This window comes from Heterodontus francisci, chromosome 2, assembly GCF_036365525.1.
Source record: "Heterodontus francisci isolate sHetFra1 chromosome 2, sHetFra1.hap1, whole genome shotgun sequence".
Taxonomy (NCBI): domain Eukaryota; kingdom Metazoa; phylum Chordata; class Chondrichthyes; order Heterodontiformes; family Heterodontidae; genus Heterodontus; species Heterodontus francisci.
Window position 1 is genome coordinate 76623031 of NC_090372.1, and position 1153433 is coordinate 77776463.

The 1153433-nt window shown below is 43.8% G+C and overlaps 4 protein-coding genes across 14 annotated transcripts in view; 2 read left to right on the forward strand and 2 right to left on the reverse strand.

Moving 5' to 3' along the window:
• The first annotated feature begins 52671 nt into the window (after positions 1 to 52671).
• Positions 52672 to 612138, forward strand: creb5b (cAMP responsive element binding protein 5b). 4 transcript variants are annotated; one of them, XM_068059425.1, is made up of 12 exons: positions 52672 to 52788; positions 115623 to 115694; positions 128338 to 128431; positions 151983 to 152104; positions 190748 to 190870; positions 191555 to 191727; positions 423970 to 424096; positions 464509 to 464619; positions 585852 to 586163; positions 590874 to 591101; positions 593741 to 593849; positions 604869 to 612138. In XM_068059425.1, exons 2-12 carry the CDS (start codon positions 115641 to 115643, stop codon positions 605030 to 605032), a joined length of 1617 nt encoding a protein of 538 aa, XP_067915526.1. In that variant the 5' UTR covers positions 52672 to 52788; positions 115623 to 115640; the 3' UTR covers positions 605033 to 612138. The 4 variants fall into 4 exon arrangements, with proteins under 4 accessions (XP_067915526.1, XP_067915517.1, XP_067915536.1 ...); XM_068059416.1 differs by lacking the exon at positions 52672 to 52788 and adding an exon at positions 54667 to 55628; XM_068059435.1 differs by lacking the exons at positions 52672 to 52788; positions 115623 to 115694 and adding an exon at positions 118655 to 118707.
• A 175360-nt stretch (positions 612139 to 787498) lies between these two features.
• On the reverse strand, positions 787499 to 797857 carry tril (TLR4 interactor with leucine-rich repeats). The gene is made up of 2 exons (XM_068050731.1): positions 797801 to 797857; positions 787499 to 790815 (listed from the first exon to the last, which is right to left on the reverse strand). Exon 2 carries the CDS (start codon positions 790281 to 790283, stop codon positions 787974 to 787976), a length of 2310 nt encoding a protein of 769 aa, XP_067906832.1. The 5' UTR covers positions 790284 to 790815; positions 797801 to 797857; the 3' UTR covers positions 787499 to 787973.
• A 7390-nt stretch (positions 797858 to 805247) lies between these two features.
• cpvl (carboxypeptidase vitellogenic like) lies at positions 805248 to 925782 on the reverse strand. 6 transcript variants are annotated; one of them, XM_068059468.1, is made up of 14 exons: positions 925651 to 925750; positions 923286 to 923346; positions 905676 to 905857; positions 903801 to 903919; positions 890294 to 890408; positions 889063 to 889121; positions 876836 to 876915; positions 875531 to 875597; positions 863857 to 863979; positions 863448 to 863579; positions 859686 to 859784; positions 845112 to 845285; positions 838730 to 838912; positions 805248 to 806143 (listed from the first exon to the last, which is right to left on the reverse strand). In XM_068059468.1, the coding sequence occupies exons 3-14, from the start codon at positions 905854 to 905856 to the stop codon at positions 806042 to 806044; spliced, it is 1434 nt and encodes a 477-aa protein (XP_067915569.1). In that variant the 5' UTR covers position 905857; positions 923286 to 923346; positions 925651 to 925750; the 3' UTR covers positions 805248 to 806041. The 6 variants fall into 6 exon arrangements, with proteins under 6 accessions (XP_067915569.1, XP_067915588.1, XP_067915579.1 ...); XM_068059487.1 differs by lacking the exon at positions 925651 to 925750 and adding an exon at positions 925580 to 925634; XM_068059478.1 differs by lacking the exon at positions 925651 to 925750 and adding an exon at positions 924714 to 924922.
• An 84324-nt stretch (positions 925783 to 1010106) lies between these two features.
• Positions 1010107 to 1153433, forward strand: part of chn2 (chimerin 2) — a 397580-nt gene continuing 254253 nt past the window's right edge. Inside the window, exons 1-2 of one of the 3 annotated variants that reach the window (XM_068059521.1) lie at positions 1010107 to 1010777; positions 1044692 to 1044844. In XM_068059521.1, the coding sequence (XP_067915622.1) occupies positions 1010732 to 1010777; positions 1044692 to 1044844 (199 nt within the window). In that variant the 5' untranslated portion in view covers positions 1010107 to 1010731. The remainder of the gene's footprint in view (positions 1010778 to 1044691; positions 1044845 to 1153433) is intronic. The other 2 variants (XM_068059512.1, XM_068059531.1) reach the window with 2 other exon arrangements.

The window sequence follows — 1153433 nt, forward strand, 5'->3', positions numbered from 1 at the left end:
ATTTTATAATGGCCAATTTACCTATCAACCTGCAAGTCTTTGGCATGTGGGAGGAAACCGGAGCACCCGGAGGAAACCCATGCAGACACAGGGAGAACTTGCAAACTCCACACAGGCAGTACCCAGAATTGAACCCGGGTCGCTGGAGCTGTGAGGCTGCGGTGCCAACCACTGCGCCACTGTGCCGCCCAGGGCGATATCTGCCCTGGAAGAAGGTGTTGGTGATACAGAGTTCATTCAGGGCACAAAGCTCAAGAAGGCGTTGTCCATTATCATTGATCCTGCCCACCTCATGACGACCAAGGCACATTGGCCATGAATCACTGTCTGCCCCAAAATGTGCATTGAAGTCACCAGGATGAATAGCCTCTCGTCATTTGGGATGTTCCTCAGAACTTCCGCTAGGGAGTGATTGAAATGCTTTATGCTGGTGTTCGGATTTGGTGCATAGTTGCATATGATGTTGACTGTGCCTCCCTCGGATGATAACCGCAGGGAGATGAGGTGCTCCAAGGTTGCTACTGGTGGCTCAATTGACTGTGTCAGCCGGTTGCTCACTGAAAAGCCTACACCATGCTCACAGCGATCTTTAGCACTCTTTTCATGCCAGTAGAATGCAATTAACCTTTTGAATAGAGCCTGTATTGGCTAATCTGGTTTCTTGTAGAGCGGCAATGTCGACACCAAGCTTATGTAGCTCATGCTCAATCAGGGCCGTCTTGCGTACACAAGCTGTGGAGTGTGGTTCATTGTTTATTCCAGGACACATAGTCCTCACATTGCAGCTTCTAAGCCAACAGGTTACCTTTCTTTATTTGCTGCATAGCCTAGGCATGGTTTTAGGAGGTGCAGTCTTGCCCAGCATCTGTACACCCTTCTCGACATCATAGACTGGTGTCCAGAGGAAAGATGAAAGCCTATACATCTGGGGTCTATTCGGTTGCAGGAGTTGTGGGAAGGTGCTAACTTGAGGGAAACACCAACTGCCTAATGGGACTCCAATCCTGATTTTGTCAAGTTTTTTCCTTTAGCCCTTAGCCCTTGATGTTAATGTTGAAGGCACCAACCAGCAGGGCCCACATCGCCACAAACATAGGTGTGATCTTGTCTTCTAGGTGTGCGAAAGAAACAGTTCCAGGTCACCATCTCCATCCCCCAAACCCTCCAGCTACTTCGCCCTCAGGTGGTCAATCTGAGATGACTGTAGGTCGCTTAGGAGTGAACTCAGCGCAGGAAAGTGATTTTCTGGTCAGGAACAGGATGCTGCTGAAAAACTAGTATAACAGGCTCAGCAGGAGATTAAAGTCTCTCAATCACAGCAGTGGTGGGGAAAGGGCAGTAAACTGATCAAGTTACTTTAAATATCACAACAGAGACAGAAGTGGGCCTTACGTTATAACCAGTGTAGTCCGGAACAAAAGTGTCTTCTTGATGTTGAGAGAAGTCCAGAAATTTGAAGCCAAATTTGAAAGAAGATCTAGGTCTAGATTTTTTCAGATTCACAGCTCACAGATCAGAATAAAAATGGCAGCAGATTATAGACGGAAGCAGAGTCTTACATTTTTTCCAATGTAGTTCAGCGCAGAATTGTGATCTTGCCCAGTGAAGCCAGGAATTTGAAGCCAGATTTAAGAGAAAAACCACATCCAGGTCTTATCCAGATCTTTACCAGAGCTCACAAGGTAAGGTCGAGGGATGGGGTTTGAACCATCAGGCAGAGGCCATTTAAACTAACAGTTAACCTGAAGTTTGGGCTAAAAATACACCCACTGTTAGAATCAGGGGAACTTAAACGGTAGAAACAAGGATAGTGGGGAGAAAGAGCAGCAGATGGCCACAGAAAGACATGAACAGTGAGGTACTGCCTAGGGAGCTGACTGCCCAGGAGCCATCTTTTTAATGACTGTACAATATAAAGAAAGTGAAAAAATGAATCAAAGTGCATAGAAGATAAAACTTGTCAAATTATGACTATTTTGCTAAATAAACCTATATATCAATCTCTAAATTTAGGAGATTAACTTGGACTGATGCAATTTTAAGTTTTCCAAAAGAACAAACCTAAAAATCTTGTGGCTCTGTCTTAGAAGTCTTGCCTTTGCAATGGACAAGATAGTTACAAAAGAAACAGAATATTTGAAAGTCTACTTTTACACAAATGGGTATACTTCAACTAATCTTGTATAATACTGTTGCGCAAATGCAAAGGCACTCAACTACATATGGCAAATGCAAAAACATTTGCAAACTATGGGAAAATGTCTCATGATCAATACTCCAGGAATACATCCAAAAAGAGTTGGCAACCCTACTCCGAAGTCCAGTATACTGTATCAGTGGCAATTCTGCCACTCACCAAATAATACAAATTATCTGACCCAAGGAAAAAAGGTGGCCAGAGTCCTGCCTCATTATACTTCCACTGACCTTACCACTGCTGTGAAAAAACCTGCCTCACACCTATCACCCAACAAAATAATAGGGAACCTAACATAAGCACTGCCACAACAGGTTTCAATTATCTAACGTGAATAATAACACCTAAACTCTTAACTTTAAAAATTGATCCATAAGACAGCTGCTTTACTGCCTCCAGGAATCTATCAGGTCAGCAATGGGAGTTTGGCAAGGGAATGTAGCTAGATGTGCCCCCTTTGTTGACAACACCATGGATGTTCAACTAGAAGAGGTGCAGCAGAGGAGGATTACCTTATTTAGGGTTGACAAGGATACTCCTCTCTGCCACAATGTTCAGCAAGCATTGCAGGTGTTGGTACAGAGTCAATGCTTTCTCTCATTTTCATAAGTCATAAAACAGTGAGGTAAAGGGTTGAGGGATTGGGTGTCATGAGAATTCCCTGCTCTTCACATCCACCTGAAGAGGCAGATGGGGTGTCAGTTTAATGGCTTACCGAACAGGTCCAACAGTGCTACACTCAACTATCAGCCTAGATTAATGCTGAAATAACAGAGTGTGGCTATGAACCCATGGCTTTCCAACACTGAACCAAGCTGGCATATTCCTTCAATAATTATACCAAAAATAAATGGAGCTCAAGAAAAAGGGATGGAGGTTGTGGAACTACCAGGGTAGCTGGAGAGTGGGAGATGGGAGGAAATTAGTAAATTAACTCATTGTTAGCAAGCTGGAATGAGATGCTTGTTGGAAAAGGGGGAATCAGGCAATCAAATTTGCTGTTCTGCGAAACTGTCCAAAGGGTACATCAAAAGATGCCTTAAAAAAAGACTTGCATTTATATAGCATTTTTCATGACCAAAGCACTTTACAGCCAATTAAATACTTTGAAAGTGTAATCACTGTTGTAATCTAGGAAGCAGTAATCTGTTTTAGTGAGGTTGATTGAGAGATAAACATTGGCCAGGACACTGGGATAACTCCTCTGCTCTTCGAAATAGTGCCATGGGATCTTTTAAGTCCACTGTCTAGATTGAACAGAGGGAGGTGTGGGCATGTCCAGAAGGACTGTAGCCTGGAATGGTGGGAGGAGAAGATGTCATCTTAAGGTAGTATCAAATGTGGAGGGTAATGAAGAGAAGTATGATACAACAGACAAAAAGTAAAAAGGGAAGTAGGATGGCAGATGAGGTGGCGAACACAGAGCCGGGGACATCAACAGGGGTAGGGTATCGGGTCTGGAGTAGCAGGCAGGATGCACACACGAGTACAAAGAAAGAAAAAACTTCCTTTTATATAGCACGTATCATGACCACAGGACATTGTAAAGCACTTTACAACCAATAAGTACTTTTGATGAGTAGTCACTGTGAAATACACAAACTGAAAATGCTGGAAATACTCAGCAGGTCAGGCAGCATTTATGGAGAGAAAAGCAGAGTTAACATTTCAAGTCAATGACTTCTCATCAGAACTCATCATAGGTCATTGTGGAAAATAAATGCTCATGGTGTAGGGGTAACATATTGGCATGGATAGAAGATTGGTGAACTAAAAGGAAACATAGAGTTGGCAGGAGTACATCTGGAGTACTGTGTACAGTATTGGTCTTCTTATTTAAGGAAGGATGTAAATGCATTGGAAGCAGTTCAGAGAAGGTTTACCAGACTAATACCTGGAATGGGCAGGTTGTCTTATGAGGAAAGGTTGGACAGGCTAGGCTTGTATCCACTGGAGTTTAGAAGAGTAAGAGGCAACTTGATTGAAACATGTAAGACCGTGAGATGTTTCCCCTTGTGGGAGAATATAGAACTAGGGTTCGCCATTTAAGACAGAGATGAGGAGAATTTTTTTCTCTCAGAGGTTCATGAGGCTTTGGAACTCTCTTCCTCAAAAGGTGGTGGAAGCAGAGTCTTTGAATATTTTTAAGGCAGAGGTAGATAGATTCTTGATAAGCAAGGGGGTGAAAGGTTATCAGGGGGTAGGTGGGAATGTGGAGTTGAGGTTACAATCAGATCAGCCATGATCTTATTGAATGGCAGAGCAGGCTCGAGGGGCTGATTGGCCTACTCCAGCTCCTAATTCATATGTTCATATGAGTATTTCCAGCATTTTCTGTTTGTGTTTCAGATTTCCAGCATCCACAGTATTTTGTTTTTGCATTAGCCACTGTTTAATGTTGGATGTGCAGCAGCCAGTTTGTACTCAGTAAGGTCCCACAAACAGCAATGTGATTATGACCAGATAATCTGTTTTTTAGTGATGTTAGTTGAGGGATAAATAGCCACTACAGGCGCTGCTCCACACACCACTGACCACCTCCAGGCACTTACCCATTGTCTCTCGAGATAAGGAGGCCAAAGATAGGGAAGAGAGTTGAGGGATAAATATTCGCCAGGACAATAGGGAGATCTCCCCTGCCCTTTTTGAAATAGTTCCTTGGGATCTTCTACTTCCACCTGAGAGTATAAATGGGGCCTCAATTTAATGTTTCATCCAAAAGACAATGAAGCACTCTCAGTACTGCATTGTGGTGTCAGTCCAGATTATGCACTACCTTCTAACTCAGTAGCAGGAGCACTACCAATGTGCTAGCTGACACTTAAGAATGTAAAAAGCAGAGGAAGGTTAGCACAAAAGGAGACTAAAACTTGCCTAAGCAAGTTCTTTCAGGTAAATGCTTAGAAAGAGTAGTTAAGGAGTCTGGTGGAATGGTGGAATGTCGAGATCTGACCAGTGGACCACAGTCAGTGTGGGAGTCAGGGTGGCAATCCAGTTTCTGGTTAAAAAGTAGGCCTTACTGAAGTCGTGGAGTCCTAGAACCGGTCAGTAGGTTGTTCAGTACATTACGGTACTTCAAAACTTTGCTGTTTTTATTCTACATCCACCCTGAAGTGATTTATATCTTGCATGCTGTTACGATTTACAAACAACTGAAATAAAAATAGCAAAATTATTGATAGCCCAGTTATACCTGATCAGTATATATGTACTACACGGCAAGTAAAAACAAAATTTATTTACCTTAATGTTGCTTGATTATTATGATAACAAACAATCAGTTATAGTTTAAGGAAACAGTGGTTGAAATGAGATTATAAACAAAATTAATCAAAGAAAATCTGACAGCTACAGCAGCAATGAAACAGAGGTTCCTTGTTTGTTTGAATGTCACTAATTATAAGAAAGGCCTTTATAAACATTAATTTTAAACATATGGAAGTATGTGTAACATACTGTAAAATTTAAGCACAACACAGAATGAATTCTGTCAACAAATGTAAATAGACTCCACTAGTTCCTTCTAGTCCAGATTGGATATGGAAAGGATGTTTCCCCTTGTGGGAGAATATAGAACTAGGGGTTGCTATTTAAAAATAAGCGGTTGCCCATTTAAGACAGAGATGAGGAGAAAATTTTTCTCTCAGAGGGTCATGAGTCTTTGGAACTCTCTTCCTCAAAAGGTTGTGGAAGCAGAGTCTTTAAATATTTTTAAGGCAGAGGTAGATAGATTCTTGATAAGCAAGGGGGTGAAAGGTTATCGGGTGTAGGTGGGAATGTGGAGTCGAGGTTACAATCAGATCAGCCTTGATCTTATTGAATGGTGGAGCAGGCTCGAGGGGCTGATTGGCCTACTCCAGCTGAAATGATTTGTGACAAACAACTGTTGTCTGCAATACATAATTTTTGTCTTTGAATTACATTACTAAATACTTCATATTTAGAACAGAACTGTAGTGAAAGTGGATTAATATACTTCCACTTTTAAAGCAAAACAAATACGGAAGAGGAAAAAGAACCTTTCATTTAATTATTTACTGCATTTTATACAATGCTCGGTACCTAACAGGAACTCAAATTGAATACAGTATGAACAAACGTGCTTTAAAGCAAAACATTCTCTGAATGGAACAATTGCATGCATATATTTATACTAAATCTCACAGCTGCCAGTTGCAACTTGATATTTTTGTTAAACTGTGTTTACTGCATGTTAAATTCAAAAGCGATGTTGGTTTGTTCCTTTTTTAAAAAAGTTTTCCTCACAGAAAGTGCAAGATGGAGGCTTACTCTCAGCCATCAATCAATGTGACTCCGTAACTAGTCATTAGTAAATGCATCAGAAAAGCATAGGTTTGGCCCATCAGTTTTGAGTTGTTTCTTCCCTCCACACTCTTCCTCCATTTAACAATTGCTACAGCCCAGATGGGAAATCCAGATCATCTAATTGTCATTCATTAGGTGCAATAATTGTTCATTTCATTTTAAATGTGACCTATTTTGCTGCACATCATTTTAAAAACTAAACTTGCCTCTATGAGGTAAATTTTACGACTTAGCATTCTCAGTACAGAACTTGCTTAGTTCAGGTTAACATGAAATACGCCTTTTATCTTAATGTAGCTGAAACTTGCTTGCACAGGTAAGCACACCAACTGTGCACTGCAATATGGCACTTAGCTATCATTGTCTGCTTTAGAGAATCAGGTTAAGTCCTTCGAGACAAATAAAACTCCCGGAAGCGATGGCTTACTGGTTGAGTTGCACTCGGCCCTGTGGGACAGGGTCGGCCCAGACCTGCTGGAAGTATACGAGAGTATGCTCCTGGCCGGCAGCATGTCAGAATCCATGAGGAAAGGCATCATCACCCTCATCTACAAGCGGAAGGGGGAGAGGGCAGAAATCAGAAATTGGCGGCCCATCTCACTGCTTAATGTTGACTACAAGATTCTGTCCAAAGTCATAGCCAGTCGAGTCAAGTCTGCTCTGGAGTTGGTGATCCACCCTGATCAGACCTGTATTATACCCGGCAGAAAGATCTCTGATAGTCTCGCGCTACTCAGGGATACGATCGCCTATGTACGGGACAGGAGGGTGGACACCTGCCTCATCAGCCTGGACCAGGAGAAGGCTTTTGACAGGATATCGTACACCTACATGATGGACGTGCTTTCCAAAATGGGGTTTGGGGAGGGAATCTGCAATTGGATCAAACAGCTCTACACAAACATCAGTAGCGCAGTCTCAATCAATGGGTGTGAATCAGAAAGTTTCCCAATCCAATCTGGAGTCAGACAGGGCTGTTCTTTCTCCCCTGTCTTGTTTGTTTGCTGTATTGAACCCTTTGCTGAGTCTATTAGGAAGGATGTGAGCATAAGAGGGGTGACAATCCCAGGCAGTGGAGGCACTCAGGTTAAAACCTCCCTGTACATGGATGACGTCGCCGTCTTCTGTTCGGATCCGCTGTCTGTGCGCAGACTGATGAGCATCTGCGACCAGTTCGAACTGGCCTCGGGAGCCAAACATAACCACGGCAAGAGCGAGGCCATGTTCTTTGGGAACTGGGCTGACCGATCCTTTGTCCTCTTCACCGTCAGGTCAGACTACCGGAAGGTGCTGGGGATATGGTTCGGAAGGGCTGGGATGTGCACCAAAACCTGGCAGGAGTGAGTAGCCAGGGTACAACACAAGCTGAGCATGTGGGAGCAGCGATCTCTCTCCATTGTGGGTAAGAACCTGGTCATCAGATGCGAGGCGCTCACGTTGTTGCTGTACGTGGCACAGGTCTGGCCCATACCCCACTCCTGCGCTGTGGCGGTCACCCGAGCCATTTTCTGCTTCATCTGGGGATCCAAAATGGACCGGATCCGGAGGGACATGATGTTCAAACATCTGGATAAGGGCGGGAAAAATGTACCCAACATCCAACTCATCCTGATGACTACCTTCGTGTGCGGCTGCATCAAGCTGTGTGTAGACCTCCAGTACGCAAACTCCAAGTGTCACTACGTGCTGAGGTTTTATCTGTCTCCGGTGTTGCGAAGGATGGGCCTGGTCACATTGTCGTGGAACACTCCATCCAGTTGGACTGTGCCGTACCACCTATCCTTCGTGGAACAGTTTCTGCGGAAAAACACCTTTGACCACTGATCCATCAGGCAGTGATCTGCACTGAATGTACTCAAGGCCCTACGGGAAAAGGAGATGGTGGATCCTGTCGGATGGTTCCCTGAGCAGACTGCCAAAGTCATTTGGCGGAATGCCCCATCAGCAGAACTTTCAAACAAGCACCAAGATGTAGCTTGGCTGGTGGTGAGAAGAGCCCTCCCCGTCAGATCCTTCCTGCACGCCCGAAGTCTCACCCCCTCCGCACAATGCTTTCGCGGTGGCTGTGATGGGGAAGAGACGGTTGCCCACCTCCTACTGGAATGTGTCTTTGCAAAGCAGGCGTGGAAAGAGATGCAGTGGTTTTTGTCGCGGTTCATCCCAAGCAGCTCTGTAACACAGGAGTCTGTGCTCTACAGGCTGTTCCCAGGGACGCACACCGAGATAAACATCAACTGCTGCTGGAGGACTATCAATTCGTTGAAAGACGCCCTTTGGTCTGCCCGAAACTTGCTGGTCTTCCAGCGCAAAGAGTTTTCCATGACCAAATGTTGCAGACTGGCACATTCCAAGGTCCAGGACTACGTGCTGAGGGACGCACTAAAGCTTGGGGCAGCCGCAGCAAAGGCTCAATGGGGAAAGACCACTGTGTAAGGTCCCCCCCCACCAAGGTGAACTGAGGGGCTGGATCCATGGGAAACCCCTCGAACTGTATCCGGAAAATATTTGTTTGCTGTAAAATGTACATGGCATGTAAAATGAAATGAAAGGGTTGTGAGGCAACTCACTCCTGTATTGAACGAAACTGATCTCCTTTGCACTCTTTGTATTGTTTGACTTTGTGCTTTTTGGAACTGTTTTGTAATGTATTTTTACAGTTTTTTATGAATAAAGTATATTTTGGAAATGTAAAAAAAGAATCAGGTTAAAGCCTCCCTGTACATGGACGATGTTGCTGTCTTCTGCTCAGATCCACTGTCCGTTTGCAGGCTGATGAGCATCTGTGACCAGTTTGAACTGGCACGGGAGCCAAAGTAAATCGCAGCAAGAGTGAGGTCATGTTCTTTGGGAACTGGGCTAACCGATCCTTTGTCCCCTTCACTGTCAGATCAGACGACCTGAAAGTGCTGGGGATATGGTTCAGAGGGGCTGGGTCATGTGCCAAAAACTCGAAGTAGTGAGTAGCCATGGTAAAACAGAAACTGGGCATGTGGGAGCAGCGTTCTCTCTCCATTGCGGGTAAGAACCTGGTCATCAGGTGCGAGGCGCAGGTCTGGCCCATACCCCACTCCTGGGCCATGGCGGTCAGCCAAGCCACCTTCTGCTTTATCTGGAGATCGAAAATGGACCGTGTCCGCAGGGACACAATGTTCAAACCTCTGGATAAAGGGGGCAAAAAGTACCCAATGTCGCTCTCATCCTGATGGCCAACTTTGTGTACGGCTGCATCAAGCTGTGCGTAGAACCCCAGTACACAAACACCAAGTGTCACCATGTGCTGAGGTTCTATCTGTCCCTGGTGTTGCGAAGGACGTGTCTGGTCTCATTGCTGTGGAATGCTCCATTCAGTTAGACCGTGCCGTGCCACCAATCCTTCGTGGAAACGTTTGTGCGGAAAACACCTTTGACCACAAATCCATCAGGCAGTGGTCCTCACGGAATGTTCAAAGCCCTACGGGAAAAGGAGATGGTGGATCCTGTCAGATGGTTCCCTGAGCAGACTGTCAAAGTCATTTGGCAGAATGCCTCATTGACAGAACTTTCAAACAAGCACCAAGACGTAGCTTGGCTGGTGGTGAGAAGGTTTTAGGAGGTGGGGACTTTAAAGGGATGGCTGCTGGTCAATCAGAGGGCTGGCAGCTCAGCAGCATTGGCAGCACCACCAATGTGGAGGGGAGGCCACTGCCGGTAATGCAGAGGCCTCAGACCCAGGCCTAGTGTTGCAAACCCAGAACAGAGGTAGGTGAGGCAGGGTCACCAGGACCAGTCCAGAAGGCCCTGGTGAGTGGGGGGTGGGGGAGGGGGTTAGTATTTCAGTCCAAGTGTAGGGGGTTCCTGGGGATTGAATTGGTTCCCGGTGGGTGTCCTTCATGGGCCACAAATTGCCCACGAAGGAGGGACTGCACCCCAAAGCCCACAGGGAGAGTGCCTCATTTTACAAGATCCCAACGGCAGCAGGAAGGTCTTTAATAGGCCACTTAAGGGCCTCAATTGGCCTCTGGGTGGGAAGATCGTCGTTGGGAAGATCACTGAGTGAGAGCGAGACCAAGTGGACCTGCGAGGAGACAGGCACCGATGAGCAGGAGTTCCAGCAGCTTAAAAGAGGCTGCGAGAGGCCAGAGACAGAGCGAGACTGAGTGGACCTGCGAGGAGATAGGCACCAGCGAGCGGGAGTTCCAGCAGTAAAAAGAGGCATACTCTCACACACTCTCACAGGGACAGCGAGAATTTTCCACAACTGACATCACAGTTCAGAAAGTGACGCGTTGCAAGGGGAGGCAGCTGATTGGTAAGTAGGAACAGGTGAGTATTTCTACCCTTTTTTACTACTTTCAATAGCCGAAGTAAAAGTAAAGGTAGGGAATTTAGATTGTAGTAGGTAGTGTTTAGAGTAGAATAAGGTCCCGAGCGTAATTAGTACTCTAACTTAAAGGGAGTAACTAAGGAGCTTAATCTAAGGCTAAGTCATGGCAGGAGAGCTCAGCCCTGTGACATGCTCCTCCTGCACTATGTGGGAAATCAGGGCCATTTCCAGTGTCGCTGGCGCCCATGTGTGCAGGAAGTGTGTCCAGTTGCAGCTACTAGCTGACCGCATTGCGCAGCTAGAGCTGCGGATGGACTCAATGTGGAGCATCCGCGATGCTGAGGACTTCGTGGATAGCACGTTTAGCGAGGTGGTCACACCGCAGTTAATGGCTGCAGAGGCAGAAAAGGGATAGGTGACCACCAGGAGGAGTAGTAGGCGCAGGCAGGTGGTGCAGGGGTTTCCTGTGACCATCACTCTCTCAAACAGATATACTGCTTTGGATACTGTTGTGGGGGGGGAATGGCCTCCCAGGGGAAAACAGCAACAGCCAAGTTCGTGGCACCACAGATGGCTCTGCTGCACAGGAGGGGGTGAAAAAAGTGGGAGAGCCATACTGATAGGGGATTCAATCGTAAGGGGAACAGACAGGCGTTTCTGTGGCTGCAAACGAGACTCCAGGATGGTATGTTGCCTCCCTGGTGCTAGGGTCAACATGTCACAGAGCGGCTGCAGGACATTCTGAAGGGAGAGGGTTAACAGTCAGAGGTCGTGGTACACATTGGTACCAACGACATACGTAGAAAGAGGGATGAGGTCCTGCAACAAGAATTTAGGGAGCTAGGTAGCAGATTAAAAGGCAGGACCTCAAAGATTGTAATCTCTGGATTACTCCTGGTGCCACGTGCTAGTGAGTATAGGAATAGGAGGATAGAGCAGATGAATGCGTGGCTGAGGAGGTGGTGCAGGAGGGAAGGCTTTAGTTTCCTGGATCACTGGGTCTGTTTCTGGCAAAGGTGGGACCTGTACAAGTTGGATGGGTTGCACCTGAACCGGAACGGCCCCAACATCCTGGCTGGGAGGTTTGTTAGTGCTGTTGGGGGGTGGGGGTTTTAAACTAATTTGGCAGGGGGATGGGATACAGAGTGGAGTTACCGTAGGGGGTGATGCACAGTCAAATATAGAAGAGAAACTGTGACAGTCTGGAAGGCAGAGAAAATATAGACCTGTTAAGGCACAAGTGAAAAATGCAAGGCTGGATTGCATCTATTTTAAAGCAAGGAGTCTTACTAGTAAGGCAGTTAAATTGAGGGCATTGATTAGCACACGGGAAAATGATATTATTGCTATCACAGAGACATGGTTGAGGGAGGGGCTGGACTGGCAGCTCAATATTCCAGGATATAGAATCTTCAGGCTTGAAAGGGGAAGGGGTAAAAGAGGAGGTGGCATTGCCCTGTTGATCAAGGAGTCAATTACTGCAGTAAGGAGGGATGATATCTTAGAACGTTCCTCAAATGAGGCCATAAGGGTAGAATTTAAAAACAAAGAGGGGACAATCACTTGGCTGGGAGTGTACTATAGGCCCCCAAACAGTCAGGGAGAGATAAAGGAGCAGATATGTAGGTAAATCTCAGATAGGTGTAAAAATAATAGGGTAATAATAGTAGGGGATTTCAACTTCCCCAATATCAACTGGGATAGTCTTAGTGCAAAAGGCTTAAAGGGGGCGGAATTCTTAAAATGCATACAGGAGAGCTTTTTGAGCCAGTACATAGATAGTCCTACAAGAGAAGGGGCAGTACTGGACATAATCCTAGGGAATGAAGCTGGACAAGTGGTAGAAGTGTCAGTGCGGGAACATTTTGAGGGTAGTAACCATAACTCTAAGATTTAAGGTAGTTGTGGAAAAGGACAAAAATGGACCGAAAATAAAGGTACAGAATTGGGGAAAGGCCAATTTTCAGATGATAAAACAGGATCTGGCCAAAGTGGACTGGGAGCAGCTACTTGCAGGAAAGTCTACATCAGATCAGTGGGAGTCATTCAAAGAGGAAATAGTGAGAGTAGAGCCAACATGTACCCGTTAAGGTGAAGGGTAGGACCAACAAGTCCAGGGAACCCTGGATGTCAAGGGATATAGAGGATCGGATCAGTGAGGAAAAGGAGGCTTATGGCAGATTCAGAGAGCTGAAAACAGCGGAGGCACTAGAGGAGTATAGAAAGTGTAGGGAGGTACTTAAAAATGTAATGACGAGAGCGAAGAGAGGACATGAAAAAACACTGGCGGGCAAGATAAAGGAAAATCCTCAGGCGTTTTATAAGTATATTAAGGGCAAGTGATTATCAGGGAAAGAGTAGCGCCCATTAGGGACCAAAGTGGCAATCTGTGTGTGGAGCCGGAGGACATAGGTGAGGTTTTAAATGAGTACTTTTCATCTGTGTTCACTTTGGAGAAGGACGATGTAGGTGTAGAGATCAGGGAGGGGGATTGTGATATACTTGAACATATTAGCATTGAAAGGGAGGAAGTATTAGCTGTTTTAGTGGGCTTAAAAGTGGATAAATCCCCAGGCCCAGATAAGATGTATCCCAGGCTGTTATGTGAGGCACAGGAGAGGTACCAGAGGATTGGAGGACAGCGAATGTAGTACCATTATTTAAGAAGGGTAGCAGGGATAAACCAGGGGTAATTACAGGCTGGTGAGTCTAACATCAGTGGTTGGGAAACCATTGGAAAAAATTCCAAGGGACAGGGATAATCTCCACTTGGAGAGGCTGGGATTAATCAGGGATAGTCAGCATGGCTTTGTCAGGGGGAGATCGTGTCTGACTAACTTGATGAAATTTTTTGAGGTGGTGACAAAATGTGTAGATGAGGGTAAAGCAGTTGATGTAGTCCATATGGACTTCAGTTAGGCTTTTGATAAGGTCCTGCATGGGAGATTGGTTAAGAAGGTAAGAGCCCATGGGATCCAGGGCAATTTGGCAAATTGGATCCAAAATTGGCTTAGTGGCAGGAGGCAGAGGGTAATGGTCAAGGGTTGTTTTTGCGAGTGGAAGCCTCTGACCAGTGGTGAACCGCAGGGATTGGTGCTGGGACCCTTGCTGTTTGGAGTGTACATAAATGATTTAGACGTGAATATAGAAGGTATGATCAGTAAGTTCGCAAATGACACGAAAAATGGTGGTGTCGTAAATAGTGAGGAAGAAAGCCTTAGATTACAGGGCGATATAGATGGGCTGGAAAGATGGGCGGAGCTGTGGCAAATGGAATTTAATCCTGAGAAGTGTGAAGTGATGCATTTTGGGAGGACCAACAAGGCAAGGGAATATACAATGGATGGTAGGACCATAGGAAGTACAGAGGGTCAGAGGGACTGTGGTGTACTTGTCCATAGATCACTGAAGGCAGCAGCACAGGTAGATAAGGTGATTAGGAAGGCATATGGGATACTTGCTTTTATTAGCAGAGGCATAGAATATAACAGCAGGGAGGTTATGATGGAGCTGTATAAAACGCTAGTTAGGCCACAGCTGGAGTACTGTGTACAGTTCTGGGCATCACACGATAGGAAGGATGTAATTGCACTGGAGAGGGTGCAGAGGAGATTCACCAGGATGTTACCTGGGCTGGAGCCTTTCAGCTATGAAGAGAGACTGAAAAGGCTGGGATTGTTTTCCTTAGAGCAGAGAAGGCTGAGGGGAGATATGATTGAGGTATACAAAATTATGAGAGGCATTGATAAGTTAGATAGGAAGAAACATTTTCCCTTAGCGGAGGGGTCAATAACGAGGGGGCATAGATTTAAGGTAAGGTGCAGGAGGTTTAGAATGGATTTGAGGAAAGATTTTTTCACCCAGAGGGTGGTTGGAATCTGGAACGCACTGCCTGAAGAGGTGATAGAGGCAGGAAGCTTCATAACATTTACGAAGTATTTAGATGAGCACTTGAAATGCCATAGCATACAAGGCTATGGGCCAAGTGCTGGAAAATGGGATTAGAATAGTTAGGTGCTTGATGGCCGGCACACACAGGATGGGCCAAAGGGCCTGTTTCTGTGCTGTATAACTCTATGACTTGATGACTGAGCGACGGGAAGGCGACGGCCCCCCGCCCCCCCCCCCCCACCCCGGCCATCCATCGTGATTCTCTGTGTCCCCCCTTCTCCAACCCCGCCCCGGGGGGCCCGTAAAATACCAGCCTATGATTTATAAGTGCCGAGTGCATGATCCATCTCGGCCTCCTCCTGAGGTCCCCAGCATCACAGATGCCAGTTTTCAGCCAATTCGATTCACTCCATGTGATATCAAGAAACGGCTGAAAGTGCTGGATACAACAAAATCTATGGGCCCTGATAATATTTCAGCTGTAATACTGAAGACTTGTGCTCCAGAAATAGCAGCGCGCCTAGCTAAGCTGTTCCAGTACAGCTACAACACTGGCATCTACCCTACAATGTACAAAATTGCCCAAGTATGTCCTGTCCACAAAAAGCAGGACAAATCCAATCCCGCCAATTACCTCCCCATCAGTCTACTCTCGATCATCAGCTAAGTGATGGAAGGGGTTGGCAACAGTGCTATTAAGCCGCACTTAAACAGCAATAACTTGCTTACCGATGCTCAGTTTGGGTTCCACCAGGGCTACTTGGTCCCAGATCTCATTGCAGCCTTGGTCCAAACATGGACAAAGGAGGTAAATACAAGAGGTGAGATGAGAGTGACAGCTCTGGACATGAAGGCAGCATTTGACCGAGTGTGGTATCAAGGAGCCCAAGCAAAACAGAAGTCAGTGGGAATCAGAGGGAAACCCCTCCACTGGTTGGAGTCATACCTCGCACAAAGGAAATGGTTGTGGTTGTTGGAAGTCAATCATCTCAGCTCCAGGAATATCACTGCAGGAGTTTCTCAGGGTAGTGTCCTAGGCCCAACCATCTTCAGCTGCTTCATCAATGACCTTCCCTCCATCATATGGTCAGAAGTGGGGATGCTCGCTGATGATTGCACAGTGTTCAGTATCATTCGTGACTCCTCAGATACTGAAGCAATCTGTGCGGTAAGACCTGGACAACACTCAGAGTGTGCTGATAAGTGGCAAGTAACATTCGCGCCACAGAAGTGCCAAGCAATGACCATCTCCAACAAGAGAGAACCTCACCATCTCCTTTTGACATTCAATAGCATTACCATTGTTGAATCCCCCAACATCAAATTCCTGGGGGTCAACATTGATCAGAAACTTAACTGGATCAGCCACATAAATACTGTGGCTATAAGAGCAAATTAGAGGCTGGGTATTCTGCGATGAATAACCCACCTCCTGATTTTCCAAAGCCTTTCCAGCATCTAAAAGGCACAAGTCAGGAGTGTGATGAAACACTCGCCACTTGCCTGGATGAATGCAGCTCCAACAACACTCAAGAAGCTTGACACCATCCAGGACAAAGCAGCCCGCTTGATTGGCCTCCAATCCACCACCTTGAGCATTCACTCTCTCCACCACTGGTGCACCATGGCTTCGGTGTGTACCATATATAAGACACATTGTGGCAACTCACCAAGGCTTCTTCAACTGCACCTTCCACATAGAGGAATAAGGGCAGTAAGTGCATGGAACACCACCATCTGTAAGTTTCCTTCCAAGTCACACACCATCCTGACTTGGAAATATATTGTTGTTCCTTCAGCGTCACTGGGTCAAAATCATGTAACTCCCTTGCTAACAGCACTGGTGGTGTACCGACACCACACAGACTGCAACGGTTCAAGAAGGCAGCTCACTATCACTTCAAGAGTAAATAGGGATGAGCAATAAATGCTGGCCTTGCCAGCAAAACCCACATCTGGTGAAAATAAATAAAAATAAGCTTTCACACAAGAATACAAGAAATAGGAGCAGGAATCGACCATGTGGCCCATCGAGCCTGCTCCGCCATTCAATCTGATCATGGCTGATCTTAGACTTCAACTCCACTTTCCCGCCGGCTCGCCATGTCCCTTGATTCCCTGAGAGACCAAAAATCCATCTATCCCAGCCTTAAATGTATTCAATGATGGAGCATCCACAAACCTCTGGGGTAGAGAATTCCAGATTCGCAGCCCTTTGAGTGAAGTAATTTCTCCTCATCTCAGTCCTAAATGATCAACCCCTTATCCTGAGACTGTGCCCCCATGTTTTAGAATCCCCTTTCAAAGGCAGCTCAGCATCAAATTTGCTTGGCTTCTCCTGCTGGCCTTGTTTTTCTTCTTGCTGTAGCTGGTTGTGATCATCCTTCAACTAGTTCATAGATGTGCCTTGTTTGATTCCAAAATTGTACAGCATGTACCAGACCAAAATGAACCTGGCAGCTTTTGCTGGCCTAGATTTTAAGATCTCTCCTGGCCTGACAAGGCATCTGAAGTGTTGCTTCAACATGTCTATGGTCTATTTGCTGAAGATTCTGCTCTCTATATGCGACTTGTGGTATCTAGAAGAAGTAGAAATAATAAGAAAAACATGTTGCCATCCTTTAAGTGTGCAACAGCCCTTTAAAAGCTTCAGCATTCCTGATTCTACAACTTCCAGGTAACTGAAAGTTCCCTGAGAAAATGGGTGGTGTTGGCAAGGCATTGACCTAGCTTGGGTATGCATGGAAGAGTTGGGATCATGATTCCTTTTTTGACTTGACTACAAAATTGGCCCTTAAAAGAATAAAAGGATATGCAAATGGATAAGATGGTGAAAAGTATGTGAAAAGCCCACACTGGAACAAGGCATAAAGATGGGAGTGATGGGAGAAAAAATGCAGGTTTGAAATGAAAATACAAAATACTGGAAATACACAATAGATCAGCCTGTTGTGAAAAAGAGAAAGATACCAGTTTAATGTATCGGGTGCAGAACCATTCTGATGAAAAATCGGCCTCTGTCACCTTACCTCTCCATCTCCCAGGCATCAACAGATCTACACCATATCCAGGGGACAGCAACGTGTCCGTACACGGATACCAGTGTCCGTGGTAAAAAAATTATGAGGTCCTGGTTTCCATCTGGCCTGCGAATCCTTTGTGACAGACAACGGTCTGCCGGTGGCTTGGCTTTGATTGATGACTCTCCTATTGAAGTATATGTCAGGCAGAGGCAGGACCTGCACCTGACAGACGGCGGACACCTGTCTATGATTGGTCACTGTCTGTGACTGACAGTAGGCTGCCTGGCTGGGATGAGCGCTGATGGCGGTATGTGGCGCAGGCACGCTGGGATTGGCAACCCCTGCAGTTTTCACATGGTACAGGGAATGAGCAGGAATGGCTGCTGCAGGGGAGACAGAGAGGGGCTGAGGGGGGGAGCCAGCGCACAGCCAGAGGCGCAACGCTGAGGGAGCATGCTGAGAGTCAGGCAGCCCTTTAACCAAGAACTGCCCCAGGGAGCAGAAAGAGAGAGGGATGGCAGAGAGAGAGGGACACAGGGAGAGAGAGGGAGAGAGAGACAGGGAAGGAGGAGAGAGACAGGGAGAGGGGAGAGAGATTGGGGGGGGGCAGAGACTGGGGGACAGAGAGACAGGGGAAGAGAGAGAAACAGGGAAGGGGGAGAGAGAGATGGGGGGTGGGTAAAGAGAGATAGCAGCAGGGGAGGGAGACAGAGAGAGGGGTGAGAGAGACAGGGAGGGGAAAAGAGAGAGACAGGGAGGGGGGAGAGAGATGGAGGAGGAGAGAGAGAGATGAAGGGGAGTGAGAGACGGAGGGGAGCTAGAGAGACCGGGAGGGGGGAGAGAGAGACATGGAGGGCGGAGAGAGGGGAGAGAAAATGTTCAAGATCACTCCAGACAGATGGACATCTGTCCAAATTCTCTGCATTGCTACATTGTGTGTGGGCAGACATTGACTACTTGTGCAAACAAAATCAATGCCAGGTATATCACTAAATAGGGAGAAATGTGTTTTAAATTGGACATTAGGTTGGCTATGCACTTTATATACAGATTAATTGTCCCCATATCCGTGGCTGAGTCAATAATTTTGCCAAATGTCCATGGTGCAACATGTTGCTGCCTATCCCTGACCACATCTCTTGCCTTAAGTAACTGAAGGAGGTTAAACAGGACAAGACGGTAAAAACGAAGATATATGAAAGTGGGAAGACAAAAAAAAAGGAAAAATGCCATATGAAAGAAATCACAATCAAAATGTATGCACTTTATTGTCTATAGAAAAAACCTACCCACTGACAATGACCTTGTCTGAAATCCCAGCATCAAGCCAATTTCTGAAGACTTGTGAATATAAGTCAGAGACATCTCAAAAAATTAACCTCATATTTAGAATACTATAAATAGTTTTGGGAACTATGGCTGGGACTTTCCTTGGAATTGTGTAATCAGAATTTCCACCGCCCTTCTGGGGATCTTACTGCAGCTTGGCAGCAGGAACACTGAGGAAATTCCTGGTCTGTAAATTCAAACCAGCATTGGTGATTTGAGTTTTGGAAAGGGATTTAACTGGTTTCCTTTTTATTTATTATTCATGGGGATATTTGAGTAAAATCCCGTTGTGCCTTTTTAAAATCCTATTCATCCATCTAGTCTGATGATTGCAGCTGAGAGGACAGATGCACAGCTTACTCACAAGCTTCCACCAATGCCCTCTGTAACTAAACATAACACTTTCTAGGCCTGACTAATCCCTGTGATTTCTATCCTTTCATTGAGACACATTACAGTTTGGGAAAGAGCAAAAAGAATGGATAGCTGGGTTTAATGCCAAACAACAAATTCTAAATTCAGCCATTTTGATTTGAGAAAATATTTTATGATTCAGCGCTCCACCACACAGCTTCATGCAAAAGGAATAGGGATGTGGGGTTCAGTGCACCTGATAAGTGAATTGCATGATTTTCTATTCATTAGTTTTAATGGAGGGGAGGGGGAAGTAATACAGACACAAATTGGGTGCAGAGGTCAATGCCCAAATTCTCAATATCTGCTTGGTACCAAGAGCCCTAATTTATAAAATTTACTCCTCCAATGGCTAGGTAGAAGTGAATGTATTTAGTTAAGCCCTGAGATATATGCCTAATGCTAGTTAGAATGATGTATAGTTTTCACAAGAGGTATGCCTTACAGTAATTTAAGGTGCCACTGCACTTAGAACAGAAGTATTTATTCGATTCTTGTAGCCTTGCTCAACTCCATGTAGGCCTGAAATACCCCACATTATCTGTCACTAAGATTGCTTCTGTCACAGGATAATACCAGCTGTTTTGCACATTTGTAGCATCCTGTAGGTTCACATAAATTATACACACAATGATAACACATTTTATCCAGTGCTGTTCAACATTCTATCTGAATTTAGTAGTGAGATCAGAGAATCATAGAAATTTACAGCATGGAAGGAGGCCATTCGGCCCATCGTGTCTGTGCCGGCTGACAAGTAGCTGTCCAACCTAATCCCACTTTCCAGTTCTTGGTCTATAGCCTTGTAAGTTACAGCACTTCAAGTGCGTATCCAAGTACTTTTTAAATGTTACGAAGATTTCTGCCTCTACCGCCCTGTCAGCCACTAAGTTCCAGATGTCCACTGCCTTCTGGGTGAAAACAATTCCCCTCGAATCCCCTTTAAACCTCTTATCTCTTACCGTGAATCTGTGCCTCCTGGTTATGGACCCCTCAACCTAGGGGAATAGGGCTTACCTATCTACTTTATCCAGAACATTCATAATTTTATACACTCAGTTAGGTCTGGCCTCAGCCTCCTCTGTTCCAAAGAAACCACCTTGGCCTATCCAATCTCTCAATACTGCAGAAAACCTATAGGAGTTAAAAAAAAGTGCAGGACAAAATTAAAAAGGAAATTAGGAAAGCAAAGAGAGAGCAAGAAAAAGTATTGGCAAGTGAAATCAAGGAAAACCCCCAAATTTTGGGGGCAAAATGGAGCACCTCACAGCCCATGAACACCCCTGTCATCCCATTTTACTCATACACAGGGGACCATGAGAAATGCCATTTGTGTAAGGAAACTGGTCAGCGTTGAATTCAGCAAATATTAAGATTTAATATTGTGGAAATTTTGGTGGATTTCCTTTCATGATCAGGGAGCTATTTTGTAGAAGTTTATGTTTCTGGAGGTTTGATATGTGGTTATTCATCCCGTAGGAAATTAAATACACAGTAGAGTCCATGGCAGGGCACGGTCTGTTGGAAAGAATGTACTTGAGGGTCTTGTTTTATCATTCCATATAGGTCATTGATATTAATATCTGTATTCAGAATGCAGTATTAAAATTCCAAGATCCAGAATTAAGTGTCCATTTGCACAGTTCTTCATCGATAGCACCTATCCAGATCACATCACTCCTGCCTGCAGCTTGCTGTGACTTGGCATCCAACCAATTTTTCAGCCGTGACTCATTCTATGTGTTTTTTTTAACTTGTTTTATCATTGTTATTATTTTCTGATGGTTTGCATCAGTCATGTGTGGGCTGAATGGATGTAATCTTAAAAGATAAGAACACTCTATGAGGTTTGTATGATTTCAAAAGTCTAACTTGAATGGTTTTGCCTTAAAAGGATGTGAGTGTTTTGAGTTTTAAGAAATTATTTCATTCATTTCCCTCTGTATGTATTTATTCAGGATAAAATTTACTCCCAAAGCCGCAATGTTGAAATGAATGACCCGGATTTCAACAGGAACAGTCAACCATTTGCAAGTTAGTAGCTTTCAACTTAACAAGTGTAACCAAAAGATTAAAGCTGCAGTGCCCCACAAATACGTTTCATGTTTTTGAAGTTTATCTTTGTAGTGTATTATTTGAAATATGATCCATTCAGGAGACTGCTTACATTTCTGCAGAGAATTCTGAGTTTCTAAGTGCTGTGCTTGTTCGCAAATAGCCTACTTTTTCTTAGTTCTTGACTCTATGATTGACAAAAACTAGTAGTAGAGCAGAGGACAGCAGCATTCATGCAAAAATCTACATGCTTGAAGATGCTGATCTCCTTTACAAAAATACAAAATGTGCCTGAATAGATCACAGCCCCAATTTTAACTCCAGAAGAGTCGATAGCTGGGTGAGTTCCAAATCCACCAGCTACCTCAGAAAACAGGACCAGAGTATTTTAACTCACAGGCCTTGTTAGAATTTTATGGTCGGGTTTCCCACCCAATATGCTAACCCACTGGAAAACTCGCCCATTTCTGCAACTTAATTTCTGGCAGGTTATCTTAAGGCATACTTAAAATGGCAATGCATCTCTTACTGTGTAGTTACATTGCTTTCAGGTTCCTGAGGCACAGTGTGGCTTCCGAGCAGAGAGATCCACTATTGACATGCTGTTCTCCCTTCGCCAGCTACAGGAGAAATGCCGCTAACAACAGATGCCCTCCATGTTGCTTTCATAGATCTCACCAAAGCCTTTGACCTCATCAGCAGACGTGGTCTCTTCAGACTACTAGCAAAGATTGGATGTCCACCAAAGATACGAAGTATCATCACCTCATTCCATGACAATATGAAAGGCACAATTCAGCATAGCAGTGCCTCATCAGACCCCTTTCCTATCCTGAGTGGCGTGAAACAGGGCTGTGTTCTCGCACCTACACTGTTTGGGATCTTCTTCTCACTGCTGCTCTCACATGCATTCAAGTCTTCAGAAGAAGGAATTTTCCTCCACACAAGATCAGATGGCAGGTTGTTCAACCTTGCCCGTCTTAGAGCGAATACCAAAGTATGGAAGGTCCTCATCAGGGAACTCCTCTTTGCTGACGATGCTGCATTAACATCCCACACATAAGAGTGTCTGCAGAGACTCATCGACTGGATTGCAGCTGCCTGCAACGAATTTGGCCTAACCATCAGCCTCAAGAAAACGAACATCATGGGACAGGACGTCAGAAATGCTCCATCCATCAATACTGGCGACCACACTCTGGAAATGGTTCAAGAGTTCACCTACCTAAGCTCAACTATCACCAGTAATCTGTCTTTCGATGCAGAAATCAACAAGCGCATGGGAAAGGCGTCCGCTGCTATGTCCAGACTGGCCAAGAGAGTGTGGGAAAATGGTGCACTGACACAGAACACAAAAGTCCGAGTGTATCAAGCCTGTGTCCTCAGTACCTTGCTCTGCGGCAGCGAGGCCTAGACAACGTATGTCAGCCAAGAGCGACGTCTCAATTCATTCCATCTTTGCTGCCTCTGGAGAATCCTTGGCATCAGGTGGCAGGACTGTATCTCCAACGCAGAAGTCCTCGAGGTGGCCAACATCCCCAGCATATACACCCTACTGAGCCAGCGGCACTTGAGATGGCTTGGTCCTGTGAGCCGCATGGAAGATGGCAGGATCCCCAAGGACGCATTATACAGCGAGCTCCTCACTGGTATCAGACCCACCGGCCAACCATGCCTCCACTTTAAAGACGTCTGCAAAAGCGACATGAAGTCCTGTGACATTGACCACAAGTCGTGGGAGTCAGTTGCCAGTGATAGCCAGAGCTGGTCGAAGAGACTTCGCTGTTGGCAGGAAAAAAGATAGAAGCGCAAGGAGAGAGCCAACTGTGTAACAGCCCCAAAAAACAATTTTATCTGCAGCACCTGTGGAAGAGTCTGTCACTCTAGAATTGGCCTTTATAGCCACTCCAGGTGCTGCTTCACAAACCACTGACCACCTCCAGGCACTTACCTATTGTTCCTCGAGACAAGGTGGCCAAAAAGAGGTTCCTGGATAATTATTTTTTGCACAGAGAAGAGGTACATCAGCAATGTCAATCAAACAAGCTCCCAGATTCGCTGAAGTCTCCATGGAAGTTCTGCTGGAAGAAGTCAGGACAAGGAGGAATCTTTCTCCAGCCAGTGGCAGGAAGATTTTTCTTATTCTTTCATGGGATGTGAGCATCGCTGGCAAGGCCAACATTTGTTTCACATCCCTAATTGCGCTTGAGAAGGCGATGGTGAGCTGCCTTCTTGAACTGCTGCAGTCCATCTAGTATAGGTATGTCCACAGTTCTATTAGGAAGGGAGTTTCAGGTTTTTGACCCAGTGACAGTGAAGGAACAGTGATCTAGGTCCAAGTCAGGATGATGTGTGACTTGGAGGGGTACTTGCAGATGGTGGTCTTCCCATGTGTTTGCTGCCCTCTAGGCAGTAGAGGTTGCGGGTTTGGAAGGTGCTGTTGAAGGAGGCTTGGTGAGTTGTTGCAGTGCATCTTGTATATGGTGTATACTGCTGCCACTGAACACCAGTGGTGGAGGGAGTGAATGTTTAAGGTGGTGGATGGTGTGCCGATCAAGCGGGCTGCTTTGTCCTGGATGGTGTCAAGCTTCTTGAGTGTTGTTGGAACTGTACTCATCAAGGCAAGTGGAGAGGATTCCATCACACTCCTGACATATGCCTTGTAGATGGTGGACAGGCTTTGGGGAGTCAGGAGATGAATTACTCTCTGCAGAAGATCACAAAACCAAGTTTGTCAGGCACGGAGAAACATTGCATGGATTTTCAGATCTAGGTTCTTCACCCCCTAGACCTGGACCCATTGCAAAAAGTGCTTCAATGACAGAGATTGTTACACTGGCTGGATTTGAGAGTAAGTTAGAGGGGTCTGCATTTGATGAAACACCCAGTACTAGTGAACACAAGCAGATATTTGTAGCTGGGACAGCCCAGGAGACAGCTTGCCAGCAGGAAAGGCCCTCTATCAGTGCTGCTGAGGAGAACAGAGATGGCTTGAAGAGGCATATGTCCACCTTGGAGACGCAAACATCCACCCTGGACTGATTGATGAAGCAAACAGGGGCTTTCAAGGCATCATTCATTTTCTGCAGTCTGCTCTTCCCAGATGAACCCTAGTCCCATGGGTCTGGCAGTGGCACAGCAGGAGAGACTCGTGTTGCCCTCTCTTATATGTCAGCATGTCTTCCTTGCCACCCCCAACCAGTTCCAACCTGTGCCAAAAGAACAGCTGGACTAGACTGCCCAGCAGCAGAAATGCTGCAATCTGTAGCCGATTTCTTGAAGGCTTGAACTCCCAGAAATTGCCAGACACCAGCATCTCAAGGGTTGGCACATGAGCAACAGCAACCTCCTACTTGCACTGCTGACGCCCCTCGTGAGGACCTCGGAGGAATAATGGAGTTAGTAAACCACCTTTTAAGAAAAGTACAGTGGGTCAATAATTTGGGTGGCAAAATAATTTACAATAATGTATTTGGAATGAAAATCAACGCCATTAGTACATTTGCAACTTTGTTCATCGGTTCTTTCTCATTACAGCTTTTTAAGGCTTTATTTTAATTTAAGCTGTCTGATGGGAATGGGGTGTGTTTGGGTGGAATGCCCATTTAGCATCCTGCCAAATTTTGTGCTCCATTTACTTCAATGGAGTATAAAATCGGGCAGGATGTAAAATGAGAATCTCACCTGAATCCGCTCCATTTCCATTATGTTGGTTCAGTTAAGATCAGGCCTTTAGATTGCATTGTCAGGAATTATTGATATAGAACTTGGCCGAATGGTTTCAGAGTCATTCAACATAGAATCAAGAGAATGGTGAATAGGTAACAAAGGGGATTAATCTCGAGGGCCTTTTTCTGACTTTTCAGGTAAGGGGATTGAGGAGGTCACTGAAAGTGCTGCTCTATCAACTGTTCCCTGACCTGTTTAGTGTAATTACATTCTGCTGGATCACCTTCTTGTGGTTCTCCCTTGACATTATCCAACTTTCCTTGTCTGATTATGCCACTTGTTGCTGTTCCTTTTCCAACTCCAGTCCTCTTTGTGTTGCAGCAAACTTCAGTGATGTGGCCCACTTTGCCTGGGCCATATTGTAGGGAGCCCCGAGAGTGATCAGATTGAGCAGGATTTTAGCGCATGCTTCGGGACCCCGATGTCGGGACGAAATAGGGGTCCTGAGCCCGGACTTGCCGGCAGCAGGACTGGCTCAGGAATTTTACTGGATCGGCCTCCTAATTGGCTGCCTCCAGACCTGCTGTCCAATTAAGGAGGTCAAGTGGACTCCCAATGCCGCCAGCCCAATCAGAGGGTCAGCAGCTCTAGAGCCTCAGTAGCCCCAGCAGGAAATGAGGGCGCTGCTGAGGCAAGTCAGAACTGTGAAGGCGCCTCAAATGGAGGCGCCTTCGGAAGGGTAAGTTAAAAAAAATGTTCTGAGGGGCCAAGGGTGGAAGGCCCCTCAGAACAGAGGGGAAAGCCTGCCAAGGGGAGTGTTTGGGCCACGAGGGCGCCCTTTATTTCATGCAGCCTTTTCAATGGGCCACGACGCCTCTGGTTCCAATGGCCCTACAGGCTGCCTTAAGGTGGCCGCCTCCATTAAGCTGGGTCCTCCCCATGTGGTGAGGGGGGGGCCACACCACCACTGGCAAAATGCCAGTGGCCCTGAAGAATCGACCCTAAGTGGGTCCTTAAATATTTAAATTGGCTGCCCTCCTCCATGGTGCGGGCAACCTATCTAGGTCCCAGCCTGCAGCTCGGAAACTTCCCAGATGGCGGGAATGCATCAGGGAGCTGTCCCGACATGGTTCCACACTATTTTGACACCCCCCCCCCACCCCCTTGCTTCCCTTCCAATGGAGACACGGTGCCCGTAAAATTCTGCCCTTTGATTCAAAATGCCAGTGGCATCCTCTGTTATGTTCATGGTGGTCCCATGGATCTCAATATACCTGTGTTGCTTGAGTGGGATGGAGTCAGTAGCTAAGGAACTGAGTTTGGAGGGGGGGACCTAGCCAATGGCTTCAGTCTTCCTAATATTTAATTGGAGGAAATTTCTGCTCATCCAGTACCGGGTCAAATAAGCAGTCTGATAATTTAGCAACAGTGGAGGAGTCGAGAAAGTTGGTAGTGAGGTAGAGCTGGGTGTCATCAGTGTACATATGAAAGCTAACAGTGTGTTTTCAGATGCTGTCGCTGAGGTGCAGCATGTAGATGAGAAATAGGAGGACGCCAAGGATAGATCCTTTGGGGACACCAGAGGTAATGGTGTGGGAGCAGGAAGAGAAGCTACTCTGGCTACAATTAGATTGTTAAGAATTGAACCAGGCAAGTGCAATCCCACCCAGCTGATCGACAGTGGAGAGGCGTTGGAGGAGGCTGGTGTGGTCTGTTGTAGCAGTTTAAGTAGATGGCATACCACCACCTTCTCATGGTATAATGGGGAGAACAATAAGTGCCAGTCCTTTCAGTGTTGCCCACATTCCAAGAATGAATAAAACATTGTTATGGACAGGTGGTAAGGAGTGTAAGTAGTTCCCACTGTTCACCACCCAACTGACTGCAATTGTGTTTTCTTTAACATGATGAGTTTGTCCCTGTGTGTTTTTAGGGTCAAATAAACAGACAAATGACAGGTTTTCTCATTGGTTAAAAAAAAAATATTTATTTTTATATAATTCCCAAAATGGGCACAACCTCGCCCAGGCACACATTCATTCACACGCGCAATCACAAGAATAGATAAATAAAGACGAGAAGGGTAAGTTGTTTAAAGTGAGGCAGGTGTTCATGGTTTATGGTAAACTTGTTGAATTTTCTCAGGAGGACAGTCTTTTTTAAAGGTGCAGGCCTGGGTGTTCGTAGTCTTGAACCTGTTGAAATGTTGTAGATTTTCTGGTGGTTAACACTTCAGACTGGAGGTGGTGATCACTTTCAGTTGAAATGCAGAATTAGCAGCAGGGCCTCTTCCTTTATTTGGCTGGATCTTTTTCCACAGCCTCTCACTGGACTGCTTTCTGTGATGTTGTTGTGATCTTCCCTCTCTCTTTAAGGTCAAAATCTATCACATTAGCATTTCTGTTAGTTGCCACATGGCCTTCTCCCCTGGTGAGACCATACCCTGGACCAGGATGTCACTCCTTCTTTGTTTCAGAGGAAACCCATTCAATTCAGGAATGTCTCTTGATGGTTTCAGGATGGGTATAGTTAACACCTCATAGTCTGCAATGTATCTTTTTATCGTTTTGAGACAGTAAGACAGTTTTTGAATACACAGGCCAAATCATCTGACCTTTGGTGGCCATCTTGGCAGCACATTGTCCACTTTTTTAAAGTCAATCACAAAGAGTCCACATTGAATAAAGTTCGTATTTTAAAAGTTAGAAATATATGTTTTTCCTGGGCATAACATGGAATCTTGATTAAATTTTTTTAAACATTGTTTTCAGGTTAAAGTAAGAGAAACATAAACACATGTTCTGCACTCATTCACACCTTAATCTTACAACTGTTATAGCTGGCATTGTCTAGAGTAGCCATTTCCTGTTCAAGTTTGAGTTTCTCATCACCTTTTTTGGATGAATCTCTTTTTGGACATTGAAGTTTGGCCCCAGGAAGGCTCTGGTTTAGAAAACCTGGTGCCTTCTATCTGTTTCCCATACTTAAATCCTAGTTATGTGGTTTCGAACGGTGTTAGATTTTCTCTATCACCTGCTGAATTTTAATAGCAACAGACTTGTGGCTTTTGGTGAGTTTTGGGCTAAGTGGAAGCTCGAGTTGGACTCTTGAGTGTTAACTTTATTGTCAAAGCTATATGTGAACACAGGAGCATCATGTGAAAAAATATTGCCCTCATGCTGTGATGATGCTTAATGTGCCTCTGTTTGCGTCTCCACTGCAGGTGCCCGCACTCGAGCGATGGAACACCGTGAGGCCCAAGCCTACGCCTCTGGAGAAGATGTCGCCAATGCCCCAGAGAGTGCACAGTCACCTGCCTCTTCTTCCACCTCTGCAAGAACGGATACATCCACACAGTCTGCGGGGTGGAGGGGGGGAGGGTGTTGGCATTCGAAGCAGGGTCACAATCTGCTGGGCAGGACACAGATATGTCCCAGCAGCTGAGGGAGCATGTGCCAGTTGGGACCCCTGACAATTGGAGGACTGCTGGGGACCAGATCCCTGCTCAGCCCCATGCTGATGATGATCCTCTGTTTGAGGCTTCAAGAAGTCTGCTGGAAGTGCAGCAAAATCATGGGGAAATCATGGATGTCTACCACATCCCAGGCATATGAGCATACGGCTTCCTCAGTAGAGAGTTTGGTGAGCTCCATGGTGAGTCTGGTTGAGTACTCGACCCATATGCTTTCTGACCCGTACTCCACCGCTGTAAACATGGGCTCTATGCAGCAGTGGCTAAGCGAGAGTGGGATGAGGAACCTGGACCTTCTTCCAGATGCCCTTTCCCCTCAAGGAGACAGGCAGGTCCCATCATGCACCCAGATGAAGGAGGAACGTGTGCCAGCTGCCCCGGGGCCTTCCTCTTACTCCCAAGGTAAGCGGAGTCTCATCTTCTCCCCTGACATTGACCCCTTTATCTCCAGCAGGCGAGCCCAAGGGGGATGTTCAAGCTGGAGGCCCCCAGTGGGATGGAGCCCTCAAAGTCTCATACCTCCAGAGGATTCCCGCCATGGTCATCCAATGCAACGGGGCAGCACAATGAGCAGACTGCCTCCACATCAACTGCTAATGTCGGGGTTGCACCTGGACGTAGTTGAAGGAAAGGGAAAATTAAGGAATTATTAGCATGAAGGTTGCATGGGTATTTAAAATAGTGTAACTGCAAATGGTAATATTTTTAAATTCATTTATTTTATTTAATCTTTGATACATTATCGTCTATCATTTGAAGTCGCCGAGCTGAAAAGGATAATGATTATTGGTGCCTTATGGCTGGCATGCGTCATGCTTACAAAGGATTTTTGGAAATGACCATTGTGTTGTGTTACAATCAGGTGAGGAGGGGTTAAAAGGCTCTCCTCTTGTCCCTTTCCTTGTACAACAGGATTTATTTCTTTTAAACAGTGGATGTACTTACCAATTCAGTGAATGTTTAACCCCTTTATGTGCTATGATCATAAAAGAACCAATCGGACAGCATTTCTTGGGTTTAAACAAGAAAGAGGTTAGTTTATTGTACTTAACATAAAACCCATAATAAAGTACGCTCCAACTTACACACACACACACACACACACACACACACACACACACACACACACACACACACACACACACACACACACACACACACACACACACACACACACACACACACACACATCATACACACACACATATAGGTGACAGAGTGAAGAAGAATAGATTGGTTGGATTAGAGTCCAGAACAAATAAAAGAACATACAGTCTGTGGATTCTGGTAATTCAGTTGTCTTCCAGCTGAATTTCTGGTCTTGTAGTTTCTGGCTGGTAGAGGTGGCCATCTGGCTCAGGGTCTTCTTGGAGACAGTGATATAAATGGATTTCTCCCCGGGATCTCTGTCTGCAGCAATGATAGACTTGGATGTTTTGCAGCCTGCAGGCAGGGTTCGAGCTTACAGCACTGCCTGGAGAGAGAGAGAGAGGGGGAGAGGGGTGGACGGACTCCCACTTGGGTCCTGCACTGGTCAAAAGCAGTTATTTGTCTGTTGTAGCCAAAAGAAACTGCAAGTTTTCACACAGATGGAGAGACTGTCACATGATGGTCTAGTGTATTCTCTCTTTTGCATCTTAATTAGTTCAAGTCTTAAGAATTCCAATCTCTCTCTCGGGTCCCATTGTTTACCCTTTGAGGTTCATCTCCACCAGTGTTAATGTTCCAAGATGGCTGTGAATGTCTTGTTAATGGAGGTAAAGCAGGTAGCTCATTCAAAATTAGCAAGACATTGTTCTGGTGAGAGATTAATGAGACATTCATTTCCACCTTGATACCTTGGAATATGAGGTATTTCAATGCAAATTGTGGTGGCCAGTTCAGTTGTTTTTCTTTTTAAAAGTTTAATTTATGTTTCGAACCGATGGATTAAAAAGATTGTTCGACATAGCAAGTTCATGACACCTGCACACTACATGGAATAAAATGTGACGACATGGGCATTTCATTATAAAGATGTAGGTAAAAAAAGAAACTGTACACACACATTCATCCCCAAACATTCACTTCTCAATCTCACACTGCCAAAGCTATGCTCTGGGTTAGTTTGTTTTTCTCTGGGATTGGGCACCAGCACAGCAGGGGAACTCCAGCTGCTCTGACTGGGCACAATCAGCTTGTGTTCCCACATATACTGAATTTCCTCCTGAATCTGCGTCAGTTTCCTGGGACTATGCGATAGGGGTTTTGTTTTATGGGAGGGGTCTCTCCTACATCCACATTGTGCAGGATTAGGGTTGTGCACCCTGCTTTGTCCCTGCAGATTTCTTTAAATGCTGTGAGTAGCCTTATTAGGGCCCCTCTCTGTTCTGCACTTAAATAGGCGAGTACAGTGTCTAATTTTCCTAACATTTCAGTTTTGGCTAGCCAGATAGTAGGGGGTTCAATTTGCAAATTCTCCAGACTTTCCTCTAACTCATCCTCACTCTCCTTTTCATCCTCCTCTTTCCTGACTGCCTGACAGATCTGGCCTTGTTGGTCCCCTTCCCAGCTGTGATAGTGCTTTAACATATTAATGTGCCACAGCTTTTGTTTTTCTATGGTTCAGGGTGTCAATTAAATTGTTCACCCTGCCAATTCTCTTTACTACTCTGTACGGGCCACTGAACCAGGCTTTCAGAGGTTCACCCTGTATTGGAAGTAATACTAGCACATGGTCGCTGGGATGAAATGTTCTGGCCTTGGCATGTTTATCTTCCTTCCTTTTCGTAGCTGTCTGGGAGGTTTTTAGGTGTTCCTGAGCCACTGCACAGGCTCTCGTGAGTCGCTTCTGGAACATGGAAATGTAGTCTAACAGGGTAGGCTCATCCCAGTGTCCCAAAATCCTCCTTGATTAGTTTAGGAGGACCTCTCACCACATGTCCGTAAACTAATTCAAAGGCTGAGCCCCTGGTGGCAAACAGGAAAAATCCCAGCCCTTTGTCCCAGTCATGGGAGTACTCATAGCAGTATGCTCTGATCATTGTCTTTAGGGTCTGGTGGTACCGTTCCAAAGCCTCTAGTGACTGTAGGTGGTAGGCTGAGGATTTTAGCTGGGTTGTGCCCAGATTACCCTTGACTTTTTGAAAGATTCCAGACATGAAATTCATGCCCTGATCCGACTGGATCTCGGCAGGCAGCCCATATCGCATGAAGAATTGGGTTAGCCCCTCCACCACTATGTTGGCAGAGATAGTTCTCAGGGGAATGGCTTCTTGGAATCGGGTAGCCACCTCCATAATGGTCAGAAGATACTGGTAGCCCCCTTTTGTTTTCGGCAGGGGTCCCACACAATCCACCAACACTGTGCTGAACGGTTAGGGGAATTGCTGGGAATTAGGGGTACAGGTTTTATTGCAGGTTGGGGCTTCCCCACAACCTGGCACGTGTGGCAAGTTTTACAGAACTTCACCACATCCTTGTGGGGTTTTGGCCCAAACGTAACAAAATCCCTGAAAGTTACCTGAGAAAAGTGACCCCATACCCTTGAGTGAGGCAAGCAAGCCTATAGTCATACTTAGGGATGCAGGGGCCACCCAATCCCTTCTGCTGGGAAAAGGCATGACCTGTTTTATGTGGGCTTCGGTTTTTCAGACACCGCCATGTCCAGCCATTGGAAGATCGTGGGCTATTCTTAGTATTACCTTACAGTACCTTGGCGGCACCACTATCTGGTGAACCACTGTCCACTCTTCCGCAGGTCTGTGAGGAGGTCTCCACTTCCTCATCAGCACCTCATTCTTTAAATAGTAGCACTCTGGGACGCCCTCACTTCCACTTCAGTTTGGACAGTCTGTGCTAACCTTTTTAACACTGGGTCGGCTTGCTGAGCCTCGGCCAAGGAAGACCCGTTTAACACATCCTTTGGGTTCTCTAACTTCCCAAAGAAAGTTTCGGATAACCAGACAGTAGGGTCATCTGTCTGCAGTGCCAGTTCAGCCTCCTCTGATGGAGCTTGTTTGGCCAAGGCCCGAGTCACCACACAGTCAGGAAAAATGCTGGGGACCTCCTCCTGCAACATTTCTGTCTCCCTGACCTTGTTCGGCCTCTCTAAAACCACGGGGGAAGCTACCACCTTTGCCCCGCCAGATCATTACCCAGGCACAGGTCGACCCTGTCCACTAGGTAAACTAGGGACAATTCCCATGGTTACCAGTCCTGAAACAAGGTTGCACTCTAGGTGCACCCGATATAAAAGTATGGGCATATACCGTCCTCTGATACTGTTTACTAGCACTCTAGCATTCAATGCACCTTTTCGGGAAAGGTCATTCTTTTTCCCAGCAGAAGGGATTGGGTAGCCCCTGTTTCCCTAGGTATGACTGTATGCTTGCTTACCTCACTCGAGGGTATAGGGCCACTTTTCTCAGGTAACTTTCAGGGATTTTGTTATGTTTTCTTGCACTCACAGTGGTATGTTTACTGGGTCTTACTGCTACAGTTAAAGCAACAGCTTGGTCTGTTGTGCTTTCCATCAGGGTCCCTTTTCCTGCACTGGGCTGGTGTACCCTGACTAATCCTATCAGTTTTCCCCGTAAGTTTCGGCTGTCAGCTCGAAGGTAACCAGCCTTGTTACAGTGGAAACACACAGGCTTTCGGAGGTCCCCCCTGCTCTCAGCGCCTTTCTTTCTGATTTGAGGAGGGCCCCCTGTGTGTCCAGCTTTCTCTTCTCAACCATGGCTATTCAGGCTCCTATCACCCTCCTAACTTTTATCCTTTTAGGGTTTTTGGAGGTGACTAGGGGTTTCCCCTGCGGTAAGGCCTTGTGGATTAATTTATCAGCCAAGGTTACTGCTTGCCTGGCTCTTGAAACCATTTGTTCCTCCACATGGGTTTTAATGGAAAGGGGAAGCGAGTTTTTGAACTCCTCGAGAAGGATCACCTCTCTGAGATTTTCATGTGTGGACTGTATCGTGAGTGCCCATATCCATTGGTCAAAAACAAGTTGCTTAAATCTTTCAAACCCGAGGTAAGGTTGTTCAGGCTGCTTTAGGAGGGTTAGGAATTTTTGGCGGAACGCCTTCGGTACCAGCTCATATTGTCACAAAAGGTTTTATTTTTTGTACTAAAATCTTGGACTTCTAAGTGTTTCAAAATAAACTGATAAAAGGATGTTGCTCAGTGAAAGACACACACAAAAATAATTGGAATTCCAGCAATGTTTTGAAAGGAAGTTCAGAACAAAGAGTTGAACTTTATGGGTGTTTTGAAAGGAGGTTAAACTTGTAAAAGGACAGGAAGGTCAGCAGTTTCAAGTAAATCACAGGGGTTTGACCTTTCGTCAGAGCACCTTGAATGACAAGGGGGAGACACTGTGTCTGGACATGTGACCATGCTCAGGCAGGTGTTTTTTTCACTTTGGACCCATTAAAAGCCTATGAATTGGACAAAGAGCGGGCATTGGAAATCTTTGCTTGACCTGCCTGGAGCCAGAGAGACAAGACCCAGAAAGGTGTTACCTCTCTCTGTAAAGGAGACTTGCATCTCTTGAAAAGGAATCCTGTATTTGAAAGGCAGCAGATTCCTGTTGCCTCTGGTCTTTTGAAGAATTTCTGCATCCAGTGAGATTCCTGCTGCCTCCTATGTTCTAAGAAAATCCTGAAATCTGAAGAAATCTTCTACTGCTAGACTGCTGCTTCAAATCCCAAGCAGGCATGTTGCTATACCCCTGATGGAAGACCTATGTCATGCCTACTGCAGTTAAATTGCCGTGAACACCTACCCATCACAGACTATTCATCAACCTCACCTAGAGAGACTTTGAGTGGCATCCGGCTATTCGACTCTGGGACACCTCACTGTACCGAAAACATCCCACCAGAACAAAACCTCAATTATTTTTTATTATTCCTTCTATTCCTAAGAAATAGTTATAACCCAAAACTCCCTTTTGAAACCGATTAACTATTTCTTTTTGAATATATATGTGTGTGCATGAGGGTTAAGGGAATAAGGGTGTTACCATGTATAGATTTATCTTGTTAGTAGTTAAAACCTATTATTTCTTTTCTAATAAATAGTTAATGTTGTTGTTGCTTAAAGAAACTTGGTTTGGTGTGTTTTATTCTGGGGGAAAATATAGTGTTTAATTTTGCTAGTCTTCGGTTGGTGGGAAACTTTATTTGATATGCTATGACCTGTGGAGTAGTGGGACTGAATTAACAGTGCATTACTCCCACCTTGGTCAGAAAAATGTGCACTCAGGATAGCATTTTTGGTCATCTCATAGTCTGATAAACTCTCATCAGACAACAGCGAATAAACCTCATGGGCTTTTCCTATCAGTTTGCTTTGCAATAGCAGGGTCCGTCTCTCTGCTGGTCACTTCAGCTGTTTTACAAGCTTTTCAAAAGAGATGAAAAATGCTTCCACATCCCCCTCAATAAACTTTGGTATCAACTGGGAGAACTTTAAGAGCTCAGTACTCAGTTCTGAGCTAGGGGTAGTTCCCTCACTAGCGGTGCCTTCGGTGGGTGCAATCAGACTTCTTCTAGTTAGTTCAAGCTGCCTTAACTCCCTTTGGAAAGCTCGTTTTCCCTTTCCTGATACTCTCTCTCCTCCTTCTCTCTCTGGAATTCTAATTCTAGTCTCCACTGTTCTGGATGTATCTTGGCTAATATTCCTCTGTTTGTTTCCGACTCTAAGCATGTCACCAATTCTTCAGTTTCAAGTGCAAAATGGTTGGCCTCAAGTTTTAGGATTTCAGGTTTCTGAGCTTTTGGACGGATAGTAATCCATAACTGCCCAGCTACATTCCTCAACTCTACAACAGATAGGGCTTTTAACCTGTCCCAAATTACTTCACTCTGGTCTAGGAAGATAATGGCCTCGAATGTGGACATTTTAGTACTCTCGCACTGAAAACCTCAAGAAAAGCTGGATTGAAGTTTTTACATTTTTGCCAGGAATCAATTTTGTTCCCCACTTTCAATTTCTTGTTTGTCTTTGGATTTCGATCCTGGACACGAGCCCCCAAATTTCTGTTATGGTCAGGTGAGGAGGGGTAAAAAGGCTCCCCTCTTGTCCCTCTACTTGTTTGACTGCAACATGGTTTATTTCTTTTAAACAGTGGGTGCTTACCAATTCAGTGAGTGTTTAACCCTTTTATGTCCTATGATCATAAAAGAACCAATCGGACAGGTTTTCTTGAGTTTAAAAAAGAAAGAGATTAGTTTATTGTACTTAAAACCAAAATCCGATCTAAGTAAAATAATAAAGTACGCTCCAAATTTCACACACACACACACACACACAAACACACAGATGCACACAAATAGGTTACAGAGTGACGAAGAATAGGTTGGTTGGCTTAGAGTCCTTCTTTTGGGCCTCCTTATCTCGAGAGACAATGGATACGCGCCTGGAGGTGGTCAGTGGTTTGTGAAGCAGCGCCTGGAGTGGCTATAAAGGCCAATTCTGGAGTAACAGGCTCTTCCACAGGTGCTGCAGAGAAATTTGTTTGTTGGGGCTGTTGCACAGTTGGCTCTCCCCTTGCGCCTCTGTCTTTTTTCCTGCCAACTACTAGAACAAATAAAAGAATATACAGTCTGTGGAGTCTGAGTGCAGCAGTAACCTTTAGGGCAACTGCCATGGGATTCCCACCAAAACTAGGTGGTTGCTGATCATGCTGCAGCATCCTACAAATTTCAGTTGTCTTCTGGCCAAACTCGTGGTCCTGTAGTTTCTGGCTGGTAGAGGTGGCCACCTGGTTCAGGGTCTTCTTGGAGACAGTGATGTGGATGGATTTCTCCACAGGGTCTGTGTTTGCAACAATGCTAGACTTGGATGTTTTGCAGCCCACAGGCAAGTTCCGAACCTATAGCGCTGCCTGGACAGAGAGAGCGACAGACCCACATTTGCATCCTCCAGTGGTCAAAAGCAGTTGTTTGTCTGTTGTAGCCAAAAAAAATTGCAAGTTTTCACACAGATGGAGAGACTGTCCAGTGTATTCTCTCTTTTGCATCTTAATTAGTTCAAGTATTAAGAATTCCAATCTCTCTCTCGGGTCCCATTGTTTCAGTATTTACCCTTTGAAGTTCGTCTCCACCAGTGTTAATGTTCCAAGATGGCTATGAATGTCTTGTTAATGGAGGTAAAGCAGGTAGCTCATTCAAAATTAGGTCAAGACATTGTTTTGGTGAGAGATTAACCAGACATTCGTCTCCATCTCCATACCTTGGAATGTGAGGTATTTCAATGCAAGTTGCGGTGGCTATTTTAGCTGCTTTCTTTTTAGAAGTTTAATTTATGTTTCCAACTGATGGATTAAAAAGATCATTCGGCATAGAAAAGTCATGACAGTTATTATTTTGAAATTTGAGCCTTCAATCTTCAATGACAGCTGCTTGTAGCTTGAAGATTTGTCACAGTATTCCGCAGCGATATGTCTTCCAATGCAAGTTCTGTAGGCCCTCCTTTATATGCCTTGTATAGGAGCTGTTGGAGCTCCATCGCAACCCAGATCTTTTTTGATGTGCCGGTCTAATCAAAGTGCTGTAACGGTGTAGCAGCTTATGTTCAAGGAGTAATGCCTGGATGCAAGACACTATTTCCTTGGAGATGCAGGTAGTTTAGAATGAAGTTTATAACAGACAAGGCTTTCAGCACATCTGCACTGCAGGTGCAATTGTTGATGGTAAACAAGGCCTGCTTTTAGATTACAGCAATGAACCAGCTCATGTGAACAATCCGTATGTGAACAATCCACGAAGTTAATTTTTTTCACGTTCGAGCTTTAACTCGGTAAGTGCCTCACTCTTGGCTGAAACATTCAAAGATAAGGTTCTCTCTGATGCCCCTTGTATGTCTCTCCATGGCCCTAACATCCATAAAATTCTCATTTACATTATTGGCCTCCTCCTCAGGCTCTTCATATTCATCCTCACCTGAGGAGTACTGCTACTCCTCCCGTTCCTCCTCATGCAAAATATGTCCATGTTGCATTGCCAGGTTGTGCAGTGCACAGCAGACAACGATTATACATAAGACCCTGTGTGGTGTGTACTGAAGAGCCTCTCCGGACTGGTCAAGGCAGTGGAAGTGCAATTTCAGCAAACCAGTGGTGTGTTCGATGATGGCTCTGGTGGATGCGTGAGCAGCATTGTACCTCTCTTCAGATGCTGCACTGGTGTCATTAACCATGTTTGAAAGGGTAACTCTTGTCACCAGGATCCAGCCATCTACTTCGGCTGGTGCTTCAAAAATTCCTGGCAGCTGTGAGTTAGCAAAATGTATGAGTCGTGACAACTCCTTGGGAAACGAGCACAGACCTGCATGATTTTTCACCTGTGGTTGCAAACCAGTTGAATGTTCAAAGACTCAAAGCCTTTGTGATTAACAAATGGAGCAGGCTGATCCCAGGGAGCTCTAATGGCCACATGAGTGCAACTGATCACCCCTTGCACTCTAGGGAAATGAGCAATGGAGCCAAAGGATGTTAGACCTCCCTGCCTAGCTGTCCTCGACTACTGGGAAATAGATGAAATCATTGGCACTACGGAATAAGGCATTGGTCACCTTTTTGATGCACCTATGAGTGGCAGCCTGTGAGATGCCACATATGTCGCCCATTGAGCCCTGGAAAGCACCGCTAGCAAAACTATTGAGTGCAACCTTGAGGGCAACTGACATGGGATTCTCACCAAAACCAGATGGTTGCTGGTCATGCTGCAGCATCCTATGAATTTCAGTGACCATCTCACATGACATCCTCAAACGTCTCTGGCATTGCCTCTCTGACATCTGAAGATAGTTTGTCTTTGCTCTTGTCCTGAGAATGTGCTGGCGCACCAGCGCCCCTCTTCTATATTACCTTCCCTTGATGGCATAGTTTTGAGCAGTCTCACCCGCTTGTGCTGCCTGCTGCTGGTGTTGCAGCATCAGTCGCTGAGCTGTAAGAGCCCTCCTCAGTCGCATCCTCTGCTCTTTGTCCAGTGACAGTAGAAAAATTGGGTGTATAAGACCCATGTCTTTGCAGCTTTGCAACTATTATAATGAGATCAGCATTAAAAATCACCCCTGTTTTGCCACGGAACTCTAAGATTGAAGTAATGAGAAGATAGTTTTTTTTTATGCCTAACATTGTACCCAGCCTGAAATCCACCCACCCATCCTTGGACTCCTTCCAATTGATTTGCAATCCTTGAATGGTCACGTGGCTTACAGTATCATTTGAAAAAACGGTGTGTGTTCCAATGGAGGCAAATTTCCCCACCTTCCACCCTCCTCCTGCCACCTTCCAACCTGCACCCATCACCCTTGACCCATTAAATGTTACCTTAAACCTTCCCTCTATGACCCTTGAACCTTCTACCATTAACTTGTACGTGCCATCTCTCCCCCCGTTCCTATACCCGTCGTCATCGATATGCCCGCTTTGACCCTTGCTCCTCCAGTTATCCACCTCAATGTAATTGCCGAGTCCTGTTCACCTCCCCATGATTCAATACCCAACTCTAAGTCTTGATCTTCCCCCCTACTGAATCCAACTGCCCCTGTTACTGTCACCGTTCCCTCCACTAGCCAATACCCTGAGTTTGCCCCACAGGACCCCTACGTGGACAGCACTGGCCCCTCCCTTTAAGCCTGTCATGACCATCACTTTAATCTTCTGCTCAAAACAACGCCCCTACCCCCAGCCAATTGCTGCAGCAACAAGACCTAGTACACACCCTGGATACCAGACTACTCCCTCCCCTGCACTTCCACCCACCCAAGACCCCAGCCTGTACAACCACCCCTCCCATGCCTTCCCCGCTTCCCCTGCAAATCAATCACACTTGCTGGTCCTGAGCCTGGAGCCAAACATCCATTCCAATGTTGGCCTTCCTTGTGCCAAAGAGTTCAAGAAAAAAAACACTGACTTCAGACACAACTGCACAAAGCCAACTGGTGCACACCACCTTTAAACGAACGTGAACCGGGTGCCATGTGATTCCTGTGTGCCGTTGATTTAATCTGGCAGGTAGGATTTAATTTGAAATAATTATAAGGTAATGAGTATTCATGCTATGCAAATGTATGGAAAGTTGGAACCTGCCACAGGAAGGGGTGAACCCTGAGCCACCACAAGCACACCGCTGACCTAATTAAAAAAAAACACCATCGGGAATGCAAAATATCAGCTCATGTCTAATTAAATCACCCCGCCCACCATGAAAGCTGCTCTTGCAGGCCCCATAAAATTCCTCCCATTATTAAGAGAGATTCAAGGAGCTGTTGGGTTCTGACTTGCTCTTGCGCTTCCAAGTCCACAATGGCAGAAAAGGAACATTTGTTAGAATGCTAACTTCATAAGACACTTTCAGACAAAATGTACATGGTTCAAATTGTCTCCTGTGATATGCAGCTCATGTGGCAGTGAATGTGAAGGAACACTCAGAACGTAGAGTAGGAGTGTACTAGCCCTAAACTTGAAGAGTATCACAGTTTCACTTTTTCTTACTGCCTCCACATTCTTATAAATAAGATATCCAAAGTGACCTCTCCAAATAGTCTGATTTCTGAGCCTTTCTCTAGTTTTGCTTTGTTCTCTTTGTATATTATAGGGACATTTTTTGACTTTTTGCTCTCAATAGATTCTCCTCCTGAGGGCTCAAAGTTGGGAAATTACCTGTTTTGTTGTGCAAGCAGAGAAATTCATGTGCACGGCAGTTGAGATATTGCAAGGAGCGAATACTCAGTGATACACATATGCATCAAGGGGTACAATTCTGCAAATAAATAAAGAGGTTACAACTTAACAAGGAGACATATGATAAAACTAGAACTAACAATACTAAAGAAAGTTATGAGCAATATAAAATGATGTAAAATGGAGATTCAAATATGTAATTTGGATAATGAAAAAGCTAGCAGATATCAAAGGAAAAAGGAGATTTATAAATGTATTAAAAGTAAGTTAATTATTAAAGAAAGTGTAAGAATGCTCACAGATGGAGGAAGAATCTGTTTGTGGAGAATGAAGCTGTGATGGAGAAATTAAATAAATATTTTGCATTGGTTTATACACATAATGGTAGGAGTCAAAGTATAGGTGTACAGGAGGAAAATGTGGAAATATTGTTAGAAAGAACTAGAAAAAGAATTGGCTCTGAAAAGAAATAGAACTCAAAGTAAGTAAGTCAATGGATCCTAATAGCATACACCCTAGACTGTTGAAAGAAGTTACAGAGGAGATAGCAGAGACTCTGACCACAATTTTTCAATCCTTAGAAGTGCAAATTGTGCCATGGAACTGAGCCAATGTAACATCTCCATTCAAGACAGATGAGAAGAATGAACAAGGTAACTATAGTAATAAAAACAGAAAATGCTGGAAATACTCAGCAGGTCTGTCAATATCTGTGGAGAGAGAAACAGAGCTTAAGTTTCAAGTCAGTGACCTTTCATCAGTGCTGCAAAAGGTTGGAGATGTAACCAGTTTTAGGCAAGTACAGAGGCATGAAAAGGTGGGGTGGGGGAAGGACACAGGAATAAAATTCTGTGATGGGGTGGAAGGCAGGAGAGATTGAACGACAAAAGGGATAACAGTGAAAGACAAAATGGGATGATAATGGGACTAGTAAAGAAATAAAAGATCAAATAAAGGAGGTAAATGGGATTGCAGAATCATCATCAACAGCTGCCATTCAAAAACAAAAAAAGGAGGGGCAGAGGTTATGATCTGAAATTGCTGAACTCAATGTTGAGTCTGTAAGGCTGTAACGTGTCCAATCGAAAGTTGAGGTGCTGTTCCTCGAACTTACATTGAGATTAATTGGAACAGTGTAGGAGGCCAAAAACAGAGAGGTCAGAGTAGGAGTGGAGCAGAGAATTAAAATGTTAGGTGACCAGAAGTTCAGGGTCACGCTTGCGGACTTAATGGAGGTGTTCCGTAAAGCCGTCACCCAATCTGCGTTTTGTCTCCCCAATGTAAAGGAGACTGAATCGTGAGCAGCGAATACAGCATTCTAAATGGAAAGAAACACAAGTCAATTGTTGTTTTACCTGGAAGGGGTGTTTGGGGCCCTGCATGGTGAGGACAGAGGAAGTAAAAGGCCAGATGTTGCATTTCCTGCATTTTATTTAGAGATACAGCACTGAAACAGGCCCTTCGACCCACCGAGTCTGTGCCGACCAACAACCACCCATTTATACTAACCCTACAGTAATCCCATATTCCCTATCACCTACCTACACTAGGGGCAATTTACAACGGCCAATTTACCTATCACCTGCAAGTCTTTTGGCTGTGGGAGGAACCGGAGCACCCGGGGAAAACCCATAGGCAGTACCCAGAATTGAACCCGGGGCCCTGGAGCTGTGAGGCTGCGGTGCTAACCACTGCGTCACTGTGCATGGGAAGGTGCCGTGGGAAGGGGACTGGGTGTTGGGGGTAATTGAGGAGTCGACCAGGGTGTCTCGGAGGCAATGGACTCTTCGGAAGGCTGAAAGGAGAGGTGAAGGGAAGATGTGTTTGGTGGTGGCATCACGTAGAAACATAGAAAATTTACAGCACAGAAAGAGGCCATTCAGCCAATCATGTCTGTGCCAACTGAATGTTGAGAAAGAGCTATCCAGCCTAATCCCATTGTCCAGCTCTTGGTTCGAGGCCCTGTAGGTTACAGCACTTCAAGTGTATATCCAAGTATTTGTTAAATGTGATGAGGGATTTTGCCTTTACCACCCTTTCAAGTAGTCAGTTCCAGACCCTGACCACCCTCTTGGCTGAAACATTTCTAATTCTTCTGCCAATTACTTTAATCTATACCCCTAGTTATTGACCTCTTTGCTAAGGGAAATAGGTCCGCTCTGTCTAGGCCCCTCATAACCGCTGCAGGTGGCAGAAATGGTGGAGGATGATATGTTGAATGTGGAGGCTGCTGGGGTGGAAGGTGAGGGAGGGTGACAGTAGAGATACAATTTATGTGGCAGTATCAACCTCTGGGGCCATCTTGTGAGCATTTGGGAAGGGTGGAGGAGTCCAGGGCCTAAGCTTTCCTTAAGTAAAGTAAAGAAAACCCACCTGTTTGGACCATTTCAGGCCCAGTATCAACTTCCTCTTATCTACATCTGGCAGGAAAGCCAACATGGCTTCCCCACTCAGGTCACTAGTTAAAATTCCAGTCAGGTCCCAATGACATCATTAGAACTGGAAAGTATCTATAACAAAGGGCCCCACTTTGTTTGGGTATGTGTCCTAGTCGCCTGCTCAGTAGAGTATGCTAAAATCCAAAATGGTGGGATCCTGGCGACTTTCTGTCCACTGGCTAACTTGGGCAATTTTGACTGTCTACTCACCCATTTTCTGTTAGGTGGGTAGGGTTAAAATCACCCCCAAAGTGACAATAGCTTCCTGGACGACCAGCAGATAAAACTTGTGAGTACAGTCGTTGAGTCATTTATGGCATAGAAGGAGGCATTCAACCCATTGAGTCAATACTGGCCCTCCATGGAGCAATCCAGCCAGTCCAACGCCCCCGCTCAATCGCCATAGCCCTACAAGTTTATTTCCTTAAAATGTCCATCCAATTTCCTTTTGAAATCATTGGTCGTCTCTGCTTCCACCACCCTCGTTGGCAGCAAGTTCCAGGTCATTACCACTCACTGCATAAAAAGTTCTTCCTCACATTTCCCCTGCATCTCTTGCGCAAAACCTTCAATCTGTGTCCCCTAGTCCTTGCACCACCAGTTAATGGGAAATTTTTCCCTGTCTAACTTATCTACGCCCATTATAATCTTGTACACCTCCATCAAATGTTCCCTGAATTTCCTTGGCTCCAGGGAGAACAACTCCAGCTATTCGAACATAACCTTGTAACTAAAATCCCCCATCCCTGGAACCATTCTGGTAAATCTCCTCTGCACCCTCTCAAGGACTCTTGCATCCTTCCTAAAGTTTGGTGACCAGAACTGAATGCAATACTCCAGTTGGGGTTTAACTTAAGTTTTATAAAGGTGTAAAGTATTTCGAGATGTTGGGATAATATAGGCCAATTCAACCAATCCAAGTCAACCTGTGCAGGAAAGTATATTTGCATTAAATCATACAGAGGGAGGCCATTCGGCCCATGCTTCTGCTGGGTCTTTGAAAGAGCTATCCAATTAGTTCCATTCCCCTCCCATTTTCGCATAGCACTGTACATTTTTTCTCATTAAGTATTTTTTAAAATTCCCTTTTGAAAGTTGTTATTTGATTGGCTTCCACCACCTTTTCAGCTAAAACATTTCAGATCATAACAACTTGCTGCATAAAAGAAGTTCTCCTCATCTCGTCTCTGGTTCTTTTGACAATTACCTTAAATCTGTGTCCTCTAGTTACCAGCCACTGGAAAGTTTCTCCATATTTACTCTATCAAGCTTTTCATGATTTTGAACAACTCTATTAAAATTTTTCCTTAACCTTGTCTGCTATAACAACAACCCCAGCTTCTCTCATCTCTATACTTAACTGAAGTCCCACATCCTTGGTACCATTCTAGTAACTCTCTGCGCCCTTTCTAAGGCCTTAACATCCTCCCTAAAGTGCAGTGCCCGAATTGGACACCATACTCCAGCTGGGGCCCAACTAGTTGTTTCTAAATGTTTAGCATAACTATTCTTCTTTTCAAGGGATGTAGGCAGTGCTGGCAAGGCCAGAATTTGTTGCCTATCCCTCATTGCCCTTGAGAAGGTGGTAGTGAGCTGCCTTCTTAAATGGCTGCAGTCCATCAGGTACACCCACAGTGCTGTTAGGGAGGGAGTTCCAGGATTTTGATCTAGCGACAATGAAGGAACAGCAATATATTTCCAGTCAGGATGGTGTGTGACTTGGAGGGGAACTTGCAGATGGTGGTATTCTCATGCATCTGCTGTCCTTGTCCTTCTAAGTGGATGAGGTGCAGGTTTGGAAGGTGCTGTTGAAGGACGCGTGGTGTGTTGTTGCAGTGCATCTTGTATATGATACACGCTGCTGCCACTGTGCACCGGTGGTGGTGGGAGTGAATGTTTAAGGTGGTGAACAGTGTGCTGATCAAGTGGGCTGCTTTGTCCTCGATGGTGTCGAGCTTCCTGAGTGTTGCTGGAGACGCACTCATCCAGGCAAGTGGAAACCATTCCATCACACTCCTGACTTGTGCCTTGTAGATGGAGGACAGGCTTTGGGGAGTCAGGAGGTGGGTTACTTGCCACAGAATTCCCAATCTCTGACCTGCTCTTGTAGCCACAATATTTATGCGGCTGCTCCAGTTCAGTTTCTGGTCAATGGTAACCTCCAGGATGTTGATAGTGAGCGATTCAGCAATGGTAATGTCATTGAACATCAAGGGGAGATGGTTAGATTCTCTCTTGTTTAAGATTGCTATTGCCTGGCACTTGTGTGGCGTGAATATAACTTGCTACTTATCAGCCCAAGCCTGAATTTTGTCCAGGTTTTGCTGCATATGGACATGGATTGCTTCAGTATCTGAGGAGTTGCAAATGGTACTGAACATCATACAATCATCAGCGAACATCCACTTCTGACCTTATGATGGAGGGAAGGTCATTGATGAAGCAGCTGAAGATGGTTGGGCCGAGGACACTACCCTGAGGAACTCCTGCAGCAATGTCCTGGGGCTGAGATGATTGACCTCCAACAACCACAACCATCTTCCTTTGTGTGAAGTATGACTCCAACCAGTGGAGATTTTTCCCCCTGATTCCCACTGACTTTATTTTGGCTAGGTCTCCTTGATGCCATACTCGGTCAAATGCTGCCTTGATATCCAGGGCAATCACTCTTACCTCACCTCTTGAGTCAACTCTTTGGTCCATATTTGGATCAAGGTTGTAATGAAGTCAGGAAGCAAGAGGCCATAGCATATCCCAAACTGAGCATTGGTGAGCAGGTTATTGCTGTTTAGGTGGTGCTTGATAACACTATCGATGACACCTTCCATCACTTTGCTGATGATTGAGAGTAGACTGATGGGGTGATAATTGGCTGGATTAGATTTGTCCTGCTTTTAGTGAATAGAACTTACCTGGGCAATTTTTCACATTGCCGGGTAATCGTCAGTGTTGTAGCTGTACTGGAACAGCTTGGCTAGGGGTGCGGCTAGTTCTGCAGCACAGGTTTTCAGTACTATTGCCGGGATGCCGTCAGGATTCATAGCCTTTGCAGTATCCTGTGCCTTCAGCCGTTTCTTGATACCACGTGGAGTGAATCGAATTGGCTGTAGATTGGCATCTATGATGCTGGGTCCTCAGGAGGAGGCTGAGATGAATCGTCCACACGGCACATCTGGCTGAAGATGGTTCCAAATGTTTCAGCCTTTTTTTTTGCATTGGTGTGCTGGGCTCCCCCTTCATTGAGGATAGAGATATTTGTGGAGCCCCCTTCTCCTGTTAGTTTTGTCATTGTCCACCACCATTCATGACTGGAGGTGGCTGGACTGCAGACCTTTGACCTGATCTGGTGGGTTGTTGCATGCTGCTTCTGCTGTTTGGCATGCAAGGAGTCCTATGTTGTAGCTTCACCGGGTTGACACCTCATTTTGAGGTATGCCTGGTGTTGCTCCTCGCATGCTCTCCTGTACTCCTCATTGAACCAAGGACTGATCCCCTGGCTTGATGGTAGAATGAGGGGTATGCCCGGCCATGAGGTTGCAAATTGTGGTTGAATACAATTCTGTTGCTGCTGATGGTCCACAGTGCTTCATGGATGTCCAGTTTTGAGTTGCTAGATCTGTTCTGCATCTATTCCATTTAGCATGGTGGTAATGCCATACAACACAATGGAGGGTGTCCTCAATGTTAAGTCGGGTCTTCATCTTCACAAGGACTGTGCGGTGATAACTCCTACCAATACTGTCATGGACAGATGCATCTGCGACAGGTAGATTGGGGAGGACAAGGTCTAGTACAGGGTTGTCCAACATACAGCCTGTGGGCCAGGATCCGGCCCGCCAAAGGTTTCTATACAGCCCGTGGGTGTAAACTGTACCCAGGGCTGTTACTCATCCTCGTAGGGCTCTGTGACTGGAGACGGGAAATTTCCCAATGTCTTCTTCTTGCAGAGCGGCCTTTTTAAAAACATCGTGCTGAGTTTCACAGCTGACAGCTGCTGAAGCAGGAACATGCTTCCCAATATCGAACAGATTTTAGGTTTTCTGACTTTTTTAAAAAGCCCACTGGAAAACCCCGAATCTGTCCGGTGTTGGTGAGTGCATTCCTGCTTCAGCAGCTGTCAGCTGTGAAACTCAGCGTGACGTTTTCAAACAAAATGGCCAACCACAAGCTGCTGTGCTGAGCATTCCTGCTCAGTGCAACTGTCAGAGAGAGAGAGAGAGAAAGAGAGAGGGAGGAAAGAGAGAGAGAGGGGGGACAGAAATGGGGGGTCGGTGGGGGGAGCACAGAGAGTGAGGATGACACAGAGCAGGGAAGGAATAACACAGAGGGGGGGAGCACAGAAAGCGAGAGAGAGAGAGAGAGAGAGACAGAGATCAAGATCACTCCTGACAGATGGATACCTATCCAGAATACTCTGCATTGCTACATCAAGTATGGGCAGAGATTGACTACTTTGCAAGCAAAAACAATGCCAAGTACGTCACTAAATCAGTCTTCAATATAGTGACGAGAAAGTAAGTCAATAAATTAGTCTTCTCATTTAAAGCTTCTTCACGAAAATGCACAATTTGTTGTTGTTTTTATTAGAGAGAAAATTTTTTAATGTCTTTATCTTTCAAAATTTGCTCACCAATCCCTGGGCTGAGCAAAAATCGTAATGCAGCCCTCCATCCGAAAAGGTTGGACAACGCTTGGCTGGTAGGTTTTTCCCTCTTGTTGGTTACCTCACCCCTTGCCGCAGGCTCTGTCTGGCAGATATGTCCTTCAGGATTCGGCTAGCTCGGTCAGTAGTGGTGCTACTGAGCCACTCTTGGTGATGGACATTGAAGTCCCCCATCCAGAGTACATTCTATGCCCTTGCCACTCTCAGTGCTTCTTCCAAGTGGTGTTCAACATGGAGGAGTACTGACTTATCAGCTGAGGGAGTGTGGTAGGCGGTAATCAGCAGGAGGTTTCCTTGCCCATGTTTGACTTGATGCCATGAGACTTCATAGGGTCCGGAGTCAATGTTGTAGACTCCGAGGGCAACTTCCTCTCGACTGTATACCACTGTGCGTCACCTCTGGTGGGACAGGACATACCAGGAATGGTGATGGTGGTGTGTGGGTCATTGGACGCAAGGTATGTTTCCGTATGACTCTTTCAGGCTCTTTCTTGTCTACTCTGTGGGACAGCTCTCTCAATTTTGGTACTAACCCCCAGATGTTCGTAAGAAGGATTTTACAGGGTTCACAGGGCTGGCTTTGCCATTGTCATATCCAGTGTCTAGTTTGATGCAGGGTGTTCTATCCAGTTTTAATCCTTTTCAACTTTTGTGTAGTGGTTTTGTACAACTGAATGGCTTGCTAGGCCATTTCAGAGGGCAGTTAAGAGTCAACCACATTGCTGTGAGTCTGGAATCAAATGTAGGCCAGACCAGGTAAGGATGGCAGATTTCCTTCCCTAAAGGACACTGGTGAACCAGATGGGATTTTACGACAATCAATAGTAGTTTAATGGTTGATAACTAGCTTTCAATTACATACTTCCATGAATTAATTAAATTTATTAATTCCATCAGCCATCGTGGTGCGATCTGAACCGTGTTTCCAGAGTATTAGTCTGGGCCTCTGAATTAATAGTCCAGTGACATTCTCACTACGCCACTGTCTTCCCTTAACAGCCTCTTTGTTTTTGTACTCCATGCCTCTTGTCACACACATCGAAAGTGTGATGATTCAAACTATGGATTATCTCTGAAGAGCTATGAAAAACTGACTTTGTCTTTGAAAGAAATTAACCTTTATTTTAAAAAGTGAACAGTGGTCTAAAATGGCTGCCAAAAGAAAAGCGACAGGCCTTTGTGTATTCAAACTGTCTGACAAAGACAAAGGACAAATCTTCAAAGCTAAGAGGTACCAATTACACCCCATCCTAAAACAGTCCAGATTGAATATCTTCTTCTGAAACAAAGGTGTGAAGTAGCCACATCCTGGGCCATTGTGTGATCACCATAGGGAAGAGATGAGAATGTTTCCTACCAGGAGGTGAGAAGTAACACAGCTTTACCTTAAAAAGACAGCCTAAAGCCAGAGAGAGAAAGAGGAACAGCATCTAGCAGCTTGTTTACAGCAAGCCAAAAGGCCCGTGTCATGCCATAATGGGGACACGGATTCAGATCTCACCATGACAGCTGGTGGAATTAATAAATTCAGAGATTAATAAAGCAGAAGTGTCCCACCATTTTCAACTGCATTTTCAATCAAGAGAGAAATCTACAGTCATCTCAGGCCTGCACCCATTGAGAACTTGATTATCAAGAGAATTCAACAGGTTTATTGTGACCTCCCCCTCCACTTCCCTTTTCCCTCTCTATCTGTCTCTTCTTGTGTTTTTGTGTGTGTTTGTGTGCGTGCGAGCAAATGCGTAAGTGGATGCGGTTGTGATGATTTTTGGATAAAGTGTATTAATCAATAAACTATTGATTTTCTGTTTTTTAAAACCTACAAGAAAACTTGCTGCTGTCTGTTTATTTGAAAAATAAAACACCAAGGGGTTAAACCCTAATAAAACACTTTTTGTAGTCAGGTTTAACAGTGGGAACCATCTACATCGCACCATTGCCGTAACACTCTGTTTATAAAGCCATGGATCCCAGTTTTTTTTTAATCTGCCTTCTCGACTTGTCTTGCAATCTTCCAAGATTTGTGTGCAGAAACCACTTTTTTTTAATTTCCAAAATATACTTTATTCATAAAAATCTGTAAAAATTACATTGCCAAACAGTTTCAAACAGCACCAAAAAATACAAACATTGCAAGGGAGATCAGTTTCCTTCAATACAATCATGAGTTGCCTCACAACCCTTCCATTTCATTTGTCATGCCATTAACATTTTTACATTTTACAGCAAATGAAAAATTTTTCCAACACAGTTCGAGGGGTTTCCCATGGATCCAGCCCCTCCATTCAGCTTGGTGGGGGGACCTTACACTGTGGTCTTTCCCCATTGAGCCTTTGCTGCGGCTGCCCCGAGCTTTAGTGCGTCCCTCAACACGTAGTCCTGGACCTTGGAATGTGCCAGTCTGCAACATTCGGTGGTGGACAACTCTTTGCGCTGGAAGACCAGCAAGTTTCGTGCAGCCCAAAGGGCGTCTTTCACCGAATTGATAGTCCTCCAGCAGCAGTTGATGTTTGTCTCGGTGTGCGTCCCTGGGAACAGCCCGTAGAGCACAGACTCCTGTGTTACAGAGCTGCTTGGGATGAACCTTGACAAAAACCACTGCATCTCTTTCCACACCTGCTTTACAAAGACACATTCCAGGAGGAGGTGGGCAACCGTCTCATCCCCACCACAGCCACCGTGGGGGCATTGCGCAGAGGGAGCGAGACTTCGGGCGTGCAGGAAGGATCTGACGGGGAGGGCCTTTCTCACCACCAGCCAAGCTACATCTTGGTGCTTGTTTGAAAGTTCTGGTGATGAGACATTCCGCCAAATGACTTTGGCAGTCTGCTCGGGGAACCATCCAACAGGATCCCCAGTCTCCTTTTCCCGTAGGGCCTTGAGGACATTCCGTGCAGACCACTGCCTGATGGATCGGTGGTCAAAGGTGTTTTCCCGCAGAAACTGCTCCACGAAGGATAGGTGGTATGGCACGGTGCAACTGCATGGAGCATTCCGCGGCAATGTGACCAGGCCCATCCTTCGCAACACCGGGGATAGATAGAACCTCAGCACATAGTGACACTTGGTGTTTGCGTACTGGGGCTCTACACACAGCTTGATGCAGCCGCACACGAAGGTGGTCATCAGGATGAGGGCGACGTTGGGTACATTTTTCCCGCCCTTATCCAGAGGTTTGAACATCGTGTCCCTCTGGACCCGGTCCATTTTGGATCCTCAGATGAAGCGGAAAATGGCTCGGGTGACTGCCACAGCGCAGGAGTGGGGTACGGGCCAGACCTGCGCCACGTACAGCAACAACGTGAGCGCCTCGCACCTGATGACCAGGTTCTTATCCACAATGGAGAGATCGCTGCCCCCACATGCTCAACTTGTGTTGTACCTTGGCTACTTGCTCCTGCCAGGTTTTGGTGCACGCCCCGGCCCTTCCGAACCATATCCCCAGCACCTTCAGGTAGTCTGACCTGACGGTGAAGGGGACAAAGGATCGGTCAGCCCAGTTCCCAAAGAACATGGCCTCGCTCTTGCCGTGGTTAACTTTGGCTACCGAGGCTAGTTCGAACTGGTTGCAGATGCTCATCGGTCTGCGCACAGACAGCGGATCCGAACAGAAGACGGCGACGTCATCCATGTACAGGGAGGTTTTAACCTCAGTGCCTCCACTGCCTGGGATTGGCACCCCTCTTATGCTCGCATCCTTCCTAATAGACTCAGCAAAGGGTTCAATACAGCAAACAAACAAGACCGGGGAGAGAGGACAGCCCTGTCTCACTCCAGATTGGATCGGGAAACTTTCCGATTCCCACCCGTTGATTGAGACTGCGCTACTGATGTTTGTGTAGTGCAGTTTGATCCAATTGCAGATTCCCTCCCCAAACCCCATTTTGGAAAGCACGTCCATCATGTAGGTGTGTGATATCCTGTCAAAAGCCTTTTCCTGGTCCAGGCTGATGAGGCAGGTGTCCACCCTCCTGTCCCGCACATAGGCGATCGTATCCCTGAGTAGCGCGAGACTATCAGAGATCTTCCTTCCGGGTACAGTACAGGTCTGATCAGGGTGAATCACCAACTCCAGAGCAGACTTGACTCGACTGGCTATGACTTTGGACAGAATCTTGTAGTCAACATTAAGCAGTGAGATGGGCCGCCAATTTCTGATTTCTGCCCTCTCCCCCTTCCGCTTGTAAATGAGGGTGATGATGCCTTTCCTCATGGATTCTGACATGCTGCCGGCCAGGAGCATACTCTCGTATACTTTCAGCAGGTCTGGGCTGACCCAGTCCCACAGGGCCGAGTACAACTCGACCGGTAAGCCGTCGCTTCCGGGAGTTTTACTCGTCTCGAAGGACTCAACGGCCTTTGTCAGCTCGTCCAGAGTTAGCAGCTTGTCCAGTCTCTCCCTCCTGCTGTCATCTAAGACCTCTGTGATAGATGACAGGAAGGACTGGGAGGCTCTGCTGTCAGTGGGCTTCGCGTCATACAGCCCAGCATAAAAGGATTTGCTGATCCTTAGTATGTCGGACTGCGAAGACGTCACTGAGCCACAACTATGTTCCTGCACACCTTTTAAATTGTACCATTTTGTTTATATTGCCCTTTCTAATTCCTCCTACCAAAATGATTCACTTCACAGTTCTCTATGTAAAATTGCATCTGCTACGTCTGTCCATTTCAAAAGTCTATGTCCTGCTGAAATCTGTTACTATCCTCCTGATTGTTTACTGTATTTCTGAGTTTTGTGTTATCTGCAAACTTCAAAATTATGCCCTTTGGATCGAAATTCAGTTCATTAACATATATCAAAAAGAGCAGTCATCCTCCTATCGATTCCTGGCGTCACTGCTTTACCCTTCCCACCAGTCTGATTAACTTCCGTTCACCTCAACTTTCTGCTTTCTGTCCCTTAGCCAATTTCGTATCCATGGTAAAATCAATAACATTTTTTAATTGCAAAACTGTTCTGTTGCCCACTACTTTCAGCTGTGGCTGAAACTTCAGTACAAATTCTCCATACATCAACCAGCTCCCTTACCACCCCTGCACAGTGTATCTTTCTGGATCATTAAGGAAACGCCTCCTTCCCCATCATATTGCCCCTTTGTTGCGTACCAGCGCCGTTTCCATTTACGTGCCGACGCCATTACGTTGAGCGCGTTCTCCGTTCTGTGGCTGTGGCTCGAGCGCCGCTCGCCTTGGGACTGCAATGATTTAGAAGTTCAGGAATCCCACGTGACGTCACCAGAGGGTGATGTAATGCTTCTCTAAATAGAATGTATTGTAATCTTCTCTCAGTCCAACGTGGTTCCTCACAGACCCGCTTCTTCTATTTGAGTTTCGGTAAGTTATTGGAAAATTACAAAAGGGCACAAGGACGACAACCTCTCAGGTATTTTGACCCTTTTGTGCACTTCCCCAACTGAGTTGTTTCTGTAAAACATTGTTAATTTGCATCTGTTTGCAAATTTTTCCTCTTTTTTTGCTGATGTTAAATAGTAAACAGTAACTGTATTGGTGCGGGCACTGGGGGGTGTGTTAAGGTTTCTAAACTGTTGCTAGTTGCTGCTAATAAGTTAAAAACTGTGAGGAACTGTCAGGTAAAATGAGCCCTTTTATGGAAAAAGTGTGCTTAAATGAAAGTTCTTGAGAATTGTTGTATGGAAAGTCATTAGTATTCTTGCGCTGTTTTTGTCTGGCATCCTGGCTTGTGACATCGTCTCCTTCACAGAACAGGGACGGCGAATGGGAATTTTCAGAAATGGTGAGGAAAAAAAAACTATGTGAAAACATAAGATGATGAAAATTGAAACTTTAGTTTCAAATTACTGCTGATCTTCAGTTTATAACAGTTTAATGTTAGTTTTTTGCTGTCAAGTCACTCTAAGTAAAGAACCTGTTATACGTTATAGGAATGAAGGTACTCTTGTTTGGATGCTTCCTAAATGAGTTTTGAATACAAAAAGTGTACATTTGATAATACTACATGGAGTTTTACACGTGTTCAGATTAGCAAAAGACTGTTCTAGAACTCTTAAGTTGCTGAATTTAGTTTTTCTGCGTCTATATTATAACATTTTTAAAATTCTGATTGACTATACCCTTTGTTGCTGCGGTCCATAGAGCACTATATATTTAGTTTTGTTCATTTCAAGTTGTTACCACTAAGTGTATTTTGTTAATTTATATGAGAACCGGGTTATAGTTGGCCATTACGTCATTCTGCAGCCTATTAAGTATGTTTGATTAACAGCCTGCGATATTGAGAGATCAGGGGGCCAGATCTGCTGACAAAGCGCTCTCCTTTTAAAGCCCATCCATTAAAAAATTTAAAGATTAAACGTTGTAATAACCTCAGCAAGTGTTTTTCCAAAGTTATTTTCATTTAAACTTATGTATAATTCTGTCTTTCCCCTACATCCTTCAATAGCTACTGTATTTGTTTGTAAAGCGATACATTCAGACTTGAAACGTATTCTCTATTATTGATGAACTGGTTTGTCTTGAATTTGCAGCACCCGTCACCACCACTGATAAATTTTTAAGCAACTTTCAGAGGCAAGAAATGGGGAAGTATGAATTTATACCATGCACGAGTGAATGGATTAAAGCTTCGTTTTACAACGTATATTTGTTTTACTCTAAGTGTAATTCTTTTGGTGTAATGTGAAAAAAATCCTGGCTTAAGCAGTCAGTTGGGTTTCCAGTGGTGGAGTTTGAGCATTCCTGCCGAGCTGTACAAAATCACACATAACAGCAGATCGACAGTACCAGTACTGTCGAACAACCAACTCCAAATATTGAACTTGTGAGACAGGCACTGTTGTTGCACTTGCAGTGTTGATTATTCACAACAGTTTCTGAATGCCAGATTGCCGAGGAATTCTTCAACATTACTGTTTCAGGTTGGCCACCTGGCCAAGCTCAGTTTTTGCAGTTGGAGAGTTTGGCGCGGCGCGTTCGGGAAACTCTCACCTCAGGCTCATTTCTGAGGAGAAAGTGGTGAAAAAGTTCGATTGCCCCATGCCAACTTCACAACATACAGGTGGGATTATTTATCCTGCGCCCTGCGAAAGTTGCAAATGAAAAGTTTAAAATGCATTAATAACTAGAACTATTGCATTGAAAGTAACCGAGTTCCTGTGTTAGGAGAACCATCGCTAGGGACCGCGCGCGCACTGTTGCAGAAAGTCTGACCGCCAAACACTTCCGTTCGTGCTGGCAGCAAGAGCGGCTCATAGACCAGGAAGAGTTCACTTCACAATCATTTAGGGTGAAATGTGAAGACCCCGAGAAAAGGGCAACTTTAATTAATTTATAAGATTTTATCGTTGAACGTTTCAAGAGACACCAGTGTATTCGCGACTTTGCATTCGACGAATCTTCAGAAACACCGTGCAGAGCTTTTTGAATCGAGAACAAATTGCACTAGCCGCCACTTATTAACTGCAAAACGTTTCACAGAATTAGTGTGGCATGCTAAGAGTTCCAGACACATGGATAAATACCTAAATTGAAGTTTGCAGCGTCTGCACTTACTGAACTGTTGATGAAGTCAGCGCGATCGAGAGAACTGGATGGCGCAGTGTTTACTATACACACAGGCCACTACTGTATTCAAGCTGGTGTTCTGCCGTACAGACCCCAGGAGGAACAAATTGTATATTAGTTGAGTTCATGGATCAAAAAGTACTGTGGCTCTCCCACTGAGCAGTAACTGTAGAGTACTAGATGAGTTGGGAAACCAAATGGTAGTCGGATCACAACCCTCTAACGTTTTTAGGTACAATTCAAAGAAAAATGGATGGTTATTTGCAATATGACATCCTTAGCTTGTATAATATATAGGTTGTAATATAGGTTTATATAAATATTCAAGGTTAGAGACATACGGTAGATTTCCATACGGGTATTAACCTTGAAATTCAATTCTACTTCATGAAGTACAAAGATAACAAACTCATTGCCCTTCAATTTATTAGATGAGCGAGACTTGACATCTATACCTGTATTCGGAGATTCATGGTCAGCTCTGCTTTAACGCAGCCTTTCAAAGTGAGAGTTCGTAAGCACAGTAGTGAGGGATTGTTGGAGGTGCCCTCCTACAGATACAGAACTGAGGTACTGTTCAAATGGATGTTAAAAATCCCATAGTCCAATTTGATGTCTTGCCGAGTAACAAGGTAACTAGTTATAATCTCATTATTGCTGTTTGTGGGTTCTGTGTGCAAATCATTGCAATTTGCCTGCACAACACTTCAAAAATAATTCATTGGCTGTGAAGCAGTTGTCCTGAGAATGTGAGAAAGTGCGATATATAAATGTAATCATTTTTTGTGCTGAGAACCTGAAGACTCAGCTTTTTGGGAGCTTGTTGCACATTACTTCCTGTTGAATACACTAAATAACAATACATTAAAGGGAAGATTTCCACACACATTTGTGCTACCAAACTGTTTAATGTGTGGCTAGGTCTGTATTCTATATGGTTCCTGGCTAATTTCAGTAGTGAAAAAACAGGTTTGGTAACTAAAATCTACAATATTAACAACTATTTCTTTTCCCAGTAGTGTGGCTTACAAGGTTGAGTTCTCCTGGGGAGGGACCTAGTGCATTCTGGGGATTGATATGTTTGCTTTTCTGAACCATAAAGCTGGGATGTCCTATGTATAATTCGCTCAGGGGTGAAGGGAGAGTGTGTTTACAAATTTATCTGGAGTACAGTAAGGCCTTTCTTCGCTTCTGTCTCCTTTGATTTTGTTTGCAGTGAATGATTTTGTTGCTATGGATTTGAAGCTGACTAAACCATCTCTGTTAGCATCTAAATACCTGACAGCACCTGCATTCTGGACACCAAGAGCATCTCTCCTTTTCCCCTACCAGTGCAACAGGATCTCTCTCCTCTGTTTTGCTCTCTGCTCCCTCTGCACTTTGTAACAGAGGCTCTGTCTCTTGTCTCTTCCACCTCTCTCAACAGAATCTGTTTCCCTCTCTCCCATACAAAAACAGGATCTATGCCCAGACAGGGCTTCTCACCCCTTTCACCTCAACAGTACCCTTATCCTCATTTTAGGAATATAATTTCACTCCATTTCGAACTTGGTGGGCCCAGAAGTTATAAAGTCCTGGACCTGGCTTGGTTGCAGTTAAACTGCAGGGCCTAGTTTAGGCCTACTCAGGCCAAGAGCAGAGCTGGAATATTCAAGCAAGACCAGCTAGACTTGGGGAGGAGAGGAGCACAGACAGGAGAGAGGCAGTCCAGGCATCAAGGCTGGGAGAGCAGCAGCCCTCTTTTTAAAACTTGGGTTTGAGTGGGGGACAAGAGGTTGGAGTTGCTGTGAAGAGGAAGTACCAAGTGGGTGAAGTGGGTGATTGGGAGAGGAGCACTCCCATCGCCGAATAGGAGACCAAAGGAACCTGCACCTCAGAACTACTTGGTCTCGGCTATAGTTTTTTTTAGCAAAAAACAATCAGAAAATGGTGCTCATGAATAACCAGAGCAGACAGTTTGTTGTCTAGACTAAATGTCATCTCAAAATGGGCAGTCACATAGTAACTCAATTTTATATATATATATAACGCATCATCATTGTATTCTAATGTCCACTTGTGGTTGCACCACAGTCAATTACATATCTCCAGCATTGATAACACTTGCTGAATTGATTCCTTCATCCAAGAGCCAAAGTTTTCCTTTTGTTATCATTCCTAGAATGATCAATTGCTGTGCTGTCCTATTTCTCCCACCCTATTCACTAAGAACCACTGTAGCTCAAAGAGTGTGGTGTGTGGATGGCAAATAAATTTAATGGTCTCTGATTGGCATGGACAGCAACAAAAATAGTTGGAAAGTCTGTTCCTAGTGTTTTTAGCTGTATTTAAAAAAAATATTTACATTCACTATAATAGCACTCTTTTTACTCCCTTTAGCTCATATAATCTGGGGCTTTTCAAATTGAGGAACATTAGCTTAGGGGAATTGAATAACTCTTCACTTTTGACAATGGGCAGAATTTTAACTGCCAAGAGGAGTCAGGTCTGGATGGGGGGTAAATCTCTGAAAAGTAGCATTGGGATCCTGACATAATCCTGCTCACTTCTGGGTTTAACCAGGGCGGGAATGCAGGCAAATGAGGAACCCCAACCCCTCCCGCCTCACGCAGCGGTTGGGTGAGGCATTACAATGTACAAACAGGCAATTAACTTTAAATTTAACCCAGCAATTTGACTTTAAAAGCTAGCATATGGGTTTCCTGTGCACTGTGCAACTTGCCAGGATCAACCAGGTGAGAGCACAGTGGGGAGTGCTTCTTCCGTGAAACGGACAGGCTGGGAAGCCTTCAAACAGTGGAACTGAATAGCTGCAGCCATGCGTAGGTGAGAGGCTGGGGCTCACAGCAGTTCTGATGAGAGTGTGTTCTTACTGCTTGACAGTGATTTCCAACTTCTTGACAGCACACACCTTGAGCTGCACGTCCCTGCTATCAACCTTCACTGTGGCATGGGAGCTCTACCTTGGAACTCTGATGAGGAACAAGAGGAGAAGGAGCAGCAGGAGTAGCACCAGCTGCCTTCTCCTGAGCCACATGCCACTCCACAGGACAGTGGGGATGGACACAGAGATCCAGCTCGAAGGAGGCGAGACCCCCATCATAGTGTCTACAGGCAGAGGATCAGCTCTCTTGACATGTGTGAGCAGTAGTGCCTCATGAGGCTCAGACTTTCACGGCAGGTCATTGCTGACATCTGTAGCCTCCTGGAACGACCTCCTTCCAGTGGATCAGGTGGGCATGCATTGCCAGTGGCCATCAAGATAGCCATCATTAGACAGCCCACCACCATCCCCCCATTGGTTCTCTGCCTCTCCCTGGAGTTCTGTGCTCTCTTCTGCAAGGAGAGAAAGCAGAGAGTTGCGAGTGTCAGAAATGGATTGTTTGGCGAGGAGGGAAGGACAACATTGTGGAGGATGACTGTAAGCCATATGTGTGAGATGGCACAAAGATGTCTGTTCAGATGGGGATGTGAGAAGGTGCCTGGAGAGAGAGGAATGAGTGCAGCTGTAAGGTGTCTTGGTCTGAGCAGTGTTGTGCAGGAGAATGTTGGGAAAGTCAGAGAGTTTGTGTTTGGCACCTGAAATTGTTACGCCACTCACCTTTCCTGCCCTCCTGACTTCCTTGAACCTCTTGAGGCATTGTCTCCAGCTTGGAAGGACCACATTCCTGCTGCTGACCTTGTTGGCCATTTCCATCCACGCCCGCTGGTTGGAGAGGCTGGTCTTTTTTTCCCGTCTTTGGCAAACATTACCTCAATTCAGTCCTATAGCTCCTGCAGCAGGATCTCCAGGTAAGAGTAAGAGAGCGGTGAGGGTGGGGGCAGTGGGGAGGGGGGCACGGTGGTGTGGTGGCTGGCAGCCTTCACAGGTCTCCTTTCCATTCCTGTGGTCGCTAAAGCCACAGGAATCGATCTACAGTTCAGCCATTCTGACCCTTACCAGGGTCCCTTTAACTAAAAATCCTTCATTTGACAAATTTGGTGCGTTATCCCATTCGCCCTCTCTGATTGGCACGGAAACGGGTTGCTAAGGCTGTGGATGAGTTAAAGAGCCACAGTAAAGCCCCCTAAAATTGCAAACGGTTTCCCAACCGGCTACTGGCCTCCCACTGTGAGAGGGTTTATTCAGTTGCGATTCTGCCCAATGTGTCAGTATCAAGCATTCCTACGTGAGATGTACCGGTACTTACAAAGTGAAGTTCCAAAGTCTGCCCCAGCAATGTTAAACCCAACCTCAGTGGAGTACCCTCTATTCATAGAATCACGTCATTTACAGTACAGAAGAAGTTGTGCTCATGCTGGTGCTAGATCTTCAACTGCAACTACCTACTGTAATAGCACCTCCCTTCCTTATCCTCATATTCTTAAATATTCTTGTTCAAATAATTATCCAATTGCATAATTGATTTATATAATTTGCAACACTAGCAATTCTTACTGCCTCAGAGTGCAATTTCTAACTCAGTGAAATCTGTACCAAAACATGGGCACCTTTGCACTGTGGGCCTATATTGACCATAGATTGGGTTGAGACTGCATAATCCCATTTCACTTAGAATCCTTATGGGTATCAGAAATTCATGTCTGTTTGGGCTGGATTCAGAAGTGAAAGGAAAGTATGCTTCATTCCAATTATTTAACAGTTTCTCCTCTTGATTCCAGTTTCTACTTCTAGTTGGTTCAGTGCTGAAATGTAATGTTTGCATGTATTGACATGCACTTTAAAAACTATTTTACCCAAATCATATATTAAATATTCTATTTTTCCAGGTATTCCTTGCAACATTCACTGTTTTTTTCCCCTTTCAACAACACACATGTTCACACATTGGCTTCATAATTAAGAATCCTCTGTTTAACCTAAGCCTGTTTCCCCTGCTTATAAAATAACTTTGAGATTTTTGTTTCAAAGAAATAACTTAAATTTGAGGGAAGTAGTATTGTTGCTGTGAATGTCAGTCCCAAAATTTACTTGGATGAAAATTCTGAGCTAATCAAAAAATAACAATTGCTTTGACACAGGCAGCACAGGTAGACAGGGTGGTGAAGAAGGCATATGGCATCCTTGCCTTCATCGGCCGAGCCATTGATATAAGAGTTGGGACGTCATGTTACGGTTGTACATAACGTTGGTTAGGCTGCACTTGGAGTACTGTGTACAGTTCAGGTTGCCGCACTACAGGAAAGATGTGATTAAGCTAGAGAGGGTGCAGAAAAGATTCACAAGGATGTTGCCTGGTTTGGAGGGCTTGAGTTATAAAGAGAGATTGGATAGGCTGGGTCTGTTTTCCCTGGAGTGAAGGAGGCTGAGAGGGGACATGATAGAGGTATATAAAATTATGAGAGGCATAGATAGGGTAGATAGCCAGAGTCTGTTTCCCACGGTAGGGATGACTAAAACCAGAGGGCATGTATTTAAGGTGAGAGGGAGGAGGTTTAAAGGGGATCAAAGGGGTAAATTTTTCATACAAAGAATAGTGGGTATCTGGAATGAGCTGCCAGAGGAGGTGGTGGAGGCAGGAACAGTAGAAACATTTAAGAGGCATCTGGACAGGTACTTGAATGAGAAAGGCATAGGGGGATATGGAATTAATGCAGGCAGGTGGGATTAGTATAGATAGGCATTATGGTCGGCATGGACGCGGTGGGCCGAAGGGCCTGTTTCTATGCTGTACGACTCTATGACTCTGTGACTCTTTGACTTCCTTTTCTACAGACTAAAGTTTATGGTTCCAATAACTCTATGATAGACCCAAGACTGAGTAACAAAGTGAAGGAAATAAATCATAGGGATACACATAAAAGTGGTGAATAATGTACACAAACAGCCCTGGATTAAGAGAAGAGCATTGTGGAGTTTTTTTTTTTGTCTGGTCCTTGCTCCATTATGATAAAAAAACTGCATGGATTTGGTGAGTTCTTCTTTAAAGTGATAGTATGTCATACCGCCTTGTACAATTTTACTTTAAGATCTGCTTACTGCAGTTTTCCAACTCAGTTTGAGCTCCAATAGAGGTTTACACCCTTGGTATCTTCAGTCTTCTGGTTTCCACATAGCAGCTTTTCTTAATGTCCTGCTTTCCCCCACTGTGGCAACTCATCTTGGCTGTATCCCTTACAATGTTTGCCTCCTTAAGTGCTCCTTTTCCCCCAAACCAAAAATAAAAATATCTCCGTACAACCTACTTTCTTTCATTAAATGTTGCTAGTTTGCTAAGTAGATACTCAACTATAGAACATTTCAAAGCATGCTTAAGACATTTTGTGGCAGTTAAAGGAAATTGTGAAAACATTTTATAATTGTTTTTTTAAAAATTGATGCCTGAAAATTAAGGATTGGATATTTAAAAGTTTTACACCAAATGTTTACTTTTGTGTTTTTATGCTTGTGTGTAGAACAGCTCTATACTTTTTATATTTGTGAATAATTTTCAGAATGTCAAATAATGCTAATGTAATCTATCTATAAATATTTTAGGCATCCCAAAATAAAAAAAAGAGGTATTCTAGCTTAAAATATGTGAACCTACACATTGAGGAATTTTCGTTATTTATCAGTTGCCATAGTTATCATAGAGTCATACAGCACTGAAACAGGCCCTTCGCGCCACCGAGTCTGTGCTGACCAACAACTACCCATTTATACTAATCCTATATTAATCCCATATTCCCTACCTCATCCCCACCATTCTCCTACCATCTACCAACACTAGGGGCAATTTACAATGGCCAATTTACCTATCAACCTGCAAGTCTTTGGCTGTGGGAGGAAACCGGAGTACCCGGCGGAAACCCACGCGGTTACAGGGAGAACTTGCAGACTCCGCACAGTCTGTACCCAGAATCGAACCCGGGTCGCTGGAGCTGTGAGGCTGCACTGATAACCACTGCACTTATGTAAAACTAAAAACATTTACAAAATATTTTAAGTAAGTGGCATTTCTCTTGGGGAAAACTTAGTACAGATGAGAAAAGATGAGATGGCCTAAAACTAATATAGTAAAATCTTACAGTAATTATAAAGCACGAACACATATCAAATTAATAGAATGAATATTTAACTATGTGCTAAAACATGAATTTGATACAGTATGCCTCATAGCAAAAATGTATTTCATTGCTTTTTATGACACAGATGCATTTTGCTGTAGAACAAATCTATTGGCGCATTACCCACTGTGCATTTGCTTTGAAATGCACATGAAGGAAATTGTGGAGTCAATATTAAGGTGGCACTGAGACACAGCAGAATAATATTCCAATTTTTTTCAGTTGGCAGCATTTGCGATGACCATCAGGCCATCCAGTATCCCTTAGACATGTGCGGTGCTGGAATTTATGCCAACTGTCAGCATTTTAACCCACGTCTTACCTTGTTATTATTTCAAAAGAAAAATTGACTTTTTCAGTGAGATTGGCAATTATCAGTACCAACCAATTGGATTGGTTGGAAGGAGAAACTTGAGTCTGCCAGTATCAATCAGATCTGTTAATTGGCAGCACTTGATCCCATTGGAGGAGAAATTCTTTCATGTAGCGCCACTTCTAGCAGCACTTTTTTTTAAAATTTCCAAAATATACTTTATTCATAAAAATCTGTAAAAATTACATTCCCAAACAGTTTAAAACAGCATCAAGTTAAAAAATACAAACAGTGCAAAGGTGATCAGTGTCCTTTAATACAATCATGAGTTGCCTCACAACCCTTCCATTTCATTGTCATGCCATATACATTTTTACATTTACAGCACACAAAATTTTCCCGATACAGTTCGAGGGGTTTCCCATGGATCCAGCCCCTCAGTTCAGCTTGGTGGGGGGACCTTACACTGTGGTCTTTCCCCATTGAGCCTTTGCTGCGGCTGCCCCAAGCTTTAGTGCGTCCCTCAGCACGTAGTCCTGGGCCTTGGAATGTGCCAGTCTGCAACATTCGGTGGTGGACAACTCTTTGCGCTGGAAGACCAGCAAGTTTCGGGCAGACCAAAGGGCGTCTTTCACCGAATTGATAGTCCTCCTCTAGCAGCACTACGCAGAACTGTGCTGATTCTCTGCAGATTGAAGAATGTTGTGCGAGCCATGTGTTTAGTGGTTTGCAGCACTGCCTGTCTTGGTGAATAGAGGTGAATCTGCATAGAGCTGCTAGAAGCAGTGCAAAATGAGCAAATTTCCTCCTCATTATGTTTCCCATTATTGGTTGGGCACAAACTTGAGGCAGAAAAGTTTGGAGATCATTATTTTTGACAGTCACAGTTATAGGTGTGTTTATTTAGTGGTTGTCTATGTTCCAAATATTCATCTTGACTTAGATACCTTCTCAGATTCAGTGGTGGCAGTGGTTCCCGTAAGTGGATCTCATGCTCCTCCATGCAAAGTTGATTCTCGCTACCCAATATCTATGTATATTTATATATGATATCATAAATCCTCAGGACTCACAAATATAACTGGACGCTAATCTTTGGCAGCCTCTTCGGTTCCATTGCACAGGGAACTGATCAGAACCTGCACTCAATCCAATAGAGAAAATACATTAAATCGTTTTATTGGTTAAAACAAAAAGAAATTCCTTTGTGCTTCGTGTTTGTAACAAAATGTCCTTTATGCTGCACCAACTGGGTTAATTTCATCTCCAACATACAATATAAATGTTTCAGTGCTGTATCTCTAAACTAAACTAAACTAAACTAAATAGGTAGAAATTGATGTACAGCCACTGCTTGAAAGAATGTTTTGTGTCACTGAATAAATTGGGCAAACGACCTTGAGCACTGTAATGTACTGAGCAGCCATGATGATCCGTGTTTCATTAAAACTTATCCCCACACTTTTGAGTACCCATCTAATACTTAACCAGAATGGTTTATAAGGAGTTATTTTTGGTTCCATTAGAAGTGTCATGTGATTTTTATTCAAACACTAGTCACAAATAACAAGTTTGAAAAAAAAAAGGGATGAATTTTCTTCTCATATTCATCATAAATATTCCTGCTGACTGCATTGTGTATTTTCTAGTATTGGCAGTTAACTACCAGATTAAAATGTGCAAGTGCCTGATTCTAGAAGAGTTGGGTTAAAATGTTTTGTTTTTCTTTTATGCTGGATTTTGGCCAGAAACATGACTTGCCTCAGTAGAAATGAGAAGATAGACATTGCTGTGCATTTTGCATGCTGACTGGGTGCAGAACAGGTGCCAGTAAGTCAAATTCTGCAGTGTGAAGTTCCATGCTGCAACAGCGCCAGAAGTGCGCACACTGCCATGTTGGTTTGAGCGCTTGCTAGGCATCCCTGGTGGTCCTCTGCAACATGCACAGGCATCATATAAATATGTTACTAAGGGGAGTGCGCCTGAATCAGGACCTTTTTCTTAAATCGGTGTCGGTGGCTGAAATGTCTCTTTAACCAATGTCTCTTTAACCTGCCAGCAAATCATGGCAGGAAACAATGACAAGCATTCTTCACAAATGATATTTAAAACGATCCTCGCATCCATTAAGATATGTCTCTGTTTAGTTGTTAGAGGCCTTTAGGGTGCTTTTCGACAGAACTTTGGCTGTTTTGGTAAGTGTTTTCTGTGAAATACTTGTGCAGCATGAGTTTATTGAGGGTCAGAACTGTTTCACAGGAGATGCTTGTTCACAGTTGTTGAACATGGGGAAGTTGCAGGGCTTATCCATGTGAATACTAAATCAGGAGGAGGAGCAACAGCAAAGAAGACAGAAACAAAAACAAGAAATGCTGGAATCACTCAGCAGGTCTGGCAGCATCTGTGGAAAGAGAAGCAGAGTTAACGTTTCGGGTCAGTGACCCGAAACGTTAACTCTGCTTCTCTTTCCACAGATGCTGCCAGACCTGCTGAGTGATTCCAGCATTTCTTGTTTTTGTTTCAGATTTCCAGCATCCGCAGTATTTTGCTTTTATTTTAGCAAAGAAGACAGTATAGACCTGTACAGGCTACAAGAAAGAAGAGGGTGAGAATGCCATTATAGGATGCAGTTATTCAGAAAGAGAACATCAAACCTAAACCTCACAGAGGTGCAGTGTGCAAGCCAGTTGCATTTCAACAGGGAGGCAGTCTCTTGCCTTTGCCAGCTGTAGGAGTGAGAATTAGAGCCCTACTCTCGGGCATACACTGTACTGCTTGTGGCAGTGATGGTTACAGTGGCTGTAAACTTCTATGCCTTTGGCTCCTTCCAAACTGCGTCTGATGCCACCAGCAATATCAGTGAGTTTTCTGTGCACAAAGTAATCCAGCAGGTCCATTTTGCACTGTTCATGAGCCATCAACAGTTATCAGCTTTCCCATGAAGGCTGACAAGCAGGAAGAAAGAGCACTGGGATTTGTCTACATTTCCAGATTCCTGCAGGTGTGAAGCATCATTGACTGCATGCATGTAGTCCTGTATGCTCCTGATCACAAACCAGAACTGTTTCTCATCAGGAAGGGCTTCCATTTGCTAATGTTCAACCTGTTTGTGAGCACAGGCAGTGAGTCATATAGGTCTGGTTTCCGGGCAGTAGGGATACATGTTCCGTGAGGTTCCAAAGCTCCCATCCATGTTTTCCTTCAGGCTTTGTAGGCCAGAGATGCTGCTGGACTGCAGAGCCAAGATGACATCAATCATATCTCCCACTGATGCTGTCAGAATCACCTTTACAAGCTCCATCGCTGTGGGTCCCCCTGAAGTGCTTATTGAGCTCACCAGTCATTCCATGGTTCACTGATGCCATGCACAAAGACAGAACAGAAGTTGGAGCTGGATGCCTTTACGCTGTCTGTCATTGTGCATAATCTTGATGGCAGGTGCTGCCAGTGTGCTTAGAAGCTCGATGTGGATTTTCATCAGTCTTCTGTATGGCGGACTGTTGATGTCTTCACTTGTACCATCTATAGCAGGGCTAGGATGCAAGCTCTCTCTCCATTGAGCTGCTTCTTGGGCCGTCCTATCCCTGTGTCTTTTCTGCTGGCAGATGCTGGGTGCATCTCGAAGTACAGACCCATCTAGACTACTCACTAAACTATGCAGGGTGCCAGTTTCTGAGCTGGTGTCTGCAAGTGTAAGGTTGACTGACACTTCCTCTTCTGCAGTTGTGCTCTCTGTTTCTTCCTCTTCTTGAGGGCTGTGTGTATTTTCTGGGCCTGAATGTAAGAAAGGCAGAAGAGCTAGAATTTAGTGGCCTGGGTAAGCAGAAACAAGACTTGCAGGTTGATAGGTAAATTGGCCATTGTAAATTGCCTCTAATGTAGGTAGGTGGTAGGAGAATGGTGGGGATGTGGTAGGGAATATGGGATTAATGTAGGATTAGTATAAATGGGTGGTTGTTGGTCGGCACAGACTCAGTGGGCCGAAGGGCCTGTTTCAGTGCTGTATCTCCCTATGATCTATAAACAGATGACCTTCTTCTGAAAGCAACTGCAATCTGTCATGCATCATATGTAAGGGTGAGATGTTTGAGGGGTAAGTGTGGGCTGAGTGACAACTTCTTCCTTGCAACTCCCCATGCTCCAAAGTCTGCAGTTGTGTAGGAGAAAATAGGCAGGATTTTTGGCGCAGGTTTCTGAACCCTACTGCCAGGCTGAAATGTGGGTCAGAAGTCCCCACTGTGTGGGGAATAGTCACTCATTGTGATTTGTGATTGTGAATTAGTGGCCAGAGGGCAGGCCCGCTATCCAATTAGGGACAGTTGGCAGGCTGTCAGAGCTGGAGGGCCAATCAGAGGCCTTCCAGCTTGAAAACAACAGCAGGATGCCATTGAAGGTAAGTGATGGAGAGGGCGCCCCAAAATGGAGGTGACCTCTCTCTATCTTTAAATAAAAAATGACATTTGCAGCTGGACCACTGGGGGATGAAGAGGTACGCCTCCACAAGGTGGCCTGCGGCTGCTGCTGCAACCAGGCAGGCAGAGGTTTCCTCTGAGCCTGCTTGGAGTGCTGGCCCCCCCCGTCTGCCACCAGGAAGTCACATCCAGGCAGTTGAACTGTCTCCCGCCACCTGCAGGGACCTGGAGGCCGAATGGAAAATCCCACCACTTGCGCCCGGGCCGCCCCCCTCTGTTCCTGCCCCCAGCAGGGGCTAAAAATCCTGCCCCAGGAGAGGGACAATTGTTGGGGGACAAACTCAGTAAAGAGCAATTACATTTTGTATCTAGTTGGCAAAGTCTTCCACTGAGCGCAATAAAATTAAAAATTGGGAGACAGTGAGAAATTCCATTCATTCACTGTCCCGAATACCTTATTCTCATACTTCTCAAAGTAAGACAATATCAGTAGCAGCACTGACATAGAGGCAAACTGGTTTTAATTGGCAGTAGTTAACTGGCAGTAGTTAACAGCCGGTATTCACAAATCAGACTACCATCGAGAGGAAAATTTCAGTTTCCATCCATAACTACATGATGCATTGTTTAATAATTATTTAGCAATGTAAAATATATTGAAATATTTAAGGTATGAAAAATTCTGAATGTAACTTTAAATTATCATTAAAATGTTTAAAAAGAATCAATTTCTGGATGCCAATCAATGTGCTTGGGCATTGTAAAATCTTTTGGAGGAGTGCATCTGTACCTTTATCTTATACCTTTTCTGGCTCAGTGCTACTTTTTAAAATTGATAAAACAGTGCAGTACAGATAAATACTGCATTTTACATTCTGTACATATTTTTACAAGAGGTAAATATTTTATTCTTTCATAGCGTATCCTTAGAGTGGCTATCACCAAGGGCTGTTCTAACGTTTCAACGCAATATAGTTTTTACGTTATATTTTTGTCCCCATTCAGATATTAGAAAAAGTAACTCTCCAATGTTAAAAGACATTTTAAAATATATTCTAAGCTCATAAAAATGTACCTGAGAGCAAGACAGTGAGAAAAACTAGAATATGGTGCAACTAAAGAATTTTTTTGTCAAATGCAGATTTGTTTTCGTATTGGCCTTTGGCTGAATGATTGTTGGTTCTAATACATCAGTGCTTATCATAAATAAACAAGCCAGCTCTAGCCTCTGTGATTTTTAGATAGCCTAAATTGAGACTTAGACGGAGTACAATACCTATGGCCATTTACATCACTCTGAGCCTGGAATTGCTTACTGTATGAAGAGAGATGATCAACAGAAAAATCATGGCTGGAGATGCAGTTGTAGCACTGAATAACAGAAAAACCCATTGACTTTTAAGAAGCTTCTAGTTATGTGAATGTGAAGTAATTGGTGGGAATCTAACTTATTGCTTTTAGTTAAATCAGCTATGTCACAAAAATTAACTCAATACTGTCACTTCTCAGGATCTAATTATAAATTACAGAACCTAAATATGAATCAAATTTTAAATTGAATCCAAGAAATTGATTCAATAAACTGTACTACTAAAATAACTCCAATTCTCCGCCGTCCCAAGTGCCAAAGTTGACACGTTTTAATTTAAAATATTTCTTTTCTTCTTTCCTAATTTATGCTGAAATGACCATTTTGTACTTAGTTATTTTGTGATTCAAAGCTAAGTCTCAAGCATGCATGCTAGAAATCTAAAAACATTAAGCCTGCTGCTATAGTTTTTGTTTTTTATACTTTTTGTTTCATTTTACACTTCCGAATCCTCAAATGGAAAGCATAATATTGGTTATCGGGGGCAGTGAATCAAATAAGGTAGTTTCTATTTAACACCATTACGCTTTACCCAGATTTTATTGGTGTTAATTGAGAGATGGCGAATATTCAACTTTATGCTAGTTACTTTTACCTACCAGAACAATGTTGCTTCTGCAACTTTTCAATTTTGATATGGCCTAAAACAGCCACTAACTGCTTTTATTTTTCATTCATTACATCATGATGAGTATAACAGCAACATGGTTTTCACTTTAGCATGATAAAACATCACACATTTATAGTAAATACTGGTAGGAGTGCTGGTGGTTTGGGGATTGCAGGGGGTGGGTGCAGGGTGGGATGGAAACAGAGATCATGGGCTCCAGAGTACTGTCTGACTCAATCATCTAAGGCACTGTTACTTATCACATGATAACTATCTCTTGAACATAGGAATTTAAGAATGGGTAGGATTGGAAAAGAAGATTACATTCCTTTGCCTAGTCCCAAAATTCAAAGAATAACATATGATACTCTCTTGTTCTCCTTAATTGTTTTTTTGCCAAAAACTATCCAGCTCACTCTTAAATTTGACAGCAATTTCCACCTCCACTGTAACTCCAGACAATCTGTTTTGCACATTCATTAACTTCTCTGTGAAGTAGTTAAAGCTAAACTGTGCATCTTTTTAAAAGTTTATGGATATCTCAAACAATTTCTTAGTTTATCTATACCCATTGAAATGTTCTCTAGCATAAATATTCCTACTTTATTTAGTTTCTCCTTGTAGTTCAGGTGTCTAATCCCTTGTATCAGTTAAGTTGTCCTCCTCTGTAGGTCTCCAAAACCAGGGCATCCTCACTGTAGTCCAGGCACTGGAATTTTATACAGTACTGAACTACTGCTCTATACAATGTCACTATTATCCGATATAATTTATGCTCTATATATCTGGCTATATACCCTCAGATCTTGTTTCCCTTTTTTACTGTTCTGCACTATAAAGGTTTCAATTACTATCTGTCAGTTTGCTCAGATCCTCTTCCTGTATTGGATCCTGTAGATTGCAAATTAGAATTAGAATTAGAACACTTTATATTCACTTTATATTCCTATTTCTTATTCCTTATCCCCAGTTTTGTCACCTTGCATTTGTCCACATTAAACAATATTGCCACTCGTTGGCTCAATCCCCCAATCTATTCAAATGGTTTCGTATTTGGTTTGCTGGCTCCCTGCTATATATACCTTGCCATTTTGTATTGTCAGCAAAGTCAATTTTGTTTTTGTACCCATTTGTAAATCATTTATCTACAAGGCCAGCAATAATGGCTCTCTCATTGACCCCTAAAGCACCCCTCTAATAATTTTCTTCCATTGTGAAGCAGTTCTATGTACCACTATGCTTTGCTTCCTGTGTACTAAGCCAGCTTTTGACCTGTGCTTTTCAGCTACAGGGGACTGAATGGTGCAGTGGATGAAAGACTGGTCACCTCTGAGACCTGGGTTCAAACACATAAGCAGTAATTTTACAAAGTTGCCCTCACATTATGGGGCTTTGCTTGTCAGGAGCACATATCAGGAATTCAGGCATGCAGGTCAGTGGGGCTTTAAGGATTTTCCATCCATTTGGACAGTCCACCAGGGACTGCTGACTTTCATGCCCAGATTCCAGATAAGCATTCTGCTGGTAACATGGATTCAGCAAATGGAATGAAAGCCTCCTTTCGTTGCTGGCTGTAATGATTTGATGTGAAACAAGTTTGGGCGGCTTCAATCCCATTCCGAGTGGATGAAACTGTCTCTGATTTGGCACTAAAATGTCAGTCTCATAAAGGGAGGCTAAAAGATGGCTACCTTTAAGATTGGAAATGTGCTCAGATTGGTGCAGTAGGTGTGTCTATCAAAGATTGAGCTTGAAGTACATTGTTAGGGTAGAACAGGGAATGCTTTATTTTGCATCTAACCATACCACACCTGCTCTTTATGCTCTCACTGGCTGCCCAAAATTAAAAGTTCTATTCCCCAGCAATAACCTCACAACTAAAAGAAATAAAATAAACTTTGTTCCGCCTGCTAATTTAAATGATTGTAGCTTGCAACCACTGCTAAGTTCATTGTTGAGTGGCTGAAAGGTTGAGTAGGGGGTGTAAAATCGTGAGAGACTAGAACATGTTCTAGCTGTCTGCACTACTTAAAGCCAGTCTGCACCGCTTAAAGTGGAGGTGCATTTTTGGTTGGAGCAGATGCTGAAAATTGTTCTATAACTGAATATGACCTGGGAAAGCCACACCAATGGCACAACATGGGAGAGAGTGGGCACCAAGATTTTCCGACATTGCACTAGAAGCCTTGGTGCAGGAGCTGGAGAGGAGGAGAGATGACATCTATCCACAGGGGGCCAGGAGGCCCTCCGGACAAACTTTGCAAAGGCAGTGTGATCAAATAGCCATGGCAAAGGCAAGCCGTGAGGACCTGGATGCAGTGCCACAAGAAGTTTAATGTCCTCACTCAAGTGGTAAAGATAAGTGAATGTTCCTTCAAATGCCATATCACACCAAGTCTCAGCAACTGCTCAATTCACCGCACCCCCATCACTCATTTACCAACAACCTCAATCAATCGTGACACATACCTAACATTCATTGTTTCACCTCATCCTCCCACACTTCACATAGCTGCAAGCCTCCGCCCACATCTCACAGCTTGCACACTGCCAGCATTTCAACCATGACAGCTATTTCACTGAAAGACATTGCACCACACTCACTTACACACTTTCCTGTCTCTTGTAGGGCAAAGTACTGCACAACTGGAGGCAATAGCAAATTACCAGCGGGGGACAAGCATGGCTGCATGTTCTTAACTGATGGAGGAGGTGGTGCTTGCCATTGCTGAGGCTGTTGCCAGCGGCAGGGTTGAAACCATCAGATGTGACAGTATCCTCATGCCTAATCCTCTTTCTCACATCCCTCTCCTCATCCCACAAATCTCTTCTGATTTACAAGCTGCAGAGGGTATACACATGCACCTCTTGCTTTCCCCTGCCTCCCCTCACTGCAACCCTACACTTGTGCCTTTCTCGTTCAGAATTTTTGATCATGGGTTGTGAGGGTTGCTGGCAAGACCAGCGTTTATTGCTCGCCCCTAATTGCCTTTGAGAAGGTGGTGGAAGCTCAAATCATTGAGCATGTTCAAGACAGAAATCAATAGATTTCTGGATACTAATGACATCAAGGGATATGGGGATAGTGGGGAAAATGGCGTAGAAGTAGATGATCAGCCATGATCTGTTTGAATGGCGGAGCAGGCTTGACGGGCCAAATGGTCTACTTCTGCTCCTATTTCCTATGTTCCTAACCGCTGCAGTCTGTGTGGTGTAGGTACACCCATAGTACTGTTAGGTAGGGAGGTACCTAAGAACTGCAACCTGAACAAGAGTGGTAGAAAGAGCAAGAAGTGGAAGAGCAGGAAAATAGAGATGAAGAAGAGACATCTGGGGTAGGATTTTCCCTGTATGGTTTGGAACCTCGCCATCATGGCCAATTGGGGGCCAGAAGCCTGCACTGTGTAGGGGTCACCCGGCTGACATTTTCTCCGAATTGGCCAATTAATTGCCATCCAATTAAGAATGTTGGGCGGGATCTGGAAGCTGGAGGGCCAATAGGAGGCCCTGAAGCACTGAGGAAGCAGCAGCCTGCCCATTCAGTTAAGTAAATGAGAGGCCACCTCAAGCTGGCTTCAGCAGATGGGTTGCCATCGTGGAGGGGGGGGGGGTGGTGGCGCGGGGGAATCCCTCCACAGGGTGGCCTGCAGCTGCAGCTATGACCTGTCAGGCAGGGAGGGCCTCTAAGCCTGCGTGAAGCACTGGCCCCCGGTATGCTGCCAGGACGCTGCCTCCAGGCAGCTACACTGTGCCCCGACACCTCCGTGGATCTGGAGGCCAGCTGGAAACCCATAACCTCTACCACCTAGAAGGACAAGGGCAGCAGATGCATGGGAACACCACCCTCCAAGTCACACACCATCCTGACTTGGAACTATATCGCCGTTCCTTCACTGTCGCTGGGTCAAAATCCTGGAACTCCCTTCCTAACAGCACTGTGGGTGTACCTATCCCACATGGACTGCAGCGGTTCAAGAAGGCAGCTCACCACCACCTTCTCAAGGGAAATTAGGGATGGGCAATAAATGCTGGAATAGCCAGCGACGCCCACATCCCATGAACGAATAAAAATAAAATTCCCTCCTCGTCCTTCTTGACTTGTCTGCAGCCTTTAACAAGGTTGACCACACCATCCTCCTCCAACAGCTCTCCACTGTTGACCAGCTGGGTGGGACCGCTCTCACCTGGTTCCATTCTTATCTACCTGATCATATGAACATACGAACAAGGAGCAGGAGTCAGCTATTCGGCTCCTCAAGCCTGCTCTGCCATTCTATAAGATTATGGCTGATCTGTTCTTCACTTCCCTGCCTACTCCTGATACCCTTTGACTCCCTTGTTTGTTGAGAATCTGTCTACCTTGCTACATTTCCCTGGATCTCATGGGATTTTTTCTTAACCAGTCTACCATGTGGGACCTTGTCAGAGGCCTTGCTAAGGTCCATGTAGACCACATCAACTGCACTACCCTCATCTATCTTCCTTGTTACTGCTTCATAAAATTTGATCAAGTTGGTCAAACAAGATCTTCCCTGAACAAATCCATGTTGACAATCCTTGATTAACCTGTGCCTTTTTAAGTGACAGTTTATCCTGTCTCTCAGAATAGATTCCAAAAATTTGCCCACTGAGGTTAGACTGACTGGCCTGTAGTTATTCAGTCCATCCTTCACTCCCTTTTTAAACAGAGGTACAATGTTAGCAATTCTCCAATCCTCCGGCACTACACCTGTATCCAGTGAGGACTGAAAATGATGGTCAGACCTTCTGCAATTTCTTCTCTTGCTGCTTTTAACAGACTGGGGTACATTTCATCTGGCCCTGGTGATTTATCAACTTTCAAGGATGCTAATCCCATTAATACTTCCTCTCTCCCAATGTTTATCACATCCAATACTTCACACTCCTCCTCCTTAACTACAAATAGGTGACCCCTTAATTTTAAAATGTGCCCCCTAGTTTTAATCTCTCCCACAAGGGGAAACATCCTTTCAACATCCACCCTGTCAAGTCCCCTCAGGATCTTATATGTTTCAATAAGATCACATCTCATCCTGTAACCTATTTATATCCTTTTGCAGACTCCTTATGTTCTCTTCACAACTTACTTTCCTATCTTTGTGTCATCAGCAAATTTAGCATCCATACATTCTGTCCCTTCATACAAGTCATTGATATAAATTGTAAAAAGTTGAGGCCCCAGCACTGATCCCTGTTGCACTCCACTAGTTACAGCTTGCCAACCTGAAAATGACCCATTTATGCCTACTCTCTGTTCCCTGTTAGCTAACCAATTCTCTATCCATGCTAATATTTTTTTATTTAGAGATACAGCACTGAAACAGGCCCTTCGGCCCACCGAGTCTGTGCCGACCAACAACCACCCATATTATACTAATCCTACATTAATCCCATATTCCCTACCACATCCCCACCATTTTCCTACAACCTACCGACACTTGGGGCAATTTATAATGGCCAATTTACCTATCAGCCTGCAAGTCTTTGGCTGTGGGAGGAAACCGGAGCACCTGGCGAAAACCCACGCAGTCACAGGGAGAACTTGCAAACTCCACACAGGCAGTACCCAGAACTGAACCCGGGTCGCTGGAGCTGTGAGACTGTGGTGCTAACCACTGCGCCGGCCCAAATATGTTATCCCCTCCCTGTAACATGGGCTCTTATTTTGTTTAGTAACCTTTGATGTGGCAGCTCGTGAAATGCCTTCCTGAAATCCAAGTGCACCACATCCACAGGCTCCCCTTTATTTGTTACTTCCTCAAAGAACTCTAATAAATTAGTCAAACACCATTTCCCTTTCACAAAACCATACTGGCTCTGCCTGATTGCATTGAGATTTTGTAAGTGGCATGATATGACTTCCTGAATAATAGATTTCAGCATTTTCCCTACGACAGATGTTAAACTAACTGGCCTTTAGTTTCCTGCTTTCCATCTACCTCCTTTCTTGAATAGTGGAGTTACATTCGCTATTTTACAATCTGATGGGACCTTTCCAGAATCTAATTTGAAAAATTAAAACCAACTTATCCACTATCTCAGCAGCCACTTCTTTTAAGACCCTAGGATGAAGTCCATCAGGACCTGAGGACTTGTTAACTTTAAGTTCTAATAATTTTCTCAGTACCCTTTCCCTGGTGATGGTAATTATTTCCAGTTCCTCCCTTCCTTTCAACTCTTGATTCACAATTATTTCTTGGATGTTATTTGTATCCTCTACAGTGAAGACAGATGCAAAAAATCTGTTCAGTTCCTCCGCCATTTCCTTATTTTCCATTATTACCTCCCTGGACTCACTCTTTAGAGGACCAACACTCACTTCTGTTTCGACCGAGGTGGGAGGAGTGCACTGTTTTTTCTCGTTCCAGTTCTCCACAAGTCATAACATATATATAAATCTTTACCCAGTTTCTGATACGGTCATTCATAGACTTCATTTTATCCCAGAATAAAATACAAAACCAGGTTACTTTAATAAAACAACAAAATTATCTGTTTATTATAAAACAAGACTTAATCAGTAACAAAGCAAAGCATTAACACACAAATTGAAATATTAAAGTTCCCTTTTACCTGAGCCCCCCACTCCCAACACACACACACACACACACACACACACACACACACACACACGTTAAAAGGAAAAAAAATAGTCATTTTCTATTTAGAGCTCTGTTACAAAAAAAACTCAAAGAATACTTTGGCTAAATACTTGTTAATTCTTAAAGAAAGAGGGGAAGATATGGAAAGATGTCAGTTGTCCCTACATGCGCCGTAGACACCATTTTGGAGGCAAAATGGCAGTTGTAGCGTCAAAATAATGGGTGCCACAGAGCCAAATCTCACGGCCCATATGTTATGAATTTGTTCCGCCCTGCCCCTTGTTGCATTTGGATCAATATACATGGCAATCAATAAGGTTAATCTTCTCTGTCTTCTGGGTTGGGAAGCGTAACCAAAACCCTCCAGGGTACAAGATTCGGTAGTTTAGGGATAGTGTTGCTCTACTTGCACTTACACTGCAGCTAATGAGCTGCAATACAAGCAAAAGAAGCTCAATCAGATTGTCTCACTATTGAAATGAATTTTGAGATGGGGATACAAAACCGTAGCATAAATGTTAATGTTAATAATTGAAAGCCCATTACTTACTGTAATTGTAATACTTACGGAATTTCTGCTAACAAGCAGGCTTGGCAGCATCTGTGGAGAGAGAAACAGAGTTAACATTTCAGGTCTGATGAAAGGTCACAGACATGAAACGTTAACTCTGTTTCTTACTCTACAAATGCTGCCAGACCTGTTGAGTATTTTCAGCACTTTCTGTTTTAATTTCAGATTTCCAGCATCCGCGGTATTATGCTTTTATTATTGTGCTAACAAGCATTTATCTTTAAATTAACAATAGTTCACCATAAAACCACAGTAGTGATAAGCTCTCTTAGTTCTTTTTTTAAGACCAGTGAGGCTCTTCATTCAACTATGAACTTTGATTTTTTTGGCATAAATGTTTCTCAAATCATTTAAATGTTCCTTATTGTTTGCGAACATTTATGTTAAGATGCACGATTGTCTTTGATCAACAGAGATTTATTCGGAAAAGGTATCAAGTGAAATGGATCAAAGGTGGGTAAATGGAATTGAGGTACAGATTGGCTCTGATCTAAATCAGTAGCAGAATGGGCTCAATGGGCTGGATGGCCTACTCCTTCCTATATTTGTTCCATAGAGGGTGAACAGTAAAAAAAAAATTTGTTACAAGCCTGTGCATACTTGGAGGGGTTAGGATGGTATTGTAACTTGCAAGAATGAAGCTCAAACAAAAGCAAAATACTGCAGGCACAGTAGTTTCCCAAATCCTGTGACTCATCTCATAAATGTTGGGAAATTCTGTCTGAGACATGGGGCTGGATTTTACCAGTCCTCTGGAGATGGACTGAGAGACAGGGGGGTCCTTAAAATGGAGCGGGAAGGTGGGAATTGGTGCGCCTATCATCTTCCTGCCGCTGTGCCATCTGGCCAGCACTGGGGAAGACAGCGGGTGGTTCTCCTTCCCAGAGGCCAATTAAGCCACCTAAGTGGCCAATTAAGGGCCTGTTCCCACCGCCGCAGGCTTTTTACCACCTATGGGTGGGGGACCCTCTGTCGCGTGTGAAGACCGCCAGGTAAACCCTGGCAGCCTCCCAACGGGCTTGGGGGGCACTGGGGGGTCTCTTATTCAGGCACTTTGTGGCCTCCCCCCCAGTGGCCATTGCTGCCCTCATGGCAATGGTGCCACCTTCCCTCACCAACCACTCCCACCTTCCCCTTGCTGGGGCCTGCCTGACTGGCCCCAGTGCCCTCAGACCCCACTTACCTGATTGTGAGGGCACCGTCCATCCATTGCGTTCTCCTCTTCCAGGTGCAGTCCCAGTGGTGGCCACTGCTCCGGTGGTGCTGCTGAGGCTGCTGAGCTGCTGGTCCTCCAATTGGCCAGCAGCTTCTGGGGAAGGGCTGTTGTCCTTAATTTGGCTGTTGCCGGCAAGATGTGGCCGGGGGTCTTGCAGACCGCTGAAGAGGGGTCGTCCCCCGTTTTTGGGTCCATTGGTGGGACCCCTGCTTCAATGACTAAATCCAGCCCATAGTGATATTAATACAGAATGGCCTGTATTTTGTGATCATCAGCAAAGGAACGTACAGCTCTTCACAAAATTTTCATTGACGTTTAATGGCAACCTACAGTTACTTGAGTTATTTTTCAGCATGGCACCCTGAGCAGGGAATCTGTAGCTTTGTGTGAGTAGGGCAAGGAACATTATGTTTCTTCAACCAATCAGATTGAAGAATCCTCATTGAGACACAGAGTCTAAACCAGGAAGTATAAATTAGAACTCAATGTAAAATGATGTACAGAAGGTAAAGTTAAGAAGGAAAAAAAGATAGGATTAAGAGCGAGGCATAAAAGAGACTAAAAGAGACTAAAAGAAAAAGTAAAAATTTATTTTGATTTTCAATATTTTAAAGATCACCAACAATAATTAAATTCTGAAGAATGAGACTCCAAATTTATAAAATTAAATTTTCGGGACCAGAGAGATTGTTTGGAGTTAGTTAAAACTTATCATGCTGTTAAAAATTTGCTTACACCTGAATGCACCAGTCCTAACTTTTATTGATATGTTTAGTGGGTATCTAGTGGATAATACTGCAACTTCATGCTGTTCATGTATTTTAATACCAAGTCTCTCAGCGAGGTATGGGTGTAGCACAGATTATGGGGGAGCAGGGGAAATTGGTCAGCAACTTATGTTTAACTGTGCTTGTGTGAACACCAGAAGTTGTCCGATTTACTCCATTATAACAATGAGCGCTGATAACATCACCATTATTCCTGTCGCAAAATCTGGGCCAATGTCTGTAATGGTATTTTCCTACAACATGCCTTTGGCAATTTCTAGATGGAGAGGACAACAGAAGAATGGGTTGCACGGAGCACTCCATGTTACTGACAATTCATGTGATACCTCGAGAGCCTGGATCTGAAAACAGTTTGTTCTTCCAAAGCTACTGGATTCTCCGCCAACAAATTAAACAAATGCAAAATACTGCAGACACTGGAAATCTGAAATAAAACAGAAAACGGTGGGAATACTCAACAGGTCAGGCAGCATCCGTGAAGAGAGAAACAGAGTTAAGGGGAGGTAATTTTAGCCCCCAAAAATGGATGGGTTTGGGTTGGGTGGAAAGTTAAAATGTTAAAAATTTCAAATCCAAACCCAAGCCGCCTCAAACCTGCACACTTTCTGTTTTAACACAAGCAGGACGAGGGATGGGTGACCAATCTGCTTTCAGGAAGCTTTCAGGAAGCAGATTGGTCATTGAAACCTTTTTAAGGAGGCTATGTGCCTCCATTTTAACAAGGTTTCTATTTTTAACCTATGTCAGCCAGGTTTCCCAGGCCTTGGGAAACCCCTCAGGTAAAGGGGGTAAGAAGGGCCAGATCCATATGGTAAGTGGCTTTACAGCACAGCATCTGAGCTAGGAGGAGTAGGAATGTTTCCTCCAGGCTGAACATGCTACCCCTGTAAACCCATCCGACACCGCCCCCCCTCCCAACTCCACGATCCCCCAGACCCCCCACAATCACTGAGGCACTGATCCCTCCCCACCAGGCGATCAACGACTCCCGCCAAACTCCATGATGTCCCAACTCCAGGATAACTGGGCTAACCCTGCTTTTCTCTCACCTTTGCAATCAAGTGGCATAATCAGCGGTTTTAAAGAGACTGCTGGACGCTGCTGAAAAGATGGGCAAATCAATTTCAAATTTTTAGTTTTGACAGGAGAAGCCCATTGCAGGCATCCCTCTTCCAGAATTCTATGCACCACCACGCTTCCCCGACTGCAGGCCCAATCGACTCATCATGGGAGCCAGATAATTTTCCACAATCAATGAACTGTCAAGCTGTAGCAGGGTGCCCCTTTGGAGCTTGAGGCATCCAATGGCATTTAGCTGTGGCCGATTCCAAAAATGGCTTGTGCCTCCCAATGCTGGCTTTGATTGGGTGGCATAGCTGCTCCACCAACTTTGCACCACTTTGGGTGATAGCTGAGGATTGCTCCCTTTGTAATGTGACAGGAAGAAGCAATGTTTTATCAAGTAAAAAGGGAAATTTCATGACAGTGCTGAGTTTGTGCTTGCAATATGGAGCCTTGTCTGCTCGGAGTGCACATTAGGAATTCCGGCAAGGGTCTTCCACACACATCATAGGGTAAAAGCTGGGAAAATGCACTTATAACTCTTGTATACACTTTTTTATATTTAACCTTTCAACTTTATTCAAATTAACAAACAAATCATTAAGTACTCAGCTGGGCAGGGCATTCTGCACAGAATGTGACCATATACTTAACTGCCAACCACCACTCAAAAATAAGTACCACTAGCCAAGTAAATCATGGAACCTTGTTTTTTTATTCCCTTTAATCCATTGCTTGTAATGAATGATTAATACCTAAATTTGTTAAAATAGTATGGTATAAATTCAGAAGCATAATGCAAATTTGGTAGTTCACAAAGTGTAAATCAAGAATTGGATTTCATAGTGTAATTCACTTGTTCTTTTAGATCCGTGTAATAAATAGCTGATATCAATCACTTTTTTTTGGTAAATTAATAAAACTTGTGATACTGAGTATCCTGCAGAGCTACTTTTTATTTATATTTCTGTATTGAACTCATGAACATGACATCATCATTCTCTGGCTAGAATTTATCAAGTTTTGGAGTACATGGGAACTGTATTATCATTAGCAATAACGAGAGTACTACCATCCTTTACCTGGACTGGGAAGAACTCCAGGAGGTTAAGAAGGATCAGATGCACAGCAGAGCAAAGAAAGAAGCAATAGGAATGAAGGATAAGTCTTGTAACAAGTAAGTTGTTTTGTATTCCGGCTTGATAACTGTTAGCAAGTAGAATTTTCCAGCTTTGTTTGGGTTGATATCACAATTGTATTATATTTAGTACTTCAGCAGTGTTACATCAGGTATTTTATTGTTACAACATGACACATTTTCTCTGTTTTGTGGAACTGTTCTAAAATTTCACAGATTGTTGTGTCTTTATAACCCACATGGCATTGAAATACTGTCATATGACTGTCAGATCAAATTAGGAGTGTAACAAAGCATTGGAGCTTTGAGATTTCATTGATTTTCTTGGTTTCAAGTTGAAAATTTAGTCTTGACGTCCCATATTTGGAGTCCATTTATCTTTTGCCTATCTTGGGGCCCGAGTTCGTACTGCAGATGGCAGTCCTGCTATTGGGACCGAAAGTGCGGAACGGCACTTCTGGGGCAGGTGCAGCCAGCCACACACAATCCAGCGGCGGCTGGCCAGTTAAGGACCTTGAAGCACAGGGGTCAACCAGTTACGTGGTCAGAGGCGGGGGCGGAGGCAGAGAGGCCGGAGTCAGCGTGGCAGGTGCTAGCACCATTTTTACAGGGCTGCCAGCCCTGCATTTAATCTTGCTGTCTGCAGGCCTTGGAAAGGCAGAGTTCAGAGAGGCTGCAGAGTGGTGTCAGAAAGTAGACCCTGGGTAGCCCCGCGTTTCAGTGATGCCTCCCTCCAGGTGCTCCTACAGGCGGCCAGGGAAAGGTGGTATCTACTACTCCCTAGGGACGGGAGGAGGAGACCTGGGAGTCTCACCAAGCAAGCCAGAAGATCGGCAGCCATGGGGCCATATCAAGGAACTGGATTCAGTGTCACAAGCGGCTCAATGACTTCAACCGGGCAGCAAAAGTGAGTATCTTTTAATGCCTTCACCTCTTGAGCCTTGCATCTGGCAAAGCAGGAGGGTGCATTGGGTGGAGAGGGAATGCCCACCCAAACATGGGAAAGGGTCGAGGATGCATGCAAACTGGCTGCGGCATGGCGAAATGGCCCCTAAAGGAGGCTGTTTGTCAATGCACATCCTCGCGAGGTCCCTGGAAAGGGCTGCATGCAGGAGGCATCTGTGTGCTCCCATTAGTAACAGCCTGACTATCACCAGCCTATGTCATGCGATTGTTCTCGCTGGGGGACCAACAGCTTCCACCCCTCTGTCTGCAGGAGAAGATTGTGCATAATCAGAGAGAGCGGGTCAAGACTGGTGGTGAACTGCTCATCTTCCATGTCCTGACCCCGAAGGAGGAGGAGGCCATGGAGCTGGCTGAGCCGCAGGATGGATGAAGCGTCGCGAATGGAGAGACAGGACACCTTCCCAAGACAGTTATTAGGGTCGCTATGGGGCTCAAGGGTGCATCAGCAATGAAGCCATGCTGCTCATCAGTCATGTGGTGCCTACAGGGATCTCCAAAGTCAGGGTGGGTGCTATGTCAGGAGGGGAGGCCCTTGACCCTTAAATGTCTCTGTTCTCTCATGCAGGTCACTTAGTGCCTACTGGAAGAGCCTCCAAGACTGTGGGAGAGCCTGCTACCTCTGAGGGGGAGGATGGAGCCTCAGAGGGTCCAGTGTCACCTCATACCCTTGCACACTCGACCAGCGCAGATACTTGCACGTCGGTGGGTCTGGGCTCACGGTTAGATTTGGGCATGCAAGCTGGTGAGCACATCACTGATGTGCCCAAGCAGCTGATGGAGGCTGTGACAGCCCAGGTCTCTGACATTCGGAGGACTGTGGCAGGCCAGGTCCATGCTGAGCCCCAGGCTCATGATGTGCCTCTGGTGTCGCCAGCATCATGGGAAATGTTGCAGCTGCAGTGAGAGGTCAGGCAACATCTGGCAGAGATGCCAGAGGCTATGCATGCCCAAGTGCGGATAATAGAGGAGTCCATCGAGGCCTTGAGTGCTGCACTGTCGAGGCCATCCAGGAGGATGTTACGTTGCTGCCTTATGCGCTTTCTCCACTCACTGCTCACCTTCATCTTGAAAGGCACCATGAAGTGAACACAGCAGATGAAGTGGCCATGGACCCCCCACTTCCCTCACCCCCTATCATTTTCCTATGCATTTCTACTTTCAGATAGTCGCAGGCAGAATGGTGAGAGGAAGACCACTGAGGAAGAAGCACCGTCACTTGACCTCACACTCGCAGCCACCAGCTCAGATACTGGCATTGCGCATACCTTAGAGGTCAGTTTAAAGTTGGAATCTGCACATGGTGAGTCACTGGGCACGAGTGGGCTGCAGCCAAGACAGGGGATCAGTCAGCTCATGTACAAGCTCCTCAGAGAGCGATTTCTGTGGCAGGGAACTCAGATGAGGACCTTGTTGGAGCAGACTACATGAAAATGCTTATGAGTATGCACTGCGAGATGCTTGGTGCATTGGCAGGCCTGCCAGACAGCCTACAGTCACTGGCTAGGAGCATGGAAGAGTCTGACTCCACAGTGGCACAGGGCATTGCACAGAGCTTGGAGCCCATCCTTTCCACCGTGAAAGTGGTGGGCACCTCCATGGCAGCACTGCCAGTCCAACTCATGATGGAGTGTCCTGCTGGCCACTGTCTCAGCTTCCATTGTAGCACAGGCAGAGGCATCCTGATGTATCAGTGCTGCAGTGGAAACTCAGACAGAAGTCATGAGATCCTGGTTGCTGGCATGCAGGCTCAGACGGCCACTGTCCAGGTACAGGCAGCTGTCATGTGGGTGTGGATCACTGTGCTCCACTGCTCTCATAGCAGTCCAGCACTCTGCTCCAGCAGATTACGAGGATTGCTGAGGTGTGATTGGGTGTGGCAGTGGCACCATGGTGCATGAACCTTTTGTCCTTTATCAGGATGACAGCATTTGTCCTCCCACCACTGCCAGTCCACCAGTGCCCTTGCTCTTGCCTCTCAGCCAGCTAAGCCAGACTGCTGCTACCCATGCTGAGGGGGTGCAGTCTGAAGCTGGGCCCTCGAGGCCCAGAGCTGCATCCTGCAAGGCCAACTGCAGTTTCCCCCAGTGAAAGCCAGCAGCCTTTCATCAGCTGTGCTGCAGACACGAGGGTTGCACTGTGTAGGAGCACTAGCTCAGGTAAGGGCACCGGCCAGAAAAGCACTGAGAGGATGCACAAGGGTGATTAATTCTTTTTGTATTGTTGATGTATTGTGGGATAAAGTTGTTGGCTGAAGGTTTTTGATGTCGGTCTTTAATGAGCAATGTAGGTCAAGGGGACTTTGTGATGGGGGTTCTGAAATGGATGTATTGTTGGGGAATAGAGGGGATGTTCAGTTCAACTGATGTGAAGCCCAACAATGTGCTCCCTCTCTTTCCATCCAGTTGCACATGTTGTATGTGGTCTCCTTCTTTCTTCTTCCTCCTCTTCTTCCTCTTCCTATTTCTCCTCCTCCTCCTGCAAGGCCACCACCACAAACACGGAAACCCGCTTTTGAATGTGCTGCAGAGATCCCCCTGAGCAAAATAAACAGATAGCTTGCTCCCCGGTGCTGCAGATGGCTCCATTGCTTCCATTGAAGGCCCTCTGACCTTGTGTTGTGGAATGGCGGAAGGGGCTCGTGAGTCATGTGTGGAGGGGGTAGCCTTTGCAGTCGAGTAGCCATTCTGCATTGCGTCTTGGAGGCACAGAGACAGTCGGACTGCTGCAGAATAAAAGCATTGTGAGTGCTGTCAGGATAGTGGAATTTGACCGAGATGAATTTTTTGGTATGGTCACTCGTTCACTGCACATTTACTGAGTGGTAGCCCTTGCGGTTGCGGTATCGTTCCCTGTTGATGTGCAGTGACCGCATAGCCATGTGTATGTGCAGTCGATGGCGGACTGTGCCATCGGGAAGCCTGCTATCCTAGCAAAGCCTGCGCGTCCTCAGGGAGAAGAGGATGAAGTCCTGTGTCCTTCTGTACAGTTCCTCTGTCACCTCTCTGATGCTTCTATGCACAGCGAACTGAGACACTTTGGTGATGTCACCTACTCCAGCCTGGAGGGATCCCATTGCATAGAATGTAAGAGCCTCAGTAATTGTCACAGCCACTGGGAGGGCTGCTCTTGACCTGGTTTGAGGTTCCAGGTCACCGTGAAGCAGGTGACACAACTCTGTCACCATCTACTTTGCGAAATGAAGCCTCCCGAGCCTACTGCTCCTGGCTCATTGCAACGCAGGACTGGTATTCCCAGAAGACCCTTTCTGGGTAGGACATGCTATGCTGATCCCTTCTTCTCCTCCCTCCTTGCAGAGATTCTCCTGCTTTGCATGTCCTGCTCATGTTGCAGAGCAAGTGGCACTGCAGCTACTGCCTATGCCTATACAAGGCAATGTCATTTTCTGCCTTCCCGTGGCCAGCAAAAACCTCCAAATTGCTCCAACAACTTGCCACAGTACTTCCACAAACATTGCCTGAGCACATGTAGAAGTACCTCAGCTGCAACTTGTTGAGTGGCGCTTTAAATAGCCTCAGAATAGGGCCCATCTTACTTCATAACGCTTTTTGTTTCAGGAGTGAATAAGAATGACATTGTCTGCACTTTTGTTGATCAATTTTGGAATTCTGGTGTTGCATTAGCATGTTGACGTAGCGACAGCACGATCACGCATTTTCAGTGTCTTTGGGTGCATGCTGCAGCACTCTCGTTCAGTTATGCCACCTGGGCTGTCTGGGAAGTGGCCAGTGACGCCTCTCGTGCTGCAAAGCATCAGGTAGGCCTTCGTAGCCATTACGCAAATGAATTTCATGCCTTTAGACTTTAGGACTGAATGAAAGATCACTGCATGGAGAAAGAATTTTAAAAATTGTGATGAGGCACATCATTGTCTTCTTTGTGCTTTGATGCTATTATGGATGAAAGTGACACACAAAGTGCTCCAATTGCTCAGAGGGGAAGACAATACAGTTTGCACTGCTGCATAACACACTTTAGTGCAGAATAATGCAAATACTTATGAGAAAATTATTTTCATATTAATTATAACATTGGTGCTAACATGTTCCAGGCAGTTCAATTTTTTTTTTAATGTGGCTGTTGGTGTTGCCAAAGCAATGAATTTATAGATGCATTTTACACTAGGGCTGATTTTTCACCCTGTCCGACCAGGTAGAATGCTTACTGTGTTGTTTCCGATGCATTCCTGCCCGCTGCCATGTAAACCACACAACTTTCTGAGTCGGTTGAAGTGCACGTCAGAAGCAGGCAGGGGCCTCATGTAAATGTAACTCAGCATCCTACAATGCAATTAGGACCTTAATGCTATTTTTATGTGAAATTGTGAAAGTCCTGCCAAGTGTCCAACCAGCCAGTAGAATCTAGTGGAATTAGCCTCAGAGACACTGAGATCGTATTGTCAAGAAAACACACTATGGCAAATGAGGAATTTTTAATTCATCGGTTGAAAACTTACATTCAACTTTTAGTGGGAAAACCCCTGCAGTTAGTTAACTTTTAAAAAAAACTGGCAGCCAAGATGGCCACCATAATTTGCATCTGAAACACCTTTTCATATTCCAAAAAATCCACCCAGATACAGAGGTTTGAGCAGCATGAACCCAGGACAATGGCTTGCTCTAAGTGATTGAATTACCTAAAATCGCTTCATTAGCATGACAGTCGAAGCAATCCTAACACCTTGACTTTGAAAGAGCAAACTCCCTCCAAGTGTAAATTGGCATCCTGGGGCCTGTGGAGCCAATTCCTAACCTTGAATTTCATTAGAAGATTCTAGAAAACCTGAAGCTGTCCTGCGACTGTCTGTCCCTCTTGGTGGAAGCTGTTTTTTTCCCCCTTGGACAAAGAGATATGCCAGTAACCGAGTGTTCAGCAGTAGAGACTGTGGACCCTTCAAGCTTACAGAATGCTACAGCCAGAGACCAGGGGAAGAGAGCCAACTATAATTCTGCCTTCAAGAAAATCCTAAAGAAAGCAGGACAACCACAAAGTGCACTTTGACCAGCCACCGACTTCAAGAATACAACGCCAGCCGGAAGACCACCGAATCATCCAACCTCAGACTGTGTAACTTTTATTTATTCTGGACTTTAATCAAACCAAAAAATCCTACTTTCCACTCTGTAATCTATTTGTGTGTGTGTGATCCTCGTGTGAATGTGTGCGTGAATGTGTAGCGTATTTTTTATTATTTTAGGGCAGGTTTATCTTGTTGAGTATAATAAACTTACTACTTTCTTGTTTAAACTCAAGAAAACCTGTCCGATTGGTTCTTTCATGATCACATTAAAGGTAAAACGTTCACTGAGGTGGTAAGCACAGCCACATCTACAGTACTGTTAGGGAGGAAGTTCCAGGAACTTGATCCAGTGACAGTGAAGGAACGGCGATATATTCCAAGTCAGTATGGTGTGTGACTTGGAGGGAAAGTTGCAGGTGGTGATGTTCCCATGCATCTGCTGCCCTTGTCCTTTTAGGTGGAAGAGGTTACGGGTTTGGAAGGTGCTGTCGAAGGAGGTGTGGTGAGTTGCTGCAATGCATCTTGTGTAAGATGCACGCTACTGGCTCTTGGCGTTGGTGGTGGAGGGAGTGAATGTTGAAGGTGGTGGATGGGGTGCCGATCAAGTGGGCTGCCTTGTCCTGGATGGTGAGTGTTGTTGGAGCCGCACTCATCCAGGCAAGTGGAGAGTATTATATCACACTCCTGACTTGTGCTTTGTTGATGGCTCTGGGGAGTCAGGAGGTGGATTACTCACCGTAGAATTCCCAGCCTTTGACCTGTTATTGTAACCACAGTATTTATGTGGCTGCTCCAGTTCAATCGCTAGTTAAAGGTAACCCCCAGGATGTTGATAGTGGGGGATTCAGCTATGGTAATGCCTTTGAATGTCAAGGTGAGATGGCTGGATTCTCTCTTATTGGAGATGGTTATTGCCTGGCACTTGTGTGGCATGAATTTTACTTGCCACTTTAGCCCAAGCCAGAGTGTTGTCCAGGTCTTGCTGCACATGGACACGGACTGCTTCAGTATCTGAGGAGTTGCGAATGGTGCTGAACATTGTGCAATCATCAGCGAACATCCCCACTTCTGACCTTATGATGGAGGAAAGGTCATTGATGAAGCGGCTGAAGATGGTTGGGCCTAGGACACTACCCTGAGGAACTCCTGCAGTGATATTCCTGGAGCTGAGATGATAGGCCTTCAACAACCACCACCATCTTCTTTTGTGCTTGTATTATTGTTGGTTTCATTTGGATGAAGAAATAATTGGAGGAAAAGGAGCAGCAGCAGCATCACAGCAACCTCAGTAACTGGTACCAGTAGCAGCTGAGCCTATTAAAAGACAGCAGATGAGTGGGAGTGGAGGGGTGGCACTGCTCATAGGAGGCCATACTCAGTGCACAAGGTTTTCAGACCTTGTATTCTATCTGAAGTATAGTTCTTCAGGAGGCTGCTCTCCCACAGACTGTTGCATACTCTGCAGGTGTTTGCCATGGCTCTGAGCTAACACTCTTACCTCTGACTGAAGGTTGTGAGTTCTGTTATATATTTGGTTCTTTATGCTGCTACCGTATAGAGTCTCGCCAAGAGGTTCTTAGACTGTATTGTTTAAACATTAATCTTTATTATATAGTAACTATATACGCTCCACACTAACCTGTGTGTCCCCTTCAAAAGCCACGCTGTAAATGTTCTTGAGTCTCTTCCACATGATCTCTTACCTCATCATGGTGGGAGGTAATCTTTACATTCTCTCAAGATTAACCCTTTGATACACCTATACTACATCTCTCCCCAAGTCTTTATCCCAATATATATTTACATACATTCACTTTTTTATTTACATGCTACCCCATCTCCCCCCAAGTCTGTGACTTCATAGATTCAACCTGGCTTCACAACTCTCCCTGATCTCGTTGTCAGATGTGGAAGATTGGTAGTCTTTCTCTGATCCCTTGTTTTTTGACTTGGACGTCCTTCGTTGAGGTTTGTAGTATTCGGTGCTTTTTGAATTTTCGGTTCATCATCTCAGTCGTCTAAGTGTATGACCGATTGACGTCTTTGATGTAAAGGAATAAGATTCCTTCTATTTCTCCGTATAGAACCTTATTGAGGTCATACTAGATAAGATCGCTGTTGACTCTCGTTTTTCTGGAGAATTACCCCTTCTGTATTTTGATCTCGTACCAATACCTTTTGACCTTCTGACAACTTTGGTAGGTATCTGTATTGTATCTTCTGTTATAATTATGGGTCTGTTTGTTTCAATATGCCTTTTCTTCGTCTTTGACTTTCTGATAATCCTTGCTTTGCAATTTGGAAGTAATTGCTTGGGTAGAATTGGAAGTTGTGTTCGAAGTTTCCTTCCTGTTAAAAGAGTTCTGATGGCGCTAATCTGCACAATAATGGAGTAGTTCTGTATGTCAGTAGTGCTAATTGGAAATCTTGATTTTTTTAATCAACATAGTTTTAATGGTTGTGACTGCTCGCTCAGCTTCTCCATTTGATTGTGGATACTTAGGGGAGCTTGTTCGGTGAACAAATCCACATTCTTCTGCAAAATGTGTGAAGTAATCATTTGCAAATTGTGGTCCATTATCAGATACCATCTGATCAGGTATACCATGTGTTGCAAAAACTTCTTGTAAAACTCTGATGACTGCTTCACTTGTTGTGTACAACCGCTTAACTTTGATCCATCTTGAGAAGTAATCAACTATAATTAGATAGGAGCTTCCCTCAAAGAAGAATAAATCCATGACCAACTGTTCCCACGGGAAGTGGGTTAAAATTAGAGGTTCTCTTTGATCTTGTCTGTATACCTGACAAATTTGTTGGACATGCTTCTTCTCAAGTGCTCTGTCCATATAGCACTCCTGTAGAAACTTTCTGCATTTCTCTTTCTTGCTCTGGTAGTCTTTGAGTGGCAAGGTGAGCTGTGCTGTGTTGTGCAGATTCACTCTCCATTGTGCAGGTTCTCTGGTGGAATCTGGACTCTCTGCAATGCTCAGATCAGGTTGGGGGACTCCCCCTCTGTCCTGGCTCCTGGATTCTTCTTGTTTATCTTCTTCAACTTTCTTTATAAGATGGAGGTCAATACAAGTTCTTCTACTCAAGAGTGAGAACTCCTGATTGCTTCGGACATACAGTGTTTCTGATATCTTCTTTCTCTTATATTGAAGCGTCACTTGTAACTTCCCCTTTACTTCAAGTACAACACCTCCTGGGCCATGTAACTGAGTTTCTATTGGTTGCAAAACGTGTGTGGAAAGCCACAGCTCTTCATCTGATTGGACCATCACACTTGCTCCAGTGACGAGTTTGAAATTAGTGATATGTCCTTTGACATATACGTCTGCTGACCAAAATGCTTGTTTTGGATCATTGATTTCGCCCAGAAAATATTTTGATTGGTCGGCTGCAGGAGGTTACGTATCTTCATTTACCTCTCTATTCTTTTCTACTTCAACCTCTAAAGGAAAAGTAGTTGAGATTTTATTTTGGCACATCTTACTGAAATGCCCTATTTTTCTGCAGCAAAAGCATTCCGCTGGTGCCTCTTGTTCAGTCCTCTGGTGAAGGAACTGAACTGTTACAGGAGGTTCCCTGAACCAAGGTCTTTCCTCACTTCGCAGAATTGGTCTGTTATTGCTGCGCAAATTGAAGTAGTAATCACAAGTGTTTAAGACTTTGTAGAATTTGGCTGACGTTTCATCAGTACGTTGTCTTGCTATTATATCATCAGCTACAGCACCAATTAAATAGAATAATGTATTCACTTGCTCTGTTTTATACTTGCTGTACAATTTTGATGCAATTCTGTATCTGAGGAACCGTTTCCTCCATAGTACTCAGTTTTGAATCTGATTGGATCCCTCGTGACTTTTGAAACTCTCTGGCACTCCACAATTTTGATCCTTTTAAAAAAAAACTGTATAGACTTTTCAGAGTGTTCCCCTTTCAGAACCTATTTTTTTCAGGCTAGCTTGCTTTGATGGAATGTAGCAGGTGTTTGACAATGTTCCCTGTTTGTTTTTTATAGGCTTCTGACAGGGTCTTCCCCTTTCAGCAGTTCACTGAAATGTTTCTGCAGCTGCCTATTGGAATTGACAAAGCTGTTCGATAGACAGTTCCAGTTGCCTTTTTTAGGTAGAGTTTATTCGTTTTGTTCAAGTTTGACTGCTTTAATTATTTTCTTTCTCTTTATCTTAGCTGTGTTAATGGAAACTCTGCTGTGTTTGGGGGTTTTCTGCACTTTTTTTTCACTATCGAACTTTTTTTTCAGTTTGCACGCTTTTCATGGTATTCCCGCTCTCCGCCCTCCCATTCAGCCCGAGTGAGGGTTTGGGTTTTCCCCTTTTTTTCCTTTCTCGCTCACACAGAGCCTTTAGAAAATTGATTTTTAAAGCTCTTCAAAGGCTGTTTTTTTAACCGGGATTTCTTGATCGTCAGCACAATGACTCACCCGATTGCTTGCTTTACAGCCACGCTTCCGTTCTTTGGAGCTTGTCTCCACCTTATATGGTATATAGTTGATTTTTCTCTTCAGGTACTTGTTTTAACGTCTCTTCTCTTCTGGCTGAAGGATGATTGTTGCTTCAAATTTTCTCTTCTGGGTATAGGATTTCAATTCAACTGCTGTTCACCATGTTATATATTTGGTTCTTTATGCTGCCACCATATAGAGTCTAGCCAAAGAGGTTCTTAGACTGTATTGTTTAAATATTAATCTTCATTGTGTAGTAACTATATACTCCACCCTAGTCTGTGTGTCTCTTTCAAAAGCCATGCTGTAACTGTTCTCGAGTCTCTCCCACATGATCTCTTACCTCATCACGGTGGGCGGTAATCTTTACAATCTCTCAAGATTAACCCTTTGATACCCTTATACTGCTAGTTCAAGTCCCATTCCAGGCAATCGAACATATAATCCAGGCTGACACTCCCAGTGCTGTACTGAAGGAGTGCTGCGCTGTTGGAGATGCTGTCATTCAGATGAGACATTAAATTGAGGCGCTTTCTGCTCTCTCAGGTGGACTTGCAAGATCTCATGATGCTATTTTGAAGATGAACAAGGATGCTCTCCCTGCTAATAAGACCCCCTCAGAAAAGCTAGGGTCAGCCCTCCAACTGATGGATGCCAGCAGAATTGTGTCCAAAGTGTTGGAATGCGATCTGGTTTCAGGGAATGGAATAGGCCTTGGGAGGCCCACCAGAAATTGCTTGCAGCAAGTGGCTGCCCATTTTCCAACATGATTGGCTGGACAGCCCATCAGTCATATTAAAACAAGAACAGAAGTGAAAAGTGGTCGGGCATCGCGCTGACGATGTAATGGGAGCTTCCCACTCACCCTGACCCCGGCCTAACCGATTTGCACCCCAAGGTAATATTTGGCCTTAAATATATGTTGCCAAAGTGAACGTCATATTTCCCTGTATTTCAAAGAAAAAGGAAAAGATTTGAAAGAGGCTTCCATTTTTATCCGGTATCAAATATAATTTTTGTATTTGTTTATAAAAAGCATATTTAAATACATGGACCCTTCCGAAGAAGGGTCACTGACCCGAAACGTTAACTCTGCTTCTCTTTCCACAGCTGCTGCCAGACCTGCTGAGTGATTCCAGCATTTCTTGTTTTTGTTTCAGATTTCCAGCATCCGCAGTATTTTGCTTTTATTTAAATACACGGGCCTTTCTGTGATCAATCTTCATCAGCAGACTCTCAAACAGTGTTGATTTGGTAGCACAAGCTGCAGTAATACATAAAACACTTGCAGCTTGAAGACACATGCACTCAAATACCCTATCTGTGCTTAGATGAAAACAAAGAATTTGCATGTGGACACCGCTCATATGACATGGCACAGAATTAAATTTGGCATTAGTATATTTTTTAGGCCTGTACAGTCTAAAGCGAAAAATCTGGAACCTAAAGTGAAAATCATTAACTGAAGTCTCATCTGAGTCAGTGCTGTGTTACGATAAAAATTTGGACTACTATATAACCACAGGCTAGAAATATGTATCCCCAAAATGTTGTACTCATATTAGAAGTCAGAACATATGAACATACAAACATACGAGTTAGGAGCAGGAGTAGGCCACTCGGCCCTTCGAGCCTGCGCCACCATTCAATAAGTTCATGGCTGAACTGATTACTTCACATTTCCACAAACCCCCGATAACTTAAATAAATAAATTAATTAAATTAAACTGAGTATGAACAGTCGAGCAGTAGATATGGATTTTACTATTAAAGTGCGATCTTTTGGCATCTCTTATGTTATATTTATAAACTGTTATTTAATATGAAACTGTGACTTTACAATAACTATATGTTTCTGCACAAAACGAATACTGATCTAAGGGCTCAGATATGATTGTTGACAACAGGAAGAGTCCAACTAATTAAACTGACTTATGAATCAAAAGAAATGCTGAGTGCTTTATTTAGTGATCTTAAAAAAATAAACTATTGGCCAGATTTTGCTGTGATTGATGAAATTAGACTTGTACCTGTCCATAGACTTTCTTTGGGCTTAATCAATCAGATTGACTAAGCAGCACAGGCTGGAATTTTACGGGGCCATTTTGAATGGGCTTGGACGTGGTGGCTGGGCTGGTGGGTGGGCATAAAATCCAACGTTTTTACGTTGTTTCTGTATTTTACCAACGGCGGTTGACATGGAGAGCGGACTTTGCACATCAACATGACGGGAGAGCAATTAAGGGATTTCAGAGACCAATTAACTGGACATTTCGGATTTTACTAATAGCACACGGAAACCACAGGGCTTCAGAGCCTCGTTTGGTTAAAAAAGGCAGTAAGCAAGTGGGAGGTCAGTACTAGTTTTTTCAGCCAGCCATTGAGGGAGCCAGAGTGCCATGCCAGGAGGGTGGTGCACAGAAGACAATGCTAAATTGTGGCAGAAGGGGGGAAAAAGATACCAGCACTGCGGGGATGTGCTGCCAGGCTACCATTGGCACAGTGGCACTTACTCCGAAGAAACGAATCAGGGAGAGCTGGTGGTTGGGGGGGCCATCTGGATGGAAGGCCTTGCACAAGGAGCGAGGCAACCTGCCATGGGCCTCATCCACCCAGCCTTTGGGCCCCCATAGAGGAGGAGGAGCAGCTAGGAGGGAGGGAAGTCCAGGCACCAGTGGAGGCACATCAGCAACCTCTAGACCAACAATAGGGCCAGCCTCGGACAGGGCACGCCAGAGAAGGACACAGAGGGGCATGCCAACAGCCTCCTGCCTGCATAAAAGGCTATCCCCAAGAGACAGTCTACCGTCTGAGGCTCAACTACCTCGAGATGTCTGAGCGGCAGTGTTGGCGAAGACTGCAACTCTCTAGGGAGTCCGTCACTGATCTGTGTGCCATGCTGCAGGACGAGCTGAGACCCTTGGGGGTTGGTGGACACTCAGTGCCAGTGGTGCTGAAGATCATCATGGCTGTCAACATCTATGCCTCCAGCTGTTTCCAGGGATCCACTGGGGACATGTGTGGGATCTTGCAGTCTGCGGCCCATCGGTGCATCAAGGAGGTAACCGATGCCCTGATCAAAATGCACTACCACACCGATCCAGACAGTCAGGCGGTGGGTATATTGGGTTCGGGGCCATCGCTGGATTCCCCCAGGTGCAAGGTGACATTGACTGCATACATGTGACCATCAAGGCTCCCACAGACCAGCCTTCATCAACAGAAAGGACTTCCACTGGTCTGCAACCACCAAAAGCAGATCCTTCAGGTGTGTGCATGGTTGCCGGGAAGCAGCTACGATGCCTGCCATACTTCAGCAGTCCCAGGTGCCATAGCTCCCCCACGCACCATCAGGGACGGATAGTGGGAGACAAGGGCTGCCCACTAAAGACATGGTTACTCGCCTGTGAGGAATCCACTACAGATGCATAGGAGAGGTACAGCACCTGCCATGGGGCAACCTGAGCGACCATCGAACAGGCCATAGGTCTCCAGAAGATGTAATTCAGGTGCCTAGATGGATCTGGTGGAGCCCTTCAGTATGGCCTAGTAAGGGTCTTGCTTTTCGTGGTGGTCTGCTATGCACTGTACAATGTGGCGCTGCAGAGGGGAGGGGACATTGAAGAATGAGGATATTATTAATCGCAATGCCTCCTCCAATGATGAGGATGTGGAAGAGGCTGCTGACCAGGCGATGCATGATGATGGACCCCATGGATCTCAGGCAAGGTGCAATGAGATATGCGCAAGGGAGGCGCTGGACGTACAATTACACAGATATTTCTTACAACCCTTATTACCTTTTAGAATCATTTGAATAAAGCCCTTTCTTTAAGCAGCCCTGCTGTTGCCTCCTTCATTTTGTACTCCATCGCCCAGTGCCCAGGTGCACATTGCACATTGGTAAATCTGAGGCGCTGATCAAACACAGCTTTGTCTATTGCTTCCAGTCCATTGAGGGAGCCAGACTGTGGATGAAGTCTCAATGGGCAGCAAGAATAGGAAGGAGATACAGCAATAATACAGGAACCCTTTATTACGCAGCACAGCAAACACGAGGCTTAACATCTACATAATGGTATCAACTGTGAATCTCAAGTGCAACTAGGTGCTGTTTGTAAATCTCTTATGCATGCTCCTACAAGGTGCTGCCTCTGCACTTGCAGCTGAGATGGAGGCAAGCTTCTGACCATGCTGCCCTGTGGCTTGGGGTGACCTTGGTGGCCTCTGGCCTGAAGAGCCCTAGCAGACTGAGGGGCTCATGCACAGGTGCAGGACCCTTCTCTGTCATCTCGGCTACTCGAGGCGCTGGTGGCACTGGTAGATGGGCTGAGGAGCTGCTGTTCACACCAGGAGAGCCCTGAGGAGCCCCCAGATACAGAAGACAGGCGCTCTGCCTTCCTTGCAAGGCACAATTGTACCTCCCTGCTGACCTGAGAAGGACGAGGATCTGGTGGAGACTCCAGCTGTCTTGACCCCCTCTTGCTTTGCCATTGCTGCATAGAGCTCATGGATGACTGATGGCATGCAGGTCTGCGCGCATCTCTGGCATCCACTGAGTGGTGTCCTGGATCAGGCTCTCCATGAGGATTGCCAGTCTCTCCATGGAGGTGGCCATGCACAGGGATGCCAGACATGGCAGCACTCATGGCCTGGATGGACTCCTCCATCCTCCACACATCGGTATGCATGGCCTCTGGAAGCTCTACTAGATGTTCCCATACCTCCTGCTGTTGCTGCAGCGTTTGTCATGTTGCGACAACTCCAGAGGCACATCGTCCGTCTGGGGCTCTGACTGTCAGTAGCCTCAGTTGTCACAGCCTCCATCAGTTGCTCAGGTGCATCCGTGCTGTGCTCACCTGGTTGTGATCCTGAATCTATGGGCGCACTGATACCCACTGACAAGAGTATCTGCACTGGTGGAGGGTACAGGAGGATCCCTTTCCCTCCTCAGGTAGCTGGCTGGCCCCCGATCCCTCCAGCTGTCGGTACTTCGGCATGACCCTGACCTGCATGAGCGTACAGATAGATTGAAGAGTTAAGGGTTTCCCATTGCATCATCCCGACTATCCCTGTTGTGGTTCTCCATGTGCCCAGTGGTAGACACATGAACATTATGCCTTCTGTGTGCCAGATGCACCCTTGTGCCCCTGCACTTGTTCACTCACCCTCTTGGGTGGGTACTCATGCTTCACTATCAGAGATAGAACGGATGCCCTGGCACACTGCCAGCTGTAACACTCCTCCTCCTTGGGGGTCAGGATGTGTAGATATGGCACCCCTCCACCAGTCTTCAGCCTTTCCTTAGTGTTATGTGCTGTCTTTTCCTGCACGCATGGAGATGAACACTGTTAAGTTTCCCCACGGAGACAAGCACAACACCTATGCTGGTGGCAGCCCAGTGGACCATGACAGGGGCACACCAATGCCTCCTGCATGCAGTCATTCTCAAAGAACCTTGTGGGGATCATCAATGACAGATGGGTGCCTCTTATGGAGATGCAGCCATGCCTTTGAGAGGATATGCTACTGCCTGACCCTATTGCCACTGACTGGGTAGTCACTCCCTCTCCACCAAGCACATCCTCTCGTGTTGCCATATGCAAGGCCCAAAGGGGAAGGAGGTATGAAGTACTCACTGTGGCAGACCGAATAAGGGCATTGGGATGCTTGCGGCATTGGATCCAGCTCCTTGGGGTCACCCCACGTCTGCTGACCTCCTCCGCAATCTCCGTCCAGGCTTGGTCAGCTGGGCTGGTCTCCTCCTCCCGTCCCTTGGGAAGAGGACCTCCTTGGCAGCCTGGAGGAGAACCTGCAGAGGGGCATCGCTGAACTGTGAGGCCACCTGGGGTCTTCCAACTGCCATTGTGGCTGCAGGCTTCTGTTGAGCTGCCTGAAGACAGGCAGGCAGTCAGAGGCTCCCTGAGGACAGACAGGCAGAAGCTCCCTGAGGACAGGCAGGCAGGCAGGCAGAAGCTCCCTGAGGACAGGCAGGCAGGCAGAGGCTCCCTGAGGACAGGCAGGCAGGCAGAGGCTCCCTGAGGACAGGCAGGCAGGCAGGCAGAGGCTCCCTGAGGACAGGCAGGCACGCAGAGGCTCCCTGAGGACAGGCAGGCAGGCAGGCAGAAGCTCCCTGAGGACAGGCAGGCAGGCAGAGGCTCCCTGAGGACAGGCAGGCAGGCAGAAGCTCCCTGAGGGCAGGCAGGCTGAGGCTCCTTGAAACCAGTCAGCAGTGAATACAGGGCTCGATGCCCTTTAAACTTGGCTCCAGCATCTGCTGCGACATCACCTGATGCTGCCTGTGCCTCCTTACTTCGCACCCCTGAGTGTAAGTGGATGGCCCCCTGCCTCCCCAGAGTTAATTGGCTGATCACTGAACGCCCGACCGGAAAAGGTGCACCCGCTTCTGGTGCTGATGTTGGGACCTGCGGCCTTGCTACAAAATTCAGCCCAGAGTTTGAACCAGAAAGGGCAGAATTTTACTGACCCTGGACTGGCAGCTGGGAAGCAGGGCGGGCCGATAAAATAGCAGGGAGCCGCATTGGGATGGCTCCCCGAAGCACTCCTGCTGCTGTAATGCCTGTAGTTACGGTGCTAGGGGTGTTTTGGGTGCAAAGTGTGTCCGTGCCACGTGAGCACACTTTCAGTGTTGGCCGTGTCAGACGTGAGTTTGTTGAGAGTTGTGGGGTGTGCTAGAAGTACGCAGATTAGGTAGATCGTGATGTCAGTCAGCGTGTAATGTTAATTTGATGCCAACGTCTGCTGCTTCCAACCTCAATGCTCCCAGCTAACACCCTCTCTTGAAAATGCACATATGAAGCTGTGTTCAGCAGCAGGGAGGACCCCAAGACCAGTGCTATTTAAAGGAATCATCAACGACTTTCAGGTTAATTTATTTTTTTTCTTCTTTTTGTTTCTGTTTTATAAGGTAACCTTTATATCCCAGGCCCCTTTTATTTTTCCTAAGGGGGGCCTTTATTCCCCAGGTCCCCTTTATATACATTTTAAATAAATAACTGTATATTAAAAACAGATAAATAAAAACAAAACTCAAATTAAAATGCCATTCTCGGCATCGATGATGCACTCCAGCCCCTGCGGTGCCCATCGGTCGCGGAAGACTTCACGCGTACCGGCAGCCACCGCATGCTCCTTCTCCAGGGACACCCGGGCGCGAACATAACCTCAGAAGAAGGGCAGGCAATCAGGGCGGATGAATCTCCGATGGCCTGCAGCCTGGACCTGTGAATTTCCACCTTGGCCAGGCCCAGGAGAAGACTGACGAGGAGATCCCCCTCCTGGCCCACCCCCTTCAGCACCGGGTGCCCAACGATCAGGAGCGTCGGGCTGAAGTGCAGCCAAAACTTGAGGAGCAACCCCTTTAAATACTCGAACAGGGACTGCAACCTCGCACATTCCATATATATATGGAACACAAACTCGTCCTGGCCGCAGAAATTACAGGTGGCCTGGGAGTCCGTGAACATACTTAAAAGTCGATTGCATGGGACTGCCCTGTGCAGCACCCTCCACCCCAGGTCCCCGATGTAAAGGGGGAGGACTCCCACGTAGAGACACCGCCACCGGGGTTTCTCCTCGCCGCCAGATGGAAACACGGACCGCCACGGCGTGTCTCGGCGGCTGACGAGGGCGAGGAAGTGGAGAGTGTGCAGAACCGGCACGTACAGGAAACCCCTCTGCGCCATGTGGAATGGAACAGAGGGCATTTTCGAGAGGCGGCTCAGGTTGTGTGGGACCACCTCCCGAGGAGTGTTTTGGGGCCTGGGTCCAATGAGCAGTTCCGGCCGAGCAGGGGTCAGCTCGGATGAGAGCGCTCAGCACTCCTGAGCCCCTTCGTCACCTGCAGTGAGGGGGCGACTCGGGGGCTTCAGCTACTCCTCCACCCTTCGGTCTGTCCCTGGAGCCGGCCGCCCGGACAGCCGAGGTGCTTTCCTCCGCCGATGGGGGAGTGTCCTGACTGGAGGTGACCCTTTCAGGTTAGTTTCTGATTGTTTTTTACTGAATGTTGCTCAGTATGTAGAAGTGCTTTGAGTTTTCTACTACTGTTTAAAGTTGGTGAAGTCGAGAGGGAGTGATGTGGCATCTGGTGAAGGCCTTGGTTCTCACTTCAAGGGTTCTGCACAGACCACTTGTTCCTAGTCATTTGTGCTGTAATTACTATCCCCTTGGCCTGCAGCATGAAAAGGAGGATTGAACAGAGGCAACACAGGGGAGGACAAGCTGCCCGCAGAGGAAGGAGGAGAGGGAGAAGGGTTCTCAGCAGGTAGCCATATCCATCCACCGTGTTCAGGGACCAATTCTTTTAAGTCAACCACAGAGAGGAACAGTGTGTGTGTCATCTGTGTTTTACAAAGGAGGTGCTCACTGAAATCTGCCAACTCTTGCAGGCAGACCTGCAGCCTCTGAGGAGGGCGAGGTCGGCACTGCCAGTGGCTGTGAAGGTGACCATGGCCATGAACGTCTTCACGTCGGGATCTTTCCAGGCTGGAGCAGGCAACATCTCCCAATTTACTGTCCACTACTGTGTAAGGGAGGGGTCACTGACGTTCTTTATGCCAGGAGTACATAGCATTCTCTCTGGCAAGAGAGAAGCAGGTGGAGTGTGCACATGTCTTTCCCAGGATGGCAAGCTTCCTTGTGGTGTTCCCTGGTGTGCATTGAATGCACACACGTAGCTTTGCAAGCGCCCCTTCTAAATGCAGAGATGTACTGCAACTGCAAAGGGTACTACTTCCTCAATGTGAATTTGGTGTACAACCATGTTCAGCACATCATGCAGGTGACTGCCGGTATCCTGGCAGCAGTCATGACACCTTTATTCTGTACCAATACCCTGTACCGTCAGTAATTGAGCCACCACATAAAATCACAGGGTGGCAACAAGGGCTATCTGCTGACCACCTGGCTCATGATTTTGGTGTACATCCCAAGCATATGTGGGCAGCATGCATATAACGAGAGCCATGCTGCCACATGAAATGTCACTGAGCAGACCATTGGGTGTTTAAGCAACTCCTCTGTTGCCTGGACTGCTCTAGAGGAGACTTGCAGTACTTGCCAGAGTGGCTGTCACAATTTGGCATGGTCTGCTGCATCCTGCACAACCTTGCCATCCTGAGGGCACAGCCTTTGCCACCAGGTGTACGGTGAGCAGCTGAGGAGGAGGAGGAAGAGAGGAGGCAACCAACACATCCTCTTTCTGGCCGGTTTGTCTGTGATCAGCTCATCCGACTGTGGTACCAATGAACACAACCCCAACTTCCCATTCAACAACAGTCCCATACCTTCCCTTCCCTCCATTACTGACTATCACAGAGCCCTCCACAATGCGAAAATAAAAACCAACACAAAATAAACATTCCAAACCAGCTTCATCAAATGATCCAGATTTGAACAACAACTTGTATTTGAAAAGCATCTTTAACATAATAAAATGTCCCAAGGCACTTCACAGGAGCGTTAAAACCCAAAATTTGCCACCAAGCCACAGGTGATGTTAGGACAAGTGGCCAAAAGCCTGGTCAAAGAGGTAGGTTTTAAGAAGCATCTTAAAGGAGGAAAGAAAGGTAGATACGCAGAGAGGTTTAGGGAGGGTATTCCAGAACTTAGGGCCCAGGCAGCTGAGGGTTTGGCCACCAATTGTGGAGCGATTAAAATCAGGATGCTCAAGAGGCCAGATCAGATGAGCACAGTTATCTTGGAGGGCTGTGAGGTTGGAGGAGATTGCAGAGGGAGGGAAGGGCGGGGCCAAGGAGGGATTTGAAAACAAGCCCATCCGTGCCTGTCCCCCACCAGTTAGGTGTTGCTGTGCCCAGTTATGCACCATCTTGTCCTGCATGAGAGATGAAAGTGTGCCAGTGAGTGTGGTGTAATGCATTTGTGTGAAGTGGCTGTCATGGTTGAGTAACTGGCAGCGTGTATAAGCTGTGAAGTGTGGTGTGAGGCTTGCAGTTAAGTGTGTGAGAGTGAGATGAAGCGATGAATGTTAGGTGTGAGTCGTGATGGATGGATATTGTTGGTCAGTTAATAATTGTGGGGGGAGGAGGTGGTGGGTTGGTGATGCATTCAACAATGTTTGAGTCTAATGGTTTAAGTATAAGGATATTGAATTTGAAGATGCATTCACTGACCTGACCACTCTTTTAAGGTTTGAATTTTTTGTAGCACTGCATCCAGGTACTCAGGGCTACACTGTTTGCATTGACCTCAATGGATATAAACTTCCATTTTCTTCTGAGAGTTTGTGTGGAGGGCTTCCTGTGATAGAGGACATCTCTCCAAGGCCTCCAGTGCTGCATCTGAGAACATTGAAGCACCCTTTCTCACGTGTTGCACCATTAGTCAGTCTTGTAGGTCATTCTCTTCCCCAGCCACTTTCAGCACCTGTTGCAGCCAGAATGCACCTCTCCTTAAGAACTGCATGCCCCCTTTAAGTGGTGCTAACCTCGTGATAACTTTGGCCCCTTGCTGAGGCATGTAACCACTCAACAGCATGTTTAGCGCTCGGCTGCACACAGCTATTCCGTACGTGAGCAGGCAGCATGAAGTTTGCATGCTGCCTGCCTTGGAACGAACAGACTTGGGTTAATCGTGTATCGCAATCCACAGCCTGTTTTCAGGCCTTATCCAATTTTTCCCCATATATTTTATTTTATTTTTTTAAAAAGTCCCAGCACTAATTAACAGCTGAAGGAATGAGACACCACACCTTGTGACAGTTCATTTTCACTGCCAGAAAGCTAATTTGGCAGTAGCCAACAAGAGGGAAAAACATACATGACCTCATCCTCACCAGTCTACCTGTCACATATACATCTGTCCATAACGGTATTGATAGGAGTGACCACCGCACAGTCCTTGTAGAGACGAAGTCCCATCTTCACATTGAGGATACCCTCCATCGTATTGTGTGGCACTACCATGCTAAATAGGATAGTTTTCAAACAGATCTAGCAACTCAAAATTAGATATCCATGAGGCTTTGTGGGCCATCAGCAGCAGCAGAATTGTATTCAACCACAATCTGTAACCTCATGACCGGGCATATCCCTCACTCAACCATTACCATCAAGCCGGGGGACCAATCCTCATTTAATGAAGAGTGCAGGAGGGCATGCCAGGAGCAGCAGCAGGAATACCTAAAAATGTGGTGTCAACCCGGTGAAGTTACAAACAGGGCTACATGTACGCCAAGCAGCGGAAGCATCATGAGATAGACAGAGCTATGTGATCCAACAACCAATGAATTAGATCTAAGCTCTTCAGTCCTGCCACATCCAGTTGTGAATAGTGGTGGGCAATTAAACAACTAACATTGGACATTATAAATTGCCCCTAGTATAGGTAGGTGGTAGGGAAATATAGGGACAGGTGGGGATGCGGTAGGAATATGGGATTAGTGTAGGATTAGTATAAATGGGTGGTTGATGGTCGGCACAGACTCGGTGGGCCGAAGGGCCTGTTTCAGTGCTGTATCTCTCTAAACTAAACTAAACTAACAGGAAGAAGAGGCTCCATAAATATCCCCATCCTCAATGATGGGGAAGCTCAGTGCAAAAGACAAGGCTGAAGCATTTGCAACCATCTTCAACCAGAAGTGCCGAGTGGATGATCCATCTCGGCCTCCTCCTGAGGTCCCAGCATCACAGATGCCAGTGGCGTATTGGTAATGTCTCTGGACTAGTAATCCAGAGGCACAGGCTAATTTCCTGGGGGTTACCATCTGCTAGAAACTGAACTGGACCAGCTACATAAATACTGTGGCTACAAGAGCATGTCAGAAGCTGGGAATTCTGCAGTGAGTAACTCACCTCCCAACCTCCCAAAGCCTGTCCACCATCTATAAGGCACAAGTCAGGAGTGTGATGGAATACTGTCCACTTGCTTGGATGAGTGCAGTTCCAATAACAGTCAAGAAGCTCGACACCATCCAGGACAAAGCAGCTCACTTGATTGGTACCCCATCCACCTCCTTCAACATTTACTCCCTCCACCACCGATGCATAGTGCACCAGTGTGTACCGTCTACAAGATGCACTGCAACAACTCACCAAGGCTCCTTCGACAGCACCTTCCAAACCCACGACCTCTACCATCTAGAAGGACAAGAGCAGCAGATGCATGGGAACACCACCATCTGCAAGTTCCCGTCCAAGTCGCACACCATCCTGACTTGGAAGTATATTGCTGTTCCTTCACTGTCGCTGGGTCAAAATCCTGGAACTCCCTTCCTAACAGCACTGTGGGTTTACCTACACCACATGGACTGCAGTGGTTCAAGAAGGCGGCTCACCACCACCATCTCAAGGGCAATTAGGGACATGAATAAATGCTGGCCTGGCCAGCGATGCCCACATTTCTTGAAAGAATAGAAAAAAATTACGACTTGCCATATCATGGAAAGGGTTCTAAGCCTAAAATCTATTCATTCATGGGATTTGGGCATTGCTGGGAAGGCCAGCATTTATTGCCCATCTCTAATTACCATTGAGAAAGTGGTAGTGAGCCACTTTCTTAAACCATTGTAGTCCATGTGGTGTCGGTACACCCACAATGATGTTAGGTAGGGAGTTCCAGGATTTTCCAGCAACCATGTAGGAACGGCGATATATTTCCAAGTCAAGGTGGTGTGTGACCTTTAGGCTAACTTGCACATGGTGGTATTTCCATGCATCTGTTTTCCTTGTCCTTCTAGGTGGTAGAGATCGCGAGTTTGGAAGGTGCTGTCAAAGAAGTCTTGGTAGTTTGTACCACTGCATCTTGTTGATGGTATACACTGCTGCCACAGTGCACCAGTGGTGGAGGGAGTGAATGGTGAAGGTGGTGGATGGGGTGCCAATCAAGTGGGCTAATTTGTCTTGGATGGTGTCAAACTTCTTGAGTGTTGTTGGAGCTGCACTCATCCAGGCAAGTGGCGAGTATTCCATCACACTCCTGGTTTGTGCTTTGTAGATGGTGGACAAGCTATTGGGAGTCAGGAGGCGAGTCACTCGCTGCAGAATACCCAGCCTCTGACCTGCTCTTGTAGCTGGTCCAGTTAGGTTTTTGGTTAATGTTGACCCTCAGGATGCTGATGGTGGGGGATTCAGCCATGATATTGTCGTTGATTGTCAAGGGATGGTGGTTATACTCTCTCTTGTTGAATATGGTTATTGTCTGGCATTTGTGTGGTGTGAGTGTTACTTGCCACTTATCAGCCCAAGCCTGAATGTTGTCCAGGTCTTTCTGCATGCAGGCATGGATGGCTTCATTATCTGAGGAGTTGCGAATTTTACTGAACACTGTGCAATCACTAGCAAGCATCCCCACTTCTGACCTTATGACAGAGGAAGATTATTGAATAAGCAGCTTAAAGATGGATGGGCCTAGGACACTGCCCTGAGGAACTCCTGCAGCGATGTCTTGGGGCTGAGATGATTGGCTTCCAACAACCACAACCATCTTCCTTTGTGCTAGATATGACTTCAACCAGTGGAGTGTTTTCCCCCTGATTCCCATTGACTTCAATTTTACTAGGGCTCCTTGATGCCACATTCAGTCAAATGCTGCCTTGATGTTAAGGGCGATCATTCTCACCTCATCTCTAAGAATTCAGCTCTTTTGCATGTTTGGACCAAGGCTATAATGAGATCTCTAACCGAGTGGTCCTGGCAGAACCCAAACTGAGCATTGGTGCACAGATTATTGGTAAGAGCCACTTAATAGCACTGTCGACGACGCCTTCTGTCACTTTGCTGATGATTGAAAGTAGATTGATGGGGCATAATTAGCTCGCTTTTTGTGGACAGGACATACCCGGAGAATTTTCCACTTTGTTGGATAGATGCCAGTTTGTAGCTGTACTGAAACAGCTTGGATAGAGGTGCACCTAATTCTGGAGTACAAGTCTTCAGCACTGCAGTATGGATGTTGTCGGGGCCCATATCCTTTGCTATATTCACTGCACTCAGCCATTTCTTAATATCGTGCAGAGTGAATCAAATTGGCTGAAGAGTGAAATGGATAAGCCCTAACATTTTGTGGCGAGTTTAGACCATATCTACATCAGAACAGAAACTCCTTGCTGCTGTTCAATATATTTGAATGGGGAGGGGGGGGGGTGTCAGACAGTGAGATGCTGTTTTCGTGCATCTTACGGAAGTGTGGCCCATCTTGGACAGCAACTTACTGACTTTTGCATTTAACTATGCATGTACACTCACATGAACTTGCTGTCTGGTTTGTGCTGTTTGCTTCACTATTATTTTCGCAGCAAAATTTGGCCCAATATGTACTAGTGCTGCTATATTGTAGCAATAGGAACAGGAAAAAGTATTTGTAGCAGTACATATTTAAGTTAATTATTTGCTGAACATTTTCAGCATATATTGTAACATTATTTTTAAAATTAATATTAAGATCCTTAGATTTTTTTTGCATGTATCTTAAAACTCACCAAGCATTGGCACAAACATTTATATACATAAATGCTACTATCCATTATTCTACACAAAGATGATCTTTGGTGATCACTGTAATTACCAACAAGAAAATCTATCAGTATTTCAGTATTTTCACAGCTCATATCTCTTTTTAAAAAAATACTTAAGTCTTTATTTTTGTTTCATGTCAACTTTACATTAGAGACCAGAAGTCCTCTTGCAGTAATTTTCAGTTAGTGCACAAGCTAACTTAGTTGTACATGTCAACCTTATTAAGACATCCAATAATAATACAATGGATGCTGAAATTGAGAGGAGCTTGTGCTTTTGCACCAAATTAGGTCACAAATATAGCTACTTTTGAAAAAGAGGCAGAAAAGCTGCGGAAAGACTGCTTCTCAGATCAGAAAGAGATGCCTGGCACCAGGAAGGAAAAATAATTATTTTTTCAAACTGAAGCAATTTTTCAAAAAAAAGTATAACAGCTTCTATATCTCCCTGTCTCTTAGAGCAGATCCTGGACAATTTGATTCCAGGCCTCTTGCAATGCCACTCTGCATGGACTCCTAGAAAATGCACAAGAGTTGCAGTTTGGGCTATTGTCCAATACTTTTATTTTGTGCTTATGCAGAAGGACGGTTCCCATATATAGACTGTGCATACTATGTGCTGTTGAGTACGATAGTGCACCATGGGATTAACAAATATCCCCTAGTTATGATATAGTGCATCCTGTCACTTTTGAAAGATAGGAAATATCACACTATCACATTGCATTTAGGTTAAGACTAGTAATTTTAAAAATTTTTATTCATTCATGGGATGTGGGCGACGCTGGCTAGGACAGCATTTATTGCCCATCCCTAATTGCCCTTGAGAAGGTGGTGGTGAGCTGCCTTCTTGAACCGCTGCAGTCTATTTGGGGTAGGTATACCCACAGTGCTGTTAGGAAGGGAGTTCCAGGATTTTGACCCAGCGACAGTGAAGGAATGGTGATATAGTTCCAAGTCAGGATGGTGTGTGACTTGGAGGGGAACTTGCAGGTGGTGGTGTTCCCATGTATTTGCTGCCCTTGTCCTTCTAGTTGGTAGAGGTCGCGGGTTTGGAAGATGCTGTTTAAGGAGCCTTGGTGCATTGCTGCAGTGCATCTTGTAGATGGTACACACTGCTGCCACTGTGCGTCGGTGATGGAGGGAGTGAATGTTTGTAGATGGGGTGCCTATGCACTATGCCTAGGCACCCACCCTGGCACATAAATTAGAAAATGTGCCCCAATATGTTTGCTTCAATGTGCTAAGCTACTACACAGCCCTCCCAATAAGCTGTTTTGTATTACTTTAACAGCAAATGAAATGACCTAAACCATGGCATAAATTCTACAAAATTAATGCCACACTGTAATTTAAAAGGCGAGACCAGGATTGTCAAAAGAAGAAGAATTATTCCTAAAGCAAGGTGAAAGACAATATTGCAGCATTAGCTGCACTCAGGTTAATCAGGCCTTCATGGGCCTTAAAGGGACCATCTGTGAGGCTGCAACCAACAAGCTAAGGTTTTTAAATATACTTACTGCTCAATAGCTCTGTGGCCTGCTCCATGTAGAGAGTGAGCTCCTTAATGCTGGGGATGCCTCCTCCTGTCCCCTGCCTCTTGTGGGCATTGGGGTAGAGTTTCCTATTTGCACACAATCAGGAAGCTAGGTGAAATTGTGCTGTTTTTCTGATGTGAAATTATGGGACCGGATTTTTGCTTTGGGGGCAGGAAACAAGAGTCTGGACTGTTCCTGGATCCTGAGCACCCCCCCCCCCGGCCAGGTTTCCCATCCAATTAAGAGTGGTAGGCAGGCTCTCTAAGTTGGAGGGCCAATCAAAGGCGTTCCAGATTGAGAGGCACACCAGGCTGCAGTAAAGGATATGTAACTGAGAGGGTGCTTCAACATGGAGGTGCCCTCTCACCAACTTTTTTAAAAGTTTAAATAAAAAACAGAAAAGGTAGCCAGACCAACATTGTTGGGGGAGGCGTTGGTGGGGGGGGGGGGGTGTGTGTGGGGGGGAAGGGTGTAAAATCCCTTTACAGGGTGGTCTTTAGCTGCACCCACACCCAGGCAGGTAGGGAGGGTCTCTTGGCCTGCCTGGAATGCTGGACCCCTGGCTGTTATGTTTTCGCCATGTTGCTGGATATTTGCTATATCTGTTTTATCTCAGAACAATGCAGATATGACACTTGTATTAAATCACCAACTGGTTTATTTACAGTATTTTAAAATATATCAGCATTTACAAGATTTCAGGACAATGTCTTTATCAGAACACTATTGTAGTTACTAGAACATTCCAGCCTGTCTTTTTTTAGTTTCAGTTTCATCAACTCTTAAATTCCACCCATAGGCTTAAGCAATCAAGCACAGTGAACACTGATCAGTGGACAGACCAATACAATCAAACCCAAATCAATCAAACACTACATTTTTCCCCTTTTGACTAAAGACATTTTTAATGAAAGTATTGTAAACATCAAAACTATATATATGATGTCATTTCTTAGTGTTTAACTTGTCTGTTTTCTCTAAGTACAGAAATTGTCTTTGAGCTTGGAAGGTCTGTTAGGTCTGCAATTAGATTTACGAATTTGAGGTTGTGGATCAGCTTGATGAGGCAGATTATTAACATCACTCATGAGAAAAGGAAATGTATCCTCATAACCACTATCCTCAAAATATTCTGGTCTGTTCCCTATCAAACGTCTTGCATTCCACTTGGTGTTGTCATCCAACAGATAAACATTGGTACCGAGCAAACATTTTATCTGCTTTGGACCTCATACTGATGGAACAGGTTTATGGTCGCAATTTGAACCAAATCTCCAACATTAAATTGTGGTTCCCTTGCTCCTGTACGTTTGTCAAAGTATGCTTTTGTTTTACCTTGTCGCTTTGCGATTTCATCTGCTTTCGCTCTGGTATTCTTGTTAACTGGTAGTGATGGCTTAAGAATGGTCAGTGGCATGCGAAAGTTACGACCTATCATAAGTTTGGCTGGTGTCTTTCCGATCAGAGTGTGTAGGCATTACTGCAGCTGCTGTCACTCTGTAACCTAGAAAGCCAATCTCAGGTGCCGCAAATGTGCATTTGTCCTTGTTTAGTGTCAAATTGTGCTTTACGAGTCAAGTAAGCACTGCTGATAATTGTTGATCATGTTCAGCTTTGTACCTTCCGTGGACAACAACGTCATCAAGTAGGTTGAGCGTTTCCTCAACATCGGACAAGTCTGAAGAAACTATCTTCTAGAATGCGCGAGGTGCTGAACTTAGTCCATATGGCATTCTGCATTAAAGGCCCGACAGAACCCCATCCGAGCCCGACGGGACCAGAGTCCTTCCATTTTTTTCCACGCCCAACCCGACCCGACCATCAGTTAACCTACCTTCCGTTTTTCACTTTGTTGCTTACCTGCACAAGCTTAAAATAACTGTAACAAAACCACCTTTCAAGTCTAAAAAGTAAATTAACATTAGAGTCACTTACCTGAGGTGGTGATAGAGCGTGTCCGATTCGGCCCGACTCGACTCGAGCCCGAATGCCGGGACCGAAAGTGCAACCCGACCCAACCCAAACCCAACACATGTCGTTGGGTCCTGTCGGGTTCGGGTCGGGTAGCAGGCCTTTATTCTGCATTACTGAAACATACCTTCATGAGTAACAAAAGCTGTAAGATATCGGTTTTGTTCTTGTAGAGCTATCTGAAGATAACTCCGTCGCATATCAAGCTTTGTGAAGACTGTGGAGTTATGAAATGATGTTGACAGTTCTTGAATTGTAGGAAGTGGATACTTGTCTGATATGATAGCTTTGTTGACTGCCTTTCGGTCAATGCAAAGTCTAAGTTTGTTGTTTTTTCGTCGTGCAATGACTAGATTTAATATCCAGGTTGATGAGTCGATTCGTTCAATGATACCCTCCTCTTCTAGTCATTTCAGCTCCTGTGACACTTCAGCACAGATTGCAAATGGCAACTGACTCAAATTTTGTGAAACTGGTCGAATTGATGTGTCAATGCGAGGAGCATGACAGTATCCCTTGATTTCCCCAAATCCAGTAAATATGGAAGGATACTGGCATGTATAATCTGCATTATCAATCCCATGAATGTGCATTCAGGTGGGGTCAGCAAGTTTGAATCCAAGCCTTCCGAAAAGGTTTCCGCCCATAAGGCTTCGGCCTTTGGCTACATAGAAAGTGAACCTGTCAAGGATGACATTTTTGTAGCATACTGGAACTGTGATCGTCCCCTAAACTGGAATGATAGAGTCATCATAAGCTTGAAGAGCGTCTGCTGCAGGAGTGAGAGAGAATTGTGAAAAATACCGATGGTAGAGATTGCCACTCAAAATAGATACTTTCGCACCAACATCGATAAGAAGTGACACTGAGATGCCTGCGATCACAACTGAGCCATCCTTAAAATGACCTGGTGCTTTACTTTTTGTGATGGTAAATACATGTCGTACCTCACTCTCAGGAAGAGACTCCCCACATGTCGAACCGATGAAGTTTTTTTCTTCACGATCTGCGCATCTTTGCAAAATGGTTCTACTTTAAACATGAGTTGCATGTTTTCCCTTGAGCTGGACATGGCATTGTGACTTGATGAGTATTTCCACAATTTTGGCACAGTTTTGAAGGTAACTGACCGTGATGGGGCACATTTTGATGAGGGTGATGACGTCTCCTTGTCCGTAACCCTTGCAATGAAGCTGGTTGGGCAAGCTGTGTCTGCAACCCTGAGTCTAAGGGTGCATGTGTGTAACCTCTTTGAACCTAACATGGCAGATTCCGTTTGGACTGCCAAGGTTATGGCTTTTTCCAAGGTTACATCATCATCCTCCATGAGGAGACATTCCCTGATTTGTGTAAATGAGGTCTTCTCAATTACTTGGTCACAAATTAGTTCGTTGGTTAGTGTGCCAAATTTACATGTAGATGCCAATTGCTGTATTGCTGCCACATATTGTTTAATAGGCTCACCATGTCCCTGAGGTCTCTTGTGGAATGCGTATCGCTCTATCATCACACTTTTCTTTGACCGGCGGTATTTTTCGAGAGCACTTACTGGTGTATCAAACGTAGACGTATCTTCTGTGAGCTGTTTGAATATACGCTGGCCTTCTGTTCTGAGACAATGTACTAGTATCGTTTTCTTGCAGTTCACAGCGACATCTGGGCTGTCCATCCCTGTAGTGAGCAAGTAGGTCTTGAACCCCAAAATCCATTGCTCCCAGCACAAGGGAGGATATCCTGGTGATGAAAGAAATGGTTCTGGAGCTGATAAAATCAAATTTTGCTGAACCATTCTCGTTGCCACTTTCTGTTATGTTTTCACCGGTTTGCTGAATATTTGATATATCTGTTTTATCTCAGAATAGTGGAGATATGACACTTGTATTAAATCACCAACTGGTTTATTTACAGTACTTTAAAATATCGCAGCACTTACAAGATTTCAGGACAATGTCTTTATCAGAACACTATTGTAGTTCCTAGAACATTCCAGCCTGTCTCTTTTTAGTTTCAGTTTCATCAACTCTTAAGCTCCACCCATAGGCTCAAACAATCAAGCGTTGGAATAGTCAAGTATTGCAACGCACTCCTGGCTGGTGTGCCACATTCTACTCACCATAAACTTGAGGTCATCCAAAAGTCTGCTGCCCATGTCCTTGCTCGCACCAAGTCACTGACACACTTTACTGTCTCTTGCAGGAGAAGGTGGCACACAACTGGAGACAGCAGGAACTAACGGAGGGGGAGAGGCGTGCATGAATGCTTTAACCTCAATGAATGAGATGATGTTGGCAATTATCGAACAGCCATTTCTGAGGCCATGGCCATCAATGGGGCTGCAATCATTGAAGATTTTGTATCCTCATACCTAATCATCCTTTTCATATCCCATTTCCCCCATATCCCTCAATTTCTTCTGACTCATAAACAAGCATGTACTTCTTACTTTCCCCCCTCCTTCTATCAACACGGCCACACCCTTGTGTCTCTTTCCTTTCAGATACCCAAGAAGTGCAACCTGGCCAGGCAGTTGGGAAACACCAAGAAGGGAGTGAGGATGAAGACATGCTTGACATCACACTCACAGCCCCCAGCTCAGATATTGTTACTATCTTAGAGGATAGATTAGAGGCGGGATTTATCCATGGTGCGACACTGGCACTAGTGTACTGCAGCCAGGGTAGGGGACAAGGATGTACACGGATTCTGCTGTAGGGGACTCAGATGAGGACTTTGATGGGCCAGCCTACAGAAGAACGTTGATCTATGTACACAATGAAATTGTGTATTGGGAAGCCTGCCGGAAAGCCTATGTTCAATACCGGGGAGCATGGAGGAGTCTGGAATCAACTTGATACAAGACTTTGCTCAGACCTTGGACCCCTTTTTTTCCAGCATGAAGTGATGGCCAACTCCATTAACACACTCGTGGACTCAACCATGAAGCGGCGCTTGATGGCCGACGTCTCAGCTTCCATTACAACACAGGCAGCTTCTACTAAAAGTCTGAGTGATGCAGTGGAAGCTCAGACCTCAATCATGTAATATCAACTTGCTGCCATGAAAGCTCAGATTTCTGCCATCGGGCAGGGTGGCACAACAGTCCAGCAATCTGTCCTCAAACAGATTACTAGGATTGCTCAGAAGCTGCCCCAGGGGACTGACAGTGGCTTCATGGAGCAGGAGCCTGCTGTCCCGTCTCAGGATGACAACATTCATCTCCCGACCCCTGCCACTCCATCAATGCCCTTGCTATTGTCTGTCAGCCAGCCAGCCTAAACTTCTATCACCCATGCTAAGGTGGTGCAGTCCGAAATAGGGCCTTCTAGGCCATGAGTTGCTTGAGGTCGTCCTTCAAGGCCATCTGCAGTCTCCTCCACTGAAACTCAGCAGCTTTCCACCAGCTATGCTGCAGCGATTGAGGTAGCACTACGTAGGAGCACGAGGACTGGCAAAGGCACACAGAAGACAGGCACTCAGGGAATGTGCAAGGGTGATTAGTTTACGTTTGTATGCAGTATTCATTTATAAGCTTGGCTTGAATGTTTATTTTGTGTTGGCTTTTATTTTTATTTTTGTCTTGTGGCCAAGTAGACAATGTGATGGTCAGTGACAAAGGTAAGATAAGGAATGTAGTATTGTTGGTGAATGGGTAATTGGGGTTGTAGTTACTGATATCGCACTTGACTCCTCTAGACTTGACTATTCCAACGCATTCTCAGCTGCTCTCCCACATTCTACTCTCTGTAAACATGAAATCATCTGAAACACTACTGCCTGTGTCTTAACTCACACCAAGTCCCGTCCACCTGTCACCCCTGTGCTCGCTGATGAAGCGGACAACGTGATGGTCAGTGACAGAGGGGGAGGGTAAGGAGTGTGGGACTGTTGGTAAATGGAAATTGGGATTGCATTGGTCTCGCACTCGAACATGTTCTTCATGTAAAGCTCCCTACTCGCTTACTCACTGCAACCATGCAGCAGTGCACATTAGTTTGTGTTACCATCGATTTTCCGTGTGACCCATTACCAGCATTCTAAATTATGCTCTTCTAGTGCCGAAGAGGAGGAAGGGCCAAAGTTCAATCTTCACACTGAATCAAGTATCTGTTCCTCATAAAATCTTGTGTCAGTCAGTTCTATGATAGCAAACTCAGCAGGTTCAGTTAGTATATTGTAGGAGAGAGTCACTGAGCATGAGAGAGGAAGAGCAAATGGAGATGACATTGGAGGAGCCCAACATTGCAGGGCCAACTTGAGAGCACCTACTGATGCTGAGCTCAGGAATGTGGACCTCACAGAGTCTGCCTGCAAATGCTGTTTGGATTTTCAGCATCAGCATTTCATTTGAATCATTTAAGACTGCCAACCAGACTGAGAAGTTTGAAAGTATCTATGGAAGAGTCTACAACTGCAACTGTGCAGTGGCGCAGGACTGCCTGACCAAATTGCAGCCCACTGTTGAAAGTGTGGCCACTCCAGCACCCTCTTGAACAAGGTCGTCAGCTCAGACCTAGCTTTCATAATAAATAATCCTTCATAAGTTACAGGCCCCGATCTTGACTGGTGGGTTGTGTAGGCTGGAGTGGGGGTGTGATGTTGGGGGCAGGTTTAGGGGGCATTTTGGAAATCCCAGTTTCCATGCATGTTGTGGAGTCAATCAGCCTGATTGATAGGTTTGGCTTCATTCAGGCGGGGCCGACTCTGGAGCAGGCTGCAGCCCTAGGTAGGGAGCTTGCAGCTGCTACTGGAAGCATGGGAGAGATTGAGCCCTGAGCCCGGTGGGGAGGGGGTGTGACCACCAACCCCCGCCGCCCCCCCCCCACCCCCCCCAAATCCCTGAGGGTTTTTGCACAGGTGCTGGGGTGGAGGGTTGTTCTGTTTTGGGTTATCTAATCCAAGGCAGAAGGGTATGGTTGCAGTGCTGGGGGGAAAACATTTGCTCCTCCAGGCCCATGATCAGTGTTGTAAAGGCACATTTTCTCCAAGTGGTCCTCACTTCCCTTCAGTTGCTGGGTTCCCTGAAGCCTGAGCTGTCAGCCTCATTATAACATGTCAACCTGTCTTCTGGGAGCAGTTTGGCTGCCCAACCTTTGTCCTGCCTCTGTTAAACCCAGAAGTGAGCAGGCTGGAGGTGGGTTGGGGTTGGTTTTGAGATTTTTAAAGTTTTAACATCTTGCCTGATCCTAGCCCACCTATTTTTGGGCGCTAAAATTCACCCAAATGTATCCATATCAAGATCTCTTGAACATGTCCAGTACAGTTCCCTTAGCCTGCATATGTGGATTGCGATATAAAACAACCAAATCTGTAGAAACAAAGGTGAAAATGTGCCATCTTGCATGCCTCCTCAGATTGCTCAGTTCCTCCTTCAAAACCTGCAGATAGTGCAGTGTACCTAATATGATACCCATAGGTGCTCAGAGACCACAGCCAATTTGAGTTTCCTTGGCAAAAACCCTCAGTGAGGAGATGGGGTAAGGAAGACGAGCTTGCTTCTGTGATGAAGCCAAAACAAAAGCAGCAGTAGCATACAAATCTCTGGGTAATGACTTGTAACAACTACCAGAAAGACTGCCCTTTAAGAAAAAGTGCCTAACATGGATGAATAGATCTGCCTCTGGGTGTCCATTTTATATGAGTACTGATTGACTGCGAAGCACTTTGACTGCATTCTCAGGCTAGCAGCTAATTTAAATATTTTTGTGGGTCTTCATGAGCTTAGTGGAAGTCAAGTGCACAGGCACTTTCCTGTCAACCACCACATTAGCACACCAACACCGCAGGAAGGAGTCAATGCCATAGAAGCAGGAGTGGAGGAAGAAGACTAGTGAGAAAGAGAAATGAATAGTGACTAAAGGGGTTATTTTTCAAATTTGTGCTCCTAGTGTAGACCTTTGCATGCTGGGAGCACGATGGGAATTTGCTGCATTCACTGTGATTTTCCAAACTGAATTCCTGATATGTTCTCCTGTTAGGCAAAGTTCCATTCTGAAATGCAAATTTCTAAAATTACCCCTTAATCCCTCTGGACCATCCAACTGTTAGCCTCTCACTGTTGTGGCAGGAAGTTACTGCCACCTGTGTCTGGAACAACATGGAAGGGTTTCTGTAATTGTAACCTGCCCAGCTAACGGTTTTGGCAAAAAGAAATTTGACACTTCATAGCCTACTATAAGTCAGTTTTCTAAGATTGTCTAGTAAAATGATTGTCAATTCCTGGAGCAAATTTTATGTGTTTCTTGGTCGACCATTGTATTTGTACCCAGTACCTTGCAGTAGTTTCATGCTCATCTCTTTGTTTACTTGATGCCGTAGAGAAAGGCTGCCCATCATGTGTCCAGATCAAAGTAGACTCACACCAGCTGGTAGGACGAGAGGTTAAATTTCACCTTAAACCTGACTTTTCAATGGCAGTGACAGCTATGTTGAATCCCACTCAATAAGGATAAAGGGGAATAGAGGCACTTTTCTCAAAGTTGAAATAAATTAGGCTTACCACTTCAATATTTGGTTGCTGCAAGTTGTACATGAACAAAGGATTAATAAACTTTGGAGACATGAGTGGTGTTGATTGCTATCTGCATCTGGGATTGATATATCAGACAATAGATCATTGGGCCAATTTCAAGAGTACTAGCTACTGCAGCACCTGACAGATATTCTCTGAAAATTTAAGATTGTGCAATTAGACACTGTCACTGCAGGTTTGTGCAGACTGAGGAAACCACAAGTGCAACCATTAAGTAGTGACCATTGTTACCTGGATTAAAATGAACAGATGTTTGCTTTTAAAAAAATGACTCCCCGTTGTCTTCAATATAATTCAATTAGGTTTAATTAGGGATTAAATGAAAAACTGAACTTGTATTTTGGAGCTGTGAATCCTCATGATGACTGTGATCAAAGAATTTAACTGCATTTCTTTATTAAATACAGGCTAAGTTGTACAAATGTTAATGCAGATGTCATTCATTTATTTGCTGTTGTGTATTTGGTTGTCAGATTAATTCAAAGACAGTTATGAATTTGGAGCAAGACCGACCATTCGTTTGCAATGCTCCAGGTTGTGCACAGGTGAGTATTACTGACTGATTAGCTAAGTATACTTGGAAACAATGTTTTATTACAACTAACTGATAAGCAGTAACATTGCTTGTACATAAAATAAAATTAAGATGTTTCTCTCTATTGCCTCATTTTCTAATTAGAATCATAGAAATTATAGCAGAGAGGCCATTCACTCCATTTATGCCTGTTCTGTTATTAGCTCTTCAACTGAAGCTGTCTACTCTAAGCCTATTTTCTATTCTTCCTCTTCTGCTCTCTGTCTTTGTCTCACAGGCGATCATTTGTTGGCATGTCTGTAAATCTTGCCTTTGCTCAGAGCTGCTGCTGCTTTGCCACTGTAACTTTGCCAGAAGTTAAATGCCTATTTATGCACAAAAATGGAGGTTCCATGTACTGCCAGTGACTTTATGGTGGCACAACAGGAGCAACTCTTAGCAAGTTCTTGGCTTCTGCTCACTCCTTGTCTGCATCTTCTTTAAGTTCTTACTCTCCGTTTTACACTCATTTTCTTCTTTCTGTAACTATGTTGGCCTGTTCAATTTATTGGTATGTGTTGCACTTCTGCTCTCACCTTAGATGGAGAGCTGGAGATGCTCCAAATCTTTGATAACTGCAGAATCTTTTTCTAAATTTCTGGGAGAGCAGGTTGTAAGGAAGTATATTACTTTTATGGAAGTGGCTATGGTTTGAATTGTGAGTGAACAGGGAGCTGGTGCGTGAGGACTGTTGAATAACTACGTGCTGAGGTCTCTGACTCTTACTGAGAGAGTAGGCAGATTTAAGTTAGAATAGCAGGGGCAGCTGGAGGGTGAGGGCTTGTCTGCAGAGTGATAGGCTGCAGTATCAGGTTTGGTTCCAGTAGTCATGTGAGGAATAATGCTCAACAAACACCAATCAGATTTATGCATTCCAATAGACAATTATGGACAAAACCTTTTTCTTTATATTGATACCAGATAGATGAATGATTCCAATATTGTAATTATTTTTTATCTAATAAATCAATAAGCATTTAAAACTATTATATTAAAACAGTGAGGGGTCTCAGGATGCTAAAGGTATTGCTCCAATAAGTGCCACTGTGACTATAAGATAATAGAGTAGAAGTTGATCTTGGTTGTGCCCTTTTTCCATTGGGAGGCCAAAAGCAGATGAGAGCCTCATTATGCCAGTGGAACCCAGTGAAATTTTAACTTGGATATGAGAGGGGAAACCGCTGCGACTTTCCCACTAGGCAGAAGCAGCTGGTCTGAAGACAGAAGAGGCCCTGCTGATGTCTACAAATTTCCTTTGTGGAGTCAGGAGCAGCAGTAGTGCTCCTCCAGGCCCACAAAGAAAGTTGCAGCCTCCTCTGTCCATGACACTTCACCCCCCTGCCCCCCCCCCTCTAATGAGACTGTCCTGAAACTCCCTTCCCACCACATACCTAGATGTTGGTGAATAGCTGCAGTGCATCCTCTTAATTTCTCGGTGAAAAGTGAGCTTTTACCATTTAAATAAGGTCGTGGAGTTTAAATAGCCCTTATCTGAAATTTGGGCAAGTGAGTGCATTGCCCACTTGACTTACTGTCCACCCAAAATCCAGTCCGGGTTAAAATTGACCTTAACTGTTTAACTTCTGTTATCCCTGATTCATTTATTTTCTGCCCTGCATCCTATTTCATATGAATATGACACATAGGGCTGGATTTTTAGCTCCCTCCGGGGCCGAAAATGGAGGTGGTCAACACGGAATTTTGCACCGCTGGCCTGCGTGCCGGTTCCCACTTCCATCCCACCCCCGGACCGTTTTACAGGAGGCAGGATGGGAGAGGTGGTCAATTGACCCAATTAAAGGCTTATTAATGCTTGTTACGGAGGCCAACTGAGATTTTTCAGTTGGCCTCCAGGTTCCTGGAGGTGTGAGGGACAGTTTAGCTGCCTGAAGGCAGCCTCCCAATGGCAGACCAGGGACCCAGCGCTCCAGGCAGGCGTAAAGGCCCTTGCAGCCTCCCTGGTGCAGCAGCAGCTGCAGTCTACCCTGTGGAGAGTCTCCCCTCCGCAATGCAGTCTACCCTGTGGAGAGTCTCCCCTCCGCAATGCTGGCCCGGCTGCAAAGGACATTTTTTATTTAAAATTTGGAGACAGGGCGCCTCCTTTTTGAAGCACCCTCTCTCTCACTTACCTGCCGTGGCATCCTGCTTCTGCTTTTAAGATGGAATGCCTGTGATTTGCTCTCCAGCTTCAAGAACCTGCCCAACATCCTTAAGTGGACGATGAGCCTGCCCTCTAGCAAGCAATTGGCTCCTCCGGGGAAAATCACAATGAGTGACTGTTTCCCACCAATTGCGGGCTTCTGACCCTAATTTGAGCCTGACGGTGGGGTTCAGAAGCTTGCAGGGAAAATCCTGCCCTATCTCTTTGAACTTGACTTCCCATGTACAATACAGAAATGCGCCTGTGCTATCACTCTGAAAGAGCTATCTATTTGTTCTCATTTCTCTGCCTTTCCCCATACCCATTTAAAATCTTATCTTTCAAATATTTATTTATTTCCTTTTAAAAGCTATATGGCACTGTTTCTAGTATGGTAATCCATATTGTAACAACCCTGTACAGAAAAACTATTCTTCTGACCTCTGCCTTTGCTCTTTTGGTGATGTTGTTAAATCTATGCCATCTAGTTTCTGACTTACCAATCAATGGAAATAGTTTTCTCTGTGATTGATTGCATAGGTTTTCTAACCCTTTAATTTTAACTCTCAACTGCTTCACCTATAGCAACCCTGGGCACTAAGGGAGAATTGTGACTTTGTGTGATAACGTATGTGTTCTCTTGTATTTGTTGTACAAGTTGAGTTTCAGCTTGGCAGACTGGACTGTGAAGTATCGAGAAAGTATGGATGAAATTATAATTTATTCAAAATCCATCCACTTCCACAGAGTTAAAATCGGACCTTATATGTATCCAAGTTCAGAGATGGTCACGAGGCTGTTGGGATGAGTTGAGGAAAAAGTTGTTGGAGGTGATAGGAAGATGGTATGTGCAAATTTATGGAGACCAAAAATCTGCAGCAGAATAAGTGCTGGGATGTGCTGACTTGGAACCTCTGCTGCTAACCCTGAAGAGGTTTGCATGGTCCCTTTATTTACGTAGCAATGGCAGGCGGCTGTGCAACTGTTGCTACATCTGGGGCATCTGCCTGCCAAAGATGCTCTATGTTGTGGTGCAGCTTACTGGTTCTGGGGGAAATGGGGGGAGGGGGTGAATATGGTGCCAGGTATCTCTAAGGAAAGAAGTTTGGTGTGCCCTCACTTTACCTTCGGGATCCCAGGATGGATTCTCAGTTAGGAACTGCATAAACTGATCAATAGTCTCCTACAGTTTGTTTCACCAAGCAACCAAGTGTTTCGTACATTACATCAGTGACTACACTTTCAAAAGTACTTCATTGGCTGTAAGGCACTTTGAGACGTCCGGTGATCATGGAAGTTGCTATATAAATGCAAGACTTTCTTTTCATATACAATGCCAATAATACAATGGTCCCTCTGAGAGAATGCCTGCCATTGGGAGTCCCTGGCACCGCTTCCTCCAATGCTGCTGGCCTTATAAGGGGCAGGTGTAAGCTTTTCCCCTTGCAAAGTCTGCGGAATCACTGATGTAAAACCAGGACCTTGAGTTAAGGTGCGAGAGCACTAGAAGAGCCACAGATTTTTGGGTCCATTATGTTTTTCTGTAATGTGGATTTTTAAAATCAGTTTGTTATATGATTAAATTTATTTTTAGGGGCGGATGAGAAAAGTTCATAGTGGTTGTATTTTGGAGAATTTTTTGATGCAGAGGAAATTGAACTTAAGGGGAAAGGTTTTGCATAAGGAGATTGTTGAATAATGAAAGTAGAAAACAACCAGACATGTAAATAGATGTAGTGCAAGACAACACAGGGAAGGTAAGGGGTACGCATTAAGAATTCATTGATGTAAGCATGTTTACCACTTATAGCCTGCTTCTCTTCACTGTTAAATGTTGGACTAGATTCCCATCAATGCTCAGGAGGTATCATGGCCCCTTTAACCCTCAGCCTTCAACTGCAAGTGTTCCTTCACTCAGAGGCAGCTTTGAATGACACCATGGTTAGAAATGCAGAATGCTTGAAACCTTTGCAGCCACTGGCAGTGCAGTGCCTACTTGAACATGGCCTTCAGGTTAGGTAGCAACATACAGGACAACTCACTTATGGCTTCCCTTGTGATGTGCTGCCTCCATAAGCACTGTTCTTGAGCCAAGTGGAGGTAGCAGAGCCTTGGTCTGTATGTTCTGGTGTGGAGTTTATTAATGGCAGTTGGTATAATGTGCTTCTTGTGATGCCTGACTCGCCTGATCTCAGGCTGTCACATTTAGATGCACCCACCGGACATAATTTTGGTGAGGACGTTGGCGGGGAGCGTCACTGGAAGTAATTAATGTCGGCAGATTGTTATGTCAATCAGTGGGTAACACTGACTTAACACCAGTGTTTCTGCTTGTGCTGCACTTGAAGGTGAGACATCAGCTACCAGATGCTGCATCATGGGTGGGTCAGCAAGTATGCTAATGGAGTTGGCCATGATTTCTATACTCGAAAGGATGGACTCCAAGCTCTGTGCAATGCCCTGTGAAAAGTTGGTGCCATGCTCCTCCATGCCCCTTGACATTGCACACAGGCTTTCTGGCAGGCCTGCAAATGCACCATGCATTTCATTCTGCATATCTATCAGCCTTTTTCTGTAGCCTGCCCCATCGAAGTGCTCATATGAGTACTCCGCATCGGAATATGTGTGCGACCTCGCCCCTGCCCTGGCTGCCCAGTGCTTCAGCCCATGCTGATCCTGCCTCTATGTTATCCTCTAAATCACTCGCAGTGTCAGTATCTGAGTTGCTGACCGTAAGTGTGAAATTGAGTGACATTACTTCTTCATGTCTATCTTCTTGCTCTTCCACCACTGACTGACCAAGTGGCAGTTCTTGGGTATCTGAAAGGAGAAAGGCACAAAGATAGGGTTGTGAGGTGGGGGGGAAATAAGAGGTGCATGCTTACACCATCTGCAGCTTGTAAATCAGAAGATATTGTCAGATAAGGGAGAACTGGGATTAGGTATGAGGATACCATCATATTCTATGGTTTCAGCCCGACATTGGCCATGGCCTCAGCAATGGGTGCACCATTGATGTCAAGCATGGGGTAAGGACATATTGTTGTACTTGTGCCCTGTTGGTTAAGTCCTGCTGCCTCTGGCTATGCACCACCTTGTTCTGCAAGAGAGAGGAAGGTATGTCAGTGAGTGTGGTGGCTATCATGATTGAATAGCTGGCAATGTGTGCAAGCTGTGTGATACGGGTGTTACAGCCATGTGGTGAAAGTGGGTGGTTCCCACTGTTCAACTCCCCACCTGACCGCAGCAAGTGTATTTTGTTATTAGGGTTTACCCACTTGGTATTTTATTTTTCAAATAAACAGACAGCGGCAGGTTTTCTTGTAGGTTTAAAAAACAAAAAAAAAGTTGTTTATTGATCAATACGCCTTATCCCGAAATTGTCGCAAACGTATCCTCTCATGCATTCGCTTGCGCATACATACACACACACACATACGCACACACAAAGAAGAGACAGCTAGGAAGGGAAAAAGGGGAAAGCAATTTTTTAATGGGGGGTGGGGGGGAGAAGAGATCGCGATAAACCTGTTGAATTTTCTTGGAAATCAAGTTCTCGATGGGTGCAGGCCTGAGATGATTGTAGATTTCTCTCTTGAATGAAAATTCAATTGAAGATGGTGGATCACTTCTAGTTCACTGCTATCTAGTGTAGATTCTACAGCAGGACACATTCCTTCTGGCTTGCTGTAAACAAGCTGCTGGATGTTGCTCTTTCTCTCTCTCTCTCTCTCTCTCTCTCTCTGGAGTCTCTCTCTATGCTGTCTTTTCTTTAAAATGGTAAAGTTGTGTTACTTCACACTTGGTGGGAGCCACTCTGGTCTCTTGCCCATGGTGATCGCACAATGGCTCAGGATGTGGCGCAATTCTGGAATGTTTTAGGATGGGTTCAACTGACACCTCATAGCTTTGAAAATTTGTCCATTGTCCTTATCAGACAGTTTTAATACACAAAGGCCAAGCTTTTTCCTTTGGCGGCCATTTTCAATGCACTGTTCACTTTGTAAAATAAAGGTTCATTTTTTTAAGACAAAGTTGTTTTTTATAACTCTTCAGAGTTTAGTCCATGATTGTTGTATCATCACACTTCTGATGTGCGTGACATGGGTGTGAGGATTGCAGCAGTGCTAAGTTTTTGAGAGTGAGGTGGAGCTATGAATGGTAGGTATGAGTCATGATTGTTAGAGATTGTTGATGGGTGAGTGTTGGCGGGTGGTGCATTTAGCAATGTATGACGCTAGTGTTGCAGTTGGTGGGATATGACATTTGAAGATACATTCACCGACCTGCACCACTTGGGTGAGGTCATTGAACTTTTGCAGCACTGCATCCAGGTCTACATTGCCCGCCAAGGCTATCTGGTCCCATTGCCTTCGTAATGTTTGTCTGGAAGGCCTCCTGGCCTGCTGTGGATAGATCACCACCTCCACCAAGGCATCCAGTGCAGCATTAGAGAAACTCAGAGCATGCTATCTCCCCTATGTGACATAATTCACTCTTCTTTCTCACAGTCTCTGCCACAAACATTTACAGCAGCTGCCCTAACCAGAATGCATCTCCCTTTTACGAGGTGCAGGCTGACTTTAAGTAGCGCAGGTTAGCTTTAATTAGTGCTAGCCTTGCATAAACCTGGGCCCCCTGCTGAGTCATGTAGTGACTCAACAGCGTGTTTAGCTCTGGCTGCAGGCAGCAACCATGCAAGTTAGTAGGCAACATGAAGTTGGTGTACTGCCTGCATTGGAAGCAATGGACCTGATTAATTGTGCATCGCGATCCCTGCACCCATTTTTGGGACCTATCGAATTTTGCTTCCTGTGTATCCGTCTGCATGGTTGAAGAGCCATGCTGTTTCTTGTCCTGCTCATAGACTCCACTGATCCCCTGTAGAGGGTGCTGAATGTGATCAGAAGCAAGTCTCTGCTCAAAACACTGTGAAAACTTTGTGGGCAGCTGTCAGCGCAGTGGACAGCGAGTGCCATTCCACCATCACTGACTGCAAAATCTTGGCCTTAGTTGCTAAGGGTATTAAATGGATATTCCATCTTGTGGAATCTAGACCATGTATGGCAGTAAATACTAAATTAATGAGGCTGGAAAGGGCTACATCTCAAGAACTGTTGCCTGTTACCTCACCTATAATCCTGACAAATTCATTTGGGACAGAGATCAATGAATGGCAAATTGTAAATTTGTAGAGTTTCCTTACTTATTCTTTTATTTACTTCAGTTATTGCCTTCCCACTTTGGTAAGCCAGAAATCAGCATGAATAGTGTAGAATAGATTGAGGGGTAGAAATTCATATGTGCTGTGCCTATTTCTTGGCTGTAAAATGGGCCCAATGATGACCAATTCAGCAGTGGGATGGCTCGAACCCAACCTGCACATATGAGCAGGCCACTGCTAAATTTGTCAGGTCCATTTTTCAAGAGTCCCTGGCAACGGTGGTGTAGTGGTAATGTCAATGGACTAGCAATCCAGAGGCCCTGGCTAATGCCCTAGGGACACGGATTCAAATCCCACAATGGGATTACTATCATCGATTGTCGTAAAAAACAATCTTGTTCACTAATGTCCTTTAGGGAAGGAAATCTGCTGTTCTTATCTGGTCTGACCTACATGTGACGCCAGACCCACAGCAATGTGGTTGACTCTTAACTGCCCTCTGAAATGGCCTAGCAAGCCACTCAGTTCAAGGGCAGTTGGGGATGGGCAACAAATGCTGGCCTAGCAGTGACAGCCACATCCCATGAAAGAATTTAAAAAGAACACTTCAAGTTGGTGTTAGTAGTCCTACATATGTAAGTTTAAGGATTCAAATTGGATTGAGGTAGAACGGGACCGTTCCTTAGAACAATACATTATGCAACCAAGCAGGGAACAGGCTATTTTAGACCTGGTAATGTGTAATGAGGCAAGATTAATTATTGATCTCATTGTAAAGGATCCTCTAGGGAAGAGTGATCAAAACATGATAGAATTTCACATTCAGTTTGAGGGTGAGAAACTTGGGTCTGAAACTAGTGTTTTAAACATCAATAAAGGCAACTACAAAGGTATGAAGACAGAGTTGGCTAAAGTAGGCTGGAAAAATAGGTTAAAAGGTAAGATGATAGATAAGCAGCAGCAGACATTTAAGGAGGTATTTCATAAATCTCAACAAAGATATATTCCATTGAGAAAGGAAGACACTACGAGAAGGATGAACGAACCATCCATGTCTGACTGTATAACTGAGGAAGTTAAGGATGGTATCAAATTGAAAGAAAAGACACACGATGCTGCGAAGATTAGTGGTAGGCCGGAAGATTGGGGAAATTTTAGAAGCCAGCCAAGGATGACTAAGAAAAGAGAGAAATTAGAACATGAGAGTAAACTAGCAAAAAATATAAAACAGATAAGTTCTATAAGTCTATAAAAAGGAAGGGAGTAGCTAAAGTAAATAAAAACAAGAAAAGCTGGAAACACTCAGCAGGTCTGGCAGCATCTGTGGAGAGAGAAACAGAGTTAACGTTTCAGGTCAGTGTCCCTTCTTCGGAACTGGGCAAATATTAGAAATGTAAAAGGTTATAAGCAAGTAAAGTGGGGGTGGGGTAAGAGATAACAAAGGAGAAGGTGTAGATAGGACAAGGTCACAGAATAGCTGACCAGAAGGTCATGGAGCAAAGATATGTTAATGGTGTGTTGAAAGACAAAGCTTTAGTACAGAAAGGGTGTTAACGGACTGAAAATTGAACAGCTGCTAGTACAAACATGCAAAAAACAGTGGGTAAGCAAACTAAGATGAAATAAAATAAACACAAAAAAGGAAAAAGAAAAAAAACAACTAAAAATCAAAGTAAAATGGGGGGCCCGTCATGCTCTGAAATTATTGAACTCACTGTTCAGTCCGGCAGGCTGTAGTGTGCCTAATCGGTAAATGAGATGCTGTTCCTTGAGCTTGCGTTGATGTTCACTGGAACACTGCAGCAATCCCAGGACAGAGATGTGAGCATGAGAGCAGGGGGGAGTGTTGAAATCGCAAGCAACCAGAAGCTCGGAGTCCTGCTTGCGGACTGAGCGGAGGTGTTCCGCAAAGCGGTCACCCAGTCTGCGTTTGGTCTCCCCAATGTAGAGGAGACTACATTGTGAGCAGCGAATACGGTATACTACATTGAAAGAAGTACAAGTAAATCGCTCCTTCACCTGAAAGGAGTGTTTGGGGCCTGGGATAGTGAGGAGAGAGGAGGTAAATGGGCAGGTATTACACCTCCTGCGATTGCAGGGGAAGGTGCTGTGAGAAGGGGATGAGATGGTGGGGGTAATGGAGGAGAGGACCAGGGTGTCCCGGAGGGAACGATCCCTTCGGAATGCTGACAGGGGAAGGGAGGGGAAGATGCATTTGGTAGTGATATCACGCTGGAGGTGGCGGAAATGGCGGAGGATGATCCTTTGGATATGGAGGCTAAAGTAAATGTTGGTCCCCTGGAGGATGAAACTGGGGCATTAATAATGGAAACAAGGAAATAGCAGAGACTTTGAAAAAGCATTTGGTATCTTTTTTCAAGGTAGAGGACACGAAAAGCATCCCAAGAATAGTAGAAAATCTGGGGGCAAAAGGGAGGGAGGAACCTAAAACAATCATTATTATTAGAGGAAAAAGTACTAGGAAAACTAATGGTACTAAAGGCTGACAAGTCCTCTGGACCTGATGGCCTGATTCCTAAGCTCTCAAAAGAACAGGCTGCAGAGATTGTGGATGCATTGGTTGTAATCTTCCAAAATTCCCTAGATTCTGGAAAGGTCCCAGCAGATTGGGGAAACCGCAAATATAACACCCCTACTTCAGAAAGGAGCGAGACAGAAAGCTGGAAACTAAAGGCCAGTTAGCCTAAGGTCTGTTATTGAGAAAATACTGGAATTGATTAGTATGGAGGTAGTAGCAAGACATTTAGAAAATCATATTACAATCAAGCAGAGTCAACATGGTTTTGTGAAAGGAAAATCGTATTTGACAAATTTATTAGAGCTCTTTGAGGATGTAACAAGTAGGGTGGATAAAGAGGAACCAGTAGATGTAGTGTACTTGGATTTCCAAAAGGCATTCGATAAGGTGCCACATTAAAGATTACTGCATGGTGTTGGGGGTAATATATTAGCATCGATAGAGGATTGGTTAACTGACAGGAAATAGAGAGTCAGGATAAATGGGTCATTTTCAGGTTGGCAAACTCTAACTAGTGGAGTGCCACAGGGATCAGTGCTGGGGCCTCAACTATTTATGATCTATATTAATGACTTGGATGAAGGGATGGAGTGTACTGTAGCCAGTTTTGCAGATGATACCAAGATAGGTCAGAAAGCAAGTTGTGAGGAGGACACAGTGTGTCTTAAAAGAGATATAGATAGGTTAGGCAAGTGGAGGAAAATATTGTAAGATGGGGTAAATTGTGGGAAATTGTGAGGTTATACACTTTGGCAGGAAGAATAGAAAAACAGAATATTATTCGTATGTTGAGAGATTACAGAATGCTGTGGTACAGAGGGATCTGGGTGTCCACATACATGAATCACAAAATGTTAGCATTGAGGTACAGCAATTAATTAGGAAGGCAAATGGAATGTTGGCCTTTATTGCAAGGGGATGAAGTATAAAAGTAGAGAAGTCTTGCTACAAATGTACAGGGCATTGGTGAGAACACACCTAGAGTACTGCGTCCAGTTTTGGTCTCTATTTAACGAGGGACATACTTGCATTGGAGGGTTCACTAGATTAATTCCTGGGATGAAGGGGTTGTCTTATGAGGAAGGTTGAGCAGGTTGGTACTATATTAATTGGAGTTTAGAAGAATGAGAGGTGATATTATTGAAACCAGAAAGATTCTTAGGGGCTTGACAGGGTAGATGCTGAGAAGATGTTTCTCCTTGTGGGGGAATCTAGGACTAGGGGGCACAGTTTCAGAATAAGGGCCCTCCCATTTAAGACAGAGATGAGGAGGAATTTCTTCTCTCAGAGGGTCATTAATCTTTGGAATTCTCTTCCCCAGAGGGCAGTGGAGGCTGGATCATTGAATATATTCAAGGCTGAGTTAGATGGATTTTTGATTGACAAGGAAGTCGAGGGTTATGGAGGGGCAGGCAGGAAAGTGGAGTTGAGGCCACAATCAGATCAGCCATGATCTTATTAAATGGTGGTGCAGGCTCGAGGGGCTGATTGACCTAGTCCTGCTCCTACGTCTTATGTTCTCAGGACTAAACAAGTGTTTTAGGTCCCCTTGCCACAATTGGTTGGCGATGAGCAAAGCAGAGGCAGCGGTGCTCTGCTTGGGGTTCTTCAGCAGTCCCTGCAGTTGCCAATGATACATAAGTTTATTTTGTTTTAAAAAAGTACCAAATTTGTTGCTGTGGAGCTAGGAGGAGCAAAGTGTTCCATAGACTCCACAGCACTTATGCTCACTTCCCCATCATTGCCTCTGCAGATCCCCCTCCCAGGACTTCATTTTTGGGCTGCTGCCAGTGAGGCAAGCAGCCTGACATTCATCTTTCAAAAAGGGGTAAGCTGCCTGTGGAGTTATGTCAGGTGGTGGAAACTCATCCAAATATCGATAATGAGGCTTGAGGACCAACTTTTGACTGGCAACAGGCCTCCTATTTGGGATATGTGCTGTTGGTGTGCTGCTAGTTCACACCCAAAACAGGCTAAACTGATTTCTACCCTCAAATAAAGTCATAGTCATAGAGAGATACAGCACTGAAACAGGCCCTTTGGCCCACCGAGTCTGTGCTTACCAACAACCACCCATTTATACTAAGCCTACATTAATGCCATATTCGCTACCACATCACCACACTAGGGGCAATTTACAATGGCCAATTTACCTATCAACCAGCAGGTCTTTGGCTGTGGGAGGAAACCAGATCACCCAGCAGAAACCCACGCAGTCACAGGGAGAACTTGCAAACTCTGCACAGGCAGTACCCAGAACTGAATCCGGGTAACTGGAGCTGTGAGGCAGCAGTGCTAGCCACTGTGCCACCCCCAAATCTTTGTGTTGCATTTGTCAACTGAACTAAAGAAGCAGCAGACTGGGGCTTTCTTAGTTGCTGTCCGAGCTAAAGAGAGTATTTGTGGATATATGTGGAAACGATAGTGGAAAAAATAAATTGGATTGTGGCAGGTGCAATTCAAATTTACCATAAACCAATACAATAATATGGATAGAAGACACCGTTTTATTTGCTTAGAAAACTTTAGTATTCACTCCAGAAATCATTCTTAGTTTTCAGGTTAAGTATGTTTAAGTTATTATATAAGGTGGCCAATGTCCACAATGCTTTTTCTAATAAATCCGTTTGTATGTTCAGTTCAAATGGAAAGTAATTCATTACTGATTGAAATAAAATGAACTGCTCAAATTTTTCTTACACTTAACGCTCAGATTTTTATTACACTTACTCAATGCCAGTAAATTAATATAAACTTTGTTTGTCTGACAGAGATTTCCAACTGAGGATCACCTCATGATTCATAGCCATAAACATGAAATGACTTTGAAGTTTCCAGCAATAAAAACAGATAATATTTTATCAGGTAAGAGCACAATACCCAATAATAACATTTACAGAAGGCTAAAGAGAAAAAAAACTGTTTCTCTCCTATGTGTGTAAAAGAGTGTATTAGAGTCTTTACAAAATGCACTGTGTTATAAAACATTTAATTAATTAAAAATATATAAATGATACTTTGTGTAGAAAAAATAACAGAGATAAAAATCCTCTGTGTAATGCCAAAAAGTAATTTCGACTGACATTTATGGGCTACGCAATCACTAATAGGTCCAAATTGGTTATGCCTTGTTTTAAGTACACTGGCAACACTGTGCAGTTGTGTCCCTCAACCAGCAGGTCTCAAGGATTGATCAGAATTGCGCTTGGAGCCTCATTGCTCAATTGGCTAGACGGCTAGTGTAAAATGCAGAAAGATACCAACAGCGCAGGTTCAATCCCTGTACCATATGCGGTAGTTCATGGAGGCCTGCCTCCTTGCCTTGCCCTATGCTTGAGGAGTGGTGACCCTCAAGCTATATATCACCAACTGTCTCTCTCTCTCTCTAATGGGGAGAGATGCCTCTGGTCCTTTGGGACTACGGCTAGAGCAATAGTATAAACAACCAGCAACAACATTTCTCAGTTGGAGTAGGAGCTTTAACAGATCTTTTAAAATCATATTTTCTAGTTAGACACTAATAGAGTTATTCTAATAAAAGTTACCCCCTTTCCCCTGAACTTCCTTTTCAATTTAAACACACACAATGGGGAAGCAGCAACTATTATTATTGTGGAAGATTGATTTCCTTTTGTGGCCAAACACTTTTTCCTCCAGAAGCTTCCTTTAAAGTCCAAATGTTGAAGTACTTCTCCCACACTCCTTGACAGGATACAAGCAAAAGCTTATTATCTGAGAGGAAATTCTTTTTTCGTCTCTGGTCTCCAACTCCCTCTCTCTCCCTCCATCATAACTTTTTTTTTTGTCGATTTCTGCTTAATCGTTTCTACAGTCAATACTAACTCCTCGGAACTTTCCTCAGCCCTGTGTAACCCTTCACCTGACCCTGTAACCACCCCATCCCACTAACTTTTGTACTGACAACTCATGGAAATTTTGGCTTTGAATAAACTTCATCTTGGGGGTAAAAATTCCTCTCTATGTTGTTATCTGTAGAAACTTTGTAAATTATTCCTGAAGTTTGTATTTCTATTGAAATCATAAATGTATTAAATTTGAATTTATAATTTAGCATTTATGATATCGTTACACCACGTGAAAAGAGAAAACCGTCATTGCTCATTAAGACTTGGAATGGCAACTGAACTGTTTTAACACCTCACTCCTCAACTCCCTCAGTTTTTTGTTCCTTCTACAATCTACTGACTTTCAAAACCCATGCTTGTATTATTTAGTCACTTCTTCTTGATTTATGCTGTCTCTTTTTGATCTTGGCGGTGTCCTGTACTCTCTACCTTGGCCCTGCCACTTGGTTTCTAAATTAAAAAAAACGTCAGTCATCACAGTGAGTCATGAGATTTCCTCCTTTTATTGTTTCTCATTAAGTATCCTCTATGATAATGATTAGTCTAATCTTATGTCTCAGTTATTTAATACTACAGTGCCTCACCCTTTGATGTTTCATTTTTAATGAACTATTCCTCATTTGGAAAGTATTTTGCCCTCGGTTTTAGATTGAAACATGCATACTATGCACCAATCTCAGATTGAAAGGTGGGTAGGCAGCCTTCTCCTAGACTTTGTCAATGCTGTCGTAAAATAGACATTAGAAGATATATGACAAGAATGTGTTTCCCCCGATTTTTGTTTTTTTTAAAAAAAAGGAATACAACCATTGCACTCTCCTCCACTTGACACTGTGACTAAGATTGGGAATTTACCTTGTTTGGAGATGCAGATTAATCTGCTTTTCAAATTCTTTCTTCCCATAGCCACTGGAGTAAGACTTAATGGGATAAATTTTAGTTGGGGTTGAGTCAAAAGTTAAAATTTCATAAACCTCAATCCCAACCCCAACCTACCTCCAATCCACCTTCTTCTGGTTTTACTGGAGGGGAGACAAGGGGTGGCCAGCCAATCTGCTCCCACGAGGTGAGTTGGCAATTTAAATATTTTAATGAGGCTGGCACCTCTGATGTAATCTGTTTTACAGGTTTAACTGTGGCTTGCTGGCTTTCCCAGGCCTCAGGAAACTTGGCAGCTGAAGGGAGGTGAGGACAGCTTCACCGAATATGTAAGTACCTATATATCTCAGCTTGTGGGCCAGGAGGAGCAGGAGTGTTTCTCCCTGGCCCCTTGAGTCTCCCCTTACAAAGACCTTGGGATTGGGGAATCAGACCATCTCCCTCAGATTGAACATCCTCCCCCACCTCCCCAACCGCCTTAGGGTCATGGATCAAACTTACCTGGTCCTGCAGCCTACTCCGGAGGTCCTCACCATATGACTGGATGCTAAGCCTGCCAATCAGGCTGACTTCTGGCAGAGAACCTGCCAAGAACGAAAGGCACATGGGGCAGATCTGGAGTTTCTGTGTAACAGTCTGCCCCCTGAGCCTGCGTAACCTGCCCCTGTTAATATTCAGGCCTATTGTCCTTTGGAAACTGTATCAAACTCTAGTCAATGTGAAATAACAAGTGTGGGAATGTACTGCTAGCTACTGACCCAATTGTTTTCTATGGGACATGTGCCATGGATATGTTAATTGCAATAATTAATTTGATCAGCAGTTGTACAGAAGTGTTCAACAAAGTAGTTTATTTAACAGGAAAATACTTCTACTTCACCTTCCCTCATTGTTAAGGAAAGCCTGTACAGATGGGTTGGCATTGCCTAGATTGGAGAGGCTATCATGTCCTAGTGGAAAGAGTAAATAGGAGCAGTGGGAAAAAAATTAAACTAGATAGGCATGTGAGAGGAGAAAGTCCAAACTGTGAGCTGAAGTTTTAGACCTCCTGGTTAGCATTAATTGTATGGTAGCAACACGAAATGGAGTGTTCAAACTTAATGCCTCTTTGCTGCTGTTGTGATGACTGCCGCTGTTTTGCTGGGGTCCTCTGAGCTCGTGGCCTGAGTGACCACCTGAACAGAGTGCGAAGATTACAAGATTTAACCAATAGGACTCCAATGCCACTTTGGGGCTGAGAGTGCACTGCATGCATCAGCTGGTGGCTGGGCAGAAGAGGATCGAAAGGTAAATACCTCTTTATTTTTTAAGGGACCAGGAAGAGCTTGTGTGCTCCTCCCAGCTCCACAAACCCAGTCTGGGCCACTGCTGCTCCACCTGCCCACTCTGCTGATTGGGTATCCTCTCTCCCAGGATCCTGCTTTCTCTGGCTTGAAAGTACAGATAAAGGGAACATTATCTGATTGGCAGATGCAACAAATGGTGTTTCCAGGGCTTATGCTTCGGTTGTACAGAGCTTTGCTCAGACGTCATGAGGAGTACTGTGTTCAGTATTAGGCGCCGCCCCTCAGAAAGGATATATTGGCTTTGGAGGGAGTTCAGTGCAAATTGACCAGAATGATACCAGGATTTCAAGGATAAAATTGTTTTGTGTTCCATGAAGTTTAAGATGGTAGATGGTCTAATCAAGGTGTTTTAAATGATAAAGTAATTCGATATGGTAGGTTCATGCAGAAATCAGTACAAGGGCACATAATCTTAAAAGTAGAACAAGGCCAGTTAGGAGTGAAATAATGAAGCATGTTTCATAGAGTGGAACCTGGAACTCTCTTTTCTAAAAGGCTATTGATGCTGGGTTAATTGAAATTTCCATGATTTAGACAGTCTGTTAGATCAGCACTTTTGTTACAGTCTGTGACATTGTAACCTGGCTGATTATACTTTTTAATTTCAAATGATGTTTGCGGTGAGCTAATAGACAATGAACAGGAAATAAACATCCAACTCTGAACCTGGTTGAGCTTAGCACACTACCTAGCCTGCCAAGTCTACCACTCACGGTACCATACAAGAGTCAGAAATGGCATGGAATGGTGTTATAACTGTGCATGATGGTATTTTATCTTTATGCCAGTGTTACTTTTCTCACCATTGTGTTTATTTTTGTGTGACATTGTTTTAAGGATTACAGATGGTACTTTGTACAGTACTTCCAGTGGAGGAAGAGAGTTAACGCTTGTAACTGAGTAGTGCTAAGCCTGGTATGGGTTTCAAAGAACTTGTATGAACAAAGCAATGTTGATTTAAAAAAAAATCCCACCAGCACCATTATTCCCCACATAAAAAGGGAGGGAGAGAAATTAAAGTCTAATTCTGCCCTGCAGGACACTTTCCAACAGTTCAAAAGATGAACGTTTAGAACAGGGTTGTCTAAACTTTTCATGTGGTGGGGGGGGGGCACATTACAATTTTTGTCTTACATAGGGGGCTGGTGAGACAATTTTGGAAAGATAAAGACATTAAAAAGTTATCTTACTATTAATCAAAACATTGACAAATGTGCATTTTTGTGAAGAAGCTTTAAATAAGATTATTTTATTGACTTACTTTCTCATCACTAAGTTGGACACTGATTTAGTGAGATACCTGGCATTTATTTGCTTACACAAGTAGTCATTGTTTGCCCACATAATTGCAGCGATGCAGAGTATTCCGGATAGATGTCATCTGTCAGGAGTGATCTTGAACACTCTCGCTCCTCTCTCTCTCTGTCCTCCCCTCTCTCTGTCTTCCCTCTCTCTCTCTCTCTCTCTCTGTTCCCCCCCCCTCTCTGTCTCTGTCCATCTCTCTCTCTCTCTGTGTTCCATCTCTCTCTACCACTGTTCCCCCCTCTATGTCTCTGTCTTCCTCTCGCTCGCTGTTCTCCCCTCTTTTTCCCATCTCGCTCTGACAATTGCAGAGAGTGGGAGCGCTCAGCACAGCAGCTTTGTGGTTGGTCAATTTTTTTCAAATAAAGTTGCGCTGTCAGTTTCACAGCTGACAGGTGCTGACATCAGGAACAGCGGTTTCCCAACTTAGGACAGATTCGCGGTTATAAAAAAAGTCGGATGCTGCCGGAAAACTCCAAATAGGTCCGAAGTTCGGAAACCACCATTCCCGATGTCAGCACCTATCAGCTATGAAACTGACAGCACAATTTTTAAAAAAAGCCAGTCTGAAAGAAGACAATGTAAAATTTCTCATCTCTGAAATACATCCATGGGCCAGATGCAAACCTTTGGCGGGCTGTATCATGGCCCGTGGGCCGTATATTGGACAACACTGGTTTAGAGGCATTGGTATGAGTCATCCAGTAGAGAATTCAAGGAGAAGAAATGCAATGAACCCAGATATAATAAATTAAAAGGAAAAAAAAAAATACACTCCCACCTATTAATGAAATTGGCTAAGGGCCAGAAAGCAGAGAGGAATGGTGAATAATTGTTTCTCAGATTGGAGAGAAATATACAGTAGTGTTCCCCAGGTGTCGGTATTAAGACCACTGCTCTTTGTGATACCACTGCCCTTTGTGATACATATATGACCTGGACTTGGGTATACACGACACAATTTCAAAGTTTTGAGATGACATGAAACTTGGAAATGTCGTAAACAATGAGGAGGATAGTAACAGATTTCAGGAAGCCAGAGATAGACTCCTGATATGGGTAGACCTATAGGAGATGAAGTTTAACGCAGGGAAGTGTGAAGTGATACATTTTGGTATGAAAAATGAGGAGCAGCAATATAAACTAAATTATGCAATTTTAAAGGGAGTGAAGGAACAGAGATCTAGTGTTGTAGGTGCACTAATCTTTGAAGGTGGCAGAACAAGTTGAGAAGGCTGTTTAAGAAAACACGTGATCCTTCGCTTTATTAGTAGAGATATCAGGCAGGATTTTAACTGCCAAGGGTGGGGTGGGGTGGGGGGGGGGGGGGGGTGTGCAGGTTGGGTTTGGGTTTGGAAGTGGGTGGGGGTTAAATCTCAAAAAAATGCCAGTGTGTCAGAAACCCAACATAATCCCGCCCACTTTCAGCTTTTATTAGGTTGAACGGGAAACCCTGGTGGAGCTGTCGGGTCAGTCATTTTAAAAAGTTTAATAACCAATTAATTGAGCCTTTAACCCAGGATTCTGGCTTCACAACAGCCAGTGCATGATTTTCCTGAGTTGTGTGGAACTCACCAGTGTCAACGTGAGATTACAGCGGGAACTCTTTGATCAATGCAGCTGACAGACTGGAATGCCTTTAAACTGCATAGTTGCCGCCGTGCTTATTTGAAAGGCTTGTGCTCATGTAACATCTGAGAGCGTGATTTCACTGTTTTAACTTTTTGGAAGTCATTTGACCTATCTTAGACTTTACTCACTTTGATCTGATCTTCCCTGCTATCAGCCTTCACTACAGCATGGGAGCATCTTATGCAGCTATTGCCTAGACCTCTGATAAGGAAAAAGAAGAGCTGTCATATCAACACCAGCACCAGGAGCAACACCACTAGCACTAGCAACACCAACAACAGCTGCCTTCTTCATAGCCACATTCCACACCACAGAGCAGACGAGATGGACATAGAGTTCCAGCCCAAAGGAGACGATACCCCAGCACAAGGTCTACAAGGATAAGCTTCCTTGATATGATGGAACAATAATTCTTCTGGAGGCTCGGACTTTCTTGGCACATCGTTGCTGACATCCGCAGCCTCCAGGAACAAGAGGGCCAGGTGGGCACACATTGCCAGTGGCCATAAAGGTCATCGCAGCCCTGAGTTTCTTTGCCTCTGGCTCCTTCCAGGGATCTGCTGGTGATATCTGCAGGATATCACAATCAGCTGCCCACAGGCGTATCTCCCAGGCGACCAATGCCATACTTGCCAATGCTGCCACTTATGTCCATTTTGACATCGATGAGGCCAGTCAGAGCCAGAGGGCTCTCACATTTGCTGCAGTGGCTAAATTCCCAAAGGTACAGGGAGTCATTGACTGCACACAAGTGACAATCAAGGTGCCCTGGAGTGTTTATCAATTGGAAGAGATTCCACTTCCTCAATGTTCAACTCCTATGTGACCACTGGAAGGTTTTCATGCATGTCTGTGCATGCTGTTCTGAAAGCTGCCATGATCAGTTCAGTCTGTGACAGCCACAGCACCCACGGGATTTTACACCTCCACATAAAGTGAGTGGGTGGCTTCTTGGAGACGAGGGCTGCCCTCAAAGGACCTGACTCATGATACTTGTGAGGAGCCCTAACACTGATGCAGAGGAAAGGTGCAATTGGAGCCACATGAGCACAAGGGCGATCACTGAGCAAGTCATTCGATTGCTGAAGATGCAATTTAGGTGCTGGACAGATCTGGTGGCCCTTCAGTATGCACCAGTAAGGGTCTCCAGAATGGTAGTGGTCTGTTTGCACAAGAAGGTGCTGCAGAGAGGACTGGAGCTGTAGAAGGAGAAAGGTGCAGACTGCTTGGCATCCTCCAACCAGGTGGAGGAGTTGGAAGACGAGGAGGAGGAGCAGGATGTGATCGGGGTGCCTGAAGCTGCTCACCTGACTGCCAGAGAAGCCTGTGATGAGATCATACAGGCATGGTTCAGGTTAACGGAATGCGTGAAGTCATATGGCTAAACCCTCTGCACCACCCGCCCACCCCCCCCAACATAAATCATTCCCATAGTCATAAATCCTTTCATCACATTCACACCAACTTTGAGCATACCATTCTCCTCAAGGCTAATGTAGTTTTGGAATTTGAGGTGCAACACTGGAGATGGCGGAACAATGGAGAGTTTAAATAAAGTGTTTGATTCCTTTAAATTTCCATAAACATAACAACATTGTTATATTCACCCAAGTGAATCCCCTTCTGCAATTAAGAGGACTTCATCTTCTGCTTTTTATTACTGCTACGTGGTGCTACCCTAGAGACAGGCTGCTTGTTCCCCTGCTCTGACAGCTGAGATGTCCATGGTGGATTTCTTCTGGGATCTGGAGCGCATGAGGGCCCTACCAATTTTTCTGCCCCACCTGTACTTGTGCAGGGGCAGACTCAGTCATCGAGGCAGGAGACAGCATGTGGAGCTTTGTCTGGCAGGGTGGGTGGGCAAGGTATGAGAAGTGGGAGTGCCTTGAGAAGTGTCCCCACTTCCATTAGCCCTCTCATGGCCCACCTGCATTTATCTGCTAGTCAAGAGCTGGAGAACACTTTTCTGCAGTTCAGGCACTGAATGGCCAAGGCGAGTCTTTCCTCCATCCTGTTTAAAGTGGCAGACTGACTGTGCTGGCCATTGGTGAGAGCAAGCATGCACTTGGTTTCCTGCCATATCTGCCTCTCCATGCAGGTGAACATCAGCGCAAATGCCTGAGACAACATGGCATGTATAGTAGAGACTGGATCCTCCAATCTCTTTCCAAGGTGTCCATTGCCTCTGGAAATGCAATGCCGATAGAACCACACACATTTCCTGTTGCTGCTTTGTGGATGACCCCTGAGGCTCAACATCTGCATCCAACTGAGCAGAACTTGGAGTGTCCTATGCCCTCCGACGGGGACTCTCCACTACTGTTCCTGTCTCCAGCTCCTGCTGCTGTGATGTGTGCCTCGCCATGTGACAACATAGTTACCTCTATTGTAATCTCCACCGAGGTGTCCTGTGACAGTATTCCCTCAGAGTGCGCATCCTCGTCTGAGGACTCCTCTGCTCCTCCTTGAAGAACTTGTGGGAGATGAAAGACATGAATTAGAATTGACATGGGGAAAGGGTTCAAAGACTACTTTGTGCAGATCTTGACATTTTAGTTTGTGGTGATAGCAGTCAACATGAGTGATTGTTATGTGCCATGTGGCAGTGTGATATCTAATTCTGTCACCAAGTATATGGGAGACCCCCATCTCTTCATCATCTACACCCATGGACAGTACCACCCTGCTGATATCTAACACCAGCTCCTCTGCAGCAGTCAGGGTGGCTATGACTGGGGTCAACCCCCAGCTCTCTGCTTATCACTGGAGTCTTGTGGGCTCTTCTCCTGCAATGAGAGAAAGCAGAGTTATGTGTGAGAATTGGAATGTGTGGAAAGGATGGAATGACAACAGTTGTGAAGGGTCACTGCGAAGGATGGGTGCAAGATGCCACTGAGATGAGGATGAATGTGAGTGTTGGGTGTCTAGATGGGGATTTCCGGAGGTGCCTCGAGTGGGAGAAATGAATGGAGCTGCATGGTGTGTTGTTCTGAGGCATGCTGTGCAGGAAAATGCTGGAGAAGTCAGAGAATGTGGGTTGGCACCTGAAAGTAGTATGCTACTCCCCTTTCTTGCCCTAATGAGGCCATTGAACCGCTTGCAGCACTGAATCAAGCTGCGAGGGACCATATGCCAGCTGCTGACCTCTTCAGAGATTTCCAGCCAAGCTTATTTACTTTGCATGGCTGACCTCTTTGTCCCTTCTGTGGGAAACAACACATCTCTTTGGACCCTCACCTCCTCCAGCATCATCTCCAGGGAAGAGTGGAAGATCCAGGGGGCAGCTTTCCCTTGTCTCGCTTCCATCCTTTATGCAGCCTTCAGCAACGATGTTGGATGCAGCTATTCTGATCCCTGCCAGGATCCCTTTAAATAGAGATCCTTCCATTGACAGGTGCAGATTATCATCTCACCCACACTCTATGACTCTTTGGGAAACCCGGAAGTGGGATGCAATGACATGGCTGACTAGTCCAGTGACAGACGGGTTCCCGACTAGTTGCCAGACTCACCATTGCGAGCAGTTCGGTTCCATTAAAATTTCACCCATAGAGTACGAAAGCAAGGAAATTATGGGCCAACCTTTATAAAACTCAATTTAGGCCTTGCTTGCTGAAGTATTGTGTTCAATTCTGCGCATCATATTTAGGAAGGATGTCAAGGCCATTGAGAGGTTGCCGAAGAGATTTACCACAGTTCTACCAGAGTTGAGGGACTTCGGTTATGTGGCGACACTGGAGAAGCTGGGATTGTTCTCTTTAGAGCAGAGAAGGTTAAGAGGCATTCAAAATCATGAATGATTTTGGTAGAGTAAATAAGAGGAAATTATTTCCAGTGGCAGAAGGTTCAGTAACCAGAGGACACAGATTTAAGGTGATTGGCAAAAGAACCAGAGACATGAGGTAACATTTTTATACAGTGAGTAGTTGTGATCTGGAATGTAGTGCTTGAAAGTGGTTGTCTTTCCCTCCTCTTGTGTTTTCAACACAAAAACAAAGCTCTTGTAACACAGTAGATCTTCCTGCTGAAATGTGGCACTCACAGAGCCACCTGTGTGCAGTCGATGTCTCCTTGCACCATTGGGAATCACGCTACCGTGGCAAAGCCACATGTCCGTTCCTCCTGCTTCTCTCTGCTTAGAGAGAAGACTATGAATTCCGCTTTCCTTGAGTACAGGGCCTTAGAATCATAGAAATTTTACAGCACAGAAAGAGGCCACTTGGCCCATCATGTCTGCGCCAGCTGAAAAACGAGCCACCCAGCCTAATTCCACTTCCCAGCATTTGTTCTGTAGCCCTGCAGGTTACAGCATTTGAGGTGTATATCCAGACACCTTTCAAATGCGTTGAATGTTTCTGCCTCTACTACCCTTTCAGCCAGTGGGTTCCAGACCTCTACCACCCTCTAGGTAAAATTATTTTCCTCATCTCCCCTCTAATCCTTCTACCAATCACTTTAAATCAATGTCCCCTAGTCACTCACCTATCTGCAGGTAAATAGGCCCTTCACATCCACTCTATCCAGGCCCCTCACAATTTTGTATATCTCAATCAAATCTCCCTTCAGCTTCTTCTATTCCAAGGAGAACAACCCCAGCCTATCCAATTTTTCCTCTTAGTTGCAATTTTCCAGTCCTGGCACCATCCTTGTAAATCTCCTCTGTACCCTTTTTCGTGCAATTGCATCCTTTCTGTGATGAGGTGACCTGAACTGCACATAGTACTCAAGTTGTGGCCTAACTGATGTTTTATATAGTTCCAGCATATCCTCCCTACTCTTATATTCTATACCTCGTCTAATAAAGGAAGGATTCCATATGCCTTCTTAACCATCTTATCGACCTGTCCTGCTACCTTCAGGGGTCTGTGGACATTCACTCCTCTATACCTCTCAGTATCCTCCCATTTATTGTTTATTCCTTTGCCTTGTTTGACCTCCCCAAATGCATCAGTTCACACTTCTCTGGGTTAAAATCCATTTGCCACTTTTCTGCTCACCTGACCAGTTCATTGATATCTTCCTGCAGTCTACAGCAATCCTCCTTGCTATTAAACACGTGACCAATTTTGCAAACTTCTTGATCATTCCCCCCTACATTTATGTCAAAATAGTTAATATATACCATAAAAAGCAGAGGACTTAGTACTGAGCCCTGCGGAACCCCATTGGAAACAGCCTTCCAGTTGCAAAAACACACATCAACAATTACCCTTTGTTTCCTGCCACTGAGCCAATTTTGTATCCAGCTTGCTACATTCCACTGGATCCCATGTGATTTTATTTTTTTAACGAGTCTGCCATGTGGGACCTTGTCAAAAGTCTCGCTAAAAACCCTGTAGACCATATCAACTGCACTAAATCCTTCTTGTTACATTCTCAAAAAATTCAATCAAGTTGGTCAGACAGACCTTCTCTTAATAAATCCATGCTGACTATCCTTGATTAATCCATGCCTTTCTAAGTGACAGTTTATCCTGTCTCAGAATTGATTCCAATAATTTTCCCACTACTGCAGTTAGTAATTATTTGGTCTATCCCTCGGTCCCGTTTTAAACAAAGGTACAAGGTTAGCACACTTCCAATCCTCTGGCACCACACCTGTATCTAATGAGGATTGGAAAATGATGGTCAGACCATCCGCTATTTCCTCCCTGACTTCTTTTAACAGCCTGGGGTACATTTCATCCGGCTCTGGTGATTTATCCACTTTCAAGGATGCTAATCTCCTTAATACTTCCTCTCGCTCTCTATGTTTGTCACATCCAGTACTTCACACTCCTCCTCCTTCACTACAATATCTGCATCATCCCCTCTTTTGTGAAGACTGACACAGTATTCATTAAGAACAAAGTCAATGGGAATCGGGGGAAAACTCTCCACTCGTTGGAGTCATACCGAGTGCAAAGGAAGATGGTTGGAGTTATTGGAGGCCAATCATCTCAGCCCCAGGATATCGCTGCAGGAGTTCTCAGGGGCCCAACCACCTTCAGCTGCTTCATCAATGACCTTCCCTCCAACATAAGGTCGGAAGTGGGGATATTCCCTGATGATTGCAGTGTTCAGTACCTTTCGCGACTCCGACAGTCCGTGCCTGCAAGCAGTAAGACATGAACAGCATTCAGGCTTGGGCTGATAAGTGGTAAGTAACATTCATACCACACAAGTGCCAGGCAATGACCATCTCCAACAAGAGAGAATCCAACTATCTCCCCTTGATATTCAATGGCATGAATCCCCCACTATCAACATCCTGAGGGGTTACCATTGACCAGAAACTGAACTGGAGTAGCCATATACGTACTGTGACTACAAGAAAAGGTCAGAGGCTGGGAATTCTGCGGCGAGTATCTCACCTCCTGACTCCCCAAAGCCTGTCCATCATCTACAAGGCACATGTCAAGAGTGTGATGGAATACTCTCCATTTGCCTGGATGGGTACAGCTCCAACAATACTTAAGAAACTCGAAACTATCCAGGACTAAGCAGCCCACATGATTGGCACCCTATTCACCACCTTCACCATTCACTCCCTCACCACTGATGCATGGTGGCAGCAGTGTGTACTATCTACAAGATGCATTGCAGCAACTCACCAAGGTTGCTTCGACAGCACCTTCCAAACCTGTGACCTCTACCACCCAGAAGGACAAGGGCAGCAGATGCATGGGAACACCACGAACTGAAAGTTCCCCTCCAAGCCACACACCACCTTGACTTGGAATTATATCCTTCGCTGTCACTGGGTCAAAATCCTGGAACTCCCTCCCTAACAGCACTGTGGGTGTACATATACTACATGGACTGCAGGGGTTCAAGAAGGCGGCTCACCACCACCTTCTCTCAGGAAATTAAGGATGGGCAATAAATGCTGGCCTAGCCAGTGATGCCCACATCCCATGGAAAAAAAAAATTAGTTTGCAGACCTGGGTGGCATCTTGCAGTCAGCAGCTCGTTAAGCCGCCAGGCAGGTCATTGATGCCATATTCCAGAGGGCGGGAGACTACATCCATTTTGATGTAACTAGGCCTGCACAGGTGCAGCGGCATTGGGGTTTGCTGTCAGTGATGGATTCTCTCAAGTCTAAGGGTCATCGATAGTACCCACGTGGCCATCTGACAGACCAGCCAGCTAGATTCCTGAACATAAAGGCTACCACTGATTGAATGTCCAGCTGGTCTGTGACCACAGTAAGCATATCTTGTAGGTTTGTGCTTGGTTCCCAGGCAACTGTCATGACTCCTGTATGTTTCAAGAGTCCCAGGTGCTGCACCTCTTCAGGTCCACGTCCAGACTCTGTGGGTGGCTGCTTGCAGCTAAGGGTTATTTCCAAAAGAGCTGGCTACTGACGACTGTCTGCTTCCCAGACATGGATAGAAAGAGTGGCTACAACTAGAGCCATCTGCTAGCATGTACCTGCATCAAACAGATCATTGGCATCTTGAAAAGGCACTTCCATTGCCTTGACCGATCGGGTGGTGCCCGCCAGCTCAAGCCAGCCAGAGTGTCTCGTATTGTGGTTGTCTCCTGTGCCCTGCACAACATGACAGTACAAAGAGGCCTGGAGCTGGATGAGGAGGTGGACCAGGAACCCCACTCTACCTCAGAATAGGACTGGGAGGAAGAAGAAGGGGAGGGAGAAGGGATCAATCCGGAGGTACCCGGTGCCCGACTTTGGAGCAAGACCGCTGATGCTGTCCCAGACCTCAGGGCAAACAGTAGGCTGGCATGACTGCAAAAGCCATGCTGATTCAGCAGCATTTCATCTGAACACCTCCGAACCCTTATGACAGATATCCCCATAACTCATCTTCCAGCATAGAGAGCAGTCATGCTGCACTGACCCATATCTGAGGAGTCCCATTGCCAATTATGACCATGGAGAATGAGGTTTCCACTGCCAACATCACAGAGCAGGGAATTACAGCAATCCTAGGCCTCCCCTGTCCCCACTACCTCCCTGTCCTGCCAAGACGCCATCTCCCTTTTTACGTGAAGCATCAATAACACATGTATTAGATTGATTACATAAACAATTAATATTGAAATGAAAACAGAAGAGTAGACTATTGTGGAAAACAGCACCCAGGTGACTCATTAAGTGAAATCAACAGTGTGGTGTCTTTCATTCCCTACCACATCTTGGATACAGTGGACAGTTCAAGTCTCCATATTATAAAATGATATAGAGGCACTGAGAAGATACAAAAAAGAGTTACTGAAATTATATCAGAACTGGGAGATAATATCTATCAGGAAAGATTGAACAAGCTGGGGCTGTTTCCCTAGAAAGAGAGGACTGATAGACGCCTTTAAAATTATGAAAGGGTTTGATAGGGCAGAGGTAGAAATGATTACGAACAAAACGGGCATGGCAAAACAACAAACTGACCCAGAGGACCACAAGGCCTGTGTCCTCAGCACATTGCTGTATGGCAGCAAAGCCTGCCAAGAAAAAGTCTCAATAACTTCCATCTCTGGTGTCTATGATGCATCCTTGGCATCACATTGGAAAGACAAAGTCACCAATGAAGCAGTCCTTTCTAGGATAAAGAAGCCAAGCATGCTATCGCTAATCAAGCAAAGAAGGCATCGCTGGCTTGAGCATGTGCACAGGATGGAAGATGGCTGCATCTCCAAGGATATGCCATATGGGGAGGTAACCCGTGCCAAGTGACCAGCAGGATGCCCAAAGCTCCAATTCCAGCGTGCAGTCAAAAGAGACATAAAAGTCCTCAACATCAATCACATCAAGTGGGAAACTCTAGCTTACAATTGACACAAATGGCGACACCAGCTGTGGACAGGATTTCACCACTACCACGACATGTGGTTTCAGAAGCTCCAAAGCAGATGCTAGCCCTGCAAACAAGGTGTCAGCAAAGATCATCCTGCAACACTGGTAAGGGACAACTTCATGTGTGGCACTTGTGGCATGCTTTGCCTTTCCTGAATTGGTTTGTTCAGCCATCAAAAGAATTGCAGCTGATGATCTCATCTGACCTCACCAAAGTCCTGAGGCTGCATTTCCATCATCTCTCGCACATAGAATGCTCATCGCCAATCACCAGAGATGATAGACTAAAAATTGGATTGCGCCGCTATTTGGGTGGGGGAGTCCAGATTCATGACTGGCTTGCACCGGTCACGGTGGAGGTGGGCAACGTGTAAATTTTGTGCTGCTTGCTCATTTAAGTGATTGCAATGTGCAGCCCAGTGTGACCTGCGCTGCTGACTAGCTGCACACAGAACAGGGGGACAAAGCATGTGAGGCCAGCTCATGTTCCAGCTAGCCTCCAGCTCTCAAAGGCAGCCTTTGCCTCTTAAAGGGGAACTGTACTAATAAACTGAGGGCTGCAAATAACAGTCAAAGTGAAGAAAAAAGGAATACCAGACCAGGGAGAGGGTTCCAAGATTTTCAAATGCCGCACTGGAGGCACATGTGTCAGACGTGGATTGCAGGAGATAGGCAATGTTTCTGCGGAGGGGTGGGGTGACAGGAGGTCCACACATCAGACCCTCCAAATGGAGTGAGAGCAGTGGTAAGGAAGGTCAATGCCTGGAGATTGGCCATAGGGACCTGGTAGCAGTGACAGAAAATGTTTAACGATCTCATGCATGGTTGTCAGTGATTGCATCTCACACCAACTGCTCCACCAACCTGTCACACTGTTCATTGCACTACATTCGCATCACTCATCCAGCAGCATTTAGGACCCACGCCTAACATTCTCGTACTCCACTTCATCCCCGCCTCCACATATCTCCAATTATACAGCTATGGCAGGCACATCACAACACAGTCAGTGACATTCTTACCCCTCTCTTGTATGACAAGGTTGCTCATTACAGGAGGGAGAAACAGAGAACCAGCTTGGGGAAGGTGGGGGGAGGCAGGACACCACAACTCCATGAGTCCATCCATTCAGCCTGACAGAGATGGTACTCCAAATCATGGGGCCAGCTGCAACAGAGCCCATGGCATCTGATGTCTCTGACATCATGTGAATAATCTGAAGTTACTGCCTTATGCCCCTTTTCAACATGTTCCTCAGGACATCCTGAGATCTTGCATGAAATGAAAGCTGCAGATGGTGTGATCATGGATCCACTGTTTTCCACACCATGCACCCCCTCCCCCCACACCACCCTGAAACCCAACCCTCTCCTATTTATTTTATTTAGAGATACAGCACTGAAACAGGCCCTTTGGCCCACCAAGTCTGTGCTGACCATCAACCACCCATTTATACTAATCCTAGATTAATCCCATATTCCTACCACATCCCCACCTTCCCCTACCTATACTAGGGGCAATTTACAATGGTTAATTTACCTATCAATCTGCAAGTCTTTGGCTGTGGGAGGAAACCGGAGCACCCAGCAAAAACCCATGCGGTCACAGGGAGAACTTGCAAACTCCACACAGGCAGTACCCAGAATTGAACCCGGGTCGCTGGAGTTGTGAGGCTGCGGTGCTAACCACTGCACCACTGTGCTTTCAGATACCCAAGAACTCCTGCTTGGCCAGCCACAGCACACCCATGAGGAAGAGAGCGAGCAACCCCACACTTGATCTGACACTTGCAGCCACCAGCTCAGATACTGGCCCTGCACATACCCTAGAGACTAGTATAGAGTTAGGATCTGCATGGGTGAGTCTCCAGGCATGAGTGGGCTGTAGCCAAGCAAGGGGGAAAGGCTAATTTGTGTGCCAGGAGGGCGAGGTTGCAGACAAGTTCTGCTGCAGGGGACTCAGATGAAAACTTCAATGGGTGGCACACAGAAGAAGGCTGATAAGCATGCACACTGAGATGATTGGGGCATTGGCAGGCCTGTCACAGAGCCACCTGTCACTGTCAAGGAGCATGGAGGAGTCTGGCTTTAATGTGGCACAGGGATTTTTGCAGAGTGTGGAGCCTATCTTTCCACCTTGGAAGTGGTGCCCAACTCCATGAGTGCACTGGCAGACCCAACTGTGATGGAACACCTGGTGGTTGATGTGTCAGCTTTCACTGCAGCACAGGCGGAAGTTATCTAACGTCTTAATGCTCAGAAGGAGGTCTTGGGATCCATACTTGTTTCCATGCAAGCCAACTTGGTGCCATGCCAGCTCAGACTGCTGCCATCCTGGCTGCAAATCTCAGGGGCATGCAGGATCTCACAGCTGTCCAGCAATATGTCCTCCAACAGATTACTAGGATTGCTGAGGTGTGCTGTCTCCAGTAGCGCTAATGATCCGAATTTCATGCCTGATGTTTCCACTTATGGGCGGGACCAGAACTAGGGGAAATAAATATAAGACAACCACTAATCAATCCAATAGGCATTTCAGGAGCAACTTCTTTACCTAGAGAGTGGTTAGAATGTGGAGCTCACTAACACCAGGAGTAGTTGAGGCGAATAGCATAGATGCATGTAAGGGGAAGTTAGATAAATACATGAGTGAGAAAGCAATAGAAGGATATATATATATATTTTTAGAGATACAGCACTGAAACAGGCCCTTCAGCCCACCGAGTCTGTGCTGACCATCAACCACCCATTTATACTAATCCTATACTAATTCCATATTCCTACCACATCCCCACCAGTCCCTATATTTCCCTACCACCTACCTATCCTAGGGGTAGTTTATAATGGCCAATTTACCTATCAACCTGCAAGTCTTTGGCATGTGGGAGGAAACCGGAGCACCCGGAGGAAACCCACGCAGACACAGGGAGAACTTGCAAACTCCACACAGGCAGTACCCGGAATTGAACCCGGGTCGCTGAAGCTGTGAGGCTGCGGTGCTAACCACTGCGCCACTGTGCCGCCCTATTAATGGGGTTAAATGAAGAAGGGTGGGAGGAAGCACATGTGGAGCATAATCAATGGCATGGACATGTTGGGCAGTTTTTGAAAGGCACAATTAGAAGCTGGCAATAATTATAGCATAATCTACCCATATGGGCAATAGGGTATTTCAAGTAGTTTTGGTGCAATTTTAAAAACATAGAAGCCAATCAGAAGCTAGGGTTCTGATGAAAGGTCACTGACCTGAAACATTGAGCTGGATTTTCTCATGGGCTTTGGGACCCCAACGTTGAGACCAAATGGCGGTCCTGATGCACTTGCCAGCAGCGAGACTAGCTCAGCAATCTTCTGGGAGGCGGCCTCCTAATTGGCCACCTCTGCGTTTGCTGTCCTATTAACGACAGCAGGTAAGCTTTCGATGCTGCAGGCCCAGTCAGAGGGTCGACAGTTCTGGAGCCTTGGCAGCCACACTGGGACAGGTGGGCGCTGCTGAGTCACGTTGGGGACCATGAGGGCATCTCAACATGGAGGTGCCCTCACTGGTCTGCAGATCAGTGAAGAAATAAACAAAATCTAGGCCAGCAGTGTTAAACTCCATAAAGTTTGTAATGGAAGAATAATGCTGGAGCCTACCTTTACTCAATTTCACATTTGTTGTACAGAATAAAAGGATGACAAACATCTAGCTCCTCACTCAGATCCTCCACCATTCTCAGTAAGTGGCTGTTTATAAGTGCTCAAGTAAGACGCCAATTAACACCCTTTACCTGTAGATAGGGGAGGCAGTGGTGTAGTGGTATCGTCACTCACCGAGTCACTTAAAAGCCAGTGTATTGCTCTGGCGACATGGGTTCGAATCCCATGACAGCAGAAGGTGGGAATATTAATTCAGTTCAGTTAATAAGTCTGGAATTAAACTAATGATGGCTATGAAATGATTGTTGTAAAAACCCATCCGGTTCACTAATGTCCTTTAGAGAAGGAAATCTGCTGTCCTTACCTGGTCTGGCCTACATGTGACTCCTGACCCACAGCAATGTGGTTAACTCAGTTGCATCAAACTGCTATAAAGTGTAAGAAAAGGAATGAAACGGGATAGACCACCTGGCATCGACCTAGGCACTGGAAATGTCAATGGCAAACCTAGCCCTGTCGACCCTGCAAAGTCCTCATTACTAACATCTGGGGGCCTGTGCCAAAGTGGGGAGAGCTGTCCCACAGACCAGTCAAGCAGCAGCCTGACATAGTCATATTCACCAAATCATGCCTTACAGACAGTATCCCAGACACCACCATCACCATCCCTGGTTAAGTCCTGACCCACCAGAGGTGGTGGCACAGTGGTATACAGTGGGAGGGAGTTGCCCTGGGACTCCTCAGCGTTGATTCTGGACGCCATGAAGTTTCATGGCATCAGGTCAAACGTGGGAAAGGAAACCTCCTGCTGTTCACCACCTACTGCCCCCACCCCTTCCCCTCCCCCCCCCAGCTGATGAATCAGTAAACCTCCATGTTGAACACCACTTGGAGGAAGCACTGAGGGTAGCAAGTGCACAGAATGTACTCTGGTTGGGGGACTTCAATGCCCATCACCAAGAGTGACTCGGTAGCAGCACTGCTGGCCGAGTCCTAAAGGACATAGCTGCTAGACTGGGTCTGCAGCAGGTGGTGAGGGAAAACCATACTTGATGTTGTCCTCACCAATCTGTCTGCCGCAGATGCATCTGTCCATGACAGTATTGATAGGAGTGACCACTGCACAGTCCCTGTGGAGACCAAGTCCCGCCTTCACATTGAGGATACCCTCCTTCGTGTTGTGTGGCACTACCACCATGCTAAATAGGATAGATTTCAAACAGATCTAGCAATGCAAAACTGGGCATCCATGAGGTGCTGTGGGTCACCAGCAGCAGCAGAATTGTATTCAAGTACAATCTGTAACATCATGGCCTGGCATATCCCCCATTGTACCATTACCATCAAGCCGGGGGACCAAACTTGGTTCAGTGAAGAGTGCAGGAGGGCATGCCAGGAGCAGCACCAGGCATTCCTCAAAATGAGTTGTCAACTTGGTGAGACTGCAACCCAGGCTTACTTGCATGCCAAACTGCAGAAGCAGCATGCGATAGAGCTAAGCAATCCCATGACCAACGGATCAGATCCAAGCTCTGCAGTCCTTCCACATCTAATTGTGACAGGAGGAGGTGGCTCCACAAATATCCCCATCCTCAATGATGGCGGAGCCCAGCACATCAGTGCAAAAGATAAGGCTGCGGAGTGGATGATCCATCTCAGCCTCCTCCTGAAGTCCCCAGTATCACAGATGCCATTCTTCAGCCAGTTTGATTCACTCCGCATGATATCAAGAAACGACTGAAGGCACTGGATACTGCAAAGGCTATGGGCCCTGATAACATTACTGCAATAGTACTGAGGATTGCTCCAGAACTAGCTGCGCCCCTAGCCAAGCTGTTCCAGTACAGCTACAACACTGGCATCTACCCGGCAATGTGGAAAATTGCCCAGGTATGTCTTGTACACAAAAAGCAGGGCAAATCCAACCTGGCCAATTACCGCGCCATCAATCTACTCTCAATCATCAGTAAAGTGATGGACGGTGTCGTTGACAGTGCTATCAAGCGGCACTTGCTTAGCAATACCCTGTTCAGTTTGGGTTCTGCCAGGGCCACTCAGCTCCTGACCTCATTGCAGCCTTGGTTCAAACATGAACAAAAGAGCAGAACTCGAAGTGAGGTGACAGTGACTGCCCTTAACATCAAGGCAGCATTTGACTGAGTATGGCATCAAGAAGCCCTAGCAAAAGTGGAGTCAATGGGAAGCAGGGAGAAAACTCTGTGCTAGATGAAGATGGTTGTGGTTGTTGGAGGTCAATCATCTCAGCTCCAGGACATCACTGCAGGAGTTCCTAAGGGTAGTGTCCTAGGCCCAGTCATCTTCAGCTGCTTCATCAATGATCTTCAATCATAAGGTCAGAAGTGGGGATGTTCGTTGATGATTGCACAGTGTTCAGCACCATTTGTGACTCCTCAGATACTGAAGCAGTCCGTGTAGAAAAGCAGCAAGACCTAGACAATATCCAGGCTTGGGCTGAAAAGTGGCAAGTAACATTTGTGCCACACAAGTGCCAGGCAATGACCATCTCAAACAAGAGAGAATCTAACCATCTCTCCTTGACATTCAATGGCATTATGATCATTGAATCCCCCACCATCAACATCATGAGGGGTTACCGTTGACCAGAAACTGAACTGGAGTAGCCATATAAATACCGTGGCTGCAAGAGAAGGCCAGAGACTAGGAATCCTGCGGCGAGTAACTCACCTCCTGACTCCCCAAAGCCTGTCCACCATCTGCAAGGCACAAAGTCAGGACCGTGATGGAATACCTTCCACTTGCCACAACAACACTCAAGAAGCTTGACACCATCCAGGCAAAGCAGCCCACTTAATTGGCACCCCATCCACAAACAATCACTCCCTTCACCACTGATGTACAGTGGCACCAGTGTGTACCATCTACAAGATGCACTGCAACAACGCACCAAGGCTCCTTCCGCAGCACCTTCCAAACATTCACTCCCTTCACCACTGATGTACAGTGGCACCAGTGTGTACCATCTACAAGATGCACTGCAACAACGCACCAAGGCTCCTTCGGCAGCACCTTCCAAACTCCTGACCTCTACCACCTAGAAGGACACGGGCAGCAGTTGCACAGGAACGCCACCACCTGCAAGTTCCCCTCCAAGCCACAAACCCCATCCTGACTTGGAGCTATATCGCCGTTCCTTCACTGTCACTGGGATAAAATCCTGGAACTCCCTTCCTAACAGCACTGTGGGTGTACCTACCCCACATGGACTGCAGCAGTTCAAAAAGGCAGCTCACCACCAGCTTCTCAAGGGCAATTAGCGATGGGCAATAAATGCTGGCCTTGTCAGCAACACCTATATCCCACAAATGAGTTAAAAAAAAAATCAAACAATTGATACACAATTAACAGATTAACAAGCAGTTCCACTGGGATAAAGGGGAAACCCCTCCACTGGATTGGGATTGGTCACGATTGCAGCCTTTCATGCTCACAGCCCTGTCAACAATCCGAGTCCCAGCCCACCTCTGGAAGAGTGCCCCTGTGGCAGGAATGCTTCGGGGAGGCTTCCCCACCTCCACATCCGGCATCACGGGGCAGGGAAAATTCAGCCCATTAACCCTTTCTCTTTCCACAAGTACTGACTGACCTGCTGAGTGGTTCCAGCATTTTCTGCTTGTATTTCAGGAGAGTAGGTGATAATTGGGCACCTAATGGAAAATCTAGACCAAAAAATTATGCTTTTAGTTTTTTTACATTCTGACATTAAATACTATTTTAAAAAATGGACACCTTATTATTCCATAACTTAGATGGAATAATACTTTTAATTTCACTTTCCCAATAAGAAGGACTATCTTACAAAGCTGAGGAAAATATCATGGGGGCTAAATTGGATATGGCAACCTATGCCATGGGGAAACCTGCAATCCTAGCAAAGCCATGTGCTCACTCCTCCTGCTTGTCTCTGACAAGAGAGAATGAAATGTAGTTAGCTCTCCTTGAATCGATAGCTTCAGTGACCTCCCTCATGTAACAGTGGACTGCAAACTGGGAGATGTTGCAAATATCTCCAGCTCTCATTTGGAAGGAGCTATACACATTGCCACAGTCACATTCACAGCCACTGGCAATGCAGTACTTGCTCTGCTCTGAGGTTGCAGTTGTGGCTGCAGCAGATGAAAGATTTCAGTGAAGGCATCCTTGCAGAAGTGCAGATGTCTCACACCTTGTTCCTCACTGTGATTCAGGTAGGAGAACTGCTGTCTGAACACTCTGGGCAAATGTGGCCTCCTGCTGAGAACCTTTTTACCCCTCCTCCTCTTCCAGCAGTTTGTCCTGAAGTGTGTTGTCTGTCTTCATTCTCCCTGTCATGCTATATTCCAAGGAGAATGCCTACTAGTGTGTCCATTCTGGGAGCAACTGGTTTGCAAACAAGCCTTGAAGTCAGCAAAAATTTCTTCAGCACCTGCCACACCACCCCCTGTAGACTTTAGCAACTTGAAACAAATAAAGAAAGCACCAAACACTTGTAGAATTACAGCAACTATCAGAAGAAATTAATCAGCAACTAACCTGAACGTAGTTGATCACTCCTTTAAATAGGGCTGGTGGGGTGTCTTTCCTGTTGCTGAACATGTGTTCAGCTGTCTGAGGTTAAGAGAGGTTAACTGGAGCGCTGAGCTCCAAAATGGCACCGCTGTCATCAAATCAGCATTAAACACTGATTGACATCATAGTCTGCCTGCCATGCATACTTTCGCTGGACATATGCTGTGGATGCCACTTTGGAGTTCTAAGGACACTTGTAGCACCTGAAAAATGGGTGCTAATGACTCCAATTTGTCACTCCACAGCGCTGAAGCCTATCTAAGTTGGAGTTCGATTGATATGAGGTAGCGACTAAGGAAGATATCATCTTTCATTTATTGAATAGGACTTTAATATAAACTGAACTAATAATTCTTACACATTTCTTTGTAGATCAGACTCCCACCCCTACTCGATTTCTGAAGAACTGTGAAGAAGTTGGACTCTTTAATGAACTTGCGTGTTCCTTAGAGCAGGAGTTTAGGAAAGCACAGGAAGAGGAAGACAATAAAAGGGTATGTGAATAGACTGCAATTGGTGTGCAATTTCCCTCTCCAGAATTTCCTAGTCTTTGAGAGGGACTGGTTTGGATTGTCTGATTAATGCTGTACTTCAACTTCATTACATGCCATTTAACAACAGCCTATTTATAGAAATATTTGTTTCAAGAGGAAGTTGGTGCTGGTATTGATTAATTTTGCCATTATTAATTTTTGGGTGCTTTGCTAACAGAAGCCACCAAACTGAGAAAGCATTACATAAGTGAATATTTGCGAGTCTCAATCAATAATGGACCAAACCTTAAGGTTTACCTCTCAGTGTTCTTTTACTTGTGGCAGAATTGATTCCAAACAGATGGATTGAAGTTTTCTCTTTCTCTGAAAGTATTTGAAGATCAGAAATTACATAGATATTTGCATAGAAATATTTAGAATATACAGCACAGAAATAGGCCATTCAGTCCAACTGTGCTGGTGTTTATGCTCTACATGAGTGTATTCCCATTCCATCTACCTCATCTCAGCCTTTCAGCACATCTTTGTATTCCCTTTTTGCTCATGTACTCGTTTAGTTTTCTTTGAAAGTATCTAAGCTATTGCCTCAATCTCTTCCTTTGGTAGCAAGTTCCACAATCTAACTCTCTCTGACTAAAGAAAAACCTCCTTATTTCACTACTGGATTGATTAGTAACTATATTTTATTTATTCCCCCTAGTTTTAGATTCTGCTGTAAGAGAAACATTCTCTCTATGTCAATTTTAAAAGATCTCTATCAGGTCACCTCTAAGTTTTCTCTTTTCTAAAGAAAAAAGCTCCAAACTGTGTTCAATCTTTCCCAATAGCTGTAATCTCTCATTTCTGGCAACCATTCTGTAAATATTCTTGCACTTTCTCCGGTGTTTCTATGTCCTTTTTTCAGTATGGAGACCAGAACTGTGCACAGTAGACTAAGTGTGGCTTGACCAAGGTCCTTCATGAGTTTAACATAAGCTAACTACTTTTGAAACTATACCCCAGAACTAAATCGCTGTGCTTTGTTAGCAGTTTTAATTGTTTTGCTCACCTGCAATGCTGCTTTTAATGATTTGTTCACCTGTATCACTAGATCTCTTTCTCCTTCTATCCCATTTAGTTTCTTACTTTCTATGGTGTAGGTGATGTTTCTGTTTTTCCTACCAAAGTGTACCACCTCACATTTATCTTAAAGTTGATTTGCGCAGTCTGCAAGTTTTCTAACGTCTTCATGTATTATGTTGCATTCTTCCTCAGAATTAGCTATACCCTCCAATTTGGTATCACTGGCAAATTTTGATATTGAGTTACTTGTTTCCAAGCCCAAATCATTAATGTAAATTGTGAATAGCAGTGGTCCCACTACTGATCCTTGTGGAACACTGCTTTCATCCTTTACCCCGACTTTATGCTTTTATTTTTTAGCCAATTTGCTATCCATTCAGCTATTTGTTGCCTGACTCCACATGCCCTAACCCTTATCATGAGGCAATTGTGTGGTACCTTACCAAAGACCTTATGAAAATCCAAATATATTATATTTGCTACATTACTCTTGTTGATTGTTGTAAAAACCCATTTGATTCACTAATGTCCTTTAGGAAAGGAAATCTGCCATCCTTACCTGACCTTGCTTACATGTGAATCCAGACCCAAAGCAATGTGGTTGACACTTAAATGCCCTCTGAAATGGCCTAGCAAGCCACTCAGTTGTATCAAACTGCTACAAAGTCTAATAAAAGGAATGAAAAGTGATGGACCACCCAGCATCGACCTTGGTAACGGAAACGACAATGGCAAACCCAGCCCTGTCGACCCTGCAAAGTCCTCATTACTAACATCTGGGGGCTTGTGCTGAAATTGGGAGAGCTGTCTCACAGACTAGTCAAGCAACAGCCTGACATAGTCATACTCACCAAATCATACCTTACAGACAATGTCCCAGACACCACCATCACCATCCCTGGGTATGCCCTGTCCCACCGGCAGGATGACCCACCAGAGGTGGCGGCACAGTGGTATACAGTCGGGAGGGAGTTGCCCTGGAAGTCCTCAACATTGACTCTGGACCCCATGAAGTTTCACGGCATCAGGTCAAACATAGGAAAGGAAACCTCCTGCTGATCACCACCTACCGCACCCCCCTCGGCCGATGAATCGGTATTTCTCCATGTTGAACACCACTTGGAAAAAGCACCGAGGGTAGCAAGGGCACCAGATATACTCTGGGTGAGGGACTTCAATGTCCATCACCAAGAGTGGCTCAGTAGCACCACTACTAACTGAGCTGGCCGAGTCCTAAAGGACATAGCTGCTAGACTGGGTCTGTGGCAGGTGGTGAGGGAACCAACAAGAGGGAAAAACCTACTCGACCTCGTCCTCACCAATCTACCTGTTGCAGATGCATCTGGCCATGACACTATTGGTAGGAGTGACCACTGCACAGCCCTTGTGAAGACAGAGTCCTGTCTTCACATTGAGGGTACCCTCCAATGTGTTGTGTGACATTACCACCGTGCTAATTGGAATAGATTTTGAACAAATCTAGCAACTCAAAATAGGGCATCCGTGAGGCACTGTGGGCCACCAGCAGCAGCAGAATTGGATTCAACCACAATCTGTAGCTTCACTCTACCATTACCATCAAACCGGGGGACCAACCCAGGTTCGATGAAGAGTGCAGGAGGGCATGCCAGGAGCAGCACCAGTCATATCTAAAAAAAAAAATGAGGCATCAGCCTGGTGAAACTACAACACAGCACTACTTGCATGCCAAACAGCAGAAGCAGCATGCAATGGACAGGAATAAGTGATCCCACAACCAACAGATCAGATCTAAACTCTGCAGTCCTGCTACATCCAGTCGTGAATGGTGGTGGATAATTAAACAACTGACAGGGGAAGAGGCTCCACTAGTATCCTGATCCTCAACGATGGGGGAGCCCAGCACATCAGTGCAAAAGACAAGGCTGAAGCATTTGCATCCATCTTCAGCCAGAAGTGCCAGATGGAAAGTGGAGTTAAGGCCACAGTCAGATCAGCTATGATCTTATTGAATGCAGGCTCGAGGGACCAAATGACCTACTCCTGCTCCTATTTCTTATGTGCTTATGCTTGGTGCATGCTATCCCGAGCTGGAATTTTATCTGCTTTTATTATTGCTAATTTGTCAATCGTTTTCTCCCTTTCCATCGCAGCTGTATTAATATGCTTTTTAAACTTATTTACAAATGGAGTCACTCTTGTTAGTGTCTAATAAGTTCTGTTAATGGATGTTAAATACTTAGTAGTTGAAGGTAATATGGTGAACGGGCGTTGGGTGTTGAAACACAAACAGGAAATGCTGGAAATACTCAGCAGGTCTGGCAGCATCTGTGGAGGGAGAAGCAGAGGTAATGTTTCAGGTCAGTGACCCTTCAGAACAGTTCTGATGAAGGGTCACTGACCTGAAACGTTTACTTTGCTTCTCTCTCCACAGATGCTGCCAGACCTGCTGAGTATTTCCAGCATTTCTTGTTTGTGTTTCAGATTTCCAGCATCTGCAGTACTTTGCTTTTGTTTTAGTGTTGGGTGTTGATTAGGTACTCAGATGTATTTGTAAAGAAGAGCCAGCCAGCACTGGCTGGGTGTTGTTAGGAGTGGAGAAGTAAGCTCTGTGGCAAGCAATAAACAGGCTCCACCAAAGCATCCTAGTCTCAGTGTCTTCTTCACAAACAGGCTTGGAAGTTTCTCTAACATTGGTAGCAGAGGACAGTTCCTTGAAAGTGAAGATTAGAGACTAAGAAGGGTCCGAAGAAGGGTCACTGACCCGAAATGTTAACTCTGCTTCTCTTTCCACAGATGCTGCCAGACCTGCTGAGTGGTTCCAGCATTTCTTGTTTTTATTATTAGAAACTAAGATTTGTTTTCAGACAGGAGGTTAGAATTGGAGTTTTTTTTGAGAAAGCTGTGGAGATTTTTTTGAAGAAAGATGACAGAAACCAGATGTAAGGTGTCAGGGATGTGATTTTGCAACGCTGCTTTGTGAAGCTGAACCTTACGATCAATGGAAGAATGAAGTTGATCTATGGACACAGAATACGTCTTTACCAAAAAGGAAGCAAGGAAATAGCCCTTGCGCTTTCACTTCCCACCAGAAGCAAGATCAGGGGCAAAGTGTTCTCGGAGCTAGCGGCTCATCATTTGGACAATGAGAAAGGTTCGGATAATCTCTTAAAATTTATGGATAAAATTTATGTGAGAGATGACTTATTGAATGCCTATGAGGTGTGGTTGGACTTTGATAAATTTAGAAAAATGGGTGGTTCTTCCATCGAAGAATATATTATGGCGTTTAACTGACTATATGCAAGATTGCAGCAATTCTACTTGGAAATACCTAAATAGTACTTGCCTTCAAATTGTTGGATTATGATAGGATATCGAACATAGATAGGCTTTTGGTATTAACAGGAGTTAGATTCAAAAGAAGAGATATGCTTTTTGATCAGATGTCTGACGCCCTGAAAAAAATTTTTGAGGAAAGGTTCCTTTCCGGTCGCTTTCATGACGCAAATGGGCTCTTCAGCGGTGACACCAAAGGTGTATGATAGAATGCTAGCATTATTTCGAGGCCATTCAAATATGGGGGCCCAAACGTCAGTACGAAAGGAGAATCACACACAAAACGTATGAGCATAGACACTCTTTTGGCGGCTATAACAGACGGCCGAAAGTGGGCAATTATGGCAGAAAGATGAATCCCAGGAATAACCAAGGGGTGGTCAACAGGTGTTTCCGATGTGACTCAAAGTATTATTATGCGTTGCATTGTCCAAAAAGGAATAACAGGGTTTCTGAGATGGCACATGACGTGGAAGGTTCAGGAGGCGAGGATGATGCTACTGATCATTCAGAAGGAATTGTACTGGTCATGAGAAGCTTTAGTCCGGTAATGACTATCCTAGTCGCAGATTCGTTCAGTTGCGCAGTACTAGACAGTGGGTGTACGCCCACAGTATGTGGAGTGGACTGGTTAAGGTGTTACATGGATTCTTTAAGTAAACAAGACCGAAGTAAGGTCCAAGAATATGACTGTTCTACCTGTTTCAGGTTAGGGGATGATAACACATTGAAATCACTAAAAAGAGTTGTAATTCCATGTAAAATAGCAGGGGTAAACCATTTTATTAGTATGGATGTAGTGTCCAGTGAAATACCTTTGCTGTTAAGTAAACTGCCGATGAAAAAGGCTCAGATGAAATTGGAATTGGAACATGGTAAGGCGATTGTCTTTGGGAAATCTGTAGCTTTGCAGTTTACACAGTCGGGACATTATTGTATTCTTTTAGTGAGACCTAATCTCTCTAAGCAGGATGTTGAAGAGGTATTAATGGCATCCGGAATGGGGATTTAAAGGAGACAAGACAAATTATTTCAAAACTACATCGACATTTTGCACATCCATCTTGTCATAGGTTGAAGATTCTGTTAAAAGGTGCAGGGGTAGTACATGATGACTACACTAAACTTGTCAAAGATATCAGTGAAAAACGTGGTATCTATATAAAAAAAAGGAGGGCGCAATAGTGACCCATAGTGAGTCTCCCATTAGCAAGGGACTTTAATGAAACCGTAGCGATGGGCTTGAAGGTATGGGATAAAGACAAAAACATTTTTCTTCTACACTTTATAGATGTAGCGACTAGATTCAGTCTGTCAATGGTAATTAAGTGTAAAGACAAAAAAGTATTTGTGGACAAGATAATGGAAAGGTGGATAGGAATGGGACTGGGAGCACAAGCTAGATTTCTGACTGACAATGGAGGAGAATTTGCCAATGATGAGTTCAGGAGTATGTGTGAAAAAATGAATATTGTAGCAATGCGCAAGGCAGCAGAAAGTCCTTTTTAGGAATGGGATTTGTGAAAGCAATCACACTGTGATTGAAGAAATGCTCTGAAAAATTTTAGCTGACCAACCAAATTGTAAATTGAAGACAGCTCTGGCGTGGGCAGTACATGCGAAAAACACGCTTCAAATGGTTGGCGACAATTAGTGTATGGCAGGAATCCAAAAATACCTTCGGTAATGTGGGATCATCCTCCGGCTTTAGAGGGGACTACAATTAGATCAATTTTTGCAGAACGTTTGAATGCCATCCATGCAGGGAGAAGAGCATTTATTAAGATGGAGGTTTCAGAAAAAATCAGAAGAGCTTTGAGGTATTGGATCAGGCCATCAGAAAAGAATTTTAATACCGGGGACATGGTGTATTACAAAAGAGAAGGGCAGAAAGAATGGAGAGGCACTGATGGCAAAACAGTAATTTTGCAATTGGCAACCAAACTGGTAGAGTACATTCCTCGTGGCTTATTGGCACTGATTATACATTGACAGAATCTGAACAAATGATGGACACTGATGATGCACCATGTACTTTGCATGAACATATGTTGGACCTTTACGAGCAACAGATTGTGGACTAACTGACAGTGGACCAAGTGCTAGTGAAGATTATTTATCCCAAAGGACAACTACCGAAAGTTGGGAAGAGAGTGACATATATGCCAGAAGGGCCTAGTGAATGGAGAGAAGGCACCATTATAGGAAGGGCAGGAAAGCCCACAGCTAAATACAAACATTGGCTGAATGTGCAAGACAAGGTACAGGATATCAGACCTATAGATTGGCAGAAGGAAGTGAAAATGTGGAAGGCCGGAAAACAGTATAAGTTCTGACAGTGGGCCTGAAGATCATCATAGTCCAACGAAAAGGTCACAAGCTTGTGAAAGGAAGTCTGGTATTAGGAGGGACCAGTCGAGTAGTAGCAGTCCAGAAAGGGTTAGGAGTTCTAGTAGGGGACATGGTTTCACAAGAGCAAGGACCAGAGAGCAGGTAAGGAGCAACACAAGAAGTAGGAGCCCTATAATAGAGAATGTCTAGTGGCTACACAAGTTGGATGATAAGTTGATGAAGAAGGCAAAACAAAAAGAGCCTGACAGTTGGAGAGAGTTTGGCAGAGACGCAGAGGTGCCAGATAGAGGACAACCAGCATTGTCCCAAAGATGGATCTGTACAGAGAAAGTACTTCCCGATGGTACGTAAAAAGCTAAGGCCGAACTTGTAGCTCGGGGATTTGAGGCACTAGGCGACCAAGAAGTTAGAGTAGACTCCCCAACAGCAGGAAAAGCAAGTTTGAGGATTTTCCTAACCCTTTTAATGAGACACTCATGGGAATGTAAGTCCATTGACTTCAAAGCAGCATCTTTTCAAGTGGAGTATTTTTAAAGCCACCAAAAGAAGCTGGAGATATAGAGGGGAAATTATGGAAGCTAAACAAGTGTGTTTATGGGATAAATAATGTATCCATGGTGTGGTATTTTTCAGTTAGGTCCGTTCTATTAAAAGCTGGTTGTATTCAACTGAAAGTGGATCTGCCAATGTTTTATTGGTACTATGAAGAAAAACTAGCAGGCATTTTCTTGAAGCACGTGTATGATTTTCTGTGGGGAGGATCTGCAGCATTTGAGAAATGTGGTAGATAAAGTTCAACAGGAATTTAAAATTGGAAGTCGGGCTTCCGGGGCTTGTAAGTATACATGATTGAATATTAGGCAGGCTAAGTTGGGGGTAACCCTAAATCAACAGCCTCACCTAGAGAACGTTCATAGGATCCCAATAAGCTGGACCAGATTCTCACAAAAGGAAGACTCTGCAACCAAGGAAGAAGCAGACCAGTTAGGAAGCTTAATCGGGCGATTAAACTGGTTGTGCACACAAACTAGGCCGGATGCTTGCTACGATGTATTAGAATTGAGCACCATGCTGAAACATGCTACTGTTGGGGAAGTACTGAAAGCAAATAAGACGTTGAAGAAAATGAGTTCAGACAAATGTACACAAGTTTCCAGCATTGGGTGACCCAGAAGAAATGAAATTAGTCATTTTTAATGACGCCCGATGATTATTCGAACACAGCAGTTCATTATATTTTTGGTGGGAAGAAATGATAAATGTTGTCCATTAGCCTGGGAATTGAAGAAAAGAAAGAGGATTGTTAAAAGCACCTTAGCTGCTGAGACACTTGCACTGATAGATGTGGGTATGTATTTTTTGTGTATTTTAAAGGAACTCTTATATAAGGGGCAATCGGAGAAAAATTTTCCGATAGAATCCTTTTCCTTTTTGGCCTCCTTGTCTCGAGAGACAATGGGTAAGCGCCTAGAACTGGTCAGTGGTTTGTGGAGCAGCGCCTGGAGTGGCTATAAAGTCCAATTCTAGAGTGACAGACTCTTCCACAGGCGCTGCAGGTGAAGTTGGTTGTCGGGGATGTTACACAGCTGCCTCTCTCCTTACACTTCTGTCTCTTTTCCTGCCAACTGCTGAGTCTCTTCGACTCGCCTCTCTTCAGCCCCACCTTTATAGCTGTCCGCCAGCTCTGGCGATTGCTGGCAACTGGCTCTCACGACTCGTGGTCAATGTTGCAGGACTTCATGTCACGTTTGCAAGCGTCTTAAAAGCGGAGACATGGACGGCCAGTGGGTCTGATACCAGTGATGAGCTCGCTGTACAATACGTCCTTGAGGATCCTGCCATCTTCTATGCGGCTCACATGGCCAAGCCATTTCAAGCGCCACTGGCTAAGTAGGGCGTACATGCTGGGAATGTTGGCTGCCTCGAGGACTTCTGCGTTGGAGATACGGTCCTGCCACCTGATGCCAAGGATTCTCCGGAGGCAGCGAAGATGGAATGCGTTGAGACATGGCTCTTGGCTGACATACATTGTCCAGGCCTCGCTGCCATAGAGTAAGGCACTGAGGACACAGGCTTGAAACACTCGGACTTTTGTGTTCCGTGTCAGTGCGCCATTTTCCCACACCCTCTTGGCCAATCCGGACATAGCAGCAGATTCCTTTCCCATGCGCTTGTTGATTTCTGCATTGAGAGATAGGTTACTGGTGATGGTTGAGCCTAGGACCACTTCCATGGCCACCGATATTGATGGATGGAGCATTTCTGATGTCCTGTCCCATGATATTCACTTTCTTGAAACTGATGGTTAGGCCAAATCTGTTGCAGGCAGCCACAAGCCTGTAGATGAGTCTCTTCAGACACTCTTATGTGTGGGATGTTAATGCAGCATCGTCAGCAAAGAGGAGTTCCCTGATGAGGACTTTCCGTACTTTGGTCTTCGCTCTAAGACGGGCAAGGTTGAACAACCTGCCATCTGATCTTGTGTGGAAGAAAGTTCCTTCTTCTGAAGACTTAAACGAATGTGAGAGCAGCAGGGAGAAGAAGATCCCAAACAGTGTAGGTGCAAGAACACAGCCCTGTTTCACGCCACTCAGGATGGGAAGGGAGTCTGATGGTGCATCGCTATGCTGAATTGTGCCTTTCATATTGCCATGGAATGAGGTGATGATACTTGGTAGCTTTGGTGGACATCCGATCTTTGCTAGTAGTCTGAAGTGACCACGTCTGCTGGTGAGATCTATGAAATCAATGTAGAGGGGCATCTGTTGTTCACGGCATTTCTCCTGTAGCTGGCGAAGGGAGAACAGCATGTCAATGGTGGATCTTTCTGCTTGAAAGCCGCACTGTGCCTCAGGGTAGGCACGCTCTGCCAGCTTCTGGAGTCTGTTTAAAATGACTCTAGCAAAGGCTTTCCCCACTTTGCTGAGCAGGGAGATTCCATGGTAGTTGTTGCAGTCACTGCGGTCACCCTTGTTCTTATAGAGGGTGATGATGTTGGCATCGCGCATGTCCTGTGGTACTGCTCCCTCATCCCAGCACAGGCAAAGCAGTTCATGGAGTGCTGAGAATATAGCGGGCTTGGCACACTTGATTATTTTAGGGTAATGCCGTCCTTTCCAGGGGCTTTTCCGCTGGCTAGAGAATCGATGGCATTACTGAGCTCCGATTTTGTTGGCTGTTCGTCCAGCTCATCCATGACTGGCAGAGACTGGGCTGCATTGAGGGCAGTATCAGTGACATCATTTTCCCTGGAGTACAGTTCGAGATAGTGCTCCACACAGCGGTCCATTTGCTTGCGTTGGTCAGTGATCATTTCCCCTGATTTAGACTTAAGTGGGGGGCGATCTTCTTGACGGTTGGCCTAAAGGCTCTCTTAATGCTGTCATACATTCCTCTGATAGTTCTGATGTCAGAGGCCAGCTGAATACGACTGCATAGGTGTTGCCAGTAGTCGTTTGCACAGCGCCTAGCTGTTCTTTACGTGGTGCTTCTGGCGGCTTTAAGTGCTAAGGATGTTAACTCGCTGGGGGCTTTCTTGTAGTTCAGCAGTGCAATGCGCTCGGCAGCTATGACTGGTTCCATCTTCTCAAAGTGAGATTGATACCAGTCTGCATTCTGCTTCTCACGTTTGCCAAAGATAGTCATTACTGAGTCATAGATGGTGCCTCTGATGTGGACCCACTTGGTCTCTGCATCTCCTGCAGGAGTGTTTTGAAGGGCTTTTCCAAGCGAATTGAGAAACTTTTGTGACAACTGTGGGTAAGAAATTCTGTTAGTGTTAATGCGCGGGCAGTCATTCTGCTTGAAGTGATGTAACTTCTTTGGTTTGAGTCTAACTTTGCTGCACACCAGGGAGTGGTTGGTGTCGTAGTCTGCACTGTGAAAGCTGCGTGTGATTTGAACACTGTTTATGGAGGCTTGCCTTGTGACGCTGAGGTCCAGCTGGTGCCAACGATGTGATCTTGGGTGTCTCCGTGAAACCTGGTGACAGGGTTTAGTTTGAAAGAAGGAGTTGGTGATGCAGAGGTTGTGGTAGGTACACAACTCCAGCAGTCTCTGTCCATTCTCATTCAGCCTTCCAATGCCATAGCACCTGAGGCAAGAGAGCCATGAATCATGGTCAGCCAAACCCTGGCGTTAAAGTCCCCCAGCAGGAACAAATGTTCAGTTTTAGGAATGCTACTAGTGATATTATGGAGCTCCTTGTGGAACTGGTCTTTAACTTCAGGTGGGGCGCAGAGTGTTGGAGCATAGATGCTGTGTAGGTGTACCGAACCAGAGGTGGTGAGCAGTCGGGTGGACAATATGCGTTCTGAGCCATTTGTAAGTGGCTCTATCATGCTGAGCAAAGAATGCTGTATAGATAACCATTCTCTCTGGGACAATGTCCATTTGACAAGAAGTGTCACAGAAAAGAGTTTAAGGATTGGTCTCGCGAATATAAAGGAAATGTTGGAAAGAACAGAAATTTCGAAAATATAATGGGTCGACATAAGTCGTCAATTGTCCGATTGTTTTACGAAGAGAGGTGCTTGTTTAAAGAAATATTTGGATGTCCTTGAAGAGGGCCGTCTTGCGTTATGATGAGTTAGGAAAGCGTGGATTTTTTAATGTTAAGATCGCTTTATAATTCTTTGAACCAGTTTTTTTTGTTGTTTATAAAAGGGGGGAATATTCAGTTTGTTAATAGTTGGTGCTGTTGAAGGTTGATGGTGTAATAATGTAAGATAAAGAAAAATGTATCATTATTTTGTCTCTTTTTCATTATACATGTATGTATTTAATTTCAAGAAAAGAGGGGAATCTGTTAGTGTCTAATAAGTTCTGTTAATGGATGTTAAATATCTAGTAGTTGAAGGTAATATGGTGTACAGGTGTTGGGTGTTGATTAGCTAATTGTACTGAGACGTATGTATAATGGCGAGCTAGCCAGCACTGGCTGGGTGTTATTAGGAGTGGAGAAGTAAGCTCTGTAGTAAGCAATAAACAGTCTCCACCAAAGTATCCTAGTCTCAGTGTCTTCACAAACAGGCTTGGAAGTTTGTCTAAAACTCTGAGTGGAAAGTGAGGCAGGTAGGTGCATGTTTTTTTCTTTGCTGAATTCCCAACAATCAGTTACTGAATTCCTTTCTCCCACCCATTCCCTCCATCCACCAATAAACAGGTACCTGCTTTTTATTTTTGGTCAAAGGCATGAGGTTTAAGCGTGGATATCTTACCCAAATCAGAAATCAGCACTGAAGGAACTTGGGCTGGTAATTAAGATTTTTTTCCCTATAATTTAAGACTTGAGTGAAATGAGTAAGCAGAGTCTGATTCATGCAAAAATGTTGCAGGAGTTCAGGCTAACACTATCCATATATTAAGTTAGTCAGTTAGACACAGAGGGTTGGTACTTGGGATATGTGTGGAGTGAGATTTCTGGGCCATCATGTATCCTCAGTGTATTTGCACTATGCTTCAGGAACTGAGATTCTAGGGCAGGAGATTTCTACATTTGGGGAGCAGTTGACCACATCTGCAGCACGAGGATGAGAGGTTACTAGATTGTACCTTCCAGAATGTGGTCATTCAAGAGACAATGCTAGTCAATTTAGGAACAGTGTCAAAAGTGAGAAATAGGTGACCATTCACAAAAACCTAAAAAAAAGACAGGAGAGTGGAAAGGGATCCCAATTATGACCACGTAGGGAAAAATCTAAATTTGACACTATGGTCCATTTATATCAAGCAGCCACTACATAACAGAAGTTAAGATTACAACATTAATTTTAGCATGCTTCATGGTTAGATAAATTTCGAATGTGTAAAGTGTTCAAGCTGTGCATCTTTTTGTTTCAATAATGGACATCCTTGGAGACTACCCAATGTTATGTGGTTCCGACCAGACTATTCAAGCAATGCACCTTTGCTGATGACTCAAAGCCCAAAGCAGCAAGCTAGAAATACGTATTTACTTGTGCTGTCAAGGATCTATTCAAACCATTTTATCTGAGAATATTGCCAAGTAAAAAGATAGTTGTTACGACCAGGTGAGGAAGGGATCTCAGGCTCCCCTTTTGCCTCTTCTCTGGTTTGACTGCAACAGGGTTTATCCTTTTAACACAGTGATTTAACTTACCAACTCATTGAGCACTTGCTCCTGTTACTCTAATATATACTTGCAAATGAACCAATCAGACAGGTTTTCTTGAGTTTAAACAAGAAAGATCTAAGTTTATTAACCTTATCACTCGAAACTGGTTAAAATTTACTAAAATATGCGAAGCATCCACGCTCTCATTCATATGAGAGGCACACACACACACATAGATACAGAGGGGAAGAAACAAAGTTGGGAGGTTGGAGTAGAGTCGTTAATACAAATGGAATTTAAATACAGAAGTGTAGTCCCAGTGTCCTTAGTTGAAATTGAGGACTTGTAGTCCTCGCTGGGCCGTGTGCACAATTCGGGCTTGCTTCTCTGGTTCCGGAAGGCCGAAGAGAGACTTTATCCGTCCTCCTTGTTGATGACTGTGAGGATCTGTAAATTTGAGGCTTAGCTGCAGCTGAGGCTTTCCTGGGACTTTGCTGCAGAGGGAGCGAGGAGAGATGTTCCTTCTTGGAGTTCAGTTACTGTCTGCTTTCAGAGGCACAATTCACAAACTCTCAGTCACACAGGCAGTCATGTCATGTGATCACCTCTTTGTTTGAAACAGAAGTTTCTGGAAGTTTTTTTTGAAATTCAGAGTTCTCTCAAGCTGTGCAAACATACTTGGGGGCGGTGGGGGGGGGGAGGTTGGCTCTTTCAAAGTCAATGGGTGTCGATGGCTTTTGACGACCAACATTGACAAAACCATTCTAGGTGATTGCATCAGAGCGCACCACTATTGTTCTGGCTAGACTGGGTAATCATCTCTGTCTCTCATATGCAAATTATGCGTGGCCATCTTTAGCTGTTCTGTTCTGCTTTTTAAAAGTTATTTGTAATGTCCAGTAAAAAAGTCTCAGGCAGAGTTCCATATGACAAAATTAATATTTTCCATTTGGCATGTGGGTTTTCCATCACATAGTAGAGAAATAACCTGTTGCACAACAATCCAACTTGTAGGAATTGGGTAAAATTGGTTCTCATTAAATTCAATTGATGTCAACCCCTTTGTATTTTATCTGTTTGGGAGTATTCTGATTCCTTTCACTTACCTTCCAGGGTAACCTTTCTGCATCTGAGCTGCTGGCATAAAGCATTAGTATGTCAGGAAATTGTGCAGTTGCAGCTCTTGATTTTCCAATCCTGAATGTTACTGGACAGAATATCATAGGCACAACTTTTTTTGAGAGAGGGGCTTTGTGCTGAAGTGGAGAATTTCACCTCATTTCCATGAAGGTTGTTATGAGAGGCGTCTTTTTTTTAAAGTATGTTTTTAAGGACTCCTATTTAAATTGTGGAAATTGATTCATTTGGAAGCCGGAAGAAATGCTGGACTTTTTTTTCACTGGGGTCATTGAAAGAACACTTGTCTGAAAACGCTTACTGGAAGAATCAAGGAATGCTAAAACAACCTTTGCTGGAGATCACCTGCCTTAAGATAAATAAACAACAGGACTAAGGGGAGATGTTTACAGAGAAGCCACATGTTAAGGTTTATGGAGGTCAAGAGGTTGACTTGCTGTTTGGGGTTTGGATTGTTTTCCATTCAGTTGGGGTGTGAACTGTTTTGAAGATAGTTGGTGTGTTTTGCCTGTTCAGGAAAAAGGTGAGACCGGCAGAGTTTAAAAGTGCAGTGGCAGCGCGCCTGAGTTTTGAAAAAAAAAAGCCAACAGTGACATTACAGGAGAGCTGCAAGGTGATTGGTTGGTGAGTCACTGCTGTTAGGGAATAGCTCTAAATAGCTGGGTAAGTATCTCGGGTAAGAAAAGTTTAAAAGTTTAAAGTTTATTTCAGATATAGTAAGTAGTGTTTTTTTTAAGGGAGTTCTGTAGTAACGAGGACCAGGGAAGAAGGGCCCTAGAGTAACTGATATTATTGGACATTAAGATCTTCCAGAAGGTTTAATTTAATTTAATTTAAAGGGTTAAGTCATGGCAGGAGAGCTCAAAGCCGTGGTGTGCTCCTTGTGCTCCATGTCGGAAGCCGGGAACATTCCCAGTGCCTGGGACCGGAATGTGTGCAGGAAATGTATCCAGCTGCAGCTCCTGGAAGCCCGGGTTTTGGAGCTGGAGCGGCAGCTGGGGACACTGTGGAGCATCCATGAGGTGGAGAGTATTGTGGATAGCACTTATAGAGAGGTGGTCACACGCAGGCTCAGACCCCACAGGAAGGAGGGGAATGGGTGACCACCAGGCAGAGCAAGAGGACTAGGCAGGCAGTTCAGGAATCTCCTGTGGCTATTCCCCTGCAAAACAGGTATACTGCTTTGGATACTGTTGGGGGGAATGGCCTCTCACGGGAAAGCAGCAACAGCCCAATTCGTTGCACCACAGTTGGCTCTGCTGCACAGGGGAGGAGTAAAAAGTGTGGGAATGCAATAGTTATAGGGGATTCAATTGTAAGGGGAATAGATTGCGTTTCTGTGGCCACAAAAGAGACTCCAGGATGATATGTTGCCTCCCTGGTGCTAGGGTCAAGGATGTCTCAGAGCAGTCACAGGACGTTCTGAAGGGGGAGGGTGAACAGCCAGTGGTCGTGGTAAACATTGGTACAAACGACATAGGTTAAAAAAAAGGATGACGTCCTAAAAGCAGAACATAGGGAGCTAGGAAGTAAGTTGAAAAGTAGGATCTCAGGATTACTACCAGTGCCACGTGCTAGTCAGAGTAGAAATAGCAGGATATATTGGATGAATACGTGGCTGAAGAGATGGTGTGAGGGAGAGGGTTTTAGATTCCTGTGGCATTGGGACTGGTTCTGGGGGAGGTGGGACCAGTACAAACTGGACGGGTTACACTTGGGCAGGACTGGGACTGATGTCCTCAGGGGAGTATTTGCTAGAGTGGTTGGGGAGGGTTTAAACTAAAATGGCAGGGGGACGGGAACCTTTGCAAGGAGTCAGAGGAGGGGGGAATCAAAGACAAGAACAAAAGACAGTAACGGAAATAAGAAAAGTGATAGGCAGAGAAATCAAGGGCCAGAATCAAACAGGGACACAGTGAAAAATAGTGGGAAGGGGACAAGTAATGTTAAAAAGACAAGCCTTAAGGCTTTGTGCCTTAACGCGCGGAGCATTCGCAATAAAGTGGATGAACTAATCGCGCAAATAGATGTAAACGGGTCTGATAAAGTTGGGATTACGGAGACTTGGCTGCAAGGTGACCAGGAATGGGAAATGAACATCCAGGGATATTCAGTATTTAGGAAGGACAGACAAAAAGCAAAAGGCGGTGGAGTTGCATTGCTGGTTAAAGAGGAAATTAACGCAATAGTGAGGAAGATATTAGCTCTGATGATGTGGAATCTGTATGGGTAGAGCTAAGAAACACTAAGGGGCAAAAAACATTAGTGGGGGTTGTATATAGACCCCTAAACTATAGTGGTGATGTTGGGAATGGCATTAAACAGGAAATTAGAGATGCATGCGATAAAGGAACATCTGTAATTATGGTTGACTTTAAGCTGCATATAGATTGGGCAAATCAAATTAATCACAATACCGGAGAGGGGGAATTCTTGGAGTGTATACGGGATGGTTTTCTGGGCCAATACGTTGAGGAACCAACTAGAGAACAGGCCATCCTAGACTGGGTATTGTGTAATGAGAGAGGAATAATTGACAATCTAGTGGTGCGAGACCCCTTGGGGACGAGCAACCATAATATGATAGAATTCTTCATCAAGATGGAGAGTGACATAGTTGATTCTGAGACAAGGGTCCTGAATCTTAGTAAAGGAAACTATGAAGGTATGACGCTCGAGTTGACCATGACGGATTGGGAAACGTTACTGAAGGGGATGACGGTGGATAGGCAATGGCAAACATTTAAAGAGCGCATGGATGAACTGCAACAATTGTTTATCCCTGTCTGGCGCAAAAGTAAAACGGGAAAGGTAGCCAAACCATGGCTTTCAAGGGAAGTTAGAGATAGCATTAGATCCAAGGAAGAGGCATATAAATTTGCCAGGAAAAACAACAGACCTGAGGATTGGGAGCAGTTTAGAATTCAGCAACGGAGGACCAAGGAGTTGATTTAAGAAGGGGAAAATAGAGTATGAGAGCAAGCTTGCGGGGAACATAAAAACTGACTGTAAAAGTTTCTATAGATATGTGAAGAGAAAAAGATTGGTGAAGACAAATGTAGGTCCCTTACAGTCAGAAACAGGGAATTTATTATGGGGAAAAAGAAATGGCTGATCAACTAAATGCATACTTTGGTACTGTCTTCACAAAGGAGGACACAGTATCATACCAGAAATGTTGGGGCACACAGGGCTCAGTGAGAGAGGAACTGAAAGAAATCAGTATTAGTAGAGAAATGGTGTTGGGGAAATTGATGGGATTGAAGGCCGATAAATCCCCAGGGCCTGATGGTATGCATCCCAGAGTACTTAAGGAAGTGGCCCTAGAAATAGTGGATGCATTGGTGGTCATCTTCCAAGATTCTATAGACTCCAGAACAGTTCCTACAGATTGGAGGGTAGCTAATGTCACCCCCCTATTTATAAAGGGAGGTAGAGAGAAAGCAGGGAATTATAGACCAGTCAGCCTGACATCAGTAGTGGGGAAAATTCTAGAATCCATTATCAAAGATTTTATCGCAGAACACTTAGAGAACAGTGGTAGAATCGGGCAGAGTCAGCATGGATTTATGAAAGGAAAATCATGCTTGACAAATCTACTAGAATTCTTCGAGGATGTAACTAGTTGAGTTGATGAGGGGGAGCCAGTGGATGTGGTTTATTTGGACTTTCAGAAGGCTTTCGACAAAGTCCCACATAAGAGATTAGCATGTAAAGTTAAAGCGCATGGGATTGGGGGTAGAGTATTGCGATGGATAGAAAATTGGTTGGCGGACAGGAAACAAAGAGTAGGGATAAATGGGTCTTTTTCTGAATGGCAGGCAGTGACTAGTGGGTTACCGCAGGGATCGGTGCTAGGACCCCAGCTATTCACAATATACATTAATGATTTAGATGAAGGAACTCCAAATTTGCAGATGACACAAAACTGGGTGGGAGGGTGAGTTGCGAGGAGGATGCAGAAAGGCTTCAGGGTGATTTGGACAAGTTGAGTGAGTGGGCTAATGCATTGCAGATGCAGTATAATGTGGATAAATGTGAGGTTATCCACTTTGGTAGCAAAAACAGGAAGGCAGATTATTATCTGAACGGCTATAAACTGAGAGAGGGGAATATGCAGCGAGAACCTGGGTGTCCTCGTACCCAGTCGCTGAAGGTAAGCATGCAGGTGCAACAGGTGGTAAAAAAGGCACATGGTATGTTGGCCTTCATAGCGAGAGGATTCGAGTATAGGAGCAGGGATGTCTTGCTGCAATTATACTGGGCCTTGGTGAGGGCACACCTGGAATATTGTGTGCAGTTTTGGCCTCCTTATCTGAGGAAAGATGTTCTTGCTATAGAGGAAGTACAGCGAAGGTTTACCAGACTGATTCTTGGGATGGCGGGACTGACGTATGAGGAGAGGTTGAGTCGGTTAGGATTATATTCACTGGAGTTCAGAAGAGTGAGGGGGGGATCTCATAGAAACCTATAAAATTCTAACAGGACTTGACAGGATAGATGCAGGAAGGATGTTCCTGATGGTGGGGAAGTCCAGAACCAAGGGTCATAGTCGAAAGGTAAACCTTTCAGGACTGAGATGAGGAGAAATTTCTTCACCCAGAGAGTGTTGAGCCTGTGGAATTCGCTACCACAGAAAGCAGTTCAGGCCAAATCATTGTATGTTTTCAAGAAGGAGTTAGATATAGCTCTTGGGTCTAAAGGGATCAAAGGGTATGGGGCAAAAGCTACTGAGTTGGATGATCAGCCATGATCATAATGAATGGCGAAGCAGGCTCGAAGGGCTGAATGGCCTACTCCTGCTCCTATTTTCTATGTTTCTATGTAAACCCCCAGCTCATTTTTCCAGCACCTAAGAGACCCTGAGAGGCCCAGTGTGCCAGCTCCTCTTTCCTCCTGTTTTTGGAAAAACCCTGTGATTCAAGTGTGAGCTGGCTGAAACCCCTGATGTCACATTTCACCTGGAAAAACCTGGCAGATTACTTCTCAATGCTGCCTGAAAAGAACTGCAGCAGAAAAGATGCCAGTGACCCATCATCGTATGCCCGGAAGCCAGACCAAAAGGTACAACTGACATCCTTCCAGAATTTTTTTCTTCTTCAAGTATTAGCAAATGTTTGGCCAAGGTTTTTTTTTGTCTTTTTCTTATAACAGACCTCTGCAGAGAGAATTTCTGCATTTTTTTCAGTGTGTGTGAGTATGTGTATGGGGGATTTTAAAAGGGATCTTTCATATTTCAAACTGTGTTAATGCTTTGCTTTGTTACGAGATAAATCTTGTTTTATAATAAACTGATAATTTTGTTTTTTCTGAAAGAAACTTGGTTGGTGTAGTTAATTTTGGGGTAAAGAGTAGAGCATATGATTGACCGCATCAGTAACTGGGAAAATATTTAGATATATGTTGTGACCTGTGGAGAAGTGGAACTAGAAAAAACAGTGCACTCCTCCCACCTTGGTCGTAACAAGTTAACACTTGCAGATTACTGGTAAGACCAGAAAACACCTTGACAGTAAAGGACAACTTTTAAAACGAACAGAAAATTCTGGGAGTATTCAGCAGTGCAGTCAGCATCCGTGGAGGGAGGAAAGATAAGTTAGCATTTCAGGTGTGGACCCTTCATCAAAATAGAACTTTTTATTTGTGATTACAAAAGTGCTTTTAAATTTACAGATCCTGCACTGGAAAACTAACTTAAAAGCAAAATACTGCAGATTCTGGAAAACTGAAATGAAAACAGAGTGCTGGAAATACTCAGCAAGTCTGTTCATTGACCTGAAACGTTAACTCTGTTTCTGTCTTCACAGATGCTGCCAGACCTGCTATTTGCAGCACTTTCTGTTTTTATTTCAGGAAAACTAACCGTAGTGTAAGTTATGAAATAAACAAACATGATGTGGTAGCCTCCTGCTGGTGCCAATGTGTTGGTTTACAAACCTGCTTCATCTTGAAATGATGGCTACGAACATACGAATTAGGAGCAGGAGTAGACCACTCGGTCCTTTGAGCTGCTCCGTCATTCAATTAGTTCATGGCTGAACTGATTACTCCACATTTCCACCTACCTCCGATAGTCTTTCATCCTCTTGCTTATCAAGAATCTTTCTACCTTTGCCTTAAAAATATTCAAAGACTCTGCTTCCACCGCCTTTTGAGGAAGAGAATTCCAAAGACTCACGACCCTCAGAGAAAAAATTTCTCCTCATCTCTGTCTTAAATGGGTGACCCCTTATTTTTAAACAGTGACCTCTAGTTCGAGATTCTCCCATGAGGGGTAACATCCTTTCCACATCCCCCTATCAAGACCCCTCAGGATCTTATATGTTTCAATCAAGTTGTCTCTTACTCTTCTAAATTCCAGCGATACAAGCCTAGCCTGTCCAATCTTTCCTCGTAAGACAGCCTGCCCATTCCAGGTGCTAGTCTAGTAAACCCTCTCTGTACTGCTTCCAAGCCACTACATCCTTCCTTAAATAAGAAGACCAGTACTGTACACAGTAATCCAGATGTGGTCTCACCAATGCCCTGTATAGCTGAAGCATAACCTCTCTATTTTTGTATTCAATTCCCTTAGCGATAAACGATATCATTCTATTAAATTTCCTAATTACATGCTGTACCTGCATATTAACCTTTGCGATTCACGCACTAGGACACCCAAATCCCTCTGCATCTCAGAGCTCTGCAGTCTCTCACCATTTCTTCTTGCCAAAGTGGACAATTTCCCACTTTCCCACATTATACTCCATTTTCCAGGTCTTTGCCCTGGCTCGTACAACAAAATTAAAGCATTTCATATTGACAAAAGTATCTGAATTTCTACGTATGGTGGTGGCTAGAGTTCTCAAATGTAGACCTGGCCTCTCAGGGGTGGGGGGTGAATGGTGGGGAGAATGTAAAAGTGCGAAGTAGAGGTATTAAGCTGGCCCTGAAGGAAAGAGGAAATAAAATAAAGGGGCATTCCACTATCATTACAACTGTTGCTTTTTACTGAGCAGGATTATGGAAGGGGGAGAATGGGGCATGGCAAATTCATTGATTGGGGATAGATAGTGGACTGAATTTTGTGAGACCATTTAAGGCGTATCTGGTAGTGTGTGGGGGCGGGGGGGGCGGGGTGTGGGGGGGATGGAGAATCGCAGTGGAGTCGTCCGGCCTGAAATCCAGCATCATTTCCATAGTTACCCAATTTTGTCAGAGGCAGGGAAGTACTATGGCAGAATTGACGCTCCAACGTGATGGAAATCGATTTTAAATTGCTGAAATGCTGGTTAACATGAATTTGAATGTAATTATCCCCAATTTAATGACTGTGAATGGCATGCAGCATTCACGTGTCTTCAGCTTTGCCACCTTAAAAGCTGGCAGTACTGAGGTGAGAGGCCTCAGTGGTGCGACGGGGAGGTATGCTGTCCATTGCAGCACAGAGGAAGTGTGGGTTCTGAGGCCATTGTCGCTTTGCTGATGTTGGCTCTGCGAGGGGGTTTTGTATATTAGGGGCTCTGCAAGGGTTTAGATTGGGTTTAGGTGGACATTAGATGGTCTCATAACTGCTGTGTTACTGTTGTTACGACCAGATGAGGAAGAGGTCTAGGGCTCCCCTCTCAGCCTTTTCCTGATTTGGCTGTAACAGGTTTAACTTTTAAAACAGTGTTTTTAGCTTCCCCACAGTGAGTCCTTGCTCACTGCTCTCTTAATTGTAATTGCAAAGAAATCAACCAGTTGGGTTTAAACAAGAAAGGTGTAAGTGTATTAACCTTAAAAACGCTAAATCAGTTAAAACTACTAAAAATATGTGGCATGACCACGCCAGCATGCATGCGCGATAAACACACATGCAAATAGAACGGAGGAGGAGAAAGAATTCAAGGGGAAAGGTTTGAAGTAATAGATTGAGTTCAGATACTGGTTTGGGATTGGATGTAAAGTCTTTGATTGAAGTTAAGTCTTGCAGTTCTCATTGGGGCCCAGTGCACACTTTCAAACTTGTTTCGCTGATCTTCTGTCTTTAGCCTTAAGTTACTTCCGTGGGTCCCTGGAACTTTGCAAGAGAGAGAGAGAGAGAGACAGAGATAGAGAGAGGGAGTGCTCTCCTAGAAGTTCAATTGCAGTCTCTTCCAAAAACTGTTCTATGAGCACAATTCAATTAACTCCAGGTTGGCCAGCAGGTTAGTCAAGTGACTAGCTCCTTGTTTGGAACAGCCTCGCCTGCGAGGTTTGTGGATTCCTCCAAGCTTACCAGACACTTGGGGGTTGTGGGGGATGGTGGGTGGTGGTGGGTGGAATGCTGGTTCTTACACATTCAATGACTCTCGATGTCTCTTGATCATCACTATTGACAACACCCAACTGGCTAATTGAATTGGAGTACACCCATTTTCTCTCCATGCAACTGTCTTTTAGAATGCAAATGTGCAACCATGTTTTCAGCCACTGTTCTGTGGTCTTTTTAAAACAAGTTGTGTTCAATGTCCAGTAAGTGTTCAAATAATGTTCCATATGATGAAATTAATATATTTCCATCTGGCAGGTGTGGTTTCCATCACAACTCCACATCTGGCTGATTGAAATACGACATTAGGGGAGCATTTTATTATTAAAATAGAAAGAAGAGAATAGAAAGAGGAAAACATACATTCATTTCTCTCATTCATTCTCATGTATTTAGATATCTTAAAAATTGTTACAGTCTGTCTTTCGTTAGTAGCAGTGCTGCTTTATACTTCCCCTTTTCCCTTGAGGTGGGTCTGAGATAGTTATGTGTTGCCCAAGGAGTTGAAAGTTTCTTCACTATCAGCCTGCATTGCGTTGGGAATGGGCATCCCAATAAACAAGTGATTTTTGGGGAGCTTTGCATCTTGCACATTTCCATGATTGTCTAGGGTGCCTTTCTTCCTGTTGAGGTCTGCAGGCGGAGGGTTAGATTTAATTATCCCTAGTTTGGAGTTCTGATCATGGGAGTCGGCAGTGGGAGGATCCACTCTGATCTCTCTTTCAGTGCTCTGAGTCATGCAAGTGCTTTTAACTTTAGGGGATAGTTGTCTCCCTTTTCTCTTGACTGTGGGGGAGGATTCTTTGCTAATCTTCCCTTTGTCCTCTGGGACATTCCTGCTTGAGGTATTTGTCTAGGTTCTGCTGCACTCCCCCACGACACTTCGACTAGGTGAGGCATCACCCTCCCAATTTCTCTGCCCTCTTGAGGACTTTCTTTGTCCCTGCAGGTTTCTCTAAATGCTGTTAGCAACTCTGGTGGGGTGCTTCTATTGTCTGCATTTACATAGGAGGATGTGGGGTCTAATTCCCTCAACATTGCGGGGTTGGCTGACCAGACAGTAGGGGTTTGTTTCCCATTTCCCATCTGGGAATCCTCTCGGATCTCCTTTAACCTGCCCTCTTTGTCCCAGTTTCCCCTTTCCTCTCTAACTTCTTGCCAGCCCTGCGCCTGTCTGTCCCCTTTTGTTCTCGGCAGTGGTCCCTTACAATTGTCCAGTCTTCTGCTGGAGGGTCCTCCAAACACTGATACAAGACTTAGGAGTGCAGATTTCACTGTGGGTTGGGGTTTCCCCTCAACCTGGAATATGTAGTAATGCCTACAGTACTCCACCACATCTTTGTGAAATTTTGGCCAGTCGAACTGCTGTCTTATGTGGGTTTGGTTTTTCATATACCAACATGTACAGCCATTGTAATCTCATGGGCTATGCTTAATATTTTTCTCCGGTACCTCTGAAGCACCACTAACTAGTGAACCACTGTCACTCCTTGCTCTCAGGTCTGTGAGGAGAACTCCGCTTCCTCATCAGTACCTCATTCTTTAAAGAATAGCAATCAGGGACACCCTCTGCTTCAATTTCAGTCTGGGCGGCCTGTGCTAACTCTCTCAGTACTGGGCCGGTTCGCTGAGCCTCAACTGGGGAAGATCCATTTAATCCATTCTCTGGGTCCTCTAACTTTCCAAAGAAAGTTTCAGACAGACAGACCTCATGGTCATCGGCCTGCAGTGCCAATTCAGTCTCCTTTGGGGGTGCCGGTTTGGTCATGGCCCGATTCACTACCCATTCAGGGGAACTGCAGGGGACCGTCTCCTACCACTGCCCTGTCTCTCTGACCTCCTGCGGTTTCTTTTTCACTACTGGGGAGGCTACCACCTTCATCCCCGCCAGATCATCGACTAGGAGCACTCCCCCACCTGCCATGAATGAGGCATATTAATTTTATCACAGGAACATTGATTTTAAACTGGCTGGGAAGAAGAGAAGGTCTGTTACAAGGGCTGCCAGACACTTAGCTGAAAAACATTTGCATGCTAACAGACAGTGCTTGTGAGACAAAAGGACCATTCCCTGACACATTCAACCCACAATGGATTTTGATCACCAGACATTGAAGGTGTAAGGAAGAGCATTCCAGAGAGTGCTAAGGTGATACAATCCACAAAAGCCAGGACTGGTTAAACCAGCTGGTCACGTGACCAACTGGCTGGTCCAGGGTTTATTGAACTAGCCGCAGAGTTTTTGAACTCAAAGATTGTTTGCTCCTCGAGTGAGAAGACCTCTCCTGTCTGCGCCCATCTCTTTCTCACAAGCCTCTGGACCCACTGAGGACACATGAGCCGCAAGAGAGAAAAGTCTCCTACATCGAACAAGGTTTAAGAAGAATACTGGGTCCCAATGAAAAGCAAGACTTTACACCGAGCTCGAAGAACAGTAACCAAAACCATCTTCCACTATTACCTCAAACCTTTCCACTTTATTTCTTCTGCTCTTTTCTGTCTCTATCTGCATGTGTGTATCGCGTATGCATGTGAGCATGCATATCCATAGGCGTTAACTGAATTAGAGTTTAAGCTTAATAAAGTTCAACATTTTTTCTTTAAACCTAAGAAAACCTGTTCGGCTAGTTTCCTTGCCATATAATTGGAGAGCAGTGAACAAAGATTCACTAAGGGGGAGCAAAAACAAAACGGTGTGTTTAAAATTAAAGCCTGTTACGGTAAGACCAGGTGAAGGCTGAGAGGGAACACTAGACCCCTTTCTCACCTGGTCGTAACACCCATCCACAGGCAAACTGGGAACAATCCCTAAGGTCACTGGTCCCGAAACTAGGTCGCACTCCTAGTGCACCTGATGTAAAGCTCGGGCGTACACTGCCCTCCAATACCATTTACCACCAATCTGGTGTTTACTGCAGTCTCTAGGGGAAAGATCAGGCCTTTTCCCAGTAAAAGGGATCTAGTGACCCCTGTGTCCCTGAGGATTACTATGGGCTTTCTTGCCCCACTGGAGGGGTCTGGGGTTATTCTCCCTTCAGACACAAAATCCTGATAACCTTCAGGAATCCTATTACATTTTCCTGCACTCACAGCAGTATGTTTTCTGGGGTTCACTACTGCTGCAGTTAAAGCCACAGCTTGTTCAGCTGTGCTTTCCATCAGGGTCCCTTCTCTTGTACTGAGTGGGTGTGCCCTGATTAATCCTACGGGTTTTCCCCATAGTTTCCAGCAGTCAGCTCTCCGATGACCTGCCTTATTACAATGGAAGCACACAGGTCTCCGGGTCTCACTCCTATTTACAGCACCTTCCTTTTGGGCAGGCAGAGGGCCCCCGTGTCTCCTGCTTTTCTTTCTCTCCCAGGACTGCTTGGGCTGCTATCACCTTCCCACCTTTTGTCCTTTTCGGATTTGTGTGGGTGCCTAGGAAAAGTTTTCCCCTGGGGAACCGAATTGTATGTTCGAACTCATCAGCCAGAACTGCTGCTTGCCTTGCCCTATGCACTTTTTGTTTCTCTACATGTGTCTTTATGGAGAGTGGGAGAGTATTTTAAAATTCTTCTAGCAAAATTACTTTGCTGAGATTTTCATAGTGAGCTGCACTTTATGAGCCCTCAACCACTGGTCAAAAGCCATCTGATTACTTCTCTCAAACTCCAAGTAAGTTTTGATCAGCTTGCTTCCTGAGGGTTCAAAACTTCTGGCGGTTGGCTTCCGGTACTAGCTCATATGCCCCGAGGATTTTTTTGTCAGTTCATAATTTGATGAACTCTCATCTGGCAACAGGGAATAAACCTCGTGGGCTTTTTCTGTTAGCTTACTTTGTACCAGAAGAGTCCAGCTCTCAGACGGCCATTTTAACTGCCTTGCCAGTTTCTCAAAAGATACAAAAAATGCTTCCATGTCTCCCTCATTGAATTTTGGAATCAATTGGGAAAATTTAAAAAATTCCATACACAGCCCCACACTTGTATTTTCCATGCTTTCACAGGGGTTACTCTGTCCTTCTGGAAATTTCTTTCTCTTTCTCTCTCCTCTCTCTTTCTTTCTCCTGTCTCTCCCTTTCTCTCTTTCCCTGTCTTCTAATTTTCAAGTTTCCTCTGTTCCAATTGTATCTTTGCTAACAATACTCTGTCCGAGTCTATTTCTAACCCTGACTCTGCTTCTGCAGATTTGAGGGAAAAATGGTTGGCCACTCGTCTTAGGAGTTCTGATTTTCTAGCCTTGGCATGGAAAGTGATCCCACATTGCTCAACCATATTTCTCAACTCCTCCATAGATAGTACCTTTAAGTTATCCCAAGTTACTTCACCCTGACTTGGAAATGTACTGGCTTTGGTTGCAGACATGTTAGTATTCTAGCACAAACAGCCACAAGAAACCTGTTATGAAATCTTTTCTTTTTGATTGGGATCAATTTGACTTCCCACTTCCAATTTCTCGCTTGTCTATGGGTCCAATCTGGGATGGTAGCCCCCAGATTGCTTCTATGACCAGGTGAGGAAGGGGTCTAGGGCTCCCCTCTCAGCCTTTTCCTGGTTTGTCCATAACTGGGTTTAACTTTTAAAAGTGTTTTTTAGCTTCCCCACAGTGAGTCCTTGCTCACTGCTCTCTAATTGTAATTGCAAAGAAATCAACCAGACAGGTTTTCTCAGATTTAAACAAGAAATGTGTAAGTTTATTAACCTTAAAACTGTGATCCTTAAAACTGTGATTCAGTTAAAACTACTAAAAATACGTGACCCAACCACACTAGTATGCATACGCGATAAACACACATGCAAATAGAGACAGAGGAGGAGAAAGAATTTAAGGGGAAAGGTTTGAAGTAATAGATAGAGTTCAGTTACTGGTTTGGGGTTGGATGTAAAGTCTTTGATTGAAGTTAGGTCTTGCAGTTCTCATTGGGGCCCAGTGCACACTTTCAAACTTGTTTCGCTGATCTTCTGCCTTTAGCCTTAAGTTACTTCCGTGGGTCCCTGGAACTTTGCAAGAGAGAGAGAGAGACAGAGACAGAGAAAGGGAGTGCTCTCTTCTAGAAGTTCAATTGCAGTCTCTTCCAAAAACTGTTCTGTGAACACAGTTCAATTAACTCCAGGTTGGCCAGCAGGTTAGTCAAGTGACTAGCTCCTTGTTTGGAACAGCCTCGCCTGCGAGGTTTGTGGATTCCTCCAAGCTTACCAGACACTTGGGGGTTGGTGGCGGGGTGGGGTGCGCAGAATGCTGGTTCTTACACATTCAATGACTCTTGATCATCACTGTTTACAAAACCCATCTGGCTAATTGAATCGGGAAGTACTCCCATTTTCTCTCCATGCAATTGTCTTTTAGAATGCAAATGTGCAGCCATGTTTTCAGCCACTGTTCTGTGGTCTTTTTAAAACAAGTTGTGTTCAATGTCCAGTAAGCGTTCAAATAATGTTCCATGTGATGAAATTAATATATTTCTATCTGGCAGGTGTGGTTTCCGTCACACTGTGGTGGCTGACACTGCTGGAAAAGATGGTGGCCCATCAGTAAGTTTGAGTTGTGAGGTACATCATGCATTCTGCCGAGCATATAGTGATAAGCATAGTTGCCAAGGCAGGGGCGCCTCTACACCTGAAGCAATCTGACGGTACCAGGACACCTGCCATGGGTCTCATATACCCTGTGTTTTTGGATCCCCTTGGCATGTTATTGCGCCTCCAATGGAGGCAGACCCAAGAGGCAGCTGCGCCTGACCCTGAAGCTCCATGATGAGAGCAGCAGCAGCCGGCCAGGCTAAGAAGGACCCACGTATGCCAGAGAGTCAACATAACTCACATCACCTACCTCCAAATGTTCAGGCGATGCTGTCGGTGAAGACTATGACTCTCCAGGGAGGCCACCATTGACTTGTATGGCCTTCTGCAGGATGATTTGTGACTTCTGGGATTTGGGGGGTCACCCTATGCCAGTGGCCTTGAAGATCACTATGGTACTATACTTTTATGTATCTGGATCGTTCTAGGGATCCACCGGGTATATGTGTAGTCTTCCAGGCCACAGTCCGCCACTGCAAGAGGGAGCTGATCAATGCCATGTTCAAGAGGACCAGTTACTATATGCGCTACTGGATTGACCCTGACAGGCCGAGAGGGCCATCGGTTTCGGGGCCACAGTTGGATTCCCACAGTTTAAAGGTGTAATACATTGCATGCATGTGGCCATCAAGGCTCCCACGGACCAGCCACCCACCTTCATCAACAGGAAGGATTTCCATTCAATCGACATTCAATGATCTGCGATCACTGAAAGCATTTTCTGCAGGTGTGTACCTGTTTCCCGGGAAGCAGCTGCAATGCCTACATGCTTTGGCAGTTCCAGGTGCCTCAGCTGTTCATTTCCCCCCACGCCCCTGCTCACCTTCAGGGATGGATTCTTGGGGACAAGGGCTACCCATTGAAGACATGACTTCTGAGACCTGTGAGGAACCCTTGCAATGCCGCAGAGGAGAGGAGAGGTACAACACTTGCCACGGCTCCATACGAGTGACCATCGAGGAGGCCATTGGCTGCTGAAGATGAGGTTCCAGTGACTTGATTTGATCTGGTGGCGCCCTGCAGTATGCCCCAGCAAGTCTCTCGCATATTGTGGTGGTCTGCTGTGCTCTGTACAATCTAGCACTACAGAGAGGGGAGGCCTTACATGCGGAAGCTATGCCTGAGCGACAATCTTCCTCCGAAAAGGAGAATGCAGAGGAGAGATGGGGGCAAGCAGCAATGGGTGATGAGAACATGGTGATAGAGGCCAAACATGTCGAGCGATGCGCAAAGGAGGCAAGAGAGAACCTCCTAATGACCTGCTTTCAGCCACCCTGATGTCCACTCACTGAGAATCCAATAAAGACTCGCTTTCATGCATGTAGTCTGCCATTTTCTTTGCAACTGTGTTCCCTAAATGCCGACCAGCTGAAATGTGCACTGGTGCCCATGTTAATGAGATCTGCAGTCACATTGCCATGGTAATGAGGGCTATGGTTACATTGGCACTGCACTAAGGGGTAGGGTGGAAGTTAGAAGCTCACAACTAAGGCATGATGGGACATGGGTTTCACCCAATGATGGCTATTTATTGGCACAAAAGAACATTTAATTAAATTCCAAAGAACATATTTGCAACACCTGTGAATACCCAAGTGTGGCTAGGTGCTTTTCTTTATAGATTTGTGGGTGCTTCGATGCGGTGTGACCCCTGAGCTAGCAGCTGGAGGTAGGCTGCTGATCAGGGCGCCCTTAGCCTGTTCTGTGGGTGCTGAGGCCTGGAGTGCCTTGGCTGCCTGAGGGTTTTTGCACTGGTGAAGGTCTCTCCTCAGGATTTGTGACTGCTGGAGCTGGGCTCACTGGCGGAGGGGCTGCGGAGCCAATATCCACACTTGGAATGCACTGAGGGGAGCCCCAGATGTGGAGGGCAACCTCTCCTCCTCCCTTTCAAGGCTTGCTGGAACCTCCCTGCTTACTGGAGAAGGAGTGGGAGATGACTCCAGGCACCCCATCCTTTTCTCGCCTTCCCACTGAGTTGAGCTCATGGCCAAGGCAATGGTGTGCAGGTCCTCGCATTTCTGTGGTTTCTGGCTGTCTATGAGGATCGCCAACCTTTCAGTGGAGGAAGCCATATGCTCACATGCCTGAGATATGCAGCAGGCATGTCATGGATGGACTCCTCAATCGTCTGCTCATGGCTGTGCCTAGCCTCTGGCATCTGACATCAAAATCCTGGAACTCCCTTCCTAACAGCACTGTGGGTATACCTACCCCAAATGGACTGCAGCAGTTCAAGAAGGCAGCTCACCACCACCTTTTCAAGGGCAATTAGGGATGGGCAATAAATGCTGGCCTGGCCAGCGACGCCCACATCCCATGAATGAATTAAAAAAAATCTCCGTCAGTTGTTGCCTTAGATCTCTCTGCAACTCCAGCATGCCTTGTGCTGTCAACAGCAAAGGCTCTTCATCAGCCTGGGGCTCAGCATGGGCCTGGCCACCCACAGTCTTCTGACTGTTGGAGACCTTGGCTGTCTCAGTCTTAGCCAGCTCTGGCATTTGTGCAGTGCTGTCACCAGCTGGTGACCCTAGAATTCAGCTCTTTTGCCCATGTTTGGACCAAGGCCGTAATGCAGTCTGGAGCTGAGTGGCCCTGGAGGAACCCAAACTGAGGATCGGTGAGTAGGTTATTGGTGAGTTAGTGCCACTTGAAAGCACTTTTGACGACACCTTCCACCACTTTGCTGGTCATTGAGAGTAGGTTGATGGGACAGTAATTAGTCGGATTGGATTTGTCCTGGTTTTTGTGGGCAGGGCATACCTGTCCAATTTTCCACATTGTCAAGTAGTTGCCAATGTTGTAGCTGCACTGGAGCAGCTTGGTTAAGGGCACAGCTAGTTTTGGAGCACAAGTCTTCAGTACTAAAGCCAGGATATTGTCAGGGCCCATAGCCTTAGCTGTATCCAGTGCCTTCAGCCGTTTCTTGATATCACGTGGAGTGAATCAAATTTCCTGAATACTGGCATCTATGATGGTGGTGGCCGCAGGAAAAGGCTGAGGTGGATCATTTACTTGTCACTTCTGGCTGAAGATGGTTGCAAATGCTTCAGCCTTGTCTTTTGCACTGACATGTTGGGCACACCCATCACTGAGGATGGGAATGCTTTTGGAGCCTCCTCCTCCGAACAGTTGTTTAATTGTCCACCACTATTCACAACTGGATGTGGCAGGACTGCAGAGTTTTGAACTGATCCATTGGTTGTTGGATCACTTCGCTTTGTCTACAGCATGCTGTTTCCACTGTTGAGCATGCATGTAGTCCTGTGTTGTATCTTCACCAGGTTGGCACCTCATTTTTAAGTATGCCTGGTGCTGAAGGAGTTTTTCCTTCAAGCATTCAGCATGACCACTTTCTGCCAGACATGGGTGCAGTAGTAGGCAATCCCCTTGGACTACAACATGACAAGGAGAATAAGCAGAAGCAAGAGGGAAGAGGAAGGGGAGATGAGCTCTCAGCAGGAGGCCATATCTGTCCGGGAGGTTCAGGGATCAATTCTCCGACCTGAACCTCAATGAGGAACTATGTCGGACATCTGCACTTCACTAAGAATGTCCGCACCAAAACCTGCCACATGCTGCAGCTGCCACTGCAACCTCAAAGCAGGGTGAAGATGGCATTACCAGTGGCTGTGAACTTTTATACGTTGGGCTGCTTCCAGGCTGGAGCAGATGATATTTGCAATATCTCCCAGTTTGCCTGCTCCTGTTGCATAACGGAAGTCACTGAGGCTCTGTATTCCTGGAGAGCTGAATGCATTTCGTTGCCTTTTGCCAGAGAAAAGCAGGCAAAGTGAACACACAGCTTTCATGAGGATTGTAGGCTTCCCCGTAGTGTAGAGTGCCATTGACTGCTCACATATCACTTTGCAGGTCGCATATAAACTGAGATGTACCACAACCGAAAGGGGTTCCACTCCTTCAAGGTTCCATTTCTATGTGACCACAGGCAGTGTATCATACAGGCCAGTGCCTGGTATCTTGGCAGCTGTGATGATGCCTTCATTCTGCGGTAGTCCACGATGCCATCTGCATTTGAACTTCCATGACAAACCAGAGTCTGGGTACAGGGCGACACTGAGCACATGGCAATCTGCAACTTGCATGCCGCCACAAAAAGTGTGATGAGGAGTCCACTGGGGTGCTGAAACAATGCTTCCCCTGCCTGGACTACTCTTGACAGAGCACGTGTCAAGATTCATGGTGGACAGCAGCAACCTGCACAACCTCACCATTATGAGAGCATAACCCTTGCAATGAGCTATATGGTGACTAGCCAAGGAGCGGGAGGAGGCAGAGTAAGGGAGGAGGCAACCATCACAGTGTCAGCTTAGCCACAATGCAAAAATAAAAGCCAATGCAAAATTAACATTCCAAACCAAATTTATAAATGGATGGTGTAAATCTTAGTGACAGAGGTTCATGAGCTCCTTCCACTTGAAAGTGAGGGTGGAGGAAACCTGGAAGGTGGGGCCTAAGAAGATAAGCCAGGATAATAAAAGCAAAATTTTGCAGATGTGGAAAATTTGGAAATGTGAAACAAAATAAAAAGTGCTGGAAATACTCCGCAGTTCTGGCAGCATCTGTGGAGAGAGAAGCAGAGTTAACGTTTCAGGTCTGTGACTTTTCATCAGAACTGGCAACGGTTAGAAAAGAATTAGGTTTTAAGCAAGTGAAGGGGAGGGGAGTGGGGGAGAGAACAAAGGGGAAGATGTTTGATAGGGCAGAGGGAGATTAAATAACAAAACTGTCCTGGGACATAGGCACAGTGTGTGCTAATGCTTGTGGTGAAAGACGAAGCATTAGTCCAGAGAGAGTGTTAATAGTGGAATAACGAGCAGCTCTGACTACATGAAAAGCAGGCACATGGTTAAAAAATAAAATATTTTTAAAAAGGCCAGTCATACTCTGAAGTTATTGAACTCAATGTTCAGTCCGCAAGGCTGGAGAGTGCCTAATCGAAAGATCAGATGCTGCTCTTCGAGCTTGCGTTGATGTTCACTGGAACACTGGAGCAAGCCAAAGACAGAAATGTTAGCATGAGAGCAGGGGGGAGTGTTGAAATGGCCAGAAACCGGAAGCTCGGGGTCATGCTTTCAGACTGAGCGGAGGTGTTCAGCAAAGCAGTCACCCAATCTGCGTTTGGTCTCCCCATTGTTGAGGAGACTGCATTGAGGAGCGAATACAGTATACTAAATTGAAAGTACAAGTAAATCGCTGCTTCACCTGAAAGGAGTGTTTGGGGCCTTGGATAGTGAGGAGAGCGGAGGTAAAAGGGCAGGTATTACACCTCCTGCGGTTGCATGGGAAGGGGGTGAGGTGTCGGGGGTAATAGAAGAGTGGACCAGGGTGACGCGGAGGGAACAATCCCTTTGGAATGCTGACAAGATAGGGGAAGATGCGTCTGATGGTGGCATCACTCTGGAGGTGGCGGAAATGGCGGAGGATGATCCTCTGGATGTGGAGGCTGGTAGGGTGGAAAGTGAAGACAAGGGGAACCCTGTCGTGGTTCTGGGAGGGAGGGGAAGGCGTGAGGGCAGAAGTGCGGGAAATAGGCGGTTAGGGCCAGGAAACTGGACACGGTTGAAGGCCCTGTCAACCACATTGGGGAGGAATCCTCGGTTGACGAAAAAGGAAGACAGATCAGAGGCGCTGTTGTGGAAGGTTGCATCATCAGAGCAGATGCGTAGGAGATGGAGAAACTGGGAGAATGGAATGGAGTCCTTTACAAGAGCTAGGGTGTGAAGAAGTGTAGTCGAGGTAGCTGTGGGAGTCGGTGGGCTTATAATGAATATTAGTGGACAGCCTATCCCCAGATATAGAGACAGAGAAGTCGAGGAAGGAAAGGGAAGTGTTGGAGATAGACCATGTAAAGGGGAAAGAAGGGTGGAAATTAGAAGCAAAGTTGATAAAGTTTTCCAGTTCGGGGTGGGAACAGGAAATGGTACCGATACAATTATCAATCTACCGGAAAAAGAGTTGGGGGAGGGGGCCTGAGTAGGACTGGAACAAGGAATGTTCGACATATTCCACAAAAAGACAGGCATAACTCGGACCCATGCGGGTAACCGTAGCAACACCTTTTACTTGAAGGAAGTGAGTGGAGTTGAAGGAGAAGTTGTTCAATGTGAGAACAAGTTCAGCCAGGCAGAGGAGGGTGGTGGATGGGGACTGATTGGACCTCTGTTCAAGGAAGAAGTGGAGAGCCCACAAACTGTCCTGGTGGGGGATGGAGGTGTAGAGAGATTGGACATCATAGTGAAGAGGAGGCGGTTAGGGCCAGGAAACTGGAAATTGTCAAAATGACGTAGGGCGTCAGAAGAGTCACGGGGTCTGCATTGGGGAGATCAAACGCAGATTGGGTGACAGCTTTGCTGGACACCTCCGCTCAGTCTGAAAGCATGACCCCGAGCTTTGGGTTTCTGGCCATTTCAACACTACCCCCTGTTCTCATGCTAACATTTCCGTCTTTGGCCTGCTCCAGTGATCCAGTGAACATCAACGCAAGCGCGAGGAGCAGCACCTGATCTTTCTATTAGGCACTCTCCAGCCTTGCGGACTGAATATTGAGTTCAATAACTTCAGAGCATGACTGGCCTTTTAAAAAATATTTTATTTTTTAACCATGTGCCCGCTTTTCATGTAGTCAGAGCTGCTCATTATTCCACTATTAACACTCTCTCTGGACTAATGCTTCGTCTTTCACCACAAGCATTAGCACACACTTTGCCTATGTCCCAGGACAGCTTTGTTATTTAATCTCCCTCTGCCCTATCAAACACCTTCCCCTTTGTTCTCTCCCCCACTCCCCTCCCCTTCAGTTGCTTAAAACCTAATTCTTTTCTAACCTTTGCCAGTTCTGATGAAAAGTCACAGACCTGAAACATTAACTTTGCTTCTCTCTCTACAGATGCTGCCAGACCTGCTGAAGATAAATCAGGAATTATTTTTGCATTCCAGGATGATCCTGAAATAGTGAGCAGGTTTGGCAGAAGAGAGCAGGACCCGATAGTGCTTTATGTGGTCCAGAAAATCTGGTGATTGGCTAAACCAGTTGTCCTCCATAAGCATTCAAGTCTGCATCCCTTGGACTTCAGGGAGCAAAGATAAGGAATACCAGAGGGCAAAACAAAGATGAAAGAGAGTAATGGTTTTAATGGGGGCAAGGGCATCAACGGTGGAAGTGAGCTTGTGTTTGAACAGATCGATAGCTTAAGAAATGTAGTGGTGAATGAGGATCCAAAGGCTAGATGGTTGTGTTTAAAAGTGCCATTCTAACTAACTTGGGAGGTGTTTTTTTCCAGGAGCAGACACAGACGCAAGTGAGGTTGGCAGGGGAAAGGGCGATGTGGGTGGAGAGTGATATGAGGAAGTGATCAGGTATGAGCATCTCTGTGATTGACATGATGGAAGTAGAGAGGGCACTTGAGATTGCAAGGTCAAGGCTGTGGCGGTGAATATTTATAGAGTTTATATGGAGGGCGAGATTAAGGGAGAATAGGAGGGCAGTGAATTCAGGAGAGAGAACATGATAAGTGGAGATGGAGGTTGAAATCACAGAGGACGAGAAGTCACTTAATGCAGACGCTGAGGGAGGAAAGCAGTGAAGATATCTCTCAGAAACTTTGCATGGTACTTGGATGGGCAGTAGAGAATGAGGGTCTTAAATGAGAGGTGAGAGGGCTGGAATAAAATGAGATGCTAAAAGGAGGAGAGGGTGCCAGAGGAGTAGGGGACAGTTCAAGGTGTAATTTGATGATGAAGACCACACTGCTAGTGTGATATGAGAGCAGTGTTAACCTGCTAGCAGGGTTATTGCATAGTATTTTTTTTGCCTCTGGGAAATGGGACACGATCTAGTCCAGACAGACAGAATAAAAGTCTCCTTTCTCTGACGCCTGTTAATGACTCCAAGGCAAACAAGTTTGGGCATTTTCGATTCAGCTCCCAGCTGACACAAGTTGACAGCATTAAGCGGTCTTCATAATAAGCACTTTAAAACATTAAAGCTACAGTGTCTTAAGTTGTTTAACAATGTACATTCCTAATCTCTTTGGGGTGGTGCTAAGCAGATCTCAGGAGAGAGAGAAAGAAGTAAAACATGAGCTGCCCTGTATCACTCTGGTGCACCTCCTATTGGAAAATTGCAAAGTGACGTTGTTGAAACATGGGGTAAAAGAAGGGGCAGAGAGGCAGTTGGGAAGTTTAAAAAACTAGCTCAGCAGTGAGCTATGTGGAAAGTTGAAAGTTAGCTTAACATATCGAAGTTATACTGCACGATAATGTTTGTTCTAATTCGCTGTAATCAGCATTAATTATGAAACCTCCTTTATATGGTCCCCTATCTCGTTGCTCACAGGTCCTTGAGTTTTGTCCCACCTAAAATTGATCTTAGGTACACCAAAAGTATTTCCCACAATTTCAACAACAATAACAACTTCTTCAACAATAACAATTACTTCTGGCAAGAAAAGGAAGAGGAGCAGCAGCAGGAGGAAGCAGAAAACTGAGCTGCAGATATGGGGAGAGAAAATAAAAGGTGTTCTTGCAGGAATCCGTACCCCTTCAATGGAGATTATATGCCCAAGAAAACCTACCTATAGTTCTCAGGCATGCAGCGCATAAGGAGGCTGCATTTCTGTAGGGATGCTTTCTCAGAGTTGTATCACCTTGTGCAATAAGACCTGAAACCAACTACTACTGTTAGCATAGCATTACCTGTTTCAGTCAAGGTCACTGCTGCCCTGAACTTCTTTGCTTCCAGGTTGCCACCGAGGATATCGGTCTGCAGTTCATGCTTGCATTAAACAGGCAACTGATGTCCACATTTGATGGAGAAAATCTTCTCACCACTTTCTCTATGGACATCTGTAAGGAGCAGGATAAGGCTGTAGGGTTCACATAGATGATGGACTGGATTTTGTTCGCCCCCAGGCGTCGGGTTGCCTGGCGGGGGAGGTCTGAAGATGGCTCCGGATGAGGCCTGCCATGAATCTTGATGTCTGGAGGGGCTGGCCCTATCATCCCGGTGATGGCAAGGCTCTGTGGCGGCCCTCCTATCGCTAGGTGACGGGACCACAATTTAAATATGCAACTGAATTAAATTATTTAAATTAAAATAGACTTACCTGCGATCTTGACGGCCCACCACGATCTTTGGCGCAGTGGCCGGCGCTCAAGCTCCTTCAGATCCCTGCCTGGAGAAACACGCCGTCATGCTGGTGGGGAGGGGGGGTGGTGAGGAGGTAAGTCTGTCAGTTCGGGGCGTGGGGGAGAATGGGGTCAAATATGTGTAATGGGTGTAGAGGATGATGGGAAGGGTTGAGCCTTAAACTTTGTGCCATTTGGGAGGGGAAAGTCAGATGTAAAAGGTAAGTATTTTAGGATGGGGGAAAGGGCAAACAGTTATTGTAATTGTTATTGGGGGGGGTGGGAAAGGGGTGTTAGAAATTTATTTAATTTTGGGGGTAGGACTTTAAACATTTAAATTGGGCAGCAGGGCTGGCTGCCCTTTAAAAATGGCGCTTGTGCACAGGCAGCTGATGCCATTGCTGGGCGGACAGCCCGCCCTCTCCATGAGATTTGGGGGTGGGTGGTGGGCCGCCCCGGCTATTTAAATGAGCTACCGCGCTTGAGATTGTGGCAGCTCTTTGGCGTCCGACCTGCCCGCATTTTCTGAGCATGCTGCTGAGATTGGCAGTGGGATCTTAAAAATCCAACCCTACAGGCTTCTTCCAAATTCAAGGCATCATTGTCTGCACCCACCTGGCCTTACAGGCTCCTTCATATGAGCCCACTGTCCTTCATTAATGTGCAACTGATGTATGATCACCAGAAGCACATCATCAGGTCTGCCATGATGATTTTATATTGCAGCAGTGCTTTATCCTCCACTCTTTTCCCCTACATGACAAAGGCTAGCTTCTTGGGGACAAGGGCTAACCCCTGCACACTTGCCTCATAACTCCTCTGAGGAACCCATACTTGGCATGCACAATTGTGTGTGCACACATGGTGGGGTCAATTTTATCTTGGCAAAATTTACATTAACAGGGCGGTAACATCTTCAAAATAAGATTTGTAGGCTTACCACCTCATTATCTCCGATGCTCTGGCTGCTGCCATTTGACGGGCCTACCATTGGGTGGCTGGTGCCCATCTGTTTCAGGCGATGTTCTTCTTTTAATGTGCCAATTGGGGTCAATTGACACGTGTAAAATCCTGATTGAAAATTTAGGACAGGACTGATTGGAGTGTTTGGGTGTACTCTCCAACTAGGTTCACTGGTGATACTACCGAAAAGGCCTAGTAAAGGTAAATTTAAATTATTTTTGCAGGGCCAGGAGCACTATACCAGGTCCCACAGAAATAATCTGGATTGCTGCCACTCTGGGCACCCTTGCCCCACACATCCACAATGGTGAAACCCCCCACCTCCTGACTTACCTTACTGCCGGGGCCTGGAAGCCTCCGAGTGCTCAATATTGCACAGGCCTAATACTCCCGAACTGTATCAGAGTGCCCGTATGTGATGGGCCACTTGCCAGTTCTATTTAAGTGAGACCTGAGCCTCAAAATGACTCTGGCCTCTTTACTGCTAGAACAGGCAGCTGGCCCTTGTGGCCTCTGCCTGCCGCAGACTTAAAAGTCACACCGGCACCTGATTGACTCTAATATCATAGCTGTAAAAAAAAAAGCAAATGACTCAGGTGTTATTGTTTTAACTATTCTTTACCCAGTAAGGAACTATTTTATTTTAAACTTTTACGCATGATTATCAATCCCCAAGTTTAGAAATCACAGTGTAATAATTGAAGCTGTATTGTTATTTCTTCATAAATGCTTTAATTTCTTTTGCTTTTGTGTAGGCTTCAGTGGGGTTGAATATTTCCAATTTGACTGAGGTACAGGGCAAAGAGGCATCAGTTACTGACAGTCCAACACAAGTATCAACTCTACCCCGGACAGTCTCTGCAAACCGACCTGATAAGGTAAGCATGTAACAGAGCAGGTTATCAACTGAAGTATCAAACAGCCATTAACTATCCTGAAGGGTACTGCTTCAGGCAAATCATATGATTCTCCTTTGTAAGTCACCTCAAAGGGTCTGTTTCAATGACTTTATAAATGTACAATGAGCTAAAAGCAGAACTTGAATAAAACTTTTAATTTGTCAACAGATAATCATAACTCACCTTTGCTTTTAAAAGTAACAAGGAAAGCATAAAATGCTAGAAATAAACAGCAGGTTAGTATGCATCTGCTAAGAGAAAAGCCAGGCTGTGACACTTCTGGTACATTTTGTTCCATTTATCAGAAATGAGAATTGAAAGATAGAGAGGCAGTTTCGTAAGGTTGAAAAAAATAAGGCGATAATAAAAGTGATCAGTCACATTGGGCAGCTCCAACTTAGGTTTTGATGTCCAGTAACAGAGCATTATTAATAGAGATCAGGGAGCTAGTCACCTAACTGTCTTTTCAGTCATCTGTGGAAAGCAGAAGAACCAAAAGGGAGAGAAGGATATGTTAAAAACATTTTTCTTTAAAGTCCAGTAAGTAGGTAATTATTTGGCATTTTCTGGCATATTATACAACTTATATAGAATGTTAATCTTTTTTGTACTTTAAATTTCTATATTAAAGTTAACATATTTATTTTATTTCTTTTGCAAAAGAACTTAACAGTGCATGGGTCAGTGCAAGGGCCTATGTCAGGACCAGCACCTCATCAGCTGGCCCCCACTAGGATGTCAAACCATGACAGTGGTGTAGTAATTCAGCAAGCTATGCCTTCACCAACTTCCAGTTCAGTCATCACACAAGCACCTTCTACCAACAGGCAAATAGGGTAAGTAATTAGTTCAATTATTGCTGTCCAACCTATCACTTTCATTAGTATAAAAAGAGAATGTGACACTGGTATTATAGATATTAATCAAAACCAGAGCTGAAGTAGGATTTGGGTGTAGAAAGGTAAATTCAATATAACAATCTCATTTAGAACTATACATTTAATGGCTAACATTGGGCGGCACAGTGGCGCAGTGGTTAGCACCGCAGCCTCACAGCTCCAGCGACCCGGGTTCGATTCTGGGTACTGCCTGTGTGGAGTTTGCAAGTTCTCCCTGTGACTGCGTGGGTTTCCTCCGGTTTCCTCTCACCTCCAAAAGACTTGCAGGTTGATAGGTAAATTGGCCATTATAAATTGCCCCTGGTGTAGGTAGGTGGTAGGAGAATAGTGAGGATGTGGTAGAGAATATGGGGTTAGTGTAGGGTTAGTATAAACGGGTGGTTGTTGGTCGGCACAGACTCGGTGGGCCGAAGGGCCTGTTTCAGTGCTGTATCTCTAAATAATAAATAAATACATTTTGGCAGTTGTCCCCCTCTCAACATCCTTTTGACAACACCTCTATACAAATCACAGTAGATGCAGGCAGTCTTTCTGATGACATTAAGTATTACAGCATAGCCAGCAGAGTATGCTGTTGCATTCTTTCTTGTGGAGGTTCTGGGGTTTAATTAAAATAAAGAGGCATTTATTCATAGAATTTGCAAAATTTGTAAGGATCAATGTAGCTCGCCTATAATATTTGACATAATTAAAATACATGGGTATCCAAATAATCAAAATATACACTTTTTGTTAGAATGCTGGGAAGCCAAACAAAGTTGGTCTGAACTAGTTAAAAGTAGAATCATGACATGATTGGCTGTCAGGGAGGCACTTGTATTACTGGGAAGTACACAACTCAAATCTCATACATGAGACCATCTCTACTTCCCATAATTTTACACTAAACCAGTTCAGCACAGATCATACCTGATACATGGGGGTGGGGGTGGGCGATTGGATGGACAGAGCACAGAACAATTGCGTCATCAGGCTAATTGTTCCAGCGAGAGGTCTGAACCATTTACATCTAAATATTTTGGGTGAGCTGCCAGCACTCAGCGAGTGCATGAAGGTAGCTTGCCACTGTGGGAGAGGGGTGAAAGAGGGAATCCTTTGTGGAACTGAGCTGGAAAAATGGCCCAGGGTTGAGGGGGAAAGGCGGGAGGGAAAACTCAGTGGGGAGTACGGCACAGTGTTTGAACAGTAGACAGTGGACCTGAAGAAGTTGTTGGACCAAAAAGAGTATTTATGCTTCTGGTCACACAAAAATCATTGCTAAAGTTTTTGTGTCATTTTCTGAGTGGTCTCCAGCAGTCCCTTTGAGGGGGATTAAACTCTTGCACAATTGGATGAACTATGCATGGTGCATACTCCATCCACCAACACTTGAAAATTTCCGGTGGTACTACAAGCAGCGTAAGATGCAATTTAATCATTTCGTTGGAACCCCTGCCTGTTTTGGGTGGGATGCTAACCAGCAATTTCATGGTCCACTTGAAATTCAAGTTAGACAGGCATAGGGCAGCCAACCACCTAGCAACCCAAATCCCGATGTGAATGGGGCGGGGGTCAGTTCAAAATTACCCCCTTACTTTCAGAAATCCTTGAAAGATGTGTACACTATAGTATCCTCACTATAATATTTCAGTGGCTTTTGTTCAGTTCAGTTTAGGTTTACTTAAGTCTAATAAATAGGATGTCAATTTCTTTTTCCTTCACTTCTGAGAGAGACCATTTTTATTCACTTTTCCCTTCTATTATCCCTTCTACATATTGGTTTTAAAAATTGCCTCCAGGACTACATAACGTATAATGAGGTTTCCATTCCTACCTTTAATTGATGTACATTGACTAAATTCATTGTCTCTGTTCCGGTCAGTGAGTGAAGAACACATGAAGCCAGTTCAATAAAAACTTCACCAGAATAATTTATATCAAAAATGATTATATACCCATGCAAAAGTGCACTTCAAATACTGTACTGCTTGTATATAAAGAACATTGGGGGGGGGGGGGGGTGAAATTGGTCTATAACAGCAGTGTAAAACAGGTTTGTTAGTGAATTGGCAGCCAACTCGTCACTGCGCTCTATCTTTCCACCGATGTACACAGAACAATATTTCAAACTTTATTTGGAGACTCATTTCCTAGTCTTACTGTCACTTTTATTTGGTTTGAAATTAAAAATCTTGGGAATATTTTCCAAGTCAATGGAGAATATAAACTCCAGTGCTGTGAAAAATCGGCTTCTAATTCACTATGAGCCTGTTTCACGTTGCTGGTGTAGACCAATTTCACCCCCTTGAACGACAATGGATACGGTAGTAAAATACTTATTCATTTTTGTCAATATTGTTATACCTTAAACATAAGATCTGTCTAGGGTTTCTATTTATTTCTGGTATGAGAGCCACCTCATTGTCCAGTAGCCTTAGACACTGGGAGATTGTTTCCATTGGTCAAGGAATCTAAAACACGGGGGCGCAGTCTCATGGTAAGAGGCTGATCATTTAGGACTGAGATGGGGAGAAATTACTTCACTCAAAGGGTTGTGAATCTTTGAAATTCTCAATCCTGATGGTTTCTCAGTACTGTTCTCTGACATTTACATCCTAAATCCACCAATGAAGAAGCAGCACTAGGAAAGGACGTCAACAACAACAATTTCTATTTGTATAGTGTCTTTAAAGTATAAAACATTCCAAGGCACTTACAAATTGCTAGGACCATGAAATTCAAAAAGGTGAACTGAAGGACATTCAAAACACGAAAGCTGGAGAATAGTGATGTAGTGCATAATTTTTAGGGTATGAAAACTTCAGAAATTACCTTGAAATAATTGGCAAATAATATTATGAAAATATTAATCTGGTTGCTAACTTTATTGATATACTGTAAGATATGAGTAACTGTGGAACACAGTTTTGAATAAAATACATGAGATACCTGACCAAAATCACAGCTAGAAGTGTACCAAATCGAGGGAAAAAATTCATTCACATAGTGCCGCTTCAATGCAGACTACATTAATTCCCCATAGACCTGTAAGGCATTTCACAATGAGGGGTAATGATCCTGAGGGAATGTGCTGGCTTGTGGTTCCCCTCCCTCTTGTAAAAGGGGAGGAGAAGGTTTGCTTTATAAGATAGATAAAGGAAGTTCTCTGGAAAGAAAAAAGTGCAAAGCAAATGCAGTTACTAACATGTATCGTGATTACTGATTATTATTAAATACACTCTGGTCAATAGGAACAAGATGTTTGGAGCTTTGTTAAAGACTCTGGGCTGGATTTTCGTTTTTGGGTCGGAGCCCTGGCAACCGGAGCATTTCCGGGTCCTGATCCCACATGTGTCAGCGTTGCTGACATGGTGCTATTTTTAAATTAATTGGCCCGGGAGTAAGCCCGGCACCCAATTAGAGCTGCCGGAAGGGTTATGGAGGCAGGAATGGGGAATTGAATGTGATCTTTAAAGGCAAGCTGCAACCATCACCTGGGCTTGCTGTTGCCTATACAAATGAGTCACCAGGGATCTCAAAGGGCCTGTGTGGGCATGGGAATACGTCCCCAGGTGGCACCCCGCTTTATCCTGTCTGGTTTCCTGCCACTCTCCAGTATGACATTAAACCCTTGCAGCTGCAGCAATATCCACATCTGAAGCAACTAAACTTTATTTGCTGCCTTTGAATTAATTTAATCAGCTCTTCCCAAGCTCCTCATGGCCCTCCACACTGTTCACATCTTCACAACCCTGTCATGTTCCCCAATGGCATATTCCCCAGTCCCAGCCTTCAAAAATTGCACGCTGCTGCTGACAGGCCTGTTCATGAGCTCTTTAATGAGCTTAATAGGTACTTAATTGGGGGAGTGCACCTCACCCGTTCTCTCCCTGCCAGCAGGACCCATTGCCAACCTCCAAGAACGTTTTATTCAAATCGCTCTCACCGCCATTCCCGCGCTCAACGGGGTTTGAAAATCTAGCCCTCTGTTTTCTGATACTTACGGATCTTCACAAAGGACATCAAAGGAACCTAAATTTTGTTACTTAATATCAGTACAGATTATGGTGTCATGCCTTCAATTTAGTCCAACACAAAATAACTTTATCATACTGCATTATTTTCTTTGCATTACAATAATTCAAAAGGATGTTGATCAATATACACAAATACAGTATTTAGAAATGAGATTAATGAAGGCAACTTATCCCTTTAGAAAGGAGTACCATATAAAATGGAATAGCTTATTGCCAAAATAATTCACATATTTTCAAAAGGAACACTTTATAATAAATTAATATGAAGAAATTCCAAAAAGATGAGATGAAATGAATTAAGTAACATAAAAAAGATATAATTTTTAAAGTAAGTTTTTATAATAAGTGAAAGCTCCATGTTCTAAACTAAAGTATTTCTTGGATTTTATATTTTGCATTGTAAATGCTCATAGGTTAGAATTTACAGTCAGTTTTGTTATTGTGTAAATGTTTAAAAAGCTCTTATCAAATTCCTCTCCCCAATATTTTAAGAGACAAGTTAACACATTGTTACGGCCAGGTGAAGAGGGGGTCACAGGCTCCCCTTTTGTCCTTCCTCTTATTTGACCGCAACAGGGTTTATTCCTTCTTAAACAGTAGATGTGTTTACCACCTCAGTGAGTATTTTACCTTTTACCTTTGTTATGATGATGAAAGAACTAATCGGACAGGTTTTCTTGGGTTTAAACAAGAAAAGAGTGAGTTTATTATACTTAACAATCTAAACCTGATTGAAATAAAATAATAAAAAAACACATGTTCACGCACACACTCACATGAGTGAGAAGTAGATTTGTGGTTGGATTAGAGTCCAGAATAAATAAAAAATTAATACACCATCTGTGAGGTTGGATGATTCTGTGGTCTTCTGGCTGAAGTTGTATTCTTGAAGTCATTGGCTGGTTGAAGTACACTTTGCGGTTGGCCCACTTGACTCAGGGTTTTCTTGGAGGCAGACTTGTAGGTGATTGTCTTCCCCTGGTGTCTCTGTCAGTAGCATCTGTAGGCTTGGAGGATCCACAGTTGCAGATTGTTTTCAAGCTTGTGCTGTTATCTGGCGAGAGAGAGGGGGAGAGAGAGAGACACCCCTTCTGGCATCTGCACAGAATCAGTCATGGACTAATCTGTCTTTGTCCAAGGGAAGCTCCCAGCTTTCACAGAGATGGACAGATGGTCACATGACTGCCTCAGTGTATTCTTTGGAATCTTCTAATGAGCGTTAAGGTTAGGAGTTTACATCTCCTCAGACCTAAGGATGCCAATATTTACACTTGCAGGAGTTTTCTCTTTCAAAGTCAATGTGTCAGGACGGCCTTGAATGTCATGCTAATGAAAGCAATCTCCTGTGGTTCACTCAATACAGCAAACCATTGTTTTGGGTACAGGCTCATCAGACATGTGTCTCCTGTTGGAGGCTTTGGAATGTGTAAGGTATTCAAATGTAAATTGCGGTGTCCATCTTGACTGCCAGCTTTTTTAAATGTTCAATGTAGAATTTTTTTTTCCATTTAAAAGTTTAATGTAAGTTTCCAACCGATGAATTAAAATTCCTCATTTGGCATATCGTGTTTTATTGACAACATTTAAAATAGGATAATACACTAAAATCGTAGAGAGAGGAATTGATATGAATGTTTAAAGTTTATATGTGATAATGTCACTGACACTAATTTCCAGCCATATATGTGGCCTGTGGTGCTCCATGATGTGCAGCTAACTGGCTCACTAAGAGAAAAAATAATTGGTCACTCTGGTATAGAGCTGAACAACCATTACTTGCCAATCAAAATTATCTGTAAATACGTATTAGCTATACTCCTGTTCCTTTCCACATTTAAGGGCAGATTTAATGCATAGAAAGTCTGAGGCAGTATCCTTGTGATTTCCTGATATGCAAGGCCCGAGGGAGTGGCCCACCCCCTTGATAGTGCACATTCATAAAATGTTGCCCTTAAACTTTATTGGTCAGTGCAAAAGCTACAATTTTAGCATGGTTCTTTATTAGTCAAGCTATGTTCAACTTCCTTTTTTTTCTCATTGGACTGCAGCATCTGGTGTATCATGTTATAAAGTACTTAGCTGTTAAGCATAAAAGTGATAAATGCACCAAATTGCTTTATATTTACATGAATTGTACATATTCCAGTGTATGTTTAGTTTCTACTTTTTAACAGTTGCTGAAGCAGTTTTCACCCTGACTTTTAGTAGTATGTTTTTAGTATGAATTGTTACTGCAATCCAAAAGTAATTAATTAGGTGGAATTTTAACTCACCCCGTTCAGCAGAAACTAGATACACAGCCAGTTAAAATGCCCCCTGTGAAACATTCCCTCTGATCCCACTGCCTTCCTGCAATTACGATATTAACCCGCACTTTTGAGCTGAAGGCACTGGGGGCATGCTTTAAATATAACATCATCAGAGCTCGACTGCAATCTTAACTAAGCCAAAGCTCATGGGAAAAGGAACCGAGACTGAAAGAGGCCCACAAAGGCAAAGTTCTTTTAATGTCTTTGTTTTGTTGTGGGCCAGGAGGAGCATGAGAGACTTCTCCAAGACCCACAAGGAAACCTTGGGCCTCTCCTGCCACAGGCTTTTCTCCCCCTCCAAATGTACAACCTCCCCTCTTATCTTGGTGCTTGTGACCCTTCCTTTGGGTCCAAGACCATAGCTTCTTGCCACCCAAAATCCCACTCCCAACCTCTGATTTGGTGACATTTCCCTGCGGGTTTGGGCAGAAGACTGACAGCAAGCATGCAGATGAAGGTGCCTGGCAAAACTGATTGTGGCCTCCATTAAAATTGCTCGTTCTGTGAAGTGCTTTGAAATACTTCTACATGATACTATATAAGTGTGAATGTTATTACTGATGTTGCAATTGCAATGATCATTATCATCATTAGGGCTACAAATAAATATAGTTCAGAAAAAACAAAGAACCTGTTGTGAATAAAACTTGATAAATGGCCAACACTGGAGAAAAATACTGCAGATGCTGGAAATCTGAAATAAAGACAGAAAATGCTAGAAATATTCAGCAGGTCTGGCAGCATCTGTGAAGAGAGAAACAGTTAACGTTTCAGTTCGATGACCTTTCATGAACCTGAAACGTTGGGCTGAATTTTATTCTGGCTCTGCTGCCGATATTCTGCACGGGGGCTCATTTAAATAGAGGGGGTGGAGCGGGCGCACCGATGACTTGGGGAGGGCGGCCACCGCATCCTGGCAACGCGTCTGGCGCCACTGTGCAGGCGCCGGCGCCATTTTTAAAGGACTTTAAGCTCTTAAAACAGATTTAAATTTATAAAGGTACAGTAGTGCCGATTTTTATTAAATAAAGAATTTTGTTATGGAAGCCCTTCCCCAACACCCCCCATGGTCTTTTAATTGGCCCTCATTGACAAAAATCACTTTATTCCCTACTCGAACCTTCCCCCCACCCCCAACCTTCAATCATTTGCCCTTCAGCCCCTTCCCAACATACACACAACCAATTGTTTTCCCTGCTCCCCCACCCCTCCTACCCTGAGAATTTTATTCCTTCCCCCTCTCCCCACCAGGTTCTTGCCTCGGAACTCCATACGGAGTTCTGAAGGTGCGCGAAGGACCAATGGCAGCCGTAAAATCGGTGTCAAATGGCCGCCGCCTGCAGGTAAGTTAATTTACATCTTATTGTTCATTTGAATATTCAGATCAAGGGCCCACCGCTAGGCGGTGGGGGGGCTGCACCGAGGTCCCCCGCTGGCGGTAATATGCGGCAGGCCCTTCTCATCTTCGAGGGTCGAGGCGGGCCTCTCCCCGCAGAATTTTACTGGCCCTCCCCCCATAACCCACGACATTGAGGGGTTTGTAAAATTCAGCTCGTTAACTCTGTTTCTTTCTCCACAGATGCTGCCAGACCTATGGAGTATTTCCAGCATTTTCAGTCTTGATAAATGACCAACTAGATCCCAAGGCTAGGGTCTTTTGGACTTTGTTTCATATTTATTGTTTTGCATTAACATAGGCTTAAGTTATTAATCTGGCATACCGGAAAATATATTACTTCATGAATTCTAACATCTACTGAAAATAAGTTTATTTTTGAGAACATTGTGCTTTCTTAGACATGTTTCAAAATAACCAAGCAAATAAAAAGAGTTGGTTGGTGTGTAATAAATAGCCTGTTGTAGCTGTCAGAGATAAAATGTTAACTTTGGCATGAAATTAGAAAGAAAATCATCATAGTTCACTTGCAGGTTTCAAATGTATATTTGATCAAAAATTCTGCTGATTCTTCTATCAACGCAATTGAGGTTACTCTTCTGTGACTAGCCCAAAGGTTCTGGTGTGATCATGAGACCAAAAGATAATTACGGATGAGAAATGCTATTTGGCTCATCCATTCATCCAGAAAGATCCTAATGGAGTATACCTAAATTGTTTCTTTGACGATTCCAGGATTTTTGCCTCCACTACTTTACTCAGGATTCTGTTCCATAAATTGATCACTCTTTTTGTGAAGATGAATTTCTTTATACCAATACTAAATTTATGTTCAACTAGCTTAAATCTGTGTCCCATTGCATTTCTTTCCATTTCCTGAACTATTTTATATAATGCTATGCGATTTCCTTTCAGACATCTCCTTTCTGGGTTAGAAAAGTTCAGGTTTCTTTAATATTTTCTCATGAGTCAGGTTTCTGACATTAGGCATTAACTTTCTGACTCTTCTCTGCACTCCTCCAATGCCTCACCTCTATTTTCCAGCTGAATGGGACGGCCCTCACCTTGTTCCACTTACCTTACCCAGTCACTTAGAGAGGTATGAGTTAATTAAGCAGATCATACTTGACTAATCTAATTGAATTTTTTGATTAAGTAACAGAGATGGTTGATGAAGGGAATACAATGGATGTTGTCTATATGGATTTTAAGAAAGTGTTTGATGAAGTACCACATAAAAGGCTGGTTAACAAAACTGAGGCTCATGGAATAGGAGGGTCAGTGTCAGCTTGAATAAAACATTGACTTGAGGACAGAAAACAGCAAGTTGTGGTGAATGGTTGTTCTTCAGAATGGAAGATGGTAGACAGTGGTGTTCCTCAAGATTCAGTGTTAGGACCACTGCTTTTTTTGACTTGGATATTGGGAAACAGGGTAAAATTACTAAATTTGCCAATGATACCAAACTTGGAGGTGTGGCAAACAGTGAGGATGATGCAAACCGACTGCAACAGGACATAGCTAGACGAGCCGAATGGGCAGACAATTGGCAAGTAGAATTTAATACAGAGCAATGTGAGGTGATGCATTTTGGCAGAACGGATAGGGGGAGGCAATATAGACATAACAGGCTGGATTTTGTGCTCGGTTTGAAGACGGGTTCTATGGCGGGGGCCGGAGAATCAGTGCAGATTCGTCCCCCATGGAACCCGATGCTGTAATGCTAGTTTCCTATTTTCTCGGAGGTGGTGCAGTTCTCTGGCGGCACCTCTGCCGCTCTGTGATGGAATTGTACTTTAAATCAGTTAAATACAGTTTTGCATTAATTCAAATGTAATTCACTGCGATCCTACCAGCCGTTCATGTTCTGCATGACGTGCGGCGCTCACGTGCCTTCACTTTCCCATCTTTGAAAAGCTGGCGCCACCGAGGGGAGAGTCCTCGCTGCCTGCAAAGATTAGCTAAGTTATGCGTTGTTGTCCTGTTGAATTTGTTTTCACATCGGACATTGCCACTAAGGTCAATCTGCAGATGTGAGGGGAGGTTGGAACTCTGCAAGTGTATACTGTTGGGGGTGGGTAAGGGGGGTAACTCTGCAAGTGGATACTGTTGGGGGTTGGGTAGGGGGGTAACTCTGCAAGTGGATACTGTTGGGGGTGGGGAAGGGGGGTATCTCTGCAAGTGGATACTGTTGGGGGCGGGGAAGGGGGGTAACTCTGCAAGTGGATACTGTTGGGGGTGGGGAAGGGGGAACTCTGCAAATGGATACACTGTTTTAGTGGAGGGCGGAACTCGGAAACTGTATAGGTTGTTCTTTTTGGCGGTCTAGTGCAGGCAACTCAAATGGTATTGTGATAGTCATGATTGCTCTCGCACTTATTTAAAAGATGTGAGGGTAACATCAAGCCATACCATAGAGCACATGCCAGAATACAGCAGAACCAGAAACTAACACAAATCTCTGCCCAGATAGGTGTATCTATGGTTTCTTCTATTTGACCCTTTGAAGGATTCTGAAGGTACAAGGAGGATAGTGATTCACACTGTTTTCCTGGATTTCCTTGCTGTGATGAGGAATCTCTGCTGGAGACGGGCCCAAGAAGCAGCTGCAGCTCCTAGAAGCGAGCAGCGGCAGTCACCAAGGTGAGGAGGAGCCCAGATATGCTAGCGGGTCTTTAGGACTCAGATGACATACCTGCAGATTTATGAGTGCCAGTGCCAGAGACGATTGCAGTATCCAGGGAGGCTGTCTCACACTTCTGCGCACTGCTAAATGATTTGCAACCAATGGGTTTTGGTGGTCACCCTATGCCTGTGGCTCTAAAAATTACTGTGGCCCTAAACTTTTATATCTCTGGATCATTCCAGGGATCCAGCGGCGACATGTCTCAATCGCAATCAGACTGATGCTTTGCTTTGTTTAGGAGGGCCGGCAACTATGTCTGCTACAGCACAGACACTGAGAGTCAGGCCAAGAGGCCCATTGGATGTGGGGCCATTGCGGGATTCCCACAGGTCCAAGTTGCGATCAACTGCACGCTTGTGGCCATCAAGGATCCCATGGACCAATCAACTGCCTTCAAAAACAGAAAGGGGTTTCATTCAATCAATATTCAACTAGTGTGCGACCACAGAAAGCACTTCCTACAAATGTATACCCACTTCCCGGACAGCTGCCATGACTCGTACATACTTCGCCAGTCCCAGGTGCCACTGCTTTTCACTCCCCCAGCTCACCTTCAGAGGTGGATTCTTGGGGATAAGGGCTTCCCCTTGATGACATGGCTTCTGATGCCAGTGAGGGACCCTACCAATCATGCTGAAGAGGGTTACAATGCCTGCCACAGCTCCAACCAAGCGACCATCGAGCAGGCCATTGGTACGCTGAAGATGTGGTTCTGCTGCCTTGATAGAGCTGGTGGAGCCCTACAGTATGCACCAGACAGGGTTGCGCTGTGTTCTGTACAACATCCCACGACAGAGTGGGGGGAGGCCTTGCAAGATGAAGTACGGGAGCATGAGACATCCTCCAACGATGAGGACAACAGAGGGCACATAAGGACAAGCACGCGTGGAAAATCAGAGAGCAGTGATGGAGGCCAGACATGGTGAGCAGCGCACAAGGGAGGCAAGGCAGAGACTGATGATTGCACATTTCCACAATCCATAAAGCTCAATAAAAATGTTTGCTAACAAAACTCACCATCATGCATGTAGTCTGATGTCCTATGCCTCTATTACATCTGTCCAGCATGACTGGCAGGAATAAACTGAGCCCTTGCCCATGTGACATCATTCATGCAATTAAACATCATGCATATTGGTATGCCAATGATGTCAGTGGCACACTGGCAATACTCTAAGGCTTATGATATAATTGAAAGAAATTTAAGTACTCCATGGTGGAATGTGATTTGCAGACAATAAAGGCTGATGATTGGCAAGAAAACACATTTAATTAAAGTAACCATATCTGTCTCGCCCGTAAATATGTGTCAAGTTGTCTTTTTTTTACATTTTTGGGCGCTCCTTAGCGGTGTTACCTCTGTGCTAGCAGCTGGACTGGAGGCAGGCTGCTGATCAGGACACCCCTTAGCCTGGGATGACTTCGGCAGTCGTCCTCTGGGTGCCTGAAGCCTGCAGGGCCCCAACTGCTTGAAGGTTTCCTGCACCAGTGCAGGCATCATGGCTGCTAGAGCTGACCTTACTGGCGGAGGGGCTGAGAAGCCGGTTTCAGCACTTGAATCACCCTGATGGGAGACCGCAGATATGGAGTGCAGACTCTCCTCCTCCCTCTCAAGGTTTGTTGGATCCACACTGCTCTCCTGAGAAGGACTAGGAGCAGGCACACTCTCCATGTTCCTGGTCCTTCTGTCGCCCTGCCATTGCTGAATTCACATCATGGCCAAGGCAAGGGTTTGCAGGTCATGGCATATCTGTAGAATGTGGTTCTCCATGAGGGTCGCCAAACTCTGGAAGGAAGAAGCCATGTGCTCACATACCTGGGACATGGCAGCAGTCATGGCATGGATGGACCCCTCCATCATCCGTTCATGGCTGTGCATGGCCTCTGGCATCTCTGCCAGATGTTGCTTTACCTCTCCCTGTGCTGTCAACGCTTGGGGATCAGCATGGACACCCACATTTCTCCGACTGTCAGAGGCCTCAGCTGTCTGCAAGCATTTGCGAGTGCCGCCTTGCAAGATACAATGTGAAGAGCAGGCATTTAGGTGTTAAGGTACACATGTTGCAATGATAATAGCATTGCATTTCTACATAAAATATAGTTTCAGTTCATTCTATGTTTGTCAATAATCACTCTCTTCAATTGGGACCATGAGCTCGAGGTCCGATATGGCATGTGCTCCTTGGCTCCCATCTAACTCGAGCGCCTTCTCTTTGGCCTGAAACAGAGGCCTTAGGTCGAGCACTTTCCACCGGTCCGGGCCGCCTCCCTGCTGTTGTGGTCAGTCTTCTCCTAAAAGATCAAGGATGCAGTTACTGTTAAGTTCCAAACGTCTCCACAGTACATCAATGCTAACATGGGTCCCTCTTCTGCACCTGGGGGTTGTCACTGCTCTCATCCTGACTCTATCTGTCATGGGTTTCAATTTGAATACGATAGAAACAAGGGAGACTCGTCTCACTTATGCAGTCAGTCATCTGTTATCATTATGCTGTGGCCTTCCTGCCATTAGAATGGGTGTGTCAACCTTTACTCTTGTGGGCAAGCAGATTGCAGCAACCTATCTGGAACTGTGCAACTTATCTTGGCTGAGCCTAGGAGGTCATTGACCCTCTTCCTACACTGGACTCAGTTACAACAGGTGACCCCATGGCTGCTAACCTCTGCAATCTCCATCCAGGCTTGCTTGGTCAGGCGGGAGGACCTCTTCTTGCCATTCAGTGGGTGAATTCTATGTCAGAAAGAGAAATAAAGAAGGAAAGATTGGATTGTGAGAGAGAAAAAAAAGAGACAAAAAGGAAAAGTAAGAAAACAAATGTAAAATTTAAAACTCCACACTTACAATTGTTCACATTCTGGGCAAGGGAGGTTAATTGGCTGTCATTAACAATTATTACATTGTTAAAAGGGTAGTTGTGCTATTAATAACTGGATTTAACTTTCTATGGTGAATTTTATGGGCAATTAATGTGCAAATGCACCAACTTCATGCAATGCACAGGAGGTAAAGGGGCCATTTTTTCGAAGCTAACAGCGGAGCGGCGTAAATTGGATAGCAACTTATGACGAATGGAAACTGTGTATCTTTTCCTCACTGCAAGTTCTTTTCTGATTTGCACATTAATGTAACATGCTGTTATTTTTTCCACAAAAATCTGGGCCTACATTTAAATCAAATTTAAAAGGAATAGCAACTTTTAAAAGGGAGTATCACAAGGAATGGGAGAGCATCTCAGCCTATCAGTAACCTTTGCCAAGGCTGAAGAGGCATGGGATTAATAAGTGGCAGGCCATGACAAAGTAAAAGTAGATGCTGGCGTGCTGCCAAGGAGGATTTTCCTCTGTGTAACACTATAGCACCATTCCATTGGGCAGCATTTCACCATGCATGCAAGATGGTGCTGTCAAGTTTCAGGCCACTGCTGTCCATCATTGTACCTGGATGTAGTTGCTGGTATCCTTGCAGCAGACTCACTGAGGTTGGCATCTTTTCCTCTCCTGATCTAAACATTGAGAAGACAGGTTACCACAATTTATGCCAGGTACCTTTGCCAGGACCTGCAGAAATGTTAGTACCATCTTGACAGGTGCAGCCAAGCAGGTAACATTGGCTCATGATCACCCTAGCATGCCTTCCTTCATGCAATACCATATAAAGCATGACATGTCTTGATCGGAAGGCTTCTGAAGAACCTACCAGTGTAATAGTTAGTGAGGTATTCAGATCTGCTTGTGATCTCATTTGGAGATCTGCTGACACAGCCATCATTGCAGGAACATCTGTCAGTGTAAGGTTTAGTACCTCTTCCTGCAGATGCTGACGTTGGGGTTTGGAGTTGGGCAGGAGGGCCTGAAGCACTTCTCGAGCAGCATGGGCTGCCTGGCATTCTCCTGCTGATCCCTTGGGCTCCAAACCTGTCACTTCAAAGGATTCCTCGTAGCAAAGCGTTTGGGGCAAAGTAAGTAATTAAATTAATAACTGCACCTGACACTATGGTTCATGAAAACCTAATTCCCAACTGGAAACAAAAAAAACAACAAGAAGGCCTTTAAGAGACCTGAGGAGCGTACCTTGAAAATGTATGTGTCTTTAAAATGCCCTCCTGCCTGCAGGTCTGCCTGAGGTCTTGCCACCTGCCAGGCGTTACTTGTAATTCAGCACCGGCTAAAAATATTATGGAGTCCTTCCTTACCTCCTTTTTCATATCATAATGAAGCTCCTTGCTGTTTTACCCTGGAGTCCTGACACCTGTTCCAGACCAACTGAATTATCCAGCATGGGCATAACTGTGTGAAAAACCATCAGAACTGAGTTCTGACAGATTTCTGTTCCTCATCTGTCTCACTACCACCCCAAAATTGGTTTCACAACATGGTAGTGTTTTGAACATACTATTTGGATTGTCACTTGCTCAAACAGTTGAGAAGGCTGCTCAGGTATGATCTTCTTATTCTGCCGTTTACTAGGCTATTACTGTACAGATGATCCTCAAGTTTACTTCTGTAAATTGACTCAGTTGTTTACGTGGAATGGAAGTAAGAGCAATTAGTCAATAGCTACCTCTCCTTTTTGTTCCCGTTTTGAATATTGTACCATATTAGCCTGTTTCCAATCTATTGGTATCTCCTTAGCCCATTAGGTCCCTCATAATGATTATCAACGTTTCTTACACCTCCTCTCAATCTCTTTGCACTCCAGAAGAAATACCAGCTATTCCTGTTTTTTTTGAGTACTTTTGGTCTTTCAAGGGCTTCTGTCTCATTTATATTATGGTCATTTATTTTACTTGTTCTCTCTGTTGGGGAGGACACATTGCTCTCTGTCCCTTTATAAATATTTGAAGGAATTCATCATTTAGAATATTTACTGATACTCAGTTTTGTGCTTGTTTGCAGTTATTGGCCAAATTTTACAATGGTGAGACTATCAGCATTCACCGTTATTGTGAAGGAAATTGGATAACAACTTCCAGGACCCACTCATGCGGATTAAACATGGAAATCCGGAAGTTTTGTCCAATTTGCCTGTTCCTCCACAAGCTTTGCTCCACCAGTTCCTTGCTGATAGATTCAACATCAAAATGCATAAAGTCATGAAGCTGTGGTACTTATCCAAATGTTACCCATTACACACACACCAAAAAAAATTTAGGGCTTGTGTATTCAGGTGTAAGTGAATTTTTAACTGCGTAATAATTAATTACTGCCAAGAAACCTCTCTGGCACTAAAAATTTAATTTTACAAGTGTGTTACAATCCCGTTAGGAACTTTTAAAAAGAGAAAGTCGAATTCTCAGTTATTACTGAAAGAAGTGCCACAAGATTTAATGTTTTAAACAAATAACTATACTGTACAAGAGTTAAACAAAGCAAAACACTACTAACTTAAGATGACAATTTGGAAATATTTATACTTTCAACTTTAAGATCTTAACAGAACATGAAGGTGTATACTTTAAACTCTAAATCTCAACAAAACATTCCTGTTGGACTGTTACTTCCACCTCAAGAGTTTCCTTATATGTTACAGGATTGTGGCAGTTTGGTTCTCTTCTCCTGGGGCTAATCCAAAGTGTACCACAGCTCTTCGGAATTCACTTTGATTTTCCTTTAATTTCTCCGCTGTCTCCCAAGGTATGAGATCTCCTGGGGATTCTCCCTCTAGCTTTGCTAGGCAAATCCTCCAGTTCTCTTCCAAGACCTCCCAAATCTGGATTTCAGAGATTGAGCCCAGGCCTGCCTCAAAACAGAAACACCCCTGGTTCCCGATGGTCTCGTTGCTCCTGATACCCATATGAATAATTGATATTGCTAACAATGACCGAGCAATCTCTTCTAGACTTTCTGGATCCAACTCCCAACTGAAAAAGTCCACCTGCTGTTTCATGGCTCTTACTTCTCTAACTCTGTCTCAGGAAGAGCTCTTTGAACTTTAAATCTTGGGTGGTCTGCAACCTTTTGAAATTTTTACAGCTACACATTTAATTCCCCAAAACTAAAAGTGATCTCTAAAATATTAATACAGTGAATTAGATAATCGTAACAGTGTAGTCTCATTTCTTTAGAATTTAATTAATGGTGGAGATTTAAAAATATATATATTTAACTCTTTCCTTCTGTCACTTTTATATCTCTCTCTCTCCATCCCATCTTTCTTTCCTTCTCTATTTTACTTTCTGTACACAATTTTGCAATGAATGAAATATTCTAATTTATAATTCCTGGTTTAGACGCTGCATACAAATATTGGTTTCCCAAGGTGGGAGCAGGCTGAGGTGTGTGTGGGAAAGCCCCGGAAAATGACAGCATTTGGGGAACTTGACATGTTCCCGCTCTCTTCCACATTTAATGGGTGCATACAGAAGCAAGCAGGAACCCCATTTGAAGGTGTGGGATCAGATATTTAAATATATTAAATAGTAATTAAGTGACAATTTAACCTTCTATTCTGGCTTTAACAGCCAGCAAACATTTCCTGCGCACTGTGGATCTTGCCAGTATGCACCAGGCGAGAGTACAGTGGGAAGTCAAAACAGCTGCAGCTCTATGTTTGGGAAAGGCTTGCACTCTTAGCACTTGCCTTGAGAGAGTGATTTCCCTGATTTACAGGACAGGGGCAACTATTTGGAAGTCATTTGACTTACCTTGAACCTTATTTATCTTAAAATTATCTGCTCTCAGATTTTGCTGCAGAATGGGAGCAGCTTGTGCTGCCATTATATTGATCTCTGAAGAGAAACAGGAGAATGAGCAACATCAACACCAGCAGCAGCAGGAGAAACAATAACAGGTGCCTTCTCTGCACCTATATTCTGTTCCACAAAACAGAGGGGGGAAGGACACAAGGCTGCAGTTCAAAGGAGGTGATACCCCCCAAACAGCGTGTACAGACCGAGGATCAGTTTCCTCGACATTACTGATCAACAGCGCCTCAGGAGGCTTAGGCCCTCGCAGCTGCTTATTGCTAACATTTGCAGCCTCTTGGAACAAGAACTCCTTCCAAGAGGGCCAGGTGGGTATGTACTGCCAATGGCTGTCAAAGGCACCACAATTCTGAATTTCTTTGCCTCTGGCTGCTTTCAGGCTGGGGATATCTGCAGCATCGTACAGCCTGCAGCCCACAAGTCTGTCTCCCAATTCACAGGTGCCATGTATGCCAAGGCAGCCCACTATGTACACTTGGACACTGATGAGGCCAGTCAGATGCTGAGGGCTTTTGCCTTTGATGCAGTGGCTGGATTTCCACAGGCTCAGGCGATCATCAACTGCACACGTGACGATCAAGGCACCATCAGTTAATCCTGTGGTGTTCATCTGGAAGGGATTCCACTCCCTCAATGTGCAGATTGATTATGGTTACTGTAAGTTTATTATGCATGCCTGTGCAAGATTTCATGGAAGCTGCCATGAATCCTGCGCCAGTCAAGTCTACCACAGGTGTTTGCACCTCCGAGCAGAATGAGTGGGTGGCTTCTTGGAGACCCTCTGAGGACCTGGCTGTTGACACCTGTCGGGAGACCTGCCAATGATGCCGAGGAGAGGTATAACAGGAGCCACATTGCCACAAAGGCAATCATTGAGCAAACCTTTGAATTGCTGAAAATGAGATTCTGATGCCATGACTGATCTGGGGCCGCCCTTCAGTATGCATCAGCAAGGGTCTCCAGAATGGTTGTGGTCTGCTGTGCCTTGCACAACATGGGACTGCAGAGAGGAATGGAGCTGCAAGAGGAGAAAGCTGCATACCACTTGTCATCTTCCGTGAGAAGGAGGAAGTAGAGGAGGAAGAGGAGCAGGAGGAAAAGGGACATAATGTGGCCATGGTGGCTTCAGTTGCTCATCTAGCTGTCCAAGAAGTCTACGCTGGCCTCATAGAGGCACAGTTCAGATAATGAACAAGCCTAAAGCCATATCGGCCTTTAACCCTGAAAGTTCTGGGCCTCCTAAAGCCAGCACAAAGCATTCATACTGTCATAAGTTGCTCCATCACAAGCACACAGTTCGCATGGCCTTCACTCTGGGTGTGCCATTCTGATGAAGTCTTTTGTCCATTAGGGAATTGGAATGCTGTAATGAAGAGGGAAAAACATATAAAAAACTTTCCTCATTTACTATTGCTCAATTTAAGCAACATTTACATAGTTACAAACATCCAAGTGAATCCACTTGTGCAACTAGCCTTCCTAAATAAAAACTAAGTGCTGGAAATTTCAGTATTTTGCTTTTATTATGACGTTTTCTTCTTCCACTTCCTATCACTTCTAGGTAATGCGACCCTTGTGGCTTCAACAGAGCCAGAGGCAGGCTGCTCATTCCCTTTCTCTGACTGCTGATCTGCCCGTGGCAGACATTCTCTGGATTTTGGGAGCCTGTGGGTGTCCCACCAAACATTGCCCCATCTGTACCTGTGCGGGGGCAGACTTGGTCTTCGGGGCAGGAGAAAGCATGTCTGAGGGGGATCGGGCAAATGAGGAGAAGTGGGAGTGCCTTGAGAAGTGTCCCCACTTCCATGTGCTCTTTCTCCATCCTCCCTTTCATGGCCCAACTGCACTTCTCTGCTAGAAAGAGCTGGTGATGCTTTGTTCGATCCTCTGTAGACTGACAGCCAGAGCGTCTAGGCCATTGGTGTGGGCCATCATGCACTTGGTGGCCTGGTGCCTATGATACTCCATGAGTTTGGCCACACTTTCAATGGAGATGGTCATCAGCACAAATGCCTGAGACATCATGGAACTCATGCTAGAGATGAACTGCTCCATTTTCTGTGCAAGGGTGTGCACTGCCTCTGGAAGTGCTGAAAGTAGCACACACATTTCCCTTATTGCTCCAAAAGTACCTTTTTTATTGAAGATTCCCAAATCTCAGCATCTGTGTCCAGCTGAGCAGTGCTTGGAGAGTCCTGCGCCTTCCGACAGGGTGTCTCCACATCTGTCCCTGTCTCCAGCACCTGCTACTGCTCAGATGTGATGTGCTCCTCACCATGTGCCACCCTATTTATCCGTGATGCAAAGCTAATGCTGGAGTGGAGAAATTCAGACAGCAACTTTTGGATATCCTTGCCTTGGCCCCTTGCCTAAAGTTGCTGTGCCATTAGCAGATAAAGACAAGCTCCATTAGCTTAACCATTATTTTGTCAGCAAAATGTTGCCCAACAGTATTTCAGGTGATTGCGCAACTTTAAAAGCACACAGCAATGATGTTGTGCTAGTGACATGGCAATATGAATGCACCTTCAAATGCATAAAATTAAACACGTTATGAGGTATACGTCCTGGAGCACCCTGTCCCTCCAGCGCAGGCCTTGGAGAAAACCTGGGCAGTGCATTTAAATCATAAACTGAGCACAAGGCCACAGAGTTTCAGACCCCTTGTTGTTGGAGCACTCATTCTTCTTCAACTAACTTGTGCTCATGTCATCAAAATGCAATTTTTAGCCTCAGAGGAAAAATGTCTGTCTACCAGACTACAATTATGGCAAGGCAGAACCAAGTGAGTTCAGCTCTTTACATCAAGCAATGTGATATGCCTTTGGCTTTTTCCTGATGCAGGACCACTTCATGATTAACATTTAATAGAATAGAATGTTCACAAATGACTTTGCCAGCCTTATAAAAGCTGTACTAGTAAAATGTTTGTAATAACATTTGTCTTTTCTGATCAATGAAGTATTATTTTATCTTAACCTTTGGTGCAGACTATTTTGTGTTCCTCCTGCCAAAAACTAAAAATTACTCAAATACAATAATAATGATAGTAATAACAACAATCATAATAATGAAGTAAGGAAGAACAAAAGAGGGTTTTGGCATGGATATAAAATTCTTTGTTCAGATTATGGCAGATAATGACTATGTTCAGTCAAACATGAGACTTCCGAGCCCCCACTTACCACTTGGAAAAAGAGTAGTGGGCGAATTTATTTAAGTGAATCCTGTGTTGCATTGAAAAAGGTAAGAATATTTAAAAATCCACAGACACATCATTTATTTACTGCATTTCAAATAAACATACTGGTCCTGAAAGTTCATGGGCTATCTCTTTCTCCTGCTGTAACTTTGGCAGGAGAATGGCAGAAGCCCCAGAGAAACAGTATAAACAGCTGATCATGACATTTCTCTGGGGTTTCTTCTGGTCTCCTGCCAAAGTTAAAGTGACAAACTGGTGATAGCCCCCATGGAATTTCAGAGCCAGTATCTAATTTGAGATTTTGTAAATATTATTTTCTCTCTTGTTCGCTGTTTGTGCACCAGGAATGAGAATCCGGAATTCAGGTGTGGCTCCCAATGCAGGATTTCCCATTCATTAATTTTAAACTTGTGAAATCTGTAGAATCGACCCTGTAGAGTTGTGTCTATGGTTAGTTGTTATGTACAGTGATGTCAGACCATTTTCAATTTAAGAACATAAGAAAAGGAGCAGGCCGTTCGGCCCCTCAAGCCTGCTCCGTCATTCAATAAGATCATGGCTGATCTGACCGTGGCTTCAACTCCACTTTCCTGCCTGCCCTCCATAACCCTTCACTCCCTTGTCGATCAAAAATCTGTCTAACTCAGCCTTGAATATATTCAATGACCCAGCTTCCATTGCTCTCTGGGTACAGAATTCCAAAGATTAACGACCCTCTGCGAGATGAAATTCTTCCTCATCTCTGTCTTAAATGGGAGACCCTTTATTCTGAAATTGTGCCCCCTAGTTCTAGATTTCCCCCACAAGGGGAAACATCCTCTCAGCATCCACCCTGTCAAGCCCTCTCAAAATCTTATATGTTTCAATAAGGTCACCTCTCATTCTTCTAAACTCCAATGAGTATAGGCCCAACCTGCTCAAGCTTTCCTTATAAGACAACCCCTTCTTCCCAGAAATCAACCTGGTGAACCTTCTCTGAACTGCCTCCAGTGCAAGTATATCCCTCCTTAAATAAAGAGACCAAAATTGTACACCGTACATAAGGCGTGGTCTTACCAAAACCCTGTACAGTTGTAACAAGACTTCTCTACTATTACATAAATAGAAACATAGAAAATAGGAGCAGGAGTAGGCCATTCGGCCCTTCAAGCCTTCTGCTGCATTCATTATGATCATGGCTGATCATCCAACTCAGTAACCTGTTCCTGCTTTCTCCCCATACCCTTTGATCCCTTTAGGCCCAAGAGCTATATCTAACTCCTTCTTGAAAACATACAATGTTTTGGCCTCAACTGCTTTCAGTGGTAGCGAATTCCACAGGCGCACCACTCTCTGGGTGAAGAAATTTTTCCTCATCTCAGTCCTGAAAGGTTTACCCCGTATCCTTAGACTATGACCCCTGGTTCTGGACTCCCCCACCATCGGGAACATTCTTCCTGCATCTACCCTGTCAAGTCCTGTTAGAATTTTATAGGTTTCTATGAGATCCCCCCTCACTCTTCTGAATTCCAGCAAATATAATCCTAACCAACTCAATCTTTAGTTTAGTTTAGTTTAGAGATACAGCACTGAAACAGGCCCTTCGGCCCACCGAGTCTGTGCCGAACATCAACCACCCATTTATACTAATCCTACACTAATCCCATATTCCTACCAAACATCCCCACCTGTCCCTATATTTCCCTACCACCTACCTATACTAGTGACAATTTATAATGGCCAATTTACCTATCAACCTGCAAGTCTTTTGGCTTGTGGGAGGAAACCGGAGCACCCGGAGAAAACCCACGCAGACACAGGGAGAACTTGCAAACTCCACACAGGCAGTACCCAGAATCGAACCCGGGTCCCTGGAGCTGTGAGGCTGCAGTGCTAACCACTGCGCCACTGTGCCGCCCACTCTCCTCATACGTCAGTCCCGCCATCCCAGGAATCAGTCTGGTAAACCTTCGCTGCACTCCCTCGATAGCAAAACATCCTTCCTCAGATAAGGAGACCAAAACTGCACATAATATTCTAGGTATTACCAAGGCTCTGTATAATTGCAGCAAGATACCCCTGCTCCTGTACTCGAATCCTCTTGCTAGGAAGGCCAACATACCATTTGCCTTTTTTACTGCCTGTTGCACCTGCATGCTTACCTTCAGCGATTGGTGTACGAGAACACCCAGATCTCGCTGTATATTCTCCTCTCTTAGTTTATAGCCATTCAGATAATAATCTGCCTTCCTGTTTTTGCTACCAAAGTGGATAACCTCACATTTATCCACATTATACTGCATCTGCAATGCATTGGCCTACTCACTCAACTTGTTCAAATCACCCTGAAGCCTCTCTGCATCTTCCTCACAACTCACCCCCCCCACCCAGTTTTATGTCATCTGCAAATTTGGAGATATTACATTTAGTTCCCTCATCTAAATCATTAATATACATTGTGAATAGCTGGGGTCCTAGCACCGATCCCTGCGGTATCCCACTAGTCACTGCCTGCCATTCGGAAAAAGACCCATTTATCCCTACTCTTTGTTTCCTGTCTGCCAACCAATTTTCTATCCATCGCAATACACTACCCCCAATCCCATGCGCTTTAATTTTACACGCTAATCTCTTATGTGGGATTTTGTTGAAAGCCTTCTGAAAGTCCAAATAAACCACATCCACTGGCTCCCCCTCATCAACTCTACTAGTTACATTCTCGAAGAATTCTAGTAGATTTGTCAAGCATGATTTCCCTTTCATAAATCCATGCTATGTCCAATTCTACCACTGTTCTCTAAGTGCTCTGCTATAAAATCGTTGATAATGGACTCCAGAATTTTCCCCACTACCGACGTCAAGCTGACTGGTCTATAATTCCCTGCTTTCTCTCTACCTCCTTTTTTAAATAGTGGGGTGACATTTGCTACCCTCCAATCTGTAGGAACTGTTTCAGAGTCTATAGAAGCTTGGAAGATGACCACCAATGCATCCACTATTTCTAGGGCCACTTCCTTAAGTACTCTGGGATGCATACCATCAGGCCCTGGGGATTTATCGGCCTTCAATCCCATCAATTTCTCCAACACCATTTCTCTACTAATATTGATTTCCTTCAGTTCCTCTCTCTCACTAAGCCCTGTGTTTCCCAACATTTCTGGTATGATATTTGTGTCCTCCTTTGTGAAGACAGAACCAAAGTATGCATTTAGTAGGTGAGCCATTTCTTTATTCCCCATAATAAATTCCCCTATTTCTGGCTGTAAGGGACCTACAATTGTCTTTACCGATCTTTTTCTCTTCACATACTTTTACAGTCAGTTTTTATGTTCCCCTATTCTACTCCATCCCCTTTGCAATAAAGGCCAACAATCTATTTGTCTTCCTAATTACTTGCTGTACCCACATGCTAACTTTTTGTGATTCATGTACGAGGACACCCAAATCCCTCTGTACCGCAGCATTCTGTAGTGCCTCTCTATTTAAATAATAATCTGCTTTTCCATTCTTTCTACCAAAGTGGACCACCTCACATTTTCCCACATTATACTCCATCTACCAAATTTTTGCCCGTGCTCTTAACCTATCTATATCCCTTTGTCCTCTTCACAACTTGCTTTCCCACCTATATTTATATTGTCAGCAAATTTGGCTACAATACACTCAGTCCCTTCATCCAAGTCATTAATATAGATTGTAAGTATTTGAGACCCCAGCACTTTTGCCAACCTGCAAATGATCCATTTATCCCAACTCTCTTTCCTGTTAGTTAGCCAATCCTCTATCCATGCTAACATACTGCCCCCAACACCATGGGCTCTAATCTTGTGCAGTAACCTTTCATGTTGCACCTTTTCGAGTGTCTTTTGGAAATCCAAATACACTACATCTGTTAGCTCCCCTTTTCCACCCTGCTCGTTACATCCTCAAAGAGCTCAAATAAATTTGTCAAACACAATTTCCCCTTAATAAAACCATATCGATTCTGCTTGATTGTATTATGATTAAACGTCTTGCGACTACTTCCTTAATAATGGATTCCTGCATTTTCCCAATGACAGACGTTAGGCTAACTGGCCTATAGTTCTGTCTCTCTACTTTCTTGAATAGAGCTGTTACATTTGCAGTTATTCAAACTGCTAGGACCTTTCCAGATTCAAGGGAATTTTAGAAGATTACTATCAGTGCATCCAATGGGCTGAATTTTACGAGTGCACCGTTCTCCATAACCCTTCAACCCATTACTAATTAAAAATCTGTCAATCTCCTCCTTAAACTTACTCAATGTCCCGGCATCCACTGCACTAGAATTCCACAAGTGAATTCCACAGACTCACAACTCTTTGAGAGAAGTAATTTCTCCTCATCTCTTTTAAATCTGTTACCCCTTATCCTAAAACTATGACCTCTCTTTCTAGATTGCCCCACCAGAGGAAACATCCTCTCTACGTCTACTTTGTCAATCCCCTTAATCATCTTATATACCTCAACTAGATCTTCTCTCATTCTTCTAAACTCTGGAGAGTAAAGGCCTAAACTGCTCAATCTCTCTTCATAAGACAAACCCTTTATCTCTGGAATCAACCGAGTGAACCTCCTCTGAACTGCCTCCAAAGTGACTACATCCTTCCTCCAGTAACGGGACCAAAACTGTACGCAATACTCCAGATGCGGTCTCACTAATGCCTGGTACAGATGCAGCAACACTTCCCTACTTTTATACTCTATTCCATTTGCAATAAATGCCAAAATTCCAATTCCATAAATGCACCGTCCCTGAGCCTCCGCGATATTGCGTGCGGGAGCTCATTTAAATAGAGGGGGTGGAGCAGCTGATGACGTAAGGGGGCGGCCGCCATGTCACTGGCAACGGCGTCCGGCGCCACCGCGCAGGCACTGGTGTCATTTTTAAAGGTCTTTAAGCCCTTCAGTACAATTTCAATATTTAAAGTGGTAGCATTGGGAAAGTTTATCAAATAAAAATTTGTGTGATGGAGGCCCTTCCCCAATCCACCCAATGGTCATTTACGTGGCACCTAATGTCAGAAAACACTTTATTCCCTTCCCGAACTTTCCCCCCAACCTTTTGACATGTGGCCTCTAACCCCTTCCCACCATTCTCACAGCCAATGACATTTGTTTTCCCCACTCCCCCACCCTGAAAATTCTATTGCTTCCCCTCCCCACCAGGTCCTCGCCTCAGAACTCTATGCGGAGTTCTGAAGGCGCGCGGAGCACGAAAGGTGACCGTAATATCGGTGTGGGACAGATGCCGCCTGCAGGTAAGTTTATTTACATTAGTTCAATGTTAGTTTGCATATGCTGATGAAGGACCCCCCGGCAGGTGGCGGGCCGGGGGTGGGGCTGCACCGAGGTCCCCCCCCGCCGCCGGCAATATGCGACGGGCCCTTCGCGACGTCGCGGGTCGAGGCGGGCCTCTCTCTTCGCAGAATCTTACCAGCCCCCGCGCCACGACCCGCAGGCCATCAGGCCCAGGAGACTTGTCAGCCTTTAATACCATTAGTTTTCCTAGTCCTTTTTCTCTAATAATAGTGATTGTTTTAAATTCCTCCCTCCCTTTTGCCCTTTGATTTTCGACTGTTCTTGGGATGCTTTTAGTGTCTTCTACCTTGAAGGCAGGTAAAAAATACTTGTTCAAAGTCTCTGCCTTTCCTTGTTTCCCATTAATTCCCCAGTCTCGACCGCTAAGGGACCAACATTTACTTTAGCTACTCTCTTCCTTTTTTATAGACTTGTAGAAGCTCTTATTATCTATTTTTATATTTATTGATAGTTTACTCTCATGGGAGCCCCCTACCTGCAGCTGTCTAGGTCACTATCACCCTAAATTCTTATGCTTCTGAGTCATTCTGGGGATCAGCTGCAGACCTGGGTGGCATCTTGCAGTTGGCAGCTCATCACGCCATCAGGCAGGTCATGGATGCCCTATTCTGGAGAGCGGGGGAATACATTCATTTTGAAACAGATGGGCCAGCGCAGGCACAGAGGGCTTTGGGCTTTGCATCCACCGATGGATTTCTGCAGGTCCAGGGAGTCATCGATTGTAGCCATGTAGCCATCAAGGCACTGATAGACCAGCCAGCCAGACTCCTGAACAGAAAAGGCTCATACTCATTGAATATCGAGCTGGTCTGTGACCACCCAAAATGCATTTTGCAAGTCTGTGCTTGATTCTTGGGGAGTTGTCATGATTTCTTCATCCTGCAAGAGTCCCAGGTGCCACAGCTCTTTAGGCAACATCCAATCTCTGTGGGTGGCTGCTGGGGGATAAGGGTTATCCTCTGGGTTAGTGGCTTCTGATGACCGTCCAGTAGTTAGCCATGGATGCAGAGAGCCACTACAACCAGAGCCACCTTATAACACGAATCTGCATTGACCATCAGCATCTTGAAGATGTGCTTCCGTTGCTTTGGTGGTGCCCTCCTGTATGAGCCAGCCAGGGTGTCTCACATTGTGGTCATCTGCAGCATGCTGAACAACATGACTATACAAAGAGGATTGGAGCTGGATGAAGAAGAGGACCTAGTAGCCACTCTTCCTCGGAGGAGGATGGGGAGGAGAACACAAGAAATAGGAGCAGGGGTAGACCAAAGGATCCATTGAGCCTGCTCCGCCATTCAGTACAATCATGGCTGATCTTAGGCTTCAACTCCACTTTCCTGCCTGCTCGCCATATCACCTTGATTCCCCGGGAGACCAAAAATCTGTCTATCCCAGCCTTAAATGAATTCAACGATGGAGCACAACCCTCTGGGGTAGAGAATTCCAAAGATTCACAACCCTTTGAGTGAAGTAATTTCTCCTCATCTCAGTCATAAATGATCGGCCCCTTATCCTGAGACTGTGCCCCTGTGTTTTAGATTCCTCAACCAGTGGAAACAATCTCTGTGTCTACCCTATCCAGCCCTTCAGAATCTTGTATGTCTCAATGAGATCGCCTCTCACTCTTCTGAACTCCAGAGAATATAGACCCAATTCACTCAGCTTTTCAACATAGAACAACCCCCTCATCCCAGGGACCAATTTAGTGAACCTTCACTGTATCGCCTCCAATGCAAGTATATTCTTTCTTAAATGTGGAGAGCAAAATTGCACACAGTACTCTAGATGTGGTGTCACTGAAACCCTGTACAATTTTAGCAAGAGGAAGAAGAGGAGGACGGAGGTGGCACTGCAGAGGAGCCCACTGCCAAGACCATCCTAGGGCCCATGGTGACTGGCAAGGGCCTGTCCGCAAGGGCCATGCTAATTCAGCAATGTTTCACTGGGGCTCCTCTCAGCCTATGACAGATGACTCTGCAACTCATTTTCCATCAGAGAGAGAAATTATGCAGCGAGCGCACACATCTGAAGAATCCCATTTCCATCCAAAGACATTGAGAATGGGTTCTCCACCACCATTGTCCCACATCACAGACCATGCAAGCGCACTAAGCCCAGGGCTCCCCGCACCCCCCCCCCCCCCCACCCCTGCCACTCTTGAACTTCATTTCACGTTTCTCAACAAGCTTTAAAAACACACAAGTCTGATCGAGATCATCGAAAGTTTTCATTATAACAAGATGAATCAGATAAAACAAACAGAGAGAATTTCACCCCGGTGAGCCATCAAGAGCAACTAATGCCGTGGCGCCTTGCACTCACGCCCACTGCTACGAAATGCTCTCTCTGTGGCGGAGGATGAGGTGGAGCCAGCCTGCTCCATTGTATCTGCATCTGGCTGAGATGCCTGTGGCTTCCGTCTGCGTCATGGAAATGTTCGTGGGGGATCCTCCACTGGCTGCATCTTTGCAGGGGCAGCCTCTGTCACAGGGCCTTGCAGCATGGATGGTTGCTCAGTCAGAGGGGCCAAGGAGGCAATGGGTGATGCTGGTGCCCCCTGAGGGGTGCCACCCTCATCAGTCTCTTCAACTGCCCCAACCTTTTCATAGTGACCTTGCATGCTGGACGAGGCCACTGGCTGGGACGCAGCTGACATCCACGCCAAGCATCTCTGCGCCATCAGTGACAGTGAGCATTCCATGCATCACAGACCATGCAAGCGCACTAAGCCCTGTGCATTTCAGCATACTGTTCCTGCATCCACTTGGAGTGGTGCTGCATATGGCTGTTAAGAGGTTGTCCACTCTGTCAATGGAGGACAAACATTATTATGTCAATGGAGGAGCTCAGTGCTCAAATCCCTGAGCCATGATGGGGCACATGTGTTACATGAACTCCTCCATTGTCTGCCCATGGCTCCGCAATGCCTCAGGGATCTCTGAAATTTGATAACTCATCTGCCTCTAATGCTCCTTGTGCATGACGCCCGAGGACCAGCATCTTCACCTAGCGAAGCATGGCTGTGTCTGTTCTCTGTTCTCCCAGGGGGACTTCCCACAGCTGACTCTCCCTTACTCTCCTTCTTGTGTTCACTTGTGAGGTGCCAGTCACCCAGTGCTCCCCCTATTAATCTTGATTCAGGTCTCACCAAGGTGAGTGTGTCTGTGCTGGTGGATGGTGCAGAGGAGTGATGTGATGGTCCAGGCCCTGTGGAGTCTCCCCATCCTGAGGAGTCTGACGATGTCTGTGCCGAACCACTATGCTCCACCTCCACTGCCGGTCCTGTGGGAAACACAAGAAGGTGGTGATGAGCACCGAGGCAACTCAGCAGGTACATCAACACAACCAACTCCATAGATGGCAGCGATTGAAGAGCCACAGCGTGCATTGGGAAGGAGTTTCCTGCATGTCCTTTGACTGAAGATAGTGCACTCAAATGACCCTGCATTTCACAGCTTCCAATATCGCTATTGCCAACACCCTGCTACGATGACACCCGCTCAATATCATGCGCCACCCCCTCCATCTGTGTCAGGTGGTGAAGGTCAGAAACACCACCACCTGTCTGAGCCATCTCATGCCCGTTGTGCCCTCGCTTTTCCTGCATAATGAGGACACAAATATGTATAAGTACGCTGCCCATTCTCATCTATTCCAGCATGACATTGACATGATCTGTTGCGCTCTTCAGTGATGCCCCCTTCTCAATTGTGCCCCATGTGAGGGTGGCTGATGTCTCAGTGATGCAACTGGGCACTTGCTCTGACAATATTAGGGAGACCTATGGGAACTCAGTCTGCTCAGCTTGTGTGAATGCTGGTGCATACAGAGTTCGAGGCCTGTCACCCGGCTGTCGTTTGCCACTCACCTTCCCAGAATTACCAGGCCATTGTGACACTCGATCCATGTGCTCTGTGTCATGCCTCTACTGCAGACCTCCCAGGCAACCTCCATCCAGCCCTTTTGGTCTCCTAAGGCACTTTTCCTCTACCAGAATCCAGGAAGAGAATTTCTCTCCTCATGGCGACTGCCTTCATCAAAGCCTCAAGTGAGCCATAGGAAAATCTTGGCACTGACCATGGACACCTGCCCATGCCAGTGCCAGCCCTAGCCCGATCAGCACCCTCCTGTGACATGTCCTCAGCGAACGGCAAGCCCAGTCATGGATGACACTTGCCTTTTCATGTCCTGTCTTGAGGCCACACTCGGTGCCGCTGATTGTGCGCCGAACTCGCTCCCAGGCCAGTTACCTATTTTGCATTTTAACATTGTGTCACATCACTGACTCTGACGTGACAGAGGGTTGGGACATGGAAATTATTTGGGCGTCGGGTTCCCGACCCCCATTTGAAAATCCAACCACCTAAGTTCCCTTAACATCTTGACTCTTTGTCACCCATAGAAATCATTTTTTTTTTCCTGGGAGTGACAGACCAACTCATATGTCATTCTGTTGTTTTCTGTGTATCCCAGACAAATAGGGCTTGGCCTACTATTTACTCCCAGACCAGGAGTGCAATTGGAGAGGGTGGGGTTAGGAGTGAACAATTTTGGAGTGAATGATTATTTTCACTGTTTGGTGAATTAGTAAGAAGGAAACATAAGTTTAGGGTTGGTACTATATTTGTATTTAAACGTCTGTGATTCCTACATCCTTGTATACACAAGATATTCCATTTTGAGGAAACATGACATTAAATCACTGCAGTGGGCTCTGAGACCACCCAATTTCCCTGATGTGCCCAGGGCATATTTCATGGGGTCAACCTAATTTTCATAATGTTGCCAGCTTTGCAGTCTGTTTGCAGCCTATGCAGTAGAGAGGGCTCATTTCTAAGGAGGAGGGGCAGTTTTTTCTGAAAACCTTTTTGCAGGGTGCAGGAACATGATCAATCAGTCAGTGATCGACATCAGTGGTTCTCAAACTGGGGTCCGCAAAATAATGTGAAAGTGCCATGGTCAAGAGTAAGCAAATGAGTGGCAACCAGAGGCGAGCTCTGTTTTTCCCCCCATGCACCTGCTCTCACTATGCTCTTCTAGTGCTCTCTTCCCACTCAGCTGCCGTATGTTCCTGCTCTCCCATGCTCCGCTCTCTCTTTGTTCCTGCCAAGGATAGAAAGGCTTTGCAGAGAGAAGCAGGCACACCCATCTCGCAGATATCTGTAAGTAAATACCTTTTTTCTTAAAAGCATTATTTAAACTCTCCTTACATGCAGAACTTTCATATTATGAGCATTATATAGTATTATAATTTAGATGGGGGTTCCGAGATTACGAGTCCATTTGCAAAGGGTCCTTCAATCAGAAGGTTTGAGAACCACTGATCTACACACTTACTTCGGGAACCTTTTACTTTTAAAATCCAGGGCTAGATGTGTAGAACATGTTGGAGCCCCCAAAAGTTTTGTATCACATCAGTCCATTATTACAACCTACTTGGAGGATGCTTGCCTTGTTTTGGGCAGTTGTATTTGATGTTCACCATCACTTCCAGTGGGAAAACCAGAAAGTGATAGTGATTGGCTTTTCATTTAATTTCCCACTTTGCTGACTTCATATCTGCAGAAAGGGAGCAGAAAATTCTGCACTAAAATTTGAATATATTATGATAGATAAAGGAAAAGTATGCTAGCTATATGACAATGATTAAAAAACCTAATCAAGAAATTCAGATCACATGAGCCACGTAAATAAATATGGAGCTTTATACTTTCAGGTGAACGTGTGCATCAAAGTGATACACATCACTGCTGGGGAATTGAGACTGCTTCCATTTTTGGCACGTAAGGGGATAATTCTGAGTTTGTGCTGCCAGTGGAAATTTTGCCCATCAACAAGACATGAGGAAATTGCGGAGGTACTGCCCATGATTTTTTGATACATGCTGCTGGTGGACAAGGTTCCTGTTTGCAATGTGAATATGGAAATATAGCCTCTATTAGCCACCTCAAGTGCTCTTAGTTTCCATTTTGTGCCTGTACAGGTTCAAACTTGTTGCAAAACTAATGATGTCATTTTTCCTATCATTAAGCTGGTAAAGCCATTTTCTGGATCATATATAGCTAGGTTCACAGAAAATCTCCCACTATTCAACCCAATAATATATAACCCAACCCTTAGAGCAACACTATCATTTGCATTAATATGTTCTACTTCTCACATCTGTATGCCTTATGATCCCTGAGAGAGTTTGTCAATTTACTCGTGATGCTGTGGAGCCATTTCTGCTTGGAACCTGTTTGAAACAGCCCAAAGCTGCTTCTTGTAGGATTAGAGTCAATCCCAAATTCTAGAGATGAAAAGACAATATGCTGTTCACTTTGATGAAATGTTCAAAAATGGAAAACAAGTTAAAAATTAACATAAGAGAACAATTTTTACCCAAAGAATGATAAATAAGTGAACCAGGTTTTTGGGAGGTGGACAGTACAAGTGGGTTCAAGAGAGATTTCTGGAGAGATTGAATGACATTGTGAGATGTTTAAATGCGTGTAATCAACCAAAAAGGACAAGTTTTCCTTGTCCCTAAAACTCTTATGGGGTGAATTTCAGCAGAGTTTTCTCATGCTTGTTCTCTATATCTTCAGAGGAAGAGTTGCAGAAACTCTGGGAAAAATCACAGAAGTCACAGCAGCTGAGCAGGAGAACCCCTGTGGAAATTCACCTCCTTACATTCTTAGGTGCAGCACTGCAAATGCAATTCCTTGCTATTTTGATTTATAATCAGAATCTGAACACTGAATTTACCATACAGCCTTGAAATGGTTTCTCCATATCTATTATTTTTATTAAGCACAGAATCATTAGTTAATTACAGATGAGGAAGACAAGTCTTCTTTTCTGAATCCAGCCATCCAAGAAGACATTGAACAACAGATTGCAGCATTCAATGTTTCTCAAATAATTCAAGATCCTGTCTTTGTATTGTAGCCAAATTTGCTGACGATACAAAGATAGGTGGACTGGCAGGTGGTGGTGGTGTGGGGGGGTGGAGGCGAGGGTGAGGTTGGGGTGCGGTGTGGTGGGTGGGTGGGGCGGGCAGTAAAATCGCAGGGAGCCACGTTGGATTGGCTCCCCTACACTGTCCTGCTGCCAGAACATTTAACCGACAGTGGGACCAGAAGTGGAAAGGCTGCCGCTCCAAGGAGAAGGCAGGCAGCCATTTTCCCTAATTAAAGGCCCAAATAAAACTCAAACTGCCGATGGCAGGGCGACCCCTCACACATGGGGCGGCTGCTAGCCAAGTGGCTTAATTGGACAATGAGGAGATCGCCTGTGGTAAAATGGCCAAGCATGTCCCGCTGCTGGCAGGTGCGAGCTCGGGACCCACTTTTACCCCAACGTCAGGGTCCAGACAACCTTTGTAAAATTCAACCCAAAGAGTCTGCAAAGGGAAATAGATAGGTTAAGAGCATGGGCAAAAATTTGGCAGATGGAGTATAATATGGGAAAATGGTAGGAAGAATAGAAAAGGGAAATATTATTTAAATGGAGAGACTCCAGAATGCTGTAGTACAGAGGGATCTGGGTGTACTCCTACATAAAACCCAACACAGGTACAGCAATTAATTAGGAAGGCAAATAGAATGTTGGCCTTTATTGTAAGGGGAATGGAGTATAAAAGTAGGGAAGTCGTATTACAACCGTACAAGGTGTTGGTGAGACCACACCTAGAGTGCTGCATACAGTTTCGGTCTCCTTATTTAAAGAGGGATACACTTGCATTGGAGACTGTTCAGAAAAGGTTCACTAGGTTGATTTCTGGGAAGAAGGGGTTGTCTTATGAGGAAAGCTTGAGCAGTTGTGCCTATACTCATTGGAGTTTAGATGAATAAGAGGTGATCTTATTGAAACATATAAGGTTTTGAGGGGGCTTGACAAGGTAGATACTGAGAGGATGTTTCCCCTTGTGGGGGAATCTAGAACCAGGGGGCATAGTTTCAGAATAAGGGGTTTCCCATTTAAGACAGAGATGAAGAGGAATTTCTTCTCTCAGATGGTCGTTAATCTTTGGAATTCTGTACCTCAGAGAGCAACGGAGGCTTGGTAATTGAATATACTGAAGGCTGAGATAGACAGATTTTTGAATGATAGGGGAGCCAAGGGTTCTGGGGAACAGACAGGAAGGTGAAGTTGAAGCTATGATCAGATCAGCCATAATGTTATTGAATGGCAGAGCAGGCTTGAGGGGCCGTCTGACCTATTCCTGCTCCTATTTCCTATGTCCTTATGTTCTATCTGGAAGTCCATTTTATGTGTTGATCACTGTGTGAAGATGAATTTCCTGATATCAGTCATAAATTTGTTTTTTTTACTAAGTTGAACTTGTATCTCTTTGTTCTACTCATACAATTTAAAATAATATTTTGAATTTACCTTTGCCATACCTTTAACTATCTTGTATACCTCCTTGATATTGTATCCCAGAGGCCCCCTATCCAGGCTGAAAAGCCCTTTATTTTCCAGCCTTGCTTTATAACTCAGATCTCTGACAATAGGGATCAACCATGTGGTTCTTCCCTATACTGCCTCCAGTGCTTGGATGCCTCCCTTGTTCCTCAGCAAGCAGAATTGAACATTTCCAGGGTTTACTCAATCTCCCTAGCTTTGAGTTTGAATAATATATTCTGTATAAGACTTTGTCAAATGTCTTTTGGAAGTCCAGGTGCAATAGGTTGTAATCCATTATGATATTACTTCCTTGAAGAAGTTGAGGAAGTTGACCAGGCAAGATCTTCCCTTTCTGAGTCTACATTGGTTATGTGCTTCATATAATTGATACTTAGTGATGTTCACTCAAGACAACTAATGGTGGTTCCCTGCTCATCAAACTTTTCAAGGAGTAATTAGCAATTGATTATTAGGCAGTTAAATGTAAACAAATATTTCCCCATAGTAAATTGTTTCATGAAAACTATCAATGACAATTAGATATCTGAAAGAATTCTAATGAATCTCCTAATATTGTAGTTTATTTATTGTTGACTGCCTTTCTATACTGGGCTATTCAATTGTACATATAAATTGATCGTAAATATTTATTAGATTGTGTACAAAACAGGCAGTGTCTACTTCTAATTTTTAATGTATCCAGCCGTAAGGATGCCTGATTATAACAGTGCCTTATTACTTGTGGTTATGTCTCGAAATGGGAATCAGAGGGCAATTGTTTTTTAAAAATAAAAACAAGAAATGCTGGAATCACTCAGCAGGTCTGGCAGCATCTGTGGAAAGAGAAGCAGAGTTAACGTTTCGGGTCAGTGACCCTTCATCGGACCCTTCCGATGAAGGGTCACTGACCCGAAACGTTAACTCTGCTTCTCTTTCCACAGATGCTGCCAGACCTGCTGAGTGATTCCAGCATTTCTTGTTTTTATTTCAGATTTCCAGCATCCGCAGTATTTTGCTTTTATTTTAGCAATTTTTTTTTGTCTACTTTATAAATTTGTGCCCCTAGAGCTTTGTGCTCCAGGAATGAGAATCAGGAATTCAGGTATGGACCCCAACGCAGGATTTTCCATTCATTAATTTTAAACTCTTTAAATCTGTAGATTCTACCTTGTCGAGTTGTGTATGTGGATAACTGCCACGCTCTGTGATGTCAGACAATTTTCAATTTGGATCCTCTTCAAAGTTCACAACATTTGTGACTCTCAAAACCTATACAATGTTTGGCAATATTTCACATCATTATTTGGTGTGTATGTCTGTAGCTGTTGACAGTGCTTAAATTGTGATGAATGGTAACAAACCAAAAACTCTAACAAGTGGTACTTTACAAGAAAAGTCAGAACAGAGCACTTAACCTCAACCTCTCAAACAGCGCTCAGGCCTGTCAGTTGGAGAGATTTGTTTTCATAATCTCATTGTATTTCTGTCTGTTTGTATTTGTTTTAAGGTATGAGATCCTTTTTATAATTAATTTTAAAACATTTTTCAAATATTTTATTGCACAAATATTAATAGATTTTAAATGAGGGAGTTTGTTATGTCAACAGCCATATAAGTCATAGATGAATAATCATGCTGTAAATTCTTTTGGGCCTCCTTATCTCGAGAGACAATGGATACGCGCCTGGAGGTGGTCAGTGGTTTGTGAAGCAGCGCCTGGAGTGGCTATAAAAGCCAATTCTGGAGTGACAGGCTCTTCCACAGGTGCTGCAGAGAAATTTGTTTGTCGGGGCTGTTGCACAGTTGGCTCTCCCCTTGCGCCTCTGTCTTTTTTCCTGCCAACTACTAAGTCTCTTCGACTCGCCACAATTTAGCCCTGTCTTTATGGCTGCCCGCCAGCTCTGGCAAATGCTGGCAACTGACTCCCACGACTTGTGATCAATGTCACACGATTTCATGTCGCGTTTGCAGACGTCTTTATAGCGGAGACATGGACGGCCGGTGGGTCTGATACCAGTGGCGAGCTCGCTGTACAATGTGTCTTTGGGGATCCTGCCATCTTCCATGCGGCTCACATGGCCAAGCCATCTCAAGCGCCGCTGACTCAGTAGTGTGTATAAGCTGGGGGTGTTGGCCGCTTCAAGGACTTCTGTGTTGGAGATATAGTCCTGCCACCTGATGCCAAGTATTCTCCGAAGGCAGCGAAGATGGAATGAATTGAGACGTCGCTCTTGGCTGGCATACGTTGTCCAGGCCTCGCTGCCATAGAGCAAGGTACTGAGGACACAGGCCTGATACACTCGGACTTTTGTGTTCCGTGTCAGTGCGCCATTTTCCCACACTCTCTTGGCCAGTCTGGACATAGCAGTGGAAGCCTTACCCATGCGCTTGTTGATTTCTGCATCTAGAGACAGGTTACTGGTGATAGTTGAGCCTAGGTAGGTGAACTCTTGAACCACTTCCAGAGCGTGGTCGCCAATATTGATGGATGGAGCATTTCTGACGTCCTGCCCCATGATGTTCGTTTTCTTGAGGCTGATGGTTAGGCTAAATTCATTGCAGGCAGCCGCAAACCTGTCGATGAGACTCTGCAGGCACTCTTCAGTGTGAGATGTTAAAGCAGCATCGTCAGCAAAGAGGAGTTCTCTGATGAGGACTTTCCGTACTTTGGACTTCGCTCTTCGACGGGCAAGGTTGAACAACCTGCCCCCTGATCTTGTGTGGAGGAAAATTCCTTCTTCAGAGGATTTGAACGCATGTGAAAGCAGCAGGGAGAAGAAAATCCCAAAAAGTGTGGGTGCGAGAACACAGCCCTGTTTCACACCACTCAGGATAGGAAAGGGCTCTGATGAGGAGCCACCATGTTGAATTGTGCCTTTCATATTGCTGTAAATAAGATCAGTTATATCCGAGACATAAACATTTTTGCTAAATTGTTTCTTCAATAGGTGTATAATACAATGCTCACTGTTGATGACTGCTAAAAACACTATCCTTTGGCTTAGTTATAATAACTGTTATTTAATATAAATCTTTTAATCAAGAAAAGCAGAAGCTACATATTTTGGAAGTATCGTAGCATGATTTATATTTTCCTCAATGGTGTCATGTTATATAGGAGAGAAATTAGTTTGCTTAGCAGTGCTACGCAGATTATGTTGCTCCTCGGGGGCAGACAGCATCGCGGGCCACTACATGCGCAGTCCTTTTGGGGTTCCTCACTGATATCAATGAAGAAAGCTGTGCAGGTAGTGAGTGACCCATGGTGCTGCATACCTCCCAGAAATAGCAGTAAGTCTGCTAGGCGCCGCTGGAAGTGGCGCTACACTAATGAATTTCTCCTCCATAATGCTTTGAATCTCACATCATTTCTCCCCCATCTTTTACAAAATTGCCCATGATCAATTAATAAGGTCATTTAACTCATGGTACTTTGACAGTCACTCATGCTAAAGTACCCATAAATATTTTTCATTTCAGAACAAAATGTAGAACTAAGGGAATTTTGGGTATTATCAATCAACAAGTTGAGAAACTGTAACACTTAAAATCTTCAATCAATAACAAAACAATTGTGATGACAATAATGTAACCACAAACTACCAGGTTTGGTGTTTGTTTCATGTGTCATGTGCTAGGCCAGTGAAGGTGAGTACTCAAATGTTTCTTTCTGGGCAGATATATTGGGCTGGATTTTCATTATGGAAGCGGGAAACAGGAGTCACGTCTGATTTAGGGTCAGAAATCCATCTCCTGTAGGAAACTGATTCAGATTGCAATTTTCAAATGGGTAAGCTCTTCATTGGTAAGGAGACAGTTTTCCTGTCCTCTTAGAGTCACTGAGATTGAAAGTGGCAGTGGGTCAGATCAAGTGTGGGACTCATAGAGACTCCTCTGGCAGCTATCACTGAGGCTACTGGTTGTCTTGAGGGAGAGATCTGCTTGCCACAGCACCGGAGGGAAGTGAGATGTCACAGGGAAGCTGGAGAACTGGCAGTAGGGGCAGGGCAGACCCTGGCTTCATCAATGCCCATCTGGATCTAATACTGGAGGCTGTGAGGGAGAAGAAGGAGGCCATCTTCCCGGAGGGTGGCAGGAAGAGGTTATCTCGCCGTGCAGCAGGAGCACCTTGCTGTTCAGTGTTTTTCCTCCACCCCCTCTTCCTCCTCCTTTCATCTCCAGCTCCTCCCCCACTTAGCTGTCCCATTCCAAGATCTCACTGTCCTCAAAGTCCACACCTCTCTGGAGGGCCGTGTTATGGAGAACACTGCAGACCACCATAATGGGCACCAGCTGAACAATCCAGGCACTGGAATCGCATCTTCAGAAACACAATGGCCTGCTCAATGGCTGCTCAATTTGCTGAGCAGCTGGCATTGGTTGTTTTGCCTCTGTGCCTCTGTCTGGGGCTCCCATAGCGGGGTCAGTAGCCATCTCTTTAAAGGATTTCTCTTGTCCCCTTGGATCCATCCACACACTTTGGGGGATGGAGTGAAGTACCGAGGCAGCCTGGACTGGCAGAGGATGAAGGAGTCATGGCAGCTGCCAGGAAAGTGAGTACACACATAGAGGAAGCTCTTGTTATGGTTGCAGACCAGTTGGACGTTGAGGCAGTGGAATCCCTTCCGGTTGATGAAGACAGCAGGCTGGTCCATGGGTGCTTTGATTGTCACATGCAAGCAATCAATCACCCCCTGCACCTGGGAGAATCCAGTGATAACCCCGAATCTTATTGCCCTCTCAGCTTGACTGTTTGGATTGGTGAGAAAGGGTGCATTTTCGTTTGCTGTCCTGAACAGGACATTGGTGTCCTCCTTGATGCAGCAATGCATCGCAGTCTGGGAGATTCCGCACATATCTCCAGTGAACCCCTGGAATGATCCCCTGGAAAAGGGGTTCAGATCCATGGTGACTTTCAGTGCTACTGGCATCAGGCGTCTGCCAGGTCCCAGGGGCCTCAGCTCATAGAAACATAGAAAGTAGGAGCAGGAGTAGGCCATTCGGCCCTTCGAGCCTGCTCCGCCATTCATATGATCATGGCTGATCATCCTACTCAGTAACCTGTTCCCGCTTTCCCACCATATCCTTTGATCCCTTTTGCCCCAAGAGCTATATCTAACTCCTTCTTGAAAACATACAATGTTTTGGCCTCAACTGCTTTCTGTGGTAGCGAATTCCACAGGCTCACCGCTCTCTGGGTGAAGTAATTTCTCCTCATCTCAGTCCTGAAAGGTTTACCCCATATCCTTAGACGATGACCCCTGGTTCTGGACTCCCCCACCACGGGAACATCCTTCCTGCATCTACCCTGTCAAGTCCTGTTAGAATTTTATAGGTTTCTATGAGATCCCCCCCCTCACTCTTCTGAACTCCAGCGAATATAATCCTAACCGACTCAATCTCTCCTCATATGTCAGTCCCGCCATCCCAGGAATCAGTCTGGTAAATCTTCGCTGCAATCCCTCTGTAGCAAGAACATCCTTCCTCAGATAAGGAGACCAAATCATCCTGATCAGTGACGACCTCCCTGGAGAGTCGCAGTCTTTGGAGGCAGTGCTGCTTGGACATCTGCAGGTAGTTAAGACTTGGCTAGTATACCCTGTCTGGAGAGTAGCTTCTTATGTGTGCCAAGGGCCGTTGCCATGCCCCACTATAGCCTTCTCCAGTCTCGTGTGCCTGGAGCTGGCCCTCTTGTGGGCCCCCAATATGCTGTTGTTCCCCCGCCTGTCCCTGAAGCTCCCTTCCTCTCTGCTCCTGCTCCACCAGGAAGGCATTGAAGCCAAAGTGAATGAGGCCCATGAGAGGTTACCTCTCCCTGAGTGCAAGGCCTCCAGACCACATAGATGTTCCCAACTCCCTCCCACCCCAACATGTGCCCTTTAGGGAGGTGGCACAGTCCCGAAGCCATCCTGTTGTGGGTGCCCCGCAATGCTGACACCTTGATCCCCAACTCCTGACACTGTTCCCCAATACCGCATCCTCCCCCTCCTCTACCCTTCCTGGCAAGCACGGCTAGCTCACCTGATGGCTTCCCAGTGAAGCCAGCATTGTGCTCCCGCCTCCTTGTCACCCCCTTGCACCAGGCGAGGCCCTCAAGCCCCGTAGTTCCCGTTTGCCCTAAAGAAAATTCAGAACTGAGAATAAAATTGCTTGTTAACCACCCTTATTGGCTTCTCGCCTCGTGAATGTGTGAAGCCCACCTTCCATGTCGGCCACCCACGGGAAAATCTGGAAGGGACGTCATGATGTCGGACTTGCTGTCCAACATTTTCCATCCCAATTTTATGCCCCCCCCCCCCCGCACCTCTGTTGCCGTCTCAAACGGGGTCATAAAATTCATCCCATAGTAACTATTCTCAAGCATGTACTGTTTCCTATTTTTGTGTACAATTTGAAAGATACTTTCTCCCCTCATTGTAGCCCCCATGTCAAATTAAATGAGTTTAGCTGAACTACTTCTACGCATTTGAATCACTGTAGTTGGCAATCCAAGCAGTATGGATTGACTCATGTTCCAATTTTTGTTTGCTATTACCTATATTTTTCCATCTCTGTGGATACAGCCTCATCTCTGCTTTGTTCTTCTGGATAACCAGTTTGAAGATCAATATATTTTACCTCCCTCTGCCTGGTGGAAACAGCCCATTGGGAACTCCACTCAGTAAAGTCTAGTGGGCAAGAGGTGAATTTCCTTACAGGTAAGTGTAAAAATTATTTTTGTAAGGCTAGAAGGAGCAAGAGTGCTCCTCTGGCCCTCACAAAGAAAGTATGGGTCGCTGCTGCACCTCTCTTATGGATTTACCGAAGTGCAAGCTGGAATGAGATGAGCTGCCTCTGGACAGTTGTTTCAGCTGGGCATCTTGCTCTGTCCATGTTGATGAGGCCTGGCTGTTAAATGGATGACTGCCCTGGACAAAAAAATTCCCCCTCAAGTTATACATATCAATTATCTCAGTCCTCACCAGTTCCAGTGGCTCTCTGTGATCCTCATTTTCACATTCCTACATGACTGCACCCTATTTTGGATAATCTTCTCCAGTCAGGCACCCCGGGTCAGTGCAGAATTGTAAATTGGCTGGATCATTCAGTTCAGATATCACTAACAGTTATACACCAACATCTTACACCAACACTCTGTTATAGTAGGCTCCTTTATGTACCATGCATCCAGGCCTTATATTTTATTAACCACTAGGGAATTTCTGTTTTGATCTACTTTCAGACAGTGACAACTTACATTTATATAGTGCTTCTAAGAACAGGAATAGGTCATTTAGTCCTATGAGGATGTTCTGCTATTCAACTAGATTATGGTTTATCTGTGTCTTAACTTCATCACCAAGCCCCCCCTCACCCCCTCCAATTTGTTTCTGTAACCCTTAACACCCTTGCCTCACAAAAATCTATCTCAAGCAAAATACTGTAGATGCTGGAAATCTGAAATAAAAACTGAAAATGCTGGAAACATTTAGCAGGTCAGGCAGCATCTGGAGAGAAAAACTGTTAACATGCAGAATTTTAACTGGCAAGTTGGTTGGTTGCAGGCAGGTGGTTAAAATCCTGAAAAGTGCCGGCAGGTCGGAAATTCCACATGATCCCATCCACTTCCAAGTTTAACCGGCAAGTGGGAACCCCCTGTGGAGCCGTTGGGTAGATCATTTCAATATCTAAATAGTCAGTTAATTGTGACTATAACCCAGGATTCTGGCTTTAACAGCTAGCACACAGGGTTCCTGAGCTGTGTGAAACTTGCCTGGGTCAACAAGGCAAGAACACAGTGGGAAATATACTTTTTGGGAGTCATTTCACCTATCTTAGACTTTACTTACCTTGATCTGATCTTCCCTGTTGTCAGTCTTGACTGCAGCATGGGAGCAGCGTATGCAGCTCTACTTTGGAATTCTGATGATGAACAAGAGGAATAAGAGCAACACCAACAGTAACCGCCCCAGGAGCAGTAGGAGCAACACTAGCAGCAGCACCAGCTGCCTTCTCCTCAGCCACATGCCACTCCACAAGACAGAGGGAATGGGCACAGAGATCGAGCTCAAAGGAGGCAATAGCCCAAAACACATGCAGAGGATCAGCTTTACGACATGTGTGAGCACCAGTGCTGCAGGAGGCTCAGGCTTTCATTGCGGGTCATTGTTGATATCTGCAGCTTCCTGGAACAAGACCTCTTTCACTGTGGACCTGTGAGCATGCATTGTCAGTTGCCATCAAGGTGGTTATCACTGGAGGGCCACCCCTGGTTCTCTGCCTCTCCCTGAAGCTGTGCGAGAGGAGAGAAAGCAGAGTTATAAGTGTGAGAAATGGATTGTGTGGAGAGAATGGAATGACAACATTTGTAGATACTGTGAGGCATGGGTGTGAGATGTCATTAAAATGAGAGTGAGTGTGAGTGTGAGCTGTTGAAATGGGGATGTGAGGTGGTGCCTGGACAGAGAGGAATGAGTGGAGCTGCAAGGTGTGTTGGTATGTGAAGTGTATTGCAGGAGAATGCTGGGGAAGTTAGAGTGTCTAGGTTGGCAACTGAAAGTGTTATTATGCCATTTCCTGCCCTTATTAGGCCTTGTGCACTGTATCCAGGTTCAAAGGACCACAGTCCTGCTGCTAATTTCCTTGGCCACTTTCGTCCATGCCTGCTTGGTTTGAGCGGCTGGCCTGCCTCTCCCATCTGTGGGAAACAGCACTTCACTGCAGTCCCTGTTTTCTGTCCATTAACTAATCCTCAATGCATGCTAATATATTACTCCCAATCCCATGAGTCCTAATTTTGTGCAATAACCTCTTGTGTGGCATCTTATGGAATGCTTTTTGAAAATCCAAATACAATACATTCACTGACTTCACCTTATCCATCTTACTAGTTACATCTGCAAAGTGTCAAACATGATTTTCACTTTCATAAATTTGTGTTGGCTCTGCTTAATCATGTTTATCGAAGTGCCCTGTTACCACATCTGTAATAATAGATTCTAGCATTTGCCTACTACTGACATCAATTCAATCACTCCTAAATCTTCTGTAACTGAGGAAAAGAAAACCTAATCTATGCAAACTGTTCTCATTATCTAACCCTTTTAGCACTAGTATCATTCTGCTGAACGTGTACTGCACCCTTTCCAAGGCTAATATATCCTTCCTGAGGTACGATGCCCAGAACTGAAGGCAATACTCCAGATGAGGTCTAACCAGGGCTCTGTACAGCTGTAACATAACTTCCACCCATTTGTATTCCAGCCCTCTTGAGATAAGTGCCAACATTCCATTAGCCTGTTTAATTATTTTTTGTAATAAAAACAAAATTGTTGGAAATACTCAGCAGGTCTGGCAGCATCTGTGGAGAGAGAAGCAGAGTTAACTTTTCAGGTCAGTGAAAAGTTTCATTAGAACTGGCAAAGGTTAGAAATGTAATAGGTTTTAAGCAAATTAAGTGGGGGTGGGGCAAACGATAACACAAGGGAAGGTGTTGATAGGACAGAGGGTCACAGAGAATAACTGACAAGAAGGTCATGCAGCAAAGGGTATGTTAATGGTGTGGTGAAAGACAATGTGTTAGTGCGGAGAGGGTGTTAAATGACGGAATAATGAACACCCCTAGCCAAAAGCACAAACATGAAAAAAAAAACAGTGGGCAGGCACATGGTAAAAAAATGAATGATGAAACCAACTAAAATAAAATTTAAAAAAATAAAAAAGGGGGCCAGTCATGCTCTGAAATTATTGAACTCAATATTCAGTCCAGTAGGCTGTAGTGTGCCTAATCGTTAAATGAGATGCTGTTCCTCGAGCTTGCGTTGATATTCACTGGAACACTGCAGCAAGCCCAGGACAGAGATGTGGGCCTGAGAGCAGGGGGGAGTGTTGAAATGGCAAGTGACAGGAAGCTCAGGATCATGTTTTCGGACTGAGCGAAGGTGTTCCGCAAAGCGGTCACTCAATCTGCATTTGGTCTCCCCAATGTAGAGGACACTGCATTGTGAACAGCGAATACAGTATACTAAATTGAAAGAAGTACAAGTAAATTGCTGCTTCACCTGAAAGGAGTGTTTGGAACCTTGGATAGTGAGGAGAGAGGAGGTAAAGGGGCAGGTATTACACCTTCTGCGATTGCATGGGAAAGTGCCTTGGGAAGGGGACGAGGTGTTGGAGGTAATGGAGGAATGGACCAGGGTGTCGTGGAGGGAACGATTCCTTCGGAATGCTGACGGGAGGGGAGGGGAAGATGCGTTTGGTAGTGGCATCATGCTGGACGTGGCAGAAATGGCGGAGGATGATCCTTTGGATGTGGAGGCTGGTGGGGTGGAAAGTGAGGACAAGGGGAACCCTGTCGCGGTTCTGGGAAGGAGGGGAAGGAGTGAGAGCAGAGGTGCGGGAAATGAGCTGGACACGGTTGAGGGCCCTGTCAACCACATGGGAGGAGGGGGAATCCTCGGTTGAGGAAAAAGGAAGACATATCTGACATTTCTAACCTTTGCCAGTTCTGGTGAAAGTTCACTGACCTGAAACATTAACTCTGCTCTCTCTCCACAGATCCTGCCAGACCTGCTAAGTATTTCCAGCATTTTTTGTTTTTATTTCAGATTTCCAGCTTCTGCAGTATTTTGCTTTTAATTATTTTTTGTACCTGTCTACTCGTTGTTAGTAATTTCTGTACTCTGAATGCCAAATCATTATGTTCATCCACTGTTCCTAGTTTCCCAGCATTTAAAAAAATACTCTGATCTATCTTTCTTGGGTCCAAAGTGGGTGACTACACACTTTGCTGCATTGAACTCCATCTGCCACAGTTTTTGTCCAGTCACTTAATCTACCAGTTTTCCTTTACAACTTTCTTCTTCCATCTGCACTATTTACTGTGCCACCTAACATATGTCAACAGCAAACTTAGATATGCAGCTCTCTATTCCTTCATCCAAGTCATTCATAAATATAATAAAAATCTGACGCCCCAGTACAGATCCCTGGGGGACACCACTAGTCACATCCTACAAATTTGAGTACATAAATGTTATCTCTATTCTCTGTTTCCTGCCTCCTCAACAATTTCTATCCAAGCCAATACGCTGCCTACAATTCTCACAAAATATAATTTTTCAAAAGATTTTACAAGGAGGAGAGGTGGACACCTGCAAGAAAGAAAGGAATGTGGAAGGGGAACTAAAGGTATCATCAAAGAGATAGGCTTTTAGGAGGCCTTTGAAGAATAGAAGGAGAAATAGTAAAGCAGAGAGGTTTTTGGAAATGAGTTCAAGAAGCAGGGATGTTGTGGCTAATATAAAATAAAAGCAGAAAATGCTGGAAATACTCAGCAGGTCTGGCAGCATCTGTGGAAGGAGAATCAGAGTTAACATTTCAGGTCGGTAACGTTTCATTAAAACAGGTTGCAGACCTGAAAAGTTAACTCTTTCTCTCCATACATGCTGCCTGAGCAGCTGAGTATTTCCAGCATTTTCTGTTATTATTTCAGATTTCCAGCTTCTGCAGTATTTTGATTTTGTGTTGTGGCTAATAGATTGCCAACTGATGTTGGAGCAGAGGGAGTGGAGGATAAACAGCAATTTTGAGTCAGAAGAATGGAGGGTGTGTCTTGGCTGATTGTATGTGAGAAGACTTGCGCCAAAGAATCGTGGATTAGCTCTAGTTTCTGCAGGGTGGATTTCAGATAGAACTAACATCAGTCCCTATGTTGGAAAACTAGTAAGAAAACAGGATGTGAGGTAAGTGCTCACCAGTCAGATGTAGGAATACAGAATCAGAAGTTGGGTTTGTTTTTGAGGTTTTTGTGATGCCTAATTTGGATCCTGAATCATTGCACATAAACCAGCTGAATTAAAAAGATACGACTATGGATCAGTCACTAAAGGAACTAAGAGCAGTATGACTTCTACGTAGCCAAGGAAAACACAATTCTGAGTGCAGTCATCACAAACCGAACAGCAGTTCTTTTTTGGAGTTACATTTTTACAACCTAAGTTGGATTGAGCTTAACAAAGAATAACTGTAATATTCCCTTTTAGAGTTACAGTATGTGCTGAACATTATCGACCCATTTTAGTCTATATAGTAAAGCAACAGATAGCAATTATGCTTTTTCTGTTCAAGTCAATAGAGGTAATTTTTCAAATTTGTGCTCTGAATGAAGAGCTTTGCCTGCGGGGTGCAAATATTGGGAAATTGGCCCAATGATCAGTGGACTCTAAGCTGGTTCCGTCAAGCAGTCTGTGCCAAATGCACAAATTTGTCAAACTTACCCTTGTATCTTGGAGGACATCTAGCATAAAACATAAAGTTTGCTTCCATTGATGGTCACTGATAACAAGAGCACACTCTTTTCTTTCCAGACTGATGAATTTAAAATATAGTCGTATGATAGTGCTAAATGAGAACAGCTGAGACAGAAATTCAGGCAGGCATAGAAACAGATTCTTAAAATATACTGTGTTACAAGGTTTTTTTTGACTGAAAACTTAGAATTCTGAATTCAGAAACTGATAAAGGATTTTTCAATGGACATAGGCACCTGAAATTAGCTGAACATTTTGTAATGTTCTGAAAGGAAGTTCAAAACAAAAGTTGAGCTTTATGGGTGATTTGAAAGGAAGCTGAAATTGTGTACAAGGACAGGAAAGCAAGCAATTTCCAAGGAAACCAGCAAGGGGTTTGAACTCACCAGAGTAATTTTGAATGACAGGGGAGACTCTATGTCTGGACATGTGGTCTGCTCAAGAAGGTTTTGCTTTGACGTTGGACCCTTTTAAAAAAAACAGTGAGTTGGACGAAGAGCAGGCATTTTGAAATTTGGCTTTGACCTGCCTGGAGAAGAGAGGAAGACCCAGAAAAAGTGTTACCTCTCTCTGTAGAGGAAGTCTGCATCACTTGAGAAGAAACCCCTGCATGTCAGAGGTAGCAGGTTCCTACTGCCTCCAGTCTCTGAAAAATCCCTGCATCAAACGTGTTTCCTGTTGCCTCCTGTGTTTTAAGAAATCCTGAAATCTGAAGAAAGCTTCTATTGCTATACTGCTGCTGTAAGACTAAGCAGACCTGTTGCTACACCCCTGCTGAAAGACCTATGTGAAGCCTGCTGCAGTTGAATTGCCTTGACCGCCTACCCATCATCAGACTGTTCATCAACCTCGCCTGGAGAGACTTTGAGTGGCATCCAACTATTCAACTCTTGGACACCTCACCAAACCGAAGAATTTCCTACCAGAACGTGACAACCTGAGTTATTTTCTTATTCCTTCTATTCCTAAGAAACAGCTGTAAACCAAAAAAATCTTTTTCCACCGGTTAGCCGGTTTTTCTTTGAATGTATGTGTGTGTGCATGAGAGCTAGGGAAAAAAGGAGCTTTTCATATATACATTTATCCATTATTGGTTAAGACTTAGTTTATTAATAACTAGTTGATTTTGTTGTTAATTAAAGAAACCTGGTTGGTGTGCTTTATTCTGGGGGACAAATAGAGTATGGAATTGGCTGGTTTTCGGTAGGTGGGAACATTTATTGATATGCTATGACCCATGGAAAAGTGGGACTGAATGAACAGTGCACTCCTCCCGCCTTGGTCGAAACAACTGGGACAAAAATTCTGATTGTGCCCTAGGCAGAAATCAGGTGGATCACCTGACTGGAGAGTGGAAAGTAGGATTAAGTAAGACCCACAAAATTCCAAGAAGGGGGGGGAGATAGGTCTGCCCTTGCCCAGTAAGCCTTTGGTAGGCCTCAGTGGTGCTCTTGCCAGCTGTAAGTTAGCATGACCCCAGAAAAAGCTCCACAACACTTGAAGCCTGAGGCAATCATTTCCAGAGGGGATTTTTTTTTTTATTCTTTCATGGGATGTGGGTGTCGCTGGCAAGGCTAGTGTTTGTTGCCCATCCCTAATTGCCCTTGAGAAGGTGGTGGTGAGATGCCTTCTTGAACCGCTGCAGTCCATCTGATGCAGGTACGCCCACAGTGCTATTAGGGAGAGAGTTCCAGGATTTTAATCTAGCTTTCTTTGACCTCCTTATCTCGAGAGACAATGGGTAAGCGCCTGGAGGTTGTCAGTGGTGTGTGGAGCAGCGCCTGGAGTGGCTATAAAGGCCAATTCTAGAGTGACAGGCTCTTCTACAGGTGCTGCAGAAAAATTTGTTTGCCGGGGCTGTTACACAGTTGGCTCTCCCCTTGCGCTTTTGTCTTTTTTCCTGCCAACTGCTAAGTCTCTTTGACTCGCCACACTTTAGCCCCGCCTTTATGACTGCCCGCCAGCTCTGGCGAATGCTGGCAATTGACTCCCACGACTTGTGATCAATGTCACAGGACTTCATGTTGCGTTTGCAGACGTCTTTGAAGCGGAGACATGGATGGACGGTGGGTCTGATACCAGTGACGAGCTCGCTGTACAATGTGTCTTTGGGGATCCTGCCATCTTTCATGCGGCTCACATGGCGAAGCCATCTCAAGCGCCGCTGACTCAGTAGTGTGTATAAGCTGGGGAAGTTGGCCGCCTCGAGGACTTCTGTGTTGGAGATACGGTCCTGCCATCTGATGCCAAGTATTCTCCGGTGGCAGCGAAGATGGAATGAATTGAGACGTCACTCTTGGCTGCCATACGTTGTCCAGGCCTCGCTGCCATAGAGCAAGGTACTGAGGACACAGGCTTGATACACTCGGACTTTTGTGTTCCGTGTCAGTGCGCCATTTTCCCACACTCTCTTGGCCAGTCTGGACATAGCAGTGGAAGCCTTTCCCATGCGCTTGTTGATTTCTGCATCGAGAGACAGGTTACTGGTGATAGTTGAGCTTAGGTAGGTGAACTCTTGAACCACTTCCAGAGCGTGGTCGCCAATATTGATGGATGGAGCTGATGGTTAGGCCAAATCTTGAGGCTGATGGTTAGGCCAAATTCATTGCAGTCAGCCGCAAACCTGTCGATGAGACTCTGCAGGCACTCTTCAGTGAAGGAATGGTGATATATTTCCAAGTTAGGATGGTGTTTGGTTTCGAGGGAAATTTGCAGATGATGGTGCTCCCATGCATCTGTTGCCCTTGTCCTTCTAGGTGGAAGAGGTTGTGGGTTTGGAAGTTGCTGTCGAAGGAGGCGTGGTGAATTGCTGCAGTGAACCTTGTCTACGGTACACACTGCTGTTACTGCGTCGGTGGAGGGAGCGAATGTTTAAGGTGGGAGATAGGGTGCAGATCAAGCAGGCTGCTTTGTCCTGGATGGTGCCGAGCTTCCTGAGTGTTGTTGGAGCTGCACTGATCCAGGCAAGTGGAGAGTATTCCTTCACGCTCATGACTTGTGCCTTGTAGGTGGTGGACAGGCTTCGGGGAGTCAGGAGTGGGTTACTCCCTGTAGAATTCCCAGCCTCTGACCTGCTCTTGTCGCAACAGTGTTTATGTGGCTGCTCCAGTTCAGTTTCTGGTCAATGGCAACCCCCAGGATGTTGATAGTGGAGGATTTAGCAATGGTAATTCCCTTAAATGTCAAGGGGAGATGGTTAGATTCTCTCTTGTTTGAGATGGTCATTGCCTGGCACTTGTGTGGCATGAATGTTACTTGCCACTTATCAGCCCAAGCCTGGATGTTGTCCAAGTCTTGGACACGGACGGCTTAAGTATCTGAGGAGTTGCGAATGGTGCTGACCATCATGCAGTCATCAGCAAACATCCTCTCTCCTAACCTTATGATGGAGGAAGCTCATTGATGAAGCAACTGAAGAAAACACTTTTGCTTGTGGAGTACCCAATCAAAATTTTCTACTCATTGTGTTTAGGATATTAATTGAGACAGTTTGGGGCACCAAATGAAGTAGAAAATTGGCCTTATTTTGCATGCCTAAATAAATTGTGTAAATCAGAGACAACTGAATCATAAAAATGTACTGACTACCTGGTACTCTACATTTGGTATAAAAATATATCATGCAGTGGGAAACTTAGAGATTACAGTGGTCCAGCTGCAGACCTGATGGGTAGGATTTTTGTTTTGGGATCGGAACTCTGGTGTCGGGTCCATTTCCGTATCCTGACCCCACATTGTGTCGGTGCCTGAGGCCTGACACGATTTTTGAATAGCTGGCCAATCAGTGGCTTTGCTGCATGTTTGCCGTCCAATTAAGGATGCTGGCAGGCTCCCGAAGCTGTCGTGCCAATGGGAGTGGGAGCTGCTATTGTAGGTAAGAGAGAGGGGGCGCCTCAAGATGGAGGCACCTGTAATGATAAGCTGCCACCACGTAATGAGTTCTTTTTATGTTATCTGATGCAACATAAATGAATGCATGGAGTCCAGGTGGTTGAAGGTCTTAAACAGGTTTATGCCAGCTAACTTATTACGTACAGTACAGAGCAAACTATTTACAGAACCTTATTCTGGGTGTTACAGTTGCAGAGTGACTCTGGCTCTGAGTCACATGACTGTGGCCTGGTACTTGGCTCATTAGCATACTAAGGTCCAAAAGGGACATCACTCTTAAAGGCAATCGTTCAACATCCCCTTTCCAAATATAATTCTCGTATGCTAAAAGTAAAAACACATAAAATTAGATTACTTCAAAATTAGTTATACGGGATATAGACTATAACATTTACAGGTATAAGGATAGGAATTGTGAAATTTACAAGTATAGAGGCTCAAAGGTCCATACATCGTTTTGGTGGTTTGACAACTCATGCTCAGAGAAATTGTGTCTCCTCTGTCTCATCTATTGCTGTTCTTTCTGAAGTTCCTCCCTCTCTGCATTGAGTTTCTGTTGCTCTGCCTTCAGCCTTCTAACATACTCTGTTGCTTTTCTCAAGATGACCACTTTTGAGGCCTTGGAGAGTTCCGGAACCTCAACTCAAAGATCCAACAGACAATGCTTCAACTCATTCCTCCTCTGCCTCTTCAGGCCATTGTGTGTCTTTCATCTCTCCTCATCCTCCACGTTTGAAGGCCTGGGGCTCAAGGTCGAGGACTTGTTGGGGGAATAGCACTTGGTCTCATGGAGGTACCTGCCCATTCTGGTTCGTTGTGGTGCTGGCAGTTCTCTGGAGAGCAGAAGTGAAATCACGGCATGTTTGTGCAGCTGCTGGATTTCCAGACTGCGCCATTTAATGCTGGCCAACTCTGCGAGCGGGTTACAATCCTTGGAGATTTCCCCTTGGCAATGCTCTCATGGATAGTTATGATGTTGAGGTTCTTACACGCTGGTAGTCCTGCCACAGCTGGTCCGCTCGTGTCTACTAGATAGAACGTTTGTGGTTTCCATGCCGACTTGCCATAGCTGCATTGCATTGTCAGTGTGCCACTACAAGGGATGGGTTACCCATTATGTGCAGATAACTTGGCAGTTGTCAGTTGTATCTTTGATTTCCAGCGACTCCGGTACATATCTTTCAGGATTCAGACTGGTAGGGTATTTGCACTATCGCCGGTGTCAATCTTGACCCTGAGTGTATGTTTGCCATTTTTCTTTGGACACGTGATGTTAATAGTAGCGAAAGCTTCCAGTTGTTTGACTTCATCAACGTGATGTGTCAGGTTCACAATATGGAATGCCTGTTCATCTTCCAGCGGAGAATTACTCCTCTTTGAGACTTGTCTCAGGTTTGTTTCGCTGTGGACTTTGTGTATCGACTTGCATTTACGACTTGCAGTCTCTGGAGCTCTCCTTGCTGCTGTTGCCTGTTTGTTTGTGTCCGACCGTGACTTCTGGCTGCTTCCTGCATGGTCAGGTCCAGTGTCCTTTTGTACCGCACGCCTTACACAGGTCTTGAAATGCAGGACAACTTCGCAGGGAGTGGGACCAACCACACTTATACAGCTTGCTAGCTCTTTTCAACCTGGCTATTGTGCCGATATTGTTGGCTGCACCTCTCCAGCTGCAATGGCTTCATATTTCCTGCCATCTTCCAGCAGTGCATTAATGCTGTAAGCTTTCCTTTTCCCCAAGAGGTCCTTCTGAGATGCTTCAATGTATGTTGATAGAATCACCAACTCCATTATTCAGTCTGACGGCTTAGTTTCTGAAAAATCGCCTTTGTTGTCCTTGCTACGGCATCTACTGATGAACTGGTCTATTGATTCCTGTGACTGTTGCCTGGAGGACATCAATTCAAGGTGGTGAATTCTAAAATTCACTCTTAATCTGAGCTGATCTTGCAGCACTTTCCATATATTTGCGAGATCTTTCTGGTCCTCTTCAGATAATCCTGAGGCATTGATTCTGTGAAATTCCTCATTTCCAATTGCTGTCATTATTTTCACAGCCTGTTTTTATGTTTAGTTTAGTTTAGTTTAGAGATACAGCACTGAAACAGGCCCTTCAGCCCACCAAGTCTGTGCCGACCATCAACCACCCGTTTTATACTAATCCTACACGAATCCCATATTCCTACCACATCCCCACCTGTCCCTATATTTCCCTACCATCTACCTATACTAGTGGCAATTTATAATGGCCAATTTACCTACCAACCTGCAAGTCTTTTGGCTTGTGGGAGGAAACCGGAGCACCCGGAGAAAACCCACGCAGACACAGGGAGAACTTGCAAACTCCACACAGGCAGTACCCAGAATTGAACCTGGGTCGCTGGAGCTGTGAGGCTGCGGTGTTAACCACTGCACCACTGTGCTGCCCGATTATTTGGTCTGTAAAGCATAACTGCATTCTCGGTTTGAAAAGTTGGAACTTGGCCTTCCAGTTCATGCTGGGAAATTTGATATCCATCTTCCTGCTATTCTTTTGCTTAAAACTTGCTTTAAGACTTGGTTCTGTGACTGTACTGCTTTCCCTTTTTAAAAAAAGCTCTCTTGGTTGCTTTGATTGACAGGAGCAGGTGTATGCTCATGCTTGTCTGTTTATCTTGCTTCCAGCACTCAGTCTGTCTGTTTACACAGTTGTGCAATAGGCATTTCAAGTTTTTTTCTGTACTGGAGTTTGTTTATACAGCTGTTCAATAGGCAATTCTTCATATATAATAATATTAAAAGCAAAATACTGCGGATGCTGGAAATCTGAAATAAAAACAAGAAATGCTGGAAATACTCAGCAGGTCTGGCAGCATCCGTGGAGAGAGAAGCAGAGTTAATGTTTCAGGGTCAGTGACCCTTCTTTAGACCTGGCAATTCTTCATGCTTGACTGGTTTTGTGGGTTTTTCTAACTTTGGCTGAGTGAGTGAAAGCTCTTCATGCTCGAGTGTTTTGATGATTTTTTAAGCTTTTGATAATGTTTTTAAGCTTTAGCTGCTAGCTGCGTGAATGGAGGATTCCCAACCCTTTTGCTATCTGACACCTCCTGTAATGGCGCCACTTTGATCAGTCCATGAAAGGAGTTGGGTCTTCACCATCTTTTTCTTTACATGGAGCTCTTTGTTTTTTAAAAAAAGGATCAACTTTGCAAGCACTTCAGAGCTTTTTCTTTTTTAACTGGGGTTCCTCTACTGAAGGCACAATGACTCACCTGATCACAGTGATTGATTTGAAGCCTGTCGTTCAGTGCTCTGCCTTCTACAGCTGGAGGTAAGTGTTTTTTCTTTCTTTTTCACACTGTTTGGGCCAGTATTTCTTTTAACTTTCTGTCTTTTAGCTGTAGGGAGGGAAGTTTTAAAAACTGTTTTCCCTGTGGTCTTCAATCTTAGATTCTGTCTTCTCCCCACAGCTGCCACCATGTAATGAATTCTTTTTATGTTTTCTGATGCAAGATAAATGAAATGCGTGGAGTCCAGTTGGATGAATATCTCAAACAGGTTTATTAAAGCTAACTTATTATGTACAGTATAGAGCAAACTATTTACAGAACCTTACTCTGGGTGTTAGAGTTGCAGAGTGACTCTGGCTCTGCATCACATGACTGTGTTCTGGTATTTGGCTCATTAGTATACTAAGATCTTAAAGGGACATCACTCTTAAAAGCAATCATACAACAGCACCCCCTGAAAACTTTTTAATAAAGATTGTAGTTATACTGGCTGCAGCTGTCAGACTGCTACTTTGAAGGGGGAGTCCCTCAACAGGGTGGCCTGTGGCCACAGTTATGTCCAGCTAACAGATGTGGCCATGGGGGGTTGAGTGTTAATTGTGTATCAATTGCTTAATTATATGTAGGTGGCAGGTGTTAACTGGGGTCTTACTTGAGTACTTATAAGGAGACAGTTACAGACACTGGTGGAGGGTTTGAGTGAGGAGCTACCTGTTTTTAATCCTTTTTACTCTGTACATTAAATGTGAAACAGTATAAAGATAGGCTCCAGCATCATCCTTCCACAACAGGTTTTCTGGACTTTAACATGGTAGCAGAGGATGGTTGCCTAAAGCTGAAGGTCAGAAACGAAGAATTTACTTTTACATAGAAAACTAAAATCTCACTGGCTATTGTGGAAAATATGGCAGAATGCAAGTGTAAATTGTCAGGGTATGATTACCCTCTGATATTCTCTTGAGTCTGAACCATGTGACCAGTGAAAGAATGAAGTGGATATGCGAACACAGGTTATGTCCCTACCAAAGAGGAAAGAAGGTATGGCCAAAGTGTTGTCACTTCCTTCCAAATGTAAAAACAGAAGTAAAGTGTTTTATGAATTGGATGCTTTTCAGTTGGATACTGATGAAGGTTTGGATCTTCTGTTAGAATTCTCGGATCAAATTTACAAGAAAGATGACCTATTGAATGCGTATGAGGCATGGTAAGACTTTGATAGATTTTGGAAAACAGATGGTTATTCAGTGGAGGAGTAGATCATGGACTTTAACAGACTGTATAGAAGATTGAGGAAATTCAATTTGGAGATCCCTGGTTCAGTGCTAGGGTGTTGCATATGGACAGGTTCCTGGTTCTAACTGGGGTTCAGTTTAGTTTAGTGATACAGCACTGAAACAGGCCCTTCGGCCCACTGAGTCTGTGCCAACCATCAACCACCCATTTTATACTAATCCTACACTAATTCCATATTTCTACCACATCCCCACCTATCCCTATATTTCCCTACCACCTACCTATACTAGGGGCAATTTATAATGGCCAATTAACCTATCAACCTGCAAGTCTTTGGCATGTGGGAGGAAACCGGAGCACCCGGAGGAAACCCACGCAGACACAGGGAGAACTTGCAAACTCCACACAGACAGTACCCAGAATTGAACCCGGGTCGCTGGAGCTGTGAGGCTGCGGTGCTAACCACTGCGCCACTGTGCTGCCTTTGTTCTTGAACAAAGATGCCCTGTTCGATCAGATGTCTGCTGCCTTAAATAGATTCCTGGGGAAACAGTCATTTCCTGCAGCCCCGGTAGAACAAACAGGGCATTTTGTGGTGACATGAAGAATGGAGAACTCAATGTCTGCTAGATTTCGAAATGGTCCAGACACTGGACGCAGGCACAAGTACAATGGGAGAGTTAAAGACAGGAAGAATGAGGATGAAAGCACCTTTAGCAGGTCTGACTATTACAGTGGAAGACAGGATTGGAACAGCAATCACAGGCGCATGAATCCCATGAATGCCAAAGAACAGTTAATAGGTGCTTCAGGTGTGCCTTAAAGTATCATTATGCAATGAACTGCTCAAAGCAGAGGGGCAGAGTCCTCGAAATAACACATGACAGAGAATTCTGAGGCAGAAGAGGAAGATAGTGATGAATCTAAATTAATTGTACACGTCACAAGGAGTTTTAGTCCTCTAATGAATGTGTTAGTTGCAGATTTGTTCAACTGTGCTACATTAGATGGTGCTTATACATTGACAGTATGTGGAACAGATTGGTCACAATGTTATCTGGAGTACATTCTGTGCCCTTGCTACCCTTGATGCTTCTTCCAGTTGGTGTCAAATGTTACAAATGTTGTAACATTGCTTGGGATGCTAAGAAAATAAAAAGGGTTTTTAAAAGCTCTTTAGCTGCGGAAACACTGGGTCTTGTGGAGGAAGTGGATGTGGGGTTCTAAACAAGGGACATACTGAAGATACGATACCCATTGAATGTTATGTGGATAATTGTTCTTGAAGGGATAATGTACACTCTACAAAAAGTATGAGTGATAACGGACTACGCATTGACCTTGCTGGATTGAAACAGCTGCTGGAGAGAAAGGAAATCTCCGAACTTAAGCGGGTAGATACAAGTCATCAGCTATCTGATTGTTTCACAAAAAGAAATACTAGTGCAGAGAAATTGTTAGGGGTGCATGAGGAGGGGTGCCTCACAATGTAATGCATTTTACCTGATATGGAATTTATTTTGAATTGTTGTTTGAGCATGTTAATCTAAGTTTTATTATGAAAAAAAGAAGGGATCTATTAATTGTGTATCAGTTGTTTAATTATATGTTGGTCGAGGGTGTTAATTAGGGTCTTACTTGAGCACTTATAAGGAGACACTGACTGAGACTGGTGGAGGATTTGAGTGAGGAGCTACATGTTTGTATTCCTTTTCACTCTGTACAATAAATGTGAAACTGATCAAAGATCCAGCATCATCCTTCCACAACAAACTTTTTGGAATTTAACAGTGACTTTGAGCACTGCCCCTTTCCCTCCGCCCCCTGGTCTGCCACCGGTAGGCCGTCTCCATGTATTGGCCGGGATTTGACCGCCACAAGGGGCCCAACTGCCGATTGGAAAATTCCAGACAGCGTCTCCCAAGTATCCTTCATAGGCCCTTTAAGGGCCTTCATTGGCTTCCCGCTGCTTGCAGGTGGGTAGCTGTTACCCCCACAACCGTCCACTTCTATAATGGCCAGTTTTCCAGCCCTGCCACTTCTGCTCCCCCCCTCTGATGTGAATCAAAAATTCAGAAGCAACAGGATAATTTTCTGAATGACCCTTCAACAAACATTAGTCGAGTGATGTGTTATTAGAACCTGTCCTCATCTGATTTTGTGGGGCCAGATGTATTTACATAGTGTAGAGGTACTCCTGAACCATATTTGCCCTGGCATAGGGAGTTAACCAGGCCTAAAAATTTAATCGCACCTGAGGATTCAATTTGGCAGGCAATATGCACTTTTCTCATAACGTTGCCAATGCTACCACAACCTGGGCAACTAGAAGTACAGGAGGAGAAGAAGGAGGAGGAACAGCATGAGCATTAATCATTATTGCCCCTAGCTGTCAGAATTCTTACTCAGCAGCTCTGTTCATTCTCTAATATTAAGGATGTGGGAAAGAATTGTTGTGGTCAGTTATGTGCAGTAATTTTGTGAATTTAATCAAAATGAATGCACTAAAATGAGTTTGCTCAGTTTTTCAGGCATGGGGTTTGCGATTCGCAACCTGCTTGTGCCGGTTCCATTGGAGTTGGGCAGTACACAAATTTGGTGCTGCCACCTCATTACCAGGATTGTCGCAGAGGGCCGAGTGGCTCCCATGCTCCTGTCTGCCTCTATACAGTCACCACTCTACTCTTAAAGGCAGGTTGTTCCTCTTAAAGGAAAGCTGTACCAAATAACATTGCTGCAATTTAAAACTTAGAAAATGGAAAATGGGTAGAGACAGGTTTCCAGGGCGATCGATGTGGCACTGGGGGCCTTACTGGTGGAAGTGGACACCATGGTTCCTTGGGGGGGCCAGGAGGCCCTCTAGGAGCACCCTCAGAAGGGAGTGGGTGTAGGTGGCCAAGAAGGTCAGTTCCCAGCATCTGGCCTCAAGTACCTGGCAGCAGTACCCCAAGCAATAAAATAGCCTCATGCAAGTGGTCAAGGTCAGTGAATGCCTCTTACGAACATACGAATTAGGAGCAGAAGTAGGCCATTTGGCCCCTCGAGCCTGCTCTGCCATTCAATAAGATCATGGCTGATCTGTTTGTGTTTCTAATTCCACACTCCCATCTACCACCAATAACCTTTGATTCCCTTGCCTAACAAGAATCTAGCCACCCCCGCCTTAGAAATATTCAATGACCCTGCCTCCACCACATTCTGAGGCAGAAAGTTCCAAAGTTGCACAACCCTCTGAAAGAAAAAAATTCTCCTCATCTCTGTCCTAAAAGGGCGACCCCTAATTTTAAAACAGTACCCCCTAGTTCTGGACTCACTCACAAGAGGAAACATCCTTTCCACATCCACGTTGTCAAGACTGTTCAGGACCTTATATACTTCAATCAAGTCTCCCCTCACTCTTCTAAACTCCAGTGAAAACAAGCCCAGTCTGTCCAATCTTTCCTTATAAGACACCCTGCTCATTCCAGGTATCAATCTAGTAAACCTCTTCTGAACAGCCTCCAATGCATTTATTTCCTTCCTTAAATAAGGAGACCAAAACTGCACACAGTATTCGAGCTGTGGTCTCACCAATGCTCTGTATAACTAAAGCATAAAATGCTTACTTTTATTATCAATTTTTCTCATAATAAAGGATAGCATTCCATTAGCCTTTATTAATTGCTGTACCTGCATATTAATATTTTGTGACTCATGCACTAGAGCACTTAGATCCCTCTGCTCCTCGGAATTCTGCAGTCATTCTCCGTTTAAGTAATACTCTGCTTTTTTATTCTTCCTGCCAATGTGATCAATTTCACATTTTCCCATATTATACTCCATCTGCCAGATTTTTGCCCACTCACTCAACCTATCTATATCAGTCAGCAACCTCCTTATGTCCTCTTCACAACATACTTTCCTACCTATCTTTGTGTTTTCTGCAAATTTAGCTACCATGCCATCACTCCCCTCATCTAAGTCATTGATATAAATTGTAAAATGTTGAGGCCCAAGCATAGACCCCTGCAGGACTCCACTCGTCACATCTTGCCAGGCAGAAAAGGGCCCATTTATGCATATTCTCTGTTTTCTGCCAGCCAGCCAATCTTCTATCCATGCTAATATATTACCCCTACACCATGAGCTCCTACTTTGCGCAATAGTCTTTTATGTGGCACCTCTTCACATGATATCTCCTACCCACTGCTCCACCAACCTCTAATGCTGCTCAATGCACCACATGCCCATCACTCACCCATCAGCAGTATTTGACACTCAGGCCTCACACCTAATATCCAGATACTCGACCTCAACCTCATTCATACACCAATGCTGCCAGCCTCACACCCACCACTCGCTGCCTCCACATATCCCAGCAATTCAGTTATTGCAGGCACATTACCCAAACAGTGTGCTACAGAATCACCGACATTCCGCCCTCAAGACCAGCTGGCACTCAATAGAAGGGAGCAGAGCAGAACCGGTGTGGGACAAGGAGGCTTGCATCGCCTGAACCTTACGGAGGAGATGGTGTTAGTATCATGGAGCTGGCTGCAACAGAGCCCGTGTCATTCCACGATGGTGAGAACATTGAGGATAATGGTATGTTCCTGCCTTATGCCTCTTCTCAACATCCAGTTCACACCATACTGCTATCTGGAATGATGAGTAAGCTGCTGATGGCGTCACCATGGACCTTTTACGTACCAGCCCACACCCCTTCCCTCAAACCAACTTCTGATTTTCTGCTTTTAGACACCCAAGAACTGCCGCCTGCCCATCTGCAGCAGCCCCAAGAGGAAGAGAGAAAGTGACAATACAGCAGTGATGAAGAGGAGCTGTCAGTTGATCTGACATTCACACCTACCGGCTCAGAAACTGGCACTGCGCAGAGCTTGGAGGCAACTACAAAGCTGGGATCAGCAAGTGAGGAGTCACTGGCATGAGTGGGCTACAGCCCAGTTAGGAGGAAAGGATGGCTTGTTTGCCAGCTTACCGGAGGGTGAGGTCGCAGATGAGTTCTGCTGCAGAGGACTCAGATGAGAACTTCGATGGGATGGCAAACAGGAAAACACTGATTGGGGCATGCGCACCAAGATGTTGGGTGCATTGCTTGGCCTGCCAGACCGCCACCTGTCACTGTCAAGAGACTTTGAGGAGTCCGGCTTCAACTCGGCAGAGGGCATCGCGCAGAGGCTTGCCCTCTCTGTGGCCTCAGTCGTACTGCAAACCCAGAGGCACTGCAACTGCAGCCCCCACACTGCTGTAGCCTTTGTGTGGCCAGGTCACCTACTCCTCCACCCTTCCTTTGAGGATGCAGCAAAACTCCCTGCCAAATCCAGGAACTCACCACAAAACATTTAGAAACAATCCAGAGTACTTCCAGACACTTTGCAATCGCAGAATTTCTTCAAAATCAACTTACCTGCAAGTTGGGTGTCTGGCCTTTTAAGCAACACTAGTGCAGGCCCATCTTGCAACTCAATGCTTCTTTTTAGAGTGACGCACGAATTTGTCGTCTGGATCTGTGTGGTACAAATTAGCCCGGTATCACATCAGCTAGTAGGACTGTGTGACGTCAAGGTAGTGCCCCATCGCTTGCTTCTGCTGCAAGGAGGAGACCCCCATACAGACGCATCTTTCAAGAGGACGCATTGCGTGGGTTGTGCTCGAAGAAGCTGGTGGTGTAATGCGCCCCTCCAGGAGGATGCAAGGCTCACATAGCGCCACCTCTAGCAACGCTATGGAGATGAAGTTCGCAGCCAACATGTTTCGAATTTTGCTACACACATCTGCTCTTTATAGGATTATGATATAGGTAACTCTGTTGTATCTATATCTGGCAATATGATTTATATTTAACCCATCTGAAGCAATTTTATAGAAAAGATTCCACTGCATTTGTACAATTTATTACAAAAACAACCATTTTTTATGGCACCAAGGCTTTAGCATTTCTGCATTTTGTTTTCATTTGAGGATAAATGTCTGTGGTTGTAAATTGTATCTAGAGTGTCTATGGGCAGGTGAAAGGTCATAGTTAACGTTAACTCTGCTTCTCTCTCCACAGATGCTGCCAAACATGCTTAGTATTTCCAGCACTTTGTTTTTATTTCTGATTTCCAGCATCCGCAGTATCTTGCCTTTATTCAAGTATTTGCATGTTGGAATGATATACATAGTGCGTCAAAAAGTAATGTTAGCTTTATAAAGTGGGATAGATATTTTCAGGTTAAAATACATGTGAAAATAACCATAGTTTTAATATATGGTAAATTCCTTGGAGGTGGAGTAAAGCCTAGCTTGGGTATAAAATTAAAACCCCTGGGCCCACCCGACCATAGCCAACCCGAACCCTACCCGAGCCTGAGCCCTTTAATTTTTTTTCGCACCCGACCCAACACGAATCTTTCATCTGTTCCGGCAGCAGGCTATTCCTGCAGCTGGAGTTGTGGGGAATCATGGGTAAGCCTGATCCTGTGACTTCCCAGAAGCAGTGTTCAGCCCGACCTGACCTGACCCGAGCCCGAATGCTGGACTCGGAATTTAAACCCGACCCAACCCCGACACATAGTCGGGTCTAGTCAGGTAGCCAGGCTTTTTAAGGTGGAGTCCATTTTTGGTGGAATATGTTGATTACGGTTGGCTGATCGATTTATATGCTGTGCCAAAGCCTGTCGACAGTCTATATGCTTTAAGGCATTTCAGTCTACAGCTGTTACAGCAGCTACTGACAAAAGCTGTCTGATTTTGCTTTGCTGGTGTGGTAGTCCTCTGACTAAATAAACTTGCTGTAATTTCACTCGCCATGTCTCAGGGGCATTTAAAGTTGAAGTGTTATGACTGAAACAGGTTGGATGACAACTTGCAGACTGTTTTGCCTGAGAGTAAACTCCCAGTAAAGATATGAAAGAGACAGTCGAATCCTTATCTCCCTTTGCTTTTTCTCTTTTGCTATATTTTTCTTAGCCAGTTTCTTCCTTTTACTCGTGAAGGTGTTGATTCTGTGCTGGATTTGTTCCATGGCCACTAAGCCCTCCTGAACTTCATCCAGTTGGTCAAATGTGTGAGCCTTTCTAGTAAGTGTTGGAAGACTAGTTGACTGAAAGAGACATCAGAGTCCAATCCTGTCCTCACCAAACATCAAAACACACTCTTCTAGCAAGGGCCAGTGGATAGCAGGCAACAAAATAACCCTGATCAATTTTCGCAACTATAGTATCTGCACCGGTGCCTCAGCTGAGAACAGGTAACTTAGTACAGGCGATAGAATCTATATGGATCATTGTAAAAAGTTCACTCAACTACTGGGTGAGATTGTTCTTGTGTTTTTTCCGAAATAATTGGATGAAAGCTAAGCCAAATCCAAAATGATGAATTAAATTAAAAAGCATGCTTAAAAATAGAATCCAATGCAATTTTGAAAGAAATTAATTTGTGAATAATTCAATACGTTGCAGATGGGTTACTGTTGCTGGATTTAATCAGAATTCCATCTTTTAAAAAATGATATTGATTTAATTCTCTGCTGAGTTGAAAGGGGTTAAAATGAATAGGAAAATTGACAGTAATGCCTCTTGCATTGATTGAATAAGTGAAGACAAAGCACAATTGCTAAATAAATGTACGATTGGGTGAGTTTCAAAGAGTAGAAGTTTCAGTGCTTAAAAAGGAAGAAGCAAATTAATTAAATGTAAGAAGTTTGAGGCAAACAGATTGTTTCAATTTAAAAAATACAAATAATGAAATTGAGACATCAGTTAAAACTGACAGAAACTTGGTGAGAATATCAGAAATGTAATTCTTCCTATCGCAAGAGTTTTATTCTGAATAAAGATTAAAAGTAATAAGAAACATCTGTTTGTAATTAGTATCACTCATTTTCATTTATTTCAAACTTGGATTCATGAATATCCCCACTGGCAACATGACTTCTTTATCAAAACATTCCATTTTTAATAATTTGTACCAGCTATACTAGACCTGTTTTTAAATTTTAAACAGAAATCTGTACAAGGCTGTGAAATGGTTATATAAGTTGTACGCTAGAAGGATTTTGGATTTTGTGTGAGGAGAGAAAAAGGTTTTTGAAGCCATCTAAGAAAAAAATCTGCATACAGAAAAGAACGTTTTAGTGCCAATATTAGCAATTAGTGCCTGGTTGTTTTGAAGGAACCTGGACGAGTAAAATACACCTAATACACCTAGTATTCCAGATCTTAATTTATAATATAGTAGCAGTTGATATGGGGGACTGGGTAGCTCAATTGGCTAGATGGCAATTGTGTGGTTCAGAACAACGTCAACAGTGTGGGTTTAATTCCCGTCCTGGTCAAAGGAAGGCAACAGGAAACGGCCTCATATACCCACTTCCCTAGTCATGCTCATCTCTCCTGGGTGGAGAAAAAGAGCAGAGGACCTGCCCTTGGGCAGACCACCACCACAGCATGGTACCTGTTGATATACATTTTTTAATGTTCTTTCATGGGTTGTGAGCATTGCTGGCAAGGCCAGCATTTGTTGCTCATCCCTAATTGCCCTTGAGGAGGTGGTGGTGAACCACCTTCTTGAACTGCTTGTTCCAAGGCTTCCTGTAGTACTGGCAGTGGCCACTGCTCCCAGTGGCGCTGCTGATACTATTGAGCTGCCAGCCTTCTGATTGGCTGGCAGCTCTTGGAGGTGGGATCACCATCCGTAAAGGGTGGGGATCCCGGCGCCAGGCATTTAAGTGTCTGAGTGCCGTAGAATCGCACCGGGGGGACACCTAAAGGTTGAGGCGGGCTTTGTGCCAGGAGCCCTTCCAACACGACTAAATCCAGCTCGTGTGCAACTTCACTCTCCAGCGAACAAGCATCTATGCGACCCTTGCCGCCTGCCCTGGCTGCAGGCCACTCTCACCCGGGGGTAGGATTTTTAATTGATTGAGAGGGTGGGAGGGGGGCAGACAGGTGATTAAACCCACCCCTCATGCTGGCATGATGGTTTCCCGACGTGGAAGTGACACGTCCAAGTTTAAAAGTCTCCGCCGAGACCCAGAAGAGCCAACCTGCCCCACATCACTAAACGTTTAGTTAAGCCACTTAACAAGTTTGTTGCCAGCTCGTTAATGGCCAGTCTTGAATTTTCATTCGGAGGCATGGGATCCATGCAGAGTCCGAACCGTGGTAGGGAGGAGGAGGTGCAGACAAAATTGGGAAGCCACTCAGAATGGCGGGACAGCAGCAAGAGGCTCCATCAAAGAGGGAAAGCTTAGCAAAGGCCCTCAATCACAGGCAACCAGTTGCACAGAGTCATGAGAATTATCTGTCATTTCTCCTCACTGTTTACAAGGGCGTTTTGCAGGTAATGGCTTTGGTGTGGGGTGGGGGGTTGTTTGACAGGTCTCTCTGCTTATGGGCCTCATGGGTATATGAGAGCGAGGCTCAGGAAGACTGCACATTCCAGTAGAAAGGAAGGAAGGACGTAAGAGGAAACTGGAATAAGCTACTCCGAGATAGGGTCAACTAGCAATGAGGAGCAGCATCTCCAGGAGCAGAGGCAGACCCATGGACAATAGGGGCACAGGGGCCAGTAATGAGGGACAGGAAGGCAACGAATGTGAACCCCTCAGCAGAGGATCTACCATCAACAAAGAAGCTACCAGGACATGTCGGAACATCAGTGCTGCAGAAGGCTACGCCTGTCCAGGCAGATGGTTGCTGACTTGTGTACCCTCATTGAGGGCCATCCGAGGGTTAGAAGCAGCCGTTGCCATGATGAAATGAAAAGACACAAGTCTTCTTTAGTGCAACAACATGCCCAGTACTTTATCGAAGTACAGTGTGTTGTTATTCACAACAGACACACCCCAAGTGACCCACAAAGTGACATTACCAATGCGCAGGCTGCGCTCACAGCCATTCCTACAAGGTGCTCCCCCTGTGGCTGAGGATAAGGTGGAGGCAGACTGCTTGCTACTGCCTGTTTGGGCCTGAGATACCCAGCCTGAGGCGCTCGGCCTCTTAGTGGAGATGCTGGGGGAGGAGGGGGGCCCTCCAAAGGCTGCTGCACTGGCATCAGTGCAGGGGGCAGCCTCTGTCACAGGGTGTGACTTTACAAATGCTTCATCTGTCAGAGTGGGCATAGAGGCGGATGATGATAATGGAGCCCCATGAGGAGCGGCCCCTTAATCACCATCTGTCGCCACCTCAGCCCTGTCATGACGCCCTTGATCGCTAGAGGGAACCACCAGCTGGGGCAGAGCTGGCATCCACTGAATGCTTTGTTGCGATCTTTGCACCACTGACCAGTCAATGCTATAGACTTCAGCATGCATTCTGTGCATGTCAGTGTGCTGTTCCTGCATCCACTCTGAGTGATGCTGCACATAGCTCTCCATGAGGTTGGCAACTTTCTCAATGGGGAGCTCATGTGCTCAAAGCACTGAGACATTGTGGAGAACATGAGATGAATGGACTCCTCCATTCTCATCCCAAGCCTCTGCAGTGCCCCAAGTAACTCCAATATGTGGGCAAACATCCCATGTTGGTTCTCCAGGTAGAGGGTTGTGGCTCCTTAAGCTCTGCATCTCTGCCTTGCTGAGCAGTGCTGCCCCTGTCCTCCATCCTCCATGAGGGACAGGCCACAGCTACTCTGCCTCCCCTGTATCCACTTGCTCTGATGTGATGTGTGCTTCACCCTGTGTCACTCTCTCTAATAATGCGCTAATGGAGGGTCCACAAGAAAGATGAGACGGTGCAGTCTCCGAGGTGTCTTTCTCCACTGACTCCTTGGGATCTTGTTGACTCTGTGTGGGCTCCTGCTCCTCTTCAGCTGGCTCTGTGGCAGACATAAGAGAAAATGGTGATGAGAGATCGGGATAGTCAACAGATGCTCACGCTGCTAAAAATAATGACATGACAGTTTATGCTTTGACAGCTCGTTGCACAGGGAGCATTGGCATGCAGCCACTGAACCTGAAGATGTTGAGGTGTTTTCACCCTGTCTTCAGCGGACCCCTGTTTCTCTGTCCCCAGTGCCCCTGTGGCTTGGCAGTCTGGCCAAATCAAGCGCCAGCTCCTCAAAGGGCATCAGTGAACCGAGTTGTGGCACCCTACCTTCCAGATGTGCCCTCTTGTTCTTCCTGGTGTTCAACACCCATTTGGCCTGCAAGGTGAATAACGATGCAGTTAGGATAATGCCTCTCTCTGTCACCACTCGCAGGGGAGGTGGTGGAGTAGTGGTAATGTCACTGGACTAGTAATCCAGAGGCTAGGCTAATGCTCTGGGGTCATGGATTTGAATCCCACCATGGCAGATGGTGAAATTTGAATTTAGTTAATAAAAATCTGGAATTAAAAAGCTAGTCTAATGATGACCATGAAGCCATTGTCGATTTTTGTAAAAATCCATCTGGTTCACTAATGTCATTTAGGGAAGGAAATCTGCCATCCTTACCTGGTCTGGCCTACATGTGACTCCAGAGCAATGTGATTGGACTCTTAAAAATGCCCTTTGAAATGGCCTAGCAAGCCACTCAGTTCAAGGGCAATAGGGATGGGCAACAAATGCTGATCTAGCCAGCGACCCCCACATCCCACAAATGTATTTAAAAATTTGCATTTTCTGCTGCATTCTGCACTCCAGCCTCCTGTCCAACAGCACTAGGGTTCTGACCTGTGTTTATGGTTCATCAAGGCTGTTGAGCACACATCTCTTACATCGTCAGGAGAACTCTATGCACTCTAAGGATACCCCTCGCTTTTGTACTCTGGTGACTCGTGACCAGGAGGCATGCCATCTAGGCCTATCTTTGTACTCACCTTTCCAGACTTGACAAGGTCATTGAAATGCTTCTGGCACTACACCTAGTTCCTCCTCATCACTCCCCTGCTGCTGATGTCGTTAGCCACTTCCAACCATGCCCTCTTGGTACGCCTTGCAGGCTTTCTGTTGCCACTGGCAGGGAACAGGATGTTTCTGCACTCAGTCACCACCTCCAGCAGCACCTTCAGTGAGGCGTCAGAAAGACGGGGGGTGGGGAGGGGGTGGTGGGAGGGCTGCTCTGGCACAAGGGGCTTCCGTTCTTACTTCCTTTTGCTCCTTCTACGACCCCATGGACGAACGGCAACCACAGCAACAGCTGCCACCCACCCATTAAACAGGGCCCGCTGCTGTCTATATCCCGCCTCCTTCCCGCATCCACTGCCACAAATTGAGCGGTGAATTTTTCTTTTATTCATTCGTGAGATGTGGGCATCGCTGGCTAGGCCAGCATTTATTGCTCATCCCTAATTGCCCTTGAGAAGATGTTGGTGAGCTGCCTTCTTGAACCACTGCAGTCCTTGGGGTGTAGGTACACCAACAGTACTCTAAGGAAGGGAGTTCTAGGATTTTGACCCAGCAACAGTGAAGGAACAGTGATGTAGTTCCAAGTGAGGATGGTGTGTGGCTTGGAGGGGAACTTGCAGGTGGTGGTGTTCCCATGCATCTGCTGTCCTTGTCCTTCTAGGTGGTAGAGATTGCGGGTTTCGAAGCTGCTGTCGAAGGAGACTTGGTGAGTTGCTACAGTGCATCTTGTAGATGGTACACACTGCTGCCACTGTGTGTTGGTGTTGAAAGGAATGAATGTTGAAGGTGATAAATGGAGTGCCAGTCATGCGGGCTGCTTTGTCCTGAATGGTGTCTAGCTTCTTGAGTGCTGTTGGAGCTGCACCCATCCAGGCAAGTACAGAGTGTCCCATCACAATCCTGACTTGTGCCTTGTAGATGGTGGACAGGCATTGGGGAGTCAGAAGGTGAGTTACTTGCCGCAGAATTCCCAGCCTCTGTGCTGCTCTTGTTGCCACAGCATTTATGTGGCTGGTCCAATTCAGTTGCTGGTCAATGGGGACACCCAGGATGTTGATAGTGGGGGATTCATCGATGGTAATGCCTTTGAAGATCAAGGAGAGATGATTAGATTCTCTCTTGTTTGAGATGGTCATTGCCTGGCTCTTGTGTGGCGTAAAAGTTTCTTGCCACTTATCAGCCCAAGCCTGATTGCAACTCTAGGCTTCTTTACATATTGAAATTGCAGCGCATGCACGTTGCCAATGAGGTGCAGCGTTCGGGACCCGGAAGAGACCGCGACATCAGAGTTCTGACCCCAGAATGGAAATCCTGCCGTCATGTCTCAGCAAGTGGAGGTACTGCCTCTACGTTTCTGAGCTGGTGGCTGTGAATGTTAAGTCAAATGACGGTGTTTCTTCAGCATCATCATCAGTGCCTTGTTGCTCCTCCACCTATTGCTGTTCCACCACTGCCTGGTCAGGTGGAAGTTCTTCGGTATTTGAAAGGAGAAAGGCACAAGGGTAAGCTTGTGATGAGGGGAGGGGTGGAAAGCAATCTGTAGCTTGTAAGTCAGAAAAGATTGTGGGATGAGGGGAAAGTGGGATGTCAGAAGGAGGATTAGGCATAAGGGTATAGTCATCTTCTATCGTTTCAGTCCCAGCCTCAGCAATGGCCGCTCCAATGATGGAGAGTACCATCTTCTCCATAGTCACAAGCACATGCAGCTGCGCCTGTCCCTCACTGCTCAACACATACTGCTTCTGGTTATGTGTCAACTTTTCCCACAAGAAAGAGGGAAGTGTGTCAGTGAGTGTGGTGCAATCTGGGTGATGTGGCTGTCATGGTTGAATAGCTGCCAGTGTGTGTACACTATGAGATGTGGGTGTGAGGCTTGCAGCAGTGCTCAATGTATGAGGGTGAGATGAAGCTATAAATGTTGGGTATGAGTCCTGATTGATACTGATTGCAGAATCATATAATGTTTACAGCACAGAAGGAGGCCATTCAGCCTGTTGTGTCCAAGCCAGCTGTCTGTAAGAGCATCTCAGCTAGTCCCACTCCCCCATCTTCTCCCCATAATGCTGGAAATTTTTTCACTTCAGATAATTATTCAATTTCATTTTGAAAGCCACAATTGAATCTGCCACCGCAACAGTCTCAGGCAGTACATTCTGGATCCTAATTACTCTCTGCATAAAAAAGATCTTCCTCATGTCACCCCTGGTTCTCTTACCAGTCACTTAAATCGGTGACCTCTGCTTCTTGACTCTTCCGCCAATGGGAACAGTTTCTCCCTATCTAATCTGTCCAAACCCCTCAGGATTCTGAACATCTCTATCAAATCCCCACTAAATTTTCTGTTCTCTAAGGAGAACAGCCCCATCTTCGCCAATCCATCCATGTGACTGAAGTCTTGCATCCCAGGAATTATTCTTGTATATCTTTTCTGCACCCTCTCTCATGCCTTCACTTCTTTCCTAAAGTGCAGAATTGGATACAGTACTCCAGCTGAGGTCGAATCAGTGTTTTATAAAGGTTCACTATAACTTCCTTGCTTTTCTACTCTATGCCTCTATTTATGCCTTATTAACCTCTTTCTCAACCTGCAATCATATTAATTAGTAGGCAACATGAAATCGCATGCTGCATGCATTGGAAGCAACGGACGCGGATTAATCCTGCATCGTAATCCCACGCCCGTTTTCGGAGGTTATCACATTTAGCCCCCAATGTGTTTGGTATATTCAGATTGCTATATACTGTGAGGCATATGTGCCTTTTCTATTGTTGTTAACTTTTCCTTACTATTTAGTGTAATTTACAGCCCTGTTTTCGGGTGGGAGTGGAGCGGTAGTGGGCTAAAATGCATGGATCATTACTTAGAACACCATGCACACCAATGTCCAGACGCTGAGATTTTGGAGCAGACTGAGAAAGAGGCAAGTAGTACTTGCATCCAAAGCTGGTGGGAACCTACTTATATGCAAATCTGGATCACTGCAGTCTCATTATGAATGGCAAAAAAGGTGTCTCACTGATTTTTGTGAAGCCAGGAAGAGCATGGATGCTCCTTCTGGTTCCACAAAAATTATTCCACCCATTACTGGTTGTTCAGAGTTCACACCTCCCCTTAAGGCCATACTTAGGCTAGACACTTAAGTGGAGAAGCTGCAGGATTTCATTCTCTCCCGCACCCCACCCAAAGGGGAGGCTGCATGTCAGAGCTCGTTGGATGCTGGTAGCTTGCCTAAAATATTGTATTGAGGCCTGAACCATGAAAATTGTTTGGGCACCTCTCTGGTGCCAGCAGGCAGGCCACCCACTGCGATAACCCCACCCACTGACAACTTGATGTTCTAACAAACCAGAAACAGCCCCGTCAAATTTGTTACATTTTAACTCTTTCCTCAAGAAAGACTATTTGACCATAGTGGGACAAAATTCCAAAAAGGCAAACAATATACCTCAGATTTTTAAATGGTCTAAGTCAGGTTGCTGCAGATCTAGTAACATTCTGGATGCCTACCACCAACATTACAGTAATAGCAACTCCATTGTGATGCAGAAATATCTGACATGTATATTCAATGGGCATACCTACCCACTGGAGTGCAAAGCCAGCAAATTATCCTTCGCATGCAGGGCAGGCATCAAATCTTAAAATCAGTTTATTTGGTTATGTGTTTGAATTAGTGAACATTGCTCTTAGCATTAAATAGTTGTGCTGCATCATAATATAGAATAACATTATTACAAGATGAAAACTGATCATTAAGGTTGCCAACAAAGAATATTTGGCACTATACAGTGACGCATAAATGGTAACTTAATTTAAAGGAAGGTGCTACTCTGGAAACTAATCTGCTGTAAAGTCATTTTCTGCTTTAATTTTTAAAGCCCCTAATTTTGTTGTTATGGCCACAGATAGGTTCATTCTTTGTCAGTCATAAAATTATTCCTTGAGTCAATATAAGTCAACTAAACAGTAAAGCTAGGCAATAAAGTTTGTTTCCAAAATATGTTTGCAGTTAATGAGCATTCAAAGAAGCAAGTTTTTCCAAATGTAATTCTAGTGATTTCAGTCTGTTCAGTTTAAGTCATTTGGGATTTCAGATGGTTTGCGCTTAATGGACTAATTAGAGTGCAACTTGAGTTGTTTGAACATTGATGTTTCAGCTCAAAACTCCTAAAGCTACATTAGAAAAATAATCATGATGTAAGGGAATAAGAAACAGGACACAGACTCTTACCAAGATTCACCCAGTGATGCTTTGAAATGACACCAGGGGCTGTGTAAGAGCAGCATGGGTTGACTCCCATTTGGAATTTTCCTTTTCCCTGTTTCCCTCAGGAAGTGCCTTACCTATACTAAAAACCTTCTCTGATGAACATCAGGAGTCACTGGAATCTTGAGGGAGCTTGTAAAGTCATAAGTGTGAATTTTAACTCCTGGGTGGAAAGCAGGGGAGTGGATCATGACAGCTGCCCGCCCGGAATGGGTGTAAAGATGTTTCTGGCCACTACCTCTCCATGACAATCAGTCAACCTAGAAGCTCACATTCAGGTAAGCTGCAGGGCAGGCTGTGCTCTGGAGGGTTTCTCAAGTGAAGCCCAATGCAGTAAAGGCTTAAACATTCCTGTGAGGCCCAGAGAAGCATTCCTACTCATCCTGACTCCACAATGATAAGATGTGTACTGGCCTTTTGGGATCTCTGCTTCAGCTCCAGCATGTTTTATTGGTCAGAGTGTCTATGGCTGATGCTTCAGTTAGCAGGCTGATAAAATTACCTTGGGCCCCTACCTGAGTGAGGTTTTCATATATTGTCTCAGATGTATGCCTCAAATGTCTGGTGTTAAAACAGCTGTGGGATGATATCCAAGCAGCAAAAAAAAAAACTGCACAGTTTTAACCCCCATTCTACCCAGTTTCTGTCAGGTGGAGTTAAAATCTTGACTTTTGCAGCAGAGGACAGCAACAGGCCTATTACATCTGTGCCAGCTTTTCGAAAGATCTATCCAGTTATTTCCATTCTCCTACCCTTTAAATTGATCTTTTTCAAATATTTATTCACTTTGCTTTTAAAAGGTAACCACAGTTTCTTCCAGTTAAATGTTGGGAAGTCAAAAGCCATTATCTTTGGCCCCAATCACAAACTCTGTTCCCTCACCACCACTTCCATTCTCCCTCCCTGGCTACTGTCTCGGGTTGAATCATACTGACCACAGCTTTGCCGTTATTTGACACCCCCCTACCCCTTCCAGCTAAGCTTATGATCCCATGTCCACTTTCTTACAAAGACTTGCCAATTTCCACCTCTGTAACACCATCCATCTCCTTCCCCCCCACCTCAGCCTGCCTTCTGCTGAAACCCTCATCCATGCCTTTGTCATCTCTATACTTGACTATTCAATGCTGCCCCAACAGACCTCCTCTCCTTCACTCTCCATAAACGTTAGCTCATCCAAAACTCTGCTGCTCGTATCCTAAACTGCATCGTGCTATTCACCCATCGCCCTTGTGCTTGCTGACTAGCTTGGCTCCCAGTTCCCCAATGTTTCTGATTTAAAATTTTCATCCATGTGTTTAAATCCCGCTATGGCATTTTTCCTCCCTATCTCTGTAACCTTCTCCAGCCCTACAACCTTTCAGGAACTCTGCATTCCTTCAACAGTAGCCTCTGATGCAGCCCCTTACCTTCACCCACCACTGGTGTCTGTGCCTTCAGCCATTTAGGCTCTACGTTCTGGTATTCCTGCCCTAAACCTCCCTCCTTCTCAATCTCTCCCTCCTACTTTAAGACGCTGTTTAAACCCACCTCTTTGACTAAGCTTTTAGCCATTTCTCCTAATTTGTCCCTATTTTATGTCAGCTCTAAATTTTGATATTGTATGTCCTATACCAGAGACCAAGATCGTTTATATATTTTGAGGAGAACAGTGGTCCCAACACTGCCCCCTGGAGAACTCTTTCCATCCCTCCAGTCTGAAAAACAGCAATTAACCATTACTTACTGTTTACTGTCCTTTTGCCAACTTCCTATTAATGCTGCCATATTCTCCTTAATACTTTGTACCTTAATTTGATCAACAATGTCTATGTGACATTTTACCAAATGCCTTTTAAAGATCTATATTCACAGCATTCAGTATATTTCCTTTGTCAATATGTTTTATTGTTTCTTCAAAGAGCTCTGTTAAATTTGTCAGACATGACTTGCAGTGTACAAATTCATGTTAGATGTTCTTCATTAACCTATGTTTTTAAGTAACTATTGATTTTAACTCATATTATAGCCTCCAGGGATTTATCCACTGCTTGTGTAAGAGTGTCTTGTTTATAGTTTCCAGTTTGATCCCTTGTACCTCTTTTGAACAGAGAAGTTACATGTGGAATTTTCCAGTCCTCTCACATAATTTCCATTTACAAGAATGTTTAATAGATTGTGGTAGAACCAGAGTATTTCCTATCTGAGTTTGCTCAACATTTTGGGACACAAACCATCAGGGGATAGTGCCTTTTCCATTTTGAGTTCCATCAAACTATTCAGTTCTACTCCCCTAAAGTTATCTTGTCTAATTACTATACCTTCTTTGTACTTTTTTTCATTCCGACTATCACTTTCTTCAGTGAAAATTAACACAGGATACTCAATATTTGTTATTCCTTGAACCTTAATAGAAAGATTTCCTTTTTGGCCTGTATCAGTCCTACTCTTTCTTTAACTAATCTTTTACTTTCATGGTTTTACATTTGGCTTAGACTAGTTATGAAAAGGGACAAGAACAATCAAAGGTGAAATCAACTGGAAGAGGGTTAATTTCAGTGAGCTGAAAGCAATCTGGCTCAGGTGGATTTGAAACAAAGAGTAGCAGATATAATAGTAAATAAGCAAAGGGAAGCCTTCAAAGAGGAGATGGTTTGGTTACAGACTCGATACAGTCATATGAGGGCAAAATGAAGAGCATCCAAAACTAGAGAACTTGCTGGATGACTAAAGATATAGAGATTAAAATGAAAATCGGCGAAAAGAAGTTCACGGATGGTAGCTTATGATAAATGCTAGATACAGCAGAGAATCATCTGGAATACAGAGTGCAGAAGAGAACTGAAAAAGGAAATAAGAGGGGTAAAGAGTGTGTATAAGAACAGATTAGGGGTAACATAAAAGGGAAAACTACAGTCTTTTATAAGCATATAAATAGTAAAAGGATAGTCAAAGAAAGGGTGAGGCCAGTTAGGAACCAAAAAGATTTTCTTGTAGAGGCAGAAGGCTTGGCTGAAGCACTAAATTAGTATTTTGCAGTTGTCTTCACAAAATAAGAATTAATGCTGGGGAACTAATAATGGGGAATGAGGAAATGGCAGAGACTTTGAGCAAATATTTTGTATCTGTCTTCACGGTAGAGGACACTAAAAGCATCCCAATAATAGTAGAAAATCAAGGGGCAAAAGGGAGGGAAGAACATAATACAATTACTATCACCAAAGAAAAATTACTAGGAATTGTAAGGGGACTAAAGGCTGTCAAGTCCCCTCGACCCGATGGCCTGCATCCTAGGGACTTAAAGAAGTGGCTGCAGGGATAATGGATGCATTGATCGTAATCTTCCAAAATTCCCTAGATTCTGGAAAGGTCTCAGCGGATTGGAAAAACACAAATCTAATGCCCATTCAAGAAAGGAGGGAGACAGAAAGTAGGAAACTATAGGCCAGTTAGCCTAATGTCTGTCATCGGGAAATTGCTGGAATCCATTATTAAGAAAGTAGCAGCAGGAAATCATAATACAATGACACAATAACACACAAAGATACAAGAAAAACTCATCTGTGAACTTCTTTTCACCGATGACTGTGCTCTCCTGGTCCACAGTCAGTCAGACCTGCAATGTATAACAACACATTTTTCCGAGGCTGCACACTCTTCGGACTAAAAATCAGTTTAAAGAAAATTGAAGTCCAGCATCAACCTGCACCCCAAGAAGAATATAGACCACCAAGCATCGTCATTGAGTGAATCGAGCTGAATGCTGTCAAGCAATTTACTTATTTGGCGAATGTCATCTCATTTGATGCCACCATTGGCAAGGAAGTGGACAACAGGCTCTCAAAAGCAAACAGTACATTTGGCAAACTCTACAAATGAGTGTGGAGCAACCACAGCCTCAGAGCACAGACCAAACACAAAGTGTACAAAGCTGTAGTCCTCACCACCCTTCTGTATGGCGCTGAGTCATGGGTCCTATACCGGCATCATGTACGCCTTCTGGAGCGCTTCCATCTGTGCTGCCTCCGCAGCATCCTCGAGATCCGCTGGCAGGACCACATCAAAAACATTGAAGTGCTGGAAACAGCCAACATCACCAGCATCGAGGTCATGCTCCTGCAAAGCCAACTGTTTTGGGCGGGTCACGTTGCCTGGATGGATGACCCAAGATTGTGTTGTATGGAGAGCTCACCACGGGTAAAAGGAACAGAGGGGCCCATGCAAACGTTTCAAGGACTCCCTGAAGAAATCCCTCTCTGTGTGCTACATTGACCATCACCAGTGGGAAGTGCAGGCCGTAGATCGTGATGCCTGGAGATGCTACAGACACCTTTGAGACTGAGCGAAGAACATGCATGAAAGAGAAAAGGAGGAGAAGGATAGATCCATTTGCCCTTAGCAGTGACTACACCGTCCCTTGCACCTGCTGTGGGAGAATCTGCCAGTCACGGATAGGCATGACTAGCCACCAGTGGGCTTGCAACCGTTGAGTACAACCTTCCCAAATTGTTAAACTGCGAAGAAATGCCAAGAGTAGCAGGACTTTAGAAAATCATAATACAATCAAGCAGAGTCAACATGGTTTTATGAAAGGGAAATCGTGTTTGACAAATTATTAGAGTTCTTTGAGGATTTAACAAGCAGCGTGGATAAAGGGGAACCAGTAGATGTAGTGTATTTGGATTTCCAAAAAGCATTTAATAGGGTGCCACATGAAAGGTTACTGCACAAGATAAGAGCTCATGGTGTTGGGGTAATATATGAGCATTGATAGAGGATTGGCTAACTAACAGGAAACATGACCGAAATTTTACATCCCTCCCGGGAGTGGGCTGGGAGGCGTAAAATCGCGTGGGAGGTGGATGAGGGGGGGCATCGTTCCTGTCACCTACTTGCCCCCCACTGCTATTTTACCAACAGTGGGGGAGGTGGCAAACAGGCTAGTCTGTCCCAGGCCAATTGAGGCCCTTAAGTGGCCAATTAATTGTAGTATTTTACCAGCAGCGGATGGGCATTTCAGCACCTGAGGAGGCCGCCAAGTAAAATCTGGCAGCCTCCTTGAGAGCTTGTGGGGGGGTTGCCTCCTGATCGGGCACCCTGTACCCCACAGAAGGCCCCCCCTGCAGCACGAGCCACTTTTTGCTGAAACTATCACCCCAATTTCCTCTCCAACTCCCAACCCGCTAGCTGGGGCCCAGCCAATTGTCCCCAGCGAGGCCTGAACCCCACAAACCTTTTTGAAGGGCAACATCCATTGTCCTGTTGTTGCTGTGTGCAGTTCCAGCAGTGGCCACCACTGCTAGTGGTGTTGCTGGGACTGAGGAGCTGCCGGCCTTCTGATTGGCCGGCAACTCTTGGAGGCGGGACCTCTTGCTTCAGAGGGGCGGATGTCCCGACTGAGGCCAATTAAGGGCCTGGGCCTTGCTGCGTGGCTTCCACGCCCGGCAGAGGTGGGCTGTCCCATGACTTTTTAGCCAGTGGGTGGGGCCATCACCTCAATGTAAAATTCCAGCCAGAGAGTCGGGATAAATGGGACATTTTCAGGTTGGCAACCTGTAACTAATGGGGTGCTGCAGGGATCAGTCCTGGGACCTGAACTATTTACAATCTATATTAATGTCTTGGATGAAGGGCAGAGTGTGTTGTAGCCAAATTTACTGACAATACAAAGATCGCTGCGAAAGCAAGTTGTGAGAAGCAACGTGTATGTAAAGGGATATAGATAGGTTAAGTAAGTGGGCAAAAATTTGGCAAATGTGAGGTTATCCATTTTGGTAGGAAGAATAGAAAAGCACAATATTATTTAAATGGAGAGAGAATATAGAATGTTGCGGTACAGAGGGATCTGGGTGTCCTTGAATCACAAAACGTTAGCATGCTGGTTACAGCAAGTAATTAGGAAGGCAAATGCAATGTTGACGTTTATTGCAAGGGAGATGGAGTAACAAAGTAGGGAAGTCTTGCTACTATTGTTACAGGCTGTTGGTGAGGCCACACCGAGAGTACTGTGTAGAGTATTGGCCTTATTTAAGGAGATATACTTGCATTGGAGGCAGTTTAGAGAAGGTTCACTAGGTTGATTCCTAGGATGAAGGGTTTGTCTTATGAGGAAATACTGAGCAGGTTGGGCCTATCCTCATTGGAGTTTAGAAGAATGAGAGGTGACCTTATTGAAACAGATAAGATTCTGAGGGAGTTTGGCAGGGTAGAGGCTGAGAGGATATTTCCCCTCGTGGGGGAATGTAGAATTTGGGGCACAGTTTCAGAATAAGGGGTCTCCCTTTTAAGACGGAAATGAGGAGGAATTTCTTCTCTGAGAGGGTCGTTGATCTTTGGAATTTTCCACCCATGAGAGCACTGGAGACTGAGTCATTGAATACATCAAGGCTGTGTTCGATTTTTGATCTACAATTGAATCAAGGATTATGGAGAGCAGGCAGCTAAGTGGAGTTGAAGCCAAATTCAGATCAGCTAGGATCTTATTGAATGTCGTAAAAGGCTTGAGGGGCCGAATGGTCTACTCCTGCTCCTATTTTTTATGTTAAGATGCTGCTACCAATGTGAAAGTAAAGGAGGAGTTATTAGAGGAACTGGATAGGATAAAAATGGAAGCAGAAGAGCTACTTAAAAGTTAGCAACAGAGATAGTTGATAAGGGTAGTGCGGTTTATGTGTATCTAGATTTTCAAAAGGTGCTTGATTAAGTACCACATAATGGGCTTCAATTTTGCTAATAAGTCTATGACATTCAAGGGGCAGTGACAATGCGAATACAGTATAATATGATATATATATATAGTATAATACAGCTGGAGTATTGCGTACAGTTTTGGTCACCACATTACAGGAAGGACATAATTGCTCTGGAGACAGTACAGAGGAGATTTACAAGAATGTTGCCAAGTCTTCAAAGTTGCAGCTATGAGGAAAGATTGGATCGGCTAGGGTTGTTTTCCTTAGAACAGAGGAGGCTGAGGGGTGACTTAATTGAGATGTACAAAATTATGAGGGGCCTAGATAGAATAGACAGGAAGGACCTGTTTCCTCTAGCAAAGAGGTCAATTACCAGGGGGCACAGATTTAGGGTGATTGGTAGAAGGATTAGAGGGGACATGAGGAAAAACTTTTTCACTCAGAGGGTGGTGGGTGTTTGTAATTCACTGCCAGGAATGGTGGTGGAGGCAGAAATCCTCAACTCATTTTAAAAAGTACCTGGACATGCACCTGAAGTGCTGTAACCTGCAAGGCTATGGACCAGGTGCTGGAAGGTGGGATTAGATTGGGCGGCTAGATTTTTCGGCCAGCGCAGACACGATGGGCTGAATGGCCTTCTTCTGTGCCGTAATTTTTCTATGGTTCTACAGAATTGACTAATGGACAGAAAACAGAGAGTGGTGGTGAGCAGTTGTTTTTTTTTTGCACTGAAGGGAAGTGTGCAGTGCTGTCCTCCAGGGTTGGTGTTGGTACCGCTGCTTTTTTTGAAATATATTAATTTACCTCAGTGTACAGGACATAGTTGCAAACTTTGCAGGCAACTGAAACTCAGAACTGTAGTAAACAGTGCGGAAGATAGTAGTAGACGTCAGGAGGACATTGACTTCTGAAATGTGCAGACACTTAGCAGATGAAATTTAATGTAGAGAAGTGTGAAATAATACATGAGAGTTAGTAACCAGAGGAAATAGCTTTCAGATAATTGTCAAAAGAACCAGAGGTGAGATGATGATAATTTTTTTTTATGTAGCAAGTTGTTACGATCTGGGGGAGTGTACTACTTGAAAGGGTGATCGAAGCAATTCAATAGTAACTTTCAAAAGTGAATTGGATAAATACTTGAAAGGAAATTTTTGCAGGGCTATGAAGAAAGAACAGCAGGATTGGGACTAATTAGATAGCTCTTTCAAAGGGTGGAGGCATGATGGGTCGAATTGCCTCCTTCTGTGCTGTCAGATTCTATGTGTTTATAAAACCTTTTACTATTTGTCTTTGTTACCTGCCAATCTTTCCTCACACTCTTAGCCTTTGTGATTTACTTTTTGTCCTTGCCGTCGATATTTTCTTTTTTGTTTGATGCTCTTTTATGTCATTGGCTCAATATTTGTCATAAGCTCTTTTAAAGTCCATTTTCATCTATTTCAGAGGAAATTCAGTTTTTACTCTACCCCTTTGTTTCTTGTTTGAACATGTCTAGTTTGAACCTTAATTTTTGTCTAACTGAATCTTGTCCATTGTTTGCTATCTGCCAAGTGTTGTTTCCAGTTTATCTGGGTTAGTTTCCTTTTAATCTTGTTAAAATGTGCTTTTTCTAGTTTAGTTCCTTTATCTTTGAATGTGTTCTTTCCTCCTTATTTTTTTATAGAAGGTAGAAGGCCTAATTATGTTATGATCACACTAGATGTGGCCCAACCCATACATTACCTTTTTTCCCACTTCATTATCTAGAACTAGGTCTAGCTCTGTCTCCTTATTGGACTAAAAACATACTGATGTGGAAAATACTGAACATACTGTTGAAACCCCTTCCCATCTTGGCTTGGTGCATTACATTATTTACGGTCTAGCCTGTAGCTCAGGATTAGGTGAAGTTTAAATTACACCATGCCAATGTAAATAAACTCAAAATATCAATGCCTAAATTTATCTTGGAAATGTTAATCTACTTTGAACTATTACTGAGAAAGAAATAATATTCAGAAGATGATGTGTATGAACTGCTATATAGTCATAATTCAGTTCCTTACTTCAAAATATATAACTCAACACTTTAATACCAAATTTTCATTTACCGTAAATCATTGGACAATTTATAATCAAGCAGCAATAATTACTGATTATTGGAATAGACCTATATGATTTGTAACACAAACATCATTAGGAAACAAGAAAATGATTGAATCAAATGAAGGACTGTGTGCATTTTGGTGACTGAAATAAGTTGCACTATTCAAACTTGTAATAAATCAAACATGCATATCATTCCCAAAATCAGCTACCATTAAAATGCAAACACAAAAATGTCTAGTGTTGAAATCAAATTTTGGGGTGGCTGTTATGTTTCTAACAAATGCCAAAATATGTTCATAATTAGCCTGGAATCTCAAAAAATATATTTTAACATACTTACAAGGGGTAATTTTGGGTATGCACTGTGGTGGAAAACCTTGGATACCATCAGAGCATATTGGAAAACTGTGGGCATACTACCTGCAATTTTCCTATATGTTAGCATATGTTCCTTATCACTAAAGAATAATGGGAAAATTACCTCCCATTAAGTATCTATTCACATTTTCACAATAGAATACTATAGTTAGTTGGTATTTGCAGTTAGACAACTTAGTCCTAATTAAATTACTTTTGCTCCTTCTGTGTTACTTTTTCATGAAAATTGAGTTCCGAGGTAATCACAAAATTGAGCATTAGTATTTCTTATTCCATCTATTATAATCCATTCCCTTGCTTAGCTGTAGCACAAGGATCTCCCAGTTGTGGCACTGGAGTGCTTGACATTCCTATAATCTACATTTTAGTTGAACATGATTTATGTTATACGATGCTCTTCAATAACGTTTATTTCCTGCAGAGACTCTCAATTGCACGTGAGCTGTTAAGTACCCAGGGATGAGTTGTATTAGTCATATTTTAATACCTTTAGGCAGTTCTTGAATGTTTTGCTATAAATTTTGTGTATTCTGGCACAGCCCCATAATCGTTATGCATGTTGGCTTGGAGTTAAAATTAGTTTGGTCTGACATCAGCCCCAACCCATACAGCAGATTGCCAAAGCTTTTGCCAAATCCAGGAAGAGTTTGTAATACCCCAGGAATCTCTTTAAGTGACAGACAACATTCATTAGAAAGGCTAAAAGTCATCATTGTCCAGCATTTGTTTGGAAAAACTCCAAAAGTTCTTCAACCAGAACTTTCAAGTTTTTTCCTTCCTCATTAATTTTGAAAATGCTATAGCTCAGCCTGTCAACTACTGTATGCTGTCCCAGATGGCTTTCTAATAAGTTAAATGTGTATAATGTCTGTGAGTAACGTCTGCAGCAGAGTAAGTGTTAAATGTAAGAAGTTACCTTTTGTGAAATTCATTGCTATTGTCATATTATTTGTTTTAACAATTGGCTTGCCAGAATAGGACAATTGGCTGATATACACAAAGGGCATTGCTGGTAGTTAATTAGGTTGAAAACTCTGTGTGGCAAGGAGTTGGCAGAATATTATTCAAATTCATGGTACCTGCAAACCTTTTTGGTATATATTTGGTAAACTGTCTGCAGAAATCCAAAATGATGGAACCAAATATGGTGCTGAACAGATTTAGCAAGTGAATAAATTCATTTAAGTACCTATTTATTTTGTATAAAACAGAATTTAAAATTTGACCAAATGCTTGGTCTGTGTAAAATTACATTACTCTATTTTTCTCCTTTAAAAAAATTCTGTCAATTCTATGTTGCGGAAGTAGATAAATGCTATGGATAACTGCATGGTACTGAGTTGAGAAAAATCAAAGTTTTACGAATGATTTCAAATGACTATAATAGAGATAAATGAAAAGTATGAAAGGATTGCCAAGTGAGAGGGAAGTGCATATTCCTACTAAGCTTTTATTTGAAGCCTGTGTTTTTTTAAATTCGTTCCTGGGATGTGGGCGTCGTTGGCTAGGCCAGCATTTATTGCCCATCCATATTTGCCTTTGAGAAGGTGGTGGTGAGCTGCCTTCTTGAACCGCTGCAGTCCATGTGGGATAGGTACACCCACAGTGCTGTTAGGAAGGGAAGTCCAAGATTTTGACCCAGTGACAGTGAAGGAACAGCGATATAGTTCCAAGTCAGGATGGTGTGTGGCTTGTAGGGGAACTTGCAGGTGGTGGTGTTCCCATGCACCTGCTGCCCATGTCTTTCTAGGTGGTAGAGGTGGGTTTGGAAGGTGCTGTCTAAGGAGCCTTGGTGCGTTGCTGCAGTACATCTTGTAGATGGTACATACTACTGCCAATGTGCATCGGTGGTGGAGGGAGTGAATGTTTGTGGATGGGGTGCCAATCAAGCAGGTTGCTTTGTCCTGGATGGTGTCGAGCTTCTTGAGTGTTGTTGGAGCTGCACCGATCCAGGCAAGTGGAGAGTATTCCATCACACTCCTGACTTGTGCCTTGTAGATGGTGGACAGGCTTTGGGGAGTGAGGAGGTGAGGTACTCGCCGCAGGATTCCTAGCCTATGACCTGCTCTTGTAACCACGGTATTTTTATGGCTACTCCAGTTCAGTTTCTGGTCAAAGGTAACCCCCAGAATATTGATAGTGGGGGATTCAACGATCGTAATGCCATTGAACATCAAGGTGAGATGGTTAGATTCTCTCTTGTTGGAAATGGTCATTGCCTGGCGCTTGTGTGGTGCGAATGTTACTTACCACTTATCAGCCCAAGCCTGTTGTCCAGGTCTTGCTGCATTTCTGCATGGACTGCTTCAGTATCTGAGGAGTCGCGAATGGTGCTGAACATTGTGCAATCATCAGCGAACATCCCCACTTCTGACCTTATGATTGAAGGAAGGTCATTGATGAAGCAGCTGAAGATGGTTGTGCCAAGGACACTACCCTGAGGAACTCCTGCAGTGATGTCCTGGAGCTCAGATGATTGACCTCCAACAGCCACACCTTTGCGCTAGGTATGACTCCAACCAGCGGAGAGTTTTCCGCCTGATTCCCATTGACTCCAGTTTTGTTCGGGTTCCTTGATGCCATACTCAGTTATATGGTGCGTTGATGTCTAGGGCAGTCACTCTCACCTCACCTCTTGAGTTCAGCTCTTTTGTCCGTGTTTGAACCAAGACTGTAATGAGGTCAGGAGCTGAGTGGCCCCGGCAGAACCCAAACTGAGCGTCACTGAGCAGGATATTGCTAAGCAAGTGCTGCTTGACAGCACTGTCAATGACACCTTCCATCACTTTACTGATGATCGAGAGGAGACTGATGGGCCAATAATTGGCTGGGTTGGACTTGTCCTGCTTTTTGCGTACAGGACATACCTGAGCAATTTTCCACATTGCCGGGTAGATGCCAGTGTTGTAGCTGTACAAGAACAGCTTGGCTAGCGGTGCGGCCAGTTCTGGAGCACAGGTCTTCAGTACTATTGCTGGAATGTTGTCAGGGCCCATAACATCTGCAGTATCCAGTGCCTTCAGTCATTTCTTGATATCACGCTTAGTGAGTCAAATTGGCTGAAGACTGGCATCTGTAATGCTGGGGACTTCAGGAGGAGATCGAGATGGATCATCACTCGGCACATCTGGCTGAAGATTGTTGCAAATGCTTCAGCCTTATCTTTCGCACTGATGTGTTGGCCTCCCCCATCATTGAGGATGGGGATATTTGTGGAGCCACCTCCTCCAGTTAGTTGTTTAATTGTCCAACATCATTCACGACTGGATGTGGCAGGACTGCAGAGCTTTGATCTGATCCGTTGCTTATGGGATCGCTTAGCTCTGTCTGTCGTATGTTGCTTATGCTGTTTGGCACCCAAGTAGTCCTGTGTTGTAGCTTCACCAGGTTGTCGTCTCATTTTGAGGTATGCCTGGTGCTGCTCCTGGCATGCCCTCCTGCACTCTCCATTGAACCAGGGTTGTTCCCTCGGCTTGATGGTAATGATCAAGTCGAGAATATGCCGGGCCATGAGGTTACAGATTGTGGTTGAGTACAATTCTGCTGCTGCTGATGGCCTACAACGCCTCATGGATACCCAGTTTTGCATTGCTAGATCTGTTCGAAATCTATCCCATTTAGCACGGTGTTAGTGCCACACAACACGATGGAGGGTATCCTCAATGAAAAGATGGGACTTTGTCTCCACAAGGACTACGAGGTGGCCACTCCTACCAATACTGTCATGGACAGATGCATCTGCCGCAAGCAGATAGGTGAGGACGAGGTCAAGTATAGTTGTCCCTCTTGTTGGTTCTCTCACTATCTACCGCAGACCCAGTCTGGCAGCCATGTTCTTTAAGACTCGGCCAACTCGGTTACTGGTGGTGCCACCGAGCCACTCTTGGTAATGGAATTTGAAGTCCCTCGCCCAGAATACATTCTGCACCGTTGCTACACTCACTGCTTCCTGCAAGTGCTGTTCATCAGCTGAGGGAGGACCATAGGTGGTAATCAGCAGGAGATTTCCTTGCCCATGTTTGACCTGATGCCATGAGACTTCATGGGGTCTGGAATTGATTTTGAGGACTCCCAGGGCAACTCCCTCCCGACTGTATACCACTGTGCCGCCACCTCTGCTGGGTCTGTCCTGCCGGTGGGACAGGACATACCCGGGGATGGTGATGACGGTGTCTGGGACATTGTCTGTAAGATATGATTTCATGAGTATGACTATGTGTTTGGGCCATTACTGAGGTTGGGACCAGTGCTCCTACGTCTTTATTTTCTGATTTGAAGGTGCTATGCTGCAGTTATTAGCTTGAGATGGATATTTGCTTCGAGAAATATTCACAAATGAAGAATCATTTTGGTAAGGTACTAGGAGGCTGCGGGTGCACCCCAATGCAAATTGATGCCTTTAGGAGAAAGCAGAATAATGTTGGTGGGTGCGTGGTAGGGAGGTGAAAGAGAAATATTTTATCCTTGATATTGTTATGAGCAGGTGAGGAGGGGACAAAGGGCTCCCCTCTTGTCCCTCCTTGTTTGACCACAACAGGTTTATTTCTTTTTGAAGTGGATGTACTTGCCAATTCAGTGAGTGTTTAACTGTTTATGTGTTGTGATCATAAAAAGAACCAATCGGACAGGTTTTCTTGAGTTTAACCAAGAAAGAGGTTAATTTTATTGTACTTAAACAGATCCAAGTAATAATGTTAAATATGCTCCAACTTTCACACATAGAAATAAAGTTACAGAGTGGGGAACAATCGACTGGTCGAATTAGAGTCCAGAGAAACAAAAGGGGTATACAGTCTGTGGAAGTTGATGAGTCGACTGGCTTCAGGCTGAATTCGGTGGTCACACGACCTTCCTTCAGTGGTCCTGAGGCTTCCGGTTTGAAGTTGTGGACGCTGATTCGGTGGTTCACCAGGAGACAGCAATGCAGCTGATTTTCTTCGAGGGTCTCTGACTGTTCCTTCTGGAAACTTCTCTACTCTCAGTAGCTCGCCCATCAGGCTTAAGTCATTCAGTACAATGTGCATCAATCAGTGAACAGACTAGCAAAATTCAACACCGATCAATTAAACCACTGAACACTGCAGTCACTCAGCAGAGAATATGCCTTGGTGCTCACGGTCAGCAGACAGCATTCGAAGCTTGCAAGATTTGAGTGGTTTGTCTCCACCAGTTTGATATTCAGGTTTCCAGCTGGTGGAGTAAAGAAAATCATCATTCAACCTAGCACGTTTTCGTGGCACCTTCATACCACGTGAAATGAAATGCTACGATAGGAGCATTTAAATATAAGGTTGTAAATAAAAAACAGAAGCTGTATGCACACATTCAGCTCAAATACTGAGTTATCAATCTCACACTGCCATAACTGTGCTCTGGTCTAGTTTTCATCTGGGATGATTCTGTGCTGAGTTAAACTCTGGATAAAGCATCTGTTATCACATTGTTTTTCCCTGCAATGTGGTTAATCTTTAGGTGGTAAGGTTGCAAAAGCAGGCTCCATCAAAATAGCCTTGCATTCTGGGTTTTGAATTTTTCCACAAATATCAAAGGATTGTGGTTGGCATAAGCGACGGGCTCTCTCCATCCATTTTGGACATATACTTCAAAGTGCTTGAGAGCCAGTAACAGTCCCAGAGTTTCCTTCTCCACAGTAGAGTATCTCTTTTGTTGTCGGTTTAATTTTTTGGAGAAATACCCAGCTAGTCTCTCAATGCCTGACTCATCATCTTGGAGCAGGATGGCACCTAGCCCTAGGTCACTAGCATCAACTGCTACTTTAAATGGTTTATTAAAGTTTATTAAAGCTGTCAGCTGCAAGTTTGTTGGTTAAGATGGCTTTCAGCCTCTGAAAAGCAGTTTGGCACCTCCCTGACCACACTACCTTTGCTGTTTTCTGTAACAAGTCTATCAGTGGGGCGGCTATAGTGCTGAGGTTTGGGACGAACTTGCGGTAAAACCCACACATCCCCAAAAATTGCATTATTTCCCGTGTGGTCGTGGGGATGGGAAAATCCATCAATGCCTGTACCTTTGCTGCTCTGGGCAGCACCTGCCCTAGACCCACCACATGCCCTAGGAAAGTTACCTGAGCTTTAGCGAATTCGCTCTTTGTAAGATTTACAACTCAAGTCAGTGACTGTAACCTTTGGAAGAGGGCTTCTAACTGGTCTAGGTGTCCCGCTAGACTAACAGATCATCCAAATTCACTACACAGTTGGGTAGGCCAACCACTACCTGGTTCATCAACCTTTGAAAGGTGGCTGGGGCAAATCTTACTCTAAATGTCATCACCCGGCACTGGAATAAGCTGTCTGGAGTGACAAAAGCCGAAATCTCTTTAGCTCGGGTAGTTAAGGGAACCTGCCAGTATCCTTTTAACAAGTCTATCTTTGAGAATTGCTGAAAATAGAGACATGTTGTCGAAGCTTTTCGTCTTGCACTCATCAGGACAATATGCAAGAATAACCAATGTAAGGGAAAACAACAACTTATACTGCATGAGAAGAGAGTGCTGATTGGTTGGCAAGTGAACTCTGATTGGTAGAGGCATTGCCATGGAGAGTACACCAGTTTAGGGTGACTGACCAGTTTAGGGTGACTGACCAGTTAACTGCCAAGTTTTGTTTGAAATTTTAAACCAGTCAGCTTGACTCTGATTGGTCAAGGCATTGCCCTGAGGAATGAACCAGCAAATGGCTGTCATTTATTTTGTTCAGCTGAAACAGCCGCAATGTGTATATGTTCTTTCTGTCTGCAAAGAACAGCACCCTGTATATTTATATATGTAGCCTCCAGTATGTGCAATTGCACCACACTGTGAGCCCTGCTGACAATCTTAAATTGGTTGTCAGCGTAATTCTTAGCATACTATGGATTATTTCGCAAATGTTGTCCAATCGTGGAATCACATCTAATGATGGACACTGTGTTTTGAGTTTTTCAAGCACGGGCTGGTTGGGTACGGCCTGTACCTTGCCCATTGCAAACAGCGGAAGGGACATATTGTTTGATACGATCCGCCAACCTTTGGGACGTACGGCCTCTCTGCCTATCATCACACTGGCATTGAAATTCATATATCACATTACTCATTTGTGTGATAGGCAGAATGTCTTTTTGGCTTGACGGCAGCATCCTGTTAGTGGCGAACACCACACGTGTTGCTACTGCATAGTAGCAGCGTGAAACAGCTAGCTTTACCTGTTGCTCAAATTTTTGGGATATGTTACCCTTCCAGGGTAATTTGAGGTAGACTGGGCACTTTTCAGGGCTGCAAATGACAGCCTTAGGCTCGTTCATAAGTTTGTGCGATATAGAGCGAGAAATGATCTGATCAGGGTAGCCATTGTAATGCAGGATGTCTTTGATTTGCCCTATTTCAGCATTAAGCTTGCATGATGAGCAAATGGCTCGGGCTCTATTTACGAGGTTGCCGATAAGGCCAATCTTATAGCATGTGGAACTGTAAGAATCCCAACGCATGTATTGACCAGTGAAGGTAGGCTTGCAGTAGACAGTGGTAGAGAACCTCTTAACAGATTTCTCAACTAGTACGTCAAGTTAAAGGGAGCTCATTTGACTGCTCCATTTCAAAGGTGAATTTGAGCACAGGATGGATCCCATTAAGACGTGCCAGGAAATTATTGCGTGCAGCTGCGGATTCAAATATAGCAAACGTATCATCTACATATCGTAAATATGCAAGAGGTAGGAGGTTAGGTGACATTCCCTCAAAGATACGCCTATCTTTGTCATGTAGGTGGCGTTTCCTACTGTATCGATACAGCCTTCCTGGCGGGGAATTGGGTAGGAGTCAGCTCTGGTCGTTGCATTAACCTTCCTGTAGTCAATGCAGAGCATTGTTGAAATATCTAGCTTGGGCTCAAGCACAAGTGGAGAACTCCAACTGCTATGACTGGGCTCCATTAGCTTGTGCTCTAACATGTACTGAATTTCCTCCCAGGTCCTAGGCAATATGGATTTTGCTTTATGGGAGAGGTCTGTCCTAATTCCACATTGTGTAGGGCTAGGGCTGTGCACCCTGGTTTGTCCCTACAGATCTCTTTAAATGCTGTGAGCTGCTTTGTTAGGTCTTCTCTCTGTTCTGCATTTAAATTGGAGAGTACGGTGTCTAATCTCTGTAACATTTTGGTGTCAGCTAACCGGTAGGTAGGGGGCTGGATTTGGGAAACCTCCAGGCCCCTCTCTAACTTGTTCTCACTGTACCTTTCTCCCTCCTCTTTCCTGACTGCGAACAGACCTGTGCTTGTTTGTCCCCTTCCCGGCTGCGATACTGCTTTAACATATTGATATGGCACAGCCTTTGCTTTTTCCAATGGTCTGGGGTGTCAATTAAATAATTCACCTCGCTAATCCTCTTTACGACTCTGTAAGGGCTACTGAACTGGCCTTTCAGTGGTTCACCCATTGGTAGTAGGACTAACACATGGTCTCCGGACTAAAATGTTCTGGCCTTTTCATTGCTGTCTGGGAGGTTTTTAGGTGTTCCTGAGCCATCGCACAGGCTCTCGTGAGCCGCTCACAGAACATGGAGATGTAGTCTTACATGGAAGTTTCATCCCCGTGTCCTAAAAACATCTCCTTGCTTAGTTTAAGAAGACCTCTTAGCTCGAGTCCATAAACTAATCCAAAGGGACTAAAGCCAGTGGACTCATGGGGTGTGTTGCTGGTAGCAAACAGAAGAAATTCCAGACCTTTGTCCCAGTCATGGGGGTACTCATAGCAGTATGCCCTGATCATTGCCTTTTAGGGTGTGGTACTGCTCCAAAGCCCCTTGTGACTGTGGGTGGTAGGCTGAGGACTTTAGCTGGGTTATACCCAGATGGCCTATGACCTTTGAAAAATACTGGTCAGAAAATTCGTGCCCTGATCCAACTGGATCTCGGCAGGCAGCCCATATCGGGTGAAGAATTGGGTTAGTCCCTCCACTACTACCTTGGTAGAAATAGTTCTTAGGGGGATGGCCTCTGGGAATTGGGTAGCCACATCCATAACGATGAGAAGATACTGGTAGCCCCCTTTTGCTTTTGGCAGGGGCCCCACGCAATCTACCAGCTGAAGGTTTACCCAAAAGCCAGTATGGGAATTAGGGGTGCAGGCTTTATTGCAGGTTGGGGATTCCCCACAACCTGGCACATAAGACAAGTTTTACAGAAGTCCACCACATCCTTGTGGAGTTGTGGCCAGTGAAAATGCTGTCTTATGCAGACTTGGGGTCTTTGGATACCGCCATGTCTAACCATTTGAATTTCATGGGCTATCCTCTGCATTTCCCTATGGTACCTTGGGGGCACCACTACATGGTGGATCACTATCCACTCTTTGTCTGCAGGTCTGTGAGGAGGTCTCCATTTCCTCATCAACAACTCATTTTTTAAATAGTAGCACTCAAACTCGCTGTGCTTCAGCTTCAGTTTGGGCAGTCTGTGCTAACATTTTTAACACTAGGTCAGCTTGCTGAGATTCGACCAAGGAAGACCTGCTTAACACTTCCTTTGATTCTTCTGAATTCCCAAAGAAGGTTTTGGATAACCAGACAGCAGGGTCATCTGTCTGCATAGCCAGTTCAGCCTCCTCTGATGGAGCTTGTTTGACCATGGACCTGGTCACCACACAGTCAGGGAAAATGCCAGGGATCTTCTCCTGTAACTGCACTGTCTCCCTCACCTAGTTCGGCCTCTCTAAGACCACAGGGGAAGCTACCACCTTCGCCCCACCAGGTAATTATCAAGGAGCAGGTTGACCACATCCACAGGTGGACTAGGGACAATCCCCACAGTTACCAGTCCTTTAATACGGTAGCATTCCAGGTGCACCCGATAGAAAGGTATATCTTTCCCTGATACTGTTCACTAATACTTTAGCATTTAATGCACTCTTTTGGGGACAGGGTCATACCTTTTCCCGGCAGAATGGATTGGGTGGCCCCAGTAGCCCTAAGTATGACTATGGGCTTACTTGCCTCACTCGAGGAGTATGAGGTCTCTTTTCCTTTAAACACAAAATCCTGGTAACTCTCAGGAATTTTGTTAAGTTCTTCCGCATTCACAGCGGTACATTTACAGGGACCTACTGCCGCAGTTGCTTTCTGTCAGGGCCCCTTTTCCTGTGCTGGTCTGGTGTACCCTGACTAATCCTATGGGTTTTCCCCATAACTTCCAGCAGTCAGCTGAAAGGTGACCTGCGTTGCTGCAATAGAAACATACAGGCTTTCGAGCATCACTCCTTTTCTCAGCACTTTTCTTTTTGGCCTGAGGAGGGCCCACTGTTTTTCTAGCTCTCCCTTCTTACCCATGGCTACTCATCTTCTTGTCACCCTCCCACCTTTTATCCTTTTTCAAGTTTTTGGAGATCACTAGGGAAGGGTTTCTCTTGGGGAAAGGGCTTGTGGACAAGCTCATAATCATCAGCCAGGGTTGCTGCCTGGCTCTTGGAACTTTTTGTTCCTCCATGTGGATTTTAATGGAAAGGGGAAGCGAGTTTTTGAACTCCTTGAGGAGGATCACCTATCTTAGGTTTTCATAGGTGGGCTGTATCTTAAGTGCCCGTATCATTCGGTTGAAAGCGAGTTGCTTAACCCTTTCAAACTCAATGCAAGTTTGTTCAGGCCATTCAGGAACTTTTGGCGATACAACACTGGTACCAGCTCATATGTGCTCAGGATAGCATTTTTAGTCATCTCATAGTTTGATGAACTCTCATCGGACAATAGGGAATAAACCTCATAGGCTTTTCCTGTTAATTTGCTTTGCAGTAGCAGGGTCCAGCCCTCCTGTAGCCAATTCAACTGGTTTGCAAGATTTTTAAATGAGATGAAAATTGCTTCCAGATCCCCCTCATCGAAGTTTGTTATCAATTGGGAGAACTTTAAGAGCTCAGCACTTGGTCCTGAGATAGGGATAGTTCCCTCACTAGCAGTGCCTTCACTGGATGCAATGGGTCTTCCCCTATTCAATTCAAGCTGCCTTAACTCTCTTTTTTGCTTCTTTTGGAAAGCTCTTTCTTTCTCCCTTTCCTGGAATTTTCTCTCCTCTTTCCGTTCCTGGAATTCTCTCTCCCTTTCCTTTTCTTTTTCTCGGAATTCTAGTTCTAGTCTCCGCAGTTCCAGCTGTATCTTGGCTAATGCTATTCTGTCTTTTACAGACTCTATGCCTGCCTCCGGTTCTTCAGCTTCAATTTCAAAATGGTTGGCCAGCAGTTTTAGGATTTCGGGTTTCCTAGCTTTTGGACGGATATTTATCTCTAAATGCCTAGCTATACTCCTTAACTCATCAACTGATAGGACTTTTAAATTATCCCAAGTTACTTCACTCTGTTCTAGGGAGGTACTGGCCTCAAATGTGAACATTTTAGTACTCTAGCACTGAACCACAAAAAAACCTGTATTGAGGTTTATTTAAAAAATTACTAGGGATCACTGTGGTTTCCTGCTTCCAATTTTTCATTTGCCTTTGAGTTTGATCACTGATGTAGAGCCCCCAAATTTCTGTTATGATCAAGTGAAGAAGGGTCGTAGGGCTCCCCTCTTTTCCCTCTCAGTGTTTGACCACAACAGGTTTATTTCTTTCTGAAGTGGATATACTTGCCAATGCAGTGAGTGCTTAACTGTTTACATGACGTGATCATAAAAAGAACCAATCGGATAGGTTTTCTCAAGTTTAGCAAAGAAAGAGGTTAATTTTATTGTACTTAAACTGGTCTAAGTAAGAATAATAAAGCATGCTCCAACTTTCACACACACAGATAGGTTAGAATGGGGAAGGGTAGATTGGTTGAATTAGAGTTCAGAGAAATAAAGGGGTATACAGTCTGTGGAGGTTGGTGACTAGGCTGGCTTCAGGCTGAATTCGGTGGTTGTGCGATTTTCCTTTGATGGTCCTGAGGCTTCCGGTTTGAAGATGTGGATGCCGATTTGGTGGTTCTCCAAGAGACAGCAATGCGGCTGATTTTCTTCAAAGGTCTCTGCCTGTTCTTTCCGGAAACTCCTCTATGCTCAGTAGCTCCCCCATCACGCTTAAGTCATTAAGCACAGTGAGCATCGATCAGTGAACAGACTAATACAATCAAACACAGATTAATAAAAGCATTGAACACTACAGTTTGCAGCAGGGAATATGCCTCAGTGTTCCCAGTCAGCAGACAGTTTGAAGCTTGCAAGGTTTGAGTGGTTTGTCTCCACCAGTTTAATTTTCAGTTTTCCAGCACATTTTCATGACAATATTTTTTTTTGTTCCTTTGAGAATGCATTTGATATGAGAAGGTCAAGAGTTAAAGTCATTTACACCATTCTAATTTAGCTGCCCCTTCTCCAGAAACTGGAATCTAGCCATACATCTAAATGCTTCATGTAATCTATTTGTATTTTGTGATAACAGTTTTATGCTTTAATCCAGACAATTTATGTTGAAAGGAGGACTGTAAGGGTACCATTAGCTTAAGACTTCACAAGATATATTACTGTTAGCACTAAAAACCACAGAAATCAATCTGTATTGAAGTTACAGTAAGGAATACCCAGGGGCAATATAAAAATCCTAGTCAAAAAAGGGCTGGAATCTGCAGTTCTTAATGTGAGCAGTGTTGGTTGTGAGCTTGACATTCAATAAACAGCAACTTTCCTTAAGTGCTGAAAATAATAATTTTGATTCATTGTCATGGAACTCAGAAGCCTTTAACATTTTTGCACACGGTATTCCCTTTGTAACTTTGAAAGATATATGTTTTCTGTCACATATCATTGCTTACAAATGGCTTGATGCAAATTTGTAATTCTTAACCTTTAATCTGTTAAAACATTGAAAATACATGCCAGTTCAGAGTATACATTGTGTGCAAGTTTTGCTACTGTAAAATAATTACAGAAACACTATGAAACATTAATTATAGTAGTCTCAGAATTAACAAAAATAGTAAGAGCTTTAATTATAGGGACACAAATAAATGTTATTGCAATTGGGAATAAGAAAGGATTCAATGCTGGACTCATCCTGGGTTACAAAGCAGGAGAAGTAAACAACTGCAAGATGGGGGAACATAAAATTATGGAATTTTCACAGTGCAGAATGCGACCTGAAATAGTTATACATTTCATCCTATTTCCATGATCTTTTTCCTAAGTGTTTAAGCTTTCATTATTCATGTATTTATTGACTTCCCTCTTAAGAGTTATTATGGATTCTGCTTCACAGTTTTTTCTGGTAGGGCATTCCATGTATTAACAACCCTCTGCATGAAAAAAACTTAAAGCCTCTTCCTTTGTTCTTTTAATGATCTTAAATTTAGGCCACCTAGTTATCAACTAGTGGTAACAGTTATTTCCTATTTACCTTGTCAAAATATCTCAAATTTAAACTTTCTAATCATACTTTTCTTTTAACCTCTTCTCAAATGAAACAGTTCAAGTTTCTTTAGCCTGGCCTCATAACTAAAGCCTCTCTATCATTTAGTGAATCTCCGCTACATCCCTTTGATGGCCTAGACATTCTACCTGAAGTAAGGCCCTCAAAACTAGTCAGTAACCACCATGTGACCATGACCTCATTAGATTTACACTGCAAATAGATAAAGAAAAAGAGGAGTTTAAAATAAAGGTAGTGGATTGGAAATGAACTAATTTCACTGGGATGAAAGGGATCCTAGCCCAGGCTAATTGGTTAGAATAGAATGGCGTATCAAATAGTGTAGCATTGGGAAGTATTTAAATACAAATGTCAGGAACTTCCTGGGGCATTTCCCACACCACAGATACGTATTTGGTGGAGGTTCAGTGGAAACCCTGTTTATGCTCGTGAACAGGATTTCTGCTGAAGGTACAACAATGCAGTAGAAGAAACTCCAAGGAAATTCCCAGCGAAAATATATGAGGTGCAGGTTAAATACATACCTATTAGAAGGAAAATAAATTGTCAATTACTGTGATTACAAGGATGAACAAAGAGATTAGAGTAAAAATGAGGTTTTAAAAGCAGCGTATGTGGGATTATACAGAAGAGGAATATAACAAGAATAGAATGGAGGGAGGTTAGGAGGACTAGACAGGAGTATGAAACAAATACTGCAGTCAACATACAGGAAAATAATGTAATCAATTAAAACACTAAAGGATTGTTAAAGAAATGAAGAAAGCCATCTTGTAATTGATAAAGAGGGTAGTGTAAGTGCAACTACAGGAGTCAATCCTCTATCCATGCTAATATACTACCCCTAGCACCATGAACTCTTATCTTGTGCAGTAACGTTTTTATGTAACACTTTATTAAATGCTTTTTGGAAATCCAAATATACTACATCTACACTACACCTTTATCCACCCTGCTCATTACATCCTCAAAAAACTCTAATAAATATGTCAAACATGATTTCCCTTTCATAAAACCATGTTGGATCTGCTTGACTATTATGATTTTCTAAATGTCCTGCTACTATTTTGTTCATAATGGATTCCTGCATTTTCCAGTAACATATGTTAGGTTAACTATTAAAGACCTCATTACAGCCTTGGTTCAAACATGGACAAAAAAGCTGAACTTGAGGTGAGGTGAGGTGAGAATGACTACCCTTGACATCAAGGCAGCATTTGACCGAGTATGGCATCAAAGAGCCTTAGAAAAACTGAAGTCAATGGGAATCGGGGGGAAAGCTCTCCGCTAGTTGGAGTCATACCTAGGGCAAAGGAAGATGGTTGTGGTTGTTGGAGGTCAATCATCTCAGCTCCAGGACATCACTGCAGAAGTTCCTCAGGGTAGTGTCCTCGGCCCAACCATCTTCAGCTGCTTCCTCAATGACCTTCCTTCAATCATAAGGTCAGAAGTGGGGATGTTTGCTGATAATTGCACAATGTTCAGCAGCATTCGCGACTCCTCAGATACTGAAGCAGTCCGTGTAGAAATCCAGCAAGACCTGGACAATATCCAGGCTTGGGCTGTTAAGTGGCAAGTAACATTCGCGCCACACAAGTGCCAGGCAATGACCATCTCCAACAAGCGAGGATCTAACCATCTCCCCTTGACATTCAATGGCATTACGATTGCTGAATCCCCTACTATCAACATCCTAGTGGCGACCATTGACCAGAAACTGAACTGGAGTAGCCATATAAATACTGTGGCTACAAGAGCAGGTCAGAGGCTAGGAATCCTGCGGCAAGTAACTCACCTCCTGACTCCCCAAAGCCTGTCCACCATCTACAAGGCACAAGTCAGGAGTGTGATGGAATACTCTCCACTTGCCTCGATGGGCACAGCTCCAACAAAACTCAAGAAGCTCGACATCATCCAGGACAAAGCAGCCCGCTTGATTGGCACCCCATCCACAAACATTCACTCCCTCCACCACCAACGCATAGTGGCAGCAGTGTGTATCATCTACAAGATGCACTGCAGTAACGCACACAGGCTTGTTAGACAGCACCTTCCAAACCCGCGACCTCTACCAACTAGAAGGACAAGGGCAGCATATACATGGGAACACCACCACCTGCAAGTTCTCCCTCCAAGTCACACACCATCCTGACTTGGAACTATATCGCTGTTCCTTCACTGTTGCTGGGTCAAAATCCTGGAACTCCCTTCCTAACAGCACTGTGGGTGAACCTACCTCACATGGACTGCAGCGGTTCAAGAAGGCAGCTCACCACCACCTTCTCGAGGGCAATTAGGAATGGGCAATAAATGCTGTCCTAGCCAGCAATGCCCATATCCCATGAAAGAATAAAAAAAAAGGGTTTATAGTTTTCTGCTTTCTGTCTCCTTCCTTTCTTGAATAAGGACATTTGATTTGCAGTTTTCCAATCTGTTGAGACCTTTCCAGAATCTCGGGAATTTTGGAATGTTACAGCCAATGCATCCATTATCCCTTCAGCCATTCCTTTTAAGACCTTAGGATGCAGGCCGTCAGTCCAGAGGACTTGTCAGCCTTTAGTCTTATTAGGTTGCTGAGTACTTTTTCTCTAATGATAATGATTGTTTGGAGTTCCTCCCTCCTTCCCTCCCTTTTGCCCCCTGATCTTCTACTATTAATGGAATGCTTTTTGTGTCTTATATTGTGAAAACAGATACAAAATATTTGTTCAAGGTCTCTGCCATTTCCTTGTTTCCCATTGTTAATTCCCTAGTCTCATCCTCGAAGGAACCAATGTTTACTTTAGCTACTCTCTTCCTTTTTATATCCTTGTAGAAGCTCTTACTATCTGTTTTTTTATTTTTTGCTAGTTTACTCGCATAATCTGTTTTCTCCCTCTTTATTTTTTGTCATCCTTTGCTGGTTTCTAACATTTTCTCAATCTTCTGGCCTATCACTAACCTTTCAAGAATTGTATGCCTTTTCTTTTAATTTGATACCATCCTTAATTTCCTTAGTTAGCCATAGATTGTTCATCCTTCTCGTAGAATCTTTTTTTCTCGAGGAACTATATCTTTGTTGAGAATCATGAAATATCTCCTTAAAGGTCTGTCACTGCTTATCTACTGTCTTATCTTTTAATCTATTTTCCCAGTCCACTCTGTCTTCATACCTTTGTAATTGCTTTTGATTTAAGCTTAAAACATTAGTTTCAGACTCAAATTTCTCACTTTCAAACTGAATATGAAATTCTGTCATATTATGATCACTCTTCCCTAGAGGATCCTTTACTTTGAGATCATTGATTAATCCTGCTTCATTACACATTACCAAGTCTAAAAAGTCTGTTCCTGATTGGTTCCATAATGCATTGTTTTAAGAAACTGCCCCGAATACACTCTATGAACTCGTCCTCAGGACTACCTTTGCCAATTTGATTTGTCCAATCGATATGAAAATTAAAGTTACCCATGCTTATTTCAGTACCTTTCTTAGAAGCCCCCATTATTTCTTGATTTATACCCTGTCCTACAGTGCAGCTACTGTTAGGAGGCCTATAGACTACCTCTACCAGTGACTTCTTTCCCTTGCTATTTCTTATCTCTGCCCAAATTAATTCTAATCTTGATCTTCCGTGCCAAGCTCATTTCTCACTACTGTACTGATCTCATCCTTTATTAACAGAACCCACTTCCCTTTCCTTTCTGCCTATCCTTCTGAAATGTCAAATATCCCTGAATATTCAGTTCACAGCCTTGGTCAACTTTCAACCACATCTCTGTTATGGCTATCAGATCATACCCATTTATTTGTGCTATCGATCTTCTATCTTGCTGCATGCATTCAGATAAAGAGCCTTTAATTTAGTCTTTTTGCTATTTTTCCCTACTCTGACTCTATTTGTTGGTTACACTCTTATGTTTGTATGCTCTGCACCTTCCTGTCACACTCTGATTATATAATTACTGATATTGCTACCCTGTACTTTCTGTTTAACTTTCTAAATTGTCCTTCCTGTTTAACTTTCTAAATTGCCCCTCACTTGAATCCCCCTTCAACACCCCCCCTCCACCCCCACTATTTAGTTTTAAGTCCTATCTATAGCCCTAGTCATTCAATTCGCCAGGATACTGGTCCCAGCGTGGTTTAAGTGAAGCCCGTCCCAATGAAACAGCTCCCTCTTTCCCCAATACTGATGACCGTGCCCCATGAATGAAAGTCCATTTCTCCCATACTTATCTTTGAGCCAAGCATTCAACTCTCTGATTTTATTAATACTATGCCAATTTACTCATGGCTCAGGTAGTAATCCAGAGATTATTACCTTTGTGGATCTGCTTTTTAATTTAACCCCTAGCTGCTCATACTCCCTTAGCAGTATCTCTTTCTTAGTCCTATGTTAGTACCTACATGGACCACAGCAATTGGATCTTTCTCCTCCCCACTCCAAGTTCTTCTCCAACACTGAGGAGATGTCCTTAGCCCTGGCACTGGGCAGGCAACACAGCCTTCCATGCTCGTGCTCTCAACTATAGAGAACAGGATCTAACCCCCTAACTATACTGTCAACTACTACTACTACATTCCTTTTCACTCTCCCAACTTAACTGGCCCCCTGTACCATGGTGCTGTGGTCAGTTTGTTCATCCTACCTGCAGTCGCTGCTCTCGTCCACAGAGGCTGCAAGAACTTCATACCTGTTGGACAAGTGCAAGGGCTGAGGCTCCTCCAATGCTACCTTCTGAATCCCCATACCTACCTCACTCATTGTCACATCCTCCTGTGCCTAACCATGAACCAAATCTGAAGTACTTAACCTAAGTACTGTGACTAACCTAAGGTGTGACTGTCTCCTGGGACAAAGTGTCCAGGTACATTTCACCCTCCCTGATGTATCACAGTGTCCATGCTCGGACTCCAGCTCATCAACTCTGAGCTGAAGTTCCTCGAGCTGCAGACACTTACTGCAAGTGTGGGTATTGTGGATCACACTGGTGTCCACCAGCTCCCACATGCTACAGCTGCAGCACATCACCTGTCTTGCCATCTCTATTGTATTTTATTTAACTAATTAGATTTTCAACTTTTGAAATATCACTCAATTGTCTATTTATAGTTTTTAATCTATGTAATAATCTTCTTTAATGTATTAAATTTAGTTATATGTTTCAGGTCTTTACTGTAGCTTAGCTGTTTAAGAAAAGAGGGAGAGAGAAAATGGCATACTAGCCTGACATCAGTCGTAGGGAAAATGCTAGAATCTATTATAAAGGATGTGATAACTAGACACTTAGAAAATAATGGTAGGATTGGGCAGAGTCAACATGGATTTATGAAAGATAAATAATGTTTGACAAACCTTTTGGAGTTTTTTGAAGATGTAACTAGCAGAATAGAAGAGGAAACCAGTGGATGTGGTGTATTTGGATTTTCAGAAGGCTTTCGATAACACAAGAGGTTAGTAAACAAAATTAGAGCACATGGGATTGGGGGTAATATACTAGCGTGGATTGAGAATTGGTTAACGGACAGAAAACAGAATAGGAATAAACGGGACATGCTCAGGTTGGCAGGCTGTGACTAGTGGTGTACCGCAAGGATCAGTGCTTGGGGCCAGCTATTCACTATCTGTATAAATGATTTGGATATGAGGACCAAATGTAATATTTCCAAATTTGCTGATGGCACAAAACTGGGTGGGAATGTGAGTTGTGAGGAGGATGCAAAGAGGCTTCAAGAGGATTTAGACAGTCCAAGTGAATGGGCAAGAACAGGCAGATAGATTATAATATAGAAAAATGTGAAGTTATCCACTTTGGTAGGAAAAACAGAAAGTTAGATTATTTCTTAAAAGGTGAGAGATTGGGAAGTGCTGATGTTCAAAGGGACCTGGGTGTCCTTGTTCATGAGTCACTGAAAGTTAATATGCTGGTGTAGCAAGCAATTGGGAAGGCAAATGGTATGTTCGCCTTTATTGCAAGAGGATTTGCGTACAGGAGTAAAGAAGTCTTGCTGCAATTGTATAGGGCCTTGGTGAGACCGCACCTAGAGTATTGTGTCTAGTTTTGGTCTCCTTACCCACGGAAGGATATACTTGCCATAGATGGAATGCAAAGAAGGTTCAGCAGACTAATTCCTAGGATGGCGGGGTTGTCCTATGAGGAGAAATTGAGGAGACTGGGCCTGTATTCTCTAGAGTTTAGAAGAATGAGAGGTGATCTCATTGAATCATACAAAATTTCTTATAGGGCTCGACAGGGTAGATACAGGAAGGATGTTTCCCCTGGCTGGGGGTGGTCGCGAACCAGGCGACACAGTCTCAGAATAAGGGTTAGGCCATTTAGAACTGGAATAAGGAGGAATTTCTGCACTCAGAGGCTGGTGAATCTTTGGAATTCTCTACCCAGAGGGTGGTGGGAGGCATCATCGTTGAGTATGTTCAAGATAGAGGTTGATAGATTTCTAGATCTGTTGAACTCTGCACTCAGGTGAGGCTGCTCTGTGCTAATACTCTTACTATTAACTCTCTTACTGTTTTACTTATTGCGATTGCAGTTTTTAATTTCCCAGCTCTTATTTTAAACCAATGTCCTAGTTTAGAGAGAAAAAAAAAGAGAAATACTCACCTACCAATTACTTACCCGCTTTCCTGTGTCATTGCACTTGGATTATTTTCCCTGATTTTTCGAACTCTTGATTCGAAAGCGGTCTGTTCTCTTCCGGTGCTACTCCCAACTTGTTTAGAAGAATGAGAGGTGATCTTATTGAAACATGTAAGATTCTGAGGGGGCTTGACAGGGTAGATGCTGAAAGGATGTCTCCCCATGTAGGGGAATCTAGAACTAGGGGGCACAGTTTCAAAATAAGGGGAATAAAATCAAAATACTGCAGATGCTGGAAATCTGAAATAAAAACAAGAAATGCTGGAAATACTCAGCCAGTCTGGCAGCATCTGCGGAGAAAGAAGCAGCGTTCTCATGAAAGGTCACTGACCTGAAACGTTAACTCTGCTTCTCTCTCCACAGATGCTGCCAGACCTGCTGAGTATTTCCAGCATTTCTTCTTTTTATTTCAAAATAAGGGGTCTCCCTTATTGAGGAGGAATTTCTTCTCTCAGAGGGTCGTGAATCCTTGGAAGTCTCTACCAGAGAGCCTAGGAGCTGAGTCATTGAATAAAAGCAAAATACTGCAGATGCTGGAAATCTGAAATAAAAACCTTTTGTCATTTAATCTCTTCCGCCCGCCACCCTATCATAGATCGTCCCTTTTGTTCTTCTTTCTCCCCCTCCTCCCTTTCACTTGTTCAAAACCTATTACATTTCTAAGTTTTGCTAGTTCTGAGGAAAGGTCACAGACCTGAAATGTTAACTCTGTTTTTCTTTCCACAGAGACTGCCTGAGTGTTTCCAGCATTTTCTGTTCTTGTTTCAGATTTCCAGCATCCGCAGTATTTTGCTTTTGTACTGGGGATAACTCTCCTGCTCTTCTTTGAAATAGTGCCGTGAGGTCTTTTATGTCCACCTGAGGATGCAGATGGGGCCTCACTTTAGCGTTTCATCTGAGAGACGGCACCTCCAACAGTGCAACATTTCCTCTCTACTGCACTAAAATGTGAATCTTGATTTTTGTGCTCAAGTCCCGAAGTGGGACTTGCACCCAGAACCTTGTGACTTAAAGGCGCCAGTGCTACCAATTGAGCCATGGCTGAAGAAAGAGGAAAGGGATAATCTAAGAAATTATTGACAAGTTACTCTTACCTCAGTTGTGAATGAACTTCTAGAGTGAAAATACAGGATGAAATTAGTGAAAATTTAGGAATGCATGAGTTAATCAGGTATATTCAGTAGGAATTTGTAAGGCATTGATCATGCTTGACTATTTTACTTGAGTATCTCTGTAGTCTAGCTGCTGTTACTTGGTGCTATCTCAGTATTGTGAGAATGTGGGTTGAGTGACTGGTGCATTCCAGTAGGTGCCTTGCAAGATCAAAGTGGCACTTGTCCCCGGCTGTACCTGACACACGTCTCACCTCATGGTGTTGCAGATGTAGGTAGTAGACTTTTGCCGGTGATGGAAAATGCACGATAGTGGACAGTCCACCTGTTATACATCCTTCCCAACTTTCTTTTCCATTAAAGTCAATAGCAGCCAATCTACAACCGCCCATTTTCCTCCACAGACAATAGTTAAAATTAGCTTTATGATGCCAGAAATTTTGACCATGTTGTTATTAATAAATGTATGGGTGACGTGGGCATAAGGGACATGAAAAATTGAATGTTTGGGAACAATCTCCATCTGTGTTCTCTCCTCCTACATCTTAGTCTCCACTGCTTCTTCTGTATGCTTTCCCAGGAGTTCCATGGGCATCCTATTCGTATGGGGAATAAAGTCGTGTGAGCGTTGCTCCCTCCTCCAATGGCTGTTCTTTGCTGCTGGTTGACCATTTCCTTTAAAAAGAAATTCCGTAGTGACCCTACTTGCCATGATACAGATACCACCCAGGCGTCAGTAGACATTCAAAAATAAGAATGACTACAGGTGAACTTTTTGCCTTCATTGCATGGGTGATAATCTGATGGAGTGGATTGCCTGCCCTTTATCGAACCCGTCTGATTTTTACTCCATTGAATGAAAATATAAAGAGTGGCAAACTGCTCCAACAGGTTACTACCCAAGTGGTGAAGTCTCAGAAAAAACAACCAAAAGGTGCCAGGAAAGAGCTATTACATGCCCTAGGAAACTTTCACTGTGACCCTTCTTAGGTTGTGAGTGAAGGCACATTTTAAGAAAGTGAGTGAGGGGTTTTAATGGGAAGTCAGAAATATTTCAGCAAATTTGCCTTGGGTGCTCTTGAATGCAAGGAGCCTGAAAGTGAGAAACAATCTTCTTGCATTTATTGTTTCCAAGTGGGAACCTCCTCTTACTTCCACTATCCTGGTGAGGTCTTTGAATTGTTTCCAACACTGGATCACTGTGAGGGTGCAGTGGTGGTGGATGGTGGAAGTTACACTTACTGCCAAGTTGACATGTTTCATTGTGTCTCTGCTGCTGCTGCAAAGCAACAAATTGCACCTTATTGTCCTTATTTCATGAAGAAGTACTTCTGTGGACAGGTCATTAAATTTGGGGGCTTGAGACCTTACTGCTGCTCCCTCAAGCATGAAACTTTTAATTTTGAAATCCCTAATTCAAAAAATTGGTGGTTTAGTTTAGAGATACAGCACTGAAACAGGCCCTTCGGCCCACCGAGTCTGTGTCGACCATCAACCACCCATTTATACTAATCCTACACTAATCCCATATTCCTAGCACATCCCCACCAGTTCCTATATTTCCCTACCACCTACCTATACTAGGGGCAATTTGTAATGGCCAATTTACCTACCAACCTGCAAGTCTTTTGGCTTGTGGGAGGAAACCGGAGCACCCGGAGAAAACCCACACAGATACAGGGAGAACTTGCAAACTCCACACAGGCAGTACCCAGAATTGAACCCGGGTCGCTGGAGCTGTGAGGCTGCTGTGCTAACCACTGCGCCACTGTGCCACTTTAACCTATTGCTGCCCATGAAAAGCTGCAGGAGCACAGGATTTGCTTCCCACACAGTAAAAGGTTCCTATTGAGGACCATAGATAGTACTGAGAACCCACTTGCATACTTACTTGACCCTGGTAAAAGGGATGTCCAAGACCTGCATGCATAATGCCAAGGGAAATCTGCCCCATTTTGTTCAGCTTTATTTGGGAACTTACTTTAGGAATGATATCAAGGGTAAGAAGAGGATGAAAAAGATTAAGATGGTACCAGGGATGAGAGACTTTAGTTGTGAGGAACAGTGTAGAGAAACTAAGGCCTTTCATTGGAACATAGAGGTTGAGGGTGATCTGATAGAGGCTATCAGGATTTTGAGAGTGTAGATATTGAAAGACTGCTTTCATTGGTTGGCATATCAATAGCAGCAGGCAAAAAACTCTGAACAATTAGAAGAACAAAAGGAGAAATTAGAAGATTTTTTTAAACAGCTGGTTATTTATTATTAATTTGGAGAGTTGGTTTGCCGTCAAAGGGGCAAGAATTCCACCTGCCAGTGCCACCGACCTAGTATCCTTGCCCTGGCTAAGTATGTCAGGTCGACACCTGGTAGGATCCCCACCACTGACGGGGCACTACTGCTGATGACACAGAAGGAAACAATTTAAATAAGCAGAGGCTTCCCAAAGATGGAAATATTTTTTGCATGAATGCCTCAGACATCTAAAATATTTAACAAAGAGAGAGTTGGCCACCATTAGGCCCCATCCCTCCAATTAACGGAATAATGGGCCTTCTGTCTGCATGGATTACTGCTACTATTCTCCCAGCAGTGCATAAGGTTGACAGTAGCAGCAATGGAAGCAAGGAAAATCCAAAGTATTCCCAGACCTTGCCTCACCACCATCATTTACGTGTGGTGGCGTATTCTGGGTTCGGAATGTCTGTTTCCCTGCAACAGGGTAGGGAGGTTCTTGAACTCTTGTTTTGGGAGGCAAATTGACCAATTGTGTAGCAATGGCAGCACTCATGAAACATTCATCAAGTTGTTTAGGATTCCAGGAAAAGGAAGCTCACAACACAAGGGAGACATAAGCAACCAGCTGAGGCTCCCTGTCTATCTGAATCACCTAACCCATCTGGAGGAAATGACCCTGCAGATGATGGGTCCACACAACAGAGAGCCTATTGAAGCGGGTCATGCAGATGGCCAACCTGCATCTCCAGACTATTGTCCATCATTGTTGCTTTGTTCTCCCTCCGTGAATTTGTCTAACACTGAGACATTCCTTCAATAGGATACTTAGCAGGCAGAAAACATCAAAGCTTAGCATAATATCATAGAATGTTGCAGCACAAAAGGATAATATTCAGCCCATCGCGTCTGCCCCGGCTCTTTGGTTGAGCTATATAATTAGTCACACTCCACTTCTCTACCCTCATAGTCTTATAATTGTTTTTAATATTTGTTCATGGGATGTGGGCATCGCTGGCTAAGCCTACATTTATTGCCCATCCCTAATTGCCCTTGAGAAGGTGGTGGTGAGCCACCTTCTTGAACCGCTGCAGTCCTTGGGGTGTAGCTACACCAACAGTGCTGTTAGGAAGGGGGTTCCAGGTTTTTGACCCAGCGACAGTGAAGGAATGGCGATATAGTTCCAAGTCAGGATGGTGTGTGACATGGAGGGGAACTTGCAGGTGCTGGTGTTCCCATGCATCTGCTACCCTTGTCCTTCTAGTTGGTCGAGGTCACAGGTTTGGAAGGTGCCGTCGAAGGAGCCTTGGTGAGTTGCTGCAGTGCATCTTGTAGATCAGGGATGTCCAACATATGGCTCGTGGATGTAAACTGTACCTGGGGCCGTTCTGCAGCCTCACCGTGACTGGAAATGAGATATTTCCCTTTGTCGTCTTCTTACAAAGCGGCCTTTTTTAAAATATCGCGTTGTCAGTTTCCCTGCCGACCGCTGCTGATATCGGGAACAGCCATTTCGCAACAGACTCGGGGTTTTCCGGTGGGTAGCGACTTTTTTTTCAATTTCTCTCAGGTGACCATCCAACTTCCTCTTGATGTCATTGATCGTCTCCGCTTCCACCACCCTTGTGGGCAGCGAGTTTCGGGTCATTACCACCCGCTGTGTAAAAAAGTGCTCCCTACATTTATTGCACAAAACTTTCTATCTGTATCCCCTAGTCCTAGAGGGGAGGTGGGGGGGGGGGGCGGTGGAAGAGAGCGAACCACACATACACACAGCACGGGGAGAGGACAGGGAGAGAGTTCAAGGTCTCTCCTGAAAGATGGACATCTATCCAGAATACTCTACATCACTAGATCAAGTGCGTGGGCAGAGATTAACTGCTTATGCAAGCAAAAATAATGCCAGATATGTGACTAAATCAATTTTGAATATAGTGATGAGAATGTCAGTCAATAAATTAGCCTTCTCATTTAAGGCTTCTTCACAAAAATGCATATTTGTTGTTATTTTTATTGGTAAGATAAATTTTTAATGCCTTGATCTTTCGAAATTTGCTCACTGGCCTCCCGGGCTGAGCAAAAATCATAATGCAACCCTCCGCCCGAAAAAGTTGGACAATCCTGCTGAAGATGGTACATACTGCTGCCACTGTGCGCCAGTGGTGCAGGGAGTGAATGTTGAAGGTGATGGATGGGGTGCGAATCAAGTGGGCTGCTTTGTCCTGGATGGTGTTGAGCCTCCTGAGTGTTGTTGGAGCAGCACCCATCCAGGCAAGTGGAGAGTATTCCATCACACTCCTGACTTGTGCCTTGTAGATGGTGGACAGGCACTGGGAAGTCAGAAGGTGAGTTACTCGCCACAGAATTCCCAGCCTCTGACCTGCTCTTGTAGTCACAGCATTTATGTTGCTGGTCCAGTTCAGTTTGTGGTCAATGGGGACCCTAGGATTCAGCGATGGTAATGCCATTTCTTTTCTCTTCAAGTATTTAACAATTCCCTTTTGAAAGTTACTATTGAGTTTGCTTCCACCAATCTATTGAGGCACCGCATTCCAGACCATAACAACTTTTTTTCTGTCATGTTGCCTCTGGCTCTTTTGCCAGTTACCTTAAATCTGTGCCCCCTGGTTACCGTTACTGACGCTTCATGTGTTGGCAAGCAAACTTTGGTACAAGGACTATATTGCTGATTGTACCTAATGTTTGCTCCTATTGTATTGCCTTGTACCTATTGTGTTTCAAGGGTATTGTATTGCTCTCTTCCTCCCTGCTTTGTAAAGCCTCCTAAAAACCTATCTCTTTCACCGGAATTGTGGCCTTCCCCCCGCCCCTCCCAACCCCACTCCATAACTCCTGTGTTTTCCTGCTTGGTGCCTACCTCATCACCTTTTAAAGAGATCTGAAAAGTTTTTATGTGAGGAGTGCTATGTAAGTGCAATTTGTTGTTGCTGCTGTATAATCAGGTCCTACCAGAGAACTGAGTGAGAATCAGTGGATCATGGTGGAGAGGGGAAGGTTAGTAAGAAGTGTCAATATGCGTGTAACTAAAGTTAGCAAGGGGCATCATAGGGAATTCAGTGCAGAATACAGAAAATTATAGCGAGAATATCTACAGGAAAATGAAGCTTTTGGAAATGGTTGAGTGGATCTATTAGCCCAATTTTGAATTCTTAATCCACCTGGAGAAGTTTGTTCTCTGTCTGAGTTGAAGGAAGGCACGCTTACAATTGGATGACTCTCCCAACACATTGCTCCAGAACACCTTTAGCATATAGTTTTTTGCTCCTACTTGATAATAGGCATGTTTTGCAAATAAAGGCCAGAACTAGTTTAAAGTTGTAATTTGGATTAGTGAAAAAAGATGAAGTCACTCAGGTAAGATGGGCAGGAGGTGGGATGTCAACAAGACATTGCAAGTAATGTCCTACCTTTGCCACTCTGAGAAAATGTGTATCAATGTGCCCTTGAGGTAATATCACCACCAACATATGTCACTCACATGACATATATCCTGAGTCGCATAGGAGCTTGCTGAATGTAGCTTGAAATCTTCAGTTGAATTAATTCTACTTTGGCAGAGATAACCAATCTGATGTGTCGCATTGCAGATATTTTGTCAGTGTTGCTGACAGATATCTATGTAGGTGCCTTGTTCACAAAAGTGAAAAGTCTACAGGAGCATGATTTGTGACTCATCAAGAATATGTTGTAAAACTTAATCATAAATCGTCCATTGGTACTAAAAGCCTGGAGAAAGTGGGAAAGCTTACTAAGAGCAGGAGTAATTAGATCTTTCCCAAGGGGAAATTACAGGGTTGATTTAACTTGAAGATAATTAAAAGCACAGGTAACTGTAAAATGCTGCAGTTGTTGAAATATGCAGAATTGATTGTCCCAAAGCACAGATGTACTTTGTTTCAATCCATAACAACTAGGTTACAGGGTTTTGTCCAGAACAGACAAAAAGATTATTTTATAGAAAGAAACTGTGACACCCACCTTGATTCCAGCATTTAGCTTGCAAAATGCCGTTTTGCAATCCAGAATGCGAATCCCAATTGCAAGTTTTTAGGAGAAAATTTGCAAGTTTACTGTAAAGCCTTGACAAGGTTAGCCAGTTTGAACCATGGGAGCTAAGAGACTGGGAAAAGTATAGCCATTGCAGTAAGGAATTACATCCGCTATGCCAGACAGTTTTTCAAGGAATATGGGGAGATATCAGACGTGTTGTCTTTCAGATGAGATGTTAACCCGAGGCCCTATCTGCCTGCTTAGGTGAATGTAAAAGATCCCATGGCACTATTTTGAAAGAGAATTATCCATTGAGTCTTAGCTAATAGTTATCCCTCAATCAACATCAAAAAACAGATTATCTGGTCATTATCACATTGCTGCTTGTGGGAGTTTGCTGGGCACATACTGGCTTCTGTGCTTTCTGCATTACAACAATGACCACACTTCAAAAGTACTTCATCAGCTGTAAAGAGCTTTGAGATATTCAGTGGCCATGAAAAGCACTATATAAATGCAAGTCTTTCTTTTTTTAAAGAAAAGAGATATAACTAATGGGCAATGCTCACATGTGAGCACTTGTGAAAGGGTCGAGAATGAGAGGGCAAAAGAAGCAAAAGTGACACGAGGAAAAACTTTTTCACGTGATGAGTGGTTAGGATCCGGAATGCAGTGCCTGAGAATGAGGTGGAGGCAGGTTCAATCAAGGCACTCAAAAGGAAATTAGACTGTTATCTGAAAAGGAAGAACTTGCAAGGTTATGGGGAGAAGGCGAGGGAATGACAGTAGGTGAATTGCTCATTCGGAGAGCCGGTGTGGATACAATGGGGTGAATGGCCTCATTCTGCGCTGAACAGTTCTATGATTCTGTGATGTATCCAGGTACGTCATAAACAATGAGCATTTATCAGAAAATCACATGCTGCAAGTCCCAGGTATTTCATGAAACACTTGCAGGGTGTGAGGCACCCAGCCATGTTTGAGGACATGGAAATTCTACCCTCCAATTTCCTCCTAAAGGATTGCAGTTTATGATTAAAGGGAAAGTTGTGCTGGTGAGAGAAAAGCTGACTAATTGTTCACACTGATACTGTGGAGATATTTGTACTGTTACTTTTTGATGCCAAAGATTTGGAGGTTTTGCTGCAGGATGTGCATCAAAGGAGGTTAACACTATTTGGGACTGAAGCTAACCTCCTAATAAAAGAACAGGCGGAAGCTGAATGTCACTGATTGAATCAATGCAGTCACCTAGATCTGCAAATACTGCAGAAGTTGTTTTGTATTAGGAGGTATTCCTCAATTTTGTATATGTTTCTTGTGATGCTTACCAATCATGACATGAGCCCAAGTCAGCAATATCTGCTCCCACTAGGAAGTACCATTTGAAGCATTGTACACATTCATTGTGATTTTCATACACTTTTTCATTATGCTAAAGCTGCCAGACACACTTTTTAAAAAATGGAGCTAGTATCCAAGGAACAACAAGGCTGAGGTGCTCCTATGCTATTAGGAGGTACCTTCAACAGTCATGGATGCAAATCACAGCTATGGGATGATATGAAGAGCCCTGATGACCATATGAATGGCATCTACAAGGATTGAGGGATCTCAGGCACCCCCTTCCCCCCACCACCACCACCATCACCCTCCTGGTGAAAGCCTTGGTCTACTGATGCCTTAAATTTTTTTTTAGATACAGCACTGAAACAGGCCCTTCCGCCCACCGAGTCTGTGCTGACCAACAACCACCCATTTATACTAATCCTACATTAATCCCATATTCCCTACCACATCCCCACCATTCTCCTACCACCTCCCTACACTAGGGGCAATTTACAATGGCTAATTTACCTATCGACCTGCAAGTCTTTGGCTGTGGGAGGAAACCGGAGCACCCGGCGGAAACCCACGCGGTCACAGGGAGAACTTGCAAACTCCGTACAGGCAGTGTCCAGAACCAAACCCGGGTCGCTGGAGCTGTGAGGCTGCGGTGCTAACCACTGCGCCGCCCAAATTTAATTTAAGAAGGAAAGTTTTGTAAGTGTTACCCCTTGCAAATGTAGCATTTGTCACTGTGAACAGCAGATGTGCTGGGTATCCCCTGTGGAAATTTCTTTTTGTGTGTTCATTCTTACTTCTACAAAACAGCCAGCACATCTTGAGCAATCGCTTCTATTCCTGCACTCACCATTGCCTGGAGAGTCCTCAAAGTATCTGACCTTGTCCCCTGCCTCTTCCTTGTCTACATCTGCCCCTTGGTGACAATATCTACAGTCACAGAATCGGCTTCTATATGTATGTTGATGACATCCAGTTCTACTTTTCCACCATGTCTCTTAACATCTCACCACCTCCGTACTGTCAGACTCTGTTTGATATCAAGTAATGGATGAGTCATATTTTCTTCCAATTGCGCATTCCTGAGGATTGAAGATGTTGTTTTTGGATCCTGCTACAGACTCCAGCCACTGCCATTAACCCATGCCCCAACCACTCACTCAGGCTGAATTAGATCATGAAACCTTGGTTTCGTGTTCAATCCAGCACTGAGCTTTAAATACCACATCAATCCATCACCAAGGCCACTTATTTCTACCTCTGCAGCATATCCTGCCTCTGTACCTACCTCAGCCTTTTGTCACTGAAACCCTCATCCATATTTTTGATATCTCTAAGGTTGATTTCTCTAATTTCTCCTTGCTTGTGTCCCATCCTTCATATTTGTAAGTTCCAACTAGTTCTAAACTTAGCTGCCTGTACCCTCTCCCATATTAAGTCTGTTTGCCAATCACTCCTGTCTTTCGGGCGTAAATTGCCTCCCAGTGCCTTGTAGGTTAAATTTAAAGCCTTGTACTCATTTTCAAATCTCTTCATGGCCTCACCAACCTTATTTCTGCAAACTCCTTTGGCCTTATAGCCACACCCTTTGGTACTTTGACTCTGGACTTTGTCCATTTCCTTTTTTGTTCTCGCCCTACCATTGCTGGTTAGTTCTTCATCTGCATCAGCCCCATTCTGTGATCTCTGTCTTTAAACACCTCAAATATTCTTCTTCTCTCTCTAACTTTTAAAAACCTAAGAAAACATATTTTGATCAAGTTTTGCATATGCACCTGTTGCCTATTTCAAGCTGGCACTGTGGACACCTGGAAATCACCAGCTTCCAATTTGTCAGCTAGCAGTCTTCCAGAGGAGATTGGATGTGGAATATCGCAACACAAAATTTGTCGCCCCAACGCTGACTTTTCACTCAAAAAACTGGCAGAATTTTCTTCAACTCCTCCCCCATGGAATGCAATGATGTCATCATTCCAGGATCATAACAAATATGTTGGAAAAATAAAATCCTCTCATTTTTTTCAAAAACTTGTTGCATGATATAATGAATCCTTCTTATGCTGCAATGTGAGAGGAAGCTATCTCACAACTCTGTAGCCATTTGTTCCTAGTTACAGCAACATTTTGTCAGGAAGTAACCACGTTTTACTATGTAAATAACCTCAAACATAATTTCAAGCTGTTTTATTCTGTGGTTGCACTCGGCAACTCATCCCTTGGAATTGGAAGGAAGTGTAAAACTGAACAATTTGTGGCATTTTCTTGATACTGATTTCAGTGAACGAATGTAGTCATTCTGGTAATTTTAATTTTCAAGCTGGAGTTCGTTTTGATAAAAGCATGACATGCTGATTTGTCCAAGTATGGTGACTAACTCTAATTTTTCATTTGTCTAGCATTAATACCGAATTAGGGCGACATTTCCACCCATTCATAATCAACAATTGTTTTGCATTAGTCTCTTTTTTTTTTGCACTAAATTCTTTATTCCTCTGTTGGTAGCATTCAAGCCTGAACAATAAAGCTGCACTACTTTATGGGTTTTATAGGGGAACTGCTTCATAAAAAACTATTTGCCAAACCTTTTTGTTGATGTCAGAACACAATAACTTAAAATGAAATCAGTGAATGGAAAATCTTGGACACTGCACCCATGATTACCTGAAACATGCTGATGTGGGTGAGATACTTTGCGCCAATGTGTACTTGGAAAAATTTCCTCGATATGATATCATAAATTATGCCAAATTAGATCATGACATCACTTGCACTTCCACATGGTAGATAGTGGTGAAAGTGACACTGCTGTTCTGGCCTTTCTCCATTCTGAGACATTAAAAAAAGGTTTGCCAAGCATTTTCTGATGAAGATTGTGTCCTTCAAAGATGCATAGTATTTTAAATCACCACTCCCTGATTAATATTTCTCACTGAAGACTTTGGTTTGGCTGATCTCCATCGTTTAATATTTGTTTCTTCTCTGTGACTGAGGCTAATTCACATTACAATGATTGACATCCCTTGATTTGCATTTCAGAAATATTACTGTAATGGAAAGACACTTAAAATATCTTTAAAACCATACAAAATATAAATATACATGATAAACAGACTATAAAAACCTAAGGTTACTCTTTCCAGTGGGCTTCCAGCAGGATTAAGACCCAAATGAAATAATGAATGCAAACCAATGTGAGCTGTGTGAATTTAGATTTATTTTGAAAATTTTGCATTTTGACCCAATTGGGGTGATTTAGAGACTGGAAGAGTTTGCATTTTTATTTGACTATCTTGCATCTATGTCGAGCTATATCAAAAACATCCCTACTCTTTGTATCGCCAGTCAACTGCCAGAATGTTGTTTTGTTATTATTTTTACAATTATTTTGCATTGATGGCACTTTGTCCAGTCCATTTAATTTGCATGGTCCATTTCTATGCTGACAAGGGGGACCGTCAAAATTGATTGTCAATATTATTCCCTGAAGAATATCATTAGCTTCAGAGCAGTAAAGGACTGGTGCTAGAAAGCCATCATTCGTTCCTTATAGAAGTATATTAAAAATTAATACAGTATACATTTTAAAGTTTTCAGGCTGAAAATCAATGGGGATGGGGGAAGGTGGGTTTCACCGCGTAAAGAATGTGATGTACCTGCCGGAGACCTCCTTTGTTGATTCTGCAAATGTTCCTAGGGTTGGGAGGAGGTCCCTCGGCATGAGTTGCATGCATAGCACTGGGGAAAATGTAGGGCACTCACCACATGGAGAAGCTTTGATTGCAAGTTTCAGTGTTTGGAGGAGAGGTTGCTCCTCACTGAAAGGAGAGTGAAGTACTTTCTGAAACCACTTTAAAAAAAATTGCTTCTCAATCTTTGGGAGTCCAGGCCACGATCCTTAGGTGGAGCCTACTAGCACCATTTATTGGTCTACTACACCTGGTCTTATTAGGCGCACCATTTCCCTTTGAGGGCCTGAGATGTATCAGCTTCTATATAGTGAGTCTCAGCTGCTCATTCCACACCTTTCCTGAATTTGGTGCAGGCGGATTTTGTAGCTGTTCCGGCATGTTCCAGCCACTGTTAAAATGGGAGTATTCCAGAAAACAGCGGATTTCTGGGCCCTTTAGATACAAATCAAAAGCTGAGTGTACATTCTTGTAATGTTGTGTTTTGATGTGTAAGCCATTGATAGGCAAGACATCCAGAGTAAAAAAAGCATTTGGGTTCAAACTGCTCAATAAAAGGGGAAACAATAATAATATTGAAAGAAGAGCTCAATTTTTCTCAACCTCATTGAGCTCAGCTGAATTTTATATGCCCAGCTCTGCAGATACATTTGCCTCGATATTTACAGGCAGGGAACAGGGGCTGAGGTGTAGCAGTTGGGAAACCTGTAAATGCGGTTTCCTGGAAGTGCTGCTGAATTTAATGCAGGAACTCATTTAAATTTTTTACTCCATTTTGCAGCCAACAGCCAGTGAGATTGAGAGGCTGGCTGTTGGGCATGAAGGCTGGCACCAGGTAGTAACTGGGGAGCAGAGAGGATTGAGGAGGAAGGGAGAGGACATGAGTCGGGGTGGCCATATGGAGGTGGGATATGGGGCGAAGAGGAAATCGGCGGCACCAAAGAGTAAATCGAGAGGGCGGGGGGTCCTGGGGAGAGTGGTGAGGAGACTGCAGCCTATAAGTAGATCGGTGGTATATGATCGTGAGGGGGTGGGGGTGCTTGGTGGATCATGGGGAGGGAAACAGGTTAGCTTGTGGGGCTGTTAGCAAGCACTCCTGATCTTCCTGGCTCACAATCTGTGCTGGAAAGGCATTTAACTGGTGGATCCGGCCCTTCTGTCCTCTTTTTAGCTGCTGGGTTTCCCGAGCCCTGTGAAACCTGGCCCGCAGTTGTTAAAAGTAAAATGGTGGTTAAATTTGATGCAAGCAAATACGGGGTAGGTGGTGGCGCAGTGGTATTATCACTGGACTAGTAACCCAGAGACCCAGGGTATGCCTCTGGGGACATGGGTTCGAATCCCATCACAGCAGAAGGTGGAATTTAAATTTAATTCATAAATCTGGAATTAAAAGTTAGTCTAATGATGGCCATGAAACCATTGTCGATTGTTGTAAAAACTCATCTGGTTCACTAATGTCCTTTAGGGAAGGAAATCTGCTGTCCTTACCTGGTCTGGCTCCAGACCCACAGTAACGTGGTTAACTCTGACATGCCCTCTGAAATGGCCGAGCAAGCCACTCAGTTGTACCTAACCGCTACGAAGTCAATAAAAAGGAATGAAACCGGACGGACCTCCCGGCATCGACCTAGGCACTGGAAACGACAACGGCAAACCCAGCCCTGTCAACCCTGCAAAGTCCTCCTCACTAACATCTGGGGGCTTGTGCCAAAGTTGGGAGAGCTGTCCCACAGCCTAGTCAAGCAACAGCCTGACATAGTCATACTCACGGAATCATACCTAACAGACAATGCCCCAGAGACTTCCATCACCATCCCCGGGTATGTCCTGTCCCACCGGCAGGACAGACCCACCAGAGGTGGCGGGACAGTGGTATACAGTAGGGAGGGAGTTGCCCTGGGAGTCCTCAACATCGACTCCGGACCCCATGAAGTCTCATGGCACCAGGTCAAATATGGACAAGGTAACCTCCTATTGATTGCCACCTACCGCCCTCCCTCAGCTGATGACTCCGTACTCCACCATGTTGAACACCACTTGGAGGAAGCACTGAGGGTGGCAAGGGCACAAAATGTACTCTGGGTGAGGGACTTCAATGTCCATCATGGAGAGTGGCTCGGTAGCACCACTACTGACCGAGCTGGCCGAGTCCTAAAGGACATAGCTGCTAGACTGGGTCTGCGGCAGGTGGTGGGGGAACCAACACAAGGGAAAACCATACTTGACCTCGTCCTCACCAATCTGCCTGCCGCAGATGCTTCTGTCCATGACTGTATTGGTAGGAGTGACCACCGCACAGTCCTTGTGGAGACGAAGTCCTGCCTTCACATTGAGGATACCGTCGGTCATGTTGTGTGGCACTATCACCGTGCTAAATGGGATAGATTTCGAACAGATCTAGCCATGCAAAACTGGGCATCCATGAGGCGTTGTAGGCCATCAGCAGCAGCAGAATTGTACTCAACCACAATCTGTAACCTCATGGCCTGGCATATCCCCCACTCTACCATTACCATCAAGCCAGGAGACTAACCCTGGTTCAATGAAGAGTGCAGGAGGGCATGCCAGGAGCAGCACCAGGCATACCTCAGAATGAGGTGTCAACCTGGTGAAGCTACAACAGAGGACTACTTGCATGCCAAACTGCGTAAGCAGCATGCGATAGACAGAGCTAAGCGACCCCATAACCAACGGATCAGATCGAAGCTCTGCAGTCCTGCCACATCCAGCCATGAATGGTGGTGGACAATTAAACAACTAACTGGAGGAGGTGGCTCCACAAATATCCCCATCCTCAATGATGGGGGAGCCCAGTACATCAGTGCGAAAGATAAGGCTGAAGCATTTGCAACAATCTTCAGCCAGAAATGCCGAGTTGATGATCCATCTCGGCTCCTCCTGAAGTCCCCAGCATCACAGATGCCAGACATCAGCCAATTCGATTCACTCCGCGTGATATCAAGAAACGACTGAAGGCACTGGATACTGCAAAAGCTATGGGCCCTGACAATATTCCGGCAATAGTACTGAAGACCTGTGCTCCAGAACTTGCCGTGCCCCTAGCCAAGCTGTTCCAGTACAGCTACAACACTGGCATCTACCCAGTGGAAAATTGCCCAGGTATGTCCTGTACACAAAACGCAGGACAAGTCCAACCCGGCCAATTACCGCCCCATCAGCCTACTCTCAATCATCAGTAAAGTGATGGAAGGTGTCATCAACAGTGTCATCAAGCGGCACTTGCTTAGCAATAGCCTGCTCTGTGACGCTCAGTTTGGGTTCCGCCAGGGCCACTCAGCTCCTGACCTCATTACAGCCTTGGTTCAAACATGGACAAAAGAGCTGAACTCAAGAGGTGAGGTGAGAGTGAAATAAAAACAAGAAATGCTGGAATCACTCAGCAGGTCTAGCAGCATCTGTGGAAAGAGAAGCAGAGTTAACGTTTCGGGTCAGTGACCCTTCATTGGAACTCCAATGAAGGGTCACTGACCCGAAACGTTAACTCTGCTTCTCTTTCCACAGATGCTGCCAGACCTGCTGAGTGATTCCAGCATTTCTTGTTTTTATTTCAGATTTCCATCCGCAGTATTTTGCTTTTATTTTAGTGAGGTGAGAGTGACTGCCCTTGACATCAAGGCAGCATTTGACCGAGTATGGCATCAAGGAGCCCTCGCAAAACTGAAGTCAATGGGAATCAAGAGGAAAACCCTCCGCTGGCTGGAGTCATACCTCGCGCAAAGGAAGATGGCTGTGATTGTTGGAGGTCAATCATCTGAGCTCCAGGACATCACTGCAGGAGTTCCTCAGGGTAGTGTCCTGGGCCCAACCATCTTCAGCTGCTTCATCAATGACCTTCCTTCAATCATAAGGTCAGAAGTGGGGATGTTCGCTGATGATTGCACAACGTTCCGCACCATTCGTGACTCCTCAGATACTGAAGCAGTCTGTGTAGAAATGCAGCATGACCTGGACAATATCCAGGCATGGGCTGATAAGTTGCAAGTAACATTCGCACCACACAAGTGCCAGGCAATGACCATCTCCAACAAGAGAGAATCTAACCATCTCCCCTTGACATTCAATGGCATTACCATCGCTGAATCCCCCACTATCAACATCCTAGGGGCTACCATTAACCAGAAACTGAACTGGAGTAGCCATATAAATACCGTGGCTACAGGAGCGGTCAGAGGCTAGGAATCCTGAGGCGAGTACCTCACCTCCTGACTCCCCAAAGCCTGTCCACCATCTACAAGGCACAAGTCAGGAGTGTGATGGAATACTCTCCACTTGCCTGGATGGGTGCAGCTCCAACAACACTCAAGAAGCTTGACACCATCCAGGACAAAGCAGCCTGCTTGATTGGCACCCCATCTACAAACATTCACTCCCTCCACCACCAACGCACAGTGGCAGCAGTGTGTACCATCTACAAGATGCACTGAAGCAATGCACCAAGGCTCCTCAGACAGCACCTTCCAAACCCGCGACCTCTACCAACTAGAAGGACAAGGGCAGCAAATACATGGGAACACCACCACCTGCAAGTTCCCCTCCAAGTCACACACCATCCTGACTTGGAACTATATCGCCGTTCCTTCACTGTCACTGGGTCAAAATCCTGGAACTCCCTTCCTAACAGCACTGTGGTTGTACCTACCCCAAATGGACTGCAGCGGTTCAAGAAGGCAGCTCACCACCACCTTCCCAAGGGCAATTAGGGATGGGCAATAAATGCTGGCCTGGCCAGCGTCGCCCACATCCCATGAATGAATTTTTAAAAAGCAGCTTCATTAAAATATTTAAATGAAGGGTCAGGAGCTGGAGAGCAGGTTAATTGTCTGTCCCCCAACCCACCTCCATTAAAATCAGAAGTGGGTGTGTTGGAGGCAGGTTGAGGTCAGTTTCTACTTTTTGTGTTTTAAACTCCATCCTGGGGCTTAAATATTCCCACATATTGCTGAGACAGCTTCAGTATCGTATATTCTTCTGGGATAAATGCAAACATTTCTTGGAATACAGTTTGAACTGTATCTGTATTTGGTAAACCATCAATTATACACCCAAAAATGGATGTGATTTTTTTTTGGGCCATGGAAGTTCTAAATTCTCAAGAACTGTACAAATGCAGTTTGGCATCTTGTCAAACAACAGCAACCCTGTTGTAAATATACAATGTGGCTGAAAGTCCATGGCCCTTCTGGTACACTCCAGAACTTCCTCGGAAGTTTTTAGATGGCTTTTGGTGAGGATGAACCTCCACCTGTCCCAAACAAGGCTATTGATTGATGTTGGAAAGCATGAAGCCAGGGGTAGGGACACCCTACCTCAGGAATGCCCTCGTCTCTGGCCCTCAAAGGGACCTGTCAAAACATTGGTGAAAGTATGCCTGGTGAGATCAATTGTGCAGATCCACCGAATGGTAGTAACAGGCCCTACCTGGAGTCCTGGCCATAATTATGGCTTAGATCCCCAAGGATTGAGGAGCAATTTTTTTTCCAACAGCTCCCTTACAAGAACACCAAGAAAGCATGTGTAGCTCCATTCTGGGGTTATGTACTAGCAAACTCCTCAGACCTGGCAACTTACACTCGCATTCTTGACCTCTCCAACATGTTAGGTACCCTAAATGACCCTCAACTGGCACATGTAAGTGTCAAAGTCATGGTAATGAAGGCTGCTCCCTCTGAACCCTTAAACTTCGTCACAGTCAGCAGCAGTGGTTTTGGATAGTCACTGTGGATTTTTGACCTCAGTATATTAATCTTTTCGCACAATTAGTTTAACTGGGCTGGTCGAGTAGGTCACATACTTTCTGGACTCAATCAATAGCATATCCTAAGTTCTTCAATCCTCCAAATTCCAGCTCTTTGTCTCTCTCAACAGGGTGTACTGCCTCGCAAAATAGTTTTCCAAAAAAGTTTGTTTCCGTCAAGATCTTTCAAGATTGCTCCTGGTCAGTTGGCTCCCTAGGGAGCTCCTCACTATGTATGTCTATCTGTGGCCATCTACTGCCATCCGTTGCTCTTTCTCCCTCTAAACCACGTCTTCTGCTGTTTAAGTTCCCCTGATTCTAACAGTGGTGCATTTTAGCACAAGCTTCAAGTTAACTGTTAGTTTAAATGTCTTCTATAAGTTAGTTCAAATCCCATTCTCTAACCTTTCCTTCTAAAGATCTAGAAAAGAACTGGACCTGGATTTTCTCTCAAATCTGGCTTCAAATTCCTGGTCTTCTCTCGACATCAAGAAGATGCTTCTGCACTGGACAATACTGGCTGTACCATAAGACTCTGATGTGCTGCTCTTTTGTGATATTTAAAGTAACTTTGATCAGTTTACTGCCCTACCCCCAACACTGCTGTTATTGAGAGATTTTAATCTCCTGCTGAGCCTGTGATTGGCCACTGGTTCTCGCCCGGGCCGAAGAACAAACCTCTGCTGTTTCTGGATTTTATGGTCTCTGTAACTTTGCCATCATCTTTCTGATCCTGCAACTGACTCTGTGAACCTTCTGGATCTTCATTCCTATGAAAATACCACCATTAGTGCATCCTCCAACACTCTACCCTCAAATAGCTTCTGGACTTCACTCGCTTCATCTGTCTCCAAACTGGGACAACAATTCGTCAATGCTGCCTGCTGACTCCACCCTACATAAGTCATTGTTAACCCATTATGTAACCTCTGACTTTAATTCTGGACTCCTTCCTATTATCTCCTATCTATTGCCTATTTCCCATTTACTATTGATTTTTAGGTACACTAACTTTTGTATAACCAGACCTATTTAACTAACTTCCTCTGCGTCCATTTGTGTGCACATTTTGGCTGCCACTCCAGACCCGAGCCCATCACTCTATTTCCACTTTTGCTCTTTCTTTTTAACTTCTTTTCTCTTACTGCTCGTAGACTCCTGTATTCCATCGTTATGCCTCCTTTCACTTCTCCACTCTCAGGTACTCTGCCCTCCTAATTCCCTACCCCAGCCCTTCAGTACTTTCCTGCTCTCTGCTGCATTCCTAGGCTTGACTCCCTCTTAAATAAACCTACAGCTTCCCTCTGTGCCTCTCGTGGCATCTTCCAAAGAGCTCATCATGAGCAGCAACCCCAATTGCCCTATCCCACTCTCTTGTTGACCTTTCCACTCAGTGCGCTCACTGGGTTCTGATCTTGCTAATCTTCCTGTCCAACTCCCCCTTTCCACTGCTGACCCAGTGGACTCTGTCAGCAGATCAGCTCTCACAACCCTTCTATGGATCTCCCTCCAGAACATACATTCACTTATAAACAGGACTCTACCATCCGTGACTTATCGTGGATGATTGCATTGACATCATGGCTTTAACAGAAACCTGGCTGATGGGTGATGACACCTTTTCCTTTATTGAAGTCTCTTCGCCAGGCTATATCTTCCATCACTGTCGCAGTGGCAGTGCAGCACTTAACACTAGATCACACCTTGGCCTGACACTGTACTCCTCTGCCACTCACTCCCACTTTGAGCATCTCGCCTTGTTCCAACACTCTCACCTCTCATTTGAAATCATTGTTCTCTACTGCCCTCCAAAGTACAATAAAAGATTTCTCACCGAGATATCCTCACAGCTTTAATCCCTCAGCCTCTGCACTGAATGACTTCTCAATCTCAGCGATTTCAACCTCCATCTCAACTCATCATGCTCTCTCTCCACTGAGTTCACCACCCTCTTATCCTGCCTAAATCTCTCCCTCCATGTAAACTCCCCAATCTAAATTCACCGTCATCCCCTTGACCTTGCCATCTCATGTGGTCTTGCCGCTCCCATCGTATCAATCACAAATAAGTCCATCCCTGATCACTGTCTTGTACCACCCTCCATCCACTTCTCCCTTCTACACCCCAATTCTTCCTCCTTCTGTGTCCATCCCCGGAAAAATCTATCCCCCAATTTATTTACAACTGCACTTTCAAAATCCCAACTGTCTAACATTTGGCCCTCTGTTCACCACAGAATTTCTGCATCTACTGATTTGCTCAAATGCAGCCTCACCTCTACCTTTGATGCACTAGTTCCAAATACAACCATTACTCCCTCTCATCCTGGTCATTTCCCCAGGTACGGACCTCATCACCACTCCTTTAAGTCCGCGGGACGCAGACTTGTAAGGATATGGTGGACAACTGGTTTAGCCATCCACCGCCAGATCTGGCTGGACCTCATAAAGCGCGATTGGGTCCTGTTCTCATCTACTGAAACTGCTCACCATTCCAGGATCATCCTGGAATACAAAGATAACTCCTGGCTTCCCGACAAAGGAAACTATGAAGGTCTGAGAGGCAAGTTGGCTAAGGTGGATTGGGAAAATACACAAAAAGTTTTGAAGTAGACAGTCAATGGCTAGTATTTAAAGAAGTATTAAATGATCTACAACAAATATACATTCCTCTAAAACACAAAAACCCAATAGGAAAGATGTATCAACCATAGCTAACAAAAATTAAAGATGGCAACAGATCAAAGGAAGTGGCTTATAAGGATGCCAGAAAAAGTGGTAAGCCCGAGGATTGGGAACAATTTAGAATCCAGCAAAGGATGACCAAGAAACTGATAAAGAAAGGGAAAAGAGAATATGAATACAAGTTAGCAAGAAACATAAAGGCGGACTCTAAAAGGAAGGTATGTGAAAAGGAAAAGATTAGCAAGGGCAAATGTGGGTCCATTACAGGCAGCGACAGGAGAATTTATAATGCAGAATAGGGAAATGGAGGAGAAATGAAACAATTACTTTGTGTCACTCTTCACGGAGGAAGATGCAGAAAATCTCCCAGAAATACTAGGCAACCAAGGGACTTGTAAAAATGAGGAACTGAAAGAAATTAGTATTATTAAAGAGGTAGTACTCAAAAAATTAACTGGATTGAAGGTTGATACATTCCCTGTACCAAATGAGCAATATCCCAGAGTGTTGAAGGAGGTGGCTACAGAGATAGTGAATGCATTGGTGATTATCTTTCAAAATTCTATAGATTCTGGAGGTTCCCGTAGACAGCAAAGTAGCAAAGTAACCCCACTGTTTAAGAAAGGAGGGACAGAGAAAACAGGGAACTACAGACCTGTTAGTTTGATGTCAGTAGTAGGGAAAATGTTAAAATCTGTTATAAAGGATGTAATAACTAGGTACTTAAAAATAATGATATGATTGGGCGGAGTCAACATGGATTTTTAAGAGGGAAATCAGGTTTAACAAACCTGTTGGAGTTTTTTGAGGATGTTACTTGTAGCATAGATAAAGGAGAATCAGTGGATGTGGTGTATTTGGATTTCAGAAGGCTTTTGATATTGTCCCACACAAGAGGTTAGCAAACAAAATTAGAGCACATGGGATTGGGGGTAATATACTGGTATGGATTGAGAATTGGGCAACAGACAGAAAACAGAGAGTAGGAATAAACGTGTCATTCTCAGGATGGCAGGCTGTTACTAGTGGGGTACCGCAAGGATCAGTGCTGGGGCCACAGCTGTTCACAATCTATATAAATGATTTGGATGTGGGGACGAAATGTAATATTTCCAAATTGATGATGACATAAAATTTAAGTTGTGAAGAGGATGCAAGGAAGCTACAAGGGGACTTGGACAGTCTAAGTGAATGTGCAAGAACATGGCAGATGGAATATAATGTGAAGAAGTGTGAAGTTATCTGCTTTGGTAGAAAAAACAGAAAGGCAGAGTATGGTGTGAGGTTGGGAAGTGTTGATGTCCAAAGGGACCTGGGTGTTCTTGTTCTTGCAGGTGCAACAAGCCATTAGGAAGACAAATGGTATGTTGGCCTTCATCACAAGGGCTTTTGAGTACAGGAGTAAAGAAGTCTTAATGCAATTGTACAGAGCCATGGTGAGACCGCACCTGGAGTATTTTGTACAGTTTTGGTCTCCTCATCTAAAGAAGGATATACTTTCCATAGAGGGAGTGCAACGGCCATTCACCAGACTAACCCCTGGGATGGCGGGTTTGTCTTGTGAGGAGAGATTGAAAAAATTGGACCTGTATTCTCGACAGTTTTGAAGAATGAGAGGTGATCTCATTGAAACTTACAAAACTCTTACAGGGTGTGACAGGGTGGATATAGATAGGATGTTTCCCCTGGCTGGTGAGTCTAGAACCAGGGGACACAGTCTCAGAATAAAGGGTAGGCTATTTAAGACTAAGATGAAGAGGAATTTCTTCACTCAGAGGGTGAATTTTTGGAATTCTCTACCCCAGAGGGCTGTGGAAGCTCAGTCGTTAGCATGTTCAAGACAGAGATCGATAAGTATCTGGGTACTAATGACATCAAGGGATATGGGGATAGCGTAGAAAAGTGGCATTGAGGTAGATGATCTGAATGATCGAATTGAATGGCGGAGCAGGCTCGATGAGCTGAATGGCCTACTCCTGCTCCTATGTTCTCTACTGTAAACGGTCTTCTTAAACTCCTCTCCAATGTCCCCTCCACCTTCACCTCCAACAAAAAGTGCAAGGAGCTCAAAGATTTCTTTGTCACTAAGAGCGAGACTATCCGATCAGCTGCCTCTGCTACGTCCCTCCCATCCACGAACACACAGGGTCAAACTTCCTCTAAGCCTCCCCCCACCCTAGCCCTGAACTCACATCTTTCTCTCGTTTCTCTCCTGTCTTCCTTTATTCCCACTCCGCGCTCCTCTTGTCCATGAGACCCACCTCCTGCTTTCTCGACCTTATTCCCACTATAATGCTGACTACCTAACTTGCCCTAATGGTCCCTGTGTTAGCTGATATTGTTAATAGTTCTCTCTCTTCTGGTGTTGTCCCTCTCTCCTTTAAATCTGCCGTCATCACCCCTCTTCTCAAAAAAACCCTTGACTCCACTGTCCTTCAATACTACCGTCCCATTTCCAACTTCCCTTTCTTCTCCAAAGTCCTTGAGCATATCGGAAATCACAGACCTGAAACATTAACTCTGCTTCTCTCTCCACAGATGCTGCCTGACCTGCTGAGTATTTCTGGCACTTTCTGTTTTTATTTCAGATTTCCAGCATCTGCAGTATTTTGTACATATTGTTGCCTCCCAAATCCATGCCCATCTTTCTCAGAACTCCATGTTTGAATCCCTCCAATCAGGTTTCTGCCCCTGCCACAGTCCCGAAATAGCTCTTATCAAAGTCACAAATGTCATCCTATGTAACTGTGACAAATCTTGACCTGTCTGCAGCTTTTGACACAGTTGACCACACAATCCTCCTTCAATGCCTCTCCACTGTCGTCCATTGGGTGGGACTGCTCTCACCTGGTTCCATTCTTATCTATCCAGTCATATCCAGAGTATCACTTGCAAAGGCTTCTCTTCCTGCTCCTGCACCATTACCTCTGGTGTCCCCCAAGGGTCTATCCTTCGCCCTCTCCCATTTCTCATTTACGTTCTACCCTTTAGCTTCATCATCTGAAAGCATAGTGTTAGTTTTCCCACGCACGCTGACAACACCCAGCACTACCTCACCATCACTTCTCTCGACTCCTCCGCTATTGCTAAATTATCAGACTGCTTATCCACCGTCCAGTACTGGATGAGCAGAAATTTCCTCCAATTAAATATTGGGAAGACTGAAGCCACTGTTTTTGGTCCTCGCTCCAAAATCCATTCCCTAGCTGCAAACCCCACCCATCTCCCTGGCAAATGTCTGAGATTAAACCAGTCTGTGTGCAACCTTGGTGGCATTTTTGACCCAGAGATGAGCTTCCAATCACATATTCACGTCATCACTAAGACTGCCTACTTCTACCTCCTGTCTCAGCTCATCTGCTGCTGAAACCCTGATTCGTGCCTTTGTTATCTCTAGACTTGACTATTCCAATGTACTCCTGGCTAGTCTCACATGTTCTACTCTCCGTAGACTTGAGGTCATCCAAAAATCTGCTGCCTGTGTCTTAACTCACACCAAGTCCTATTCACCTATCACCCCTGTGCTCGCTGACCTACGTTGGCTCCTGGTCAAGCAACATCTTGATTTTAAAATTCTCATCCTTGTTTTCAAATCACTCCATGGCCTTGCCCCTCCCTATCTGTGTAATTTCCTCCAGTCCCACAAGCCTCCAAGATACCTGCGCTCATCTAATTCTGGCTTCTTGTGCATCCCCAATTTTAATCGTTCCACCATTGGTGGCCACGCCTTCAGCTGCCTAGGAATTCCTTAAAATCTGTAACTTTGACCAAGCTTTTGGTCATCTGACTTCATATCTCCTTATGTGGTTCGGTGTCATATTTTGTTTTATAAAGCTCCAGTGAAGCGCCTTGGGACACTTTATTATGTTAGAGGTGCTATATAAATAAAAGCTGCTCTTGTAACCAGCACATTTCTACCCTGATCATCCACAGAACCACAGAAAAATTACGGCACAGAAGGAGGCCATTCAGCCCGCCGTGTTCACGCCGGCCGAGAAGAAAAAAAAATAGAAACTAGCCGCCCAATCTAATCCCACCTTCCGGCACCTGGTCCATAGCCTTGTAGCTTGCAGCACTTCAGGTGCATATTCAGGTACCTTTTAAAAGAATTAAGGGTTTCTGCCTCCACCACCATTCCTGGCAGTGAATTCCAGACACCCACCACCCTCTGGGTGAAAATGTTTTTCCTCATGTCCCCTCTATTCCTTCTACTAATCACCTTAAATCTGTGCCCCCTGGTAATTGACCTCTCCGCCAGGGAAAACAGGTCCTTCCTGTCTACACTATCTAGGCCCCTCATAATTTTGTACAGCTCAATAAAGTCACCCCTCAGCCTGCTCTGTTCTAAGGAAAACAACCCTAGCCTATCGAATCTTTCTTCATAGCTGCAACTTTCGAACCCTGGCAACATTCTTGTAAATCTCCTCTGTACTCTCTCCAGAGCAATCCTTTCTGCAATGTGGTGACCAGAACTGTACAGAATATTCCAACTGTGGCCTAACCAGCTTTTTATACGGTTCCAGCATTATATCCCTGCTTTTGAATTCTATACCTCGGCCAATAAAGGAAAGCATTCTATATGCCTTCTTCACCACTCTATCTACCTGTCCTGCCACCCTCTGGGACCGGTGAACATACTATACTCCAAGGTCTCTCACGTCTTCTACCCCTCTCAACATCCTCCCATTTATTGTGTATTCCCTCGCTTTGTTTGCCCTCCCCAAATGCATTACCTCACACTTCTCTGGATTGAATTCCATTTGCCACTTTTCTGCCCACTCAACCAAACCATTGATATAATTCTAGAATCTACAACTATCCTCTTCACTATCGACTACATGACCAAATTTTGTGTCATCAGCAAATTTCCCAATCTTGCCTCCCACATTTAAGTCCAAATCATTAATATATACCACAAACAGCAAGGGACACAACACTGAGCCCTGTGGAACACGACTGGAAACCGCTTTCCATTCACAAAAACATCCGTCGACTACTACCCTTTGTTTCCTGTCACTGAGCCAATTTTGGATCCAACCTGCCACATTCCCCTGTATCCCATGAGCTTTCATTTTACTGACAAGTCTGCCATGTGGTACCTTGTCAGATGCCTTACTAAAGTCCATATAGACCACATCCACTGCACTACCCTCATCAATCCTTCTTGTTACTTCCTCAAAAAACTCAATTAAGTTCATAAGACATGACCTTCCCATAACAAATCCATGCTGACTATCCCTGATTAATCCATGCCTTTCTAAGTGGCAGTTTATCCTGCCCCTCAGAATAGATTCTAACAATTTATGCATCACCGAGGTTAGACTGACCGGCCTATAATTATTTGGCCTATCTCTTGTACCCTTTTTAAACAATGGTACGATATTCATGGACCTCCAATCGTCTGGTACCTCGCCTGTATCTAGTGGGGATTTGAAGATGATCCTCAGCGCATCCGCTATTTCCTCCCTGGCTTCCTTTAACAATCTGGGCCGCAATCCATCCGGCCCTGGCAATTTATCCACTTTCAAGGATGTCTGACCCTCTAGTACTTCCTCTCCCATTATGCTTATCATATCTAATATTTCACACTCTTCCTCTTTAACTACAATGTCTGCATCAACCCTCTCCTTTGTGAAGCCAGAGACAAAAAACTCCTTAAGAACCCTGCCCACGTCAGCTGCATCCACGCACAAGTTTCCTTGTACATTTCTGATAGGCCCTACCCTTTCCTTAGTTATCCTCTTGCTCTTAATGTACTGATAAAACCATCTTCGGGTTTTCCTTGATTTTACTTGCCAATAATTTTTCATGTCCTCTCTTTGCTTTTCTAATTTCCTTTTTTACTTCACCCCTGTACTTTCTATACTCCTCTAGGCTTTGTAAAGTATTACGATTTTTGTGATTGTCATAAGCTTTCTTTTTCTGCTTTAACTTACCCTGTGTGCTTCTAGATAACCAGCGGGGTCTAGATTTAGCAGTACTACCCTTTATCTTAGTGGGGACATGCCTACACTGTGCCTGTAGTATCTCGCTTTTGAATGTATCCCATTGGTTTGCCACTGATTTTCCCTCAAGTAGCTGTATCCAGTCCTCTTTCGCCAGGTATCCTCTCAGTTTCTTAAAATTCCCCTTCCCCCAATTTAAAACTTTTACTCCTGTTTCATCTTTGTCCTTTGTATTATGGTCACTATCTCCAAAATGGTCACCCACTGTTACTTCCTCCACTTGCCCAGCTTCATTACTGAAGACTAAATCTAGAATTGCGCCCCCTCTCGTAGGGCTTGTTACATGCTGGCTAAAAAAGTTCTCTTGAATGCAGTTCAAGAATTTGTCCCCTCTGTGCCCTTCACACTGTTTGCATCCCAGTTGATATTGGGGTAGTTGAAATCCCCAACTATTACCCCCCTATAGTTTTTACACTCAGAAATTTGCCTACATACCTAACTTCACTTACTGTCATTCTTACCCCTTGTTTTTGTTCGCCTTTTCCATTATTTGTCCCATGCTCTAACTCAACTTATTTGCTCCTATTTCACCTGAATATGCAAACTGTTGCTGCCCTGATCTGATATTCTCCTCTTCCTTACCTTCCTCCTTACCTTCCTCTTCCTTGGCTTGTTCTACTCTTCCTTACCTTCCTCCTTACCTTCCTCTTCCTTGGCTTGTTCTACTCTTTTCCTCCTGTCCTTTCTCTCAAATCTAATCTCAACCCTCACTGCAATCTCCCTTCAATTGAATGCTTCTTCCTCTTCACCTTCCCAGACACTTTCCCTCCCTGATGAGTTCACAGTTAGCTATAATTCCAGTTTGCACACCCGTCAGGACTGGAGTGATCCAAGAATTAAGCCCACCACCACCTTCTCATGGGCATCTAGAGTTAGGCAATATAGGCCAGTCTTGCCAGAGCCGCCCACATCCCGAGAATGAAGATTAAATCATTTTCTGCCACTCATATCCATAACCCTCTCCTCTCTTTTTAACTCCTTTACAAGTTTCACCATTCCCTCTGCTCCCTTGGGCAAATCACGTGACCCTCTTTCACTTTGCCCTTCAAAGTATCTGCTCCTGAAATGAAAGTCCTTTATTTTCCTCAGCATCAATATGGAAGAGCATGTTGACATCCTGGAGCCACCAAAAAGTCTGAAGATGGTTCAGGCCCTCCTCTGATTCCTTCAAAGTGCCCAAAGCCCACATCCCAATTTATGCTTCAGGTGAAATTTGTCCCTGCAGTCTCAACTGAAATTGCCATGAATTTTAGCAGAGCATTAGTGTATTAGAAAACAAAAAATTCTGAGAGTTTTTTTTATTTAAAAAGGTGCCTATATAAAGATATGAGTATTTTACTACATAATTATATGCAATAGTCAGGATAAAACATTGTGTGGTTACAATCCCTTTACAAACTTTCACAGAACTAGCAATGCACAGAATGCAAACATTTAAATGGTTATAAAAGTACAGCTTTAAACTGAGGTTCTAAAACCACATCTCATGTTTCTCAGTGTCCCAACTTAAGAGTTGGAACATGGACATCAATATATCCCCTTACACGGAGAGGCCACAGCAGTAACTTTTATATTAGTTTGGTTTCATGTTAATTGGTGCCACATGGCTTCAAGAACCTCTGATTTAAGAGCAGTAGTTAACATCAAATTTTCCTTTGGCAGACAGAGTTGATCTTATCACAACTATATTGTGTTATTCTGATGAAAGATAAAGATACAAAATACAAAGAACATTTTAAAGCTGTATTAATAAACCATTTCATAGAAATTGGTGGGGGGGAGGGGTGGGTGAGGGAAGGGCAGCAGTAATCTGTTTTGCTGGGATAGCATGGCAAGAGATTAGAGCAAAATCCATTTTCACTGGGTTTCTGCCCCTTCTGGCTCAGAAGAAAATTCCGCTCATAGTGTTAGCGGGGGAAGGGGGAGGAGGCAGTTGGGGAGAGGCAGACATTTATTCCACCTGCCTGCCCTTGTCCTGATGTCAGTTTTGAGGGCAGGACTGGTGAGATCCTATTAGAAGTCCTGCCAACTACACATCCTGTATGGTGAGTGGTAAATATGGCTGCATGAAGCTGGCAATATTGCTTTACGGGGCTATATATAGTTCCTACAATGTCAGATTTAAACAGCAGTTGATCAAAGACAGATTAATTGCCATTTGAATATCAAGCTCTCCAGTGGGGAAGCATCAGAGAAGAGACTGGAGTGCCTTAATTCTTTGGCCAGATTGGCCTATGGGCCACACGCTGTACCCTGGGAGTGACAAGGTGCAGTTCTGCAATTCTGCTTGCTCTAAGGGAAGGGAGGAGAGAACGCAGTGGCATTGTTAATGATATGGGCACCCATCCCTAATATTCAAATAACCTCATCCCTGGGATTTGGGATGGAATCGCAGTGACGTCAGATAGGTATACAGAAATCCCATATCACTGCATCCCCACCAATGCAATGGTTCCGCATAGACTGTTTTTCTGACTTTACCTAGATTCTGTTATTGTAAAGTGTTCCAGGATTTTTAAGGATAGACAACGATGAAAATATGAACACATTGAATTTCTGCAGGACAGATTAAAGAATGAACTTCTATCAGGGCTTGTTAGAGGCAAACCTTTCAGCCCTACTGTTTCTGGGCCAACTGCATATTTTCCTTGGCATGTACATCACATGTTAAGATTTTGAGTAGGTTATACTATGACGAGTTCATATGTTTGTCATTCTTCATATTAACTTGTAGAAAAAATCTTCAGATTTGTTTATGTTACATCACCAATCATGGCTTCACATTATAGTGGAAATCTACAATGTTCAGGATGACCAAAAATATCTGTACATAACCAGACTTTCAGGACAGGAAGGGAATGCAGCTAGACAGCAAGAGGCAGAGAGAAGGCAGAGGCAAGACAGGACAATGAGAGAGAATTGCTTTGGAGAAACAGTCAGCAAGTGGTTTTTTCATCTTCCTTAAAATTCATTTATAGAATCTAACACAAAAAATGAAATGCATCTTTTTAGCTGTACTGCAAAACAAATGTAGAAAGTCCATATGCAGTGCTTAATGCATTCATGCTATATTTCTGTATGTACTATTGTTACACAGGCATTAACCTATTTGTTTGAAATATATGAATGTACTTGTGTGAAAATAACACACACAGAAATATAGGCCTCAGTTTTATCCCAGCCTGATTGGTAAGAACAGGGCAGATGGGTAGTTAAAATGGTAGTCAGGGGTTTGCACCTTGTTACTGATGTATTCTAGCCAACGCTATTTTAAATCACAAAATAAAATATTTTGGAGGTCAGCTCGTCCTAAGCAGGCAGCACTATCCTTTATATGCAAATGTTGTGGTTCATTGATGTGATCAGCAACCCAAAGCGATTTTAACTCACTCAAATGGGAAACCTCACTAACTTGAAACCCGCAAGTAAAATGTGGCTAGATTGGTGGCTCACAGGTTGACTGATGCTGTATAAAAGCTGGACTACAGTGGGTCATTGGATCTTCGTGTCTAACTTGCCTGTGGGCCATGCTTTGCCAGTGGTTTTCAAAATTACTATATGCTCAATTTTTTCACCACTGATTGTTTCCAGTCTGCTCCAAGGGACATCACAACTAGACTAAACAGGCCGCCAAAATCCTCTTTGCCTTCCTCAATGACTTTTACAGTGAGCAGGAGAGAGCTCGGTGGTTTGCAGCAGTGACTAGCTGCACCTTCATGCAGGGCATTATTGTTTGCACACATATTGCCATCAGATCACCAGGCAACAGCATTTATCAATAGAAAAGGATACTTCTCCATCAAGGTCCAGCTAGTGCCTGATCACAGAAACAGGATCATGCAAGTCTTGCTCATGACGTCCTTGTACAACCCTACGATCTTGAGTGACACAAATATAACTACCAGGATTATAATTGAGCAACCTCTCCCACACTACCCCTTCTCCCCACCAAACTCCAATCTCTGGACCACTTTTTCTTGATTGCCACTTTCTTCACCCCCTTCATCAAACATATTCTCTGGCTCCCTCCCTCCTGATTGCTGGGGACCATCCTCAAGGATCCCTGACTCTGACCTTCTGCCACTGCTTTTTCTGCCTGGCAGCCAGACAGCCTGTCAATTCAGCTGTTGGTGGCGGCAAAATGGATGAAAAAAATTCTAAAAGGTCTACCATTAAATATAGCAGGACCAATTTTTCCATATCCTGGCCTAATTTGTGCCAGTTCAGATTTATGACTGAAGAGTTGCTGATTATCAGCCCCAATGTGTATATCCTGCGTGTCAGCCTTACTATATCTTATTCTGATTATTCATGGCCTATTTCTTACCCCAATAAAGAGTTCCTCATCAGTATCCAATTTTCATTTTATTATTTTTAGGATTAATTTCTTCTCTTAAAGTTCAGGAGCAGGTCGCAATGATTGAAATGTGAATCCAAAAAATGTGAATGAATCACATTGGTGAATTGCAAATGATTGTAAAGTGCTGAGTGACTTTTAAAATACTTTTTCCAGCACTGGAAAAAAGTCGCTAAGGCATCACTATGGCTCATTACTTTCTCACTACAGTTTGCATCTAAACTAGCCCCACCTTTGAGCATTTGAAAAAGTTGCATGATGTGGAAAGGTGAACAATAAGCTTAGATATATTGGCTTTTTGGCTAGTGAAGAGAAGGAACCTATACTTGTAACTTGATACTGATGTGTTTTGAAGCCATATAACACAGTTGTAACTTTCTTTTCCTTTGAGGTTATGCATTTACACTTAATCATCCCAAAAAATTCAAAGACAAAAATGCTTGGTTTAGAACGACATAGGTTGTAGGTCAGAGAACTAGGGCATTGAAAATACAGCTATGCTGCATAATAATAAACACCTAAACCATGAGGAAGGATTTTTTTTTAAGTTTTGGAGATTCCTATCAGAACTCTTAATGCAGAAGAGTACCTTGCTTGATTTGGTATTGTTGTTTAATAAAAAGGCTTCATTTTATATAATTAAAATAAATCTCAACACTATGATAGCAATAATATTTAAATCATTATATTAATTTCCAATATAAAAGGTATATTGAGCTCCATCTAACTTCATGCTGAAACTGTTAGAGTTGGCCAACTTTGTATACTAAACAACTATGAATTTTTTTTGCATAAATTCTCATGTAACAACTTTACCCTTGCTAGTCAGAAAATGCAACTAAAATGTTGGTGGTAGGCCAGAAAAATATCAGCCAGAAAGAAGCCAAAATAGAAAGAGGATACGACAAAAGAAAATCACTTTACTGATGTAGAGGATGAGCTAATGAGCTACTGAAGGTCGCAGCAGTTAAACAAAAACGAAAAGTATTCTAATTCATCTAAGAGAAAAGCTATGCTGGGAGCAACTGGGTGGTAGAATAATCTGTATCACATATATATGTGATAAGGTGGTAGTATATAAAAGGTGGTGAGTTACAGAAAACTGTGTGAAAGTCGACAGAAGAGATAAAACAAGAGGACCCAGAATATAATGAGGGTAAGGAAATCCTTAGTATCCATCCCACTTTATCACTACTGAAGAAAAAGCATCTGCAGCAAACTCCCTCTATGAGGAGGTGGGACAACCAACATGAGTTCTGATGATGAACACAAATAACTACCCAAGGATGGTTTATATTCTGGACATTGAATTTCTGGGGGCATTCTCCTGATCATCCCCCTTAACTATGGCAGGAGGTCTGCAGTAATTCCAGTGTTTCCCTGGGTTTCTACAGATCTCCTGCCAAAGTTGCAGGGCACAATCAGGTGATTGCAAGTGGAAATTCAATCCACTGGAGCTGTAGAACATGAGTTAGTTCTAGTTATAATGGGCATAAAACAGTTTATTTGTTATCTCAAGAATAACAAGGTTATTTTTGATAGTGAAGTTTTCTGTAACTCACCACCTTTTATATACTACCACCTTATCACATATGCAAATCATTGCATTTTGTTGTGATATAGAATGAATTGTGCATTGCAGTTTTAGCTGCAAGGACATCAAATGAAAGTTTTGTTTACTTAAAGTGCGTTTACAATACAATTTTAATATTGGTGTGAAGCACAGTCAATACTAAAGTTACAGTGTAAATCAGGAATCCAGAGAGAAGTGTGAAACTCCAAGGAAGGGGATATCTTACACCGCTTCCATTTGATTAGCTTTGACTGTAATTTCCACGCAATGTAGAAGGCTGGTTCTGGCAGAGGTTATTTACTGGTGAATCCCTCTGCTGTTGCTATCTTATACTGGGTTGCTGTATCTAGTGAACAGGCTGGCTTGGAACATTATTGTGGATAGCTAAATGTTGTTGTTCATTTTGATGCTTTGCACTGAATTTGTTTGCCCTTGGAGGCAGGCACGGAGGTGAAGAGGCAAACAAAATGGCAGCGGTGCCGTTCCCAATGTTGCCTGGAGCCTCCTGCCATTTTGTCCAGGACGGGGAAGGCCGTTTTCGGCCTTCCCACCCCAGGCCAATTGAAGCTCTTAAGTGGCCAATTAAGAGCCTCTTCTCACCTCCACCTCAATTTAGCTAAAGGTGGAGGGGCCTGCCGCTGCATGGAGATGCCGCCAGGTTAAGCCTGGCAACCTCCTAGCTGGGTTGGGAGTTGGGGGGGTGGGGAATCCATCCTTTGGGTGCAACCCATGGCTCCCGGATACCCCCCGTCCCCCGGCAGTGATTGCCGCCGCCTGGGAAGACTACCCCCACCCTCACCAACCCACCCCCCACCCTGTCACCGTGGCCTTCCTCAATGGCTCAGTCAACCCCAACCCCTCTTACTTCTCCCAGGGTCTTCTCCTCTCTTTGATACTCCCAATTGGCCGGCAGCTCTGGAAGCAGGGGCTCTCCCCTTACAGGGATGGCATCCCTGACAGTAGGCTGTTAATTGGCTACCCACCATCAAATAGCTACAGGGGTCCAATGGAGGGCAGAGGGGGGTATACCCCCACTGCCTTCCAGCCTGCCGCCGGGATAACATCCGGTCCTTTATTGACTGTTCTTACAAGACGCACTAATATTGATGTTGTTATAACCAGGTGAAAAAAGGGTCTAGGGTTCCCTCTCAGCCTTTGCCTGGTTTAACCATAACAGGGTTTAATTTTTAAAAGCACTGTGTTTTAGCTCCCCCCCTCAGTGAATCCTTGTTTACCTCTTTCCAAATGCAAGGCAAAGAAATCAATTAGACAGGTTTTCTTAGATTTAAACAAGAAACGTGAAAGTTTATTAATCTTAAAGTCTAATTCAGGTAACAGCTACGAATACGCAATGTGACCATGCTAGCATGCATAGGCGATAAACATACACGCAGGTAGAGACAGAAAAAGTAAAAAAGAATAAAGGGAAAATTTTTGAGGCAATAGATGGATTGTAGTTACAGTCCTTTGAGTTTTATGTGGAGTCTTTGATTGCCGGTAAGTCTTGCTGTTCATTGGGGCCCAGTGCACGCTTTAATTTGTTTCGATGTAGGAGTCTTTTCTCTTTTTAGGTACCTTCTGGCACCAGTCCACTTCACCACTATCTTGGTCTGGTGAAAAACTCACTGTGGTGCCTTGCTCAGGCCACTGAGTTAAAATTGAAGTTAGGTCCCAATTACATCATTGGGACCCTACATGCATATGTGAAAAAGAATCCACCGCCTTTGGTTGAGTGTGCTCAATTCAGCAGTATTTCAAGGCCAGGTGACTCATCTGGGCGATTTTAACTGTCCACTTGCCTGGTTTCTAGGGGATGGGGGTGAGGAGTATGGTTAATATTGACCCCCAGCTGTGAATAGGTTGTTTGACCATGGGTCTATCACAATCAAGCTGGAAGTTGATCTCGCCAGCAGCCACAGACACAGGCAGGGATTATTTTTTAATGATCAGAAGTGTAAAAATGTGATACCTTACATGCTGATGGCCTGGACCTCAGCTAAGGCCTTCTGTAGAGGACTTGGTCCAGTTGTCAGACCCTGTGACCTCTTTAAGGTGTCTTCGGGCCCTAATACTGCAGCAGTGATACCAGCATCTTCCTCAGGGTCACTGGCGAGCTACCACTTGTAGTTTGGAATCCTGCTTGGAGCCCACCAAGAATAGAAAACAACCCTTGACAAAGAAATTGTACCAGTGTCATGGCGGGATCTGGTTGTCAGGCATTAAGGCTCGTCCTGACCCTGCGTACTTGGGAGCAGGAAAATCCAGACCCTGGTCAATTACAACTACACTTTAAAGCTCCCTAGCCATTGGCACTCATTCTGTCAATCTACTCAACCACTCCAACCACTCCCTGGTCCCCTGTAAAAGACTCAGGGTGCGAAGTTGGGATTGGTAGCGCACATTGTTGGGCGATATGAGTTACTGTTTGGGAAAAATTGACGTCCTTGGACCACGTGTACACTTCTGAGGTGAATTGAATCAGATGCCATATTGGCACGCAAGCAATGAACGACTGCCAGAAGTATGCTGGGCAGGTACATCATGATGTCAATCAGCGTCCAAAGCACCAAGCACCAAACCTATCAGCATTCTTCTGTAGGTTGCCCATCAAAGTAGTCATCTGAGTTCTGTATAGTAGAACTTGTGTGCAGCCTCACCCTCTGGTGAGCTGGCACCTGTGCTGTCCTTGCCCCCTGCTCTGGCTGCAGGTCACTCGTGTCCAGCATATCACCATGTGCAGATTCCGCATCAATGCTCTGAATTACACGCAGTTTCAGTATCTGAACTGGTAGCTGGAGAATTTGATTGCAGAACTTAAAGTTATCTGTTGGTGATGCACATGACATAGCATTTTTTGGTGTGAATACCATCTCCCATTGGTCCTGCCATTTTTGCAATTCCAGAAGATAATCCTGCAATGATTTGATATGATCTTGAGTTTTCCCTGATACATAGACCATGCATTCATCTGCAAATAGTCACGCCCTGTTTTATAACTTGTTGGAAAGGGTGTTTATATATGTCAGGAAGAGTAAGAGTCCCAACAGCATTCCCCAGGACACTCTGCAGAGGATATCTCTAGGAGAGGATGATTCCCCATCAAACACAGAATCGTTACAGTGCAGAAGGAGGCCATTCGGCCCATTGTGTCCGCACTGGCTTTCTGAAAGAGCAATTCTTTCAGTTCCATTCCCCCGGCTTCTCGCCGTAATCCTGCACATTCTTCCTTTTCCTATAACTGTCTAATTCCCTTTTGAATGCATCAATTGAACCTGCCTCCACCATGTTCTCAGGCAGCGCATTCCAGACCTTAACCACTCGCTGTGTGAAAAGGTTTTTCCTCATGTCACTTTTGCTTCTCTTACCAAATACTTTAAGTCCATGCCGTCTCGTTCTCGATCTTTTCATGAGTGGGAACAATTTCTCTCTATCTATTCTGTCCAGACCCCTCGTGATCTTGAATACCCCTATCAAATCAATTCTCAGCCTTATCTTCTCCAAGGAAAACAGTCCTAACTTCTCCAGTCTATCTTCATAGCTGAAGTTCCTCATCCCTGGAACCATTTTCGTTAATCTTTTCTATTCTCTCTCCAATGCCCTCACGTCTTTTCTAAAGTGCGTCGCCCAGAATTGGACGCAATACTCCAGCTGAGGCCGAACTAGTGTCTTATACATAATTTCCTTGCTCTTGTACTGTATGACCTATTAATAAAGCCCAGGATACTGTAAGCTTTATTAACCACTCTCTCAACCTGTCCTGCCACCTTCAATGACGTATGCACAGATACCCCCAGGTCCCTCTGCTCTTGCAGCCTCTTTAGAATTGTACCCTTTCTTTTATATTGTTTCTCCATGTTCTTCCTACCAAAATGAATCACTTCACATTTCTCTGCATTGAACTTCATCTGCCACTTGTCTGCCCATTACACCAACTTGTCTATGTCCTTTTGAAGTTCTAAACTATCCTCCTCACAGTTTAATGCTCCCAAGTTTTGTATCATCTGCAAACTTTGAAATTATGCCCTGCACAGCAAGGTCTAGGTCATCAATATATATCAAGAAAAGCAAGAGTCTCAACTCTGATCCCTGGGGAACTCCACTACAAACCTTCCTCCAGCCCGAAAAACATCCATTCACCACTATTCTTTGTTTCCTGTCTCTCAGCCAATTTCGTATTCGTGTTGCTACCATCCCTTTTATTCCATGAGCTACAAGTTTGCTCACAAGTCTGTTGTGTGGCACTGTATCAAACGCCTTTTGAAAGTCCATGTACACCACATCAACAGCATTGCCCTCATCAACCCTCACTGTTACCTCCTCAAAAAACTCCAAGTTATTTAAACATGATTTTCCCTTAAGAAATCCATGCTGACTTTCTTTAATTAACTCGCATTTGTCCATATGACTATTGATTTTTTCCCCGAATTATTTTTCTAGAAATTTTCCCACCACCAAAGTTAAACTGACTGACCTGCCGTTACTGGGCTTATCTTTACACCTTTTTTGAGCAAGGGTGTAATGTTTGCAAATCTCCAGTCATCTGGCACCGCTCCCGAGTCTAAGGAAGACTGAAAAATTATAGCCAGTACCTCTGCGATTTCCACCCTCACTTCCCTCAGTATCCTTGGATGTATCTCATCTGGTCTTGGTGCTTTATCAACTTTAAGTACAGACAGCCTATCTAATACTTCCTCTTTATCAATTTTAAACCCCTCTAGCATCCTCTTTCAACATTACTGGGTTGCATCTTCTTCCTTGGTAAAGACGGATGCAAAGTATTCATTTAATATCTCAGCTATGCCCTCTGCCTCCATGTATACATCCCCTTTCTGGTCCCTAATTGGCTCCATTCCTCCTTTTACCACTCTTTTACTATTTATATGCCTATAGAAAACTTTGGGATTTCCTTTAATGCTAGCTTCCAGTCTCTTTTCATGCTGGCTTTTTGCTTCTCTTATTTGCTTTTTCACTTCCCCTCTGGACCTTCTATATTCAGCCTGGTTCTCAATGGTATTTTCTGCCTGACATCTGTCGTAAGCACACTTTTTCTTCTTTATCTTAATATCCACCTCTTTTGTCATCTAGGGAGCTCTAGATTTGTTTGCTCTACTTTTCTCCTTCAAGGGAACATATCTTGACTGTGCCCGGACTATCTCTTCCTTGAAGATAGCCCAGAGTTCATCTACCAGTTTCCTTGCTTGCTTTTGACTTCAATTTATTTGCCCCAGCTCCATTCTTACCCCATTGAAGTTAGCCTTCCTCCAGTTAATTATTCTTACTCTGGATTGCTCTTTGTCCTTTTCCATAGTCAGCCTAAACCTTATGATACAATGATCACTATCCTCTAAATGCTCCCCTACTGATACTTAACCACTTGGCCCACCTCATTCCCAAGAACCGGGTCTACCAGTGTTTCCTTTCTCATTGGATTCGCAACATATTGCTGTAGAAAACTTTCCTGAACACAATCGAGGAACTCTTGCCCCTCACTGTCCTTTACACTACTACTATGCCAGTCTATGTTTGGATGATTAAAGTCCTCCATTGTAACTACCTCATAATTTTTGCACCTCTCTGTAATTTCCTTGCAAATTTGTTCCTCCACATCCTTCCCACTAGCTGGTGGTCTATAGACAACACCGATCAATGTAACTGCACCTTTTTTGTTCCTTAGCTCTAGCCAAATTGATTCTGTCCTCGACCCCTCTGGGACATTCTTTTTCTCCAGCACTGCAATGCTCTCCTTAATCAATACTGCCACCTCTCCCCCTTTTTTTCTCTTTCCTAACTTTCCTGAACACCTTGTATGCAGGAATATTTAATGCCCAATCCTGCCCTACTTTGAGCCAGGGCTCTGTTATAGCTACAACATCATATTTCCACATGGCAATCTGTGCCTGCACTTCACCAGTTTTATTAATCACACTCCGTGCAGTCACATACTTGCACATTAATCCTGATTCAGACTTTATTACTTTCTCCCTTACTCTGACCCCACTCAATAACGTACTATTCCCTACTCTCGTGCTATCTATCTCCCCCAGTATTTTGTGCACCTTGGTATTCCTCTCTGATACTTGCTTCTGGTTCCCACACCCCAGACAAGTTATCAGTTTTGCTTCTCTCCAATCTGAGTTCCCTCTCAGGTTCCCATCCCCCTGACAATGTAGTTTAAACCCACCCCAACAGCCGTAGCAAATGTCCCGCGAGGATGTTAGTCCCAGTCCTGTAAGATGCAATCCATCCATCTTGTACAGGTCCCACCTGCCCCAGAACTGGTCCCAATGTCTCAGAAATCTAATGCCCTCCCTCCTGCACCTGTTCGCCAGCCATGTGTTCAATCGCTCAATTCTCCTATTCTTGTGCTTACTTGCACATGGGACTGGGAGTAATCCTGATATTACTGCTTTTGAGGCCCTGTTTTTTGATCTCCTTCCTAGCTCCCTACAATCTGCTTTCAGGACCTCATCCCCCTTCTTACCTTTGTCATCGGTACCAATGTTGTCCACAACCTCTGGCTGTTCACCCTCCCCCAGAAGAATGTCCTGCAGCCGCTCTGTGACATCCTTGACCCTGGCACCAGGGAGGCAACATACCATCCTGGAGTTACGTTTACTGCCGCAGAGACGCCTGTCTGATTCCCTGACTATCGAATCCCCTATCACTACTGCTGTTCCACTCTTCCTACCCCTTCTTTGTCTTCTGCTGGTTAGGAAGTGCTGGATCCAATTTAGTAATTGTGAAGTTTGATTAAGAGCTTTTCATAAGGAACTTTGTTGAAGGCTTTTGAGAAATCCAGTATTCCCATATGAGTAGTTTCATCTCTTTCGAGACTTGAAGTTAGGTCATCGACAGTTTGTAAAAGCTGTGTTTTTGTAGATTGTTTTGACCGAAAAGCATGCTATCGACCAGGATATTGCTATGGACAGCATTGAGAGAGAGAACTGAAACTCCAGTTCCTTTCCCTTTACTGTCTGTAATCAGTGTTTTTTTGTTGAAAAGGAAGATGGGTGTATTTCTTAACCCCTGAGTGTACGGCCAATTTGAATAACCAGCAGCACGCTTTTTGTGGGTTGAAATAAAGAGGATTATTTTTATTCACATGCTTACCCCGATAACTTAATGCTATGTCACTCACTTGCCACTTACACTCACACACTCTTGAGAAAGAAAGCCATTAAAGAGGATAGTGCTCTTTTACAAATTGCAAAGGAAGGAATAGTTTGTAAATCAGGTGATTTGGGTCGTCTGGGGGAAAAGGCAGGCATTGTGGGCCTGGCAAAGAAGGCATTTTCACTCTTGACGTGTAGTTAGGTGGATTCGATAGCCGGTGTCGTATAACAAAGTCGTTGCAGGATTCTCTCGAAGGGGAGGATTTTCAACAGGTCGCGAAGTTAGTTGCTTGCAGTCTTATTACTCGGAGGTCGGTGTTCTGTACTGATGGACTCAAAAAGGATCAGGCTCGGAGGCCATAAGGTGTGACAGTCTCTAGTTTTAAGGCATTGGTGTTTTATCTTTTCTGCTGTCTGTTTAGCAGTTGTTTGCAGACTGCCTAGTCTCTCCCTGGTGCTTGGAGTAATAAGATTCAATATCTGCTGATCAGTTTTGGTCTGATCAATTGACCTGATCATTACTTCGATTGTCCACCCAGAACAAAGTTCGAAGCCATTGCTACACAATGGGGAGTGGATGGTGGCATTTAACTGGTTTCTTACAGCTCTCTTTGTTAAGTTTCGAGCTTGGAAACAGTGAGTCTTGGTGTCCATAGATATTGAGTTTTGGGTAAGACCGCAACAGTGGGAGGTTGATTTCCACAAAGGGTTTCGTCTTGGTATGTCCATTCAAGGGAAGCACTCCACCTATGGTCATTTAATTAGGAACTTTCCGGAAGCTTGAGATACTTCCAAGTTTGGGCCAAAAGTGCAAAAATCACCTGACCCTCGGCAGCCATTTTAATGCCCATTGTGGTTCATTTAAAAAGAAAATTCAGCTCCAGAAGATTCTATACTGAATACAAAACATGTTTAAAGTTATTAATAGGACATGCCTTTACTGGGTGTGACAATATTGTGAGCTTCAAAGTGCTTCATGACATGAGAATGAACGATATGTTTAAGCAATTTGTAAATGACGCCAGTGAGAGATACTGGTCTGTAGTTTTCTCATTGACTTTTATCCCCTTTTTTGGATATGCCAAAGATGCTAGCTTGTCTCCACTGGTCTGGTAGGTAGCCAGTGTTGATTGACTCTTGAAAGAGACTGGTCAATATTGGGGCCAGTTCATCATCTGCTAACTTTAAGATCCAGGGAGGTAGTTCATCTGAACCCGGAGCTTTATTTGAATTTATTTCTTGCAATAATTTCAAAATACGCTTTTTGCTTATGATGAATTCCATTATGTCTGATAAGTGGTCACCATGCAAACTGGGTATGTGAGTTGAATCTTGTCTTGTAAATACACTGGAAAATTGATCGCTTAGTGCTTCTGCTTTACCTTTAGAATCACATATTGTTTATTTTGAGATCTGAAACGCCCACCTCTTTTTTGATTTTCTAAATGAATGACCAGAATTTCTTAGGATTCTCCTTAGTACAGGTTGTAAGATACTCAGAAACATAATCTTTCCCTGCTTTGTTGAGAGCTTTCTTTACTTTCCTCTGGCAGGTTTTGAATTCCCTCCAGTCCTCTTCGTTCCCGGGCTTCTTAGCCTTATTGTAAAGACGCTGTTTCTTTCTGCATAGCCTGTGATGTTCTCTACGGAACCATGGGAGGTTTCTCCTATTGAATGAGAACTTAGATGGTCTATATTTATCCATGGCTTCTGTCAAGGCATTCTGCAGTTTGTCTCATTTTTCTTGCACTGACAATGAAATTAAATTGATAAAGTAGCGATTACTAAAATTCTGAAGATGTTTTCTTAATCCTTCCTTGTTGCCTTATTTTCAAGTCAAGATTTTCCTCTTGGCCTTTTTCTTATATTTACATTAGAGTTGCAGGCCAATCATGATGACCGTGTTCAGTAATCCCTGGTTCTACAGATTCTCTTGTAACCAAGAGCACGAGGTCCAAGAGGTTATTCCCTCTGCTTGGTTCTTCAACCAGCAGTTCCATTCCACTATCAACAATCACGTCTAAGAGATCATTTTCAGTCTTGCCACAAACGTAGTGAATTGGGATAGTGTCTCCTGCACTCCAGTTAACATTAGGTTAGGTTAGGTGCTGCAAGAGAAAGGAAAGTGAGTCAGTGAGTATTGTGCAATCCCTTTGAATGATGTGGCTATCATAGTTAAATAGCTGACAGCGTGTGCACACTATGAGATGTGGGTGTGAGGCTTGCAACAGTGCTAAATATGTGAGAGTGTGTTGGAGCAGACTAATGTCAGGTTAGAGATGGGAATGTGGAGAATTGAGCAGTGTATGAGCCTCAGGTGCAGTTGGTGGAATGTCACATTTGAAGATGCATACACTGACCTTAACAGCACGTGAGATTTTGTGGCACTGCATTCAGGTGCTCAGGGCTTTGACCTCCATGGTTATCGACTCCCACTGCCTTCTGAGCTTATGCCTGGATAGCCTTCTAGCCCCATACAGATACAGAACATAGCTCCTCCTTTCCACCTCCTTCATCAAAGCATCCAGTGCAGCATATGTAAATCTTAGAGCCCACGCTGTCCCAAATTGTGCCATTTTTCAATGTTTCACAGCTCAGAATCACTCCAGCCACAATGCAAGTCCCCTTTAAGAGGTACAGGCTAGCTTTTAGCAGTGCAGGTTAACGTTACTTGGTGCTAGCCACTCATGATATTGGCTCTCTCCTCAGGCATCCATCCAATTAACAGCATAGTTAGCTCTATTGAATTTTACCCCTCACTGCATAGCTCCGTGGAGAGCTGGCATGGAGTCGATGGGGCCGAATGGTCTCCTTCTGTGCCGTAAATGACTTTATGACTCTCTCCCACCCTGGTTGTTCCCCATGGTACGGCCCCCATCTTTGCTCTCTCAAGCCAAGTGGTGCAGATTTGAGTGTACCTGATGCTCAACTGGTTTAGTCATCCATTGCCAGACATGACTGGACCACATTGAGCACTATCAGGCATTGCTGCCCTCTGCTAAAACCATTCGCTACTCCAGGATCTGTCTTCTTTTCTCTACTCACAGCCTCACAGCTCCAGCGACCCGGGTTCAATTCTGGTTGCTGCCTGTGTGGAGTTTGCAAGTTCTCCCTGTGTCTTCATGGATTTCCTCCGGGTGCTCCGGTTTCCTCCCACATACCAAAGACTTGCAGGTTGATAGGTTAATTGGCCATTATAAATTGCCCCTAGTATAGGTAGGTGGTAGGGAAATATAGGGACAGGTGGGACTGTGGTAGGAATATGGGATTAGTGTAGGATTAGTATAAATGGGTGGTTGATGGTCGGCACAGACTCGGTGGGCCGAAGGGCCTGTTTCAGTGCTGTATCTCTAAACTAAACTAAACTACTCCCACCTCCACTCTTAGGAAGTACAGGGTTTTCATGTACTTACTTGCCACCAAGATTGAGACCATCTGTTTGGTTACCTGTGCTGCAACTCGCCTTACCCTTGCCCATCAAACCAAATATCCTCAAAGGCTCTTGCTACCCTAGCCAAAATCCATATCTTTTTTGTAGTTTTACTTTCTCTGAGCTCACCCTGTGCATGAAATCCACCTCCCTCACCCCTGACCCCATTCCCATTAAACTGCTGACCACACAACTTCCTAGCCCCCATGCTAGCTGACATTGTAAATAATTCCCTCTTCTTAGATATTGCTCCTCCTCCCTTTTAGGGGAGAGTTCCAGATTTCCACTACCCTTTATGTGAAAAGGTGCTTCCTGATTTCACTCCTAAGAGGTCTAATTCTAATTTTAAGGTGATACCTCTTTGTTCTGGATTCACTCACCAGAGAAAATAGCTTCTCTATAGCTACCTTATTGAATCCATTTATCATTTTAAACACCTTGATTAGATCACCCCTCCACCTTCTAAAGTTATGGGAATAAAAACCCATTTCATGCAACCTGCCCTTGTAATTTAAGCCCCAGTACAATTCTGGTGAAACTGCCATATTCTTTCTATCACCTTCCACCTCTGTATGGGGAGAGGGGGAGATTTTATGCTTTCCCCAATGGTGGGTTTGGAGGGGGGTATAGGATTTCATCAGGTGGGATGGTGCCGGGGTCCCCCGCCACATTCCCGCCTCCACCCCAATTAAGTCTGTGGCGGGAAGGCCTGTGAATGGCCATCTTGCCCCACCACCAATTGAGGCCCTTAAGTGGGCAATTCATGCCCAATTGAGGGCCTCATCCCGCCTCCGCTGGTATTAGCCCAGTGGTGGGTGGGCCTGTCGCTGCACGGGGAGCATGCCAAGCAAAACTAAGTTGATTGCCAGCTCCGGGGGCGGGGGGTCCCTCTTTCCTTCGTTACAACGCACCTCATGCCTGATCAAGGGACCCGACATCGGGAAGGGGGGCTCCTGAGAGCTACCCCCTGCCCTTTCTGCCAACCCCCTAGACCCCCTTCCCCGTGACCCCCACCCTGCAAAGCCCTTCCTGCCCTGACTTACCTGTGGCCTCAGTCCCTCGGCGATCCACAGCTACTGTTAAAGAGCTGCTGGCCTCTGATTGGCTGGCACCTCCCAGCAGGCGGGACTTCTGTTGCCGGGCTCCTGCATCCCAGGGATGGCCAGCCACTGTCCACTTAAGTGCCTAATTGGCAGGTAATGCGGCGGGCCTTCCCCAGAGGGGCGAATGCGGGGCTCTCGCTGGTTCTTTTGCCAGTGGCCGAGATTCTTGTTGACTGAATAAAATCCCGGCCATTGTCGACTTTCTTCCCTGCCTCAGCCTATCTGTTGGTGTAACCCTCATCCCTGCATTTGTCAACTCCAGGCTCAACTAATTCCATTACTGTTGTGGCTGGCCTCCCATCTTCCACCTTCTGACCTACATTGCCTCCTAGTCCTCCAACACTTCAAATCCTCATCTTTGTCTTTAAATCCCTCACAGCCTTGTCCTTCCCTATCCCTGCAACCTTTGCAGCTCCACAACTCTGCATTCCTCTGATCTGGTCTCTTGAGCATCCCTCTATCCTTTTGCCCACAATTGTCAGCCTTGTCTTCAGCAGTCTGGGCTTTACGCTCTGGAATTTCCTCCTTAAACGCTTCCTCCTGTCCACTGCTCTCCCTTCCTTTAAGCTTCTCCTTAAAGCTCACCTCTATGACCAAGATTTTAGTCACCCACCTTAATGTCTCCTTCTATGTTGATTTTTGTCTGATTATGCTTCTGTGTCTTAGGATGTTTTCTACATTAAAGGTGTTATATAAGTGCATATTGTTGTTGTTGGTCTTTACTTTTTGAGTATTTGAATCTTTTAAAAATAATTTTTAGCCATGTGCATATTTTTGATCCTTACTGGGTCACTGCGGTCTTCGTCTTGTCATTTTACTTCTAGGGATATACCCCCTTTCCACATTTAAAAGTAACATGATAAAAGTAAAGGTTTCTTCTGTTTCCTAGTTCTGCTTCCTACTTAATAATCTCTACATTTTTTTCCCATAGCTCCAAAGTGTGCCCTAATTGAGGGGGACGGGGGGCGGGGTGGGGGGGGGGGTGGCGGTGGAACTCTATATGATGGATTTTTTTCTGATTGTGAGATGGCAACTGGAAACCGTTGTGCTGCATGGGTCAACATTAGGGCTTATTCATTGGGATGGAGGTTACACATCTTTAGTAACAATTTCTGACATTGTAATTAGGCTGCCAAAGTTGTCAGAAAATTCAATGAGGCTCATTAACAAGGAGGGATATCTAAATAAATGGGCCATATTTTAGTTTTTGAAAATTTGACGGGCCGACAGACCTGTCACATTTAATTTTGGAAGAAATGCTAAAGGGACAAAATCTTTATTGAGCCCGAAAACAATAAAGCAACATTCAAGTTTAACCTATGACAGCTCCTGTTATCCTTTCAGTTGAGGAGTGGGGTGGGGAATGATAACAATCTCGGTTATGGAAATCTCTCATGTAACTACAAATGTGCAGTGGGCGAGTTGGGGAATCAGGTGGAAAACCCATGTAATCACGTAGAGAGGTATAAGGTGGATGGGTGAAGGTCTGCTGAAAACAGGCAAGACCTGTGTTTTCACTGATACTCTGCTCCACATAGTGTAGCAGATGAAACAGTTGTTGCAGGGAGGCTCATTCTGCACTGACAGGAAGTCAGCATTTACAGGGATACTGGTGATTTTCTATAACTAAATGCTGAAACTGCTGTTTTAATGTATATTTTTGGCACTGATCATTTTGTCAGCTCTTTCTTTTCAAGGCTATATTTTGAAGGATTTGCTCAACCCTTTAGGTTGAGATATTTACGATTTGAAAATTCCAATTTCTCTGTGCTTTGGAGGGAGAAGGAGATCAGAAAGGAAGCATGCCATGCAAGTGATACACCTGAAGTGGATTGCCTGCACCTGTAATTATCTATGGACTCATATTTAAAGGCTTTGGTGTGGCTAAGGAAAATTATCTTTGCAGGCTGTGCTTTACTCGTGGCACTGACAAAGTTATGCCATCTTTTAGAAGCTGATCTGCAAGCAGCCTGTACTGCAGGAATTCTTTTTCTTCTTCCTAGGCAGTCCCTCAGGAACGAGGATGACTTTCTTCCACTCCAGGATTGTGGGTCCTTAGGTGACTGAATTGTTCAATTCAGAATCTACATACTCTGCCACAGGTGGGGAAGGTGGTGTTTGGTGAGGCGAGTGAATGGGATGCTCGAATTTCCGAACACTCCCTCTGCTGTTTTCACTTGGTCGGTGCCTGGGCATGTTGACGTTGTTCGAACTGGCTAGCACCATCGCAGATGCTTCTTCTCCATTTTGGGCGTTCTCTGGCAAGAGATTCCAATGAATCAGTGGAGATGTCACATTTTTTCAGGGAGGCTTTAAGGACATCCTTGTAGTGTTTCCTCAGCCCTCCTGGTAGCCTCTTGCCGTGACAGAGCTTGGAGTAGAAAGCTTGTTTTGGGAGTCTTGTGTCAGGCATGCGGACGATGTGGCCCACCCAACATAACTGACTAGTCATGACCAGTGTCTCGATACTGGGGATGTTGGCCTGAGAGAGGACAGTGATATTGGAGCGCCTGTCCTGCCACTGAATTTGCAGGATCTTGCGGAGACATCACTGGTGATCTCTCTCCAGGGCTTTGAGATGTCTGCTGTACAGTATCCATGTTTCCGACGCATATAGGAGGACAGGTAACATTGCAGCCCTGTAGCTTGGTGCCAGGTTTGAAGTCTGTTGTCAAGCACTCCTTTCCTCAGATGACGGAAGGCTGCGTTGGCACACTGGAGGCGATGCTGAGTTTCGTCATCGTGTCTGCCCTTGCTGAGAGGAGGCTCCCAAGTATGAGAAGTGATCCACATTGTCCAGTGGTTTTCCGTGGATCTTGATAGTTGGGGGGCAGTGTTGCGCTGTGGGAGCAGACTGGTAAAGGACCTTTGTCTTCTGGATGTTTAACTTAAAGCCCATTTTTTCATACGCCTCCATGAATGCATCGACGAGGATTTGAAGCTCGGCCTCTGAGTGTGCACATACGCTAGCATTGCAGGAATTGCACTTCTAGTGGCTGTCAAAGCTGCTACAATCCCAAAGTTTTACTTGTTTGGTTTATTTCTAGCTGCCACATGGATATCAGAAACATCCATCAATTACAATTCACAGACATATCAAGCAGATGACTAATGCATTCTGCACCAAGTGATGAGCAATCTCATCACTTTCTCCATGGTACAACCTGTAGCAAGAAGAAGAGAGTGCACTGCATTTTTTTTCTGCAAAGCAGGATTTATCAGAGTTCATTTTGTCACTAATGGCATTTATATAGCCCTATGACCAATCCCTCACTGGGAAGGTTGTGTGACCATCAAAATAGGCTAATGTTAGCAAATACCCACAATTCTGACAACAATCCTAATGCCTTAATTGTAAGCCAGTCCATAGAGGCATGTTTATTCAAGCTCCAAAATGAGTGCAAGAATACCATCCAGGAGACCAAGGCTATCCTCTTGAGCTCTAGCTATTGACACCTCTTAGAGAATCATGAACAGCACCACATTGCAAATATGTTGAGGTCCATACAGGCACCAGGATCGTAGCTGAACTGGACTGACTTGGGGGTGTTCTACAATACCAAGATCTCCAATATCATCCTTGTGTGCTGCATGCTTCACAGCCTTGTCACGCAAAAAGCCTAATAATGGAGTAGGCAGTGAAGTATGAGGTCATCCAAAACCAAGGGATAAGCAGGAGCATAAAAGGATTAATGTGAAAACATTTTTGCAGGGAACTGGGTCATATGGCAGGCTTTTATAGACCAGGGGCAAGATTTTCGCTGCGGGCTTCTGAACCTTGACGTCGGGTTGAAATGTGGACCTGTAGCCTGTTCTGTTTGTAAACAGTCACTCATTGTGATTTGCCTCGGGATGGCCAATTAATGGCCAGAGGGTAGGCGGTCTGTCCAATTAAGGGTGGCAGGTGGGCACCCAACGCTGGAAGGCCAATCAGAGGCCTTCCAGCTTGAAAGCAGCAGGATGCCATGGAAGGTAAGTAAGGGGAGGGTGCTTCAAAATGGGGGGGTCCTCTCTCCAACTCTTTAAAATTTAAGATACAAAATCAAAATGGCTTTTGCAGCCAGGCTACCAGTTTGGGGGGGGTGGGAGGGAGCCCCTCCACAGAGCAGCCTATGGTTGCTGTCACACCCAGGAAAACAGAGAGGGCTTCTAGACTTGCCCCCCCCCCCCCCCCCCAGTCTGCCATGGGAGGCCACTTCCAGGCAACTAAACTGGCCTCCGTCACCTGCAAGAACCTGGAGGCCAACTGAAAAACCCCAGTCAACCTCTTTTAATTGGTTTTAAATGGTCCTTAATCAGCCACCTGCTGCGTGCGGGCGGGTAGCCCTCCTACCCCCAAATCCCATCTCCACAAAAATGACCTGGAGGCGGGATGGAACTGGGGAACTGGCATGCTGGCCGGTGGGGCGATTTGTAGCACCCACCCACCTCTGTTCCTTGTCCTGGCGGGGGCTCAAAATCCTGCCGCAGGTCTTGCATTCCTCATCTGCCCAATGCCTTAACAGTTCTCTTCAGATCTGCACAATGCAGTGACCAAATGAACCTTTCCAACATTGGCCTGTGCACTAAATTCATCTACCATCGGTACCATTCCTTTCCTTGGAGATAATTGGTGAAAAATGATTTTTATTTTGAATATTACTAAAACTCAAGAAAGCAAATTTAGAAACTTCCTCTTAAAAAAAACTGCAATCCAGCTAAATAGCAACCTACCATTATATGCACGGTTTGCAGTCACCACTTTTATGGGGCTCAATATCAAACTTTCACTTAATCCCTAGATAGTTGGTTTTATTAAAATAAAGCTAAATTGAAGAACCTCGGGTAGAAATTCTAGAAGACTTCCTATACTGCCAGAAATACAGTGGGATGGGACTTTTATTTGCCAATTTGCCCCCAGCCTAACTCCATCCCAAATCTTGAGGGCAAGGTCATGTGAATAATAAGACACTGTTAACAGAGCGACTGGGAAGTCTTTCCTATGGTGGAAACCAGACTTTGAAACTGCTGGTGGGAAAAGGGGTTGGGGTGGATGCGGGATGGAGGACAGTCTGGTCTGAATCTTGAAGTGGTTCCATTTTACTGGAATAAAAGCAAAATTCTGCTGGATCCTTGCACTCTCTTTGATCTGCTGTTCTCCTAACAATGAAAGAAAGAAAGTGCATTTATATAGCACCTTTCATGAACTCAGGGCATCCCAAAGCGTTTTACAACCAACAAAGTACTTTTGAAGTATAGTGACTGTTGTAAGAATCAATCTGTCTTAGATAATTGGTATTTGCATACAGAATTATAGGGCTCACTGTGGCTGCTGTTTTATGCAGGTATACTTACCAGTAACCATATGCTAGGTGGTACAAATGGTATTGTGGTATTGGCATCCAGTCTACAAAAGTGACATCATGACATCATGGGTAGAAGAAGCACCATTCCACTCCTGTCAGAATTTTGGTATGAGTCTGGGAAAGGATAGAAACATAGAACAAATGAGCTCCTCCCTAAATTTCTCCCACTCAACCTAGATTACACAAATTTTGCACTAGAACTTAAAGGAACTTCAAGGCTCCCATGTTTATTTTTGTGGTTCCAGTCACTAGCTATTACAATGATGGTGGGATAAGAAACGTTATTGAAGATTATGTATAGGGGAATGGTTACAATTTTGTTTTTAGCAAACAAAGTCTTAGGGATAGATCTTGATAGTGAGTTGGCAGCCCATTTTACATCTCTGTTGACTTTTACATTAAAATCAAAGTTTTAAAAGCTCCCAAGGAACCTAATGGACTGCTGAGACTCTAAAATATGACCGGTGGGTTTCAAAGTGGTACAAGATAGCCTCATGGAAGCAATCTTGCACCACTTGGCTTTAGTGCACTTGGGCATCAGATCAGAACGCAATAGAAACATAGAAAATAGGAGCAGGAGTAGGCCATTCGGCCCTTCGAGCTTGCTCCGCCATTCATTATGATCATGGTTGATCATCCAACTCAGTAACCTGTTCCCGCTTTCGCTCCATACCCTTTGATCCCTTTAGACCCAAGAGCTATGTCTAACTCCTTCTTGAAAACATACAATGTTTTGGCCTCAACTGCTTTCTGTGGTCGCAAATTCCACAGGCTCACCACTCTCTGGGTGAAGAAATTTCTCCTCAGCTCAGCCCTGAAAGGTTTACCCCGTATCCTTAGACTATGGCCCCTGGTCAATACCTGAGTATACCACTATTTTAGTGTAATGCACACTTAAACTACTTTGCATCAATCCCAAAATGTAGCTACACCCCAAAGTTGGCTATATATTTTACTACCTACCTGCTCGCTTTTAGTTGGCAGTCAATATCAGTTTGGGTTTGTTTATTGGTTCTGCTATATACATCTAAATATGGGAATGTAGAAATGCGAAAGACCATTAAAACTCATCCTTCTCATTGCAGCATCCACATTCTGTTTAGGATCATATCAAGCGATTTTTCAATTTTATTTTGTAGCCCAAATTGACATTGCTGCCACTCTGCCGAATTAGAATTTAATCTATGAAATACTCAGCAGGTCTGACAACCTCTGTGGAGTTAGTGATCCTTTGTCAGAACTGCAAGAGCTTAGAGATATAACAATTTTTAAGCAAGGCAGGGAAAGTGGGGGCGGGGAAGAAAGACAAACTGGAAGCTCTGTGATAGGATGGAAGGCAGGAGAGATTAAATGACAAAAGGGATGATAGTGCAAGACAAAAAAAGATGGTAATGGGACAAGTAAAAAAAAAAAGTGTCTAAAGGAGTAAATGGCAATAGCAGAATTATCACCAACAGCTGCCATCCGAAAATAAAGGGGCAGAAGTTATGATCTGAAATTGTTGAACTCAATGCTGAATCCAGAAGGTAAAAAGCCTAGTTGAAAGATGAGGTGCTATTCCTTGAGCTTATGCCGAGCTTCATTAGAACAGTATAGGAGGGCGAGGACAGAAATTCAGTGTGGGAATGGAGCGGAGAATTAAAACGGATGCTTTGGGTCACACTTGCAGACTGAATGGAAGTGTTCTGCAAAGCAGGCAAACAATCTGCATTTGTTCTCCCCAGTGTGGAGGTGACCGTGTCATGAACAGCACATACAGTATACTAAATTGAAAGAAGTACAAGTAATATTTCAGATTTCTAGCATCCACAATACTTTGCTCCTGTTAAAATTAATACAATTCTCCAAATACAATGACAACTTGTATTTATGTAGCATCTTTGATATAGAAAAACATCACAAAGTGCTCCACAGAGGCGTGAGGGGAATACTGAGTCAAATAAAATGAGATTAGGAAGAGTGACCAAAAGCATGGTGAATGAGATGGGTTTTAAGGAGGGTCTTAACAGAGAAGAGGAAGCAGGAAACTTGGAGGCATTATGGTAAGGAATTCCAGAGTGAAATAAGTGGAATTTATTTAGGCTATTAAGCTGTAAACTCACTTACTGGCTGTGATTAGTGATACATATCTAATTTTGTTTCACCGAATGTATTTCTTAGTCCGTGCTGTGTGAAAGATGAAGATTATGAAATTTGTCTCCATAGTGCCTGTTTTTTTGGCACTACAAGTACCGTTTTGCCTCCTAAATGGTGCCTGTGGTCAGAATGCATACTTTTGCTGCTAGCCACACTGGACACCTTTTTGGGGAGGGCTCTAGTGTGCACGCAGAGAGTGTTCACTGGAAGTGTGCAGACTAGACAGAACGTGATGTTAATCAATGTGTAATGCTGATTTGACCCCAGTGCTGCCATTTTGGAGCTCAATGTTCCAGCTAATGCCCTCTCTTAACCTCGCACAACTTCAGGAAGGTCACTTCATCAGTGTTATTTAAAGGGATCATCAACTATTTTCAGGTTAGTTGCTGATTGATTTCTGTTGGCTGCTTTTTAAATTTGTTTCATGGGATGTGGGCATCGCTGCAATGCCAGCTTTTATTGCCCATCCCTAATTGCCCTTGAGAAGGTGTGGTGGACTGCCTTCTTGCACCGCTGCAGTTCACGTGGTACGGTACACCCACATTACTGTTTGGGAGTTCCAGGATTTTGACCCAGCGACAGCGAAGGAATGGTGATAAATTTCCAAGTCAGAATGGTGTGTGGCTTGGAGAGGAACTTGCAGATGGTGGTCTTCCTACATGTCTGCTGCCCTTGTCCTTCTAGGTGGAAGAGGTCGCGGGTTTGGAAAGTGCTGTCAAAGGAAGTGTGGTGCGTTGCTGCAGTGCATCTTGTATATGGTACACACTGCTGCCGCTGTGCGCCAGTGGTGAAGGGAGTGAATGTTTAAGGTTGTGGATGGAGCTTCCAGAGTGTTGTTGGAGCCGCACTTCTCCAGGCAAGTGGACAGTATGCCATTACGCTCCTGACTTGTGCCTTGCAGATGGTGGACAGGCTTTGGGGAGTCAGGAGGTGGGTTACTCGCTGCAGATTTCCCAGCCTCTGACCTGCTCTTGTAGCCACAGTGGTAATGTGGCTGCTCCAGTTCAGTTTCTGGTCAATGGTAAATCCCCAAGATGTTGATAGTGGGGGTTTCAGCAATGGTAATGCCCTTGAGTGTCAAGGGGAGATGGTTAGATTCTCTCTTGCTTGGAGGTCGTCATTGCCTGGCACTTGTGTGGCGTAAATGTTTCTTGCTACTTATCAGCCCAAGACTGAATGTTGTACAGGTCTTGCTGCATGTGGACACAAACTTCTGAGGAGTTGTGACTGGTACTGAACATTGTGCAATCATCAGCGATCGTCCCCACTTCTAACCTTATGATAGAGGGAAGATCATTGATGAAGCAGCTAAAGATGGTTGGGCCTAGGACACTACCCTGAGGAACTCCTGCACCGATATCCTGGGGCTGAGATGTTTGGCCTCCAAAAACCACAGCCAACTTCCTTTGTGTTAGGTGGGACACCAACCAGGGGAGAGCTTTCCTGCTGATTCCCATTGACTTCAGTTTTGCTAGGGGTCCTTGATGCCACAGTCAGTCAAATGCTGCCTTGATGTCAAAGGCAATTACTCTCACCACACCTCTTGAGTTTAGCTCTTTTGTCCATATTTGGACCAAGGCTGTAACGAGGTCAAGGGCCGAGTGGCCCTGGCGGAACCCAAGTTGAGCGTCACTGGCAGGTTATTGCTGCTTAAGTGCCGCTTGATAGCACTGTCGACGACCCCTTCCATCACTTTGCTGATGATCGCGAGATAATGGGGCAGTAATTGGCTGGGTTGGATTTGTCCTGCTTTTTGTGGACAGGACTTAGCCGGGCAACTTTCCACATTGTCAGGTAGATGCCAGTGTTGTCGCTGTACTGGAAGAGCATGGCTATGGACGAGACTAGTTCTGCAGCACAAGTCTGCAGTACTATAGCTGTGATGTTGTCAGGACCCATTGCCTTTGCAGTATCTAGTGCCTTCAGCCATTTCTTGATATCACATGGAGTGAATTGAATTGGCTGAAGACTGTCTTCTGTGATGCTGGGGACCTCAGGAGGAGGCTGAGATGTATCATCCATGGGTCACTTCTGGCCGAAGATGGATGCAAATGCTTCAGCCGTTTCTTCTGCACTAATGTGCTGGGCTCCCCCATCATTGAGGATGGGGATATTTGTGGAGCCTCCTCAACAACAGTTAGTTGTTTAATTTTCCACCACCATTCATGACTGAATGTGGCAGGACTGCAGAGCTTTGATCTGATCCATTGGTTGTGGGATTGTTTAGCACCGTCTATCGCATCCTGCTTCTGCTGTTTGGCATGCAAGTAGTCCTGTGTTGTAGTTTCACCAGGTCGACACCTCATTTTTAGATATGCCTGGTGCTGCTCCTAGTGTGATCACTTGCACTCTTCATTGAACCAGGGTTGATCCCGAGACTTGATGGTAATGGTAGAGGGATATGCCGAGTCATGAGGTTACAGATTGTGTTTGAATTCAATTCTGTTGCTGCTGATGGTCCACAACGCCTCATGGATGCCCAGCTTTGAGCTGCCAGATCTATTCTGAATCTATCCCATTTAGCACGGTGGTAGTACCACACAACACGATGGAGGGCGACCACAATGTGAAGACTGGACTTTGTTTTCATGAGGATTATGCAGAAGTCACTCCTAACAATGCTGTCATGAACAAATGCATCTGTAACAGGTAGATGGTGAGGACAAGGTCAAATAGATTTTTCCCTCTTGTTGGTTCCCTCACTGCCTGCAGCTGACCCAGTCTAGCAGCTATGTCGCTTAGGCCTCGGCCAGCTCAGTTAGTCATGGTGCTACCAATTCACTGTTGGTTGAGGGACATTGAAGTCCCCTACCCAAAGTGCATTCTATGCCCTTGTCACCCTCAGTGCTTCTTCCTAGTGGTGTTCAACATGTAGAAGCACTGATTCATCAGCTGAAGGATGGCGGTAGGTGGTAATCAGCATGAGGTTTCCTTGCCCACGTTTGACCTGATGCCATGAGACTTCATGGGGTCCAGTATCAATGTGAGGACTCCCAGGGCAACTTCCTCCCTACTGTATACCACTGTGCCGCCACCTCTGATGAGTTGTCCTGCCTGATGCTGCGATTGGAGAAGTGTTTGGTGATTTCTAGAGTTGCTTGAAGTTGGTGAAGGCTACAGGGAGAGTGTGGCACATGCTGAACAACTTTGTCCTGACTTCAAGGATTCTGCACAAACCATTTGCTCCCAGACATGGGTGCAGTAGTGTGCATCCTGCTTGAACTACAGAATGATGGGATGAATGAATAGAGATGACAAAGAGCAGGAGAAGCTGCTGGAAGAGGGAATGAGGAAGACGGCAAAAAGGGCTCTCAGCAGGAGGCCATATTCACTTGGGAGCAATTTTTGGTAACCTCAGTGAGGAACAGTTTCTCAGACATCTCTGCCTTCACTGAAATCTGCCACCTGCTGCAGCCACAGCTGTAGCCTCAGAGCAGGGCACGGATGGCATTGCCACTGGCTGTGAAGATGACCATGGCTATGAAATTTTCAGCATTGGACTCCTTCCAGGCTGAAGCTGGAGATATTTGTAACATCTCCAAGTTTGCTGTCCACTACTGCAGATGGGGGGTCACTGACGCTCTGTACTCCAAGAGAACTGGATATATTTTGTTCTCTGTAGAGAGAAGGTGGAGTGAGCATGTGGCTTCGAGAGGATAGCAGGCTTCCCCCTGGTGCAGGGTATCATTGGCTGCACACACATTGCTTTGTGGCCCCTCATGTCAATCTGCGATGTACCACAACTGAAAGGGATTCCACTCCTTCAAAATCCAGCTGGCGTATAACCATACACAGCGCATCATGCAGGTCAATGCCCAGTATCCTAGCAGCAGTCATGATGTCCTCATTCTACTGCAGTCTGCTGTGCCAGCTGCATTTCAGCCAGCACGACAAATCAGAGGCTGGCTACTGGGCGACAAGGACTATCCTTTGATGACATGGCTCATGACTCCGGTGCACAGCCCATACACAAGTGGGCAGCATGCATATAATGAAATTCATGCTGCCACACCAAATGTGATCGAGCAGGCCATTTAGAGTGCTTAACCAATGCTTACACTGGCTTGACCACTCTGGAGGAGCCAAACAGTACCCAGCAGAGTGCATTTCAAGATTCATGATGATCTACTGCATGTTGCTGAGCCTCACTATCATTTCCACTAGCTATACATCGACCACCTGAGAAGAAGCAAGAGGAGGAAGAAGAAGAAGAGAGGAGGCAATCATAACAGCCCCTTTCTGGCTGAGCTGTCCGTGATCGAATCATCTGACTATGATACCAATAAACACAACCGCAATTACCCATTCACCAACTGCCCCAAAACATACCTTGTCCTGTAAGTGTACCAGTCACTGTCATGTAATCTATTTGGGTGATGTGGCTGTCATGGTAGAATTGATGGCAGTGTTTGCAACCTGTGAGATGTGGATATGAGTCTTGCAGCTAAGTGTCTTGAGGTTGCAAAAGAACTTATGAATGTTAGGTATGAGTCCTATTGATAGAGATCAGTGGTAGACATGGGATGTGGATGTGGTGAATTGAGCAGTGACTGAGGCTAGTGGTGCAGTGTAGGATATGGCATTTGAAGATGTATTCACTGACCTTGACCACTCATGTGAGGTCACTCATCTTCTTGAGCATCGGAAAGTCTTGGAGCCCACTCTCTGCCCTGTTGCATCATTATTCAGTGTTCCCCAGGTGAAAATCACTTTTAGAATGCCTTCCAGCACGTGCTGCAGCTACAAAGCACCTTCCCTTTAAGGATGATAGACTGGCTTTATGTGTTGCAGGCTAACTTTAACTCATGCTAATCTCTCACATTTTTACACCCACTGCTCAGGCCTGTAGCCACTCAACAGCACACCCAGTGCTGGCTGCATGCTACAACTATTTAAATCAGCAGGCAGCATGAAGATTACGTGTTGCCTGCATCAGAAGCAGCAGACGGGAGTAATCCCCATCGTGACTCCCGCACTCATTTTCAGGCCCTGTCCCTTCGCAGCCATAATATTCAGTTCAGAACAGAAGAGGATCCTATTACCATGCCCCTGGGCTATGCTATTATATAATTAGATACGGGACAGTATAACCATGCTCCTGAATATTAGGTGCTTGGATTGCTTATGATGTTGACCAGCACTGCTCTACATGAGGGAATATCTGAGGTAGATCCAAAACTTACAATGCCTGGTTTTACAGAAAATACCTTTCTAAATCCACCAAACAATTCTCTTAATTGTTACGAGTTTTTTTGTATTAAAACTTAGGATTCTGTGTTTTTAAAAACTGAAAAAGGATTTCGGTGGACATTGAGACATCCGGAAATAGCTGAGTTTTTTGGATGTTTTGAAAGGAAGTTCAACAAAAGCTGAACTGGTAAACAAGGACTGGAATGCAGGTAATTTCAAGGAAACCAGCAGGGGATTGACCTCAGAGCTACCCTCTGTTATGACAAGAGAGAATTTATGACGTGATGTGTTTCAGGAAGGTTTTGGTTTCAGTTTGGAACTTTAAAAAGCCAGTGAGTTTGGACAAAAAGCAGGCATTTGAAATTTGATTTTGACCTGTCTGCAGGTCAGAAGAAGACCCAGATAATGTATTACCTCTCTAAAGGAATCCTGCATCTCTTGAGAAGAAACCTTGTATTTCAAATGTGGCAGATTCCTATTGCCTCCTATCTCTGAAGAATCCCTGCATCAAGTGTGGTTCCTGTTGCCTCCTGTGTTTTAGGAAATCCTGAAATTTGAAGAAACCTTCTACTGCTATACTGCTGCTGTAAGACCTAAGAAGACCTGTTGTAACACCCCTGATGGAAGACCTTATGTGAAGCCTTCTACTGTTAAAGTTTTTTGAACGCCATTACAGACTGCTCATCAACCTAGCCTAGAAAGACTTCGAGTGGCATCCAACTATTCGACTTTGGGACACCTCGCCAAACCGAATAACTTCCTTTCCAGATCATGACAATCTAAGTTTCTTTGATTCCTTTCATTCCTATGAAACAGCTGTAAACAAAAAATGATTTTTTTCAGATGTATGTGCGTGAGCATGAGGGCTAAGGAAAATAAGGAGCTTTAATATCTCAATTCGTATATAGATTTACTTCATTATAGGTTAAGACTTGGTTTTATAATAAACAGTTAAATTTTGTTGTTGATTAAAGAACCTGGTTGTTGTGCTTTATTCTGGGGACAAACAGAATATCTAATTGGCTGTTTCAGTAAGTGGGAAAATTTATTGATATGCTGTGACCTGTGGAGAAGTGGGACTGAAGTAACAGTGCATTCCTCCCGCCTCGGTCGTAACATAATTATTTTTATAACTTAAATGCATAGTTAGTGTGCACTTGTGGTCTCATTTACAATGTACTATTATTTATATCACCTCTTCCCTTTCTTCTATTTTTCTAAATTCTCCCCATTTCAACCTTCACAGCTTAAAATTAACTTTTCGGAAACCGTCAATTGTTTCTACTCACGTGACAGTGTAAACTCAAACAATATTGTAATCACTGGTACCAACTGGCTCATCAAACTTTAAATTTTCCTCAGGCTCATAACTAAAATACCAAATCAATATTTACTAATTATTAGTTTATTGCCCTTATTGCTAATTACTACTCAATGGGTGTGAAATTCAAGCTGCCTGATTTTTGGGTGTGGGGACTGCAGTTCGTGGTGAGCCTGTGCCCATTCAGGTCAAGGTGGGTAAGATACAAAATTGGCCTACGCACCTCATCTGAATGATCTCAGTGTAGGAATCTGGGCATCCAGATTCGCAACACTGCCAGCATAGTCTGTACACAACAGATGGTGCCGGCAACGTCGTTTCATGATCACGTGGTACAGGGTGCCTGCTTTTTCTCAAAGGAAGGCTGCCTCTTGAAGGCGAGATGGAAAAAAGATTGCCGCAGTGGAAATTCCTGAAAATGAGCGCAAGGACATGCAGAAGAAGCCAGACTGATGGATGCGGCCCTGGGGGCATTAGTGCTGCAGGTGGGCAGGAGGAGAGATGACTGGTCTCGCAGGAGTCCAGGGACCCACAAATACCATCCTCAGAATGGGTAGGAGCAGATGACCAGGAAGGTCAGCTGCTGCAGTCAGGATCTGAGGACTTGGCAGCAATGCCACAAGGAGTCTATTGACCTCACATGGCTGATGAATGTCAATGAATGCATCTTCACATGACATCTTCTCCCTATCACTTCACCAGTCTCTAATATTGCTCAATGCACCACACCCCATTGTTCACCCAGCTTCAGTCCCTGGCACTCAGGACTCAAATACTGCACCTTACCCTCACGCACCTACCACAGCCTCTCGGCGTCCACACATACCTTCAGCTATTCAGCTATGGCAGGCACATCACCCAGTGCTACACAAGCACTGATAATCTGTCCTCTCTCTTGCAAGGTGGCACACAATAGAAGGGAGCAGAGTAGAACTAGCATGGGACAAGGATGCCTGCATCTCCTGAGCCTTACAGAGGAGATGGTTCTCAGCATCATGGGGCTGGCTGCGATGGGACCTATAGCATTCAGCGTCATCAAGGATATTGGACATGTTCCTGCCTTATGTCCCTTCTCAACTCCCAGTACATCCTTAACCTGCTACCTGGAATGTTGAGCAAGCTGCAGATGGTGTGACCATGGACCTCTTGTTTCCCACCCCACCCTCTCCTTCCCTCACACCAACCTTCCCCTTCTGATTTCCTGCTTTTGGACACCCAAGAACTGCTACCTGCCCAGCCACAGTAGACCCAGGAGGAAGAAAGGGGGCAGCCATGCAGCACTGATGAAGAGGCCTGTCACTTGATCTGACACTTGCAGACACCAGCTCAGATACTGGCACTGCACATACCTTGGAGGTTAGTATAGAGTTGGGCTCAGCACATATTGAGTCATCCAGGCACGAGAAGGTTGCAGACAGGCCAGGGGAAAAGGATCTTTCATTTGCCAGCTCACTGGAGGGTGAGGTCACAGACTAGTTTTGCTGCATAGAACTCAGATGAGACCTTGATGGGGCAGCACACAGGAGAGCACTGAATGAGCATGCACACTGAGATGTTGAGTGCATTGGCTGGCCTGCCAGACAGCCTCCTGTCATTGTCAAGGAGCATGGAGGAGGCTGGTTCCAAGTTGGCAGAGGGCTTCTCACAGAATTTGCCCTCTCTGCAGCATTTGCTCCATCTCCCTGTGGTGTTACTGGCCCAGAGGCACTGTCACTGCTGCTATATCTGTTGGAGCCTTTGTGTGGACAGGTCACTTACTTCTTTGTCATCCCTGTGAGGATGCGGCAACACTCTCTGGCAAATACACCAAAATACCTCCAAAGATACTCCTGAGTACTCTCAGCCACTTTCCAGTACAAAAGGTTCAATAAATTTTCCTTACTTGCAATCAAGGTGCTACTGCAGGGCCCATCTTGCTTTCTCACACTTTTTTAAAGAGCAGACCAACACAAGCATTGCCAGGACTTACATTTTCCAATTTTGATATCCTGGCATTAGATCAGCCATTGGGCTGTGCGACATTAGGATAGCTCTGTTGTCACATGTTTGGGCGCACGCAGGAGATACAGCTGCACGTGCCCATATCAAATATGGACGCAAGCGGGCTGCACAGGCAGCAGCCTGTTGTGCTACCTGCCCCCAAAGAATGGAGGTAAGTAGCAATGCCAAGCAATTGAATTTCTTGACAATTTGTTTCTGCAATCTCAACAGCTGCTATGATATAGAACCTTTCAATAGCAGTTGTTTTCATAAATAATGCTGCTCTACTACCTTGTTCATTAATCTGCCTTTACAAAAAGGCCTTTGCCCTCTTAGCTCCAGCTGTTGTCAGTTTTCTACTCACAGCCTCTTTCTTTGATGTAAGGATTTTTACGAGCTTCGTATATGCCTAATTCCAAACGTTGAAGTGAAAAGAAAATCTGAGTTCCAGAAATCTGATAAAATAAAATATAAAATAAAAGCAATATGTAATGGTTCACTGGCATCAGAAAAAGTCGAGTTAACATGTTGGTTGGAATGGATCAGTTTCAATGAAGGGTCTACTTCTGAAATATTAACCTGTATTTTCTCTTTTTAGACACTGTGGGGGTAAAATTGTTCCATGCCAGTTACACAAAATAAAAAAAAAACTTGCTTTTATCTAGTGCCTTTCATGACCTCAAGACTTCTCAAAATATTTTACAGTCAATGCAGTACTTATGAGGTGTAGTCACTGTTGTAATGTAGGAAACACAGCACCCAGTTTGCACACAGCAAGACCCCACAAATAACAATGTGATAATGGCCAGATAATCTGTCTTTCATGCTGTTGATTAAGTGATAAATGCCTGGATACTGGGGTAACTTCCCTACTCTTCAAAATAATACCGAGATCTTTTATGTCCACCTGAGAGGGCAGATGTGGCCTTGCTTTAAGATCTCATCTGAAAAACAGCATCTCTGATAGTGCAGCAATCCCTCAGTACTGCGCTGGACTATCAGCCTTGATTTTCATGCTCAAGTCCTTCAGTGGACTTGAACCCACAACTTTCCTGACTCAGAGGCAAGAATGCTACCAACTGAGCCTCAGCTGATAGCAAGTTGGTTTTTCACTCTTTTACACTGCTGGTGAGTTCCTTTTCCACTAGAAGTCCATGGATGAGAAACTTGGATGCAGTTTCCTAGATTCTATCCTATAGCCCAGGGGAAAATATTCTCTTTCTGCACTCTTCTGTCTTTTTAATCTTCTCACTTCACTGTCTAACTTCTTCCTGTTTTCATTGCTCTCACGGTTTCTTTTTAAGAGCCAGACTCTGTCAGATTTAGTCAAAATTGACAACCTCCCATGAAGAGCAATCAGTCCATCTTGGCAGTGATCCCTGCTGAGACCAAATGACTAGGAGTGCTGTAGGGGCAATGAGGGTGAATGAATGGTTGGTGGAATGTCAAATTATCTATCAGTGCCTCCTAAAAGCTTGTTCAGATGCCCCATCTGAAACCTAATATATACTTTCCAGTCCTGTAAATTTAGTCACATGAGAGCTAAGTTTAATGACTTTTTAACATATATTGCACCAACAACTCCCACTCCCTCCCAACACTGTGGCAGCATAATCTAAAACTCCAGTATATGACACAGGCCTTTAACACAAAGACTAGCACTGAATGTGGATGCAGCATCATGATGCTCCCTGCTTTTTCACTGTGTCTTATTTGAAGCTACTAGTATCTGTAGACTGAAACCTCAATAAGAGATTGTGAAATGGTTTATAACTGACATATTGAGCTGGTTTCTTGTTCAGTGCCAGGCTCTTCTCATTTAAAAAAAACTTTTGGTTCCATTGCACTTGTTCTTTACTCCTCAATGTCTCCTCCTACACTGAACCTCTGTACCATATATTATTTTTCACCACCTCTCACACTGAGTTTGGAAATTGGATGGACAGTAGAGTGATGGGCTGCCGATTAACTTTGGCTCATCCTGAGTGATCATCAAATCCAGGCATCGACTGAGGTGTCCACCCATCCTCACCATTTCTGCACTATATGAGTTCCAAAACCAGTTCATTATATGGTTTTGAAGCCTGCTGTTGTATCTGGCTGAGTCCCAAGTTTAATCCCTGGTTGCTCTGAGTTAATACAACCTTAACCATGAAAGTTCAACATCTGGTCTCACTTTTCCTGGACAAGAAAAAGGGAAAATTATTCTGGTCATTATTTATTGACCCTGCCCCCCCCCCCCCCCTCACCACCCCCCACCCCCGCATTGGAAAGTGTGGTCAAGAAATTTGAGGGTGCAGTGTTTGTTTTACGGGCATAATGCAAGTACCTAAGTGTCCAATATGGCAGGCGGCATGCCCGCTTTAATCCACGTTAGAAGTGCACAGCTTCCATATTGGTAAAACCTCTACACAGGCATCCAGGACTCATACCTGAAGCGAACATTAGAACTTTTGCATATGCAAATAGGAGGCCGATTGGCTGTTTAATGCCTCCTTTGCAAAATTTGTTTATGACTGATGACAGGGTTTGCCGTGCATGCGTCAGTGTTCTCAAACGTTTTGAAGGTACATTTTAATTTTTTTACTTACCTTATTGTGGACCCGGGAGGAGCACACATTAGATTTGCAGGCTGCTGTTGGCCAGCAATCTTCCCATCCCCCAAAAATACCTTGAAATGTTTAAAAATGCAATGGATACTTATCTGAAAAGTGCAGATGCCGAAAAGACAGGGAACTGGGATTAAAAAGGCAGCACTGCCATGGGTAACAAAACGGTGGAGCTGACTTGATGTGCAAATATCCCACTTCTATGTCTTAATTAGAAAAGAGACATTTGCCTCTGCTCCTTTTTCCTGTTGTATACAACCTATCCTTTTTTTTCTCATTTCAATTTTATTTTTCATTTTCTGACAGTTGCTGTTTATCCTAGTTCTGTATTGACTTAAAATCTCAGCTTCCATTTGCCCTCCTGAATTGCCACCCTGTTTACTAGCTCAGGAGATGCGGGTTTGTGTACCCCACAATGTTATCAGTGTCATCAGGCCACTGGTCAGTGTGTGTCTCTTCATTCAGATTTGGTGCAATGAAGGTCCACATAACTGCCTTGTGGTCTTTTTATTTCTCTCTCTTTTCCCTAACTCTTTTGCTACACTAAGCATAACTAACAAAGTAGTATACATAACTGCATTACAACTTTTGTCTGCTAAGGACTGCCTTTAACTCCTTATTTCCTACTGTACAATTTCTTTAAATTTATTACAATGGTTTGAGTGCAGTTCTAATTATTTGATTAGTGCCTGGCAGATTTTTCATAGCCATTGAATCAGTTTAATCCTTTCTCTCTCCTGCACTAACTCTTCCTTCTGAAATTTCTGCATTTCTATTTCTTACACAGTTTGTAATTCTGTCTTTAAAGGTTTATGTTCTCTCTATAGGCAACTATTATGCTCTGTAGCTTTTTCTCTTTTGAAATCTTGATTATACTTTTAAATTGCACGTGGGCGGTGGTTACCTGATGGCTGCTGAGCTTGTGGAATTGGGGCAGAAGTAGCTCTCTGGCAGCAGCATCCATGGTGAGCAGTCCTTTTTAGGGTCCCCCATGCTCAACTCACTTGATGAAGGGGCTAGAAAAAGTGCCCCAAACATAGGTTGTCCCAAATTGCTCTAACCAGGAAATCGCCACCCTAGTGGTCGAAAACACACACCAGCAATAAAATGCATGAATTTCTGTACTTAGAATGTATGCACCCTTATGGACAATCAAAACAGTGAAAGCCCTGAAAGAAAAACTGCCATAATTTCTCGGGAGCTTGCGAGATATAACATCAATGTTGCAGCTGTCAATGAAACGCGACTCCCTGCGGAAGGCTAGCTTAGAGAGGAAGGAGGAGAATACACTTTCTTCTGGAAGGGGAAACCAGAGGAGGATTGTTGCATCCACAGAGTTGGGTTCGCCATCAAAAATAGAATCACAGATATATTTGTAGAACTTCCAACTGCCATTAATGAATGGCTCATGACCCTATGCCTTCAACTCAGTGGCAGCCAATGGGCCACAATCATCAGTGCTTATGCTCCCACACTCAATTTTACTGACGAAACCAAAGAGCTCTTTTATGCAAATCTGGATTCTGTATTGGCAGCCACCCCAATGCAAGACAAACTGATTCTACTGGGAGATTTTAATGTCAGAGTTGGACACAACTACATCATCTGGAAGGGCACCATCGGGAAAGAAGGAGTGGGAAATTCAATGTCAACGGTCTTCTCCTCCTCACCAAATGCATTGAACATGGGCTCACCATCACAAACACACTGTTTCGTCAGAATGATAAATCTAATGTGGAAATATCCCGATCCAAGCATCGGTACCTCCTGGACTACGTCATTCTCTACCCCTCTGGGGTAGGAAGTCTCAGCTCCGAGCTGCCAGCTAATCAGAGGGCTGGTAGCTCTCGAGTCCCAGCAGCACCACTGGCAGTGGTGGCCACTGCTGAGACTGCACCCAGCAAGAATAGGACGATGGACGTCGGCCTCCAAAAAGGTAAGTGGGGGTCGGGCCTCGCCGGGGACAATCGGGGCAGGGGGCGTTGTTTTAGCAGGGATGGCACGTCCTGCTGGGGGAGGCCCTCTGTAGGGCACTGAGTGTCTAATCAGGAGATACCCCAGCCTGCAAGGAGGCAGCCAGGTTTACTAGGCAGCCTCCTAAAGTGCCAAAGTGCCTGTCTGCCACTGGTAAAATAGTAACGGGGACAGTTAGGCAATGGGCATGGCACCCTTCCACCTGCCTCCTGATTTTATGCTCCCCCGCCTCCTAGCCTGCTGGCGGGTGGGGCAGTAATTTCCGGCCCTTAATTACTACCATAGCACACATTAGTAATTCCTGTACTATGAATATGATATTTGTATTTCTTAATTGCTAGCTTTCTTTGAAATCTTTATTTTAATAAATAATTTTCTCTTTTGGCTACTAAAATTAATTTTGAATGTACCATTTTACATTATTTAAAAACAAAACAAAACAAAAATATATTGCAACGTGTGGAGCACTGACAAAGATGATGGAAAACCTTTAACTTGTCACACATAAGAACTTGCATCGCCGGATGCTAAAATATAAGGCTGAACAGAGACTACAAAGACTTGCCTATGTACCAGGAATGAGAGTTCTAGTTACAGGAGTCAAACGCTTGCAAGTTTATTAAATGTTAAATGAATATACTCACAGACAATAACCCAGATCACACGCCAATGCTTCACTATAGAGCATCACACATTACAGTTGTTAAGCTCAACTTTCTAAATCATCTTCCTTCTGCTTACAATCTTGCCCTTTTTCATATCTTTCTAAGTGAATTACTTCATATACTTTGCACCAGCTCATAGTAGTCTTTATCAAGAGGTTCCAGGCTTCCTGAACATCTACCATCCATGGTCCCAAGGTCTGGCAGAAGTTGTTGGTGTTGAAGTTAACCAAAGCATGGAATTTACCATGGGTATACCATATGGGTATACCGTAGATGAGTTATTCCTTAAGCATGCATAAACTATGACAAAGTTCAGATGTGCCTGTACTGAGTGTGTTGTTTAACCTCAAAGTCTGGCTGTATGAAGACTGCCACTGTCAGCAAAGTTCTTAAGGTTTTTAACCTTAGGGATTTTTAACATAAATGGCATTCCTCATTTGCTGTTGATCCCTTAACTATGGACCCAATTTGAACTTCACTAAGGCAATCCATATTTTTGGGTTCAGTTGTTTTTCAAATTGTGGGCAAGTACTAAGCATTACTATCACCTCAGATTTAGTGCCCGCTCAAATGTGGGAGCTGAAAATTGTCCCTTAAAGGCCTGTGATGGTGGGGAAAGGGAGTTTGGCACTTGTGGATACTTTTTGTGGCATAAATGAAATCCCTTGATCCAAACAATGTAGCTCTACTGCAGCAAATGCATAATTTTAAAGAAGCAATGTCTGAAGAGCTAAGTAACTTAGAAGTTATTTAGTTGGCTACTCCTTTAACAATCCTCTGTTCTGCAGGTGTAGTCAGTTTACATGGACATACCTCCAATCAGAGGTCTACCCAGCTTAATGTAGGAAAATGATGCAAAGGCACTGTCGTACCATTTAAATTTTACTTAAATGCCTCTGCCTGTTTTTGTCAAAATGCACATCATGTGGAAAATGAACAGAGCTTTGCAGTATGATTCTTCATTCCTATTTCCTGTCTGTAACACCACACTGGTGCACATGGGGCATTATAACCATGAAACTGTGCCAATATAATTTACAAAAATAAAACTATGTCTTCATTTGCAATAAGTGTATAATTGTTGTGAAGGTACAATATTCATTTGGTGGATCCTATCAACTCTTTTTGTGTTAGTGCAGAGTGATAGCCACTCGAGCAATTGCAGCTGTCCGAATACTATATGCTATCAATGATATGGTATTTGTGGCCAAGTGGTTTAGCACTTTTCTGTGACATCAGAGCAGTAAAACATTAATTTGTGCTTAGTGTTGGCCATATAAGGTCCTGATCTGGGTCAAGTCTCAGGGAAGGAAAAATTGCAGGTAATATGGTTCCCTTCAGATGAGTAAAATTAGAGAGCAGATTAAGCTGGCCTGCTATTAAGCACTGTTACCAAGGAATTATTACTGCCATTAGACCAATCAGGAACCAGATGTATCAGCAATACAAGATTACTAAGATATTGCATTTCTGCTGTTAAGCTACCAAAGAATCAGCTGTTAGATTGCCTCAAATAATGCGCTCAAGAAGCAAGTGCATTAAAAAAGGGAGATTTATTTTTTTAGTTTTAGTTTTAGTTTTAGAGATACAGCACTGAAACAGGCCCTTCGGCCCACCGAGTCTGTGCCGACCATCAACCACCCATTTATACTAATCCTACACTTATTCCATATTCCTACCACATCCCCACCTGTCCCTATGTTTCCCTACCACCTACCTATTTTTAATGTATCATCCATTTTTAATGGATGTTATATTTAACATTGTTGGCAATCAAGTATACCAGGTGATGAAATGACACTGCTGGGATGCAGATGACACTAATAGGAAAACTGAATGTACACATCATAATCATCTGATTTGGATCAAAATTCTGATTGTTTATTGATGTATTCATTTGAACTTCTGCAGTTTTCCTAATTTGGACCAGTTTGGATTCGGCACTAATTCTTATTGTTAACAACTCAGACTTGGCAGAGTACCTTCTTTAAAGCAGAAACACAAATGCAATTTAATACTTTTGAAAAATATATTGGATGGCTATTGTATAACTAGATCTGAATCACTCATTCATTTATTATTTATTCTCTTATTCCACTTGTTGTCTCAAGTGTGTCTCTTTCTTTTAGTAACTCACCATCCAGAAGAAATCCAAGCACAAATATCCTCAAATACTAGGATTTTAAGCCAAGTCTCCTAGTTTGTGGCACATTGTATTCACAGATTACACCACCTGTTTCAACTACTTTCATTTGTAGTCAAAGATGTGATTGTAGAATTGTGATGAACATTTGGCTGTGTCAATTTATTTAGGCAATTTGTCATTCATAAATTATAACTATTAAATTTACTTGGAAAGAGCCAACCTTTTATGGGACCATACTGTAGATCCCAGAAGAAAATTGTATTGAGCTCGAAATGTGGTTTTAATATTGCCATGTTCTTTTTTACTTATTCAATGAAAGCTAATTGCTGAATTTCTAAAATTTGTTTCAGTTCAGTTATAATTTCATAACTGCTCAATTAACTTAAAAGGGATATAATGCAGGTTTGAAACTAAAATTTGGTCATTACGACTAAATGAAACAGTATGCTTTCTTCTTAAATAAATGATTTAAATCTAATCATAATAACTTTACTTATCTGAGATTTATCTCTTTAAAAGTCTCTTTAACTACTGATGACTGAGATTTGCAGTAATGTTGAATTTAACATCCTATAGTCAGTATATTCTACACAAATCAAACATAATGAAGGCTTGTTGACTTTCACTGTACAGAATGTGTGCACTGTGGGTGCACATGACCTGTAACAATGTGACCTTACAAAAGCACACTGAACCTTATGAGGTTCAATGGAGCATATAATCATTAACACCCGCCACATATTTTCTCTGCAGCACCCGACTCAGGATTTTGATTTTGTATTAAAACCATTTCAACATATGCAATGGGAAGATTCAGTTTACTACACAGGCTCTGGATGAAAAGGAGTTGAATGTCTTTTAGTGAAAAGTTCGGTTTAGTAAATTTTGAGCTATGTTAACATCACCTAGATAAACCCAAATTGGAAGGCTCATTGTTTTATTTAATATAATTTAACATAGTTTACTCTGCAAAATAACATTATGACATCAATTGATCACAATGATAAGTAATAATAAGTTTAGATAATGACCTAAATATGATTGCAAAGTGTGTAAAAAAAAATTCTGAATAGGGCAGCACAGAACTTTCACTTGAAGATTCAAATATTTGCTTTTTCTGGAAATGGAAATGATGGATGTGGCCTGCTTTTTCTGTTCTTGTGTAATGTTTGTTGTTTTGTAGAAGGAAAGTTTTCCTTGCCTCCAGTCCAACATCCCTATCTTGTAATTTTTAGCAGTCTGGATCAGAGATAATGGAATTCCACAAACTTTGATTGACTTATTTGTGAGACTCAGGCTAACAAGTTTCTGTGTGGGATTAGAGGACTTAAGTCACTCATTTTTCTCTGGTTTTCACAAGAACATGCAGCTATTCAAGATAATATTAGATGGATGAAGGAAAAGAGTATAAATGGACAAGGGAACAGGGTGGGAAAATGCAATTACGACCATTTGTTCACAGTGAAAGTAAAAGCCAACATGGACTGACTGGGCCTAACGACCTGTTTCCATGTCATAATTTTTACTTGTTTCTATGCACTGTAGTATTTTACACCCGGAGAACTGAACCAACATATTTACTGTCAGACGAAGCCTCACTGGCTTTGATAACATGTGATTTTGCCACACATTTATACCATTTTCATAAAAATTTGGTATTATCCTTGCTATGAATCAGGGGTTCCTAACTGCATGGGGTAGTTAAATTGCAAATACATAGAAAATGGCCTAACTTCGTAAATTGATTTCCAACTCCTGTCATAGTAAAAGAGTAGGTAGTTGAGATACTGGATGGGTTAAAATTGATAAAGAGGCATTAGAAATGTTGGCTGTATTTAAAGTTGAAAAGTCAGCAGGACCAGATGGGATGCATTCAAGGATGCTGAGGGAAGTAAGGGTGGAAATTGTGGAGGTACTGGCCACAATCTTCCAATCTTCCTTAGATACAGGTTGGTGTTAGAGGAATGGAGAACTGAAAATGTTACACCCTTGTTTAGAAAAGGGTGTAATGATAAACACAGTGACTACAGGCCAGGCAGTTTAACTTCAGTCATGGGAAAGCTTTTAGAGATGATAATTGGGGATAAAGTTAATAGTCACTTGAGCATATGATGATTAATTAGGGAATGCTAGCACAGATTTGTTAAAGGCAAATTTTGTTTAACTAACTTGATTGAGTTTTTTGATGTGGTAACAGAGAGAGTTGATGAGAGTAATGCTGATGTCGTGGTGTATATGGACTTCCAAAAGGCTTTTGATAAAGTACCACATAATAGATTTGCCAGCAAAGTTGAAACCCATGGAATAAAAGGGAAAGTGGCTTAGTGACAGGAAACAGGGTAGTGAATGTTTGTTTTTCGGACTGGAGGAAGTTATACAGTGGGGTTCCCTGGGGATGGCACTAGGACCACTGCTTTTCTTGATCTTTATTAATGACCTATACTTGGATATGCAGGGTACAATTTCAAAATTTGCAGATGACAGAAAACTTGCAAATATTGTGAACTGCGAGGAGGCTAGTGGTAGACTTCAAGAGGACATAGAAGACTCATTGAATGGATGGACACGTGGCAGATTAAATTAATGCAGAGAAGTGTGAATTGGTACGTTTTGGTAGCATGAATGCGGAGAGGAAATAAAATAAAAGGCACAATTCTAAAGGGGGTGCAGGAACTGAGAAACCTGGGGGGGTGTATGTGCACAAATTGTTGAAGGTGGCAGGGCAAGTTGAGAGACTGGTTAAATAGGCATTTGGGATCCTGGGCTTTATAAATAGAGGCATAGAGTACAAAAGCAAGGAAGTTATGATGAACCTTGATAAAACTCTGGTTTGGCCTCAGCTGGAGTATTGTGTCCAATTCTGGGCACTGCAATTTAGGAAGGATTTGAAGGCTCTAGAGAGAGTGCAGAAAAGATTTATGAGAAAGGTTTCAGGGATGAGGGACTTCAGATATGTGGATAGGTTGAAGAAGGTTTAGAAGAGGTTTGATAAGTGTTCAAAATCATGAGGGGTCTAGATAGAGAAGATAGAGAGAATTTGTTCCCATTGGCAGAAGGGTTGAGAACCAGAGGACCCTGATTTGAGGTGATTGGCAAAAAAAAACAGTGACCTGAGGAAAAACATTTTTACATGGCAAGTGGCTAGGATCTGGAATGCCGTACCTGAGAGTGTGGTGGATGCAAATACAATTGGGGCTTTCAAAAGGGAATTAGATAAGCACTTGTAAAGAAAAAAATTGCAGGGCTACGGGGAAAGGACGGGGGAGTGGGACTTGCTGTGTTACTCTTGCAGAGAGCCAGCATGGACATGATGGGCTGAATGGTCTCCTTTGTGCTGTAACCATTCTGTGATTCTATGAACCCTACTTGAGGATTTAGAGTCTCAGGGTCTAAAGCAGTACTTAGAGGGGAGCCCCAGAGTCCAGCAATACTGTAGAGCGGGGTCTTGAGAATTTGTGGCAAATCCTGTGATCTGGGATCGGTGGGAGAGAGATCTGAAGTTTTGGAGTATTAGCTGGTTCCTAGCTGGTATGTTTTGTGGTAAAAATGTTAGCTTCATCACATTTAATCACAAGCTCATCACATGGGCCCCACTATGAAAGTCATTGCTCAATGCAGTGTTTCAGTCAAAATAACTCAACCATTTCTCAAAAAGCACCAGTTATCTATGCCTGTTATGACCAGGTGAGATAGGTATCCCGGGGTCCCTCTCAGCCTTCACCTGGTCTTACCATAGCAGGGTTTAATTTTAAACACACCATGTTTTTAGCTCACCCTTGGTGAATCCTTGTTCATTGCTTTCCAATTATAAGGCAAAGAAACCAGCACAAATAGGTTTTCTTAGGTTTAAAGAAGAAAAGTTGAAATTTCTTAAACTTAAATTCTAATTCTGTTGACGCTTATGGATACACGACGTGCCCACCCTAGCATGCATGCGTGATACACACACGCAAATAGAGACAGAAAAGAGCAGGAGAAAAATAAAGTGGAAAAGTTTGAGGCAGTATCTGAAGAGTTTTTGTTACTGTTCTTCAAGCTCACTGTAGAGTCCTTGATTGTAGGTAGATCTTGCTTTTCGTTGGGGCCCAGTATTCTTCTTAAACCTTGTTCGCTGTAGGAGCCTTTTCTCTCTTGGGGTTCATGTGTCTTCAGTGGATTCAGAGGCTTGTGAGAAAGAGATGGGAGTGGACAGGAGAGATCTTCTCAGTCCAGGAACAGTTTTTCTGAGTTCAAACTCTCTGTGGCCAGTTCAAAATAAAACCCTGGAACAGCCAGTTAGTCATGTGACCAGCTGGTCTAACCAGTCCTGCCCCTTGTGGATTGTATCCTCCTTAGCATGCCCTGGAATGTGCCTCCTCACCTTCGATGTTTGTTTGTATGTAAATGTATTTTCCAGCCACGACTGATCTGTTTAACAAGTCATTTCCTCGCTCTAACAACAGTTAAAAATCAATGTTCATGACAAAATTGATGTGCCTCATTCTTGGCAGGTGGGGGCCTAGCATGACAATGCCTTTTTGTTACTTCCGTGAGTTACAGGCAGAATAGCAAAACATAAAACACTATTATTGATTTTTCACACTTTATATAGTAGATTTTTGTGAAAGAGGAAGAGGTAACTAAGGTAACAGATGTAATACAACAAAATTCTAGTACAAGAGTTCTGAAACAGTAAGCAAAAGAATGTTTCTCATGTTCTTTTGAAAAAATAACAATTATGGATTAATCCGAATACAAGTGGTCCAAAGCTGATTTGTTCTGCATCCTAACGAGCAGTTACAGTTGTAATAATTGATTTAACTATAGCTAAAATGTTTATCAGATATCAACAGATCTAATGTTGAGGGAACATTTCTGTGAAACATATACAGAACAATGTCTTAACAATAAATCAGCAAGTTCTCAACAGTGCTGTTAGATCTACCAGTTCATGGGGCAAATTTTACAAATTTGCCAGCCCTCTCCCCCCAGTGTGAAGCTTGACAATGGGAAGGCAGATCAATCAGGCACAGAGGACAGCATGCCCAATTTGCAACATTCACAATTTTCTAATTATTAATTTCAATTTTATTACCAAAACATCAGAAGGCCATGAATTGGGCATACCGATTGCCACATTTGATCATCTGATCTATCTTCCCTTTGGACGAGGATCCACTGCTGCAGAATGTCACTCCCAATTGCTAAAAGGCAAAGCCTATGTATAATAGCTTGATCACTTGAACTGTGACCTCACAGTTCTACCACATAATCTCAATTGTCTAAAATACTATGCAGCAACTATTGCAGCTGCATAACTATACTGAAGGACAATTACAGACAAAGCACGAAAACATGACAGAAAATCATAAACATCTCTGTACCTGCCTTAAGCATCTTTAATGCACATACATTTTCATAGCCAAATAAAATGTCCTCATAAAGCATTCAAAAGTTAATCATTTATACAGTTACCAAGATTTTATATAAAACATTACCTTAAGCCCCAAAAATGCTTCAAAATAAAAATATATTTGTTCTGAATTTTCAAGTCAAATAAATAGGGCAGCAGCCAATGGGGAAAAATGCAATAATTCAAATTGATCTGCCAGGTAGATTTAAATCATTTAGGGAAAAGAAACTGAGCTCTTCTCCAGCCTTTCCACTGAGAAAAACAATAGACAATCTTTATGTGCATTTCAACTTCAACAAAGAAACCGCAGGTGCACTTAATCACAAATATAGCTTAAGTGAGCTACAGCAGTTGTCAATATTTTAAATATGAAGCTTGCCTGATATAAAGCTTTGAGAATTCAATCTCCAATTTGTTTCAAAGTCCTTTGGAAAAGACAGGAGACTCACAAATCCACATAGGATAAGAGATCTTCTTTACTTCAACTTAAACACTTTTTGATGCATGCTGTGAAATTCTTCAAACTGCACATGTTCTGGTGTGGTTGGCAATTCACCAAAGTTCTCCAGTCAAAGCTAGGGTTTTAACACAGGTTATGGCCTTCAAGAAGAACTTTTAAATTGGCATTAATAGAGACTCACAAAATTTAATGAGTAAATTTAATCAAGTTAATTATGAAATATAGGATTTTTCGATTTGTTTAAAACCCTATTTTTGGACATTATAAATTTCAGTTACTGAGAAAAAGATCCAGACTTTATTTAAATGTGTTGACTGATGAAATTGATTTGCTTGAAATATTAATAGATTCTTCTGATTGGTCATTCAGAATCGGTTGTTTTCATAAATCTTCAATAGTTTCTAATTGGTAGTTTTCGAGCTTTTTACCTTGTTTTTGATTTGTATGTTCACTGGAGTTCTGATTTGCTATGGTTTTACTTTTAGCCAATCAGCAATGCGGTTTAATTCAGTCTGCTTTTTAAAGTGGTACCTTCTGTCATATCTATGTATAATTCTTTGATTTTATATCATTATTTTCAGTTAAATTGTAGAACTTAGAGCAATTTCGAAAGCAGAAGTAGATTTGTTTGTATCCCAGAAGTTGCTATGCAGTACAAGCTAAGGGTTGGAGAGGTGTAAAACTGAAATGCTGCACCATCACCTCTAGCAGGAGGGTGTAATTACAATGTGACAGCTTTATGTAAGTTTCCAATGTAAGCTTACATAGACCATTTCCATTATAAACATGTACATTGGAATATAGAATGGAAAAAGTTGCCACAAAAGTATGATAGCAAGAAGGCTTATTTCAGACAGGAAATGCATGCAGACTAAGATTATATTATAGAAATGACAATACTACACAATTAAAATGTTTAAGAGCAATTGCACTTAATTCATTTCTGTAACTGTTGCACTCTTCCCCAGGTTTTGGGGAGTTTTTTTTTCAAACAATATCTACAAGAAAGGAAAAATAATTGGACTCTGAAAAACCCATAAAATAAAGACAAAAAAAACAAAAATGTTTTTATTGAGTATTGCTGAAACTTTCATAAAGTTTCCATTCTAAATGTGACAGAAATTTACAGTGGAAAAGTTGACACAAAATGTGACATCAGGAACTGAAGATTATGTGACCCCCCCTCCCCCCACACCCTGGCCCCTGTTAGATTCCCAGTGCCTTCTGCAGTAAGCATCACGAGCCCTACAAAAATACTTAAGTGAGCTGACCTCACATGTTAATGACCTCACATGCTACTTGGGGTGCAGACGTATGCACTGACTGAAATCGGTCCCATTTTTAATGTATCACAATTTCTTTGTGCCTCTATTTATAAAACTCAAAATGCCTTTGACCTTTGTTATGGATTCATCTACTGGAACAAATTACAAGAATACATTAATAAACTTGAATTGGGCATATAATTGGCAAATAAATTTCAGCGCAGATAAGTGTGATGTATTAAATTTTGGTAAGAAAATAAGGAGGTCTCATATTACTTGGGAAATAAGAATCTAAGTGGGATAGAAGAACAAAGGGATCTGACAGTACAAATACACAAATCACTAAACGTTGTGATGCAGGCCAATAAGGCCATAATCAAAGCAAACCAGGACAGAATTGAAAAGTGGAGAAGTTATGCTAAACTTGTATCGAACCTTAGTTCGACTAAATGTGGAGTACCGTGTACAGCTTAGGTCACTCTATTATAAAAAGGATATAGAGGCGCTGGAGAGGATCCAAAAAACATGTATAAGGGTAATACCAGAACTGCAAGGTTGTACCTATCAGGAAAGGGTGAACAGGCTGGGACACTTTTTAAAAGAGAAGGCTGAGTTTGACTTCATAGAGGTCTTAAAATTATGAAAGGTTTTGGTAGAATAGACAAGCAAGACTGTTTCCACTTGTGGGGAAGAGCAAAATTAAAGGTCATCAAAATAAGATTGTCACCAAGAAATCAAATAGCGAATTCAGAAGAAACCTATTTATCCAGTGAGTGGTGAGTATGTGGAACTTGCTACCAAACGGAGTAGTTGAGGCAAATAGTATAGAAGCATTTAAGGGGAAGCTAGATACGCATGCGAGAAGTATAACAGGGAAAGCAGATGAACTTAGAGCTTGGATTAGTACTTGGAAATATGATGTTGTTGCTATTACAGAGACTTGGTTGAGGAAAGGGCAGGATTGGCAGCTAAATGTTCCAGACTTTAGAAGCTTCATGCGGGATAGAAGGGGATGTAAAAGGGGTGGGGGAGTTGCATTACTGGTTAAGGAGAATATCATAGCTGTACTGCGGGAGGACACCTCAGAGGGGTCATGCAGCGACGCAATATGTGTGGAGCTCAGGAATAGGAAGGGTGCAGTCACGATGTTGGGGGTTTACTACAGGCCTCCCAACAGCCAGCGGGAGGTAGAGGAGCAGATATGTAGACAGATTTTGGAAAGATGTAAAGGTAACAGGGTTGTGGTGGTGAGTGATTTTAACTTCCCTTATATTGACTGGGACTCACTTAGTGCTAGGGGCTTGGATGGGGCAGAATTTGTGAGGAGCATCCAGGAGGGCTTCTTGAAACAGTATGTAGATAGTCCAACGAGGGATGGGGCCATTCTGGACCTGGTATTGGGGAATGAGCCCGGCCAGGTGGTCGAAGTTTCAGTGGGGGAGCATTTCGGGAGCAGTGACCATAATTCCATAAATTTTAAGGTACTTGTGGATAAGGATAAGAGTAGTCCTCGGGTGAAGGTGCTAAATTGGGGGAAGGCTAATTATAACAATATTAGGCAGGAACTGAAGAATTTAGATTGGGGGCGGATGTTTGAGGGTAAATCAACATCTGACATGTGGGAGTCTTTCAAACGTCAGCTGATTAGAATCCAGGACCAGCATGTTCCTGTGAGGAAGAAAGACAAGTTTGGCAAGTTTCGGGAAGCTTGGATAACGCGGGATATTGTGAGCCTCGTCAAAAAGAGAAAGGAAGCATTTGTAAGGGCTGGAAGGCTAGGAACAGCCGAAGCACTTGAGGAATATATAGACAGTAGGAAGGAACTTAAGCAAGGAGTTAGGAGGGCTGAAAGTGGCCATGAAAAGTCATTGGCAAACAGGATTAAGGAAAATCCCAAGGCTTTTTATACGTATATAAAGAGCAAGAGGGTAACCAGGGAAAGGGTTGGCCCACTCAAGGACAGAGAAGGGAATCTATGTGTGGAGCCAGAGGAAATGGGCGAGGAGCGAAATGAGTACTTTGCATCAGTATTCACCAAAGAGAAGGACTTGGTGGATGATGAGCCTAGGGAAGGGAGTGCAGATAGTCTCAGTCATCTCATTATCAAAAAGGAGGAGGTGTTGGGTGTCTTGCAAAGCATTAAGGTAGATAAGTCCCCAGGGCCTGATGGGATCTACCCTAGAATACTGAGGGAGGCGAGGGAGGAAATTGCTGGGGCCTTGACAGAAATCTTTGCATCCTCATTGGCTACAGGTGAGGTCCCAGAGGACTGGAGAATAGCCAATGTTGTTCCTTTGTTTAAGAAGGGTGGCAAGGATAATCCAGGAAATTATAGGCCGGTGAGCCTTACGTCAGTTGTAGGGAAACTATTAGAGAGGATTATTCGGGACAGGATTTACTCCCATTTGGAAACAAACGAACTTATTAGCGAGAAACAGCATGGTTTTGTGAAGGGGAGGTCGTGTCTTACTAATTTGATTAAGTTTTTTGAGGAAGTGATGAAGATGATTGATGAAGGAAGGGCAGTGGATGTTATCTATATGGACTTTAGTAAAACCTTTGACAAGGTCCCACATGGCAGACTGGTACAAAAAAGGTGAAGTCACACGGGATCAGATGTGAGCTGGCAAGATGGATACAGAACTGGCTCAGTCATAGAAGACAGAGGGTATCAGTGAATGGGTGTTTTTCTGAATGGAGGGATGTGACTAGTGGTGTTCCGCAGGGATCAGTGCTGGGACCTTTGCTGTTTGTAGTATATATAAATGATTTGGAGGAAAATGTAGCTGGTCTGATTAGTAAGTTTGCGGACGCCACAAAGGTTGGTGGAGTTGCAGATAATGATGAGGATTGTCAGAGGATACAGCAGGATATAGATCGGTTGGAGACTTGGGCGGAGAAATGGCAGATGGAGTTTAATCCGGACAAATGTGAGGTAATGCATTTTGGAAGGTCCAATGCAGGTGGGAGGTATACAGTAAATGGCAGAACCCTTAGGAGTATTGACAGGCAGAGGGATCTGGACATACAGGTCCACAGGTCACTGAAAGTGGCAACGCAGGTGGATAAGGTAGTCAAGAAGGCATATGGCATGCTTGCCTTCATTGGTCGAGGCATAGAGTATAAAAATTGGCAAGTCATGTTGCAGCTTTACAGAACCTTAGTTAGGCCACACTTAGAATATTGCGTGCAATTCTGGTCGCCACACTATCAGAAGGACGTGGAGGCTTTGGAGAGGGTACAGAGGAGGTTTACCAGGATGTTGCCTAGTCTGGAGGGTATTAGCTATGAGGAGAGGTTGGAAAAACTCGGATTGTTTTCACTGAAACGACGGAGGTGGAGGGGCAACATGATAGAGGTTTACAAAGTTATGAGCGGCATGGACAGAGTGGATAGTCGGAAGCTTTTTCCCAGGGTGGAAGAGTCAGTTACTAGGGGACATAGGTTTCAGGTGAGAGGGGCAAAGTTTAGAGGGGATGTTCGAGGCAAGTTTTTTACACAGAGGGTGGTGAGTGCCTGGAACTTGCTGCCAGGGGAGGTGGTGGAAGCAGATACGATAGTGACGTTTAAGAGACATCTTGACAAATACATGAATCGGAAGGGAGTAGAGGGATATGGGCCCCGGAAGTGCAGAAGGTGTTAGTTTAGGCAGGCATCAAGATCGGCGCAGGCTTGGAGAGCCGAATGGCCTGTTCCTGTGCTGTACTGTTCTTTGTTCTTTGTTTTGCATATGAGAGTGAAGGGAATAGAGGATTATGCTGATAGAGTTAGATGAGGAAGGACAGGGGCAGAGGCTCAAGTGGAGCAGAAACACCAGCCTGACCTGGTTGGGCCTAATGGTCTGTTTCTGTGCTGTGCATTCTATGTAATGTAATCTTTAAAGGAGTTATGTGTTTGCATTTCTAGGTCTCTGTGTTCCTCCACACTGTTCAGCACTTTTGCTTTGATTGTGTACACCAAATCTTGTTTTTCCAGATGTGTCTTCAACTGTCTTAGGCCTATGCTCTGAAATTCCTTCCTTAAACAAGTCCACCTCTCTGTCCTCCTTTGAGATTCTCTTTAACCAAGTTGTCCTAATGTTTCTTCTTTCACTCGCTGCTAATCTTTGGCTGATTACACCGGCGACACTTTTACCAGAGGTCGAGATCCCAGTCACCTGGAAAAAAATCTCAGCCACAGTGTTGTAGCCTCAATTCCATGCTCCTTTTTGTGTCTAGTGACTCTCTGAATTGGTAGTAGAGTCTTGCAATTTTCCCCTTATAATTGTATTATTTCACAAAATCTAATTTATTTATGAACACATTTATATTCACAATGATAAGATGGTTCAGGACTGTAGGAGAGCTTAAAAGTATGGTATTTACATTGGATGACTAGATGTTACTGTTGCCAATATTAGTGGATAATCTTAAAGCATTTGTATGATACCTCTTTGTCCATGATTTTAACTGAGACATTAACCCATTTGTTTGAAGTGAGATATCATCTTGGTTAATTTAATAAACAGAGGGATGTCGCTAACACTGACAACAATAAATTTGAGCCAATTATTATTACATATTTATTACATGCTTAATTGAAAAAAATGGAAGTATGGATTGTAAACAGCATTTGAGAAGGCTGTATGCTTGACAGTAAGTTTATGGGCTGGATTTTATTATAAAAAGGATATAGAAGTGCTGGAGAGGATCCAAAAAACATGTATAAGGGTAATACCAGAACTGCAAGGTTGTACCTATCAGGAAAGGGTGAACAGGCTGGGACACTTTTTAAAAGAGAAGGCTAAGTTTGACTTCATAGAGGTCTTAAAATTATGAAAGGTTTTGGTAGAATAGACAAGCAAGACTGTTTCCACTTGTGGGGAAGAGCGGGTTGGAGGCGGTGGGAGTCCATAGAATCGCATGGGGGTGGTGAGGGCCCGTCTCCATGCCATTTTGCCGGGGGCGGGATAGGACGACAATGGCCTTCCTGCCCAGAGGCCAACTTAGGCCCTTAAGTGGCCTATTAACTGCCACTTAAGGGCATCTTGCCACCGCCGCTGAGATCCAACCAGCAGCGGGAGGGGGAGGTTGCCTCTTCCATGTGGGGAGGGTGCCTTGTAAAACGATGCACCTTCCCTGCGGGCTTAGGTGGGGGTGTCCCTCTCTCGTGGACAATCGGTGGCCCATGGAGGACCCCTGCCGGCAAAACCTACAATTCCATGGCTCCCCCTCCCTCTAGACTTCACGCCTACCCTTCCATCCCTCCTCGCCGGGGCCTTCTGGAGTGGCCCTGATGACCCTGCCTTGCTAACGTGAGGTCTGGTGTTCCAGTGCTGGGCCTGGGTCCAAGGCCTCTGCAGTACCAGCAGTGGCCACCGCTAGCAGTGACGCTGCTGATACTGCTAAACTGCTGGCTTTAAAGGGACAGAGATCCTGGCATGGGACACTTCAGCTTGAAATCAATGGAGGATTGCTCCCGGGGGCACGAAAAGGCCGAGGTGGGGTTCGCCCCGCCTTTTTGTCCCAGCGCTGGGAGCCACTCCTCCTCCACAAAATCCAGCTCTATGTAACTAAAAAGAACTCAGTTCAGTTCACTTTAAAAACTGAAACTGCTTGATCATTTTTGATGGGGCAACACACGAAAATTGCAGTTTTTTTTCCCCTAATGAATTGGTCAAATAATCATAATTTTCTTCTGTTAACTTTTCAATTGTGTAATGAATTCCACAGCGCAAAATCCAGCTTTATTTCATAACAAGAAACTTGATGCAACCAAACTCGCTACATACTATTTAACCTGAAACTGGCTGTTAAAGCCTGTCATGATTTATTTTATCTGATTTTTCTTGGAGTGAAGTCGAGGTACTTTTCTGCTCACTCTATCTTGATTCTGATTAAAACCAGTAAATCACTTACACTGCTCAAACTGTTTATCCTGAACTTTAAACAGCTGCTGCTTCTTTGAGGCGGCACTGTTTCTCTGTCTGTTTATCCTGTTTCCAATGGTAATAGCACCACCAAGTCTCTGTATGTCTGGAACTTGGCCTGGGGTTGTTTTGGTTACATTAAGTTTACTTCGGGCTTGCCAGATATAGTGGTGACTTCATAGTGCTGAGCTGGGGAGAGTGGCCAGTGCATTACATCATTGCCTGGCAGGGAGTCAGATGGGAAGGATATGACTCACACGGGCTAGTTAAGCTTTGGCTCTTATCCTTCATGTACACTGTTCTCTCATGTTCTGTACATCAGCAGGGAATTCAAGCTCAGTGATGTCCATGAGGTTTGTTATTAATTTTCAACTTTTATTTACTAGTTATTGATCAGGTTTTTAATCTTTACAAATATTATCTTTTGGATCATTTCATTTGGTGTTGTAACTTTGTCATGGTTATCCCAACATACCGAGTTGATTGTCTTGGTTTTGTCTTATTATTCTACTAAGTCAGTACCAGAGATTTGCCTGTGGATTGACAGAGTAAAGGTCCGGTGAGCAATATACGATGATGTAATTCATAAACTCCTAGTTAGCTCAGTAATCTGAGAGTAAAGGGCAGGGGTTACAAAATATTCACCTGGTCTCTAGAGGATTAGCCTGACACTTGTCTGTGGCTAACAGCTGGCTGTGACCAGTGACTTATGCAAGTCAGTCGATCTTTGGAGCTCTTTAGCTGTAAAGTGTTAATGCACATATCGAGGAGTTTGGCAGCCTCATTTGTAACAAAAGACCTTACAAACCGTAGTGTATTAAAAAATGTAAATTGATGAAAACTGATCTCTTTTGTTATACGGAGCCTCAAAATGGTTCAAGTTTTTTTTTCTCATTGAGTGCACATGTGGGATTAATTCGGTTCAAATGTTCACAGAAATTAAAATGCTTGTTCTGAAGTAGAACTGCCTAAAAAAGTAATAGTTATAAAGACTGGGAAACTGGGGCTGTGCAGTTTTCTCAACTTAGTGCGTACATAAATACACCTAAAGCAGACGCAATGCAAGTTCAGTTTACTGAATGAAAAACTTGTTGATTCCAGGTGGCTGGGAGCAATTCTGCAATAATTAAATTTGAGAACTGCCAAGATAAAGATCTGAGCCGCTCCATTTAAAAACAGTCTTAGTGGGGCAAGTCCAACAAGAAGTATAATTCTGTTTAAGCTATGGTCAGGCGTTATGAAACAAAGAAGCTTTTCAATGTTGCTGACCATTGCAGAGCATCTTTAACTGTTTTCTTTCTGTATTTTTGTTAATTTTTCTCTCTCATTATTTTCAGTTTTGCTCTGGAAATTATTAGAATTCAGTCAAAGTACAATATGCCATAACGTTGATTTGCTGTCATTTGCCTTAATCAAAATGCTATTGGCACTGTGCAGAAGATATTCCTTTTGCCACACATGTCCTATTATTGCAATGCTTTACCATTGGTTTAGAGTAAGTTCCAGGTGGTTGGAGCTATCCTACAACTCATGAATAATCATTTCACAATTTTGAAGTTCTTATTCTGTTTTCATTATGTTGACTATAATCAGGGATAATAACAACATAAGAAAGAAACTAAAATTTTAATTCCAAGATAAAAGGCAGCCTGTAATGGGATTAATCTTCTAGCTTCTATTGCTAGTTTCCAGTAAAACTAGGAGAAAACAGCCGTTTTTTGAGACCTCCAATTTGCAGTATATTTTGCAATTAAATTTTTAAATTAAATTTTGAAATGGCATCCATTCCATTCCTTAGTTGAGAAACAGACGGGCAGTTTGTAACTATACCTCTGCCAATGACACACTCTTAGCAGGTCCAAGTAAGTAGAATGACTTGCCCACCCACAATTTATTTTTGCTCCATGTGAAGAAATGCATGGCCTCCAATGTGCTTCATCCTGATCTACTGTGTAAATTGCCATGTAATGAATCTTAAGGGTGAACCTGTACCCTTCTCGATGTGGCTCAGAACTTTGGTGCACTAACTCAGTACATTGCAAACCATCTTTTCATCTTATCTCAACATCCTAACTTGCAGCTGGAGTGCCGTTAGTGGCTTCTAGCATTCATGTTATTTAAAATTAATTTGAAATATAGCTGTTCGAGTGATATCTGTGCTACTTTAGAAGCAGAAATTAGCAGACTATTGAGCACAAACAAAATCTAGCTTTGCATCTTTCAATAGGGAGTAAACTCAAAAGATGGATAGGAATAACTAAAAATTACTGTTTTTATTTTGACATACTCTAGGGGCAGGAGGTGAGATTTCAGTGTTTAAGGTACCTGTGAATTTACCAGTTATTGACTGGCAGCCGGTGATGTATCTGGACTTTGCTGCCACTGTGATCTGTTGCGTACTTTAATTGGTTCATTATCATGTGTACTTTTAGGTTGCTTTTTTTCCTTTCTACATTTTAATATATACTACATTTAACTGGAATTACCTGGTAAATGTTTCAAAATAACATTTGTTTAGAACAATGGAATGAAAATACAGATGATCACCAGAAATGAGAGCTACATCAGGACCAGCATCAGTCTCCCATAATTCTCAAAAACTGATATTACACACTGCACTGTTGCGATGATTTTTTAAATTCCCCTTTGCCTTTAGTAATGATGTTCTTACATAGAATCAACAGCACAACAATAGCCTATTTGTCCCAACTGGTCTATGCCAATGTTTATACTCCATATGAGCCACCTCCCACTTTAATTACATCTTCCCACCCTGCCACACATATTTCTGTTCTTTTCTCCATTATGTATGCATCAAGCCTCCTCTTATTTATGTCAATGCTATCTGCTTTAACCACTCAAGGTGGACGCGAGTTTTTTCTCTCTTCTCTCCTGAAATTTTTGACTTCTAGCTGGGTGTTACCTCTCCCAAGTTGCCATTCTTCTCATGTGAACCTGCACAGTGAGTGACTTGGGTGAAACAAATTCTGTCTGCATTCAAAGCTCTCAGGTGTACACTTCCAATGAAGGTCACTCCATAGCTATCAGGAGCGGGTGATTGTTTCAATTTTACCCTTCCTAATCCAGATTTGTTGTGGGTAATTATAATCCTTTAACTTCCATCCCTGCTGAGATCAGGGACTGGATTTTCAAATCGGGGTCAGGAACTGACATCAGGATAATTTCCAGGTCTGATCCAGCACCGCACCTCATCGCTCACATGACGCTATCTTTAAATGTAAATGCCCTAATTGGACTGGAGGCAAGGTCGGCGCCCATTTAGTGGCACTGACCGTCATCAGGAGGTGAGAGCTGCCTGCAGAGTGCGAGCTGCAAATACAGACAGCAGCCATGATGGGACCTGCTGCGGCCTTGCAGAAGAGAGCAGGCAGCTCCTTGGATGGCCAGCAGACTCCAGGAGCATAAAAGTGGCCAAACGGCCAAATGGAAGGTAAAATGCATGGTCCAGCGCAAGATCCCCCAGCTCTGGAAATTTTTCAAAATCAATAAAAAAAGTTTTAACCTCTGCCCACATTGTCCCCAACAGCTGTGCACTAACATGTACCGGACTGTTTGGGTTCAGCAATCTAAACTTTGAAAATTGTCCTCTCACCCTCTCCGGCCTGTTAACAGCTCCTCAAGGAGCTTAATGGGCCAGTAATTGGAGTCCAGCGGGTTTCTATTCACCCTCTCCCCCCACCCAGCCTCCTTTTGAAAGTTGTGCCACGTTCCAGAGGCAGCAGGATCCAGTGTTGCCCTCGGGAAGGCGATTTTCAAATCGCGCCCGCACCCCTTCCCAACCCCACCAGCAATTGAAAATTGTGGCCCAGATGTTGCAGCTGATATAGAGGATCAAACTTGGGACCTTCCTGCTCTGTGTGGCTCAACTGCTAACTAAATAAGCAGTTAAACCATTGAGATAGCATAATTTTTTTCAGTATTTTGCATTAATTTTTTTCTTGTGAATTTTTGGATGAGCAGAAAGACCTAGATACTTATTTAGATCAATTAGACCTATCTTTGCCCCATTAATAGGTGTGATTGGCAAAGATGTGGCTAAACTAAATTAAACCTGATTTTTTTCTTTCCCTCTTGGTAGCACAGGCAGAAATATGTACATAAAATAAAAGCAAAATACTGAAGAGGCTGGAAATCTGAAATAAAAACAAAGTGCTGGAAATACTCAGCGGGTTTGGCAGTATCTGTGGAGAGAGAAGCAGAGTTAATGTTTCAGGTCTGTGACCTTTCATCAGAACGGATGAAAGAAATATATACATGTTTTCTTTTGGATAGCAGAAATCAAGTTGATCAGACTTCACATTTTAAAAATGAGGGCTTGTTACCTTTGTGGTTGAAGTGCTTATGCCAATCTTAGCAGTAGGCTAGTGCACATTTACACAGACCATAGGGACTGGGAGCTAAGGAAACTGCTGGATTATGTAAGATCACAGACTTACTGAGGTAGATATATCAGGGGAAAAAAAATTCAGTCCTAGGATGATTTTTTAATTTTGGTTTAATCAATGGTGATATCTTTATAGACATTTAGAACAAACCCAAAATTAGGAGGATCTTTGCAAACAGGACAATTGAGAACAGCTAAACACTGAAAGTTGGGATGGCAAAGAATAAAAGATCTGCCTATTTAAATTCATCCTTTTTTCCATTTAACCATTCACCTTAGCTTAACTAAATTCATTAGCCAATTAAATCCAGCTGTTTCACAACTGATTGACCGACTGAATTTAATTTGTCTGAGCTGCAGGGCCCAGGGAAAACAACCTGAATCAATTGGAACTTGAATTACTTGACTATGTAGTTACTATGTAAAACTAGATCAAATTTGTTAAACCTTTGACATTGTTCAAACTGCATGGAACCAATACAGTCTTTCTTTTGAATTGCCAAGTGCATTTTAATTCAGTATTACTGGAAATACTGTAAAACAAAGATGCCTCACATTAGCTTACACACACCTAAACTGACTGAGTTGCTCTAATCACCTGGAATAGGAAATCTGCCTTAGGGGAGATTGTTGTTTCTGTAAAAGAGGTTCAGTCTTCCTTTTCTCATGAATCACTTGATTGCACTGCATGTCTGCACAGGACAGACACTGTTGGTTCTTTGTTTTAAGGCTCGTTGTGGGGTAGTGCCATTTTATGGTTGTCTCAGAAAAAAAAATTTGCTTTTGAGACAGTTAAAAGATACCGCCTTATTATTGCTGGAAAAGAAAACATGTAGGGAATCCCAGTTAAGAAGAAAAACTACTTCTAAACTATGGGACCATGGTAACACTCAATAAATATATATATATATATAAAATTGTTAGGTGATAAGAAAAATATTATGAGCTATAGTTGGTAACAGAAAAGAAATACTGTAAATAATTAGAAATATCATATTGAATATTACTTATTTAGACAGATTCATTTGCTTTGATTTAGGACCTTTAACATAAAAGACACCCTGCAGAATGGTGTAGGTGAGTCTTTTTCTTTAGGTAGACCGAAGGGCTGGATTTAGCCGTAAAAGGTGGTGGCCGGCACGCGCGACATTCACTCTGCGGAGCTGCTGCAATCTTAAACGCGGCGGCTTATTAACATGCCCGGGGCAGACCACTGTCCCCCTGCTCCCGATGACGTGGAGGGGGCGGGCGAGCCATCCCCGTCATTTGTATCCAGTGCCACTGCGCAGGTGCCGTGCCATTTTTAAAGGGCTAAGAGCCCTAAATGACAATTGACGTTTTTAAAGGAACAGTTAATTTACAATTATTAAAAATAATTTAAAAATCTTTCCAGGCCCTCTCCCAACCTCCCCCACCCCAAAATACTTACCTTGAATATATGACTTTCCCCCCACCCCGCAAAGTTCAGAACCTTTTACCTTTACCCTTTCCCATCAGCCCCTAGACCAATCAAGTAAGTTTGACCCAGCTCTCCCCCTCCCGCACTGATAAATTTACCTCCTCCCCCCTCCCCACAGGTGTCGCGCCTCGTTTCCCCGCATGGGGATTCGAAGGCACGGCAGTGCCGGCTGTCGGGATGAAGATCATGGCGGCACTTCAGGAGGCGACGGGAACTTCATTACCTAAGGTATGTAAATAAATTTGAATATTTAAATGGCGTTGCAGAGGGCCCTGTGTATTAATATATGTAGCTTTCAGTACGCGCAAGTGCGCCACACTGCAAGCCCGACTGACGATCTTAAATTGGTACACAGGGCCCTGTTCTTTGCAGACAGAAAGAACATGTACACATATTGCGCCTGTTTCAGCTAAACAAAATAAATGAAAGCCATTCGCTGGTTCATTCCTTAGGGCAATGCCTTGACCAGAGTCAAGCCGCCTGGTTTAAATTTCAAACAAAGCTTGGCAGTTAACTGTCAGTCACCATAAACTGGTGCAATCTCCATGGCAACGCCTCTACCAATCAGAGTCCACTTGCCAACCCATCAGCACTCTCTTCTCAAACAGTATAAATTTGTCACTTTCCCTTACATTGGTATTCTTGCGAACTGTCTTGATGAGTGCAAGACGAAAAGCTTCAACAAAATGTCTCTATTTTCAGCAATACTCAAATTCTGTACTACCAAACGACTACTACGAAGGGCAGCACAGTGGTGCAGTGGTTAGCATAGCAGCCTCACAGCTCCAGCAACCGGGTTCAATTCTGGGTACTGCCTGTGCGGAGTTTGCAAGTTCTTCCTGTGACTGTGTGGGTTTTTGCCAGGCGCTCCGGTTTCCTCCCACAGCCAAAGACTTGCAGGTTGATAGGTAAATTGGCCATTATAAATTGCCCCTAGTATAGGTAGGTGGTGTGGGGATGTGGTAGGAATATGGGATTAATGTAGGATTAGTATAAATGGGTGGTTGATGGCTGGCACAGACTCGGTGGGCCGAAGGGCCTGTTTCAGTGCTGTATCTCAAAATAAAAATAAATAAATACTCTAAATTTTGTTTTCTGCTTCCTCCCAGTGCATGGAAGTGGAATTTAAGGCACAATGTGACAAGCTTCATTTGTTACAAGCTAGAGAGAGGAATAATGCAAACTAAAACAAAGCTGTGTGATGGGTTCAGTTGGTATATGGCTGATGGGTCCTTTTTAAATTTGAGTGGCCAAATATTCAAAACTTTATTCTGGAATGCGAAAAGAGATGAGTGCTGGGTTTAAACGAAGAGCCACTTTGGGAAATCTCAAAAAGGAACTGGTCAGATTGAAACTCATGAATGAAAAAAATCAGTTAGAAATTACCAAGAAGCAGTTTTGACTAATATTGACTCCCACACAGACGGGGAGCTCTATAATAGGTAAAGCATCAGTCGTGATTTCAAATTTATTTATAATGGACTCAAGGTGCTTTTATATTTGGCATCTTTTTTTATTCAGTCCATTCAGAGGAATTAGATAACAGACTGTCCTGTGAATATAGATCTGGAGTATTGGGCCATGATGTGTTTACTCGTTCGTCTTTGCTAAATAAATTTGCTGAGTAGATTTAAATTTAAAACAAGCTGGAGTGGAATGTGAGGAACCAAAGGATAGGAGGGGGTGTGAGGTGGGAATGGGGGTCATGCAGATAATCTTCATTATTTTATATTCTGCCTTGAGGCCACACTCAGGGCGGAATTTTATCCTAACGGACCACCGTAGACAGTGGGAAACCATAAGAACATAAGAAATAGGAGCAGTAGTAGGCCATTCGGCCCCTTGAGCCTATTCCGCCATTCAATAAGATCATGGCTGATTTGATTTTGGCCTTATCTCCACTTTCCTGCCTTTACCCCATAACCCATGACCCCCTTGTCAATCAAAAATCTGTCTAACTCAGCGTTGAATATATTCAATGACCCAGCCTCCACTGCTCACTGGGGAAGAGAAATCGAAACACTAACAACCCTCTGAAAGAAGAAATTCATCCCCATCTTAGTATTAAATAGGAGACCCCTTAATTTGAAACTGTGCACCCTGGTTCTCGATTCGCCCACGAGGGGAGACATCCTCTCAGCAGGCTGAATTTTACCGGCCCCTTGACACCGCGGGTCATAGAGAGATACAGCACTGAATTAGGCCCTTCGGCTCACCGAGTCTGTGCCGACCATCAACCACCCATTTATACTAATCCTACATTAATCCCATATTCCTACCACATCCCCACCTTCCCTCAATTCTCCTAACACTTACCTACACTAGAGGCAATTTACAATGGCCAATTTACCTATTAACCTGCAAGTCTTTGGCAGTGGGAGGAAACCGGAGCACCACGGCAGGAACCCCCGCAGTCACAGGGAGAACTTGCAAACTCTGCACAGGCGGTACCCAGAATCGACCCCAGGTCGCTGGAGCTGTGAGGCTGCGGTGCTAACCACTGCGCCACTGTGCCGCGGCGTGGTGGCCAGTAAAATGCTGCAGGGAGAGGCCCGCCTCGATCCACCACATTGAGAAGAGCCTGCTGCATATTACCGGCGGCGGGGGGCCCTCAGTGTGGCCCCCTCCACCGCCTGGGGGCGGGCCCTTCATCTCCATATGTAAATTTACATTAATAATATTCAAATTAACTTACCTGCTGTCCCTCGCCGATTTTACGGTCTCTGATTGGCCTTCCTGCGCCTTTGGAACTCCGCATGGAGTTCCGAGGCGAGAACCTGTTGGGGAGGTGGGAGGAATAAAATTTTCAGGTTGGGAGGGATGGATGGAGGAGAGGGGAAAACAATTTTGATTGGATGTGGAGATGGTGGGAAGGAGTTGAAGGACAAATGTAAAGAGGTTGGGGGGAAGTGCAAGTTGGTAATAAAGTTTCATTTTCTGCTAATGTCCCATTAAAAAACATTGGGGGGGATGGGAAAGGGCGGGTTTGCAGACAGGAGATCATGTAATTGGGTGGGATGGTGGCCGGGGAGGGCGATGGGGGGGGTGCCCTGCCATCTTACTGCCTCTGCTGAAATTTAGTCTGGGGCAGGAAAGCCTGTGAATGGTCTTCCCACCTCGTCGCTAATTGAGGCCCTTAAATGGGCAATTAATGCCCAATTAAAGGCCTCATCCTGCCACCGCCACAATTAGCCAAGGGGCAGGTGGGCCTGTCACCGCACAGGGAGCATGGCAAGAAAAACTGTGCAGGTTGCTTGCCGGCTTCGGGGTAGGGAGGGCACTGAGAGCCACCACCCTGCCGTGCTGCTAACCCCTATGCAGCCCTCCTCCCCTGCGACCCCCACTCCACGAGTCCCCTCTGCCCTGACTTACTGTGGCCTGGGTCTAGTGCCACTCGTAGCCATCAGGTAGGTGTTGCACTGGCAGCAGCCACCACCTCCGCGGTGGTGCTACTCAGTTAAAGTGCTGCAGGCCTCAGATTGGCCGGCAGCTCTCCACGGGTGGGACTTCCGTTGCTGGCATCCTTGATCCTGTGGAAGGCTCGCCACTGTACAGCTAAATGCCTAAATGGCACTAGATTTGACGGGCCTCCCACAAAAGGGGTGAAGCAGGGTTCTCGGCTGCGCTTTTGCCAGAGATTGAGGCCCCGTTGCCCAAATAACATACAGGCCTTAGGGTGGGGAAGAACACATCCGGAGCGACGAAGGGTAGGTGTGGGTATAAAATCAACTTTACGCCTTCCACAAACTTGAGCTCACCCTAATTCGCACCATGTCCCAATCACCCATCATCCATTTCACTGACTTACATTGGCCACTGATCCAACAAAACCTCAATTTTAAAGACAAGAATGATTCTAAATTTAATGCATTGGGAATGTAAGTCAGTGAGCAGAGAAGTAATAGGTGATAGGAACTTAGTGCAGGACCGTGTAGCTGAGTTTGGACAAATCGGGCTTCACAGAGGCTGGTAGGCCAATGAGGAGATAATTGTCATAGTTGAGGTTGGAGGTGACAAAGGCATGTAAACATTTCAATATCGTTTAATGCAGTATTATGAATAACTGCTTTCTAGGTATCAAATAATAAGTAAGAATAATGTTTTCCTGTGATAAATATTGTATATTAATCTACACTTAATGTAGGAGCACATTATAGGATATACTTGTTTTTCTTTGGCCTCCTTGTCTCGAGAGACAATGGGTAAGCGCCTGGAGGTGGTCAGTGGTGTGTGGAGCAGCGCCTGGAGTGGCTATAAAGGCCAATTCTAGAGTGACAGACTCTTCCACAGGTGCTGCAGAAAGATTTGTTTGCCGGGGATGTTACACAGTTGGCTCTTCCATTGCGTCTCTGTCTTTTTTCCTGCCAACTGCTAAGTCTCTTCGACTCGCCACACTTTAGCCCCGCCTTTATGGCTGCCCTACTAAAACTACTGTTAATAGTCAAAGAAACAAATAACTGAAAGGATTGACTGAAAGCTGTAAAGTTATGCAGCACAAGGTAACACCAGTATTCTGTACCACAGACTAAAGGAAATAGGTTCAGCCTACTTAGAGCAGGAGCTGGCTGTTTAATGAAAACTGGGATGTAAACAATCCATGGCATAATTCATTAACGCTTTGGTGAGCTCTCTCAGAGTGATGCCATATAATTTTGGGATTTTTTAAAATGTTATTCAGTGTAGTAATTTATTAGCAATAAGTTCCATGATTAAAATAATATTGGCAGTTTACTGTTACTTAAATAGTGTATGTTGTTTGTGTAATTTCAGCTGTAGTGTAACACTGACAGTGGCTGGAATTTAAGGTTGAGCGGGAGGCCCAAAAAGTCGGTGGCAAGCCCACCTCCACTGGACCTAGGGAGCACGCCGGGATTTTTCGCTCTCCAGTCCCTGAATTGACCTTGGCATGGAAAATCCACCTCCTTGAGGCAGGAAGTTCTGCCTGATGGAGCTGCCAGCCAATCAGGCTGGCAGTTCTTAGTCCCAGCAGCGCCACCGGGAGCAGTGGCCACTGCTGGGACTACACCCAGCTTGAGGAGGAAGACGAAGGATGTCCCGGGTAAGGAAGTAAGTTTTTAGGGCTTCGCCGTGGTCAGTCGGCTGGGCCCCGGCAAGGCAAGGGAGTTTTGTTGCGGGGTAAGTTGTTCACCGGGGACGGTTGGACTTCGGGGGCGGCCCTATGTGGGACACAGGAGGGGCCCCTCTCCCCCAAGCCCGCAATAAGGCTGCCAGGTTTTACCTGGCAGTGTTCTTGGGGCATTTGTCATCCGCCGCCATGGTAAAATACCAGCGGCAGTGGGAGGAGGCCCTTAGGCAGCAGTTAATTGGCCACTTAAGGGCCTTGATTGGCCTGGGCGGGTGGGCCGTTTCTCACCACCGCCGCCCCATGTGAAATTGCAGCGGAGGTGGAAAGGTGTTGGGAACAGCACCCATCGTCTCCCACTCAATTTTTTGGCCCCCCCCGCCCCGCCACCAGCCACTCATTTGGGGCCGCAAAATGTCGGCCGTTGTGTTTGATTATAACTGAGAACTGCTCAGAAATATCAAATATGGATAATACATTCCAATCTTAGCTCTTTACACAGCTGTTACAACAGGTAGAGAATCACAGATATCAAACAGTACAATGCTAAGGATATTCATATTATATCTTACATTTGGAAAGCAATGCTTGAATCCTAAAATAGATTACAATCTTGAATTCACTTCCTGATATTTATTATTTCTGTATAATTTTGGGTAGCTTCATGTGTCTATGGTGCATGAGGGTGTTTATTCTGATTTGTATTAGCATCTATCAGCTATCACTGCATTTAATTTAGTTTATGTCTAATGAAATTCGTAAAGTTGTGGCTTAATTACAGGATCCTGGGCTTTTTAAATAGAGGCATAGAGTACAAAATTAAGGAAGTTTCAATAAGCCTTTATCAATCATTGGTTAGGCTTCAGTTAGAATAGGGTGTCCAATTCTGGCATCACACAATTGGGCATCACACAATCGGACGGCATTGGAGAGGGTGCAGAGGAGATCTGCCAGAATGATACCAGGGATGAGGGACTTCATTTATGTGGTTGAGGATAGAGAAGCTGGAATTGTTCTCCTTAGAGAACGAAGATTAAGGGGAGATTTGATAGAGGTGTTCAATATTACGAGGGGTTTTGTTAGAGTAGAGAGGGAGAAACTGTTTCCACTGGCAGGATGGTCAGTCACCAAAGGACACCAAGTTAAGATAATTGGCAAAAAGTCCAGGGGATTGGGACTGATTGGATAGCTCTTTCAAAGAGCCTGCACAGATCTGATGGGCAGAATGGCTTCCTTCTGTGCTGAATGAACTCACATCTTTCTCTTGTTTCTTTCCTATCCCCACTCCTGTCCTCTCAGAGCTCATCTTGATCACAATACCCACCTCCTGCTCCCTCCAACACTATTCCCACCAAACTTCACTTCCTGACCTCTATGTTAGCTGATATGGTTAACTGTTCCCTCTCCTCATTTATTGTAGCCCTCCCCTTCAAATCTGCTGTCACCAATCCCCTGCCCCCCTCAAAAAACCCACCCTTCACACCTGTGTCCTTGTAAACTACTGTCTTATCTGCAACTCCCTTTCCAAAGTTTGTAAAAGAGTTGTCGCATTCCAAATTCGTACCCATCTTTCTCACAACTCCATGTTTGATTTAAAAACAGAAAGTGCTGGAAAAACTCAACAGGTCTGGCAGCATCTTTGGAGAGAGATGCAGAGTTAACGTTTCGCGGACCTGAAACGTTAACTCTGTTTCTCTCTCCTCAGATGCTGCCAGACCTGCTGAGTTTTTCCAGCACTTTCTGTTTTTATTTCAGATTTCCAGCATCCAGAGTATTTTGCTTTTATTTCCATGTTTGATTTCCTCCAGTCAGGTTTCTGCCCTATCACAGCACTGAATTGGTCCTTATCATAGTCACAAATTGTATCCCTTGTGACTGTGACCAAGGTAAACTATTCCTCCTCATCGTGACCTGTCTCCAGTCTTTGACACAGTTGACCACGTTATTCTCCTCCAATGCCTCCCCTCCGTCATCCAGCTGGGTGGGACAGCCCTTGCCTGGTTCCATTCTTATCTATCCAATCATAGCCAAAGAATCACCTGCAATGGGTTCTCTTTCCACTCCTTTACCATTACCTCTGGGGTGCCCCAAGGATCTACAACCCTCCACGATCTGTGCGCTCTTCCAATTCCGGCCTCTTGCATCTTCCAGATTTTAATTGCTCTGCCATTGTGGCAATGCCTTCTGTTACCTGGGATTTGGAATTCCCTCCCTACGCCCCCTATCTCTCTCCACATTTAAGATACTCCTTAAAATCTACCACTCAGCTGTCCTAATAACCCCTTATGTGGCTTTGTTTGATAACACTCCTGTGAAGTGCCTTAGGATGTTTACTACATTAAAGGCACTATATAAATACAAGTTGTTATTGTGATTTTATGAATGACTGAAAGTTTATCAAGATGTAATCCATAGTTAATTGCAGATAAATTTTCCATCCAGCATATAATTGTATGTTTTAATAGTTTTTTTAAAGGGTTCATAAGATTATATTGTTTTGAATCCCTCTTTTGAATTGGATTAAAATGAAGACATGCTTTGTACTGCCATAATTTATTTCATCCTAACTGAGATAAATGAGAAAAGTTCAAACTCTCTGAGAGAGTTGATAGCTTGGTGAAATTCCATCATTTGAGTAACATCTGAATCTTTTTTGGCAGATGTTTCCTGAACTCTTTAATTTCATGAATAGTCAAAAATTGGTTCCTGGTTACTATAAAGGATTCATTAATAAATTTGTCTTAAATTAGGTAAAAAGATCAAATGACCCTTGTATATTTATATGCCTATTAAATGGAGGGCACTTAGTAGGAAACTTGAACATAATTTTTATTCCATAAATTCAATTTCTGGTATTGTTAGCAATACCAACATTTTTAACAACCATGAGCCGAATTTAGTCAGGCCATTAGGAGCGGGAATAGAGGCGTGGGGGGCTGGAGAATAGCGACAGATGCACCTGCCTAAAAATCCGATGCTGTGACATCAGTTCCAGTTGGCAGTGGGAAAGCTCCAAGGCGGCATTGCTGCCCCAATGTGATGGGACTGTATTTTGAATTTTTGAACAGGTCGTTGTAATACACTAGCATGGAATTGATTGTGATTTAAAGGGGGGTTTGGAATTAAGTGAACAGTGGGCAGGCTTCATGTGCCTTTAGATATCTGGCCGTTGAAAGATGGCGGCACTGAGGTGAAGGCAGGCATGAGGAGCAGTGGATAGGGGAAAGGGAGATTGGAGGCCATTGTCGGCCTGCAGTGCTGTGCACTCTGTACAGGTGGGCTTGGTCTCAGGTGGCAGCGCCGGGTGGAGTTGGTCTCGGGTGAGAGGTTCCGATGGCCATTGTACTGGGTGAGATGCTCCACTGGCCATAGTACTGGGTGAGAGGGTCAGGTGGCCTACTACTGGGTGAGAGGCTTGGGTGGCCATAATACTTAGTGCTGGGCTGGTTCTCAGAAAGGGTGGGAAGTGAGGATCATTAGCGTGTAAGGTGAGGGGAGTAGCAAAGGCAAAGATGCCAAGGCAAGTTCGTCTCTGTAAGGACAGCGCTCTGAATGCCTACTGATCAATTGGCATGGGTCTTATACACCCTGTCTTTGTGGACCCCCGTGGCATGAAGCAGTGCCTCCGACAGAGGGAGAGCCAGGAGGCAGCTGCGCCTGCCCATGAATCCCCACGACAAGAGCGACAACAGCCGGCCATGCCAAGAAGGGCCCACCTGTGCCAGAGAGTGTACCGGACTTGACTCAGCTACCTCCAAATGTCCGAGCTGCAGTGTCGGTGAGGACTGCGGCTCTCCCAGGAGGGTGTCGCTGACTTATGCGCCCTGCTGCAGGACGAGTTGCAACCCATGGGCTTCAGTGTTCACTCTATGCCGGTGACCCTGAAAGATCACCGTAGCACTCAACTTTTACGCATCTGGCTCTTTCCAGGGATCCACCAGGGACATGTGTGAGGTCTCCCAGGCAGCAGCCCACTACTGCATCAAGGAGTAGACCAATGCCCTGTCAAAAGGGCTGGTGACTATTTGCTCTATAGGACCGACCATGAAAGTCAAGCTGAGAGACCCATCGGCTTCGGGGCCATTGCTGCACTCCCCCAGGTGCAAGGTGTGATAGATTGCACACATGTGGCCAACAAGGCTCTAATGAACCAGCTAGCCGCCTTCATCAACAGGAAGGGCTTCCATTCCATCACCGTTGAACTGGTCTGTGACCACCGAAAGCATTTCCTGCAGGTGTGTGCCCATTTCCTAGGAAGCACCCACAATGCCCTACATACTTTGTCTCAGGTGCCAAAGCTTTTCAGGTTGCCCACTTGCCTTCAGGGATGTATTCTGGGGGACAAGGGCTACCCATTGAAGACATAGCTACTGACGCCTGTGAGGAACCTTTGCACTACAACAATTGTTACAGCTCTACCAGAGCAGGCTATTGGGCTGCCAAAGATGAGATTCCGATGCCTCAGTCAATCCACTGGAGCCCTGCAGTATGACCCAGCGAGTGTTTTGTGTATCGTGGTGGTCTGCTGTGCTCTGCACAATCTAGCAAGGCAGAGGGAGGAGGCCTTGCATGAAGAGGATATGATTGATTGAGGACTGATGATCAATGAGGAGGACATGGAGGAGGCTAATGAGCAGGCAGCACTGGATCTTGCACTGGAGGCCAGGCACATTGAGAGACAGGCAATGGAGGCAAGAGACAATCTCATACTTGCCCACTTCCAGCCACCATGATGGCCTCTGAAAGTGAACTCAATAAAGACTCACCTCAATGTATTCTATCGCCTCCTTTCTATCTGGATTCCATGCCTAGGGCTCAGTTTCACCACGTGCTTTGACATATCTGAGATGTTTACCAAAGGCAGCCTTTGCCTACAGTGGCAGCCCAATGAGTGAGCAAAAGTGAAGGCAGCAACTCACAATTAAGGCATGAAAGAATAAGCATTTTACAACAATGAATGTGAATTGTAACAACTACAGAACTTTATAAAACAATATAAATGGCAAATGTAAAACACCCTGTCATGTAGGCCCCCACCTGCCAAGAATGACGCACATGTATTTCACCATATAGCATCCATTTTAAAATTTAATGTCTGGGAAGAAAAGAAGACCTATTTCAAGGGGTTGCCAAGCCCCTGGCTGGAAAGACATTGTTTTCATACTAGCAGACAGTGTTGGAACAAAGGAACCAGTCCCTGCCCCAATACACAGAAGAGACCTGGTCAAACCAGTCGGTCATGTGACCACCTGCTGGCCAACTAGGGGAGTTTTAAATTGGAGAAACAGAATTTGAACTCAGAAAGCTGTTTGCTCCTGGATTGAAAAGACCTCTCTCCTGTCTGCTTCCGTCTCTTTCTCATGGAACTGAAGACGGAAGACACACGAACCCCGGGAGAGAAAAGTCTGCTAGAGTGAACAGGATTTAAGAATACTGGGCCCCAACGAAAAGCAAGATCTACCTACAAGCAAGGACTACAGCGAGCTCGAAGCACAGTAATAAAAACCCCTCTTCAGAGAGTGCCTCAAACCTCTCTACTTATTTTATTTCTTCTGCTCTTTTCTGTCTCTATTTGCATGTGCGTATCGCGTATGCATGCCAGCGTGGGGCACGGCATGTATCCGTAGGCGTTAACCGAATTAGAGTTTAAGTTTTAATAAATTTTACTTTTCTTCTTTAAACCTAAGAAAGCCTGTTTGTGCTCATTTCTTTGCCTTATAATTGGAAAGCAGTGAACAAGGATTCACCAAGGTGGAGCGCAAAATAGGGTGTGTTTAAAATTAAATCCTGTTACAGTAAGACCAGGTGAAGGCTGAAAGGGGCCCCTAGACACCTTTCTCACCTGGTTGTAACAACCCATGAAATCCCAAGTATCTCTAGCTGCTTTTCTTAATACATTTACAAGTGATTCTATGAGGTGTGACCCTTGCACTAGCAGCTGGGCTGGAGGCAGACTGTTGATCAGGCTGCCCCGTGGCCTGGGATGATTCCGACTTTGGCCAAGGGGCAGCCTGATCAGCTGCCTGAGGCCTGGAGGACCCCGGATGCCTGAGGTTTTCCTGCACAGGTGCCGGATTCTCCTCATGTGTTGCGGCTACTGGAGCCACCAACCGTCCACTCCTGCAGCTGCACACCTTCCAGAAACTCCTCCACCTCAAATGCTAGCATGGAGGACAGTAGCCTTACATTTGAATGTGCAGATGGAGATTCAAATCTGAGATCAGATTTGTAATTCCATATTTATAAAATCTAAATCAAATCCAAAGGTGGAATTTAGATTCAGATTTGGATTCCAATCAGTTTGCGTAAGCTGTTGGCCCTCAAGCTGCACTTACTACGAGCGCCATCAAAATCTAACTAGATCTAAATTGAACCAGTCGGGTTCAAAAACCACTTGAGTCTCTCTCCTAGTCAGTATTTATATATAGGCTCCAGTTTTGTGTGTATGCTATTACATTGATGGAAGTTGAATAAGAGAAAATCTCTAGTAAGACAGACAACATGTTTTATTGGGCTTGTAAAGAATTCTAGTTACTTCTGTTATAACACTGGTTACATGACAAACATGTAAGACCAGCAGATGTGAAAAAAGCGCTGTCAGTATTCTACATAATTACAAAAATAGTATCAGTTTCTGTCAATCTGCCTAGGTTGTAGGAGACACCCACAAGAATAATGAATGAACGTAGCAATACAGTTTATCAGCATTCACAATTTCACTCCATTCAAAGTGCTAATACTTTTGTGGTCACCAGGACTTGGCATCTTCAGGAATGTAATCTTTGTTATAAGACTTCCCCCCACAACAATACATTTTGCAATGATGTATTGTTGAATAGAACAAGCTGTTCTAATCTGGTGCCTCAATAGAATCTTTTCAAGAAATATCGTGCAGTTACTCAAAAAGTTAATTTGAAGCACAAAATCTTTAATTCTTTACAGATTGCACTTTGGAGATACTCTGGGGTTTGAAATTTATGCCACAGTTTTCAGAATTGCCAGAAAGCAGGATGGGCAATGGCAATTTGAATGTAACTGTCATTATGTGACAGTGTCCAGGACAAGCACAAATGCAAGAAATATCTCCAGATGGTCTTGCTCAAGGTCAAAATCAATGAGCTTGAGCAACAGCTTCAGATATGACATACATGAGAAGGAAGGACTTCCAGAAGGTGATCACAGTAATGCCAACCCCACCCTCTCAAAATCAGGAGACAAACTCTTGAAAATCAAGAGATTTGGTACAAAAACCACGAGTTGCTATTTTATTCAACTTAAACCAATGTAGATTTACAGTTGGTTTATAAACTTATAAAGTGGCTTATTTAATCCCAAAAAAGTCAGAGTTCTTAACAAAAACTATATTATTGCCTCATTTGGGTATAACAAGTCCTAATTCCAGGGACCAACATCCTGAGTCCCAAGGATGCCTGAAGAACATCTGAGCCATTTTCAGGCGTCCAGAGTGGCTTCCTCTAAGATGAGTGTTTAGCCCCTTGCATTGACTTCTGAGGGGCTGAATGCCTGATTTAGGACCCCTCGGGGAAACTGGAATGCCCAGACAATGGCCTGCTCCCACCAATGGGGGTCTTTCTTGGAAGACTTATTCTCTCCCCTACATAGGGATCTTCCTCCAGTGGGTTCTGGGGGTGGTGGAGGGGCAGGGAGTTCTCTCTTGGAATGCTCAGTAGTCTCCTTCAACCCACGCAGTCTGGGACTAAGAGCGGGGGTCTATCTGTGGGGCCTATGAGCGGCGCTTTCCCTCTCTTACCCTTGGTCTCTCTTCCTCCCCCCCCCCACATCCTGCCCAATCCTAGGCCTCGGAGTGGCACCTGGCTGTTCAGTACCAGGGATTTCCTGGCTCTTTGTGGGAACGAACCCAGGACTTCACATCCTTCATAAGAACATAATAAATAGGAGCAAGAGTAGGCCATATGGCCCCTCAAGCCTCTTCCATCGTTCAGTAAGATCATGACTAATCCTTGACCTCAGCTCCGCTTTACTGCCCGATCCCTACTTCCCTTAAGTTCCTTCAAGTCCAAGAATCTATCAATCTCAGCCTTGAGTATAAACAAAGAACAGCACAGGAACAGGCCATTCGGCCCTCCAAGCCTGCGCCAATCTTGATGCCTGCCTAAACTAAAACCTTCTGCACTTCCGGGGTCCGTATCCCTCTATTCCCATCCTATTCATATATTTGTCAAGATGCCTCTTAAATGTCTGTATGGTACCTGCTTCCACCACCTCCCCAGGCAACAAGTTCCAGGCGCTCACCATACTCTGTGTAAAGAACTTGCCTCGCACATCCCCTCTAAACTTTGCCCCTCTCACCTTAAACCTATGTCCCCTAGTAACTGACTCTCCCACCCTGGGAAAAAACTTCTGACTATCCACTCTGTCCATGCTGCTTATAACTTTGTAAACCTCTATCATGTCGCCCCTCCACCTCCGTCGTTCCAGTGAAAACAATCCGAGTTTATCCAACCTCTCCTCATGGCTAATGCCCTCCAGACCAGGCAACATCCTGGTAAATCTCTTCTGTACCCTCTCCAAAGCCTCCACGTCCTTCTGGTAGTGTGGCGACCAGAATTGCACGCAATATTCTAAGTGTGGCCTAACTAAAGTTCTGTACAGCTGCAGCATGACTTGCCTATTTTTATACTCTATGCCCCGACCAATGAAGGCAAGCATGCCATATGCCTTCTTGACTACCTTATCCACCTGCGTTGCCACTTTCAGTGACCTGTGGACCTGTACGCCCAGATCTCTCTGCCGGTCAATACTCCTAAGGGTTCTGCCATTTACTGTATACCTCCCACCTGCATTAGACCTTCCAAAATGCATTACCTCACATTTGTCCGGATTAAACTCCATCTGCCATTTCTCCGCCCAAGTCTCCAACCGATCTATATCCTGCTGTATCCTCTGACAATCCTCATCACTATCCGCAACTCCACCAACCTTTGTGTCGTCTGCAAACTTACTAATCAGACCAGCTACATTTTCCTCCAAATCATTTATATATACTACAAACAGCAAAGGTCCCAGCATTGATCCCTGTGGAACACCACTCGTCACATCCCTCCATTCAGAAAAGCACCCTTCCACTCCTACCCTCTGTCTTCTATGACCGAGCCAGTTCTGTATCCATCTTGCCAGCTCCCCTCTGATCCCATGTGACTTCACCTTTTGTATCAGTCTGCCATGAGGGACCTTGTCAAAGGCTTTACTGAAGTCCATATAGATAACATCCACTGCCCTTCCTTCATCATTCATCTTTGTCACTTCCTCAAAAAACTCAATCAAATTAGTGGGACATGACCTCCCCTTCACAAAACCATGCTGCCTCTTGCTAATAAGTCCATTTGTTTCCAAATGGGAGTAAATCCTGTCCCGAAGAATCCTCTCTAATAATTTCCCTACCACTGACGTAAGGCTCACCGGTCTATAATTTCCTGGATTATCCTTGCTACCCTTCTTAAACAAAGGAACAACATTGGCTATTCTCCAGTCCTCTGGGACCTCACCTGTAGCCAATGAGGATGCAAAGATTTCTGTCAAGGCCCCAGCAATTTCTTCCCTTGCCTCCCTCAGTATTCTGGGGTAGATCCCATCAGGCCCTGGGGACTTATCTATCTTAATGATTTGCAATACACCCAACACCTCCTCCTTTGTGATAATGAGATGACTCCCTTCCCTAGGCTCATCGTCCACCAAGTCCTTCTCCTTGGTGAATACTGATGCAAAGTACTTATTTAGTACCTCGCCCATTTCCTCTGGCTCCACACATAGATTCCCTTCTCTGTCCTTGAGTGGGCCAACCCTTTCCCTGGTTACCCTCTTGCTCTTTATATACGTATAAAAAGCCTTGGGATTTTCCTTAATCCTGTTTGCTAATGACTTCTCATGACCCCTTTTAGCCTTCCTGACTCCTTGCTTAAGTTTCTTCCTACTGTCTTTATATTCCTCAAGGGATTCGTCTGTTCCTAGCCTTCCAGCCCTTACGAATGCTTCCTTTTTCTTTTTGACGAGGCTCACAATATCCCGCGTTATCCAAGGTTCTCGAAACTTGCCAAACTTATCCTTCTTCCTCACAGGAACATGCTGGTCCTGGATTCTAATCAACTGACGTTTGAAAGACTCCCACATGTCAGATGTTGGTTTACCCTCAATGACTGAGTATCCATAGCCCTCGGGGACAGAGAATTCCACAGATTCATGACCCTCTGAGTGAAGAAATTTCTCCTCATCTCAGTCTGAAATGACTGTCCCCTTAGCTGAGTCTATGCTGCCTAGTTCTAGACTCTCCAGCCGGGGAAACAGCTCCTCAGCATCTAGCCTGTCAAGCCCTCCCAGAATCATACATATTTCAATGAGATCGCCTCTCGTTCTTTTAAACTCCAGCGAGTATAAGCCCATCCTACTCAATCTCTCCACATAGGACAAACCTCTCATCGCAGGAATCGATTTAATGAATCTTTGTTACACCACCCCACCCACACCCCCTACCCACCATCCCGCAAGGCAAGTATATCCTTCCTTAGGTAAAGAGACCAAAATTATACATAGTACTCCAGGTGTGGTCTCACAAAAACCCTGTACAATTACAAACAGACTCCTGTAAACTCCTTGCAATATCGGCCAACATACCATTTGTCTTCAAAATATCTTGCTGTATCTGCATGTTAACTTTCTGTGTTTCTTGTCCAAGGACACCCAAATTCCTCTGAACACTAACATGTAAGTTTCTCACCATTCAAAAATTATTGGGCGCAAAATTCGGATGTGTAGCACGGTTAGAGATGGCACGACAGAAGCTCCAGGCACCGCCCATGCAGCATACCATTTTGAGAACGGCACTTGCATTGGCATCCCTTGCTTATGCCAGAAGGAGCAGATGTGGTGCTATCATGACGTCACATGATGCCTGACTTTCAAATTGGGACCATGCAGATTCATTGGGTGAATTCGCTTGTCACTCACCAAAGAACAAGTGATCTGCTGCAAGAGGGGACCAGCACGAGTGTTACATAAAAGGTCAGGCACAGAACCTGCTGCTAAGGTAATTTAGAATAATTTCTGCTATTGCAGGGTCTCTGGAAGTACTTTGGAGTGTTGTTGTGGTGAGTGCCTGAGTTTGGCAGAGAGGGTTGCTGCATCCTCACAAGGGGTGCAGAGGATTTGGTGACCTGTCCACACAAAGGCTGCAATAGGTATCGGGGCAGCAATGGCAGTACCTCTGGGTCTGCAGCACAGCAGGGAGTTGGGGCAGAGGGGCTCTGCATGATGCCCTCTGCCAACTTGGAGCTGGACTCCGCCATGTTCCTTGACAGTGACAGGAAGCTCTCTGGCAGGCGAGCCAATGTACCCAGCATCTCTGTGTGTTTACCCATCCGTGTTCTCCTTTATGCCACCCCTCTGAAGTCCTCATCTGAGTCCCCTGTAGCAGAACTCGTCTGCAACCTCACCCTCCACAGTAAGTTGGCAAAGGAACCATCCTTTTCCCGTGGCCTGGCTGCAGTCCACCGGTGCCCGTGACTCTCCACATCCAGATTCTAATTCCATACTAGCCTCCAAGGTACAAGTTACATGGCCTGTTCATCAGTACTGTGCTGTTGCTCTCTCTTCTCCTCCTGAGGCTGCGGTGGCTGGGCAGGCAGCAACTCAGGTGTCTGAAAGCTGAAAATCAGAAGGTAAAGGTTGGGGTGAAGAAGGGGGTAAGGTGGAGAGAAAGAAAGTCCATGGTTACACCATCTGCAGTTTATTCATCATGCCAGATAGCAGGATGGGGGTGTACTGGGATTTGAGAAGTGGCGTAACGCAGGAACAATGTTCTCTAACGCCAGATGCCACAGACTCTGTCACTGCTGGCCCATGATGCTGACAACCATGCAGGTGTTCTTGTCCCCTGCTGGTTCTGCTCTGCTTTCTTTTATTGTGCCAACTTGTCCTGCAAGAGGGAGGAAATGAATGTCAGTGATTGTGTAGCACTTTGTTTTGGTGATGTGCCTGCCATAGCTGAATAGCTGGAGGCATGTGGAGGCAGAAAGAGGTGGGTGTGAGACTGGCAGCGTTGGTAGGTGTGTGAGGGTGAGGTAGAGTATCTGTATGTTGTGCATAAGTCCTGACTGCCAGGGACTGAAGCTGGGTGAGTGATGGGGATGTGCATTGAGGAGGCTGGTGGAGCGGTGAGTTGGAGATGTCATGTGAAGCTCCATTCACTGACTTTAACCATCAATGTTAGGTCATTACACTTCTTGTGGAACTGCTGCCTGGTCCTCGGAGTCAGACGCCAGGAATTGACCTCATTGACGAGCTAATGCCAATCCCTTCTGAGGGTGGTTCTTGAGAGCCTCCTAAAGCCCTTTGGAACCATGGTGTCTCTCCCCCTGTTCACCACCACCACTAATGCCTCCAACAATGCATTTGTGATCCTGGAGTCCTTTCACTGCCATGGTGTTCCATTTTCCTTGTTCACAGTTGCAGCCTCTTGGAATACAATGCAGCTTCCCATTAAGAGGGACAAAGTGCCTTTAAGAACAGAAGACTGCTGCACTACATGCTGTTAGCACACACTGCGCTGCTTCTTGCTGAGCACAGATACAGCCAGCAGCATGGATACACTCGGACCGACACTACAGTCAGGCAGCAAGAGATTTGTGTGCTACATACCTCCAACTCAACAGGCGCGGGCAAGTCGCAAATCATGTCCCTCATGCCCAAAAAAGAGTCCGGAACAATTTTTAGCTCATTCAGTTTTTGTGTTCTTCCTACCAAAGTGAATAACCTTACATTTCCCCACATTATACTCCACTTGCCACCTCCTTTCCTACTAACTTAACCTGTCTATATCCCTTTGCAGAGTCCTTGTGTCCTCCTTATTTTCCCATCTAGCTTTGTATTGGCAACAAACTTGGATATATTACTCTCAGTCCCTTCATCTAAGGCATTAACATAGGTTGTAAGTAGCTGAGGTTCACAACTAGTGCATCTACTACTTTTTAGAAACCTAGGATGCAGGTTGTCAAGTCCAAAGGATTTGTTGGCTTTCAGTCCCATTAATTTCTCCAATACTTTTTCTTTACTAATATTAATTATTTTAAGTTCCTCACTCTTATTAGACCCTTGGTTCCCCACTGTTTCAGGTATACATTTTGTCTCTTCTACTGTGAATATTTGTTTAATATCTGCCATTTCCTTATTCTCCAATAATTTCTCCTGTCTCTGTCTCTAAGAGACCATGTTTACTTTCTCTACTCTCTTCCTTTTCACATACTTGTAGAAGCTCTTATACCCTGTTTTTACATATCTGGCTAATTTACTCACATATACCATTTTCTCCATCTTTATCAATTTTTTTGGCCATCTTTTGCTGGTTTGTAAAACATTCCCAATCCTCAGGCAAAGTTCTTGGCAAAATTATAAGCCTCTTCTTTTAATGTAATACTATCCTTAACCTCTTCAATTAGCCATGGATGGATCTCTTTTTCCGTGGAGTTTTTATTTCTGAATGTTGAGAATTATGAGATATTTCAGTAAAGGTTCACCATTTTTCATGTATTGTCATACCTTTTAATCTAATTTCCCAATCTACCTTAGCTATCTCTCCCCTCATACCTAAGGAATTGGCTTTATTTAGATTCAATACCCCCCGGTTTTGTACTTATGTACGTCACTCTCAAACTCAATGTGAAATTCTATCATATTATGGTCACTCTCTCCCAGAGGATCTCTCACTAATTAACCCTGTCTCATTACAGAAATATTACCCTTCTTCTCGAGCTTCTTACCTGTTTTCTGTGACAGGACTGAGCGTCTCAAATCCACCAATAGATCCTCTCTCTCCGGCTCAAACACAAGCTTTGGGACCACACCCTACATCACCCTGTAACTCATCCAGATATGTCAGATCTACAGCCCTGAACCGGGTGCACATGCGCAGAAGGGCTATTGAAAATCCTAAGTTTTCATGGCCCTCTCGCAAGATCGTGAGTGAGGCTGAATTTGACTGAGAAATTGTGCCTCTTGTGATCAATTTACGTGTCTGTGATTACCCCAATTAGAAAGAAAGAGTGGGTTGATTGGGGTCCTATATGAACCTATCTTCCTCCGGCCCAGAGTCCAGCGTGGTTGCCTAATATTGTAGTGGTCCGGGATTCCCAGTTTCTGATCTCAACCCGTGAGCCGGGTGCAAGTGAGGCCCAGTTCTTAAAATGGACTAGACCTCCCGGGAGAGCATCCAGGTAGTGCGCTGTATCGGCCGGGCACCCAGATGCACTCTGTGGGGAAAATTGACTCCAGTGAAACCAAACAGGGTTAGCGGGTCACCATTCTTTAAGGAGAGAAGGGGAAATAGGAAGAGTAAGCAAAGGAATCTACTGTAAATCTAGAACTATCTAACAGGTATATAATATTGATATCTGCGATGGGGACAAGGTTGGTGAAGTAGAGGATGATAATTATGAGTAATACCATGATACAATAAAGGAAATAATTGCCAATGGGGGAAAGAGCAAAAGTTCTCAAAAGAACAGGCAAGTGATAGTTGTGGGTGGTCCCATGATTGGGGGAATAGTCAACTTTTTTTTTTAGCTGTGACTAGGAATGTTGAGTTGCCTTCAAGGTCCCAGGGTAAGGAATACAACAAAGCAGGTGGAAAGACTAATTGAAAGGCAGGGGTAACAGCTAGAAGCCAGGGTTCATCTGGGTACTAATTTAATTGGAAAATGTAGGATCAATGTCTTACGAAAGTAGTTTAATGAATTAAGAGCTATTAACGAGCAATCACTCAAGCATAGTAATCTCAGGATTAGTCTTGGTATCATGTGCTAAACCATTTAGTGAGGAGCAGATTAGACACAGTGATAAATGGCTCAGTGGGGTGGCACAGTGGTTAGCACTGCAGCCTCACAGCTCCAGGGACCTGGGTTCAATTCTGGGTACTGCCTGTGCGGAGTTTGCAAGTTCTCCCTGTGACCGCGTGGGTTTTACGCCGGGTGCTCTGGTTTCCTCCCACAGCCAAAGACTCGCAGATGATTGGTAAATTAGCCATTGTAGATTGCCCCTAGTGTAGGTAGTTGGTAGAGAATATGAGATTACTGTAGGGTTAGTATAAATGGGTGGTTGTTGGTCGGCACAGACTCGGTGGGCCGAAGGGCCTGTTTCAGTGCTGTATCTCTAAATAAAAAATAAAATAAATAAATAAAAAAGTGAGGAATTAAGATTTCCAGGGCATTAGTTCCTGTTAGATAGAATTATGTAAAATAACTAGAACAGAATCAGGCCATTCGGCTCAACTAGTCTATGCTGGTGTTTATACTTTACACAAGTCTCCTCCAAGTTCCCTGTTCTCAGCCTTTCAGAATATCTGTTTCTTCCCTTTTCTCTTGCATACTCATCTAGTTTGCTCTTGAAAGCATCTAAACATTTTGCCTCAACCATTTGCTGTGATAGTTCCACATTCTAATTGCTCTCTGAGTTAAGAAATTTCTCCTTGTTTACCTATTGGATTTGTTATTGACTATCTTGTATTTATGCCCCTTTGTTTTGGATTATCCCACGAGCAGAAACATTCTCTCCACATTTACCCCGTCCAACCCATTCATAATTTTAAAGACTTCTCGCAGGCCAGCTCTAGATCTTCTCTGTTCTAAAGAATATAGCCCAACATGTTCAATCTTTCCTGGTAGCTGTAATCCCTCAGTTCTGATACCATCCTTGAAGATCATCTTTGCATTTTTTCCAGTGCTTCTATGTCCTTTTTCTAGCATGGAGACCAGAACTGTGCACAGTACTTCGTGCATCCTGACCAGGGTCCGGTACAAATATAACATAACATCTTACTTATATAGAATAAAGCAAGGAAGATGAGGGTAAATTGGATGAGCCTATATTCATGGTATGGAGCCTCACTTGACAGAAGTGCGGATCACAGAACTGAGCCCAGAGAATTAATGACGATAAAATTGAGAAGGTGCAAACTGATCACACCTCTGCATCTGATTCTCTGGTCTCCACTCCCGTTGAGCAAGGCTGTATACAAGGATATACCACACTGTGGGAAGGATATATTCTCCTTGGAAAAAATATAGCAACAATTCCAAAATTATACCTGGATGATTGAACAAAGCTAAAATAAGAGACTGGATAAGTTTTGGTTACATTTCCGAAACATGAGGCAGTTAAGGGATGATCTAAATGACATTGTTCAAAAGAGAAAGGAAAGTTGACGGTTAGACAGAAAATGACTCCTGACTAATGTCAACTTACCGAAACTACTGCTCTTAGAAACTGAGGCAAGTCAGTTAAAAGTAAATCCAGGAAATACTTATTTCCACAAAGGTTTTTGAGAATGTGGAGCATCCTAGAAAACAATACTTGCAACATCCATTTAGTTGTTTAAGAGGAAAATAGATACTTGAGAAATAAAGGTATTAAGAATATGGAGAAAAGGCAGAAATTGGGATTAAAATAATAAACTGCTGTGGCAGACAAAATGGCGGAGCAGACTTGTTGGCTTTCACCTGTTCGTATTTATTGTATAATGTACACTTACTTGTAAAACTGTATTGATAGTCTAAGGAAAAAAGAATGTAATTCCAAATAAGTTCTGTAATTTTGAATATTTTTTCTGGCTTTTAGAAAAAGTATATTTTTCTTATATATATTAGAAAAGTTACAGCACAGAAAGAGGCCATTCAGCCTTTCATGTCTGCACTGGCTGAAATAAAATCTAGCCGCCTATTCTAATCCCACCTTCCAGCATCTGGTCCGTAACCTTGTAGGTTACAGCACTTCAGGTGCAGGTCCAGGTACCTTTTAAATGAGTTGAGGGTTTCTGCCTCCACTACCAATCCAGACAGTGAATTCCAGACACCCACCACCCTCTGGGTGAAAAAGTTTTTTCTCATGTCCCTTCTAATCCTTCTACCAATCACCTTAAATCTGTGCCCCCGGTAATTGACCTTTCCGCGAGGGAAAACAGGCCCTTCCTGTCTACTCTATCTAGGCCCTTCATAATTTTGTACAAAGCAATTAAGTCACCTCTCAACCTTCTCTGTTCTAAGGAAAACAATCCTAACCGATCCAATCTTTCCTCAAAGCTGCAATCTTCAAACCTTGGCAACATTCTTGTAAATCTCCTCGTATTCTCTCCAGAGCAATTATGTCCTTTCTGTAATGTGGTGACCAGAACTGTACGCAATACTCCAGCTGTGGCCTAACCAGCATTTTATACAGTTCCAGCATTATATCCCTGCTTTTGTATTCTATACCTCGGCCAATAAAGGAAAGCATTCCATATGCCTTCTTCACTTTATCTACCTGTCCTGCCACCTTCAGGGACCTGTGGACATGCACTCCAAGGTCTCTCACTTCCTCAACCCCACTCAATATCCTCCTGTTTATTGTGTATTCCCTTGCTTTGTTTGCCCTCCCCAAATGCATTGCCTCACACTTAGAATTGAATTCCATTTGCCACTTTTCTACCCACTCAACCAAACCATTGATATCATTCTGGAGTCTGCATCTATCCTTTTCACTATCAACTACACGGCCAATTTTTGTGTCATCAGCAAATTTCCCAATCATGCCTCCCACATTTAAATCCAAATCATTAATATATACCACAAACAGCAAGGGACCCAACACTGAGCCCTGTGGAACGCCACTGGAAACTGCTTTCCATTCGCAAAAACATCCGTCGACTATTACCCTTTGTTTCCTGTCCCTTAGCCAATTTTGGATCCAACTTGCCACACTCCCCTGAATCCCATGGGCTTTTACTTTTCTGACCAGTCTGCCATGCAGGACCTTGTCAAATGCCTTACTTAAATCCATGTAGACTCCATCCACTGCACAACCCTCATCAATCCTCCTTGTTACTTCCTCAAAAAATTCAATTAAGTTAGTAAGACATGACCTTCCCTTAACAAATCCATGCTGACTATCCCTGATTAATCTAATTGGCAGTTTATCCTATCTCTAAGAATTGATTCTAATAATTTGCCCACCACTGAAGTCAGCCTGACTGGCCTATAATTGTTTGGCCTATCCCTCACACCCTTTTTAAACAATGGTGCAACATTCGCAGACCTCCAATCCTCTGGTACTTGGCCCGTATCTAGTGAGAATTTGAAAATGATCCTCAGAACCTCCGCTCTTTCCTCCCTGGCTTCCTTTAACAACCTGGGATACAATCCATCCCGCCCTGGTGATTTATCCACTTACAAGGATATCTTGCCTTCTAGTACTTCCTCTCATTATTCTTATTGTATCTAATATTTCAGACGCCTCTTTAGCTACAATGTCTGCATCATCCCTCTCCTTTGTGAGATTAGAGACAAAGTACTCATTAAGAACCCTGCCCACATCTTCTGCATCCACGCATAAGTTACCTTGTACATCTCTGATAGGTCCTACCCTTTCCTTAGTTATCCTCTTGCTCTTAATGTACTGATTAAACATCTTTGGGTTTTCCTTGATTTTACCTGCCAATATTTTTTCATGTCCTCTCTTTGCTTTCCTAATTTCTTTTTTTTTACTTCACCCTGTACTTTCTATACTTCTCAAGGCTTTCTAAAGTATTAAGTTTTTTGTGACTGTTATAAGCTTTCTTTTTCTGCTTTATCTTGCCCGATGTGCTTCTAGATAACCAGGGGGCTCTAAATTTGGCAGTACCACCCTTTTTCTTTGTGGGGACATATCTACACTGTGCCTGTACAATCTCACTTTTGAATGCCTCCCATTGGTTTGCCACTGATTTTCCTTCAAGTACCTGTATCCAGATCACCTCTCAGCTTCGTAAAATTTGTCTTCCCCCAAATTAGAACCTTTACTTCTGTTCTATCTTTGTCCTTTTCCATAATAATGCTAAATCTAACTGTATTTATGGTCACTCACTGCTACTTCATCCATTTGCCCAGCTTCATTTCCTAAGACTAATTCTAGAATCTAGTTGTGACCTAACTAATGTTTTATATAGTTCCAGCATAAGCTCCCTGCTCTTATATTCTATACCTTGGCTAATAAATAAAAGGATTCCATATGCCTTCTTAACCACCTTATCGACCTGTTCTGCTACCTTCAGGGATCTATGGACATTCACTCCAAGGTCCCTCACTTCCTCTACACATCTCAGTGTTCTCAGTATTTTGATGGAGTAAATATAGAGAAACTGTTTCCAGTAACAGAACGGTCAGTAACCAACTGACATAGATTTAAGGTAACTGGCAAATGAACCAGAGGCATGTTGCTGTGATCTGGAATCTACTGCCTGAGAGGGTGGTGGAAGCGAATTGAGTCAGAACTTTAAAAAGGGAATTGGAGAAAATACTTGAATTTGATAAGTGCCTGCTCCAAGCACTGTTCCCTAGTTATAACTCCATCCCTCTCCCTGGCGACTGTCTTGAGATTAAGCCAGTCTGTTCACAACCTTGGTGTCACATTTGACCCCATGATGGGCTTCCAACCTCACATTTGCGCCATCAGTAAGTCTGCCTATTTCAACCTCCATAACATTGAGAACATACTTAAGAATAAAACATAAAAATGATCTTTACAAGTCTTTAGTTGTTTCTGTATGTGTGTTTTTTGTTGTGACTATCAAGTCATCGATTATTTTTTCCCCATTACTTTACTTTAGAGATACAGCACTGAAACAGGCCCTTCGGCCCACCGAGTCTGTGCTGACCATCAACCACCCATTTATACTAATCCTACACTAATCCCATATTCCTACCAAACATCCCCACCTGTCCCTATATTTCCCTACCACCTACCTATACTAGTGACAATTTATAATGGCCAATTTACCTACCAACCTGCAAGTCTTTTGGCTTGTGGGAGGAAACCGGAGCACCCGGAGAAAACCCACGCAGACACAGGGAGAACTTGCAAACTCCACACAGGCAGTACCCAGAATTGAACCCGGGTCCCTGGAGCTGTGAGGCTGCAGTGCTAACCACTGCGCCACTGTGCCGCCCAAGCATTAGTTTAATGCTTGTGTTTTATTTTTCCTAAGTGAACTTCTTTTCCTTTTGTCTCTTATCATTATTCACCAATCTTTTTACACAAAAAATTCCCAATTTCAATTTTCTCCCCAATCAGATTCCAGCAAAAAATATTGTTGAGTTACCCCTGACATAATAGTTTTTACCCGACCCCATTACATATGCCCTTTAAATGAAATTTGCTATGTAATAATTGCATAAATAATTCAGATAAACTTGCATTCAATTACTCTTCACTCCTCTTCCACAAAAGCACATCATGCCCCCTTCAGACTTCTGAACATTCTGGACCTTCCCAATGAAAGAGAGGAACAGGAATGAAGAAAGGAGAAACCATTTTGCTTGCATACCAATACCAGTGTCCTTATGAAAGGGGAAAGAAATACAGGAATATGGGAAGAAAGCAGAACAGTGGCATTAGTTTAGGATTGCTTTAGCAAAGAGTCAGTAAAGACGTCTTCTGTTCTGTCATAGTTTATGGTTCTGAGAGACAATGAAAAATTTTGGTGGAGGTCAGCCTGATAAAAATCAAAAAGTTGAGGCCCGGTCTAAAAATATTTGACAATTACTGATATAGAACATGATCGCGACAAGTGATTCCATCCTTGCTGAAAAACTACCAATAATTTTATTCCAAGATTCCCTGAGAAAAAAGGTTCTGTGCATGCTAGCAGGGGAAAGAGCGTTTCCTCGTTTGTTTTTAATTTGAATGCACTCACTTTGCACAGCTGATGAGTGAAAGATGGAAAGAGAGGGAGAGCAGCAGAACATTAATTACAGACAGATACTGAAGGGATGAAGAGACACAAGATATTTGCGGGGAGACTGTAACAGTCAGGGTACCTGGAAATGTGGTAAAACAGAGGTCTTGCTGAATTTAAAATAGAAGGAGGGAGAGAAAATGTAGAAACAACAGGTAGCATGCAGAAATCAGCGAGAAAATACAGTACTCATTTTTGTCATTTGATTATAATATTAAAAGCAAAAAATTAAAGAAGAAAATGCTGGAAATACCCAACAAAGCTGTCAACATATGTAAAGTGAAAAAATGGGTGCAAAATTGGTCTCGGTAGCAGCTGTAGTTTGGGCGCTATTGGTGTCATTCCAGAAACAAAATGGCATCCACTGTGCACACACACAGCTACCATGAATTGTGCTGGATGCCATCTTGGTGAAGGCTTTAGCAGGCATGCAGCTGACATCTACCAGAAGTATGCAGATCAGGCAGATCATGATGCCACGCTGACATTTTGGAGCTGCATGTTGCACCCAATGCTTTCTCATAAGCTTGTACAGCTGAACACGCATTAAGCAGCATGAAGGGCACCCCCACATCATCGCTTTTTAAAGGGATCATCAACTACTTACAGGTTATTTGCTGGTTGATTTCTTCTAGCTATTACTACAATTCTGTAAGTGGTTGTTTCAAACATACGAATTAGGAACAGGAGTAGGCCACTCGGCCCCTCGAACCTGCTCCCACCATTCCATAAGATCATGGCTGATTTGCTTGTAACCTCGACTCCACATTCCCACCTACCCTGATAACCTTTCACCCCCTTGCTTATCAAGAATCTATCTACCTCTGCCTTAAAAATATTTAAAGACTCTGCTTCCACCGCCTTTTCAGGAAGAGAGTTCCAAAGACTCATGCCCCTCTGAGAGAAAACAAATCTCCTCACCTCTGTCTTAAATGGACAACCCCTTATTTTTAAATAATGGTCCCTAGTTCTAGATTCTCCCACAAGGGGAAACATCCTTTCCACATCCATTCTGTCAAGACCCCTCAGGATCTTATATGTTTCAATCAAGTCGCTTCTTACTCTCCTAAACTCCAGCAGATCCAAGCCTAGCCTGACCAACCTTTCCTCATAAGACAACCTGCCCATTCCAGGTATTAGTCGAGTAAAGCTTCTCTGAACTGTATTTACATCCTTCCTTAAATAGACCAATACTGTATACAGTACTCCAGATGTGGTCTCACCAATGCCCTGTATAACTGAAGCATTACCTCCCTACTTTTGTATTCAATTCCCCTCGCAATAAACGATAACATTCCATGAACTTTCCTAATTACTTGCTGAACCTGCATACTAACCTTTTGGAATTCATGCACTAGGATACCTAGATCCCTCTGCATCTCAGAGCTCTGCAATCTCTCACCATTTAGCTAATATGCTTCTTTTTTTTACTTCCTGCCAAAATGGACAATTTCATATTTTCCCACATTATACTCCACTTGCCAGACCTTTGCCCACTCACTTAACCAATCTATATCCCTTTGTAGCCTCCTTATGTCCTTTTCACAACTTACTTTCCTACCTATCTTTGTGTCATCAGCAAATTTAGCAACTATACCTTTGGTCCCGTCATCCAAGTAATTTATATAAATTGTAAAAAGTTGCTTTCAATAGTTGTTTAAAGTTGCAAAATTCTACAGGGTTGGTGTGGCAGGTGTTGAAGGACATTTTGCTGATTTCAAGGAGTGGACTGTTGGCGAATTGGGAATTGAGATTGTGGTTACGGGTATCTCGCTCAAAATAGTTCTTCATGGACAGTCTGGGCAGAAAGGGGTTGTCTAGTTTACTGTCTCCCTTTCTCTTCCATCACCAGCAATGGCTGTTCCAGAAATGGCCAGAAATGGGGGATATGATGTGTCGGTGCGCCACTCCCCCTCTAGCTAGCTTCTGCTTCCTCTGATTGTGTACCACCTTGTCCTGCAGGAGAGAAGGAAGTGGGTCAGAGTGTCGTGGCACCTGTTTGGGTAATTATGCCCTCATGGTTAAATAGCTGGTAGTGTGTGCGACCTGTGAGATGTGGGTGTGAGGCTTGCAGCAATGCTAAATGTGTGAGGATGTGGTGGAGCACCTGAGTGTTAGGTATGAGGCCTGATTGATAGAGATTGTCGATAGGTGCATGATGGGTGTGCGGTGAATTGAGAAGTTTCTGAGGCTAGTGCTGCAGTTGGTATGATATGGCATTAAAAAGTACATTTACTGACCTTGAGGCCATTGAACTTCTTGCAGCACTACATCCAGGTCCTTGGGGATAGACTCTTGGCATTGACCTCACTGGCTCTCTGCTCCCACTGCCTTCTCGTCGTATGCCTGGTGGGATTCCTGGCCTCCGCAATACAGAACATCTCTCCTATTTTCCACCTCCTTTCCCAAGGCCTGCAGTTCAGTGTCTGCAAACCTTGGAGCTCACTGTCTGCGATGTTGTCCCATTCTTCACTGTTTCCCAGGTCAGATTCACTTCCTACATGATTCCCAGTTCCAGCCACAGAGCATTTTCCCTTTAAGAGGCACAAGCTAGCTTTAAGCATTGCTATCTGTCTTTAAGTGGTGCCAGGAAGTTATGATTTTGGGCCCGAGGCAGAATTTAATGTGGCCATGATATGGAGAATCGAGTTGGAACCGTCTGCCCATTTTCAAGGGCTATCCAATTTAATGTTTCAAGTCTGTGCTCTTCAGCAGAACTGATCCACCTCCCCAGTCTTGAGTGATGCATTATAATGAGGGCCGGTGGCACTGCACCTCCAAGTTTCCTGCTTTTATATTTGCAGTCTAGGTAAATTAGACTGAGAATTATAAGGTGCATGTCAACTAAAACAGATAGAACTGAGGAGTGTGTGTGCCTAAGGAATGTAAAGATTCTCAGTAGTGATTTCTGCAGCTGGATTTTTGGCAGCGATTTTTTTTTTTATTGGCACTTTGCCTACACAGACCTGGACTTGCTTCTTGCTGTTTCTAAGATTGTGAAGTCACCGGCGCTTCTTTCATGGGTTCCAGCTTCATGCCAATGCATTTGGTCACAGTTCCCTGTTGTAAGAATCAGATGATTCTTTGAAGTAAGTAATAAAATATATGTTGAGGTGAACCATACATGAAATAAAGGCAACCCCGTGAGACTCTTTGTACAACTATGTGTGATTATGCATTCACTTCCGAGGCTTCTACGTTGTGCTCCCCCTGCTCTTGGAGCTGATGTGGGAGCAGCCTGCTGGCCTTCCTGCTCTGGTGCATTAGATACCTGTGGCAGACAACCTCTGGTTTGCGGGGCCCTTGAGGGGCCTAGCAAAGGCTGGGCCATGTGCATCTGTGAAGGGGCACTCTCTGTCGTTGGTGCTGGAGGCAGCATTTATGTCACGGTCAGAGGGGCTGAGGGGCTGCTGTCAAAGCCTGAAGCGCCTTGAACAGAGCCCCCCATTGCCTTCAGCCATCCGTTCCTCGATCCTTTCATGGCCCACCACTTACCAGGAAAGGACTGCCACTGGCAAAGTGTCCATGTGTTTCTGAGCCATCAAGCCAATCCAGCGCTCAACACTGCTCACGGTTGACGCCATTCTGTGGAGGCAGGTGCCCGCCTGTTGCATCCACTGCCTGCTGCATGTGGCTCTCCATGAGGGTCCCCACTCCCTCAATGGAGGAGGCCTTGCGCTTCTAAGCCGGAGACATGACCCCACCCATGGCATGGATGAACTCCTCCATTATGCACACATGAGATCTGACAGATGTCCACCTATTTCCTGCTGCTGCTCTATAAGCACTCGCTTCGCTGATGATCTTTGAGGCCCAGCATCTGTGTGGAGCTGGGCTTTGCTAGGGTTGCCCTCACTCCTCCAATGGGTACTGGCTGCAACTGTTGCTGCCTCCATTGCCTACTCCTGCATATGTATGCCATGTTCACTAGCTGGTGACACCCATTCTGACCGCACATCATGCCCTACTGATGTGAGAGTATCTGTGCTGGTGGAGGGTGTGCTGGACTGATGTGATGGTGCATTCTCAGATGGTGCTTCCTCCTCTGAGGTTTCTGCTGGCTCCGATGCTCTCTGTTGGGCCTCCTCTGCCACTTGCCCTACAAGAAAGACAAGAGTGCAGTTAACAACATCCCTACATGCCCCCTTGGTCCTGCCTGTACATGCTCTTGTACTTCATATGGTAATCATGGATCACTGAGGCGGCACTGAAAAGGGAACTGAGAAGGATTCATATCCACAGTCATTGCATCTCTCACTCTCTCTGGGCTCTACACCCACCTCGCCCTCTGCGACAGCCTGGCCTGCTACCACCCTGCCAATCTCCATTATCTCCTCCTCCATCTATGTTATCATTACAAGGAAGGGCACACCACCACCCGTCCACCTCCACTCTCTTGCATTATGTGCTCTCTTCTCCTGCAACAACACCAAGATATACTGTTAAACTACACTGCTGCCTTTGCAATGTTCATAAGGCTTCGCCACTTTCAATAGCCATCATTGTGGCACTGGGAAGCTTGCTGCTTGGCACTTGATTGAGCACTAATGATTGGACATGGTGCTCTGTATGATGCTATCCTCTGTTTGATGCAAACATTGGCCCTTGTTGAGTTCCTGTGTTTGGGTCGTTCACATTGCTGAATATGACATGGCAGCCATATTATACATGCATGCCACTCACCTTGCCAGCCCTCACCGGGTATTGAAAGACTCTGGCCCTGCACCCATATTCATGCCACAAACTTGCAGCTGCCCACTTCGTCAGCCACCTCCAGCCAGCCCTTCTCTTTGAAGCTGACTGGCCTTCTCTTCCTGTCCTCTGGGAATAATTCCTCTCTCTTTTCCCACCACAGCTACAGGAGCACCTCCAGGGAGGCATCATTGAAGCGTGGAGCCACCCCTCCTCACACTCCAGCCATCCCTACACACACAGCATTCTGCTGCATCCCTTCTTCAGCCTTCTCTGTGTGCTGCCATTATGAAGGTTGAAGACCGGCCTTTAAAAATGGCACCCTCAAGCTCACTGCTGGCCCTAACTCCTGCCAACCAACATTATTGGTTGGCTCCCCCGCAGGCCTGCTGTTAATTGGTCACATTGCGCAAGATGCCTACAGAAGACCTGCCATCCGTGCATGCAGGTGCATGACCCAGAAATGACTCCAGCATCGGGATCTCGAGCTAGTCGGCAAATCAGCCCTATGTTTCTAGTTAGTTTACTCTCATATTCTCTTTTCTCTTTCTTTATCAGTTTCTTTTGTCATCCTTTACTGAATTTTAAAATCCTCCCAATCCTCAAGCTTGCTAATCTTTTTGGCAACATTATAAGCCTCTTGCTTTAATCTAATTCTTTTTTGAACTTCTCTTGTTAGCCACAATTTGACCACTCTTCCTGTGGGTTTTTTATTCCTTAAGGGAATGTATAATCATTGCAAATGTTTGCCATTGCCTATCTACCGTCATATCTTTAAATCTAGTTTCCCACTCTAACATAACCAGTTCGCCCCTCATACCTATGCAGTTTGCTTTGTTTAGACTTAAGACCTCAGTTTCAAATTTAAATCACTGAATATAAAATTCTATCATATCATTTCTCTACCCCAGAGGCTCCTTTACTACAGGGTTATTAATTAACCCTATCTCATTGCACAAAACTCGATCTAAAGTAGCCTGTTCCCTGGTTGCTTCCTTGACATACTGATCTCAAAGATTTTCTTGAATGCATTGATGAACTTGTCTAATACTGCAAATTTGGCTTACCCTGTCTATATGATGATTAAATTCCTCATGATTACTGAATTATCCTTGGTACACGTACCTCGAATTTCCTGATTTATACTCTGTTCAATACTACAATTGCTTGTAGTAAAACAACTCCCACCATTGTTTTCTGCCCCTCTTTTGTTTCTTAGCTCCACCTGAACTGAAGTGGAAAGGCGAGAATGGATATGAGAAAGGTGGTTAAAGAGGAAGCCACATGATAGTCATGATCATACTGTTGGCAGAATATGGATATTTGCCAAAGTGGTCACCTAGTTTGCCTTTGGTCCACCCAATTTAGGCGAGACCCTACTATAGCTGTGAATACAATATACTAGTTTGGAGGAAGTACTCATAAATTGCTGTCTCATGTAGAAGATGTCTTTCAGGCCATAATATTAGATAAAACTGTGTTGCAGAAACACTGCAGCACAGTGGCGCAGTGGTTAGCACCGCAGCCTCATAGCTCCAGCGACCCGGGTTCAATTCTGGGTACTGCCTGTGTGGAGTTTGCAAGTTCTCCCTGTGTCTGCGTGGGTTTTCTCCGGGTGCTCCGGTTTCTTCCCACAAGCCAAAAGACTTGCAGGTTGGTAGGTAAGTTGGCCATTATAAATTGCCCCTAGTATAGGTAGGTGGTAGGGAAATATAGGGAGAGATGGGGATGTGGTAGGAATATGGGATTAGTATAGGATTAGTATAAATGGGTGGTTGATGGTCGGCACAGACTCGGTGGGCCGAAGGGCCTGTTTCAGTGCTGTATCTCTAAACTAAACTAAACATTTCTTCTTTCATTTCAATTAATAAAATTAATATTTTATAAGGATTGAAATGGAAAATATTGGACCACTTTTTGGTTGTTTTCTGATGAAAATTGAAATATAAGCATTTTGAAAATCTCAACAGAGTTGCAACCAAGGAAACAGGGAGAGAAGAAAGAGACAGAGTTGGATGGTCTTGCAGAGGAGAGACAGGACTCTATCGAGGAGGGAGAATAAAGGGTCAGAAAGAGGAAGAGTGACTCTCTTGAGAGAGTAGAGGAACAGATGCATTTAAAGACAGAAACAAAGATTTATGTTTATTTAGCTCATTTCACAATCTCAGGATTCACAAAGCGCTTTACAGCCAGTGAAGTACATTTGAAGTATAATCTACTGTAATCTAATGTAGGAAACACTGCAGCCAATTTGTGCAAGCAAGCTGCCAAAAACAGCAATATGATAATGATCAGATAATCTGATTTTAGGTGTTGCTTGAGGGATAGATATTGGCGACCACCATTTCTCTCGACTCCTCCACTGCTGCTGAATTATCAGACTGCTTATCCAACATCCAGTATCGGATGAGCAGAACTTTCTCCCAATTAAATATTGGGAAGACTGAAGTCATTGTTTTCAGTCCCGGCTTCAAATTCCATTCCCTAGCTAACAACTCCATCCCTCTTCCTGGCAGCAGCCTGTTTGCAACCTTGGTGTCATATTTCACCACAAGATGAGCTTCCAACCTCATATTCATGCTATCACTAAGACCAGCTATTTTCACCTCTGTAATATCACCCAACTTCGCTCCTGTCTCAGCTCATCTGCTGCTGAAACCCTCATTCATGCCTTCATTACCTCTAGATTTGACTATTGCAATACACTCCTGGCTGGTCTCCCATTTCTACTCTCCGTAAACTTGAGGTAATCCAAAACTCTGCTGTTAGTGTCTTAACTCGCACCAAGTCCCATTCCCCAATCACCCTTGTGCTGACTGACCTACATTGGCTCCCAGTCAAGCAACATGTTGATTTTGAAATTCTCATCCTTGTTTTCAAATCACTCCATGGCCTCACCCCTTCCTATATCTGTAATCTCCTCCAGTCCCACAACCCTCCGAAATATCTGCGCTGCTCTAATTCTGGCTCTTGTGCATCCCTAATTTTATTTACTCCACCGCTGGTGGCCACACCTTCAGTTGCCTAGGCCCCAATCTCTGGAATACCTTCCCTACACCTCTCTGCCTCCCCACCTTGTTTTCCTCTTTTAAAACACTGCTTAAAATCTACCTCTTTGACCAAAATTTTGTTCATCTGACCTAATATCACCTTTTGTTGCTCAGTATCATACTTTGTTTTATAATGCTCCTGTAAAGGGCCTGGGGACATTTTATTAGGTTAAAGGTGCTATATAAATATAAGTTGTTGTTGTTGTTGTAGTACATTGGGAGAACTCCCCTACTTTTCTTCTCCCCTGATCTTTTACATCCACCTGAGAGGGCAGACAGGGCCTCAGTTTAACGTATCACCTGAAAGACAGCACCTGCCACAGTGCAACACTTCACAGTACTGCATTGAGTGCCAGTCTCAGTTTTGTGCTGTAGTCCTTGAAATGGGACTTTAACCCATAACCTCTGACTCAGAGGTGTATGTATTACGAGTGCACCACTGCTGAGAAGAGTATCACAGAATCACAGAATTGTTACCGCGCAGAAGGAGGCCATTTGGCCTTTCGTATCTACTCTCCGAATGGCACCAATTCCCCTGCCTTCTCCCTGGAACCCTGCACATTGTTCCTTTTCATATAACAGTCTAATTCCCTTTTGAATGTTTCAATTGAACCTGCCTCCACCACACTCAGGCAGTGCAATCCAGACCTTAACAGCTCACTGCGTGAAAAAGTTTTTCCTCATGTCACTTTTGATTTTTTTTACCAATTCTCGATCCTTTCATGAGTGGGAACAGTTTTGCTCGATCTACTCTGTCCAGACCCCTCATGATTTTGAATATCTCTATCAAATTAGCTCTCAGCCTTCTTTTCTCCAAGGAAAACAATCCTAACTTCTCCAGTCTGTCTTCATAACTGAAGTTCCACATCCCTGGAACCATTCTCGTGAATCTCTTGAGTACTTAAATGCAATGATCAGATCAGACTGCCATCCAATTTTATTTTTTAGAATTGAGAATGTCAATTCTAAACCCCAGGATTCTTGCAAACTATGGACACCAGTATGATGACATATACATAAATGATTCTTCCTCTATGCATCTACACCTCATGCAAAGCAATTTGGAAATCTTTCTGAATTTGTAGAGAAAATAGGGGATTTTGTTTTAAAGCAAAAGAACAGGGTCCCAACATTTACGGGGAGGTGGGAGAGTAAGGGTGAGGCCCAAAATGCCCAAAGGACTTGGCAAGGCCAGGGATGTGGCTGCCCTGATGATCTTAATGGCAGGAACCCATTCACATTTTGTAGGTTCATCTCTCACCTGGCAGCCAGCCAAATGGACAACCTGGCCAGGAGATGGAATGGAACACCAGTGTCAAGGGGGCAGCAGCCTAGGGGACGGCCCCCCAGCAATCATGAGATCAGAGACGCCCGTGGTCAGGATCAGGGCGAGGCCTGCGATCAGTGCTGGGGGGAGGTCAGCTATCAGGGCTGGGGCTGTGGTTGGCAATCAGCGCTGAGGGAGGAGGCCAAAGACTTCCTTGAGGGGCTGGCGGGATTACATTTCCTCAGGGTTGGTCCCACTGCAATGCTATAACTTCAGGAGACGTCCTGATGAAAGTGATTCGATCAATCAGAAACTAGGGTCTTAAATCTAAGCAAAGGAAACTGTGAAGGTATGAGGGGAAAATTGGCTATGGTGGATTGGGAAACTGCGTTAAAAGATATGATAGTAGACAGGCAATGGCTAACATTTATTCCTTTAGTGCACAAAACCCAACAAGGAAAGTGTTCCAACCGTGGCTAACGAAAGAAATCAAGGATTCTATTCGATCAAAGGAAAAGGCGTATAAAGTTGCCAAAAAAAGGGGATTGAGAGCATTTTAGAACTGTGCAAAGGAGGACCAAGAAAAGGATTAAGAAAGGGAAAATAGAATATGAGATTAAACTAGCGAGAAACATAAAAACGGACTGTAAAAGCTTCTTTGGTATGTAAAAAGGGAAAGATTAGCAAAAACAAATGTGGGCCCATTACAAGCGGAGTCAGGAGAATTTATAATGGGGAATAAGGAAATGGCAGAGTCTCTAAACAAATACTTCGTGTCTGTCTTCACAGAGGAAAATACTAAAAACCTCCCAGAAATAATGGAGAATCAAGGGACTAGTGTAACCGAGGAACTGCAAGATATTAATATTAGTAGATAAATAGTACCAGAGAAATTAATAGGACTTCGAGTAGATAAATCCCTGGACCTGAGGATCTACATCTCAGAGTGTTGAAAGAAGTGGCTGTAGAGATAGTAGATGCATTGCTGGCCATCTTTCAACATTTTATAGACTCTGGAATGGTTCCTACAATTGGAAAGCAGCAATTGTAACCCCACTATTTAAGAAAGGAGGGAGAGAGAAAACGGGGAACTTCAAACCTGTTAGTCTAACATCAGTCATATGGAAAATGCGAGAATCTAATAAAGGAGGTGATAACAGGACACTTAGAAAATAATGGTAGGATTGGGCAGAGTCAACATGGACTTATGAAAGAGAAGTCATGTTTAACAAACCTGTTGGAGTTTTTTGAGGATTAACTAGGAGGATAAGGGGGAACTGGCCAAGAGAGTGTGGGAAAATGGCGCACTGACACGGAACACAAAAGTCCGAGTGTATCAGGCCTGTGTCCTCAGTACCTTGCTCTACGGCAGCGAGGCCTGGACAACGTATGCCAGCCAAGAGCGACGTCTCAATTCATTCCATCTTCGCTGCCTTCGGAGAATACTTGGCATCAGGTGGCAGGACTATATCTCCAACACAGAAGTCCTTGAAGCGGCCAACATCCCCAGCTTATACACACTACTGAGTCAGCGGCGCTTGAGATGGCTTGGCCATGTGAGCCGCATGGAAGATGGCAGGATCCCCAAAGACACATTGTACAGCGAGCTCGCCACTGGTATCAGACCCACCGGCCGTCCATGTCTCCGTTATAAAGACGTCTGCAAACGCGACATGAAATCGTGTGACATTGATCACAAGTCGTGGGAGTCAGTTGCCAGCATTCGCCAGAGCTGGCGGGCAGCCATAAAGACAGGGCTAAATTGTGGCGAGTCGAAGAGACTTAGTAGTTGGCAGGAAAAAAGACAGAGGCGCAAGGGGAGAGCCAACTGTGCAACAGCCCCAACAAACAAATTTCTCTGCAGCACCTGTGGAAGAGCCTGTCACTCCAGAATTGGCCTTTATAGCCACTCCAGGCGCTGCTTCACAAACCACTGACCACCTCCAGGCGCGTATCCATTGTCTCTCGAGATAAGGAGGCCCAAAAGAAGGGGGAACTGGTAGATGTGGTATATTTAGATTTCAGAAAGCTTTTGATAAGGTCCCACACAAAAGGTTAGTAAACAAAATTAGAGCACATGGGATTGGGAGGAATATACTGGTATGGATTGAGAACTGGTTAATAGACAGAAAACCGAATAGGAATGAATAAGTCATTTTCAGGTTGGCAGGGTGTGACTAGTGGGATACCGCAAGGATCAGTGCTTGGGCCCAGCTTTTCACAATCTATATCAATGATTTGGATGTGGGAATTAAATGCAATATTTCCAAGTTTGCAGATGACACAAAACTAGGCGGAAGTGTGAGTTGTGAGGAGGATGCAAAGATGCTTTAAGGGGATTTGGAGAGGCTAAGCAAGTGGGCAGAAATTTGGAGATGGAATACAATGTGGAGAAATCTGAGGTTATCCACTTTGGGAGGAAAAACAGAAATACAGAGTATTTCATAAATGGTGAGTGGCTGGGAAGTGTTGAACTTCAAAGGGACTTGGATGTCCTTGTTCATGAGTCACTGAAAGCTGACATGCAGGTACAGCTAGCAAATAAGAAGGCAAATGGTATGATGGCCTTTATTGCAAGAGGATTTGAATACAGTAGTAAAGATGTCTTACTGCAATTATATAGAGCCTTGGTGAGACTGCACCTGGGGTATTGTGTGCAGTTTTGGTCTCCTTACCTAAGGAAGGATATACTGCCATAGAGAGTGCAACAAAGGTTCACCAAACTAATTCCTGGGGGGATGGCAGGTTTGTCCTGTGAGGAAAGATTAAATAGACTGGGCCTTTATTTTCTGGAGTTCTGAAGCATGAGGTGATCTCATTCAAAAATACAAAATTCTTACAGACCTCGACAGGGTTGCTGCAGGAAGGATGTTTCCCCTGGCTGTGGAGTTTAGAACAAGGGAACACAATCTCAGAATAAGAGATAGGCCATTTAAGACTGAGATGAGGAGGAATTTCTTCATTCAGAGGGTGGTGAATCTTTGGAATTCTCTGCCCTCGAGGGCTGTGGAGGCTGAGTTGTTGAGTATGTTCAAGACTGAGATCGATAAATTTCTACTTATTAAAAACGTTAAGGGATGTGGGGATAGTGTAGGAAAATGGTGTTAAAGTAGATCAGCCATGATCTCATTAAATGGCGGAGCAGGCTCGAAGGGCTGAATGGCTTATTCCTGTTCCTATTTCTTATGTTATTATGTTCTTATGTTCAACCCCTCTCTCTTTCACGCACACATATAGATAAATATATGTCGGTGGTTCTTTATAACCCTACATGTTTTCCATCTCTTTTTATTCATTCAGGGGATGTGGGCATCGCTGGCTAGGACAGCATTTATTGCCCATCCCTAATTGCGCTTGAGAAGGTGGTGGTGAGCTGCCTTCTTGAACCGCTGCAACCCATGTGGGGTAGGTACACCCACAGTGCTGTTAGAAAGGGAGTTCCAGGATTTTGACCCAGCGACAGTGAAGGAACGGCGATATAGTTCTAAGTCAGGATGGTGTGTGGCTTGGAGGGGAACTTGAAGGTGGTGGTGTTCCCATGCATCTGCTGCCCTTGTACTTCAAGGTGCTGTCGAAGGAGCCTTGGTGCATTGCTGCAGTGCATCTTGTAGATGGTACACATTGCTGCCATTGTGTGTCGATGGTGAAGGGAGCCAACGTTGAACATGGTGGATGGAGTGTCAATCAAGTGGGCTGCTTTGTCCTGCATGGTGTCGAGCTTCCTGGATGTTGTTGGAGCTGCACTCATCCAGGCATATGGAGAGTATTCCATCACACTCCTGACTTCTGCCTTGTAGATGGTGGACAGGCTATATTTTTTTATATCTGTAGTTCATTGTATATCAATAAGGTTGAAAGTTTCTCTGTATCTCTCTTTGTATATTGTCTCTGTCCCCTATGTATCTATACCTCTCACTCTAAGATGTGCCTGTGAGTCTACCTTGCATTATCTCCCTTTTTCTTTTTGCTCATGTCTGATTTTTCCTGTCTCTCTCTCTCTCTCATTGGGCTGAACTTTAACCTAAAAAAATTGGCGGGTCTGGGTCAGGTAGAGAGTTAAAGTCTCAAAAATCTGTTTACTAACTAAATCCGCCCCTAACCCACCTACTTTAACTGAGATTGGAAGTTGAGCAGAGAACCAACCTGCTCCAAGGAGGTGAGATGCACTAAAAATATGATGAGTCTGTGAGCCTTATTTAAAATTTAACTCTGGTCGGCTAGGTTTCCCAAGCCAGCTTCATCGAGGCGAGCATTTGGTGGATTCTTTACACCTACACACTGGATTGAGGTGCCTGTGTGAAGCCTCTGCGATCGTGCATCAACCACTCCTCCCTCCCCTCCTAAGACCTTCCCCTGAGGCCTCCGATTCCACCAGGGGGCCCCGATTCCCTTCAGCCCCACCTCAACAACTCCCTGATCTCCCCACCATCACCGGGCTCCGATTCCCTCCCCACAACGAGGTATCCAATCACCACCCCCCTCCAATCGACCCCCTTACTCCACCCTCCGATCATACACCTCGTCCCCAATGGAACCCCCATGATCAAACACCCCATCCCCCAATCCCACCTCCGATTGATCCCCCCCTGCCTGATAATCCCCCCTCTGATTAAAGCCCCCTCTCCTTGATACCCCTTCACTCGAACTCTCATCTTCCACTAATTTTCCATCCCCCCCAGTCGATCCCCCTGCCACTTGTCCCCAGTCACCACCCCTCCCTGCAACCCCACCCACCCCCCACCCCCCAATTCCTGGCGCGGACTTACCTGTTGCTGCAGCCCTCACTGAGTGGCTCCCTTCCCGACTGGAACCCCAGCCTGTCAATCAGGCTGGTCTCCGGGTGGGGTTAACCAATCAGTAACTTCATTGACACACCGTGGAGTTAAAGGTCCACAGCGTGTTGGGAATCCCAATTTGTAGATTCCCCACAACTTTCTGCCCAACCTGCTTCCTGTGTGTCAAGTTCAGTAAAAATGCTGCCCATTGTGCCTACAATTTTCTGCCTTTAATTCTCTGTACAACTTTCTCTTTCCCTTCAGCCTACTCCCCACCCTGTCCTTGCTCTACCCTCAGCCTATCTCTCTGCCCCATCAAAGTTCCTCTTTGTGGGTATTACCCCTGCACTCACTGGCTGTTCTTTGTTGCTGGGAAACCTGCTTTTCACCTTTTAAATTGTTCATCGTAATTACCTCAATTAAGTGAAAATTACTCAGCACACGTATTATATGCACTATAAACACTTTAAAAATTGAACAGTATGTTTTCCTACTGGCAAAGAACTGACAGTGAGCCCAGGGAGTGGCCATGATCACAGCCATGCAGTCTTATTATGGTAGGTGTTTTCAAGTCTGAGCCAATAATCTGGCAAAGATCAGCTAGAGGGCTTCCAAAATCTGAAGTCAGGGCACACCCCATGGGAGAGGGTGGGAATTCACTCCTATCCTACTGCTTCACAGTGGTTTAAGCTGTGGGAGGTGTTCCTGCACAGAAGAGGCAAATCACTGGAGGAGGAGTCAACCAGAGTTAGAAATGCGAACATACGAACAAGGAGCAAGCGAAGGCCACTCGGCCCCTCAAGCCTGCTCCGCCATTCAATAAGATCATGGCTGATCTGATTGTAATCTCGACTCCACATTCCCGCCTCCCCCGATAACCTTTCACCCCCTTGCTTATCAAGAATCTATCTACCTCTGCCTTAAAAATATTTAAAGACTCTGCTTCCACCGCCTTTTGAGGAAGAAAGTTCCAAAGACTCATGACCCTCTGAGAGAAAAAATTTCTCCTCATCTCTGTCTTAAATGGGTGACCATTTATTTTTAAATAGTGACCCCCTAGTTCTAGATTCTTCCACAAGGAAAATCATCCTTTCTACATCCACACTGTCAAGACCCCTCAGGATCGTATATGCTTCAATCAATGGTGTTCAAGGGACCACTGTATGAACGGATTGGACAGGAATCCAAAAAGTGAGTTATTCATTCCAAATGTGGAGAGTTGGTAACTTTGTTATGATCACAGGTGGACTCTCACTTTCATGATCTCTGACTTGCTATTAAGAATGCTTTTCCACAATGAATTCAGTGCATGAGTTACCAGGGCTAGATTTTGCTTGTCTCCTAATGATTGACAAAGCCCTCTTTCAAAGCCACCAGCTGCTTTTGGCACAATGGAGAAAAAAAAAATGAGAATTTGTTTTTCTTCATCTGGGGTAGTGGAGAGTGGGAAGAGGATACAAAAATCTGTTTAGAAAATTTGATCTAAAATGGAAGTTGCATGGAAACAGCTCAGGCCACTCAGACATTGTAGCAGAACCAGTAATGCACCATTTAGAGGCAAAAAAAAAATCTAAGGTGGTTTAGAGGGTTTGATGTGGTATTAGGTCATACAGACCATTAAGTGTTTGGTTTGATCGTTGCTCAGTAGAGAATTAGCTGATCTCATGTTTAATAGGCTGCTCAATTTGGCCTCAGAGTACTGCTTCTGGGTTACAGAAAATATTAGGAATTAGTTTGGTTGCAATTATCCCTCAACACGGATGAATAGCCTGCTGATATTCACTGTCCAGCCTCCTACGTCAGGAACGACCTTTTGGGTGAAGTACCAGAAGGCCACATTCCCTTGTAGACCTTCTCCCCAAGAGTAATTGCTTGTGGGGAAGGACAAAGAAAATTTGGAGGACAAAAAGATCAAGCATTAAATATGAAACCTTAATGAAGGAAAATAAGTGCCTGTTTTTTCAAAGGAAAAATAATAACTGTAAATATTTTGCCAGTAGAATTCTAAGTGCAAATGAAGCATGCTGTGCATAAGCACTTTCAAAAAAATCAAATTTTTCTCCCCAATTTTCTTCCCTTCTTTAGATGTTGACTTCCTCATTGAGGTTCAGTTCCACTGGCAGTGGTCATTCTCTGGGTCTTCACCCAAGTAGCCATTATCCATGTATGAACCATGACAGCAAATTGCAGAAGGCTACTTGAATGTTGAGGGATTATGTCTGTGCCTATCACCTACTGTCCACGTTTGTGACCTTCTAGCAGTGTTGATTGAACAGTGATCAACAGTGGAAACCCTGCCCAAGTTTCCATTTCCAAGCACAGGGCCACTGGACCCAAATGTTCTTCCCTTACTGCTGCCCCAGCTGAGACCAGTTGACTCAGCACAAAACAGAGAATGATTCTGAGACCTTCCTGATCTATTGTGCTCAGAAATGGAGGTCACAATAGGTGCAGAAGTTTAAGAATCATCCTCTTGTAACAATAGAAATAATTTTCACAGGTTTTCCCGTTATCCAAACCTGATCAAATGTCAATAGACAGATGAGTGTGTTACAGCCAAGGTGAGGAGTGGGGGGGGGGGGGGGGGGTGGGGGGGGGTTGGTCACAGTTGCCCCTCTTGCCCTTCCTCTTATTTGACCGCAACAGGGCTGTGCTTACCACCAAAGTGAGTGTTTGACCTTTTACCAGTAATATGATCGTGAAAGAACCAATCGGATAGATTTTCTTGAGTTTAAACAAGAAAGAAGTAAGTTTATTATACTCAACAAGCTAACCCCGATCTAAAATAATAAAAAATATGCTATACATTCACGCACACATTCACATAAGGATCACACACACACAAATAGATTACAAAGTGGAAAGTAGGTTTTTTGGTTTCATTAAAGTCCAGAATAAATAAAATTTAAATATACAGTCTGAGATTGGATGATTCGGTGGTCTTCCGGCTGGAGCTGTATTCTTGAAGTCTTTGGTAGGTCAAAGTGCACTTTGAGGTTTGCTCAGGATTTTCTTGGCGGCAGAATTGTAGGTGGCTCTCTTCTCCTGGTCTCTGGCTATAGCAGTCTGCAGGCTTGAAAGGTCCACAGTTGCAGACAGTTTTCAAACTTGATGTTTTCTGGAGAGAGAGAAAGGTAGGCACACAACCTTCTCTGCTGCTGCACACTCAGTTACTGCTTGTCTCTTTGTGTGTAACAAACCTCCCTGTCTTTCAGAGATGGACAGACATTCACATGACTGTCTCAGGGTATTCTCTGGAACCTTCTAATGAGATAAAAGGTTCAGAATTGGCTCCACAGGCCCCAGGGTGCCTGTATTTACACTCGGAGGGGTTTGCAAAAGTCAATGTGTCAGAATTTCCTTGGCTGCCGTGCTAATGAAGCAATCCTAGGTAATTCAAATATTTAGAGCAAGCCATTGTTCTGGGTCCAGGACTTCTCAGACTCCTGGCTCCAGTTGGGCCTTGGAATGTGCAAAGGTGTTTCAGATGCAAATTGCAGTGGCTATCTTGGCTGCCAGTTTTTTTAAAAGTTAACTGTAGGATTTTCTCCATTAAGAGTATAATCTAAGCTTCTAACTGATGAAAGGTCACTGACCTGAAATGTTAACTTTGCTGCTGTCTCCATGGATGCTGCCAGACCTGCTGAGTATTTCCAGCACTTTTTGGTTTAATTAATATTTCTAATTTGGCATAGTGTTTTCTTGACAAGTGCTTTTAAGTTTTTTTTCTCAATTGCTCTGCTGGAAAAGGGAGCTCGAAGCTATTTTGTTTATACAATGAAAAACATCTTGTCAAAATGATCTCAAACTGTGTTTGAATAAAAACCTAAAAATAAACCATCTACCTGGTACATACCTGGAATGACGAGTAGTTATCTGACAGCCAATTCAGAGTTACAAACAGAATCTAAAAACAAGTGAACCAAATTTAAAAAAAAATCTAAATATGAAAATTGAGCTCTATTTTGTTTTTTGTCAGTACTAACATTTGCAATATCAATGGCTTTGGGTGTGGATTAGGTTGGTTTTGGCTGTGGTTGAATAACATGTTAACATTCATTGTCAAGGTTCACATATTTAAGATGATCACTTGGGTGAAGTACTGGCAGGTGAATGGTACATGTGTAAAGTTATATTTTCCTAATATGCTGTATAACTGTACCCCAACAAGAAGTCAACATTTTCAGGACAGTCAGAAAAAATTAGCAAGACAGGTAAAATTAGATCAGGATTAAACAAGCACAGCAGTAGAAGATAAAGTATAAGGAAATAGTGTACATTTATGAGGGAGTGAAAGAAAGAGGTATTTGCAAATAAGCAATGAAGTCAAGAATTCACCTTCTTTGATTTACACATGATTTCCAGTTTTAAAATCATTCAGCTTTACAAATTGTAAATTATTGGTATGTGGTGCTTGCTCAGTTCCCTCTGGTGTATTGGGAAGCTGCTGTTGTGTTGTGATATGTACCCTTGATTACGTGATGAATAAAAGGTACTTTTTATTTCTGTAATTTTAACGCTGTTTTTTTCTTGGGTGGCTGAGGTACCCGCATAACTCAGGTGGTAAGCTAATAAATTTATTTTGGTAGGACACCAATCCAATTTTGACAAACTACTAAATGGAAGAAACTGTTTTGGACTCGCTGCTCAGTAAACCTACTGGGTGGGAAGTAGAGATCGTATAAGTGTTAAAGTTTCCTTTGTGGTGCCATGAAGAGTAGGCGTGTGCCTCTAGAGCCCACAAATAATGTTTGTCCACTGCCGCCCGGGTTCTCCCCACCATCTCACCTGTGAAGCCTGCTCTAAACTACCCGCACCCATGCCTTATCTGACTGGCGGCCTGGCTGCCTTTGGACCATCCGATGTTTGCGGGCTCAAAGCTGATGATGTGCCTCTGGACACCTGTTTCTAGTGGGAAGCTGGCGTGCAGGATGCAAATGAGGCTGTTAAAATAGACTAGGTCTTCCCTGAAGCTCCTGGACTGGTGATCTGTGCGCCCTGCTGGCTTGCCACCTGTGAGTTAAAAATTCCCCCATTAACCCCAATATTTATGGGGTGATGCTGGGGAGGCCAAAAATGTCTGAAGAACCTGGCAAGGCCGGGGCGCGAAATAATTTTTTTGTTCCGTTTCCTGTCTGGCTGGCGGCCAAACTGACAGCCTGACCGGCAGCCGGAAGGTAAAACAAGCAGCGGGAGGCCATGTTCAGGACCCTTGGGGACGATCCCTGGCAATCAGCAGGGGGCGGGGGGCAGGGTGGTGGTGGATGATTGGCAATTGTGGCTTAGGGAGGTTGTGGAAGTTGGGATGGTTGGCGTTTGCAGAAGGGTGGAGAGAGAGGTCATTGGGCTGGAGGGAGAGAAAAGCCATTGAGGCTGGAATGGGGAGGTCAGTGATCACACCGGGGTGGAGTGGGGTATGGTAGGTGGGTGAAAGTGTTGCCGCGATTGAAGGGGCGAGGCTGAGGCTTCCTTAATGAACCAAGAGGAGGGCTTCTCCTCCTCGCCCACAAGGACTGCTTAGAAAGGTATTTACTTTGTAGAGCCAGAAGCTCCCGCCTCCTTTCCGCTGCTGGTTTTCCTGACTCCTGGGAAACCTATACAGCAGCAGTGAATTTTAAATTGGGCTCCCTGTTGCACTGTGGGAGTCTTATTTAAATATGTCAATTAAGCTTCCCGCCTCTCCACAGCAGGATATTCTGAAGCCATGATATCCATCGTCATAAAACGGGTGGTGGGTGCGTATGCAGTGTGTCAGGCACTCATTCCCCAAATTACAACTTTAACCCTCTCCCCCTGCCAATCATTTCCCACCCTTGATGGAGGAGTTAATATTGAGGCCATTGTGTTTTTGTTAAGGTGTTTTGTGTTTTTCACCTGTCATTCTGTTCGTTAAAATTGTTTTCTGATGTCCTTCATCTCTTTTTGTTCCCTCAGGCCTATCCCAGGGTCTCTATCTTCATTACTGCATCTCCACAACAGACACAGGCAACCCATGCCAGGGTCCATGCCTGGCAACCTCCCCAATTCCACAATGCCAGTATCTTCTGCAGTATTGATGCCTGTAAGTGTTCATGATTTTTCAGACCTTAATATTGTATTTACCACCATCTTATTATTTAAATGAAAATTCAGGCCCATCCAGCATGGCATATAATCATCTTGTTACAAATTTGAGTCTGCCAAGATACCTTCTCAGATTCAGTGGCATCAGTTGCTCCTGTTAGTGGTGTGAGAATTTTAACTTTTATGGGAGTTCATCTTCTTTGCCTTGTACAGTAGTGTAACCGAGTGGGTTAACAGTACTATCTCCTTATGATCGAAATTAGATGTTCATGTTTTTTGCATTGGTGCCTCTACAATCTCTCTGAAGGTACACTGAACAAACACTTGGTGAGACGAGGCTTGTTACAAATCCTTAAGCTGTTTTATTTACAGTTATTGAACATACCAAGTAACAGTTCAGATTCATTTAGTTCAATCAGTGTTGTTGTGTAATAATACAAAATAATGAACATGCTATATTTCGTGACATCAGTGGGTTGACTTACTTAACTCAAACAAGATAATTTCTAAATAATCTCTCCTGCATTTCAACGTTCTTGTTGCATGATAAGCTCACCCGACAAGAGTTCAAATGAGGCCTGACTTAAAAATGCCTCCTGCTCGATGAAAGTGATTACTTCAAAATTGACCTTGTGGGTCTTTTATTAATTATTGAATCCCTTGATTTGGACAATTCCATCTGGCATTCTGGACTTTTTAAATGCATTTTCAATAGCAGACATTGACCAAGGATGGATTTGCAAAATTACTGTACTTAACTGTTGAAAAGTAATTAGAGCCTTTTTTTCCAATTTTTGCCTGCTGACTTTTCTTAAAACCCATTTTTTGAACATGTAGCCCCTGAAATTCCCTGGAGCTTCTCGTGATTTCCTGTTGTAACTTTGGCCGAAGATTGGTGAAATCCCTTAAGAAACAGCTGAAAATGACATCCAGCTTAACATACGGACTAGATCAACAAAATGTAAAATACAAACAAAATATTTTTAAAACAGAAATGAAAAACTGCAACTGCTGGAAATCTTAAATAAAAACAAAATGCTGGAAACATACAGCAGATTAATTAGCATCTATGAAGAACAAAGACAGGCTTTTACATTTTGAATGATTATTCATCAGAAATTTTTAAAATGCTTTCATGACAAATAGCTTAGTAACTGAAACACTGGAGGGTTGAAGTATCTAGGGATAATTTTCTGACTTTGTGTTCTCAACAGGAAGCCTCATTCGGTGATAGCACATGTCAGTAGTTCAGGTGTGAACTGTGAATAGTTTTCTATTTCCATTTAAATAGAAATTATTGGACAGCAAATTGTGCAAAGCGCATGTCCAAATTTTCAGTATTTACTGCTGGCAAGTGAGATTGCAGCTGGAAGATGACCTATTTTGAGCTTTAAATTCAGTTCCCTATTTGATTAACCTTGGCTGTCTCACTTCTGCTTAATGCAGTCTTCTGTTCATGGCTTCTTTCCCCTTCACACTACAGGATGTCTATACTGTCAAAAATGCCATTAGAGACAACTGTGATTGTTAAGGACCCGATATGAATTATAGAATCATAATATCATAGAATGGTTACACCACAGATGGCATTCAGCCCATCATATCCGTGGCTCTCTGCAAGAGCAACACACTGAGGCGCACTCCCCTGTCTTTTTCCTGTAGCCCTGCAAATTTTTTCTTTTCTGATAATTGTCCAAATCTCTTTTAAAAGCCTTGATTGAATCTGCCTCCACCACACTCTCAGGCAGTGCATGCCAGATCTGATCCACTCACTGCGTAAAAAAGGTTTTCCTCCTGTTGCTGGTGCTTCTTTTGCCAATCACCTTAAATCGGTGCCCTCTGGTTCTCGATCCTTCCACCAACGGGAACAGTTTCTCCCTATCTACTCTGTCCAGACCCTGTCCAGATTATTTTGAGCTCCTCTATCAAATCTCCACTTAATCCTCTCTTCTCCAAGGAGAACTGCCTCAGCTTCTCCAATCTATCCAATTGAAGTTCCTCATCTCAGGAACCATTCTCGTGAATCTTTTCCGCACCCTCTCTAATTCCTTAATATCCTTCCTAAATTGTGGTGCCCAGAACTGGACATATAACTCCATTTGAGGCCGAACCAGTGATATAGGTTTATTATGGGCGGCACAGTGGCGCAGTGGTTAGCACCGCAGCCTCACAGCTCCAGGGACCCGGGTTCAATTCTGGCTACTGCCTGTGCAGAGTTTGCAAGTTCTCCCTGTGACCATGTGGGTTTTCGCCAGGTGCTCCGGTTTCCTCCCACCGCCAAAGACTTGTAGGTGATAGGTAAATTGGCCATTGTAAATTGCCCCTAGTGTAGGTAGGTGGTAGGGAATATGGGATTACTGTAGGGTTAGTATAAATGGGTGGTTGTTGGTCGGCACAGATTCGGTGGGCCGAAGGGCCTGTTTCAGTGCTGTTTCTCTAAATAAAAAAAAATAAAAACAACTTCCTTGCTTTTGTAGTCAGTGCCCCTGCTTATAAAGCCCAGGATTCTGTATGCTTTATTAACCACTTTCTAAACCTGCCTTGGCACCATCAATAATTTGTGCACATATACTTTCAGGTACCTCTGCTCCTGCACCCCTTTAGAATTGCACCCTTTATTTTATAATGCCTCTCCTCATTCCTCCTACCAAAATGAATCACTTCACATTTCTCTGCATTAAATTTCATCTGCCACTTGTCCGCCCATTCCACCAGCCTGTCTATGTCCTTTAGAAGTTTATCACTATCATCCTCACAGTTCACAATACTTCCAAGTTTTGTGTAATCTGCAAATTTTGAAATTGTGGCCTGTACATCCAAGTCTAGGTCATTAATATATATCAGGAAAAGCAGGGGTCCTAACACTGAACCCTGGGGAACCCCACTGTATATCTTCCTCCAGTCCAAAAAACAGCCCTTCACTACTACACTCTGTTTCCTGTCGCTCAGCCAATTTCGTATCCATACTGCTACTACCCTTTTTATTCCATGGGCTCTAGTTTCGCCAACAAGCCTGTTTTGTGGCAGTTTATAAATGCCTTTTGGATGTCCATCAACCGCATTACCCTCATAAACCCTCTCTATTACCTCATCAAAAAAACTCAAGCAAGTTAGTTAAACACAGCATTTTTTGTTTTTATTTCAGATTTCCAGCATCCACAGTATTTTGCATTTATTTTATTTTAGTTAAACATGATTAGCCCTTAATAAATCTGTGCTGGCTTTCCTTAATTAATCCACATTTGTCCATGTGACTGTTAATTTTGTCCTGAATTATCATTTCTAAAAGCTTTCCCATCACCGAGGTTATACTGACTGGCCTGTAGTTGCTGGGCTGATCCTTACACCTTTTTTGAACAAGGGTGTAACATTTGTAATTTTCCAATCCTCGGGCACCACCCCTGTATTTAAGGAGATTGGGAAGATTATGGGCAGCGCCTCCACAATTTTCCCTCAGTATCCTTGGATGCATCTCATCCAGTGACATATCAACATTGCCATGCTGCTTCCAGACACGATCATGGAGTCGGCCATAGGCAGACTTGCTTTCAGGGTGTATGGATATCTTCATCAATAGTGGCATCCATAGCAAGCAGACTACCGAAGTATGAGAATTTTTCTATAGCCTTGAGACTGGCTATGTCTCCTGCGTGGATAATTATAAAATCCCCAAGAAGACTTTCAATAGGGAACTGTCTCAGGGCAAACAACAGCAAGGTGGTCAATAAAAATGATATAAGGGCAACCTAAAAAAGAGCCTTACAAACTTCTGCAATGCAGACCACCCCTCTTGGGAAAACACTGCAGCTGACCGGCCCATGTGGAGGCAAGCACTGAAATTTGGTTCAGCATGTTTTGAGAACCATCAATGCCAAACTCGCAACATCTGACTTGTCCAGAAGAAAGCCAAAGGCAGCGCGGCTGCAGACGTTCTCTCAATCACCAACAATGACAATATGAACTGCCAGTTTTGTTGAGGTCCATGCCAATCCCGCATCAGACTCTTCAGTCTTGAAAAGATGAGGAGTCTACCACGACATCAACTTTAAGTACATTCAGCCTATCTAATGTCTCCTCTTTATCAATTTTTAGCCTGTCCAGTGTCTCAATTACCTCCTTTTTCACTATGACATGGGCAACATCTTCTTCCTTTATAAAGACAGATGCAAAGTACTGATTTAGCATCTCAGGAATGCCCCCTGCCTCCATGTATAAATCCCTTTTTAGGTCCGTAATCAGCTCCTCTACTTTTATCATCTTTTACTATTTATATGCCTGTAGAAGACGTTTGGATCCCCTTTTACTTTAGCTACCTGTTGCTTATTTGTTTTTTCACTTCCCTTCTGAATCTTCTATATTCAGCCTGCTTCTCGCTTGTATTATCCACCTGACATCTGTCATTTGCATCCTTTTTCTGTTTCATCTTTCTCGCTATCTTTTCATCATCCAGGGAGCTCTGAATTTGTTTGACCTACTTTTCCCCCTTGTGGGAATATGTATATTAGATTCCCCCAAGTTTGGACTATGTATTCATGCACAAGATTTATGCATACATATTTGTTTTAGTCACATTTGTAATTGGAGGACCAGTGCACATTCAAATCTTGCACATGTGTTCTGTTATTGGTAAATCCTTCATACAGTATCAATGAAATGCTTAAGTGATTCAGCGCCAAAGAAAGCAAACTCAATTTCAATGAAAATAGCTCCATGATATAAAAGAGTATAAATTGCCCAAAAGGGAGATTGAAAAGAATTTGACAGTTTGATTATCTGGTTGTTAAATATCTTATAATTAATAAGGGGCCAGTAAGACAAGTTGAGGGTCAGAGGCTCAGGATGATGTTTTCAGAGAGTTTAAAGAAGTGTGTGGAATGAAAATCAGCGATAGAAAAGTGGCAGCCCATTGAAGTCAATGGAAAAGAAAATAAGGCAAGGTGTAAATGGGCTGCCAATTTGTTATCATCTGTTTTGTGCTACCATCAAAGACCAATTTCATCCCCTGTGCTTTGTATAGAAACCAGAAAAGTCCCAGGTTCAAACCCTGCTCTGTGCTCAGTTACTTGGTCTCGAGCAGAATTGGCAATAGGGACTCTACAATTGATTTCAGTGCCCTTGGAATAAGGAGGGCAAAAAAATGGCAAAAAAAAAGATCCTGATCAACTATCCAGTGACCCTTACTGCAGTGTGCATGTGTGGATTTTGGGTGAGGTAGACTATTTTTGGAACTGAACTCCAGTAAGAAGTCAATGCCTTAATAAAATGATTGGAAGTAATAAAACATTGGTATTACTATGAAAGCTTTTATTAACAATGGAGTTTTTAAAGTGTGTCACATATGTGAGTGGATCAATTTTTGGTTCAATCACTGGTTTTACTTTTCCTTATACTAACAACTAGTGAGATTATTAGAAACTGTAACTATATTCAAGCCACCTCCCACATTCTTGGCAGGACGCCATATGGATAGCAAGTTTCATGGAGCCAGTAATGCTGTTTACATCAACTCAAAGTAATTTTTCTGTAGAATTTTAGGGTGTAGGCAACATTGGACTCTAGCTTTGATCAATGCTGAATTTTCCATTTTGTTTTTCAATGCGTTAAAATGTGCAAATTTTGTACCAATTAATATACTTATTTGGGCACATTTCAGAGTTCTTTTACTGTACAAATGGTAATCACCTGCTATTAGTAAATCACACTTCACTGGCTACTAATTTCATAAAAGCAAACTAGTTAAGTAGATATTGGGAGCAATTCTGTCAATGTTTAGACAATGTGGCATAGAAATAAGAAAGTCAATAATATGTAATATTATCTGCACTGAGTGCTGCTGGTGGACACGGAGTGTGAAGAAGGGAGTTTGGTAAGTGAGGGGTTTATAAGGGTTAATCTCTCTAAAGTCTAGTTTTTGTTCTGTTTACATTTAGCAATTAACTAAATTACTGTTTAAGTTAAGAGGCAAGTTAAGTTTCTTGCAGTTTTAAACAGGGGTATACAAACTCTCAGTAGATGTAGCTAGATAATAAGGTGGCTAGCTTAAACTGGTTTCTGAGCTCTAGCAAAGCTGACACACCATTGTTTTTAGAGACTGTAAATTCAGCGGGCTGTCAGTGTTGCTTGTCTGCATTGAGTGCTGCTGGAGGGCACAGAGTGTGAAGAAGGGAGTTTGGTAAGTGAGGGAATTCAGTAAGGAGGACAACAATTAATTAAAAAAAATAAATGTAATTACATTAACACAATAAAGATGGCAGGACAGGTGATGTTTTGTGGCTGCAGTATGTGGGAGTTCCTGGGTGTCATGGCAACCACATCTGCACTAAATATCTGTGGCTTGAGGAGCTTCAGCTCAGGGTTTGTGAGCTGGAGGCTGAGCTGCAGACACTGTGATGCATCATGGAGGGAAAAGTTGCCTGGACACTTTGCTCCAGAAGGCAGTCACACCCCTTAGGATAGGGTCATCTGTTTTGATCAGTGGTCAGGACAGGAGGGTGTGACTGTGAGTCAGGCAGGTAAGGGGATCGAGAAGGTAGGAGTAGAGGAGCTTCAGCCCTTGCAATTGAGCAACAAGTTTGAGGTTCTTGTAGCTTGTATGGAAAGAGCGAGGGCTGTAGTGTGGACGAGCAGACTGATCATGGCACCATGGTACAGGAAGCCATTCAAGTAGGGGGAGAAAAAAGGAAAGTAGTGGTAGTAGGGGACAAAATAGTGAGGGGGATTGACACTGTACTCTGCAGCAAATCGCAAGAGACCAGAAGGCTCTGTTGCCTGCCTGCTGCAGGGTTCGGGACATCTGCTCAGGGCTGGAGAGGAATTTACAGTGGTGGGGGGGGAAATCCTGTTGTCGCGGTCCATGTAGGTACCAACGACATAGGCAGGACAAGGAAAGAGGTTCTGTATGGTCGGTATAAGGAGCTAGGCACCAAATTAAGAAGCAAACCTCAAAGGTAATAATCTCTGGATTATTACCTGAGCCACATGCAGATTGGAGTCAGGCAAATAAGATTAGAGAAATGAGTGGTTCAAAGACTGGTGTGGTAGAAGTGGGTTCCGGCTCATGGGACACTGGCACCAGTTCTGGGGAAAGTGGGGGCTGTATCGTTGGGACGGTCTACACCTGAACCTTGCTGGGACCAGTGTTCTCGTGAGCAGCATAACTAGCGAAGTAGAGAGGGTTTTTAACTAAATAGTGGTAAAGCAAAGAGTAGAGACTAGGTAAGAGAGAACGGTATTAATCTCAGAAAAGGTAAACAGACTGTGACAGGGAGGGACAGTGAGTACAAATCTAGGAGTAAATCAGCAGACAAGGCGAGAGGTTACAAAAATAATAAAAGGACAAAACTAAAGGCTCTGTATCTGAATGCATGTAGCATTCAAAATATAACAGATGAACTGATAGCGCAAATAGAAATAAATAAGTACGATCTGATAGCCATTACAGAGCCATGGCTGCAGGATGACATAGATTGGGACCTGAATATTGAAGGGTACATGATATTTAGGAATGACAGGAAGCTAGAAAATGGTGGAGGGGTGGCTCTGTTAATTAATGATGGTATTAGCACAATAGAGAGGGATGACCTAAGTTCAGGAAACGAGGATGTAGATGCAGTTTGGATCGAGATGAGAAATGATAAAGGCAAGAAGTCACTTATGGGAGTGATGTACAGGCCCCGTGACAGTAACCACATGGTAGGAGGGGATATAAAGGAAGAAATAATGGGAGCTTGTCGGAAAGGTACGGCGATAATCATGGGGGATTTTAATCTACATATAGACTGGAAAAATCAGATGAGCAAAGGTAGCCTAGATGAGGAGGTCATAGAATGTTTTTGGGATAGTTTCTTAGAACAGCACGTTCTGGAGCCAGCCAGAGAGTAGGCTATACTAGACCTGGTATTGTGCAAAGAGATAGGTTTAATTAATGATGTCATAGGGAAGGCGCCCCTAGACAGCAGCGATCATAATATGATTGAACTTTACATTCAGTTTGAGGGAAAGAAGAGTGGGTCTAAGACTGCTATTTTAAACTTAAATAAGGGAAATTATGAGGGCCTGAAAGCAGAGCTGGCAAAAGTGAACTGGCAAAGTAGGTTAAGGGATAGGTCAATCGAGATGTAGTGGCAGACATTTGAGAGGATATTTCAGAATACACAGAATAGATACATTCCTACGAGAAAGAAAAATTCCAAGGGGAGGATCCACTATCGGTGCTTAACTAAAAAAGTCAAAACTAGTATCAGACTTGAAGAAAAGGTATATAATTGCGCAAAGATGGGTGGCAGCTTGGAAGATTGGACAAAGGACTGAAATTTATACTCCTGCCGCCGAAATAGGCAGCGGGTGAAAACAGTGGCAGTCCGCCCATGCGGGCTGCATGTCGTAGATTGCGGTGGCTCATTTAAATAGCTGGGGCGGACCCCCTCCCCCGATGACGTGGGGGGGCTGCCTGTGCACAGGCTCTGATGCCATTTTTAAAGGGCTTTGAGCCCGGCCATTCAATTTAAATATTTAAAGATACTTTGATGTTAAAAAATTTAATGAATTTATCTTGCCCCTCTACCACCCCCCCAATAACCATAGAATTAATTACTTGTCCTCTCTCCCCCATCCAAAACACTTACTTTGTCCACCTGACCTCCCCCCTCCCCCAAAATGTGCATAAACGTTGCACAAAAGCCCTTCACATCATCCACTACACCAATGATATGATGATATGACTTTGACCCCGCTCCCCCCGACACCCCCCCCCGCCCTCCCCCCCCCCCCCCCCCACCCCAACCTGCACTGAGTAACTTGCGTCTTTCCCGCTCCCACCAGTGGTCAGCCTCCCTGGACGGGAATCCGAAGGCGTGGGAGTGCCGGCCAGTGACATGAAGATCGCACCAGGACAGACGGTGAGCATAAGGGTAATTAGGGCCGGGCTTTCCTGGCGTTGGGGTGCATGGCGACCCTCACCCAGAGGCATTTTCTGCCACCACCACCACCCCCCGCTACGACCCCTGATGTCGGGGGGAATTGTAAAATTCAGCCCAGAGTATAAAAAGCAGCAAAGAATGATTAAAAGATTAATAAGGAGAGAAAAATTAGAGTATGAGAGAAAGCTGGCTAGAAATATAAAAACAGATAGTAAAAGTTTCTATAGATATTTAAAAGAGAAAAGAGTTAACAAAGTGAGCGTTGGCCCTATAGAAAGTGAGTCTGGGAATTAATAAGGGAAAATAAAGAGATGGCAGATTAATTGAACAGGTATTTTGCATCTGTCTTTACCACAGAGGATACAAGAAGCATCCCAGAAATAGCTGTTAATCAGGAAATGGAAGGGAGGGAGGAACTTAAGAAAATTACAATCACCAGGGAAGTTGTACTGAACAAATTGTTGGAGCTCCGGGCTGACAAGTCCCCGGGTCCTGATGGACTTCATCCTAGGCTCTTAAAGGAAGTGACATAGTTCATGCGTTGGTTTTAATTTTCCAAAATTCTCTAGATTCAGGGAAGGTTCCATTAGATTGGAAAATAGCCAATGTAACTCCTTTATTCAAAAAGGGAGGGAGACAGAAAGCAAGAACCTACAAGCCAGTTAGCTTAACATCTGTCATAGGGAAAATGCTAGAAGCTATCATTAAAGACGTTATAGCAGGGCACTTAGAAAAATTCAAGGTAATCAGGCAGAGTCAACATGGTTTTGTGAAAGGGAAATCATGTTTAACAAATTTATTGGAGTTCTTTGAAGAAGTAACATGTGCTGTGAATAAAGGAGAACTGGTGGATGTACTATACTTAGATTTCCAGAAGGCATTTGATAAGCTGCTACATCAAAGGTTATTGCAGAAAATAAAAGGTAACATATTGGCATGGATATAGAAGATTGGCTAGCTAACGGGAAACAGAAAGTAGGCATAAGTGGGTCATTTTCTGGTTGGCAAGATATAACGAGTGGTGTGCCACAGGGTTCTGTGCTGGGGCCTCAACCTTTTACAATTTATATAAATGACTTGGATGAAGGGACTGAAGGTATGGTTGCTAAATTTGCTGATGACACAAAGATAGGTAGGAAAGTAAGTTGTGAAGAGGACATAAGGAGGCTACAAAGGGATATAGATAGGTTAAGTGAGTAGGCACAGATCTGGCAAATGGAGAACAATGTAGGAAAATGTGAAATTGTCTATTTTGGCAGAAATAATAAAAAAGAAACATATTATCTAAGTGTGAGAGATTGCAGAGCTCTGAGATGCAGAGGGATTTGGATGTCCTGGTACATGAATCGCAAAAGGTTAGTGTGCAGGTACAGCAAGTAATTAGGAAAGCTAATAGAATGTTATCACTTATTGTGAGGGGAATTGAATACAAAAATAGGGAGGTAATGCTTCAGTTATACAGGGCAGTGGTGAGACCACATCTGGAGTACTGTGTACAGTATTGGTCTCCTTATTTAAGGAAGGATGTAAATGCAATGGAAGCAGTTCAGAGAAGGTCCTCACAGCTCCAGCGACCCGGGTTCAATTCTGGGTACTGCCTGTGCGGAGTTTGCAAGTTCTCCCTGTGACCGCGTGGGTTTTCGCCGGGTGCTCCGGTTTCCTCCCACAGCCAAAGACTTGCAGGTTGATAGGTAAATTGGCCATTATAAATTGCCCCTAGTATAGGTAGGTGGTAGGGGAATATAGGGAAGGTGGGGATGTGGTAGGAATATGGGATTAGTGTAGGATTAGTATAAATGGGTGGTTGATGGTCGGCACAGACTCGGTGGGCCGAAGGGCCTGTTTCAGTGCTGTATCTCTAAATAAAATAAATAAATAAATAAAGGTTTACTTGACTAATATGTTGAATGTGCGGGTTGTCTTATGAGGAAAGGTTGGCTAGACTAGGCTTGTATCCGTTGGAGTTTAGAAGAGTAAGGGGTGACTTGATTGAAACATAAAAGATTCTGAGGGGTCTTGACAGGGTGGACGTAGAAAAGATGTTTCCCCTTGTAGGAGAATCTAGAACAAGGGGTCAGGTCACTGTTTAAAAATAAGGGGTCGCCCATTAAGACAGAGATGAAGAGAAATTTTTTCTCTCAGAGGGCTGTGAGTCTTTGGACGTTTCTTCCTCAAAAGGCAGTGGAAGCAGAGTCTTTGAATATCTTTAAGGCAGAGGTAGATAGGTTCTTGATAAGCAAGGGGGTGAAATGTTATTGGGGGTAGGTGGGAATGTGGAGTTGAGTTAACAATCAGATCAGCCATGATCATGTTGAATGGCAGAGCAGGCTCGAAGGGCCGAGTGGCCTACTCCTGCTTCTAGTTCGTATGTTCAGCCAGAATAGTGGAGTAAAGGTCTATGCTGAGGCTTCATTGTACGTTGAGTCAGAAAACACTTGGAATAATGTGTTTTTATGTGTAATAATGAAAGAACCACACCTTGCCCTGGAATCTTATAATGAACTGGGGGTTATATTTTTTGAAAATGTTTAACCACAGTAAATCAGTGAGACTGCAAATTTTCCTTATATTGGGCCTATGGTGAAAATAGATGGTGAAAACAGAATAGTTTTTGCGTGGAATTACTGACTAAGACATTTAGTTACCCTTTACGATTTGTGATCAGTGCAGTCAGGCCTTTACAATCCTTTAATAACATCTCACTTTCAATAGTCACCAACAACAACCTGCATTTATGTATGTCTTTAACATATAAAAAAAAAACAAGGAGCTTCATGAAGGCATAATGAGAAAAACGTGGATGCTAAGCCAAAGCAGGAACTATTAGAAGCTTGGTCAAAGAGATGGGTCTCAAGGAACGCCTTAAAGAAGCCGAGGGTGGTGGAGGCCGAGAGGTTTAGGGAAGGAATTCTAGAGTGTGCAGCCTGGGTTTGGGTGGTGGGGAGGGCAGTGTTGGGGGGTGCAGAAGGAAGTTTCTCAAATAGGTAGAACATAAAGAGATCTAAAAATGAGAATAAGCATTTTAAATTTGAGGTGTTGGAGGACCAGCAACTAATTCAGGTAAGCGAGGACAAAGTTGTGATCACAGTCACAAATAGTGTCATTCATGACTTTGGTGAAGGCCATTTTTGTTACCGTAGCAGGGATGGAAACTTAATTGGAGAAGTTCAAACAGAAAGCTGCAGAGAGCTGGCTGTAGATTTAGAAGGTAACAACGTGTTCAGTGACTTTAGAAAGGTAAGGAAGGTTGAAAATGATACAATAATTTGCTGAGACAGACAAATCGAGGGTAGGTTTTGTGAGGAGGAGGGTGATGATGGTGGTTTGGAAAGGGAAGGAAAAAATACCTGAGTGAAGGAAACCATTTGCGATGTCAGATAGCATGGGGACCAAGAAAGGAAGGTCATCAGTTTTTTTTGTAACAGAGTTAAAGGAGCAGGAGGTAGGTATCATGGATGAAAAGAGCTTAGAGAGGATCATCAGGAGAGATGGGAGAGAAGCTAGAGAGAAATACAGGTTGAGGGCTGCCGCATGGAGAAGCTTGGCGAGTGGTTTGATTTGGTAAGCAAAGAGAAAGGGAGAAAGCAGCAGAAGCAGCTGAATAGATAGTTTCAAACTTGGTGACAAAGAAGTCCATGAGTCCCTCAAGCTTGTTATTGGAGGCTAGAGGGAGAAGGGTTTAAGGAGATGGTTGACAGTGGCGAAAAGACTTTGGGGTTATCTTTGCTCTGGATCCTGGAGCAGTGGGTAGTTTTGGCAGAAGGAAATGAGGCCTAATGGTGCTTGTATGGCCCAGCCAGATTTGATGATGGGTGACTAAAGCAGTTGTGCACCAGATATGCTTGAGTCTGCACCTCATAGTCTTGAGGGACTGAAGGTAGGGTTCATGTCAGAGGGAACAACCAGGGAGAGAGTAAAGGTTTTGCTGAGCAAATTAATGGTTGAAGAAGAGCATGGAGATCAAAATGCTAGGCAGTAGAATAATGGTGACCCTGAAATGCTGCATAGGTTCTCTTGGCTTCCAGGTATAACTTCAGTGGGAGACTTGTGGAACCCCAAGGACAAAGATGTTACTGCGGGAGACCAGAAATGACTGCAAAATTCAGAGCCAGTATTTCCAACAGCCAATGTGGTTTGAAGCCAAAACATTGTAGCTCAGAATTGAGATTACTAGATGAGCTTGTTTGTCCTATTATAGGAACCAGTATTGGGTCATACAGTGCATTTCTCTACTGAGCCAGCTCACTACGGGATGCATTCGTAAAAGGGATTTTCCCCTGAATGTCACTTCCTGATTACATTTGTGTGAAAATTTCTCTCTATGCAAAGTATTCTGTGGCATTAAAACTGAACGGTAAGGGCTTCTAATTTACATTTATTTCTAGAGATTTTAGTGTATGGTTTATTCACGCAAAATGGTACCGGCATTATATGCACTAAAACAGAGGGATACTAATGACTTTTTTGACTCAAGTGCCACATTTGCACCAAGATTTGTGTTCTGGATCAGGAGCTTTCATTTGATGCTTCAAAAAGTTCAATTCCTTGAGCTTTTTTAACTTAAGTAAAAAAAAATCATTGGCCCTCTATTCTGTCACCCCCAAACTCGTGCTTAAATTCAATATTTTAATCAGTGATGTAAATTGAACTTTGCTTGGCACATAAGTAACACAGGCAGGACCTAATGATTAGGGAATCAGCCTTGGGTGAAACATGTAGATACTGGCAGTCTGATCTGGTTTTGAATTTGCCAACAAATATGAAGTTAACACTGTGAGCATGAGAGATATGTTTCAACAATGTTACTGAGAGTTATCACCATCAATGACAGTGCTGCATATGCATAAACAGATGTTTACCAATTTGCTAACCTCTCAGGAGTATCAACAACAGGCAGTCAGACTCATGGAAAGGATAAGGTTGAATTTGCACCAACTTAGCACCTCATTTTCCTTTTTCATGAACCAGGTGCATTTAGAAGCTGGTTTTATTCCTATCATGATGGATGACTTGTTCATTATGAGCTCTTTCTCTATTGATCTGGTTTAGAATGTTGCCCATGATGACACAGAATTTCAGCCATTTTCTTTTGAATAACCACCAAGCAAACACAACATAAAAACAAAGAGTCCTGATAGCTTTGGTGGGGCCTATTGGCTTGGTGTCCACACTAGGAATTAAGCCCGTAGGGATAATACTTAATTGTGCCTAAAACCATGTGAGGAAAATAACTAATTTGTCCAGTGGCGGACTTTTAGCCATCCGTATTCCCTTTGGTAAACCTTTGTCCAGTTTCAGATCGAGAATATTGCAGTATCCTTTTCTGTAGCAAAAGATCCAGAACAAGCTCATGGCCCACACACTTGGAAAAGAGCAAAACTTCCCCTCCAGCAGAAACATGTGACGTGATATACTAAACGTACTTCCCAAAAAGGTACTTTCTAAACATAAAAAATTTGGTTTCCTAGAAATATACTAGACTGGCAGCTTGCCAGTTTCTCAAGATACTCTGTAACTGAGGATAACCAGTGATATGTTCATTCCATCCTAACACTTAAAGCAATCTGTTGATCGTAATTATATCATTTTTTTTTTCAAAACTTCAAATGCCCCATAGCAGTGGAGATTTTCTGACTGGCAGATCACTACTGATGGGAGAATTTGGACCAGCAGAGATATGTAGATTTGGTAGCTAGTGCTTGTACCTGGCCGAAAACAGATCATTAGGTCATTTCCATTGGGCTATATCCACAATTTTTGAGAAAGAGCATCATTAATTATGCATTTCAGGTGCAAATTATGGGCCTAGAAACTCAATGCTGATGTGCCTGGTGTACAGACTTAAATTGGCCGCAAGAGCATCCACAGTGGCAGGCGAGTACATTCTGAGCTGGATGTGTGCCACCTACGATATTAGCTTAGGCATCAAAAGAGGCATTCAAGACCACTGGCTGTAACAGGTGTTACATGTAAATATTGAGCCCAACAATTGAGATCCTGTTTACTAATGGGCCGACTGTGTGGTCTACATGCAGCTGAAAGGTTCTGCTGGAGTTTTTAAAAGATACCTGAATATGGAGCCGAGAAGGTGCAGCATTACTCCTACTGGCTCCACACTAAAACCATGGACTGCTACCAGCCACCAATTATTCTCCCCCACCCTCTCCCAACTTCCCTCCCCATCAATGCCTTGCTCCCTCTCCTGGTCACCCCCTAGATTGCTAACCCTGCTCATGGTGTCCTGCCTCCCTCCCAATGGATTACTCCCACTCCCGATCACTCACTCACTCTCAATCATCCCTTTCCCTCACAAGTGCTAACCCCCTCCCACAGTTGTGATAATGATGTAATAGTCACATGGATATTAGGCTGAGAAGAAGCTAGAAGCAGCACAAGGTGTGTTGGGTAGACAGGCTTGTGGACAGTGTAAATAGTTATATCTGTATATAATAGTTATTCTTTAGCCCTGCAAGGAACCTGAGAACCCAAGATTTCTTTAGACAACACTCGATCTACGCTACAATATACAAGACTCAGCTCATAAAGGACTCGCAGCACCTGTTGCAGCCACAATGCATCTCCTCTATAAGAGGTGCTGGCTAGCTTTAAGCAGTGAAGGCAGGCTTTAAACAGTGCTAGGAAGTTCTGATTTTGGGCACACTGCTGATTCATGCACTTAGTCAACAGAAGTCATGAAAATGAGCAGTAGCCACAAAGATGGAATGTTGCCTACATTACATCAAACATGCGCAGGATAATGGCGCATTGTGATTCCTACAACCGTTTTCGGGGGCTATTCAATTAACCCCAGTGTTTCCACTTGTGTGGAAGAGCAAAACTTAGAGATCTTTAATAAAAGATATTCACTAGGAAATAAATAGGGAATTCAGAAGAAGATTAAAATATCAAGCTAGATTCTTAAGTATTTCAGGTTTCTTTGTTTTTCTTTGCTTGAAAATGACTCCCACCTGGGTAGCTAATGTTTTCAATTCTTCAATACTTAATTGATTTAATGTATCATGGGATATGTCTCCCTGCTCTACAAACTCATTAACATTAAATGTAGCCATGTATTTTTGTTTCTAGCACCATAGAGAAGAAAAGATTAATAGGAGAAAACTTGTTTGTTCAATTTTCCCAGTTTAAGAGGTCAATTTTCCTCCCATTTCCAAATCTCTTATTTAATCTGATTGTTCAGAATCCCAGCTTCGAGCCCCCAATTTATTACAGACCGGTGGTAAGTGGTGTGAGTGGCTTTCACTTTTCACCTCCCAACTGACTGCAGATAGTATTCTGTTAAAAATGGTACATTAGTCCCTGAGTGTTTTTAGGGTCAAAAGGAAGGTTACATTTTTATTCATACAGCAAAACCCGAATTGTTCGCAACCTTCACCCACTCACACATTCACACACACACACACGTGCGTACACAAGAATAGATTGATAGAGAGAAATAGGGAAGGATGCATTTAAAGTCCAAAGTGATGTTAAAGTTCATGGTTCACAGAAACCTGTTGAATCTTCTCGGGAAGAAAGTCTTTTCAAAGGTGCAAGCCTGGATTTTGTAATCATGAATTTGCTAAGGGGTTGTAGATTTCTGCTGGTTAAACTTCAGCCCAGAGGCAGTGGTCACCTTTTTAGTTCTCTGCAAGTGGAAGTATATTATAAGCAGCAGGGGTTTTCCTTAGCTGGACTGATCTCAAGCCTTTGGCTGAAATTGGCTTTCTGTGGTCTTTGCTTGATTTCCCCTCTCTCTCCAGAAGGCTACCTTTTAAGGTAAAAATCCATCACATTTGAGCCTCTGTCAGGTGACACAGGACCCTCTCTCCTGGTGTAACCACACAATGGTCCAGGATATGGAACCCATTGCTATCTGTCAACTGGATGGGGACCATTCTGTTACAATGGTGCTACTTCACACCTTTCATCTTAGTTTGAGCTGTTGAGTCATTCTGTCTTACAAAACATTTTGTTAGCTTATTCCTGTAGATAGGAGTCATCAACATGTAATGACCTCTTTCAATTTCAGTGGGTTTTCCCCAGAGCTAATTCAGACGCAGTTGATGAGTTTGGTCTTTGCACAGGCATGTTTATTGACAGTACAGGAGGGGTCACCTGACCTCTATTCCATTTTGTTTGTGGTACAAATGTACCCATTTTTTTATGGTTCAATTTGCCAGTTGATTTTTTTGTTTCATAAATTCTCCAGTCCATTATTTATTTCATCACGGCTCCTTCTGAGCATGACACTACATTCAGGTTCTGATCGCACACTAAGCTAGTTAAACATTCCTCCACAATACAAGCAAACCTCCATGATGATTTGGTTCCGGCCATGTTGACGTGCAACCCTTTTGCTTGCGTCGGCCCCGCCTCCCCCAGGACCGGTTCCAATGCCCCAGGAATCTAAGGCACTCTGTTCTGCATCATCTTTCCAGCCACACATTCATCTACACTATAATTCTTTTTCTGTACTCACTTGCTAGTGGAACGGGAGTAATCTGGAGAATCTACCTTTGAGGACCTGATTATTAATTTCTTTCCTAGCTCCCTAAAATCTGCCAGTAGGACCTCATCCCTCTTTCTACCTGTGGCATAGGTACTGATCTGGACCACAACCGTTGGCTGTTCACCCATCCCCCTCAGAATGTTATGCGGCCACCTAGTGACATCCTTGTCGCTGGCACCAGTGAGGCAGCATACCCTTCAGGAATCACATCTGAAACTGTCCCTTTTTTTCATTCATGGGATGTGGACATCAGTGACAAGGCCAGTATTAATTGCCCATTCCTAATTGTCCTTGTGAAGGTGCGGGTGAGTTGCCTTCTTGAACCACTGCAGTCCATGTGGTGCAGGTACTCCCACAGTGCTGTTAGGAATGGGGTTGCAAGAATTTGACCCAGTAATGATGAAGGAAGTAAGAAATATTTCCAAGTCCAGATGACGTGTTCCTTGAAGGGGGAATTGCAGGTGGTGGTATTTGCATACGCTTGGTGTCCTTGTCCTTCTAGGTGGTAGAGGTCACGACTTTGGAAGGTGCTGTTGAAGAAGTCTTGTTAAGTTGCTGCAGTGTATCTTGTAGATAGTGCACACTGTGGCCACTGTGCCCTGATAGTGGAGGGAGTGAATGTTTGAGATGGTGGTTGGGGTGCCAATCAAGTGGATTGCTTTGTCCTGGATGTTATTGAGCTTCTTGAGTGTTGTTGGGACTGCACGCATGTAGGCAAGTGGGGAGTATTCCATCACACTCCTGACTTGTGCCTTGTAGATGGAAAGGCTTTGGTGAGTCAGGAACTGAGTTACTCACTGCAGAATACCCAGCCTCTGACCTGCTCTTTTAGTCACAGTATTTGTGTGCTTGTCCAGTTAAGTTTCTGGTCAATGGTGACCTCCAGGATGTTGTTGGTGGGGGATTCAGCGATAGTAATTCTGTTGAATATCAAGGAGAGGGTCGCTGACCCGAAACGTTAACTCTGCTTCTCTTTCCACAGATGCTGCCAGACCTGCTGAGTGATTCCAGCATTTCTTGCTCTTGTTGGAGATGGTCATTACCTGGCACTTGTATGGCCCAAAGGTTCCCCTAACTGATTGTCAGCTGTGGTTCAGTTGGTAACACTCTTGCCTCTGACTCCAGAAGATTGTAGGTTCAAGTTCCACTCCAGGACCTGGGCACAAAAGTCTACGCTGCTACTCCAGTGCAGTACTAAGGGAGTGCTGCACTGTCTGATGTGCAATCTTTCAGATAAGATGTTAAACCAAGGCCCTGGCTGCCCTGTCAGGTGGACATATAAGGTCCCTCGCACTATTTTGAAGAGCAAGGGAGCTATCACCAGTGTCCTTGCCAATATCTATCCTTCAATCAACTTCACAAAAACAGATTATCTGGTCATTAGCACATTGTTGTTTGTGGGAATTTGCTGATTGCAAATTAGCTGCCACATTTTCTACATTACAACAGTGAATACGCTTCAAAAGTACTTCATTGGCTGTAAAGCACTTTGGGACATCTTATGATTGTGAAAGGCACTATCTCAATTATAGCCTTTTCTTTCTTTAGCTATTGAATCCCCTATCACTATTGCTTTTCTGACCTTCTTCCTCCCTCTCTATAAAACTGAGCCACCCATTGTGACCTGAAACGTTCACTCTATTTCTCTGTCCACAGATGCTGCCAGACCTGCTGAGTATTTCCAGCATTTTCTGTTTTAATATCATTGTGCCATGGACTTGGCTCTGGCTGTACTTCCCAGAGGAAATATTGTCCTCACCAGTATTAAAAACTGAATGGCCTACTCCTGCTCTTATTTCATTTGTTCTGAGAGAGGACAGCAGGCTTGTTCTCCACGGAGTCACTGCCACTCCCTGGGTGGGAAGGTTGATGGTGGTGGGGGGGGGGGGGGGGGGTGGCGCGAGGGGGGTACCTCAGCAATTCTAGTAATTTGTTGGAGGACAGATGTCTTGGACTGCTGTGACACTCTGCAAGCCTCTTGGAACATTGCTGTCTACAGCCAAGATGGCAGCTGTCCGAACTTGCGCGGTAGTAAGCAGACGTTGCATGACATCAGTCTGAGCTTCCACTGTAGCACTCAGACTTTTGGTGGAAGCTGCTTGTACTGCAATGGACACTGAGACATCAGTCATCAGGTGCTGCAGCATGATTGGGTCCACAAGTGGCCTCCATTTCCATGCTGGAAAGGATGTGCCCCAAGCACTGTACAAAGTCAGTTGGGCCAGTCTCCTCCATGCTCCTTGACATTTTTCTGGCTTTCTGGCAAGCTTCCCAATGCACCAAGCATTCTGTTTTGTTCACCAGCGAACCTTCATCTGTAGCTTGGCCCATCTGAATCCTCATCTGAGTGCTCTGCAGCAGAACCCATAGGCGATCTTGCCCTCTGGCAAGCTGGCATTTCCGCTATCCTTGCCCCTGCCCTGGCTGCAAAGCAGTTCACCACATGCAGATCCTGCCTCGATGCTTTCCTTTAGGAAACACACACTGCCAGTATCTGAGCTGGTGGCTGTAAGTGTTAAATCAAGTGATGGCGTATCTTCATCATCACTGTCTTCTTGGTCTCCCTCCACTGCCTGGCCAAGTTGCAGTTGAAAGGAAAAATGTACATGGATAAGGTTGTGGTGATGGGAAAGGTAAAGTAAGATGTGCCTGCTTACATTATCTGCAGCTTGTAAATCAGAAGGGATTGTGGAATGAATGGAAAATAGGATGTGAGAAGGAGAATTAGGTATGAGGATATGGTCAGCTTCAGTGGATTCAGACCCTCCACTGGCCGCAGGCGAGCCTCTCCCCTCCAGTTAGCTCCTGCTGCCTCTAGTTGTGTAGCTGCAAGAGAGAGGGACGTTTGGCAGTGAATGTTGTGCAATACGTTTGAATGATGTGACTGTCATGGTTGATTAGATGGCAGTGTGTGCAAACAGTGAGATGTGGGTGTGGGGCTTGCAACAGTGCTGTGTGTGTGAGGATGAAGTAAGCATATGAATGTTAGAACAAAGAACAGTACAGCACAGGAAGAGGCCATTCGGCCCTCCAAGCCTGCGCCGATCTTGATGCCTGCCTAAACTAAAACCTTCTGCACTTCTGGGGACCGTATCCCTCTATTCCCATCCTATTCATGTATTTGTCAAGATGCCTCTTAAACGTCTCTATGGTACCTGCTTCCACCACCTCCCCCGTCAGCAAGTTCCAGGCACTCACCACCCTCTGTGTAAAGAACTTGCCTCACACATCCCCTCTAAACTTTGCCCCTCGCTCCTTAAACCTATGTCCCCTAGTAACTGACTCTTCCACCCTGGGAAAAAGCTTCTGACTATCCACTCTGTCCATGCCGTTTATAACTTTGTAAACGTCTATCATGTCACCCCTCCACCTCCATCGTTCCAGTGAAAACAATCCAAGTTTATCCAACCTCTCCTCATAGCTAATGCCCTCCAGACCAGGCAACATCCTGGTAAACCTCTTCTGTACCCTCTCCAAAGCCTCCACGTCCTTCTGGTGGTGTGGCGACCAGAATTGCACGCAATATTCTAAGTATAGCCTAACTAATGTTCTGTACAGCTGCAGCATGACTTGCCAATTTTTATACTCTATGCCCCAACCGGTGAAGGCAAGCATGCCGTATGCCTTCTTGACTACCTTATCCACCTGCGTTGCCACTTTCAGTGACCTGTGAACCTGTACGCACAGATCTCTCTGCCTGTCAATACTCCTAAGGGTTCTGCCATTTACTGTATACTTCCCACCTGCATTAGACCTTCCAAAATGCATTATCTCACATTTGTCCGGATTAAACTCCATCTGCCATTTCTCCGCCCAAGTCTCAAACCGATCTATATCCTGTTGTATCCTCTGACGATCCTCATCACTATCCGCAACTCCACCAACCTTGGTGTCGTCCGCAAACTTACTAATCAGACCAGCTACATTTTCCTCCAAATCATTTATATATACTATAAACAGCAAAGGTCCCAGCACTGATCCCTGCGGAACACCACTAGTCACAGCCCTCCATTCAGAAAAGCACCCTTCCACTGCTACCCTCTGTCTTCTATGACCGAGCCAGTTCTGTATCCATCTTGCCAGCTCCCCTCTGATCCCATGTGACTTCACCTTTTGTACCAGTCTGCCATGAGGGACCTTGTCAAAGGCTTTACTGAAGTCCATATAGACAACATCCACTGCCCTTCCTTCATCAATCTCTTCGTCACTTCCTCAAAAAACTCAATCAAGTTAGTGAGACACGACCTACCCTTCACAAAACCATGCTGCCTCTCGCTAATAAGTTCGTTTGTTTCCAAATGGGAGTAAATCCTGTCCCGAAGAATCCTCTCTAATAATTTCCCTACCACTGACGTAAGGCTCACCGGTCTATAATTTCCTGGATTACTCTTGCTACCCTTCTTAAACAAAGGAACAACATTGGCTATTCTCCAGTCCTCTGGGATCTCACCTGTAGCCAATGAGGATACAAAGATTTCTGTCAAGGCCCCAGCAATTTCTTCCCTTGCCTCCCTCAGTATTCTGAGGTAGATCCCATCAGGCCCTGGGGACTTATCTACTTTAATGCTTTGCAAGACGCCCAACACCTCCTCCTTTTTGATAACGACATGACCCAGACTATCTACACTCCCTTCCCTAGACTCATCATCCACCAAGTCCTTCTCTTTGGTGAATACTGATGCAAAGTACTTATTTAGTTAGGTATAAGTCCTGATTGCTAGAGATTGTTGGTAGGTGAGTGAGATGAGTGTGGTGATTTGAGCAGTGACTGAGGATGAGGCTAGTGTTGCAGTTGGTGCGATATGGCATTTGAAGATACATTCACCGACCTTAATACTCATATGAGGTCATTGAACTTCTTGTGGAATATTCAGGTCCTTTTGACTAAATTCCTGGCATTGACCTGTATGACTATTTGCTCCCACTGCCTTTTCACATGTGTCTGAAGGACCTCCTGGTCCCCTGCAGATATAGGACGTCTCTCCTCCTTTCCACCTCCTCCACCAAGGCATCCACTGCAATGTTGGAAAACCTGGGTGCACAATCTCTCTCGTGTTCAGCCTTTTTTCTCTCTTTCACCGGTCAGACTTGTAGTATAAGGGCCTGAAAGGGTTACTGTTTGAGACAGTGAGAGTAAACTCTCTGTAGTGATGATGATGTAATAGTCATATGGGTATTAGGCTAAGAAGAAGCTAGACACAAGGTGTGCTGGTTAGACAGACTTGTGGAGAGTGTAAATAGTTATATCTGAATATAATAAAAGAGTTATACTTTAACCCTGTAAGTAATCTGAGACTTCTTTAGACAACACTCGATCGACGCTACAATACACAACATGGTGGTAGTGGTGGCATTGGTAAACAACCAAAGAATTTAAAGAAAAATACTTGCTGGTACAGTAGAGCCTGAAGACTGAAGAAAACTGCTTACCTGCAGAAGAGGCTGTGAAGTGCTCCATAGCTGCTCTGATATGGTCAGTCGGGGAGTCAGTGCACAGAAATGCAAGCTGCACCACAGAAGTGTGGTGGCCTGCTAGATGAATGCAGCGATCAGGCGAGTCACGGTAACAATTGTCGGGGATCGGGTAAGAGGCCTTTTGAAAGGTTGAAGTAATTTTCTAACGACATTGTGCACAGAAAGGAAAAAAAAGGCAAAAAAAAAATCCTGAACTTGGGCTGAATGCCAAGATAAAGAGCGGGAATTCCCCAAAAAGCGGGGAACTCCCGAAAAGAGTGGGTACACATCCATTAAAGCAAGCAAGCCTAAAAGAAAAAAACAACACTTTTTAAAGAAAGGGGAACACCCTGAATAAATTTAAAAAAGTCTAGCAAAGAATGGATTCGAGACATATGATGCCTGAAAGTTTCCAGAATTGGGAAGGACCCGGTCAAATACAGAATTGGTCAAAGTGGAGAATGAGATTTCTACTATTTAGAATAGCTTCTCAGCTACACACTTACTCAGAGGTTGAGCAAGTTAATACTCTTTTATACTCCGTGGGTGCCTTTGCTGATAATGTTATCGTGAGGCAAGGTATAAATGAAGCTTCAGACAAATTTGAAGTCGTGTTACAAGCATTCAACAAATATTTTAATTTGTGATGTAATAAGATCTTGGAAAGAGAAAAATTTAATTAGAGTCCAGAAGATAAGTGAATTCGTGAATGCTTTCATTAATGATTTGTACAGATTGGCTGAGGGATGCAAGTACAGAGAACTGAAGTCTGAGTTGTTCAGGGACTGAATGGTAATGGGAATAGCTGACAAGTCTTTGTCAGACCTCTTGCAGTCCAAAGATGACCTCACATTCGAGAAAGCAACAAAACAGAGCTACTCTGAGGCCTCAAGAGAGACCTTGGGTCAGAACAAATCCGATGTCGGTTCAGTTCCTGAAGCGCAGAATGGAAAAGCTATCTCCGGAGAAGAAGGTACACACAGGTTAAGTGGGTGCAAGACACTGGGAAACCATGCTAGTGATGTGGAGCCAGAAAGACTCACAGATGTGATCAGTGTCCTGCTAATAAAGCAGAATGCTTTAATTGCAAAAAGACAGGTCACTTCAGAAAGATGTGCCAGAGCAAGATCTCTCCTCCCAAATTTACAAAACAAAAAGCCTTCACACATTGAATGGTGAATGAGGTGGAACAACTTCCATGGAAGATAAACCTGGAGACTTCCTAGGAGAAATTAATGACCCCAATCAGGGATTTTGGACAGTAGACATCTTTGTCAATGGACATATTACTAATTTCAAATTGGACAGAGGTGGAAGTGTCACAGTTCTGTCAGACCAAGAGCCATGGTCTGACAGACCGCTTACAACCAGTGGACACACAGTTGCATGGTCCAGAGGGATCCAACTGAAGTTGAAGGTTAAGCTTCAAGCAACTCTCCAATATAGATGTAGACAGATTATGGAAACCCTAAAGGTTTTGAAAACCAAGAATTTTCCCTGTTAAGCAGAAAAGCGTGCTTAGACCTACATCTACTCAAAAAGGTGGATGAAGTCAAACTGCCAAAGACAAACAGTCGCTTGCAAGCAGCCTATCCCAAACTGTTTTTGCGTCTAGTAAGACTGAAGACAGAGGATAGAATTATGCTAAAAGAAGATGCCAGACCAGTATGTACCTATAATCCCAGAAAGATACCACACCCCGTTGATGAACCAAGTACAAAATCAGCTGGAGGAGATGACCAGAATGGGAGTAATTTCTCCTGTCACAAAATCAACAGAGTGGTGTTCACCTATGGTTCCAGTTCTGAAACCAAATGGTACTCTCTGTATCAGTGTGGATTTAACGCAGCTTAACAAAACAGTGAAAAGAGAAATTCGTCCTATGTCGTCGGTAGATGAAAGCCTAGCAAAGCTTTCCAAGTGCATAATGTTCACTAAACTCAACGCGAACAGTGGCTTTTGGCAGGTTCCTTTGGACAAGCAGTCAAACTGGGCAGCACAGTGGCGCAGTGGTTAGCGGCGCAGTGGTTAGCACCGCAGCCTCACAGCTCCAGCGACCCGGGTTCAATTCTGGGTACTGCCTGTGTGGAGTTTGCAAGTTCTCCCTGTGACTGTGTGGGTTTTCGCCGGGTGCTCCGGTTTCCTCCCACAGCCAAAGATTTGCGGGTTGATAGGTAAATTGGCCATTATAAATTGCCCCTAGTATAGGTAGGTGGGAGGGGATTTGATAGGAATATGGGATTAATGTAGGATTAGTATAAGTGGGTGGTTGATGATCGGCACAGACTTGGTGGGCCAAAGGGCCTGTTTCAGTGCTGTATCTCAAAATAAATAAATAAAAATTACTCAACATTTATCACACCATTTGAAAGATTTTGCTTCAATTGTCTTCCATTTAGGATAACTTCCATACCTGAAATCTTCCAAAGGACCATGACCAACAATCTGCAAGGCCTCAAAGTGGGGGGATATGTCAAATGAATGACATCCTGGTGCATGGAGCTTCCTTAGAAGAACATGACCAGAGAGTAAAAGCAGTTTTAAGTCGTCTTCAGGAAGAAGGGCTCACACTTATTGGCAAGTGTGAATTCTCCAAGACCATTTGTTTCTTGGGACACATCATAAGTAACAATGGCAAAATGGCTGACCCGCAAAAGACAAGAGCCATTAATGAGTTTCCAACTCCAATGTCTGTCCAACAGCTCCTAAGATTTTTTGAAATGGTGAATCAATTGTCCAAATTTTTACCACATCTAGCGCAGATAACTGAGCCATTAAGACAACTCTTGAAAAAACATCAAGCAGTTCACATCAAGAGCAGGCATACCAAAAGATTCAAGAAATGCTCAATTCGCCTGACATCTTAGCATGCTATAACCTACACTGCCAACAACGATCGCTGCAGACGACTCATCCATAGGGTTAAGGGCAGTCCTTTTCTAAGAACAGCCTGATGGTTGTCAAAGACCCAGCTCCCAAGCATCAAGAACTTTGTCCGAGATAGAGACCAGATATGCAGTAATTAAAAGAGAGCACTTGCAGTCACGTGGGCTTGCGAGATGTTCTCTGATTACATTATGGGATTAAAAGTCATCATTGAGACAGACCACAAACCGCTAGTTTCCTTATTCGATGAGAAGGAGATCGCAACAATGCCTCCAACAATTCAGAGGTTCCGGTTACGATTGATGTGATATGTGTACGAGACTGTATATGTTCAGGGAAAGATGCAAACTTCCGCTGATGCGCTATCAAGAGCAACAGTAGACCATCCGACTCAACAGGACATGAACTTTATGGATGCGATAGAGTCGTATTCACAGTATACTGCACAACAATGGCCAGCAAGTATACAGGACCTGCAAGAAATTCATCATGCCCAAAAGCAGGATGAAGAATGTACCCATTTCCGTCAATACTGCACACAGGGTTAGCCTCAAGAATGTCCTGGTTATAAGATCATGAAAACTTTCTACGAATTCAGAAAACACTTCGCTTTCATTGACGATTTGCTGGTGTATGATGACCAACTAGTCATTCCGAGTTCACTCAGATCGGATACCTTGGAACGTCTACATCAGGGCCACATGGGCACAACGCAGTGCAGAGCACGGGCTCAGTCATCAGGGTGGTGGCCAGAAGACATAGAAAACATGGTCCTGAATTGCCAATTATGTGCGACGCATAGACCAAAATAGAGAGAACCTCTGATTACAACAAAATTTCCAACCAGACCCTGGGAACGGCTAGGGATCGATTTATTTATGCACAACAGAAAATCCTATATAATTGTGATCGATTATTTCCCACGATGGATTGAAGTGAAAAGGTTGTACACAATAACCACGGAATCTGTTATCCGAAATTTGCAGGAGACCTTTACGACACATGGTATCCTTGACAAAGTCGTGTCAGACAGTGGGCCACAGTTTGCAAATGAATACTTCACACAATTTGCAAGAAAATGGGGATTTGAACATCTCACGAGTTCACCACGATATCCTCAGTCGAATGGTGAGGCAGAAAGAGGAGTAAGAACCATAAAGACATTGCTGAAGAAGAACAAAGATCTTCCAACCGTATTGAATAACTATCAATCTACTCTGTTGTTATGTGGACTGTCTCCTACTGAGCTGATGATAGGGAGGAAGATATAAACCCAATTTCCCTTTTTGCCTAGAAAACTACTTCTGGGGCTGGATGTCAAAGACTACCGAAAAGTCCAAGATAGAGAGATGTACTACAGGAATCAACAAGCTCACAATTACAACAAAGGATTTCATACCAGAAACTTACCTCCGCTAAAGGAAGGTGAGAAGGTATGGATACAATAACTAGAACATGAAAGTGTTGTCATCCAAAAAGATTAAAATTATCAGAGATCGTATCTAGTACGCATGGCAGACAGTACTATATGACAAAATAGAAGAAACATCAGCCCTATTTCACAGAAGCAACAATCAATCATTTATCTGGACAAACCAAATGATGAGCAAGAAACTCAGAGTCAACAGGATACTATAAACATTGGTCAAGGCCATCCAAGTCATCCAAAAAGACTTTCAAGCAAGACCACCGATCTTCCGAACCCAATAAGAACACAATCAGGGAGAGTTGTGAAGCCTGCTGATAGACTGAATGTGTGATGGACAGAGACTTGGGGGGAGATGGGGTCGTATGTAAAGTCAAAGTGAGTTAATGTGTATATATATATAGATATATAGATAAGGATAAAAACGTGGGGGAAAATGTAGTATAAGGGCCTGAAAGGATTAATGTTTGAGACAGTGAGAGTAAACCCTTCCGACAGTAGTGATGATGATGTAATAGTCACATGGATTATAGGCTGAGAAGAAGCTAGAAGCAGCACAAGGTGTGTTGGGTAGACAGGCTTGTGGAGCATGTAAATAATTATATCTGTATATAATAGTTACCCTTTAGCCCTGCAAGGAACCCAAGAACCCAAGATTTCTTTAGACAAAACTCGATCTACGCTATAGTACACAAAACTCAGCTCATAAAGGACTCGCAGCACCTGTCGTAGCCACAATGCATCTCCTCTATAAGAGGTGCTGGCTAGCTTTCAGCGGGGAAGGCGGCTTTAAACAGTGCTAGGAAGTTCTGATTTTGAGCACCCTGCTGATGCCTGCAGTTAATCAACAGCGCTGACTGCATGCAGAAGTCATGAAAATGAGCAGTAGGCACAAAGATGGAATGCTGCCTGCATTACATCAAACATGCGCAGGATAATTGCGCATTTATTTATTTATTTTATTTAGAGATACAGCACTGAAACAGGCCCTTCGGCCCACCGAGTCTGTGCCGACCAAGAACCACCCATTTATACTAACCCTACAGTAATCCCATATTCCCTGCCACCTACCTACACTAGGGGCAATTTACAATGGCCAATTTACCTATCACCTGCAAGTCTTTGGCGGTGGGAGGAAACCGGTGCACCCGGCGAAAACCCACACAGTCACAGGGAGAACTTTCAAACTCCGCACAGGCAGTACCCAGAATTGAACCCGGGTCCCTGGAGCTGTGAGGCAATCCCTGCACCCGTTTTCGGGGGCTATTCAATTAACCCCAGTGTTTCCGCTTGTGTGGAAGAGCAAAACTTAAAGGTTATCAATAAAAGCTATTCACTAGGAAATAAATAGGGAATTCAGAAGAAACTTCTTTTTACAGAGAGTGATGAGAATGTAGAACTCTCTACCACAGAGAGTAGTTGAGGCGAATAGTATTGATGCGTTTAAGAGGAAGCTCCATAAGTACATAAGGGAGAAGGAAATTGAGGGTTATGTTGATAGTTAGATAAGGAAGGACTGGAGGAGGATCGTGTGGAGCTTAAACAGTTGCATGGATTGGTTATGCCGAATTACCTGTTTCTCTGCTGTGTGATTCTATGTAAACTCATGCACCTCACCAACCACAAACAGGGATCCAGTGTCCACAGAATCACAGAATTGTTACAGTGCAGAAGGAGGCCCTTTGGCTCATCATGTCTGCACAGGATCTCTGAAGAGCAATTCCCTCAGTCCCATTCCCCTGCCTTCTCCCCATAACCCTGCACATTCCTCCTTTTCAGCTAACTGTCTTTTGAATGCTTCAATTGAACTTACCTCCATCACTTTCTCAGGCAGCACATTCCAGACTACATTGCCTGCTGCTACATAATTTTTGGTTCACACTGGTTTTTTGCAGCCAATGTTTTACCCCATACATCCTCTAAAAAAGATTATTTAAAAATGTACATGAACACTTAGGTTGAGGTGGCCACTTCCCATTAAATTCACCCTCAATCAATAGTCCCTGTAAAATTTTGTTGTTTTCAGCTGTTACAACCGACTGCTCCAGACAAAGCCCCCAATCAAAATATATGATTCTGATTGTGGTGGGAGAAACGCACTGTTAATTCAATCCCATTCCTCCACAGATCGTCTAACATATCATTTTAAACTTTCCAAATGAAAGAAAGACCCAGCCAAATTGTACCATCTATTAACCCCCGAATGAGGCTAACCAAACCAGGTGTCTTTTAATCAACAATTTAAATATTTAATTAAAAAAAACTAAATACTTAAACACTGTGAAGATATAAACAACATTTAAAATTGAAAAAATTAAGAGTCCTTGCAAATTTACAGTCCAATGTTGCTTGAAGTCCTCAAAGCCGTCTGATGGGGAAAAAAGGTTCCTCCACTGTTGAACAGTCCATAGTCTAATTCCGGCAGTAAGTGATGCTTTCCTTCTCCAGTGAATCTCAACAATTAACAACTTGCAAACACTTGCAATAGAATCAATCTGACTTGATAGTTTTTGAAGGATAAAAGATTGTCACAGTCTAACTTCCCTTCCTTCAGTTTAAATTACCAGAGATCTCTGTTTTGGCTTGACTTTTTTTTTAGAATTTTGAGAGATAATAATTAAACAGACTAAAATTCTCTTCCTTCAGTTTAAACGGCTGAGAGCTCTTTTTTCAGGAGCTAACACCATCTGTCTGTGTTCTGTTAGAACAGACTGTCTTCAACCAAAAAGCCATTTCAAAATTGAATTGTGACAAATGTATCGCATGATGCTCAATCCCAGTGGCTGTATCCATGGTAACGAGAATGCACCCTTTGAATCGCAGTCTCTGAATGGCTGTATCCAAGGCAATGAAAATGCACCTTCTCGGTAACTCAGGAGGCCTGCTGGTTCTTAAAGCAGTACTGATCTTTTGCAAGCCTTAAAGGTACACCACATATTCCCGGGAAAAAAAACTACAGGACCATGACACAGTGTGTTTTGCAATGCGCAGTACGTTTAAGTTTTTGCATGGCCACGCACACACTGTATTTAATACGGAACAGGACCTGGGCGGTACCTTCCAGGTTGCTGTGCGGCCACATACTTGCCCAGATTAGCATGAACAATGCCTATCCTTATGTTCCAAATTGCACTGCACTTCATGCTGTACCTGTACCTCCAAAACAACAAGTTTCACTGAGTCTGTAGATAGTTGGGACCGAATTTTCAAAGGGCTGCAGGGTCAGGTCAAGCACCAGTGCAAGCACGATTTCAAAATCGTGTTCCTAGAGGTCATCTCGAGATCCCGATGTCTCCAGGACAGATTATAATTTTCAAAGGGCCTGTGTGGGGAAGGGAATGGGAAACCCACTTGCTACCAATTAATGGACCCTTAGCCTCCTTAAGGAGCTTGTTAAGGGACCTGTGTGGCATAGAGTGGAATTTTTAATCTTTATTTCGGTGAACCCGAACAGTATGGTGCATTTTATTGCACTGCTGTTGGGTTTGCATTGGGGCCAAATAAAATTAATTGTCTTGAGACTGTTTTTTAATGTACCTTCTTGTGCCAGTGCTAGCGCTGGCCCTTCGTTTTTCTTTCGGGGCCACTTCCATCTTCGGGGATGCTGCTGGCCTGGTAAGGAGCTGCCTGTTCTCTTCAGCAAGGCAACGGCAGCCCCCAACGCGACTGCCACTTGCCTTTGCCATTGATGCCAGGCAGGCAGCTCCTGGCTCCTGGAGGTGCTTGGCGCCACTAGGTGGGTGCCATGTTTGCCCCTTGTCCAATTAGGGCATTTACATTAAAAATGGCTTCGCGAAAGCAATGCAGCTGAGGCGCAGAGCTGAACCCAGAATTCATCCGGATGTCAGGTTCCTGACTCCGATTTGAAAATCCATCCCTTGGTCTCCAATGGAGCTCCTCTAGGCCTCTACCTCAGATGAGTCAAAGGAAGCGACTAAAAATCTTATGATGCTCGTCTGGATATAGGGGCTGACTTTAACTTGGCCCACCTGGCAGAAATGGGGAGGTATCAGATTCAAAATAACTGTAGTGAACTTCCTGCCCTGCCGCTTAATTTATTGTGGTCCTCCACAGGGTGGCCCAAACACTTGCCTGAATCAGGTGGGAATCTCAATACTGTTTGCAAATCTGAGTTTTATGATGCAATTTTGAGGGACATCTGGGCAGAGCATGCATTGTGCATACTCTGCCCAGTGGACTGGGTGCTGAAGAGGATGAGATCCAAAAGGGAAAGTGAAAATTATTTTTGTGGGTCCTACAGGAGCTCCACAAGAATAATGCGGATGGCTTATGCCTTGGGCTCCCTCCCCCACCTCCACCAGCCTATCTTCCTGCTGGCCAGGTCAGCCTCTGTGCTGCTCAAATTTGTGGTGGTCTGCAGCCAAAGAGTTGTAGCAGGAAACTGTAATGTGCTTGCAGCTCACTGCTGGCACAATAATCAGGCCCAGCCTTTGAAACGGATTGGGAAGCCTGCCGGGAGGAAAGGCCTGGATGTTCCACTGACCAGTTGCCCAGAGTTAAAACCCACCATAATGCCTTGTAATAATACTCAAAATCTTAATCATTTCTGCTACTCAAGCAGATAAAATATTCCTGCTTTTGGTCACCATCCCAACCTTGTTCCCGCCACTTCTTGGTTCCGCTTATTTTTGTCTCTATGAAGTGGATTGGGATACTTTGTTGTGTTAAAAGTGTAATGTACGTAGATTGGTCAGGAACTAAAATAATGCTTATTGGAATTTTGAGTGGCATGAAACTTTGTGCAATTAAAGCAATCAAGTTTTGCCTTCTCTCACAACTGGAAACATTGCATATATTAGGATTTCAAGAGCATGAGGTAATTTCTGATGCAATTAACTTATGAATATGGGCAGCAATCAAACTGAGGAAACTAGCTAAATGAGATAATGCCCCTGTGCTCGTGAAGCTACAAATGTCTCCTTTGCTGTTTACTCCAGAAATCAAAACAAAAAATCTCTTTAAAAGTAATACAGTTTTCTGAAGCAAATCTTTAAATTAACTAGTCAGTCTCAGTCGCATCAACAAAAAGAATCTAATACAGAAATATTACATGATGGAGCTCTGCTTCCATTGCAACGTTAATCAAACTGGATTGTCCTGGATAGGTTGTACCCAGTGGTAAAGGCCAGCTCAAGCCGGATAGAACCACATCCGACCCCGAGTCCGACCCGGCCCGAGTTCTTTCATTTTTCCCTGCGCCCGACCTGGCCTGACCATCAGTGAACCTACCTTCCGTTTTTCACTTTGTTGCTTATCTGCACAAGCTTAAAAAAACTGTAACGAAACCACTGTTCAAGTCCAAAAAGTACATTAACATTGGAGCCACTGACTGGAGCTGGTGATAGAGCGTGTCTGACCCGGCCCAATACGACCCGAGCCCGAATGCCAGACCCGGAAGTGCGACCCGACCTCACCCAAACCCGACACATGTCATTGGGTCCCGTAGGGTTCGGGTCGGGTAGCCGTGTTATACGCAGTGGCTGTATAAAAGCTTTTGTTAGAGACCTTAGAATGTATCATCTTAACAAAGATACAGTTGAGAGGGGAATCTGGAAACTTGGCCTGTGAAATGATTGGTTGGTTTGAGAAAAGTGCAGCTCAGTAGAGAGCACATTCTGTTCCAGCTCAGTGAAACATATTTTTTTTTAGATTGATCATTTCTGGAATGCAGTTTGAGGAGAATTTAACAAGACAGTAGTTTTTTTTTTCTGCAGAACATTGTCTTGCTGGTGTTTGTTTCCAAGACTCTTCAGCTTTTGTTTGCAGTGCTTCCTCAGTGCTCCTGTGGTAACATTCATTTCACATTTAAATCTGCTAAATTTTTATTCCTGCAAGCAGTCTTAGCACCCAATCACATTGAAGAACAAGGCGTAACTTTTTCAGGGGTTTTTCCAGTGAGACTAATAGCATAAAAGTGGATCAGGGAATCACTGACAGCATCTTCAGAATTTCTACGTTTAACTGTGCATGTGCAGACACCAGAAGTTATTGTCACTTTCACAGTTGGAATGACGCCAAACATTGACAGTTTCACCATCATTACAACCACAAAATCTGGGCCTATACGATTGTAATCGAAAGATTTTTAACTGTAATTGTATGATGTTTAAAATGCCCAGAACTGCCCCAACCCTGTACTTTGAAATAAAGCACTCTGTACTTTTTGCAGGAGGCCCAGTGCTAACAGGTCATACATTCCTCTGGTGATTCCAGAAATTTGCATTTATTCTCAAAAAAATTGTGCAGGGGCTTACTGCTATTAACGGATGTGAAGTAGTCACAGTGAACATTTCCATTACCATACAGTTTCCTGCCTTAGATTCAGGATGACAAAGAGGAGAAGTTTTTCTTTCTTAAAAACAAGAGCTCTTTCTCAAATTCAGAGGCTTCTGATCTAGAATTTCGTTTTACTTGCTTTCTGAAATTAATCTTTTAAACACTAGTTTTTCTTGGAGTGAGGGGGTGGGTTTGATAATTCTGGTTACATTACAGGCTAAATATTTCTGAGTAAATTTTTCCCTCACCTCATGTTTTTGCTAAGCATTATGATTAATTGCTGCAAAGATTTGTAATCTAATCATTTTATTAAAGAAAGTTCTATATTCTGAAACATCTTTAAGGATTATTCTGCCAGCTGCTCTGCTTGTTTGATTGCCTTCACTTTTAAGCATCTCAGATCTGCTTTAAATGATTCCTTTACTGGAGAATATTGAAGGTTCTTAAACTCTTTTATTTAAAAAAGTGTTGTAAAATTGTTACTTTTATGCTCCAGTTTTTTTTCTGATTTTCGCCCCTCCTCTCCTGAATGTTGTGTGTTGGTTGTCTGGACTGATTCCCTAAAGTTTTGCTTGGGAACTGCCTCCTAGCAGGCAGTGTGCAATCAAGCAAATAGGTCTGAGTGATGGTGACACTCAGATTCCACAGCAGAAGAAATCAGATGTTTATTCAGCCCATGCTACTAAGCTTTATTATAGTCCAAAATTAATTTATTTGATGAATCCTCATTTCTTCTTTTGTAGGTCTACTATTTGTGTGTTGCTTGCCCATTTAAAGTGGATGCTTTGTGGTTTCCAGTCTGGCCCTCCTTAAACTTTGAGTCTGATTGGGCTGCAACAAATTGATGTTTGCTGATTTTTAAACTTGCTGTACAGATGTTTCTGCCTAATTGCTTGTGTACTAGTTAATAACGACCCCATGATAATTATGAATCATAAAGCTTTCATTCTGTAAACATATAGGTAGTGATGAATAATGCAGAGGAATGCATTAATGCAGGTGAATGTGTGGTACCCCAGGAGCATCCATGATAGCCTAATCTCATGCCAGCCCATGGTACCAATACTATTACATGTGCAGGCTGAGTGGTAGGTAGGCCCATGCCCCCCCATTGTTGCTGCTCAGCTGCTGCCATTTCCACTTGGTGATGGTTGGTGGTTCACTAGGTGCTTATTCCTGGTGAAAGAGACTGGGTTTGAGAGGGAAGGATTGAGAAGGCTGTTGGAATCAAATCAGGCTTCGCTGAAATAAATAGTAAAAAAAAAGCACACAAGAAAGAGGCATGCTGTAGCGTGAGTTAAAAACACTGTCGTAGAAAGGGGCCAAGGATTTTTTAAAAAGAGAAGGCTCGAAAAAATTGACATTCCAAAATTATTGGAGTCATAATTAAGTGGTAAAAATGTCAATGCACAAAGCACTCAGAACAAAATTGGAGGCTAGAAACAGTAATAATTATGGAGAAATATGATGTAGAAACTAACAGAGACTTGGCTTAGGTCTGGACAGGACTGCAGATTTAATGTCCAAGAGACATATAGAGGTAAAAAAGGGGATATGATGGCACCGTTTCTGACGGATTCTATAACAGTGCTAGAATGTAAGGTAATAAAACATGGTGTTACGACCAGGTGAGGAAGGGGTCTCAGGCTTCCCTCTCGCCCCTTCTCTGGTTTGGTCGTAATGGGGTTTATCTGTTTAAACACAGTAATTTTAGCTTATCATCTCAGTGAGCCCTTGCTCACTGTCCCTTGAATATAATTACAAATGAACCAATCAGACAGGTTTTCTTGGGTTAAACAAGAAAGATGTAAGTTTATTAACCTTATCACTCTAAACCGGTTAAAATTACTAAACTACGCGATGCATCCATGCTCACATGCATATGAGAGGCACACACACACACACAAATAGATACAGAGGGGAAGAAAGAATCAGGAAATTGAAGTAAAGTTGGTAATAAATGGAATGCAAATACTGGGTTGTAATGTCCTTAATTGAAGTTAAAGTCTTGGAGTCCTCGCTGGGGTCATGTGCACAATTTCAGGCTTGCTTCTCTGGTTCCAGAAGGCTGAAGGTAGGTTTCAACTGTTTCCTTGGTAGTCCCTGTAGTCTTGAAGTTTAAAAGCTGCCACCATGGTTTTCCTGGGATTTTGCTGGAGAGAGAGGCAGAGAGAGAGAGATCCTTTTTCCTTGAAGTCCAGTTGCCGTCTCTTTACCTTCTGAGGCACAATTCAAAAATCTCAGTCTTACCCCAGCAGGTGTGTCATGTGACCATTTCTTTGTTTGAAACAGCAGTTCTTGGAGGGTTGTTTGAATTTTAGAGTCTTCCAACATACCTGTTTGGGGGGAGGGGGGCGGGTGGTGATTTAGCTCTTACAAAGTCAAAGGGGTGTCAATGTCTTTTGATTACCCCTATTGACAAAACCAATCTTGCTAATTGAATCAGGGAGCACCCCCATTGTTCCAGCTAGACTGGTAATTTACTTCTGTCTCTCAGCCAGCCTTTGTCTTCTCAAAATGCAAATATGCTTGGCCATTTTTTTAACTGTTCAGTTCTGGTTTTAATAGTTATTTGCAATGTCCAGTAAAAGTTTCAAACAGTGTCCATTTGGGCATGTGTGATTTCCGTCACACCTCCACACCATGCCAGGTGAAATGCGATAATCGGGAGCATTTCAATATAAGTTTAAAAAGAGAAATTACAGGAAAACACACATGCATTTCTCTCATTCATTCTCATCCACTCAGAAATCTTAAAATTTGTTTCAGCCTGCCTTTTCTCTGCAATAGTGCTGCTTTAAACTGCCCTTTTCCCTTGAGGTGGGTCTGGGATGGTTAGGTGTTGCCCAGTGGTTTTGAAGTTTTTTTTAGTGTCAGCTTATAATAAGTTGGGAATGGTCATCCCAATAAACATGTGATTTTTGGGGAGGTTCGATATTTGTACATCTCCATAATTGTACAGGGTGCCTTTGTTCCTGTTGGGGTCAACGGGGAGATTGTTGGATTTAATTAGCTTTGGGCTTGAGCTCTGATCATGGGAGTTTGCAATGGGTGGATCCACTCTGACCTCACTTGCAGTGCTCTGGTGAGTGATCCAAGTGCTGCTCACTTTATAGCATTGTTGGTTCCCTTTTCTCTTGACTGTGGGGGAAAATTCTTTGCTAATCTCCCCTACGTACTCTGGGACATTCCTACTTCCAGGTATTTGTCCAGATTCCACTGTACTCCCCTACGGCACCTCGACTAGGTGAGGCATCACCCTCACTGTTTCTCTGCCCTTTTGGGGACTTTCTTTCTCCCTGCAAGTTTCTGAAAATGTGGTCAGCAGCCCTGGTAGGGTGCTCTTTTTGTCTACATTTACATATGAGGATGTGGGTTCTAATTCTTCCAATATTTCGGGGTTGGCTAACCAGACTGTAAGGGTTTTCATTTGGGAATCCTCCCGGACCTCCTTTAACCTGTATTCTTTGTCCCTTTTTCCCCTTTCTCCTCTAACTCTCTGCCAGACCTGTGCCTGTCCCCTTTTGCTCTCAGCAGGGGTCCCTCACAATTCACCAGCCTTCTGCTGGAGGGTTTCCTAAAAGCTGGTACAAGAATTAGGGGTGCAGATTTCACTATAGATTGAGGTTTCCCCTCAACCTGTCACATATGGCAAGTTCTACAGTACTTCACCACATCTTTGTGGAGTTTTGGCCAGTCAAACTGCTGTCTTATGCGGGCTTTGGTTTTTCGTATACCAACATGTACAGCCATTGTCAACTCATGGGCTATTATTAATATTTCTCTCCAGTACCTCTGCGGCACCACCAACTCATGAACCACTATCCACTGTTTGTCCTCTGGTCTGCAAGGAGAACTCCATTTCCTCATCAATACCTCATTCTTTAAATAGTAGCAATCAGGGACTCCCTCTACTTCACTTTAGGTTTGGCCAGCCTGTGCCAACTTTCTCAATATCTGGTCGGCTCGCTGAACCTCAGCTAGGGAAGATCCATTTAATCCATTCCCTGGGTCCTCTAACTTTCCAAACAAAGTTTCAGACAACCTTACAGCATGGTCATCTATCTACAGTGCCACTCCAGTCTCCTCTGGGGTAGCTGGTTTGGCCATGGCCCAAGTCACTACACATTCAGGAGAAATACAAGGGACCGTCTCCTGCCACTGCTCTGTCACTTTGACCTCCTGCGGTCTCTCTTCCACTACTGGGGAAGCTACCACCTTCACCCCACCAGATCAATACCTAGGAGCAGGTCAACCCTGTCCACAGGCGAACTAGGGACAATCCCTACGGTCACCGGTCCTGAAACTAGGTCGCACTCCAAGTGCACCTGGTGTACAGGTACAGGCATACACTGCCCTCCAATAACATTCATCACCATTCTGGTATGTACTGCACTCTCTGGGGGAAAGGCCATGCCTTTTCCCAGCAAAAGGGATCTAGTGGCCCCTGTATCCCTGAGCATTATGATGGGCTTGCTTGCCCCTCTAAGGTGTATGGGGTTACTTTCCCTTTGGATACTAAATCCTGATAACCTTCAGGGATCTTATTAAATTATCCTGCACCACAGCAGTATTTTTTCTGGGTCTTACTGCTGCTGCAGTTAAAGCCACAGACTGCTCTGCTGTGCTTTCCATCAGGGTCCCTTCTCCTGCACTGAGCGGGCGTGCCCTGATTAACCCTACAGGCTTTCCCCATAGTTTCCAGCAGTCAGCTCTGAGGTGACCTTCCTTATTACAGTGGAAGCACACAGGTCTCCAGGTCTCACTCCTGTTTAAACTGTTCAGTTCTGCTTTTTAACAGTTATTTGCAATGTCCAGTAAAAATTTCAAACAGTGTCCATATGACAAAATTAATACTTCCATTTGGGCATGTGTGATTTCTGTCACAATGACGTTTCATTAGTACTGGGAAAAGCTAGAAATGTAACAGGTTTTAAGCAACTGAAAGGGGGAAGGGTGGGAAAAAGAGAAAAGGGAATGTCTGTGATAGGATGGAAGGCAGGAGAGATTAAGTGACAAAAGGGTTGATGGTGCAAGGCCAAAGGGAGTAGTAATGGGACAAGTAAAGAAACAAAGGATGTGTCCAGAGGAGGTGTGGATAGCAGAAGGATGAACAACTGCCAAGAAACAGCAAAAAAAAAAGAAAAACAAGAAAGAATAACCAAAACCAGAAAAGGAAAAGGAACTAACATGGGGGCAGAGGTTACAATCTGAAATTGTTGAACACCATGTTGTGCCTGGAAAGCTGTAAAGTGCTTAATCAAAAGATGAGGTGCTGTTCCTCGAATGTAAGTGGTTGTTTTAAGACAGAATTCATTTGGATAAAGTTAAGAAATAGAAAACTAAATGGTACAATTCTTGGGGTGCATTGCAGGCCACCAATTAGTGGAAGAGGTAGAGATGGAGGTTTGCAGACAAGTTCAGCGAGATATGTAAGAACATCAGGACATTGAGCAGAGTGTGCTTTACTATCCCCTCCTCCTCTGACCTGCAACTGTCAGTGCATTCAATGCGCTCTGGTCTCTTGTCTTGTATGAGCCTTGACAGTGAGCGTCAACTGGCCATTCATCTAAGGGGCAACACAGATGAGTCTGAGCCTGTTCAAATTCAACGTCCACATATTCACACTTTGAGCAGCTATCACTGGATTGAGAATCTTGACCAATCTTCCTCTCTACACTCAGGCATATTATAGTGCTACAAAAGCAAAATACTGTTGGTACTAGAAATCTGAAAGAAAAACAGAAATACTGGAAATACTCAGCAGGTCAGACAGTATCTGTGGAGAGACAAACAGAGTTAACGGGCGGGATTTTCTGTTTTGGTTTGGGACCCTGACGTTGGGGTAAAATGCATGTCCTGACCCCACACCGCATTGGGAGCAGCCACCCAACATTAATTTTGGCTGGATTGGTCTGTGATAGGGTGGAAGACACGAGTGATTAAATGACAAAAGGGATGATGATGCATGGCAAATAAAGATGGTAATGGAGCAAGTAAAGAAACAAACGATGGATTTAGAGGATGTGTAAATTGGAATAGCAGAATCATCATCAACAGCTGCCTCTCAAAAAATGGGTGCAGAGATTATGGTCTGAAATTATTGAACTCAATGTTGAATCTGGAAGGCTGAAAAGGCCTAATCGAAAGAGGATGTGCTGTTCTTCAAACTCATGTTGAGCTTCAGTGGAACAGTGTGGGAGCCGAGGACAAAGAGACGAAAGTGGAGTGCGACAGACAAATAAAATGACAGGAGACTGGAAGCATGGGGTCACGCATGAGGATTGAACAGAGGTGTTCTGCAAAGTGGTCACCCAATCTGTGTTTGGTCTCCCCTGTTTAGAGCAGACCAAATTGTCAGCAGCGAATACAATATACTAAATTGAAAGAAGTACAGGAAATCATTTTTTCACCTGGAATGAGTGTTTGGAGCCCTCAATGCTGGGACACGTGGAGGTAAAAAGGGCAGGTATGGCACCTCCTGTGCTTGCATGGGAAGGTGCCATGGGAAGGGGAAGGTGTATTGGGAATATGGGAATAGTAGAAGCATTATTCAATATTCTAGTACTCTCTACCACTGCATCAAATGAAATCAGATTACACGGATAGACATTAAGGTAAATAAGAATATAATTTGTTTTTGTTAAAGCAGGCTAAAGGATTAGCAAATTATGCAATTCCCAAAATTAACAATTATTGCTGATTCTTCACTGATTATCACCAGCTGTTTAAGCACTTTGGTGGAGAAAATGTAAATAGTTAAGTGTCCCTAATTTAGGATGTTAGTTGATATTCAATGACAAATAAATGCAGCTCAGAAGAGATCTTTCAAAATCTGATTTTATTTATTTCAATCAACCATTAATCTGTTAAATGTCATTTTTAAAAATAAGTGTCTAAACATTTTTTCTTTTCCAAAGATGGATCGGCAATTATCCATGAGTCCTAATATCATGGGAATGCCAGGCCCTTCTCTAAATAATCCGTGCACTCCTCCTCAAGTCCAACAAATGCACTCAGAAGCCAAAATGGTAAGAAACAGCAAAACATTCTTGGTCTGCGTGAATGTGTATGTGGGTGGAAGGGTGGGGAATTATCTGTAATTTCCATGAACCTCATGGTTTTAAGTACATTTAACTCACTGTAAAATGTATGTATTACATGGTTTGTGAAGTTTTTTTAAGTTTGTATGTCTTTAAGTTTTTTTTTAAAGTTTGTATCACAAAATATGTTTCCAGCAAGGATCTATTGAACAACTTGTTTACCGTGCCCTCTGGGGCTCATTTAATGATTATTGCGTCTAATAATAATGGCTAAACTCTGGCAGTACTGCTCAGCTTCTAGGAATGTAAAAAAAAACAGAAGCATCTATAATGAGTGTTTTTTTTATACTATTCTACGAGAACTTGTTTAATATAATTGTTTAATGTCTGACTTGACAATAATGAGTGATTTCTGAATTTACCACTTATGAAATATGTAAATGCATAATATATTGGATGCTTCAGTTATTTAATGATCTATTGAGCTTTCAGTTCTTTGGTTTCTTTTGGACCTAGTGAATTTTTCAGAGTTTAGTTTTTGTATTTATGCTTTTAGAAAACTATATGAAAAGTGCAAAGGAGAACTTGAAAATTGACTCTGGATTCAGTAAAATTTAATTGGCTTAAAGTCAAAACTAAATACCAAGTACTAATCACTTGCTTTCTGACACACATCCTTGATAGTGTGCAATACAAGTGATGAAAGAATATGACTGCATTCATATGTTATCCAGTTACAAAACATTGCTTGCACAGTCTGAGATATTCAAATGTCTTTGTGCTGTATATTTCACAGCTCCAACGAAGAACATTCTCTTACAAGGTGTTAGTGTTCTTAGTCACATGTAAGTGGTTTGGTATAATCCTGATTAGTTTATTACTGCAGATAAATTCTGGTGCCTGCAGATAGCAGTTTATTTCTTTGAGCCCCAATATTTAAGGGGAGGGATTGGGAACGCATGTTTGCTGGAGGAATCCTGATAATACTGGGAAGGCAGTGGTCCTGCCGAATTTAACGGCAGGATGTCATTATCACTTTTTTAATCCGTTTTCTGCCGGCGGTGGCCAGATTGACAGGCTGACCAGGCGGAAAAGCCAACAGTAGAAGGCCCTAACTGGGATAGAATGAGGGTTGATGAGGGGGAGTGGGATAGGGCAATTGGGAGGGAGGGAGGATCAAGAAAGTGGGGGGGAGGGAGAAGGGACCGGGAGAGAGTATGGGGCAGAAGCAGGGGAGTAGCAGTAATCAGGATAGACCTGACACAAGTTAGGGATTGGAGAGCGGGAAGGGGTGGCCGAGTGCAGCAGAAAATTTGCATGAGGGGCTGGGGGAGCTCTCTTGTTTTTCCTGCTCCACAAGGAGTCTATTAAAAAGCATTTAGCTGCTTGATCCACTTGCTGCCACCTGCTTTTAGCTACCCTGTTTCCTGAGCTTTGGGAAATCCGACCCATAGCCATTTAACTTAAATCAGATTCCCAACTACACTGTGGGAGCCTGATTTAAATGTTAAAATGATGCATCCTACTTCTCGAGAGCAGGACACAAACACACCGCAAATCCACCACCGTAAAAATGGCGGTAGACGCCTATGCAGTGGGTTGGGGTCAGATTAACGGACTTTTATTGATAACCTACCCCAGTCCCTCTCCTAGCCATTGTTGAGGGTTAAAATTCTCCCCAGTGTCTTTGGTTTCCTTCTGAACTATATGAATAGATTTTAACTTTCGGACAGTCAAGTGGACAAGCCAGCTGCCTGTGCCAGGAGCAAAGATTCATTTTCAGGCCTGGGCCTCATTTAAATAGAACTGCAAAGTCCGGCATTAAATGAGCATCTCGATGCAGCTGGTTGAATCGGGTTGGCAAATAATTGAGCAGCCGGCAGGCTGCCTGCCTGGCAGCATGGCATGCCTTGGGTCTGGGGTTTGTGATCACGGTGGGCTGGTGGAGCCGAGGTCAGCAGCTGCCCAGGTTATTTTTTGTGTGGCATGGAGGAGCACGTCACCTTTTTGAGGTCTCTGCAGCAGTACTCCCCCTAAAACTGGGCAAAGATTGAAAACTGCTCACTCCACACAATTGAGTCTGAAAATAGCAGGTGGAGTCCTATGTATGTCATAGAGCCCTGATTCACATAGTAAAATGGCATACCACCTGAAACAGGCAGGCACTTCAGCAGCCCCTTTCAGGATGACAGCGATGAGAACATTAGCGTGAACAGGTGGTAAGTGCGGCACACATATCTTAACACTGCTACGGCCTCATTTACGGCATGTGACTCAAGTTAAAATTTCAATATCATAAGAGGATCAAAGACACTGCCTCCTTCCTGTTTTTCCTTTCCTCCCACCCAGGCACCAGGGGAGAATTTTAACCCTTGAAACCCTGTGGGTTTGGGTGGGTGGGATGTAAAACTGTTAAAATTAGGAAACTCAACCTCAACCCACCCACTTCCAGTTTTAACCAACCATTTTTAATTTCAACCCTGATTGAACTGGTGTCTCAGGCCTAAGGTAAATCAGTTAGCTAAAGGACTTATGGATCCAGGAGTAAATGCCTTTCCACTTACCTGCTGGATCTGGTTTACTTGCTTCGCCCACATCAGACACCCCCAAACCCTTCTGATTTCCTCACACAGAACCATCCACTTGCCCACATCACCCCTCCAGCCTGACTCTTCCAATCTCCCCTCTGCTTTGGACCCTGATCTTCACCCAATCCTGGCCTCTGATCACCCGTTGGCTTTGGACCCCTATCTTCCCTCAATCCTGGCCTCTGATCTCCCCTCTGGCCTCCAATCTTTTCCCCCCACCATCCACTTCCCCACCCACCCCTTCCAATCTCCCCTCTGCTCTGGACCCTGATCTTCACCCGATCTTTGCCTCTGATCTGCCCACTGGCCTCTGATCGCCTCTCTGGTTTGGACCTTGTCTTCCCCTGAACCTGGCCTCCAATCTTTTCTCTCCCACCATCCACTGCCCAACAGCACCCCCCCACCACAACTGCCCTCCCCTGTCTCTGACATTTCTGATCCTTCCTTCCCTCCTCTCCCCTCCCTAGCTGTGATGTGGTATCAGAGCCCTGCCTACTCGACAGCCAGCTAGCTTCCGAGTCTGGCTTGGTGTGGCCAGGAAATGGAGACACAAAATGGTAATCATGGCCTGCTGAATTTAACCCGTTCTTCTCAGTTTCCCAATCTCAAAATTTCTTCCGCTCTGTCCTCACCTCCGAAATAAGATTAGGGCCTTCGCCTCAGGAGCAAATGAATGCTTTTTCGGTGATACACAATTTTATAGGTAAATAACATCTTGCACTAAAAATGGCAGTAGCGGCAGGTCCCAGGTAATTCCAGGACCTTCTGGAATGGAACCTCTATCCTTCTCTGACAGGTCCAATGAAGTCAGGGGACTGTCCCAGAGATGGGAAGTCTCTACAAAAGGGGTTCTGCTTCTCTGACTCAATCAGAGTACGATGTAGGACTGCAAGCTGGGATACTGAGTGGTTGGGGAAATCAGAAAAACTAGGTTTCTTTTTAAAATTCACTTGGTCACCTTGCACGGGAGCACTATGGATTGCCGAAGGAAGGATCTGGGCAACTCCTCCTCAATGACAGGTAGGCACTGGAGATTAGCTGCACCTTAGAAGCCCTCCATTGACTCCACAAACTCTTATTGGATCAAGTGTCGTAGGGCACTGCTTGCGTAATCCCATGGATTTCGAGGTGTAGGTGACTTGTCTGTCTAGTGATATTTTGGAAATGTATTAATATTTTTCGCAAGGAAACACAAAAATTGTGCAAAACTCATTAAGAGGTAGTATTTTAATTATGGATTAAGTATTGAAATATCAAATAAAATGTAAACTTTGGTTTTAGTGTCTGCTCAACATTAGAGCGGTGCAATTTTTTTTCATTTTTAAATGGCAGTTTGTTATGATCAGCCTAGTAGCTACAACACTCGAATATTCTACTATCCAAAATTACCACTATTGTACAGGTTTGCTTAAAATCCAATGCCACACTGTTGTCTTCATTAGGCCAGCTCCAAAAGTGCAGTACAGTGCTATTGATGCCAGTTCAACTTCATATGCACTGATTTTCCAATCAGAGCAAAATAAAATGGCAGTAAATGAGATGATGTAAACTGTAATCCGTGTGGGTGTACTTAGTGATACTGCATGGAGCTCTAAAGTCTCATTTGTTGGTGCAAATGGTCAGTGTAAGTTGGCACTGCCAGTATTGTTCTATCTAAGCCATGGTACCAAGTTTAAAATGGAGTCAGTTGTTTCTGAAGGAATTTCTTTTTTATTAGCTTTGGATTTTAAGCAAACCTGTTTGGAGAATGGTGGTTTGCTCAATTGGAAAAGAAACCAAGAGAAGAAAGTTTTTTTTCAAAACGTGGAAGATAAGGGGGAAGATTTGAGTCTTCCCGTCAAACGGAAAATGGTTGGGAACGCCTTACTGCCTTGATACTGCTTACTATGTAGCTGTGAATTTTACTCCAGTTGTCATTTCAGGACTGAAGTGGGTGAGGGTGTACTGTGTACAGTCTGAGCATTTTCAGCTGGCAGTCCACCAGTATGGGGCCCAGAGGTAAGTTCTAATTCACTTTTGTTGGGTCAGGAGGAGCAGGACTACTTCCTTGGGCTCCACAAAAGTGATGTGGGCCACTGCCGCACCGAGTACCCACTTTTGAGAACAGACTCCTTCCCCACTCTCCCACTACCACGCCCTCGACCCTTCCACCCGGATGTACAACCTGATAACGTAGAAGCCCAGAGCCAGTGAACTGCACTGGGATGCTCATTTTCCACCAACAGCCCACCAGCCCTGTGCATGTGAGACCCAGCCCTCAAAATGGACTGGGCATCCTGCCAGAGCTATTGAGCAGCCAATGGCGTGCTCCATCAGCTGACTGCCTGAGCACCCAGACGTGCTTGTGGGGGGAGGGGCAGTGGAGGTGATGTCTACAATTTGTCTGAAAAGAAATCTAGCTACTTTATGGTCCAGATTTGTTTTATTTGCTCCCTCTTTTTCTGGTATTCTAAAAAAATGAACCAATATCTGAATAACATATAGGCTCAGATTTGCTGTGAGTGGTGAAGGAATGGATTTTGCCTTGCAGACTTTTAGTGGGATTGTCAGCATAGATTTCCAGTCTTCCAGAGGCAGTTTAAAATCAGTGCCTTCCACAAGGGATCTGTAGCATCTGTGAGCAGGGCAAGCAGCAGACAAGCTGTTCAACCACTCAGATTGAAGAAACGTCAGAGACAGCAAAGCATAAAGTAAAAAACAGGGAATATAAATCATTCCACAGGAAGCAAAATAAAGATTGGATTATACACATGGGATTAAACGCAAAAACTATATAAAATATTAATATTAATTTTTTTTAAATCTGCAACATTTAATTTTCTTCTTGGGGATTTTCAATTGCTGGTGGGGTTGGGAAAGGGTGTGGGTGTGATTTGAAAATTGCGTTTCCCAAGGGTGGCACTCGATCACACCGCCTCCGTAACGTCATGCAATTTTCATGGGGAGGGCAAGTGGTGGTGGGGGGAATGGTGGGAACGGGGAACCCGCTCGTCTCCAATTAACAGCCTCCTTGAGGAGCTTGTTAATGAGCTGGGGAGAGTGAGATGGCAATTTTCAAAGTTGAAATCGCCGAACCCGAACAGTTTAGTACACATTCATGCACATTTTCAGGTTCAAAGCGGACAGAAGGTAAAGATTTTTTCTTGATGTTCAAAAATGTTGAGAGCTGGGGGATCTTGCGCCGGACTGTATGCTTTATCCTCCAATTGTTCCGTTTGACCATTTTTATTTGCAGTGAGTTTGCTGGCCCTCCACTGTGCTGCCTGCTCTTTGCTGCAAGGCAGTGCCAGTGAGAGGGAAATCACACCTGCCAAATGGAAACATATTAATTTTGTTATATGGGACACTGCTTAAAACATTTTTACTGGACATTGCAAATAACTTGTTTGAAAAACAGAACTGAACAACTGAAACCATGGTTGCATTTTTGCATTCTGAGAAGACAAGGGCTGGCTGAGAGACAGATGAATAGAGACAATGGGGGTGCTCCTTGATTCAATTAGCAAGGTTGGTCTGGGCAATAATGGTGATCAACACCCTTTGACTTTTTAGGAGCCAAACTCCATCCCCCACCGAGTATGTCAGAAAGACTTTGAAATCCAACAACCCTCCAAGAAGTTGCTGTTTCAAACAAAGAGATGGTCAAATGACCTACCTGCTGGTAAGACTGAGGCTTTTGAATTGTGCCTGACAGAAAGGAAACGGACTGCAACTCTGAACCTCAGGAAGAAAATATCTCTCTCTGCCTCTAGCAAAGTCTCAGGAAGACCACGCTGGTAGCTTCTATGCTTCAGGACTACAGACAAAGCCTCTCTTCGATCTTCTGGTACCAGAGAAGCAAGCCTGGAATTGTGCACGTGGCCCCAGCGAGGACTCCAAGACCTTAACTTTAATTGAGGACATTGTACCAAGGGCATTAAGAACTGTATCTGTATTCCATTTATTACAAACTCTATTTCAGTCCCCCCAACTCTTTCTTCCCCTCTGTATCTATTTGTTTGTGTGTATGCCTCTCGTATGCTGCGAGCGTGGATGCGTCGTGTATTTTAGTAATTTTAACCAGGTTAGAGTGATAGGCTAATAAACTTACATCTTTCTTGTTTAAACCCAAGAAAACCTGTCTGGTTCATTTGCAATTGTAATTAGAGTGCTCACTGAGGTGGTAAGCTAAAATCACTGTGTTTAAAAAGATAAGCCCTGTTAAAGCCAAACCCGGAAAGGGGCAAGAGGGGAGCCTGAGACCCCTTCCTCACCCGCTTATAACAGGCAGGCTCCATCATGGCTGCTACCTGCCTTTGCCACTCACGCTCTGCAGGCATCTCCCGCCTCCTGGTTACGCTTGACGCCACTAGTTGAGTGCTGAGCTCGCCACCGGCCCAATTAGGGCATTTACATTTCTCGTTGTGTGAGCGATGCAGTTGTGGCACAGTGTCGGGACCTGGAAATTATACAGGTGTCGGGTTCCCAACCCCAATTTGAAAATCAAGCCAATATGTTAAATTAATTTTTCAGGGCCAGCGAGGATGGTTAGCAGTAATTATGACTTACTAGCTATGTACTGTCCACTAAAAGCAGGACAAATCTAGCCCGACCAAGTACCAACCCATTAGTCTCCTCTCAATCATCACCAAAGTGATGGAAGGTGTTGTTCACCGTGCTATCAAGCCGCACTTACTCAGCAATAAGCTGCTGACTGATGCTCAGTTTAGGTTCCGCAAGGGCCATTCAGCTACTGACCTCATTACAGCCTTGGTCCAAATATGGACAAAAGAGCTAAATTCCAGAGGTGAAATGGGACTGACTGCCCTTGACATCAAGGAGACCTAACAAAATTGAAGTCAGTGGAAATCAGGGGGAAAACTCTCCACTGGTTGGAGTCATACCTAGCACAAATGAAGATGGTTATGGCTATTGGAAGCCAATCATCTCAGCTCCAGGATATCGCTGCAAGAGTTTCTCAGGGCAGTGTCCTAGGCCCAAACATCTTCAGCTGCTTCATCAATGACCTTTCCTCCATTATAAAGTCAGAAGTGGGGATGTTCGTTGATGATTGCACAATGTTCAGTGCCGTTCATCACTCCTCAGATACTGAAGCAGTCCGTGCCCGCATGCAGCAAGACCTGGACAACATTCAGGCTTGGGCTGATAAGTGTCAAGTAACATTTGCACCATTCAAGTGTCAGAGAATGGCCATCTCCAGTAAGAGAGAATCTAACCATCTCCCCCTTAATGTTCAAGGGCATTACCATCACTGAATCTGCCACCATCAACACCCTAGGGGTTAATATTGACCAGAAACTTAACTGGACCAACCAATTACATACTGTGGCTACAAAAGCAGGTATGAGACTGGGAATTCTACAGAGAGTAACTCATTTCCTGACTCCCCAAAGTCTCTCCACCATCTACAAGTCAGGAGTGTGATGGAATACTCTCTACTTGCCTGGATGGGTGCAGCTCCAACAACACTCAAGAAGTTCGACACCATCCAGGACAAAGCAGCCCACTTGATCAGCACCTCTTCTGCCACCTTAAACATTCGCTATCTCCACATCGGCACACAGTGGCAGCTGTGTGTGCCATCTATAAATGCACTGCAGCAACCCACCAAGCCTCCTTCGACAGCACCTTCCAAACCCATGACCTCTACTACCTAGAAGGACAAGGGCAGCAGTCACATGGGAACACCACCACCTGCAAGTTCCCCTCCAAGTCGCACAGCATCCTGACTTCAACTGTATCACCGTTACTTCACTATCACTGGATCAAAAACCTGGAACTCCCTTCCAAACAGGTGTACCTACAACACATGGGCTGCAGCAGTTCAAGAAGGTGGCTCATTACCACCTTCTCAAGGACAATTGGGGATGGGCAATAAATGTCGACCTTGCCGGCGATGCTCACATCCCATAAAAGAATAAAAAAAACTATGCCATTAAACCTCAGTTAATCCTGATTAAACAAGTTCTTCATTGATCTTTATGCCATTACAATGATTTCTGTGCAGATTCCATTGGCAAACACTGCAACAGCGCACCCTGTGGAGGAGCAGGGTATTACTGATAACAACTTCCGGATTTCCATGTTTAACTGCAAGTGCAGACACCAGACGTTGCTGTCAGTTTTATACTGTAATAACGGCGAGTGCTGACAGCCTTGCTGTTATTAGTACAGCAAAATCTGGGCCATAATTTTTTTTTTATATTATATAGATGGAAATTTTCTTAACATAAATTATGCTTTGTAAACTATAAATGATAATAGCTGCAAAAGTGAGTTGGATGCTGTAATAGCTGCAAAAGTGTGCTGGATTCTGTTTTTCAACAGCCTGTATAATTCACCTGCATTGATATGACAATGCTGTGAAATCCCAGTCAAATTAGGTAACTAAATTAATACTTACACTGCAACATTTTGCCTCCAAATCACATTGTATCAGCTTCTATTCTAATACACCACTGAGGCATAGAACTCACTCTTATAATTTCCTCATAAAAGTAGTGAGGTGGCCCTCAACATCACAGTAATGCAGCATTGCCACAGATAAACCTCCTCAGAATGTCATTCAGTTATTGCTTTGAAAAAGCCCATTTACAAGGCTGCAGCTCATTGGATTTTTGCAGCACCTTAGCAGGTGTTCTGAACAGAGGCCACATGAAAAAGGTGAGAAGAAGGCTGATGCGACTTTGTTGTGGAGTAAAACATACCACTTCTTGGGTGAAGATTTGGCCTGCTGCATGGCAAATCTGTTTGATCATGACTGTGCAAAGTAGCTTAATATCACAGAGTCAAATTATTCAACTCACAACATTGTACAGTCATCTTTTGCCTGCTATTCATAATCTGGGCTCTGAGCTGACATCCTACCGACTATACACATCTGTGGCCCTTTATATCAAAGTATATCTAAGTACTTTTTAGTGTTTGTTAATTCACATAAGATTATCAATAATTTACAGCAGAAGGATTTTGTTTGCATCACCCTGATGCAAACTGAACCTACACCAGCCAAGTAAACAAGCTACAAGTGCTACAATGAGGTTTGCCAGCAAATTAACAAGGAATCTGTTTACTCCTGGCTCCCTTCATTACCAAATCCCCATCTGCAATCAATTACACTCCTTGAGGGAGTTCATCTTTTCAGCATCTGTGCATACAGAACACGTCTGCAAGGTAAAGAGAATTTAAATGTATTGAAAAATAAATCTCCTTCTCATTAAAATAATCAGTATATACAAGTGCACCCAAGCTAAAATAAAAGCAAAATACTGAAAATGCTGATGAAATCTGAAATAAGTAATGCTGGAAATGCTCAGCAGGTCTGGCAGCATCAGGTTTCAGGTTAGTGACCCTTCATCAGAACACTCAAATCAAATAGGGTGCTAATCAAGCGGGCTGCTTTGTCCTGGATGGTGTCGAGCTTCTTGAGTGTTGCACCTATGCTAATCCTGCCTACCTGTGGGAATGCATTCAAGTACCGGCTGGAATTTCCTGACTACTTTAGTAGCTGCACAATTTGCCAGTAATTTTCATTATGCTAACTGGTGAGTTAAATGCAAATACTTTTTAAAAATTCATTCATGGGATGTGGGTATCACTGGCTAGGCCCACATTTTTTGCCCATCCCTAATTGCCCTTGAGAAGGTGGTGATGAGCTGCCTTCTTGAACCGCTGCAGTCCATGTGGGGTAGGTACACCCACAGTGTTGTTAGGAAGGGCGTTCCAGGATTTTGAACAAGCAACAATGAAGGAACAGTGAGATAGTTCCAAGTCAGGATGGTGTGTGGCTTGGAGGGGAACTTTCAGGTGGCGGTGTTCCCATGCATTTGCTGCCCTTGTCCTTCTAGGTGGTAGAGGTCACGGTTTTGGAAGGTGCTGTCTAAGGAGCCTTGGTGCAATGCTGCAGTGCTTTGTCCTGGATGGTGTCGAGCTTCTTGAGTGTTGTTGGAGCTGTACCCATCCAGGCAAGTGGAGAATATTCCATCACACTCCTGATTTGTGGCTTATAGATGGTGGACACGCTTCGGGAAGTCAGGAGGTAAGTTACTGACCGCAGGAATCCTAGCCTCTGACCTGCTCTTGCAGCTATTGTATTTATATGGCTACTCCAGTTCAGTTTGTGGTCAATGGTAACCTCAAGATGTTTTGATAGTGGAGGATCCAGCGATCGTAATGCCATTGAATGTCAAAGGGAGATGGTTAGATTCTCTGTTGTTGGAGGTGGTCATTGCCTGGCACTTTTGTGGCACGAATGTTACTTGCCACTTATGAGCCCAAGCCTGGATATTGTCCAGGTCTTGCTGCATTTCTACACGGACTGCTTCAGTATCTGAGGAGTCACGAATGGTGCTGAACATTGTGCAATCATCAGCGAACATCCCCACTTCTGACCTTATGATTGAAGGAAGGTCATTGATGAAGCAGCTGAAGATGGTTGGGCCGAGGACACTACCCTGAGGAACTCCTGCAGTGATGTCCTGGAGCTCAGATGATTGATCTCCAACAACCACAACCATCTTCCTTTGCGCTAGGTATGACTCCAACCAATGAAGAGTTCTGCTTTTTGTGTACAGGGCATACCTGGGCAATTTTCCACATTGCCAGGTAGATGCCAGTGTTGTAGCTGTACTGGGACAGCCTGGCTAGGGGTGTGGCAAGTTCTGGAGCACAGGTCTTAATACTATTGCCGGACTGTTGTCAGGGCCTATAGCCTTTGCAGTATCCCATGCCTTCAGTCGTCTCTTGATATCACACAGAGTGAATCAAGTTGGCTGAAGACTGGCATCTGTGATGCTGGGGACTTCAGGAGGAGACTGAGATGGATCAACAACTCAGCACTTCTGGCTGAGGATTGTTGCAAATGCTTCAGCCTTATCTTTTGCACTGATATTCTGGGCTCCCCTGTCATTGAGGATGGGGATATTTGTGGAGCCACCTCCTCCAGTTAGTTGTTTAATTGTCCACCACCATTCATGACTGGATGTTGCAGGCCTGCAGAGCTTAGATCTGAGCTCCAGGACATCACTGCAGAGTTCCTGAGGGTAGTGCCCTACCATCTTCAGCGGCTTCATCAATGACCTTCCTTCAGTCATAAGGTCAGAAGTGGGGATGTCTGCTGATGATTGCACAATGAAGCAGTCTGTGTAGAAATGCAGCAAAACTTGGACAATATCCAGGCTTGGGCTGTTAAGTGGCAAGTAACATTCGCGCCACACAAGTGCCAGGCAATGACCATCTCCGACAAGAGAGAATCTAGCCATCTCCCTTGACAAAAACTGGCATTACCATTGCTGAATCCCCCACTATCAACATCCTAGGGGCTACCATTGACCAGAAGCTGAACTGGAGTAGCTATATAAATACTGTGGCTACAAAAGCAGGTCAGAGGCTAGGACACCATCCAGGAAAAAGCAGCCCACTTGATTGGCACCCCATCTACAAACATTCACTCCCTCCGCCACCAACGCGCAGTGGCATCAGTGTGTACCGTCTACAAGATGCACTGCAGCAACTCCCTTCCTAACAGCACTGTGGGTGTACCTACTCCACATTGACTGCAGTGGTTCAAGAAGACAGCTCACCACCACCTTCTCAAGGGCAATTAGGGATGGGCAATAAATGCTGGCCTGGCCAGCAATGCCCACATCCCATGAATGAATAAAAAAAAAGGTCTGATCTGTTGGTTATGGGATCGCTTAGCTCTGTCTATCGCATGCTGCTCACACAGTTTGGCATGCAAGTAGTCCTGTGTTGTAGCTTCACCAGGTTGACACCTCATTTGAGGTGTGCCTGATGCTGCTCCTGGCATGTCCTCCTGCACTCTTCATTGAACCAGGGTTAGTCTCCCGGCTTGATGGTAATGGTAGAGTGGGGGATATGCCGGACAATGAGGTTACTGATTGTGCTTGAGTACAATTCTGCTGCTGCTGATGGCCCACAGCGCCTCATGGATGCCCAGTTTTGCATTGCTAGATCTGTTCAAAATCTATCCCATTTAGCATGGTGGTAGTGCCACACAACACGATGGAGGATATCCTGAATGTGAAGAGGGACTGCGTCTCCACAACAACTGTGCGGTGGTCACTCCTATCAATACTGCCATGGACAGATGCATCTGCTTCAGGCAGATTGGTGAGGACAAGGTCAAGTATGTTTTTCCCTCTTGTTGGTTCCCTCACCACCTGCCGCAGACTTAGTCTAGCAGCTATGTTCTTTACTATTCGGCCAGCTCGGTCAGTAGTGGTGCTGCTGAGCCACTCTTGGTGATGGACATTGAAGTCCCCCTCCCAGAGTACATTCTGCGCCCTTGCCACACTCAGTGCTTCCTCCAAGTGGTGTTGAACATGCAGGAGTACTGATTCATCAGCTGAGGGAGGGCGGTAGGTGGTAACCAGCAGGAAGTTTCCTAGCCCATGTTTGACCTGATGCCATGAGACTTCATGGGGTCAGGAGTCGATGTTGAGGACTCCTAGGGTGACTCCCTCCCAACTGTATACCACTGTGTCACCACCTCTGCTGGGTCTGCCATGCCGGTGGGACAGGAAATACCTGGGGATTGTGATGACGGTGCCTGGGACATTGTAAGGTATGATTCCATGAGTATGACAGTGTCAGGCTGTTGCTTGACTAGTCTATACTAGTGAATTTGGTTTTGTTACATGGAGTTGTTACAGAAGATCCCATACAGTTTGTGTTATTAATTTGATATTAATCATAGAAATTACTGCTGTTTAGTATTCCCCCCAGCGGTCTTTATTACAATCGCATATGATATAAAAAGTTGTTGGGCACAGTGTTTGTAAATTCATACATTGAGGTTGCACAGTTCTGCAGTATAATGATCAATGAAGAATAAGCTGATCACTTTATTTGTTTTAAGTATGCATGTGCTCAGAAATCGGATGCATCAATGGTTGAGGTAGCCAAGTCTGTGTGCAGCATCTTCCCTTTTATTCTCAGCTTCACTAATGTACATTTTAATTTTTTTTCCAAGTCAGGATGATGTATGACTTGGAGGGGAACTTGCAGGTGGTGGTGTTCCCATGTGCGTGCTGCCCTTACGAACATAGGAGCAGGAGTAGGCCATTCAGCCCATCGAGCCTGCCCCGCCATTCAATATGATCATGGCTGATCATCCACTTCAATGCCTTTTTCCCACACTATCCTCATATCCTCTTATGTCATTTATATTTAGAAATCTGTCAATCTCTGCTTTAAACATTCTCAGTGACTGAGCTTCCACAGCCCTCTGGGGTAGAGAATTTCAAAAATTCACAACACTGAGTAAAGAAATTTCTCCTCATCTCTGTCCTAGGTGGCTTCCCCCTTATTTTGAAATTGTGCCTTCTGGTTCTAGACTCCCCAGCCAGGGGAAACATCTTACCTGCATCTACCCTATCTACCCCTTTAAGTATTTTGTAGGTATCAATGAGATCACTTCTCATTCTTCGAAACTCTAGAGAATACAGGCCCAGTTTCCCCAATCTGTCTTCATAGGACAGTCCCGCCATCCCAGGAACAAGTTTGCTGAACTTTCGTTACACTCCCACTATGGCAATAATATCCTTCCTAAGGTAAAGGGACCAAAACTACACACAGTACTCCAAGTGCAGTCTAACCAAGGTTCTATACAATTGAAGCAAGTCTTCACTACTCCTGTACTCAAATCCTCTTGCGATAAAGGCTAACATACCATTAGCCTTCCTAATTGCTTGCTGCACCTGCATGTTAGCTTTCAGCGACTTATTGACAAGGACACCCAGGTCCCTTTGTACATCTAAATTTTCTAAATTCTTACCATTTAAGAAATACTCTTCACATCTGTTCCTCCTACCAAAGTGGATAACCTCATCTTTTTCCACATTATATTCCATCTGCCACGTTCTTTCCCACTCACTAAGTCTGTCCAAATCCCCTTGAAGCCACTTTGCATCTTCCTTACAACACACATTCCCACTAGTTTGGTGTCATCCGTGAACTTGGAAAAATTACATTTGGTCCCCACATCCAAATCATTGATATATATTGTGAACAGCTGGGACCCAAGCACTGATCCCTGCAGTACCCCACTAGTCACAGCCTGCCAACGTGAGAATGACTCATTTATTCCTGCTCTCTGCTTTCTGCCTGTTAACCAATCCTTAATACATGCCAGTATATTACATCCTATCCCATGTGCTTTAATTTTGCTAACCAACCTCCTGTGGGGGACTTTATCAAAAGCGTTCTGAAAATCCACGTACATCACGTCTATCTTATCAATTCTGTTAGTAACATCCTCAAAAAACTCCAACAGGTTCGTCAAACATGATTTCTCATTCATAAATCCATGTTGACTATGCCCAATCAGATCATTATTATCCAAGTGTCCATTTATCACATCCTTTAGAATAGATTCTAGCATTTTTCCAACAACTGATGTAAGGCTAACATCAAATAGATGGTAGAGGCTGTGAGTTTGGAAGATGCTGTTGAAGAAACCTTGTGAGTTGCTGCAGTGCATCTTATGGATGGTACACACTGCAGCCACTGTGCACCATTGGTGGAGAGAGTGAATGTTTAATGTGGATGTCGTGCCAATTAAGAGGGCTGCTTTGTCCTGGATATTGTTGAGCATCTTGAGTGTTGTTGGAGTTGCACTCATCCAAGCAGGTGGAGAGTATTCCATCACACTCCTGATGACCTTGTACATGGTAGAAAGGCTTTGGTGAGTCAGAAGGTCAGTTTCTCCCTGCAGAATTCTGAGCCTCTGACCTGCTCTTGTAGCCACAGTATTTATATGGCTGGTTTCTGGTCAATGGTGAATCTCAGGATGTCAATGGTGGGGATTCAGCGATGGTAAGGTGAATGTCAAGGAGAGATGCTTAGAATCTTAGAACCTGACACTTGTATGGCGCGAATGTTACTTGCCACTTATCAGCCCAAGCCTGAATTCTGTCTAGGTCTTGCTGCAGGTGGGCAAGGACTGCTTCATTATCTGTGGAGTTGCAAATGGAACTGAACACTGTGCAATCATCAGCAAACATCCCCACTTCTAACCTTATGAAGGAGGGAAGGTCATTGATGAAGCAGCTGAAGATGGTTGGGCCTAGGACACTGCCCTGAGGAGCTCTTGTAGCGATGTCCTGAGGCAACATAGAATTAATGGCACAGTTTGAAAGAGTGTGGAGGGACTGAGGACCCTGGGGATTGATGTGCATAGATCTTTGAAGGTGACAAGGCATATTGAGAGAGGAGTTAACAAAGCATGTGGGATCTTTGGTTTCATAAATAGAGATTTCTAGTACAAAAGCAGAGATGTTATGCTGAACCTTTATAAGCTCTGGTTAGGCCACAACTAGAATATTGTGTTCAGTTCTGATCACCACATTTTAGGAAGAATGTGAAGGTCCTTGAGAGGGTGCAGAGGAAATTTACCAATGGTTCCAGGGCTGAGGGATTTTCACAGAATTCCAGAATTGTTACAGCACAGAGGAGGCCATTTGGCCCATCGTGTCCACACCGATTCTCCGAAAGAGCAATTCATTCAGTGTCATTCCCCCGCCTTCTCCCCATAACCCTGCACATTCTTCCTTTTCATATAACAGTCTAATTCCCTTTTGAATGCTTCAATTGAACCTGCCTCCACCAAACTCTCAGGCAGCGCACTCAAGACCTTAACCAATCGCTGCGTGAAAGTCTTTCCTCATTTTGCTTTTGCCTCTCTTACCCATTGCTTTAAATCTGTGCCATCTCATTCTCGATCCTTTCATGAGTCGGAACAGTTTCTCCCTATCTACTCTGTCCAGACCCCTCATGATTTTGAATACCTCTATCAAATCACCTCTTCTCCAAGGAAAATAGTCCTAACTTCTCCATTCTATCTTCATAACTGAAGTTCCTCATCCCTGAAACCATTCTCGTGAATCTTTTCCATACTGTCTCCAATGCCTTCACATCTTTCCTGAACTGCAGTGCCCAGAATTGGACGCAATACTCCAGCTAAGGCCGAACTAGTGTTTTGTATAAGTTCAACAAAACTTCTTTGCTCTTGTACTCTATGCGCCTATTAATAAAGTCCAGAATACTGCTATTTATTAACTGCTCTCTCAACCTGTCCTGCCATCTTCAATGACTTATGCACATATACAGCCACGTCCCTCTGCTTCTGCATCCCCTTTAGAACTGTACCCTTTATTTTATATTGTCTCTCCATGTCCTTCCTACCAGACTAAATCACTTCACTTTTCTCTGCATTGAACTTCATCTGCCAGCTATTCGTCCATTCCACTAACTTGTCTATGTCCTTTTGCAGTTCTACACTATCCTCATCACAGTTCACAATGCTTCCAAGTTTCGTATCATCTGCAAACTTTGAAATTGTGCCCTGTACACCAAGGTCTAGGTCATTGATATATATCAGGAAAAGCAAAGGTCTCAACACTGATTCCTGGGAAACTTCACTACAAACCTTCTGCCAGCTTGAAAAACATCTATTAACCACTACTCTTTGTTTCCTGTTACTCAGCCAATTCTGTATCCATGTTGCTACTATCCCTTTTATTCCATGAGCTATAACTTTGCTCACAAGTCTGTTGTGTGGCATTGTATCAAACGCCTTTTGAAAGTCCATGTACACCACATCAACAGCATTGCCCTCATCAACCCTCTCTGTTACCTCCTCAAAAAACTCCAGCAAGTTAGTTAAACATTATTTTCCCTTAAGAAATCCATGCTGGCACTCTTTAATTAACCCGCATTTGTCCATGTAACTATTAATTTTGTCCTGACTTATTCTTTCTAGAGGTTTCCCCACCACTGAAGTTAAACTGACTGACCTGCAGTTGCTGGGCTTATCTTTACACCCTTCTTTGAACAAGGGTGTAACGTTTGCAACTCTCCAGTCCTCTGGCACCACCCCCAACTCTAAGGAAGACTGAAAAGTTATGGCCAGTGCCTCTGCGATTTGCACCCTCACTGCCCTCAGTATCCTTGGATGCATCTCATCCTGTCCTGGTGCTTTATCCACTTTAAGTACAGACAGCCTATCTAATAATTCCTCCTTACCAATTTTAACCCCTTCCAGTGTCTGAATTACCTCCTCTTTCACCATTGCCTGGGTTGCATCTTCTTCCTTGGTAAAGTATTCATTTAATACCTCAGCTATGCCCTTTACCTCCAAGCATAAATCCTCTTTATGGTCCCAAATCAGCCCAATTCCTCCTTTTACCACCCTTTTCCAATTATATGTCTAAAGAAAACAAGGTTAGCCACAAGGTTAGGTTGGAGAAGCTGGAATTGTTCTCCTTGGAGCAAAGGAGATTGAGGGGAGATTTGATAGAGGTTTACAAGATTATGACAGATTTAGATAAAGTAGGCAAAGAGAAACTGTTTCCATTAGCTGATCGTACAAGGACTAGGGACACATTTAATGTTTTGGGCAAGAGTTGCAGGGGGAAAGCGAGGAAGAACTATTTTACGCAGCGAGTGGTAATGACCTGGAACTCGCAGCCTAGGAGGGTGGTGGAAGCGGAGATAGTCAATGGTTTCAAAAGGAAATTGGGCGGGTACCTGAGGGAAATAAACTTGCAGGGCTATGGGGATAGAGGGGGGGAATGGGACTGTCTGGATTGCTCTACAGAGAACTGGCATGGAAGCAATCGGCTGAATGGCCTCTTTCAGTGGCATAATGACTGTAATGACTCTATGGCCTGGATTTTACCAGCCCTCTAAGGATGGATTGGGAGATGGTTGTGGGGGGGGTGGTGGTGCTGGGGGGATGGCCTTGGCGGTCATAAAATGGTGAGGGAATGCGGGGAGGTGGAATGCCCATCACCTTCCCAATGCCATGGAATTTTACCAGGGATGGGGAAGGTCGAGAATCAATTGAAACCCTTGAGTAGCCAATTAAGGGCCTCGCCCCGTGACGCTATGTTACCGGTGGGGGGCCCTCTGCCACGTGGTGATGCAGCCCAGTAATAGCTGGCGGCCTCCCTGTGGGCTTGTTGGTGGGGGAGCCCTCCTGTTCAGGCATCTATAGCCCATGGAGGGCCCACCTGGCAGCACAAGCTGCCCCCATGGAAAGAACACCTCCATGCCCTCACTAATGACCCCCCCCCCCCCCCCCACCACATCCTCCCTCGCCTGAGCGGCTCTGCTGAGCCCAACCCCATTTACCTTAATTCCGAGGCTTCCTCCATGGCTACTGTCTGGGCCTTATGGAGTACCAGCAGTGGTCACTGCTCCTGGTGGCCCTGCTACGTTGCCAGTCTTCTGATTGGCCAGCAGCTGTTAGGGCGGGATCCTGTCCCTTCAAGGGGATGGCATCCCTGAAGGCGGGAAGTTAATAGCCCATCATTGAATTGTGCTGAGGGTTGACAAATGGCCGAGGTGGGGTCACCCCCCCCACCTTTCCAGCCCAATGCTGGGACCCCTACCAACAAAATTAAATTTATCCCTATGACTCTACTCGATAAAATGATAATAATTCAACAATCCTTTCTCTTTTAAAAAAACACATTTTAAAAGTCACCTCCGATGGAATAGAATGGAAAAAGAATGGTCCCTTCACTTGTCCGTAATTAAGGTCTTCATTCCTGCTGACTATTACTAATAAATGGCAGCTTTAACAACATTATGCAGCACCAATTGCATTGTCCTTTTGTTATCTCTGTTTTTAACTCTGAACTATGTCAGGTGAAAAAAAGAAACTAGTCTGATGATTTGTTACAAGAGCCAGCATGAAGATTTTAATAGTACACTGAAAATAACAGAAGTTGAAATATACATGACGTCCAGCCACACCTCAGGTCATTGTGCTGCAGAGTGTTGTTTATTGCTGGAAAGAATTGGATGATTGCATGCTGTTTGTATGTGCACCTTCAGTAGCTAATTAACTATTTCCATCCCATAGAGCTTGACATCTTTCAACTAAAATAACTGAACTGCATTTGGTATTATTCCCTCTCCTTTGTGCTGACTAAGCAAACATGTTGATGTCGACCACAATCTTCCACTTCTTTCTGACTCCATTGTGAAAGTATAAGATTTCACTAAAGCTAATATTCAAACTAAATGTCCTTCATTCTGTTTTGGCTATTCAATCAAAACTGCTCGACTAGAATAGTTACATGTACAGCCTTGGACCTTAATTTCTTCTTTAATAAAACATTGTTATGTACGATGTACTGTGATTTTAGCAAAGAATGTGCAAATTAGTCATTTTTTGAAAATTTGTTGTTGCAGGCATGCAAACAAAAGAAAAGTCTGTAAAAACTTCTACTTAAACTTTTAACTTGGGTACAGAGCTTTATGTATGTGTGGTCTGAATGGGAAGATTTTAATCATATTACCTGTGATAGTGTCCTAGGCAATAAAGGCGAGCGCATGTACAAAGAACAAAGAAAATTACAGCACAGGAACAGGCCCTTCGGCCTTCCAAGCCTGCGCCGATCCAGATCCTCTACCTAAACATGTTGCCTATTTTCTAAGGGTCTGTATCTCTTTGCTTCCTGCCCATTCATGTATCTGTCTAGATACATCTTAAAAGACGCTATCGTGTTCGCATCTACCACCTCCGCTGGCAACGCGTTCCAGGCAACCACCACCCTCTGCGTAAAGAACTTTCCACGCATATCCCCCCTAAACTTTTCCCCTCTCACTTTGAACTCGTGACCCCTAGTATTTGAATCCCCCACTCTGGGAAAAAGCTTCTTGCTATCCACCCTGTCTATACCTCTCATGATTTTGTACACCTCAATCAGGTCCCCCCTCAACCTCCGCCTTTCTAATGAAAATAATCCTAATCTACTCAATCTCTCTTCATAGCTAGCGCCCTCCATACCAGGCAACATCCTGGTGAACCTCCTCTGCACCCTCTGCAAAGCATCCACATCCTTTTGGTAATGTGGCGACCAGAACTGCACGCAGTATTCCAAATGTGGCCGAACCAAAGTCCAATACAACTGTAACATGACCTGCCAACTCTTGTACTCAATACCCCATCCGATGAAGGAAAGCATGCCGTATGCCTTCTTGACCACTCTATTTACCTGCGTTGCCACCTTCAGGGAACAATGGACCTGAACACCCAAATCTCTCTGTACATCAATTTTCCCCAGGACCTTTCCATTTACTGTATAGTTCACTCTTGAATTGGATCTTCCAAAATGCATCACCTCGCATTTACCCTGATTGAACTCCATCTGCCATTTCTCTGCCCAACTCTCCAATCTATCTATATTCTGCTGTATTCTCTGACAGTCCCCTTCACTATCTGCTACTCCACCAATCTTAGTGTCATCTGCAAACTTGCTAATCAGACCACCTATACTTTCCTCCAAATCATTTATATATATCACAAACAACAGTGGTCCCAGCACGGATCCCTGTGGAACACCACTGGTCACCCGTCTCCATTTTGAGAAACTCCCTTCCACTGCTACTCTCTGTCTCCTGTTGCCCAGCCAGTTCTTTATCCATCTAGCTAGTACACCCTGGACCCCATGCGACTTCACTTTCTCCATCAGCCTACCATGGGGAACCTTATCAAACGCCTTACTGAAGTCCATGTATATGACATCTACAGCCCTTCCCTCATCAATCAACTTTGTCACTTCCTCAAAGAATTCTATTAAGTTGGTAAGACATGACCTTCCCTGCACAAAACCATGTTGCCTATCACTGATAAGCCCATTTTCTTCCAAATGGGAATAGATCCTATCCCTCAGTATCTTCTCCTGCAGCTTCCCTACCACTGACATCAGGCTCACCGGTCTATAATTACCTGGATTATCCCTGCTACCCTTCTTAAACAAGGGGACAACATTAGCAATTCTCCAGTCCTCCGGGACCTCACCCGTGTTTAAGGATGCTGCAAAGATATCTGTTAAGGCCCCAGCTATTTCCTCTCTCGCTTCCCTCAGTAACCTGGGATAGATCCCATCCAGACCTGGGGACTTGTCCACCTTAATGCCTTTTAGAATACCCAACACTTCCTCCCTCCTTATGCCGACTTGACCTAGAGTAATCAAACATCTGTCCCTAACCTCAACATCCGTCATGTCCCTCTCCTCGGTGAATACCGATGCAAAGTACTCGTTTAGAATCTCACCCATTTTCTCTGACTCCACGCATAACTTTCCTCCTTTGTCCTTGAGTGGGCCAATCCTTTCTCTAGTTACCCTCTTGCTCCTTATATATGAATAAAAGGCTTTGGGATTTTCCTTAACCCTGTTTGCTAAAGATATTTCATGACCCGTTTTAGCCCTCCTAATTCCTCGTTTCAGATTGGTCCTACATTCCCGATATTCTTCCAAAGCTTCGTCTTTCTTCAGCCGCCTAGACCTTATGTATGCTTCCTTTTTCCTCCTAGCTAGTCTCACAATTTCACCTGTCATCCATGGTTCCCTAATCTTGCCATTTCTATCCCTCATTTTCACAGGAACATGTCTCTCCTGCACGCTAATCAACCTCTCTTTAAAAGCCTCTCACATATCAAATGTGGATTTACCTTCAAACAGCTGCTCCCAATCTACATTCCCCAGCTCCTGCTGAATTTTGGTATAGTTGGCCTTCCCCCAATTTAGCACTCTTCCTTTAGGACCACTCTCGTCTTTGTCCATGAGTATTCTAAAACTTACGGAATTGTGATCACTATTCCCAAAGTAGTCCCCTACTGAAACTTCAACCACCTGGCCGGGCTCATTCCCTAACACCAGGTCCAGTATGGCCCCTTCCCGAGTTGGACTATTTACATACTGCTCTAGAAAACCCTCCTGGATGCTCCTTACAAATTCTGCTCCATCTAGACCTCTAACACTAAGTGAATCCCAGTCAATGTTGGGAAAATTAAAATCTCCTATCACCACCACCCTGTTGCTCCTACATCTTTCCATAATCTGTTTACATATTTGTACCTCTATCTCACGCTCGCTGTTGGGAGGCCTGTAGTACAGCCCCAACATTGTTACCGCACCCTTCCTATTTCTGAGTTCTGCCCATATTGCCTCACAGCTCAAGTCCTCCATAGTGCCTTCCTTCAGCACAGCTGTGATATCCTCTTTGACCAGTAATGCAACTCCTCCACCCCTTTTACCTCCCTCTCTATCCCGCCTGAAGCATCGATATCCTGGGATATTTAGTTGCCAATCATGCCCTTCCCTTAACCAAGTCTCAGTAATAGCAATAACATCATACTCCCAGGTACTAATCCAATCCCTAAGTTCATCTGCCTTACCTACTACACTTCTTGCATTAAAACAAATGCACCTCAGACCACCAGTCCCTTTGCTTTCATCATCTGCTCCCTGCCTACTCTTTCCCTTAGTCACACTGACTTCATTATCTAGTTCCTTACAGGCTTTAATTACTACCTCCTTACTCTCCACTGACCTCATTTAGTTCCCATCCCCCTGCCACATTAGTTTAAACCCTCCCCAACAGCGTTAGCAAAAGCACCCCCAAGGACATTGGTTCCAGTCCGGCCCAGGTGTAGACCGTCCAATTTGTAATAGTCCCACCTCCCCCAGAACCGGTCCCAATGTCCCAAAAATCTGAACCCCTCCCTCCTGCACCATCTCTCAAGCCACGCATTCATCCTGACTATTCTTTCATTTCTACTCTGACTATCACGTGGCACTGGTAGCAATCCTGAGATTACTACCTCTGAGGTCCTACTTTTTAACTTGGCTCCTAACTCCCTAAATTCTGCTTGTAGGACCTCATCCCGTTTTTTACCTATATCATTGGTGCCTATGTGCACAACAACAACTGGCTGTTCACCCTCCCCCTTCAGAATGTTCTGCAGCCGATCTGAGACATCCCTGACCCATGCACCTGGGAGGCAACATACCATTCGGGAGTTTCGTTTTCGACCACAGAGCCGCCTATCTACTCCCCTTACAATCGAATCCCCTATGACGATAGCCCTTCCACTCTTTTTGCCACCCTTCTGAACAGCAGAGCCAGCCACGGTGCCATGAACCTGGCTACTGCTGCCTTCCCCTGGTAAGCCATCTCCCTCAACAGTATCCAAAACAGTATACCTGTTGTGGAGGGAGATGACCGCAGGGGACACCTGCGCTGCCTTCCTGCTCTTTCTCTGCCTTTTGGTCACCCATTCCCTTTTGGTCACCCATTCCCTTTCTCCCTCAGCAATCCTAATCTGCGGTGTGACCAATTCGCTAAACGTGCTATCCACGACTTTGTAAACTGTTGAAATGGGCTCTTTGCTTTTTACCAAGATTCATTGTCTTGTGTGCCCCTTGCCCAATCAGGCTATTTATTCCCATGGAAACAGACCAATCACGCCCTCATACTTTTTTAACTTCTACCACTTGGAGCTAAGCCAAAAAGTGAAACTTGTTTCCATTAAGCAATAATCCAAGGTTACAGTGTTGAAGAAGAACACAGCAATGCTGTGGTTAGTTACATTGTGTGGAAGTGTTCTGAACGTCTGTCTGCTTTTTTATCATTTTAATGACTATAAGATCTTTAATGAAAGTACGTTTTATATTACAGTATTAACGTAAGAGGCATTATTAGGCTGATTCAAACTCAGTATTTGATTTTCAAATTTGTCTTTTATGAAACTACCAGTATAAGTAAAATACAATGCTTGGTGCAGACTTGCAAGCTGTTATTCCTATTGTGCTTTAGAAGCTTAAGTTCAGAATAAAGAAGATTTAAGGGCTGTGTCAATCTGCCTGACAAACGTCATTGAATTTAAATTACAATATTGGTTAAAATTATGGGCCAATAATATGGCTTATGGCATCCGATGTGCATCTGAAATGCCCAGCACACACCAGTGTGAGCAGCAAGTTCACGGCTGACTGGAAGTTGCACACTAACTGTGTGCTAAATTCCTTAGGCTGCCAACTTTAATGTAAGTGATGTGGCTGCCCCAGAATGCACTTGCACAGCACCCAGTTGGAACAGGTGCTTTCAGAAGAGCTGCATTGTTTAAAAATATAGTTTTTGCCCACTGGCACCCCAGCCCCTAGCACCATATTATTGACCGTTATATTTACTGTCCTTGAATCTATTTTACTTGTTTTACTTTTATCCCCCAGCTTTGTTCCCTTTTCTTTTGCAGGCATTCACTCAGAAAGGGGTACGGTTCTGTGAACAATGCAGACCTCTGGTATCTTGTGCAAGTGGTCATTCCTCCTGTGTGACCCTTACTAATAAGTGTTGATAGGATATGCCTGCTTCCACAGGCATTTGTGTGCCTCGCATTGCTGAGCTACATGTCCTCTGATTGGGTCGGCGGCTCTTGGGGGCGGACTGCCGTCCTTAATTGGCCACTGCTGGCAAAATGCTGCCCGGGTCCCGCCACCAGCAAACAGAGTCTATTTAAACAGCACAAAACAGTAATCAATTGCATTGGGGTTATGTAGAATCTTTTTAAAAAGAATGTCTTTGAACTGCATCAAACAGAACTCATGACCAAAACTAAAGTAACGGGAGGGAATTTTAACAGGTATGAACGGGTGGGTTGGGAGTGGGTGAGTAGTTAAGTTTGGCAAAAAAATTATGACTGCAACCCAGCTCCAACTGCCAACTTCTAGGTTTCACTGAGGCGCATTTCCGTGTGAGCAACCTGCTCACCGGAGTTGATGCAATCATTAGAGCAGGCAGGTGAGCAATGAAGGCATCAGATAAGTTGATATTTGGAGGCAAAAGAGGGCCTTTTCACAGCACTCCAGCACTGATTTCCTGTGGCTTGGAAAACTGACCAATGAAAGGGAGGTGAGTTGTAAGTCCCCTTCACGTAGGTCTATCAAATTCATATAGTTTGAACTTAATGAAGGTTGACTTCTTACAGCTGCTTTGTGAGTTTTCTCTGGTAAACGTTTAGCAGACAGCTCTTGTCAGGTCACAGAGAGAGAAGCAGAGTTAACGCTTCAGGTCTGTGACCTTTCATCAGATGCTGCCTGACCTGCTGAGTATTTCCATCACTTTCTGTTTTTATTAGCTCTTGTCTCTATACAGGTATTGGAAAACAGCAGGCTGAGACACACCTTGGATGTTTTTAACAGCACATCAGAAGAGGAAGACCATCAGTATCCACAACAGCAATGATATGCTGTGGTGGGATCAGCAGCTGCACAGGAGAGGGCTCAAGCTTGCAGGACATAACTGTACCCACATAACAGGATATACAGGCAGAGGCTTAGCTTCTTTGACCTCTCAGAAGAGCAGTGCTTCCGTAGGAGGAATACCTGTTCTCTGCTGGACTGTTGGCTCCGCATTGTCAATATCTGTGAAAACAACCACATCTCGCAATTTCTTTGCTTGTGGCTCCTTCTAGGGCGTTACTTGAGATATCTTGAGGCTTTCGCAGTCCGCTGCACAAAAATGCCTAAGATAGGTAACAGATGGATTGTTTTCCAGGGCTGGGGGTGATGTAAAATTCCCCTTGTGATGACAATAGCCAGAATGAGTGGGCACTTGGATTTGTTTCTCTGGCTGGCTTCCCACAGGTACAGGGTGCCATTGATTGCACGCACATGGCAATCTGAGCATCACCACAGCACCAGGAGTTTTCATCAACCACAAGGGAAATTATTCCATCAATACGCAGCTGGTGTGCAACCACAAGAAGTGGTTCATCCAGGTGTGCGCCAGATTTCCTGGCCGCTGGTGTGATGCTTTCATATTGCAGCAGTCCCTTTCTTTCCAGGAGGCAGACTTAAAAACTGGCCTGTAGGAGACAAGAGATACCCCCTTCAAACTTGGCTCATGACACCTGTGAAGAACCCCACCAATATGGGCCAGAAATGCTACAACCAGAGCCACTTGACAACCAGGTGTGTCATAGAGCAAGCCTGGATAGGCCTGGAGGCACCCTTCAGTACTCACCAGCAAGGCTATCCAGATGAATGTTGGTGTACTGACTGCTGCACAGCATTGTGGTGCAGAGAAGATTACAGATGGAGGAGGAAGAAGGCACAGGAAACAACAAATTAAATCCTCTGGACTGTTCTCACATCAAGAACCACCACCCCACTCGTCCCCTCGCTTTTGCACTAAACAGTCTTACAATCACACATTCACCCATTGCACATCTGCCCAATGGGACTCGTCATGTATTCATCATTAAACAGGTGAAAGGGTAAGTTGACACTAAGGGTGCAATAATGGTCAAGTTGTGGAAGTGGTGCTGAGCAATAAATTTGTGCAATAAAAGTATCCTTCTAGCAAAAGGAAGCTTAGCAACATAAGGTTTTGCCAAATACCCATGTGCGTACCCTTCGTGAATTGCAATTTTTTCAACATACACTTTCAACTGCTTCATTAGAGGCAGGCTGGTCAGATCCCAGCCCTGAAATGCTTTTGGCTATGCTGGCTGGGTCTCAGAACCCCTAAGGACCTCACCTAAAGCTGCTGCACCTCACCTTTTGCAGGGGCATACTTGGCCATCAGGAGATGAGGCAGCATGTCAGGTACTGGCTGAGGCAGGGTAACGGATGAGAAGGGGGAAGCACTTTGACTGGAGTTCCCACTTCCATGTCCCCTATCGTCATCATCCCTCTCCTGAACTAGCAACGCACCATTCCCACCATGCTACTGCAGACCAGATTGGTGAAGATCAGTGACGCTTTGTAAGGCCATGGATAAGGTATCTGTCATCCTGTTTAAGGCAGCAGACATGCTGGCATCTAAAATCTGCATTGCTGTGATCATAGCCTGCATAGACTTATTTGACAGCTATGCTTGAAGTTCCATGGAGGTGGCCACCTTTTTCGTTGCAGGCATTTTCACAATCCTCTGTACCATCAATCCTACAAGGAGTGAAAAACAGACCTATGAGTGAATGAAGGTGAGGTATCCATCCAATGGATACAGTGCATTTGATGATGTTGGCAGTGTGACAGAAGCATCGCATTGCATCAGTATTGGGATGAGTGGTAACGGTGGATAGATAAATGGGGAAGGAATGCAGTGCATAGAAAGTGAAAGCTGATTGTTGCTACAATTTGAGTGGGTGTGAGGAGTGACGTGATGAATTACACTTGGCCAGACATAGTGAAAAGGTGGGGGTTGTGGCGGGTACTTATACACTGCAGGATGTAGATGAATCAGCAAATGCATTCACTTTTCTTGACCCAGTTAGGACATTAAACTGCTTACGAGAGTGCATCGAAGACCAAAGACAACGCTCCTGCTGCTCACCTCCTCAGCTACCTCCAACCATGCCTTCTTGGTGAAAGCCGCAGGTTTCTTTCTCCCATTGCTGGGGTTAAGTATCTCCTGCTTGCTCCTGACTGCTTCCAATGGTAATTCCACAGATGCATCATTAAATCCGGGTACTGCCTTTGGTCTCTGTGCATCCATTCTAAGCACCTCCAAATTCCATTTCTACACTGCTCCTTTAAATTGAGTTGAGATTGTGCCATGTGGGTGCGCATTACACCCATTGTGAAGCTTGGAGATGCAAAATCCCCAAGTCAAAATTTATTCTCTCAATCAAGCTGAAATCGGAGAATCCGATGCGCTGACTTGACTTCTGGGTTTTGTCCACACAATTCCAAACCCCCTACCCCAGAAATGATTTTCACCTTAATATAGAGCCAAGGTTTCCCATAAAAGCAAGATGATTTCTCCATCAAAATGCAGTGAGTGGAGGATAGTTATTTAATGCAAATTTATTAACTGTCTATCAAAATGCAGTGAGTAGAGGATAGTTATAGCCAAATAATATGCATAAAATCAGTCCCAGTCACTTATTCGAGGTGTGATTGATGGGAGAATTAGCCAATCATCTCCATTTTGGTCAGGAATAGTGGTGTCACTATGCAATTCAGCATCTCATCACTGTCCCAATTAGGAGGAGCTAATTCAACACAGTGCAAGGCTCAAACTTCTGAGCTTCTCTATGGCTCCATTTACTTGGGGAGACGTTTGTGGAGTCTCCCCACTTAGTTTAATTTTACTGAGCAGCAAACTGTGTTTCTTAATAAATGTACCAGGTACAATGTCCAATTCATTCTATACTGATAATATTACAAATTGAAGATTCCAGCATGGAACTTCACCTGCCAGAAGTAGATATCGGGAGTTCAGATGTGTATAACACCCACTGCCCCCCTCCCCCCGCCCTGCCTGTTCCAACCCCCCATTGATATTTGAAATTGTGGGAGTACATGTCTGAATTCTGGATTATGTCCTCCCAGCAGGTGAGCAGATAATGTGCATTTCTCTCCAAGAGGCAGATGTTTGGGGCAAAATCTGGATTGCCCCCATTTACCCCTTGTCAGAAATCCTGATTGGGGAGGAGAAACGGGCCCATCTTCCACCTGTCCACCTAATCCTAGTACCATGTCTAGGGACATTCCTGGGCTATCCACCTAGCTCATCTTCATTAGGCCCAGTTGAGTGCAGGCCTGGGCTCCCAATGGATCTAGTAAAGGCCCCAAAGATATGAAGGAACAAAAGGTAATTGATTTGAATTGATTACTTTTAGAGTATAGCACTTTCGCTCCCTGTGCAGAAAATCGGCAAAAGAAACAGCCAAATTTTTTGGTGAAAGGTGGAGGAGTAACATTTTCCACTTCCAATTAAAATGCCAATTATAAAATGCACTGGGGTGCAATCTGTTTTCTTCTATAGTTACTCTTTAAAGAAAACCCTTGTCACTCATATACTTTATGGATGTAAAATATGCATTGGTAGTGTGACTTATATTTGAAATTATGATATATATTATTCATTGAGTGCTTTTATTTTTCATCAACAGACGACTGAGAATAATGAAATATGTAGATATTAATTGGAGAGTATATATTTGCCCAAATAATTATAAATGAACAATCATTTTGTTAGTATGTGAAGCTTTTTTTGTGTGTGTATTATATTTGTCACCAGTACAATTGTTATTCGAGAAAATATTTCTGCCATTGAAGTCGATGGCAACCAAGTACAAGGTCCTGTAGGTCACCGTGTAACCCTTGGCTCGTGCAACATAAATGACCCATGTACAGCAAATGCTGCAATAGGGTATCCAGCACAATTATTCATGATGGGTATATAGTCAGATTGTGTTCTGTTAATACCATATGTCTTTGACTCAAACCAGATGTTTGTATTTTTAGTGACCTTTTTAGCTTTGGTTCCTATTGAAAACAAAAGTTCAGTTAAGATATGTTTTTAGTCCTCTGAGACTAAACCTAAAAGGTACATGGACGTATTTAAAAATTCACGTTTTTCTAAACATCAGATAAAAAGTAGTTTTCACAGGCCTTTTAAAAAAAAAGTAGAGAATTTTTATTAGAAAACATAGTAACTTGTAGTTCCTAGAAGAGAAAATTGGAGTAACTCTTTGAGGCTTTCAGTTACATTTCTGGCCAAAGTGTCCATCTTTTTTTGCAGTTTACACTCTATAGTATTGGCATTGAAAATACACCACAGCCAGGATTATTCGGAGGTGGCAGGGGTCCGACCCCGGAGCTGAAAGCAGGAGGCCACCCCATTTTGGCGGGAAATGGGACCCAGGGCTGCATTTTACAGGTGGCAGCCAATTAAGTGGCTGCCACCAGGGCTGCCGTCCAGTTAAGGACAGTGGCCTGTCCCAAGAGCCTCCGGCCCAATCAGAGAGCTGGCAGCTCAGCAGCTCCATCTGGAGCAGTAGTCACTGCTGAGTCTGCACCTGGAAGAAAAGCGTGCATCAATGGACATGCGCCCTCAAAGTAAAGTAAGTGGGATCTGGAAGCGCAGGGGCCAGCCAGGTATGCCCCAGCAAGAAGGAGGGGAAGGTCGCTGAGGCCAAATGGGGCCTTGCCATGGGGGTGGCCATTGCCACAGGGGGACCCCTTTGTGGACCAAAGAGTGACCCAAAAGGAGGGCCTCCCTCCCCCCAAGCTTGCTGGGAGGTCATTAGGATTTATCTGGCAGTCTCCCCATGCAGCAGAGGGGCCCCTCCCAAACTGCTGGTAAAATGCCAGTGGAGACAGGAAGAGGCCCTTAATTGGCCACTTAAGTGGCTCAATTGGGCTCTGGACAGGCAAGCTGTCTGCTGCCTTTCCCGCTGCTGGCAAAATGGCATAACAGCGGGAGGGCATCGGGTGTGCCACTCAATGTCTTCCCACGCCATTTTGCCAGCCTTCCCACCTCTGAGCCTGACCCCAAAGGCCCTGTAAAATTCTGGCACAATATGCTGGCATACGAATATTTCATGTGTTTGTCTGAAATCAATCTCTGCAATTTTAGTAAAGAAACTGAAGCATTTAAAACAAATGAGACAACTTCTCCATAAAATAGTGAAGAATTTTCAATGAGTATTCAGACATTAGTGCCCCAAAACAGAATTTTAGGGCCCACAATATCCACAACAACTTGTATTTATATAGTGCTTTTAACGGTATAAATTGTCCCAAGGTGCTTCACAGGAGCATTATCAAACAAAATATGACACCAAGCAGCAAAAGGAAATAATAGGGCAGATGACCAAAAGTTTGATCAAAGAGGTAGGTTTTGAGGAGTGCCTTAAAGGGGGAAAGTGAGGTGGGGAGGTGGAGAGATTTAGGGAGGAAATTCCAGAACTTAAGGCCCAGACTGATGAAAGCCAGTAATAGTTGAGCGGCTAAAATTGGGGGTGCTCAAGAGGCCAGAATAAGAGAAGCGCAGATATCTCGATGACTAGGGCATTGAAGGTGGAGGTGAGGGTCTGATTGAGCAGATCGGAAGCCACAGAAGATCGTTGTGAACTGAGGATCAAAGGCAAGACAGTTGGGATTTTGAAAGTGCAATTGTCAGTGAATTGGGAGAGAGTTTTTTCTATGGACGGACACAGAAGGAAGCAGGGTTGGGATGTGCAAGGGAGATGTGGGTGGAGAGTAATATAAGGAAGTGATCAGAGAAGGCCTATCTGATTGATATGATGTGAGTAGCGCGGCTACGTGAGATGGCAAGGTCAAGGGGGTGGTCATAAATATGGGTTGGGGAATTTACATGGAGGGAGAGATTAAGGGACAATAGGAGGGCACTGAATTCAGAGGAGGGAAAACATGATGAGCTAAGATGGAGTTTGAAATCACAGAGGATGAGAAACCACTCAGTGCAGAGGCTGAGGGAGGAAAGCAGTGAAGATAGTTCGGTGAGAAAAACGGCATGGTACTTGGGAGGGCAGTAGAGAACAAGGATTTTGAATGAGAGGTGAGAGGGGTGGAATAAGGTAAAATGCTCAAAGGAGGAGGAAATGCCAGAGGAGTAAGGGGACAAGTCAAGGTGGGATTTGGCGATAGGAATCACCCAATCACTGTGACGGTCTGGGCGGAGCAAGTGTTAAAAGATATAGCCAGGCATGGAGGTTTCATTTAGAGGGAAAGTGTCATCACCCCTCAGCCAGGTTTTCATCAAGGCCATGATGTCGAGGTAACCATCCACAATAAGTTCATGGATGGTAAGGTCTTTGTTCATGAATGAATGGGCATTCTGAATTGAAATGCAGAGAGGGGCAGTGATAACTAATCTGCTGGCTTAATCGCAGATTCAGCACTGGGAGCAGTGAGTTGGAAGGGGAGGAGGTTGGCAAGATTATCCCCCAGCGAGTGCACTGGGCGGGAAGGTCAACGAAAGAGTAGGACGGGTAAGTTGGGGTTGCTGCTCATAAGGCAGTGACAAGTGCATCGATGGGCTCTTAGGAGGATGCCAAGAGAGGCACAGAGGGAAGCTGCAGGCTTATATAAGAAGGAGCCAAGCCTAGAATGGCAACAAGAGAGCAGGAAAGCCAAAAAATGCTGAAGGGTTGGGTAGGGATTTGAGCAGGGCAGTGTACCTGAGAGGGGTGAGATGAAAGGAGAGATGATGGCAGGGGAGAGGGGTCTAGGAGGAACAAAGAGAAAAGAAGTAAAAAAAAGTAGAAATGGAAATGATAACCATTCACCCTACCCTCTGCTATCTGTACTTTAGCCAATTCTATATCTGTACTGTCGCTGTCCCTTTCATTCCATGGATTTTCATTTCGCTAACAAGTCTATTTTGTGATGCTTCGTCAAATGCCTTTTGAAAGTCCATTTATAAGATCACACTATCCTCAACTTTACTGCATCAAAGAACTCAATCAAGTTAGTCAATTTGCTTTTAACAAATACAAGCTGACTTTGGTTTATTAGACCACTTTTCCAAATGCCAATTAACTTTTCCCCAGATTACTGTCTCTAAAAGTTTCTGGACCTCAAATGTTAGGCTGCCTGGCCTGTAGTTACCAGGTTTATCCCTGTCCCCTTTTTCAAATGGGGTGTAGCATTTGCAACCCTCTAGTCCTTTGGCACCATATCCATATCTAAGGACGATTGGAAGATTATGGCCAGAACCTTTGCAATTTCCACCCTTAACTCCCTCAGTAACCTAGGGTGCATCCCATCCCATCAGTGAGACTTTTCTAATTTGAAAGCTGCCATCCTTTTTAAGTACCAACTCTATTTTTATCCTATCCAATATTGCTAATACTTCCTCCTTTACTGCTACATTGGCAGCATCCTCTTCTCTAGTGAAGACAGATGCAAAGTAGTCATTTAGTATCTTAGTCAATATCTCCTTTTTGGTCCCTAATCAGTCCCACTATTATTTTGACTGTCGTTTTACTATTTGGTCGTGAAATTGGACTCGGTAGCACAGCTGGTGCTGGCACTCTGGAAATCCCAAAGTGAAATGGTGCCAGCTGCATTCCAGCTGATTTGACACTTGTTTCAGTAACTTGGTCTGTGTGTGTGCATTATGCTAATCATTCACAGCTGAACATGAGGGACTCCCCGTGCGTTATTTAAAAGTGCCAGCCACCAACTTGCAGGTGAGGTGCTTTTGACTTACTTCTGCTTAGACAAAGTTAGTAGAAGTACTGTGGATTCTTTTTGGAGGTTTTTTGGAGAGCTGCTGCGTACATTCAGGGAGGCAACTGGATTGCCTGACCCAAATGTACCCGAGGTATGGGGGTTGTGATTGCAGTGCCTCTGGGTCTGTAACATGATCAGGAAATGAAGCGAAGGCTGCATGGAGGGGAAGTTCTGCGAAGAGGGAGGATGAGGAGAGCTTTCCACAGAAGGCCCTAACTGAATTTTCGAGAGCACTTCTCCTACCTTCACTTAACCCAGGAGCAATGCCTGAGGTGACTCAGGTTCAACAAGGAAGTGTTCACAGAACTGTGCCACCTCCTTCAACCTGACCTGGAGCCTTGCATTGGCCATGCTGCCAGTGGCTATAAAGGTCACTGAGCACTGAACCTTTATGCGTCCGGACCTTACCAGGCGGGAGTAGGTGACATTTCCAACATTTCCCAGTACACCATTCATTGATGCATTGGGGAAGTGGCATAGTCCATCTATGCCAAGAGAGCAGAATACATTGTTTTTCTCCCTCAGCAGGAAGAAGCAGGATGATAAGGGCACATTGCTTTGCGAGGATAGAGGGATTTCTGATGGTGCAGGGTGCTATCGACTGCACACACATGTCTCTACAGGCCAGCCACGCCCCCACCCCATTTAACAGGGAGAGGGATAGGAACAGCAAGGGCTAATATTCTATCAATGTGTTATTGGTGTGCAACCATGCACAATACATCAACAACTTGTGTTTATATGGCACCTTTAACGTAATAAATGCCCAAGGCGCTTCATAAGAATGTTTTATAGCAAAATCCAACACTGAGCCATAAAAGGTGATGTTGAGGCAGGATAGCCAAAAGCTTGACTAAACAGGTAGGTTTCAGGGAGTATCTTGAAGGAGGATAGAGAGGGAGAGAGGTTTAGGGAAGGAATTCCAGAGCTTAGGGCCTAGGCAGCTGAAGGCACAGCCACCAGTAGTGGAGCAATTAAAATTGGAGATGTCCAAAAGGCCAGAATTAGATGAGTGCAGACATCACGGAGGGTTGCAGGGCTGGAGGAGATTACAGAGATAGGGAGGGGCTTGAAAACAAGGATGAGAATCTTAAAATTGAGGCATTGCTTAAATGGAGTCATTGTAAGTCAGCGAGCACAGGGGTGATGGGTGAATGGGGTTTGTACACAGTTTTTACATCACAAGTTTACAGAGGATAGAATGTGGGTGGTCAGCCAGAAGTGCATTCGAATAGTCAAGTCTAAAAGTAATAAAGGCATGAATGAGTGTTTCAGCAGCAGATGAGCTGAGGCGGGACGGAGATGGGCAATGTTACAGAGGTGGAAATAGGTGGTCTTGGTGGTGATGCAGGTCTGTGGTCGGAGGTATTGGTAGGACCACCGCACAGCCCATGTGGAAACCAAGACCTATCTTCACACTGAGGATTCCCTCCATCATGTTGTGTGGCACTAACACTGCTAAATGGGACAAATTCAGAACAGATCTAGCAACTCAAAACTGGCTGTCATTGGGCCATTAGCAGAAGCAGAATTGTATTCAACCACAATCAATAACCTCAGTGCCCAGCACTTGCCTGGATGGATGCAGCTTCAACAACATTCAAGAAGCTCAACACCATCCAAGACAAAGCAGCCCACTTGATTGGCACCCCATCCATAACCATTCACTCCCTCTACCACCGACGCACAGTGGCAGCAATGTGTACCATTTACAAGATGCAATGCAGCAACGCACCAAGGCTCCTTAAACAGCACCTTCCAAACGTGCGACCTCTACCACCGAGAAGGACAAGGGCTGCAGGTTCCCTTCCAAGCCACACACCATCCTGACTTGGAACTATATCACTGTTCCTTCATTGTCGCTTGGTCAAATTCCTGGAACTCCCTTCCGAACAGCACTGTAGGTGTACCTACCCCAAATGGATTGCAGGAGTTCAAGAAGGCAGCTCACCACCTCCTTCTCAAGGGCAATTAGGGATGGGCAATAAATGCTGGCCTAGCCAGCAATGCCAACATCGCAGGAATGAATAATAATAAAAAATCCCTCACTCTACCATTACCATCAAGCCGAGGTTCAATGAGGAGTGCAGGCGAGCAAGCCAGGAGCAGCACCAGGCATACCTAAAAATGAGGTCCCCACCTGGTGAAGATGCAACACAGGACTTCGTGCATGCTAACCAGTCAAAGCAGCATGCGATACACTGATCAAAGCAATCCAACGTCCAACAGATCATATCAAAGTTCTGCAGTACTGCCACGTCCAGTTGTGAATGTTGGTGGACAATTAAACAACTAACCGGAGGAGGAGGCTCCAGAAACATCCCCATCCTCAATGATGGGGGAGCCCAGCATGTCAGTGCAAAAGACAACACTTGCAACCATCTTCAGCCAGAAGTGCCAAGTGGATGATCCATCTTGGCCTCCTTCTGCATGCCCCAGCATCACAGATGCCAGTCTTCAGCCAATTCGATTCACTCCATGTGATATCAAGAAACAGCTAAGGGCGCTGGATACAGCAAAGGTTATAGGCCCTGACAATGTCCCAGCTGTAGTACTGAAGCCTTGTGCTCCAGAACTAGCTATGCACCTAACCAAGCTGTTCCACTGCAGCTATAACACTGGCATCTACTGACAATGGAAAATTGCCCAGGTATATCCTGTCCAGAAAAAGCAGGACAAATCCAATCCAGCCAATTACCACCTCATCAGTCTACTCTCAATCATCAGCAATGTGATGGAAGTTGTCTTTGACAGTGCTTTCAAGCAGCACCGACTGAGTAATAAGCTGCTCACCAATGCTCAATTTAGGTTCCACCAGGTCCACTCGGCTCCAGACCTCATTACAGTCTTGGTACAAACATGGATAAGAGAGCTGAATTCAAGAAGTGAGATGAGAGTGACTGCCCTTGACATCAAGGCAGCATTTGACGGAGTGCGCAATCAAAAGGCCCTAGCAAAAGTGAAGTCAATGGGAATCAGGGGGAAAAACTCTCCATTGGTTGGAGTCATACCTAGCACAAAGGAAGATAATTTGTGGTTGTTGGAGGTTAATCATTTCAGCTCCAGGACATCACTGCAGGAGTTCCTCAGGGTAGTGTCCTAGGCCCAACAATCTTCAGTTGCTTCATCAATGACCTTCCCTCCATCATAAGGTCAGAAGTGGGGATGGTCACTGATGATTGCACACTATTCAGTACCATTTGCAACTCCTCAGGTACCGAAACAGTCCGTGCCTGCATGCAGCAAACTTGGGCAACATTCAGGCTTGGGCTGATAAGTGGCAAGTAACATTTGTACCACACAAGTGCCAGGCAATGACCAAAAGAGAATCTAACCATCTCCCCTTGACATTCAACGTGATTACCATCACCATCAACATCCTGGGGTTACCATTGACCAGAAACTTAACTGGAGCAGCTATACAAATAGTGTGGCTACAAGGGCAGGTCAGAGGCTGGGGAATTCTGCGGCAAGTAACTCACCTCCTGACTCGCCACAGCACAAGTCAGGAGTGTGATGGAATACTTCATACCTGCCTGGATGAGTGCAGCTCCAACAGCACTCAAGAAGCTCAACACCATCCAGGACAAAGCAGCCCTCTTGATTGGCACCCCATTCACTACCTTAAACATTCACTCCCTCCATCACCGGCGCACAGTGGCAGCAGTGTCTACCATCTACAAGATGCACTGCAGCAAATCGCCAATGCTCCTTCGACAGCACCTTCTAAACTCATGATCTCTACCACCTAGAAGGACAAGGGCAGCAGTCGCATGGGAACACCACCACCTGCAAGTTCCTCTCCAAGCCACACACCATCCTGACTTGGAAATATATCGCTGTTCCTTCACTGTCGCTGGGTCAAAAACCTGGAACTCCTTTCCTAACAGCACTGTGGGTGTATCTACACCAGATGGACTGCAGCTGTTCAAGAAGGCAGCTCACCACCACCTTCTCAAGGGTGATTAGGGATTGGTAACAAATGCTGACCTTGCCAGCAATGCTCACATCCCTTGAACAAATTTTTAAAAGCTCCAACAGGGCTTCTGATTGTAGCTGGAGGTTGCAAAGGTGGTCAGACAACAGCAGGATTTGAAAGCTTTCAAGCTGGAATGGAGAGAGAGAGAGAGACCCCCACTTAGGATCTGCTCATGTCCGAGTCCAGTTGCTTCTCTCTTGTTACAGAGAAAACACCGGGCGGCACAGTGGTGAGCACCACAGCCTCACAGCTCCAGGGACCCGGGTTCAATTCTGGGTACTGCCTGTGCGGAGTTTGCAAGTTCTCCCTGTGACCGCGTGGGTTTTCGCCGGGTGCTCCGGTTTCCTCCCACCGCCAAAGACTTGCAAGTGATAGGTGAATTGGCCATTGTAAATTGCCCCTAGTGTAGGTAGGTGGTAGGGAATATGGGATTACTGTAGGGTTAGTATAAATGGGTGGTTCTTGTTCGGCGCAGACTCGGTGGGCCAAAGGGCCTGTTTCAGTGCTGTATCTCTAAATAAATAAAAAAATAAATAAATTAAAACCATAGATGGGGAGGAGTTTGTCACATGACATTCACTGAGTGATTCAAAACATAGCAGTTAGCAGTATTTCTTCTTCTTGCTGAGAGAACAGGCAGTTCCTTTAAACTTCCTGGATCTTGGTTCTTGCTGGGATATTAGCAGACAATTCGTCTCACAGTCCTTTGCAGTGTAGGATACAGTGTTGCAAACTAGGTGATCATCTTCAGCTGAAAGGATGACTTTGTTGGCAGCTTATCTTTTTAAAAAGTTATTTTTAAATTTCTTCAAACAAAAATAAATAAATTCAGATCTCCAGTCAGTGGACCAAAGAAAATTATCATTCAACAAAACACATTGGCATAACACCTCCCCAGTATGCGAAATGAAATGTGACAACAGAAACATTTCATTATGGGGTCACAAATTTTTAAAAAACTGTACACACACACTCTTTAGTCTCTCAGTCATAGCCATATTCCAGTTTTTTTTATCTGGGATTGTACACGAGCACAACTGGGGAACTCCAACTGCTTTGACTGGGCTCAATCAGCTTATGCTCCAACATACACTGAATTTCCTTGTGTATTTCTACAATATTTTCCTTTTCCAGTTTCTGCTATCTACAGCACTCATGACTGGGAGCAAGTGGTCTGAACAGAACCCTTGGGGCTGGATTTTCAAAGCCTGCTGAGTGCAGGTACGGAGGCAAGCACAATTTGAAGATAGTGTTCACAGAGGTCAGCACTGGGACTCACTGCCTCCAGAATGCGACACCATTTGAAGGGTCGTGAAGATGTGAATATGTAAATGTGGAGGGCCATGAGGGCTATGCGAAGGGCTGGTTGAAGTAAAACAGAGACAGGAAATAAAGCTCAGCAGCTTCAGAAGAGCCTCAGTGTAGCTATTGCTGCAGCTGGAAGAGTTAATTTCTCATTGGTAAGTGGCAGGAAACCAGAGAGCGACATGAGCCCGCTGGCATCACAGGGGCAGCTGGGGTTGGCAGGGGAAGGCCTAGTGAAGGCCTAGTGAAGGCGAAAAGCCCAGCTGAGAGAGACAGATGGGAATAGACTTTGCTGACATTGGACACAACCAATATGAGCTGCAGCAGATGCAACCTCCTGTACAGCAGGAGACCAGAGGAGCATGGCGGGAGGAGGCCTGCAAGGGGATGAAGGTGCCACCCAAGATATCGGGTGCACAGCCCAAGAGTTAGTTACCTGCAAATGACAGAGCGCCAGTGCCATAGGAGGCTGCGCCTATCCGGGCAGGTGGTCTCGGTCCTGTGTGCTCTGATCGACAATGACTTGAGGCCTCACAGCCCCCATGGCAGTCCCCTAACTGCAGCAATCAAGGTCTCTGTCGCTTTGAACACCTATGCAATTGGGTCGTTCCAGGCAACAGCTATGGACCTAGGTGACATCTCGCGGTCGGCATCTTATTCAGCCATCAGGGAGGTCATGGATGCCCTTTTCAAGAGGGCCTGGACTACACTCACTTTGACACAAATGGGCCTGTGCTGGCACAGAGGGCATTGGGTTCAGCCTTCATTGCTGGATTCCCCCAAGTGCAGGATATCATCGCTTGCGCCCATGTGATCATCAGGACACCCAATGACGGCCAATGAAATCCATCAACAGGAAGGGCTTTCACTCCCACAATGTCCAACAGGTCCACATCCACAACAAGAACTTCCTCTATGTGTGCACTCACTTTCCTGGCAGCTGCCATGACTCCTTCATCCTCTGCCAGGGCCAGGCTGCCTCGGTACTTCACTCCATCTGTGTGTGGATGGACCTTAGGGGACAAGGGAAATCCCTTGAAGAAATGGCTCCTGACCCCTCTATGGGAGCCTCCAGCTCCTGTGTGACATCTTGTTTCCCTCTGGTGCTGTGGAAGGCAGATCTCTCCCTCAGGACAGCCAGCATCCTCAGTGATGGTGGCCATTGAAATTTTTATGAGCCCCACGCTTGATTTGACCCACTGCCATTTTCAATCCCACTGGCTCAAAGAGGACAGGAAATCCGTCTCCATTCCAGTTAAGACTTTCTCACTTGAAAATTACAATCTGAATCAGCTTCCCAGAAGAGGTTTCTGACCCAAAACCAGACCTGGTTCCTGTTTCCTGCCTCCATATTGAAAATCCAGCCCTTGAAGTCAGAACCAAGGCGTTCACCACTTGCAACACCACGCCCTGCAGACTTCCATCAATTTTGAACAGCAGTCGAAAACTCATGGCACTTCTACAAACTCAGCAAGAGCCAATAGAAATCAATCAGCAACTAACCTGAAAGTAATTGATGATCTCTTTAAATAGCACTGTTGGGGAGGGTAATTTCTGCTGCTGAACACGTTCAGCTGTACATGTTGAAGAGAGGGTGCTAGTTGGAGCATTGAGGTTGAAAATGGCACTGATAGTCAAAGCAGCATTACACGATCTGCTTACTCTGCATACCTCCGGCATACGCTCCACATGAATGCCCTCATCAAAATGGCTTCCGGTGCAAGTTGCACCAGAAGTGCATGTGTGGGGCACAGACGGCATTTTGCACCCAAAACAACACGGCACCATTAGTGCTGAAAATAGGGGCACTACAGATTTGAATTTTGTGGCCAGAATCAGTTATTACAGACTTAACAACTGCACATCATCACATTAATCATATAAGACATTCATCAGTGCTTCACATGCTGTTAACATTATCATCTCCTCTGTTTAACCTCTCTTGAAATTTGAACTGTCTGGGCTGCTATCAGTCAGTGACACAGTCATAGTGCCAACAGTGATTCAGAACAAATAGTTTAATCAAATACATTCCTTTGTCTCATAGGTTTGAGAGGTTGAAAACAATTTTAGTTAACTGTTACGACCAGGTGAGAAGGGTCTATGGGTTCCCTCTCAGCCTTTGCCAGATTTAGCCGTAACAGGGTTTCATTTTTCAAAAAGCACCGTGTTTTAGCTCCCCCTTTGTGATCCCTTGTTCACCACTTTCCAATTGTAAGGCAAAGAAATCAATTCAGACAGGTTTTCTTAGATTTTAAACAAGAAAGGTAGAAATTTATTAATCTTAAACTCAAACCCGGTTCTTCTTCTTCTTCTTTGGCCTCCTTGTCTCGGGAGACAATGGGTAAGCACCTGGAGGTGGTCAGTGGTTTGTGGAGCAGCGCCTGGAGTGGTTATAAAGGCCAATACTAGAGTGACAGACTCTTCCACAGGTGCTGCAGAAAAAATTAGTTGTCGGGGTTGTTACACAGTTGGCTCTCCCCTTGCGCTTCTGTCTTTTTTCCTGCCAACTGCTAAGTCTCTTCGACTCGCCACACTTTAACCCCGCCTTTATGGCTGCCAGCAGCTCTGGCGATCACTGGCAACTGACTCCCACGACTTGTGATCAATGTTACAGGACTTCATGTCGCGTTTGCAGACGTCTTTAAAGCGGAGACATGGACGGCCAGTAGGTCTGATACCAGTGGCGAGCTCACTGTACAATGTGTCCTTGGGGATCCTGCCATCTTCCATGCGGCTCACATGGCCAAGCTATCTCAAGCGCCGCTGACTCAGTAGTGTGTATAAGCTGGGGATGTTGGCCGCCTCGAGGACTACTGTGTTGGAGATGTGGTCCTGCCACCTGCTGCCAAGGATTCTCTGGAGGCAGCGAAGATGGAATGAATTGAGACGTTGCTCTTGGCTGACATACATTGTCCAGGCCTCGCTGCCGTAGAGCAAGGTATTGAGGACACAGGCTTGATACACTCGGACTTTTGTGTTCCGTGTCAGTGCGCCATTTTCCCACACTCTCTTGGCCAGTCTGGACATAGCAGTGGAGGCCTTTCCCATGCGCTTGTTGATTTCTGCATCGAGAGACAGGATACTGGTGATAGTTGAGCCTAGGTAGGTGAACTCTTGAACCACTTCCAGAGCGTGGTCCCCGATATTGATGGATGGAGCACTTCTGACGTCCTGTCCCATGATGTTCGTTTTCTTGAGGCTGATGGTTAGGCCAAATTCGTTGCAGGCAGCCGCAAAACTGTCGATGAGACTCTGCAGACACTCTTCAGTGTGAGATGTTAATGCAGCATCGTCAGCAAAGAGGAGTTCCCTGATGAGGACTTTCTGTACTTTGGTCTTCACTCTTAGGCGGGCAAGGTTGAACAACCTGCCACCTGATCTTGTGTGAAGGAAAATTCCTTCTTCTGAAGACTTGAACACGTGTGAGAGCAAAAGGGAGAAGAAAATCCCAAACAGTGTAGGTGCGAGAACACAGCCCTGTTTCACGCCACTCAGGATAGGAAAGGGGTCTGATGAGGCGCCGCTATGCCGAATTCTGCCTTTCGTATTGTCATGGAATGAGGTGATGATGCTTAGTAGCTTTGGTGGACATTCGATCTTTTCTAGTAGTCTGAAGAGACCACGTCCGCTGACGAGGTCAAGGTTACCGACTACGAATATGGGACACAACCACGCTAGCATGCATGCACGATAAACACACACGCAGATGGAGACAGAAAAAGTAGAAGGAATACAGGGGAAACAATTTGAGGCAGTATTTCGTAGTTACAGTCCTTTAAGTTCAATGTAGAGTCTTTGGTTGCCAGTACGTCTGGCAATTCTTTGGGGCCCAGTTCACGCTTCAACTTGTTCCGATGTAGGAGTTTTTTCTCTCTTGAGGTTTACGTGTCTTCCGTGGGTCCGGTGGCTTGGGAGAAAGCGAGAGAGAGAGAGAGGCTTCCTTGTTCCAGGTTCCAGTTTCAAACTGCCTTCTGCCTTTCTCCCTGGCACAATTCAAAAAACCCAGGTTGCCCAGTAGGTTAGTCATGTGACTAGCTGGTTTGACCACTTCTATTTGTGGATTCTGCCATCTTAGCAGTCATCCTGGAATGTGAGCTTCCTCACCTTCAATGTTTGGTGATCACAGTCCATTTTGTGTTAAGTGGACCAGAGAATTGTCCATTGTCTCTCCAAGCACTGTCTATTAGTATGCAAATGTTTGTCCAGCCAAGTGTCTGGTGATTTTTTTTAACATCAAGTCCTTTCTTCACTCCAGCAACAGTTTAAAATCAATGTTCATATGACAAAATTAATATGCCTCATTCTTGGCAGGTCTACATGACACCTCCACACTCAGCTGAATGAAATGGGATTTTTAAAAAAGAGCATTTCATTAAAAGGGACTAGAGAGAAAATAAGGACAGGAACACACACATGCATCTCTCTCACTCATCCAGGACCCTAACAATGTTACAGCCTGTCTTTTCTTGGTGGCAGTGCTGCTTTAAATGGCCCTTTCTGGCATCCCAATAAACATGCGGTTTTTGGGGCAGTTTCTTATTCCAGTTTGCACATTTCCATGACTGCCTAAAGTGATCTTTGTTCTTGTTGAGGTCTGCAATGTGCGGGGTGGGGGTTAGGTTTAATTAGCCCGAGATTGGAGTTCTGTTCAGGGACGGTGGCAGTGGGCGGTTCCACTCTGAACTCTCTTTCAGTGCCCTGATGAGTCATGCAAGGGCATTTCACCTCAGGGGATGGCTGGTTCCCATTTTTCCTTACTGTGGGGGAGGAGTCTTTGCTAATCTTCCCTTTGTCCTCTGGGACACTCCTGCATGCAGGTATTTGTTCAGATTCTGCTGCACTTCCCTGCGGCACTTTGACTAGGTGAGATTCACCCTCACAGTTTCTCTGCCCTCTTGAGGACTTTCTTGTCTCTGCAGGTGCCTGTAAATGCTGTTAGCAACTCTGGTGGGGTGCTTCTAGTGTCTGCATTTATATAGGAGATGTGGGGCCTACTTTTTAAACATTTCGGGGTTGGCTGACTGGGCAGTAGAGATTTTCATCCAGGATTTCTCCCGGACTTCCTTTAACCGGCCTTTTTCCCCTTTCCTTTCTAACCTGTTGCCAGCCTTGTGCCTGCCTGTCCCCTTTTGTTCTCAGCAGGGATCGCTTACAGTTCACCAGCCCTCTGTTGGAAGGTCCTCCAAACACCGATACAGGACTTAGGGTGCAGATTTCACTGTAGGTTCCCCTTAACCTAGCACATGTGGCAACTCCTACAGTACTCCACCACATCTTTGTGCAGTTTTGGCCAGTAAAACTGCTGTCTTATGCGGGCTTTTTTTTGTACACCGTCATGTACAGCCGCTGCAATCTCATGGGCCATTCTTACTATTTCTCTCTCGTACCCGTGAGGCACCACTAACTGGTGAACCACTGTCCACTCCTTGCTCTCAGGTCTATGAGGAGAACTCCATTTCCTCATCAGTACCTCATTATTTAAGTAATAGCAATCAGGGACACCCTCTGCATCAATTTCATACTGGGCAGTCTGTGCTAACTCTCTCAATACTGGGTCAGCTTGCTGAGCCTCAGCTAGGGAAGATTTATTTAACTCATTCCCTGGGTCTTCTAACTTTCCAAAGAAAGTCTCGGACAGACCTCATGGTCATCAACCTGCAGTGCCAATGCAGTCTCCTCTGGGGAGCTAGTTTGATCATGGCCTGATTCATTACACATTCAGGGAAACTGCAGGGGACCATCTCCTGCCACTGTCTTGTCTCCCTGACTTCCTGCAGTCTCTCTTTCACTACTAGGGAAGCTACCACCTTCATCCCCGCCAGATCATTACCTAGGAGCAGGTCAACCCCATCCACAGGCAAACTAGGGACAATCCCTACGGTCACAAGTCCTGAAACTAGGTTGCACTCCAAGTCCACCTGGTGTAAAAGTACAGGCATATGCTGCCCTTCAATACCATTCACCACCATTCTGGAGTTTAGTGCATTCTCTGGGGGAAAAAGTCAGGCCTTTTCCCAGTAAAAGGGATCTAGTGGCCCCTGTGTTCCTGAGGATTACCATGAGCTTGCTTGCCCCACTTGAGGGGTATGGGGAGGGGTATGGGGTTACTCTCCCTGCAGACACAAATCCCTGATAACTCTCAGGAATCCTATTAAATTTTCCTACACTTGCAGCTATAGACTTCCTGGGTCTCACTCTTACTGCAGTTAAAGCCACAGCTTGTTCTGCTGTGCTTTCCATCAGGTTCCCTCCTTCACTGAGTGGGTGTGCCCTGATTAACTCTACAGGTTTTCCCTTTAGTTTCCAGCAATCAGCTCTTAAATGCCCTGCTTTATTATAATGGAAGCACACAGGTCTCCACATCTCACTCCTACTTACAACACCTTTTTTGGCTGGAGGAGGGCCCCCTGTGTCTCCTGCTTTTCCTTCCCTCCCAAGACTGCTCGGGCTTCTATCACCTTCCCACCGTCTGTCCTTTTCGGATTTGTGGGGGTGATTAGGAAAGGTTTTCCCCTGGGAAACTGACTTTTAAATGAGAGCAAACTCATTGGCCAGAACTGCGGCTTGCCGGGCTCTATGAGCCTTCTGCTCCTCAACATGTGTCTTTATGGAGAGTGGGAAAGAATTTTTAAATTCCTCTCACAAAATTACTTGTCTGAGATTTTCATAGCTGAGCTGTAGTTTAAGAGCCCTCAAAAGCCAGCTGCTTATTTCTCTCAAACTTCAGGTAAGTTTGATCAACTTGCTTCTTGAGGGTTCTAAACTTTTGACAATAAGCTTCCGGTACTAACTGAAATGCCCGAGGAAATCATTTTCTGTCAGCTCATAATTTGACGAACTCTCATCTGGCAACATGGAATAAACCTCATGGGCTTTTCCGGTCAATTTACTCTGTAACAGCAGAGTCCAGGCCTCAGCTGGCCACTTTAACTGCCTTGCCAGTTTTTCAAAAGACACAAAAAATGCTTCCACATCTCCCTCATTGAATTTTGGGATCAGTTGAGGAAGTTTTAAAAATTCTGTACCCAGCCCTGAATTACGCTCCTCCATATTGGCCATGCCCCTTGTCTCTGTCGCCCCCTAGTTAACTTGAGCCGCTTCGGCTCTCTCTCTTTGCATTCTTTCTGGAAGGTTCTTTCTCTTTCTCTCTCCTCCCTCTCTTTTTCTTTCTCCTGTCTTGCTTTCTCTGTCTCCACACTCTCTCTCTTTCTTCACATTCCTTCTGGAAGGCTCTTTCTCTCCTGTCTCTCTCTTTCTTTTTCTCATTCCTCAAATTTAAGTTTCCTCTGTTCCAATTGTATCTTTGCTAGCAATACCGTGTAGTAGTCTACTTCTAACCTGGTTTCTGCTTCTTCAGATTCAAGGGAAAAATGGTTGTCCACTAGCCTTAGGAGTTTAGACTTCCCAGCCTTGACACGGACAGTGATCCCACACTGCTCTGCCATTTTTCTCAACTCCTCCATAGACAGTGCTTTTAACTTATCCCAAGTTACTTCACCCTGGCTTGGGGAGCTACTGGCTTCAGGTGCAGACATGTTAGTATTCTAGCACACACAACCACAAGAAAACCTGTATTGAAATCTTTTCTAATTTTTGATTGGGAACAATTTGGCTTCCCACTTCCAATTTCTCATTTGTCTGTGGGTCAAATCCAGGACGGTAGCCCCCAAATTTCTGTTACGACCAGGTGAGAAGGTTCTCGGGGTTCTCTCTCAGCCTTTGACTGGTTTAACCATAACAGGATTTAATTTTTTTTTTAAACATTGTGTTTTAGCTCCCCCTTTGTGAATCCTTGTTCACCACTTTCCAATTGTAAGGCAAAGAAATCAATTCAGACAGGTTTTCTTAGATTTTAAACAAGAAAGGTGGAAGTTTATTAATCTTAAACTCTAACCGGGTTACCAACTACGAATATGCAACGCGACCATGATAGCATGCATGCGCGATAAACACACATGCAGATAGAAACAGAAAAAGTGGAAGGAATAAAGGGAAAAAGTTTGAGGCAATATCTAGTAGTTACAGTCCTTTCAGTTCAATGTGGAGTCTTTGGTTGCCGGTACGTCTGGCAATTTGTTGGGGCCCAGTTCATGCTTCAGCTTGTTCGATGTAGGAGTCTTTTCTCTCTTGAGGTTTACGTGTCTTCCTTGGGTCCGGTTGCTTGGGAGAAAGCAAGAGAGAGAGAGAGGCTTCCTTGTTCCAGGTTCCAGTTTCAAACTGCCTTCTGCCTTTCTCCCTGGCACCAAAAAACCCCAGGTTGCCCAGTAGGTTAGTCATGTGACTAGCTGGTTTGACCACTTCTGTTTGCGGATTCTGCCATCTTAGCAGTCATCCTGGAATGTGAGCTTCCTCACCTCCACAGTCCATTTTGGGTTAAGTGGAGCAGGGAATAGTCCTTTGTCTCTCCAAGCACTGTCTGTTATTATGAAAATGTTTGTCCAGCCAAGTGTCTGGTGATTTTTTAACAAGTTCTTTCTTCACTCCAGCAACAGTTTAACATCAATGTTCATATGACAAAATTAATATGCCTCATTCTTGGCAGTTGGGGGTCTGCATGACATAACCAACAGCATAACACACTGAAATGATTTTAGCAGAATTTGCATTTATATGATACTTTATCACGTCCTTAGAAACACCCCAAGTACTTCATGTACAATGAGTTACTCTGAAGTGCAGTCACTGTTATATAAGTGAACAGTCTAGCCATTTGTTTGCACAGCAAGCTTCCAGCAACAGCAATAAGATGATTGGCCAGTTACACTGTTTTTGGTGATGTTGGCCTGGATACCAGAAAAGCTCCGTGTTCTTGCATGGCAACTTTAACTTCCACTTAGCAGATAGGCTGGCTATTCGTTTGACATCCCATCCATAGGATGAGGATTAGTACTACACAGAAGAGTCAGACTCGACTCAAGTCCTGGAATGGGGCTTGAAACCAGAAGTTTCTGATTGAAGACAAGGGTGTTACCACTGAAGCTTTTAACCGCAATTCCTTATAATCTTCAAGAATTAACTCATTGAGTACATATTGGCATTGGGTGGTCATTTGCCATACTAGAACTACTCTGTAAACAACAACTTGTATTTATTTAGTGCTTTTAACATAATAAAATTTCCCAAGGCACTTCACAGGAACATTGTGAGGCAAAATTTGACACTGAGTCACATAAGGAGATTTTAGGGTAGATGACCAAAAGCTTGGTTAAAAAGGTAGGTTTTAAGGAACATTTTAAAGGAAGAAAGAGAGGTAGAGAGGTTTAGGGAGTGAATTACATAACATTAGGGCCTTGGCAGATGAAGGCACAGCCGCCAATGGTGGAGTAATTAAAATCAGGGATGCACAAGAGGCAGATAGCTCAGAGTTGTGGGGCTGGAGGAGAAATAGGGAGGGGCAAGACCATGGGGGGTTTTGAAAATAAGGATGAGAATTTTAAAACTGACACATTGCTTAACCAGGAGCCAGTGTAGGTCAGCAAGCTCAGGGTGTTAGGTGAATGGGTCTCGGTGCAAGTTCGGACATGGGCAGCAGAGGTTTGGATGACGTCAAGGCTATGGAGGTTAGAACGTGGGAGGCTGACCAGGAGTGCATTGGAATAGTCAATTCTAGAGGAAACAAAGGCACGGATGTGGGTTCCAGTAGCAGATGAGCAGATGCTGTGTCACGGTTGGGTTTGCAAGTGTTCTCATATAATTGGCCACCACTTCAATGTTGGAAAAAAATTGCCTCCAAGCTCTGCGCAAAGCCCTGTGCAAGTTGGTGCCAAACTCCTCCACGCTCCTTGACAGAGACAGCAGACTTTCTGGCAGGACTGCCAATGCACCAAGGATTTCATTGTGAATGCTGGTCAGCCTTTTTCTGTACGCTGTCCCACTGAAGTCCTCATCTGAGTCCTCTGCAGCATAATCCGATGTGATCTAACCCTCCGGCGAGCTGGCACCTGTGCAGCCCTTTCCCCCTGTCCTGGCCTCATCCCACTCATGCCCAGTAACTCACAATGTGAAGATTCCAACCATGTGCAGATTCCACCTCTATGCTACCCTCTAAATCATAGAAATGTATGGTGTAGAAGGAGGACATTTGGCCCATTGTGTCCAAGCTGGCCACAAAAGAGCTATCCAGCCTAATTCCACTATCCAGCTCTTGGTTTGTAACCTTGTAGGTTATGGCACTTCAAGTGTATATCCAAGTGCTTTTTAAATGTATCTGTGCCTGTCCCCTGCCAGTTAGGTGCTACGGCCTTCAATTATGCACCACCTTGTCCTGCAAGAGAGAGGGAAGTGTGTTAGTAAGTGCAATGTGTTTGGGTGATGGACCTGTCTTGGTTGACTAGCTGGCAGCGTGTGCAAGCTATGATATATTGGTGTGAGGCTTACAGCAGTGCTAAGTGTGTGAAGGTGAGGTGAAACTATGTGATTGATGGAGATTGATGATAGGTGATAGATGAGAGTGTGGTGCATTGAGCAGTATGTGAGTTTAGTGGTGCACTTGGTGGAATGTGGCATTTGAAGATAAATTCATTAACCTTAACCACTCGTGTAAAGTCATTGAACTACTTTTGGTAGCAAATCCAGGTCCTTGGGGCTAGGGGCCTGCTTTAGGTCAGGAAAAAGAACCCAACCGAACCACAGCAGACCCGAGCCTGACCCGGCCCGAGTCCCTCCGATTTTGCCCCAAGCCCGACCCGACCCGAACCTGCCACTACTCTACCTGACCCGAGCCCCACCCGACCGTCACTTTACTTACCTTCCCCCTGGGAAGCTCCACCGAGCTGCAGCACATGCGCGATGAAGTCATAGTGACGTCAATCGCTCACTGCGCAGACTCAAGTTTCGTCCCGGACTCATAGCTCAGGTAAGTTTTTTTTATTTTTAATACTTACCAGCAGAGCACTTACTGTGTGTGTCCGGCCCGATCCAATTTGACCTGGACTTGGCCCAAAGCGACCCGAACCCGAAAGCCGCCCCAGAAGATGGGCCTGACCCGACCCGAACCCGACACATGTCGTCAGGTCCCATCGGGTTCGGGTCGGATAGCAGTCCTCTACTTGGGGCATCGCTCCTGGCATTGACCTACACAGCTATTTACTCTAAATGCCTTCTCAGTGTCAGTCTGGAGGGCCTTCTGGCCCCCTGCTGATAGTGGACTCCTCTCCTCCTGCCCAGCTCCTGCACTAAGACCTATGTTGGAGAACCTTGAAGCCCACTGTCAGCCATGTTGTGCCATTCATGTGTCTTTCCCAGGTCCAAGTTACTTTTGCAGCCACATCCAGCACCTGCTTCAGCTAGAATGCACCCCCTATTCAGGCATGCAGTCACTCAACTGTGCAGTTAGCACTGGCTATAAACTGCAATTGTATTGAGCTGACAGCACAGAGTTTGCATGCTGCCTGCATCACAATGAATGGGCACAGGTTAATTGCACATTGCAATCCCCGCACCCATTTTCACACCTTATCCAATTCCCACCACCCCCCCCGCCCCCCCATCTCTCTCTAATACTAACACTCTTACCTCCTTATAACATGTCAAAAATTAATCTTCTATCATCTGTTATTTAATTCAGTTTCATTCCGACTCCTTGAAATAATTATATCTGGACAAGGTAAACTCCATTGGTGGAAATTGATAACTCATGCCCTAAGTGATGTAACTCTATAGCTTTAGTTGCTTTGTGAATTAGGGCTTAACCTGTTTGAATTCAATTTTAATTTGTAAAAGTTACATTGGTATAGAGGGATATGGTTTTGGTCAATTCGAATTAAGCAGCCTTTTCACATTTTTACATTGCCGATGGTAACATATTGACAATGGAAACGAGGCAAGGTTCTTATTGCTGCAACATGTGCAGCTGGCAATGTGCCTGATGCGGTAAGGCTGGAGTCCAGGGTGGTGTTGCCATCCATAAAGGTGGAAGCATCAGCCACTCGACTACACAAGCTATCCCATCAGTATGGAATTGATCTGCAACCTCAGCCAACGCCCTGCTGGGTTAAACTATGGCAGCTGCCAAACCTCACAAGGCCTCATTGTGATACCAGCAACAGTGAGTCTTCGCTCCCTCCAGTTTATCTGAGTTTTACCTGAAGAGCAGAACCACTATTCATTTTGGGGTCCTGGCTTCTACTTTATCCACCCCTTGCAGGGGTCCTGTCAGATATCCCAAAGCAGCTGTCAACTGCAGTTGCAGGTTCCTGTAGTTATACTGTCACCTTTGTTAAGTGGGGTAGAAAATGTGCACTCCATAATCAGGCAAATTCTACCTGCATGAAATTCTTAGTAGCTTGGTTTTGAGGCAAATGTGGCAATGATTTTCCCCAAGTGTGAGTCACTCAGCATAATAAAAAAAATGGTGTAACCTCTTTGACTTTTTGGGAAAATCTGCTTGCAGAAAATACAATTCTTACTGCACTATAAAATTCGCTAAGTGGTTTTAACTTTATCCTTTTAGACTTAGTGTTAAAGCATCATATAATCTACTAACTAATTTGACCAGTATTTGTGATGCAATTGCACTGTCACTGCTCATGGTATTGCAGTTTTGTGTTACTTGAATTAAGCTCCCAACGTAAGTAACAAAAGTGGGGAAAACATTTCAGTCCTCAGCATTGACATACATCACCTTAATAGACAAAAAAAATCCATCTTTTTAGGACAATAAGCACATTGTTTATATTATATAGCACCTGCAAAAATTACTTTCTGTAAATATTTAATATTGCAAATGGACTAAACAAATAGATCAAGCTATCGTATATTCCTTAATTCCTAATATTTAGTTTTTTAGAAGCATTGTAATCTTGTCATTTATTTGATTTTAGTGTTGAAGACCTACTTTTTAATAATTGAGTATGCATTTCACCACCACCTTCTCAAGAGCAGTTAGCGATGGGCAATAAATGCTGGCCGAGCCAGCGACGCCCACATCCCACGAACAAATAAAAAAAAATTCTAGGATACACCAGTGAAAATAAGATTGTCCAGTTTATCAGAAGATTCCCCATTAAGAAAAATACATCATCAATAAATTGTAACTTGTTTAACCCGTGAAATAACCGATTGACCCAATTATTATCAATCGTGCTAATTAAACTATGAAAAAAGTAATTTGGTAACCTGCAACAGGTAAATCTGTTTATGTTTGAGCAAAGTTAAAACTGTATTTATTTTGTCAACCTACATTTGCTGAATTAAAAAAACACTCTATTGAAATAGCTTCAACACATTGTGAGGCCTAATCTGGGGATCTTATTTCTTACACACTGTCAGACGACTAATACACATACTCAATTTCTGTCACTTTGCCATATCACATCAAGTTTTCCTTCTGGCATCATTAGCAACTTAGCACTACCCTGTGGAACTTTTATAGGTAATTCTATGAGATTGTGCTACTGGAAAGCAGAAGTATGAATTCACTTAGAATTTTAAAAAATCAGCAGTTCTACATACCCCATATTGCATACAGCTGTTAGGTCACACTAAAACAGATCAAAATAATGACATTTATAATCATAGACCAGCATCTGAAATACAGAAAGAAAGTAGCTTCCGCATTATGTCTTTTACCATCTTCAGGGCTTCACAAACAATAAATTACTTTTGAAGTGCTGTCACTGGTCAGCAGGCAACTACAGCAACCAATTTCCACACAGCAAGGTCACACAAACAACAAGTGAGATGAATGACAAGTTAATCTGCTTTTCGTAGTATTGGCTGAGGGAACATTGTTGGCATGCCCACCAGGAGAACTCCCTGCTCTCTTTTCAATAGTACCACTAGATCTTAAACATCTACCTGAATCATCAGAATACCACACCTCACCTGAAAGATGGCAGGTCCAACAATCCCTCTGTATTGCACCTAAATGTCATCCTAGATTATGTGCTCTGGTTCTGAAATGGGGCTTGTAACTTCTAAGGCAGAGGCAAGAATGCTACCAACTGAATTAAGCTGACACTAAATGGTAATTTCCTGAAATAACAATCTCTGTGGCTGAGACTCCGTTCCAGTAGCACAATCTCATAAAATTACCAATAAAAGTTCCACAGGGTAGTGTTAAATTGATAGAACAATGAATGGGGAAATAATAGCCATTCAACTTGTTCAAAGCATGCACTGTTAAGGGGACATCAAGTAATAAAAAGCTAAGTATTTCATAATCAAACGTGCAGAGAGTACATGCATGTGTTTTTGTTGGTGTTGTTCAAAACAAATGCCAGTCCAAATTTTGATTTACTGATCTGAATAAACTACAGAACTGTAACAATCACACTACATGCCAGCACAGTGCTACTAGAAGATATCAGAAATACAATCTCACACAAAATGGAGAAAGGAATTTCCAATGAGCAAGCCAGCTTTGAAGCATGTGTCAAAAATTCTCCCTTTGGCTGATCTTGAAGAAAGCATCGGAATTTCACCTTTCATTATAGCTCTATTAAATAGATTATGAAAACGTCTTTGAAGTAGTCAAACATAGAATACAATGGGAGACAGTGGATCAATGTTTACATAGAATTCAGTGAGGGACAGTAAACAAAAAGGATCTTGAAGGAGAGGTGAAAGTGGACGCTGTTCAAGAAGGAATGGAATTTTCAGGTAAGTTTATGCTGCCACCAGCAGGTAAGTCAGGGAATTGGTGAAGCCAGGAGAGTGGCACCAAAGAGCGAAAAGGACTTATTCGAGATAGGGTTGGGGGAAGCATGCAGAGAACTGTTGGGGAGGTTAGAAAGACGCAGAATAACAGGGAATGGAGAGGAACTTGAAGAAATTAATTCAGAGAATGCATTGGGAAGGGAAAATACAGCAGATGGGGAATATGGGTGGTTGCTGGAGCAAGTGGGAGCCAAAGAGAGTGCAGTGAAGGATGCCCAGGTTGAAGTAGTGAAAAGCTGCAATCCTGTCCAGCAGGATTGATGGAAACTGGGTGGTGAAAGAGGGTGCGTTGAGAGGAGTGGAGAAGTAACACCAAATAAGGCTGAGGAACAAAGTGGGCAGGAGTAATTTGTCAAGTTCATGGCAAAATTTTAACTCACTCAATACCATTACACAGAGTTAAAACTGGGCTCATATATGAGTGACAGACAGAGGGATGGCAAATAGAGAAAGGACAGAAGGTGAGGGAGGGAGGAGAATGACAGGCAGGCAGAGGAGTTTGGGTTTAGGCGACATCCCAATTAGCTTTCCCACTGCAGATACAACGGTAAAGAGAGGATAAAGCATTAAACAGGGCTTAATCTCGAGAAATCCATCTTAAAGGATGTGACAGCAGTAGTAAAACCTCAGGTACGAGGGTTGATCTGCATGTGTGATACTGAACATCACTAACCTATTCAACTATAGGGAATGCCAGACCCAAGGCTGATCCTTTTCTTACCTAATATCCATGCCTCTATAGCTTTTTCCCAGAGTGGAAGAGTCAGTTACTAGGGTACATAGGTTTAAGGTGCGAGGGGCAAAGTTTAGAGGGGATGTGCGAGGCAAGTTTTTACACAGAGGGTGGTGAGTGCCTGGACCTTGCTGCCGGGGGAGGTGGTGGAAGCAGGTACGATAGCGACGTTTAAGAGGCATCTTGACAAATACATGAATAGGATGGGAATAGAGGGATACGGACCCCGGAGGTGCAGAAGGTTTTAGTTTAGACAGGCATCAAGATCGGCGCAGGCTTGGAGGGCCGAATGGCCTGTTCCTGTGCTGTACTGTTCTTTGTATACTAGCAGGGGACATTAGATAATGATCGGGATGTGGGAGAAATAAATCCCCCACGGCCGTTATAAATCAGGGTTGTCCAACCTTTCGAGTAGGGAGGCCACATTACAATTTTTGTCTTACATGGGGGCCGGTGAGACAATTTCAGAAAGATAAAAGTGTTAAAAAAATTTCTTACTATTAATCAAAACAACAACCAATGTGCATTTTTGTGAAGAAGCTTTAAATTAGAAGATTAATTTATTGACTTACTTTCTTGCCACTATGTTGGACATTGATTTAGTGAGATACCTGGCATTTTTTGGCTTGCATAGGTAGTCATTGTTTGCCCACACATTTGTTATAGCAATGTGGAGCATTCCGGATAGATGTTCACTAATGGTTCACTAATGTCCATTAGGGAAGGAAATCTGCTGTCCTTACCTGGTCTGACCTACATGTGACTCCAGACCCACAGCAATGTGGTTAACTCTTACATGCCCTCTGAAATGGCCTAGCAAGCCACTCAGTTGTATCTAACCGCTACGAAGTCAATAAAAAGGAATGAAACCGGACGGACCACCCTGCATCGACCTAGGCACCGGAAACGACAACGGCAAACCCAGCCCTGTTGACCCTGCAAAGTCCTCCTTAATAACAACTGGGGGCTTGTGCCAAAGTTGGGAGAGCTGTCCCACAGACTAGTCAAGCAACAGCCTGACATAATCACACTCACGGAATCATACCTGACAGACAATGTCCCAGACACTGCCATCACCATCCCCGGGTATATCCTGTCCCACCGGCAGGACAGACCCAGCAGAGGTGGCGGCACAGTGGTATACAGTAGGGAGGGAGTTGCTCTGGGAGTCCTCAACATTGACTCTGGACCCCATGAAGTCTCATGGCATCAGGTCAAACATGGGCAAGGAAACCTCCTGCTGATTACTACCTACCACCCTCCCTCAGCTGAAGAATCAGTACTCCTCCATATTGAACAGCACTTGGAGGAAGCACTGAGGGTGTCAAGGGCAAGAATGTACTCTGGGTGGGGGACTTCAATGTCCATCACCAAGAGTGGCTCGGTAGCACCACAACTGACCGAGCTGGCCGAGTCCTAAAGGACATATCTGCTAGACTGGGTGTGCGGCAGGTGGGGAGGGAAGCAACAAGAGGGGAAAACATACTTGACCTCATCCTCACCAATCTGCCTGCCGCAGATGCATCTGTCCATAACAGTATTGGTAGGAGTGACCACCGCACATACGTTGTGGAGATGCAGTCCCGCCTTCACATTGAGGATACCCTCCTTCGTGTTGTGTGGCACTACCACCGTGCTAAATGGGATAGATTTCGAACAGATCAAGCAATGCAAAACTGGGCATCCATGAGGTACTCCTCAGATACTAAAGCAGTCAGTGTAGAAATGCAGCAAGACTTGGACAGTATCCAGGCTTGGGCTGATAAGTGGCAAGTAACATTCGCGCCACACAAGTGCCAGGCAATGACCATCTGCAACAAGAGAAAATCTAACCATCTCCCCTTCACATTCAATGGCATTACCATCATGAATCTCCCACTATCAACATCCACGGGGCTACCATTGACCAGAAACTGAACTGGAGTAGCCATATAAATACTGTGGCTACAAGAGCAGGTCAGAGGCTAGGAATCCTGCGGCGAGTAACTCACCTCCTGACTCCCCAAAGCCTGTCCACCATCTACAAGGCACAAGTCAGGAGTGTGATGGAATACTCTCCACTTGCCTGGATGGGTGCAGCTCCAACAACACTCAAGAGGCTCGACAACTTCCAGGACAAAACAGCCCGCTTGATTGGCACCCCATCTACAAACATTCACTCCCTCCACCACCGGCGCACAGTGGCAGCAGTGTGTACCATCTACAAGATGCACTGCAGCAACTCACCAAGGCTCCTTCAACAGCACCTTCCAAACCCGCGGTCTCTACCAACTAGAAGGACAAGGGCAGCAAATGCATGGGAGCACCACCACTTTCAAGTTCCCCTCCAAGTCACACACCATCCTCACTTGGAACTATATCGCCGTTCCTTCACAGTCACTGGGTCAAAATCTTGGAACTCCCTTCCTCACAGCACTGTGGGTGTACCTACCCCACATGGACTGCAGTGATTCAAGAAGGCAGCTTACCACCACCTTCTCAAGGGCAATTAGGGATGGGCAATAAATGCTGGCCTGGCCAGCGACGCCCACATCCCATGAATGAATAATAAAAAAAAAGTCCATCTGTCAGGAGTGATCTTGAACACTCTATCTCCCTCTCTCTGTCTCTCTCTCTTGCTGTGTCCCCCCTCTCAGTCATTTCCCCTTCTCTGTGTCGTCCTCACACTGTGTCCCCTCTCTCTCCCTCTGTCCCCTCTCTCTCTGTCCCCTCTCTCTCTATTCCCTCTCTCTCTCTCTGCCCCCCCATCTCTCTGTCCCCTGTCTCTCTCTGCCCCCCCTTCTCTCTTCCCCCTCTCTCTCTCCCCATCTCTTTCTTCCCCCCTCTCTTTCTCTCTCTTCCTCTCTCTCTCTGGACCCTCTCTCTCTATCCTCCCTCTCGCTGCACTCCTCTCTCCCTATCCTCCCTCTCGCTCTGCCCCCCTCTCCCCTGCCCCCCTCTCCCCGCCCCCTCTCCTCCTCTCTCTTTCTCTGCCCCCTTGCTCTCTCCCCCTCTCTCCAGCCCCTCTCTCTCTCTTGCCACTCTCTCTCTAGTCCCTCTCTCTTTGTCTTCCCCCTCTATCTCTCTCTCTGTCCCCTCTCTTTCTCTCTCCCCCTCTCTTTTCCCCTCTATCTCTTTCCCTCCTCTCTCTCTCTCCTCCCCCACTCTCTAGACCCTCTCTCTCTCTATCCAGACTCTCTCTCTCTCTTCCCCCTCTCTCTGTTACCCTCTCTTTCTCTGTCCCCCCTTCTCTCTGCCCCCCGTCTGCCCCCACGGACAGTTGCAGAAAGCGGGAATGCTCAGCATGGCAGCTTTGTGATTGGTCAGTTTTTTTTTTAAATTGCAAGTCAGTTTCACAGCTGACTGGTGCTGGGAGCGGGAACAACAGGTTCTGAACTGCGGACAGATTCGGGGTTTTCTGGTGGGTTCTGACTTTTTCTGCAAAATCCCACCAGGAAACCCCGAATCTGTCCAAAGTTCAGAACCCGTTGTTCCTGCTCCCAGTACCTATCAGCTGTGAAACTGACTTGCAATGTTGTTTAAAAGCCGGTCTGGAAGAAGCAGCCAATCAGAAATTTCTCATCTCTGAAATACATCCGCGGGCAGGATCCTAGCTGTATGTTGTATGTTGGATAACTTTGTTATAAATGGTCATTTACACCATCTTTCTGGGGCTTCCACCAATCTCCCGCCAATGTTAGGGCAGGAGACCTGGAGAACCCCCGTGGAATTTCCGGACTGTGTTTTCTGAAAGTGCCAAAATGATGAGGGAATATCCATTGCCTTTAAATTGAAACACCAATCCTAAAAAATAAACTCAAACACAGCATTTCAGACTGTTCCCAAGATTAGAATGAACCCTGCAACTTTTTATTAGAATTTGCCTGGAATTAAGCTGATTTTTTTCATCATGAAGGTGTTTCTCACTCTAATAGTTATGGGGATTGTGCATTTCTGTTCTTTCTTGAACTTGTGATTTGTTTGAAGTTTGGTTACTGTATTGACTAATTCACTCTGCTTGTATTCTACTGTTTGAAGATGTTGTAATAATGTTGACTAAATTGTCTGGTGATTACAAGAGACTGTGTGATGTTACACACCTGACAAGCTCCTCAAGAAAACGCAGGAGGGCCAAGCTTGAGATTAGTCATTCAAAGAAAGGTTGATTACAATGCTAGGTCATGTGGCTAAGAACAATGTTGTTTGGGAAAACCTTTTATACTCATTGCACTTTTTGAAAAAATTGTGTGGAAAAAGACTGAGTAGAGAAAAGTCACCAGCATTAAGCAAATATTACTTTCTGTTATCTTTGGACAGTTGGAAAATATGTTTCAAATGTAAAAGTTTAAGCTTCACTATAGGGCACTTGGAGGAGGAGTTGAACCACTGGATGCTTTGAAAAAGTACTGGTTGATTGACAGGTATTATGTTATAGACAAACAGCTCTTTGTTTTTTCCAGACCTGGGTGTCACCAATGCAGAATATTGCCCTTTGGAAATTAGTTTCAGGCAGTATTATAAATTGCCCTATTTCATGTAACTACACTTTAGCCAGTGACCTTTCAAATTTCAACCCAAGGGTGTAATAATAATGTCTGTGTACTACTGTTAGGCCTAATGACGTGTAATTGATTACTTGAGCCCACAGGGAGCATCAGCTGTGGTAACAGCTCTCATTGGCAGTACACAGCTAAATAGTTCATGAGGTAGTTAGGATTTTAGTGCATATTTAATGATTCTTTGTAATAAAACCTCATGTTAGCATACTGCCTTCAAAATAAGTCTAGTAGATTTAAGTTAAGAACAGTTGCAGAGATCACAACATATTGTTGTTACCTTCTGAAGTTTTTAAAGAAATTAAACTTATAAGAGTAATTCTGCAAAGTTATGGAGAAACAACAAATTTGAAACGTGATTTGTAAGCACGGGTTCTGACTGTTATTGGGGTGAGGGAAAAGGGTGGAACTGGTAATTATAGTGCTGTGCATTAGGGCAATTTCACTGGAGGGACCCGGGTTTGAGTCCAGTCCAGGCCATGCATGATGAGTTCATGAGTCTTAACATAGTGTCCAGTGGACATGAATCCACAGTAACATTCCGGTCATGATTATGGTGGATTCTTGAATGTGACCCCATTAGATTGAGCCTAGTGATTATCCATACATGTCTTTAAGGCCCTACTGTTGCCTGGCTGTATCACTAGATCTACCAAGTTAAGAAAGAAAGAACACACATTTATATAGTGTCCTTTATGATCTCAGGATGTCCCAAAGTTCTTCACAGCCAATGAAGTACTTTTGAAGCTTAGTCACTGCTGTAATGTAGCGAAGTACGGCAGCCAACCTGCACACAGCCAGGTCCCAGATAAAAGTTTTGAAATAAATGCCCGGATCATCAATTTTAGGTGTTGATTGGAGTGGTGGGGGTGGGGGGTTAATGTTAGCCAGGACATTAAGAAAACTCTCCTGCACTTCTTTGAATGGTGAAGGGCATCTTTTAGATCCACCCAAGATGGTCAGTTTAACATCTCATCCAAAAGATAGTGGAATTTCTTTCAGTAGTACACTGGAATGCCAGTCTAGATTATGTGCTCAAGTCTCTGGAGTGGGACTTGAACCCATGACTTCCTGATAGAGGTGAGAGGGCTATCTTACATTTAATCACCTTAAATCCATGTGCAATGTCTAAGCGGATCTACATAATTGGTCCAAAATCTCTCTGAGGATAATCAATCTCCATTCTAATTATTACCTGCCTGAAGAGTTTTGTGTCATCAGCAAATTTTAATGGCACTACTATAGAGACTGCATTCCATACTATTTGTAAATATTTAATTAGCAAGGTCTCAGAACAGATCTCCTTGGAACCCCGCTGGCTACTTTATCCCTCGATAAAGTATTTTCTATTTACTCTCTATCTTCTGTATGCAAACCAGTTCTTAATCCACCTGGACAACTTTTTCAATTATTCCAAAAGCATCTTTAGTAGCTTCACATGAGGAACTTCAGCCAAATGTTGTTTGAAATTTCAAGGAAACAATATCTGCTCATCCACTAGTTTACTTACTTCCTTAAAGAATTATAGTAATTTTGTATGCCATGGCCTATTATCTCTAAGACTATGCTACTGCTCCCTATGTATTCTCTGAATGTTTATTTATACCATTACGTAGAATGCCCCTGAGCAATTTCCCACGATGGATCTTAGGCTAATGGTCCTGTAATTTGTAGCTTTGTATCTCATTCATTTTTGAATATTCGAATATTTAGCTATCTTCAGTTCTTGGGTATTCTTCAGTGTTAGTGGAACTCTTATAAAAATTCAGCTAAAGCATCACTCATTTTCTCCTTTAATTCCTGGAGAGTTGTAGAATGTAGCCCATCTGTTCCAGATAGCACTATAAACTATTCAAGCTTTGATTCTAAATTTTATAACATTATCTATGTCTCTCAATTAGTTGACTGCCTACCGTTCACAGCCTTGTATTAATTATTTATCAGGCATGATCTGGACTGAAGTTTATTCTTCATTTTATGGGGATTATTACCTAGGAGCCTAATGTAATTTTGCTTTCTGAGCAAATGATGGCATGCGCTATGTGAGAAACCTTAGCATTTTCAATCTCACTCAATAACCCTTGTGACACAACTCATTAATCACAGGAGTGAAAACACCAGGTAATTTCTGAAGCAGTTTTTGTTTCTCTAACAGGAATACGAAATGGATATTTGAAATTTGCCATGTGATTTTCCATGATGTATCAATTTTACAAGTGTAAATTTATATATAATATTGTATTACTAAATATTGATACACCTTAGGGAAAAATCACATATAAATTTATAAATAAATAAGTTTATAGTAATAGGTTTTAAGCACAGATAATGACTAATTCTATCAAAACTGACCAAATCTAACTTTTTGCTCTAATGTTTATATTGTTGGCCAGGGTCATTCCTCCATACACTTATTGGGTCCTTATTTGGGTAAGAATGTAAGTATTCTGTTATTTAAGAGAAGAATAAGGACTGTGTGTGTACAATAACTTGTACACTCTAGGATATAGTTAGTAAATTCTTACAGATGTACATAATATGTAGTTTATTTCATTTTTTCTGAATCAGAATAGTAGAGCTCGCTCATTAATCTAGCAAAAAATGAAGCTTTTGTAAGCAAGTTTTTCCACAACATCTGTCTGAATAGAAGCATTGTCAGAGGGTGAGGTCACTGGAGAAGGAAGGTGAGGTAACTGCACACAGCTGAATCTACAGAATGCAGGCCGGGACTTATTAATACAACTAACTAGTGTTTCTTTAACGGTGCAAGGCAGTCTCACCACTGACATCCAATGAAAATGTAATTCAGGTAGAACAGCCTCAACATTAATCTGTGTATTAACATTGCAAAACTAACACTAGTTCAGTGTGATGTATAGTTGGAACATTTAAAAATAATTCTCATATGAGTACTGTGATTGTGCTCTTTAAATTAATTAATTAAAGCCATCATGAAAGCATTATCACATAATGAAATCTATTGCACCTTTGCTGATTGATTGATGTTTCATTCCTCACTGCTGCTTTGCTCCTGAAAGTTTTTCAGATCCTCTCCCAAACTGGCGGGTGCAGGAGATTTGATACATATGACAATATCACAGATAGAATTTCAGTGAATCTACTGTCTTGACTGTAACCAAACTAATGATTTTAAGATTTTTCCAATTTAAAATGGGAAGCCAGTCACTGGAAAAGTATAGGCTTTCTGTAAAATAATTACTGAAATAAATTATTAGATTGTGTTTATTTTTATCTATCAGTTAGATCCCTATGAATATTGTTGCTATAATCTGTATCTTAAACAGGCTTTGCAGAACTTGTTGAATTTTTAAGACTTACATTATGTCAACACTGCCTTTCACGGTGCAAATGTTACATTGCAGTGCCTTATGAGAGAAATTATTGGTAAATGCTAAAACATATTACTGTTATCTACTCTGAGTCCATGATACCTCTGTGTCTGGTAAGTACAAGCTCAATAGCCCAGGAATCTAACAGGCATGTACAGGATACATGCTGTAAGGCAGAAATATTTGTTAATGGTCTTTTAGTCTCAGATGTGCTCAACAGGAATATTCAGTGCATGGGTCGGTAATCACACAGTTGATTAGCAATTTTACTCTGTCCAGTAGTCGTCATATCTCTGGCAATATGACATGAACAATGTCTGGGTACGTAAAATTACAGACACTCTGCTTTGATATCACCATTTGGCTAAGGTATTAAAAATATGGAGGTCAAGAATCCAGGTTCAGTAGATATTCTATGCAAATATAATTTGTTTCCCAAACTGGGCAACTTTTCTGATTAATACTACTTTATTACTTATTCATATCTTTATTTGATGTTCATTTTGAAACAGAGCTAACTGGTTTGATTTGTTTTCAAGTTCTTCTGTCAACCTGTACCGAATTCAATATCAGTAAAATTAGGATCAGAAGGTCCATTTGTGGCACTTATCCTGTATAGGTATAAAATTACATTGAAAACGATCCTCTTGGACTTAAAATGACCCAAATGCAACCTTACTTCAAAGCAGTCACACATGGTTTCCAGGCCCCAGCCTGCTTGGTTATTTTTAAAGAAAAGGAAAAATACATTATTTGAAAAAAATCATCACATTTCTGCTTGAACTCCACGGAAAAGAAATTGGGAACGTTTGCACCCCTTTTTAGGGCACTTGCAGTGTCCTATGAGCTCCAAAATGGCATCTGCAGTGCACGTGCACACTTGTGGGGTGATTCCTGCTGGGCGCCATATTGGTGAGGGCATTAGGATGTGCACAGTGAATGTCCACTGGAAGTATGCAGAGCAGGCAGATCATGTCACTCAGCGTGTAACATTGATTTGACCCCTGAAGTGCCATTTTGGAGCTCAGTGTTCCAGCCAACACCATCTCTTAACCTCACGCAGCTGAACACACGTTCAACACCAGGAAGGACCCCCTACCAATGCTATTTAAAGTCACTTTTAGGGAACGGGAGCGTAGTGGTAACGTTACTGACTAGTAATCCAGAGGCCTGGACCAATGCTCTTGAGACACGGGTTCAAATCTCACCATGGCAGCTGGTGAAATTTAAATTCAATTAATTAATAAATCTGGAATAAAAAGGGAGTCTCAGTAATGGTGATCATGAAACTACCGGATTGTCGTAAAACCCATCTGGTTCACTAAAGCCTTTAGGGAAGGAAATCTGCCATCCTTACCTGGTCTGGCCTACATGTGACTCCATGTGCTTGAACCTTAACTGCCCTCTGAAATGGTCTAGCAAGCCACCTTGCCCAGTCAGCCCTGCAAAGTCTGCCTCACTAACATTTGGGGACTTATGCCAAAATTGGGAGAGCTGGCCCACAGACTAGTCAAGCAACAGCCTGACATAGTCATCCTCACCAAATCAAACTTCACACCCAATAGCCCAGACTCCTCCATCACCATCCCATCAGAGGTAGCGACACATTGGTATACAGTCAAGAGGGAGTCGCCCTGGGAGTCCTGAACATTGACTGCAAACCCCATGAAGTCTCATGGCATTGGGTCAGACATGGTCAAGGAAATCTCATGTTGATTATCAGCTACTGCCCTCCCTCAGCTGATGAATCAGTACTGCTCTATATTGAGCACCACTTGGAAGGCGCACTCAGGGTAGCAAGGGGACACAGTAGACTCTGGCCACTTCAAAGTCCATCATCAAGAGTGGCTCAGAAGCACCACTACTGACTGAGAGGGCGGAGTCCTGAAGGGCATATCGGCCACATTGGGCCTGCGGCAGGTGGTAAGAGAACCAACAAGAGAGAGAAACCTATTTCACCTCGTGCTCACCAATCTAGAAGATTGACAGATGCATCTGCCCATGACAGTATTGGTAGGAGTGACCACTGCACAGTCTTTGTGGAGACAAAGTCCCACCTTCACACTGAGGATACCCTCCATTGTGTTTTGTGGGACTACACCATGCTAAATGGGATAGATTCAGAACGGAACTAGCAGCTCAAAACTGGGCATTCATGAAGCTTTATGGGCCATCAGCAGCAGCAGAATTGCATTCAACCACAATCTGTAATTTCATGGCCCAACATGTCCCTCACTCCACCATTACCATCAAGCCAGGGAATCAACACTGCTTCAGTGAAAAATGCAGGAGAGCATACCAGGAGCAGCACCAGACATACCTAAAAATAAGATGCCAACCTGATGAAGCTACAACACAGGTCTACATGCACGCTAAACAGCAGATACTGCATGCGATAGAGAGAGCAAAGCAATCCCACAACCGACAGATCAGATTAAGGTTCTGCAGTCCTGCCACATCCAGTCGTGAATGGTGGTGGAAATTAAACAACTAACCGGAGGAGAAGGCTCCAAAAACATCCTCATCCTCAATGACGGGGGAGCCCAGCATGTTGCTGCAAAAGACAAGGCTGAAGCATTTACGACCATCACAGCCTCCTCCTGAGGTCCCCAGCATCACAGTTGCCAGTCTTCAGCCAATTCAATTCACTCCACCTGATATCAAGAAATGGCTGAAGCGACTGGATACAGCAAAGGCTATAGGCCTGACAACACCCAGCTGTAGTACTGAAGGCCTATGGTCCAGACCTAGTTGCTCTGAGGCATTCGGCTCCAGACCTCATTACAGCCAATGTCCAAACATAGAGAAAAGAGCTGAATTCCAGAGGTGAGGTGAGAGTGACCGCCCTTGACATCAAGGCACATTTGTCAGAGTGTGGCATCAAGGAACCCTAGCAAAATTGAAGTCAGTGGAAATCAGGGGGAAAACGTCACTGGTTGGAGTCATATCTTGCACAAAGGAAGATGGTTGTGATTGTTGGAGGCCAATCATCTCAGCCTCAGGACGTCACTGCAGGAGTTCCTCAGGGTAGTGTCCTACACCCAACCATCTTCAGCTGCTTCATCAATGACCTTCCCTCCATCATAATGTCAGAAGTAGGGATGTTTGCTGATGATTGCACAGGGTTCAGTATCATTCACGACTCCTGAGATATTGAAGCAGTCCATGCCTGCATGCAGCAAGACCTGGACAACATTCAGGCTTGGGCTGATAAGTAGCAAGTAACATTTGCGCCACACAAGTGCCAGGTAATGACCACCTTCAACAAGAGAAAGAATCTACAATCTCTCCTTGACGTTCAATGGCATTACCATCACCGGATCCCCCACCATTAACATCTTGGAGGTTATCATTGACCAGAAACTTAACTGAACCAGCCATATAAATACTGAGGCTACAAAAGCAGGGCAGAGGCTGGGAATTCTGGATGAATGACTCACCTCCTGACTCCCCAAAGCCTGTCCACCATCTATAAGACACAAGTCAGGAGTATGATGGAATACTGTCCACTTGCCTGTATGGGTGCAGCTCCAAAAACACTCAGGAAGCTCAACACCATCCAGGACAAAGCAGCCCACCTGCATTCATTCCCTCCACCACTGATGCACAGTGGCAGCATCTACAAGATGCACTGCAGCAACTCGCCAAGGCTCCTTCATTGGCACTTTCCAAACCCACAACCTTTACCATCTAGAAGAGGAAGGACAGCAGACGCATGGGAACACCAACACCTGCAAGTCACACACCATCCTGACTTGGAAATATATCAGCGCTCCTTTACTGTCCCTGGGTCAAAATCCTCCCTAACAGCACTGTGGTTGTATCTACACCACCTGGATTCCAGTGTTTTAAGAAGGCAGCTCACCATCACTTCAAGGATAATTAGGAATGGGCAATAAATGCTGGCCTTGCCAGCAATGCTCAAATCCCACGAATGAAAATTGTTGGTAGGTGAGTGATGAAGGTGTGGTGAATTAAGGAGTGGTTGACGCTACTTGTGCAGTTGTTGGATATGACATTTAATGATACATTCATTGACCCTGATCTCTCATGTGAGGCTGTTGAACCTTTTACGGCACTGCAACCAGGTCCTTGGGATTTGAATAAAAGCAAAATACTGCGGATGCTGGAAATCTGAAACAAAAACAAGAAATGCTGGATTCACTCAGCAGGTCTGGCAGCATCTGTGGAAAGAGAAGCAGAGTTAACGTTTCGGGTCAGTGACCCTTCTTCGGAACTGACAAATATTAGAAAAGTCACAGATTATAAACAAGTGAGGTGGGGGTTGGGCAAGAGATAACAAAGGAGAAGGTGCAGATTGGACCAGGCCACATAGCTGACCAAAAGGTCATGGAGCAAAGGCAAACAATATGTTAATGGTGTGTTGAAAGACAAAGCATTAGTACAGATTAGGTGTGAATATACTGAATATTGAACATCAGCAAGTGCAAACCTGAAGAAAAACAACCTGAAAAAAACAGTGGGTGAGAATCCTGGCATTGACCTCTATGGCTTTCTGCTCCCGTTACCTTCTGACCATGTGTCTGGAGGGCCTTCTGGCGGCGGCGCCCCCGCACCCCCCTCCCCCTCCCCCAACCTCACCATAGATACAGGACATCTCTTGTCCTTTCCACTTCTTCCACCAGGGGCTGCAATGCCGTGACTGAAAACTTTGGAACCCACTCTTTCACATGCTGGGTCAGTCTTCAATGTTTCCCAAATCTGTCACTTCCTGCATGACTGCCAGAACCTGCTTCAGCTACAATGCACCTCTGCTTTCAGAGATGTAGGCTACCTTTAATCAGCGCAGGCTAGGTTTTAATGATGCTAGCCACTCATGATATTGGCCCCTTGCTGATGAGCCCAGCCAATCAACAGTGCAGTTAGTGCTGGGTGGAAGTGGACGTCATTGAAATGAGCAGGCAGCATGAAGTTGGCGTGCTGCCTGTATCACAATCAGTGGGTGCAGGTTAATTCTGCATCACAATCCCAGTGTCCGTTTTCAAGAGCTATCAAATTCAGATCCCGTCATCTTTCTAAAATCCAGCAATGTAATGGGTCATTTAAGTAAAACAGTTCCGGAGTTTTCATTTGCTCATTAACGTGAGCAATGAGGCTGAGCTGAGATGAGCTCACTGTATATTCTTGAAACCGGAAAGGTAATACTGGAAAAATCAATCGGTGCGAGTGGGTTAATAAATTACCGGCGTGAAGAGGCCATAGACTTTCTAGTTCACTTGATCTTGAATTCAGGATGCAGTTTTCTAACTTGAATTATGATCGGTATGAATACATTTTAGTATCATGGGAACATTTATAATGGACTAAAATAATTCTTGTTTTCTTGTCTAACAATTGTGGACATGCATGTATGTTGCATAAAAGATTCAACATTAAACAAATTATGTAATATCTTAAAGTTTTGATGTTTCAATTTTGCAATGTTGTTTATCAAACAAAATAATTAGTAAATTATAGGAGTTGGAAATTTAAAAAGTCATTCCCAGGATGTGGGCAACATAGGTAAGGCTGGCATTTGTTTATCCTTCCCTAATAATTGAGTGGCTTGCCAGGCCATAGAGTCATAGAGTTATAGAGAGATACAGCACTGATCTCAGAGGACAGTTAAGAGTTAATCATGTTGGTGTGGGACTGGACTCAGATAAAGGCAGACTGGGGAGAGTCTTCTTTAGCAACAATTCAGAAGCTTCATGGGCACTTACTTTTAATTAAACCAGCATTTTTGTTTAAACTGAATTCAAATTCTCAGTATGCTGTAATGAGATTTGAACTTGTGCTCAAATGGATTAGTAGGGCGGCACAGTGGCGGTTAGCACCGCAGCCTCACAGCTCCAGCGACCCGGGTTCGATTCTGGGTACTGCCTGTGTGGAGTTTGCAAGTTCTCCCTGTGACCGCGTGGGTTTTCGCAGGAGCTCCGGTTTCCTCCCACAGCCAAAGACTTGCAGGTTGATAGGTAAATTGGCCATTATAAATTGCCCCTAGTGTAGGTAGATTGTAGGAGAATAGTGAGGATGTGGTAGGGAATATGGAATTAATGTAGGATTAGTATAAATGGGTGGTTGTTGGTCAGCACAGACTCGGTGGGCTGAAGGGCCTGTTTCAGTGCAGTATCTCTAAATAAAAAAATAGTGCAGGCCTCTAGATTACTAGTCTTAATACAGAACCACTACACTACTGTACCCAGGATTGTAGAACAGAATTGAAAATATTAACTATTGAATTAATAGGGGCTGAAAAGAGGTACAGTTTCAGCTATGTTGTGACTGTTATTGTGGGCCAGACAATACTATTTTAATGTTACAACAGTATTCTGACAGATTAAGTAGATGCCTTGAATGATGGGAACTCAGTGAATGGCATGTGGTTGTCTTACACAGTACAGTAGAAAGTCGTGAGCTCCTGGTTTTGGAATAGAGGTGATATGGTTGCAGCAAGTGGGGTGATGTGTGACTTCCAGTTGTAACACTGTAACCACTGCTACTCCAATATCGAGCCATATATTTGATGTGTTTCCTTTACAGTTGCCAAAATGGAAGAGGAATCTCTCAGGCACTGCTGCTTGCAACCTGGGAGAAAAGGAAAACTTACCCGCAACTGTGACTCATGCACAAAGTGATGAGCCCATCCCTACATGGGAGGATCACTTGGTGACATCACCCCGCCGACGCCCAACTCGGCTCACTGAGGAATATTGCAGAGCGTGGGGGGAGTGGCATCAATTAGGTCATATCTGGTATGTAGGGATGACCTCCAGAAATGGAACTGGTTGGAAGAGAATCAGCTGGGGACAGACTGAAAACCTGGACTGGGGAGAGGGGTGGGGTGGGCTGGGCTGGAGGAGAGTAAACAGTAACTAGGGTGCAGGGAATTGGGGCTCGGATGAAGGGAAAAAGGGTGACTGGGGGTCATGTACTTGAGACTCATGACAGGAGGACAGAGGATGACAGGGGACTCCGAGTTGGGTAATTCGTACAATCATAGAACATACAACACAGAAGCTCAATTGCCTATCATGCCTATGCCAGTTCTTTGAAAGAGCTATCCAATTAATCCAACTCCTTGGTCTTTACCCATGATCTTGTAAATTTCTTCCCTTCAAGTATTTATCCAATTCCTTTTTGAAGGTTACTAATGAATCTACTTCCACCACTCTTTCAAGCAGTGCATTCCAGATAACAACAACTCGCTGCGTTTAAAAAAAATCCTCATGTTGCCTCTAGTTCTTTTGCCTATCATCTTAAATTTGTGTCCTCTGGTTCTTGACTCTACTGCTATTGGAAACAGTTTCTCCTTATCTACAGTATCAAAACTGTTCATGATTTTGATCAAAAACAAGAAATGCTGGAATCACTCAGCAGGTCTGGCAGCATCTGTGGAAAGAGAAGCAGAGTTAACGTTTCGGGTCAGTGACCCTTCTTCGGAACATGATTTTGATCACCTATCTCAAATCTCTTCTTAAACTTCTCTGCTCTAAGGAGAAATTAAACCTGGTGGAAAGGGAGATAGATAATTGGGCGGCTTGGGGTGGGGCAAGAAAGGAAAAATGTGATGGGGACACAGGGTCAGGGGTTTGGGGCTGGCGGAGAGGAAGGATGGAAGAGGGTGGGCGGAATTTGGGTCGGCTGGGGGAAGAGGAAAAATGAGAACTTGGGGTCAGGGGGATTCAGGCTCAGACAGTGGGGAAGAGAAGAGCAGCCAGTAGAGGAGTGAATGAAAACGTGAGACTCTACTCTGGGTAAATAATGAAAGATTGTTTCCAGTGGTGGACGAATGGGGAACAAGGGGACACAGACCGATGATTCTCACTGGAAGAGCCAAGAGGAAAAGCAAAAGGAAGGTTTTCACACCGAGAACTATTAGACCATGGGATACTTCACTACTAATGACTTTGGAGGCAATGACTAGATCATCACTTAAAAAGAGCAGGAACCATGAATCATGTTCCCTCTCTCTATCCCAGGGTTGTTGATCAGGAGCAGGAACTCTAGCTCATGTCCCTCATTCTATCCCAGGCCAATGGGTAGGGATCAGGGTTGGGTTCAGGTTGTCAACCCTCCCGGTTTGTCTGGGAATCTTTAGAGGGGGGAGATTAATCTCCTGGAACTAGCAACTCACAGGAGAAGAGTAGAGCTCACATTTCACATTCACAATTTGCACCTGTTTTCAAGTGTACCTTCTTTGCCTGCTCCATGGGTGGCCTCCTGATTTTCGGAACGTCTCACGTGACAGCTGTCAGTGCAAAACCACGAGCAAAGTTCCTCTACTACAAGAAAGCCAACCTTTATAAGGAAAATGCAATAGCATTTGCAAATTCTGGACAAATATCATGCGGTCAGATGTCACATGGTTGAATATCATGTGATCAACCCTCCAGAAATACCTCCTAACCAGAGTTGACAATCCTAATTTTATGGAGGCAGAAAACTCATTTGAAGTGCAGTTTGGCTGCTCCAAAAATGATTTACATGCTAAATTTAAACTACTACTACTAAATTTAGTGCAAATTCTAACATTAGCAAGATTACACAGAATAAATGAAATCCACCTTTTTATTCATTCATTGTTTGCAATAATGCAAAATGGAGCAACTCATAAGGTAGGTTGAATTAAAACTGGAGGGTGAAAGGCAGATGGGATGGTGGAAGCTATACTTCTCTGCCACTGGTATGTTGGCCTCTTTCACTTTACAAAATATCCTGAGATATGAACATAATCCAGTTTCAAATACAAATGTGTAGATATGTTTTCCATGAATACATCTGCATAAGCAACAGAATAAATAGCCTTAGCATACAATTTGGAAATACTAATCTGTTAATTTCCCTCTAAATAGTAGCTGCTGCCAGCTTGCTACGAAAAATCTTTAGATTGTTATAAACTGGCATATCAGTATAGTATTTAAACAATGCATTGTTTATTGAAGCACATTGTATGTTACTATACTCTAACAGTTAAATATACACTGATTATCTTCCTTAAAAGTCTGTAGTCCTTTTGGGACAGGAGTTAAAAGACCACTTTTATGATTTGGAGAAAGTGCTCTTATAGACATACACCAGCTCTGCTAAGCCACAGATGATTAGTTACATGGAAAAAAGGGATAGATTTACCCAGTAAAACTATTATCCTCAAAGAGAAAAAAAGATAGGCCATTATATATATGTAGTATGATTTAAGTATTTTCATATTCATATCCATAGTTGCCTCACAGCGACTGACACCACTGACCACCTCTAGGCGCTTACCCATTGTCTCTCGAGACAAGGAGGCCAAAGAAGAAGAAGAAGAAGATATTCATGAAATTTAACAACGAATGTTTACTTTTCCAACTGTATTTCCCATGGCATCATCTAGTGGTCCGTTGTGTTACTACACACTGTTTATGGTTGGTTGACTACTGCACAGAAATCGGTACTGCATTACAATAGGAAAATAAAAACGATTACTGTATCCATAATATTGTATGAGCCAGAGGAGAAATATTCTTTCTTTCAGTAACAGAACCCTTAACTCAGGATGTGCGGCTAAACTGTAAAGCTTGTTTTCCCTATTTAAAATACAATGATAACTTGCAATTGTAAGTGTATTCTCTTACAATATATACAGACTATAGAATGCTACAGGAACTAATTGCACAGGTTTTATGATTAAAATGGCACAAAGTCATTATTCCTTCATTTGCTGTTAACACAGAAATAAATACAAAGTTGAATAAAATCACATAAAAAAAGCAAAAAGGAGAGTTTACCAAGAGTAATACCTAATTATAGATGACTGTTTACACAGGACTTTTAAAGGAATTCTGGCGATGTAGTTAATGTTGAGTAATATAAAAGCAAAATACTGCAGATGCTGGAAATCTGAAATAAAAACAAGAAATGCTGGAAATACTCAGGTCTGGCAGCATCTGTGGAAAGGGGAGTTAATGTTGAGTGTGTATATCAAACTGTATATAAAATTAAGAAGCCTAAAGTTGTGTAACTATTTTCTGTAGCATTTTATTTAAATTGCTTAAGATTTGTTTCCTGTTTCAGTTTAAATTCCAGTCTTCCACTTAAGTTGGTATAAGTTGTGAATCCCTTTTCCTGATGAGAGTTGTAATTTTGTAGGTGACCATGGATCAGGTGTTGCAGTATTGTGACAAAGGTACTATTTTGCAAAACAGTCATGAATCAGAAAACATATTCGTCAAGAAAACTTGAATTCCTTAAGTAGGATTTTCATTCTCTTTAGTGTACATACATATATATATAACTAAAATAAATGGCATCTCGGAAAGAGTTAAGGGCAATAATTTCATCTCATGTTCAGCTAACATATATAACTGCTATTACAATCAAAGGTAGACTTGGTATGTGTTATGGCTGTTTATGAGCATAAAAAGGGAGTCAGGCATACCAATTTTAGGACGACATCTAAAACTGGCATTGGAACTTCCGAATATGTTAATGAAGAGCCTATCACCTGTTTAAGGATCCCTTGGAGAAAAGTGGCAGGCCTGCTGCATTCAGCATTTCGGGAGTTTGCTGCGGCTCAACTAGTGGCTGGTAACAAACAGGCAGGCAGTCCAAAATTCAATCCTGAAGAAGGGCGAGCTGCCTATGGAGACACAACAGGCACAGGCAGTTTGCCTGGAACATTTAGATCAGACCTGAGGCCCAACTTAGAGCTGGTCTTGGTTTTCTCTGTTTGGATGCACGCTGTTCACACAGCACCAAGTCTGGGCCCAATAATGAGGTCAAGGTTAATTTTCACCTGATTGTTTTCTTTAATTTTTATCACAGAAGCTAAAAGACACTTTCCTTACTTTCAACATGATGTCTTACACAAAGATATGACATATTTTGAGACTATACATATTTCCATTGTGTATTTATAAAGAAAAAGAAAGACTTGCATTTGTAGAGCACTTTTCACAACCATCAGACATCACAAAGTGCTTTACAGCCAATGAAGTACTTTTGAAATTTAGTCACTGTCGTAATGTAGGAAACACAGCAGCCAATCTGCGCACAGCAAACTCCCACAAACACCAATGGGATAATAACCAGATAATCTGTTTTTGTGATGTTGCTTGAGGGCCAAATATTGGCCAGAACACAGGGGAGAACACCCCTGCTCTTCTTCAACATAGTGTCTGGGATCTTTTACGTCCACCTGAGAGAGCAGACAGGGCGTCAGTTTAACATTTCATCTGAAAGACAGTATCTCAGACAGTGCAACACTTGCTCAATACTGCACTGGAGTGCCAGCCTAGATTTGTGCGCTCGAATCCTGGAACAGGACTTAAACCTTCTGATTCAGGGGAGATTGCTCCAACTGAGCCACAGCTGACATACACACACATTTCTATAAAGGTTTGATATTGGTGCCCCGGGATTGCCTAATTTAGAATCCTAAATACCATATCTAATACAAATATGTGCTGCAGGTGAGAACTGTGACAGTGATCTGAGAGTTTGAGGGTGATCAAGGATGAGGTTGTTAATGTACTCTTCTTACTAACCTTAGGGCTAAGATTACTTTAAAAATCGTTGCATCCCTTCGGCTGCTCTTTCAGAGACATATCCTAGTTGTTTAAAATGGGACAGAAAGAATAACAAAAAACCAGTATGTATTATTTTAATAGTTGGTCTTATGTAAGTTCTTTGTAATTATTGAGTAGCAGTAGAGATTGTGGTAAAGGTTGCCAAAATGCCAGTAAAACTTGTTTACGATCTATAAAAAGAACAGAAAAAGACTGAGAAGCAGAAAATAATTCAAATTCTATGTAAGTTAATTCCTTGACAGTAATTAACAGCAGGGATGCTTTCCAACTGGAAAAATAACAGACATTTTCACAGAAAAGTGCTCTATGCATAATGTCAGGCTGGAATTGAGAATTGATTGGGAATCCTTTTGCACAGAGAATGTATGAATTTTCTATAAACAGCCAATCCAAGGGTGGTGCACAAATGCAACACACTGAAGCCTCAACATATATTGAGTGTGGTGTGTGAATTCACATGCAAGGTTCTCCTCTATCAGAGGTAGATTTCAAGAACCTAAGAAATAGGAGATGACATCAGCCATTTGGCCTTTCAAGCCTGGTCTGCCATTCAATAAGATCATGGCTGATCTTCTATCTCAATTCCACTTTCCCACACTATCCCCATATCCCTAAATTCGCTTAGTTCCCAAAAATCATTTGACTTCTGACTGAGCAGCCACAGCTCTCTGAGGTAGAGAATTCCAAAGATTCAGAACCCTTTGTGAGAAGAAATTTCTTCTTATCTCAGTCGTAAATGACCGACCCCCTATTCTGAGACTTTGACTCCGTGTTCTGGATTGCCCAGACTGGGGAAACATTTTCTCAGTTTCTACCCTGTCAAGCCCCTTAAGAACTTTATATGCTTTGATTGGACCACCTCTCATTCTTCTAAACTCCCAGGAAAATAGGCCTAGTTTACTCAATCTCTCCTCATATGACAATCCCTCATCCCAGGAACCAGTCAAGGCAAGTTTGGGTGAGGAAATTGGAGGGATCATCCTGGGACCCTTGCATGCACTGTCCTTTGGCCAGTTTCAGCCACCATACCATAGGTGAAAGATCAGGCAAACGTTGCGTACCCGCTCTATTGACCAGAAAGTTACATGGTACAGGAAGAGTCAAGAAAGGTGCAATCTTCTGGGTTTTTTTCAGGAGTTAGGACTATTTCCATGCATGAGTCTGCAGTGTGCTGTCTGGCCCAATTTTCTGGGAGGCAGCCTCCTAAATGTCCGTGTCTGCTGTCCAATTAAAGATGGTGGGTGAGTTTCTGAGGCTGCAGGCCCCATTAGAGGGCATGCAGCTTTGGACAGCCAGCAACCCCAGGCAGGCAAGCATGAGGGTGCCTCAACGTAGAGACACCCCCAGAAGCGTGATAAAAATTCCAAAAGTGCAGAGGCCTGAAGCGAGTAAGGCCTTTGGAATAGAAGGGAAACTTATTTCAGCCGCAAATGCGGCCTTTCGTCCCTATGGCCCCATTATTGGGGCATGAAGCTTCCGGTAGTGATCGCCAACCCCTCCCCCCACCCCCACCTGCTGCCTCCACGGAGCTGTTGGATTCTGCACTCAGCAAGAGCCATCTCCGATGCCAGGAAAATTCCGGTGGAGTCCTTGCAGTCTCCCTCATTAGGAATTTAATTGGCCTAAGTGGCTGCACATCGCTGCCGAGTGGGTAGCCCCGGCTGCTATTCACCCACATCCGGCAAAATCACCTGGAGGTGAGAACATGTCACATCGCCAAACTGATGCCCAAATCTCCAGTTTGCTCCCAGTCCCACCTTCAAACCCACCTCTATGAGACCAGGAAGATTCTGTCTGATGTGTCATACTTGTATTAAAAAAAGAAAAGTTGTGTACAAAACTAAGGTGAGAACATCAAAAGAAGAAACTCTAAGTTAAATATAATTTTCAACCATTTGTTTTAGCTTTTCACTTTCTAATCATTTTTTTTTGTTGATACTATTTTATACATTTTTTCCTTAGTCTACATTTCATTTACAATTCTGTCCTCTGGTTATCAGTAAGTGCATATATCTGACTGAATTCACATTTCACGGGACAATGCATTTTGAAAATGACTGCAGATTTAATGGAAGAGTGCTTTTGTTATTGGGAGGATTTGATTTCAGAATTTCATAGCCTCTTGTCAACAGTATAAACCTTCAGAAAAGTGATGATAGTAGTAATTACTGGGCGTTTACACTGTTTAAAGACACAATTGAATTAGATAGGTTAAGGCAAATAACAGTACTTCTCTCTTAATTGTCTCAAGATGGCAGGGAAGATTTCATGCAAAATAAGCATGTTTTTCACTTCAGTGATTACCATATAAATAAACGATGAAGCTGCAGGATGGAGTCATTTTAATGTTGGGCTGTTTATCACAACATTATTTCATTTAGAGCTTTCGAAATGGACAGAGAGAGAGAGAGAGATACACATACAACTGCTGAATATAATAACCCAGAATGATAGTAGATGGAAGCACAAGACCCTTCTCCATTGGCTGAATCTCCGACTAAATTAACAAATGTTATACTCAATTAATTGTGGTACAAACATTTCATGACACACTACAACTCTTGCTTACTTTGTTTCTTAAGCAAAAAACAATAAAATCACTATGTTACTGTACAACACATTCACATCTGAACTTTTAAAAAACTCTCTCCACCCATCCAGTTTTTTCCCCCTCTTCTGACAGGACTGCCTCTTGCTAGAATATACTTTCAGAGGATGCCATACTATGGTACCTTGTCCAAGTGGCCAGTCTTGTGTGTGAGCCTGGACAGACAGCATCACTACTTGATTGTGAAGAACAGCACAGCTGAACCCCAGCTGACCTGAGATGACCTTCTGACTACATATCTGCGCCTTCACTAAGATCATTTATGTCCATCGCCGTAACATCACCCGACTTTGCCTCTGCCTCAGCTCATCTTCTGCTGAAATTCTTATCCATGCCTTTGTTACCTGTAGACTTGACTATTCCAATGCACTCCTGCCCAGCCTCAAATGTTCTATACTCCATAAATTTGAGGTCATCGAAAATTCTACTGACCATGTCCCAACTTACACCAAGTCCCGTTGATTCCCAGTTGAGCAACACCTTGATTTTAAAATTCTCATCCTTGTTTCAAATCCCTCCATGGCCTCACCCCTCTCTATCTCTGTAATCTCCTCCAGCCTCACAACCTTCCGAAATATCTGTGCTGCTATAATTCTGGCCTTTTGAGCATCCTCAATTTTAATCACTCCACCATAATGGAGCCTTCAGCTGCCAAGGCCCTAAGCTCTGGAATTCCCTCCCTAACCCTCTCCGCCTCTCTATAAGTCTCTTTCCCCTATTAAGATGCTTCTTAAAACCTACCTTTATCTGCTGTAATATTTCTTTCTGTATCTCATTGTCATATTTTGTTTTATAATGCTCCTGTAATGCATTGATATGGTTTATTATGTTAAAGGAAATGCAAGTTTTATTTGTTGTTGCTGTCCACAAACACGCGCTTTCCAGCAAGAGTCACAGTATTCGATCAGGAGTGGAGATGCCGGTCAGTGCTAACACCAATGGAGCCATTGAGTGGCTACTTAAATTGATTTTTGATTGGTGCCTTTTTTCATCAGGTAGTATAGAGAGCAAGCAACTGCACAAACTGAGAATTAATAAGCTTAATTACATAATGAAAATGAAGGGAATTATTTTAGAACATCAGTTTGTTATGTAAATGCTCTGTAGTAAAATGGTGGCCTTCTCAGCAACACCCACTGTTAAATTCTAGAAAGCTTGTTGTGGAAGGATGATGCTGGAGCCTATCTTAACTCAGTTTCACATTTATTGTACAGAATAAAAGGATTACAAACATACAGCTTCTCACTCAAAAACCTCCACCAGTCTCAGTAAGTGTCTGCTTATAAGTGTTCAAGTAAGAACCCAATTAACACCCTCCACCTGCACATGATTAAACAATTGATACATAATTAACTGATTAACACCCACAATCTGTGAATGAGTAAATAAAATTTTAAAAGTTGTTGGAGAGCATTGAAATATTAAGATAAAACTGAGGTTACATGTTGATCCATGGTATTAAGCAGACTGTGTCAATTCAATGAGTTTTTATTTATTTGTTCATGGGATGTGAGCATCACCAAGATAGATCATCCACTCGTAAATTCTGACTAAAGATGGTTGCAAATGCTCCAGCCTTGGCCTTTGTACTGCGTATTGGGCTCCCCCATCATTGAGGATGGGGATGTTTGTGGAGCCTCCTCCTCTGGTTAGTTGTTTAATTGTCCACCACCATTCACAACAGAATGTGTTAGGACTGCAGAACTTTGATCTGATCCGTTGATTGCTGAGCTTTGACAAGATAAGAAGTTGCACTATTTTCATTGTCTAAAAATTGAAACCAGCGTTATTTGTTCTGTATGTTATACTGATTCCATTATATGATAGTCTGACAAACAAAACTTTTCAGAAACTATGGGCTGAATTTTTGGGACAGAAATCCTGCTTTCCTCCCAATTGAGGCTAATTAAACCCATTAAAAAGCTTGTTAAGCTCTGAAGGCAGAAGGTGGAATATTTAAAGGGGCAAACAGGTTTAAAAAGCTGTCAGTTTCTGAACAGCTGAGCGGTGGTTGCCCAAGGGCATTACCCTGGCTCTATAAGAGGTTTAACAGGGCAAAAGGGGTATTAGCACTTTAGAAGGGGGTGCCCTTGGTGCTGCACATGTGGCAGGGAGACTCAGCGCTCGGGCATCAAACGGTGTCATCAATGGGCCAGAAGAACAGGGGGCAGGGCTACCAATCACAATAGGCCGGCAATCTTTCTAAAAGGAAGGCTGCAACTGGCAATGAGGGCACGATTGTCAGATTTTGGGCCCAGTAACAGTGAGGGACAACACCCTCAGCTGAAACAGCAGAACCCCGGGCATCAGGAGGGCACAGGAGAGGAAAGAGGGGTGGAAAGGCAATGGAGGCCATACCGTCAACACAGAATCTATCATCAAAGATGGAGCTACCTGAAGTTACCCAGTGCCACGGGAGACTGTGACTCTCCAGGCAGTAGGTCAATGACATCTGTGCCTTCGTCGCCGAAGACCTTGCACCTCACAGCACTGGTCACCAGGCCTTACAAGTAGCCATCAAAGTCACTGTGGCCTTGAACGTCTTCACTTCTGGCTCCATCAAAGATCGGCTGCAGTAGCATCTCAAAAACAGCTGCATACCATTGCATCTCACTGGTGTCATGCTAGACCCCCACCTGCCAAGAATGAGGCATATTAATTTTTTTTCTTGAAACCTAAGAAAACCTGTTTGTGCTGGTTTCTTTGTCTTATAATTGGAAAGCAGTGAACAAGGATTCACTAAGGGGGAGCTAAAAAAAGGTGTGTTTAAAATTAAATCCTGTTGCGGTAAGACCAGGTGAAGGCTGAAAGAGAACCCGAGACCTCTTTCTCACCTGGTCGTAACACTGGTCAATGATGCCCTCTTTGCCAGAGCTGGACAACACATTCATTTGATGATGGACATGTCCTCACAGGCACAGAGGGCATTGGCTCCACCTCCATCTCTGGATTCCCCAGGAGCCGGGCATCATTAATTGCACCCATGTGACCATCAAGGCACCCAGTGACCAGCCAGTGAGATCCATCAATAGGAAAGGCTTCCACTCCCTCAACATCCAACAGGTCTGTGACTACAACAAGAGCTTCTACCAGAATGTGCGCTCATTTTCCTTCATCCTCTGGCAGTCCAGGCTGCTTCAGATCTGCACTCCAATGCTCAAAGTGCGAGGATGGATCCTCGGGGACAAGGGATATCCCTTGAAGACATGGCTACTGGCCCTCCCTACAGGAGCTCCAGACAGAGGCACAGCGACGATACAACTAATGCCACCTGCTCAGCAGGGCACCCATTCAGCAGGCCATTGGGCTTACAAAGATACAATTCTGGTGCTGGTATTGGTCAGGAGATGCCCTCCAATAATCTCATTCAAGGGTCTCTGTCATTGTGGTTATCTGCTATCCATAACATCACCCTCCAGAGAGGTGTGGACTTTGAGGATGGTGATTCCCTGGAAGGAAACAGCTCATTGGGGGAGGAGCAGGAGGTGAGAGAGGAGGAGGCAGAGGGAGATGACGCTGAACAGAGAGGTGCCCCTGCTTCCATACTCTAATAAGAGGATCTCCCTCCTCTCCTTCATGGCCTCCAGTATTAGATCCAGGTCAGCATGGATAAAGCCAGGGTCTGCCCTTCCCTGGGTGCCAGGCCTCCAGCTCCCCCATGACATCTCGCTTCCCTCTGATGTAGTAGAAGGCTTTGGCACAACCCGCAGATCTCTCTCTCAGGACAAGCAGCAGCCTCAGTGGTGTCTGCCATGGGAGTCTAAATGAGTCCCACACTTCATCTGACCTGCCTCCCTTCCCACCCCACTGCCTCTAAGTGGGCAGGAAACCACTCTACATACCAATTAAGGGCTTCCCCGTGCGAAAATCTGAACTTTAATCAGTTTCACCCCCAGAGGCGGGTTAAATGAATGAGGAGTCTGGCTCGCCTCCATGCCGAAAATTCAGTCCTATATTTTAAAAGTACTTTAGTAAATGCATGATACAGTTAATTGAGATGTGAAATATCAGATTTAATGGAAGTTTGATAATGTATCTCTTGAAGTCTCCAACCATGCCCTGATTACTCAGTGGGTTAATGTGTGTCGTGCATCAACTTAAGGACCAGAAAGGCTCCAGGTTTAGCCATTTGTTGGTGCTGAGCTAGCTGGTCTCAACTAGGGTGACAGTGAGTCACTAGAACTGATGTTAGCATCCCTGGGCTAGGAAGGGACAAATCATCCAGCTTTCTTATTACTAATATATATAATGAGATAATAATACCTACTGTTATTTGATGTTAAATTGGTTTATATAGTTGACTGCGAATGTCAAAGATACTGATTGAAGTTAATAAACTAGTGTAATTCTCCAACACCATTGTTTTTTGGAATACAAAAGCAAGAAAGTTATGGTGAACCTTTATAAAACATTGATTTGGCCTCAAGTAGAATATTTTGTCCAATTCTAGGCACCAGAATTTAGGAAGGATGTGAAGGCATTGGAGAGGGTGCAAAAAAGATTCACGAGAATGATTCTAGGGATGAGGGGCTTTACTTACGTGATAGATTGGAGAAACTCGGGCTGTTCTCCTTAAAGAGAAGGTTGAGAGGAGATTTGACAGAGGTGTTCAACATCATGAGAGGTCTGGACAGAGTAGATAGGGAGAAACTGTTCCCATTGGCGGAAGGGTCGAGGACCAGAGGACACCAGTTCAAGGTGATTGGCAAAAGACCCAGAGGTGACATGAGGAAAACCTTTTTTACGCAGTGAATGGTTAGGATCTGGAATGCACTGCCTGAGAGTGTGGTGGAGGAAGATTCAAACATGGATTTCAAAAGGGAATTGGATATTTATCTAAAGAGAAAATATATGCAAGACTACGGAGGAAAGGCAGGACAGTGAAACTAGCTGAGTAGTTTTTGCAGAGAGCCAGCACAGACACAACAAATCAAATGGCCTCCTTCTGAGCAGTAACCATTCTATGATTCAGTGTTTTGAAAATGCAACTTTCACTGGAAACCATTTGAGTAGAGATTGCATTGCTCAAACATTGTTATACCACTCCTTGTAGACCAGGAGGCGCAGAAATCCTCCCCTGGCTCCTCTAGGAAGCCCTTTGGCCTCCCCTCCACCACTCGTGGCCTCTCTCTCTCCCCCCCTCCCCCCCTTGATCACAGACTATTCCCTGCCCCAAGCACTGTTGCCAATTCCATGCTGCAGTTATGACCTCCTTCCCCTCCACATGACCAAGCTGAGATTTCCAACCTACCTCCACCTCCAGATTGCATCTTTCTTTCCTGCACCAATCAAATAAGACCCCAACCTCGGGTCTTGCCCCCAATTTTCTATCTGTTCCTCCCTTCCCAGTATCTGATCTCCGGTCTTCCCCACCTCTCAATTGCTAGGGATTTTCCACTAGGGTCCCCAGCTGCAATCTCCTGCTGTTAGTTTTCCTGGCCAGCCTATTAAATCTGGCAGGGCTGCATCATCCCCTGACTTGCCAGATTCTTCAACCACTTTCACCATCGCCCAAATCCTTCCCCCTGCCCCATAAATATCAAGGTAATTAAGAGAGCTGTTTTTGTCATCTATTGACGTCTAGCAGGGAAAGACAATGTGCTAGAAGTTCAGCTGCACAGTGCCTGTATTTAGGTGCTAAAGGCTTTCAAAGACTCCAATATAGTGAGCTGGAAGCACACGCTCATTATGAGCCAGAAACGCACTGCCCACCATTTTGGTGTGGGCAAAGAAATAAGGTACCTAATGCCTGTTTGAACTGTTTGAAACCCCCTCTGATTATTTGTTTGCTCTGAGGCAGCAGCACTAGTTGCATTCAGGAAAAACAGGTCTACATGTGGCTTTACAGATGAGGCTTAAAGCAACTGCTTCAGGCCATAACCAACCAACTTTCTGCTATCACATTTAAACCATGCTGCCAGCCCCTGTTCTCTTCGCCAATTGCTACCGCAACCCTCTCCCTATTTTGGTCACTGCCCTACCCAATCGCTGCCTACTGTAACTCTTCCTCCCAGCCATCGCTATCCTTCTGACAACACTCAGGCCCCTTCCCAGTCTTCTTTAGTGACTTAACCGAGGCCCACCACTGGGGTCACTGCAGGCCGATCTTTAATTCCTCTTTGACCAGTGACCTGCCCAAGGACACCTGTCAGATATCTGCAGCTTGCCAGCATGATGACAATGAGACCCAACATCACATGCACCTCAGGTGCAGGGAATGATTCTTGCATGCTCAAATTTCGAGGCAAATAAATATTTTCATAATTCATACCGCAGAGGTTATGTTGGAGGCAGTGAGTTTTCCATCAGAGATTGATGATAAATGGAAAACAAAATCAAGATCTGCCAGTTCTAAACAGCCCTAACTGTTTCAATTGCTTACTACTGGTTATGATCTAAAAAGTCAAGTAACAGAATAGTGTATTGGAGATCACATTCTTTGCATTCCATTCAGTACTAGCCTCCTTGTGAAAACTTATGGTCTCCAAGTTAATCTAGTCTCTGGAGAAGCTTATAATAAAATAAACATTATTATTCTGCTTGGATTTAATGAATTTTAGAATAATTATAAAACATTCAACAAGTGCATTAATTTTGTGACTGAATTAAATGGAGCACCTTTGTGGCCTCCCATAATTAAGCTAATATGCACATTTTGTTTCTTTTCATTTATAAACTATAATTTATAACATTATGATGCTGCACTAGCAAGATGGCTGCCCTGCATCTTCAATTCAATGAAAGTTAATAGCACAATTTTGCCCTCTTTCTGTGTGTGATTTTTATGATTTCATTTACAGCTCTACATATGTGTCTTGGGGCAGTGGGGGGAGGCAGGGTCAGGCACTTACATTGCATTCAGTTTTCCAGTTTCAGGTCCTGATTATTTTGTTCATATTTAGGGGATGCCTTTCCGTTGCATTGCTTCCTTCATCTCTAACATTATTGGCTGGAATTTTACACCCTTCCTGAGAGCGGGCTAGGATAAGGGGTGCGTAAATTCAAATGGGAGGCGGGGGGTGCAGTTCCCAACACCAACCCAACCCCACTGTTATTTTACCACCGGCGGGGCAGGTGACAAATGGCCCACCCGTCCCAAGCCAATTGAGGCCATTAAATGGCCCCCCCCCAGCAGCACAGGCCGCCTCTGCTAAAACGACCTCTCCGACCCTACATTCCAACCCCCACCCCCCTCTCCAAGACCCAGTCGATTGTCACTGGCAAGGCCTGAACTCCATTTACCTTTTTCAAGGGCTTCCATCATCCTCTTCTTGCTGGGTGCTCCCAGTGGCGCTGCAGGGACTGAGGAGCTGCCAGCCCTCGGGTTGGCCGGCAGCTCTTGGAGGCGGGACTTCCTGCCTCAGAGCGGTGGAAACACCAACCGAGGCCAATTAAGGGCCTGGACCACGGAAAATTGCTGCATGGCTTTCAGGCCTGACAGAGGCAGACTCTCCCTGACTTTCAGCTGGTGGGCGGGGCCAACGCCTCAATGTAAAACTCCAGTCATTGTCATCAGTGCTATTTGGTCAGTTTTAAGGAAGTTGTCTTATTTTTAATCAAGACCAAAAAGACTCAGTGCTGTGCTGTCTGTGTGTTCACAGCTGTGCAACCAAGATGGATTCAAGGGGGTGAATTTTACCAGCCCCTCGACCCCTTGGGTCGCGGTGGGGGGTGGGGGGGGGAGCCTGTAAAATTCTGTGGGGAGAGGCCCGCCTCGACCCGCGACGTCGAGAAGGGCCCGCCGCATATAACTGGCAGCAGGGGGACCTCAATTGTGGCCACCCCACTCCCTCGGCCACCTGGCGGAGGGCCCTTCATTTTAATATTCAAATTAACCATAAAGATACGTAAATAAACTTACCTGCAGGCAGTGGCCGTCCCACACTGATTTTACGGCCGCCATTCGTACTTCACAAAACTTTTCAGGGCGGGAGGGGTGGGGGAGGGGGGAAACACTGTTTATTGGCTGAGGGGATGGTGGGAAGAGGTTGAAGGGAAAAAGTTAGAAGGTGGGGTAGGAAGTTCGGGTAAGTGGTATTATCGGGCAATGAAATGACCATTGTGGGGGGTTGGGAAAGGGCCTCCATATTTTTATTATTTGTTAATAAAAAAGACCTAATACTGTACCTTTAAAAACTAAAATTACTTCTAAGGGCTTAAAGCCCTTTAAAAATGGCACTGGCACCTGCGCAATAGTGCCAGACATCGTTGCTGGGGATGCGGCAGCTGCCCCCTCTACGTCATCGGAGGTGGCCACTCCGCCCCCTCTATTTAAATCAGCTCCTGCGCGTAATATCACGGGGGCTGTGCAGCAGTCCTTCCATGACGGAAGGCCGCCAAGTTCAAAGTGCGCCACCATGCAGCGTGGCGCACTAATAAAATCCAGTCCAAGATGTGTGAATTAGTTGAGATTTTTACTTACATTTGTGTTTGTCTGCTGGTTACTGGTTTAGAGATTTAAAGATCAAGCCTTTATGATATAATTAGCTTAGCATTAGGAAAAGACCTATAATTGCATCATCAGCTTCATAACAGGCCCCACTGTGGTTTGGCTTTAGTCCAGCTTATTAGTTGTCAGATGCATACTGTTTTGTAACCCTGAGCCAGAAGCCAGGAATTTTAGAATTCCCTTGTTCTTGAAGCCTATTAACAATTATCTTGACACAACGGTATTTCATTTCATAGCAAGTATAATCAATGGCATAGGTGGATCAACAGTTGAGGTCATTGCTTTGACCCTAGGTAATCACCAGATTGATTTAGTTAGTTAGTTTAGTGAATAGTGACATCAATAGTAGTAAGTAGGAACATAGGAACAGCAGTGGATAATTTAGCCCCTCAAACCTGTTCTGCTATTCAATGAGACATACTAGATTAGATTAGATTAGAGATACAGCACTGAAACAGGCCCTTCGGCCCACCGAGTCTGTGCCGAACATCAACCACCCATTTATACTAATCCTACACTAATCCCATATTCCTACCAAACATCCCCACCTGTCCCTATACTTCCCTACCACCTACCTATACTAGTGACAATTTATAATGGCCAATTTACCTATCAACCTGCAAGTCTTTTGGCTTGTGGGAGGAAACCGGAGCACCCGGAGAAAACCCACGCAGACACAGGGAGAACTTGCAAACTCCACACAGGCAGTACCCGGAATCGAACCCGGGTCCCTGGAGCTGTGAGGCTGCAGTGCTAACCACTGCGCCACTGTGCCGCCCCATATGTAGTTCTTGTGTTTGTGACTGGGGATTAAAACCTCCTATCAAAGCGTTTTTAGCACTGTAGAGCGTATATTGGGATGATAATGCATAGCTGCACAGTGGTGGGCATGTATTTACATCACTGAGCTTCCATACAACTAACTGAGTTTCAGGTCTTGTTCTTCCATGAAGAGATCCCAAGTACAGGTTAGATGCATCCTCATGGGGAGCAGAAAATACTCAAATCTGCTTTATGAACCTTCTGGCAGCTGGTTCAAGCATTGCATGACTGATGGCCTGGCTGCTCACCCTCCTCACTACAGATGGTACATGACTCAAGCAGACCTGAAAAACGAGTGAATTTTTTTTTTTGTGATGGCCTGCAATATATAAAGCTGCTTTTGTTGAACTAAAAATCCTCCACTGTCCAGAAAGATTTTCATCATGCAACTGCTGATTCACCCCAATGTTATTTTTTGTGCTATTGGAAACTTTCTTTTTGGAAAGTAAACCACTTCTTCCCATTTTTGCAGTGGTACCTATCTGCATCTTCTTTTCAAAAATCAACAAAATCTTTTTGATTTATTTTAGGTTCATAGCCTTTTTACAAGTGAAAGGATACAGAACAAGAAATATAAATTGTAGAATTAAAAACATCAGTGGAGGTTGCGTTAAAAACTTGGATAGAATTCCCTGTAATCAGAAGCACAAAGTCTTTGAGCAGTTTGGAAGTCAGATGGGGCCTGTCTGAATATTTACAAGCCTAGCTGTATTATTTAGTGCACTGCAGGTGCTTCTTTCTATTAATCCTACCAAGGCACTGCCACAAACGAGTGTCAATGCACCTGCCTGACATAATAAAATTAATAACATTTACAGTCTCTGGTATACCAAATTATAGCCTCGGGGGAGTTAAGTATCACCTCGCCCAAAGAAGCAAAGCAGCAGAGAATCTGGTAAGAGTAATTAATGCATTGAATTTGAAAGTTAATGCTTATAATTAGCCTCAGGGTGGAGAGTAGTGGAATCGTGGCAGATGGCATGTCCATACTCAGGAGACTGTTTCAGTGAAAGTCTCAACCAGGGAAAAGCAACGAGACTAATTTATTGTGGCAATTTTGGGAGCAGTTACATAAGCCTATTTAATATCTATATTGTATTTTCGAGTAAGGAAACTGGGAACTAGTTTTGCAACAAATTTAGACAAGGTAAAAAAGTCCTTCCTTGACAAAAAAAAACTACCAATAAACATTTTGCATTAGTATTTTTGATTCATTTTATATTTCTTGCATTATATATTTTTTTCAGAATATTATTCTTTTAGATAGTAAGGCTGCGCTCTCAAAGAAATAATTAGAATTGAAACCTAGGACAGTCTTGTTCACTTCAATTACATGTCTGGTAATGACCTATTCCTACTCACTGAAATTTTCGGGGCACCATATCATTATATGTTCATTATCATAACCAAACACCCATCTTGTAACCTTGAATATAACTGCAAGTTATTTCTCTTTTTCTGGATAATAGGAACCATTTTTTGTTAGTCCAAGACAGTTACTGATAAGGTTTCTTTGAACTATTTTTAGCAGCTTGGGAAAGAGGCCCCCAAATAGAATACAATGAAGTTTCAAAGGAGCTTAAAGTGGAGCAATACAGTAAATCTTATGAAGGCAATTTGCAGTATATGATTTTGAGATTGACATTTTTTTTTAAACTCCAGAATTAAGGATTATATAGTGTGTACATGTGCATATATATCTATATGATACTAATGCACATAATATGGCCTCTAAAAAGTGGCAGAGTGGGGTGGGGGGAGGGTTAAACTCCAGATTTAATCTATTTAGCAGGAAAGGAACTGAATTGGGAACTGGGCTGTGCCGATATACTCAGTCCAAATTCTGAGTTGGAAACTGGGGAGTGCTGATATATCGAGACCACTGAATTGGGAACCACACCCACTTGCAAGCTGAAGCTGGAGGCTGTAGATGGGTGACAGAGGCTCCAGGGAGTAAAATGGAGGCAGTGCCCCAAAGGTACAATGGCTGACTTCAAAATGATGGGTGGGGAGGGGAGGGGAGTGGTGGTTCATGATTCCCCACAGGTCACTCTGGTTTTTCTCATCAATATTTTGAAAAATTGTAATGAAAATATTTGCTAATATATTTTGTAGATTGAGGACTGGTAAAGAAGTCTACTTTTGTGTCCTTAAAACTAAAATATGAAAGGAAGCTTTGCATATTTTTATCGATAAAAGACATGTTTTGTGATTTGATTTTGATCATTTTTTAAATTAATGTCTTGCTGAAATTCTATATGTTCGTTAAATAGAATTATGTCCGTTAAATAGAATTATGTCCCAGCAGGCACATTTCAAAAGCTTAGTCATTCAAATGTATTGGATTTAATTTATTTTTTAGGTTTTTTTTCTATGGCACAGAAACTTGATGGACCAAATAGCCCGATTCTGTGCTGTAATATTCTATTAAATTATAACAATTATAGATCAGTTAACAACATGCTGGTAGAGTCAACCATCAACACTATAAAAACACCATTAAAAACTATTTGTTGCAGGTAACAAGCAATAAATATGCAAGATGTATTGTGATGTTATAATTTATGTATGTATTGATAGATATAGGGCTGAATTTTGTGTGGACCTCAGGGATGGGAACTGAGGCAGGGTTGGAAGGCATAAAAATCAGGATGAGAGATTTTCTCCATGGCGGCAAACATGGAAGGCGGAGATCAGACATCGAAGCAGTGGGCAGGCAATTAAGGTACTTAAGAAGCCTACCAACCGCGATTTTATTCTTAGTTTTAAATTTTATTAATGGTGTACGGAAATCATGGGGCTTCAGAGCTTCGTCTGGTTAAAGAAGGCGACATGGAGTGGGAAGTCATTGCGGCTGCAAAGGGAGGTCATTGGGAGAGGCAGCATCAACTGCCAGGCAGGGTGGAGAGGGGAGGGCATCGGGCATCTTCTGAGGAGTAGGGGCAAAGGTACCAGAACTGCAGGGGTGCCATTCCAGGGGCAACAGCAAGTGCCACCTCATCAGAAGTGACATGTGGTGGGGGGGTGGGGAAGGAGGGGTACCATTGGCAGTGAAGGCCTTGTACTCAGGGAGAGGCCACCTATCATGGGCTTCATCAGGCTTCAGGGATCCTGTTGAAGAGGAGGTGCAGCAGAGCAGGAGGGAGGTCCAGGCACCTGCAGTGGCACAGCAATGACCTGTGAGGTCACAGGAGGGTCAGCAGTGGCCTCCAGATGGTAGTGAAGGTGGCAGAGGGGAAAGACAGGTGGCTTCCCCATACAGAAGAATGTACCCTCCAGAGAGGATCTACTGATCAAAGCTCAGCTACCTACAGATGTCCAAGAAGCAGTGCCAACGAAGACTCCTCACTATGGATGATAGTAGAATGAAGGGTATGTAGGTAGTTTGATCTTAGAGTAGATTAAAGGGTCGGCACAACATCCTAGGCCGAAGGGCCTGTACTGTGCTGTACTGTTCTATGTTCTATGTTCTTAAATGCTAAATAATTAATTGGCCTGGTAGCCAATTAGAGGCACTGGAAGCTTTATGGAGGTGGGAACGGGGAATAGAATGCAATTTTTAAAGGCAAGCAGCAGCCATCTCTGGGCTTGCCGTTGCCTATACAAATGAGTCATCAGGGATCTCGGAGGGCCTGTGTGTACATGGGAATGCATCCCCTTGCAGCCCCCCATTGTGCTTCTCTGGCCTTCTGCTGTCCAGGAGGTTGAATCTGCTGCAGCTCATCCTGGCTGCTCTGTCCAATGTCAGAGTAGCCTGGCCTCATCTGAGCTCCCTCATCTGGGCCTTGAATATTCACCACGCCTCCCTGTGCCAACCCCAGCTGCCACTGTGATACGAGCAGGCTCAACTCCCTCTCTGCTTTCCTGCCACTCTCCATTGTGACATTAAACTCTTCCAGCTGCAGCAATAGTCACACTGAGACTCATCTGAAGCAGCTAAGCTTTATTTGCTGCCTATGAATTAGGGTTAGGGTTAACCCTAACCCTTCCTATAGCCTTCATGGCTTTCCATACTGTTCATGTCTTCACAACCCTATTGTACTCCCACCATGGCATCATCCCTATTCCCAGCCTTTAAAAATTGTTCACTGATACTGACAAGCCTGGTAATTGTTAATCTGTTAGTTGTGTATCAATTGTTTCATTTAATGCAGGTGCAGGGTATTAATTGGGGTCTTACTTGAGCACTTATAAGCAGACACTTACTGAGATTGGTGGACCTTTTTGAGTGAGGAGCTACATATTTGTAATCTTTTTACTCTGCACAGTGGCGCAGTGGTTAGCACTGCAACCTCACAGCTCCAGGGACCCGGGTTCGATTCCGGGTACTGCCTGTGTGGAGTTTGCAAGTTCTCCCTGTGTCTGCGTGGGTTTTCTCCGGGTGCTCCGGTTTCCTCCCACAAGCCAAAAGACTTGCAGGTTGATAGGTAAATTGGCCATTATAGATTGCCCCTAGTATAGGTAGATGGTAGGGAAATATATAGGGACAGGTGGGGATGTGATAGGAATATGGGATTAGTGTAGGATTAGTATAAATGGGTGGTTGATGTTCGGCACAGACTCGGTGGGCCGAAGGGCCTGTTTCAGTGCAGTATCTCTAATCTAATCTAATAAATGTGAAACTGAGTAAAGATAGGCTCCAGCATCATCCTTCCACAATGAGCTTTCTGGAATTTAACATTAATGAGCTCAACAGGCACTTAATTGGAAGCACGTGCCCAACCCGTTCCCTCCCTGCCGGAGCCACTTTGAAAATAACATCGCATTCCGGAGGCGGTGGAACCCAGTGCCTTCCTCTGGTAATGTGATATTCAAATCACGCTCACAGCCATTCCCGCGCTCAGTGGGGTTTGAAAACCCATCCTATGGAGTTTGTACCCCAGTATGCTATGACACCAGGCTACTATTCATAAAAAGATCATGTTACAGTTTAAAGTTTTTGCACGAGATATTTCCCTGGGTTCAGTGTCACTGCTTACTTTCATAAGCAGACTTCCTGTCCCCTATAAACCAGAGTTTGCCTTGACCTGACTAATATCAAGGTAAATGTAACAAGACCTGCACATGAAAGAGAGCCTTTACCACTTATGCATACCATAACCACCTTGTCTTTGGAAAGTGCAAGAAAACAGTCCCTATTAGACTGTGGCTGAGGCTGTAAAGTACTAGAATAATTTATTGAATACTAAAGAGGTTGTTGCACAAACAGTAGCTGAAAGTTTCCACTGGAGTTGTTCTGGCTGCCTGTCATAATCCTGGAGGAAAATTGAGTAGAAGCAGTTCCACCAGATTGGCATTACTTCCAGGATTTTCAGAAGGAAGTGACACAGACATACATTGCAGCTGTCCCAAAATGGATGGATATATTAAAAAGATAAAGAAATGACAGGAATATTTCATACAATATATACTGTGTAATTTCCACCATAGTAACATGGGGCACAAGAAATGCCTGTGTTTTCCTGGCCAGAGGGTTGACATGGCAGGAGAAGGAATACTTACTATTTGAAGGCTGTCTTGCCTAGTTGTCTGCAGGGTGATAAATTGCATTAACTAAGGAAAGGTTAATGATTGATGCAGCAGATGCCCAAGGCCTGCTCCCTGCCCAAGCTCAATCAACCAGCAGAAAAATATAAATTAGCTTGAACCTGGAAAATAGGCTGGCTTCGGTAGCATGGTGACAGGCAGGCACAGAACCTGCCCTGTTGAGTTTATACCAGCATCCTGCGGTTAATTACAAACAAAAAGAATGAAGACACTTTCTATGCACTGCATTAAACTGAGTCTTAGAACATGGGTCAACCACAACAACAATAGGAACTTGCATTTATATAGTGCCTTTAATGTAGTAAAATATCCTCAGTTACTTCACAGGCACATTATCAAACAAAAATTGACACTCTCATGGCTGTGAGATATATAGCGAGATATTAGGACAGATGATCAAAAGCTTGATCAAAAAGGTAAGTTTTCAGGAGCGAAGCAGAGAGGTTTAGAAGCCAATTCCGGTACATACTGGAGCCATGGTGCATTGGTGGTGGAGCGAGTGAATGTTTAAGGTGGTGAATGGAATGCCAATCAAGTGGGCAGCTTTGTCCTGGATGGTGTCAAGCTTCTTGAGCATTGTTGGAACTGCACTCATCAAGGCAAGTGGGGAGTATACCTTCACACTCCTGACTTGTAGATAGTGGACAGCTTTTAGGACTTCAGGAGGTGAGACACTCGCCACAGAATTCCCAGCCTCTGACCTGCTCTCGTAGCCACAGTATTTATGTGGCTGGTCTAATTAAGTTTCTGGTCAATGGTGATGCCAGGATGTTGATGGCGGGGAACTCAACAATGATAATGTGATTGAATGTCATGGGGAGGTGGTTAGATCGTCTCTTGTTGGCGATGGTCATTGCCTGACATTTGTGTAGCACAGATGTTACTTACCATTTATCAGCCCATGCATGTCGGCATGGGCTGCTTCACTATTGGAGGAGTTGTAAATGGAACTGAAGACTTTGCAATCATCAGCGAACACCGCCACTTCTGACCTTATGATTGAGGGAAGGTCATTGATGAAGCAGATGAAGATGATTGGGCCTAGAACATTGTCCTGAAGAACTCCTGCAGCGATGTACTGAGGCTGAGATGATTGGCTTTCAACAACACGACCATCTTCCTCTGTGCTGTGTCTGACTGCAACCACTAGAGAACTTTGATTTCTGACCTCTGATTTCTATTGACTTCAGTTGCTGGGGTCCTTTGATGCCAAATGCTGCCTTGATGTCAAGGGCAGTCACTGTCACTTCACCTCTTGAATTCAGCTATTTTCTCCATATTTGGACGAAGGCTGTAATGAGGTCTGGAGCCACATGGTGGCTGCAGATTGACAGATAGCACTGTCAATGACACCTTTCATCACTTTGCTGATGATTGAGTGTAGACTGATGGGGCAGTAATTGGCCCAATTGGATTTGTCCTGCTTTGTGTGAACAAGACATACCTGGGCAATTTTTCACTTAGTCAGGTAGATGCCAGTTTTGTAGCTGTACTGGAACAGCTTTGTTAGAAGTGCGGCTATTTCTGCAGCACAAGTCTTCAGCACTACAGCCGGGATGTTGTCAGGGCCCATAGTCTTTGCTGTATCCAATGCCCTTAGCCGTTACTTGATATTATGTGGAGTGAATTGAGTTGGCTGAAAACTGGCTTCTGTGATAGAGGGGAGCTCAGGAGGAGGCTGAGATAGATTATCCACTCAGCATTTCTGGCTGAAGATGGTTGCAAATGCTTTCGCCTTCTCTTTTGCAATCGCATGCTGGGCTCTGCCACCATCGAGGATGGGGATGTTTGTGGAGCCTCCTCCTCCCTTCAGTTGTTTATTTGTCCAGCACCATTCACGACTGGATGTGGCAGGACTATCGAGCTTTGATCTGATATGTTGTTTGGGGGATCGCTTAGCTCTGTCTATAACATGCTGCTTCTGCTATTTAGCATGCATGTAGTCCTGTGTTGCAGCTTCACCAGTTTGGCACCTTGGTTTTAGGTGCACCTACTGCTGCTCTCCTACACTCCTGATTGTACCAGAGTTGGTCCCCTGGCTTTATCATAATGGTAGAGTGGGCCACGAGCTTACAGATTGTGGTTGAATACAATTCTGCTGCTGCTGATGGCCTACAGCATCTCTTGGATGCCCAGTTTTGAGCTGTTAGATCTGTTCTGAATCTATCCCATTTGGCACAGTGGTCTTTTTCTTTTGGGCCTCCTTATCTCGAGAGACAATGGATACGCGCCTGGAGGTGGTCAGTGGTTTGTGAAGCAGCGCCTGGAGTGGCTATAAAGGCCAATTCTAGAGTGACAGGCTCTTCCACAGGTGCTGCAGAGAAATTTGTTTGTCGGGGCTGTTGCACAGTTGGCTCTCCCCTTGCGCCTCTGTCTTTTTTCCTGCCAACTACTAAGTCTCTTCGACTCGCCACAATTTAGCCCTGTCTTTATGGCTGCCCGCCAGCTCTGGTCTGAATCTATCCCATTTGGCACAGTGGTAGTGCCACACAATATGATGGAGGGTGTCCTCAGTGTGAAGATGGGACGTCGTCATCACAAGGACTGTGCAGTAGTTCCTCCTACCAATACTGTCAGGGACAGATGCATCTGCGACAGGTAGATTGGAGAGGTCGAGGCCAAGTATGTTTTCCCTCATGTTGGTTCTCTCACCACTTACTGCAGGCTCAGTCTGACAGATATGTCCTTCAGACTCAGCCAGCTCAGTCAGCAATGATGCTACTGAGCCACTATTGGTGATTGCATTAAAGTCCCCCACCCCAAGTACATTCTACGCCCTTGCATATAAGCCAGCCTGGGACCTGTATTTTCTGCAGCCTGCAGAAACAGCTAACAATGACCAATTTAAATGCTATGCATTCTGACTAACAGGAAACAATTCACTAAAAAATCCATCATAAGCAACAATGCTTCATTTTTGTCAAAATTATAAATTATTTTAACATTTTCTTTCCTACAGGTATAAAATCGAAAATCAGTATAAATCTCCCTTCTTTATCTCATACTGTTGAACTCAAATGATACTGATTCTTTGTGGGTGAATTTCCTTAGGATCTGCCTGCTGTAATTTTGGTGGGGGGGAGGGGGGGGGGCGTCAGCAAGATGCTATTGACACATGTAAACAGGTTTTCTGCTGAACTTATGCAGAGCAGGAGAACTCCCAAGGAAATTTACCCCCACTCGTGACATAAGCTTTCAGCTTTGAAGAGCTAAAGCCATTGAGAAAACCTAACATCATGTTAGAATTTATTTTTAGATCATCAGAATTGCATTCAAAAGTCAAAGCTGAACTTTGGATATTCGTCCTTATTACATACAGTTTGTGTCTGCAATATAAATAACTAGCTATGTCAATGTTTTCTGTTAGCACTTGATAAGGGTTAAATGTTTGCAGTTTTACCTAACCCAGCCTGCAAGCTATTTGACTATGGTCTTTGCAGTTGTCATGTAAGTCATCAGACCACAGCCAGTAGACAGACTGGAACTAGCAGGGCTTGGCCTATGGCTGGAGAATGTAGCCTCTGCTGATAAACAAGTTGCATGATTCAATTAATAAACAGCTTTGACTGGAGCCAGCTGGCACACTATCAGAATGTGTGATAAATTGTCACCCACTGCTATAACCTCGCAAGTGGAAAAATTAAGTGTCTACTCTTTTTTTTGGAGACGCTCCAACTAACCAGCCATGAGACAGTCTTATTTGCCATTTCGATAATGTATTATTAAGTTTCTAGACTGTAGTGATCATGCAGTTCCATGACATTCTGTAGGGAAAATTTGCTTGGCTGCTGAAGCGTGTTCTATCCTGAGTGTGTCAGTAAATTGTATATATTGATGTGTTACTTGTTGAGCAGTTTTATTATAGCCTGACCTGATAACATAAGGGCTGCAGTTATTGCTTACTGTTATCATGAATTTATATGCTCATGCCAGTTTGTGTCTTGCAGACTATTGTTGGAATGAATATATATTCCCTGAGTGCTCAGCTATCATTTTTCCTGACATTAATATTAATACTAAGCTAAACATGCATGTTCAGATATCCCTGAAAGTTAGATTTAGGTACAATAATGTAAAAAGTCAGATTTATGTTATGTTTAACCAGTTAAGTGCTTGTTTAAAAACAAATCACATTTATACATTGCCTTTAATATAGAAAAGAGTCTAAACAGAAATAGATTCTATGCCAAAGAAGGAGATATTCGGAGGGTCTTAAAGGAGCAGAGGAAGATAGAAAAGCAGAGGGGTTTAGGGAGGGAATTCCACAGTATGTGGCTGAAGCAGCGGAAGGTTGTCAGGGTGGAAGAGATTAGAGTTATGCACAAGGGAGGCCATGAAGGGATATAAACTTAAAGGCATGAGGGGACCAGGAGGCAGTGTTGATCAGTGATGGCAGGAATGATGGGTGAGTGGGTCTTGGTGCACAATATAATATGAGTAACAGAATTTTGGGTGAGGTGAAGTTTATGGAAAGTAGACATGGGATGCGGCCCAAGAAAGCACTGGAACGTTAAAGGGCCCTGACAACATTCCGGCAATCGTACTGAAGACTTGTGATTCAGAACTAGCTGCATCCCTAGCCAAGCTGTTCCAGTACAGCTACAACACTGGCATCTACCCGACATTGTGGAAAATTGCCCAAGTATGTCCTGTACACAAAAAGCAGGACAAATCCAACCCAGCCAATTTCTGTCCTAATAGTCTACCCTCGATCATCAGAAAACTGATGGAAGGGGTAGTAAACAGTGCTATCAAGCGGCACTTGCTGAGCAGTAACCTGCTCAGTGACGCTCAGTTTGGGCTTCGCCAGGGCCATCCAGCTTCTGACCTCATTACAGCCTTGGTCCAGACATGGACAAAAGAGCTGAACTCCGGAGGTGAGGTGAGAGTGACTGCCCTTGACATCAAGGCAGCATTTGACTGAGTATGGCATCAAGGATCCTGAGCAAAATTGGAGTCAATGGGAATCAGGGGGAAAACTCTCCGCTGTTAGAGTCATACCTAGTACAAAGGAAGATGGTTGTGGTTGTTGGAGGTCAGTTATCTCAGTCCCAGGTTATCACTGCAGGAGTTCCTCAGGGTAGTGTCTGAGACTCAACCATCTTCAGCTACTTCATCAATGACCTTCCCTCCATCATAAGGTAAGAAGTGAGAATGTTTTCTGATGATTGCACAATGTTCAGCACCATTCGTGACTCCTCAAATACTGAAGCAGCCTGTGTACAGATGCAGCAAGATCTGGACAACATCCAGGCTTGGGCTGATAAGTTGCAAGTAACATTCATGCCACACAAGTGCCAGGCAATGACCATCTCAAACAAGAGAGAATCCAACCTTCTCCCCTGATGTTCAATGGCATTACGGAGGTGAAAGTAGACCATCTTTGTGATGGAGACGATATAGGGTTGGAAGCCCAGCATGAGGTTGAATGGAATGCCTCAGTGGTTTTGGGGGGGCGGGGGCAGAGCTGGAATCATCGGCAGGCTACAGATTTGTGGCAAGAGCTAGAGACAATGTCTTTAGTTTTTTTCAATTTTTAACTGGAGAAAATTGTAGCTTATCCAATACTAGATGTTGGAAAAATAGTCTGTCAGCACAGAGGCACTAGAGGGGTTCAGAGAGGTAATGGAGAGGTAGAGATGTCATCAGCATATGTGTGGATAGTAACCCTAGGTTTGCAAATGGTTTTTGCCAAGGGGCAGCATGTATATTAAGAAAAACAGGATGCAAAGATGGATTCTTGGAAAATTCCAGAGTTGACAGTGCAAGGAATGGAAAAGACAATTTACTGGAGACGCTCTAACTACAGTGGGATAGGTTTGAGTTGAATCAAGTGAGGGTAGTCCCACTAAACTGGGAATTGAGGAAAGGCATTGGAGGAAGATGGAGTGGTCAATCGTGTCAAAGGTTGTAGAGAGGTTGAGGAGGAATGCACCATGGTCACATCACCGAGAATATTGTTTTTGTCTGGTTACATACGAATTAGGAGCAGGAGTAGGCCACATGGCCCTTCGAGCCTGCTCCACCTTTCAATAAGATCATGGCTCAGAGAAAAAATTTCTCCTCATCTCTGTCTTAAATGGGCCACCCCTTATTTTTAAACAGTGACCCCTAGTTCTAGATTCTCCCACAAGGGGAAACATCCTTTCCACATCCACCCTTTCAAGACCCCCAGGATCTTATATGTTTCAATCAAGTCGCCTCTTATTCTTCTAAACTCCAATGGATACAAGCCTAGCCAGTCGACCCTTTCCTCACAGGACATATGGGCGGCATAGTGGCGCAGTGGTTAGCACCGCAGCCTCACAGCTCCAGCGACCCGGGTTCAATTCTGGGTACTGCCTGTGTGGAGTTTGCAAGTTCTCCCTGTGTCTGCGTGGGTTTCCTCCGGGTGCTCCGGTTTCCTCCCACATGCCAAAGACTTGCAGGTTGATAGGTAAATTGGCCATTAGCAATTGCCCCTAGTATAGGCAGGCGGTAGGGAAATATAGGGACAGGTGGGGATGTGGTAGGAATATGGAATTAGTGTAGGATTAGTATAAAATGGGTGGTTGATGGTCGGCACAGACTTGGTGGGCCGAAGGGCCTGTTTCAGTGCTGTATCTCTAAACTAAACTAAACAACCTGCTCATTCCAGGTATTAGTCTTGTAAACCTTCTCTGAATTGCTTCCAATGCATTTACATCCTTTCTTAAATAAGGATACCAATACTGTACACAGCACTCCAGGTGTGGTCTCACCAAAGCCCTGTATAACTGAAGCATAACCTCCCTACTTCCCCTCGCAATAAACGATAACATTCTCTGAGCTTTCCTAATTACTTGCTGAACCTGCATACTAACCCTTTGCAATTCATGCACAAGGACACTCAGGTCCCTCTGCATCTCAGAGCTCTGCAAACTCTTACCATTTAGATAATATGCTTCTTTTTTATTCTTCCTACCAAAATGGACAATTTCACATTTTCCCATATTATACTCCATTTGCCAGATCTTTGCCTACTCACTTAACCTATCTATATCTCTTTGTAGCCTCCTTATGTCCTCTTCACAACTTACTTTCCTACCTATCTTTGTATCATCAGCAAATTTAGCAACCATACTTTTGGTCCCTTCATCCAAGTCATTTATATAAATTGTAAAAAGTTGTGGTCCCAGCACTGATACTTGCTGCACACCACTCGTTACATCTTAACAACCAGAAAATGACCCATTTATGCCTACTCTCTGTTTCCTGTTAGCTAGCCAATCTTCTATCCCTGCCAATATGTTACCCCCTATACCATGAGCTTTTATTTTCTGCAATAACCTTTGATGTGGCACCTTATCAAATGCCTTCTGGAAATTTAAGTACATACTCACTATGGATGCTGCCCAAATTTTCAGCTCAATGGAAATGAAAATTAGGCTGTTTATAGAACGAATGGCCGATCGTAATGCCAGTTTCATGCCAGGGCAATAAGTTAGAAATCTATCCCTGTGATTTTTCTTTTGGGCCTCCTTATCTCGAGAGACAATGGATATGCGCCTGGAGGTGGTCAGTGGTTTGTGAAGCAGCGCCTGGAGTGGCTATAAAGGCCAATTCTGGAGTGACATGCTCTTCCACAGGTGCTGCAGAGAAATTTGTTTGTTGGGGCTGTTGCACAGTTGGCTCTCCCCTTGCGCCTCTGTCTTTTTTCCTGCCAACTACTAAGTCTCTTCGACTCGCCACAATTTAGCCCTGTCTTTATGGCTGCCCGCCAGCTCTGGCGAATGCTGGCAACTGACTCCCACGACTTGTGATCAATGTCACACGATTTCATGTCGCGTTTGCAGACGTCTTTATAACGGAGACATGGACGGCCGGTGGGTCTGATACCAGTGGCGAGCTCGCTGTACAATGTGTCTTTGGGGATCCTGCCATCTTCCATGCGGCTCACATGGCCAAGCCATCTCAAGCGCCGCTGACTCAGTAGTGTGTATAAGCTGGGGATGTTGGCCGCTTCAAGGACTTCTGTGTTGGAGATATAGTCCTGCCACCTGATTATCCCTGTGATTATCATCCCTGAAATATGACTGTGGGCCAGTGGAAGCAGAGGAACAAAAGTAGGTTTGTAAATTAAAAACATATGAAGTAGAGAATAAAAGATAAAGTCGAAGATGAAGTAGGAGATATAAGACAGAAACAATGGACTGAATTTTAACAGCCAAAAACTAGTGGGTTGGGGTTGGGACAAATGTTAAAATTTTAAAAATATGAAACCTGGCTCCAACCCACCCATTTCCGGGTTTAACGGAGGTGGAACAAGGGGCGGGGTGCCAACATGCTCCCAGGAAGCGGGTTGACAACTTAAATATTTCAATGAGCTGGCAGCTTCTGATTTAACCTGCTTTGCAGGTTTTACAATGGCCAACTAAGTTTCCCAGGCCTGGAGAACCTGGCAGTGGAAGGGAGGCGAGGATAGTGCCGGAGAGGAGGTAAGTGCCTTTACAACACTGCCTATGTACCAGGAGGAGCAGGAGTGCTTCCCTCCGACCCTCAAGCCCTTTTCCCCCTCCACCCCCCCCCATCAGACCACCCCCATATAAAGACCCCCAGGAAATGATCCCCAGCCCCAGGGCCAGGGATTGGACACCTCCCTGCCGAGGTTGTGGATCAGACCTACATCCTCCTGTGGCTTGTGTTCTCCCCACCCAACTGGAAGCCACGCCTGTCGGACAGGCTGACATCAGGCGGGAAACCTGTTAATGCCAAAGGGGTCTTCCTAAGGAGTTAAAACTCCATAGCATGCAGGGAAATCTGGACCTCTAGATTTCCCATCAGAAACAACATACTATCCCACCCCTACCTAACCCAGCTTCTTAACATCCAGACTATTGTTTTTATAACCATCTGCACATTAATATTACAGTAACAAAAATACTTCTAACAGTTCAGCAGTAACATTACTCCAGTATGAAGTGATTCCTGCGCCTCACGTTCTATGATGAGAAATGTTAATAAGAAGCCATTCCCAGAGATTTATGCTGAGAATTTTTGCTAAGGTTCTCTTGATCAGTCACTCTCACCTTGATAAACATTGGTAGAAACCCCAGATACATGTGTAAACTCAGCTCTGTCAAAGTTGCAGTAGCCAATCAGGAGACATCCCAAGCAAATTCCTTGTATTAGAATTCCCAGGAGATGCCAGCATTTTAATGAGTAAACATAGTGGGGGAGATTTTTGTCAAATACTTTAGGTGCCAGAGATCCTCCGAGGTGTCCAAGGTGGGGTCTTAAGTGCAACGTTAGTTCAGCCCATGTTTAGCACCAGACATCATCCTGGTAAGGAGTTGAAGCCAGCGCTAAGAACAGCCACCCAGAGGCTTGGTAAACAACTGATTTCCAAGTAAAATGCCTGCTTGTGCTCTTTGAAGAGGCTACACGACATTTTGGTGGTTAGCACTTCAATTAACATCATATCCTAACAGCGACCAGCTATTTGGGAGTAAATACAGTGTTGATATTGATTTCAAGCACTACTTAAAGGGACACTCACCATTACATGTTCATTCCTGCTGGAGCTGTGAAGAGGGTCTCTCAAACACATTGGGAGATTTTCTGACTTTGGCAAGACTTCACAAACACTCGAGCAACAGTGAACTCAGAAATTCTCTGAGGACTTCACTCAAAATGAGTAAATGCTGTGCTACTCCACCTTATTGGAAACCTTATAGGAGTTACTAGGAGAAAGGGAGTGCTTGGACACGGGCACCTTCCTGGGGGTTCCCTTAGTCTGGGCAAGGAATGGGAGGGATACATGAAGCCTGGCAGAGCAGCACCAGCTGCTGTAGGAGAGAGATACTGGAGGGTGAGGTGACATCCTTGCCCCTTGCAGATATAGGGCATCCCTCCTCCTCCTCTGCATATCCTCCACCAGGACTCTCAGAACTGATGAAGGGTCATCGACCTGAAAGGTTAACTCTCTTTTTTTCTCCACAGAAGCTACCAGACTGCTGAGTATTTCCAACATTTTCTGTTTTTATACAATTTATTGAAACCCAATCAATTTTTTAAAGTATTAATTAAATATCGCTCTTCAGATAGAACTGCATTAATAGTAATTTACAAACTGTTTACATTTAAGAAACAATTAAATGTCCACAATAATTGTTTGCAATCACATTATAATTCTTAAATGCCAGTCATTAATATAGTATAGCCTTAAAGTACTGTGTTAGCAAAGAAATATGATTAACAATGATAGGTGATTTTCAGTTTTAAAGGGTGTTGCTGTGGAACTAAATTTTAAAACCCCTGAAAAGAGTTGACACGATTACAGAATGATTCATTAAACTTCCCAGTCCCACAACATGGACCAACGTAAGAAACATTGTTCCCCTCATAGGTTGCCCCATAGGCCACCAGGCATGCTACAATCTCCAGTTGTTCCAAAGTGGCTCACTGGGTGAAGATCCAGGCCATAATCTATTACTTCAAACATTTTATCATTCATTGTCTCTGTAATTTCAATAATTTTTAAATTTTATTTCTGGTTACTTTATTGTTTTTCCTTTTGTTTTCCTAGTTTTGAAACCGCAATCTCAGAGCTCAGGGGGATGAGAGTCATACAATTTCTGTCCTTCATCAGCAGAATTTTTTCTGTATTTGTTGATTTGTTATTACATTATTTCTGCTGCCATGTACTAATAAAAAGTGCTTTCTGCAATTATAGCACTGTCTTCCTTCAGCTAACTGACACTTACTAACTATAGGCTTAATTTTATCAGTGCGCCACAAATCGCGGCAGCGCGCTTTGAAGTCAGCAGCTTTCAGGCGCGAATGCGCCATAGCTGAGCCCCCACGATATTTCGTGCAGGAGCTCATTTAAATGGAGGGCGCGGAGTGGCCACCCCCAATGATGTCGAGGGGTCATCCGTTCCGTCCCCAGCAATGGCATCCGGCGTCAGTGCCAGTGCCATTTTTAAAGGGCTTCAACCCCTTCACTGCCATTTAAATGTTTAGAGACAGGATTGTTACACAATTGAAATAAAATTTTATTAACACTTCTAATCCCCTCTCCCACTCCCCCAATGAATAATCCATTGATATTTTTGTCCTATCCCCCCCCAAAAGAGTGAGTTTTCACTCACGACCTTTCCCCCCAAACTTTATTCCCTTTGACACCCAAACCCCTTCCCATCATCCCCACAACCAATCAGAGCGGACTTCCCCGCTCCCCCCCACCCTGAAATTTTCACTCCTTCCCACCAGTGTCGCGCCTCGGAACTCTGAACGGAGTTCTGAAAGCATGCGAGTTGCGACCGGCAGCCAGAATATTGGGGTGCGATGGCCGCCAAGACAAGGCAAGTTAATTTGCATTAATTTTACTTCATTTTAATGTTTAAATGAAGGCCCCACCGCTCAGCGGGGGGGAACTGCGCCGAGGCCTCGCCGCCAGTAAAATGCGATGGGGTCTTCTTGGCGTCGGGGGTTGTGGGGGGCCTCTCCTGGAAGAATTGTCCGGTCCACCCCCACCCTGCCACGACCCCCGACACCAGAGGCCTCATAAAATTCAGCCCTATTTGTTGAAAATTTGGATTGGAATTGTCTCAATGTTTGCACAGGTTTCCCCATGCATAAGTGTTGAAAATTATTGCAATAGTTATACTGCCTTTTGATTTTCTCTTGCATCTGTATCATTTGTTACCTTCTAAAATGCATTTTGGTACTTCTTTCTATCTTTCTTCCTAAAAGATGAGGAGATCATGATTCGTTAATTGTAAGGATAGTTACTGACACTTCAGAGAGTATGAGAACATGAGGGAGAGATCATGACTCAGTTTTTTACAAACAGTTAAGTCATGGCTCTCACACTTCTTAAATAAATCAGCCATGACTTGTCTCACTCTCTAAAACTATACTTTATCTCCATTCCTTTCTTTAGCTGCTCTTCAGGTGCTTGATATCATTTACATCCTGTTACTTCAGCATCTGTTTTCTCCTGACATTTCTGCTCCTTTATTTACAGAGCCAGCTCTTGGTTTTATTCTCCTCTCTTTTCGTCTCCTGACTTTTTAACTGGCTTTTCTCCTTTTAATTTTTCACTATTATACCAGTTCAGCTCATGCAAAGAATCCAAAGGCAATTTTGTATTTAGGAAGGGCTATCAGTAAGCCAGGGAACTACAGGCCAGTGAGCCTTACATCAGTGGTGGGAAAATTATTGGAAGGGATTCGGAGAGACAGGATTTATATGCATTTGGAAAGGCATGGTCTGATTAGGGATAGTCAGCATGGCTTTGTGTGTGGGAAATCATGTCTCATGAATTTGATTGAGTTTTTCAAGGAGGTGACCAAGAGGATTGACGAGGGCAGGGCGATGGACGTTGTCTATATGGACTTTAGCAAGGCCTTTGACAAGGTCCCACATGGTAGGCTGGTCCAGAAGGTTCGAACACATGGGATCCAGAGTGAGCTAGCCGATTGGATACAAAATTGGCTTGGTGATAGAAGGCAGAGGGTGGTAGTGGAGGGTTGTTCTTCAGATTTGAGGCCAGTGACCACTGGTGTGCTGCAGGGATTGGTGCTGGGCCCTCTGTTGTTTGTCATATATATGAATGAGTTGGATGTTAGATGTGGATAATCCCAAGGCTTTTTATACATATATAAAGAGCAAGAGGGTAACTAGGGAAAGGGTTGGCCCGCTCAAGGACAGAGAAGGGAATCTATGTGTGGAGCCAGAGGAAATGGGCGAGGTACTAAATGAGTACTTTGCATCAGTATTTACCAAAGAAAAGGACTTGGTCGATGATGAGCCGAGGGAAGGGAGTGTAGATAGTCTCAGTCATCTCATTATCAAAAAGGAGGAGGTGTTGGGTGTCTTGCAAAGCATTAAGGTAGATAAGTCCCCAGGGTCTGATGGGATCTACCCCAGAATACTAAGGGAGGCAAGGGAAGAAATTGCTGGGGCCTTGACAGAAATCTTTGCATCCTCATTGGCTACAGGTGAGGTCCCAGAGGACTGAAGAATAGCCAATATTGTTCCTTTGTTTAAGAAGGGTAGCAAAGATAATCCAGGAAATTATAGGCCGGTGAGCCTTACATCAGTGGTAGGGAAATTATTAGAGAGGATTCTTCGGGACAGGATTTACTCCCATTTGGAAACAAACAAACTTATTAGCGAGAGGCAGCATGGTTTTGTGAAGAGGAGGTCGTGTCTCACTAATTTGATTGAGTTTTTTGAGGAAGTGACAAAGATGATTGATGAAGGAAGGGCAGTGGATGTTATCTATATGGACTTCAGTAAAGCCTTTGACCAGGTCCCTCATAAGAACATAAGAACTAGGAGCAGGAGTAGGCCGTCCGGCCCCTCGAGCCTGCTCCGCCATTCAATAAGATCATGGCTGATCTTTTCGTGGACTCAGATCCACTTACCCGCTCTCTCACCGTATCCCTTAATTCCTTTATTGTTCAAAAAGATATCTACCTTAGCTTTAAAAACGTTTACTGAAGTAGCGTCAACTACTTCACTGGGCAAGGAATTCCATAGATTAACAACCCTCTGGGTGAAGAAGTTCCTTCTCAATTCAGTCCTAAATCTGCTCCCTCTAATCTTGAGGCTATGCCCTCTTGTCCTAGCTTCACCTGCCAGTGGAAACATCCTCTCTACTTGTATCTTATCTATTCCCTTCATAATTTTATATGTTTCTCTAAGATCCCCCCTCATTCTTCTGAATTCCAATGGATATAATCCCAATCTACTCAGTCTCTCCTCATAAGCCAACCCCCTCAACTCCGGAATCAACCTAGTGAACCTCCTCTGCACCCCCTCCAGTGCCAGTACATCCTTTCTCAAGTAAGGAGACCAAAACTGCACACAGTACTCCAGGTGCGGCCTCACCAGTACCTTATATAGCTGCAACATAACCTCTCTGCTTTTAAACTCAATCCCTTTAGCAATGAAGGACAAAATTCCATTTGCCTTCCTAATTACTTGCTGTACCTGCAGACCAACCTTCTGCGATTCATGCACAAGGACACCCAGGTCCCTCTGCATAGCAGCATGCTGCAACTTTTTACCATTCAAGTAATAATCCTTTTTACTGTTACTCCTACCGAAATGAATGACTTCACATTTATTAACATTGTATTCCATCTGCCAGACCTTTGCCCACTCACTCAATGTATCTATGTTCCTCTGCAAAGTTTCACAGTCATCTGCACACTTTGCTCTGCCACTCATCTTAGTGTCATCTGCAAACTTTGACACCCTACACGTGGTCCCCAACTCCAAATCATCTATATAAATTGTAAATAATTGCGGTCCCAATACCGATCCCTGAGGCACACCACTAGTGACTGATTGCCAACCAGAATAGCACTCATTTATCCCCACTCTCTGCTTCCTGTTAGTCAACCAACCCTCTATCCATGCTAATACTTTACCCCTAACGCCATGCATCCTTATCTTATGCAGCAGCCTCTTGTGCGGCACCTTGTCGAAGGCCTTTTGGAAATCTAGGTACACCACATCTACTGGGTCCCCATTGTCCACCTTGCTCGTAATGTCATCATAGAATTCCAAAAGATTTGTCAAGCATGACCTGCCCTTCATGAATCCATGCTGCGTCTGCCCAACGGGACAATTTCTATCGAGATGCCCTGCTATTTCTTCCTTGATAATAGACTCAAGCATCTTCCCCACTACAGAGGTTAAGCTAACCGGTCTATAATTCCCCATCTTTTGTCTACCTCCCTTTTTAAACAGTGGCGTCACATCTGCTGTTTTCCAATCTGCTCGGACTACCCCAGAGTCCAGCGAATTTTGGAAAATTACCGCCAGTGCACCTGCTATTTCTCCCGCCATCTCTTTTAGTACCCTGGGATGCATTCCATCAGGGCCAGGAGACTTATCAATCCTTAGCTCCATTAGCTTGCCCAACACTACCTCTTCTGTAATAATGATTGTTTCCAGGTCCTCACCTACGTTCGTCTCTTTGTCAATTACTGGCATGTTATTAGTGTCCTCCACTGTGAAGACCGATACAAAATACCTGTTCAATGCCTCGGCCATTTCATCATATCCCATAACTAAATTCCCATTCTCATCCTCTAAAGGACCAACGTTTACTTTAGCCACTCTTTTTCGTTTTATATATCTATAGAAACTTTTGCTATCTGTCTTTATATTCTGTGCTAGCTTTTTCTCATGTTCTATCTTACTTTTCTTTATAGCTCTTTTTGTGGCTTTCTGTTGACCTTTAAAGTTTTCCCAATCTTCTAGTTTCATGCTGTTTTTGGCCACTTTGTATGCCTTCTCTTTCAATTTGATAGCTTCCCTTATTTCCTTAGATACCCATGGCAGATTACCCCTTTTCTTCCAGTCCTTCCTTTTCACTGGAATATACTTTTGCTGAGCACTTTGAAAAATTGCTTTGAAAGTCCTCCACTGCTCGTCAACTGTCCCACCATAAAATCTTTGTTTCCAGTCTACTTTAGCCAAGTCCTCCCTCATTCTATTGTAGTCCCCCTTGTTCAAGCACAGGACCCTGGTATTGTATTTTATCTTCACACTCTCCATCTGTATTCTAAATTCAACCATACTGTGATCACTCCTTCCAAGAGGATCTCTAACTATGAGGTTATTAATTATTCCTGTCTCATTACACAGGACTAGATCTAGGATAGCTTGCTCCCTCGTCGGTTCCATTACATACTGTTCAAGAAAACTATCACGGATACACTCAACGAATTCCTCCTCAAGGCTACCCTGACTGAGCTGGTTCGACCAATCTACATGTAGATTAAAATCCCCCATGATAATTGCCGTACCATTTTTACAGGCATTAGTTATTTCTTTGTTTATTGCCCACCCCAATGTGAAGTTATTATTTGGTGGCCTATAGACTACGCCTATCAATGACTTTTTCTTCTTAGAGTTTCTAATTTTCACCCAAATGGATGCAACCTCATTCTCCATAGAACCTATATCATCTCTCAGCACCGCCCTGATGTCGTCCTTGAATATCAGAGCTACACCACCTCCCTTACCTTCCTGTCTGTCCTTCCGAATAGTCTGGTACCCCTGGATATTTAACTCCCAGTCGTGACCAACCTGTAACCGTGTCTCCGTAATGGCTACCAAATCATATTCATTTGCGATGATTTGTGCCGTTAACTCATCAACCTTGTTACGAATGCTACGAGCATTCAGGTAAAGTGCCTTTATGCTAGCTTTCTTACCCTCATTATTTCCAACATCTCTAATAATATCTCCTGAGTTATCCTTCCTTTCTGCTTCTTTCATAGTCTGCCTTGAACTTAAACCCTCCTGCACACATGTTAACCTGCTGCTTACCTTTTTATTTATCATACTCCCTGTCGTTTTCCCTTTCCCTTCCCCCCGAGTCACTAGTTTAAAGTCCTAGAGACCACCCTATTTATCCTTTACGCTCGAACACTGGTTCCAGATCGGTTCAGGTGGAGACCGTCCCATCGGTACAGATCCCCCCGGTTCCAAAACTGATGCCAATGCCCCATGAAATGGAACCCCTCTTTCCTACACCACTCCCTTAGCCACGCGTTTACTTCCCTAATTCTCTTATCCCCAAGCCAATTTGCACGTGGCTCGGGCAGTAATCCGGAGATTATGACCCTCGAGGACCCGTTCCTTAATTTCGTTCCTAGTGCTTTATAATCCCCAAACAGGTCCTCCATCCTAGCCTTGCCTATGTTGTTAGTCCCAACGTGGACCACAACAACTGGATCCTCCCCTTCCCGCTCCAATATCCTTTCAAGCCGGTCAGAGATGTCCTGCACCCTGGCACCGACCGGGCAGGCAACACACCATGCGGGACTCCCGATCCGGCTTGCAAAGGATACTATCAATCCCCCTAATTATAGAATCCCCTATAACTACCACTTGTCTTTTTGCTCCCCCCTCTTGAATGGCCTTCTGCACCATGGTGGCGTGGTCAGTTGGCTCATCCTCCCCGCAGCCCTTTTCCTCATCCACACAGGGAGCAAGTATCTCGTACCTGTTGGATAAGGTCAAAGGCTGAGGCTCCTCCACTCCTGAACTCAGGATCCCCCTACCTGCCTCACTTGCAATCACACCCTGTTGTCCCTGATCACTAACTGAATTTGAATTACTTAATCTACCAGGTGTTACTGCCTCCTGAAACAAAACGTCCAGGTAACTCTCCCCCTCCCGGATGTTTCGCATGGCAGACTGGTACAAAAGGTGAAGTCACACGGGATCAGAGGGGAGCTGGCAAGATGGATACAGAACCGGCTCTGTCATAGAAGACAGAGTTTAGCAGTGGAAGGGTGCTTTTCTGAATGGAGGGATGTGACTAGTGGTGTTCCGCAGGGATCAGTGCTGGGACCTTTGCTGTTTGTAGTATATATAAATGATTTGGAGGAACATGTAGCTGGTCTGATTAGTAAGTTTGCGGACGACACAAAGGTTGGTGGAGTTGCGGATAGTGATGAGGATTGTCAGAGGATACAGCAGGATATAGATCGGTTGGAGACTTGGGCGGAGAAATGGCAGATGGAGTTTAATCTGGACAAATGTGAGGTAATACATTTTGGAAGGTCTAATGCAGGTGGGAAGTATACAGTAAATGGCAGAACCCTTAGGAGTATTGACAGGCAGAGAGATCTGGGCGTACAGGTCCACAGGTCACTGAAAGTGGCAACGCAGGTGAATAAGGTGGTCAAGAAGGCATACGGCATGCTTGCCTTCATCGGTCGGGGCATAGAGTATAAAAATTGGCAAGTCATGCTGCAGCTGTACTGAACTTTAGTTAGGCCACACTTAGAATATTGCGTGCAATTCTGGTCACCACACTACCAGAAGGACGTGGAGGCTTTGGAGAGGGTGCAGAAGAGGTTTACCAGGATGTTGCCTATTCCGGAGGGCATTAGCTATGAGGAGATGCTAGATAAACTCGGATTGTTTTCACTGGAACGACGGAGGTGGAGGGGCGACATAATAGAGGTTTACAAAGTTATGAGCAGCATGGACAGAGTGGATAGTCAGAAGCTTTTTCCCAGGGTGGAAGAGTCAGTTACTAGGGGACATAGGTTTAAGGTGAGAGGGGCAAAGTTTAGAGGGGATGTACAAGGCAAGTTCTTTACACAGAGGGTGGTGAGTGCCTGGAACTTGCTGCCAGGGGAGGTGGTGGAAGCAGGTACGATAATGACATTTAAGAGGCATCTTGACAAATACATGAATAGGATGGGAATAGAGGGATACGGGGCCTCGGGGTTAGGGAGAGGAGGCCTTGCCAGGGTGGGGGGTGGGATCTCAGGCCTCGGAGGTGCAGAAGGTTTTAGTTTAGGCAGGCTTCAAGATCGGCGCAGGCTTGGAGGGCAGAATGGCCTGTTCCTGTGCTGTACTGTTCTTTGTTCTTTGTAAGGGGCATGATTAGTAAGTTTGCAGATGACACCAAAATTGGAGGTATAGTGGACAGTGAAGAAGGTTGTCTAAGGTTACAACAGGATATCGATCAACTGGGAAAGTGGGCAAAGGATTGGCAAATGGAATTTAATGCAGACAAGTGCGAACTGATGCATTTTGGGAAGTTAAACCAGGGCAGGACATATACAGTGAATGGCAGGGCCCTGGGGAATGTTGTTGAGCAGAGAGACCTTGGGGTGCAAGTACATAGTTCCCTAAAAGTGGCAACACAGGTAGACAGGGTGGTGAAGAAGGCATATGGCATGCTTGCCTTCATTGGCCGAGGCATTGAGTACAAGAGTTGGGACGTCATGTTACAGCTGTACATAACGTTGGTTAGGCTGCATTTGGAGTACACCCATGACAATATGAAAGGCACAATTCAACATGGTGGCTCCTCATCAGAGCCCTTTCCTATCCTGAGTGGTGTGAAACAGGGCTGTGTTCTCGCACCCACACTTTTTGGGATTTTCTTCTCCCTGCTGCTTTCACATGCGTTCAAATCCTCTGAAGAAGGAATTTTCCTCCACACAAGATCAGGGGGCAGGTTGTTCAACCTTGCCCGTCTAAGAGCGAAGTCCAAAGTACGGAAAGTCCTCATCAGAGAACTCCTCTTTGCTGACGATGCTGCTTTAACATCTCACACTGAAGAATGCCTGCAGAGTCTCATCGACAGGTTTGCGTCTGCCTGCAATGAATTTGGCCTAACCATCAGCCTCAAGAAAACGAACATCATGGGGCAGGATGTCAGAAATGCTCCATCCATCAATATTGGCGACCACGCTCTGGAAGTGGTTCAAGAGTTCACCTACCTAGGCTCAACTATCACCAGTAACCTGTCTCTAGATGCAGAAATCAACAAGCGCATGGGTAAGGCTTCCACTGCTATGTTCAGACTGGCCAAGAGAGTGTGGGAAAATGGCGCACTGACACGGAACACAAAAGTCCGAGTGTATCAGGCCTGTGTCCTCAGTACCTTGCTCTACGGCAGCGAGGCCTGGACAACGTATGCCAGCCAAGAGCGACGTCTCAATTCATTCCATCTTCGCTGCCTTCGGAGAATACTTGGCATCAGGTGGCAGGACTATATCTCCAACACAGAAGTCCTTGAAGCGGCCAACATCCCCAGCTTATACACACTACTGAGTCAGCGGCGCTTGAGATGGCTTGGCCATGTGAGCCGCATGGAAGATGGCAGGATCCCCAAAGACACATTGTACAGCGAGCTCGCCACTGGTATCAGACCCACCGGCCGTCCATGTCTCCGTTATAAAGACGTCTGCAAACGCGACATGAAATCGTGTGACATTGATCACAAGTCGTGGGAGTCAGTTGCCAGCATTCGCCAGAGCTGGCGGGCAGCCATAAAGACAGGGCTAAATTGTGGCGAGTCGAAGAGACTTAGTAGTTGGCAGGAAAAAAGACAGAGGCGCAAGGGGAGAGCCAACTGTGCAACAGCCCCAACAAACAAATTTCTCTGCAGCACCTGTGGAAGAGCCTGTCACTCCAGAATTGGCCTTTATAGCCACTCCAGGCGCTGCTTCACAAACCACTGACCACCTCCAGGCGCGTATCCATTGTCTCTTGAGATAAGGAGGCCCAAAAGAAAAGAAGAAGAAGGCTGCATTTGGAGTACTGTGTGCAGTTCTGGTCGCCGCACTATAGGAAAGATGTGATTAAGCCAGAGAGGGTGCAGAAAAGATTCACAAGGATGTTGCCTGGTTTGGAGGGCTTGAGTTATAAAGAGAGATTGGATAGGCTGGGTCTGTTTTCCCTGGAGCGAAGGAGGCTGAGAGGGGACATGATAGAGGCATATAAAATTATGAGAGGCATAGATAGGGTAGATAGCCAGAGTCTGTTTCCCATGTTAGGGGTGACTAAAACTAGAGGGCATAGATTTAAGGTGAGAGGAAGGAGGTTTAAAGGGGATCAAAGGGGTACATTTTTCACACAAGGAATAGTGGGTATCTGGAATGAGCTGCCTGAGGAGGTGGTGGAGGCAGGAACAGTAGCAACATTTAAGAGGCATCTGGACAGATACTTGAATGAGCAAGGCATAGAGGGATATGGAATTAATGCAGGCAGGTGGGATTCATATAGATAGTCATTATGGTCAGCATGGACGCGGTGGGCCGAAGGTCCTGTTTCTATGCTGTACGACTCTATGACTCTATAATGGCAGACATGAAGGACTCCCACTATTGAATCACTCTACAATGTAAAGGATTGAAGCTACGGAAATCAGTAGAACAGATGCTGATATTTCCTGAGCTGCTCGAGAGTTTCTTTTGAAAAGTAAATCTGTATAGCCAGATTTTATCCCTTTTATCTATAGGAATGATGAATCTAAGATCTCCAATAGGCCTTGATTAGGAACATTGATAGTAGCTAGAGTGAGCAATAGTGGTTGTACACAGAAGTTGCTGTTCTTCATTTCAGCGTCACTGTCCCAGGACACCTTACAAGAAATGGAAATGTCCTATACAGATAATTATTCTGATAAATCCGCCATATCTGCAATAGTCCTAATTCCTACCTCTTAGCATTTGTTGGGGGGGTGGGGGGCGGGGGCGGCGGGCAAAATTTAACCCCAAAGAAAGGGCAGGTTTGGGCTGGGTGGGAGGTTAAAGTGTTAAAAGTCTGAATTCCAGCCCTAACCCACCTCCAAACTGGCCACTTCTGGTTGTAATGGAGGTGGGTTGGCACTTTAAATTTTATAATGAAGAAGCGAGCCTCATTTTTAGACACCATTTTGAATTTGAATTCTGGACAGCGTCACAGAAAGCCGGCAACTGCAGGGAGGCAAGGACTGTCAGATCTAGGAAGTAAGTGCCAACACCCACGATCGGATACCCGCCCGCACTTCTGATCTTGCCCCCCGATCTACCCCTCCCCCCCAGTGGTTTCCGACCTCTCTCCCCATCTCCGAGGCCTGAAATTCCACCCCCCACCCTGGCAAGGCCTCCTCTCCCTAACCCCGAGGCCACTGACCCCCCCCCTCCCCCCCAACAAGGCCTCTGATCCCACCACGAGGCCAGTAATTTACCTCGTACAGTCATAGTTATACAGCACAGAAACAGGCCCTTCGGCGCACCGTGTCCGCGCCGGCCATCAAGCACCTATCTACTCTAATCCCATTTTCCAGCACTTGGCCCGTTGCCTTGTATTCTATGCCGTTTCAAGCTCATCTAAATACTTCTTAAATGTTGTGAGGGTTCCTGCCTCTACCACCTCTTCAGGCAGTGTGTTCCAGATTCCAACCACCCTCTGGGTGAAAAACGTTTTCCTCAAATCCCATCTAAACCTCCTGCCCCTTACCTTAAATCTATGCCCCTTGGTTATTGACCCTTCTGCTAAGGGAACAAGTTTCTTCCTATCTACCTTATCTATGTCCCTTATAATTTTGTATACCTCAATCAGAACCCCCCTCAGCCTTCTCTGGTCTAAGGAAAACAACCTTAGCCTATCCAGTCTCTTTTCATAGCTGAAATACTCCAGCCCAGGCAACATCCTGGTGAATCTCCTCTGCACCCTCTCCAATGCGATCACAACCTTCATATAGTGTGTCAATCAGAACTGTACACAGTACACCAGCTGTGGCCTAACCAGCGTTTTATACAGCTCTATCATAACCTCCCTGCTGTTATATTCTATGCCTCGGCTAATAAAGGCAAGTATCCCATATGCCTTCCTAACCACCTTATCTACCTGTGCTGCTGCCTTCAGTGATATATGGACAAGTACACCAAGGTCCCTCTGTACTTCCTATGGTCCTACCGCCCAGTGTATATTCCCTTGCCTTGTTAGTCCTCCCAAAATGCATTACCTCACACTTCTCAGGATTAAATTCCATTTGTCACTGCTCTGCCCATCTTACCAGCCCATCTATATCATCCTATAATCTAAGGCTTTCCTCCTCACTATTTACGACACCACCAATTTTTGTGTCATTTGCAAACTTACAGATCATACCTCCTATATTCACGTCTAACTCATTAATATACATACAAACAGCAAGGGTCCCAGCACCGATCCCAGTGGAACACCACTGGTCACAGGCTTCCAATCACAAAAGCAACTCTCAACCATCATCCTCTGCCTCCTGCCACTAAGACAATTTTGGATCCAATTTGCCAAATTGCCCTGGATCCCATGGGCTCTTACCTTCTTAACCAATCTCCCATGCGGGACCTTCAAAAGCCTTACTGAAGTCCATGTAGACTACATCAACTACTTTACCCTCATCTACACACCTTGTTATCTCCTCGAAAAATTCAGTCAAATTTTTTAGACATGATCTCCCCATGACAAAGCCATGCTGACTATCCTTGATTAATCTCTACCTCTCCAAGTGGAGATTAATCCTGTCCCTCAGAATTTTTTCCAATAGTTTCCCTACCACTGATGTTCGACTCACTGGCTTGTAATTACCTGGTTTATCCCTAATACCTTTCTTGAATAATGGTACCACATTTGCTGTCCTCCAGACCTCGGGCACCTCTCCTGTGGCCAGAGAGGATTTGAAAATTTGTGTCAGAGCCCCTGCAATCTCCTCCCTTGCCTCTCATAGCAGCCTGGGATACATCTCATCTAGGCCTGGGGATTTATCCACCTTTAAGCCTGATAAAATCGCTAATGCCTCCTCCCTTTCAATGCTAATTTGTTCAAGTATATCACAACTCTGAATCTGCCATAAGCCTCCTTTTTTTTCCTTTCCAATCCTCTATATCCCTTGACATCCAGGGTTCCCTGGACTTATTGGTCCTACCCTTCACCTTTATGGGAACATGTTGGCCCTGAACTTTCACTATTTCCTTTTTGAATAACTCCCACTGGTCTGCTGTAGACTTTCCTACAAGTAGCTTCTCCCAGTCCACTTTGACCAGATCCTGTTTTATCATATTGAAATCAGCCTTCCCCCAATTCAGTACCTTTATTTCCGGTCCATCTTTGTCCTTTTCCATAACTACCTTAAATCTTACAGAGTTATGGTCACTATCCCTGAAATGCTCTCCCACTGACACTTCTACCACTTGTCCAGCTTCATTCCCTAGGATTAGGTCCAGTTCTGCCCCTTCTCTTGTAGGACTTTCAATGTGCTGGCTCGAAAAGCTCTCCTGGATGCACTTTAAGAATTCCGCCCCCTTTAAGCCTTTTGCACTAAGTCTATCCCAGTTAATATTGGGGAAGTTGAAATCCCCTACTATTATGACCCTATTATTTTTACATCTCTCTGAGATTTGCCTACATATCTGCTCCTCTATCTCTCCCTGACTGTTTGGAGGCCTGTAGTACACTCCCAGCAAAGTGATTGCCCCCTTTTAAGTTCTACCCATATGGCCTCATTTGAGGAACCTTCTAAGATATTGCACAGTGGTTAGCACCGCAGCCTCACAGCTCCAGCGACCCGGGTTCAACTCTGGGTACTGCCTGTGTGGAGTTTGCAAGTTCTCCCTGTGTCTTTGTGGGTTTCCTCCGGGTGCTCCGGTTTCCTCCCACATGCCAAAGACTTGCAGGTTGATAGGTAAATTGGCCATTATAAATTGCCGATAGTATAGGTAGGTGGTAGGGAAAGAGAGGGACAGGTGGGGATGTGGTAGGAATATGGAATTAGTGTAGGATTAGTATAAATGGGTGGTTGTTGGTCGGCACAGACTCGGTGGGCCGAAGGGCCTGTTTCAGTGCTGTATCACTAAACTAAACTAAACTAAATATCATCCCTCCTTACTGCAGTAATTGACTCCTTGATCAACCTCCTCCCGTGATCTCTGATTCCTCCCACCCCCATGAGTCCTCTGATTCCCCAAGGTCTCTGCTCAGTCCCACTGAGGCTTTTAATACCCCTCCACAGCCTACAACTTCACCCCCTTCCCCAGCCTCTGATTCTCTCCTTCAGGATCAGACCTCCCCACCACCCCCTGCTTTGGGATCAAACATCCCCCCCCACCTCACCAAATCGGGGCCCAACCCCACCTATCCCCAGATTGGATGCCCCACCCCCAGTTGGGGCTAGGATTTACCTGGTCCTGTCACCTTCTCTCCAGCATTCTCCGCCCAACTGGAAGCCAAGTCTGTTAATCAGGCTGACTTCCTTGTCAGTGATGTTACGTGCATGCTGTAGAGTACGGCGAATTCCCGACTTCTAGATTTCCTGTGTGATACCGACCACCCCAACCCCCCCAGTGCTATCATATTAATGTCAGGATTGCCAACTCTGGTTGAACATATTCCTGAAGGTTTGACTGCATGATGTTTGATCATGTGACATTTGCCCACAGTTTGCAAATGTTACTGTATGGCCCATCCTGTTCACCGAGCAGCTAGGACAGTGCTATTGGACATTATTCCGGATCCAGGGGTCTGAGACTATTGTTGTGGTTCACAAACTGCTCAGAACACATGTAGACTAATGCAAAGGGAAGACACACGGAAGCTTCAACCTGACCCCCCTCGCAGCACCGTGACTTGAGCTGCGGAGGAGAAAAATGTTAAACTGATGGAGCGAGAAGTCCTGGAAAATAGCTCTTTAAACATCAGCGGCTCCACCTTAAATTTTATAGCTAATTCTAGGGCGGCACAGTGGCGCAGTGGTTAGCACTGCAGCCTCACAGCTCCAGCGACCCGGGTTCAATTCTGGATACTGCCTGTGTGGAGTTTGCAAGTTCTCCCTGTGTCTGCGTGGGTTTCCTCCGGGTGCTCCGGTTTCCTCCCACATGCCAAAGACTTGCAGGTTGATAGGTAAATTGGCCATTATAAATTGCCCCTAGTATAGGTAGGTGGTAGGGAAATATATGGAATTAGTGTAGGATTAGTATAAATGGGTGGTTGATGGTCGGCACAGACTCGGTGGGCCGAAGGGCCTGTTTCAGTGCTGTATTTCTAAATAAATAAATAAAAAATAAATAATACTGAGTCAGCAGTTTGTTATATCCACACATATGTTCCTACCCGTCTTTACACAATTCTTAAATACAACAATAGAACAAATCTCAAGCTCCAGCTTCTAATAGATACAACTTCTGAACATTTGGAGACACAATGCAGTCAATCACTACCAGTAGATAGTCTGAACCTGCTCACTCTCACATTCACTTTTCACAGAGGGCAAGAGAAGAAACAATCAAAATATAAACATTCTGGCATTGCCTAACATTCTAACCAATCATAATCAGCACATAAAATCTTTGTTGCCTTAGAGGAAGGGGCAGGGAGAGCATGCTATGTCTTTTTTTTGTCTTGTTGGATAGATTTTAAAAAGTTTTCCCAACATTTGCTGGACAAATGGAAAATAATTTAAGTTAATTCAATGTACAACTCTCATTTTCTCCCTGGTTTCTCACAGATGTACCTGTGAGATTCATCCTTGATTTCAGGATACTCTCGAACAATCTGGGAGGGTTGGCAGCTCTAATCAGTATGCATGTGTCATGAGTGTAATATTGAAGTTTTGACATTAGTGATACTTCTATGAAATGCAGTTAAGTCCTCTGGGTATAAGTGATTTAGCCTACTGTTTGAACCTATCTCATTTGTGACTGCAGACCATTCTAGACGTTGAGTCACCCTGTTGTAGATCAAACTCAATCCCTGGTCAGTAGAGCTGAAGACATCTCAGTGAGACTAGTGTCTGTTAAATATGTTCAGCAGCAATATAAACCCTTTTCAGTATTTTCAGAGGAGTGATCAAATTCTATAAATTGAAAAGTGTGGTGTTTTTAACTTTGTTCTGGTATTAATTAGCTGGGTGCGTTGCATTCACCTTTGTAAAGTCAATTCTGTGCTAACTTCCTACTCTTTTTCCATACTATGCATTATATTTTGTTCATCATTTCTATTTCTTGCCTGTTGAGATCAGACTGCAAGTATGGTGATTTACATTCATTGGAGACCTGTTGCTTAGCTTTCTTAGCGTAGATTTTGATGTGGATTGTAGAGGAGTGAAAGACAATAATCTGACATGCAATTTCATTTTCAATAAGTTTCTTATTGCTAGCTGATGTGAAGCAATTACAGGTTTTTGAGATGAGTTCAACAAAATAAATTGTCATTTCAGTAATATTTATTGTTTGCTATCTCCTTATCCCTGTGAAAGGCATTTGGGCAGTCTCCTTATTTTAGTTATGTGTTGAAGAAGGTTGTATGAAAATGACAAAAGGCTACTATTTGTTAATTATAATTGTAGATACAGTTTAAGAAAATGTTGATCTAGATGTTTACTATTTACCGTTGGTCATTGATAGTGCTGTTTGTAACAAATTTCACCTTACTTGTTAAACAGCCTATAATTTAAATAAAAGGATCTGGAATAAAGATTCTTGGGCTGATGTCATGCATCTTCTAGATTTAACTAGTATTATAAGAGTAAATTTACAAGTTTCGCCCTCCAGGGTCACATGTTGGGAATTCAGGCTCAGGGGTTAGTGGGGCCTGCTGTATTTTCCATCCTTTAATTTTATTGGGCGGAAAATCCTTAGCCAAACCCCAGTAATGCACTCCAACTGTACGCAGCTATATATTGGGAGAGGAATTTGTAAAATTACCCCTTAAGTGGCAGCATAGAACTGATGTAAAATTGTTTGCATGTACACCTGCAAATTTAGTTGTTTTACAGATGATACGGTTATCCTTTAGAATGCACAAACAGCCAAGAAAGGCTATACTTGCGCTGGGATTATGCTTGAATCCCAGGATTAAGTTCTAGAAAAAATGGCAGATTTTAAAATATTTGCAATATTTGACCTTCATCTTTATTTATTGTAGAATAATTTTAAATGTTTTACCATTATTTCATATCAATTGTAATTTATTTTAAAAAATCTTTGTCTTGGCAGCAAGTGGGAAGTGATTGGGTACTTTTGTATTCATGCAAAAATTTTCTTTGGTCAGATATGTGTTCACCTGGGCTTGACTGTGTTGATTTCTGATTGACATAATGAATGTTGCACTTCTGTTAACTATGTGGACTGAGCAGGTTGAGCTGAGCTGAACTTCAGCTTTAATGAGCCATGAAGCTGGCCAAGAACATGTTGTTCAGTCTCAGCATGAAGGATCAAGCATTTCAGCAGAAATTAATGAGGCACCAGAGTCTGATCAATGATGGCTTGGAAGATACTGCTTCAGGTTGCTTAGCTTCATGCTAGTACTGTGAGCCAGGGCATCTGGTTGACTTTTACACTGGGGTCTGATGAATGCATAGCTTGCAAAATCCTGTGAATCTTTTGAAATTACTTTACTTGGCCGAAGAGCAGCTGCTTCTTGATGTACTGTATATATTTATTGTTTATTAAAACTACTGACTGTGTTGCAACATTTCATTTCAAAATGCACTGAGAAGTCCTATGCCAGGCTCTGTCCCTGGAACCAAGTGTCAACATTTAATTTCAGTACCTGTTCCTTCTGTAGGTGACTCTAATAAGGTTTTCATAGGTAAATATTGTGTAATGTTCAGTCCTAAAAGAGCAGCAGGAATATAGTATATTCAGAGTACAGAGTAAAAAAAAAGTTCAGCTGAATTTTCAGGCCTCCTTTACAGCAGAAACGGAATGGTGGTGATCTGAAAATAAAGTGCAAGAACTTACCACCCATGGCTGATGTTGTGGTGATCATGGCCATTTTTCCTGCCCAACTGATTGGAAATATTTAAATTGAGGTTCCATCATGTCAATATACAAGTATTCCTACACCTTAGAGCACATTCCATTATTTTACCTTTTATTAATATTAAAATAATAGGCTTGTAGATTCCTGGCTCAGTTTTATCATCATTTTGAAATCTAGATGCCACCTTTGCCTTCTTTCAGTCCTATGTAATCTCATCCGTATTTAATGATTTTCTGGGATGACAGCCAATACTACACAATTTTCCTTTGTTGCCTCCGGCCCAATTATTGAGCTAGTCTTAAGTGCTTACACTTTATTTACTACTTCTGCAATGCTGATTTCAAAATCCTCTAGGATGCAGAGTATACTACATTATTTGGGTAACAAGTTACACTAGTGTTATCGTCTCTAGTGAGTACTTCTAAAAATACATTCATTTAATATTTAAACTATTTTATCTTCTTAAATTTTCTGCTACTTCTATCGTTTGCATTTTCTCTCTAATTGCTGTTATTATCTTTGCTATCTGTAGCTGAATACAAATCTAGGATTCTCTTTGCACTTCTAATATCTCTTTTATCTCATTATAACAAATTCTTACGTTCCTCCCACTATTTTTCTCTCCTTGGTTCATGTGGACATTTTATGCCCTTTTTTCTTGTTTCCATTTTAATTCATCATGAAGAAGCATTTTGGTGAATGCCTGTTTATCTTACATATGCATTTCATGGATAGTATGTTTATCTTGCATACTCAACATATTGTTTTAAACATGCTCAATTTTGTTAACTTGGGATATCTTTCAGTACTATTTCCCAGTTAATTTACCCTCAGTGTTGTTTTGGTTTATAATATATGAAACTTTGGTGTTTCTTAAAGGGACCTCTTGCCTCCACATTATTACTACGGGCCGCTGATGGCTCACATTCACCTGCCTCCCATTTGCCATCACCCCCACCCCAGTGCCACCCTCCCCCTGCAGTAACCTGCAAATCAACTTGCTGTCCAAGATGGATGAAATTGGGAAGAATGAAGCAGCGCACTGCATTGGGATGCCAGATTCACGCCAGCAGCTCACTGCGACTATCACAAGATCCGAGGGCCAATTTCTCATAATCTTAGGTTCCCATTTTCAGGCACAGATATCCTCATTATCCAGAACCCCTAATATTATAGCAATAACTTATATTTTGACAGTTTCAATATTGGTATCTTTGGCTTATGCAGAGTAATGTCACTGATTCATTTTTGCAGTTTATTACCGTTCAGTTATTGTTTGTAAGAGTATGAAATACGGCTGTTTTCTTCTAATAACCTATTGGAAGCACCAACTAATTTCAGCATTCATATGAATATCTAATTTGTTTGCAAAATAGCAAAGCTGGTTGACCTAAATTAGTTTTATTTATGCAACTACACACATTCGTCTTGATAATCCCAGAGTTAATAAATATAGAAACTGAATTTTCAGTTTTAATTGCTTTAGATATAAGTAAGCCCTGTCATTTGTTCCTTACAGCTGGAGCTCCGTCCTCAAGAGGCATAATTCCAGCTGTGTAATCAAGTTGATTTCCTGGGGGAGAGGGGCTGCAACAGAGAAATTTCCTTTGTTTCAACTTGACGTCACTTTCTGTTCAGTCATCCCGCCACCTTTTCAGTAGAGCTTTGTCCTAATCCATGCCAGACTCTGCTGGGCAGTTATTTGAATAATATAATGGTAACCAAAATGCACCAAGCAATGGGAAGATAGGTTTATTGCCCTCCAAGAGCAGTACCATGCCATTCGATCCCAAAATGCAAAATGATGCCAGTCTGTTCTTTCACCACCACAAACCATTTTGAATACATTTAGATACTTCCTCTTTACATTTTAATGCTCAAGAAGGCAAGATTTGAAAGGTTTCTTTTTTGTTTTGTTCAGAGAATGTAATGATTATTGCTGTAGTGACATTAAAAAGAAACTGGTTTGAATCAGAATTTTTAAAAGCAAGAAAATCTTTGAAAAGGGGCTTTTAAAAAAAAAGCACAGATGCCAGTCAATGAAATGCAAAACATTGATCTTGTAATGAAGTATGATTACACGCTTTTTAATACCAGCATGACTTCTACCATTTACTTTGACATCTGGGATTTTTGGATACTGAGGAGAGAATGTGTATAACATGTTCAATATGGCAAATTTGAAAAGCAATGAGGTTTTAATTAGCATTCTTTGCTTTGTTTTCTTTGCAGAGGCTTAAAGCAGCACTGAGTCAGCATCCTACGGCTTTGTCAAATGGAAATATGAACATGATGGGTCAAGTAATGGAGATGATGACATCCAGGCAGGAACAGGCACCACAGCCACACCATCACATGCACTCACATCAACATCAGCCTCCCCCTCACCATCCTTTCACACATCAGCAGCAGCCACACCCACATCAGCACCATCCTCACCATCACCAGCAAAACCACCCCCATTCTCATCCACACCTACACACACACCCGCCACAGCACCAGACCCCTCCACTGCAACCTCTGCCCTCAGGAGCTCAAAGTCAGGTAAGCCATCAAAAGCTTGCTTATAAACTGTATTACACGCATATATGGTCATACCACTGGATGAAATGGAAAATGATGCAGAAATAAACAATGATAATACTGTCTATTTTCTATCGTAGGTGTCAATAGCACAGCAATAGGGGTCTTCTTCACTAATTAAAGAAAAATAAAATATGAAAGCTTTTGTGGTACACCTTATCCATGGCTTATTCCCTGCTTATTTTATGTAACAACATCAATGTAAGTTCATGAGGATTTTCTCTAGTTGATGATTCTTGCAAAATTATAAAAGCATGCTTTCTAAAGATATTTATGGGGTAGATTTACATCTGGGCCTAGACTCGGTGCTTGAACCAAGAGACTCACGGAACAGCAGGAATTGATTAACGGACCTCGTTTGCGCCTCCCCAGACAACTCACCCCAAAGGAAAAATTAAGTTTAGGTCACCTGCCTCGTTGGTAATAGCCCTCAGTTATGTTCTGAGAGAAGGGGGCTGGGGATGGGGGATATTTCAGCAAGCAACGGGGTTGTGGGGGAGAGGGGAAATCGCCAGGACCGTGATGTCAGGAAGAGCACTCCTGTTCCTCATGGCTCCACAGCAAACAACTAAAAATCTTACCTATAGCTGGTGGCCACTGGAGCCATTGGAGAATCCGGGGTAGGACAGGCCTGACACCTGCCCCACTCATTAATAATGAACTTTACATTGGGATCCTCCAGCAAGTGCTAAGCCCTTAATTAACATATTCCAGGGCATAATGTATATTTTAGGCAGCTATCCAGGATATAGAAACAGGAGTAGGCCATTCAACCCCTCAAGCCTGTTCTGCAATACAGTTAGAACATGGCAGATCTGTATCTTAACTCCATCTACCCACTTTGGTTCCGTTACCTTAATACCCTTGCCTAACAAAAATATATCAATACAGTTAAGCAATTTTTGCATTTCAGGGAAGAAAGATCCAGATTTCCTTCACACAGTTGAATTATGTTTTTATTGGCGGCCCGCATGCGTGGGCCACATGCTGGCACGCCGCCGCAATCTTTAGCCCGGTGGCTCATTATAATATGTAGGGTGGGCGCCCCCCCCAATCACATGGTGGGGGCAATCTCAGCGATGCCGTCAACGGCATCACTCGTTTCTGCCACCATTTTTAAAGTGTTGCCAGGCCTGCTTTGACAGATCAAAGTTGACCCCATCCTACCCCCAACTGCAACCAAAAGTAGAGTTTGACCCACGCCCCCCCCCCCAACTACACCAGAAAAGCCCAGATTACCCTTTTTCCATCCCAACTGCACTAAGTGCAGAATTGACTCCTTTCACCCCCGCCCCCCCCCCCCTCCCCAACTGACCTAAATGCAGAGTTCCCCCCTTCCCCAACTCGGTGGCAGCAGCTTTCCCTGGATAGGAAGTGAAGGCATTGGAGTGCCGCACGTCACTTGGAAGATCCGGAACGGCCGGTAAGATCGCTCCAGCTTCCATTTAAATGTATTCAAATAGCTGATTTGAATATTGAACCCACCTCAGAGCAGCGCATGTGCCGCCATGGAGCTTTCCCGCCACCAGGAAGATCGGGCCTGACATTCCCGACGTCGGGCTCTGTGGCAGGCTGCTGCTACTCCGATCTTTTGCACCACCCCCCCCCCACCCCCCGTGGAGCCCAACACTGGGAGCTCAACAAAATCCAGCCCACTGTGTGCGAAGAAGTGCTTTCTGAGATTACCCATGAATGGGTTAGCTGTAATTTTAAGGTTATATCCCCTTGTTTTGGACTCCCCCCACCTGAGGAAATAGTTTCTCACTATCTACCCTATCAAATCCTTCAATCATCTTAAACACCTCAAATAAATCTTAACCTTCCATACTCAAGGGAGTACAAGCCTCATCTGTACAACCAGTCCTAATAATTGACCATTTTAGCATAGTTCCACTGCTAAATTGATATGCTTTGCATCCATTTTACAACTGTAAAACAAGCACAGAATATTCCAATCTCTACCCTTTATGAAAATGCTACAGAAAATATTCACCAACAAATTTTTGGTATCACTACAGTTAGTGTGCAGAGTAAGTACTCTATAGGAACTGTTTCTGATTATGTAGTTTAGGGCAAATTTAATGAAGCAAAGCAAAGGAGTGCAAGTCAAAGACAGGGCTATAAATTAAGATCTAATTCTCCGATATGCATTCCCAGTTCACAAGGCTCTGTGCTGGCAGCCTCGTCTCAATCAATTTACCCTTGTGTATACCCGATACATAGAGAAGGTTAACTGTCGAAGAATAGGTGGACTTTCCTGTTTTAGAAATGTTTCCTTATATATTTTAGATTTTTTTGATATTTTAACACAACAATGAAAGTGGCAATTTACAGCCATTTTCCACCCATCAATTTGACAAAATACAAATTTAATGGCGGTGATGGCAGAAAACCAACCAGTCACAACGCATGATAAATAAAGCTGTTTTCACACTTCTCAAGCACCTAAATTGGCACGTAACCAGCAAAACTGACAATTGTATAAACAAATTGTGTAAACAAAAGTATATTTTGTTTAACTGTGGAGTCAGCAAAAGAAAATAAAAAATAAATTAAGATTTTACAAGTCTGCATATCAACCATCCCTTCTGATCCAGCTGCACTCCTGATGTCACCTGAAAAAAACTCACACACACCACTGAATGAATTTGCAGCTAACAAGCATGCTACTCTTAATATGGACAGAGTTGACATGTACCAGGATTGAAGCTAGATTTAAAGGAAATAAATGACTCATATATTTCTCGCTTTTCACTACTCACACTTATTCGTTTCAATGGATGGAAAAGAGTCGACATTCTACATCTGCAATCATGTCCCTCCTCCTACAATCCTTAAACAAACACAGACATTGGGCAGGACTTTTGTTGGAGTTACACTAAATCCCTGGCATAGCTCCAGTAGACAGGGTAGGAAATGAGTCTGGGAGCAGCTCCACTGGATCCCCACCAAACGCAGGTTTTTCCAGCAGATGTGATCGGGGATGTAGAATTTTTCCAACATAATATGAACATATTCAAACTAGATGCAAATTACATGCAGGGTTGCTTTGACAATGGCGGAGAATATTTAAAATTTAAAAGGCTATCTTTCCAAAGAAAAACATCTGTTACCTAGCTACCAGCTGGCTTCTGAGGTCCTCCTCTGCCTGGGATTTCTGCTACTGGCTGGGAAGGGGTGGGGGCAGTAAATCTGCCAACAATATTTAAATTGTTGCAGATTTCAAAGTGAAAAATCCTGACGATTGAGTTCAGAGTGTTTGGATGACATTGTTTCCTAGGTTTGGCTGGGGGCGGGGGTAAGTGGGGAAGAGGTACAGAACATGCCTGCTATCTCTTGAAAGGGTTCCTTTTACATGAGCATTTCCAGCTGTGGGATCCATGCACACGGGGTGGATTCAGAGGCAGGGGAGGGACGGAAAATCTGAAAGAGAAGGGCGGGCCGGCTGTTTCCAGCTGCGTGCACTTTTACTGGAGGTGGGCTCCCAGCAGGAACGGCTGTTTGCCCGACAGTGGCGGAAAGCCAATTCAGGCAGTTAAATGTAAAATTAGCCCCTATTTCACCAGTACAATGAATCTTTCCGAGCGTTGCAGGGGACCTACGCAGTGTCAGGAGCTCCTCAGCTCAGTAGAAGCAAAATTACAGTAGGGAGCCATCATTGGCTGCAACTGACACACTCAAGCGAACAAAAAAGCAAAATGCCAAGCCTCAGGGGAGGGCTAACTGTATTAACAAATTAATCAGAACCAAATAAGAGGGAAGAATAACATATATAAATCCTGTAGGGAGAAAGGTGAAGGAGTGCACTGGGATAAATAAAGAATATACAGAAACATAAGAGGGATGAACAGAGGGTCAAAGAATGACTTGTAAAACCTGTAAACTGGAGATATAAAACAGTTAGTCTTTTAGTAGTACAACAGCAAGAAAGTAGGCGAAGAAATGTAAACAAAGTAGAATCTGAGGATGAGCCTGAGATAATTAGTATAATAAATGATTCATTTTCCAATAGGAAATAATGAGCACCATGCTCTCCCTCTGTCGCAATACTCCAAGTCGAACTAACTTCAGCATAAATCAGCTGGAAGCCCGAGACAGATGAAAAGGGCTCAGTACAAATGGTTCTCCATGAATAGGTTATTTCTCCGGGAGTAGTGAGAAAGCCAAGAGAGCAGATGTGTGAAGAGTTGATGGTCATTTTTGAGGGAGTCCATGATGACTGGGTGCGGGGGGTTACACTGTACAAGCTGGCGGCGTCCCTTTACTGCACTGTTGACTTGGTCTTCCCCCGCCGTTCGGAATTGGGCGGTGAATGCGGCGGCGGCCTGTTGATTCATTGCTTACGAGCAGGGTCGGGACTCTGAAATGGCCCTGATGCCCAAGAATTTTCTAAGTCCTGAAGATTCTGGCTGTGATTTCCCACATGAAGTGCAAAGTGACTTCTACTACAGATGGGGCCTATTCTGCCCTGTTGTATATTGTGGATAAAGGAGGCCTAGGATTAACCTAGGATTGAAATTCTCAGGTGTGAGAGTGGGAGTGCACTCACATGGGATTCCCGTCTCATGCAGGGCAACTGATAGGTCTGGCTCGTTGGAATTTATTTGACGCTTTGTGATGATCATTTTATATAAAGCAAAAAAATCATTTATATTTTATGTTTCCTTGCAGGTCTCGCCTGGAGCACAACAGATGCAGTCTCCCCAGTCAGGACACCCAACTCCAACTAGTGGGGGTCGCAGGAGAAGGGTTATGGATGAAGATCCTGATGAAAGACGGAGGAAGTTTCTGGAAAGAAATCGCGCAGCTGCAACGCGCTGTAGGCAGAAGCGAAAAGTGTGGGTGTTGTCGCTGGAAAAGAAAGCAGAGGAACTCACACAGACCAACATGCAACTTCAGGTGTGATGCTTTCCTACAAATCATAGTAGCAGGGCCTTCCTGAAAATGATTTTTACATTATTTGCATTATAATATTTCATGCCATTTTGTAATCCTATCTATGGCAGGTATAAAATTAATCCTTATTGCTCCCAAAGATATTTTATCGCCAAGATTGCACATAATTTAAATAAATATATTCAGTGGAAACACAGCATAACATTACAGCCCGTATTGCTTTTTTATTATTATACAAACAATTTATATAATGTCTCATTTCTTTTTCCATTCTCTAAATGAATTATTAAATTGCACAAGATTGTTAAAATTCCACTGTGTAATATTACAAGCAATCCATAGGAAATTCCTCCATTTGCTATTTAGTGAAAACACCACCCATTTCAAATAACAACCTAACGCCTTTCTGAAAGTATTGGACAAAAGATTTTCATACACATGCCTCAACACATTTGCTAATAATGTGACAGCACAGTTTTAGTTCAAGAGATTTCTGAGTCTTTTAGTAACACTCCAGTTAAGATTCAAAACTTATTCAGCTGCTTCACAAGGCTACAAGTGACAGTCAAAAAATAAACCACTAACATCAAAGGACTTCAAGTCTGACTTCTAAAATATTGTGTATCAGCTGAAATGTATTTATTTAAATGAGTGTACTCCTTTTTGAGTGGATTCTGACCACTTCAATAAAAGTTTATAACAGACATTTTACTAAGAAGCTGTTTGCTCTTGAAATTCAGGGGTTCAGATGAAAGGAGAACACTTAGTTTTGGTTTTGTCAGCATAGACTCCAGGGTAGGTTCTGTGATGGACTCAAGAAGCAGAATCAGTAATTGTTGCAAATAAAGGAACTAAAGGCCAGTTAACCATGTTGACCTGAAAATATATGGGTAATGTTAACCACAAAAGGGGTGGGTTTGGGAGGTTTAAAAAGTTCAAAATCTGAAACAGCCCACTTCCGATTTTAACAAAGGCTGGAAAGGGGTGGGGGTCTGAACAATCAGTTTGCTGTCAGGAGGCAGGTTGGTCATTGAATCCTTTTAAGGAGGCTGCGGCCTTCATTTTAAAAGTTTTTATTTTTAGCCCATGCTGGCTTGGTTTCCCTTGGGAAACCTGGCAGGTGAAAGGAGATGAGAAGTGCTGAATCTATAAGGTAAGTGCCTTTACAGCACTGCTTGTGGGTCTAGTGGAGTATGAGTGTTTCTGCCAGCTCAACAAGCTACCCTGTAAATTCATGCCGCGATCTGTTGGCTTTCCCCACCACCAAACCATCATTTCTCCTTGCCTCCTTATCTGCTGTCCGCTGGCCCTTCTGCTGAAGGCTTTCCCGCTTGACAGGCAGCCAGCCGGTCAGTCAGGATTTTTAAATGAGCCGCCACGTGGGAGATTGTGGTGGTTCTTCGGCAAGCGGCCCGCCATTTTTAAGCTCGCCGCCGGAGCAATGGTGGGCTCTTAAAATCTAGCCCCTAGTTTCTGTTCTGATACTCCCCACTGCCAGTTTGCCCAGTCCCTTCTGCTGGGCAGCCCAACACCTGCCTGAATCAGGTGAGCACCTCATTACTGCATCCAGCTTGGTACCTTATGGCATACATCTGAAACAATTTTGAGATACAATTGAGCAGAGCTTGCACCGTTCATGCTCTGCCTAGGTGTACCAGGTGGTGAAGCAGAAAAGACTGAAAAAGCTAAGTACAAAATCTGTGTCTCACAAGAACACTATTGCCCGCTGGCACTCCAGACTAACCCCTCCACAATCAGTCCCCCATCCCCTGGACCTACTTGGCTGCCTCAGTCTTTTGGCCTCCCGATTGTGCCAATCTGGAGCTGGGGAGCTGCAATGGAACACGTTTGGGGCCTGCAGCTCACCAAAGGCTTTGAAATGAGGCCAGGTTCTCAGAATGGTTCAGGCCTCCCACTGATAGAAATCGCCCCCAACATCATTGTACACAACTCCTTCTTTTACATATAACACCATCATTATGCAAGTGCTTCCACATGCAGTTTTGTAGAGTTTTTATAAGCAGTAGTGACCAAGTGAATGGAATTTTTAGTTGGTTTTGGTTATTGCAAATCGGATGAATCATCTGCTTTTAATACATCGTTTGCTGCACCTAGTTCCACAATCAGTCTGCAGCAAAAAAAAATTTCATTTTTCGTTGTTAATGCTGGGGAATGGAATACTTCATTACAGGCAACATTGAGCACTTTTGTCCTGTGAGCCCAGATCGATGAGCAACTGGTTTGAGATTGCCATTGTGCATAAGATCTTTATACATAGTAGACATGATAGCCCTGATATTTACAGGAAGGCAATGACGGAGTGTGGGAGGAGGTATTGTTTTGCGGTCAGGAGACCCGGAAGAATGGGGTTCAATCATATCTTGCCAAATTTAATGCGAGGACCAAATTAAAATTTTTGGAATCCATTTCCAACTCTCCCCACCATCCTGCTTCCATTAAATCCAAGGCATGTTGGGTATGGGTTTGAGATTTTTTTGTTCCAACTCGACCAAAGCCCACCCGATTTGGGGGTTAAAATTATCCCCAATATTTTTAACCCATCAATTTGGGTTGGATTTGAACCCGGGTCTTTGGAGTGAAAGTCTCCAAATGATTCTCACATCTGTAAAATATGTTCACAGAATGAGGTCTCCCTTTTGAAGAATGAGGTGGCACAGCTGAAGCAACTGTTATTGACGCATAAAGACTGTCCAATCACAACAATGCAGAAGGAGTCACAAGGCTACCTGAGTGAGTAAAATGCACCTCACCAAAAAAAAAAGGATTAGGCGCACTGGAAGAAATTTTCAACTTACCACTGGAGCATAAAACCAGTATTGCTGATGGTATTTTCCATTGAAATCGATGGAAAGGAAAATTGGGAGGTATCTATGATGGGCACTTGATCCGCAACATTGATCCATGCCCCAGTAGTAAGTTGAAAATTATCCCCACTGATTTTGAATCGTGAGTCTTTGTGAAATATTTGAGTATTTCAGAAATAGATTATGAATATTGTGATTATTACAACATGAGCAGGACAGTTTTTAAGATCACTCGGTAATTTTTATAATGTACGATTATAAATTTTGTAAATTTTTATTTCACACCTCCTAAGATTCTAGTATGCATGGGCAGCAGTGAGACTGTAAGTAAACATATCTCTGCAATAGTATTCAACTAGTTTCTAAAAGCGTGGGGCAACAATTTTTAAGCTTGAAATACACCATGTGAATCTATAGAGGGACAGCTGTAACCGAAAATCATTTTGGATGAACTTTATAACATTTGAAAAACTCACGTACAAACCCAAAATGTAATTAAATATTCACATTTATTGTTTAGGAACCATCCCCCAAACAATATTTTAGTAGTTTCTGTAGCTATCCGGCCCAATTCCAGTTCAGTGGCAGCAGGTACTCTGCTCTCTCTCCCCTTGACGACTGTTTTGAGGGTCTCATTCGGGGAGGTTTCCAGGCTACCCTCAGAATTCCATCCAATATGACCCACCAAAGGCCCAGCAGAAGCCACTCCATCTAGGAGCTGACATGAGATCTGTGCTGGGCATCCCAACGGCCCAAAAATACTAATTCAGAATAGATATTAATTTACAGAGAGGATTGATTACGTGTTGCAGATCTGTCCTTATCTCCATTTTGGACTGCAAGAAGTAAAATTGGTTATCTACTCAGTCCTTCAAGGGCCTATAACTTCCCCATTGGAGCAGCAAGGTTCAGATTTGCTTTTCCGCCTAGCAGTCAGTGATGCACCCATACAGGTACAAGACACTCACCCTCTTATTTAAATCATCCCATTGTCACACCTTTGGAAAGTGTCAACATTTTTTTCTGCCAGTGGCCGAGGATCCTGCTGCACTGCACATCCGCTATTGAAGAGGGGACCCAAGCATTTTGAAGCCTTTGTGTCAGCTCATTTTACAAACTGTTGAATCAGATAACAGCAACATAAATGTTTGTGTAGCTATTTACTGTTTCTGTTTTTATTGATTTTTCATTTTTTAAGGAACAATCCTGCCAGAACATTTGTTGGGTTACTTCACTCAAACTCAAAATTTTACCTACTTTAGTATAGTTTACATAAAGCTTATACAGTAACACACAACTAGATATATACAAAGCATTGTCTTCTCTTGACCCACTTATATGCTAATGTGATAGCTCCAGACTTGAATGCCAATTTCTAACCAAAATCACCCCAACAAAATCTAAAAAGCCAAAAAGAAAAACAGAATGTACAGCCTCCCTGCACCAGGGTCCCAAAGAAAGTGGCTGGAAAGCCAATAAATGCCCTTTGCAACTCCCGAGTTGTGACCCAGGAATCTCTGCTTCCCTGCCCCCACTTAGACAGGCCAATGACCACATCAGCTACCAGAGTAGCCCAATGCCCAGTGCTACCCGTGTAGCACCAGGCCCTACAACTCTCAAGAATGACTATTAGTGATAGGGCCAGCATAGCATGAGTATCACCACAGAAAATGGCCTGGATCAAAACATAGCATGCACAGCGGACCATCCAAATCTAAGGACAGAAGTCAAAAAACATTATTAAAGCTTTCCAACAGTCATCCAGACCTACCTAAGCTCTACAGTGCAAACTGTCAAGAAGAACAATGAATAAAGGACCTAAAGTTCTTCCTCAATGCAAACTATTCAAACCTATATTCAAATTAAGTATTTCCTTCAGGACCTGATTGAGCTAAAAAAAAGATGGGCCGGGCCCTCTGGAATGGTACCTTCACTCTCTTACAAATCCTTGCACACATATCTCTTCCCTCTGTACCTTGTTTGACTACATAGAATGCTTGAACAGGATCTGCCATGGGACTTAGGCAGTGAGCTAACAGAAAAGGAATGGAGAGAGGTATGGAAGCATATGTGCAATGCATGGGGGTCACTTCCAAGTAGCACATTGAACAAAGCACATCCTGCAGATACTTCGAACATTTACAAAGTACACCCTTTCTTACAGGTGGCTGCAGAAAGGACTGTGACTAGAGGGCACATTACTTCATATTTTTGAGCTAAAACCCCATATAAAACCATTTTGGGCATCGTCTGGGCAGGCAGTAAAATCATGATGAGCCTCAGAATCTGTAGATCTCAACCTGTACCTACTGGCCCGGCCCACTGCAGAGAAACACTCCTTCCCACAGAAATACGCAGACAGGCATAACTGTCACAGCAAGAAATTGCATTTTTCTCACTGTGGTGAAAGTCAATTCTCCCCATATACTAGGCTGAGCAGGTAATACATGGACTGTGCCAGGAAGTCAAGAAGTATCAGGTAGTATGAGACTCTTTTCTGGCAGGCCACAGAGGAACCTAGGAGCAGGAGTCGGCTATTCAGCCCTTCAGGCCTGCTCCGCCACCCTCTGGGGCAGAGAATTCCAAAGATTCACCACCCTTTGAGTGAAGACATTCCTCCTCATCTCAGTCTGAAATGGCTTGCCCCTTATTCTAAGATTGTGTACCCTGGTTCTAGATCTCACAGCCAAGGGAAACATCCTTTCTGCATCTACCCTGTCTATCCCTTTAAGAATTTTGTAAGTTTCTATGAAATCGCCTCTCATTCTTCTAAACTCCAAAGAATACAGGTCCAGTCTCCTCAATCTATCCTCATAGGACAATCCCACCATCCCAGGAATCAGTCTGGTGAACCTCCGCTGCACTCCCTTTATGGCAAGTATATCCTTCCTCAGGCGAGGGAACCTGAACTGCACACAATATTCCAGGTGCGGTCTCACCAATGCTCCTACAAATACCCAGACCAACCTCCCAAGATCAGAATGGGACCGTAAACTAACAATACACTCCCAGCACCCTGCAAACTACAGGAAGCCGGGCCTGCAGGAAGGCAAAACCCTTGATATCCCCTTCACCCAGGCAAGCTACAGGGACTGTCATAAAATTATCCTTACTCCCAAACAATAAGAAATTCCCATTATGTGCACAACTATTATCAACAATCCTTAATATGCCAATGTATTCTCCTGTATGTACCTTGTGGCAAAACTGTTCAGTAACTTCATAAAATATAAGCATGTATTCTCTTTTCTTAAAGACAACAAAAAAATCTATGCACAAGGAGGAAACACACAATATGATACACATAGAGATGGGGTTCCCAGGGAACATGCCCTTTGCTGAATTTGGGATCCCAGTAAATGTTCTGTTTGTGAATTTGGGAGGCGAAGGTAGGAATTTCACCCTTTGTTTCTATTATCAGACACTGCCAAGCCTAATTTCATTTGATATAAAACATAAATGGGCAAAATTGGATAGCCCCCAAAACAGGCGGGCAATCGCGATGCGCAATTAGCCTGCACCCGTTGCTTCTGATGCAGGCAGCATGCAAACTTGGTGCTCATTGAAATGATAGTAGCCTGCAGACCATTGCTAAACACGCTGTTGAGTGGCTGCATGCCTCAGCAGGGAGCCCAAGGTTGTGCGAGGCCAGCACCAGTTAAAGCAAGCCTGCACTGCTTAATGTCAGCCTGCACTTCTTAAAATGGAGGTGCATTCATGCTGGAGCAGGTGCTGGAAGTAGCTGGGGAAGAGTGTCTGACCTGCAAGCAGAGTGACTATGGCGTAACAGGAGACAGACCTTGCTCCAAGATTCTCAAACGCTGCTTTGAGGCCTTTGGGCAGGAGTTGGTTAGGAGGAGAAATGTCTTGAATCCACAGAAGGTCCTCCAGATAGACATTGTGAAGGCAGTGGGACCATATAGCCATGGCAGTCAATGTCAGGAGTATAGGCCTGCGTAACTGGATGCAGTTCTGGAAAAGTACAGTGACCTCACGTGTGGTCAAGGTCAGTGAATGCATCTTCAAATGCCATATCCTACTAGCTGAACCACTAGCCTCATACACTGCTCAATGCAGTACATTCCCATCACTCCACTATCAGCAATCACAATTCATACTTAACATTCATAGTTTCACTGCACCCACACACACACTTAGAACAGCTACAAGCCTCACACGCACATCTTGCAGCTTGCACACAAGATCATCTATTCACCATGACAGCCAAACAGATTACCCAACATTCCGGCAATATTAGTGAAGACTTGTGATCCAAAACTGGCCGCGCCCCTTGCCAAACTGTTCTAGTACAGCTACAACACTGGCATCTACCCAACAATGTGGAACATTGCCCAGGTATGTCCTGTACACAAAAAGCAGGACAAATCCAACCCAGCCAATTAGTCTACTCTCGATCATCAGCAAAGTGATGGAAGGTGTTGTCGACAGTGCTATCAAGCGGCACTTACTCAGCAATAACCTGTTCACTGATGCCCAGTTTGTGTTCTGACAGGGCCACTGAGCTCTTGACCTCATTACAGCCTTGGTCCAAACATGGACAAAAGAGCTGAACTCCAGAGGTGAAGTCATACATAGTGCAAAGGAAGATGGTTGTGGTTGTTGGAGGTCAATCATCTCAGTCCCAGGACATCACTGCAGGAGTTCCTCAGGGTAGTGTCCTAGGCCCAACCATCTTCCACTGCTTCATCAGTGACCTTTCCTCTGTCATAAGCTCAGAGGGGGGATGTTCGCTCATGATTGCACTATGTTCAGCACCATTCGCGACTCCTCAGATACTGAGGCAGTCCGTGTCCAAATGCAGTAAGACCTGAACATTCAGATTTGGTCTGATAAGTGGCAAGTTATATTCACGCCACACAAATGCCAGGCAATGTGATCGCCAACAAGAGAGAATCCAACCATCTCCCCGTGACATTCAATGGCATTACCATCGCTGAATCTCCCACTATCAACATCCTGGCGATTACCATTGACTAGAAACTGAACTGGACTAAATTTACAATTCGCATCAGCAGAATTGCCAGCCTCTGACCTACTCTTGTAGCCATGGTATTTATATGGCTGGTCCAGTTCAGTTCAGAATTTACAATTCGTATCGTACCTCCTGACACCCCAAAGCCTGTCCACAATCTACAAGGCACAAGTCTGGAGAATGTTGGAATACTGTCCACTTGCCTGGATGAGTGCAGCTCGAACAATACTCAAGGAACTCAACACCATCCAGGACAAAGCAGCTTGTTTGATTGGCACCCCATATACCACCTTCAATATTCACTCCCTCCACCACCGATGCACAGTGGCAGCAATGTGTACCATCCACAAGTTGCACTGCAACAACTCAAGGCTGCTTCGACAGGACCTTCCAAACCCATGACTTCTACCACCTAGAAGGACAAGGGCAGCATTTGCATGGCAACACCACCACCTGCAAGTTCCCCTTCAAGCCACACACCATCCTGACTTGGAACAATATCGCCGTTCCTTCCCTGTCACTAGGTAAAAATCCTGGAACTCCCTTCCTAACAGCACTGTGGGTGTACCTATACCACATGGACTCCAGCGGTTCAAGAAGGTGGCTCACCACCAGCTTCTCAAGGGCAATTAGGGATGGGCAATAAATTCTGGCCTAGCCAGCAACGCCCATATTGCATGAAAAAAAACCCACAATCACTGACACACTTCCGTCTCTCTTGCAGGTGGTACCTAACTGGATGCAGCAGCCCCAAATTAGTGGGGGACAAGCACAGCTGCATGTCCTTACACTCATGGAGGAAACGGTGCTCACCGTATTGGAGCGGCCAAGCTGAGGCTGTGGCCAGTGGCGGGGCTGAAACCATTGAAGATGATGGTATGCTAAAACCTAATCCTCCTTCACACATCCTTCTTCCCCCTTCACTATCTTTACTGATTTACAAGCTTCAGGTGGTGTAAGCAGCACCTCTTTCTTTCCTTCCCTGCCCGCACCACAACCTAACCCTTGTGCCTTTCTCCTTTCAGAGACCCAAGAACTGCAACCTGGCCAGGCAGTGATGCGAGAAAAAGATGTGGAGGCGCAGAAAGACAGTGATAAAGAAGAAACACCATCATTTGCTCTCACATGAGCAGCCACTATCTCAGATACTGAGATTGGTGTACTTTAGAAGATAGCTGAGAAGCAGGAGATCTGTATGTAGCGACATACTGGACACAAGTAGCCTGCAGCCAGGCAGGGGACAAAGATAGCGCAGGTGCCACCTCCCCAGAGGGCGAGGTCACACACGGGTTCTGCTGTAGAGGACTCAGATGAGGACTTCAATGGGGAGCAGCCTACAAAAAAAGGCTGATGGGTAGGCACACTGAAACGCTTTGTGCACTGGCAGACCTGCCAGAAAGCCCTGCTGTCAATATTAAGGAGCGTAGGGGAATCCGGCACCAACTTGGCACAGAGTTTTGTGCAAAGCTTGGAGCCTGTCCTCTCCAGTGTGAAAATAGTTGCCAGCTCCATGAGAACATTTGCAGATCCAAGCATGATGCATGGTCTGTTGGCTAATATCTCTGCTTCCATTGCAACACAAGCAGAAGCCACACATCATTTGGTTGCTGCAGTGGAAGCTCAGACTGCTCTTATGCAAGCTGACCTTGCTGCCACTCAAACTCATTTTGCTGCTATCATAGCTGCAGATAGCAGTGTTCAAAGGAGCTTGCGGAGTGTCACAGCAGTCCAGCAATCTGGCCTGCCAACACATTTCTAGGATTCATGAGGCACTGCCCTGGGGAGTGGCAGCAGCACTTGGAGTACAAACCTGTTGTCCTCTCTCAGGATGACAGAATTCATCCTCCCACCGCTGCCATTCTGTTAGTGCCCTTGCTATTGTCTGTCTGCCAGCCAGCCCAGGCTGCTACTGCGCATGCCGAGGTAGAGCAGTCCGAAGCAGGGCCCTCAAGCTGCTCAAGGGCATCCTGAAAGGCCATCTGCAGTCTCCCCCATTGAAAGTCAGCAGCCATGCTGCAGCCACCAGGCATATCACTGCATAGCAGCATTAGGATGGGCAAAGGCACATGGAAGACAGGCATTAAATGAATGTACGAGGGTGAATAATTGATTTTTGTGTGGAATATTGGATGGTTGATTTATAAATTTGGTTTAGAATGTTTTATTTTGTATTGTTTTTATATTGTGGCCAAGCCGATGCTGTGATGATCAATAACAGAGGGAAGGTAAGTTGTGGGACTGTCGTTGAATGGAGAACTAAGATCGCGTTCATGGGTACCACAATCAGATAAGTCGATCACGGACAGCTCAGTTGGCTCCTCTTCCTCTTCTTCTTCCTCCTCTTTCTCCTTTCTCCTCTTCCTTCTCCTCCTCCTCCTCTTCCTCCTCTTCCGCTTGCTCCTCTTCGTCTTCTGCCTCTTCCTCATCTTCTTCCTCTCCCTCCTCTTTCTCTCCCTCTTCCTCCTCCTTCTCCTCTTCCTCCTCTTCCTCGTCCTCCTCTTCCTTCTCCTCCTACTCCTCGGCCTCCCCTTCCTCCTCCACCACCTCTTCTTCCTCCTCTTCCTCCTCCTCTATCATCATCATTTCCTCCTCCATCATCATCTCTTCCTTCTCCATCATCATCATCTCCTCCTCCACCTTCCTCCTCTTCCTCTTACTCCTCCATCGTTATCATCTCCTCCTCCACCTCCATCATCATCAACTCCTCCTCCACCTCCATCATCATCATCTCCTCCTCCTCCATCATCATCTCCTCTTCCTCTTATCTCCTCTTAAACTTCTTCCTTCTCTTCCTTCTCTTTCTTCTCCTCTTTCTCCTCCTTTGACTCCTCATCATCTCCTGCTCCTCCTCTTCCAACATCATCATCTCCTTCTCCACCTCCTCATCATCATCTCCTCCTCCTCATCATCATCTCCTCCTACTCCTCTTCCATCACCATCTTCTCCACATCCTCCTCTTCATTTCCTCGTCCTCTACATCATCATCTCCATCAGCATCATCTCCTCCTCTTCCTCCTCCATCATCATCATCTCCTCCTCCATCATCATCATCTCCTCCTCTTCCTCGTCCACCATCATCATCTCCTCCTCCATCATCATCTCCTCCTCTATCATCATCTCCTCCTCCTCCATCATCATCTCCTCCACCATCATCATCATCTCCTCCTCCATCATCATCATCTCCTCCTGTTCCTCCTCCTTCATCATCATCATCTCCTCCTCCTCCATCATCATCTCCTCCACCATCATCATCATCTCCTCCTCCATCATCATCATCTCCTCCTCCATCATTATCATCTCCTCCTGTTCCTCCTCCTTCATCATCATCATCTCCTCCTCCATCATCATCATCTCCTCCTCTTCCTCGTCCACCATCATCATCATCTCCTCCTCCATCATCATCATCATCTCCTCCTTTTCCTCCTCCTCCATCATCATCATCTCCTCCACCATCATCATCATCTCCTCCTCCTTCATCATCATCTCCTCCTCCATCATCATCATCTCCCCCTCTTCCTCCTCCTTCATCATCATCATCTCCTCCTCCATCATCGTCATCATCTCCTCCTCCATCATCGTCATCATCTCCTCCTCCTCCTCTTCCATCATTATCTCCTCCACCTCAACTTCCTCATCCTCCTCCATTATCATCATCATCTCCTCCTCCTCTTCCATCGTCATCTCCTTCTCCACCTCCTCCTCTTCATCTCCTCATCCTCCAGCATCATCATCATCTCCTCTTCCTCCTCCACCATCATCATCATCTCCTCCTCCACCTCTTCCTCCTCCTCCTCCATCATCATCTCCTCCTCCATCATCATCATCATCTCCTCCTCCATCATCATCATCTACTCCTGTTCCTCTTCCATCATCATCATCTCCTCCTCCACCTCCTCTTCCTCCTCTTCTTCCTCCTCCTCTTCTCCTCCTCCTCCATCATCATCATCATCTCCCTCCTCTTCCTTCTCTCTCTTCCTTCTCTTCCTCTTCCTCATCATCTCCTGCTCCTCCTCCAACATCATCTCCTCCTCTTCCTCCATTATCATCATCATCTCCTCCTCCACCTCCATCATCATCTCCTTCTCCACCTCTTTCTCCACCTCCTCCACCATCATCATCATCACCTCCTCCTCCATCATCATCATCTCCTCCTCCTCCATCACCCTCCTCCATCATCCTTCTTCTTCTATCTGGTGGCAATGGCACAGCCCTCCTGATGGTGAGGTTGTGCAGCATGCAGTAGACCAGAACAAATCTTGACACCCGCTTTGCTGAATACTGCAGGCTCCTCCAGAGCTGTCTAGGCAGTGGAAGCATTGTTTAAGCACCCCAATGGCCTTTTCTGTCACATTTTGTATGGTAGCATGGCTTTTGTCATATGCATGCTGCACATGGGTTGCGCACTGGTATCATGAGCTGGGTGGTCAACAGATAGCCCTTATTGCCCAATGGCCACCCTCTGGTTTGTCATGGTGGCTGAAATGCAGAGGGTACAATGGACTGCAGAATGACTACTGCCAGGATATCCAGCATTGACCTGCATGATATGCTGAATCCCACATCAGCTGGACGTTGCGGTACATCTCAAAACTGACATGAGGTGCCTATAAGGTGATATATTTGCAGTCATTGGCACCCTGCATCATTGGGAAGCCTCCAAACTTGGTGAAGCTGTGGGCTCGCTCCACCTGCACCTCTCTAGCACGAGAGAGTGAAATGTATTCAGCTCTCTTTGTATAAAGAGCCTCAGTGACCTCCCTTATGCAACTAGGAGATGTTGCAAATATCTCCTGCTGCAGCCTAAAGGGAGCCCAATGCACAAAAGTTGATGGCCACGGTCATCTTCACAGCCACTGACAATGCTGTCCTTTCTCTGCTCTGACACACTGTTCCTTGCTGAGGTTAAGGTAGGAGAATTGCTCCTTGAAGATCCTTGGGTGAATATGGCCTCCTGCTGAGAGTTCTTCTCCCCCTTTTCCTCCTCCCTCTTTGAGGAGCTTGTCCTCCTCAGTGTCGCCTCTGCTTATTCTCCCTGTCATGCTGCAGGCCAAGGGGGATACAAACTACTGCACCATTGTCTGGGAGCAAGTGGTCGGAGTGAATCCTTGAAGTCAGGACCGAGTCCTTCAGAACCTACCACAACCTCCACCAGCACCCCCCCCCGCCCCCCCCACCCCACCCCCATAGACTTCAAAAACTTTAATTAACAGTACAAACCACCAAATGCTTTTACTAAATCAGCAATAGTTAGTGGAAACCAATGAGCAACTAACCTGACAGTAATTGATTTATTTAAATAGAGCTGGTGAGGAATCCTTCCTGCTGCTGAATGCATATTCAGCTGTGTGCAGTTCAGAGAGGGTACTGGCTGGAGCATTGAGCTGCAAAATGGCAACGCTGGCTCCAATCAGCTGGCTCCTTGTGACTGTGCTAACACCCTACCTAGAAGAGGTTTTGAACCAAAATAGCACCCGTAGCGCTGAAAATATGGGTGCTATGCGAACGAATTTTGTGGCCACAATGCACAGCAGGTTGAAGAGCCTTGAAACAGTACAATGGTTATATTAAAAATTTTAACCTATTTAGATGAAAAGCCTCACCAGAAATGTTAACCTCTCCCTCTTTCAGCTGCTGATCAGCATGCAGTGTATTTCCAGCATTTTGTTTTATTTTAGTTTTCCAGTATTTTGACATTTTCTTTCCCTTCTGTTAGTACACCTGAATCAATGGCTTTTAAATTTAATTAAAAACAAATTAGTTTCAGCTCAGCAAAACATTTTGTGAAAGGAAAATAATATTAAAAGAATATATAGGTGGAATATAGTTAAAGATCCTATTTTGTGTCATACACCGTTCAAGTAACCAGTTTGGACTATGCTATTTCAAAAAAAAAATTTCAAATCCTTGCAAATGGACTTGAATAATAATAATTTTGTGTGGTTTTTTCCCCAGGTCCTGAGAACAGTCAGCCAGGAAGTCCTATCCCTGCTTGCTCTCAACAGCAAGTCATCCAGCACAATTCAATTAGCACTTCGACTGCCGTCAATGAAGTTGTAGGAAGCTCCACCCTCACCCAGCTTGCTAATCAGAGAACAGATCTGAACCCTATCCTCTAAATACTGCCTTCCATCAGGAGTGTACTGGCAGAAAAAAAACTTCCACTCCAGTCAGGACTTTTGGAACATCAACATAACCCTGGAATTAGACACACTTTTGAAAAAAAAGACAATTGCTTTTCATTTTAATAGTTATCAAAATGCTAAGTTTTTTTTACTTTAGTTATGAAAAAGGGAAATATGCAATTAATGTGCTAATAGCTTGGGAATGCTTTAATGATTTTCTCATAACTTGCTGGTACCAATTTGAAGGTTCTGCTAAGAATTTTGGAACTTTCTGAATTTTATTACAATATATTTGTATGTAGTCTCCATCAATTATCACCAGCAAGATATAGGCATCTAACATGACCTGCAAGTTAACAACTAAATTCAGTTACCAAACAGTATGGTCGTCATAAAGGGAAGCCTCCAACCTATACTATAGACATATCCCATAATGCAGCTTCTATTTCTTAAAATTGTTCATTTGCACTGAAAATCAAACTTTATGAATTGAGATTAAAGAGTTAATATAGTCAGCACAATATATTGAAAATTTCATTATTTCATTATTGAGAAACCAGATATAATTTGATCCCCCTTCTCAATATGAACTATTATGATGGATATTATTATAGGTTGTAATTTTCATGGTCTGTATCACATCTTAAGAATTTATTTTTCATTCATCACTTCCTCCATTTATGAGTTTTTGGCTATCTACTCCAGCACCATCTCTTAAGATTCACAATAAGAATGATCTACTAAACATCTCCACACTGTTGATATATCCTATTGACACAAGGTTGTGATATTAGCCCTATAAATCATATATGCAGGCCACAACAGTAGTGATAGCACTGCTGTTAGTTTGTCTGAGCAAAATCTGTTGCCTAAATTTGACTCTGCTATGTTACTGTGGTAAAAGGGAGAAAGGTAGTGCCAGTTATGTAATATATCTGCTTTTTTTCAAACTGAAGAACTATGCACAAAATCAACTAGTTATAATTCATCTTAAGAAGCAGGCATCCCTATTTATTTGCAGCAGCAAGAAACAAAAGAAAGCTGTAGTAATATTTTTTTTTTAATGATTTCTGTTTGAGACTAAAGGCTGGTAATTAAGATTTTTAATGTAATTTGTGCATGATGGCATTTTAATAATAGTTGAAAAATATGAGAACAGACATAATACAAGAATTTGTATGCTTCAGTGGGTGGACTGTAAAATGCAGCTTTGATTCCATCTTTATTTAGTAATGAAGGCCACAGCTCAATGCTTGATGTTCCAGCCCGCTGATGTTGAATTTGCTTTGGTCGCCTCAGTAATAGCAGGCTCTGTCACTTGTAAGCTGGAATTACCTCCCATTGCCTAACCTAGGGCAACATTAGTGAGTTAAAGTAAAGCCTATTTTGGATACTGTTGCGATGTGGACCACTTATAGTACAAAACTTTCAGGCAGTGCAGTCCAGAAAATTGTGGGCCGAGAGCCCTGGGCTGTGAACATGTGATTTCTTTACTTGCACTTCTTGTGAGTACCACTTCTTGCTGGGAATGCCCAATCATATGGGTCACTTTTAACCCAGAGTGGGCAGGCAGACAGGAGGGAGGTGTGGTAACTATAAAGTGCATCTTCTGACCTAAGTTTTGCACCAAGAGTATTTTAACTCCCATGCCTTATTTAAATGCCAGCTGTCCTCTTCCTGCAGAGCTTCTCACCCAGCACAAGTGAAATCAAAGTCGGATATCAGGGGGAACAGAGCATGAAATGGAGCTGCTCTATTTTAACTTCTCTCCTGCTCCATTCCCACAAAGAGGAGAAAGTTAGAATTTCCTCCATGGAATCAGTCCTAGTCTTCACTCCCTTTATATCATTTTGATGAGAGTACTGTGACTCTTGGAGTATGCATGAGATCTTTAGCCTCTTTCTGTTGGCCTCCTTATTTCACCAAAATTTTACACCTTGTTTGTTAAAAATCATTACCACGCCAAGAAGTCACAAAAATCTACAATTCTGGCAAATTACAATCTAGCTACAAATTTCTATTCGACTCTTCAGCTAGTTTACAGTAAATATTCAAGTATTAGTGTATTATTCAGAGATTGGAGTACAGTGTACACTTCTTGGCATTTGAATTGACATTGCAAACCAGGAGGTTCGCATCAGACCTCGATGCAAATTTACACCCATTCCCTACAGAGAAGAAAAAAGTTCTACACATGCACTGAACTGGTAATTTAATACCATCTGTCACATGGACTGAATCAGTCTAAGCCTAAATGCAAACTTTTTGGGATTGGTTTCAATCTAAATGATCCTGATCCAAACATAATGCATCCTCTTGGGGAAGGGGGAGGTTTTTTTTAGTATAAACCTAGTTTTAATTTAACATATTAGTGAGAAATATTGAAGCTCTGAAGGACTGGAAAGTAACTACCCAAAGTACAGTATGTTGTAATCTTGCTCAGATATTAATTTAAGAAAAAACGCTGATGCTACAAAAGAATTTTACAAATAATCACACTGGTAATTGATGCTACCAATCAGAGATTAGAGTACCCCCTAACTGCTTAAAATTAGATTTCTTCTCTGTGGAGAAGTGTAATTTTGAAAACCTCACAGCCCTTATTACACTGAAGTGAATGATCCACAGTATATCTGATGTTAATACCACTTACTTAAATGATTCCCCATCCAATGGAGAAAAGAAAATCATATTTTCATCAATGAGTTTTTGACTATGTTTTCAACATTTTAAAAGCAAAAATGCATAAAGAAACGACAATGACGAGCACACAATAGAGTTGAGCACAACTGATATCTCACTTGTTAAAATTTTCTAAATGAAAACTTGCCATCTATTAGCTACAGATCTTTCACACTGGAGAGAAATCCACAGTATTTAACTCCAGAATGTTTGAGATGCCTTTTAAAAGGGAGAGTCAAATGTCAGTAGAAGTGCTTGCAATAGAATTGCATATCCATTTATGACCCCAGAGGTTGTGTTCGGTCTTTAGCTTCACATGTATAAGTCTGAAACATTTAGCGAAAGGCTGGCATGCACTGTGAGCAGGTTGTTATTTTCATTAGAATCCATGGAATGAAAAAAGGTAATTTGTCTCGTTAAGTCCTTTCCTGCCACAGACCATTGAAAATCCACTTTGACAGTGACTCTGTGTAGCTCCATTCAATCTCCTAAGGAAATGTTACATGAAGCTTCTCCCTACTGTAACCCAAAAAGATCAATTAAAACTACATAATGGCCTAGAAATTGGTCTGGGCCTGTTTTTGACCAATGGAGTCGAGAGGCCCAAGGATCGATGGAAATTGATCCTCGGGCCTCATCAATGTTCTCAGCGCAAGCTGCCAGCACTACCACGGGCAGCTTGCCCAAGGGAAGACATGAATGTCTCATAGGCAGCGGCTCTCAGGTAAGAACCCAATGCCTGCCCTACTGATGGACAATTAATTTCTTGATGGGATCCTTCAGCGAGTGTTAGGCCCAAATTTATATTTTTGAACGACCTAATAATGCCAGTTCTTAGGTATCAGCCCTGGAAGCCGATAAAAATGGTCCCACAAATTTACGAATGCATACCAATTTCTACTCCAAAATATCTCAGCTCACAGTAATTGAAGGATAGAATTGTTAGCAGAATGCCAATTTTAGGTATTTTTGGTGAATGCATCAATGAAGATCAGCACAGTTTTCATAACTGGATATCAATCAGGACTTACAACTGTTTTCTAAAGTTTTATGAACAGTTTTTTCTACATTTCCAGGCAATCTCAGCCTATACTACTTTAGTTCAACTCCCTTCTATGTAGCACACAAGGTCATTGAGGATATTTGTGACTGATCTGAGCCTTGTCCCTCTTGAGAAATGACAGCATCAAAGAAATGTCAGTGCTTGAGGCCATCGAGTAAGCTTTCACTAAAATTGCTGTTCCTGTGTAAGAAATGTCAAACACAACTATGTGAAAGAAAAGGAGATAAGGACTTTACACTTAAAATAGTTACCCCGTACTGTTACCCTCTTTAATATTATTAGCAAAATCATGCTGTGGATTGATTAACAGTCTGTAATTGTTACAGAAATATGATCAATCAGCATTTCAGAAGACATCTTCAATGTTAGACAAGTTTTAAATTTCTAAATGTAGCTTTTACCATTGAATTCATTTGACTATCGATCACATCTTGTCCTCGTTAAATATCAAGGCTGCATGAATTGGATTTGACCCCAGTATGTTTGATTCTTTGCATCACATTATCCTTCAAAAATGGAACCATTATTCATGTGGTATATTGAAGTATAACTAAATTTGCTTGCTTCCTTTTACAAATACTGCCTGAAGGGTTTGTGACCAGATTTTTAAAACCCTATCAGCTTAAAAAGAATTTAAAGTGAAATCATTTCTCTATGTGTTGAGCAGCACTTTACTGAGTTGAACTTTTGCCCTGACATTTTTCTACTGTACTATTTCTTTTAATAATTAAGCATATTTAACAATTTACCTGTTACCTTCTTCATTCTAAATTATCTGTGGTCCATCGTTCTAAGTGTTATATGTGACAGTTGTTCTTCCGAATCTGTAACTGATTTAAATCTAACAAAAGAGAAGGCATGCATTATTGATGTTTAATATTACTGGACTAATCAGTTTGATAATAAGCTAACAGAAAGAGCATACTGTACTCAACTCTGACATGCATTGTATTTGTGCACTTTGTTATTTCCTGTATAATAATGAATGGTGGATCTGTAACTTAGTCTTGTTCTACAAGGATCTACAACGGATACTCTGGGCTTCAGTGGGGCCTTCAACCTACCTGATTTCAGTTGCACTAAAGTACCCAAACTAAGTTGCACAGTATTCAGCAAAATGAGACTGTCTCATGCACATCCCCATTACAGAAACATTGTTTACAATGCTTCCCACTTAATTCCTGTTGTATTAATCTTTTACACTGCATTACTGCAACTTCACAAATTAACCCTGAACACATTCCTTCATGTGTGAAACCTAGTTCGTAGGGGCACACTTAACAAGAATTGTTTCCCTGCAATTCTGGGTATAATTCTAAAAAGAAAAGATGGAACAGGAATCAAAGGGAATTCATGCACTTTTGTTGCTGACAAATGCTTTGTTTGAAGGCTACATTTTTAAAAGCAAGCACAACCACAGACTATAATAAATTCCAAAAGTATGGACACAAATATAGTGGATTCTACTGAAACAAAGACAGCATCAAGAACAAACTAATTCTTTTGATGCAAGAATTACTTTAGTTATAAATATGATTTTGTAACAATATAGTGCAGCATAGAACAAATCAATTACTTAGCTACCTTAGTTTGAGTCTAATCTAAACCACAAAACCACATTCTACTTTGTAGAACAACTATTGGCAAACATAAAACATTTTCTGTAGAATCGTATTTCAACTAGTTCAGTACATCCAAAACTTAGTAAGTGTGCATCAATTAATATCCAGTAGTAATGTTATATCCCCATTGCTAATACAGACCACTCCTAATCATCAGGTGTATCTATGATTAACTGTTCATTGTGACACCATTACTAGTTGGGAGTCTTAGCAGCTTCATTACTTTTTTGATGAGCCATCCATTTATGCAGAACAAGCCATGGAGTACAAATTGTGGATTGTGTCATTAACTATTGGGGACCAAATAAAAATTAGTCAAGGTAGACACAGTTTATGTCAATATTATTATAAGGTGCTATCTGAGTTTATAAAATGGTCAACATTCCAGAGAAAATTGAATTTTTCAAGCTTGTAATTTAACAACGAGTTGTTTAGAAAGCTATTACTTGATATTCTTGGTAACTTTCTAGAGCAGGATTATCCATTTTCTTTTCAAAGAATTTTTAACTAACATCTAATACCAGCCATAAAATGGATCTGTTTTCATGCAAAAGAATTTTTGCTCTAAGTGCAATGTCAAAAATCCAAATCACATATTTTGGAATTTCTCAAGTTTTCATGTTCTCAAATAAAAGTTCTGTAATAGGTTCCCTTATTATGGGACACATATTAAGCTGAAAGCACTATGAGCACAATTATGTTAGATAAAGATGTTTAGAAATAGAAAGGGTGTTTTTTGTGTTGAACAATCGTAATCAGTTTTCCATAATGCGTCCTTGGAATGGTTATTATTAGAAAGCTTGACAAAAATGTATCAATTTGGAGAAATTGTACATTTTGTCTGCCTATTTTGAAAGACTACAAGTTCATCTGTCCTGCCATAAAAGAAGTTAGACAGTTGCCACCACTGTTAAAGTGGCAGCTATTTGGTGGTGGGTAGCAGTGCAACTTTTTTTTTCTTGTTATTTTAAATGGCACTTTGCCTTTGCCAAAAAATACTGTCAGAGGTGGACCACCCCACACTTGCAGCTCAACTAATTAAAATCAATGATGTATAATAGCAATGTGGTTTGAAAGGGAAATCCATCAAAACCTATTTTCTCTGAAGTCACGTCAATGCACCTGAATACACTTTAAAAATCACAGAATTAACTAGGGCCATGTGTTTGGAGTCCAAGTTGTGAAATAATAGTTTAATCTCTCAGCACATCAGCTAATGATGGAGACTGTATTCCCTTCTATTGACCCATCTGGGATATATTTTTGAATACACAAATGTGGATTCGCATGCTGTTGAAGCTGCTTCCACTTTGTTAGAATGTCCCATACTGTTTATTCAACAATCCAATCCAACTGTTTCAAACCCTATCATAACATTGTGACAAAATATGTTTATGCCAGCAAATTGCATTCTGTCTCTTTAAGCTTTGGTACTCATTGGTATCACAGTGTGGACAACATTCATCTTGTATTTTTCTGGAGATGTTTGTTAACCACTTTCCTTGGTACAAGGAATAAATATTTAGTACATACTTGTAAATACTTGTTTTGCAGCACTTATTTTTTTTTATTATTGTATTTTAAGCTTATGCTTCATGAGCATATTCATCATTGCAAGTGAGTAATGACCATTAAATCTGTTGAGCTATTTTAAATATTTACATTTCTTTCTCACCTGGTTAGAAAAGATGTGCATTTGTAAAAATGTTAAATATCACTGCGATATAATTAATAAAGCACTCTGGCAATTCAGAGATTACAATAAATAACTACATCAGAATGTTTATTTGCACCTCATAGCAGTCCCAATGAAACAGAACATATGTTAATGTTCCTATTTATTCTCCATCTGTCCCCCCCTGCCATTTCTTGGAACCTTTTTTCTTTGCGCACATTTATTTTTGTCAGTTTGAAATGCCAGCAAAGGTTGGCAGATCTGTGGAGTAGCATTGTTCTTAGCTCCATTCTTGTGCTGTCTCTGTTGGATGGTAGACAATGATGTAGGTGATCAGCATTTGTTCCCTTTTGTCAGATTGCAGCCCTGCAAACCCCTTCCTTTCGCCTCTGTCCCAGAATCTCATCACATCAATGGCTTCCTACAGTTCATAGGAAATTTCACTCTTGGTAAAATTCATTGTTTTTTTTTCATTATTTCATTATTAAGTTCAAAATGGAGGTCTTTTGATGGAGGTAAATGTGCGTCCTCCTGCTCGTTGGCTAACAGATCATTTTACGCATCAAAGCATCACAGATATTGCCACAAGAGTTATGGCAAGTTAAATGGCAGGTTCCCTAAAACACATTGCTGGAGGTATAAGCTAAAAGGGAGAATTGAAACCTCTTTGCCTTGTCCTAGTCAACCTTCAAATCACTTAAACACTCTATAAAGCAGATAGCTAAGTAATCTGCCAAACAATGACTACTTATACAAATGTCTACAGGTTAAGTAGTTTCTTGGCTGAGATTTATATCAGTATTGAGATAGTCCACATGCAATGTAAATGATCACTGTTACGCAATACTGTTAATTAATTAATGACATTTCAATTTGAAATAGGTTTTTGTAAGTAAGCAATGCTTCATTAGAGGATATTGTAAAATGCCAACTTCTTGAATAGTTACAAATAATCATGCCTCAAAAATATTTAGGCTTGTCTTCAATATTTAAGAGCAACAATTTTCTCCAAATGATATCAATTTTGCCTGACTTAAACCTTTTTGGAGAAAGTGACGAACTGGTTGCTAACATCATGAAACACCATACACACAAGGATGATTCAGATAGATTCAATTCATGAAAGGCGTTTGAACCTGTGAATGGAAAGCTGAAAAGAGCAATAATAACCAATGATCCATGAAATAGGTCATACAAAATGAGTGGAAGAGTAATTAAGGTAATTATGGGTTAATTTATTCATAAAGAAGATGATGAATATCTGGCTGAACATCAAATTGACAATTATAAGGATAGACTGAGAGGTAAAGAGGTTTAGGGAGGGAATTCCAGAGCTTAGGGCTGAGGCAGTTGAAGGCATGCCTGCCAATGGCGGAGCAATTGAAATCAGAGATGTATAAGAGACTAGAATTTGAAAAGTGCAGAAATCTGGAAGAGTTGTGGGGCTGGAGGTGGTCACAGAGATTGAAAGGGGCAAGGATATGCAGGGATTTGAAAACAAGGATGAGAATTTTAAAATGAAGGTGTCGCTGGACTGGGATTAGTTAGACTAGTAAGCACAGTGCTGATGGCTAAATGTGACTTGGTGCAAGTTAGGTTATGGGTAGCAGTGTTTTGGATGAGGTCAAGTCTATGGAGAGTGGAAGATAGGTGATCGACAGGAGAGCACTGGCAAGTCTAGAGGTAACGAAGGTATTATGAGGGTTTCAGCAGCAAATGAGCTGAGGTAGGGATGGAACTAGCTCAACTCACAATATCACGATGTCTGCTGTTAGTACTATGCTGTGGGTTGTGGTCTGCTGGATTGTGGTTTATTTGGAATTGCTTATTTTCTGCTTGATAATTAAATCTGGGATTTATTATGAAATCTTTAAGGAGGCTAGCTTAACTTTGCTGCAAACAGCTGGACTACAATTAGAACCAGAGGCAATAAAATTCAAACAAGCATTGTTGATAATAGAGCAAATCAAACAAATGCTATAGCACAGTTCTAAAAAGAGCATTATATACAGGCCTCAAATACAGCAAATAAACCATAGAATCATAACAAGTTTATAGCTCAGAAAGAAGCCACTTGGCCCATTGTGTCTGTGCCGGCTGAAAACCGAGCCACCCAGCCTAATCCCACTTTCCAGCATTTGGTCCATAGGCCTGCAGGTTACGGCACTTGAAGTGCATATCCAGACACCTTTTAAATGAGTTGAGGGTTTCTGCCTCTACTACCCTTACAGGCAGTGAGTTCCAGACCTCTACCACGAGCTGGTAAAAAAAAACTTTTCCTCATCTCCCTCATCTTTCTACCAATCACTTTAAATCTAAAATAAAAGCAAAAAACTGTGGATGCTGGAAATCTGAAATAAAAACACGAAATGCTGGAAATACTCAGGCAGCATCTGTGGAGAGAGAAGCAAAGTTAACGTTTCAGGTCAGTGACCCTTCTTCAAACTAGAACTTTAAATCTATGTCCCCTAGTCACTGACCTGTCTGCGACGGTAAATAGGCCCTTCACATCCACTCTATCCAGGCCACTCACAATTTTGTACATCTCTATCAAATCTCCCCTCAGCCTCCTGATGCAAACATAAAAACTTCAGAAAGTAACGATAACCTAATCATTCTACTGTCTTTAATTTGTAAGTTAACACTTCATTTACATGAACTGTTAAAATACTGATAAGGATGAGAAATGATTGCCACCAATGGACAGCTAATTCAGTAAACTGGCACCAGAAAAAGACAAGAGCTGATTTGCCTTGAGTAAGTATTGAAGTTAGAACTGGTTTCATGATTAATAACAGATGAACTAACATGAGACTATTTGTAAGGTAATCAGGTACAGAGATTGTGAAAATGCAATGCTTGCTGCTTAGTATGAGCCCAGTTGTAACAAACCCTGCCTCCCCCATATAATAGGTATTTGCAAATGTTTCAGTTTGAATCTAATGTTCCTTGATGTTAGTGCAGTACCTCTTTCGTATACAGAGTGGAGTACCTTGCAATTGTAAGGGAGTTCTCCCAGATTCTGAATGTCACTTTAGTGGAAGACAGGGGCATTTAGATCTGCTTTGTATTACCATACAAGTTGTGACGTTTATGCTGCATTTAAAGTTAAACAGTCTGGAGAAAGGGGGTTGGGGGGTGGTGGTGGCGGTGGCGGTGGGAGAAGATTAGGTGAACTAACTGCGGAGACACTACATACTTGCTGAGCTACTCCTAAAGCAAGTATTCATTGCTGAATTATGACTGTGTTGAAAAATGCAACGAAAAACTGAAAAGTGAGCATGAGCAGTGGTGGCAGGTGATTGACATCCCGGCAATGAAAATTGGTTTAACAGTTTTCTTTGAAACTGGATGTAAGATTTGTACCAGTGCCATGGTTACAATGAACTGTAAGTCAATGGTATGGTCTTGTTGGGAGGAGTCTGCATGATATTACAGGGATAAATCATAATAACACAGATAACTTAAATTGTGATGACAATCATGTGATGTCAACATTATAGAAATGTCTTGCTTAAAAATTATCACTGAGTTCTCAAATCCCTCTATGGCCTCACCCCATCCTGTCACTGCAACCTCCACCAGACCTACAGCCTTCCAAGATCTCTGCATTCCTCCAATTCTGGCCTCTTGCTCTTCCTCAATTCTAATTGCTCCACCATTGGCTGTCATGCTTCCAGCTGCCCAGGCCCCAAACTCTGGAATTCTCTCCCTCTTGATTTATCTCTGCTCCTTTAAGACGCTCCTTAAAACCTACCTCTTTGAACAAGTTTTTTGTCACCTCCCAATATCTCCTTATGTGACTCCGTGCAAAAGTATGTTTGATAATGCTCCTGTGAAGTGCCTTAGGATGTTTTACTTTATTAATTGTGCTATATAAATGCAAGTTGTTGTTGTAATGGTTTTACAGAGGCTGGGATTTTCTAGAGGTGGCAGGGGTCCCGCCACTCGGGCCAAAAGTGGGGGGCAACCCCGCTTTGGCAGTCTACGGGATCTGGGGTCATATTTTATGGACGGCAGCCAATGACATGGCTGTCATCGGGCCTGCCATCCTATTAAGGGCAGTAGCTTGCCCCAAGAGCTGCCGGCCCAATCAGAGGGCTGGTAGTTCAGTAGCACCACCCAGGAACAATGGCCATGGTTGGGGCTGTACCTGGAGGAACAGGAAGCATCAATGGACGGGTGCCCTCACAGCAGTTAAGTGAGGTCTGGTGGCTCTGGGACTAATCAGGCAGATGAATGTGAAGGTGTCATTGAGGGCAGGTGGCATCAATGCTGCGGGGAGCCCCTCCATGGGACAAAGAGTGCCCAAAAAGAAGCTCCCCACGCCAAACTGGAGCCCACTGGGAGGCTGCCAAGGTAAAATGCCAGCGGAAGTGGGAAGAGGCCCTTAATTGACCACTTAAATAACTCAATTGGTCTCTGGGTGGGTGGGCTGTCTGCCATCTTTCCCAGTGCTGGAAAAATGGCATGGTGGCAGGAAGGCATTAATGCCCGACCCCTTCCCGTGCCATTAAGCCAGGCCTGTCCCATAAGGCCCTGTTTTTTCAAATACATGTTACTTAAAATCTACGGGACTGTCACCACTTGACCTATATTTTACATCGTAGAGAATATGATGAGATCATTTTATGCCTGGATAAGTCTTTGTTTTGATAAGACAAATAGAGTAGAGCTAGTTTTAGCAAAGTTAAGATTAATAGCCTGGTAAAGTGGTCGCTGAGACACAGAGGATATCTAAAATAACAAGATTTGTTTTTTAGTTGTTGATGGGATTTTGGACATTGCTGGCTAGGCCAGCATTTATTGCCCATACCTAATTGCCCTTGAAAAGGTGATGGTGAGCTGCCTTCTTGAACCACTGCAGTCCATGTGGGGTAGGTACACCCACAGTGCTGTTAGATGATGAAGAGCCATTGAATAGTGAGTGAGAATTATTGTTGAATAAAATCTAAAATGATCCAATCTATATCATGTTTAACTCTGCTTCTCTCTCTCCACAGATGCTGCCAGACCTGCTGAGTATTTCCAGCATTTCTTGTTTTTATTTCATGTTTAAGTCTATTAAGAGATACAGCATTGAAACGGGCCCTTCGGCCCACCGAGTCCATGCTGACCATCAACCACCCATTTCTACTAATCCTGCATTAATCCCACAATTCTCCTACCACCTACCTAGACTAGGGGCAATTTACAATGGCCAATTTACCGATCAACCTGCAAGACTTTGGCTATGGGAGGAAACCAGAGCACCCGCGGAAACCCACGCAGTCACAGGGAGAACTTGCAAACTCCGCACAGGCAGTACCCAGAATCGAACCCGGGTCACTGGAGCTGTGAGGCTGCAGTGCTAACCACTGCGCCACCCTTGTGAAGAATAGTTTGAAGACAGCTTTCCCAATCAAGATATGTGTCTATGGTGCCACCTACTTCTCTAAACAAAGGACACAGATGAAAATGAGAATGGGGTGAATTTTAACCCCCAGAAACAGGTATGATGGGTTCAGATGAGATGCTCCCAACACACCCACTTCCGGAATTAATGGATTCAAGACAAGGGGTGGGCAGCCAACCAACTCCCAGGAGCAGGGTTAGCAATTTAAATATTTTACAGTTTTCTGGCCAACTGTGTTTCCTAGGACTCAGAAAACCCAGCAGCTCAGAGAATTGGGGAAAGTTTCGGGGAGACGGTAAGTGTCTTTACATCACTGCTTGTGGGCCAGGAAGAACAGGAGTGCTTCCCACCAGTATCCCCAAGCTTACCTCCTTCCCTTGGATCGGACTTTCCCTTGAAGCACCCCTCCATACAAAGACCCTCTGATAATGGACTGGACGTGGCTCCCCCCTCCCCCCCACCCCCATCAAACATGTTCCCAATAGCAGCTGCAGTCTCCCTACGTGAGGCGACGCCTGCTTTGGAGTCCTCCCTGCCCTACTAGGCAAGCATTTCAATCTGTGCGGGGATCCTGCCAAAATAAAAGCCTATCCAAAACTCCGCCCGGCTGTTCAGAAAACCTGCCCCTGTCAATATCGGGGCTAATGTACCTAATATGCAATTAAAAGAATTTTATAATATATTAGCAGCCATACTATACCAGATACTTTCTGTTGATACACTATCAGCTTTATTAGCCTTTCACTGTGTTTACCTCCGTTAAGGTATTTGGTGCGTTTGCAAGAAAATTGAAAATCATTTTTGATATTTAAGTGTTGTTACGACCAGGTGAGCAATGTGTCTAGGGGTCTCTTGCCCTCTTCACCTGGTCTTATTGTAACAGGGTATAATTTTAAACACACTGTGTTTTGAGCTCCTCTGTGAATCCTTGTTCACAGTTTTCAATTATCAGGCAAATAACTGAACACAAACATCTTTCTTTGGTTTAAAGCAAAAAGAGGAAATTTATGAAAACCTTAAAACATAAACTCTAATACAGTTCACACCTATGGATATACGATGCGCTCAGTCTTGTGAGAGTTAGCACAGGCTGCCCAATCTGAAAGTGAAGCAGAGGGTGTCCCTAATTGCTACTATTGGGCGGCACAGTGGCGCAGTGGTTAGCACCGCAGCCTCACAGCTCCAGCGACTCGGGTTCAGTTCTGGGTACTTCCTGTGCGGAGTTTACAAGTTCTCCCTGTGACCGCGTGGGTTTCCGCCGGGTGCTCCAGTTTCCTCCCACAGCCAAAGACTTGCAGGTTGATAGGTAAATTGGCCATTGTAAATTGTCCCCAGTGTAGGTAGGAGAAAGGTGTGGATGTGGTAGGGAATATGGGGTTAATGTAGGATTAGTATAAATGGGTGGTTGTTGGTCGGCACAGACTCGGTGGGCTGAAGGGCCTGTTTCTGAAGTGCTGTATCTCTAAATAAATAAATATTTAAAGAATGAGGTACAGATGAGGAAATGGAGTTCTTCTCACAGACCTGAGGGCCAGGAGTGGACAGTGGCTCACCAGTTAGTGGTGCCACAGAGGTACTGGGGAGAAATATTAACAAGGGCCCACGAGACTACAGTAACTGTACATGCTGGTAAACGAAAGACCAAAGCCTGCATAAAACAGCAGTTTGACTGGCCAAAACTCCACAAGGATGTAGTGGAGTACTGCAGGAGTTGCCACATGTGCCAGGTTGAGGTGAAACCTGCATCCCTAAGTCCTGTATCGGTGTTTGGAGGACCCTCCAACAGAGGGCTAGTGAACTGTAAGGGATCCCTGCTGAGAACAAACGGGGACAGGCAGGCACAAGGCCGGCAATAGTTTAGAAAGGGAAGGGAAAAATGTGACCCAGAGGGCAGGTTAAAGGAAGTCCAGGAAGAATACTGAATGAAAACCCCTACTGCCCATTCAACCAACCCAGAAAAATGTGAAATGTTAGACCCACACCTTCCTATGTAAATGCAGACTCCAGAAGCACCCCACCAGAGATGCTAACACATTTCCAGGAACCTGCAGAGACAAAAAGAGACCTCTAGGGAGCAGAGAAACCGTGAGGGTGATGTCTCATCTAGTCAAAGGGTCACTGAAGAATGCAGTTAAGTCTGCACAAATACCTGCAGGTAGGAGTGTCCCAGAGAACGAAGGGGAGAATAACAGAGACTCCTCCCCCACAGTCAGAGGAAAAGGGAACCACCCATCGCCTGAAGCTGAAAGTCTTTGCATGAATCAGGAAGTTCAGGATGACACCATCCTCCCCCCCCCCCCACCCCCCCCACTGCCCTACTAACTCTCCTGGAGAAAAAATGGGGAAATTAAAGCAGCCCTGGCCCCCCCAGAAAAGACCATCTTAATGAGCTTCAAGACTGGTGAATGAATGAGAGAAATGCATGGTTCTTTCTGTATCTTATATTTCTCTCAAACTCTGTAATGAAATGCACCATTTTCTTCAAATTGCATTTCATTCTTCTGGGTGTGGAGATGTCACGCCTCCCAGTCATTGCCTGGCACTTGTGTGGCGCGAATGTTACTTGCCACTCATCAGCCCAAGCCTGTATATTGTCCAGGTCTTGCTGCACTTCTACACAGACTGCTTCAGTATTTGAGGAGTCACGAATGGTGCTGAACATTGTGCAATCATCAGTGAACATCCCGACTTCTGACCTTTATGATTGAAGAAAGGCCATTGATGAAGCAGCTGAAGATGGTTGGGCCTAGCACACTACCCTGAGGAACTCCTGCAGTGATGTCCTGGAGCTCAAATGATTGACCTCCAACAACCACAAGCATCTTTCTTTGTGCTAGGTATGACTCCAACCAGCAGAGGGTTTTCCCTCTGATTCCCATTGACTTCAGTTTTGCTAGGGCTCCTTGATGCCATGCTCGTTCAAATGCTGCCTTGATGTCAAGGGCAGTCACTCTCACCTCACCTCTTGAGTTCAGCTCTTTTGACCAAGGCAGCGATGAGGTCAGGAGCTGAGTGGCCCTGGCAGAACCCAAGCTGAGCATCACTAAGCAGGTTATTGCTAAGCAAGTGCCGCTTGATGGACTGTTGATGACAACTTCCATCACTTTACTGATGATTGAGAGTCAACTGATGGGGCGCTAATTGGCCGGGTTGGACTTGTCCTGCTTTTCTCGAGCTTGCTGTAGTCTTTGATTGAAGATATGGTCTTGCGGTTTGTTGGGGCCCAGCATTCATCTTAAACCTTATACAAGTAAGAAATCTTTCTCTTTTATTTTAGTTTCACTTGGTTTCCACAAGATTCAGTTCCGTGGGCAGAGATGAAGCAGGCAAGCAGGAGAGGAGATGTTCTCAGTTCCAAGAGAGGTCTTTACTTTGTCCGCACACGGCTTCCTCTGCCTTTGTTGGGAGTTTCAAATTCAAAAAGCTCCCAGGGTGCTCAGCAAGTTAGTCATGTGACCAGCTCCTTATATGGTACAGTCCCTTCAAGATCCTTTGTTGGAAGTTCAAATCCAAAAGCTCCAGCCAGCTAGACATGCGACTAGAACTGGTTTGACCACTCCTGCGTATTGGAGAAACTGCTCAGTCCCCATTGCTTCAACATTGTCTGATACTATGTAACTGTCCTTCCAGTCCGGGTTTGCAATTTTTAAGTTTTAATGTTCATGTGGTGAAATAACGTGTGCCTCAGTCTTGGCAGGTGGGGGTTTGCCTGACAGTGTTTTTCATATATTATGTTAAAAATGCCAAATTTCTTGCCACGATTTCAAGGTCATAGTTCAATCTTGGAGATTGGTTAATGTTCATAAACTGCTCAAGATTCATTCTTCCAATATATAATGTCATCAGAGACATTTAATTGAATACAGCCTTTTACCTCCATGCTAACTGCCTGCCACTCTATTCATACTCTGAGTGTAGTTTGCCAACTTTACAGTAAAAACTGTGGATAACACTGAGCACAGAGATTATTTGTTCATAGCTCCAGTGTGAATTTCTCTGGAAGTAGTACATTTTAATTAACATTGAAATAAAAAAACTATTTAAAGATAGTAACATATAGGAACAGAATTAATGTGAATCTCCTTTCCTGTGCAGAATTAATTTCATTTGTGCCAGATCATACTAGGCCATCTGTTCTATTCATATTTGATTGGGTTAGTTGCAGAACTAGTTTTGTATACATTAGAAGATTAATTAGCATCCCTATATTTTATCAAATTATTGGAATTTATATATTTTAAATGAAAATATAAAGAATTTTTTTAAAGTGAGACTAGATTTCACTGGAAGCAAAACGTGCTGTAGCTCAGTCAGTCAATGTTAGTGCCATCTCTTTTTTATTTGGTCTCGAGATTTGAGCATCACTTGCAAGGCCAATATTTATTGCCCATCACTAATTGCACTTCAGAAGGTGGTGGTGAGCTGCCTTCTTGAACCACTGCAGTCCTTGTGGTGTAGGTACACTCACAGTGCTGTTAGGGAGGAAATTCCAGGATTTTGAGTCAGCGAAGATGAAGGCAAGATGATATATTTCCAAGTCAGGATGGTATGTGACTTGGAGGGGTGCTTGCAGGTGGTGGTGTCCCCATGTGCCTGTTGCCCTTGTTTTTCTAGAGATTGCAGGTTTGGAGGTGCAGTCGAAGAAGCCTTGACAAGTTGCTGCAGTGCATCTTGTAGATAATGCACACTGCAGCCACTGGGTGCCGGTAATGGAAAGAGTGAATGTTGAAGGTGGTGGGTGTGGTGCCAATCAAGTGGGCTGCTTTGTCCTGGATGGTGTCAAGCTTCTTGAATGTTGCTGGAGCTGCACTCATCCACACAAGTGAAGAGTACTCCTGACTGGAGAGGAACTTGCAATGGGAGAAGTTGGATCCAGTTTTCATGTTCCATGTGGGTACCAATGACATAGATAGGACTAGGAAAGAGATTCTGCTCAGGGATTATGAGCAGCGAGGGGCTAATTTAAAAAGCAGAACCACAAAGGTAATAATCTTTGGATTACTACCTGAGTCACAAGCGAATTGGGCTATGGTAAATAAGAGTAGAGAGTGGCTCCGAGATTGGTGTGGGAGAAATGGGTTATGATTCATGAGGCACTGGCACTAGAACTGGGGAAAGTGGGAGCGTTACCATTGGGATGGTCTTCACCTGATCTGTGCTGGGACCAGTGTTCTGGTGAGTCATATAACTGGGGCAGAGAGGGCTTTAAACTATATAGTGGCGGGTGGGGAGGGCGGCGGAAGGATCACGTGAGGAGAGATGTGGTAAATTAAAGAGAAACAGCAAGGCAATAGAGCAGGGTAGCAATATGAGCAATGATAACTAAAGTATGGCAGGAAGGGACAGAGTGTATAAACTGAAGAGTGCACCAGCAGATAAGGCCAGAGTTTGCAAGAATGGTAAAAAGACAGAATTAAAGCTCTGTATCTGAATGCGCGCAGTATTCATACTAAAACAGATGAATTGATAGCACAAATAGAAATAAATATGTATAACCTGATAGCCATTTCAGAGATGTGGTTGTATGCTGACTAAGGCAGGGACCTAAATATTCAAGAGTATTTGACATTTTGGAAGGACAGGAAGCTAGGAAAAGGTGGTGGTGCAGCTCTGTTAGTTAAGGATGACATTAGTACTGGAGTGAGAGACGACCTTAGTTCAAAAGATCAAGACGTAGAATCAGTTTGGGTAGGAATAAGAAATAATAAATGTAAGAAGTCACTTTTGGGAGTAGTTTATAGGCCCCCTAACAGTAGCTACACTGTAGGACAGAGTATACAGGAAGAAAAATAATAGGGGCTTGTAAGAAAGGTACTGCAATAATCATGGGTGAATTTAATCTTCATATAGATTGGATGAATCCGACTGGCAAAGGTAGCCTGGAAGATGAGTTCATAGAGTGCATTCGGGACAATTTCTTAGAGCAGTATCATCTGGAGCCAACCAGCGAGCAGATTATTTTAGACCTGGTAATGTGCGATGAGACAGGATTAATTAATGACCTCATAGTAAAGGAGCCTCTCGGCATTTTCACATTCCATTTGAGGGTGAGAAGTGGGGGTCTAAATAAAGGCAATTACAAGGGTATGAGAACAGAGCTGGCTAAAGTGAACCGGGAAGATAGATTAAAAGGTAGGACAGTTGAGAACCAATGGTAGACATTTAAGGAGATATTTCATAACTGTCAACAAAGATATGTTCCATTGAGAAAGAACAACTCTCTGAAAAGGATGCACCATATGTGGCTAACTGAAGAATTTAAGGATATTATCAAATTGAAAGAAAAAGCCTACAGTACAGTGAAGATTAGTGGTAGGTTAGAAGGTTGGACAGATTTTAGAAACCAGCAAAGAATTAGTAAAAAAAAAAGGAGGGAAAAATTAGAGTATGAGAAAAAGCTAGCTAGAAATATAAAAACTGATAGTAAGAGTTTCTACAAGTATTTAAAAAGGAAAAGAGTAACGAAAGTGAGTGTTGTACCCGTAGAGAGTGAGACTGGGGAATTAATAATGGGAAGCAAGGAGATGGCGCAAGTGCTGAACAGGCATTTTGTGTCTGTCTTCACTGTCGAAGACACAAAAAACATCCCAAGAATACTTGAAAGTCAAGAGTTAAGAGGATGGAAGGAACTTAAAACAATCACAATCACTAGGGAAAAGGTACTGGAAAAACTATTAGAACTAAAGGCTAACAAGTTCCCTGGACCTGATGGCTTATATCCTAGGGTCTTAAAAGAAGTGGCTGCAGAGATAATAGAAGCAGAGAATTGGATTAATGAGCAATTTTCAGGTTGGCAAGCCATTACTAGCGGAGTGCCAACGGGATCAGTGCTGGGACCTCAACTATTTACAACCTACATTAATGACTTGGATGAAGGGACCGAATGTATCGTAGCTAAATTAGCTCATGATATAAAGGATAAATAGGAAGGTAAGCTGTCAAGAGAACATAAAGAGTCTACAAAGGGATTTCGATAGTTTAAGTGAGTAGGCAAAAATTTGGTAGATGGAGTATAATATGGGAAAATGTGAACTTGTCCACTTTGGAAGGAAGAATAGAAAAGCAGTATATTATTTGAATGGAGAAAGACTGCAGAGCTCTATGGTACAGAGGGATCTGGGTGTCCTGGTACATGAATCACAAAAGTTAGTATGCAGGTTCAGCAAGTGATTCAGAAGTCAAATGGAATGTTGTTGTTTATTGCAAGGGGAATCCAGTGTAATAGTAGGGATGTGTTGCTACAGCTGTACAGGGCCTTAATTAGACTGCAGCTGGAGTACTGTGTACAGTTTTGGTGTCTGTACTTAGGAAAGGATTTAATTGATTAGAAGCAGTTCAGAGAAGGTTCACTCAACTGATTCCTGGGATGAAGGGTTTGTCTTATGAGGAAAGGTTGAGCAGGTTGGGCCTATACTCATTGGAGTTTAGAAGAATGAGAGGTGATCTTATTGAAACATATAAGAACCTGAGGGGACTTCACAGGGTGGATGCTGAGAGGATGTATCCCCTTGTGGGGGATTCCAGAACTAGGGAACACTGTTTAAAATTAGGGGTCTCCCATTTAAGACTAAGATGAGGAGAAATTTTTTCTCTGAGGGTCATAGGTCTGTGGAATTCTCTTCCCCAGACAGCAGTGGAGGCTGGATCATTGAGTATATTTAAGGCTGAATTAGACAGATTTCTTCATCAACAAGGGAGTCAAGGGTTATGGAGGGGTAGACAGGAAAGTGGAGTTGAGGCCACAATCAGATCAGCCATGATCTTATCAAATGGTAGAGCAGACGCGAGGGACCAAATGTCTTACTCTTGCTCCTAATTCTTGTGTTCTTGTGACTTGTGCCTTGTAGATGGTAGAAAGGCTTTAGGGAATCAGGTAAGTGACTCGCCAAAGAATTTCCAGCCTCTGAGCTGATGTAAGGTCACAGACCTGAAATGTTGACTCTGTCTCTCTCTCCACAGATGCTGCCTGACCTGCTGAGCATTTCCAGCATATTCTGTTTTTATCTCTGAGCTGCTCTTGTAGTCAGAGTATTTATGTGGCTGGTCCATTAGTTTCTGGTCAATGGTGACCTCCAGGATGTTGATGGTGGGGAAATCAGCTGTCGTAATGGTGTTGAATGTCAAGAGGAGATGGTTAGAGCGTTCCTTGTTAGAGGTGGTTAGTGCCTGGCACTTGTGTGGTGTAAATGTTACCAGCCACTTAGCAACCCAAGCCTGAATGTTGTTCAGGTCTTGCTGCATGTGGGCAGGGACTGCTTGATTATCTGACGAGTTGCAAGAGGAACTGAACCATGTGCAATTATCAGCAATCATCCCCATTTCTGACCGTATGATGGAGGGAAGATCCTTGATGAAGTGGCTGAAGATGGTTGGGCCTGGGATACTACCCTGAGGAACTCCTGTACCAATGTCCTGGGGCTGAGTAGATTGGCCTCCAACAATCACAACCATCTTCTTTTGAGCTCAGTATGATTCCAACCAGTGGAGAGTTTCCCCTTGATTCCCATTGACTTCAGTTTTACTAGTACTCCTTGATGCCACACTTGATCAAATGCTTTTTGATGTCAAGGGTAGTTATTCTCTAAGATTCAGCTCTTTTGTCCATGTTTGAACCAAAGCTGTAATGAGGTCTGGAGCCAAGTTGTCCTGGCAGAATCCAAACTGAGATTTAGTGAGCAAGTTATTGCTGAGTAAGTGCTGCTTGATAGTACTTAGCTGATGATTGAGAGTAGGTTGATGGAGCAGTAATTGGCCAGATTGGATCTGTCCTACTTTTTGTGGACAGGACATGCTTGTCCAATTTTCCACATTATTGGATAGACGCCAGTGTTGTAGCTGTACTGGAGCAGCTTGGCTAGCGGCCCAGCTAGTTCTGGAGCACAAGTCTTTAGCACTACAGCCAGGATGTTGTTAGGGCCCATAACCTTTGCTGTATCCAGTGAGTTCAGCCACTTCTTGATATCATTATAGACTGAATAGAAGTGGCTGAAGACTAGCATCTGTGATGGTGGGGATCTGGAGAAGAGCTTCAGCCCTGTTCTTGCACTGATGTGCTGGTCTCTGCCATCATTGAGGATGGGGATGTTCATAAAGCCTCCTCCACCCAGCAGTTGTATAATTGTCCATCACCATGCATGACTTGATGTGGCAGGACTGCAGATCTTTGATCAGATCAATTGGTTGTAGGATTGCTTAGCTCTGTCTATCACATGCTGCTTCCACTGTTAAGCACGTATGTAGTCCTGTGTTGTAGCTTCACCCAGGTTGATACTTCAATTTTAGGTATGCCTGGTGCTAACGTGCTTTTTTATACACCTTATTGAACCAGGGTTGATCCCCTGGCTTGATGGTAATGGTAGAGTAAGGGATATGCCAGGCTATAAGGTTACAGACTGTGGTGAAATACAATTCTGCTGCTGCTGATGGCCTATAGCGCCTCATGGATGCACAGTTTTGAGCTGCTAGCCTTGTTCTGAATCTATCCCATTTAGCATGTCGTAGTTCCACACAACATGATGGAGGGTATCCTCAGTGTGAAGACAGGACTTTGTCTCCACAAGGACTGTGCGGTGGTCACTCCTACCAATAGTGTCATGGATAGATGCAGCTGCGACACTTAGTTTGGTGAGGAAGAGATCAAGTAGGTTTCTTCTCCTGTTGGTTCTATCATCATCTGGTGCAAGCCCAGTCTAGCAGCTATATCCCTAAGGACTCGGCCAGCTTGGTCAGTAGTAGTGATACCAAGCCACTTTTGGTGATGGCCACCCTCAGTGCTTCTTCCACGTGATGTTCAACATGGAAGAGAACTGATTTATCAGCTGAGGGAGGGGTTAAGGGGGTAATCAGCAGGATGTTGCAATGCTCATGTTTGACCTGATGCCATAAGACTTCATGGGATCCGGAGTCAATGTTGAGGACTCCCAAGGGCATTCCCTCCTGATGTTATACCGCTGTGTCGCCATCTCTGGTGGGTCAGCCACGTTGGCAGGGCAGGACATACCCAAGGATGGTGATGGAGGAGCCTGGGATGTTGGCTGAGGTATCTGATTCTGTGAGTATGACTATGTCAAGCTCTTCCAATTTTGTCATGAATCCTCAGATGTTAGTAAGGAGGACTTGTCAAGGTTGACTGGGCTGGATGTGCCTTTGTTGTGTCTGGTGCCTAGGTCGATGCTGCGTTGTCCATCTGGTTTTATTCTTATTAGACTTTTTGTAGCACTTTGATACAACTGAGTGGCTTGCTAGGCCATTTCAGAGGGCTGTTAAGATTAATTGCTGTGGGTCTGGAGTCACACATAGACTGAATTGTTTTCCCAGGAGCAGCTTTTTCCATCCTCACTCTGCACAAACCTGACAAGCCAGTTGCATTGTGACAATCATCAGACTGTTGGTATGATAGTCATGGACTTATAAATAGTTACATCAGCTGCTAAAACATCACAACCCCAATCTCCGACAAGTGGAAGAAGTATTATGGGATTACTGACTTCTAATAATTTCTGTGCAGTTTTTCGATTATTAGAAGGACAGTACCTGTTTTAACAGCACAAAATATATTTTTTAAAGTGTTAGGATTTGGGGTTTCCCATCATCATCGTTTGAATATCCTTACTTTTAATATGTTCCAAGCACAGTACTGTTTTTTTAAAAGACTGTGTTGTGACACAGTAATTGTTTAAAGAAAACCTTTATAAGTGTTTTTGCAAAAGAACCACAAACTTGTGCGCACTTAGGTGGCTCTGTTATCCCACTAATGTAGCTTGGCCTCATGGTAAGTTTTCATGTGCCAAAACTTTTTCCTGCGTTGGAAGGTCTGCTGTCATCTCTTTTAGAAATTTAGGTTAAATATTTTACAAAATCTTACAAAGCTGTGATTTAGACAGTTTTTAAATCCAGTCTAGACAAGTCAACAAAAAGAATATTGTCCTCCTCTCCCACACAAATTGTTCCTTTTTAATCCTTAGCCCTCATGAACCATTGTACCCACTTGTCTTCTATCAGCTCAAGGTCTGCTGAGTAGGTAGTGGAGGTCCACTCTTTCCCCATTCTTTCTGCACTGAAATCAATGCAATGAAGACCATTGATAAATTTTAGTCCCAACAATGAAAACATTTTGTTAAAAATAATTCCCTCTCGTACAACTGGAACTACATTTCAAAATGTATTTGATTGGCTGTAAGGCACTTTGAGACATCTTGAAATCATGAAAGGTGCTATATAAATGTAAGATTTTTTGTTTTATTCAGATTTGTAGCAGAGAAGATTAAACATGACAGTAACATAAAACAAACATGAGAAAATTCTGTTACAAAATATTAGATTTTTGAAGTCAATTCTCGGATCTTTGCTTATCCTATTACAGAGAAAGAAACACAAGCTGTGGTGCAACCTGGTGGCTTGTCAGAAGCAGTATACAAGTACGTTGTTATTATTAGGTTTTCAGTTATAATATAATGAGCGTTGCACTGAAATCATTTGAGTACAGCTCATAATTCCTAATGGGATTTGATTTTATTGGAGGCAGTGGCTCCAGTGCAGTTGCATATTTGCTACAGGGTAAGTGTTTTCTCTCTCTAACCTCCGGCATTTGCTTGTGGTCAGGTGCTCCATTTCTGAGAGTAGCCATGTGGTTGATCGAGACGAGTGTTGGGCAGCACTGGTCCCGAACGTCAATCTGAAGTTGACGTATTAACTGCTCTGATTTCAAGGCATACTGGAATACTGGGCTACATAAGAACATGAGCAGGAGTAGGCAATTTAGCCCCTTGAGCCTGCTCCACTATTCAAAAGATCATGGCTGATCTGATCATGGCTTCAACTCCACTTTCCTGGTCTGCCCCTCATACCCTTGACTCTTGTGTCGATCATAAATCTGTCTATTCAATGACCCAGCATCCACTGCTGTCTGAGCTAGAGAATTCCAAAGATTATTGACCCTCTGAGAGAAGAAATTCCTCCTCATTTCCCTCTTAAATGGGAGACCCCTAATTCTGAAACTGCGCCTCCTAGTTCTAGATTCCCCCACAAGGGGAAACATCTTCTCAGCCTCTACCCTGTCAAGTGTCCTCAGAATCTTATATGTTTCAATAAGATCACCTCTCATTCTTCTAAAGCCAATGAGGCCAAATAGGCCCAACCTTTCCTCATAAGAGAATCTCTTTATCCCAGGAATCAATCTCTGAACTGCCTCCAATGCAAGTATATCCCTCCTTAAATAAGGAGACCAAAACTGTACACAGTACTTTGTACTGTTGTAGAAAGACTTGCCTACTTTTATATTCCATCCCCCTTGCAATAAAGGCCAACATTCTATTTGCCTTTCTAATTCCTCGCTGTACCTGCATGCTAACTTTTGTGATTCATGTATGAGGACACCCAGATCCCCCTGTACCACAGCATTCTGTCGTCTCGCTCCATTTAAATAATATTTTGCTTTTCTATTCTTCCCACCAAAGTGTATAACCTCACATATTCCCACGTTATACTCCATCTGCCAAATTTTTGCTCACTCACTTATCTATATCCCCTTGCACTCTTTAGGTGGAATTTTATGAGTCCCACGGCGGTTCCTGACGGCGGGACCGGAAGTAATTGTAACTTACGCAACAAATCCTGTTTCCCACGTGATTTTTTATGTAAATTCACAATGTGGAGACGGGCAGGGGGGCCACATGGAATCATGCAGCAGGGGTGGGCTTTCATTGGTGGAAACTGCCATCACTGCACCATGAGCGCCACAGATATAAAACATTCTGTGCTTGCAGCCACAAGGATCAGCAGCCTTCCTTTGATGTAAGTATCTTCAGACTAACTTAAATTGAAGCTTTTACTTAAATCAGAATGTTTTTGCCTCCCTTATTAGTGATAGTGACCACCAACATCACATCATTTATTTTCCCTCCAGCTAAAGTGAATCAAACGGCAGCCAGCAGGCAGCGTCCCACCCCACGGTTCATTGATACCTCCCTGCAGGTTTTCCTCCATGCCGTCAGGAAAAGACGGGAGGCCCTCTTCCCTGCAGATGGAGTGCGAAGACCCTCTCACCTCACCAAGGCGGTCTGGATGGAGATAGCAGAGGAGGTCTCGAACCATGGGGTAACTCTTAGAACATGGGTACAGTGCTGCAAGCACATCGATGACTTGCTCAGATCGGCGAGGGTAAGTGTTCCTGGTGAAGCTGCTGCATTGTTTTCTTCCATAGCACAAGGTACACAAGGAATGCAGTGGAATGTGTGAGCAGCCTTGGTGTCATTCATTAAATGATGTTGCGCCAAGATGAAGATTGGCATTGTTTATGTAATTGGATATGTCGTGCAAAAGCCACTGCAGAATGAGTGATGTCGATGTATGTATGTAATAATTGTGATTCATCATTTGCCATGTCATTAAATCTGCACAGTTAGCTGCAGTGTAAACAAAGCCACAACAAGTGTGAGCATGCTAAGACGAGAGGAGGGGTCCATGAGGAGGACACATCTAAGATCGCGAGAGAGCAGGGAGGCAGGGCAAGCGGAGGTGGCGAGGCAGGAGCCACAAGGCGTAAGGATGAAGTGTCATCTCTGCTCTTGCAGCCATTTGTGGAAAGTGAAGGAAATTGTGTGAACTCGTGTGAAGCAGATGCTTAAAGTGCCTCTGTTTGTGTCTCTACTGCAGGTGCCCGCACTCAAGTCACAGAATGCTGCGTGGCCCAAGAATCCTCCTCGGGGGAGGAAGAAGAAGACAATGTCCCAGAGGGTGCACCATCACCTGCCTCGTCTTCCACCTCTGCCAGCGCAGATATAACGACACGACCCATGGGGGGTTTAAGATTAGAATCTGGGTCACAAGCTGGTGGTCACGACACAGACACGTCCCAGCAGTTGAGGGACCATGTGCCTGCCGGGTCGCCTGATAATTGGAGGACTGCTGGGAACCAGGCCCTTGCTCAGCCCCATGCTCATGATGATCCTCTGTTTGTTGCTACGAGATATCTGCTGGTTGTGCAACAAAGCCATGTGGAAAATATGTTGGAAGTGCCTGAGGTCATGCGTGGCTTTAGGCATGCCATGGATGAGTCCATGCAAGCCATGACGTCTGCTATGTCCCAGGCATTTGAGTATATGTCTTCCTCAGTCGCGGGTTTGGTGAAATCTGTGGTGAGTCTGGTTGAGCACTCGAGCCATATGTGATCTGACCTACATTCTATCATTATTACCATTGGCTGCTAAGAGAGAGGGTAATGAGGAACCTGGACCTCCCTCCAGGTGCTCCTTCCCCTCAGGGAGATAGGCAGGTGCCATCATGCAGACAGATGGAGGAGGAGCCTATGCCAACTTCCCAGGGGCCTTCCTTTCAGGACACCACCAGGGTATGTGGCATCTCGTCCTCCTCCCGACATTGACCGTCTTTACCTTCAGCAGGCAAGCACACGGGGGATACTCAAGCACCATTGCTGCAGACCCCCAGTAGGATGTAGACATCAAGGCCCTGTTCCTCCAGACGACGCCCACCATGGTCATCTACAGCAACAGGGCAGCACCCTGAGCAGACTGCCTCCATCTCAGCTGCTAATGTCGGGGCAGTACCTAGACATAGTGGGAGAAAAAGGAAATTGAAACAGTTTTGATCAGGAATGTGGCATGGGTGCTGTACTAATTGTGATGACTGAAAAGATTTATAAATACATTTTTATTTCATGCAAAATTTGATCCACTGTCAGTAATGTTTTGCCTGGTTACAGATAGATACAAAGATGTTTTCTGGAGGCCTATGGCAGGAACAGTGGCGCAGTGGTTAGCACTGCAGCCTCACAGCTCCAGCGACCTGGGTTCAATTCTGGGTACTGCCTGTGTGGAGTTTGCAAGTTCTCCCTGTGTCTGCGTGGGTTTCCTCCGGGTGCACCGGTTCCCTCCCACATGCCAAAGACTTGCAGGTTGATGAATAAATTGGCCATTATAAATTGCCCCTAGTATAGGTAGGTGGTAGGGAAATATAGGGACAGGTGGGGATGTGGTAGTAATGTGGAATTAGTGTAGGATTAGTATAAAATGGGTGGTTGATGGTCGGCACAGACTCGGTGGGCCGAAGGGCCTGTTTCAGTGCTGTATCTCTAAACTAAACTAAACATAGTGATGTTTGCAAAGCATCTCAGGAAATGTCCAGTGTCCATTTCTCATTGGAATTTGAGCCTTCACTCTTCAATAATGGCTGTTTGCCTATTGATGATTAATAACTTTTTCCAATGTTGTCCTGCTTTACTTTTGTTTTCTACGGTCATAACTTAACGCTGCTTGCAATGGTTTGTCTTCGCATTCATTGTAGCCCATAGATAATTTCAAATGCCAATCACATGAAAGTGCAGCAACGCTTCATTAAGATCGCAGCGATAAGACCTCATGCAAAAGGGAATTTCTGTGGGGAATTGTTATGTTTCTCCTCCCAATGTTCCTTGATGATGTGGCTTATTGTTGGCCGAAACTTGCATAAATGAGGTTCTCCCTGATGTCCCTTGCATGTCTCTTCATGGCCCTCATATCGATGATGGCATCATTGGTATTGTTGTCCTCCTCCTCACCCTCTTCATAGTCATCCTCATTTGAGGAGGACTGGTGTTCCTCCTGTTCCTCCGCCTGCAGAGTGTTGCCGCATCTAATTGCAAGAATTATTCGTGACACATTCTGTGGTGTTGTACTGAAGAGCCCCTCCAGACCGATCAGGGCAACGGAATTGCATTTTCAACATGTCAATAGTGTGTTCAATGATGGCTCTGGTGGATACGTGAGCAACATTGTACCTCTCTTCAGCAGCACTTTTGGGATGACGTACTGGTGTCATCAAGCATGTACAAAGTGGGTAACACTAGTCACCCAGGATCCATCTGTCCACTTCGGCTGGTTACTCGAAAACTGCTGGCAGCTGAGAGTTCCTCAAAAGGTAGGAGTCGTGGCAGCTCCCTGGGAAACGTGGGCAAACATGCATGATTCCTCCGCTGTGGTCACAAACCAGTTGAACTTTTTAAAAGTGGAAGACTTTGGATTGACAAAGACAGCAGGCTGGTCCCAGGGAGCTCTATTGGCCACATGAGTGCAGTCGATCACCCCTCGTATTCTAGGAAACCCAGCGATGGCGCCGAAGGCCACAGACCTTGCTGCCTGGCTGTCCTCATCTACAGGTAAGTAGATGAAATCATTGGCACGACAAAATAGGGTATTGGTCATATCTTTGATGCACCTGTGGGTCGCAGACTGTGAGATGCCACATATGTCGCCCGTGGATCCCTGGAAGGAGCTGCTAGAGAAAAAATTGAGTGCAACAGTTCTCTTTGTTCTTCTTCCCGTGTGCTAGATAAATTGGGTGTATGAGACCCATGTCGCTGTGGCTTTTCTGAACAACAAATAAGCAGAGTGTGGCGATTCAGCACTCTGTTGACACTGAGCTGAAACATTGAGGCAATGAACAGCCAGGTAGAAGACTCACCCACTGTCATTTGCCTCCTCCCGCTGTCGTTGCAATCCTTGAGTGTCCACGTGGTTTCCATTATGTTTGGATAAAATGGTGCGTATGTAATTCAGGACAAGTCTCCCCACATTCCAATCTCCTCCTGCAACCTTCCAGCTTGAATCCATCACCCTTAACCCACCCAATATTACCATTACCCTTCCCTCCGTTACCATTCAGCCTCTCCCCATTACCGTGCACAGTGTAATCATCAATGTATTCATACCATCCCTCTCCCTTGTTCCTACTCCCATTACTATCGACATGCTGAATCTTACCCTTGATCCTCCTCACATCAACTGACCATTGTTGCCGAGTCCCGTTCCCCTCCATATGAAGGTGTTGAATACACACCCATTAATCTTGACCTTCCCTCCCCTACAGAATACATTTTCCCCCATTGACTGTGACCGTTCCTTCTGCTAGCCAGTACCCTCGATTTGCCCCACAGCTCCCTGACATTGACAACACTCACCCCTCCCTTTAGGCCCTTGCCAAATATCTTCACACTGCACTGATCTAATCCACCCACCACCACCCCCGCTGACAAAATGCATCTTCACCATCAACATCAACCATTCAACAACCTGGACGCTCCACTCCAGGGGAGGCACTGGTGGAGTGGTATTGTCACTGGACTAGTAATCCAGAGACCCAGGGTATTGCTCTGGGGACATGGGTTTGAATCCCACCACAGCAGAAGGTGGAATTTGAATTCAATTAATAAATCTGTAATTAAAAGCTAGTCAAATGATGGGCATGAAACCAATGTCGATTGTTGTAAAAACCCATCTGGTTCACTAATGTCCTTTAGGGAAGGAAATCTGCCATCTTTACCTGGTCTCGCGTACATGTGACTCCAGACTGACAACAATGTGGTTGACTCTTAAATGCCATCTGAAATGGCCCAGCAAGCCACTCAGTTGTATCAAACCGCTACAAAGTCAATAAAAAAAGATGAAACCTGATGGACCACCCGGCATCGACCTAGGCACCGGAAACGACAACGGCAAACCCAGCCCTGTCGACCCTGCAAAGTCCTCCTCACTAACATCTGGGGGCTTGTGCCAAAGTTGGGAGAGCTGTCCCACAGACTAGTAAAGCAACAGCCTGACATAGTCATACTCACAGAATCATACCTTACAGACAATGTCCCAGACACTGCCATCACCATACCCGGGTATGTCCTGACCCATCGGCAGGACAGACCCAGCAGAGGTGGTGGCACAGTGGTATACAGTTAGGAGGAAGTTGCCCTGGGAGTCCTTAACATCGACTCTGGACCCCATGAAGTCTCATGGTATCAGGTCAAACATGGGCAAGGAAATCTTCTGCTGATTACCACCTACCGCCCTCCCGCAGCTGATGAGTCAGTACTGCTCCATGTTGAACACCATTTGTAGGAAGGACTGAGGGTGGTAAGGGTGCAGAATGTACTTTGGGTGGGGGACTTCAATGCCCATCACCAAGAGTGGCTCGGTAGCACCACTAGTTACCGAGCTGGCCGAGTCCCAGTGGACATAGCTGCTAGACTGGGTATCTGGCAGGTGGTGAGGGAACCAACAAGAGGGAAAAACATATTTGACTTCGTCCTCACCAATCTGCCTGCCGCAGATACATCTGTCCATGACAGTATGGTAGGTGTGATCACCGCACAGTCCTTGTGGAGACGAAGTCCTGCCTTCACATTGAGCATACCCTCCATGGTGTTGTGTGGCACTATCACCGTGCTAAATGGGATAGATTTTGAACAGATCTAACAATGCAAAACTGGGCATCCATGAGGTGCTGTGGGCCATCAGCAGCAGCAGAATTGTACTCAATCACAATCTGTAACCTCATGGCCCGGCATATCCCCCACTCTACCATTACCATCAAGCCAGGAGACCAACCCTGGTTCAATGAAGAGTGCAGGAGGGCAGCACCAGGCATACCTCAAAATGAGTTGTCAACCTGGTGAAGCTACAACACAGGACTATCTGGGTGCCAAACTGCGTAAGCAGCATGCGATAGACAGAGCGAAGCAATCCCATAACCAACAGATCAGATCTAAGCTCTGCAGTACTGCCACATCCAGTGACTGGTGGTGAACAATTAAACAACTAACTGGAGGAGGTTGCTCCACAAATATCCCCATCCTCAATGATGGGGGAGCCCAGCACACCAGTGCAAAGGATAAGGCTGAACCATTTGCAACAATCTTCGACCAGAAGTGCCGCGTTGATGATCCATCTCGGCCTCCTCCTGAAGTCTCCAGCATCACAGATGCCTGTCTTCAGCCAATTCGATTCACTCCACTTGATATCAAGAAACGACTGAAGGCACGGGATACTGCAGAGGCTATGGGCCATGACAACATTCCAGCAATAGTACTGAAGACCTGTGCTCCAGAACTTGCCACGCACCTAGCCAAGCTGTTCCAGTACAGCTACAACACTGGCATCTACAATGTGGAAAATTGCCCAAGTATATCCAATACACAAAAACCAGTACGTCCAACCCAGCCAACTACCGCCCCATCGGTCTACTCTCAATCATCACTAAAGTGATGGAAGGTATCTTAAACAGTGCTATCAAGCGGCACTTGCTTAGCAATATCCTGCTCAGTGCTGCTCAGTTTGGGTTCCACCAGGGTCACTCAGCTCCTGACCTCATTACAGCCTTGGTTCAAACATGGACAAAAGAGCTGAACTCAAGAGCTGAGGTGAGAGTGACATCAAGGCAGTATTTGACCGAGTATGGCATCAAGGAGCCCTAGCAAAACTGAAATCAATGGGAATCAGGGGGGAAACTCTCCGCTGGTTGGAGTCATACCTAGCGCAAAGGAAGATGGCTGTGGTTGTTGGAGGTCAATCATCTGAGCTCCAGGACGCCACAACAGGAGTTCCTCAGGGTAGTGTCCTAGGCCCAACCATCTTCAGCTGCTTCATCAATGACATTCCTTCAATCATAGGGTCAGAAGTGGGGATATTCGCTGATAATTGCACAATGTTCAGCACCATTCGTGACTCCTCAGATACTGAAGCAGTCATATAGAAATGCAGCAAGACCTGGACAATACCCAGGCTTGGGCTGATAAGTCGCAATTAACATTCACACCACACAAGTGCCAGGCAATGACCATCTCCAACAAGAGAGAATCTAACCATCTCCCCTTGACATTCAATGGCATTACCATTGCTGAATCCCCCACTACCAACATCCTAGGGGCTACCATTGACCAGAAACTGAACTGGAGTAGCTATATAAATACAGTGGCCTCAAGAGCAAGTCAGAGGCTAGGAATGCTGTGGCGAGTAACTCACCACCTGACTCCCCAAAGCCTGTCCACCATCTACAAGGCACAAGTCAGGAGTGTGATGGAATACTCTCCACTTGCCTGGATGGGTGCAGCTCCAACACCACTCAAGAAGCTCGACACCATCCAGGACAAAGCAGCCCGCTTGATCGGCACCCCATCTACAAACATTCACTCCCTCCATCATCAACGCACAGTGGCAGCAGTGTGTACCATCTATAAGATGCACTGCAGCAACGCACCAAGGCTCCTTAGACAGCAGCTTCCAAACCCGTGACCTCTACCAACTAGAAGGACAAGGGCAGCAGATTCATGGGAACACCACCACCTGCAAGTTCCCCTCCAAGCCACACACCATCCTGACTTGGAACTATATCGCCGTTCCTTCACTGTCGCTGGGTCAAAGTTCTGGAACTCCCTCCCTAACAGCACTGTGGGTGTACCTATCTCACATGGACTGCAGTGGATCAAGAAGGCAGCTCACCACCACCTTCTCAAGGGCAATTAGGGATGGGCAATAAATGCTGGCCTAGCCAGTGATGCCCACATCCCATGAATGAATAATAAAAAAAAACTCCATCCTCCCCTGCTCCTCCATGTACCCGATCAACCCCACCCTTCCTTCCCTGACTATCTTCCCTTGCTCCTCCACGAAGCCTCCACCCATGCCTTTGCCACCATCCCCTGAGATGATTCACCCTTGCTTGTGCCGAGCCTGGAAGCAAACTTCCATTCCAATACTGGCGTGGAGGTAAACACCCATTCTAATACTTGCGTTTGTTTAGTGGATGAGATAAAGAGAGAAGAGCACAGACCTGAGACTCCACTGCACAAATCTGACTGTTGCACATCACGTTGAAACATTTGTGAACTGGGTGGTATGGGAATATCACTCGCCATTCATTTAAACTGGCAGGAAAAACGAAACTGCAACTATGCATATGGTAATGAATATTCATGTCATTTAAATGAATGCAAACCTGCAAACCACCACTGTTCTGGGGAGCCCCAGAACCCCGCAAACCCCGCCAACTTAATTCCTCTAAAATATCCCGCCATCGGAAATCTGAGAAAACACATCTCGCCTAATTATATCACCCCGCATGCCGCCAAATCCACTGTGGCAGAGAGTATAAAACTCCCCCCTTTGTGTCCTCCTCACAACTTGCTTTCCTACGTATCTTTGTATTGTCTGCAGATTTGGCTACAATACACTCAGTCCCTTCCTCCAAATCATTAGTGTAGATTGCAAAATAGTTGAGACCCCAGCACTGCTCCATGTGGCACCCCACAACTACAGTTTACCAACCTGAAAATGCCCCATTTATCCCAATTCTCTGTTTCCTTTATCCATGATAATATATTACTCCCAACAGCATGAGCTCTTATCTTGTGTTGTAACCTTTCCTGTGATATCTTATCAAATGCCTTTTGGAAATCCAAATATACTACATCTACTGGTTCCCCTTTGTCCACCCTGCTTGTTACATCCCCAATAAATTTGTCAAACGCACAATTTCCCTTTCAGAAAAGGGTCACTGACCTGAAAAGTTAACTCTGTTTCTCTCTCCACAGATGCTGCCAGACCTGCTGAGTATTTCCAGCATTTCTTGTTTTTATTATAACCTATTTTCCCAATCCACTTTAGCCAACTCTATCTTCATATCTTTGTAATTGCCTTTATTTAAGTTTAAAATGCTAGTTTCAGACCCAAATTTCTCACCTTCAAACTGAATGTGAAATTCTTTCGTGTTATGATCACCCTCCCCGAGAGGATCCCTCACTATCAGATCAATAATTAATCCTGTCACATTACACGTTACCAAGTCTAAAATAGTCTGTTCCCTGGTTGGTTCCACAATGTATTGTTCTAAGAAACTTTCCCGAATATACTCTATGAATTTGTCCACATGGCTACCTTTGCCAATTTGATTCGTCCAATCAATATGAAGATTAAAATTGCCCACGATTAGAACATAGAACACCATAGAACACCACAGCGCAGTACAGGCCCTTCGGCCCTCGATGTTGCGCCGACCTGTGAAACCATCTGACCTACACTATTATAGAACATAGAATTATTGCAGTACCTTTCTTACACGCCCCCATTATTTCTTGATTTATACTCTGTCCTACAGTGTAGCTACTGTTCGGGGGCCTATAAATTACTCCCACCAGTGACTTCTTTCCTTTGCTATTTCTTATCTCAACACAAACTGATTCTACATCTTGATATTCTGAGCCAAGGTCATTTCTCACTACTTTACTGATCTCATCCTTTATGAACAGAGTCACCCCACATCGTTTTCATTTCTGCCTATCCTTTTGAAATGTCAATATCCTTGAATATTCAGTTCCTGGCCTTGATCACCTTGAAACCAAGTCTCTGTAATGCCTATCATATCATACTTATTTATTTTAATTTGTGCCATCAATTCACCTATCTTGTTACGAATGCTGCATTCAAATGAAGAGCCTTTAAATCTGTCTTTTTACCATTTTTCCCCACTCTGACCCTTTTTGCTGGTGTTTGTACACTCTGTTCCTTCCTGTTACACTTTGGTTATCATTACCCATATCGTTACCCTGCACTATTGCCTTGTCCTTTCTCAAACTTTCTAAATCTCCCCTCACCTGACCCTCCCCCCACTGTTTAGTTTAAATCCCTCTCTACAGTCCTAGTTATTCGATTCAGTTTGGTTCAAGTGAAGTCCCTCCCAACAGTACAGCTCCCTCTTTCCAGTGCCCCATGAATTGAAACCCATTTCCCCCACACCAATCTTTGAACCATGCATTTAACTCCATGGTCTTATTTACCCGATCCCAATTTGCTCATGCCTCAGGTAGTAATCCAGAGATTATTACCTTTGTGGTTCTGTTTTTTAATTTAGCCCCTAGCTGCTCATACTCCCTAATAAGGACCTTGCATCTCCCCAGTCCTAGTTTAAACTACTGCCCCAGATTAGAGAAAAAAAATGTAAAATTCACTAACAAATCACCTACCTGCTCACCTAAATAATGCCTCTAGACCTCAGCCCGCAGGTCTCACACCCTCTCTTGGACTACTCTTTGTTTTGTAAAATACCAGAACAGCAGTTCTTCCCTCCACTGCACTGAATTCCCTCACTCACCATATTCCTGAGTGAGGTTCTCTGCAGATGCATACTCCATCAACATTAACTCTGTGCTAGATTTTCAACTTGTCAAGTGAGCAGAAGGCTGGCACTGTGGTTGACCACCCGTTATAGAAACCACCTGAGTTTTATTTCCATTGAAATTATTAGAAATTCAACTAGGAGGCGTCTATAACAGGGGGAGGGGGGCATGATCAGTGATGCCAATTTTATGCCCAGGCAGCAAGTTGAAAATTTAACCCACTGTCTCTGAAACACATTGAAACACATGACACACTATAATAATAATATATAGCCAGTGGGGAAATGGTTGAAGTCCTGTGCCATCTCATTCCTTTCCTATGTTGAGTGGCTTGTGTCATTAACTCATTATGTGTATCCTTTCTTCTGTTATGGTGAACTGCCAGCACTTGGTAGCAAAGAAGACACTGTCCCAATTCCTCACCAATACAAGATTCTTTCTTACATCAGACATATGGGTTGGAGGGTGGTAGAGGCAGTGGCTGGGGGTTGATGGGGAGAGGCAATATTAAACAAACAATTAAGATTTTTATCTTTTTGTGGATGTAGTGACAGTGACGTCAGATGTCACCTTTCCTCATATTTAATCCCTCATTTACTAATAACTATCCCATCAGCTTTTGTTTTTCCGCAACTCCCTTTCTTCAGCCTTATCTGGCATTTGACTTATAGGATTCACAGATCAAATGATATTGCTGTAGTTGTGTTTGTTAAAATATTGCTTTACAAATCAAGGTAGGTTTTAACGAAAATATTTGTGTCTAGCTGTATGGTGACACTTTTAAAATGCAGTTTCTTTTTAGTAGTTTACAAAATATTTATTCATGCCAACCTTACTAAAAACAAATTGCATAAAAATTATGGTCACAAATTATCAGACATAGACTAGGAAAATACTCTTCTTGTGCAAGCACTTGACATTCAGCCAGTGACCCCCAGAGGCCATCTGCAGCAACACCATAATAGTCAATACAACTAGTTTAATGGCACGTAGAGTACAAATACTGAGGCTAAATCGTGTAGATGGAGGAAGACTCAGTTACACGTTCTGGCAGATAAAATAGAAGGAAACAAACAAAGGATTGACTCCGTAATTCTTGAGATGATGTACTATATCTGTATGAAGTAACATGGTGAATTGTAAAACTCAGACAGGTCTTGAACCTGGCAAATGCAATTGGTATATTTAAAAAATAAACTGGAGTGAATACGCCAGTCCCAGTTACTGCTGCCTAGTATCAGTTTACCCCTAGTAAGAAACAGAAAATGCTGGAAATATATAGCAGATGCATGAACATCTGGAAAAAGATTAATATTTCAGATAACTTTTCATCAGAACCCAGGGTCTCTATCCAAATATTAAATATTAAACCATCTTTTTTATTTTCAGACATTGATGGACCTGTGGTGTATCTCCAGCATTTCTGTTTTTATTTCGGATTTTCAAGATTTGCAGTTTATTTCATTTTACCCATGAAAGGTCAGTTGGTGGTTTGACACTATTTTACTGATCGAATAACACAAACAGTGAAGCAGTGCAATGAAATGATTGTTTGGACACAAGTCCATTGTAAAACTGATGCAATCCTGGAATACTGCTTCTAATCACTAACCAGAATTCTAATAAATGTTTAAAGGGTTGATTTTCTTCTCCAAGCCAAGTTTGGACATTTCTGCCGAGTTGCTGATGCAAAGTTGTGAGCTGAATGCACTGAATTTCCCATTGTCAGATGATATGTATAATTATTCAGAGCTGCATTGACCTTGTGCAGGGAGCTGGCTTAATCAGGATGTGGAAAATCTATCCCGCTGGTCAAATTTGAAGGTTAATGCCAGCATACAAGAACAAATACTGGTTCAGCCTTCACAAAACTTCAAAAATGAATTTTAAATATCTGTCAACCTTTCCCAGGACTTAGGGTGGGGAAAGAGAAGAAGTTTATGGCAAGATGGAGTGAAAAGAAACTCAATGTGGAGATGTCAAGCAGAATCTAACCATGTCCCTTTGACATTCAATGGCATTACCATCGCTGAATCCCCCACTATCAACATCCTAGGGTTACCACTGACCAGAGACTGAACTGTACCAATTATATAAATACTGTGGCTACAAGAGCAGATCAGAGGCGGGAATTCTGCAGTGAGTAACTCACCCCCTGACTGCCCAAAGCTTGTCCACCATCTACAAGGCACAAGTCAGGAGTGTGATGGAATACTCTCCACTTGCCTGGATGGGTGCAGCTCCAACAACATTCAAGAAGCTCAACACCATCCAGGACAAAGCAGCCCGCTTGATTGGCAGCCCATCCACAAACATTCACTCTCTCCACCACCGACACACAGTGGCAGCAGTGTGTACCATCTACCAGATGCAACGCAGCAACTCACCAAGGGTCGTTCGGCAGCACCTTCCAAACCCACGACCTCTACCACCTAGAAAGACAAGGGCAGAAGATGCATGGGAATGCCACCACTTGCAAGTTCCCCTCCAAGCCACACACCTTCCTGACTTGGAAATATATCGTCATTCCTTCACTGCCGCTGGGTCAAAATCCTGGAACTCCTTCCCTAACAGCATTGAGTGTATCTACCTCACATGGACTGCAGCAGTTCAAGAAGGTTCACTCAGCACCAGAATAAAAGAAAATTCTGTGGGCATGTAGCAGAACAGTATTGCATCATTCAACCCTTTGTGAGGACTGGTAAAATGGATGTGTAGTTGCATAAGGTGAGTAGTGTGAGGATGATTGCTTTGTTTGGCACTTGAGGTTACTGTTTCCAGAGAACAGCAGTGTAGCATGCCTGGTAGAAGCTGGCATCTTAGCTCAACACTGTGTACATGACTTAAATCATTTTTTTTATTCTTTCATGGAATGTGGGCATCCCTGGCAAGGCCAGCATTTGTTGCCCATCCCTAATTGCCCTTGAACTGAGTGGCTTGCTAGGCCATTTCAGAAGGCAGTTAAGAGTCAACCACATTGCTGTGGGTCTGGAGTCACATGTAGGCCAGACCAGATAAAGATAGCAGATTTCTTTTCCTAAAGGACATTAGTGAACCAGATAGGTTTTTATGACAATCGATGATAGTTTCATGGCACCATTACTGAAACTAGATTCCAGATTTTTATTTTTATTAATTAACTGAATTTTAAATTCCACCAGCTGCTGTGGTGGGTTTTGAACCCGTGTCCCCAGACATTAGCCTGGGCCACTGGATTACTAGTTCAGTGACATTATCACTACACCACCATCTCCCCAGTTTTTGGGAGTGGGGGCCATGATTTGTGACCTCCCTGTGACAGTTGGAATCAAGGTTGACAGCACATAACATTGGTGCACCCATCTCATTTCTCACAAAGCATGAGTGGTTCCCATGCTGAACTGCTGTCTGTAACGATGCCAGCATCCTCTGCACACTGCAGGTGGCTGAGTAGCATTCTGAAGAAACCACGTGCTCCAGGCAGCCTTCTCTTTTTAAAGATGCAGTCCCTAAAAAAGGGAAGATGCACTGCAGGCTGCTGGATAATCACCATGGAGCATTGAGGGACAAGGACGATGTCACACTGTGCCAGGGAAAGGGATCCCCACTTCAGTGACACCTGCCTGGATGCACTGGTCAGGCAAGTGGAGGCCATGTTTCTGCCAGGGGGACAGGTACCCTTCACAAATGAGCTTCAGAAGAGAATGGGAGCTCTTGGAAAGGGTGGTTCATACCCAGAGTGTCTCTCCCAGGACATGGCAGCAATGCTGAAAACAGTTTAATGACCTCACCCGGGTGGTCAAGATGAGTGAATGCACATTACATTTCAGACCCACCACACCACCCACCTCTCACACTGCTCACTGCACCACACCCCCATCACTCACTCAGCAGCACACTGAGGACTCACCCCTAATGTCCTTATACTACACCTCACCCACACAGACCTTCCAATCATGCCAGCCACACACACCTCTACAATGCCTCCACAAACCTACAGCTATTCAGCTATGGCAGGCACATCACCCAAGCACACTCTCACACAAGTCATTGACATTCTACCCTCTGTATTGCAGGAGAAGGTTACCCACAACAGGCCAGAAACCCACAGGACTGGTGGAGGATCAGCATGTCTGCATCCCCTCAGCACCCTGGAGCAGATGGTCCATAGAATTATTGGGACTGTTATACCCAAGTGAGAAAGGGGTCTAGGGGTTCCCTCTCAGCCTTTGCCTGGTTTGGCCGTAACAGGGTTTAATTTTTAAAACACCGTGTTTTTTTAGCTTCCCCTCAGTGAATCCTTGTTCACTGCTCTCTAATTGTAATGGCAAAGAAATCAACCAGACAGGCTTTCTTAGATTTAAACAAGAAAGATGTAAGTTTATTAACCTTAAAACTCTAACTGGGTTAAAACTACTAGAAAAATGCGACACGATCACGCTAGCATGCATACGCGATAAACACACATGCAAAGAGACAGAGGAGGAGAAAGAAGTAGAAAGGTTTGAAACGATAGCTGGAGTTCATTTACTATTTGTGGATTAGATGTACAGTTTTTGATTGCAGTTAAATCTTGCAGTTCTTGTTGGGGCCCAGTGCACACTTTCACTGGTTTAGCTGCAGGAGTCTTCTCTCTTGAGATTTAAGTGGCTTCCATGGGTGCCTGGAAATTCGTGAGAGAGAGAGAGAGAGAGAGAGAGACAGGTGCTCTCTTCTTCAAGTTCAGTTGCAGTCTGTTTTCAAACTGTTCTGTGGGCACAATTCAAAACTCCAAGTTGGCCGACAGATTAATCATGTGACCAACTCCCGATCTGGGACAACCTTTCCTGCAGTTTGTGGATTTCAAAGCTCTTGGTGGCGGGGTGTAGTGCTGTCTCTTGTGTTTTGTGCTGTCAGATAGTGAAGAATTGCCTTCTGCTCAGCAATGTAGCCTCATGAGGAAGTGCGAGAGCAACAACAGACCTCGAAGGAAGGAGCACTATCACTTGACTTTACATTCGCAGCCACCAGCTCAGATGCTGGCACTGTGTGTACCTTAGAGGCTCGTGTACATTCAGGATCAGCACGTGGCACAAATGGGCTGCAGCCCGGCCAGGGGATAGGATAGCTTGTGTGTGATCTCTCCTGTTGTAGGGACCCAGATAAAGACCTCTTTGGGTTGGACTACAGGAAAACACTGATGACAATGCACACTGAGATGCTTGGTGCATTGGCAGGCCCACCAAACAACCTCCAGTAGGAGTCTTCTCCAACTTAGCACAGGGTATTGAGCAGAGCTTGGTGCCCATCTTTCCCACCATGGAAGTGGTGGGAAACTCCATGGCAGCACTGCCAGTCCAATCCATGATGAATTGTCTGCTGGCTTCCTTCTTAGCTTTCACTGCAGCACAGGTGTAGGCCTCCTGATGTATCAGTGCAACAGTGGAAGCTCAGGCATAGGTCATGAGATCCCTGGCTGCTGCTATCTGGGCTCAGACTGCTGCCATCATGGATGCAGATAACACTGCTCAAGGGGCTTGCAGGCTTTCACAGCAGTTTCGCAATCTGTGTGCCAGTAGATTACTAGGATGGCGGAGGTTCTATCCTATGGGAATGGCAGTGGCACCATGGAGCATGAACATGCTATCGTCTCTCAGGATGACAGCATGTGTGCTCCTACCACTGCCACTCTGCCAGTGCCCTCGCTGTTGCCTCTCTGACAACCTGCCCAGACTGCTGCCACCCCTGCCAAGGTGGTGCAGTCCGAAGCTGGGCTCTCAAGCCCCAGAGCTGCTCGAGCGCCTCACGCAAGGCTATCTGTAGTTCCCCCCAGTCAAAGTAAGCAGCCTTTCACCAGCCATGCTGCAGCCATTGGGGTAGCACTGCATAGGTGCACTCGGTCAGGCAAAGGAACCTGCATGTCAGGCACTAAGAAGTTGCACAAGTGTGATTAGATCTGTTTTCATTTGTATTATTGATGTGTTGCTGGATAAAGTTATTGAGTGAAAGTTTTTGCTATTGACCTTTATTGAGTGATGTTGGCCAAGTGGACTTTGTGACAGGGGGTCTGAAATGGGTGTACTGTTCGGGAATGGTGATTCCATGTTGGGGTGGGGAAGTTCCTTTCAGCTAAAGAGAAGCCTCACAATGCAGTCCCTCTCGCTCCATCCAGGTGCATGCAATCTTCTCCCTCTCTTTCTCTCCTTCTCTCCCTCTTCGTCCTCCCCCCTAGATGGTCTCAGGATCCCAGGAGTTAGTGGCTGGGCCCTCATTATTAAGAGATTATGGAGGGCGCAGCATGCCACTACAAACATGGAGACCCTCTCAGGCATATATTGTAGAGGTCCCTCCAAGTGATCTAAGCACTGAAACCTTTTCTTCAGGAAGCCAATGGCTCACTCCACAGTGCTGCAGGTGGCTCCATGGATTTCATTGCAGGCTCTCTGACCTCACGTAGTGGGGTGGTGGAAGGGAATCATGAACTAATGTGGAGGTGTAGCCCTTGTCACCAAGCAGCCATTGGTGTTGCATCTTGGAGGCCCGAAGGCAGTTGGTGTTGTGGACTGGTGCAGGATAAAGTCGTTGTGTGCGCTGCTGGTTGCATTTGCAGTTACGGTATCACTCCTCATTGACGTAGGGGGCCTGCAGAGTCGTTGATGCTGCCCTGCACCATCAGGAAGCTTTCTATCCTGGCAAAGTCATGTGCCCTCTCATCCTGGTGTTCCCTCCTGAGGGACAAAAGGTTGAAGTTCCCTCTCTTTCTATACAGTGCCGCTGTGACCTCTCCACATAATTCTATGCATGGTGAACTGTGATTTGTTGCTGATGTTACCTGCTCCCACCTGGAACTATCCTGTGACATAGAATGTAGGGGCAAGAGTTACTTTCACGGCCACTGGGAGGGTTGTCCTCACCATGGTTTGAGGCTCCAGGTAGTTGTGAGGGAGATGACTACCTCCATTATGAATCATATCCTCCTCAGGCACTGCTCCTGCCTCATTGCTAAGTAGGAGTGGTGTGTAGATTCTTCTAAGGAAAGCCATCCTTCTCCTCCCTCCTTGTTAGTCATGGGTTTTATATACACAGGTATGTTTTGCTAAGTAGTATTATCAGGGACAATATCAGCACTGGGGAAGCATCCTTCGAAACTGGTAGGACTGGGGAGGGAGCCTGTGAACTGGCAGTACTGGGATGGGTTCTCAGGGTCTACCTGTACTTTAGGGAGGACTTAGACTGGAATCCAGCTCAGACTGAGAGGATAAAAATATGTCTTTAAAGGCTCTAAGTGTCCTGAATGAAATTAATTTGGGGAATTCTCAATGCAGTAACTGGTAAATATGAATGCAAAGGCTTCCAATTATTTTGCTTATTTGGCACTAAATCAGCAGCTTCATTCAGAATCCACAAAATAGCTGAAATGTTAAAATTCCTACTCTTGAATGTTATCCAGTGAACCCTGCTAGAAAACGGACATATGCAGAGTTGAGTACCGACAGGATTCAGCTTGGCTCACATTGTCCTCACAGTTCGATAACTTACCAAGACTTACTGACACTGAAGAGTAGCTACTTTGGCAAGGTACTGGCGGCCTGGTGTTACCTTTGAACTGTATCTCTATAAACGTCATTGCCTTCAACAGAGGAGAGTGAGGAAACAACACTTTCATTACATCTATAATTAAAGATCCAATAGATTTTATCCTGGAATTGGGAACGAGGGGCTATTTGTAACACAAGACAATAGCGATGCTTCAGTCGGTATGTGATCTCCTATTCGAACAATATGAGGTAGATTTTCCTGCTCCTGATCCCTGGGAGAAATGCCCATTTCTCTGAGTTCAAAACCCAAAAAGAAGGGGAGGAGATCCATTTTGCCAAATCTCCACCCCTGTTTGGGATAGAAATGCAATACTGTACCAACGTGCCTCCTGGCTTGCTGTAGTTATGTGACCTCTACCATGAGGCACTCTGACTGCAGGAAGCCATTACAGTCAGTTTCATTAAAGACAGAGTACACACCAGACTGGTGTCCTGTGAGCTCGTAACAACCCCCATAACAGTTCCCAGAGATTTCCATAGCTTCCTTTTAGGGGCAGACCTTGGCAATGCCTGCATTAGGCACAGGCCCAATGATCCGATACAAATATTTTGCAGAATGAACATTCACTTGGTACTGTGGCCTACACCTGGATCGCCAGCAACTGGCGGGTCCGCAGGGATCCTGGAAGCAGGCCAAAGACTTTTTTAACATCCCCAACCCAGGATCTTTGCATGTTATTGAGACTTTTTGGTTACAACTCTTACCAGTGGTTAGGAAGTACTGACCTCAGAGGTCCAACACATAGATCCAGGCCTGCATCCGTGCATCAATGTTTTTACTCCTTCTGCCAGCACTAGGCCCTGTCATTGTAATGGTCCAAGACAGGATTATCAGCAGTCCTCTACAGCACTGGGGCAAGGGAAGGAGCACAAGAACATACCCAGATATCTACTGGAAGTTCATTCATTGTTGAAATTGGGGTCAGAGAGAGAATTAGAGCATGAGCAAAAAAAGACTTCAGGTAAACCAATTTAAATTATTATTTTAGCAGTCAAAAAATAATGCATTATGCTGAATTGTGGCATATCCCTGATACTACTGCAGGGAGGGGGGAATGGTACTTGCACATTTATCAGCCTCTCAATCTGATTGGCTGCGGTCGGGAAACAGAGAAAAAAAAATGTTAATCAAGCTCTGCCAATAAATTTGACCTGAGGGAAGCCCATTCTTCTGGGATTTCTGACCCCAATCTTCGTCCTACAGCTGGGTGTAGCCCCAGCAGTGGCTACCACTCCCGGTGGCACTGCTGGGACAAAGAGCTGCCAGCCCGCTGATTGGCCGGCAGCTCCATTAGGTCGAACTTCCTGCCTCAATGAGGTGGAAGTCCTGCCCAAGACCAATTAAGGGTCTAGGGATCATAAAATCCAGTCTGGATCTCCAGGCCCAGCAGAAGCAGGCTTGCCACCGACTTTTCGGCTGGTGAACGGGTACCCTCCCACCCACCGTAAAATTTCGGCTATGGTTTCAGTTCCTCAAATGCAACATTTTCATGACTAATGGCACCAATCTGTCCCTGAGATTATGGGTGGAATTCTGCTGCCAAAACGGAGTCCCGATGTTGGGACGCAAAGCACGTGGCATCGCCTTGCAAGCGGGTGGCGGAAGAGGAAGTGCGAGTCTCTTGTGGACAAACAATTAACGGCCTGCAGGCATGGGAGCCAGCCAATGAAGCAGTGCTGGAGGGGGCAAGTACAGCCTGAGAACAAGCAGGCGTCATATTTAAAGGGAAGGCACCAGACGCAGCGGACATTGATGTGGAGGCCTGAAAAGTTTTGCACTCATAAGATGGCAGCATTTTCAGGCTGGGTGTTGCCCCGGTTTAGCTGGGTGTTGTCCAGGCCGCAGGGGCACAGAGGGAAGACATTTTTCTTCTTGAAGGCTGGAGGAGGCCTGCAAGGCTGACCAAGGGGGCACGGCTGGAGATCACTGAGTGGGTCAGCATCAAGGATGGTCCCACACACATCGTTGCAGTGACAGAAGAGGTTCAATGACTTGATGTGATCAGGAAAGGTGAATGGAGATCATAACATGAATCTTGTAGTCTTGGATGTCACAAAAGGTATAGATGAGATATGAGAGGAGGGTGTCCACCCAGGCAAAGGCCATTACCAGGCACCAGCGCTTGCTGTCAGATGTATATTAGCCTCTTACGGGAGGGCTCTGGTCACTTGGAGGTGACCGCTGCACTTGACACTACAGAGTGGCCGTAAGCAGTGGGCATCTCTGTGACACTATGATGGACATTGAGGCTGCCACTAACAAAGGCACGCAGCACACCTATGAAGGGCAAGTTTTAATTTGTATCTCTGTGCTTGCAGGAGAAGAGAGCTCACAATGCCAAGAAAGGCGAAGGACTGGAGGAGGCATGTCATATCTAGAGGTGCTGACTCCGATGGAGGAGGAGGCCTTGGAGCTAGGTTGTCTGGGATTAGGCCGTTGCAACTGGTGAGATGGGAGTGAATCCCCGAGACAGTGAGTTACCTAATGGAAGAGGCCATTAAACATTCTGGCGCTCCTCTGCCCATCACTATACACAGGGAGTTCTAGTTGTAGAGCAGTCAGAAGGTGGTGATAGAAGGCACAGCATCCTCACATGACTCTTCTCTCTCTCACAGATCCAGTAGAAGATGAGGAAGCAGCAGCCCAATGGGACAGCCTGACACCTCAAAGGATGAGAAGACGTCTGAGAAGGCAGCGTCACAGCAGTCCACTGCAACCTCCACCAGCACGAATACTCACATGTTGATGAGTATTCGATTGCGTGGAGGAGCAGTGACACCATCTGGTGAGCCCAACAGTCGTGCATGAGCAGCTGACAGAGGAAGAGACAGTTGTGGCCACTCCCAGTTGGAGAACTGTGGAAGGGCACGGCAATGCCCAGCTTCAGGCTAATGACATCATCAGGGGTCTTCGACAAGATGGCAGATGCTGGAGTTGCAGCGTGATGTGTGTGGGCATCTGTCAGAGCTCCCAGAGGCTTCGCGCAACCAGGTGCAGACAATGGAGGAGTCCATCTAGGCCATGAGTGCAGCCCTGTCTCTGCTGTATGTGTGCATGGCCTCCTCCATTGAGACAGTGATGACCCTCATGGAAAGCCACATCCAGCCTACCATCCAGTGGGTTCAGGGGATACCCACTGACCTGCATGCCACTGCCTCATCCAAAAGCCCTGTGGGGTAATGGCTGGGCAAAAGGGAACGGAAAACCTGGAGTCCTCACAAGGTGCTCATGTTCCTCAGGTGAGCAGGGAGGGAAAAATCTACCCTGAAAGGGTAAAGGAACAGCAGCCTGAAGTCCCTGGGGGCTCCTCTCAATGTGCTCATGGTGTGGATGGTGGGTCCTCTGTCCCTCTGCCCATGATACCCATGCCTCATGAGGCCTTGAAGACAGAGGTGTCTCCTGCACAGGTGCAGGGGCTCCCCCATGTGCCAGGGCCCTCTAGGCCTAATGCAACCCATGGTTGTCTGAAACAAAGGAGCTGAAAGGTGAGCAACTTACCTTCACATCAGCCCCTCGCCTGGGGGGGCACAATATAGGTGCACACACAAGTGTGCATTTGTAAATCCATCCAGCTGCCCATGGGTATTGCTGGGTGTCACTTCATTGTATAATGTCCCTTCATTGCATTAATGTGTAAAATAAAATGTTATGTGACCTACAACTCAGTCATTCCTAATCTCATTTCATCACTAGTGGATACTTATCAGCTGGAATGCTCTTAAGAGGAATGTGATGGAAAGGTCCGATCCATTTTAATTTAAAGGGTTATTAATGACTTGGCCTGATGGCATGATGGGCCCAATGAGATCTTAAGGGCATCCAGGGGAAGGCCAACAGGGCTATACGAGGGAGATGATTTACCTCTTCATATGGGTATCTATGACAGACTTATGAGAAATGTGTCTGTATTAATGACTCGCAAGCCTCCCTGGCACATATGCCATTGTGCCTTGCCTGCAGTCCCTCGAATACATTGCCATTGTTTGCCTGGTCTACAGCCCCCTCCAAGTCTTCCTCGGAGGAGGAGGAGAAGGCATCACCCTTCAGGAGGTCCTCACTCTGCAAAGGCTCTCCCCTCTGTTGCGCATCATTGTGCAGAACACAGCAGACCACAACAATGCACAAGACCCTTGATGGGGCATATTGAAGGACCACCAAAACAATCCAGGCATCTGAACCTCATTTTCAGAAGCCCTATGGCCTGCTTGTTGTATGGCAGCTGTTGAAAGACTCCTCGGCATCCATGCTGGGGTTCTGCACAGGAGCAAGGATCCATGTCTTCAGTGGGTATCACTCAGTATCCATCCTTGAAGGCGCACAGGCAGCGTGAAAGGATTGGGCACCTGGGGCTGCCTTAGAATGAAGGAGTCATGACAGCTTCCTGGGAGCCTTGCACAGACCTGAAGGAAGCGTTTGCAATGGTCGCACACGAGTTGCACATTGAGCAAGTGGAAGCCCTTCCTGTTGATGAAGGCTGGTGCCTGGTCTGCAGGACCCTTGGCCACATACATTCAGTCGACTACACCCCGAACCTGGGGGAATCCTGCGATGGCCCTGAAACCTACAGCCCTCTGTGCCTGACTGGCTGGATTGGTGCTAAACCGCATGTATTGGCTGGCCCTCTTGAACATTGAATTCATGACCTGCTTGATGCAGTGATGGGCTGCGGACTGGGGAAATTCCACAGATGTCTCGAGATGATATCTGGAATGATCGTGCGGCATAAGAATTCAGTGCCACTGTGATATTCTGAACTACACTGTCTTCTCGGTGTTGGTATGCAACAGTGTTTCACAGCAAGGAAAACACCTTATACTTACTGGAAATAGTATTAAGTGTCTTAACAAGTGACACAATTCTGTGCAAGCAAATTCTGAAACTCATCAAGGTATAATTATACTTAAATAAAAGCAAAATACTGCAGATGCTGGAAATCTGAAATAAAAACAAGAAATGCTGGAAATACTCAGCAGGTCTGACAGCATCTGTGGAGAGAGAAGCAGAGTTAACGTTTCAAGTCAGTGACCCTTCATCAGTATACTTATATTTAGCCATTTAATAACCTTCTATCAACATTAACACCAACAACTTGCATTCATATAGCATCTTTAAGGTAGAAAAACATCCAAAGGAGGTTCACACAGGCATAAGGAAAAAAAATCTGGAAATCAAATCAAAGAAAGAGATATTCGGAGAGATGACCAAAAATGTGCTAAAGAATTAGGCTTTATGGAAAGTCTTAAAGGAGGAGAGGGAGGTGGAACGTTTTAGGCAGTAAATTCCAGGGCATTTGGTCCGGACAGCCAATGGTATGGAAAGAAGTGTGTTACTGTTCTGTCTTCATGCTATGCTATCTTTGGGCTTAAACATTGGTTTACAAAATAACTCATTCTGGGAACTGCTCATTTCATTATGTCAGTGTATCTGCTCTCAGAGGCAAACTGACTGGGATGAAACTAGTTCCTTTTATTTGTTAATGTTGGTTAATTGAGAAAATCTTTGGATTGATATCACCAGAATCACTTTCTAATGGTAACCAGCTTTTTTCTGTGATTGGTTTGTTATAATAAAAGGGGCTAGTAGGCAAGGGATAAATAGAATGTAATCTCTGGAACTGTATTCTTTGTGTCTTGAATTGTAAGTATGATTGGCAAGGTTACTTGATTTTGAAGTTACTGTTTTAGTTTATTTTGTTCTTGGTGAATTTCAAAGGGTAGCTGGGGTATATTTTACGGAGCATGTTTCCCGTTCAGAAATTCTTCCAGGGCCATCCAGAGGAAGGTGGCACACTACACAGGAAAAAGATAAAGAACCTCTTGTACAATTATTATTAAGGAATGCTACTTCAAGTTCAGTATTATTAACAATATTAATGAAGAGTCAAGTTGTTTATTATTTTATTATATGTGTTTAAGGAGGAAGTAATGAGGGTTAAGTTGGTTAGTTCCCAAAAACGAGTGTAGGGATCGTGATATGTTGTTGTCAGCTATTTACTATCTACATTAATGACTTAGAGGAAGGGACAGAGTGCAGTGTATCCAAATTTGCTGATGATACAAAAATAGGTGGAAAAGTATGTTGTGATGAGGACACAAATAATCTGCAAAGGGATAGAGATAGGTTAAGTGAGTGGGCAAAAACTTGGCAGATGGTGTTCAATGTGGGAAAGTGTGAGGTCATCCACTTTGGTAGGAAGAATAAAAAGGCAGATTATTATTTAGATGGAGAAAGATTACAAAATACCTCAGTACAGAGGGATCTGGGTGTTCTTGTGCATGAAACACAAAAGGTTGGCATGCAGGTGCAGCAAGTAATTAAGAAGGCAAATGGAATTTTGGCCTTTATTGCTAGGGGGTTAGAGTTTAAAAATAGGGAAGTCTTGTTACAACTGTACAGGTGTTGGTGAGGCCACACCTGGAGTACTGCGTACAGTTTTGGTCCCCGTATTTAAAGAAGGATATACTAGCATTGGAGGCAGTTCAGAAAAGGTTCACTAGGCTGATTCCTGGGATGAAGGGGTTGTCTTATCAAGAGCGGCTAAACAGGTTAGGCCTTTATTCATTGGAGTTTAGAAGAATGAGAGGTAATCTTATAGAAACATAAGATTTTAAGGGGGCTTGACAGGTTAGATGTTGAGAAGATGTTTCCACTAGTGGGGGAATCTCGAACTGGGGGACGTAATTACAGAATAAGTGGGCACATGTTTAAAACTGAGATGCAAAGCAACTTCTTCTCTCAGAGGGTGGTGAATCTCTGGAATTCTCTGCCTCAGAGAGTTGTGGAGGCTAGGTCAATAAATGTATTTGAGGAGGAAGTAGATAGATTTTTGAAATCTCGGGGAGTCGAGGGTTAGGCAGAGCAGGCCCGAAAGAGCAGTTGAGGCCTGGGACAGATCAGCCATGATCTTATTGAATGGCGGGGCAGGCTTGAATGGCTGAATGGCCTACTCCTGCTCCTATTTCTTATGTTCTTATGTTGTTGTCGTTGTAGTTGTAGCGTAGCTAGGGCATTATTGATAAAGTCTCAGAGTCTGGATAAGGTCAACCAATAACTTATTATTTACAAATCACTATTTACACTCTCCTCAAACTTCCTTAGCTGGCATCAATCATGCTGCTACTCTCTTCTTCCAAAGCCCTATACCATGTGATCATTACATCATCACCCTTACAGTGAGAGGAGTTGCTCTCACTGTCTCCAGCATTAACCCTTACATGTCCTTACACTACATCGACCCCCCCTCCCCATGTCTTTATCCAACATTTTCTTAAACATATATACATTCTTGACTTTATCTACTACCCTTCTCCCACCCAAGTCTCTGACTTCACAGATTTAGTCTGCTCGGAGGTTTCACGAATCTCCCTGATCTTGTTGTAGTCTAACTGGGATGATCAGTAGTCTTCATTATTAGTCTGGATCGCTGACTTGGTTGATCTTTACTAAGAATTGTAGTATTCTGTTTGCTTTGGGTTTGTTCATCAGCATCTGGTTCTTCCAAATAAATGATTGGCTGTTATTTCTGGAGAATAGGGATACTGTTTCTCCTATTTCTATGTATGTTCCCTTCTGTTGTGTGTATCACATACGATCACTGGTAGTTTTCAGCTCTATGGATTACAGTACCTTCCCTTTCTATCCATACTCTGGCCTTCATTCAGTTTCGGTAAGTCAGTAGCATGAAATCATTTGCTGTAATTTTGAGTTTGTTGCCTTCTATGGGAATTTTCCTGGTTTCTTTCCGGTACTCTCTCATAATCTCAGACATTCAATCCTGGAAGCAACTTTTTTAGGCATTATCGGAAGTTGAGTTCTTATCTTCCTGCCCATCAGTAACTTGTTTTTATTCATTCGTTCGTGGGATGTAAGCATCGCTGGCAAGGCCAGCATTTATTGCCCATCCCTAATTGCCAGTGAGAAGGTGGTGGTGATTTGCCTTCTTGATCCACTTCTGCAGCCCTTGGGCTGTAGGTACACCCACAGTGCTGTTAGGAAGGGAGTTCCAGGATTTTGACCAAGCGACAATGAAGGAACAGCAATCTAGTTTCAAGTCAGGATGGTGTGTGGCTTGGATGGGAACTTGCAGGTGGTGCTGTTCCCATGCATCTGCTGCCCTTGTCCTTCTACGTGGTAGAAGTCACGGGTTTGGAAGGTGCTGTCGAAGGAGCCTTGGTGAGTTGATGCAATGCATCTTGTAGATGGTACACACTGCCGCCACTGTGCGTTGGTGGTGGAGGGAGTGAATATTTGTGGATGGTGTGCCAATCAAGCGGGCTGCTTTGCTCTGGATGGTGTTGAGCTTCTTGAGTGTTGTTGGAGCTGCACCCATCCAGGCAAGTGGAGAGTATTCCATCACACTCCTGACTTGTGCCTTGTAGATGGTGGACAGGCATTGGGGAGACAGGAGGCGAGTTACTCACCACAGAAATCCCAGCCTCTGACCTGCTGTTGTAGCCACAGCATTTATGTGACTGGTCCAGTTAAGCTTCTGGTCAATGGTAACCCCAAAAATGTTCATAGTGGGGGAGTCAGTGATGGTAATGGCATTGACCATCAAGGGGACATGGTTAGATTCTCTCTTGTTTGAGATGGTCATTGCCTGGCACTTGTGTGGCATGAATGTTACTTGCCATTTATCAGCCCAAGCCTGGATGTTGTCCAGATCTTGCGCATATGGACCTGGGCTGCTTCAGTATCTGAGCAGTCGCGAATGATGATGAACATTGTGCAATCATCAGCGAACATCCCCATTTCTGACCTTATGATGGAGCGAAGGTCATTGATGAAGCAGCTGAAGATGGTTGGGTTTAGGACACTACCCTGAGGAACTCCTGCAGTGATGTCCCAGGACTGAGGTGATTGACCTCTAACAACCACAACCATCTTCCTTTGTGTTAGGTATGACTCCAACTAGTGCAGCGAATTTCCCCTGATTCCCATTGACTCCAGTTTTGCTAGGGCTCCTTGATGCCATACTCGGTCAAATGCTGCCTTGATGCCAAGGGCAGTCACTCTCACCTCACCTCTAGAGTTCAGTTCTTTTGTCCATTTGGACAAAAGCTGTAATGAGGTCAGGAACTGAATGGCCCTGGCGGAACCCAAACTGAGTATCAGTGAGCAAGTTATTGTTCAGCAAGTGCTGCTTGATAGCGCTATCGACGACCCCTTCCATCACTTTGCTAGTAATCGAGAGTAGACTGATAGGGCGGTAATTGGCCGGGTTGGATTTGTCCTGCTTTTTGTGTACAGGACATACCTGGACAATTTCCCACATTGCCGGGTATATGCCAGTGTTGTAGCTGTACTGGAACAGCTTGGCTAGGGGCGTGGATAGTTCTGGAGCACAAGTCTTCAGTACTATTGCCGGAATGTTGTGAGGCCTTTGCAGTATCTAGTGCCTTCAGCCATTTCTTGATATCATGTGGAGTGAATCGGATTGACCGAAGACTGGCATCTGTGATGCTGAGGACCTCAGCAGGAGGCTGAGATGGATCATCCACTCAGCACTTCTGGCTGAAGATGGATGCAAATGTTTCAGCCTTTTCTTTTGCACTGACATGCTAGGCTCCCCCATCGTTGTGGATGGGATATGTGTGGAGCCTCCTCCTCCTGTTAGTCACTCTGCAGGTGATAGTCCACATAGCAATGGTGTAGATCGATAAATTAGAAGTGAGGTTGGAAGGTCTTCATTTTTCTTCAATGAGGATTTTATGGTTCTTACACTTCTTTCCACTTCACCATTCCACTGTGGAGAACGTGATTAACATGTGAGAAGTTGAAATCCCATTGCTATCGCAAACTGAGTAAAATATGCATTTGCAAACTGGTCCATTATCTGACAGTATTTTGTCAGCGATACCATATATCGCAAAGATGTCTTGTAGAGCTCTTATAACTGCTTCAGTTGTTGTTGAATGCAACCTTCACACTTCTATCCACCATGAGAAATAGTCAATGATGATTATATAGACTTCCCGTTGAACATGAATAAATCCATACTCAGTGTTACCAAGGGCTGGCTGGAAATTGAGTCGTTAACAGAGTTCACACTGTTCTGGTCTTTGTGTTGCACAGATCTGACAGTTCTGAATCACATGCTTGATGTCTTTGGATATTCCTGGCCACCACACTGATGATTGTGCCCGTGATCTTCACTTCATTATTACCATATGGCCTTGATGTAGAAGTTCTAAGATATCCGATCTCAGTGAACCAGGACTAACTAGTCTGTCATTTTAAACTAGCAAATCATTGATAATTGTAAAGTATTTTCTATAGTCATAGAAAGTTTTCATCGTTTTCCCACTAGGACATTCTTGTGGCTGCCCAGTGTGCAATGCTGCCTTATACGAATACATTCTGCATCGCTTTTTTTGGGCATGACAAATTTCTTGCCATTTCTGTATGCTTGCTGGCCAATTTTGTACAGTGCATTCTGAATATGACTCTATCTTATGCACAAAATTCACATCTTGCTGTGTTAGAAGGTCTATCGTTGCTCTTGACAGCGCATCAGCAGACGTTTGCATCTTTCCTTGGACATATATGGTCTCATATGTATATCTCATCAATCTTAAATGAAATCTTTGGATTCTTGGAGGCATTTTTGCGATCTCCTTTTCATCCAAAGATACCAAAAGTTTATGGTCTGTCTCGATGATGACTCTCAATCCAACAATGTAGTCAGAAAATTTTACACATACCCATATGACAGCAAGTTCTTTTGCAGTTACCACATGCCTTGTCTCCGTCTCGGACAAAGCTCTAGATGCGTTGTATACTGGTCTATGAGAACCATCAGGTTGCTCTTGGAAAAGGACTGCCCCTAAACCAGAGGAGGAGGTGTCTGCCACTATTGCCATTGGTAGTGTAGGGATATAGTGTGTGTTATGAAAGTACTTCCATTTTTTACTATTTTGTGAGGACTTGTGTTTTATAATTGTGGAAATGGATTCCTTTGGAGGACTGAAGAGATTCCATAGATGTTGACTTTTTTTTAAAAAAGGGTCACTGGAAGGACTTTGGGACTTGGTTTAGAAACACACTGGAAGCCACATGTCTTCAGCTAAGTAAACAGCAAGAGCCTTGGTGACTATGGGGAGTTGTTTACAGAAAAGTGACATGTCAGGATTTATGGTGCTCAAGAGTTGGTTTCGTTTTGGATATTGTTTTGAGTCAGTTGGGGGGCAGCCTGCTAAGAGAGAAGACATCAATTTAGCCTTTCTCCACTGCTCTGAGAAACCCTGAGAATCCAATGTGTGATCGTTAAAACCCCTGATGCCAAATTTCTCCTGTAAAGCCTGCCAGACTAATCCTTAATGTTGCCTGAAGAGAACTGCTCCAAAAAGATCCCAGTGACAGCTGTCTACGTGTATTTGGGAAGTCAGCAAAGGGACAACTGATATGATTTCCGTACCTTATCCATTTCCTTCAAGAATTAACAAGTATTTGGCCAAAGTTTTTGTTTTGACTTTTTTTATAAAGAGCTCTCTGGAGAGAAAACTTCTTTATTTTTTCTTTCACCAGTGTGTGTGTGCATGTGTGTTGGGCTAATTTAAAAGGGAACTTTCATATTTCAATCTCTGTGTTAATGCTTTGCATCTTTACTGAATAAGTCTTGTTTTATAATAAATTGATAATTTTGTTTGTTATGGCCAGGTGAGGAGGGGGGCGGGGGAGGGTCTCAGGCTCCCCATTTGCCCTTCCTCATATTTGACCGCAATAAGGTTTATTCATTTTAAACAGTGGTTGTGCTTACCACCTCTGTGAGTATTTTACCTTTTTCCTTTACTGTGATCTTAAAAGAACCAATCGGGCAGGTTTTCTTGAGCTTAAACAAGAAAGAGGTAAGTTTATTATACTTATACAAATCTAGAGTCCCCTGGTTATCTAGAAGCATACAGGGTAAGATAAAGCAGAAAAAGAAAGCTTATGACGGTCACAAAAAACTTAATACTTTAGAAAGCATAGAGGAGTATAGAAAGTGCAGGGGTAAAGTAAAAAAGGAAATTAGGAGAGCAAATTATTATTATTATTGGAACAGGAAATTATTGACAGGTAAAATCAAGGAAAACCCAAAGATGTTTTATTAGTACATTAAGAGCAAGAGGATAATTAAGGAAAGGGTAGGGCCTATCAGAGATGTACAAGGGAACTTATGCGTGGATGCAAAAGATGGGGACAGGGTTCTTAATTAGTTTTTTGTCTCTGTCTTCACAAAGGAAAAGGGTGATGCCGACATTGTAGTAAAAGAGGAGGAGTGTGAAATATTAGATACAATAAGTATAATGAGAGAGGAAGTACTAGAGGGTCTGACATCCTTGAAAGTGGATAAATCACTCGGGCCGGATGGATTGTAGCCCAGGTTGTTTAAGGAAGCCAGGGAGGAAATAACGGATGCTCTGAGGATCATCCTCAAATCCTCACTAAATACAGGCGAAGTACCAGAAATTGGAGGTCGGTGAACGTTGTACCATTGGTAAAAAGAGTGCGAGGGATAGGCCAAATAATTATAGGCCTGTCAGTCTGACCCCGGTGATGGGTAAATTATTAGAATCAATTCTGAGAGACAGGATAAACTGACACTTTGAAAGGCAGGGATTAATCAGGGATAGTCAGCCTGGATTTGTTAAGGGAAGGTCATGTCTTAGTAACTTGATTGAATTTTTTGGGGAAGTATCAAGGAGGATTGATGAGGGTATTGCAGTGGATGTGGTCTATATGGATTTTAGTAAGGCATTTGACAAGGTCCCACATGGCAGACTTGTCAGAAAAATGAAAACCCATGGGATACAAGGGAATGTGGCAGGTTGGATCCAAAATTGGTTCAGTGACAGGAAACAAAGGGTAGTGGTCGATGGATGTTTTTGCGAATGGAAAGTGGTTTCCAGTGGCGTTCCATAGGGCTCAGTGTTGGGTCCCTTGCTGTCTGTGGTATATATTAATTATTTGGGCTTAAATGTGGGAGGCAAGATTGGGAAATTTGCTGATGACACAAAAATTGGCCGTGTAGTTGATAGTGAAGAGGATAGCTGTAGACTCCAGAATGATATCAATGGTTTGGTTGAGTGGGTGGAAAAGTGGCAAATGGAATTCAATCCAGAGAAGTGTGAGGTAATGCATTTGGGGAGGGCAAACAAAGCAATGAAATACACAACAAACGGGAGGATATTGAGATGCGTAAAAGAAGTGAGAGACCTTGGAGTGCATGTTCACAGGTCCCTGAAGGTGGCAGGACAGGTAGATAGAGTGGTGAAGAAGGCATACGGAATGCTTTCCTATATTGGCCGAGGTATAGAGTACAAAAGCAGGGATACAATGCTGGAACTGTATAAAATACTAGTTAGGCCACAGCTGATGTATTGCGTACAGTTCTGGTCACCACATTACAGGATGGACATAATTGCACTGGAGAGAATACAGAGGAGATTTACAAGAATGTCGCCAGGGCTTGAAAATTGCAGCTACGAGGAAAGATTGGATCAGCTAGGGTGGTTTTGCTTAGAACAGAGGAGGCTGAGGGGTGACTTAATTGAGGTGTACAAAAGTATGAGGGGCCTAGATAGAGTAGACAGGAAGGACCTGTTTCCCCTAGCAGAGAGGTCAATTACCAGGGGTGCACAGATTTAAGGTGATTGGTAGAAAGATTAGAGGGGACCTGAGGAAAATCTTTTTCACCCAGAGGATAGTGGGTGTCTGGAATTCACAGCCAGGAACAGTGGTGGGGGCAGAAACCCTCAACGCTATTAAAAGGTACCTGGACATGCACCTGAAGTGCTGTAACCTGCAAGGCTACGGAACAGGTGCTGGAAGGTGGGATTAGATTAGGCAGTTAGCTTTTTCAGCCGGTGCAGACACAATGGGCTGAATGGCCTCCTTCTGTGCCATAACATTTCTATGGTTCTATCGTTAACAATCTAACCCCGATTTAAAATAATAAAAAATACGCTACACATTCACACACACATTCACATGAAAATCACACACACAAATAGATTATGGAGGGAAAAATAGATCTGGTGGTTGGATTAAAGTCCAGAATAAATGGAACTTAAATACACAGTCTGTGAAGTGGATGATTTGGTAGTCCTCCTGTTGAAGCTGTATTCTTAAGTCCTCCGATGATCAAAATGCACTTTGTGGTTGGCCTGCTTTGCTCCGGGTTTTCTTGAAGGCAGACTGGGAGGTGGCTCTCTTCCCCCGGTCTCTGGCTGTAGGTGTCTGTAGGCTTGGAGGGTCCACGGTTGCAGACGCTTTTAAAACTTGATGTTTTCTGGAGAGAAAAAGAGATTGAGAGAAAGGAAAGCACAGAGACTTCTCTGCTGCTGCACACTCAGTTACTGCTTGTCTTCCGTGAGTGTCACAGAACACCCAATCTTTTCAGAGATGGACAGCTGGTCACATGGTTCACTCAATCCCCTTTGTTTTTAATGCGGTCCAAAGTCTAAAACCCAAGTGTCTCAGGTGGGGTTGTCAGTTTTTACCCACTAGAAGGACGTCTCCTCTTATGAATACCTCAGGACTTTGAATGTCCTGCTAACGAGGATGATCTGGGTAATCTACTCAGCATTGTTCTGGTGTGGTTTCTTGTTAGACTTTTGCCTCCAGTTTAATCTTCTGGTATTTCAGATGCAAATTGCAGTGGCCGTCTTGGCTGCTAGTTTTTTTTTTAAAGTTAGCTGTAGGATTTTTTTCCATTAAAAGTCTAATGTAAGTTGTCAGCCGATGAAATTAATATTTCTCATTTGGCATAAGGGGCTTTCTTGACATGTTGTTTATTAAATAAACCTGGTTGGTGGATTTTATTCTAAATTAGAGTATAATTGGCCATATCGGTAATTGGGTAAAACATTTAAATATATGTTGTGACCCGTGAAGAAGTGAAACTAGAGAAAGACAATGCACTCCTCCAGCCTCGGTCTTAACATGTGCCAAAAAGTCTGGCGATATGGGGATCTCTTAAATCTTCAAGAATGCTTGTTCTTGGTGTGAACTCCAACACCCTCTTGCTCTTTGTGAGAAGTTATCTTTGTAGTTCTGTTATCTGTGCTAAATGAGGTAGAAATTTGGCTAATTGATTCACCATTCCCAGGAATCTTTGGAGCTGCAGAACAGAAGTAGGAGTAGGGAATTCTGTAATGGCCCATGTCTTCTGTGGGTCTACCATTATATCCTGACTGCTTACTATGTGTCCCAAGAAACGAATTGAAGATTTTGAAAATTTGCACTTCTCCTTCAGAGTTAGCTCTGCTTCTTGAAATCGTTGTATAACTATTTGAACTCTATGGTCATGTTCCTCTACCGACTGCCCATATATCAGGATGTTATCCCTGTGACAAATAACTCGTTTGAGCCCTTCTAAGATGTTAGACATAGACCTTTGGAAAAGCTCTGGTGCAGAAGTTATTCTAAACAGTAACCGATTGAAACAAAACCTCCTGAAAGGTGTTATAAATGTGGTAAGTAATCTTGAGGTCTCATCCAAAGGTACCTGCCAAAACCCACTGTTTGCATCGAGTTAGATAAACATGGTGCTCTGAGACAATTTTGCTAAGCTGTCATCCACTGTGGACTTTGGATGAATCTCACATGCTGCTGCTTTTTTAAGCTACGTTAAATCCACACAATACGCAGAGTTCCATTTTGTCTTGGGAAGGAACCATGGCCGAATACCACTCCGTTAGTTGTGTAACCAGAGAAATGACTCCCATTTTTGTCATCTCTTCCAAGTGGTCTTGAACTTGACTCATCGACAGGTGAGCTATCTTTCTGGGTGTGAAAATACACACTGGCCTGGCATTTACTTTAAGTGTGATTCTGTACTCTGTCTTGAGTTTTCTGAGGCCTGTGAAAAGTTTAGGATAAAAGCAAAATACTGCAGATGCTGGAAATCTGAAATAAAAACAAAAAATGCTGGAAATACTCAGCAGGTCTGGCAGCATATGTGGAGAGAGAAGCAGAGTTAACGTTTCAGGTCAGTGACCCTTCTTCAGAACTGACAAATATTAGAAATGTAAAAGCTTTTAAGCAAGTAAAGCGGGGGGTGGGGCAAAAATTTTGGATAGTCTGCTAGAAAGCAACTGTTTACCTGTGGCTGTTTGACTTCATCAATCTTCCTGATGAGATGCAGGTCTAAGCACGTTTTTCTACTTAGGAGGGAAAATTCTTGGTTTTGAAGACGTATAGGGTTTCCATAATTTGTCTCCCTCATATTGGAGAATTGCTTGAAGTTTACCCTTCACTTTCAGTTGAGTCCCGCCTGGACCATGCAACTGTGTGTCTGCCGGTTGTAGACAATGTTTCATCAACCATGGCTCTTGGTCTGACAGAACTGTGACATTAGCATCCATGTCCAATTTGAAATTTGTTAGGTGTCTGTTTACATAGATGTCCGTCGTCCAAAATCTTTGATTTGGGTCCTTAATTTTTCCTAGGAAATCCACTGGTTCCTTTTCTTCTGGAAATTGGTGCATTTCATTCACTGCTTTTTGTGTGGAGGTCTTTTGCTTTGTGATTTTGAATGAAGAGATCTTGCTCTGGCATATTTTTCCACAATGGCCTGTCTTTTTACAGTTGAAACATTCCATTTTACGAGCAGGACACTGTTTCTGTCTGTGGTCTACCTGGCTCCACAGCACTGGCACAGTTTCCCGGAGTCATGCACCTTCTCACCTGTGTGTGTCTTCATCTCTACAGATTGCCTCTCTGTCATTGGATTTCTTCTAATCCAAGGCTTCTCTTCAGCCCGCAGAATGGCTCGATTTTGTTTACGGACTTTAGCCTGTCATATGGACTGAATTGCCTTCTCGAGTGTAAGGTCATCTTTCGACTGCAAGAAATCTGACAAAGATTCATCAGCTATTCCCACAACCATTCTGTCCCTTATCAGTTCCTCCTTCAAGTCTCCATTGTCACATCCCTCAGTCAATCTGTACAGATCATTTATAAAAGAATCTATAGATTCACTGATCTTCTGGACTCGCTTGTTAAATTTTGCTCTTTCCAGAATTTTGTTGCTGCGTAAATTGAAATATTTGTCAAGGCTTGAAGTACATCCTCAAATTTATCAAAAGCCTCATTTATTCCTTGCCCACAATCATGTCATCCACAACTGCACCCATAGAGTATGAAAGGGTACTTAATTGTTCTGCTTCTGATTTAGTGTGCAGCTGGAAAGCTATCCTAAATTGTAGGAATCTTTTTCTCTGTTAGGACCAATTTTGTACCTGATTGGGTCCTTCCTGATCATGGAAGTGTTCAGGCATTCCAAATTTCTGAGCTATTTTACTTTTCTAGGCTTTTTAGGGTGTTCCCCTTTCTTTTTAAATCGTTTTGGCTTTAATGCAGGTGTTTGCGGTCTTTCTGGGGATTTCCCACACTTTCCGACAGTTCCCACACTTTCTCTCTGCGGTCTGGTTGAGTAATGGCTGCTGACTCAACCCGACTCCCAAGTCGCCTTTTCGCCCACGAATGACCCCTTTCCCCATTTTTTTTTAACCCAGTGTGCCGTTATCCAACAATGGCCCTTTTTAAAATTCTCTCACCTGATCCTGGACCGTCGTCCGACGCTGGGACTCGGAATCCAATCACAGGAGTTGGGTGTTTCATTGCAGAGCACCATGCTACTGTGGTGCAGTCTGAAAGCCTGCATGGCTGACTCACCGACAGTCCCTCATCTTCTTCAGCTAAGGAGCAGGTCTGGAGCTCGCAGTCCTCCGACGAGATCTGCTGTTCTCTTGGCGCTACTTCATGAGGTAAGGTCATTTTCAATACTTGCTGGTCATTTTAATCATTGCCACCATGTTGTGTGTTCTTGTTGTAGTCATAGGGGAGCTAGGGCCATTACCATGTGATTATTACATCATCACCCTTACAGTGGGACGCGATGCTCTCACTATCTTCAAAATTAACCCTTACATGTCCATATACTATACAATGCATGACTAAACTATGCCTGTTGAATGGAATGCAGGCCACATGCCAACTTTGTGCTGCCTGCTCATTACCGTGATTTCTCATGCACCCAGCATGACCTGTGCTGTTCATTGACTGCATGCATAAGCAGGAGGCCCAATATTGTTACTGCATGAACTAGCTGGAGGGGGAGAGGCACATATTCTGACTCCCATGGAGGAGGTGGTTGTTTGGGATAGAAATGCAATATTGTACTAATGTGCCTCCTGGCTTGCTATAGTCATATCAATGAGGCCCTCACTCCAGGCACCCATCAGCAGGCAGTTCAATAAAGACACAGTACAAGCAAGACTGTTGTCCTGTGAGCTCGTAACATGGTGGCAGAGTAGAGCTGAGATTAAGTGTTGAAGAGCTATATAGAAGCACAGCTACTAAAAGAGCAACACAGGCATGTTCAGAGCTGCTGAAAGCTGCTAAAAGCCACAGAAAAGGAATAAAAATGTGCTAAAAGCACTGGGTAAGAACAACAGCTGCAAATCTTCCTCTCCTGTTGTCGATTGAAATGAAAGGTGATATGAAGCAGAACTGACAGTTTTTCCACTTGCAATGGCAAAATGTGGACATTGCGATGGATTTAATTAACAAACTAGAGCAGCTACGAGTAGCTACACTTTTATCACTGTTGGGGAGAAACTGTTACAAAATGTACTCCACCCTAAATCTCTCCGAAGAACAAAGAAAATGAACAGCAGAAATTTTGAAAGCCTTGAAGGCACGCTTTGAACCCCAAGTGAACATAACTTATGAACGGTATGTGTTCAATATTAAGGCCCAAGGTGAAAAAGAGTCAATTGATCAATAGGTGACTACATTAACAGAGCTCACAGAATCTTGTGAATTTGTGCAACTAAAAGATGAGCCAACTAAAGACAAGATTATATTAGGCATAAGAGATCCTGCAGTGAGAGCATGTCTACTGAGGGAGGAGAAACTTACTCTCAGGAAAGCGATCGACATGTGCAGAAGTGCTAAGGTTCTAAATCAGCAGCGAGAGCATATTCATGGCAGAACAGACCAGGCCTTGCATTTTGCTGATAGACATTCCTGGCCGAAAGGGCAGAAAGATCACGGACAAAGGGCAGGATGCAAATACTGCGGAGGACATCACACAAAAGGAAAAGAAGGCATGTCTGGCGTGACAAAAGCCGAATCATTTTGCACATAAGTGTTTGGCTCGAAGGAAGCACAACAAGAAAGTACAGATGGCCACTGGAGAGATATCAGCCAAAGATTCTGATGAATCACTATAAAACAGAGTGGTTCAGTCAGGTCGATACGTGATAAATGGTTGGTGACTGTTGGAATGATGATGGCAGAAGCAGAACATCAAGTCAACATAAAGTGTCAGATAGACACCGGTGCATCATGCAAGATCTTGACCTTCACAGCCTTGTGCGTAGTGGCTCAACATGGCGATCCAAAAATGAAGCCCGCGAAAGTAAGGTTGAGGCTATATGATGGCACCATACTACTGCCAAGAGGTCAAATTACTCTGAGAGCCCAATGCAACGACAAGAACGAAGATCTGGAGTTTCAGATCATAGATGGCAAGCAAAAACCACTCATCTCAGCCAAAGCAAGTCTAAAGCTTGGATTGGTAACCTTCAATGTGCAAAAAGAGATCTGCAACATGTCGTAGCACACTAAACCATTGACCGTGGAACAGATCCTCGAGGCGTATAACAATGTGTTTACAGGTTTAGAATGTCTTCCTGGAGAATATAATTTCGAAGTAGATGAGAGGGTAAGATCAATACAGCACCTGCCGAGGAAAGTTCCAGCTGCCCTCAAGGCCAGCCTGAAAGACAGATAGAAGAGCTGGAAAAGGGAGTAATCAAAAAAGTGACAACCCCTACAGAATAGATTAGCAACATGGTAGCAGTGAAACAACTTGGAAATCTGAGAGCATACACCGACCCAAAGGATCCAAATAAAGCTCTGAAGAGATCTTACTACCCCATGCCAACCATTGAAGGAATTTTGCCACAACTTGCAAAGGCAAAAATTCTCACTATCCTAGATGCGAAAGATGGTTACTGGCAAGTGGAGCTGGATGAAAGCAGCAGCTTTCTAACTACATTCTGGACACTGTTTGGGAGATACAGATGGTTGTGCATGCCGTTTTTCATTTCCACAGCTCCAGAGGAGTCTTTGCGCAGACAGCATGAGATAGTTAGTGATCTTTCTGGAGTGGAAGCTATAGTGGATGATCTGCTAGTTTATGGATGCAGAGACACAATGGAAGAAGCCATTGCTGACCATGATCAAAATCTAGTGTGACTGCTAGACAGAGCTCACCAGATGAACCTGAAGCTGAACAAGAAAAAATTGCAATTAAAGATGCCCGAAGTCAAATACATAGGTCATGTACTGACAGCAAAATGTCTTCGCCCAGATCCCGAAAAGGTGAGAGCTGTCGCAGTGATGCAGCGACCAACAGATGTAAAAGCAGTGCAATGATTTGTTGGATTTGCCAACTATTTAGCAAAATTCTTGCCCAATTTGTCGTTGGAGCATGAACCATTACATCAACTCACTGTCAAGGACGTGCAGTGGTATTAGGGCACAGAATAAGAAGTAGTGTTCACTAAAACCAAGAAACTAGTGATGGCAACGCCAGTGCTGAAATATTATGATTTAAATGATGAAGTTACCCTGCAGTGTGACGCCTGCGAGACACGACTTGGAGCAACCCTAATGCAGCAAGAACAACCGGTTGTGTTTGCATCCAGCTCGAGAAAGAGTGCCTGGCCATTGTTTTTGCTTGTGAACATTTTCATCAATACCTACTTGGAAGAAACAAAGTGACAGTCGTGTCTGACCACAAGCCACTTCAAAGCATTTTGCTCAAGCCGCTACTAACTGCTCCAAAGCGTTTGTAAAGAATGTTACTCCATTTACAGAGCTATCATCTGGAAATGACATACAAGCAAGGGAAACAGATGTACATTGCTGACATGCTGTCGAGAGCTGCATTCCCTATGAAGAAAGTAGAGGATGCTACAACAGAGTGTGAAATCTTCCAGATCTTGCAGCTCGACATGCTGTGGAAGTCATTAGTCCAGCAGAGACATTGAATCTGACTGATAAGTGCTTTGCTCAAAACAAGCAAACTACCCAACAAGAAGTAACTCTTCATGTGTTGCAAGAAGTAGTGATGAAAGGATGGCTTGAAAGCATCAAGGACACTCCTGTGGTCACAAGAGTATATTGGGCATATAGAGATGAATTGACAGCCCAAGATGACATTGTGTACAAAGGAAATAGAGTCATTATCCCTATGGATCTGAGAGGAGAGATGCTTGCATATCCATGCAAGCCACCAAGGAATTGAGTCGAGTCTGAGGAAGGCAAGAGAAGTGCTCCACTGGCCAAACATGAACAATGAAATCAAGGACCACATCAGCCAGTGCAGTGAGTGTAAGAAGTACCAAGTTAAACAAGCTAAAGAGCTGCTGCTGACATGTGACATCCCAGACAGACCATGGATGAAGCTGGGAGTGGACCTCTTCACTCTCACAGGAACTGATTAACTTGTCACCACAGACTATTATTCTGACTGCTGGGAGGTAGACCAGCTGACTTCAACAGCTACCGATGAGATTGCAGAATGCCTGTAAGCACACGTTAGTCGTTACGGCATTCCAGACATTGTGATGAGCAACAATGGCCCTCAGTTCATGAGTAAAGAATTCAGTCACTGCATAAAGGATTGGGAAATTCAAAACCATACATCATGTCCAAACTATCCCCAGTCAAATGGAAAGGCTGAGGTGGCAATGAAAATCGCCAAAGGAATCAAAAAAATCGAGCAAATGTATACAAGGCAATCCTCGAGTGGAGAAATACACCTACTGAAGGCATGGAAAGTAGTCCAGTACAAAGACTAATGTCACGCCTCACCCAAACTACTCTTCCAATAGCAAAAAAGATGCTGAAGCCAGAAGTAGAACAGGCGTTAGTGGCAAAATCCAAATGAAATGACAGAAAGCCAAATTTCATTCTGACTAAACTGCCAAACCATTGCCAGAATTGAGCATTGGAGAGCCAGTCAGGATACAAACCTTCAACGCTCTCAACAAGAGTCAGTCCAAGTGGCAACTTGGGACCTGCACAGAGCAGTTGTCACCTCGATTGTACGCAGTGGACGTGAATGACCAGATATACCGTCGCAACCGCAGACACATATGCACGACTGGAGAAGCTGTTCCTTCACTGCAGGTGAACTCACTATCTGCACAGCCCACAGATCGACCATCAGTCCCAGAGGTCCACAGCACCTCAGCAATGGAAATGGAGTAACAGTTACCACGGCAACAAGTGAAAAGGGAATAACACTCCCCGGAGAAGGAAAATCATCCAGATGAACAGCCCACGACAACACACACGTGCACCATTAAGAGACTGGCACGATTTAAAGACTATGGGCTGAATTTTGCCAGCCCCTCGATGCCTTGAGTCACAGCAGGGGGGCCGGTAAAATTCTGCAGGGAGAGGCCTGCTTCGATCCGTAATGTCGAGAAGGCCCCGTCGCATATTACCAGCGGCGGGAGGACCTCGGTGTGGCGCCCACCCCCCCAACACCGCCTGGAAGCGGGCCCTTCATTTGTATACTTAAATTAACATAAATAATATGTAAATAAACTTCCCTGCTGGCAGTGGCTGTCCCACGCCGATTTTACCGCCGCCATTCATCCTTCACGAGCCTTTGGAACTTTGTACGGAGTTCCGAAGCGAAAACCTGGTGGGGAAGGGGGAGGAATAAAATTTTAAGGGTGGGAGGGGTAGGGGAGTGGGGAAAACACTGTTTATTGGGTGTGGGGATGTTGGGAAGGGTTGAATGATAGGAGGTTGGGGGGGGAAGTTCGGGTCGGGAACAAAGTGATTTTTGTCAATGAGGGCTAATTAAGTGACCATTTGGGGGGGTGGGGAAGGGCCTCCATATCATAATTGTTTATTTAAAAAAATCAGCACTACTGTAACTTTATAAATTAAAATCCGTGTTAAGGGCTTATAGTCCTTTAAAAATGGCTGCACGGTAGCGCCAGACGCCATTGCCTGGGACGCAGCGGCCGCCCCCTCTATGTCATCGAGGTAGCCACTCCGCCCCCTCTATTTAAATCAGTCCCTGCGCGTAATATCGCGGGGCCTGTGCGGTGGCCCTTCCATGTCGGCAGGCCATCGAGTTTAAAGCACGCTGCCTCGGAGCATGAATAAAATCCAGCCCGATGTGTGCAATGTATGTGAAGAGACTAATGAGAATAGTGAACTGCTAATGCATGAGAACAGTTGTGTGCATAGTGAGTAACTTGGGCAACTCACAGAGTAAATGATAATGCATGCAATGTTTGCTTTTTGTATGAAAAGGGAGGTGTTTGGGATAGAAATGCAATACTGTACTAATGTGCCTCCTGGCTTGCTGTAGTCATGTGACCTTTACCATGAGGCATTCACTGCAGGCATCCATCAGTAGGCAGTTCAGTAAAGCCTCTTGTTCCTGTGAGGTGTTTCCCCAATTGTGGCAACATGCCTGGTGGAAGGCTGCTGAGTTTCAGTGAAGGAGGCTGCAGATAAGTTGGAGGACAACCTGCAGAAGCTCTGTGAGCTCATTACAGTGGTGCTGGCCATTATGGGGAAAGGCTTCGCTGAGGCCATGGTCATTGGCAGAAGCCATTGAAGATGACGTTATCCTTACATCTAATCATCCTTCTCACATCACACCTCCCTCTCATTCTTAACTCTGTCTTGAGTTACAAGCTGCAGGGGAAGTAAGTACGCACCTCCTTCCTTCTATTCTCGCTTCACCACAACCCAACACTTGTCTCTTTTTCTTTCAAATAGCCAAGAACTGGAAGAGGCTCAGGAAGTGGTTGAAGAGTGAGAAAGCAGCCCCTAGCTTAGAAACTGACACTGCACATAATTTAGAGGGTTGTATAGAGGTGGGATATACATGCGCTGAGACACCAGGCACAAGTGCGCTTCACCCATGGTAGGGGACAAGGATAGTTCAGATGCCAGCTTGGCAGAGGGCGAGGTTGCACACTAGTTCTGCTGCAGAAGACTCAGATGAGGACTTCAATGGGCCAGGCTATAGGAGAGGCCTGACGGGTGTACACATTGAAAGCCTGCCAGAAAGGCTACGCTCATTGTGAAGAACTGTGGCACCAGCTTGGCACAGAGCTTTGTGCAAAGCTTGGAATTCATCTTTTCCAGTGTGGTAGTGGTGGCCGACTGCATCAACACACATGTGGAACCAACCATAATGCAATGTCTCATGTCCAGTGTCTCAGCTTTCATTGCAGCACAAACAGAAGTCACCCAACATCCGAGTTCTGCATTGGAAGCTCAGACTTCTGGCATCACGGCTGTAGACACCTGTGTTCAAAGAGGCTTTCAGGCTCTCACAGCAGTCCAGCAATTGGTCCCACACAGATGACTAGGATTGCTGAATCGCCGTTGCCCTGGACAAGTGGCAGTGGCTCCATGGAGCACACACCTGCTGTCCTCTCTCAGGTTGACAGCATTCCTGCACCCAGCCCTGGCTCTCAGCCAGTGCCCATGCTATTGCCTGTCAGCCAGCCAGGCCAGACGACTGCTGCCCGTGCCAATATGGAATAGTTTAAAGCCAAGTCTTCAAGGCCTAGAGCTTCTGCAGGTTGTGCTCCAAATTATCTGCAGCTTACTTCACTGAAACTCAGCAGTCTTCCACCAGACATGCTGCAGCCATTGGGGAAACACCTCGTAGGAGAATGAGGCCAGGCAAAGGCACACAGAAGAGGCACTAAGGGTGATTTGTTTATTTTTGTATGCAATATGGCATGAATTAATCTATAAATTTGTAATGTAATGTGTATTTTGTGCTGGCTTCTATTTTTTATAGTGACCAAGAGGACGATCTGATGGTTATTGACAGAGGGAAGGAATGCGAGACTGTTGGTGAATGGGGAATTGGGGTTGAGGTTATTAGTATCGCTCTTGAATTATTTGTTCATGTAGAACCGGGAAAGAAAAGGACTGTGTAGATTACAGCCTCCCTTTCTTTCGCTTCCTCCTCTTCCTCCTCCTCCTCTTCCTCTTCCTCATGCTGCAGCTCCTTGGCTTCTCACCTGATGAGTGGTGGCAAAGGCTGTTCCCTCATGATGGTGGGGTTGTGCAGCAGGCACTATACCACCACAAATCTTGTGACTCACTCAACCAACTGCTGCAGAGTTCAGTTAGTATCACTCTCACATCTGAGTTAGGAGATTGTGGGTTCAAGACCCACTCCAGGACTTGAGCACAAAATCAAGGCTGACACTCCAGTGCAGCACCGAAGGAATGCTGCACTGTTGGAGGTGCCATATTTCAGATGAGATGTTAAACTGAGCCCTCTCAAGTAGACATAAAAGATCCCATGGCACTATTATGATGAAGAGCAGAGAAGGTGTCCTGGCGAATATTTATTGCTCAATCAACATCCCTAAAAAAAAAAATTATCCAATCATTATCACATTGTTGTTTGTGGGAACTTACTGTGTGCAAATTGGTTGCCGTGTTTCCTATATTACAACACTGACTACACTTCAAGAAGTGCTTCATTGGCTGTCAAGTGCTTTGGGGTGTCCTGTGGTTATGAACAGAGTGATATAATTTTTTTTTTGTTCCTGGGATGTGGGCATCACTGGCTAGCCCAGCATTTATTGTCTATCCCTAATTGCTCTTGAGAAGGTGGTGGTGAACTGCTATCTTGAACCGCTGCAGTGCATGTGGGGTAGATGCACCCACAGTGCTGTTAGGAAGGGAGTTCCAGGATTTTGACCCAGTGACAGTGAAGGAACGGTGATATAGATCCAAGTCAGGATGGTGTGTGTCTTGGAGAGGAACTTGCAAGTGGTGGTGTTCCCATGCATCTGTTGCCCTTGTCCTTTTAGGTGGTAGAGGTTGCAGGTTTGGAAGGTGCTGTTGAAGGAGCCTTGGTGCATTGCTGCAGTGCCTCTTGAAGATGGTACACACTGCTGCCACTGTGCGTTGGTGATGGAGGGACTGAATGTTTGCAGATGGGGTGCCACTCAAGCGGTCTGCTTTGTCCTGGATGGTGTCGAGCTTCTTGAGTGGTGTTGGAGCTGCACCCATCCAGGCAAGTGGAGAGTATACCATCACACTCCTGACTTGTGCCTTGTAGATGGTGGACAGGCTTTGGGGAGTCAGGAGGTGAGTTACTTGCCGCAGGATTCCTAGCCTCTGACTACAGTATTTATATGGCTACTCCAGTTCAGTTTCTGGTCAATGGTAACCTCCAGGATGTTGATAGTGGGGATTCAGTGATGGTAATGTCATTGAATGTCAAGGGGAGATGGTTAGATTCTCTCTTGTTGGAGATGGTCATTGCCTGGCACTTGTGTGGCACGAATGTTACTTGCCACTTATTAGCCCAAGCCTGGATATTGTCCAGGTCTTGCTGCATTTCTACACAGACTGTTTCAGTATCTGAGGAGTCATGAATGGTGCTGAACATTGTGCAATAATCAGCGAACAGCCCTACTATTGACTTTATGATTGAAGGAAGGTCATTGATGAAGCAGCTTAAGATGGTTGAGTCTACCCTGAGGAACTCTGTTCTTTATTTTCCTCCAGAGTGGTCCAAGCCACAGAAAATTTGCTTCAGGACACCTCTGCTCTATCAATTTGCTTATGGCAGCATGGCTCTCGTTGTATGCATGGATCACAGACCAGTGTCATGAGCCATGTCATCAGCGGATAGCCCTTGTCCCTAGTAGCTACCCTTTGCTTTGCCATGGTGGTTGAAATGCAGCTGGCACAGAGGACTGCCAAAGAATGAATGCATCATGATAGCTGCCTCATTGACCTGCATGATGTGCTGCTTGCGGTCATAGACCAGCTGCAAATTGAGGGAGTAGAATCCCTTTCGATTCAGATACATGGCAGAGTTGACATGAGGTGCAGGCAAAGCAATGTACCCTGCACCATGAAGAAGCCTTGCAAACCCTTGTGCTCACTCCACCTGCTTCTCTCCAGTAAGATAGATTGAGATAAAGTTGCCTTTCTTTGCACAGAGAGCCTCAGTGACCTCCCTTCTGCTGCCCTGTACTGCAAACTGAGAAATGTTGCTTGAAAGGAGCCAGGCACATAGAAGTTCACAGCTAGTCACCTTGACTACCACTGGCAATGCAGTCCTTGCTCTCCTCTGATTTCAACAGTGTCTGCAGCAGGTGGCATATTTCAGTGACGACTTCTTTAATGAAGTGCACATGTCTCAAACATTGATTGTGGCGATAGTTCAGATAGGATAATTGCTCCCTGAAGACCCTGGGTGGGCATGGCCTCCTGCTGAGAGTCGTCCGCCTCATCCTCCTCCCCTCTTCTAACAATTTGTCCTGTCCTGCATGACCTCGGTTCATTTTCCCAGTCATGCTCGCTTTCAAGCTACTTGCCCATCAACGTGTGGAAGCAACTGGGTTGTGCAGTAGCCTTTAAGTCAGCAGAAAAGTACTTCAGCACCTGCCACACCATTCACTATTGAAACAACTATAGGAAGCACCAAAATGTGTAAAATTGCAACAGTCAGAAAAAATAAACAAGCAACTAACCTGGAAGTAGTTACTAATCCTTATTGATCATGATGGTTGCACACCAAGCTGTCTCCTCTACATGCTGCCGGAAAACACTAAACATGTGCATGCTAACCCCTTTACCAATGTGGTATCTGGCGCACTTCGCAGCAAAAGTGACCGTAAGCACTGCAGATGTCATTTTAGAACCTTAAGGGGCCTTGTAGCACCCAATAAACAGTGCTACTGAGCCTAATTTCACCCCACTATTTTTTGTAAACTGCTAAATTATCTTGCTTGTTTGTTATTTTAATAAGTCAATAACAAGGATTTCTATTGGACCCTTGGACTTGCTATATTATCATCTGGATGTATGAAGGTATATTTCTGTTTGTAGGGAGTGAAGAACTGCTCAGAGGCGTGGTCGTCGGTGCTGAACACAAAAAAAAACATTTGAAATAAAAACCCAAAATGCAACAATATGTTTTTGCACAATTTACATTCACACCTATGTTTGCACACAGATGGAAACAGCTTGCCCAACACTTTTTCATGAACATAATCTAAATCAGAATTACCAATCACAAGAGTCTCCATGGAGACTGGGCATTCTCTGCCTGAGATTGTACATGCCAGTTAGATCTAAGCATTGGTTGGGGCAATGTGATATTTTGATTGAGGTCCTCAATTTTTTTTCTCTTGTTCGTCCATGGGCATTGTAAGAAATGGGACCTTTAATAAATAATACTTCTCAGAATAATATAGAATTCTTATGGAAATTGTTGGCATAGTATGAGACCACCCGCAGGAAAGTTTTTTTCTATCTCTCTCTCTAAGGGCCAGAGAAGCAGATCTTAGCAGCCAGGGACATCACTGGTATAAACAAAAACGGGGCCAAGGAGTATGATATTCCTGAGGAGACCATATAGAAAGGAGCCAATAGACATTATGGACATTCCTAAGCTGATAGGAGGGAGTCTTCTGACACCTAGTGTACGATCTTATCCATTCAACTGCCTAGTAAAGGCTAACAAATGGCCCCCAGCATGTGGTAAATTGAAAGATAAATACTGACCTCAAGCTAAAGTGATGGACAAGGGGGAGGTGACCACCCCTGACACCTCGGGTACCTGTCCTGCAGTCATTGGTTAGAAGGGTTCGAACAAATTATTGACATAGGCTGAGCTACCAGCCCCCAAGGATAAGGTATATCAATGGATGCTTGGATGGGCAGAGGGCAACCCTCGCCTGGCAGACGACAAAGAGCTTCCAAGCACCTTGGCCAACTTGAGGAGGCAAAAAGGAAAGACAACGGCTATTAGTAAACAGACAGGAGACTGCCACTTCCAGCTGCAGAGATTGGCTACATTTGCCTGCTCGTTCTCCGGGATCAGTAAAGCATTCTCATCTGTCACAGGTCGTATACTTTTCCTGTCTATTTAGCTTATGCATCATATCTAAACTGTTGCTTCTTAATTAAACTTAATAAACTACTTTTAAATCACTTATGAGTTCACGACCGCCTATTTTGGGTAGGCTGTGACCCCTGAACCTAAATTTTACAACATCACTGGCATTTATTGCCAATCCCAAATTGCCCTTGAGAAGGTGGTAGTGAGCCGCCTCCTTGAACTGCTGCAATCCATAGCATGTAGGTAGATCCACAGTTCCAGGATTTTGACTTTTTCACAGTGAAGGAACAGGGATATATTTCCAAGTCAGGATGGTATGAGACTTGGAGGGGAACTTGCAGTTGGTGATTTTCCCATGAGTCTGTTGCCCTTGTTTTTCTAGATGGTAGAGGTCGCAGGTTTGGAAGGTGCTGTTGAAGGAGCCTTGGTGAGTTGCTGCAGTGCATCTTGTAGATGGTACACGCTGCTGCCACTGTGCATCGGTGGTGGAGGGAGCGAATGTGGAAGGTGGTGGATGGGGTGCCAATCAAACAGGCTGCTTTGTCCTGGATGGTGTCGAGCTTCTTGTTGGAGCCGCACTCATCCAGGAAGTGGAGAGTATTCCATCACACTCCTGACTTGTGTCTTTAGATGGTGGACAGCTTTGGTGAGTCAAGAGGTGAGTTGCTCACCACAGAATTCTGAGCCCCCAACCTGCTCTTGTAGCCACAGCATATATGTGGCTGCTCCAGTTAAGATTTTGGTCAATGGTAACCCCCAGGATGTTGATGGTGGGGGATTCGGTGATAATAATGCCGATGAACGTCAAGGGTGATGGTTAGATTCTGTCTTGTTGGAGATGGTCATTGTCTGGCACTTGTGTGGCCCAAATGTTTCCAAATTAGCTTTTTAGTGGTACAGGTTGGTATTAATTTTACAACAAAAAATTCCAGTTCTACCATGTTTTTAACATTTTGATACAATGCATTAATGCAGCTCCCACATAGGCATTTAACATGCCAGTTTCTACTGTAATCCACATAACAACAGTAGATACATAACATAATTCATTGTATGTGAACCACATTAGGACATTTCCGAAATGCTAACGTTCTCCCTTTTTTTTTTCTCTTTTTGCATTTTCCTTTCTTCCTTTCCACTTATTTCAATTTATGTCCTCTGGTCCTACTTTCTATTCCAATTTTCACTCTTTCTCTGCAGAGGTGCCCATCCCCTCCCTGACTTGGCTGAGATTCCTAAAGCAGCAGAATGTGGCCTTGAAGTCTCCTCTCTCCAATTCGTGGGCACAGCACATTGGAACTTCAATGCAATATGCCAGTGTGAAACTTTCTCATGAATCAGAACCAGAATATTTCTTAAAGCAGTTTTGGTTTGGGGTCCTCAGAGGTTAATTTCTTGTTGTCCTTTTTTTGTGCAGCTAATCCTTGTATGTGAAAAACAAAGTGTCAGTTTGTGATGTTGCCATGGAGTTTCTTTTCTCATTTGTTTTTCCAGCTCCACCCAGTGAGTTGTGGTACATACTGCAGACAGTGCTGTGAGAATGAGTTGGTGCATTCAGCTGAAACTGCACCAGCTGCAATACTCTTACAAGAAATTGGTCGTTACAACTAAATGGTGCAATGGTATCGGACTGGAGTATCTGTCGATCAGTCCATTAACACCCCCCTGCCCCCCACTCCACCACCATGAGGATGACCTGTCACACTTGTCCTGTAGCTGCCAGGTGAAAGGTTTCATCCATTGTTAAACAAACAGTTTAAAAAACTCCACTCTTTATCTCAGGTTTAACAGAACAGGGATGCCCCCTGCTGGCAAGTACTCAGACTTTCATGGGGTGTGTGCAGTGGAGGGGTGGGGGTGGGGGTGAGGGGTGGGGGTGGGGGGCGGGGTGTGGTTGTGGGGCGCAGGGTGGAGTTGGGGGGGAGAGGAGTAGCTGGTTTAAAATCCAGCATTGTACTTAAATAATGAACAATGTGTGTGCCTGAAAGAAAGTGAAGGTGGGCCAACAGATTAAAGGAAGAAGATGCTCAAGTTGAACCTGACAGTTTGATGCAATCTTTATCCTAGTTCCCCAGCTTAGTCCTGTCACATATACAGTATAATTAATCAGTCTTGCTACTTTAATTTGAGGATTGTTGATTTGCAGACTGGTTGTGAGTCAACATGCCATTGGGAGACTGAAGCCAGAGGTAACATCCACCCTTACGTAGGAAAAAACGATAAATGAGTGTGTGCCGTGTTCATGAAGGTCAGTGTCCTTTTCTTGGAAGCAGCACATGGTGTTATTCATCTGTGGAGCAGCTGGTAGCTGCAGTTTGTTATTCAGCCTTCCTGACTTTTATAGTGACAGCACTTTTGTCAGGAAATATAACATGCTTGTGTATGACTCATTGTTTTGAGATGAATATATGTGTGTTGTATTTAAGTGGGCTTGTAATTCATCTCTTTGATCTCATAAATGCCACTGGTGGTAAGTCCCAAGGTTGCCAGCTATGGATATTGATTTTTAAAAAATTAAATACAACATAGGTAATGGTACTGGTAGTAAATCAAAAATGAAATGTGTAGTAGTAACTTAAGAAATATGAGGTATAGTAAATAAACTTTTATTAAGGATTGTAGGATATACAGTCCAATATAATTAACTGAAAAACTATTCTGAACATTAAAAGAAAATATATTAAAGAAAGACTTGCATTTATATAGTGCTTTTCACAACCACCTCAAGTCTCAAAGAGCTTTACAGCCAGTGAAGTACTTTTGAAGTGTTGTAATGGAGGAAACGCAACAGCCAATTTGTGCACAGCAAGCTCCCACGGACAGCATTGTAATAATGACCAGATAATCTGTTTTTGTGATGCTGATTGAGGGATAAATATTGGCCAGGACACCAGAGATAGCAACCCTGCTCTTCTTTGAAATGGTGCCATGGGATCTTTTACATCTACCCAAGCAAAGGATTTAACGACTCATCCAAAAGACAGCACCTCTGATGGTGCAGTACTCCCTCAGTACTGCACTGGAGTGTCAGCCTTGATTTTCATGTTCAAGTCCTGGAGTGGGAGTTCAACCCAGAACCTTATGAGTCAGAGGCAAGAGTTCTACCAGCTGAGCCACAGCTGACTAATGGAAGATGTAAAGTGAGCCTCATCATTAAGGTCCCTTTAAAAAAAAAATCAATCAGTTTCAGGGAATTGTGATGAAGATTCATTTCATTTTCTTTTGTTCAGTTCTGTTATCAATTTTCAGATTTTTTTGAAACAGTGAGTGCTGTTGATAATGTATTGGTACTAGTTGGAAAGTATTACTTAGCTTTACTGTAAAGGCGCTGAATTAGCATCACCGGAGAAACAGTCATAACAGCAGGAATTATTCATTACTGTCCACGTATGTTCATTTAGCTCCAATACCCTGTCAGAATCAGTTAATCCTTCTAAATCAGCACCTATGATTGTGTTGTGTGAATTTGTTTTTAAAATAAAAATATTTTTGAAATCAACCAGAATTTTGAATTGGTGGTATTCTCTTATAATATATTCAGAATTACATGTTATTTAGTGAAAAGCATTCGAATATAGTTTACCCTGTTGTATTCATTCCTGAGAACTGGCTTTGCGTCTAGCTGAAGCTGATTGATTGCATATCTCTTAAGGGTCCTATAGGTGAAAGGATAATGCTCGGACTCAGTTCACAGCACTGCTTCAATTGGCATAGTTCATGAGTCTTTCATTGTATGCTGTCGGGCAGGGCTTTCTTTTTAGTTAATTACGGATTGATGGGTCACGAAATTTGAGTTGCCCAAAAACGGGAACAATCCCAGCAGCTGAGTAGATGGGTCTGAGGCACACATGATGTTGGGGGCTGGATTTTCGGGTTGCAGAACTGGAAGGATGTCCAGATCGTGAACCTGCCCCTGGAGGGAAACAGAAATGATGCACGATATTCACGGGGGCGATCCCTTAATTGGTGTGGAGACAGGTTCGCTGTCCAATTAGCGGCCGTGGAGTTGGGAACAGAGGTGGGACTTCTGAAGTGCGGGCCTGATTTAAACAGACCATGGCAGCCAATACTGTGGCTGCTATGTAAATCAGTTTGCTGACCTTTGGAAGATGGCCTAAGAGGTCTGAAAGCTGGGCAGAGCTGCCTCCAGGTTCTCCAATGCTGACCTGGACACAACGCTGGTGAGATCAAGAGGCGGGAGGTCCCCTTTGTTGAGGGTGGGAGGAGGAGGCCACTTACACAAACGAAGCAGGTCTGTCAGGAGATGGCAGCAATTGTGAGCAGCAGCAGAAGTGTAATACATAAATCCTGGATCCAGCACCGGAAACAGTTCAACAACCTCATATGCTCTGGCAAAGTGAGTGGCACCCCCAGCCCTCAGAGCAGGCCTCTAGGTGTTCACTCTCTAGCAGACACACAAGCTAATAAGCCTCAGGGTGCATGCCCCTCCTGAACATGGGAGGGGTGTGTGCCCAGGGCACTTACTGACCACCTCAGAATGACTTAGAGCCATAGTGCAGCTGAGACCTGTCACCACTGAGACATGCAGTTTCTATTGTATAGGAGCAGCTGCCGTTGACCATACACCATAGCAATGCCTTATCTTGCTCTCTTTTGTCTCTGCAGGCAAAACAGGCACACAATGTGAGGGAGAGGGCCCAGACGGGAGGAGGTATTCCCTACTTTTATATCGAGCAATGGAAATTGCCAGGATCGGTGACCGGGAGAAAGTTGGCCTGGCGAAATGAGCAGTCATAGTGCATATGGTGATTTCAGAGGACACTGCGCTCATTGAGGGGGTGCATTGCACTTCACCATGTCTGACGCATGCCAAACACTGATTTCCATTGGGAAGCCTCAGCAATGCTCTGCTGGAGCTCTGCTTCTGCTCTTCAAGGCAAGCTCTCATTATCTTTTCTTGTGTCTCCCACAAATGCAGCCATCCATTCAAGGAGAACCTCTCCTTCCCAAGCAGCAGCCTGGGAGAGGATCTTGAAACAGAAGAGGCACTGTCACAACTTACAAGCGCACCATCCACAAGCGCAGATACGATCACCTCGGTGGTCCTCGCGCACGATTAGTGTGTGTGTCATTGGATGAGGAGCATGGCACTAGTGGGCAGGAGGTGCCGGGGCAGAGGGAGCTGTGGTCCATTCCCCTGCAAGAAGGGAGGACAGACAGAGCACTGCTCAACTGGGCACAGATTGTAGGGCCTGCGGAGTCACATGAAAGGAGGCTCTACCTGGAACAGCAGCAGGAGATTTGCTCCCACATGTCTGAGTTCCCTGAGGCAGAGCGGGGTCAGGGACAGAGGATGGAGGTGTCCATCCAGCTCATGTTCACCACCATGGCTCAGGGCTATGAGCACATGAGTTCACAGTCTTATGCTACAATTAGGTAAATGAGGTGGGAACACCTAGGCTGGAATTTTACAACGGGGCGGAGGCTCCGCCCACTGGCCAAAAAGTTGGTGGCAAGCCTGCCTCTGCCAGGCCCTTAATTGGCCTCAGGCAGGACTTCTGTCCCTCTGAGGGAGGAGGTCCTGCCTCCAAGAGCTGCCAGCCAATCAGCAGGCCAGCAGCTCTTCATTCCCCGCAGCTCAACTGGGAGCGGTGGCCACTGCTGGGACTGCACCCAGTGAGAGGAGCAGCAATAGAGGAGGCCCTTGAATAGAGGTAAGTGCGTGGGGCCTCTCTGGGGCTAATTGGTTGGGCCTTGGCGAAGTGGGCGGGGTGGCGGGTAGAGTGGGTTGAGAGTGGAGGGAGAGGTGCTCCAGTGGGGGCAGCTTGTCCCATGGTTCGGGGGAGGTCTTCCATGGGGCAAAGGATGCCTGATCAGGAGGGCCCTCTCTCCAGCCCACAAGGAGGCCGCCAGGTTTTCCTAGGCGGCCTCTTCAGCTGGCGAAGTGCCTGTCCGCTGCTGGTAATAGACCAGCAGCAAAGGGAGGAGGCCCTTAATTGGCAATTAATTGGCCATTTAAGGGCCTCACGTGGCCTGCCCTGGGCGGGCCTTTTGTTACTGACCCTGCCGCTCATAAAGTGCAGCAGGGGCAGGAAGGCAACAGGAATGGCACCCTACAACTCCCACTCAATTTTACACCCCCTTCCCCCCACCCACTTCAGCCTGCTCCCACAATGAGGGGGAGAATTCCGGCCCAAGGTTGTGTGTCCACATCTAAAGGAACTGGTATGGGCAGGTCGTGAATTGTGACCCCCCACCACACCCAAAAATGACTAAATTAATATTTCCATTTGGCATGTGGGTTGCCAATTGTCTTTATTTAATTAAGTCTCTTTTCTATGATTTTTTCCATATGTAGCAGAGATCATACTGGCAAAGTTAGTTACAAAGCATTTTTTTCGGTGTATTTGAAGAATAGAATTCACTTAAAGCATTTATTTGTGTTACTGGAAGCAAATTCTGGATTTAATGTAATGTAGCTTTGCTGCTTTCATTCCCTATTTTGATGGCTATTTTATGGTAAATGTTGGCCATCACCTTTAATGAATGGAGAAAATATTTTGTTTCTGATATAGTAAGTGCTCTTATTGCATTAGAGAGCACTTGAGTAGCAATGCTTTAGGAACAGAAGGCTAAGCAAACTGCTTAAACATCAGTCATTACAGTGGAAGGACAGAATGGAAGTAGATTGTATTTCATATGAAAGCTCATTGTGTGATGGTCATGGGAGGCTGTCTTCACTATATAGAGAGTAGGTAGGCAATCAAAATTTCTACAGGTATGATTGAAAGGGAAAAATTGTAGACTTACACCTGTCTGTGATATTCCTACATTGCAACAGTGACTATACTTCAAAAGTAATTAATTAGCTGTAAGGCACTTTTGGACTTTCTGAGGTTGTGAACGTCCCTATATAAATGCACAATTAATGAATTAATGAATCATTTTGACACTATAATGTATTAGTATGCCAGTTCAGTGCTTGGCTCCAACGTACTGTTGCATTTTTGGATCTTTTCTTCCTTTCTGATTTGTTTATTTTTCTGGCCTTTGTATTACATTGTTCTCATAGGTGAACACTAACTCCTTGGGTGGAATTTTTTGGGCTAGGAGGTGGAAAGGGGCAGGAAAATGGTGGGGAGCCGTGTTGGGACGGCTCCCCGATGCATTCCCACACCGGGGCAAGTTTTCTGTGGGTGGGCCGTCAGGCAGATTGGCTGCCCTCTCAATGGATGTGGGCAGCCAATTGAACTCATTAAGGCCCCGATTAGGGGTGCTTTTTCACACTTGCTGGCATTTTGCCAGCAGTAAAGCATCCCCCCATCGTTTGTGGAGGCCGCCAGCTTTATGGAGGCGGCCTCTCTGTGACAGTCCAGGTGACCATTGGAGCCAGAGACTCCAATCCCCAATGAGGGAGCCGTCAACAGCAAAGCCTGCGCCCATGCCCAAACGCTGCTGCCAAAGGGGTATCCCCTCCGCTCAGAGTGGCCTGCCACCTTCTCCTCTCTTTAATTATGAATTATTTTTTAGTCTCTGATAACACTTCCATTTTGAGGTGCCCTCACTTTCTCCGAGCTACCTCAGCAGCACCCACCTCTCTTGGTGGGGTTGTTGAGGCTTCAGAGCTGCTGGCCCTCTCATTGAGCCAGTAGCATTGAGGTCCCACCCGCTGTCCTTAATTGGACAGCAAGCTTGGAGGTGGCCAATTAGGAGGCCACCTCTGGGAATACCCCTGTGCCAGTCACACTCCTGGCATGTGAGGGCTTGGGGCCCCCATTTGGTCCCAGCGTTGGTGTCCCAAAGCCCATGGGAAAATTCAGCCCCATGAGTCTTCATGCCCAAGTAATTTTTCAGGAACATGTCCAGGTTAATGAATACTTTTTCCTGTAATTATTTTCAACACTTGAATAATCCAGTGCTGCCATAGGATCTCTCGCCCATCCTCAGTAAGATACTGAATCATACAAAACAGTAAGAGGCCATGTTGGTGTGGGACTGGAGTCACATAAAGACCAGGCCAACAGGCTTCCTTCTCCAAAGGACATTAGTGAACCATCTGACAACTTCATAGTCACTTTTACTCATAGCAGTTTTTAATGCTCAGATTCTCTTTTGCACTGAATTCAAATTCTCAGATTGCAATGGTAGGTTTTCAACTCATATTTTCTGGATTTAGGAGCCCAGTAACATAAAGCCTAGACTAGCATACTCATACTCTGTATATATTTATAGATTTTGTGATGGCAAGCCCACATGCCAAATGGAAATATTAATTTAGTCATATAGAAATTTATCTGAGATTTTTTCATGAGATTGTTACAATAACTTTAAACAAAACAGAACAGAGCAGCTAAGATGGTCACACACAATTTGCATGTGGGAAGCCAAAGGCCAGCTGGAGACAGAGGTGATTAGTCTAGTCAGAACAATGGGGGAGCTCTCTGATTAAATTACCTAGAATGCTTTTGTCAAGGTTGATCGTCAAAAGCCATTGACACCCATTGAATTTGAAAGAGCCAACTTCCACCCCCCTCCCCCCACCCCACCAAGTACGTCTGAACAGCCTTGAATTTCAAAGATCATTCCAGAAGATGCTGATTCAAAAACAAAGAGGTGGTCACATCACATGACTGCTTGTGTAACTCTGGGAGTTTGTGAATTATGCCTCAGAAGGAGACTGTAAGCCAGCAAGAGAGCTGCAACCTCTCTCTCTCTCCCTCTCTCCAGTAAAGTTTGTCATGGAACTGTATTTATTTTCTCCTCGGATTAAAACAGTGTGCCTTTAAAAACTGCGAGGCACAATGTGCCAGCTGCACCTGCTCCTAGGCCACAGGAGGAGAGAGAGGTCACATGGTGTACTGTAACAATTTAACTATGTGTAAAAACCAGCTGAAACCAGTTTTTGAGAGACACCATTGAAGTGTTCTACTGAAGAGAAGAGCTGTCTATTTCTCTCAACAAAGATTCTATAAGGAGCTACAGGCTGAGTTAATTGCCTAAGGAGGAAAAATGCCTTTGAAGAGACAGTTTGTATTGCTGAAGTAAAGTTTCAACTGAGAGACTGTCAGTTTTAAAATTCAAGTAGACCTATTGCTGTGCTCATCGTTGAAAGAACTGTTTGATGCCTGCTGCAGCTGTAGTGTTTTGAATGCGTATCCGCATGGAGACTTTGAGTGGCATTTGATTATTTTTACATTAGGACACCTCTCACATCAGGAACATTACCCACAAAGATTTATATGCCAGTTATTTATTTATTTTTAAGAAATAGCTTATTTTTAAAACATCATTTTTGAAAAGAAACTGGTTAACTGTGATTTTTGAGTGTATGTATGTGAATGGGGGAGTTAGGTTAAAATAAGAAGTTATAAGGTCTTTAGACATTGGTTTATCTTAATAGTGTTCAAGATTTAGTTTTAATAAATAGGAGCCTGCAGCACAGGGCTGGTGACCTCTGAGGAACCCCTGCTGAGAACAAAAGAGGACAGACAAGCACAGGGCTGGCAGACAGTTAGGAAAGAAGGGGACAAAAAGGACAGGTTAGAGGAGGATTCCCAAATGGAACCCCCTATTGTCCAGTCAGCCAACCCTGAAATGTTGAAAAAATTAGACCCCACACCCTTCTCCATAAATGTAGGCAAAAGAAGCACCCTACCAGGGCTGTTAACAGCATTCACAGAAACCTCCAGGGACAAAGACAGTTCCCAAAAAGGTAGAGAAACTGTGAGGGTGATGCCTTATCTAGTCAAAATGTTGTAAGGAGTGCAGTGGAAGTATGACAGGCAGCTGTGAGCAGGAATGCCCCAGAGGACATGGGGGAGATTAGCAAAGAATCCCTCCCCACAGTCAGGAAAAAAGGGGAACAAGAACGTCCTAAAGTGAGCAGCACTTGTATGGCTCACCAGAACACTGAAAGTGAGGTCAGAGTGGATCCACCCACTGCAGCCTCCCATGATCAGAGCTCAAGCCCAGAGCTAATCAAACCCCACAATATTACTTCAGACTCCAGCAAGAACAAAGGCCAAGAGGAAATCTCATACACCTCTCAGGGGCTTACAAACCAACTCAGCACCCAATACGGCCATAGGGAGAGAAATTAGCAAGGTGCTGGAACCTGAAGGGTGAGAACGACATGCTGCAGAAACAGCAGCTAAGGGGTTAAAGCTTGTGCATAAAGAAAAACTCACCCTAGACAATAATGGAAATTTGCAGACACCAAGCTTCCCCAACAACTGCATATTTCTTCAGATGCCCGTTCCGAGCTTATTACAAATTAATACTAAAGAAACTTTAAACCATTGGACAACACCTAGCCATCCCAGACCAACCTGAAGGGAAAAAGGACAGTAAAAAAATCAGCACTGCTGCTGCAGAGAAAAAGACAGGCTGCAACAATTTTAAGATTTCCAAGTGGATGAGAGTGAATGAAAAAATGCATGAAAATGTATTTTCTCTTTTTAACTCCTATAATAAAATGCCCTCGTTGTTGCATTTCATTCTACGTGGTATAGAGGTGTGACGGAAACCCCACATGCCAAATGGAAATATTAATTTTGTCATTTGGAACTTTGCCTGAGACTTTTTACTGAGACTGTTACAATTAACTTGTAAAAAAACAGAACTGAGCAGCTAAGATGGCCACACACAATTTGCATATGAGAAGCCAAAGGCCGGATGGAGACAGAGGTGACTATCCAGTCTAGTCAGAACAATGGGGGAGGTCTCTGATTAAATTACCTAGAATGGTTCTGTCAATGTTGATTGTCAAAAGCCATTGACACCCGTTGACTTTGAAAGAGTCAACTCCCATCCCCCTACCAAATATGTCTGAACAGCCTTGAATTTCAAAGATCATTCCAGAAGATGCTGATTCAAAAACAAAGAGGTGGTCACATCACATGACTGCTTGTGTAACTCTGGGAGTTTGTGAATTGTGCCTCAGAAGGAGACTGTAAGCCAGCAAGAGAGCTGCAATCTTTCTCGCTCCCTCTCTCCAGTAAAGTTCCAGCGAAGCCTCAGCTGCAAACCTACAGCCCAGCACAGTCAACAACCAGGGGACACGGATAAAGCCCTTCTTCTGCCTTCCGGAACCAGAGAAGCAAGCCTGAACTGTGTGTGGCCCAGCGAGTACTTCAGGACTACTTCACCTATTCACCTAAGGACTCTGGGACTAAATTTCAGTATTTAAATTCCATTTTATTAAGGACTCTACTCCAACCTCCCAACTCTGTTTATTCCCACTGTAATCCATCTGTGTGTGTGCCTCTTATGTGAATGTGAGTGTGGATGCATCGCATATTTTAGTAATTTTAACCAGTTTAGCGTGATAAGGTTAATAAACTTACATCTTTTGCATTTAAACTCAAGAATTCCTGTCTGATTGGTTCATTTGAAAATATATTAGAGTAACAGGAACAAGTGCTCACTGAGGTGGTAAGTTAAATCAGTGTTTAAAAAAAAAACCTTGATGTGGTCAAATCAGAGAAGGGGCGAAAGGGGACCCTTCCTCACCTGGTCGTAACAATTTATTGTAGAAATCCCTCCATTCGGCCACATGTAAGGAATAGAATACAAAGTTGTAATCTATTGCTAAGCTATTCTTTTGCACAATACATTTATCTAGGTGGAGTATGTCTTCTTTTACCTAGCATATTGGCCACCACATGCATCTCAGATTGGGGCAAAGGAAACCCCTGGCCTAGGAGACCCTTTTCCTGGCCTATTCCCTTCTGAAACGGGTGACCTACTTTGGGGACTTCAGAGGTTCTGCCCAAAACATGGTCTTGCTGAAACTGACAGGGAAGGCTGAGACACAGAGTATCTGGATGGGTATTTATCTCCCAGGCCTTCGCTGCACTCCCATGCAACTTATGATGGGACCATGACAGTGCATGGAAATGTGGGTATTGTAACTGCATTCAAAGAGCTGACTAATTTCCTGCTAAGGTTATGACAGACTATCAGGGGCGGCACAGTGGCGCAGTGGTTAGCACCGCAGCCTCACAGCTCCAGTGACCCGGGTTCAATTCTGGGTACTGCCTGTGTGGAGTTTGCAAGTTCTCCCTGTGTCTGCGTGGGTTTCCTCCGGGTGCTCCGGTTTCCTCCCACAGACAAAAGACTTGCAGGTTGATAGGTAAATTGGCCATTATAAATTGCCCCTAGTATAGGTAGGTGGTAAGGGAATATAGGGATAGGTGAGGATGTGGTAGGAATATGGGATTAGTGTAGGATTAGTATAAATGGGTGGTTAATGGTCGGCACAGACTCGGTGGGCCGAAGGGCCTGTTTCAGTGCCGTATCTCTAAATCTAAATCTAAATCAGGAGAACTCCATAGAGATTCAGGAAGTTCATTTTTTTTCTCGGTGCCAGTCAAAAATCTGCAGAATTGTTTGTATAACGTGATGGAAGTCTATTCAGGGCTGATAGTAGATATGGAATTTTGGCCCCGATTTTGAGTGGGTAGTAAGGTGAGTTGGAAGCGCACCTATTGCAACAGAAATAAGGCCAGTGATGTCATCGGGATCTGGCATGAATATGTATAGAAGGACCCCACCAACTTTAGGAGGGTGTCCTTCCTGCCTGCTCAATAGAGCAGATTAAAATTCTCAATTGTCAGTTTTAACTACCCTTTAAAAGAAAGATGAAGATTTTTTTATTTTCTAGACCAATATTAGTAGGTGATGGTAAGAACCCCAATTTATTTTTAAATTAAGTTTTCTCCTCCTCACACGAAATCCTTGTTCAGGAAGACAGATGGTGGTGGGTGGGTTGGTGGTGGTGGGTTGGTAGTGGAAGGGAGAATGACCTGCTGCCTGGCGTCTTCCAATGGCACTCAGAGTGGTTGCTCCGAATGATTCTATATCTTTGTACAAGAGCAGTTTAGGAAGGTTTCTATTTTTGGGTTCCCATTTCTCCCTTTGCCAAGAGTGAGAAAGAGCCTGGCATCCACAAGTTTCCCTCTTCCTGTCCGAAATTACTAGAGGCATTGCAGGGTTAATGAGAACATGCAGAATAGTTTGAGGGAACCAATGGCCTGCTCCTCAGTAATGCATCTTGTTGTTACTCCACTGTGCACTCCTGCTTGGGAGGATTATTGTAAATCATAATTGTTTTGCCGAGAAGCCCAGTGAAATTAGGTTTTATTTCATAGGGTCCAGTAGATCCAAAAAATAACAATGAAATATATAAGATTTCTTAATTGTCCTGTCAGATTCTAAAGCATTTAATGCAGAAAAATCTCATTAGGTTTTTCTAACTGACTTTTTCAACCAAACTTTTAATATAAGAGAAATTTCATGCTTTTTGATTAGCTGCTTCCCTGTGTGAGGTCAGTTTGATTTCATTTAATTTTCCCACTTCACATTTATCTTCTTCACATCTTTATTACCTGTCTGTACTCACTGATTGTCTATAATATCAGACATAAATTACAAAACTCCACAAGCAAATTTGCTAAACTGTTTCTTTTGGGAAAGGACAATGGGAATTACCAAGTAAAGTCTAAACTCCGTCAGGGATGAGTGTGTGCATTTTAATTATAATGACTGTTATTAAAGCAACATATATCCAGGTGTTCATTTTGGCAAACTACACTGGCACCTAGTGTCAGCCTTTATAATTTACTGTGAATTTCCAAGCAATCAATTTCATTGGAAAACCTGCAGTCATGCATTAATTTACACTAAGTAGCAATTTTTCTCTTTTATATTGTCATCAGCAAATCTGTGACTCATGGGTTAGGCTCAAACTGTAACACTTGAATCTTATCACTTTCACTTGGCCTTAGCCCCTACCTCTCCCCGGAGACATCGAAACAATTGACCCCATTGTGAATCTGATGGGTATTCAGTCTGTGATTTTTGATACTCTAATGGTCCCTGGCAGACTTTTCTTATGTCCAGCCGAACTAATTGGTAATAGGGGTACTTTGACAGAAACCCCAGTTTAAACATGAATTCATCATAATCAAGTGCAGTCACAATGATAGACATGTAGTCATTATGACTGATTTTTCTCTCGTTGCTTTTTTAGTTCAGATACTGGGAGACTGGCATTTGGGAGCCAGCTCCTGGTGTTTATGCTGCCAAATCCAGATCCTGTATCCTGACATTAACCTACTTTTTCATGGATTAATTTCTTTGGGCCGAGGCTGGGTTAGGTGAGCTGACTGATGATGCAACTCACATTAGACTTATTCAGGCATTTGAATAAGGCTTGTAGAGGCAAGAATTGATGGAGTGCTTGATCTTAACTACTTCATTATAGTACTTAGTGCATGCATATATAGGGTGAGTGATAATGGAATCTTCTTGCTAATGGACAAATAACCCTTAGTTTACATTTCTTGCAATGTTATGGAAACATAAGCTGCTCACTTTGATTTGTTTTAGACCTAACTTTGCTGAAATATGAGTCGACCAGCAAAGAAGGGAAAGTATAGCATTTTACTACTTCTGGAATGTAGGGACTGAATATACATTGACATAAGGAGAGGCCTTATGCCTGATTGCATCTATATTCACTGCCTTAGGTTTTGCCCTGGGCAAAATAAGGGGCTTATATCATTCCATTCCTCAACAGCTTTCAGTTTTAAGGATTTAGGACTGTGTTCTTCTTGTCCTTTCCAACACAACAATGGTGCAGTCCACAATCATGTGGGTGAGGTGCCACCAGAAGTCATAGAGAGATACAGCACTGAAACAGGCCCTTCGGCCCACTGAGTCTGTGCCGACCATCAACCACCCATTTATACTAATCCTACATTAATTCCATATTTCCCTCAATTCTCCTACCACCTACCTACACTAGGGGCAATTTACAATGGCCAATTTACCTAACAACCTGCAAGTCTTTGGATGTGGGAGGAAACCAGAGCACCCGGCAGAAATCCACACAGTCACAGGGAGAACTTGCAAACTGCACACAGGCAGTAACCCAGAACTGAACCCAGGTCACTGGAGCTGTGAGGCTGCGGTGCTAACCACTGCACCACTGTGCTGCCACTGGTAACCTTTGGTTTGGCTAAAACTGTGCTGCCTTCCTCTTTGTATTGATTTTGGAGGCCTTAATTTTTCACGAGCTTTGCCGACAAAATTCTGGTAATCTCGTTTCTTTCAGATCTTAATTCTTTTTCACTTTCTTCTTCTGTTGCAATTTCAATTTTTCACCCCACCGTTCAAAATTATTTTTCTGAACTATTCAACAGCATTTTTTTGGATTTCAAGGTCAATTCATTAGAAATCCCCCGTGCCCTCAGAGATGGAAGATGAAGAGGAGTACTCGGGCCAGGAGCAGAGGCAAGTGTGTCTGCATCAGAGGAAAGCTCAGTGGGCCTGAACCTACTCGAGAAGCCGTGTGTAGAATTTGCTAGATGTGTCCTTTCAACAATGCTATTGCATTTCGGAACAGGGGCCTGATTTTTCACGCATCGATTTAAATGGATGGAAGATCAGGCGATGTAATGATACACAACAGACTTGTGAGCAAAGTTATAGCTCATGGAATAAAAGGGAAGTAACAACATGGATATGAAATTGGCTGAGTGATAGGAAACAGAGAGTAGTGGTTAATGGATATTTTTCAGACCAGAGAAAGGTTTGTAGTGAAGTTCTCCAGGGATCAGTTTTAGGACCCTTTGTCTTCCTGACATATGTTAATGGCCTAGACCTTGGTGTACAGGGCACAATTTCAAAATTTGCTGATGATACAAAACTTGGAAGTATTGTGAAGTATTGTGGACAGTGAAGAGGATAGTGTAGAACTTCAAAAGGATATAGACAGGCTGGTGGAATGGGCAGACAAGGGGCGTATGAAGTTCAATGTGGAGAAATGTGAAGTGATTCATTTTGGCAGGAAGAACATGGTGAGACAATATAAAATAGAGTACAATTCTAAAGTGGGTGCAGGAACAGAAGGACCTGGGTGTATATGTGCATAAGTCATTGAAGATGGCAGGACAGGTTGAGAGAGTGGTTAATAAAGCATACAGCATCTTAGGGGCTGGATTTTACAGCCCCCCACCTCCAACGTCAGGGGTCATGGTGGTGGGGGGCTGGAAAATGCCTCTGGGAGAGGCCCGCCAAGGGCCTTGATGCCGGGAATGCCTGGCCCAATATTGCTAGCGGCAGCGAGGCCTCATGGTGACCCCTGGCCGCCAGGTGACGGAAAGCAAATTTAAATATGCAAAGAAAGTTAATGAAAGAATTAATCACTTACCCGCTTCCGCCATCCATTCTACAACGATCTTGGTTTCAGTGGCTGGCAATCCCACACCTTTGGATTTCCATCCTGGGATCCGATGCAGGACACTGGTGGGGAGGGGGGAGCAGGTAAGTAGTTCAGTGTGCGGGGGGAGGGGGAGCGGCATCTGAGTCATTTCATTGGTGTGGTGGTGGGAAGGGGTAAAGATTCAAGTTTGTGAACTTTGTGATGGGAAGGTCAGTTGCACAAGATAAGTAGTTTGGGGGCGATAAAGGGCAAGGAATGAATTGTTTGGTCATTGTGGGGGAGTTGGGAGAGGGGCTAGAAACATTTATTTAATTTTTTTGAGTAAATTCTAACTCACCATTTCTTTAAAAATTAAAATTAAATGTAAGGGCTTGAGGCCCTTTAAAACTGTGCCTGTGCACTGGCGCTTGACATCGCTGCCAGGGCCAGACTGCCCGCCCCCTCCACGTCATCGGGTGGTGGGGAGGGGGAAGGTCCGCCCGGCTATTTAATTGAGCTGCAGCGTTTAAATCGCGGCGGCTCCGTGACAAGCAGTCTGCGCTGGCAGAGCACCAATTTTAATGTCCGCCGCCAATCTGAGTGGCAGACATGTAGAATTCAGCCCTAGATTTTATTAATTGGGGCATAGAGTACAAAAGCAAACAACTTATGTTAAACTTGTAGAGAACACAACTGGAATATCATGTCCTGTTCTGGACCCCACACTTTAGGAAAGATGTGAAGGATGTGACGGCATTATAGTGAGTACAGAAAATGGTTCCAGGGATGAGGAACTTCTGTTACATGGATAGATTGGAGAAGTTGAGACTGATTTCCTTGGAGAAGAGAAGGTTGAGAGGTGATTTGTTAGAGGTATTCAAAATCATGAGGGTACCAGACAGAGTAGATAGGGAATAACTGGTGGAAGGATCGAGAACCACAGGGCACAGATTTAAGGCAATTGGCAAAAGAACAAATGGCGACATGAATAGAAAGTTTTTCATGCAGCGAGTGGTTAGGATCTGGAATGCACTGCCTGAGAGTGTGGTGGAGGCAAGTTCAATCAAGGCATTCAAGAAGGAATTGGATTGTTATCTGAAAACGAAAATGTGCAGGGCTATGGGGAGAAGGTGGTCGAGCGGCACTCGATATGGACAAAAGTTCTGAACTCCAGAGCTGATGTGAGAGTGACTGCCCTTGACATCAAGGCAGCATTTGACTGAGTATGGCATCAAAGAGCCCTAGAAAAGTCAATGGGAATCAGGGGGAAAACTCTCCGCTGGTTGGAGTCATACCTAGCACAAAGGACGATATTTTTGGTTGTTGAATGTCAATCATCTCAGTCCCAGGACATCACTGCTGGAGTTCCTCAGGGTAGTGTCCTAGGCCCAACCATCTTCAGCTGCTTCATCAATGGCCTTTCTTCCATCATAAGGTCAGAAGTGGGGAGGTTCGCTGATGATTGTGCAATGTTCAGCACGATTCATGAGTTTTCAGATACTGAAGCAGTCTGTGTCCAGATGCAGCAAGACCCGGACAACATTCAGGCTTGGGCTGATAAGTGGCAAGTAACATGCGGGACACACAAGTGCCAGGCAATGACCATCTCCAACAGGAAAGAATCTAACCATCTCCCCTTAATGTTCAATAGCATTACCATCGCTGAATCCCCCAGGATCAACATCCTGGGGTCACCATCGACCAGAAACTGAACTGGACCAGCCACATAAATACTGTGGCTACAAGAGCAGGTCAGAGGCTGGGAATTTTGCAGTGAGTAACTCATCTCCTGTCTCCCCAATGCCTGTCCACCATCTACAAGGCACAGGTCAGAAGTGTGATGGAATATTCTCCTCTTGCCAGGATGGGTGCAGCTCCAACACACTCAAGAAGCTCGACACCATCCAGGACAAAGCAGTCCACATGATTGGCACCCCATCCATCACCTTCACCATTCACTCCCTCCACTACAGACGCACAGTGGCAGCAGTATGTACCATCTACAAGAGGCAATGCAACAACTCACCAAGGCTCCTTTGACAGCACCTTCCAAACCTGCGACCTCTACCAACTAGAAGTATAAGAGCTGCAGATACATGGGAACACCACCACAAGCAAGTTCCCCTCTAAGCCACACACCATCCTGACTTGGAACTATATCGCCGTTCCTTTACTGTCGCTGGGTCGAAATCCTAGAACTCCCTTCCTAACAGCACTGTGGGTGTGCTTACACCCCAAGGACTGCAGGAGTTCAAGAAGGTGGCTCACCAACACCTTCTCAAGGGCAGTTAGGGATGGGCAATAAATGCTGGCCTAGCCAGAGATGCCCACATCCCCCGAACAAAATAAAAGATAAATTGTGCCTTCGGAGAGCCAGCGCAGAGATGGAGGGCCGAATGGCCTCCTTTTGTGTTGTAACAATTCTGTACCTGATCATAGAATGAACTCTTTAATGGCCATAAAGCAATGCTGCTGGTGGTGGGGTGAGCAGCAGTCGTGGTCCCTTCCCCCTCAATTTACAGTTTTTATAATTCTTCACTTCAGTTGCATTTTGTGCCATGCACTTCTGATTGTGAATGCAGCGTATTGCACCAGCCCACATTCCTGTGTGAGAACGAAAGAAGTTGCAGGAAGTTTTTATTGTCTGGTCTGCCCTAATTGCTCAGAAGTGCCTTTGACATAGATGTAAACATAGATCTTTAAAAAGGTACTTGCCATGAGAAATCATAGTTGTACAAATTCAGTTTGCAATGCATGAGATGTACTTAAGCAGAATTCTCCATATTTCAGTGGTGTGGAAAAATATTTAAATAAAGCCCAATAGCTATTTGTGAACATATACAATAGTCTTCTCTAATTCAAAGTAAAAGCTCTGTCTTTCTGGGGGCTATGGCAAAAGCTGCCACTGATCCAACTCAGGAAATATATTATCAAAACAAACTTTTAGTCATCCATAAATTGAAGCTTACTGCATTAAATATATATTTTACAAATTACTCTGTCAAACAGGAAGAACCTTATTGGAATTCCGACTATAGTGGCGCTGAGTAGACTATTCTGGCTGTGCTATAATAATAATAAGCTCGTGGCAAGCAGTCATAAGAATATTCAATGTACTTTTTAATGCACTTTAGAAGATTTTAAAATTACTAGTTGCACATGGTAACTAGTAAAATATAGTCTCTGTCTTGCCAACCTCTGTTGTCTTATTCTCTGCCTCTCCTCCTGCTTCTGTGTCTCTTTTTCCCTCTTCTACTTCTCTCTTTTTTCCTTTCTCCTTTCTAAGTGGGAGGTGGTGGAGCTTGCTGTAGAATGGAAAGGAGACTGCATGTTACATTTTTGGTGCAAGTAAATTGTGACCCTCAGAAGCTTCCTTTCCATTCCCTCCCATCACCCAAGCTACCCCTCACCCTCTCACTCCCATTCCATACCCCTTTACTCACTGCCACCTACCTACCACCTTCCTTACAACCCCTCACTCCCAACCCCACCCAATGGACTACTTACTCAATTTCCCGTATCTTCATTTATATCTACCTTTGACAAGGTCCCTCATGGCAGACTGATACAAAAGGTTAACTCACAAGGGATCAGAGGGGAGCTGGCAAGATGGATACAGAACTGGCTCGGTCATAGAAGACAGAGGGTAGGAGTGGAAGGGTGCTTTTCTGAATGGAGGGATGTGACTAGTGGTGTTCCACAGGGATCAGTGCTGGGACCTTTGCTGTTTGTAGAATATATAAATGATTTGGAGGAAAATGTAGCTGATCTGATTAGTAAGTTTGCGGACGACACAAAGGTTGGTGGAGTTGCGGACAGTGATGAGGATTGTCAGAGGATACAGCAGGGTATAGATCGGTTGGAGACTTGGGCGGAGAAATGGCAGATGGAGTTTAATCCGGACAAATGTGAGGTAATGCATTTTGGAAGGTCTAATGCAGGTGGGAAGTAAACAGTAAATGGCAGAACCCTTAGGAGTATTGACAGGCAGAGAGATCTGGGCGTACAGGTCCACAGGTCACTAAAAGTGGCAACGCAGGTGGATAAGGTAGTCAAGAAGGCATACGGCATGCTTGCCTTCATCGGTCGGGGCATAAAGTATAGAAATTGGCAAGTCATGCTGCAGCTGTACAGAACTTTAGTTAGGCCACACTTAGAATATTGTGTGCAATTCTGGTCGCCACACTACCAGAAGGACGTGGAGGCTTTGGAGAGGGTACAGAGGAGGTTTACCAGGATGTTGCCTGGCCTGGAGGGCATTAGCTATGAGGAGAGGTTGGATAAACTTGGATTGTTTTCACTGGAATGACGGAGGTGGAGTGGTGACATGATAGAGGTTTACGAAGTTATGAGCGGCATGGACAGAGTGGATAGTCAGAAGCTTTTTCCCGGGGTGGAAGAGTCAGTTACTAGGGGGCATAGGTTTAAGGTGAGAGGGGCAAAGTTTAGAGGGGATGTGCGAGGCAAGTTCTTTACACAGAGGGTGGTGAGTGCCTGGAACTTGTTGCCGGAGGAGGTGGTGGAAGCAGGTACCATAGAGACGTTTGAGACATCTTGATAAATACATGAATAGGATGGGAATAGAGGGATACGGACCCCGGAAGTGCAGAAGGTTTTAGTTTAGGCAGGCATCAAGATCGGCGCAGGCTTGGAGGGCTGAATGGCCTGTTCCTGTGCTGTACTGTTCTTTGTTCTTTGTTCATCTCCCCCTTGCTTTGCTGTCACTGATTTCCCACTTACCTTTCCATCTATTGGTCCATCACTTCCACTTGCCACCCCACCATGAAAGAGTAAGAGACCCCCTTCATTCTTAAACTGTTTCTATTAGTCTCTCTCCCTAGCTTCCCTTCCTATTGATTTGGCTCAGAGATTTTGTGCGCATTTGATATTCAACTTGCTTTAGAAAAAATATATCAATCTTGGAAGGAAGAACACCATGGCTATCTATTTCTTTGCTTCTCTATTGACCTGTGCCTCTTTCTCAATGCTCTGGATTGGTCTTTGTCTCTCTATCTCACGGATGCTAACAATGTAACCTCTAACTATTAGAAATTAGACTGTTTACATTTTCTAACTGTCAACAAAACACATCAATATAATTACAGACTTCCTGCTGGCTTCAAAATTCAATTTGTACCTTTTTTGAAAAATAAACTAATATTATAATGAGGGAGGATACAGTGTTATGAAAGTGCTTCCATTTTTTCATATTTTTTTGTCGACGCATGTTTAAGAGTGTGGAATTGAATTTTATCGAAAGATGGAAGAGATTCCATAGATGCTGGACTTTAAAAAAAAAAGTCACTGGAAGGACTTGAGATTTTGTTTAAAAGCAACCCTTACTGAATGTCACACGTCTTAAGCTAAATAAACAGCAGCAGCCTTGGTGACTAGGGGGAGTTGTTTACAGAGAAGTGACGAACATAGGAGCAGGAGTAGGCCACGCCGCCCTTCGAACCTGTTCAGCTATTCAATAAGTTCATGGCTGAACTGATTACTCCACATTTACACCTACCCCCGATAACCTTCCACCCCCTTGCTTATCAAGAATCTATCTACCTCTGCCTTAAAAATATTCAAAGACTCTGCTTCCATCGCCTTTTGAGGAAGAGAGTTCCAACCTGCTTTAGGAGGAGAAAAAATTTCTCCTCATCTCTGTCTTAAATGGGTGACCCCTTATTTTTAAACAGTGACCCCTAGTTCTAGATTCTCCCACAAGTGGAAACATCCTTTCCACATCCACCCTGTCAAGACCCCTCAGAATCTTATATGTTTCAATCAAGTCGCCTCTTACTCTTCTAAATTTCAGTGGATACAAGCCTAGCCTGTCCAATCTTTCCTCATAAGACAGCCCGCCCATTCCAGGTATTAGTCTAGTAAACCTTCTCTGTACTGCCTCCAACGCATTTACATCCTTCCTTAAATAAGGAGACCAGTACTGTACACAATACTCCAGATTTGGTCTCACCAATGCCCTGTATAGCTGAAGCATAACCTCGCGACTTTTGTATTCAATTCCCCTTGCGATAAATGATAACATTCTATTAGCTTTCCTAATTATGTGCTGTACCTGCATACTAACCTTTTGCAATTCATGCACTAGGACACCCAGATCCCTCTGCATCTCAGAGCTCTGCAATTTCTCACCAGTTAGATAAAATGCTTATTTTTTATTCTTCCTGCCAAAGTGGATAATTTCCCACTTTCCCACATTATATTTCATTTGCCAGATCTTTGCCCACTCACTTAACCTATTTATATCCCTTTGTAGCCCCCTTATGTCCTCTTCAAAAAATACTTTCCTACCTATCTTTGTGTCAGCAGCAAATTTAGCAAACATACCTTTGGTCCCTTCATCTAAGTCATTTATATAAATTGTAAAAAGTTGAGTAACAGGTGGTACACCACTTGTTACATTTTGCCAACCAGAAAATGACCCATTTATGCCTATTCTCTGCTTCCTGATGGCTAGCCAATCTTCTTTCCATGCCAATATGTTACCCCCTACATCATGAGCTTTTATTTTCTGCAATAACCTTTGATGTGGCACTTTCTCAAATACCTTCTGGAAATCTAAGTACAGTACATCCACTGGTTCTCCTTTATCCACAGCACATGTAACTCCCTCAAAGAATTCCAATAAATTGGTTAAACATGATTTCCCTTTCACAAAACCATGTTGACTCTTCCTGATTACCTTGAACTTTTCTAAATGCCCTGCTATAACATCTTTATGATAGCTTCTAACATTTTCCTTAAGACAGATGTTAAGCTAACTGGCTAGTAGTTTCCTGTTTTCTGTCTCCCTCCCTTTTTGAAGAAAGGAGTTACATTCACTATTTTACAATCTAACGGAACCTTCCCCGAATCTAGGGAATTCTGAAAAATTTAAACTAACGCATCAACTATCTCACAAGCCAATTCTTTTAACACCCTAGGATGAAGTCCATCAGGACCCGGGGACTTATCAGCCCACAGCTCCAGCAATTTGTTCAGTACCACTTCTCTGGTGATTGTAATCCTCCCTCCCTTCCATTTCCTGACTTACAGCTAATACTGGGATGTTACTTGTATCCTCAATAGTGAAGACCAATGCAAAATATCTGTTCAATTCATCTGCCATCTCCTTATTATCCATTAATAATTCCCCAGATTTACTTTCTATAGGACCAATGCTCACTTTGTTAACTCTTTTCTTTTTTAAATATCTATAGAAACTTTTACTATCTGTCTTTATGTTTCTAGCTAGCTTTCTCTCGTACTCTAATTTTACCTTCCTTATCATCTTTTAGTCATTTGTTGCTGTTTTTTTATAGTCTGTCCAATCTACTGACCTGCCTCCCATCTTTGCGCAATTATAAGCTTTTTTCTTTAAGTTTGGTAATATCTTTAACTGTTTCAATTAACCATGGATGGTGGGACCCACCCTTGGAATTTTTCTTTCTCGTTGATATGTATCTATTCTGTGTATTCTGAAATATCCCCTTCAATGTCTGCCACTGCATCTCTACTGACCTATCCCTTAACCTGATTTGCCAGTTCACTTTAGCTAGCTCTGCTTTCATGCCCTCATAATTGCCTTTATTTAAGTTTAAAGTACTAGTCTTGGATCGACTCTTTTCTCCCTCAAACTGAATGTAAAATTCATTCATATTATGATTGCTGCTACTTAGGGCGCCTTAACTATGAGGTCATGAATTAATCCTATCTTGTTACACACTACCAGGTCTAATATAGCCTGGTCTCTGGTTGGCTCCAGAATGTATTGTTCCAAAAAATTATCCCGAAAACATTCTATGTACTCCTCATCTAGGCTACCTCTGCCCATCTGATTTTTCCAGTCTATATGTAGGTTAAAATCCCCCATAATTATCGCTGTACCTTTCTGACAAGTTGCCATTATTTCTTCCTTTATACCCCGTCCTACAGTGTGGTTAATGTTAGGTGGCCTGTACACCGCTTCCTCAAGTGACTTCTTGACAAGTCAAGATTTATGGTGGTCAAGAGTTAGTTTTGTTTTGGATGTTATTTTGAGTCAGTGGAGAAGCAACCAGCTCATCCTTTTTCCACCTCTTTGAGAAACCCTGAGAATCCAGTGTGATAGCTGAAACCCCTGATGCCGCATTTCTCCTGCAAAGCCTGCCAGACAAATCCTCAATGTTGCCTGAGAGAACTGCTCTAAAAAGATCCCAGTGACAGCTGTCTCTGCGTATTTGTGACACCAGAATAAAGGGACAACTGATATCATTCCATATCTTCTCCTTTTCCTTCAAGAATTAACAAGTATTTGGCCAAAGTATTTTTTTTATCTTTTTTATAAAGAGATCCCTGCAGCGAAAACTTCTTTACTTTTTCTTTAATCTGTGTGTGCACGTGTGTGTTGGGCTAATGTAGAAGGGAACTTTCATATTTCAATCTGTGTGTTAATGTTTTGCATCTTTACTGAATAAGTCTTGTTTTATAATAATTAATCAGTTTTTTGTTTATTGAAGAAACCTAGTCAGTGGATTTTATTTTGAAATAAAAATAGAGTATATAATTGGCCGTATCATTAACTGGGTAAACATTTCGATATATGTTGTGACCTGTGGAGTAGTGGAACTGGAGAAAGACAATGCACTCCTCCCACCTCAGTCGTAACATATAATTGGATGTTCTGTGTGGGATAACCCAAAGCCGATGACATGCAATTGTAAGTAGGGTAATAAAAAATGAAAAGAGGAAAAGGAAAACACCAGGGGCTGGATTTTACAAGCCCTCCGACGTTGTGGGGGCCCAGAAAATATCTCCAGGAGAGGCCCACCATGGGCCTTGGCGCTGCGAAGGCCCCACTTCATATTACCGGCGGTGGTGAGGCCTTGTGGCAGCCCCTCCACTGCTTGGCAAGGGGAACCTAATTAAAATATGTTAATTAATTTAAATTCCATGAATAAAGACTTACCTTGTAGCAATGGCCATCCTGCTCCAATATTCCGGCCCAGCTACTGGAACACCCGTGCCTTTGGATCTCTGTTCGGACGTCCGAGGCAGAATACTGGTGGGGAGGAGAGAGGAGTGCTGTTTTCAGGATGGTGGGGGGGAGGGGAAGTGAAAACTAACATGATTGGTGGAGGGGATAGTGGTTGATGGTTAAAGTAAAAAAAGATTGGGGGTGGGGAGAAGGTTGGGATCGAGAGTTTACTTTTTTTGGGGGGAGAGGGCAAATAATAATATGAATACTCACTGGGGGTGGTGGGAGAGGGGATTGGAACTGTGAATAAATTTTTATTTTTATTTTTTAGAAACTTGTCACTTTAAAAATTTCAATTATACGGAATGGCCTGAAGCCCTTTAAAAATGGTGCCGGCGCCTGCTCTGTGGTGTGGATGTCGTTGCCGGGGACGGAGCACCTGCCCCCTCTATCTCATTGGGGCGGGCGATCCGCTCCCTATATGTAAATGAGCTGCTGTGCTAAATATCGCTGTGACTCCATTTTTGAAGCTCGTCGCCTATCTCGGTGGCGAACTGGAAAAACTCAGTCCCAGGTTTCTTGTGCATTAGAGTAAAGTTTACGCTACTGGAATGGCTTTGTCAGTTCCTCTGACTTTTCTGGAGAGGGATGATTTAGCCCCCTGAGTGATTTGCAAGTCTTAACCAAGACTAAGCTAAAAGCATTGGCAGAAAAGTTGGAGTTAGAATTAAAACCAGGGGCTACAAAAGCAGACATAATTGAAGTAATAGCACAGCATTTGAAATTGGAAGAAGGAAAAAGCTCACCAGATGATAATTCAGTTGAATTACCTAGAATTCAGTTACAGATGAAACAGCTGGAACAGAAAAGAGAATTGGAAATGAAAAAGTTTGAGCTTGAACAGGAAAAAGAAATGAAAGGACTTGAACTACAATTTCAAAAGGAAAGAGAAGAGAGGCAGGAGAGAGAGAAAGAGAGAGAGAGAGAGAGAGAAAGAGAAAAAGAAGAAAGGGTATTGGAATTAAGAAAGCTAGAACTAAAACAATGGGTGGCCTTGACCTCGATGAAAATCCTGTTGAGTGAAGAACTGACTCCAGCCCAGGACCCTGTGGAGAGCTGTTTAAATTTGTACAAGCCCTCCCATAGTTTGAGGAAAGGGACATAGAGGCATTTTTTATTTCTTTTGAAAAGATAGCTAGACAGATGAAGTGGCCAAAAGTAAGTTGGATACTGCTGATGCAAAGCAGGTTGATGAGCAGAGCTCATGAAGTTTATGCCATGCTTTCTGAGGAGGATTTTGCAGATTATGAGATGGCTAAAAAGGCTATTCTCGCTGCTTATGAGTTAGTCCCTGAAACCTACAGACAGAAATTTTGAAACCTCCAGAAACATCCTGGGCAAATGTATATAGAATTTGAGAAGGTAAAGCAAATTAATTTTGATCGTTGGATCCGGGCTCTAAAGGTCGAGGTCACGTATGAAAACCTTCGGGAAATAATTCTTCTGGAAGAATTAAAAAATTCACTCCCTCCGTTAGTAAGAACCCAGAAAGTTTCAACAGCCAGACAGGCAGCTGAGATCGCTGATGATTACGAGTTTGTTTACAAGCCCAAACCCTTTGTCCATCACCCCTACAAACTCAAGAAGAATAGAAGGTGGGAGGGTGAAAGGAAGGTAAGTAGCAGGAGACAAGAAGGGACAGTTGGGAATGCCCTGGGATCTCCTCCTCAGGCCAGAAAGGAAGATTCTGAGGGTGGAAGTGAGGTCCAAAAGCCTGAGTGTTTCCATTGCCACAAGGCGGAACAACTTAAGGCAGAATGCTGGAAATTGCGGGGTAAACCCATGGGTCCTACTGGGGTACACAAGGCCCATGCAGAGAAAGGGGCCTTGACTGAGAGTACGACAGATCAGGCTGTAGTTCTGACTGCAGCTGTAACATCAAGAACAAAAACTGCTATGAGTGCGGGGGACGTGAACAAGATACCTGAGAGCCTTAGGGAATTCTTGTCAAAAGGAAAAGTAACTCCTTATCCCTCAAGTGAGGCAGGTTAACCTATAGTTATACTTAGGCATACAGGAGCCACCCAAACTCTTTTGCTGGGGAAAGGCATAACTTTTCTACCAGAGAGTGCACTGAATGCTAAAGTCTTAGTGAATGGTATTGGCAGGGAGCATGCATACCTTTGTATTGGGTACACCTAGAGTGTGACCTAATGTCTGGAACAGTAACTGTAGGAGTTGTCCATAGTTTGCCTGTTGATGGAGTTGACCTACTCCTGGGGAATGATTTGGCTGATGCGAAGGTAGTAGCTTCTCCAGTAGTCATGGAAAGACCAAGTGACATCAAACAGACAGATCAGTTACAGGAAAAGGTTCTAGGAATTTTTCCTTCATATGTAGTGACCCGAGCAATGGCTAAACAAATTCTGTTGTCAGAGGTCAAATTGGTACCACAGACAGATAGCCGAATATCTGAAACTTTCTTTGGGGATTTGGATAATCCGAAGGAAATGTTCAATAAGTCCTCTCTGATCAAGACTCAGCAAGCTGATCCAGAGTTAAATAAAGTGGTACAATTGGCTCTAATTGATGCTGAAATAAAGGGAGTTTGAAAGGGTCCTATATTAAAAATGGCATTCTGATGAGAAAGTGGAGACCTCCTCACACACCTGTGGATGGTTGTTCACCAGATAGTGGTACCGCTCATGAAATTCCTATGTCGGGACATGTGGGGATCTGGAAGATCCAATCACATATAAGTCAACATTTTTACTGGCCAGGTCTTTCCAAGGACGTGGTGCAGTTTTATAAAACCTGCCATACTTGCTAGATTGTGCAAAACTGCAAATTGCCATAAAACCGGCACCTCCAATTCCCATACCTGTTTTTGGGGAACCATTTAGTAGGGTGTTGGTAGACTGTGTGGGACCTATACCAAAAACAAAAGTGGGACATCAATATATACTCACTATGATGAATATGGCTACTCGGTTCCCAGAGACCATTCCCTTGAGAACAATTTCTGCTAAGGTAGCGGTAAAGAATTTAACCCAATTCTTTGCTAGACATGGATTCCCAATTGAGATCCAGTTGGATCAAGGTTCCAATTATATGTCTAAAATTTTCCAGAAAGTTATGAGTAATCTGGGTATAATACAGTTAAAGTCCCCAGCATACCACCCACAGACACAAGGGGCTTTAGAACGGTACCATCAGACCCTCAAAACAATGATCAGGGCACACTGTCATGAATATCCCCATGATTGGGACATTGGGACAAGGGTTGAAATTCCTTTTGTTTGCCACTAGGGATTCACCTAATGAGTCTACCGGTTTTAGTGCTTTTATATTAGTTTATGGACATGAGGTAAGAGGTCCTCTAAAACTAATCAAATAAAAGTTTTTAGAACACAGGGACGAATTTTTCATGCTAGATTATGTATCTGTGTTCCGGGAGTGGTTCATGAGAGCCTGCAAAGTGGCTCAGGAACACTTAAAAGCTTTCCAAACAACCATGAAGAAATGGGCAGACAAAGCATGCTGAGACCCAAACATTTCAACCAGGGGATGAGGTGTTAGTATTACTGCCTTTACACGATGAACTGCTGAAAGCACAGTTCAGTGGACCATATAAAGTAGTCAAAAGAATTGATAAAATAAATTATTTGATTGACACCCCAGATCGCCAGATAAAGAATCAGCTGTGTCATATCTATTTGTTGAAACAATATCACCACTGAGAGGAGGATAAGCAAACACAGGTATGTCAGGTAATAGGGACAGTGAAGGATGAAAGGGATAGTGAGGATAAGGCAGAAGGAGGCCTAGACAATTCTCAAATTGAACCTTCTACTATCCGGTTAGCTAATACTGAATTTGAGTATTGCTGAAAATAGAGACATGTTGTCGAAGCTTTTTGTCTTGCACTCATCAGGACAATCCACAAGAATATGTAAGGGAAAACAACAACTTTATACTGTATGAGAAGAGAGTGCTGATTAGTTGGCAAGTGAACTCTGATTGGTAGAGGCATTGCCATGGAGAATGCACCAGTTAAAGGTGACTGACAGTTAACTGCCAAGCTGTGGTTGAAATTTAAACCAGGCAGCTTGACTCTGATTGGTCAATGGATTGCCCTGAGGAATGAACCAGTGAGTGGCTTGTTTAACTGAAACAGGCGCAATGTTTGTACATAAAAACAAGAAATGTTGGAAATACTCTGGAAATGTTAACATATTGTTTGCCTTTGCTCCATGACCTTCTGGTCGGTTATTCTCTGTGACCTTGTCCTATCTACACCATCTCCTTTGTTATCTCTTGCCCCACTTTACTTGCTTAAAACCTTTCACATTTCTAATATCTGCTAGTTCTGAAGAAGGGTCACTGACCTGAACCGTTAACTCTGCTTCTCCCTCCACAGATGCTGCCAGACCTGCTGAGTATTTCCAGCATTTCTTGTTTTTATTTCAGATTTACAGCATCCGCAGTATTTTGCTTTTATTACAATGTTTGTACGTGTTCTTTCTGTCTGCAAAGAACAGGGCGCTGTGTATTAATATATGTAGCTTGCAATACATGCAAATGCGCCACAATGCGAGCCCTATTGACAATCTTAAATTGGTTGTCAGCATAATTCTTAGCACACTGAGGATTATTTAGCAAATGTTGTCCAATCACGGAATCACATCTAATGTTGGACATTGTTTTTTGAGTTTTGCAAGCACCGCTGGTTGTGTACGGCCTGTACCTTGCCCATTGCGAACAGTGGATTCTGTGATTGTGACCTGTGGAGAAGTGGAACTAGAGAAAGACAGTCCGCTCATCCCGCCTCGGTTGTAACACAATGAAGAGCTTCGGAATACCATGAAAAGCTCTAAATAAATGCAATTGCTTTCTTTCTAGATTCCTGATGATACTGTGTTAATATTCTCAGATACCCTTCATATCATTGATCTGAATGTTAATAAAACACATGGTTAGTTGACTGCACAATTCAATGTAAGAAGATTTCAAATACAATCTACTAGAATCTGCCAGAACGTTTTACTAGGATGAACAAAAAGCACTTGGCACTTATGCAGTCCCTCTTTGTATGAAGTCAGTGTAAAGTTCGGCGTTAATGGGAGAGTTGGCACAATGGTACAGTATATCAGTGTTTGATCTTCAATGCTGTGTGCCATGTTGTGACCTTTTGCTGACCTCAGAAATGATGTCAAAACAAAATAAGCTGGGCATTTCCTCACATGAGGAGAGAAAGAGAAGAAGGCACATCAAAAAGTTTACCACTGTATGTCATTCCTAAGTTGCGCTATCTGGCATGCCAAAAGCACATTTGCATAGATTAGAGTGTGGGTTACTTGTCCTGTCCTTTTGGCTGAGAAAATGATATGTGCCATGGAGCAATTGAAACTAGAAAGATGATTAACTTTTATATCTAACCTCAGGACAAGTCCTCAGCCTTGTTCTGTTAGTTTAAGTGCAAGGTAGTGGGTGCTGAAGACCTCTGTTCTTGCCCTTGTTGTGGTATCTGGGATCCAAATGGGGCCATTTAAATTACATCAGTGGGTGCTTGCACCATGTGAACACATCATGGGTCCCCACTATGGAGTTGGGAGGGAGGGGAATGCATCACAAGCTAGCTACTCCCTTTATTTTTACATTTGTGAACATAAGGGGGCCGGAAGGTATTTTTCTGGCATTCTACTAGCCAGGACCTAGCTTGGACCACCAGGTGGACACCATTTCGGCTGTTTAACCAACATGTGTGCTGGGTTCATCCTGGCGTTCAAATGATTGGGCAGTAGTGAGGGCAAGGCTGAGGAAATTCCTGGCTTGGGAATCCCTTCCCCTTGACCTCCCTTTCTCTGATGTTATGTTTCTCAGTTCTGATGAAAGATTACACAGACTTGAAACATTAACTCTGTTTCTCTCTCCACAGATGTTGCCAGACCTGCTGAGTATTGCCAGCATTTTTGTTTTTGACTCTGTTCTCAAAGGCAGGCTGCAGCTGAATAATATTGGTCAAATGTAAAAAATGGAAAATGGAACACCAAAGCAGAGAAAGGGTTCCAGGGTGATGGATGCAGTGCTGGAGGCATTAGTGATGCAAGTGGGCAGGAGAGAGGCCATGGTTCCGCACAGGGCCATCAGGGATTGGGAGGACTAGTAATCCAGAGGCTCAAGCTAATGAACTGGGGACTAGTGTTCAAATCCCACCATGGCAGATGCTGAAATTTGAATTCAATTAATAAATGTGGAATTTAAAAAAAGTTAGTTTAATGGTGACCATGAAACCATTGTCAATTGTTGTAAAAACCCATCTGGTTCACTAATGTCCTTTAGGGAAGCAAATCTGCCGTCCTTACCTGGTCTGGCCTACATGTGACTCCAGACCCACAGCAATGTAATTGACTCTTACATGCCCTCTGAAATGGCCTAGCAAGCCACTCAGTTGTATTAAAGCATTACGAAGTGTAAGAAAAAGAATGAAATGGACGGATCACTGGCATTGACCTAGGCACTGGAAATGACAACTGCAAACTCAGCCCTGTCAACCCTGCAAAATCCTCCTTATCAACATCTGGGGGCTTGTGCCAAAATTGGGAGAGCTGTCCCACAGACTAGTCAAACAACAGCCCGACATAGTCATACTCACGGAATCACACCTTACCACACTGTCCCTAACACCACCATCATCATCCTTGGGTATGTCCTGTCCCACCGCAGGACAGACCCAACAGAGGTGGCAGCACAGTGGTATACAGTCGGGAGGGAGTTGCCCTGGGAGTCCTCAACATTGACTCTGGACCCCATGAAGTTTCATGGCATCAGGTCAAACATTGGCAAGGAAACCTCCTGCTGATTACCACGTACCGCAACCCCTCAGCTGATGAATCCTCCATGTTGAACACAATTGAAAGAAGCACTAAGGGTAGCAAGGACACAGAATGTACTCTGGGTGGGGGACTTCAAAGTCCATCACCAAGAGTGGCTCGGTAGTACTACTACTGACTGAGCTGGCTGAGTCCTAAAGCTGTGAGACTGGGTCTGCGGCAGGTGGGGAGGGAACCAACAAGAGGGAAAAATATACTGACCTTGTCTTCATCAGTTGACCTGTCGCAGATGCATTTGTCCATGACATACTGGTAGAAGTGACCACCGCACAGTTCTTGTGGAGACAAAGTCCTGTCTTCACATTGAGGATACCCACCAGTCGTGAATGTTGGTGGACAATTAAACAAACAGGAGGAGGAGGTGGCTCCACAAATATTCCAATCCTTAATGATGGGGGAGACCAGCACATCAGTGCAAAAGACAAGGCTGAAGCATTTGCATCCATCTTCAGCCAGAAGTACCGAATTAATGATCCATCTCGGACTCCTCCTGAGGTCCCCAGCATCACAGATGCCAGTTTTCAGCCAATCTGATTCACTCCACGTGATATCAAGAAACGGCTGAAGGTACTGGATACTGCAAAGGCTATGGGCCCTAACAACATTCTGGCCATAGTACTGAAGACTTGTGCTCCAGAACTATCCGCGCCCTTAGCCGAGCTGTTCCAATACAGCCATCGCACTGGCATCTACCCTGCAATGTGGAAAATTGCCCAGGTATGTCCTGTACACAAAAAGCAGCACAATACAACCCCGCCAAATACTGCCCTATTAGTCTACTCACAATCACCAGCAAAGTGATGGAAGGGGTCATCGACAGTGCTATCAAGTGGCACTTACTCAGCAATAACCTGCTCACCGATGCCCAGTTTGGGTTCTGCCAGGACCACTCAGCTCTTGACCTCATTACAGCTTTTGTCCAAATATGGACAAAAAAGCTGAACTCAAGAAGTGAGGTGAGAGTGACTGCCCTTGACATGAAGGCAGCATTTGACAAGCAGCCCTAGCAAAACTGGAGTCAATGGGAATCGGGGGGAAACTCTCCACTGGTTGGAGTCATACCTAGCACAAAGGAAGATGGTTGTGGTTGTTGGAGGTCAATCATCTCAGTCCCAGGGCATCACTGCAGGAGTTCCTCAGGATAGTGTCCTACGTCCAACTATCTTCAGCTGCTTCATCAATGACCTTCCTTCAATCATAAGGTCAGAAGTGGGGATGTTTGATGATGATTGCACAATGTTCAGCACCATTCGCGACTCCTCAGATACTGAAGCAGCCTGTGCCCAGATGTAGCAAGACCTGGAAAACATCGCCACACAAGTGACCATCTCAAACAAGAAAGAATCTAACCTTCTCCCCCTGATATTCAATTACATTACCATTGCTGAATCCCCCACTAACAACATCTTTGTGGGGAGGGGGGGTGGTACAGGGGATTACCATTGACCCAAAACTGAGCTGGAGTAGCCACATAAACACTGTGGCTACAAGAGGAGGTTGGAGGCTGGGAATCCTGTGGTGAGTAACTCACCTCCTGACTCCCCAATGCCTGTCCACCATCTACAGGAGTGTGATGGAATACTCTTCACTTGCCTGGATGGGTGCAGCTCCAACAACACTCAAGAAGGTCAACACCATCCAAGACAAAGCAGCCCGCTTGATTGGCACCCCATCCACCACCGTCAACATTCACTCCCTCCACCACCAATGCACAGCGGCAGCAGTGTGTACTGTCTACAATCTGCACTGCAGAAACTCACCAAGACTCCTTTTTGCAGCACCTTCCAAACCCGCGACCTCTACCACCGAGAAGGACAAGGGCAGAAGATGCATGGGAACACCACCACTTTTAAGTTCCCCTCCAAGCCACATATAATCCTAACATGGAACTATATTGCCGTTCCTTCACTGTCACTGAGTCAAAATCCTGGAACTCCCTTCCTAACAGCACTGTGGGTGTACCTACATCCCAAGGGCTGCAGCAGTTCAAGAAGGCAAATCTCTCAAGGGCAATTAGGGATGGGAAATAAATGCTGGCTCGCCAATGTTGCCCACATCCTAGGAATGAATAACGTGGCCAGGGAAGTCAACTTCTGGGAGTCTGGACCCAAGGTATCTGGCAGCAGTCACAAGAAGTCTAATGACCTCACAGGGTGGTCTAGGTCAGTGAATTAATCTTCACACGACATCCTCTACCCACTTCTCTACCAATTTCTCATGCTGCTATACAATCATTCGACCACACGAACTAGGAGCAGAAGTTGGCCATTCCGTCCGCCGCGCCTGCTCCATTTAATAAGATCATGGCTGATCTGTTTCTGTCTCGAATTCCACACTCCCATCTACCCCCGATAACCTTTGATTCCCTTGCCTAGCAAGAATTGATCTACCGCCGCCTTAAAAATATTCAATGACTCCGCCTCCACCACCTTCTGAGGCGGAGAATTCCAAATTCACACAACCCTCTGAGAGAAAAAATTTCTCCTCATCTCTGTCCTAAAAGGGCGACCCCTAGTTTTAAAACAGTGCCCCCTAGTTCTGGACTCACCCACAAGAGGAAACATCCCCTCCACATTCACCCTGTCAAGACTGTTCAGGATCTTATATACTTCAATCAAGCCTCCCCTCACTCTTCTAACCTCCAATGAAAACAAGCCCAGTCTGTCCAACCTTTCCTCATAAGACAACCCGCTCATTCCAGGTATCAGTTTCGTAAACCTCCTCTGAACAGCCACCAATGCATTCACATCCTTCCTTAAATAAGGAGACCAAAACTGCACACAGTATTCAAGATGTGGTCTCACCAATGCCCTGTATAACTGAAGCATAACATCCTTACTTTTATTTTCAATTGCTCTCATAATAAAGGATAGAATTCCATTAGCCTTCTTTATTACTCACTGTACCTGCATAACCTTTTGTGACTCATGCACTAGACACCTAGATCCCTCTGCACCTCAGAATTCTGCAGTCGTCCCCCATTTAAGAAATATTTTGCTTTTTTATATTTCCTGCCAAAGTGGACAACTTAACATTTTCCCACATTATACTCCATCTGCTAGATTTTTGCCCACTCACTCAACCTATCTATATCGGTCTGCAACTTCCTTATGCCCTCTTCACAACATAATTTCCTACCTATCTTTGTGTCATCTGCAAATTTAGCTACCATGACATCACTTCCCTCATCTAAGTCATTGATATAAATTATAAAAAGTTGAGGCCCCAGCACAGACCCCTGTGGGACTCCACTCGTCACATCCTGCCAATCAGAAAAGGACCCATTTATGCATAGTCTCTGTTTTCTGCCAGCCAGCCAATCTTCTATCCATATTAATATGTTACCCCCTATGCCATGAGCTGCTACTTTGTGCAATAACCTTGATGTGGCACCTTGTCAAATGCTTAATGCACAAAACCCCTATCACTCACCCAGCAGCACTCCCTGACACTCAGAATTCACAACTAACATCCAGACACTTCACCTCACCTGCATACTGCTCCCGATGCTGCCAACCTTACATCTACCTCTCGCTGCCTCCACATCTCCAGCTATTCAGCTATGGCAGGCACATCACTCAATCTCAGTGGTACACAATCACTGACATTCTGCCCTCTCTCTTGCAGGGAAAAGTGACACACAATAGAAGGGAGCTGACCAGAACCGGGGTTGGGGAGTGCAGTCAGGGTGCCTGAGCCCTACTGAAGGGATGGTTCTCAGCATCATGAGGCCTGCTTCGACAGAGCCCGTGGCTGATTTAGTATCACTGAAAACATTGAGGATGATGTTATGTTCCTGACTTAAGGCCCTTCTTAACTTCCAACTCACGCTCATTCTACAATCTGGCATGATGCACACACTGCAGATGGTGTGACCACGGGCATCTTATTTCCCACCCCACCACTTCTCTCACATCAACCCTCCCATTCTGAGTTCCTGCTTTCAGATACCCAAGACCTTCTGCCTTCTCAGCCACAACAGCTCAAGGAGGAGAAACAGCAACAGCACAGCGCTGATGAAAAGGCCTCATCAATTGGCAACGGGCACTCCACCTCTCACCTTCCATCGCAATTTTATGGCCACCCTCCACCCCCCCTCTGTTCCCATCCCTAGGGGGCCCATAAAATTCAGCCTTTCATTAGAACTGGGAAAAGTAAAAAACGTAATAGGTTTTAAGCAAGTGAAAGGGGAAGGGTGGAAAAAGAACAAAAGGGAAAGTCTGTAATAGGGTGGAAGACAGGAGAGATTAAATGACAAAAGAGTCAGTCGTGCAGAGCCAAAGGAAGTGGTATTGGGACAAATAATGAAACACAAGATGTGTGTAGAGGAGGTGTGAATGGAAGGATGTTTCGTTTGCCAGCCTTCTGAAGGGCGAGATCGCAAACGAGTTCTGCTGTAGAGGACTTAGATGAGGACCTTGATGGGGTGGTGTACAGGAGAATGCTGAATGGGCATGCACACTGAGATACAGGGTGCAGGTTACCTACCAGATAACTTCCTGTCACTCTCAAGGATCATGGAGGAGTCTGGCTCCAACTTGGCATAGCGCATCGCAGAGGCCTTGCCCACTCCATAGCCTCTACTCCATCTCCCTATCATGCTGCTGACTCAGAGGCACTGCCACTACAGCCTGCATACATGTTGCAGCCTTTGTGTGAGCAAGTCACCAAATACTCTTCCCTCCCTGTGAGGATGCAGCAACACTCCTTACCAAATCCAGGAACTCACTGCAACACCTCCAAAAACACTCCACAGTACTTCCAGACACTGCAATAGCAGAAGTTCTGAAAAATTACCTTACCTGCAATTTGGGTGCCTGGCCCTTTAACGATTGCGAGTGCAGGGCCCATATTGCAGCTTAATGCTTGTTGTCACAGAATGATGTACGAATACATTGCCTGGACCCACATGTCCAAATTCGATACCCTGACATCGCACCAGCTGGTTGAGCTGCGTGATGTCAGGATAGCACTCCATCACAGCTTTCCAGTGCACCCTGAGATGCTGGTGCGGGCACCCTTCTCAAAATGCAGGGCTGTGTGGGCCGTGCCAGAAGTGACTGGTGGCGCACTGCGCCCCAGCAAAACACCATTAGGCCAGCGACACTACATTGATGAATTCTTTGCCAAAGGTATTTTGCAGTATGTACTAGGCAAGTGTTATAGAAAATCTTCCATTGCAAAAAAACTGCATCATCCCGTCTCATTCTGACAATCACTTCATGTGTGTAATAAGAACAGTATTTTTTATTTAAGTATGCAGTTTAATGATCTATTCACATAATACACAGCAGATTAATTAACCAATTTTTCCCTATTTCAAACAGTTACCTTCTGATAATTCAAAGGGTGGCACAGTGGTGCAGTGGTTAGCACTGCAGCCTCACAGCTCCAGCGACCCGGGTTCAATTCTGGGTACTGCCTGTGTGGAGTTTGCAAGTTCTCCCTGTGCCTGCGTGGGTTTTCTCCGGGTGCTCCGGTTTCCTCCCACAGCCAAAAGACTTGCAGGTTGGTAGGTAAATTGGCCATTATAAATTGCCCCTAGTATAGGTAGGTGGTAGGGAAATATAGGGACAGGTGGGGATGTGGTAGGAATATGGGATTAGTATAAATGGGTGGTTGATAGTCGGCACAGACACGGTGGGCCGAAGGGCCTGTTTCAGTGCTGTATCTCTAAACTAAAACTAAATAGCTGGATTTAAAATGTTACGACCGAGGCAGGAGGAGTGCACTGTTTATTCTAGTTCCACTTCTGCATGGGTCACAACATATATTTAAATTTTTCCCACTCACCGATACAGTCAACTATGGACTTTATTTTTAATCCCAGAATAAAACACCCCAACCAGGTTTCTTTAATAAACAAAAATATCAAAACAAGTCTTAACCAGTAATGAAGTATAGCATAAACACACAGATTGAAATATTAAAGTTCCCTTTTTACCTTTGCCCCTCAGACGGACACATACACATACACCGGTTAACCAGAAAAATAAAGGGATTTGTGTTTTAGAGCTCTAGTACAAAAAAACCGCAAAACAAACACTTGGGTTAAATATTTGTTAATTCTTGAAGAAGGAAAAGAAGATATGGAAAAAAGTCCTTTGTTTTGGTTTGACGTCCCAAATACGTGTTGGCGGCTGTTACGGGGATCTTCCTAGAACAGTTCTTTTCAGGCGACATTGAAGATCAGTTTGGGTAGGCTTCCAGGAAATACAGCAACAGAAGTTTCAGACACAGGCCTTACTGGAGAAATGTGGCAGCAGTTCAGTATGCTTCTTACACTTGCTTCTCAGCTTCTCGAGAAATGGAAAAAGAGCTAGAACAGACTGCGTTGGGATGGTTTGTTCACTTGGCAAGCTGATTCTTTGCTCCTTTTCAAACCACTGTTCATCCCCAACTGCCTTTTTAACAATTAAAAGTGAAACCAAAAATATTCCAGAAGTCAAGCCTCCTGACCTCTATAAATCTTGACCTGTCACTTCTTTGTAAATATTTCCCCAAGTCAAAAACAGCCCCTGGTGGCTAATTATTTGAAGACTCGTGCCTTCCAATAACTGTTTATCAGTCCAGACCTCTCAGTGACCCTTGTAAAAAAAATCCATGGTCTCCTTTTTTGTTTTAAACCATAAATTCTCAAACTTTAACAAGAAAATGGAAGAACGTGTAACAAAAAAAAAAATTATTAACCATCCACTAGACAATCAGATTATCCTGACTATACATTCCCTAAGATATCTCATATTATGCTATTACTGTAAATATAATGAAAATATTTTAGAAATTAACATATTACACACAAATAAATTAGCTTTTATTGTATACTTTACAATATGTGCCTTTAAAGTAAAATCTGTCCTTCAAAGATCGTGAATTCAAATAGTCTATTCACAAATCCAAAAGCCTAGTACAGTGGATGATATGCTGCTGTGTTGTGAGGAAATGCAGAGGGTAATTTTCACTTTCATTGTTTGGGCAGTAAACTGGTGGAGCAGATCACTTACCTGTGATAGAACCTGGAAATTTTTGTATCTATTGAAATCAAGGTCATGGTCCTGTAGCTTTTTTTTCCAGAAATATGCAGTGAACCTTTAAGTCTCGCAAAGGATCAGTACTGCTTTAAGAACCAGCAGGCCTCCGGAGTAACCGAGAATGTGCATTTTCATTGCCTTGGATACAGCTATTCGGAGACTGCGATTCAAAGGGTGCATTCTCGTTACCATGGATACAGCCACTTGGATTGAATATCAAGCTATCAAGCGATACATTTGTTACAATTCAATTTTGAATTGGCTTTTTAGTTGAAGACAGTCTGTTCTAACAGAGAACATAGACAGACAGCTGGTGTTAGCACCTGAAAAAATAGCTCTCAACCATTTAAAGTGAAGGAAGAGAATTTTAGTCTGTTTAATTATTATCTCTCAAAATTCTAAAAAAAGTCAAGCCAAAACAGAGATCTCTGGTAATTTAAACTGAAGGAAGGGAAGTTAAACTGTGACAATCTTTTATCCCTCAAAAATCCTAAAGCCAAATTGATTCATTTCAAAAGTGGTTGCAAGTCACTTATTGTTGAAATTCGCTGGAGAAGGAAAGCATCACTTACTGCTGGAATTAGACTACGGACTGTTCTACTGTGGAAGAATCTTTTTTCCTCATTGGATGGCTGTGAGGACTTCAAGCAACATTGGACTGTAAATTTGCAAGGACTCTAATTTTTTCTATTTTAAATGTTGTTTATATCTTCATAGTGTTTAAGAATTTAGTTTTTTTAATTAAACAGTTAATTTGTTGATTTAAAGACACCTGGTTTTGTTAGCCTCATTCAGGGGTTAATAGATGGTACAATTTGTCTGGTTCTTTCTTTAATTTTGTAGGTTTAAAATGATATGTTAGGCGATCTGTGGAGGGACGAGATTGAATTAACAGTGCGTTTCCGCCACCACAATCAGAACCATATATTTTGATTGGGTGCTTTGACTGGAGCGGTCAGTCATAACACATTGTTTGGGCAGTAAACTGGGGAGCAGATCACTCACCTGTGATAGAACCTGGAAATTTTCATATCTATTGAAACCAAGCAGTAAATGTGGATATCATCCTTATAGAGTCTGTACTCTGTTTATATTACAAAACAACTTCCAATGCTGTGCTTGATCTGGCAACAGCATTTCATGCAGTGCCCTCCTGTTGCTTCTCGTATTTCTATTGGGGTTGGGAGTTGGGCCTAGACCACTGCCCTGCGTAACTGCTGCAGTGATGCCCTAGAGCTGAGATGATTGGCCTCCACCAACCACAACCTTCCTCCTTTATGCCAGCTATGACTCCAGCTACTGGAGAGTTTCCCCCCACCACCCAATTCCATTGACTATAGTTATACCAGGGGTCCTTGATGACACACTTGGCCAAAATGGTGGCTTGATGTGAAATGCAGTCACTCTCATCTCATCCCTGAAACTAAATTCTTGTGTTCATGCTTGGACCAAGGCTGTAATGAGATCTGGAGTCAAGTGGTTCTTGTGGAACCAAACTGAGAATCGGCATTAGTGAGTAAGTGGCACTTGATAACCCTGTTGATGACTCCTCCCATCAATGTGCTGATTTTGAGATTAGGACAGTAATTAACCCAGCTGTATTTGTTCTGCTTTTTATGGACAGTACATACCTGGGCAATTTTTCACATTGTCTTGTAGACGCCAGTATTGTAGCTGGACTGGAACTGCTTAGCTAGGGGTGTGGCTAATTTGGAGCACAACTCTTCAGCACTGCAGCTGGGATTTTGGAGCCAGCAGCCTTTGCTGTGTCCAGTGCACAGCAGTTTCTTGATGTCACCTGCAGTGAATCCAGTTGGCTGAAGACCAGCATTGTGATGGTGGGAACCACAGGAGGAGGCCAAAAAAGATCATCTTCAGCCAGAAAATGAAACCAAAAACATTCCAGAAGTCAAGCCTCCTGACCTCTATAAATCTTGACCTGTCACTTCTTTGTAAACATCTCCCCAAGTTAAAAACAACCCCTGCTGGCTAATTATTTGAAGACTGGTGCCTTCCAAAAACTGTTTAACAGTCCAGACCTCTCAGGGACCCTTGTAAAAAAAATCCATGGACTCCTTTTCAGTTTTAAAACACAAATTCTCAAAATTCAACAAGAAAATGGAAGCACGCGTAACAAAAAAAACAAATTATTAACCAACCACTGGTGTCTAGACAATCAGATTAACATCAGCACTTCTGGCAGAAGATAGTTTGAAAATGCTTCAATCTTTTCTTTTACACTTAGTGCTGGGCCCTGCCATTGTTGCAGACAAGGGCACATATGAAGCTCCTATCATTGGTTGCTTGATTATCCACCACCATTCTTAACTGGTTGTGGCAGGGTTGCAGAGCTTTAACCTGATCAGTTGGTTATAGAATCGCTAAGCTCTGTCTATAGAATGTTACCTTTGCTGTTTAGCATATATGTTGTCCTGTTTTGTAGGTTCATCGGAGTGGCACCTCATTTTCAGGTATGTCACCAGGACCGAATGGGCTATGTCTAAAGATACTGAAGAAAGTAAGGTTGGAAATTGCAAAGGTACTTGCCATAATCTTCCAATTCTCTTTTGATGTGGGGTGGTGCAGAGGACTGGAGAATTGCAAATGTTACATCCTTGTTCAAAAAAGGATGTAAGGATAAACCCATCGACTGCAGGCCAGTCTGTTTAACCTTGGTGGTGGGAAAGCTTTTAGAAACGATAATCCGGTACACAAGTGACAGTCACTTGGACAAGCGCAGATTAATTAGGGAAAGCTACCATGGAGTTGTTCACGGCAAATTGTGTCTAACTAATTCAATTGCGTTTTTTGATGAGCTAATGATGAATGTAATGCAGCTGATATGGATTTCCAAAAGGCATTTGATAAAGTGCCACATAATAGACTTGCCAGCAAAGTTGAAGCCCATGGAATAAAAGAGAAAGTGGCAGCTTTGATACAAAGTTTACTAATTGACAGGAAACAGAGAGTTGTGGTTAACAGTTGTTTTTCAGACAGGAGGATGGTACACAGTAGTGTTCCCCGGGGCTTGGTACTAGGATCACTGCTTTTTTAAATATATCTTATTGACCGAGACTTGGGTATACAGGGCACAATTTCAAAATTTGGAGATGACACTGAACTGTGAGGAGGATAGTGATAAACTTCAAGTGGACCTAGACAGGCTAGTAGAATGGGTGGACACATGGCAATTGAAATTTAATGCAGGGAAGTGTGACATGGTACATTTTGACAGGAAGGAGGAGGAGAGGCAATATAAAATAAAAGGCACAATTCCAAAGTGGGTGCCGGAACAGAGAGACCTGGGGGCTTTTGTGCACGAATCATTGAAGGTGGCAGGGCAGATCCTGGGCTTTATCGATAGAGGCATAGAGTACAAAGGCAAGGAAGTTATGATGAAACTCTGGTTTGGCCTCAACTGAAGTATTGTGTCCAGTTCTGGACACTACACTTTTGGAAGGATGTAAAGGCCTTAGAGAGGATGCAGAAAAGATTTATGAAAATGGTTGCAGCAATGAGGGACTTTGATACATGGATAGAATGGAGAAGCTGGGGTTGTTCCCCTTAGAGGAGAGAAGGTTGAGAGAAAAGAAGTATTCAAAATCATGAGGGGTCTAGACGGGGTAGATAGAGAGAAACTTTTTCCATTGGTGGAAGGGTCGAGAATGATAGGACACCGATTTAAGGTGATTGGCAAAAGAACCAATGTTGACATGAGGAAAATCTTTTTTATACAGTGAATGGTTGGAATCTGGAATGCACTACCTGAGAGTCTGGTGGAGGCAGATACAATCAGGGCTTTCAAAAGGAAATTGGACAAGTACTTGAAGAGAAAAGATTTCCACGGCTGCAGGGAAAGGGCGCAGAATGGGACTCGGACATGACGGGATGAATGGCCTCCTCTGTGCTGTAACTCTTCCATGATTCTATAACAGGTAGCTGTGCCTGGCCGGGAAGATTCCCGATTAGTGGGGCAGTTGGACTGAAGGTATGTCATGTGTCAAATGACATCACTTGCAGTTCTTCCCTACCCTTGTTGATCGGCCTTTGCCAACTCCAGTGCTACTGGAGCACTGCATGGAGATCCCATTGTTGTGAAAAACTTTAAAACTGGAAATACGCATTTGCACTGATTGGCAATTAAATAGAGGCTCCCTGCAGCCCTTCCATGAGCACCTGTTTCATCTGTTAGAGATAAAAACATTACATGCATTCTGATAGCGCTATGGTGCAAGTCCCTGTTAAGTACCTGGCTTGTTGGTTTAATTGCTGTATCACTTGATTTGATAACTTGGTTTTGGGGCTATGGAAATATACTTTTTTCCAGGAAATGTGTGGTACTTTATTGCTTCTAGCATAGCTGAACCCCATCACACAATTGCTGCCAGCATGAAGCTTTTCATCAACAATTACCAGGTTTTGAGTTTCTAAGTAAGGTACATGGCATCTCCATGTGTAATAAAACACACTGAGCACAAGGTGGCAGAACTCTACTTAAATATTCATCAAATGAAAGCTATATATTCTTTACATTTTACCTGGAGAATGCATAAAGTTGAAATTGATTTGTTCTGGATTGCTACAAAACAGACAGCAATATTATGTGCCATACCCAGTTAAAGATGTCTTGCCCTCCTGTTACTACTGATATACATCATTTGTTCATAGTCACTTAGAACAGTGGTTCTCAAAGTATGCTGTGCTGATCATTGGTGGTCCACGAGGATCCCCAAGGTGGTCGCGGCCTGGTCCAAAATGCAAGTTATTGACATGCAACGCCATGGCCGAGGCCATACGAGAGAACAGGCTGGAACCTTCAACCCTACCACGCGTGAGACATCATACAACCAGACCAGTTCCTGTGTGTGTGGCACATGAGTCGTCATAACCATGAGTAACAAAAATGTAGCTTTATAAGCAAGATTTATGTTACTGTTGATTTTGTTCGATTAATATAGACGTAAGATAAGTATTAGGTTGTCAGAAGAAGATTATTGTGATGGTTTAAAACACATATTAGAATGTTTCAAATAACTATCTTCTCTTGTAGAATTAATGTTTGGAATATGAAAATGTCTACACTTTTGATTCTGACATAAATTAATTTACTTATGATATTTAATAAAAATGCACATAAATTTATTACATTTAGTAGCAAAAAGACGTTGCTCCTTGGCGTCAGGTGGCAGGACCATATCTCCAACGCAGAAGTCCTTGAGGCGGCCAACATCCCCAGCATATACACCCTACTGAGCCAGCGGCGCTTGAGATGGCTTGGCTATGTGAGCCGCATGGAAGATGGCACATTGTACAGCGAGCTCGTCACTGGTATCAGACCCATTGGCCGTCCATGTCTCCACTTTAAAGACATCTGCAAACGCTACATGAAGTCCTGTGACATTGATCACAAGTCGTGGGAGTCAGTTGCCAGTGATCGCCTGAGCTGGCGGGCAGCCATAAAGGCGGGGCTAAAGTGTGGCGAGTCGAAGAGACTTAGCAGTTGGCAGGAAAAAAGACAGAACCGCAAGGAGAGAGCCAACTGTGTAACAGCCCCGACAACCAATTTTATCTGTAGCACCTGTGGAAGAGTCTGTCACTCTAGAATTGGCCTTTATAGCCATTCCAGGCGCTGCTTCACAAACCACTGACCACCTCCAGGCGCTTACCCATTGTCTCTCGAGACAAGGAGGCCTAAGAGAAAGTAGCAAAAAAGCAGCGAAATATTTATACTTTCCATAAGTTCCCATTAATTCTGATGAATGTTTTTTGCAGTGGCCAGCAAAAGACCAATAGGTGCTCCATGAGTCTTTTGCCCCATCTAAGTGGTCCAGCGGTGAAAAAGTTTGAGAGCCACTGACCTAGAAGAGGCAAACTTGCAGCAAATTTATGTGGGGCATCACGAGCCAGGTCAGTTGGGCTTCAGCCTGGTGGAAATTAACAGACCATGTAGATATCTTCAATTGTGCTGAATTGAGAAAGAAGTGTTAGTGAAAGGATACGTGTCCGGAGTAGCATTACCAAACTGTGTGGAGACATATTTTCCTGACATGTCATGGAGAAAGTTTTTGTACATAAGGCACCTCAGAAGTGCAGACAAATTACAACATAAATGGGTACATGAGAACATTTTTGATCAAGTTGCCTTGCCATGTTGTCTATGTGCGAATGTGCTGTGTTAGAATGAAACTGGAGAACTAGAGGCACTAATTAGAATGAATGGACATGATGTTACAACCTTTATGGAAATTTGGCTTTAGCTGGGCCCAGTCTAGGTAACTAGATATTCCCAGCCATAACATTTTCAGGAGTCAGAAGGGAAAAAAGGAGATAGAGTCACCTTATTAATAAAGAACAGGACTGCAACAAAAAAAAAAGTTTTCATTGATGATAGTGCTTAGATGTAGTCTGTCTGGAGCGAGTTAAAAAATAACAAGGGACCTGTCACCATTCTGGGAGTAGAATAGTGAGAAAGAATTTAAAGATAATATGAGTAGACAATTTATAGAGATTTCTTCTTCTTCTTTGGGCCTCCTTATCTCGAGAGACAATGGATACGCGCCTGGAGGTGGTCAGTGGTTTGTGAAGCAGCGCCTGGAGTGGCTATAAAGGCCAATTCTGGAGTGACAGGCTCTTCCACAGGTGCTGCAGAGAAATTTGTTTATCGGGGCTGTTGCACAGTTGGCTCTCCCCTTGCGCCTCTGTCTTTTTTCCTGCCAACTACTAAGTCTCTTCGACTCGCCACAATTTAGCCCTGCCTTTATGGCTGCCCGCCAGCTCTGGCGAATGCTGGCAACTGACTCCCACGACTTGTGATCAATGTCACACGATTTCATGTTGCGTTTGCAGACGTCTTTATAGCGGAGACATGGACAGCCGGTGGGTCTGATACCAGTGTCGAGCTCGCTGTACAATGTGTCTTTGGGGATCCTGCCATCTTCCATGCGGCTCACATGGCCAAGCCATCTCAAGCGCCGCTGACTCAGTAGTGTGTATAAGCTGGGGGTGTTGGCCGCTTCAAGGACTTCTGTGTTGGAGATATAGTCCTGCCACCTGATGCCAAGTATTCTCCGAAGGCAGCGAAGATGGAATGAATTGAGACATCGCTCTTCCCAGATTTGCCACCAACAGTGGCAGAAAGCATAGAATACGACTGCTCAAACACTATGCAAATGGCGGAAGTAACTTATTTGGGCCCCACCTACTATTAAAAGCCTGTGTATTGCTAACATAAATATTTCTTTAGGTGGCATTGGTGGATTTAGAAATTAATGACTGTGACATTGATGACAGGACAAGCTGCTTTTTTAAAAAAATGATGAAATTCTTTAAATTCTCTGCCTAGCTCAGGATGCCAAGAACAATGTTGTGCTGCAGCCTGGCACAGCACATCTCTGCTTAATCAAACTGTACAGTGCCCTAGTCAGACCACACCTTGAATACTGCATCCAGTTATAGTCACTAAGACACAACAAAGAATTACAAGGCTATCCCCCTCTCTAACAAGTATACCGTTTTGGATACTGTTGGGGGGGATGGCCTATCAGGGGAAAACAGCAGCAGCCAGAGCAGTAGCACCACGGCTGGCACTGTTGTTCAGCAAGGAGGGACAAAGCGCAGAAGAGCAATAGTTATAGGGGACTCTATAGTCAGGGGCACAGATAGGCGCTTCTGTGGACGTGAAAGAGACTCCAGGATGGTATGTTGCCTCCCTGGTGCCAGGGTCAAGGATGTCTCTGAATGGACAGGGGGCATTCTGAAGAAGGAGGGTGAACAGCCAGAGGTTGTGGTACACATCGGTACCAACGACATAGGCAGGAAGATTGATGAGGTCCTGCAGGGGGAGTTTAGGGAGTTAGGTAGAAAGTTAAAAGACAGGACCTCTAGGGTTGTAATCTCTGGATTACTCCCTGTGCCACGTGCCAGTAAGGCTAGAAATAGGAAGATAGTGCAGCTAAACACGTGGCTGAACAGCTGGTGTAGAAGGGAGGGTTTCAGATATCTGGACCATTGGGATCTCTTCAGGGACAGATGGGACCTGTACAAGAAGGACGGGTTACATCTAAACTGGAAGGGCACAAATATCCTGGCTGCGAGGTTTGCTAGCGTCACTCGGGAGGGTTTAAACTAGTGTGGCAGGGGGGTGGGAACCAGAGCAGTAGGACAGCAAGTGAAATAAATGAGGGGGAACTAGTAAATAAGGCCAGTAAGACTAAGAGGAAGAGCAGGCAGGGAGATGTTGCGGAGCACAGCGGGACTGGTGGTCTGAAGTGCATTTGTTTCAATGCGAGAAGTATAACAGGTAAGGCAGATGAACTTAGAGCTTGGATTAGTACTTGGAACTATGATGTTGTTGCTATTACAGAGACTTGGTTGAGGGAAGGACAGGATTGGCAGCTAAATGTTCCAGGATTTAGAAGCTTCAGGGGGATAGAGGGGGATGTAAAAGGGGTGGGGGAGTTGCATTACCGGTTAAGGAGAATATCACAGCTGTACTGTGGGAGGACACCTCGGAGGGGTCATGCAGCGAGGCAATATGGGTGGAGCTCAGGAATAGGAAAGGTGCAGTCACGATGTTGGGGGTTTACTACAGGCCTCCCAACAGACAGCGGGAGGTAGAGGAGCAGATATGTAGACAGATTTTGGAAAGATGTAAAGGTAACAGGGTTGGAGTGGTGGGTGATTTTAACTTTCGCTATATTAACTGGGACTCACTTAGTGCTAGGGGCTTCAATGGGGCAGAATTTGTAAGGAGCATCCAGGAGGGCTTCTTGAAACAATACGTAGATAGTCCAACTAGGGATGGGGCCATACTGGACCTGGTATTGGGGAATGAGCCCGGCCAGGTGGTCGAAGTTTCAGTAGGGGAGCATTTTGGGAACAGTGACCATAATTCCATAAGTTTTAAGGTACTAGTGGATAAGGATAAGAGTAGTCCTCAGGTGAAGGTGCTAAATTGGGGGAAGGCTAATTATAACAATATTAGGCAGGAACTGAAGAATTTAGATTGGGGGCGGCTATTTGAGGGTAAATCAACATCTGACATGTGGGAGTCTTTCAAACGTCAGTTGATTAGAATCCAGGACCAGCATGTTCCTGTGAGGAAGAAGGATAAATTTGGCAAGTTTCGGGAACCTTGGATAACGCGGGATATTGTGAGCCTCGTCAAAAAGAAAAAGGAAGCATTTATAAGGACTGGAAGGCTAGGAACAGACAAATCCCTTGAGGAATATAAAGACAGTAGGAAAGAACTTAAGCAAGGAGTCAGGAGGGCTAAAAGGGGTTATGAGAAGTCATTGGCAAACAGGATTAAGGAAAATCCCAAGGCTTTTTATACGTATATAAAGAGTATGAGGATAACCAGGGAAAGGGTTGGCCCACTCAAGGACAGAGAAGGGAATCTATGTGTGGAGCCAGAGGAAATGGGCGAGGTACTAAATGAGTACTTTGCATCAGTATTCACCAAGGAGAAGGACTTGGTGGATGATGAGCCTAGGGAAGGGAGTGTAGATAGTCTCAGTCATCTCATTATCAAAAAGGAGGAGGTGTTGGGTGTCTTGCAAAGCATTAAGGTAGATAAGTCCCCAGGGCCTGATGGGACCTACCCCAGAATACTGAGGAAGGAAAGGGAAGAAATTGCTGGGGCCTTAACAGAAATCTTTGCATCCTCATTGGCTACAGGTGAGGTCCCAGAGGACTGGAGAATAGCCAATGTTGTTCCTTTGTTTAAGAAGGGTAGCAAGGATAATCCAGGAAATTATAGGCCGGTGAGCCTTACGTCAGTGGTAGGGAAATTATTAGAGAGGATTCTGCGGGACAGGATTTACTCCCATTTGAAAACAAATGGACTTATTAGCAAGAGGCAGCATGGTTTTGTAAAGGGGAGGTCGTGTCTCACTAATTTGATTGAGTTTTTTGAGGAAGTGACTAAGATGATTGATGAAGGAAGGGCAGTGGATGTTATCTATATGGACTTCAGTAAAGCCTTTGACAAGGCCCCTCATGGCAGACTGGTACAAAAGGTGAAGTCACATGGGATCAGAGGGGAGCTGGCAAGATGGATATAGATAAAAGCAAAATACTGCGGATGCTGGAAATCTGAAACAAAAACAAGAAATGCTGGATTCACTCAGCAGGTCTGGCAGCATCTGTGGAAAGAGAAGCAGAGTTAACGTTTCGGGTCAGTGACCCTTCTATGGAACTGGCTCAGTCATAGAAGACAGAGGGTAGCAGTGGAAGGGTGCTTTTCTGAATGGAGGGATGTGACTAGTGGTTTTCCGCAGGGATCTGTGCTGGGACCTTTGCTGTTTGTAGTATATATAAATGATTTGGAGGAAAATGTAGCTGCTCTGATTTTAAATTTGCGGACGACACAAAGGTTGGTGGAGTTGCGGACAGTGATGAGGATTGTCAGAGGATACAGCAGGATATAGATCGGTTGGAGACTTGGGCGGAGAAATGGCAGATGGACTTTAATCCGGACAAATGTGAGGTAATGCATTTTGGAAGGTCTAATGCAGGTGGGAAGTATACAGTAAATGGCAGAACCCTTAGGAGTATTGACAGGCAGAGAGATCTGGACGTACAGGTCCACAGGTCACTGAAAGTGGCAACGCAGGTGGATAAGGTAGTCAAGATGGCATACGGTATGCTTGCCTTCATCGGTCGGGGCATAAGAGTATAAAAATTGGCAAGTCATGTTGCAGCTGTACAGAACTTTAGTTAGGCCACACTTAGAATATTGTGTGCAATTCTGGTCGCCACACTACCAGAAGGACGTGGAGACTTTGGAGAGGGTACAGAGGAGGTTTACCAGGATGTTGCCTGGTCGGGAGGGCATTAGCTATGAGGAGAGGTTGGATAAACTCGGATTGTTTTCACTGGAACGACGGAGGTGGAGGGGTGACATGATAGAGGTTTACAAAGTTAGAAGCGGCATGGACAGAGTGGATAGTCAGAAGCTTTTTCCCAGGGTGGAAGAGTCAGTTACTAGGGGACATAGGTTTAAGGTGAGAGGGGCAAGGTTTAGAGGGGATGTGCGAGACAAGTTCTTTACACAGAGGGTGGTGAGTGCCTGGAACTTGTTGCCGGGGGAGGTGGTGGAAGCAGGTACCATGGAGACGTTTAAGAAGCATCCTGACAAATACATGAATAGGATGGGAATAGAGGGATACGGACCCCGGAAGTGCAGAAGGGTTTAGTTTAGGCAGGCATCAAGATCGACGCAGGCTTGGAGGGCCGAATGGCCTGTTCCTGTGCTGTACTGTTCTTTGTTCTTTGTTCTTGATTGTCAGTGTCAGGGATCTGGGTAAATAAAGACAGAAGAGCCTGGAAAGGAGATGTTTGCGAGAGGATCTTACTGGAGTTCTTAAGATTATCAGCCCCTGAATGTGAGCAGACAGGTCAACCGTGCGGGGAGTTTCGTCACAGGCAAGGTTGGTCCCATCATCACTTACATCTGCACATGTGGCTTTTCCAGCAGGGGTCACTACATAGCAATCAGAAGCACTGACCTGTATTGCTTTCCCCTCGCCCAGGAATGCTCAGGTCAATTATTGCATTTCAACTGCCACCCTCATTGAGTATAACTAACGCGTCACAGATTGAGAATCAACCAATCTTGTTGGTCTGTTTGGTTCTGTTTGACATTAGAAAGTGCATTTACTGACTGAGTTTTTCAATAGGTTTGTAACTCTTACTTTTAACATGCTGGATTTCTTTTTTGCTCGCAAGTTACTCATTAGTGAATTGTAAAATGAACTAAAGGAAAACATTGGCTAATTAAAACTAAAATCTACAGTCCTCTTTGTATGAAACAACATTTAAATTTCTTCAAAAAAAACATTCTTTTGCAAATGGAAAATAGTATTTATTTCCAAATGGATGAAAAATTAGGCTGTTAGAATATTAATTCCATACCCTTATGAAAAACAAAACCTAAGAACAACTTGGAGTTACAGAATGAAAATCTACAAAAAGGTTATATATGCAAGGCAAAAAGACTGTAATTGAAAGATTAATGTGTAATTGAAACCTAAACCAGAAATTTTCTATTGAAATCAGTCTAGTGAATTATCCAATGTAAGATTTAAATTATTTTGTCACATCTTCATGGTCTTTTAGAAGCACTTTGCTTCTAATTGCTGTGTTTTCCCAAACAGCAAAAATTACCATTTAACAAAATCCATTTGCCATACATGAAGTGCAGAGAATGAGAATTAGGTGTAAAATCTAAACTATATTCAGTAATATTGCATTTCCAGTATTTAGGCATATCACTATTTAATCTTCCATTAAGAGTGGCTAGGAGTGCAGGATCACTGAACTTACCTTTATATCATTAAGGCCAGTCTTACCTGGTGGAAGTTTGTGCTCCCTTAACAGCAAAATTGCATCATAAAGATGCAGGTCCAAGACCATGACAGTATAAGTGATGATCTAGAATTATTTTTAATTCACAGAAGTACTGCTAAACTTGGTTTACAATGGTATTTAATATTTTTCTTTGAACCACAATGCAACCTTTATACTTCCAATATATTTCTAGTCATTGAATAGAGATCACCTACGTGCAGAACCATAGGAATGACCGAGGCCGGCAGCTCATCCCAAATATATATGTCAGGTCTGAGGACAAATTCCTGGCGATCCTAAAGCCTCCACAGAACCAGAATAAAATACACCTCTCAGAGTCTGGGTTGATGTTTGGTGCAAAGAACCTTGGACAGAACCAGTGCAGGCAAGGAATCTGGTGTTTGCCTACCTTTTGTTCTCTTTATCTGTTTGGTGAACCTACCTTGTATTATCAGCATTTTCTGTTTTAATTCCAGACATGATCTGCAGGCAGTCTGTGTTTTCAATTTCTCACATCTGTTAATCTTTTCCCTGGGCATGCCTCTCACTGCCATAACTATTCACACATTCTTTGTTTTTGTAATGTCTTTATTTTTTTTAAATGCTTCTTTCCATTGCCTGAGATAAAGGTCATCTCAGACATCCAGCAATATCCTATTTTATTTTAAAGCATGTTATAGGTCATTCTGTATATGCTTTCACTCTGTGGCTCAGTGAGGCATGTTTGCCATAGCTCAGTGGTAGCTTTTGATTAAAACGTTTGTGGGTTCAAGTCCCACTCTAGGGACTTGAGCACAAAATCTAGACTGACATTCCAGTACAGTACCAAGGGAGTGCTGCACTATTGGGTTCAAGTCCCACTTTAGGGACTTGAGCACAAAATCTAGACTGACATTCCAGTACAGTACCAAGGGAGTGCTGCACTAAAGGTGCCACCTTTCAGATGAGATGTAAAACTGAAGTCTGCCTGCCCTCTCAAATGGACGTAAAAGATCCCATGGTGCTATTTTGAAGAACACGGATGTTGTCCACAGTGCCCTGGTCAATATTTGGTCCTCAAGCAACATCACAAAAACAAATTATCTGGTCATTATCACTTAGGAACATAGGAGCAGGAGTAGGCCATTCAACCCATTGAGCCTGCTCCACCATTTAATTAGACCATGGCTGATCATCTATCTCAACACCATTTTCCTGTATTATCCCCATATCCCTTGATGTCCTTCGTATCTAGATATATGTCGATTTCTGTCTTGAACATGCTCAATGATTGAGCTTCCACGGCCCTCTGGCTGATTAAGTAGCTTACCCTTTGTTCTGAGACTATGACCCTGGTTCTGGACTCACCAGCCAGGGGAAACATTCTATCTACATGCACCCTGTCACCCCCTGTAAGAAATTTGTAAGTTTCAATGAAATCACCTCTCATTCTTTGAAACGCTAGAGAATACAGGCCCAGTTTCCTCAATCACTCCTCATAAGACAATTCCACCATTCCAGGGATTAGTCTGGTGAACCTCTGATACACTCCCTCTATGGCAAATATATCCTTCCTTAGATGAGGAGACCAAAACTGTCATGAGGAAAACCACACCTGCCAAGAATGAGGCATATTAATTTCATCATATGGAACATTAATTTTAAACTCTTACTGGACTGAAAACATGGCCGCCCGCACTTGCATTCTAACAGGACAGAGGCTGGAAACATTTGCATTCTAAGACACAGTTGCCTGGAGAAGACAATGGAACTGCTCTCTGAGTCAATTAACCAAATGGATTTTGATCACCAGACATTGAATGTCTGAAAGTCAGCATTCCAGCCCCCTACTGAGGATGTCTACTAAGATTAAAAGAATCCACAAAACTTCGCCATGCAGGTTGTCCTGAAAAAAAGAACTAGTCACATGACTGGCATGCTGGCCCCAGTTTGGTTTGAATTGTGTTCACAGAACAGCTTGAAGTCAGACTGCAACTGAACTTGAAGAGCATCTCCCTCTCTCTCTCTCTTTCTCTCTCTTACGAAAAGAAGAGACTGAAACTGGATTTCAAGAAGACAGAAAACCATTGAAAGAAGTTGGAAAGTGTGAACTGGGCCCCAATGAGACGGCAAGATTTAACTGCAACCAAGAACTTTACATCAAACTCAAAAGACAGTAAATGAACTCCAGCTGTTGCTTCAAACCTTTCCCCTTGATTCTTTTTCATTTTCTATCTCTATCTGCATGTGTGTTTATCGAGTTTGTCGTGTCACATATTTTAGTACTTTTAAGCGAATTAGAGTTTTAAGGTTAATAAACTAACACCTTTCTTGTTTAAATCTAAGAAAACCTGTCTGGTTGATTTCTTTGCCATTACAATTAGAGAGCAGTGAACAAGGATTCACTGAGGAGAAGTTAAAAACACGGTGTTTTCAAAAATTAAACCCTGTTATGGCCAAACCAGGAAAAGACTAGACCCCTTTCTCACCTGTTCGTAATACTGTACACCGTAATCCAGGTGCGGTCTCACCGAGGCTCTATAGAATTGCAGCAAGACCTCTTTACTCCTGTATTCAAAACTCCTTGCAATAAAAGTCAACATACCATTTGCCTTCCTAATAGCTTGCTGCACCTGCATGCTAGCTTTTAGTGACTCATGAACAAGGACACCCAGATCCCTTTGGACATCAACACTTCCCAATCTCTCACCATTCAAGCAATACTCTATCTTTCTGTTTTTTTTCTACCAAAGTGGATAACATCACTCTTATTCACATTATATTCCATCTGCCATGTTCTTGCCCATTCACTTAGCCTGTCCAAGTTCCCTTGAAGCCTCCTTGCATCCTCCTCACAATTTACATTCCCACCTAGTTTTGTGTAATCAGCAAATTTTGAAATATTACATTCAGTCCCCACATCCAAATCATTTATATAGATTGTGAACAACTGTGAACAGCACTGATCCTTGTGGTACCCCACTAGTAAGAGCCTGCCATCCTGAGAATGACCCTATTCCTACTCTCTGTTTTCTGTCTGTTAACCAATTCTTGATCCATATCAGTTTATTACCCCCAATCCCATGTCCTGTATATTTGTTTACTAACCTCCTGTTTGAGACCTTATCAAAAGCCTTCTGAAAACTTGGCTGTTTGAGGGACCTTGCAGTGCACAAATTGCCTGCTGTTTTTCCTACATTACAACAGTGACTACATTTCAAAATTAATTAATTGACTAAAGTGCTTTGGAACATCCTAAGGTCATAAAAGGCGCTAAATGAATGTAAGCTTTTCTGTGTTTGCTTCTCCTTCCCTGCCTTTTTTCTGGTTCCGTTAAAGTGCTTATTCATCTTTTATTTTTCAATTCGAAAGCAGGGCAGGGCCTGAAATGTTGATTTGTCTGTTCTCTCCACAAATGCTGATTGGCCTGCTGTGTATTTCCAGCACATTCTAATTTGTTTCAGTCATATCTTGCTATGTTTCCACTACTACATATTTAGCTTGCTTATGGATAAATTTGAAAATTCGTTCAGTCTGCACCCAAACTGGTACTTTCTGCCTTTCTGAAGCGAACAGAGGAACCTGTGTAATAATTGACTTACAAAGTAAACTTTCAAAACAATAAAGGTGCTGGAACTTTAAACATCTATTCCAATAACTTTTGAACTGAAACTCTGAGGAAGCATTACATGGAAAACTGACATGACAATGCTCCTTTCAGCACCATGACAGTCAAAAAATCTAGAAAACCCCAACACTTACACAATTGTCTGCTATTCCACATACATATTTCCTCGGAAGATCAGATTCCTCAGCAGTCAAAATAGGCTCCCGTCCAAGTCACTCATCATCCTGACTTGGACCTATATCACCATTCCTTCACTGTTTCTGGGTCAAAATCCTAGAACTCCCTCCCTAACAGCACTGTGGGTTTACCTACACCAGATGAATTGCAGCAGTTCAATAAGGTGGTTCACCACCAGCTTCTCAAGGGCAATTAGGGATGGGCAACAAATGCTGGCTTTGCCAGCAATGCCCACATCCCATGAAAGAATAAAAAAAGGAACCTGGAACATTGGGAACAGAAGTACACCATTCAGCCCCTTGCACCTGCTCTACCTTTCAATTAGATTTTGGCTGATCTGCACATCAACTCCATTAAGCTGCCTTTGCTCCACACCCCTTGAAACCCTAATCTGACAAAAAACCTCTATCTAAAGATCAACCTCAAATTGTTACTGCTGTTAAACTTGTGATAGCAACTTTCTCTTCCTTTGAAATATCCTTCAGTGCAAACTCATATAAATTAACATTTCAAAGACATAAAGTAATATCTGATGCAATTAACCTATGGACACAGTCAATGGCATCACTTCAGGGAAAAGACTAGGCCAGATGGCCCAAGTGGAAAAATGGATATGTCAGATTGTTTTTCTCCCTTATTCGAGCGGGTGGGGGCGGGGGTGGGGGGTGGTGGTGGTGGGGAGGGGGGAGGGTAGCTGGAGCACATTTATGGTACGGAACACAATCTGGGGAAGAATTAGAATCTGCTGGTTTCCACCCTATGATAGACAAGATTCAAAATTGTGCTGTGGGAAGGGAAGGTGCTTTTTAGGCCTGCCCTTGTCATGTCAAAGAGCAGCTCGGGGTTGGGGGGTGGGGGGAAGGTGAGGAAGGGAATTCTGCCCTGCTGGCCCTTGATAGGCTCAGTAGGACATATGCTTGCTGAAAGCGAACGTAGGCTCTGTTGTGGGCCTAATGAAGCCCCAAGAGGAAAGGAAAACAAAGTTGGTCTTCAGTCCCTTGAGGGGAATTAAAACATTTTATGGGCAATTTTTGTCAGTCTGATTCAGGCCTCGAGTGCCCAGTCTCAGAATGACAGAGTACTGCTCCAGGTTCTGCTTCCTCAATAGAGTGTATTCTCTGCTGTAGTACTGTATGTGCGGTATTTGGGAACAGGGTTAATGGCTGTCAGGGCAATGAGTGGAAGCTGATATGTTTGCAGGATTTCTATCCAAAGTCAGTCCTTGAATCATGTTGACAAGATAGGGGTAGAATTTCACTAGGGTTTCTCCTGAACATCTGCCAAAACTTCGATCAAAGATTGGTAGAAGCCTAGAAAAACAGCATGAATCATGCCATATTGTGTTTTTACTTTATATTTACTAGCAGTCATTTAAATTTATCACCTTGAATCTCAAATTCAATCTATAGATTTCTCTGGGGTTTCTCATATTCAACCATCATAACATCAGTGAAAGAGCTGAAAAACAGCATAATGGTGTTTGTCCCAGAGTATATTAATTTATAGGTTTTGGTAGTTTGGTTCAGTTGGCAGTGCTCTTGTCCAAATCTGAGTCCAAGCACATATTCTAGGCTGGTATTTCAGTGCGATACTCAGGGAAGGCTGCATTGTTGAAGGGACTGTTTTTTGGAGAAATTAAAACAAGACCATGGGCGGAAGCTCCTTGCTCAGCATGATAGAGCCTCCCTCAAATGGCTCGGAACGCATACTGTCCATCCGACTGCTCACCACCTCTGGTCCAGTACACCTACTCAGCATCTATGCTCCAACACTCTGTTCCGCACCTGAAGCTAAAGACCAGTTCTATGAACAACTCCATAACATCATTAGCAGCATCCCCAACACCGAACACCTATTCCTGCTGGGGGACTTTAATGCCAGGGTTGGGGCCGACCATGACTCATGGCCCTCCTGCCTTGGGCGCTATGGCGTTGGAAGGATGAATGAGAACGGGCAGAGACTGCTTGAGTTGTGTACCTATCATAACCTCTGCATCACCAACTCGTTCTTTCACACTAAACCCTGTCACCAGGTTTCATGGAGGCACCCAAGATCACGTCGTTGGCACCAGCTAGACCTCATTGTCACAAGGCGAGCCGCCTTAAACAGTGTTCAAATCACACGCAGCTTCCACAGTGCGGACTGCGACACCGACCACTCCCTGGTGTGCAGCAAGGTTAGACTCAGACCAAAGAAGTTGCATCATTCCAAGCAGAAGGGCCACCCGCGCATCAACACGAGCAGAATTTCTCACCCACAGCTGTTACAAAAATTTCTAAATTCACTTGTAACAGCCCTTCAAAACACTCCCACAGGGGATGCTGAGACCAAGTGGGCCCACATCAGAGACGCCATCTATGAGTCAGCTTTGACCACCTACGGCAAAAGTGCGAAGAGAAATGCAGACTGGCTTCAATCTCATAATGAAGAGCTGGAACCTGTCATAGCCGCTAAGCGCATTGCACTTTTGAACTACAAGAAAGCCCCCAGCGATTTAACATCCGCAGCACTTAAAGCAGCCAGAAGTACTGCACAAAGAACAGCTAGGCGTTGCGCAGACGACTACTGGCAACACCTATGCAGTCATATTCAGCTGGCCTCAGACAACGGAAACATCAGAGGAATGTATGATGGCATGAAGAGAGCTCTTGGGCCAACCATCAAGAAGATCACCCCCCTCAAATCTAAATCGGGGGACATAATCACTGACCAACGCAAACAGATGGACCGCTGGGTTGAGCACTACCTAGAACTGTACTCCAGGGAGAATGCTGTCACTGAGACTGCCCTCAATGCAGCCCAGCCTCTACCAGTCATGGATGAGCTGGACATACAGCCAACCAAATCGGAACTCAGTGATGCCATTGATTCCCTAGCCAGCGGAAAAGTCCCTGGGAAGGACAGCATTACCCCTGAAATAATCAAGAGTGCCAAGCCTGCTATACTCTCAGCACTACATGAACTGCTATGCCTGTGCTGGGACGAGGGAGCAGTACCCCAGGACATGCGCGATGCCAACATCATCACCCTCTATAAAAACAAAGGTGACCGCGGTGACTGCAACAACTACCGTGGAATCTCCCTGCTCAGCATAGTGGGGAAAGTCTTTGCTCGAGTCGCTCTGAACAGGCTCCAGAAGCTGGCCGAGCGCGTCTACCCTGAGGCACAGTGTGGCTTTCGTGCAGAGAGATCGACTATTGACATGCTGTTCTCCCTTCGTCAGATACAGGAGAAATGCCGTGAACAACAGATGCCCCTCTACATTGCTTTCATTGATCTCACCAAAGCCTTTGACCTCGTCAGCAGACGTGGTCTCTTCAGACTACTAGAAAAGATCGGATGTCCACCAAAGCTACTAAGTATCATCACCTCATTCCATGACAATATGAAAGGCACAATTCAACATGGTGGCTCCTCATCAGAGCCCTTTCCTATCCTGAGTGGTGTGAAACAGGGCTGTGTTCTCGCACCCACACTTTTTGGGATTTTCTTCTCCCTGCTGCTTTCACATGCGTTCAAATCCTCTGAAGAAGGAATTTTCCTCCACACAAGATCAGGGGGCAGGTTGTTCAACCTTGCCCGTCTAAGAGCGAAGTCCAAAGTACGGAAAGTCCTCATCAGAGAACTCCTCTTTGCTGACGATGCTGCTTTAACATCTCACACTGAAGAATGCCTGCAGAGTCTCATCGACAGGTTTGCGTCTGCCTGCAATGAATTTGGCCTAACCATCAGCCTCAAGAAAACGAACATCATGGGGCAGGATGTCAGAAATGCTCCATCCATCAATATTGGCGACCACGCTCTGGAAGTGGTTCAAGAGTTCACCTACCTAGGCTCAACTATCACCAGTAACCTGTCTCTAGATGCAGAAATCAACAAGCGCATGGGTAAGGCTTCCACTGCTATGTTCAGACTGGCCAAGAGAGTGTGGGAAAATGGCGCACTGACACGGAACACAAAAGTCCGAGTGTATCAGGCCTGTGTCCTCAGTACCTTGCTCTACGGCAGCGAGGCCTGGATAACGTATGCCAGCCAAGAGCGACGTCTCAATTCATTCCATCTTCGCTGCCATCGGAGAATACTTGGCATCAGGTGGCAGGACTATATCTCCAACACAGAAGTCCTTGAAGCGGCCAACACCCCCAGCTTATACACACTACTGAGTCAGCGGCGCTTGAGATGGCTTGGCCATGTGAGCCGCATGGAAGATGGCAGGATCCCCAAAGACACATTGTACAGCGAGCTCGCCACTGGTATCAGACCCACCGGCCGTCCATGTCTCCGTTATAAAGATGTCTGCAAACGCGACATGAAATCGTGTGACATTGATCACAAGTCGTGGGAGTCAGTTGCCAGCATTCGCCAGAGCTGGCGGGCAGCCATAAAGACAGGGCTAAATTGTGGCGAGTCGAAGAGACTTAGTAGTTGGCAGGAAAAAAGACAGAGGCGCAAGGGGAGAGCCAACTGTGCAACAGCCCCGACAAACAAATTTCTCTGCAGCACCTGTGGAAGAGCCTGTCACTCCAGAATTGGCCTTTATAGCCACTCCAGGCGCTGCTTCACAAACCACTGACCACCTCCAGGCGCGTATCCATTGTCTCTCGAGATAAGGAGGCCCAAAAGAAGAGTCATTTAAATTTATCACCTTGAATCTCAAATTCAATCTATAGATTTCTCTGGGGTTTCTCATATTCAACCATCATAACATCAGTGAAAGAGCTGAAAAACAGCATAATGGTGTTTGTCCCAGAGTATATTAATTTATAGGTTTTGGTAGTTTGGTTCAGTTGGCAGTGCTCTTGTCCAAATCTGAGTCCAAGCACATATTCTAGGCTGGTATTTCAGTGCGATACTCAGGGAAGGCTGCATTGTTGAAGGGACTGTTTTTTGGAGAAATTAAAACAAGACCATGGGCGGAAGCTTACCACCTTAGTTTTTCAATCACGGTCGGGACCATTCCTGTGTCTCAACCCTGATGGTTTCTGAGGTCCACCTGCCTGAGCAATCTTCCCGGAGGTGGCTGATTAACAGGCCACCTCCAGCAGCCCAGTCCAATTAAGGATGTCAGGCAGGCTAGGCAGGCAGGAGGGCCAATGCGAGTGCCCAGGGCTCTGGGCACCTGGCAGCCTCACAGGGAGAGGTGGGCTCTGCTGCTGTAGGTGGGGGAACCTCAAAACAGAGGCACCTTCTGAAGACTTCAAAAAGAATCTTAAAATAATTTGTGGCCACAGCTGCCTGGTCATCATTGTGGAGGGGGATACCCTCCACAGGATGGCCTGCAGCCTGAGATGTGACCTTCTGGCACCCATGGCTCCGGGGGTGGGGAATTAAAGGAGGCCTTGATGGCCCACTGCGGGGCTTCAGCCTCAGCAGGTGGACCGTCCGCCAATGGTAAGATCCTGGAGGCATCACAAATTTGCCTCTAAGTGAGCACTTAATTTCTCCTAATTAGCCACCCGCCATTGCTAGGTGGGTAGCTGATGCCGATCTCAACCCGCCTCTGGCAAGATCGCTCAGAGGAGGAAATGCATTGGGGAGCCAGACTAACGTGAGATTTTCTAAAACTCACCCCCTGCCTCTAAAGCTGCCTTCATGCAGCTGATAAGATTCCCCCATCATGCCTGTCAGCTCAGTGTGTAAAAGATCCCACAACCAAAATTACTCCTTCAACCAAAAGTGTAGTATAATGTGATGTAGATTGTTGCTAGGTAGGCATGTAAGTAGACTATAAGCATCAATATAAGATGTGATGTTATGGATTGCACTGTGTAAGGAGGATTGTCGTGTCAGCCACAGATGATAGACGTTTGTAAATAAACTCCAGTTACCTTAACCCATAGACTACTATCTTTATTCGGTACAAGGAGTATAGTAACCCGTATATTATATGGTGGGAGCGGAAAAGTGAACGTAGAAGAGAAGAAATGATAACATCGAGAAAACAGAAGATGGAAAATTCATTGCCCTTGCCAGAGGCCTTTGAGCAGGTAGCAGATCCGGACCAAGCCGAGGCATGGCCGAAATGTGTCTGAAGGTTCAAGAGGTACCATTCTGTGTCGGGGTTAGCTCAGAGACCAAGCAAAGAGCAGGTCAGTACATAGTTATACGCCATGGGGGAACATGCAGACAACATTCTCGAAAGCCAAGGAATCAATGAGAAGCAAACTCCTTCTGCTGAAGTCATGAAAGCTATAGAAGGGTATTTCAAGATCAGATAAAACATTATTGTTGAATGGGTAAAATTTAATAAGCGCATCCAGAGAAAAGGGGAAAATGTTGAATCATTTATTAACGACCTATACAAGATCGCTGAAGATTGCAAGTATGAAAGCTTGCGTAAGGAATTGATTCAAGATAGAATCGTAGTCGGGGTTATTGACGATGCAGTGTCAGATCAATTACTGTTGAGGGAAGATCTGAGTTTACAAAAAGCCATTCAGCTAAGCAGACAGTGGGAGGTTAGAAAATACAACTGACCCGTGGTTCAAGGGGACGGGGAGAGTCCGATCTCAAAGACATTAGATTCAGTAGAATTTCTGAAAAAAAGGGAACAGAATGGCACCAAAAAGCCCGAAAGACAGAAAGGCATCCACAGTGGCAGCACTGAATTGTAGTTGATGTGGCTGAGAGAGGCACCAGTGGGAAAATTGCCCAGCCAGGGAGCCAGAATGTTTCCTATGTAAAAGAAGGGGGTATTTCCAGTCTATGTGTCACAGCAAGAAACAAATGCTGCAAACCAGCAAAGGGACAACTTATTAAACATGAGAATAAACAAGGTACAAGATGAGCAAATGATTGAAACTCCTTTCTCAGGAGAAATACAAGGAATAAATTGAAATTGCTGGACAGCAGATATCATGATAGGAGAAAATAAAACTAGCTTTAAGTTAGACAAAGGAACAGCGGTTTCTCTTCTATCGGATAATTAAGCATGGCTAAAGAAGCAAAGCTTTAGAACAACAAACAAGAAGGTGCATAGGCCTGAAGGCATAGAGCTGGAAGTTATAGGGGAACTGAGCACAACTTTAAGATACAAGAATAAAGAGTTTCCTGAAACGCTGTATATTATTATGAATCAGAGTTGTTCATTACTCAGCAGGAAGGCTTGCATTGACCTACAACTGTTATGTAGGGCAAAAGAAATTAAAGGACAAAAGAACCAATCAAGAGATTTTAGGGCTGAATTCCCAAAGCTATTTAGAGGATTGGGAAAATTGAAGACAGAATATTACATAAGTCTGAGGGAAGAGTCAGAGCCTGTGTGATTATTTATACTGAGAAAGGTCTCACACCCACTACTAGAAAAGGTTAAAAAAATAATTGAAGAACCAAGGAGTGATATCCGCAGTAACTAAACTAACCAGATGGTGTTCTGGTATGGTTCCAGTAAAGAATCCAAATGGATCCATAAGAATCTGTGTTGACCTCACTCAACTTAACAATGCAGTAGAGGGAGAGATCCACCCAATGTCAGCAGCAAATGAAAGTTTGGCAAAACTGGGAAAAAAACTCTATATTTACAAAATTAGATGCAAACAGTGGATTCAGGCAGTTACCATTGGACGAAGAGTCTAAATTGTTGACAACATTTATAACACCATTTGGGACATTGTGTTTCAACTGATTACCATTTGGTATAACATCAGCACCGGAGATCTTTCAGAGAACGATGTCAAGAATCCTGGAAGGCTTAGAGGGAATAATCTGTCACATGAATGACTTCCTAATTCATGGAGAAAACCAGAAAGAGCATGACACAAGGATAAGAGCTGTATTACAAAGACTAGAAGATGCAGGTTTCATGTTAAATGAGAAGGGTGTATGTTCGCAGACAACAGTGAAGTTCTTTGGTCACACAACTGATGGTTCAGGTATCAAGGCAGATCCACAGAAGATGAAGGCAATAAAAGATTTCCCAGAACCAAAGAACATAACAGAATGACAAAGATTCATGGGAATGGTGAATCAGGTGGGGAAATTCTTACCAAATTTAGCTACAATAAACGAGACCTTGTGACAACTGCTGAAGAGCAGTAATAGCTGGTGTTGGGGTGAAAACCAGAAAAATCCATTTGAGAAAATCAAAGAGATGTTAACTTTGGCAGAGGTGTTAGCACATTATGATCCAGAGCTAACGACCATAATAGTAGCAGATGCATCGGCAATAGGATTAGGTGCAGTCCTGTTTCAAATCTAGAAGGATGGAAGACGCAGACCTGTGCATTTCACTTCTCGTTCCTTAACTGAAATGGAACAGAGATATGTAGTTATTGAGAAGGAAGTGTTGGCAGCAACGTGGGCATGCAAAAATTTTTTGGAGTACATATTGGGCCTTAAGCTTAAGATTGAAACCGACCACAAGCCACTTGTGACATTGCTGAATTCGAAAGAGCTAGCAAAGTTACCTCCAAGGGTACGAAGATTTCGACCAGGACTAATGAGGCTTAATTCAACAACCGGGTAAACAACAAATGTCAGCAGATGTGTTATCAAGAGCAACAGTTGGAAGATCTGAAGAAAGAGATGTCTTACTTCTGAAGGAAGTAGAAGTCTTTGCTTTAACAATGACTGAGAATTTACCGGCAACAGCTAAAAAATTGAGTGAAATCAGAAAGTTGCAGAAAGAAGATGAGGTATGCAATGGAATAAGAGAATATTGTCAAAATGGGTGGCCAGCATATATGCCACATAACCCGGCTTGAAGGAAATATCATGAGCAAATAGGTCATCTGAGTATTCTGGATGATTTGTTCGTCTACACGAAAGATTGGTCATCCCAAGAGCTTAAGATTGGATATCTTGAAGAAATTAGGGATCACTAAATGTAGAGCAAGAGCCAGAAACTTAGTATGGTGGCCCGGGATATCAAAAGATATTGAAGAAATGTATCCAGATGCATCGCATGTGCTACTACCAGACAGGAGGTGAGAGAGCCACTAATGCCATCTTTGTTTCCGTCAGGACCATGGGAGCATCTAGGAATGGGTCTCTTTGAACATAAAGGGAAGATGTTCCTTATTGTCATTGACAATCACTCGAGATGGGTTGAAGTTACGCTACTACATGACCAGAGTTCAAAGGCTGTTATCAAATCTTTAAGAGAAATTTTTGCTACACATGGCATTCCAGCTATTGTGATATCTGACAATGGGCCACAGTTTGCGAACAAAAGTTTCGAAGAGTTTACTGAAACGTACAGATTTGTTCATGTCACCAGTTCACTGAGGTACCTCAGGCCAATGGAAAAGCAGGGAGAAGTGTACGAATTTTGAAGATGTTATTGAAGAAAAATGAAGATTTTCACCTGGCACTGTTAAGCTATCAATTGACACCAATTCAGAATACATTAGCCCCATGTGAATTATTAATGGGACGAAGATTGAAGACACAAATTCCTATTCGCCCAAGTACACGAAAGCCATGAATTAGTGCAGAAGTCTTGAAAAGTGAGGGAGAGAGAGGATACACAGCAATCGATTCAAGCTGAGAATTATAATAGATGCTACAGAGTGAGAAATTTGTCAGACATCCAACCTGGAGAATTGGTTTAGGTTAAAGAGCAGAATAGAAATGAAGAAGTGATAGAGAAATCACCATATCCAAGATCATACATTGTCCAGACCAACCAGGGGATGATAAGAAGGATCAGAAAATCATTGGTACCAGTTCCACAGAAGAAACAAATGGAAGAAATGCAAGAGAATCAGTCATCAGAGAGAGTTGATGAACTGGTGATACAACAATCAGCAGACAACCCAGAGGACAACTGTGATAGAGAACTGGAGTAATCGAATAGTTCTACTCAAATACAAGAAAGTGAAGAGGAAGAACTAAGTGACTCTAAACCCTAAACATCTTCAAGTGAAGGAGAACACGTTGTGGCAGAGTCGTGAAAATGCCACAGCATTACTTAACCTGATGAATGAAGTCAGAGACTTGGAGGAGATGTAGTATAATGTGATGTATGTTGTTGCCAGGTAGATATGTAAATAGACTGTAAGCATCATTATGTGATGTCATGGATTGTACAGAGCCTCATGTGAGGAGTACTGTATTGGCAGCCATAGATGATAGACGTTTGTAAATAAACTTCAGTTACCTCAACCCACAGACTACTGTCTTTATTCGGTACAAAGAGTATAGTAACCCGGATATTATTAAAAAGCACCAAAAGAGATTATCTGATCATCGATATTGGGCCTCAGCCTTCCTTACAATGGAGTCATGCTGTGCCACAGCTAATGTCGCAGCAGCCCTCAGGTAAGTTGGTCTGGGGTCAGGTCAGGAGATAAGGGTCTATGTAACATGGAGTCGGAGACTTGGGATTTCCAAGAATTGTGGGGGTGGGGGAGTGGTTAAGGAACGTGGGGCAGGGGTCTGGGGATCAAGGAGAAGGGTAAGAGGCAGCTGTCAGAAAATTTGTAAATTGGAACTTGTAGGCAAATTTTGTCTTGAATGCGAAAAATATTGTTTTTAAATAGAATTAGCAGAACTGTGACTTAGGAAGGCATATGTCTTATGCCACAGGCTCAGAATAGACACAACTCTGTTCAGAGTCTCTCGCTCTATCTCTTATTAATCTCTGTCTCTGTCCTTATCTCTGTCTCTATCTATGTTTTTATCTGTCTCTCTGGGAAGCAGTTCAAATGTAATTGAAACAGATGTCAGCAGAAAAAGCAGTAAAGATGCAACATGGGGCACTGTGCAGGAGAGAAGGGAAAGATCATATGACAGAATGAACTACTTTGAAAGGGACACAGGTTGAAAATATCTCCTTCTTTGCATTTTTACTCTTGATTTGTGCAGAATGAATAAAACATGATTGCTTTTATTACCATGAATTAAATCTAGGAATGTTCAATTTACCTGTCAATACGGTGCAGATGCAACTAAATGAAACTCAGCCACATGAATTTTGCATTAGATCTTTTTTGTGTTTCTTAGAATACTCAACTATCACCAAATCAAGATTTTGCAATATTTCAAAACTTACTGAGCTTGAAGTTTTTATTAGATTGGTACCAGGGATGAGGGACTTCAATTATATAGAAACTACAGAAGTTAGGATTGATCTCTTTAGAGCAAAGAAGGTTAAGGGACTTTACCCTTTCATTTTGTTGTAGAGCACATGATGGAGCCAATTGCCCTATGTATACTGCCTCAGGAGTGCTTGAATAGGGGTGAATTACACTGGAATTATGGTGGAGACTGATAACACCAAGTCTCACTGCCATTGGATTGCCCACAAGCTTCCTGTTCTTACTTGAGAAAATCACGGTAGCACTGCACCTGAGGGAAGTACAGGTACTCAAATGAACTAGTTTTGTCTAGTTTATGTCATCAGGCTGACCTGATTTCCTGTTCCAGGACTGATCACAGCTCAATGTGTCAGCTGCCCACATACAAAAGGGGCACAAGCAAAGAAAACAGAGCTTTTTGAACATTCTGAAACATGAGAAGCAAGATCATTGTTACTGAGATAACTCGATTGGTTTGTTGCTATTTTAGACATTAAAAAGGCTTAGGAGTTTGATCATGTTGGAGAATGATCTCCAGGTTCTAAGCCAGAGGTACAAGTATACTATCAGGCTGCCCAATGCACCTAGTATTTTCTGGTGAATGCCCATCAGCTTTTTTTTGGTGGAGTAGGGCCTCAAACTCAGCTCTGAGTCTTCTGTAGAAGAATTAGTATGTGATCTCACTCACCAGAATCTGTGACATCATATCTTTCAGCAACATAGAGAGAGTTGTCAGCTCCATGAGTACGACAGTAGTGCCCACCATATTGAAGCCATTGCTGATAGCTCTGACAACTTCCTTGGAAGTTCACACTGCATGTTCAAAAGGCTGCCATCTTAGATCTGGCAGCCAGTATTGACAGGGTCTTCCAGAACATCATATTGCTCCTGTTCTCTGTTCTCTGTTCATGTGTGCCTGTGAGCTCCCATGGAGATGAGTGCCCCTTCTAATGTCCACATAGTGGCATATACTTCTGCAATGTAACTGCTAGGTTCTCTGGCAACTCACAAGTTGCCTCTTTGCTCAGACAATCCTCTATTACACTCTTCTTGGATGAAGGGCAATAATCCAAGGACTTGCATGCCAGAGGACAGTGGCTGCCCACTGTTGCCATGGTTACTGACCCCCTGCAGGCTCCATCTAATGATGCAGAACAGAGTTTAAAAAAATGTCATGATTCTACTAGGGTGATCATTAGCATTCTGAAGTAGAAATCTTGATGCTGGGAATTACCTGGAGTTGTCCTGCAATATATTTTCCAGGGAAGGAATCCAGAATCAAAGAGGCCTGACACCTGGAGTGAACAGAACAACAGCAGGAGGTTTCAGCAAATGAGGCAATAAGGTTCCAGACAGATGGCAGAGCAGTCAGGCTGTTACCAGCCGACGTATCCAAAGAAATGTCATCCTGAAAACCTTCTCGTGATCATGTCCTCCAGTACTAATGTATTTCTATCCCTTTCCCTTGACCATACTCTGGAATAAAGGCATGACTGGAAAACCTACCCTGAATCCATCCACAGAGTCTCTCATTATCATTCCACTTGTTACAAGAACTCAACTCTTGGCAACATGAAAAGAGTTTTGCACGTAATGTGCATTAACACATTTATTGCAAAAACATCTAATTGTGACTGTCAGCCCAATACATGCCACCATGGTACTTCTCCTTTCTAACAGTGGCTTTCTTTTGTGCACAGCTGACTAATTTGGTAGTTTGTCTCAGTAGTTCCCCTGAGGCATGAACAAGGCAGGAGGATGGCAGCTGTTTGTCACTGCCAGGCTCTGAGACTTAATCTCTTATCCCGGTGATCTCACAGATCAGATAGGCCAGTTTAGCCATTGCTGCATGGATAGCCTTGTCTGTCTATGTTCAGGTTCAGGTATATTTGAAGTTGGAATACTGATAACAATTTAAGTGGAAGTTTTCAGAAAAACGGTTCCAATGTCCTGAGTCTCTTAAAACCTTTCTCTTCTTCTAAGCCTTTCTACCGCCTGAAGGCCTGAGTCTTATCAGACTTCATGGCTGGATTAGCAGGGTGCATGGTGGGATCTATTTCCCTCCTTGATTGAGCTACATCTTCAATGAGGCTGACACATGCAGATTGCTCCAATACAGATGTTTGCCTGTATTGCAGCAGTCAGAATATTCACAAGAAAAGCTAAGACCTGCAGCTAGGCTTCAGTTGTGATAGGCTGTGTAGCAGGAGGTTCTGCAGCGACCAAGCACTCTAAGGATGTTGGCATGCTTTCAATACCATGCACCTCACATATGCAGGATGTGGACTCCACCACACTTGTCATGGTGAGGAAGGTGCTAGGCACATCACCAAGAACAGTTTTAATACAGCTGTCCTTTTGATTTCCCTTCCTTCTTCTGAATTTCCCTACAGCAGCATCACTATCAGGAACTTAGCATTGTTGTGGCAGTCACATAGACAGAGTGAGAGAACCTTCCCAAAGGTGCACCCATCACTCACTTTTACTCTTCCAAGCACTTGCACAGAAATCTGCACCCTCGATTCCTTATGTCATCACTGTCACCTCCCTCATCATACAATGCTGCCTTCATATGATGTACCCACAATAGGAAAACATATCCAACACACAGGAAACCACTACGCTTTACGACACTCTTTGAGTTGCATTGAAGGAAAGCACCAGACCTGTTGAGGCAGTGGAATTGTTGCTTAAGGACTCCAATTGCCTGCCCAATGATGACTCTAGTTGAACTACGGATCTGATTGTAGCACTGTGCGGTCATTGAGCATGTGTTTCTGAGAGCAGTCATGTGCCAAGTTTGCTGGGTATAGTCCTTGTCCTCAAGCTACCAGCTTCTCACTTGCTGAGCAGGGGTAAAGAGTGGAGGATTGGTGCAACATAAAACAGTTATAGCAGCTGCCAGGAAATTGGGCATAGACCTACATAATGCATTGGTGGTGATCACATACCAGTTAATGGAGTGGAAACCCTTGTGATTCATGAAGGTAGTGGCTTCATCTAAAAGGGTCTATCAGGTGATCTGGATGCAGTTGGTAAAGCCCTGGACTTAGGGAGACCTACAATATATATCAGAGCCCTAACTGCTCTTTCTTGCTGTCCTTGGAAAAAAAAAGACTTACATTTATATAATGTGTTTCATGACCTCTCAAAACATTGAAGTATAGTCACTGTTTTTAATGTAGGAAACAAGGTAACCAAATTGCACATAGCAAGATCCCACAAACAGTAATGTGATGAGGGCTAGATGATCTGTTTTAGTGATGTTGCTTGAAAGACAAATGTTGGCCACAACACCAGGGAGAACTCCCCCTGCTCTTTGAAATAGCACCATGTGAATCTTTTACATCCGGCTGAGAGGACAAAGAGGGCTTCAGTTTAACTCTTCATCTCAAAGGTGGCACCTCCAACAGTGCAGCACTCTCTCAGTACTGCACTGGAGTGCCAGTTTAGATTTTGTGCTTGTGTTCCTAGAATGGAACTTGAATCCACAATCTTCAGACTCAGATAGGAGAGTGCTACCCATTGAACTACAGCTGATACGATGCTGCAAAAATTGATTTGCTTTAACAAACACAGCTGCAGTCACCTGTGTAATAGCAGACGATTGGTGTTACTGATATTGCCTGTGACAGCCTGAAGGAGCTGGAGGAAAAGACCTTGAGGACTGTAGTGAGCTTGATGAACAGGTAATGCAGTGTCATCTGTGGCAGCGGGTTGCAGGTCTTGTTGCAGTAGGAGATGTAACTCTGTGGCAGTCCCCTGAGAGAAGCATAGCTTCCTTAATGACTGCTCGCCTGAAAAATATAGGTATGTTGCCCTGGGCCTATAAACTCTATTGGAGATTGGGATTCCTATGATCTCATCTCATTCTATTTGGTCTCTGTGACTCAGTGGTAGCACTCTTGCCTCGGAGTCAGAAGATTGTGAATTTACATCCCACTCCAGAGGTTTAAGCACATAATCTAGTCTGACACTCCAGTGCTGCACTGACAGAAGTGACATTAAACTGACATAATGTCTGCACTTCTCAGGTGGTATAAAAGATTTCATGACACTATTTCAAAGATGAGCAGAGAGTTTGGGACTATATTCATCCCTCAACAACATCGGCAGCTATTCCTAATGAGTCTGCTTTCCCATTTATCTTCATTTAGATACATCTTTTCTTTCTTTACTGGTCCTATTACCATCTCCTTTTGCCTTGCATCATCATCCTTTTTGTCATATAATCTCTCTTGTCTTCCACCCTATCACAGACCTGCCCTTTTGTTCTATCCTCCCATTCTAGACTTTCCCTGCCTCTATACTTACTTTAAAACTGTCATTTCTCTAACTTTTTCCAGTTCTGATGAAAGGTCAGCAACCTGAAACATGGAGGGGAAATTTCCCAGGCAAGGGAGGCCAGTTTGGGTGAGTGTGGGGAGGTAAATCCCTAAAAAATGACATTGGGTCCAGAGCCCAGGTTTCACCCATGTGGATTTGAAGGCAAGTGGAGAACTCCTATACAGCTGGCAGGTAAGGCGTGCAAATATTATAATAGGTAATTAAAAAGTGTTTTAACCCTCAATTTTGGCTTTAACAGCAGGGCACCTGTTTCCCAACTTGTCAGCAGCTCACCAGGGTCACCAGGGCATGTTCACATCAGATAGTGCTACTTCAGTGAAACTGACAGGCTGGGAAGGCTTTTATCAGTGAAACTGAAGCGCTCCAGCCATGTTCAGGTGCAAGGCTGCTGGTCACAGCCAATTCTTCTCTGAGAAAGTGCTTTCAGTGCTTGACAGGTGATTGCCAACTTCTTGGAAGGCACTTTCAGCTATCCAGCACTTCACTCACCTTCAGCTGCACTTCCCTGCTGCCAGCCTTCCACCTCTGATGAAGAACAAGAGGAGCAGAAACACCAACACAGGGGAGAAGCAACATCAGCACCAGCACCAGCACCAGCACCAGCTGCCTTCTGCTCAGCCACATACTCCTCCAAATGGCAAAGAGGATTGACACAGAAATCAAGCTGGAAGGTGGCAAGACCCCCAGTGCAGGGTCTACAGCCAGAGGATCAGCTCTCTCGACATGTGTGAACACCAGTGCCTCAGGAGGCTCAGGCTCCCACAGCAGGTTGCTGCTGACATCTGCAGCCTCCTGCACCAAGACCTTCTTCCCAGTGGAGCAGGTGGGCACACATTGCCAGTGGCTGTCAAGGTGCCTGTCACCGGAGGGCCATCCCCACTCCAACCCCACCCTCCCCCACTACCCAGGCCTCTGCCACTCCCCGAGGTTGTGTGCTCTCTTCTCCTGCAAGGAAATAAAGGAGAGAGTTATTAGCAATGGCTTGTGCAGGTAGCAGGGAAGGATACCATTTGTGGAGGATGACTGTGCAGTATGGGTGAGAGGGCAATAGGCTGAGGGTGATTGTGAATGTTGACTGCTCAGATGGGAATGTGAGGAGGAGCCAGGAGAGAGAGGAATGAGTACAGCTGCAAGGAGTGCTGACCTGAGAAGTGCTGTGCAGGAGAATGCTGAGCAAGTCAGAGTGTGGGGCTAAGCACCTGAAAGAGTTATGCTACTCCCCTTTCCTGCCCGCCTGAAGTCCTAGATCCTCTTGATGCACTGTCTCCAGGTTGGAGAAACCACACTCCTGCTGCTGACTTCCTCAGCCACTTCCATCCACACCTGCTTGATTGGAGATTCTGCCCTCTTCCTCCCATCCGTGGGAGAGCTCGCCTCACTGCAGCCCCTCAGATCCCACAGCAAGACCTCCAGGTGAGAGTGAGAGATCCGAGGAGCAGCCTTCCCAGGTCTCCTCTGCATTCCTATTGTTGCTGCAGTCTCAAAAATCTATGTCCTGTTGAGCCATTGTAACCTTTGCCATGGTCCCTTTAATTAGAAATCCTTCCTTTGATAGATCCTTTGCCTGCTTCTCTGATTGGTTGGGGAACCTGGCGGCGGGACGCTAATGTCGTGGCTCAGTTAACAAACCTCAGAAAAGGCCGCTTCTTAATCAGATGAGTTCCCGACCTGCTAATGGTCCCTCCGTTTGTCAGAAAATTCCGCCCATTAACTCTATTTGTCTCTCCACAGATAGTGCCAGACCTGCTGAGTATTTCCAGCATTTTCTGCTTTTATTTCAAATTTCCAGCATCTGACTTATTTTGCTGAAGAAATAAGTGTATTGCCAGAAGCCCCTTAAGGGTTCAGAACATTGTATAGCCATTACAGGCACTTTAAAATCATTGAATTAGTCAAACACCACTGCCTAACTCCAGAAAAATGTTTCCTAAATCTTTGCAGCTTTTTAGCTGAGTGTCCCTTTAAATACCACTGGAAATGGCTGCTTCTGACTTTAATCATTCACGGTATGTGGAAAGGTTGACAAACCAACTGCAACAAGGGTGAAAATGAAAATGGCACCAGGGCCTTACAAACAATGAAATCCTCATTCAGTTCGGTAGGAGCACTGGCCAACTAAATCAAGGTCCACCTAAAAATCAGAATGAGCAGATTTCCAACAGTAAGTCTGCAGCATTTTAATTTCAATTTATTCTTCAGTACTGCACCATTTTTAGCTAAAAATGGAGAACTATCAAGATGGAAATCAAACCTGTGGGCCCTGATATTCACAGGGAGGCAGGGAGGGCGTGGGTGAGGTTGAAAACAGGCAAAGAAGCTAGCAAGGTCGGGGACATGGTGGTTCTGCCAAGTTGAACAGCAGGACCTCATTATCATTTTTGTTGCGTTTCCCGCTCGGCAGCCAGCCAAATTGACAGCCTGCCAGGCGAGAAAACCAGCAGCAGGAGGCCCCAGCCAGGGAGCCTTGGGGATGAACAACAATGATCTGGAGGTGGGGGCTTGGGGGATGTTCTACATTTGGGACTTGGTGAGGGCAAGGGGAGGTTGGAAGTCAGCTGTGATTGTGGCATGGAGAGGTCGGCGATTGAGGCTTGGGCAGGAATGGGATCAGCTGAATGGAGAGAGAGGACATTGGGGCTGGAACTGGGAGGTTGGCAATCATGGCAGGGGTGGAAAATAGGTCACCACAATCAGCAAAGGGGAGGCTAAAGGCTTTCTTGAGGGGCCGGGGGCCTCGGCCCACAAGGAATGCTGGAAAAGGCACTTAACTTGTGCAGCCAGTAGCTCCCGCCTCCCTTCCACTGCTTGGTTTCCCGATCCCTGGGAATTTGCATGGCATCCGTAAAATTAAAATCAGGCTCCCAGTTGTTAATGAAGAGTCCAGCTGCTCCACAGTGGAACGCACAGAGTCACAATACCGGTGCCATAAAAATACCAATGAGCGCGTGTGTGGCTGTTTAGGAACATGTTCCCCGTTTCCTCATTTTTAACCCCCTTGACTCTCTCCCTCCTATTGTGGGAAAGAGATGGTTAATATTGAGGCCATGATGCCTATGTATAATTGACTAGAACTATGATAGCTTGAGCTGGATTCAGTTATTTTTGAACATTTAAAAATTCTCATGAATCTCTCTCAGTGCTTAAAGGCAATCTGAAAATAAAAATATTTTCACAGATGTGCACAGAGCCCAAATGCAAAGGTGAGGTACAGGAGATTTTAATAAAGCCATTGAGGTTAGCATAGTAAAACAATAAACAGAAGAACAATGAAGCAAATGTGCAAGTAAATGCAGCCGATGCTGTGCAGCTGCAGGATGTGTAAAATAAAATTGCTCCATGTTGTTGCGGTAGAGGATTTCCTTACAGAGAAAGAATTGTGCCAAGCTGCTGAACAAGAAGTGTGTGGATTGCATAGAATTCATTTGGATTGTACTGAAGTGCATTACCAAATAATGTGAGGGCAGAGTTTGAGGTTACACTGCGCTGCCAATGAAAACTGCTGCACTGGATACCGTCACCACAAGCCGCATGCTAGCAGCACCATATAACAGGAAGGGGTTATATTCATTTCAAGTAATCATTTAGCTTATTCCTGTTTGCTAATTTCCTTAGGTTTGTTAAAGATAGCCACATTATATGCTAGGAGGCCATTTTTTGTCATTGCTGTCTTTTTGATGCAATGTGATCACTCCAGAAAATGAGACTATTGTAAACGTTGAGTTCTTTGCACTCGTTTCTCTCCAGCAGTGATTTTGGCTTGTGGCAGTTCATAAACTCATCAATTTTACTGGGCGTTGTTAACTGGGTAGATCAGCCACGGGCATCTTTGTCTGTTGTTTCACTCATGCCTGTTCAATTTATGGATTACAAAGCTCGGATTGTTGCTGAGCAACACAAATCAGTTTGAATATTGCAATGCTTTTAAAAGGCCTATCTGACTTTTGGAAGCTTATCATGACAGTCGAGCCTGCATTGGCCTGGCACAAATTCAGTTAGTGTAAAATGCTAATTATCATTAACTCCCTGACCTACACTGAAAAGAAGCGTTAGTGACAGCTGAAAAGACAGTCAATGGGGCAACTGCAAATGTACAGTTACAGTTAACACCACAAACTATTAAATCAAGTTACGCATCTCAGGAATGGATAATGCAATTAGTGCTTAATTAATTAGCTATATTTTACTCGCAAATAAAAATGTACAGATATAATATTGCAAATCATAGAGAATACCTTTTGTTTCAAGCCTGCAATGGCCACAACTCTGACTGTGTCCACTGTTAGTTAAGGTGTGCCCTTGCACATATAGGTCAGAGGTTTGTGTGGCCGTTTGAAGCCGGAATGGTGATGTGGGGGTACAGAGAATCGCATCAGAACCGTCTGCCCGGAAATCCGGCGTCATGACGTTGGTTCCGGATTTTGTCAGTGTCAGTAAAAACACCCTGGCGGCATTGACGCCCCGATGTGACACAAAGCTATTTTAAATTGCTTTTTAAAATGCATTTAAATGTAATTATTTCCAATTTAATGAATCGCCCTTGATTTTGTGTCTGGCAGGCGGCACTCATGTGCCTCTGAGTTCACAACTGTTAAAATCTGGCGGCACCAAGGCAAGAGACCACAGTGCCATGACGGAAGCAGCCCAAGCCTTGCTTCATGGGGAACAGGGGGTTCAGAGGCCATTGTCTGACCGTGCTGCTGTGTGCTCTGGAAGGGGGTTCATGGTCTCAGGGGCTCTGAAGGGTTTAGTGTAGGTTTGGGGGTGGGGTGTATTGGGTTACCAAACTGCTGTGATATGTTTGGTCACACACACTGCTAGTACAGAGGGTGGATCATCAGCAAGGTTGGGCTCTCAAGGCCATCAGGGACTCCGACAAGAGAATTGTCAAAAGCTCAGTTGCCAGGACGGGGTCTTCTCTGCATTGCCAGTGCTCTAAATGCCCACAAGTCACCTGGCATGGGTCTCATACACCTTGTGTTTCTGGACCCCTGTGGTGTGATGCAGAGCCTCCAATGGAGGGAGAGCCGAGGCTGCTGGGCCTGTCCGTGAAGCTCCACGACGAGAGCTACAGCAGCCGGCCGTGCCAAGAAGGGCCAGTGTATGCCAGAGAGTGTACCAGACTCAGATCAGCTACCTCCAAATGTCCGAGTGCCGCTGTCCATGAAGACAATGACTCTCTAGGGAGGCCGTCAGAGACTTATGTGCCCTGCTGCAGGACGAATTGTGACCTCTGGGATTTGGGGTCACCCTATGCCATTAGCCTTGAAGATCACCATGGCACTAAACCTTTACACATTTGGATCTTTCCAGGGATCCACCAGGGACATGTGTGGGGTTTCCCAGGCAGTAGCCCACCACTGCATTAAGGAGGTGACCAATGCCCTGTTCAAGACAGCCGGCAACTATGTGCGCTACCGGACTGTAACTGACAGTCAGACCAAGAGGGCCATCGAGTTCAAGGCCATTGCTGGATTTCCCTGGGTCTAAGGTGTGATAGATTGCACACATGTAGCCATCAAGGCTCCCATGGACCAGCCATCGCCTTCATCAACAGGAAAGGCTTCCAGTCAATCAACATTCAACTGGTCTGTGACCACTGAAACTGCTTCCTGTAGGTGTGTGCCCACTTCCTGAGAATCAGCCACGAAGCCGACATACCTTGACAGTCCCAAGTGCCACAGCTTTTCCATTCCCCCACTCGCCTTCAGGGATGGATTCTCGGGGACAAATGCTAGTTATTGAAGACATTGCTACTGATGCCTGTGAGGAACCCTCACAATGCCACGGCAGAGAGGTACAACAATTGCCACAGCTTCACTCGAGCAACCATCGAGCAGGCCATTGGGCTGCTGAAGATGAGATCCCGTTGCCTCAATCGACCTGGTGATCTGCTGTGGTTTGCACAATCTAGCATGATCGAAGGGAGAGGCCTTACATGACAATGATATGCCTGAGCATCATTCATCCACCGATGAGGAGGATGCGGAGGACGGAGTGGAGCAAGCAGCAAAGGATGTTGAAGACACAGCTCTGGAGGCCAGACAGATTGAGGGACGTGCAAAGGAGGCAAGAGACAGCCTCATAATTGCTCACTTCCAGCCACCCTGATATCCACTCACTGAGAATCCCATAAAGACTCACCTTCAGGCATGCATTCTGTTGTTCCCTTTCCATCTGTGTTCCCTGACTTGCAACCAGCTGCATTGCACGCTAGTGACCATGGGAGACCATATGTTAATGAGGGCTGTGGTCACATTGGCATTGCACTAATGGGGAAGGGGAAGTCAGCAGCTCACAATTAAGGCAAAATGGGAAATGGCTTTCAGACAATGATGGCTAATAATGTGCACAAAAGAACTTGTAATTAATCAGTACAATACATATTTCCTATGCCCGTGAGTCCCCAAGTGTGTCTAGGTAGTCTTCTTAATATGTTTGCTGGTGCCCCTAAGCAGTGTGATCCCTGTGACAGCAGCTGGGCTGGAGGCAGGCTGCTGATCAGCGTGCCTCTTGAACTGTGACGATTTTGGCAGGTGTCTTCTGGGCTGCCCGAGGCCTAGAAGGCCCCAGCTGCCTGAGGATTTCCTGCACTGGTGTAGGACTCTCCTTAGGCATCATGGAGCTGGGCTCATTGGTAGAGGGGCTGAGGAGCTGGTGTCCACACTCGGAGTGCCCTGAGGGGAGCCCCCAGATGTGGAGGGCAATCTCTCCTTCTCCCTTTCAAGGCTCACTTGAACTTCCCTGCTCACTAGAGAAGGACCAGAAGTGGGAGAAGTCTCCAGGCTCCTGTACCTTCTCTCACCTTCCACTGCTGCGTGAGCTCATGGCAAAGGCATGGTGTGCAGGTCTGTGCGCACCTGTGGAATCTGGCACTCCATGAGGGTCACCAGCCTCTCGCTGGAGGAAGCTATACACTCACACGCCTGAGACATGGCAGCACTCATAGCATGGATGGACTCCTCTACCATCCGCTCATGGCTGTGCATGGCCTTTGGCATCTCCACCAGATGTTGCCTTACCTCTCTCTGCAACTCCAGCATGCCCTGTGTTATCAACACCAGAGGCTCATCATCATCCATGGTCTTAACATGGGCCTGGACACCAACAGTCCTCAGACTGTAGGAGACCTTGGCTGTCTCAGCCTCAGCTAGCTGCTCTGGCGTGTGTGCGGTGTTCCCACTAACTTGTGACCATGATTCTAAAGCTGAGTGGTTACCCACCAAGATGAAAGTATTTGCACTGGTGGAAGGTGCAGGAGAGTCATGGGATGCTGCATCCTTTGAGCGGTCCTCCTCCTCAGAGGTTGACGACGGTCCCCCTGTAGCTGCAGTCTCCTGTGCACATTGACCTACATGAGAGAACACAAACATAGAACCATAGAATCATCAAAAAAATACAGCACAGAAGGAGACCATTCAGCCCATCTTGTCTGCGCCAGCCAAATAAACTATCCACCCAAACTAATCCCACCTTCCAGCACCTGGTCCATAGCCCCACAGGTTACAACACCTCAGGTCCAGGTACCTTTTGAAAGAAGTGAGGGTCTCTGCCTCCACCACCATTCCTGGCAGTGAATTCCAGACACCCAGCACCCTCAGGGTGACACCATTTCCCCTCATGTTCCCTCTAATCCTCTACCAATCTCCTTAAATCTGTGCCCCCTGATAACTGACCTCTCCACCAGGGGAAACAGGTCCTTCCTGTCCACTCTATCTAGGACCCTCATGTGTGGGTTAGGCTGTGCAGATCTCGTCATGCCAACCATCTGGTATGTGGGTCTTCAAAAGTAATGTGTATTTCAATGGAAGCCAATTCTCACTCTTTTGCGCAGAGTCTCCAGTCTCCCTGTCCAAAATTGTGTGGCCACCCTGGGTCCCTGCTAGTTCCAAGGCCTCTTCCTTGACTATGGTGAGAGGACACAGATCAGTAACTCCTCGCCAGTCCAGGCTGTCTCCTTCCTGTTGTGGGCCCTGGTGTTCTGCAAGAGGAAGGATGGACATTATTGAGATTGGCAGAGAGCTTAACATGGCAGTTCTGCTAGTGTCAGCCCCTCATTCCCTACTGGGGGATCTGATATTTCTCATGCTGACACATGCTATCAAGGGAGTTAATGGGGATGAGCTAGGAAGGAAGGTGGCCTGTGGCCGAGATGCGGCCGTGCATCTGTCAGAATGAAGTGATGCCTTAGTCCCTCTATCATCACCATGGTAGTGCCACCCTCCCCATGTCGTGCACCCTCCTGCTTAGTCACTTGCAATCCCCAAAAAGGAGAGTGATATAGCGCACTCACCTTGGATTAACACAGGAGGCTGTTGACCTTCTTCCTGCACTGTACCCAGTTGCGTTGGGTGACCCCATGGCAGCTGACCTCCTCTACGATCACCACCCAGGCCTGCTTGGTCAGGCAGGAGGTCCTCTCTTGCCATTGCTGGAGAAGAGGACCTCCCGCTTTTCCCTTGCAGCCTGGAGGAGGATCTGCAGGGAGGCATCACTGAACCATGGGCCACCCTTTATCTTGCTTCGGTCATCCTGTGCTGCTCTCCTCGGGGGTTTGGGGGGTGGGGTGGTGGTCAGGAATCAGCTCAGCAACATTTTCACCAGTCAAATGAAAGTTGCCAATGACTCTAAGGCAGGTGTGAATGCAGGGCTGGCAGGCCTTTAAATATGGCGCCAGCACCTGTGCCAGAGTCATCTGACGCCATAATCGACAACTCACTTCCCGCCCTGCCACATGATTGGGGAGACCCGCGCCTCCATTATGCAAAATGGCCGCCCACTGCTTAATCGCTGTGGGTCAGCCACACACATGACGGCAACAGCGCTCATTTCCGGCCCTGCACTAGGACTGGCAGCGGGGTCAGTAAATTGAGCCCATAGCTTGTTAACGTTTTTGTTTGGCATGTTGCTGAAAGTGCAAGCTGATAATTTTACTGAGGATTTTACTTTTTGCCAAAATTGACTGAAAGCTATACTTGTTTTACTTACCTGAAGTTAATTTCAAACCAATAGTACTTCATTTAAAATATTAATTGCTTTCTTTTCTCTTTTATTAATTCAAGTGATAGTCGTTGTCAGTTTAAAAATGGGTTACTATATTTGCGAAAACCCATGTTGCACTAAGATAATTCAAACCCACATAAATAACCATGTTTCACAAACAATATCAGAAATTAAAAAAACAAATTAAACATTGCCAGATGGTGCAATTAATCAGCTTTTCCCCCCAAATTTCAGGCAGACATCAATCTCTCAGTTATTAATGAAAAGACAGATTGCCACCCCAACTGTTTCATTCTCTACACTAGTGATTGAACACTGAATGCATTCATTTGTAATTCCTCTCCTTGCTATTTTAGCAGAGACATGAAACTGGTTATTTTAAATTGGTTGACATATTTATTAAACTTGTGCAGAATTTCAGATATGTTAAGTGTTCATGTTAGCACATCACAACGTAATCCCATGTATTGTATGGAGAAGATAATATTTTTGCTGTCTAGTTGACAGTTCAGGAATGAAAACAAGATTGCTCACATACTGTACTTTAAAATGATAATTTTATTAAATCCTAGCCAATCTCCCATGGTTTTGTACACTGGGAGGAGAATGGGACTGGTGTGGATCACTGTTCCTTGTAAATCATTTTTGAGTGCATGGGTGATTTCATTAAGTGCGTGCCCCATTTTAAAATGTTTGCGCAGCCGCACATGCATGTTAATTTAAAGGGGCTGACTTAAGCATGGCCTACGTGAGGACTTTTGGGTCGCTGCACAGCCACGCAGCCGTGCAGCTTAGAGGGAACGGTGGTGCGGGTAGAGGCAGATCCTGACTATGAAGTAGAGTAAATCAAGTGATAATGAGTTGCAAGCCTGTTTTACATCTTTCCCAAATATTATTTATTTTCATCGTGGAAATTAAAATCGGAAAAGATATAAAACAGGCTGTGGACTTGCTATTGCCCTTTTTACAGTATCGCACAAATTCAAGTTCTACTCAGGGCATCAAGATCCAGAGTAGTCTTCAGGAAGCAGGGTTACAGGGTGAGGTGATAATTGAACTGGGTATGCAGAAGTAATTCAGTCCCCATTTTAATGCCATATACTCTCTATCCTTAATTTTGTATATCTTGATTATAAATTCATATGCCCACAGCTTTAATAAAAATTGTCATGTAAACTTTTCGTGCCATAATTATATCATCCCACCAGTGGTGGAATTGCAGCCATCATTAATTGTGAATGGTGACAACAGTACACTGGCTGTCTGTAAATACTGCTACACCAAAATGGACCAAAAGCACAATGAAAAATGTGATAGAACTATCAGCATCATAATCGTATTAAATGTAGTAACAGATGCCCTGGAATAAATTCAAAATAATAATCTAATCTAAGGGATCAAATGACTGTTATAAATCACCGCACATTGTATTCAATGCTATTATTATTGCCATTTGAAACGTTTGATTAGATTTTTGGCTTGCAATCGCTCCCAGATAGCCAATACTTTTTACTGTCTCCATAAGATTCCAGTAGATTTCTTAGTTTCTTAAATGTTCTAAATGAGAAAAACAGCCTGTATTGAGAAAAATAAAAAAATTAATTAGTGGAGGAATATTTATTCTGATCTGGTTCAGAAAAATAATATAATTTGACCACATGAAAGCATCCCATGAGAATATAATTATAAAGTGCCCGTCCTAAGTACAAATCCGTCTAAATGGTGATCCTACTTCATTCACACCAGCAGTTGTAAACAACCTATTCTCAAAAGGCAATCTGTCAAACAGTAGATATGAGCACACTCTGTCACCAGAATGGACTGAAATTGCACACCCAATAAACCTGACAGAGCAGTGCCCAGGTTCAGGAGCTCACTATGTTGTACTTCTGGACATTACTGTACCTTTACATTCCATTGTACAGCACATGATGAAGGTAATTGCCTTGTGCACAGTACCCCAAGGGTGCCTGAATGGGATGTGCAGCACACTGGATTGAGGGTGGAGACTGATAATGCTGGGTATTGCAGTCGTTGACTCTCCTTGAATTCAAAGCAACAGATACTCATTGGCTGCAGGCCTGGAAATCACTGTTGAGAACTCATTGACTGGATTTGGTATATATCATACTGTGCTTCGATTCTGACTCTGAAGCACTAATCTATTCCCTTTTTCCTCCCTTACAAATGTTGGGTGTTTTTGTATACTGAAGACACTAGGCTTTCAACATTCTGTCCTCCCATCTCAGACCAGCTGCTGATTTTTCCACAGATCTGGGGAGGGTAGAATCAGTAAGGTGGTTGAAAATTCTCTCTGCTGTTTCCTCAACTTCTTGTGGCTTCCCCCAATTTCCTGGAAACTGAGGCTGTCAGTTAATGGCGTGCCTACCCACATGTAAAAAATGCTAACGAGGGAAATACTTCCTCCCGTGTATTCCACACATCTACATCAGTTGAGTGCTGAATGGGAAGTCTTTTAGACCTAGGTATCTGGCGCTCAATGGTTGGAGAAGATAGGGATGGGAGCAAGGCTTTTCCTGGAAGCCAGGGCCTGTGCAGGAGCTCACGAAAAATGGCCTTCTACTGGCCAAAGAGGAGGGATGCTAATTTTTTTAAAATCCCGTTTTGCAGGTAGCACAGAGGCCGAAGTTCGATAGATCTTGGGTGAGCTGCCCATGTTCACTCACCATTTTATTTTAATTTTAATAATTCGATTGTGTTTTTTGTTACTAATTTCCTTTTAACTTAATATATTTAACTAATTTCATCATGTCCTACAGCCTATACATTTTACCTTGCCCATGACTCTACCTTCCCATCAACTCCAGCATCCATTCCCTGCATTATTCTGTACCTTCACTGCCAACCTGACCTCTCTGGTCGCAAACTCCACCTCTGTAGTATCACTGGTTTTGACACTACGGGAACTGGTAGAGAAAAGAATGGCTGGAGATCCACTTCTGACCACCTCCAGTGCAGCCTGCATTGATTACCATGTTTGGAAGGGTGATAATGCAGCCTGGAGAGCAGGCAGATCATGGTGTCAGTCAGCATCTAATGCTGTTTTAGCACCTGACCTGCTATTTTGGACCTTGCAGGTCCTGATAAAACTCTATCTTTTACACTCTCAGCTGAACAAGGGACCCCCACTAGCGATATTTAAAGGGATCCCATCATTCAACTTTCAGGTGAGGTGCTTTTGACTTTCTTTTGCTGCTACAGAGCTAGTGGAACTACTGTATACTGTGTTGTTGGAGGAGTTGACAGAATTTCATATAATCAGAAAAGAATTGTGTGGATCTGAACAGCCTCTGAGCAGAAGACTTGTTGCCAGTAACGGGCTGCTGCATGACAGGGCGATGGGGCAAAGGCAGTCGGGAGGAGAAACTGTTTCGCAAAGGGAGGAAAGAGGAGGAGGGGTCTCAGCAGGAGGCTTTACCCACCTAGGGGGCTGGATTTTATTGTCAAGCCTTCGGGAGAGGCGGTGGGTGCAGAAAATGGCAGCTGCCCCAGGCGGGACCCACGCCGCAGTGCCGCCACGATTTTGCAGTGACTTAGCGTATTCATGGCGGCCACCCCACCAATCATGTGGCGAGGTGGCATTGGCGATGCCGTTCACAGCGCCACCTGATGCAGAAGCAGGTGTTGCCGTCATTTTTAAAAGCCTGCCAGCCCTGCAGACAGTTCAGCAAAATGCAGAGTTGACCCCTTCCCTCTCGAAATACTGCTGAGTTCACCCCTTCCCCACCTCGATGGCATCAGCTTTCCCTGGACGGGAAAGTGAAGGCACATGAGTGCCACATGTCGCACTGAAGACGATAACTGAAGGTAAGTTTGCTGCGGGTTCATTTTAAATTAATGCAAACATTTAATTAGCATTTGGAAAGTAGGGTCCTGTTGCAGAACGGCAGAGGGGCCACCACGGAGCTTCCCCACCTCCGGGAAGATCGAGCCCGGCAATCCCGGTGTCAGGTTCCGTGGTAGCCGCTGCCGCTCCGATTTTCCATCCCCCCCCCCATCACAGAACCCAATTGGGCTGGGAACAAAATCCAGCCCTGGGTCTTTATAGGGAACTTTCCCTACCTCCACCTTAGCCAGAAACAGTGCCTGCAGCAGCTACACTTCACTAAGGAGATGGCCACAGACTGTGTCACCTCCTTGAACAGGATCTGCAACTATAGAGTAGGGTAAAGATGATGCTGCCAGTGACCGCCAAGGTCAGTTTGGCCCTCATTTTCTACACCACTGGATCCTTTCAGGCTGGAGCACGCAACATTTTCAACTTTTTTCAGTTTGCCATGCATTGCTGCATTCGCGGGATCACCGATGTCCTGGAGAGGGGACTTCAGTGTCTTCTCTCTAAAGCAGGGAGAAACATGTGGCTTTGCCAGGGTAACAGGCTTCCCCACAGCGCAAGGAGCCATTGATTGCACGCACATGGCTCTGCGGGCGCCACATCTCAATGCAGAGATGTTCAACCATCGCAAAGGGTTCCACTCACTAAATGTGCAGTTGGTGTGTGATCACACCCAGATAGATCATCATGTTGGTGACTGCTTGCTATCCTGGCAGCAGTCATGATGCTTTCATGCTGCACCAGTCAGCCATTCCCACCATCCTCGAACCACCACCATGTTGAGCCAGAGGATGGCTGCTCGGCGACAAAGGCTATCTGCCGTTCACATGGCTCATGCATCCAATCCACCACCTGACCACACAATGGACAGTGCTCCTACAATGAGAGCCTTGCTGCAATTAGGAACATTGTGGAGCAAACCATCAGCGCCCTGAAACAATGGTTCTGATGCCTGGGTTGCTCGGGGGGAACCCTCTTGCACTCACCAGCACGTGGACCCCTGTGTTTGCCAGCCTACATTAACTCTTGGTCAAGCAATGGCTTGATTTTAAAAGTCTCATTCTTGTTTTCAAATTCCTCCTTGGTCTGGCCCTTTCCTATCCCTGTAATCTCCTCCAGCCACATAACCCTCCGAGATATCTGTTATCCTCTAATTCTGGCCTCTTGAGCATCCCCGATTTTAATCATCACCATTTTCTTTTTATTCACTCATGGGATGTGGGCGTCGCTGGCAGGCCAGCATTTAACGCCCATCCCTAATTGCCCTTGAGAAAGTGGTGGTGAGCTGCCTTCTTGAACCGCTGCAGTCCATGTGAGGTAGGGCCACCCACAGTGCTGTTAGGAAGGGGGTTTCAGGATTTTGACCCAGCGACAGTGAAGGAACGGCGATATAGTTCTAAGTCATGATGGTGTGTGATTTGGAGAGTACCTTGCAGGTGGTGGTGTTCCCATGCATTTGCTGCCCTTGTCCTTCTAGTTGGTAGAGGTTGCGGGTTTGGAAGGTGCTGTCTAAGAAGCGTTGCTGCAGTGCATCTTTAGATGATACACATTGCTACCACTGTGCATTGGTGTTGGAGGGACTGAATGTTTGTGGATGGGGTGCCAATCAAGCGGGCTGCTTTGTCCTGGATGGTGTCAAGCTTCTTGAGTGTGGTTGGAGCCGCACCCATCCAGGCAAGTGGAGAGTATTCCATCACACTCCTGACTTGTGCCTTATAGATGGTGGACAGGCTTTGGGGGGGTCAGGAGGTGAGTTACTCGCTGCTGGATTCCTAGCCTCTGACCTGCTCTTGTAGCTACGGTATTTATATGGCTACTCCAGTTCATGTTCTGGTCAATGGCAACCCCTAGGATGTTGATAGTGGGGGATTCAGCGATGGTAATGCCATTGAATATCAAGGGGAGATGGTTAGATTCTCTATTGTTGGAGATGGGCATTGCCTGGCACTTGTGTGGTGCAAATGTTACTTGCCATTTATCAGCCCAAGCCTGGATATTGTCCAGGTCTTGCTGCATTTCTACACGGACTGCTTCAGTATCTGAGGAGTCGCGAATGGTGCTGAACATTGTGAAATCATCAGCGAACATCCCGACTTCTGACCTTATGATTGAAGGAAGGTCATTGATGAAGCAGCTGAAGATATTTGGGCCTGGAACATTACCCCGAGGAACTCCTGCAGTGATGTCCTGGAGCTCAGATGATTGACCTCCAACAACCACAACCATCTTCTTTTGTGCTAGGTATGACTCCAACCAGCGGAGAGTTTTCCCCCTGATTCCCATTGTCTTTAGTTTTGCTCGGGCTCCTTGATGCCATTCTCGGTCAAATGCTGCCTTGATGTCAAGGGCAGTCACTCTCACCTCACCTCTTGAGTTCATCTGTTTTGTCCATGTTTGAATCAAGGCTGTAATGCGGTCAGGAGCTGAGTGGCCCTGGCAGAACCCAAACTGAGTGTCACTGAGCAGGTTGTTGCTAAGCAGGTGCTGCTTGATAGCACTGCCAATGACACCTTACATCACTTTACTGATGATTGAGAGTAGACTGATGGGGTGGTAATTTTTCCGGTTGGACTTGTCCTGCTTTTTGTGTACAGGGCATACCTGGGCAATTTTCCACATTGCTGGGTAGATGTCAGTGTTGGAGCTGTACTGGAACAGCTTGGCTAGGGGCGCGGCAAGTTCTGGAGCACAGGTCTTCAGTACTATTGCTGGAATATTGTCACGGCCATAGCCTCTGCGGTATCTTTTTGAATTCCTTCCTCACTGAATTTAGGCACCAAGAGAATATTCCTTGCTAAATCAAAAGTAGGAGTTAAATCGGATTCATCCTCGAGCCTTCCTGCTACCTTCTGTTCAAGTAATCTAAGCTTTTCTTTGTCCAGTATAAATTTCCTGTCAAACCTGCTGACAAGGGTGGTGTTGTCTGCCGCACCGACCCCTTTACCTTGCAGAGGCTGAGCACCAACTCTCAGACTTCTCCCTCCCCCTGGACCATGACCCCACCACTAAACATCAAGCCACTATCTCCAGGACTGTCACTAACCTCATCTGCTCCAGAGATCTTCCCTCTACAGCTTCCAACCTCATAGGCCCTCAACCCCGGACAGCCTGCTTCTACCTCCTTCCCAAAATCCACAAACAGGACTGTCCTGGTAGACCCATCGTTTCAGCCTGTTCCTGCTCCACTGAACTTACTTCTTCCTATCTTGACTCTATCTTTTCTCCTCGGCCCAATCTCTCCTACCTACATCTGACACCCTACGTCATTTCGACAATTTCCAGTTTCCTGGCCCTAACTGCCTCCTCTTCACTATGGACATCCAATCTCTCCATCCCCCACCAGGATGGTCTGAGGGCTCTCCACTCCTTCCTTGAACAGAGGCCCAACCAGTCCCCATCCGCCACCACCCTCCTCCGCCTGGCTGAACTTGTTCTTACATTGAACAACTTCTCCTTCAACTCCACTCACTTCCTTCAAATAAAGATGTTGCTATGGGTACCCATATGGGTTCTAGGTATGCCTGTCTTTTTGTGGGATAGGTCAAACATTTTTTGTTCCAGTCCTACTCAGACCCCCTCCCTCAACTCTTTTTCCAGTACATTGATGACTGTATCGGTGCCGTTTCCTGCTCTCGCTCCGAACTGGAAAACGTCATCAACTTTGTTTCTAATTTCCATCCTTCTCTCACCTTTACATGGTCTATCTCTGACATGTCCCTTCCCTTCCTCGACTTCTCTGTCTCCATCTCTGGGGATAGGCTAGCTACTAATATATATTATAAGCCCACCGACTCCCACAGCTAACTTGATTACACTTCCTCACACCCTGTTTCAAGTAAGGACTTCATCACATTCCCCCAGTTTCTCTGTCTCCGATGCATCTGTTCTGATGATGCAACCTTCCACAACAGTGCTTCTGACATGTCTTCCTTTTTCCTCAACCGAGGATTCACCTCCCACTATGATTGACAGGGCCCTCAACCGTGTCTGACCCATTTACTGCACTTCTGCCCTCACCCATTCCCCTTCCTCCCAGAACTACAAAAGGGTTCCCCTTGTTCTCACTTTTCACCCCAGCAGCCTCCACATCCAAAGGATCATCCTCTGCCATTTCTGCCACCTCCAGCATGATCCCACCACCAAAGACATCTTCCTCTCCCCTGTCAGCATTCCGAAGGGATCGTTTCCTCCTCAACACCCTGGTCAACTCCATCACCACTGACTCTCATCCTCTTCCCATGGTACCTTCCCAAGCAATCGTAGGAGGTGTACTACCTGCCCTTTTGCCTCCTCTTTCCTCACCATCCAAGGCCCCAAACACTTCTGTACTTGTACTTTCTTCAATTGAGTATACTGTATTTGCTGCTCACAATGCAGTATCCTCTGCAATGGGGAGACCAAACATAGATTGGGTGACCACTTTGACACCCCCGCTCAGTCTGAAAACATGACCCTGAGATTCCGGTTGCTTGCCATTTCAACACCGCACCCCCCTGCACTCCCCACCCACCCCCCCCCCCCCCCCCACCCCACTCCCCCCACGCTCTCATGCCCACATTTCTCTCCTGGGCTTGCTGCACTGTTCCAGTGAACATCAACACAAGGTTGAGGAGCAGCACCTCATCTTTTGATTAGGGACTTGTTACGCCTAGGTGAGAAAAAGATCTAGGGTTCCCTTTTAGCCTTCACCTGGTCTTACTATAACAGGGTTTAATTTTAAGTTTTAGTTTTGAGCTCCCCCTCGGTGAATCCTTGTTCACCGCTTTCCAATTATAAGGCAAAGAAACCAGCACAAATAGGCTTTCTTAGGTTTAAAGAAGAAAAGTTGAAATTTATTAAACTTAAACTCTAATTTGGTTAACGTCTACAGATACACAACGTGCCCACGCTAGTATGCATACGTGATACACACATGCAAATAGAGACAGAAAAGAGAAGGAAAATAAAGTGGAAAGGTTTGAGGCAATATCTGAAAAGTTGTTGTTACAGTTCTTAGAGCTCACAGTAGCGTCCTTGATTGTAGGTAGATCTTGCTTTTCGTTGGGGCCCAGTATTCTTCTTAAACCTTGTTCATTGTAGGAGACTTTTCTCTCTTGGGGTTCATGTATCTTCAGTGGATTCAGAGGCTTGTGAGAAACAGATGGAACAGGCAGAAGAGAGATCTTCTCAGTCCAGGAGCATCAGACTTTCTCCTCAAACTGTTAGTACAAATTCAAAAAATTCAGGTTGCCCAGCCGGTTAGTCATGTGACTAGCTGGTTTGACCATGTCCGTTTGTGTATTCGGCCATCTTAGCACTCAACTGTGAATGCGAGCTCCCCCATCTTCAACATCTGGTGATCAAAAAGGCCATTGTGGTTTGAATGTACGGGAATGGCTGCTTTATCCTTTCAAACACTGTCTGTTAATATGCAAATGTATTTTCCAGCCACAGCAGAGTTGTTTAATAAGTCCTCCCCTCACTCCAGTAACAGTTTAAAATCAATGTTCAAGACAATATTAATGTGCCTCATTCTTGGTAGGTGGGGGCCTAGCAATATGACAGACTCTACAGCCTTGAAGTCTCAACATTGAGTTCAATAATTTGAGAGCATGACTGGCTTTTAAAAAAATTTTTCTTTATTTTATTATTTTATTTTATTTTTTAGTCATGTGCCTGTTTTTCATGCAGTGCCCATTACTCTGCCATTAACACTCTCTCTGGACTAATGCTTTGTCTTACACCACAACCATTAACACTTTCTTTGCCTTTGTCCCATGACACCTTTGTTATTTAATCTCTCCTGCACTCTGCCCTATCACAAACCTTTAATTTTGTTCTCTTCCCCATCACCCCCCTCCCGCCTCACTTGCATAAAGCCTAATTCTTTTCTTACCTTTGCCAGTTTGATGAAAGGTCACAGACCTGAAACGTTAACTCTGCTTCTCTCTCCACAGATGCTGCCTGACATTCTGAGTATTTCCAGCACTTTCTGTTTTTATTTCAGATTTCCAGCAGCTGCAGTATTTTGCTTTTATTTTGCTTTTAAATTTTCTGTCTTCTCTTTTACTTTGTAAGTCTCTTTCTTTTTCCTTTTCTTCCCTTTGATAGTCAAATTCAGGTTTTCGTAGCACAATTTGTCTTTCCTCCACTTCTAATTTCATCTTCTCTTTCTCTTTTTCAAGTGCCAGTTTCTTTACTTGTAACTGAATTCTAGCTACCAAGATCACTCTTTTCCTTCTCAAGGTTAAAATGCTGAGCCAACACTTCAACAATTTCTGCCTGTATAGATTTTGATTTCAAACTAAGCCCCACTTGCTGTGCTACAGCCTTTAACACATCCACTGTTAACTGTGTTAAATCATTGAGAGTCAAATCTTCTCTCCGCTGGTCAGGGAATCTAAAACACAGGGGCACAGTCTCAGGGTAAGAGGCCGATCATTTAAGACTGAGATGAAGAGAAATTACTTTACTCAAAGGGTTGTGAATCTTTGGAATTTTCTACCCCAGAGGGTTGTGGATGCTCCATCATTGAATACATTTAAGGCTGGGATAGATGGATTTTTGGTCTCTCAGGGGATCTAGGGATACGGCGAGCAGGCGGGAAAGTGGAGTTGAAGTCTAAGATCAGCCATAATCGTACTGAATGGCGGAGCAGGCTCAATGGGCCATATGGTCTGCTGCTCCTGTTTCTTGTGTACTTGTGTTCTCTGCAAAGGCTTGAGTGTTAAAAGTAGACATGCTTTCTTTATGAGTAGTACAGCAAATGTATTTGTGAAACCTATTTCTTTTAAATTCTAGCAAATTCCAGTGTGCCCATTTTACAGCTTCTGAATTCATATTCCAGGTGAGCCCCCAATTCGCTACGACCTCAGTAGAGACCGCTAACTTCAAAACAAGAGATATGGACTTCCCAGTGACCGATTAAAGAATCACATGACACGATTTCAACATTTTAATACTTTTCCTCTAACAAATAAACTAAAAAATCTACATTAACTAAACACTACTTAGTAGGTAGCTAATACACTAAATTACAGAGAAAGGTATTTCCCATTAACTTATTAGCACACTCGAAAATGCCACACCACATTTTTACATTATACAGTGTTCTCAGCAAAAAGGTATCCTTGCGGTTAAAAGTCCCAAACTCCTCCCAGCTGCGATGGGTTGGATCTCCCTGTGTCCTTCTCAAAACCAATGTCCTCTTCGCTCACTTCTTCCGAGCACATTCGACTGGGCTTCCGTTAATAAAGCAATCTCTGATGACCCCTTTGGTCTTTTCTGCTCCGCAAACCTCGAGCCTTGGAACCAGGGTTCAAATCTTAGCAGCTTTTTGCTGTATCGGTGATCTCAGAGCAGCTGTTTCCCCAGAAACAGCCCACTGGCCTCTCTGTCTCCTTTTTAGGCTGCACAGCTGACTGCTGGTCTTCATTTTTCCTTTCAGGCCCCAGACCAGGAAAGCCTCTCGAATTTATCCAGATCAAAAGTCAATAGTCGTTTGCCTTTAACAATTCTCAAAGACCATGGGCCCCCAATGTCAGGCTCCGTGGTGGGGGGGGGTGGCCGGAAGATGGTTCCGGCAGAGTCCCACCACGGAGATTGACGCCGGGAGGGACAGGCCCGATCCTCCTGGCGGTGGTGAGGCTCCATGGCAGCCACCCGCCACTGGGCAACAGCACCTGAATTTCAATATGTAAATCAATAAAATTAATAATTTCAAATGCACTCACCTCCAATCATCTGGGCCCACCGCGATCTTCATTGTGGCGACCGGCACTCCTGTGCCTTCACTTCCCTGACTGGGAAAAGCTGGCGTGACACTGGTGGGGCAAGGGGGCGGAGTTAAGATTTTTAGTGCAGTGGGGAGGGATGGGTCAAATAAATGTAATGAGTGTAAGGGATGGTGGGAAGGGGTGAACTTTAAACTTTATACAGTCTGGTGGGGGGAAAGCTCAGATTTCAAAGGTAAGTGTTTTGGGCAGGTAAAGGGTAAATAGTTAATGTAATTGTTATTGGGGGTGGGAAAGGGGCATTACAAATTTATTTGGTAGATTTTGATAACTTTAAAAATTTAAATTGACCGGCAGGGCTGGCTGTCTTTTAAAAATGGCACCATAGCCTGTACATTGATGGCGTAGGACAACCTGCCCCCTCCACATGATCGTGGGGGGTGTGGGCCGCCCCGGATATTTAAATGAGCCGTCGCATGGAAGATCTCTGCGGCATGTAGAGCTCTTAAAATCCAGCCCAAATGTCTGACCCTAGCAAAACCACCTGGGCCTTCCTTTGTTTCAAGGTGTTAACAATTGCATTTCGAATCTGTATTTTTAGAGCCCCTGGCTCCCTGTTTACAATCTATGAGTCTGGGAGAGCGAAACCCATTGTCCTTTAGGGGTTACAAACTTGTACCTTGCTTTCAAATGGGTCTTTGAATTGGGTTCCTTGTTCTCATGCTAACCAAAGACCCTGGCTTGTCTCAGTGCTGATTTTGTATGAGGTCACATGTTAATTCTGAATGTCCATTTTACTCTGCATTAAAGATCACGGTTTTTAAAACATAACCGTACTACAAAGTCCAGCGTTCATAACATTGGTAGTATGTGGAAACTGCAAAATATGGGTGTGAGGCTTGCAGCATTGGTAAGTGTGTGACAGTGAGCATATGGATGTTAGGCATGAGTCATGATTACCAGAGATTGCTGATGGGTGAGTAATGGTGGTGTGGTGCATTGAGCAGTAGGTGAGGTTGGTTGTGCGGTTGGTAGTTGATGGCATTTAAAGATGCACTTACTGACCTTGACCACTCGTGTGTGCTCTGTAACCAGACCCTCGGGTCAGACTCCTGGTATTGGCCTCCATGGCTATCTGCTCCCATTCCCTTCTAATTGCTTGTCTGAAGGGCCTTGGTCCCCTGTGGAAAAACAAACTATTTCCTCTGTTCCAGCTCCTGCAGTAAGGCCTCTAGTGCTGCATCGGAGAACATAGGAGACCTCTCCCTGGCTTGCTGCTCCATTTCTCAAATTTATTCCTGCTCACAATGTCTCTCCCATTCACCTCCAGCACCTGCTCCAGCCAGAATGCACCTCACCTTTAAGAGGTGGAGGTTGACTTTAAGTAGTGCAGGCTCGCTTGAATTGGTGCTAGCCTCGCATGAACATTGGCCCCTGAAGAATGTGAAGCCACTCAGCAGCATGTTTAGCAATGAGCTAGACATCACCATCATGGCGATGAACAGGCTGCACAAAGATTGTGTGCTGCCTGTGTCACTTCCATTGTGTGCAGACTAATCCCTGCAACTGCTAACAGGCCTTATTGAATTTTTAACCCTCTGCCACTTACACCTGCCACCTCAATCCCTGCTTCTGGTCCTTTTGTGGATTTCTCCTCTGCTCCGCAATCCACATTTTTCAACTGATTTCAACATTCCCCTGTACCCCACAATTCCTGCTTCAGTGCTGTGTCAGCTCTTCTTCTATGCCCTGTATTCCCTGCTTATGGGCTGTTTACAGGAAGTTCTCCCCTGCTCTTTTTCCTATTCACCTTTCTCTTCCAGCTTTATTTTTTTCTGGATTTGACAGCTCTTTCTTCCCTCTATTTTTTTAATCCATTGATCTTTCTCATTCACTTTTATTTCTCCCTCTTGTTCCTTCAAAACACTTTTTTCATTCATTAATAGTTACAAAATCACAGCCAAAATTTTAGCTCCCACTCCATTTTCCCCCCATTATTGGGGGAGGAGGTGGCATAGTGGTATTGTCCCTGGACTAGTAACCCAGAGACCCAGGGGATTGTTCTGGGGACATGGGTTTGAATCCCACCATGGCAGAAGGTGGAGTTTTAATTCAATTCAATTGAAATCAATTAATAAATCTGGAACCAAAAGCTAGTCTAATAATGGCCATGAAACCATTGTTGATTGTTGTAAAAGCCCATCTGGTTCACTAATGTCCTTTAGGGGAGGAAATCTGCTGTCCTTTCTTGGTCTGGCCTACATGTGACTCCAGACGCAAAGCAATTTGGTTGACTCTTAAATGCCCTCTGAAGTGGCCCAGCAAACTACTCAGTTATATCAAACTGCTACAAAGTCAATAATGAATGAAACCAGATGGACCAACCGGCATCGACCTAGGCACCGGAAACGACAATGGCAAACCCAGCACTGTCGACACTGCTAAGTCCTCCTTACTAACATCTGGGGGCTTGTGTCAAAGTTGGGAGAGCTGTCCTAGCCAAGCAGCAGCCTGACATAGTCATACTCACAGAATCATACTTTACAGACAGTGTTCCAGACACTGCCATCACCATCCCCAGGTATGTCCTGACCCACCGACCCAGTAGAGGTGGCGGCACAGTGGTATACAGTTGCCCTGGGAGTCCTCAACATCGACTCCAGATCCCATGAAGTCTCATGTCATCAGGTCAAATATGGGCAAGGAAACCTCCTGCTGATTACCACCTACCGCACCCCCACTCCCCTCAGCTGATGAGTCAGTACTCCTCCATGTTGAACAGCACTTGGAGGAAGCACTGAGGGTGACAAGGGCATAGAATGTACTCTGGGTGGGGAACTTCAATGTCCATCACCAAGAGTGGCTTGGTAGCACCACTACTGATCGAGCTGGCTGAGTCCTAAAGGACATAGCTGCTAGACTGGATCTGTGGCAGGTGGTAAGGGAACCAACAGGAGGGAAAAATATACTTGACCTCGTCCTCACCAATCTGCCTGCCGCAGATGCATCTGTCCATGACAATATTGGTAGGAGTGACCACCGCACAGTCCTTGTGGAGACAAAGTCCCATCTTCACATTGAGAAGACCGTCCATCGTGTTGTGTGGCACTACCACCGTGCTAAATGGGCTAGATTGAGAGCAGATCTAGCAATGCAAAACTGGGCATCCATGAGGCGCTGTGGACCATCAGCAGCAGCAGAATTGTATTCAACTACAATCTGTAACCTCATGGCCCGGCATATCCCCCACTCTACTATTACCATCAAGCTGGGGTATCAACCCTAGATCAATGAAGAGTGCAGCAGGGCATGCCAGGAGCAGCACCAGGCATACCTTAAAATGAGGTGTCAACCTGGTGAGACTACAACACAGGACTACTTGCATGTCAAACAGCGTAAGCAGCATGTGATAGACAGAGCTAAGCGATCCCACAACCAACAGATCAGATCTAAGACCTGCAGTCCTGCCACATCTAGTCATGAATGGTGGTGGACAATTTAACAACTGACAGGAGCAGGTGGCTGCACAAATATCCCCATCCTCAATGATGGGGAAGTCCAGCACATCAGTGCAAAAGATAGGACTGAAGCATTTGCAACAATCTTCATCCAGAAGTGCTGAGTGGATGATCCATCTCGGCCTCCTTCTGAAGTCCCCAGCATCACAGATGCCAGACTTCAGCCAATTTGATTCACTCCGCGTGATATCAAGAAACGACTGAAGGCAATGGATACTGCAAAAGCTTTGGGCCCTGACAATATTCCGGCAATAGTACTGAAGACCTGTGCTCCAGAACTTGCTGTGCCCCAAGCCAAGCTGTTCCAGTACAGCTACAACATTGGCATCTACCCTGCAATGTGGAAAATTGCCCAGGTATGTCCTGTACACAAAAAGCAGGACAAGTCCAACCCGGCCCATTACCACCCCATCAGCCTACTCTCAATCATCAGTAAAATGATGGAAGTTGTCATCAACAGTGCCATCAAGCGGCACTTGCTTAGCAATAACCTGCTCAGTGACGCTCAGTTTGGGTTCCGCCTGGGCCACTCAGCTCCTGACCTCATTACAACCTTGGTTCAAACCTGGACAAAAGAGCTGAACTCAAGAGGTGAGGTGACAGTGACTGCCCTTGGCATCAAGGCAGCATTTAACCGAGTATGGCATCAAGGAGCCCTAGCAAAACTGAGGTCAATGGGAATCGGGGGAAAACCCTCCGCTGGCTGTACTCATACCTAGCGCAAAGGAAGATGGTTGTGGTTGTTGGAGGTCAATAATCTGAGTCCCAGCACATCACTGCAGGAGTTCCTCAGGGTAATGTCCTAGGCCCAACCATCTTCAGCTGCTTCATCAATGATCTTCCTTCAATCATAAGGTCAGAAGTGGGGATGTTCGCTGATGATTGCACAATGTTCAGCACCATCGTGGCTCCTCAGATACTGAAGCAGTCCGTGTAGAAATGCAGCAAGACCTGGACAATATCCAGGCTTGGCCTGATAAGTGGCAAGTAACATTCGCGCCACACAAGTGCCAGGAAATGACCATCTCCAACAAGAGAGAATCTAACCATCTTCCCTTGACATTCAATGGCATTACCATCGCTGAATCCCCCACTATCAACATCCTAGGGGCTACCATTGACCAGAAACTGAACTGGAGTTGCCATATAAATACCGTGGCTACAAGAGCAGGTTGAGGCTAGGAATCCTGTGGTGAGTAACTCACCTCCTGACTCCCCAAAGCCTGTCCACCATCTACAAGGCACAAGTCAGGAGTGTGATGGAATGCTGTCCACTTGCCTGGATGGGTGCAGCTCCAACAATACTCAAGAAGCTCGACACCATCCAGGACAAAGCAGCCCGCTTGATTGGCACCCCATCTACAAACATTCACTCCCTCCATCACCGACGCACAGTGGCAGCAGTGTGTACCATCTACAAAATGCACTGCAGCAATACACCAAGGCTCCTTAGACAGCACCTTCCAAACCCGCGACCTCCATCAACTAGAAGGACAAGGGCAGCAAATACATGGGAACACCATCACCTGCAAGTGCCCCTCCAAGTCAAACACCATCCTGACCTGGAACTATATCGCCATTCCTTCACTGTCACTGGGTCAAAATCCTGGAACTCCCTTCCTAACAGCATTGTGGGTGTACCTACCCCACATGGACTGCAGCATTTCAAGAAGACAGCTCACCACCACCTTCTCAAGGGCAATTAGGGATGGGCAATAAATACTGGCCCTTGTTACCAACACCCACACCCCACAAACAAATTTAAAAAAAATTATTTTCACCCCTGCATCCTTCATCCTGTTTTATCATTCCCCTTCCTTCTCCCAATTATTTTTTTTCAGGCATCAAAAGGATAAAAACAGAGCACAGGAACACGCCAGGGATTATGGGCCCAGAAAAATGATTCAGCCAGAACAAATTAGCGCCTGAACATTCATTGTGAAAAATTACGTCGAGGTCAAGCAACAACAAATCCCACTAGAGATATTGTTTCAGAAAAAGGCATCAACAGTTCACTATGCCACACATACCACAGGCAATATCAATTACACATGTATGCACAGACAAAAAAACACAACTACAAATACAAAAGAGAAACTCAAAGAAAGCAGTAGCACAGCTGCAGTCGAATATTAACTGTAAGATATGTCATTCAATAAGGCCTAGACAGTGAGGCCATGAAGGGGTTTGAACACAAGGATGAGAATATAACATGTCAAGAATTGGGAGATCAGGAGTCAAAGGAAGTGATGGGGTGATAGGTGAGCGGGACTTGGTGAGAGATAGGATAGGGGCAGCAGAGTTTTGAACAAACTGAAGTTTATGAAGGTTGGAAGATAGGAAACCAACTAGAAGAGCATTGAAATACTTGAATCTGAAGGTGACAAAAGCATGAATGAGGGCTTCAGCACCAGATGGGCTGAGGCAGGGACGGAGACAGGCAATGTCAGAGAGGTCTGTGGCCTTTAGGATGATGAGTATGTGAGGGCGAAACTCAGCTTGTGCTCAAATAGGATGTTGCAATTATGAGCAATCAGCTGGTGGAGGGATGGAATTGGAGCAGAGAGTACAGCGTTTGTGGTGGGGGATGAAGAGGATGGCTTTGGTCTTCCCAAAGTTTAACTGGAGGAAATAGCGGCTCATCCAGGACTGGATGTTGAACTAGCAAGATGGCAATACAGAAGCAGTGAAGGGTTTGAGAAAGGAGGTGGAGAGATAGAGCTGGATATCATCTACTGACATGTGGAACCTGACGCTGTGTCCTTAAATGATGGGCTGAATTTTATAAGCCAGCCACCGAAATCGTCGGTGGGCGAAAAAAATGGCAGTCTGTGCAGCACCAAAGAGCCGCCACGATTCCAAGTGCAGCGGCTCATTTAAATCGCCAGGGCGGGTCGCCCCCTCCCCCCCAATCATGAGGAGGGGGCAGGCTGTCCGTCCCCAGCAATGGCATCAGCTGCCTGTGCGCAGGCAGTGATGCCATATTTAAAGGGCTGTCAGCCGTACTGGGAAATTTATATATTTAAAGGGAAATTGAATTTAAATTTAAAAAATCTCTTTTACCCCTCTCCAATCCCCCAATAACAATTAAATTAACTATTTGCCTTTTCCCCCCAAAAAACTTACCTTTACCCCCAAACTGCTCAAACTTTCAAATTCAACCCTTCCCACCATCCCCTACACCTATGATGCTAATTTAAGCCCATTCCCCCCACCCCCGCATTGATAAACTTGCTTCCCCACCAAAAACAAGTGTTCTGCCTTGTTTCCCTGGATAGGGATCCAAAGGCACGGCAGTGCTGGCTGCCGACTTGAAGATCGTGGCAGGATGTTAGGAGGAGACATGAGATTCATTAGTGCAATTATTTTAATTTATTTATATATTTAAATTGTAGTCTCATCACCCAGTGGCCGGGGGAGGGGGAGGTGCAGTGGGGGGGGGGGGCACCATGAGGCCTTCCGCCACTGATAATATCGGGCTGGGCCCTGCCAGCGTCAAGGTCCTTGGCTGCCCTCATCTGGGGCCATCTTCAGGACCCCTGCCACAGATCCCGACTTCGAGGGCTCCTTATAATCCAGCCGGATGTCACTAACAGGCAAGATACAGATGAAGAAGAGGAGGTGACCATCGATAGATTCTTAGGGAATTCTAGACGTAATAATGCAGGAGCAGGAAGAGAAGTAATTGATGGAGATTCTCTGGCTGTGATTGGATAAATAAGAGTGGAACCATGTTGGAGGAGGCTAATGTGGTCGATCATTTCCAAGACGGCAGAAAAGTTGAGGAGGATGAAGAGGAATAGTTACAGTCAGAGAGGATTTTGGAGGGGTCAACAATTTAGTAAGAATGGGGTCGGGAGAGGAGGGGTTGGGCCTAATGGACAAGGTGAGCTCAGAGAGGGCTTGAGGGACAATAGGAGAGAAACTAAAAAAAAACACAGGTTCAGGACTGGGGCAGGGGTGGAATCTTGGAGGAACTTTATCTTGGATAAGGAGGAGAAGGATGCAGCAGAAACAACCAAATGATCGGTCTCAATCATACAAATATACCAGGGCACCATTGTAAGATGCAAATATCACAACAACAAAATTTCAGCTCAGCGACAAAATCATATATATAAAGATGTGCAATAAAATCACAGCCACAGAATAAGAGATGGACAAAAATCACACAGTAAGAACTTACCATGAGCAATACCACAGAAAACTACTAGAAGAAAGAAAGACAGAAAGAAACATGCATTTTTATCGTGCCTTTCACAACCACTGGACATCCCAAAGCACTATGCATCCAATGAAGTACTTTCGAAGTTGCATTATAAATTTCATGTCTTTGCTGCAGAAAACACTGCTTTATATGCACATCTACCTCTTTGTTAAAATTAATGAGAAGAAGAGGAAATTCAGACGCAGAGAAAGAATAAGTGAGGGGAAGAGAAACAGATAAAGAGAGAGAGTATGGCGAGATACTTTTCATTGGAACTCTTAAAAACCAGGATTAATGTATTGCCCTATCCAAGCATCAGCAAGATTAATGAGTAAAGTAAGTGGAATATAGCCACATATCAATAACAGAATGTTCTTTCTACTTTCTGTGTAAATCTGTAGATCTTCCAGCATACTATAGAACCGCAGGGGCTTACAGTACAAAAAGAGGCTGTCCAACTATCATATCTGTGCTAACTCTTTGCTGGAGCAATCAAATAACTGAAATCTTTGCTCTGTGTTACTCTATATAAATAAATATCTCCTAACTTCTGTCCTGAATCTTGTCATGACAATTAAATTCATGATCCCTTATCACTGGCTCCAAAATCAGATCACGTAGTCTTTCTCTGCTCAGCTTATCATAAGCCTTCATTATTTTAAAAACCTCAATTAAATCTCATCTTTGGGAACATTTTAAAACTTCCCACTTGTTCAATCTATGTCCCATTGTAACTTTCTGCTCTCAACTGCACTACTTACTCTGCCTCCCAAGTGTTTTTTAAAGATGAGCTAAAGTAGTTGCTATGGTGGCCTTCTTTATCATCGCCAATGGCCTTTTGACTTCTAAAGTGGTTACACCAAGTGAAGTTATAGCCCCAAAAATTTGCAGTGTAGTACATCTCAGCATAAGGACAAGATGCACTCATCCCAGCCCTCTCTCACTGACCCCACCACAGCTCATGGGTCAGGGTAAGGTGCCTTAATTATTATACCAGTGGTGGACACCCACACCATTAGGGGTGCCTCTGAAGTGACTGCCACAGGCATGAGGCCAGAAAATCTGGCAGAGAATTGATGGGCAGGGAAAGAGTTCTAGGTCACTCCAATGGAAGAAAACCATAGATACTCCCACAACCCCCTTATAAATGGTGCCTCTTAATAAATCAAAGCCTGGAACACACTGCCTGAAGGGGTGGTAGAGGCAGGAACCCTCACAACATTTAAGAAGTATTTAGATGAGCACTTGAAACGCCATAGCATACAAGGCTATGGGGCAAGTGCTGGAAAATGAGATTAGAATAGATAGGTGCTTAATGGCCGGCACAGACACGATGGGCGGAAAGGCCTGTGCTGTATAATTCTATGATTCTATGACTCTAGATAAATATTAAGCCCAAATCTTGGAGCCTCGATCATGGCCTGGACTCCCAGTTAACCCCCTCATCCACTGGAAGACTGGAAGGTATGATACCTAGGGTTATGTGGAAATTTCCAATTAAGTGAGTATCCTCCCCCACCCTTAGTGATGAACATCTGAGGTAGAGACGGAGGCTCTACCCCACACAGTTAATTTGCAAAGTTTCCCATTTTGCCTGGACCTGGTAGCCAGCAATTCTAGAATATACTTGCCAATGTTACAGAAGTGGGTTTGCTGGAATGGACACACATTTATGGAACACATGTCTTTCTTTAATAAGAACTTGTAGCATTAGATGCACAATTCTGTTTTGAACTTCATTCAATCATATATTCCATATCACTGGTTAAAAACAGTGCCAATAATAATTCTATGGATAAATTTAGCACGAGAACATTGGGAAATGCTTTGATATGATTGATATCAATGGGACTGTAGAACATAGAATAAATAGGAATTAAATAAAACTTTTATACTGATCATTTTGGGGAAGAAAGAAGAGCAGGGACAAAGCCATGTATGAAAAAAAAATCATTTTAATTGCTGTACATACAGATTGCCTGGAGGCAAAAAATTGTACCACAATGCTCCTTTCATTGGAATAATTTATGTATTCAAAAGAAATGGATTCTTTCAACAAAAATGTCTTACAACAGATAGTAAATACATACTACGAAGACAACTACCAAGAAAACACAAAGTGAAAACCAAGAAAAACATAAACGGCTGAATTTGAAGCCATTTCTGCTATCCAGTAGCATGGCAATTTCACACAAACCTATAAAATTATCACTGCAGTTCTTACTTCAGATAACCATGTTCAAAAGGCAAATTTGGCAGCTGCCTCAAAGTATATGTCACATAATCACTTTATTAGTTACATCATAAATCGTAATCCCACTTTGCGTAAAATTGTTTGGTTTACAAAGGTTGTTCAGATTGAAATATATTTTAGTAAATTAACTTGATATTTCTCTGCACCTACATGCAAGTACTATCGACCCAGTTCAATGTCTTTCTCTGACTGTCTTTAAATCACTACTTATTTTCGTTAACATCACCTAAATAATGTACAATAGAAACACATAAGCACATTCAGTGTTGAAAATTTTTTTGGGAAGAACAAGGTACTTTTTTAAAAATCTTCAAAAAAACATGGATAAACATGTATTTGGTTATGTTCAAATAGGTAAAAAAAAAGTTATTTTTCCTTATTTACAAATTGGTGCAAAAACTCAGGACTGGGTCTGGCCAGTTTGTTAAATGTGGCCCCACAGTTATGTCATGGGATACTAATATTCACATGTTAACATGTTTATCTGGCATTTCTCTCTCTGCTGATTTAATAGGGATATTAAACTTGTTTAAATATAAATGGGCTAGCCTCTAGTTAAATATCAGAGAGACAAATTACAGATAAATGTGTTTGTATTCTATATTTGTCTACCGACAGGCGAATATAGGAAGATGGCGGTCAGGAAAAGACCAACTGGCTCATCAAGACTGCCCCACGCTCATGATGCCTGGAACATCAGGATTAAACTCTTCCAAACCACCACCCCTTGCACCCCACCCTACTCTCTCTCACAACAACCTGGAAGAGGCAACCCCACTCCCCCCAGAAAAAAACTCAGAGCCAATAAAGGGACAAAAAATGTGGGAAAATTCCTCTCTGACCCCCTCAGGTGATCAAAACCAGTCCAAAACAACTCACAGCATAATTTCAGAGCTGAGAACTTCAGTGAAAGAGGTATGTATGAAGAGTGCTGCGTACTAACGAAATAACTTCTAGAATTTTAGCTTTTCCATCCCTTTGTTGGTTGAATGGCACCCACTATACCCCTTTCCCCAGTCCCCTTACTGTGATTCTGCTCCATGTAATTGGTCAGTGGTTTCTTTGCTCTCTGTTTACAATGCCATTATGCACTTTTTAATTATTTTTTTCAGTCTCCAACTATGTTCTGTTTTAATAATGTTATCAGACCTTGCAAGAACCATTGTTGCCCATGATACATTACAAATGTACCACAATGGAACCTCCATTACTCTGTGTGTCTAGTCCTCTAAAATGGATGACTCCAGGGTGCTATTCCACCACATTGTTCGATTTGTTGTGGAAAACACGAGGTAAAGTTTCATCTATCTGCAGGCAGTAGGTTTTACTGGGACTACAACTTTTCAGGTAAAATTAAAACAAATGATAGGGGGAAGAAGAGAACCTCTGATATAGGAACCATCATACCATGTAACAATACAGATTTCTTTCACAATGTGGGGAAACAAATCAAGAATAAAACATTTATATGAAACCACTTTTGAACATTTTAAATTCACTTCATGACTTGTGCATTCTCCTCTCTTCTGACATTTATATCTGAAGTTGTTCTTTTAAATTTCAATGACTTAGTTAAACCCTTGAGGATTTGTGGCTCAGAGAGTATATCCAGTGAGTTGCTAAGCCAGATAGAAATAGAAAAAAGGGTTAAAACTTGGACTGTGCTGAAATAATTCATCTCAGATGGAGAGGCAGAAGGCTTTGTTAGAGCTCAATGCTGTTGAGTTAGCGAGGGGGGAATTATTGAAAGTTCCATTCCTGGTTGCTATGTAGCAACTGCTCTCCATGTGTGGTGCAACTTTATTTAAATATTTTCACGTAATAGTTCTGTCACTTCTAAAACGTAATTGTAATTTCCTCAAACCTGCCCATGCTTGCAACTTCTTATGGTTGTCACTAGGGATCCACTGAAGGCCATACCTGTAAATATAACTTGAGTTTTAAGGTGCTATCCATTTATTTCCCCCAAAACTGATTACTTCTGCAGATTCAAAGTTTTTTTGTCTGAGTTTGATAGACAGTTTTTATATTTTTTTGTATCTGTAGCCAATCTCTTGCATCCTTCAGTTAATACCCAACAGATGACCAGCTGGGAAAGTGCAGAATTCAAAATATTTGATATACCATAAAGTGTACATCCTCTTTGAAATTTCCATGGATTCAATGGGCCAAATGGCCTCCTTCTGTGCCATAAATGACTCTATGACTAAAACATTAGATGAAGAAGAAAGGGCTTAAATCAGTTGTTATTGTATTAAATGTTAAAAAAATACACACACTTGATAATGGCTTGTTTCCAACTATGTGGATTATCTGGAGATAAAAAGGTTGGTTATTAGTAAAAGATAACAATCTTCTGCATGTCAACAATAACATCAACAAATTGCATTTATATATCGCCTTCAATGTAGAAAAAAGTCCCACGGTGTTTTACGGAGGCATACTCAAACTGAAATGGGAATTGAGCCAAAGATGAAAATATTAGGAGGGCTAAACAAAATCTTGTTCAATGAAATGGATTTTAAGGACAATCTTAAAGGAAGAGAAGGAGGTGGAGAGGTGGAAGAGTTTAGCAAGGGAATTCCAGAGTCTGGGGCCTAGGCAGCTGAAGGCACAGCCACCAATGGTGAGGCAAAGAGAGGGGAGGATTGCACAAGAGGCCTGAGTCAGAGGAATGGAGAGTTTCGTTGGGGGGTGGTGAGAGTGGAGGAGGATGCACATATTAGGGAGGGGTGAGGCCTTGAAGTGATCTAAACCCAAGGATGAGAATTTTTGTGAATACAAAATGTGTCCAGTACTTGCAGTTGTAGCTGTCTCAGATTTCTAACAGTTTCAAATGTCACATTGCAACAAGCATCAGGGAAATTATCCCAGAACTAAATAACTGCTGAAAATATCTGAATTACCATTTAGCAGTTAAGTCTTTCAGTGTTTAATCAAAATATTTTAACAGATAATTAAACTGCAGATGGAAACAGTGATTATTCACCAAATCACTGCCCTTTCCTGAATTGTTTAATTAAAATAATCTTTAACCAGACTGGACTGAACTTAATTGTGTTTGACTGAAGCCCCTTTTCACTATGAACCCCAGTTATTTAAGCACACGGTCAAATGCACAGTTTACTGGTCTTTTCCTCTTTGCTACTTTTGGAATAAACTGTTCTGATGCCAAATGGAAATAAAGACATAATTTGAAGTTTTCAATGCCATGCAGTTATGCTCAGTGATTACATTTCTTTGGTACTCAAAGCAACTGGCTTTAAACTTAACGGAGCTTTTGAAATTGAGCATGAGTAAACTCATAAAAAGAATTCTGCTGACGTTTGCTAACTAATTCAATTGAGGATTTTCAGAAGCCATGTAGACCCAATACTAACATATTTTCATGAACTAATTCAAATCGGCATTCTTTGTGGTTGCCAGTAACAATCAGGTCATCTCCTGCGCCCTGTGATAAGTACCAATGCAAAAAATATGCAGATCACTGAAATCATATTTGTTACTAGGTGATGCAATATGCAATATCTCCCACTGATCTGTCACAGTGCTGGATATTTCTGACCTACCTGAGAGATTTGAAGTGTATACTAGGAAACGTCCTTCTGAATATAAAGGATACAAAAAGTTTACAAAGTTGCTAACAATGGCAGAAATTGTTTTAATAAAACTAGCCCTACAAAGTTAACCATGGTACGTTGGGTGATGTGCATGTCGTACTGTATAATGCACAATGCATTACTGCATCCAAGTTGATTAGGCTGTTATAAAAGCATGGGATCCTGGAGTTTATAAATAGAGGAATAGAGTACAAAAGCAAGGAAGTTAGGCTAAAATGCTGAAAATATCAGGTCTGGCAGCATCTGTCGCGAGAGAAACAGAGGGCTGGATTTAACCAGCCCTTTGGAGTTGAGCTGGGAGGCGGGAGGAACAGTAATATGGCAGTGAAAGGCATCTGGATGGAAGCCCGACGTCTTTACATCGCAGCCGAATATTGCCGAAGGTAGCCAGGCTGGCGGGAGGAGGTTGCACTAGAACATGGCAGGAAGGTAATTAAGCATGTTAAACAGGCAATTAACTGCTATTGTACCAGGATTTTCTAATTTTATGATGGATGCACGGAACAAGAGAGCTTCAGAACCTCGCCAGCTATAACGAGGGTCATGGTTTAGCGTGATGTCAGTGTTGGCTGCAGTCGACAGTCATTGCAAGCAGTCATGTAGCTTGGCAGGGACGGTAGGACTGAATGGGCAGCAGAAGTGGCAGTCAGGAGCAGGCACAAACTTTCCTAGCACAGCGGAGGCATACCGCTTGAGCACCCTCTCAAAATTGGTACTTGTATGTACAGAGAAAGGGGGCAGGTGGAGGGCCCTGAGAACTGGGTGCAGCTAATTGCCATGGGCCTTATTCACTCAGGTTTTGAGACCTCCAGTGTGGAGGAGCAACAGAGAGGGAGAGAGCTGCAGCCACAGGCAGCAGGGCAGCAGCACCCAGAGGGGCACCAGGAGCATGAGGCTGGAAGGGTCACGGACAAGCAGGGTGCAGAGGGGCACAGAAGAGGTTAGCCACCAGAGAGGGTCTACCGTCAGAGGCTGAACTTCCTGCAAATGTCACAGCAGCAGAGTCACTGAAGACTGTGCCTCTCCAGAGAGGTGCTATGCGCCATGATGGAGAATGAGATGAGCCCTATGGGAAGTGGTGGACACCCGATGACTGTGGCGCTGAATCTCACCATGGCGCTGAATTTCTACATCTCATGATCATTCCAAGGATCTTATGGAGATATCTGTGGAATTTCCCAGTCTGTGGCTCATTGCTGCATCAAGCTGGCCACCAATGCCATGTTCAAGAGGGCCAGCTAGTACATGCGCTTTCGCACCTATCTGGACAGTCAAGCTGAGAGGGCTATCAGATTGAGGGCCATTGCTGAATTCCCCCAGGTGCAGGATGCCATTGACTGCACGCATATGGCCATCAAGGCTTCCACAGACCAGGCAGCAGCTTTCATCAACAGGCAGGTCTTCCACTCGCTTAATGTACAACTGGTCTGCGTCCACCGCAAAAAGATCCTTCAGGTCTGTGCAAGGTTCCCGGGAAGCTGTCACGATGCATATATACTAAGGCAATCCCAGGTGCCTGACCTTTTCAGGCCTGCCTGTGTGCCTACCAGCATGGATACTGGCTGTCAAGGGCCACCCACTGAAAATATGGCTAATTATGCCTGTACGGAACCCAAGCACCGATGCAGAGGAGAGATACAACAGCTGCCAGGGTAGTCCTTCTGAAGATGTGGTTCAGATACCTGGATAGATCAGGTGGAGCCCTTCAGTATACCCCAGCAGGGTCTCAGGTATCATGGTGGTGTGCTATGGCACTACAAAAAGGAATAATGAGGACATCTTGGAGCGTGGTGTCTCCTCCGAGGATGAGGATATGGCGGGGGGGGGGGGGTTGGGTAATGACCAGGCGCAACAGGATGAGGAATCCCAGGGATCACAGGCAAGGGCATGAGATACATGCAAGGGAGGCTCATGATGTGCTAATACAGACACGTTTCACATGATCCTTACTAACAGGTCCATTCAATCCAACAAAGCTACAGCCTTCTGCAGCCCTGTTACCATTTCGTTGATTGCCCTTACCATTTACCTGCACCTGTAAATACAGTAGACAGCGGCATGGGGAATGCATTGACCTTATTCCCATCACACCCTTTGCGGGAGCCAGAGCACTCTTAAAGGCCCAGCAGTGTGTCAACAATTAAAGGATTCCTCTTGCGTTGTGCTATTCCAGATTTAATTTGGAACGCAAACATAGTATGTTCACATGCATTGGGAAAGAATAACCCCATGAACCCCAAGTGCAGCTAGGTGGTCTCTTTAAAGTGCTTACGGGTGCTCCTACATTGTGCTCCTCCAGCGCTGCCAGGTGAAGTGGAGGCAGGCTGATGAGCTTTATGCTCCTCAGCTTTCGATGACCAGGGCGATCGTCCTCCGAGGCCTGGAGGACTCTGGCGTGTTGAGGGCCTCCTGCACAGGGGCAGGAGCCACCTCTGTCATCATGGCTTCATGAGGCACTCATGTCACCGAGAAAGGGGGCGAGGACCCACCACTGATGCCAGGATTGCCCCGGGGGGGGCCCCCAGATGCCGCTGACAGTCCCTCCTATTCCCTTTCAGGGCACACTTGGCCCTCCATGCTCACCTGAGGAGCTCGCGGACCTGGTGATGATTCCAGGCTTCTCGTCCCTCTCTCGGCCAGCCATTGCTCCTCAGATCTCATGGAGGTAGCGATGGCATGCAGGTCCGCATGCAACTCCGGCATCCACTGGGTGGTATGCTGGATATGGGTCTCCATGAGGGTCGCCAATCGCTTGATGGAGGACCTCATGTGCGCAGATGCCAGAGACATGGCTGCACTCAAGGCCTGGATGGACTCCTCCAACTTTCACGCATGGGTGCGCAGAGCCTCTGCAATTCCACCAGATGCTCACACACCTCAAGCTGCAGGTCCAGCATCTGCCACCTTGTTGACAACTCCAGAGGCATGTCATCGGCCTAAAGCTCAGCATCTCCGAACCCTTCCAAAGTCCTGTGAGCGTTCGTGGACTCAACTGTTGCAGCCTCTGACTGCTGATCGGGCGCATCTGTGGTGTGGTCACCAGGTTGTGATCCTGTAGCCAATCACGCGCAACAACCCACTCACGTGAGAGTATCTGTGCTGGTGGAGGGTGTGGGGTATGATGTGAAGGTGCGCCCTCTGAGATGTCCTCCTCCTCCTCAGAGGTGGACTGTTGTCCCCAGTCACTGCAGCTGGCTGCTGTCATAGATGACCTGCGAGAGAGAGAAGATTGATTAGAGGGTAGTGCGCACTCCATCCCATCTGTCAGATGACTTATCATCTGCAGCTTCATGTGACCAATGGTTGACATATCAGCGCTATCTTTCATGATTGCCAGAGGCCCTCTTGTGCCCTCCATTAGGCCAGTCACTCTCTTGGGGCTCCACTCCCATCTCACCACCAGGCCCACCTCCAGTGTCTCTTCCTCCATCGCCATCAAGATAGCAAAGTATGAGATGTCGCCGCCTGTCTCGGCTTTCTCCCTGGCATTGTGCGCTCACATTTCCTGCAAGCACATAAATGTCCATTGTTAGTTGTCCGTCAAGGACATGCTCAATGCCTATGCTGTGGCAGCCTGACTGTCCATCATAGCACCACAGAGATGCCTCCTGCCTACAGCCACTCAGTACCGGCAGTACAGGAGTCAACTCTGGCTGACGTGCCTCTGACAGTCAACACTGCTGCCATTTACTGGGTGGGGGGCATGGTCTTTCTACCAATTTCACATTCAGCCTTAGTCACATTTAAGACTGTCATATTAATATTGTGTGCTGTACTCACCTTGCCAGAACACATGAGGTCATTGACCCTCTTACGGCACTGTAGCCAAGTACAAGGGACAACCCCATGGCTACTGACCTCCTCTGTGATCTCCATCCAGGTTTGCTTCATCTGCCGGGCCAGTCTCTTCCTTCTGTCCCTGGGGAACAGGACCTCCCTGCTTGCCCGAGCAGCCTGAAAGAGCACCTGCAGGGAGGCATCAGTAAACCCTGGATCGTCCTTCAGACATCTCGGTACATGTCTTCGTTTCCAGGGCTCCCTCTCTGCTATCTCTGGATCTGCTGCCATTGAACTTAGTGCTGGCTACCCTTTAACTATGGCGCCAGCGCTGAGTTCACACCGCCTGTGCCACCTTTTTGGATGACCCCCCCCCCCCCCCCCCCCCACCTGCTGCTAGTTAATTGGACGGCTCCAACGGAAGAGGAAACTTTAGCACCCCCCCCCACCCCTCCCCCACCCCCAGCCACCTGTGCAGCAATGCCACCTGCTTCCTGTCCCGACATCTGGACCTCAGGCTTTCTAACAAAGTTCTGGCCAGAGTTGAGGTTTCAAGTTGATGACCTTTCATCAGAACTAATCATCTGATCAAAGGTCATCGACCTGAAACATTAACAGTTTCTCTTTTCACAGATGCTGCCAGCCCTGCTGAGTATTTCCAGATTTTTCTGTTTTTATTTCAGATTTCCAGCACCTGCAGTATTTTTCTTTTGTATTAGAAGTCATGCTAAACCTAATGTTCTAGATAGGCCTCAGTGGGAATAATGTGTCCAATTCTGGGCAGCTTATTTTAGGAAGGATATCAAGGCCTTGGAGAGGGTACATAGGAGATTTACAGGGATGAAGAACTTCAGTCATGCAAAGGGCCTAGAGAGGCTGGGATTGATCTTAGAAAGAGAAGGCTAAGGGTGTTCAAAATTATGAAGGATTTTGATAGAGAAAATAAGGAGAAACTGTTTCCAATGGCAGGAGGGTCAGAAACCTGAGCACAAAGATTTAAAGTAAGTAGCATAAGAACCAGAGAGGAGCTGAGTTTTTTTTGTTATTATCCGGAATGCATTGCCTGAAAGGATGGTGGAAGCAGATTCAATAGTAGCTTCCAACTAATTGGATAGCTCTTTCATAGAGCCAGCACAGACATGATGGGCCAAATGGCCACCTTCTGTGCAGTATGATTCTTTCTGCTGCCAAAATGGAGCTATTTAAGCTGCCCTGTTTCTCTAAGGGCATAAAGTCCATTTGCTGTAACTAGACAGAATCTGAGGTCAATCAGTTTAGTTGCTGCTTGGAGAAGGAAATTTGCAGATCTGAAGATGATTGTAAATATTTGGTTCCACATCAGAGAAAAACAGCACAAAACTATTTATTTTCTTTCTTTTTGTCATACTTTTCGATACTTTGAAATATGACAGACATTTGGAAAACGGTTATGTGGATGGATACATAGATAAATAGACAATACAAGTGTCGTGGGAATTTGGCAACAGATGTGTACATTAATATTGGGATGTATTTGAATGTGTAAAAATAATATTCATTCAATTTCCATGGGATAAAAACCTCTAACTACACAGAAAAATGTCAGATAATGCAAGCTCATTAGCTCGCCTTTGAAGTTAGATGAATCATTGAAGGAACTAACTTATAATTATTTTACTATTTTGCTTATAGCCAATCTTGAGAAACAAATATTGTGGGAAAATATGCATTATAAAAATGGCCACCCATTACTTTTTTTCACACAGTACAAAGAATGCCCTTACAAATACCTCTCTAAAATGATAAATATTGCACATTGTTTTAAAGTACCCCTTATACTATTATGAAAAAAGATGGCTAATCCCAAAGATAATAATGAATAAAAAGTTAGCCACATAGACTTAGTTTTAGCTTGATGGACTGGTTTTGACACAGGAGCACAGTAAAGTATGGTAATCTTACTTCAAAAGTGTCAGACTTGACTCAGTGGTAACACTCTTTCTCTGAGTCAGAAGATTTGTAGGTTCAAGCCCCAATCCAGACTTGGGCCCATAAATTAGGCTGATACTCCAGTACAGTATTGAGGGAGCCATGCATTATCTGAGGTATCACTTTTCAGATGAGAACTTAAACTGCAGCCTCGTTTGCCCTCTTGGGTGGATGGAAAAGATCCCATGGCACGTTTCAAGGAAGAGCTGGGGAGTTCTTCTGGTGTCCTTGCCAATATTTGTCCTACAACCAACATCATAAAAACAAATTATCTGGTTATTTATTCCATTCTTGTGCACAAATTGGCTGTCGTATCCCTACATTCCAACATTGACTGCACTTCAAAAATATTTCATTTCCTGTGAAGTGCTTTGGGACATCCTGAAAGCACTTTATGAATGCAGGTTCTTTCTTTCTCAAACCAAAATTAACTGTTGACACTATGTTATTGCTATTAGACTATAAGCACATGACACTCGAGGTGAACACGGGGTTTTTGTATGGTTTAGAGTATTTATTGTCCAATCAGAATGATCTTGTTATCACATCAACCCAGTAATAGGGCATCAGATAATTTTCTTTTTGTTTTACCATCCACACGCAATGCTTTCTTGACTATGAGCACTAATCAGAATACCGTTGCCCAATGTCTTCCCTCCTTAAATTGATATCCATGAGCCGGTCTGACTGGAAGTCCATCAGATCGGCCTCATTGAGTTGATACATGACCGATCGTGATCTGTTGGACTGGAAACCTCCACAGTCTCCTGCCGAAACCCCAGAGCCCATGGAGCGCAGTGGACGCCGTGTGGAGTACATCCGTCGCACATTGACTGGGGCTCTTTTCCTTCGCAATTTTCTCAGTACTTTGGACATCCAGATTGTGAGTCCTAGGAAGACCAGGAAAGCATTGGCAGCAGATAAAATTAGAATAAAATGCTGCACATCCAGAGCACCTTTCTTTAGAGGCAAGGTGAGGACCCCCAGGCAGTGATCACGAGAAGCTACTTGGCACACATGATCAGAGATGACACTTTCCAGACACACAATGTAAGGAGTCTCCTCCTGCAGCTCTCTCAGAGTGACCCATTCCAATCTATCCTTGACATATATGAAGCGATGAAAGGTTACTGATTGGCCAAACCTGTCAAACAGCACACGAAAATGCACAGCATTCCTAAAGCCAGGGTGTGCTACTTTCCATCTGATAGTGGCAGTGGATGAGGTGACCTCATCCACTGTTAGGTTGGTAATGTAGAGTTTATTAAACTCACATGGATCTGTTATCAGGGGTTTCTGCACCAATTTGTCCTTAGATTTTAGGAGATAATAACGCTCTGATTTGGATGAGACCAGAAAAGTAGTGTAAGGAGTAAAGACCTCCAAGGCCTCCCGTGCTTTGGTCTGAGATTGTGGAACTTCTCCAACACTTCCTCGGTTTGGACTGACTGTAACTGAATTGGTTGGTGTAGGTTGTAGAATGATGTGCTTATTTTTAGGCAGTAGGTTGGAAACCATTGTAGGCAAAGAAGGTGGCTTCTGCCGATGATCAATTTCATGTTGGTGTATGCTTCTTTCAGTCTGCATTTTGTCTCGGTCCAGTGAACGCTCTTGATCTGATTGAACATCGACCTGGCCCACGGATAGTGTTCTGCCATCTGTGGCACCTTTAGAAAAGTTTGACAAAGTCTGTATCTTATGAGAATAACACAGGTCAGCTCTGCCTGCAGCTTGCATCTCTGAATCTGTCAAATAATCGAGATACTTCCCATTCAAAAGAGGAGGGTGATTACACTGGACAAAGATGGTGAGCAGCCTTCCCTGAGCATGTGCCAAGCTCATCCATCGCTTTAAGCCTTTGAGCCGGCAGTTGCACGTCCAGTTATTATCACTCAAATCGAGGTTATATAGGGAGTTGCTAAACACAAAGATTTCTCCAGGTAAATAGGTCAAGCGATTGCTTTTCAGTTTTAACACCTTGAGAGCCGTCAACTGTTTAAATGCTTGTGGATGGACACTGGTGATGTGGTTCTGACTGAGATCTAATTGTTCTAACTTTTCTAAAGGGTCCAGCAGTTTATTTGGGATTTCTTTCAGTAAGTTCCCATTGATGAGCAGTTCCTTCAGTCCACACAGACCTCCAAATGCTTCAGTGGCAATGTAAGAAATCTTGTTCTTGCTGAGAGACAATCTGGAGAGTTTCTGTAGCATTTGGAAAACTCGGTTGCCGATATATTTTATATCATTTTCGGCAAGGATCAAAGTCGTCAATGATCTGAGGTGGTCAAACACGCCACTGTTGTGTATGGAAGTCTGGTTATTCCTGGCGAGATTTAAATATGTAAGCTTCCTTAAATTTATAAAAGTATTCCCACTGATGGTATGGATCTTGTTCGACTCTAACTGCAGGTAAAGGAGGTTTCCCAAATGTTTGAAAACTGCATCTTGCAAGATTTCTAAAGAGTTCCCATCAAGTCTTAGCTTAATTAAATTATCTAGACGTGAAAAGACATTCTGATTCAGCCTCTTCAAGTTATTGTTATTCATATTTAAAAGCCTCAGTCTCCGGAGATAATTAAAAGCATTGACAGGTATATTGGAAATTAGATTATTACCCAAGTACAGCTCCTCCAGTCTCGAAAGTTTCTCAAAAGTTTGCGGATGAATATGTTCAATCTTATTGTACTGTAAGTCCAATCGAAGCAGCCTGGTAAAATGAGTAAAGTCAAAGTCCGAGATATTGCTGATAAAGTTGCCCCCTAGGCTGTAAGTAAGGACGTCCGCAGCATTTTGCTGGGCTTCCGGAACAGTGCGGAGACCTCGGTTTGTACAGAGGAGGTTCTGGTGCTGGCAGTCACATTGCTCGGGACAGAAAGATTTAACAGAACAGATCAAACAAAGAAACATCAGCCAGATTATCCGTAAACTTTCCATCCCAACCGGTCAGCTGTCTTGGCTTTTATTATCCTTTGCATTCCCTCTTCCTTGCAGGGGTTTTGCCTGATTTAAGCCTTCCGAGTGAGACAAGAGACCGAGCGATGGTGATATAAACAGGCAGCTCCGTACATGCATGCACAAAGATGAATGCACTTAGTTAACTTCTTTTGCAGACTGCATTTGGAAATGCAATTAAATTCCCCTGGTCATGAAGAGACGTCAACAGAGATAGCCCCCCACCCCCTGCTGTCTTTTCAGAATTGCACTAAAACCGTGCCCCTAATAGTCGAGTCTCGTAGTCCGACAAGTAGCAAGACATAAACAAGGAACTTTGGACAGGGGCAAATTTAGAAAATGCACTAACATATGCCAAGAAAACAGCCGGAAATTTGTACTTCCCTGCATTTCCCTCAAGAGACTTCAGCCAAAACGCAGATGTGTTTATGCAAAGGCCGAGAAGGGAGTGGGAGGGGTATAATATGGAGATACATTGTCCAGGACACTTTCACTGCCAGTGGCTTCAAGGAACCTGCAAACATACATCAGTGTGCTTCAGTCAGAAAAAAAATCACATAAGATTCATACTGTTTTTTTGAAAGTTTAGCTTTTTGAAAGTTTCGAAGTAGTGCAAGCTATTATTTCTCCTGATCTCTTGTTAGAATTTTGAATGGAACCCCATTCCTAAGTCTAATTCCTAAACCTGGATGCTTCTTTCTTGAAGTTTTTACAGCTACAATCTCCTTCAACATATACTTAATGCTCTTTAGGAATCAATGCCATTCTCTAGTTAGAGATCTGGAAATATTGATTTAAAAACTTTAATCACTTGGTGTACATTGTACATTAATACAATTTGGAAACAAAGATAGTGCTTTAGATGTTAATGTCAGATTGAATGTGCAAAGCACAGGCAGAAATTGTGGCAATAAAAGTGACTGATGGTTAAGTTATAAATTATTAAGATATGGACTCGGGAGAATCTTCCAGACATTAACATTGTTTTGCCAAATAGCATACAAGGCTACTCTACTGAAATGAGGAATTTCTGGACTTACTAGATTTTGATAATTCCACTGGAAATTCCAGCCAAATGTCATTAATTCATTTATTCACATGCGGGCCGATTTCACAGTTTAGGCTGCAATGAGAAATCTCAAAGAAATTTATCATTACATTTAATAGTGCCCAGTTATTAAGACTTTTGTCTACAAGTCTTTGTTAGCTAATGCATCCCTCTGTGTGCCCGACTTCATTGTTGATGAATCTGGCAAGTAGTACAGTTAATCACATTTCATTCAGTGCTGCACTACTGTCCTGTTGTGAAAGGTTTGGCTTAGTTACTGATTTCATTTGGACTGGGATATCTGGGACAAACTCTCGATATAGTCCAACCCAATCTTTTAATAGGGGCATGTACGCCAAGGGGGGGAAATGTATTTGTTACTCCTTTACTGCTTACAGATTGCTTATTGGAATTTTGGAAACAATGTTTCTTACATATTGCTTAGAATTTAGAGTTCATCCATCCAAAATACTGGGAGTTCCTTGGCTTGAGTTTGAACCCTGCACCATTTTTAGGGAATTTTTAAAGTGGGATTTAGCCTGAAGAGCAGCATGAATTTTGTGATGTTTGTGTGCTATTCTAAGTCAACAAGGTACATTCAACATAGGAACTTTGTATAGTGTAACTCGGTGAATTTGAACACTTGCCAAGAACTCAAGAACTGAACAAATTTAATGGCTTGAAGATTTTCATGCACTACTGCATACTAGAAGACAAAGAGTTTCTAGTGCCTGCCTTTGTAAGATCATATCTATTTACTAAGGGTTAACAGCTACAAACAGCAGATTAATGTTGGTAGAGCTACAAAGGGCAAGAAACTCAGACAGTATTTGCTTTTTGCAAGTAAATCTAAAGGCAAAGTCTATGATAGAGTGATACAGCACTGAAACAGGCCCTTCAGCCCACTGAGTCTGTGCTGACCAACAACCACCCATTTATAATAATCCTACATTAATCCCATATTCCCTACCACATCCCCACAATTCTCCTACCACCTACCTACACTAGGGGCAATTTACCTACCAACCCTGCAAGTCTTTGGCTGTGGGAGGAAACCAGAGCACCCAGCAGAAACCCACATGATCACAGGGAGAACTTGCAAACTCTGAACAGGCAGTACCCAGAACTGAACCCAGGTCACTGGAGCTGTGAGGCTGCAATGCTAACCAATGCACCACTATGCTATCCCATGGAGCTAACCAAGAGTAATTTGCCTTAAGGCTTAAATATAGTTCCCAACCAATGGTTAAACTTTGATTTAGTGGATGTGGACATTACCTCTGATGAAGTGTTTCAGCTGGAGATTGTCAATGAAAAATTCAGATCCATTGCTCCCACTTTTTTGGCACTATGAGTGGCCCTAGAGGTCCAAATGGCATCTGCAGCACATGCACACACTTCTGGTGTGAGTTGTGGTGAATGCGATATTGGTGAGGGTGTTAGTGTGCGCGCAATGAAGTGTGTAGAGTAGGCAGATCGTGATGTCAATCACTGTGCAACACTGATTTGACACCAGCGCTGCCATTTCTGACCTCAATGCTTCAGCTAACGCCGTCTCTTAATCAGTACAGCTAAACATGCATTCAGCAGCAGGAAGGACCTTCCACTATTACAATTAAAAGGGAGCATCAACTACTTTCAGCTTGATTTCTACTGGCTGCTGTTATAATTGCACAAATGTTTGGTGCTTTCTCGAGTTCTTTAAAGTTGCTAAACTCTACAGGGAGTGGTGTGGCAGGTGTTGAAGGAGTTGGTCCTGACTTCACAGCTTCTGAACAAACCAGTTGCTCCCAGACATGGGTGCAGTAGTAGGCATTCCCCTTGGAATACAGCATGACTGGGAGAATGAACAGAGGATACCCAGAGCAGGGCAAGCTGCTAGAAGAGGAAAGAGGGGGAGAAGGGCTCTCAGCAGGAGACCATATCTGCCCAGGGTGTTCAGGGAACAATTCTCCTACTTGAACCTCAGTGAGGAGCAATGTGTGAAATGCCTGTGCTTCAGTAAGGACGTCCTCACCTGCTTGAGCCATAGCAGCAACCTCAGAAATGGGCAAGAACCAAATTGCAAGTGGCTGTGAAGGTGACTGTGATGATCAACTTTTAGTTATCTTCCCAAGTTGGAGCTGGAGTTATTTTGCAACATCTCACAGTTTGCCATCCACAGTTGCATACAAGAGGTCACTGAGACTGTCTATTCAAAGACAGCTGACTCCATCTTATTCTCTCTTGCCAGACAGCAGCAGGTGGAGCAAGCTCATGGCTTTGTGAGGATTGCTGGCATCCCCATGATGCAGGTTGCCATTGCCTGCACGCACATTGCTTTGTGGACGCCACATGTCAACTGTGAGATGTACCACAACTGAAAGGGATTCCACTTCCTGAACATCCAGCTGGTGTGTGACTATATGCAGCGTACCAAGCTCATCAATGCCCAATATCCTGGCAGCAGTCATGATGCCTTCATTTTGCGACTATCCACTGTGCCAACTGCATTTGAGCCACCATGGCAAACCAAAGGGTGGCTCCTAGGCAACAAGGGATATCGCTGACAACATGGCTGATGACTCTGGTGTGCAACCTATGCACATGTGGGCAGCATGCATACAAAGAAATCCATGCTGCCACACAAAATTTAATATGGCAGACCATTGGCTTGCTGAAATAGTGCTTCTTCAGCCTGGACCTCTCTGGATGAGCTCTGCAATACTCGGCAGAGAGGGTATCAAGATTTCTGGTAGTCTGCTGTATGGTACACAACTTTGCAAGCAGCTGAGGAGGAGGAGGAAGAGCAGGCGGTGAAGGAAAGGAATAGGCAGAAGAGGAGGAAGAGGAAGAGAGGAGGCAACCTAGACAGCCCCTTTCTAGTCAGGCTGTCCATGAACAATCCATCCGACTGCAATACCAATGAATGAAACCCCAATTACCCATTCACCAACAGTCCTACACCTTACCTTCCTTCTGTTACTGAGAATCACTGTGCCTAATTGGCCACAATGCAAAAATAAAAGCCAACATAAAATAAGCATTCCAAACCAAATTTACAAATGAGAACATACCATAATGCATACAAACATAAATTAACCACCCTTGTGCATTCCCTTAGTATCTGTCTTCCATCTGTCTTCACCTCCCCTTGCATTCCTGCACAGTGCTACCTCAGTGGCTGCAGCATGGCTAATGGAAGACTGCTGACTTTCAGTGGAGGAAACTGCAGATGGCCTTGGAGGATGTTCTTGAGCAGCTCTGCATCTAGACGTCCCTGCTGTGGTCTGCATCACCTTGGCATGTGTGGTAGCGATCTGGGCTGGCTGACAGGCAACAGCAAGGGCACTGACAGAGTGGCAGTGATGAATGCTGCCATCCTGAGAGAGGAAAGCACTTCATGCACCTCACAGCCACTGCCATTTCTCCAAGGCAGTACTTCAGCAATCCTAATAATCTGTTGTCGGAGAGATCACGGGACTGCTGTGATACTCTGCAAGCCTCTTTGGACACTGGTATCTGCAGCCATGATGGCAGCAAGCTGACCTCACATGACAGAAGTCTGAGTTCCGCTGCAGACATTGGATGGGTTTTGCTTGTGCTGCAACGGAAGCCAAGACATCAGCCACTAGGTATTGCATCATGGGTGGGTCCACAAGCGCTAATACAGATGTCTACCACTTCCATGCTGGAAAGGATGGGCTCCATGAACTGTGCAAAGCCCTGTGCCAAGTTGGTGCCGGACTCCTCCAATCCTCCTTGATATTGCACACAGATTTTTTGACAGGTCCGCCAATGTACCAAACATTTCATTGTGTATACCCATCAGCCTTCTTCTGTCGCCTGTCACATTGAAGTGCTCACCTGTGGCCCTCTGCAGCAGAACTTGTGTGCGAACTTGCCCTCTGGGGGGCTGGCACCTGCACTATCATTGCCCCCTGTCGTGGCTGTAGGCTACTTGTGCCTGGTGATTCACAATGTTCAGATCCTGCATCTAAGCTATCCTCTAAAGTACACATTGTGTGAGTATCTGAGCTGGTGACTGTGAGTGTGAGATTGAGTGATGGTATTTCTTCATCATCACTATCTTCTTCCTCTTCCACCTCTGTGAGGTGGCAGTTCTTGGGTGTCTGAAAGGCACATGGGTCGGGTTGTGGTGAGGTAGGGGGCAGGGAAAGTAAGAAATACGTGCTTACACCATCAGTAGCTTGTAAATCAGAAGAGATTGTGGCATGAGAGGAAATGGGATGTGAGAAGGAAGATTATATATGAGGGTACCATCATCTTCTATGGTTTCAGCCTTGTCACTGGCCATGGCCTCAACAATGGCCCCTTCGATGAAGGAGGGCATTGTCTCTTCCATTGGTGTAAGGACATGCAGATGCACCTATCCCCCTCTGGTTAGCACCTGCTGCCTCAGATTATGTGCCACCTTGTCCTGCAAGAGAGAGGGAAATGCGTCAGTGAGCGTGGTGCAATGTGTTTGTGTGATGTGGCTGTCATGGTTGAATCGCTGGCAGTGTGTGCAAGCTTTGAGATGTGGCTTGACGCTTGCAGCAGTGCTAAGTTTCTGAGGATGAGGTGAAGCTATGAATGTGAGGTATGAGTCCTGATTGATAGAGATTGTTGGTAGATAGATGATGGGAGTCTGGTGCATTGAACAGTTGCTAAAGCTAGTGGTGCCGTTGAAAATGCATTCACTGACCTTGACCACTCGTGTTGGATCATTGAACTTTTTGTGGCACTGCATCCAGTTCCTTGGGCTTGACTCCTGGTATTGACAGCCACTGCTATCTGGTCCCACTGCTTTCTGAAAGTTTGAATGGTGGGCCTTCAGGCTCCCTGTAAATAGACCACATCTCTCCTCTTCTGCACCCACTCATTACTGCATCTGAAAATCTTGCAGCCCGCTTGCTCCCATATTGTTCCATTCTTTATTGTTTTCCAGAACTTCCTGCCTGAATCCCAAGCATCTGCTCTAGCCTCAATGGGCTGGCTGGCTTTAAATAGTGCAGGCTACCTTTAACTGATGCTCACCTTTCATGTTTTTGGACTTCCTGCAGCCACTCAACAGCACTGTTCACACTGGCTGCATGCTGCAATCATGTTAAGTAGCAGGCAGCACAAAGTTGGCATGTTGCCTGCATCAGAAGCAATGAGTGTGGTTTAGGTTCAGCACAACATTATGGGCCGAAGGGCCTGTACTGTGCTGTACTGTTCTATGTTCTATGTTCTAATGCTGCACCATGATCCCCGTGCCCATTGTCATTATTTATCTCATTTAGACCCCTGTGTCTCCAGAATTTTTGGAACAGCTCTTTACTGCTATTAAAGTGCAAGAACCCATGGAAGAACAGGCTTATAGCTGCAGAACTTGAGCGTAAGTAGTCAGAAACACACCAATGCACAAAATTATAATTTGAACGGTCTGGAAGTAAAAGGAGAAGGAAGCAAAATAACTATTTTATCCTCTCTCATTGCTTTAATTGTGTATTTTCGATGGATAGCTTAGATGCGGGATTTGCACATTGTGAATCACCAGGCACAAGTAGCCTACAGCCATGGCAGGGGGCAATGATAGTGCAGGTGCCAGCCCCCCAGAGGGCAAAGTCACACACAAGTCCTGCTGCAGAGGGCCACAGGTGAGCACTTCAATTATCACACCCAAAAGTTAGCACAGAAGGAAACTGAAATTCAGCAAGGACTATCACAAAGGGAGGCAGCGCATAACAACAAAGCAACAATTGGCCCAAAAGGAGATCAAACTGTTGAATGGGAAAACGAAACTCAAAGAAAGTGGCCAAGAGTAAGAACAGACATGAGATGAACCATACAAAATGAAGAAAACTAAGCCAGGGGACTGGGGAGATAAAACGAAAGGGGGTGATGTTTGAACTCAGGCAAGTCAAGGATATGTCTATCAAGAACAGTATTATGATGCCAACACAAAGTTGAAGGAACAAAACTCAGAGATATTATAGATCACAAGCAGAAACAGCCAATGAATCCAGGTCACATATAGTTAACTCTGTACCAAAATTGAGGAACTAAAATTTTCTGAAAACTCTGGTGAAAGAAACCCTAGGTACGCAGAATTTAAGACAATGGTGGAAATGAGGCACCAAAAAGCAGAAGCTGTTGTTCAATCGAAATATTCACAGCTGCAGAAGAGGGCACAGTGTGATTACTTATGAATTGGTAACACCACCCATGGGACAATAACTCTCTCCAATACAGCTTCTCATTAGACAGCACAACCTGATGGAACAGAGATAAAGAGCTAGACATTGAAAATACCCAACTAACAGCAGCAGTGCCTTAACTAAAAACAGGTGAGAGAAAAAGGAATATCAAAAGGTCAGCAGAGCACAAACCTGAAATTATTTGGGGTTCTTTTGCCAGAAAAGAAAACTATACTTTCTCAGCTGAGACTCTCAAGGAAAATAGGTAGAATTAAATGGAAACTTACGGTTAGTGTGCTTGCACAGAAAAGCACACCCCTCTCAGAGGGAGTAGTAGTATTACCAGCAAAATATGACTAGAGAAGTTCGCCCCTCTTTGAGGGAGGAGTTACAATAGCAGCAGCATAAAGCCAGGGACATTAACCCTCTGGTTTCAAGAATGGAAGTATTCCTGCTGAGAAAAGCTATGCCTGGCCTCCTATAGTGCACAGGCCAGTCACTAGTTTGCCTCAACCCAATCTATGTGATCGAAAGAACGAACAACTAGCAGAATCACTAAGACAAAGAGTTCAACAATCCATAAGGAAAGGGTAAATTTTATGCAACAGCTTGTCCAAAAATCAATAGAAAAGGACTTAATTTTCAGGAAAAAAATAGATAAAATTCAAACCCTTGAGAAAATTGTCTGGGACAAGCCTGACAATTTTTAGGGGCAAGTCATCTAATTGCCCTCCACGCAACTGCCTTTGTACTCATACCACAGAGGGAACAGCTAAGATTGCTATGCGGTTCCACACATGTGCAGTTTAAAAGAAATGTTGGATGTGTGTGGCCTATTTATTCCCTGTAATCTGCATGGCCGCGCACCCACGCAGTTTAAAGGAAATATTGCCCTCCGCTGCCTCTGATTTGTCATGCTGCTTGTCTGACATCCAGTACTGGATGAGTAGAAATTTTCTCCAACTAAATATTGGGAAGACTGAAGCCATTGTCTTCAGTTCCCGTCACAAACTCCATTCCCTAGTCGTTGACTCTATCCCTCTGCCAACCACTTTCTAATGCTGAACCAGACCATTCACAACCTTGGCATCCTATTTAAACAAGCTGACCTTCTGACCCCATATCTTCTCCATCACTAAGATTTTGTACTTCCATTTCCATAATATCACCAGTCTTCCCCCTTGCCTAAGATCATCTGCTGCTGAAACCCTTATCCATAACTTTGTTAACTCTAAATTTGACTATTCCAATGCTGCTCTGGCCAACTTTGCACCCTGAATAAACTTGAATCATCCAGAACTTTGCTGCTTGTATTCTTCTTTCCAAATCCCTTCATGGCCTCCCCTCTCCCCATCTCTCCAAGCTCCTCCAACCAAACAACCCCCCAAGATCTCTGCACTTCTCCAATTCTGGCCTCTTGTGCATCCCCAATTTTCAATGCTCTATCATTGGGTGGTGTGTTTCAGCTGCCTAGGCCTTAAGTCCTGGAATTCCCTCTCTAAACCTCTCCATCTCTCTCTTCTCCTTTAAAGATGCTCCTTCAAACCTACCACTGACCAAGGATTTTTCACCTGTATTATAATCTTCTTATGTGGCTTGTTGTTTAATTTTTTTAAATAATGCTCCTGTGAAGCACCTTGAGTTGTTTTACTGAGATAAATGCAAGTAGTTGTTGGATTTGATAATCTGAAGACAGCCTTTGGGGCTTGCTTGTGTAATTGTTAGAAAAACTTTTTCAGGCACAAACACAGGCTCAACCCATGGACGTGGCTATTTTACCGCCATGCCTGCCTCATAACAGAAGGAGGGATAAGATATATCTTAACTAAAGAAGTGTAACTGTACGGAATTTAGATACCTAGTCACAAAATCAAGAAGATATCCATAACAGAACAACGATGAGACAAAATTACGGGAAATGTCAATGCCACAAAATTTTGTTGCATAGCACTTGTATTTTTGGTGCTATTTCAGGTCCAAAATGGCATCTGCACTGCATGTGCACACTTCTGGTGCAGGCTGTGCCATACAGCATATTGGGTAGGTCGTTACTGCGGGCGTTGAGAATGTGGGTCACAAGTATCCAGGGTAGGTAGATCGTGATGTCAGTCAGCTTGTAATGTTGATTTGACTCTAGTCGTATCCTGTTCAACCTCAATGCTCCAGCTAATGGCCTCGCTTAACCTCGCACAGCTAACCAAGCATTCAACAGTAGAAAGGAGCCCCCTACCAGCAGTACTTAAAGGGGTCCTCAATTACTTTGTTAGTTGCTGATTGGTTTCAACTAGCTGTTGCTGAGTTAGTACGAGTATTTTGAGGTTTGTACTGCTAGTTGAAGTTGGTGACGTTTTCAGGGCAATTGTGACATGTGGTGAAGGCATTGGTTCTGACTTTAAGGTTTCTGTTTTAGACCACTTGCTCCTAGTCAAGTTCGAAAGGTTCTATTCCCCTTGGCCTGCAGCATGACAGGGAGAATGAGCAGTCGCGAGACAGAGTAGGACAAGATACCCAACGAGTTGGAAGGGGGGAGAAGGGCTCTCAACAGCTGGCGATATCCACCCAGAGTCTTCAGGGAGCAATTCTCCTACCTCAGCCTAAGCAAGGAAGAGTGGGCTGGATTTTGTAATGAAGCCAGCAGTCCTATTTTCGGGATAGGAGTGGGTATGGCTTACTTTAGGGCCTGGAGCAGACGGCCGCAGGTAATCCAGCAGCAGCTGACCAATTAAGGGCAATGAGGCATGGGAGACAAGCAATTACATGGTCAGTGGCGGTGGCGGAGGTGGAGAGGGCATGGAAAAATATTGGCAAGTAAAATCAAAGAAAACCCAATCATTTTTCATAAATACATAAAGAACAAGAGAATAACTAAAGAAAACGTAGGGCCTATTACAGACCATAAGGGTAGCCTGTGTGTGGAGGTGCAGGACGTTGGTATGGTTCTTAACAAATACTTTGTATCTGTTTTCTCAAAAGACATTTGAATCAGGGAGCAGCAGTGTGAAATATTTTATGAAATTAACTTAGTGAGAGAGGAAGTATTAAGGGGTTTGACATCTTTGAAAATGGATAAATCCCCAGGCCTGGACAAAATGTATCTGAGGCTGTTAAGGGAAGCAAGAGAAGAAATAGTGGAGGCTCTGATCATCATTTTCCAATCCTTTTTGGCTACAGGTGTGGTTTCAAAGGACTTGCGGACAGCTAACGTTGTGCCATTGTTTAAAAAGGGAGAAAGGGATAGACCGAGTAATTACGGGCAGTCAGCCTAACCTCAGTGGTGGGAAAATTATCGGAAAAAAGTACTGAGGGACAGATAAATCTTCATTTAGAAAGTGTCAAGAAAACATGCTATACTGAATGAGGACTTTTTAATTCATCAGTTGGAAACCTACATTAAACTTTTAAAAAGGAAAGCTGGGATCCTACATTTAACATTTAAAACGTTGGCAGTCAGGATGGCCACAACAATTGCATTGAAATACCTCACATTCCAGGACATCGAATTGGAGACACATGTCTAACAAGGCTCCCATCCAGGACAATGGCTTGGATAGCTGAGTAGATAATCCATTATTACCCTCGTTAGCAGGACATTCAAAGCTATCTTGAAGCATTCACTACTGGAGACATATCTCCAGAGGGTAAACACTGACAACACAACCTGAGAGAGATTTTGGACCTCATTTAAAAAAAAAGTATTGAGAGAAAATCTCCCCAGGCCATGTAACCCTTGGAGTTTTGTTACACATAGCAGACAAGCTTTTGAGGCAAGACCCTGGTGGGGTTGTCTCTCTCTTTCCAGATAACATCACAAGTTCGAAATTTGTCTGCCTGCGGAACATCCAAGTCTACCATTGCTACAGACAGAGACCGCAGGGAAGAAAGCTATCCACATCACTATCTCCAAGAAAAATCTGAACCAGGTGGGCCAGCTACAAAGTGCATTTCTACCAGCCAGAGACTTCGGAATCACGGATTCATCGGAAGACAACTGAATTACCAGACCCCACAGACTGTATATTATTTTTACTTGCCCTGGACACTATTGCAATCCAAACTATTCTTCGTCACACACACACACAAATAAGTTTCAGAGTGTGTGATTCCCGTGTATGTGTGTGTGAAAGTTGGAGCGTAGTTTTATTATTTGACTTAGATTGGGTTTAGATTTTAAGTACAATAAACGAACCTCTTTCTTGTTTAAACTCAAGAAAACCTGTCCGATTGGTTCTTTCATGATCATAGAACTTAAAGTGTTAAAGACTCACTCAATTGGTAAATATAGGCACTATTTTAAAGACATAAACCCTGTTGCGGTCAAACAAGGAGAGGGACAAGAGGGGAGCCTTTCGACACCTCCTCACCTGATTGTAACAAAAGACACTGATTAATCAAAGACAACACAGATTTGTTAAGGGAAGGTTGTTTGACTAACATAATTGAATTTTTTAAGAAGGTAACAAGGTGGGTTGGTTGATGAGGGTGGCACATTTGATGTAGTCTACATGGATTTTAGCAAGGCTTTTGATAAAGTCTCACATGACAGACACGTCATGAAAGTAAAAGCCCATGGGATCCAAGGCAAAATGGAAAGTTGGATCCAAACTTGGCTCAGAGGCAGGAAGCAAAGGATAATGGTTGGGTGTTTTTATGACTGGAAGGCAGTTGCCAGTGGAGTTCCGCAGGGCTCAGAACGAGGTCCCGTGCTTTTTGTGGTATATATCAATGATTTGGACTTGAATATAAGGGTGGGTGGTGGGGAGGGGGGGGGGGGGCGCATAATTAAGAAGTTTGCAGGCAATACAAAAATTGGTGTTGTGGTTAATAATGAAGAAGAAAGCTGTAGACTGCAGGAAGATATCAATGGACTAGGCAGGTGGGCAGAAAAGTGGCAAATGGGATTGAACCTGGGGAAGTGTGAAATAATGCATCTGGGGAAGACAAACAAGGCAAGGGAATACACAATAAATGGTAGGATGCTGAGAGGTGTAGAGGAACAGAGGGAGCTTGGAGTGCACATCCACAGATCCCTGAAGGTGGCTGGTCAGGTAGATAAGGTGATCAAGAATGCATATGGGCTACTTGCCTTTTCAGCCGAGGCATAGAGTATAAGAATGGGGAGGTTATGCTGGAACTGTATAAAACACTGATTTGGCCACAACTGGAGTACTGTGTGCAGTTCTGGTCACTGCACTATCGGAAGGATGTGATTGCACTAGAATAGGCACAGAGGAGATTTACAATGATGTTCCCTGGACTGGAGAATTTTAGTTGTGAAGAAAGATTAGATAGGCTAGGTTTGTTTTCCTTGGAACATAGGATGCTGAGGGGAGACCCAATTGAAGAGTATAAAATTATGAGGCGTCTAGAAAGAGTGGATAAGAAGACCCTATTCCCCTTGGTTGAGGTGTCCATAACCAGGGAGCATAGATTTAGGGTAAGAAATCATAGAAAGTTTAAGGCACAGAAAGAGGCCACTTGGCCCATTGTGTCTGTGCTGGCCAAAAAATGATCCACCCATTCTAATCCCACCTTCCAGCATTTGGTCCGTAGCCCTGCACTTGAAGTGCATATCCAGACTCCTTTTGAATGAGTTGAGGGTCTCTGCCTCCACTATCCTTTCAGGCAGTGAGTTCCAGACCCCCAGCACTCTCTGGGTGAAAAAGCTTTTCCTCATCTCCCTCTAATTTTTCTATCAATCACTTTAAATCTATGCCCCCTAGTCACTGACCTCTCTGCTAAGGTAAATAGGCCCATTCACCTCCACTCTATCCAGGTCCCTCAAAGTTTTGTACATTTCAATCAGATCTCCCCTCAGCCTTCTCTGTTCCAAGGAGAACAACCCCAGCCTATCCAATCTTTCCTCATAGCTGCATTTTTCCAGTCCTGGCAACATCCTCGTAAATCTCCTCTGTACCCTCGCTAGTACAATCGCATCCTTTCTGTAATGAGGTGATCAGAATTGCACACAGTATTCAAGTTGTGGCCGAACCAATGAGTTATACAGTTCCAGCATAACCTCCCTGCTCTTGTATTCTATACCTCTGCTAAAAAGGAAAGGATCCCATATGTCTTCTTAACCACCTTATCGACCTGTCCTGCTACCTTCAGGGATCTGTGGACATTTACTCCAAGGTCCCTCACTTCCTCTACACTTCTCAGTATTTTCCCTTTAATCGTGTATTCTTTTGCCTTGTTTGACCTCCCCAAATTCATCACCTCACACTTCTCTGGGTTGAATTCTATTTGCCACTTTTCTGCCCATCTGATCAGACCATCAATATCTTCCTGAAGCCTACAGCTATCCTCCTCGCTATCTACCACACGGCCAATCTTTGTGTTGTCTGCAAACTTCTTGATCATACCCCCTACATTTACGTCTAAATCATTAATATGTACCACATAAAGCAGGGGAGCCAGTACTGAACCCTGCAGAATGCCACTGGAAACAGTCCTCCAGTTGCTAAAACACCCACCAACAATTACCCTTTGCTTCCTGCCACTGAGCCAATTTTGTATCCATCTTGCTGCATTTCCCTGGATCGCATGGGATTTAATTTTTTTTAACCAGTCTGCCATGTGGGACCTCGTCAAAAGCCTTGCTAAAATCCTTGTAGATGGTAGGTGGTCCAGAGGGGATTCGAGGGGAAATCGTTTCATCTAGAGGGTGGTGGGGATCTGGAACTCACTGCTTGAAAGGATGGTAGAGGCAGAAACCCTTATAACATTTAAAAAGTACTTGGCTATGCACTTGAAGTGCCATAACCTATAAGGCTACGAACCAAGAACTGGAAAGTGAGATTAGGCTGGATGGCTGATGGTCAGCTGGCGAGGACACAGTGGGCTGAAAGGCCTCCTTCATGCTGTAAATTTCTTTGATTCTACGATTAATAATCTGGAACAGCATAAACCCAGTACAGCCAGACTATCTAATACCTCTTTTTCAAATCAATTTTTAGCCCAACCTGTGTCTCAACTACCTCCTGTTTCACAATAATTTGGGCGGCATCTTTTTGGTAAAGTCAGATGCAAAGTACTTATTTTGTGCCTCAGCCATGCCCTCTGCCTCCATGTGTAAATCCCCCTTTAGGTCCTTAATCAGCCTCACACTCGTTTTACAACCCTTTTATTACCCTATTACTATTTATATGTGGATAGAAGACTTTTGAATTCCCTTTTGTTAGCTGCCTGTCTCTTCTCATACTCTTACTTTGCTTCTCTTATTTGTTTTTTCACTTCTCTGGACCGTCTATAATCAGCCAATAAAAGCTAAAATTAGCCCCATTGATTTCCTTGAAAAATTCAACTAGTCAAGCACAACCTGCTCTTTACAAATCCAATGTCGCCTGTCCCTGATTAGCCAATGTTCAGTAATTTCATCCCATGTTTTGAATTATAGATGTTTACCCAAAACACACAGAAAGCTAACGTGTCTACATTCCCTGGTTTATGTCATTCCCTCTCCTTGAACATGGCAGTTACATTTGATACTCTCTAGTCCTTTGGCACAGCTCATGTTTCCAAACATTTTTAGAAAATTATGGTTAGTGCTATCTCTTCTCAAATATCTTCAGTATTCTGGGAGGGTGGCATACTATCTAGCCTGATGACAGCCTTACTTTTGGTCCTACTAATTTAAATTGAATATTTGTCTCCCCATAATAGTTCATTCATGTACTCCTACAGTTCCTTTTCTACATTTCTCTATAAAAGCCAAGACAAAATACTTAAAGCATTTTCAACATTCCTTTATTCAAGTAAAATACAGCCCTAAAATACAACCCTACATCGCTAAGTGGTTTAATCCTTCTTTAACAGTCATTTTGTTCTCATCTACTTATAAAACTTGCTGCTTCCTTTCATGTTGGCTTCCAGTCTTTTAAATGAATATTTACGTCATACATTTTCAACTGCCATGGGTTAAAAAGACTGATTCTCAAAGCATATAGCTCCCTCCAAGGAGAAAATATCCTCATGTACAATTATATAAAAAACATACTTCATCATAAATTTGAAATTGGTTTGCTCAAAGTCTACTTATTTTTTTTCTACCATTGAGGAAATGTTCATTAACATTTTTAACAACTGGATGTTGAGCATCGGAGGTAGGCAACACTTGATAAATAGAACTGGGAAAAGACTACAAATTATAATCCGCAATATTAAGGCATTTACTTCTCTATTTACATTTTGTATCTTGTAAGAATGGATACAAAAAAAATTACGTCAAACCACACATTTTTTATATTTTACTAAAGCAAAATAGTTCAGAAACTAGAAATCAGAAATAAACAGAAAATGCTGGAAATACTCAGCAGCTCAGGCACCATCTGTGGCGAGAGGAGCAAACTCAACATTTCAGGTTGATGGCCTTTCATTAGAACATTGATGCAGTTCAGGTCTGTTCTCGAGACACAAGATGACTAGAAAGATATGCAAGGGAAATTCAGCATGCTTTTATACATTGATGTCTCATTTAAAGCATAAGATATAATAATCTAAAAAAAAGAGACTTAATTCCACAATGCAGTTCAACGGAATAGTCTATTTCTGGAGATGAAGCGGTCAATCATGTCAAACGCCCTTTCAGGTTGATCATATGGCAAAATGTGTCCTCCACCTCGTATAATTACCTTGAACAGAAAATATAAAATGCACTTTAATAAAGTTAAAAATGATTAAATAAAAATTACATGATAACTTGTTATTAACATTTGTATTGAATCACTCCTGGAAGTAATGTATGAGTGCACTCCTTGTGTATTACAGATCATTGCCGCCTGAAGTTGGCCAGGTTGTCACCAATAAAAATTATAATCAATATACAAAGTTCTCTCCTGTGAAGCTTTTGAGGAAAAAAAAGTTTTGTTGGCAGAAATTTTTCTCAAGTACACCACATAAAAATATTTAAAATTAATTTGTCTTTCCTCCCCCTCATTTTATAGGTGGTCTGCTTTTTTGCCTTTCTTTATAGTTCTCTGTGCCATGTAGCATCTTAAGTCTCCTCTTATGCCACAAGATGACCACAGAGATATGCAAGGGAAATTCTGCATGATTCATCTTCCAGTTTCTCTCCTTATCTGTGGGGATAAAAGGGAGGAAGTGGTTAGCCCTGTTCAGTACCTTCCAAATGCACAGGTGAGAATGGCAAGTGAGGAAATACAGCTGCAAACCCAGATCCATTATTCCGTACCATGATAAGTTTGGAGCACTTCTGCATTTTGTCATCACTATACCAAGCTAGACATTTTACTTTAAAAAACCTGTTAGAATAGAGTAGGACATCAGGTGGAGACTTCAAAAATTTTAATTGAAAGATCAGGATTTAGGGAAGGTGATTTTGAAACAATGCTATTTTACAATGAAGGAACTAAGGGCATTTTAGAAAGCTTGAAATAAAGCAATGCATCATAGAAAATTCTGGATTTCTTTAATTTTAATAAATGGTATTAAACAATTGACAAAAAGCAAAATACAAGCTCACAATTCTCTGCCAAAAGCAAAATACTACGGATGCTGAAAATCTGAAATAAAACTAGAAAATACTGGAAATATACTGCAGGTGTGGCAGCATCTGTGGAGAGAGAAACAAAGTTAACATTTCAGGTTGATGACTTAATCCTAGTTCGTTTAGGAGTTGGTACAATTTTTGGGCCACTGACACCAGTACTGGGGAAGGAGGGAGCTGCTTGAATAGCCATTACTGAAATATGGGGCTTGATTTTTAGCCCCCACTGGGGCCAGGATCGGAGGTGGGCAGGTGCTAAAAATAGCACCACTGGCCTGTGTGCTGGTTGCCCGGCTCCTTCCCTGGGCCATTTTCGCGGAGGCAGGATGGGGATGGGGATGGACAGAGTGCTATGCACCCGCACGTGGCAGGTAGCCGATCCAGGTACTTAAATGCCGCTTAAGGCTAATTAAAGGAAGCCTACTGGGATTTTCCAGTTGGCCTCCAGGTTTCCGCAGGCAGAGGGGGCTAATTTAACTGTTTGGAGGTGGCCTCCTGGCAGCAGACTGGGAGGGGGGTGCGGGGGGCAGTGCTCTAGCCAGGCCTCGAGGCTCTCCCTGCCTGCCTGGGTACAGCAACAGCTGCAGGTCACCCAGTGGAGGTGCTCCCCCCTTGCAATGGTGGCCTGGCTGCAAAAGCCATTTTTTAGTTTAGATTTTAAAAAATTGGCGAGAAGGTGTCTCCATCTTGAAGCATCCTCTCCTTTACTTACTTAACATTGCAGCTTGCTGCTCCTTTCAAGTTGGAAGGCCTCTGATTGGCCCTCCAGTTTTGACAGCCCACTCATCGTGCTTAATTGGATGGTGAGCCCACCCCCTGACCATAAATTGGCTTCACCGGGGAAAATCACAATGAATGACTTCCCACATTGTTCGTGTTTCTGACCCACATTTCAGCTTGACAGCGGGGTTCGGAAGCCCGCAGGGAAAACCCTGTCCATGTCAGTGATGAAGGTTGGGAACTAAATGTTCCAGGGTATTTGAATTTTAGAAAAGATAGGCAAAATGAAAAGGAAGAGGAGGAGCATGAGATAAAGATAATAGTGAGAAATCATCTAAAAACTTGGTCTTAAATTTGGCCAATTACAGAGGTACGAGACATGAGTTGGCTGAGGCAGGTTGGAAAATTGAATTAAAAGATGTGATAAGTGTAGAAGATAAGCAATGGCAAACTTTTAAATAAATAATTAATAATTCTGAATAATTGTACACTCCATTAATGAATAAAAACTCTACTGGAAGAGTTGTACATTCATGACTAACTAGAGAAGTTAAAGATAGTATTAGGCTAAAAGAAGAGGTTTACAATATTGCCAAAACGAGTAGTAAGCCTGAGAACTGGGAAGGTTTTAGAAATCAGCAAAGGATGACCAAGTAAATGATAGAGCAAAAAAATAGAATGAGAATAAATTAGCAAGAAATATAAAAACAAATTGCAAGAGGTTCTGCAAGTATGTAAAAAGGAAGAGAGTAGCAAAGTACTACTTTGAAGAGATAGGAGAAATTATAATGTGAATAAGAAAATGGCAGAGCCATTAAACAAATATTTTGTATCTGTCTTCACAGTGGAAGATACGAATGACGTACCAGAAAAAGTGGGGAACGAAGGGTCTAGCACGAGTAAGGAACTTAAAGTATTTTAAAAGAAAAAGTACTGGAGAAATTAATGAGACTAGAAGCGAACAAATCCCCTGGGCCTGATGGTCCATATCCTAAAGTCCTAAAAAAAAAAGTGGCTGCAGAGATAGCAGAAGAACTGGTTGTGATCTTCTAGAATTCCCTGGATTCTGGAATGGCCCTCGTAGATTGGAAGGTAGTAAATATAACCACACTTTTCAAGAAAGAGACAGAACACAGGGGATTACAAGACTAGTTATCCTGATATCTGTTGTAGGTAAAATGCTAGAATCTATTATTAAGGACATAGTAACAGGCTACTTAGAAAATCATACTATGATTAGGCTAACCAAACCAGGTGTCTTTAGATCAACAAATTAAATGTTTAATTAAAAAAACTAAATTCTTAAACACTACTGAGATATAAACAACATTTAAAATAGAAAAATGAGTGTCCTTGCAGATTTACACTCCTGCCGAAGTGGAATCTTCCAATGTGGAACAGTCCAAGGTTGCTTGAAGTCCTCACAGCCGTTCAATGGGGGAAATAAAGGTTCTTCAACAGTAGGATGGTCAGTGGTTTATTTCAGAAGTGATGCTCTTCTCCAGTGATGAATCAGCCGATCAACAACTCGCAAAAAATTCAATGAATCAATTTGGCTTTAGAATTTTGAGGGGTGAAAAAGTGATTGAAGGCGAATTTTATTATCAGAGCACTCTGTTAGGTTCATGCTGGTCCAGCTGTCTGTCTGTGTCTGTTAACTGTGTCTCAAAAGCCAGTTTTTCAACTAGTTTCAAATGTCAATTGGCAACATTGTATCTTTGTCCTTGTTCTCCGAATGGCTGTATCCTACGGCAACCAGAATGCATTCTTTGACTCAGACCCTAGAGCTTGCTGCCTTAAAGCAGTACTGATCCTTTTCCAGCCTTAAAGGCACACCGCATACTTCCCGGGAAAAAAAAATACAGGATCATATCAGATTGAGGATTGGTTAATGAACAGAAAACAGAGTAGGAATAAGTAGGCCATTTCCAAGTTAGTAATTTGTAACTACAGGTGCCGCAAGGATCAGTGCTTGCGGCTCTCCAATTAAAATCTATATTGTCAGACAAGCCCCCCCACCCCACCTGCCAAGAATAAGGAAAATTAATTTCACCACATGAACATTGATTTTAAACTGTTGTTGGTGAAGAAAGAACTTGCTTTAAAAAACAATGGAGACTTTGACTGAAGAGAGACATTAGCATATCAACAGACAGTACTTCAAAGGACAAAGGGGCTATATACCCTGCTCCAATTTAATCCACAATGGACTTTTGATTACCAGACACTGAAGCATTCCAGGTTAATACTAAGATAGCCAAATACACAGAAGAAGTGGTCAGACGAGTTTGGTCACATGACCAGCTGACTGTTGGAGTTTTTTGAATTTGAACTTCCAACAGAGAATTTAAAATCAGAAGGCTGTTAGCTCCAGGACTGAGAACACCTCTCTCCTATCTGCTCTCATCTCGCTCTCACCAGCTTCGGAAACCACTGAAGACATATGAACTCCAAGAGAGAAAAGTCTCCTACAGTGAACAAGGTTTAAGAAGAATACTGGGCCCCAATGAAAAGCAAGACTACTTACAATCAAGGACCCTACAGCGAGCTCGAAGCACAGTAAAAAAAAACCCTCTTCCGAGATTGCCTCAAACCTCTCCCTTTTATTTTTCTTTTGCTCTTTTCTGCCCCTATTTGCATGTGTGTATCACGTATGTATGCTAGCATGGGCCGTCGTATATCCACAGGTGTTAACTGTATTAGAGCTTAAGTTTAAGGTTTAATAAATATCACTTTTCTTCTTTAAACCTAAAGAAAACCTGGTGTGCTCATTTCTTTGCCTTATGATTGGAAAGCTGTGAAAAAGGATTCACAAAGGGGAAGCTCAAAACACCATGTGTTTAAAATTAAACGCTGTTACAATAAGACCAGGTAAAGACAGCAAAAGACTCCTAGACCTCTTTCTCACCTGGTCGTAACAATATCAATGACTTGAATGAGGAAACTATTTCAATTTTTATATAATTTATATTAAATTATATAATTTGTATAAATATATAGGGAGCTATAGACTAGTTAGTCTGACTCATTCACTGAGTATTTTCAAGACACAGATTGATAGATTTTTGAACACTAAGAGAATCAAGAGACATGGGGATAGGGCAGGAAAGTGGAGCTGAGGTAGAAGATCGGTCATGATCTCACTGAATGGTGGAGTAGACTCGAGAGGCCACATAGCCTACTCCTGCTCCTATTCATATCTGCTTGTATATACCTAATCCCATTATATGCAACTTTGGTTCCAGTAACTTCTTGCTTCTTCCCAGAGGATTTTGTTTATTCTTCAGAGTTTTTATGGTACAGTTTTTCCATCCAGTGCATATTTTTAAATTATTTGATATTGCATGGATGCAGAAGACATATACATAAAGGAAGTAAAGCCCAACTTTGTATTTTGCAGGGAAAACTGTCCACAATGTTACAGCATCATTCTAAAGTTATCCTACATGTACACAGTAACAAAAACCATTAACAGCAGCAGTGGAAGTAATCTCAAAATAGGAAAATACAAAATTACAACTAAAAATCAAATTGTGTTAGGCACAAAATTCCAGAGAAAACATCTAGTTTATAAACAAGCCAGACAGAAATAACATTCCTATTTGAAATTGAAGACATTTTAAGCTTTGACCCTCTCTGTACATTGATTCTGAAAATAAATATAAAATAAAGCAGAACTTGCGTATAATGAATGTGCAAGTAATTTTTAAATTTAAACTTCCTCCCTGTAAAATGAAGAAAAGTAGTATTTTAAATTTTCAGGAATTCTAAATTTCCCCCAGACTACTCATTCGTGTAATTTATGAAAGTTGACGGACTAACAGCTTGTCTGCAGGATATAGCTCCAGTCATGTGTCTGGATGTGGACATTTCCTTAGCAGTTGATCTCTTTCCATGACATATATATATATATGGTGACCTCAAAGAAAGTTCCACTTCATAGTAAACTATTGCATTAAAGTGGACACATAAATGGCAAATCAAAAATAATAACTGGACGATGGCCTACTCAAAGGGATGACTTTACGCAGAAAGGGCTTTCATGGACCACAAGACATAATACAGAAAATATTCTTATTTAATGCAGAACAGAAAAATGTTTCACATCTGTCAAATTAGTCTTTTTAGTAAAGGGAAGGGATTTAATAAACCAATTTCTTTACTATATTTTAATGAAACATGTTCACAATGGTTTACCTTTACTCTTTTGTTTGCTTTCAATTCATCTCCCTATTCAATGCAATTGGACCATACTGAACAACTTTACCAAGAAGGTTATCTCTCCACCATACTATGTGGTAATTGTTAGCGTACGATTGCCATTATACTCTTGAATGACTGCTTACACCACCGATTTGCAACTTGTTGAATGGTACATGAGACAGAATTTGCCATTGTTCCTACATACATTCTGAAAGGATTATGCTTAACAATAGATACAATCTAAGGAAAAAAGATAATTGAGTGAGGCAGGCACTTTTGATTTCAGCATTCTGCCCGCATGGATGCACTGTCACTGAGCCCCCACGATATTTTGTGTAGCGGCTCACTTAAATGGAGGGGGCAGAGCGACTGCCCCCCATGACGTAGAGGGGGCGGCTGCTCTGTTCCCGGCAACGGCGTCCGGCACCACCACACAGGTGCCAGCACCATTTGTAAAGGGCTTCAATCCCTGTGAAGAAATTTTAATTTTTAAAGTTATATTATGTTGCATTGTCTGTAAAAATTTAGATAAATGCTGGAGGCTCTTTCCCAACCCCCCACCCCCCCAGTGTTTGTTTTTGGGCCTATATCACCAAAATGAACTTTATTCCAAATCCGAACATCCCCCCCTGACCTTGTAACATTTGCCCTTAAACGCCTTCCCACCATCCCCACTGCCAATACAAAGTGTTATCCCCGCTCTCCCCGTCTCCTGCACTGATAATCTCACCCCCTCCCCAACAGTGTCACGCCTCGGAACTCCAAATGGAGTTTCAAAGGGGCGGGAGTTCTGGCCGGCGGCTGGAATATCGGCGTGGGACGGCTGCCGGGACAAGGTAAGTTCATTTGCATCTTTTTAACTTAATTTTATATTAAAATGAAGGCCCCACCGCCAAGTGGCAGGGCGCACGCACCGAGGCCTTGCCGCCACTGAGGCCTTCTCGATGTCGGGGGTCGGGGCGGGCCTCTCCCGGAAGAATTTTCCAGGCCATCCCGCCACAACCCCTGATGCTGGAGAGCTAGTAAAATTCAGTCCATAGTGTTAGTAGCAGGTCCCAGAACAGCTCCCGATTAAATATCACTGCATCCAGTTAAAACCTAGTAAATTTGTCACCACCTTGTGTTATTTCTTGCTAAGACAATTGTCAACAACCTGGTTACTATTGTTAAATTCAGATGCCCTAACTTCTTCAGCAATAGAACTTTATAAAATATCTCCTGACAAATTTGCAATTAAAATTATATCTTACTTTACTGCCCTCCTTAAGGAATTCTAGAAGATTTGTAAGACTAGACTCACTGGGAGCAATTTTAACCCCAACTGGGTGGGTTTGAGGGGTTGTAAGTTAAAATTCAAAAAACTTGGGGGCGAATGATCAATCTGTTCTCAGGAGATGGATCTAGTCTTACAAATCTTTCAGAATTGCTTGAGGAGGACGCTAAAGTAAGATATAATTGCTACGATCAGGTGAGGAGGGGTCACAAGGCTCCCCTCTTTTCCTTCTTCTTATTTGACCGCAACAGGGTTTATTCCTTTTTGAACAGTAGATGTACTTACCACTTCAGTGAGTGTTTTGCCTTTTACTTTTGTTGTGATTGTAAAAGAACCAATCGGACAAGGTTTCTCGAGTGTAAACAAGAAAGCAGTGAGTTTAATATACTCAAAAATCTAAACCCAAACTAAATAAAAATAATAAAATTATGCTGCACTTTCATGCGCACACGTACAAAAGAATCACACACACACAAATCCACAGGCTCCACAAGCATCCCCATCTTCAACGATGGGGGAGCCCAGCACATCAGTACAAAAGACAAGGCTAAAGCATTTGATCTATCTTCAGCCAGAGGTGCCGAGTGGATGATCCATCTCGGTCTCCTCCTGAGGTCCGCAACATCACAGATACCAGTCTTCAGCCAATCCGATTCACTCCAAGTGATATCAAGAAATGGCTCAAGGCACTGGATACTGCAAAGGCTATGGGCCCCGACAACATTCCGGCAACAGTACTGAAGACTTGTATTCCAGAACTAGCCACGTCCCTAGTCAAGCTGTTCCAGTACAGCTACAACACTAGCATCTATCTGGCAATGTGGAAAACTGCCCAGGTACGTCCTGTGCACAAAAAGCCGGACAAATCCAACCCGGTCAATTACCACCTTATCAGCCTACTCCCGATCATCATCAAAGTGATGGAAAGGGTCATCGACAGTGCTATCAAGCGGCACTTGCTCAGCAATAACCTGCTCACTGATGCTCAGTTTAGGTTCTGCCAGGGCCACTCAGCTCCTGAACTCATTACATCCTTGGTCCAAACATGGACAAAAGAGTTGAACTCCAGAGGTGAGGTGAGAGTGACTGTCCTTGACATCAAGGCAGGATTTGACTGAGTATGGCATCAAGGAGCCCGATCTGGAGTCAATGGGAATCAGGGGGAAAACTCTCCATTGGTTGGAAGCACAAAGGAAGATGGTGGTGGTTGTTTGAGGTTAATCATCTCAGTCTCAGGACATCACTACAGGTGTTTCTCGGGGTTGTGTCCTGGGCCCAACCATCTTCAGCTGCTTCATCAGTGACCTTCCCTCCATCACAAGGTGAGAAGGGGGGATGTTCATTGATGATTCACAATATTCAGCACCATTCTCAAATCCTCAGATACTGAAGCAGCCCATGTCCATATGCAGCAACACCTGGACAACATCAGGCTTAGGCTGATATGTGACATGTAATATTCGTGCCACACAAAGTGCCAGGCAATGACCATCTCAAGCAAGAGGGAATCTAACCATCTCCCCTTGACGTACAAAGGCATTACCATCGCTGAATCCCCCACCATCAACATCTTGGGGGTCACCATTGACCAGAAACTGAACTGGACCAGCCACATAAATGCTGTGGCTACAAGAGCAGGTCAGAGGCTGGGAATTCTGCAGTGAGTGACTCACCTCCTGACTCCCCAATGTCTGTTCACCATCTACAAGGCACAAGTCAGGAGTGTGATGGAATACTCTCCATTTGCCTAGATGGGCGCAGCTCCAACAAAACACAAGAAGCTCGATACCATCCAGGACAAAGCAGCCCACTTGAATGGCACTCCATCCATCACCTTCAACATTCACTCCCTCCACAACCGACGCACAGTAGCAGCAGTGTGTACCATCTACAAGATGCAGTGCAGCAACTCACCAAGGCTCCTTTGATAGCACTTTCCAAACCTGCAACCTCTACCACCTAGAAGGACAAGGGCAGCAGTTGCACGGGAACAGCATCACTTGCAAGTTCCCCTCCAAGTCACACACCATCCTGACTTGAAACTATATCAGCATTCCTTCACTGTCGCTGGGTCAAAATCCTGGAACTCCCTCCCTAACAGCACTGTTGCTGTACCTACACCCCAACGACTGTGGCAGTTCAAGAAGGGAATTCATTACCACCTTCTCAATTGCAATTAGGGACCAGCGACACCCACAACTCCCGAATGAGTAAAAAAAAAATTTAAGAGTGATGAGGAATAGATGTCATAGAGTCCAGAGAAAATAATAAAGAATACAGTCTGTGATCTGGTAGCTTTAGTGGTCTTCCAGTCTTCGTGGTCCTGAAGTTCTGCGTTGGTAGTTGTTCTTGATGACAGTTGAGCAGAGGGCATCCGCCTTGGTGTTTTTGTCTTGGATTTAGCAACAGGCAGCTAGGCTTTACACGCCCTACCAGGCCTTCTGGAGAGAGAGCGAGAGCAAGAGCGAGAGAGAGAGAGAGAGAGACCTTCTGGCTTCTGCACAAAATGAGTCACTGGCTTGTCTGAGGCAAACTCTCTGCTTTCACAGAAATGACAGACGGTCACATAACAGTCTGTGTCTTCTCTGGTACCTTCTAAAGAGATTCAAGACTAGGAATTTCCAACTCCCAAGGCTCATGGTGCCAATGTTTCCCCCAGAGGGGTTCGCCCTTTCAATGTTAATGTCCCAGGATGGCTTTGAATGTCTTGCTAATGAAAGCAATCTCAGGTAGCTCACTCAATAGGGCAAGCCATTGTTTTGGGTACAGGCTAATCAGACAGGTTTTGATGCCTTGGAATGTGCAAGTTTTTCAAATTCAATTGGTGGTGGCCTTTTTGTAGCTGTGTCAATGTCTTTGTAAAAGTTGTCAGTAATATTCCAGCTTTCCTTTTTTAAGATTAATGTAAGTTTCCAATGAATTTAAAATCCTCATTTGGCATAGCATGTTTTCTTGACATCTCCTCACCGTATGGAATGAAATGTGACAATAGGAACATTTCATGATGAGGTTGCAAAAAAAACACATGCATTCATTCTCAAACACTCTCAAATATACACATTAATCTTAGAATTGCTGCAGCTAGCATTGTCTGCAACAGCTATTCTGGTTTCATTTTTTGTAGTTTTGTCACCACCCTTCCCTTGGATGAGGTACCATTAAGAAATTGCATTACTTTTGGGTTATGTGTTATTAAATGTATTAAATGGGGTTACAGGCTCTCTCGCATCAATTTGTAATACTCTGGGAATGTGCATCTCAATAAACATGTGGTTCTAGGTGAAGCTTGGGGTATGTCAATTTACATTACTCCTTGTGGCAAGTCCCCTTGTATGTACAAGCTTTAACCCTTCAACTGCTGTTTCTGCAACGTGACTTTAACCATTCAGGTTCCAGCACCTTGATAATTTTTTTTCTCTATAGTGACAGTGGGTAATAAATTGTTTTTTTAGCCCCTGTGAGGTGTTTGAGATTTCCTCCAGGTCCTTGTTCTTGCTGAGTTCTGAATTGAAATTGTTGGGTTTGATCAGCTTTGGCTTTGCGACCTGATCATTGGGTTCTTCAGTGGGTAGATCCACACTGACCTCACTTTTATCTTTCTGGTGAGTTGCACAAGTACTTTAGGGCATTTTTCCTTCCCTTTTCCCTTTACTGTTTGGAGGGTCTCTCTAAAACCACTGATGAATTTAAAATCCTCATTTGGCATAGCATGTTTTCTTGACATATTTTTAATTGAAAATTTCTCAAAGTATTTTATAAAGTCTACTTCTGAGGAGGTGTCAGCCACAGCTCACTTGATAGCACTCTTGTCTCTAAGTCAGAAGGTTGTGGGTTCAAGTCCCACTCCAGAGACTTGAGAACAAAAATCTAGGCTGACATTCCAGTGCAGTACTGAGGGAGTGCTGCACTGTCAAAAGTGCTGTCTTTTGGATGAGACATTAAACTGAGGCCCTGTCTGCTCTCTCAGATGGAAGTAAAAGATCCCATGGCATTATTTCAAAGGAGAGCAGGGGAGATATCCCCAGTATCCTGACCAATATTTATCCCTCAATCTACACCACAAAACCCCCCCAGAATATCTGGTCATTATCAGATGGCTGTGGGAGCCTGTTGTGCACAACTGCCCTGAAGCTGTGAATGGCGCGATATAAATTAAGGTCTTTCTCTTCTCAGGAACACAGATAGTGTACCATATATACCATTATTTTCCCATTAATAGAGTTAGATTGTCCCATTTTTTCTTTTAATGTCAGGATTCCATGACTCTTGCATTTATCCACTGGGTACAACCTGTATATTTAATGTTACATCAAGCTGTCCTCACCCCATCACCCACGCCCATATTTTTTCACAAATTCTAGTATACGTTATCTGGTCCAAATGCCCTGCAAATATGTATATTTTGCTGATCTCTGCATAAATTTGAGATTTTCCTCCTTGGGTTCTCTCCTTCATGGGTTAACCACATCCCCTTAATACTTATTAAATTACGACATAGACAGTTCTAAGTTAAATTAATGCACAAGATGAATGAGCTTTCCTGTGGTTAACAATCAGCAGAAAGAGAACAAAAATGCCACAAAATATTTGAGCATTACTCAGACTATAACCAAATGGAGTTGAATAATAAGCATGTATTAGATAGGATGTTTCATGAACCAATCCTACCTCTTAGGACTTAGAGCCAGATACAAAATTCTACAATGATACACACGATATATGTGAAGACTTGATTCAAATTGAGCGTGTTCTATTTGGAGCGCAATTCAAGACTTCAAGTAACCAACAATTTCACAATTTCGATCCAAAGTGTTTAATTTTGAACAGATTGAATCTATTACAGTTGACTATGGCACAACAGGCTCTGTACACTAGAAGCACCAGTATATAATTCTGTAGAATGTTGTGACACAGATTCATTCCCTCTATTCCACTGCATTCCTGATATGCAACCAAGCATCTTCCCATAGATGGAGGAGAAGAAAAAGGAATGACGTCCTAGGGGGAGATAATCAAACAGCACCACACCTTGGTGGTTATGTTACACCTCCAAGCAATGACTTTCAGCTAGTATCGGTAGAAGGATGCAAACCAATAATTCTGTCTGGACAGAGTCAGAACACAAGAAATAAAAAAAAACACAAGAAGGTAAGACTTACTGTTACAAATCCTGGTCTACCATGGACAATAGTGAGACTGCACCTGGAGTATTGTGTACTGTTTTGGTCTCCTTATCTAAGGAATGATATCCTTGCCATAGAGGGAGTGCAATGGAGATTTACCAGACTAATCCCTGGGATGGTGGGATTGTCTTATGATGAGAGATTGCAGAAACTAGGCCTGTATTCTCTAGAGTTTTGAAGAATGAGAGGTGATCTCATTGAAAGTTACAAAATTCTTACAGGGCATGACAGAGTAGTTGTGGTTAGGATGTTTCCTCTGGCTGGTGAGTCTAGAACAAGAGGACACAGTCTCAGAATAAGGGGCAGGCCATTTAAGACTGAGATGAGGAGGAATTTCTTTACTCAGAGGGTGGTGAAGCTTTGGAATTCTCTACCCCAGAGGGCTGTGGAAGCTCAGTCATTGAGCATGTTCAAGACAGAAATCGATAGATTTCTGAATACTAATGACTTCAAGGGATATGGGGATAGTGGGGAAAAATGGCGTAGAGGTAGGTGATCAGCCATGATCTGTTTGAATGGCGGAGCAGACTCGACTGGCCGAATGGCTTACTCCTGCTCCTATTTCCTATGACAATCTCTTCGGTTCTGTGGTGCCAGTTGTTCCTGTAAGAGCTCTGAGCTACAAATGTTGACTCAAATTACCTTATCCACCTATACAATATTGTGTGACCCAGGGATGCAACAATAACTACACCTTGTGCTTTGGTCCATATATTTGTGTCCCTTGCACATGTACTTTTCATTTACTTTGAAGATGGCCCAACAAATACTTAGTGAGGCGAAGTGAGGCTTGACTGATTTCTCCAACATCTACATGATGACCGCACATCCTCCACCCTCTTAGACAGTCTCAACCTGTTCAAAACACTGGCCCATGCCCAGTCTCACATTAAGTTCCACTTGCCCATCACCCCTGCCCTCATTGACCTACATTGGCTCTTGCCTCCCGACAAAGTGAACTTAAAACCTTTACCCACAAGGACTTTTGGCCACCTCTCTTAAGTCTCCCACCACATCTCAGAATCTATTCCGTTGCCCTTTTTAGCTTTTTAAAAAAAATCTTCAATCCTCTTTAGCCTTGGAACATTTTTAAGTTAAAGGCAAAATATAAATTTAAGGCATCATTTATAAAGTTAAAGAGATTGAAGGGAAATTCTATACAGCTATAATTAGTCGTTCAGTAGCACAGAACTTGACTATAGCTGAAAATAGATTCATGTTGTCGAAGCTTTTCGTCTTGCACTCATCAGGACAATTGCAAGAATAACCAATGCAAGGGAAAACAACAACTTATACTGCATGAGAAGAGAGTGCTGATTGGTAGAGCTTTTGCCATGGCGAATGCACCAGTTTACAGTGACTGACAGTTAACTGCCAAGCTTTGTTTAAAATTTAAACCAAGGAGCTTGACTCTGATTGGTCAAGGCATTGCCCTGAGGAATGAACAGCGAATGGCTGTCGCTTATTTTGTTCAGCTGAAACCGGTGCAATGTTTGTACATATTCGTTCTGTGTATTAATATATGTAGCTTCCAGTATGTGCAAAAACACCATACTGCAAGCCCTACTGATAATCTTAAATTGGCTGTCAGCATAATTCTTAGCACACTGTGGATTATTTAGCAAATGTTGTCCAATCACGGAATCACATCTAATGTTGGACACTGTGTTTTGAGTTTTGCAAGCACGGGCTGTTTGGGTATGGCCTGTACCTTGCCCATTGCGAACAGCAGAAGGAACATGTTGTTTGATACGATCCACCAGTCTTTGGGACGTACGGCCTATATACCTAGCATCACACTGGCATTGAAATTCATATATCACATTACACATTTGTATGATAGGCAGAACGTCTTTTTGGCTTGACGGTAGCATCCTGTTAATGACGAACACCACACGTGTTGCTATTGCATAGTAGCAGCGTGAAACAGCTAGCTTTACCTGTTGCTCAAATTTTTGGGATACATTACCCTTCCAGGGTAATTTGAGGTAGACTGGGCACTTTTCAGGGCCGATAAAGACGGCCTTAGGTCCGTTCATAATTTTGCGCGATATACAGTGAGAAATGATCTGATCAGAGAAGCCATTGTCACGCAGGATGTCTTTGATTCGCCCTATTTCAACATCAAGCTTGCATGGTAAACAAATGGCTCAGGCCCTAGTTACAAGGTTGCTGATAAGGCCAATCTTATAGCGCATGGAACTGTAAGAATCCCAACACGTGTACTGACCCATGAAGGTAGGTTTGTGGTAGACCGTGGTAGAGAACCTCTTAACAGATTCCTCAACTAGTACGTCAAGGAAAGGGAGTTCATTTGACTGCTCCATTTCAAAGGTGAATTTGAGAGCAGAATGGAGCCCATTAAGACATATAAGGAAATTATCACATGCAGCTGCGGATTCAAATATAGCAAATGCATCATCTACATATCGTAAATATGCAAGAGGTAGGAGGTTAAGTGTCATTCCATCAAAGACATGTTTCTCATGGAACCCAACAAAGGTGTTTGCGAAAGCTGGACCGAGAGGGGATCCCATGGCAACAGCATCCATTTGGGCACACATGGTGTTGTTAAAACCAGACTCAACTGCGCAAGTTGCCGAGTTCATAAGTTCAATGAATACTGATTCACGCAATGGTGGTGGGTCCAGATCGCCATGATATAGTGCTGCAGCACAAATATCTATGGCTTCCTTAAGTGGTACATTGGTGAATAGGCTAGCAATGTCAAATAAGCACATGGACATGACATTGCTATCGATATGCAAGTCCTGTATGGTCTTTGCAAATGTGAAGGAATCCTTCATCGTGTATGTGGATAGCTTGCTCAAAACTGGATGTAACAATTCGCCCAACCATTTGGCCAATTCATGTTGTGCAGAACTGGTCATAGATAAGAGAGGGCATAGAGGGACATCACTTTTGTGCGTTTTGGGCAGCCCATACATCCGCGGACGCAGCGAGCCATGAAGCCGAACTCTGTCATATATATCACCCGGCAGTCACTGCTCTTACACAAGGTGAGCAAACATTTTTTAGTTTACTTTCGAGCAAGGCTGTCCGGTCATGTTGAGCGGCAGGTCCAATGGATACGAATTTGGAACCGTCAGTAAGAATGACGTGCATTTTGTTGATATAGTCACGCTTGTTAAGGATGACTATTCCCATCCCTTTGTCAGGTTTACTGATGTGGATGTCTAGGTTGGTCTTAAGGCCTCGCAACGCTGTCAGACATTCACATTGCATGTGGAAATCAGACATGTTTGGAATCCCGCAATATGCGTGCGCTAGATCAGCGAGGCGCGCATTCAAAGATTCAGTGTCTTCAGTGGATGCTGGTTTGTGGCGGGAAATTTGGGAGTAAAGGAATTCGAACTCAGCAAATACCTCTTCCCATTTGATTTGGGATGAATGCACACCAAAATTTAAACTATGCGCAAGAACAAACTCCTCACTTTCTGAGAGTACATGGTCAGAGATATTTGTTACATGTTTAGCGGTGTAATTAATTGTGTTGCCAAACTGCTTCGGCTTAAGTGAATTTACAGTGCAGGAACGTTTCTAACGTGTACGTTTGGAAATGAAAACAGGGACAACCTTGGGTTTAATAGACTCTTAGAACATAAGAACATAAGAACTAGGAACAGGAGTAGGCAATTCAGCCCCTCGAGCCTGCTCCGCCATTCATTACGATCATGGCTGATCTCACCTCAGCCTCAACTCCATTTTCTTGCCCATTCTCCATGACCCTTCAACCCATTTCTAATTAAAAATCTGTCTATCTCCTCCTTAAATGTACCCAATGTCCCGGCATCTACTGCACTCTGGGGTAGTGAATTCCACAGATTCACGACCCTTTGAGAAAAGTAATTTCTCCTCATCTCTGTTTGAAATCTGCTACCCTTTATCCTAAAACTATGACCTCTCGTTCTAGATTGCCCAAGAGGAAACATCCTCTCTATGTCTACTTTGTTAATACCTTAATCATCTTATATACCTCAATTAGATCTCCTCTCATTCTTCTAAACTCCAGAGAGTAAAGGCCTAAATTGCTCAATCTCTCCTCACAAGACAAGCCCCCCATCTCTGGAATCAATCTAGTGAACCTCCTCTGAACTGCCTCCAATGCAACCTCCTTTCTCAAGTAAGGGGACCAAAACTGTACGCAATACTCCAGGTGCGGTCTCACTAATGCCTTGTACAGTTGTAGCAACACTTCCCTACTTTTATACTTTATTCCTTTAGCAATAAATGCCAAAATTCCATTTGCCTTCCTTATCACCTGCTGTACCTGCAAATTAGTTTTCTGCGATTCATGCACGAAGACAGCCAGATCCCTCTGCATCGAAGCACTCTGAAGTTTCTCTCCATTTAGATAATAATTTGCCTTTCTATTCTTCCGACCAAAATGGATAACCTCACACTTATCCATGTTAAAATCCATCTGCCAAATTTTGGCCCATTTATCTAATCTATCCATATCCATTTGTAGATTTCTTATTTCTTTATTGCAACTTACTGTCCCACCTATTTTAGTGTCATCTCAAATTTGGCAATAGTACCTTCTATCCCTGCATCCAAGTCATTTATATAGATTGTAAATAGTTGGGGCCCGAAGACCGAACCCTGTGTCACCCCACTAGTTACATTTTGCCAACCAGTAAAAGACCCATTTATCCCGACTCTCTGTTTTATGTTGGTTAACCAATCCTCTAGCCAAGCTAATAAATTGCTCCTAACCCCATGTGAACTTACCTTGTGTATTAACCTTTTGTGTAGCACCTTATCAAATGCCTTCTGGAAGTCCAGATAAACTACATCTACAGGATCCCCATTATCCACTTTGCTTGTTACAGCTTTGAAGAACTCTAGCAAATTAGTCAAACACGATTTAACTCTTGGAGAAATTCGATAGACAGCTTACCTGTTCTTAACTTACCTGTGGTTCGAACTATGTTGTTAATATCCCAAATTTGGTCTTTGTTGTACCTCTGTCTCATGTATACAAATAGTCATTTACTCGTACAGAACCTGTGTGCTAAGAATTACGCCAACAACCAATTTAAGATTATCAGTAGGGCTCGCAGTGTGGCACATTTGTGGGTACTGGAAGCTATATATATTAATACAAAGGGCCCTGTTCTTTGCAGACAGAAAGAATATGTACAAACATTGCACCTGTTTCAACTGAACAAAATAATCCACAGCCATTCGCTTGTTCATTCCTCAGGGCAATGCCTTGACCAATCAGAGTCAAGCTGCTTGGTTTAAATTTTAAACAAAGCTTAGTCAGTCACCAGAAACGGGTGCATTATCCATGGCAACTTTTCTACTAATCAGAGTTCACTAGCCAACCAATCAGCACTCTCTTCTCATGCAGTACAAGTTGTTTTCCCTTACATTGGTTATTCTTCAGATTGTCCTGATGAGTGCAAGGCAAAAAGCTTCGACAACATGTCTCTATTTTCAGCAATACAGAGTTATAATTCAGCAAACAGAAGGTTGAAAATTCTGAAGCAGATGTGCAAATACAGCACTTTACCTTTTGCTAGTAAGTTTTGATATTAATGTTTTATAGAAAGGAAATACCAGCTAGGTATCCAGGTATCATTCATAAGTATTCAAAAGAAGCGACGGTTGTAGTTTGAACTCAGCAAGAAATTCTCCGTGTACATTGAAAGAGTTCACTAGCATCAAGTGAATTTAAAATTTAAAATAAAAAGACAGGCTTTTCCTGTCATAAGAATGTACGAACCTAAGAAATAAGAGCTGGAGTAGCCATACGGCCCCTCTAGCCTGCTCCATCATTCAATAAGATCATGGTTCATACTCTACCTCAACTCCACTTTCTTACCTTATTCCCATATCCCTCGACTCCCTTAGTTCTCCAAGAACCTAACAATCGCTATCTTAAATATACTCAATGACTGAGCATCCACAGCCTTCTAGGGTAGAGAATTCCAAAGATTCACAACACTCGAGTAAAGAAATGTCTCCCCATCTCGGACCTAAGCAGCTGACCCATTATCCTAAGATTGTGACCCCTGGTTCCAGAGTCTCCAGCCAGAGGAAACAGCCTTTCAGCATCTATCCTTCATGTAGGAACATGTAAGAAACCACAACAGGATGATGGCTAAATTGGATAGCCCCAATAATGGATGCAGGGATTGCTTTGCATGATTAACCAGTACCAGTTTATTGAAAAGCAGGAAACATGGCAGCTTCGTGCTGCCTATTCATTACAATGATTTGTGTGTGCAGCCAGCACTAACCATTGGCTGCAGGCAGGAAAGGAGTTAAGGCCACATTCAGATCAGCCATGATCCTGTTGAATGGCAGAACAGACTCGAGGGGCCGGGTGGCCTACTCCTGCTCCTATTTCTTATCTTCTTAACAAGCAGCAGCCACCCAATGTCTGAGTGCTGTAGTGGAACAGATGAACATACGAATTAGGAGCAGGAGTAGGCCACTCCGCCCCTCAAGCCTGCTCCGCCATTCAACAAGATCATGGCTGATCTGATTGTAACCTCAACTCCACATTTCCACCAACCCTCGATAACCTTTCACCCCTTTGCTTATCAAGAATTTATCTACCTCTGCCTTAAAAATATTCAAAGACCCTGTTTGCACCACCTTTTGAGGACGAGAGTGCCGAAGACTCACAACCCTCAGAGAAAACAATTCTCCTCATCTCTGTCTTAAATGGGTCAACCCTTATTTTGAAACAGTAATCCCTCTTGATGGTGAGGTTGTGCAGCATGCAGCAGATCACCAAAGATCTTGACACATGCTCTGCTGAGTAGTGCAGGGGCCCTCCAGACACAGTCTAGGCTGTGGAATTGTGGTTTCAGCATGCCAGTGCTGTGCTTGATGACATTTTGTGTGGTAGCATGGCTTTGATTTTATGCATGCTGCGCATGTATGTCTGGGTTGCGCACCAAATCATCAGCTATATTGGCAGTGGAACTCTCGTCGCCCAAGTCGCCACCCTTTGATTTGCCTTGGTAGCTCAAATGCAGCTGACACAGCGAACTGCTGCTGAATTAAGGCAGCATGACTGCTGCCAGGATACTGGGCATTGACCTGCATGATTCGCTGCCTATAGCTGCATTCCAACCAAACTGGACATTGAGGGAGTGGAATACCTTTCAGTTCTGGTATGTGGCAGAGTTGACATGTGATGCGCCAAAGCGATGTGTGTGCAGTCATTAGCACCCTGCACTGTGAGGAAGCCTGCAATCCTAGTGAAGCCACGTGCTCACTCCTCCTGCTTCTCTCTGACAAGAGAGAATGAAATGTAGTTACCGCTCATTAAATAGCGAGCTCAGTGACCTCCCTTACACAACCGTGGACAGCAAGCTGTGAGATGTTGCAAATATCTGCAGCTCCAGCCTGGAAGGAGCCTGATGCATAAAAGTTAATCCCCATGGTCACCTTCATAGCCACTGGCAATATGGTCCTTGTCCTGCTTTGAGGTTGCAGTTATGACTGTAGTATGTGGCAGATTTCAGTGTTCACACACTGAAATTTCACACACTGTTACGTGCTGAGGTTCAGGAGAATTGCTCCCTCAACACTTGGGCAAATATGGTCTCCCTACTGAGAGCCCTGCTCCCCCTCCTCCTCCTCCCCCTTCCAGCAGCTTGCGTGGCCTCTGCTCATTCTCCCATTCATGCTGTATTCCAAGGGCAATGCCTTCCACTCCACCCATGTCTGGGAGCAACTGATTGATACAGAAACCTTGAAGTCAGGAACAAGTCCTTCAGCACCTGCCATACCACTCCCTATAGCTATGGAAAGCACCAAACACTTATAGAATCATAGCAACAGCCAGAAGAAATCAACCAGCAACTAATTTGTAGGTTATTGATGATCCCTTTAAATAGCACTGGTGGAGGGTCCTTCCTGCTGCTTAACGTGTTCAGCTGAGCTGTTAAGTGAGGCTGTCGGCTGGAGCACTGAGCCCCAAGATGGCAGCACTGGCATCAAATCAAGTTGCACATTGATTGAGGTCATGATCTACCTGCTCTGCATACTTCCGGTGCAGACACGATGGGCTGAATGGCCTCCTTCTGTGCCGTAATTTTTCTATGGTTCCAGCAGACATTAGCTGCATACATGCTCACACCCTCACCAATATGGTGTCTGGCGTGATTTGCAGCAGAAGCGTGTGCGTGCGTGCGTATTGGACGCCATTTTAGTTCCTGAACAGCACCCATAACACTCAAACATTGGGCGTTACTGAGCCCAATTTCACACCCAATCGGTTTTATATGAATTTAAACAAATGAAATCTGCTAAGAATCCAAAATGTACACATGGATACGTCAAAAAGACACGTTAACATGAAAAGTAGACATTCCCAACAAATTCAGCACTGAAATACAACATTTCAACACCTAGTAGGTCTTCATTCAAAAGCATTTTCTAAAAAAGCACATTTGGCAATAGTATGTAAACAAACCTGGTGTACTGACATACATACTGAAGAGTTATCAGAATGTCCTTGAGAAATTTTAACTCTGTCTTAAAGCTTGGAAACATCTGGTATGGTAATCTTTACCAAACCCATGGCAAGTTTAGTTGTTGTATGTTCACACCCTTGCCTTCAAGACAAAATTGAAAGGATGGATCAGCATTCTGTTCCTAGATCTCGACCAGTGTTAATCAAACATGCTTGTTGGAGCAGTATGCTACAGTTTAACATGCTCAGGTTCATTTCTCCTCATTGGGAAAGGGAAATACTTTTATCTCCTTGAGGAAGCTTTCCATCTACTGACCTGAGACTAAGAGCTCACATGGAGAATCAGAGTCACAAAGTCAGGCCCTACAGCCTTGCAGTATACCAATCGATTGTTGCACCTCATCTAAACTTTCTTTACACACCAGAAAAATAGAGCTGCAGTATTTGTTCTACTGTAAAATATAAGTAAAGAAATTCAATTGATTTAAAACTCCTTTAAAAATCGAATTCAGACAACAGACTGACCTGTCTACAAAATCTGCAGTTATTTGATTCATTAATAATTGATAAACACTCCTCCTCCTCTTTGGCCTCCTTATCTTGAGAGACAATGGGTAAGCGCCTGGAGGTGGTCAGTGGTGTGTGGAGCAGCGCCTGGAGTGGCTATAAAGGCCAATTCTAGAATGACAGGCTCTTCCACAGGTGCTGCAGAAAAATTTGTTTGTCGGAGCTGTTACACAGTTGGCTCTCCCCTTGTGCTTCCGTCTTTTTTCCTGTCAACTACTAAGTCTCTTCGACTCGCCACACTTTAGCCCCGCCTTTATGGCTGCCCTGGCGAACGCTGGCAACTGACTCCCACGACTTGTGATCAATGTCACAGGATTTCATGTCGCGTTTGCAGACGTCTTTAAAGCGGAGACATGGACGGCCGGTGGGTCTGATACCAGTGGCGAGCTCGCTGTACAATGTGTCTTTGGGGATCCTGCCATATTCCACTTTATTAATATTCCTCTATAGAAGAATCGCATGTAAATTTTAGTTGAAACATAGATTTTGAAACAGCACTGGTAATTTGCAATTCTTTTAGTCTCACTGGATCTATAGTTTAACTAAAATTCATATCAAACATACTGCTAAATGTTAGAGGGTTTCAGTAGGAAATAGGCAAGTTCCTGGTGTCTGAAAGGAACTGTGCTTATTGTATCTTATGTGTGATAGGGATATCTCACAGGAAAGACAGAAGATAATTAGATGGGTAGGCTATATACATCAATGGTCATCTGCCCAAACCAAATTGCTTCTTTTTAAAAATATGCAACAACTGAAATTCAGTATTTAGTCTTTCCTTTAAGACTCAGTCCAGAACTATGTAAACTTGAGTAAGAAGTCTCTAAGTAGGAAGCATACTTCCTAATGCTTCAAGTCTGATCATGTGCCAAGCAACATTCTCTCCTCTTGGGAAATTTGTTCATTGACCAGAAACACAACTGGAGCAGCCACATAAACACTTTAGCTACTACAGCAGGTTAGAGGTTCAGTATTCTGGGGCGAGTGACTTCACAAAGCTTCTCCACCGCCTACAAGGCACAAGTCAGGGGTGTGATAGAATACTCTCCACTTGCCTGGATGAATGCAGCTCCAATAACACTTGAGAATATTGCACCATCCAGAATAAAGCAGCCCACTTGATTTGCACTCCATTTACCACCGTAAACATTCCCTCCACCACTGTCACACCGTAGCTGCAGTGTGTATTATCTATAAGATGCATTGTAGCAACTCATCAGTCCTTCTTCGACAGCACTTCCCAAACCTGGGACCTCTACTCTTGAGAAGGATAAGGGCAGCAGGTGCATGGGAACACCATCGCTTCAAAGCACCCTCCAAGTCACACACAGCCCTGACTTGGATAATATATACCACTGTTCCTTCATCATTGCAGGGTCAATATCCTGGAACTCTTAATCTAACAGGTCCGTGAGAGTACTCCAACCACCACCTTCTCGAGGGCATCTTGGGATAAACAATAAATATTGATTTTGCTAGTGATGCCCGTTTCCCAGAATGAATTTAAAAAAAAAAATTCTAACCCTTCTGTAGCACCTGGCCTCTGCTTACCATGTTCTCATAGTGTTAGGCTATGATTTAGAAGCTACACTATGCAAAATCACAGACTTGAGCCCACGTCCTACATTCAGTGTTACAACGCCACTGCTTGATCCAACCTACAACGTTGGTTAGGCATTTTTTAAAATTACAGCTATGACCTGGTTAAAGGAATAATAACTATGTTTCCAATATTCAAAGACTAAGTTTTGAGACAAAAATCTAGAGTCAAGAATTGGAAGGAAACTACAAAAATTCTTCATTATACCAATAAAGTGATGCCTGGTGTTCACAGTGCAATGAGTCCTGTATTATTGGGTGTGAAGTTCTGAGGCCCAACCAGCGTGTTCTCATGCATCGGCCTGGCACAGTGCATGCTTGGAACCTGCACACAGATTATGCACAAGGTTTAACGTGGTCTCCAAATTTATTTAAATGAAGGTCTCTCCCCATAATGCAATCAAAATGAGACCAATGGCTGCTAGGCCATTCCTTTAAAGATGTTGCTGTAGAGGCCTGTTCCTTTCAAGTGGTTCCTTGATGTGGTCTTCCTGATATCTCTTTAAAACATCTTTTGTCACCAACTATCTGTACAGTTGTACTGAGAGGTCCTTACCTTCCAGCTAGGGTGTTCTAATGGGCGTATTTGCAGATTTTAGAGGACAAAGATCACAGAAGGCATAAGACACAGGTGCAGTTGCAGCTTAGACATGTCCTGTGTACACAGGCCAGAATTTTTTATCTGGGTCTAATTAAAGAAACTTGCCACCACCAACATAGATTCCCAAAGGACGCCACGATTGAAATCTGAACACTACTGCAGCTACAATTGAAGACTCAACCTCTTTAAACAGTGAATAGCTGAAAGCATGAGTGTGAGGGCATGAGAAAGTAAATGGAGATAAACAAGAGCCATCAGCCATGAGCCCTAAATAATTGTTTTTCACCACTCTCTAAAATTACATGTGGCTTTTAAAAACACCAAAGGAGTGAAGGATGCAGCAGGCAAAGATAATGGAAAATGCAATGGTGAGACTTAAAACCAGAAATTCCAAATTCCACTTTCACACAAAATAAATTAAGACAGATGACAAAATTTAAGTGGAAATCATGAGCAGTACAACTCAGAAAGCAATCTGATCAGGACTATAACTACTAGCCAGGCAGCCAGTCAACTATGATAGCAAGTACAACAGTTGTTTAAATAGGGTCGAATTATCCAATTAGCATCTGAAATACGATCAGTTAATGAGCTGCACTTAAGAGTAGCATACTCCTATATTTTTCTCCATGCTGCTATTGTACCTTATCAGCGACTCAAATGAGGGGTCTACCTGCATGCCAGAGCTGATGGCAAGCTGTTCAACTTGGCAAGACTGCACGCCAAGACTAAAGTGCGTAAAGTCCTAGTCCATGAAATGCCCAACATTCATCTAAGGCAGCGGAGGTGGAAGCTGTTCAGCTGCTTCTCTTGGCTTGCATGAGTTGTCCATGCTTCACTACTGTAAAGGAGGGGGCCAAGAACACAAGCCTGGTAGATGCGGAGCTTTGTATTTTCGGCATGACACTGAGGCCTTGACAATCCTGGTGCTGATTTTGGCATCAAGGGACAGGTTGCTGGTGATTGTTGATCCAAGGTATGTGAAGCTGTGTACAACCTCCAAACGGAAGGTGTCGATGTTGATGGAAGGTGGAGTCCCTCCATGCTGGTCCATAACTTTGGTCTTCCTGATGCTGATTATCAGTCCAAACTCCTTGCAGGTCCAGGAAAATCGATCTACAAGCTGTTGCAAATGAACTTCGGTACGGGATGTCAGCGCAGTGTCATCAGCAAACAGCAACTCACGGACTAGGACATTACGCACTTTGGGCTTGGTGTACACCAATGTACAGGGATCGCTAGCATGTCTGACCTCCGGTCAGTGGTGACTCCATTGGATGGGTCATATGAGCCGAATAGATAACAGCCGCATCTCCAAAGACATGCTCTATGGTAGGGTTCATAGAATCATAGAGTTTTACAGCACAGAAACAGGCCCTTTGGCCAATCGTGTCTGTGACAGCCATCAAGCACCTCACTATTCTAATCCCATTTTTCAGCACTTGGCCCATAGCCTTGTATGCTATGGTGTTTCAAGTGCTCATCTAAATACTTAGTAAATGTTGTGAGGGTTCCTGCCTCTACCATCTCTTCAGGCAGTGTGTTCCAGATTCCAAGCACCCTCTGGGTGAAAACATTTTTTTCTCAAATCCCCTCTAAACCTCCTGCCCCTTACCTTAAATCTATGCCCCCTGCTTATTGACACCTCTGCTAAGGGAAAAAGTTTCTTCCTATCTACCCTATCTATGCCCCTCACAATTTTGTATACTTCAATCAGGTCCCCCCTCAGCCTTCTCTGCTCCAAAGAAAACAGCCCTAGCCTATCCAGTCTCTCTTCATAGCTGAAATGCTCCAGCCCAGGCAACATCCTGGTGAATCTCCTCTGCACCCTCTCCAGTGCAATCACATCCTTCCTATAGTGTGGCAACCAGAACTGTACACAGTACTGCTGCTGTGGCCTAACTAGCGTTTTATACAGCTCTGTCATAACCTCGCTGCATTTATATTCTATGCCTCGGCTAATAAAGGCAAGTATCCCATATGCTTTCCTAACCATCTTATCTACCTGTGCTGCTGCCTTCAGTGATCTATGGACAAGTACACCAAGGTCCCTCTGACCTTCTGTACTTCCTGGGGTCCTACTATCCATTGTATATTCCCTTGCCTTGTTAGTCCTCCCAAAATGCATCATCTCACACTTCTCAGGATTAAATTCCATATGCCACTGCTCCGCCCATTTTACCAGCCATCGACCTGTAATCTAAGGCTTTCCTCTTCACTAATTATGACACCGCCAATTTTCATGTCATCTGCAAACTTACTGATCATACCTCCTATATTCACGTCTAAATCATTAAAGTACACTACAAACAGCAAGGGGCCCAGCACCGATCTCTGCAGTACACCACTGGTCACACGCTTCCAATCGCAAAAGCGATAATTTGTTCAGGTATATCACAATCCCCCTCCCTGAACTCTACACCCACATCGTACTTCTCCATAGTGAACACAGATAAAGGGTAATCCTCTCTCTCCCTCTGCCCCTCCTCTCCCTCTCTCTCTGTTCTCCCCTCTCCCTCTCTCTCTGTTCCCCCTCTCCCTCTCTCTCTGTCACCCCCCGCCCCCCCCCCCCGTTCCCCCCTCTTCCCCATCTCTCTCTTACACAGTTGCAGAGAGTGGAAGGCTCAGTAGATAGTTGGCCAGCTCTTTTCAAAAAACATTGCCGTCAGTTTCACAGCTGACAGCTGCTGACATCAGGAACAGCTGTATCACAACTGTCTTGGGATTTTCCAGCGGGCTTTTAAAAAAGTCAAAATCCACTGGAAAACCCCGTGTCTGTTGGAAAACGGCTTTTCCCGATGTCAGCAGCCGTTAGGTTGAAACTGACACGCGATGTTTCAAAAAGGCTGGGCTGTAAGATGAAGACAAAGGGAAATTTCTCGTCTCCAGTCACGGTGAGGATGAGGAACAATTTATACCCGCGGGCTGGATGGAAACGTTTGGTGGGCCGGATCCTGGCCCGTATGTTGGACAACCCTGCTCTAAGGCGAACTTGCTATCCGCACGAGATCAACAAGTCGCCCATGTCTGTGATACATGGATGCCTGCAAGCGAGACCTCAAGTTTACCGGGATCGGAATTGATTCATGGTAAGTCCTTGCTGCTAATCAGAGTGCCTGGAGACAAGCAGTCAGGAAGGCGTGGAAAAGGCAGAGGACAAAAGAAATGATCAGATGGCAGAAAAGAGAGCCCAGCGGAAGGAAAAACCATCAGTCGATCTTGTGCCAACACTATTCATCTATGCGGCCAGCTGCGGAAGGGATTACCACTCACGAGTCGGCCTCTACAGCCACAACAGACATTGTTCATTCCAGAAGTGATATACACCCTGGGCACAGTCCATCGTCTCCCAAGACAGACAGATGCCATCACTGATGTGTTTTTGCAAATTTTAACCTGGCAGTTGAGAAACAGTAGAATTACTGCCAGCTATATGCCTTAGACCCCAGTCCCCTCTTCAGGCATCTGTGCAATGTTCCCTCTGAGCTTCCTGGGTGTGTGGCCGTGCAGCAATCAGGAATGTGCCATGCAGGGAACAAACAGGTCACGCACAAGCAACCTTCCTTTTAAGGTGTGCGCATGCGTGGCTGCGCATCAATCTTAAAGGGATCTGCAGTTCAACAAGCTGGCCATGCACAGCAAACATAAAATATCCCACCTTGGCAATGGCCAAGAAAAATAATACATGAAAATCCTAAAATTTGCAGATCAGACAATTAATGGGTACGCTCAGGAAATTAAGGAAAGGGGAGGGGGAAATGAATTGCTGCTGACTACAGTGCCATTACTTAAGATGCAATATTAGTTAGAATCTATTGCCATTGATCAATATAAATTAAATCCACTGACTTCAGTCAAATATTTTCACTTGAAAATCTCCTGGATAAGTACAAGCATAGGAGAAATCTTCTGTTGATAACGTCAAATATCTGAACACTCGCCAAGTTAGTCCACAATTTCATGCCCCTGGTTATTTGTAGTTTTTCCATATAAAACATATTTGCTTCAACGTTGCTCCTTTTGTCCTCATTTGTATATAGGAAACATGTGTGACAGTGATTAGTTAAAGAATTAAACACTATTTCAACTGGTTTATTGCTTCAAACAACTCTTATGAAGCTCACTACAGCTGTAGCTTTATAGTACTGGACAGGATGATGAAAGAAAAGGAAGTGTGTTTTCTTAGTACATTACACTAACATGTCTATTTCTTAAGTAATGCCCTGATTCAATTACAGATTTTTTAAATCAACAGCTTTATTGAATACTAACTTATGAATACAGTCCAGGCCAATATTTATCCCACAACCAACATCACGAAAACAAATTATCTGGTTATTATCACATAAGCTGTTTGCGGGATCTTGCCGTGTGCAAATTGGCCGCCACGTTTTCTACAACGGTGACTATGGGCTACATTTTATTCTTAAGACAGGGGATCTGTCGGTGGGCCTGAAGGCCGGGGGAGACCCCTCCTTGGCCCTCTGTCAGACTCCCGTTGCAATACCACAGTGGGCAGCCAAATAACTGCCCACCATCCGGGACACTGTCCTTTTAAGGAACAAACTCCCACCTCCAAAGCTGCCAGTCATTGAAGGGCCGGCAGCTCTGCAGTACTGGCAGCTCCACTGGGAACAGTGGCCACTGCTGATAGTGAAGGAGGCCCTGCAGTACCAAGGACATCGGAGACCCCGGGAGAGGTACATTGGGGTCGGAGTCATTCAGGCAAGTCCTGGTGACAGGGTGGGGGGGTTGGGGGGGGAGGGCAGCGGTGGTCAGTGAGGGTGGGGTGGATCATCTTCCCGGGGGACCCTCTGGGGGCCCTGGATTGCCCCCAAACGAGGGACCCATCCCCCGACCCACTAGGAGGATGCCCAGTTTTACCTGGCAGCGTTTCTCCACAGTGGCGGGCCCCTCCGTCCTCCAAGAAATTGAGGTGGGTGTGGGAAGAGGCCTTTAAGTGGCCGTTAATTGGTCATCCTGCCTTCCCACGCAATTTTATGAGCTCCCCCACCTCCATTCCCATCCCTAAGAGAGACCATAAAATTCAGACCGTTTCAAAAGTACTTAACTGACTGCAAAGTGCTTTGGGACGTCCTGAGGTGGACTGGTTAACATAAAAAGGCACAAGGGAACAAAACAGTTTACCCATGGCTTTTTGGAGGCAGTGCAGAGAATACCACTACATAATGATCCTGTCCTACCACTGGATTTTGTTTTTATTTTTTAGTGTATATTTCTGGTCAGATATAATTGAAGTCTACACTTCAGTCAAATAGGAATCTGCCTGTGTGTTCTATTTGCAATTTTAAAAAATTTATTCTTGGGATGTGGGCGTCGCTGACTAAGCCAGCATTTATTGCACATCCCTAGTTGCCTTTGAGAAGGTGATGGTGAGCCACCTTCTTGAACCGCTGCAGTCCATGTGGGGTAGGTACCCCTATAGTGCTGTTAGGAAGGGGGCTCCAGGATTTTGACCCAGCGACAGTAAAGGAATGGCCATATAGTTCCAAGTCAGGATGGTATGTGGCTTGGAGGGGAACTTGCAGGTGGTGGTGGTCCCATGCAACTGTTGCCCTTGTCCTTCAAGGTGGTAGAGGTCGCAGGTTTGGAAAGTGCTGTCCAGGGAACCTTGGTGCGTTGCTGCAGTGCATCTTGTAGATGGTACACACTGCTGCCACTGTGGAGGGAGTGAATGTTTGTGGATGGTGTGCCAATCAAGTGGGCTGCTTTGTCCTGGATAGTGTCGAGCTTCTTGAGTGTTGTTGGAACTGCACCCATCCAGGCAAGTGAAGAATATTCCATCACACTCCTGACTTGTGCCTTGTAGATGGTGGACAGGCTTTGGGGAGTCAGGAGGTGAGTTACTCGCCACAGGATTCCCAGCCTCTGACCTGATTGGTAGTAAAATATCCCACCTTTCATTTTACAAGCAATGGCTAAGAAAAATAATAAATGAAAAGCCTAAAATTTGCAGATCAGACATTTAATGGATACACTCGGGAAATTAATAATTGCAAGTCTTTTTTCAGGTACTGAGATGATGATGTTTCATGGCTGAACTCACTATTAAGAACAACACTTCACACATTTAAAAATAACTACTTGGTGAAATGCTCTATATGAAACTGCAACTTGTCTTTCTTTTTCAGATGCTGACTGACCTACTTTGTATTTTGAGCATTTCTATCATTGTTTTTGTTTTGATTGACACTATTTTTGGGGTCAGAATTTTAATAAATAAAAGTCAATGTTTTGGAGTAATAAAGTAAGTATTCATCATTAATAACCGGCACTACAGAGTTATAGTGCTTACATACAGAAACAAGAGATACTCTCTTTACATGTTTTAAAGTTTAATTCAGCCTCCAAGTTGTGTTTTCTTTCCCACATCACTCAATTCCATGCTCTGCACATGTGCAAATTTGTACCCAAAGTGAAAACATAATGGCATCATTCTGCTTGTGGTTTCAAAAAAATCTCAAACTTCCTCCTTCCTAATGGCATCTGGATGAGTTTTCAGGCATTTGTGGGCTTCTGAATTTGCACAAATGTAATGAAACATGATTTCTGAGGGCTGCATAATTTAGGCTTTAACTGCTTTAATTTTAATAAAATGGACCATCTATAAAATACTAAATGTGAATCTTTAGTGTTCAAGTTATCAAAGCATTTTAAACAAAGACTGCATAGTCTACAAGATTGCCTGGATTAAAAATTCGGCAAATTGATACTGTGCACCAAAAGAAAAAAAAGACTTGCATTTATATAGCCCCTTTCATGACCTCAGAACGTCCAAAAGCGTTTTACAACCAATGAAGTATTTTTGAAGTGTAGTCATTGTTGTAATAGAGGAAAACAATTTTTGCACAGCAAAGTTGCACAAACAACAATGAACAGATAATCTGTTTTGGTGACCTTGGTTGATTTATGTCCACCTGAAGCAGCAGTCGTGGCTTTCGTTTAGAGTTTCAAAGGAATAAAAGCATCTCTGAAATGCAATATTTCCTCAGTAATGCACTGAAGCGTCAGCCTAGATTATGAGCTCATGTTTCTCTCAAGGGACTTGAATCCACAACTTTCTGAATCATAGGAAAGATGATTGAAGAGTTAGGTTTTTAGCAGACTTTTGAAAATGAGGAGGGAGTTAGGAAGATGGAAGATCTGATAGAGTCGATTCCAGACTATTCAGCAAAGATGGCTACAGCTGTACTGCACAAGGTGCAATGGTGGGTGGATGACCAGATGCAAACTTGAAAGAGTAGAGGGGCATACACTTAGGACAGTAAATGTAGGGAGGGGTGAGACCACGGTAAGATTCATAAATGAGGAGGAAGATTTTGAGCTCAAAGGGCAGAGTTTTCCTGGCCCTATGGAGACAAGGTTGGAGGCGGAGGCGGGGGTAGGAAAATAGGAGGGGGCTGTGCCAGGACGGCTCCCCAATGCATCCCTGCCACCAGGGAAGTTTCCCAGGGGTGGGCTGGGATGTGGATCGGCTGCTTGTTCCACGAAGGTGGACAGCCAATTTAAATAATGAAGGCCCAATTAGGGTTAATTTTTTCAGGTTTGCCAGCATTTTGCCATTGGCAGAGCAGCCGTCGGCTGTGTGTGGAGGCTGCCAGCTCAATGAAGGTGACCTCCTTGCGGGAGGCTGGGGGGTCCATGGGTGTCGGAGGCTCCAATCTCCATTGACGGGGCCACAGCCCCAACGATCCCCCCCTCCCACCCCGCCCCGGAGGGCTATCCCCTCCATTCCATGGGGCCTGCCACCTTCCCCGCTCTAAAATATTAAATTATTTTTCCCCCTCCAAGGGCACCTCCATTTTAAGGCTCCCTCAAGTTCTCAGACCTATGTCAGCAGCGCCCACATCTCCTGGTGGGGCTGCCGAGGCCAAGAAAATGACGGCCCAGCAGCATCAGGAGCCTGCTCACCATCCTTAATGGAAAGGCAAGGCTGGAGGCGGCCAATTAGGATGCCGCCTCCAGGAAAATAGCTCCCCAGTCTGGCTCCTGGCAAATGCCGGCTTGAGACCCCCAAGTGGTCCCAACGTTGGGGTCCCGAAGCCCGCGGGAAAATCCTGCCCGATGTATGAGGGATGGAAGCCTTTAGGGGTTAATAAGGGTGGTGAGTTTGGAAGACTACATCAAGGGAAATTAGCACATGTGGAGATGCATTTATAATATATTAAAAGCAGAAGTTTGTAACTCAAATGAAATTCCAGTACTTGATCGGGTAAAAAGACTCAGTTTTGTTCCTGCTGTCAATGATACAACACTCCAACATAAAAGATACTAAGAGATGACATAGCCAACTGAATATGTAATGCCAGTAGCCAGAGCTTGCAAAACTAAAGAGACACTCATATTCCATCCAAAAAGATTACTACATAGAGTAATTAGCTCCATTATGTGCTTTCTCTTGTCTGGCTCTTTATATAGATCTTGCATTTGCTTAATTTTTCTGCTTCATATTACTCTTTAGTTATAAACAAATAGCTGCTTTAATCTGAAAGCCACTTGTTCATGGTAAGATTAATCATGCAGCTATGCAAGACTGTATTAAATCCTGAAAGCAGAATGTTACAAATGGGGTCGTTATTATTCTTCAAGTAAGCTGCATTTTGTGTGAAAAGCTGCATTCACAGGAGGTGCAGTTAGAAAGTTTAGAGACAAGCTGAATTTTTAGGCCCCAATACGGGTGAGCATGGAGGTGGGCAGGCGAGCATGTAATTTTGCACCATTGGCCAGCGTGCAGTTTTTCAGCACCAGCCCACCCCCGGTCCTCCATCTTGGGACGCCCTCTCTCTCACTTCCTAAAAAGGCAGCCTGCTGCTTCTTCTGAACTAGAGGGCCGCCTATTGGCCTTCAAGTTCTGAGAGCCTGCCTGCCATCTTTAATGGACGACAAATCCACCCTCTGGCCACTAATGGCCAAATCAGGGAAAATCACAGCCGGGTGACATTATCCAAACAGTGTGGGTTTCTGATGCCCATTTGACCCTGACCCTGAAACCCACGGGGAACATCTTGCCCAATAACTCAAAGCTAGCAAATAACCCTTGGGGTCTCAAAAGATTCAGCAGCGCACTGTGATCAAAGTACCTGATAAAAATCACCGACTACTCGAACATAGCCAGCCACTTCAGTGTCACCGGGATTGATGAACCAAAAGTATCTCTTTGCATTTTTGTATTCCTCAGCTTTGGACCATGGCACAGTAAGTAGAAACCGTTCAGTTAAAGGAGCTGCTACAATTACATCAAGTTGTCCACTATACATCAAGACCTAAAGAAAAAAAATCCACAAAAGGAAATATGAAGAATATTTACAAACATATTAGAACAGCATACATGCTGAAGGAACTAGAACATTAAGTCTGTAAGTTCACAACTTTAAAAGTAACCAGCATTTCCCCATATTAAAAAGTTTCATTGCTTGTTTTTCATAATCTGGATCATGACACTTCACCATACATGTTGCCAGATCTTGCTAACCTATCTGCTGCCATACAAAATATTTAAACATAATTCATGTAAAATAAGCCAATAAATTGGATGCAATGGCATTTACTTATGCTTTAGGAAATCTATACTACATTTGAGAAATGTATCTGAGCGATAGAACAATTGCTAAGTGTTCTATACAAAGCCTTCAATGCTGTTGTGTGCATGTCGCAATGTGGAAATAATCAAGTGGTCCCTGAACACAAGGCAGAGACTAAAGTACATTATGCACTGCAGGCCTGAGGGGCTTAATTAGTCCAGATAACAACCCATGAATTACTTTCAGAAACTGACAAGTTTCCATTCAACATCACAATGAATAAGTTTAGACATTTTAAATAGAGTCATATAGTTATACAGAACAGAAACAGGCCCTTCAGCCCAACGCATCTGCGCCGACCATGAAGCTCCCATTCAATCTAATCCTATTTTTCCGCACTTGGCCCGTAGCCTTGTATTCTATGGCGTTTCAAGTGCTCATCTAAATACTTCTTAAATGTTGTGAGGGTTCCTGCCTCTACCACCCCTTCAGGCAGTGTGTTCGAGATTTCAAGCACCCTCTGGGTGAAAACATTTTTCCTCAACTCACCTCTAAACCTCCTGCTCCTTACCTTAATTCTATGCCCCCTGGTTATTGTTCCCTCCGCTAAGGGAAAATGTTTCTTCCTATCTAACCTATCAATGCCCCTCATATTTTGGTATACCTCAATCAGGTCCTCCCTCAGCCTTCTCTGCTCTAAGGAAAACAACCCTAGCCTATCCAGTCTCTCTTCATAGCTGAAATGCTCCAGCTCAGGCAACATCCTGGTGAATCTCCTCTGCACCCTCTCTGGTGTAATCACATCCTTCCTATAGTGTGGTGACCAGAACTGTACACAGTACTCCAGCTGTGGCCGAACTAGCGTTTAATAAAGCTCCATCATAACCTCCTTACTCTTCGATTCTATGCCTCAGCTAATAAAGGCAAGTATCCCGTATACCTTCCTAACTATCTTGTCTACCTGTGCAGCTGCCTTCAGTGATCTATGGACAAATACACCAAGGTCCCTCTGACCTTCTGTACTTCCTAGGGTCCTACTATCCATTGTATATTCCCTTGCTTTGTTAGTCCTCCCAAAATGCATCATCTCACACTTTTCAGGATTAAATTCCATTTGTCACTGCTCTGCCCATCTTACCAGCCCAACTATATCATACTGTAATCTAAGGCTTTCCTCCTCACTATTTACGACACCACCAATTTTGGTGTTATCTGTGAACTTACTGATCATACCTCCTATAGTCACGTCTAAATCATTAATGTACACGACAAACATTAAGGCTCCCAGCACAGATTCCTGCGGTTCACCACTGGTCACAGGCCTCCTATCGCAAAAACAACCCGTGACCATCACCCTCTGCCTCCTGCCACTAAGCCAATTTTTAATCCAATTTGCCAAATGACCCTGGATCCCATGGGCTCTTACCTTCTTAACCAATCTCCCATGCGGGACCTTATCAAAAGCCTTACTGAAGTCCATGTAGACTACATCAACTGCTTTACCCTCATCTACACATCTAGTCAATTCAATCAGGTTTGTTAGACATGATCTCCCCCTGACAAAGCCATGCTGGCTATCCTTGATTAATCCCTGCCTCTCCAAGTGAAGATTAATCTTGTCCCTCAGAATTTTTTCCAATAGTTTCCCTACCACTGACATTAGACTCACTGGACTATAATTACCTGGTTTATCCCTGCTACCCTTCTTGAATAAAGGTACCACATTCACTGTCAGAGGGAACGGTCCCTTCGGAATGCTGAACGGCGAGATGTGTTTGGTGATGGCATCATGTTGAAGATGGCACAGGATGATCTATTGAATATGGAGGCTGGTGGGGTGGAAGGTGACGACAAGGGGAATCCTGTAGTGGTTCTGGGAGGAAGTGGAAGGGGTGAGAGCAGAAGTGCGGGAAATGGAACAGACATGGACGAGGGCCCTGTCAGTCATGATGGAGGGAAATCCTTGATTGAAGAAAAAGAGAGGTTAAATATGGTGGCTTTTTTTTTAGGTGGGATTTTGAAGAGGAGGGGAACAATGCCTGAGCAAAAAGAACCTTTAATATTAGTATCAAGCATTAAATTCTAACTATAAAGCACTTTACAGTCTTCTGGACTCAAATTGAGTTTCAAAATTTAAGATTGTAATCTGTACCCCCATTTTGTTTCCTTTTCTTTAAATGTTTTGGTCTTACCTTTGTTTTTGTTCTTTCTTTCAGATGCAGCTGTTCTTCATTCTGCCATTCACACCTGCTCTAGGCGCATCTTTTATTTCTTTGTTTCTTTTCCTGCCCATTACCACTCTCTGCACAACTAACTCTTCTGTCATTTAATCTCCCCTATCTTCCGCCCTATCACAGACCTTCCCTTTTGTTCTTTATCCCACCCTCTCCCATTTCACCTGCTTTAAACCTATTACATTTCTAACTTTTCCCAGTTCTAATGAAAGGCCGTTGATCTGAAACATTAACTCTGTTTCTCTTTCCACAGATGCTGCCAGACCTACTGAGCGTTTGCAACATTTTCTGTCTTTATTTCAGATTTCCAGCATCCGCAATATTTTAGAAACATAGGAGCAGGAGTAGGCCATTCAGCCCATCAAGCCTGCCCCACCATTCAATATGATCATGGCTGATCATCCAATTCAATGCCTTTCCCACACCATCCTCATATCCCCTTATGTCATTTGTATTTAGAAATCTGTCAATCTCTACTTTAAACATACTCAATGATTGAGCTTCCACAGCCCTCTGGGGTGGAGAATTCCAAAGATTCACAACACTCTGAGTAAAGAAATTTCTCCTCATCTCTGTCCTAAGTGGCTTCCCCCTTATTTTGAAATTGTGTCCCCTGCTTCTAGATTCCCCAACCAGGGAAAACATCTTACCTGCATCTACCCTGTCTATCCCTTTAAGTATTTTGTAGGTTTCAATGAGATCGCCTCTCATTCTTTGAAACGCTAGAGAATACAGGCCCAGTTTCCCCAATCTCTCTTCATTTTGTTCTTATATTATATTCCAACTACATTGCTGCTGTATATTTTCCACGTTAACGGTGTTTATTCTGGCTATTCAGGCATTTTAGTATTTAATTAAAATCATTATCCCAGACCACGATGACATGGTCATAACTGTTGAATTGCTCCACAGACACCTTTCTTTGTCTGTCAATCATATTTTCCAGGCTGAGCATTAAAATGATAAATGCTGCTGTGTGCAAGCCATAGTTCAATCGGTTGCACTCTCACCTCAGAGTCAGAAGGTTACGGGTTCAAGTTCCAGTCCAGAGACCTGAGCATATAATCTACACAATGCGAGAGCTGCCATCTTTTGGATGAGACATTAAACCAAAGTCCCACCTGCCTTCTCAGGTGGATGTAAAAGATTGTGTGACACTATCTCTAATAGCAAGGGAGTTATCCCCGGTGTCCTGGCCAATATTTCTCCCTCAACCAACACCACCAAAACAGATTATCGTATAAACTGTTTGTGGGACCTTTCTGCCACATTTTGTACATTACAAAAGTGACTATACTTCAATATTTCATTGGCCATAAAGTGCTTTGGGACCTCCAGAGGTCATGAAAGTTGCTACATAAATGAAAGACTTTCTTCCTTTCTTTAAATTTGGCTACTTTTTTTATTCATGGGATGTGGGCATCACTGACAAGGCCAGTATTTAATGCCCATCCCAAATTTACCTTGAAAAGGTGGTGGTGAGCTGCAGGATGGAAGCCACACTGCAAAATGCTGCTTATTTCTAATATGACTAGCTGTTGTGAGATTTACATAGATATGGACTGTGCTGTACATGTTAGTTTCATATAAAAACGTTAAATATGCACCTCTGAGTGATTAGTAATTGTGCTTTTAAAGACAAAAACCATGAACCAAATCAAACATAACTCAATAATACCAATACTTTTGTCTACATTATTACATATCATACATCCATTTATTTCAGTTGGCAACACCTTTCCACTTATTGAAGCCTTCTCCCTGGCTACATTTTCTACCACTTATCAAACCTGAACTGCCACAGTAATCGTGTAACCCTTATCGCCACGTCAGACCTTGGTCTCTCCCTACTCTTCTGGCGACTACGCCTCCTTCAAGCACTTCATCTGTCTCTCGGCTCTCCCTGAAATCCCCCCATCGTCTCCCAGCTCCCCAACTTTCACTCCAAGTTTCACCCTGAGATATTCTCCATCTTTCCTCTCTCAGCCGCTTCATGGAGTGACTCTTCATCCTCAGTGATTTCAATCTCCATCTTAGTCTATCTTGCCTACTCTTCCCTAAATTCACTACCCTCCTGTCCTCATTAAACCTCCCAATCTCCCACCAATATTCATGGCCTCTCAACTCTTATGGTCTTGATTACTGACATTGCCATCTTTAACCACATCCTTTTATTCCTAACCACTTGCATCTAATGTTCCCTCTAAGTTGCGCAGCTGCCTGAAACTTCCCACATAGGCTGTGCACAATTCGGCCCCTTTAAGTTACCACGTGCACACGGCTGCACAAAAACATTTAAAGGGCCCTAGCACTTAAACAAATTGCCTGCACACAACAACAAAAAATTTGAGAGTACATTACTTGCACCCGCCTCCCTTTTCCAATTCCACTTGTCTGTGTCTGCCCCCAGGAAAAAAAACTCTAACCCAAAGTTACTTAAAACTGCACTATCAAACTCTCAACTACCTAGACAGTCACCAAGATACTTCTGCAGCTGTTGATTAGCTCAACCACTCCCTCATCTCCATGCCCTGGTCTCCAGCAAAATCTTTGCTATCTCCTAACCTGGCCATCACTCCTGGTATGGCACTCAACTTCATTTCTCTCAAGTCCAAGAGGCACAGATTGAATGCAACTGGTTTAGCTAGCCATCACAAGATCTGGTTGGACCAAATTAATCTCTACTGGACCCCATGCCTTGCTGTTAAAATCACCTACTACCCTAGGATCATCCCAGACAGCAAAGTGGCTTTTTTTATTTGCCACTACCAACTGTCTTTTAAAACATTCCTTCCCAGACCTCCATTCTCACCATCAACAAATGTGAGAAGCGCATCACTTCTTTGTTACCCAGATACAATCAATCTGTTCAGCTACGTCTACTGCTTTCCTCCCTTTCCCTTGCTCATTCAGCTATAACTCCCCTCAGATCCCCCTCTAGTCTAACCCTGTCTCACATCTCTTTCCCTTTCTAGTCTCTCTCTCATCTACCCTCTCGAAGCTCATCTCATCCATGAGACCTAACTGCTGCTCACTTGATGTCATTCGCACTAAACTATTGACGATCCAACTTTAATTCCTGTCCCTGAAGCTAGTTAATATTGTAAGTGGTTCCCTCTCTTCAGGTACCATCCTCTTGGTTTTAAAACTGGCTCCCAGTTTGTCTTCATCTCAAATTTAAAAAATCTCATCTTAGTTGTTTAAATTGCTCCACAGCCTCATCCCTTCCTATCTCTGTACCCTCCTCCATGCTATAACCACCACCCCCATATTCCTCTGACTCTGCTCTTTTGTGCATTATCCCTTCCTATGTCTGACCATAGGGAGCGATGGCTTCTACTGGCAACCTCATGGTCTGGAATTCCCTCCCTAAACTTCCCCACATCCTTCTCCCACTCCTCCTTTAAGGCCCACCTAAAAACCCACCTTGTTGACCACCCCTCAAAACATATCCTTCTTTAGCTCAGTGGCCAGTTTTTTCATTCCACCTGTATGAAGCATTCCAAAATGCTTTTAGATGCAGTCTATAAATGCAAGTTATTGTTGTTCTTGTTTTACGTTCCAACATCTATTGTGTTCTATAATTTAGCCAAAACATGTGGGTTATACTCACAAAGTACAGCTTCTATAAATCTATAATAAATATACAAAATTTCTATTTTCAGAATTTGTTCTACCAACCTCATCTCTACAGAAGTGACTCTTACCCTATAATTATTCATTAATGTGGCTACCCATGGCTTCACTGTTTGCATAATATCCTCCAAAAGATGTTTTTCCACTTCTGAACCATCATGGAAGGTCAGATTTCCCACATGAATAGAGTTCCTCACTTCTGGCCGTGTTAAATAGGCACCAAAGTAATTTTGATCCAATGGCTCCTGTTAAAAATAAATCCATAGATATATTAAATAACATCATGGTCATTGAAGATTTTAAAATCTTGTAGGGCACAAAATTAATTACAATATGAATTGTATTACATCACATAAGATTAGTCAAAAGGCATGGATTAAGCAGATCAAAACTTTCACTTTAAATACTCTTCATCTTAATAGACACTTATTAGAAATTCCCGATTTACAAATTGCAAGAGAAAAACACCTCTGCAGCAAAGTGTACTCATCCCAATCACCACTCCCACCTCCCCACCCTCCACCAGACCTCTAACCTTGCTCCATCTTCCCCTATTCTCCTCCCCCTCAACTCTTCTCTACTTTCCTGTTTGACCTCTTCTGGCTTCCCATGTTATAATTCTTCCGCTCTCCCACCCTCTAACTGCACTTGGCTTTTCACTGCCCATGTGCCACCCCTCAGGCGATCGATCAGGAATCACAGAAAAAAAAAGAAATTTAACTTTAACATCTGACTAGCAATAGAATATCATTTGCGCAAGATCATCCAAACACAATTCCTTGTAATAACACTAAGTCTCCATCTGTCAACATTACTTTTGTTCAGACATTATGGCATTTATATGGCCTCATTCCTTCATATTTCTTGCAGTTTTTATTGTGAATGACACAGGAATGCATTGTGAACAACATGTAAGCCTTATAGGGCAGAAATATTGATTTGTACTATGCTACTCACCAATGATATATATCGCCATTGTGTTTCCAGAGTAGACTGTGTACATCACCCTTTATGTTACAAAATAGCAGTAGAGACACGCTTAATTTTCTGTCAACAGATGAATTCCTACTCCCACGACTAACGGTTTTTAATAATCATGGAATTCACAAATTCAGGTCAGATTAAAGATGCACCTTTGAAAGTTTGCTTTTTGGCTGCTAACCATCCAGTAAAACACTTCAGAAGTTCAAAATTAAAATCCAGCAAAGTGAGTTATGCCATGCTCCCATTATTCTTACATATCAAAATGGAATTTGAAGGCTGCAGACAGGACTACAAAGGATCTTCATGTAGACATGCCTGGAGCATCCAAGATTGAGGGTGGAGGCAAGGAAGGAGCCTGATCAAATCTCAAATTCCTCAAGCAGGACTTCTGATGGAGGTTGGGAAGAAAGAGAATACAGAAGGCCTGTTTTGTAGGGTAGAGGACAACGGGTTACCATTTTAGGATCACAGATGTTCTTTATTTATGCTGCCCTGCAATTCGTAGAACTGGCATTTGACATTGTAAACTTAGGTAAAAAAAAATTACAAGCTGCTGCACATTTTCAGCTTTAGTATCAAATTATTGCAACCTCAGCTATTTTTGAATGATGCCTAGTAATAGGTCATATATTTTTTGGCTCACCAAAATCTTTTATTCTGGGAGTCGGCATCACAGTTGTCTCTCAATTCAAGGATGACGTCTACTCAAGGTCACTAGTTTCTGCCTTGGGTCTTCAAGGACCCTGGTAGAAGGTTGCACGTGACTGTGTTTAACGTGGTGACCTTGGGGCGCCATCATTGTCCACATGATCTTGACAGATTGGTGGTCAGAGATCGGTGACGTGTCGACCTACAATGACCACTTGCCGTTGTAGCCTTCTTCTGCCTTCGCAGCTGGTTCGCCTGTTCTGCCATTGAGGACCTTTCGGACCACACTTTATCTGGCACCTCCCCCTGACCTTGCCACCATGGGTGGCCCTACCAGGAGTAAGGAGCTCCGAACTGCATTGCTCAAGGGATCGTCGGAGAACACAAGCCTCTCCACCACGCCAAGGTGGCGATTCACAAAAAATTTGGGGAGTAAACCAAATAGCGCAACATAACTTACAAATGTGGCAGAAAACAAAATCATTTTTACAAAAAGTGAAGCAAAGGTTTGAATGTCATGAAGCTTTTAAACTACAAGTTGCACTTTCCACAAGTATGACCCAAAAACATCAGAAATAGAGCTGGCATAAAACTATGGAATCAGTTCATAGTCCTCAGCTTTTAATTTCCTGGCAAAGAATCAATAGGGTTCCATAGTAATAATCTTACTGAAGGATTGTTAAATTAGAAGTGTTATGTCGGCAGTTTGCTAAGTGTTACATATATCAACGTGTGCCCCAAGGTTTCAACCCGTTATTCACCAAACACTTTTCAATTTCTGGTCTTGGAAGGTGGAAATTAGACACATTCCAAGATGGAAACAAAAAGAAATTGGAGGGAAAGGTGTCATGGTGTTTTGACAACCTTTGTCACCCAATTGTGGGATGGATATTATTGCTCGAGAGAGAACAAATCAAGATGCTTCCAAGGAATTTGTTTTTCAGTGTGCTTAGCATATAGTTTTACAGGCACATTGGTAGGGAGCCAAGAAGAGTTTGCCTGCCAACCTTTTTAGCCTGGGACAGGGACTTAGAGAAGGGATGTAGAATCTTTTTGTGCTAGTTATTTCCACAGTAAGCTCTCAGTTTCTACTGCAGTGAATAAATATTAATGGAGCTAGGCATCAGTTAACAACTGGTAACCCCTACACACTACCTGTGAAAGACAAGCATTTTGTGCACCATATGGGACAGTACAGATTTAAATGCAACATGAAAAACATTATATTTCTACTGCCCAAGGTGTTTGATAGACTGTGTATGGAGTATCGTGTACGGTAATCATCGAAAAGATATTGGCCCGGATTTTGCAGTCAGTGGTGAACGACCGGCGCCAACCGTTCATTAGGTTTTTTCACTAGAACTTGTGAGAAATCCATTTTGGCGCAGCACCCTTTACACGGGATCTGGGACCTGTGTGAACAAGGCAAGCAACTGTGTATCTCCTTAACCAATCAGATTGACAAATTCTTCATGAAGCATGCAGAGTCTGAAGTAGGAAGTGGAAGTTAGAATAGTTAATTCTATGTAAAATCATGTGCAGAAAGCAAAATAAGCAGAGGGAAAATGATGGGAGAGAGAAAAAAGCAAGAGAAAAAGAGAGGAAAGAGACAGAAAGAAAAAGTTTTAAAAATTGTTTTTTATTTTTTAAATCTCCAACGATAATTCAAATCTGAAGGAATGAGACCCCACTTTTGTTTAATTTTCAGTGCCAGAGATTAAGACTTAACAGGCTGTTAAAAATTTATTTACACTGAATTTTCTGGTGCGTTTAGTGGATATCCATCATATAAGTACTGCAACACCCTTTCATTTATTTAGATGCCAAGTGTCTTAGAGAGATACTGGTGTAACACAGCCTCTGCAAACAGGGCAACTCTGACAGCATATTTCATATTGAACTGTGCATGCGCAGTCACTGGAAGTTGTTGTCCGATTTTCTCTTTAAAACAATGAGCGCTGATAGCCTCATTGTTATTCTTGTGCAAAATCTGGGCCATTATCGTCACAGAGAAGATAAAGGGATGACCAAAGAAGAAAATTCCAGGTATCAGGAAAATTAGCAAAAGTTGGGATTGTTCTCTTTGGAGGAGACTTTGAACTTTAAGTAGTTATCAGAATTATGAAAAAACAGGAATATACAGTGACCAGAAAACACCGTCCGCACAGTCGCAGAGCTCAAAAACTGAATAGACAGTTGATCTGGGCAATTTGTTCACTGTGGCAAAGAACAAAGAATGTGGAATACAAGTTGAAAAATTAGGAAGTTAGAAGTAAGAAGGGAAGCCAGGTAAGTTTTTTTTAAATAAAGGAATAGATTTATGGAATAAGTTACCAGGAAAGGCCAGCAAAGTAAATATGAGGCAATTCTTCAGAGCAATAAGGTGCAAAAACAGGTGGGATTGAAAGTTAATTAGAAAAGGACAGTTCTGATACGAAGGCTGGATTTTTGTTACAGAGGCGGGAAACAGGAGCCTGGTCTGGTTTTGGTTCTGAAACCCACCTCAGGTTCAGTTTGCAAATGGATAAGCCCTTAATTGGTTGCCTGTCCACTTAGAATCAGTGGGGCCAGGAATGGAGCTGAATCAGATAAAGTGTCGGTCTCACTTAGACACCCCATGGCAATCATCACTGAGGCTGCTGGTCGTCCTCAGGGAGAGGTCTGCACCAGAGGGAAGTGAGATGTCGGGGAGGGAGCTGGAAAGCTGGAACTAGGGGCAGGGCAGACCCTTGGCTTCATCAATACCGACCTGGATCTAATGCTGGAGGCCGTGAGAGAGAGGAAGGAGGTCCACTTCCCGGAGGGTGGAAGGAGAACGCCACCTCGTTGTGTAGAAGGGCCACCTCTCTGTTCAATGTTATCCTGCTCTTCTTCCTCCTCTCTTACCTCCCGCTCCTCCCCTGATGAGCTGTCTCCTTCCAGGGTTTCATTGACCTCAAGGTCCACACCTCTCTGGACAGCCATGTTATGGAGAGCGCAGCAGACCACCACAATGACCAAGACCCTTGCAGGAGGGTATTGGAGGGAACCATCCAATCGGTCCGAGCACCAGAATCGCTTCTTCGGAAGCCCGATGGCCTGCTCAATCGTTGTCCTATGGACCAGGTGGCATTGGTTGTTCCACCTCTGTGCATCTGTCTGACGCTCCCGTAGAGAGTTCAGTAGCCCTATCTTCAAGGGATTTCCCTTGTCCCCGCAGATCCATTCATGCACGCAGGGGATATAGTGAAGATCCAAGGCAGCCTGGACTAGCGGAGGATGAAGAAATGATGGTAGGTGCCAGGAAATCAAACACACGCATAAAGGACGTTCTTGTTGTGGTCGTAGACCAGATGGACTTTGAGGGAGTGGAAGCCCTTCCTGGATCTCACTGGCTAGTCACCTTGATGGCTACATGGGTGCAAACGATGATGCCCTGCGCCTGGGAAATCCAGCAATGGAGTTGAAACCCACTGTTCTCAGTGCCAATGCAGGCGTATCTGTGTCAAAGTGCAAGTAGTCCTGCGCTATCCTGAATATTGCATCCATGACCTTCCTGATGGCATGATGAGCTGCCAACTGCGAGCTGCAACCTAGGTCTGCAGCTGATCCCTGGAACTACCCGATTGCAGGTAGGGGACTGCCCATGAGGGCCATGAGGCCTCAGGTCATTGTGGATCAGAGCACAAGTTCTAAGCCTGGATAGGCGTAGCCTCCTACGGCACTGATGCTCTGTCATTTGCAGGTAGCTGATTCTAGGGCTATGCACCCGATGTCTTGGGGAGTGCTTTCTTCTCCTTGCAGCCCCACCCCACCCCAACACTGCTGCGCTCCTCAGGCCTCCTGCTGTCCAGGAGGATTCATCTGCTGAAGCACATCTTGGCTGCTCTGTCAATGTCTGTGTAGGCTGTTCCCACCTGAATACCCTCAGCTGGGCTTTCTGCAATCACCAGGCCTTCCCTTGCCAACCCCAGCTGCCCCAGTGATGCCAGCAGGCTCAGTCCCTGTCCAGATTCCTGCCACTCACCACTGAGAAAAGCAAGTCTTTCAGCTCCAGCAATGGCTACTCTGCGGCACTTTTGGAGCAGATGAGCTTTATTTTGGGCCTCTGAATTATGTTAATCAGCCCTTCCCAGGGATCTCATGGCCCTTCACATTGTTCAGGACTTCTAAAATCTGCCGTAGTCCAGACATGGCGTTCTCCCGTGCCCTTCCTTTGAAAACAACAAAAGCTTGTTAATGAGCTCCACAATGAGCTCCACAGGTGATTAGTTGGGGACCTGCAGGCATGCCGTTCCCTCTGTCCCTTTAAAAATAGCTTCGCGTTCCGGAGGCGACTGGACCCGGTGCTGACCTCCAAGAACGCAATCTTCATATCGCACCCACACCTACTTTCGCTCCCAACAGGCTTTGAAAATCCAGCCCATGATGTTTGATACCTTCAACCACACCATTCTACTTCATCCTACCATGCCTTTCATACTAACTGTCCCACTATTGTCAGCACATCTCCCGCAATGGCTTATCTTCACATTCCCGTATCGTCAGACCCAGAATCATAAAAACGTAAAAAACAGGAGCAGCAGTCGGCCATACAGCCCCATGAGCCTGCTCCCTCATTCAATAAGTTCATGGCTGATCTTCAACCTCAACTCCACTTTCCCATCCGATCCCTGTAACTCTCGGTTCTTTTAAAGTCCAAAAATATACAGATTTTAGCCTTGAATATGCTCAACAACAGGCAATCATAGCCCTCTAGGATAGAGAATTCCAAAGATTCATGACTCTCTGAGTGAGGAAATTTTTCCTCATCTCAGTCCTAAATGTTCGACTCCTTATTCTGTGACTAGGCCCCCTAGTTCTAGATGTTCCAGCTAGGACAAACACCCACTCCTCATCTACCCTGTCAAGCCCTTTAAAAATCTTATATATTTCAATGATAACATCTCTCATTCTTCTAAATTCTAGAGATTATAGGCTCACTCTCCTCAAACTCTCCTCATAGGACAGCCCTCTCATTCCAGTTATCAATCAAGTGAACTTTTGTTGCATCCCCTCAAAGGCAAGTATATCCTTCCTTAAGTGTACAGACCAAAACTGTACACAGTACTACAGGTAAGGTCACACCAAAGCTCTGTAAAATTGCAGCAAGACTTCCTTACTGTTGTATGTCAATCCCCTTTCAATAAAGACCAACAGGCAATTTGCCTTCCTAATTGCTTGCTGTAGCTGCATGTTAACTTCCTGTGTTTTGTGTACATGGACACTTAAATCCCTTGAAACACAGACATTTAATGGTTTCTCACCACTTGAAAAATACTCTGGACTGGATTTTATGGGCCCCCTTGAAGCAGGGTCAAAGGTGGGGGGTTCTATAGAATTGCGACAGGAGGCGGTGGGGGGAGGCAAGAGATGCGGATGGCTCGTTGCCAAGTAATTTTATCGGAGGCGGGATAAGCTGATGATTTAATGGGCAGCGGGTAGGGGGGGCACCACCACACTGGGAGGTCGCCCAGTAATACAGTGCACCCTCCCTACGGGCTTGGGGGGTGGGGCCCCTCCTCCGTGGGCAATCACACCAGGAAAAACTCCAACTCCCTGGAACCCCGTTCCCCCTGCACTTAATGCCCCTCCTCCCCCCCCACCGCCCTTTTGCCAGGGCCTTCTGGGCTGTCCCTGGCAACTCCGCCTCACTTCCCTGAGGTCGAGGTTTCCAGCGCTGGGCCAGGATCCAAGGCCTCTGCATTACCGACAGTGGCCACCACTCTGGTAGCACTGTTGATACTGCAGAGCTGCCAGCCCTTCGGCCCTGTGATGGCCAGCAACTCTTGGAGGTGGGATCCCCATCTTTAAAAGGGTGGGGATCCCGGCACTGGCCACTTAAGTGCCAGAACAATGCAAAGTCGTGCTGGGGGTGTTGTTGGGAGGGGGTGGTGGCTCAGAAATCCCGAGGCGGGAATCCCTCCGTCTTTTTGGCCAGTGCTTGGAGCGCTGCTGGCGTCACAAAATCCAGCCCTCTGTTCTTGTAATCTTCCTACAAATGTGAATAACCTTACAGTTCCCCACATCATATTCCATCTATCACCTTCTTGCCCATTCACTTAGCTTGTCTGTATCCCTTTGCAAACTCGTTGCGCCCTCCTCACTGCTCAGTTTCCCAAGTAGCTTTGTATCAGTAACAAACCTTGTTCTATGTTCTATTAGGTACATGGATGATAGTAGAATGAAGGGTATGTAGGTAGTTTGATCTTAGAGTAGGTTAAAGGGTCTGCACAACATCGTGGAAGAGCCTGTCACTCCAGAATTGGCCTTTATAGCCACTCCAGGCGCTGCTTCACAAACCACTGACCACCTCCAGGCGCGTATCCATTGTCTCTCGAGATAAGGAGGCCCAAAAGAAGAAAAAAAGAAAGACAACATCGTGGACCGAAGGGCCTGTACTGTGCTGTACTGTTCTATGTTCTAAACCTGTATACTTTACACTCAGTCCCCCAACTAAGTCATTAATACAAATTGCAAATAGCTGAGGCCCCAGCACGGATCCTTGCGGCACCCTACTAGTAGCAGCCTGCCAACCTGAAAATGACCTGTCTATTTGTGATCATTTCCTTTTAACATACTTGTTGATTCTCATACAATCTATTTTTATATTTCTTGCTAGTTTCTCGCTATTTCTGCCGAGGACCAATTATTGGCTCCTCCTCTTCCTCATCTACATGTGGCCTCTTTGGACATTATCTACCAGTGCGGACCAGCTTCCAAGTGTATGCTAATGATAGCCAGCTCGACCTCTCCACCCTGTGACCACCTCTGTGCTGTCAGATTGCCTGACTGACAAATTATGGATGGATCAAAATTTCCTGACCCAAGGCATCTTTTTCAGGCCCTGCCAAAAATTCTGCTTCTTTTCCACTAACTCAATATTCCTCTCTTGCAATATACTCAAGGTGAATCAGGGCATGTTGAATGTTGGATAACATACTTAAAACAGTGGGCTGAATTTTGTCAGGCCATCGTAGGTCCTGGTGGTAGCACTAGAAATGGGTGTCGTCGCTGTAAGTCACGCGGTGGCAGGCCAATTAACATAACCGAGGCGTGAGGCCCATCCTATTGCAAGATGGGAGCAGACTAGGAGGCTCTGATGGTGGCATCAAATGACCAGAACGCAGGTGCTGGCATCATCTTTAAAGCGCTGCCAGCAAGGCTTGTACTGCTGCCCTTCACTGATGCAGAGAACCTGGAGTGCTGCTAGACCTTTCTGCTGCTTCTGTAACTCCTGGAGCCCCCTCTACTACTCCTGCTGGTTATGTAATTCCTGGAGCCCCCTCCACTACTCCTGCAGGTTCTGTAACTCCTGGAGCCCCCTCCACTATTCCTGCTGGTTATGTAACTCCTGGAGCCATCTCTACCACTGCTGCTGCGACTCCTGCATCTCCCTGTGCCCTGCACCGGGACTGTGGAGCAACCGGATGGGTGGGGGAACCAACTGGGACCATGTTCGAGTCAAGACACCGGGTGTCCCCAAGGTTTAGCAATGCCTCATTGGAGATTCTCCTCCAGGCTTCAAGGGAAAAGCAGGAGGTCCTCTTTCCAAGGGATAGCAAGAAGCGATCCTCTTGGTTGACCAAGCAAGCCTGAATGGAGATCGCAGAGACTGTCAGCAGCCGTGGGGTCACCACCACCCCCCCCGTCCCAGAACTGGGTCCAGTGTGGTAAGAGGGTCAATGATCTCCTGCGCTCTGCCAAGTTGAGTCCTCCATACCTTTCTCTTCTTCGGAACTTGCATGTGACTATGCAGGAGAGAGCGCTACATGGGGAGGGAGTTACCACAAAGGTGGTGGCAAGGCGGTGAGGCATCATCACATCCTGTCAGATTCTGCCTCTTTCAGAGGTCCCAAGAGCGGACGTGGGAAGGAGCCATTTGGGAGACCCCAGCAAGGGACGAAGGACTGCCACTAGCATAAGTGTTCTGTTGCTCTTTGTACAAAGTCTAACTGTGTCCCTATTTCCACTTGCAGGAGAAACGGGCCCATAACACCAGGGAGACACGGAGGACTGGCGGTGGAATCCCTGATGTGCATTCTCTGATGTCAGCAGAGAAGGCAGCTCTGGAGCCAGCGGGGCCCAGGGCGGCCATGCAAGAGTGAACAGTGAGACTGGAGTGTCTGCACAAGAGAGCGAGGAGACATTCTGTTCATGTGTCCTCCACCACACTTCTGGAGATTGTCATGAAGACCCCCACCTGCCAAGAATGAGGCATATTAATTTCTACATATGAACCTTAATTTTAAACTGTTGCTGGAGTGAAGAAATTACTTGTTTAAAAAGAGATCACCAGACACTTGGCTAATAAAACATTTGTATACTAAGAGACAGTACTTGGAGAGACAAAAGAATTGCTCACTGATTCAATTAACAGAGATTGGGCTGGGCAATGGTGATCCACATCTTGTCGGTTTAAGAGACAGCACTACATGCACCCACCCACCCCTCAACCCCCGAGAGCTTTGGAATCCACAAACGCTGAAGTTTGTTTAAACAGCTGGTCACATGATTAACCTGCTGGCCCATTTGGAGGTTTGAATTGTGCTCACAGGACAGTTTGAAGACAGACTGCAGATTGCAACTGAACTTGGAACAAGACAGCCTCTCTGCTGGCTGGCTCTCTCTCACTTTCTCACAAGCCTCCGGAACCACTGAAGACACCTCAAGAGAGAAAAGACTCCTACATCGAAACAGGTTGAAGTGTGCACTGGGCCCCAATGAACAGCAAGACTTACCGGTAACCAAAGACTCCACATTGAACTTAAAGGGCCGTAAATAACTACCAGATATGGCCTCAAACTTTGCCCCTTTATTTCTTCTACTTTTTCTGTCTCTATTTGCGTGTCTGTTTATCGCGTATGCACGCTAGCGTGGTCACGTCGTGATTTCGTAGTCATTAACCGAATTAGAGTTTAAGATTAATAAACTTCTACCTTTCTTGTCTAAATCTAAGAAAACCTGTCTGATTGATTTCTTTGCCTTACAATTGGAGCAGTAAAGAAGGATTCACTGAGGGGGAGCTAAAACATAGAGTTTTTAAAATTAAACCCTGTCACTGTTAAACCAGGCAAAGGCTGAGAGAGGAACCCCAGACCCCTGTCTCACCTGGCCATAATAAGATCCACAACACGTATGGTTGACACGAGGGCAACTGAACAACCTAACCCACAAATGGTTGTGTTCTCTCATGCCAGTCATGGAGCTTGGGCGGCAAGCCCAGCTGCCGGGACAGGGGACCTGATGTCGACTCTGAGGAGGAGGAGGAGGAGGAGCAGTCAGGGAATGCACCGTTACATCATACCCCACACCCTCCACCAGCACCGATACTCTCACATCGGTGGGTATATGTTGGGGCTTAGATTCAGGGTCACAAGCTGATGACAGTACCACATGTGCCCGAGCAGCTGACAGCGGCTGTGACAGCCAAGGCCACTGACAGTCGGAGGACTGTGGGTGGCCAGGCCCATGCTGAGCTCCAGGTTGATGACGAGCCTCTGGTGTCAACAACACAGGGCATGCTGGAGTTGCAGAGAGAGGGAAGGCAACACCTGGTAGAGCTGTCACAGACAATATGTGGCATAAGCAGATGATGGAGGAGTTCATCTATACCATGCCTTCTGCCATGCCTCAACATGAGAGATCATGGCTTCCTCCATTGAGAGGCTGGCATCCCTGATGGAGAACCAGATCTCACAGATGTGAACAGACCTGCACACCATTACCTTGGCCATGAGCTCAACGCAACAATGCCAAGGTGTGAGAGGGACGAGGTGCCTGGAGACTTCTCCAGCTCCTCATCCTTCTCTGGTCAGCGGGGAGTTTCAATTGAGCCTTGAAAGGGAGGAGGGGCTCCCTTCAGGGTGCTCCGAGTGTGGACAGCAGCTCCTCAGTCCCTCCACCAGTGAGCCCAGCTCCAGCAGCCCCGATGTCGGAGGAGGCTCCTGCACCTGTGCAGCAACCCCTCAGCCAGCCGGGGCCCTCCAGGCCTCAGGCAGCCAGAGGACAGCAGAGGAAGTTATCCCAGGCCACAGGAAACCCGATTAGCAACCTGCCTCCACCTCAGCTGTCAGTGCAGGTGTCGCACTGCGTGTAAGCACACAGAATCGTATGAAGAAGAGCACCTGGGTATTCATGGGTTTCTTAATTATGGCCTTTGCAATGGCTCCTGCAATTATGGTAATAAATAGAGGTCAGATTCATTGCTGTAGATGGCTCATGATTTCATTGCTGACTTGTGAGATGCAACCTTCATGCTAGCTCCCTCAATGAGCTGCCAATGTAGGCACAGGCTGCGTTTGGTCAGTGTCTCTGATTTATCAGAGTGCCTGGTGAAGCTGGATGCTAGGCACTGGAGTGAGATAGGAAGGTGAGAAGCAGAATACAGTGAGGTGAGTCTTTAGTGAGTTCACTTTGAGAAGCAGGAAGTGAGTATGAATGAGTGTGTGTCATGCCTCCCTTGCGCATCTTTCAATGGCCCTGGCCTTTGATGCAAGGGATTCAAGATCCAGTGCTGCCTGTTTATTAGCCTCCTCTACAGCCTCCTCATTGGATGAGGACTGGCGATCAATCATATCCTCTTCATGCAAGGCCTCCCCCGCTACAGTGTTAAATTGCGCAGAGCACAGCAGGCCACCATAATACGCGAGACCCTCGCTGGGTTTTACTGCAGGGCACCTCCAGATCAATTGTGGCACCGGAATCTCATCTTCAACAGCCATTGGCCTGCTCAATGGTCGCTTGGGTGGACCCATGGCAGATGTTGTACCTTTCCTCTGCTGCAGTGCTAGAGTTCGTCACAGGCGTGAGTAGCCATGTCTTCAATTGGTAGCCCTTGTCCCCAAGAATCCATCCCTGAAGGCGAGCAGGGGGCTTGAAAAGCTGTGGGACCTGGGACGAACATACCTGCAGAAAACGCTTTACATACGTCCCCTATGGATCCGTGGAAAAAGTCAGATGCATAGAAGTTCAGGGCCACTGGCATTGAATGCCCATCAAAGCCTATGGGTTGCAGTTCATCCTGCAACATGGCGCATAAGTTGGTGACGGCCTCCCTGGAGAGACATAGACTTCGCTGACACTGCCGCTCGGACATTTAGAGGTAGCTGAGCCGAGTACGGCACACTTTCTGATATGGATAGGCCCTTCTTGCTGTGGCCAGCTGCTGCCATTCTCCTATCGGAGCTTCACGGGCGGGTCCAGCCAGATCCAGGCCCTCCCTCCCCCCGAGAGTGTGCCCACCCGACCCTTGCACCCAACAGTAAGCCTGCCTGTGCAGAGAGGCCAGCACTGCAAGCCAACAATGGCCTCTTCTCCCCCATCTTCCCTTATCCACTGCTCTCCATGGCTGCCTTCCCCTGGCATTACTGAGGCCTTGCCTTGCTGCCGCCACCTTTATGCAGCTGGGGATCTGAAGCCACGTGACCCTCATGGGCTGTTGACTAAATCTGAAACCGCCCATAAAACTGTCTTCCATGCAATGCAAACGTGTTCTAACTAGCTGTTCACCAATTCAAATTGCAGTCCCACCGCGTTGTGGCGGCAAAGGCAGCTTTGAGCTTTCCCGCCGCTGACAAAATCCAACGTTGGATTTCCAGGCAACAACATCCACCCTGAATTTTTCCCCCCCACCCCACCCCTCCATTCTGGCTCCTGCTGGCCGGATAAAATTCAGCCCAGTGTTGAGCTTCAAACCCGACATCCAATCCATCTCCGAGATTACTTACTTCCGCCTCCACACCATCAGCCATCTCTCACATCTCTCAAACACCATTGTCAAAACTTTTATCCACACTTTTGCTATCTCTAGATTCCTTGAAGTCATCCCACCCTTGACAAACTCCAACTTGTTCAAAACTCAGCTGTCCACATTCTCTCCTACACTAAGACTGACCACCTTCCAAACCCGCGACCTCTACCAACTAGAAGGACAAGGGCAGCAAATGCATGGGAACACCACCGCCTGCAAGTTCCCCTCCAAGTCACACACCATCCTGACTTGGAACTATATCGCTGTTCCTTCACTGTCGCTGGGTCAAAATCCTGGAACTCCTTTCCTAACAGCACTGTGGGTGTACCTACCCCAAATGGACTGCAGCAATTCAAGAAGGCAGCTCACCACCACCTTCTCAAGGGCAATTAGGGATGGGCAATAAATGCTGGCCTAGCCAGCAATGCCCACATCCCTGAATGACTAAAAAAAAACCATTACCCCTGTCCTCACTAATCTACATTTGTTCCTTATTCTCCGATGCATTAAATTAAAAATTCTCATTGACTTCTTCAAAACTCTCGATAACCACATCGCACCTTACTTCTGCAACCTATTCCAGCCTTTTATCTGCTCCCACACGCTATACTACCCTAATTGTGGCCTTGTGTGCACGGACTCCATCTTTCACCCCTCAACTGGCTGATCATTCGGCTAATTCAGCCTCAGTCTAGCATTCTCTAAATGCCTCTCTCCTCCCTTTCAAAAAATTTCTTAAAAGCCATCTTTTCCCATCCACTTAAAGGACCTTTGGATGTTTTCTATGTTATAGTGCTAAAAACAATGCGAGCTGCCATTGCAGAAACTGCCCTTACGCTAAAGATAAACGAGTTGAGTTTTTGACACCAAGGAACCAGTATATATGGAATTCTTCACATGAAACTGGTTCAATAATATAATCAAGACAAGTGGTAGTTTACACCAGATCATTATAATACAAGGTGGAGTGGATAATATGCTGTATGTACTGCTGTAGATTTCATGGATTATAATAATTGGTTTAATGGTATTTACTGGGTTAGCTGATTTTCACACTAATACATTTTTTGATGTATGAATGGTTATACTATGGAGATGTTATACCACAATACTACCTTCGTGCAAGATGCCATCAGTTAAAATTTTACAATTCTGACAGCTTTCTAAATTCCTCTATTGAAATGCAGAAGACATCCTACAACTCGCAAAGCTGATAGAATATTTTTAGATTCCAGTCACTTACCGTGCATTGCAGAAAATTGTAATAGTTGGTGCACCCTGTGACATTCTTGTAGAAGGATGGATATTCAGTCGTGTCACCATTCAACAGAGTATCAAACACCTAAAGGAAAGCAATAAACACAGAAAGTATGAAATAGGAAAACATGAAATATTATCACGTGTATCAAGATTAATTACTATTTCTAAACTACAACTGAAATGTTATCAAATACATGGAGACTTGATTTTCTAAAACATGATAAAAGGATTTTAGAGAAACAAGATTTGACCACTGCTCCATACTGAGTTAGCTGGTCTCAGGGTAGAAATGGAGGATGTAGGGAGTTACAAGTAACACTAATGTGTCAGGTTAAGCAGAAAGAGCTAGCCAGGGATCCCAGTCCTGAGATTTATCCAATAGTCCTTGCCAGAAATTGTAAAGATGACAGCTAACAGCTGGCTCTGGTTACATGTTGTACTTTGACATTCTTACCTTTACTGAGTTGCTTATATCCCCATCAAGATCTCTGAGTAGTGCAAGTCTCCGATACTTGTGGTGAATGTTATGACACAGAATCAGGCTATTAAGCCAAGTAAGTCTATGCCAGATTGTCAACAAAAAACATTTCCTCCCTTTAAGGTCTCCCTATCTACAGAATAATTTGAAATAAATAATCTACCTACAAATACTACTGCGTTAGAGAACAAATCAGCTCTCATATTAACCTGCAAGAATGAAAAGGATACCAATTCCTTTTGTGTAAGTGCAAATGCTCCCTGACTATCCTGTAACTGATGCGTGTGTGGCAGAAAAGCACCACAATATGTCTCAGTAGGGTAAACCCAACCAGGGTTCCTGCTCACAATCACTATCCAGTGACTCCTATGGAAGTGTGTGTGTGAACATCAGGCAATGACAGGTTTTGGCTCAGCTGTAATACATCCATAACAAACAAGATAATTGACAAAAATAAAGTGAAACATGTTTGGAGGGGTGAGCAGGGGGGGGAAGTTCTTCCATCTTCAGAATAATTATCTGGGCTACTGTACTCCAAATTTCTGGTGAATTAGCCAGTCAAGAAGCAACATGGCAATAGTTGAAGCCACCTGTATAATCAGCTTAGATCAGATTCCTGGTCGAGAAATGCTTGAGCATGAATGCATCCATTTAGTATTGCTATGTATGGTAACCACATAAAGACTGCCATATATGGATATTATTAGCATTTAAATCATTTCCCTCTTTTCCCTTCTCCCACAGAATTAATTTGTAAAATTGGATCTGTGTCACGTCCCTTTAAACTAAAAGCAGCTGTAACACAGATCTCTGCTGTAATATTTTAAGAGGCATGACATTTTCTCTATTTGAAGATGTAACCTATACTTAACACAACACATGCGGAGATAAATTCAGAGAAAGCTATCCACAAGATAATTACTTTCATTTGCTATAGGAAACTATTATTTTGCATGTGGTTTATGATTAAAAATTGAACAATTCAATGTAATTGCTTTGATTGACAAGTGAAGAACAGTTTACCTGAAGGGTTTAGGTAGAGTAAGTAAAAGGAAACTGAAGGGCCAATAACCAGAGGGCACAGACATAAAGTGATTGCCAAAAGAACCAGAGGTGACATGAGGCAAAGCTTTTTTATTCATTTGAGTGGTGAGGTTTTGGAAGGCACTGCCTGATAGGGTATTGGAAACAGACTCAATAGTAGCTTTCAGAAGGGAAATGGATAAATACTTGGAGAAATATTACAGGGATATGGGGAAAGAGTGGGGAAATGGAACTAACTGGATTGCTCTTTGAAAATGACTCACTCGATAGGTCTTCTTCTGTGCTGTATGATTCTATGAATGACAAGTATTTTTTTTAAAAAGGCCTTCTTAAGCAATAAAATGGATTATTTCCTCTCTAAATACAATCCCGTAAATACATATCTATAGTAAATATTTCTTAAATGTAAACACCTGTAAATGTAAGCCAAACATTTAACTTTATTCAATCATTTCTTTTTTTTTAATTCTTTCACGAGGTGTGAGTGTCGCTGGCAAGGCCAACATTTGTTGCCTATCCCTAATTGCCCTTCAGAAGGTAGTGGTGAGGCACCTTCTTGAACCACAGCAGCTATCTGCTGTAAGTGCATGAAAATTTTCACTAAACTCCCACTAACAGGAGGCGATGGGAGTGTTCATTTTGAGACAGGAGATTTTCATCCGATAGGATAGCATAAACCCCTCCCACTGGCCTTTAAAAGAATGTACATATTTTAGCAGTCGTAGGAGATTAACAATTGTGTTAATTATGGCTTATGATTATAAACAAAGTTTGAGGGGTCAGGAATGATCTTCTGTTTGAAGATTTATTAAGAAGTTAAAGTGTTGCCTAAGAACAGTGCCGACAAAGCGGTTTTTCCATTAAAATGTGTAAGAAATGAATCTATGTCTGAGTAAATGTTCCCTTTAAACAAAGGTTCTATTTTATTACAGGGTCCAATTGCCGGTGTGGGCTTCAACACCCAGGCATCTAACTGGTGTCCATGGGTTTGTAACGTCACATCCATAATATTTCACTTGGATTAGAAAAATCTGTTAATTGTTGGATGAACATAAACGCACTAACTGTGACTAAATACATACATATTAGTACTGAGCCATACAGAGCAGTGAGTTCACAGAAGCTGTATCCTTGATCTGTCTGAATTAGATTGTCCCAGAGAAGCTGGAGGTGGGGGTGCTACAAATTACACCAGAGTCAAAACATTTGCGATCGTCCTACTCCAGATCATTATTGTTGCTCTTTCTGGAAAGGGTGCATGTAAAAAGCATGTAAGATAAAGTCAGGTTCAGTTGCACAGCCTCCCATGTTATTTGGCACCTAGGAGCACAAGTGAAGAATGATAACATGATGGGGTAGTGAAGAGCAGCAGATACCCTTGAAACTGTATTACAGAATGTGTCACAGTCTTTAGGAGAGATAGCAGAAAACTGGGACAGAAATAACATTAGGGAAGGGAAAATGTTCATATTTTCCTGTTACCAAAATGTAGTTGTAGGTGAAATTGTTCACAATATAAGCAGTTGAAAATTGGAATTATTGGGAGGGTGCATAAAACAGAGGAGTATTAAAAAATTATAAAGTTGTTGCAAAAGAATAATAAACATACTTGTAGAATAAGCTGCTTTCCAGAACTTATTCAAACATGGAACTGTGTTATTACAGTAAGCAGAAAAGATCTGAGTGAAATACAAGGATAGTTCCAACAGCTCAGTCTGATTTTATAGGAATGACTATCAATTTTTGCCACATTTGTAACAATAATTAGCACTGTGAACTAGAAAAGGAAAGGCTGCCAATAAATAGAGCAAGATTTCACTCAAATTACTCTTACTTCAGCAAAAACAAGGCAACATTTAATCAGACACATGAATTTTTGATTCACAACATTAGATTACAATATTAAGTCCTTTCCCTTATACTTTTCAATTGTTATTAACTCAGTGATCTACTGACAAGTTTGGGCGAAGACAAAAGGATCCCACATTGTACACTAACATACAATTAAGAATTGTTTTTGTTGAGAAACATAGATCATATTACATTTTGAAAAGGTTTGGAGAGGGAGAGCATTTATTAGAATGTCTTAACACTGGTCGCTTTTAAATTGAACAACATGCCATCAAGCAACAAATTTCTGACCTCCCATCATGCTCTATACTGACCCTCACACTACTCAGATGTTTCCAATTTTAAGGCCAAGACCAAGCCTCTGGTACCTACTTCAAAGGCTTCCACCCATTTCTTCTGTTGAATGTAACGCACTGCTATGTCTGCCTGCTTCTGGACGTACTGCTTTTGTTTCTCATCGATGATCCCAATCTGGTACATGAACTCCGCATAACCACCCAACATCTGTGCAACAGACACACAACAAAGGAGTAACTTTGTTGCTTCACAGAAATTCAATTTCAAAATTTCAAGAGTGATTTTTCAAAGTCAAAGGCTGCAATCAGCATGGTCAGCAAGGTATAATTTAAAGCAATCTAGTAGTTACTGGCATGATGAACATATGGTAAAAATTAGCATCTTGAAGTTATGAGGAAGTTGTCTGAGTACTGACTTCCTTTTATCATGATAAAACGAAATTACAACTCAAATATTCTGCTTAATTTATAACAAAACCACTTACTACTTCAGGATCACACAGTCCATCGCCAATGGCCATTCCCTTGAAGTTGATCTTTATTTTGGCAGCAGGGTTGTGGGTATGGATATAGTAACCAATTGCAGGCACATACTTTCCAGCATAGGACTGAAGACATTCACATATTAAAAGATACATGTACAAGAACTTCAGTAAAACATGTTTATTCCATTCATGACCTCACTACTCATTCACTCTATATTTCTGGAATGAAATTAATGCTTTTAAAAGAATGCCAAAAATAGATTCTATGCAAATTAACATTAAGAACATAAAATTCTCCAGAACTTTTAAAACTCTGATCAAATACTGAAGGGAAAGCAGAAGAAAAATGGTGCCAAGGATCTGCTAAAACAAAAGTACAGCATTCAATAACCTGGTCTCAATTATATATTAATAAATTGCCCACAGCGGTGATAGATATATCTCAGCTATCACAAGATGACAGCAGAACTGGAGACAGACTTCAGAAACTCACTCTATAATACCTGCAACTACATTGTGATATTTGGCATATCAAAATTCTGCAGGAGGTGTTGACATATCAGCTGACAATGGTAAATATTGACAGAACAATCTGATCAAAAATTGTGTACACGACATATGAATTTTAATAACATTTTGCAATGCATATATGTTAATAATGCAAGCTCTGTATGGGAATGAGCAATTTTTCCCCTCTCTCCTCTTTCGTGTATCAGTCCTTGTGGCAGGGCACAGCTTTGTAGATATCAGTAGCTCACTAATATTACACCTAAGTGTTCATTCTATATATGCAAGTCTAAACATCATGAGCTGAATTTTTATTGGCGGTGTACTTCAAAAGAGGCGCGGTGCACGCGCGAGATATGCACCGCAGAACTGCCACGATATTTCACGCGCCAGCTTATTTACATGGAGGGGCGGAATGCCCGCCCCTGATGTCGTAGAGGGGACTGCCACTCGTCCCTGACAATGACGTCCGGCACTGCCACACAGGTGCCATTTTTAAAGGGCTTCAAGCCCTTCAGTTATATTTAAAGTTTAAAAGTGACAGGTTTTCCAATAAATTAAAATGTTATTCACACTTCTAATCCCCTCTCCCACCCCGCCAATGAATAATCCGTTCATTATTTGTCCTCTCCCTGCAAAAAAAGTAAATTTTCGATCATGATCTTCTCCCACCCCACCCCCCGAACTTTCTTTCCTTTAACCTTCAACCCCTTCCCACCATCCCCTCAACAAATTGCGTTCGTTTTTGCCGCTCCCCCTGCCTTGAAAAATTCACTCCTCCCCCCCCTCCCCACCAATGTTATGCCTTGGATCTCTGAATGGAGATCCGAAGATGCGTGAGTTCTGGCCACCGACCGGAATATCGATCTGGGATGGCCATCGGGACAAGCTAGTGTTTATGCATTCAGTATAAGTTAAATATTCAAATTAAGGCTCCACTGCCGAGCGGCAGGTGGCTGCCCAGAGACCTTGCTGCTACCGGTAAAATGGAGTGGGGGCTTCCCGGCGTCAAGGCCCGTTGCGGGCCTCTCCCAGCCACGACCCCCGACGTTGGGGGACTGGTAAAATTCAGCTCCATGTGTCAGCAGGCTATTGGATCATGAGTGAACATTTCACCGGAATCCAATTCAGTCCTTAGCTGATGTCTGTTGTGATATTGCTTTAAAAGGAATATGTAAATAGTGAGTGTGCATCATCACTGCAGGAAGTGATGTCATACAGAATGTGACACAGGAATAGGAGGTGTGTTGATCCCTAATAAGGTGTGCGTAGAGCTCTCCTGTAACTTGCATATAGTATTATGTGTCTTCAATAAAAAGAACCCAAAATATTTACCATTCATCAGTGTGTGATTGGTAAGTTTGTGTGAAGAACCCAGTAACACAATACAGTGGCAGTTTTTGAAGCTCAGTTGCAGAAGTAAAGTCGAAGCACAACAGTGAAGATCGGAATTGTGGTAATTCTCTTCAGTGCAGAGATCATGGAATGGAGTCAGTCCAAAGATTGGGAGAAGCCAGAATAAAGAAACTGGGGCAACACAAGCGGTCTGCTACAAAAGCAGAATCAATACAGCGAGGGACCGGGAGTTAGAAGTACCCTTGAGGATCAGTGCTCGAAAAAACATGCAACTGACTAGGAGGATAACCGGATCAGTGGCTAGTAAGAATATAAAGTCGGTTTGGAATTGGGCTGAAAGGTTATGAGGCCACTGGGGCATCATGGTGCGGTTCCTGGCAAAAACAGCTTCATGGGCAGGGGCAAATAAAAAGCACGCGATGCAGGCTACAGTGCTACAGAGTCCAGGGCTCTGCTTGGCGAAGACTCAAGCTGCAGCTACAGCAGTTCTGCAGTACTGTTTAGTATTTCCATCAAAGGAAACCCAAACCACAGAAAACCCAAAAGAATCCGCGAGAAGCAAGGAGCATCGGAACCATGACTGCTAAATTTCCCCGTTGTGAATTGGAAAGTCACAGATGTCCTATCCAAGTTTAAGCTTTTTCGCCAGAGAATGGAATTATGTTTCTTGGATTTATCTGTCACTGAACCTGACAGACAGGGAGTGAAGATTAAAATAGCCATTGGAAATGAGGGACTTCATCGAATTAATACATCAGGTTTATCTGATGAAGAACAAAAAGACCCGGTGAAGCTCTGGAATACACTGGAAGATCAACTCCGCGTAAAGGTGAATTTCAGGATCCACCGTTTAGAGTTAATCGCATTCAGAAAACAGCCTTAGGAGTCAATTAATCAGTCTATTAGCCAATGCCATGATAAGGTCAGAGACTGTAATTTCTCTGAAGCCAGGTTGTCAGAGAGAATCATGGAACTCATCATTGCTTCAACAAAAATTGAAGCCTTCCAGAGAGACCTATTGGAAAGGAAAGGTATGATTTCGACATCTTGTTGAAAGACGATAGGAAGTACGAAGCCATTGTGGCAGGAAGGCAACATCTGTAAGCATGGGTGTGGCCAGGACTATTGGCAAAGTGGCCAACCGTCAAAACAGAATAAATCCTATGGGCGGTGCGGTTTCCTGCATCAGCCGCGGAATTGTCCGGTGTTTCAATACCACTGCAAGGTGTGTAGCTTGATAGGATATTTGCCACGTCAGTGCAGGAAATCTGGCTATGACACTGTGGTCAGAGGCTACAATAAGCCATGGTCAAATAAAAAGTGTGTGCGACGTGCTGGCAGCAGCAACAAGGAGTGTGCTAGAAGTCACTGCAAGCATAGACACAAACATGAAGTTAGTAACAGGACAGACAAGGTGTAAGATGCTGTGAAGAAAGCTCTTCAACATGAAAGAGAGCAGGCTTTCCACACTGTTAATGTGGCACGATGTTGGATGCACTCACACAGCTAGAGGCTTTTGCTACAATCAACATTATATGCCCGAACAAGAATGGCAAGCACACACACAAAGCCAAAATAGACACCGGAGCTGGTGCTAAAATTGTGCCATTAAAAATCTTAAAAGACATGTATCTTCATCAATGGGAGTCAATGGTACAGCCTACGACAGCCAGGTTGACAGCTTACAAGGGGTCACCAATCCATTATATCGGTATACTGACATTAAAGTGCAGCTTTGGCAAATCTGCATGGTCATTACAGGTTTTCTACTCAGTAGACAATGAATGGTCCGGCTGTAGCAGGATTACTGGCATGTAGGGAGTTCAAAATTGTGACCATACACAAGATCAACAATGCACCATTTGTGCAAGAAAATGTTAAAAATGACCCTATCGAGTCAGTCCATGACTTACAGCTGAAGTGCCCAGACAGGTTCGATTCTGTGGGGAGGTTCAAAGGTGATGTTGTATTTCATTTAATAGAAGATGCAATTCCTTCAATTGACCCACCTAGGAAGTGCAGTGTACATATCCAGGAAAAGCTGAGCACTGAATTAAACAATATGGAACGAAATGGCATTATTCGTCTTGTACAATTACACACCAACTGATGTAGCTCTGTCACTTGTGTACTGAAAGAAGATGATATAATTCAGGTGTGTTTGGACCCAAGACATTTGAATCGTGCAATTAAGAGCTGTCCACATAAAATTCCAACATTGGAAGAGTTAAACCCATGATTTGCTGGAGCAAAGTTTTTCTCCAAATTAAATGCGAAACATGGTTATTGGTCCATACATTTATCAGAAGGATCGTAGGAACTAACCATGTTTAAAACACCATTTGGAAGGTATTGTTTCCAGAGGTTATCTGTAAGTCAAGATCTATTCCTGCAACATTTGGACAGGATTACTGAAAATGTTCCTGATTGCCTATGTATAGCGAATGACATTGCAGTCAAGAGTACCACTAAGGAAGAGCAAGATTGAAATCTTTTTGTGTTGATGCAAAAGGCAAGCAGAGAAGGTCTTGTTTTAAAGCAAGAAGTACGAAATAAATGTAAGTCACCTCAACTTCTTCAGTTCGATCTATTCTAACACTGGGATATGTCTGACCCAAGCAAAATAGAAGACATAAAATCTATGCCTACACTCCAAGACTGAGAAGATTTGCAATGATGTCTAAAGTTGTTCAATTTCTTAGCAGCCTATACACCCAACTTTGCTGCAAAAGCATCGTCATTGAGTCAACTGCTCAGAAAAGATGTTTTGTTTGTGTGGAAAGAGGAGAACCAACACATATTTGAATCACTTAAGCAGTCATTGTCAGCGAAGACAAATCTTCTTCAACAGTACGACCCAAGAAAGGAAACAGTCTTGGAAGTCAATGCATTACTGAAAGGACTAGGAGCTTGTCTTATGCAGGAAGGGAAACCAATAGCATTTGGTTCAGAGTCACTCACTAACACAAGCTAATTACTTGAACATGAAGCGCGAGACACTTGTTCTAGAGTTTGGCATTACGAGGTTCCAGACGTACCTTTTTGGTAAGCGGTTCATTGTGGAAACGGATCACAAGCCATTGGAAATGATATGGTGTAAAGCTCTGACAAATGAGCCATTTAGATTACAAAGGTTACCAGTCAAAATCCAAGGGTATGACTGTGAAGTCCATTATAAACCAGGGAGCAGGATGGTTACATCAGACACATTGAACCAACTGCCAAATCCAAAGAAAACAGCGGATATTTCATTAGACCTACAAGTTGACAGGTCGAAGATGTTCTTAATGATTACTCGATGAGCTTTGGAGAGCACAAGTACAACCAGCTTAGAGAATAAACAGCTAACGATCCACTGTTGAAGGCATTGTGGTGAGTTATTGTTGATGGTTGGCCTGATACGATACAGGAGGTTCGAGACAACTTAAGATCCTTTTGGTCGTATAGGGACGGGTTAGGTATCTCAACAGGAGCAATATTTAAAGGAAGACAGGAGCTGATTCTCTTCGTCAGGATATATTGTCGCAATTGCACCAAGGTAGCATGGGCATCAATCAAACAAGATGTCTGGTGAGGGAAACTGTCTACTGGCCTGGGATTAACTGTGGTAAAGGCCGGCTACCCAACCCAAACTCGACGGGACCCGACGACGTGTTATTTTAAGCTTGTGCAGGTAAGGAACAAAGTGAAAAACAGAAGGTAGGTTAACTGATGGTCGGGTCAGGTCGGGCACGGGAAAAAATGGAAGGACTTGGGCTGGGTCGGGTCTCATTTGCAGACCCGAGCAGGCCTTTAAACAGCGGTATCAAGAGAGCCCTGAGGATGTGCAAGGCATGCCGAGCACATCAGCCAAACCAGCACAAGGAACCACTACACCCGCAAGAGGTTCCATCGCATCCCTAGTCGAGTATTGCAATGGATCTGTTCACTATTCATGGTGACGATTTCCTCTTTTCAAAATTCTCAATCATCAGACAGTTGAGGGTTACATCAAGCACATCTATAGCGAATATGATAAGTGTGATATTTAGTCTTTTTGGTACACCGGAGGACATTAGATTAGATAATGGTCCACAATATATAGGCAAACTATTTCAGGATATGTGCGCCAAGTGGGGCATAAACCATGTAACAGCCTCTCTACATTATCCTAGATCCAATAGTCTTGCTGAGAGAATGGTTCATACAATTAAATCGCTTATTGCGAAGAGCAGGGAATCGGAATGAGATATCCAGGTTGCTATGTTGCATTTACAGGTAACACCATTAGACATGGGATTACCATAACCAGCCAAAATCATGTTCGGGAGGTAGATCAGAACAACACTTTCAAGTCATCATCTGTCCAGCTTTCCATCAGTGGAAAGACTACTGGAGAAGCAGGAGAAGATGAGGTCTACACGCAATCGACATGCAGGCGCAGAATTGCCTAGTTTACATTGCCATGAAGACCCCTCCTGCCACAAATGAGGCATACTAACTTCGTCATATGAAACATTAATTTTAAACTGCTGCTGGACTTAAAAGATGACTTGTTTAAAGAAATCACAGCGGTGGCTGGAAGCATTTGCATTCTAAGAGACAGTTACCTGGAGAAGACAATGGAACTGCTCTCTGATCCAATTAACCCGAATGGATTTTGATCACCAGACACTGAATGTGAAAAAAGCCAGCATTCCACCACCCCCACCCCTGAGGGTGTCTGCCAAGATGGAGAATCTACAAAAATGCAGGAGAGTTTGTTTAAAAAAAAGCTGTTCACATGACTAACCTGCTGGCCCAGGTTTGGTTTTCAATTGTGTTCACAGAACAGTTTGAGTCAGACTACAACTGAACTTAAAGGAAGACAGCATCTCCCTGTCTCGCGCTCTCTCTCTAACACGAAAAGAGACCGCAATTTGAAGACAAAAGAAAAGGAAGGTCTCTCCCTGGCGCTTTCTCTCTCATGAATTTCCAGATTCACTGAAGCCACTTAAACCTCAAGAGAAAAGATACCTACATTGAAACAATTTTGAAAGCATGCACTGGGCCCCAATGAAACGTCTAGATTTAACTGCAATCAAACATTCCACATTGAACTCAAAAGACAGTAAATGAACTCCAGTCTTTGCTTCAAACTTTTCCCCTTTATTCTTTCTCCTCTTCTGTCCCTATCTGCTTGTGTTTATCGCGTATGCATGCTAGCGTGGTCATGTCGCGTAATCCTAGTAGTTTTAACAAAATTAGAGTTTTAAGGTTAATAAACTTATCCCTTTCTTGTTTAAATCTAAGAAAACCTGTCCGGTTGATTTCTTTGCCATTACAATTGGAGAGCAGTGAACAAGGATTCACTGAGGGGAAGCTAAAACATGGTGTTTTAAAAATTAAACTCTGTTACAGTCAAACCAGGAAAAGGCTGAGAGGGAACCCCTAGACCCCTTTCTCACCTGGTCATAACAACATGTGGGGCAAAAGGTTCGAGGTATTCACATAACAGAAGGAACCTGGTTTCCCTCAGTGGTATCTAAGATCTGCAGCGAGCTTAGATCATATGAAGTCACAACACCTAATAGAGCGACACTGAGGAGGCACAGATGTCAACTAAGGGAAGTGTCCAATTGCATCTTATCCAATACTCCAACAGAAGTGAGAAACGTTCGTGGGTGAGGTCTGAGTGTGAAATTGTGGAAGACAAGCAGCACAACGCTAATGTGCAGGACACCCATACATCTCTGTCCATAAGTCAAGAACACTGTAGTGATGATTCAAGATCTCAAAAGAGTTTTACAATTACGAGGTACGGGTGTATTAGTAAACCATCTATACGTTTTAGGGACTCTTAAATGATGGATGGAGATCTAACTTTTATGTAAACAGTGTTCACAGCAATCCTGTTATATGATTTATTCTTACTGTATAATGTTCTACTTAAGGAAAAAGGGGGATGATATTCTATTGCTTTAAAAGAAATATTTAAATAGCGAGTGTGCACGATCACTGCAGGAAGTAATGTCATACAGCATGTGACCACAGTAGGAGCTGTGTTAATCATTTGTACGATGTGCATGTAGAGCTCTCCTGTAACTTGTCTATAGTATTGTGAGTCTTCAAGAAAAAGAACCTAAAGTATTTGTTACCATTCATCAGTGTTTGATTGGTAAGTTTGTGTGAAGAACCCAGTAACACAACAATGTCTACAGCAGTGAACTTAGCATCACCAAACAGGTACCTAGAACAGCAGCTGTAGCCAAAGAAACCCTCTCTAGCCAAAGTATGCCAAGGTCAAATATAGCAATCCCACAATATTGAGCTATTCATTAATTCGCCAAAACATAGAGATCAACCCGAAGACTTTCCTGGCCATCATGGCTCTGCACCACACCATATTATGTAATTGGCCACTAAGCCATGGGGGAATCTTGTATTTTAAAGAAAATATTAGAGAAACTAATTCCCACTTACAAAACTCATCCAATTATGCACTTACATGATTGACAATCCAGCCACCAGCTAACTGCAAGGGAGCAGAGAGTAGAAGGAAGACAGTTTTTTAAAAAAATAGTTATTCTTCTGCTTTGATTCCATGGGTAACCAACAGAGGAAGATAGGAAAAGTGAAAAGACAAGGTAGCTGATTTTCATCCTCTCCACTGAGTGGGACAGGGTAATATCACAACCAAAATCATGGCACGGAACTTACTGCCTTATTCCCACTTCTGCCATTCCCACCATGATTTTGAAGTGGACTGAGACATAGATGAGAAATGCTCGTGCCCAAAATATGCAGGAGCCTATTAATATATGCAAACTGGGATTTTACAACATACATCGGACTCTGCTGCAATTTTAGGCTTCCACTTGGCAGAGTGCACACAGCACAAGCCTCGTCGAGTGTATATGCAGTGGCCTAACCAGCAGTTCTTAAAAGGGAGGTGCATCAAAAATGCTGCAGGTAAGCTCCTGCAATGATTTTTTGGGGTCCAGGAATAAATGCACCTCCTAGCTTCACAAAAATAGTCACATCAGCTGTTGATCTTTCCTGGGCCACTCCTAATTATTGCTAGCTCCCACCTTTAACAGTGGAGCCGCCAGATTTCCTATTTATCAAATTAAAATGAGACCCAACCATGAAAATGGTTCAGGCCTCTCGCCAATGACATTGGGCAGATCTGGCCCATTGAGAGAAGGACAGGTTTGTATTCATGATGCTTGTTAAGAATAGTTCAAAAGTTGGCCTATCATGCTCATGCCAAACTCTTAAAATTATTAGAGATTATTCACTAAATTCACAAAATATATGTAGTATCATTTGAAATATTTCTTTTGCATTTCTTTTATGTCACCAATAAATATTGCAGGTCATTTTTTTTTTAGAAAAGTCAAAATGGAAGCAAAAATTTGTTGATTGCAAAAATACGAATTCTCAAGATGTCTGTGACATAGAAATCATTCCCAACTCTTCTGTAGCATGGAAATTAATCTCATGATAGTCATAGACTATCTATACCCACTGCCAGCCTGAGGTTCAGCTACATTCAAATATAAATACAGATATACATTGCATGTATAAAATTACATCTCTGACCCCTAGACCTGTTTGCTAAGGGAAATAGGTCCTTCCTAACCACTCTATCTAGGCCCCGCATAATTTTATACACCTCAGTTAAAGCTCCCCTCAGCCTCCTCTGTTCCAAAGAAACAATCCCAGCCTATCAATCTTTCCTCATAGCTAAAATTTTCCAGTCCTAGCAACATCCTCATTAATCTCCTCTGTAACCTCTCTGGTGCGATCACATTTTTCCTGTAATGTGGTGACGAGAACTGTACGTAATATTCTAGCTGCAGTCTAACTCGTGTTTTATACAGTTCTTGCATAACCTCCCTGCTCTTTTTTCGTGCCTCAGCTAATGAAATAGAGCATCCCGTCTGCCTACTCAATCACCTTATCTACCTGTCCTGCTACCTTCAGGGATCTGTGGACATGCACTCCAAGGTTCCTCTACATTTCTCAGTAATATACCATTTATTGTGCATTCCCTTGACTTGTTTGCCCTCCCCAAAATGCATTACCTCCCTTTTTATCCACTTGACCAGTCCATTGATATCTTCCTGCAGGCTGCACCTTTCTTCCTCATTATCAAACACACAGCCAATTTTTGCATCATCTGCAAACTTCTTAATCATGCTCCCTACATTTAAGTATTTAAGTCTAAGTCTTTGTATATTTTATATATATATATATATATATATCTGGCGGGCAGTCATAAAGGTGGGGCTAAAGTGTGGCGAGTCGAAGAGACTTAGCAGTTGGCAGGAAAAAAGACAAAAGCGCAAGGGGAGAGCCAACTGTGTAACAGCCCCGACAAACAAATTTTTCTGCAGCACCTGTGCAAGAGCCTGTCACTCTAGAATTGGCCTTTATAGCCACTCCAGGCGCTGCTCCACACACCACTGACCACCTACAGGCACTTACCCATTGTCTCTCGAGATAAGGAGGCCAAAGAAGATATATATATATATATATATATATATAAAGTACATACATGTATCGATAAAATATATATGATGAAAAGCAAGAAGCCAAGCAAGAGCCCTGTGGACCCCCACTGGAAATAGCCTTCCAGTCACAAAAACACCTGTCAACCATTATCTTTTGCTTCCTTCCACTGAGTCAATTTGGGATCCAAAATTTTGCCATTTTCCCTTGGACCCCATGGGCTTTTACTTTTCCGACCAGTCTACCATGTGGGACCTTATCAAAAGCCTTGCTAAAATCCATGTAGACTACATCAAACCTAGGGATAAAGACAAACTTGTATTTATATAGTGTCTTATCCAATTCTCAGGACATCCTATGAAATGATTTGCAGTACAGTTATTTAAGCAGATGTGGCAGCCCAAAAACAAGAAATGGAATGAATGACCAGTTCATTTGTTTTTGGTGGTGTTGACTGAGGGTTGGAATGTTGGCCAGGACACCAAGGGAACTGCCTGCTCTGCATCAAAATAGTACCATGGGATTTTCTACATCCAGATGGTTGACATTTTATCTAAAAGACAGAACTTTAACCATGCAGTATTGGACTAAAGTTTCAGCTTAGATTATGAGGTCAATGGCAAATTCTCCCCTTTTGCACTTAGGCGTCCATATCTGCCAAGATAGGTGTAGAGAGAAAGTCATGTGTGGAGGATTGTATGTCTGTAATGATGCCTGCGGCTTTTCCATCCATTTAAATTAGAGAAGGGCTTGAACTCACAATTTTCTGAAGTGGATGCATGAGTTCTACTGACAGCATATGGACAGCAGAAAAGAAATGACAGTAACAGCACAGTCAGGTCCCAACAGATTTTCTGAACAATTGTAATTAACTTCATTGCAGTTGCTCTGAAAAGTAATAAATTAACTTTATACAGACACTGGTTATGAAGTTTTTAACAGTTTACATGATTAAATTTAATGAATAATCTCGAAAGCAGTTTTAAGAATTTCATACTAATATAGGAGGCCAATCTCTAAACTATTCTTAACAAGCATCTCAAACGCAAACGTGCCCTCCTCACAATGTTCCCGGTTGCACATTGAAATTATAAAGATAGATATTATCAGAAATGTATATCTTGTACACTAGCACATCTTGGAAAAGGGACAGCAGAAGGGAAAAGAAAATATATATTTACAGATATTTACAAAATATATGTTTGTACCTTCTGAAATATATCTTTTGAATTTCATTTATGTAACCAAGAAATATCATAGGCTCCTTTTTTAAGAACAGAGTCGAAATGGAAGCAAAGATTTGTTGAGTACAAAAATACAAAATTAGATTACCCACCTCTCCTGTAGCATAGAAATCATTCTTCTGATATTCATAAAATATCTGAAAGAACTGGATAAGGGCACTGCAAAAAAAAAAACATTTAAATGCTCCATTGTTTACCAAGCCCGCAGCTGGATTTTTCATCCAACAACTTTAGCTCACAGCATTTCATTCTTTTTGGAAGGTTATAGCTGTAAACAGACACAACCCCCATCCATAACTGGTGGAAAAGCAATGGGATTTCACTACAGGTTTGAGAACAGTTAGCAGCTAAAAGAGTGCAGTCATCCATTTATAGTAAATTATTTAAGTTGTCTCTAACAATTGCAATTAATTTACATTAGTTAAATTCATAATATTTGACCAGTATGAGTAACATTGCAGCATCAAAAGTAGAAGCTACTGATCCCACCCCCAAAGTAACCTATATCATATCTTTATCACCAGTGAAGGCTAAGAAAAGAACATTTGCATTTTACTCACTTTATTTTTAAGGAGCATGTTTATGCGCAATGTTCCAAACACATGGTTTGGAGAAGTCCTAGGATAACACAGGTGCTGTGAACCTAACTTTGGCTGGGGAGAGGATGGAGGGGTAGAAAAGTATGAACCAAAGTCAACTACCTAAAGAGCTTGTCCCCATTTTAAGACATATTTTCTGAAAATTTAATTCGTAATGGTCCCTAAAGTGCGAGTTTCACAAAGGCCTCATTCTATATGCCTCTATATAGATATCAAATCAGACTGAAGCATAGGGATCTTGAAGAATCAGTTTCTTCTTCAAGGTGTTCACCAAATACCAACTTCAGCACAGCTAAAGAAACAAATATGGATTTAGAGGATGAGGAGGTATTGTCGAAAAGGAAAAGAGGCAAATTGGTTCATAAGTCTTTAAGCTGGTCGTCTAGACTAAGTCGACTGGTGAACATGAAGGCTTTTTCATGGACACTATTGATTTTGTACATGAAACGAACTTTGTTTTAGGCCACAGTGGAGACATTTATGGTGAAAAATTGCAAGAAATGTAATTTATATTTGACATAAATTCTGAATCCAGGTCTAAAAGAAAGAATTTGGTATGGTGGAAAGAATTAACTTAAAAAGTAAAAAATACTCAAGGGAATAGGCTGAAATAAAACTGATCTAATTGTGAAGAGATTTTGTTCTTTCTCATAACAAGAACAGTATACAAAAAATGCAGATTGTGGCAGCAATATAAATTGAAGAGGTCACATTGAGGGCACTTACTAAGAAATAGGAAGACAAATTTCTATTTGCTTAAAGTTTAAATATGCAAAGAAGTAGTACAAAAAGGCTGACCTGTACAGATCCCTTCCTACATCATCTTCATTTCGTGCAAAGCCTTCATCCTGGTCAGTAAAGCTGAAGCCAGTGCCAACCTAGTGTCCGGGAGTAATGAAATGTTACCTCTATACGACATACACTGAAGTAAAATGGCACCATGTACTCCACTTCACCTGATGAAAATTAATTCTCAAGGTCTTATTTTTGTACAAGTTGAGCAGCCATTGTCATTATATAGTATTTACAGAACAGAAACAGGCCATTGGGTCCGACAGATCTATGGCAGTGTTTATACTCCACACAAGCCTCCTCCCACTTCACTGCATTTCACTCTATCACCATATCCTTCTATTCCTTTCTCCCTCACACACTTATTTAGCTTCCCCTTAATTGTATCTATGCTATTCACCTCAAATACTCCCATGTGGTAGCAAGCTCCACATTCTAACCACTCTGAATTAAGAGCTATTGCTCTTGGAATTTGTTTTAGAGTACATTTATACTAATATATTGTTTGTCTGCGTCCATGTTCTATTGCTAATTTTTCCCATTATGAATTCCAATGTGCACATTTATAATGGAAACTGCTTTTGTAAACTTCACATTTTAGTTACAATCTCCATGTGTGATGGAACTGTAGAAGCTCAGTTTTGCATCTCCCCAGTCCTCAGCCTGTACTTCAGAGAAACTCCAATGCAACAACCAACTCTGGTTCTCTGCTTCCCAAATTGCTATAAATTTTGCTGAGTGGTCTAACTTCCCAGGTGCAATGCTGGAGGAGAGCACTTTGTGTATTTATCTCCTGTAACATATGCATTTTTGCATTTCCTGCTTGCTTGCCTGTACTACATATATACATCTAATTTTATAATAAATAAGAAATGTTGAAGCTTCCCTTCAAAATTATATTCTAATTATGATCTTGGCAACATATGTTTGAAGGGTTTTTTGTAGCTCAAGAGGCATCAGCTGTTCTATGATGTTACTTTGGGATTTAGCATCATTGCTTATTATGTGGTTACCAGGAACCAGCAACAGGCAAGATTCTTCAGTCACATTGCTTCCACAAACCAATCGCACTACAACTTATAGCTGCAAAGAGGAATCCTTGCACCGTAGAGTCATTACAGTGCAGAAGGAGGCCATTCGGCCCATCGAGTCCATGCACCAGCACAATTTGTAATTCAATATGATTTATTGTACTGTAATTTTTCACCAAATTTATACCATTGCAGAATATGGTACAAAAATCATAGCTGAATCTAGTTGCATCATCTCTACTGAAGCCCACCCAAGGAGTTGGTCTGGCATACAGTAATATTGCATTGGCTCCAATCCAACAATGCCTCAGAATCCAAAAATGTGAGTGATGTACATTGGAGCAGGGTTTCTCAACTGGGAGTCCACAAGAATATTTCGGGGTTGGTGGAGGGTCGCAAATTGTTCCATTAGTGGTCTCCCCTGCTCCCTTGTGTATTTTAATGATTGGAATAATCTCAGATACAAAGACTGTGGATGTGCAAGTTCTCATTGTTGTGACACCAATTGCAACATCATTGAGTGAGTTCTTCTGCAGATCACTGGTTTTTACAGATTTACCTTGGTAAGCCTTTTTTTTGATAGTTTCTCCATGCATAGACATAGCCCACTCACTGCTTCTAATTATTAAATAAAATAGAGGGAGGTAGAACTTCTTAAAAGCCAAGTTGAGGGCGAGAAATCAGTGAGACGGTCTGGTGTTGCTTGGGTCAAGGTAGCGAGCCTTCCTCTCAACCTTTTTCTTTCCCCTCCTGCAGAGTCACACTGTTTCGCCTGGAAGCTGGCTGCACGGTTGAAAAGAGACTGTTTTTTCCCTCATTGGTGACTGAGATGGGGAGGTGGTCACCAACAATGGAGAGTGTGCGTGTCATGTCTTGGAGGGAGTGAAGGATGGGGGGAGGTGGGTGTTGGGGGCGGAAAGAAAGAGACTTGCCCGTCTCTGGGCTTGCAGAAAGTCCATAACCTGTGTTGGGGTTTTGTGTTGAGATAAGAGGAAAGAGGGGCTTCAAGATCAATTGTAACATCGCTACTGCCACCTTAGCTCAGATCTCGTAACTCAGCATAGACCAGGAATCAAACCCCAGGCACCTTCCTACTCTTAATGGCTCAGAGCCACATTGGTAGGTATATCTACCAACCGAGTTAATAGAGACAGTGTGGTCTTGTGGGGGTTGGGGGGAGGGGTGGTGGTGGTGATGGAAAACAGTCTCTGGGTCAGCAGCAAGGCCATAATAATTGGGATCCAGTCTGCTTCTCTGCTTCAATGTCTTCAGCCTGCATTAACAGAATAGCTGAAGGCTTTGTCACGATTTTCCTCATGCCTCAGATTCGGAGCTTTTTCTTCATGGCTATGTGCTTTTCTGACAGACAGATAAGCGTAGTCTGTGTGTTCCTGTCTATTTGCAAAGAGGCAAGGAGGAGAAAGGGGGCTGCCTTAGGGTGATGCGATCAAGGGGTTAAAATTGCTCAGGGCCCTGTTTATTCATCCATTTCCATCTTCCCTTACTGGTGGTATTAATTTGAATCACTGGCTTTCAACACTGTGTTGAAGTTTGGTATCGAAATACTAATTATTACAGGGGATCACTGGATTTTTTTAATATAATGTGGGAGTGGGGACTTGGAAGTAAAGTGTTTGAGAATCCCTGTATTCAAATTCGTTTACTTTAACTCGTGAAACTGTCCCCTTGAGCCAGTAGATGGCACAATGGTAGATGCAAGTATTTGGCAGCTAGATTATGCATACACATCTGGTGCCCTGGCTTCCTCAACTAAGCACACATTTAGTATGTGTTCCAAATGTGCTTGTGAAGTGTTGCTCTAAAACTCAAATAAAGCCAGAGAATCTCTTAATGATGTCAGTATAATCTGACCAGTCCAAATGAAGAATGGTAAGTAATATCACCCCACTTGCCCTGGCACACAAGTGTGCTGTGGGATTTGGAATTATTGTAGAAAGCGAATTAGCATTACTTTAGAATGCACTCTAAACCCCCAGATTCATTACAGAAAAGATAAATTGGAATTTAACTTTCAAGGTTTCCATGGACAACTTACAAATGCCAAGGCCTAGAAATAGTCATAACTTGTGTTTTTAAGTAGCCCTGTGACAATTCTAAAAGCTGCGTATACTGTTTAGTATATTCTATTTTGTAAGAGAGTCATAAAGTCACGAAACCATATTTCCACCTCCTTTTCCAGCACAGAGCTAGCCTGAGATTGTACTAACATTTATTTTTTACACAGTTAACAACGTTAAATTCTGTATTAAATGGGGGATGCCCCCTTTAATAATTTTGACAGAAAATGAACAGTATTTTACAAGTTACACAAAGTACAAAATACCAAACCCCCATCCACTGGAAAAGGCAGAGGATAGGGTCAGGGGTTAAACAGTTATCTGCTTGCATATCATTCATCCACAATCTTCATCTGAATACATCAGAATTCAACTTCTGAAAGCTATGTCTACATAGCATGTCAAGCCTATAGCTCAGTATAACTGGGTAAATGGCTGGGGGTGGAAGGCTGGCAGCGCAGGGAAATAAAGTAGGATGCATTAGGGAAAGCAGAAGAACTGTGCAGCAGTCAACCAACAACCAAGGGGTTAGAACGCGACTGTTCAAAGGTCAGGATCAAAGAATCTTCACCTTGATAGAGTATAACGTTTTAGTAAATGTCATTAATGGCTTAATGAAGCTCACTAAATATTGGGTGATAACAACTGATCTTCACTAGCATTGCTCACAGGCAGCCTGAGGATCTGGTGCAAGACTGTAATATATAACCACTAACCTGGCCAGTCTCTTCCAGGGGAGTGTTCAGGTAATCCATATGGGCAAGAAGTTTAAATAAATACTGAAGTAAATTGGAGGCTATTGATTAATGATATTCTGCAGGTTAGCGGCTGTTTGGCTCCTATTTTTGTTATCCTAAACCTAGACGCTTAACAGAGACGAGGAGCAGAATATCTAGAGATAAACATATCTTTAAAAGGTGGTGTAGGTAGCAAATGAAATGGGGTGGGTGGTGTGAAATTGGTCTTCGTTATTACCGGAAAATTGGCGATAGTGACTTGGCAATGGAAGAGAAAATCGGGCAAGGTGTAAAAACAGACATGAATTCCTTCTCGCCAGTTTAGTATTACTGCCAAAGATCAATTTCACCCCTAGGTTTTATAAAGAAGTAACTGAATACTAAAGGAAATAATGCTGAATTCACACAAGACAGTGATTAAACTAAAGCTGCACCAGCATGTTGATCCCATTATAAAGAAGGTGTTAGGATAATGAAAAGGATACTGTGAAAATTCACCAGAATTACATAGTTATTGAGGACAATTTTAAAAATTGGAACATTTTTTTTCCACTGAAACAGGGAATTATCATGTTCAGTATTGGTGCCTGCTACAAGCTGGCTAAAGATGTTTTGTAAGGTACACCAGCAATGGACACTTCATAAGAGGCCTGATTGTCTTACACTCAGAAGTGTGCCTACAGTGTCCAGTATCTAATTATATGAAAGCGTAACCTGTGAGTGTAACAATAGGAACCACTGTAATCTAAATTGGATATTGTATCTTTTACACATACCTTTCTACAATCTTTCTGAACTTTACTGAAATAGTTGGTGAGATGGCTAGTTACGAATTGTTAAGCTGCTTTATTTTACAACAAGTAAACATATAATCAAACTAAATTCTAATATAATCTTAACTGAATATGGAAATAAAGAGAGATGTGATATTACTTCCGACTACAAAAGCTGACCTGCTGGATTTTAACTTTCTGCTCCAAGGCCCAGGCCTACATTGCAGCCTCAATAAAACCTAACTGCCCATGTGTCCCTTTGTCTTCTTCAGCCTTTGTTCCCAGCCAGGGGGAGAGCTGGATGCTGATTTTCTCTCTGGTCAATGATTCCCAAGTAGGCTTGCCAATACAAAACAGTCGACTCGTCCTTGTTGCAATTGGGTTTAAACACAGTGGGGAGAATTTGGATAAGGCCTGAAAATGGGCATGGGGATCACGTTGCACAATTAACCCTCACCCATTCGTTCACCCACCCGATGCAAGCAGAATGTAACCTTCGTGCTAGCTGCTAATTTAAATAATAGTAGTGTGCAGCCAAGCACTATAAAGGCACTGCTCAGTAGCTGGGGAGGAGGAGGGCCAAGTTTTTGCAAGGCTAGCACCATTTTAAAGCCAGCCTGCACTACTTAAAACCAGCCTGCACCTCTTAAAGGGGACGTGTATTCTGGCTGGTGCAGGGGCTGGAAATGGATCGGGAAGAATGGCTGAGCAGTAAGGGAGAAAATGGTGCAACAGGACAGAGAGAGTGCTCCAAGTTATAGAGTCATAGAGAGATACAGCACTGAAACAGGCCCTTCGGCCCACTGAGTCTATGCCAACCAACAACCACCCATTTATACTAATCCTACATTATTCCCATATTCCCTACCACATCCTCACCATTCTCCTACCACCTACCTACACTAGGGGCAATTTACAATGGCCAATTCACCTATCAACCTGCAAGTCTTTGGTTGTGGGAGGAAACCAGAGCACCTGGCAGAAACCCACACGGTCACAGGGAGAACTTGCAAACTCCTCACAGGCAGTGCCCAGAGCCGAACCCGGGTCACTGGAGTTGTGAGGATGTTGCCACTGTGCCGCCCTTCTCTGATGAGTTCTCTAATGGAATTCTCTGGAGATCATAGTGGATGAGGTGGACAGGAGTAGAGAGGTCCTCTACCCACCAGGGGCCAAGACAGTTACTGAGAGGGCAGTGGAAGCAGATAGCCATCACTATCAATGACAGAAGTGTAGCGCTAAGGACCTGGATGCAGTGCAGGAAGAAGTTAAATGACCTCATACGAGTGACTGTATCTTCAAATGCCAAACCCTTACAAATGAACTACTAGCCCCATTTACCACACCCGAGTCACCCACCTACTAACAATCAACATCAATCACAACTCATAGCTAACACTTATAGCTTCACTTCACCCTCAAATGCGTAGCACTGCTGCAAACCTCACACCCACATCTCTCATCACCCAAACACATGGCATCACACTCACTGACACACTTCCCTCTCTCTTGCAGGACAAGAACACAAGAACATAAGAAATAGGAGCAGGAGAGACTTATATGGCCCGTCGAGCCTGTTCCGCCATTCAGTACGATTCATGGCTGATCTTAGGCCTCAACTCCACTTTGCCACCCACTCCCCATATCCTTTTTTTAACCTGACAGAATAAAAATTTGTCTATAGCAACCTTGAAGATACTCAATGATGGAGCATCCAAAACCCTCTGGGATAGACAATTCCAAAGATTCACAACCCTCCGACAAGAAATTTCTCCTCATCTCAGGCCTCATGATCGACTCCTTATCCGGAGACTGTGCCCCCAGATTCTAAATTCCCCAGCCGGGGGAAACAACCTCTTAGTGTTCCAAAGAAGGGTCACTGACCCGAAACGTTAACTCTGCTTCTCTTTTTACAGATGCTGCCAGACCTGCTGAGTGGTTCCAGCATTTCTTGTTTTTATTTCAGATTTCCAGCATCCGCAGTATTTTGCTTTTATTCTCTTAGTGTCTGCCCTGTCAAGCCTCTTCAGAATCTTGTATGTTTCAATGAGATCACCTCTCATTCTTCTAAATTCCAAAGAACATAGACCCAATTTACTCAGCCTCTCATCATAGGACAACCCTCTTATTCCAGGAACCAATCCAGTGAAACTTCACTGTATTGCTTCCAATGCAATTGTATCCCTCCTTAAATGTAGAGACCAAAACTGCTCACCAAAGCCCTATACAACTGTAGCAAGACTTCCTCATACTTGTACACCAATCCCCTCGCGATAAAGGCCAACATGCCATTTGCCTTCCTAATCACTTGCTGTACCTGCCTAAATCTCTTTGCAGCCTCTTTGTATCTGCCAAGCAGCCTGCTGTCACTGTCACCACTGGCACCAACTTGGCACAAGGGTTTGCGGAGACCTTGGAACCATTCTTTCCAGCTTGGAAGTGGCGTCCAACTCCATTATCACACTTGTTAGGGGCAGAATTGAGAGAGAACTGAATCCCCCAGTTCTTTTTCCCTTTCTGTCTATAATCTGTGTGTTCTAGACAAAGAAGATGTGTTTGTTTCTTAACCCCTATGTGTATAGCCAATTTGAATAACCAGCAGCACACTTACCTTGAGTTTAAATAAAGAGGGTTATTTTTATTCACATGTTTTCAACCTGAAAGTCTAATACTAAGTCTCACACACACACACACACACACACACACACACGAGAAAGAAAGCATTAAAAAGGATAGGGCACTTTAACAAATTACAAGCAAACGAATAGTTGATCATTCATGTAATTTGGCTCATCTTGGGGAAAAGGCATGCGTTGCGGGCCTGGTGAAGGCAGCGTTTTCAGGTGGATTCAATAGCGAGAGTCATATACCGAAGTCATTGCAGGATTCTCTTGAAGAGGTGGATTTTTCAGCAGTTTATTGATTGTAAACTTATCAGTGGGAGGTTGGTTTTCTGTACTGGTGGACTTGAAAAGGAACAGGTTCAGAGACTCTAAGATGTTACAGTCTCCAGTTCTTTTAAGGCACAATGGTACTGCCTGGGGTGCTTGCTGCTTTTTCTGCAGTCTGTATTTTAAAGATTTTTAAAAGGAGACCAACATGGCTGCCCCATGTGACTTCCCACAGTTCCTTTTCCAAATATGGTGAGGGTCCAAATTGTTTAGCCTCATCCTGTTCATTGTTCTAAGACATTCATCCTGAGGACGGTTAAGATGATCACCTTCTTTATTTCAGGAGAAAACCATTCAATTCGGGAATGTCTCTCTAAGGTTTCAGGAAGGGTGTTGATGACACCTCTTAGTCTGGAAGGTAGTCTTCTGTCCTTTCAGACAGTGAGTCAGTTCTTAAATACACAAGCCAAGAGTCAGCTGACCTTCGGTGGTCATCTTCACAGCCCATGTCCACTTTTAATGTCCATTGTGGTTCGTTTAAAACAAAAGGAAAATGCAGTTCCAGGAGATGCTATGCTGAATATAGTCCATGCTTAAAGTTATGAATAGGACATGCCTGGACTGGGCATGACACACCTCTGCCACACGGAAAAAAAATGGAATTTCAATTACATTTTTTTTTACATTGTATTTCTCTTGCTTTACCAGGAAAGCAAATAAACACACACATTCTGTACAATCTCATTCATCCACATAGTATCCTGAGAACTGCTGCAGCTGGCACTGGCTGCAATAGCCATTTCCTATTCAAGGTTGGAGTTTTTATCATCATCCCTCTTTTGGATGATGTACCATTAAAAATTTGCATTTCTTTTGGTTACGTATTGTCAAATGGGATTGTAGTTTCTCTAGCATCAATTTGTAGTACTTTGGGAACATTAGTCTCAGTAAGCATGTGGTTGTTGGTGAAGCTTAAATGCAAATTTCCGTTACTGCTGGCAAGATTCCCTGTCTGTACAAGCTTTAACCCCTTAACTGGTGTTTCCACAACATTAACCATTCAGGTTCTGGCATATTGATAGTTCTTATTTCTAGGGTGATAGTGGGTGATAAATTGTTCGTTAGCCCCTGAGAGGCATCTAAGCAAAATACTGAAGATGCTGGAAATCTGAAATAAAAACAGAAAGTACTGGAAATACTCAGCAAGTCAGGCAGCATCTATGGAAAGAGAAGCAGAGTTAACGGTTCAGGTCTGTGAACTTTCATCAGAACTGGCAAAGGTAGGAAAAGTATTAGGTTTTAAGCAAGTGAAGGGGGATGGTGGTGATGGGGAAGAGAATAAAGGGGAAGGTGTGTGATAGGGCAGAAGGCAGGAGAGATTAAATAACAAAGATGTCAGGGGACAACGAGAGTGTTAATGGTTGTGGTGAAAGACAAAGCATTAGTTCAGAGAGAGTGTTAGTGGCAGAATAATGAGCAGCTCTGTTCAAAAGCACAACATGAAACACCGGCACATGGTTAAAAAAATAAAATAATTGAAAAAAATCATTAAAAATCCTCTGCTCAGTCCAAAAGCATGACCCCGAGCATCTCGTTGCTTGTCATTTCAACACACCACCCTGCTCTCATGCCCAACACCTTGCCTGCTGCAGTGTTCCAGTGAATATCAACTCAAGCTCGAGCAGCATCACCTCATCTTTCAATTAGGCACATCTACAGCCTTGTGGACTCAACACGGAGTTCAATAATTTAAGACCATGATGGCCTTTTTAAAAATTATTCTATAATTTTTTTCCCCATACTTCCTGCCCGCCAAATTGAAGACTTTGGATGCCATTTAGCACTCGAAAAACAGGCACTGTGTGATGGAATTTCTGGGGCATTGAGTGTAGATTCATCAAGGTGACACAAAGGATGGAAACTATGGTAATAAAGAAAGACATGTATTATGAATGCTGAATTTTGTAACATGATTATGTTTTTAAAACTGCGATTTCTAAAAGTTTAAGATGGAGTCTGAGAAGTCAGGTGACCTCACATCCACTCTGCTTAAGAACAAGACAGGAATCTTGATTACCAGGACAACAGAGAACAGAGATCAAAGACATTTTTTGAAAAACAGAGTCTGTAGTGGTAACACCCAAAGAACAATGGGCTTCACCCTCTCAGACTTTTGGATTGTAAACAAGGAGTCAGCGATTCTGAGGATGCAAATGTACCAGGCAGCTGTTAAAACCTGGGAACAATTGAAGGCCAGGCAACTCTGTGGAAACCAGTCTTCTGGACTTTGCATATTGGAAAAGGACAATAAGCTATTGACTTTTGATTCCAGATAAATTTACCAGATTTCCTGAAGTCATAACAGGTTGTAAGAACAAAAAAACAATGGTGGCAGTCTCAGAACAGGCTGTAAGGAAGACAACCAATGGTGGTAGCCTCGGGAAAGAAAGAGAGAGAGAGAGATAGAGAGAGAAAAAGAGAGAAAGAGGGAACACCTATTCTCGGAAGCCTGATACAGCAAAAGGCTGTGATGACTTGAACCGGTTTTGAAAGTTGAAGTTTTCAGAGAAGTAGACCAACAGGATAACAAGGGATCAATCACGTTATTCACGGACGTCCAGGTCGGAGGTGTTCAGAGAAGTGAGTGAAGAGGACATTGATTTTGAAAAGATTCAACCCATTGCAATTCGGAGGAGTTTGGAACTTTTAACCACAAACATTTTACCGTCGAAGACGACTGTGTAACATATAAGTGTGGAGTGATGTTACCAAGTGTTTTAACAATAAAGAAAATACCTTTCTTTGTAATTTGGAGTATCAGCTACTTACAAAGTACTATATAGTTAATGTGGATTTCTTTTAGTTCAGTTGTTATATTAAAAGGCTTAAAACGTGAAATCTTGTGTAATTCTTTAATTTGGTCTGGGGGTTCATATCTTGTACTTTAACGTTAATGGTCTCACTAAGGTTGTAACACATGAGATACTAGGACTGATTCCACTGCAGCAGAAATTATTAAGTAACTTAATAAATGCCTTTAAAATTGTGAAGTGTTTGACGGCGCACACAGGGAATTTCTTCCACTTGGGGTCACCAACCGTCAATGACAAAAGAAGTTGACAGAAATTTCTTTGCATGGAAATGGGATTAGAGCAGATAGCTGCAACTGAACAGTTGGATTATGCACAAGCATGATGGAACAAATGGCTCCCCTCAATGCTGCAATTTCTATGATTACTTCAAAAACCTTTTCAGGATATCTCAAGGTCAGAAAAAAAACAGATGAAAATAACTGCCTTTTTCTCATTTGTTTTGAATTGTATGAAGATAACAACAACAAATCACAACTGAACAAAGTGTGGACAAGAATTTTATACGAATAAAAGGAAAAGAACTGCAAATGAACAACAGAGTGGGAATATATTTTTTCACTGCATTTTGACACAGAAATCCTCAAGCAGCAGGAGGAAAGTGAAAAAATAAGTGAAACTCAAATCAACGGTAAGCATGTACTAGACCAGTAAGTTATTGCAAAAAGGTTATATCAACACTTAAGGAGAATTTCACTTTTGATTCAGTTGCTGTTAACCCTACTGATTTACTGTTGTATTAACATACTTGAAATGCATGTAATTTGGTTTTGATAATAAGTAGAACCATTTCAAAACTGAAGTTCTTTAACTAAAAAAAGGAATACTTGATGGAAAGCCACTGATTATATCCACACGAGAGGGGCAAATGCACAATTCACGTGTTGCTAAGATAAGGGACCCGATCACCAGCAAGACATTCTATGCTCAGATCCCTACTAAAGAGCATTTTACATGCACTACTACTATGTGGTACAAGTTTTCATTTATTATTTCAGCGTGATTAATTGGGACCATTATAAGCACAGCAAGTGCTTTACTATCTCCCACGTCGAAACGGTCATTTGCATCCCTCTCCTTAGCTCAACCAAGAACAATCCTCCACTTCCCTGAGTTTCTGATCTTAGCTATGCCAATACAAAGGAAGCCCAGTGAAAAAGAAATACTTCACCTACCTCAAAAATTCATTAGTAAGACTTGCCAAATTAAAAGCAGATACAATTCTAACTAATATATATTTTACTTGTGAAGAGCGAAATCTCTGATTCTTGACTTGCTTGCACTATATATAAATATATTTTCATGCAGCTATCCATTGGCCGCTAAGCTCAGTAACACAGATGGATTTTGTTTTGCCCCAACCTGCTGATTTTAAGGTGTAATTGTAAAATCTGGCATCAGTTACACCTTTTTGAAAAGATCTGCAAACTTGGGGTTGTGCTTTATTTGCGGGTAGAATTGTAATTTTTAGGGTCATATAAGAAGATGTGTGTGCCACTAATGCACCAAATGTTATGGTATTTATTACATTATTGCAATATTTATAGTTTGAGGCACCAGGCTTGTAATGTAAACTATAGCTTCCCCCCTGATGTTTTCAAAGCTTTAATTAAGATAATCGTGGATACTGAGTGGAGTGCAGGAAATTGGAAACAGGGATTCCTCATCAATCAAGAAAACTCCCAAGTAGAACCAGAACATGATTTGTCTTTCAGCAGGACTTTGTTTTAGGCAGTTCTTGATACAATTCATTTTCATAAGACCACATCATGGACATACAACTCAAGTAGTTCCAGACCCTGCCACTAAATAATTTATTCAAATAAAACCACATTAACAGCAAGAAAACTTACCGGATTGTCGATATATAGCATTGAATATTTTGATGTCCATGGTACCTTTCGTGCCTCCACTAGATTTAAGCATTTTTATATAAAAAGAAAATACTAAATTAGCAAGCAAAAGCTACTGAATTTGAAACATGAAAGGTTAGTCTTCCTTGATCATTGCTTCTCAAAGACAACAAAATTGCTCGTTCTTTACATTTTATGTTAAGGTTTGGCCAGATTGTTTGAGGACTTATGACCTGAAATGAAGATGGAAGCCCATTTGTGCACCAAGTGATGTGTTGCTATGCCTATACATGCTCTTGGCCCCTGGCTATATCCTGCCTATCAAATTCCATGAAGAAAGTGGCTGCCAAGAACAGAAAAAGCAGCAAAGTTCAGGTCAACCCATGAATTTCAATGCCACTATTTTTAAGGCAGTAACCTCAATGAATTTTAATGCAATGGAAATAAAGAACATGCCTTGTGTGAGAATGTTCAATGGTAATGCAAGATTTTCACAAAGAGCCACAAACATGGCTGAATTACCAGCTCAAGGTGCATTTCTGCAACCTCAAGTTCCCAATCAGGAACAGGATTCTGCACCACAATTTAGAGCATTGGTTTCTAGTTGCTGGATATCTTTTGCAGTCTGTATAATACTATTCACACATACAAGGAAGAAGTTCCATGCACTTACATGAGTAAGTTAATGAACATGGAAGATTGCGAAATAGTATACAACAATTAGTAGAGAAACATTGCTATCTCACACCAACCAAGCTGTACATCTATTTAGAGCTCAGCTATAATTGATATTTTCTCAGCAATGGTGGGGGGGGGGGGGGGGGGGCGGGGGAAAATAGAGATGGGAAGTGAGGGCCAATTCCTCAATCATAAAATATCAAATCAAATAAATGCTCATTTCATCGTGTTGCAGTGTGCTTTTGTACATGGGAAGAGTAAAAACAGAAAACAAGCATTTTTGCAATAAAGAATTATAGATGCTCCCTTCCTGAATCACAAAGTTCAAAAATATATAATTCAACCTCAGTTAGTGACCTATATACATTTCAGCATAGCAAGTTAAAACAGGAAATGATAATTCAGAATAAAGTCCAAACGTGTTTTTTTTTTAAATAATTGAATGGCCTCTTCAAAGCATTCTTGGAAAAAAAAATTTCAGAGGAAGAATAACAGTTAAAATTTGGGATGTGTAGTCAACATATCCACCTTATAAGATCAAAGATTTACTTACATGTAAGATTTTTAGTAACAACATATGGCCCATGTTCAACAAAAAGCCCAAACATTGATGTGCCTCCAGGGCCACCTTGAAGCCATAGCAGTACAGGGGCAGTCACTGAATGCATCTGGAAAAGTGTACACAAGCATTAAATCATGAATAAAAATTCTAAAATGATGAACGGCATAGGTTCTGGAGAAAATGTTGGGGGGGGTGGAAGAAATGACTATACAGTATTAAACCTTATTTAAATTGTATCAACAAGGGAAAAGGACCAATTTTTCTTCAAAACAATCCCAAAAGACAAGGAACCGGAGCAAGCAGGTAGTAAGTTTGATGCACTTTTTTGCCCCAGGTAACGTAACAAATAAAAAAAAAGAGTCTTTATAGGCTCTGCAAATTTCAGTGCCTAAAGAAGTCAGTGGGGGAGGTGTTAACCAAACCATATGGTCAATAATTGCATTTTATCGGATCCAATATGATTGTAAAACCAACCAGCAGCTGATCAAAAACAAAATCCTGTTTTGCACGATGAAAATCATGCTTTGATAAAGGCACTTATTTTTAAATGATGATTTTAGCTGTGTTTTTATGCATCAGATTGAAGGGTGTTAGTTCTATGGAATGAAACACTTCTCTTTACCACCCCAGCTCCATTTTCATCATCCAGTCAAGTAAGCCTTGTGCAGATCAGGTTTAGCCGTATGCAACAAGAGTTTTCTATTCTAGTTTAACCTTTATCACAATCGCAGAGCACCTCCTGCTCACCAATGGGAGTTTTCCACTTATTATTGAGCATGATCAATAATTTACGATGGAATACTGACTAATTTGTGTTGTGGTACACACCCACTAAGATTTAGCTCAAGATGCCCCCAACTCATTTTACTTTGGAACCATACAACTGTTTTATCCCATTAGGCCTGTAAGGCTGAAAGGGCCAGTATGCCAATATGTTAACTCTGTACATTACTTAACATCTACATTATAAGCTTTCCCTTAAAGGGGAGAGTGACAAAAATTAAAAAAAAGACTTGCATTTATACAGCGCCTTTCACAACCTTCAGACATCTCAAAGCATTTGATAGCCAATGAAGTACCGTTGAATCATAGGCATTATGTAATGCAGCAACTAATTTGCACTCTAAGGTTCCACAAACAGCAATGTGATAATGACCAGATCATCTGGTTTTTCATGTTGTGTGGCCACGACACCAGGGAAAATGCCCCTGCTCTTCCAATGGTGCCCAAGGATCTTTTACATTCACCCAAGAGGGAAGACGGGACCACAGCTTATGTTTCATCCTGAAGACAGGAAAGGTAGTGGATAGAGGTAGGGGAGAAAGCAAAACAATGGTTGAAAAGGGAGTCACTGCAGGTTTCATTTGTCCCACATTTGTCACCGGGAAGTACAAACTGCACCCTTAGCAACTTCCTTCCACGTTACATCACCCACCATAAAGCCTGGCTACCCAACCAAACCCAACTACATGTGTCAGGTTCGGGTCAGGTCAGGTCTGTATTCTGCGTTCAGCATTTGGGGTCGGGTTGGGCTGGACTGTACTGTTTTGCTTCCTATTGTTTTTGTTTTAATCTATGATTTTTATCTATTTCAATAATATGTTTGTTATTTTTGGGTTGGGTCGGGCATTTAAAAAAATTAAAGGACTCGGGCCCGGTTTGGGTTCGGGTTGGCTGTTGTCGGGTCGGGCCCAGGTCAGGTTTTAATTTTACTCCTGACCCAGGCTTTAACCCATCACCTCCAAAGCACAAGGGCAGAAGAGCAAAGAGACAAGCAGAAAAAGGAGAGAAATAGAGGTGAGAAGAGAAACAAAAAGCAGAAGAGGAAAATGATACAAAGACAATCAAGAGATCATGTTCACTAATGTCCTTTAGGGAAGGAAATCTGCTGTCCTTACCTGGTCTGGCCTACATGTGACTCCAGACCCACAGCAATGTGGTTAACTCTGACATGCCCTCTGAAATGGCCTAGCAAACCACTCAGTTGTACCTAACCGCTACGAAGTCAATGAAAAGGAATTAAACTGGACGGACCACCCGGCATCGACCTAGGCAACGGAAATGATAATGGCAAACCCAGCCCTGTCGACCCTGCAAAGTCCTCCTTACTAACATCTGGGGGCTTGTGCCAAAGTTGGGAGAGCTGTCCCACAGACTAGTCAAGCAACAGCCTGACATAGTCATACTCACGGAATCATACCTTACAGACGATGTCCCAGGCACTGCAATCACTATCCTTGGGTATGCCCTGTCCCATCGGCAGGACAGACCCAGCAGAGGTGGCGGGACAGTGGTCTACAGTAGGGAGGTAGTTGCCCTGGGAGTCCTCAACATCGACTCCAGACCCCATGAAGTCTCATGGCATCAGGTCAAACATGGGCAAGGTAACCTCATACTGATTACCACCTACTGCCCTCCCTCAGCTGATGAGTCAGTACTCCTCCATGTTGAACACCATTTGGAGGAAGCACTGGGGGTAGCAAGCGCACAAAATGTATTCTGGGTGGGGGACTTCAACGTCCATCACCAAGAGTGGCTCGGTAGCACCACTACTGACCCAGCTGGCCAAGTACTAAAGGTCTGCACAGGTGGTGGGGGAACCAACACGAGGGAAAAACATACTTGACCTTGTCCTCACCAATCTGCCTGCCGCAGATACTTCTGTCCATGACTGTATTGGTAGGAGTGATCACCGCACAGTCCTTGTAGAGATGAAGTACTGCCTTCACACTGAGGATACCGTCCACCGTGTTGTGTGGCACTACCACCGTGCTAAATGGGATAGATTTCGAACAGATCTAGCAATGCAAAACTGGGCATCCATGAGACGCTGTGGGCCATCAGCAGCAGCAGAATTGTACTCAACCACAATCTGTAACCTCATGGCCCAGCATATTCCCCACTCTACCATTACCATCAAGCCAGGAGACCAACCCTGGTTCAATGAACAGTGCAGGAGGGCATGCCAGGAGCAGCACCAGGCATACCTCAAAATGAGGTTTCAACCTGGTGAAGCTACAACACAGGACTATCTGCATGCCAAAGTGCATAAGCAACATGCAATAGACAGAGCTCAGCGATCCCATAACCAACGGATCAGATCTAAGCTCTGCAGTCCTGCCAAATCCAGTCGTGAATGGTGGTGGACAATTAAACAACTAACTGAAGGAGGTGGCTCCACAAATATCCCCATCCTCAATGATGGGGGAGCCCGTCACATCACTGCGAAAGATAAGGCAGAAGCATTTGCAACAATCTTCAGCCAGAAGTGCCGAGTTGATGATTCATCTCGGCCCCCTCCTGAAGTCCCCAGCATTACAGATGCCAGACTTCAGCCAATTCGATTCACTCCGCGTGATATCAAGAAACGACTGAAGGCACTGGATACTGCAAAGGCTATGGGTCCTGACAATATTCCGGCAATAGTACTGAAGACCTGTGCTCCAGAACTTGCCACACCCCGAGCCAAGCTGTTCCAGTATAGCTACAACACTGGCATCTACCCGGCAATGTGGAAAATTGCCCAGGTATGTCCTGGACACATAAAGCAGGACAAGTCCAACCCGGCCAATTACCACCCCATCAGTCTACTCTCAATCATCAGTCATCAACAGTGCCATCAAGCAGCACTTGCTTAGCAATAACCTGCTCAGTGATGCTCAGTTTGGGTTCTGCCAGGGCCACTCAGCTACTGACTTCATTACAACCTTGGTTCAAACATGGACAAAAGAGATGAACTCAAGAGGTGAGATGAGAGTGACTGCCCTTGACATCAAGGCAGCATTTGACCGAGTATGGCATCAAGGAGCCCTAGCAAAACTGCAGTCAATGGGTATCAGGGGGAAAACTCTCTGCTGGTTGGAGTCATACCTAGCGCAAAGGAAGATGGTTGTGGTTGTTGGAGGTCAATCATCTGAGCTCCAGGACATCACTGCAGGAGTTCCTCAGGGTAGTGTCCTAGGCCCAACCATCTTAAGCTGCTTCATCAATGACCTTCCTTCAATCATAAGGTCAGAAGAAGTCAGGATGTTCGCTGATGATTGCACGATGTTCCGCACCATTCGCAACTCTTCAAATACTGAAGCAGTCCATGTAGAAATGCAGCAAGACCTGGACAATATCCAGGCTTGGGCTGATAAATGGTAAGTAACATTTGCACCACACAAGTGCCAGGCAATGACCATCTCCAACAAGACAGAATCTAAACATCTCCCCTTGACATTCAATGGCATTACCATCGCTGAATCCCCCACTATCAACATCCTAGGGGCTACCATTGACCAGAAACTGGACTGGAGTAGTCATATAAATACCATGGCTACAAGAGCAGGTCAGAGGCTAGGAATCCTGTGGCGAGTAACTCACCTCCTGACTCCCCAAAGCCTGTCCACCATCTACAAGGCACAAGTCAGGAGTGTGATGGAATACTCTCCACTTGCCTGGATGGGTGCAGCTCCAACAACACTCAAGAAGCTCGACACCATTCAGAACAAAGCAGCCCACTTGATTGGCACACCATCCACAAATATTCACTCCCTCCACCACCGATGCACAGTGGCTGCAGTGTGTACCATCTACAAGATGCACTGCAGCAACGCACCAAGATTCCTTAGACAGCACCATCCAAACATGCGACCTCTACCAACTCGAAGGGCAAGGACAGCAAATGCATAGGAACAACACCACTTGCAAGTTCCCCTCCAAGTCACACACCATCCTGGTTTGGAACTATTTCGCCATTCCTTCACGGTCGCTGGATCAGAATCCTGGAACTCCCTTCCTAACAGCACTGTTGGCGTACCTACCCCACAAGGACTGCAGTGGTTCAAGAAGGCAGCTCACCACAACCTTCTCAAGGGCAATTAGGGATGGGCAATAAATGCTGGCCTAGCCAGTGATGTCCAAATCCCATGAATGAATAAAAAAAAATATGCTCTGTTTCAGCTTGAGCAGTATCACAGGGAGTTCTCTGGAAATATATTAAAAGTTTTACATGTGACGTTCAATTCCTATACCTACAGGAAGATCACATCATGGGCTGAATCTTCTGAATCTTCAGCAACGGGCGAACAAAACGGCAGCCCGCCCATGCGGGCTTCAAGTCGCAGATCCGCTGCAATCTTGTGTGTGGCAGCTAATTTAAATAGCCAGGGGGTTGGGGGTTTCCTCCACTAGGTCTCGCCGCCACCGGTAATATCGGGCCAGGCCCTCCCGGCATCAGGTGTGTGGCAGCCCTCTCCCAGAGGCATCTTCAGGCCCCCCTGCTCCCTGCCACGGACCCCAATGCCTGGGGGAGAAAGCAATCCAGCCCCATGTTACTTCATTATGACTACGTGCCTAACCTATGTTTAATCGGGTGAGGTTAAAATTTTCCATATCTTTGTATCGTATTTACTTTCAGTTTCTCTGAACATTTACTCCTGTCAGATACAAGGCACTGTGAAGCTCTGCTCCACAGCACCATCTGTCTGAATTTTACTGAAACAGGATTCCCATCTCTCCAGGCTTCCTCCAGAACTTTCTGTCCCCCCTCAATGTCATGATTTTTAACAATAGCAAACAACTATTGCCAGCATCTGGTTTTCTTTTTATGTTTGTATATGATTTCCTTACAAATTGATATTATTCTGTAATTAAACAAATATTATTTGTAATCTTTTATTTTTTTAGAGATACAGCACTGAAACAGGCCCTTCCGCCCACCAAGTCTGTGCCGACCATCAACGACCCATTTATACTAATCCTACATTAATCCCATATTCCGACCAGATCCCCACCTTCCCCCTAGCTATACTAGGGGCAATTTACAATGGCCAATTTACCTATCAATCTGCAAGTCTTTGGCTGTGGGAGGAAACCGGAGCACCTGGCAAAAACCCACGCGGTCACAGGGAGAACTTGCAAACTCCACACAGGCAGTTCTTCTTTGGCCTCCTTGTCTCGGGAGACAATGGGTAAGCGCCTGTAGGTGGTCAGTGGTTTGTGGAGCAGCGCCTGGAGTGACTATAAAGGCCAATACTAGAGTGACAGGCTCTTCCACAGGTGCTACAGAAAAATTGGTTCTCGGGGCTGTTACACAGTTGGCTCTCCCCTTGCGCTTCTGTCTTTTTTCCTGCCAACTGCTAAGTCTCTTCAACTCGCCACACTTTAGCCCCGCCTTTATGGCTGCCCGCCAGCTCTGGCGATCGCTGGCAACTGACTCCCTTGCAAACTCCACACAAGCAGTACCCAGAATCTAACCTGGGTCACTGGACCTGTGAGGCTGCGGTGCTAACCACTGCGCTGCTGACATCTTGATGTCCCCTGATCTCTTTCTGTGTCTGGCTCTCACTGTTTTGTCCCTACTGTCTCTTTAATATGTAACTGCTTCTGTTGGCTTCTCCAAACTCCTCTGTAGATGCCTCTCTCCATTTCCTCCCTGTTCTCATTCTGCTCATGTCTCTCTGTCCACTTGACAGCCCACACTTTCTCTTCTGCATATTCATTGTGCCTTATTTCTTTTCTCCCTCGTTTCCTGCAGCTTGGCTTCATTACTACCATTTAATTCCCTGCAATCTCTGCATTCCTCTGTGGCCGCCGGTGTTAGCTTTTAAATTTTGTTCTCTCTCCAGCCCTCTGTTGCTTCCTATATCCATTTAAGTCTCCTTCTCTCCACTCCTCTGTGAATGCCTTCGTCTGCTTCAGCCACCTCCCACCACCTGTCCCTTTTTGCCTCCCCACTGCTCTGTGTAATCAAAAGTATTAAAAGTGGAACTGTACAAACTACCAAAGAAGGTTAATGACACACTGTTAATCAGCCTCTGAATCCTTCTACTTCTTTGCATGATTCTTCAATGAAAGAGTATGAAGATGCAAAAACAGCAAATTCTCCAATTCCCCTTTTCTGGATTGAAAAGCCCAATTTCTCCAGTCTTTCCTCATAACCAATACGAAGGAGCAATCTTATAGCTCAACAATGCCTCCAGTACCTGAATGTGTTCCTTATTTCTTGGTGACCAGAACTAGATACAGTATTCAAGGCATGGTCTGACCTGTATAGTTTGAGTGTTATAAGGCTGGAGGAGGTCACTGAAATAGGGAGGGGGTTGAACATGCGGTTGTGAATTTTAAGTTAAATCATTAGTGGACTGGGAGCCAACACAGGTCAGCAAGCACAAGGGTGATGAAGTAATTGTGTCAAACAGGCAGTGCAAGTTCCATGCATCGTTTTGAATGTATTATGCAGATTATATCGATTTTTCCAGACAGATATAAATAGATAAAACAGTTGAGATCTAAGCTGCAAGGCTATAGGCTGAAATGCCTAGGAAGCAAATCATTGCACAAGCTGCAGAGAAAGTTCCCATGAACAATGATAAAGTAACATGTGTAGTTAACCTACTACTGCCCTCTGGAGGGAAGTTTAGCAAAACTGAGGAAATTAATTTTGCTCTTCTAATGGTCATATTCCTGGACTTTCTTTGAAGCCCACTCTATGCTTAAAGCTAAAACATCATGGCTATTTGTGTAATACTTGAGGTAACCAGGTTGAATTTTAGAGGCAGAGATTAACTCAGATTATAGTGCAGTATTAAAATTTATAAGCTGTGGTATGAGGGATATTAAACAGCCCTGCATCTGTAGTCCCGATATTAACAGGGGTGGGTTGCAGGGGCAGAGAGACGGAGTTTCAGCTAGGAAACCAAACCTGGGTTTACCACATGCTCTTTGACAAGTTCCCAGCCTAAAAGTCAGCCTCATTCACAGGCTTGTCTTTCTGTCAGGTGGGGAGACCTTCAGAGCTGGCAACAGGAGCAGGTACTGCAGCTGCTACTGGAATCTCAGGGGTGGGGTGGGGTGGAGGCTCCGATCCCCAATCCTGGGGGTCTTTGTACGAGTGTATCTGATGCGGTGTTGCCAGTAGTCGTTTGTGCAGCGCCTGGCCGTTCTTTGTGCAGTGCTTCTGGCTGCTTTAAGTGCAGCGGATGTTAACTCGCTGGGGGCTTTCTTGTAGCTCAGCAGTGCAATGCGCTTAGCGGCTATGACAGGTTCCAGCTCTTCAAAATGAGATTGAAACCAGTCTGCATTTCTCTTCGCACTTTTGCCGTAGGTGGTCAAAGCTGACTCGTATTTGGCGTCTCTGATGTGGGCCCACTTGGTCTTAGCATCCCCTGTGGGAGTGTTTTGAAGGGCTGTTATAAGTGAATTTAGAAATTTTTGTAACAGCTGTGGGTGAGAAATTCTGCTCGTGTTGACTACTGGCAACACCTATGCAGTCATATTCAGCTGGCCTCAGACACTGGAAACATCAGAGGAATGTATGATGGCATTAAGAGAGCTCTTGGGCAACCATCAAGAAGATCGCCCCTCAAATCTAAATCAGGGGACATAATCACTGACCAACGCAAACAAATGGACCGCTGGGTTGAGCACTACCTAGAACTGTACTCCAGGGAGAATGTCGTCACTGAGACTGCCCTCAATGCAGCCCAGCCTCTACCAGTCATGGATGAGCTGGATGTACAGCCAACAAAATCGGAACTCAGTGATGCCATTGATTCCCTAGCCAGCGGAAAAGCCCCTGGGAAGGACAGCATTACCCCTGAAATAATCAAGAGTGCCAAGCTTGCCATACTCTCAGCACTACACGAACTGCTATGCCTGTGCTGGGACGAGGGAACAGTACCCCAGGACATGCGCGATGCCAATATCATCACCCTCTATAAAAACAAAAGGTGACCGCAGTGACTGCAACAACTACCGTGGAATCTCCCTGCTCAGCATAGTGGGGAAAGTCTTTGCTCGAGTCGCTCTAAACAGGCTCCAGAAGCTGGCCGAGCGCGTCTACCCTGAGGCACAGTGTGGCTTTCGTGCAGAGAGATCGACCGTTGACATGCTGTTCTCCCTTCTTTAGATACAGGAGAAATGCCGTGAACAACAGATGCCCCTCTACATGGCTTTCATTGATCTCACCAAAGCCTTTGACCTCGTCAGCAGACGTGGTCTCTTCAGACTACTAGAAAAGATTGGATGCCCACCAAAGCTACTAAGTATCATCACCTCATTCCATGACAATATGAAAGGCACAATCCAACATGGTGGCTCCTCATCAGAGCCCTTTCCTATCCTGAGTGGCATGAAACAGGGCTGTGTTCTCGCACCCACACTTTTTGGGATTTTCTTCTCCCTGCTGCTTTCACATGCGTTCAAATCCTCTGAAGAAGGAATTTTCCTCCACACAAGATCAGGGGGCAGGTTGTTCAACCTTGCCCGAAGAGCGAAGTCCAAAGTACGGAAAGTCCTCATCAGAGAACTCCTCTTTGCTGACGATGCTGCTTTAACATCTCACACTGAAGAGTGCCTGCAGAGTCTCATCGACAGGTTTGCGGCTGTCTGCAATGAATTTGGCCTAACCATCAGCCTCAAGAAAACGAACATCATGGGGCAGGACGTCAGAAATGCTCCATCCATCAATATTGGCGACCACGCTCTGGAAGTGGTTCAAGAGTTCACCTACCTAGGCTCAACTATCACCAGAAACCTGTCTCTAGATGCAGAAATCAACAAGTGCATGGGAAAGGCTTCCACTGCTATGTCCAGACTGGCCAAGAGAGTGTGGGAAAATGGCGCACTGACACGGAACACAAAAGTCCGAGTGTATCAAGCCTGTGTCCTCAGTACCTTGCTCTATGGCAACGAGGCCTGGACAACGTATGTCAGCCAAGAGCGACGTCTCAATTCATTCCATCTTCGCTGCCTCCAGAGAATACTTGGCATCAGGTGGCAGGACCATATCTCCAACACAGAAGTCCTCGAGGCGGCCAACATCCCCAGCTTGTACACACTACTGAGTCAGCGGCGCCTGAGATGGCTTGGCCATGTGAGCCGCATGGAAGATGGCAGGATCCCCAAAGACAAATTGTACAGCGAGCTCGCCACTGGTATCAGACCCACCGGCCGTCCATGTCTCCGCTTTAAAGACGTCTGCAAACACGACATGAAATCTTGTGACATTGATCACAAGTCGTGGGAGTCAGTTGCCAGCGTTCGCCAGTGCTGGCGAGCAGCCATAAAGGCGGGGCTAAAGTGTGGCGAGTCAAAGAGACTTAGTAGTTGGCAGGAAAAACGACAGAGGCACAAAGGGAGAGCCAACTGTGTAACAGCCCCGACAAACAAATTTTTCTGCAGCACCTGTGGAAGAGCCTGTCACTCTAGATTTGGCCTTTATCGCCACTCCAGGCGCTGCTCCACACACCACTGACCACCTCCAGGCGCTTACCCATTGTCTCTCGAGATAAGGAGGCCAAAGAAGATCTGATGCGGGTGGAAGGACCCCTGCAACTCATGGCCAACAAGTAATGCTGTAAAGACACTTACCTTCTCCCCTGAATCTGTCCTCTGCTGTCAGGTTTCTCAAGGCCTGGGAAACATGGCCAGCCACTGTTAAGCTAAATCAGAGTCTGCTGGCCTCAACAAGATATTTAAATTGGCTTCCCACCCCTTGTCTGCCTCCAGTAAAGCCAGAAATGGGCAGATTGGAGTCAGGTTTCAGATCTTTTAAATTTTAGCATCTAACCTGATGCTAACCCATCTGTTTTGGGAGGTTAAAATTCATTCCTGTATTTCAGCTCTCACTCATCAATATATACATCTCCAATTCAGAATGAACAAAACTCATTTGCTTGGAATGTAGTTCCACTTTGCCAAAGCTATCTGGCTGCTGCATTTGTCTCCATTACAACAAAGTTGACACTTCAGAAGTAGTTCATTGGCTTTATAAATGCAAATTACTTCTTTCTTTCGAAAGCAAAATGAAAAATGTCTAATTTCTATTTCTAAGAAAAAAGCAAAACTGTGGGGGGAATTTTATGCCCTCCCACATGTCGGGTTTGGAGGTAGGGAGAGCATATAATCAGGTGTGATGTTGACAGGAGGGGCACGCACCCCACCACCTTCCCACCTCCAACCAAATAAAGTCCTGGGCGGCAAGGCCTGTGAATGGCCTTCCCACCCCACTGCCAATTGAGGCCGTTAATTGGGCATTCAGGGCCTCCAGGGCCTCATCCTGCCGCCACCGAATTAGCCTAGCGGCGGGCAGGTCTGTTGCCGCAGAGGAAGCATGTCAAGTAAACCCGTGGGGGTTGCTTGCTGGCTCCAGGGGCAGGATCCCTCGTTAAAAGGCACTTAGTGCCTGAATAAGGGGCCTGGCATCAGGAAGGGGAGGCCCGTTGAGAGCCATCGCTTGCTTCTGAACCCCTTGACACAACCCTCCCCTCCCCTGCAACCCCCACTTCACAAGACTCCTCCAGCCCTGACCTACCTGTGACCTGGGTCCAGCATCGTTCCTAGGCCTCGAGTGGGTGCTCTACTGGCAGCAGCCACTGCCTCCGCGGTGGCATTGCTCAGTTAAAGAGCTGCCAGCCTCTAATTGGCTGGTGGCTCTCAGCAGGCAGGACTACTGCCACTCGGGTCCTTGATCCTGGGGAAGGCCCACTGCTGTCCACTTAAGTGCCTAACTGGCACTTGATCCAGCAGGCTTCCCCAGAGGAGGCAACATGGGGCTCTTGGCAGCTCCTCTGCCCATGGTCGAGACCCCTGTTGTCAAGACATAATCCAGGCCTATGTGTAAGTGTATGTGCATGCGAGAGAGAATGCATGCATGCGCAAATGAGGAACATGAGTGTCCCTATTTTCAACAAGGCAAAAAAAAAAGGTCTTTATGAAGATACATCTCTAAAACAACTCTGAAAAGTTACCTGGAATAGAAGGAGGAGGACAGGGTGTTATAATCATACATTGCATGGGCAGATTTTTATGACTCTATTAGTTAAGGTTTTGGGCCAAGGGTTTCCATTATGAGCACAAGCAGCCATCTGAGCTAGCTTTCAGAGTATTTTCTGCTTAAGTTTCCACTCAAACTCATTTGCATATCACCAAATATAAAATCTGCCATGAGCCAGTACAATTGGACATTTTAGAATGCAATTTAAAAAACAAAAAATTTGCATGAAATATATTGATATTTTTAAGAGTGGTAACCTTAAATTTAATTAATGTCTATTCGACAATCTGACAGTAACCCAATTTTAAATAACTGAAAATGACTTTAAAAGACTATACAAAACCATTTACTAGTGTCATTGATATAATGTAATCAGTTTTTTAGCAGAATTTTAAGATTCTCCTCAAAGGGCCACAAACTGGCATAATTAGTGGAAATACATCCGTGGTGATTAATTTGATCTGGGGATGTGACTAGTTTTGTGGGTGGGGCTGACTTCCAATGCAATGTTTTTTAAACTAGCACAGAATTTTGTGGAAACTCGATTTGTGTTGGACATAATGGACACTTAAAATTCCATGATCTTTTGCAATGATTTGGCCAATTTTGGGCAAGTATACCAGTGCACCCTCACAAAAACTTAAAGCCCATGTTCCATCAACACTGGCATGTTACAAAGTCACTTGTGTATTTCATCCATTTTCTGTTCTAGCTTTCCAAAAGTATAAAATTATTTGGCTTTCAAAAAATATAGATCTCCAGTATTGTTTTTTACAATTCATTCAAAATTACAAGAAGAAAAGCAAATAATATAGCCTTTAACTCACAAGAGTCAGAAAAAGGTGGGTTTACATCGGGCGCTTAATTTACATCCCATCTGATTTTACACTCCATTGAAGTCAACGGACTGTAAAGTCAGGTGGAGCATAAATCAAACATCTGATCCAAACTCAACCCATTCTTGCTGTGCAGGTTAGACTAAAAATCAGAGCTAATATTACGTCATAACATATGCATAGGCCACCAGATGTCAATTGGTTAATAGGTTAAAAAGTTGCTGAGTGCGCCAATTTTCATGCAAACATTTGATTTCTGAGCTAGTTAATCTCTTGGGATGTTTCAGTCGCTGTCAGCGACTGAGAGTTAGGGAGAAGAAATTTCCCATGTCTGATCACTTCCAGGTTCACAGATGTTCACTTCCCAGATACACATACTGATACTTCTGTGAGGACTGCAGCCTCTGTAGAACCATACAACAGCAGAGGCATTATCGTAAGGAAAAGAACTATAGGGACATAGTTGTAAATATTGAACAAAAAAAAAAAACACATTGTGCAAAATAAATTGTCCCATGTTAAACTTTACTGCTGTTCAAGGCTTTGCTATAAATCGGGTTGATTTTTTTTCTTACTTCAGCTGCAAACAATCTGCAAGATATGAATTCTGCATCAGAGTGTAAGTGGGCAAAGGTATTACTTTCCTTAACTCCCACCCTCCCAGTTAAACATTCTACTGTAGCTGCACCATGTATACTGTAAGAAGATTGATACGTCCAGTTCTGCAAATGACTAAAAAATGAACATAGCAGGTTTCCTTTTCCACCCATTTAGATTTAGAATTTTTACAAAGTTTTGATCTATAAACCCAAATAAGTCCAAAAAAATTACTGTTGTTACACTCTCCCTAGAGTATTTTGATAAAGGTTTTGGTTTCATACACGTCATTATGAGTATTTACCTGCGCAGGGAAAAACCAGAAGAAAAGGTTGCTGTTATAGTTCTTATTCACTGTCAAATATCCAGAGTAGCTCTTCACTACTGGACCTTCTAGAGGGCCCACTAAACTCAATTCACGAGCTGAAAAAAAGTGTACAGAGTTAATATTTCCACACAAGAGTTTAAAGTGATTCTTTATTTGGTGAAAGATCAATATTTCTTCACAGTTTTCAACTACAAACCTCGAAGAGTCAACAAAGCTTCCCTAAATAAACAAAAAATTCAAAAAACAACACATAGCTAGAAAACAACCTTGAATAAAGCGTTATGACCAAGGCTATTTAATAAGTTAAATTTCACGTTATCACACTGAATTTCAGGATTTCCAGTTAGTGTCTTGGGATCACACCCAATTGGATACCAAGGGTGAGGCTTTAGCTTAGGACAGGGGACTCATCTGCTCATCAGCTGCTGAAACCCTCATTCATGCCTTAGTTACTTCTAGAATTGACTATTCCAATACACACCTGGCTGACCTCCTACCTTCCACCCTCCATAAACTTAAACTCATCCAAAACTCTGATGCCCATATCCTAACTCATACCAAGTCCCATTCACTCATCATCCCTGTGCTCACTGACCTACATTGGTTCCTGGTTGAGCAATTTTAAAATTCTTATCCTTGTTTTCAAATCCCTCCATGGCCTCGCCCCTCCCTATCTCTGTAATCTCCTCCAATCCTACAACCCCTCAAAATATCTCCACTCCTCCAGTTTTGGCCTTTTATGCATCCCTGATTTTAATCACTCCACCACTCGCAGAATTCTCTCCCTAAACCTCTCCACTTTTCTCCTGCTCTTTCCTCCTTTGAGATGCTCCTCAAAACTATCTCTTTGACCAAGCATTTGGTCATCTGTCCTAACAGCTTCTTATGGGGCTTGGTGTCAAGTTTTGTTCACTCCTGTGAAATGCTGTGGGATATTTTACTACATTAATGGCACTATCTAAATGCCATTGTTGTTGTTTAAAAGTGCTAAACTACACAACAAAGAGGTATTGGGAATGGCCAGATGACCTGCTGTTTCCCCTTCCAATTCTGCGTGTTTCTATATTTCTAATGCCAGACAATAAAATACAGCCACACTTCAGGAAGAGTGTAAGGGTCCTTGAGAGGGTGCAGAGGAAACTAGCCATGATGGTTCCAGAGATGAGGGATTTTAGTTACAAGGTTCTCCTTAGAGCAAAGGAGGTTGAGGGGAGATTTAATAGAGTGTATAAGATTATGAAAGGCTTAGATAAGGTAGACAAGGAAAAGCTGTTCCCATTAACTAATTGCACAAGCACTAGGGGACACAGATTGAAGATTTCGGGCAAGAGATGTAGGAAGAATATGAGAAGGAACTTTTTTTTTTTTTAAAATGCAGCAGGTGGACCTGGAACTCACTGACAAGAAGGATGATGGAAATGGAGACAAACAATTATTCCAAAAGGAAATAAACTTGCAGGCTTATGGGGATCAAGCAGGGGAGTGGGACCGATTGGATGCTCTGTGGACAGCTACGTGGACTCGATGGGCTGAATGGCCTCCTTCTGTGCCATATATGACTATGAAAATAATTTCATCTTTGGCATTTGTCAACCTTCATAACAAACTAAAATGAGTGAAATCAGAGTGTGTTATCAGAAACACTCAATTGAATTAGTAACATGAAATGCACTGCCAGTAAACTATTAGGCTATAATTCATATTCAAAAACTTTTCATGATTATTTATAATCAAATAAAACTAACTAGAAGATAAAGGGAAAGGAAAAATTCTAAATGTATCCTTCTATGTTGGTGTTAAACAGGTTGCTGTTTGCAATTTTATCAACTGTAGTTCAATGTTTATTCTCACCTTTCTCAATTTCTCCAGATTCCAGATAAGGAGTAAGAAAGAGGGGTTTCCCAGGGTCTACCTTTGGTGGCGTAGAAGCTTTGATACCTTTAAACATGTGTCTGAGAAAAGTAAACTTTCCAGGTATACAACATGGCTGAATGGAAAGGAGCGCAATGACAAATAGTTGCGTGTGCCACATCCTAAAGCAAATGGAACAGAAAAGTTGTTCAGTCTTGGGAGAAAAAAAGCTTCACATTTCTTTATTGAATACAGCGGTAAAAGATATAAATCAAATTGTAGTAATTTAAACAGTATGATACAACAAAACTATTCATTATAAGAATAATTGAAATAAAGAATGAATGCTTTATAAATTCAACATTAATGAAAATTATGTACATTTACCACGATTGCATTAATACTGTGCTTCATCCTCTGTCTAAATCAATCGCTGTACTGAAAATTCACCAGTTATTAATTGCACTATTTCAGAAGATATCGTTGATGTGAAATGAATTCATGAAAAATCAATTTCCATGTTACAGCATTGCATGGAGGGAAACAGTAAAGGAGAGACATCAGCAGTAATATAAAAAGATGAAAAATCAAAAATTGCGAGGAGAGCCAGAGAAAATAAGAACACGTCAACAAAATATCACTTTTTGGGCCAAAGTAGGAAGTCTTCCTTTACCAGTCACCACTACAATAATGTCTCAGTGTTTGCTAACAAGCCAGGCAGTAGTATGAACACAGACATTTGTGGCGGTTGCCTAAAATCTGTATTTTTGGTTTGCATGCACCCACAGTCCAACTCATTTGCCTTAACAGAACACACTGTGCCAGAATTTACCGTAGCCATTTGGCACTTGTCAGTCATTTAATTTCCATGAGACTTTGCACTGCAAGTTGCTGTAGGTGGGAGAATGAAATGGCACAGAACTCTTTACAGGGTATTTGGGATCTGTGTGAACAGAGCAAACAACGTTGTAACACCTGATTGTGACGGAAACCACACTGGCCAAAAGGAAACATATTAATTTCATCTTATGGAATACTATTTGAACTTTTACTGAACATTGAACATAATTTGTTTATAAAGACCACAGAGCTGAACGGCTGAAAACATAGCTGCACATTTGCATTCTGAGGAAAAGTTGCATAAAGAGACAATGGGAGTGCTTTCTGACTCAATTAGCGAGATGGGTTTTGTCAATAGTGACGATCAAAAGACATCGAGAGCCACTGTCTTGGTAAGAGACAAACCTCCAACCACACCCCACCCCCGCAACTCCACTGAGTGTGACTGGAGAACTTTTGAAATCAACAATCCTCACAGACGATGCATTGGGGGTTTTCTACAGGCCTCCCAACAGCCAGCGGGAGGTAGAGGAGCAGATATGTAGACAGATTTTGGAAAGGTGTAAAGGTAACAGGGTTGTAGTGGTGGGTGATTTTAACTTCCCCAATATTGACTGGGACTCACTTAGTGCTAGGGGCTTCGATGGGGCAGAATTTGTAAGGAGCATCCAGGAGGGCTTCTTGAAACAATATGTAGATAGTCCAACTAGGGATGGGGCCGTACTGGACCTGGTATTGGGGAATGAGCCTGGCCAGGTGGTCGAAGTTTCAGTAGGGGAGCATTTCGGGAACAGTGACCTTAATTCCATAAGTTTTAAGGTACTTGTAGATAAGGATAAGAGTAGTCCTCGGGTGAAGGTGCTAAATTGGGGGAAGGCTAATTATAACATTAGGCAGGAACTGAAGAATTTAGATTGGGGGCGGCTATTTGAGGGTAAATCAACATCTGACATGTGGGAGTCTTTCAAACGTCAGTTGATTAGAATCCAGGACCAGCATGTTCCTGTGAGGAAGAAGGATAAGCTCGGCAAGTTTCGGGAACCTTGGATAACGCAGGATACTGTGAGCCTAGTCAAAAAGAAAAAAGGAAGCATTCGTAAGGGCTGGAAGGCTAGGAACAGACGAATCCCTTGAGGAATATAAAGACAGTAGGAAAGAACTTAAGCAAGGAGTCAGGAAGGCTAAAAGGGGTCATAAAAGTCATTGGCAAACAGGATTAAGGAAAATACCAAGGCTTTTTATACGTATATAAAGAGCAAGAGGGTAACCAGGGAAAGGGTTGGCCCACTCAAGGACAGAGAAGGGAATCTATGTGTGGAGTCAGAGGAAATGGGAAAGGTACTAAATGAGTACTTTGCATCAGTATTCACCAAAGAGAAGGACTTGGTGGATGATGAGCCTAGGGAAGGGAGTGTAGATAGTCTCAGTCATCTCATTATCAAAGAGGAGGAGGTGTTGGGTGTCTTGCAAAGCATTAAGGTAGATAAGTCCCCAGGGCCTGATGGGATCTACCCCAGAATACTGAGGAAGGCAAGGGAAGAAATTGCTGGGGCCTTGACAGAAATCTTTGCATCCTCATTGGCTACAGGTGAGGTCCCAGAGGACTGGAGAATAGCCAATGTTGTTCCTTTGTTTAAGAAGGGTAGCAAGGATAATCCAGGAAATTATAGGCCGGTGAGCCTTACGTCAGTGGTCGGGAAATTATTAGACAGGATTTACTCCCATTTGGAAACAAACAAACTTATTAGCGAGAGGCAGCATGGTTTTGTGAAGGGGAGGTCGTGTCTCACTAATTTGATTGAGTTTTTTGAGGAAGTGACAAAGATGATTGATGAAGGAAGGGCAGTGGATGTTATCTATATGGACTTCAGTAAAGCCTTTGACAAGGTCCCTCATGGCAGACTGGTACAAAGGTGAAGTCACACGGGATCAGAGGCGAGCTGGCAAGATGGATACAGAACTGGCTCGGTCATAAAAGACAAAGGGTAGCAGTGGAAGGGTGCTTTTCTGAATGGAGGGATGTGACTAGTGGTGTTCCGCAGGGATCTGTGCTGGGACCTTTGCTCTTTGTAGTACATATAAATGATTTGGAGGAAAATGTAGCTGGTCTGATTAGTAAGTTTGCGGACGACACAAAGGTTGGTGGAGTTGCGGATAGTGATGAGGATTGTCAGAGGATACAGCAGGATATAGATCGGTTGGAGACTTGGGCGGAGAAATGGCAGATGGAGTTTAATCCGGATAAATGTGAGGTAATGCATTTTGGAAGGTCTAATGCAGGTGGGAAGTATACAGTAAATGGCAGAACCCTTAGGAGTATTGACAGGCAGGGAGATCTGGGCGTACAGGTCCACAGGTCACTGAAAGTGGCAACACAAGTGGATAAGGTAGTCAAGAAGGCATACGGCATGTTTGCCTTCATCGGTCAGGGCATAGAGTATAAAAATAGGCAAGTCATGCTGCAGTTGTACAGAACTTTAGTTAGGCCACACTTAGAATATTGCATGCAATTCTGGTCGCCACTCTACCAGAAGGACGTGGAGGCTTTGGAGAGGGTACAGAAGAGGTTTACCAGGATGTTGCCTGGTCTGGAGGGCATTAGCTATGAGGAGAGGTTGGATAAACTCGGATTGTTTTCACTGGACCGACAGGAGGTGGAGAGGCGACATGATAGAGGTTTACAAAAGTTATGAGCGGCATCTACAGAGTGGATATTCAGAAGCTTTTTCCCAGGGTGGAAGAGTCAGTTACTAGGGGACATAGGTTTAAGGTGAGAGGGGCAAGGTTTAGAGGGGATGTGCGAGGCAAGTTCTTTACACAGAGGGTGGCGAGTGCCTGGAACTTGCTGCCGGGGGAGGTGGTGGAAGCAGGTACCATAGAGACGTTTAAGAGGCATCTTGACAAATACATGAATAGGATGGGAATAGAGGGATACGGTCCCCAGAAGTGCAGAAGGGTTTAGTTTAGGCAGGCATCAAGATCGGCGCAGGCTTGGAGGGCCGAATGGCCTGTTCCTGTGCTGTACTATTCTTTGTTCAAACAAAGAGCTGGTCACATGACTAACCTGCTGGCCAACCTGGGGACTTTTTGAATTGTGCCTCACAGAAAGGTTTGGGGCAGACAGACTGCAATTGAACTTCAAGAATAAAGTACCTCTCTGTCTCCCTCTCAAGCAAAGTTCCAGGGACCCATGGAAGCAACTTAAAAGTCTGAAGACAGAGGACCTCTTCAGCCTTCTGGTACCAGTGAAACAAGTTTGAAATTGTGTACTGGACCCCAGTGAAACTGCAAGACTTAACTCCAATCAAGGACTTTACATCCAAACTAAAGACAGTAACTGAATTCCATTTATTGCTCCAAACCCCCCCCCCCCCCCCACTCTTTATTCTTTCTCCCTCTCTGTATCTATTGGTGTCTATTTATCTTGTATGCATGCTAGCATGGTTGCAACACGTATTTTTAGTAATTTTAACTGAGTTAGAGTATTAAGGCTAATAAACTTACAACTTTCTTGTTTAAACCTAAGAAAACCTGTCTGGTTGGCTCATTTACAATTGCAATCAGAGAGCGGTGAGGAAGGACTCACTGAGGTGAAGCTAAAATTCTGTTTTAAAAAGTTAAACCCTGTTACGGCCAAACCAGGAAAGGGGCCAGAGGGGAATCTGAAACCCCTTCCTCACCCGGGTTGTAATATGATCAATCAGATTGAAGTATTCTGAAATGAACAGCGCGGAGTCCGAATCAGGAAATGTAAGTTAGAATAGTGAATTCAGTATCAAATAGTGAAATAAAGAGAGTGAGAGTAAGATTCAATTAAGAGTGAGAGAAAATCTCCAACAACAATTAAAAGATAAAGGCATAAGGCTCCACCCTTATAATAGTTAATGTCAGTGCCTGAGAGGTTGTTTGACAGTAATCGAGACACTTCACACCATTAAAAAGGGCAATTAGACTGAAATGGACAAGCCCTAACTTTCTTTGGCGGGTCCATATCTACCATGCAAATATAGGTACTTTACCACATTCAGTGCTTTTGAATGGCAAGTCAGACAGTGAAATGCCATTTTTGTGAAGCAAATGGCGGAGCAGTGCATTTCAGACTCCAACTTCAGGATATCACGTTTAACCATGCGCCTTCTCTAGACTGAAGTTGATGTACCATTCGCACATAAATAGCAGTGAGCGCCATTAGTCTTACAGTTATTTTGACAATAAAATCTGAGCCATTGAGTTGATAGAACATCTGACTATTGTTACGACTGAGACGGCAGGAGCGCACTGTTTTTTCTAGTTCCACTTCTCCACAGGTCACAACATATATTTGAATGTTTACCCAGTTACTGATACGGTCAATCATTGACTCTATTTTTATCCCATAATAAAATACACCATAGAAACATAGAAAATAGGAGGAGCAGGCCATTCGGCCCTTCGGGCCTGCTCCGCCATTCAGAAAAGATCATGGCTGATCGTTTAATTCAGTACCCTGTTCCCGTTTTCTCCCCACATCCCTTGATCCCTTTGGTATTAAGAAATATATCTATCTCCTTCTTGAATATATTTACTGATTTGGCCTCCACTGCCTTCTGTGGTAGAGAATTCCACAGGTTCACCACCCTCTGAGTGAAGAAATTTCTCCTCATCTTGGTTCTAAGTGGCATACCCTGTATCCTGAGACTGTGACCCCTGGTTCTGGACTCCCCAGCCATCAGGAACATCCTCCCTGCATCTAGCCTGTCTAGTCATGTTAGAATTTTATAGGTTTCTATGAGATCCCCTCATTCTTCTAAACTCTAGTGAATATAGGCCTAGTCGACCTAATCTCTCCTAATACATCAATCCTGCCATGCCAGGAATCAGCCTAGTAAATCTTCTTTGCACTCCCTCCATGGGAAGAACATCCTTCCTCAGATAAGGAGACCAAAACTGCACACAATACTCCAGATGTGGTCTCACCAAGGCCCTGTATAACTTCAGTAAGACATCCTTGCTCCTGTACTCAAATTCTCTTGCAATGAAGGCCAACATACCATTCGCCTTCCTAACTGCTTGCTGCACCTGAATGCTTGCTTTCAGCGACTGGCGTACAAGGACACCCAGGCCAGGTCTCGTTGCATCTCCCCCTTTCCCAATCTATCACTGTTCAGATAACAATCTGCCTTTTCGTTTTTACAACCAAAGTGGATAACCTCACATTTATCCACGTTATACTGCATCTGCCATGCATTTGCCCACCCACCCAACTTGTCCAAATCACACTGCAGCCTCTTTGCATCCTCCTCACTGCTCACAGTCCCCTCCAGCTTTGGGTCATCTGCAAGCTTGGAAATGTTACATTTAGTTCCCTCACCCAGTCATTAATATATATTATGAATAGCTGGGGCCCAAGCACTGATCCCTGCGGTTCCCCACTAGTCAGTGCCTGCCACCCGGAAAAAGACCCGTTTATTTCTACTCTCTGTTTCCTGTCTGTCAACCAATTCTCAATCTATGCCAGTATATTGCCCCCAATCCCATGTGCTTTAATTTTGCCCACTAACCTCTTATGTGGGACCTTATCAAAAGCCTTCTGAAAATCCAAATACACCATATCCACTGGTTCTCCCTTATCTATTCAACTAGTTACATCTTCAAAAAACCCAGTAGATTTGTTAAGCATGATTTCCCTTTTGTAAACCCTTGCTGACTTTGTCCAATCCCATTTATGCTTTCCAGGTGTTGGTGACTGCTCACTTGGCAAGTTTTCTCCAACTGCCTTCAAAACAGTTCACACCCAACACACTGTCCAAAGTGAAACCAAAAACAATATCTCAAAAGTCAAGCCTCCTGACCCATCACTTCTCTGTAAACATCTCCCAAATCAAAAAGTCCCTGCTGGATATTTATCTGAAGACAGGTGACTTCCAGTAAACATTGTTTTCAAACAAGACCTCTCAGTGTCCTTTCAATGACCCCAGTGAAAAAAACATCTATGGAATCCTTTTCAGTTTTCCCAAATAAAACAATGTCCATAATTCTAAAGTACATGAACCCTCAAAATAAAAAACAAAAAATATAGAAGCACCGTCATAACACTGTAAAAGAATGGGTCATCTATCAACCTTAACATATGTCATCTACCATTAAACAGAAAGGGGAATTTTATTTGACAGTAGGGAACCTTACAGCACGATACAACATCAATAAGAGGAGTAGCCTTTGCCACAGACACTGCTGCACCAGTCGGAAGTTTGCGTTGATATAGATGTTTTGTCTGTTACACCATAAACTTTTCAAAATATTCTTTAAAATCTACAAGATAAATGTTTCAATGAGAACTGACCGCGCCAGGAAATAGAACAGGTTTTCACTTTGTTTTCAGCATCAAGTACTTAATGAAGTTGAATGCATGCTTGATGTAGATCAAAGCCATCAATTCCTATTCATCATAATAATCACAATGCACAAAGGCATCAACAGGGATACAGTTACATCTTCAAAAGAGCTGAGCGTCTGCAGACATATTATACTCTACAACGACACCTCATTTGAAAACTGAACATAAATTTGTTTTTAGTATTCTGACATAAAAGACAGAATTTTAACATGCAGAGGGTGGTAGGTGCCAGTGTGCCAGAAATCTAACATGATCCCCCTCACGTCCACCTTTAACTGCTGTGCATTTTTAGGCATGTGCAGAAACACTGCCCCCCCCCACCTCCACCCCACCCTAGTGATGGAGGATCTGTTATTTGAATGTGGCAATTAAATGAAAGTTTAACCCTACGTTCTGGCTTTAATAGCCAGCCCACTTGTTTTCCGACCTGCGTGAAACTTGCCAGGGGCAGCAAGGCCAAAGCACAGCAGAGACTGGCAGGGCTGTGAAATCGACAATCTGGAAAGCCTTTAAATACTAAAACAGCGCAGCTGCTTCCTTGCCTAGATGAAAGGCTTTTGCTCACAGGACTTGTTCTGAGAATGTCCTTTCACAGCTTTACAGGTGATTCCAACTTTTTGGAAGTCATTTTGCCTGTCTTGGACTTTACTCACCTTGATCTGCACTTCCCTGTTGTCAACGTTCACTGCAGCATGGGAGCAGCTTATGCAGCTCTACCTTGGACCCCTTTTGAGGAATAGGAGGAGCAGAAGGAACAATACCAACAGCACTAGCAGCAGCTGCCTTCTCCTCAGCCATATGTCACCCACAGGACAGAAGACATGGACACAGAACTCCAGCTCGAGGGAGGTGATAACCCAATACAGGGTATACATCCAGAGGATCAGTTTTCTCAACATGACTGAGCATCCTTAGGAGGATCAGACTTTCACGGCAGGTCTTTGCTGACATCTGCAGCCTCCTGGCACAAGACCTCATTCCCACTGGACCAAGTGGGCACGCATTGCCAGTGGCCATCCACGTCACCATAGCCCTGAACTTCTTCGCCTTCAGCCCTTTCCAGGGATCTGGTGACATTTTCATCAATCTGCTGTGCACAAATGCATCTCCCAGGTGATTGATGCCATGTTTGCTGGGGCCTCCACTTACGTCCATTTTGACACTGATGAGGCCTGTCAGACCCAGAGGACTCTCACATTTGCTGCAATGGCTGGATTCCCACAGGCACAGGGAATGCACACGTGGCAATCGAGGCATCCTCAGATCAACCAGCACTCCATTAATGTTTAGCTGATATGTCACCACCAGAAGGTTTTCATGCATGTCTGTGAAAGATATCATGAAAGCTACCAAGATACCTTCATAATGCACCAGTCACATCCCCCACAGGACGTCACACCTTCTAGCAGTGGTTCCTTGGAGAAAAGGAGTCCTTTCTAAGAACGAGGCTGATGACACCTGTGAGGAGCCCTACCACTGATGCAGAGGAAAGGTACAACAGGAGTCACAGGACCACAGGGGTGATCATGGAGCAAGCCATTTGGTTGCTAAATATGTGAATCAGGTGCCTGTACAAATCTGGAGGCGCCCTTCAGTTTGCACCAGCAAGGGTGTTTCAAGTGGTCTGCTGTGCCTTGCACAACATTGCGCTGCAGAGATGAATGGCGCTCAGGAGGAGGAGGAGCCTGATATGGCCAGCGTACCTGCAGCCACTCACCTAGCTGCCAGAGGAGCCCGTGACAGACGCATCCAGGCACGGTTCAGATAACCTGCGTGTGTGAAGCCTGATGGCAAAACAATGCTGAAACCTCTGCCCCACCCACCCCCAAGAATGAATCATTCCCACAGTCAAAAATCCCTCCATCTCATTCACACTATTTGCTCGTCTTCTACTCTGGTCAAACCATTCTCCTCAAGGCTAATGGCCATTTGGAAGGTGGAAGGCAAAAATGAAGACCTGAAATAAAAGCTCATGATTCATTAACTTTTTCAAATATATTTGGACAGTGACATTTTTATAAACACCCAGGGAATCCCTTGTGTGACTAAAAGATTTGTCCATTTCCTATTACTTCGACATGGTACTATCCCTGTGGCATCAGCAGAGTGACAAGCAGCCTGCTTGTTCCGCACCAAAGACTGTCCCACCTATACCTGTGCAGGGGCAGACCTGGTCATCGGGTCAGGAGGCAGCATGCGGGGCTCTGACAAAGCGAGGGAGGGGCAAGGGACGAGAAGTGAGAGCGCCTTGAGCAGAATCCCCATTTCTTCCTTTTCCATCTTCCCTCTCATAGAGTCATAGACTCAGTTACAGCATAGAAGGAGGCCATTCGGCCCATCGAGTCCATGCTGGCTCATGGCGGAGCAATCCAGTCAGTCCCACTCACCCTTGATCCTGGTAGCCCTACAAGTTTATTTCCTTCAAGTGTCCATCCAATTTCCTTTTGAAATCATTGATTGTCTCTGCTTCCACCACCCCTCATGGGCAGCCAGTTCCAGGTCATCACCACTCACTATTTAAAAAGTTCCTCCTCCCATTCCCCCTGCATCACTTGCCCAAAACCTGCAATGTGTGCCCATACTCCTTGTATGTTAAGACATACAATGTGAAGACATTTTCCTTGTCTAACTTATCTAAGCCTATCACAATTTCGCACACCTCTATCAAATCTCCCCTCAATCTTCTTTGCTCCAGGGAGAACATCCCTAGCTTCACTAAGCTAACCTTGTAACTAAACACCCCCAGCCCTGGGACCATTCTGGTAAACCTCCCCTGCATCATCTCAAGGACCTGCACATCCTTTCCTCATGGCCCATCCACACTTCCTTGGTAGCCAAGAGCTGCGGCCGCAGCTGTGGCATGTAGATATGGCGGCTATGGGGGTCACCTCAATTTGATCTTGGAGTGCTGGCCCCCTGGGGTGCCACCAGGAAGCCTCCTCCAGGCAACTGCTGGGTTCCAAACGCCACGATGGTGGGGGCAGGGGGTGGGGGGGGCGGAATTGGGAGGGTGCAGGCCTTCTGGAAAATTCCAGTTGGCCTCTGATCATTGGCCTAAATAGGCCTTTTAACTATGTTAACAAGCTACCCACCATCATCCCAACCAATCTGCTTCCTTAAAAATGGCCCAGAAGTGGGAAGGTGCTGGCAAACTGGCACGCCAGTCAGCGCTGGGAAACTGCAGACCTGCCCGCCTCCATTCCTGCCTCCGGCAGGCTTTCAAAATTCAGCCCAATATGTGAATTGGAAAATACATAGTAACATTTAGCAAAAGATATTTGAAACAAGATCAAAGACCACCATCCCCAAAAAACAGCAAATTGTTTATCCATCCTGCAGGCCCTCTGTTACTGGCATTGATACAAATATCCTGAAAATAATTTTTTTATGGTTAGTTCAAATGTGTTTTAGTGATTACTGTAAATAAGACCACCACAGAGATTTTGGCATAGGAGGAGATTGTTCAAGTTACAACCATCAATTGTACTGGAGCTAGCCAACTGAAAGCACAAAAGGTTGCTGGATATAATACAATAACATCTGAAACATTAGATTAGAATTTGCACTAATCTTCAAGAGATTGGATTGTAATTCTGGCAAGGTCAGCAATTCACCGCTAAACAAACAACATAACAAGTATACATTGTTCTAATAACTATAATGCAAGCCGAGTTAGAAACAAGTGGGCAGCACAGTGGCGCAGTGGTTAGCACCGCAGCCTCACAGCTCCAGCGACCCGGGTTCAATTCTGGGTACTGCCTGTGTGGAGTTTGCAAGCTCTCCCTGTGTCTGCGTGGGTTTTCGCCGAGCACTCCGGTTTCCTCCCACCACCAAAAGACTTGCAGGTTGATAGGTAAATTGGCCATTATAAATTGCCCCTAGTATAGGTAGGTGGTAGGGGAATATAGGGACAGGTGGGGATGTGGTAGGAATATGGGATTAGTGTAGGATTAGTATAAAAGGGTGGTTGATGGTCGGCACAGACTTGGTGGGCCGAAGGGCCTGTTTCAGTGCTGTATCTCTTAATAAATTAATATTAAGAAGTGACAATCTCAATAAGCCATTCCTTTGTAATAAACTGACAATGCCAGTGATGCCCTTTCCTTCCATTTTAATCATAATAATCAATATGGGGACTTTGTATAGCCAAGCTCTAACTGTAGTGCTAAGCACCAACACTAATGCACTGAATGGGAAGTGGAGTCAAAGTGCTCTGACATATACAGCTTTCAAGAAATAATAACAAGTATTTAAACTAAAAAAATGTGCTGTTGTGGTAACAAAATGCACTCAACATAGATGTTCAGCCATCATACTTGTACTAACCATATGGTTATTCCCCTTTATTCAGCAAGGGTTACGGGATATCTTGAGCCTGTAATTTAAACTACTGGATCTAACACTCTAACATTTGAGAGACTTGGGGTTGCTAACCCCACCAGGATTACTCGGGAGTCTCCCGGAATGAGTGATTGGACAACCCAGGAAAAGTGTTCCTTGTACGCACAGTTCACTCTGCACAGTACCCTGGCTGTCGTGGCCAGCAACCAAACAGTATTCCATGGACTCTGCTGGTTGTCTCAATACCAAAAATGCAGTTTGTTGCACTTCTAATGACGATACATTGATAATGGAGAGTGCTTCTGCAGAGTGTGCAAGGGAAAGGTAACGGTGCTAGAGATTAAATCTATAAATTAGTTTAACGTGTAAAGGTTTGATGTAACTTATATAAACTAGGTATTGCAGAAAGACAAAACAGGAAAGCAATGCCCTAATTAAGGGGTCCTTATTAACAGACTCAACAAAAACTAACGCTCTGGAGAAATTCTTGAAAGTTTTATGAAAAAAACTTTGAGAAATGCAATTTTCTTTGTATTTTGTGTTCAAGTGAAAGTAGTAAGAGCTTGTGAAAAGAAAGAAAGACTTGCATTTACATAGTGTGTCACACACATCAGAAGTACGATGCTACAACATTCACGGACTATCTTTGAAGTGTTATGAAAAAACAGACGTTGTCTGAAAAAAAAATGAACCTTTATTTTGAAAAGTCAACAATGGTTCAAAACGATCACTGAAGAAAAAAAAGTAATAGCCTTTTGTGTATTCAAACAGTCTGACAAAGACTAAGGACAAATCTTCAAAGCCAAAATGTGTTAATGTAGCCCATCTTATCCCTATCCTAAAAACATTCCAGAATTGAATGTCTTCTTCTAAAACAAAGGAGGTGTGAAGTAGCCATGTCCTGGGCCATTGAGTGATCACCATGGGAGGGAACCAGAGTGCCCTCTAACAGGATGTGAGAGGTGACACAGTTTTACCTTAAAATAAAGACAACCAGAGAAAGAGATAGACAGGGAGAGAGAGACACAGAGGGGGGGGGGGAAGAAAGAGAGAGAGACAGAGAGAGAGAGAGAGAGAAAGAGAGAGAGAGAGACACACAGAGAGAGAGAAACAGAGAAAGACCCAGAAGGTGAAGCTACTTGTAGCAGCTGGCATTCTAGTGAGCCAGAAAGCACATGCCCCGCTGAAAATTTCTGACATCTACAATATACAGCAGAGAGAGCTGGAAGTGACCCACCATCTTCAACAGAACCTTCAATCAACAGAGAAATCTGCAATCATTTTAGGCCTGCAACCATCTAGAACTTGAGTCTCAAGAGAATCCCCCACTAAAAACTACCTTCCTCTTTCCCTTCTCTGTTTCATCTTGTGTGTGTGTGTGTGTGTGTGTGTGTGTGTGTGTGTGTGTGTGTGTGTGTGTGTGTGTGTGTGAGAGTGAGAGAGAGTGAGTGAATGCGAGAGTGGATGCGGTTGTGACAATTTTGGGATAAGGCGTATTGATCAATAAACAATTGACTTTCTGTTTTTAACACCTACAAGAATACCTGTCTCTGTCTGCTTATTTGAAAGATAAAACACCAAGGCGCTAAATTCTAATAGAAATACACATGCTGCGGTCAGGTGGGGAGTTGAACCATGGAACGCACATCACACCATGTGGCCGTAATAAATTGGGGGCTCAAAGCCAGGATCTAAACCACCAAACAAGAGATTTGGCAAACAGGAGGAAAAGTGACCTCTAAAATTGTAGAAAAATAAACAAACAGGTTTTCTCGTATTCTTCTGTTTTTTTTCTCTATGGTGCCAGAAACAAAAAAGATAGCCATGTTTAATGCTAAGGTGGTTGTTGAGTAGGGAGAGATATCCATGGTAAGTTAAACAAATTAAGTGTTTAAGATTTAAAAAGCTTAATTACAGAGGTGGGAATCACTTTCGGACAAAAAGCAAAGAAACCTGAACTGGTGAAAAGTCTAACCAACCATTTTAAACTTCCCCCTGAACTAGAAGATGATAGCATGGAGCCAGAGCCTGATAAAATAATTCTAGCTGCAATTCAGTTACAGTTGAAAAGGGAAGAGCTTCAGCTTCAAAGGAAAATGGAAGAAAGGGAGTTACAGCTTCAAAAGGAAAAAGGAAAGGAAAATGCAATTGAAAAGGAAGAATTGCAGTTTCAAAGGGAAAAAGAGGAAAGAGAGATGCAAAGAGCAGAAGCAGCAAGAAGGGTTGAGTTAAAGAGACTGCAAACCCAAAATAAAAATGCTGCCAGTCACTCAAACCTTATCCCCAATTCACAGCAAAACTTTGATGTGTCGAGACACTCAAGACGAGTGCCAAAATTTAATGAGGAAGAGATTGAATGTGGTTAAAATTTCTCATTTGAGAAAATAACTAGCAGGCTAAAATGGCTGAAAGAGTTCTGGACTCTCCTCTTATAAGTTGGGTTCGTGGGTTACACTCATGAAGCTTTTCCTCTGTTATCAGAAAAAATATCCTCTGATTATGAACAAACCAAAACTGCAATTCTAAATGCATATGAGCTGGTACCAGAAGCAGATAGACAGAAATTCCAGAACATCCAGAAAATACCCACACAGACTTGCATTGAATTCGAAAGAATCAAACATATGGCTTTTGATCGCCGGATATGGTCTCTTAAGCTAGAATGCTCATATAAAAATTTGAGAGAACTGATGTTGTTGGAAGAGATTAAAAACAGCATTCTACGTAGCATAAGAACCCACATTGAAGAACAAAGAGTCACAAGAGTAAGGGAAGCAGCAAAAATGGCTGATGACTATGAATTAATACATAAATCCCTACCTCTGAATAAATTCGGGTCTAGTAACTCATAGAAACTAGGGAGAGATAGCAGGGATGCAGAGGCGGCTCGAGAGAAAAAGAAAACAGGGAAAGAAAATCTGACCAGTCTCCAAATTGTAAAAGAAGGAACCCAGGGGATAAAGCAGTAAGGGTCCGCCCGACATGTTTCCAGTTTGGCAAATCTGGACACGTCCAGGCCAATTGTCGGTATGCCAAAAAACCAGCAGGAGGGGCTGCAGTCAAGCCTGTGTCTGTGGCTTTGAAAGTGATAAGCCTGTGTTCTAATATAACACAAGAGCAGAGCACATATCAGAATCTTTTGCACAAAGGAAAAATGACTCCTTTTGTGTCCCAGGCACCAGACAAAGAGATAATCATCTTCAGGGATACTGATGGTTTTCAAACCCTACTGGCAGCCAAACTGACAGAAATGCCATCAATAAGCAGAACTAATACCACGATATTAATAAAGGGGCTTACGGGCAAATGCTTGAAGGTTCCCTTAGTTAAAATTTACCTACAGAGTAAATTGGTCATTGGGATAGTGACAGTCAGAATCATTCCAAGATTACCCGTGCAGGGGGTAGGCCTATTGCTGGGCAATGACTTGGCAGGAAACATAGTATTGTACCAAAGAGTCTAGAGCAGTCCATAGAGACTGGAAGACTGAGGGTTGCATGTGTAAAGTGGTGTGACCCGAAACTGCCTTACTGTTTCTTTTCCCTCTTTCGAAACCCAAAAAACATAAACATGAAATCCAAGGAATTTAATTTTTTTCCCTTTTGGGGGAGGAGTCATGCACATCTGAAGTGGAATGGTACAACATTCACGGACTAACTCTGAACAGTTATGAAAAAACAGACTTTGAAAAAAATGAACCTCTATTTTAAAGAGTGAACAATGGTCCAAAATGGCCACTGAAGAAAAAGGGGATTAGCCTTTTGTGTATTCAAACAGTCTGACAAAGACAAAGGACAAATCTTCAAACCCAAAAGGTGTTAATGAAACCCATCTTACACCTATCCTAAAAACATTCCAGAATTGAATGTCTTCTAAAACAAAGGAGGGGTGAAGTAGCCATGTCCCGGGCCATTGTGTGATCACTACAGGCAACAAACCAGGAGTATCTCCTAACAGGAGGTGAGAGGTGACACAGTTTACCTTAAAACAAAGACAGCGTCAGAGAGAGAGAGGCAGACAGAGAAAGAAAGAGCCGACCTAGAAGGTGAAGCTACTTGTAACATCTGGCATTCCAGTGAGCCAGAAACCACATGCCCTGATGACAAAATCCAACATCTACATTAGACAGCAGAGAGAGCTGGAGTGACCCACCATCTTCCACAGAATCTTCAATAAAGAGAGAAATCTGCAATCATTTTAGTCCTGCAACCATCTAGAACTTGAGTCTCAAGAGAATTCAACAGGTTTATCATAATCTTTCTCCCCCACTAAAACCACCTTCCTCTTTCCCTTCTCTATCTGTTTCATCTTGTGTGTGCACGAGTGAATGCGTGAGTGGATGTGGTTGTAACGGCGACAATTTCGGGATAAGGCGCATTGATCAATAAACTTTGTTTTTAAAGCCTACAAGAAAACCTGTCACTGTCTGTCATTTGAAAAATAAAACACCAAGGGGCTAAATTCTAATATAAATACACTTGCTGCAGTCAGGTGGGGAGTTGAACAGTGGGAACCACCCATGTCACACCACTAGGCTGTAACAAGTACTTTTCATGACCACTGGATGTCTCAAAGCACTTTACAGCCAATGAAGTACTTTTGAAGTGTAGTCACTGTTGTAATGTAGAAAATGTGGCAGCCAATTTTGCACACAGCAAACTCCCACAAACAGCAATGTGATAATGACAAGGTAATCTGTTTTTATGATGTTAATTGAGGGATAAATATTGGCCAGGACACTGGGGATAATTTCCCTGCTCTTCTTTGAAATAGTGGCATGATATAGTTTACATCCACCCAAGCAAGCAGATGCAGCCTCAGTTTAATGTCTCATCTGAAAAACAGTACCTCCAACAGTGCAGCACTCCCTCAGTACTGTACTAGAGTGTTTGCCTTGATTTTTGTGTTCCAGCCCTGGAATGGGACTTAAATCCGGAACCTGGTGACTCAAGAGGTGACAATACAACAACTGAACCACAGCTGACACAGGATTTAAATTCAAAACCATGATTGGTCCACATAGCATAAGCAGGGATTAAATTTTATTAAATGCAATAATGTCTTCTTCAAATTAATACAGGCAGCATGTTGGTGAGGCAGCTTTTGACTCAACAACAACTTCCATTTTTATAGCGCCTTAACATTACAAAATATCCCAAGGTGTATTCCCAAACAAAATTTTACACCAAGCCATTTAAGCCGATATTAACACAGATGGCCAAAAACTTAGGCAAACAGGTAAGTTTTAAAGGAGAATCTTAAAAGGAGAGGTGGAAAGGTTTAGGGAGGGAATTTGAAAGTTTCAGGTCTAGGCAGCTGAAGGCACAGCCTCCAATGGTGGAATGGTGAAATTTAGGGATGTGCAAAAGGTCAGAATTGGAGGAGAACGGAGATCTCAAGGAGGGGTAGTACGGCTAGAGGAGGTTACAGAGATAGACGGGGCTTAGCCATGGAGGGATTTGAAAACAAGAACAAGAATTTTAAAATCAAGGTGTTGCCAGGCAAGAGCCATTGTAGATCAGGTGTGATGAGTGAATAGGACTTGTGCAAGCTAGGCAGCAGAGTTTTAGATCAGCACAAGTTTACAGAGGGTGCAATGTCGGAGGATGACTAGGATCAGATTGGAAATGTCGAGTCTAATGGTAACAAAGGCATGGATGAGGTCTTCAGCAGCAGATGAGCAGAGGCAGGGGTGGAGTTGGCTGATGTTATGGAGGTGGAAGTAGGTGGTCTAGGTGATGGAGACAATGTGAGTTAGAAGCTCAGTTCAGGATCTACTAGGATGCCAAGTTTGCAAACGGTCTGATTCACTCTCACATTGGCCAGATAGAGTGATGAATTCAGTGACTAGACAATAGAGTTTGTGGCAGGGATTGAAAACATTGGCTTCAGCCTTTCCAATATTTAATTTTAGAAAATTTCTGCTTATCTAATATTGGATGTTGGACAAGCAGTATGACAAATCAGTGGCAGTGGACAAATAGAGAATCTGTGTGTATTGTTGTGTATTGTAAAGTTCATAAAATTGCACAAAACATTTAGTTAGAACTTACTTATATTGACGTTTTTGCAGAATCAGTAGAATTTACTTGGTGTTTCTCACTGCAGTTGTTACTGTAGGAACATCAGAGGAATAATTTTCATTTAAACATGACTTATGCTAAACATCTATTCTTTTGTGTTCTTCCTTTGATTTATCAGATATGTCACAATTCACTTCACTGATATGTTTGTATTCTACAAGACAAAAACAAATATTTTGCACTTGGTGATGTTAGATGTCAGATAGTACAGCAACATTTGCAGTGGGCAAATGTCACATGATCGAATATCACATGATGCAACCTCCAGAAACTTCCAACCAGCGTGAGTAATCCTAATGTGACTTGAATAAAGCGCCCAGAGTTGGGGGCACTTATGGAACTATACACCAGAATAAAACACCACCTTCAAACAGAAAAAAATAGTAAAATATTACTGTAACTTCACTGATTACTACTATAGTAATGCTGGATTCAAGTTACAGTAGCATATTACTGGCATGTATTGTGGCTTTTAAAATTTAAACCCAATTTTGGGCTGGATCAATATACTTCACTAAGTCAAAGGTTGTGGGTTCAAGTCCCCCTCCAGGACTTGAGCACAAAAAAATTTGGACTGACACCCCAGTGCAGTAATGAGGGAGTGCTGCACTGCCTTTCAAATGTTAAAACCAAGGTGCCAACTGCACTCAGGTGGATCAAAGAAAAATGGGGCAGTTTATCCCAGGTGTCCTGGCCAATATTTATCCCTCAATCAACATCACAAAAACAGATTATCTGGTCATCATCACATTGCTGTTTGTGGGAGCTTCCTGAGCACATACTGGCTGCTGCATTTCCTACATTACAAAAGTGATTTCACTTCAAAAGTACTTCATTGCCTGTAAAGCGCTTTGAGATGCCCAGTGGTTGTGAAAGGTGCTAAATAAACGCAAGTCTTTTTTTCCTTATAGTATTTAAATCCTAGTCCCAAAAATCCTTTCTAATGCTGTCCCAAAATCACTTGGCCCTGCTCCACTGCTACAGACACCTGGGCCGGAATTTTACGCCACCCCGATGAGCCAGATGGTGACGGGGGGGATGGCATAAAATGGAGCTGGAGGCCCCACTTTACGTAGGGCAGGGGGAGGTGAAAAACGGGCCACCCACCTCAGGCTAATCAAGGCCCTTAAGATGCTAATTAACGGCCACTTAAGGGCCCTCACTCATCTCCATGCAGATTTTACGCATGGCAAGCTGGAGTCCTGGAGACGGCAAAGGCCTCCCGGTAAAAGCTGGAGGTCTTTCAGAGCCCAGGGTGCCCACCACCCCCGCTTTCCCAACCACCCCCGCTTTCCCAACCACCCCCAGGAACCAAGACCCCCCCTCTTGCCTCCAAACAACCACCCTTGCCTCGCCAGGGCCTGACCAATTACCCCCACTGAGGCAACCAAAACTCACCTTGGATCCCGGCTCCCAGGCATCCTCTGTGGTGGAGGTCCGAAGAAGGATCACTGACCCGAAACGTTAACTCTGCTTCTCTTTCCACAGATGCTGCCAGACCTGCTGAGTGGTTCCAGCATTTCTTGTTTTTATATCCTCTTTGGTTGGCTGGGCTGCAGTCCCAGCAGTGACTACTGCTCCCAGTGGTGCTGCAGGGACTATGAGCTGCCAGCCCGCTGATTGGCCGGCAGCTCAATGAGGCGGAACTTCCTCCCTCAAGCTGGTTGAAGTCCCACCTCAGAACAATTAAAGCCTGGGGACGAGTAAAATGCGGGTCGGATCTCCAGACGAGGTGGAAGCGGGTTTGCCACCAACTTTTATGTCAGTGACCAGCTCCCGTCCGCCCAACCTAAAATCCAGCCCCTGAGGTCTACAACAGCCATTCACTTCCCACCCCAACCTATACCCCAGGAAACCTTCTCTGCACAGGCACTGTTGACCCAATTGAAAAGTGCAAGTCAGGCTGACTTCAGTCCGATTATCAGATGGACAGAAATCAGAGGGAAAAAAAACCTCGGCGAATGAGTCTCTGCAAAAACATTTCCAACAGCTCCTACCCACATAATTTGCCAATTCTCTGGGTCCCGGTTCACAAGGGAAGAACAGACACTCGGCTGAGGCAGAAGGTGCTCCCCAGTCAGGGCAGAGCAGTGTGGTGTAAGACTATCACCCTCAGCAGCGGGGGCTGGAAGAGTAAAACTCGAGAGAGAGAAATGAGAAAAGCAAAATTATTCACAGAAAGAACGGGGAACCTTGGGTTGATAGCCCAGATATAAGCGGCATCCTGTCCCTTTAAATCACAGTATTAAAATCCAGGCCCTTACTCAATTCAAGACCACCTCCCCGCTCCAAGCCTCCAGCACAGAAAGGGTCTCTCGGGATGCACCAAACTCACCCGGCTTTGAGAAACGAAGAGCTGCGGACTTTCCCCCGAGCTTCCTCCTCAATCATCCGCTACTTCCTCAATCCGCCGCTTTTTCCTGTGCCCCGGGCCAGGGAGATTACACAACTGAACAAGACAGGGAAGTGAAACCTGGAGCAGTCGCTGAGACAGGAGCTCATCCAGCATGGGTCAAGTTACACATGCTTCATTTTAACAGATAGTCAATAACCTGTACCACTCTACAAATACTGTGCATGGCAGAAACCCAATTTTCTGATATTAAAATTGAGCAGATAAACAGCATCAACTGTTTGCATTGATGTTGTGCCTTTAACCCTAGAAACCAAAGACATCTCGCACAAAGGTAAATAAGGTAAACAGATGCCGGAGCTACAAAAGCAGAAATTGGGAAGGTTGATCGAAGCTTTGTTCAAAGAGATAGGTTTTGAGAAGGTTTTTAAAGGTGGGCAAATAATGTAAAAAAAGGTGGACAAATTTAGGGAGAGAGTTGTAGAGAAGAAAGCCTTTGCATCAGCTAGCATCAGAGAAAACAAAGACATGCATTTATATAGCACCTTTCAGGGCCTCAGGATGTCCCAAAGCGTTTTATATCTAATGAAGAATGTTTGAAGTATAGTCACTGTTGTAAACGTAGAAAATGCAGTAACCAATTTGTGCACAGCAAGCTTCCCAAATCAGGAATAAAATAAATGGCCAGATCATTTTGGCACAGGCACAGTGGGCTGAATAGCCTCCTTCTGTACTGTACCATTCTATGATACCATCATCTGTTTAAGGTGTTGGTTGAGGGATCAATGTTTGCTCCTTTGTTAACAAAGACCTGAGAAGCTAGGGAGTAAACAAGCATACTGGGTGCTGATGTTTATTGATTTGGAGGTTACCATTGGTACCAACAAGGCTGTGTGAGCTGCTTGACACTCCATATGAACTGAAATCTTCGAACATTTCATTCAAAATTGGTCAATAGAATTAAGGAGATGTCTTTGAAAATGAAGGATATATAAGAAGGTGTTTTCACACTAAAGTCTCAGTTTTCTGTTCTCAATCCTTAGTTCTTAATTTAGTTCTAGTCCTAATTCTTGTACTAGTCCTTGTAATAGAAGGTGTAAGATTTGATAAGATAGGGATGTTTTATACCCTCTTCTAAGGTGGAAACAGACTTGGCAGCATAACAGCTTGTTGTGAATCGACTTTATTGAGATAAAGGTAAGGACAAGTTTGTTAAGTTCTCAGATAAACCATCGTCACAAACTCAGGCAGTAATTAACAGTCTAACTCAGATAATACCTGTATTAGAGACTGGACGGCAGAGTGCACAACTCTTTCTCTTGCAGCTTTGGGTCCTCAAGCTTTTGGCTCTCTCTCTCTCTCTCTTGTAGTTTCTCTTCCTGTTGTTCAAACTTCTCTGACGTAGAGTAGTAAGGAATGGACTTCTTTTGTCCTGGCAGCTTTACAGTTAACTCTCCCAATCAGTGATTAGTCTTGTATTAAAGGATGCCTTTCTTAATCAACCAAGGATCGTTTTGTGATGGTTGCTAACCTTGCAGATTTGCACAAGTAGTACACAAAGGAGTCTTTGTGTTGACTACTTTATTTCAATGCTTTTACTTTTCGAGGATGCCTTCTCTCACTACAAGACAAATCTACACAGAAGCTGTTTTCACTGTCTGCTCTCACGGTCTCAATTTTGCTGCATAATCTCCCAGAATTGCTCTGCCTTGACATCTTGTCTATGCTGTTCCCTATTTCCACTTTATCATACTACAAAGAAGGGTTCTAATAAAACTAAATGTTAGTTTGTGATAATTAGTTAGTTGTTAGTTTATAGTAGCTGGATTTTATCAATCAGTACACTGGTTAGTAACTTTTAGCAACCTAATAATCTTGCATTCCCCCAGTTGAGGGGGAGATATCCTTATCAACCCCTCATTAATTATTTTACTATTTTCAAGAAAAGCCGTGAGCTCTAAGCTTCGTGTTTTGTAATGCACTTCTCGCACAAGGCACCTCAAATAGCAAAGCATGAAGAGTCCTACTGCTAACAGTATGGCCTGGGTTAGTATCATAAACATAGACAGAGTCCAGAGCCATGGGTGTTGGCCTACATTATATACAGTCTCCCACCACTGGTGGTTGCCTAGCTGTTGTATTTCCTGTATTCCGCGGTCATTGTTCTGCATGATTCTTGCTAAGTGTTTCTGTGAGGTGGTGATCCTTTCTATTCCAAGCAGTAGTGCTGGCTGCTGTACTGATACCCAACAATTCCCCTTCCTTGATTCTAACCCATCGAATCGTGATGGTAACATCCATGGATCCATGGCCCAATGACACTGGTCACAAAAGCATTATATTACATGCATTACAATATCACAATACTTCCATCATGCATGGACTTAAAAGATTCTCCGGCTCTCTCTTCACCTGTATCCATCTTGTGGATAGTTCTTACTAAATATTATTATTTTTCTAGCCCTCCAACTATCTTTCTGAACTTTAATTTTACTCCCTCTTAGCATTACCAATGTGTTTAATTTATCCTGATTATTGTAAAGTCATTTTTCTCTATGGAGTATGTGTTAATGCCTTGATAATGTAAATGTTGTCTCACTCTACTGGCCACCTTAACCATTTCATGTTTGTCAAGTAGGTGAACGTGTGTGAGACCCCGTTCTTCAGTGCATTTCACCATGCATTTTGCATGTCAGTTGCTTTACATGTAACAAATCACATCTGCACACTTGCACCGGTATCCCAGTATCATGCCACACATTCTTGACTCTCAGGTAATCTTATCAAAGGATCAAAGAGGTAGGGGGTGGTGATAGTGGTGGTCTGTCTGAGATCTTTGCTTACCTCCCCCTGCATGGTTTCGATGTCTCAGGTAGTGTCCAGACTATCAAATGTAGCTCTCTTTAAAAAAAACTCATAGGTAAGGATACAAATATCTCCAAGAGAAAACTATCAAATTACCAGTCTTATCTATACTTTCCTGACATTCACAGGAAAGTTCTAGACTTCTTGGAAGTTCCACACTATACTAATTTAATAGTTTAAATTCTCATTTCGCCATTGTTTATCCCTAAAATGCCTTTATTAGCTCCTGCCAAATCCCATCAATTATAATTCTATTTCATTTTGAGCTTTACAGTCCAATATTCATAATATCTTTAAAGCAGAAATCAAACATTCCCATTTGATTCCAGGCATTACCATATTTTGTTTGTTTTTTTCTCTATCTTAAATGACATTTTAATTTTTTAAAAGTAACTTGCTAAATTACACTGGATTTTTGACATCTTAAATTATTCCGAATTCAAGTAACAGTGTTGCTGGGGTGACAGGTTTTGTTACTATTCCATTTAATTTCTCCCCAAAAGAAACTTTGTTTTTTTTTTAATACTTGGGAACGACCTAGACAGCTTTTTCATCATTTTTTTTGTTGAATGAAATTTTGACTATCCCCTTAAATGTCAAATAAATTCCCCTTTGAGTGCTTTAAATAACCACTCATATCAATTTAATTTTGTTTATCGATTCCAATTTCTTATGCCCAGGCTTGGTGGTATTGCAGAGTTTTTTTTTACATTAAAGACAGAAGTGCTTGCAACTGTCTCTCCTTCTCAAGCACGTTGTCTTGGAAGATAACAAAGGACACAAATTTTTGAAATGGCAAAGCTTTTAGTCCAAATTGTAACTATGCTGTGACATTTGTTGTCTGCAGTTAAGTTCTTAAATTCTTAAAGTTGCTGGATCTCTTGCTGTGGCATCAGTTCTCATGTGGCCCTGGAAACCATTGTCACCGGTTTGAAAAAAACACAAAGAATCCATTGTGGCTTTGCCCCTGAGCCCATTGGGTTAATTTGTCCAATTATATCTGTCAATTTAAAATTTTAAAATTAAAGGTGTCCAAGATATACATTTTACTCCCAGCAATGCAAAAATTGTGTGGTGGATTAAATGAAAAACAACAGCTGCAGCGGGGTTAATCTCTTTGCTTGTCTTCAAGGGGGTGGAGCAAAACATTCTCAGATGCATCACTTTACGTAACTTTTTTTTAGAAAAAACTTTCTCAATTGTAAAAGAAGTAAACTCCACTTTAAATTGTGTTTTCTTCCAATTCTATTTGGTATCCTTAGGGTTTGAAAACAACAAAATCATTAGTAACATTATCAATGTCAAAGGAACTCCACGGGTTTCTTTTGATCCAACAAAGATGATTCCAAATTCCAATTCACGGCAATAAACATTTAAAATTTAAAACTGCCGATGTTATATGAGCGAGCCTTATTTCTGTAATTAAATGCTCCCTCAAAACTTGTCATAATTACTTGGAGTTCATTGTGGCCACCAATGAAATTCCAGTTTTTCTCAACTTAACAGGTTAGTTAACCTTAATAGTATGAACTTAATTTAGACTTATTAACTTATAATACTTATTAACTACACACAGAACAGAATAGCATGTGCCTTTTTAAAGAAAAGGTAAATTACGTCATTTTTCTTGTTCTTTTTCAGGCACCTTTTCAAATGACTGGAATAAAACCAAAAACTAAAGAAAAAGTTATTTACATTCTTCCAACAAAAGATTTAACACCAGCTTCTTCCACGAACTTAAAACAGACAGAATCTTTCCCATCTCCTTTGTTATCCTTCTTTCCCTTAATATCCAATTCCCGATGTTTGCTACTTAAAAAAAGTCAGTAAGACATGTCTTTAATTTAAACTGCAAAAAAAAACAAGAACAGATTTTAAACTTTGGTCCAATTAAAATTCAAATTGGATTTCTGCCAGGTATCTTCAGACCTTCAAGGCTGAAGCCTATCTCTAACATAATTGTTCATTGCCTTTTCACAGTTGCAAAACCAACTTTTAAAATAAAAATAAAAACTTTAATTTAAAATAGAATTAAATGTTTATATCCCATTTCTGGGTGCACAATCTTAAATTGAAATGAACACACTCAACAATCACTTTCACACTTACTCATTCCAAACAACTTAGAAAAATTTATTCCTGTAATGGATTATGAATTCAAAGTACCAAAAATCTGTGTTAAATTCCTTGTCCCAATCCCAAGGAACACGCAGGTTCAACTAGTTCACAAACAAAACATGACTCAAGGTTCCCACAAAAATATATACGTGTAAAAATAGAACATGTAACAGACTCATGCTTTCAATATTAAAGCAAAGGATTAATGACTGGTGGCTTGACACAAGCTACACAGATAAAGACGGTCATTCATGGAAGCTTCCAACATTCACACATTCGAACAAAAGTCACAGTAACTTTCTTTTACTCGCTTTAAATTTGACGAAAGGCATCTTAAGTTGTCCCTCTCTCCTCATTCTGATAACTCTCACTTTCCCACTCCAGCTCTCCCAATCTACGTTCTAACCACCATCTTCATAGGAGGCCGAGACAATGCCTCCCATGGTTACTGCAGACACAATTGCCCGTTGTCTCCCCAATCTTCTCTGCAGTTCCAAATCTTTTTTGAAGCATGCATTCTCCTCCTCCCTGTTGTTTCAACTGACTTTTATTTTCCTGAGCATTGACCATGGCTGTACCAGCGTTCAGGTTAGAGACATGCTGCTGCTGTAACAGAGCAGTCGTACACTTGTGGCACAGCTCCAAATCTCGAACCGGCTGGTTCAGTCGCTCAACCTCTTTAACTTTCTGAGTAGTGGTCTCTTGGATCCGCTGAGTGCTGCAAGTCAGAAGGTTTTTTGCCTTCTCTATCTTTACCTTCTTCTGGCCTATCTTATCTTGAATGAATTCTATAACTTCCTTGTATTTCTGCTTGAAGATCCGTTTAACATCTTTAGACAACATGACTTTATTATTCTCTTCGTATATTCTCTTTTCAGTGCCTTTGGATCATAGGTGGGTCCTTTAAGGTCTCCACACTCCCCAAAAGGGTTTTCCCTCCCAAGATGTGTGTTGGCCGGTCTCGCAAACTCGAGATCCTTCCTCTCTCCTGAAAAGCGTTCACAACGGGCCAAGTCCCGTCTGGGCTGCCACTTTGTAAGATTCGATAAGATAGGGATGTTTTATACCCCCTTCTAAAGTGGGAACAGACTTGGCACAACAGCTTGTTGTGAATCAACTTTATTGAGATAAAGGTAAGGACAAGTTTGTTAAGTTCTCCGATAAACCATCGTCACAAACTCAGGCAGTAATTAACAGTCTAACTCAGATCATACCCGTATTAGAAACTGGACGGCAGAGCGCACAACTCTTTCTCTTGCAGCTTTGGGTCCTCAAGCTTTTGGCTCTCTGTGTCTCATAGTTTCTCTTCTTGTTGTTCAAACTTCTCTGCTGTACAGTAGCAAAGACAGGACTTCTTTTGTCCTGGCAGCTTTACAGTTAACTCCCCCCTCTCCCAATCAGTGATTAATTTTGTATTAAAGGATGCTTTTCTTAACCAACCAAGAATTGTTTTGTGATGGTTGTTAACCTTTCAGATTTGCACAAGTAGTACACAAAGGAATCTTTGTGTTGACTACTTTATTTCAATGCTTTTACTTTTCGAGGATGCCTTCTCTCATAACAAGACAAATCTATGCAGAAGCTGTTTTCACTGTCTGCTCTCACAGTCTCACCCTTTTGCTGCAAGTAAGCATTTTAAAACTTGACACAAACTCCCAGAATCCCTCTGCCTTGACATCTTGTTTATACTGTGCCCTATTTCCTAAGTTTTTCAACTTTACCTTACTACAAAGAAGGGTTCTAATAAAGTTAGTTTATGATAATTAGTTAGCTGTTAGTTTATAACAGCTGGATAAGAATACTGAGTGCTGATGTTTACTGATTTGGAGTTCACCATCAGTACCAACAGGGCTGTATGAGGTGATTGACACTTCATATTAATTGAACTCTTCAAACGTGTCATTCAAAATTGGTCTATAGAATTAAGGAGATGTTTTGAAAATGAAGGATATATAAGATGGTGTTTTCACACTAAAGTCTCAGTTTTCTGTTCTCAATCCTTAGTTCTAGTCCTAGTTCTTGTACTAGTCCTTGTAGTAGAAGTTGTAGGAGTTCTTTATCGATACATAATATAATTGGCTGTAAGAGCTTTCAGCCACTGTGAGGTTGTGAAAGGTTCTCTATTAGTGCAAGTTCTTTCATTCATTTGCATGCAAGCCCTGGGGAAAGTCTCATGAAGGTGCATCACCTAGGAGGTGTGACTCTCGAGCCTACTGCTCTCAGTTGAGGCAACATCATGGAAGCTCAGTCTTTGCAGTGATTGGTAGCTTTATTGGTGTGTAGAGCAGATCACCACCTAAGAAGCAGCTGGAGACCAGTCCGTCCCTCCACCTCCACTGAAGTATAGACGCAGCTCTGGTGGCAGTAGGGGAAAGAATATACAGCATCCTGCATATTGGCTTCCTAACCTTGGTGACTACGATGCATGCTGTCGGGGCTTTCAGAATCTGATTGATAACATTAAACCAACTATCTTGTGGGGCCACAGATTCAGCACCCAGTGGAATGATGACAGCTGGAGTCCACCTGCCTGGTATTGCTATTCTCTCAGAACAGTAAGCACATTACAGGCATCTGATTAAGAGCATTATGCCAGTGACACTTAGAAGGTGACATCAGATTGCCCAGAACAACCCCCAGAGATGCAACCATCTGAAGCTCCCTGCTGAGAGAGGAGGGTTGAGCCAGTCCCATGACCCTTTTGCAGAGCATGAGCAGCCAACTAACTCTCACGATATTGGCCATCAGGTTGTGCTTAGGAGAAGCACTAACATGGGTGAAAGAAAGGCATTTGTAGACACTTAGATGTTATAAAATAATTGTTTGGCTCGTGTTTACTTTGGATTTTATTGCAATGAAATTATATTGCATTGATTTCTACAATACAACAGTGAATATGCTTTAAAAGTACTTTATTGGCTGTAAAGTGCTTTGAGACATCCGGTAGTTGTAAAAAAAAAGCACAATATAAATGTAAGTCTTGCTTTAAATTTTGTTATTCACAGAATTCAGAGTCATACATGAATAGATGCATTCATTTGGTGTTATCTTATTTATTCAGGTGTGAACAATTGGCACAGTCATATAAGGGTAAAGAGTTGATGTGTTGTCATGTTGTAGAATGGGTAGTGATTGAAGGTATACCTCTATTTGAAATTAGAGAAGGAGGTTGGGCTCAGGTGTCAAAGGTAGACTGTTACACAGAAAAGATAACCTTATTAATGTGGTGTGCTCTGATGTCTCTTGCAGCAGTCGCTGAGGTGTTTTTTCAGTACAGGTCATCGTGTTTCTCCTCTCAATGAGTGCTAGCTTCAATAAAGCCAGGGCCTTCTTGTATCGCAAAGTTATGAAGGGCGCAGCGGACTACAACTATGCATGGCACACAATCTGGAGCATAATGTAGATCTATCAGCGAAAGCGTGCCTTTAAGAATCTGATTGATCTATGAATGACCAACCTTGTACAGGCATGTAACTTCTTGTAGTGCACCTCCACTCTTGGTTAGGTCATTATCCATGGGAGCAGCGGGTAGGTTTATTCACCCATATTGAAGTGATTTCCTTCTCTGAAGAGGTCAGGGAATGCCGAATTTCAAAGGATGAATGCATTGTGATAACTTCCAGCAGAATTTTTCAGCTGGCCTATAAACTGTGTAGTCACCTGATGATCACACACTGCAGTCTTACTGATATTATAAAGATAACCTGTGGCTACCTGAGTTGTGCATGCGCCTTAAAAATTGAGTGTGCTGGCCACCTTCCTAGCCATAGAAAGGGTAGTGCAGGCAGATGAATATGGCTGCAGGTCCTCATGGAGTATTTGGCAGAGCTGCCCTATTGTCTCTTTGGTGAAGTACACTTTTCTTGTAAACATCTCCACACTAAGGTCCTCATATGATACATGTACGTGTTATTGGGGAAGGTGATATCTGGTGGGCTGCATTCTACTTATATGCATCCTGTGCTCCTGCTCCTTAAGTGAATGGGCTAAACTGTGGCAAATGAATTTTAATTTAGACAAATGTAAGATAATCCACATTGGACCTAAACAGGATAAAACGGGGTACTTTCTAAATAGTGAAAAGCTAGAGACAGTGGAGATCCAACGAGACCCGAGTGTCCATGTACATAGATCATTAAAATGTCATAAACAGGTACAGAAAATAATCAAAAAGGCGAATGGAATGTTGGCCTTTATATCTAGAGGACTGGAATACAAGGGAGTAGAAGTCATGCTTCAGCTATACAAAGCCCTGGTTAGACTACACCTGGAGTAGTGTGAGCAGTTCTGGGCACCATACCTTAGGAAAGATATATTGGCCTTGGAGGGAGTACAGTGCAGATTTACCAGAATGATACTAGAGTTCCAAGGGTTAGGTTACAAGGATAGATGACACAAACTAGGATTGTATTCCCTGGAATTTAGCAGGTTAAGGGGGGATTTGAATGAAGTCTTCAAGATATTAAGGGGAACAGATAGAGTAGATGGAAATTATTTCTGCTGCTTGGAGCAGTCTAGGACTGGTGGGGAAAGGGGGAGGGGGGGTCATGGGGAGGGGGGTGGTGGTGACGGGGAGGGTGGAGATGGGCATAATCTAAAAATTAGAGCCAGACCTTTCAGGAGTGAAAATAGGAAACACTTCTACATGCAATGGGTGGTAGAAATTTGCAACTCTCTTCGGCAAATGGCAATTGATGCTAGATCAATTGTAAATTTTAAATCTGAGATTGATATATTTTTGTTATCCAAGGGTATTAAGGGATATGGGGCAAAGGCGGGTATATAGAGTTAGGTTGCTGATCAGTCATGACCTCATTGAATGGCAGAACAGGCTCGAGGGGCTAAATAGCTTACTCCTGTTCCTATATTCCTCCTCCATGATAATAGCATTCAAAGGTAGAGAATACCATATCTGTCCCTGAGAAGCACTCACTATGGGTATGCAGGGAAGAAATTCCACCAATATTCCCACCCTATCAGAAATAGTGAAAAGCAAATTCAAGTCTGTATAGGCAAAAAGAAATCACTGCAAAAAGTATTTCTCTGGTACAGAAATAACTAGTGACGTGCTCCAGACTCGTCTGGCTCAGAAATACCTCCATTCTACCTGGCCCATGTCGCGCTGACAGCAGCTATAATATATATAACTCTCTGTCAAAGTTACTCTGAGTGCATTGCAAGTAGAAAAGCTCAGAGCTGCAGTGTCACTGACTTTCATTGTAATATATGCCAGTCAGGCACTTAGGACTTGACAGGCAGATTGAAGAAATGGCCAAAACATGCAGAAAAAACTGCATAAATGGCTTCTGCCAGATTATCCTCCCACAAAAAGTTACTTGCACCAGAAGTATGCCAAAAACTGTGCCCCCCTTAATTATAGATTTGAGATAATACCTCATTTTAAGTCAAAAGAACATAGCACCTAAAATTTAAAAGCTAAGCAACATGTCTGAATGTGTTATTAATTATAAATGAGCAAATAATTCATATTTAAATAGCCATATATATTCTGTAGTTGACGTATTGTAAATTAATAAACCTTCATCTTAGGTAGTCACCATTTATAATCTCTGCAGAATAGATTATTCCAATATGTTTTGGTGTTTTATACATGGAATTAGAGTGCTCAAAGCAAAGGCAACTACTGTAATCTAGGATAAAACATGATCCTGTACACTTCCAACTGAACTTTTAATATCATCAAAGGTGATATCAGAAAATGAAACTATTGCAGATTGACCACTAGATGGAGTCAGTATGCTACTATTGTACCAATACACAATAGAGGCCTATTTGCATTAGTATGAAGGTCATTAATCTAGGCTAATGTGGTTGAAGGGACAAGGTACTTATCACAACTTCTTCACTGATAATGCTTGGAATAGCCTCTACTGTTTCTCTTAATGGGCTAGAATTTTCTGCCACAATAACGGTGAGATTAAATACGCAATTTGTACAGCAACTCTAAGCAAGGATAAATTCGAGGTTGAGCACAAAAATCCAGAAGTCACTCATCAAGATGTAGGTTTGCAAAACTGGCATCTCGCTGTTTTACTCACCATTCAAATGTATTCAGTGACCTGAAGTTCATGTATTGCACAGCAGATACAAACTAAACTCGCCACAGAAAGTTAGGGTTTGTCCATTCCAGTCTAAGTGTCCTTTTTAACAGTGTGATGAGTCTAAATTACCACCAAAAATCCTCTCTGGCACTGAAAATTAACTTTTATAAGTGTGGAGTCTCATCCCTTTATCTTTTAATTGTAAATTTTCTTAAAATACATATATATAAATTACATTTTTCTCTTTCTGCCTCTTTTTTCTCTCCCTCTTTAATCCAATCTTTCTTTCCCTCCCTATATTTTGCTGTATGTACCTGATTTGACATTGAAGTCTCTATTCTAACTTACGCTCCTGGTTCAGACTCTGCACTGTTCATTTCACAATACTTCACAGTTGTTTGCCCTATTTGCACAGGTCGCAGATACCCTGTAGAGGGCAACGTGCTACTTCAATCTCCCACATACAGCAACCTGCTCTGCAGAAGGTCATGGAAATTAACCAGCTTTGCCACTCATTCACTAGCTACAATAAATTCTGGTTCATTATCTTTACATTAGATTTCTCAACAAAGATACTCTAAAGTAAAACTATTAGCATTAAAGGTAGCTGTAAGGTAATTAAAAGTACAAACACTGGAATACCAAGCCAATTGTGTATTTGTATTTCACATTATGCCAAAAAGCACCAAGCTGAGTGTGTCATATGGGTTACAGAGGAGGCTTGTACATGTTTCAATTCAAATTCTCCAGCCTGTTAACACTGATGTTGCAGCTCTGCACCATTAATTTTCATGAGTTATTGGGCCAGAATTTTCTGTCAAAATAACTGTGACGCTATTCACTGTTATTTTTACATAAATGGTACAGCAAATTCAGTTGAGCAACAGATGGGTGGTTAAATATGACTTTCCAAAAGTTGCTATCGGAAGTGTGCTGCTGCACCGTTAGCCTCACAAAAATGGCATTTTGTTCTCTATCTCACCATTGACATGCATTGAATGATGTAAAGTTGCAGTATTTGTGCAGTAGGTATAACTAAACCCACAACAGATATTTAAGACTTATAAACGTAAGTACCTTTTTAACAATGTGATATGTGTTAATGACTGCCAGGAAACACCACTGGCACCAAAAATTGGTGGTGCAGTGGTTAGCACCGCAGCCTCACAGCTCCAGCGACCCGGGTTCAATTCTGGGTACTGCCTGTGTGGAGTTTGCAAGTTCTCCCTGTGTCTGCGTGGGTTTCCTCCGGGTGCTCCGGTTTCCTCCCACATGCCAAAGACTTGCTGGTTGATAGGTTAATTGGCCATTATAAATTGCCCCTAGTGTAGGTGGTAGGGAAATATAGGGAAGGTGGGGATGTGGTAGGAATATGGAATTAGTGTAGGATTAGTATAAATGGGTGGTTGATGGTTGGCACAGACTCGGTGGGCCTGAGGGCCTGTTTCAGTGTTGTATCTCTAAACTAAACAAAACTAAACTAAATGCAAGTATACAGTCTCATTCTTTCACATTTTCAATTGTTTAGGGAGATTTTTAAAAAGTCAAATATTTAATTTACATTTTTGCATTATTTTTTCTTTCTATCTACTGTCTTTCCCTTAATCCAATCTTTCTGTCCCTCTCTTTATTTCTCTTTGTGTAAATGATTTGACATTGAATTCATCCCCTTTAATTCACTCTCCTTTGCAGTCCTTCCTGTGTTTATTGGTTATTAAGATCTTGAACCTGAAAGCAGATTCCATAGGAATTTCAAAAGGCAACATTTAAGAAGTATTTAGATGAGCACTTGAAACGCCATAGTATACAAGGCTACAGGCCAAGTGCTGGAAAATGGGACTAGAAAGGTTAGGTGCTTGATGGCCGGGACAGACACGATGGGCCGAAGGGCCTGTTTCTGTGCTGTATAACTCTATGACTCATGTACTTGAAGAGGACTAATTTGCAGAGTTATGGAGAAAAGCTGGGGTGTGGGACTAAATTGGACAGCTCTTTCAAGGAGCCAGCATAAGAATGATGGGTCAAATGGTTTCCTTCTGTGCTATAATATTCTGTGATTCGATGATTCTATGTGAATGCTAATGAGCAGTGTGTAAAAAATGTGAAACTGTTTTACTTACTTTTTTTTCTTTTCATTTTTTAACATTTGGCAGAACTATTATGACACTCTGGGTGTGAAATTGGACTTAGTAACATCCGTTGTTTGGGCCACGGTTGTCATTCAGAGGCCAAAATGGCATCCACTGTATGCATGCGTACACTTCTCCCATGAATCGTGCCGGTGCCATCTTGGGGCGGGCATTAGCACTTGCACAGTTAACATCCACCAGAAGTATGCAAAGCAGGCAGATCATGATATCAATCAGCATTCAACACTGATTTGAGGATAGCACTGCCATTTTGGAGCTCAACGGTCCAGCTGATGCCCCCTCTTAAGCTCGCACAGCATTAAATGGGAGAGAGGACAGCCTACCAGTGCTATTTAAAGAGATTATCAACTACTTACCAGTTAGTTGCTGGTTTATTTCTTATGACGTTTGGTACAATTCTACAAGTGTTTGTGACTTTCCATATTTGTTTCAAGTTGCAAAAGTCTGTAGAGAGTGGTGTGGCAGGTAGTGAAGGAATTTATGTTGACTTTAAGGCTTCTACACAAACCAGCTTCTCCCAGACAGAATAGAGCATGACTGGGAGAATAAAGAGAGGCCACACAAAGCAGGACAAGCTGTTAAAACAGGGAAGAGGTGGAGAAGGGCTTTCAGCAGGAGGCCACATCTGCCAGGGTATTCTAGGAGCAACTCTCCTTCCTGCACCTCAGCGAGGAACAGTGTGTGCGAGGCTGATGTTTCAATAAGGATGTCCTCACTGAAATCTGCCACCTGCTACATCACAACAGCAACCTCATTGCAGGGCAAGGACAGCTTTGCCAGTGGCTGTGAAGGTGAATGCAATGATGAACTTTTATGCATTTGGCTCCTTCCAGGTGGGATCTGGAGATATTAACAACATCACACATTTTGCCATCCACTATTGCACATGGGAGATCACTAAGATCCTCCATTCAAAGAGAGCGAAGTACATTTCAGTCTCTTGCCAGAGACCAGCAGTCTGAGTGAGCACGAAGGGTTGCAAGGATTGCAGACTTTCCCATGGTACAAGGTGCCATTTACTGCACGCACGTCACTGCTTTTCCAGTGCTGCATGTTAAATCTGCCTTGTACTGGAACTGAAAGGGATTCTACTCCTGTGATGTCCAGCTGGTGTGTGACCATTGGCAGTGAATCATGCAGGTCAACGCCTGGCATCCTGGCAGCAGTCATAACGCCTTCATTCTGCAGCTCTCTACTGTGCCAGCTGCATTTCAGCCATAATGGCAAACCAAAGGGTGACTACTGGACACCAAAAGCTATCTACTAATGACGTGGTTCATGATTCTTGTTTACAACGCATACAGGTGCACAACAGGCATACAATGAGAGCCATGTTGCCACAAGAAATGCAATATAGCAGACCATTAGGTTACTGAAATATGATTCTGCTGCTTGTTCTGCTGTGGAGGAGCCATGCAGTACTTGGCTGAGCGGATTCAAGAAGTGTGATAGTCTGCTGCATGCTGTACAACATAACATCATGAGGGGACAGTCCTTGTCACCAGCTAAAAGGTGAGCAGCTGAGGAGGAGGAAGAGGGAGGAGAGGGAAGAGGAAGGGAGGTGAAAACCTAGACAGCCCCTTTGTGCCTGGCTGTCCGTGAACAACTTATTCAAGTGCAATACCAGTAACTGCAACTCCAGCTCCCTAATCACCAACAGTTCCACACTTTACCTTTCCTCTGTCACTGTGTCATTTTGGCCTCAATGCTGCTATGAAAGTGCTTCCATTTTAAAATATTTTTTGAGGACTCCTGTAATAAAATTGTGGAAATGGATTCCTTTGGAGGGCTGAAGTGATTCCATAGATGCTGGACTTTTTTTTTTAAAGGTCACCAGAAGGACTTTGGAACTTGAGCTATCTGTTTAAAAACAACACTTACTTAAGTCACATATCTTCAGCTAAGTAAACAGCAAAAACCTTGGTGACTAGGGGGAGTTGTTTACAGAGAAGTGACATGTCAAGATTTATGGTGGTTAAGAGTTGGTTTCATTTTGGACATAGTTTTGAATCAGTTGGGGGCAGTCTGTGAAGAGAGAAGACCAATTCATCCTTTCTTCACCTCTCTGAGAAACCCTGTGAATCCAGTGTGTGATAGCTAAATCCCCTGATGCTGCATTTCTCATGAAAAGCCTGCCAGACTAATTCTTCATGCCGCCTGAAAAGAACTGCACCAGAATGATCCCAATGACGGCCGTCTATGCATATTTGAGATGTCAGAATAAAGGGACAACTGATATAATTCCAAATCTATTCCTTTTCTTTCAAGAATTAACAAGTATTTGGCCAAAGTATTCTTTTTGTTTTTTTGTAAGGAGATCTCTGCAGAGAAAATGTCTTTATTTTTTCTTTAACGTGTGTGTGTGTGTGTGTTGGGCTAAGTTAGAAGGGAACTTTTCATATTTCAATCTGTCTGTTAATGCTTTGCATCTTTACTGAAGACGTCTTGTTTTATAATAAATTGATAATTTTGTTCTTTATTAGAGAAACCTGGTTGGTGGATTTTATCCTGAAATAAAAACTGAGTACATAATCGACCATATTTACCCATAACTGGGTAAACATCTAAATATATGTTGCGACCTGTGGAGATGTGGAGCTAGAGAAAGACACTGCATTCCTCCCGTCTCAGTCGTAACATATAATTGGGAGCTCATCCAGGATAACCAAAAGCCAATGACATGCAATTGTAAGTGGGCAATAATAACTGAAAAGGGGAAAAGGAAAACACCAGGTTTTTGTGCATTAGAGTAAAGTTTACACTACCAGAATGGCTTTGCCAGTTGCTACAACCTTTCTGGGGAGGGGGCTTTATCCCTGAGTGATTTGAAAAACTTACCCAAAGCTAGGCTAAAGGAATTGGTAGCAAAGTTGGAGTTACAGTTAAAACCAGGGGCTACGAAAGCAGACATAATTGAGGTGATAGCACAACATTTGAAATTGGAAGAAGGAAAAGGCTCACCAGATGGTAGTTCAGTTGATTCAGTTAGGATTCAGTTGTAGATGAAGCAGCTTGAACTGGAACAGGAAAAGGAAGAAAGACAAAAAAGGGAAGAGAATTGGAAATGAAAAATCTTGAGCTTGAACAGGAAAAAGAGATGAAAAGACTTGAACTACAATTTCAAAAGGAAAGAGAAGAGTCCGGAGAGAAAAGGAAGAAAGGGAGCAAGAAAGGGTATTTTAATTTTTTAAAAAGCTAGAACTAAAAAAAAAGGGTGGCCTTCACTCCATTGAAAATTGTGGTTAGGAAAGAGCTGACTCCAGCCCAGGAACCAATGGAGAGTTTTTTAAATTTGTGCAAGCCTCCCAAAGTTTGAAGAAAGGGACGTAGAGACATTTATCATTTCTTTTGAAAAGATAGATAAACAGATGAAGTGGCTGAAGGAAAGCTGGACACTTTATGCAAAGCAGGTAGTGGGCAGAGCTCATGAAGTTTATGCCATGCTTTCTGAGGAGGCTTTTGCAGTTTATGAGATGGCAAAAAAAGCCATTTTCGCTGTGTATGAGTTAGTCCTTGAAGCGTACAGGCAGAAATTTCGGAACGTCCGGAAACAGCCTGGGCAAACTTACTGAGAATTTGAGAGGGTAAAGCAAATTAACTTTGATTGTTGGATGGGGGCACTATAGGTAGAGGCCATATATGAGACACTTAGGGAAATAGTTCTCCTGGAAGAATTTAAAAATTCACTCCCTCCATCATTAAGAACCCATGAGAGAACCCAGAAGGTTTCAACAGCCAGATAGACAGCTAAGATTGCTGCCGATTACGAGCTTGTTTACAAGCCCAAACCTTTAGTCCATCACCCCCACAAACCCGAAAAGGATGGAAGGTGGGAGGGTGAAAGGAAGGCAAGTAGCTGGGGACAAGAAGGGCTAGCTGGGAGCGCCCCAGGATCCCATCCTCAGGTTAGAAAGGAAGATGCTGAGGGTGGAAGTGAGGTCCAAAAGCCCAAGTGTCTCCATTGCCACAAGGTGGGACATCTTCGGGAAGAATGCTGGAAGTTTCGGGGTAAACCCATATGACCCATTGGAGTACACAAGGCCAACGCAGAGAAAGGGGCCCTGACTGAGAGTACGACAGTTCAGGCTGTAGCTTTGACTGAAGCTGTTATGCATAACTTTTCCACCAGAGAGTGCACTGAATGCCAAGGTGTTAGTGAATGGTATTGGCGGGGAGTACATATCTGTACCTTTGTATCAGGTGCACCTGGAGTGTGAGCTAATGTCTGGAACGGTAACCGTAGGAGTTGTCCATAGTTTGCCTGTAGACAGTGTTGACCTACTCCTGGGAAATGATTTGGCTGGAGTGATGCTAACAGCTTCTCCAGTAGTCACGGGAAGACCAAGTGAAGTCAAAGAGACAGAGCAGTTGCAGGAAAAGGTTCCAGGAATTTTTCCTTCATATGTAGTGACCCAAGCAATGGCTAAACAAGTTCCATTGTGGGAGGTAAAATTGGCACCACAGACAGACAGCCGAATATCTGAAACTTTCTTTGGGGATTTGGATAATCCGAAGGAAATGTTCTGCAAGTCTTCTCTGATCCAGGCTCAGCAAGCTGATCCAGAGTTAAATAAAGTGGCAAAATCGGCTCAAACTGAAGCTGAAGCAAAGGGAGTTTGAAAGGCTCCTATATTAAAAATAGGATTCTGATGAGAAAGTGGAGACCTCCTCACAGACCTGCAGATGAAGAATGGATGGTAGTTCACCAGTTAGTGGTACCGCCCAAGTATCGCCGGGATATATTAAGGATAGTCCATGAAATTCCTATAGCGGCACATGTGGGGATCTGGAAGATCCAATCATGTATAAGTCAACATTTCTACCGGCCAGGTCTTTACCAGGATGTGGTGCAGTTTTGTAAAACATGCCAAACGTGCCAGATCGTGGGAAAACCGCAACCTGCCATCAAACCGGCGCCTATGATTCCCATATCAGTTTTTGGGAACCATTTAGTAGGATGTTGGTAGACTGTGTGGGACCTTTACCAAAAACAAAAGCGGGACATGAATATGTACTCACTATTATTGATATGGCTACTCAGTTCCCAGAGGCCTTGAGAACAATTTCTGCCAAGGTAGTGATACAGAAGTTAACTCAGTTCTTCACTAGATATGGATTGCTGATTGAAATTCAGTCCGATCAAGGTTCCAATTTTATGTCTAAAATTTTTCAGGAAGTTATGGGTAATCTGGGTAGAACACAGTTAAAGTCTTCAGCATACCACCTATAGACACAAGGGGCTTTAGAATGGCACCATCAGACCTTCAAAATGATGATCAGGGCACACTGTCATGAATATCCCCATGATTGGGACAAAGGGTTGAAATTCCTTTTGTTTGCCACCAGGGATTCACCTAATGAGTCTATCGGTTTGAGTCCTTCTGATTTAGTTTATGGACGTGAGGTTAGAGGTCCTCTAAAACTAATCAAATAAAAGTTTTTAGAACAGAGGGACAAATCTTCTGTGTTAGATTATGTATCCATGTTCTGGGAGTGGCTCACGAGAGCTTGCAAAGTGGCTCAGAAACACCTGAAAGCTTCCCAAACAACCATGAAGAAATGGGCAGATAAGCATGCCAAGACCTGAACATTTCAACCAGGGGATGAGGTGTTAGTATTACTGCCTTTACAGGGTAAACCACTGAAAGCACGGTTCAGTGGACCATATAGAGTTGTCAAAAGAATTGGGAAAGTAAATTATTTGATTGACACACCAGAACGCGAAAAAAGAATTGGCTGTGTCATATCAATATGTTGAAACAATATCACCGCCAGGAGGAGGATAAGCAAGCACAGATATGTCAGTTAGTAAGGACAGTGAAAGATGAAAGGGATAGTGAGGTTGAGGCAGAAGGCCTAGTCAATTCTCAAATTGAACCTCCTACTATCCAGTTAGCTAATACTGAATTGTTAGGGAGATTCAACACTATGCTTTCATCTTTAGATGCAGAACAATGAGAAGACCTAACAAGGCTACTCACAGCATTTAAAGGAGTCTGTAGGTATAAACCAGGATGTACAACCTTATCCATACATGATGTGGATGTGGGAGAATCCTCTCCTATTAAAAAATAACCTTATCGCTTAAGTCCAGAGAAACAGGCCCCAGTGAAAGCAGGAATCCAATATATGTTGGAAAACCACCTAATTGAACCCAGTCAAAGCAGCTGGAGTTCCCCAGTCGTGTTAGTGTCTAAGCCTGACAGTGCAACTAGATTTTGCATAAACTACAGAAAGGTTAATGCAGTAACAAAGGCAGACTCCTACCTAATTCCTCACTTGGAAGACTGTATTGACAGAGTTGGCAGTGCCACGTTTCTTACCAAAATAGATTTGTTAAAGGGATACTGGCAGGTTCCTTTAACAGTCAGAGCTAAAGAAATATCGGCCTTTGTCACACCAGACTGTCTTTTCCAATGCCGAGTGATGCCAATCAGGCTATAAAATGCTCCAGCAACTTTTCGGAGACGAATGAACGAAATGGCCTCTCCCCCTTTGGTTAGTTCCTGCTGCCTCCAGTTGTGCGCTCCCTTGCCCTGCAAGAGGGAAGTGTGCCAGTGAGTGTTGTGCAATCTGAGAGATGTGGCTGTCATGTTGAATAGGTGGTAGTGTGTGAAAACTGTGAGATGTGGGTGTGAGGTTTGCAGCAGTGTGAAGTGTGTGAGGATGTGGTAGAACGTATGAATATCAGGTATGAATTGTGATTGATGGAGAATGTTGGTATGTGAGTGATGGGGATGTAGTGAATTGAGGAGTGACAGAAGCTGCTGGTACAGTTGGTAGGATATGACATTTAAAGATACATTCACTGATCACTCGTGTGAGGTCACTGAACTTCTTGTGGCACTGCATCCAGGTCCTCAAGGTTTTGCTGCTGGCAATGACCTACACAGCTACCTGCTCGTATTGGCTTTTGATTGTGTATCTAGAGGGCCTCCTGGTCCTCTGGGGACAGAGGACATCTTTTCTCCTTTCCAGTTCCTCTACCAAGATCGCCAGTGCAGTGGTGGAAAACCTTGAAGTCCACTCTATCCTATGTTGTGACATTTTCATTGTTTCTCATGTCAGATGCCTGCATGACTGCCCCCAGCACCTGCTACAGCAATGATGCACCTCCCCATTAAGAGGTGCAGACTCTTTTTAAGAAATGCAAGGAAGTTAGTGCTGGCTGCATGCAAAAATCATACTAATTAGCAGGCAGCATAAAGATGGTGTGCTGCCTGCATTTCAAACAAAGGGTGTGGATTAATCACGCATCGTGATCCCTATGCCTGTTTTTGGGGCTATCCAATTTAGGCCTCTTTGATTTTATGGCAAAGTCTAGTGGCTTAATTTAGCCAACAAACCTGTCACAAGATGAAGCATTCTACACACCATTCCACTAGATGGAGCCCTTGTATTAATTTTGAAGCACCTATCTGTTTATGCATTATTTATTTTGGATATATCTATATTAAAATGCTTGACATTTTCTGTTTGTCACCGCTGTTCCCTGTCGTCCAGATTTGTTAACACTTTCTAACACTTGGCAGTGCCTAGAAATAACATTGCAAGTATAACATAAAGGCTGTTCTGCATTCTTTTTATGGAATCTTACAGCACAAAATTGTCCATTCGGCCCATTGTGCCTGTGCTGGCTCTTTGAAAGAGCTGTCCGATTACTCCCATTCCCTCGCTCTTTCCACTTGGGTCTGCAGTTTATTGCTTTTCATGTATACACTCAATTTCCTTTTGCGAACATACGCACATACGAATTAGGAGCAGGAGTAGGCCACTCGACCCCTCGAGCCTTCTCCGCCATTCAATAAGTTCATGGCTGAACTGATTACTCCACATTTACACCTATCCCCGAAAACATTCCACCCCCTTGCTTATCGAGACTCCATCTACCTCTGCTTAAAAATATTCAATGACTCTGCTTCCACTGCTTTTTGAGGAAGAGAATTCCAAAGACTCACGACCCTCTGAGAGAAAATATTTCTCCTTATCACTGTCTTAAATGGGCGACCCCTTATTTTTAAACAGTGACCCCTAGTTTGAGATTCTCCCACAAGGGGAAACACCCTTTCCACATCCACCCTGTCAAGACCCCTCAGGATCATATATGTTTCAATCAAGTCACCTCTTCCTCTTCTAAATTCCAGCAGATACAAGCCTAGCCTGTCCAATCATTCCTCATAAGACAGCCCACCCATTCCAGGTATTAGTCTAGTAAACCTTGTCTGTACTGCCTCCAACGCATTTACATCCTTCCTTAAATAAGGAGACCAGTACTGTACACAGTACTCCAGATGTGATCTCACCAATGCCCTGTATAGCTGAAGCATAACCTCCCTACTTTTGTATTCAATTCCCCTCACAATAAACAATAACATTCTATTAGCTTTCCTAATTACGTGCTGTACCTGCATACTAACTTTTCGCGATTCATGCACTAGGACACCCAGATTCCTCTGCATCTCAGAGCTCTACAATCTCCCACCAGTTAGATAAAATGCTTCTTTTTTATTCTTCCTGCAAAAGTGGACAATTTAACAATTTCCCACATTATATTCCATTTGCCAGGTGTTTGCCCACTCACTTAACCTATCTATATCCCTTTGTAGCCTCCTTATGTCCTCTTCACAAGTTACTTTCCTACCTATCTTTGTGTCATCAGCAAATTTAGTAACAAGTCATTTATATAAATTGTAAAACGTTGAGGCCCCAGCACAGATCCCTGTGACACACCACTCGTTACGACTTGCCAACCAGAAGATGACATATTTATGCCTACTCTCTGTTTCCAGTTAGCTAGCTGATCATCTATCCATGCTAATACGTTACTCCTAACACCATGAGCTTTTACTTTCCACAATAACCTTTGATGTGGCACCTGATCAAATGCCTTCTGGAAATCTAAGTATAGTGCATCCACTGGTTCCCCTTTATCCACAGCACATGTTACAGCTTCAAAGAACTCCAATAAATTGGTTAAACATGATTTCCCTTTCATGTTGTTTGAAGGAGAATAGTACATTTTCAGCTGAAGCATTCCTGGATGAGCAAATGGCAGGACAGTTTGGCTTTGTTTTTTCTGATCATCCTCACTGTCCTCCTGTCACACTTGCTCCTCCATCTCCATTCCTTCCTCTCCAGCTGGCTTGATGAGTTTATCCCGCTGGATGGCAAGTTGTACCACATGCAACAGACACTGGTGATCATAGAAATTCTGTGGGGGTCATACTAAAGTGCACCAGACATGGAAGCATTGCTTCAGGTGCCCTCAGGGCTATTCTATCAGGCCTGGGGATGAAAGATGGAACTGATTGTACCTCCTCTGTGCTTGGCTTCCTGAGAGGTGTCATTCGTGAGATTTACACGCAAACTGCAGGCTAATGCTCTGGGTAAAAGAGAGCGGGGATGAAGGCATCAGGGCAACTACCAGGAAACCAGGCACAGGCCCACTTGCACACAAGCTGGATTGTCAATGATTGGAATCCCTTCTGCTTCATGTAGACTCCAGGCTCTTCTATTAAAACACACAAGGCTACATGTGTGCCATTGATGATGCCCTGCACCTGGAAACTCCAGAGCCTATTCTTTCTGCTTTGTGGTGTCTTAGAGGAAGAATATGAAATCACTGACTTTGGCAAAGAGTGATTCCATCACCTGGCAAGTACAAGCCTGCAGAGCTGATTGGCTGATGTTGCAGATGTCACCTGCTGCAACCTGGACATAAACATTCAGGCCACAGATTTTGACACAAGGGCAAGAATGTACATTATCTTGTTGTGGGTACAGTTGGTGCTCTAATCAGTGACTGAGCTCTGTGACAGCCTCCGTGATGGGCGGCACAGTGGCGCAGTGGTTAGCACCGCAGCCTCACAGCTCCAGCGACCTGGGTTCAGTTCTGGGTACTGCCCGTGTGGGGTTTGCAAGCTCTCCCTGTGTCTGCGTGGGTTTTCGCCGGGTACTCCGGTTTCCTCCCACCACCAAAAGACTTGCAGGTTGATCGGTAAATTGGCCATTATAAATTGCCCCTGGTATAAGTAGGTGGTAGGAGAATATAGGGACAGGTGGGGATGTGATAGGAATATGGGATTAGTGTAGGATTAGTATAAATGGGTGGTTGATGGTCGGCACAGACTCGGTGGGCTGAAGGGCCTGTTTCAGTGCTGTATCTCTAAATAATAAATAAAAAAAATAATAAATAAAGAGGAGCCTCGTCACACACTGTTCCTCAGTGAACTACAGGTAAGAAGTTCTGGGCCTGTACGGTCCTGTGCGTTAAGGTCGCCTGCAAGTTGTCGTCCTTCTGTCTGTTCCTTCTGCAGTTGCAGCTTTCTGGACTCCAGCTTGTCCCATCTCCTCCTCCTCTTGCAGCCAACCATGGCAGTGCAAACACCAAGCTCATTGAGATAAATGAGATGATTTCCAGCAGCCCAAGGACAATTACTGATGATAACTGTCAGTTACCACAATCAAAACTCCAACAAAGCTCAAAAGCAGTCCAAATAAAGTAAACAGTGATTTTCCTGATAGCAACTGATGATTCCTTTAATGCACCCTCCAAGCTGGTCATGCACATGATTTTTGTGACTGATTTAGAATGGGCAACTAGGATACACAGCTATTGATAAGGCAATTTGGGTCCTAAAACGAGCACAATACCCTATTTAGCATGCTTTAAACAGTGCCTGCTGATTTTAAGTTTGAACCTGCTGGATACCAAGAAGAAACCCCAATTCAAAGTGGTGACAGGCAAATTCTGCATCCAAAACGAACATGTGAGATTGCCACTCAACTTTCAGTGCCATAGTGATTTATTTTTTGGAGGTAAAACAGACATTTCCACGTTGAAACCCCCCTCTCTGATTATACAAAAGATGAAAGGAAAAAAAAGTCATGTTCTCTATATTTTGGTGATGTCCTATGAAAGTGTCTTTTTTCTTTCCAATGAGCCAAATTGTTTTATTGTGACAGTATTGTCAAATATGTCAAAATTATTTCATGAAAATGTCTGAAAATTTCATGAGGTTGTAATCAGTACTTCCTCAAACCCATATAGCACAAATGGCTACACCACTAATTGCTTTATTCCCATTGATGGTGGGAATTATGCAATGGAAATACTACTTTTTAATATATCCCTAAAACTGAAGAAAAGAAGGACAAGCAAGCAGCTTCTAATACTTGCTGCTAGTCTTTCTGTGGACCTTACATTTTTTAAATCATCCATAAATATTCCTGGCACATGTTGCTGAATACGAGACACTGTATCTTCTTGTAACTCTGCATTCTGCCTTTTAGCAGACCGGAGAATGTTAACAACATATCACATTACTCTATTATACTTTATGTCCAGGCATTATTTTCATCAGTCTGGAATTCTGTTCAATTCAGTCATATCTGAAGTGAAATTGGCATGGCTATTGGTTGAACTAAAAGGTTACTTTACTTTAGTTTGGCTATTGTATACATATTTACTAATTGTATAATAAAACCTATATATAGTATAATCTTCCATTGTTTATTTTTTTAATAATAGCTGAGAATATTCCTTCAGGTCACTATGTATTAGTGACATTATAAACATGGTGGGAATATTAACTATAGCCGTTTCTACTGTGATCATCAAAGCATGCTAAAAGAATGGATTTTATGAAAAATACCAACCAGAGGAAATCTTCCCACTATTTTCAGCACATAGTGGTTAACATGTAGTGACCAGAAGATGTCCTCCTCCAGTATTTTGATTGAAAAGGATTTTCAGTATTCAGTAACAATTCCATTATAATCAAATAGACATGATGAATTATAATCTGATTCTGAATTGGTGCAATAGATACATTATATAAACACAGTAATATGCTGCAAATCTATCGAGACATTTTTTCTAAAATTGATCGGAATAATGTTTTGGGGAATCAAGTAACTGATTCAAAGTTTTGAAGAATTGAACACTATTCCAATAATATGTTATATATAATTGGATGGAACCTGTGGGTCATAGTCAAGAAATGGTCTCTAACTTTCATTCTATTTAAATCCATTTGAGCCACAAAACAAGAGCAAAAATCAGTTACGAATTCTTTGACAGATACTTCCTCCCAAAAAAATTACACTAATTTTTGAAATCAACTGCTGTACATTTATTTATAAAGCAAAATTATTACTGAGACCACATTTAAGTGATTAAAGCATTGAAAGTGAAGCTAATAAGAAAAAAAATCTGCTGTTTAAACTAATCAGCTGATTGTAACTCTATTACTTTCTGTCTAGATGGAACCTTGTGAAAAGCAATGGCAACAGTTCCACACTCTTAACATAATTTAGGTGAATAACTATGTTAAGGGGTAAGTAGAGAACTTTCTCCACTCCACTGACGAATGGCTGTCTGGAGTTCTTTGCTTGCCAGTTGGAAAGTGGCATCATTCCACTGTCGCAGAAGTACAATAGTAAAGTAGTGGGAAAAGGTCCCAAATACCTGAAATGAATTAATGCAAGTAGGAGGAATGTATGGTCTCCCTGATGTTTCAAGTTAACGTCTAGGACCACAAGATGGATGAGGTAATTTTATGAACTTGGAGGCAGGTATAAATTTATCAAACCCTAGGCCAGAGCTACATAAATGATGTATCATACCAATCCAACTACTATTCCATGTGCTGCTACCATTTCTCCTATAATCCCAATCACATCCACTGCCAGAAAAACTAGCTTAGACCAGACTCAAAACTTTTATGCCAACAGTTAAGAACTTTTTTTCCTTTTTCTCCTTCATCTTCTTTTGAAGACGTTTATTGTATGGTTTCACAGATACTGACAATAGTCTGGAGCTTCACCTAAATATCCATTCATCATGAGTGAGCCTAGACAGTAAGTGTTGACAATGGGGAACATTGCATCCAAAACAGATTCTCAGAAGAACTGATTTGCAGTGACCAAATAAATTGAATGTGATTTTATTACACAGGATTCTAGGATTTTTAAACAGTGTTTTGGGGGTTGCATTCCATGACTCCAACATGAAATTAGGCCAACTGGATTATTGTGACTGAGCGAGTCAAATTCTGCTGATTCCATGGGATTATGGGATTGTTACTGACCATTTGGGATCATATTCTACAAAGATAGCAACTTTCCAATTTTTTTCATTTAATGCCCACAGACATGCATGTTTCAGTTCGGGATCAGGTGCAGAAGCCTGACTGATTTCCCACTCCCTAACCAATGGTTGGCTGAAGCTCATTGTAATGCTTCACTTGCTGCTCAACCTTTTATCAGCCAATTCAGCACAGACTGGAAATTCAATATAGACATTGCAGCCTATATGGCTTTGTGCTATACTGAACAGTGCCAGTAACTGGCTGACCTTAGGGTGGAAATTCCTTTGAATGCTTTATTTAGCACCTTAGTTGAAGTGTTTGAATCAAATTCCTGCATGTTCAATCATTAACCTCTTTATTTAAGACTGGTTAATAAGTTTGCTGCACAGGAATTTGGCATAGCTCAGTACATTAAACAGCATGGAGAAATTTCAATCCCCTAGTGTTTTGAAGATTTGATTGTTACACTGGAATGATTCACATTGTTAATGATTCATAACCAATTGCAATTTAAGGGGCAATCCTGGTAAAATGAATTGTGTTACTTTATAAAGTTCATAAACAGAGATACAATAGCTAAATAATTTTATAGATTTAACAAAAAAAGCGTCATGTAAAATGCCTTTCAGTGATTCACAGTACAACAAATATGAAATATAACCATGCTGTCTTGTGAGCTTTGCCAGCAGCCTATGTAGCATCTCTGAAATTGAGTTTTTGGAGCAATTCCAAGAAGTGAGCCTGTGCTATAAACTGATTTGTTAATGCAACGACATTTATCCAGTAAAATCCTCAGATATATTTACTAAAAGCAAATGGTTTTACAGCATATATCTGAATCAGAAGGTTATACATTCAAGCCTCACTTTAGATCTTGAGTTCATAATCTATTTTGACTCATCAATGTAGTACTAAGGGAGTATTTCATCGTCAGAGACATTAAACTGACATTCTGTCTTTCTGTTCTATTAATTCAGTGGACGGTAACGATCCAGTGCCACTCTTTTATGAACAGGGAGTTCGCTAGGTGCCCTGGCCAACATTCCTGCTTTCACCAATGCCATCAAAACTAATTACCTGGCCACCCATCTTCTTCTGTTTGTGGGACCTTGCTGTGTGCAATATGAACAGTGACAATATTTCAGTAATTAATTGTCTGTGAAGTGCTTTGGGATGTTTCTGAGAGTAATAATCAGATATAATATAAATGTAAGTATTTATTTTCTTGCTTCATTATCCTCATGCAACTTGTCAACCCAACCACATAACATATGAGTGATGGAGCCAAATTGTATTATGTCCTGTCACATCCAAATAACATAATTGTGGGATGATGTATGTCCATGTGATGTTTCATTGATACTGATGCCACTTCTGTTCACTGTATATATCAAAGATTTGGACATAGGCCTCGAGGAAGTGATGGTGAACTGTGGGGATTCTAAGAATACACACAATATTCTGAATGTGGACTCAGCAATTACTCTCCAAACATTGGAATAACTCAGTTCTGCTAAAGAGCAACTGACATTAAGATGCTTTCTAATATTCAGTTAGACTTGTTGATAGCTTTGCCTTGACTAGAAACTTAGTGAATTATCTATATTCAGACCCATTTTTTTCTTTTCCTGCTTTGCTAATGGAAAGTCTATAGTGTATAAAAGTCGCACATCCCATTGTTACAACATACATTTTGTTACATTTATTCAGTATTCATCTGTTGTTCCTTAGCTTATTTGTTTCATCGATTCAGTCTCTTTAAATGTTCTTTATTTCCGTTACACTTGTCACTTGATCATTTAACATCATGACTTTTGCAACTTTCATAACATTGCAAGTAGTACACCTTTCTAGACCCTGCAGAGCTCCACCAGTCACTTCCCAATCTCACTTACAGCTTTATTCCACTGATCCTAACCTTCTGCTTTCTATTGTGAAGATCTAATTAGCTAATTTGCTATTAATTCCCTGGGCTAGATTTTCTCTGGGATGAGTTTTCTACCAAAGGAGAGTTGGGGTAGGACCTATGCTTGCTGCTCCAACTCAACGGTAACCCTAACCCATTTTCTTGGATCAGGGCAGTACCTCCACTAACTCAGCCTAAGCAGAAGTAAATCAAGCACCTGACCCACAACTTATTGACTGGCCCTTTACAGAACACTGGTGCAGGGCCCATCTTGCAGCTGAATGCTTGATCTTTGTTGAGTGATGTGCGAATTCATTGAATATGTTTGGACCTGGTGGTACCTGTATATTGATATTTTAGGAATGGAATTGGGATCAGTAGCACACTGGAGGCAGTGCTACTGAAGCCAAACGTCCTCCTGTGGGTGCGACTGCACCACCAGCTGCTTCTTGTGTGGCCAGATGCCACACAAGCTTGAAAAGGACCCACACGCAGGTTCCCCTGTGAGTGCAGGAAGTGATGGAACTGGCGAGGTCATGACATTACACAACCATACCAGCTGGTGTGCCACCCATTTCCCAAATTTGGACCACGCAGGTCTATTGAATGAATTTGCACATCACTCAACAAAGATCAAGCATTCAGCTGCAAGATGGGCCCTGGACCAGTGTTCTGTAAAGGGCCAGTCAATAAGTTGTGGGTCAGATGCTCGATTTACCTCTGCTTAGGCTTTGTTAGTGGAGGTACTGTGCTTTGTGTTTGGAGTTGGTTTTTCAGAGCTGGTTCTTACTGACAGGAAGGACAGAAGAATACCTGACCCAGTTATGGGGACTGTGGTTGCAGTGCCTCTGAGTCTGGAAAAAGAGCAGGAAATGGAGCTGAGGATGCACAGAGGGAAAGCTCTGTGAGCAGGGAGAAGGAGAAGGGCTCTCCACAGAAGGCCCAACCCACCAAGGGTTTTTTGAGAGCACTTCTTGTACCTCCCCCTCAACCAGGAGCAATGCCTAAGGCCTCTCAGGTTCAATAAGGACATGGTCACTGAACAGTGCCACCACCTTCAATCCAACCTCGAACTTCACAGCAGGGCGAGGACGACCCTGCCAGTGGCCGTAAACGTCAGCATCGCCCTCGTTGTTTACACTTCCAGGTCCTTCCAGGGGGAATAAGAGACATCAGCAACATTTCCCAGTATGCCATCCATTGCAGCATCCAGGAGATAATAGGGATCGTCTATTCCAGATGAGGGCAGTTCATTGTCTTTTCGCTGATGAGGGGCAAACAGGATAAAAGGGCCCATGGCTGTGCCAAAATTGCAGGATTTCTGATGGTGCAAGGCACCATTGACTGCATGCAGATAGCTCTGTGCACGCCCTTATCAATAGGGAGAAGTTTGGGAACCGCAAGGGCTTCCATTCCATAAATGTGAAGTTGGTGTGTGACCTTGCCAAGACGATCATTTTGTTCAATGCCTACTATCCTGCCAGGAGCCATGATGCATTCATCCTGCTCCACTCGGCCCGACCCACTGTCTTTATCCCTCCTACAGGAACTGAAGGCTGGCTGCTCAGGGACGAGGGCTACCCCTCTGTATGTAGCTGATGATCCCCTTCACCATCCCACCACTCAAGCAGAGTGAACCTGCAACGAAAGCCATGGAAACACTTAGAGTAATGCTTACAATGCCTTGACCACTGGGGAGAGCACTGCAGTACAGTCCAGATTGAATCTCAAAATTCGTGGTGATCTGCTACATCCTCCACAACCTCACAATTATGAGGGCACAGCCATTACTTCCAGGGATCCAGAGGCCAACCCAGTAAAAGGAGGAACAGGAGGTGGCGGGGAGGAAGTATCCTGGACCCCTTGTAACCGAACAGTCTGTGAGAGAGTAATGTTATCAGGCCCAAATTTCAAGATATTGAGAACAGATCGGGTAAATAGATAGAAACTATTGTCTCTGGTGGGCATAATGTAAAAAATAGAGCCAGGCCTTTCAAGAGTGAAATTAGGAAACACTCCTACACACAAAGGGTGGCCGAAGTTTGCAATTCCCTTCCACAAATGGCAATTAATGCTCGATCAATTGTAAATTTTAATTTTAAATTGATAGATTTTTGTTATCCAAAGCTATGAATGGATATGAGGCAAAGGCCCCTTAAGGAGTTAGGTTGCAAATCAGCTATGATCTTATTGAATGCTGGAACAGGCTCAAGGGGATAAAAGTCCTCCTCCTGTTCCTATGAAACAACTTCCCCAAACCAACATGGACCCCCCCCCAACAACATAGCCCACCGTTACATCCAGCTGAGATGCCCAGTTACAGCATCCCCTTGGCAACCATCCAACAATAAAAGCCACCCACAAAAACCTTTCCAAAACATCCTTAACCAACAACACATCCAATTTTACAAACAAATTAACATTTCACCCTTGTGCATTCCCTTAGTGCCTATCTGGCGGGAGCCTTTGCCTGTTCTCGTGCTCCTATGCAGTGCTACCCCAGTGGCTGCGGCATGGCTGGTAGAAGGCTGCTGACATTTTGACTGCAGCAGACTGTAGATGGCCTTGCAGAATGTGTTTGAGCAGCTCTGGGCCCTGAGGGACTACCTTTGAACTGAACCACCTCAGCATGAGCGACAGCAGTCTGGGCTGGCTGCCTGAGAGGCGGTGGTGGCAGCACGAATGCTGCTATCCTCAAAGAGGACAGCAGGTTTGTGCTTCACAGAGCCACTGTCACACATGGGCCGGCACCTCATCAACCCCAGTATTCTGTTGGAGCACAGATTGCTGGACTGCTTTGAGCCTGCGAGTGCCTTTGAGAACTGTGATCCTCGACCATAATGTCAGCAGTCTGAGCCAGCATGGCAGCAAGCAAGGATCTCGTGAGCTCTGTCTGAGCTTTTCCTGCAGTGCTGAGATGTTGCTTCTGCCTGTGATGCAGTGGAAGCTGAAGCAGCAGCCACCAGACATGTCATCACAGCTGAGTCCGCAAGTGCTGTCATGGAGTTGGCCACCAGTTCCATGCTGGTATGAATGGGCTCCAAGCTCTGTGCGATGCCCTGTCATATTGGAGGTGGACTCCTCCATGCTCCTCGACAGTGACAGGTGGCTGTCTGGAAGGCCTGCCAATGCACCAGGCATCTCAGTCTCATCAGTCTTCTCCTGTATGCTGTCCCATCGAAGTCGTCATCTGAGTCCGCTGCAGCAGGAATTGGCTGCAACCTCATCCTCCAGTGAGCTGGCACATGAACTATCCTTTACCCAGCCTAGCTGTAACCCACTCATACCCAGTGACTCACCACATGAAGATCCCTATTCTATACCAGGCTCTAAGTTATGCCACTGTGCTAGTATCTGAACTGGAGGCTGAGTGTCCAACCAAGTGAAGGTGCTTCCTCATCACTGGTGTGGGTTGTTGTCTCTGCTCCTCGTGGGTGTGCTGCAACTCGCTAGGCAGGGTATCTGAAGGCATAAAAGCAGAAGGGGAGGAAAGCAGGAGATCCATGGTCACACAATTTGAAGCTCCCACTTGATGCCACATCCCAGGATGAAGATGAAGAGGGAGTTGAGAAAGGGCACAAGGCAGCAACTTACCATTACCAGAATGTCAATCATTGTGTGACAGTTTGTTTGGGTGATGTGCCTGCCATAGCTGAATAGCTACAGGTTTTGTGTAGGCAGCGAGAGTTGGGTGTGAGGCTGGCATAATTGGAAGGTGTCTGTGGCTGAGGTGGGGTATGTGAATGTTAGGTGTGAGTCCTAAGTGTTAGTGAGTGCTGCTGGTTGACTGATGGTGATGTGGTGCGTTGAGCGGTGTGACAGGCTGGTGGCTTGCTGGGTATGACAGCTGATGTGAAGATGCATTCACTCACCTTAAACACATGTGTAATGTCATTAAATTTCTTCCAGCACTCTTGCCAGGTCCTTGGGGCCAGACTCCAGGCTTTGACCTCCCTTGCAACCTGCTTCCACTCCCTTCAGAAAATCTAGTGTGCAGGCCTCCTGGCTCCTCGCATGGAAACATTGGCCGGAATTTTACCTTAAAGTGGTGGCCCCACCGGCTAAAAGGTCATGGGAGAGCCTGCTTCCACCGGGACTGAAAGCCACGCTGCTATTTTGCGTGGCCCAGGCCCTTAATTGGTCTCGGTCAGGACCTCCACCACTCTGAGGCAGAAGTCCCGCCTCCAAGAGCTGCCAACCAATCAGAGGGCCGGAAGCCCTTCAGTCCCAGCAACACCACCGGGAGCAGTGGCCACTGCTAAGACTGCACCCAGTGAGAGGAGCCACAGGGAAGTGGGGATTGGGTCTTGCCAGGGACATTGGCTGGGACTCGGCCAGGGGGCTGGGGGTGGGAGTACAGGCAGCCCACCCACCCCCACCCCCCAGCCTTCAAGAAGACCACCAAGTATTGCTGGCCAGCCTCCTCAGGTGCTGAACTGCCTGTCTGCCGCTGGTAAGATACCAACTGTGGCAGGAGGAGGCCCATAAGTGGCAATTAATTGGCCACTAAAGGCCCTCAATTGGCCTGGGGAGGGGCAGCTGGTATTTTTCACCTCCCATGCTGCTGGGAAAATAGCATTGGGGCAGACAGGCGATGGGAGCAGCTCCCCCCGCCTCCTACTTGATTTTACAGCACCCCCCACCCCCCCCATCTCCCAGCCTCCTCCCGGTGTCAGGGGGCTGGGGAGGGGTGTAAAATTCCAGCCATTGCCTGTCTTGTTCAGTGCACCTTCAAACATCGTGCATCCAGCATGGCATCACTGAATCTTGGAGCCCTCTTGGGCTTCACCTTCAATCTTCAACTATGTCTCTTTTGGAGCTTTCACTTCTCCAATGCAGCTTCCCTTTAAGAAGGACAAACTGCCTTTACTAGCTCAAGGCTAGCTGGACTATGTGCTAGACTTGCACGCTCTTAGGCCCCCTGTTGTGCGTGCAGCCAGCCAGCACCACAGTCGGGCTGGGCTTCATGCCGCAATCATGTAAATGAGGAGGAAGCACGCTATTTATGTATTGCCTGCCTCCACCATGAGCAGCATTGGCAGGTCACCAGTCATGACCCCCATGCCTAAGAAACAGGTTAATCCAACTTTTATCCCTTTGTTTTCTTTATTTCAGTTAGCGGGCAAAAAAGCCTCTTTATGATTCATAATTTTACAATTACATTTAAATTACAAATATAATGGCCCAAATTTTATTCGGGCACCGTGATCTGCAGTGGCGCCCTTTGAACTCAATGGCATGCCTGAATTCAGCGGCCGCCGCTGAGCCCCCGTGATATTACGCGCGGGGGCTCATTAGCATCACTGCAATGAGCCGCAACACCCCCCCCCCCCCCCCCACCATATTACGTGGGGAGAGGTGGGACATCCGGCACAGTGAGGAACCATTTGACAGCTGTGTAGCAGGTGCTGGGGCCCTATTTAAAGCGCACCAGCACCTGCTTCCTGACAGGTGTCAAAGAAATACTTATCTCGTTGTTGAAGAGTGGGGCTGCTGTCAATCTGGCAGCAAAGCAGAAAGTGCCAGGGAAACTCAGCAGGTCAGGCAGCATCTGTGGAGAGAGAAGCAGAGTTAACTTCCAGGTCTCTGAAAGGATTTAAAATTAGGTGGGAGGGCATGTTGTGATGAGGACATAAGGAATCTGCAAGGGGACATAGATAGGTTGAGTGAGTGGGCAAAAACTTGGCAGATGGAGAATCAAAAGGTAGACTATTATTTGAATGGAGAGAGACTCCAAAAAAGTGCAGCACAGAGGGATCTGGATGAAAACAAAAAGTTAGCATGTAGGTGCAGTAAGTAATTAAGAAGGCAAATGGAATTTTGGCTTTTATTGCTAGGGGGTTGGATTTTAAAAATAGGGAAGTCTTGTTACAACTGTACAGGGTGTTGGTGAGGCCGCACCTGGAGTACTGTGTACAGTTTTGGTCCCCGTATTTAAGAAAGGATATATTGACATTGCAGGCAGTTCAAAAGAGATTCACCAGGCTGATTCCTGGCAGGAAGGGGTTGACTTAGCAAGAACGGCTAAACAAGGAATTTCTTCTCTCAAAGGGTAGTGAGTGTCTGGCGTTCTGTAGCCCAGAGAGTTGTGGAGGCTAGATCACTGAAAGTATTTAAAGAGGAGGTAGGTAGATTTTTGAAATATCGGGGAGTTGAGGGCTATGAGGAGCTGGCACGAGAGAGGAGTTGACGTCTGGGGCAGATCAATCATGATCGTATTGAATTATGGGGCAGGCCTGAGGGGCCGAATGGCCTACTCCTGCTCCTACTTCTACGCTCTTATGTTATGTTCTTATGACCACATAAAGATAGTACAAGCTGCATCAACTGGCCCACCAGACATATAAGCTTCACATGCCTACCGTTTCTGGCACTCTCCCCACATACAGGGTGACTAGAGTGCCACTGCTGCTTCAATGACAGAGGCACAGAGCCACAAACCATTATGGAGGGCGGAATTGCAGTGGCTCCCTTCCAGTATGCAGAGTGAGATCCCTGAAAACGGAACTTACCTTTGTAAGGGAAAACCTCTGCCTCTGATGACCTGCCAGTTTTTCTGTTTGGGAATGGGGGGGGCCGCACCGAGGTCCCCCGCTGCTGGTAATATGCGGCGGGCCCTTCTCGATGTTGGGGGTCGGGGGACCCGCGGAGTTGAGGGGGCCGGTAACATTCAGCCCAATGCAACTCAGTGGCCCATAAATTGCTATCAAAATAATGTCGAGGCTAATAACTCTTGTATGTGCAAGTGGTGCAGCAACCTCAGGTAGATTAAACATAGAAATCCAAAAGTTGCTGCCTGAGTTGTGCTGTTCCATCTTAACTTCACGAAAACGACTTCTCGTTATTTGGTTCACCATTGGAATGCATTGAGTAGCATGAAGTTACTAAATTTTTACAGTAGATACGAACTAAACTTGCCACAGAAAATGAGAGCTGGTCTGAGCGTCACAAGGGCTGAATTTTATTAGCCAGCTGCACACCATGGCGGTGCGCTTTGAAGTCGGCGGCCTTCAGAAATCAAAGTGCCGCAGCTGAGCCCCCATGATATTTCGTGCGGGGCCTCATTTAAATGGAGTGGGCGGAGCAGTTGCCACCGATGACGTGGAGGGGGCGGCCACTCTGTCCCCAGCAATGGCGTCCAGTGCCTACGCGCAGTTACCGTTTTTAAAGGGCTCTTACCCTTAGCAAAAATTTGAATTTTTAAAGAGAAATGATTGTTAATTGTTTTTAAAACAGTAATCAGAAGCTGGAGGCCCTTTCCCAACAACCCCCCTCCTCCACAATGGTTGTTTTATAGGCCAATATGACAAACAATAAATTTATTCCCCCCCCTCCCCCCACTTCAGTACATTTGCCCTTCAACCCCTTCCCACCATCCCCACAACCAGTAAAAATGGTTTCCCCCACTCCCCCCTCCACCCGTCCTGATAATTTCAGTCCTCCCTGCTCCCCACCAGTGTCTTAAGTTCCGCACTGAGGCCTTGCCGCTGCCGGTAAAATGGGGCGGGGCCTTCTTGGCATCGGGGGTCTTGGCGGTCCCCCGCTCCCACAAGTATTTTACGGGCCCCCCGCCAGGACCCCCGACATTGAGGAGCTGATAAAATTCAGCCCAAGGAGTCATACAGTCATAATGGCACAGAAGGAGGCCATTCAGCCTCTTGAGTCCATGCTGGCTCTCAGCAGAGCAAGCCTGTTTTAAAGTCATTTAAGGTGCACACGTATTTAATTAAGCCTGTATTAGCTGCCAATAATTCTTTTAACAATGTTAATTGTTAATTATCTCCAATGAACCACTCTGGCATTCAAAATTAAACTATTCCAAGCGGGGAGTCACATCTTCCAGGTTTTGCTTGTTATAGAAATTTCTTAAAATGTGAAATTTAAAATTACAATTTTTAAATGTTCTTTTCTCTCTCTCGCTCTCTCTTAATCGAATCTTTCCTGTTGCTGTTAGATTCACTCCTACAGCAAATTATGGCTCATTGTGTTTAACAGAAACCACAGTATTTGAGTAATCTAACTTTTAATACACAGTAGCATTTTTGGCAGTAATATAGCAGACCTAGATGATGGAAAATCTATGTCATAAAATTATGTATTTATTCTTCATTTAGTTAATTGTTTTGACATGGAGTTGATGTGAGAATTCCATTAGAGATTTCTCTTGAACAGTTCCCTTAATACTCCTCAATGTGTTGCCTGGCGATAGTCATTCTGAGTACAGTATGGCATATAAATGTTCTTGATACATTATTTCTTCCCATTTAATTAAAATGGCCAAAATAACATCAGCTACTTCTTTGTTTTATCACTAACACACACATTGCTTTATTTCTAATAGGTGAATTTGGAAAATAGGATGTGGAGGCACTGAAATAATGGAGTTTCCTTGCCCATTTTTATTTGCCATTACTCTTGTGGCCTGATTGTTAATTATTTTCATCACTGTGGTAGCATTATGATAGACTTGTATATATTGACTTGTGATGCACTTGGCCAGCATGCTTTATGATGCCACTTCCAGTATTTAGGGCTGGGAATGTCAAACAAATATTTGACCAATATAGAAACATGATGCTTACTTTGTTGAGTTCCTAAAAATATGTAATTAGCCTGAAGCATTAGTGCATGAAAATGCGTTCTGTCAGCAACTGCAGGTCTTAAGTATTAGTTTTTGAAACAACTTGTAACTGCCTGTCATTCTCACAAGATCAAAATAGTGTCCTGATTTTGCTGTGACTATTGGAAGGTGTGTGTGTTTCTGTCGGTGACAGTGTGTATTGGGAGAGCGATGCTCTAGCCATAGTCCCTAAAGGACCAGAGGCATCTCTCCCCATTAGAGAGAGACAGTTGGTGATGCATAGCTTGAGGGTCACTACTGCTCAAGCATGGGCCAAGGCAAGGAGGCAGGCCTTCATGAACTACCACATATGGTACGGGGATTGAACCCGTGCTGTTGGCGTCTCTCTGCATTTCACGGGAGATCGATGAATAGACACAAATACAGCATACACACTAGAAGATACAAGTGAATTTAAAGAACAAAAACATTCTGAATAAGAGTATCTAACCCTTTGCATGGCAAGATGCTTAACAAAAAAACCTCAAAAGTAAAAGAGTTGGTCTACTTATTAGTGACACCTTAACATAACTTCAAAGAAACATAATGAAACTATAATATTGTCTCTACAGACCCCAGACTCAATTTTCACAGTTGCAATTAAACCAAAGCTGTTTTCAACAAAATTGAAAGACATGCGTCTTCTTGTAGCACTCCTCAGTGCTGTTCTTGCAGCTCTTAGTGGCGTAATTCTCCATGATAGCAAGGGATAGTCCTTGTCACCCAGAAGCCTTCTGTTCACTTGTCTATCTTCCTAGCAGAGCTCAGGGAGGAGAGAATTCTTGCATTTGAAGGCATCTTGAAAACTTCCAGTAAATCTGGTGTGGCCAGATGCAAAGAACTCTTCACAATATGGACAATCAGTGGGTAATACCCCTTGCTATTAAGAAGATTAAGGGGATTATCTGTAGGAGCTTTCTGCTATGTGTGTGCCATCTATTGCTCCCACACTGTAATGTGGAGCCCAAAACTGTGGCAAGTACTCCAACTGTGGTCTTACCAAGATTTACCATTGCATGGTGACTTTTATTTCTCGCGATAAAACTCACTATTCCATTAACATTTTTATGGCCTTATTCACTTGAGGTGCTTCTTTTAACGTCTTGTGAAACTGAACCCCCAAAACCTTTTGTTCTTCCATACCACCCATCTTTCTATTCAAGTATATCTTTTTTTAATCAATACGTGGCACCTTGCACTGAGTGACGTTAAATTCCATCTGTCACTTTTTTGCCCATTCTGCTAACTTATCAATAGCCCCTTGTGGCTTCCTTTGGCCCTCAGAGTTATTTAGTAGGCCTTCTATTTTAGTATTGTCTGAAAATGTGGACACCATTCCCTGTAGCCTTATATCCAAATCATTGATATACATAGTGAGTGAACATAAATGGTTTCCGACAGAACCCTGTGGGACAATGTAACCCACTTCCAACCATTCAGAGAAACTGCCCTCTCTCTCTCTCTCTATTGTATATATATTTCCTCCTTCCCAACCAGATTTTCATTCAATTTGCTATCCTCCCACTAATCCTATATTCCATAATCTGCTTTAATAGTATCCAGCCCAGAGGCTTTCTGAAAATCCATGTACACCATATCTGTTACCCCTGCAGAGAACTTTATAACATTGGTCAAACACGATCTTCCTGTCTGAAATCCGTGCTAGCCGCTTCTAATTATTTTCTCTTCACCTAGCTATTTAGTAATTTAATCATTAATTAAATATTCCAATATTTTCCCTGGCATGAATGCTAAACTAACTGGCCTGTAATTACTCAGGTTAGCTCCATATTCTTTTTAAAAATGTGTTTTACATTGGCTACTTTCCAGTCCTCCAGCACATATCCTCTCTCAATAAAATCCTGAAATATAATTTTATAGGGCCTCCACTTGATTTTCCCCCATTTCCCTCAAGACCCTCGATGAATTTCATCAAATCTCAGTAATTTTCTCTAATACTTTCCTCTTATTTATTACAATATTTTTCATCTTGTTTTTAACCAGGCCAGGATTTACCTCCTGAACAATATTGTTCTTTTTTTGTAAACACTGATGTGCACTACCTGCTGAGTATCCTTATCATTTTCCGTTTATCCTCTAATTCCCTATCCTGTCCTGTCAGATTGACATTTTTTTTACTGATATATATTTCAAACCTACCTTATGAAAATACTTGTCCTTGCAAACTACTGCTCCATTTCCAATTTCCCTTCCCTTTGCAAAATCTTAGAACATGCTGGCCCCTCCTAAATCAGCTCTCTGCAATTCACTGTTTGAATCTCTCCAAACAGGTTTCTGCCCTTCCTACTGCACCAAAACAGTACTAACCAAAGTTATGAGCAATATTTTCTGTTACTGTGACCGTGATGCATTATCCCTTCTCATCCTCCTCAACCTCTGAACTGAGTGTGAAGAAGGGAGTTTGGTAAGTGAGTGAATTTTAAGGGTTAATCTGTCAAGACTATTTTTTCTTCTGTTTTGTTTACATATAGCAATTAATTGAAATTCCTGTTTCAGTTAAGAGGTAAGTTAGGTTTCTTGCAGTTTTAAACAGGGGTGTACAAACACTCTGAGAGTAGCTGTAACTGATTAATTAGGTAGCTAGCTTAAACTAGTTTCTGAGCTCTAGCAGAGCTGACACAGCATTGTTTTTAGAGTATAAATTGAGGGGGCTCTCAGTGCTACTTGTCTGCATTGGGTGCTGCTGGAGGGCACAGAGTATTAAGAAGGGAGTTTGGTAATTGAGGGAGTTCGGTAAAGAGGGGAACTATAAGTTAAGAAAATAAAGTTGAGTGTAAAGTGGGAGTTTGGTGCGTGAGGGAGGGTCTTCTTTCTTTCTGCCTTTCTGTCTTTCTTTCTGTCTTTTACTTTTTTTTCAGCCTCCAGTAACTGCCTTTCTCTTCAGTACAGGGGAAGAAGTTGATTGATGAGTAACTGGTTATTTTACTTCTCATTGTAATAAAAAGTTTATAAAGTTACGGTATGGCAGGTCAGCTCGGCCAAGTCGAATGTACATCCTGCGGTATGTGGGAACTCATGAACCCACCACATGTCCGAGACGAACACATCTGCAGGAAGTGTCACCGGCTGCAGAAGCTTGAGCTCCGGGTTTTGGAACTCGAGCGGCGGCTGGAGTCACTGTTGTGCATTCGCGAGGCAGAGGACTACATGGAAAACATGTTTAGGGAGGTGGTCACACCGCAGGTTAGGAGCATGCAGACAGAGAGGGAATGGGTGACCGCCTGGCAGTCTAAGAGAACCAGGCAGGCAGTGCAGGAGTCCCCTGAGTCTATCTTGCTTGCTAATCGATTTTCCATTTTGGATACTAGTGAGAGCAATGGTTCCTCGGGAGAGTGCAGCCAGAGCAAAGTCCGTGGCACCACTGGTGGCTCAGCTGCACAGGAGGGAAGGAAGAAGGGTGGAAGAGCAATAGTGATGGGGGATTCAATAGTCAAGGGATCAGACAGGCATTTCTACGGCAGTAAACGTGACTCCAGGATTGTGTGTTGCCTCCCTGGTGCCAAGGTCAAGGATGTCGCAGAGAGGCTGCAGGACATCCTTCTCGGGGAGGGTGAACAGCCAGAGGTCATGGTCCACATTGGTACCAATGACATGGGTAGGAAGAGGTCCTGAAAGCAGATTTTAGAGAGTTAGAAAGGAAATTAAAAAGCCGGACCTCCAAAGCAGTAATCTGAAGATTACTCCCAGTTCCACGTGCTAGTGAGCATAGGAATAGGATGAAAGGCCACTGACCTGAAACGTTAACTCTACTTCTCTCTCCACAGATGCTTCCAGATCTGCTGAGTATTTATAGGAATAGGAGGATTGATCGATTGAACACATGGCTGGAGAATTGGTGTAGGAGGGAGGGCATCAGATTTCTGAGGCATTGGGACCAGTTCTGGGGCAGGTGGGGCCTGTACAAGAGGGACAGGCTACATCTTAACAGGACTGGAACTAACATCCTCACAGGGAGATTTGCTAGTGCTGTTGGGGCGGGTTTAAACTAGCTTGTCAGGGGGATGGGAACCTGAGGGGTAGCTCAAATTGGAAGGAAGTAAAGCTGGTAATAGGAGGTAGAAAAGTAGCAAGTGACATTAGAAGGCAGGTGAAATAAAGGCGAGCATCAACTAGGCTTAGAATGCAGAATGTCAACAAGACAAGGTTCCGGGCACTCTACCTGAATGCATGCAGCATTCGCAACAAGGTAGATGATTTAAAGGCCCCAATAGAGGTAAATGGATATAATCTAATTGCCATAATGAAAGGGTGGCTACAGGGTGACCAAGACTGGGAACTGAATATTCAAGGATATTCGGCATTTGGGAAGGACAGGCAAAAAGTAAAAGGAGGTGGTGTTGCACTGATAATAAGGGATGGGATCAGTACATTAGTAAGGGAGGCTCTCAGATCGGAAGAACAAAATGTGGAATCTGTTTGAGTGGAGCTAAGAAACAGCAAGAGGCAGCAAACATTGGTAGGAGTTGTTTATAGGCCACAAAACAGTAATGGCATAGCATTAATCAGGAGATTAGAGAAGCATGTAGCATGGGTAATACAGTAATCATGGGTGACATCAATCTGCATATAGACTAGGTAAACCTAATGAGCACTAATGCTGTGGAGGGCGAGTTTCTGGAGTGTGTTAGGGATAGTTTTCTAGAGCAGTATGTTGAAGAACCGACTAGAGAACAGGCTATTTTAGATCTAGTATTATGTAATGAGAAAGGGATAATTAATAATCTTGTTGAAAAGAACCTTTAGGGATGAGTGACCATAATACGATAGAATTTTACATTATGTTTGAAAGTGAGGTAGTTCAATCTGAAGCCAGGGTATTAAATTTGAACAAAGAAAATTATGAAGGTATGGAGGGTAAATTGGCTGAGGTGGATTTGGAAAATACATTAAAAGGTATGACAATACATAGGCAATGGATAGTCTTTTAAAGAAATATTACATAGTTTACAGCAACTATACATTCCTTCAAGGCACAAAAACCCCAAAAGTAAAGGCAGTCAACTGTGGATAACAAAGGAAGTGAAGGATTGTATAAAATTAAAAGAAAAGGCCTATAAAGTTGCCATAAATAATAGTAAACCTGAGGATTGGGAGGATTTTAGAAGACAGCAAAGGAGGATGAAGAAACTGATAAAGGGAGAATAGAATATGAATGTAAGCTAGCACAAAATATAAAAACGTACTGTAAAAGCTTCTATACGTATGTAAAAGGAAACATTTGGCTAAGATAAATGTGGGTCCATTACAGGCAGAGTCTGGAGAATTTATAATGGGAAATAGAGAAATGGCAGAGAAGCTAAATGATTACTTTGTTTCTGTCTTCACTAAGGGAGATACAAGAAATCTCCTAGAATCAGACATCTAAGGGATTAGGGGCAAATGAGGAATTGAAGGAAATTAGTATTAGTAAGAAGGTTGTATTGGCAAAATTAATGGGGCTGAAGGTTGATAAATCCCCAGGACCTGATATTCTACATCCCAGAGTGTTGAAAGAGGTAGTTATGGAGATAGTGGATGCATTGGTGATCATCTTCCAAAATTCTATAGATTCTGGAGCGGTTCCCGCAGATTGGAAGGTTGCAAATATCACCCCACTATTTAAGAAGGGAGGGCGAGAGAAATCAGGGAATTACAGACCTGTTAGACTTACATCAGTCATTGGGAAAATGCTAGAATCTATTCTAAAGGATGTAATAAATGGACACTTGGATAATAATGATCTGATTGGGCAGAGTCAACACGGATTTATGAATGGGAAATCATGTTTGATGAGCCTATTGGAGTTTTTTGAGGATGTTACTAACAGAATTGATAAAGAGGAGTAGGTGGACATGTTATACTTGGATTTTCAGAGGCTTTTGATAAAGTAACCCACAGGAGGTTGGTTAGCAAAATTAAAGCACATGGGATAGGAGGTAATATACTGGCATGGATTAAGGATTGGTTAACAGGCAGAAAGCAGAGAGTAGGAATAAATGGGTCATTCTCGCATTGGAAGGCTGTGACGGCCCCAGCTGTTCACAATATATATCAATGATTTGGATGTGGGGACCAAATGTAATATTTCCAAGTTCACGAATGACACAAAACTAGGTGGGAATGTGTGTTATGTGGAAGATGCAAAGCGACTTCAAGGGGCTTTGGAAAGACTGAGTGAGTGGGCAAGAATGTGGCAGATGTGGAAAAATGTGAGGTTATCCACTTTGGTAGGAGGAACAGATATGCAGAGTATTTCGTAAATGGTAAGTGATTAGAAAATGTAGATGTACAAAGGGACCTGGGTGTCCTTGTCAATAAGTCACTGACAGCTAACATGCAGGTGCAGCAAGCAATTAAGAAAGCGAAAGGTATGTTAGCCTTTATCGCAGGAGGATTTGAGTACAGGAGTAGTGAAGTCTTGTTTCAATTACATAGAACCTTGGTTAGATGTCACTTGGAGTACTGTGTGCAGTTTTGGTCCCCTTACCTTAGGAAGGATATTATTGCCATAGACGGAGTACAACGAAGGTTCATCAGACCTGTTCGTGGAATGGCTGGACTATCCTATGAAGAGAGCTTGGGGAAACTGGACCTGTATTCTCTAGAGTTTTGAAGAATGAGAAGTGATCTCATTGAAACCTACCAAATACTTAAAGTAGACAGGGTAGATGCAGCTAAAATGTTTCCCCTGGTTGGGGAGTCTAGACTCAGGGGACACCATTTCAAAATAAGGGCGAAGCCACTTAGGACAGAGATGAGGAGAAATTTCTTTACTCAGAAGGCTGTGAATCTTTGGAATTCTCTACCCCAGAGAGCTGTGGAAGATCAGTCATTGAATATGTTTAAAGCAGAGATTGACAGATTTCTAAATGCAAATGACATAAGGGGATATGAGGATAGTGTGGGAAAGACATTGAAGTGAATGATCAGCCATGATCATATTGAATGGCGGGGCAGGTTCAATGGGCTGAATGACCTACTCCTGCTCCTGTGTTCCTGTGTTCCTATGGCAACCATTTGGCACCAAACCATCTTCCTCCAAAGCCTCTCCTCCCATTGTCCAGTTCAGTTGGATTGCTGCAGACATGGGATCAGCTTCCACATGTACATTGATAACTCCCAACTCAAGTTCTCCACCATCTTTTTCTACTCCTCCATTGCATCTGTGTTGTCAGACTGCTTGTCCAAAATCCAATTTTGGATGACCCCCAATTTCTGACAACTAAACATTGGGAAGACAGAAGTAATAGGCTTCTGGCCCTGACACAAATCCTGTTCCATTGCCACTGACTCCATCAATTTCCCCACCATTTCAGACTGAATCAGATTACTTTCATCCTTGGCATCTCTTAACGCTGAGCTGATCTTCTCAACTTCCTTATGCCCACTATCACTACCACTGCTACTTTGACCTCTGTAACATCACCCACCTCCATCTGTACCTTAGCCCATCTGCTGCTAAAACCCTCATTCATACCTTTCCCACCTTCAGTCTCTCCTGGCCAACCTTCCATTCTCCACCTCCATAAACACTACTCATTTAAATAAAGCAAAATATTGCAGTTGCTGGAAATCTGAAATAAAAACAAAGTGTTGGAAATACTCAGCAGGTCAGGCAGCATCTATGGAGAGAGAAGCAGAGTTAATGTTTCAGTCCTGCTGAGTATTTCCAGCACTTTCTGTGTTTATTACTCATTTAAAGTTCTGTTACCCATATCTTATCTGATACTTGAGTACCACCTAACCATCACCTGTCCTTGCTGACCTACATTGGCTTCTAGTCCTTCAACACTTCACATTTAAAATTTGTATTTTTGTGTTTAAATCCCTTTGTGGACTCTCATCTGCCTATTTCTGTAAACTTTTCCAGCACTTACCCATCCTTAAGCTCTCAGTTTCTCTGACACTGACCTTTTCTTCATTGCCCTCCCTTTAGTCTACGATTGATGCTGCTACCTATAGCTGCCCAGACCCAATCCACCTCTTCACTTCCCTTTTCTGTAAATCCCTTTGTAAAACCCACTTACTTGTTCAAGTTTTTTATCATCTCATCTAATATTTCCTGCTTTTGCACAACATCATTTTCTTTGATTAGTTCTCTGTGAAGCACTTTGGGACATCTGTTGTTGATGACAAGATTTGCTTTAGAAAACAGTTTTTACCTGAAAGGGATGATATATCTGATGATTATTGATGTGAGGTAGGAAAAAAGAAGAATTATCCCTCCTTTTTTGATTTCATATATCCATTTTTTTTGCCTTCCAGGATTAAAAGGTGTAATTATCAAAATTTTCCTGTGACTTTGGTCCAAAAAATATAAAATAGTTACTTATTCCACAAAATGCAAAATGTGGTATTATGATACAATTTACAAAATACACCTGATTAATGTGATTTTTTTACAACAATCAAAAGAACCACAGATCGTTTAAAATTGTCACTTTGCAAAATTTCACTAAAAATTTCCATTAATTCACATATGGCAAAAAAGATTACTTTGTCTTTCTGTACCCTACGAAATAAGTCATTATGTTTGTAAAAGCAAAATACTATGGTCGCTGGATATCTGAAATAAAAATAGAAAGTGCTGGAAATACTCAGCAGGTCTGGCAGCATCTGTGGAGAGAGAAATAGAGTGAACGTTTCAGATCGATGACCTTTCATTATTATTATTGTTCTTGTTTATTGTTTCCCTTTGTAGTGTTGTCTGATACTCTGCTACTTGTATTTGAAACTCCCAGTTAGCCAAAAGAGTGAGCAAAGTGGCTAGAGACTGCTGTAATACGTGTATAACTTTATTCTTCAGTTAACCTTGTTAGGAAACAGTTTTCAACTGTGTTACGACCTCAGTTAAGACCGTTAACTTTAAAACAAGAGATATGAACTCCCCTGACCAATTAAAGTATTACACAAGATTTCAGATTTTAAGACTTTTACTATAACTAAATTTAAAAATCAATATTAACTAAATTGTACTTAATAGGTAGCTGATACACTAAATTACAGAGGAAGATATTTCGGATTAACTTATTAACACACTCAAAAACCTCACACCACATTTATACGCTACAATGTTCTCATTGAATCGGTATCTTTGCAGTTAAAAGTCCCAAATTCCTCCCAGTTGCAATGGGTCGGATCTCTCAGTCCTTCTCAAAGCCAACCTCCTCTTCGTTCACCTTCTTCTGAACACACTCGACTGGTCTTTCATTTATAAGGCAATCTCTGTTGACGCTGTTGATCTTTTCTCCTCTGCAAACTTCAACTTTCGAATCAGGTCCAGGTCTGAGCATCCTTTCACTCTATCAGTGTTCTGAGAGCAGTTGTTTTCTCTCTCTTCTGAAGCTGTGCAGCTCCTGCTGGTTTCTTCGTGTCTTCCTTTCTTCCCTACAGCCTGTCAGACTTGGGAAAGCCTGTTGAATTTATCTAGAATCAAAAGTGAATAGTCATTTGCCTTTTACAATATTCAGAGTCCATATATCTGGCATATCAAAACCATCTGAGCCTTCCTTTGTTTCCAGGTGTTTGCAATTGCAATTCAAATTTGCATGAATTTCCCTGTTTACAATCTGAGAGTCTGGGAGAGCGAAAACCATTGTCTGTAAGTGTTACAACTTTGTACTCTGCTTTCAAAAGAGTCTTTGATCTAGGTTCCTTGTTTGCAGGGTAACCATACATAACAAACTGAAAGCACATTAATTCTTTTTTTCTATCATGAAATATTGTGATACGGAGAATAGATATGTAAGCAAAGCACAAATCCTAGAAAGGCACCAACTCCTATTGTTTCTCATGACTTTCCAACTCCAATACTTCTTTGCTATGTCATTTCATGAAATTGCTTCTATTTTTCCTACTTTTTCTCCATCTTTCCTATTCAGCTCCATAATCAAATGTTGGGAAGCACATACTTGGTTGCCCTTGCCTTCCAATTTTCCCTTGCTCTCTGTTGGAAAGAAACTGATTTTCACTTGGTGTCTGTCTTTATTATCATGACTGAAAACACAGTATGTGAGATTTTGATGATATCTGCTTCATCATCTCACCCTGAAAAGGAAGTGCTAACAGTTTTTACCACACAATAGTTTGGGAACTTGCCAATTAGGGCTGGAGTTAACCTCCCAATTTGATTATGTTCCATATTAGTTCTGATTTCCTCCCATAAATTTCCTGGTATCACAGACATCCACCATGAAATTGCATACTTTACCTTTTTCCTGTTTTGTTATGTGAAATTATCCCAACTTTTTTTTATTCTAATGTCTTTTCCAACAACTGTGACTCATGCTTCTGATTATTCACATAGCAAGCTCTCAGTCATGATTATTGAGTAACTATTGAATGGTGGCAAGATTCTTGCCAATAGGAAGCAAAATAAATCAAAGAGCAAGTTATCCCAAACTTCTTATATACACCTCCTTAAGGGCCAGTTTCCGTTGCCGAGGTCGATGCTGCGTGGTCCGTCCGGTTTCATTCCTTTTTATTGACTTCGTAGCGGTTAGGTACAACTGTGTGGCTTGTTAGGACATTTCAGAGGGCATGTAAGAGTTAACCACATTGCTGTGGGTCTGGAGTCACATGTAGGCCAGACCAGGTAAGGACAGCAGATTTCCTTCCCTAAAGGACATTAGTGAACCAGATGGGTTTTTACAACAATCAACAATGGTTTCATGGCCATCATTAGACTAGCTTTTAATTCCTGATTTTTATTAATTGACAGGTTCAAATTTTACCATCTACTGTGATGGACTTTGAACCCATGTCCCCAGAACATTAGTCTGGGGGTCTGGATTACTAGTCCAGTGACACTACCACTACACCACCACCTCCCCCGCACCCACCACCTCATGGCTGGTTATCTGTGAGCTCGATCCTTTCTTGTTGGACAAGTCATGAAGATAACTTGCCGCTCTTTTCTACAAGCATATATAAGGTGCAATTCCAGCTTGTTAGATGATTTCTAGTACAGCATCTTCTGGTCTCACTAACTTGTCATTTGCAGACATGCACCACTTGGAGCGCAAGCATATCGTCTGCCAACACACTCTTCCACAAGAATTCAGTTAGACTAACTTTTAATTCCAGATTTATTAATTACATTCAAATTCCACCTTCTGCTGTGGTGGGATTTGAACCCATGTCCCCAGAGAACTACCCTGGGTCTCTACAATGCTAGTCTAGTGATAATACCACTATGCCACCGCCTACCCAGAGGTGCAGAGGAGATTCACCAAGGTGTTGCCTGGGCTGGAGCATTTCAGCTATGAAGAGAGACTGGAGAGGCTAGGGTTGTTTTCCTTAGATAGAGAAGGCTGAGGGGGGACCTGATTGAGGTATGCAAAATTATGAGGGGCATAGATAGGGTCGATAGGAAGAAACTTTTCCCTTAGCGGAGATGTAAATAACCAGGGGGCATAGATGTAAGGTAAGGGGCAGGAGGTTTAGAGGGGATTTGAGGAAAAAATCTTTCACCCAGAGGGTGGTTGGAATCTGCAACTCACTGCCTGAGGCAGGAACCCTCACAACATTTAAGAAGTATTTAGATGAGCACTTGAAATGCCATAGCATACAAGGCTATGGGCCAAGTGCTGGGAAATGGGATTAGAATAGATAGGTGCTTGATGGCCGGCACGGACACGATGGGCTGAAGGGCCTGTGTCTGTGCTGTATAACTCTATGACTCTAAGTCTCTATATGGAAGGGTCACTGTGTGCAATGCTGGAGAGTGGCAGCATCTGTGGCATTCTATTCCCCAGTGTGTTATTGACTTCAGGAGAGGAAGGAAGAAAACTGAAAAAACCTGATGTGATGCAGGCAAGTATGATGCAGTGTTTTTCCTCTGAAATAGAGACAATAAAGGATATCAAGAGCCACATAATATTTCTGCTGTTCACCTAATTAACATTGTCTCATGTATAAGCATTAGAAATGTTACTTTCTTTGCCCTTTTACAATTATGCTCATACTGTACATATTACCACATTATAATAAAGCATGATGATATCAGTGATAAAGGTACTTTCATGCCTGTATTGCTAATTGTCCCATATCTGTAAATTATTTATGACTTCAGTATCACAGGACTTTTCTTGTGCCAGGAAACAGTAATTAAATGTTATGGAGATGTGAGAGCTAATGAGAAAAAATGTTCAAACTTTGTAGGTACTGTGATTTTATTTGAAAATGTGTTTATAAACTGCTGTCTTATCAGATACTTACTAGGAACATTTTATATTTTGTACATGCTTACCAAAACATCCTGGGTTCAAACTGCAATATGTTCATGGTAATAGAAGTGGAAAATACTATTAAAAGAATAATATTATCAGTTCAATTGACCAATTAAGCATCAAAAGCAATAAAAATTATTATTACTCCTTGCAAAATTTCTAATTGGTGTCATGAAGACCAATTTATTTCTAATAAATAGAAAAAAATAGACAGCTGAGATTGATTTCAAAGGAGAAAACTGATCAATGATTTGAGATGATGGCATAAATCATCAGAAGAGAGTCTGAGCACTTTATATTGTCTGAACTGCAACATGAGATTATTGCCTTGGAATTGCTTAATCTGGAGTATTTGTTACCTTATAATGTTGGATGTGCTGTTTTTTGAATGAGATGTTAAACCAAGACCTCATCTGCAATTTCAACCGGATGTGAAAAATCCCATGGTACTATTCAAAGAAGAGCACAGGAGTGAGTTCTCCCTGGTGTCTTGACCAACATTTATCCTTCAAACAACACCACCAAAACAGATTAATTTATCATGTATCTCCTTATCTTTTGTGGGATTTGCTGTGCACACATTACGTATTAGAATTAGAATTAGAATTAGAATTAGAATATTACAGCGCAGTACAGGCCCTTCGGCCCTCGATGTTGCGCCGAGCTGTGAAACCATCTGACCTACACTATTCCATTTTCATCCATGTGTCTATCCAATGTCCACTTAAATGCCCTTAAAGTTGGAGAATCTACTACTGCTGCAGGCAGGGCATTCCACGCCCTTACTACTCTCTGAGTAAAGAAACTACCTCTCACATCTGTCCTATATCTATCACCCCTCAACTTGAAGCTATGTCCCCTCGTGTTTGCCATCACCATCCGAGGAAAAAGACACTCACTATCCACCCGCTGCCACATTCCCCTAATTTACAACAATGACTACACTTCAACAGTATTTACAACTGCAAAGTATGTTGGACATCCTGAGGTCATGAAAGGTGCTACCTAAATGCAAGTCCTTTCTTTTCTTTTGTATCTACTAGTATGTTTCCTGCGATATTCCTTGCAGAACAGGTAAAAGAGTGTAAAAAGAGTGGCAACAAATGACCAAGGCCTATAAGAGTGCAGGAGTCCTGGGGAAGTGAGTGGAAGGAAGTAAGGGAAATGAGGGGAAGGGAAGGGCTGGGAAAGGGTAGACAAGAGTGTGGGAGGCACAAGGAATGTAAAGTAGCAAGGACAGGGAAAAAGGAACATTACAGGACTGAAGCATCGCTTGTGATGATGCCATTGAAAGCTGCTGGTAGCTGCTCATGGAGGTAAGTTACAACTTGCCTCTTTATTTTCATCTGTTTGCTGGACTGGCTGTGCAGATGGAAGGATGAAATTCACATGACAGTTGAAAGGAAGATGACTTCATTCCACACTACAGTACAACCTGGTTGCTTTTCACAATGAAAATACTGAACTGTTAAAAATCCAGGTATGAGTCCATATTGAGTTCATTGGAAAGCTCAAACATAAATCTAGAGTCAAATAGTCATTTTGGATGTAAAAAACGTTGCATAAATAGACTAAGTTCACAAAGAAGTTTCAATCTGATTTTTGGTTCTTTTTGCTGCCAAGAGCGAGCAGGGAAATCATGAGTACCCTGAAGATAGAGGTCATGGGGATGTGAAATTGTCTCGCAAAGCACCGCTTGTAGTGATGCAATGGCGGCCTTGCACTGCTTTCCATGTACATCCTGTGCCCCCGGCTATTTTCTGTGTGACCTGCGTGGAATTCTTTAAGGATATGGGCACAAGCAGTTGCGTCCCCTGCCAGTGCTGGAAGATGTGGATTAAGCACTATCCAGATGTCACATAGCTCAACAGGGCTGATGTGACACCAGGATCCCAAATTTAGGAAACAAATGTGCAGGCAATGAAATTGTTGTTCACTCAAAAAAAAGAAGCGTGAAGCTGCAAGATGGGTCCTGCACAGCATTCTTTAAAGGGCCAGGTGCCCTAATTGCAAGTAAAGTAATTTTTTTGAACTTTTTCGATTGCAACTTGTTTTGAAGTACTTTTGAGTGTTTTTGCAGGTATTGTGGTGAATTCCTGGATTTGCCAGAGAATTTGCTGCATCCTCACAGGGAGGGCAGTGGCAGAGGAGTAGCTGATCTGTCCATGCAAAGGTTGCAACAGGTATGGGGGCAGCAGTGGCAGTGCCTCTGAGTTCGTAGAATGACAGAGAGATGGAGCGGAGGTAGTGGAGAGGGCAGGCTCCACACTATGCCCAGTGTTAAATCGGAGTCGGACTCCTCCATGCTCCTTGACAGTGACAGGAGACTGTCCAGCAGGCCAGCCAAAGCACCCAGCACCTTGGTGTGCATGTCATCAGTGCTGTCCAGCATGCCGCCCTATCGAGTTCCTCATCTGAGTTCTCTGCGGCAGTACTCGTCTGCCACCTCACCCTCTGATGAGTCGGCACTCAAACCATCCTTTACCGCTGCCCTGGCTGCAGGTCAGTTGTGTCCAGCTGACCTAGCACATGCTGATCCCAACTTTACACTGGCTTCCAAGGTACGTGCAATGCCAGTATCTGAGCTGGTGGCTGCATGTGTCAGATCAAGTGATGGGACTCCTTCATTAGTGTTGTGCTGTTGCTCTCTTTCCTTCTCCTGGGGCTCCTGTGGCTAGGCAGTTGGCAGTTCTTGGGTGTCTGAAAGCAGGAATGCAGAAGGGGAAAGTTGGTGTGAGGAAGTGGGGTGGGTGGGAAGCAAGAGGTCGTTGGTCACACCGTCTGCAGCTTGCTTATTATGCCAGATAGGCAGAAAAGGCTGAGCTGGGAATTGAGAACGGGCATAAGGCACAAACATACCATCATCCTCAATGTTCTGATCAATGTCGGATGCCACAGACCCCATCACTGCCAATCCGTGATATAGGGCTCAGGAGATACAAACATCCTTGTCCCCTGCCAGATCCGCTCTGTTCCTTTCTATTGTGTGCCACCTTATCCGCCATGAGAGAAGGCAGAATAGCAATGGTTGCCTAGGACTAAGCTTGGGTGATATGTCTACCATAGCTGAATAAGTGGAGGAATGTGGGGGCAGTGAGAGATGGATGTGAGTCTGGCAGCATTGATAGGTGTGTGAGGGTGGGGTGAAATATCTGGATGCAAGGTGTGAGTCCTGAGTGCCAGAAATGTTTCTGGGTGAGTGATGGGGGTGTGGTACATTGAGCAGCATGAAAGGTTGGTGGTGTGGTGGGTAGGAGATGTCATGTGAAGATGTGTTCACTGACACTGACCACCCACGTGTGCTCATGAGACCTTTTGTGGCAGAGCTGTTAAGTCCTTGGGTCCAGATTCCAGGAGTTGAGGTCCCTGACCACCTGCTTCCACTCCCTTCTGAGGGTGGTCCTTGAAGGTCTCCTGGCTCCCTGAAGAACCATAGCGTCTCTCCTTCTGCCATTTTCTCCATTAATGCCTTCAGTGCTGCACCCTTCACTCTTGAACCCTCTGTCTGATCTGGTGTTCACCTTGCAAAAATTTACTTTGCAGCAATATTTTTGTGCAGCTTCTCTTTAAAGTTCAGACTTCCTTTAAGAGTACAGGCTGGCTGTACCACATGATCAGCAAACATTGCTGCCGGGGCCCCCTGCTGTGCGCAGAGGCTTCAGGCAGCTTGGAGGATAGAGAAGCAGCTCTGAGTCACTTAAACCAACACTACAATCGTGTTGACATGGTAGGTGAACAAAAATTGTGTGGTCCTCACCTCAATCTGCACGGCTACGGGCAAGTCGCAAATGACGACTGCCACATCCAAAATCGGGGCAGCCCAATTCTTAACCCCATATATTTTCCCAAAGAAGTTATTTCGTACAATAGCAAAAGTTATTTCCCACTCTGTCCCCAACTCCAACATGTATACAATATAGATGAGACATTGGAAATGCTTGTCAAGACTCAAGTAAACTTGAGTACAGTATTTAACTGGTCTCCTGCAACCATCATGAAAAAACTATATATTCACTTTGGCATATGGAATTCCACTCACATTTTGAATCGTAACCTGTAAGAATCCTGGGAAATCGCTACATTGAGTTATCTTGCTAATTAATGAAAACAAACTTAAATACTATGAGTGATTGATTGTAATTTCGAGTTTTCGTAAACTGAACTTTTAATCCAGCTTGCGATTCACCCTGGATAAAAATGGCTGAGAGGTGACTTGATAGGGAATTGTGGGCCTTCATTGACAAAATGTTTTTGACTCCAAAGGTTTTAAGAGGAATCAATGGTAAAACTTTAAACATCAGCAGAAATCTGTGAAAACTGAGATAAACAATCTAGCAGAAACCCAGAGCTGAGATAAAATAACTGAATACTAAGACCACCATGTTTTTCCTGCTTTAGTCAAGCTTGGCAATGGAATGTTTACGAGCTGACAAGAGTCTAAGCATTGGAAGTCAGACATCGTGAGACTGCAACCTGGTCTGGGTGGGCAGATGAGTACATGACATCTTTTGTATTTGGGCCGTTCAAATATTAGCGAGATAATGATTGGGTTAAACTGGTCTCCATAGGCTTTACTATGTAAAGAAAGTATAAAAAGGGATTCCCTGAGCAGAGAGAGTAGAGGTATTCAGCCAGAAAAGGTTTGGGACCATCTTGTAGATGGACATTTTAAACTTGTTTTCGGAGAGAGACTGTTTGATTGATTGGAGAATTTCTCCCAACTGCACTGGGCTTGAAAATAAAATTTTGGTTACTTCAATCCCGTGGACTCGTGACAATTTATTTCCTCCAAACATATCTTATTCAGTATAAGTAAGACTTGACACATGTCAATGTCTAATGTTAAAGCACAACAGCATTACCATTACACTCTTACAGAAGCATGATCTCCATGTGACACGCCAAATGGGTGTGCCCCAGGCACCGTCACACCAGTCAATGTGACACGTACACGTGTGTTCCCTCCACCAGCCCATCCTTCTGTGATGGTCCATCTACGAGATGGTCCCAAATCTTTTCTGGCTGAATACCTCTACTCTCTCTGCTCAGGGAATCCCTTTTTATACTTTCTTTACACAGCCATCCCATAATGCCCTGGTTCCACACAACCACAGTGATTCCATCTTCTAAGACTTTTAACTAATGCTAAATAATTGACTAATATTGCCCTACTGGTCCCACTTCAAATATAACCACAGCCACCAATAAGGGTTATCACTTTGAATCATTTCAGACTTGAGAGTGAAGGGGTTAAAGGGTTGATTAACTCTGACACCCCCGAAGTCCAGCAACCTTTAATTTATAGTAAAGCTCAAAATCCCATGCTTGCTTTGCTTTCATCATTTTTCTATTAACATTTTGATAAGGAACTTATATGCCTTTGTACTGCAATAGAAGTGATGCAATAAAAGAAAAAAAACTTGTGCATACGTAGTACTTCATCATATCTCTCAGAAATGTCAAAGACCTTACATAAAATGAAGCACAATGTGCAGTTACTGGTGTTAGGTGGTGAATGTGGTTGTCATTTTGTGTACAGCAAAATCTCACAAACAGCAATGAGATGAATGGCCAGTATCATGACCAGTAAAAACATATCATATTCCTACTTTTAAGATATGAACTTTATTCAGGGTGGACTCTTTGAAATTGACTTTACCTTTTTTAAAGAAGTGGACAATGCTGCAAACAATGGCCACCAAAGGTCAAATGACCTGGCCTCTGTATTTGAACACTGCTTCACTGTCTGTTAAGGACAAAAGGATACATTCCAGGCTAAGAGGTGTCAATTACACCCTTCTTGAAACCATCAAGAGACATTCCTGAATTGAATGGGTTCTTCTGAAACAAAGAAGGTGTGAAGTAGCCACAGCCTAACTGGATTATACTCATCCAGATATTAATGGATGGCCCTGGATTTCCACATCCTGGTCCATTGCGCGGTGCAACAGAGGAGAAGGCCATGCATCTCCTAACAGAAGCTCATGTGAGAGATTTTTACCTTAAAAGGTAGCTTTCTGGAGAGAGAGAGAGGAGAGATCACAGTGACATCACAAAAGACAGTCAAGCCAGGGACAGCTAAAACAAGAACGGAACCCTGCTGCGAATTCTACACTTCAACTTTGTGCAGCAGAGAACTGAAAGTGACCGCAATTTACAATCTGAAATGTTCCCCCATCAGAAATCCACAACACTACAAACAATCCAGGCCAGCAATTTTTAAAAAAAAAATGACTGTTCTGCTGAGAAGATTCAACAAGTTTTCTGCAAACCATGAATACCTGCCACACCTTGAACTCTTACCCTTCTCTCTTCTCTTGAGAGTGCAAGTGAGAGTGAATGCGTACATGACTGGTGTTGCAAACAGTTCGGGGAATGAATATTGTTCAATAAATAGATAATCTTCTGTTTTAAACCTACAAGAAAACCTGTCACTGTCTGTTTATTTGGCAACTGAAACACTCGAGCTAACTCATCATTAAACAAAACACAATTGCGGTCAGTTGGGAGGTGAACAGTGGGAACCACCCACACCCCTTACTAACTGGCCATAACATCAGTTAATCTGTTTTTCATGAAGAGAAAAATGTTGGCCAGGACACCTTACCTTGAATTGAAATCATGAGACCTTGAGTCACGAACAAGCAGACGAACCTTGATTTTCAACAATTGATATGAAGGACAGCATCTCTGACAATGCGGCACTCTGTCAGGTTGTACTGCAGTGTCAGCCTAGATTATCAGTACTAAAGTCTTGGAGTGGGGCTTTAACCCATGTACTTGTGACTCAAAGATAAGAGTGCTGCTTACTGAGCTAAGATGACACTGGGTTTCCAATCTCATATCTGCTAACTTTTGCGAGTACCAAATTTTTTACAACACTAATTTTCTTTCTAATGTATAATCCCAAGACTTCACTAATTTTAAAGTATGTAACATAAACTATCTTCTGGGGCTGGAATGACTGCATTTCACATCTGAAACTAACGCACACTTGGAATATATCTTGAAGGAAATTCAATCCTGCTCTCTCCAAACCTTTTTGTGCTGCAGCAACTACCATGGTTACATTTATCAGCTATCACTTCTTGTTGCATTTGTTGCTGTTGTACCGGTTGTTATGCCATTTCATATCTCAAATCAAAATCTACCTTCCCTCAACATGGACCATCCTGAAGATAATGATTATCCCACCAGAAAGTATTCATCCAATTAAAATAGCTTATGCAGTCAAAAAGGGGAAAGTTATTTCATATGTAACACAAATATCCATTTAATCTTTTCCAAGTAACACTCATTACAAAATGCCAAATATACTATATTGGTATTTTCTTCATTATATAACAAAAATGCCCATATCAAATTTATAATCAGATGTCACACTCAGTACACACCAAGAAATATAGGTATATTTCAGTGCCACATGAAGTTATTAAAGTGATATATTGAAGCTATGTAGTGGTTTTCTACAAGAGGGGTTGACTGGATAAATCATTAGTGGAGAAGTCACGAGTGACTTATGTACCACATCACCAGTGGAAATAAAATTACACTTTATTACTGGACTTGCATTTATGACATTCATCTGGCTTTACAAAATTTCTAGTTTTAGACTTTCAGAATGAGGAAGATTGTACTTATTTTCTGTTGAATATGGAGCAATAACAAAAGGATTATGCAATCAGAGCTACACTCATTGCAAAGGTCATTTTATAACCCCATAACAGCACTGTTGCCAATGGCATCCCTAGTATCTGTGGCGACATTGTAAGATAAATGAGGTGGTGCTGTGTGAATGCAGTTTTCTGACCACTGGGTTGTGTGGACTTTCCTTATCCATCAGAGAAGCTCCAGCAGCTAAAAATTAATTGTGACTTTCAAACAACTGCACATGCACAAGATTCAGCGCACACAGTGACTTATCTGTTGCTCCAGTGCAATGGAATCTGCCTCACAATATAGACAATGTGCTAGTTGAGTCATTGATGTTGTTGAATTAACAATTGTAATGTGGATGTTGGTGAGGCTGACTGGCATGCATCTTATTGTCTGCTTTAGACTGTAAAGAGAAACCACAACAATTGCAGACCCAGGTTTTATTAATTTAAGCAAATCTTGCATTTATATAGTACCTTATTAAGTCTTTAGGACAACTCAGAATGTTTCACAACCATTAAGTTATTTTTGATATGCAGACACTTATTATGTAGACAAATACAGCAACTAAAAACACACAGCAAAGTTCCACAAACATCAAATTGTCTTTTGGAGGTGTGGTGTTCTTCGAATAGTATCATGGAATTTTTTATGTTACATCAATAGGCAGGTAGAACCTTGGTTTAATGTTTCATTTGAAAGATAGTGGAGAAGAGGCAGAGGATTTTAACCTCTTGACCCACCAGAGTTTGGAGTTGGGGGGTGGGGGGTGGGGGCGGCAGTGCTTGCTCGTATGTGGGAAACCAGTAAGTCGGATGAAATTTATGGCATGGGCCTGAAGGCAATGACTTCATTCTTCCTATTGTTTAGCTAGAGGAAATTGATGTTTCTCCAAAACTAGACATTGGACTAGTAGTTCAATACACAAAGACATTAAGTATAGAGAGACGCGACAGAGAGGTAGAGCTGGGTATCAACACCATGCATGTAGAAGCTGACCCCATGTATGCCATCAAGGGAAAGCATGTAGATGAAGAAAAGCCTGCAGAGTGGTTGAGGAGGACAAGGTGGGTTAATGTATCCTGGTTACAGTTATGGAGGAAGCCATTTATGACTTTGGTTAGGGCTCTTTCGGTAAAGTGGGGTGGGGGGGAGGGGCAGATTGGACAGATTCAAGAAACTAAAGGAAATGGATTTGAGAGGTTATAACATGTTCAAGCACTTTGGAGAAGAATGGAAATTGGATTATTGGTGTTATATCTCCTGGTTCCCATAAGTTAGAAATAATAACACTTTAGACTTGGAAAGGCTGGAGCTCTTTGCTTATTTCATATAACCTGTCATGCTACTTGGTAGGAACTGCTTTAGCCTAGTGTCGTGTTACATATCACATGACTCAAGTGCAGCAGTGAATGTGGCCCCCTGGAACACCATACATAACAATTAGTGCTGAGCTCTTTGCAGATAATATAACAATATATAATAATGGGGCGGTAGTTTCCAAGGACAGATGGGTTGAGGGGGGGGGGGCAGTGTTGAAGGGAGTGTTGGGGGCAGTTTTGAAAGGAAACAGCAACTGAGGAGACAGAACCACTTACAATCTCAGCTGGCATTGGGTCTGCGGGGAGCTGAGGGGAAGTTTGTCTTGGTGGAAAAAGAGTGGAGACCAAACAGAAGAGGCAACTGAACAGATAGTCTGAATCTTAGTAACAACAAAGTTCATGAGCTCCTGTCACTTGAGTGCAAATAACATTTAATATTCCAGTTTATGCTCATTTGCATAATTATTCTCAAGTTCAGATGCAAACTTAGATGGTATAGGGATGAAGAGAAAAATTGTGTGTAAGCCAATTTTCAAGAACTGGGCGGCACAGTGGCGCAGTGGTTAGCACCGTAGCCTCATAGCTCCAGCGACCCGGGTTCGATTCTGGGTACTGCCTGTTCGGAGTTTGCAAGTTCTCCCTGTGACTGCGTGGGTTTTCGTTGGGTGCTCCTGTTTCCTCCCACAGCCAAAGACTTGCAGGTTGATAGGTAAATTGGCCATTATAAATTGCCCCTAGTATAGGTAGGTGGTAGGGGAATTGTGGGGATGTGGTAGGAATGTGGGATTAATGTAGGATTAGTATAAATGGGTGGTTGATGGTTGGCACAGACTTGATGGGCCGAAGGGCCTGTTTCAGTGCTGTATCTCTAAATAAAAATAAATAATAAATAAAATTAATGGAAAGTGTCACAAGGAGAGGGACAAAAAATAAAAGTCCATCATCATCAACCTTTGTCAAGGCTAGGCAAAAAGACCAAAGACAGCACAGCCCACTACATTTGCCTCGCTGCTGACTCAGACGTGGTTATTCCCAGGTAGGTTTTCCAGGGCTTGCAGATTTGGTTGGTGACCTCTTGACAAATATGGCTAAACAGGCAATGCTGGCTCCTGATCACCCAGGCATGCCTTCTGATATGCAGCATCATGTGATGCTGCGATTGGCATGCTTTTGAAGAACACTCCAGGTTGGTCAGGCATTCACATCTCAAAGCGATACCACAAGGGATCCACTGGTGCAGTCCCCTGTAGAAAGAGAAGCCCCGACTGGCACAATACCTGCCAAAACAAGGCATGATACCTGCTGTGCAGGTGCAAGAGTTTGGGTATGGGTGGGAAGGCATGTAGTGTCCCCTAAAGAACCTGACCTGCTCTTCCTTCAAGCCCATCAACTCCAATGATAAAGGGAGCTGGGTGCAAAATAATGAATATTGACAACAAGACTCATGAAAACCCAAGCACCAGCAGTGAAAGTAAACAAAAAAATACAAGAAGGGCCTATAAAAGGCCGAATTTTTTTTTTAAATCTATGGACCTTTTAAAGTCCAGCCTGTAGGTCCATCTCAGGCTACCTCCAGACTAGGGGATAGATTTTGTGCAGAAAGTCCAACGTCGTGATATCCCTTCCCGATTTTGTCCATGGCAGCAAAGATGGAGGACAGAGATCTGATTTCGACGCAGCTGGCAAACAATTAAAGTATTGAAGAGGCCTATTGACAGTGATTTTATTCATGTTTTTAAAATTTTATTAATGCGTATGTGATTCACGGGGCTTTACAGACTCGCCTGTTTCAAGGAGGTGACATGGAGGCGGGAGCTCATTGCTGGCTGCAAGGAGAGTCCAATGGGAGAGGCAGCATCGACTTCCAGGTACGGTGGAAAAGGGTGGGCATCGCCTGAGGAGTGAGGGAAAAGAGGGTGCCATTCTAGGGAGGGGCAACAGGCAAATGCCACCTCATCAGAGGTGACAAGTGGGGGGGGGGGAAGGAGGGGGGGCTGTTGGCAGGGAAGGACTTCTACTTAGGGAGAGGCCACCTATCATGGGCCTCATTCATCCAGGCTTCAGGGACCTCGTTGAAGTAGAAGTGCAGCAGAGCGGGAAGGAGGGCCAGGCACCTACAGCGGCACCACAATGACCTGTGAGGCCACAGGAGAGTCCGCGGCGGCCTCCAGATAGTGTAGAAGGCTGCAGAGGGTGGCTCCCCCACCCAGAAGGAGGTACCCTCCAGAGAGGGTATGTGCAACATACAAACTTATCAATTAGGAGCAGGAATAGGCCACTCGACCCCTTGAGCCTGCTCCACCATTCAATAAGTTCATGGCTGAACAGATTACTCCATATTTCCACCTACCTTCGATAACCGTCCACCCCCTTGCTTATCAAGAATCTATCTACCTCTGCCTTAAAAATATTCAAAGACTCTGCGTCCACTGCCTTTTGAGGAAGAGAATTCCAAAGACTCACGATCCTCTGAGAGAAAAAAATTCTCATCTCTGTCTTAAATGGGCGACCCTTTTTTTTAAACAGTGACCCCTAGTTTGAGATTCTCCCACAAGGGGAAACATCCTTTCCACATCCACCCTGTCAAGACCCCTCAGGATCTTATATGTTTCAATCAAGTCACCTCTTATTCTTCTAAATTCCAGCGGATACATGCCTAGCCTGTCCAATCTTCCCTCATAAGACAGCTTGAGGCTCAACGACCTGCAGATGTCAAAGAGGCAGTGCCAATTAAAACTCTGCCTCTCCAGGGAGGTCATCATTGACCTATGCGATATGATGCGGGGAAAGCTGTGCCCCAGGGGACTTGGTGGAAATCCAATGCCAGTGCTGCTGAAGGTCAGTGTGGCACTAAACTTCTGTGTCTCTGCATCAAATGCAGCAAGACTTGGACAATATCCAGGCTTGGGCTGATACGTGGCAAGTAACATTTGTGCCACACAAGTGCCAGGCAATGGCCATCTCCAACAAGAGAGAATCTAACTATCTCCCCTTGACATTCAATGGCATTACCATCGCTGAATCACCCACTATCAACATCCTCAGGGCTACCATTGATTAGAAACTGAACTGGAGTAGCCATATAAATACCGTGCCTACAAGAGCAGGTCAGAGGCTAGGAATCCTGCGGAGAGTAACTCACCTCCTGACTCCCAAAACCTGTCCAGCATCTACAAGACACAAGTCAGGAGTGTGATGGAATACTCTCCATTTGCCTGGATGGGTGCATCTCCAACAACACTCAAGAAGCTCGACACCATCCAGGACAAAGCAGCCCTCTTGATTGGCACACCATCCACAAACATTCACTCCCTCCACCACCGACGCACAGTGGTAGCAGTGTGTACCATCTACAAGATGCACTGCAGCAATGCTCCTTAGACAGCACCTTCCAAACCTGCAACTTCTACCAACTAGAAGGACAAGGACAGCAAATGCATGGGAACACCACCACTTGCAAGTTCCCCTCCAAGTCACACACCATCCTGATTTGGAACTATATCGCCATTCCTTCACGGTCGCTGGGTCAAAATCCTGGAACTCCCTTCCTAACAGCACTGTGGGTGTACCTATCCCACATGGACTGCAGCGGTTCAAGAAGGCAGCTCACCACCACCTTCTCAAGGGCAATTAGGGATGGGCAATAAATGCTGGCCGAGCCAGCGACGCCCACATCCCATGAATGAATAAAAAAAAATTCCAGGGATCCACTAGGAACATGTGTGGGATCTTACAGTCAGTGGTCCATCGGTGCATCAAGGAGGTCAACAGTGCCCTTTGCAGGAGGGTTGGCAACTATGTGCACTTATGCACGGATCCCAACTCTCAGGCTGAGAAGTCAATCAGGTTCGGGGCCATCGCTGGATTCCCCCAGGTGTAGGGTCTCATCAACTGCACACATGTGGTCATCAAGAATCTTGAACACCAGCCAGCGACCTTCATCCACAGGAAGGGCTTCCACATTCTCAATGTACAACTGGTCTGTGACCACTGTAAGCAGATCCTGCAGGTTTGTGCACACCTCCTGGGAAGTTGCCTTGATGCCTACATTTTGAGGCAGTCCCTGGTGCCAGAGATTTTCTAGCCTCTCACATGCTTTGAGGACATGGCTACAGACACCTGTGAGGAACCCACACACAGATGCAGAGGAGAAGTACAATTCCTGCCATGGGATAGTGCGTGTGACCATTCAGTAGGCCATTGGTCTGCTGAAGATGAGACAGCGATCGGTCCGGTGGAGCCCTTCAATGCACAGTGGACAACCCCGATACTTGAGGCCCTCGCCAGGGCACACTGCACAACCTGGTGCTATGGGGAGGTGGGGGACGCGTAGAACAACGAGCAATGCAAGCAGCACAATGACTCCTCGGATGATGAGGTTGTGGAGGAGGAAGCTGGCCAAGCATCGCCAGACGAAGCACCCCAGGGACAACAGGAGAGACCCCATAAGATACGTGCAAGGGAGGCTCACCATGCCCTTATACATTGGTGTTTCCTTTGATCCCTACTGCCAGTTGTTCGTTGACCACTAAAGACTTATCTTTATGCAGCCCTGTTGTCGCCTTCTTTCCTTCAGGGAACAAACACTCATTGATCAGTTGCGCAGTGCTAAGCTGGCAAGGCTCCAGACTGGACCCCTCACAGCATGATGCCTTGCCTCAGGCCTCTTCACAGAGGCTGGGTTGATATGAAGGACCAAAAGACTTATGGAAGAGGAAGAAGATTTTGTTTTGTAGGAAAAAACTTTAATGACCGTGACAGCGAACGCGTGATTCTAGGTGCTGTTCTTCATTTTTTTCTGTGCACTCCTACCAGGTGCTCCCCCTGCGCTGTCAACTGAAGTGGAGGAAGGCTGCTGACTTTGCTGCCCCTTGGCTAGGGATGACCTTGGTGGTCGTACTCTGGTTGCCTTAGGCCTGGTGGGCTCAGGTATGTTGTGGTCATCCTGCACAGAAGCAATAGCACGCTTTGTCATCAGGGATAATGGGGTCTCTAGCATCACTTACAGTGGGGTGGAGGAACTGCTGGCCGCACCCGGAGCAGCCGGAGAGGAGCCCCCAAAGTGGTGGGCAGCTGCTGCTCCTCCCTTGCAAAGAGGACTTGTGTCTCCCTGCAGACCTGAGAGGGTAAAGGAGCTGTTGGTGATTCCAAGTTCCCTGTCCCCCTCTCGCTTTGTAAATGTTGCCTTGTGCCCATGGTCAAGATGAGGGTATGCAGGTCTGCACCAATGTCCTGCAGACACTGAGTGCTTTGCTGGATGTGGGTTTCCAGCAGAGCTGCCAATCTCTCAATGGAGGATGCCACTTGTGCACCAGTCAGAGACAATGCTGAACCCAAGGCCTGGATGAACTCCTCCATCATCCACGCTTGGGCACACGTAGCCTTTGGAATCTCTGCCAGATGTTGCCGGACCTCTTACTGCAGTTGCAGCATTTCCTGTGATACTGGTGACACCAGAGGCATGTCATAAGCCTGGGGCTCAGCACAGGCCTGGCCTTCCACTTTTCACAGTCCTCCAACTGTCAGAGGCCTGGACTGTCACAGCCTCGTCAGCTGCTCGTGTGCTGTGTCCACCAGGTTGTGTGCTCGAATCTAACCATGAGTGCAAACCCACTGACATGTGAGTATCTGCGCTGGTGGAGGATGCAGGAGTATGAGGTGACACTGGACCCTCTGAGGCTCGGTCCTCCACCTCAGAGGTGGCAGACTCTCTCACAGTCTTGGAAGCTCTTCAAGTAGGCAACATGTGACCTGCATGAGAGAACAAAAATACTGAAGGGTCAAGGGCCTCCCCTCCTGACATAGCACACACCCCTACTTTGGAGATCCTTGTGGGCACCGGATATCTGATGAGCAGCGTGGCTCCACAGCTGCAGATGCACACTTATGCCCCATGGCAACCTTACTCACTGTTTTGGGAAGCTGTCCCTGTCTTTCTGTCTGCAACGTTTCTTCCATCCTGCAGTCCAGCCAGCTCCATGGTCTCCTCCTCCATTGGGGTCAAGACATGGAGAAGCGGCAGTCCACTGCTGGTCTTGGCCCACTCTCTGTGATTGTGTGAAATCTTCTCCTACAGACAGAGGGATGGAAGTTGTTGGTCCCACAGCTTCTGGACATAAGTGATTTACAGTAGTGGCTTCACCTGCTTCTACGTTCTTAGTATCAATCTATGAGTGGGCTACCCTTGGATCCAAGAGCATTTCCAAGGCAAAAGTTCAAAGTTAATATTGAACAAAAGGGAAGGTCTGTGATAGGGTGGAGGGCAGAAGAGATTAAATAACAAAAGGTTTCATGGTGCAAGGCCAAAGGGAGTGGTAATGGGACAAGTAAAGAAACAAAAGATGGGTCTACAGGAGGTGTAAATGGCAGGATCCTGAATAGCTGCTGGCCGAAAGCAAAGAATAGGAAGTGAGACAAACAAGAGAGAAAAGAAAAACAAAGCAGCAAAAAAAATGAAACAAAATGGGGCAGAGGTTACAATTTAAAATTGTTGAACTCGATGTTGTGTTCAGAAGGCTGTAAAGTGTCCAGCCGAAAGATGAGGTGCTCTTCCTCAAGCATGCGATGTGCTTCATTGGAACACTGCAGGAGGCCAAGGACAGAAAGGTCAGAGTGGGAGCAAGGTGGAGAATTAAACTGACAAGGATGTGGAAAAATGCAGACTGAATGGAAGTGTTCTGCAAAACGGTCCCCAGTGTAGGGGAGACCACATTGTGAGCAGCGAATACAGTAAACTAAATTGAAAAAAGTACAAGTAAATCACTGTTTCATTTGGTAGGAGTGTTTGGGGCCTTGGATGCTGAGAAGGGAGGAGATAAAAGGGCAGGTGTTGCATCTCCTGCCTTTGCATGGAAAAGCGCTGCTGGAAATTGAGCATGACTGTGAAGTGGACCAAGATATCACAGAGGAAAGGGTCCCTTCAGAATGCTGAAAGGGGAGGGGAGGGGAGGGGAAGATGTGTTTGGTGGCGGCATCGTTCTGGAGGTGGTGGAAATGGCAGAGGAAGATCCATTGAATGTGGAGGCTGATAGAGTGGGAGGTGGTTCTGGGAGGGAGGGGCAGGGGTGATAGCAAATGTGCAGGAAATGCTTTTCTATTTTTCCCACCAAAGTGGATAACTTCACTTTTCTCCACATTATTTTTTTTATTCATTCATGGTCACATGGGCATCGCTGGCTAGGATTCCATCCCTAATTGCCCTTGAGAAGGTGGTGGTGATCTGCCTTCTTGAACCGCTGCAGTCCATGTGAGGTAGGGAGACCCAAAAAGCTGTTAGGAAGGGAGTTCCTGGATTTTGACCCAGCAACAGTGAAGGAACGGTGATATAGTTCCAAGTCAGGATGGTGTGTGGCCTGGAGGGGAACTTGCAGGTAGTGGTGTTCCCATGCATTTGCTGCCCTTGTCCTTCTAGGTGGTACAAGTCGCAAGTTTGGAAGGTGCTGTCTAAGGACCGTTGGTGCTTTGCTGCAGTGCATCTTGTAGATGGTACACACTGCTGCCACTGTGCGTCGATGGTGGAGGGAGTGAATGTTTGTAGATGGTGTGCCAATCAAGAGGGCTACTTTGTCCTGGATGGTGTCGAGCTTCTTGAGTGTTGTTGGAGATGCACCCACCCAGGCAAATGGAGAGTATTCCATCACACTCCTGAATTGTGCCTTGTATGGTGGACAGGCTTTGGGGAGTCAGAAAGTGACTTACTACCTCAGGATTCCTAACCTCTGACCTGCTCTTGTAGCCACAGTATTTATATGGCTACTCCAGTTCAGTTTCTGGTCAATGGTAACCACCAGGATGTTGATCGTGGGGGATTCAGTGATTGTAATACCACTGAATGTCAAGGGGAGATGGTTAGATTCTCTCTTGTTGGAGATGGTCATTTCCTGGCACTTTTGTGGCACAAATGTTACTTGCCACTTATCAACCCAAGCCTGGATATTATCCAGGTCTTGCTGCATTTCTACACCGACTGCTTCAGTATCTGAGGAGTCGCTTATGGTGCTGAACATTGTACAATCATCAGTGAACATCCCCAGTTCTGATCTTATGATTGAAGGAAGATCATTGATGAAGCAGCTGAAGATCGTTGGGCCTAGGACACTACCCTGAGGAACTCCTGCAGTGATGTCCTGGAGCTCAGATGATTGACCTCCAACAACAACAACCATCTTCCTTTGCGTTACTTATGACTCCAACCAGCAGAGAGTTTCCCCCCTGATTCCCATTGACTTCAGTTTTACTAGGGCTCCTTGATGCCATACTTGGTCAAATGCTGCCTTGATGTCAAGGGCAGTCACTCTCACCTTATCTCTTGAGTTCAGCTCTTTTGTCCATGTTTGAACCAAGGCTGTAATGAGGTCAGGAGCTGAGTGGACATGGCGGAACCCAAACTGAGTGTCACTGAGCAGGTTATTGCTGAGTAAGTGCTGCTTGATAGCACTGTCAACGGCACCTTCCATCACTTTACTGATGATTGAGAGTAGGCTGATGGGGCGGTAATTGGCCGGGTTGGACTTGTCCTGCTTTTTGTGTACAGGACATACCTGGGCAATTTTCCACATTGCCAGGTAGATGTCAGTGTTGTAGCTGTACTGGAACAGCTTGGCTCGGGGTGCGGCAAGTTCTAGAGCACAGGTCTTCAGTACTATTGCCAAAATGTTGTCAGGGCCCATAGCATTTGCAGTATCCAGTGCCTTCAGTCGTTTCTTGATATCACGCGGAGTGAATCGAATTGGCTGAAGACTGGCATCTGTGGGACCTCAGGAGGAGGCCAAGATGGATCATCAACTCGGCAATTCTGGTTGAAGGTTGTTGCTAATGCTTCAGCCTCATCTTTTGCACTGATGTGCTGGGCTCCCCCATCACTGAGGATAAGGATATTTGTGGAGCCACTTCCTCCAGTTAGTTGTTTAATTAACCACCACCATTCACGACTGGATGTGGCAGGACTGCAGACCTTAGATCTGATCCGTTGGTTATGGGATCGCTTAGCTCTGTCTATCGCATGCAGCTTACGCAGTTTGGCACACAGGTATTCCTGGCTTGTAGCTTCACTAGGTTGACACTTCATTTTGACATATGCCTGGTGCTGCTCCTGGCATGCCCTCCTGCACTCTTCATGGAACCAGGGTTGGTCTCCTGGTTTGATGGTAATGGTTGAGTGGAAGTATGCCAGGCCATGAGGTTACAGATTGTGGTTGAGCACAATTCTGCTGTCCATAGTGCCTCATGGATGCGCAGTTTTGCATTGCTAGATCTGTTTGAAATCTATCCCATTTAGCATGGTGGTAGTGCCACACCACACGATGGAGGGTATCCTCAATGTGAAGGCATGACTTCGTCTCCACAAGGACTGTGCGGTGGTCACTTCTACCAATACTGTCATGGACAGATGCATCTGCAGCAGGCAGATTGGTGAGGACGAGGTAAAGTATGTTTTTCCCTCTTGTTGGTTCCTTCAACACCTACCGCGGACCCAGTCTAGCAGCTATGTCCTTTAGGACTTGGCCATCTCGGTCAGTCGTGGTGCTACCGAGGCAGTCTTGGTGATGGACATTGAAGTCCCCCATCCAAAGTACATTCTGCGTCCTTGTCACCCTCTGTGCTTCCTCCAAGTGGTGTTCAACATGGGGAAGTACGGATTCATCAGGTGGTGGCGGCAGTGGGGGCGGGGTGTGGGGTGCGCAGTAGGTGGTAATCAGCTGGACGTTTCCTTGCCCATGTTTGATCTGATGCCATGAGACTTCATGAGATCTGGAGTGGATGTTGAGGACTCCCAGGGCAACTACCTCCTGACTGTATACCACTGTTCCGCCGCCACCTCTGCTGGATCTGTCATGCCCGTGGGACAGTACATACCCGGGGATGGTGATGGCAGTGTCTGGGACATTGTCTGTTAGGTATTATTCTGTGAGTATGACTATGTCAGGCTGTTGCTTGACTAGTCTGTGGGACAGCTCTTCCAACCGTGGCACAATGTTAGAGGTTAGTAAGGAGGACGTTGCAGAGTCGACAGGGCTGGGTTTGCCATTGTTGTTTTCAGTGCCTCGGTCAATTCTGGGTGATCCGTCTGGTTTCATTCTGTTTCATTGACTTTGTAGCGGTTAGCACGTTAGCTGTTAGATACAACTGAATGGCTTGCTGGGCCATTTCAGAGGGCATTTAAGAGTCAACCACATTTCTGTGGGTCTGGAATCACATCTAGGTGAGACCAGGTAAGGACAGCAGATTTCCTTCCCTCAAGGGCATTCGTGAACCAGATGGGTTTTTACAACAATCAACAATGGTTTCATGGCCATCATTAGACAAGGTTTTAATTCCAGATTTATTAATGGAATTCAAATTCCACCTTCTGCTGTGGTGAGATTCGAACCCATATCCGCAGAGCAATACCCTGGGTCTCTGGGTTACTAATCCAGTGACAATACCACTACTCCACCGCCTCTCCACATATTTCATCTGCCACATTCCTTCCCACTCACTTAACCTGTCAATGAACCTAATTAAATTTTTTGAGATAGTAAGTAAAGTAGTAGACAGCGGAATGTCTATGTCTAAGTAAGTTTTGTTCAGTACTGAAGAGTCATTTGATAAAGTGCCACATAATAGGCTTGTCAGCAAAGTTAAAGCCCGTGGAATTAAAGGAACAGTAGCAGCATGGACACAAAATCCGAATCCAAAACTAGGGTCCTGAGTCTAAATAAAGGAAACTACGAAGGTATGAGGCGTGAGTTGGCTATGGTAGATTGAAGAACTTTACTAAAAGGGTTGATGGTGGATAGGCAATGGATAATATTTAAAGAATATGTGCATGAATTATAACAATTATTCATTCCTGTCTGGCGCAAAAATAAAACCGGAAAGGTCGCTCAACCGTGGCTTACAAAAGAAATTAAGGATAGTATTACATCCAAAGAAGAGGCATATAAAATTGCCAGAAAAAGCAGCAAGTCTGAGGATTGGGAGCAGTTTAGAATTCAGCAAAGGAGGACAAAAAGGTTGATTAAGCGGGGAAAAATAGAGTATGAGAGTAAATTTGTGGGGAACATAAAAACTGACTGTAAAAGCTTCTATAAATATGTGTATAGAAAAAAATTAGTCTTACAGTTAGACACGGGGGAAATTATAATGGGGAACAAAGAAATGGCAGAACAATTAAATACATACTTTTGTTCTGAGGACACAAATAACCTCCCAGAAATGTGAGGGAACCAAAAGTCTAATGAGAGGGAGGAATTGAAGGAAATCAGTATTAGTAAAAAATAGGGAAATTCATGGGGTTAAAGACTGACAAATCCCCAGGGCCTGATAATCTACATCCCAGAGTACTAAAGGAAGTGGCCCTGGAAATAATGGATGCATTGGTGATCATCTTCCAAAATTCTATAGACTCTGGAGCAGTTCCTACAGATTGGAGGGTGCTAAATGTAACCCCACTATTTAAAAAAGGAGGGAGAGAAAAACAGGGAACTACAGACCAGTTAGCCTTACATCAGTAGTGGGGAAAATGCTAGAGTTTATTATAAAGGATGTGATAGCAGAACACCTAGAAAGCATAAACAGGATTGGGTAAAGTCAGCATGGGTTTACGAAAGGGAAATCATGCTTAACAAATCTACTGGAGTTCTTTGAGGATGTAACTAGTAGAATAGATAAGGGAGAACCAGTGGATGTGGTGTATTTGGATTTTCAGAAGGCTTTTGATAAGGTCCCACATAAGAGGTTAGTGTGCAAAATTAAAGCACATGGGATCGGGGGTAATATACTGGCATGGATTGAAAATTGGTTGACAGACAGGAAACAGAGAGTAGGGCTAAACGGGTCTTTTTCCGGGTGGCAGGCAATGACTAGTGGGGTACTGCAGGGATCAGTGCTTGGGCCCCAGCTATTCACAATATATATTAATGACTTGGGTGAGGGAACGAAATGTAACATTTCCAAGTTTGCAGACGACAAAAGCTGGGGGGAAATGGGAGGATGCAAAGAGGCTCCAATGTCATTTGGATAAATTGGGTGGGTGGGCAAAAGCATGGCAAATGCAGTATAACATGGATAAATGTGAGGTTATCCACTTTGGTTGTTAAAACAGAAAGGCAGATTATTATCTGAATGGTGATAGATTGGGAAAGGGGGAGGTGCAACTAAATCTGGGTGTCCTTGTACACCAGTCGCTGAAATCAAGCATTCAGGTGCAGCAAGCAGTTAGGAAGGCAAATGGTATGCTGGCCTTCATTGCAAGAGGATTTGAGTACAGGAGCAAGGATGTCTTACTGCAGTGATACAGGGCTTTGGTGAGACCACATCTGCTGTATTGTGTGCAGTTTTGGTCTCCTTATCTGAGGAAGGATGTTCTTGCCTTGGAGGGGGTGCAAAGAAGATTTACTAAGCTGATTCCTGGGATGGCAGGATTGACCTATGATGAGAGATTGGTTTGACGAGGCTTATATTCACTAGAGTTCAGAAGAATGAGAGGGGATCTCATGGAAACCTATAAAATTCTAACAGGACTAGACAGCTAGATGCAGGGAGGATGTTCCCAATGGCTAGGGAGTCCAGAACCAGGGGTCACAGTCTCAGGTTACGAGGTATGCCATGTAGAACTGAGATGAGGAGAAATTTCTTCACTCAGAGGGTGGTGAACCTGCAGAATTCTCTACCACAGAAGGCAATGGAGGCCAAGTCATTAAATATATTCAAGAAGGAGATAGATATATTTCTTAATGTCAAAGGATCAAGGGATATGGGGAGAAAGCGGTAACAGGGTACCAGATGATCAGCCATGATCTTTTTAGAATGGCAGATCAGGCCTGAAGGGCCGAATGGCCTACTCCTGCTCCTATTTTCTATGTTTCTATGTAAAATTGGCTGAATGACAGGAAACAGAGAGTAATTGTGAATGGTGGCTTTTCGGACTGGAGAAAGGTATATAGAGGGGTTCCCCAGGAGTTGGTGTTTGAACCCCGTCTTTTCTTGATATATATTAATGACCTAGACTTGGGTGTACAAGGCACAATTCCAAATTTGCAGATGACCCATAACTTGGAGGTATTGTGAACTGTGAAAAGGATAGTGATAGACTTCAAGAGGATGTAGACAGGCTGGTGCAATGGGCAGACAAGTGTCAGATTAAATTTAATGCAGAAAAGTGTGAAGTGATTCATCTTGGTAGGAAGAACGAGGTGAGGTAATATAAATTGAAGAGTGCAATTCTAAACAGTTCTCCTCAGGAGCAGAGGGACCTGGGGGTATATGTGCACAAATCATTGAAGGTTGCAGGACAAGTTGAGAAAGTGGTTAATACAACATGTGGGATCCTTGGCTTTATAATGAGGGGCATAGAGTACAAAAACAAAGAAGTTATGATAAACCTGTATAAAACACTGGTTTGGTCTCAACTGGAGTATTGTGTCAAGTTCTGGGCACCACACTTTAGGAAGGATGTTAAGGCACTGGAGAGGGTGCAGAAAAGATTCACGAGAGTGCTTGCAGGGATGAGAAACTTCAGTTACAGGGGTAGGTTGGAGAAGCTTGGTCTGTTCTCCTTGGAGAAGAGAAGATTAAGAGGAGATTTGATAGAGGTGTTCAAAATCATGAGGAGTATGTATAGAGTAGACAGGGAGAAACTGTTTCCATTGGTGGAGAGATCCAGAACCAGAGGACACTGATATAAGGTGCTTAGCAAAAGAAGCAACAGCGACATGAAAAACCTTTTCATGCAGCAAGTGGTTAGGATCTGGTATGCTCTGTCTGAGAGAGTGGTGGAGGCAGATTCAATTGAGGCCCTCAAAAGAGAACTGAATAATTATCTGAAGAGAAAAAGTTTGCAGGGCAACAGGGAAATGGCAGGGGAGTGGGACCAGGTGAGTTGCTCTTGCAGAGAGCTGGCATGGACACGACAGGCTGAATGGCCTCCTTCTGTGCTGTAACCATTCTCTGATTGTATGATTTAATTTATATGGCCTTCCAGAAGGCATTCTTTAAGGTTCCACATAATAGAGTTTTAGTTAAAATTAAGGCTGATGAAATTGAAGGCTGATAATTGACCTAGTTAGAACGTAAAAAGAACAGCAGAAAAAATAGAAGCAGGAATAGGCCATATGACCTCTGCCATTCAATAAGAGATTATGGCTGAACTCCTGAATCAACTTCACTTTCCCACCCTATCCCCATATCCCTTGATTCTCTTAGTGTCCAAAAATCTATCGATCTCATCAATTGAACATCAACAGCCATCTGGGGTACGGAATTCCTAAGATTCACAACCCTCTGAGTGAAGAAATTTCTCCTCATCTCAGTCATAAATGGCTGATCACTGATCCTAAGATTATGACCCCTATAGGCTCTCCAGGTAGGGGAAATAGCCTCTCAGCATCAACCCTGTCAAGCCTTTGAAGATGAGATCAGTTAGGTGGTGGAAGACCGAAAGTAGGGATAATGGATATATACTTGAATAGGAAGGAAGTGACAAGTGGTCCTCCACCAGGATCTGTGCTGAGACCTCAACTGTTCATGATGGTTATTAATGACTAATATAACACAACATCCTGATTTGGAACTACATCGCCGTTCCTTCATTGTTGCTGGGTCAAAATCCTGGAACTCCTTTCCGAACAGTACTGTTGGTGTACCTACATCCCAAGGACTGCAACAGCTCACCACCACCTTCTCAAGGGCAATTAGGGATGGGCAATAAATGCTGGCCTAGCCAGCGACGCCCACACCCCACAAACAAATAAAAAAAGAGCCATATATCCAAGTTTGCCAATGACACAGATTGGTGGTATAGTAATTAGTGTAGACAGGAGCATGAATTCACAAGGTGTGCGTGTCACTGGTAAGGCCCAGCATTTATTGCCCATCCTTAATTGCCCTTGAGAAAGCGATTGTCAGCCATCTTCTTGAACACAACTGAATGGCTTGCTCAGCCATTTCTGAGGGGCAGTTAAGAGTCAATCACATTGCTGTCACATATAGGCCAGGCATGCTAAGGACGGAAGACTTCCTTCCCCAAAGGACATTAGTGAACCAGATGGGTTTTTATAACAATCCAGTAGTTTCATGGTCACCATTACTGAGACTAACTTTTTATTCCAGATTAATTTAATTGAATCTAAATTCGCCAGCTGTCATGGTGGGATTTGTACTCATGTTTCTGGATAATTAGCCTAGGCCTCTGGATTATTAGTCCTGTAACACAACCACTATGCTGCTGTACCCCACAGTATTGATAAAGTAATTGGGCGAAACTGTGGCAGATGGATTTCAACACAGGTAAATGTGAGGCTATCCATTTTGGACTAAGAAAGGATAGATCCCAGTATTATTTAAATAGTGAAAAGCTAAAAACAATGACAGTCCAAAGAAATTTAGGGGTCCATGTACACAGATTGCTACATTGTCGTAGGTACAAAAAATTATCAAAAGAATATTGGAATGCTAGTGTTTATAACTACATGACTAGAATACGAGGCAGAGGAAGATTTGCTAGAGCTATACAATGTCCTGGTTAGAGCACCTCGGAAATGTGGGGCAGGAATTTTAAAGCCTGCTGGGAGCAGAAGTCGGTGTACACGTGATTTGAAGATTGTGTTCTCGGAAGTCAGCATCAGGTCCTGCTGCCTCCAGAACGTGAAGCTACATTTAAAACGACACCGGGAGGGAGGGAACGGCAACCTTGCACACTTCCAATTAATTGCCTGTTGAGCTCATTGTAGAGCTCATTAACAGACATGTCAGCAGCAGTTTGAGATTTTCAAAGGAAGGGTACAGGCAAAATGCCATGTCTCGGCCACAGCAGGGTTTAGAAGATGTGAACAATGCAGAGGGCCATGAGATCAGTAGGGAGGGCTGATTCACATAATGCAGAGGTCCAAAATAAAGCTCATCTGCTCCATAAGTGCCACAGAGTAGCCATGGCTACAGCTGAAAGACTTGCTTTTCTCAGTGGTGAGTGGCAGGAATTTGGAGAGGGATGTGAGCCTGCTGGCATCACTGGGGCACCTGGGGTTGGCAGGGGAAGGCCTGGTGAATACACAAAGCCCAGCTGAGGGAGTTCAGATGGGAACAGACTACTCTGACATTGGACAGAGTAGCCAGGATGAACTGCAGCAGATGCAACCTCCTGGACAGCAGGGGGCTACAAGGGGAAGAAGGCGTTACCCAAGATATTGGGTCTACCACCCAAGAGTCTGCTACTACAAATGACATAGCGACAGTGCTGTAGGAGGCAGTACCTATTCAGGCAGATGGTCTCAGAGATATGTGCTCTGATCCACAATGACCTGAGGCCTCATGGCCCCCATGGAAGTCCCTTACCTGCAGCCATCAAGGTCACTGTCGCCTTGAATTTCTATGCAACCGGGTCGTTCCAAGGATCAGCTGCAGACCTAGGTGGCAGCTTGCAGTCGTCAATTCATCACTCCATCAGGCAGTTCACCTATGCCATATTCAGGAGGGTGGGTGGCTACATCCACTTTGACACAGATGGGCCTGTGCAGGCACAGAGGGCATTGGGTTTCATCTACATCGCATCATTCCCCAGGTGCAGGGCATCATCGATTGCTCCAATGTGACCATCAGGTGACCAGCCAGTGAGAGCCATCAACAGGAAGGGCTTCCATTCCCTCAACATCCAAACAGTTTGTCACTACAACAACAATTTCCTCCATGTTTGCACACATCTTCCTGGCAGCTGCCATGACTCCTTCATCCTCTGCCAGTCCGTCTGTCTTGAATCTTCACTCTATCCCACAAAGTGTGTGGATGGATTCAGGGGGACAAGGGAAATCCTTTGAAGACAGGGCTACTGACCCCTCTACGGGAACTCCAGACAGAGGCACAGAGGTGATACAGCCAATGCCATCTGCAAGCCAACCATTGAGCAGGCCATCGGGTTTGTGAAGATGCGATTCTGGTGCCTGGATTGTCAGGTGGCACCCTCCAATACCCTGCTGCAATGGTCTTTGTCATTGTGTTGGTCTGCTGTGCTCTCCATAACATTGCTGTCCAGACAGGTGTTGACTTTGAGGACAGAGGGGCCCTGGAAGGAGACAGTTCATCAAGGGAGGAGCAGGTGGTAAAAGAGGAGCAGGTAACAGGCGGCGGAGGGGGTGAACACTGAACAGAGAGGTGCCCGTGCTGTGCGATGAGGTGTCCTACTCTTGCTACCCTCTGGGAAGAGGACCTCCCTCCTCTCCCTCACGGCCTCCAGCATTAGATCCAGATTGGTATCAATGAAGTGAGGGTCTGCCCTGTCCCTAGTTCCAGGCCTCCAGATCCCCTGTGACATCTCACTTCCCTCTGGTGCAGTGGAAAGTTTTGGCATAAAACGCAGATCTCTCCCTCAGGACAACCAGCAGCCTCCGTGCTGTCTACATGAGTCCCACACTTCATCTGACCCAGCTCCATTCCCAGCCACACTGGCTCTAAATGGACAGGAAACCCATCTCCATGCCAATTAAGGGCTTACCCATTTGAAAATCTGAACATCAATCAATTTCCCAACAGAGACGGCTTTCAGACCCAAAAACCAAACCAGGCTCCTGTTTCCCGCCTCCATAATGAAAATCCAGCCCATAGTATGCTGCTCTGGATACCACACCTTCGAAAAGATATGTTGGCCTTGGAAGGAATGCAGCGGAGATTCACCTGAATGTTATCAGAGCTCCAAGTGTTAGATTATAAGGAGAGATTACATAAACTAAGATTGTATTCCCTGAAATATAGAAGGGTAAGGAGTGATTTGACTGAGGTTTTTAGGATTTTGAAAGGAATTAATAGGATGGATAGAGAGAAACTTTTTCCTCTGGTGTCTTGGATAACCTTAAAATCAAAGCCTGGTTATTCAGGAAACTCTTCTCCATGCAAAATGTGGTAGAAGTGCAGAATGCTGCCACAGAAAAAGCAGTAAATGCGATCTCAATTAATAATTTTAAATCTGAGATCGATAGATTTTTACTACTTAAGTGTATGAAGGGATACAAAGCCAAGTAGGTGGATAGAGTTAAGGTACATGATCTCATTGAATGCTGTAACAGGTTTGAAGGGTTGAATGGCCTACTCTTGTTCCTATGTCCATACTTTAGAGATGAATTGGTGTGTTTAATGGAGCTCACTGAGTCATCTACAACCCTTCCAGCATCTGCTGGATAACAGTGGATTCCAGTGGTACATAGTAATTGGCATGTGATATATTCACGTGATTTTGGGCTTGCTCTCCCTAAAGGAAATACACTGCTTGTGGCTAAGTGGCTCATCTTACTTCCATTGTTTGCTAGATATTTCAACATTAATTTCTCTAATCAAGATTCGTTTTGAAGAGTTCAGGAACAGGTAGTCTGCATAAAAGTGGGAAATCAGTCTCCCAAATGCATGAAATATTGAACTCCTCTGATGCTGTTAGCACTTCAGTGATCTGAAGTCAAATGTTTCCATTGGACAAAAAATGACAGATCTGCAGATAATAGAAAACATTGCCACTCTTGGGGTTAAATTCCCATTCAAAAAATTAGTAGGATGTTAGGAACCCCAGGTGACTTTATTGCAAGTCCTTAGTACTGCAGTTAAGGAAACATTGGCCTATATTAATGGGGGCAACATTAACAATGCTAAAATAATGGGCACACCTGTCAGAAATTTGGATCAGCATATATTCTTCCAACAGCACAGAAGTCAAGGTGACATCACAGTAAGGAAGTAGAATGATCCTTAACAACATTGGGTAATATGGCCACTGTTACTGGAAGGCAGTATCTACTTCCTTTCTAACTGCTACCCAAGGGCATTAATCTACTTAATCATGTTGTTAAACTCAGCTGATCAGAAATAAAACACTATTGGGCAAGGTTAGGATAGTGCAAAGGTTAGAGTATTGCAGGCACTAGAACTATACTCATGGGGCGGAATTTTCACAACTTACTCCCTGCCGAAACAGTGGGACCATTAGCGGATCAGGAACCCATTGGAATCTCTAGTGGGCTTTCCCGTGGCTCTTTAACTGAGCCGGGACATTAACATCCTGCTTCCAGGTTCGCTGGCCAATCAGAGAGAACAGGTAGGATGATGTGCTGGATTTGTCAAAGGAAGGATTTCTAGTTAAAGGGACCCTGGCAGGGGTTAGAATGGCTAAACTGGACATGGAGTTTTGAGGCTACAGCAATCACAGAAATGGAGAGGAGACCTGCGAAGCCTACTCCCCAAGCTGCTCACTCTTACCTGGAGGTCCTGCTGCAGGATTTGAGGGGCTGCAGTAAGCTGACTATTCCCAAGGTCAAGAGGAAGAGGACCTTGTTGATGGAACTGACCAAAGAAGTCAACAGCAGGACCTCAGGAGGGTGGGAAAGGTGAGTGGTATAACACTTTCAGGTGTTAAACCCCACACTCTGATTTTCCCAACATTCTCCTGCACAATACTCCTCAGGACAGCACACCTTGCAGCTCTACTCATTCCACTCTTTTTTGGTATCTCCACACATCCCCATCTGAACAGCCAACACTCAGACTCACCCTCATCCATTTGTTATCTCTTACGAATGCCTCACAGTCACCTTCCACAAATGTTGTCCTTCCCTCCTCTCCACGCAAGCCATTTCTAGCACTCATAACTCTCTAATATAAAAGCAAAATACTGCGGATGCTGGAAATCTGAAATAAAAACAGAAAGTGCTGGAATTACTCAGCGGGTCTGTCAGCGGGTCTGTGGAGAGAGAAGCAAAGTTAACGTTTCAGGTCTGTGACCTTTCATCATGAGTTCTGATGAAAGGTCACTAACCTGAAACGTTAACTCTGCTTCACGCATAACTGTCTGCCTTCTCTCTTTGCAGAAGAGAGTACACAACCTCGGCAGAGGCAGATACCTGGCTGAGAGTGGGGTGGGTGGGTGGGGGGTGTGGCCCTCCAGTGACTGGCACCTTGATGGCCACTGGTAATGTGTGTCCGCCTGGTCCACTGGGAAGGAATTCTTGTTCCAGGAGACTGCAGATGCCAGCAATGATCTGCCATGAAAACCTAAGCCTCCTGTGCTCATACATGTCGAGAGAGCTGATCCTCTGCCTTTAGACCCTGTGTTGGGATTCTCACCACCTTCGAGCTGGATCTCTGTGTACATCCCCTCTGTCCTGTGGAGCAGCAAGTGGCTGAGGAGAAGACAGCTGGTGTTGGTGTTGCTGCTCCTCTTGTTTTTCATCAGAGGTGCAAGGTAGAGCTGAATAAGTGGCTGCCATGCCATGGTGATGGCTGGCAGCAGGGAAGTGCAGCTGAAGGTGAGTGAAGTGCAGGACAGGTGAAGGGACTTCAAAGAATTTGGAAATCACCTGTCAAGCAGTGAAAGCACTCTCTGAGAAGAAGTGGCTATGAGCAACAGCCTTTCACATTGGCCATGGCTGTAGCTGTTCAATTTCACTGATCAAAGCCTTTCCAGTTTGTCAGTTTCACTGAAGAAGCACTCCCCGTTATGTACTTGCCATGGTGACCTTGGCGAGTTGCTGACAGCTCGGGAAATATGTCCGCTTGGTTAAAACATTACTTAATTGCCTATTAGAATATTTAAATACCTTACCTGACACATGCACAGGGGTTCCCTGCTTGCCTACATGGCCCAGGTGAAACCTAGAAGAGGGCAGGATGATGTCAGGATCCCGGTCTGAGATCACTTTTATGGAATCTAACTCCCTGCACACACTCAAACCTGCCTCCCCTTGCCTGGGAAAATTCCCCATGATCTTTTATTGTTTCAGTCTTCTGGGTTGTTTTCTAATTTCTTGAATGTGGCTTGGGGAATATTCTGAATCAGGAGCCCTTCAGAAGATGGAATACTCTATGAAAAATATTCATTTCTGATGTACTGCTCCTCCCCAGCAATTATAAGGGTAAAATCTTCCAGAGGAAAATGTCCTGATTGTCTCCTATGACCTGTTCAACCACTATGGTCTCTTCTGGAAATTAGGACAGCTAGCACCTGTCTTTTTGGGTTGGAAGTGAGATGCATAAAAGGATTGACCAATCTAGACTCTACACAACGTTTGGCACTCTGATTGGTCCAAATAGTCTTTATGTTTTTACCTAAATTTGTCACCATTTGCTATGTTTTTTCATTTATCAGCAGTGTCAGGTTATAATTTATTTTTAGTTCATTTTCCCCAGCCATACTGTGTAACAGACTTCCATTTGGGGAGGGAACCTAGTCTCAAAGAAAGTAGTTGTAGCCAAATCAGCATTGGCAAGGGAGAAAATAACATCTGGCCCAGATTTGTAAGGAAATGGTATTTGTAAACAAGTGGTGATGTAACAAGTGTAGATAATATGAAGTCAAGTTTCCACCAGTTACATCAGCCCAATTCGAGTGGAATTGGCTGAACTAGAGTATAATATCATGGACTTTTAAACGTAAGTGACATATACCCCAAACCATTTACGCTTATCTTTTCTATGATCTTTTGCACTGATTCAAGATTCAGTTCACCCAAATTAGGCCCCGCCCACAAAACTGGCCATGTGTCAGGTCAAAATTGCAAGATTCTGCTAATTTTGCTGGTTCAGGAATGCTCTTTAAAGTTGCATTAATTTCTTAGGCATACTGGCACTACTAAGCATATTTTAAAGGTTATTCATATCAAAAAATGTTTAATTTACTAAGAAATTGACTAGTGTACGCCAATTAAATTATTAAATGGATGCGTATAGTTTTTTGTAAAGTCATTTTCAGTGATCTTAAATCAGGTTACTCACTGGTGGAGGACAAGACAAACTTATTAAAAATTATTATTTTGGTTCTAATCCCATTTTATGATGTATTAATAAAACTGAACCAAATTACCACTCCTAAAACTAAAAAGGAGTACTTTTTAATAGAATGAAAAATAAGAAATGTTTATTCTATTATGTTGCCCATTGTGCTGGTTCATGGAAGCTTTTACGTTTGTGATTCTGAAAATTAATTTTAAGGGAAACTTGAACTGTAACCTAATCAGTGCAATTCCAACCGCATTAATGGGCACAATTTCACAATAGCACCTGAAAATGGATGTTCTACGATTCTAATTTTTCATTTCACAGTTGCCAGATGGCATGAGGGTAATTATACAGTTCTAAACAATCTCTGGGCACTATCACTTTAATAGCATTTGGGCCATGTACTAATGCAAATTTCTTTTGCATTTCAACACTATTAACTAAAGCCAGACCCCTAATTATTTATCCAATGCAGTACTTTCCATCTTTCACAAGGCTTGAATGGTGGTTGCTTACTTTCCAAGCTTTTGGTTTCCTGTCAAAATGTGTTAGAGTGACATAAATGAATTTGGCTTGGGTAAGTAAGTTTGCTAATTTAATTAGACAGGCAAATATCGTTCTAAAAATGTTACAATAGGAAAAAATCTACTTTGTTGAAACAATCTGTGACAACACACATAAGACTGAAAACCTGAACAAAGGTGTGCTGAGCAGCAGAGCTCTGAAGTAGTATTTCAATTCATTTTGATATCAATATTGGAATTATACAGGCCAATGACTTCCAATCAGTTAGAACTTGGCACATTCTCAGCAGAAATTCATTCTGTACTTTAATTTTGGCGGACATTGATTGGTCTGACATACCGTAAAGGCTGAGGATTATTCTTTAATGTGTGTAATTCGACTAGAGGAAAATTCTAAGAATCTGAAATGGTGTTTGAATTTAGCAGAACACAATTTGCTATATCTAACATTTTAGCCTTGTGATCCAATTTTAAAGGAGAATTGTCAAGAATTTCAAGGCTGTTAGTGCATCAAATCTTGCTTAGTGGTGCTGATATATAAACATCATTTATGTTAGTACATTGCTTGAATGGGGTGTTAAACAAGCAAAACATTTAAAACATCATATAATGATTGTCACATGGTCTGGCAATGAAAATCATATTTCCACAGTTGTCACACCATCCCCAGAGTCAAATCTCTGACACAGTGTTATTTTGGAAACCATGCAGCGAACTTGCAATGATGATATCATATGTCTTCAGTTGATGGTTGCAAATCATTTGTATGCTGCTGCAGTAATAATGGCTGCTGGGGAAAGTCATGTGGCTGTCACTGCTTGGTGCTTGCATGGATTCATGGATACAGTCTATACAATAATCTATTACATGCCATTCTGTTGTGTGTGTTAAATTGAGTTCTTTTGCCATGACGTTTTTTTTTGTCAGTTTAAGGTGTTTTACGTATAGTTGGCATAAGACAACCAATTCTGCACGTGGCTGGCTTTTGACCCAAGCTTAAATAACATCATCTACAACAGACAGAAATCTGCCAATAACAAATAAATACAATGCAATAAGTATGTGCACCAGTTTGAGGAGCTGAAATGGCATCTGAATTTAATTGTAAGATTTAAAGGCACACACAGCTTGTGATACAAAATATATTGCTCTAGGCATGTGTTTTCATTTTAAAGGGTAAATAAATAAAAGGAATTTCTATATTATTGTAATTTTGAAACTGAAAAAACATTACTGTGAGAATTATAGCAGATTTGCATTGTCTTTTATTAAACGCCCTTCCCACCAAATTGTCCCTTGTTAATATGTAGGAAGATTTTTTGCTTTACAAGCAAGAAATACCTGATTCCTACCCCAGTAGGTTGGTTGGTTGGTTGGCATCCTTCCATCCATGAAAGATGATGGACACGCAGCAAACAATTCATTTAGGTGGGGTGTCTTCTCTCTCTACCCCTGTAGATAATTAAGAAAATCTAAATGTACCACTTGGTAAGAACTGTGTTGAAGATGTTGTGTTACTCGAAGTTTCAAAATCCAAATACGCTGTAAATCTTCAGCATTAACCGTTTCAGAGCCACTGATTTATGACGAACTGATCAGGACAGCAAAAAGAGGCAAGTAAATTGAAAACTACATCTTTTTTTCTTTTTTAACAAAGCAAGAATGATTTTTCTTGAAAATTTAATGTTGAAGTGTATTTAACAGAACAAGCAAAACTCAAGATCATCTTGATCATGTTATTGCTTTACAAATACAATGTTAAAGTGATCTTACCTCTTCCACCGATAAATAACTCGTTAATATCTTTGAACCACATTCAATATTCTTCATTATCAGTTATTAATTCATCTGCTACACAGTACAACTTAAGTCCGCTTGTCTGCTTCTCTCATTTGTCATGTGTTACGGACATAGGAGTGATTTTGTGGATGACTTCAACTTTTCACCTCTCAACTGAAGTTAGACAGTGTTTAAAAAAAAAATGTTATAGTCCCTGAGTGTTTTAGAGGTCAAGTAAACATACAAATGACAGGTTTTCTCATAGGATTAAAAGAAAGATAAATTATTTAATAAACAATACCCCAATTAAATTCACAACCTCACCCACTCACACAAGCACACACTTGCACACACACAAGAGATAGAGATTAGAGGATAGCATATATTTAAGTTTGATTGTTGTAAAAAGAGTTCACTTTGAAACCTTCTCTACCATTCTCTCTTTTAGGTCCCCCAGTTACCTTACTTAACCTGTTGCTTCACAGAAGGAGAACCAGGTTGCCCCAGCATCTGATTTGGAGATGCAGTCTGCAGCCTGTCATCCTCTGGACAGTGTTGTCAGTGATAATAACCAGTTTAGTCTCAAGAAGCTAATAAAGATGATACACAGTGCCAACCCATCCAACACATTTAGATGAACAAAAGGTAAGCATTATGGTGTAGACTTATTTGTTATGAATAAGCCTGGAGCATATCACTTGACTTGGATTAGCTGAGGTATAGAATATAAGAGCAGGGAGGTTGTGCTGGGACTGTATAACTGATTGGTTAGGCCACAACTTGAGTACTGTGTGCAGTTCTGGTCACCTCATTACAGAAAGGATGTAATTGCACTAGAGAGGTAATAGAGGAGATTTATGAGGATGTTGCCAGGGCTGGAAAAATGCAGGTATGAGGAAAGATTGGATAGGTTGGTGTTGTTCTCCTTGGAACAGAGAAGGCTGAGGGGAGATCTGATTGAAATGTACAAAATTTTGAGTGGCCTGGATAGAGTGGAGGTGAAGGGCCTATTTACCTTAGTAGAGAGGTCAGTGACGAGGGGGCATAGATTGAAAGAGATGGGTAGAAAAATTAGAGGGGAGATAAGGAAAAAAATGTTTTTTCACCCAGAGGGTGGTGAGGGTCTGGAACTCACTGTCTGAAAGGGTAGTTGAGGCAGAAACCCTCAACTCATTCAAACGGGTCTGGATATGCACCTCAAGTGCCATAATCTGCAAGGCTACGGACCAAATGCTGGAAGGTGGGATTAGAATGGGTTGATCGTTTTTCGGCTGGCACAGACATGATGGGTCAAGTGGCCTCTTTCTGTGCCTTAAACTTTCTATGATTCTATGGATATCTGGAAAATCAAGGTGACTGGCATAATGCAAGCTGTTTTGCTCAGGTTCTTCATCACACTGAAAGTAGATGTCCATCATATGGCTGATGAGGAAACCATGAGACTTGGCATTACGGTTGCTGAAAGGCGTTATCTCAACTCATGTTCATATATCTAGGGTTCCATGCCCCCCCATGATTGGGTTGCAAAGGGGCCCTACCATCTCCAACTATTAAAGCACTATTTGCTGAGATATTGTCTGGTCCATACTATGGCCAGAACAATGATTCCAATTCATTCATGCATCTGATGGTGAGTTTTGCTGCTGATCCAGCCACTCATGAGCAGCTTCTGGTAACTGCTGCCCACCAAGCATGTGTTCAAACCTTTTCATACTAGCTGTTTAGTGACCAGCTTCTCACTATTGTTTGAGGAGTGGATGCAAGCAAGATCTCGTTTGTTCCAGGGTGATACGTTTGGCAGTAAAGTTCGGAACCAGGTCAACGTTCTGTAGTAGCCTTGGGAATCCGATACCTCAACCAGTACTTCGTCCAGTGGAACTCCAGAAGTATCTTTGTGCATACTTCGAGCCCCTATTGGCAACTTTTGCTTAAGTTCTTTGGACTTAAAGTTGTGCGCACACCACATTGACCAAAAACAATCTGCATGTTGCTTTTGTTTGATTTGAACATATAGTGTATTTCCTTGCCATCTAAGCCTTTATATGACGAATTAAGGACAGATCAGTCGTGCCGAAGCAGAGGAGGATGCTATTTATATATATGTGTTAATTGCACAAAGGGTATTTAAGAAGTTATATTAAACATTGGCTGAAGTTCACGCGCTAAAATATCAGAAAAAGTATGAGGCATTTAAGAAATTACTTTGCAGGGATTTACTGCACACGCAACAAATAAACTCTGTGAAAGAAAATAGCTCCAATCAGATCCGAGCAGCTGCAGGAGCTGAGCTGAGGTTCGCGGGGTTTTATGGGAGTTGTAGTTCAGCGCTGTACTCAATCCCCTCACCTGCCAATCAGCTGGCGGAGCCCGAAGAACCACAAGTCCCAGAAGGCGCTGGGAGTGGGCAAAATGTCCAGCCGACTCCGCCGTTTGCAACCTCCGGTCGGGCAGGCAACAATGTTTCTCCGCTTTGCGTTTTGCACATGGTAACGTGTGGTGATAATACTGTGTGCGAAATGGCGTAGGCGGTTTGTTGCAACATTCGCATTTTTGAAAACAATTTTCTTTATATTTGTAAGAGTCTTTGTGACTGCAGTGTTTGTGGTCCATTTGGTGTGCGCGTTTTTTTTCTGTCGTGTCTTTTTTTGCTAGTGGTCCTTATTGACTGTGTTGGATATGAACCGCCTTGCCACAGTTTTTAATCACCGTTTAAACACACAGACAGCTCTGACACAGTGAATATAGTGCTCCCTACTTTCCTGCACCGATCATCGCGTTGGAAACGTTGTATCGCAACCTCTCTGTTGGAGACGTTGTATCGCAGTGTTTGCCCACGATTTGCACAGAAGGTCTGCCCCAAGAGGGGGAGTTTGAAGAAAAACGCGTCCAGGCAACACACTTCGAATTTGACAGTTCAGGAAGTGGTTTGAAATGGGTAATACAGCCACAGCACGTAGAAGACAGCCGATCTGTCAGTATTAAATTCTGCAAAAAATAAAAATACAAGTACATCCAGGATGGCATCAAGTAACTCGAGTTTATCTGGCTCATCGGTTTCGTCAGGTAAGAAAAGGGAAAGCAAAATGACATGTTAAGATATTAAGGCTGACAAGCAAACTGAATGCTTTAAAAACATTGGCAGTACTGCTAGTTGACCGTGTTGTCTGACATTTTTGTTTAAATATGTAACCCATGGTAGCATGTTCTTGCTTGGAATGTTACCGTATTTTGAAAAAATTCTTTAGATACCATAATAAAAATTAACTGTCCGTTGAGTGAAATCCTTAGTAATATCAGCTTTTTGATTTGGTGTACTTTGATTTGATGTATGTATATATTAAAAGTAAGTTGTTGCATTCCTGTGCCTAACCACCCACCCTCCCAATAAAACACGATTACCCCTGTGTCAGCAACAGTTATGACCTGTAACAGCTTTGTTTATTTATACCTAATAGCGTGGCAACAAGAGATAGTTATTTCAGAGTTCATCCGGACGTGTTTACATATCATACACCAAGGTAACTGTCAAATGAGTACCCTGATTTTTGTTTTATAAGTTAAAACTGTCATTATTTCTTCTTTGGCCTCCTTGTCTCGAGAGACAATGGGTAAGCGCCTGGAGGTGGTCAGTGGTTTGTGGAGCAGCGCCTGGAGTGATTATAAAGGCCAATTCTAGAGTTCCGATGAAGGGTCACTGACCCGAAACGTTAACTCTGCTTCTCTTTCCACAGATGCTGCCAGACCTGCTGAGTGATTCCAGCATTTCTTGTTTTTATTCTAGAATGACAGACTCTTCCACAGGCGCTGCAGATTAAATTGGTTGTCGGGGCTGTTACACAGTTGTCTCTCTCCTTGCACTTCTGTCTATTTTCCTGCCGACTGCTAAGTCTCTTCAACTCGCCATTCTTTAGCCCCACCTTTAGAACTGTCCGCCAGTTCTGGCGATCGCTGGCAACTGACTCCCACGACTTGTGGTCAATGTCACAGGACTTCATGTCGCGTTTTGCAGACGTCATTAAAGCGGAGACATGGAAGGCCGGTGGGTCTGATACCAGTGACAAGCTCGCTGTATAATGTGTCCTTGGGGATCCTGCCATCTTCCATGCGGCTGACGTGGCCAAGCCATCTCAAGCGCCACTGGTTCAGTAGGGTGTATATGCTGGGGATGTTGGCCGCCTCGGGGACTTCTGCGTTGGAGATACGGTCCCGTCACCTGATGCCAAGGATTCTCCGGAGGCAGCGAAGATGGAATGAGTTGAGACGCCGCTCTTGGCTGACATACGTTGTCCAGGCCTCACTGCCATAGAGCAAGGTACTGAGGACACAGGCTTGGAACACTCGGACTTTTGTGTTCTGTGTCATTGCGCCATTTTCCCACACCCTCTTGGCCAGTCTGGACATTGCAGCGAACCCCTTTCTCATGCGCTTGTTGATTTCTGCATCGGGAGACAGGTTACTGGTGATAGTTGCGCCTAGGTAGGTGAACTCTTTAACCACTTCCAGAGCTTGGTCGCTGATATTGATGGATGGAGAATTTCTGACGTCTGTCCCATGAAGTTCGTTTCCTTGAGGCTGATGGTTAGGCCAAATTCGTTACAGGCAGCCGCAATCCTGTCGATGAGTCTCTGCAGACACTCTTCTGTGTGGGATGTTAATGTCGCATCGTCAGCAAAGAGGAGTTCCCTGATGAGGACTTTTCGTACTTTGGTCTTCGCTCTTAGATGGGCAAGGTTGAACAACCTGCCATCTGATCTTGTGTGGAGGAAAATTCCTTCTTCTGAAGACTTGAACACATGTGAGAGCAGCAGGGAGAAGAAGATCCCAAACAGTGTAGGTGCGGGAACACAGCCCTGTTTCACACCACTCAGGATAGGAAAAGGGTCTGATGAGGCGCCGCTATGCTGAATTGTGCCTTTCATATTGTCATGGAATGAGATGATGATACTTAGTAGCTTTGGTGGACATCGATCTTTGCTAGTAGTCTGAAGAGACCACGTCTGCTGACAAGATCAAAGGGTTTGGTGAGATCTATGAAAGCAATGTAGAGGGGCATCCGTTGTTCACAGCATTTCTCCTGTAACTGGCGAAGGGAGAACAGCATGTCAATGGTGGATCTCTCCGCTTGAAAGCCGCACTGTGCTTCAGGGTAGACGCGCTCAGCCAGCTTCTGGAGACTGTTTAAAACAACTTGAGCGAAGACTTTCCCCACTATGCTGAGCATGGAGATTCCACAGTTGTTGTTGCCATCACCACGGTCACCCTTGTTCTTTATAGAGGGTGATGATATTGGCATCACGCATGTCCTGTGGTACTGCTCCCTCATCCCAGCACATGGATGAGCTGAACGAACAGCCAACAAAATCGGAACTCAGTGATGCCATTGATTCTCTAGTCAGTGGAAAAGCCCCTGGAAAGGATGGCATTACCCCTGAAATAATCAAGAGTGCCAAGCCTGCTATACTCTCAGCACTCCGTGAACTGCTTTGCCCATTATTTCTATAATATTGGACATTAAGCCTGTTTTAAGAAAAAAAAGTTCTGATAACAGTAATTATATTTTAAAAATTAATTTTGAAATATTTTGGTTTCATAAAACCATTATGTATTAATTGAGTAATACAATAACATCTTAAAACTGATTTATCTGTGCAATACAAATAAAATTACATTTAGGTATGAGTAAATTAATTGCTACTGATTAAGATTGAAGTTCTTGCTTTGCTGATAAATGTTAAGTATAAGATGCTCTCTCGCCATTTTGCGGCTGAGAAATGGTGTGAAAAAGAGAACAGAAATTTGAAAATTTATCAGTAGTTGGAAATGTTAGAAAAATCGGCTGAAAATGTTATAGTGGCAATAAATTACAACATGCTAAACCATTTCTTTGCTATCTTTAGGATATTATAGACTGCTGAATTTTTAAAATGTGCAAGAATAGCTGAAGCATGGAGCAGTTAAGCTGATTTTAATTAAGAGGGTAAAATTTGACCACGGTGAATCATCATTCTGCTTGCTTTTATATGGGGAAATAATGATGATTAATGGGTGGTGTCATTTATAGAGTCGTTCCTATTTTAAATAGATTCTACAAAATGGTTCTGTTTTGTTTAATTTTGTACTATACTAAAATTACTTTTAATGTCCGGTTGTATCTATCCAGAATATTGAATAGCCTTCTAGATTAGGGAATAAGTTAACAGGAATCTACTAATTGCATTAATGTGACTTAAAAATCCTTCACAGTTGAAATGCACTTTGTTTTACAAGCTTATACTCTAATGTTGCTCTATTTCTGTTGGTGAATCTTGAGTATATTTGGTAGCCTAAGATTGACTAGCTGCATAAAAGCAGAAAAATGCCTCTATCTGATGCAAGTTTTAGAGGAGCTTCAGTGCATTTGTTATTAAGTGTATCAGAAAATAATCTTGTGAAATTGTGGAACCTTCCCGACTCTCCAAAGTATTGAGAATTTCTGATGCTTACCTGTTTTATGGCTTCGAGGAAGTGAGTTAGAGACTGGCGTCTTGTCATGTGTTAGTACAGCATAGATTGGCAACTTAACGTGTTAGTCTGGGCCTATATTTAGGATTCATTTAAAAAATACAGTAAATATAGGTACCGCATAGTTACATTTATGTTGACTGAAGTAATTCGTATATGTTCATACATGTCTTCCAAACATCTTCATTCTGCAGTTGGGTTCGTTAGATGTATGTACTAAAAGCCGAACTATGTCTGCAGAGCGGTTAAGTTTTTTAAAAAAAACAAACAAGCATGTTGTTATTTCTATAAGCAGGATGCGTTTGCTATATTGCCACCAAACTTTGAGTGAAAGGAAATCCTGATTGTTCCAAACTTGATCTTAAATATGAACAAATAAACAGATTGCAAAACTTTACTTTGCAGTCTGACACCATAGTGAGTCAGTTGGGAGTGTATTTTGGCACATTGAGAGCAATTGTACTATTGCTCCCATTTATATAACTGAGTGTGGTGTATTTAGTTTTGTTATTTCATGAACACTTTAGCTAGTTTAAAGTTGAGTGCACTCTGTTTCAGTGAGAGTGTCTTTTCATAAAATTCTGTAGAGATGATGGTAATAGAATACTGTACACCCAGAAGTGACGGTGTGAAACATGTTGTAGTTCATTTGCATCGAGGAAAGCTCAGTGGTACGATTCAGCCAGTGCTTGCAGAATTTTTCCAAGTGAGAGGCAATTGGTACGCAAGAGTTGAAGTAATTGGTGTCCCTCAAGTTGTTCATGGTGCAGAGGTAGTAAACTGCCAGAGATAGTGATAATTCACGAGGCGAAGGCCAAAGTGTAATGGATTCAAATGTGTTCTTGTGAAGTGCGCTGTGCACATACTGTAAAGGAGTTATTTGTAATGGTCTGAAAAGTTCTAGCTACTGTGATCTTTACAGAATTTTCATTGTAATAGCATTGTTTGCTTCACAAAAAATGTACTGATTGACAATCTGTCCCTCTTGAAGCAGTGTTTCAAGATAAGCTATTTATATGTGGAATTCATAAAGTGATCAATGCTTTCTTAACATGGCAAGTGTTGGACTTTCTCTGAGCTTGTGCTTGTGGTGTTCATTTGAGGCATAGATTTTGAACCATGATGGTGGATCATAATAGTGCTTGAAACATATCGTACTTTCTGTAATGACGAATTTGAAATGTTATAGAATGTACTTATAGAAATTTTATGAATAAAATACATTTTTGCAAAAAGTGTGCAGAAAATTGTGTTTTTGTTATACTTTGACATGCACAATATCAGCAAATGATAATCTGAAAGCATTTTTTTAAAAAGGTGTTTTTTAATATGAAACATTTCTATGCTAATCAATACAAAACAGCATTTGTCCTCGTTTCCAGTGTGATTTTTCTGAACAAGAAACCAAGGCCTCTGCCAATACTTATCCTAAACTATCCAATAAAAGTAAAAGTGAAAGACTACGGATGCTGGAAATCTGAAATAAAAACAGAAAATGCTGGATATGCTCAACAGGTCCAGCAGCATCTGTGGAGAGAGAAACAGAGTTAATGTTTCAGGTAGTTGAGCTTCTGTCAGAACTGGAATAAGTGATGGAGATGTAATTGATTTTCAGCATGTACAGAGGCAGAGATGATAAATGTTCTTAACATGGGGTGGGGCAGGTGTTCTGATCTGAAATTGTTGAACTCAATGTTGAGTCCAGAAGACCTGTCCCATTTCCTGCAGGTCTGCTCTCACCCCTTCCCCTCCCTCTCAGAAACTTGATAGGGTTCTCTTTCACTCCGCCAGCTTCTATATTCAATGAATCCTCATCTGCCATTTCCGCCATCTCCAGTGTGAGGCTACCACCAAACACGCCTCCCCTCTTCTTTCAGCATTCTGAAGGGACCGTTCCCTTTGTGACACCCCGGTCCTCTCCTCAGTCACCCCCCAATACCCCCATTCCTTCTCGTGGCATCTTCCCATGCAAGTGCGGGAGGGGCCTTTTATCTCCTTCCTTTCCACTGTTCCCAGGGCACCAAATGCTCCTCGCAGGTGAAACAGTGGTTTACTTGTACTTGTTTGAATTTAGTATATTATCCACTGTTCCCGATGCGGTCTCCTCTACATTGGTGAGATCAAATGCAGTTTGGACGTCTGCTTTGCAGAACTCTTCTGTTCAGTCCGCAAGACTCCGAGCTTCATATCGCCTGTCATTTTAATTCTCTCACCTCCTCCCACTCTGACTGTCTTCCGCCTCTTACACTGTTCCAATGAAGCTCAAAGAACAGCACCTCATCTTTCAGTTAGGTACTTCCAGACTCAACATTGAGTTCAACAATTTTGATAGTAATTCCCATTTGCAGCTCCTCTGGACCCATCTTTTGTTATATTAACATCATCCCTTTTATCACTTAATCCTTTCTGCCTTCCACCCTGTCACAGACCTTCCCTTTTGTTCTTCCAATCCTCCCTCCCCTTTCCCTACCTCTGTACTTGCTTAAAACATGCTACATTTCTGCTTTTCCAGTTCTGATAGGTCATCAATCTGAAATATTAACTCTGTTTTTCTTTCCACAGAAGCTGTCTGACCTGCTGAGTATTTCCAGCATTTTCTGTTTTTATCCTGTAGAAATACTTGTTTATAAAAGCTCAGCAGACAGCACATACACCGTTTTACCCATTGTTGCTCGGATGAGGAAAATGCATAAAAGCTCAGACTTACATTGTTTTGGCAGGAATAGGGACACATTTATTTGTAGTCCATGTGAGCTGCTTCTAGATTTGACAGATCCATTTTACTTGGTGTTTGACAGAGGATGGCATGGTTTGGGCTGGGAGGCTGCATAGTACTAATTTCACATAACTGGAACCATCAAGTAAAAGCATCTTGGGTTTATTCAGCCCTTCCCTGAGATGGCTTGACTGAGATCAGAAATGCATTACGTGGGAAAGCTGGCAGGGACAAACTGATCGCTTAGTTGTCAAGTACCCCACTATAGTAAGATGCTGAATCGCTAATAATGCCTTAAGTGTAGTGCTATTTTAACAAAAAATGTGTACCACTTAAATATTTAATTCTTAGCTGCTTCATAGCTTTTTTTCCCTTTTGTAAGCATATTATCTTCATAAACAGAAAGATGTATGTTACCATCTCTAAAGTTTTCTTAGCTACCTTTCCTGATTGCAAAATGTTAAATATAACTCCTCTGCAGTGCTGAAGACGTGTTACCAGAACCAGCTGCTTCCCCAGCCAAGTTTTTCAGTTATGGATATGCCTCTGGCATTGACCCAACAATGTGGAAGGTTGCTCAGGTATGTCCTATCCAAAAATCTCAGGGCACTAATTGGCTTGGTTAGATTTATTCTATAAGCCTCCTCTCAATTGTCAGTGAAATGATCGAAGGAGCCATTAATAGAGCCATTGAGCAACATATACTCACCAATAGCCTGCTTATTGCTCAGTTTGGGTTCTGCCTCTAGATCGCAGCACAGTCTTGATGCTGATGTGGACACAAGTGCTAAGTATCAGGAGAGGGGAAAGTAGCCGCCCTTGACATCAAATCATCATTAGACCAAGGAGCCTGAGCAAAACTGGTCAGTGGGGTCATTGGAAGAATCCACCAGTGAATGGAGTTGTACCTGATGTAAAGGAAGATTGTTGTAGTTGTTTGAGGCCCTTTGTTGCAGTGCCAATAAATCTTGCAGGAGTTCTTCAGGGAATCATCCTTGGCCCAAATATCTTCAACTGCTTCATTGACCTTTCCTTCTTCATAAGGACAGGTTTGGTGCTGATTGCTATGATTTTTCAGTACTCAGCTCTGTTTTTAAATCATTTGATAATGAAGCAGGCCATGTCTACCTACAGCAGGACATGGAAAACATCCAGGCTTTGGCTGACAAGTGTCAGGTCATATTTGTAGCACTGAAATGGTCGGTGATAACTATATAAAACACGATAAAGACCACCCATTTCTCTTTGGCTTTCAATGGCACCACCTACAACATCCTCGGGATGAGAGGGGTGGGGGTCACCGTTGACCAGAAGTTGAATTGGACCACCTTTATCAACAACCTGACTATATGAGCAGAAACTGGATACTCAAAATGAGTGGATCACTTATTGGCCCCTCAAAGGCTTTCTCCACCATTCAATAGGCTTAACTCAGGAATGTGTTGGAATACTCACCACTGGCCTGGATGGGTGTAGCCGCACACTTGAAAAAGAAATCAACACACTCCTGGAGAGAGTAGTTAGACTCCAGTGGCAGGGGCACTGATCAATCATCCCTTTTTACCATGGATGCACTGTTCTAGTAGATCTACAGGATGCACTGCAACAAGTCTTAAATTCATCCAACTCACACAACATCCTTTGGGAATCGGTGCTGTTCCTTCTTCATTGCTGGGTCAATGGCCCAGATTTTGCTCTTGGTGGTGAAGGGATGACACTCACCATCCACTTCGATGACAGCCATCCACAGACTTTTTGTGGGCTTGAGAGCGGAGATTCCCTCTAATCTGGTGTCTATTTCAGCATAATGTCCTCTCCAGGGGATTTCTGGTGTGTGTGAGCAGGGCAAGAAAGTCTAGGAGGACCAGGCAGGTAGTGCAGGAGTCCTCTGAATCTATCTCGCTCACAAACCAGTTTTCCATTTTGGAAGCTGGTGAGGGCGATGGTTCCTCAAAGGTGTGTAGCAAGAGCCAAGTTCAGGACACCACGGGTGGCTCAGCTGCATGGCAAGAAGGAAGAAGAGTGGAAGAGGAATAGTGATAGGGGATTCAATAATTGGGGAACAGGCAGGCGTTTCTGTGGCCGTAGACTTGACTCCAGAATGATATGTTGCCTCCCTGGTGCTAGGATCTCGGATGTCATCGAGCAGTTGCAGGACATTCTTAAAGGGGAGGGTGAATAGCCAGAGGTCGTGGTTCACATTGGTACCAACGACATAGGTAGAAAGAGGGGTGAGGTCTTGAAAGCAGATTTTAGGGAGCTAGGTAAGACATTAAAAAAGCAGGACCTCAGAGGTGGGAATCTCTGGATTATGCCTAGTGCCACACACTAGTGAGCATAGAAATAGGAAGTTAGAGCCGATGAATGCCTGGCTAGAGAGATGGTGCAGGAGGGAGGGCTTCAGATTCCTGGTGCATTGGGACTGGTTCTAGGGACCTGAACAAGCTGGCAAGATGGTTTGCACCTCAATAGCTCTGGGACCACTATCCTTGCAGGGAGCTTTTCTAGTGCAGGGTTTAAACTAGTTTGGCAGGGGGTTGGGAACCTGAGGATAGACTCAGATGTGGCAAAATCAGAAATGGAGGACTGAAAATTAGTGAGTGAGTCTGGAAGGCAGAGGAAACAAAATATAGAAAATACAAAAAATAATAAATTTGGCAGTGCTCAATGCAAGGAGTATAACAGATAAAGCAGACAAGCTAGGGGCTCAGGTAGAAACGTGGCAGTATGATATAGCTATTACAGAAACGTGGCATAAAGAGGGACAGGAATGACAGCTCAGCATTCCTGGTTACAGGGTTTTCAGATGAGATCGTGAAGGGGGGATGGGGGTTGGCAATTTTAGTTAGAGAAGCAATTACAGCTGTAAGGAGGGTTGATGTGCTAGAAGGATCATCAATTGAGGCCATGTGGATTGAGCTGAGGAACCATACTACTGGAAGTGTACTATAGACCCCCAAACAATCAGAGGGGCATAGAAGAACCAATATTTTATTTATTTTTTAATTTAGAGATACAGCACTGAAACAGGCCCTTCAGCCCACCAAGTCTGTGTCGACCAACAACCACCCATTCATACTAATCCTACATTAATTCCATATTCCCTACCACATCCCCACCATTCTCCTACCTCCTACTAGCGGCAATTTACAATGGCCAATTTACCTATCAACCTGCAAGTTTTTGGCTGTGGGCGGAAACCGGAGCACCTGGCGGAAACCCACGCGGTCACAGGGAGAACTTGCAAACACCGCACAGGCAGTATCCAGGACTGAACCCGGGTTGCTGGAGCTGTGAGGCTGCAGTGCTAACCACTGTGCCACCCCTATGTGGGCAAATCTCTGAGAAATGCATAAACAATAGGGCAGTAATAGTAGGGGATTTTAACTACCCCAATATTAACTGGCATAGTTTTAGTGTAAAAGGAGTGGAGGAAACAGAATTCTTTAGTTGTATTCAGGAGAACTTTTTTGGCCAGTATGTAGCAAGTCCACCAAGAGAAGGCACTGTTCTGGACTTGGTTTTAGGTAATGAATCTGGGCAGGTGGAAGAAGTGGCAGTGGAAAAGCATTTTGGTGGTAGTGATCATAATTCAGTTAGTTTTACCATAATTATGGAAAAGGACAGAGATGGGAGTTAAAGTTCTAAATTGGGTAAGGCCAATTTTACTAAGCTGAGAAGTGATTTGGCAAAAGTGGGCTAGAAACAGTTACTTGAATGTAAATTAGTTTCAGAGCAATGGGAGGCATTCAAAGGGAAGATTTAGGGGGTTCCGAGTAAATATGTTCCCACAAAGTGAAAGGGTGGGATGGCCAAATCTAGAGCCCCCTGGATGTCAAGAAGCTTTACAGGATATGATCAGGCAGAAAAGGAAAGTTTATCTCCGACACCAAGAACTCAATACTACAGAAAGCCATGAGGAGTATAGAAAGTCGAGGGGTGAAATCCAAAAGGAAATTAAGAAAGCAAAGAAAGGGCGGGAAAGAATGTTGACAAGTAAAATCAAGGAGAACCCAAAGATGTGTTATCAATCATCTTTCTTCTTTGGCCTCCTTGTCTTGAGAGACAATGGGTAAGTGCCTGGAGGTGATCAATGGTTTGTGAAGCAGCGCCTGGAGTGGCTATAAAGGCCAATTCTAGAGTGACAGACTCTTCCACAGGCGCTGCAGATAAAATTGGTTGTCGGGGCTGTTACACAGTTGGCTCTCTCCTTGCACTTCTGTCTTTTTACTGCCAACAGCTAAGTCTCTTCGACTCGCCACTGTTTAGCCCCGCCTTTATGGCTGTGCGCCAGCTCAGGCGATCACTGGCAACTGACTCCCACGACTTGCGGTCAATGTCACAGGACTTCATGTCGCGTTTGCAGGCGTCTTTAAAGCGGAGACATGGACGGCCGGTGGGTCTGATACCAGTGACGAGCTCGCTGTACAATGTATCCTTGGGGATCCTGCCATCTTCCATGCGGCTTGCATGGCCAAGCCATCTCAAGTGCCGTTGGCTCAATAGGGTGTATACGCTGGGGATGTTGGCTGCTTCGAGGACTTCTACGTTGGAGATACGGTCCTGTCACCTGATGCCAAGGATTCTTCAGAGGCAGCGAAGATAGAATGAGTTGAGACATCGCTCTTGGCTGACATACGTTGTCCAGGCCTCGCTGCCATAGAGCAAGGTACTGAGGGCACGGGCTTGATATACTCGGACTTTTGTGTTCTGTGTCAGTGCGCCATTTCCCCACTCTTTCTTGGCCAGTCTGGGCATAGCAGCGGCAAGTAAAATTAAGGAGAACCCAAAGATGTTTTATCAATACATAAAGAGTGGGAGGATAGCTATGGAAAGAGTAGGGCCCATAAAAGACCAAAAAGATAACCGATGTGTGGAGGTGGAAGATGGAAGTATGATTCCTAATGAATACTTTGCACCTGTCTTCTTAAAAGAGGGGGACGATGCAGACATTGTAGTTGAGGAGGAGGAGGAGTGTGAAGAATTGGATGTGATGAACATAGGGAGAGAGGAAGCATGAATGGGATTAGTATCCTTGAAAGTGGATAAATCACCTGTGCCAGATGAAATGTACCCCAGGCTGTTAAAAGAAGCCAGGGAGGAAATAGCGGAAGGTCTGACCATCATTTCCCAATAGTCACTGGATACACGTGTGGTGCCGGAGGATTGGATGTCTGCTAACATTGAATCTTTGTTCAAAAAGGGAGCGACGATTAGACTGAATAATTACAGGCCAGTCATTCTAACATTGGTAGTGGAAAAATTATTGGAATCAATTCTGAGAGACAGGATAAGCAGTCACTCAGGCACTGATTAATCAAGGATAGTCAGCCTGGATTTGTTAAGGGAAGGTCGTGTCTGACTAACTTAGAGTCATAGAGTTATACAGCACAGAAACAGGCCCTTCGGACCATCGTGTCTGTGCCAGCCATACAGCACCCAACTATTCTAATCCCATATTCCTGCACTTGGCCCGTAGCCCTGTATGCTATGGCGTTTCAAGTGGTCATCGAAATACTTCTTAAACGTTGTGAGGGTTCCTGCCTCCACCACCTCTTCAGGCAGTGTGTTCCAGATTCCAGCCACCCTCTGGATGAAAAAATGTTTCTTCAAATCTCCCTTTGATTGAATTTTTTGAGGAAGTTACTAGGATTGATGAGGGTAGTGCAGTTGATATGGTCTACATGGATTTTAGCAAGACTTTTGACAAGGTCCCAGAAGGCAGACTGGTTTAAAAAAAAAAGCCCATGGGATCCAGGGGAATGTAGCAAGCTGGATACAAAATTGACTCAGTGGCAGGAAACAAAGGGTAATTTGCAACTGGAAGGCTGTTTCCATTGGGGTTCTGCAGGGTTCAGTACTAGGTCCCCTGCGTTTTGTGGTATATATTAACGATTTGGATATAACTGTAGGGGGAATGATCAAGAAGTTTGTAGATGACACAAAAATTGGCCATGTGGTTGATAGCGAGGAGGATAGCTGTAGGCTGCAGGAAGATATCAATGGACTGGTCAGGTGGACAGAAAAGTGGCAAATGGAATTTAACCCAGAGAAGTGTGAGGTGATGCATTTGGGGAGGTCAAACAAGGCAAAGGAATACACAATAAATGGGAGGATACTGAGAGGTGTAGAGGATGTGAGGAACCTTGGAGTATATGTCCACAGATCCTTGAAGGTTGCAGGAAAGTTTGATAAGGTGGTTAAGAAGGCATATGGAATCCTTTCCTTTATTAGCTGAGGCATAGAGTACAAGAGTAGGGAGGTTATGTTGGAACTATAAAAAACATTAGTTAGGCCGCAACTTGAGTACTCTGCAATTCTGGTCACCTCATTACAGAAAGGATGTAATTGCAGTAGAGAGGATACAGAGGAGATTTATGAGGATGTTGCTAGGACTGGAAAAATGCAGCTATGAGGAAAGCTTGGATAGGCTGGGATTGTTCTCTTTGGAACAGAGGTGGCTGAGGGGGGATTTGATTGAGATGTACAAAATTGTGAGCGGCCTGGATGGAGTGGATGGGAAGGACCAATTGCCCTTAGCAGAGGGATCAGTGATGAGGGGGAATAGCTTTAAAATGATTGGTAGAAGGGGAGATGAGGGAAAAAGTTTTTCACCCAGAGGGTGGCGTGGGACTGGAACTCACTGCTTGAAAGGGTGGTAGAGGCAGAAAACCTCATCTCATTTAAAAGGTGTTTGGATGTGCATCCCTCAAGTGCCGTAACCTGCAATGCTACAGATCAAATGCTGGAAAGTCGGATTTGCATGATGGCTCTTTTTTTTGGCCGGCGCAGACATTATGGGCCAAGTGGCCTCTTTCTGTGCCGTAAACTTTCTCTGATTCTATGAAGAAACAGTGAGACTTTTCCAACCAATCAGGTTGAAAAATCACCACTGAGACATGAAGGGTTGAAACCAGGAAGTATAAAGTTAAGATTGAATTGCTGGACAGGGAGCAAAATAAAGATTAGGAAATACAAATGGGATTAAGGGAGAGAGATAAAAGAGACAACATTTTTTAAAAAAAAGATTTTAATTTCTCAAGATTTATTGTAAATGATTTAATTTTTTTTTTAAATGGTATTTTTTTAAATTACAAAACTAATTTTTTTAGAGAATGAGACTCCAAATTTGTAACAATTTTCAGAGCCAGAAAGGTTGTGCAGCTGTAGTTATCATTCATCGTGCCATTAAAAACTCACTCACTTCTGAATGCATCAGCCCGAAATTTTTCAGCCATTTTTAGTGTAGAGCAAGCAGACAAGTACACCAACTTCCCTATGTTGCAGTGATTTCAGTGCTGAGTCTATAGACGAGGACTGTAACAATGCAATCTGTGGAGAAGGATATTTCTGATAGCAACATCTGGATTTGTGAGTTTAACCATGCATGTAAGGACTCCAGAAGTTGCTGTCAAATTTACCACATTATAACAGTGAGCTCTGCTAGCCTCACCATTCATTCCCATTGCCTTTTCTGGACCAATATGCTGGAGCTCCCTCCTAACAGCATAATGGCAGCATCATCGGTACAAGAACAGAGATGGTTCAAGCAGATGTCCCAGCACAGTACTCTCAGGGCAACTAGGAATGGGTATTAAATACAGCTTTGGTGTCATCCATATTCAGAGAAATTTAAATAAATATTTGTTTATGGCTCGATCCATTGAGATGAAAAAAGTAACTGGTCAGAAATAAATATTATCTGTCCAAGAAAGAAATTTCAGAATTGATGTTTCTGCTTTTTAAAAAAGACATCCATTTGCTAAAGTGAGACTTTTATTGTAGCAATTTTTCAGATTATGTCAGAATATTTTCCACATATGCTCATGAGTCTTAAAAACCCACAAGTTATTGTATTTCATTAACACTATGAAACATGCTCTGAGGATACATAGTATTTATAGCATGGAAACAGGCCATTCGCACCAACAAGTCTATGCCGGTATTTATGTGCAACACGAGCCTCCTCCCATCCTCTTTCATCTAACCTCATCAACATATTGCTTTCTCCCTCATATATATCTTTAGCATCTCCTAAATGCATCTATGCTAGTCGCCTCAACTACTTCTTGTGGTAACGAGTTCCACATTCTAGCCACACTCTGGGTAAGGCTGTGTCTCCTGAATAGTCAATTGATTTAAAAAAAAATTCATGACATGTGGGCGTCGCTGGCAAGGCCAGCATTTGTCGCGCATCCCTAATTGCCCTTGAGAAGGTGGAGATTGCTGTATGATTGCCTTTAAGATCTTAGTATGCTAATGAGCCAAGTATGCAGCCATGTGACTCAGAGCCAGCGTCACACTAACTGTAGTGCCTTAGTTCTGGAAATAGTTAGCTCTGTACTGTATATAACAGTTTAGATGTAATGAACCTGTTTTGAGATCTTCAACCAAATGGACTCCTCGCATCTCATTTACATTGCATCAGACAACATAAAAGAACTCATTAATGGTAGCAGCTGTGGTGAGAAAACAGTAGTAAGCCACCGCCTTGAACCGCTGCAGTCCATCTGGTGTGGGCACGACCACAGTGCTGTTAGAGAGGGAATTCCAGGATTTTGATCCAGTGACCGTGAAGGAACGACGATATAGTTCCAAAGTCAGGATAGTGTGTGGCTTGGAGGGGAACTTGCTGTTGGTGGTGTTCCCATGCATCTGCTGCCCTTGTCCTTCCAGGTGGAAGAGGTCTTGTGTTTGGAAGGTGCTATCGAAGGAGGTTTCGCGAGTTCCTGCAGTGAATCTTGTATATGGTACACACTGTTGCCATTGAGTGTCAGTGATGGGAGTGAATGTTTAAGGTGGTGGATGGGGTGCAGATCAAGCAGGCTGCTTTGTCCTGGATGGTGTCGAGTTCCTGCATGTTGTTGAGCTGCAGTCATCCAGGCAAGTGGAGAGTATTCCATCACACTCCTGACTTGTGCCTTGTAGATGGTGGAGAGGATATGGGGAGTCAGGAGGTGTGTTATTCACCACAGAATTCCCAGCTTCTGACCTGCTCTTGTAGCTACAGTATTTAGTATTTGCTCCAGTTCAGTTTCTGGTCAATGATAACCCCCAGGATGTTGATAGTGGGGGATTCAGCGATTTTAATGCTGTTGAATGTCAAGGGGAGATGGCTAGATTCTGTCGTCTTGGAGATCATCATTGCCTGGCACTTCTGTGGTGTGATTGCTACTTGCCACTGATCAGCCCAAGCCTGAATGTTTTCCAGGTCTTGCTGCCAATGGACACAGATTGCTTCAGTATCTGAGGAGTTGTGAATGGTACTGAACATCGTACAATCATCAGCGAACATTCCCACTTCTGACCTTATGATGAGGGAAGGTCATTGATGAAGCAGCTGAAGTTGGTTGGGCCGAGGACACTACCCTGAGGAACTTCTGCAGCAATATCCTGGGGCTGAGATTATTGCCCTGCAACAGCTGCAACCATCTTCCTTTGGGCTAGGTTTGGCTCCAACCAGTAGAGAGTTTTCCTCTGATTCCCATTGACTCCAGTTTTGCTAGGGCTAGAACATGAGTGAGCAGGTTGTGGCTGTTTAGGTGACGCTTGATAGCACTGTCGATGAAATCTTCCAAACCTTTGCTGATGACGGAGAGTGGACTGATAGGGCGGTAATTGGTCGGATTGGATTTGTCTTGCTTTTTGTGGACAGGACATACCTGGACAGTTTTCCATATTGTCGGGTAAATGCCAGTGTTGTAGCTGTACTAGAACAGCTGGGCTAGGGACGCGGCTAGTTCCATAGCACACGTCTTCAGTACTACAGCAGGATGTTGTCAGGACCTATAGACTTTGCAGTATCTAGTGCCTTCAGCCATTTCTTGACGTCATGTGGAGTGAATCAAATTGGCTGAAAACTGGCATCTGTGCTGCTGGGGACCTCAGGAGGAGGCTGAGATGGATTATCCACTTGGCACAAATGCTTCAGCCTTTTCTTTTTCACTGACATGCTATGCTGCTCCATCATTGAGGATGGGGATATTTGTGGAGCCTGCTCCTCTGGTTCGTTGTTTAATTGTCCACCACCATTCATGACTGGATGTGGCAGGACTGCAGAGCTTTGATCTGATCCGTTGGTTGTGGGATCGCTTAGCTGTCTGTTGCATGCTGCTTCTGCTTTTTGGCATGCAAGTAGTCCCTGATTGGCATGCAACTATTCCTGTGTTGTAGGTTCACCAGGTTGATGCCTCAGTTTTAGGTATGCCTGGTGCTGCTGCTAGCATGCTCTCCACTTTTTATCGAACCAGGGTTGATACCTTGGCTTGATGGTAATGGTAGAGTGAGGGATTTGCCAGGTCATGAGGTTACAAATTGTAGTTGAATACAATTCTGCTGCCACTGATGATCCACAGCGCCTCATGGATGCCCAGTTTTGAGCTGCCAGATCGGTTCTGAAGCTACCCATTTAGCATGATGGTAGTGCCACACAACACAGTGGAGGGTATCCTCAGTGTGAAGATGGGACTTCATTTTCACAAGGATTGAGCGATGGTCACTTCTACCAGTGCTGTCATGGACAGATGCACTTGCAACAGGTAGATTGGTAAGGACAAGATCTAGTAGGTTTTTCCTTGTTGGTTCCCTCACCGCCTGCCCAGGTCCAGTCTGGCTGATATGTGTTTTAGGACTCTGCCTGCTCGTTCAGTAGTGGTGCTATGAGTCACTCTTGGTGATGCACATTGAAGTCCCCCACGCAGAGTACATTCTGTGCCCTTGCCACCCTCAGTGCTTCTTCCAAGTGGTGTTCAACATGGAAAAGTACTGATTCATCAGCTGAGGGGGGTAGTAGGTGGTAATCAGCAGGAGAGTTTCTTGCCCATGTTTGACCTGATGCCATGAGACTTCATGGAGTCCAGAGTCAATGTTGAGGACTCCCAAGGCAACTCCTTCCCGACTGTATCCCACTGTGCTGCCACCTCTGGTGAGCCCGTTCTGTCGGTAAGAGAGGATGTACCCAGGAATGGTGATGGTGGTGTCTGGGACACTGTCTGTAAGGTATGATTCCGTGAGTATGACTATGTCAGGCTGTTGCTTGACTAGTCTGTGGGACAGCTCTCCCAATTTTGCCACAAGCCCCAGTTGTTAGTAGGAGGGCTTTGCAGGGTCGACAGGGCTGGGTTTGCCATTGTTGTTTCCAGTGCCTAGGTTGATGCTGGATGTTGTGTCCAGTTTTGTTCGTTTTCAACTTTCGTGTGGTGGCTTTTGTACAACTGAGCGGCTTGCTAGGCCTATTCAGAGAGCTATTAAAAGTCACATGTAGGCCAGACCAGATTATGATGGCAGATTTCCTTCCCTAAAGGGCATTAATGAACCAGATGGGTTTTTACGACAATCCAGTAGTTTCATAGTCATCATTACTGAGACTAGCTTTCAATTCTGATTTTTAAATTAATTAATTGAATTTATTAATTAATTGACTATAAATTAGACCAGCTGCAATGGTGGCATTTGAACCAGTGTCCTCAGTATTAGACTGCATTTCTGGGTTACTAGATTTATTAGTGTCCATCTTATGCTTGTACTCCTAGTTCTGCTCTTCCCTGCAAGTGGAAACATCTTTTCTACATCTACTCTATCGAACCCTTTCATAACCTTAAGGACCTCTATCAGGTTACCCATCAGTGTGCAACAGTGGCTACACTTCGAAAGTACTTCATTGGCTGTAAAGTTCTTTAGGATGTCTGGTTGTCGTGAAAGGCACTATAATAAAATCCAGACCTTTTTTATCTTTTCTAAAGAAAAAAGCTTCAGCTTGTGTAATCTCTCAGTTCGCATATTATTCTCATAAATCATATTTGCACTTTCTCCAGTGCCTTTATGTCCTCTTTATAATTTGCTAAGCAGAACTGTTCATAGTACTCCGTGTGGTCTAACCAAGGTTCTTTTTAACATAACTGCTCTGCTTTTCAGTACTATCCCTGTAGAAATGAACACCAGTGCTTTATTTCCTTTTTTATGGCCTTCGTAACTGCTGTCACTACTTTGAGTGATTTGTTTATTTGTACTCCCAGATCCTTCTACTTGGCTACCCCGTTTAAAATCTTATTTTCCCTGGAATATGTGGCCTCCTTATTCTTCCTGCCAAAATGTACCACCTCATACTTATCTGTAATGAAGTTCTTTTGACAATTTTCTGTCCATTCTGCAAATTTATTGATATCTTCCTGTATTTTCTCACAGTCTTGTATTAATTGAATCCATCCATTTGGTGTCATTGCAAATTTTGAAGTTGTACTTCTGATTCCTGAGTCCAAATTGTTCATGTAAATGGTGAACAACAGTTGTCTTGGCATCAGTCTGAGGAACTATCTTTAATGCCTAGTTTCTGTTTTGTAGCCAGCTTTCTATCCATTCTACTACTTGTCCTCTGACTCCACATGTTCTGACTGTAGTCATGAATGTACTATGCGATGCCTTTTGGAAATCCGAATATAATACATCTATTACATTATCCTTAACTTTCTGTTACTTCGGATCAGCATATTTTATAAGTCTTATTTTGAACTGGTAAACAATAGAAATTATGAACCATATTTGTTTGGCTGTCACTAATGAAGGTTAGGGAACTTTTAAAGCACAGCTTCCCCATCTAGTACTCAAAGCAGTTTTGTGCAGTGAGTTGCACAGTAAAGCTACCACTATTTGCCCATAGTTTGTCTTAATCCCAGTTTCAAAAGAGCGCCAGCACTCACCAGTCTCGCCAACTGAGATTGCTTGTTTGTGATAAATTTTGACTAGCTTTGTCTTCGTCCTTTTGGACTATTCTCACTGAGAATTGGGTTGGAATTGCCCAAAGTTTTTTCAAGTAGTATCTGTAACAGGCAGCAAAGAGAGGGGAGTCTTTCTGCAATGTTAGCCAGGCCTAAATTTGAGTGAGGTCCCATTATTAAGAGGACAGTGTGCTACTTCTTTGGTTAAGTTAATAACTGGCGTTATCTCTGGTGGTTAAATTTAATGTGTTTTGGTTTAAAAATGGCACTTGCATTTACATGTTTTAGACAATGAATAGTTGGCTGGGAGTCCTATTGAAACATTTTTCCAAAAAAACTAAATCGTCTAAAAAAAAAATTGCATCAAGATTCTTTTTCTGTTAAAATTTTTGATTAGCTTTTTTAATTCGAGGAAGGCAATAATGGGAAGGTGGGGTGGGGGGGGGGGAGTAGCTGCTGGTTATAAGAACCCAGAATTCACATTGGGAGGAGTGCAGTCATTAGTCAAGGGTTAATTCAGCTCATTTGTAAAGTCAGACTTGCTGGTACCAGCTGAGGTCAGTAACTTGATTCTGGCTGAATCTTCAAACAAAACCAGATCACCTGTGATATTACCGTCAGTCGTTCAGAACTTGTCTCTTTTGCTGGGAAAGTAACATAATGTTAGGTGTGCTCAGGCCCATTTTAAAATGAAAAAATACAGATTAGTAACTTAAATAAAAACTGTCAAGTGACAACAGAAGGAAAAAGAATTCGACAAAAGCACAAAAAGGCAATGCAAATGATTGTGCATCTGTAGAAAATAGGGCCTTCGGCAATCAAGGTGCAATCAAGTCCAATTGATTTGCAAGGAGAAACATTGTGCCTCAGGCAGATAGGCCTCTGAAAATGAACAGTTTTGGAATGTGAACTATCATGCAAAAACAGTATGGCCATATTCAATGATTTCAGACGTAATTAATACTTGTTTCTTAATTTTTATAAATATTAATTACACAGCATTGTGTTTAGCACGGTTGACAATAAAAAACAACAGTTGGAACCACTTTGGGGAAAAAATATACTCAGTTGCTTTTCTGTGGGGATTAGTATTTCAGTGAGTTGGTGTGGTTATGGTACTTGTTTGAGAATAAGAAAAGCATGGCAGTTCATTCTCTTCTGGTGTAGACAGGTTTAATGTCTCACTTTACAGATTTAATGTCTGACTCACTGTGCAGAATTGTTAATTATAACGATAGTCAATAATCATAAGGAAAAATGTATTTGCGTTGAACATAATTACATGGAACAAAGCTTTACAAGGACTTCTGGTCCTTGTATCCAAGTAACACATTTAATTTTGGTAGTTTTTAAGTTCTTTGAATCTGCCTTTTTCTGCTAATCTGTTGGAGTAATTGGTTTGGAGATAGAAGCTGAAAGCACGTCCTGATATCAAATCAATTAGTTGGTGGAGGTAGTAATATATTCAAGACCCCAGGGTTGACTTGAAAATGTAAAAAAAATTCTATCTGACCACTCTATTTCATGCTCTATTTTCATATCATATTCATGTATCTACATGTCTACTAAGCTGTAAGAGAGAGAATAAAACTGTCTGTTTTCAGATCTTCCTTGGATTTGAGGACCAATCCATAATAATATAAGTATTCCAGCTTGTAGCATAGTGGAAATATTTCTGGATTTTTTTGGGGTTTTTTTCTTCCAAATCTTATGCACATAAAGTAGTAGAAACTTGGAATATTCCCCCTCCCCCCCCCCCCCCCCCCCACAAAAGGCGATGGATGTTGGGGCAATTAAGCTTGCAAGACTGAGATAGATTTTTGTAAAGTAAGGGTATATAGGAATATGAAGCTAAAACGGGTATGTGGACTTGAAGTACAGATCAGCTATGATCTACTTGAAAGTTGAAGCTGGCTCAATGGACTGAATGGTCTACTCCTGTTCTTATGTTTCTAAATCTATTGCATACTACCATTATGAGAGAGATGATATGTTTGCATCCAGTGTGCGGGATTGCATTAAAACTTTTTGGAAACACTTAAAATTAATTGAATGCCTAATGATCTGAGGTCCTTTTGACCTCTTAGAAGACTCAAATATAAATGTTTTCTTCATCCACCAGAGCTGTGATATAAGCTTTAATTAGCGAAAAGCACATTATTAAAATAAGCAAAATACTTTTTAATACAACTGGAGAGTAGGAAGAACAAAAAAAGTGCAATTTTGTATCTGGGATTATAAGTCCTCTTGTGGGAAGGACTTGAAAGTGTGCGGGCTCCCAAATACTCTGCAGTGGTCATGAGGAGCTGGGTTCCAGTAATCTGGAGATAATTCTTTCGCAACAGTGCAGCTGAGATTTGGAATTTGATGATGTGGCAATTGAATCTGTGAACCTATGTTTCAACATTTGGGCTGGAATGCATTGCTGCTGCAACATGCTACTTTTTCCAATATTTATTCTTGAATATCTTTTTTTTAATCAATGCTGGTACAAGGGAATTAATCTTTTTTTCCCTATTATTTACCCCTCATGTCACCAGTAAGTTACAGTGCCAGTTTAAGCTCATTCTAAACTGACCTCAGAAGAGCAACCATTCTATGATTCACTCTTTCCAGATCCCACCATAGCAATCATTGTAGCTTTGATCCTAATCAGTAACAAATAAACATGTATATTGTGCTATGAATTCACATGTATTGTGTGTTGGGGTGTGTGTGGGGGGCGGGGGGGGGGGGGGGGTGTGTGGAGGGGGGAGAGGTGATGGGCACGAGACTGACAAAATTCAATTTATTTTGGATCCTTTCATTTTGCTGGAATGCTTAGTCCTAAAGATGCAAGGTTAGTGTTCTGATCCACTCTGTTACTTGCTGTTCTTTGTTGTTGAAAAAACTTTGTTTCAAAAATGCAATTGTAGTTTTTATGGTGCTCTAATGTAAATTTTGCCTTTCCTCCTGGTTGAGATTCTGCACTGATTGAGAAAAGGTGCAGTGCCACTATGATGAATGACTTAGTTAGAACCATAGAAAATATATGACACAGAAAGAGGCTATTCAGCTCATTGTGTCTGCACCGGCTGAAAAAAAACTATCCGTCCATTCTAATCCCACCTTCTGGCACCTGGTCCGTAGCCTTGCAGGTTACACCACTTCAGGTGTATGTTCGGCTACCTTTTTTAAATGAGTTGAGGGTTTTTGCCTCCATCACCAATCCAGACAGCGACTTCTAGACACCCACCACCCTCTGGGTGAAAACGTTTTTCCTCAAGTCCCCTCTAATCCTTCTACCAATCGCCTTAAATCTGTGCCCCCTGGTAATTGACCTCTCTGCTAGGGGAAGCAGGTCCTTCCTGTCAATCTAGGCCCCTCATCATTTTGCACATCTCAATTAAGCCACCCCTCAGCCTCCTCTGTTCTCAGGAAAACAACCCTAGCCTATCCAATCTATCCTCATACCGCAATTGTCAAGCCCTAAAGCTTGGCTACCCGACCCGAACCCTACCAAACCGGACTGCATGTGTCGGGTTTGGGTCGGGTCTGTATTCTGTGTCCAGCATTCGGGCTCGGGTCGGGCTGGATTGTACTGTTTTGTTTCGTATTTTCGTTTTACTCTACAATTTCTTTCTGTTTCATTTAATATGTTATTTTCGGGTTGGGGTCAGGCATTTAAAAAAATTAGAGGACTCTGGCCAGGGTCAGGCTTGGGTTGGCTGTTGTCGGGTTGGGCCTGGATTGGGTTTTAATTATAAACCTGAGCCAGGCTTTATCAAGCCCTGGCAACATTCTTGTAAATCTCCTCTGTACACGCTCCAGAGCAAATACATCCTTCCTGTAATGTGGTGATCAGAACTGTACGCAGTACTCCAGCTGTGGCCTAACCAGCGTTTTATATGGTTGCAGCATTATATCCCTGCTTTTGTATTCTATACCTCGGCTGATAAAAGAAAGCCTTCACCACTTTATCTGCCTGTCCTGCCATCTTCAGGGACCTATGGACATGCACTCCAAATTCTTTCACTTCCTCTACCCCTCTCAATATCCTCCCGTTTATTGTATATTCCTTTGCTTTCTTTGCCCTCCCCAAATGTATTACCTCACACTTCTCTGGATTGAATTCCATTTGCCACTTTTCTGCCCACTCAACCAAACCATTGATGATATTCTGGAGTCACTATTCACTACACAGCCAATTTTTGTGTCCTCTGCAAATTTCCCAATAATGCCTCCCACATTTAAGTCCAAATCATTAATATATACCACAAACAGCAAGGGACCCAAGACTGAGCCCTGTGGAAGATGAAAATTGCACTATTAAAAATGAAATAATCCACATCTTAATTATTTCTTCATAACCCGCAATTGTAATAGCAATGATTTCACTCGTCTGTCTAGAGCTAGTGTGACAGCATTAAGAGAATCATTTGTATGTGTAATCGAAATACATTTATTTGTTTTGCAGAGCACAATCTAAATTGGTGACACTGTACAACTACTACTGTTGTACATAAATATGTTTTCTTAGCAACAACATTGGTATTTCCTTTCTATTGACCTTTACAATATATTCCTGTTGTAGTGAATGTATTTTGTTTGCTGTTTGAAGCATTGATTCTATTGTAGGTGTGTAATTTAAACCCAGTTATGGTGTTTGATTTCTCTTGTAGAAAATAAATATGCCAATAAAGCTGTTTATAGTATTGAAGCTAAAAGAAACGATGGTAGCACAAAACCACAATACTGCTAAGTAACATTCTGTTTCAATCCAAAGGTCATAGTCTACCATAATTTGACTAGGGAATAGGAGGGTGAATATATAATGAGTAAGGATGTGTGCATTAAGTTGTCAATACTTGGCTGGCTGAAAATCTAAGACACAAAGGTACAATAGAAATAATTGCGTGTTATTTGGCACCCAGGTAACACAGTGTGAGTGATTACATGTATTTGCTAGCCTCAGGTAGTGCAATGCAAATGATCCAAGATTTCTTACAGGTTTCTTGCCCTTTCCTTTATTCTGTTTTAGGCTTGTTTTTTTTTTCAATTCCAAATGCAGAGATTAAAAGCTTGTACTGTTTTGAAATATTTGACTTCTACTTGGGGACATGCGTTATCCAATTGTTTACTCATTGCTGATAATACTGAACTAAATTGCAAGAAGCACATTTTCTGAACAAATATCTCAAAGGTGAAACTTCTTGGGTACAAATCCAAGTCCTGTACAGTAACAGAGGGTGTATTTTGTTAGGTTAATTTATGTATGATGCTTTTGAGTTTTTGAATCACAATTCGTTTCCTCTGATAATTTTGAGTAACTTCACATCTTCCTTTGTTTGTTGTAAGGTGTTTATTATTTTATTCCCCTTCCCTTTCTGTGAATGTCAGGCACTGTTCCTGACATTGAAGGCAGCTGAATGGCTGAAACTGCTCCTTGGCCACTGTAATTTTATAAGCAGCTATCAGGAAGTTTGTAAGAGTGACCCAGGGTGACTGTTCCTGAGATGTTTTCTTCCCCTGGTGGGAATATGGCTCGCTTCCATTTAGTGCTCCTTTGAGATCGACAGTTCACTAATTATTGGAATAACATTGGTACAAACCCTTGTTTTGCCACACCTTTAGGATATTGCATTTAAAAACTTGATTTTTTTCACAACAGAGGATCAGGAGGAGGCTATTTAGCCCTTGAGCCTGTTCCGCCGTTCAGTGAGATCATGGCTGATCTGCAAACTAACTCCAGGTACCTGCATTTGCCTCATATCTTTGGTTAACAAAAGTTTTATCAATTTCAGATTTAAAATTAACAATTGATCAAACTTCTACCATCCTTTATTGTGTAGAACTGTTTCCTAATTTTGCTCCTGTAAGGCTTGGCTCTAATTTTTAGACTATGGCTCCAGTCCTAGACTCACAAAGCAGTGCCAATAGTTTCTCTCTATCTACCCTATCTGTTCCCCTTAATATCTTGGAAACTTAGACCAAGTCACCCCATAAACTTATAAAGTCCAGGGAATACAACCCCAGTTTGTGTAGTCTCTTCTCGTAATTTAACATTTGTAGGCAAATGTGAGGTCATCCACTTTAGATCTACAAAGTTTAGAACAGAGTACTTTCGAAATGGTGAAAAGCTAGAAAGAGTGGAGGTCCAAAGAGATAACAAAACCATAATACTGCAGATGCTTGGTGCAAGGATGGATAACCAGAGGACACAGATTTAAGATAATTAAGGCAAAAGAAGCAATAGCGACACGAGGAAAAACTTGTTCACGCAGCTAGTAGTTAGGATCTGGAATGCATTGCCTGAGAGTGTGGTGGAAGCAGGTTCAATTGAGACATTCAAGGGGGAATTGGATTATTATCGAAAAAGGAAGAATGTGCAGGGCTATGAGGAGAAGTAGGGGGAATGGCACCAGGTGAATTGCTCCTTCAGAGAGCCAATACACACATGACGGGCCAAATGGCCTCCTTCTGTGCCATAATCATTCTATCATTCTGTAAATTGGAAATAAAAACAGAAAATGCTGGAAATACTAGCATCTGTGGAGAGCAACAGAGTGAACATTTCAGGTCAGTGACCTTTTCATCAGAAGTGGGAAAAGTTAGAAATGTAATAGGTTTTGAGCAAGTGAAAGGGGCACAGGGAGGGGGAAAAAGAAAAAAAGGAAGGTCTCTTTGTAGGAGAAAGTAAATGACAAAAGGTTTCATGGTGTGAGACCAAAGGGAGTGGTAATGAGACAACAAAGAAACAGAAGACGTGTCTAGAGAAGGTGTGAATAGCAGGATCTTGAATAGCTGCTGTCCGAAAGCAAAGGAAATAAGGGAGAAACGAGAGTGAAAGAAACCAAACAAGCAAAGAAAATCAAACAAAATAGGGGCTGAGGTTACGATCTAAAATTGTTGAACTCCATTTTGAGTCCAGAAGGCTCTAAAGTGCCCAGTCAAAAGATGAGGTGTTGTTCCTTGAGCGATCAGTTGGCATTTGATCTCTGCTACGTATAGATCCGCACGCCAGACAACAACAGCACAACCCTTGTCAGCAGGTTTCATAATGTTAGGGTTGGACCTGAGAGAACGGAGTGCTGCAAGTTAAGGGAGATAAATTAGAGTGAGTGAGGGGAGCAGAGAAATTGAGATGGCCTTGTCATGCCAGCAGTTCTCAATGAAAAGACCTAGAGAAGTTAAGAGGCCAGAGGGAGGGGTCCAGACGGAGGGAGAATGCTGGAGATGGGTAAAAGGCTCCACTGTGTGGGTGGAAGATGCCTAGCCAAAGAAGTGGGTGCAGAGGCAAAGGCGATGAAAGAATTCAGCGTTGTGCCAAGCTCAACCCCTTGAGAGGTCTGGACAAATTAGGTAGGGGGAAACTGTTCCCGTTGGCGGAATGATTGAGTACCTAGAAGACACCAGTTTAAGGTGATTGTGGGAGGGGGGTGGGAAACAACAGCGACATGAGGAAAGTTTTTTACGCAGCGAGTGGTTAGGGTCTGCAATGCATTGTCTGGGTATGGTGGAGACAGATTCAATCGAGGCCTTCAAAAGAGAATTGGACAATTATCTGAAAAGAAAATATTTGCAGGGCGACGGGGAAAAGGTGAGGGAGTGGGACGAGGTAAGTTTTTGCAGAGAGCTGGCATGGACATGATGGGCCGAATGGCGGCGGCCTGTATTGTAACTGTTCCATGATTCTAGATGGGAAGCTTAAGGGGATGAATCTGAAGCCGTTTCTGAGTACAGATCAATCCTGTTCAGGGAGGGGAAGGTTGGAGGGTATAATGAATACATGGCAAGGGCTGAGATTGGAAGAAGGAATGGGGTCAGAGGGAAGTGAAGAGGAAGAAGGATCCCGAGAGATGTTGGTACCCACGAGTTGTTGAAGCTTGTGATCCTTCACACCTGTAAGGAAGAAAAAAAGTGTTTTGTTAAAATGCCGGATGAGCTGATGAAATGAAACTGTGAACCAGGACAAATTTGAGATAGGCCAAGTTGGTGCAGCTGAAGAGAGAGGTTACGAGCGTGCATGTGGTGGAACATGACATTGAGTGTGGATCTCAGGATGTGAGCAGAACAGTGGTTAGAAAAATACTGAATGTCTAGGAGATATCACAGACTCATGTGTACCAGCAGCCCTCTGGATCCTTCCCCTTCACATCCCTCTGACCCCATTCTTTCTTCCAATCTCACTCCTTGCCCTTTAAAAGAGACTTTGGGGGGGGGATCCTGAACAGGTACGGAAAATAATCAAAAAGGCTAATGGAATGCCACCTTTTATATCTAGAGGACAGAATACATGGGGTTGGCAATCATGCTTCTGCTATACAAAGGCCTGGTTAAACCACACATGGAGTATCATGAGCAGTTCTGGGAACCAAACCTTAGGGAGGATCTGTTGGCCTTGGTGCAGTGTAGATTTATCAGAATGATACCTGGACTCTAAAGGTTAAATTATAAGGAGAGATTACACAGACTGGTGTCTTCCCTGGAATTTGGAATGTTAGGAGGTGATTTGATTGAAGTTTTCAAGATATTTAGGGGTTTTTATTCAGATATGTTTGGTAGATAGAGAAAAACTATTACTGCTGGTTGGGGAGTCTAGGACTGGAGCCATAGCTTAAAAATTAGAACCATACCTTTCAGGATGACATTAGGAAACATTTCTGCACACAAAGGGTGCTAGAAGTTTGGAATTCTCTTCTGCAAATGACAATTGATGCTAGATCAGGTGTTAAATCTATCAATCACAGACTTAAAATTTTGTTAGCCAAAGGCTAACCAATGGAGTTAGGTTGCAGATCAGCCATGATTGCGTGGAATGGCAGAACTGGCTTGAGGGGCTGAATGGCCTATTCCTGTTCCTAGCCCTTGAAGTTTTTTCAATAGACAGAGATCTTTCATTTTACATATAATTATAAAGTTAGCTTAATATTAATTTTGTCACTTTTTTATTAAGACATAATAAGTATAATTAATATGTTAATCTCTAGTCACACTGCTCTTAAATGCTGTAGTTTAAGATGTCTTTAACTCATTCATTTATTTTTGAAAGTTACTTTAATTAATGAAGTTACTTTGCAATTTGTTAGTTTAACAAACATGCCTGTTGCGTTTGTGGTTGATGTCACCGTTGAAGTGAAGTTGACAATTAATGTAGACAAAGCCAAGCCCAAAAAGCACGTAATCTAGATTCTGTATCTCATTGCCACACTAATCAGTTTCTTTTATATAGCAGCCGTAATGACCTTTGTTGTTTTTACTGTGCTATTCATCTGAAGCAACATCTGAATGATTTACAAGGTGAGTGAAGGATGCCCAACAGGAACTAAGAAATCAAGGGAGAGGGAGAGCTGACAGCATGGTTAACAAAATAGATTTTTCAGAGACTTTTGAAGGACAGATGTGGCAAAGCCAAGTGGTTTAAGGAGAAACTCAATGGCTTGGTAACTGAAAGGTTTGTGGAGAGGAGGCAGCGGTGATGAGCAGTAATCTGGGGTTCAAGGAGTGGGGGGTGTGTGCTTGGATATGTAGGTGAAAATGGCTCAGTTAAGTTTGAGCGAGGCCATGGAGGGATTTTAAAATAAGGAAGATGACCTTGAAGTTGATGCACTGGGCAACAGGAAGCTAGTGGAGCTTGGCAAAGATAATGGATTATTGATGTACAGGAGTTTGTGTGGGAGAATATTTGGGCCCCTGAATGCATAAAGAATGTCTTATATGCTGCTTGCTACAGTAGGTACATTTTCAACAACTGGCAACATGTTGAATCATTCCAGTCTAAAGATACAAATGGATTGCTAAGGGAATTACTTATAATTGTCAGCATTATTTATTTTTATTTTTTTTATTTATTTAGAGATACAGCACTGAAACAGGCCCTTCGGCCCACCGAGTCTGTGCCGACCAACAACCACCCATTTATACTAACCCTACAGTAATCCCATATTCCCTATCACCTCCCTACACTCGGGGCAATTTACAACGGCCAATTTACAACGGCCAATTTACCTATCACCTGCAAGTCTTTGGATGTGGGAGGAAACCGGAGCACCCAGCGAAAACCCACGCAGACACAGGGAGAACTTGCAAACTCCACACAGGCAGTACCCAGAATCGAACCCGGGTCCCTGGAGCTGTGAGGCTGCGGTGCTAACCACTGCGCCACTGTGCCGCCCAAATCATGAAATTCATATTATACTCTTGGTTGGGTTGGAGAAATTTATTTTAATTAACTAAGTGGTAGCTCTCTTGCCTCTGAGTCAGGAATATTGGGGGTTCAAGAGACTTGAGCATAAGGCCTAGGCAGCTGAAGTGGAAATAAAAGATCCATGGCGCAATTTGAAGAAGCGCAGGGAAGTTAGTTATCCTTATGTCCTAGTTAACATTTAACCCTAAACCAACACCACAAAAACAGATTATTTGGCCAATTATCTCAGTGTTGTTTGTGGAACTTTCCTATGCACAAATTGGTTATTGAGTTTCCCTACCTTACAACACCGACTACACTTCAAAGCCAATAAAGTATTATTGAAGCACTTCAGGACATATGGTCATGAAAAGGACTACATGAATGCAAGTTTGGTTTTTTATCGTTTGCGTGTTTCTATGGCATCATTTTATGATCCAGTTTGATTGCTCAGTAGTAAGTTTACATAAAATAAAATCCTTACAAAGCAGTATTGTCAAGATTATCGATTGAGGATTCCTGCCAATAAATGTATGGTGCAATGCTGTGAATTAAAGTAGATGGTGACTTTGAGAGAGCAGTGGTGTTAAATTGAATAATATTGATATGCAGAGGTTAAGAATGGAGGAAAATGTGTAAGGAACTATTGAAGGGTGCAAATCAAGAGGGGTGTTGGAGGGATTACAAAGGTGATATGCATAATTGAGCAAGTGGGGCACCTCAAATAGTGCTGTCTTACTTGCACTGGTCAGGTTATACAGACTGTTGCACACTGATGTACACAGTAGTTCGCTTGATTTCCAAAATTAAGAGCAGCACTGTGGGTCGAAATCCATAGGCACATATGTAACTCATAATACAACATCACGTCTGAGTCTCCGCTCATCATGCCCTCTCTCCCTCTGAGTTCACTGCCGTTTTATCCTCCCTGAATCTATCCCTGCATGGAAACTCCGAAACTCATATTTGTGGCCACTGCCTTGACTTTGCCATCTCACGTGGTCTTGCTAGTTCCATCGTATCAATTACAGGTAAGGCTATCTCTGATCACTGCCCTTCTATCACTCTCCACCCACATCGCCCTTCCATGCTCCAACCCTACCTCATTCTGTATCCATCCCTGGAAAAATTATCCCCCAATTCACTTACAACCGCACTTGCAAAATCTCAACTATCTAGCCTTTGGCCCTCCATTCGCTATATTAATTCTGCCGATTTTGATTTGCTCAGCCGCACCCTCACCTCCGCCATTGATGCCCTGGTCCCCAATAAAAAGTTCAGTCTCTCTCATCCTGGCCATTCCCCCTGGTATTGCCCTCATCTCTGCTCCTTTAAGTGGAAGGGACACAAGTTTGGAAGGATATGGTGGACAACTGCTTTAGCCATCCACCTCAGATCTGGCTAGACCACATAAAGCACTATCAGGTCCTGCTGTTTGCTACTGCTTACTATTCCAGGATCATCTTGGAATGCAAAGATAACCACTGGTTTCTTTTCTGTACTGCAAGCCATCTTAAATCCCTTTCCCCTATTCCCTCCACCCTCACCTCCAACAATAAGTGCGAGGAGCTCATGGACTTTTTTGTCACTATGATCAAGGCCATCTGATCAGCTGCCTTTGCCACATTCCTCCCTTCCACGACTCACCTGGTCAAACTTCCTACAATGCTGCACGCTGCCCGAGCACTGAACTCGCATCTTTTTCTTTGTTTCACTCCTATCTCCCCTCATGCCCTCTCTGAGGTCATCTTGTCCATGAGATCCACCTCCTCGATCCTATTCCCATTAAACTGCTGATCACCCAGTTTCCCCACTTGGTCCCTGCGAGAGTCGATATTGTAAATGGTTTTCTCGCTTCAGGTCTTGTCCCCCTCTTTAAATCTGCTGTCATCACCCCTAACCTCAATAAAAAACACCCTTGACATCACTGCCCTTTCAAACTACCGTCACATCTCCAACTTACTTTTCCTCTCTAAAATCCTTGAACATATTGTCTCCTCCTAAATCCGTTCCCATCTTTCCCAGAGCTCCATGTTTGAATCCCTCCAGTTAGGTTTCCGCCCTGCCACAATACCAAAACAGCTCTTACCAAATTCACTATGTAACTGTGACAAAAGTAAACTTTCCCTTCTCGTCCTTCTCGACCTGTCTGCAGCCTTTGACACAGTTAACCACACCATCCTCCTCCAATGCATCTGCACTATCATCCAGCTGCATGGGACTGCTCTCAGCTGGTTCTATTCTTATGTATCTAATCGTAGCCAGAGAATCACTTGCAGTGATTCACTTGCTCCTGCACTGTTACCGCTGGTGTCCCCTTAGGATCAATCCTTGGCCTCTTCCTATTTCTAGTCTACTTGCTGCCTCTCGGCAACATCATCCGAAAGCATGGAGTTAATTTTCACATGTACGCTGACGACATTCAGCTCCACCTCACCACCACTTCTCTCGACTCTTCCACTGTTGCTAAATATTCTGACTGCTTATCCAACATCCAGTACTGGATGAGCAGTTATTTCCTCCAATGAAATATTGGGAAGACTGAAACCATTGTTTTTGGCCCCTGCTCCAAACTCTCTTCCCTAGCTCCTGACTCCATTCCTCTCCCCGGCAACAGTCTGAAATTCAACCGGTCTGTTTGTAACCTTGGTGTCACATTTGACCCCGAGATTCTGACCTCATATTCATGCCATCACTAAGACCACCTATTTCCACCTCTAACGTCACCCGACTCCAGCTACTGAAACCTCATTCACGCCTTTGTTACCTCTAGACTTGACTATTCCAATGCATTCCTTGCTGATCTCCCACATTCTACTCTGTGTAAACTTGAGGTCATCCAAAACTCTGCTGCCTGTGTCTTAACTAGCACAAAGCCCTATTCCCCTTTCATCCCTGTGCTCGCTGACCTACATTGGCTCCTGGTCAAGCAACATCTTGATTTTAGAATTCTCATCCTTGTTTTCAAATCCTTCCATGGCCATGCCTCTTCCTATCTCTGTAATCTACTGCAGTCCCACAACCCTACAAGATATCTGCGTTCCTCTAATTCTGGCCTCTTGTGCATCCATGATTTTAATTGCTCTATCATTGGTGGCCATGTCTTCAGTTGCCTAGGCCCCAAAGCTCTGATTACCCTCCCTAAACCTCTCTGCCACTCCACCTTGCTTTTCTCCTTTAAAACACTCCTTAAAATCTACTCCTTCGACCAAGCTTTTGGTTATCTAGCCTAATATCTCCTTTTGTGGCTCCTGTAAAATGCTTTGGGGCATTTTTATTATGTTATAGGCGCTATATAAATATTTTTTTTGCATAGTACCGCCAAGTTTTGCAGAAAGCCACAGCAACTAGGATGTATGACTTGTACAATGTGACTACTCATCATAGGTAGGTATAGTTCAGTTTCAAAATGCATTGTGCTGCCCATTGCATTCTGTTGAGTTGTGTTATCTACAGATAGTATACTGGAGCCCCACATTTGCACACCATTAGACCATGGATGGGTGTTGGAGCCGATGCATCTAAATTGGGGTTTCCTCTCAGTTAGATCTGGAAGGGGCTTTGTTTATGTATCATATTTTTAACTGAGACTGATCTTTTAAACTCTCACAGCTGTCACTCCATCAGAAATTTAATCAGTTCAGTTGAAAGAAAAAGCCAAAATTAGATAATCTTAATGGCAAAATTGAGCTAAATTTTCTTCCATTACACTGTTAAACATTGCATCATGAGAAGTTTTAAAATACATCGGGCTAAAAATTTGTTTCTTCCTACTTTTGCGACCTTCTTGCATCCGGTCCCTTGAGGCAGGCTGCACGCAAAGTTTGTGCTGCCTCCTGATTTGCCTGATTGTAACGTTCAGCTGAGCACTCCCCCATGCTGTTAGCTGGCTGAATGTTAAACAGGGCTTGGTTCCAGCTCGCCTGCAGCTCTTAAAGACAGCCAGCCCCTCTTAAAGGGAGCTGCATTCAGTAGAAGGAAGTTCCTGCTGGCTGCAACAAGAAGCTGAATGAATGGAGCACCAGGCTCCCAGGTTCACAGATGGGACGCTGGAGGCCTTAGAGTTCGATAGGAAGAGAGAACCCATGTTTCTGGTGAGGGGCAGGAGGCCCTCAAGAAACACCCTCCGAAAGGAGTGGAAGAACATGGCAAGAGAGGTTAATTCTCCAAGTCTGGCACTGAGAGCATAACAGCAGTGCTGCAGAAGTTCAGTCACCTCATGCGGGTATTCAAGGTCAGCAAATGCATCTTTAAAGGACATCTTACGCTCACCGTACCACAAGCTTCTCATGCTGTTCAATGCATCACACCCCCATCAATCTTCCATCGGTAGTCCTTGGCACTCAGGAGGCAGACCTAACCTTCAGATGTTTCAGCTCGATCTGACACATCTTCTAAGCCTCACATCCATCTCTTGGTGCCTCCACATACCTCCAGCTATTCAGCTTATGGCAGACACATCCTCCTCCTTCCTTCTTAGGCAGTCCCTCTGGATCGAGGATGACTTGCTTCCACTGTGATGGATTCTGATTCATTTTGGCAAGTGGAAGATGCCTGTGCGTGTTTTCTATTTAACGTGGGATGGTCGTTGCATGTTGGCCACCGTAACATAGCCTCGGCAGAGCAGGGACTTGGTCCAATGGCAAGACGGTTCTAAGATGAATGGAGGCCAGGCTCTGCTGTGAGACATTAGCACAGTTTGTGCATAGTCATACGTAGCCACAAATGCGGTTCTGGTGACAAAGGTTATTTATTTCCCCCTCTGCAGTATCTTACTCCCTGCAGCTGAACCCTTACCCATGCCCCTCCGTCCCCTAGACTTCCGAGTCACATCACCCAAATACAGTGCAACAGCTCACTGACATTCCTCCATCTCTTGCAGGACAAGGCTGCACACAATTGCAGGGAGCAGAGCAGAACTGGCGGAGGCTAGGCATGCCTGCATTACTTGAGCCCTGTGGAGCAGATGATGTTCTGTATCATGGAGCTGACCACGATAGAGCCCACTGCATTCGCATTGCCGAGAGCATTGCAGGTAAGTGTATGTTCCTGTCTTATGCCCCTTCTCAACTGCCACTTCACCTTCATCCTATTTTTTGACATGAAGTGCGAGCTGCTGATGGTGCAACCATGAACCTCTCGTTTTCCACCAGACTCTCCTTCCCTCACCCCCAACCCTCCTGTTCTGTTTTTCTGTTTTCAGACACCCAAGAAATGTTGTCTGCGCAGCCATAGCAGCCTTAGGAAGAATGACTAGAACAACACCATACCACTGACGAAGAAGCACCTTCGCTTGGCTGTGAGTGTCACAGCACCAGCTCAGATGCTGGCACTACATGAGCCTTAGAGGGTAGTGTAGAGTCAGGAACTGCACTTGGTGCATCACTGGGCATGAGTGGGCTGTAACCAGGCCAGAGGGAAAGGATAGGCCATGTGCCAAAACCCCTCAGCCAGGTTTCCATCAAGGCCCTAATGTTAATTCAATCATTCACAGTAAGCTGATGGATGCCCAGGGCCTTATTCACCAGTGAACGGACAGAAGGGAGATGTGGAGGGGGGTGGTGGTGAGAACTCATCTGCCACAGGGTGAGCAGTGGGACGGATGAGCTGAATGGGAAGGAGATAGACCAGATTAGCCCCCAGTGGATGCACTAGGTGGGACGTTTGGCGCGATAGGATGGGGCAGTTGGGGTTGCTGCTTGTAATGCACCAGCACCGAGTGCCTCAATGATTCCTTCTGAGGATGCCAAGTGAGGCACAGAGGGAAGGTGTAGGCTTATCCAAGACATAAATAATTAGATGAAATAAATGATTAGTGTACAATGCAGTGAGTGTCTTGTAATGTGAATCAAATCAAAATGCTTTAGTATTTAGACCATTTCAACAGATGTTGTATTCTAACAATTGTCAGCGATATTGTGAAGTCGTCTTTGGCCTCCTTGTCTCGGGAGACAATGGATACGCGCCTGGAGGTGGTCAGTGGTTTGTGAAGCAGTGCCTGGAGTGGCTATAATGGCCAATTCTAGAGTGGCAGACTCTTCCACAGGTGCTGCAGATAAAATTGGTTGACAGGGCTGTTACGCAGTTGGCTCTCTCCTTGCGCTTCTTTTTTTTCCCTGCCAACTGCTAAGTCTCTTTGACTCGCCACACTTTAGCCCCACCTTTATGGCTGCCCGCCAGCTCTGGCGATCACTGGCAACTGACTCCCACGACTTGTGATCAATGTCACAGGACTTCATGTCGCGTTTGCAGACGTCTTTAAAGCGGAGACAAGGACGGCCGGTGGGTCTGATACCAATGACGAGCACGCTGTATTGCTATATTGTGAAGTACTCTACTGATATTGCTGGTTTAAAACTGTTAATTAGCCAGTGTTGACCATTGATAGGTACCAAATTGAATTTTTCCATTGTGACTCACGTATTTTTTTTCCGGTTATTTCTACTAGAATGGTCATGATTGTGGATGTTGGGTGAAGGGAGGCTCTAGCTTTATGGGCGATGTTGCTCCTCTTGAACCCGATTGAACTGTTTACCAATGTCAATCATTTAGCCCTAACATGCACAGTTGCTCCTTGCTGGAAGTTTCAAAGGATGTCCAGTTCACATTGGAAGTATACTCACGCATGCGTTTGGACTTTCAGAAGGGGGAGGGAAGGAAAATGATGCCATGATGAAACTGGCCTCTGTGGGGAAACTCTTGATCTGATCTGATTAAGTTCATGTTGGGAATCAATGATATACACTCTGGTCGTGCTACTATACTGAGGCTGAGAGAGGTCTCCCGATGGTGCCTGATCTCTTATGTGGGAGAGTTTGAGTTTATTGGGAGAATCCACTTCTCTCTAACATCCATAACTATGTATGCAGTAGATTTTCTCTCTGCCCTAAGCATAGTTTATAAAGAAAGGATTGACAATATTGTAACGTTATATACACAGTGGAAATCTCTGAAACCCTGCACAGGACCTCCCTGCCAATAGCAAAGGAGGGATAAAAATCTAAATGCATCTACACAGGAAAATGCATGCAAAATATAATTTTTTCAATGGTAATAGGCAGAAAAATATCAATTTTCATTTAAAATAACCATTAAAATACTTTTAGGATACAGTAGCTACAGTAAGTCTCAAAGGAGATATATATTTTAAACCTCTGTTCTGTCCTAAGGGAATTCACAATTGCTCTGCCATGCATATCTTACTAGGTAGGAGGTCACAGTAGACAGGCATATGGCAATAGTTGACATTATAAAATTCCAAGTGATGTTTTAAAAAAAAAAATCAGTAAGCACAGATTCCCAGTTAGTAAAATAACAAGCCTCATTGCTTTGGTTATGTTCTTTGCTTTATGATATGATATGATATTCTAGAATAACGCGAGTTCTTTTGTGTATCTGTCCTGTTCAAAATTACAAAAATTGATCTGGATTACTCTCCAAAAAGCTTGACTCACAGCAAAGAGAAGCAGTTCAATGCTAAATAACAGTATACGTATATAAATTCTGGCATAAACCATTTGGGTCGAATGTCCTGGTTTTTGTGCAGTGAACTCTTGTATAACTGTATTTTAAATGTAGTGCCTGACTCTCCTTTCTCTTTTTGTGCCTTTTACATAAATACAAACCCTTACACTATGATAAACCTTATTATCCCTGTAGGGCTAAGGTATACAACTGACTTGTGTGTTGCTGTATTATATAATTTCTCTCATTAATAGCTGAGTTGTATTTAAAAAGAAAAGTCCGCACTTCAAATTGTCCTTTTAGGAACATAGCAGCAGAAGTGGGCCTTTCAGCCATAGAGCCTGCCCTGCCATTCAGCATGATCATGGCTGATCATCCACTTCAATGTTTTTTCCCACACTATCCTCATATCCCCTTATGTCATTTGCATTTAGAAATCTGTCGATCTCTGCTTTAAACATACTCAATGGCTAAGCTTCCACAGCCAGAGGGCTGTGGAATTCCAAAGATTCACAACCCTCTGAGTAAAGAAATTTCTCCTCATCTCTGTCCTATGTGGCTTCCCCCTTATTTTGAAATTGTGTCCCCTGATTCTAGACTCCCCAACCAGGGGAAACATTTTAGCTGCATCTACCCTGTCTATCCTTTTAAGTATTTTGTAGGTTCCAATGAGATCACACCTCATTCTTCGAAACGCTAGAGAATACAGGCCCAGTTTCCCCAACCTCTCTTCATAGGACAGTCCTGCCACGAACAAGTCTGGTGAACCTTCGTTGTACTCCCTCTATGGCAATAATATCCTTCCTAAGGTAAGGGGACCAAAACTGCACACACTACTCCAAGTGCAGTCTAACCATGGTTCTATACAATTGAAGCAAGTCTTCACTACTCCTGTACTCAAATCCTCCTGTGATAAAGGCTAACATACCATTAGCCTTCTTAATTGCTTGCTGCACCTGCATGTTAGCTGTCAGTGACTTATTGACAAGGACACCCAGGTCCCTTTGTACATCTACACTTTTGAATCTCTTGCCATTTAAGAAATACTCTACACATCTATTCCTCCTACCAAAGTGGATAAACTCACCATTTTCCACATGATATTCCATCTGCCATGTTTTTATTTATTTATTTTATTTTTTATTTTTTATTTAGAGATACAGCACTGAAACAGGCCCTTCAGCCCACCGAGTCTGTGCCGACCAACAACCTCCCATTTATACTAACCCTACAGTAATCCCATATTCCCTATCATCTACCTATACTAGGGACAATTTACAATGGCCAATTTTACCTATCACCTGCAAGTCTTTGGCAGTGGGAGGAAACCGGAGCACCCGGCGAAAACCCACGCAGACACAGGGAGAACTTGCAAACTCCGCACAGGCAGTACCCAGAATCGAACCCGGGTCCCTGGAGCTGTGAGGCTGCGGTGCTAACCACTGCGCCACTGTGCCGCCCACTCTTGCTCGCTAAGTCTGTCCAAATCCCCTTGAAGCAGCTTTGCATCTTCCTCACAATACACATTCCCACCTAGTTTTGTGTCATCCGCGAACTTGGAAATGTTACATTTGGTCCCCACATCCAAATCATTGATATATATTGTAAGCAGCTGGAGCCCAAGCACTGAACCTTGTGGTACCCCAATAGTCACAGCCTGCCAATGTGCGAATGACCCATTTATTCCTACTCTCTGCTTTCTGCCTGTTAACCAATCCTTAGTCCATGCCAGTATATTACCACCTCCTCCCATGTGCTTTAATTTTGCTAACCAACCTCCTGTGGGGGACTTTATCAAAAGCCTTCTGAAAATCCAAGTATACCACATCCACTAGCTCCCTTTTATCAATTCTGTTAGTAACATCCTCAAAAAACACCAACAGGCCCATCAAACATGATTTCCCATTCATAAATCCATGTTGACTATGCTCAATCAGGTCGTTATCATCCAAGTATCCATTTATCACATCCTTTAGAATAGATTCTAGCATTTTCCCAATGACTGATGTATGGCTAACAGGTCTGTAATTCCCTTCTTTCTCTCTCCCTCCCTTCTTAAATAATGGGGTGAGATTTGCGACCTTCCAATCTGCAGGAACTGCTCCAGAATCTATAGAATTTTGGAAGATGATCACCAATGCATCCACTATCTCCATAGCTACCTCTTTCAACATTCTGGGATGTAGTGTATCAGGTCCTGGGGACTTATCAGCCTTCAGCCCCATTAATTTCTCCAATACAACCTTATTACTAATACTAATTTCCTTCAATTCCCCATTTGCCCCTAATCCCTTGGATCTCTAATTCTGGGAGATTTCTTGTATCTTCCTCAGTGAAGACAGGCACAAAGTAATCATTTAGCTTCTCTGCCATTTCTCTATTCCCCATTATAAATTCTCCTGACTCTGCTTGTAATGGACCCACATTTGTCTTAGCCAAATGTTTCCTTTTTACATACCTATTGAAGATTTTACAGTCCGTTTTTATATTTTTTGCTAACTTACATTCACATTCTGTTCTCCCTTTATCAGTTTCTTCGACCTCCTTTGCTGTATTCTAAAATCCTCCCAATCCTCAGGTTTACTACTACTTCTGACAACTTTATAGGCCTTTTATTTTAATCTTATACAATCCTTAACTTCCTTTGTTATCCACGGTTGACTGCCTTTACTTTTGGGATTTATGTGTCTTGAAGGAATGTATAGTTGCTGTAAACTATGTAATATTTCTTTAAAGACAATCCGTTGCCTATGTACTGTCATACCTTTTTAATGTATTTTCCCAATCCACCTTGGCGAATTTGCCCCCATACCTTCATAATGTCGTTTGTTCAAATTTAACACCCTGGCTTCAGATTGAACTACCTCACTTTCAAACATAATGTAAAATTCTATCATATTATGGTCACTCATGCCTAAAGGTTCTTTTGCAACAAGATTATTACTTAGTCCTTTCTCATTACATAATACTAGATCTAAAATAGCCTGTTCTCTAGTCGGTTCTTCAACATACTGTTCTAGAAAACCATCCCTAACACACTCCAGAAACTCGTCCTCCACAGCATTAGTGCTCATTAGGTTTACCCAGTCTATATGCAGATTGAAGTCACCCATGATTACTACCCCCACACTAGCACTACTGTTTGGTGGCCTATAAACAACTCCTACCAATGTTTGCTGGCCCTTGCTGTTTCGTAACTCCACCCAAACAGATTCCTCGTTTTTGTTCTTCCGATATGAGATCCTCCCTTACTAATGTATTGTACCCATCCCTTCTTATCAGCGCAGAACCACCTCCTTTTCCTTTATGCCTGTTCTTCTTAAATGTCGAATATTTTCTTTGTACAGCTCTGGGAGACCAAAGAGTCAAGCGGCTTTTCTGACCCTGCTACCCGTAATCATTTTTGCATTTGTTTTTGAAAATCAGAGAACTTTACAGCTGTAAATCAGTCTGCATGTGAAGAGCTTGAGTTAGATGCTGTTCAAGAATAATATTTATTCAAAGTAAATTAAACCCCAAGAGCAATGTTTCTGTTGCATTTAGTCTCATTCTATATGCTTAATCATTGAGATTACTTTCTTGTACTTTTTGTTATTACATTCTACTTACACACAATACATTTATTCTCGCATATTTTTGATAATCTGTGTGAATACTGCCCCATGTCACCATTCTTTTTATTACTAAAACTACACAAGCCTCTTGATGATGGGCTTCACATAGGAATCGTGAGCAAACTCTTTTGTTGGAGTAATTTAGGAGTGTCCAACATGCTGTGCCATATCTTGGCCATCTGGCTTTTAGAACACAGACAGCTCTAACCTATTTACACTTACCATAGAGTGATACAGCACTGAAACAGGCCCTTCGGCCCACCGAGTCTGTGCCGACCATCAACCACCCATTTAGACTAATCCTACATTAATCCCATATACCCGACCACATCCCCACATTCCCTCAATTCACCTACCACCTACCTACACTAGGGGCAATTTACCTGCAAGTCTTTGGCTGTGGGAGGAAACCGGAGCACCCAGCGGAAACCCAAGCGGTCACCGGGAGAACTTGCAAACTCCGCACAGGCAGGACTCAGAACTGAACCCGGGTCGCTGGAGCTGTGAGGCTGCGGTGCTAACCACTGTGCCGCCCTTATATTTCATATTTGCTAGTTGTTAGAGAATGTTTAATTAGAAAGGGACTCTAACAATAAAGTTGAGGTATTGCATAAAATATTCTGGTGAGAAATTGTGTATTCAAGTGGCGCAGACAAAATTCACTCTCAATTTAATCAGAAACCGCCTTTGATCACAATTTTTATAGTGCATATTTGGTGAGTGTTGTAGATAGCATCTAGTAGTAATACTCCCTATAAATATATTGATATACTATAAAGGGAAGTGGCTCTGTAAGCATACAGCAAGGAAGAGATTTCATTATTGACTTTTAATGTGAAGATTATAAAGAAAGGAAGGTTACTGCTTCGTGCGTTAATGTTAATTACTTTTAATCACTTTTTCAGGAAAAGCTTTTTTGAATAGAGGGGAGTTGCATTATCTTTGGGCATGATCGTAATAGAAAAATGTCTATTGATAGCTGTCTAATCTTAAATAGTGTTGATGAGACGTTTAAAGTGAAGTACTGGGAACTGAAAGTATTTTCTATTTGTGATTTCCTGTATGAATGACTCTCTTTGTGGACAATTCAAAATTTTGGCAGTCTCTAGTCTTGATGACCGTTACAAGGGGAAGAAAATTGCTGGAATTCCTTAACAACTGGCTGTATACTTTTCAATGGAATATTATAAATTAATGCTCATGTACACTATAGAGGAAATGTTTTAAAATGCAAATCTGATTAAAGAGTTAATGAATAATTTTGGTAGGCTCTGAGTTTTTAAGGCTACAAAGGCTTCAAAAAACCTGCACAAAACTAGTAAATGACAGTTGAATTTATCAAGAATAGAAAAGCCTTTTCTTGTTAATTGCAGGAAATAAATGTTACAGTTTCCTAAGATTAGACTCTGGATGTTCTGAGTTCTGTTCCAGTCAGACATGATTTCAGTTGATTTTTCCAGGCAGCATGAATCAGAGGCTGATATTTTAAGCCCTCCATGGGAGTGGGCTGGAGATGGAGGTTGGGGGCTATTCCTGTCGCCTTCCTGCCCCCGCTGCAATTTTACAAGTGGCAGGGGAGGTGACAAATGGCCCATCCGATCCTGGCCAATTAAGGCCCTTAAGTGGCCAATTAGTTGCTACGTAAGGGCCTCCTCCTGCTGCCACTGATATAGTGCCAGCAGCGGACTGGCACTTTGCCAGCTGAGGAGGCGACTGAGGAAAACCTGGTAGCTTTCTTGTGGACTGAGGGGGCGCCCTGCTGATCGGTCACCCTGTGCCCCACGGATGTCTCTGTCCCCCCCCCCTCACCTCAGCACCACAATTGGCACAAGCTGTCCCTGCTGGAGCACCTCCCCCACACCCCTCTATCGAATGAACACCACCTCCCTCCCCACCCCACTTATATGGGGCCCAGCCGATTGTCCCCAGCAAGGCCGCGCACACTTACCTCAGTTCTGGGGCCGCCTCCATTGCTATTCCTTGTGCTGGCTGCAGGACTCCCAGTGGCACTGTTGAAACTGAAGAGCTGCTGGCCGTCTGATTAGCCGGCAGCTCTTGGAGGTGGGACCTCCTGCCTCAGAGGGGTAGGAGGTCCTGGCTGAGGCCAGTTACGGGCCTGAGCCACACAAAATTGCTGCATGGCTTCCAGGCCCAGAGGAGGCGGGCCCTCCCCCTATTTTTTTTTGGCGAGGCCTCTGCCCCAATGTAAAATTCTGGCCAACGACTGTTCCAGAAAGCAAAAATCTAAGGTACTGCATTTTGCTGCATGCAGCATTTAGGAAGTGAAATTAATAAACACCAGTAGTGTAAAAAAAGGCTGATAGTGAATCAGCAGCCCATTTTACATTGCGTTCAATTCTCTTTACAATCGATTTCAATGATTTTGAAAAGAAAATTGAATACAGTATGAATGAGCTTGCTCATTCTCACTCAATCTGCTTTATGCTATTTGTATTGATCAATTTTACCCCTAGAGTCATAGTCATTTGCTGTATAGAAGGAGGCTATTTGTCCATGTTGGCTCTTCGTAGCGCGATCCAGTCAGTCCCACTCCCCTGTTTGATTAGATCTGACAGAATTGAGCTCTTTATGCTAAATAAATGAACAGGAATGGGTTGTTCCCCAAATCATAGAGAAGATCTATAAATTGATATGATTTTCACTTTTTGTTTGAAAGATTAACAACTATATATGGTGTAAAGTAAGTATATTTAATGTTCATATATTCTTCCACTACCCACACCACCCCCCCATCCCAACACCCCACAGGAAAGTATGTGTGTAGGCTTCCATTTTACCCTGTGAATAATGGGGCATAGTAAGTGATGGTTGAAACTTGACTGCAACAGTTCAGCCTCGTGATGTGCTCTATATGTAAATATGTTGGCACAAGATTGGATAACTCAGGAAAACGGGTGTGGGAATTGCAATGAGTGATTAACCCACGCCCGTTGCCTCCGATGCAGACAGCACGCAAACTTAATCCTGGCTGCTCATTTAAATGATTGATAGTATTGTGCAGCCAGTGCTAAGTATGTTGTTGAATGGCTGTATGCCAGAGCAGGGGGTGCTAGTTCAAGCTAGCCTGCAGTTCTTAAAGGGGTGGTGCATTTTGACTGGAGCAGGTGCTGGAAGTCATTGTAAAAGTGAGTTTAACCTGGGAAAGACCCAAGAATGACGCAACATGACAGAGAGTGGGCTCCAAGATTTTCCAACACTGTACTGGAGGCCTTTGTACAGGAAGTGGTGAGTAGGAGAGATGCTATTTAGCCATGGGAGGCCCTCTACACAAACTTTAAGGAAGGCGTCGTGACCAGATAGCTGTGGACGTCATCGTGGCAAAGTTGAATGACCTCATAAGAATGGTCAAGGTCAGTGAATGTATCTTCAAATGACATCCAACCAACTGCATCTCTAGCCTCACAAACTGTGAAATGCACCACATTCCCATCGCTTACCTACCAATGATCATGAACCATACCTAAGACTCATAGCTTCACTTCCCTCTCGAGGTCGAATCATTACTGCAAGCCTCACACCCTGATCTCACAGCTTGCACACGCTGCCAGCTATTCAACCATGGCAGTCACATCACTCAAACACATTGTACCATACTCACTGACACATTCCTTCGCTCTTGTAAGGTAGTTCATAACCAGAGCAGCAGCACCTAACTGATGTCTTTACCCCCAACGAGGAGGTGAAGTGGCTATGACTTCGGGCGTGGCCAGCGATGGGGCTGAAACTATTGAAAATGACGGTATGCTTGTACCTAATCCTCCTCCTCACATTCTACTTCCTCCTCATCCCATGATCTCTTCAGATATACAAGCTGCTGATGGTGTAAGCTTGCATCTCTTGCTTCCCTGCCTCCCGCCTTCGTCACAACCCAACCTGTGCCTTTTTCCTTTCAGGTACTCAAGAATTGCAACCTGGCCAGCCAGTGGTGGAAGATCAGAAAAACAGATGTAGAAGAAACCCCATCACTCACTCTCACACTCGCAGTTACCAGCTGAGATATTGACACAGCATGTACTTTTCGAGGATAGCTTAGAGGTGGGATCTGCATGTGCCGAGACACTCGGCACAAGTTGCCTGCAGCCAGGGCATGGTGTACAGGAAAAGGCTGATGGGTATGCACAATGAAATGCTTGGCCTGTTGGCAGACCTACCAGAAACCTGCGGTCAAGGTGATGGCCAACTCTATGAGAACGCTTGCGGTCCCGTGATGCAACATCTGATGGCTGATATTTCGGTTTCCATTGCAGCACAATAGAAGCTGCTCAATGGTTAGGTGCTTCAGCGGAAGCTTAGACTGAAGTCATGCAAGCTCAGCTTGCTGCCACGCAGGCTCAGACTGTTGCCATTTATGGTTGCAGATACCAGTATTCAAAGGGTGTTGCAGCGTGTCACAGCACACCAGCAATCTGTCCTCTGGAATTGCTGAGGCGCTGCCCTGGGAAAGTGGCAGTGGCTCTGTAGAACCTGAACCTCTTGCCCTTTTCTCAGGGTGACAGCCTTTACGCCCCACCACTGCCTCTCCTTCAGTGCTCCTGCTGATCTCTGTCAACCAGCCACCCAGGCCAGACTGTTGCTACCCATATTGAGGTGGTGTAGTCCGAAGCCAGGTCCTCAAAGCCCAGAGCTGCCCATAGTTGTCTTACAAGGCCGTCTGCAGTCTTCCACAGTGAACATCAGCAGCCAGCCATGCTGTAGCTGCTGTGGTAGTACTGCATAGGAGCACTAGAACATGCAAAGGTACAGAGAAGACAGGCACTAAGGATGATTAGTTGATGTTGATATGCAATATAGCATGATCTGATTTATAAATTTGATTTGGAATGTTTATTTTGTGGTGCCTTGTTTTGCACTGCGGCCAAGCGGACACTGTGATGTTCAGTAAGAGAGAAGGTAAGATATGGGACTGTTATTGAATTGGGATTGTGTTTACAGGTATCGCAGTCAAATGAGGTTATCGTGAACTGCATGGCCAGAAAGGGGGTGTGTTAGTCGCCTCCTCCTTTCCTTCTCCTCCTTCCCTCCCTCCTCTTCCTCAGCTGTTCACCGTATAGCTGGTGGCAAGGGCTGTGCCCTCATGATGGCGAGGCTGTTCAGCATGCAGTAGACCACTGCGAATTCTGTCAGATGCCCTGCTGAATCCTGCAGGGCTCCTCCAGAGCAGTTCAGGCAGTGGAAGCATTATTTAAGCGCCCCAGTGGGCTGCTCTATCACATTTCATGCTGCCCATGTGTGCGTGGGTTATGCACCGGAGTCAGGAGCTATGTCATCAAAGGATATCCCTTGTTATCCAGGAGCCACCATGTGCTTTGTCATGGTAGCTCAAATCCAGATATCACAGTGGACTGCCGCAGAATGAAGACATCATGACTGATGGCTATTGACCTGCATGATACGCTACATATGCTTGCACACCTTCTAGATGTTGAGGGAGTGGAATCCCTTGCGATTGCGGCACATCTCAAAGGTGACATGCGATGCCCATAAAATGATGTCTGTGCAGACAATGGCACCCTGTACCATCTTTGCAAAGCCATGTGCTTGCATTGCCTGCTTCTCTGTGGCAAGACAGAATGAAATGTGTTCAACTCTCTTGGACTACAGAGACTCAAGTGACCTTCCTTGTGCTACAGTGAATGCCAAATTGGGAAATGTTGCAAATATTGCTTGCTGCAGCTTGGAAGGAGCCAGGCGTACAAATGTTCATGGCCACAGTCACCTTTACAGTCACTGGCAGTGCTGTCTTCACCCTGCTCTGTGGCTGTAGCAGGTGGCAGATTTCTGTGAGGACGTCCTTAGTGAAGCAGAGGCATCCAACACACTGTTCCTCGCTGAGGTTCAGATACAGAATTGTTCTCTGAATTCCCTGGGCAGATATAGCCTCCTGCTGAGAGTCCTTCTCCCCCTTCTCCCTCTTCCGGCAGCTTGCCCTGTCCCGTGTTGTCTCTCCTCATTCTCTGTGCCCTATTGTAGGGTAAGGGGGAATGTAAACTACTGCACCCATGTCTGGGAGCAAATGAGTTGTGTAGAATCCTTGAGGCAGGACAAAGTCCATCAGCATGTGCTAGACCACTTCCTGTAGACTTCTGCAAGTTAAACAACTATGGAAACCAACAAACATTTCTACAGTCACAGCAAGAGCCAGTAGAAATTAATCAGCATCTAAACGGAAAGTACTTGATGCTCCCTTTAAATAATGCTTGTGTGAGCGGTCCTTTCTACTGCTGAATGTCTGTTCAGCTATGCATAGTTGAGACATGGAGTATTGAGCTTCAGAATGCTGATTGATATCATGATCTTCCTACTCTGCATATTTATAGCAGATGTGCTCTGTGCATGTCATAACACCCTCACCAAAATGGCGCCAGAAACGTGCACGTGTGTCGCAGATGCCAATTTAGAGGCAAAGCACCACTTGTAGCACTGTAAAACTGAATGCAGTGGAGCCTAATTTCTCTGCAGTTATTTAAATATCCATCTGCAAATAATATGGAACAACATACTTTTACTTCAGGGTGTATTAGTTTGGATGCTAATACATCCTCAAGGAATTGTTTCAATTTTTCTGTGATGCTGTGGAGCTGATTAATACTGCACTTTTGAAATGATAGATTGGAGTTTTTAAGTTGTCAACAGCCAGTGGTACATTTATTCTGCAATAATGTTGCCAGTGGCAGCCCCATTTTCAGCAACTGCAATAATTTAAATTGTGTGGTAGAAGTGTCTCTTTGAAGAAAGGAATTTTGTTGATGGATTCCTTTCCAATTGACTATACTGTTACCCTACCCAGATGGCCATTTTCCCTCTGTGACTAGAAACTGAGTGTCATCAGAATATTTGAATACAGCATGGAGAGAATTGCAGGCAAACCCAATCCTGGTCTTGAATAGATTCCTTTTGCTGTTCGATAACCTGGCCCCATCAGATAATTTCATTGCGAATGGATAAAAAAAGTTGTATTTTAAACACCTTGCTGAGTTTAATGCTTTTGCCTTTTAGATTTAGATTCTCCAATTTCACCTGTTCAGTTTGTCCTTGCTACTTGGCTAACTATACTGGAACAGCCAGAAATAACGAGAACTGCTCCTGCTGAGAAGTGATGGGCGTTGCCAGCACATATGGCACTAGTTGGTTCAGCTGGTACAAAGTATATTTGGTACCATGAACCTCCAATCTGCACTGAATATGTCTTACCTCGAACAATTTGTATAATAAAACTAATTACTGTTTCCTAGTATGCAAAGGTGTGAATTACTTCTGGTTTTGTTCCAGAACTGCCCATGCTGCACTTTTTAAACTGGGAAAAAATGCAGCATGGGCAGCAATTGTATTAACATTTAGTCCTTTGTACACAATATGCTGTTTTACATTTGGCATATATTTGAAAACAGTTAGATTTTTCGGTAAGGGAATAGAGGTAGGAAGAATAACACATACAAGAATAACACATCACGGGTTGAGTAATGTTGCTGTAACCACAGCATACATTGTAATCGCTAGCAGATGGATTTTTCAAAGGAGCAATCCAGCTGGCTGAGAAATTGTATAAAGTGAAGTTGTACATTACTGGAATGAGTCTAATTATCACAGCTCAGATTTTTCATCAGAATAAAATTTTATCTTCTGATGGTCAGAACAGTATTTTTTTTATGGTGAAAGTCATCCTTGAGACAAAAATATTGGGCGTCGTATCAATCCTTTTCTAGAATTGAAACAGATTCTTTGTTCATTAGCACCATATTTGTACAAAGAAAAAGAGCATCATACAATTCTGTTAAATATCAGCAAAGATTCCTAATGATTTCAGGACAGAGAGAATTTGATGGCCAACAAAAACAGATTTCTTCTTGTATTTTTTGAAAACAGAAATATTCTGCAGTGCCAAATGAATTGTGAAATATACAGTAATTTACAAAAACAATAAAATACTGTTAAGTCAGAAATCTTGTATATTTTGAATTGAAAATGACATTCAGTGCTACAAAGATTGGGGGAGGTTTCATACATCTAGTACAATGTACCCAAGCGTTATACTGCACTCATCTTTATACTGATGATCTACAGTTGGACAGATTGATTTCCTTCAGTATAGTTTCCATTCAGTAGAAGCCCATTTTATGTCTCAGACCCTGGGCTGGATTTTCCCGCAGACTTCGAGACCCTGCTGTCAGGACCAAAATGGGGGTGCTGAGCCCGCATTTGCCAGCTTTGCACCTGATGGCTCAATCTTCCCAGAGGCGGCCTTGTAATTGGCTGTCTCCGCTTTGCCTTCCTTAGGGTGGACTCTCAATGCTGCTGGCCTGGTCAGTGTGCTGGCAGATCAGCAGCCCCACCAGCAGAGGTGGGTGCTGCTGACGCAAGTCAGGGACTGCAGGGCGCCTCAATATGGAGACACCCTCGGAGAAGTGAATACTAATTTAAAAAAACATGAAGGCCAAAGTGTTGGGCCCCTCGGAGCAGAGGGGAACCCTTTCTGATGAATCTTTTGGACCGTGGGTGTGGTGTTTCCTGCCTGTGGCCCTGTCAGTGGGGCGTGAAGCCTCTGGCTCGATGAGCCCAGCGTGCCACAGAGAGGTTGCCTCCATTGAGCTTGCGGCCTTTGCAACGTGGAGGCAGCTCCGTTGCTGGCACGGCTGCAAAATCACCTCTAATTGGAGCTTTCATGATGATTGACTAGCTGCCTCCGTGAAGCAGGCAGTTGATCCCAATCCCAGTCTGCCATCACGGGCTGGGAAAATTGTCCCTTGTTTCTGATTTGAAATTATGTTGTAGTGCATCGAAACAACATTTTAATGTAAAAATAGCCTTTTTCATTGTTGAAATTCTTGTCATTAGGATGAAAAGTTCTTTGCTTTCGGGGAGATGTCGCTGCCGCCAATAATGTTTTGAGGGCTTTGTGCCTTACTTATTTTTTTGTCATGACTGTTCAGCTGCTGTCTTCATCTAAAGAGTCCATGTTTGTCCGATTAAATTTTTATTAGCCATTGGATATTTATTCAAAATTATTAAGTAAAAGTCTGGTGAATAGAAAACAAGATGATCCTAATCAGACTAGTGGGTTATCATATTCCAGTGTATTCTTTCCTTTCCAGCCTGTGTTCACACTGCTGCTGGACTTATGGAGGCTGTTATTTTCCCTAGATAGATCTGACTGTTTTGAAAAGTTTTTCTTACTTGCTTTGTACCTAGACAGCAAGTCAAATTATAAATTTTTAAAGGTCTATTAATGTAACTATCCTTTGCAGAAAAAGAAACCTGAGGGTTATTCTATTAGAATTATTGGAACAATCTTTGTGTAAGTCACAGCTTGTCAATTGCTTATTGTGACTGTGAAATTATTACTTTGATAGTAAGAACAAAAAAGCAGAATTTTTTTTTTTTAGAAGCTTGTAACTTTCAAATATTGATTTTTCAGAGCGTTTTGGGAAACAAGGAACACCAGAGTTAGTATGCAGGTACTGGAAAGGCAAATGGCATGTTGGTCTTTATTGCAAGGGGATTGGAGTACAATAATAAGGAAGTCTTGCTCCAATTGTACAGGGCTTTGGTGAGAGCACATCTGGAGTACTGTATGCAGTTTTGGTTCCTGGAATGGGAGGGTTATCCTATGATGAGAGGCTGAGCAAATTGGGCCTGTACTCTCTGGAATTTTATCTAGAAGAATGAGAGGTGATCTCATTAAAACATACCAGTTTCTGAAAGGGGCTTGACAGAGTAGACACTGAGAAGTTGTTTCCCCTGACTGGGGAAATCAAGAACATGGGGGAAGAGTCTCTGGATAAGGGGCCGATCTTTTAGGACTGAGATGAGAGATTTCTTCTCTGAGGATTGTGAATCTTTGGAATTCTCTATCCCAGAAGTTTGTGGGTGCTCCATCGTTGAGTGTATTTAAGGCTAAGATAGACAGATTTTTGATCTCTCAGGGAATCAAGGGATGTGGGGAGTGGGTGGGAAATTGGAGTTGAGGCAGATGATCAGCCATGATCATATTGAATGGTGGAGCAGACTTAAGGGGCTACATTGTCAAATTCTGTTCTTATTTCTTATGTACTTAAGTAAAATGTAAAGTATTTTGATGAGATGGAAGGGAAATATCTCAAGCTAGTGGTTATGATTTCTTGCACTGTATTACATTTGTAATGGAAATTCACTTCCTGATGTGGTCCTCTGACACCATTAGCCATTCTGAGTTCCGAGTAAACTGATCTGTAAACGTTGTTGAGCAGTTTTTTCAGCAGCTGGGTTCACTTAACATGGTTCATGGTGAAAAGTTTTTTTTAAAGTGACAAACGTTTTGGCTGAATTTAATAAAAAAATGCTACATAGGCTGGAATCTTACCAGCCCTCTGGGGACGGACTGGGAGGTGGGAGGGATGGTAAAATGGCATTGGGAGGGAAGCCAGCATATTCCTGCCGCCAAGGGTTATTCCCACAGCGGGAATGTCAGTGCCACAGCTGCCTGTCGATCGTAAGTGAGTGGCCAATTAAAACAATTAATTGGCCTATTGACTGCCATTTTGCCAGGCCACCAGGATTTTATGAGCCTCGGAACGGCCCCCCACCACGTGGTGATTCCACCAGCTACATTGTGGGGGCTTCCTGGGTGAGTGAGATGGATGCTTTCCTTTATGAACGCTCCATAGCCCAAGGAGGGGCTGCCCCTGCGGCTCTGACACCACCACTAGAGGGTGCACCCCTCTGATCGCCAGGGTCTGCCTGCCTGGTCACGGCACATTCATAACTCTCTTACTGGTGCTTCGATGGTGCCTCAACATGGAGGTGCCCTCTCTTCCTTCTTGCAGCCTCAGCAGTGGCTACCTGTATTGGTGGTGCTGCAGAGCTGCTGGTCCTCTGATTGGATCTGCAGCTTGGAGAGGCAGGCTGTCCACGGCGTGCCAGTAGACATCCAGCGGAATTGGAAATTGTTGACTCAGAATCTAATAGAATGTTGAAACATTCTACAGAAGGCAAGAATAATGACCATTTCAAGCCAGAAAAGTCACTTCATGCAGCTCCATATTCCTTTTGACTAAGTAAACTGATCAAATGCTGATCTTGTACTGGATGACTATCAGTTGAGCAATCGTTTAAAATGGAAAACATTGGAATGTCAAACACCAAAGAGGGTCTCAAACATTGTTCCTTCAATCTGCTGTCATCACCTTTCTGCTCAAAAAAAAATCTTGATCCCTTCATCCTTGTAAACTACTGTCCCATCTCCAACCTCCCTTCAAAGTTGTTGAACGTATCGTAACCTCCAAAATCCCTGCCCATCTTTCTAGGAACTGCATGTTTGAATCCCTCCAATCAGGTTTCTGGCCCACCACAGTACTGAAATTGCCCTTATCAAAGTCACAAATGACATCCTATGAGACTTTGACAAAGGTAAACTATCCCTCCTAATCCTTCTTGACCTGCCTGCAGCCTTTGGCAGGGTTGACAACACCATCCTCTTCCAGTACCTCTCTGCCATCATCCAGCTGGGTGGAACTGAACTTGCCTGGTTCCATTCTGATCATCAAATCGTAGCCAGCGCATCACCTGAAATGGTTTCTATTCCAGCTCCCATACTGTTGCCTCTAGTGTTCCGCTAGGGATCTTTGGACCACCTCCAATTTTTTAATCCACATGTTGCCTCTCAGCAACATCGTCCAAAAACACAGCGTCAGTTTCCAAATGTACACCGATGACATGCAGCTCTACTTCACCACCACTTCTCTCCACTCCTCCACTGCCTCTCCATTGTTAGACTGCTTATCCAATATCCACTACTGGATGAGGGCAAATTTCCTCCAACAAAATATTGGGAAGAATAAAGCCATTGTCTTCAATCTCTGCCATTTTTGTAGCTGCTGATTCCATCCTCTGCTTGGAAAAGGTCTGAGGCTGAAACAGATTGTTTGCAACCTTTGGTTTCATATTTGACCCAGAGATGAGCTTTTAACCACTATCTGCAGCATCACTAAGACTGCCTATTTCAACCTGTAATATTACCCAGCTCAGCCCCTGTCTCGGCTTATCTGCTGCTGAAGTCATCTTGCATGCCTTTGTTAACTCTACGTTTGACTATTCCACAGCACTGCTGGCTGGCCTCCTGCATTCTACACTCCGTAACCTTGATCCAAAACTCTGCTGCCTGTATCCTAACTTGCACCAAATCCTGTTCACTTATCACCCCTGTGCTCGCTGACCTACATTGGCTCCAGGTTAAGCAGCACCTTGATTTTAAAATTCTCGTCCTTGTTTTCAAATCCCTCCATAGCCTCTCCACTCTCTATCTCTGTAACTTCCTCCAGCCCCACAACCCTCCGAGATATCTGCGCTCCTCTAATTTTGGCCTTTTGAATTTTCCTGATTTTAATCACTCTACCTTTGGTGGCTGTCAAGGCCCTAAGTTCTGGAATTCTCTCCCAAAACCTCACTACCTCTCTTTCCTCCTTTAAGTCGCTCCTTAAAACTTACCTCTTTGACCAAGCCTTTGGCTATCTGCCCAATTTCTCTTTATGTGGCTTGATGTCATATTTTGTGAAGCACCTTGGGACATTTTGTTACTTTAAATGCACTGTATAAATACAAATTGTTGTTGGAAGCATGCCAGTGTAGTGTCCTTGTTCATGCAGGCTTTTACCCTCCATGGTTAGTGGAATCTGAAGAAACAGCTGAGAAAGTATGAAAAGTTTGAGAAATAATTGCAGATAAATGACAAATGAAGACAAGTGTGAAGCATGGTGCACAGGATGGCAAAACAAACAACACATGTTCTCCATGAATGATGTTCAAATAGCTAGAGATGAAGTGAAGAGATTTAAAAAAACCTTGGACTCTTAGCAGAATGAAAGCTAAAAATGTTCAACCCATTGCGGAGCAGCAATCAAAACCATTAGAATGTTGAAATGTGAAGAAAAGCTGTATAATTCTGACAGTACTGTCTTCCATTCTGGTTGATGAGAAATCTTGAAACACTGGAGGCAGTGCAGAGAGAAACCATGGGGGGAGTTTTCCCAGGCCCTTGGAGACAGGTTTGGAGGTGGTGGAGAGGGGTAAGAAAGTTTAGGGCAAAATGTGTCAGGCAGGTTTTTCTCCGAATTTCTGTCTCCGGCTGCTTTTCCTGAGGTGGGCAGGGTCCGATACCAGCAACCCATACATGCGCGGCGGGGAGCCAGTTCCGCCCTCACTCCTGCCCCACCTCCCCCAATTTCACCAGTGTTGCATGGCCCTCCCCCCCCCCCCCCCCGCCCCATCCCAGTGTCCGCACCTCAGAGGAGGTGGCTGCACAGTAGGAGGTCAGAACTACATGAGATTTCAAGGCTTTTTAATGTTTACCAGCAAGAAATAGCAGTGCTGACACATTCCTATGTCAAAGGGGATCTCCTGGAGACAGATGTCTCTGATAGTGCTGGGACTGATGCAGTGCCAGATGCTCCCCTGATGCTCTCCAGTATGTCCCTGCCACTTCTGCTACTTGCCCTTCAGCAGTGCTGTCACTGGTGACGCTGTCGAGGCTGCCACCACCCTAGCAATGGGCCGCGCTGTAGCCACCTCCTAACTCCGGAATCCCTAATTGGATGGTGTTCCCGGAGGTGGGTTCTTCATTGGCTGGCTCACGTAAAGTTGTGCTTGAAGTCCCGTTGCTGCTGTGAACAGGGTTAGAACCCGAAAATGGCCCCAACACCCAAAAATGTTCAAAGTGGGAATATTCAGCCACATGAGTTTGATTCAAAGTAGCAGGTGTCTAAGATATGAAGATAGACTGGAGAGACTCGTGCTATTCACCTGGAAACGAGGCATCTGAGAAGTGATGTTTTAAAGCTATACAAGATAGTCTGTAAATCATGTGGAAATGGTAAATCTGGACTATTACTTGAAACTAAATAGGTTAGGAAAGACTACACAGGCTTAAACCAGCAAAAAGGTAACTTTAAGAATGATTTTCATTTTATTCATTCATGGGATGTGGCTATCTTTGATAAGGCCTGCATTTGTTGCCCATTCATAATTGCTCTTGAGTGGGTTGCGTTGAACCGCTTCAGTCCAGTGTAGGTATATCCACATTGTCGTTGGGTAGGGAGTTTCTTGGCTCCGCGTCGATGAAGGATGTATATTTCCAAGCCACAATGGTGTGTGACTTGGAGGGTCAATTGCAGATGGTCATGTTCCCATGCACCTGCTGCCTTTGCTCTTTTCAGCAGTAGAGTGCGTGGGTTTGGAAAGTGATGTGGAAAATGAGCGAGTTGCTGCAGCGCATCCATTAGATGGTACACACTGCAGCAATGGTTGCTTGTGGTCAAGGGAGTGAATGTTTAACATGGTGGATGGAGTACTGATAAAGCAGGTTGCTTTGTTCTGGATGGTGTCGAGCTTCTTGAGTGCTGGAGCTGCACTTATCTAGGCAGGTGGGGAGTATTCCATCACACTTCTGACTTGTGTCTTGTAGATGGTGGAAAGGCTTGCGGGAGTCAGAAGATGAGTTACTTGCTGCAGAATACTCAGCCTCTGACCTCCTCCTGCAACGACAGTATTTATATGCCTGGTCCAGTTAAGTTTTAGGTCAATGGTAACCCCTAGGAGGATGATGGGGGATTCAGCGATGGTAATGCTGTTGAACATCTGAGACAATGGTTACATTCTCTCTTGTTGGAGATGGTCATTGCCTGGCACTTGTTTGCCATGAAGTTTACTTGCCACTTAGCAGCCCAAACCTGAATCTTGTCTAGGTTTTGTTGCCTGTGGGCGTAGAATACTTCAGCATTTGAGGGGTTGCAAATGTAACTGAACACTCTGCAATCAGCAGCAAACATCCTACTTCTGACCTTATGATGGGGGGAAGGTCATTCAAGCAGCTGAAGATGGTTGGGCCTAGGACAATGCCCCGAGGAACTCCTGCAGTGATGTCCTGGGGCTGAGATGTTTTTCCTCCAACAACCACAACCATCTTCCTTTGTGCTCGGTACAAGTCCAGCCAGTGGAGAGTTTTTCCCCTGATTCCTATTGACTTCAATTTTACAGGGGCTCCTTGATGCCACTTTCAGTCAAATGCTGCCTTGATGTCAAGGGCAGTTACGCTCATCTGAGCTCTGGAATTCAGCTTTTTTGTCCATCTTTGGATCAAGGCTGTAATGAGGTCTGGAGCCGAGTGGTCCTGGCAGAGCCCAAACTGGGGGTCTTTGAACCTGTTATTGGTGAATAAGTGCCACTTGATAGCGCTTATAGCAACACATTCCATTACTTTGCTGATGATTGATTGAGAGGAGACTGATGGGGCACTTATTGGCCAGATTGGACTTGCCCTGCTTTTTGTGGAGACGACACATCTGGGCAATTTTTCACAGTGTTATAATTGTACTGAAACAGCTTGGCTAGAGGTTTCTCTGCACTCAGTAAGTAATCGGCACTTGGAATGGACTCTGGATAGATTAATGGAGGCAAAACTCTGGATGCATGAAGAAACAACTAGCTGCAGCAATGGAGGATTGTAGGATGCTCTGAATGGATAAAGGTCTTCCTCATCCATAATGATCTTGTGATCAGAAGTATCTAGGTGAGGCCAAGAAGATCATTTCTCTATCAGTTCTAAAATACTTAAATCTCAATAACGAAAGAAAAGAACTTGATAGTGCATTTTATGTTCTCACGTTTTCCCACCCGCTTCATAGCCAATATATTACTTTTGAAATGCAAGTGGCTCCGGTTTTTGTAAGCAGCCATGGCAGCTAATTTGTGAACATCAAGATCTCAGCAAACAGCAATGAGATGAATGACCAGTTTTGGTGGTATTGGTTGAGGAATAATGTAGGACTGAACTGAGGAAACTCCCTGCTCTTCAAAATAGTGCCCTGTTAGATCCCCTTGTTCAATGTTTCATCTGAAAAATAACAGCTCTGACAATGCAGTATTCAGCAGTGCACTGTAGTGTCCAGCTGGATTATTTCTGCTAGTCCTACAGGGAAGGTCGATTGGATCCATGACCCTCTGACTCACCAGATGAAATTGGTACCAATTAACCAGGCTAACTCTAAGATTCTCTTCAATGCAGCAAATCTTGAAGACTTGAGAGAATGTTTCCTACAAGAAGGTCAGTCAGGTTTATGTTTCAATGTTTTTAGTTGAAATTGAAAATAACTATAAGAAATGCTGGAACCACTCAGGTCTGGCAGCATCTGTGGAAAGAGAAGCAGAGTTAACGTTTCGGGTCAGTGACCCTTCTTCGGAACTGACAAATATTAAAAATGTCATAGGTTATAAGCAAGTGAGGTGGAGGTGGGGCAAGAGATAACAAAGGAGCAGGTGCAGATTGGACAAGGCCACATAGCTGACCAAAAGGTCATGGAGCAAAAGCAAACAATCCAAAATCCACAAATGGGACTGTCCCGGCAGACCCATTGTGTCAGTCTGCTCCTGCCCCACTGAACTTATTTCTTCCTATCTTGACTCTATCTTTTCTCCGCTGGTCCAGTCTCTTCCCACCTACATCCGTGACTCTTCTGACGCCCTACGTCATTTTGACAATTTCCAGTTTCCTGGTCCCAACCACCTCCTCTTCACTATGGACGTCCAATCGCTCTACACCTCCATCCCCCACCAGGATGGTTTGAGGGCTCTCCGCTTCTTCCTGAAACAGAGGCACAACCAGTCCCCATCCACCACCACCCTCCTCCGCCTGACTGAACTTGTTCTCACATTGAACAACTTCTTCAACTCCACGCACTTCCTTCAAGTAAAAGGTGTCGCTATGGGTACCCGCATGGGTCCTAGTTATGCCTGTCTTTTTGTGGGATATGTCGAGCATTCTTTGTTCCAGTCCTACTCAGGCCCCCTCACCCAACTCTTTTTCCGGTACATTGATGACCGTATCGGTGCCGTTTCCTGCTCCTGCCCCGAACTGGAAAACTTTATCAACTTTGCTTCCAATTTCCACCCTTCTGTCACCTTTACATGGTCCATCTCTGACACTTCCCTTCCCTTCCTCGACTTCTCTTGGGGATAGGTTGTCTACTAATATCCATTATAAGCCCACCGACTCCCACAGCTACCTTGACTACACTTCACACCATACCTACTGTAAGGACACCATTCCATTCTCCCGGTTTCTCCGTCTTCGACGCATCTGCTCTGATGATGCTACCTTCCATGACGGTGCTTCTGGTATGACCTCCTTTTTCCTCAACCGAGGATTCCCCCCCACTGTTGTTGACCGGGCCCTCAACCGTGTCCGGCCCATTTCCTGTACCTCTGCCCTCAACCCTTCCCCTCCCTCCCAGAACCGTGACAGGATTCCCCTTATCCTCACTTTCCACCCCATCAGCCTCCATATCCAAAGGATCATCTTCCGCCATTTCCGCCACCTCCAGCGTGATGCCACTACCAAACGCATCTTCCCCTCCCTTCCCCTGTCAGCATTCCGAAGGGATCGTTCCCTCCGTGACACCTGGTCCGCTCCTCCATTACCCCCACCACCTCGTCCCCATCCCATGGCACCTTCCCCTGCAATCACAGGAGGTGCAATACCTGCCCATTTACCTCCTCTCTCCTCACTATCCCAGGCCCCAAACACTCCTTTCAGATGAAGCAGCGATTTACTTGTACTTTTTTCAATGTAGTATACTGTATTCGCTGCTCACAATGTGGTCTCCTCTACATTGGGGAGACCAAGCGCAGACTGGGTGACCGTTTTGCGGAACACCTCCACTCGGTCCGCAAGCAGGACCCTGAGCTTCCGGTTCCTTGCCATTTCAACACTCCCCCCTGCTCTCATGCTCACATCTCTGTCCTGGGATTGCTGCAGTGTTCCAGTGAACATCAACGCAAGCTCAAGGAACAGCATCTCATCTACCGATTAGTCACACTACAGGCTGCCGGACTGAACATTGAGTTCAATAATTTCAGAGCATGACAGCCCCCCATTTTACTTTCATTTTTAGTTGTTTTTTCTTTTTTCTTTTCTTTTTTACATTTTTTACAACCTTTTTTTTTGCATTTATTTCATTTCATCTTAGTTTGTTCAGTTTGCTTACCCACTTTTTTTTTTCATGTTTGCACTTGCTGCTGTTCAGTATTCAGTCCGTTAACACCTATTCTGTACTAATGCTTTGTCTTTCAACACACCATTAACATATTGTTTGCCTTTGCTCCATGACCTTTTGGTCAGCTATGTGGCCTTGTCCAATCTGCACCTCCTCCTTTGTTATCTCTTGCCACACCCCCACCTCACTTGCTTATAACCTGTGACATTTTTAATATTTGTCAGTTCCGAAGAAGGGTCACTGACCCGAAACATTAACTCTGCTTCTCTTTCCACAGATGCTGCCAGACCTGCTGAGTGAATCCAGCATTTCTTGTTTTTATTTCAGATTTCCAGCATCCGCAGTATTTTGCTTTTATTGAAAATAATTATACTCTGGTCAAAAATAATTTTGTCATTTTTCTTTGGAGAGGTTGGGATGGTATATTTTGGGAAAGATTATTGAAAAGTAGCCATAAAACTCCTTGAAGCCATTTTGGAAAAAGCTAATTAATGCACACAAAAGGCTCAATTGAATGATGCTGTATCTTTTAAGAATAAAAATTTGACCTTGTCTACAAGAGAAGTACTGAGATGCTGCTTGATGACATGCTGAGCAGAGCATAATTAACTTATTTGACTACAAAGGCTGACAAAGAACTTCTATAAATGGACAGAGGCTTTAAAATGGAAAAAGAGACAGACAGCACCTTGCTGCAATGTTTACCCCTATTTGAAGACAGAATGACCATGCTTCAGTATGCTATTATAATAAATGTCAATCTGAAATTTGTTGAGAATGATAATTGGTAAAGGATAGTCTGACACAAGATAGTTATAGAAGAGGTTGACGATTTGGCCCATTTAGAATTAACATTGTCATTTCATTCTCCCCTGCCCCCACGCCCCAGTATCCAGTTATTTATTAAATGTTTTTGCCTTAACGAAGACTACACCCGTTGATGGTGGGAATGTTGTGCTTCTGCTGTCCTTCAGTGTATGTTATTTCTTAAGGATGTCTAAGTGCCAACAGACTATGTAACTCGAAGCATTATTTAATTCATCTCTTGACTGCCAAATAAATATTTGAAACCTAATTTTAATGGACTTGTGCTGCATTTTGGGGAAATAGTTATTTTTTGTACACTGTATTCCACAAGCACTATTTAGCTTAATTTGAGATAAAGGGAGGTGCATGGAATAGCTACTTCAGCTAATTTAGTACAACAGAATACTCTTGCATCTACTTTACCTTCTAAATAAACATGAGCAGTGATGCATATTTGAAAAATAACCGAAAATAATATCACAATAAAGAAAATAAGTGCTTTGTAAAAAGGCAAAATAAAGATAGAAAATCAGATTGCACAAAGTTTGAAAAACATTTGGAGGGAGGTGAAAGATTAGCTCAATGGCAAGAACAATTGATATGCTAATATGTTTATGGCAGTAATGGCAGGGAATTTAATGCTTGGGTGCATGTGGTTTGCAAAGTGTTTGCATATTAAATTCAGTTTGCTTGTTAACTAACATGCTCATCCTAGAAATATTTATATTTTATGCTATCATCCATCTTTGTGCTTTTACTGGAGCCTCTTGATCTGATCCTTATATTAAACTGGTTGCTTATAGTAAATGACATTAAATTGCTTTCAAAAGCCTTCTAAAAGCCTGCCATGTCAAAGCTGTTATTTTAAGGGCACTTGTTTAGTTTGAAGTCCTGGAAACCAGTGTCTGGAGCCAGCTTACTGCTTTTATCGTTCAAGAGCTGACACTAACACAGGCGCAGTAGCCTGAAATCCATAAAACAAAAATGGGGTCTGTGAATCTGCAGCTGGTTAAGAGGCTTGAATTTAGTGGTGTGATGCAGGGAGCAGGCTTGTAAATAATAGTCTTCTGGTATATGAACGAAACCAGTGTCAATATAAAAACAACTCTGTGGTTATTTGAATCAGAATCTTGTAGCACAGGAGGAGGCCTTTTGGCCCATCTTGCCTGTTTCAGCTCTTTGGAAGAGCTATCCAATTAGTTCCACTCATTAGTTCTGATGAGAGGTTATTGACCTGAAAAGTTGACTCTGTTTCTCTCTCCACCGATGCTCCCTGACCACATGCGTTTTTACAGCATTTTCTGTTTTTATTTCAGATTTCCAGTATCCACAGTGTTTTGCTTTTGCATTGCCTCCACTCTCCCATTCTTCATTCACAGTCTGCAATTTTTTAAAGTATATCTTTCCAATTTCCTTTGGAAACCTGTTTCCATCACCCTTTTCAGGCAGTGCATTCCAGATCATATTAACTAGCTGTGTTTTAAAAAATATATTCTCCCTCCCCTTTGGTTTTTTAATCAATTATTTTATGTCTTTGTCTTTTGGTTATTGATCCATCGTTCAGTGTTTGCAGTTTCTCCTTATTTACTCTATTAAAACTGCTCATAATTTCAAACACCGCTATGAAATCTCCCATTAACTTGCTCTGCTTGAGGAGAACAATCCCAATTTGGTTTTCTCCTTCCCCGCTGCCCGTCCCCACCACTGCCCCACATCCTGCAGTACATCTCTGACTTCCCTCTTCTTGATTGGTATCTATATTTCTCCCTAAAAATCAGTGATTTCCAAACATTTTTGGAGTGATTTCCTGCTACAGGCATTATTCATTCCCAGGAATTGCCATTCTGTTTTTCCAACTGCAGCCTCACAGCTCCAGGGACCCGGGTTCGATTCTGGGTACTGCCTGTGCGGAGTTTGCAAGTTCTCCCTGTGACCGCGTGGGTTTTCGCCGGGTGCTCCGGTTTCCTCCCACAGCCAAAGACTTGCAGGTTGGTAGGTAAATTGGCCATTGTAAATTGCCCCTAGTGTAGGTAGGTGGTAGGGAATATGGGATTAGTGCAGGGTTAGTATAAATGGGTGGTTGTTGGTCAGCACAGACTCGGTGGGCTGAAGGGCCTGTTTCAGTGCTGTATCTCTAAATAAATAAATACATAAGAAGACAGCGCTATCATTGTAAAAAAACACTACTGAGTATATTATTTTCTTGCTGTATGCTATTAAGTTGGTAGAAACAAGCTGCTTTCACATCAGGTTAAGGCGGTGCTCAAGCAAGTTGGTCCCAATGCACATCCTGTACAGCTGGCACCACCCTCAAATAAAACTTGCCAGTTGCGTTAAGGCCAACTGCAAGAAGAGCCTGTTTTTACTGGGTCGTCTTGGCTGCTGGACATAGCAACTCCTCCAGCATGTTTACTTTGAGCTTGCTGCCTGGAGCATGACTTTTGTACGTCACAAGTTGAAAACGCTTGAATCCTACTAAAGCAGATAAAAATTCACCTGTGGAAAAGTATGCAAATTTGATGACCAGACTAGTCTGGTGGGATCCCATCACTGACTTGAATTTACCAACCCATGTTGTAAAGCAATCAAAGTTATTCTTTTGTATGAGGTGCACTATATAAATGTAAGGTATTGCTGGTGAATTTAAATAACAGTAATTATCAAAAATGGATAGAAACTTTTTTATTCTGGGATTGTATGATAGTAAGTAAATGCTAGCCAAATGACCTCCTTGATTTCCAAAGGATGTCTATACAAAGTAATACCATTTTAAATTTTACTTAATCATAATATATTGTGATCAGCATATGGTGGCTATTTAAAATCTGGTTTTCAACTCTTCATATTGATAGCTGGTGAATGCACTACCTGGTGTGGTACTGAACCATAATGGACCGTGAAGATTCTAAGTTCTGATGAATATGCAAAATCTTCCAATTTTCTCTTCTTCACTGCGTCCTTCTGACGTATGGTTCTTTGCATCTCTGCAGTGCTTTACTTAAATGGGTATTATTTGTGTGTGAACCAGATCAAGTGAGAATTGGGAGGCTATTGCACATTTCATCCAGTGTTCAAAGGTCAAGGTACTGGACGACATCCAATATTTTTGGAACCATATCTAAGTCTGAAAGCTATTTATTCAAGTATTGCATCATATTAGTTGATCACTTGTAAGTTTGCACACAGTGAGTGAAGAATTTAGGCATGAGACAGAACCAATAGCTGAAATAATCTATTCATTACCTTGGTATGCTGTGAATTTTAGCTAGAAATCAGGGCACCTGAAACCCCTGTCTGGAAAATGGGAAGGTATTGCTCAATCATGAGTATTCCACTGTCAGCAACAGTGCTTAAATATGTTTGAATTCAACACTTGAATTCAGAAGCCCCCTTTAAATTCAAATGATGATACAAGTCTTCAAGAATATCTGCTGTTTGGGTTATTTGTCTTGTTTTGTTGTTTTTCATTATCTTTGGAGATAAACTTAAATAAATACAACTGGGGTGACCAGTTAGTGTACATAAAAAAAAAATGAAGATTTATAAATGCCACATTCCAAAGTCGAAAGTTTTATTTGTCACATAAGTAATATGCTGGAAATGCTCAGCAGGTCTGGTAGCATCGGTGGAGAGCGAAAGAGTTAACATTTCAGGTCGATGACCTTTCATCAAAAATGGCAAAGGTTAGAAATGTAATAGGTTTTGAGTAAGTGAAAGGGGGAAAGAAGAATAAAAGGGAAGGGCTGTGATAGGACAGAGCGCGGGTGAGATTTAAACGACAAAGATGTCATGGAATAAAAGAAAAAGAGAGTGGTAATAGTTGTGGTAAAAGACAAAGCATTTGTCCAGAGTGTTAATGGCAGAATGAAGAACAGATCTGTCTGAAAGGAAAAACATGAAAAACAAGTTTACGACCAGGTCATGCTCTGAAATTGTTGAACTCAATGTTGAGTTCAGAAGGCTGTAGAGTGCCTAGTTGGAAGATGAGGTGGTGTTCCTCAAGCTTGTGTTGAGCTTCACTGGAACACTGCAGCAGGCTGAGGACAGAAATGTGAGCAAGGTGGTGAATTAAAATGGCAAGCAGCCGGAAGCTCCAAGTCATGCTTGTGGACTGAGCGGAGGTGTTCCATAAAGTGGTCACCCAACCTGTATTTGGTCTCCTCAGTGTAGAGGAGATTGCATTGTGAACAGCAAATATAGTATAATAAATTGAAAGAAGTACAAGTAATTCACTGGTTCACCTGGAAGGAATTTTGGGGGCCTTGGATGGTGAGGAGAGAGGAGGTAAAAGGATAGGTGTTGCACCTCCTGTGATTGCACGGGAAAGGGACGAGGTGTTGGGGGTGATGGAGGAGTTGACCAGGGTGTCACAGAGGGAATGATCCCTTCAGAATGCTGAAGGGTGGGGAGGGGCAGATGTGTTTGGTGGTGGCATCATGCTGGAGGTGACGAAAATGGCAGAGAATGATCCTTTTGGATGTGGTGACTGATGGGATGAAAAGTGAAAACAAGGTGAACCCAGTCACGGTTCTGGGAGGGAGGGAAATGGGTGAGGGCAGAAGTGCCAGAAATGGGTCAGACACGGTCGAGGGCCCTGTCAACCACAGTGCAGGGGAATCCTCTGTTGAGGGAACAAGAAGACATATCAGAAGTGCTGTTGTGGAAGGTTGCATCCTCGTAATGGAGATGGAGAAACTTGACAAATGGAATGGAGTCCTTACAGGAGGCAGGGTGTGAGAAAGTGTAGTCAAGGTTGTTGTGGGAGTCGGTGGGCTTATAATGAGCATTAGTAGACACAAAATTAGGAATATTACTGAAGAAAATCTTTAATTTGTGCTGTGTTTTGGTGATTTTACCCTATGTAGGTTTCAGTTGCAAATTTCGAGGTAATTGTAGCAAGACCCAGAGGTTGAAGAGAGAAACCTTGCCATTACACTCTGCTTACTGGATACATCACAAGATCTCCTCTTCATTAGGCTGAAGAAGATGGCTATCTATTAGACCCAGTTTCCCCATAGTACTTAAGTACTGTTTGGTCAACTGAACTGCGAGAATATTTTTCATGAAATAATGAATATATGCCTAGTGGCAATGTACTGGGATTATAATTGCATTCTTTCTTTGGCCTCCTTGTCTCGACAGACAATGGGTAAGCGCCTAGAGGTGGTCAGTGGTTTGTGGAGCAGCACCTGGAGTAGCTATAAAGGCCAGTTCTAGAGTGACAGACTCTTCCACAGGCTCTGCAGATAAAATTGGTTGTCGGGGCTGTTACACAGTTGGCTCTCTCCTTACACTTCTGTCTCTTTTCCTGCCAACTGCTGAGTCACTTCGACTTGCCTCTCTTTAGCCCCGCCTTTATAGCTGTCCATCAGCTCTGGCGATTGCTGGCAACTGACTCCCACGACTTGTGGTCAATGTTGCAAGACTTCATGTCGTGTTTGAAGACATCTTTAAAGCGGAGACATGGACGGCCGGTGGATCTGATAGCAGTGACGAGCTCGCTGTACAATGAGTCCTTGGGGATCCTGCCATTTTTCATGTGGCTCACATGGCCAAACCATCTCAAGCATCGCTGGCTCAGTAGGCCATATATGCTGGGGATGTTGGCTGCTTCGAGGACTTCTGCGTTGGAGATACGGTCCCGCCACCTGATGCCAAGGATTCTCCAGAGACAGCAAAGATGGAATGTGTTGAGACGTTGCTCTTGGCTGACATACATTGTCCAGGCCTCACTGCCATAGAGCCAGGTACTGAGGACACAGGCTTGAAACACTCGGACTTTTGTGTTCCGTGTCAGTAGCCAGTCTGGACATAGCAGTGGAAGCCTTTCCCATGCGCTTGTTGATTTCTGCATTGAGAGACAGGTTACTGGTGATAGTTGAGCCTAGGTAGGTGAACTCTTGAACCACTTCCAGAGCATGGTTGCCGATATTGATGGATGGAGCATTTCTGATGTCCTGTCCCATTAGCGTTTTCTTGAGGCTGATGGTTCGGCCAAATTCGTTGCAGGCAGCCGCAATCCTGTCGATGAGTCTCTGCAGACACTCTTCCGTGTGGGATGTTAATGCGGCATCGTCAGCAAAGAGAAATTCCCTGATAAGGACTTTCTGTACTTTGGTCTTCGCTCTAAGATGGGCAAGGTTGAACAAGCTGCCATCTAATCTTGTGTGGAGGAAACTTTCTTCTTAAGACTTGAACGAATGTGAGACCAGCAGTGAGAACAAGATCCCAAACAGTGTAGGTGCGAGAACACAGCCCTGTTTCACACCACTGAGGATAGGAAAGGGGTCTGATGAGGCTATGCTGAATTGTGCCTTTCATATTGTCATGGGATGTGGTGATACTTAGTAGCTTTGGTGGACATCCGATCTTTGCTCATAATCTGAAGAGACCAAGTCTGCTGATGGGGTCAAAGGCTTTGGTGAGATCTATGAAGGCAACTTCGAGGGGCATCCGTTGTCCGTGGCATTTCTCCTGTAGCTGGCGAAGGGAGAACAGCATGTCAATGGTGGATCTGTCTGCTCGAGAGCTGTACTGTGCCATAATTGCATACAGGCAGAGTATATGACCAAGTTCAAGATTCACTTCATCAATATCTTTAGAAAATATATTATGCTTTGACTTCATTATCACAACTTTTAATTTTATATTTGTAACTTTTTCTTTGATTTAACACGCTTAAGCTGAAATGAACAAATTTTCAATTTATCTTCAATTTTCCAAAAAAAACGCAAACCTTTAAGTGATGAAGTAGTTGATAGAGCACTCATGTTTTGTTAGCATTAGCTTGATTTAATGCTTGTATATTATGCTTAATGTTTCTCAGTCATTCTGGACAAGTAAATGTCAGTTCTAGGTATGTGAGCATTTCACGTATTGAGGGAAATGGTTTCAGTAGATAACCAAATTGCCACTGCTTCAATGTGGGAAGATAAGTGTGTGTGAAATTGAGTTGGAAAGGGAGAAATTGCTTCTTAGCGCTATATAGCAAATGGTTGTTGTACATCACCTTCCTGGGAGTTTAGGTAAATATGCAGAATAGTTACAAAACAAAGGACTGGATGGTGTAGTAGGTTAGAGTCCTGCCTTTCTCCTCTGAGACGTAGGTTTCAATCCAGCCCAGGCTCAATACTGTTTTCGCCTGCAAGGGCACTCCAACATCTCCACATCACCATTTTTTTGCTGTTCTCCCTCTCCACACACCTACAGATATATAGAAGCCAAATAAAACAATCTGAGCATCATTCCAGTTCAGATCAGCTAACAGAGCAGTGATCAGGGAGACATGACATCCTTACTGCACTTTGCAGTACAGTACTACACCATGCAGTACAATTATCCATTGAGTAACCCTTGCATGTAAGCTTCCTTGGGCAATTTTCTATGTTAAAAGTGCTCCATAAATCCAACTGTTGCTATTTCTAATATATTAAGTGCTACTGCAGTCCTTAAAGGTTAACTATAAAAACATAGATGAGAATTCCATGCTTTTAATGTTAGTTTCTCAAAAGCACTGACCAATGTTTTACTTTGTCTGTGTTTGAGCAAGGGATTCATCTGACTTAAGTAGAAAAAATATGTGCATGCTTTGGATTTTGTAATTCCAAAGAAGTATGTGGCACTGTGCTGTTACCATGCCAACGTTTTTTGTCATCTTTCTTTAGACACGTAAACAATGTGCTCAGGCAAATGAATTGGAAGAACTATTTGCCATATTAGGCAATTAGCTTATTATATTTACTGGAAATGCCACTTTTCATAAATATGCAAAAGATACAGCATTACTGCAGTAAACTGTGTTGATGGATTTTACAGAATATAGTATTTCCTTATTGTACAATATCCCTTCACCATTATGATCTCTAATATTGCACATTAATTATTGTGCCCTCCCAAAAGGAAACCCACATGGTGTTCTTATTGTAATGCACCATATCCTTCTGAAACCTGATTTTTATGAAGCTACCAAAGGCAGCACAGTAAAAGGAGTCTGCTAGTTAAGAACCCTTTTCTTGTCACATCCCATTCTGTTCAACGTGACCCTGTAAACCAGGAATGGTGAATGTAATAAGAGCAATAAACGAATGGCGTTCTTTCAGACATATTCTCAACATGTGTTTGATTTTTTTAACCTCTTTTTCTCTCGCTCGCTCTCTCCTCTGAAGGTGTTGATTCTTTCAGTGTATGGTTTTGTGGGTGCCAACAGCTCTCTTGTACTTTGTGTGAGAAGCTGGAGAATATGCATTTGCAGTTTATTATAATAGACTGATCTACAAGGCCTCTAGTTTCAGCCTTCAGGAGAGTAGGAAAGAGAGACCCGAGAAAAGAAATAAACACATACATAAAACATTTTTATAGATGATATGTGAAACAAAAAGAAAATATGTTTGGAAAATGATAACCGTTTCTTAATGTTGCTGGGACAAACTGGTTAGCCAGAAGAGGGTTTAGTGTAGCTTCCAAAAGCCTGGGAATTTCTGATCACATTTAGACTGCTGTGATGCGGGTATTCTACTTTTTATTCAGGAGGGTGCCCAACTGTAATATTGGATGAAAGAATGTAGATTATTGTTGGTATGATGTCCTGCAGCAATGAAAATTGAATTGTCAGCAAATCTATTTTTATGTGCTATAATTTTAAAAAAAAACAACTTGCCATCTATTTTTTCTCTCCTGGGGAAAAACCAAAATAATGATATACACTGGTCTAAAGTCAATCTATAGTGTAGTCTGCCAATAAGTTTCCAAATGATTTGATATGCATTATTTAATGCTTAACTAGTGTTTTAACATGATATTGTTTACTTCTGGGATGAATGCAATTCAAGGCTATCTCTTAAATGTAACACAACTATCACAATTGTGACCAAGTATAAGGCAAAAAGCAGTGTAAATCAGGTTTAGTTCCTGCAACAGTCAGAAACATCTTTCCTTAGTCCTAACTACTGCTGGGGCAAGCTTCATTTTACATTGCAACAGTTACTATGTCATTGTATTTGCTGAAGTGTAATTTTTGTTAGAATGCTGTTTTAAAATCTTTTGTTGTGTTTAATGCTTCATTTTCTTTTCTTAGCTGGAATACTTTCAGAAGTAGAAAAGTGATTGTGTTGCTGGTCATGTCATCCTTTATGTATAAACATAGCTAGGAGCCTTGTATAACACTATCGTGGTAACATTGCTTCTTTAGTAATGAATATATTTTGATGGGTAGTTTTGTTTGTGGTAGACATTTCCTGCAGGAATGTTTGATGAAGTCCTTTTTATATAGGTTACATTGTACATGGTCGAGGAAGGAAGAGACTTGCTGGGCCAAATGGATTTTCCTTATTCCATGTTTTCAATATTCTGTTTGTAGTTTTTTTCAGATACATAACAATGTCATCTATGGTTTAATAGGGAATGGTTGATTTACAGTAAGAGTTTAGGCTGAAGTTTGTTGACTTTGCGGCATAATTGTTCTGCAGTGCGACAACTGATTTGTTACTGGATTAGTGAATGTTAATACGCAATGCAAATCAGGTAAAGTTGTCATGGCTAAATAGGTATTGCATAACTTCCATTTACTGTCATGCAGTGTGTGCGGATTGAGAAGTTTAATGCCAAATGCTAATTAGAAATTAAATTTAGAGAATATTGGAGGATATTAACTGGCTTAAAACTTATTTCCCATGGTTTTGTTAAAAACAGTTGGATAAAGGGAAATTTTTTCTTGTCGTGGAGGGGTTACTATTCAAAGCAACTATATACATTTTTATTTTGATTTTCAGTTCAGAATTTTGCAAATTTTGTACTTTGTTTTATTTGCATTCATTTCAACAATTACCTAAATGTCTTCTGTATCGGTAGTATAGAAATGGCAGTTGCTCATTATTATAGAAACAGGCACACGTAACCAGGTCTTGTTACAGCAGTGCATTAGCTTGAAGCAAGATTGCTATAAACTGTACCCTCTATAAATCAAATTTTCTATAAATGTCTGTCTTGCCTTAGTTACTGGCATTTTTGTCTGAGTCAGAAGGTTGTAGATTCAAATCCCATCCTACAACTTGAGTATACTATCTAGGCTGATGCTACAATGCAATAGTGAGATGATGCTGAGATGTCATCCCCCAGATGAAGCTTTGAACCAAAGTCTTGCCTCAAGTGTATATTAAATATTGCATGGCACTGTTGGAAGAAGAGCACGGAGTTCTTCCCATGTTACAGCTAACTTGCATCCCTCAACCAATGCCATCAAAAAAAAACAGATTAACTGGTCATTCACTTTGAGGAATTTGTAGGAGCATGTTGTGCATAAAGTTGTTGCCTGTGTTAACCTACATTAATAATTTTACTTCAGTGTAATTCATTGCATGCAAACCACTTTGAGACGTTTCTAAGAGACTTGGTTTCTTCCTTGCTGATAAAGACAGACAATTTTAAAATCCTTGTCCCACAACTCATCTGTTCATTCTGTACTTCAATTTAACCAACAACAGAAAGGACTGAATAACCTATAGGTAATCTTTGTATAACTTAAAATGTACTAAAGTCTGTAAAATTTGGCAGTTATATTTTTTCACTTTTTCATTACTGTGAATCAGTTTCCACTACATAGTACCTCTGAAGTGACAACAAGTGAAGGTGGCAGGACAGGTTGAGAGAGTGTTTAATAAAGCATAGAGTATCCTGGGCTTTATTAATAGGGGTATAGAGTACAAGAGCAAGGAGATTGTTAAATTGGTGTAGGGCACTAGTTCAGCCTGAGCTGGAGTATTGTGCCCAGTTCTGGGCACTGCACTTTAGGAAAGATGTGAAGGCATTGGAGAAAGTACAGAAAAGATTCATGAGAATGGCTCCAGGGATGAGGAACTTTAGGTATGAAGAGGGATTGGAGAAGTTGGGACTGTTTTCCCTGGAGAAGAGAAGGTTGAGAGGAGATTTAATGGTGGTATTCAAAACCATGAGGGGTCTGGATAGAGTGTCTGGGGAAAAACTGTTCCCACTTGTGAAAGGACCAAGAACGGAGAGGGCACAGATTTATAGTGATTGACAAAAGAAGCAAAAGCGACATGAGGAAAAACATCTTCACGCAGCGAGTGGTTAGGATCTGGAATACACTGCCCGAGAATGCGATGGAGCAGGATCAATCGAGGCATTTAAAAGGGCATTACACTGTTATCTGGAAAGAAAGAATGTGCAGGGTTACAGGGAGAAGGTGGGGGAATGGCTTTAAGTGAATTGCTCATTTGGAGAGCAGGTGTGGACATGATGGGCCGAATGGCCTCCTTCTGTACTGTAACAATTCTGTGATTCATAACTCCAGAATTGGGTCCCTAACTGTCGCCAGAACACGTATGTACTTCGTAAAGTGAAAGAGTTTAATTTCATGTTTCGAAAGTGTGGGCCCTCCTGCTTGCGTTCTCAATACATTCATAATTTACTGTTATGAGTGGAACTCTATAAGAATGTGTGATGTTTACAGACATGCTCAGAACTCTCTTGCACCCGGAGTATAATTCGCAGCCAGAGTCAGTGGCAGTATAACATGGGAGTTGCTGACTGCAAATTTTATTATGCAGCTGTGTCTCAGATTGTTGGCAAATTATACCTACAGTCTAAATCTTTCAAGATTGGAACAGAAATTTTATACAATGGGAGTGAATGAGCTATGGTTTGGTGCATTGAATTTGAATTCTGCTTTGAATAGCTATGCATTTCACCCTTAGCAAATTGTGATTTATCTTCAAGTGTTCAGTAAAATGAAAGAATTCAATTATTTAAAATGAACTTGTTCTCTGAGTATAACCAGTCTTCAGCCAGAAACGCTGAGTTGATGATGCATCTCGGCCTCTTCCTGAAGTCCCCAGCATCACCGATGCCAGATTTCAGCCAAGTCAATTCACTCTGCGTGATATCAAGAATCGACTGAAGGCACTGGATACTGCAAAGGCTATGACCCCTGACAATATTCCGGCAATAGTACTGAAGACCTGTGCTTCAGAACTTGTCGTGCCCCTAGCCAAGCTGTTCCAGTACAGCTACAACACTGACATCTACCCGGCAATGTGGAAAATTGCCCAGGTATATACAGCACCATTAAGCGGCACTTGCTTAGAAATAACCTGCTCAGTGACGCTCAGTTTGGATTCCGCCTGGGCCACTCAGCTCCTGACCTCGTTACAGCCTTGATTCAAACATGGACAAAAGAGCTGAACTCAAGAGGTGAGGTGAGTGTGACTGCCCTTGAGGTCAAGGCAGTGTTTGACCGAGTATGGCATCAAGGAGCCCTAGCAAAACTGAAGTCAATGGGAATCAGTGGGAAAATTCTTTGCTTGTTGGAGTCATACCTAGCGCAAAGGAAGATGGTTGTGGTTGTTGGAGGTCGATCATCTGAGCTCCAGGACATCACTGCAGGAGTTCCTCAGGGTAGTGTCCTAGGCCCAACCATCTTCAGCTGCTTCATCAATGACCTTCCTTCAATCATTAGGTTAGAAGTGGGGATGTTTGCTGATGATTGCACAATGTTCACCATTTGTAACTCCTCAGATACTGAAGTAGTCCGTGTAGAAATACAGCAAGACCTGGACAATATCCAGGCTTGGGCTGATAAGTGGCAAGTAACATTTGCACCACACAAGTGCCAGGCAATGACCATCTCCAACAAGAGAGAATCTAACCATCTCCCCTTGACATTCAATGGCATTACGATTGCTGAATCCCCCATTATCAACATCCCAGTGGCGACCATTGACCAGAAACTGAACTGGAGTAGCCTTATAAATACTGTGGCTACAAGAGCAGGTCAGAGACTAGGAATCCTGCGGTGAGTAACTCACCTCCTGACTCCCCAAAGCCTGTCCACCATCTACAAGGCACAAGTCAGGAGTTTGATGGAATACTCTCCACTTGCCTGGATGGGTGAAGCTCCAACACTCAAGCTCGACACCATCCAGGATAAAGCAGCCTGCTTGATTGGTACCCTATCCACAACCATTCACTCTCTCCACCACCGACACACAGTGGCAGCAGTGTGTACCATCTACAAGATGCACTGCAGCAACGCACCAAGGCTCCTTTAGACAGCACCTTCCAAACCCGCGAACTCTACCAGTCACACACCATTCTGACTTGGAATTATATCGCCGTTCCTTCAATGTCGCTGGGTCAAAATCCTAGAACTCCCTTCCTAACTGCACTATGGGTGTACCTACCTCACAGGGACTGCAGCGATTCAAGAAGATAGTTCACCACCACCTTCTCAAGGGCAATTAGGGATGGGCAATAAATGTTGGCCTAGCCAGCGACGCCCACATCCCATGAATGAAAACAAAAACATGCCTAATGAAAGTAAGATGCCTATAATATACTGCATTGTGCCTGAAATGGATGTGTCATATCGATGTGAAAAGCCAGCTATGACTTGTGCCGATATGTCAGTTCTTATGTGGATCATCAGTTGCTCTCCAAGCACTGACAGCATAACTATCTTGAAGGCCCAATGGCAAGTGTGATGCCCCTTAATGAAATATAAATTCTTATTTCTCCCCTCACTAACCAGCTATTAGGATCACCTACAGTTGATCTCGTTACATCCATTGAGAAATGATGACAGCAGATGTGAAACATCAGAACGATATGCATCTAAATAATACTGAACTGAAAAAAGAAACCTTTTGAAATCCACTTCAAGTCAGTCAACATTTGAAAGAGAAAATTAGTTCAATAGACAGTTGTCTGATGCAGATTTTTTCGAAGACATCAACATGCAAATTCTAACTTTGTACCTGACTGCCTAGTCTGTTGTGTCCAGTAGCAACCATTAATATATTCAGTATTCTTAAGTGTAGTGAAGAGGGTTCTTCTCTCTTTGACCTCTGGGCTTTCTATATTTACCTAGATATTGGACAAGTAAAGGCATGCTCCTGGTTTTAGGGAGCAAAGGCTCCCATTTATGACTATATGTGATTAATAGGTGTTTATTGAGATGTTTTAACACAAGATATTCTGGTTCCTAGATAGGGAATCAAGCCATTCAATTCAAACATAAGGTAGGAGATGGCTTTGAAACCCAGTGTAAGTGGCAGCTGCATCAGTGTGGGTGAACACTGCTTTGAATCCCTTTAGTCCTGGGAATTGAAGCCTTGAGTCAATTCTGAGAGGAAAGGAGTTGGAACTCTTTGTAATCCATTTTATAAACAGCACCAGGAGCTCTGTGATGCAAACTTATTTGTAAGCCTTTGTCCGGCTCAGGAGACATTTTGAAACTGTTGTATGTGATGGTAGGGCAAAGACTTGGTGGTCATCACCATAAGTTTTATAAGAGGCCATGCTTCCAAACTAGTTTACTGTGGACTTAACTCGGGTGAAACATCTGTTAGTTTCTGTATTCCAAGGAGGACGGGTAAATTCTGTACTTAAAGGCTACTGTTTGTATTCAGTATGGTTTATTATCTATTTGCTGTTTAATAAATCTGCCTTGTAGCTTATAGCCAAAGCTGCGGTCTAATAGAATTTTTATTCTACTACCTTTATGAAGGCAAGGAAACCATGTGGTGTTATGTAATATATCTAGTATGTTTAACTATAGTGATGGGGGTCGTCTTAACCTTTGAGCTTGCTATAGTTGTCTAAACATTGGGCAAAGAAAGACATACTCCTGGTTGTAGGGGGCAAAGCCTCCCTTACAGGAGTGATTTGTGACTCTGAACCTGAGAAAATTATCTAGTATAAAAATCCAAAAATGTAATGACCTTAGCCAGAAAATCAATCCAGGTTATGACCAATCATCACTGGTCTCCTGTCCTCTTGTGTTTTAACTTGAAATAGTAGTCAAGACTAACCTTTTCTATTCCGTTTAATGTCTAGATTTAATTTGCTTATAAATACCACACAGGTATTGATTTTTCTATTTAGTACCATGGAAATTAAGCATGCTGTATATGTTGTTGAAATCTATTTTGAAAAGTTGAATCAGGTTGTTATTATTTGTATTACATTGACCTGGTACGGATGCTTTTCAAATAGCAGCAGTTCTTTTTTGTTTTATTTTGCCATCTTTTCTACCCTCCCACCCCATGATATGATCTATTTTAGCTGTGATTAGTGATGACGAATAGTCTCAATAGTAAAATCCTCATTTTTTTTTTACAAAAGAAAATTGACAACCTTGCAGTTGTCCAGAATCTCAAAACCTTGCAGGTAAAAGTTGCCATTAGCATGCTGAGGAGCAGTTGAATCTGGTGAGGATGGTTTTGGATGCAAAGCAACAGTTCACCATTCTTTTGTGCCATGTGCTAGTACTTCATACTTCATAACTGTTGTATGGCAGTCAAGCTGTGGAGAGAAAAACTTAAAAAAAAAACATATATCATATGATGTTGCATTTAATTTTGGATCTTTAGTATGTGTTGAGTATGAGCAGTAGTTTGCATGTTTACTTTTTAGTCAATAGTGTGTATGATGAAATAACACAAGTGCACATATTAAATAGCATTTTAAATAATCATTTACTGCTGTTGAAGTTATGGTGCTGAAGAGCATGTAAGGCAATGTGATAACTGTTATGATCCTTGTGGAGACCACCAACAAACAAAAAGAATCAAACCCACCAATTGACCCCAATTTAGGAAACCAAACGGACAAGATTTCACTTTTATAAATTTTACTTTAACACTCAGTCTTGATGGCATGGATTTGTCAGTTATCCCTTTATCCAAATATTTCAGTGACAACCTATGCAGTGTATGGCTGTGTTTGGTTGGTCGGCTACTCTAAATAACAGGAACAGCTCCAGGATTAGGTCTTCACTTCCTTCTGCTTGCTGGCACTCTGCTCCTGCCTGATCTGCTTGGTTTTCCTGGTCTGGGGAGGACTGTGTCTTCTTTTATCTGGTTCTAACCAGTGTCAGTTTCCCTGGAAACCTAAAGTGTTTTTCCAGCTTCTGTTTCAGTTTTGCTTTCAGTATCTGTTTCAATTCTAGTTTCTGTTTCAATTCTAGTTTCCCTCTCAGGGTCTAAAAAACAGCTTTGCAACCACAGATTCCATCATATAACATCATCCTGACTTGGAATTATATTGCCGTTCCTTCACTGTTGCTGGGTCAAAAACCTGGAACTCCCTATCAGGTGCATACTGTGCATGTACCTACACCACATGGCTGCAGTGGTTCCAGAAGGTGCCCATATCTCCAGAACTTCCTCAGCTCTGCTCACAACATTCCTGATGGCGTGGATCCACCAGTATTATCTTAATCCAAGCCCTTCAGTGACACCCTTACGCACTGTATGGCCAGGCCTGGTTAATCAGTTACTTTTAGGAGCAGAAACAGCTCCTGGATCAAGCCTTCACTTTCTTCAGCCTGTCGGTACACCACTCCTGGATGATCTGAGCTCGGATGGCTCTGTATCCTTTTTATCTAGTTCCAACCAGTTTCTGTTTTCCCCAGAAACCTGAAGATTTAGTTTTAGTTTCCCTCTCAGTTCAGGTCTGTCTCGAGCTTTGAAACCAGGGTCAGTGTACCTACAGAACATTCGACAAGTCATCTGTTCAGACAACAGCGCACACATGCTCCCCCACTGGTCCAGCAGAGTGCAGACTCCATCCCACTGCACCACCTCCCCCCCCCCCCCCGGGAAAAAAGAAATCTTACTACAGTAAAGCTTCTTTTACAACAGTTCAGAAGTACAGCAAGTTCTTAACATCATAAATGTTTTAACAAATATTCCATTACACACTGTACAGGTAACATTTTCATATTCCAGAATTATATGCATCGTATTTACAAAATCATAAGGGCTTAACCAATAACAAAACCAAGTCAATGTGACAGTTAGGATTAGCAGGATCAAACATCATAAAATTATCATAACTCAGAGCCTTCCTTCTCTCTTACACCCAAACATCATAAAATTATCATAACTCAGAGCCTTCCTTCTCTCTTACACCCAAACATCATAAAATTATCATAACTCAGAGCCTTCCTTCTCTCTGACACCCCTTTTTTAAACTCTGGACAGAGCATCGACAATTACATTGTTTTTTTCCTGCAACATGCAGAGTTTTTAGTGTAAATGGCTGAGACATCAAACTCCAACGAAACAGCCTGGGTTCGTTGTTCTGAATTTTTCTAGAAACGCAGGTGGGTTGTGATCTGCTAGTACTTCCCCCTGACATATTGATAACATTTACTGGCTCTTCAATTTGAGGTATAATACTTAAAGCCTCTTTCTCGATGGTTGAGTACTTTGATTTCTATTAAGCTTTCTAGAGTAGTAGTCAATGGGTCGTTTCATAACAGCATCATCATTATGGAGCAGCACCACTCCTACCCCTTCGTCACGGGTGTTAATAGACACCTTGAATGCCTTACTAAAATATAGGGCTGCTTATCTTTCTTTGACTTGGATACAGGAAAGTCTATTATTGCCTGAACCTTGGCCTCCTGCGGTAACATTTGACCTTGACCCACGATATGTCCAAATAAGCGACCTTGGGCCTCGGCAAAGCTCTTTGTCAGATTTATGCCAAGGTTAGCTTTGGCCGGCCTGTCAAATAGAGCTCTCAAATTTCTGACATGATAACTCCAAGTGTTGCTTACACCAAAACGTTACTGATGTACATAACACAATTACTCAGCCCGGCAATCACTTGATTGGTTAATCTTTGAAATGTAACTGAAGCATTTTTCATACAAAATGGCATGACTTTACATTGGAACAGTCCATCTGGTGTCACAGAAGCAGAAATTTCTTTGGCATGGTTGGTCAAGGAGACTTGCAAATATTCCTTAAGCAAATCACTCTTGCTAACAAAGGCCAAGTTCCCCACTCCATCAATACAATCCTTGAGCCTTGGGATCGGATAGGAATCCATCCGAGTTAACGCATTAACCTTTTGGTAATCAATGCAGAATCTTTGAGAATGGTCTGGTTTTGGTACCAGAAAGACAGGAGAACTCCAACTACTTTGACTGGATTCAATAATATAATTATTTAACATGGATTGAACCTCCTCCCTGACTTTGACCAATTTGCTGGACTTGAGTCTGTAGGGGTTTTGTTTAATTGGTTTAGCTTCTCCTACATCAACCTCATGAATAGCCAGAGAAGTATGACCTGGCTCATCTGCGCGTACAGGCTTATATTCCCTCAATAGGTCAGCTCTGTCTTTCCTTTGTTGCTTTGGTAGATGGTGTAGCATCTCATCCAGACCCTCCAACATCTTTGCTTTTGTCAGCTTCACCACAAGAGGCTTAGTCTGAGAACTTTCAGTCTCAGATTCTTCATCTGGTTCATGATGTGCGCCAGTATCACATCTACATCTTCTACCACTGATGCTACACCTACTGGTCGTAGTGTCTCTTCAGCATATTCCGATGACCCATCCTTTGACTCTTTTGTCTGTCTGGGGTGCGAACTACATAGTTCACATCACTGAATTTCTTTTTGATACAGTAGGGTCCACGAAACCTAGCTTTCAATGGTTTGCCAGGCAAAAGCAACAAGACTAGCACCTTATCCTGGGTTGAAAACTATGTGCCTTAGCTGTTCTATCCACTGTGCTTTCATCATCTGCTGAGAAGCCTTGAGATGTTCTCTGGCCACCGCACAAGCTTTTGAACCTTTCTCAAACTTTAATACATAATCTAGGAGGCTGGTTTCCTCCTCCTGTGCTAAAAGTCTCTCTTTAATGAGTTTATGGGGGCCCCTAACCTTATGCCCATAGATCAACTTGAAGGGCTGAAGCCAGTCGACTCATTTGATGTATCTCTTTCATGAATAACAAGAATGACATCCCTTCATCCCAATCCTGGGAATACTCAAGAAAATAGGCCCTAATACCTCTCCAAAGGGTCTGCAGGTGATAAGCAGATGGCTTGAGCTGCTTCACTGTCAAATCACAAATGACCTCCTGAGGTACACCTGACATGGAATTTGACCCTTGGTCAGACTGATTTCTTTTGGAAACCCATACCTAGTGAAAAACTAGATCATCAACTCAATCACAACTTTCTTTGTGTTCATGTGCAATGGTACTGCCTCTGGAAATTGTACCGACAAATCCATGATGGTCAGGATTTACTTATTACCTGACTTAGTCTTAGGCAAGGCTCCAACACAATCCACAAGAGTCCGACTCAATGCTTCCATCTAATGCAGGTATCTGTTTTAATGGGGCTGGCTTAATCCAAGGCTGTGGCTTCCCAACCATCTGACATGTGACATGTCTTACAGAAGTCAACCACATCCTTATGCAGCTTCAGCCAATAAAAATGCACCATTACCCTAGCCTGAGTCTTCTGAATACCCAAAGGACCTGCAGCTGGAATCTCATGGGCAATTCTCAAATTCTCACCGCAGTAGCAAGAAGGGACAACAATTTGACAAACTGCAGCCCAGTCTTCATCAGCGGGCCTCTGGGGAGGTCTCCACTTCATAAGAATGTCATTCTTGATATAATAAATGCTCAGGGACCTTTTTAGTGTCTGCTTCAGAACACGCCATCTGAGACCAGCTTCTTAAATCAGGGCTTCTAATTTTGCTTCTAATTTCCACCCTTCTTTCACCTTTACATGGTCCATCTCCGACACTTCCATTCCCTTCCTCGACTTCTCTGTCTCCATCTCTGGGGATAAGCTGTCTACTAATATCCATTATAAGCCCACCGACTCCCACAGCTACCTCGACTACATTTCTTCACACCCTGCCTCCTGTAAGGACTCCATTCCATTCTCCCAGTTTCTCCGTCTCTGACGCATCTGCTCTGATGATGCTACCTTCCATGACAGTGCTTCTGATTTGTCTTCCTTTTTCCTCAACCGAGGATTCCCCCCCACTGTGGTTGTCAGGGCCCTCAACCGTGTCAGGCCCATTTCCCGCACCTCTACCCTCATCCCTTCCCCTCCCTCCCAGAACCGCGGCAGGGTTCCCCTTGTCCTCACTTTCCACCCCATCAGCCTCCATATCCAAAGGATCATCCTCCGCCATTTCCGCCACCTCCAGCGTGATGCCACTACCAAATGCATCTTCCCCTCCCTTCCCCTGTCAGCATTCCGAAGGGATTGTTCCCTCCGTGACACCCTGGTCCACTCCTCCATTACCTCGTCCCCTTCCCATGGCACCTTTCCCTGCAATCGCAGGAGGTGTAATACCTGCCCATTTACCTCCTCTCTCCTCACTATCCCAGGCTCCAAACACTCCTTTCAGGTGAAGCAGCGATTTACTTGTACTTCTTTCAATGTAGTATACTGTATTCGCTGCTCACAATGTGATCTGCTGTACGTTGGGGAGACCAAGCGCAGACTGGGTGACCGCTTTGCGGAACACCTCTGCTCAGTTCGCAAGCAGGACCCGAGCTTCCGGTTGCTTGCCATTTCATCACTCCCCCCACCCCCACTCCGCTCTCATGCTCACATCTCTGTCCTGCGCTTGCTGCAGTGTACCAGTGAACATCAACACAAGCTCGAGGAACAGCATCTCATTTACCGATTCGGCACACTACAGCCTGCCGGACTGAACATTGAGTTCAATAATTTCAGAGCATGACGGGCCTCCCATTTTATTTTTAGTTATTTTTTTCTTTTTTCTGTTTTACATTTTTTTTTATATGTTTATTTCATTTCATCTTAGTTTGTTCAGTTTGCTTACCCACTGTTTTTTTTCATGTTTGTACTTGCTGCTGTTCAATTTTCACTCCGTTAACACCCTATCTGTACTAATGCTTTGTCTTTCAACAAACCATTAACATATTGCTTGCCTTTGCCTTCTGGTCAGCTATTCTGTGACCATGTCCTATTTACACCTTCTCCTTTGTTATCTCTTGCCCCACCCCCGCTTTACTTGCTTGTAACCTTTAACATTTCTAATATTTGCCAGTTCCGAAGAAGGGTCACTCACCTGAAACGTTAACTCTGCTTCTCTCTCCACAGATGCTGCCAGACCTGCTGAGTATTTCCAGCATTTCTTGTTTTATTTCTTAAATCAGGGTCTGCCTGTTGTGCCTCCATCAATTCACCATTGCTGGCCTTGGAGCTTTTATCACCAACATCTGCATCGAAATCCTTGAAAAAAAAAATCTCAGCCAACCAAACACCAGAGTTGTCCTCCACATTAACTGAATCCATCTCATCTTATTTAACCTTATGATCCTGGGATCTAGTCACAACACAATTTGGGAATATTCCAGTAAATTCTTCCCGCGAAACCTCAGTTTCAGCAATCTCAACTGGCTTTTCCGAAACTACTGGAGACGGCAATAACTTATCCCCAGCCAAGTCATTTCCTAGTAGAAAATCTACACCCTCAAAAGGAAAACTGGGAGTGACACTGACAGTAACAGAACCAGTGAGCAAGTTGCATTTTAAATTATATAATTTAGTTCAGTGAACTACAGGGGAAGAAACTCATGTCACCTGTTAACATCAGTGACAAGGATGACAGTTACTTGCCTGCTTCACCAGACAACTGTGAGGATTCCTCATCCTTAAACTGAAAACTTCTACAGCCTTCTGAAATCTGATTCACTCTATAAGTGAACGTGGGAGAAACTGCCTGCTTGACGTGAATGTTACCTGCTAGGACAGTATCTCCTGTGGAAATGTGATTTGACTGTACACATGCAATGGGCTTGTTTTTTCACTTCCAGCACTCAGCCTTCACATGTCCTTATGACAGAAACAGCATGTTGGTCTCCTCAGACCAAACTTTTCCTCTTGGCCTTTTCTTGTAACCTGAGGTGTGTCTGCCTCTCTGCTTTTGTCATCTTTCTCAATAGAACCAGATCTCTTTTCACTATCAAACTTCCTATCTCTCCAAATCCTCTGAAAGTTTCCAAACTGGAACCTCTGACTACTGCTTTGGTGTGTCAGTTCGTAATCACCTGCCATTACTGCGGCATCCCTTATTTCACAAACTTTGTTCTCCCAGGTGGGACCTTATTCCTGAAGGAAAACTATTTTTGAATGCTTCCATCAGAATTACTTTGCCAAGGTACTCAAAATCTATTGCAGTCTTCATCAATCTATATCACCTATCAAACACCAGTTCCTTCTCTCTAGCAAATTCCATAAATGTTTCTTTTTTAAATTCCTAAACTTTCGTCTGTAGACCTTTGCTACCAATTCATAGGCATTGAGAACAGCAGTCTTTACTCTTCAGAGTCTCGTGAGTGTTCATCTTAAAGAGATGAATGCACCTCCAAAGCTTTCCCTATGAAAACACCCTGTAGGCGCATTGGCCAAGATGACTTAGGCTGTTCCAGATTCATGACGATTTTCTCAAAGGACACTGAATACATTTCTCCTCCCTCTTTACTAAATTTAGGTGCCAAGCATATATTCTTTGCCAAATCAAAACTACAAAAGTTTCATCTGGGTCATCTGTAACTTTCACCCCTGATGCATGTCCACTGGCTTTGAGCCTTTCCATTTTCACTTCATGGTCTAATGCCAATTTTGTATTTCTTGTTCTCATCCTTTTTCTTTTCTCTATCCAGTTTTATGCTCCCTAGTTTGAAATCAAGTTTTCTCACTTCAAATTGTCTTTATCTTTCTCTTTTTCTCTTCCTTCTCTTACTCTTTTTCTTTTTCTGTTTGGCAAATTGATGTAGGATAAATAAAATTAGAGTTAAATGTGTGGCTCAAAGATTGGTGTGGGAGAAATGGGTTTCGATTCATTGGGGCACTGGCATCAGTACTGGGGAAAGTGGGAGCTGTACCGTCGGTCTTCACCTGAATCATGCTGGGTCCAGTGTTCAGGTGAGTCGTATAACTAGGGCAGTAGAGAGGGCTTTAAACTAAATAGTGGGGGGAGAGATCAAGTGAGGGAAGATGTGATAATTTAGAGAGAGAGAAGGCAATAGTGCAGGGTAGTGACATGGGTAATGAAACCAGAGTGTGGCAGGAAGTGACAGAGTGTACAAACTTAAGAGTGCACCAGCAGCTAAGGCCAGAGTTTGCAAAAATGGTAAAAAGACAGAACTGAAGGCTTTGTATCTGAATGTGTGCCATAACCAAATGGATGAATTGTTGGCACAAATGGAAATAAATATGTATGACCTGATAACCATTACAGGGACGTGGTTGCAAGGTAACCAGAGCTGGGACCTGAATATTCAAGAGTATTTGACATTTCAGGACTGGAAGCTAGGAAATGTTGATAGGGTAGCTTTGTTAATTAAGGGTGACAGTAGAGTTGTGAAAGTTGACCTTAGTTCAAAAGATCAAATTGCAGAATCTGTTTGGGTAGAGATCAGAAATAGCAAAGGAAAGAAGTCACTTGTGGGAGTAGTTTATAGGTTCCCTAATAGTAGCTATACTGTAGGACAGCGAATACAGGAAGAAATAATGGGGGCTTGTAAGAAAGGTCCTGCAATAATCATGGATGATTTTAATTTACATATAGATTGGACGAATGAGATTGGCAAAGTTAGCCTGGAAGATGAGTTCATAGAGTGTATTCAGGGCAAATTCTTAGAGCAGTACATTCTGTTGCCAACCAGAGAGCAGGCCATTCTAGACCTGATAATGTGCAATGAGACATGATTGATTAATGACCTCATAGTAAAGGAGCCTCTAGGCAACAGCAATCATAACATGATAGAATTTCATATTCAGTTTGAGGGTGAGAAGTGTGGGTCTAAGACTAGTGTTTATAAATTAAATAAAGGCAATTACAAGGGTATGAAGACAGAGTTGGCCAAAGTGAAACAGGAAATTAGGTTAAAAGATAGGATAGTAGAGAAGCAATGGCAGACATTTAAGAAGATATTTCTTAACTCTCAGCAAAGATATATTCCAGTGAGAAAGAAAGACTCCAGGAGAAGGATGCACCATCCATAGCTAAATAAGGAAGTTAACAATTGTATAAAATTGAAAGAGAAAGTGTACAATTCTGCGAAGATTAGTGGTAGATCAGAAGATTGGACAGATTTTAAAAATCAGAAAACAATGACTTAAAAAAAGGGAAAAATTGGAGTATGAGAGAAAGCTAGCTAGAAATATGAAAACAGATAGTAAGTGTTTCTACAAATATTTAAAAAGGAAAAGAGTAACTCAAGTGAGAGTAGGTCCTCGAGAGAGAGTGTTTGGGGAATTAATAATGGGTAACAAGGAAATGGTGGAAATGCTGAACATGTATTTTGTGTCGGTCTTCACTGTAGCCTAACATCTGTCACAGGGCAAATGGTAGAATCCATTATTAAGGAGGTTATAGCAGGACATTTAGAAAATCATAATGTGATCAGGCATAGTCAGCATGGTTTTGAGAAAGGGAAATCACGTTTGACTAATTTATTAGAGTTCTTTGAGGAAGTGACGAGCAACGTGGATAGATGTGGTGTACCTGGATGTCCAAGAAGCATACAATAAGGTGCCACATCAAATGTTACGACACAAAATCAAAGTTCATGATGAAGGGAGTAACATATTAGCATGGATAGAGGATTGGTTTGCTAACAGAAAGCAGAGAGTAGGGATAAATTAGTCATTTTTGGGTTGGCAGGATGTTGGTGGAGTGCCACTGGGATCAGTGCCGGGGCTTCAGCTATTTACAACCTGTATCAGTGACTTAAATGAAGGGACTGAATATATGGTAGCTAAGTTTGCAGATGACACAAAGATAGGTAGGAAGGTAAGTTGTCAAGAAGACAGTGTCTCCAAATGGATATAGTTAGGTTAAGTGATTGGGAAAGAAATTGGCAGATGGAGGAGAATGTGGGAAAATGTGAACTTGCCCACTTTGGCAGGAAGAATGGAAAAGCAGAATATTATTTAAATGGAGAGAGACTGCCTAACTCTGTGAGACAGTGGGATCTGTGTGTCCTGGTACGTGAATCACAAAAAGTTAGTATGCAGATACAGCAAGTGCTTAGCAAGACAAATGGAATGTTGTTGTTCATTGCAAGAGGGATAGAATATAAAAGTAAGAAAGTTTTGCTACAGCTGTACAGGGCTCTAGTACGATCACATCTGGAGTACTGTGTACAGTTTTGGTCTGCTTACTTGAAGGATAAAATTGCATTAGAAGCAGTTCAGAGAAGGTTCACCAGGCTGACTCCTGGGATGAAGGGGTTGTCTTATGAGGGAAGGTTGGGCCTATACCCACTGGAGTTTAGAAGAACGAGAGGTGATCTTGTTGAAACATATAAGATCCTGAGGGGACTTGACTGGGTGGATGTTGGAAGGATGTTTCCACTTATGGGTAAGACTATTAGAGAACGATGACCTAAGTTCAGGAAACCAGATTGTAGAAGCAGTTTGGGTAGAGATGAGAAATGATAAAAGCAAGAAGTTCACTTGTGGGAGTGGTGTACAGGCCCCCTAACAGTAACCACACGGTAGGACAGAGTACAAAGGAAGAAATAATGGGTGCTTGTCAGAAAGGTACGGGAATAACCATGGGGGATTTTAATCTACATATTGACTGGAAGAATCAGATGGGCAAAGGTAGCCTAGATGAGGAGTTCATAAAATTTTGTTTAGATTGACTTGATTGAGTTTTTTGAGGAAGTGACGAAGATGATTGATGAAGGAAGGGCAGTGAATGTTGTCTATATGGACTTCAGTAAAGCCTTTGACAAGGTCCCTCATGGCAGACTGGTACAAAAGGCGAAGTCACACGGGATCAGAGGTGAGCTGGCAAGATGGATACAGAACTGGCTCGGTCATAGAAGACAGAGAGTAGCAATGGAAGGGTGCTTTTCTGAATGCAGGGCTGTGACTAGTGGGGTGACTGTGACCGCAGGGATCAGTGCTGGGACCTTTGCTGTTTGTAGTATATATAAATGATTTGGAGGAAAGTATAGCTGGTCTGATTAGTAAGTTTGCGGACGACACAAAGGTTGGTGGAGTTGCGGATAGTGATGAGGATTGTCAGAGGATACAGCAGGATATAGATCGGTTGGAGACTTGGGCAGAGAAATGGCAGATGCAGTTTAATCCGGACAAATGTGAGGTAATGCATTTTGGAAGATCTAATACAGGTGGGAAGTATACAGTAAATGGCAGAACCCTTAGGAGTATTGACCGGCAGAGAGATCTGGGCGCACAGGTCACTGAAAGTGGCAACGCAGGTGGATAAGGTAGTCAAGAAGGCATACGGCATGCTTGCCTTCATCGGTCGGGGCATAGAGTATAAAAATTGGCAAGTCATGCTGCAGCTGTACAGAACCTTAGTTAGGCCACACTTAGAACATTGCGTGCAATTCTGGTCGCCACACTACCAGAAGGACGTGGAGGCTTTGGAGAGGGTACAGAAGAGGTTTACCAGAATGTTGCCTGGTCTGGAGGGCATTAGCTATGAGGAGAGGTTGGATAAACTCGGATTGTTTTCACTGGACCGACGGAGGTGGAGGGTCGACATGATAGAGGTTTACAAAGTTATAAGTCGCATGGACAGAGTGGATAGTCAGAAGCTTTTTCCCTTGGTGGAAGAGTCAAGTTACTAGGGGACATAGGTTTAAGGTGCGAGGGGCAAAATTTAGAGGGGATGTGCGAGGCAAGTTCTTTACACAGAGGGTGGTGAGTGCCTGGAACTTGCTGCCGGGGGAGGTGGTGGAAGCAGGTAAAATAGCGACGTTTAAGAGGCATCTTGACAAATACATGACTAGGATGGGAATAGAGGGATACGGTCCCTGAAAGTGCAGAAGGTTTTATTTTAGACAGGCATCAAGATCGGCGCAGGCTTTGAGGGCCGAATGGCCTGTTCTTGTGCTGTACTGTTCTTTGTTCTCTTTGTTAGATGGTTTCTGAGAACAGCACATTCTGGAGCCAACCAGAGAGCAGGCTATACCAGACATGGTATTGTGCAACTAGGTAGGATTAATTAATGACCTCATAGTGAAGGCGTCCCTCGGCAGCAGCGATCATAATTTGATTGAATTTTACATTCAGTTTGAGGGAGAGAAGAATGGGTCTAAGACGGCACAGTGGCGCAGTGGTTAGCACTGCAGCCTCACAGCTCCAGGGACCCGGGTTCGATTCTGGGTACTGCCTGTGTGGAGTTTGCAAGTTCTCCCTGTGTCTGCGTGGGTTTTCTCCGGGTGCTCCGGTTTCCTCCCACAAGCCAAAAGACTTGCAGGTTGGTAGGTAAATTGACCATTATAAATTGTCACTAGTATAGGTAGGTGACCACCTCCAGGCGCGTATCCATTGTCTCTCGAGATCAGGAGGCCCAAAAGAAAAAAAAAGAATAGGTAGGTGGTAGGGAAGTATAGGGACAGGTGGGGATGTTTGGTAGGAATATGGGATTTGTGTAGGATTAGTATAAATGGGTGGTTGTTGGTCGGCACAGACTCGGTGGGCCGAAGGGCCTGTTTCAGTGCTGTATCTCTAATCTAAATCTAATCTAATAATTAATCTGTCGCTTTCTGTTTATTTGAAAATAAAATATAAAGGGATTAAACCCTGAGAGCAAAAAACACGCTGCAGTCAGATGGAAGATGAATAGTGGGAACCACCCAAACCCCTCACCTTGCGGCCGTAACAATGGCCATCAATGAATATTAGAAGATAAAACTTCAAGTAGCTATGTGTTGCATGATGACACATGAGTTATGTTATCTGAGTTTATGAGCAGCATGCTTTTTCTTTTGTAATTCACCAAAATGTTCAGGTTTTTTTTTGAGATATCCATTTTCATTCTTTCTGTTTGGGGACTGACTCATACTTATATATGGTTCCATACTAACTAAAACTGTTATGTTCATAGCCTTCAGTGACCCTGCTGTAATCGCTGTTCTTTGCATGAGTCTGTACAGTGAATTCCTGGTAGGCTGCCCAAACATAGTGAGTATCACAGCAAAGCCAGATTCAGATTTGAAGTCTGCAAGTGCATGGTGAAACTGGAACGTTTAATATTTAGTTTGCCAAGCTAGGGAACACAGAGTTAGTACCCCTAATGTTTCATTAGCTAAGATTAACTGACATGGAACAAACCATGGAACCTATATGATACTGGACTCACATGTTCTGAATGGAGAGGCCCTACATTCGGCAACGTATTTACCAACTGCGCTACCAGCCATCTAAGTGTATTTTTTTTCTTGTGTGAGGGATACTTGCTGCTGAACTGCAGCATTTAATCAAATGTTGGAATGACTTAAAGGTGTCGTGAATGGTTGATAGGCTGACTTGCAGCATAAAAGTAACCACTCGAGGGATAATTAATGTCTTCGCTTTTCCACTTACTTTTTAAAATGTGGTTGCATTTCTGGGTTACAGATGTAATTCTCTCTCTTCAGGTGTTGTCCCTTTTCTCTTTTTAAATTTGCCATCATCACCCATCTCAAAACACCACTTGACCCCAGTGCCCTTGCAAACTACTGCTCCAGTCTCCCTTTCCTTTCCAAAGTCCTTGAATGTGTTTTGACCCCCCCCCCCCCCCCCCGCCTGCCCCAGCCAAATTCTGTGGCCATCTTTCCCAGAACCGGAACTCCATGTTTGAATCCCTCCAATCAAGTTTCTGTCCTACCACAGTAGCGAAATGGCCTTTATCAAAGTCAGAAATGACATCCTATGTGATTGTGACAAAGGTAAACTTCCCCTCCTCATCTTTCTCAACCTATCTGCAGCCTTTGACACGGTTGACCACACCATCCTCCTCCAACGCCTGCACTATCATCCAGCTGTGTGGGACTGCACTCACCTAGGTCCATTCTTATTTGTGTGATCATAGCCAAAGTATCACCTGCAATGGCTTCTCTCCCCACTCCCGGACTGTTCTTTCTGGTGTTCCCCTAAGGATCTAACCTTTTCCTCCTCGGATTTCCCATCTACATGCTGTCCTTGGCAACATCATCCAAAAACACACCATCGGTATTCACATGTACGCTGATGACACCCAGTTCTACCTCACCACCACCTCAATCAACCCCTCCGCTATCTCTAAGTCATCAGACTGAATATCCAGCATCCAGTGCTGGATGAGCAGAAATTTTCTCCAATTAAATATTGGGAAGACTGAAACCATGGTCTCCCTGTTACATACTCTATTTCTCAGCCACTGACTCCATCCCTCTCTTGGGGATACTGATTGCAACCCTGGTGTTATATTTGACCCAAGATGATCTTCTAGATCACATATCTGTGCCATCACTAAGACTGCCTATTTTCACCTCAATAACATTGTCTGACATTGCCCCTGCCTAAGCTCATCTGTTGCTGAAAACCTCATCCATGCCTTTGATACCTCCAGACTTGACTCTTCCAACACACTCCTGGCCAATCTCCCGCATTCTATCCTCCGTAAACGTGATGTCATCGAAGATTCAGCTGCTGTGTCCTTGCTTGCACTCAGTCCCATTCACCCATCACTCATTTGCTGGCTGACCGACACTGACTCCTGGTTAAGCAACGCCTCGATTTTAAAATTCTCATATAACTCCATGGCCTCACCCCACCACACCCTAACTCTGTAATCTCCTTCAGCCCCACCACCTTCCAAGATATCTGCACTAATATAATTCTGGTCTCTTAAGCATACCGATTTTAATTGCTGTACCATTGGTGGTCGTGCCTTAGCTTCCTAGGGCCCTAAGGTCTGGAATTCCATCTCGAAATCTCTCCTCTCTCTACCTTTATTTCTTCCATTTAGGGTGCTCCTTTAAAACCTATCCCTTTGCCCAAGGTTTTGGCTGTCTGCCTTAATATCGCCTTATATGACTTGGTGCTAAAATTTGCTTTATAATACTCCTGTGAAGTGCCTTGGGATTTTTTATTACATTTTAGTGCTGTATAAATACAGGTTGTTGTTGCGATGTAACCTTCTGATATTGTGCGGTCTCATCTAAAAAGCTTGTAGGAAATAAAATCTAAGTGCTGGAAATACTCAGCAGGTCTGGCAGCATCTGTGGAGAGAGAAAGAGTTAATGTTTCAGGTCTGTGACCTTTCATCAGAACTGGAAAAGGTTAGAAATGTAATAGACTTTGAGCAAGTAAAAAGGGGGAGTGAGGGAGAAGAAGAACAAAACGGAAAGTGTGTAATTGGGCAGAGAGCAGGAGAGATTTCCTTCCTTTTGGCCTCCTTGTCTCGAGAGACAATGGGTAAACCCTGAGAGATGGTCAGTGGTTTGTGGAGCAGCGCCTGGAGTAGCTATAAAGGCCAATTCTAGAGTGACAGACTCTTCCACAGGCGCTGCAGGTAAAGTTGGTTGTCAGCGCTGTTACACAGCTGGCTCTCTCCTTACATTGCTGTCTCTTTTCCTGCCAACTGCTGAGTCTCTTTGACTCGCCTCTCTTCAGCCCTGCCTTTATAGCTGTCCGCCACCTCTGGCGATCGCTGGCAACTGACCCCCACGACTTGTGGTCATTGTCGCAAGACTTCATGTCGCGTTTGCAGATGTTTTTAAAGCGGAGACATGGACGGCCGGTGGGTCTGATACCAATGATGAGCTCACTGGTACGATATGTCCTTGGGGATCCTGCCATCTTCCATGCGGCTCACATGGCCAAGCCATCTCAAGCGCAGCTGGCTCAGTAGGGTGTATTTGCTGGGGATGTTGGCCCCCTCGAGGACTTCTGCGTTGGAGATACAGTCCTGCCACCCGATGCCAAAGATTCTCCGAAGACAGCAAAGATGGAATGCGTTGAGACGTCGCTCTTGACTGATGTACGTTGTCCAGGCCTCACTGCCGTAGAGCAAGGTACTGAGGACACAGGCTTGAAACACTCGGACTTTTGTGTTCCGTATCAGTGCGCCATTTTCCCACACCCTCTTGGCCAGTCTGGACATAGCAGCGGACGCCTTTCCCATGTGCTTGTTGATTTCTGCATTGAGAGACAGGATGCTGGTAATGGTTAAACACAAGTAGGTGAACTCTTGAACGACTTCCAGAGTGTGGTTGCCGATATTGATGGATGGGGCATTTCTGACGTCCTGTCCCTTGATGTTGGTTTTCTTGAAACTGATGGTTAGTTGCAGGCAGCCGCAATCCTGTCGATGAGTCTCTGCAGACACTCTTCTGTGTGAGATGTTAATGCAGCATCGTCAGCAAAGAGGAGTTCCCTCATGAGGACTTTCTGTACTTTAATTTTCGCTCTAAGACGGGCAAAGATGAACAACCTGCCATCTGATCTTGTGTGGAGGAAAATTCCTTCTTCTGAAGACTTGAACGCATGTGAGAGCAGCAGTGAGAAGAAGATCCCAAACAGTGTAGGTGCGAGAACACAGCCCTGTATCACGCCACTCAGGATAGGAAAGGGGTCTGATGAGGCACCCCTATGCTGAATTTCATATTGTCATGGAACGAGATGATGATACTTAGTAGCTTTGGTGGACATCCAATCTTTGCTCGTAATCTGAAGAGACTACGTCTGCTGACGAGGTCAAAGGCTTTGGTGAGATCTATGAAGGCAACGTAAAGGGGCATCCATTGTTCGTGATATTTCTCCTGTAGCTGGTGAAGGGAGAACAGCATGTCAATAGTGGATCTCTCTGCTCGCAAGCCGCACTGTGCCTCAGGGTAGACACGCTCAGCCAGCTTCTGGAGTCTGTTTAAAATGACTCGAGCAAAGGCTTTCCCCACTATGCTGAGCAGGGAGATTCCATGGTAGTTGTTGCAGTTACCGCGGTCACACCTGTTCTTATAGAGGGTGATGATATTGGCATCACGCATGTCCTGTGGTACTGCTCCCTTATCCCAGCACAGGCAAAGCAGTTCATGGAGTGCTGAGAGTATAGCAGGCATAGCAGGCTTGGCACACTTGATCATTTCAGGGGTAATGCTGTCCTTTCCGTGGGCTTTTCCGCTGGTTAGAGAATCGATGGCGTTACTGAGCTCTGATTTTGTTGGCTGTTCATCCAGCTCATCCATGATTGGCAGCGATTGGGCTGCATTGAAGGCGATATCAGTGACATCATTTTGCCTGGAGTACGGTTCGAGGTAGTGCTGCACCCAGCGGTCCATTTTCGTGCTTGGATCAGTGATCATTTCCCCTGATTTAGAGTTGAGGGGGGCGATCTTGATGGTTAGCTCAAAAGCTCTCTTAATGGCTTCATACATTCCTCTGATATTTCCGGTGTCAGAGGCCAGCTGAATACGACTGCATAGGTGTTGCCAGTAGTCGTTTGCACTGCGTCTGGCTGTTCTTTGCGTGGTGCTTCTGGCGGCTTTAAGTGCAAAGTATGTTATCCTTGTAGTTCAACAGTGCAGTGCGCCTGGAAGCTATGACTGGTTCCATCTCTTCAAAGTGAGACTGAAACCAGTCTGCATTCTGTTTCTTACGTTTGCCAAAGGTGGTCATTGCTGAGTCATAGATAAGGTATTTGGACAGAGCTGTTCATTATTCTATCTCCACAGATGCTGCCAGAGCTGCTGAGTATTTCCAGCACTTTCTCTTTTTATTTCAGATTTCCGACATCCTCGATATTTTGCTTTTATTCTTCTTGTTGTTGATCTGTGAGTGATTGCGAAGCATGCAGCCTCTTTACCCAACGACTTCTGGTGATCACTGAATTACATTTTTAGCTGAAAATGCATTTTATGCCAATGATGCAGCAAGCTTTTGTGCAGTATTTATTTGAAACTGTTAAATCAGCTCAAAACACTTAAATAATGAATGCTTAACACCATCATGAAGGAATTAATTATGGAACTAAGCTTGAAAGATATTTATTGGCCTTCTGGAGGAATTGGAGCTGTCATTTTCATATTTGTGTGGATGAAAATGAATGACTCCCTTTGGAAAATATCGACCTTGATTGGCTCATGCTGTGAATATTGCAGTAATTACAGTAGGAGAGTTTTTCTTTTGCTATGTATCCTGTCAGTAATTTTAACCTATTTCACTGCATTTGGTTGGGAGTAACCTTATGACTTTAAGTTCTATAATCAAGGGGCTGTTAACAGGGAGAAGGCTTGTGTAGCTGGGAATCCTTTGACCAGCCTCTAAAACTGGTTTAATGTTGGACTTAGTCGGGTGCTAGCACTGCCAGCAGTCAGTGCACAGGCCACAGGTAGCCCAAAAGTAAGACCACCAGCTTCAGCATTTCTGACACAAATGGGTAACAGTAGCTTAAGATAGGCATAGCAACTGTATAAATGGTTACATTTCCTTTTCAGGTGTTGGTCTCGTATATACATTTTATGTATTGTGTGTGTATGTACATATATATACATACACACACATTTTATGTATTGTGTGTGTATATGTGTGTGTAGCATATATGTGGGCGGCGCAGTGGTTAGCACCGCAGCCTCACAGCTCCAGGGACCCAGGTTCGATTCTGGGTACTGCCTGTGTGGAGTTTGCAAGTTCTCCCTGTGTCTGCGTGGGTTTTCACCGGGTGCTCTGGTTTCCTCCCACATCCAAAGACTTGCAGGTGATAGGTAAATTGGCCGTTGTAAATTGCCCCTAGTATAGGGAATATGGGATTACTGTCGGGTTAGTATAAATGGGTGGTTGTTGGTCAGCACAGACTCGGTGGGCCGAAGGGCCTGTTTCAGTGCTGTATCTCTAAATAAATAAATATATACATACACACACATTTTATGTTTATACATTCTATATAAATCATTATTTGTTTTAATTCTTTCATGGGATGTCAGCAATGCTGGCAAAGCCAGCATTCGTTGCCCATCCCTAATTGCCCTTGAGAAGCTGGTAGTGACCCTCTGCTTAAATGCTGCAGTCCATCTGATGTCGATACATCCATAGTGCTGTTAGGGAGGGAGTTCCAGATTTTTGACCCAGCGACAGTGAAGGAACTGGATGATGTGTGACTTGGAGGGGAACTTTCAGATGGTGGTGTTCCTGTGTGTCTGCTGCCCTTGTCCTTTTAGGTGGTAGAGGTTATGGGTATGGAAGGTGCTGTCAAAGGAAGCTGGGCGAGTTGCTGCAGTACACCTTGTATATGGTACACACTGCTACCACTGTGCGCCGGTGGTGGATGGGGTACTGATCAATGGGCTGCTTTGTTTTGAATGGTGTTCAGTTTCTTGAGTGTTGTTGGAGCTGCACTCATCCAGGCAAGTGGAAAGTATTCCATCACACTCCTGACTTGTGACTTGAAGATGGTAGACAGACTTTGGGGAGTCAAGAGGTGAGTTACTTGCAGCAGAATTTCCAGCCTCTGGCCTGCTCTTGTAGCCACTGTATTTATGTTGTTCCTCCAGTTCAGTTTCTGGTCAATGGTAACCCCCAGGATGTTGGTGGGGGATTTGGCGATGGTAATGCCTTTGAACATCAAGGAGAGATGGTTAGATACTCTCTTGTTGGTGATGGTCATTGCCTGACACTTGTGTGGTGTGAATGTTACTGGCCACTTATTAGCCAAGCCTGATTGTTGTCCTGGTCTTGCTGCATATGGACGTGGACTGCTTCATTATTTGAGGAGTCATGAATGGTACTGACCACTGCAATTGTCAGTGAACATCTCCACTTCTGACCTTATGATGGAGGGAAGGTCATTGATGAAGCAGCTGAAGATGGTTGAGCCTGGGACATTCCCCTGAGGAACTCCTGCAATGATGTCTTGGGGCTTAGATGTTTGGCCCAAACAACCACAACCATCTTCCTTTGTACTAGATATGACACCAGCCAATGGAAAGTTTTCCCCCAATTCCCATTGACTTCAAATTTGCCAGGGCTCCTTGATGCCACACTTGGTCAAATGCTGCCTTGATGTCAAGGGCAATCATTTCCACCTTCTTTCTTAAATTCAACTCTTTTGTCCATGTTTGACCAAGGTTGTAATGAGCTCTGGAGCTGAGTGGCCCTGACAGAACCCACACTGAGCATCATTGAGCAGGTTATGGCTGTGTAAGTGCCGCTTGAAAGCACTATTGACCGATACCTTCCATCACTTTGCTGATGATCAAGAGTAGAGTGATAGGGCGGTAATTGGTTTTGGATTTGTCTTGCTTTTTGTGGACAGGACATACCTGGGCAATATTTCACATTGTCGGGTAGATGCCAATGTTGTAGCTGTACTGGAACAGCTTGGCTACGGGTGTGGCTAGTTTTGGAGCACAAGTGTTCAGTACTATTGCTGGCATAATGTCAGGGCCCATGGCCTTTGCTGTATCCAGTGCCTTCAGCTGTTTATTGATATCACATGGAGTAAATTGAATTGGCTGAAGACTGGCATCTGTGATGCTGGGGAGCTCAGGAGAAAGCCAAGGTGAATCACCCACTCAGCACTTTTGGCTGAAGATAGTTGCGAATGCTTCAGCCTGTTCTTTTGCACTGATGTGCTGGGCTCCTTCATCATTGAGGATGGGATCTTTGTGGAGCCACCTCCTCCAGTCAGTTGTTTATTTGTCCACCATCATTCATGATTGAATTTGACAGGACTGCAGAGCTTTGATCTGAACCATTGGTATCCTCATTGTGAAGTCGGGTCTTTGTCTTCACGAAGATTGTGCGGCGGTCACTCCTACCAGTACTGTCATGGATCGGTGCATCTGCAACAGGTACATTGGTAAGTGCGAAGACAAGCAGTTTTTTTTGCCTCTTGTTGGTTTCTTCACCACCTGCCGCAGACGCAGTCCAGCAGCTGTGTTGTTCAGGACTCAACCAGGTCGGACAGTAGTGGTGCTCCCAAGCTACTTTTGGTGATGGGCATTGAAGTTCCCCATCCAGAGTACATTCCTTGCTCTTGCTACCCTCAATGCTTCTTCCAGTGGTGTTGAACATGGAGGAGTACTGTTTCATCAGCTGAGGGAGTGCGGTAGGTGGTAATCAGCAGGAGGTTTCCTTGCCCGTCTTTGACCTGATGCCATGAGACTTCATGCGGTCCGGAGTCAATGTTGAGGACTCCCAGGGCAACTCCCTCCCTACTGTACACCACTGCCACCATTTCTGGTGTGTCTGTCCTGCGGTGGAATCGGACCTACCTGACGATGGTGATGGAAGTGTCTGGGACATTGTAAGGTATGATTCGGTGAGCATGACTATGTCAGGCTGTTGCTTGACTAGTTTGTGCGACAGCTCTCCCAATTTTGGCACAAGCCCCCAGATGTCAGTGAGGAGGGCTTTGCAGGGTCAACATGGCAGGGTGTGCCATTGTTGTTTTTAGTACCTGGGTTAATGCTAGGTGGTCCAACCGCTTTTATTCTTAGCTGATATTTCTGTTGCCATTTGGTACAACTGAGTGACATGCTAGACCTTTCAGAGGGCATGTAAGAGCCAATCACATTGCTGTGGGACTGCAGTCACATACAGGCCAGACTGGGTAAGGATGGCATACTTATGTTATTGTATGCACATGTTACTGTATACATGTTATTGTATGCTTTTTATTTATGATATCATCCACCTGCCATGCAATCCGCATGATAGCAATTTGTATGCTGTACATTGCTGTCAGACGTTACACATTATGAAGATATATTTGGTATATCCTTGTGTTTTTTTCCTGTCATCAACCCATCCTCCAATCCTTTATGTTTTTAAACTTTTAAAAGATGTGTTTTTTTCTCTTCTTGCTCCTAATATTATTCCTGACAGTGCTTTGTTATATTTTATATATTTTAACAGTTTTCAAGCATTTTTAGTCTTGGAATTAAGAATAATTGTGTGATTTGAGAGGGAGAAACAAGCAAGAAAAATACTTTAAAAAGAGAAAGAAGAGACCAACATCCCTGTATATATAAAAGCAATATTATAACTCCTTGATTTAGTTGGTTAAAGCAGTGAACAGCCGAGCAATCCAGACTATGATGGTGTAATAATAAAAGCAAAATACTGCAGATGCTGGAAATCTGAAATAAAAACAAAATGCTGGAAATACTCAGCAGGTCTGGTAACATCTGTGGAGAGAGAAACAGTTAATGTTTCAGGTCTGTGACCTTTCATTAGAACTATGATAGTGGCAGGTGTGCTTCCTGGTCTGTGTTATGTTAACCAGAGAGGTGCAGCAGGAGCATTCGCTGACCTCAGCTCACAAGATGTTCCACTCCTCATCACTGTGACCTCTGCAGTATTTGTGTATGTATATTTCGGTATGATTTGGCTTGAGTTGCTTGCTGACACTCACTTGTTTAGGCTTACATCCAGAATAATAGTATCTTACAGCATGGAAGGAAGCCATTTGGCCCATTGTCACTGTGTCAGACCTTCAGAAAGAGCTAACAGTTAGTCTCTCTCCCCTGCTCTTTCCTGTAGCCCATAAGGGAAGAATGGCCACATGAAAGGTATGAGAGAGTGCCTTGCAACATTGCCTTTAAGTTGTGCACGTACATGGCGGTGAAGCAATCGTAAAGGAACTGTGCAGGCCACCCACAAGCTGTTCCCTTTAAGATACTGCTTATGAGTAGCTACGCAAAAAAATTAAAAGGTACCAGGCATTGAAATAACCAGGCTGCGTACAACAAAGGCAATTTAGAGGGATCGTTAGTGCCGAGCAAGGGCAGGATGTTGAAGGGGCGAAAATTGGCTGATTAAAAGATGATAAAAATTAACGTATTGCAGTAATAAAATACAAATTTATGATAGTCAAACACCTGAGGCAAGATTAGGCCAGCCAACAGTGAGATCCAAAGGTCATTAAAACAGAAAATACTGAGCAGGTCTGGCAACATCTGTGCAGTGAGTAACAAGAGTTAACTTTTCAGGTTGATGACCTTTCATCAGACCTGGAAAAAGTTACAGATGCAACTGGTATTAAGCAAGTACAGAGGCAGGGAAGAAAGAACAAAAATGAAGGTCTGTGATCGGATGAAAGGCAGGAGAGATTAAATGACTAAAGGGATGATGGTGCAAGGCAAAAGGAGTTGGTGATGGGACAAGTAAAGAAAGACAAGATGGGTCTAGAGGGGGTGTCCATGCTTGTGGACTTTTTTTCATTCTTGAGACGTGAAGGCCACTGGTAAGGCCAGCATTTATTGCCCATCCTTAATTGCCCTTGAAAAGGTGGTGGTGAAGCCACCTTCTTGGACCACTGCAGTCCACGTGGTGCCGGTAAACCCACAGTGCTTCTTTCTGTAGTGGTTTGAGACAACTGAGCGGCTTGCTACGTCATTTCAGAGGGCAGTTAAGAGTCAACTGCATTGCTGTGGTTCATGTAGGCCAGGCTGGGTAAAGATGGTGGATTTCCTACCCTGAAGGAGATTAGTGAACCAGATGGGTTTTTACAACAGTCCGGTAGTTTTGTGATCATTATTAATGAGATTAGCTTTTTATTCTATATTTATTAATTGAATTTATTTAAATTCCCACAGTTGCCTTGGTGGGATTTGAAGTAATGTCTCTGGGGCATTAGTCTGGGCCTCTGGATTACTAGTCCAGTAGCATTACCACTATATTACCATCCCCAGTCAAATGGAGGACTGAATTGAGGTGTTCTGCAAAGCCTGAAGCCGAACTTCCAGTCGCCTGCCATTTTAATTATCTGCTCCACTCCCACTCTGACCTCGACCCAAGAATGTAAATAGGAGCAGGAATAGACTGTACAGCGCATTGAGCCTGCTCCACCATTCCATACAATCATGGCTGATCTTTTGCCTCAACTCCATTTTTTCCCGCCTGCTTCTCATATCCCTTGATGCCTTGAGTGACCAAAAATCTGTCTATCTCAGCCTTAAATATATTCCGTGATGGAGCATCCACAACCCACAGGGATAGAGAATTCCAAAGATTCACAACCCTTTGAGTGAAGAAATTTCTGCTCACCTCAGTCCGAAATGATCAGCCCTTTTTATCCTGAGACTGTGTCCCCATGTTCTAGATTTCCCCAGCCGGGGGAAACAATCTCTCTGCCTACCCTGTCAAGCCCATTCAGAATCTTGTATGTTTCAATGAGATGACCTGTCGTTATTCTTAATTCCAGAGAGTAGAGCCAATTTACTCAGCCTCTCATCATAGGACAACCCTCTCATCCCATGTTGGCAAGAGCAAACAAAGCGAGGGAATACACAATAACTGTGAAGATATTGAGAGAGGTAGAGGAAGTGAGAGACCTTGGAGTGCATATCTACAGGTCCCTGAAGGTGGCAGGACAGGTCGATAAAGTGGTGAGGACGGCATATGGAATGCTTTCCTTTATTGGCTGAACTGTATATAACACTGGTTAGGCCACAGCTGGAGTATTGCATACTGTTCTGGTCACTGCATTAAAGGAATAGTTGTTCTGGAGAGAGTACAGAGGAGATTTACAAGAATGTTGCCAGGGCTTGATAATTGCAGCTAGGAGGAAAGATTGGATCGGCTAGGGTTGTTTTCCTTAGAACAGAGGAGGCTGAGGGGTGATTTAATAGAGGTGTACAAAATTATGAGGGGCCTAGATTGAGTAGATAGGAAGGACCTGTTTCCCCTAGCGGAGAGGTCAATTACCAGGGGGCACAGATTTAAGGTGATTGGTAGAAGGATTAGAGGGGACATGAGGAAAAACTTTTTCACCCAGAGGGTGGTGGGTGTCTAGAATTCACTACCCGGATCAATGGTGGAGGCAGAAACTTTCAACTTATTTAAAAGGTACCTGGACCTGCACCTGAAATGCTGTAACTTGCACGACTACGGACCAGTTGCTGGAAGGTGGGGTTAGATTGGGCGGCTAGTTTTTTCAGCTGGTGCAGAAATGATGGGCTGAATGGCCTTTTTATGTGCCGTAACTTTTCTATGGTTCAGGAACTAATCTAGTGAACCCTTGTTGTACTGTCTCCAAGGCATGTGTATCCTTCCTCCGATCTGACGACCAAAACTGCACACAGTATTCCACATGTGGCCTCACCATAGACCTGTCCAATTGTAGCGAGACTTCCTTATTGTTGTACTGCAGTCTCCTTGCAATAAAGGCCAACAGGCAATTTGCCTTCCTAATCGCTTGTTGTACCTGCATGCTAACTTTGTGTGTTCCTTGTACAGTAAACCCAAGTCCCTCTGAACATCAACATTTAAGAAATATTCTTTTTTATTCTTAACTACCAAGGTGAATAACCTCACACTTCCCCACATTATACTCCATCTACCACCTTGCTGCCCACTTACTTAGCCTGTCTGTATCTCTTTCCAGCCTCTTTGTGTCCCCCTCACGGCTTACATTCACACTTAGCTTTGTATTGTCAGCAAACTTAGATACATTAGTTTCTGTCTCCTCATCTAAGTCATTAATATAGATTGTAAACAGCTGAGGCCTCAGCACTGATCATTGCAACAATCCACTATTTAAAGCCAGACAACATGAAAATGCTCTGTTTATCCCTACTCCCTCCTCCTTGTCTGTTAACCAATCCATGCTGATATATTACCCCCAGCTAAATGAGCCTTTATCTTGCATATTAACCATTTGTGTGGCACCTTTATTGCATGTCTTTTGGAAATCCAGCTGTATTACATCTACCTACTCCCCTTTATCTACTTTACTAGTTATGTCCTCAAAAAATTCTAGTAAATTTATCAAACAATAAAACCATGTTAACTTTGATCATGCTATGATTTTCTAAGTACATTGTTAAGACTTCCTTAATAATAGATTCCAGCATTTTCCCAATGAGTGATGTCAGGGTAACTGGCCTGAGAGTCCCTGTTTTCTCTTTCCCTCCTTTCTGTAATAGCGGTATTAGATTTGCTAACTTCCAATCTGCTAGGACTATTCTAGAATCTTGGAAAATCATAACCAGTGCATCCACTATCTCCATCGCTACTTCTTTTAGAACCCTAGGATGTAGGCCATCAGGTCCTGGAGTTTTGTTGGCTTTTAGTCCCTTATGTTTTTCTAATACTTTTTCTATGCTGATATTAATTACAAGTTCCTCACTCTTATAAGCCCCAAAGTTAATCTCTCTTTCTGTTATGTAATTTGAGTCTTCTACTGTGAAGACAGACACAAAGGGCTGCATTTTCGGCCTCCACTGGGGCCAGGTTCGGAGGTGGGCTGGGCTGAAAGTTAGCCCCGCCCACCGACGTGCTGGTTCCCTGGCTCCATCCTGTCTCCCGGCCGTTTTTGCGGAGGCGGGATCAGGGCTGACAGAGCTACCTGTCCGCATGCTGACAGATAACAGAGGACAACTACCATCTGCACAAGAGTGAGCATGGATCATCTTAAGATAATAATATTGTGTGCATCTTAGTTGCTTTACAAATTATACTCTTCCCTGGGGATGACTATACTACTACTCAGATTTTGGTAATGACACTGCATTCACCAATTTTGGACAGCAGTTAGGAAGATCACAGAGAATATGACGAGACTCTCAATTCCAATGTATCCATGTATGTTTACTGGAGTGACTTATTGGGGAAGAACTGTTATTGCAATTGAAAAGCTGATGTTGGCTGCCTTAAAAATGTGTTTGAAAGACGCAAGTTATATTTGGAAAGGGTAATATACAGACTCCATTTGGAGCTCTGGAAGCACCAGACAATCTGGACGCTTTTCCTGGAAAACTGGTCTACCTAGTGTTTCCCACCAGGGAGGCAAAGATGAGTCATTTGCAATGAGATAACATTTAATTAAACATTGTCTTCAGCTCAACTGTGTGCTCCTCAATCAGGACTAACTCATGGAACTACTCTCTAATAAAACTGGCAGTGGCTTCACAAAATACATTTTTTCTCTGCATGATAAAATTCAATAAACTTAGAAAGTCACACCATTATTAGATGGTCAGGATGGTGTGTGATGGAAAGGAGCTGGTGGTGTTACCATGCTCCTGTTGGCCGCCATCTAGGTGGAAGAAGTCTCAGGTTTGAGAGGTGCTGTTGAAGAAGCATTGGCAAGTTGCTACGGTGCATCTTGTAGATAGTACACACTGCAGCCACAGTGGAAGGAGTGAATGTTGAAGGTGGTGGATGGGATGGCAGTCAAGAGAACTGCTTTGTCCTGCATAGTATCGAGCATCTTGTGTTGTTGGAGCTGCACTCATCCAAGTAAGTAGAGAATATTCCATCACACTCCTGACTTGTGCCTTATAGATTGTGGAAAAGACTGTGGGGTGTCAGGAGGTGAGTTGCTCACTGCAGAATGTCCAACCTTTGACCTGTCCTTATAGCAGCATATTTATGTGGCTAGTGCTGTTATGTTCCTGGTTAGTGGTGACCTCCCCCTCCACCCTCCCCCACCCAGAATGTTGATTGTGGGGCATTCGGTGCTGGTAATGCTGTTGAACATCAATGGGAGGTGGTCAGACATTGTTGTTGGAAATGGTCATTGCCTGGCACCTGTGTGGTGTAATTGTTACTTGCCACTAAGCAGCCCAACCCTGAATGTTGTCCAGGTCTTGCTGCATGTGGGCACAGCTTGGTAGCTTGCATCATTATCTGAGGAGTTGTGAATGGAACTGAACATTGTGCAATCATCAATGAACATCCCCACTTCTGACCTTATGAAAGAGTGAAGATCATTGATAAAGCAACTGAAGATGTTTGGGTCTTGGCATCGCCTTGAGGAACTCCTGCAGTGATATCCTGGGCTGAGATGATTGTTTTAGTTTTAGTTTTTTAGTTTTAGAGATACAGCACTGAAACAGGCCCTTCGGCCCACCGAGTCTGTGCCGACCATCAACCACCCATTTATACTAATCCTACACTAATCCCATATTCCTATCACATCCCCACCCACCTATCTCTATGTTTCCCTACCACCTACCTATACTAGGGGCAATTTATAATGGCCAATTAACCTATCAACCTGCAAGTCTTTGGCATGTGGGAGGAAACCGGAGCACCCGGAGGAAACCCACGCAGACACAGGGAGAACTTGCAAACTCCACACAGGCAGTACCCAGAATTGAACCCGGGTTGCTGGAGCTGTGAGGCTGCAGTGCTAACCACTGCGCCACTGTGCTGGCTGATTGGCCTCCACTAACCACAACCATCTTTTTTTGTGTAAGGTACAAGTTCAGCCAGTGGAGAATATTCCCCCTGATTCCCATTGACTTCAATTTTACTAGGGCTCCTTGATGCCACACTTAGTCAAATACGACATTGATGTCAAAGGCGGTGACACTCATCTCACCATTGGAATTCAGCTGTTTGTCCATGTTTGGACCAAAGCTGTAAATGAGTTCTGGAGCCGAGTGGTCCAAACTGAGCAAGGTTGAGCAGGTTACTGGTGTGTAAGTGCCACCTGAGAACACTGTCGATGACACCTTGCTACACTTTGCTGATGATTTGAAAGTAGATGATGGGTTGGTAATTGGCTGGATTAGATGAATCCTGCTTTTTTGTGGACAGGAAATACCTCGGCAATTTTCAACTTTGTTGGGTAGATGCCACTGATGTTGTACTGGAACAGCTTTGTTTGGGGTGCAGTTAGTTCTGGATCACAGGTCTTCACTACAGCTGGGATGTTGTCTGGGCCCATAGCCTTTGCTGCATCCAGTGAACTGAGCCTTTTCTTGATAACGCATGGAGTGAATCAGATTGGCTGAAGACTGGTATCTGTGATGCTGGGGACCTCGAGGAGATTGAGCTGGATCATCCATTCGGCTCTTCTGGCTGAAGATGGTTGCAAAAGCTTCAGCCTTGTCTTTTTCCCTGATGTGCATGGTTCTGCCATCATTGAGGCTGAGCATATTCATGGAGCCTCCTGTTCCACCCATTAGTTGTTTAATTGTCCACAACCATTCATGACTGAATGTGGCAGGACTTTTTTTTATTCGTTTGTGGGATGTGGATGTTACTGGCTAGGGCAGCATTTATTGCCCATCCCTAATTGCCCTTGAACTGAGTGGCTTGCTAGGCCATTTCAGAGGGCATTTTAAGAGTCAACCACATTGCTGTGATCTGGAGTCACATGTTGGCCAGACCAGGTAAGGACGGCACATTTCCTTCTCTAAAGGATATTAGTGAACCAGATGCTTTTTTATGACAGTCCATGATAGTTTCATGGTACCATTACTGAGACTAATGAAAAATCTGGAATTGAAAGCTAATCAGTTCCACCATCTGCTGTGGTGGGATTTAAGCCCTAGGGCATTAACCTGGGCTTCTAAGTTACTGCTTCAGTGACATTACCACTACTTTTATTTTTTAGGTACACCCAGTGGTGGTCCTGGCATACTCTTCTACACTCCTCATTGAACCAGGGTTGATCCCCTGGCTTGATGGTAATGGAGGAGTGATGGATATGCCAGGCCATGAGGTTATAGATTGCGGTGGATACAATTCTGCTATAGATGGCCCACAGCATCTTATGGATACCCAGTTTTGAGCTGCTAAATCTGCTCTGAATTAATTCCATTATAGGTGTTGGTAGTGCCACACAATACAGCAGAATGTGTCCTCAGTGTGAAGGTAGGATTTTGTCTCTATAAATACTGTGCAGTAATCACTCCTGTCAGTACTTCCATAGACCGATGCATCTGCAACATGTAGATTGGTGAGGACGAGATCAGGTTGTTTTTTCCTTCATGCCGGTTCTCTTATTATCTGCCACAGGCACAGTCTGGCAGCTATGTCCTTTAGTACTCGGCTAGATCGATCAATAGCTACCAAGCCACTCTTGGTGATGGATGTTTAAGTTCCCCACGCAGAGTACATTCTGTACCCTTGCTATCCTTGGTGCTTCTTCCAGGTGGCATTTAAAATTAGAGAAGTACTGATTCATCCGCTGAGGGAGGGCTGTAGATGGTAATTAACAGGAGGTTTCCTGGCCCAGTTTTGACCTATTGCTAAACAGAGGCAATGTTAAGGACTCCCAGGGCCGCTACCTTCCGTATTTTTACCACTATGTCGCTACATCTGGTGGTTCTGTTGGTGGGACAGGATGTATCCAGAGATGGTGAGGAGGAGTCTGGGATGTTGGCTGTAAGGTATGTTTTTGTGGGTATGACTGTGGCATAATCTATAGCTCTTAAGAAATCTGCAACCAACATTGTCAGCTGTTGCTCAGTTGGTAGCACTCTCGGCTCTGAGATCCAAGGTTCCAGTTCAAATCCCACTCCAGTGCTTGAGCACAAAAATCAAGGCTGACAGATCGGCACAACATCGTGGGCCGAAGGGCCTGTTCTGTGCTGTATTTTTCTATGTTCTATGTACAGTAGTGAGACTGTGCTGCACCATTGGAGGTGCCGTCGTTCGGATGAGACGTTCAGCTGAGTCCCCAACTGCCTGTACGGATGGATGTAAATGATCCCACAGCACTATTTCAAAGAAGAGCAGGAGAGTTATCCCCAGTGTCCTGGCCAATATTTATACCTCAGTCAACATCACCGAAACAGATTATCTAATCATGACCTCATTGCTGTTTGTGGGAGTTTGCTGTGCACAAATGGATGCCACATTTCCTACATTACAACAATGACTACACTTCAAAAGTGCTTCATTAGCTGTAAAGTGCTTTGAAACGTCCGTGAAAAGCAATGTACAAGTGCAACTCTTTCTTTTCAACAGAAATTGCTGGTTGTTCAGTCTTATAATACCTTATAAGGAAAATACCTTGTCACTTCCACAACAATAGCATGCCTTGGTTACTGTATGCAGTAACCCACTGATTATTTAATTCTCTAGCATTTGCCACTTTTTTCGTAAATGCTTGCAATAAATGAATCTAATGCATAAACTGCTTGTTTCCATAGATACAGCATTGCATATCCTTGTAGGACAGTAAATTGCATCCAAGTCCAGAAGAAAGGTTTAATGTAAGACTAATCTGGGGAGCTTGCAATTTCTTGACAATTTTTAACTATAGTTTTATAGCTACTACGAGAAAACTATTATAGATGGATGTGGCAAGGCTAATGATGATGACTGCAGTGTGGAATTTTGATCGCTGCTTTCGCTCTCTCTCTTTCTCTCTCTCTCATTTTGCTGTCCCTCTCCCTTCTCAACCCTGCTACTTTATTATCTCTTTAACTATTGTAATGCTGTAATTCACCTTTCATTGTCTCCACAATGCGGTTTTGCTGATGTGGTTTTGGGTCACTCACTTGGTAATTAGTTTTCAGGATAAGTATGCACATGAGCAATCCAAATAACTTTCTTGAATCACTCAGGTGGTGTTTGGCTCATTGAAGTGTTTCTTTGTGATGCATGTGCAGCATACATACATATTAAAAATTAAATAATGTTTTAATACATTTAATACCCCCCCCCCCCCGATGCTCTCCTGCTTATCTGACATCGCTCCCCGCCTGCTCTGCTGTCCGACAGGCAGTCTCAGCCAGTGGCTGACTATTGGGTGGGGGAACCTGCTGCGAAAGCTTAAACAATGCCACACAGTTAATTTCTGCAGGATATCTGGGAAACCCTTACTTCCGGATTTTCTGAGTGGAAATTCCCCCCACCCACCGCTCTCTCTGTCTCTTCACAGCTCTGAGTTAATATTGGGTCCAATATGTATGCTCTCAAGAATCGTGGCAGCTTAGGTAAGGTGTTCGAAGATGCCCAACATCTGCTGTTTGTAAATGGGTTTATCCTTCCATCTCTGTAGGCTTTATAACATTTGACAGGCAGGTGACTATTTACCCCCTGCCCCCAGCTGATACACGGTTTAGCAGGCCCACTAGACGGTGCACTAAAATTTGTTTGGAACAACTCTGTCATAGATGTGCTGCATAGTGTTTTCAATTAACAAAAAATAGTGATTAGCAATACAATGTGGAAACCTATGGTTTTTGATTGGTTGGATGACATTGCCCTCTGCGCATGTCGAATGGGTCCCTCTAAGTTTTGGTTGGTTCGATGACTTGTGCACATGCCAGGCTACAGGATGATGTCAATCCATGTATGCGCAGTGCCCCTCCAAAAACACCACTTCCTCTTACTGCCATTTTTGCTGTATCTATTAAATCTGTGAAAGTTATGCAGTGCCGGTTGCCTGTCTTGTAAGTCATAGAGGGATACAGCACTGAAACAGGCCCTTCAGCCCACCGAGTCTGTGCCAACCAACAACCACCCATTTATACTAATCCTACATTAATCCCATATTCCCTACCACATCCCCACCATTCTCTTACCACCTACCTACACTAGGGGCAATTTACAATGGCCAATTTACCTATCAACCTGCAAGTCTTTGGCTGTGGGAGGAAACCGGAGCACCCGGCGGAAACCCATGCGGTCATAGGGAGAACTTGCAAACTCCACACAGGCAGTACCCAGAACCGAACCCGGGTCTCTGGAGCTGTGAGGCTGCGGTGCTAACCACTGCACCACTGTGCCGCCCAAAGTCCTGCATCAATTTGAATTTCGGCCTGTATCAGCTTTCAGTTTGTCATTGGTGCAATGACGATTGGCTCTGCCAATCAGTGGTTGGTGAATGCTCAGCTGAAGCCCTATGATGCAGTGGGCTACAGCAACGTAACGTGCATAGACACATGAACATCCCATCTCCTTTCCCTTCCTTTCATTTCTGACCACTCTTTAAAGTGCAGTCTGGAAAATGAGTTCTCTTGGGCATTGCTGAGCACTTTTGGGGCTACCAAGTAGGACAACACTGTCCCTGAAAGTATCAGTGGATGGTGTGCTTCTTTTCTAATTATCAGCTACTTTACCCACTGCTCCTACTCTGAGGTAAGATTGCAGCAAATACTGGCAGTTGCCTGTTTTCAATGAGCTGGTAAATAAGGCTTGAGCTGGATGTGGAGTGTAATCCTACATACTAGGGGGTAATTGGATTCTGTGCTGAGAACTCATGCTCCGAGACGAGGGGTTATGCTTGCCGTGCCGCTACACATTAGTTGTCAGTCAGAGCTTGAAGGCTACACTGCCTGCCTGTCATTGATTGGATCAAATTGTATATTTTAGGCAGATTGCCGGGTGACTGGTGCCACTTCCCCACAAAGTCTGCATGTCTGTACACTGGAAGACCTGTCGATGCCCTTAGATGTATCCTTAACAAAAAAAAATTTAATCTTATACTTAAAAATATTTATTTACTATTCCTTATATTAATTCTTAACATAGCAGTTTGATGAATTGGTGGTGAGTTGGAGAAAACAAGCACAAGGTATAAAACTAAAATGTAAGTAACTAAAAGTAAGGGATTTGCCAATGCATTTGTTGTCATGTACTATTTGTACGTTTAGTTTAATAACTTATGATTGGACAGGAACAGAACTGACTTCAGGCTCTTGAAGCAGTTATGGCCAGGGAATGTTTCACAATAGTTGGCTGACATTGGTAGATTGCCTATAGGGTGTTCAAGATATTTACAGCTAAAACATTGACTGCAGTGACCATAGGAGGCAGAAATAAAAGTCATACCTTGACTTTTTATGTGGCTACGGAGGTAGAAAATTATCACAAATCGCGTGCTGTACTGCATTCTAAATCTTTGCACAAATCGATAATAGACATGATTTGAACAAATATATTGTGCTTTTGAATTCTGCCCAGATTCTACAGAGCTGAATCTGAGATGAGACTAGAAATTGAAGCTACATGATGTATTCAAAATGTTTAACACTAGTTTCATGGTCATAATCATCATGGTGCTGCAACAATAAATAACTCTTCAGAAACAAGCCTTCTAACTCACCCATGTTTGAGGGTCTAGCCTTTATTTGATTTTAATTCCTGCTTAGCCCAGTATTTGATGAGTAGCTTGATGTGGTGAAAATTGCATTATCCACCAGAATGAATGGGACCCACGTACTACCCTGGCAGGATAATAGAGGTTGGCAAACAATCAAGAGTAACCAAACTACATAAGTAGACACATGTAGGTTAGATTGAGTAAGAGTGAACCAGATGAGGCTTATGACATGCAGATTTTTTAATGGTTATTTTTCTGGTGTTACTCCCCACATACTAGACTTACTGAAGTGGGGTTTGAGACCTCTAGGCTGCTGGTCCAGTAGCATAATCATCAGAAGAGTAAACAAATACTGTAGATTCTGGAAACCTCAAACAAAAACAGAAAAATACTGGAAACACTGAACGGGCCAGACAGCATTTGTGGAGAGAACAGAGGAATTCATGTTTTTAGCATGAACCCTTGTCAAACTGACCAAGACTTTTGTGGAATGACTTTAATTTGGTTTGATGCGGAACTGATGTACTTATTCCAGTCAAGAGCTGTCCACATACTCTGGAACATTCATCCTTGTGTCAACCAGACAGGCGGGTGGATGTGTTGATCTTTTCCAGCAACAACGATGCTCTAGGAGGGGTATTAGTCATAATAGGGATACTAATTCAGTGTTGCCTAGTGCATGTCTAGTTGATAATTAACCTCCAACCTTCTCTTTTTGCATGTGCTGCTTGGATTTGTTCCCTGAGGCATCAATTAACATCCCAGCTGACTACATATACCAAATCTTAGCAAAACCTTTGTCACAGATCTGCCGACTACTAAGAATATTTTTGAGTGTTAGAGAATTGCATAAGGAAACTTTGTGATCTATAATGATTAAGGCCATTGGGTAAAGTAATATAAATAACCATTGCAATACTGTATATGGATGAATATGCTCCATCATTGTCACACCATGTATATAGAAATGTCTGCTTTATAGCAACTATTTGCATCTAGTTTGGCACCTAGATTTTAATGTTTTGCTTAATTTTATTTTATTTAAAAGAGCAACTGTGTCACATCTCATGATTTAGGCAAACAGCTGTTGAAATTAGTTGCTAGCTGAGTATTTGGTCTCTGGTGTATTTATGTTAATCAGATCAGAGCTGTGATATTACAAATGATTATAATACACTCCAACATCTGATGAAAGGTCACAGACCTGAAACATTAACTCTGTTTCTCGCTCCAGAAATGCTGCCAGACCTGCTGAGTATCTCGCTCTTAACCACCTCCTAAATTTCATAAAGTTGCTTTATTTGTCCATTAAATGCAGCACAAAGTTAAGTCTAGTGATTAATAGTGTAAGTACCTTTTAACAGCATGATCTTGTTAATCACTGCTAATCAATCTCTCATGGCCCAGAAAGTTTGCACTTAATGATGTGGAGTCTCATTCCTTCAGGTAGCGAATTGTTGTTGGAGGTTTTAAAAATGTCAGATTTTTTTCTTACTTTCTCGTTCTGTCTTTCTCTCTCTCATTCCAATCTTACTTATCCTCTATTTCTCTCTGTGTACCACATTTGACATTGAACATACCCACTCTAATTCACCCTCATTCTCAGTCCTTCCGCTGTTTATTCCTCAATCCTTAATTCTCATTGTTCCTGTTGCCCTTGCCAAGCTGTCATCAACTTACAAGGCAAAACATTTTGATCTGAAGAATACAAGAAAAAGTGTAACTAACCAGGTACTCTGTGAGAGATCCCCTGCTCCAGCAAATTTCACTCCATTAAGGATGGATGGCCAAAGGTATTGCTCCTGTAGGTGGTGCTGTGAACATAACATGAGTGACTGGGCCACCTGAAACAAGAAATATCAACCTTTTGAGATGCACCAACCCCTCACCCTCCTCCCCAACTGAATGGAATGCCACCACTATATTCTCCACCTGCTGTTTGAGGAAATAAAAAAAAAAATTGGGTTGTCTTTTTCATTGCTATAAACAAACAACCTTATCTGCTGGATTATCACTCATATAATTCAAATATATGTCCCTTTATCCTACCCTTCTAATGAACTTAAAGTAATATTCTGGGTTTTCTTTTCATATTCCTTAGCTATCATGATTCTGTGTGAAATTGCCCCTCAGACGCTGCCTTTCCTGGGTGCGGAACATAAGTTTATCCAGCCTTTCCTCATGGTGAGGACCTTTGGTGCTAGGATCGGCCTCCTGGGTAGTCTATGGAGTGCATCCAGCACTTGAATAACTCCTGTGAAAGAACTAAAAGTCTTGTTTATCCTTGGCGGATTCACTGATAACAGCAACAACTTGCATTTATAACATTGCTGTCAAAGAAATGGCCTAAGGTGCTTCACAGATATGTGGAGCCAGGAAAGGAAAAATTGGGAGCAGTGAAAAAGCGAGTGGTTTATTGGAATTCCAGAAAATAGAACCCAGGCAGTTGAAGGCTCTGCCACCAATATTAGAGTGAAAGGAGCGCAGTGCAAAAGAGGCCAGAGGCAAACGGTTGGCAAGTTCAGGAGGTGATTGGAAAGCTAGAGGGTAGGCCATGGAGGGTTTTAAAGATGAGGCTGAAGATTTTAAACTTGAGTACTGGAGGACAGGAGCCAGAGTAGATAAGCAAGGATTTGGTGATGGGCAAGTAGGACGTGGTGCAGGACAGGATACTTGCCACAGTGTCTTGGACAAAGTTAGAGCTGATGAATGATGGCGGATAGGAGGCCAGCAGAGACTCTGAAGTGAAGCTTAATGGCATTAGTTTAAATTGTGTTGGAAATAATCAGCACCTCTGGCAGCATCTGTGGAGGGAGAAACAGAGTTAATGTTTCAGGTTGATGACCTTTCATCAGTTTTGTTATTTTATATTTCCAGCATCCGCACTACTTGTATTAGTTTAAATTGTATAAGGTTGCATTTCAGGCACAGAGCTGAGAGTGACTAAAATCATGTCGTGTAGGAGGACTGATCATAAGCGAGGATAAAAGGACAACATGAGATCAATCATTTCTTTATAGGATGTTGTCATCAGATTAGGGATTTTTGTGGGTGTTTTCACCTTCTTGAGAAATATGGCCACCGATTAATGGTTCTAACTAAAGAAAGAACAGCTTGCATTTATATGGCTCCTTTCATGACCACTGTATGTCTCAAAGCGCTTTAAAGCCAATGAAGTACTTTTTTTTTTGAAGTGGAGTCACTGTTGAAATGTCGGAAATGCGGCAGCCAATTTGCGCACTATAAGCGCCTGCAGACAGTAATTGATAATGACCAGATAATCTTTTACGGTGATGTTGATTAAGAGATAAGTATTGGCCAAGACACTGGAGATAATTCCCCTGCTCTTCTTCGAAATAGTAGCATGGAATCTTTTACGTCCATCTGAGAGAGCAGATGCGGCCATGGTTTAAGGTCTCATCCAAAAGATGTCACCTTCCTGACTGTGCAGCAACTCCCTCAGCACTGCATTGGAATGTCAGCCTAAATTTTTCTGTTCCAGTCCTGGAGTGGGAAATGAACTTTCTAGCTCAGAGATGAGAGTACTGCCAACTGAGCCACAGCTGCCACACAACTACAGCAGGCACGTACAGCAAGTTAATGCACAGTATACTTCTAGTGCACCAGATAACACCAGTGCATTTTTGGAAGTCTTGTACTTCAGCTAAGGTGTTAGATCAAGCCCCACTCTGCCTGTTAAGGTAAATGATAAAGATTCTGCTGCACTATTTTGATGAAGAGCAGGAAGTTCTGTCAGTCATGCCCAAAGACCACCTGAAGATATCCATCACTATCTTTTTAGGGCAACAAATTAATGTGGCCTCATCCACATCCTGAGAGGGATAATTAGTTGTCAATCTCATTGTGGTTTATGGGATCTTGGTGCAAAATGGCTGCAGTGTTTGCCTACATAAGTGACTGCACTTGCAAGTAATGAATTGTACGTGAAGTGTGTGGGATGTTTATTGGAGATGTGATAAGGCATTATATAAATCTGTCCTTGTATTTTTATTATTATTCTTGATTTGAAGCAGAAAATTGTGTTACTGTAATTCCGGCACAGTGGCGCAGTGGTTAGCACCGCAGCCTCACAGCTCCAGGGACCCGGGTTCGATTCTGGGTACTGCCTGTGTGGAGTTTGCAAGTTCTCCCTGTGTCTGCGTGGGTTTTCTCCGGGTGCTCCGGTTTCCTCCCACAAGCCAAAAGACTTGCAGGTTGATAGGTAAATTGGCCATTATAAATTGTCACTAGTATAGGTAGGTGGTAGGGAAATATAGGGACAGGTGGGGATGTTTGGTAGGAATATGGGATTAGTGTAGGATTAGTATAAATGGGTGGTTGATGTTCGGCACAGACTCGGTGGGCCGAAGGGCCTGTTTCAGTGCTGTATCTCTAATCTAATCTAATCTGTCTGTTTCTTTCCAGAAGTTCTAAATTGTCGCAACAACTTTAAAGTAATTCACAAGATTTTAATTAATTTAAGAATCTTTCTTTCAGTAGTCACTGGGTTCTGTTCATAAATGGCTTAAAGCTGTTGGAGTGTCCTGTTAAGCACCTGTGAAAAGTGATGTCGCCTCAGTCACTTAACAAATTTATGTCTAAACCTGTTTACTGTGTTATGGACAGGTGGAAAGGGGTGTGGGTGGTTCCCACTGTTCACCTCCCAACTGACCGCAATCGTGTTTTGTTAAAAATGCATTAGCCCGAATAAACAGACAAATGACAGGTTTTCTCTAAGGTTAAAAAAACAAACTATATGCAATTCCTGAAATGATTGCAAACTCACCCATGCACACATTCAGTTACACAAGAATAGAGAGAAAAAGGGTAGGTAGTTTAAAGTTCAAAATGAGGTAGGTGTTCATGGTTTATGGTAAACTTGTTGAATCTTCTCAGGAGGACAGTCTTTTTTAAAGGTGCAGGCCTGGGTGTTTGTAGTCTTGAACTTGTTGAGGTGTTGTAGATTGTCTGGTGGTTAAAGCTTCAGATTGTAGGTGGTGGTCCCTTTAAGTTCTCTGCTGCAACAAGTTGAAGTGTAGAATTAGCAGCAGGGCTTCTTCCTTGCTTGGCTGGATCTCTTTTCCACAGCCCCGGCTGGACTGTTTTCTGAAGTTGTTGATTTGATCTCCCCCTCTCCCTGGAGGATTACTTTTTAAGGTAAAAAATCATTACATTAGAGTTTCTGTTAGGAGTCACATGGCCTGCTCCCCTGGTGTGACCACACATTGAACGTTGAGATTGATGTCTGATTGGGGACCATTCTGTTAACACAGTGCTATTGCATACCTAGTCAGTTTTGGTTTGGGCTGTGAGTTTGCCTCTCTCCAGAATCCTTTGTCAGTTTATTCACGTCGATAATAGTCATTAATATGCAATAATGCTCTTTTCAACTTCAAAGGGGTTCTCCCCAGAGATATTTCAGACGAGGTTAATGAGTTCTATTCTTGTAGACAGCTTTGTTGATTTCCAGTACAGGATGGGTCACGTGACTGCTACTCCATTTTGACTGTGGTACAAGTGTCCATGTTCTTGTGGTTTGGTTTAACAGATGACTTTTTAAATTCATCACGGCTCCTTTCATGCATGACAACTGCTATTAATTCCAAATTGTGTTTCTTGCACTAAAATATTAATTATCCAGTAATTCAAATTAAGTGACTTTGAATTAACATAAATTGACTACATTCTGTATTCAGATGAACTTGATCTCTCAGTAATTTAAATGATACTATCTTCACTAAAAATGTTTGGCAAGCCTGTGTCACGATTTAATCCACTGGCTTGAAAACTGAATATTAAAATTGTGGAGACAAACCACTCAAACCTTGCAAGCTTTGAATTCTGCCTGCTGCCCATGAGCACCGAGGCGTATACCCTGCTGCAGACAGTAGGGTTAAGTGGTTTAATTGATCTGTGTTTGATTGTGTTAGCCTGTTCACCCATTGATGCTCACTGTGCTTAATGACTTAAGCCTGATGGGGGCACTACTGAGAGTAAAAACTTCCTGGAAAGAACAGACAGAGACCTCCCACCCCCCCCCCCCGCCCCAAAAGAAATCAGCTGCATTGCTATCTCTTGGAGAACCACCGAATCAGCGTCCACGTCTTCAAACCGGAAGCCTCAGGATCACTAAAGGAAAGTCACGCAACCACCAAATTCAGCCTGAAGCCAGTCAAGTCACCAACCACCACAGATTGTATACCCTTTTTATTTCTCTGGACTTTATAATTTGATCAATCTATCCTTCCCCACTCTGTAACCTATTTGTGTGTGCACGTGTGAAAATTGGAACGTATTTTATTATTTTACTTAAATTGGTTTAAGTACAATAAACCTAGGCTCTTTCTTTGTTAAATTTAAGAAAGCTTGTCTGATTGGCTTTTTTATGGTCATGGCATGCAAACAAGCAAACACTCACTAAAGTGGCAAGTATATCCACTTAAATAAATCTTTTGAGGTCAAACAAGGAGAGGAAAAAGATGGGAGCCCTTTGACCCCTGCTCACCTGATAGTGACACCTGGTTTTGTCTGGGAGTTTAAAAAGTTGAAAAAGCAATGTGCCCTTTGTCATTTCATGTGTTTGTAAACCAAAGGAAGAAAAATGTTTTGCCAAATATTTTTCTTTCAGGATGTTTAAATTAGATTTCACTGAACTTGAGTGCTGTTTCATAATCAGACTTTTGAATCTTACAAACCATACTGATGTGCATTTATCACATACCAATAAATACTGATATGTGGAGATGAATTTTCATGTCTTGCAGGGGGTGGGTACTGAGGCGGGCAGGGGTCTAGAATGCTGGTGCTGGCTGGCATTTTGCTTTCCCGATTCTGGCCATGTTCACCAGGGTTAGGGAGGGCAGTGCACGATCCCACTCGATCCATGATGAAGACTAATTAAAATGGTTAAGGAGCTCATTAAGAACTTGTTCATGGAGGATGTTGTGCTTTTTGCAGGGGTGCACGGGCTGCATGTGTTGTCTGGGGCAGACTGGGTGCATGAGGATGGACACGCAGTGACGAGCCAGTCATGGCTGCCCCAGGCAATTAGCTGGGCTACATAAAAGGGTGAATGGTGCAGAGGGGGACTTGGCCATTGGGAAACAGGTGCCATCGGTGTGGCGGGCAGAATGGACAATTATCGCTTATGCAGTGCAGTGGGTTGTCACCCTCCTGGCATCACTGGGGCATAAGGGCAGGGGACAAGGCAGCCAAGCACAATTGAGGGGCCACCTGAGCACAAGGAAGGCAGCAACTGGCAATGGGGGCAAGGCTCAGATTTTGGACCCAGTGGTGATGAGGACCAACACCCTCCGCAGGAAAGCTGGGAGCCCTCGGCACCAGGAGGGCAGGGGAGAGGAACAAGGTGCATGAATGATTCTATGAAGGAGACAGAGGCCATATTCTCAGCAGAGGATCTACTGTCAAAGATGGAGCTACCTGCAGATGACAGAGAAGCAGTGCCATAGGAAACTATGATCCTCCAGGCAGATGATCAGGGACATCTGTGCCCTGGTCACCGAAGACCTCATGCCCTGTCAATAGCTGTTTAAAGTCACTGTGGCCTTGAACTTCTTCGCTTCTGGCAGGTGACTGATGCCTCATTTGCCAGAGCTAGACAATACATTCAATTCATGACAGCTGGGGCCTTGCAGGAACAGAGGGTAGTGGGCGTCGCCACCATCGCTGGATTCCCCAGCTGCAGGGCATCATCGATTGTATCCAACAGTAGCTACTCTGTAGGACAGAGTATAAATCAAGAAATAATGGGGGCTTGTTGGGAAGGTACTGCAATAATCGTGGCAATTTTAATCTTCATATAGATTGGACTAATCAAATTGGCAAAAGGAACCTGGAGGATGAGTTCATAGAGTGCATTAGGGACTGTTTCTTAGAACAATACATTATGGCACCAAAATGGGAGCAGGCTATTTTGGACCTAGTAATGTGTAATGAGAAGATTAATAAATGACCTGATTGTCAGGGAACCTCTTGGCAAGAGTGATCATAACATGGTAGAATATCACATTCAGTTTGAGAGTAAGAAATTTGGGTCTGAAACTAGTGTCTTAAACTTAAATAAAGGCAATTACAAGGATTTGATGGGGAGTACATACAATCTTTTGGGGATAATTTCTTGGAACAATACATTCTGGAGCCAACCAGAGAGCAGGCTATACTAGACCTGGTATCGTGCAGTGAGATGGGATTAATTAATGACCTCATAGTTAAGGCACCCCTAGGTAGCAGCGATCATAATATGATTGAACTTTACATTCAGTTTGAGGAGAGAAGAGTGGGTCTAAGACGAGTATTGTAAACTTAAATAAGGGCAATTATGACGGCATGAAAACAGAGCTAGCTAAAGTGAACTGGCAAATCAGGTTAAGGGATAAGTCAATAGAGATGCAGTGGCAGACAGTAAAGGGGATTTCAGAATGCGTAGAATAGATACATTTCCACGAAAAAGAAAAATTCCAAAGGTGGGACCTGCCATCCGTGGCTAAATAAAACAGTTAAAGGTAGTATCAGACTTAAAGAAAAAGCCTATAATTGTGCAAAGATGGGAGGCAGGTCAGAAGATTGCACAGAATATTAAAAACAGCAAAGAATGACAAAAAGATTGATAAGGAAGGTAAAATTAGAGTACGCGAGAAAGCTAGCTAGAAATATAAAGACGGATAGTAAGAGTTTCTATAGATATTTTTAAAAAGCAGAGTTAAAATGAGCATTGGTCCTATAAAAAGTGAGTCTGAGGAATTAATAATGGATAATAAGGAGATGGAAGATGAATTGAACATATATTTTGCATCGGTCTTCACTATTGAGGATACAAGTAACACCCCAGTATTAGCTGTAAGTCAGGAAATGGAAGGGAGGGAGGATTGCAATCACCAGGGAAGTGGTACTGAACAAATTTTTGGAGCTGCGGGCTGACAAGTCCCTGGGTACTGATGGACTTCATCCTGGGGTGTGAAAAAAAGTGGCTAGTCAGATAGTTGATGCGTTAGTTTTAATTTTCCAAAATTCCCTTGATTCGGGGAAGGTTCCGTTAGATTGGAAAATAGCGAATGTAACTTCTTTATTCAAAAAAAGAGGGAGACAGAAAGCAGGAAACTACAGGCCAGTTAGCTTAACATCTATCTTAGGAAAAATGTTAGAAGCTATTAGTAAAGATGGTATAGCAGGGCATTTAGAAAAATTTAAGGTAATCAGGAAGAGTCAGCATGGTTTTGTGAAAGGGAAATCATGTTTAACCAATCTATTGGAGTTCTTTGAGGGAGTTACATGTGCAGTGGATAAAGGGGAACTGGTGGATGTATTGTACTTAGATTTCCAGAAGGTATTTGATAAGGTGCCACATCAAAGGCTATTGCAGAAAAAAGCTCATGGTGTCGGGGGTAACATATTGGCATGGATAGAAGATTGTCTAGCTAACAGGAAACAGAGAGTAGGCATAAATGGGTCATTTTCTGGTTGGCAAAATGTAACAAATGGTGTGCCACAGGGATCTGTGCTGGGGCCTCAACTTCTTACAATTTATGTAAATGACTTAGATGAAAGAGCCAAAGGTATGGTTGCTATATTTGCTGATGATGCAAAGATAGGTAGGAAAGTAACTTGTGAAGAGCACATAAGGGGGCTACAAAGGGATATAGATAGGTTAAGTGACTGGGCAAAGACCTGGCAAATGGAGTATAATATGGGAAAGTGTGAGATTGTCCACTTTGGCAGGAAGAATAAAAAAAAAAGCATATTATCTAAATGGTGAAAAATTGCAGAGTTCTGAGATGCAGAGGGATTTGGCTGTCCAGGTGCATGAATCACAAAAGGTTAGTATGCAGGAACAGCACACAATTAGGAAAGCTAATAGAATGTTATCGTTTATCGCGAGGGGAATTGAATACAAAAGTAGGGAGGTTATGCTTCAGTTATGCAAGGCATTGGTGAGACCACATCTGGAGTACTCTGTACAGTATTGGTCTCATTTAAGGAAGGATGTAAATGTGTTGGAGGTAGTATTGAGAAGGTTTACTAGACTAGTACCTGGAATGGGCGGGCTGTCTTACGAGGAAAGATTGGACAGGCTAGGCTTGTATCCGCTGGAATTTAGAAGAGTCAGAGGCGACTTGATTGGAGCATATAAGATCCTGAGGGGTCTTGATAGGGGGATGTGGAAAGGATGTTTCCCCTTGTGGGAGAATCTAGAACTAGGGGTCACTGTTTAAAAATAAGGGGTCGCCCATTTAAGACTGAGATGAGGAGAAATGTTTTCTCTCAGAGGGTATTGAGTCTTTGGAATTCTTTTCCTCAAAAGGCGGTGGAAGCAGAGTCTTTGAATAGATTGTTGATAAGCAAGTGGGTGAAAGGATATCAGGGGAGGTGGAAATGTGGAGTGATCAGTTCAGCCATGAATTCATTGAATGACAGAGCAGGCGCGAAGGGCCGAGTGGCCTACTCCTCCGAATTTGTATGTTCGAAGACAGAGTTGGCTAAAGTGAACTGGGAGAATAGGTTAAAAGGTAAGACAGTAGAAAAGTAGTGACAGAATTTTAAGGAAATATTTCATAACTTAACAAGAATATATTCCATTGAGAAAGAAAGATGCTAGGAGAAGGATGCACCATCTGTGGCTAACTAAGGAAGTTAAGGATAGTATCAAATTGAAAGAAAAGGTGTACAAGGCTGTAAAGCTAAGTGGTAGACCAGAAGATTGGAAAAATTTTAGAAACCAGCAGAGGATGACTTTAAAAAAAAAAGTACAGAGGGAGAAATTAGAGTATGAAAGTAAACTAGCAAGGTTATAAAAACAAACAGTAAAAGCTTCTACAAAATATAAAAAGGGCGAGAGTATCTAAATTAAGTGTTGGTCCCTTAGAGGATGAGATTAGGGAATTAATAACGGGAAACATGGAAATGGCAGACTTTGATCAAGCATTTTGTATCTTCACTTTAGAAGATGCAAAAGCTTCCTGGGTGGTTATTGGTCAGCGCAGACTTGGTGGGCCGAAGGGCCTGTTTCAGTGCTGTATCTCTAAATAAAAATAGTAGAAAATCAAGAGGCAAAAGGGAGGGAGGAACTTAAAACAATCACGATCACTAGAGAAAAAGTACCAGGAAACTTAATGGGACTGAAGGCTGAAAGGTCTCCTGGACCTGGCGGCCTGCACCTGAGGGTTTTAAAAGAGGTGGCTGCAGAGATAGTGAATGCATTGGTTGTAATCTTCCAAAATTTCCTAGGTTCTGGAAAGGTCAAGTGGGTTGGAAAACTGCAAATGTAACACTTCTATTCAAGAAAGGAGGGAGTCAGAGAGCAGGAAACTGTAGGCCAGTTAGCCGAATATCTGTCATTGGGAAAATGCTGGAATCCATTATTAAGGACGTAGTAAAAAATCATAATGCAATGAGGCAAAGTCAACATAGCTTTATGAAAGGGAAATCATGTTTGACAAATTTATTAGAGTACTTTGCAGATGTAACAAGCAGGCTGGATAAAGGGAACAGAAGATGTAGTGTATTTGGATTTCGAATTGGCATTCGATAAGGTGCCCCATAAAAGGTTACTACTCAAGATGAGAGGTCATGGTGCTGGGGGTAATATATTAGCTTGTATAGAGGATTGGCTAATCAACAGGAAACAGAGTAGGGATAAATGGCGCATTTTCAGGTTGGCAAACTGTAACCAGTGGAGTGCCACAGGGATCTGTGCTGGGGCCTGAACTATTTACAATTTAAATTAATGACTTGGATGAAGGGACTGAGTATTGTTGCCAAATTTGCAGACAATACAAAGATAGGTAGGAAAGCAAGTTGTGAGGAAGACGCAAAGTGTCTGCAAAGAGGTATGGATAGTGTTATTACCGAGATGGAAGGAGTGCACTTTCTTTTCTAGTTCCACAGGTCACAACATATATTTAAAAGTTTACCCAGTTAATGATGTGATCAATCATCGACTCATTCCCAGAATAAAATACACCAACCAGGTTTCTTTAATAAACAACAAAATTATCAGTTTATTATAAAACAAGACATAACCAGTAATGAAGCAAAGCATTAACACCCAGAGTAAAATATGAAAGTTCCCTTTTTACCTGAGCACCTCCCCCCCTCTCACACACACACACACACACACACACACACACACACACACACACGTTATCCGAAAAATCTAGTTTTTTTCTTTCGAGCTCTGTTACAAAAAAAAGACAAAAAAGAATACTTTGGCCAAATATTTGCTAATTCTTCACGAAAAAAAGAGAAGGTATGGAAAGAAGTCAGATGTCCCTTTTTGGTTTGGCATCACAAATATGCGTAGACGGCTGTCTCTGGGATCTTCCTGGAATAATTCATTTCTGGTGACGTTGAAGATCAGTTCGGCACGCTTTCCCGAAACGTGGCAACAGGCTTTTCAGGAGGAATGCAGCATCAGTTTCTCTATTTCTTACACTCACTTCCAAGAGCTTCTGAAAGAGATGGAAAAGTTGGCAGGCTTTTCGAAGAGATGGAAAAAGGCTAAGCTGGGGTTTTGTCCTTGGCAGGTTGATACTTAAACTCCTTTCAAAACACAGTCCGAACCTCAACTGATTGTCCAAAGTGAAACCAAAAACAATTGCAAGAGTCGAGCTTCCTGACCCCTATAAATCGTGACCTGTCATTTCTCTGTAAACATCTCCCCTTAGTCCACAATGCCCCTGCTGCATATTTATCTGAAGATAGGTGACTTCCAGTAAGGGTTGTTTACAAACCAAGTCCCCTCAGTGTCCTTTCAGTGACCCCAGTGGAAAAAAATCCATGGAATCCTTTACAGTTTTCCCAAATAAAACAATGTCCATAATTCTAGAATACATGAGTCCTCAAAAAAAAACTTTAAAAATATAGAAGCACTGTCATAACAATAGGTTAAGAGAGTGGGCAAAAATTTGGTAGATGGAGGATAATGTGGGAGAATGTGAGGTTGTCCGCTTTGGCAGAAAGAATAGAAAAGCAAAATATAATTTAAATGGAGAGAGACTGCAAAATGCTACGGTACAGAGGAGTCTGGGTGTCCTTGTACATGAAACACAAAAGGTTAGCATGCAGCTGGTACAAGTAATTAGGAAAGCAAATTGAATATTGGCCATTATTGCAAGGGGGATGGAGTGTAATAGTAGGGAAGTCTTGCTACAATTATACAGGGCATTGCTGAGCACCTAGAGTACTGTGTACAGTTTTGGCCTCCTTGAGGGATATACTAGTATTGGAAGCAGTTCAGAGAAGGTTCACAAGGCTGATTCCTGAGCTGAAGTGGTTGTCTTATGAGGAAAGGTTGAGCAGGATGGGCCTATACTCATTGGAGTTTAGAAGAATGAGAGGTGATCTTATTGAAACTTATAAGATTCTGAGGGGCCTTGACAGGATAGATGCTGAGAGGATGTTTCCCCTTGTGGGAAATCTAGAACTAGGGGATATAGTTTTAAAATAAGGGGTCTCCCTTTTAAGACGGAGATGAGGATTTTCTTCTCTCAGAGGATAGCTAATCTTTGAAATTCTCTTCCCCAGGGACCAGTGGAGGCTGGGTCATTGAATATATTCAAGGCTGAGTTAGACAGATTTTTGATCTACAAGGGAGTCGAGGATTATGGGGGGGGGGCAGGCAGTAAAGTGGAGTTAAGGCCACAATCAGATCAGCCATGATCTTATTGAATGGCAGAACAGGCTTGAGGGGCAGCATGGCTTACTGCTATTTCTTATGTTAGCATCTTATGTGGTCATCAAGGCATCCAGTAACTGGCCAGTGAGATGCATCAAAAGGAAGAGCTTCCACTCCCTCAATGATTAGCTGGTCTGGGACCACAACAAGGCCTTACCGCATGTGTGTGCTCACTTTCCTGGCAGCTGCTAAGACTCCTTCATCCTCCGCCAGTCCAGGCTGCCACAGATCTTCACTCCAATCCCCCAAAGTTGATAATTTCTAGGCGACAAGGGATATTCCTTGAAGAGGTGGCTACTCACTCCTCTGCGAGAGTCCCAGACTCAGGAAGACAGATGCAGTACAACCAAAGCCATCTGCTCACTAGGACCACCATTGAGAAGGCCATTGGAATTCTGAAGATGCGGTCCCGATCCCTGGACCAGTTGGATGCTGCCCTGCTATACACTTCTGCAAGGGTCTTGCTCATTGTGATGATCTGATGTGCTCTCCATAACATGGCCCTCCAGCGAAGTATGGACTTTGAGAATGGTGAGGACGTGGAAGGATGCAGCTCATCGGAGGGAGAGGAGAAGGTGGGGGGGGGGGGGAGGTGGTGCGGCGGGGGAAGATGCAGAACATCAAGCTATTCAGCTGCACAGGGAAGTGACCGGACACAGCGTGGGGCTCAACGGTTTCATCAGGATGCCATGATTTTCAGGGATCTTCTTATTCAGGGACATTTCAACGGAGTCCATCTGACCCAGGATGAATGGCATGGTATGGAACTCAGTCTGAGCTGCATGTGCTAACTCTTCCATTGCAGATGTAATCTGGAACATGTAAACTCTTACCACCAATGAAGGATGGCTATCTGTCCAGAGGTTTTGCTGTGGAACCCTTGATCTCCTTCAACACCTCATACCTCTTTACTTGGTCTGCTATTAATAAAAGGAGTCTCAGATATGTGGCTTCAAGTGTCATTAATTACATGATGTGCAGAAATGAAGGAAGTTACAGGAAGAAGTCACCCCAGTAATCCACTCAGTTCTTCACATGATGTGGTGATGACTGTGGTCGGCCACTTCTACTCAGTGCTCCCCTCGTGGCCTTAGAGGAGGTGAAGACAGCCTGCTCACTTGGCTTGCATGTCGTGGTCGTCGTCATTGAGGGGGTGCCTGTCGAGACACCTCCAGAGGCTGCTGCATCTGAATCATTGCAAGGGCAATCTCCTTCATTTGGCCCTGCTGCCCAGTTGCTCCCTTTATCAGAGTGGCCAAGGAAGCCGAAGGTGACGGGACCCTCATCCTCGATGACATCCTCAGCCCTTGACTGACACTTTGGATGGCCGGAAGGGAGCACCAGTTGGGGTGCAACCAGCATTCCCCCAAATATCTCTGTGCTGCCACTGACTGGTCAAGGCTATGTAGTGTGACATGCATCCTGTGTACATCAGTGCGCAGTTCCTGCATGCACTTCAAATGCTGTTGCATATGGTCCTCCATGAGTTTGGCCAGTCTCTCATTGGAGGAGCACATGCGCTCAAAGCCCTGAGCCATTGAGGCACACATGAACTGGATGGACTCCTCCATTCTCTGCTCATGACCCTGCACTGCCTCAGGGAACTCGCAACATGTGAGAGCAGAGCTGCTGCTGGTCTAGGTAGAGCCTCCTTTCCAGTGACGCCTAATGCCCTGCATCTATGCCCAGTTGAGCAGGGCTGTTTCTGTCCATGCTCCTCTCGGGGTGGGTGGGGTGGGGGTTAACTGCCCATAGCTGTCTCTGCCTCCGGCACCACCTCCTGCAAAGTGCCATACTCCTCACTCAATGCCACCCTATCTTAACACGTGTGAGGACCCACCGAGGTGAGTGTATCTGCAGTGGAGGGTGGTGTACTTATAAAGCTTGATGGTGTTTCTTTGGAGCTTTGCTGGTCATCTCGGCCCAGAGATGGAGAAGGTCTCTTTGGGTTGATGTTTGCACCTGTGGGAGACACAAGAAGAGAACATGAGAGCTAGCCTTGGAGAGCAGAAGCCTGTGCAATGCTGAGGATTCCTAATGCAACTCAATGTTTGGCATGATGTTTGACGAGTTGGAGTGCAATGCGTCCCTGTAATGAGTGTATTGGCCTCACTAATCACCATCTCCATCATAAGTGCCCATCTCACCATGGCTGACTTCCTCCTGATTTGCCATCCTGGCTGTTTCCATCACTCCTTCCTTCATGTGTGTGATTATGTGAAGGTAGGGAACCCCTTCACCCATCTGGGCCCTCTCTCAGGCATTATGTGCCTGTTTCTCCTGCAAGGACAAAAGAGTGTGTGATAACGCACTGATGTTCTCTATGGCCAATGGCAGCTGCTCCAGTTCCTTAGAAGGTGCATGTATCAGTGGTTATAGGGCCTCTGCAGTACTATGGCTCTGAGCCATTCTGAGGGTTCAGGAAGTGGCCTGTGCACAGACCACTCCCATGTTCAGGGACAGCATGTGGCCTGAGGCTCCTCAGCGTGTATGTCTGCTGGAGGGTGAATACCCAGTGAACCGTCCTGAGGGTTGGGGGTAGTGCTCACCTTGCCAGAGAGTATCAGGCCAATAAACCTTTTCCGACACTGGATCCAGGTTCTTCTGACCACACTTCTTGCGTTGACTGTGACAGCGATGTCCATCCACGCTTGCTTGGTCTGGAAGGGTGACCTCCTTCTTCTACCCTCCAGGAAGACAACCTCCTCTCCCTCACTGCTTCCAGCATGGCCCCCAGGTCTACATCTGAAAATCGAAGGTCTGCCCTGTCCCGAGTTCCATGCCTCTGGCTCTGCTGAGACATTGTAGGATTGAAGTCTTCTGTGATCTTTAACTGTCTAGTCACAGAATTGAAACAGCTGCCACGGTCAGTTTGAATTGGGCCCACACTGGAGTTGTTCCAATTTCGTTCCTGCCTTCATGGTAGTTAATTGTCCATGAAACCCATTTCTACAGCAATTAAAGGGTTGCCCCCGTGAACTTGGGGGCCCTTTACTTTCTTCGCCCGGGGTGGGTTCGGGTCCTGGAAACGGTCCTGACTTCCCATTTCCCACCTCACAGCGGAAATTGAGCCCATGATCACAGCAAGTTGCACACTTCATATGATTTTATGCAATGTTATGTGATTAGCTCTTAGTTAGCACTCTTGGATTTATTGACGGTGAAGGTGTTGCACTTTTGAGCAAGAGTAACAACTCCTCCCCCCTTTCTTCCACCCCCAATATTGAGCTAAATTTCTTTGCTTTGGAGATGTCCAAGTGGTTAGCTCTAGCTTAAGAATTCCCAAAATATTTGGAAAAAAGCATTAGGGGATTTTAGGTTTAAGAGTATAGTGAGTGGGTGGAATATGCACTGTGCTGACCTGAAGGATTTGGTGCAAGGCCGTGCCATTTTTGTGGCTGGGCTTCATTTACATTCCAGATCAATGAGCTGCTTGTAGGAAGTGTGTTTGGCACTGGCAGCTTACTGATCTGAAAGGAAGAAAATATAATTAAGTCTGGGCCCTTAGTTACACCTGAAATGGAAAGAGGTGGAAGCATCCAGAAGTGAAAAAGCAGTTTTAAGCAGCAGGCCAAATCTTTAAAACACCTAGAGCAACAAGAATATTAATTGTAGAAGACTTTTATCTCAAGCCCACAATTAACTGCTGGCATAAAAAAGTGTGCCAAGTTTGCATCCAACTTTCCCAATTTCAGCTGAGGATCCTTTTAATGGTCACTCAAAATGGCTGCTTCCTATCTTCAACCCACCATGTTTGGTGGGTGGGGGCTGGAAGTAATTTGGCGGACAGAGACTGAAATGGCATTTGACCCCAATTAACAGCATCTCTTTCGGGCAAGAGCTCCAGCCTCCTAGATTGAGGCCCACCCAAAATTTTAGACAAACACGAACCAAAAGGTAAATAATGCTCCAGCCACACCATTTTTGTCCTATTTTGAAGTTCATAAAAATTACCCCTTTTGTCTCTGAAATTGTTCAAACTAATTTTGTGCTAAAATACTTTGTACTCAGTTTAATTAAGGAATGTGCATCTGGCTTCGTAGAGCATTTATATTAATTACATTTCTACAGGTTTCATTATTTACACTTTTCAGATTAAACTTTGTTTTGTGTTTTTTTCTAAGTTAAGTAAAACCTTGTTGAGGTGACAACATTGTGCAACCATACTGCCACATTGACATGCTGAAAAGCATCTTGTGGTTGATGACAATAATCCTTTATTGTGCTAGTGTAACTCTTGCGAAGTAACCCCCCCAGTTATGCACCTTGAGTTTCACGTACTACTTTGTTTTTGACGTGTGTGAGTATTTTAGACCAGAATTTCCCTTTTGGTTAGCGAGCCAGTCTTAAGTGATATTTTCTTTGAATTGGTTATAACAGGAAGTTCCCTCCCACAAGAGACATTTAGATTCCCACACAAGCACACAGTCATATATCCCACAGCATATATGATGCATATGTGGTTTTCTGATCTTGCAATCAGACAAAAGGGAAATGTGTTCCATTAATAAGTAGCCTTGCACCTTTGTAACACCTTCAAACTATATTTTGCAGCAGTGAATGAAGAGAAATTTCATTGGTTAGAGTTGGACCGCTAAATAATGAGGAGGAGTGGTGGGTGTAGTTGCAGAGCTAGAGAGTCACCTTGTGTATATTGTCAAATAGGAGCTGACTTGAATTTGCCACACTAAGCGTAGTAAATTTAGAAAAAGCTGTGATGGTTTTATTCACACCAGTTTTCTGAGATGCTGCTTTAAGTGCTAAGCTACAGGCAGATGTCGTGAAAACTGCTTCAAATAAATGGTGGATGGGAGTGGGGTGGGGGCAGCAGCGATTTTCGGCTGTTTGAGTTTTTTTTCTCATGGTGCAACTGATTTCCAGATTAAATAGGGCAATTTTGCCAAAAAGTGGTTCATTGTGCCTTCTCATCCTTCTTGATTTCTCCAGCACCTTCAACACCATTCAGCACACCATTCGACAGTGTCTTTTTGCTTTGTCCCCCTCTGGTACTTCCCTTTCATGGCATTATTCATATTTTTTGCAAGATAAGATATTCGATCTGCTTCAGTGGCTTCTCCTGCCGTACCCATATGTAACCTCCAGGGCTGAATCTCTGATTCACTCCTACTCCCCCTCTTCATTTTATACACTACCCCTTGGGGGCGTCACTGAGACACATGGGTGTCAACTTCCAACATGTATACTGACAACACCCAGCACCCCAATCAGTTATAGAATTGTTGCTATCCACTCTGACTGTCTGTCCAATTAATTAGTCTTGGATAAGTGGTAATTTGTTTCAGCTAAATAAAAGAAAGAAGGACTTGCATTTATATAGCACCTTTCATGACCATTGGATGTCTCAAAGCACTTTACAGCCAATGAAGTACCTTTGAAGTGTAGTCACCATTGTAATGTAGGAAATAAGGCAGCCCATTTTCACACAGCAAACTCCCAAAAACAGCAATGTGAGAATGACCGAGGGATAAATATTGGCCAGTACACTGGGAATATCTCTGCTCCTCCTCTTCAAAATAGTGCCATGGGATCGTTTACATCCACCTGAGCAAGCAGATGGAGCCTCGGTTTAACATTTCATCCAAAAGGTGGCGCCACCAACAGTGCAACACTCCCTCAGTGCTGTACTGGAGTGTCAACCTTGATTTTTGTGCTCACGCCTTAGAGTGGGACTTGAAATCTTGTGACTCAGAGGCGGGAGTGCTACCAACTGAGCCACAGCTGACACAACTGAATGTTGGAAAAAAAAAAAGCAAAGCTAGCATCTTGGCTTTCACCAACATCCATGTGCTTTCATCATGACTCCATCAATCTCCCTGGCTGCCATCTCTGGCTGAGTGCAGAGGTGTACGATTTTGACATATTACTAAACCTGAACTTGGGTTTGTTCCCTACATTAGATCATTATTAAGACCACTTTTTTTTGTGCCTCTTAAATAGCATTCCTCTGTCCTTACCCATTGAGGCTCAATAATCCAGTGCTGTCTTTACTGATTACATCACCGTCCCCAGTGTCTACATACTGGAAATTGTTGAAAGTACAGCGGCCCCTGTCCTGATTCACACAAAGTACTGTGCTCCCATTATCCCATCCTTATTGGGGTCTTGTAACTTCCCATGCTACACTAAATTGACCTGTCCTTGCCACAGTAATTTTCTCCAGCCATGTATTCTTGTGTGCCACTTCTGCTCCATCAACATGGGATTACTCTATATTGTCCAACGCTGGTGGCTTTTCTTTCAGTTATTAGACCCCTTCTTTCTGGTAATGCCTCCCTGAACTCCTCTGCTTCCAAAAGTCTCCTAAAAATCCATACATTGACTTTTGCTTTCACTTATCCTTTCTCACGTTCCACCTTCCTAACCTTTCTATTCACTTTATCCTTCCTCTTTGGCATTCATTTTTGATTCTGCCTTGTAAAATGTGATATTATTCTGCAACTGAGAATGCTATAATAATTCTGGTTGGTTGCTTATGATACTCTGACTTATGGTCACTCTCCAGTGTAGCTTCGTTGTGTAAACATAGTCTTAGAAATCGGTTTGACTTTCATTTCACTTCATGATTACAAGGGATTGATGGGGGGTGGGGTACGAAGGAAGGAAGAATTTGACTAATGTCAACCAAGTTGCTCAGCAGAGCAGGAAAATCAAAATCTGGCTGCCTATATCATGCTGAAAACCTATTGAATAAAATGTTGTCACAATTTGTTGTCAGTGACTAATGTCCTGGGTAAAAGTACAAGTTATAGTCTGTGCAAAGAGGATGACTATGTTTTTCAATTTGTAATACATTTAGTTCCAGGATATTAGTTATGCAACCAAATGTAGGGTTCTTTAACATCGGCATGTGTTGTATATACTGTATTTGAGAATATACAGAAAAGCAGTCTTTACAAAACTACACAAAAAGAAAACATAATTTAAAATAAGTTTGCAAACCTTGATCTAATATTTCCTTCAGGTTATAGAGTTGGTGTATTTTAAATTTCTATTCAAGGAAATCATTTCATATATCTGAAGGCCGCATTTCCTGAGTCAGAAGTGTGCTCAGCATAATCAGACCTCTGCCAAAAAAACATTTCATAATAGAGCAATTTATGAGCTTGAGTTATGGGAAGTTACAGAGCATAAACTGAGTAGAGATGTCAACCTACCCACAATGCAGGAACAGAAGTAGGTATTCCACCCATTGAACCTACCCTACCATCGTGCATTATGATAGCTTTAACTTCTTGATCACAGCTCATTGCCCTTTCTACTTAGTGCTCAACATTTGGGGCATTAGTCAGATACAGCAGAGTTGGACATATTCCAAAAATATAACTGAATTCTTGTGGAAGAGTGTGTTGGCAGACGATATGCTTGCGCTCCAAGTGGTGCATGTCGGCAAATGACAAGTTAGTGAGACCAGAAGATGCTGTACTAGAAATCATCTAACAAGCTGGAATTGCACCTTATATATGCTTGTAGAAAAGAGCGGCAAGTTACCTTCATGACTTTTCCAACAAGAAAGGATCGAGCTCACAGATAACCAGCCATGAGGTGGTGGGTGCGGGGGAGGTGGTGGTGTAGTGGTAGTGTCACTGGACTAGTAATCCAGACCCCAAGACTAATGCTCTGGGGACATGGGTTCAAATTCCATCACAGTAGATGGTGAAATTTGAACCTGTCAATTAATAAAAATAAGGAATTAAAAGCTAGTCTAATGGTGACCATGAAACCATTATCAATTGTTGTAAAAACCCATCTGGTTCACTAATGTCCTTTAGGGAAGGAAATCTGCTGTCCTTACCTGGTCTGGCCTACATGTGACTCCAGACCCACAGCAATGTGGTTGACTCTTAAATGCCCTCTAAAATGGCCGAGCAAGCCACTCAATTCAAGGGAAATTAGGGATGGCAACAAATGCTGGCCTAGCCAGCGATGCCCACATCTCATGAACAAATAAAAAAAAATTTATGGATCCTAGTTTTGGATACCCTCACAAGTGGAAATATTTTCTCTGCGTCCATCCTTTCAAACCCGTTGATAATCTTAAACACTTAAAATGGCAACACGCTGCAAGAATGTTCATGGAACTGACCTCAGAAATAAGTTACTGCCTTCTGGACAGGAGGGGGGGTGCGGTGGGGGGAGAAGAAAATTGGAGGAAAAAAGACAAATAGTAACTTAATCACTAACTCCGATTACATGATAGCTTTAAAGATGAACATACCACTTTATAAAGCTGCAGGAGCTGCACATTAAAGGCCGCTTTATGTACCTAGGGTCATTTATTTTACAGGGAACATTTTCTTTCCGTAACTAATTCATTCTCACCATATTTAAATCAGGATTATGTTCAATCGAGATAATCTGAGAGATCCAACAACTAAATTTTGGCTATCCAAATTAAGAGTATTTTAACTGTGGCAGTAATTGAATGGAAGTAACATGTGCTGAGTGAACCTTTTAAATATCCTGCTTGTCAGTAAATGCATTGATTTTTTAAAATAACTATATCCCGAAGGGACCTTGTAGCCTTGTCACAAGATAATTAAACTTGAAGCATACTTGTAGATCAGCTGAAATGTCTTTATGATCATTTTTCTTTTCTGGCACTGGAAATCAACCTGGATCTTTTGAGAAATAGCAACTCTGCTATTGGCAGGGGCGGGCTGCATAAGGCACCAGGGTCGGGGGGGCGCGGAGTTTTGGATGGATGTGGAGTTTGTGACTTTTCTGCTTGACAGTTGCCCTGCGTGGAAGTCAACCTGATTGACAGGCTTGGTTTCTAGTCGGTTGGGGTGTTCTCCGAAGCAGATCGCAGTACCAGTTAGGGAGCCCGCTGCTGCTACTGCGATGCAGGGATGGTCCGATCCCTAATTCCGGGGGAGGTGATCATCAGATCCCCGATTCCAGGGTGGGTGGTGGAGTGGGGGTGGGTTCAGTTGTGGTTCAATTGGTAGCACATTCGTCTCTGAATCCGAAGGTTGTGGCTTCAAGTCCCACTCCGGGAAGTGAGCGCAAAAATCAAGGAGGTGCCATATTTCAGAAGAGATGCTAAACCCAAACTCCATCTGCCATCTCGGGTGGATGTAAAAGATTCCACAGCACTATTTTGAAGAAGAGTCCTTGGTGTCCTTACCAATATTTTTTCCTCAATCAGCATTACAAAAACAGATTATCAGGCCATTATGACTGTTGTTTGTGGGAGCTTGCTGTGTGCAAATTGGCTGCTGCATTTCCTACGTTACAACTACACTTCAAAAATACTTCATTTGCTGTATAGGGCTTAGGGACATCCGGTGGTCCTGAAAGTGCTATAAAAACGGAAGTCTATCTTTTTTTGGGGAGAAGTGTCTGATGGGTGTTGGGGTGGGGGGGGGTGGTGGGAAGAAGGTTGGGGGTACAGTGAGGAAGCACTCCTGCTCCTCCTAGCCCATAAGTGGTGCTGTAAAGCTGTACTCACTTTCCTTCAGCTGCCAGGTTTCTTGAGGACTGGGAAACCAGGCTGGCCACAGTTAAAACTGCAAAACAGGTTATATCAGAGGCTGCTAGCCTCATTAAAATAACTTAATTTGTCTGGGAGCAGGTTTGTTGTCCACCCAATGTCTTGCTTCTGTTAAACCTGGAAGTGGGCATGTTGGAGTCGAGTTTGAGATATTTAAACTGTTAACAACGGACTGGGTTAAAATTCACCCAGTGATTTTTTTTAAACTTCGTAACAGTTGTTAAGGATATCCATGTTCTAAATAATGCCAGGGAGTAATCATATCAATTTGGATTGAATTTTTTAAAAGTTCTGACTACATAAATAAAATTCACTTTTGTAAAATTGTAATGGTGGGAAGAATCAGCTCTGCTTGGTGACATTGCTCTAGAAGAAAGCAGGTAGAAGTGGCTTGGTCTTCAGAAACTTTGCATTGCAATTAACGTTATTGTATTGGACAAGTATTATAGAAGTTGTCTGACCTTTCATTGACTAACCACACCAAATATATAGTTGAATTCAGTATTCCTTTTAAAAGATATCATGCCAGTAAAATTGGCCCCAGCATAAATCAACTAAAGGAGATGGAAAATCAGCCAAGAATTCTCCAGATCGTTGCCCGTGTCTTCCTGCTTGAACATGCAAATAAATGCCAGTGAGCTTATGATCGGACTGAGCTGTAGTGCCCTTCTGTGGTCAGATAGGTTGCTGGTGCTGTCAATTTAGACACGCACATTAAGAATTGGAACTTTGATGAGGTCAGCTGGCACATAGAATTATACCCAGTAGAAGTCACTGCTTTCAGAAAAGGAAGGGAGAAGATTAAGGGCGCAAGGCCTTGAGCATCTGTCATTTCTAGCATTTAACTAAACATTGTGCTAATAAACATTATACTGCTTGGGAACAAAGTTGGTAAGTTGAGATTCAAAGCTCCCATTTGAGTCTGATTCTAAACTATCCATCCTTATTCTTGATTTCCTTGGACCATCATTAAGATGTCTTGGATGTGATTTTGTGTTTGAGGTCTTGATTTTTATTTCTGTTGTCCAGATCAAAATAGTAACTAAAGCATTGTGGCTTTAATAATCTATGTTACCAAGGTTTCAAAATCAAAGAAGCCAACTTATTTCTATATTAATTTGAAATGCTAACGATTTTAACCTCAGCACTCTGCTGCTCAGAAAGTGGCAATTGGTTCACTCAATTGCTTGGTTTTGAGATGCTCTTGCGTTTTTATTTAACTCAAAAAGTGAATTTGTGATGGGAAAGCTTATGAAGAGGTATGAATGAAAGACTTGCATTTATATAGTGCCTTTCACGACTTTATGACTTTCCAAAATTCTTTGCAGCCAATTTATGTACTTATTGAAGTGAAGTTACTTTTGTCGTGTAGAAACTGTGGCAGGTTGATGGATAAGTATTGGCCAGGACACAGGGGAGAACTTCCCCACAGTGACATTGGATCTTCAGTTTAATGTCTTATCTGAGAGAGAGCTCTGACAGTGCAGTGCTTTCTCAGTATTACACTGAAGTATCAACCTGTCTTTATGTGCTTAAGTCCCTGGAGTGCACTTAAAGCCACAACCTTCTGACTCTGAGCCGCGAGTGCTGCCACTGAGATATGATCGATAGCTAGGACTCATTGTTAACTCCCTCACTGGGAAGGAATGTTGATGGATGGAGGATTAAACCCTAAAGAATAGGGAATGTATGCCCAACCTGACGTCTACCCAGTCCTAGTCGGTTTTATGGTGGAGTGTAGAGTGCCATGCGAGTGTCCCATGTTGGAGAGGTAGGACAGTTCATTATCATACAGAAATCAGGCTTCTGCAGTGTAATAGTGAGTCTGAATAAAATTTTACTGTTGCTGGCCGGGTTTCCCAGGACTCTGGAAACACGACAAAGAAATAGAGGTGGGAGCTACCGGCCAAAGAAGGTGAGTGTTATTTGTGGGCCAGGTGGAGCAGGAGTGTTTCCTACACCCCCTCAGTCAAATCTTTGGCCTTCCCTTCTGTTGGTTTGGAACCTCTCTCTCTCCCCTCGTTGCAATCGGTGAACTCCACCTATCCTGCGATCTGCTTTCCCGCCCTCCAAGCCTGACTGCAATTGCTGTGCACCGACCCAGCAGGTCTCTGCCTGCCAACTGCTCCCATTTGTTTGCTCGCCCGAAAGCTAACCAGCCTGTCAGTTATAATGAGGTCCTGCCATTATATTTAACAGGAACTTCGCATCTCCTGCCTTGTTGGGTTTTCTCTATGCTACGCGCTCCCCTACACCTTATCTGAAGGTAATGGCACCCTAATCTCAGTATACACGACAAATTGTTCTAATCTTTTGGCATGTGGTCGGTAATAATGTGCTTTGAAATTGTGCCAGGCTTACATAGGAAGTAAAAGAACACAAATAAAAACAAGAAATGCTGGAAATACTCAGCAGGTCAGGCAGCATCTGTGGAGAGAGAAGCAAGAGTTAACATTTCAGGTCAGTGACCTTTCATCAGAACACACTTGTCCAATGTCACATTCACTATGGCTTATTAAATAGGTAACTGAGCAAAGATAAAGCTGTTGCTTAGATAAGTGAACTTACCTAAAAGGAATTATGTTAAAAAGCGCAGTATGCTATAAATTGTACATTTTAAAAATATATAACTTTTCTCCCACCAGAATGTAGTTTAGAACAAAAAAAAACTATTGAGTTTTTAAAACTGTATAGAATCTTTGCTTTTGGGTATATTGACAATTGTGCTGGTAAGTCTGCCACATATGCCTCCTGATACCATATACTGGCCGAGAAATGCGTCAATGTGAAAGTTTTACACTGACAGTCAGCATTTTTGGAACTCAGTCAGCATGTTCACACAAATAAGCATAATCTGGGTCCCTGTCTCCCTTCTCCTTGAATCCAGTGGCTTGTCATTGAGAACAGATTTTTCTGGCACTGAGTGTTACTGCCAGCTCTAATGGCAGAGATCATGGTACACAACTGGCTTGATTACATCAAGCTCGATAGTGTTTTGTTCTCCACTGCTGAAACTGTTAATTCGCAAATATCATTCTGTAGAACAAAGATAGCTCCAGGCTTCATTCTGCATCATCAAGCAACTTCCTAAATCCCTCTGTCACCCCCTCCACCCTTAGTTCTGGCAATACGTCTGGATAGCTCAGAACTGTCCATCAGCTGCTTCTGCTGTTTCCATTTCAAATCCCATTTTTACCCCACTTCTACCCCAGTCCAAAGCCAATCCAGTACACAACCTACCCATGTACTTATTTCTGTCTCTTTCTCAGTCTCTGCCTCTCCTCCCTCTTCTCCCCCCACCCCTCTCTCCCCCCACCTCTCTCTCGCCACCCCTCTCTCTCGCCTCCCCATCTCTCTCTCGCCTCCCCATCTCTCTCTCGCCTCCCCATCTCTCTCTCGACTCCCCATCTCTCTCTCGCCTCCCCATCTCTCTCTCGCCTCTCCATCTCTCTCTCGCCTCCCCATCTCTCTCTCGCCTCCCCATCTCTCTCTCGCCTCCCCATCTCTCTCTCGCCTCCCCATCTCTCTCTCGCCTCCCCATCTCTCTCTCGCCTCCCCATCTCTCTCTCGCCTCCCCATCTCTCTCTCGCCTCCCCATCTCTCTCTCGCCTCCCCATCTCTCTCTCGCCTCCCCATCTCTCTCTCGCCTCCCCATCTCTCTCTCGCCTCCCCATCTCTCTCTCGCCTCCCCATCTCTCTCTCGCCCTCCCCATCTCTCTCTCGCCCTCCCCATCTCTCTCTCGCCCTCCCCCCCCCCTCCTTTTCTCACTGGCTCTGTCCGACTCTTGCTCGCTCACTCCTCACAATTTTTTCTCTTGGTCTCCTCCCTCTCTACTTTTTCTATGTAGCTGATATTGTAAACACCCTGTTTATTCTTACTGAAGTACCATCATCACCCCTCTTCAAAAAAACCCACCCTCTTCTCCTCTGTCCTTGCTCGCTACCATCCTGCCTCCAATCTCCATTTTCTCTCCAAAGCCCTTGAACGTGTTGTTGCCTCCCAAGTACATGTTCGTCTATCATACAATTCCCCTGCAGTCTGATTTTTGTTCCTCCAACAGCATTAAAACAATCCTAATTAGCATTCTTTGTGACTGTTAACATGGAGCATTATTCTATCTCATTCTCACTACAGCGTTTGACACAGTCAACCACACTATCCTCCCTAACACCCTTCCTCTGTTGTCCAGCTTGGTAGGAATGCCCTCGCTTTGTTTCGCTCTTCTATATCTGATCGTAGCCAGAGTATATTTAACAATGACTTTTCTTGCATTCCCTGTATCATCACATGTGATGTCTTTCAAAAATTTATCTTTGCCCCCCTTTCCCTCAGGGGCACATCACCTGCAGACATTGTCAGCTTTCACATGTACACTGACACCCAGCTCTCCCTCTTTAGCATCTTTCTCAACCCTTTCACTGGCCATCAGACATCCAGTCTTGGGTGTTTTGTAATTTACTCCAACTATGCATTGGGATGACTGAAGCTGTTATCTTAGGCACCATCACAAACCCTTGCTACCAACTCGCTGGAGCTGAGGAACAAAAAAGGGTGCAATTATATTGCTCAGTGTAGTATATAGGCCACCAACTAGCGGGAAAGATGTAGAGGGACAAATTTGCAAGGAAATTACAGAGTGCTTGTAATGGGGGAATTTAATTATCCAAATATAGACTGGGATAGTAGTAGTGTAAAGGGCAAAGAGGGGCAAGAGTACCTAGAGTGTGTTCAGGAGAATTTTCTACGGTATGTTTCCAGTCCAGTGAGAAAGGAGGAATTGCTAAACCTTGTTCTTGGTATTGTGGTGAGCTAAGTGGATCAAGTATCAGTAGGGGAACATTTAGGGGACAGTGATCATTGTATCATAAGGTTTAGGTTGGCTATGGAAAAGGACAAGGAACAGTCCAGAGTAAGAATAATGAACTGAGGGAAAGCCAACTTCAGTGGGGAAAGAATGGATCTGATCCAGATAAATTGGAATCAAAGTTTGGCAGGGAAAACAGTAACTAAACAATGGGCTGCCTTTAAAAAAGAGATAGTTTGGGAACAGTTGAGGTATATTCCCACGAAGGGGAAAAGTAGGGCAAACAATCAAGAGCTCCCTGGGTGATGAAAGAAATAGAGATTAAGATGAAGAAGAAAAAGTGTGCTTATTACAGAGGTCAGGTGGATAATGCAACCGAGAACCAGGCGGAATATAGAAGGTTCAGCGGGGAAGTGAGGCAAATAAGAGAAGCAGAGAGAAAGTATGAAAAGAGACTGGCAGCTAATATAAAAGGGAATCCAAAAGTCCTCTATGGGCGTATTCATAATAAAGGGTGGTGAAAGGAGGAGTGGGGCTGATTAGGGACCGAAAAGGGGATTTACACATGGAGGCAGGGAGTATGGCTGAGGTATTAAATGAATTCTTTGCGTCTGTCTTTACCAAGCAAAAAGATGCTGCACAGGTCATCGTGATACAGGATGTAATTCAGACACTTGAAGGGTTTAAAATTGATAAGGAGAAGGTATTGGAGAGGTTAGCTACTTAAAGTTGATAAGGCATCAGGACTGGATGAGATGCATCCAAGGATACTGAGGGAAGTGAGAGTGAAAATTGCGGAGACACTGGCCATAATTTTCCAGTTTTCCTTGGATTCGGGAGTTGTGCCAGAAGACTGGAGAATTGCAAATGTTGCACCGTTATTCATAAAAGGTTGCAAAGGTCAGCCCAGCAACTACAGCCAGTCAACTTAACCTCGGCTTCTAGGAACAATAATTCGGGACAAAATTAGTCGTCGCTTGGGCAAATACTTGTAATTGGGGAAAGCCAGCATGGATTTGTGAATGACAAATCCTGTTTAACTAACTTGCTGGAGTTTTTTGATGAGGTAACAAAGAAGGTTGATCAGAGCAATGCTGTTGATGTAATGTACATGGACTTCCAGTAAGCATTAGGTGAAGTGCCACGTAACAGACCTGTAAGCAAAATTATAGCTCATGGAATAAAAGGGACAATAGCAACATGGATGCGAAATTGGCTGAGTGAGAGGAACAATGAGAGTAGTGGTTAATGAATGGTTTCGGACTGGAGGAAGGTTTGTAGTGGAGTTCCCCAAGGGTCAGTGGACTCTTGCTGTTCCTGATAATGACCTAGACCTTGGTGTACAAGGCACAATTTCAAAATTTGCACATGATACAATACTTGGAAACATTGTGAACTGTGAGGAGGATAGTGTAGAACTTCAAAAGGACATAGACAGGTTGGTGGAATGGGCAGACAAATGGCAGATGAAATTTAATGCAGATAGGTGTGAAGTGATTCATTTTGGTCGGAAGAACAAGGAGAGACGATATAAAATAAAGGGTGGAATTCTGAAGTGGGTGCAGGAGCAGAGGGATCTGGGTGTATACGTGCATAAATAATTGAAGGTAGCAGGACAGGTTGAGAGAATGGCTAATAGAGCATACAGAATCCTAGGCTTCATTAATAGGAGCATGGAGTACAAAAGCAAGAAAGTTTATGTTAAACTTGTATAGAACGCTGGTTTGGCCTCAACTGGAGTACTGTGTCCAGATCTGGCCACCACACTTGAGGAAAAATGTGAAGGCATTGAAGAGAGTGCAGAAAAGGTTCATGAGAATGGTTCCGAGGGATGAGGAATTTCAGTTAGTGGATAGATTGGAGGAGTTGGGATTGTTTTCTTTGGAGAAGAGAAGTTTGATCGAAGTTTTCAAAATCATGAGGGGTCTGGACAGGGTAGATAGGGAAAAACTGTTCCCATTGATGGAGGGATCGAGAACAAGAGGGCACAGATTTAAGCTAATTGGCAAAAGCAATAGCGACATGATGAAAAACTTTTTCTCGCAGTGAGTGGTTCGGATCTGGAATGCACTGCCTGAGAGTGTGGTGAAGGCAGATTCAATTGAGGCATTCAAGAGGAAATTTAATTGTTAACTGAAAAGGAAGAATGTACAGGGCTATGGGGAGAAGGCTGGGAAGTGGCGCTAGATAAATTGCTCTTTCGGAGAGCTGGTGCAGACATGATGGGCTGAATGGCCTCCTTCTGTGCTGTCTTAGATTCTCTGTCAAATGCACCATCAGCTTTATGGCTTCAACATTTCTATTTCTCCCTTCAGCCCTTCATGTACTTATTATATTTGCTGCTTAAGATAAAAAGCACATGTAATTACTTGTTTCTGTCTCAGGGCAGTTAATCAGTTTTTTGGGAATCATGTCAACGTTTTTTGAAGTTGACAGTCAGCTTTTCCTAGTTTTTCTGGTTGGCTTGTATGGAAATAGGATGCTACTGAGCGTGGCTAAAAGATTGAGGCCTATTTCCTCCAATTTCTTCCACTGCCCCTGACCCCACCCATATTTTTAATATTGTATTGCTGGTGGTGGGACGGTCACCTCAGATTTTCTTTACAGGTTTCCAAAAACAGTGATATTTTGAAAAAAAAATCTTAACATACAAAATTGAAATATTTAACGATAGAACCGCAATATCATTAATTTTCTGTTGAGACATACTGGTGTTTAAAGATTATAATTTTGTCTGTAATTTAAAAATTTGTTTTTACTGTATTTCTTTTAATCTAAATAACCTTTATACAAAAGACCATTACATTTCTGTTGTTAGGTGAGGTGAAATAGTTCTGCGTAAGACTTGGTGTTAATTGAAAGCAAAGTAGTTGAAACGATAATGGAGGAAAAACTTGACTGCAGCAGTTTGTTTAGAGGAGGTTTAGAACTAAAGTGGTATATGTTCCAGAATTGTTTTGAGCCTGTTTTCATCAAGTGGATTTTGACACCCATGGGACCATCCATTGCTCCCTTCTGAACAACATGAGATTGCTAAACAGCATTGAACTGAACTCCGGGGAGGGGAATGCCAGTGGGACAGTTTCCTTCCACCAGCTTAATGCTCACACATTGATGGCATGTTCAAATTGATAAATTGGTATGGATACGCACCTTCTGTTACTTCCACTCTGAATATGGGAATGTTTCAATTTTAATAATGTTGTATTCCTTTAATATATTCAGTTTAATTTCAGCATGCTAACTGAACTGACTCTATCTGTCAGGATACATATTTTCTTCAAAACACATGCTTTTAATCAGTAAAACTCAAAGGTTCTGAGATTTGTAGTTGGATGGTAATGTGCCACTGCAAGGCATTCTGTTTTCTGTACTCAGCAAGTAAGAAGACATTGAAATTATGCTAAGGGATAATAGCTGCACTTTACATATTTATCTGATATCTCTGTATTGTTTTAATGGACTCAGCTGGTTTAAAGCAAATGGGTTAACATCTCTTTTGAAATAGCAGAGGGAAGTATTTCAGAAAAGCATGCTAAGTGTTCATATCCATTATCTTACTGTGTAATTTGAAGGCTTGGGTTATGTCTAAGAGGTATTCAGCTTCTGACATAGCTTAGACATTATGTATGCAAGGCTAAATCTTATTTTGCTTGCACAACTAATATATTAGAAACTCAATTTTTAGTGGCATGCTAGATTAACTCCTTATTTTAATGAGTTTCTTCTGGCCTGTTTGTTGTAGAACAGAAATGCTGTGCCATTATAGAGAAGATGCGAACAAGGATATTTTCATTAATATAACAAATAAAATTGTAGTAACTGAAATGGAACATTTTCAAGGCTTCGCACACAGCCTCAACCAGTACTTGGGCAATTGTATTAAAGTATATAATTTGTGGGGTGGTATGCCTTATTCACGTAATTGTTCTTAATGCTCCAAAAAATTACCTTTTTAAATTGCCTTTAACACCAAACCAAGTAGGAAAGTAACATGTAGGCCAGATATGACCAGCTTCCAATGTTCAAGGGCCAGAAAAAGAAATGGTATACCAACAAGAACAACAAGTTTTAAATGAAATATACCACTGATATTCTCACTTGTACCTATTAGTGCAAGTTTACCCTGTACAAAAATTTGCGCCATGACTCCTCCTATCCTCCTTTTTCAAGGGTGGGCACACCTAAAACTACTGGCTTTAAGGAAAAAAAACTGTTCCCTCTCTTTTCAGATCCCTTTTCTAGCATTTGCCTCTGTTTACTTCTCTTTCCCACCTTCTTTCCAACCCCTTGCTGTGTCTGTCTCTTGTTTAGCTGTGTGTATTTATAGAAAATGAAGGATAGAGAAGAAAGTAGTTGCTGATGCAGACCAAATGTCCATGGAAATGAAAATTTGGTTAGTTCTGTGGTGGTTAGGCAACCCATGCTGCCAATTTATCAAAGGGTGAAGGTGAAAATTACCACCATTATTTAAGGAGTGCGAGGAAGCTGACCATTGAAGTACTTGATGTACAGGAAAATATAGCAGTGAAGCAGTGTTGAAAGAATCTGAGGAAAATGCTATTTAATATGCAGAAATTTGATTAGTTGATCCAATCTCCCTCTCTGTTTTAGTCTTCTAGTTGTAAAATCAGCAGATTATAGACATTTCAAATGTATTTTTCCAGTACTTTTTTCACTTGGCAATGTAGTAAAATAGGACAGTTTATAAATACGTTTTCCATTTTTAGGGTGCATACTTGTAGACATTTCAGATGATTGTTAGTGTTGTGCTAGGTAATGGGACATTATCAGTTTTCCTCTATGAAGGATGTTACACTGGAGGTGGATGTTGTGCAGAGTGTACAGCTTCCTTTGCTTTTACACATACTTCCTCTTTTAAGTTATAAAAGGAAATGGGAAAATGAAGGTGAGGTGAAAGAAGGTCAAAAGTAAAGCAGAATGGAAAAAGTGATGTAGAAACAACATCAGCGATCTCAATTCTCTTGATCCACATTTTCAAAAGATTTCCTCATCACCTGAAAGAAGAATAATCTATTAATAGTATGCAAGCTATTACAAAAGGAATTTGTTTAATTTCTAATTAATTGAAGACTCCATTCTCCCAGTCTTTGGTTTTTTTTTATCTGAAATATTAGCAGACTAAGCTCAAAAAGTAAAATATTAAATGAGCTCTAGGACTGAATTTTTAGGCCCAGATGAGGGCGGACACGGAGGTGGACAGACAGGTAAATTTGTGCTGCAGGCCGGATGCAACCCGTTTCCAGCTATTCATTTTGCCAGAGGGAGATGGGGGTGGGGGAGGGTAAAGTGGCAGGGCTACCGATCTGCATGTATTGGGTGGCCAATCTACCTTGTTAATGGCCTTTTAAGGCCTGTTGTTAGAGGCTGACTGGAAAATTCCAGTCGGCCTCCGGGTCTCTGGAGGCGTTGGGGATCAGTGTAGCTGCCTGGAGGTGACCTGCTTGTAGCAGACGGTGGGAGTGGGGGCGGGGGCACCGGGGGGCCAGAACCCCAGGCAGGCTTAGAGGCCCTCGACGACTGCTTGGCGTCAGGGATCTCCCTCCACAATGGTGGCCTGGCTGCTAAGGTCATTTTTAAATTTAAAAGTTTAAAAAGTTGGAGAGAGGGCGCCTCCATCTAGCAGCGCCCTCTCTCTCACTTAGCTGAAAGGGCAGCCTGCTGCTTCTTCAGTGCTGGAGGATGATCTCATGGCCCTCAAGCTTTGAGAGCCTGCTGATGTCCTTAATTGGATGGCAAGCCCACCCTCTAACCACTAATTGGTCAATTTGGGGAAAATCACAGCCGGGTGACTGGACTTCTGACCCCGATGGTGGGGTCCCAAAGCCTGTGGGGAAAATCCTGCCCCTGGTCTTCAACAAGCTTTGACAAAAGAGAAGTTGGTATACCTTGTTTAAAACTGCTGACTAAAATTCTGCTGCACACCATTTCTCTTTATTCACATATCCAATTTGATATATTCTCACTCCTTCCTCATTTCCATTCAGAATTTGCAGTGCAGAAGATCATTGCTACAATATTGAGACTCCTAAGCATATAATTTTATCAATTATAATTATGGCAGATACCCAAAAGGTAGAAGCAAAAATTAGAATCAACAATTAGTGATACAGAAGGAACAAGTGCCTCTAGCGCTGGATTTTAGACCGAGCTAATTCTTTACTCTTAAATCAAAATAGAAAACACTGGAATACTCAGCAGGTTTGGCAGCTTCTGTGGAGAGAAGTAGAGTTAACTTTTTTTGTCGATGACCTGTTACGACCAAGTGAGGAGGGGGTCACAGTCCCCCTCTTGCCCTGCCTCTTATTTGACCGCAACAGTGTTTATTCCCTTTTAAACAGTGGTTGTGCTTACCACCTCTGTGAGTGTTTTAACTTTTTCCTTTACTGTGATTGTGAAAGAACCAGTTGGACAGGTATTCTTGAGTTTAAAAAAGAAACAGGTAAGTTTATTATACGTGACACTTCTGATTTAAAAATAATGCTAAATTTAGTTTTTGGATTAAAGTCCAGAACAAATGGAACTTGAATACACAGTCTGCAAAGTGGATGATCTGGTAGTCCTCGGCTGAAGCTGTATTCTTGACGTCCTCACTGGTCACAGTGCACTTTGTAGTTGGCCTGCTTTACTCAGGGTTTTCTTGAAGGCAGAATTGTAGTTGGCTCTCTCCCCCTGATCTCTGGCTGTAACAGTCTGTCAGCTTGCCGGGTCCACAGTCGCAGACGGTTTTCACACTTGATGTTTTCTGGGGAGTGAGAAAGGGAAGCACACAGCTTTCTGTTCCTGCCTGTCTTCTGTCTGTGTAGCAAAAGTTCTGTTTGTTCAGAGATGGATAGGTAGTCACATGGTTCTCTCAAACCCCTTTGTTTTTAATGAGATACAAGGTTCAGAATTGGCTTCACAAGTTCCAGGATGCCAATATTTACATTCAAAGGGGTTTACTCTTTCAAAGTCAGTATGTCAGGATGGTCTTGACTGTTGTGCTAATGAAACAATCATAGGTAATTCAGTTGCTTAGAGCAAGCCATTGTTCTGGATACAGGGCATCTCAGACCTCTGTCTGCAGTTGGGCCTTTGAATGTGCAAAGGTGTTTCAGATGCAAATTGCGGTGGCCATCTTGGCTGCCAGTTTTTTTTAAACGCTAATGTAGGATTTTTTCCATTAAAAGTCTAATGTAAGTTTCCAACTGATGAAATTAATATTTCTCATTTGGCAGATCGGGTTTTCTTGACAGACCCTTTACTTTCAGGTTTCCTGTGTCTTTCTTCAAATCTGTGAAAGGTTGTTTGTTGTAGTGAAGTAGTACACCAGTAGGAGGCAGTAAGTCTGTCCAGGAGC

Bases quoted from the DNA above. Each gene is read 5' to 3' on its own strand.
- tril (XM_068050731.1), bottom strand. From the start codon at position 790,283: ATGGAAAGTTTACGGATAATCTGGCTGATGTTTCTTTGTTTGATCTGT.
- cpvl (XM_068059459.1), bottom strand. From the start codon at position 925,706: ATGATTGAGGAGGAAGCTCGGGGGAAAGTCCGCAGCTCTTCGTTTCTC. The intron at 889,122-890,293 runs GTAAGTAAATCT...GCTTAAATCTAG, and splicing joins TGTTACTAAAAATCTTACAT to TGGAGGCACGAAAGGTACCA. The intron at 863,580-863,856 runs GTAAGTGGTTTT...TCTGTTGCACAG, and splicing joins GACTGTGTGATCCTGAAGTA to ATGTTGGGTGGTTATGCGGA.
- creb5b (XM_068059416.1), top strand. From the start codon at position 55,578: ATGGATGTTAAAAATCCCATAGTCCAATTTGATGTCTTGCCGAGTAAC. The intron at 115,695-128,337 runs GTGAGTATTACT...TTTGTCTGACAG, and splicing joins ATGCTCCAGGTTGTGCACAG to AGATTTCCAACTGAGGATCA. The intron at 464,620-585,851 runs GTAAGAAACAGC...TTTTCTTTGCAG, and splicing joins TGCACTCAGAAGCCAAAATG to AGGCTTAAAGCAGCACTGAG.